The sequence below is a fragment of the Cetorhinus maximus genome, chromosome 9 (assembly GCF_964194155.1).
Source record: "Cetorhinus maximus chromosome 9, sCetMax3.hap1.1, whole genome shotgun sequence".
Taxonomy (NCBI): domain Eukaryota; kingdom Metazoa; phylum Chordata; class Chondrichthyes; order Lamniformes; family Cetorhinidae; genus Cetorhinus; species Cetorhinus maximus.
Window position 1 is genome coordinate 76,988,729 of NC_135887.1, and position 1,084,971 is coordinate 78,073,699.

The 1,084,971-nt window shown below is 44.5% G+C and overlaps 1 protein-coding gene and 1 long non-coding RNA gene across 2 annotated transcripts; one reads left to right on the forward strand and one right to left on the reverse strand.

Moving 5' to 3' along the window:
- Positions 1 to 86,171: 86,171 nt before the first annotated feature.
- Positions 86,172 to 909,382, forward strand: LOC144684737 (N-acetyl-beta-glucosaminyl-glycoprotein 4-beta-N-acetylgalactosaminyltransferase 1-like). Its single transcript, XM_078548907.1, has 20 exons — positions 86,172 to 86,663; positions 346,353 to 346,468; positions 541,950 to 542,063; positions 579,265 to 579,360; positions 582,580 to 582,670; positions 603,778 to 603,878; positions 607,505 to 607,572; positions 692,791 to 692,869; positions 741,491 to 741,557; positions 777,065 to 777,205; positions 796,848 to 796,957; positions 837,030 to 837,130; positions 838,843 to 838,913; positions 843,162 to 844,497; positions 862,189 to 862,481; positions 871,493 to 871,646; positions 887,298 to 887,370; positions 901,585 to 901,738; positions 904,043 to 904,169; positions 907,465 to 909,382. The coding sequence occupies exons 1-20, from the start codon at positions 86,513 to 86,515 to the stop codon at positions 907,589 to 907,591; spliced, it is 3,570 nt and encodes a 1,189-aa protein (XP_078405033.1). The 5' UTR covers positions 86,172 to 86,512; the 3' UTR covers positions 907,592 to 909,382.
- Positions 909,383 to 950,401: 41,019 nt separating this feature from the next.
- Positions 950,402 to 952,802, reverse strand: LOC144684215 (uncharacterized). The gene is made up of 4 exons (XR_013577455.1): positions 952,656 to 952,802; positions 952,305 to 952,381; positions 950,944 to 951,182; positions 950,402 to 950,794 (listed from the first exon to the last, which is right to left on the reverse strand). It is a non-coding gene; the product is annotated as an uncharacterized LOC144684215 (long non-coding RNA).
- Between the last annotated feature and the right edge of the window lie 132,169 nt (positions 952,803 to 1,084,971).

The window sequence follows — 1,084,971 nt, forward strand, 5'->3', positions numbered from 1 at the left end:
TTGTGGCACTGGGTGTCTGTCCTCTTTTGCAGGGCATTGGCACTGACCACCACTGCCACCACCTCCCAGGCCAGATTAGTGATGTAGCTGCCCCTCCTGCGGCCAGAGCGGGGAGTAGAGGACATCACGGCGAGCCTCCACTGCATCCAAAAGGTGCTCGAGGAATGTGTCATTGAACCTGGGGACTGCAGCTTTTTGCCTTTGAGGGCCATGTTTTCTTTGCTGCAATTGTGGGCTGGAAGCACTGAGAGGTGTGCATGCAGCTGGACTTTAAATATGGTACCCGGTGTGATGAAGTGGTGAAGTGATGGCGTGACAGGTAAATGAGAGCCTACCCGCCATAAAAACAGCATGTTTCCCAGGAATGCATAATTAATACGGTGGGCTTAGGGTGATACAGTGTGAAAAGCCGCCTTTGCGGCCGACGGGTAAAATGTCGTTTTATCCACCCCTACCGCACTTAGTGCAAATCTGGGACGATTCAGGCCACAGAATATACAGCACAGAAACATGCTATTTGGCCCAGTCCGTCCATGTCAACTTTTATGTTCCACTCAAGCCTCCTCCCATTTTTCCTCATCTAAATCTATAATTATTGCCCTCTATTCCCTTCTCCCTCATATGTTTGTCTAGTTTCCACTTAAATGCATCTATACCCTTCGCTTCAACCACTTCCTGTGGTAGTGAGTTCCACATTCTTACCATTCTTTTGCTGAAGTAGTGTCTTCTGAATTCCCTTTTGGACTATCTTATATTGATAGCCTCTAGTTATGCTCTTCCCCACAAGGAAACATTCTCTCTGTATCCACTCTAACAAAAATCTTTCATCATTTTAAAGACCTCAATGTCACCCCTTAGCCTTTTTTTTAAGAGAGAGAAGCCCCAGCCTGTCAATCCTTCCCTGATATGATACCCACGTATTTCTTGTATCATCCTTGCAAATCTTCTCTTCACCTTCTCCAGTGCCTCTATAAGCTTTTTATAATACGGTGACCAGAACTGCAAGCAGTAATCCAAGTGTGGTCTCAACAAGATTCAATTCAAGTTTAGCACAACTTCCCTACTTTTCAATTCTATCCCTCTAGAAACAAAACCTAGAGTTTGGTTTGCTTTTATTATGGCCTTGCTAACATATGGTGGTGCATCTTTCAGTTACTAGTGTATTAGGAATACAAGATCCTTTTGTTCCTCTGCTCTACATGAACTTGCGCCTTCCAAGTAATATTAAGTCACCTCCCTTTTCTTCCTACCAAAATGTAATATGTCACATTTACCCGTGTTGAACAAGTTCCAGAAGACCATGGAGGGGCTGAAACCATCCTTCCCAATGACCACCCATTTTCCATCTGCAGATTAATCACTTGTCCCTTTGTATGCTTGCAATTAATCTGTACCCTCTGCACATGTTGGCAACATATCCTGGAGGTTGCTGTCTCTCTACGAAAAGAAGTGCCCTATAATTTGTAACCTAATTTCATAATTTATGCTCATGGTCCATGGTGGTGTCTAACCTAACTAGCTCAATTAGCCTATCCACTTGGAACAAGTCCAATCTTTATATTGTATTTAATGCCTCAATCAAATCTTATTGATGTCTACAACTTTCTAAAGTAAAAAATCTCCAAATCGCTTAGCATTTCCAGTAACTGAGGTCCCTTAAGCTCAGTTGTATCAGTTTAGTGTTCAACTCTAGAACTTTTTCGGAGCCTCTATATCACCCAGTGAGTGAAGGGACCAAAACTGAACACTATATTCTAGATGTGGCATGACCGAGGGCTTGTATGGAGACAGAATAGTACTTCCTGTTTTATGCTTAATTCACTTACAATACAGGCTAGAATCCAATTCCCTTTTACAATAGCTTTGCGACACTGTTGATGGATCATCAATGATTTGTACAATATAGCCCTCAGGCCCTTCTCCCACTTAAAAGCCTTGAGCATGCAATCTTTCAGGGTGTACACGTGCTTGACATTGTATTATTTCAGAAACTGTTTGGATTCTACTGTGATGAGGTGGGGGAAGTGGGATGCAATGGAAGGGAAGGCACTGAAGAAACCCAGCTATAGGCTTTTTTTAATGGTGCATAAACAGGAATTGCCCTCCGGTATTGGATGCTGCCTGTTTTTCAAAACACTCTATGGCCTTGTCCTGCCTTATGTAACCTTCTCTGGCCATACAACTCTCCAAGACCTCTGTGACCCTCCAACTCTGGCCTCTTGTGATTTTCATTGCTCCACTATTAGTGGCTGTGCCTTCAGCTCTCTATGCTTTAAGATCTGCAATGCCCTTCTGTGTCTCTCTCTACTACTTTCTCCTCATTTAACCTGATCCCTTAAACCTACAGGTCACTTGTTGTAATTCCTCACTATGTGGTTCAGCATCAAATTTGTTTCATAAATCTCCTGTTAGAACATGTGAACATGCATACGAATTAGAAGCAGGAGTAGGCCATTCGGCCCCTTGAGCCTGATCTGCCATTCAATAACATCATGACTGATCTGATTGTGGTCTCAACTCCACATTCTGCCTATCCCTGATAACCTTTGACTCTCTTGTTTGTCAAGAATCTATCCGCCCCTGCCTTAAAAATATTCGATGAGTTTGCCTCAATAACTCCCTGGGGAAGAGAGTTCAAAGGACACCTGACCCTCTGAGAGAAAATATTTCTTCTCTCTATCTTAAATGGGCAACCCCTTATTTTTAAACCATGTCCCCTAGTTCTAATCCCTCCCGCACATGGAAACATCCTTTCAGCATCCACAGGTCCCCTCAGGAACTTTTATATTTCAATAAGATCACCTCTCATTCTTCTAAACTTCAATGGATACAGCCCCAGCCTATCCAACTTTCCTCATAAGATAACCCCTCTATGCCAGGTTTCAGTTAAGTGAGCCTTCTCCGAACTGCTTCTAATGCACTTATATCCTTTCTTAAATAAGGAGACCAAAACTATACACAGTACTCCAGATGTGGTCTCGCCAACATCCTGTACAACTGTAGCAAAGCATCACTACTTTTATATTCCATTCCCCTTGCAATAGCCGACAACATTACATTTACCTTCCTAATCACTTGCTGTACCTGCGTACTAACGTTTGTGATTTTAGGTGTGCTAGGTGTTATATAAATGCAAGTTGTTGTTGTTTTTGATGTGGAAGTGCTTGTGCAACTCCGGCTTCTCCTGGTTTTAGTTCAGCTTTCCAGTGGCTTTGCTATTTGTCTCTGTTTCTGATATAACTCTGCCTGGCTTGTTTTTATACACAGCAAGCTCTGATTCAAAATTTCTTTAGTGGTTCAGTGGCCATTGGCAAATGCACAGCTCTTGGCTGTGACACAAGGGTCCATTGTCTCACATGAATTTACTTGTTTGCCAAAGGGTGAAAACTTGAGAGACAAGACTTGAAAGGAATTTTCCCCACAAAGTATTTATTTAGTTACATTTCAACCAGGGTTTCTTTCCATCCAGCCAGCCTCGAATGATTCATAATGTATTGCCGAGGGCTCAAATCTGTAGTACCTATAATGCATCAGTCTTCGGTCAGTGGTAACACTCTTACATCTGACTGAAAAGGTTGTGGGTTCAAAGACCCACTTCAGAATGTAATCTAAAGAGTGCTGCACTGTTGAACGTACTGTCTTTTGAATCAGGAGTTAAAGTGAGACCTAGTGTTGCCAATTGTGATTAAATGTGTTCCTGGAGGTTTCATCACATGACCTGCCAACATGCTCTTGTCATTAGTTGGCCAGCACATCCATCTTGTGATGCACTGCCTTCCTACACCAATTGGAAAGCAAAATGATTCATTACTCAATTGGATGATGCTTGACTGTCAGCCAAACAGTCTTTTTATCCAATTTTCAATATTTTTACATCTGGTAAAGAGAAATATTCAAAGAAAATAACAAAAAAAAACAACTTTTCTTTAATGTCCCAATGACTTTTCTCCAGGGTTGCACACAGCAGTGTCCTTGAGATTGATCTTCAATTCCTGGAGACTCCAGGCCAATTCTGGAGGGTTGGCAGCCCTAGGAGGCCTACTCTGCCTGCCCTCTTGGGTGGACAGTATAGGTCCCAAAGGAATGCAGGGGAGATCTCCATGGCGGCCTGGCTTATATTTATCCCTCCACTAACATCATCAAAAAAAAAGTTAGCATGTTGCTGTTTGGGCAACCTTGCTATGTGCAAAATGGCTGCCACCTTTCCTGCAGTACAACAGTGATTACATTTTAAAAGTACTTCATTGGCTATCAAGTGCTTTGGGATGCCCTGAGGCCATGAAAGGTGTTATATAAATGGAAGTTTTTTAAATGTCATTAACAGTGTGTGAGTCAGAGAGTGAAATAAGCATCTGGGGTCTATTAAGTGTAGTGTCATCTCCACACACTATATATGGTTTTAGCAAAATACCATTGAACTGTACCTGTAACCTTGTAAGGCTATAGATCCATGACGTGATGCAAATGCCAGTCAATTCCTTGTCCAGTAAAGGCGCAAAGTGCGCACTAGAATCTCCGTGAAACAAGCATCTAGGGTCTATTAAGTGTAGTGTCATCTTACAGTTCTAGCCCAGTTCTAACCTGTATGTGTGGCAACTTCCCTGGATGGTAATGCTTATGGCTGGAACTGGGCTGGCCTCATTTGAAACTTCCCTCTTTTATTAAACCATAGTGAGCTGATTTTAGAAAGAGCAATTTAATTTTGGGGTGCCCTCTCCTTCCCTTCTTCATCATTCTCCAGTCCACCACTGATAGCTGTTGACAACTTTTTGGCTGCTCACTCACTACTCCTGTTAGGCTTTGAGCTTCATTTTGTTTTAAAATAAACATGGCCCCTCTAAGCAAAATTCTGACTGCTATTTCAGGGCACGGAGCTGTTGCTCCTTGGTTTTCAGTAGTGACCCTGCTTGTTCTGTGGCTTCAGCCATTAGAAGCACAGTCTCAGTCACTTCTGAAACCTGCAGGTTAATGTGATTACTATTGATGCTGGTCAGTATCAATATAAATGTCCCATAAGAGCTACCAGTCAACAAGTTTATGTTATCCCCTCCTTTGCATAATTTATTCAGCTGTGGGGAGTTGGATCACTGCCTCAGAAACTATGAGCACCCAGAACTCGGGAAATTTCTGTATTTCAATAACTCACAGCAAGAGCTATGTTAAATGGATGACTGTGCGATTCATTGGAACCAAAACAGCAAAAACCCAGCTATGAGTTAATAGCCTCACTAATCATTCTTAAATTGTTATGGTTCCATGGCAATTAGGTATTCTGTGATCAGTGGGAAATGAGGAAGAACTAATTCATCACAGTACTAAAATCCTGATTTATCAAGCCCTACCAGTGACCTGCAGGAAAGAGCTGTTTGATGGAATCAGGAATAGTGGGTTTAAGGCTGCATGCCCACTACCAGACTGGCATTGATGCTAAACTGGAGTGGAAATTGGATAGCTAGGTGGAAAATAATTCCAAAGCAAAGCAAAGTGAGATTCCCAATCCAATGAGTCTCTATCCTGATCAGAGCAATGTCAGGTCAGACTGTGATGCCAGATTCAGACTGCAGTAACACTATAACTTCACAGTCAATACAAATGCCAACTAATTTATACTAACATGGCAACTGTATCCTAATAAGACTGATACAGGTGGTCTTGTGGTGCAGTGGGTCGTGTCCCTGCCTCTGCCTCTGAGCCAGAAGCTCCAGGTTCAAGCCCCAATCCAGGACATGGTGGCCAAGGAAGGTGTGTTCATAATGCAGCCAAACAGGTATCAACTCGTAAAGCTTTCCAGCATATGTCAATAGTAGGTGGTAAGGGCAGGACAGATTGTCTTATTTGTGGTGGAGATCACAATGCTTCAATCAGACCTGCCTTTGTGCAGAGAAGACTGATGCTCCCTGAAAAGAAGAGCTTAAGCTACTGGTTTAGGTAAAAATTGGTTAATTGTGAGAACAGGTTACACAGAGTGGCTTGTATTTCCTTTAGAAAATTAAGGGGTGAGCTAATTGAGTTATTCAACATAATTAAAGGAGTTGATAAGGTAGATAGAGAAAAACAATTTCCTCTTTGGCAGAGACCAGAACAAGGGGCATAACCTTCAAGTTGGAGGTAGGCTGTTGAAGTGTGTTATCAGGAAACATTTTCACTCAAAGGGTAGTGGAAATTTAGAACTGTCTCCTCCAAAATGTTGAGACTAGGGGTCAATTGGACATTTCAAAACTGAGATTGATAGGCTTTTGTTAGATAAGGGTATAATGGTTACAAAACCAAGATGGATAAATGGACTAAAGTAAAATAGAGTATGACCCGGGATAGTAATAGTGTAAAGGGTAGAAAGGGGTAGGGTTTCTGAAGTGTGTTCGGGAGAATTTTCTTGATAAGTATGTTTCAAGCTCAATGAGGAAGGAGGCATTGCAGGTTCTTGTCCTGGGGGAAAAAAAGCGGGTCAAGTGGATCGAGTTTAAGTAGGGGAACACTTAGGGATTGATGATCATAAGGTTTAGCTGAGCTATGAAAACAGACAAGGAGCAGCCTAAATTTTAAAAAAACTGAATTGGAGGAGGGTTATTTCAGTAGGGTGAGAAAATATCTGTCCCAAGTATATTGGAATCATGGATTAGCAGGCAAAACCATAACTGAACAATGGGCTGCCTTTAAAGAGGAGGTAGTTTGGGTACAGTTGAAGTCCGTTCCCATGAAGGGGCAAGGTAGGCAACCAAAGCCAGAGCTCTCTGATAGACAGTAAGATGAAGCAGAAAAAGAGAGCTTATGACAGATGTCAGGTTGATAATACAAGTGAGAACCAGGCTGAGTATAGAAAATTCAGAGGGAAGAAAATCAGGGAGCAAAGAAGGAATATGAGAAGGCAGCTAACATAAAAGGGAATTCAAAAATCTTCTGTCAGCATAGAAATAGTAAGATGCAAGTAAGAGGAGGAATGGGGGCCAGTGTTGTAGCTGTACTGTAACAGTTTGGCTAGGGGTGCGGTTAGTTCTGGAGTACAAGTTTTCAGCACTATAGCCAGTACATTGTCAGGACCCATAGTCTTTGCAGTATCCAGTGCCTTCAACCATTTCTTGATATCTATTTATCACCTAGACTTGTGTGTACAGGACACAAAAGTTTACACTGTAACTGTACATCAGATGGCCTGCTATGGTTCAAGAAGGCAGCTCACCACCAACTTCTCAAGTACATAGGGATGGGCAACAAATGCTGGTCTTACCACAAACCTTGAAATAATTTTAAGAAGTGATTCACACACTGTACCCCATACTCCTAACACTTTTTGTTTCGTTCTCATTGCAGGAGAGCACATAACCCCTGAGGGAGGTGTCAAACTGGGCTGGCGTGGGGTTGAGGGAGGATGGGGGTTGGTAGAGCATTGTTACTGGTAATCCTGACACCAATGGTGGAGATTGGTCTGTTATTGTTGTTGTGGGCCTTAGATGTGGTAGTCATGGGTCTGGACTTACGGATAATACTGGAGGCAATGCTGTTAGCAAACTCTATCTTTTATTGAATATTATACTAGTTATTTACAACATAGACTCAGCACTAGGGTCTACATAGAACTATCTCTCTCCATGCTCTGTTGTCATGTGATCTTACATCACTGACAATGTAAACTATATATTTACATATTTAACATTAACCCTTTATACTATATCTCCCCCTGAAGTCTCTGACTCTAATAAATACTATTTACATTATCCTACAATTGGCAGGGTGGCAGCAGGACAAGGAGTCACTGAAGGAAACATGGGGATGCGTTAATTCTGGAAATGGATCTGAACAGCTTTTCTAGCTGGCCTTATGTAGCCATTATTTCAAACTCTGCAGCATGTGAGGGAATGAAACTAATATCGCCAACGTTTTTCACTAACTGAGATATTATCCCTCCTGCAGGGACAATGCCAGGGGTGCAGCAGGAACGGCATGTGGAGGCAGTGCAGACCTCAAAGGAGGAGCAGCACTCTGAGGAAACATCATCACATGAGTCATGCTCACCCTCCACCAGAGCAGATCCACTCGCCTCAGAGGAGCCTGAGTCACGGATAGAATGAGTAGCACAAAGTGAGGAACTTTTCACATGAGCAGAAGCAGGTGATGAAGGAAGTGACAGATATGGGGGACTGAGGACAGCCTCAGCCATGGTCCACTCAAAACAGATGCTGAGCCTGGTGGGGGGTTGGGTTCATACACAAAACGAATGTTTATGGATCAGGAAAGGGAGATGTGTGGCCGCCTGTCCATTCCCTGAGGCAGTGTGGAGCCTTCCTACAGAAGGTGGAAAAGTCCATCCACACCATGATGCTTCAATCTCTCAGGCATATGAGCGTTAGAGCTCCTCCATTGAAAGAAAAGCCACCCTCATGGGGTTTGCAGTCGGATAATGAGTGGATACAGGAGCAGCACACTGGCCTTCACAATATGTCAGCATTGATGGGTCAGTTGCAGTGATGGCTCAGAACTGCATAGAAACACAGCTAAATGCTCATCTACTCTTGGCTAACAGGGATGAGCAGGTAGGCTCTGAAAGGGCAGAGAGGGGCAGGGATGAGGGCAATGAGGGCTCCCCTTAAGGCTCCCCACTCCCAACCTCCACAGTCGCTAACTGCTCTTCCTTGGCTGCAGTTGCTGCATCCCCATGACTGAGTCTGTCCCTGCACAGTGGTGGTGGGGTAGCCATAGGCACCTCAGTCAGTAGAGCACAGAAGAGAGCAAGCCATCTTCACATCTGCTCCAGCAATGAGGTAAGACCACTTGGAAGTAGGGGAAAGAGAACATGGAAACGCTCTTAGTTGCTCAATGGGTTCACTTGGCTGTCTTCATTAATACCACTGTCCTGATGAATAACTTTATTGCAATGAAACCATTTGTCTGAGCCACCTGCTAAATGTCATGTGGTTTTTAGTACTCCATTGCATATTGATCATTAGGATCTAGAATGGATGTGAGCTTAATGAGTGTGATGGGTCAGTGTGTTAGAATGGAAGGCGAGCAACTTGGGCGTAACTCGAATCAAGGAGATCTGTATGTTAGGATGGGGCATGGGTGCCAATAGTTAAATGCTGTAGACACTGCACTCATATGAATTTTGCCTGGATGAGAGTGTCGCGGGCTTACCTGGCAGGCAGGTCAATGGCACAGGCACCAGCAGGACCTCTGAATGAGCAGGTTCTGCTGACCAATCATCATCTTCTCCCTCCTTCTCCTCTGAAGATGGTGAGCACTCAGCACCATCCACTCCGCTCTGTAGTGCCGAGTTGTGCGCCACAATATGTGGGATTCTTGAAGGGCTGTATTGCAGAGTGCCCTAGATCAGTCAAGGCATTGGAGTCACATTTTCAGTAAAGCAATGGCCTACTCAATGGTTGCCCTGCTTGCCAAATGGCAACGGTTGTAAATCTTGTGTGTTTCTTTGGTAGGGTCCCGCACTGATGTCATCAGCCATGTCTTTAGCAGATACCCCTTGCCACGCAGGAACCAACCACGGAGGCTGTATGGTGGGCTGAAGAGTTGAGGCACCTGAGACTGCTCTAGTAAGAAGGCGTCACCTATCTACCCAGAAACCTTGACACACTTGCAGGATCGTTTTGCGATGGTTGCATACCGATTGCACATTGAAGGAGTGGAGTCTGTTTCTATTTACAAATACACCTGCCTGCTCTGATGGAGACTTGATAGTCACATGGTTGCTGTCTATCATGCCCCACACCTAATGGAATCCTGCCATGAAGGTGTCCATCACCTCTATGATACAGTTATGGGCAGCAGACTGTGAGATCTTCACGGGGGATTGTCATGGGGGGATGGTGGCGTAGTGGTAATGTCACTGGGATAGTAATCCAGAGGTCTAGCCTAATGCTCTGGGAGCATGGGTTCAAATCCAATTGATTCAAAGTTAATTAATAAATCTGGAATTAAAAGTTAGCCTTAGTATTGGTGACCATGAAACCATTGTCAATTGTTATAAAAACCCAACTGGTTCACTAATGTCCTTTAGGGAAAGAAATCTGCCATCCTCACCTGATCCGGCCTACATGTGACTCCAGACCCACAGACTCTTAACTGCCCTCAGTTCAAGGGCAATCATGTAACAAATGTTGGCTTTGCCAGCGACACCCGCAACCTATGAAAGAATAAAGAAAAACAAAGCTGCCCTCAGGAATGATCCAGAATTTAAAAATTCAGTGCCATGGTGACCTTGATTGCGTTGACCTTCTCCTTCTGCCCATGGGTCTTCCTCCAAAAAGGCACAGAGATCTGTGCTCACCTGCTGTGAGAACCATAGGCTTTGAAGGCACTGCTGCACCATGCCTGTGAGCTCTATGCTCCAGCTGTATGTGGGTAGATTACACATTGCAGCTGCTGCCCCTCTTCCCATTGCTGGGCCTGCCCTGTGGCTGCTGAGTTGGGTGACACTGCAGCTGCTCCTCAGTGGTCCTCCCAACCTCAGAATAGATGGACCCCATGTCCCTGTGCAGGTTCAAAGTGACAAGGGTCTGTGGGCCTGTTGAGGGGTGATAGAGGTGTTCAAAGTCACAAGGCATCTAGACAGAGTTGTTGGGGAGAAACTGTTAGCTTTGTCAGAGGGATGAGAATTAATGGACACAGATTGAAGGATGGCAAATTAACCAAAGATGCAGATAGATTCAGTTATGGCTTTCAAAAGGAAATTGGTAAGCGCGTGAAGAGAAAACAATTGCAGAGTTAACTGGTGGGGGCGGGAATGGGGGATAGGGTGGTGAAGTGGTGGGGATGGGGGGTAGGGTGGTGCAGTGGTGGGGATGAGGGGTAGGGTGGTGCAGTGGTGGGGATGGGGGGTAGGGTGGTGCAGTGGTGGGGATGGGGGGTAGGGTGGTGCAGTGGTGGGGATGGGGGGTAGGGTGGTGGGGGTGTGGGGATGGGGGGTAGGGTGGTGCAGTGGTGGGGATGGGGGATAGCGTGGTGCAGTGGTGGGGATAGGGTGGTGGGGATGGGGGATAGGGTGGTGGGGGGTGGGGATGGGGATAGGGTGGTGCAGTGGTGGGGGGTGGGGATGGGGATAGGGTGGTGCAGTGGTGGGGGGTGGGGTTGGAGGATAGGGTGGTGGGGATGGGGGATAGGGTGGTGGGGGGTGGGGATAGCGGATAGGGTGGTGCAGTTGTGGGGATGGCGGATAGGGTGGTGCAATGGTGGGGGGTGGGGATGGGGGATAGGATGGTGCAATGGTGGGGGGTGGGGATGGGGGATAGGGTGGTGCAGTGGTGGGGGGGTGGGGATGGGGAATAGGGTAGTGCAATGGTGGGGAGCTGGGGATAGGGGATAGGGTAGTGGGATGGTGGGGGTGTGGGGATGGGGGATAGGGTGGTGGGGGGGTGGGGATGGGGAGAGGGTGGTGGGGGGGTGGGGATGGGGGAGAGGGTGGTGGGGGGGTGGGGATGGGGGAGAGGGTGGTGAGGGAGTGGGGATGGGGGAGAGGGTGGTGGGGGGTAGGGTTGGGGGATAGGGTGGTGCAGTTGGGGGGATGGGGGATAGGGTGGTGCAATGGTGGCGGGGTGGGGATGAGGGATAGGGTGGTGGGGTGTGGGAATGGGGGATAGGGTGGTGCAGTCGTGTGGCGGTGAATTGAACTGTATTTTTATCATACTTTCATGGGATGTAAGCATCACTGGCTAGGCCAGCATTTGTTGCTCATCTCTAATTGTCCATGAGGCGGCGAGCCTTCTTATTGAACCTCTGCAGTCCACGTGGTGTAGGTATACTACAGAGCTGTTAGGGAGGGAGTTCCAGGATTTTGGCCCAGCGACAGTGAAGGCACAGTGATATAGTTCCAAGTCAGGATGATGTGTGGCTTGAAGTGGAGCTTCCAGGTGGTGGTCTTCCCATGGGTGTACTGCCCTTGTCCTCGATGGTAGTGGTTGCGGGTTTGGTAGGTGCTGTCAAAGGAGCCTTGGTGAGTTGCTGCAGTGTATCTTGTAGATGGTACACACTGCTGCCACTGTGTGTTAGTAGTGGATGGGCTGCCAGTCAAGCAGGCTGCTTTGTCCTGAATTGTGTTGAGATTCTTGAGTGTTGTTGGAGCCACACTCATCCAGGCAAGTGGAGAGTATTTTATCACGTGCCTGACTTGTGCCTTTTAGTTGGTGCACAGGCTCTGGGGAGCCAGGAGATGAGTTACTTGCAACAAAATTCCCACCTCCTGACTTGTTCTTGTAGTCCCCAGTATTTATATGGCTGGTCCAGCTCAGTTTCTGGTCAATGGTAATCCCCAAGATGTTGATAGTGGGGGAATCAGCGATGGTAATGCCATTGAATGTCAAGGGGACATGATTAGATTCTCTCTTGTTGGAAGGGGTCAATGCCTGGCACTTGTGTGATGCAAATATTACTTGCCACTTATCAGCCCAAGCCTGAATGTTGTCCAGGTATTGCTGCGTATGCACTGGTGAGGATATGCCAAGACTCAACCTTTCTTTCCCACTCCTCGATTGATCGTAACAGGGCTTTTGTAATTTATAAGGATAAAGATATTATTTCAGTGTCTGTACTTAACCATTGTGCGCTGATTGCAAAGAACTCAGTCCAATAGGCTTTCTTCGGTATAAACAAAGGAATTAGTTTTTATTGTGTTAAAAACCCATCCAGGTAAAGATATAAAGATATTTAAAAAGGTAAGCATACATCTCGACCTTTGCACACACACACACACACACGCGCACACACATAGGCCAAGATATTGAGGTTGGCGAGCGGGAGGCGGGGCCCACTTGCCGACGCGTAAAATGACGCGGGCTAACATCGGGTGGAACTCCCGACGCCACCCCACGTCATTTCAATTTTCCGGCCGACGGGGGCGCAGCCGAATCAGCTGTGCGCCCGCCAACCTGTCAACAGCCAACTGAGGCCATTTAAAAACTAATTGAGATACTTAATGGACCTGCCCGTCCAACCTTAAGGTTGGCGGGCAGGCCGGGAGCCCTGATGGGCTTCAGAAAAAGCATGAAACCACATCCAGGGGTGGGATGAGGTTTCATGAGGGTTTTAAAAAATTTAATAAAAGTTTGAATAAAAATGATGGACATGTCCCAACTCATGTAACAGTGTCACATGAGGGGACATATCAGGGAAATTTTATTTTTGTCCATTGACCATTTTTGAATTTGGCATTGATCTCCCTGAGGCAGCACTTTGCCTCAGGAAGATGAGTGCTCTCTTTCGCGCACATGCATGAAAGAGCGTACTCCTGGCTGAGGGAATCCCCGCCGCCTGCACAGGGAGCGCATAGCGCTTCCTGGCGAATGTCATGCTGTGTGGGCCTTAATTGGCCCATCCATGTAAATGGCGGAGCACCCCCAATTGGGGGCACCAATCGGAGACACGCCTGCACGCGCCTGCTCCTGCACTTCCCCCCCCAACCGGGGGGGAACATTCTTCCCAAACACACGCACACGCACACACACAAGCTCATAAGTTATACAGTAGGAGGTTTGTTTTCGGCCAAAGTAATATTCAATGATAAGAGGCTAAAAAATAGAGAGTTTACTGTTTATAAGTCCTTCACTGGTGTTCATGGCTGAGGCAGATTTTTCTACTGTGGTCTTGGAATTCCTGTGGGGTTGAGGCAGATGTAAACTGCAATTTCTGGAGAGAGTCTCTTTTAAACCATGATAAATCTTCTCCAAAAATTGATATGATTGCATGTGAGCTTTTTTTTTGGTTGAAATTCTCTATCTCTGTGATGGATTCCACGCTGTAACAGAGATAGGGCTCCGAACTTGAGAACAGGGGAGAGGGAAAGATGATGTTACTTCCCCATTAGACTTTTTCTTCCAGACTGACTGCCTAAAAGCAACCAGGGTGTTGTAGCAAAATACATTTCAACATGGTTATCTGGTCACATGACCTGTCTCCCTATAATGAGTTGGGTATTCCACAGATGGCCATTGGTTAGCTCATGTCTGGACAGACCTTAGCTATTGTGTTATGGCCTAGGTGATTGATTTCTTTAATGTTCCAGGCATTATTTCTGAATAGTGACGAGCTAGGAAGAATATATCAATACCTTCTATATAGCTATTCTCCTAGTAGACTTTCTATCTCTGCCTGAAAAGTAGCTTTATCGAAATGCAAATGGTGAAAGCCAGTTACAAGTTTCAATTCATCTTTGAAGTAATTCTTGACATCAGTAGGTGTAAAATTCCATCGGACGTTCGCCTAGGCATGTCCTAATTGAAATTCACATTGGAAACTTCCCGAAACTGACCAACTTGTATTACCAGATGTGTTGGGTGACCCGTGGCAGCCATCTTAAGTCAGAGTCTTTGTTTGTTTTAAAAGTCCTTTTGAAGAAGTTAAATGTATATTTGACCAGCTGATGAAATTAAAGATCAATGTGACGTCATCATGACAACATGCGCTGCTTCAACACCTGAGGAGTCACAAATGGTGCTGGATACCTTGTTATCAGTGAACATCCCCACTTCTGACCTTAAGATGGAAGGGAGGTCGTTGATGAAGCAACTGAAGATGGTTGGGCTTAAGACACTGCCCTGAGAAACCCCTGCAGTGATGTCCTGGGACTGAGATGTTTGACCTCCAACAACTACCGCCATCTTTCTTTGTGCTAGTTTTCTCCCTGATTCCTGTTGACTTTAATTTTTCTAGGGCTCCAGTTAGTCAAATGCTGCCTTGATATCAAGGGCAGTCACTCTCACCTCACTTTTTGCGTTCAGGTCTTTTGCCCATGTTTGGGATCAGGAGCCAATTGGCCCTGGCAGAATCCAAAGTAAGCATCAGTGAGCAGGCTTGCATCACTTTGCTGATGATCAATTATAAATTGATGGGACAGTAATTGGCCAGATTGGATTTATCCTGCTTTTCGTAGACAGGACAGACCTGAGCAAGTTTCTACATTGTCAGGTAAATGCCAGTGTTGGAGCTGCGTTGGAACAGCTTGGCTAGGAGCACGGCTGTTTCAGGAGCACAAGTTTTCAGTAGTGCTGGGATTTTGTCTGGACTCAGACTTTCAACTGAAGATTGGAATCTATGATGCTGAGGGCCTCAGGAGGAGGCCAGAATGGATCATCCATTTGTATTTCTGGCTGAAGATGGTTGCAAATGTTTCATCCTTGTCTTTCACACTTTTGTGCTGGGCTCTGCCATCATTGAGAATGGGGATGTTGATGCAGCCTCCTCCATTCGTTAGCTGTTTAATTGTCCATTAGCATTCACTTATGAATGTGGCAGGAGTGCAGATCTTAGATCTGATCTGTTGGTTGTGAAATTACTTAGCTCTTCTTATTGCATACTGCATTTGCTGTTTGGCATGCAAGTATTACTGAATTGTAGATTCACCAAGTTGGCATCTCATTTTTAGGTATATCTTGTGCTGTTCCTGGCATGCTGTCCTGCCCTCCTCACTGAACCACGCTTACTCCCCTGGCTTGATGGTAATGGGAGTGTGAGGGATATGCTGGGCCATGAGATTAGAGATTGTGGTTGAATATAATTCTACTGTGGTTGACGGCCCACAGCTCCTCATGGATGCCCAGTTTTGAACTGCTAGATCTGTTCTGAATCTGTCTCAGCATGACTTTAGCATCACATAACAGACTGGACAGTATCATCAGTGTGAAGATGGGGCTTCACCTCCACAAGCACTGTGTGGTGGTCTCTCCTACCAATACTGTTATGTACAGATGCATCTGCGACAGGCAGGTTGGCGAGGGCAAGGTCAAGGAGAGCTGGTAAGGAAAGATGTGCTGAATGGCCTCCTTCTGTTCATTAACCATTCTATTATTCTATAAATGGTGCTTCAGCAATTCCTTTAGCCTGAACACATTCAATAGCAGCAGTTTCAATGAGCTACTCTTGTAATGGCAATACGCAGCCTGTGACTGACCTCAGACTTGATGCTTTCCCCCTTTATGCTTCTGAGTGCATGTTAGTTTAAAGTCTCAATGACTTCCTGCTGTGCACTCACCTCTTCTAACTTGCTGAGTTCCAGCTGCTGTATATCCCTTGCACAACTGGTAAAGAGCCATTACCTTGGGAAAATTACTTTTAATTAGATCCTTAAATACTTCAAGTGGATTCCCGCCGCTACTACATGTGTTGCCAACAGAGCATATAACCCTCCGCTGCGAAAAATGGAAAGAGGCAGAGAGAGGTTGGGATATCGGCTTAACACCTTTCTTCTAATCTTCCTGCCCCCCCCACCCCCCACCTCAAATCTTGACTCAAATGGCATGGGAAAATTCTGCCCCACCCCCACCCCACTCCACCTCACCCCCCACCAAGTATTGATGGGGCTTCGGATTATATGCCACTTCCAGGCTGGAGGGTTTCTGATGATATCACATCCTTTTACAATATTCAGACTTGCAGGAGCAGTGCCTTCCTTTGGCTTTTAAGGATCTCTGGGTTGTTTGTGCTTTTCTTTAGGATCTGTTCTTATTACCAAAATTAGCTTACATTTAAGTAAAGGAATAACCTTCACTTGCATACCAACAACCTTTTAAGGGAATTGAGTGCCACAAAGGGATTGTAAAAGGGCATTAATTATTATTGATGTTTGCAGTGAGTAATGTGATAGCATTAAAAATTTTATTACTGCTGTTTTAGATAAGGTTGCCTTTATTGAAGCTGGAGTCTACCACTCTGTAAACAAAATACAAATGCAGTGGAAATGTGAAAATAAAAAATTGAAGAAAATACTCGATTGGTCATGCAGCATATACAGAGAGATCTTCCCACCACCCATGGCTTGATGCTGTATATATCTGGAAATCATTGATATTGATATGTGTATGTGTGTGTACGTGTGTGTGTGTGTCATGTATATAGTGATGTGTGGTGTGTGTGTGTGTGTACATGTCATGTATATAGTGATGTGTGGTGTGTGTGTGTACATGTCATGTATATAGTGATGTACTTGTCCCGATTAATGTATCACCTGATCCTTTCAGTGGTCCTGATGGGGATTAAACCTTCCATGTCAGGCTGCTCCCAGCTCCACTTGCTGTTTGTGTTGATGTAATTGTAGCCTAGGAAGTGAATGAGGGGAAGGCTGAGGTCATCAATTTGGTTAAAGTAACTCTGGTCCAGGGAATAGGGGAACCAGCCAGGTTTCCTGCTCCTGTGTGCAGACGCTAGGTGAGGGAAGGACCCAATGATCGAGCATTTTGCTGCCATTCACTCTTCAAAAAAACAAGCAGCCATTTGGGCATGGTACCTGAGAGGTTACTGACAACTGCCGACCTATATCTTAGCATAAGTTGGCACCTTCGGGAGAGGGAGGATGGAAATTAGGAAGACACACAGCGGGGCTAGTTAACAGCTGCTTGTAGGGGAGTATTACTGTAATAAGGAAGAAGAAAAATATAAAGAATCTGCATTAGTTTAGCACCTTTCACAACCTCAGGATGTCCCAAGGCTCTTTACAGCCAATGATGTTCTTCTAAAGTGTAGCCACTGTTGTAATTGTATAAAACACAGCAGCTAATTCTTTAATACAGCATGATCCCACAAACATAAAATGAGATAATAACCAGATTTAGTGACATAGGTAAATGGACAATGGGAACAACACTAAATCAGTGCTTTAAACAAAACGTAATGACAGCAAAATTTAGAGTAAAATCTTGATAGGGAGTTGAGCAGCCCTCCAGTAACCTGGCAATAATAAGCAGGAAGGGCCTTGTCTCATGAATGTTTTAAATGGCAGTTCCACAGTAGGTAGTCAGAAAATGCAGATGGTCCCCCCACCTTTAGGCATGGGATTCTGAAACCTGCTTGCTTAGACAGGGTGGTCTAATAAAGAAGTAAACAAGAGGACCGTGACATGAATGACAATCTGAAGAAAAGTGCTTGGCCTTTGAATGGTCATGTTACTGCGGTTTCTAATTGTCCATCATAATTAAACTCAGAACCTGATACTTACAAAATGAGTCATGCTGTTCTTCAGCACACTAAATATAATCATTTTGCTAAAGGACCTTGACTGAGAATGCTTGGGTGTTGCAAATCTCAGGAGATGTAATTTTCCAATAAAACTGCTGAGCTATAGTAAACTGATCATGTGCTAAAACACAGCATCAACTTACAGTGCTGCATTTCTCCACTCTTCCCCCCTCTCCCCACACCATGTTAACCAAGCTGCTCAGTGAATTATCCTAAGACTGAGTTGCAAGATCCAAACAAAAGCCTGATAATAGCCAATCTCTCCAATGGAAATGTTTCAAACAATTAAGGAGTCTTTGGTGCATGCCTGATGCTGCCTGGTTGAGACAATTTCTGTTCTATTTGTAATGCTTCTGTACACCTTAGGGCACTTTTTAGGAATTTGTGCTCCTGGCACAGTGCTTTGCCAGCAGGGAATGCACAAGTGGAGTTAGGCCGCCGAGATAGCGGGCACTGCAGGATTTTCTTCCTCCTCTTCTAAAGATACCAGTTCTTGCCCGGGATACAATTCTTCACAGGCAAAAGGCACCTCATATTGCTTTCCTCATGTGTGACCCTAAAACAATGACTGTTGACAGGGCTGTTTGAGAGTGGAGTGCATCATACCCAAGCCTGATTATGTCTTCCTCACATGTACACACTTTCTAGCATTGGTTAGTGATCAGGAGTGGGGGTTGCCCTCTGCAGCTCATTGCTGATTCCTATTGTAGCTCTCCAAATATTTTTATTCATTCAAGGGATGTGGGCGTCACAGGCTAGGCCAGCGTTTATTACCCATCCCTAATTGTGCTTGAGAAGGTGGCGATGAGCTGCCTTCTTTAGTCACTGCAGTCCATGTGGTGTAGGTACACCCACATCGCTGTTAGGGAGAGAGTTGCAGGATTTTGACCCAGTGGCAGTGAAGGGGGACTTTGCAGGCTCGACAGGGCTGAGTTTGCTGTTGTTGTTTCCAGTGCCTAGGTCGATGCCGGGTGGTCCATCATGTTTAATTCTTTTTAGGCTTTTTAGTGGTTTGATACAATTCAGTGGCATGTTAGGCCATTTCAGAGGGCGGATAAGAGTCAACCACATTGCTGTGGGTCTGGAGTCACATGTAGGTCAGACCAGGTAAGGACAGCAGATTTCCTTCCGTAAAGGACATTAGTGAACCAGATGAGTTTTTACGACAATCAACAATGGTTTCATGTCATCATGAGACTTTTAATTCCAGATTTTTATTGAATTCAAATTTTACCATCTGCTGTAGTGGGATTCAAACCCCAGTCCTTAGAGCATTACCCTGGGTCTCTGGATTGCTAGTCCAGTGACAATAATATTATGGCACCGCCTCCCCTTTGTTACCTTGCCTCCAATTGTTGCCTTGCTTGATATTCATTAACTGTATAGACTTGTGGTCAAAACTGGGACCACCTTTGCCTGTATGGTTCAGGCCTCCATGTGACAATGCACTTATTGAATGAATCATTGCATATGATTGCACAGAATCTACAATGCAAAAACAGGCTAACTGGTCCAACTGGTCTATGCTGATGTTTCTGCATCTGTTGTTTGTGCAGTTGTGATAACAAACATATAAACTGCATATTGGCACTCTGCAACTTCATCCTCAACCACTTTCACTACAGCAAACTAGAAAAGCCTTTAAACTATATTAGCCATGCTCTCTGTGTCACAACTACATTATTGATGTAAATAAGCCCAACTACCTTATCCAGAGAATTGCGTAGATCCACACCAATATAGCTGTATGAGCAACAGTTAGAATAAGGGACTTGATTTTAGCAATGTAAATATAGAGAGCTGGCCCCTATGTGTTTGCTGTCTTTAGGGCTCTATATAGAAGTAAAGCCCAGCATGCCAGTCTAAACACTGAAGATTTGTGCATGCATATTACTCTCCCAAACTGGAATACTACACACTTCATCTGCTCATCTTAACCGGGGTAAGATTTAATCATGGAGAGTTGTCAAAATAAAACTCGTTTATGATCTCCAATTTCCCTCTGCTACTTGTGTTGTTTGCAAGCCCTTTTCCTGTTGTTTCATGAATGATTTTGATCATTGTTGCATTTCTAACAAAGGTTACTGTGATCACAGTGAGTTATGCAGTGCATTGAGAATGGAAAAGTGATTCCAATAGTGGCATCAGTCCCATGGCTGTTGAATCCACCAATTTATGTTGCGGGGCTTCTATAGCAGCTAGATTGACCTTCCAACCTTTGCACATGCAAGCTTGTGCACATTAATTTTCAAAGTCATTGCTTTCCACTAGCCACTTCAGTGCTTGAACCTTCCCCAGGCACTGGCGTAGATCTTGGTATTAAAACCAATTTCTTGTACATACAAAGGCAAGTGGAGGCCCTTCAGCTCATCAGAACACTGCTCTTTTACATTGGAGGTTAAAATGACCATGCTGATGGATCAAAGGTTTTTTAATATCTGATTTCACTCTGTAATTTTTATCTGACTTTTGATTTTCTATATCCTCATGCATAAACAAATAGAGTTTGTCTAACATATAGCATCAAAAGCTTTGGTCCTCAGGATCCTAGGGACATGATCCCATTGGCTATTCCCAGTTTATACCTGCTGGTTCCCTCCGGCTCTGACCCTGAGGTTTGGGGATTCAGTGGGAGGGGAATGAATTTTCATGGGGAAGTTAGACCTAAGCACCACTGTGGGTGCATCTCTGACCCTAGTTTACATCACCCAGCCAGAAAATCAGCACCTACCCGCCATGTAGGGAGGGGGGATGGGGGTAAGTAGTAGTGGGATGTTGGCTGGAGGGAGGGCCTTTGCCTGAACCTCAACTTGGCTCCTTTTGCAATTTCAAACATAAATTGCAATTCTTTTTGGGGGCCTAGATTGCTTGACTGGCCTGGACCAGCCCCTCCTCAGTGGATGGGACCCACTCCTGCACACCTAAAACCTGGTATGCCTCACCCAAACTAGACGAGTCAGGGAATTTGGACCTCCACCCCCATTATGTGCTGCAAATCTTTATGTTTCTAATTTATCTTTATTTTTAGCATTATAGAGAGCAATGTGGGTTTTGAGAGTGGGTTACATTGTGCCAGTGATTAAGTAGCTAACAGCACCATATGCTGAATTGATGCTAGATATTTATTTATACATGATTTGGGATAATATATTTCTCCCATACAAATGCCACTGTTTCTCATTAATTTACATTTGATATGCAGAGTGTCAACTTTTGTAGTGTGCCTACCACAGAAGCAATCTAAAAAGCATTGTAAACACAGCAAGACAGAATATTTCATTAGACAAACATACTCTGATCTATAATACAATCATTTAAAAATAATGCAAAGACCAACTGTTGTTTAGGAAACCATTTGTTCCTTGCATTTAGGTTCTTTTCTTTCCTTGTAGGTTTTTTGCTTAACTGGTTAATGTTTGCATTGGAAGATTGATAATATTTGCACTGGCAGTAAAGTCTTTACCCTAAGTTCCAGGAGTCAGGGAGGAAGTCTGATTTCTGCTTGGGCAGATCCAAGAATTGAGTGGAACCTGCTCCATTTGCACCGGCCCTTTAAATTCTAGCTGGAGTGGGAATCTTTCTAAAGGTGACTAACCTTTATTAGACAACAGTAATCAATTCACAGAATTGCAGAATTGTTACTGCGCAGACAGAGGCCATTTGGCCCATCGTTTTCTGCACTGGCTCTCCGAATGAGCAACTCACCTAGTTCCATTCTCCCGCCTTCACCATGTAGCCCTGCACATTCTTCCTTTTCAGATAACAGTCTAATTCCCTTTTGGATACTTCAATTGAACCTGCCTTCACTACAATCTCAGGCAGAGCATTCCAGACTTTAACCACTAGCTGCATGAAAATGTTTTCCTCATATTACTGTTGCTTCTTTTACTAATTGCTTCAAACCTGTGCCCTCTCATTCTCAATCCTTTCTCGATCCTATCCTAACCAGAGGGAATGCATTCACTTAGTCATAGAAAAGAAAAGCCAGTTTTATTCATATGCCACACATGGAGTCCACATCAGCACAGTAGCATGGAAAGCACTGCCTATTTACCTTGCACATCTCATCCTCCTGCTAAAGCAATCACATTGATATGAAACCTTTACTTTAAAGGTGTCACAAGGAGCTTCATGAATGGAAACAGGTAGGGAAAAAAATGCCAAACCATTGGGAAACATTTTAGGAAGGGGAACCAAATGTTTGGTCATAAAGATGGGGTTTGAGAAGTATTTTAAAAATAGTGAGGGAATTGGAGAGGTAGAGGGGTTTGAGGTTGCGGGGCAGGGGAAAATTCCAGCCACTGGGGTCAAGGTGGCTGAATGCTCCACCACTGGTGACAGAACAGAGGCAAGGAGGGTGCACAGTAGGCCAGAGTCAGAGGACTAAAAATATCAGGCTGGAAGAGATTACAGAGATTGGATAAGGCAAAGCCATGAAGCAAACTAAAGATGAAGATGAGGAATTTAAATTTGGTATGATGAGGCACAGGAAGCCAATCACAGCTGGTGCTGATGGGACAGAGGGATTTAGTCTGGGGGAGATGACAAACAGCTAGGATTTGGGGAAGTTGACATAAGTAGGCAATGGAAAATATGAAGCCAGCAAAAAGAGCATTGCCATTGGAGGCAATGAAAGCATGCTAAGGATTTCAGCCTTCGAGGGGTTAAGGCATGGCTAGAGACAGGCAGTATTGTGGATAGAGATAAGCAATCTTTTTGATGGATAGGATGTGAGGACTGTTGCTCAGCTCTGAATGGTATAAGACACTAACAATCCCTGGGTGAACTCCCAAGATGGAGTCAATGGCAGGTGAGCGGGGTTGATGACAGGAGTCTAAAATGATGTTCAGTTGAAAAAAGCTGTGACTCATCAGGGCTTCGTGTTGGACAGGCAGATGGACATTGTGGAGGTGCAGTCAAGAGAAGCCTGGAAAGGTTTTGAGATGGAAGCTAACTTTCATACCTTTGGTTAGATCTCTAAGGGGAAGCACGTAAGGGAGGAAAAGACAAGCAAAAATTAAATCCTTAGGGGACTTCAGAGCCGGTGGTGCAGGGCAGGAAAGTATGCTGGCTATATATGCGTAAGTTGGAGTGGAGTCACACATGGGAAAGAGAAAACTGACGAAGGCTGAGGGTTGACCACGTCAAATACTGCAGAGAGGTCAAGAAGGACAAAGGGTGGTGTGTGGGGGGGGGGGGGGGGGGGGGAGGAGGTGGGCAATGTGCCAAGGCCACAGCGGAGATTGCAGCAAATGAGCAGAAAGAAAGGAAGGGAAGGTTGAGACCAGATGTGCAGAGGTTGCCAGGCTGAAAAATTCATAGCTTCCAGGACCTGAAATTAATAATCTGCGGAAGCATTGTATTCAGCCCTTTGAGAATTTTCAGATCTCCCTGCATAGAAAGGTTGAGAATATCCAACAAGCTGCTCTGATATTTTTGTAGCATGCCAAAAGAGTTTTGGGAAACTGCACTTTCTCTACTTTTCTATATTATTCTTTTGCCCTATACCTGCAGCAAACAGACCTGTAAAAGAGGCAGCCTAAAACTATTTAAGCTATTAATCAGTCGAAGCAGTGCTAGTGGAGGCAATGGATAGTATGAAAATTGAAAGGGAGGAGGTACAGGAAAGGCTGGCTATGCTTGGGGTAGATAAGTCATCTGGTCTGAATGGTTTGCATCCCAAGTTGCTAAAGGAAATGGGGCTTGGAGATAGCAGAAATGAATGCCATAATCTTCCAGTCTTCCCTGGATATGGGGGGAGGTACCTGAGGATTGGAGAGCAGCAAATGTGACTCCCTTATTCAAGAAAGGATGTAAGGAGTACAGGAGTAGTGAAGCCGTGCTTCAATTGCATTACTTGGTTAGACCGCACCTGGAATACTGTATGCAGTTTTGGTCCCCTTGCCTCAGAAAGGATATTATTGCCATAAAGGGAGAGCAACAAAGGTTCACCAGACTTGTTCTGGGGATGGAGGGACTGTCCTATGAAGGAAGATTGGGCAAACTGGGCCTGTATTCTCTAGAGTTTCAAAAAATGAGGGGTGATCTCATTGAAACCTACAAAATACTTAAAGGAATTGGCAGGGTAGATGCAGGTAAGATAAGTCTAGAACCAGGGGACTCAATTTCAAAATAAAGGGTAAGCCACTTAGTACCGAGGTGAGGAGAAATTTCTTTACTCAGAAGATGGTGAATCTTTGGAATTTTCTACCCCAGAGGGCCATGGAAGCTCAGTCATTGAGTATGTTTAAGGTAGAGATTGATGGATTTCTGATTAACAATAACGTAAAGGGTTATGGGGATAGTGTAGGTAAAAGGCATTGAAGTGTTCGATTAGCCATGATCGTATTGAATGGCAGAGCAGGCTCAATGGGCTGAATGGCCTTCTCCTGCTTCTATTTTCCTAGGACTACCCTAGCAACTATAAACCAGTTAGTTTAACATCAGTTGTGGGTAAGATTTTGGAATCCATAATCAGGGAAAGACATTTACAGGTACTTGAAGAGGTATGAGTTGGAAATTCAGCTTGAGTTTGTAAAAGGCAGATCGTAATTGACTAGTCTAATTTAATTTTTGATGAAATAATAGAAGGTTGATGAAGGGTATGTGGTAGATGTTGCCTGTATGGATTTTAAGAAAGTGCTTTGCAAGGTACCACATAAAAATCTATTTATCAAAACTGCGGCTCATGGAATAGGAGGTCAGTGTCCAATTGGATAAAATATTAGCTTAGGGATAGAAAGTAGCGAGTCGTGATAGATGGTTGTTTTTCGGACTGGAGAGCGGTACACACTAGTGTTCCCCAAGGTTCAGTGTTAGGGCCACAGCTGTTTTGTTATATATAAATGACTTGGAACTTGGAATAAGGAGTAAAATTTAAAAATTTGCCAATGATACCAAACTTGGAGGAATGGCAAACAGTGAGGATGATATGAATCACCTGCAACAGGACATAGATAGGTTAGCAGAATAGACGGTCAAGTGACTGATGGAATTTAATAATAAAATATAGTGTGAGGTGATGTATTTTGGCAGAAATGATAGGGAGACACAATATAGACTGAATGGCACAGCTCTAAAGTGTACAGGGACAGAGGGACCTGGGGGTGCATCGATCTTTGATGGTGGCAGGACATATTAAGAGAGGGGTTAGCAAAGCATTTGGCATTTTGGGCTTCATAACTAGAAGCATTAAGTACAAAGCAGGGAAGCTGTGCTGAATCTTTATAAAATTCTGGTTAGGCCCCAGCTAGAGTATTGCATCCAGTTCTGGTCATCACATTTTAGGAAAGATATGACGGTCCTTGACAGGTACAGAGGAGATTTACCAGAATGGTCCCAGGGATGTTGGGGAGGGTTTAATTACAAAATTAGATTGCAAAGGCTGGAGTTATCCTCCGTGGAGCAAAGGAGATTGAGGAGAGATTTAATAGAGGTGTACAAGATTATGACAGGCTTGGATAAGGTAGACAAGAAAAAACATCTTCCCATTAATTGATGGTACAAGGAATAGGGTGTCAGATTGAAGATTTTGGGTAAGTGACGCAGGGGTAATGCAAGGAAGAGCTGTTTTCATGCAGCGAGTGGTAATAACCTGGTACTCACAGCCTACGAGGCTGGTGGAAGCAGAAACAATCAATGAATTCAAAAGGAAACAGGATGAGCACTTAAAGGAAATAAACTTGCAGGGCAATGGGAATCGAGCAAGGGAGTGGGACTGACTGGGTTGCTCTGCATGGAGCCAACATGGTTGCGCCAGGCCAAATGGTCTCTTTCTGTGCTGTACATGACTCAATGGGTGGGATTTTCCAGGCCCAACACCAATGGGCATCATCGCAGGTGGGATGGGAAAATTTGAAGAACCATTAAAAGTCAACCAAAGTTTGGTTCTCCAAATTTTCCTGCCCTGCCTGCGCTGATGTCCGCCGCTGGCAGGACCAGAAAATTCCAGCCAATGACTCAGACTCCAAAACTCTAACCTCTCTTGAAGGCGCCTTGAAATGATTGTCTGTACAGCATTGAAAGGGTGGGAGGTAATGAAGCTGGAGGCTTCTCTGAACCTCAGGGCTATTATCATAATGTTCATACAACAGCAAAATACTGCAGATATTGGAATTCTTAAATAGAAACAGAAAATACTGGAAATATTCAGCAGATCAGCAGCATCTGTGGCGGGGAGAGAAACAGTGTCAACATCTCAGGCTGATGATTTTTATTGTCCGACTTAACAATGTTCATGCCATATAATGAAGTCCTACTGAGTGACTGGCACAACAGCAACTGTAATAGCATCACCTAGCATCTTATGCAATTAAAGTAGGTCTTAAAGCTGATTATTTAAGGCAGCATTTCAACATTTTGTTCTCTTCTGCTTTCTAATGAAAGGAAAAACAGAAAATACCACAGTTACAAAAACAGAATTACCTGGAAAATACCACAGTTATTGTCCCTGAGCAAACTATCATCTCAAAGCACCACTGTCATCGCCTCACCAAGCATCGACAGGGCTACTTACATGCCAGACGATGTGCATAGTGAAGCTGAGGAGATAACAATAGGTAAACAGGATGAGTAAACAGCAGAAAGTTGTGGTGACGACTCAAGTCAGGCATCTGCTGGCCAGACATTCCTATCTCTCTGATGCAGCACCTAAAATTTGAGACCTCGAAGGCCATTCCTACAAATGGTGACTGCACAGGGTCATCCACGAGCTATTTTTGCCCATGCAACATCTGAGAACACCAGTGCCTGGGCCACCATTGTTAAATAGCTGTCTGCGCTGAGGTCTACTGTGGAGTGCATGGAAACTCTTGGTTCAGCAGCAGCGGAGCCATGAATGGTCCATCCTTGTGCAAGTGTTGGTAGGGGTGCTTCAAGGACAAGCAGGTTCAAACAGCTTTCACAGAACTGCATGTGGTGACTCACATGCAGGGTCCTTGCATGAGCATCACAAAGTGATCCAGGGCCTTCAGAATCCAAGCAGATTGTCAGCAAAACCCTGCAGCCAGACAGCACATTTAATCCTTCCACAGAAGAAGTAGTAAATTAAATTTCACACATTGATTAAAAAGCACCAGCACGAAGGGGAAAAACTGAAGCAAATTAGGCTAACAACATTCTCACACCGACAATGGATGCAGAAAATGCATGGCAATCATTTCGAACCTCGTGCTGTCATTGGTTGGAATAAAGAAGGAGGCCAGAAAATGACAGAAACAGATGGTCCTTGAGGAACTGCAGGGGAAAGCAAGGAGAAGGCGGTTTGGGCACAAGTACTTTGCAGATGTCGGTAGCAGCTTTAAGAAATGGTGTAACTGTGGCACTCAGTGGAAAAACTGATTCAAGATCTCAGTGATACATTTGATAATCATTACAGGTTGAACATGAACTTTGTTATTTTGCACTCAGCTTTTGTCTATGACCAGTGTGAAAATGGGCACGGCCACAGAGGGAATTCATGGGCATCCCAGCATTCTTCCATTTCCCTTTCTAATAAGAATGCTACAGATGATATTGCCTTTTAAATGAATACATTGTGTGAGTTCAAGCAAAGTTTGCATTTCCTTGCACTTTTTCATTCAGGTACTCCAGAAAGCTAAGCACAAAATCTATGCTGGCATTTCAGTGCAGTACTGAGGAAGTGCTGCACTGTCTTTCAGGAGCACACAAAAGCACCCATGGCACTGTTCTGAAGAAAAACAGGTGAAGTTCTCCCCCAGTGTTATGCCCAATATTTATCTCTCAATCAGTATCTAAAACAGATTATATGTTTATTATTATATTGCTCTTTTGGGAGCTTGACATGCACAAATTGACTGCTGAATTTCCTACATCACAGTAGTGTCTATACTTTAAAAGTACTCATTGTCTGTAAAGTGTTTTGGGAGGTCCTGAGCCCATGAAAAATGCCATATAAATGTAAGTCTTATTTCCTCTTTTTTACTATCTGGACCTTGAAATTAAAACCCTTTTCAGTTCCCATAGCACATGGATCTGAATGTCAACATGAATACAATCAATAACAAAAACAGAATTACCTGGAAAAACTCAGCAGGTCTGGCAGCATCGGTGGAGAAGAAATCAGTTAACGTTTCGAGTCTTCATGACCCTTCGACAGAACAGAAGGGTCTGCCAAAGGGTCGTGAAGACTCGAAACGTTAACTGATTTCTTCTCCACCGATGCTGCCAGACCTGCTGAGTTTTTCCAGGTAATTCTGTTTTTGTTTTGGATTTCCAGCATCTGCAGTAGCTTTTAGCTTTTTGTTTTTATGAATACAATCAATGATTGACTGGACTCTGGGAGATCCAGTAGACCTTAGAGATTTGCTTTCTATTGTGTTGTCAATGGCAAGTGTGAAACTGTTGGCCCTGCCCTCGTTACTTCTGTGGACAGCAAACCGGCTGATACTGCAAATGATCCCCGTGGTATCAGGAGCCAGGTGCATTAAAATTGAGAGCACATTGGTGAGGTATGCAAGTGCATCTCCTCTTGCTAGTCCTCCTTTGCCAAATCCTAGCAGAGTGCTGAACCCAGATTCATACATACAAACTTTGTAAGAATCAGCAGCACACCTTTCAGGTAATAGTCAAATACTGACTGCTGCTTCTGTAGAAACACCAGTTGGATATGAGAACTAGCAGCACACTGTTTGTGCACTTATCTTATCTATTAATTGGCTATCATGACAGAAATAATGAGATTAATTTATTTTAATGCGCAGTTTCATCTTGTATTGCATAACTAATTCCCTGAATAGGAGTCTGCTTATTTGCAAGAAATATGCTTTACACATAGCACTCCTCAAGTTACTGCTCGGTAGCATTAAGGTTAAATTTGCCAATACATTCTGGGTGTTCGGATCCAGAGATTAGGCTAAGGCCATACTGAGCAGGTCACGCTTGAAGTATTTCTTCAATTTAGGTTGCCACACCAGAATAACATAAGCGTGCGGAGGAGAGGATGGAGAAAATAAGAAAAAGATTGGTGCCAAATGTAACAGGATGAGACATGAGGAGAGATTAGAAAAGCTCAAGTTTTCAGAGTCTCAAAAGATGATTAAGGAGAAACCCCATCGAAACATTTAGCAAAATATCAGAAGAATGCTTTTTCATCCAATCCTCTGTGTTACGTTCACTCTTACAGAGAACATTTTCTTGAAAGTACTGAAGTAGACTTCCATGACAAATTGTTTACCATGAAAAGGATTCAGCTCATCACCTGACCAAAGTTTCTGTGTGTGACTGTTGCTTACATGTGATACATTTAGGTCAATCTCAGAACAGTATTAATATTCAACAGCCTTCTGTCAAATATCCTCTATGTGGCTTGTAAAGTGATGGATAAAGAGGCAATAGCACTTTGCATCAGTGTTTCTGACTGTGCCATGTATAGATACATGTTCATGTACTTTAACCATCATTGAAACAAATGAATGAATCAGGACCCTTCCATTCAGGTAGAGAATCAGAAAATCATTACATATCAGCTTTGCCTTCTATTGAGTGCCTCATATTAACAGGCTGAGACTATTAGAAACCGAGGTGCAGCTTCCTTGCCTGTACTCTTGACCAGGAAATGACGTACTTGGGGACTTCAAGCATCTAAAAAAATAAGGTGGGATGAGAGACAAGACTGTAATGCCTCTTGTTGGCCTGAAGTAGATTCACAATCAGAAGGCTGATCCTTTATAATGTGTATGTCAAAGAGACAGAGAGAACTATTTACTAGGCACTGCCTAATAGATATCTATTGCAAGTGAAGAACACAATGACAGTCTATTCTTACCAACACAGTTCTCCAGCAGTCATAAGATAGATGCAGAGTTGCCAAGATAATTGGAACTCCTATTACAGTGAATGTTAGAATATCTATCTCAATAATAGAATCATCTATCATGATTTATATTGTTCTAGTGTCTATTTGTTCAGTATTTTTCAGTGTTAGAGAAACTCGATGCTGTAAAGTACAAATATTTTATTACAGCAAAAATCAGTCGGCTTCTACTTCCCCAAAGTATATGCATTGTTATAATTTTGCCTGCAATGAAAGCAAATGTTGAGATTCTTTTTCTATTCCTTTGTGAGATGTGGGAATTGCTGCAAGGCCAGCATTTGTCACTCATCCCTAATTGCCCTTGAGAAGGTGAGTCACCTTCTTGAACAACTGCAGTCCGTTTGTTGCAGGTACACCTTACAGTGCTGTTAGCATCCTGTGAGTGGAAAATGCCATTCATTTTGCTACTGCATAATAGCCGTCAAGTCAAAAAGACATTCTGTCTACCACACAAATGAGCAATGTGGTATATGAATGCTGGTGCGGTGCCAGATACATAGGACATGTGTCCCAATCACTAGTGGATTGTATTAAACAGCGCGCACCTTTGGCTGTTCACAACAGGCAGAGTACTGACTGTACTCAAACAGCCTGTGCTTGCAAAACTCAGAACATAATGTCAAACATTAGATATGATTGTGCTATTGGACAGCACTTGCTGAACAATCCTGAGTGGAAGATGAAAAACTTCAACAACATGTTTCCTCACTCAGCAAAAATATATATTTAAAACGTTTTTAAAATCTCCAATGGTAAATAAGATATGAAGGAATGATACTCAACATTTCTAAAAGTGCGAGAGAAGTTGTTTGGGAGCAATGAAGACTTATCTTTGCATTCTTTCTGTTTCATTCTTTCTCTCTGTCACTTACACTTGAATAGACAAGTAATAATCTTTTCTGGCACCTTTAGTGGGTATCTTGTTACTGCCACTGAAGGGCGTCAATTTGCTTCTGGGAGGACCTTTCTGCCCTGGCCCTATTGTGGGGGGGGAGTCAGGAAGGCAATGGGCTCTCTACTCCGAGCTTTCTAGCCCCATTACATGGCCTCCCACCAACCTCCCAGTCTGTTCCCGATGGGGCCTTTAAATTGCACCCTAAGTTTCAATGGCCAGTCTCTTGGTGTGAGACCGATATAATAGAGCTTCTGGAGGGGAAGGGCAACTTGGACAGCAACCCGATGATTCCACATTTAACTGCACATATGCGCTTTCTGGAAGTTGCTGACTGATATACTCTTTAAGAATAGTGAGCACTGGTAGCCTCAGCATAGTTTTTACTGCAAAATCAGAGCCATTGGGTGGAATTGTCCCAGATTTGCATTAAGTGTGGTAGTGGGCGGGTAAAACGTTGTTTTACCCGCTGGCTGCAGTGGCGGGTTTTCACACCACATCGCCCCAAATCTGCCACATTCTTTATACATTCCCGGGAAACATGCTGTTTCCATTACAGGCGGGCACTCATTCAGCCGCCCACTATTGCCCCGCTGCTGTATCACACTGGGCCCCATATTTAAAGTCCAGCTACAAGCACACATCTCAGTGCCTCCAGACCACCACTGCTGCATGTTAGGCATGGCCCTGAAACTGAAGAAGACTACAGACCCCAGGTTCAGCGATGCGTTCCTCGAGCGCCTTTTGGATGCCGTGGAGGCCCGCCGGGATGTCCTCTACTGCTACTCTGGCCCCAGGAGGGGCAACAACAGCACCAACCCAGCTTGGGAGGCAGTGGCAGCGGTGGTCAGCGCCAACTCCCTTCAAAAGAGGACAGCTACCCAGTGCCCTAAGAGGATGAATGATCTCCGTTCTGCCAGGGTAAGTCACTCTTCTCATCATTCTCAACTCTCACATTCACAAACCCATCACACATCCACAGGGCCCTCACTCACTGCCGGGTCAAGGGACATCACCATTCACTCTCTCACACTCACTGTCATTGTCCTCAACCCATCCATGGGACCAATCACCATCATCTGGAAAAACTCATGCAGTCTGACAGCATCTGTGGAGAGAGAAGCAGAGTTAATGTTTTGGGTCTGTATGACCCTTCTCCAGAACTCTGAAGAAGGGTCACACAGACTCAAAACGTTAACTTTGTTTCACTCTCCACGGATGCTGTTAGACCGCATGAGTTTTTCCAGCATTTTTTGTTTTTATTTCAGGTTTCCAGCATCCGCAGTATTTTGCTTTTATACTTCTCATCTGGCCTGAGTCCTGCTTATACTTTCTCCATCTCTATTCATGCAGGACAAGCTGGCAAACAACAAGACAGAGAGGTCGCAGACTGATGGCGGAATGCCTGAAATCAAGGTCCTCACGGACTTTTTGAAAACAGAGCCACCCAGCTGGCCAGCGAGGACCTGGACTGGTCCTGTGCTGATGGTGAGGTTGGCGCTGCTCTACCAAGTGAGGATCCAGCAGTGCAACATCCATCAGACAACCATGTTATAAGTGATGTGTCCTGTTTCACAGGCCGCTACCATGCAGAATTACCTCCCTTTGCATTTGCAGGCACATATGCCAAACAGTCGACAGAGTCTATGACCCAAGGCCTCCAACCAAGACCCGAATAAACTTCTGAAGAGGAATCTCAAGGTACCCTCCCTGAAATCCAGTCACAGCGCTTACCCACACCCTCCACCAGCGCAGAGACACACACATTGGTGGGACCGAGCTTTGAATAGCCCTGGGATTACAATCTGGTGAGCACATGGCACCGTCTGATCCACAGCAGGCAGAGGCATGGACTTCCCAGGTCCCTGGCACTTGGAGTACTGCTGAAGGCCAGAAATTTGCTGAGTCTGAGTCAGATGATGAGCCTCTGGTCTCAGTCATGTCACAGTTGTTGGAGCTGCAAGGGCAAGCTCGGGAACATCAGGAAGGGATGTCAACTGCACTCCTCAGATTGCAAGGCACGATGGAGGAGTCCGTCCGCCTTCACTCTGAGGTGATAGTGCCAGTATGCCAACGCACTAAGGTCAACATTGGTAGGATGGCAACCACCATAGAGACCTTGGTCCAGGAATTCGCTCCTGCACTGCTGGGCAGGCTGAACTCCATCGCTGAGGCCATAGTTGGCCTTGAACAGTGTGCACGCAAGAAGGGTGGCGGGCAGCTCGATCTCACTTCAGCTAACCCTGCTCCTCAAGGAGTCAGCCAGCGGCCCCTGGGTATCCTTAAGGAGGAGGATCAGCAGGTGCACATTCCCCGCCCATCCATCCAGGTGACTCTGAGAGTGTCCAGCCCTTCCGAAACCCCTCTACCTGTGAATTTGGCTGCTCCAGCTCCACAGGCTGAGGAGGGTGCCACTGCCACTCAGCAGGACCCCGAAAGCAGGCCAGGACTCTCCAGGTCTTGGCCTTCCAGAGGATGCCGCCAAGGTCATCACAAACAAGGCGTCACAGTCGGCAGGCTGCATCCACTTCTGCTGTGGATGTCCAGGGAGCACCAAGACGTAGCAGCAAAGCTGAGGAGAATTAGTTGCACTACCTGGGTATTAATCACTTGTACATAATGTTCACTATTGTCAACAAACTCCCAAGAATGTCTCCCTGCCTGTGGCTCCTTGTTCTGATGAGCAGCGTTTTTATCACTCAGGTGTGAAACCTTTCTGCACAAGATAAAGGCAGGTGTCTCAGTCCAGGGCCTCTTCCCTCTGCTCAGTGCAGCTTTCAGACCACAATGATGGTCTGGCTTCGCAATCCCTGGACACGTTACTGATGCCTGCACCTTGATGGTGCTTGTAATTGCTGCCAGAATATTGTGGGCAGGCGTAACAGAGTTCCCTCATTCTCTCTGATGAAGAGCCAAATGGACTTGAAACGTTAACTCTGTCTTCCTCTCCACAGATGCTGTCAGACCTGCTGAGTTTTTCCAGCAATTTTTGTTTTTGTTCCATCATCCTCTCTGTGCGCTCTCAGCATCTTTAAGGTGGGGCTGGCCCCCATCTCTTCAGCATCCATGACCATTGATGCTGTGCTCCTGAAGGCCTCAGGTGCTGAAGGCAGACAAAGGATCAGATACTTCTAAAGTTTCATGGCTGCGCCTCCATGATATGACCCTATTCACAGAGCCCAAGCAAGCTGCCCTCAGCCAGACAGGAGTCAGACATTCTCAGAGGCTATGTGAAGATCTATGGAGTGCCCTCGCTGCATGTCATCATCATCCTCCTGGAATAGAGTGACTATTAGGGCCTCCACTGCATCTCCATGACAGGAGCGTTATTACAGAGGTTATCGTGCTGCCATAAGCCAGACTGGAGTAAAATGTTCACAGATGCAATATGAGGATCTATGGGGTCACCTCACTGCACGTCATCATCATCCTTCACAAATCTAGCAGCTATGACGGTCTACTGAGTACGCCTGCTTCATCTAGCCAGTGCGAGGGCTCATCTCCAGCATTGTCGCCTCAGAGGACCCCCTCACCCTCATCCCCATTGGTGTCCTCCTCAACATTCTGGCAGCTCCTCCTCAGCCAGCTCATCTCCCCGTTGGAGTGCCTGGTTGTAAAGGGCGCAGCAAATGATGACGATGTGTGATACCCCCTGAGGACAGTCTTGTAGGTCTCCAACAGACCAGTCCAGGCACCGGAGCTGCATCTTCAGCAACCCGATGGTTTGCTCCACCAATTTACGAGCTGCTGCATGAGCCTCGTTATAGCGTCACTCTTATGCAGCCTAAGGCCGCCGCACGGGTGTCATCAGCCACGGCCTCTGCGGGTAGCCCTTGTCCCCGAGGAGCCAACCCTGCAGCCTCTTGGACCCAGGAAGACTCCAGGGATCTGTGACCGACTGAGGATGTAGGCGTTGTGCACACCCCCTGGAAACCGTGTGCACACCTGCAGGATGTGTTTCTGGTGGTCGCACACCAGCTGCACATTCAGCGAATGGAACACCTTGCGGTTGATGTAGTCCACTGAGTGTAGCGACAGAAACCTGAGCGCCACATGAGTGCAGTCAATCACACCCTGCACCTGTGGGAAACCCAAGATCTGGGTAAGTCCAATCACTCTTGCACCCTGACTGCCCTGGTCCCGGGCAAAATGCACAAAATTGTGTGCCCTCACAAAGATGGTATCCGTGACCTCATGGGTGCATTTGTGGGTGAAGGCTTGTGAGATCCTACAGAGGTCACCTATGGAGACCTGAAAGGAGCCACTGGTGTAGAAATTGAGCACCGTGGTCACTTTCATGGTCACTGGCAGTGGATGCCCTCCATATCCCCCGGTGCCAAATCCTGCAGTAACTGGCAAATGTGAACTATCAGTTCCCTAGACATATTCAGTCTTCGGCGACACTGGTTCTCAGTCATCTGCAGGAATGAAAGGCGGCGCCGACTCACTGTGGCTCTTGGGCGGTGTGTGCTGGAGCCCCAGCTGCCCCCTTCTTCCTGAGGTTGCTGCTCCTGCCTCTGCACAGCCAGAAGCCTCAGTCGCTCCCTCCTCCATCCTCTTCTTGCTCTGTAGGCCATCAGGCACACAGCTAACTCACCAGGCTCCATGATCCTGATGTACTTCTCCTGCAGGATGAAAGAGAGAAACATTTGGTTAGCGTGGGTGTACTAAGAACCTGCCCTGGCCAAGTGTGATGGTCCCTTAATGCTTCCCGGAGAGTGCTGGCCACTACTTGGGTGGCCAGAGATTAGTGCGCTGCATGGCTGTCCTGTTAGCTTGAACCATGGGGGAGACTGGTACAATCCAGGATGCTGACATTGTAAGGGGCTGTGAGCACCTCCAGCAATGACAGCTACATGGCCAGCTTTAGCGAGGAGATTGTACAACGTGTGCAGCCCAACTACTCTGCAGTCCACGAAAATGCTCATGAATTTGCAGTCTGTGCAGTTGGGGCGGAGAGGTTGGGGAGGTTGGGGGGGTGGGGTGGGGGGGGGGGGGGGGGGGGGGGGTGGCGGGGGTGGCGGGGGTGGCAGGGGAGCTCTGGAGCACTTGGTGGTATTTTGATGCCTCTGTGTTGCTTGAGTGGGCAAATAAGCTAGGACCCCGACCCCAATCATATCAATGTGGCTGCGCTTGAGCTGTCTCAGTTGCAGAGGAACGGTCACTTTATACTTTTCCCTAATGCATGGACACTTCCCTCACCCACTGTATCCCGAATGCTTGCGCACTATATTCAACGGCAGGCTGCCTTTGTGCCCCATCACCCCTCCCACCGCCAGTCGCCTCAATGGCAGGGCTGCCCTTAACCTCGACTCCCAATGCCCTTGAAGCTTGAAGCCCAATAGGCGACCCTGGCTAACGCTGCACAATGTTACTGTGCACTCACCTCCAAGTTCCCCTCAAAGTGCAGCCCGCCGAGTGCACACTTTGTATGTGCTGTTGTGCAAAGCGTCTGCGTGCTTTCCTGCCAAAGTGGGCGGATGATTCAGTAGAGAGGGGACAATTCCGGCGGGCTGGCCTGATAATGATATGCTGTTGTCATACAATGAGGTTCCCGACAGAAAATGTGGCCTCCCCGTCAGTGAGCTGAGCGCACGATCGCGAACTGGCTTCCCACCATTGTAAAACCGATCACACATTTTGTCCGCTCACGTCTCCGATCATACCCGACACCTGCGGGCACGAAAATTTCTGCCCATGGTTTTTGAATCTAATGTAAGGAAAAACTGGAGGACAAAATTCAAAAGCTATGTTCAGATAAAAGTTATTGTGTATGCTTTTTTCATAAATATGACAAAATCTGCATGAGAGAGTGTGTGTGTGAGAGAGAGAGAAAGAGACAAAAAAAACTCTTGCATCTTTAGCAAAGGTTCAAATTATAATCCAAATTTCAGGGAATTAAGCTGACAGAGAGAGGGAGTTTCTAGCAGATCTGGGTTGAACTGATTAGAATTGCACTTGGGAATAAATTCCTGCCCCTGTCCCTTCCCTCACTCATTTTCAGTAGGGCAATGCCAGCAGTATCAAATACAGCTACCATATACTTTTCTTTCTATTCCTGTTTAGCCACTTAGGTGGCCAGTTGAAATCTATGGGTGGAATCGTCCGTGCCAACTGGGGTCGGGTGTGCTCAGTGGGCACGGTCCATGTCCCCATCAACCAGTGTGATGGCACACGCCTCAAAATGAGTGAAGGACCTAATGTGGGCCACTCTACCCCCGGTCTGGGACCTCTCCTTGCTGATGTGAGGCAGCTTCTCGAGCATTACTCCTTCCTCCTTCCTGACTCCTTCAAACTTCTTCCTCCAGCCTTACTCCCACCCCTCTCCATGCTCCTTCCTCCCGACTGACTCCCTCCCCTATCCACACTCCTTCCCCCCCTGATGGAGATGTGAGGGTGTGTGTGAGAGTTAGTGGTGTTGTCCCTTGAGGTGTGAGATCCCTGTGGATTTGTGATGGGTTTGTGAGTTTGTGAGCTGAGAGCGATGAGAAGAGTGAATTACCCTGGCAGAACAGATGAGACCATTCATCCTGTAGTGGCACTGGGTGGCTGTCCTCTTTTGCAGGGCTTTGGCACTGACCACCGGTGCTACCGCCTCCCATGCTGGATTGGTGATGCTGCTGCCCCTCCAACGGCCAGAGCGGGGGTAGAGGGCCTGCACGGCATTCAAAAGGTGCTCAAGGGACGCGTCACTGAAGCGGGGGCACTGCAGTCTTTTTGCCTTTTGGGGCCATCCAGTCTGCCATGCGGCAGTCCTGGGCTGGAAGCACTGAGAGGTGTACGTGCGGCTGAACTTTAAATGTGGCGCCCACCGTGATGACGTGGCGAAGTGATGGCATGATCGGCAGGAGCCTACCCGCCATGGAAATGGCGTGTTTCCTGGGAATGCATAATTAATGCAGTGGGTTTGGGATGATACGGCATGAAAATCTGTCATTGCGGCTGATGGATAAAACGTTGTTTTACCTGCCCATTGCCACACTTAGCGCAAATCTGGAATGATTCCGCCCCATGTCTGTAGAGCTGTTTTACTTCTTTCTGATTGGTGTATGTTCAATCACATCTCACCAAAAAAAAAAGCTTATTCCAAAACTTAGAACACCAGCTGGTTAAAGCTCACTCCTGATGTCGTACACTGGTCCCCATTAACATCAGAATAGTCGCAGCAGCACTACCCTGTTCATTCTGCAGCAGCTGAGAGGTGACCACTGGTCCTTAATAGTGCTAGCCTCTCTTATACGTGATGTCATTGAGAACAGCCGAGCTTTGGTGACCTACATTGCAAAGCAGCTTGGATTTACCATCAGCAATGCTACAGGAGATCTATTCGGATTGTAAACATTGCTAAGTTATGTCAGCAGATGTTAAATATAAGAGAGACTAATAGCATTCAAAGGATTTGGATCAATTAACTGCATGGGCTGTGGAACTGCAGATGTGTTTCAATGTAAATATAAAGGCATGGCTTTGCACACTGGAATAAGAAACATAAAATATGTACAACTTGTCAATGTTGGCTCAGTAGTATTCATACGTCTGATTCAGAGGATCTTGGGCTCAAGGCAGACACGCCCCAGAGAATTGAGCACATAATCTAGGGTGAGACTTTAGTGCAGTATCGAGGGAATACTGCACAGTCAGAAATGCTGTCTTTCAAATGAGATGTTAAATCCTGGATGTCCTCTCAGTTGGATGTAAGAGAGCCAATGGAATTATTTGAAGAAGAGCTGGAGAATTCTCCCTGAGTGCTGGCCGATATTTCTTCCTCAACAAACAGCTAAAACACATCATTTATTTCACTGGTGTTTGTGGGTCCTTGCTGTGTGCAAAATTGGTTGGTGTGCTTCCTACATTGCTAATGGGCTGCACACCAAATGTATCTCAGTGGCTGTAAAGTACTTTGGGTAGTCCTTAGGTCATGAAAGGTACTGTTAATATAAACACAAGTTCTTTATTCCTTGAATGAAGGATGTTTTTATTAATAAAGAGGATTTGTGTGTTTATATTGACTAGTCATGGTATGTATCAGAGCAGTGTAAAGGTACCCAGGTCTGTCTCAAGGACAATTGATTATAAGCTAAAACAAGTCATACTAATTTGGCACAAACCATTGATGAGGCTACATTTGGAATATTGTGTACCGTTTTTTTGAGGAAAGGCATTGATGTCTCAAAAACGGTTTTAAAAATGTGGCAATGATGGTTTCAAAACTTAAGACATGAACAGGGAATCACTGGTAAAATTAGTTTTCAGAAAAAGATGATCATGGAGCAGCCTTATCCAAATCAAAATCTTCAAAATGCTGAAAGACATGGATGATGTGGAAAGAGTAAAATTATTTGGCTCGAGTTAGAAGAGACAATTTTTAAATTCTGGTTTTCTTTCCTCTTCTCCAGAAGGGATTGACACCTGTTGGGGTATGGTTACACAGGTTCTGGCAGCATTCCAGTATTTTTCTGAAATGACCTAGCGAATCTTAGCACGTGACCCTAGAATGTGAGAGTTGGGAAGCTATTTAACCTCTGTGTGCATCACCCTCAATTCTGTTCTCACTCAAAGTCCGCACACTTACTTTTCAGCCAGGTTTATGGGACGTTGGTCAGGAGTGGGAATTTTGGATGATTCTCCCAAGCCCCAAAGCTTGGCTGTTGCAGATGATTGCAATGCTGCTTAACTGCTGCCGCTGCTGAGGCTCGCTCACTCAGCACAGTTCAGGAAACAAACCTAGGACCTTCTGATGGATACAGATCCAAAGTTAACAAATAAAAAAGCTGGACCACGTGGTAGAAATTCTAAAAAAGCAGCAGATAAGGGGAACAGCCTCACAACAAAAGCAGTTACATTGATTGAACATATTTGCTTTGGAACGGGAATAGGGTTGAAGATGAAAGGAATAAATATAGACTGAAATGATTGAATATTCCACAGTAGACAATGGTTCCTTTACTGCTGGACAGGCATTGGGAGCTGGGTGTGTGGGTTGAAGGCAAGATCCCTAATGGATCTTTACAGAGGATAAGAATGCACAGACTAAAATTGAATATTTGAGATGTGGGGGTGGGGTAGATGGGAACTGTGAAATTTCACCTTCAGGGTATTTCTGTGAAAATTCTCTTAATAGTTTATATGTCAGTAGAATTCATGAAAAAAATGGCTTAGTGCCCTGTTTGGCCTTTCCTTCATCCATGCTTTCTTATGTGTTAATGCAATTGATAAATATTAATTTAGTTCATCATTTTCCAGCTAGGATTTAAATATTCATGCAGAATCTTAATTTCACTTCTTCACTGTTATTCTGAAATTATTTATTGCTCTTTTCAAAAGCTAGCTGAAAAGAATGAATAAATATTTGCCAATTCCCAAGCACTTAAAAAATATATACCAGTAGCTCCTCTGTGGAATTTCTCATGGTGAATCAGAGGTTATTCTGTTCCAGGGGATGGTGGGGTGGCAGAGGGTTGATTGAAGCTGAGGAGGAATTTGCTTGTTGAGTGAAAGAATTTGGAACAAATCTTGTAAAAGTTATGCACATAACCAATGAAACAAGTGTTCTTTTCCTGTTCTTGGAAAATTAAATATATGTTTTCCAAACAGCTAGAGCAAAGTTTTTCTTTTATTCATTCATAAGATGTGGGCCTAACTGGCAAAGCCAGAATTTAAATCCCTAATTATCCTTCGGAAGGCGATGCTTCTTGTACTGCGGCAGTCTGTGTGGTGTAGGTACACCAACAGTGCTGTTAGGGAGAGGGTTTCTGGATTTTGACCTAGTGACAGTGAGCGAATGGTGATAAAGGGCAACATTCTCCCCCCGTCGGGGCAGAAGTGCGGGAGCGGGCGCGGGCGGGCAGGCTTCCGATCGGCGCCCCCAGCTGGAGGCATGCCGCCATTTTACGTGGGCGGGCCAATTAAGGCCCACCCAGTGTGATGTCTGCCAGGAAGCGTTACGCGCATGCGTGCAGAATAGCACACAGATCTCCCTGAGGCAAAGTACTGCCTCAGGGAGATCGACTCACATTTTAAACTTTAAATAAAGCTGAGAAAAAAATTTCCCTGCCATGTCCCCTCATGTCACATGAGTTGGAACATGTCCATAACTTTTATTTTAAAATATTGTGAGATTTTTAAATCCTCATGAAACCTCATCCTGCCCGTGGATGAGGTTTCATGCTTTTTCAGAAGCCCGCCAGGGCTCCCGGCCTGCCCGCCAACCTTAATGTTGGATGGGCAGGTCCATTAATGACTTCAACTACTTTGTTAATGGTCTTAATAGGCCGTTGACAGGTCAGCGGGCACGCAGCCAACTCGGGTACGCACCCGCTAAACTGAAAGTCTAAATGATGCGCCATGACGTCGGGACGCACGCCTGACATCTCCCCGCGTCATTTTACGCATCAGTGAGTGGGCCCCGCCCCCGCTCGCCAATCGGAAGATACAGCCCACAGTTCCCAGTTGGAATGGTGTATGAATTGGAGGGGAACTTGTAAGTGATAGTGTTCTCACGCACCTGCTGTCCTTATTCTTCTAGGTGGTAGAGATCAGGGGTTTGAATAATGTTTTCGAAGGAGCCTTGGCGAATTGTTGCAATGCATCATATAAATGGTACAAAATGCTGCTGCTGTGTGCCGGCGTTGAACGTTTAATATGGCGGATAGGGCCCACAATCAAGCCAACTGTTTTGTCCTGGATAGTGTCAACTTTCTATAGTGTTTTTGGAGCTGCACTCATTGAAGCATGTAGGGCGTATTACTTCACATTCCTGATTTATGCCTGGTAGATCATGGATAGGGCACCATGAATAAATAGATACCACAGATAAATAAATACATATATTCTGTGAACAATAATTTGCCTTATTAATTAGTTGTAAACAAGTGCTGTAACCATTTAATATGTCTCTCTGTATCTCTTTCCATCTGCCAGTGTCTATGTTGCTGTATGTGTCTTGTTCATCCATCATCTGTTCCTATCTTTCAGCCAGCCTCTTCCGACTTCTCTGAAATAAAAAGAAACACTTGAAAATAATCTTCCTGTCAAAAAAGGTTCTGGAGATGATTCTTCAGTCTGTTTTCAAATCATCTGGGAAAACCAATTCATTGTGATATTCATAGTTTGAGAAAAAAGATGTTTTGAATAATTGCGTAGATTAGCTGGCAATCATGCGGATGAATACTGGACTAGTCACATTACATGGCCTCAGATCACACCATTTTGAAAACTGCAGGCACAGCTTTATCTCTTCAACTAACTACCAACACAAACCTGAAATCAGAGGCAGTGACCCTAATTAATAAAATATTTAACAAAAGTATAAAAAGACAATTTTAGAGATAAATTTCAGCATGCTATTGTGAAATAGGTAAGATTGTTATGTCTTTACTATATGACAAACTAATTTTTGAATGTAAATAAAGTTGATGGTCCTGAAATCACATTCTTTGTTTTTGTCTCTCTTTCTTCTCTCACTTTGCCTGTGACCCAGATTTTTTTCTCTGAAAAAAAGTCATTTGATAATAGTTTTGTGTGAAATTTTATCTCAAAAAGAGCTTTGAAAGTGTATTCTTCTCCCTGTTTAAAAATCATTCATACAACTTTCTCATCCTCATATTGTCCCAAAGTGGCTTCATTGAATTAATTGATTTTGAGGTGTGATCACTGTTGTTCATAGGCAAACATGCATCCAATTTGCAGACAACAATGTCCCCAAAACATAAATGGAATGAATAGCTAATTAATCTGTTTTGATGACAGTATTGAAGGATGAATGTTAGTCAGTACACTGATAACTTCCTGCTCTTCAGTAAGAGAAGGTACCATGAAATCATTTGTATACAAATGCAAACACACACAAAATGAGAGGAAGACAAGAGAGGGACACATAATGATTGTAAGGAAAGAGAGAAACACAGAGATTAAATGTGAGAGGAAGAAAAACCCAGAGGATGAATAAATGGAATGGAAACAGATACACAGATGAGTAAGATCAGAGAGGGAGGAACTTAGAAGAAAGAAAGACTTGTATTTATAAAGCATTTTTTCATGGCCACCTGGCATTTCAAAATGCTTTACAGCCAATCAAGTACTTTTGAAGTGTAGACACTGTTGTAATTTAAGAAACTCAGCAGTCAACAAACTCCCATAGACAGCAATGTAATAATGACCAGATAATCTATTCTACTGTGATGCTGGTTATGGAATAAACATTGCCCAGGACAGTGGGGATAACTCCCCTGCTCTTCTTCGAAATAGTGCCATGGAATTTTTTACATCCACCTCAAGATGGCAGACGGGGCTTCGATTTAATGTCTCATCTTAAAGATGGCACCTCTGACAGTGCAGCACTCCTCAGTACTGCTCCGGAGTGTCAGCCTAGATTTTTGTACTCACGTCCTGAAGTCGGACTTAAGTATGTATATTGAGCAAGAGAGTATAAAGAGAGGTACTTAAACTAATGATGGGAGAGTGCAACTAGATAGACTGGTGAACATGACATGAGTTTATTCATTTGATCTGGCATGAGTCCACCTTGCTGTCTTCTACTGCCTTCCAAAGCACATTATGTTGACCTATTCAGCTCTTCCAGAGTGATGGAGTGTTTAAATATTAGAAAACTGCAGTCACTGGGATCCTGACAGTAGAGCATGATCAGCATTATCTATTTGAAGAATGAAGTCTTTGGAGTAGAACCAAAAATTGCTGGAAATCCTCATATTTCAAGTGCTGCAGAACAAGTTCTTTCTAACAAGATAATGACTCAATTCATTGATTTCCTGCAGGATTTGTATAAAAAGATGGTCAATTATCAGAGATACTGAGGATAAATAAAGAACAGATTAACTTGTAGTTTTTCTAATATTGCCTTCTAAATTGGAACCATAACCAAGGAGAGTAAATGCTACTTTTAATTTAGCAAATGTGACAAGACTAACCAAATGATGAAATCCAGATAATTTGTTATACAGTGATGAAATTTGGTGAACTAGTGAATAATTATTATTATTGCACAATACATACAAGCTAAGCAGTTCTTTTTAGTTTTGGGTAGTTCGTTCATATAGGAGCTGATATAACATTTCCATTGGAGTGGGGGTAGGACCTTGTATATGCAAGCAATACGTAGAGCACACTTTTTTCTAAGGTCAGCACAGATTGTTTTGTCGTGCAGCAAGTGTGCTGCAGCAACAGATAGGGATATTTGGTAACTCAGCAGATCTTAAAGGGCTGCTGCTCTACACTAAACTTGGCCTGCAGCGTTGCTCTTCCTGAGGCCACAGTCCTGGTGATGCTACTCCAGGAGATGCTGCAAAGACGGAATGAGAAGTGAAACTTTGGAATCAAAAAATTGCCATTGCTTGTTTATTTTATAATATATTGTAAGCGATTGGGACTTCTTAATCTCTATCATTCATGTACATCAATGGCTAAGCAAAAAAGGGAGAAAGCATAACAGGAAAGATACCAGAGAAAGGGTTAACTTAAAGGAGGAAAATCTTGGAAGAACTGAGCAACCTTTTACAAGGTTGTAGTCTACTGTAGACACCTTCAGTACCATCTTCTACACTTTTCCAAATGATCTGAATAGCTTCCTTTATGGGAGTTGATTCACACTGCCCTACGTTTGCCAGTACAGTAGCATGACCCTGGGCTTGTATCCATTTATGACTAGAGTCAATGGATACACATATCTTTTGCAAACACATTTGGCCAATCTCTCTGAAGGTGGACCGAGTGAGCATTTGGTGTTGGAAGGCTGCAGATTAATCATTAAACTGCTTTATTTTATCACAGGGTGAACATACAGGACAATTGTTATGATTGCATTTACTGACTTCAATCAATGCAACTTGTGCTTACTTAATGCATTTGTATGAAATTCCATCACCCCCTATTCTAATCGATGCATTAATCCATTATTTTAAAACTGATTAGCATTTCTATTTCAATTGTTGACAAAGGAATTATATACCAGTAAGTTAACTATTTATATGTTACCTGAACATCAAGTCCATATTTCTGCACTGTATGCATTGGACTAAACCATAAGATTCTGCTTCTGTCCATAGTTTGCTGCTCTTTGATCTGTCAGCTGTGGAAAAGACCTGGAAAAATCTAAGTCTAGATCATCTCTCAAAATTCGTTTGTAATTCCTGGATTCCTCTCGACATCAAGGAGAGACTTCTGCTCTGGATTACACTGGCTACACCTCAAAGCTCAACTTCTGTCCCTGATCTGCTGCTCTTTTGTGAACTTTAAAGTTTCTTTGATCAGTTTATAGCCCTTGTCTCACCACTGCTCTGATTGAGAGACTTCAGCCTCCTGCTGAACCTGTGACTGATCACTGGTTATATTTGTCTTTCAGCTTCAGTTTGTTCCTGGCCAGAAAATCACTTGTCTGTACCGAAGAACAAACCTCTGCTGCCTCTGGATTGTATGGTGTCTTTCAACTTTACCATCATCTTTCTGTCTTGCAACTGATTCCGTTCCCCTCCTGGACATTCATTCCTATGAAAATACCTCCATTCGTACATCCTGTGACTACCCTCAAGCAGCCTTTGGACTTTGCTTGCTACTCTGAACTCAGACAACATTTCATTGATGTTTCATGTTGACTCCACCCTAGCTAAGTCAATGCTATCCCACCACTGGGCCTCTGACTTTAACTCTGGATGCCTTCCTATTGTCTCCTATCTATTTTCCATTGTCCATTCACGAGCAGGTTTTTATGTACCTTAATTTTTATGCAACCAGACCTATGTAACTTGAGCTTTCCCTATGTCCATTCTTGTGAACATTTTGGCTGCTGCTCCAGACCCAAATCCATCAACCTATTTTCACCTTTGAACTTCAGTTTTATCATTTTCTCTTTACCTCCCCTAGAATCCTCTCCTCTATTATTATGCCTCCTTTCGCTTCTCCATTCTCCAGTACACTGCTCTCCCAATTCCCTACCCCAACCCTTCAGTACTCTTCAACCTTCCTGGTTTCTTGCCACCATCCCAGGCTTGACTCCCTCTTAGGTAAGATAGAGCTTCCTTCTGTTTCTCTCTTGGTATCTTCTGAAGGGCTCATTGAGGAAGCTGCACTGGCTCATTATGAGCATCAACTCCATGACTTTCTTGCCTAGTGTGCCGGCCAGGGGTTAAACTTGCCAATTACCTTCCTGTCCATCTCACCCTTCCCACTGCTGATTCAGTAAATCCTGCTAGCAGAACAGCTCTCACCGCCTCACTATACATTTACCCCCACATGTGAAAAAGGCCCTTGCCATCCATGAACTTATAGTGGATGATCGCATTGATATCATGGCCTTAATGGAAACTTGGTTGAGGGGGTATGACACCCCTCCCCCAATGAAGCCCCCCCAGCTGCCCCGTCAAGACCGGCGTGCTGGAAATGCGGCTCTCATCTCCAAATCACATCTTGACCTGACCACCCACTCCTCTGGAATGTTCTCTTCCTTTGGGCATCTCACCTTGTTCCACCTCTCTTACCTCTCATTCAAAACCATTGTTCTATATTGCTTTATCAAGTACGATGAAAACTTTCCCACTGAGATATCGTCAGCCTCTGCCCCCAGATGACTTCTCATCCTTGATGATTTCACCCTCCATCTCAACTCGTCATGTTTCCTCTCCTTTGAGTTCACTGCCCTCTTCACCTCCCTAAATCTCTCCCTTCATGTAAAGTCCCAAGCCCATATTCACGACCACCCCCTGAGTCTTATTATCTCATGTGGTCTTGCTAGCCCCACTGCATCAATCACAGATAAGGCCATCTCTGGTCACTTCCTTGTATCGCTCACCACTCATATCTCCCTCTCCACGCACCAACCCTACCCCCTTCTGTATCCATCCCTGGAAAAACCTATCCCCCAATTCACTTACAACCGCACTTTCAAAATCCCAACTATCTACCCTTTGGCCCTCTGTTTGCCACAACATTTCTGCAGCTATTGAATTGCTCAACCCCATCTTAACCTCCACCTTTGATGACCTAGTCCCCAATAAAACCATTACTCTCTTTCATCCTGGCCATTTCCTTAGTATGGCCCTCAGCTCAGCTCCCTTAAATCCAAGGGACACCAACTTGAAAGGATATGGCAGTTAATTGGTTTAGTATCCACTGCCAGACTTGGCTGGACCATGTAAAGGACTATCGGGTTCTGCCCTCAACTGCTAAAACTGCTCTGGAATGCAAAAATAACCTATGGCTTCTTTTCTATGCTGCAAACAGTCTTCTTAAACTTCTCTCCCCTGACTTCTCTACCCTCACCTCCAAGCATAAGTGAGAAGAGCTTCTGGATTTCTTGGTCATTAAGATCAAGACCACCCAATCAGCTGCCTCTGCCACATCCCTCCTTTCCGACCTTCGACCTTCCTCTAAAGGTCTGTCCTGCACAAGGTCTGAAGATGACCTAGCATCTTTCTTAGCTTTTCTCCTATTTCCCCTCAGGTCCTATCTGAGCTCATCTTGTCCATGATACACACCATCAACTCCCTTGAACCTATTCCCACTAAACTGCTGACCACCCACCTTCCCCTGATCATTCTTACATTGGCTAATATTGTTAATGTTTCTTTCTCTTCAAGTGTTATCCCACTCTCCTTTAAATCAGCCATCAACCCCACTGTACTTTCAAACTACCACCCCAGCTCCAACCTCCCTCTCCTCTCCAAAGTCTTTGAAATGTGTTGTTGTCTCTCAAGTCCATGCCAATACTTCTTGGAACTCAATGTTTGAAGCCTTTAAACCCATGCCACAGTACCAAAACAGTTCTCATAAAAGTCACAAATGACATCTATGTGACCATGACAAAGGTAAGCTTTCCCTCCTCATCCTTCTCAACCTGTCTGCAGCCTTTGTCATGGTTGGCCATACCATTCTCCTCCAACACCTCCCCACTGTCGTACAGCTGGGTGGGGCTTCTCTCACCTGGTTCAATCCTTATCTATGTAATCGAAGCCAGAATATCACTTCCAATGGCTTATCTTCCCACTCCTGCACCATTACCTCTGGTGTCTCACAAGTGTGTGAGTTTAGAATAATGAGATAGTTGCCTTAATCTGGTGGCATGGATGAGAGCATCTTGCTGCACTGGATGACCAACCTCTTCTGTGCTGCATTGGCACTGACCACCTCTGTCACCACCTCCCAAACCAGAGTGATGAGACCTGCAGCCAGTGCAGGGGTAGAGGACATTGCGGTGGGCCTCCATGGCAACCAGAAGCCATCCCAGGGATGCGTCACTGAATTAGAGGACTGCAGTCCTCTCGGCTTTTGGGGCCATGTCTTCAGCGGAGCAGCCTTGGGTTGCAAGCATTGAGAGGTGTGCACGCGGCTGCAGTTTAAAGATGGCGCCCTGCGTGAGGAAGTAGTGAGGTAACAGCATGGCGGGCAAATCAGTGGCCGCCGGCTAGCGAAACAGCGTGTTTTCTGTGGCTGCATAATTAATGAGGCAGGAAGGGGACAATAAGACACAAAAATCCACCATTGAAGCCGGCAGGTAAAACAACTTTTTGCCTGCCCCCTACCACACTTTGTGCAAATCTGGCACAATTCTGCCCATAGAAGGAGCAGAATTATTAAAATGCATTCAGCAGAATTTTTTTAATCCCGTACAAGGTCCCTCATGGCAGACTGGTACAGAAGGTAAAGTCGCACGGGATCAGAGGTGAGCTGGCAGGATGGATACAGAATTGACTTGGTCATAGAAGACAGAGGGTAGCAGTGGAAGGGTGCTTTTCTGAATGGAGAGCTGTGACTAGTGGAGTTCCGCAGGGATCAGTGCTGGGACCTTTGCTGTTTGTAGTATACATAAATGATTTGGAGGAAAATGTAACTGGGCTAATTAGCAAGTTTGCAGATGACACCAAGGTTGGAGGAGTTGCAGATAGTGAAGAGGATTGTCAAAGGATACAACGGGATATAGATCGGTTGGGGACTTGGGCGGAGAAATGGCAGATGGAGTGTAATCCGGACAAATGCGAGGTAATGCATTTTGGAAGGTCTAATACAGGCAGGAATTACACAGTAAATGGCAGAACCCTTAAGTGCATCGACGGGCAGAGGGATCTGGGTGTACAGGTCCACAGGTCACTGAAAGTGGCAATGCAGGTGGATAAGGTAGTCAGGAAGGCATATGGCATGTTTGCCTTCATTGACAGGGGTATTGAGTATAAAAGCTGGGAAGCCATGCTGCAGCTGTATAGAACCTTGGTTAGGCCACACTTGGAATATTGCGTGCAATTCTGGTCATCACATTACCAGAAGGATATGGAGGCGTTGGAGAGGGTGCAGAGGAGGTTTACCAGGATGCTGCCTGGTCTGGAGGTTATTAGCTATGAGGAGAGGTTGGAGAAACTCGGACTGTTCTCACTACAGCGACGGAGATTGAGGGGCGACTTGATAGAAGTTTACAAAATTATGAGTGGCATGGACAGAGTAGATAGTCAGAAGCTTTTTCCCAGGGTGGAAGAGTCAATTACTAGGGAACATAGATTTAAGGTGAGAGGGGAAAACTATAAAGGTGATGTGCGGGGCAAGTTTTTTACGCAGAGGGTAGTGAGTGTCTGGAATTCACTGCCAGAGGAGGTAGTGGAAGCACGTACGATAGTGGTGTTTAAGAGGTAGCTTGACAAATACATGAATAGGATGGGAATAGAGGGATACGGACCCCGGAAGTGCAAAATGTTTTAGTTGACGGGCAATATGATCAGCGCAGGCTTGGAGGGCCAACGGGCCTATTCCTGTGTTGTACTTTTCTTTGTTCTTTCTTTGTATGCAGCAAGCCCAACTAGAGATAAAGCAATTCTGGACTTAGTTATAGGTAATGAATCTGGGCATTGGAAGGGGTATTAATGGGAGAGTATTTTTAGTGGCAGTGTTCATAATTCATTTAGATTTAACATTGTTATGGAAAAGGATACAGAGAGACCAAGAGTAAAAGTTTTAAATTGAAGTAAGGCCAATTTTACTAAGCTGAATAAAAAGTAGACTGGCAATAGTCACTTGAAGGTCAGAACAATGGGGGGCATTCAGGGGAGAAAATATATTTTCACTAGGAGAAAGGGTGGGACTCCCAAATCTTGACTTCCACCCCACTCCCACTGTATGTCAAAGAGCAACAAGAGTAGGATAAGACAAAAAGGGAAGCGTATGCCAGATGCCAAGAGCTCAATACTACGGAAAGCCTAGGGGAGTATCAAATATGCAGGGGTGAAATTAAAAAGGAAATTAGGAAAACAAAGAAAGGACATGGAAAAATATTGGCAATTTAAATCAAAGAAAACTCAAAGATGTTTTGTAAATAGCAAGAAGAATTAACTCAGGAAAGATTAGGGCTGATTAGAGACCAAAACTTACGTGTGAAGGCAGAAGACATCAGCATTGTTCTTAATGAATTCTTCGCATCTGCTTTCATAAACAAGGGGGATGAAGCAAACATTGTATTAAGAAGGAAAAGAGTGACATATAGGACAGAATAGACACAGTGAGGGAGAAAATATTAAGGTGTTTAGCATTCTTGAAGGTGGATAAACTACCAGGCATGGATGAAGCATGCCCCAGGCTGCTAAGAGAAGCAAGGGGAGAAATATTGGAGGCGCTGACCACCATTTTCCAATTCTCTAGCTACAGATATGGTGTCTGTTATTGTACAATTGTTTAAAAGGGAAGGAAGGGATAGCTTGAGTAAATGCAGGCCAGTCACCTTAATCTTGGTGGTGGCTAAATTATTGGATAAATATTATGAGAGGCAGTATGAATCATCATTTGCAAAGGCACAGATTAATCAAGGACAGTCAACATGGGTTTGCTAAGGGAAGGCCGTATCTAACTAACTTGATTGAATTTTCTGAAGAGATAACAAGGAGGGTCGATGAGAATAGCACATTTGATATAGTCTACATGAATTTTAGCAAGGCTTTTGACAAGGTTCCCAAGGTTGACTAGTCAGAAAATTAAAAGCTTAAAGGATCCAAGGACAAGTGACTAGTTGAATCCAAAATTGGCTAGTGGTAGGAAGCAAAGAGTAACAGTCAATGAGTGTTTTATGACTGGAAGACTGTTTCAATTAGAGTTTGGCAGGATTCAGTGATGGGTCCCTTGTATTTCCTGGCATATTTATCAATGATTTAGATTTAAATGTAGGGAACATGATTAAGAGGTTTGCAGATGATATGAAAATTGGTAATGTTGAAGAAGAAAGTTGTAGACTGCAGGAAGATATCAATGGACTAGACAGTTGGCAGAAAACTGGTACATTGAATTCAATCTGGAGAAGTGAGAGGCAATGCATATGGAGATGGCAAACAAGACAGGGAATACACAATAAATGGTAGGATATTGAAATACTTAGAGGGACCTTGGAGTGCATATCTACAGACCTCTAAAGATAGCAGGACAGGTATATAAGGTGGATAAGGAGGCATATGAGATACTTTCCTTTAGTAGTTGAGGCATAGAGTATAAGAGCAAGGAGGTTATGCTAGAATTGTATAAAACACTAGCTAGACTGCATCTAGAGTACTGCATGCAATTCTGGTCACCACATTACAGGAAGGACGCAATTGCACTAGAGAGATTAGTGAAAGGATTTATGAGGATATTGCCAGAAATGGAGAATTTTAGCTATGAGGAAAGTTTGGATATTGCATGTGCAAAGAAGTTGAACTTGATACCAATTGTTTAAAATAAACCCTATAATGGCACATAGCATAGATTAACATATGTCATGGTCTCAGCAGTAATTTACAGATCATAAATTATCTGCGAGATTATTGGGTAGGGTAGCGTGCGTTGTCTACTTGAGTTTGCTCATCCCCTATCTTGAACAAGATAACTCCAAACAGCATTAATGTCCACCCACACAAGCTCAGCTATCTTCTTCACAACAAAAATAAAAATACCTGGAAAAACTCAGCAGGTCTGACAGCATCTGTGGAGAGGAACACAGTTAACGTTTTGAGTCCATATGACTCTTCAACAGAACTAAGGAAAAATAGAAGAGAGGTGAAATATAAGCTACCTTCTTGTCTTCTACTCCTGTGTTTGGCTATCATATTCCTCTTCTTTTATCCTCAAAGGTTCTGGTTAACTGACTCAGTAAGGCTAATCATTTTTGTCCACTCCAGCTCAAACTCTGGTTTTCCTGCTCCTCAGCAACCATCTTGAGCTCAATTTTATATAGGTATTTTCTTCTCCCATTCAATATTTTGTAAATACAAGCTGTGTTTTTCTTCCTGCACCAATCCAGACTGAATCAAGAACTACCATTGTTACATTTGTTGTCTGTGGTGGATTATAATCCTAGCCCCATTTTGAGACAACCCCAGATCAGGAGTAGCTCTCAGGTGATTCCTCTTAACTTTAGTTTGAGAAATACAGGTCTTAAACACTAAATGGATCTAAAGGACTGATGAATCTTTTCCTAAAGGAAAGGAGCCAACCGAGAGTATTACCATCCTCTGTTTAGCTTTTTTAACAAGCTTAAACCAGATTATAATACCATGGAGATTCTTAGGGTCTGGGCTACTTCTCAGCAATGTACTCCACCCCCAAAGAGAGTACGGAGTTGGGTTCTCAAGTTAGCGATACACAAGACTTTATTAGACAACATAAATTCTAAAATATAAAGAGTTTATTAAGAATTGACCATGCATTTCAAAGTCAGATGGAAACAATCAATCACAATGTTAAAATGGTTCTAGGAAAAAGAGAGAAAATACAATCTTATTTCTAGTAGAGAATCCAGTTTTAAATTTCAAATATTGCTACAGTAAAATATTATAAGCAGTATATTCATCAAATATTAAAGCAATATTTACCTCAATTCCCAGAGTGAAGACTACAGAGTTAGTGAAATGATTCTGTTCCAGTTAGGGAAAGAATCATCTTTGCTGAGCCTCAACAATCGAACCTTGAGAGACGGGAGTTAAGTGAATCTGAAAATCCGATGTACGCTCTCAATATTTATAGTGTGTCTTGGGCTGCATAACCAATTTCTTATGTATCGGGGTGGCATCTTAATTGTAATTAGGTTCAGCCTTTTAATGTTCCAAATATGGCTTTGATCAGTGTCAGTTTCTAAATAGGTCCAGCCCTCCTTGATTCTAAAAATGTTTATATAATTGTTCATAAATTCTACGTAAGGCCTTGCTCTTATTAATTCCACGGAATCTACGCTTGCCTGAACTCATAATGGTCAATTTTTCCATTAGTCAGGAGTCCTCATTTTAAGATTATAATGTGGTTCCAGGTTGTAAAAATTCCAGTTGAGTGTGGTCTAGAAATATCAGTATAAACTCATCTTATCAAACCCTATATAATGTTTGTTGGGACTTGTAAATCCCAGTTGCACGCTTGTTGTGAGATGGCTGAGTTGGTACTATAGATAGAGTTGATCAGCAGACACTTCTTAGGTGGAAAGCATTACGGGCTGGATTTTCCAGCCCATCAGGCCCCAACCAGTGTGCTGGGCTGGCGTTTAAATATGGTGGCCGGACCTTCGAACCCACCAGCTGATGGCGGGCAGATGAACCAGCTCCTGTCTCGCCAGGTGATTTGGAGTGAAATGCGCCTCTGCATAATTAATGAGGCACCAAGCACAGAATCGGGCGCGAGTTGTCACCATTACAGACAGCGGGCTGGGCACCTCTGGAACCGCCCGCCACCGCACTTAGTTTAATTTTGGGAGAATTCCTCCCAATGAGTTTTATCCTGACATTAATTACTTCCTTCAGACTGGCTGTAACATGGATCAACAAAGGGTTATCCGTGTCTTCAATTTACAAATATGGGTTTGATGCTTATTATTACTTTTTAAATGAAATTGGAAAATATTTTCTCTTGGCCTGATATCCCATTTCTCCTCACCTTTAGGTAAACATGGCTCTTAAAGGCAGTCTGCCTTTGTGAGAAAGGATTGAATTTAATGGCCCGTGCCTGAGTCAGCAGGTTGTGATGGGGATTGAAGTAGACACAAATTGAGTAAACCTTTCAAACTCCATGGACTGCAGCTCACCACCATCTTCTCAAGGGCAATTAGGGATGGGTAATAAATGCTGGCCTAGTCAGCGATGTCCACATCCCATAAATGAATAAAAAAACTTAATAGAGATGTTCAAAATTATGAGAGATTTTGATAAGGGGAATAGTGAGAAACTGTTTCCACTGGCAGAAAGATCATTAACCAAAGGTCACAACTTTAATGCAAGTAGCAAAATAGCCAGAGGTGAGATTAAGAGTTTTTTTATGATCCAGAATGCACTGCCTGAAAGACTGGTGGAAGATAATTCAATGGTGACATTAAAAAGGAAATTTGATAAATAATTGAAGGGTAAGACATTTTCAGGGTTATCAGAAAAGAGCAGTGGATTGTGACTAAGCAGGTATTTCTTTCAAAGAGCAGGCACAGGCATAATGGGTTGAATGGCCTTCTATTGTGCTGTATGGTTCTATGATTCAACACAAAGCTGGCCAATTATTTTCGTGGACTTCTAAGTGAAAAGTTGTTTCATGAAAGAAAATCCTCTTTCATAATATTTTCTCTTCTTCTTTTGTAGATTTGCCTGCAGGAGACTGCCTAGTTGAAAGGGCAGGCAAGTAACCTGCTCCACAGTCTTTGCGAATGCCAGTTTGTTTGAAATGGAACAAAAGAACAAGTATTCCCTTGTATTTAGCTCACTAGATCTTTATTGTAAGTACAAAACACCCACACAAGGTTTTGTTTTTAAATCTGGGTCCCTGACTATTTGGACCAGACCTTTATGTATTGGCTAAATTACCATTAAATTGATAAATCAACACACTTAGAACATACCAACATGGTGGCACTACAATCCTATATCTGAGTCCAGTTGCTAATAGGTCCATTTACTGCAGTGCTCATGCTACTAGCTTGCAATGTGTACGTCTGATGTCATCTATGGCAACACCAAAGATCAATTGATCAATTTTGAGGTGGCTAGGGATGCAGACAGCAACCAAATGCTACAAAGCAGTACATTCTACTGGTATTTACCAAGGAAATGGAAGTACCATTGGGCAAACAAAGAGGTAACCAGGATAAAAATAGATGAAATGGTGACATTAGTTAGGCTGGCAGTTTTTACCAGGAGGGTAATTCACCTGGTCCAGCCTTCACCCTAGGTTGACGAAGGTAAGAGAAAAAAATGCGGCTTTGCTGACCAAATCTTCTGATACATGATGGTACTAGAGAACTGGAGGATTGCAAAAGTTCAAAAAAGGGGAGAGGGATAGACTTGGCAATTATAAACCAGTCAGTTTAATGTCTGTGATGGGGAAACTTTTAGATAGAATAACCTGGGAGGAAACTGGCAGCCACTTGGACAGGTATAGACTAACAAAGCAGAGTCAGCTCGGATTTGTTCGGGCAGATTGTATTCGACTAACTTGATTGAGTATTTTGATGAGTGAATAGAGAGGGTGGAAGAGGGCAGTGCAGTGGGTGCTGTGCATATGAATTTTGAGCTGGTATTTGACATACCACATAATAGGCTTGTAAGGAAAATTGAAACCTGTGGAATAAAAGGGGCATGTGCGGCATGCATAGTAATTGGCTAAGATAGAAAACAGAAGGTTTTGGTGAATGGCTGCTTTTCGACAGAAATGGGGTATACAGTGATATTCTCCAAGGTTCAAAATTAGGACCAAAGCTGTTTTTGAAGTACATTAATAACTCTGACTTGGGGATACAGCACAATTTTAAAATGTGCAGATGACATGAAACTCGCAAGTGTATGAAACAGTGAAGAAAATAGTAAGAGATTTCCACTAGTTAAAGATAGGCTGATACAATGGGCAGACACGTGGCAGATGATACTCAACACAGAAAAGAGTGAGATGATACATTTTGATAGGAAGAATGATCAGAGACAGTATAAGCTAAATGGTACAATTTTAATGAGGTTGCATGAACAGAGGGACCTAAGGTGCTTGTGCACAAATCTGTGAAGGTGGCAGGATAGCTTAACAAAACAATTAACAGAGCATATGGGATCATGGGCTTTAGGAAATAAAGGGTACAAATGCCAGGAAGTTATGCTAAACCTCTATAGTAAGTCCCCGCTTTAATTTGCTCTGCTTTAAGCCATTTTTAAAGTCGCTCAGTTTTTAGGGCTGCAATTCCTGATTTACATCTTCAGTTCTGATTTTTCATTGTTTCACATCGTCGCACGTTATTGCTCTGCGCCATTTTTTGCAATGTTTCATGTTGATATTTTGCAACATCGCTTTCGTTTTGCATAGTTTCATGTCGCCATTTTGCGTTGGTTTGTCATTGGATCCCATGGCCTGATTGGCGCCATTCTAAATCGAGTGTACTCGATTGCACTTGAAGGAGTCATGATTTTGTTTCTCTAAAACTATGAAACAAACTTTTCCAAGAAGAATATCCAATGAACAGGAATTTTTTTCAAGGAAAAAGTTGAAGCCTGGGCTGATTCATTTCTGTGAAGAAAAGGCCCATTTCTTGACACTGCAAACTGATTTTAATTTTGGAGCCCCAAGTGTGACTGCTGTGGAGTTTTACATCGAGTGAGGCAGAGACGCTATTTCAAAGTCTTTGAGAGGCAAATTTGCTACAATACATTCGACAGGTAAAATTGCTTTCCTTGTCCACAGAGCTTGATTAATGAAAAATACAGGGTGCAGTTCTTGCCTTTCAGGAGGCTAACTGCTATTTTGGAGGCCTGAGCCTGGCCAATGTTCAACTCTGCAGCAAGTGAGGCAGAGAGGCCATTTTAAAGCCAATGAGAGAGCTCAGCATTGAGGCATTAATCACTCAAAGCCACCTCCACTGAAATGCTTTAAGGATGTCCTCAAAGCATCCCTGAAGAGATCAAACATCCCCACCGATTCTTGTTGACTGACCAAAATGGGAAAAGGTTCATTCGAGAAGGCATCAAACACAGATAGACTTCGTCGAGAACATGCAGAGGTGAAGTCAAGGCAGTGGAGAGAGTGCAAAAATCTCCAAATAACTCATCTAACTGGCCCTCCAAGCAACACCTGTCCCACATGTGGCAGAGCCTGCAGATTTCACATTGGACTTAACAGCCATTTTAGAACCCATTGAACCAGAGTGGAAACAAGTCTTCCCCGATCATGAGAGACTGCCTAAGAAGAAAGAGAGACTGGTGAGTGTTATACATAGTGAATTCATACAGTAGTTAGGAACATGGGAGCAATGAAGTAGGCCATCCTGCTCTTTGAACTTGCTCCATCATTTGATAAAATCATGGATGATCTGGTTGTGGCTTTCACTCCACCTTCCTGTCTGCCCCAGCTTGATTCCCTTATCTATTAGATTTGGGGAAGAGAATTTCACTCAGACCAACAATCTTAAAAGGGAGACTTCTTATCCTTAAACTGTGTCCCCTAGTTCTAGCCTCCCCAAAGAAGTCATGATTTTCAGGAACACAAGCCATAACTTTAAGTGAGGACTTACTGTATAAAAACACAAGTCTGGCCCCAACTGGAGTGTTGTGTCCAATTCTGGATGCCACACTTTAGGAAGAATCTGAAAGCTTTGGACACGGTATAAAATAGATTTGTTAAAATAGTCCCAGGGATGAAGGATTACAGTTACAGATGGAGCAGTTGAGGGCTAAGAAAACATAGAGGTGTTTGAAATCATGAAGAGTTTAGCCAGAGAAAATAAAGAGAAACTGTTTCCAGTGGCTGAGGGGGTCAATAACAAGGGGCATAGATTTAAGATGATTGGCAGAAGAGCCAGAGGTAACATGAGCAAAAACTTTTTTGCACAATGAGTGGTTGGGATTTGGAATGCACTGCCTGGTAGGGCAGATTCAATAGTATCTGTTATGAAACAGATTCAATAGTAGCTTTCAAATTAGAATTAGATAAAAACTTGAAGGAGAAGGAGGAGGCAGTGTGGGGAAAAAGCAGCTGAGTAGGACTAACTGGATTATTCTTTGAAAAACCAACACAGATCTGATGGACCGAATGGTTTCCTTCTGTGCACTACCTGCAGTTAATTAGTAGGAGGTATGAGTGAGAAAAGTAAGGTGTCTCTCCAATTTCTACTCTTTCTTCTGAGCCATTGCCTACTCTTCCTCTAGTCAGCTACACTCGGGGAATTAAGAGCCCAGCAAGTGCATATTAACTCACTTCCGAACATCTTAATTGTGCGCAAAGTGATTTTTCTTTTAAATGATTTGAGAAAGTTGAACAGTCAGATGAATATTTGTCAAACTAACAGCCTGTTTAATCCTACAGCACTGTGGGTAATACTTTGGCGAGCAAATGAGTATACTTAACAGGCACTGTGCCGGTGTGTTCTGCCAGTCACAAACTTAATGATAGATCGGGGCAATAATATTCTGTAATAATCAATGACAATAATCTCCCGGTCAGACATTATCTTACATCCTCTAAATTTGAACTCATCTAAAACTCTGTTGCCTATGTCATAACTCACACCAAGCCCGTTCATCCATCACCCCTGTTCTTGCTGACATACATTGTCTCCTGGTATGGCAACACCAATTCCCCTCCTGATTTTTCAGATCCCTCCATATCCTCACCCCTTCTTATCTCTATAACACCCTACAGCCCTAGAATCCTTCATGATCTCTACTTTCCTACAGTTCTGGTCTCCTGCACATCCTGATTTTAATCACTTCACCTTTGGTGACCATGCCTTCAGCTGTCGAAGTCCTAAACTCTGGAATTTCCTCCCTAGACCTCTCCTTCTCACTGTGCCTTTAAGACGTTCCTTAAAACCTACCTCTTTGACCAAGCTTTTGATCATCCACCCTAAGATTTTCTTACTAGCTTGGTGTCAAATTTTATTTGATAATATTTTACAAGCCTTGGGGCTTTATATGACATGAAGGTGCTATATAAATGCAATTTGTAGTTGTTGCAGTGTTAGCACTGGAAATAAACATATGCTTACATGTAAAGTGTTTCATGGCCTCTGGATGTCCCAAAAGTGCATTACAGCCATTGAAATACTTTTGAAGTGCAGCCAATGCTGTGACATAGGAAAATAATCTATGATATAATAAAGTACTTCTCCAATAATGTACAATGAGTTTAACACTTGTATCATGATTAGAAGACAGAGGCAATGATTTCTTTAATTTCTTTTTTATTCATTCTATTTCTTCACTAATTATTGCTGAAACTGTCTAAAATTGAAAAGTTCTAGGCAGCAATTTGCTTTGAGAAAGCACAGTATCTCAATGTTGCTGAACAAAAGGAATATATGAAGGAAGCCTACCTTTTAAATGTATTCTTTTCAGTGCTCACTATCTTTTTTTGATGCTGTTCAAGTTTTTACACTGGTGTTCCTTTTCAGGAATACAGTTTGTATGCCTACTCTGATAGGTCTCTTTCTCTCGCTCCAAGTTATGAACAAAGCAGGCACAAGGATAAAGAGCAGAGACCACCACATGAGCAGAATAACTATGACTACCTGAAACTTGATGTGTTGATCCCCTGACAGTAGTCGAAACCAGCAAATAAACTTGCAATTAATTTCCATGGGGTCATTTTTAGCATTTTCTTCTTATTTGACAAAGAAGCAGAGTCAAAAAAGAATATATATTTTGATGAACTTGCATGTTGAGATTATTTCCATAAAATGCAATTCTAATTGTTTATATGCCTATTGAAATATATGGTATTTAACTCTTCAATGACAAACATTGAGCTATTGCGAAGAACTCCAACTGAAACTCTTTCCCATTCATTCCATTGCACGGAATACTAATGCCCATTCTTTTTCCATTCACTTGCATTGTATGGAATTCAGATAGAATGGACCTCTTTCTATTCATACCCAAAATATAGAATTTCAATGAACCAACCCTTGCTATTCAGTCTCATTGTATGACAGTACAATGGAGTGAACCGCTTTCCATATATTACTGTTATATAAAACTGATTGTCAAAGCATAACCTTAATTACAGAATCATGACTCTCACATTAAATGATACCAGTTCTGTAGGTTTTAAAGATCAGTATATTATATGCAGTAAAACTGCTGGAAATTAGCACTTGAAGATAAAGATGCTTTTGTGTCAAATGTATTCTTGTGTTGAGAGATTACAAAGAACGCACAAATACTGGAAATCTGAAATATAAGGAAGAAAATGTGAGGAAAAAACAGAGCAGGTCTGCCTGCATTTAGAAAGAGAAGATAGGTTCATGTCTCAGACCTGATATACAAAGGCAGGAGAGCCTGAAATACAAATGGAAGGAGAGGAAAAATGGGCAGCTGAGGGGCTGATTTTAGTCTTGAGTTGAAAAAGTGGTACAAAGTGCTTGGAGTGAGTTTCACATCTTTCTGCCTGACTCAAAAATGAACCTGGACAGACTCCTGTGTTCATCCCCATTTCTAATTTGTGAGTGAGCTGGAGGTGCGATAAGTGTTTAGGATAGGCAACCCACTCAATGGGGAGTTGGGGATAGGGCTGACTGAAATTAAGGTGTTGTTGCAGGTCTTAAAGGGTTGCAGGAACTGAAAGGGACATTTAATTGAGGATCCAGCAGTGCATCACCCACCAGACGACTATGCTGTGAGTGATGTGTCCTCTTTCACAGGCCACTGCCATGCACTAATTATCTCCCCTTGCTTTCACAAGTACATCTGCCAAACAGCTGACAGTGTCCATGACCCAGGGCCTCCAATCAAGCCCCGAGGAATCCTTTGAAGAGGAATCTGAAGGCACCCTCCCTAAAGTCCCATCACAGCGCTCACCCACACCCTCCATCAGCGCTGAGACACACACTTTGGTGGAACCTAGCTTTAGAGTAGCCTCGGGATCACAATCTGGTGAGCACATCGCACTTCTCTGATCCACAGTAGGCGGCAGAGGGGACTTTCCAGAACCCCGGCACTCAAAGAACTGCTAGAGGCCAGAAATTTGCTGAGTCTGAGTCAGATGACAAGCCTCTGGACTCAGTTATGTCACAGTTGCTGGAGCTGCAAAGGCAAACTCGGGAACATCAGGAAGGGATGTCCGCTGCACACCTCAGATTGCAAGGCACAATGGAGGAGTCTGTCTGCCTTCAGGCTGAGGTGATAGTGCCAGCATTGCAATGCGCCGAGGTCAACACTGGTAGGATGACGGCCGCCATAGAGACCTTGGTCCAGGACATCGCTCCTGCACTGCTGTGCGGGCCAAACTCCATCGCTGATGCCATAGTTGGCCTCCAACAGTGTGTATGCGAGAGGAGTGCGGGGCAGCCCAATCTCAGTCCAGCTTCCCCTTCTCCTCAAGGAGTCAGCCAGGGGCCCTCGGGCATCCATAGGGAGGAGGATCAGCAGGTGCATGCTCCGGGGCCATCCACCTAGGTGACTCCAGGAGTGTCTGGCCCATCCAAATCCCCTCTTCCTGTGACCTCAGCAGCTCCAGTTCCACAGGCCGAGGAGGGTACCACTGTCGCACAGCAGGACCCCGAAAGCAGGCTGGGGTTCTCCAGGTCTTGGCCCTCCAGAGGACGCCTGCCAAGGTCATCACAGACAGGACGTAGCAGTCAGCAGGCTGCCTCCACATCCGCTGTGGATGTCCAGGGAGCACCAAGACATAGCGGCAGGGTTAGGAAAGTTAAGAAGATGTAGTTGCACAGCCTGGGCACGGGTGTTAACTACTTGTACATAATGTTCACTATTGTAAATAAACTCCCAAGAATGTCTCCCTGTCTACGGCTCCTTGTTCTGATGAGCAGTGTTTGTGTCACTCAGATGTGAAATCTTTCTGCACAAGATAAAGGCAGGTGTCTCAGTCCAGGACCTCTTCCCTGTGCTTTGTGCAGCTTTCAGATCAAAGTGATGGTCCAGCCTCACACTCCCTGGACACATTACTGATGCCTGCACCTCGATGGTGCTTGTCATTGCTGCCAGAATGTCGTGCGCAGGCATCACAGAGTTCTCTCATACTCTCTGTGTGCTCTCAGCACCTTTAAGGTGGGGCTGGCCCCCCATCTCTTCAGCATCTGTGACCAGTGATGCTGTGCTCCTGAAGGGGTCAGGTGCTGAAGGCAGACATAAGATCAGATGCTTTTAAAGTTTCATGGCTGCACCTCTATGATATGACCCTGATCACAGAGCAGAAGTGAGCTTCCCTCAGCCAGGCAGGAGTCAAACATTGTCAGAGGCTATGTGAAGATCTGTGGAGTGTCCTCACTGCATGTTGTCATCATCCTCCTGTAATCGGGCAACTATTAGGGCCTCCACTGCATCTGCATGACAGGAGCACTCTCACAGAGGGTATGTGCGCTGCCATAAGCCAGACTAGATTCAAACATTCACAGATGTAATGTGAGGATCTATGGTGTCTCCTCACTGCATGTCATCATCATCCTCCACAAATCTAGCAGCAATGAGGGCCTCCTGAGCATGCCTGCCTCATCTTGCCAGTGTGGGGGCCTCATCGCTGCCATCATCACCTTCGAGGACCTCCTCACCCTCATCCCCATCAACGTCCTCTTCATTGGAGGAGACATCCAGCTCCTCTATCTGCTCCTCAGACAGCTCCTCTCCCCATTGCAGTGCCAGGTTGTAAAGGGCGCAGCAGACGATGACGATGCGTGACACCCTCTGTGGATTGTATTGCAGGGCTCCACCAGACCAGTCCAGGCACCGGAAGCTCATCTTCAGTATCCCAATAGTTTGCTCCACCAATTTGTGAGTTGCAGCATGAGCCTCGTTGTACCTTCACTCTGCTGCAGTCTGAGGCTGCCACACGGGTGTCATCAGCCACGGCCTCTGTGGGTAGCCCTTGTCCCCGAGGAACCACCCCTGCAGCCTCTGTGGACCCTGGAAGATGTCATGCTCCTGGTGTGCTCCCCCTGCAGGATGAAAGAGAGGCAGAGACTGTGGGTTAGCTAGGGCCTACTGAGAACCTCTCTTGGCTAAGTCTGAAGGCCCCTTAACGCATCCCGGAGAGTGCTGGCTACCACTTGGATGGCCAGAGATTAGTGCGCTGCATGGCTGCCCGAAACCCCACCCACCTCCGCCCCACTCCACTTTGCCCATTGGACTGCATGCTGTGCTCTCAGCTCAGGTGCAGGCATTCTCCTAACCCTCACTGCAAGGCTGCACTGTTAGCTTGAACTATGGGGGAGACTGGTCCAAACCGGGATGATGACATTGCAAGGGGCTGTGAGCGCCCAGAGCAGTGACTGATCCATGGCCAACTTTAGCAAAGTGATTGTACAATGTGCACAGTCATTCATTTGTTCTGCAGTCCACCAAAACGCTCATTAGTTTGCAGTCTGTGCCCGAGGGATGAAAAGCTCTGGAGCACTTGGTGGCACTTTCATGCCTCTGCGTTGCTTGAGTGGGCAGATAAGCTAGAGACCTGACTCCGCGCATTTCAATGTGACTGCACCTGAACTGTCTCAGCTGCAGAGGAATAGTCACTTAATGCAAGGTCTCCCTAATGCGTGGCCGCTTCCCTCCTCCAACCCCTGTACGTGCTTGTGCACTACCTTTAACTGCAGGGCAGCCCTTGACCCCCTCCTCTATCGCACCTCAACTGCAGGGCAGCCCTTGCCCCACCCTCCAATGGGCCTCAACCTTGAAGTCCAACAGTTGACCCTCGTGAGCACTGTGCAATGTTACTCAGTACTCACCTCCGAGTTCCCCTCAAAGAGCAGCCAAGTGCACGTCTTGTATATGCTGTCGTGAAACATGTCGGCGTGCAATCATGCCGACGTGGGCGGACGATCCACCAGGGGGAGATGATTCCGGTGGGCTGGCCTTATAATGATATGCAGATGTGTTACAATGGGGTTCCTGACGTCCGATGGCGGGAAACACAGCCCGTCATCGATGGGTCGAGTGGACAACCTCAAACTGGTTCCACAATGTTGTGAAACTGATTTCAGGCCTTCTCGCCATATTGCCCGCTCATGCCGCTGAACACACCCGACACCAGTAGGCTCGAAAAATTCCACCCTGTGACTTAGAGAGGAGTGTACTGGGTGATGCACAGAGCACACATAAGGAGTATCAAGGACCAATGGCAACCAAAGCAAAGGAATGATCTACCTGGAGGACCAGCTATCATCCCTGATCTGCTGGAAGACAGGACTCAATAACCCCCAATTTCAGAGAAGAATATTACCTGAGTGTAAGAAATCATTGGAGGCATTGGATTATGTAATGAGGAGAATTCACCTTATTGGGCAGTGCTGAGGAGCCTATGGCATTTCAATGAATAGCATTTGAACTCCCTCCCATTCTGCCACAGAACATCTGGTCACTCCAGGGTCCACTGCAACAGAGCGCGCCTCCCCTCTTCACTCACGCCCCTCCTTCCAATGGCAGGGCTTGTGATGGCGGGCCAATATCACCTCTCAGCCAAGCTCTGGGCTCAACCAACTCTTCCCCCTTGGACAGGCTGGGAGATCATATGGATTTGGGTTTGTTAAGGCCGAACTTAGTGGCAGGATTAGACAGGCAATGGGCATGAACGATATTGCTAATTCTCTCTCCATTCAATGACATTTCTATTCCCTTGTTCTCCGTGCAACTAAGTTCCAGAAAGCGTGCTGGACTATATTAGCAGATGTTGATGTGGAGTAACCTACAGCTGGCTCCTTAGATTAATGACAACCGCCATCCTAGGAGCCTTTAAATGAGATTCAGAAGCCTCCACAATTCAGTTACTGGGGGAGCACCTCATGAAAATGCCACAGCGTGGGAGCACAGATTGGACACAATGCAGACTGAGTGTGTCGCGGAACGAGTGTTAACTTGGGAATTTGGTGCAGGTTGGATATCTCTGCTAAGTTTTTTTTATCAAGTTATAATTTACATTTAACAGTCAGGCTGATTTAGAACTTTAGAACTACAAGCCAGTTAAAAAGCCTAGGCCCAGATTTTCGCTCCCAGGTCGGGGGTGCAGAGACAGGAGAATTCTGGACTCTGCGAAGCTGAACTTTAAAAATAGCCGCCCGCAGGTCGAATTTTTGTGATGGGGTTCAGGCTGGATTGGAAGTCAGGCTCGCCACCCCCAGAGCGTGAGTGGAGGCTGCTGGGTGCGGGGGTGGGCTGGATGGGAGGCCTGCCTCTGTGCTCCAACATTGTGTTGAATGCTGATTTAAAAAGAATAAAACAAAAAATAACCCTCCAGCTCTCACTCCTCAACTCCTTTCACACCCCACACACTCCATTGGTCCCTCATAACTCCTATGCCAAACCATGCCCCTCCACCCACCCCACACGGGTCCTCATATCCCCTATGCTGCCCAAACTCCCATGGTCCTTTATACCCCTTATGCCAACCTAGTGCCAACTCATGCCAACCTATGTCCCCACCCACTGCCCGTTGCCCTTATCCTCTCCATGCCAACTCACCTAGTATCCTTTCACAGTTCCTTGACAGTTCTTTGACAGCTTGACAGTTCCAATGGGTTTATGCACCTTTTTTGCACGGTCATGCTTATTTTTAACAATCCCAGAAGGTGCCTTACATCTTCCAAAGGGGTCCTGGCACCAGATCCATAGGGGTACTTTACTTCTCCAAAGGGGTATCCTGGCTATCCAAACAAATCCACCAAGTTCAGACCTGCTCTTATCTGGTCTAATCTGTACACTCCTAGTCTACCAAAATCCCACTTTAGTGGAGGAAGATGGTGATTTAAATGTCCAGCTTCTTTCATAACCCACGTACACGTGAACCCTGGCCTGGTTCCAGTCCCAGCCCCACGAAAATGGAACATGTCATGTTTGGAGCGGGACTTAGGATTTCTGGGCCTTTCCAAGATTTTCGCCATGACGGAGAGGCTCTCCATCATGGTTAAAATCTGAAATCGAAGTTTAACAGAAACTTTGTGGCAGTAGCAGCTATCTGTCAATCAATTGTAAGTGGTTGCTTGAATAAGTGTTAATTACTGTAGCAGGAAGCTGACTTAGCAGTTGCAACTTGGGTGTTTGTCATCTGCCCTTTACAAAAGCAGACAGATTTTGTGGCTGCACAGATTGAGAGCACAGAGTGAAGATGGTGAGGATTGAATGTGACAAGGAATGGGTGCTAACTTGAAAATTTTGTGCAGAGGGCTGCTTTTTGTACATTTTTTTCCAACCTCCAGTATCTGGTGAGTGTTCAAAGGCATTAATTAGCTGAACAGGTAGGTGGTTGGTTAGTGCATTTTAAGATTTTATTCCTGTAAACAGGAGCAGTAGTTGAAACTGGTACTGGGGAGATATAATTATTGCATTACATCTATCGCTTAACTATTTAAACTACTTAACTACAGATAGCAGTTGAGTGATATTTATGAACTCAAAAGCTAATTAGTTAAATAAAACAATAAAGATGGCAGGGCATGTAATGTATTGCAACTGTAGCCTGTGGCTGCTGGTGGACACCAGTGTGATCCACGGCAACCACATCTGCATTGAATGTCTACAGCTCAAAGAACCTTTGCTCACAGTTGATGAGCTGGAGTCCAAGCTTTGGACACTGCAATGCATCAATGAGGGAGTATCACAAAAGTAATAATCTCTGGATTACTACCTGAGCCATGAGCAAATTGACACAGGGTAAATAAGGTCAGAGAATTGAATGCATGGCTTAAAGATTGGTGCGGTAGAAATGGGTTTCAATTCATGGGGCACTGGCACCAGTACTGGGGAAGGAGGGAGCTGTATTGCTGGGAAGGCCTTCACCTGAACCATGCTGGGGCCATTGTCCTGGCAAGTTGTATAACTAGGGCTGTAGAAAGGGCTTGAAACTAAATAGTGGTGGGGAGAATTTACATGAGGAGAGATTTGGAAAGTTAGAGAAAGGATAAGGCAATATTGCAGTGTAGTGATACAGGTGATGGGAACCTGAGCGAGACACAGAGGGACAGAGGATACAAACATAAGATAAGAGTGCAAATACAAAATAAGTATATATCAGTCAGAGTAGGGAAAAATGACTTTAAACTAACAGAAAGGGAGGAGGGTTCAGCTGAAGGGAGGTTTAGAAATTCAAAGATAAAAGTTGAGGCAATAGAAAAGTATATTGATATGGGTAAAGACTAGCTGAGTAGTAGGCAGGGACAGAGTGTTTATCAGTAATAATACACCAGGGAGTAAGGACCATGCAGGGAATAGTTGTAATAAAATTGACGTCAGGTTATCTAAATGAATGGAGTATCTGCAATAAGATAGATGAACCTGTAACACAATTAGAGACAAATGTTTTATAATGATAGATGCCATTATAGAATCATGGGGCAGAATCTTCCATTCTCAGCAGGTGTCTTGCTCGCTGCCTGAAAATGTCCTCCAGACTGAAGACCGTGGAAGACAAGATCCTGCCCACCAAGCTACCATCCAAGAGGCAGGCAGCTCTTGCACTTGGCCAGGCCACAAAGGTCACCATGGCTGCTGCTGGAACAACACCCCCTGGAGTCCCAGGATCAAGGGGCGACCCAGTAAAAAGGTGAGTGCTGTTGGGGGTTTCTCACAGGGTGGGGATCATGGGGAGAGGGGGGGCCATGGCTGTTGGAAGTAAGGTTAGTGGCCAAACCCCTGCTCCATGTCCACACCCTTGATGATGTATAGATTAGTGCAGATTGAGTGACCCCCCCCAACCCCTCCAGCTGACATGCAGCCCTCACAGTTTTACTAGTCGCACAAGCTGCAGGTCAGTAGGCCACCTGGAGCTGGTAAGATTGCAGAGGGGGTGGGCAAAGGCCCTTAAGTGGTTGTTAATTGGCCACTTAAGGAACTCAAGTGGGGGCGGGAAAGGACATGGGCCTTCCTGCCCAGAACTTACTTCCAGTGGTGGCGGGAAGGCTTTGGGCATCGGTCCCGATGCCAACCCGCCAAGTCCTCAGGCCCACCTGCCTACTTCCTTGCTTTCTGTGGGGGGCAGAAGATTCCAGCCATGGTTACAGGGGGTCCAAGGTTGGGAAATAAATATTCCAGGGTAGACAAGACAAGGGCCCATGGAGTTGGGGGTGATATATTAGCATGGATAAAGGGTTGGTTAATGAACAGGAAGCAAAAAGTGGGCACAAACGAAGCATCTTCAAGTTGGCAGACTGTGATTAGTGGAATGCCACCAGGACCTGTGCTGAGACCTCAACTTTTAACAACCTATATTAATGACATAGATGAAGAGACAGAGATGTATCTAAGTTTGCTGATGTTACAAAGCTATACGGGAATGCAAGCTACGAGGACGAAACAAAGAGACTGTAAAGAGATATAGACAAGTTAAGTGATTGAGCAACAAAGTGACAGATGGCGAATAATGTACGAAAGTGTGAGGTTATTCACTTTGGTTGTAAGAATAAAAAAACAGAATATCTTTAAAAGGTGTGAAACTTGTAAATATTGATGCTCAGAGAGACTTGGGTGAACTCATACAAGGAACACAGAAAGTTAGCATGCAGGTACAGCAAGCAATTGGGAAAGAAAATAACATGTTGGGCTTTATTGCAAGGGGATTGGAGCACAAGAGTAAAGGAGTCTTGCTACAATTGTACAGTGCTCTGGTGAGACCACACCTGGAATACTGTGTGCAATTTTGGTCTTCATATTTAAGGATATACTTGTACTGGAGATAATATAGTGAAGGTTCATCACATTGGTCCCTGACATGAAAGAGTTCTCCTATGATGAGAGATTGAGTGAATTGGGTCTATATTGTCTGGAGTTTAAAAGAATGATAGGTGATCTCATTGAAACATTGAAGATTACAAAGGGGCTTGACAGGGTAGATATTGAGAGATTGTTTTCGCTGTCTGGGGAATTTAGAACAAGGGGCAAATTTTTAGGTTAAGGAGCTGATTGTTTAGGACTGATATGAGGAGAAATGTCTTCACTCAGAGGGTTGTGAATCTGCGGAATTCTCTACCCCAGAGGGTTGTGGATGCTCCATCATTGAAAATATTTAATGTTGAGATAGACAGATTTTTGGTCTCTCAGGGAAGCAAGGGCTATGGGGAATGGTCAAGAAAGTGGAATTAAAGCCCAAGGTCAGCCATTATCATATTGAATATTGAAGTGGGCTCAGTGGATTGTGTGGTCTACTCCTGCTCCTATTTCTTATGGTTGGCATTGGAATACTACGCTTGGGCATCAGAAGAAAAACACCAAGGTTAAAAAAATAGCTGGGTTTATATATTTCACAATGAAACCCGGATATGTTTCTTCTTCATTAGGTATAGAGAATGCTCAGTACTTGGGTATGTCCCAAGGAATTAATGGATCTTTTGGCAGTGCCTCAGTACACATTGTTTGTGATGTGCTGGAGCTGGGGCAGGTGGCTGACACAACTGTTGATGAGCTAGGGGCTGGAATCCTCAGTAAACTGTTGATATGCAACTTTGATGGCTGGGATCAATTCAGCATCCTCACCAACCTCCATGATGTAGGGTTCTGCCTTTTCATAAGACTGTAGACTCTAGGTGTCATCCTTGTTGGATAAATTCATTTCAAGCTAGCCGCAAACCATAATGATGGGTGGTTTTAGGCTGTGTTGGAGGAACCAGGACCTGTCAAGGCATCAGAATCATGGTTTTGAGATACCAATGGTTTGCTCAATGGTGGTTCACATGGAAGCATAGATCTCATTGTACGATCAGCAAGCGCACAAGGAACATGCTAAGCTATCATATATCAAGTTTGCAGAACAATAATCTTGGTCTCCAAGGAGCCAACCTTATCCTTGCTGTACACGGTAAAATACTGGGGAAATGATGATTGATGAAAGATGAAGATATTGTGGCAGCTTTTGGAAAATCAAACATTGATCTGCATGTTTTTGTTTGTTGGTCATCATGGATTAACTGGATATTAGTCAAATAGATTCTTTTGGAATACAGCGTTATTGTCAGGAATATGCAGGGTACATGTGTACAGCCTGTGATTGTCCTGGGCTTGATGGACTCTTGAAGTCTTTATGAATCCAAGAGCTCTATTCTGCTGCTTCTGACAGTCTGTGAGAAAAGTGACCAAGATGTTTGCTTTTGCAGACAGGGTGTCAGACCTTCTGATTGATATTTGTATGGACTGCTGATTGGCTAATATTACTGATGATCCCTGTGGCAACCTAGAAAGAACCAGAGGCAAAAGGTTCAGTGCTGCAGTGACCCTGACTATGACAAAGAGCACCATGCTTGCCCTGAAAGTTGATTGTATGTTTTTCTTGAAGCTTCTTCCACAATTCTGTCACTGTCTCCCTGGAAAAGTGTAACCTTTCCATGCATGGTTTCTCACTTAGGATCAGGAATGTTCAAGAACACAAGAACATAAGATAGAGGAACATGTCTAGGCCACACCACCCATCAGCCCTACTGTGCCATTTAATGCAATCATGGTTGTTCTTGGGCTTCAACTCCATCTTCCTGCTTTCACCCCATATCCCTTAATATCCTGAGAGGCCAAAAATATGTTATTTCCAGCCTTAAATGTATTCAATGATGCAGCATCCACAACCTTTGGGGTAGAGAATTCCAAAGATTCATAACGCTTTGTGTGAAATAATCTCTCCTCATCTCAGTCCTAAACGATTGGTCCCTTATCCTGAGTCTGTGCCCCCGTGATTTAGTTTCTCCGGCCAGTGGAAACAATCTCTCAGTATCCGACCTATCAAACCCCTTCAGAATCTTGTAGGTTTCAGTGAGATCACTTCTCATTCTTCTAAACTCCAGAGAATATAAACCCTTTTACTCAGCCTCTCATCATAACCTTGACCTGTGTACACAATTGGAAAGCTCCCATGCGCGGGCAAGCCTCTTTCTATTCCTTTTCCTTCCAGTAGGTCAAATATAGTGGCATTCCCAGAGGAACCCTCTCATGGAGCAAATATCTAGGCTTCCCATTCAAATTAGCTCAGTATAATCCTCTTGCAAACTGCCTTTCTATACACAGATCCTGTAAAGTTCAGGACGTTGCTTGTAGCAAGTAAAAAGATTGTTTTAAAACAGTACTTGCAAACATGTGTAGGGCCTTTAAACTGACACCTACTGCTACATGGTTCATAGTTGGGAACAGGAAGTGGTATGAAGGGGTAACTGCTGATTGTGAAAGGACTGTGGCAACTTAATAATATCAATGTGTCCCCATTTAAATAAATTCACAAAGATCCCATCTGGTTCAGATAGAAACTTCAGCTGCTTAAAAAAATGTCACCCCAAATTAGATGGCATGGAAAATCTGCACTGATCAGGTGGGGAATGTTAATCCAGTTTCCTGAGTGTTACGATGTGGTTTCTATCCAAAATTAGGATAATAACAAAACTAAAATCAGTCCAACCACGTTGATGAGCCTGTGAATAGGTTTTCTTTAAAGAGTGAAAGGAGTAAAGTTACTGTATGATGTATCTTGGTCAAACCATAAAAAATAATTTGAAAACCAAAAGGTTGGCCCAGTGAGTACTGGGAGGTCCCACCTCCCATCTGCAGTTTATACTGAGTTAGCTGACCTCAACTGGGATGGCAGCTTACTCTTAGACTGAGTGTCCTGTGTTGCTAAGCAGAAAATTGCCTAAGATTCTTATTTCTGAGGGCTATGAAGTAATGTTTCTTTCTTTCCTTAGTCATTCACATGAAATGGGCATTGCTGGCAAGGGCAGCATTTATTGCTCATGCCTAATTGCCCTTGCGAAGGTGGTGGTGAGCTGCTTTCTTAAACTACTGCAGTCCGTTTGCTGAAGGTACTCCCTATTAGGGAGGGAGTTCCAGGATTTTGACCCAGGGCGATGAAGGAACAGTGACATATTTCAAAGTCAGAATGGTGTGTAACTTGGAGTTTCTTTATTCATTCACAGGATGTGAGTCTTTGTTGCCCATCTCTAATTGACCTAGTGGCTTGCTAAGCCATTTCAGAGGACAGTTAAGAGTCAACCACGTTGCTGTGGTTCACATGTAGACCACATGTACGGATGTCAGATTACCTTCCTTAAAGGACATTAGTGAACCAGATAGGTTTTTACAACAATTGATGATAGTTTCATGGTCACCATTACTGAGACTAGCTTTTTAATTCCAAATTTAATTTAAATTCCGCCAGCTGCCATGGTTGGATTTGAGCACCCCCGCAGCATGGGCCTCTGGATTACTAGTCCAGTGATATTACCATTATGCCACCATATCCCTCTGTGCAGAGAGGCCCTGCATATGGTGATGTTCCCACATGCTTGCTTCTCTTGTCCTTCTAAGCAGTAGAGGTCATGGGTTTGGGAGGTGCTACCAAAGAAGACTTGGCGAGTTGCTGCAGTGCATTGTTGTAGATAGTAAACACAGGTGCCATGGTGAGTTGGTGGTGGAAGGAGTGAATATTTAGTGGTAGGTGGTGTGCTAATCAAGGGGGCTGCTTTGTGCTGCATGGTGTTGTGCTTCCTGAGTGTTGTCGGAGCTGCACTCATTCAGGCAAATGAAATGTCTTCTTTCATACTCATGACTTGTGCCAGTGGAAAGGTCTTGGGGAGACTGGAGGTCAGTAACTCTCTGCAGAATTGCCAACCTCTGACCTACTCTTGTAGCTGCAGTATTTATGTGGTTGGTTCAGCTAGGTTTCTGAGGATGGGGATGTTCATGGCAAGTCCTTATCCTAATAGTTGTTTAATTGTCCACCACTATTCACAACTGAATATGGCAAGACTGCAGAGATTTGATCTGATCCATTGGCTGTCGGATTTCTTAGCTCTATTGTTATGATCTCATTAGAGGCTAGCAATGTATTTATTTTTTTAGAATCCAAAACATAGGTATTTACAAGGTTCATGGTTTAAATCAAAATAATTTTACTCAACAATATCAAAGAACATGAATATTCCTAAGTATGCTGTATCTTAAATGGTCAGTTACTTTATGTAAAGATATTAAAAGTACAATGAACACAGCTGCTTATTTTCTAATCCGAACTTCTGAATTCAAATTTCTTTCTACACCCATTTAACTTACATCCCTAAAACTCAAGTCAGACACATGTCAAAATTTGGAAGATGAACTACTTGGTCCAAGTTCTGTTTCAGAGGTCCATACAAGGGTTGAGATTTCTTGAGCCTTCAGCTTACCCCGGCAACATTTTCCTTTCCAATCTCCTCCAACCACCCCATGGTTATAGACTCCCAGTTCAAAATAGCCATAGTTAGCGTCTTAAGCGTAGCCGCCTCAGGTCAGACCCCTCGTGGTTTTAATATTTTAAATTCTGGATTCTTTTATCGAGAACTCTCTCTCTCTCTCTCTCCCTCTCTCTCTCTCTCCTCAGCTTGGCGATTCCAGAAGTCTATCTCATTGTTAGGAATCCTTCAGTTAACAAGAAGTTTAAACTCTTTTACTCAGCACACAGAATTTGAAAAGAACTCTGCTGGAAAGAGATGTTCCTTACCCTGCAGCCAGATTGGCTGGAATTTTATGACCTCGTCATGGCAGGGACTGGGCCGTAAAATGTGGCGAGCCATTCTAAACTCCATTGACATCAGCAGGACCACAATATTCCACTGACGTAAAATTTCGCTCATTGTTCTAAAACTAAAAACCCTGCTTGAGGTCAGGACCACACCAACAGTCTACTCACCCCTATAATTAACTTCTTGTTGACCCTTTGCTATTCTATCGTTTTTCTCCCAGGCAACTTGGTCACACAACTATTAACTGGAAGCCTGGTGTTTTTTTTTTAACCAGAAATGAACTCCTAGAGAAACCTAGTTCTTAAAGGGATCTAACCTAAAATAGAGCTTTTTTACCCCCCAAAGGCAGAATGGCCATTACACTACCTATAGCATGCTGCTTCTGCTGCTTCTGCTGCTTGGCTTGTTCATAGGCTTGTGTTGTAGCTTCACCAGGGTGGCACCTCATTTTTAGCTTTGCCTGGTGCTGCTCCTGGCATGCTCTCCTACTTTTCATTGAAAAAGAGTTGGCCCCCTGTCTTGATTGTAATGATAGAGAGAGGGGTGTGCCAAGTCATGAGGTTACAGATTATGCTGAAATATGATTCTGTTGTTGATGATGGCCCACAGCACCTCATAGATGGTAGTGTCGCACAACATGGTGGCAAGTATTCTAAAAGTGAAGGCGAGACTGTGTCTCCAAAGGCCTGTGTGCCAGTTACTCCTATCAATGTTATCATGGACAGATGCATTTGTGACAGGTAGATTGGTGAGGATAAGGTCAAGAGTTTTTTCCCTCTTGTTGGTTCCTTCACCAGCTGCCACAGACCAAGTCTGACAACAACGTCTTCAGAACTTGACCAGCTTGGTCAGTTTTGATACCACTGAGTCATTTCTGGTGCTAGACATTGAAGTCCCCCACCAAGAGCCCTTGATACCCTCTGCGCTTCTAGTAAATGTGTTCAACATGGAAGAATCCTGTGATAGATGGTAATCAGCTGGAGGTTTGCTTGCCCACATTTAACCTGTTTCTAAGGAACTTCCTAAGATCCAGAGTCAATATTAAGGACTCCCAGGCCACTCACTGCTGACTGTAAGTAACTCTGCCAAAACTCACATATGAATAATGACCAATTGGGACCAAAGCCCAAACAAGATGCCAACATCTTCAGGAGTGGACAGAAATTTGTGGAGGAAAATGGTTAAAGAAGATAAATAGTGCAAGAAATAATTCTAAAATGGAAGGGAGCATGGCGGCAGGTGAGTGGGACAATCTGGTAGGAGAATTGAGAATGCTGTTAAGTTGCTAAAATCTGTTTTTTCTGGGAGGAAGATTAGATCCTATCGCTGAAGTTTGCATTGAGCTTGACTGGAACTGTTCAGTAGGAAAAATATGGAAAGGTTGGAGTGAGAGCACGAGGGGAATTTGAAGTGGTTTCAAGAGAAAGAAAAGAGATGCTCAGGAAAGTGATCATCCAATTTCTATTCCTATTCAACACTGAGGAGACATCTTCATGAGTGCACTCGGTTAGAAGGACTAAATATAAATGGTTATATTACATGGGAAGAATCTTTTGAAGGCCCAGATAATAATAAATGGATAGACAGTTGTATGAGAACATTGTTAGGGAAGAGCATCTGATGGTAAGAGTGATGGAATGGGGATTAAACGTTTGCAGAAGTAATGGCTCTTTCAGGAAGCAGACAGCAAGGCGTGCTGGGCTCATGTGGTAGATGTCAACAGATGATCCAATGAATGTGGAGGCTTTGGATGGAAGGTAAGAACAAGTCAGTCATGGTTGAAATTCCGGTTAAAATAGGGGCACTGAAAATGCAGGGAAGGAAATCATGAGTGGATAAAGGGAAATTTTTCATTCAGCATCTCTCCAAATGTTGATTGAAATACTGTGTATATCCAACATTTCCCACATCTTTTATCAACTGGTTGTTTATTTCCTCAATTTACTGAATGTCTAATTGAAGCATAGCCCTGACTGAAAGTTAATATTTCTTAGAGGAGTACTTATGCATTTTTCAGGCTGTACTTTAATAATTTATTTTCAATCTTTTTTCCTATATGTTAACCAATAACCCTAAGGCATTAACACATACCACAGGCTGTATATTTTGCAAAAAAGAAAAACTTGCATTTATATAGCACCATTCAGAACCTCAGATGTCTCAAAGCATTTTACAGCCAATGAAGTACTTTTGAAATGTAGTCACTGGTGCAATGCAGGAAATGTTAGGAATCCAATTTATATTCCTATTCAACATTCAGGATACCTCACCATGTGTATGTGATACAGAATGTATATAATGGTAGTAGGCAGTGGACGTGGAATAACGTGAACAGATAAGATGTTAGATGCTCCTGCTTACATCACTCCTTTTCTTTTCCTGTACCTAGTGGCATACGAGGCAGACAAAACACATGCTTACGTTTGTTTCCTTAACTAGTTTTTCCTGGAATAGGTCACTAACCTGTCACCAACATCACTTCTACGAAGGTCCAAATCTTTTGTTTTGATTGGTTCACTAAACTATAAAAAGACCCTTCAGTATTTCTCATTACACATCCTTACCTCTTTTTAAAAAATTCTTTACATGGGACATGGACTTCACTGGCTCGGGCAGCATTTTAATTGCCCATCCCTAATTGCCCTTGAATAGGTGATGATGATCTGCCTTCTTGAACCACTGCAGTCCATGTGGTGTAGGTACACCCACAGTACTGTTAGGGAGGGAGTTCCAGGATTCTGATGCAGCAACAGTGAAAGGATGGTGATATAGTTCCAAGTCAGGATGGTGTGTGGCTTGGAGCGGAACTTGCAGCTGGTGGTGTTCCCATCTAACTGCTGCCCTTGTCCTTCTAGGTGGTAGAGGTTGCGGGATCGGAAGGTGCTATCTAAGGAGGCTTGGTGAGTTGCTGCAGTGCATCCTGTAGATGGTACACACTGATGCCACTGTGCGTCGATGGTAGAGGGAGTGAACATTGAAGGTGGTAGATGGGGTGCCAATCAATAGCAGTCGTAGGAATTCAGTGATGCCATTGAATGTCAAGGGGAGATTGGTTAGATTCTTTCTTGCTGGAGATGGTCATTGCCGCTTGTGTGGCATGAATATTATTCTTATTCATGTGTCCATCTGGTACCCGAATCAGTTTCTTTCCCATTTCTAATTTCTTCCTTTCTTTGAAGTTTCCTCGATTTTTTTACATATCACACTGAAGTGGGTAAGCAGCTTCTTTTTCTGCTGAGGCTACTGAGTTGGAGACATGCAAAGGTAGCCCAGTGGAAATTGTGTTTTCATTTTCTCTCAGTCCGTAAAGGAGAAACACATTTGCCTTTCCCATTAGCACAGACAGCAATGCCAATCCACCACATAATGAGAAGAATCTTGACAACCTATGGTGCACCACAGGTACTCAATCTATTTTTTGTAACAATCATGCAAAACTCCTCTGCCTGCCTATATGAGTTGGGTGTGAGCCCTTCAGAGGTATATCCAGCCACAGCCTAAACATCAATATTCCCAGCAAACTGATTTACACTGTTTCTACCATTGGTGGTGGGCTGTTGTCAATAATGCTAGTTATCTTTCCTTTAGGTTGTGTGCACTGCCACCTGTGGCATAAAAGTGGCCTCAGTTACATTGTTGGTTTGTAGTCAAGGCCAATAATATGTGCAGTAACTTCTAAAATATAAATTAAAATGGAAGAATATACTTCACATATTCTGACTGCTTACATAATGATTCAATAAGCATACACAATTATCACACATTAATGTAGCACCTTCAATTTGCATAATGCCATTCAAATGGAAGAATATATGATACTACTTTACTTTACAAAGAGGAAGAAGAAGATATCAAGCAGGAAATGGGAAAGACAAAGGTGGGGGTCAAAGAGATATCTTTTAAGAAAATTAGTGGAGGCGGGGGTGCGGGGGGCAAGAGGCGGTAAGGTAAAATGGATCTATAACAGAGATCCAAGAAGAAAGGGTATTGAAAGATTACCATGGGGAATTGGAAGAAGCAGACAAGCAGCAGTGAATCCTGATTTGGAGCAGCTTGAATCTCTCTGCAATATTGGCCCAACATACCACACTGAAATCCACATCCAAGGAGGATAAAGCAAATAGAAAAGGATGTCTTGCATTTAAAGCATCATAAAGTATTTTACAGCCAATGGGGTAATCACTGGTGTAATGTATTGAAATGCAAAGCAAAATCCCTCAAACATCCATTAAATGAATAATATGCAAGTCAGCGATTCTAGATGTTGACACCAAGAGAACTCCCATGCTTTTCTTTTATGTCCAACTGTGAGGGCAGATGGAGCCCCACTTTAACACCTTACCCAAAAGATGCCATCTATTTTAGTGCAGTACTCCCTTAGTGCTGCACTGACGTGTCAGCTTGAATTATGTGCTCAAGTCCTTGCTTTCACTCATGACCTCCTAACTCGGATGTGAGAATGCTACTACTGAGCCAAGGCTCACACCAAATATCAATAGCAGGTGATTATGCCTCAAGAAGTCCTATTTCTCTAATACTAAAAGCTCTTTAGAAAGAAAAATGATTTATTTGTGGTAAAGGCTTTCATTGTTTTTCTCTTTCTTATTTACTAGTACATTTTCTTCCAATGATTTATTCTCCTCCTAAAGAGTCAGCTTTGACAGCACTCTTACCTCTAAGTCAGAAATTTGAGAACAAGATCTTGACCCAGACTCTCGTGCAGTAGTGATGGAGTGCTGGACAGTCAAAGGGGCCACCTTTCAGACAAGATGTTAAAGTGAGGCCTTGTCTGACCTGTCAGTTGAATGTAAAAGATCTTGTGGCACTATTTGAAGAAGAACACGTGGCTTCTCCTGGTTTTCTATCCAACATTTGTCCCTTAACTAACACCACTAATAAACAGACCATCTGGTAATTTATTCCATAGCTGTTTCTGGGACCCTGCTGTGTGAACATACGAACAAGGAGCCGGAGTAGGCCATTCGGTCCCTCAAGCCTGCTCTGACATTTGATAAGATCATGACTGATCCCATGGTAACTTCAAATCTGCATCCCGCCTAACCCCAATAACCTATCGCCCCCTTACTTACCAAGAATCTATCCACTTCTGCCTTAAAAATATACAAAGACTGCTTCCATCGCCCTTTCAGGAAGAGAGTTCCAAGGACTCACGACCCTCTGAGAGAAGAATCACAGAATTGTTACAGTGTAGAAGGAGGCCATTCAGCCCATTGTGTCTACACTGGCTCTCTGAGCATTTTAACTTAGTGCCAATCTCCTGCCTTTTCCACATAACCCTGCACATTGTTTCTATTTAAATAATCATCTAATGCCCTCTTGAGTGCCTCAGTCGAACCTGCCTCCACCACACCTCCAGGCAATGCATTCCAAACCCTAACCACTCGCTGCGTGAAACAGTTTTTTCTCACCTCGCATCTGCTTCTTTTGCAAAACACTTTAAAACTCTGGTTCTCGATCTGTTTACGAGCAGGAACAGTTTCTCCCTATGTACTCTGTCCAGACTCCTCATGATTTTGAAAACTTCAATTAAGTCTCCTCCTAGCCTTCTCCTCTCCAAGGAAAACAGTCCAAACTTCTCCAATTTTTCCTCATAACTTAAGTGTCTCATCCCTGGAACCATTCTCGTAAACCTCTTCTGTACACTCTCCAATGCATTCACATCCTTCCTATAGTGTGGCACCCAGAACTGTACACAATATTCCTGCTGAGGTCTAACCAGTGCCTTATATAAGTCCCTCATAACCTCCCTGCTCTTGTACTCTATGCCCCTATTAATGAAGCCTAGAATACTGTATGCTTTAGAAACAGCTCTCTCTACCTGTCCTGCCACATTTAATGGCTTACGTACATATACACCCACGTCTCTCTGCTTCTGCACAGCCTTTAGAATAGTATCCTTTATTTTATACTGTCTCTCCATGTTCTTCGTACCAAAGTGTATCACCTCACACTTGTCCACATTGAACTTTATCTGCCACCTATCTGCCCACTCCACCAATGTGTCAATGTCGTTTTAAAGTACTACACTGTCCTCATCACAGTTTACAATTCTCCCAAGTTTTGTGTCAAACGCAAACTTTGAAATTGTCCCCTATACACCAAGATCTATATCATTTACATACATCAGGAAAAGCAAGGGTCCCAATACCGACCCCTGAGGAACTCCATTACAAACCTTCTTCCAGCCCGAAAAATACCAATTCACCATTATTCTGTTTCCTACCCCTCAGCCAATTTTGTATCCACGTTGCTACTGCCCCTTTTATTCTATGATCTATAACTTTCCTCACAAGTCTGTTGTGCGGCGCCTTTTGGAAGCTCATGTACACCACATCAACAGTCTTACCCTCATCAACCATCTCTGTTATCTCTTCTAAAAACTCCAGCAAGTTAGTTAAACATGACTTTCCTTTAACAAATCCATGCTGACGCTTCTGAATCAATCCATGTTTATCCATGTGACTATTAATTCTATCCAAAATAATTGTTTCCAGAAGTTTCCCCACCACCAAAGTTAAACTGACTGGTTTGTAAGAGCAGGGCAGATCTTTACAACCTTTTTTGATCAAGAGCATAATGTTTGCAATTCCCCAGTCCTCCAGCACCTCCCCCAAATCCAGGGAACATTGAAAGATTATTGCCAGTGCCTCTGCAATTACCACTCTCACTTCCTTCAATATTCTTGGGCGCATCTCATCTGGTCCCGGTGCCTTATCAACTTTAAGTACCAACAGCTTATCTAATACCTCCTCCTTATCAATTTTAAACCATTCTAGTGGCTGAGTTTCCTCCTCTGTCACCATAGCCTGGGCAGCAAATGCCTCGTAGATAAAGACGTTTGCAAAGTATTAATTTAACATCTCAGCCATGCCTCTTGCCCCTATGTGTAAATCCCCATTTTGAGCCCTAATTGGCCCTACTCCTTCCTCCTTTTACCACCCTTTTACTATTGATGTGTTTAAAGAATAATTTTGGATTTCCTTTTATGTTAGCTGCCAGTCTTTTTTCATAATCCCTCTTTGCTTCACGTATTTGCTTTTTCACATCCCTTCTGAACCTTCTGTATTCAGCTTGGCTCTCGATTGTATTTGCTTCCTGACACCTGTCCCCTCATCTCCATTTTAATGGGCTACACCTTATTTTTAAACAGTGGCCCCTGGTTCTAGATTCTCTTACAAGAGGAAACATCATCTCCACATCCACCCTGTCAAGACCTCTCAGGATCTTAAAGGTTTCAATTAAGTCACCTCTTACTCTTCTAAACTCCAGTGGATACAAGTCTAACCTGTCCAACCTTTCCTCATAAGCCAACCCACCCATTCCAGGTATTCATCTGGTAAACCTTCTCTGAACTGCTTCCAACTCATTTACATTGTTCCTTAAATAAGATGACCAATACTGTACACAGTACTCCAGATATGTTCTCACTAGTGCTCTATATAATTGAAGCATAACCTCCCTACTTTTGATTTCAATCCCCATCGTCTATAGACTGTAGACTGTATTTTTCACTTCAATTATATGGCACCGGTGATGCAGCTTTCCACTCAAATCATCATGGCAACAAAATATCCCCTTCAAAATTTGCAATGTAAGGTTTGTAAATTGTCTCCCACCAGGGAATATGTAACACATTATTTGTGCTTTAGGAACCTGTAAAACATTGGAAATTGGAACTGAGCTATGCTGCCTTTGTATAAGCTCAAATCCATAACCTGTTATGCAGTCGATCTCCTGTTTCTCAGGTGTAACGGCGTTTTTGTGTTCCTTACTTTACAGATTAACTTGCATAAAACCTGCATGCCCATAATTCACCTATGTCTCTATATCATTTAATATAGAGTTTAAAGCACACAGTGTACATTGTGTAAAATAACCAGTGCCTGGGAGGGAGTGCTTTTTCTTCTCAAGATCATAGAGCTATTAAGAATAGTTTGGATTGCATATGTAAAGATGTAAAGAATTGTCCAGGGGACCAGGGTACTTGTTCAAGGCAGCATCTTGGATCTTTGGAGAGAACAACACAAGTAATGTTTCAGGTTGATGATCTTTCCTCTGGCCTGGAAGAGGCTAAAGTTGGAACAACTTTTAAGGGACTGCAGAAAGAGTGTGGGTGTTGTGAAAGGGCGGAGGGTAACAGTGATTAAATGACAAAAGTAATGATGCTGCCAGGTCAGAGAGTCAAATGTGTGGCTCAAAGATTGGCATGGGAGAAATGGGTTTCAATTCATTGGGAACTGGCACCGGTACTGGGAAAGCGGGAGATGTTCCATTGGGATGGGCTTCACTTGAACCTCACTGAGATCCAGTGTCTGAAAAAATCGAATAACTAGGGCTTATGAGAGGGCTTTTAGCTAAATAGTGGTGGGGGTGAGGGGGTAGGTTCCCGGTGAGGGAAGATTTGGAAAGTTAACAAGAAAGAACAAGGTAATAGTACAGGGTAGTGATACGGTAATGATAACTAAGGTGTGACAGGAAGGAACAGAGCCTACAAACATAAGAGTGTACCAACAAATAGGGTCAGAGTAGGGAAAAGTTGTAAAATGAAAGATTTAAATGCACTTTATCTGGATACAAATGGCATTCATAACAAGGCTATGGGGATTGAGTGGAGGAGTGGGACTGACTGGATTGCTCTGCAGAGAGTTGGTATGGACTCAATAGGCTGAGTGGCCTCCTCCTGTGCCATAAATGACTCTATGATTCAAAAGGGGGCTGACAATGAGGCTAATGTAAAAAAATGGGTCTATAGATGTAAATTGTTACAACAGATTTGCAGAAGGGATGTGTATGTGTGTGTTGGGGAGTGGGGGGCGGTGGGTAAGCATGCAAAACGGAGCAAAGAGAGGGTTCCAGTGGATTAAAGAAAGGTAAGTGGACTCCAGGACTGTGAACCACCCAGTTGGTCTAACTAAAGCCGGAAGGTAATTTGCAATAAAATAAGTTCAGGCCCATATGTGACCTCTACCCGTTGCTGATTTATCACATCTATTGAGATAAAGACACGATACAATCTGACAACTCACTCAAATGCACAGCTTTATTCACCTTGCGGATCATTCTCATTCAAGGCAAGTCTCAAATCACCAGGAAGGAACTCGCTCTGCTCTGTTCTGTAGTTGTGTGTGTGTGTTTTTTTTAACGGAATGATGTGGCCGGGCTAGACTTGGGAACCCTGCCCAGATCAAAAGCAAAACCAAACTTGTAAAACTTGTTAATGAGCTGGCGTTGTGGGACAGTAACAAAGTAATGGCTGGAGCTGGGAAAGGACCGAGCTGAGCTTCCTGCCGATTGGGCAAGGATGATTCGCCTTGGTCCGGAGCAGCATCACTCGCCGGTACCGGCAGGTGTCACACAAACCTTGACAGCAACATCAACTGCAGCTTACAGCTTCACTTCTCTCTGTCTGAAGGAATCGCATGGATAGAAGAGCAGCTTTATAACGCAAAGCAGGAACATCTGGCACAGCTGACTACAGCAGGAGGGCCTTCTTTGTAGACAGGTGCTAAGTTTGAGAATGCTGCAGAGAGAGTGGGCTGGCTAAGTGGAAGCTGGGAATGTCGACACCCCAGCTCCAGTTATTGCGAAAGAAACGCATTTCAGGACCTGGGACTATACAATTGGGATTGCCCTAAATACATCGGCTTTGTCAACCTTGCTTTAGAAATCAAGGCTTCATATCCTCAATTCGTCGTTCATTTATACAGGCAAAATAATGCCGAGATTTTGTGCAGTAACATTTACATTGCGCGTTCTAACAAGAAAGCAAATCTCTGGTCATTTATTCGGATTCAGCAACAAGCCGACCATCGATGTTGGGCACCGGTTTTCTCGGGCACTGGATTCCTCAGTCTGTAGTTCGGCCAAGAGAAAAATAGTTCACGCTGGGTTGCAAACAATCAGGAGTTGGTGGGAACGAGCGCCAAAGAGCGCTGCTGTTCCCATTTAGACACGCGGCGGGTTTCTTCACTCTACATCTTACCTCAAAATAGGTGACATATCGGCTCCAAAATGAGTGAGTGTTACTCATAGAGGCTAACAAGTTTGATACGTCTGTATCTCTGTGGCACAGCCAGTAATTTTTCAATAAGCCTTTGAAACCTAAGCGTATGTTTGCAACTCTCCAGCATTATAACATTGTATAATAATGCAATATTGTATATTATAATATTACAATATTAGAAATCATTTTTTGTGCGCTATATTGTGAGCACAAGAACTGAAGAAGAAAGAAACATCAATGAAACGCAATTTATTTCATTAATATTCCCCATAAAAAATGTCCCCCGGTTCATCCACGGGGTGTGCTAAAGTTGGATTGCGGACACGTGCTGAGCTGTGCTCTGCCTCCTTAAGCAGGGCATAAATATTCTGGGCTACAAGTTTATGAGTTCCATCACTCATGCTAATCTTGGCAGGTTTTCTGAACGAAGGCGTTGTGGGACTTTTATATATTTTTAATTTAAAAAGTATTTTTTGGTAGTACAGAACTTGAGTATTGCTGAAAAAAGAGCTTTTTTGTTGAAGCTTTTCATCTTGCAATCATCAGGACAATTCGCAAGAATACCAAATGTAAAGGGAACAACAATTTATACTATATGAGAAGAGAGTGTTGATTGGTAGAGGTGTTGCCATAGATTGTCAGCTGGGCTCTCTGTGTTGTGCATTTGTGTGTACTGGCAGCTACATATATTAATACACAGGGTCCTGTTGTTTGCAGACAGAAAGAACGTGTTCACGCATTGTGCCTGTTTTAGCTAAACAAAATAAGTGACAGCCATTCATTGGTTCATTTCTTAGGGCAATGCCTTGACCAATCAGACTTAATCTGTTTGGTTTAAATTTCAAACAATGCTTGGCAGTTATCTGTCAGTCACCATCAATTTGTGCATTCTCCATGGCAATGCCTCTACCAATCAGAGTCCACTTGCTAACCAATCAGAACTGTCTTCTAATATAGTATAAATTGTTGTTCCCTTTACATTTTGTATTTTTTCAAATTGTCCTGATGGGTGCAAAATGAAAAGCTTCAACTAAAATGTCTCTTTTTTCGTCAATACTAAAGCATTTTTATAAAACTTGCATTTACAACAGGTTGTCCCGGATGCAGTTACGGCCGATACTGGGCAGGTTTTCACAATACAGAAACAGAATTACCTGGAAAAACTCAGCAGGTCTGGCAGCATCGGCGGAGAAGAAAAGAGTTGACGTTTCGAGTCCTCATGACCCTTCAGCAGAACTGAGTGAAGTTAGGAGAGGGGTGAAATATAAGCTGGTTTAAGGTCGGGGCCAGCCCGACCTTAATTCTGTTCTTGTTTTGGATTTCCAGCATCCGCAGTAGTTTTTTGTTTTTATTTCACAATACAGAGATTGACTGTAATCTCAAGATGCTGATTGTTAACAGCAGGCTGCTTCTTTTTTAAAATGATTCTGATATTTTTAAAAAATGGATATGCACAATTAAATGGGTCATACCTTGCACAAACCTACCTTGGTATCAGCTGCAATGAGGCCTATTGTGGTGGTTATGATCTACAGTTGCCCAGACCTTTCTCCTATCTTCACCCCTCCCCCACCCAATTAACCCAATGAAGATGATACCAACATCCATCCCCCACCCCCCGCCAGCCATTCCCCACACCCCGCCCCATCCATCCGGGTTGCCATTTAGAAAGGTTTATTTTAAAGTAAAAATGCAAACACTGGAAAAACTCAGCAGGTCTGATGGCTTCTGTGTAGAGAGAAACAAAATTAATGTTTCAAGTCTGTATGATTTCTTCAGAGCTAAAGAGAAGTAGAAATGTGATAGGTTATAATATAAATTCCAACACATTTCTACTTCTCTTTAGCTCTGAAGAAGAGTCATATGGACTCAAAGCATTAACTCTGTTTCTCTCACCACAGATGCTGTCAGACCTGCTGAGCTTTTCCAGCATTTGCTGTTTTTATTTCAGATTTCCAGCATCTGCAATACTTTACTTTTATCTTACTTTTTAAAAAATGTCAGCAAATGCTCAGTGGGTAGCATTCTTGTCTTTGAGTCAAAAGTTAGTGGGTTTCAGGACTTGAGCACAAAAAAACTAGACCGATACTCCAATGTAGTACTGAAGGAGTCAGAAGTGTCCGTCTGTCAGAAGTACCGTCTATCAAATGTGACCCGGAGGCCCCATCTTCTCTCTCAGGTGGACATAAAATATCTTTTGGAATTATTTTGAAGAAGAGGTCATCTCTATTTATCTCCCATGCAACATCACAAAAAGAGATCATTTGGTCATTATTTACATTGCTGTTTGTGGGAGTTTGCTGTGTGCAAAATTGGTTGTCGCTTTTGTCACAGCATAAGAGTGACTGCACTTCAAAAGTACTTCATTGACTGGAAGAAGCCTTGGGACGTCCTGCGATCGTGAAAGGCGCTATATAAATGCATTTTTTTCAAATTCTAGCCCATAAGTTAAAAAGTGAAATGTCCATTCGTGTTCTATAAACGTGCAACGAGCAAAAAAAAAATTGTGCCGCAGGGAGAAACACTTAAGCGTTTCTTTTAACTTGTAAACGTTCATATTTTGGTGGTGTTTTGTTTTATTTGCAAAAGCCAAAGTTTCTCTCCGAGTAAAGGTTCTGCCTGATGAATGCTGCATTGTCCTAGGACTTACCCTGGTACTTTCAATACTGGGAATTGGGGAGTTTATTTAATAAGAATAAAATAAAATGCCAGTAGAAAGAACATTTTGAGCACAATTCAAAATATTATGAAATTAATAAAAATGTAATAAAATCATTTGAAAATTAAACCGTTAATCTCCTTCAATGCAGATAATTGAGTAAATATCTGATAGTTGTCTCCCCCTACCTGGTGCAATGGTACAATCTGATAGGTGCTGAAACGGAGAGCGAGTCGACTGCAACCTAACCTGATGACACCTACAGCTCCCGCCTTCCTCCCTCTCCTTTTGGTCTATATTTCCGCCAATAGGGAATCCCCGTCGTTTGATTGGCTGTCGCCGGACCGTGACACGGAGCAGCCTAGCTCTCCCCTTGGCCCGGCGCCTTCTCCGGGTTTGGTTGAGCGGTGGCGGGGAGTCCGCCGCTGCCCGGGCCGTGCGGGAGGGGAGACTGTGAGCTTGTGCAAGCCGCTCCTTCAGCGTGCGGCTGACACTGGAGAGGCAGCGGGGCTGGCAAGTCGCCCGTATACCCAGATAGGGAGCATGCAGTCCGGCTTGCTGAATGACTAGCCCATCTGCCTTTTGACTGAATAAACGGGGCGGGCATCGTTTTGAAGATGTGGCGGCAGCTGTGAGGGGTGTGTGGGTGCGCAAGGGGAGATCTGTCGGTGCTATTGGCGGTGTCTGGCTCTCCCTCTCTCGCTCTCTTTGTGTGTGCCTCTCTCTCTCCTCCTCGTCCTCCCCACTGGCAGTGCAGAGAGAGATGGGCTCTCGGCGGCGGCTGCTCCCACACTGAAAGGATGTGGCGCTTCCCCCTCAAGAAGATCCGCAAACAGTTCAAACTGCTGCTGCTGGTCGTCCTGCTCACCTTCGGCATCTGGTTCACATACCTGCACATCGCGGTACTCAAGAGTGGTCGAGCGCTGAAGCTGCACCTAGCCTACGGACGCGGTGAGCTCCCTGATTGTAAATGCATTGACTAAATAAATAAACAAACTAATAATAACAAGCCTCACACTAGGGCTACTGTACTGAAATCTGGCTGGAAGTAGAACTTCAACATGACAGCTGCAAGTGAAAAGAAAATTCGCAGTTGTTTGTTTAGTTACTCTGAAATATGTCAATGGACTGGGTTTGTCGTGCTGCAACCTAGTTAAAAGCTGTGACGGTTTTTCTAATTATAATTGTAAGTTAAGTGCAAAATATTTTCCGAAACATTGCTTAGAGCTGAGAAAATGTATTGACTGCATTGCGAGCGAAGTTGTTTGAAGTTTCCCTTTTAAAAACTTTGGAAGCTACTGATCTGATGGTATTTGGACACTTGTTCGGACGCGCGATTTTGCATCAGAGATGTGCAAATTTTCTGTGTGTGTGTTTTAGGAGAGGAGCTGGCGATATTTGTTCTGTAACTTATCAAGGGTAGTGTCACACCAACGTATTGATATATTGATCTGACATGTCGGAGAAGATCCTGTCCCCACCGTGGTCTTGACTGTTACTGGGGACCGACAGAAACAACATAACAGTAGCTCTTTTAGCAACGTTGAATTAACAGAGAAATGTACCCTGGCTCCTTCACAGTTTTTAAGTTCTTTAGAAGGGGAGAGGGTGGGAGGGAGGTGGGAGGAAGTTGCTCTAGTGATTGAATTAGAATACGGAATACATTTCACACCTTACTCGTAGCCAAATCTTTATCTATATTGACGGAAACTCATACATTTGAATTTATATATGAATGTCAGGCTTGAGAGATTGGAAGACGTGAAATAATTTCTTCATGGTGTGTGGGGGAAGATTTTTTTTGCTGTGGGTCTGCGTCGGTGGGGAGTGTGTGTGGAAGCTGTACATGTCTAAGAATAATATTGTAATATCTTTATATTTGTTCGTCAGGGATCTTTACAGCATCATGTAATTTACTGCGTTATTTGTCCGTCTTTCAACGTTTTCAATTAGTCTCCAAACCATCCCCAAGCTCTCTTGAAAATGGGGCTCATGTCAGAGATAATTTCATGAATTTAGGGCACTGATGTTGGATATTGTTCCATAGGTACAGACAGCCGTCTGGTTGATATCTGGCTGAAAACAAGTTACTCTTGTGTGGAACTAGACAGTGTAGGGCCACAGGGGAGAGAAGGTGGCATCTCAGCCCAAACTGATCGTGTCCTCACTGTTAACCTACCTATATTTTCAGCAGGGTTTACTGGATATTGATAAGGAGCAGGATCCCTGGTTAATTTCCCTCCCACCTTGGCACCGAAGCTAACTATAGTACCTGCTGAAGCTGAAATCAGCTAACAGCACAAACCACGGATCCAACCTGGGACTTTTACGTTCTAAAAGACTCTGCTACACCCCAAGTACATTTACCAGCTATTGAGTGTCCTTCAGTGTGTGAAGTTCACTTGGCAGATCTTGCCCATCAGACGCCTTGACAAAATGAATTTGCCTGGGGGCGCAGATGCATGTGAGACCTGTAACTTCTGAAGCTCCAACTAGTGGTAGACGCCTGCAGTTGCAGCTACGATTACGCATCGTCTCATAGTTGTGTCCAAATGCGGAGGGTGGGCCATACAGAGCAAATTTGATATTATTGCAGTTGGTAAATTGAAATCGTCAATGCACTTTTTTCACAATCCTGCTTCACTTTTCAGTATCTGGTCACAATTTATGGCAATGCATAGTTGTGTATGGATACTGAATATAAGTGTTAGAAAATTGTAAATGTTTGGGGGACTAAGCGGTCTTGTGAGTCAGAGGACTGCCTTTCAACCTCTGGCTTTGAATTCGGCCCAGGCTGGTGGGACAAGCATCTTTCCATCTGCTATAACCCGGAATTAAATTCGTTTGATTACACTCAGCACAGTTCCTGATGATTGTCTGTCCTAGACTCTTCTCCCCAAGCTTTTTGGCTGACGAATCTCTCTCCTAAAACTTCTACCTTTGCTGGGATAACATGAAAGAGCTCAATGATATTTTAGTTAGTTGTGTCTCATGCTTCTCTGCATCCTTTGCTAAATATTTTATTCATTCTTGGGATGTGGGTCGGAAAGGCCGACATTAATTGCCACCCCCCCCCCCCCTCCAAGTTGTCCTGAGCCGAGTGGCTTTCTCGGCCACTTCAAGGGAAAGTTGGGAGTCAACCAGGCTACTGTAGGATTAAAGTCCCACATCCGGGTCAGACTGGCTAAGGACGACAGGTTTCCTTCCCTAAAGGACAATAGTAAGCCAAGTGGAGTCTTACAACAATCCAAGAGCGTCGTGCTCACTTTTACTGATACCAACATTTTATTTCTAGGTTTTAATCCTCCCCCTTAAGAATAAATGGTTACTTTACTGTCAGCTTTGTTTCAGTTATAGCAACAGTTCCTCCACTTCCGACACTGATTGCAATTTTGTTCTTGAACATACAACTTTATTAAACTCCCTTCTACCTATTTTGATGCTACTTGTTCTTATTGCTGCTATATGATTTTTCACGCAGCTTCCCACATATGCTATCAGCTTGAATTCTTGAAAATTTTCCCATCAAGTCCGGGCCCTTGGTCTCACTTGCCACTGTCTATTTCCAATTCTTAGTAAACATTTCCAGTGTGTTCTGCTACTTGTTCTGTAACATTTTCTCCTTTAAACATTTTTACTGTTTGAGCTCTCACTGCTTAGCTCCCATCCTGGATTTCATTGTTATGCAGATTTTTTATTTGCCAGTCTTCTCATTCCTTCTGATTTTTATGGGTGACCTTGTGTTTAATTTCTTTCTCTGTCATCTGTCCTTTCTTTTACCTCTGCTTCCCCCTTTATTAAATTTTTGTTGCCACTTTGTTTTTGTCAAATCCTGACTGAATTTTTGTTTTCTGGCTCTCTGGTCCTAACTGACTGACACCATTGAGTTTTAAAAATATTTAACTCTCCCCAAACACTCCAATCATGTTCCCCTGCTTTGTAAGATACTACCTGCGATTTGCTGGTATCTGATGCCTTGTCACAACTGGAGGGGAATGGGGGTAGGGGGTATCTAATTTCCCTGTTTATGTCCATGTAAAACTAAGTGGAATAGAGTTAAAAAAAATTAAAAGGATCCCTTGGCAGCAGTGCTCGATTTGTGGAATAAACTAGACTTGATAATAAAATTTTAATTGAACAAGGATTACCAATTAAAAATACTTTGAGTAACAGAATATTTAGGTGGCATCTGCCATGTGTAAAACCAATAAATCAGACTAGGCAGAAGTATTGCACTCTGAATGATCGTATGTTAGGTTCTCCTGATTGCTTCCCGCGCTGTCATTGCCAGGGACATGATTTCAAGGCAATGATTTCATTTTGATTCCAATACTTTATGTGAGAAGGTGGGACCTATTATACATAAAATAAATGCGTGGTATTCCCATACAAGTTATTTCTCAAAAAGGCAGCATTTAGCAAATACATTAAACCATTTAATTTGCTAATGTCATTGAGGAGTCCCAAAGTAAGTCTTGCCAACTAAGTTAAAGAGTGAGTGAGTGAAGGTGCGTGTACATAGATAATCTCTCATGGTATTGCACCAATTACAGTCCTCTGATGAACCTGGTTAGAGCATAGGAGGAGGTAATGAGTAATTACACCAGTACTTGCGAACATAGTCTTCATTTCCATTTCCATTTTTAAAGGCATATATTTCATCTTTGTTTTTATATTTCTGGAATAAATTGATATTGAATTGCAAGAATAAATTACTCCATCCACACTTATAATAGTAACTGGCTATGTAAACATGTCACGCTGTAACTATTTTTTCTTGCCAGGGTATTCATTTTCAGGGCACATTACAATTAATCATTATGAAATGCTGTACAATTGATCCCAAACTTGTTTCCCATTGGGGAAATCTTTGAAGTTTTGCTCAGCCATCTATCTGGCTTTTTCAAAGCTTTGACAAATGGCTGAGCTCCTGGCTGTGTTCAAAGGCTGTAATGGAATTTGCTCAGGATGATTTGTTGGCACACTTGTTCAGTAATTATGAATGCTTGACTGCCCTTAAAACCACTAATGGATTCTGCTCAGCAGGGTTTGTTGACACAGCTGTCCAGAGGAATGTGAGCTTGTTCATTTTGACAGATTTATGAGCTGTTTGAAGAGGAGTGTGTTTTTTAAGTGGCAATTCAGGTAATGCTTGTTAAGTCTAATAAATCTATGAGCTCTTCAAAGAGGATTATGGGTTTACAAGTGGCTATTCAAGTAAAGTTTGTTTATTTTGACAGATTTATGAGCTTTTCAAAGACTTCCAAATGTTATAGGACTCATGAACTCTGCTAATAGTGGACACCTGGTGAGTGGGCTGGAATTTTGTGGGGGTATGGGTTTGATGGGATGTATAGTAATGAGTGAGGCATGAGTGTTGAAGGGAGGGGTAGGGACGAGGGGAGTGATAGGAGGGTGAGGGTTAAGCTAGGCCCTCACACCGATCTCCAAAAGTTGGAGAATGGAGGCAGGCTGTGATTCAGCAAATGGAGGTGAGACTTTTAGCCTGACCCTCTTGGCATCACAGAATCTTTACAGTGCAGAAGGAGGCCATTCAGCCCATCGAGTCTGCAATAGCTCTCTGAAAGAGCATTCTACCTAGTCCCATTCCCCTGTCTTATTCCCGTAACCCTGCACACTCTTTCTTTTCAGATAGCAATCCAATTCCCTTTTGAATACCTCAATCGAACCTGCATCCATCGCCCTCTCAGGAAGTTTGTTTCAGACTCCAACCACCCTCTGTGCAAAAAAGTGTTTCCTCACATCACTTTTACTCATTTTGCCAATTATTTTGAATCTGTGCCCTTTAGTTCTTGATGCTTTCTTGAGTGGGAACAGTTTCTCACTATTTACCCTGTCCATACCCCTCAAGACCCTGATTGCCTCCATCAAGTCTCCCCTCAGCCCTCCTTTCTCCAAGGAAAACAGCCCCATCCTCTCTATTCTATCCTCACCACTTCAGTTCTTTTTCCCTGGAAACATTCTTGTGATTCTCCTCTGTACTCTTTCCACTGCCCTCATGTCCATCCTCAAGTTTGGTGCCTGGACGCAGCCCTCCAGAGAATTTTGTTTCTGGTAAGTGTGTTATATGGTCTAGAGACCATAGCCAGAAAGAATGGCGGAAACTCATTCAATAGCAACTTTCAACAGGGGAAGATTAGCAGTGCTATAAGGAAAGAGCAGGGTAGTGAGGTTAATTCATAACTCTTTCAGAGAGTCGACACAGGCACAATGGGCCAAATGGCCTCCTGTGTTATTATTCTGTGATGATTACACTTCAAAAGCACTTCATTGGCTGTATGGCAATTTGGGATGTCACGAGGTCACAAAAGGTGCTATATAAATGCAAGTCTTCCTTTCTTGTCTCTATTTACATTGTAAGGAAGTGAGTTATTGTAAAATACAAAAAAAAACTAGTTGGAGACTTCCCAAAGACACTCTATTAGGACTTCTGGTATGCTGAGTAAGTCATTCCTTGATGTGGGTGAAATTAGAAGTATTTATTTGAAATGTTATAATTTCACAAGAAATTTCCTTGGACAATGAATGACAATGACGTTGGACAATGTCAGTGGACAATGACGATGCTGGGCCCCATATTACTGTTGTATTGCAATTAACTAATTTTCCATTTTCTTAAAACGTGTAAATGTCCTTACCCAGTAATAAAATATTTCCTAATTATCTATTTTTGATACTCAGCACAACACACTCAAATCCACTACCTAATTGCACTTTGAGACTGAAATGTGATTTCAAAGTTTAAGCCCTTTCACGTATCAATTCGGGATTGAATCAATGCATTTATTCAGAATTTTGATTGTTTATATTGAATTGCTAATTAAATAGGCAAGGCAAAAATACTACAAATTGGCTATTCTTCCCTAGCTTATGGAAATGCCATTCCAAGCACAATCTGAATTCAAGTGAACAGTCCTCTGCAAATTGGTGATGTGTCTGTCGTGACTCAGGAACTACAAAACATTCCAAAGAGTAGAACCTAGCAAGTCATTACAGAATTATAATGTTTTGGCACAGAGTTTAAACTTTACTTTCCAAGCAGGTTACAAATGGCAGACAGCCGGGTAAAATGAATACCGTTTAATTTTCATTCCCCTGTTCTGAAGTGAGGTTTAGAACAAAATTCATGAACAGCGAGTAGCTGGAAATGATTATAGACATAGGGCAGAATTTTTCATCCTGCAGGTGGGTGTGCGCCCGACCTGATCGGGAGTAAAATAGTGCGTGATGATGTCAAGCATGCGTCCCAATGTCATTGCGCACTCGCCCGGTATTTCGGTTGGTGGGTGTGCGTGAGAGTTGTCAGCGGGCCCACCGTCAATTAAGAGGCCTTTTAAGGCCCTTAAGCAAGTAATTGAAAGCTGTTTTTCACTGCTTGCCCAACCTTACAGTTGGCGGGTGGGCAAATAGGCCAGGCAGCCTTTGCATTTTTTAGGAAACCTCATCCATGGGTGGGATGAAGTTCCTAGCAGTAAATTAAAAAATAAAGTAAAATTTAAAAAAAAAATCATTTTTAACATGTTCCTCTTCATGTGACTGAGTCACGTGTGGGGACATGTTTATATCATTTGTAAAATCTTTATTTTTCATTTTGAAATTCTTCAGTTCCCTGAGGCAGCTCTGTGCCTTCAGGAAGCTTTCAGTGAGTGCACACCCGCGCATGTGCAGACTTCAGCGCTCGTGCTCCTCCCGCCCCCACCCTGGTAGCGTGAGGGTCTCAGCGCGCGTTTCATGCTGGCTGGCCATTAATTGGGCCTGCCTGCTGAGCCCACCCGACGAAAGGAAAATCCTGCCGATAGTGATTTTTCCCTGGCTAGGTCCTGATGAATTGTGATGAATTTTCCATCACCTGTATTAGTCGAAATATCATGCTGTCCAGAAAAAATAATTTTGAACCAATTTAAATATCCAAATGCCCACTCAGCTGGCATGTATTAATTTAATTGAAGCCATGAAAGCCTAGTAATTCAGTTTTTGTAATGATAATTTTCTTTGTGACCGTTACAACAAATTGCATTAATATTGTGCTTTTAGTGAGCAATAAAACGCCCCAAGGTGCTTCACAGGACCATGATTAGATGAAAATTGAAACCAAACCAAATAAGGAAACATTTGGATAGGCAACAACAAAAAAGCTTGGTCAAATCTGTAGGTTTTAAAACAGGCCTTAAAGGAGGACAGGCAGAGATGGAGAGATTTAAGGAGGAAATTTTAGAGCTCAGGGTCTAGAAAGCTACAAATGCTGGGATGAGGGAAATAGGTAAGAGGCCAGAGTTGGAGAAAAGCAAGAGGTTTTTGAGGGTTGTGGGGCTGAAGGGGAACAGACCAGCAGGAATGTGCAGAAGATTTGGGTGTAGTGTTTAAAGAAATTAAATAACCTTACCAGAATAGGCAAGATAGACAAATGATACATCACATCTTAGCTGTACACTGAATAGGACTACTGTGATCTCTGATATCTTCCTGGGTGTCCATTATTTCACTTTCTCGCCACTCTCCCATGGGTGTTTATGAGATGTCACTTGAGCACGGCCACCAGCTCCCTGCCTATCACTAGCTCTTTCTGCTCAGGACAACCCACACAATGTCAAGTATACTTGGCTCTCAAAGATGAGGAACCTACACCCACTAAAGGCAAACATTCCTCAACCCAGAGATTTAATCTGATGCTTTTTAACTGATTCTAAGTTTAGTTAATATTGGTTCTTACTTCATTGTGCTTATTAATTAAAAAGGTCAGTGCTGGGATGGGAGCACTTTTCTACTTGTGGCATTCAGCACCACTTGAAGTTCAGGTACAGATTAAAATCCCCTCCCTCAACTTTCCCAACAATGTGCCTTAACAGAAAGAAAGCATCCTCAGGATATCCCAAACTAATGCAGAGCCAATTAAATACTTTGATGTGTAGTCGCTGTTACAATGTAGACAAACGCAAACTTTAGAAAACTAATCTTTACTGCATGGGATATTTCCATTTCCCATGCCAACCATCTTTATGATAATACCAAACTGCCAATTAATGCCGAATTATGAGCAACTCATGCTGTGGAACCACAGCAACTGGAAACTGGGCTTAGTCAGTCCAAAATCATTTAATATAGATACCTTACAGCCTTCTGAGACTTTCATCCCATCAAGGAAGGAACTAAACTCAGAGGTCCCAAAGGTGAAACTTCAGTCTACACTAAAACCAATTCTGCATCCATACTCATCAACATTACCTAACAAATTGCTAGTTACAGTTAAAATAATAAAATATTCCCACCATGTCAAACAGCAGAAACACTTGTGTGAACTTGTGGCTTTTAAACTATAGCATTCTTCATATCTATTTTTGCTGTCCAACACCATCCATTCTAAGGAAGGGATTTTAATTAAGATTTTAGTCGCTTCTGCTGTAGCTAATTCATCATCAAAACATCCCTTGGACTCATTATAGTTTCATAATTAATACAGCACACTGCCTAGCTAGCATTGTGTTCCTACATTAACATTCTAGTTTAGATTTAATAATTATCCTATTTGCACACTGAGGATTTCAGCCGCACACATGCCGACAGCTTTACAACTCATTAATTGGGTTTTTACCTTCCTTCCAGTGGAGGGGAGGCTGGAAAGGCGGTAAGCCTACCACAAAAATATTCTGAAGTTAGCTGCCCTGGTAGAGAATACCACTTTGTAAGCCATAACGGTTCCAGAGCAGAAGTGTGAAGTTCCATACCTCCATCTGTCTTCCCTCCGTCCTTACAGTCTGAAGACTTTGAAAACTCAAGTTTACCAACTAGTGGCCAAATGTTGTCAATGTGTTTCATCTTCACTTTGACTCCTTTTGACTTTGGAGATGACTTGTGTGATGGGCCCTGACCATTTAATTTTTTGTTGCTCAAGAGTCAAGACAATATGGACAATAGATTAGAAATCTCACATATTTGTTAACAACCCAGTGTGGAATGGAGGGGGTGTGGAGGAGGGGTTGGGGGGGTGGGGGGGCGATAAATTTTGCCCTATGTCTGTAATCATTTCCAGCTACTTGCTGTTCATGAATTTTGTTCTAAACCTCACTTCAGAATAGGGGAATGAAAAAATTAAACGTTATTCATTTTACCCGGCTGTCTGCCATTTGTAACCTGCTTGGAAAGTAAAGTTTAAACTCTGTGCCAAATCACTATTATTCAGTAATGACTTGCTACGGAGGGCTGTGTCCGGGCACCATACTTGTGGAAGGATGTGAGAGAGTACAGGGGAGATTCATAAGAATGATTCCAGCGATAAACAACTGTACAAAAACAGAAACAGAAATACCTGGAAAAACTCAGCAGGTCTGGCAGCATCGGCGGAGAAGAGCACAGTTGACGTTTCTAGTCCTCATGACCCTTCAACAGAACTGAGTAAAAATAGGAAAGGGGTGAAATATAAGCTGGTTTAAGGGGGGGTGGGGGGGGTGGGCAGCGGTTTGTTGGGACAAGCAGCTAGTGATAGGTGGAGATAACCAAAAGCTGTCACACACAAAAGAACAAAGAGGTGTTGAAGGTGGTGATATTATCTAAAGGAATGTGCTAATTAAGAGTAGAAGACAGGACAGATAAGGTACAGATAGCTCTAGTTGGGGTGGGGGAATACTGAAAAGTAGAAATAAACAATGGGTGGAAATACATTTAAAAATAATGGAAATAGGTGGGAAAAGAAAAATCTATATAAATTATTGGAAAAAACAAAAAGGAGGGGGAAGAAACAAGAAGTGGGTGGGGATGGAGGAGAGAGTTCAAGATCTAAAATTGTTGAACTCAATATTCAGTCCGGAAGGCTGTAATGTGCCTAGTCGAAAGATGAGGTGCTGTTCCTCCAGTTTGCGTTGAGCTTCACTGGAACAATGCAGCAAGCCAAGGACAGACATGTGGGCAAGAGAACAGGGTGCAGTGTTAAAATGGCAAGCGACAGGGAGGCCTGGGTCATGCTTGCAGACAGACTGAAGGTGTTCTCTCTCTCGCCATAGTCGTTCCCCCGGTGCAGCCCTCATTTTCTCTCCCTTAAGCCCCAGGGACGTAGCCTTGAATGGATATAGTGGGCAACTGGTTAAACCATTCATCACCAGATCTGGCCGGACCACTTAAAACATTATCAGGCCCTGTTTCCATCTGATAAAACAGCTCACTATTCCAGGATCATCCTGTCAGAGGAACTGTTTTTGAAAGTAGCATCATCAGAACAGATGCGACGGAGGCGAAGGAACTGAGAGAATGGGATGGAGTCCTTACAGGAAGCAGGGTGTGAGGAGCTGTAGTCGAGGTAGCTGTGGGAGTCGGTAGGCTTGTAATGGATATTGGTGGACAGTCTATCACCAGAAATTGAGACAGAGAGGTCAAGGAAGGGAAGGGAAGTGTCAGAGATGGACTATGTGAAAATGATGGAGGGGTGGAGATTGGAAGCAAAATTAATAAATTTTTCCAGGTCCCGACGAGAGCATGAAGCAGCACCGAAGTAATCATCGATGTACCGGAGAAAGAGTTGTGGGAGGGGGCCGGAGTAGGACTCGAACAAGGACTGTTCCACATACCCCATAAAGAGACAGGCATAGCTGGGGCCCATGCGGGTATCCATAGCCACACCTTTTATTCGGAGGAAGTGAGAGGAGTTAAAGGAGAAATTGTTCAGTGTGAGAACAAGTTCAGCCAGACGGAGGAGAGTAGTGGTGGATGGGGATTGTTCAGGCCTCTGTTTGAGGAAGAAGTAGAGAGCCCTCAGACCATCCCGGTGGGGGATGGAGGTGTAGAGGGATTGGACGTCCATGGTGAAGAGGAGGCGGTTGGGGCCAGGGAACTGGAAATTGTTGATGTGACGTAAGGTGTCAGAGGAATCACGGATGTAGGTGGGAAGGGACTGGACAAGGGGAGAGAGAATGGAGTCAAGATAGCGAGAAATGAGTTCCGTGGGGCAGGAACAGGCCAACACGATTGGTCTGCTGGGACAGTCCTGTTTGTGGATTTTGGGTAGGAGGTAGAAGCGGGCCGTCCGAGGTTGGGTGACTATCAGGTTGGAAGCTGTGGAAGGAAGATCTCCAGAGGAGATGAGGTCAGTGACAGTCCTGGAAACAATGGCTTGATGTTCAGTGGTGGGGTCATGGTCCAGGGAGAGGTAGGAGGAAGTGTCTGTGAGTTGATGCTCAGCCTCCGCGAGGTAGAGGTCAGTGCGCCAGACAACAACAGCACCAGCCTTGTCAGTGGGTTTGATGACAATGTTACGGTTGGACCTGAGAGAACGGAGTGCAGTAAGTTCAGAGAGAGACAGGTTAGAGTGGGTGAGAGGAGCAGAGAAATTGAGACGACTAATGTCACGCCGAATGTCTACTGCATTTGTTGCTCCCAATGCGGTTTCCTCTACATTGGAGAGACCAAATGCAGACTGGGTGACCGCTTTGCAGAACACCTTCGGTCTGTCCGCAAGCATGACCCAGACCTCCCTGTCGCTTGCCATTTTAACACTCCACCCTGTTCTCTTGCCCACATGTCTGTCCTTGGCTTGCTGCATTGTTCCAGTGAAGCTCAACGCAAACTGGAGGAACAGCACCTCATCTTTCGACTAGACACTTTACAGCCTTCCGGACTGAATATTGAGTTCAACAATTTTAGATCTTGAACTCTCTCCTCCATCCCCACCCACTTCTTGTTTCTTCCCCCTCCTTTTTGTTTTTTCCAATAATTTATATAGATTTTTCTTTTCCCACCTATTTCCATTATTTTTAAATGTATTTCCACCCATTGTTTATTTCTACTTTTCAGTATTCCCCCATCCCAACTAGAGCTATCTGTACCTTATCTGTCCTGTCTTCTACTCTTAATTAGCACATTCCTTTAGATAATATCACCACCTTCAACACCTCTTTGTTCTTTTGTGTGTGACAGCTTTTGGTTATCTCCACCTATCACTGGCTACTTTTGGCTGCTTGTCCCAACAAACCGTCACCCCCCCCCCCCCCCCCCCCCCCCCCCCAACCCCCACCACCACCTTAAACCAGCTTATATTTCACTTCTTTCCTATTTTTACTTAGTTCTGTTGAAGGGTCATGATGACTAGAAACGTCAACTGTGCTCTTCTCCGCCGATGCTGCCAGACCTGCTGAGTTTTTCCAGGTATTTCTGTTTCTGTTTTTGTTTTGGATTGCCAACATCCGCAGTTTTTTGTTTTTATAAACAACTGTGGCTATGAGGGTAGATTGGAGAGGTTGGGTCTGTTTTCTTTGGAGAAAAGAAGGCTGAGAGGAGACTTAATAGAGGTATTTAAGACCCTGAGGAGTATGGACAGGGTAAAAATGAGAAACTGTTCCCACACAAGAGAGCACCAAGAACTAGAGAGTACAGATTCAAAATAATTGGCAAAAGGAGTAAATGTGATGTGAGGAAAAATGTTTTCTCCCAGAGGGTGGTTGGAGTCCGGAACAAACTTCCTGAAAGGGTGGTGGAGGCAAGTTCGATTGACGTATTCAAAAGGGAATTGGATTGCTATCTGAAAAGAGAGAATGTGCAAGGTTACGGGGATAAGGCAGGGGAGCGGGACTAGGTAGAATGCTCTTTCAGAGAACCAGTGCAGACTCAGTGGGCCGAATAGCCTCCTTCTGCACTGTAAAGACACTGTGATTCTTATTCCCCCCAGCCTTTTTGTGAATTATTTGGTTACTATCCCTCCTGCCAGTGGGAAAAGTTTTACCATATATACTCTGTCAAACCACCTCATAATGTTGAACACCTCTATTAAATCTCCCCTTAACCTTCTCTGGTCGAAGGAGAATAATCCCAGTTTCCTAATCTCTCTCCAGAAAACCAAAACCCCTCATTCTTGGTACCATTCTGGTAAATGTTCCTTGTAAACTCTCCAAGATTTTGATGTCCTTTCTAAAAGATGTTAATGGCCACATCATATTTTGTGGTTGAGGGATAAAATATTAGAAATAGAGATATTTAAAAAAACATTTATACAGGATCTCCGATAGTACTGCACTGAGGTGCCAGCCTAGATTTTGTGCTCAAGTCTCTGAAGTTGAACTGGAAGCAGCAACCTTCTGGTTCAGCGTCGTGAGTGCAACTTAGTCACGGCTGATTGTGTTGTTTCATTACTATTTTCCTCAATGGGGAAGTGCCTTCTCTTTGCACCTTCCTTATGGTGCTGAGTTCTCAACGTACAGAAAATCATAAACACACACTTGCTGCCTACACCACGGCACAATGTGTTGGACTAGCTTTGGTCAGTGACGGACTTTTTATTTAGTGAGCTTGTATTACAGAGATGCACTGCAGATCAGTGTGCACTGTACTGTAACTGTTACCATCAAGTATTTTTCAATTCATAATTATTCACGCAGCCTTTGCACAGCAAAAAATAGTGTTGGGTGGCGGGGTTGGGGGGAGTGGACATTTTCTGTCAGGTATTGGTTTGAGGGAAAAGCTGGCTTAGAGCAGGCAAACTCCAGTTGTACTGCTGGTCCTGTATCACCTGCTGGGCATTGTAAACAAAGTGCTGGGGGTGCTCCTTTCACTGGTTTCCAAAGTCTGATTCAAGTTTAAATTGATCAAAGAGCTGGTAGGGCATTTGAGATTTGAGACTTCATTTTTCATGCTCTCAGATCAGCCCATTGTGTAAATGCCACAGTGCACTAGCTGCAACGATACTGCCGGTGCACGCAAAAGTGGTACGAGACTGCTTTCATCCATTGGTTTCAATCCTGCCCAAGTATGTGGCATTGAGCTGGGCAATCATGTGATGCAACAATATCTAGGTGAAAACAAAAAGCTACTGCGGATGCTGGAAATCCAAAACAAAAACAGAATTACCTGGAAAAACTCAGCAGGTCTGGCAGCATCGGTGGAGAAGAAAAGAGCTGACGTTTCGAGTCCAACATGACCCTTCAACAGAACTGAAGTATAGTTAGGAGAGGGGTGAAATATAAGCTGGTTTAAGGTGGGGGGCGGGGGGAGAGAAGTTGAGGGTGGGGTGGTTGTGGGGACAAGCAAGCAGTGATAGGAGCAGATAATCAAAAGATGTCATATCTTGAAGATGAATATCTAGGTGAAACTGTTTCATCTTGATGCAAACTGTAGCTTAACTGGGTTAGTCACCTTTACTTTGATGGAGCAAGCGTCCTTTTATGATTAAGTTTCTATTATTCAAGTGACATTTAGTAACTGAACTTTTAAACTTGAGACTCAGTTTTTTTCCATTAAAACCTTCATTCATATGTAACTGCAATAGGACATGACTCGCTGTGATAGAAAGATTTGCATATTTTTCTGATTCCTAAGGTTTTTAAGTTTCATATATATTTTTGTGCTAAAATGATTCTATTTTCCTTAATATCCAGCGAATGTGTTAATCTGGCTCCAAGAACATCATTTTGTCAGGTTCAAATAATTTCTATGGTTCATTTGGAGCCTTGTTAGAGATTGTCCATTCACCTGACAGTTTTTGATGACATTATTACTGGTAGATAATGTTGAAAAGATGTGTGTGCGAATAGAGTTTGAAATTTCCAAAAGGGCTGCTCAATATATCAGCCTTTCATTGATTTCCATGCTGGACGGCATGAATAAATAGTGACAACTCAATTGCCAGCTCTGTTTGAGAGCTGCACTTAAAGACATTGAAATAATGAGCACGCATTATGCTTGATAATAATAAAAGAAATCCAGTATGCATTTTAATGCTGGGTCAACAAATGCAAGAACCACGAAAGTTGGAATAATTAGAGAATAATGATTCTGGAACATCTCATTTTAAACTGAATTGAACTGAACTGACCTTACAGTCTCACATGGTCTTGCTAGTCCAATTGTATCTATTTCAAATGAAGCCATCTCTGATCACTCCCTATCCTCATCCCCTTTCCATGCCCAACACTACCTCCTCCTGCATCTGTGCCTGGAAAAAAACTATCCCTCAATTCACTTACAACTGCACTTTCACAATCCAAACCACCTAGCCTTTGGCCCTCGGTTTGCAACAACACTTCTGCAACTAATGATTTACTCAACCTCATCTTTACCTCTGCCTTGATGTTGTGGGTCCCCGTAAAACGATTTCGCTCTCTTGCCATAGTCATTCCCCCGGTGCAGCCCTCATTTTCTCTCCCTTAAGCCCAAGGGACGTAGCCTTGAATGGATATAGCGGGCAACTGGTTAAACCGTTCATCACCAGATCTGGCCGGACCACTTAAAACATTATCAGGCCCTGTTTCCATCTGATAAAACAGCTCACTATTCCAGGATCATCCTGGAGTGCAAAGATAACCCACAACTGCTTTTCTCTACCGCAAACCACCTTCGTAAACCCATTTTCCCTGTGCATTCCACCCTCACCACAGTAATAAGTGTGAGGAGCTCATGAACTTCTTTGTCACCAAGACCAAAGCCATCTGATCAGATGCCTCCTCCGCATCCAGCATCACCCACATTCACTCACCCAGCTGGCCAAACCTTCTTTAATGCTTTCCCTGTCCTAGCCCTGAACTCACATCTTACTTTAGTTTTTCTCTTGTCTTCCCTCATGCCCTCTATGAGATCATCTTACTTCCAAGATACTCTTGATCCTTTTATACAACATAAAAAAAGCAACTTCCCAGCAATTTTCAGCTTAGTCTGAGCTAAATCAAGAACTTCTGTGCAAAGTAAATTAGGATTGTGTGTGTGTGTGATTTTGTGTGAGTGTGTGAGTTTCTCTGTGTGTGCATGAGTGTGTGTGCATGAGTGTGTGTGTGCGTGAGTGTGTGTGTGTGAGTTTCTGTGTGTATGAGTGTGTGTGTGTGCATGTGAGTATGTGTAAGTGTTAGTGTGTGTGTGTGTGAACCTGAGTATGTGTGATTTTGTGTGTGAGTGTGTGTATATGAGTGTGTGTGTCAGTGAATGTGTCTGTGTGTGTTTACGTGTGTGCCTGTGTGTGTGTGAACATGTGTGTGTGTGAATGGGTGTGTGTGTCAGGAAGATACAATAATTTTCATAATGTTATTGGAATTTGTTGTAAAGTAGATTAATAGTGGGTTCTGTGTCTATGGACCTGTGTATGTGTGTTGTGTGTGTGTGTTGTGTGTGTGTATGTATGTGTGTGTGTGTTTAACTTAATTGAATAAAAGGCAGCTGGTCTGAAGGCTTTGATATAACAGAAGATAAGCTCGGTTTGAAATGTTAAGTAGGTAAACATGGGTGAAGTTTTAGAATGTGAGGTGTAAAGGGAGCATTTGCTTTTTTAAATAAACCAGACTAGATTGAATTCAAAGGAGGGGTGAAATGTTTCACCTGGCCAGGAGAAGTTAAGAAACAGTGTGTTTATTTTTCCTAAAGGTTACTGGTAAAATTGATACAACGAGAGATTTTTATTATTAGAGAGGTAAAGTCCAAAGACATAGTGAAACAATGGGAATTTGCATTCAAAGGGGGAAATATAGTTAATGGAGAGAAGGCTGATTGCAAGGGACAGCATTCTATGATCTAACGTGTATGAAAGTATGAAAAGCCTTCAGCATCTAAGCCTCAAGCTCCTGTCTACAAAGAACTGAAGTTAAAAAAACTCACTTTGAATTTGACTGTTTCAGGGTATTGTGTATTACTTTGCCTGGGTCTTTTAAAATCTATGTGTCTTACTGTTTGTTGCCTGAACAGAAGTGTAACTGGGAGTTAGGTTAACTAGGTGATTTAGAAGTTATCATAGTAGTAATTTGTGAATCGATGTGTGTGCTTAAATCATTTCTTCTTTTAATAAAGGTTTAATTTAGTTTTGTAAGAAACCTATAAGACTCGGTAGTATTATTGCTACTGAATTCAAGGCACACATCTCGAAATTTATACAAATTGCAAAACAGTTGTGGCAGTTGTTTCAAGTTTCCCAGCTTGGTGCCCGTCCATGAATGGTGAGCTCCAAAGAGACTCTCTGCCTCTGCTTGCACCTCGGGCAAGTTTGAAGTGCCCTCACCAATGTGCACTGATTGACTACATGGGGATGTTATGCTCACTGAGGTGCTGGTATCAGTGCTGGTGCCTGCTTGACAGAAAGGGTGTGACGCAGGTGCGTGGTGAGCATGGTGGTCCTCAGGGGTCAGGGGTGGACCTTCAGGCTCCTCATAACGAACTGCTGGGAGAAGAAGGACATGTCATTAGTTTAAGTCATGACACTGTCACTGTGCATGCCTGACACCCTGATGAGACAGAGATTTGCATCATGGTGCCCTTGTCTTTTGATTATTAATGGGGATTGCAGGTTACAGCAATATAGAAACTACACTGGAATGGTTGCAGTAACTGACATTCTCACCTCAGTGCACTGCACTCTTACCTTCCTCTGGCACCCCAACCTCACCACAGCTGCTTGACCAAGGTGCATGGCACCTCTCCAGCCCCAGGGCCTCCTGCTTGTATCGCGAGAGGATGAGGAGGTGTTGGGGTCCCCTGCCAGTCTGTGACCCCTCAGCATTATTATGGGATGTTTTCTCCTGAAAGGGCAGGGGACCATTGATTAGTCCACTCCCTACCTGCAGCACCATTGCAGCCTGGCCAATCCCACCTGGGGAAGACCTCGCAGGGCTCAGCTGATTCATGACCCTGGAGTTGCAAGGCACTCAGTCCAAGCAGCCAGGGCTCACCCCCTTGGCCAGCTCCTGCCTCATTGACATTTGACACACACCCTAACACCTCTGAGGTCCATGGGGGGAATGGGCATCTCTTAACTGTTCTGCAAAGTGACCCATGCCAACACGGTACTCACCCTGCCCAATCGCAGCAGATTGTTAAAGTGCCTCTGGCGCTGGACCCATGTGCGCCTCACCACGTCGTGGCTGCTGACCCTGGATGCCACCTCCTCCCAGGTGAGGTGGGGGGGGGGCCTCCTCCTCCCATCCCTGGGGACAAGGGTTTCTCTCCTCGTTGCCACCCCCTCCAGGAGGGCTGTGAGGCACTCATCCAAAAAACATGGGACCGACTACCCCATCGGCCTGCCCTCCCACCTGCCATGTCCACCCGCTGTGGTCACCATTAGCAACACTTCTGTGTCCTTCAGTGGCAGCCTTCAAGGGGCTGCCGAGGCTGCATTTGAATCGGCTGCCGGGTCATCATTGGACCCGGCGGACATCATGCCCCGGCCCCTGCCTGCCTCTCTGCATACATTCCAGGCCGCGTATCACACTGGGTGGGCCTTAATTGGCCCACCTGCATAAAATCGCGGAGTGCTACTGCCCCCGCTCGTCCCCTCCGATCCCGCATGCCAAGGATAAAATTCTGCCCTCTGTGTGTGCTTATAATCATTTCTTCTATTAATAAATGTTTAATTTAGGTTTGTAAGAAACCTATAGCACTCGGTGGTCTTATTACTACTGAATTCAAGGCACACATCTCAAAATTTATACAAATTGCAAAACAGTTGTGGCAGTTGTTTCAAGTTTTTCTTTTAGATTTGAGCAGCTCGGCATTTACCATCAGCTATGTCTTTGTGTGTGTGTGTAGAGTGTGAGTATCTGTGCATGTGTGTGTTTGAGTGTGTCTGTGTGAGTATTTGTGTGTGAGTTTGGTTTTGTGTGTGTTTGAGTGTGTCTGCGTGCATGAGAGAGTGCGGGTGTCTGAGTGTGGGTGTATGTGAGAGAGAAAGTGTGTGTGAGTGTCTGCGTGTGAGAGAGGGTGTGTGTGTGAATGAGTGAGTGCGTGTGCATATGCATGCATGTGTGTGAGAGAGAGAGGCTGAGTATCTGTGTCTGTGTGAGTATGCGTGTGAGTGTGCTGGTGTGCATGTGCGTGTGTGTGTGAGAAAGAGTGTGTGTGTGAGTATCTGTGTATATGTGTGTTTGAGTGTGTTTGTGTATGTGTGAGTATGTGTGTGTGTGTGCGTGTGTGAGAGAGAGAAATTGAATATCTTGTACATGTGTTTTTGAGAGTGTGTGTGTGAGTATGAGTGTGTGTGTGAGTGTGAGTATCTGTATGTGTGTTTGTGTGTTTCCCTGTGAGTGTGTGTGTTTGTGTGAGTATGTGTGTGTGTTTGTGTATGAGTGTGTGTGTGAGAGAGAGAGTTTGTTTGTGTGTGTGAGCATCTGTGTTTGTGTGTGTGTGAGTATGTGTGAGTGAGTGTGTTTGTGTGTGTGAGTATATGAGTGTGTGTGTCTGAGTGATTGCGTGTGTGTGGGCGCACGCGTGAGTATGTGTATGCCTGTGTGTGAGTAAACGTGTGTGTGTGAGAGACTGTGTTTGTGTGTGTGTCTATGTGTAAGTGTGAGTGTGTTTTTGCCTGTGTGTGTGTGTGTGTGTGTGCATGTGCGTGTGTGTGAGAGTGTGTCTTTGTGAGTGTTTATGTGCTTGTGACTGAACCTGTGTGTGTGTGTGTTTGTGTGTGAGTATGTTTGTGTGTATTTGAGTGTGTGTGTGTCCATGTGTGTCAGTATCTATGTATGTTTGAGGGTGAGTATAAGTGTGTTTGTGTATGTATGAGTGTGAATGTGAGTGTTTGAGTGAGCGATTGTGTGTGTAAGTGAGTGTGTGTGTATGTGAGAGTGTGTGTGTTAGTGAATATGTGAATGTGTGACAGAGTGTGAGTATTTGTGTATATGTGTGTTTGAGTGGGTCTGTGTGAGCATGTGTGTGAGTCTGTGTGTGTGTGAATGAGTGTGTGACTGTGTGTGTGAATGTGTGTGTGTGTGTGTGAGCTTGCGTGTGTGTGTGTGTATAAGTGAGTGTGTGTGAGTGTGTGTTAGTGAATGTGCTTATGTGTGAGTGTGTGTAAGTATTTGTGAATGTGTGTGATTGAGTGGGTCCATGTGGGTGTGTGTGCGTGAGACTGTGTGTGTTTGTCTGTGTGTGTGTGTGTGTGAGTGAGTGATGGTGAGTGTGTGTGTTAGTGAATGTGCCTATGTGTGACAGAATGTGAGTATTTGTGTGTGTGTATTTGTGAGAGTGTGTTTGTGTGTGCGTATGTGTGTAAGTGTTATGACACCGCAGTTGATAAAGCTGAGTTATTTAAAAATCCCAGAGGGAAACTTTGAACAACTGTCATAGCCTATATTTTTAAGTGGTATATTTGAGATGCAGCTCTTAATTCAGGAATCAGACCACCAGCTCTCGAGAGGTTTTTATATCAAACTACATGAGACATTTATTAATTTACAACAAGGTATTAAACACATACACTTGGCTACAAATTACGACTATCATAACTGTTTAACAAATTCCCAAACTAATCTCCACTAAGGCAACAACAGCCCATAGACTTTAAGTAGACACCAGGCAAAGCATTTTCACCTTACAAATTCAATATGAGAAACAAAAACAAAAATTGCTGGAAAACCTCAGCAGGCCTGACAGCATCTGTGGAGAGAAAGACAGAGTTAACGTTTTGAGTCCATATGACCCTAAGAAGAATCATACGGACTCGAAACGTTAACTCTGTCTCTCTCTCCACAGATGCTGTCAGACCTACTGAGTTTTTCCAGCAATTTTTGTTTTTGTTTCAGGTTTCCAGCTTCCGCAGTAATTTGCTTTTAAATTCAAAATGAGGTTCCTTTCACTTTGGTTCCTGTGCAGAAACAGTGGTAGGCTTACAGGCTTTGATCTTACATTGCCTCTGCTCTGCACACATGAAAATTGCTATTGGTTATATCCAGCACATCTCATTGAATATAAATTCTCATTGTATTACCAGCCCTTTTGAACTCCACCTCTTCTAACAATAAAACCCCTTTCATAGCACCAATTTTATTAGTGATATAAACATTGCTTGGTCTCTGCTAGCTAGGTGCCAGATTTCACTCCCCTTCTTCAATGCTCTATTCAACAAAATGCAAATGCACTCTACCTCTCTTACATCTTAAAACTAGTATATATCAAAGCACCCGGACTAGCTGGCTTTAATCCAATTAAGACACACCCACAGACTAACCCTCTATTTTAAAAAAACATTTTGCAATAACATTATATACATTAATAGCTTCATGACATCCCCCTCCCTATCGAAAAATGAGCCATCACAACTCTAAAAGACGGCTTCATTTTATAATAACCCATCTCACAATATCTTCTATACTTATTACACTGGGCAGAATTTTCCCCCCCGTTGGGGGGGAAGTTCAGTAGCGGGCGTGTGCAGTCGCGCCTCTGATCAGCACCCCCAATCGGGGGCGTGCTGCCATTTTACGTGGGTGGGCCAATTAAGGCATGCACGCAAAAGAGCGCACTCATCTCCCTGATGCTAAGTGCTGCCTCAGGGAGATCGGTACCAAATTCAAAAATGTCAAAAATAGAAAAATAAAATTTCCCTGACTATCCCCTCATGTGACAATGTCACATGAATTGGGACATGTCCATCCCTTTTAATTAAACTTTTATTAAATTTTTAAAAGCCTACATGAAACCTCATCCTGCCCGTGGATGAGGTTTCATGCATTTTCTGAAGCCCACCAGGGCTCCCGGCCTGCCCACCAACCTTAAGGTTGGACGGGCAGGTCCTTTAACTGGTGCAATTACTTTTTAAATAGCCTCAATTGGCCGTTGACAGGTCGGTGGGTGCACAGCTGATTCGGCTGCACCCCCGCTGACCTGAAAATGGAAATGACGTGCTCCACCTGACGTCATCCCGCATCATTTTATGCGTTGGCGTGCGGGTCTCATCCCCGCACGCCGACCGGGAAATCCTGCCCACTATTACATTACCAGATGCGTCATTAACATAATATACACACAAGCCTTTGGTATCAACAGAAATCACTCCAGTTCAGTGTCCAGGGTTTTAAAAATGTCCAATTTACCTTTAAGCTTCAAACTCTTGATAACGCATCTGCGAACAGATTCTCTCTTCCAGCAACATCTATAATCTGTAGATTAAATGGTTGTAACAATAGACTCCACCTGAAAGGCTTGCACTTTTGTCTCAAAATTTATCCAAAAACTTCAAAGGATTATGGTCTGTATAAACAATTGTTTCTGATGTGTTGTTTGCAACATAAATTTCAAAATGTTGCAATGCTAACACCAAACTCAAAGTCTCTTTTTCAATCATTGAATGTCTTCTCTGTTGTACATTCAGCTTCCATGAAAAATACCCTATCGGTTTTTCAATTCCAGTGTCAACTTCTTGTAACAGTACAGCCCCAATTCCTGTCTTGCTTGCATCAACGGCCAACTTAAATTGCTTGGCATAATTGAGTACTGCCAAAACTGGTGTCGTGGTTAATACAGTTCTCAAACTATCGAATGACTTCTGATACTCCTGTGTCCATTGAAACTTCTTGTTCTTCTTTAATAATTCAGTCAGTGGAGCAACCACCCTGCTAAAATTTGGAACACATTTCCGGTAAAATCCACTCATGCCCAGAAATGTCAAAACTTCTCATTTTGTTTTAGGCACTGGGAAATCCATGATAGCCTTGACTTTCGCATCTCTCAGAGCCGCCTTACATGTCCAATGGTATGGCCTAAATATGTAACTTGTGCTTTTGCAAATTCACTTTTAGCCAAGTTCATCAGCAAATTATCTCCTTGTAGTCGAGAAAATAATTCTTCTAGGTGCTGTAAATGCTCCTCCCATGTTTGAGTGAAAATGATTAGATCATCAATATGAACAGCACAATTGCTTTGACCTGCAATTACTTTGTTTGTCGGTCTATAAAATGTCGCAGGTGCATTCGTCATACCAAATAGCATGACTTTAAACTGATGTAGTCCTCTTGGCATTACAAGAGCTGATATCTCCTTTGCTCTCTCTGACAATATCCTTTTAGCAAGTCAATCTTTGTGATAAATTTCAATTATCCCACTTTCTCAATGCAATCTTCCAACTGTAGTATGGGATATGAGTCCCCTTTTGTCACTGCATTCACCTTTCAATAGTCCACACAAAATCTTTGTGTTCCATCTGGTTTCGGTACCAGTACAACAGGCAAATACCAGTTACTGCAACTAGACTCAATTATATCATTTTGAAGCATGAAATCAATTTCTTTTTGTACTTGTGATAACTTTGCCGGATTTAATTTATAAGGTTGTTGCCTCATTGAAGATGATATTTCTATACATACATCATGTATAGCTAAATGCGTCTTTCCCAACTTATTTCCACAAATAGTTTTGTGTGACTGCAATAGCTTTTCCAAATCACTTTGACACTTGCTTGGAAGGTAACACAATATTTCATTTAAATTTTCAAGCACCCCCTCATTATCTAATTTGATTAGAGGAAAATCAATTTCAGAATCCTGCACTTCTATCTCTTTCTCATCATCCACCATCACTAATACCTCTTTTTGTTCCTCTTCCCTGTCAAAGTACTTTTTAAGCATATTTACATGACACACCCTCTGCTTCTTTATTCTAGCTGGAATATTTATTAAATAATTTACTTCACTCAGCTTCTTTTCAATCTGGTAAGGCCCACTAAATCTTGCATTTAAGGAATCACCTAGTACTGGTAACAAAACAAGCACTTTCTCTCCAGAAACAAAACTGCAAGTTTCAGCTGTCTTGTCTGCTTTCACTTTCATCACTTGCTGTGATGTCTTTAAATGTTCCCTGGCAAATCACAAGTTCTGTTCAATCTTTCCCTGAAATTTGACACATAATCCAGGAGAATAGTTTCGGAATTTTGAACCATCAATTTCTCATGAATCAATTTCAGTGGTCCCCTTACCTCATGACCATAAACTAGTTCAAAAGGGCAAAACCAGTCGTTGCATTAGGAACGTCTCTAATATTAAATAACAAAAATGGAATTCCTGTATCCCAATCCTGTGCATAATCCTGACAGTATGCTCTCAACATAGTTTTTAAAGTTTGATGCCATCTTTCCAAAGCTCCTTCTGACTATGGATGATAAGTTGTTGACTTAAACTGTTTTATCCCCAAACTGTTCATTACTTCCTTAAACAACTATGACATGAGATTTGACCCCTGATCTGATTGTATTTCCTTTGGTGAACTATATCTTGTAAAAAAAATTTAATTAACTCCTCCACAATCTTCTTAGTTGTAATATTTCTTAAAGGTATCACTTCAGGAAATCTGGTAGACACATCCATTATTGTCAGTAAATACCGATTTCCACTTTTGGTCTTAGGGAGGGGTCCTACACAATCAATCATGACCCTGGTAAAAGGTTCTTCAAATGCTGGTATTGGGATTTAAAGGTGCCAGCTTAATCACTGCTTGTGGTTTTCCTGTTATTTGACGTGTATAACAGGTTCTACAGAATTTGACTACACCCCTATACAATCCTGGCCAAAAAAAAACCTCTGTATCTTTTCCTGTGTTTTCCTAATTCCTAAATGTCCCCCCATTGGAATTTCATGAGCAATCCTCAGAATCGAATTTCTATCCCCTAATGGGATAACAATCTAATGAACCTCCCTCCAGCTTTCATTTTCTGAGACATAATTCAACCTGCACTTTCTTATTAAAATATCTCCTCGAAGATAATAATATGCTGGAATACATTTTGCTTCTGTTTCTGAATAAGCTTTCTGATATAAATGTTTTAATTGCAAATCATTTTTCTGTAACTCTACTAACCTCTTTGAGTTAAACATTTCAGCTGAATTTTCCTGTATTCCTTCCTCCTGAACAATGTTATCAAACACAGTACCAGCTAATTGGGTTTCAACACCTTCTTCTGCCTTTGAACTGCCTGCTTATCTTGTTTTTCTTGTTCGTTCCTATGAGCCTTTGACCTTGTTACACCACAATCAGGAAACAATCCAGGATGTTCCTTTTGTAACACCTCTGTTGAAAACACTACTACAGGCTGCTCAACTACCATAGGCATCACCCACAATTGCAATCCAGCTATATCATTACCCAGAATAAATTGAACCCCTGCAATAGGCATTTTTTCCGCCACTCCAACTATAACTTCACCAGTCTTCCATTTGCTCTTTAATTTTATCTTCCACAACGGAATAGATTTAGCATCTCCATGGACCCCACTTATTAGTACCTGCTCCTGCAATACTCCCTTTGAACAACAAGCATTGCTATCCCACAATATTAAGGATTGACTAGCCCCCGTGTCTCTTAAAATGTTCACATCTTTACTTACTCCACCCTGTACACATGGAAAGGCTTTCCCTTCACTCACAAAGTCCTTAAACATTTCTGCAACCTGCTCCTCAGAAATCTATTGAGTAAACTATGAACATATTCCCACTTCTTCATCTATCATTGATTCTCCCTGTTTTACCTGTACACAAACCACTGGTTTCTCCTGTGCCTGAACCTCAGAACCCACAGTACTTTTACTTCCAGAGCTTTTCTGTACCTCAACAATTCCAACAGATTTTTCCTGCAGTCTCCAACTCACTGGCTTCGTGTGCCCCACTTTATTTCAATGAAAACACCTCAATTTTCGAATGTCACTTCTACCTTCAGCACTTTCTTTTTTGAGAAAAGACTTTTTGGGAACTTCCAGCTACTCCTTCTCTTCCCTGACTACCTACCTTCCTTTCACCTTCCCTCTTTTTATCCTTTTACAATTTGAAAGGGCGACGAAGAAAAGATTTAGCTTTATGAACTAACTCATAATCATCAGCTGCCTCTGCTGCTTGCCTTATGGAATCAACCCTCTGTTCCTCCACATGAGTTCTCACTACCGAAGGGATTGAATCTTTAAATTCTTCCAAAAGAATGACTTCCCTAAAGCTGCATAGGTTGTCTCTATTTTTAACGCCCGTATCCACTGGTCATAATTACTTTGTTTTACTCTTTCAAACTCAGTATAAGCTTGTCCAGGCTGTTTTCTCATATTCCCAAATTTCTGCCTGTATGCTTCACATGCACTCAAAATAGCCTTTTTCACTACATCATAATTCACCAACATTTCTTCTGATAGTGAAGCATATACCTCTTGCGCCCTACCTAACAACTTAGACTGTAATAATAACGTCCAATTTTCCTGTGGCCATTTCATCTGTTTAGCTAGCTTCCCAAATGAAATAAAGAATGCATCAATATCTTTTCTCTCAGACTTTGGAAGAGCTTGTATAAATTTAAACATCTCCCCACTGGGTTCTACTCTGGACGTATGTCCTTCCTCACCTACTGGCGTCTCTTTTTTAACTGCCAACATTTTCAGTTGGAATTCTCTCTCTCTCTCTTCTCTTACCTCCTTCTCTATCTTCACAATTTCTAATTCCCTTTTAAAAGCCACTTCTCTGTTCTTTGCTCCTGATTAAAGATTTATCAGTTCCTTTGCTTGTTCAAATTCAAGCGTCTTAATTTGTAACTGAAATCTCACTACCTCCAGCTGTGACTCACTAGTGTCAGGTTTCACTTGAAACTGTAGATGCTGTGCTATACTCTTAATTATATCTGATTTCCTAACACCCTCAGGTAACCCCAATTTTACCTTATCTTCCAACTCTGTTAACTTTTGGTTATTTTTTATAACCCAATCAGAGTTATATCTTCTAGTCCCAGACAAGTCTTAGCAATTGCCAAAGCCATCTTGCAGTCTCACCACTTCTAAACTACCTCACTAATGCCTTAATTCAAAATTCTTCTTGTACTCATAACCTTAAGATTCACCAATCCCAAACCAATCAAGGAATTAGAAATATTTTTATCCTGCGAGCGACGCCGATTGTTATGACTGATGCAGTTGGTAAAGCTGAGGTATTTAAAAATCCCAGAGGGAAACTTTAAACAACTGTCACAACATAGACTTTAAACAAACCCCCAGCAAAGCATTTTCACCTTACAAATTCAAAATGAGGTTCCTTTCACTTTGGTTCCTGTGCAGAAACAGTGGTAGGCTTACAGGCTTTGATCTTACATTGCCTCTGCTCTGCACACATGAAAACTGCTATTGGTTATATCCAGCACATCTCATTGAATATAAATTCTCATTGTATCACCAGACCTTTTGAACTCCACCTCTTCTAACAATAAAACCCCTTTCATAGCATCAATTTTATTAGTGATATAAACATTGCTTGGTCTCTGCTAGCTAGGTGCCAGATTTCACTCCCCTTCTTCAATGCTCTATTCAACAAAACGCAAATGCACTCTACCTCTCTTACATCTTAAAACTAGTATATATCAAAACACCCAGACTAGCTGGCTTAAATCCGATCACCCACAGACTAACCCTCTATTTAAAAAAAAATTTCCAATAACGTTATATAAATTAATAGCTTCATGATAGTGAGTGAGTGTGTGAGTGAGTGTGTGTGTGTGTGTGTGTGTGTGAGTATGTGTGTGTGAATGAGTGTGTGTGTGTTTGTGAGTATGCATGTGTGAATATGTTTGTGTGAGTGTATATGTGTTTATGTCTGCGCGTATGTGTGAGAAAGATAGTGTGTGTGTTTTTGTGTTTGCGTGTGTGCCTGTGTGTGTGATTTTGTGTTTGCGTGTGAGTATGTGTGTATGTGTGTGTGTGTGAGAGTGTCTGTGACTGTGTTTCTGTGTGTGAGTATGTTTATGTGTGTGTGTGTGTGACTGTGTTTGTGTGCGTGTGTGTCTGTGTCTATGTGTGAGAGAGAGTATGCATGCTTGTATGTGGGTGTTTTTGTATGTGAGTGCGTGTGTGTTTGTGTGTGTGTGTGAGTATATGTGTGTGTTAGTGTGTGATTGTGAGTATGTGTGTGTTTCAGTGAGTGTGTCTGTGTGTGTCTATGTATGTTTGTCTGTACGTGTATGTGTGAGTATGTTTGTGAATGTGTGTGTGTGTGTGAGTGAATGTGTGTATGTGAGTGTGAATGTGTGTGTGTGCGAGTGTGTGTGTGAGAGTGTTCGTGTGTATGTTTATGTGTTTGTTTGTGTGTGTGCGTTGTGTGCGCAAGTATGAGTGTGTTGTGTGTGTGCGCAAGTACGAGTGTGTGTTTGTGTGTGTGTGAGTATGAGTGTGAGTATGATTGTGTGTGTTTGTGAGTATGCATGTGTGTTTGTGTGTGTGTGAGTGTATATGTGTTTGTGTATGTGTGTGTCTGTGTATGAGTGTTTTTGTGTTTGTGTGTGGGTATGTGTGACTGTGTGTGTGAGTGTGTTTATGTGTGTGGGAGTGTGAGTATGTGTGTGTGTGTGTTTATGTGTGTGTAAGTGTATATGTGTGTGTGAATGTGTGTAAGTGTGTATATGTGTGTGTCTGTGTGTGAGAGAGACTGTGCATGTTTGTGGGTGTTTTTGTGTGTGAGTGCGTGTGAGTGAGTATTTATGTGTGAGTTGTGTGTATTAGTATGTGATTATGAGTATGTGTGTGTGTTAGTGAGTGTGTCTGTGTGTGTATGTGTGAGTATGTGTGTGAGTGAGTGTGTGTATGTGAGTGTGTGTGTGCAAGTGTGAGTGTTGTATGTGTGTTTGTTTGTTTGTGTGTGTGTGCGCGCAAGTATGAGTGTGTGTTGTGTGTGTTTATATGAGTGTGTGTATGTTTGTGTGTATGTTTATGTGAGTGTGTGTGAGAGAGAGCATGAGCATGTGTGTGTTTGAGTGTGTGTGTGTATATATGAGTATGAGAGTGTGTGGGTGTATGTTTGTGTGCGTGTGTTTGTATATGTATACTTGTGTGCAAGTGTATGTTTATGTGAGTGTGTGAGAGAGTATCTGTGTACGTGTGTGTTTGAGTGTGTGAGCATGTTTGTGTGTGAGCATGTTTTTGTGTGTATGCTTGTGTGTGAGTGTATGTTTTTGTGAGTGTGTGTGTGTGAGAGAGTGAGTATCTGTGTATGTGTGTTTGAGAATGTGTGTGTGTGTGTATGATAGTGAGTGTGTGTATGAGCATGTTTGTGTGTATGTGTGTGTATGTTTGTGTGAGTGAGAGTGTGTTTGTATGAGTGTGTGTGAGAGTATGTTTGTATGAGTGTGTGTGAGTGTGTTTGGTGTGTGTTTGTGTGTAAGTCTATGTTTATGTGAGTATGTGTGTGTGAGAGTGTGAGTATCTGTGTATGTGTGTGTTTGAGTGTGTGTGTGTGTACAAGAGTGAGTGTGTGTGTCATGAAAATATAATAACTTTCATAATATTATTGTGATTTATTGTATAAGCGGAACATCTGAAAGAATTAATTAGTCGAGTACAAGAAGCTAATTTGCTGATGAACTTGGATAAAGGTGAATTTACAGAAGTGCAAGTTACGTATCTAGGCCATACCATTGGACATGGGAAGGTGGCTCTGAGAGATATGAAAGTCAAGGCTATCGTGGATTTCCCAGTGCCTAAAACAAAATGAGAAGTATTGAGATTTCTGGGCTTGAGGGGTTTTACTGGAAATTTTAGCCAAGTGGTTGCTCCATTGACTGAACTATTAAAAAGAAACAAGAAGTTTCAATGGACACAGGAGTGTCATAAGGCATTTGACAGTTTGAAAACTGTATTAACTGCGACACTAGTTTTTGCAATACCCAATTATGCCAAGCAATTTAGGTTGGCAGTTAACGCAAGTGATATACGTATTGGGGCCGTACTAGTACAAGCAGATGAAACTGGAATTGAGAAACCGATAGGGTATTTTTCACGGAAGTTGAATGTACAACAGAGAAGATATTCAAAGATCAAAAAGGAGACTTTGAATCTGGTGTTAGCAATGCAGCATTTTGAGATTTACATTGCAAACAATTTTCAGAAACAATTGTTTATACAGACCACAATCCTTTAAAGTTTCTGGACAAATTTCAAGAAGAAGTGCAAGACTATTCAGATGGAATTTATTACTGAAACCATTTAATCCATGGATTATACATATGGCTGGACGAGAAAATCTGATTGCAGATGCGTTGTCAAGAGTTTGAAGCTGAAAAGAAAAATTGGGCATTTAAAAACCTGGATACTGGATTGGAATGATTTATGTTGATGAAGGGTTTGTATATATATTATGTTAATGCATGCATCTGGTAATGTAATAGTGTGAGTATATAGATAAGTATAGGAGTTGGTATAAGATGGGTTAATAAAAATGAAGCCGTCTTTTAAAATTATGACAGTTCATTTTCCAGTAAGGAGGGGGGTGTCATGAAAATATAATAATTTTCTTATTTTATTGTGATTTATCGTAAAAGCGGGTTAATAGTGAGGTTTGCATAATATGTGTGTGTGTGTGTGTGCACGCAATTTAATTGAATTGGAGACAGCTGGTCTGGAGGCTTGAGTTATCAAAAGGGAAGCTAGGTTTAAAATCCTAAATATGTAAACATGGCTGAAGTTTTAGAAGGTGAGGCGTGGGGAACATTTGCATTTTTAGATAAATTAGTTTAGTTTGAATTTCAAAGAGATGGTAAGATATTACACCTAGCCATAAGAAGCTAAGCTGAACAGTGTGTGTATTTTTCCCAAAGGTTACTGATAAAATTAGTACAATGAAAGGTTTTATATTATGAGAAAAGTAAAGTTGCAAAAACATATTGAAACAATGGAATTTGAATTAAAAGGGAGAAACATGTACAAAGAAGATGAGGTTATGTGTCAGAGGAGAAGGCATTCTAAGATCTAAGAAAGTGTGAAAAGCCTCCAGCCTCTGTGCATAAAGTCGCTGTCTACAGGAACCAAAGCTAAGAAAACTTACTTTGAATATCACTGTCCAGGATATTGTGTTGCTTTGCCTGGGTCTGTTTAAATCTGTTTGTTTTTACTGTTGCCTTAATGGAGGTGTAACTGGAAACTAGATTAATTAGGGGAATTAGGAGTTATCATAGTAGTAATTTACAGACCTATGTGTGTGCTTAAAATCTTTTCTTTTATTAATAAATGTTTAATTTAGTTTTGTAAAAAACCTCTAAGTCTTGGTGGACTTATTACTACTGAATTCAAGGCACACGTCTCAAAATAAAATACAAATTGCAAAAAAGAAGCTTCCTCTCAGATTTGAGCAGCTCAGCTTTCATATCTCTTGGAGCCACCTTCCCATGTCCAATGGTATGTCCTAGATACGTAACTTGCACTTCTGTAAATTCACCTTTAGCCAAGTTCATCAGCTAATTAGCTTCTTGTACTTAACTAATTAATTCTTTCAGATGTTCCGCTTATACAATAAATCACAATAATACTATGAAAGTTATTATATTTTCATGACACACACACACTCACTCTCGTATACACACACACACACACTCAAACATACACATACACAGATACTCAGACTCTCTCTCACACACACACACACTCACATAAACATAGACTCACACACAAGCATACACACACAAACACACTCACACACTCATACAAACACACTCTCACACACACTCATACAAACATACTCTCACTCACACAAATATACACACACATACACACAAACATGCTCACACACACACTCACTGTGCCGTAACTGTGTGTGTGTGTGTGTGTGTATGCAAGTGGGTGTTTGTTTGTATGTTTGTGTGTCTATGTATCAGTGTGTGAGTGAGTGTGTGTGTAAAAGAGAGTGTGAGTATCTGTGTATGGGCGGAATATTGTGCTCATCAGGTGGACGTGCATCTGACCTGAATGAGTGTAAAGTGACATGCGATGATGCCAGGCGAGTGTCCCGACATCATTGCACACTCGCACAATATTTCAGTTGGCGGGCGTGCGCGGGAATCGGCAGTGCACCCGCCAACAGTTAAGCGGCCTATTAAGGCCCTTAAGGAACTAATTGACTTGAATTTTCTGCTGCCTGTCCAACTGTTCGGTTGGTGGGCAGGTGAAAAGGCCAAACGGCCTTTGGATTTTTGGCGAAACCTCATCCACGAACGGGATGAGATTTCATCCAGTGATTTTAAAAAAACTTTTTGCACTCATATTTTACATGTCCCTGCTCATGTGACAGAGTCACATGAGGGGACATGTTTTCATTATTCTAAAATTCTTTATTTATATTGTTAAAAATCTTCAGCTCCCCGAGGCAGCTCTGTGCCTCAGGGAGCTTTTATTGCACGCACCCGCGTGCATGCGCGAACATCACTGCTCGCGCCCCTGCCACCCCCACCTTCGGCAGCGCTGAGTGCTGCAAAGCATGCTTCACGCTGGCTGCCTGTTAATTGGCCAGTGAGCGTGAAATCCATATCAAGGCCCGATCACGGACAGCGTTCGGTTTCACAACCACTCCCAGGCCCACCCGTCACACCTGCCTGATGAGGGCAAAATTCTGCCCTTTATGTTTGAGTGTGTGCGTGTGTGTGTGTGTGTGTTTGTTGTGAGTGTGTGTGAGAGAGAGTGTGTGTGTTTGTGTGTGAGAGAGAGTGTGAGTATCTATGTGTGTGTGCTTGAGTGTGTGTGTGTGTGAGTGTGAGTGTTTGTATGTGTGTGCGTGAGAGTGTTTGTGTGTGTGGGAGTGTGTGTGTGTTTGTTGTGAGTGTGTGTGTTTGTTGTGTGTGTGGGAGTGTGTGTGTGGGAGTGTGTGTGTGTTTGTTGTGAGTGTGTGTGTGAGAGAGTGTGTGTATGTGTGTGTGAGAGTGTGTTTGTGCGCTGAGCGAATAATAAACCTGATTATTGTCTCTGAATTGAGGTTGAATTTTTGTGCAATGATCTGCAGAGAAAGTCAACCAATGGAGCTCAACCAACAGCTTCGTCTGATTAACTTTTTCATGAAATGGTTTAGTCACTATCTAATTTGTTACTGCTTGCTTCTCTAACTTGCTGTGTGAATAAAGCTGTTTAATAGTTTAGTCTGTTATAAAAGTATTTACTGAACCAAACATTAGCGGTCTAGAAATGGGTATGTAGGAGAGATTACACAATCTGGGATTGTATTCCCTGGAATTTAGAAGGTTGAGGGGTGATTGTTTGTTTCATATCTTCACACCTTTTTTTTACCCATAGGGGAATAGTGAGTAGGTGTTGGAAGGATTTGCTGGCCGGTTATCAGCCCTTTGAACCACATCATTAACATTTCTTCCTTGACCAACAAGTCCTGGCTCAGTGGCAGGGGCTCTACCTACTTGAGCCACAAGACCCCCTAAAGGGTGATTTGATCAAAACTTTCACGATAGTTGGTAGAGAGGGAGTATTTCCACTGGTTGGGGAGTCTAGGGCCGGAGGTATGATGTAAAAATTAGAGCCAGATCTTTCAGTAGTGAATTTACTCCTGCACTTAAAGAGCGGTAGACGTTTGGAACTCCCTTCTGCAAAAGGCAATTGGTGTTGATCATTTTTAAATTTTAAATCTGAGATTTTTGTTAACCAAAGATATTAAGGGATACCGGCCAAAGACAGCTATAGGAGATGGGTCATAGATCAACCATGACGTCATTGAATGGCAGAACAGGCTCAAGGGGTTAAATGGTCTACTCCTGTTCCTATCTTCCTATGCGTAGATTTACTGTTAATCAGTGCTATTGTCTTGAATAGCTTCTTAAAAATACTGCATGCAGAGTCAAAAGAATAGATGTAATTCTCCCAGCATGCAGTTTCCAGAGCCTATTATTAAGCAAAGAAGCACAAGAAAGAAAGTCCGTAAATAATTTTGAATGTATTCCATTTTGTCAGTGACTTACTTGTATTAACAATTCAAGTCTATGATTGGTTCAGACATAACACGCCATATTTGTTCTTTGTGTGACAAATAATTACAGTCAAAGATTTTAATTATATACTTATAACGTCTTAACCAGAATATTCAGTTACTGAAACCAATAACTAACCAGCATTTTGTCTTAACCTGAATGATTATTAATAATTTTCCTCAGTGGAAGCAAGCAAATCCTTCAGTCTACAAGTCTGTTGAGGAGGTCTTGTGGTGACCCTGCCTCTGAGCCAAAAACTCTGCCTTTGAGACCCAACCCAGAACTTGATGGCCAAGGAAGGTCCATTCATTATGCAGCCAAACAGGTTCATTATCAACCTGTGAATCCTTCCAACACATGCCAGTGGCAGGCGGTAAGAGTGGGAGTGATTCCTGGTCAGCTATGCAATGGAAAGAAAGTTGGAGCCTCCACCATCACTAACCATAGCTCCAGACTACAGCATGTTTGTAAGAGTGCATGTTGCCATAGCAACTCAGACTCCCTAAGTGATCTGTAACACACCACCACCACCACAAGTCTGTTACAATTTATAACGAATGAATCAGTAGAGAACTTATCTCTTTGGAGACTCCCGCATCTATTTTGAACTGCCAACCTGTACCTATATTATCTGGATTTGGCAAGGTGAATGTTTCTCAATTGGATTGGAGCATGTGCTCCATAGTAGGTATACAAAAATTCTGACTGAACAGATTTCTGAGTAGCTTGATTTGGAGATTAAGCATGATGCTGGCTTTTCACATTAGAAGAAACACGTTAGACAAAAGAAAGTCTGGAAGTGTTAAATTCTGCAGAATATCTGTATAGCACAAATTATCATATTGGCTTAAATTAAATAACTTGGGTATAGAATTTATACATGAAAGTTTTACCATCAAAGTCTTTTACTGAGTTCACTCAGGAATTTGCTGTATGTAACAGCAACAAACTGAGAGTAAGCTTTTGTGAAATCCCTCATCTAAGTGCTTTTGTTTTGTATAAAATGAAGTTGGGAAGGCAGCACAGCATGTAGTGTAGCTATATTAAGTGTCATAAAATGCTAGAATATGGCTATCTGTAATTCTCCGTGTGCTGTTCCATGGAGTAGTAAGATATGGGTATCTGTAATACTCTGTATTGTACTGTTGAATGATAAAGTGTGGGTACCTGTAATGCTCTGTGTATTGTACTGTAGAATGATAAGGTGCAGGCATCTGTGATGCTCTGTATTCTGTGCTGTAGAATGGTAAGCTTTGGGTATATGTGTTGCTCTGTGTACTGTGCACATAACAATATGATGTGGATATGTGTAAATTTCTTGCAGTAACTGAGTTTTGACTGGCTTCCCAATCCTGGCAATAGTTTTTGACGAGAGTAGGAAGAGGGTTTGGAGGTTGATTCCACCCTTATGTGTATTTTCTCACTCCGTGGCTATGCGAACATTTTGTGGTTTTGAAGCACAATGGTATCTGCATATTATCTGTTGTGAAGTGTATTTACTGACCTGCTCTGACTGCTTTCCTCAGTTGAGGTGTATAATTGGATACTCATTAAACCAGCCTGAAGAGATGGTAAGAAGATTCTGTCTGATTGTGTCTATTGAAATCAGGTCAACATTTTATATTTCTTAATTAAATAATACAATGTTAAATTATCTGCTAATCCTCACTAAGTAGCTAAATGGTATGGTGCAGATTGTGAAAGAAGATACTTACTGAACCTGAATTAATTAATCTTGAATGCTGGAGGCGTTCCCTCCTCCTCGCTCCACAGGTTGCTTTCTCCAGTTTTTATCCTGTTGGACACACTATCATCATTCAGCCTGATTTGAGGAAGCACAGAATGAACTGGCTGGGGTGATGTTCCCACCTTTAAATCTCTGGTACCTCCATAAATTCTTCATCCAGGAGCCCAGATGGTGAATACTGCAAGCTATTCGATGTGGAGAGCATTGGACCTTGATCCACCCTCTGATGTCCCTATCACATTCTCTATGGTATTCGGAAGCGTGGATCCTGAGTGATTTTGTTTCACATTGTTGCACCCTCACTTGAAGTTGCACATATTTCTTCAGGCGTTACTGGTTGGTGTTAAGGAGTATGAATACTGGATAAATTTTGTTTTATTTTAGTCTCTGCCCTGGCTTACGGATACTTGGGGCCAATTGTAATGTCCTGGCACGATCAGCTAAAAGAGCAATACATGAAATTTGGGAGTGTCCTTGTGGGCTCTCTGTTTTTTCCCAAGTGCATTCACACACAGAGCTGGCAAGCAAGCTTCTCACGTTTGTAACAAGCTCTTCACAGATACATTTACAAACTGCAGGACAGCCCAAAGAAAGGAAGTCAATATTTCTCAGTATGCCTGAATATACACAGATGATAGAAAGCTGGGAGCACTTTACATTCATCCCCTGTCTGTTAATTGAACAGGAACTGCACAGTTTCACAAGTGCTGCACTGGTGAACTTTCAAAGGCCTTTACCTGGATTTCAATAAACGTTACTTCAGAATTGATGAATCAATCAGCATGATGGCCAATTTGTTAAGTTGATCAATTTGAAATCAATCAGATACACACCTTCTGTGTCTCGGCTAATTTTGCAAGCGGTGCCAGTATTACTGACATCATTAATGTGGCTAACTGTGAATCACGGAATCAAATTAGAACCAAGTTACCTTGCAGAAATTCAGCTGACGCCGTGGTTTTATTCTTTTATGGAAATGGCAGCTTTGTGGTAAAGTTACTGGACTAGTAATCCAAAGGCCCAGACGTACGCTCCAAAGATACGGGCAGGATTTTGGTGCCAATATGAGACACTGGAACAGAGGTGGACAGGTGTGGAATTTCCCAATGCCAGCTGGCATGCAGATTCCCTCCCAGGGTTCCAGCTCCCGATCTTTTCCTAGAGACCAGATCGGGCATAGAATAGCTACCTGTCTGCAAGTGGCAGGTAGCTTGTTAACTCAATTAAAGGTCAATTAAGACCATTAATCAGAGGCCAAATGGAATTTTCCACTTGGTTTGCGGTGCTCCGTCATGGCACCCGGATCCCAGCAGATGCCTGGTGATGGCTTCCTGATGGTACATCAGGGCAGAGCCAGAGCTCCACCTGAAGATGCCATATCTACCTGTCCACAGCTATGTCCAGTGGAGGGGTTCCCCTGCCACACAGGTCTCTTAACTGCAAGAGTAGGCTGCAATTCCTCCGGTGCTGTGGGGTCACTATTGGGCGTTTAACTTTGAGAGCCTTCACACCATCCTTAATTGGATGGCAAGCATGCCCTCTGGTCCTTAATTGTCCAATCCTTCCAAAACCATATTAGCTGACTGTCGCTGACACAATGTACGTTAGGACCCGGATTTGCTCCAGATGTCAGGGTCACTATCCATGAAGGAAACTCCTGCCCTTGAGTTCAGATCCCATCAAAGCAGCTGGGGGAATTTAAATTCAATTAATGAATTAATTCATCTGGAATAAAAAGCTGGTTTCTGTAATGAAGATCATGAAGCTATCGGATTGTTGTAAAAGCCCATCTGATTTACCAGTGTTCTTCAGGTTGGAAATCTGTCATACTTATCCGGCCAGTGATTCTAGGCCCACAGCAATGTGGTTGACTCTGAGCTGCCCTCTAAAATGGCCTAGCAAACCGCTCAGTTATTTCAAACCGCTACAATAAAGTTAAAAAGAATAAAACATCGATCTGACATCGATCTAGGCACCGAAAATGACAAAGATACACCCTGACCACTCACCCCTGCAAAATCCTCCTCATTAATGTCTGCGCATTTGAGGCAAAATTGGGAAAGCTGTCCCAACAGCTTGACATAATCATATTCACCAAATCATAACTTACAGCCAATGTTCCCCACTCCACCATCACCACCCCTAGGCAAGTCCTGTCACACTGGCAGACATGTCACCAGAGATGGTGGCACAGTGGTATACAATCTGGAAGGAGCGGTCCTGGGAGTCCTCAACATTGACTCTGGACACCATGATGTCTCATGGCATCATGAGCAAGGAAACCTCCAGCTGATTACCACCCCCAGCCCTCCTTCAACCGTTAATCAGTACTCCTGTTGTGTTGAACACCACCTTGCTAGAAAGGGCGAGATGTACTCTGGTGGGAGACTTCAATGTCCATCACCAAGAGTGGTTCAGTGGTACCACTACTGACTGATCTGGCCAAGTGGGAGAATTAACAAGGGGGAAAACCTACTTTGACTTCGCCATCACCAATCTTTCTGTCGTAGATGCATCTTTCCATGAGAGTAATGGCAAGGGTGATCAACGCACTGTCCATGTGAAGACAAAGTCCTGATATCCCACTGAGGACATCATCAATCGTGTTGTGTGACACTATCATTGTGCTAAATGGGATAGATACAGGACATATCTAGCATCTCAAAATGGGGCATCCATGAGGCACTGTGGACCATTATCAGCAACAGAATTATATTCAATCACAATCTGTAACTTCATGGCCTGGCATATCCCTTGCTCTAACATTGCCACCAAGACAGGGGACCAACCTTACTTCAATGAGGAATGAAGGACAGCATGCCAGGTCCAGCACCAGGCATACCATCAGTGCGAAAGGCCAAGACTGAAGCATTTGCAACCTTCTTCAGCCAGAAGTGTCAGGTGGATGATCCATCTGAGCCTCCTCATGATGTCCCCAGCAAAACAGATGCCAGTTTTCAACCAATTTGATTCGCTCCACATACCTACATCATATGAATTATAGCAGTTCAAGAAGGCGACTCATCACCACTTTCTTAAGGGTAATAAGGAATGGGCAATAAATGCTGGCCTAGCCAGCGATGCTCACATCCCATCAACAAATTTTTTAAAAAAAAATCTACTGTCGCTCGCGATGAGGGACTTGAACCAGAGAAAACGTATACAGGAATTTTTTTTTTAAGTTCTCCTGTGCTCCCCTTTACATCCCAATCAGAAAGTCAGACTTTTCACAGACCTCTGCTGTTCCATTACAGATCTGTTTTAAATCTTATTATTTTAAGATATAGATGTATACAACAGAGCTTCAGGAACTGTGCATAGAGTTTAACTCCACATTCTCATTAAGTTGCATGTATATACCTTGTTGTTCGGTCAAACAGTTCAGCTCTACCTTATGACTTAGCCATCATCACAAAAAACAGTCCTTTCCAACCCTCCAGGACCATGAAATTTGAACAGAATAAACCAGTAAAAAAGACATGTAAACACAGGAAGGGGTGAGTTGCCTGTGCTTCATGCTCTGGTTTGCCAAGATTTAGATGCTGCACCAGGAAAATAGGTTGGATGTTCATGCTGTGTAAAAACATGACCTGCATTTATATAGTGCCTTTCGTGACCTAAAGCGCATTATGGCCAATTAAGTATTTTTGAAGTGCAGTCATTGTTGCAATGTAATGTAGGGAAATGTTGCAGCTAACTTGTGCACAGCAAGCTCCCACCAACAGCAATGAGATAAATAACCAAATAATGTTTCAATGTTGTTGGTTGCGCGATAAATGTTGAGGGTTACATATAAATATCCTCCCTGCTATTTTTTGAATAACTTTCACAACCAGATGAGGCAGCATCAGCTTAACATTTCACCCATACACAGGAGTATCAGCCTAGACCTAGAGTATTATTTCTCTAGAGTGTGACCTGAATCCATGCCTTCTGTGCCAAAGGCAAGAGTGTAACCCACAAAGCCAGGCCTGACCCTCACTGGTTCCAACCCTGCTGCAAGGCCTGAACTTCCACTGAAGATATCATAGGATTAAGTAGATGGCCAATTTTTCTGGGTGAGTTCCATCAATGTTCTCATCACCAGCATCATCCTTAAAACATTTCTTTGCTTTTGTTGGTTTTCCAGTTCCATGCAGTATACATTAATGTTGGTATCAAAGCTATGTTGAAAAGGCCATTGCTGGGGAGATGATTAAGGAGGTACCAAAGGTTGGTTAGCATTTCATATTCCTCCTTTATTTTTCCACGCCTTTGGAGCAGCAAGTGAGCTACCACTCAGTCTGATATCAGAAATGTGTTGTGTGAATAATTGTGGGGTGTGACTGTACTGTTCACACTGCTACTGAGCCTTCAGATACAAAAGCATCGATGAAACATGACTTTGGCAAGCCAACGCAGGCTTTGATTTTCAATTATCTCTCTTGGAACTACCCATCAGTGCTGACACCTTGTAGATGCCACAGTCTGTTGTTTATAAATCACCAAAGTCTGCTGTATGGTGTGCAATCCTACATTTAACTTAAATCAGTTCACTGCACTGACGGATATTGTACATCAAAGCTTAAAGCCATTTATTTACCTCAAGCAGCACCATTAATCCAAGTAGTAGAAGGTTAGTTTTTAAGGCACCAATCAGAACTGGGAAGGAAGAGATGGTGTACCTATTCAGCTGTATCTTATAAGCATGGTTGCACAGTGCAAGCATGCCTCGGTAGCTTTGTATAATGTGTCACATCAACTTTTGCACTATGGCCTTCACGGTGAAATACTGAGCTGTCCTGAAACACTAGAACAGACAAATCTTTGTCATCTTTCAGTGCTCTGCTTGTTCAGGGTTAGACAGAATCCTGCATTTTATATTACACTGTTTTTTGGTATCCAATCTAGATGCACTGAAGTAATAAAAGTGAAGGTTGTTTTATAAAACAAAGGTGCATTGTGTGTTTTGTTTCTGAAATCATTTCTTTCATTTCCTTAACCTCCATTAGGTCCTTCATCCAATAGGAGGAAATCATAATGACCTGAAGAGCTTTGCTCATTATAGTTTAGTTTTGTGTGTCCTTATCCCATTTCCTTGCTAAATAAAATCTGTAGCAGACCAATGTTATGTTCTTATTCTTCCATCAAGAACTGTCTCAATTTCTCTTCCAATGAGAAATGTTCTCTAGCCTTAATTGCCAATTCAGATTCTAACTCAAGTTTTGTATTTTCACATTGTTTTTGCTTACAGACATCTGGGAAAATTCAGCCTTGGGCTGAATTTCTTTGGGCAGTATTATTTCCAATTGAAGCAGCGATTGTACCATGCCCCATGTTTTGCTTGTTATTCCATTGGGTACTTCCAGCAACTGATGGTGCCCAGCATCGCAATTGCTTCTCTTCTTCCCAATGTGCTTTAAAGGAACATAAAGCTCTCCTTTCAAGGGACATCAAGTAAGACTAAGATGATAGAAAGTGATCATTGCCAGAGTTGCCACTTGCAGTCGTGCCACATTATGCCCACCCCCCCTCCCCTGAAACATATTTAACTAAAATAAGACACCACCTCAGGGCATGCACCAGGCTAATGAATAATATTTCAGATAAGCAAATCCATCTACCATGGTTAATCACAAGGTAACCCTCATTTCAGAGTCCAGCATAAGTAAGGAAAAGCTGTTTCAGCAGTCTTGCACGAAGCATCGATGGAATCCTACATAACCTGGCATTCTCCTGCCTTTCCAACAAATAACCTTGATTGTCTCGATGCACAGTGTTGTTCATGGACATGGCTATGTAAAAATCATAATCTATGCCAGTGTATAGGCGTGTAAGAACTGTGGGTCTTCACCCACAGGCTGGTGGGGGGGGGTGGGAGTAGACGTGTGTCTACTTTTAGTCAGGGATTAGATGTCTGGGTTCTGTATCCTAGGTCATGGGTATATGTATGGGGCCTGTACCCTGGGGCAATGGGTTGGATGTGTCAGGTCTGTACCCTGGGGCAGGGGGTGGATGGTTGTGTTTCAATTCCATCTAAAAAGGAATTCTGACCATAATGTGCGCAAAAGAGCATCTACTGTGTTGAAAGCCTGTGATTTAGGGACTTGCATTGTCCTTCATGACTCTGAAAGTGTGAAATCTCAGAGCTAAGCCGTTTTTGACTGCCCACCCTGCCTCTTATAGGCAAGGTATGTTTGTGCTGATAAAGAACAGATTGAGCACAATTGCTCGGAGCCTTCAGCTGGCAGCTTGGATTGACAGGAACAAGTCTATCAACTCAGGACAAAAACAGAATTACCTGGAAAAACTCAGCAGGTCTGGCAGCATCGGCAGAGAAGAAAAGAGTTGATGTTTCGAGTCCTCATGACCCTTCAACAGAACTGAGTAAAATTAGGATAGGGGTGAAATATAAGCTGGTTTAAAAGGGTCATGTTGAAGGGTCATGAGGACTTGAAACGTCAACTCTTTTCTTCTCCGCCGATGCTGCCAGACCTGCTGAGTTTTTCCAGGTAATTCTGTTTTTGTTTTGGATTTCCAGCATCCGCAGTAGTTTTTTGTTTGTTTCTATCAACTCAGGAACCTTCTTTGGCAGTGGTGGTCACTCTTCTAGACTACATTAATAGCATCATAACTACAAAGTAAACCATTTGTTTTGTTGTACTACACCAATCCTTAAATTGTGATAGCTGAACAATCTTGCGTCATTGTTAAGCTCTAATTGAGGTTTAACACATGGTATGATTCAATTTCCTTTTTCATTTCTCTGTTTGCTAATTTTAATGAAAAGGTGAAGTAGGAGGCCTTCTTTATGCTTAATTTATTTTGCACCCCCACACCACCACTCCTACACACATAATTAGTGAATGGCATGCAAGGAAATTCTTTAAATGGCTGATTCTGTCCACCATTTCTGGGTAGATGGCAGAGCTGTAGAGAATATCTCATTGTCTTAAATTTCATTGGGCGAAATTTTACGGCAGCGGGATTTTACGTTCCCGCTGAAGCCAATGAGGTTTAGAATGTCTCGCTGCATTTTACGGCCCCGTCCCCGTCAAAACGGGGCAGTAAAATTCTGCCCATTAAGTGTGCACAGAAAGTCAATTTTATATTACCTTTAATTTGACATTAGACACTTGAGATCCTCATCTCTTTCTCCACAAACTTTCAGTGCTCCTTTTGAATTCACATCACCATGTGTCTCTGCTGATGCTGGACTTTGTATCTCAAATTATAGCTCTTGTGATGGTTCCATTGTAGAAGTTTCAGCTTTCACACTGGGCTTTTCTTTGGTGCCGTTTACATTTTTCTCTAAACTTGCCTCAGTATTTCTTCAAGACATTATAGTTTTGGATTGTTTTCCTTGCCACCCGCTGCTGCAGAGCCCTTGCATACTGAACAGAGTGGATCAGTCTAAATAAAGACAAGTACTTGATGATAAAATGTTGGTTAGGAATGGGTCAAAATCTAGTTCAATCATTTTGAAATTCTATTCCATGGCATGATTCATCCCCTAGCTGAAAATACTTGTGATTACAGCTGGTACCCTCCATTATGATACCTACACATGAGAAGGGCCATTTGGCACTTATAGCATCAGTGTCCATTGTTTAAATGTAAATATTACCTTTTCAAAAAGAGAAATGGGGGAAGATGAGAGAAACAACAAAAAGTTGGCAGGATCACAAAATGGATAAAAAGTGGAAGGCCTTTGTCCCATTCCAACTCATCCATCCAGAAAGATGCTACAATCCCCCATCACATTGATTCAAGTAACCAAACATTTTTGAATTTTTTTCGTAAAGTAGGTGGAGATGGACTGGGAAAAGCTGGTAGACTTTTCACGGCGGCAGACGTGAATCCCAGGTGGTATTTTGCCTCCCTGGTGCCAAGGTCAAGATGCCACTGAGTGGCAGTAGAGCACTCTGAGGTGGAGGGGATGAACAGCCAGAGGCTGTGATCCATATTGGTATCATCAACATGGTGATACCTCCATATTGGTATGTGGGTAGAGGGAGGTATGAAGACCTGTCAGCAGATTTTGGAGAACAAGGAAGGAGACGAGCAAGCAGGACCTCAAAGTTAGTAATCTCCGAATTACCCCAGTCCCACATGCTAGTGAGTATAAATATAGGAGGATATTGCAGATGAAAATCTGGCTAGAGAGATGGCGCAGGAGGAAAGGCTTTAGATTTGGGACTGGTTCCGGGGTGATGAGACTTATACAGGCTGGACATGTTACATCTCAAAAGAGTGGAGGCCAATGTCCTTGCTAGTCCTGTGGGCAAGGGTTTTAAACTAACTTAGTGAAGAGAAGATTGAGAAGAAATTTGATAGGGGTGTTCAAAATCATGAGGCTTCTAGACAGAATAGGTAGAGAAAGACTGTTCCCATTGGTGGAAGGGACAAGAACCTGAGGACACTGATGTAAGATGATTGGTTAAAAAATAGACACTTTTTTATGCAGCAAGTGGTTTGGATTTGGAATGTACAGCCTGAGAGTGTGCTGGAGGCAGATTAAATTGTGGCTTTCAAAAGGGAATTGGATAAGCTCCTGAAGAGAAGTAATTTGCAGGGCTATTGAGGAAGAATGGGGGAATGGGAATGTTGCTCTTGTAGAGAACTGGCAGGGACACGGCAGACCAATGGCCTCCTTCTGTGCTGTAACCATTCTATAATTCTATGGTAAAGGGTGTTCTGATGGGAACCACCATATCCCTACAACCAAATAGAACGAGCTCCTCTTATTTTTATTCTTTCACGGGATGTGGGAATTGCTGGTTAGTCCAGCATTTGTTGCCCATCTCTAGTTGCCCTTGAGAAGGTTGAGCCACCTTCTGGAACTGCCGCAATCCATGTTATGTTGTAACACCCACAGTGCTGTTGGAAGGGAATTCCAGGATTTTGATCAAGCGACAGTGAACGAATGGCAATATAGTTCCAGGATGGCATGTGGCTCGGAGGTGGTGTTCCCATGCATCTGCTGCCCTTGTTCTTCTGGGCGGTAGAGCTCATGGGTTTGGAAGGTGCTGTTGATGGAGCCTTGGCGAGTTGCTGCAGTGCATCTTGTCTATTGTACACACTGTTGGCACTGTACATGATGGTGTGAGTGAATGTTTAAGGTGGTGGATGGTGTGCCAATCAAGTGGACTGCTTTCTCCTGGATGGTGTCACGCTTCTTGAGTGTATTTGGAGCTGCACTTATCCAGGCAAGTGGAGAGTATTCCATCACACTCCTGACTTGTGCCTTGGTGAACAGGCTTTGGGGAGTCAGGAGATGAGTTACTTGCTGCAGAATTCCCAGCCTCTTTCTCCTCACTTAACTGTCTGCTGTAGCCAACATATGGACGAATGTTCAGAACTTCAACTTCGACCAATTAGAACCTAATATCGTGGATTAATTGATTATCCTAACTTTACTTTTGGGGAAGTGACAGATATGAGGAGATCCAAATATGGAATTGGACTTCAACCTTGGGCAACACCATATTCTTTTTGAATCAGAATCCCAACTTCTGATTTTTCAATTCATAAGGCATCCAACATCCCTTTTAATTCAGTTTCTTAATCATGTTCCTCCTCCAAGCAGTGGGTGAAGGTGAAACAAGGCCAACAGAGGTCATTTAACTTAGCCCACATGATAGGGAATTGATGGGTTCAAATTGGCTATCGATTTTGCGCACAGCCGATTTTACTTTTGATTGACTTTAATGGAGAGTGACATCAAGTGGCATGTAGCATGGGTGGCTGGTTTGATCCTGTCAGTATCCCACTGGACGGTTTAAGTGAAAATCATCCCAATATTTCTAATAATCCTTGAGTAGTGCAGTTATTCTCTGCTTTATGAATGTTGAACTGCTGACTCCTAATTAGACATGCAGCATTAAGGTTGGTGGCTAACAGGATTTGCTTTGATTTTATTGGGATTACAGTTGTGTGTGGCGTGTAATTCTGTATTCACACTTACAGCATTAGAAATGTCACATTTTTATATGTGGCATAAAATGAGTGTGGAGATGTGCCTTATACAGCTGGAGTTACACGCTTTACTCAATCGATTTCAGTACAAGTCAGCTGGGAAATGAAAATCCTGGAACACGCTGAAGGATAAGAGATTAAAGAGTGTTCTCCAGAAAAATTGTGAAACCCAATGTAAAGTGACATATGCTAGCTGAAAAATATGGAATTTCTGAACTTGGTTACGGATTTGTGTTTTATATGGAAAATAAACTGCAAAAAGTTGAATGATATCTCAGTAGAGCACCAAAACATCATTGATTGGTTAATAAAAGGTGGAATCATTTATATTTACTATCTCGGTAGAGCACCAAAATACCATTGATTGGTTAATAAAAGGGAAAGTCATTTATATTTACACTCTGTGTATATTGTCTGTGATGAAACAAGTCTATTGTCATGTTCCATTATTGCTGTTTCATGTAAGAGCCTCTTGCTATTGATTACCCCATTTGTTTTGATACGTTCCTCATAAAGGCAAGGTGGTCCACAAACTGAGCTTTTAGGTGTGTAGGTGTTGAAATATTATCCTGATGAACCTGCGATATAGGTTCCAGTCTCCGCCATACTGACTGTGGGAGGAAAGCCTTTTTTTCTGTACAATGCCAAGAAATAGAATGTTTTTTTAAAATTCATTCATTGGCAAGGCCAGTATTTATTCCCGATTGGCCTTGCAAGGGTGATGGTGGACCTTCCTCTTCTATAATTGTATTATAAAGGGTGTTCTGATGGGAACCTCGATACAGTGCAGTAGGTAGTGAATTCCAAGATTTTGACCCAGTGATGATAAAGGAACGACGCCAAATCAGAATGACGTGTGATACAGAGAGGAAATGTGTATACACTTTTCATGTTTAGTGTCAGTCATTTGAGGTTTTGCTGATTAGCCCTTAAGAACATGCATCTGACTGAGGAAAGCCTCCACTGTAGGGAGAATAGACGGTTTTTGAGCCTGGACTTGGCCATCCTTCCTGTAACTTTCCTGATTGTGCTGGTGTAGGGCAGTGGAAGGCACACATGAGGGGCAAAATTTTACGTCCTGCAGGCAGGCGGGCACATGCCCGCCCCGATCGCGCTTAAAATTGCGTGAGATGTCATCGTGTGAGCGCCCCGACACCATTCCACGCTTGTGCAACATTTCGCTCGGCGGGTGCGCGCAAATGTTGGAGGCGTGCCCACCAACAATTAAGAGGGCAATTAAGCCCATTAACGGCGCAATTGTCTCCGACTTTTTGTGGCCCGTCCAAACTTGTGGTTGGCGGATGGACGAATCGGCCAGGAAGACTTTGCATTTTTCATCAAACCTCATCTAAGGCCGGGATGAAGCTTCCATTATTAAATAAAATCAAATCAAAAATAACAATCTGTGGGCAGCATTTTTATTATTTGTGTATTCAGGTGCCTGATTGTGATGCTTGGACATTTTTTTTCCTGATTTTCAAAACTTTATTTCATGGCTCCCAGGCCTGCAGCTCCCTGAGGCAGCTCTGTGCCTTCAGGAAGCTTTCCCTCAGCGCTTGCCCACATCCATGGAAAAGTCATCACCCACCCCTACCCTGGCAGCACTGAGCTTTTCAGCGCACGCTTCACGCTGGCTGGCTGTTAATTGGCTAGCCAGCGTGAAATCGTGGCTGGGGGCAGATAGCTGCCGGTGGTCCGTTTCCCGACTGCTCCTGGGCCCGCCGATCGCGCCTGCCCACTGAGCTGAAAACTCAAGCCAAGGTAGATTTGGGAAGAGGAGAACGTGGCGCTGGCTGTGTGAAGAGAGCAGCAGAGGCAGGGGTCACCTTGTCGGGAAGAATTGGTGGTATGGAGTAAACAAGGCAAAAAAATAGTAGCATTGCATTCTATTTTTCATATGAAATTGTAACATGAGGCTGTATTTGAATCTGGAGTTTTATTAATTTGGGAAATGTTAAAAATGAACAATGGCCAGAATTTTTACCTTGAGTGGGGGGCGGGCGGGCCCCACCGGCTCAGCGGTGGGCGGGCAGCCGAACTCCGCCGCCGAAACGGGGCCCACCGCCATTTTGAGTGGGTGGGCGAAAGAGTGCACAACTCCCTGAGACTAAGTGCTGTTTCAGGCAGATTACTGACAGTATAAAAATCTTTAAAAGTAGAAAAATATTAAAATTATTAACATGTCCCCCTCATGTGACAATGTCACACGAGATGGGACATATTAATAAGAAGACCATAAACTTTATTGAAGTTTTTAAAAATGGACATGAAACCTCACCCCACCAGTGGATGAGGTTTCATGTATTATCAGAAGCCTGCTGGGGCTCCTGGCCTGCCCGCCAGCCTTAAGGTTGGACAGGCAGGGCATTTAACAAGCTTAATTATCCTGTCAATGGCCTTAATTGGCCATTGACAGGTCGGTGGACGGACAGCTGATTTCGCTGTCTGCCCGCCTTCCTCAATATTTAAAGGGACCGGGATGACGTTGGGTGTTCCTCCCGACGTCATGCCGTGTCATTTTCCCGTCAGCGAGCGGGCCCCGCCCCCAAATCGCCGACGGGAAAATTCTGCCCAATGTTATTCACTCATAAATTTGTGCATGTTGAACAGGCATTTAAGCATGCCAAACTTGCTGAAAGCATGTGCTAGAAATTATGTCATTGGCTGTATGGTGACCTATCATACCCCTCCTGTTCACCTCTCCATTCTTGACACTTAATTACATTCGGGTAGGGTACAACCTATGAGCTGGATTGGGGTGCCTGATTTCCATAATCCTTGTGAGCTGTGAATGACAAGGAGCCTGAGGTCCAATTTGGAGTGAGCCCCAGGCCATTGTCTTCTTTAGTCTTCCTGTCTACTTTGGTGGCAGGTGGAAAAGAAATTTCTTGCCCAATATGTCTGACACAAGGTTAAAAATATTACACTCCTTACAGACACAGAAAGGTACAGGAGCTACAAATAAAATATTCATAATGTTTACCTATCACTTAAAACATTTGCTTTATATGCAAATAGCTTTGTTTGTCCCTCCATAAGAACTTTGTTTGCAATTGATTATATTGGCCCAGGTTTTGTGATAGGAATAACAATGAGGTTGTTGGTGTTTAGCGTTGTTATGGAATAAATCGCATGCCTGTACATGTGTTAGACACAGAAATCAGTAAGTTCCCATCCAATTTGCCCTGCTTCTCCAGAAGCCTCTTTATGACAGTATTTTCTTTCCAGGGACTGGGCATGCACAAAAGTGAAAAGGCATGAAATTGTGGTACTTACATGCTAGATATCCATTAAACATATCAGAAAATGTTATGGTTAGCTATTCAAGTTTAAGTGGATATTTAAAGACATAATATGCCTTTAAAATTATTCTCTGACACTGAAAATTTACTTTTACAAGTGTGGAATTTTATTCCATCTGATTTTGATTATTGTTCAGATTTTTAAAAAATGAATATTAATTGTTTTTAAAGTTTTTCTTTCTGTCTCTTTTCTCACTGCATTCTTTTTTCACTCTTAATCCATCTTCCTTTTTCTTTATTTTGCTTTCTGTACATGACCTTACATTGAAATAAATATTCAAACCAACACTTCCTGGTTTAGATTTAGCATACCTAAGTAAGTATTGTTTAATCTGATTGTTTAAGGAGGTACCCAGTTATTTGCCCTGATATATTCCATGTAGAGGGTACCATGCTGTTTCAGATACTCAATGAACATAAGTTGTTGCATAATGAACTGTGAGTACAGTTGTTTCCCCAGTGACCGCAAAACCCAAGGCATTATAAAATATATACATATTTATTTATTAATTTTATCTTTCAAACCTGTCTTCTCAGTTTATTACATGATTATACAAGATATATTTTTCTTTCACTTAATCCCTAGGGTGAATTGATAGTTTTTACTGATACTGTCAATGCTCCAGAGACCTTCAAACATTGAGTTTCCAATGACTAGCTCATTCACCAAGTGCAATATCTGAGGCAGCATGAACAAGTATGTCATAAACATCCTCCTCTGGCCTTGTTGCAAACAGCAATTCCACTAAGAAAAAATATTCCTTGCAAACACATTTCCTATTGCGGCAGAAACAATTTGAAAAAAATGAACTTTTTTTCATTTTTGGTATTTGCTGCCAAGGTTTTAACGATGCAATGAACAGTGATCTTAAGTGGCCTGTCCACATTTACAGTTGGCGGATGGGTCACCCTCCCAGGCGGCATTCACATTTTTGCTCAAACCTCGATCCAGGGCAGGATGAAATCTCCGTGGGGAAATAAAATGAGATATCTGGGGACTGGTTTTTTATGAGGTATGCTTTCAGGAGCTTGATTGTGCTGTGTTGACGTATTTTGCAGCATTTTTGTCAGTTTCCTTTATTCTGTGGAGGTCTGCAGCACCCTGGGGCGGCTGTCTGCCTTCAGGGAGCTCACTAGAAGCACTCGCCTACACCCTCAGTAAGGTCGGCGCCCACCCTCTTCCTGCTCCCACCTCGGCAGCACTGAGCATTTCTCAGCGTGCGTTTCACGCTGGCTGGCAGTTAATTGGGGAGCCAGCGTGAAATCACGGTCAGGGGCCGATCGCACCTAGAGGCCCATTTGCCATCTGCTGCCGGGGCCACCGATCGCGTGTGCTTGACGAACGAAAGATTCAAGCCTATGTTTTTAATTACGTTATTCACAAGTGCACAATCACTGTGTAAAGGATACAGTGTAGAATCTATGAAGAATGTGGTATACAACAAATAGCCTGTGCTCACTTCGAATCTGGTTGAATTCAACATTAGCCCCTCTCCTTGCCACAACCTCACCCCTCTGCCCCAGTTGAATGTAAATTATTCCTTTAAACATAATATCAGTGTGATTTAATCAGAGGCTAATTTGACACGCAACATTCCATTTATTTATTTGTATGTGTGGTTAATTCATTCATTTATCTCCGTTTTTTTTAAAAGAACGACCACTTATAACCTTATTGCTCATCTATGTGCATCTCCATATTAACAGTGACCATTTATCAGATGGAAGTTCACTCATTTAGATATTATTTTATATTATATTATTATTTATATTATTTTATTTCATTCATATATTTAAAAACTCCTCTTATAGTTGCATTGCTTATACATGTGCTCCAACGCCATTTTAAGGTAGCCGCACTTTCTCTTTGGGCAGAATTGTCCCAGGTTTGCACTAAATGCGGTAGCGGGTGTTAAAGAAGACCTTTTACCCGCTGGCCGCAATGGTGGGATTTCATGCCGTATCGTCCCCCTCCTGGCACGTCCTCATTAATAATGCCTCGGCGGGAAACGCTTAGATTGCTGGTGGGCGGTCTTGGATTTGCCTGCCACACTGTGACCTCAGCGCTTCCTTGCTCCGGGCGCCATACTTAAAGTGCACCAGAGCACAGCCTACTTCATGTCTACACACCAGGACTGCTCCAGGCCACAGATGGCCCCGAAAGCAAAGAAGACGTCAGCCCCCAAATTTAGTGACGTCTCTGTGGGGCGCCTGCTGGATGCAGTGGAAGGCTGCTGTGATGTCTTCTACTCCCGCTCTGGCTGCAGGAGGTCCATCAGAGTCATCAGACCGGCCTGGGATGCGGTGGTAGCGGTGGGCAACGCCACCAGAGCACAGAGGAGGTCAGCCATCCAGTGCAGGAAGAGGACAAATGCTCTCATCCATTCTGCCAGGGTAAGTCAACTACCTCATCACTCTGAACTCACACACTCTCAAACCCATCACACATCCACAGGATTCTCACACCTCAAGGGACACCACTAACTCTCACACACTCCCTTACATCTCCAGTAGGCTTATATTCTCTGGCATTCATGCCCTGATCCCATCAATGGCTCCGCTCACCACACAAACATTTCACTCAGTGCTCATACCCTCTCCTGTTTTCATGCAGGAGAAGCTGGCTCACAACAACAGGGAGGGGTCCCAGACCAGGGGTGGAGTGGCCCACATTAGGTCTCTCACTCACTTTGAGGAGCGTGCTAGCGCGCTGACTGGTGAGGACGTGGACCGTGCCTGTGGCGAATGTGAGGTCAGCGGTGAATACCCTCATGAGGATCCTGCACCACATCATCCCTCTCTCAATGCAACTCTGAGTGCTCTCTCTCCTGCTTTTTGACTCTGTTGCCATGCATTAATTATCTCTACACAGGGAGCTCTCCTAAGTGACTGACACCCTCAGTCAGACAGTCCCTCAGCTCTATCCAGGTCCTCACCTCAGCCAAGAGGACACCCCCTCCACTGAAGAGCTGGAAATAAGCATCCTGGAAGACCTGTCACAGTGCTTACCCACACCCTGCATCAGCGCAGAGACACACACCTCAGTGGGACCTAGATCTAGAGCAGGCTCGGGCCCACAATTTGGTGGTTACCACACGGACATGTGTCCACGGCAGGAGGAGGCAGATTGCTGAACTCCCCGGCACTCGGAGGACTGCTGGGGGAGAGGCATCTGTGAGGTCTGAATCAGATAACGAGCCTCTGGATTCGGCCTTCCAACTCATTGTGGAGAGTCAGCAGAAGGCAGGGGAACGTCACGCAGAGCTGTTGGAAGCCCTCAACAGAGTGGCACGCAAGTTGGAGGAGTGCGTTTGCCTTCTCGCTGATGAAGTGGTGCCCACATGTGCATGTATGGAGGTCTCCATGCGGAGGATGGCGAACACCATGGAGACCCTGGTCCAGCAGAACATGGAGATGCGCACAGACCTGTACTCCATCGCAATAGCCATGGGTGAGTTCCTGCAGTGGCAATGTGAGAGGGAAACGGGGCCCAGCGACATCCCTCCATGTGCTTCTACTCCTCAAGGAGTCAGGCCGGCGCCCTTGGCACCCGAAAGGAGGAGCAGTGGCAACTGGACACCCCTTGGTCATCTGCTCAAGAATCTCAGAGGCTGTCCGCTCCCTCCTCAGCCTCACCCTCTGTCACAGCAGAGGGGGCAGCTGGCCTACAGGAGGGCAGTAAAAGCAGGCCAGGGCCCTCAAAGCCTTGGCTCTCCAGAGGACGCACGCCAAAGTCATCAGGGGCAACAGGGGCACCTGTAGCACAGGCTGTCTCCACCCCTGCTGCGGGGCAGCACCTAGAAGAAGTGATAAGCCTAGAAAAATTAAGAAATTCTGATCACAAGTGGGTGCACAGGCGAACACATTTTGTCACTTTATAATCGGAAAATATATTCACTTTCACTGAATAATTTGGAATAATGTCTTTCAGCTTCATTGACAGGCTTCGCGAGTCCTCCCCCTGCATCCCACACTCCTCCCCACCCCCCAATAGCAGTTCAGCTACATGCAGTCGGTCCACAGGTGACCCTGAAGGGAGAAGTGTATGTGCGGCAGGGCCTTTTGGAGCCTTGTGCAAGGGCTGTGCCATACGCTCAGATCCTTCATCCATCACACTCATCGCACTGTCCTGCGCATTTTCAATGCTGCCTGCTGGGGCTCTCTTTCAGTTGTCCATCTGAGCTGACCTGCATCTCCCACCCACTGATCACACTCCCATGCTGCACCTGTGCCTGTACAACAACGAGGCTCCGTTCACTTTCGATTTCTGAGAAATGGTAGTTGTCAATTTTATTGTTAGCTTCCCAGTCCTTCCCCCTCCCCCAGTCACCCATTCCCTTTCTCCCATCACAGTGGTTCCCCCCGGCATCAGCTTCCACCTCCCCACCGTCACCTACAAGGCCGAACCCTTGTCATTCCAGGATATCAAGATGAATGTGCACGTTCCCTGCCTTCCTGAGAATCCCACCCCCATCCACATTGACCTCCCCGACTTCCTCGTACCCCGACTTCCTCGTACCCCTCCCCAGGGTCCGTGTCTGCCTCTAAGTATCCACCAACCACCTTTGCCATCCCTCTTACTATTACTGAGGCACCCTCACCCTACCACCCTTCCGGCTCACTCTGCCCCCACTCACTCCTACCACAGTTCCTACCTCAGTTCGCTCCCCAGGAGACAGTCGTTGACTCCACAGACTCCTCCCTTGCGCGTTCGCTTGGACATCCCTCCTCCTTACTCCCTCCTCCACCCTTACTCCCTCCCCCCCACCCTTCCTCCCCATTTGCACCCTTCTTCCCCAATTAAACCCTCCTCCTCCCATACTCCCTCCTCCCTTGGACACCTTCCTTCGCCCTCCCAATCTCACCCCCGCCCCCCCCAACCGACACCTTCGTGTCCCCCCCACCCAACCTCACCACTCTTGGTATACCTTCCTCTCCCAATCAAACCTAGACCTTCCTTTCCCACACACGCCCCCACCCCGCCCCACTCGCGGTACACTTTCCCATTCACAGCTGGACCTTCCTCTCCCCCCACCTTCGCTGATCATCCGTAGCAGCCGATGGCCAAGACTGTGATGTTCCGAAGCAGACCCGAGGCATCAGCAGAGACCTCCCACCTTCTGAGAGCTGCTTCGCGGCAGAGCCACGCCCATGAGAATCCACCCAGCATGCAATGCACGTGTTCCTCCAGGGTCTGGTAGCTGCAGGGCTCCAGCATCTTCTTCTCCTCGGATGTCCGTGATCTGATCAAGGCCCTAATGATAAATCCTGACTTCTGCACATCGCACTTGTCCAGACATGTTCTGGGCAGGTGTGTTTTCCTGCCAGCGAGATTCACATTCCGCCATGGTGAACACCATCGGATGATCCCGCTGAGATTTCATGCCAGCGTGAAACCGATTTCTGCCCCTCACGCCGAATTGTCCCCACTGTTGCCATGACGCCTGCCGCCAATGGGACTGGACAATTCCGCCCTTTTCAAGTCATAAAGCCTACATCTTTGTGTATCCGTGGATGTCCTCCCTTGTAGTCATGGATTCAGGTTTGACTTGGATATTGACTTGCTGCCATGTTCTGTTTCTCCTGTGGACACAATCTGAAAGCACAAAGTCAGGCTTTATATGTACTTTGATGGCATTCAGGTCTACCTCAACCGCCAGCTCTCTCGTCCTCTCCACTGTTTTAAATTTATCATGCTGCTTGTCTGACATCCAGTTTTGAATAAGCAGACATTTTCTCTAAGTAAATATTAGGATTGCCCTAGCCATTGCCCTTAGTTTCTGCCACAAACTCTATTCTCTAGCCACCGAATCCATCCCTCTCCCTGTCCACTGTCTGAGGCTGCAAGGTCGTAACCTTTGTATCCAATTTGACCTTGAACTGAATATCTGACCCCATATTCTCTCCTCACAAAGGCCACCTTTTCTACTTCCTTTACATCACCATTTTCCACTCCTACATCAGATCATCATCTGCTGAAACCCTCATCCATGCCTTTGTTACCTGTAGGCTTGACTATCCCAATGCACTTCTGGCTGGCCTTCCATGTTCTGTTCTCTGTGAGCTTCAGCTCATCCAAAGCTCTGTTGCGTGTATTGTAACCAATACAAAGTCACTGCTCACCCATGGCCTGCACTGGCTGTTGGTCAGGCAATACTTCATTTTTAAAATTCTTGTTTTCGAATACCTCTATGGCCTCTCTACTTCCTATCTCTGTAACTTTCTCTGGCTACACAACCCCCTGATTTCTCTGCGCTTGTCAGCATCTGGACTCTTTCACATCCCCAATTTCCATTACTGCACCATTGACTGCTGTGCCTTCAGCTGCCAGAGCCCTAAGCTCTGAAATTCGCTCCCTAGATATCTCTACCTCTCTCGCCTCCTTTAAGATGGTTCATAAAACCTACATCTTATAAAGTTGCCAAAAAAGCCTTATAAAGTTGCTAAATAAAAGTAGTAAGCCTGAGGATTGGGAGCATTTTAGAATTCAGTTACAACCAAGAAACTGATATAGAAAGGGAGAATAAAATATTATTGGAAACTAGCACTAGCAAGAAACATAAAAATGGACTGTAAAAGCATCTATAGGTATGTAAATAGGAAAAAATTAGCAAAGAGAAGTGGGGGCCCATGACTGGCTGAGACAGAAGAATTTATAATAGGGAATAGGAAAATGGCAGAGAAGTTAAATAATTACTTTGTGTCTGTCTTCACAGAGGAGGTTATAAAACCCCCCGTGAAACAATAGAGAACCAAGGGACTAGTGGGAATGAGGAATTGAAAGAAATTAGTATTGGTAAAAAAAAGTAGTTACTGGAGAAATTAATGTGACTGAAAGTTGATAAATCCCCGCGGCCTGATGATCTAGATCCCAGAGTGTTGAAAGAGGTGGCTGTAGAGATAGTGGATGCATTGGTGATCATCTTTCAAAATTCTATAGATTCTGGAATGGTGCCTGCAGATTGGAAGGTTGCAAATGTAACCCCACTATTTAAGAAAGGACGGAAGAGAGAATACAGGGAGCTACAGACCTGTTAGTCTTAAATCAGTAGTAGAGTAAATACTAGAATCTATAATAAAGAATGTGATAACTGGATACTTAGAAAATAATGATCTGATTGGGCAGAGTCAACATAGATATATGAAAGGGAAATCATATCTGACAATTCTGTTGGAGCTTTTTGAGGATGTTACTAGCAGAATTGATAAGGGGGAATCAGTAGATGTGATGTTTTTAGATTTTCGGAAGGCTTTCGATAAGGTCCCACACAAGAGATTAGTAAACAAAATTAGAGCACACGGGATAGTGGCCAATACACTTGCAAGAACTGAGGGTTGGTTAATGGACAAAAAATAGAGAATAGGAATAAATGGGTCATTCTCAGGTTGGCAGGTTGTGACTAGTAGGGTAGTGCAAGGATCAGTTCTTGGGCCCAAGCTGTTCACAATCTGTATCAATGATTTAGAATTGGGGACCAAATGTAATATTTCCAAGTTTGTGGATGGCACAAAACTAGGTGGGAATGTATGTTGTGAAGAGGATGCAAAGAGACTCAAGGGGGATTTGCATGGGCTTACTGAGTGGCAAGAACATGGCAGATGGAATATAATGTGAATAAGTGTGAGGTTATCCATTTTGGTAGGAGGAACCAAGGTGCACAGTATTTCTTAAATGGTGAGAGATTGGGAAGTGCTGATGTCCAAAGAGACCTGGGTGTCCTTGTTCAAAAGTTACTGAAAGCTAATATGCAGGTGCAGCAAGCAATGAGGAAGGCAAATAGTATGTTAGCCTTTATCACAAGGGAACTTGAGTACAGGACTAAAGATGTCCTGCTTCAATTGTATAGAACCTTGGTGAGACCACATCTGGAGTATTGTGTACAGTTTTGGTCCCCTTACCTAAGGAAGGATATACTTGCCATACAGGGATTCCACAGAAGTTCACCAGGCTAATTCCTGGGATGGCAGGACTGTCCCTTGAGGGGAGATTGAGGAGACTGGGCCTGTATTCTCTTGAGTTTAGAAGAATGAGAGGTTATCTCATTGAAACTTATAAAATTCTTAAGGGGCTAGACAGGGTAGATGCAGAAAGGATGTTTCCTCAGGCTGGAGGGTCTAGAGCCAGAGGACACAGTCTCAGAATAAAGAGCAAGCCATTTAGGATTGAGGTGAGGAGGAATTTCTTCACTCAGACAGTAGTGAATCTTTGGAATTCTCTGCCCAGAGGGGTGTGGAAGCTCAATCATTGAGTATGTTCAAGACAGAGGCTGATAGATTTCTGGATACTAATGACATCAAGGGATATGTGGAAATGGCCTTGAGGCAAATGATCAGCCATGATCTAACTGAATGACAGAGCAAATTCAAGGGGCTGATGGCCTACTCCTGCTCCAAGTTCCTATCTTTGACTAAGATTTTGGCCACCTGTCTTTATACCTCCTTATGTGGTTCAGTGTCAAATGTTCTTTGATTATGCTCCTGTAAAATGCCTTGGGAACTTTACTATATTTTACCAAAATTAAAGGTGTTGTATAAATTCATGTTGCTGCTGTTTTTTCATTATTTGGAATGACTGCTTTAGAGCTTTGTGCAATTCTGCAGTAACAAGAGAAGTAAATAATAAATGTGGAAACCATAAAGGGTTGTCAGGAATGGACAATTGATGCAATCCATTCGAAGAACAAAACAAGTGTCACCAATCTTTGCGTTTCAAGTAAAAGAATGCAGATGCATGAAGAACACATCCTTTACCCTGTAGTGCTGGGACCTGTTGATCCAAGACCAATCTTTTATCTCATGGCTGATTGATGCAGTGTGTAATTCCACGTGTCATTTATGGTCTTAGACCAGCTCTTAAACTGGCCGTGAAATATGAAATGTCAAAACTATATGAAATAGCTTCCCATATTATCTGCCAGCAAAGAAGGAAGATATTTATACACAACATGCTATATAAGCACTATTTGCAAAATTGTATTTGTGCCTGAACATTTCAAATGTGTATTGTTCATTTAAGCATATTAGATGGGGTAAATCATATTTTGATTGATTCTGGGTGGTCTTCATTTTAAGCACATGCGTAAACTGGCATCATGATGCACGATGGCACCATGATTTAGGCTTGCATCCTATAAAGCAGCAAGACCTGTACCACTGTATCAATTTGTTTTCCTTGGAGGTAAAAGGTTGTCGCATCTGCTCCTCCTGTTGAATTCGGGTGAAGCTTCTTCCCAACCTTTCACAGTTTATAAATATATTCTGTTTCTGAACAGGTATTAGCAATTGTGTAGCATGAATGTTACCTGCCACTTGTCAGTCCAAGACTTTTTGATGTGAAGGTCTTGCTTTAGACAGTTCATGCTGTCGTCATTTCTAGGTTTTAATCTAGGTCTGCATTTCGGTGTCAGTTCACATTGTTTGGCATCAGCTGACAAAGCTCAAGCATTGACAACAAAGTTAACGCAACTCTTAGTGACATACTAATAACTCAAATAACAGATTGACCCTGCTAAAATATTTACAGAAACACTGGTGAGCTCTTTTCAGATTATAGGGCCACAATCCTCAACCAAGTACATCTCCTCTAGGTGTCCATATAAATGGAAATCTTCAAAAAATGTAAAACAAACAAGAACACAATATTGTCACAAGTTGCTAAGTTTGCGCTGGTGAGAAAATGCCAGCTTTGACCACTCAAAGGTTGACTAGCTCAAGCATTTTGCTCTGCATTTTCAAGGAACTGAAAGCAATCAGACAAACTGTGAAGTGTAGCTTCAAGGAGGAAGATGGGGAACTGTTTGGGTAAGCTGAGGAGAAAGTGAAGCATTAAATGGACAGTGTCATATCCAGAGGGTTTTAAATCACTGTTTTTGTGAAAGAGCCAACCTGTCAAATTGGTTGTGCCCCCACATAATTACTTTCTTAAAAATTGATATTTGTTCTTTCATAAACTGACAATAATCTGTAGCGCTAACAAGGTGACAAATATTTCAATTACTTGCTCTGTGTAAAAACTTGGCAAAGTGATTTGCAGTATCACACTAAGTAGTCATGGGGCAGAAATTTCCGCTTGGTGGGCAGGCGCGTGCCCGACCCGCTTGAGCATGAAATCACGCTCTTTGACATCAGCCGAGCATGCCGACGTCAACGTGCAGTCACGTGATAGTTCAGTCGGTGGGTGCTCTGCAGACTCCGACAATTAAAAGGCCTGTTGAGGCCATTAAATTATCAATTAACCTAAAGTTTTTGCTGCCCTAACGGTTGGCAGGCAGGCGAAAAGGCCGAGCGGCTGTTGCATTTTTTTTGGAAACCTCATCCATGGGCGGGATGAAGTTTCCAAAAGCAAATAAAAATAAAATAAAAGTTTTATAATTGAATTAATAACATATCCCCACTCATGTGACAGAGCCACATGAGGGGACATGTTTTATTACATTTTTATTTTATTTTTTCTAACAACGCTTCATCTCCCTGAGGCAGCTCTGTGTCTCAGGGAGATTATGAAGCGCTCACTAGCGCGCATGCGTGAAGTTTACGCTTGGCCCGCTCACCCTCCTCCCTGCACCCATCCCCTCTGTCCCCCCGCACAGGCAGCGCTCAGTGCTGCTGCTCGCGTTTCACGCTGGAGGCCCGCCAGCATGAAATCATGGTCTGGTGCTGATGGCGGGCAACAGTCAGCTTCCCGACCACCCGCGCCCTCCCCTGCTGAGCCCTCCTGCCAAGGGCAAAATTCTGCCTAAGGTGTTGTTTTGACTTAATCTGGAAATAAAGAAGCTCAATGTGCTCCAGGTAAAGAAAATCCCCCTAGAGTCTGTAAAAGTATGGTGGGTGTCACCTGACATGAAGAGAAGAGGATAGTACTGTGGGCTTTTCTTTGTGTTGCGTTTAGAGTTTGATGCTACTTCCCAGATGCCAGTTTCTAGGAGCAGACCTATGTCTTTGGGCTAGTGTAGCCCTTGTCTAACAATTAACATTAATTTGCAGTAACTCGGTTGTTGGAGAATATGTAGGATTGTTGCCATGTTCTCTTGTCACCTCTGAAGGCAGAAGTACCTCACTGTTAGCTTACAGCATGTAAGCTACTGTCTACACTGATTTACAGATGCACATTTTCTGAGGTCTGAAATAGATAATAAGCAAAGTGTTTAGGGGGAGAAGGTGGGTGCTCTAGCGCCTATTTTTTAACCACTACGTGGCCTCCTAACGATCGAAAAATGGTAACCGACACACGGTTGCACTGGAAGTATGCCAGGTGCCCTCTTGACAAAGGGGTTTGTGCAAAAAAACAGCTAACAAACTCTGGTAGCATGCAGAGCAGGCAGATCGTGCAATGTTGATTGAACAGCAGCGCTGCCATTTTCGAGCATCACGGTTTAGCCCATGCCTTGTCTTAAGCTTGCACAGCTGAACACAACGACAAACGTGATCTCCTCCCTCCCTGGGCTACTTAAAGTGACCTTGAACTATTCAGAGTTTAGCTGCTAGACTATTTCTTCTGGCTGCTGGTGCAATTGCACACATTTTTGGTGCTTTCCTTTGGTTGCTTAAAGTTTAATGGGGTGTATCTTCCGTGGAATGGCAGTTGTTGTCAGATTTACTTACCCTAGACTGGAGCCCCACATTTCTTGGCCAGGTTTCCGATCTGGGCCTCCTGAGAAATGTGCAGCATATTGGTTCCGGGGTCCTTCCATTGGGGGTGTAGATGCATCAAGGGAAACCAAGCCACACTCCCTTTTTACGGCACTAGTTGCCATATTCTGTTAAGTTTAAATGTCCCAAAGCCATTTTGACAAGCTAGGGAGAGGAGGTAAGTGGTCGAGGGGGTTAGGATGGGTCAGGGTGGGGGTGGGGACGGTGGCGGGCTAGGCAGACCAGTGGTTGTTGTAGGAGATAATCAGGGCAGTGGGAGTGGTGAGGGAGTGGGGGTATTGGAGGGGTGGGGATTTGTCAGGGTGGGGGTGTGGTCAGGGGGTCAGGAGGGGTGGTTGGGGGGTAGTGGATGGGTAGTTGGGGTGTTAATGGATGTGTAGTCAGTGGGTTCAGGAGTAGTTGGGGGGTCAGGGAGGTAGTTGGGGGGTTAATCAAGGTGATTGTCTGGGGTGGTGTAGATTAGTCAGGGTGATTATCGGGGGTGGTGAGGGTTAGTCAGGGTGATTATCGGTTGTGGTGTGGGTTAGTCAGGGTGATCATCAGGGGTGGTGGGGGTTAGTCAGGGTGATCATCGGAGGTGGTGGGGGTTAGTCAGGGTGATTATCGGGGGTGGTGGGGGCTAGTCAGGGTGATCGTTGGGAGTGGTGGGTGTTCGTCAGGGTGATCGTCAGGGGTGGTGGGGGTTAATCAGGATGATCGTCGGGGGTGGTGGGGGTTAGTCAGGGTGATCATTGGGGGTGGTGGGGGTTAGTCAGGGGTCAGGGTGTGTAGTTGGGTGGTGCAGTTGGCGGGGGGCGGGGTGTTGGGGATTGGAGGAGTCAGTAGTATAGTTACCAGGAGTTAGAACTGGTTTTAACCCTTCTAACATTTCCTGGGTAACGATTCTGCTAAGTAAGTTGGAACCATCACAAGCGCCTGACTTTAAATCAGAGTTTCAGAGGGTTCCTGACACAGGGTAATTTCCCAACGGAAGTTGAAACTTCCTGGGCAATTCCCGTGTAGTCAGTGCGTGTGTGGCTCTTACCTTTATATATCTGACTCCTTTCAGGCTGTTGTAAAGCAACAGTTTCACAGTTTGCAGTACCCTGATGCATAAAGGAAATCATTTTGTAGGAAGGGAGAAAGCATCATCTCATCATCTCATTCCCTCTTGCCAGAGACAATTAGGTGGAGAGTTTGTGGCTTTGCACGGATTGCAGGCTTCCCCATGGTGCAGCGCACTGTTGATTATGTCCTTATTCCTTTGGGTGTGCATCATGTGTACTTGGCAATTTTCATGAAGCAAAAGGGATTCCACCCTCTACATGCAGCTGGTGTGTGACAATAGAAAGCCACGTACAGGCGAATGCCCATTATCCTGGCAACAGTCACGATTCTTTCATTCTGTGGCTGCCGTTTGTCCAAGCTGCATTTGACTCACTACAGCAAGTCAACATCTGACTATTCGGTGACAAAGATGATTCACAGATGTCATGGCTCAAGACTCCCATTTCAGAATCTCCACATGCATGTACAGCAGGCCTACAATGAGGCCTGCCATGAGGAAAATTACAGGGGACACCATTAGCGTCCTCAAGCAGTGCTTCTGCTGGATCACTTTGGAGGAGCTCTATAGTAGTCAACTGAGCAGGTGTCAGGTTTTGTGGTAGTATGCTATTCAGTGTTCAATGGTTCAGTTGTCCTGTGTTTGATTATGAGTTTGGTAACTGATCTAAGCTCACTGCTTGATTGGTGTTGACTCAGAGATAAGTAAACAGACACACAGAAGTTACTCGAAGCTGAGCTGGAAGCCAGAGGGGTAGGATGGAGTAGACATTTTAAAGCATTGTAAATAAAATCTATAGCACACTTAGAACTGGTGTCATCTCTACATTGCTTTGAGATATATAAAATATACAACATGCTCCATGCCACTCATGTTGTACTTTATGAAGGGAGGGAACAGTCCTTGCCATCGCCTATCAGGTGAGAAGCTGTGGAACAGGAGCATGAGTTGGAGGAGGAGGAGGAAGAGCAGTAAAAAGTCAAGGAAGAGGAATGAAAATCATAATATAGATAGCCCCTTTCTGCCTAAGCTTTATGATGAAGGATTCATAAGCAATACAAACAATTCTAACCATGCCTCCCCATTCACCAAGGCCTGGATTTTTGTTCCCGGGTCGGGATCACAGAGTTTGGACATTTCCTGGCTCCGCAAACCCAACCTGGTAGAAAGTGGCCCAGAAGGTTGGATTTTTATTCTGGGGTGTTGGGGTTTCCTGGCAGGTAGGCTGGGCTACCCCAGAATGTGTGAAGGTGAGCTGTGGGTAGGCCTGCCTCAGTGCTACAGCACTGTATCGAAGTTCCAAAATAAAACAGCCCTGCAGCCCTCACCCCACCACACACTCCTCATGCCCCATCCATGCTGACCCATGCCACTTCATGCTTCTCTGCCCAACCCCATGGACCCTCATAACCTCCATGCCAACCTATGCCCCTCTGCCTACCCCTATGGCATCCAGTGCCCTCTATTCCAACCTGTGCTCCTTGCCCACCCTCATGGTCCTTTATAGCTCCTATTCCAACAGTGCCAACTCTTGCCCCTCCACCAACCACTGTTGGCACTTACATCTACCATGTCAGCTCATCCAATATCCACCATGGGCAGGCATCAGGACCCATGCTGAGATTAAATAGAATAACACTTCAGGAGTCTATTGCAGACTTTATTTAAAAAAGCTCATTCATAAAAAATCACTTTACTACTTTTATATTCCTTCAACTACATTATCCCTTATAACAACAAATATTTCATCCAATTACATAATCCCATATAAAAACAAGCATTGGAATTCATGGCCCCACTTTAAAGAGTCTATAGAAACTTGGAGCTGTCAATTAAACTATGAAATGGCAGGTACCCTACTGTGATAATGGATGGTTGTGAAATCAGTCATGTGGCGCACTAATCCAGTAATGGTTGCCCTAAGGCTTATGACAACAGACAGAGTGAAATAGCTAGCTGTGATTTTTTTAAACACTCCAGGTAGTTTTTTCAAAGTTAAAAGGCAGGAGTTTTACATGCCCTGTCAGTCTGGCAGCTTCCTTTGAGAGTTCATTTTGACACTGTTGACAGTAGTTTTTGACAGCTCAACTTGACACTTTTTACAGTTGTTTTTTGACAGTTCCAATGAGTTTCACAGCTTCAATGAGTTTATGCACTGTTTACACACATTCATGCCCATTTTTAGCAATCACAAAGGTCACCTTACCCCTCCCAAAGGACACATTACCCTTCCCAAGGGGTACCTGACCTGACCTGACCCAAAAAGGTGTCCCAGGATCATATGCAATGAGGTACATTACCCCTCCAAAACGGTACCCTGGGTATTGAAATGAACCCACCAAATTGAGAGCTGTTCCTACCAGGTCTAATCTGCACACGTTGGGTTTCAGGCACCTGTCACATCAAAATCATGCATGAGTGGAAGCAGCTTCCAATTTCTATGGGCAGCTGTCTCCGCAAAGCACGCATGCCATCAGTCTCATGCAACTTACCTTTCCTCTGCCACTGACCATCATATTGTCCAATCTCTGAGAACACAAAAATAAAGCCTAGCAGAATATGCACATTTGAATTTATAAATTTGGATTGTAATCATGACAAAATTTTCCTTAAGACCTTGCTGCCACTGGAGCAGCCACTAGTCCCCCCCCTACCCCACCACAATCCTTAGTTGGTGAGCTTTGCACTCATTTAAGCATTGACATCTGCCAATTTTATTTAAGCAAAACACAATCAGCAAAACAAGGTCATGATATTTTTGTATTCATTGACTTGCTAGCATGTTATGTTATAGCTTAAAAAAATGGAGTCCTCATTGATAGGATTCTTTTACTTTGAGTGGCTGTCACGGTTTATCACAAGTAATGACAGGTTCCCAGGGAATTTGTTCATATTTGCAGTGAAACTTCCTCACAGTAAAGTCTGAAAGTCAGTGTTCTGTGGAATGATGATTTTTATGTTTAGCTGGTGCTTCTAAGATTTTTTGTTCTTGCTTTCTCAAATTGAAGATAGGCAGCTCAAGGCCTCAACTGACCTAAAGGGAGGCGCCTTATTGACCTTGCGGCAAACTTACCTGACCTTTGTTATTTGTCAAACCTAACATGTTGTGGCATGAAAAGAATCTGTTGTCTTATTAAATTGGACTCACTCCAAGTAGTAAAGCCCATCTCCTTTATCTGCCTTTCTGTATTAATATATTATTCTCCCAACCCATTTGTATTTCCTTCCTCCTATGCTCAGAACCTTCCCTTTTCGTAGGCCTGTTGTGTGTCTCTGTTAAGAATGATGGGCAGGTGACATTACTGAGGGCTGCACCTTTCTCGATTTAAGTACCATCCTTCACAATCTTACTTTTATTGTTTTGCAGGTTATTTCTAGATTTTCCCCCTTTTATTCTTCAAAATCTCCCTGGGCTGCATACTCTGCCCAGTTAATGGGATAGGCTGGACACCTGTTTCCTGTTTTCAACTGTGGTGCTTGGGGATACTTGCCTGTGGGATATTTTCTGGCTTAACCTTAATACCTCACTTTTGAAGGCACTACTTAAAGTCAGGAGTCATTAGGGTGGGATTGCTGCATGTGAATCACCATCTGATTATGCCATGTCATCGTCCATTGGATCTGCAATATGCTGCATCGCTCCACTGCCTCCTGAGATATGCATTGCTTTGACATAATTGCGGGCCACTCACAATTCGAGACCATGTGACCATAGGTTTTTTGATATGCCCCCAATGAATAGTGCTCAATCTAGCATTTGAGCTATTGGAGAAGTTGCTATTTGGCTGAGGGGCATCTCTCAGCCGATCTTCTCATTGGGTAGCATTTCTTTGATTATTTTATAGAGCCTATTAAAAAAAGAAAAATTAGTTGGAGTTCAGTTGGAGAAACCCATCTCCAAGTAATTATGATCGGCTTACTCTGAATGGATGCACTATAGAATAAGCTTCAGATTTTTTGCTCGGGCAAAAGAAATAAAAGCCTGTTTCACACGAAGCAACCTAAATTCATTCTTTCGCCAAGCTAATGTTTACAAGATGGTTTTGGACTGGTCTAGCATTTCACTTTTAACTGCAATATTTCTAAGTACTGTACTGAATAAACATTTGTGATTGTTTGCTGTTTCTGTAAGAGAGAACTATTTTCTGTGAGTGCTTTAGTCCATTTCAAGTCATTATTGGAAGGAGGAGCGAATAAGATATTGCATCAGACTCAGGTTTAACTATGGTTCGAAAATAGTTTTTCAAGATTGTAATTTGTTTCTTTCTCTGTTTTATCAACCTGTCAGCCCCTAACATTCAATTACCTGGCTAATGATAGAGTGAATCTCCTGATATAATGAAATGCTGCTGTGGCAGTTAGGGTTTTGTTCTGAACAGTTTCTCTGGTGTGTTGCAAATTGCTAGCTGAGCAGTTCTGTCTCACACCGTGCGACACTGCTACCTCTGAATGAAGCACCATCTCCAGGCCTCAGTTCATCTCTGTAAATTCAACTGTTCTCTCCATGTGCTAAAAGACACGCCACAAATCTGTCATACCTGTGCTCTGTGTACACTTCAGTGTCAGAAAATGGTGAATATATTGGGGATTTGGGTTCTGTCCTTTCTTGGACCTGGATTTGAATCTATACTAGAAAGCTTTGTTGGCTGCAAGATCCTTATATAAAAATAGATTTACTAAAACTGTACCAGGGATGAGGAATTTAAGCCATGTGGAGAGACTTGTGGAGCAGGGATTATTCACCTTAGAGAAGAGATAGTTGAGCAGAGATTTAATATACGTGTTCACAGTTATGAGGGGTTTTGATAGAGATAAATAGGGAGAAATTGTTTCAGTTTGTATTGGGGTAGGTAACCAGAGGGCACAGATTTAAGATAATTGTCAGCAGAACCAGGGAAAAGATTAGTAGAATTGAGGTTTATTCAATAGTAACTTTCAATGGAGCATTGGACAACTCCATAAAAAGGAAACTTGTTCAAGGCTGTGGGGAAAGAGCAGGAGAACAAGATTAATTGATAGCTTTTTCAAAGAAGCACAATGGGCTGAATGGCCATCTGTTCTTTAAGGTTCTATGATTCTATGAGTTTGTACAGTTTTAATAAATTCCTAATTAACATTAACACATAGCAAAAACTTTGCCTTAAATTCAGCATTAGTTAGTGCTGAAGAGACCATTAAAGTTAGCGAGGTCATAGCATGGCTGGCTGCCAGGAAGGTGTAATAATTCTCATAATGTTATTGGAATTTACTGTAAAATAGTGGTATCTGTGTCTATATGTGTCTTTGTGTGTGTGTGTGCGTATGTGAGACTTAATTGAATTAAAGGCAGCTGGCCTGAAGGCTTAGTACTATGAGAGATTTTTATTATCAGAAAAGTAAAGTCCAAAGACATAGTGAAACAATGGGAATTTGCATTCAAAGGGGAAAAAATGTAAAAAGGAGTGAAGGTTGTGTGTAAGGGTAGGCATTTTAAGATCTAACAAGATCTAACAAGAAAACCCTTCAGCATCTATGCCTCAAGCTGCTGTCTTCAAAGAACTGAAGTTAAGAAAACTTACTTTGAATTCGTCTGGTTCAGGGTATTGTGTGTCGCTTTGCCTCTTACTGTTGCCTTAACAAAAGTTGCCTGTAACTGGGAGTCAGATTAAGTAGGGAATTTGGAAGTTATTACAGTGGTAATCGGTAGACATATGTATGTGCTTAAAAATCATTTTTCTTGTTAATAAATATCTAATCTAGTTTTGCAAAAACCTATAAGATTTGGTGGTCTTATTACTACTGAATTCAAGGCACGCATCTCAAAACTTATGCAAATTGCAAAACAAGTTGTGTCAGTTGCTTCATGTTTCCCTTTGGGATTTCAACAGCTCAGCATTTACCATTGGGTGTGCCATAACACTGGCATATAAAATGAGACAGTGACCGGGATATTCCGTGCTCACTGACGTTGGGCGTGTTCGGTGGTGTGAGTGGAAAATATGGCGAGAAGGCCAAAAATCGGTTTCACAACGTCGTGAAACCAGTTTGCGATCGTCCACTCTGCCCACCGATGGCAGGATGCATTCCCCGCCATCGGGCGTGGGGAATCTCATTATAATACATTAGCCATAAGGACAGCCCGTCGATTCATCTGCCTCTCCCCGCCCATTCCGAACACTGGAGTGTCCGCCCACAACGGCGGGAAAACACGCCAACGTGTTTCACAACAGCATATCTAAGGTGTGCACTTGGCGGGCTGCACTTTGCCCAGGACTTCAAGGTTTGTTTGCCTACATTGCTTCGGTCAGCACTCGCAGTCATCAGTACCAGGCTTCACAGACAGCACCACATCACTTTTAGGGGGGCTCACGGGTAGGTCTCTACCTACCGGATCAGCCATATGTGGGTGGTTTTTCAATGGCTGCAGGGCAAGGTCTTGCTTGGGGAAGGGGGAGGAGAGGCCTCAGGCAAGGGAAGAGGCTGTAGGATGAGGACTGTACTGGGGAAGGAGGGTATCCCAGGACTTGCACAGATCAACACATGTTGATCTGTGCAAGTGGCCTTAAGGTGGTGAGGGTTGAGGAGGCAGGCTCCAGAGGAGATGAAGCCAGATGGACATGTGAGGATGTGTGTGAGAGAATGGGTGGTGATGTCCCTTGAGCTGGCAGTGAGTGAGATGCCAGTGAATGTATGATGGGCTTGAGTCTGTGAGTTTAGATTGATGAGATGGTTGTCATACCCTGGTTGCACGGATGAGATCATTCACCCTTAATCTGCATTGGATGGCCAACCTCTTCTGTGCAGCATTGGCACTGATCACCGCTGGCATCACCTACCAAGCCTGAGTGGTAATGTTGCTGCCCCTCCTGCGGCCAGAGCAGGGGTAGAGGACATCACAGCGGGCCTCCGCAGTGTCCAAAAGGCACTTGAGAGTTGCAGTCTTCTTGTCTTTCTGGGTCATGTCTTCTTTGCTGCAGTCCTGTGCTTGAAGCACTGAGTGTGGCTGTACTTTAAGTGTGGTGCCTGGTGTGAAGAAGCGGCGAGGTGATGACATGGCAGGCGAATGAGAACCTGCTCACCATGGAAATGGCGTGTTTTCTGGGAATGCATAAGCTTTGCGGCAGGTTTGGAACAATACGTTGTAAAAACCCACCATTGTGGCCGACGGGTAAAACGTCTTTTCACCCACCCGCTACTGCACTTCGTGCAAATCTGAGACGATTCGCACAGTGTCTCACCAGGAATAAGCATTCTTTAGAAGTTGAGGCTGAGGCATATTGTTGTAATAGAGCGGAGGGAATTGCTAGAACACATTCCAGTCAGAAACACGCAATATATTGCCTTTGCTAGGAGTTGAAGAAATGCTGGGACTCACATAATACAATGCTTAACAAACAAGTCTGTATCGTTTGTTTACTAGACTTTAATGTTCTTTGATTCTAGGCTTGTTGATTTTTTTAAAGCAGGGATTTTGTGTGACATAATAATGAATTGACTTATTTCATTGTGAAGACTGATCCAATTAAGTATCAAGCTGTTTGAATCATACATACAATGTTTTTCATGTTTCAGCAGAGAGAATAATGTCTTTATTTCGTAGATAATGAAATATGTTTTTGACTATATGGATTACAAACAAAAATTACATGATCTAGATTAGTTTGGCCATCTATGCATCTCATTCAGACTGGAGATATTTCAAGAAAGATGTATTTTATTAGATATGACAGCAAGAAGGCTGGATAAACTTAAAAGGAAGACGAATGTTAGGATACATATTGCTGACAAGACACTAATGCAAATTTTGGGCTTATAAATGTAAGGTGTATAAAGTTTTACATATCCGGGAAATGAAATGCAATTATATGAAGATATTTAGAGAGGTGAGGTCGCGCCTCAGGAAGGCAGCAAGTTCTGGAGTTCTACAGTCCCAAAGCGTAGATAGAGATTTGAACCTTCAGCATGATTTTAATTAATGCTCTTCTGCATTGTTGAGTTCAGAAAAGCTCTGAAAGAAGTTGTGAATAGCAAGGTTCAAAGCAAAATACTGCGGATTCTGGAAATCTGAACCATAAGAGAAAATGCTGGAAAAACTCAGCAGATCTGACAGCATGTGTGGAGAGAAAAACAGAGTTGGCCAGAATCTACCAAAAACAAACCTTGGTTTGGTAACCCCACAGATGAATGCCAACTGAGAGGGAGAGTTTGAATAACTTGATTGTGATTTTTGATGAGGTCACAGAGAGGGTGGATGAGGGCAGTGCAATTGATGTTGTGCATATGGACTTTCAAAAGGCGCTTGATAAAGTACCACATATTAGGCTAGTTAGTAAAATTGAAGCCCTTGGGATAAATGTAACAGCGTGGATACAAAATTGCCTAAGGGATAGAAAGAAGACTTGTGATGAATGGCTGCTTTTTGTACTAAGTGAGATATACAATGGAGCGCTCCAAGGTTTAGTACTAGGACCACTGTTGTTTTTGATAAACATTATCAACTTGGACTCATGAATACAGGGCACAATTTTGAAATTTGCAGTTGACACAAATCTTGGAAGTGTAGTAAACAGTGAAGAAGATAGAATAGACTTCAAGAGGACATAGACAGTCTGGTGCAATGGATAGACACATGGTGGATCAAATTCAATGCAGAAAAGTGTGAGGTGATACATTTTTGTAGGAATAATGAGGAGAGACGATATAAGCTAAATGGTACAATTTTAAAAGGAGTGCAAGAAGAGAAAGACCTGAGGGTGTTTGCACACAAATACTTGAAGGTGGCAGGACAGGTTAACAAAGCTGTTAATAAAGAATCTGGGACACCGGGCTTTATATATAGGGGCATAGAGTTTGTGCGTGATAATGAACCTATTACAGGCAGTCTCATTTGGCTGGATTTTACGCTCCCCCGTTGGAAGGTTTGAAGTTGGGGGGTGGGAGGTGGTGGAGGGGGAGGGCATGTAAAATCCAGCAGGAGGCCTATCCACTGCCTACCCACCCGGCCCTGCCTGCACCGCAATTTTACCAGCAGTGGGGGTGGCGTCAGACAACCCACCAGCCAGTGGGCCAATTGAAGCCCTTAAGTGGGCAATTAATTAGGTTTCTCTGTGCGTGCTGGTGGCAGGAAGGTGGGTCGCTCCTTTCTTGGCTCCTTTGGCCCATCAGAGGACCCCATGCAAGGTGTTACCCACCCCCATAGGTTCCCTTCTCTCCATGACCTCTCAAGCACCGACCCCCAACCCCTCACCCAATCCAGTACAGCTCACCCCCTCATCACCCAAGTGCAGTACTAGCAGCAATTGCCATTCCTGGTGGCGCTTCCGGTGGAGAACTGTCGGCCTCTGATTGGCCAGCAACTCTTTGAGGTGGGACTTCCTGTCCATGAGGGGTGGAAATCCTGCCTCCAGTTTCACAACAGCCACTTGCCTCTTAATTCTTCACCTGAGTGTGCCCCCTGCTGAATTTGTAGTCTGGAGGAGGGAGGGGGGTGGTGGGGTGGGGGGGGGTCACTGCACCGTGTAAAATCCAGATCATTGTGTTTGTAATGTATTTTTTGGGTTTGTCACTTGTTAGGTCTCACATTGCCAATCATTGGTAAATTTACATTATTTTCGCCTTGGGTCTGAAACCTTTGGTCCCTGTAGAAAGAATTTGGTCGCCTCATTCAAAATTGAGTTAAGCCAGGGAAAATTTTTAGCCCTTATACCTTTGTGAGATGATATATTGCTTTAAAATACCTTGAAACCATTCCAATCTTTCTATAATGCTGTATGTATTTATATTGATGTTGTTTTAACCTGTCTCCATTAATATTTTATACTGTATGGTGTTTACCACTGAATTTTGTTCCACGTGGTGGTGAATTAACCTTGGGCAGCAGCCTGTGATTTGCGATACCAAGTGATTACAGTGAAAAGCACTTCACTCCCATCCTAACTTAATGAAAGTGTTATGAGAGAGGCATAAAAATGGATTATTATTTCTTAATAGCATTTCAATTCTGCGCACAAAAATAATTGTATTCATGAGATGGACCTCGCATCAGGTTTTTCTACAGTAATAGCTGTCTCTTTCATTACTGTTTATAAATCGTGTGCTTCTGAATTTCACTTTTTGTTTTGTTTCCTGTATAATCTGAATTCTAAGAGGATTCAGGCCATTATAGAGACACATTATATGTACAAAGGTTTGAGATTAATTTGAGAACAGAACAGCTGCTGCGTTCTTTTATTCATTGCGTATTTGATGTGCTGACTGACTCTGGAGTCCCAAGAGGTTCAAGTTAGAATAGAGATCTCAATGAACGAGCAAGGTTTGTTTACTTAAGAGGTGCACTTAATATTAATAAAGGAATTGAGCTCCCCCCTCCCCTCTGCCAGCCCTGCCATTGTTCAATGGGTAAATACACTACCAGCACACTACTAAGCCATCCAGGACAAGAGATCTCAAGTTTGATCTCCAAACTTAACCTTCCTCAGCCATGGTTGCTATAGAGTCAGTATACTTGGCCTCAGCATTAGGAAAGAGCTGTGAATCCTGATTACCATCCAGTGAGTTGTGGAGTATCTGACCCTGTATGAAGTCTGAATCTAGCTTGGGCCAGGATGCTCCTGGTCTGTGGGCATTAGCTGCGTAGGTTCATCATGTAAAATGACTGACTGTGCAAGCTTGCATGGAATGCGCGACTGTACCCCAGCATGAGTCCCTGCCCTATAAAGAAGAAGGAGACAATCGGAAGAGAAGGAAAATGCAGGTGTTGGTGAGTAGACCCAGTCATGTATCTTTTGGCCTATGGCCTCTGAATGAATTTTTGCTAAATGGAGAGTTCATTGTGTTAGCATGTGCTGTGGCCTGGAAATTGCAGAGGTAGAGCATACACTGGAATTAGTTTTCTACACTTTATGTCATGAGAGATAGGAGCAATGAGATATAATCAGCATAATTCACTGGGGGAATGGAACAGCTTTCCACTTTTGAACCCAGTTTCAGTATCAAGTATCCCAGTACATGCAGATACACTGTAAAGCTCTTTCTACTCTGTTCCAACAGTGTTTTTTAGTGCCGACCTAAGTAGAGCATATTCTGCTGTGTAAGTATGACTTTTCTATTTCTCACACCAATGATCCTTATGATCTCGCTGAGTGAAACTGGCAATTTGCACCAATTAGTGCTGAGTTGTGGGTTAATTTATGTTGTGCATTGTATACTGAGAACAGTGGAAATGTTTTTCACATGACCTAATTAAATTTGTTTTACAGATGTAAATTGATGGAGAGTGTTGAACACTGTGGCTCATACATCATGATAACCGATCTGATTCAGGATTTAATCATTAGCCGGTTGACCTAACTTTTGGAACTACATACATCTTTCCTTTCAGTATGCATGTGATAATATCCTTTACAAAAGATTTATATCTGAAGTGGAATCTCTTGGGTTCCAATGTAAAGTGGTAAATCAGATTGTTAATTACAGTGGTTGCGCAATAGTTATGGGAGGATAGTTATAAATGGCAATGGTGTTAATTGGATAGCTGTAAAAGACAGAATTCCCTGGGATCAGTTCTAGGATCACTGCAGTCTACAGTGTTTATTAATAATTTGAAGGTGTTATCAGTACAATGTCTGACTGGGTTTGAGTTAGATGTTCTGAGAGGAATATAATCCTCAGAGATCTACAGATACTTAGCAACGAAGCAGATAGTGTGTGCTATCAAAATGCAGTAATGGATTTGATACCCGATCTAATAAATATGCAAGTCATGATGTATCAATAAACATAGTTGCAGCTGGAAAAGGATCAAGAAAAGTGTTGTCACTTTCTGAGACATTAATTGGCAAGGTTAAAAAGAAATTGGTGTATGAGAAGGTCTGTTGGGGTAGATTTTCATCTTCACTGATTTCAGTGGAATGATTATCAGATAGGTCCTATAATGGGCATGTAATGTACTCCACCAGAGACAATAAGCTATGATGAAAGGTTGAGGAAACCTCTGATAATCATCAGGCCCCAAATTGAGCATGCTGTAACATATGATCTTGTGTTCAGTGTGATGTTTTGCACCTTTTTGAAATCTATAATTTGGAAAGAGAGTTCCTTGGTGCACTGATCGTATATGATGAGTTGGATGTTCAGCACATGTCTGCCTTCATTAGCATGTGGATGTTTTTCTAAGATTCAGTACACATAGGCCTGGATTTTCATTCCTGAGGTGGGTAACGGGAGTTGGGAGAATTCCTGGCTCAACCGGCCAGCCTTGGGCGAAAGTGTTCGCAAAGCCTCATTATGTATGCTTGGCTGAGAGCCCAGACAACCATTAGAGTAGAAAACGTCTGTATCTCAGAGAAAGCATTGTTTGATTGACAGCTCAGGCTCTCTGATCTCTGCTGTCAATTTCACAACACTTGTTTCCACAAGTTGAATGGTTTCAAGAGTTTGTGGTTTTGGTATTGATACTTTAAAGGATATGGATGATTGACACTTTAATCACCTTGTAGTGAAATGACTATTTTTTCAACATAGGAGAAAGTTATGAATGAATTGTTTTTAAAGCTTTTCTTTTACATATTGTGCTAACACTCCAGGGTTCATTGGTTCTAGACAGTGTACAGTGGGTCAATGGGCATTGAAATAAAACAGCTTGACATGGGGGCATGACGGGCCTTTGGGAGTGTATGGAAGGGCAAACCTTGGCATGGGGGGATTAGGAGGACCTTGTGAACTCACCTTTTAAAAGGTTCCTTCATGCAGATTAGGGTTCACGACTCCTCTGAGGGGCCTTGAACCATGACTCTTTAAAAACCTAGCCCAATTCCATGAAAATTGTGAAAGAGTAGGACATGTTTATCTCCGCAACAAAAACAAAAATTGTTTGAAAATGTCAGCAGGTCTGACAGCATGTGTGGAAAGGAAGACAGAGTTAATGTTTCGAGTCTGTATGACTCTTCATCAGAACACTCATCATCAGTTCTGATGAAGTCATATGGACTCAAAACGTTAACTCTGTCTTCCTCTCCACAGATGCTGTCAGACCTGCTGAGTTTTTCCAGCAATTTTTGTTTTTGTTTCAGATTTCCAGCATCCGTAGTATTTTGCTTTTATCTTAATGTCTATCTTCGCAATGGAGCTGGCCAGTTTGGAAGTGCTGGGTGCGGGCTTTTGACAGGAACTAACCTGCACCCTTTAAAGGCACTCCTGAAAATCAGACAGCCCGGGAATGGGTCGGGAGCCCTAGAATTGGAATCCACCCACCTGCCATTTTTAAAGGGCTCCCGAGTCATCCCGACTCGGTTAAAATCCAGGCTACAATCTCGATCAGTCTTGATTGAGATTCAGCAGTAAAATGGGAAACCCACTTATTAGAATAGGATACTTGTATAACAGTGAGTACCTAAGTCTGATATTCAGTCTGATAAGATCCCAGCTTCTATCCTTGGACAGTTTGCTTTCATTTCACTTGTCTCTGGACTAAGGAGTGAAGGTTCAGCATGGCCACTTGCTCCTTATTGATACCTGATAACCCTAGCTGGAAAGTGTGCACGGTGTGGGGACATTGGCTTGGCTGTGATGCTCCCAGATTCATATAAATGATTTGCATTAATACAGTACCCTTCATTTCTATTGGATTTCCCAAATGGCTTCGCAGACAACTCAGTGTGTCTGAAGTGTAGTCACTCATGTAACGTAAGCAGTTGTGGCAGACAGCTTGTGCACAATAAGGTCACATAAGCATCAATTAGATAAATGACCAAATAATTTGTTCTTAGTGATGTTATTTGAGGGATAAAGGTTGACCAAGAATATAGGGAGATCTCCCCTGCTCCTCTTTGAAAGATATCCCCTGCTCCTCTTTGAAAGATATCCCCTGCTCCTCTTTGATAAACCCCTTGGCATCTTTTACATCCTGAGAGAGCAAACAGAACTTCAGTTTAACATCTCATCTGAAAGCCGGCACCTCCAACTTTGCAGCACTACTGCACTGAGGTGTCACTCTAATTTATGTGCTCAAGACTCGAGGGAGTTTCAACTAGGGCTGCTAGCTCTGGTTGGGCATATTCCTTGGAGATTGATCTTGCATATTTGATCACCTGACACGTTATCTCTTGTTGCACAACACAGCGATTGTCTTGATCAAGATTGGCAAAACATCACCTTGGGTTCTTTATTTGATGATAAGACTATATACAGGTAGATTTACTAGGGGCAGGATTTTCCCCTCGTCGGGCGGTCACTGCAGGCAGGCCTGGGAGTGGCCGTGATTCAGTCCGCCTGGTCAATTAATGGATAGCTGCTGCGAAATGCACACTGAGAGCCTCAACGCTGCTGGGGTGAGGACAGGAGGAATGTGAGCGCTTAAGTTTGCGCATGCGCAGGGTGTGCACACTGAAAGCTCCCTGAAAGCACAGAGCTGCCTCAGGGAGCTGAAGGATTTAAAAATAAAGACTGTACAAATAATATAAACATGTGACTGTCTCATGAACAAGGACATGTTAAAAATTATTTTACAAAAATTTTACAGTTTTTTTATTTACTGTTGGAAACCTCGTCCCGCCCATGGATGAGGTTTCACTAACAATGCAAAGGCCGCCTGGCCTATTCGCCAGCCTGCCAACCGTAAGATGGGCAGTGAAAAATTCTACTTAATTGCTTGCTTAAGGGCCTTTATAGGCCTCTTAATTGTCGGCGGGCGCGCTACCGACTCTTGTGCACCCCCGCCAGCCGAAATATCGATGATGTTGGGATGCTCGCCTGATGTCATTACGCACTACTTTACTCCCGATCGGGTTGGCTGCGCGTCTGCCCGCAGAAAGAAAAATTCTGCTCTAGGAATCTAAGTATAGTACATCTGATCTCTAACCTGTTGCTTGCCGAGTGCCTGCAAGTCATGAGACTAATACACCTTACCCTGTCAAGGTATGTAATGATTGACAGCAGTTTAAGATACGCCTCCTTGAAGGTGCGGGTCATCACGTTACAATATCCCCCTTTTTTCTAAACTAAAGGTTTACCCTTAAAGAACCAAACTCTTTATGTGACAACAAAGGAGAATTGGCTGGGATTTTCCCTGCCCACCGGCGTGGGCGTGTTCGGTGGCGTGAGTGGACAATATGGCGAGAAGGCCAAACAACATCGTGAAACCAGTTTGCGATTGCCTACTCTGCCCGCCAGTGGCAGGATGCGTTCTCCGCCATCGGATATCGGGAATCTCATTGAAATATATCAGCATATCATTGTAAGGCCAGCCCGCCGGACTAATCCCGCCCCCCCCCCCCCCCAGCCCAGCTGGATCATCTGCCCACATTGGCGGGAAAACAAGCTGATGTGTTTCACAACGGCATATATGAGACATGCACTTGGTGGGCTGCACTTTGATCGGGACTTTAAGGTTTGTTTGCCTACCTTGCTTCAGTCAGCACTCGTAGTCATCAGTACCAGACTTCACAGACAGCACCACATCACTTTTAGGGGGGCTAACGGGCAGGTCTCTACCTACTAGATCAGCCATATGTGGGTGGCTTTTCAATGGCTGCAGGGCAAGGTCTTACTTGGGGAAGGGGAGAAGTGGCCTCATGCAAGGGAAGAGATCGCAGGATGAGAGCTGTACTGGGGAAGGAGGATAACCCGGGTGTGTGTGGGGGCACATGTTGATCTGTGCAAATGGCCTCAATATGGTGAGGGCTGATGAGGCCAGATGGACATGTGAGAGTGAGTGTGAGAGAGTGAGTGGTGATGTCCCTTGAGCTGGCAGTGAGTGAGATGCCAGTGAATGTGTGAGCGTGTGAGTTTAGAGTGATGAGATGGTTGCCATAGCCTGGCTGCATGGATGAGATTATTCGTCCTCTACCTGCATTGGATGGCCAACCTCTTCTATGCAGCATTGGCACTGATCACCACTGGCATCACCTACCAAGCCTGAGTAGTAATGTTGCTGCCCCTCCTTCAGCCAGTGCGGGGGTAGAGGACATCACAGTGGACCTCCCCAGTATCCAAAAAGCGGTTGGGGGCTGCTGTCTTCTTGCCTTTCTGGGCCATGTCTTCTTTGCTGCAGTCCTGGGCTGGAAGCATTGAGTGTGGCTGTACTTTAAATGTGGTGCCTGGTGTGATGAAGCAGCGAGATGATGGCGTGGTGGGCGAATGAGAGCCTGCCTGCCATGGAAACGGCATGTTTCCCAGAAATGCATAAGTAATGTGATGGGCTTGGGACGATACGTTGTAAAAACCCGTCATCGCAGCCAGCAGGTAAAATACCATTTTGCCCGCCCTCTACTGCACTTAGTACAAATCTGGGATGATTCCGCCCATAGAGTCTGCATGCATTTCAACACAGAGCAATAGATTTACAAGTTTCTGAAACATATCGGCGAGTTTGCTTACCTGACCAGACTTGGTAACAGTGATCTTTGCTGGAGGCTGCTGTATGTTTTCAGAATGTTGGTTGGGAGAGCTTTATTGATGTTGCATCTTTGACTGTTTTAGGATTATTTGGTGTTTCTGGCTGTGGTATTGTTCTGATTTGGCCTATGTTTCATTACACTGTCATGCCATTTGGTGTTTGTACTTGAAACAATTTTGGTTCTGGGCATACGCTGAAGATTTCTGCTGGATTCCAGATGCCATCAGTTGGATGTTGGACTCGAATTTTCATTTGATGTTCAGATAGGGTAATTTGTTACCTGCATGCTGTTCATGGGCATCTTTCTTCTTGCTCTGTTTTTTGAGTAATGCATCACATGCTCCTGAGAGTACCACCAAATGATGCCTGGGAGGTTTGTCTGCAATTGTCTGCCAAATAACAGCTCTGTGTTGGTTCCGCAGTATGAACTTTGCAAGTTTGGAATGGGTATATGTATCGGTTTAACCAGTGTCATGTAGCCTGTTGGCTGATGATCTGCATTGCAGAGTTGGGTGATCTTCTCCCAATGTATGCACAGGGTTTCTGATGATGCTCCTTATGGTCTCTGGTCCTCATCATGGTCTTGATGATACCATGGACGGTGACCAAGGACAGGTCATCACACGCCGATAGGCCTGCAATCACTGGACCCATGGTGTCCACAATATAAAATATTGGGGCAGCCAGGGTGAGTTTTTGTTATGATACTTGAGTGTAATGGATCCCAGGGATGGAATCTCCGAGCCATTGTACGCAGTGAGTTTGGTGTTTGTTAGTTGAATCATCACTTGCCAATTCTGTGGTTACATACATCTCTGTGTACAAAGTGGAAGGATGTTTGCACCTGCATTATCCAGCTTTGCATATAGATGATGCCGACCCTGCATCTGTGGGCATATAATCTGGATGGTGGCAAAGGCTTCTGTTGGTACCACCATGCCATTATATTCTTTGAAGTTTACTGTGCTGAATGCAGGCTCACTGTGTGTGTTGATGGTCTGTTCATCCTTATCATTGGACCGTATAGCTTGGCTAGGCAATTTGTGGATCTTGTTTTCATGCTGTTTGATGCTGCACCTGTTTGGCCTCTGGTTGTGGCTTCTTATGATGTCAAACCATTTGTTTTGGCCTTTGCTTTCTGCACTGGCGTTTCCAGTGTCCTCTGATGCCATATGCCTTGCTGGACATTTCCTGGGTGCGTGTATGAGGTCACACTGTCCACATTGCTTGCATTGGCTATTGCACCAGTAATGGACAAATTATGCATGGCCTGTAGACTCTGTCTACCAATTAGTATGGCTTCGTACTTGCATCCACTTCATAGTAGTGCTTCCACGCTATAACCTTTGGTTTGGTCCAAGATGTCTTTTTGGAATGCTCCCATTGGGGTAGATTCTATCACAAACTTGATTTTTCGGTCAGTTAGTTCTGCTACCGTGAAACTCAATCACGTCCCTTGTCTCTGCAGCTACTTATGAATTGGTCATTGGTCTTTGTCAGTTGTTGCTCGAAGGACATGAATTCCAGACAATGTATTCTGAAGTTGAGCTTCACTTGTAATTGATCTTCGAATGTTAACCATATTTTTTCTGGATTCTTAGGATGGTTGTCGGACAAACCTGGTGTGTTCAGTTTGTGGAGACCTTTATTGCCTATAGCAATTTAATGTTAATGGCTTATTTATCTGGTTCAGCAATGTTGAGGTACGGAAAACACAGCTTGATGCATTGTCAGAACAAAGTAAATTGAGATAGGAGAGCTGTTGCCTTCCAATCGACTGCTGGAAATTTTGTGGTCCTCTTTTAGTTTTTTTGCAGGATTTTTAATGCTTTCTGGAGCTTTTACAGCTATTCAAGTTTCTTACAGCTCTTGTAGGATTAATTTAGCTCTGTGTCGCAGTACTTTTAGTGGCCCCTGTCTTGGTCATAGGTTACTACTAGACTGCAATGGTGATGCTGTTGAGCTCTTCCTGATATTTCCTGGGTTTTGCTCTAAGTTCCACCCACAAAACAGTGATATAGGTGGGAAAATGGCTGCAGACTTCACAATTGAAAGCAAACAGTGAAAAAAGCTTTTTCTGGCTATTCTTCTTCTGTGCCCATGCAGTATTTTAACTTGCCCAGAAGCAGAAATAATTGATTCTCTCCTGTCTGTAAGCTCTGCATACAATGGGATGCTCCAGACTCTGTTATTTAATTTTTATTCCTACTTAAACTTTGCAGCAGATAGACATGTACTATTTAAGCTCTCCCAAGTTCAAATAATCTTACCAGGACCCACTGCCTGTTGGCTGGAGCGAGGTGTGATCTCAGAATGGAGGTACAGTGTGTAGAATCCCTACAAAGCTGTAGAATCCTTACGCATGGTGAGTCTTGATAGTTGTTTCACTTCACATCATCTCCTTTCTTCTGTTGGATGTGAAGGGGTTGAGGCTTGTATTTCGCTTAGTCAAATCTACAAAACATGCTTCCACCCTGCCACCATGTTACATTCTTCTTTGATGTAAATGTGCCATTATACACAAGGATTGGTGAAACAATAATGTGGGTTCTTTATTTGAAGATAAGACTCTATGCAGATAATGCTCACTGGGAGACTGAGGCACATGTCTGACCTCGACTACTGCTGCTTTCAGACTGAATTCAAGTCATAAGACTAATGCATCATATCCTGTCGAAGTATGTAATGATTGACAGCAGTTTGAGATACACCCCCTTAAAGGTGCATATCATTATATCATAACTGTCGTCATTGCTCCCACTGGCACTGACGAGCTTGTTGGCCTCTGAGTGGATAGGTTGCCTGGTCTGGATGGCTTGCATCCCAGGTTGCTAAATGAAGTGGGGGAAGGGCTTGTCATAATCTTTCAATCTTCCCTAGTTACGGGGGGAGGTGCCAAAAGATGGGAAAGTGGCAAATGTTACACCCTTATTCAAGAAAGGGTGTAAAGACAGTCCTAGCAACTACAGGCCAGTTAATTTAACATCAGTGATAGATAAGGTTTGAGAAACAATAATCAGGGAAAAAAAATCAACTGGAGAGGTTTAAGTAAATTAAGGATAGCTAGCGCAGATTTGTAAAAGACAGATTGTGCTTGGCTAATCTAATTGAATTATTGATGAAGTTAACAGAGAAAGTTATGAAGGGAATGTGGTGAATGTTGTCTATATGGATTTTAAGAAAGTGTCTGACAAAGTACCACATAAAAGGCTGGTTAACAAAATTGAGGCTTATGGAATAGGAGGGTCAGTATCACATTGGATAAAAAAATTGACTTAAGGACAGAAAACTGAGATATGCTAATGTTTATTTTTGAGAGTGGAAGATGATGGGCAGTGGTGTTCCCCAACAATCAGTTCTAGGACTGCTTTTTTACTGCTGGATAAATGACTTGGGTATTAGAATACAGAGTAAAATTTCAAAATTTGCCGATGATACCAAACTTAGATTTTGAGCGAGAACTTTTTCAACAAGTGGTAATGACCTGGAATTTGTTGCCCTCAAGGGTAGTGAAAGCAGAGACAGTCAATAATTTTGAAAGGACATTGAATGGGCACTTGAAGGAAATAAACTTGCAGGACTATGGGATAGAGAGAGGAAATGTGACTGGCTGGTTTGCTCTAAGGAGAGCCAGCTTGGACTCAGTTGGCTGAATGGCCTCCTTCTGCACCATGAATGACTCTCTATGACTCTATAAATAGGCAGAGAACAGAGTTGCAACACTTAGGCACAAATTTCATTGTGGTTTGTCCCTCTCCATGCTGTAACTTTGCAGGATATGTTGGGTTACAGGATGGGACCAGCTACAAGAGCCACTTTTGGCAATTGGGGAATGATGGAAACAATCAAGCAGGCTCCTCAAGCAGGCAGGATGATGGGCGCAGGATTTGCAGCCAAGATGGATCAGGCACAAATTTCTGTGACCTGTAGAACAAAGGTACTTCTCCCCAGGGTTGTTAGTAGCAATGCCCAGTAGAGAAACTCTCAATTCCAGAAGACGCCTGGAAATTCCGAGATCCTAATGGAAAGATCAAATCATCAAGTTTGGTGATGACAAGAGTTGGCAGAGAAATGAAAATGAGTCTAAAGCTAACCCACTAACATGTTGCTCATATTTATTTGGAGCAAGAATTCTTGTACTTAACAAATTTTAATCCCTGCTTATGACATGTGGCCTAATCATTGTTTTGAGATTAAAACTTATGCCATTAACTCTTGCTTTTCGCTCAAGTCAAATCACAAATGAAATTCCACTTTTGTATAAAAATTATTTTCTCATTAAATATGCTCCAGGGAGTTAATTTGTAAATATGTCTGTTAATAAGGGCCACTTAACCGTGGCTTTGCTTTCCTGTTTTGTCCTTTGGCAATGCTCATTTACATTGAGTTTCTGCACATTAAACCAATTCATAGATCAAACCTGTCCCTCACTGTAAGATGTTCCTTACATACTCCACACTCTGTGGCTGCTCCCTTCATTACTATCACAACTTCACCAGTAGTGTGGCGCATACATTCTCCCAGGGTTACCAGCAGCAATGCCCAGAAAACCAATTGCCCATTCCAGAGAGTCCCAGGCAACCCTAGTGGGTTGATAACCCTAGCTTTTAACTTAAAGGGCAAGAGTGCTACATAGCTGGCATATCTTGCCAACACTCAGCATCAAACCTTAGCTATGGATCTGTCCCAACAGCAGGAGTGGAGAAGGGAAGAGAAAAGTTTCCTTTTCTTATGACTAATGCATGTGATGTTTCATTAGATTGTAGATCCCCAAAAAGAAGCAAAACTTTGCACACAACAATTGATTGTAATATTCTAACAGCACGTTTTTAAAAGTATTTGCATTATAGACAAGGTTAGTGTGCAGTTTATTTTTGCCCATTAGGTAACTGTTTCAGAATGGGGAGCTAAAAAAATAAATCTAATCACAGAACAAAATTACTATTGGTGCCAACTAATTATGATGATTGATTCATTAACTGCTAGGCAGCTGAGTGTAGACCTCTCTGTGGAAATCACACTTCCAGACTAAAGCCTTTAGCAAATAAAATTACATAATGTGTCTTTTCACAGCGTACTGTAATTGTAATTTTTTTCCCATGGATACCTTCATTTTCCCTAAATGCTATATTTTATGCATACTTTTATATTTTAGCATATTTTTCATTATCGGTGTAATGTATTGTCTGACTACCTGACCTTGAACAACAAGTTGGTCTTTCGGAGCATATTTTCATGGTAGATTGTTTTGTTAAAAAGAACACACAAAATACACAGACATGTCTTTTGATTTTCACACAAATGGTAGTCAAAATCTGGAACTCTCCCCAAAAATTCTGTGGATGCTGGGAAATATATTGTGTAAATGTTTTTGTTGTGCGTGTCCTGTTCAGTTGGATGTGCAATATCTTTTCAGATTCTTTTGCGCAGCCGGGCATGAGGGGTATTTTAAAGGACACATCTTGTGAGTGGCTTCTGCAGTACCTTCTTGCAGAGGACATTAATGCTGGGATAGTTGGAGCTTTCAAGACTGAGATGGATAAGAATTTTGTTCGTTAAGGGTTTCAAGACATATAACGCTAAGGTGGAAAATGGAGGTGAGGTGCAGATCAGCCATGACCTAATTGAATCTGGAGTAAGCTCAAGGGTTGCATATCTCTTCTGTAGTTACTGTTCCTCATATGTCTTTATTTTGAACAGCCAAACGCAGTAAAGAAGTGATGCATTCTGCTGGTCCTGGTTTGTGGTTGTAGTGTGGAAGCTGAGTGGTGTCTGCATATACACATTGGGCCAGATTTTGCTGGAGTAGGACATCTAATAGCTGCCCCATTCATTAGACTTGTTTGTCCTTTTTGGGTTTTAAAAGTTTTGTCCTCAAAGGTTCTGGGAGTGTGAACTGATAACAGCATAGCGGGGGTAACAGGACATCTGGGACTGTGGTGAACAATAGGACAAACAATGTATCCCCTTAACAATGAGATTAAAGGATTGAGAAATAAATAGGAAGACTGTGAAGGAGGGTGAAATGAGAGAATGGAGAGGAATATAGAAGAGCAAGCCAGGAGCAGCACCAGGCTTATCTAAAAATGAGGTGCCAACTTGGCGAAGCTGTAACACATGCATGCTAATCAGCAGAAGCAGCACACTATACACAAACTAAGCAGTCCCACATCCAACGGATTAGATCTAAACTTTGCAGTCCTACTACATCCACTGATGAATGGTGGTGGACAATTAAACAACTAACCAAAGGAGGAGGTTCCACAAACACCCCCATCCTCAATGATGGGGAAGCCCAGAACTTGAGTGAAAAGACAAGGCTGAAGCATTTATAACCATCTTCAGCCAGTGCTGTGCATCTCAGTTTCTTCCTAAGGTTCCCATCATCACAAGTGCCATTCATTAGCCAACTCGGTTCACTCTATGTGGTATCAAGAAAGGACTAAATGCACTGGGTGCAGCAAAGATTCTGGGCTACAACAATATCCTGGCTGTAGTGCTCCATCCTTGCCCCTAGCCAAGCTGTTCCAATTCAGCTACAACACTGGTATCTACTCCACAAAAAGCAGGACAAATCCAATGCTGCTAAATTAGCGTCCCATCAGTCTATTTTCAACCATCAGAAAGTCATGGAAGGCGTATCTGACGGTGCTATCACCAACATTTACTTAGCAATAACCTGCACTGATGCTCAGTTTGGGTTCCAATAGGCCCAACCGGCTCCAGATCTCATTACAGCTTTAGTCCAAACATGGACAAAAGAGTTGAATTCTAGAGGTAAGAGTGACTGCCCTCGGCATTAAGGCAGCATTTGACCAGGTGTGGCATCAAGAAGCCCTAATAAATTTGAAGTCAGTGGCATTTGGATGGACATGACAAGAAACTTTGACCCTCTCTCTGCCAGACTCCTATCTTGCCCTCGGTGACTGCTTCTCCTGTAGTCACTCTGCCAATGTCAAGGGCTTTCTCCTCCAACAGCTTCAATACTGCCAGGTGGGCTACTCCACCCTCCAGCATGCCATGTGCTGCTTTCTAGTCTTGCACATTCTGTAATGAAACTCTCTGCCTGAAGACACATTAAAGGTTGACAGGCACCCTTTAAATGGGGCCCAAAACATCACGCTCCCGCCTCCTGAACATTCCCGCCATGCCTAATTGGATGGTGATTGCTGGATGGATATCATGGAACGATTTGGAAGTGGGCCCAATGTTGGGCTCATGAGGCTGCTGTCAAAATCCAGCCCAGGTTTGTGATCTTTCATACATGAGTTCTGAAGAAAAATCATAGACTCAAAATGTTAATGCTCTCTCCACAGATGCTGCCAGACTTGCCGGGCATTTCCAGCATTCTCTATCTTGGTTTATAGTATGCATAAGTGCGCTTGCTGAGCCTGTGAACATGTGTGCATTGGTACGGTCACGGAGTCACTCATTGTTGCAAAATATATTCTGTAGCTGATCCTAGTGACCCTCACAATAACTCACTGTTCTATGGCTGTCTTTGTTCATAGAAAACCCAATACAAATACAATGAAGAATTCAGTATGTCTTTTTGTGAAGCTAATGACATTCCAATAGCTCTCAGTTTAATTTTGATTGTTGCAGTGATGACAGAGCAAATAGAAAAGCGATCGCTGCTCATCTAATATGAAAACAGAAAACACTGGAAATACTCAGCAGGCCAGGCAGCATCTGTGGAGAGAGAAACCAAGTTAACATTTCAGGTCAAGAATGGATCGAGAATGAGAAGACACAGAGTTAAAGCAATTAGAAAAAGAAGCAAAACTAATATGAGGAGAAACTTTTTTTACACAGCAAGTGGTTAGGGCTTGGAATGCACTGCCTGAGAGTGTGGTGGAGGCAGATTCAATTTAAGCATTCAAAAGAGAATTAGACTGTTATCTGAGAAGAATGTGCAGGGTTACAGGGGGAAGGCGAGAGAATGGAACTAGGTGAGTTGCTCTTTCAGAGAGCCAGTGCAGACACAATGGGCCAAATGGCCTCCTTCTGCACTGTAACAATTCTGTGATTCTGTGAGGTCAATGACCTTCCTGGAGTAAGTTGTGATGTGTAAGAGGTTTTCAGCAAATACAGAGGCAGGGAATGGGAACTGGGGAGGCAGACAAGAGAAGGCTTGGGATAGGATAGGAAGGATTAAATGACAAAAGAGATGATGGTGCAAGGCAAAAGGGATGGCATTGGGACAAGTAAAGAAACAAAAGATGTGTCAAGGGCAGTGTTGTGCAATACTTGCCATGTGGCAAATGGGTCACAGAGATGTGGCAAATTGATGTTGTGCATTTCTTAGAGCCACATAATACTGAGTTGTGTTAAAGATGCAGTAGTGTGTATGATTGAGTGTCACTCACTAGACGTCTGTCCCTAATTTAGCAAGGAAGAGTCAAACACATTGCTATGAGACAGAAGTCAGAATGTGGCTGTCTTTCAGAATATTGTTCAGTTGTCAGGTTTCTAGTCACCTGGCAGCTGAAGGACTGCTTGCACAATGGAACAAGAAAATAAGTCTGCTGTTTGTTACCTTCTCTGTTCTCTCCGGGTGCCTCCAAATGACAAAACATTTAAATCTGCAAGCCCTTTCTGTGAGGCACTGTGAAAGCCAGACTGGTCTTCAGAAGGAGTGTGATTTGATTGTTCCAGAGATTTTCTTGGGGAATCTAGTAACAGAAGATGCTAACTGAAGAACTTGGTCTTGTTCGGCCGGTTAAGGTGCATGAGTGACAGACAGGGCTGTAGCGCTGCCATTGAGGGGTGAAACATGCAGTTTTGGCAAGCTGGGACGGTGCAGCAACATCCAACCGTGTTCAGACTTCATCTTATTAGATATTTTGTTACTTTTTCACAGGATGTGGGCGTCGCTGGCTAGGTCAGCATTTATTGCCCATCTCTAATTGCCCTTGAGAAGTTGGTGGTGAGCTGCCGCCTTGAACCGCTATAGTCTACTTGGTGTAGGTACTCCCATAGTGCTGTTAGGGAGGGAGTTGCAGGATTTTGACCCAGCAACAGTGAAGGAACAGTAATGTAGTTCCAAGACAGGATGGTATGTGGCTTTGTGGGGTGGGAGGGGCCAGGTGGGTAGTGCTGGTGGAATTTGCAGGTGGTGTCGTTCTCATACATCTGCTGCCCTTGTTCTTTAAGGTGGTAGAGGTCACAGGTTTGGAAGGTGCTGTCAAAGGAGCTTTGGTGAATTGCTTCAGTGCATCTTGTAGATGGTATACTATATGTTAGTTGTGGAGGGAGTGAACGTTGAAGGTGCCAATCAAGCGGGTCACTTGACCTGGATGGTGTTGAGCTTCTCAAGTATTGTTGGAGCTGCACTCATCCAGGCAAGTGGAGAGTATTCCATCACACTTGTGTCTTGTAGATGGTGGACAGGGTTTGGGGAGTTACTCTCTGCAGAACTCCCAGCCTCTGACTTTCCCTTGCAGCCACAGTATTTATTTGGCTAGCCCAATTCAGTTTCTGGTCTGTTCTAGATCTGTTGAAATGGGTGATTTAAAGCAATAGGGCATTTTTGGCCGAAAGGAGAGATTACAGGAGGTTGGTCTTGAGCCTAACATACTGTTTGAAAATGACAGGTGACAGAACACCAGCAAGACAAAAATTAGAGTGCAGAAGCCAATACATATTGATTTCTCGACTCTTTCGCCTCTCCAAGTCTCCTAATACATCAGTTCTAATAAAATAGAGGCAGTTTGCTCTTGAAGAATTAAAAAAAAAAATAAACTGGAGCACTGTCAGAAACAAAACACTTCGGTTAACAGATTGTCACCACCCTTTGAGAGTGCACACCTTGTTTTGTGAAACAGTTGGATTGCAAAACACTTTTGAAGCTGTTCTGCTTGCTCAGGCAGTGAGTCAATCAGTCTTGACTGCAAATGGTTTAAAACCTCAAACCTCTTCAAAAGATTGCACATTTGTTTTTATTAATATTGCACACATTTTGTATCACGTAGCAAATATGGTGAACTTATTGACACAAGTTTGGCGAACATCAAAATCCTATTGGACAACACTGCTTTAGAGGAGATGTAATAGCAAAATCATTATGAACAGCTGCTGTCTGAAAAAATAGTAACAGTGGTCTGATAACCTAACTAATGGCTGTTGAAAGAGAATGACCTGTAAATCATTGAAAATGCATTCAAATTTTACAAATGTGCATGCATGTGCAAAGTAAACTCGAGTGTTTATGGCTTGTGGAAAAGTGCCCACACAGACCAGCATGCTGAAAAGTGTTTTGTGCACATATTCTGAAAAATAGCAATTGAAAATTTATCCACCTAAATTAGCCAAAGTCTTCTCTTCGTATTTTAGATGAAATTATGAGAGAAGTCCTAGACCAATGCACGCCAGTCACACAAACCTGGCCAACCAGTACTTTTTCCAGATTGATGTGATCTCATAAGGGCAGAGTAGAAGAAGCATTAAACTGTGGCCCATTTTCCTATACCTGACCTGGAAGTGGGTGCTGGACTATTCGCTGACTGCAGTGAATAAAAGACTTCGGGCAGAATTTTATGGCAGCAGGATTTTACATTCCCGCCGAAGCCAATGGAGTTTAGAATGGCTTGCTGCGTTTTATGGCCCTGCTCCCACTGCGACGGGGCTCTAAGACCCTGGTCTTCCATCCTGCAGCATTATCATTTTGATAACTATTAAAAATAACGGCCCATTTTAAAAAATTCTCCTCCAGTAAGTTGAAAAAGCTCTTAAAGGCTTTTGCCTAAACTTCTAAAAGCTGCCTCAACTTTAGGTCATGAGTTCCAGGATAGCTACCTGGCCTAAAGTAAAAACAGAAAACGCTGGAAAAACTCAGCAGGTCTGGCAGCATCTGTGCAGAGAGAAACAGAGTTAACGTTTCGAGCCCGCATGACTCTTCTTCAGAGCTGTCTTCAACGCTCTCTGGCCATTGAGAGTGTTTTCCATTGGAATTCTTATGCATTTTGGAGAAGCTGAGTTGGTGGTAAGCAATTCTCTGATCTATTAGAGTCTCACCAGTTTACTCTCTGAGTTTCAGGTTCAATCGTTGTATTTGATGCCAAAGTGAACAGCACACAATACCACAAAGGTCAAACAAATTAAAGTTCCTTGGGCCTCTGACAGAAATGGCCTCATATCATAGGAACCTTCACAAACCAATCTCTCTGCTGTGCCCATGCAATAGATTAACATGATGATACAGGAAGTGGGCACACTAACCCAACCTGTACACTGCAAGCCTTTGTTCTGGCAGTAAATACTGGTAATGCCTCTTTGAAGCATCTTGGGAGGTTTTTGTATGTTAAAGGCACTAGATAGATGCAAGTTGATTTTTGTAAAGTACTGGAAGGGTACTGCCTGTTTCACTTTGACTTTCTCATAACCTTCATTCATTTCATGCCTCCAGAAATGTTTTATTATTAATTGTAGTTTTCTTACTTGATTAAAAAAGGGAGTCTCCTGTCAGCAGCCCTTTTCAAGGTGACTTGCAAAGAATTCCAATTCATTGCCGCATCCATCGTGTTAATTTCTGTTCTGTTCAATTTCTTAAACTGCAAATGGCATTGGATGATCCAATGAGAAATTACTGAGCTAGATGGTGTTGAAACTAGGAATAGATTTTCTGCCTGTTGACAATGAATGGGTGAACTTTTAGCCTGGCTAAGAGAGTATTTTCTGCGTATTTAATCCTCTTTCCTGTCGAAATACAGATCCACTTTTAAAAATCTTTCTTTTTTTTAAGGAAGACCTTTAGACACAGCAGTTACTGGTCTATCACTAAATACTGTTTTTTTTGAAAGAAGTTCGATGAATCTGGGATCAGAATGAAATTGCAGTTTCTAGACATAGAAACGATGAAATGTTGTTTGGAATATGATACTACAAAAATACCATGCCAAGGAAGGAAAGCAATTGGGTTACAATGTATAACGTAGGATACAAGGTTAGAGTTTTCAAAACTTGCATTTAATAAGCTCTTTAACACAATATTGAAACCTGCCAATAATTGTGTCAGCTGTCTCAATGGCAGCATTATCATCTAAGTTAGAAGGTTATAAAAGGTTTTGAGTACAAAATTTTAATCTGACACCCCAGTACAAATGCTGCACTGTCAGAGGTGCTGACTTTTTCACAAGACACTAAACTGAGATCCCCATCTACCCACGCAGATGGGCATCTGAGGTCCCGTGGCACTATTTTCAATGAACATGGGAGTTCTCCTTGGTGCCCTGGCCAATAATTATCTCTCAACCAGATCAATAAAAATAAGTTATCTTATAATTCATCTCATGATTGCTGTATTTTCTACATTACAACAGTGATTACGCTTCAAAAGGTACTTCATTGACTATAAAGAGCTTTGGGATGTGAATGGAACTATATAAATGCAAGTTTGTTCTTTCATCTATTTAAAATATGCTTCACAAAATGAACCATTTTTGGACTGAGAGCCTGAAGCTGCACTTAACAAATGACGTGCATATTCTGCAGGTTTATGTGATTTACCTTTTGGACAAGGATAATGGGCAGAATTTTCCGTGCCTGTTGGCGGTGGGTGTGTTTAACGGCGTGAGCGGACAATATGGCGAGGAGGCCAAAACTCAGTTTCACGACATCATGAAACCAGTTTGCAATCATCTGCTCTGCCTGTCAATGGTGAGCCGCATTTCCTCTCAATACATCTGCATATCACTATAAGCCCAGCTCACTAGAATCATTCCCTGAGCACATGCTGATGTATTTCACCACTGTACATAAGCAATGTGCACGTGGCAAGCTGCACTTCGCTCAGGACTTTGAGGTCTGTTTGTCTACTCTGCTTCGGGCAGCACTCGCGGTCATCAGCGCCAGGCTTCGCAGGCAGCACTACATCACTTTAGGGGGGCTCACGGCAGCTCTGTACCTACCAGACCAGCCGTAAAGCTGGGGTGGCTTTTTAATGGCTGCAGGGCTAGGGATTGCTTGGGGAAGGAGGAGAAGTGGCCTCAGGCAAGGGAAGAGGCTGCGGGGCGAGGGCTGTATTAGGTAATAGGGGTATCCCAGGGTGTGTGTAGGGCACAAGTTGATCTGTGCAAGCGGCCTCAAGGTGGTAAGTGCTGAGGAGGCAATCTCCAGAGGAGATGAGGTCAGATGGAGATGTGAGAGATTGAGTGGTGATGTCCCTTGAGTTGGCAGTGAGTGAGATGCCAGTGAACGTGTGATGGACTTGTGCGTGTGTGAGTTTAGAGTGATGAGATGGTTACCTTACCCTGGAGGCACAGATGAGATCATTCATCCTCTTTCTGAATTGGATGGCCAACCTCTTCTGTACAGCTTTGGCACTGATCACCACTGCCATGGCCTACCAAGCCAGAGTGGTGAGATTGCTATATCTTCTGTGGCCAGAGAGGGTGTAGAGGACATCGCGGTGTGCCTCTATGGCGTCCAGAAGGGTGGGATTGGGACAATATGGCATGAAGAGCTGCTGTTGCAGCCAGAGAGTAAAATATTCTTTTTCCCGCCCACTACCACACTTAATGCAAATCTGGCACAATTCCGCCCAATATTCCTTCAGCAATACAGTTGCTGTTGTGGTTTGGCCAGGGGCTACCGTGGGGCTAGATAAAGAAAGGAAGGACTTACATTTTTATAGCGCCTTTCACCACTTCAGGACATTCAAAATCACTTGACAACGATGTAATTTTGAAGTAAGGTCACTATTGGATATTAAAAATCTCAAGGTGTTATGTGAAGAAACTGGACATTCTGCTGGTGTCTTGATCAGTAATATCACCCAAAACAATGAGCTTGTTGTTCGTCTCACTGTTCCATTTAGGAACTTGCTGCCCACAAAATACAAAACTGCTTTTTAAAACTGTTCTTGGTATCTGAGGCACTCTTCTGAACATGAAATAAGACACCTCATATAGAAGAAAAATATACGGACTGCCATTTATTGAATGCCTTTCAGAACCTCAGAATGCCCAAATCACTTTACATCCAATGAATTACTTCTTGAAGTGTAGCTGGTAAAAACAGCGGCTGCCAATTGGCGGACAGTGAGATCCCACAAACAGCGATATGATAATGACCAAATAATCTGCCTTAGTGGTGTTGGTTGAGGGTAAAATCTTGCCTGAGGAGTACTACCCTGTTCTTCATTGAAATAGTGCCATGAGATCTTTTATGTCCACTTGAGGGCAGATGGGGCAGCTGGTTTAACATCTCACCTGGAAAACGGCACCTCTGATCGCAGCACTCCCTCAGTGCTGTGCCGCAATGTCAGCCTAGACTTTGTGCTCCAGCCTCTGGAGTGCAGCATGAATCCATGATCTTCTGATTCAGAGGTGACAGGTTGAGCCACAACTGCCACCTATAGTTTTAATACTGAGCCTGCAGAGGCTGTGGGTCGCAGATAGGCCTGCGATATGATAACTCCGAATGCCCAGCCCACACTGCTTGTGAGGACGCAATCTATTGGGAGTGTATGATGACAGAACTACGCCCCTAGTGTAGAAGAATGGGCCTTTATAAGCTGTGTTAACCTTTTTCTCAGTCAAAGGGCGGGATTTTCCTCACCTGCCCGCCGCCGCGATCTTCTGGTCCTGCCGCAAGACAATGGACTTCTGGCTGGGGCGCCACCTCGCCCGTGGCGGGTCCCGCACGTGACGGGGCCGGAAAATCCCAACCAAAGTTTCTTTCGTTTTTCTTGGAAAAAGAACTGCTTTTTTTGGATGTTTTCTTTTCATCTGGTGAGGAAGACAGTCAGGTTTATGAGCCATAATGAGACGTGATATGATTGATGTGATGATTTTGGATATTTAGATATAAGGAGGCTTGTGAGTACTTTTCATCAAGAGAGCGTCCACTTAGCAGAAAAGAACATACACATCCCTTAGATATTTCCTGATAAGTCAGAAATTCTAGGAGATGATACTGGTCTTAAGTGAGTAATATGAAGTGAGTAATAATGAATCAGCTGCTCTTAAACACCCTGTCCAATTTTCTTTTTGTGCTACTGTCAAAAGGCAATTTTACCCCCTTCATTTCTTCTAAAAGATTAGATAAATATAGCTCAGGAACAATGCAGAGCTTCATCCATTTGTTCAGTCATAATGATAACTGAATAAATCAGGAAGCTTCAAATTTGACCAAAACGAGTGCACCACTGAACAGATATCAATAGCATTCTCTGCAGACAGTGCTGTTGGTTTGCACTGTGACTACTGAATCCCCCTGGGATAACGATTGTATCTCCAGCAATACCAAAAAACTGCATTAATATAGTGCCTTTCATGACTTCAGGACACTTGGGAGCAGTTTATTGCCAATGAAATGCTTTTGAAGTGCACTTAACTAGACATATCTATCCTAATCTTGCTACGTAACCACATTTATGTGACTTTAATTTCCCTGTGACAATTTTTGTGTGCACTTTGGCTGCTGCTCCGGACTCAAACTAATCACTTCTAATTCCCCTTTTCTCTTTCTGCATTTAGCTGGATAGGCCCCTGTCTCCTGCCCTTCATGCTTCCTATCATTTCTCCCCTCTTAGATGATCTGCCCTCCAAATCCTTAACCCAGTCTGTTAGCTCTCGTAGGCCATCCTATTCTCCTGTCACTCTCCCAGGCCCAACTCCCTCTTAGATAAGCCAAAAACCTCCCGCTGCGCTATTTTTGGCATCGTCGAAAGGACCTATTGAGGCATTTATTGCTGCCTCCTTATGAACAGCATCTGAACCGTCCTATTCTCCTCTCTCTAGCCGAGAGTGGAGACTGATACAAGGAAATGATCAGAGATGGCCATATTCTCATGAAAGGTCACAGACTGGAAACGTTAACTCTGTTTCTCTCCACAAATGCTGCCTGACCTGCTGAGTGTTTCTCGCATTTTCTGCTTTTATTTCGTTAAGATTGAGACTGTTCCTACAGCTGCCTTTGCTGCATCCATCCCTTCCACTAGATCAATGGGCCAAACTTCCACTACGGTTCCCTCTTGCCCTGGCCCTCAATATGCATCTTTTTCTAGTACTATCCTATCTCCCCAGTCTGAGCTCATTTTCTCCATGAGACCCACCTCCCTCTCACTTGACCTTCACCCCACCAAATGCTGACTATCAACTATCCAACTTCCCTTCTTGACCTCTATTTCAGATGATAATGTTAACAGTTCCCTCTTCTTCCCTCTGCTGTCTTCTTCCTCTTGAAATCTACAGACAACCTTGGCCCCTTTGCACTGACAAACTAACACTCATCTCAAGCCTCCCTTTCCTCTTCAAACTCCTAGAAAGTGCTGCTGCCTCCCAAATCCTTGCCCTTCTTTCCTGCAGTCCCATGTCTGAATCCCTTCAGTCAGGTTTCTGTCCCTGTCATATACTGAAACAATGCTTATCGAAGTCCCAAATAACATCCCTTGGGATTGTAACCATGGTAAGCTATCACTTCTCATCCATTTCCACATATCTGCACTCTTTGACAGGTTTGAACACACCATCAAGCTCCAACTTCTCTCCACTGTCACTCTCCATTGTAGCCAGAGAATTAACTGCATTAGCTTTTCCTCCCGCTCTGCATGTTACCCCTGATCTATCCTTGGTTGTTTCCTATTTCTGACTTACATAATTCTGACCTATATAAGTGCAAGATGTTGTAATATAGGAGATGTGGCAGCTAATTTGCACGCAGCAAGGCCCCACAAACAGAAATAAGATAAATGATCAGATAATCTGTTTTAATGATGTTGTTTGAAGGATAACTATTAATTTACACTATCTGGACCTTTTAAATGGGCTTTAAAGTGAAAGACAAAACAACTCATCAGCTTTAAATAACGTACATCTCATTTTTCCTTCAGCACTAACCCTTATTTCATGCTCCACTTGATTCTTTAGTTGTCTACTCTTGTTGCAGTTCGCCGGAAACGCGCCCGGCAAAACTAAGAGGGAAATTAAGCCCATTAATGGCGCAATTGCCTGCAATTTTTCTTTGCCCGCCCAACCTTATGGTTGGCGGACAGGCGATTTGGCCAGGTGGTCTTTACATTTTTCATCAAACCTCGTCCATGGGCGGGATGAGGTTTCTGTGATGAAGTAAAATATAAATAAATTTCTGTGGACAGCGTTTTCAGTAACTAAATTTTCAGGTGATTCATTATGGTGCATGGTCACTTTCTTTCAGCTTCTGAAACCTTTATTTTTGATTTTTCAGGTCCTCAGCTCTCAGAGGCAGCTCTCAGCCTTCAGGGAGCTTTCTCTCAGAGCTGGCCCACGCCTCCATTGATCTCAGCGCCTGCCCTCCTCCTGCCCCCGCCCTGGCAGTGCTGAGCTGATAATTGGCCAGCCAGCGTGAAATCACGGCCGGGGGTGATTGCAGACGGCAATCATTCCCTGGCCTATCCCGGGCCCACTGACCGCGCCTGCCCGCCGACTTAAAAATTCAGGCCATGTTATAACACTCCTTCCTTTTAAACACTGTTATCTTCCAAAACCATGAACAAAGCCACTTTAGTTACTTCATTCTGCCCCTTGTCAGTATCCTGTACACCTTTAATTCTTTCATCTCCAGATTGATTTATTTCTTTGAAACTGCTCCACAATAATGTCAGATTAAAATCTATTGTCTGCAATTAAAAGTAGCCTTTCTCAGTTCATTGTTGTGCGAAGACTTATTTTCTAGCAGCACCTAATGGAAAGGTTTCCGGTGTATCTAGGAACAAGTCCCATTATGACACACACATAATTCATACATAGGAATAGCTATCGATTTCTGTCTTGAACGTGTTCAATGGCTGAGCTTCCACAGCCCTCTGGGGTAGAGAATTCCAAAGATTCAGCACCCTCTAAGTGAAGAAATTCTTCCTCATCTCAGTCCTAAATAGTCTTCCCCTTGTTCTAGGACAGTGTCCCCTGGTTCTAAAATCACCAGCCAGGGAAACATCCTAGCCATATCTACCCTGTAAGAATTTTGTTAGTTTCAATGAGATCACCTCTTGTTCTTCGAAACTCTAGAGAATACAAGCCCAGTTTCCTCAATCTCTCCTCAGAAAAGAACCCTGCCATCCCAGAGATTAGTCTGGAGAAGCTCCGTTACATTCCCTCCATGGCAAGTATATCTTTCCTTAGATAACGAGACCAAAATTGTACACAATTCTCTAGATGCATTCTCACCAAGGCTCGATTCAATTGAATCAAGACATTTTCACTCCTGTACTCAAATACCCATGCGATGAAAGCCAACATACCATTTTCCTTCCTAATTGCTTGTTGCACCTGCATGCTAACTTTCAGTGACTCATGAACAAGGACACCCAGGCCCCTTTGGACATCAACACTTTGCAATTTCTCACCATTTCCCACTAGTAACAGCCTGCCATCCTAAGAATGACCCAATTATTCCTACTCTGTTTTCTGTCTACTAATCAATTCTCAGTCCATACCAATACACTACCCCCAATCCCATGTGCTCTAATTTTGTTTGCTAGCCTCTGTATTTGTAGAGGAAGATGCAGAAAATCCCCCAGAAATACAAGGGAACTAAGGAGCTTGTGAAAATGAGGAACTGAAAGAAATTAGTATTACTAAAGAGGTAGTACTGGAAAAAATAATTGGATTGAAGGGTGATAAATCCCCTGGACCTGATGAGCTACATCCCGGAGTGTTGAAGGTGGATACATTGGTGGCTATCTTTCAAAATTCTATAGATTTTGAAAGGTTCCTGCAAACTGGAAAGTAGCAAATGTAACCCCGCTATTTAAGAATGGAGGGAGAGAGAAAATTGAGAACTACAGACCTGTTAGTTTGACGTCAGTAGTGGGGAAAATGTTGGAATGTTAGAATCTATTATGAAGGATATGATAACTAGACACTTGGAAAATAATGATATGATTGGACAGAGTTAACATGGATTTATGAAAGGGAAATCATGTTTGACAAACCTGATGGAGTTTTTTGAGGGTGTTACCTGTAGTATAGATAAAGAAGAACCAATGGATGTGGGGGATTGGATTTTCAGAAGGCTTTTGATAAGGTCCGACACTCACGAACAAGGACACCCAAGTCACTTTGGACATCAACATTTCGCAACATCTCACCATTTCAGAAATACACTGCCTTTCTGAGGACAGACACAAAGTGATTGTTTAGTTTCTCCACCATTTCCATATTCTTCACTATAAATTCTCCTGTCTCTGCTTGTATTGGACCCAAATTTGTCCTTGCTAAGCTTTTCCTTTTCATATACCTAAAGAAGCTTTTGCAGCCCGCTTTTATGTTTCTCGCTAGCTTGAATTCATATTCTCCTTTCCCTTTATTTATCAGTTTCTTGGTCCTCCTTTGCTGGATTCTAAATTGCTCCCAATTCTCGGGCTTAACACTTTTTATGGCAGCCATATAAGACACTGCCTTTGATCTAATGCAACCGTCAACTTCTTTTGTTAGCCACGGTTGAATCACCTTTCCTGGTGAGGTTTTGTGTCTTATAGGGATGCATATTATTTGTAGACTATGTAATACTCCTTTAAATACTTACCATTGCCTGTCTACCATCAAATCTTATAGTGCACTTTCCCAAACTGCCATAGCCAACTTGCCCCTCATATGTTCATAGTTTTCTTTGTTCAGATTTAAGACCCTAGTTTCAGAATGAACTATATCACTTTCAAACTTAATGTAAAATTCTATCATATTATGGTCATTATCTCCTAAAGGGTCCTTTACAGCAAGGTTATTAATTAGCCCTTTCTCATTTCATAATACTAAATCTAAAATAACGTACTGCTCCAAAAATCCATCTCATACACGCTCCAGGAATTCATCCTCCACAGCATTAGTGCTAATTAGCTTTACCCAGTCCATATGTAAATTGAAGTCGCCCATTATTACTGTATTTCTCATGTTACATGCAACTCTAATTTCCCGACTTATACTGTGCCCAATGTTACCACTACAGATTGGTGGCCTATAAACAATTCCCTCCAATGTTTTCTGCCCCTTGCTGTTTTTTTTAGCTCCACCCAATCTGATTTGACATCTTGATCCTTTGATCTAGGATCCTCTCTCACTAATGTATGATCTCATCCCTTAATAACAACGCTACCCCACCTCCTTTTCCTTTTTTCCTATTCTTCCTAAATGACGAGTATCTTGGATATTCAGTTCCCAGTCTTGGTCACCCGGTAACCACGTCTCTGTAATGGCACTTAGATCCATTTATCTCTCTTTGTATCTTCAAATCATCTACTTTATTGCGAATGTTGCATGCATTCAAATAGACTGCCCTTAACTTTGTCTTTTTAACATTAGTCAGCATTCTGATCCTATTTGATGCTTGCCTTCGGTTCATCTGCCTTCTAATTTCGCTTGATACTTTTCTACTTCCTGTTACCAGTTTTGCTTCCCTGCAATCTGAGCTCCCTCTCAGGCTCCCACCCACCTGCCAACCTTGTTTAAACCCAACAACACTAGCAAATCTCCTTGCGAGGATGTTAGTTCCAGTCCTGTTAAGATGCAACCCAACCATCTTGTACAGGTCCCACTTGCCCCAGAATCACGCCCAATACCTCAGAAATTTAATGCCCTCCCTCCTATGCCAATTCTGCAGCCACACGTTCAATTGCTCAATCTTCCTATACCTACGTTCACTAGCATGTGGGACTGGGAGTAACCCTGAGATTACTGCTTTTGAGGTCCTGTTTTTAATTTCTTCCCTAACTCCCTTAAATCTGTTTCCAGGGCCTCACCCTTCTTCCTAACTATGTCATTGGTACCAATGTGCATCACATTCTGCCTGCCTGCTTCCCTAACCAATGAAACCCCTATTACTATTGCTCTTCCACTCTTTTCTCTCTCCCTCCCGTGCAGCTGAGCCACCCATGGTGCCACAGACTTGGTTCTTGCTGCACAGCTCTGAGGAACCATTGCCCTCATTAGTTACTAAAATGAAAAACCAGTTAATGAGTGAGATTGACTCAGAGGGCTCCTGCACCACCCACCTGGTTCTCTTAGATTGCCTGGTCACCCATTCTCTCTCTGCTTGCATAGTTGTACAGATTTGGTAGCTCAACGAATGAAAGTTTCTTCAAATTCACCAAGCCATGAGGACTAATTTTTGACTTTTGCTTTTCCACCTGTTAAAATAAGTTGGTATCTTTGCCGCAATTAATTTGTGATTGGAGTGGTAAAGCTCTCATTTAAAATTGTACTGCTGCCAGTCTTTGGGTGTTTTATGCCTCAGGACATGAACCATCTTGCAGAATAACCAGCCTAGCAAAGGGGTTTTAATTTTTTTTTATTGGAAAGACTTGAAACATGACTGAGGATAAGACTCCGAACTTTCACAAGATCACAGAACAATTACAGGGAAGGAAGGCCATTCTTGATTCAAAGGAGAGATCAAAGGTGGGTAAAATGGAGTTGAGATACAGATCAACCACAATTTAATTGAAAGACAGAACAGGTTCGTGGGGTTGAAAGGCCTACTCCTGTTCCTATGATCCTCCGCATGCCCACCCTAATTTGTATATTCAATTGTCTCATAAATGATGATGGGTTTTCACCACTCTGTCAGTTTACTCCACACGTTAATCACTTCATGAGATGAAGAATTTCTTGTAGATTTCTTGTCCTAAAACTACCTTTACTAATCTGAAGCCATGTCCCCTGGTTCTTCTTTGGTAGTAACATACGAACATACAAAGTAGGAACACGAGTAGGACACTTGGCCCCTCAAGCCTGCTCTGCCATTCGGTTAAATCATGGCTGATCTGATTGTAACCTCAATTCCACATTCCCACCTACCCCCGATAATCTTTTACCTCCTTGCTCAAGTTCAATAAAAGGAATGATCTTCTGGGTTAACATTTTCACTATAGCCTTGACAATCCTAAAAGATCACTTCACAGACACCTCTTTTCTGGGCTTAAAAGCTGAAGTTTCTGGAATCTTCTCTCATAACACATATCCTAGACACCTTCACTGTCGCTGGGTCAAAATCCTGGAACTCCCTCCCTAACAGCACCGTAGGTGCACCTACACCATAAGGACTGTACCGGTTCAAGAAGGCAGCTCACCACCACCTTCTCAAAGACAATTAAGGATGGCAATAAATGTTGGCTTAGCCAGTGACGCTCACACCCCATGAATAAATTTTTAAAAATTAGCCTGATGACTCTTCCTCAGAATGTCTCCAGGACTTGAATGTATCTCTTGCTTCTTTGCGACCAGAACTAGGCACAGGACTCAAAATGCAGTCTGAGCAAACACTATGCAGTGTGATCATAAAATGTTTTGACTTGAATTCTATTGTTTTGGTTATGTGGTTTGACATATCCTGTTAACTTGGTTGACTGCTGCTTTGCATTAATTGGACATGTTTATCACCAAGAGTCCTAGGTCTCTTTTAGCTTCATCCTTAACTATTTCAGAGCCATTCATGCAGTATATGTATTATGTGTAGCATTTGATGTTTGTCCGAATTAAAATTTACTTGTAATTTTGTTATCAAACACATTCTCTGATTTTTGTGTGAACTTTTCTGATTGCACTGTCCCTTCTGGTTGGGTATCATTTGCAAATCTGGAAATTTTGCATTGCGTTTCTCAATCCTGGTCTTCTAAGTAAATTAACAACAGCAGTAGTCCTAGCACTAAACCTGGAAGCATCTTAGTCTGTACTCCCTGCTTTCCCTCTCTGACATAACCCTTTCAATTAGTACCCTTTGTTTCCTACCCTTCAGCCAGTTGTTTGTCTATTCCCAGGATGTACCTGAATTCCTCATAGCTTTACGTTTAATTAACAAGCTTTTATGTGGAGTGTATCAAAGTCAAGATACACCCCAGCATAGAGTTTATCTCAGTCCAGTTGATTATCATTACAACACAGTTGAGGAGATTAGTGAGTCAGGATCTTTCTGAATCCATACTGATTACTATTAACTAGGTTATTGTACAAATGATCTTCAAGCTTACCCTTAATGATTGATTCCACAATTTGTTTTGTTTTGAGCTTGATTAATCTGCTTTTGATTTCAATCTCAAATATGAAGCCCCTGATTACATTTGAGATAATTTTAGTTGAAAAGGGCATATTTCCATACTTTAAGGAAGTAGTCATTCAGAATATTTACTGCTTTGTGCTTACCCTCAGTTTCAAGCCTATTTCCACCTTTGGTTTTGTTTCGAATTGTCTTCTTGCTGTTGTGGTACTGAACACCTTTTTTTACCATTATGTTTAATCACAGCTGACAATCTTTCTTACAGGTTTCTCTTTGCCCATCTGATCACTATTTTAATATGTTTCAGGATTTTCTTGTATCCACCCTGGTGGACCCATCTTTCTCTCTGCAGGATTTTTACATACACAAATTTTCATTTTTTAAAATTCATTCATTGAATATGAGCCATCATTTATTGCCCATAGCTAATTGCCCTTGTGAATGAGGTGGTGGTGAGCCATCTTCTTGAACCATTGTGGTCCATGTGGCATAGGCACACTCCAGAGTACTGTTAGGAGGGAGTTCCAGGTTTTTGTCCCAGGAACAGTGCAGGAATGGCGATATTGTTCTAAGTCAGAATAGAGCGTGGCTTGGAGGGGAACTTTCAGGTGTTCCCATGTGTCTGCTATCCTTGTTCTGCTGGGTGATAGAGGTCACTGGTTTGGAAGGTGTTGTCGAAGGAGCCTTGGTGAGTTGCTGCAGTGCATCTTGTAGATGGTACACATTGCTGCTGCTGTATGCTGCTGGTAGTGGGAGTGAAAGTTTAAGGTGATGGATGGGGTGCTGATCTGGTGGGCTGCTTTGTCCTGGATGGTGTCAAGCTTTTTGAGAGTTGTTGGAAATGCACTCATCTAGGCAAATGGAGAGTATTTGAACACACTCCCAACTTGTGCCTTGTAGATGGTGGACAGGCTTTGGGGAGACAGGAGGTGAGTTACTTGTTACAGAATTCCCAGCCTCTGACCTGCTATTGTAGCCATGGCTGGTCCAGTTAATTTTCTGGTCAGTGGTAACCTTTGGAATATTGATGGTGAGGCATTCAGCCATGGTAATGCTGCTGCACATCAAGGTGAGATTGTTAGAATCTCTGTTGTTGGAGATGGCCACTGCCTGGCACTTACGTGGCACAAATGTTGCTTGTCATTTAACAGCCCAAGTCTGATTGTTTTCCAGGTCTTGCTGCATCTGGGTATAGACTTCTTCAGTATCAGAGGAGTTGTGTATGGTACTGAACATCTGTGAATGTCCCCAACCTGACATATTGGAAGTGGTCATTGATTAAGCAGCTGAAGATAGTTGGGCCTAGGACACTACCCTGAGGAACTCCTGTGATTTCCTGGAACTGAGTCACTTGGCCTCCATCAACCATAGCAATCTTCCTTTGTGCTATGTATGAGTCTAGTCGGTGAAGAGTTTTCCCCCTGATTTCCATAGACTTCAGTTTTGCTAGGGCTCCTTGATGCCACACCTGGTCAAATGCTGTCTTGATGTCAAGGGCAATCACTCTCACCTCACCTTGAGTTGAGCTCTTTTGTCCAGTTTGGTTATATTGAGCTCAGGAGCTGAGTGGCCTTGGCAGAAGTCAAACTAAGAACTATTGAGCAGCTTATTTCTAAGCAAGTGCTGCTTGATTGTATTGACAATGAACCTTCCATCACTTTGCTAATGATTGAGAAGAAACTGATGGTAATTGTCCAGATTGGATTTGCTCTGTTTTTTTTGTGGAAAGGACAAACCTAGGGAACTTCCCACTTTGCTGGGTAGATTTCAGTGTTGCAGTGTACTGGAACAGCTTGGCTAGGGGAACGGCTAGTTCTGGAGCACAAGTCTTAAGTACTATTGCCAGAACGGTGTCAGGGCCCATTGCCTTTTTAAAACCCAGTGCCTTCAGCTGTTTCTTCTTATCATGCGGAGTGAATCGCATTAACTCAAGGCTGGCACCTGTGATGCTGGGGACCTCAGGAGGAGGCCGAAATGGAGACCCATTCAGCACCCTGGCTGAACGCGGTTTCAAATGCTTCAGTCTTGTCTTTTGCACTGATGTGCTGGGCTTCCCCATCATTGAGGATGGGGATGTTTGCAGAGCCTCCTACTCCTGTTAGTTGTTTAATTATCCACCACCACTCACATCTAGTTGTGGCAGGATTGCGAGCTTTGATCTGAACAATTGGTTGTTGGGCCATTTAGCTCTGTCTATTGCATGCTGTATCTGCTGTTTAGCATGCAAGTAGTCCTGTGTTGTTGCTTCACCAGGTGGGCACATCATTTTTAGGTATGCTTGATGCTGCTCCTGGTATGCTCTCCTGCACTCCTCCTTGAACTAAGGTTGATTCCCTAGCTTGTTGATAATGGTACAGTGAGAGATATGCCAGGCCACAACATTACAGATTGTGGTGCATACCCAGTTTTGAGCTGCTAGACCTGTTTTAAATCTATCTCATTTAGCACAGTGAGGGTGTCCTCAGTGAGAAGAGAAGACTTTGTCTCCACGAGAACTATAGGCTTGTCACCCCTACTATTACTGTCATGACAGATGAATTTGTGACCAGCAGATTGGTGAGGGTGAGATCAGTTCTCTCACCATCTGCCACAGGCCCAATCAGGCAGATGTGAGCCTTTAGGACTTGGTCCAGTCAGTGGATGTGCAACTAAGTCAACCTTGGTGATGGACATTGAGCATCAACCAAAAGTACATTCTGTGTCCTTACTTTCCTTAGTGCTTCTTCCAAGTGGTGTTCAACATGGAGAAGTATTAATTCATCAGCTGAGGGAGGACATTGTGTGGTAATCAGCAGGCATTTTCCATGCCCATGTCTGACCTGATGCCATGAAACTTCATGGGAGTCAATGTTGAGGACTCCCAGGGCCAGTCTTCCTTACCACATGCCACTGTACAGCCACCTCTTGTGGGTCTGTCCTGCTGATGGGACAGGACATACACAGGGAATGGCGATAATGGAGTCTAGGAAATTGGCTATTGGGTATGATTTGGTGAGTATGACAATGTCAGGCTGTTGTTTGATGATCTTGAAGTGGATTATAATCCTAGACAAAAACAGAAACAGAAATACCTGGAAAAGCTCAGCAGATCTGGCATCCTAACCCGTTTTGGGACTATTCTGGATCAGGCACACTCATTGGATGATCACACTCACTTAAGGTTGAGAAAGACAGGCCCCATAGACTCTTGTGTCTGAAGAACTGATCCAACTCTTCCCAAAGGAAAGGAATTACCAGAGAATATTACCATCCTCTAGGTAGCCGTTTTAACAAGTTTTAGCCAGATTATAACAACCTGGATATTATAAGGGTCCAGGTTGAGGAGGTATCTCTCCTCAACAATGTACCTCTCCACTGAAGAGTGTACGGAGATGGGTTTTCATGTTTGGATCATTTGGGTACAGAGGACTATATGAGATAATGTACTTTTAAAATTGTATAAAGGTTTACTAAAGAACCAAACATGCAATTCACTTTTGATAGTAATCGCAACATTGATAGTTCTAGGAAAAGTATAATCTTGTTTCTAATGGAAAATCCATGTTTTATTAACGTTGCAGAGATATATTTAAGGTATCCAACAATATTTAAAGTAGTATTTACCTTGAATTCCCCAGTAGAAAGCTACTGAGTCTAGCAAGATACCTCTGTCCCAATTAAGGGGAGAACTATCATCACTACCCTACAGCAGCTATGCCTTTTCCTTGAGCGATGCTGAAGTGAATCCATTGAATCTAAAATTACTACTGTGTGGTTTCAATATTTATATCATAAAAGAACTGAACCAGCAGGAAGCATGTTGAGCATTCATGCTGGACAGCATCCTTTGTTTTCGTCAACATCCTTTATTTTAGTCAACATCCTTCAATGAAACAGGATACTGAGAGATGCAGATAGTGGTCACTATACTCAGTTTCCAGTATTCAGCTGACAAATTATTTAGAGCCATCCTTAAGTTTATCCATTGTTAGATTGTAATATCTTATAATTTATCAATGCCTTGCTGAGGTGATGTAGAGGCCAGTTCCTGTTTTTTTCAGAACTGCCTTGTGTTAGAAGATATATCCTACTCTCTGCAACAGGATGTTGTTGTCCTTGAGCACACAATTATTCCCAGGCACGTTTATGATACTTTAAACCTTCTTCCAGCAGATGAACTCTACTTTTAATTTTTAATCCCTACTTCATAGGAGGATCACTCTTTTTAACCTTATAACTCCTTATTTATAGCTGAATTCTCTCATAACTCAGTATTTATAACTGCAACCCTTCACAGTCTGTGGGGCAGCTCTTCCAAGTTAGTGAGGATGACTTTGCAGCATCAGCTGAGCAGGGTTTGCCTCCATCATTTCTAGTGGCTGCTCCGTTCTGTTTTATTCTTATTCAACTTTTCTGTAGAAGTTTGATGCAACTGAATGGGATTGCTAAACCATGTCAGAGGGCAGTTAAAAGTCAGCCACATTGCTGTGGTTCTGGATCCACATGCAAGCTAAATCAAGTAAGTATGGCAGATTTCCTCTTCTGAAGGACATTAATTAACCAGATTGTTTTTTACAACAATTCGGTCATTTTATAATCATCGTTACTAGGAGTAGCTTTTTAGTCTAGATTTATTAACTAAATCTGAATTCCTCCAGCTCAGGTGGTGGGATTTGGACTCATCTCACTTTCAAGTTTTGATTAATCATTTTAGGGTCAGGCTTGTTAGTCTGAGTTTGTTGGCATTGGGAATTTGTTTGTCCTGCATTCTCATCATTATACCTTTTAAGTTATTCCATTTTCTTTGACTGAAGTGATGTTCACTAAACTCTCCCATTCAGCTCCTAGTGTGGATATTTCTGATTCATAGATCATCTTAAATGTTATCATTCCGTGGTCACTACCCCCTCCTATTTCTTGCACACTTTCAAAGCTATGAATGACTGTGCAGGGTTTGTGTCCGTCATTTCTAGTGGCTGCTCCGTTCTGTTTTATTCTTATTCAACTTTTCTGTAGCAGTTTGATGCAACTGAATGGGATTGCTAAGCCATGTCAGAGGGCAGCTAAGAGTCAACCACATTGCTCTGGTTCAGTAGCCACACGCAAGCCAAATCAGGTAAGTACAGTAGATTTCCTTCTCTGAAGGAGATTAATTAACCAGATTGGTTTTTATGATAATTCGGTCATCTTATGATCATCATTACTGGGAGTCTTTTACCCTTGAAAACTAAGCAGTTCCTTGAATAATATAGAGGGCAGTTATGAATTACTCTCTAACTTCCTCCTCTCTTTCTGACCTGAAAAATCAGGAGAGGATGGCATCCAACATGAGCACACCCACTATATAAAGCCAACTCCTCCAGCAGCTGTAAACCATTTCCTTCCCCTGCTTTGTTGGATATGAGGGTATCAGTCGTATACTGGGTACTGATGAAAACAGGTTGCTAATCAAGCTGTCTCCCTGAGCAAAGACCCTGTGTTATTGTGTGTTATCTTTTGAAGGTACTTCAAAAGTTCCATTGAAATGCTTTCCAGATGAATATAAATAATTATTTTGATTATTTAATTGTGTGTCTGTGTCCTTTACACAACGGTTATGTAGAAGTTAGCTCAGGGTTTGTGGTGGTGGGAACTAGAAGAGACCCAAAACTGAATTATTAACCTTGTTTTGGTTTGCTCTTAAAGAAACAAGAAATATATACATAAGTTGGGGCTATCTGGCATTAACCAGTATGGTTGTTTGTACTGGATTATTCTGCAGTGTGTATTTAGTTCAAAGTGAAATCTAGATGGACCGCATTAAAAAGCTAGGATGAAGATATAATTGAAGGACTGAAAAGTATCTTTTGAAACCCAAATTTGTATTGACATTAAGTGTTGAGCATTTCTGCTGAATATTTAATATTGTCATTATCTCTGAAATCTGAAAAATAAATGTTTTTAAATAGCTGTGAGTGATATATTAATAATTTACTTGGTCAATGCAATTATTCATATATCTTATTAACCTATAGACAGTGAGAACAGAGGAATGACCTGAAGAAAGAATGAGATGAGAGATGAGAAAGAATCAGACAAATAGAGGGATGCAAAGACAAGAACGAGAGTCGGGCGATGGGAGAGATTTGTGGTGAGCAGAGTGGCTGACAAAGTGGGAAACTTCCCACTCCACACCATTGGTGTCATATTAGTAGCTTAAGGCTAGCTTAATTTTGATTAACACTCCATTTGCACTGGCTCTGATATTTAATTAGAGCTGTGGAGAGAACAAGGCGCAGGGTTATGGATTTCTGGAAGAGAAATGGTGTTGAAGTTAACAGCAGATTTCCTGTCTGGCAGCAAACCTGATTGACAGGCTGCCTATTGGCAGGAAAGCCTGCAACACAATGCCTTACCTTGGAGCAGAGAGGAGTGAGGGATGAGGGAGGTAAGGAAAGGTCATTGGGAGTGGGTGGGGGTGTGAGATTCTGGACACCTGGGTGAAATCATGGAGGTTGGGGTGAGAAGGGGTGGTTGGGAGGCCAACTGATTTGTGGGGTCTCTGAAGGGGTTTGCTTGTTAGGCCTGGAGGAAACACTTCTCCTCCTGGCTTCTTCTAAGAGTCGATTGGTTGCTCGCAACCACCCCCACCCCCCACCCCCAACCTATCTCCCTCGGTCCACTCTGAATCCACCCAAATCCACCCATTTTTGGTGGTTAAATTAAATTAAGACTTTGGGCCAGATCTTCCTATCCCAAGGTAGGGCCAAAGTGCGTTGGCTTTAAAAATGTCAGGTGGGACTTAACTCTAGGATTCCCACCCCCGTCCCAGTACCAGCAATTTTCATCAGCAAGGGATAGAGGGTAGATCGGGAGCCTGCATGCTGCTGAACCAACATTGCTAGCACCATTGTGGAAGTGGCCATTTCAGACCTTCTGCAATTTTGATGGCATTGGCCAGTTTTGGTAGGAAACCTGAATCACACCAGCATACATTTGTTATGAGCCATGGATGAACCATGGTTTGGAAGTGGGAACTGTATGAAAAGTAAGTACAAAAGGTATTTCCTTCTTTACATGTCAATGCAGTAGCAGAAATGATATCTGTTTTTAATACAGTGAGTAATCACAGTGCTTTATTTTGAAAAGGTGAGTGAACATTTAAATAATATGATTGCCAGGTTGTTACTTTTAACAACTGGCAAGCTGTCAAGGGAAAGTACAGCATTGTGAAAGTATAAAAGTCTTCAGATGCACTAGAGCACATTATCAGCTGGATAAAGTGCTAATCTGCATTGTACTCTAGATCTTATTCTGTGAAATATTCCCTTTACTTTTTTTCCTTGAAGTTCAGCCTCAGCTATCTGTTTGGCTATTTCAAAGCTTTAACAGATGATTGAGCTTTCATTAAATCTTTGAAGTTCATTCAACTGCCTTTTGGCTGTTTCAGATGGCTGAGCTCTTGCTTATGTTCAAAGACTCTGATGGATTCTGTTCAGGAGGCTTTGTAGGCACAGTTCTTTAGGGGAATATCATTATGAATGCTTGGCTGACTTCAAAACCACTAACTGATTCTGTTCCGCAGGGTTTATTTATACAGCTGTTCAGGAGAATGCTATTTTGAATGTTTAGCTCCCTTCCAAAACACTAATGGATTCTGTTCAGCAGAGGTTGTTGACACAGCTGTTAAGGGTAACGTGAGCTTTGTTCGTTTTGACAGATTTATGAACTGCTAAGAGAATAATTGTTTCTTAAATAGATGTCAAGTAATGTTTGTTTATTTTGACAGATCTGTGAGCCTTTCAAAGACTTCCAAATGTTATCATAGGGCTCATGAGTTCTAGTTTATTGTGGATACTGGGTGAGTGGATTGGAAGGTGGGGGGTGATATTGGGGTGAATGGGTATGAGGGGTGAGATTTAAGGGGGCCTCATGCTTCTCTCCAGAACTGGGCTGACGTCCCAGTGAATGGAGGTGGGCCTTTTAACTGGCTGCCTCAGCCCGCCTCCCTCTCCACTTTAGGCCGTCCCCATCTCTGCCAGATGAAAAAAACATCAGTGGGCAGTGCTGAGTAGGAGGCGGGATTGTGATGTTGGGAAATTTCCTGACTCCCAATCCCTACCACAAAGGTGGAAAACTGCACCTTCCTTTCTTCCTCCGTAATCCGAATCAAAAAATTTTCTTGCTCTCAATCACTTCCTGAAGTATGTGTTCCCTCAGCTAGTTCTCTAAATCTATTTGTGGGAAATGAGCTTCACATTCTTTTACAAATAGGATTCATGACAAGTTGAGAACAGATGACTCTTGATGGACCTGAAAGTTTGGTCTGCCGTAGTTTTTGGAACGCTCTGTAAAGCTAACTAAACAGTTGTCATTGAATCTGAATGAAAAACAGAATTTGAATAAAGGGGAGGAAAGTATTTGGAAGCATATTAAATTATAACATGGTTAACTAATGCTTGTTTGATAGGAGCTTAACTACAGTCCATACACTCTCCAGGTGAACAAACTTCTTTAACAATGTTTTATACATGGTTGTTATCTAACCATTTAAAATAGCCCGAATTCTTTCACCTCTACACAAAACGTATAACCTGCAGCAAGGGCATCAAACTTGAGTTCCCAACAAACTGTGCTATGAAAGTATAGTACTGTACTCTCAAAATCCCAACTGTTTAGCCTTTGGCCCTCCATTCATCACAACATTTCTGCTGCCACCAAACTGCTCAACAACTGCCTCACCTTCATTTTTGCCCTGGCCCCATTATTCTCTCTCACCCTAATCATTTCCCCTAATTTTCTGCCATAACAATTTGGACTTTGGAATCAAAAACACAATATCTAAATTTGAGGATCACTCCAAATTTGGAGAGATGGTCAATACTGAGGAGGACTGCAACAAATTACTGGAGGGCATTAATAAACTTGCAACATGGGCAGATAATTGGCAAACGAAGTTTAATACAGGTAAATATGAGTTAGTATATGTTGGTAGGAACCGGAGAGGGGGCAGAGAAGATGTGCAAGGATGATACTGAGAATACATGGTTATACATGTCAGAAAAAGATTCATAAGCTGGGTCTCTTCTCTCTTGAAAAAAAGAAGGCTGAGGGGGTGACCTAATTGAGGTCTTTAAAATTATGAAAGATTTTGATCGAGTGGACAAAAAGAGAATGATTTCGCTTGTGAGGAAGAGCATAACTAGAGGCCATCAATATAAGATAGTCACCAAGAAACCCATCCCAAAATTGTGCCTATCTTTCCTGCAACACCATGTTTGAATCCCTCCAATCAGGTTTCTGCCTGGTCACAGTATTGCAACAGCTCCTGCTGAAGTCATGAACAAGATCCTATGTGACTGTGACAAAGATGAACAATCCCTCCTCATCCTTCTTGGCCTGTCTGTAACCTTTTGACACAGTTGACCACACCATCCACCTCCAATACCTCTCCACTGTCGTCCAGCTGATTGAGACTGCATTCACCTGTCCCCATTCTTATCTATGCAGCCATAGATGGAGAACCACCTTCAATGGCTTCTTTTCCCACACCTGCACCATTGTCTCTGATGTCCCCTGGAATCTGTCCTTGGCCACACCATTATTTCCCATCTACATGCTGCCTTTTGGCAACATCATTCAAAAAACACAGCATCAGTTTTCACATACATGCTGACACACTCTGCTCTACCTCACTGCCACCTCTCTAGCCCTCTACTGTTTCGAAATGGGTTAGACATTTTGTTCAATGTAAAGTACTGGATCAGCAGAAATTTCCTCCAACTAAATATTGGAAAGGCTATCTTCAATCTTCACCACAAACTTTGTTCTCTAGTCACCTAATCCACCCCCTGCCCTGCCAACTGTCTGTGGCTTAACCAGAATGTTTGTAACCTTCATATCATATTTGACCCCAGATTAGCTTCCAAACACACATCCATGATGTCAATAAGACTGCCTGTTTCTACCTCTGCAATATCCAGGGTGACCTCCTGTCCTGGATTTTATGGGATCATCCCATAGTTGCAGGGCGATTGTCTATGTCCCATGTTGTAAGCTGCTGGGACACTGCTTTTCCTGTATTTCAGACCTTTAAGTTTCACACAGCTCCCTCCCCTTTCCCTTGCAGGTGCACCAGCAACCCCCCCCCCGCCAACCCTGCTCTCACAGATATGTCAGCATCTCCCACCCCAGCTCTCACAGGTCCAACAGCAATCCCTGTCTTCTTGTATGGACCCCCACTCCAAAGTGTCCCCGCTGAGTTAGCCACAATGCTAACATCACCTGACTCTGCCTCAGCCGATCTGGTGCTGAAATACCCATCCATACCTTTGTTACCTCTTGACTTGACTATTCTAGCACACTCCTGGCTAACCTCCCGTATTAGATTCTCAATCCTAACTGTTCCCATATCCTAACTTGCACCAATCACCCATCACTTCTATGTTTGCTGACCTATGTTGTCTCCTGGTGAAGCAATGCCTTGATTTTAAAAATCTTATCTTCATTTTCAAATCTTTCCATGGCGTCACCCTTTCTATTTCTAATCTTCCCCAGCCCTACAAGATACCTATATTCCTCCAATTATGGCCTATTGCGCATCCCCAATTTTACTCACGCTGCCATCAATGGCCATACCTTCATCTGCCCTGATGCAATCTTGTGTGGCTTGATGTCGAATTATGTTTGATAAAGCTCTGTGAAGCAGTCTGCTTTACTATATTAAAGTTGCTGTATAAATATGCATTGTTGTTGTTACTTAGGTTTATGCCTCTAAATTTCCAGTGAATTTGTGTATGTCCAGTACAGGCTGTAGATACTACAAATTTTAAAAACTATTTTTAAAAGCGACGTGCTTTGAGACTGCAAAAATGGCATGCGGGAATCACCAGACTTCTCTCACGATTGAAACTACCCTGCCTCCAGAGAGAACAAAAGAGTTTTTTTTTCTTTATTCTTTTATGGGATGTGAACATTGCTGGCAAGGCCAGCATTAGTTGCCCGTCCTGAATTTCTCTTGAACTGAGTGACTCACTAGGCCATTTCAGAGGGCATTTAAGAGTCAACCACATTGCTGTGGATCTGGAGTCACATGTGGGCCAGGCCAGGTGAGGACAGCAGATTTCCTTCCCTAGAGGACATTAGTGAACAACAATCGATGATGGTTGTCAAGGTCACCATTACTGAGACTAGCTTTATATTCCAAATTTATTGATTGAATTTAAATTCCACCAGGTGCCATGGTGGGATTTTGTTATGATCGGGTGAACTGGCTCCCCTTTATTCAGCTCCCTTGGTTGGTCACAACAAAGGTTTTTTAACATTTCTTTTCCCCGTAGATGCCTTTTCCAATCCACATGTGTTTACTTTTTAATAAAGAGCCAATCAAATCAATGAAAAGTAAATTTATTAGTTACTAAACCCGAATAAAAATAAAAGATGCAATGACACACACAGACACACAGATCTCAGAAGTAGGAAAAGTTGAGTCCAAATAAAAGTTAAAAGAATATATGATTGTCCTTTGCTTGCCCTTGAGGTATAGATTGTTGAACTTTGCGCCATTTGAAGTTAGCTGGTTTCCTTTAAAATCTTGGAATTGAATTGAGGATCAGGTAACTGTATCTTGCTGGAGTCAATTTTAGCTTGAGAGAGAGAGAGAGAGAGAGAAAGAGATCCTTTATGCTCCCTTCAACAGTGTTTCCAGATCACTTTGATTTTTCTCTCTGTTTCTTGCTTGGCAAAACCAATTCTTAAACCACCTGTCTGTATATTCCAAGAAGGAACTTGATAAGCATGTTTTGTAGTCATTTTTGTCGAACAAGTAGTCACATTTTTGATCTTTCATCTCAGAAACTTTTGACACATTTCAAGAGAGTAGAAACCAACAGGAGATTTTGTCCTCTGTAGAGGGTTTTGAATGTCTGTTCATAGTTGGCTGTTTAGCAGTTCCCATTATCTTGACAGAATTACAGTTGATTAAAGTTAAGCACTTTGCATTTTTAATGCCTTCTTTTCACGAGTCCCTTTTTGAGGTGAACCTTGACACCGCACCCCCCTCCCCCACCCCCAGGTGTGAAGTTCCATACACTATGTCAGAATAGGTCTTCAGTACAATCCATACAGGCACTTTCCAGAAAAGTGCTCAACTTACAACATCAGACATCAGGTGATTTGTGGCAGCCACTTTCGGTCAGTGTTGCATTTTTTTTAAAAAAGGTCCTCTTCAAAGAGTTCAACGTTTTTGGTCAGCTGGTGAAGCTATAGCCAGATCTCATTCAGTCACAATTTCCTGTTGTTGTGACAGCTCCCTCTCATTGAGAATGAAATGAGATTCACTCTCATTTCATTGCAAAGTATAAAATAAAATATATAAACAACAAATACATTCACTCCCAATTATTCTCGTAGTCTGGATGAGAAATTGGCACATCATAACATTCAAGGCTATGGGCCAAGTGCTGGGAAATGGGATTAGTTAAGTAGGTCAGGTGTTCCTCACGTGTCAGTGCAGACTCAATGGGCCAAAGGACCTCTTCTGCACTCTGTGATTCTGTGATTCTTGGTCTGCTTTATCCCATCAGTTCTAACTGAGAATTTACACCCAGATGACCCTGGACTGTGTTAGGATCTGGATAACCTGCTTGTACATTGTTTTTTTCAGGTGGTTGGTTACATTCATTTGAAAGATTAAACTGGTATCAGGGTTCTGAAGTTGCTTTATCTTTGGCGGTATTTATGACATAGTTTGTCAGTAACCCTGTGCCTGCTCCTTGCTGTAGCTCTGGATTATATATCATCTAAGGGATTTGGTGGGTTTACCTGATTATTAACTCCAAGATTGTTAATAACAGCCAAGCTGTTCTGGGTTACTTGTAGGGGTGTTCAGTGCTTCTCCCTGGCCCTGTCTTCATGCTGTTTTTCACAAAGGCTTTCAATACGTAAATTTCTTTGACTATAGGGCTGAGCTGTTCTTGTCAGGCTTAACTCCTCCCTATCCACCTCTGTAACCCATGAATTTATTTGCTCAAACTCAGGCACTTTTATAAATCTCATTACTAGGAGGTTGGTGGGCTCTACTTGGATTTTTATCTCCTGTGGGGATTCCAGTTTTGTGTCTGGCACTTCACTTTCAGTGAATATTCCATCAACACAGTTCTGGTCAAGGTTCAAAACTTGGTCTGTTTCGTCTTGCTTTTCAGTGGTTAACCCTGCATGAGTTTCATTGCTATTCCCCTTGTGATCTTCACAAGTATTGCTTGCTTTGGGGTATGCTACCCATTCTTCTTTATAAGCCTGATTACTATCATGGGAGTGGGTTGTAACTTGATGTAAAGTGTGGTGTCTGAATTCACTTCTGGTACCTCACCTTTAGCGGACTCTGCCTTTACATTGCTGAGTCTGTTGAGATTTAGGGTTTGAACTTGCTCATTTGATTTACCAGTGGCTAACTCCACATAGATTTCACTGGTATAGCCCTTGTGGTTTCCACAAGTGTTGTCCTGCTTGCTTCCTCTTTTGTTTTAGGAAGTGATATTCCCCTAGCCTGCCCCATATCTCCTGGAATACTACTACTCTCAGGTGGATGTTCAGCTCCTGCTGAACTCCCCTGTTGCTCTTCAATAAATGCAACATCACTCTCACTCTTTCTTGGTCTATTTGGAAACTTTCTTGGTCCCCATTTAAATCGCCATGAGGCTAATCAGTTAACCAGATCATTGACTCATTAGCGCCCTCCTTTGTCTTGGGAATGGGTGTTCCCCTAACCTGTTTCATGTCCCCTGGAACACTACTGCCCCCAGTGGATGTTCAGCTCTTGCCATACTTCCTTGTGGCTCTTCAACTGAGTGAGGTGTTTCCCTCACCATCTACTTTGATGTTTGGGAACTCCCCTTGCCGCTGTTTACATCTGCCACAAAGCTGTCCACAAAACAGATCATTGGCCTATTTTTCTTTTCCTTTTTAACCTTTACAAGGCCCTCGTTTATTTCTGCTGGTCCAACTTTGGTCATTTTAACTTCCTCAGTTTCTAGCTTGGCTCTTTGTGCTTCTACTGGCCTGTTTTTGGACACTTTAACTTCAAGTGACCCTCCAGCTGTCTCTTTACCTGCTTTGGGACTTCCCTGGTCTGAGGAAAACATAGCCGCCAACCCAATTTCCTGGTAATTCTCTTTGTCTGTTTTAAATTCCACCGGGCCTTCCTTGACCTCCTTAAACGCTACAGGCCTAACCTTAGTCTTTTTAAATTCAATCAGCTTTTTCTTAGCTACACTAACCCTTACAGTTTTATTGCCCCCTTTTGGGCCATTCGCCAGGTCTCTGCACCTCTGCAGAATTTTGTTGTTGGTTCCCAGCCTCTTTAATTGCAAGTGGCCCTTCCCTAGCTATCACTTTTGATCCTGCCAGGTCATTGTCAAGGAGCAGGTTGACCCCGTCCACTGGGAATGAGCCCCAGGGTCACTGGCCCAAACACAACATTGCACTCCAGGTGCACTTGGTATAAGGGGATGGGCATATGCCCTCCTTCAATACCCTTTATGAACACCTTGGCACCTACTGCACTTACTGGTGGAAAGGTCATGCCCTTTCCCAGCAGTAGAGTTTGGCTGGTCCCTGTATCCCTCAGTATCATTAGAAACTTCCTCGTCTCGCTCTGGGGAAATGTGGCCACTGTTCCTTCCGATACAAAATCATTGAAATTCTCAGGGATTTTTTAAAACTCACCTGCACTCACAGCAGTGCTTCTACAGGGATGTGCTACCACAGTCAGAGTCATAGCCTGGTCTCCTATGCTACCTGACTCACTCCCATTGTCTGTGCAGAGTTTATGTGCCTGGATAAACTCCACATGCTTTTCCCATAACCTCCAATAGTCAGCATGGAGGTGTCCTATCTTTCGGCAGTTAATGCACACAGACATCCTGGCCGCACTTTTCTTCTCAGCACCACCCTGTCTGGCTTGAGGAGGGCCCCCAGCATTTCCAGCTGTCCCTTCTCTCCTGTGAGTGCTCAGATTCTTCTCACTCTCCCACCTTCTATCCATTTCAGTTGGTTGGGGGTGACCAGGGAAGGGTTTCCTTTGGATTGAGTGTTTATGGATCAGCTCATAATCATCAGCCAGTGTTGCTGCCTGCCTGGCCCCTATTACCCTCTGTTCCTCTATGTGCATTCTTGCTGGAGTTTTTAAACTCCTTCAGGAGAATTATTTCATGAAGGTTTTTGTAGGTGGCCTTCATTTTAAGTGCCCATACCAACTGGTCGAAAGCAAGCTGCTTAAGCCTTTCAAATTCTAGGTACGTCTGTTCACACCGCTTCCTGAATGTACGGAATTTCTGGTGGTACGCCAGAAACTAACTAACTGGAGGAACTAACTCCAGTATGCCTCCAGTACTTAATTTAGCCCTTTTGATGCATCATAACTTGTGGCACTTTCCTCGGGCAAGATGGAGTAAACCTCGTGAGCTATTCCTGAAAGCTCGCTTTGCAACAGCAGGGAACAGTGTTGGACTGGCCACTTTAATTGCCATGCTAGCCATTCAAAAGAGATAAAGAAGGCATCCACCTCTTCTTCATCAAACTTGGGGATTAAATGGACAAACTTGAATACCTCAGTCCTTAAGCCTGAGCTAGGGGATTTCTTTAAGGGAAGCAGTAGGATCCCTCCTTATCAGTTCAAGCTGTTTTAATTTAAACTTTTTTAAAAAATAAATTGTTTTCCCTGTTCCAATTTAAATGTATTTACTTTTTAGTAAGGAGCCAATCAAACCAGGTTTTCTTAAGTGAAAGAAAGAGTAAGTTCATTAGTTACTAAACCCGAGAAAAAATAATAAAAGACACAATGACAGACAGACAGACACACACACACACACAGATCTCAGAAGTAGGAAAAGTTAGAATCCAAATAAAGTTAAAAGAACATATGATTAAGTCCTTTGCTTGTCCTTGCGACATAGATTGTTGAACGTTGCAGCTGGTTGAAGTTAGCTGGTTTCCTTTAAAATCTTGGAGTTGAATTGAGGTCTAGGTAACTGCATCTTGCTGGAATCAATTTTAGCTTCAGAGAGAGAAAGAGAGAGGGAGAGAGAGAGATCCTTACTGCTCCATTCAACAACATTTCCAGATGACTTTGATTTTTCTCTCTGTCTCTCTTTCTGGCTTGGCGAAACCAATGCTTAAACCTCCTGTCTGTATATTCCACGAAGGAATTTGATGAACATGTCTTGCAGTCATTTTTGTCAAACAAGTAATCACATTTTTGATCTTTCATCTCAGAAACCATTGACACATTTCAAGATAGTAGAAACCAAGCAGAGATGGAGTTATTTTGTCCTCCACAGGGGTTTTTGAAGGTCTTTTGTTCAGCTAACTGTTTAGCAGTTCCCATTGTCTTGACAGAATTACAGTCAAACACTTTGCATCTTTAATGCCTTCTTTTCAAGAGTCCCCTTTTGAAGTGGACCTTGACACCTGTCCAGGTGTGAAATTCCATGCAACATGTCAGAGCAGGTATGCAGTGCAATAAATACAGGAAATTTTCCAGAAAAGTGGTTGCAAAGTGTAACAATAATATTGCTGAGATACCAATTACTTCAGGATAATGACGTGTTTCAAAATAGAGTTTTTTTAAAAAGTATTTTTTCCATCCCCTTTCTCCAGCCAGCTCAACACTGTTACCCATCTAGGTGGCTAGGCAGTACCTGATTTCTTGCTTCCTTATTAGCAAAGTTCTTAATGGGAATATCTGTTGGTGCTGGCAGCTCCCATATCACATACAAGTGAGCAGTGACTTGGAAAATGGAATGTGTCTCCCACCTGAATACTCTTAACTGCTGTTGCTCTCACCCTACACCCCCAATGCAGTTTCAGGGGTTGAGAGCAATATTGCCTCCCATGCATTTTGTGTCAAATCTACCCTACACCATGCTACAGGATCCCATTTCTGTGTATTGAATTCTTTTAATCTTACTGAATCTCTGTACACTCAGCCACCGGAGAATGTTCAACAAAAATTCGCTTTATGCTGTGCAATATAGTAAACAATTTACAGAGTGTAAAATGTTACTATTTAGAGGCTTGCAATAGGTCAGTTAGATTCAGTATTTATATATATATGTGTAATATAGCCAAATTAGTGGAGAAGTGTCAGAAAAAAATGGTTATAGTTCTTCCACTGAGTTTTCAAAGATCAAAATCCAGCTCTCAGTTTGTGTATCAATGTGATGAATTAATCATTACCTCTGTGACTGCACCAGTTGGCATGCCTATAAATCCAAGTAATATTTGCATTCAAACAGTCATCATCTGTATCTGATTAGCCAATGTGCCCAATTACCCAACATGTTGCAGACCAGATTCATTTTATTTTCAGCATAAAGCAATGTCCAAAAGAAGGCTTTCCATTTTAATTAGGTTCCTTTTAAATCCCCATCCTACGCGTAATATTGTTAACCTATTATTCAGCTTCAGTGGAAGACTAATGACAGGGAGTGCAGGCCTGGGGCTGGGGCTGATTTGGCCATTGAGGATGAAGAGATTGGATCAGTGGCTAGGATGGTGTGAGGAAGGCTGGGCTAGGAAAGTACTATCCATTCAGTATATAATTGGTTATAGTAACTGACCAAGTTTATGTAATGAATAATTAATTTGTAATATTGAATTTTTGAATCTGACATATTTGCAAGCAACTCCAGCAGCATTAATCATGTTTCTCCAACAGAAATGGAAAGTGTTAGGAACACACAGCCAGGTAAATAAACATCGAAAGGAGAAAGATAGGTTAACATTTCCATTAAACTTTAATAAAAACCCAGGGATGCTGAGCTTTAAGGTATCTTCCTCTTTTGGATACTGACAGATTTGCTGGGCATTTCCCAGCATGATTTTTTTTAATATCTAGATTTTCAGCATTTGCATTTTTTCTTTATATTTAACTCTTATTTCTATGTTTGTAGTATAAATGCAAAAAAAACACAAGACAAGCTGACGTGGGAAGTCATTGTCATCATTTTAGCCATAGTCTCCAAAGACCATAGACACCTCTCTCTATTAGAGAGACAATTTTGGTAACTTGTGGCTCGAGGGCCAACACTCTGCAAACTTGGGGCCAGGTGAGGAGGTAGGACCTCCATGAAATACCACAGCCAGTATGGGGATTGAACCCGCACCGTTGACGTCATTCTGCATCACAATGGTGAGCTATCTAGCCAACTGACAGAAAGGAGAAAGAAATACCAGGAACTTGAAATTCTATTGCACTTTTTTGCAATCTCAGGATGTCTCAAACTAGTTCACAGCTAATTAAGCACTTTTTGAAATGTAGTCACTGCTATAATGTAAAGAATGGAGCAGGCATTTGATGGGACAAAATCCTCAAACTCCCTCCCTAATAGCACTGTAGGTGTACCTATACACCACATGGACTGCAGTGATTTAAGAAGGCAGCTTATCACCACCTTTTCAAGGGCAATTAGGGATGGACAATAAATGCTGGGCCAACCAGCGACACCCAAATCCCATGAATTAATAAACAAAAAGGCAGTTTGCATACAGTAGTGAGGGAAATGACAAGGTCATCTGTTTTAGTTATGTTGGTTAAGGATACATATTGGTCAGGAATCAGGGACTACACCTTTATGCAGTCTCCTCTCCAATGGGGAGACTAAACGCAGACTGGGTGACTGCTTTGTGGAACATCTGCGCTCAGTCCGCAAGCATGACCTAGACCTTCCTGTTGCTTGCTATTTCAATACACCATCCTGCTCTCATGCCCACATATCCACCCTTGGTCTGTTGCAATGTTCCAGTGAAGCCCAACGCAAACTGGAGGAACAGCACATCACCTTCCATTAGGCACTCCATTTTTATCCATTTTGAGCACTTATTTATTTATTCATTTTTAAAATTTATTTTTCTACCCTTTTTCCCCAACACCCAGCACCACCCCCCACCCCGCTCTGACCGCCCCCAACATACACACGCATAGGGCCATCTGTCACTTGTTTTTATGTTTGGCTTTCACAGAGCATTGACCCTTGTTCTGTTATTAACACATTCTGCTACCTTGGCTTTATGCCACTATCAGCATCTTCCTTATTCTTTAACGCTACTATTAACACTCCCTCTGTCCTGTGTCCATGACATCTTTGTCAAATCTCTCCTGAGCTCCCACCTATCCCTGACCTTCTCTTTTGCTCCACCCTCTCTTAAACAGTATAAAATCCATCACATTTGTATTTCTCTTTAGCTCTGAAGAACCGTCATACAGACTTGAAACATTAACTCTGTTTCTCTCTCCACTGATGCTGCCAGTCCTGCTGAGTTTTTCCAGCATTTTCTGTTTTTATTACTGCTTCTGTATTCTTATTTAAATAGTGATGTGGGATCCTTTAAATCTAATGGAAGGAGCGAACAGGCCATTGGTTTAATGTCTAATCCAAAAGACGGTACCTCCAACAGTACTGCACTGAAGTGCCAGGCTATGTGCTAAAGTCTTGGAGTGAGACATGAACCAGCAAATAAATCACCTCCTGACTCCCCAGAGTCTTTCTGCCATCTACAAGCCACAAGTCAGGAGTGTGACGAAATGCTCTCCACCTGCTTGGATGAGTACAGCTCCAGCAACACTCAAGGAGCTTGACACCATCCAGGACAAAGCAGCCCACTTGATTGGCACCCACCACCACCTTAAGCATTCACTCCCTCCACCAGAGGCAGCAGTACGTACTAACTACAAGTTGCACTGCAACAACTCACTAAGGCTCCTTCAACAGCACCTTACAAATCCACGGCCACTACCACCTAGAGGGACTAGAGCAGAAGACACATGGGAACACCACAAGTTCTGCTCCAAGTCACATGTCATCCTGACTTGGAAATATGTCACCGTTCTTTCACTGTCGCTGTGTCAAATCCCTAGAACTCCCTTCCTAACAGCACTGTGGGTGTACCTACATCATATGGACTGCAGTGGTTCAAGAAGGTAGCTCATTACTACCTTCTCAAGGGCAATTAGGGAATAAATACTGGCCTAGCCAGCGACACCCAAACTCTGAAAGAAAAAAAAACATTGACCTTTGACTTGGGCTAGAGGGCTATCACTGAGCCAAAACCAACACCTAGAGGACCCTTAATTGACAGTAACTACAGTATGTGTTGATTGAGTGCTCCTATGATATTGTGTAATTTTCTTAGATCTAGATCCTACAGATATCACATGCTCATTTTATTAAAAGATATTTTTCTGATCTTTCAGACAAGAGATTCACATCTCCTGGCTTCAACTAAGAAAAATTAAGTGAGCTTTTCAATCATGTGGTGTTTAATTGGGAGAGTGGCATATTCAGTTGAGTTAGAGGGATCAAGATGTTAATTAAGATTCTGATCAGCTGGAGTAGAGTTACACAGAAAAGCTGGAGTTTGTGGGAGACTTCTATTGTAACTCTTTCGAGTACATTCACAGTTCTTGGTTTCCAGGAGTGGGACATGAACCCACAACCTTCTGATTCAAAGGCGAGGGTGCTATAGTAAGAGCCAGAAACTGTTGGGTAGAGATTTTACAGCCAAGACAGTGAGTGGTGAGCACTGTGAGTTTTTCACAGTCTTCCCTCTGGTTTACATTACATACTGAATTCATGTTCCCTCTTCCAAGGACAGTATTGGCAAAGTCCTTCATTGCTGCTGGGCCAAAATTCCCAGACCTCCCTACCTAACAACATTGTGGGAGCACTGTTACCACATGGACTGGTTCAAGAATGTGGCTTATCATCACCTTCTCAAGGGGAACTAGGAATGAATAATAAACGTTTGCCTCACCAGTGGCACCCAAATCCTGAGGACAGATTTTTAAAAAATCAGGTTATTTTGAAGAAGAGAATGCATATAGGAGATAAAACTCAAATGTGTTTGTAAACAACACAAAAGGACCATCCTTCTCAGAGTGGAACGACCCAAGAAGAACAACCACCACAAACAGCTGAATAAGAGACACTGTACAAGTCCATGAAGAAAATGATTACAAAAACAAAAATAGCTGGAAAAACTCAGCAGGTCTGACAGCATCTGCGGAGAGGAACACAGTTAACGTTTCGAGTCCGTATGACTCTTCATCAGAACTAAAGAAAAATAGAAATGAGGTGAAATATAAGCTGTTTGAGGGGGGTGGGACAGGTAGAGCTGGATAGAGGGCCAGTGATAGGTGGAGGCAAAGAAGAGATTTGCCAAAGATGTCATAGACAAAAGGACAAAGGGGTATTGATGGTGGTGATATTATCTAAGGAATGTGCTAATGGTGACATGAAGAAAATGATTACTCCCACTGAGTTGGATGTTAAAATAGTGCATCTTCTGCATATATGGTATGTTTTCCTAAAGGAGTCTTCCTAATCTAGATCAGAGACTCTTGAGGATGATGGTATGTGGTACAGACCTTTTGTGTTACTTGTTGCTAGGAATGCTGGTAGAATCCGAGGACTCAAGTCAACGAAAAATGAGGTTCCTCCTTTATAGGTAGCTTTTTTGCTGCTTTTGGAGAAAGGAGTTAGTGTTGGGCACCTTTCGATTTGTACCATGAATGTGGGAGACAGCCGATTGAATTTGTCCTTCAGTGGCTATGTTTGTGTAAAAAAAGTCTCAGTTGCACAATTCAAATAAAATCAGCACCAATACTGCTCTACATCACATCAGTTACTAAGCAACCATTACTCCATGTGACAAACATTTATCTTAAACACAGTGAGATACCCAGGCACTAACTAATGTGCGATCCCTTCATGAAATAGAATCAATTGCTCACAAATTCAGAATGTTCCCATTTGTGCCACTCCAGGGTCTAATCATGAAATAATTTTTCAAAATTTTCTCCTCATTAAGATGAAATATGTCACTACAGGAGAATAGAGCACTTTGTGTTTTGAGCATCAACTGTCACCATCAAGCATAGACTAGTACTGGGGAAAGCTTACTCTACATTCTTTCAACAATGCTTTCATGCTAAACATACACCGAACTGCCCTAATGTGACACTTTCATTTCCAACAGGGGTCATTCTTTTCTTTTGCTTGTTTCTAGCCTCCAAACACGCCTCCAAGGACCTGGTAAAATTCCAGCCATGACGCCTCTTTCTTACATGCATATGCACAAGGAATAATTAATTAGGCTGATCTCTATTGACCAACTAAATAACTCCTCTGATCTTCATAAAAAGATACTGCAGACTGAGAGTCAAGTTCACTCTTCCATTTTACAGAGATACATAAAGCAACGTGTTATCTAAACTCAGTATCAACTAATTTACTATCCCATAAAATGAATCAGCTTTCTACAACTGGGGGAAAGTTGGAGGGGGAATGCAACTGATTAATTTAGATACCACGCAGACAGTTATATGAAGCGAGTCTAGGCTCTCCCGAGGCAACAAGAAAATAATTTTGTTCAGCAAGTCCCCTTCAGTTCAATATATGAGGCACTACAATTTAAAATAGAAGACCACTAAATGGTGAGGCTGTGGGGGAGGAGGGGGCAGTAGTTGGTGAGTGTGGGGGAAAGTGTACCTGCAACTCTCAAAAGAATTGGCAGACAAGTATATCAACAGGAGCAACACTAGAAATATCGAGGCAATGAAACCAGGATCTTGTGGTATCCGAGGAAGCCCAAGGGTTTCCTGATACCATGTTCAGAGCTTTCATTCAAACCAGCCAAGATGGAAAATGAGCTCTGGCTAAATCCGTGTATTCTGCAAATTAACATCTGGGGAAGTATTCCCAGCACTGAGTCTTGAAGTTCTCCACTTAGTACTTCTCCCCCACTTCAAAATAACTCTTCTTAGGAGAACTGTTGTTTCCTGCACTTTCTGTTTTTTTTTAATCCATTCTCAGTCTTTATCACTCTGTGGTCACTGTCCCCAGGGATGCTGCATTTTCTATCTCTTGTGCATGTCCTGGGTCATTAACAAATACCGGATTAAGGTAAACATTTCAGCAGGCTAAAATGTGACCTCCTTGACATACTGGGTCAAAAAGCAGGCAGAATATCAGTCAACAATGACTCTGAACCACTTGGATTTTCCCAATTTCTGTCAGGTTGACTGAAGCTTCATTATGCTGCGCCAGTAACTCTGTACCTGAGACATCTCTAATTAGTCTAACTACCTTTGCTGGAAATCAGTGGGAATCCTACCAGTTGTACCAAAATCACCCAATGGGACGCTGCATCATTGTACAGTTTTTTTTTAAAGTTAAACTTAAATTTGCTCAGTTTCTTCAAAACATAAAAGCAATTCAGACTTTTCATTGCAAGCCTACCAACGGTAAGACAGGAAGGTCAGATAAGGCTGCATCGGCTGCATATACCAGGTAAGCTATGTATTTTGACAATATCATAGTTTGCTACCAATAGAGATAATACTTGCCCACATTGATAGCTGCATCAGAAATATACAATATCTGCACTGATCTGCCAATTCAAGTTAATGTGTTCTGAATACACCAATGCCCCTGGCTCCCGTATAACTGACAAGTGTGAATTTTAATGTTAGATAATTTTGAAAGAACAGAGTGTATTTTGAAGTGAACATTCAGGATGTTGATCCCGTGTAAGGAATAAATGGAGGCAGGTAAAAGAAATAATATCCCTCCTACTTTGATTTAGGATTTATATTTCTGGTTCTGAAGAAAATGCTTGATCACAAGTATTGTCTGTCCCGAGGTTCTCGCTCAGGATAGCATGAAACTGGGAATCTAAACCGACATTTGGAGCCAAATCATTCTTTCTTCAGAGGTATATCACAAGGCATTCTTTTTTATTGAAGGCTCTTTCAACTGAAAGGACAGAGGCAAGTAATCAAAGAATGTAGTGCTACCCCTGCCAAAGCACTTAAAGCATCCCATGCTGACTCATATCAGATAGCAAAAAGTGGAAAATCTCAAGTGATTGGCAAAAGATTAGTATTGCCAGTAGCGACTGAAATGGCATTGATAGTGTATGGAAGGGAAGTTGCTGATCAGTGAAGTCTCATCCCATTATCTGCCAATACGGTTAGCAGCAAGATTACTGATATGGCAAGAGACATTGAGGAGTAGCTACTTCAAGCTGTGGACAAATACATTTTCTTGCATTACAAATTGGTGATCAAAGTGCTGCCTGTGTTATTGTAACCACAAATGATGCTTTTTGTTCAATGTATAAGTTCATGTGAGATCCAAAAGGACTTTACATTTTGCCGTTCAGCCTCAACAAGAACGACTGCTGAGGACTGGTACATGACAAATAAAGACATGGAGTGGAATAATAGTGTTGGGATTGGATTTGTGTGGATGGGGCAAAAGCTAGGGCTAGACATGACAGCTAACTTGCTACTAGGGTGAAGGCTGTGCACTGTGATTGGCATCACGATTGTGTACAAAGGGAGATGCTAGCTACAAAAATGATTCCAAAAGTGTCAGATGTGCAAACTTCTGCTGTCAAGATTCGGAAGCACATCAAAGCTGGACCATTGAATACACTTTTCTTCTTAATGTTGCATGAAGTGATGGGATCATAATACTCCAAACTTTTGCTTCATGCAAAAGTTCAATGGTTGTGTTGTGCTAAAGGCTTGGAAACATCTTGAACATCTGCATGGATAACACCTAAGTCATCAGCCAGGAATTTCATAGAATCATAGAGGTCTACAGCACAGAAAAAGGCCCTTCGGCCCATCGAGTCTGCGCCGGTCAAACAAGTACCTAACTATTCTAATCCCATTTTCCAGCACTAGGCCCATAGCCTTGTGTGCCATGGCATCGCAAGTGCACATCCAAATACTTTTTACCAAATACTTCTTAAATGTTATGAGGGTTTCTGCCTCTATCACACTTGCAGGCAGTGAGTTCCAGATTCCCACCACCCTCTGGGTGAAAAAAGTCTTCCTCACATCCCCTCTAAACCTCCTGCCCCCTACCTTAAATCTATGCCCCCTGGTTATTGATCCCTCTACCAAGGGGAAGAGTTCCTTCCTGTCTACCCTGTCTATGCCTCTCATAATTTTATGTACCTCAATCATTTCCCCCCTCAATCTCCCCTGCTCCAGGGAAGATAACCCCAATTTGTCCAATCTCTCCTCATAACTAAAACTCTCCAGCCCAGGCAACATCCTGGTAAATCTCCTCTGCACTCTCTCTAGTGCAATCACATCCTTCCTATAATGCGGATTCCAGAACTGCACGCAATACTCTAGCTGTGGCCTAACCAATGTTTTATACGGTTCCAGCATAACCTCCCTGCTCTTATATTCTATGCCCCAGCTAATAAAGACAAATATCCCATATGCCTTTTTAACTACCTTATCTACCTGTCCCGCTACCTTAAAGGACCGGTGGACATGCACACCAAGGTCCCTCTGATCCTCAGTACTTCCCAGGGTCCTACCATTCACCGTGTATTCCCGTGCCTCGTTTGTCCTGCCCAAGTGCATCACCTCACACTTATCCAGATTAAATTCAATTTGCCACTGATCAGCCCATCTGACCAGCCCGTCTATATCATCCTGCAATCTAAGGCTATCCTCCTCACTATTTACCATCCCACCAATTTTCGTGTCATCCGCGAACTTACTGATCAACTCTCCTACATTCAAGTCTAAATCGTTTATATTTATTCCCACCGAGTGCCAATGGACTTTTTGCCGGTCTGACAATTTTTCCATCCTGCTTGCGAAGGTTCCCACTGCGGGTGAACCAGAAAATCTTGACCATCACTTTTCACCATCATTTCCTTGACCGGCTCTTCCAGGTTTTACAGAGCTATTTGGCCGCCAAATTTAGCACACTTCTTTGCAAGGTAACTCTGAATGTATTCATCATGCACAAAAATGTACAGAGCTTTGCCAGCCAAGCGCGAAGATGTAAAGGGAATTTTAAAGAGCAGAAATAGTGCCAGCTAATCAGGGTGTAGAAGGAAAGTGTAAGTGATGAATAGCTACCTCCATAATAAAAAACGAGAGATAGGTAAATAAAGGGCCTGTCAGGCAACCATGGGCACTCATGTAGAGAGAACAGTGAACAGAGGCTACGAGTAATATGCATGCCACTTTGGAGAATGGAGCAACAACGTTATATGGCCTGCTGACACATCAGGCTAACTTATCCATATCCTAATCACACATATATTGATGGTGCTTATGCGGTAAAGCCATATTAGGGATATTAGCCATATTAATTAACCCTATAAAGGATTTCAGGGACTTTAGCAGTTAGGGAGACACCTTTCTTTCATTCATGGGATGTAAGCATCGACCTCAAGGCCAGCATTTATTGCCCATCCCTAATTGTCCTTGAGAAGGTGGTGGTGATCCACTGCACATCATCTGCTGTAGGTACACCCACAATGCTGTTAGGGAGGAAGTTCCAGGATTTTGACCCAGTGACAGTGAAAGAATCGGTGATATAGTTCCAAGTCAGGATGGTGTGTGACTTGGAGAGGAATTTATAGAGGGTGGTTTTCTCATTGGTCTGCTGCCCTTGTTCTTCTAGGAACTATAGGAATGGGAGCATAGTGTAATGTTACTGGACTAGTAATCCGAGGCCCAGACTAATGTTCCAAAGACATGAGTTTAAATCTCACCTCAGCAGCTGAGAGAATTTAAATTCAATTAATTAATAAATCTGGAATAAAATGTTGCTTTCAATAGATTTTCATAAGAACCCATTTGGTTCACTAAGTCTTTCACAGTAAGAAACCTGCCATTTTATCCAGTCTGGCCTACCTGTGGCTTCCAGATTCATCGCAATATGGTTGACTCTTAAATGTTCTCTGGAATGGTCTAGCAAGCCACTCACTTGTATCAAACCTCTACAGAAAGTTGAATAAGAATGAAACCAGGTAGGCCACCTGGCATTGACCTAGGCACCGAAAACAACAAAGGCACACTCTGCCCAGTTGACTCTGTAGAGTCATCCTTACTAACATCTGGCGACTTGTGCCAAAATTGGGAGTGTACACTGAATCATACCTTACAGCCAATGCCCTAGTCTCCTCCATCACCATCCCTGGGTAGTCCTGTCGATAGCAGAGCAGTATGCAATCAGGAAGGAGTGGCTTTGGGAGTCCTCAACATTGACTCCATAAACCATAAAACCCCATGGTATCAGGTCAAACTTGGGCAAGGAAACCTCTTGCTGGTTACCACCTTCTGCCTTCTGTCAACAGATGAATGCCTCCATCTTGAAAGAAGCACTAAGGGAAAGCAGCATGCTAAAGACAGAGCTAAGCAACTTCCACAGCCAACAGACTAGGTGAAAGCTCTGCAGTCCTGCCACATCCAGCCGTGAATGGTAGTGCACAATTAAACTACTAATGGAGGAGGCTGCACAAACATCCTATCCTGAACACGTCATTGCAAAAAACAAGGCTGAAGTGTTTGTAACCATTTTCACCCAGAAGTGCTGAGCAGATGATCTGTCTCAGCCTCCTCCTGAGGTCCTGAGCGTCTCAGATGCCAGTTTTCAGTCAATTTGATTCACTGCATGTTTTATCAAGGAATGGCTGAAGGCACTGGATACTATAAAAGCTGTGACAACATCCTATCTGCAGTACTGAAGACTAATGCTCCAGAACTATCTGTGTTCCTCGCCAGGCTGTTCCAGTACAGCTACAATATCAGCATCTTGCCAAGAATTTCGAAAATTTCCCTGGTATATCCTATCTACAAAAAGCAGGACAAATCCAATCTGACCAATTACCACCTATCAGTCTACACCTGATCATCAATAAAGTGATGGAAGATGTTATTGACATTGCGACATTTATTCTTCTCACTGATGCTCAGTTCGCATTCTGCCAGGGCCATCTGGCTCCAGACCTCATAACAATCTTGGTTCGAACATAGACTACAATTCTGAATTCCAGAGGCAAGGTGAGAGTGACTGCCACTGACATCAAGGCAGCATTTGACCGAGTGTGACACCAAGGAGCCCTAGCAAAATTAAAGTCAATGGGAATCTGGGGGAAAACTCTCCATTGGTTGGAATCATATCTTGCACAAAGGAAGATGGTGTGGTTGTTGGAGGCCAATCATCTCAGTCCCAAGACATTACTACAGGAGTTTCTTAGGGTAGTGTCCTAGGTTCAAACATCTTTAGCTGCTTCATCATTGATCTTTCCTCTAACATGCATTCAGAAGTTCGATGTTCATTGATGATTGAACAGTATTCAGCCCCATTTGCGACTCCTTAGAAATTGAAGCAGTTGTGCCAATGTGCAACAATGCCTGACAACATTCAGAGTTGGATTGATAAGTAGCAAGCAACGTTTGTGCCCCCACACAAGTGCCAGGCAATGATGATCTCTAACTGGAGAGAATCTGGCCATCTCCTCTTGATATTCAACAGCATTACCATTTCTGAATCCAGAATAGCCTGCGGACACTATTGACCAGAAACTTATCTGGAGCAGCCACATAAATACTGTGGCTACAAGAGAAGATCGGAGGCTCAGAACTTTGCAGCAAGTAATTTATCTTCTGACACCCTAAATCCTGCCCACCATCTACAAGGCACAAGCCAGGAATCTGATAGATTGCTTGCAACTTGCTTAGATGATTCCAGCTCCAACAACACTAAAGAATCTTGGCACCATCCAGGACAAAGCAGCCCGCTTGATTGACACCCCATTCACCATCTTAAATATTCACTCCCTTCACCACCGACACACAGTGGCAACAGTGTGTACCATCCACAAGATGCACTGCAGCAACTCTCTGAGGCCCCTTAGACAGCATGTTTCACTTATAGATGTCCAATGAGTCTGTTGCTCATGAATATTTCTCGGTGTTAATGTAATGAGTTATATCAATGCTTTGATTTCTCTGTATTGCCTTATCCCTGAACTTGTATTTAGTAAAAAGGGTAAATGACTATCCTATAATCATTGTTGTTCCCGGGGAATCATTTTTTTTCTGATTCATTGATGGGATATGGGCATCACTGGCTAGGCCAGCATTTATTGCCCTTGTTCAGAGGGCATTTAAGATTCAACCACATTGCTTTAGGTCTGGAGTTACATATAGGCCTAAAGGAGATTAGTGAACCAGATGGGTTTTTACGACAATGGTTTCATGGTCATCATCAGACTTTTAATTCCAGATTTTTATTGAATTCAAATTTCACCATCTGCCATAGTGGGATTTAAACCCTGATCCCCAGAAAATTACCCTGGGTCTGGAATACTAGTCTAGTGACAATATCACCACACCACCGCCTTCCCAATCATTTCCTTATCCGAGAGGCTGAGCTTTGCAGTTTATCATTTTTCCTTACTAGGTGAAGTTGTGGAGAAAAAAGCTTTCTAAAAATGGTAGCAAAGGATTTTATATAATTACTAACCTTTCCTCCCCTGAAGGTGATTGCATACTTATGATCCACATTAACCTTCTGTCTAGAAGGTCTGACTTTATTATAATATATATTTTAAAATTCTTACCTTGTGGTAACAGTATTGACTGCTGCAACAACTTCTTCTAAGGCTGAAGCTAACTGCTTACACTTTGCATAGCAGATCACCATTAGTTTTGAAGAAATCCTTGCTTTGTTAAACACTATTAGTCTTTTTTTTAATAGGGCTTCCATGGACATTTGTCCAACCTTTGTTACTTCTCATTTGTTTTTTTGCTGAAGTAAGTTGAGGGTGTTATTGGCACTGACTTGGGGCATCCACTGTCCAGGTTGAGCATTTTCAGGTCAGGAATATTATGGGTTAGACATGGTGTTGAGAACCTCTTACTCTGCTTCATTTACATTGCTTTTCTTGGCCTAAGGGCATATCTGTTGTTCTAGTGTGAATTTTTCACTTTCTGACACCAGCCATCTTTTTTTTAGATCAGTCTTGAGATGTGGGCACTGTTGGGAAAGCTGACATTTATTGCACATCCCTAGTTGTCTTGAGAAGATGATAGTGGGAATTCTTTTTGCTGCAGTGTGTGTGGTGAAGATGCTTCCACAATGCTGTTGGGTAGGGAATTCCAGGATTTTGATTCAGCAATGATGAAGTATTTATGAATGAGACTGTTACTGAAACACAGATCATTTTTTCACTGTGTAGTCAGATTTCCTGGGCACTTGGTTTCCACTGCCCTAGCTCATTTCGCATGGAACTCCAGCTTGCACCAAGAGAGAGAGCTAAGTTAATCAATCTAAATCATTGCCCCAGGATTGAAACTATTTTTCTTTAATGGGATGTGGGCATCGCTGGCAAGGTTAACATTTGTTGCCCATCGCTAATTGTCATTGAGAAGCTGGTGGTAAGCCGTGAGAAAGCGCCAATGGATTGCCTGAGGTCAACTCCATTAATTAATGCTGGTGGACATCTGGTGGGATTCTGGCTGAATCCAGGAAGCTTGGGAGGATTGGAAAATTGCTGCAGATTTGGACCAGTTGCATTTGAGACAGATGAAGAGGAAGACTTTTTTTTTCAAAAAGAAAATTAAATTCTGGGTGATTACATTCGCTTTGGGATGGATTTAAATTATAATTCTGCACCCCAACTCACCCCAGACCCCAGCCTCCATAGAAATTCTGGGCAGTCGCATCCAGGCATCTCTTGCTCCATTGTTGCTAAACAACATTAATGGGAATTGCACCACGTCTTTACTGTGTAATTTAAATATTTGGGTGAAGATATTCAACAGCCTGTATTACTCCTGGCAGAAAATCCAAGAAGTCACAGTAGCTGATAAGGAGCACGGAATATTGCTCTGATCTATTTTCCACTGCTGCTGCCCTAAGATCCACTCAAAATCGGCCCTTCACAACCCAACGAATTGCATATTCAGTTCTCTGGGTTTAGTGGAGTTGTTTTGGCACTTAGGTAATCTTTATTTTTGTGCCTGTAAAAGGTGTAAAGTGATCTTTCTCTGATGGGCGCTGATGTTCAGATCAAAGATGTGTAACTGTGGTTGTGACTGGAAGAAATCATTGAATACTGGACAGGTTCCACAGGCTTGCAAAGAGCAATCAGTGCACTTCAAAAATGTCTTAAAAGCAGAATCTGTCAGGCCACAACAGTCTCATTAACCTCACATTCATAGTAGAAAACATTCTAAAGAAAAGATTTGCATTTTTATAATGCTGTTCATGACCTCAGAACATCCCAAAATGCTGAACAGTAAATGAAGTATTTCAGTGTTGTAATGTTGAAAACTGACAGCTTATTTGCACACAGCAAAAATAGTAACGTGATAAATAACCACATGATTTGTTTCAGTAATGTTAGTTGAAGGATAAATATGGACCAGGACACTGGGGAGAACTGTGCTGCTCTTCTTTGAATAGTGCCATGATATCTTTATGTCCACCTGAGTGTACAGATGGTGCCTCGGTTAACATCTTATTGGAAAGACAGCAGCTCCAATAGTATAGAACTCCCTCAGTGCTACATTGTAGTGTCAGCCTAGGTTGTGTGCTCAAGTTTCTGTACCGAGGCTTGAACTGATAACCTACTGACTCAGAGGCAAGTTTGCTTCAACATATCACTGAGACTGTATTGATTTGGATAAGGAAGTTGTTAGTAGGTTGGTAAGTTGATAAGTTGGTAGGGGAACTCCTCATGATATAGTTTGTTTCAAATTTCAGATGGTCCTTGAAGAGGACAATTAACTAAATAACTAAATATCACGGGAAATTCAGAATGGCACAGGACTGGATAATTTTGATTTTAAAAAATAGAAGGGTTTGGGTCTAGATTTTCCTCTGTGGCAGGTTTTCTGATAGAAATGTGGAAAAGCTGCTCCCCTGATTGCCCGATCCAATTTAATTCTGGCAACTGCATTTTAATACTGTTGGTAGGCTCCTGGCACTGTACCCTTTATTCAGAGCTTGCTGAGGGTGGGAGAGGTGTTGGGGGCAAGCATGGCCGGAAGCAGTAGCTGGGTAGGTAGCCAGAGAAGGAAATCCTTCTAGTTAATGTTTCTAGAATATTGCCTGCTTTCAGATCAAACAAGCCATCATAGATGTAGGTCACTGATGGGGCAATATAAGCAGGTTGAAAATTTACCTCAATGTGTGCTTTTTGACCAAACTACCTTCAAAAGGATATTAATATATCTGAGAGAACTTAAGCAGTAGCTAGATATGAAGCCAAGGGAGAACTGTGCTCCAAATCTTTAAAGTATTGAGAGGCATCGACAAAACAGCAATTGTACTTTGGCTGTGGGCACAGAACACAGGATAGAAATTGAAAATTAACAAGCTTCAAGTGATTCAAAGATTGTTTTTCATCACAGATCAGTGATTATATGCAAAAGATTCCCAGCAAAAGCAGTTAATGTTGCATTGATTTAACTACTATACACAATTGGATATCTGTCTGGCTAGGAAATGTATTGAAGGTTACATGGATAAGTATAGACTGAGATGATCAAGAGCTCCATGGGCAGAAGGAATGATTAAGAACTATTAAGAACTATTTTCCATAGGCTTCAATAATAAACCAATGGGATGTTGTGCAGTTTGCTTGAATATCTCTGGGGATTAAGGGGCATTATTATGGAACTTTTCCGCAGGAGATTAAGTGGATGGGATCAATTCCATGATTGGAAAAGAAGTGCATGTTATGGAATGGCCCAGATTGCTTTTATTCTGTGCCTTTTCCTCTTGGATCATGGGAACATATGAAAAAATGGATAAACCTGCCTCATCCAGTCAATAGTGTAATCTCATACACTACTCAAGCATCCCCGAAGCATGCTATCTCCTGGAAGAGGCAAAAAAACACGGAGAAAAAGAACTGTAGCCAGTCTGATTCCCTATGGCAATCAAAAAGGTTGTTTGACACTGTGATAGCCTATTCACAGAATTCTATACATCAGATGCTTCAGCAGTTCATTGCTGAGAGCGATGACTCTATAAGAAGCAGTATTGCCTTGATCCTAAGCCAACATTTAGTCCTATTATTCTGATCTCTTTTGAATAACTCATCTGATTAGCATTTTATAACTTGTTTTGTTATAACCTCTGCATTTTTCAAAAGTAAGTAGCCCAATTCTTAGAGTTTATCCTCATAACTGAGTTTGAAGATTTATCATCCTGATCATACTTCTTTTGCACCTTAACAGCTTCAATATCTTTCACCATGTGGCAGAATAAGGCTGGACTCAATTCTCCAAGTGCAGATGTGAACAGCATGACCTGGAGTTTCTGCTCAAATCAGGGCGTATTTTTGGTGCAGATCCCCCAATATTGATGTAAAATGCATGGAAGTTCACAGAATCTTCAGCGCAAATTGCATTCAGCGCAACTTGCGTTTCTGTGATCTGTTGTCCTAGTTTGAAAAAACATCAAGCAAGAAGCAGGCCCTACCAACAAACATTGCCCGCCACCACCCCTGCTCATGGTGAATAATCACTATTGGGAGTTTTTGCTACTTGTGCTCATTTGTAGGCCTTTGAGGAGGCTTTAATAATTAACCTGGAGCTTCTGCATGCATGGATACTAATAGGTACATTTTGAATGGAATTTCCAATGGCAGATTTTATATTGGGTGATCTGGCAATGAATTGGAGCGGAAACTTGGCGGGGAAGGTGGTAGAGGAATCACTTTTCAAAACACCCACAATTTTGTCACAATTTGCACCATAATTCTCCCTGGCATGGGTGGGCGTGGTGAGGAGTACACCTTCCTGTAAAATTCACCCCATTATATTTACCTTTCTGTATCTGCCACCTATGCAACATCAACATAGTCAATTTACTGTCAAGCAGTACCAGGCTGTGGGTACTTTTCAAAACTGGGAAGCGAGGACCAGGTTTAGACTTGCTTCAGCATGTTTCAATCAGGATCTGAAAATCCAATTGAGAGAAGGGATTTCCATCCCATTCTGCTTCCACTCACTTTGCAGCAATAGCAACATGATATGTATTAGTGGCTAATTAGTTTTCAAATTAAAATACATTTCCCCAAGCCAGCAGCACATTTAAAAAATCCAGGCAGCAAACGAGCGCTCTTTAAGCCTTAGTGTGTCAAATTGTGAACGTGCACTTCATATGCAAGTGCAAAATGATCATGCTCCAAAGAAGCTGCTCAACAGGCTGATTTCATGGGTTGAGGGGAATAAAACAGAAAGCATTGCTGAGATGCCACCTGCGACATCACTAATGAGGGAGTCCATGGGGAATGGAAGGGCAGAGCAATAAAATTAAAGATAGACAAACCTCCTCCATTATCACTAACACAGGGACATCTAACACCTGAACTTCATTTAGATTTATAAATGTTCTTAATTTAGCTTAGAGGACTTTAACTTCATTTTATAAAGATGAAGAGGATTGTGCAGGAGAGGACTATTACCAGATTAATGGCATGAAATGTTAATGTAAGGAAATAAAATGTATCTTAAGTAATGTTATAATTTAGCATGGCCAGGCATATTGAGCTATTCTTTCAGAAAATCTAATTAAGTTGAACTTGATCTGTACATCTGCCTGAGTTTCTGCATATCTCATTTAGACAGCTCATGGCTCCAAACACTGCAGCTATGAGAAAGCTGGATGTTAACAGGGGAAAGCTAATAAGTGTGAATGCAACACCTGTGCCGAGTATGGCTTGCAGTGACATCACGTGAAAGTGATGTGATGTTTATAGTGGTTTTGATAATACAATTTATCTTGTATGTTTATGAGGAAGGAAAAGGTTTGCCATCTAAATTTTAGTGGCCAGGATGTCTTTTTAACAACATGTTTCGTTTCATTTTTAAAATCAATTGGCCTCCCTGTTTATTGCTGGTGCTGGCTTTGTGTTCTGTACTTGTGCTTTTTTAAATAACAGATTGTAGAATCATAGAATTGTAGAATCATACAGTGCAGAAGAAGGCCATTAATTCCATCATTCCTATGCCAGCCCTGCATAAGCCATGGGTGAGTTAGCGGTGGGAAGGTTGTGACAGACTTGAGCACAAAACAAATCCAGGCTGACACTGTGCGATACGGAGGGAGTGCTGCACTGTTGGAGGTGACACTTTACAGATGAGCCATTAACCCAAGACCCTGGTTGGAACCTTGGGCCGCTGAGAGCCCCATGTCGCCTCTTTCTAGGAAGGCCTGCAGGTTTTAGTATTGTCAATCAGGCTCTTGACAGGCCACCGGCAAGCCTTTCCCTGGGACCAGGACCTCAGGGACAGAGGTCACGCTTGGTGAGAGCTGCCGGCCAGTTGGATTCTGGCAGCTCTTTTGAATGGCAGTACCACTGGGCAGGGGATGGCTGTTGCTGGAACAGCAAACATCCTAGGCCACAACTGAGTCCTGGCGGAAGGAAGTTTGCAGGGTGGGGGGGTCATGGGGGAGGGGTGTTGGCAGCGAGGGCAGGGTCGTCCATGGGCTTTCCCACCATGACCTTAATTGGGGTGGAAGCGGGAAGGTGGATGGTGTCCCTACCTGCCACCAAATTAAATACCTGATTAAATGCTTCCCCTTCTTCTTGGCCACCAAACATGCCACAGAGAAGGGCACAAGATTCCCACCCGATGTCTGCCTTTCAGGTGGATGTAAAAGATTCAACAGCACTATTTTGAAGAAGAGGAGTGGAGTTATCATCAGTCCTGGCCAATATTTATCCCTCAAACAGCATCACAAAAACATATTATCTGGTCATTATCACATTGCCAGTTGTGGGATCTTGCTGTGTGCAAATTGGCCACCGAGTTTCCTGCATTACAACAGTGACTGCATTTCAACAGTACTTTGTTAGCTGTAAAGTGCACTGGGACTTCTGATGTCATGAAAGGCACTGTATAAGTCCAAGTCTTTCTATCCATCTCTCTGTCTTTTTGTCTTTCTTTCTATCCCACAGCCCTACATTTTTCCGCTTCAAGTATTTATCCAACTCTCTTTCAAAGTTACTATTGAATTTGCTTTTAGCACCCAGTGCTGCAACAACTTGCTACATAAAAACATTTCTTCTCAACTTCCCATTTCAGAGATGTGTAATAAAACAAATAATTGCAGTGCGATTGTTGGATTTTGTTTTTTATTTGTCACTTTTGCACTTGGAGATTTTTCCACTGTGCTCTGGAGTTCACTGTCTGTTTGTTCTGGTCCTATTATGTTCAAATGGCACTGGCAGATTGTGAAAGGGGCACTTAATGAACAGCATGCGATATTCACTTAGTGCTGAGATAACTGCAGGAAGTGCCGGTGGTGGCGGTGAGGTGGAGGGGATGATGGTAGGGAGTGTGTTCATCAGTCTGTGCACTGGTTAAGAAGTTGGAAGCAAAGACATAACAATAGAACACCAAGCACTGTGGGCTTTCAGTGAACTAGGGTTATAACTAAGTGAACTGCCTAATTTTAAAGACCATTGTTGGCTTTTCTTTTCGCTCGATATTGCATCTAATTTGATGTGACAGCCAGAGCTAATGTAGCTTCTGCTACTATTCAGTTGCTTATTGAATCGCTTTGTACACTGGTGCACTTAAATGTGGCCCCATGCACCAGCCATTGCTAAAATAAGACTTCACATGGATGGATGTAAACATCCTGGTTTTACTAAAATTTGAATTATGGTGGTGTTCTGCAGTGCAGTATATAAAAGGAGGTCAATAATTGTTTCACTTCCAACAACTGATGTGTTACATTTTAGAACACATTGCTCACCATAAAATACTCTATTGATCATCAGACAGAATAATTTGCCTCTGTTTAAGAGCCTTTTTATAACTGCAACTTTTGAAAAAAATGCAAACTATACTTAATACAATAGGAAATTGGGACAATATACTGAGAATCTGTTGTGTATATCTGACTATTACCACCTAGATTTAGCTGGGATGACTTAAGGTGGCTATTACTGCTTTTACTCCTACAACACCTTGTTTGAAGGCAGAAAATGAGAATACATGTATTAGACTGGCTGTCTTTTGAGCAGCTAAATTTAACAGCCTTATTATTAACTGTGGCTCAGTGTTAGCACTCTCACCGCTGAATCAAAAGGTGGTGAGGTTGAGTCCCACTCCAGGGACTTGAACACAAAATCTAGGCTGATACTCTACTGCAGTACTGAAGGAGTGATACACTGACAGAGGAGTGAAACCCTTGTCCCCAGGGGCAGGAGGAGGAGGCCCCCTCATCCTCACCAAAAAGGCCTGGGAGGAGGTGGCATCCAGGGTCAGCAGCCAAGACGTGGTGAGGCGCACATGGGTCCAGCGCCAGAAGTGCCTCAACGATCTGCTGCGATTGGGAAGGGTGAATACCGTGTTGGCATGGGTCACTTTGCAGAACAGTTAAGAGCTGCCCATCCCCTGTGGACCTCAGGGGTGTTAGAGTGTGAGTGCCAAATGTCATTGAAGCAGGAGCTGGCGAAGGGGGTGAGCCTTGGCTGCTTGGACTGAGTGCCTTGCAACTCCAGGGTCACAAATCGGCTGAGCCCTGCAAGGTTTCCCTCAGGTGGGATTGGCCAGGCTGCAATGGCGCTGCAGGTAGAGAGTGGACTAATCTATGGTCCCCTGCCCTTTCAGGAGAAAACATCCTATAATAATGCTGAGAGGTCGCGGACTGGCGTGGGACCCCTACACCTCCTCATCCTCTCATGATACGAGCAGGAGGTCCTGGAGCTGGAGAGGTGCCATGCACCTTGGTCAAGCGGCTGTGGTAAGGTTGGGGTGCCAGAAGAAGGTAAGAGTGCAGTACACTGAGGTGAGAATGTCAGTTATTGTAACCATTCCAGTGTAGTCTCTATATTGCTGTGAGCCTGAAACCTGCAACCCCCATTGATAGTTGAAAGACAAGGGCACCATAATGCAAATTTCTGTCTCATCAGGATGCCAGGCATGCACAATGACAGTGTCATGACTTAACCTAATGACATGTCCCTCTTCTCCCCTTTAGGCTCACCAGCAGTTCGTTATGAGGAGCCTGAAGGTCCACCCCTGACCCCTGAGGACCACCATGCTCACCACGCACCTGCGTCACACCCTCTCTGTCAAGCAGGCACCAGCGCAGATACCAGCACCTCGGTGGGCATAACATCGCCCTGTAGTCTATTGGTGCACATTGGTGAGGGCACTTCACACTCGCTTGAGATGCAGGCAGAGGCAGAGAGTGCCCAGAGCGCCGGCAGTCGGAGGACTGCTGGGGACCAGCCAATGCTCAGTCGATGGCTGTTGGTGGGCCTTTGGAGTCATTCATGAGGCAGCAGATGCTGGATGTCCAGCAGGGTGTGCAGGAGGATCTGGCGGAGATACATAAAGGAATGCTGCCATGGTGTCCATTGTGGAGGAGTCCATGCAGAGCATAAGCAGGGCGTTGACCCTCATGGCCGAGAGCAATGCCTCCTCCATGGAGAGAGTGGTGACTGTCATCGAGAGGTTCCTCCAGGGACTCAATCAGGGTTCCTGGAGATGCGCTCGGACCTGCAAGCCCTCACACCAGCAATGACCTCAGCTGGTCAGTGTCAGCGTGGGAGATAGATTAGTACCCAGTATTATGGTCTTATAGTCTATCCCAGCTAGGTGTCCGTCCATTGATAGTGAGCAGGGAGGTCCAAAGCAACTTGACGTTGGTACATGTGCTGCCTGTCGTCTCTGCAGTCTCTTCTCAGGGTGCTTTGGATGATGGCAACAGCTACTCCACCCCTCTTCCAGTGACTGTGGCATCCAATGAGGCTGGAGCAACTGGGGAGATGCCAGCCATGCCACTGGCTGCTCCTCCCAGGTGGGGCCAGCACAGGCTCCATGGGCCAGAGGACACCCGCCAAGGTCATCAAGGCTAACAGGACAGCAGAGTGAGCAGGCTGTCTCCAATGCTGGTGCCAGCGGAGGAGGAGGGGGGGAGGTGGGGCACCAAGATGTAGCACTCGCAAAAACTTAAAGCACCTTAAGCACAACACAGACTTATCACGGATGATATTTGGTTCCCCCATTTTTCTTCATTTTTTAATGGTGTGATGGAAAACTCCGGTTCATGTTAGTTTCAGCTACTTTTAACGTTCACAAGTAAATGATATATTATTTTGTGCAACTGGCCTTTGTATGCTTCATTTGTTCTGTAGGTGCAGGGCTGGCCATGATGTTATGATGGACATGTGTCTCCTGATACTCTATTGCAAAGGCACACAGTTTGTGTTGTTGATCAAGGAACTGGCCCTGTCAGGGATCGAGTATGGAGCCTTCCGCTCTGACATGTGCTGGTGATTCTTATTTGGTAGTCTAGCTGAAGGAGCGTTGAATCAGAGCATCCTGGTTGTCCCTGCCTCCCTGGAGGTTACCCAGGTCTGCATGTATGCCCTCAGCATTCTCCTCACTGTGCTCGTCCTCGGACTCACTACTGGACTCATCATCTGTTGCCTGTGCAGCTGCGTCAAGATCTTCTTCCTCCATTGCGACCCCCTTGTCAGTACCACATTGTGAAGAGCGCAGCATGCAACCACTATTAGTGGCACACGATCTGGGGGGTATTGGAGTGTGCCCCTGAATGGTCCAGGCATCGGAAGCGCATTTTGAGAAGACCGATGGTTCTCTTTACCATGGCCCTTGTGGAGGCATGACTCCTGTTGTACCGCTGCTCGGCCTCTGTTCTTGGTGGCGGAGAGGCGTCATGAGCCACCTTTTGAGGAAATAGCCCTTGTCACCCAGCAGCCATCCACCCAGTTGGGCTGGAGCACTGAAGAGCCTCAGCACCTGGGAGAGCCTCAGGATATAAGTGTCATGGGAGCTGCTTGGGCACCTTGCATAGACTTGCAAAATCTGTATCCTGTGGTCACACACTATCTGCATGTTCATGGAGTGGAAGCCCTTCCAGTGCCCCTGGCTCCCGGCTGACCTGCTGGTGCCTTGATGGCCACATGTGTGCAGTTGATTGCACCCTGGATGCGGGGGATCCCAGCAATCGCTGCAAAGCATCTGGCTCGCTCAGCCTGGCTGGCTTCATCTGTGCAGTAGTGAATGAAAGTCAATGCATGTCTGAACAGAGCATCTGTCACCAGCTTGTCGCAACTATGGACAGCTGATTGGGACACTCCACGAAGATGCCCCACTGACCCCTAGAAAAAGCTGGAGGCATAGAAGTTGAGGGCAATCGTGACCTTCAGCACCACTGGCATGGGGTGTCCACCCATGCAGTCGGAGCTGATCTCAGGGCTGATCCACTGACAGATGGAGGTCACTGACTCCCGTGAGAGACGGAGCCTCCGTCGGCATTGCACCTCAGACGTATCGCTGCCTGTAAACCCTGGCAGCAAGATAGTGACGTCTTCTGCGGCCCCTTCCACATTGGGCTTCCTGTTGGCCCTGCACCCCTTGTGCCTGTGCCTCTCCTCCCACAGGTCGCTCTCCTGGAAGCTGAATAGGGACACCTGGCCTCCTCCCCCTTCTGGCCCTCTCTTTCTCCTCAGAGGAGATGCCTTCAGCAGAGACCACAATCCCCATTACCAGGGTAAGCGAAGGCTGTCTGATACCTGGAAGGTGTGAATCCTCCAGGAAAACAACAGTTGAGACCTGTTGTAATTTTTAGAGGCAGTAAAGCCTCTAAAATCCTTGAATGCAGCTCTGAAGCGAAATGAAGTTGTCCTGTTCACAGAAGCAACCAGCAGCAAGTGATAGCCTCCACTCCTCACTAATCACTTTGACAAGGCCACTGACCCCTCTTATCCCACCCGTGGTTGAAGTTTTGCAGATTGTGGCCTGTCCGCCTGCCCGTTTTGCCTGTCAATGGCCTAAAATTCACACGGGCTTCTTAGAGTCGTAGACAATTCATGTCTCAAGAGCCTTAACTGGTCACTTAATTAGGCGGGCGCACCTCCGTCTCCAACATGCGCCCGTCTAGCGAAATATCGCGAGAGTGCGCGTTGACGTCGAGCAGGGCTGTCTGGCCACGTTTAGCGGTAGGTGCAATGGATATGAATTTGAATCCGTCATTAAGAATGGTGTGCATTTTGTTGACATAGTCACACTTGTTGAGGATGACTATTCCAGTCCCTTTGTCGGGTTTACAGATATGTGTGTCTGGGTTGGACTTGAGGCAACGCAACACCACCAGGCATTTGCGTTGCATGTGAAAATCAGCCAGGACACTCGGTATATCGCAATATGCATGCGTTATATCAGCTGGGTGTGCTTTCAAGTATTTAGCATCTTCAGTGGACGCTGGTTTGTGGTGGGATAGTTGGGAGTGGAGGAGTTTGATCTCAGCAAATACCTTTTCCCATTTGATGTGGGACGAACGCATACCAAAATTGAAGCCATGTGCAAGAACAAACTCCTCGCTTTCAGAAGGTATATGGTCAAAGAGATTTACTACATGTTTGGCAGCATCATTAATTGTGCTGCCAAACTGCTTCCACTTAGTTAAGAACAGGTAAAATAGATTATCTGGTTGTTGTCACATTGCTGTTTTTGGGACCTTGAGTGCAAGAATTGCTAGTCTTGTTTTTTTCTGCATTATCCACCATCTTTCAAAAAAACCCACTTAATTAGCTGCAAAGCACTTTGGAGATGTCCTGATGTTGTTAAAGGCCCTACATAAATAAAGCTCTTCCTTTCGGTTTTGTTTATCCCAGAGAGAGGACATTCTCTATTCAGCTGCATGGTCATATTTTATAGGCATTTCCTTCCCAAAAGGGCTCAGCTGCCTATGACACACACTGCAGATTTGCAAGAATGTTAAGCTCTTAATTGTGCTGAGGACAAAGGCCATGTCCAGATGGTGCACAATGTACTTTCTAACGTGGTTGGGTGCCCATAGGCTGGAGTGCCCTGAGTGTAATGCTAACTGAACCTAAACTCTGCACACCCTCAAAATGCATCACTCAGCATGTTGCTTCTCCACTTTGCAATTTCATATGTCATAACATCCGGTGTGGAATATCAACTGAATGTTGAACAGTTTCCCTTGTCATTAGACTCATAAAGAAATCTGTATTTCTTTTAAAGAAAGCAAAATGTTTCAGAGAAAATAATTGTGGATTTTTTTTTATTTTGTCAAAATGATAATGGAAGTTTTGTTCCTGATCAATTTAATATTCCTATTGGTGCCATCTAATGTGGAGCTATAATTTTTTTTGTGGAAGGTTGTTTTATCAACATATATGAGTCATGTACTGCTCTCTGTTACTCACCCCTTGGATGTTTGTCATTCTGAAAGATAGGGTCAAAGATCAGATGTGGTTGGCATTTGGCACAAAGTTGTGTGGGCATGAAACCTTGGCAGAAAGTTCAACATAGTTCTAACCAGTGGAAAAATGAACTTTATTTAATAATAAATAAAAACATTGGGCTTACCAATTGTTGTGATCATGTATATATCATGACACATTTGGATATGTAAAATATGGGTATACGTGAGTTCTGAGTGACTTATAACTTACCCAGATAGTGTAAACTTAGGCTTGTGGAGCACTGGCATTTTAAAAGGGGGTGGGGGGTTAAACTTCAGTAGGAACAGTGGTTGGTTCACCTTTGCTAATCTGGATATTTTATGTCTGTGGATGTTTATCAGTAGTTTCTCATTCCATTCTCTGTACATATGCCTAAATGTGGGCTGTCATAAACAAACCACAAGGAGTCTCCTACAAACTGAAATATGCACTTGAATGGGGTAAAATGCCATGAGACTAATAGTTCTCCCTTAACTATGACATAGTATATCCGAGATACTGTGGGTTGTCTGCTATGTTGCTCTCCGTATTCAAGTAAATACCACGGTTCAGGTTAAAACTGATAATCAAATTTATTTATAAGTAAAATTATTTCATGGACCGAATAAGCCATAGCAAAAAATTGGTGGCACAAAAGGTAAACAATAAAGATGAAACTGGTCCATAAACATTTTTTTTAAACTCTAGAATGTACATCTTACACTGACATTCAGAGAACTGTCCTATATTTATCCTTGTCCAAGTGTCTCTTGGGTTCAAACTGTAAATCAATCAAGATCCAAGACACAATCTAACTACAAGAAGAGAGAATCCAACCAGTGTCCCTTGACATTCAATTGCATTACCATCACTGAATTCCTCACGATCAGCATCCTGGAGGTTACCATTGACCAGAAACTGAACTGGTCTGGCCATATAAATACTGTGGCTTCAAGGTCAGAGGCTGGGGATTCTGCAGTGAGTGACTCACCTCCGAACTCCTCGAAGCCTGTCCACCATCTACAACGCACAAGTCAGGAGTGTGATGGAATACTCTCTGCTTGCCTGGATAAGTGCAACTCCCACAACACTCAAGAAGCTTGACACCGTTCAGCACAAAGCACCCCATTTGATTGGCACCCCATCCACCTCCTTAAAGATCCACCGCCAATGCACAGTGGCAGCAGTCTGTACCATCTACCAGATGCACTGCAGAAACTCCACCGAAAGCACCTTCCAATCCTGCGACCTCCATCACCTAGAAGGACAAGGGTAGCGGTTGCATGGGAACACCACAACCTTGCAAGTTCCCCTCTAAGTCACGTACCTTCCTGACTTGGAACTATGTCGCCATTCCTTCACTGTCGCTGGGTCCAAATCTTGGAACCCTCTTCCTAACAGCACTGTGGGTGTACCTACCCCACAGGGACTGCAGCGGTTCAAGAAAGTGGTTCATCACCACCTTCTCAAAGGCAATTAGGATGGGCAATAAATGCTGGCCCAGCCAGTTGTGCCTACATCCCATGAAAGAATAAAAGAAAATATTGTGGGCCAGAGGAGTTCTTGCACTGTCCTAGTCTCATGTATTGGTTACTGCTTTAATTATGTAAAATTTGAGTAGCACTCAGGAGTTAGTATGTCAACTAACTTACAGTTCAAATGTGGCCTGTTCATCTTCAGGCTTCCACCTAGAAATTGGGCAAGGGAAATAAGCTTCCATCTTAATTCCTGTTATTACATGACATAAAATGCATAAGATTCTGCTGGACACAAACTTGCAGGATGGAATGGTGACACCTTGCATGGCTGCACAAACTCTGCTGTGCAGTTTTAGTGCACATTTCAAAGACAGACCCAAGCTTTGTGTTAAGGGACCAATCCTAGCCATGTCAATGAGAGGAGGCACCAAATGAAAGACAGAAGCTTGCCCTATGGTGAGGTAAAAGTTCTGTTGAAGGTTCATGAGGACTCGAAACGTCAACTGTGCTCTTCTCCACCGATGCTGCCAGACCTGCTGAGTTTTTCCAGGTATTTCTGTTTGTTTTTGTAAAAAGAATAGGTGACTTGCTAAAGAGCTGATTAGCCACCCTTTGACCAAGGAATGATCTGTTTCACAGAAGGATACCTAAAGAGGGAGGCAATGATACCTTTTATAATGGAGGAAAAAGCAGAAAGGGATCAAGGTTGGTAGATTCACATTAAATCAATAATTTTGCTTACCTACAAATTTTGGCTGGATAAATAATTGACTACAACCTGCTGTAAGCATAACCATCAGGAAGTAAGAAGAAAGATTTCCATTGATTATACAGAAAGAAAAGTGAGCAATTTAGGTTTGGTTTTCCCATAGTATCAAAATAATGAGACATTTTCAGGCAGGCTAAGCTCCTGAAACAACAAAAGGCGACCTACTGTGTAAACTCCTGCAAGTGCTCCTGCTGTGGCAAGTTGATGCTAAAGTGCACAAAACATCTGCTGCAGTGAAAAGCCTTTTCACCACAGTTTTAGCTTAAGAATTAAAGTGGTCAGTAATATTGTATGTAATTGGCGATGCAGTGATGTTGTCTCAAGCCACTGTACAAACATGGAATCAAGGCTCTTTAAGGCACTATACTGTGGTGAGACTACCCCATTATGTGGTGTACAGGCAAATATTGTGTAATAGTCGCTGTTTTAGGTTTAATTCTTCTTTGAAGTCACCTGAAATCATTTTATAAAATATTTCTGTCAGCTGGCTGGGGAAGGTGAACTAAAGAAAACTAACATTTTATAGCCCACTGCACTATGGTTAATATTGTGCTTTGAGAGTTTTATAGATTTAAAGGATCATACCATGACACAACAGATAAATACTGATAAAGAACATCTGCAGGCAAGCATGTAATGTGAATATGCTCTATCTGAGGTTGGTCTTTTGTCCTCTTCCAGCTATCATACTTCATTAGTTGGTAATCTTGAGGCAGTTTAATAATTTTTACACAATCCATTCTGAGCTGTGGCTTAATGAATGCTGGTACGAAAGGAGAGCAGGATATTGCAGTGATAACATCAAATTGAAAACTGCAGCAATGAGTGGAAGTGGGGGCTGTGGTTCCAAAGTGCTGAAAGTAACCTTTGAGTTCTTGGAGAGCTGCATTGTTAGCAAAATGATAGAGGATACCTGATGGTGTTGTCAGGAATGTAGCTAGGCTGAAAACGACACTTGGCGCATGCACTCCAAAAAACATACTTTTCAGATAGTTGTGGTCTCAGCTTTAATATCAGACTTGGTCCTCCCAAATGTTTGTTTGTTTATCAGCAGAAATGGAACTCTTGAACTCAACTGAATAAGTTCAACATAGGGAAATTAACCACAAGATTCATTTGTTTGACTCTATCCTTTATTATCAACATTTACTTTGATCTTTTTTGAATAGTAAATCAAGTTGGCCGTATCCAAGATGCTTGGAGGAGTGGCTGGACCTCACAGTGTCAAGGGCTACATAAGAACAGGAGGAAACCATACAGCCCCTCAAGCACATTCCACTGTACTATGAGATATTGGCTGCCCTGTATCTTAAACTGCCTTGGTTCCTTAACCGTTAATACCCTTGCCTAACAAAAATTTACTAATCTCAGTTTTGAAATTTTCAACTGACCCCTAGCCTCAACAGGTTTCGGGGGGAAGAATTCCAGATTTCCACTACCCTTTTCAGTGTGGAAGTGCTTCCAAACATCACCCCTGATCAGGAGAAATAGTTTCTCTCCATCTACCTTATCAATTTAATTACCTTAAGTATCTCAAATAAATTACCGCTTAATCTTCTGCACTTATTGGAGCACAAAGCTATGGAAAATGAAGTAACAAAACAATTAATGTGGATTCCTGGGCTTATGACTGTATCATGACCCCACCACTGAATATCAAGCCATTGTTTCCAGGACTGTCACTGACCTCATCTCCTCTGGAGATCTTCCTCCCACAGCTTCCAACCTGATAGTCGCCCAACCTCGGACGGCCCGCTTCTACCTCCTACCAAAAATCCACAAACAGAACTGTCCCGGCAGACCAATCGTGTCAGCCTGTTCCTGCCCCACGGAACTCATTTCTCGTTGTCTTGACTCCCTTCTCTCTCCCCTTGTCCAGTCCCTTCCCACCCAGATCCGTAATTCCTCTGACACCTTACGTCACATCAACAATTTCCAGTTCCCTGGTCCCAACCGCTTCCTCTTCACCATGGACGTCCAATCCCTCTACACCTCCATCGCCCACCAGGATGATCTAAGCGCCCTTAGCTTCTTCCTTGAACAGAGGCCCGAACAATCCCCATCCACCACTACTCTCCTCCGTCTGGCTGAACTTGTTCTCACACTGAACAATTTCTCCTTTAACTCCTCTCACTTCCTCCAAATAAAAGGTGTGGCTATGGGTACCCGCATGGGCCCCAGCTATGCCTGTCTCTTTATGGGGTATGTGGAACATTCCTTGTTCCAGTCCTACTCCGGCCCCCTCCCACAACTCTTTCTCCGGTACATCGATGATTACTTCGGTGCTGCTTCATGCTCTCGTCGGGACCTGGAAAAATTTATTAATTTTGCTTCCAATCTCCACCCCTCCATCATTTTCACATAGTCCATCTCTGACACTTCCCTTCCCTTCCTTGACCTCTCTGTCTCAATTTCTGGTGATAGACTGTCCACCGATATCCATTACAAGCCTACCGACTCCCACAGCTACCTCGACTACAACTCCTCACACCTCGCTTCCTGTAAGGACTCCAACCCATTCTCCCAGTTCCTTCGCCTCCGTCGCATCTGTTCTGATGATGCTACCTTCAAAAACAGTTCCTCTGACATGTCCTCCTTCTTCCTTAACCGAGGTTTTCCACCCACGGTCGTTGACAGGGCCCTCAACCGTGTCCGGCCCATCTCCCGCGCATCCGCCCTCACGCCTTCTCCTCCCTCCCAGAAACATGATAGGGTCCCCCTTGTCCTCACTTATCACCCCACCAGCCTCCACATTCAAAGGATCATCCTCCGCCATTTCTGCCAACTCCAGCATGATGCCACCACCAAACACATCTTCCCTTCACACCCCTGGCGGCATTCCGTAGGGATCGTTCCCTCCGGGACACCCTGGTCCACTCCTCCATCACCCCCTACTCCTCAACCCCCACTTATGGCACCTCCCCATGCCCACGCAGAAGATGCAACACCTGCCCCTTCACTTCCTCTCTCCTCACCGTCCAAGGGCCCAAGCACTCCTTTCAAGTGAAGCAGCATTTCACTTGCATTTCCCCTAACTTAGTCTACTGCATTCGTTGCTCCCAATGCGGTCTCCTCTACATTGGAGAGACCAAACATAAACTGGGCGACCGCTTTGCAGAACACCTGTGGTCTGTACGCAAGAAAGACCCAAACCTCCCTGTTGCTTGCCATTTTAACACTCCACCCTGCTCTCTTGCCCACATGTCTGTCCTTGGCTTGCTGCATTGTTCCAGTGAAGCCCAACGCAAACTGGAGGAACAGCACCTCATCTTCCGACTAGGCACTTTACAGCCTTCCGGGCTGAATATTGAATTCAATAACTTTAGATCTTGAAATCCCTCCCCCATCCCCACCCCCTTTCTGTTTCTTCCCCCTCCCTTTTGTTTTTTCCAATAATTTATATAGATTTTTATTTTCCCACCTATTTCCATTACTTTTAAATCTATACTTGTAATGCCCTGTCAGTTTTTCCACCCCACCCCCACTAGAGCTGTACCTTGAGTGTCCTGCCATCCATTCTTAATTAGCACATTCTCTTAGATAATATCACCACCTTTAACACGTCTTTGTTCCTTTGTCTGTGACATCTTTTGATTATCTGCTCCTATCACTGCTTGCTTGTCCCTACTACCACCCCCACACCCCCCAACTTCTCTCCCCCCTCCCCACCCCCCACCTTAAATCAGTTTATATTTCACCCCTCTCCTAACTTTACTCAGTTCTGCCGAAGAGTCATGAGGACTCGAAACGTCAACTCTTTTCTTCTCCGCTGATGCTGCCAGACCTGCTGAGTTTTTCCAGGTAATTCTGTTTTTGTTTCCTATTTAAAATGTTGCCTTGAATGAAGAGAGCTGCAGCCTCAAGCATCTTGAGTCATGAATCATCTACGCAAATATAAAGGGTTCCCACATTTGATGAATGATATCGAGGTCCAGGAGAAGGCCCAAAATGAAATGATACTCAATCTTAGGACTTTGAGTTATTGGGTAAGGTACTAGGACTGGGACTAATATGTCTGGTGATGTGGCAGTAGTATAGTGATAATGTTATTGGACTAGTAATTCAGAGGCCTGGACTGATATTCAAGAAACATGAGATCAATAAAAAAATTAAAGTGAGGAGAGTTCAATTTCCAATACAGCAGCTGGGGAAATTTAAATTCAATTCATTAATAAATCTGAAATGAAAAGCTAGTTTCAGTAGTGATGATCACGAAACAACCGAATTGTCATAAAAGCCCATCTGGCTCACTAATGTCCTTAAGGGGAGGAAATCTGACATCCTTACCCTGTCTGGCCTACAAGTGACTCCAGACCCACAGCAATGTGGTTGACTCTTAACTGCCCTCTGAAATGGGGTAGCAAGCCAAAGCAATGGAAAAGTCAAATATAAATAAAACCAGCTAGATAACCTGGTGTCGACCTAGGCAGTGGAAACGACAAAGACAAAACCTGGCTAGTTGACCATGCTAGATACTCCTGACTAACATCTGGGGACCTGTGCCAAAATTGGGAGAGCTGTCTCACAGATCAGTGAAGCAGCAACCTAATATAGTAATACTCACCAAATCATCACTCTCAACATAGATATATTCCATTGAGAAAGAGAGACTTCACGAGGGATATGGGACACCCATGACTAACTAAGGACATTAAGGATGGTATCAAATTGAAAGAGGCACACAATGCTGTAAAGATTAATGGTAGGACAAAAGATTAGTGTAAGCTTATAAACCAGAAAAAGATGACTAAAATTAAATGGATAAATTAGAAAATGAGGGTAAATAGCAAGAAATATTAAACAGACAGTGAGAGCTTCTACAAGTATATAAAAAGGAAGAAAGTAGCTAAAGTTGGATCCTTAGAGGATGATATTGGGGAATTAATAATGGGAAACGAGGAAATGGCAGAGACCTTGAACAAGTATTTTCTATCTGTTTTCATGGTAGAATACACAAAAAGCATCCAAAGAATAGTAAAAAATCAAGAAGTATAAGGGAGGAAGGAAGTTAAAACAATCACTATCAATAGAAAAAGTTGCTAGGTAAACTAATGGAACTAGAGTTTGACAAGTCCCCTGGACTTGATGGCCTGCATCCTAGAATCTTAAAAGAAGTGGCCACAGAAATAGTGGATGCATTGATTGTAATCTTCCAAAATTCCCTAAATTCTGGCAAGGCCCCAGCAGATTGGAAAACTGCAAATGTAACACCTCTATTCAAGAATGGAGGGAGACAGAAAGAAACTAATGGGGCTAAAGGCTGATAAGTCCTTTGGACGTTGTGGGTTGCATCCTAGGATATTAAAGGAAGTAGCTACACAAAGAGTGGATGCACTGGCAGTAATCTTCCAAGAATCTTCAGATTCTGGAAAACTCCCAGAGGATTGCCAATGTAACACCCTTATTCAAAAAGGGAGAGAGACAAAAACAGGTAACTATAGGCCAGTTAGCTTAACATCCATCATTGGGAAAATGTTAGAGTCTATTATAAAGGATGTAATAGCAGAGCATTTAGAAATGCATGATATAAACAAGCATGGCTTCATGAAGAGGAAATCATGCCTGACAAATTTATTAGAATTCTTTGAGGGGGTAACAAGCAGGATAGATAAAGATGAGTGCGCTGCATGGCTGCCCTGTCAACCTGCGACATGGGGGACACTGGTCCAAATTGGAATGCCTCCACTTTCTCAGCCGGTTGAATTTGTCAAGCACAATGTTGTCATCATATTCTAAGGGAATGGATAAGCTTTTGAACTGTTTGCCAGTAAGTCATTTTAAAGAATTATGAGGGTTAGTATGAAGGTTCAATGCGATCTTCCCCTTCTAAGGCTATGTTGGCTTAAATATTCTCATCCAGGTACAATTCCAGTTTTATTCCTGATGGTTGATTTTATTATCTTGTGTTTTCTTGTTGGACTGGGTTTTTAGATGCCTGGATTAGACTTGCTTCAAAAAATAGGCACAATGTGAACTTGTTTCTAATTATTAATACCTCCTAACTTTTATTGGCTTTCTCATGATGATTGCATTTCACAAACTTCATCCCTCCTTCCTCTCAATCCCTTGGGAGAGACACCATTTATCTCCAGGAAATATTTGTTTTGAGCTCTTCAAGCCTGTTTGGAGCATCCATGTCATTGATGTCAAGGTTTACATGGATTACTTTTGAATCGGAAGACATATTGCTGTACTCTTCTCTAGTTAAAGGTTTAAGCTATTTATTTACCTGTTCTTTGGCCCAGGAGTTTAGTCATCAGGAGGTGTGACAATTGGATCAGGGAATGAATAGAAACATAGAAAATAGGAGCACAAGTAGATCATTCAGCCCTTTGAGTCTGCTGTGCCATTCAGTATAATCATGGCTGACCCTCTATCTCAACATTGTACTCCTGCGCTCTTCCCTATACCCCTTGATGCCGTCAGAGTCCAGAAATCTATCTATTTCCTTATTAACTATATTCAGTGACTTGGCCTTCACAGCCTTCTGTGGTAGAGAATTCCATAGGCTCACCACCCTCTGAGTGAAGAAGTTTCTCCTCATCTCAGTCCTAAATGGTCTACCCCGTATCCTGAGATTGTGACTCCTTGTTTTAGGCACCCCACCCCAGCCAGAGGAAATCTCATCCCTGCATCCAGTCCGACCATAGCTGTCAAAATTTTGTGTTTCAATGAGATCCCCTCTCATTCTTCTAAACTCCAGTGAATACAGACCAATCTCTCCTCATATGATAATCCTACCATCCCAGGAATCAGTCTGGTGAACCTTTGCTGCACTCCCCCTATAGCAAGTATATCCTTTCTTAGGTAAGGAGACCAAAACTGCACACACTACTGTAGGTGTGGTCTCACCAAGGTCCTGCACAGCTGCAGTAAGACATCCTTGCTATTCTGGCTAAAGTCACTCTGTTGTTTGGGTAACTTTGCTGGTCTGTGGGTGAGCCACTGTGATTTCCTCCCCCATGTCACAGCTCTGTCTCTTCCTGGGAAGTAATGTTAGTGTTTGGAGTTGGGCAGGAGGTGGGTGGTGGCACAGGGGGTGGATCTCCCACTACATTTTCTCCAATTCCAGGTGGAGGCTGAGTACTACTTGCTCAGATTGGAATCTATCTCTCTGGAGATCACCTGTTCAGATGGTGATCAAACTCCCTGATCTATCCCTTTTAGTATCACTTTTTCAGATTAGGATCAATTCCTCTAATCCAGGGGTTTTCAAAATGTCCAGAGGTATCCAAGTCATCTCTAAGAGGGCACACAGGATAAGTTGCCCAGTGATGGATTTTATTTATTAATTATCATATTTATTTATTGGATTAATAGGCTACTATGATGAAGCTTTGTGATGTATAATTAATTTACCTAAAGGTGTACCAATAAGAACACAGATACAGAGACAATGATGTACACAGCCCTCACTTCCAAGCACTATACACCACAGCGTGGTTCCAGTTGCTGAACAGCTGTCCAGTCCAACTAAACTCAATATTTTTTTAACATGTGGCATTGAAACTATTGCAGCCGTGAAATAACAGTAAAAAATAGACAGATGGATAAAGAGAGGCAATGTTGAGAATACACAAAGTAGTAGTGATGAGAAACAAAGTAATTACATTTGCCTGAGACTATTTGTTACAACTCACCTGTGAAAGTGGATTTTCATCACTCACCAGAATGAAATCAAAGTTTTGTCAGTGCCATTGTGTAGAAGACATCTTACAACTCAAACTATCACCTCACTCCAAATATTTATGCACAAACAAACCACCAGATCTGTCACATTAATGGCAGGTAGTGCTCCATTGTTAAAATTGTACATGTGTCTTATAATTTGTATATTCTGTACAATGTTTGGCCATTGAAAGGATTAAGATATTAAACCTGCATATTGGTAGGGGTGCTTGGGCAGCTGGTGGCTTTGCAAGTGGTAGACACTAAATAAAGTTTGATAACTTTACCTCTCTTAGTATTACTTGTTTAGATTGGGATCTATCCCTTAGATGCATCGGTCACCTATTATTTTTATGTGCATTGTTGTACTCTGACACAGTAGAAGAATGCCCATTCCTTCTGCCTGTAGAGAGAACTGTATACTGCAGTGGGCCCTCACTGAAACACTTCAGTTATGAGGAAAGATTGGAGAAGTTGGGAGAGGAGAAGGTTAAGAGGAGACTTGATAGAAGTTTTCAAAATAAGGAGGGGTCTGGACAGAGTAGATAGGGAGAAACTGTTCCCGCTCATAAATGGATCGAGAACCAGACGGCACAGTTTTAAAGTGTTTTGCAAAAGAAGCAAATGTGAGGTGAGAAAAACTTTTTCACACAGCGAGTGGTTAGGGTTTGGTATGCACTGCCTGGAAGTGTGGTGGAGACAGGTTCAATGGAGGCATTCAAGAGGGCATTGGATGATTATTTAAATAGAAACAATGTTCAGGGTTACGGGGAAAAGGCAGGAGATTCACACAAAGTTAAAATGCTCAGAGAACCAGTGCAGACACGATGGGCTGAATGGCCTCCTTCAACACCGTAACAATTCTGTTATTCTGTGAATTGACGAATCACTGGTTAGGTCCTATTAAACTGCAAGAATAGCAAAATTGAGAATGTCCTTTCCACTGCAGATCCTGGAGTAATATTTGGGAAGGAAGGATAAGTTTTGTGCAGCTTGTTAGGGATGTGTGGTATGGATGACACGAATGTATTTTGCTGTAGTGTATCAAGGGTCTATTTCCATACATCTTGTCATTATTAATCTGTAAATTTTCTCATTCTCAAGCCCCTTTCAAGTTTTTTTTATGCTGTCTTTTCTCATAGAGGTGTACAGGGTGCACGGCAGCAACAATGACTTGCATTTTTATGACACGTTTCAAGTAGTAAAGATATTCCGAGGTGCTTATTGAAGGATGAAGGTGTGTTTGTGGAGGAGTAGAAGGAGAGTTCTTGGTTTAGCGCATGCAGCAGCCTGATTGGTGGGCTGTAGGAACTAATACCTTCTGACCTCTACTGGAAGTAAATACTGAGTAGGAAGGCCCATGGCCAACCTTCCCATCCCGTCTCTACTTGAGCCCCTTAACTGGCCAATTAACAACCACTTAAGGGTTTTTTCCCACCTCTGCTGCAATCTTTCCAGCTCCAGGTGGGCCTGCTAACATGTGGCCTGCATGAGGAGTTAAACTGCAGGCTGCATGTTAGCTGGAGGGGGTTCCCTCCATCTGCACTAATCTGTGCATGATCGAGGGAAGGGACATGGGGCAGGCGGAGGCCGCTGGCAGCCCTTGGTGCTGACCCCCATAGACCCCTCTGTCCTGTGACCCCCACCCCATGAGACTGCCCACTGCCCCAACAGCACATGGCTTTATCCTGGGGCGCTCCGCAATCCTGGGACTCTGGGGGGTGTTGTGTTGGCAGCAGCCACGGCCACCTCCATGGCGCTGCCAGTTGGCAGCTCTTTGCTGGCGGGAAGTTATCTTCCCAGAGTCCTCAGTCTGGAGGAAAGCCCCCGCTGTCCACTTACCTGCCCTATGGGCAGAAGATACAGCGGGCCTTCCTCCTTGGAGTCAGCGTGGGTGTCTCCCTGCTTTTCCAGGCAGCGAAGGAGACACCTGCCGAGAATGGAAGATTCCACCATTTATTGCAGAATACCTTCAATAAATCCCTGATCATGCAAAGTGTTTAAGACCCTTAAGAAAAATCACTTTTAGCAGTTAATGAACATGCAAGTTTAAGGCTCTTGAATATGTAGATGCTTCATTTTGGAATAATTCATATTCTGTCCTGAGAATTAGCGTTTTAAAAAATGTACTCCTGTCCAGCATCCCATCTTTCACCCTCCATAATCTCTTGTTCATCCAAAACTCAGCTACCCATAACCGAATTCACACCAAATCCCATTCACCCCTCACCTCTGTGCTCACAGACCAACATAAACACCTGGTTAAGCAATGCCACAATTTTAAAATGATCATCTTTGTTTTCAGATCCCTCCATGGCCTGACTCCTCTCAATCTCAGTAATCTCCTCTAACCTCCCCTACAATCCTGTTATTCTGGCCTTTTGTTCATCCCTGATTTTAGTTGCTGTAGCATTGGTGGCAGTGCCTTCAGCCGTCTTGGTCCTAGCCTCTGCAATTCTCTTCCGAAACTTCCCTGCCTCTTAAACTCTCTTTCCTCTTTCAAGAAACTCCTTAAAACTACCTCTTTGCTAAGCTTTTCGTCTAATATCTTAATATCTCCATACACTGCTTGGTATCGAATTTTGCTTTGTGACATTCTTGTGATGTGCCTTGGAACCTTTAGCTACTATAAAGATGCTATATAAATACAAATTCTTTTGTTGTAGTGGGGTGAGGTGGTAGGGACTGGTTATGTACGGTGGTACCTGGTCACCAGATAGGAATATATTATGCTGAGCCCCTCCAGCCTGATCTATGGTGCATGTTGCCAGGAGTTTTCCAGCCGGGGCAAAGAGAACTGGAGGCAGATAGATCCCTGCTTGTTCCCTCAAATGAAGGGGAATGTGACAGATCTGAGGCCGTTCATACTCCGTGAATGTGAGGTGTGAGTAAGAGACATTGACTGGAATTTTCCGGCCCTGTTTGCGGGTAGGGAGGGGGCTACAATATGACAATAAGGCCAAAAATCGGTTTCACGCCGGCGTGAAAACATAGCGGGATTATCCGATGGTACCCGCCTTGGCGGAACGCCAATCCTGCTGGAGGCTGGTGTGAACCCGCTTTGCATCCCACTAATTGTCCCCCCCATGCTAGATTTACTGTAACGTTGGCGGGAGAACAAGCCGACCCAGAACATGTCTGGACAAGTGTGACATGTAGAAATCGGGACTTACTGTTAGGGCCTTGCTCAGATGGTGGACATTGAGGAGCAGAAGATGCTGGAGCCCTACAGCTACTGGACCCTGGAGGAACACGTGCATCACATGCTGGGTGGATTCTCATAGACATGGCTCTGCCGTGAAGCAGCTCACAGAAGGTGGGAGGTCTCCGTTGATGTCTTGGGTCTGCTTCGGAACATCACGGTCTTGGCCATGGGCTGCTACAGATGATCAGCAAGGAGGGGGAAAGCAAGGTCCAGCTGTGAATGGGAGAGGAAGGTATACCAGGGAGGGGAGTGGGTGGGAGAGGAAGGTCTAGGTTTGATTGGGAGAGGGAAGTTTTCTGGGGGTGCGGAGGGGGAAGGGGGGTTGGTGGGGGGAGTTGAGGTTGGGAGGGGGTGATGAAGGTGATGGTTGGGGGAGGGTGTGGTGGTGAGGTTGGGAGGGGGAGGGGGAGGAGGGTGTAACAAGATGAATGTGGGCCATGAGGAGGTAGGTGTAAGGGGGGAGGAAGGTGTAAGAGAAGGAGTTTGGAGGGGAAAGGAGTCTAGGGGGACAAAGGACTCCGGGGGGAGGAAGAAGCTTGGAGGAGGGTAGGAGTCTGGGAGAGGAAGAAGTTTGGGAGGGGGAAGCAGTCTGGGGGGGGGAAGAAGGATTTTGGAGGGGTGGGAAGGCATCTGGGGTGGGGGAGAAATGAGTTTGGAGGGGGGAAGGAGTCTGGGGAGAGGAAGGAGTCCAGGGCAAGGGAGTAAGGGTGGAGGTGGGCGTGGGGCTGGAGGAGGAAGTAAGAGGGAGGAATATCCAGGTGAAAAGGAGGGGTCTGCAGGGACAATGACCGCCTCCTGGGGAGCGAACTGAGGGTGGGTGTGGTTGGAGAAATGGTGAGAATGAGTGGGGGCAGAGGAAGCCGGAAGGTTGGTAGGAGGAGAACACATTGGTAGCGGCAGAAGGAATGGTGAGGGTGGATGATGGGGATTTGGAGGAAGACACGGATCCTGGGGGTGGGAAGCAGAAGGCCGGGGAGGTCAGTATGGATGGGAGTGGGATTCTCAGGAAGGTAGGGAATGTGCACATTCACCTGGTAATCCTGGAATGACAACGGTTCAGGTTGGTAGGTGACAGTGGGGAGGTGGAAGGTGATGCCGGGAGGTCAAGAGTGATGGGGGAAAAGTCATAGGTAACTGGGGGAGGGGAAATGACTGAGGAGTTGAGCAAAAGTCTGGCTACGACCATCGTTATCAAAATTGAAACTGAGCAGAGTCTTGTGTTGAATGGGTGCATGTGCTGCGTGGGAGTGTGTTCAGTGGGTGGGTGGAGATGCAGGTCAGCTCAGATAGACAACTGAAAGAGAACCCCAGCAGGCAGCATCAAAAATGCTCAGGACAGTGAGATGAGTGTGATGGAGGAAGGATACGCATGTGTGGGAGAGTGCTCACACGAGGCTCCAAAAGGCCCTGCCACACACCCACGGCTGTGTGCAGCTGAACTGCTATTGGGGATGGGGTGTTGGAGTGTGGGGGTGGGGGTTGGTGGGGTACAATGGGAGGACTCGCGAAGCCTGTAAATGAAACTGAAAGACAACATTACACATTAACCAGTGAAAACAAATATATTTTCAGATTATAAAGTGGCAAAATGTGTTCGCCTGTGCAACCACTTGTGATCAGAATTTCTTAATTTTTCTAGGCCTACCGCTTCTTCTTGGTGCTGCCCTGACATCCACAGCAGGGGTGGAGACAGCCTGTGCTATGGTTGCCCCAGTTGCCTCCAATGACTTTGGTGTGGGTCCTTTGGAGAGCTGAAGCCTTGGAGGCCCCAGCTTGCTTTGGCTGTCCTCCTGTGGGCCAGCTGCTCCCTCTGTGGTGACAGAGGATGAGGTTGAGGATGTCACAGGCAAAGGGGACTCGGAGGGAGTGGACAGACTCTGAGATTCCTGAGTGGATGACCCAGGGGTGTCCAACTGCCGCTGCTCCTCTTTTCTGGTGTTGAGGGTCCTGGTCTGACTCCTTGAGGGGAAGGAGCACCTGGAGGGATATCGAGATGCCCGGGTTTTCCTCACAGTTGCCACTGCAGGAACTCACTCATGGCTACCACACTGGAGTCTGTGTGTGTCTTCTCATTCTGCTGGACCAGGGTCTCCATGGCATCCACCATTCTTCCCATGGAAGTTGCCGTATATGCACATGTGGGCACCACTTCATTTGAAAGCAGGCAGACCACTCCTCCAACTTGCATGCCATTCTGTTGAGGGCTCCAAGAAACTCTGCATGATGTTCCTCCACATTCTGTTGACTCTCCATGATGAGTTAGATAGCCGAATGCAGAGGCTCGACATCTGAGTGGGACCTCACAGATGCCTCTACCCCAGTAGCCCTCAGAATGCTGGGGAGCTCATCTAAACCTGCCTCCTCCTGCTGTGGATGTGTGTCCGTGTGGTGACCACCAGATTGTGAACCCGAGCCTGTTCTAAATCTAGGTCCCACTGAGGCCTGTGTCTCTGCACTGGTGCAGGGTGTGGGTAAGCACTGTGACGGGTTTTTCAGGATGCTTATTTCCAACCCTTCAATGGAGGAAGTGTCATCTTGGCTGTAGACAGGGATGTGGATGGAGCTGAGGGACTGGCTGGCTGAGGGTGTCGGTCGCTTGGCAGAGCTCCCTCTGAACCAAAGTAGAGACAATTAGTGCATGGCAGCAGAGTCAAAAGCAGGAGAGAGAGCACCCACAGTTATGTTGAGAGAGGGATGATGTCGTGCAGGACCCTCACATGGGTGTTCGCCGCTGACCTCAGCATGACCTCACCATCAGCGCAATGGCACACTCCTCAAAGTGAGTGACGGGCCTAATGTGGGCCACTCCACCCTAGGCCTGAGACCTCTCCTTGCTATTGTGAGCCAGCTTCTCCTGCATGAAAGCAGATGGAGAGAGTGTGAGTAGGTCAAATGCGTGGAATGTTTGTGTGCAATGGAGCCATGGATGGGATGAGAATGCAAGCTCCAGAGGGTATGAGCCTGATGGAGATGTGAGGGTGTGTGTGAGAGTTAGTGGTGTTGCCCCTTGAGATCCCTGTGGATGTGTGATGTGTTTATGAGTGTGTGAGTTGAGAGCGATGAGGTGGTTGACTTACCTGGTGGAATGGATGAGAGCATTTATCCTCTTCCTGCACTGGATGGCTGACCTCCTCTGTGTTCCGGTTGCGCTGTCCGCTGCTGCCATCCCTCCCAGGCCTGATTGATGACTCTGGTGGACCTCCCGTGGCCAGAGCAGAGGTAGAGGTCATTGCAGTGGCCTTCCATTGTGTCCAGCAGGCACCAAAGAGAGGTGTCACTAAATTTGGGGGCTGCCGTCTTCGTTGCTTTCGGGGCCATCTGTCGCCTGGAGCAGTCCTGGTCTGTAGACATGAAGTAAGCTGTGCTCTGGTGCATTTTAACTATGGCTCCTGGATGAGGAAGCGCTGAGGTTATGGCGGGGCAGACAAATCCAAGCCTGCCTGCTCGTGACCCCGCGTTTTTCCCGTGAATGAATTATTGATGAGGCGAGACATGCTAGGAATGGGATGATACTGTGCGAAAACCTGCCATTGCAGCCAGTGAGTAAAACGGTCTTTTTCCCACCCACTACCACACCTAGTGCAAATCTGGAATGATTCCATCCTTTGGTTCATCCGTGAATGCTACTCTTTTAATTGTTCCAAGAAGGAATTTGTACTGCACCCAATCCAATCCCTTTTTCATGACATTAAAATGAAAAGTTTCTCTACGTTCTTTTCTTTGTGCATGTTTGTTACTTCCTCCAGCTCTTTCTATCTTATCTGCTGTCTAATATGCATATTCATTCATTCTCTCCCCCCTGTCTACATTTTGGTCTCTTTGTGTAACCATTTGTGCATTTCTGTTTCTCTTTGTCTCTTATCCCTTTATTTCTGTATTCATCATCCTCTCTTCCAACTTGCGGTGGACACAGTGGTGTAAAAGCTCCTGTTTAACCATTGCTTTCTATCTCACAGACTCTTGAGGCTGCATCAGTTCTCCAGAGGAACCTCAGCTTGTAGCTGTCACATTATAAGCGTTTGAAGCAGGAGTTTGACAGCTTTGCACAGCAAAGCTAAAGCTCTTCACAATGAAACAAGATTGTCCCAGCACTCACTTGAATGTCACTCCATGGTGAAGTTCAGGTAACACATTCAATGCGGTGGACGCAAGCGAATAGTCATGGCACTGTGTCAAAGACACATTAAGGGTGTAAGGGAGGCTAACCGGGAGAAATTGATACCTAGCATAGTAATTACATGTATTTTTCGTTCAGGGGATGAAACCAGAAGAGTGTGTTAATCTTAATACTCTGTTATTAGCTTAGTGCCTCTAAAACAAAAACTTGCATTTTTGCGATGTTATTAACATCGCCAAAAAGAGTGATTATCAAACAAAATTTGACACCAAGCAACATAAAGATATATTAGGATAGGTGACCAAAAGCTTGGTCAAAGAGGTAGGTTTTAAGAAGTGACTTAAAGGAAGAGAGGCAGAGTGGCTTAGGGAATTTTAAAGCCTGGGGCCTTGGCAGCTGAAGGCATGGGTGCCAACACTTTCACATTTAACCATTCCTGATTTCCATGTATATGATGCTAACATTTTGCTTTCAGTTATCATGACAAAAATTGTTCTGTCATTGTTCAATCATAATCACTCACCCTTTGGAAGAAGTAAAGGCTAAATGTTTTCAAAACTCAAATTTTTCAAAATGAATGTTCATGCATACAGATGAACCTAAAATTGCCAGGTTCAGAATGATTTGAGTTGAAATCTCTTCCTTTTACCACCAAGCATTTTTCCTGTTTTGCACATGCCCATTAATTTCTGGAAGAAGAGAGGAGAGTTTGTTGACTGAGCATTGAACTTGGCAATTGAGATGGATGACATTGTGGTTCTTGGAATCCATGCTGGTCTGGAATACTATTAACAAAAGGCAACAATTCCCTGGGCAGGAAATGGATTGGACATTGCTTGGGAAAGCTGCTGGATGTGTAACCTCTTAAAAATAGATGGAACAAGCTCTGTGTCTCAGTGTACTGGGGGCTGAGGGGATAGGATAATGGCAATGAATTGCTCCATTCATTGAGAAAACAGGCGCAAGTTATACATGATTGCATTGAAATGCTAAAAACTTGATGCCCATTTCCACTTATTTATTGAATAGATTCAACTTACTTTACATCTAAAGACCTTGTGGGGTCACGTATCAGTGAAGCTTTTCATTTACTCATTAACTGCAGGGAGTTCAAGTTACTCCTGGTGTGCTGCCTGCCTTGCCTTGACTTACTGCTTGCTCTCCAATAACGAGCCAACCATTTTGCATCTGATGGGAGTAATGTGGTGTGTAACCATGAATGGCTTATGTTAAACTTGGCTACCATGACCATAGTTGAAAGAATAATCATTAAGCTGTATTTATTAAGATAAATATTTTAATGCAGCAACCCTTGAGAGAGTTAAATGCATTGTAAGTGTTAGTAAATGTTGCTTTCACTCAGTAACAGCCAGTATGCGTTCATTATGCAGCTGGTTTATTTTAACCTTGCCTTCTCTGCTCTTGTTGCCAATGATAAACTGTGAGCTTTGTGCGTAGTAATTGGGTTGTTGCATACATGACATGAGAGCTGAATGCAGAATACACAAGGGGATTTTTCCCACAAGATGTTGAATTAGTTATTCGTTTGAGAAGTTAATTTCATGGCTGTGTGTGAGCTCTATTATTTACTCTGCTTGATCAAGCTGCAAAAAAAGACCAATGGAGATAAAAATTTCATTTTTCTAAAACCCCAAAGGTAGAATTATTATTTGATTTCCTGTGCTACTCAGTTATTTTCTTGCTTTCTTTGTGTCTCACTGGACAGACAGCCAAGTCCATTGCGACTTGCACCATGTATTGGCAGTTGGACGACATGGGGCATGCTATTTTTGCTGCATACATCACGAGAAGGCAGATTTCCTCCTCTTTGCCAAACCAGCAATCGTGTCATAAAACGAGACAGAAGTTTTATTTCAATTGGGGAAAAAAAATCACATGAAGGATCAAAATTGTAAGTCTAGGCGATACTACCCAAGTTGAAAAGAGTAGGAAAGAATGAAAGAACATGAATTAAATGAAGAAGTGATGATTAGATGGCACCAAACTTGGCTTTAGAAAACCATGGCATGTAGGTGGAAGGACAGTCTGAACAGAGACCCCTAGATTTGAGGTCCTAGAAATGATGCAGTTATTTTGGATTCCAATACATCAGTTAACTTGAGTTTGTATGTGACAATGGCATTTAAATGATGCAATTGAAGTGTGTGTGCACACATAAATGAAGTGCAAAACAACATTTTAAATGACTATAAAAACGAAAAGCTACTGCGTATGCTGGAAATCCAAAACAAAAACAGAATTACCTGGAAAAACTCAGCAGGTCTGGCAGCATCGGTGGAGAAGAAAAGAGTTGACGTTTCGAGTCCAACATGACCCTTCAACAGAACTGAAGTATAGTTAGGAGAGGGGTGAAATATAAGCTGGTTTAAGGTGGGGGGCGGGGGGAGAGAGAAGTTGAGGGTGGGGTGGTTGTGGGGACAAGCAAGCAGTGATAGGAGCAGATAATCAAAAGATGTCACAGACAAAAGGATCAAAGAGGTGTCGAAGGTGGTGATATTATCTAAGAAAAGTGCTAATTAAGAATGGATGGCAGGATACTCAAGGTACAGCTCTAGTGGGGGTGGTTTAAATGACTAATTGCCCAGTGCTGTACTCCCACAACCATTCTGTGACATATTAAATTTAAGTTTGAAATGTTTTCCTCAATCTTTTGTTTCAAATGAATCTTTGGTGAGTCCAAGGCAGGAGGTGATTGGAGGTGCATCTGTAATGAGAGTTAATATTGCATAAATCACTTATATACTAGTATTTGGCATGAAGCCATTGCTTTTTGCATTTTTTCTGAAGTAAGGAGCCTTTTCTCATGACTGCGTGACATTCCACACCCATCGAAACTTGATGTGAAGTGTTGACTGTTGGCATATGCACCTCGGCTGCTTGAAGTGCTGAGGTGCCTGAGTGCTGCACTGAGTGTCAAGCTGAGAGTTTGATGAGTGAGGAGGTTTGGTGAAGTAAATTAATTAAGGAAAATACATTTAATTAATGCAATGAAGATGGCAGGGTAGGTGATGTGTTATGGCTGCAGCATGTGGGTCTCCTGGGTGCCGCTGGAACCACATCTGTAGTAAGTGTCTGTGGCTTGAAGAGCTTCGGCTCAGAGGCCGAGATGCAGACATTGCGACGCATCAGGGAGAGGGAAAGTTACCTGGACACCTTGTTCCAAAGGCAGTCACACCCCTTAGGTTAGCGTTGTCTGCTTTGGTCAGTGGTCAGGGACAAGAGGGTGTGACTGCGAGACAGGCAGATAAGGGGATCGAGAAGGTAGGAGTGGAGGAGCATCAGCCCTTGCAATTAAGTAACAAGTTCAAGGTTCTTGCAGCTTGTTTGGACTGAGCAAGGGCTATAGTGTGGATGAGCAGGCTGACATTGGCACCATGGTACATGAAGCCATTCAAGTGGGGGGAGTGAAAAGGAATATAGTGGCAGTAGGGTACAGTATAGTCAGGAGGATAGATACTGTCCTCTGCAGCCAAAAGCGAGAATCCAGAAGGCTGTGTTGCCTACCTGGTGCCAGGGTTTGGGACACCTGTTCAGAGCTGGAGAGGAACTTGCAGTGGGAGGTGGAGGATCCAATTGTCATGGTCCATGTAAGTACCAATGACATAGGCAGGACCAGGAAAGAGGTTCTGCATAGTGAGTTTGAGGAGCTAGGCACTAAATTAAAAAGCAGGGAAGGAAATCTGTGTCCTCACCTAGTCTGGCCAACATGTGACTACAAATCAACAGTAACGTGGTTGACTCTTAAATGCCCTCTGAAATGGACTAGTAGGCCACTCAGTTGTATCCAACCATTAAAAAGTCAATAAAAAGGAATGAAACCGGACAGACCACCCAGCATTGATCGAGGCACTAGAAATGACAACTGCAAACCCAGCCCTGTCAACCCTGCAAAGTCTTCCTGACTAACTTCTGGGGGTCTTGTGCCAAAATTGGGAGAGATGTCTCACAGACTGGCCAAGCAACAGCCTGACATAGTCATACTCATGGAATCATAGCTTACAGATCTTATCCGACACCACCATTACCATCCGCACCGGCAGGACAGACCCAGCAGGGGTGGGGGCACAATGGTATACAGTTAGAAGGGAGTTGCCCTGGGAGTCCTCAACATTGACTCCAGCTCCCATGAAGTCTCATGGCATCTGGTCAAATATGGGCAAGGGAGCCTCCTGCTGATTACCGCGTACCATCACCCTCAGCTGATGAATCAGTGCTCCTCCATGTTGAACACCACTTGGAGGAACCACTGAGGGCGGCAAGGGCACAGAATGTATTCTGAGTGGGGGACTTTAATGTCCATCACCAGGAGTGGCTCAGTAGTACCACAGACCGAGTTGGCCGAGTCCTAAAGTACATAGTTGCTAGACTGGGTCTGCGGCAGGTGGTGAGGAAACAGACAAGAGGGAAGAACATACTTGACCTCATCCTCACCAATTTGCCTGCCGCAGGTGCATCTGTCCATGACAGTATCGGTAGGAATGACCACCGTCCTTCAGGAGGCGAAGTTCTGTCTTCACGTTAAGGGTACCCTCCATCGTGTTTTCATGATTTCAAGCAGGTCCAGCAACTCAACACTAGGCATCCATGGGGCACTGTGGACCATCAGCAGCAGCAGCAGAATTGAACTCAACCACAATCTGTAACCTCATGGCCTGGCATATCCCCCACTCTACCATTACCACCAAGCCAGGGGATCAACCCTGGTTCAATGAAGAGTGCGGGAGGGCATGCCAGGAGCAGCACCAGGCATATCTAAAAAGGAGGTGTCAACATGGTGAAGCTACAACACGGGACTGCTTGCATGCCAAACAGCATAAGCAGTAAGTGATAGACAGAGCTAAGCGATTCCACAACCAACGGATCAGATCTAAGCTTTGTAGCCTTGCCACATCCAATTGTGAATGGTGGTGGACAATTAAACAACTCACTGGAGGAGGAGGAGGCTCCATAAATATCCCCATTTTCAATGATGGGGGAGCCCAGCACATCTGTGCAAAAGAGAAGGCTCAACCATTTGCAACAATCTTAAACCAGAAGTGCCAAGTGGATGATCCATCTTGGCATCCTTTGAGGTCCCCAGCATCACAGATGCCAGTCTTCAGGCAATTTGATTCACTCCACGTGATATCAAGAAACAGCTGAAGTCACTGGATTCTGCAAAGGCTCTGGTACCTGACCATATTCTGGCAATAGTACTGAAGACTTGCACTCCAGAATTTGCCGCACCCCTAGCCAAGCTGTTCCAATACAGCTACAACACTGGCATCTACCCGCAGTGTGGAAAATTGCCTAGGCATGTCTGTACACAAAGGGCAGGTCAAATCCAATCCAGCCAATTACTGCCCCATCAACCTACTCTCGATCATCAGTAAAGGGGTCATCAAAGTGTTACCAAACAGCATTTGTTTAGCAATAACCTGCTCACTGATGCTCGGTTTGAGTTCTGCCAGGGTCACTCAGCTCCTGACCTCATTACAGCCTTGGTTCAAACATGGACAAAAGAGCTGAATGCCCAAGGTGATGTGAGCATGACTGCCCTTGACATCAAGGCAGCATTTGACAGGGTGTGGCATCAAGGAGCCCTAGCAAAATTGGAGTCAATGGGAATCAAGGGGAAAACTTTCCGCTGGTTGGAGTCATACCTCACACAAAGGAAGATGGTTGTGATTGTTGGAGGTCAATCATCTCAGCTCCAGGACATCACTGCAGGAATTCCTCAGGGTAGTGTGCTCGGCCCAACTATCTTCGGCTGTTTCATCAATTACCTTCCTTCCAGCATAAGGTCAGAAGTGGGGATGTTCGCTGGTGATTGCACAGCGTTTCGCACCATTCGCGACTGCTCAGGTATTGAGGCAGTCCATGTCAAATGCAGCAAGATTTGCACAATATCCAGGCTTGGGCTGACAAGTGGCAAGTAACATTCGTGCCACACAAGTGCCAGGCAATGACCATATCCAGCAAGAGAGAATCTAACGATTGCCCCTTGACATTCAATGGCATTACAATTGCTGAATCCTCCACTATCAACATCTTGGGGTTTACCATTGACCAGAAACTGAGCTGGATTATCCATATATATGTACTGTGGCTACAAGAGCAGGTCAGAGACTAGGAATCCTGCAGTGAGTAACTCACCTCCTGACTCCCCAAAACCTGTCCACCATCTACAAGACACCAAGTCAGGAGTGTGATGGAATACTCTCTACTTGCCTGGATGAGTGCAGCTCCAATAACACTCAAGAAGCTTGACACCATCCAGGACAAAGCAGCCCACCTGATTGGCACCCCTTCCACAAACCTTCACTGCCTAAACCACTGAAGAACAATGACAGCAGCATGTACCATCTACAAGATGCACTGCAGAAACTCACCAAGGCAGCACCTTCCAAACCACGATCATGACCATCTAGAAGGACAAGGGCAGCAGACACATGGGAACACCACCACCTGGAAGTTCCCCACCAAGCCACTCACCATCCTGACTTGGAAATATATTGCTATTCCCTTACGGTCGCTGGTCAAAATCCTGGAACTCCCTCCCTAACAGCACTGTGGGTGTACCTACACCACGTGGATAATAATCTCTGGATTATTACCTGAGACATGTGCAAATTAAATTAGGGTAAATAAGATTAGAAAGATTAATGCATGGTTCAAAGACTGGTGTGGGAGAAGTGGGCTGCAGTTTGTGGGCCACTGGCACTATTACTGGTGAAATGGGGGCTGTACCACTGGGATGAACTTCACTTGAAACGTGCTGGGACCAGTGTTCTGGTGAAGTAGAATGGGCTTTAAACTAAATAGAAGGGGAAGGGATCATGTAGAGGAAGACTGTGTAAATTAAAGGGAAATAATAAGGCAATGGATCAAGAAAGCAATAAAGATAACGATACTCAGAGTTTGGCAGGAAGGGACAGTGATTTCAAACTTAAGAGTGTGCTAGTAGATAGGGCCAGAGTTGACAAAAACTGTAAAAAAAACTGAATTAAGGGCTCTGTATCTGAATGCCCACAGCATTTGCAATAAAACAAATGAGTTGCCATCTCAAATAGATTTTCATATGTATGTCCTGGTAGTCATTATGGTAGCCAGACATGGCTACAATGAAACCAAAGCTGTGACCTCAATATCCAAGCGTATGTGACACTCAGGAAGGATAGGAAGCTGGGCAAAGGTGGCGGGGTAGCTCTGTTAATTAAAGAGGGCATTAGTACTGTGTTGAGAGATACCTTAGTTCTAAAGATCAAGGTGTAGAATCAGAATTTATAATGGGGAATAAGGAAATGGCAGAGAAACTAAACAAATTCTTTGTGTCTGTCTTCACAGAGGAAAATAATAAAAATCACCTAGAAATAATGGAGAATCAAGGGACTAGTCTAAAAAAGGATATTAATACTAGTTAAAAAAATACTTGCAAAATTAATTTGACTTAATGTAAATAAATGGAACTAAGAAACAGCAAAGGGCAGAAAACATTGGTAGGAGTTGTTTATAGGCACCAAACAGCAGTGGTAATGTAAATCACACTATATATCATGAAATTAGAGGGCTGTGTAACAAAGGTAATACAGTAATCATGGGGGATTTCAATCTATATATAGACTGGGTAAACCTTATTGGTACTAATGTTGTGGAGGACAAATTCTTGGAATGTACGTGAGATGGTTTTCCAGAGCTGTATGTTGAGGAACCAACTTGGGAATGGGCTATTTTAGATCTAGCATTGTGCAATGAAAAAGGGCTAAATAATAATCTTGTTGTAAAGGAGTCTTTAGGAAAGTGTGACTATAATATGATGGAATTTTACATTCATGCAGTTCCATCAGAAACTAGGGTCTTAAATTTAAACAAAGGAAAGTGTGAGGGTATGATGGACAAATTGGCTATGGTGGATTGGGAAACAGTGTTAAAAGGTATGACAGTAGGCAGGTAATGATTAAGATTTAAAGAACTAATACATAGTTTACAACAAAAATACATTCCTTTAATGCACAAAATCCAGCAAGGAAAGTGTTCCAACTGTGGCTAACGAAAGAAATCAAGGATTGTATTAGATCAAAGGAAGAGGCGTATAAAGTTGCTCAAAAAATTGGTAAACGTGAGGAATGGGAGCATTTTAGAATTCTGCAAAGGAGGATCAAGAAAAAGATTAAGAAATGGAAAATAGAATATGAGAGTAAACTGGCGAGAAACATAAAAATGGACTGTAAAAGTTTCTATAGGTATGTAAAAGGGAAGAGATTAGCAAAAACAAATGTGGGTCCCTTACAAATGGAGTCAGGAGAATTTATAATGGGGAATAAGGAAATGGCAGAGAAACTAAACAAATTCTTTGTGTCTGTCTTCACAAAGGAAAATACTAAAAACCACCTAGAAATAATGGAGAACCAAGGGACTAGTCTAAACAAGGAACTGCAAGATATTAATATTAGTTAAAAAAAAGTACTAGAGAAATTAATTTGACTTAATGTAGATAAATTCCTTAGATCTGATAATCTCCGCTCAGAGTGTTGAAAGAGGTGGTTGTAGAGATAGCAGATGCATTGGTGGTCATCTTTCAAAGCTCTACAGACTCTGGAATGGTTCCTGAAGATTGGAAGGTGGCAAATGTAACCCCACTATTTAAGAAAGGAGGGAGGGAGAAAATGGGGAACTACAGACCTGTTAGTCTGACATCAGTAGTAGGGAAATGCTAGAATCTGTAATAGGATACAATAACAGGACACTTGGAAAATAATTGTAGGATTGGGCAGAGTCACCATGGATTTATAAAAGGAAAATCATGTTTAGCAAACCTGTTGGGGAGTTTTTTGAGGATGTAACCAGCAGAATAGATAAGGGGTAACCGATGGATATATATATTTAGATGTTCAGAAAGCTTTTGATAAAGTCCCACATGAGAGGTTAGTAAGGAAAATTAGAGCACATGGGACTAGGGGAAATATACTGGCATGGATTGAGAACTGGTTAATGGATGGAAAACAGAGTAGGAAAACAGAGTAGGAATAATTGGGTCATTTTTGGGCTGGCAGGCTAGTGGGATACCACAAGGATCAGTGCTTGGGCCCCAGCTATTCACAATCTACATTAATGTTTTGGATATGGGGATTAAATGTAATATTTCCAAATTTGCAGGCGAAAAAAAATTGGGTGGAAGTGGAGTGGTGAGGAGGGTGCAAAGAATCTTCAACGGAATTTGAAGAGGCTAAGCGAGTGGGCCAAAATTTGGCAGATGGAATACAATGTGGAGAAATATAAGGCCATCCCCTTTGGTAGAAAAACAGAAATACAGAGCACTTCTTAAATAGTGAGAGGCTGGGAAGTGTTGAATTTCAAAGGGACTTGGGTGCCCTTCTTCATGAGTCACTGAAAACTGACTTGCAGGTACAGCAAGCAATTAAGAAGGCAAATGGTACGTTGGCCTTTATTGCAACAGGATTTGAGTATAGGAGTAAAGATGTCTTACTGCAATTATACAGAGCCTTGGTGAGACCGCACCTGGAGTATTGTGTGCAGTTTTGGTCTTCTTACCGAAGGAAAGATATACTTGCCGTCGAGGGAGTGCAACAAAGGTTCACAAAAACTAATCCCTGGGATGTGGGGATTGTCCTATAAGGAAAGATTAAATAGATTCTCTATTATATATCTATCTTAAATAAATTCTTTATTCTCTGGAGTTTAGAAGAATGAGAAATGAACTCATTCAAACATACAAAATTCTTACAGGGCTTGACAGGATAGATGCAGGAAGGATGCTTCCCCTGAGTGGGGGGTCTAGAACCAGGGGACACAGGGCCAGACCATTTAGGACTCAGATGAGGAGCAATTTCTTCACTGAGAGGGTGGTGAATCTTTGGGATCCTCTGTCCCAGAGAGCTGTGGAGGCTCAGTTGTTAAGTAAGGTCAAGACTGAGATTGATAGATTTCTGCATATCAAAAACATCAAGGGATATGGAGATAGTGCAGGAAAAGGGTTTTGAAATAGATGATCAAACATGATCTCATTGAATGGCGGAGCGGACTCGAAGGGCTGAATAGCCTACTCCTGCTCCTATTCCTTAAGTTTTTATATAGATGATCCGAGGTGGGTAAGCCAGCTACCTTTTAGTGCTCAGTTGCCTTCCGGAGTCAAAATTTAAACTAAGCCAATTAAGAAAATTTAAAACCAAAGAACCCTTCTTAAGTTGGCCTGAGTATGTTAGGTGAATACCTCTGTGTACCCATATCCTATGTTTGTGGCCTAAATCGGAAATACAGGAGAAATACATGCTGTTCTGTGCATTACTTGAGGGAAACGCAGTGCTCCTTGTGTGATTCTCAGATGTATTCCTCAACGGAATCATTCAAAAATTAGTTTTTATGTTAATTAACTCTTTTGAAGTCCGCAGTACAGTCAAACATAGGAATGAATACAGCAGATAAAAGCAGCAGGAGAAGAGACAAACAGGCTAGTATCATAGTAATCAATTTCCAACAGAGGTCCTCATGGAGGAACCCTGCTGAAAAATGAGACTATATATTTGGTTTGATTTTGCTCTGAGTATTCCTATTTACCAAGAGTGAATGCCTACTTCCACCCATAATATCTTGAGTCAAAGCCAAAGGTTGTATTAAATTGCAGCTAGCCTATGTAAAAGAGCCTCTATGGATTGGGCCCACAATAGTTTGTTAGAACTCCATTTAGCCTTGCCATCAATAAACCTCCCAGAAAGCACTAAGTGGGGTTGCCAACACTCAAGGATTGTCCTGGAGCCTCCAGGAATTAAAGATTAATCTTCTGGATACTCCTGCAAATGACCCAAGAGAAAAAAATATTGGAGACGTTATAAGAAAATGTGTTTTATTTCCCTTTTCTTTGAACCCACTTGTTTTTTAGTTTTAGAAGTATTGAAGATGGGAAAAAGGCTGTTTAACTTGGCTGGACAGTTGGATCCAAGGTAGAAGGTCATGTGTTGAAATCTCTAAGAATACGTTCAAACACACACTCTACTGCTAAATGTGTGTACCGAGTTTGTGTTGTGACATCTGTGATGCCATCAAGACATCACTACTCTACCTCAGTATTAGTGCGAGAGAATTTAGCACTGTGAAGCCCTTTGGACATCCTATCTGCGTATGGAGAACAATTAAATCTGATCATCTCCCTGTAAGCGTTTCTCTGCTCAGTTTAATGCACTATAAATTTTATTTAACTGGCCAAGATTCACCTTAATAATGCTCTTAATAGCATAAGATGAGCAAATGAGACATTGGTATCTGTCAGAAATACACCTGATATCATTCGGACAGTGGTTGCCCTGGATTTGCCAGTTCCATCCCAATGCAATTTGGAGGAAAATGAATCTTTTCACTCATTCTGCACAGTTCAACAACAACAGCTTGCATTATATAACACTTTTAATGCAATAACCGAAGTGTAATCAGACAACTAACGAGATGTTAGGATTATGTGACCAAAATCTTGGTTAAAGAGCTAGGTTTTATGGAACATCTTAGAGGAGAAGAGAAAGGGAGAGAGGTTTAAGAAGGGAATTGCAAAATTCAAGGTACAGCTGCCAATGGGGGGTGGGTGGATGGGTGGGGGCGGGGGGTGGAATGAAGGAATTAATTTGCAAAACAATAACAGGTCTCTCCCAATTATGCTCTGTATTCCCAAGAGAAGCCCTCTTGCAAAGCTATATAGAGATCTAAATGCTCCAGAATTTCCAGAAGTTGTTTGACAATTCAGCTGTGTAAGAATGCTGGCAGAGTTTCTCAGCAGGAGCCAGTTTCTTCCCCATCGCCCTCTATAAGAAGGCTGTGTTTTTCTCTGGAAAAAAAGTGTCGTTGTGCCAAATTAACGTGCCGTAGAATTGTCTCGATATCCACCTTTTTATGAAATGAATAATATCTGCTTTTTCTCTCAGGTCACGGGCACCTTGTGAGATTCTGCTGTTTATGTTTTTTTTAAATGGTGAAAATTTAGAAATAAGAATGATCTGACACGGCAGAGGGGACATGAAGGTGTTTAAAGTTTAAGCACTTTGCACTTTTAGTGGCTCTCCACGCTGAGGAGTTCTCTCCAGCTTTATTTAGGTTTGATGATGCAGCAGCCAGTTCTTCTATTTAGTTATGAGTTTACCTGAAGCAGAGTGACTTGAAAATGTAAACTTTGTGAATAAATTCAGGTCTCTCGGAGGGCTCAATTAACAAGAGTTAGATGGACTTTCAAGCTTGCCTCAAATTGCTGCAGCAATTCAGCTTCACCCCAACCACGGAAAGTCACCTGTCCCTCCCTTCATTGTAGCATTACCATACCAGAAAGCAACCAGCTGCTGAGTGAATTTGCCCAATTATTATGAAATCCCATCAACCACTTTAATAGCACAGCTGCCGATGGGTAGTTACCTTTTATAAGAAAAAAAAACAAATCAGTGAATACATTTTGTGAGCATACTTTCAAAACATTGGAATAACCTGCCAGATAAAATGCTTGGGATATTCACCCTAGTATAATGGAAGAGCTGGATTACTGGAGAATCAACTTCATTTGACCAGAAAGTCTTTTCTTGTCTGTGATTCATGTTCATTTTTCCCAGCACAAACTGGTTGATGCTTCATGGCTACATTGGACACAGCCTATTGACTTCTTGTTACATTTCCAGAATTAGGAAAGCAGGATCTTAGGATAATGCAAATCTATCAGCATATATATTGAAAATGCAAAACACAGTCAAGCAAAAATAATTGCAGTAACTTGAAGGAGCCATCCCATGTCAAGAAAATAAATTCAGGCCTTGTATTTAATTGTTCTTGGTATGTGGCTATAATTAATGAGACAGTGGCCTAGATTTCACAGTCAACTAGGTGATGTGATGGCGCCTGCCACTAACATCGAAGAAAACTAATCACCAAGATCTACGAATCTCTGTGGCCTGGGTTTCCCTTTTCCTAACATCAGTTTGATTCTGGAATCCTGTCCAGGGGATCCCCCAGCATCTCATAACAGTGATGTTATCATCTTATTGAAGTATTCTCACAGACAGCAATCCAGCAAGTAAATGCACTGAATTTTTCACCTTTAGCTAGTATTTTACAAAGCATGAATTGATGGATGACAAAATGACAAAAAATTCCTGTAACCAGTTACCTGGTTGAAGAATTTGTAATGTTTCAATATTGAATCTTAATGCATTAAGCAAACGATTCATTGGATATACTTCCAAACTTTTGCTGTGAATTGAATAGAATATGCTTTGCACATGTTCTGACCATAACTTTTAGAATGATATGGAATGGTGCACTGTCTTTGTCTGTGCTGTTGCTTTAAATCAGCCCAATAGAAAACAAGCTCAGCATGGGGAGGGGATGAAACAAATGGATTTAGGTTCATTAGAACTAAATATTTGAAGAAAGTGTATTTATTCAATAAAATTGCATAACTCATCATTAAAACCTTCTTAGACACCTCAAAAATCCATTGAATGTAAGTACTGACCCCGGGTGGGACTAAATAGTACATCACTCCTATATTCTCCTCCTGTGTAAAAAATAGAATTGGGCTCCAAGTTATCTAACTATTGGGAATTCTCACAGAGTAGTTCTAATTATCCTCGCTGCAGACTTTTTATTTTGTCTGATGAATAGTTTGCTCTTTTTTGAGCTGATTAGCTTGGTGGTCATTTTCAATTCAGACAGTCTTTCATTGATATCTCCGATGGAGATAATGGATATATCCTAAATGGTTAAACAAAAGATGCAGAGTTATGAACAAAAAGCTAAAAGCTACTGCGGATGCTGGAAATCCAAAACAAAAACAGAATTACCTGGAAAAACTCAGCAGGTCTGGCAGCATCGGCGGAGAAGAAATCAGTCAACGTTTCGAGCCTTCATGGCCCTTCGGCAGAACTGAAGCATAGTTAGAAGAAGGGAGAACTATAAACTGGTTTAAGGTGGGGGGTTGGGGGGGGGGGGGGGGGCGGGGGGCACGGGAGAGAGAGACGTTGAGGGTGTGGTGATTGTGGAGATGAGCAGATAATCAAAAGATGTCACAGACAAAAGGGTCAAAGAGGTGTTGAAGGTGGTGATATTTGTCTAAGAAAAGTGCTAATTAAGAATGGAAGACAGGATATTCAAAGTACAGCTCTAGTGGGGGTGGGGTGGAAAGACTAACAAGGTTTTAGTTTTAGATTTAAAAATAATGGAAATAGGTGGGGAAAGAAGAATCTATATAAATTATTGAAAAAAAAGGCCGGGGGGTTGGGGGGTGGGGGGGGCGGAGAAACGGGGTGAGGATGGGGGGAGGGGGAGTTTAAGATCTAAAGTTGTTAATTATTCAATATTCAGCCCGGAAGGCTGTAAAGTGCCTAGTCGGAAGATGAGGTGCTGTTCCTCCAGTTTGCGTTGGGCTTCACTGGAACAATGCAGCAAGCCAAGGACAGACATGTGGGCAAGAGAACAGGGTGGAGTGTTAAAATGGCAAGCGACAGGGAGGTTTGGGTCTTTCTTGCGGACAGACCGCAGGTGTTCCGCAAAACGGTCGCCCAGTTTGCGTTTGGTCTCTCCAATGTAGAGGAGACCGCATTGGGAGCAACGAATGCAGTAGACTAAGTTAGGGGAAATGCAAGTGAAATGCTGCTTCACTTGAAAGGAGTGTTTGGGCCCTTGGACGGTGAGGAGAGAGGAAGTGAAGGGGCAGGTGTTGCATCTTCTGCGTGGGCATGGGGAGGTGCCATAAGTGGGGGTTGAGGAGTAGGGGGTGTTGGAGGAGTGGACCAGGGTGTCCCGGAGGGAACGATCCCTACGGAATGCCGTCAGGGGGGATGAAGGGAAGATGTGTTTGGTGGTGGCATCATGCTGGAGTTGGCGGAAATGGCGGAGGATGATCCTTTGAATGCGGAGGCTGGTGGGGTGATAAGTGAGGACAAGGGGGACCCTATCATGTTTCTGGGAAGGAGGAGAAGGCGTGAGGGAGGATGCGCGGGATATGGGCCGGACACGGTTGAGGGCCCTGTCAACGACCGTGGATGGAAAACCTCGGTTAAGGAAGAAGGAGGACATGTCAGAGGAGCTGTTTTTGAAGGTAGCAATTTTAGATCTTAAACTCCCCCTCCCCCCATCCCCACCCCATTTCTTCACCCCCCCCCTGCCTTTTTTTTCAATAATTTAAATAGATTCTTCTTTCCCCACCTATTTCCATTATTTTTAAATCTAAAACTAAAACCTTGTTAGTCTTTCCACCCCACCCCCACTAGAGCTGTACTTTGAATATCCTGTCTTCCATTCTTAATTAGCACTTTTCTTAGACAAATATCACCACCTTCAACACCTCTTTGACCCTTTTGTCTGTGACATCTTTTGATTATCTGCTCATCTCCACAATCACCACACCCTCAACGTCTCTCTCCGCCCCCCCCCCCCCAAACCTTAAACCAGTTTATATTTCTCCCTTCTTCTAACTATGCTTCAGTTCTGCCGAAGGGCCATGAAGGCTCGAAACGTTGACTGATTTCTTCTCCGCCGATGCTGCCAGACCTGCTGAGTTTTTCCAGGTAATTCTGTTTTTGTGTTGATGCAGAGTTATGGGTCATTTCCCATTGTAGACAAAAATAGTGAAGCAAACAGCTATAAAAACAATTGATGCCCAAGAAGTCCAAGTCCTAGCACATTTTGTTGCCTCACCTCTAACTTTCCCCCTTCTCCTTAACTCATACGATCATTCTGCAGGGCCACTTCTTGGAGGACTAAGGTGTTGCACAATTGCTCCTCTGATCGCAAACGCATTTTGCTTTGCTGAATTAAGCATGAGCAAAAATTTAAATTTATATGTGTGTATTGAAGTTTTTAAGCAGTGTATCATCTGCATGTTGCAGCAGTGTTCTACTGGTACTGGCAACTCTCTGTATCTTCTCTGATGAACTATACTTAGCTGCTGTAGCGGAGGAGTCTTTACAATCAGTGACAATAGGTTATTGGGGTGAGAAGGGTGCTGGGGAAGAAATCCTGGCTGAGCCTAATCCTGCCCTTGCCTGATGGCATTGGCACTTATTTTTATTTGTTCTGTGTTAATGCCAAAGGCGACATTTATTGCCCATCCCTAGTTGCCCTTGAGGAGGTAGTGATGAAGTGTCTTCTTGAAAAAATCCTGGAAATTCCTACCGAACAACCTTCACCACATGAACTGCAGTGGTTCAAAACACTGGGACCTTCCTAGTCTGTGTGGTTCAAGCATCCAGGACATTTTAACTGGATCTGCAACGCTGTTTATCCAGAGAGAGACTGGGAAGACTGGATATTGAATTACAATTGACATCTGCATGTTTCCAATTTGTCTGAGAGAATGATTCCTAATATTTCCCGACAGTGAGGGGTTATTTGCACTCATTATAGGAGTTAATGGGCCCACAATGAAAGACTGTTTAATGCCAATAATTTGTGATTCGAATTGTCCTTAGCAGTTGTGTTTAAATTAGCAAAATCATTTATTTGCCTGGAGATCTTGTCTGGAAGGACAGCTTGAAGCATAGTCAGCTTTTGAGTGCATTTCTGACACATGAGTCAGCAGTTAGCATCTGCTTGAAATGTTGGGACAGTCTTGTACCAATGTCGCTGAATATACTCTGAGTATTCTAGCAACCATTGTAGGTCTGGCTCCTAAAATGTTACTTCCCAATTAATTTAATCCACTGCTAATTATGTATAACACAAAATTTTCAATGTAACAACTTTTAGGAGATGCTGATAATAGTGGTGCAATATTGTAACACATTGCTAGATAGCCCTATGCGGTGGATGAGTTTAGGTGTTAGCTGTGGTTCAGGAGTAATGCTCTTGCCTTTGCATCAGAAGATTGTGAGTTCAAATGCTATTTCAGAGAGTTGACTGCAAAATATATGCTTACACTCTAGTGCTGCACTGAGGAGCACTTCACTGTTGGAGGTAATCTTTTGGGCGTAAATAAGGCCCCATCTGGCCTTTCTAATGGACATAAAAGATCACATTTTGAAGAAAAGTTTATTAAGTGCCCTGGCCAGTATTTATCTCTCACCCAGCATCATGAAAAAACAATCCTCTGGTCATTACCTCATTGTTATTTGTGGGAGCTTGCTGTGCATAAATTGGCTGCCATACTTCCTCACTTCCTCCACTACAATAAGGACTAAACTTCAAGAAGTATTTCATTGTCTGTAGGGTGCTTTGGGATGTCCTGAGATGATAGGCAATATTTGTCTGAGTGTTGCTGACCTTTGCTGCATTATGCCAATCTCAAATCGCTTTGCTGTGCTGAGATGCAGAGCGGAGGTTAGATGCTCGGCTCTTCCTGTGGTTGGGGATGGGAGGAGGCACGGAGGAGAATGGAAAATTATCTGGTAATGTCCAGTTGGACTCTGCATACCTTTTTGCTGTCAATGCAACATGGCATTGGTAGAGACATTGGGCAGAATTGTGCAGTCTCATTGGTGGCGGGCATGATGGCAGGCGGGGGAGGGGACAATTGAGCATAAGCGGCAGAACTCAGTTTCACGGCAGCATGAAATCACAGCGGGATCATCCGATGGTGTCCGCCATGGCAGAACGTGAATCCTGCTGGAGGCTGGCGTGAACACGAGTTGCATCCCAAAAAGAGCGCGAGGAGAGTGGCGGAAACGCAGGATAAAAGAGCGCGAGGAGAGCAGAGACGCAGGATAAAAGAGCGCGAGGAGAGCGGAGACACGGGATAAAAGAGCGTGAGGAGAGTGGAGACGCAGGATAAAAGAGCGCGAGGAGAGCGGAGACACGGGATAAAAGAGCGTGAGGAGAGTTCCAGGGAGCAGAGTCGGAGGGCAGAGTTCCAGAGAGGTGAGTATAAAAACCTGACCTCGGGGATTCGCGGACCTCGGGTCTTAAAAAAAAGTTGAGTGGCGTCACGGTAAATCTGTGACCTGATTGGCTGGTAGAGAATCTACACTGAATTTGAAACTAAAACATTGTTAAACTAATTAAACCAAATAAATTAATCACTTAATTAATAAGTAGGGGGTATCTAATCCAGAATCAGGGGATTACTGTTCTTAGAATTTAGCATTTACAGTAGAAATCTAGCCCTAGGGAACGTATAGTTAATAAGGAGTCAATAAGCAGTTATTAGATTTAAATTAATTTATTAAATAGTTCTAGAAATGGCAGTTGCTGGGGTGAAGTGCTTCACCTGTGGGATGTGGGAAATCTGTGACGCTTCAAGTGTCCTGGACAACTACATCTGCAGGAAGTGTACCCAATTGCAGTTCCTCACAGACCGCGTGGATCGGTTGGAGCAGCAGTTGGATGCACTAAGGAGCATTCAGGTGGCGGAAAGCGTCATTGACAGGAGTTTTGGAGATGTGGTCACACCCAAGGTACGGACAGATAGATGGGTGACCGCTAGAAGGGGCAGGCAGTCAGCGCGGAAATCCCCTGTGGCTGTCCCCCTCTCCAACAGGTATACCGTTTTGGATAATGTTGGGGGGATGGCCTATCAGGGGAAAACAACAGCAGTAGCCAGAGCAGTGGCACCACAGCTGGCTCTGTTGTTCAGCAGGGGGGGGTCAAAGCACAGAAGAGCAATTGTCATAGGGGACTCTATAGTCAGGGGCTCAGATTGGCGCTTCTGTGGTCGTGAAAGAGACACCAGGATGGTATGTTGCCTCCCTGGTGCCAGGGTCCAGGATGTCTCTGACCGGGTACTGGACATTCTGAAGGGGGAGGGAGAACGGCCAGAGGTCGTGGTACACATTGGTACTAATAACATAGGCAGGAAGAGTGACGAGGTCCTGCAGCGGGAGTTCAGGAAGTTAGGCAGAAAGTTAAAAAACAGGACCTCTAGAGTTGTAATCTCAGGATTACTCCCTGTGCCACATGCCAGTGAGGCTAGAAATAGGAAGATAGTGCAGCTGAACACGTAGCTGAACAGATGGTGTAGGAGGGAGCGTTTCCAATATCTGGATCAGTGTGATCTCTTCCGGGGCAGGTGAGACCTGTACAAGGACGGGTTGCATCTAAACTGGAGGGGCACCAATATCCTGGCTGCAAGGTTTGCTAGTGTCACTCGGGAGGGTTTAAACTAGTATGGCGGGGGGTGGGAACCAGAGCAATAGGACAGCAGGTGAAATAAATGACTGGGAACCAGTGAATATGGCCAGAAGGACTAAGAGGAAGGACGGGCAGGGAGAAATTACTGAACACTGTGGGACTGGGGGTCTGAAATGCATTTGTTTCAATGCAAGAAGTATAACAGGCAAGGCAGATGAGCTTAGAGATTGGATTAGTACTTGGGACTATGATGTTATTGCTATTACAGAGACTTGGTTGAAGGATGGACAGGATTGGCAGATAAACGTTCCAGGATTTAGATGTTTCAGAAAGGATAGAGAGGGATGTAGAAGAGGTGGGGGAGTTGCACTGCTGGTTAAGGGGAATATCACAGCTGTACTACAGGAGGACACCTCGGTGGGCTCATGCAGCGAGACAATATGGGTAGAGCTCCGGAATAGAAGGGTGCAGTCACAATGTTGGGGGTTTACTATCGGCCTCCCAATTGCCGGCTGGAGATTGAGGAACAATTATGTAGGCAGATTTTGGAAAGATGTAAAAGCAATAGGGTTGTTGTGGTGGGTGATTTTAACTTACCCTATATTGACTGGGAATCACTTAGTGCTAGGGGTTTGGATGGTGCAGAATTTGTAAGGTGCATCCAGGAGGGCTTCCTGAGACAATATGTAAATAGTCCAACTAGAGAAGCGGCAATACTGGACCTGGTATTAGGGAATGAACCCAGCCAGGTTGTGGAAGTTTCAGTAGGGGAGCATTTCGGGAAAAGTGACCATAGTTCAGTAAGTTTCAAGGTACTGGTGGATAAGGATAACAGGAGTCATCGGGTTAAGGTGCTTAATTGGGGGAAGGCTAATTATAACAATATTAGGCAGGAACTGAGGAATCTAGACAGGAGGTGGATGTTTGAGGGCAAATCAACAACTGACATGTGGGGGGCTTTCAAACGTCAGTTGATAAGAATTCAGGACCGGCATGTTCCTGCTAGGATGAAGGATAAGCATGGCAAGTTTCAGGAAGCTTGCGTAACGAAGGATATTGTGAGATTAGTCAAAAAGAAAAGGGATGAATTCATAAGGGCTAGAAGGCTGGGAACAGATGAAGCCCGTGGAGAATATAAAGAAAGTAGGAAGAAACTTAAGCAAGGAGTCAGGAGGGCTAAAAGGGGTCATGAAAAGTCACTGGCAACCAGGATTAAGGAAAATCCCAAGGCCTTTTATATATATATATGTAAAAAGCAAGAGGGTAGCCAGGGAAAGGGTAGGCTCATTCAGGGACAGAGGTGGGAATCTGTGTGTGGAGCCAAAAGAAATGGGAGAGATACTAAATAAATACTTCTCATCAGTATTCACCAAAGAGAAGGACTTAGCGGTTGATTTGTCTAGGGAAGAGTGTGTAGATAGCCTGGATCATGTTGAGATCAAAAAAGTGGAGGTGTTAGGCGTCTTGAAGAATATTAAGGTGGATAAGTCCCCAGGGCCAGATAGGATCTACCCTAGAGTACTGAGGGAGGCAAGGGAGGAGATTGCTGGGGCCTTGACAGAAATCTTTGTATCCTCACTAGCTACGGGTGAGGTCCCAGAGGACTGGAGAATGGCCAATGTTGTTCCATTGTTTAAGAAGGCTAGCAGGGATAATCCAGGAAATTACAGGCCGGTGAGCCTTACGTCAGTGGTAAGGAAATTATTGGAGAAGATTCTTCGTGACAGGATTTACTACCATTTGGAAGCAAATGGGCGTATTAGTGAGAGGCAGCATGGTTTTGTGAATGGGAGGTCGTGTCTCACTAACTTGATCGAGTTTTTCGAGGAAGTGACAAAGATGATCGACGATGGAAGGGCAGTGGATGTTATATACATTGATTTCAGTAAGGCCTTTGACAAGGTCCCTCATGGCAGACTGGTACAGAAGGTAAAGTCGCACGGGATCAGAGGTGAGCTGGCAAGATGGGTACAGAATTGGCTTGGTCATAGAAGACAGAGGGTAGCAGTGGAAGGGTGCTTTTCTGAATGGAGAGCTGTGACTAGTGGCGTTCCACAGGGATCAGTGCTGGGACCTTTGCTGTTTGTAGTATACATAAATGATTTGAAGGAAAATGTAACTGGGCTAATTAGTCAGTATGCAGATGACACTAAGGTTGGAGGAGTTGCAGATAGTGAAGAGGATTGTCAAAGGATACAATGGGATATAGATCGGTTGGAGACTTGGGCAGAGAAATGGCAGATGGAGTTTAATCCGGACAAATGCGAGGTAATGCATTTTGGAAGGTCTAATACAGGCAGGAATTATACAGTAAATGGCAGAACCCTTAAGTGCATGGACGGGCAGAGGGATCTGGGTGTACAGGTCCACAGGTCACTAAAAGTGTCAACACAGGTGGATAAGGTAGTCAGGAAGGCATATGGCATGCTTGCCTTCATTGGCAGGGGTATTGAGTATAAAAGCTGGGAAGTCATGCTGCAGCTGTATAGAACCTTGGTTAGGCCACACTTGGAATATTGCATGCAATTCTGGTCGCCACATTACCAGAAGGATATGGAGGTGTTGGAGAGGGTGCAGTGGAGGTTTACCAGGATGCTGCCTGGTCTGGAGGTTATTAGCTATGAGGAGAGGTTGGAGAAACTCGGATTGTTCTCACTAGAGCGACGGAGATTGAGGGGCGACTTGATAGAAGTTTACAAAATTATGAGTGGCATGGACAGAGTAGATAGTCAGAAGCTTTTTCCCAGGGTGGAAGAGTCAATTACTAGGGGACATAGATTTAAGGTGAGAGGAGAAAACTATAGAGGAGATGTGCGGGGCAAATATTTCACGCAGAGGGTAGTGAATGTCTGGAATTTGCTGCCAGAGGAGGTGGTGGAAGCAGGTACGATAGTGGTGTTTAAGAGGCAGCTTGACAAATACATGAATAGGATGGGAATAGAGGGATACGGACCCCGGAAGTGCAAAATGTTTTAGTTGACGGGCAATATGATCGGCGCAGGCTTGTAGGGCCGAAGGGCCTGTTCCTGTGCTGTACTTTTCTTTTTTCTTTGTTCTTTGTTCTAATGAGATGCAAAGTAAGGCCCAGTAGAAATCATCCCCTATGCCTGATTTACCATTACACCATCAAGAAAATATGCTAGCCCAGGACACTCCTGGACAAGTGTGATGTGTATAAGTCGGGACTCACCTTTAGAGCCTTGCTCAGATCTCAGATCGCGGACATCCAAGGAGCAGAAGATGCTGGAGCCATATAGCTACCGGACCTTGGAGGAGTACGTTGGGCAGATCCTCGTGCACATGGCTGCACCCCGAAGCAGTTCACGGAAGGTGGGATGCTTCGGGTCTGCTTTGAAACTTCACAGCCTTGGCCATGGGCTGCTACAGATGATCGGCGAGGTGGGGGGGCTGGGGTGGGGGGGGAGTGAGAGGAAAGTCCAGCTGTGAGTTGAAGAGGAAGGTGTACCAAGGGGGAGGGTGAGGTTGGGAGGAGGGACGAAGGTGCTGGGGTGGTGAGGTTGGGAAGAGGAAAGAAGTATCCTGTGGGGTGGAGGGAGTTCCGAGAGGGGAAGGTGTTCCAGAGGAGGAGGAAGTAAGGATGGAGGAGGGAGTGAGGGCGAAAGAGGGAGTAAGGGTGGAAGAGGGAGTAAGGGGAGTGGATGTCCAGGTGAATGTGCAAGGGAAGGGTCTGTGGAGTCAGTGACTACCTCCTGGGGAACGAGCTGAAGGTGGGTATGGTAGGAGTGAATGGTGAGTGTGAGAAAGGGCAGAGGGAGCCGGAAGTGTGGGAGGGTGAGGGTGCATTGATAATGGTAGAAAAAACAATGAGGGTGGTTGGTGGGGAGCTGGAGGCAGACATGGATCCTGGGGGTGGAAAAGAGGGGATCAGGGAGGTCAATGTGGATGGGGGTGGGATTTTTAGGAAGGTAGGGAACATGCATGTTCGCCTGGACATCCTGGAATGACAAGGGTTGGGTTGGTAGGGGACGATGGGGAGGTGGAGGGTGACTCCAGGGGAGAGTCAACATTGATGCGGGAAAGAACATGGGTAACTGGAGGAGGGGAAAGGGCGGGGGAGCTTATGATAAACTTGACAATTACCACTTTTCAGAAATCAAAAGTGAGGGAGCCTCGTGTTTGACGGGCACAGTTGCTGCATGGGAGTGCGATCAGTGGGTGGGCGGAGATGCAGGTCAGCTCAGATGGACAACTGAAAGTGAACCCCAGCAGGCAGCATTGAAAATGCTCAGGATGGTGAGATGAGTGTGATATGTGAAGGATCCACGTGAATGGGAGAGTGCTTGCATGAGGCTCCAAAAGGCCTTACCACACATAGTTCTGCCTCCAGAATCACTTGGGTTCTCGCTGCGTGCAGCTGAATTTCCAGTGGTGGGGCAAGCAGTGGGAGGACACATGAAGCTTGTAAGTGCAGCTGAAAGACAACATTACACGTTATTCAGTGAAAGTGAATATATTTTCAGATTATAAAGTGACAAATGTGTTCACCTGTGCAACCACTTATGATCTGAATTTCTTAACTTTTCTAGGCCTACCACTTCTTCTAGGTTCTGCCCTCACATTGAGGGTGGAGACAGCCTGTGCAGTGGTTGGCCCTGTTGCCTCTGATGATGTCGGCATGCATCCTCTGGAGAGCCGAGGTCTTGAGGTTCCTGGCTTGCTTTGGCTGTCCTCCTGTGGACCAGTTGCTCCCTCTGCGGTGACAGAGGACGAGGTTGAGGGGGTCACAGGCAAAGGGGACTCGGAGGGAGAGGACAGCCTCTGAGATTCCTGAGTGGATGACCTAGGAGTGTCCAACTGCTGCTCCTCCTCCCTTCGGATGTCCCAGGGGCCCAACCTGACACCTAGAGGAATAGGAGCACCTAGAGGGACGTTATGGTGCCCCGTTTCCCTCTCGTGTTGCCACTGCAGGAACTCACCCATGGCTACTGTGATGGAGTGCAGGTCTGCACACATCGCCACATTCTGCTGAACCAGGGTCTTCATGGCATCTGCCATCCTTCCCATGGAGACCTCCATGTGGGCACCACTTCATCAGAGAGCAGGCGGATGCAATCCCCTGACTCATGTGCCACTCTGTTGAGGGCTTCCAACAGCTCTGTGTGATGTTCCCCCGTCTTCTGCTGACTCTCCACGATGAGTCGGAAGGCCGAATCCAGAGGCTTTCATCTGACTCGGACCACCACAGATGCCTCTTCCACAGCAGTCCTCCGAGTGCTGGGAGCTTGGCTGCCCCTGCCTTCTCCTGTTGCGGACAAGTGTCGGTGTGGTAACTACCAGATTGTGAACCCGAGCCTGCACTAGATCTATCTCCCACAGAGGTGTGTGTCTCTGCGCTGGTGGAGGGTGTGGGTAAGTGCTGTGACGGGTCTTGTAGGATCCTTATTTCTAGCCCTTCAATGGAGGAGATGTCCTCTTGGCTGGAGACAAGGACCTGGATGGAGCTGAGGGACTGGCTGGTTGAGGGTGTCAGTCACTTGGCAGAGTTCCCTGTGAACCAAGGTAGAGATAATTAGTGCATGGTAGCAGAGTCAAAAGCTGGAGAGAGCACTCACGTTTGGGTTGAGAGAGGGATGATGTCATTCAGGATCCTCATGAGGATGTTTGCCGCCGACCTCACCGTCGCTGTAGGCACGGTCCACATCCTCAGTCAGCGCGATGGCACGCTCCTCAAAGCAAGTGAGAGACCTAATGTGGCTCACTCCACCCCTGGTCTGGGACCTCGCCCTGCTGCTGTGAGCCAGCTTCTCCTGCATGAAAACAGATGGAGAGAGTGTGAGCAGGACACATGGCACTGCATGGAATGTTTGTGTGGTGTGTGGAGCCATGGGCGGGATGAGGACACGAGCACCAGAGGATATAAGCCTGATGGAGATGTGAGGGTGTGTGTGAGAGTTAGTGGTGTTGTCCCATGAGGTGTGAGATCCCTGTGGATGTGTGATGGGTTTGTGAGTGTGTGTGTTGGGAGTGATGAGGTGGTTGACTCACCCTGGTGGGATGGATGAGACCATTCATCCTCTTCCTGCATTGGATGGCTGACCTCTGTGCTCAATTGGCGCTGACCACCGCGGTCACCACCTCCCAGGTCAGTTTGGTGACTCTAGTGGACATCCTGCAGCTAGAGCAGGGGCATAGAAACATAGAAACTAGGAGCAGGAGTAGGCCATTCAGCCCTTCGAGCCTGCTTCACCATTCATTATGATCATCCAACTCAATAGCCTGCTCCCACTTTCTCCCCATACCCTTTTATCCCTTTCGCTCCAAGAGCTATATCTAACTCCTCCTTGAAAACATACAATGTTTTGGCCTCAACTACTTCCTGTGGTAATGAATTCCACAGGCTCACCACTCTCTGGGTAAAGAAATTTCTCCTCGTCTCAGTCCTAAATGGTCTACCCCATATCCTCAGACTGTGACCCCTGGTTCTGGACTCCCCCACCATCAGGAACCTCCTTCCTGCATCTACCCTGTCTAGTCCTGTTAGAATTTTATAGGTTTTTATGAGATCACCCCTCGTTCTTCTGAACTCCAGCGAATATAATCCTAATCGACTCAACCTCTCCTCATATGTCAGTCCCGCCATCCCAGGAATCAGTCGGGTAAACCTTCGCTGCACTCCTTCTATAGCAAGTACATCCTTCCTCAGATAAGGAGACCAAAACTGCACACAATATTCCAGGTGTGGTCTCACCAAGGCCCTGTACAATTGCAGCAAGACATCCCTGTTCCTGTACTCGAATCCTCTGGCCATGAAGGCCAACATACCATTTGCCTTCTTTACCGCCTGCTGCACCTGCATGCTTACCTTCAGCGACTGATGTACAGGGACACCCAGGTCTCGTTGCACATTTCCCTCTCTCAATTTATAGCCATTCAGATAATACTCTGCCTTCCTATTTTTGCTACCAAAATGGATAACCTCACATTTATCCACATTATACTGCATCTGCCATGTTTTTGCCCACTTACTGAGCTTGTCCAAATCACACTGAAGCATCTCTGCATCCTCCTCACAGCTCACCCTCCCACCCAGCTTTGTGTCATCTGCAAATCTGGAGATAATGCGTTTAGCTCCCTCATCTAAATCATTAATATATATTGTGAATAGCTGGGGTCCCAGCACCGATCCCTGCGGTACCCCACTAGTCACTGCCTGCCATTCAGAAAAAGACCCGTTTATCCCTACTCTTTGTTTTCTGTCTGCCAACCAGTTTTCTATCCATCTCAATACACTACCCCCAATCCCATGTGCTTTAATTTTACACGTTAATCTCTTATGTGGGATTTTGTTGAAAGCCTTCTAAAAGTCCAAATAAACCACACCCACTGGCTCCCCCTTATCAACTCTACTAGTTACATCCTCGAAAAATTCCAGTAGATTTGTCAAGCATGATTTTCCTTTCATAAATCCATGCTGAATCTGACCGATTGCGGCAGCCTTCCACTGAGTCAAGCAGGCACCCCAGAGAGGTGTCACTAAATTTAGGGGCTGCCATCACCTTTGCTTTTGAGGCCAGCTGTTGCCTGGAGCAGCCCTGGTCTGTAGAGATGAAGTAGGCAGCGCTCTGGGGCGCTTTAAATATGGCAGCTGGTTCAAAGAAGCGCTGAGGTCATGGCTTGGCGGGCAAATCCGAGTCCACCTGCCAGCGATGTGGAGCATTTCCCCTAATACTGAGAAGGGGACAATACAGTGTAAAATGTCTTTTTTCACGCCCGTTACTGCACTTAGTGCAAATCTGGGATGATTCCGCCCATTGGTACTGGTAGCTTTCTCACATTGCTAACCATTGTTATGTGGTGAGGAATACTAGAACAAAAGGGAACAACAACAACTTGCAATTATATAGCATCTTTAGACAACTAAAATGAGGCCATGGAGGGATTTTAAAATCAAAATAGGAAGACACTGCCAGATCAGTAGCCAAGGAAACAGAAGGTTTAAAAATTGCACAAAACACTCACCACACAAAGACAATCTGTTTTAAAATCTGGGTGTTGATGAACATAATTGTTGTCAAAACAGAATTCCATTTTAAACATTTAGTTTGTTTGTGAGCCAATTGTTTTAGTGGTGCCTTGTAATAAAGGGCATTATTGTCGGTAATTGATGTTTATTTTGTGGCAAATGCCACTTATTGCTTCAAACAAAATAGGAAATGTGAATTAATGAAGCTAAATGTGAGATCGTGCAGAACCCTGTCATTTTAGCTTGAATGCGGTTTGGTGCGATGCGCCCATTGATATCCCTGTACATGCTGCTTCCATCTCTCTTGTCACCATGAAGCTCAGTTAACTATCATTCCTCTCCATTGCTCCTAACCGACCGTTAGATAAACATGACAGCCAGTCTGTCTGGCATCATTAAGCAGATTTCTCCATTTTTAAAACTGATTTTTTAAAGAGTATTCATGAATTTGCGTTCACAGAACAAATTTGTGCAAGGTTGAGATCAGGTTTTGTTCTTTTTGAAAATCTTAGTTCAGAGCCTGCCAGATAAACTGCAATTTCTTACGGTTAGCATACTGCTGATTTAAGTTCCTTTCTGGTGAAAATAACTCTTTGGATGTATTGGTAACGTTTTCAGATCACTTTAAAAATTCTCCCAGGATGAAATGTAGTGTTGTCTTCAATCTGTGTTAAGATATCTAAGCAGATACTAGCAACCAGTAACAAAAAGTACTGTTCCTCTGTCTTGTAAAAGTTTAATCTATTTGAAAGACTGAAGAGTTTAAGTTCTACTAATTTTTACCTTCTGCTTAGAATAAACTGCTGCTCAAGTGCTTTCTTTCACTGGCAGTCTGGTGGTTGGAGAAAGAAAATGTTTGCGTAGCAATAGGTTATTGGTGGACTTATTTATTTAGTTTAATTACTTTTCTTTCCTTTTCTCCAATTCATGTTAATTTTCTCTCTTCCTCATACTGTCTGCTGAAGAGATTACTTCCTGGGATCTATTTTCCCTTTCCAGTACCAAACTTTGTTTTCAGGGTGAGCTAACTGGAGCGATGAGAGAAGCAGAGAATGTTCTCCTTAGAGCAGAAGGGGACTTTGGAAGATTAAAAAGGAGTAAACTGTTTCCACCAGCGGGGAGGTTGTAACTAGAGGACACAGATTTAAGATAAATGGCAATAAAACCAAGGGGGAGGTGTTAATTTTTTTATGCAATATATTTTTATGATAGAATGCTCTGCAGCTTCAAGAATGCCCTTTGAAAGTAATTGGATATCTACTTGAAAAGGAAAAAATATTGTATTCATGGCAAAAGAGGAAGGGGCCAAATTAGATAGATCTTTCAAAGAGGCGGAGCAGGTACAATGGGCTGAATGGTCTTCTTCAGTGCTATTGGAGTTTCTGATTCTAAATCTGATGTCGAGTGTTGACAGATTATTTGCTTTGTGAGGCATCATAGCCAACTTCACCAAACTTCTGTCAACCTAAATATCCAGCGAGAGTTATTGATTAGCAAATGCCATTTTTAGGCAGAGTTTTTAAAAGACAAGTGTCAGAGATATTACGCTGTAAAGAAACACTTTAAGGAAATCTAAGGCAGAGCTTTCCCGATCCCATCCATTCGCTGTGTAAAAAGGTTTTTCTTCATGTCACCAATCACCTTAAATAGGTGTCATCTTGTCCTCGCTCCTTCTGCCAATGGGAACAGTGTCTCCCTAGCTACACTGTCCACATCACTCATGGTTTTGAATACTTATCCCAAATCTCGTCTCAATATTCCCTTTTCTAAAGAGAACAGCTCCAGCTTTGGCAATCTCTCCTTGAAGCCTTGCATCCTTGGAACCATTCTTATAAATCTTTCCTGTATCCTCTCTAATGTCTTTATATCCTCCTAAAAACGTGGTGCCCGTAATTGAAGACAATACTGCAGTTCAGGCCGGACTAATGTTTTATAAAGGCTCAACATAACTTCCTTGCTTTCGTACTCCATGCCTCTATTTATAAAGCCCAGGATTCTGCATGTCGTATTAACTACTTTCTCAACCTGCCCTGCCACCTTCAATGATTTGTGCACGTATACCTCCAGATTCCTCTGCTCCCGCACCTGCTTTAGAATTGTGTCACTTATTTTATATTGTCTCTCCTCATTCTTCCTACCATAATCTATCACTTCACACTTCTCTGCTTTAAATTTCATCTGCCATGTGCCCTCCCATTCCATCAGCCAGTTTATCTATCACTGTGCTCCTCGTAGTTCACAATATTTTCAAGTTTTGTGTCACCTGCAATTTTGAAATTATGCTCTGTGCACCCAAACCCAAATCATTAACGTAGATTGAGAAAAGCAGTGTTCTAAACTGACCCCTGGGAAACCATAAATCTTCCTGCAATCGGAAAAACAACAATTCATCACTAGTCTGTTTCCTGTCACTTGGCCAACTTCTTATCCATGCCCCCACTATCTCTTCTATTTCATGGCCTTCAACTTTGCTGACAAGCCTGCTATGTGGCACTTTATTAGATATATTTTGGAAGTCCATGCACACTACATCAACCACAACCAATGTCATTGAGAAACTCAATCAAATCAGTTAAACATGATTTTCCCTTAACAAATCCATGCTGGCTTTCCTTAATTAATCGACCTTTGCCCAGGTGGCTGTCGATGCTTTGTCCTTGATTACCATTTCTAAAAGTTTTCCCACCAACGAGGTTAAACTGACTGGCCTGTGGTTTATCTTTACATCCTTCTTTGAACGAGGGTATAACGTTTGCAATTCTCCAATACTCTGCCACCACCCCATATCTATGGAAGATTATGGCCAGTGCCTTTGCAATTTCCACCCTTTCTTCCAAGGTTCAGACAAGATTCAAAAGTGTGGTGGCTAGACTCACTGCAACTGGTTGACATCTAATGCCATGATCATTGAGAGCTTGACATGCTTCTTTCAGCACTTTTTCCCATGTGTTAATGTAGGATTAAAGTTAATTTATCAGTTTTTAAAAAAAATTTGGACACTGAAAAGTTCTCTGATGTAGTGTATCCAGAATTCCAGAATGCCTTTTGACAAAATTCCCCATGAAAGACTGCAATACTTACAATAATGGGTACCCTGGGTGATACTTGAGGTTGGGTAACAAATTGACTGGAAGGGTTGAAGCAATGGGTACTAATGATATCTACGGTTCTGACATCTGGAGTATTGTGTACTATATTGGTCACCTTATTTAAGAAAGGATATAAATGCATTGGAAGCAGTTCAGAGAAGGTTTACCAGAGAAGATTTGCCTAGAATAAGCGGGTTGTCTTATGAGGAAAAGTTGTACAGGCTAGGTTTGTATCTGCTGGAGTTTAGAAGAGAAAGGGGCGATTTGATTGAAACATATAAGATCCTGAGGGGTCTTGACAGGTGGATGTGGAGAGGATGTTCCCTCTTGTGGGAGAATCTAGAACTAGGAGGCACAGTTTAAAAATAAGGGGTCGCCCATTTAAAATGAAGATGAGTTGAAATTTTTTCTCTCAGAGGGTCGTGAGTCTTTGGAACTCTCTTCCTGAAAAGGCAGTGGAAGCAGAGTCTTTGAATATTTTTAAGGCAGAGGTGGATAGATTCTTGGTAAGCAAGGGGGTGAGCCAGTCCTACTGAGTTTTGGGCATTTTCCTTTTTTTTTCAGATTTCCAGGGCCTTCAATATTTTGATTTCGCAATGGGCACTAGTTAGGGAAATTAGGAAAGTCTGGGAGATGTACTGTGCAGACAGCACTGAAAAAGCTGGAAAAAGTTCAACTGTTTCTAATCTTGGGTGAGTTTTCTTTTTTCCCAGGAAACCATTACTAAAATTGAAGCAGTGTCTTTTGCCCCCCCCCACCGACCCATGTCAAACCCCCAAACCCTGCAATTCTGCCACTGATTCCATCCCTGTCCCCAAATACTAGGCTGGATTTTCCCAGTTGGTTTGTGATTCTGACGTCAGCCTCGATTCCAGTACAGGACCCCAGAAGTGGCTGTGGCGGGATGTCAGTCACAGTCTTCATGGAGGCAGCCAATTAAGAAGCCGCCTCTGGGAGCCCTGTCCAATTAAATACAGACTAGAGAACTGACCCAGACCCATTCAGAGGGCCCACCGCAATGTCTGCCCAGCAGCCCTGCTGAGAGAGGTGGGCACTGCGAATGTAGATAGGAGAACACGAGGTGACATCAAGATGGAGGTGCTTTCTGAAGAGTTATAAAATTGTAAAAAATAAGTGTGCCACAGATGCCAGGCCACCATAGTAGAGAGGGAGCCTCTCCATAGGATGTCCTACTGCTGTGACCGTGGGCGTTTGGAACCCATGGCTTTGGGAGGCAGAAGGTTTTTAAGGGGGCTGTCGATTACTCCTCCTGCCTGCCACTGGGCAGCTGCCTCCAGACAACTGAGGCTTTGGCTGCAGACCCATCCACCATTGGGAAGATCCCAGTGGCGATTCGATTTCCCACCAACTGGGCCCTTAATTAACCCTAACAATCTAACCACCAGTTCCAGGCAGGTAGCCACTCACTTCCCTTCTCCGGCAAGGTCTCTCAGAAGCAGATTGCAACATCATCCACTCAAGATTTTCTAATTTTGCTTCTGGTTCCATTTCCAAATCCAAATTCAGCCCACTACCTCAGTCTGAACAAGACTGTCCAAAAGCTTCACATTGTTATTCAATCTTGAGTGAGTTTTCAAACCCCTATCCCTTCCATCACAAAGACCACCTATTTCTGTTTACATAATATTGGCTGCTCTACAGCTGAAACTTTCATCCTTGCCAGAGAAGAGAAGTGAGTGGCACCAGCTACCTGCCTTTGTCATCTCCAGGCCAAATTATTCTAATGTTTCCTGGCCAATCTCCCATCTTTCTGTAAATTCTAGCTGATCTAAAACTGCACTGCCTGTATCCCATCATGGGCCAAGTCACCCTTATCCTTCACTTGTGTCCTGATACACCTGCAGCACCTCCCTGCCCCTCAATGCTTATGTTTAAATCGCTTCATAGTCTCACACATCCCTTGCTCTGATAGTTTTGCTTAGCACTACAATAACATCCGAAATAAAAGCAAAATACTGCGGATGCTGGAAATCTGAAACAAAAACAAAAATAGCTTGACCTCTCTGTCTCAATTTCTGGTGATAGACTGTCCACCAATATCCATTACAAGCCTACCAACTCCCACAGCTACCTCGACTACAGCTCCTCACACCCCGCTTCCTGTAAGGACTCCATCCCATTCTCTCAGTTCCTTCGCCTCCGCCACATCTGTTCCAATGATGACACTTTCCAAAACAGTTCCTCTGACATGTCTTCTTTCTTTCTTAACCGAGGTTTTCCACCCACGGTGGTTGACAGGGCCCTCAACTGTGTCCGGGCCATCTCCCGTGCATCCGCCCTCACACCTTCCTCTCCCTCCCAGAACCATGACAGGGTCCCCCTTGTCCTCACTTATCACTCCACCAGCTTCCACATTCAAAGGATCATCCTCCACCATTTCCTCCAACTCCAGCATGATGCCAAACACATCTTCCCTTCACCACCCATGGTGGCTTTCTGCAGGGATCGTTCCCTCCGGGACACCGTGGTCTACTCTTCCATCACCCCCTACATCTCAACCTCCTCCCACGGCGCCTTCCCATGCAACCGCAGAAGGTGCAACATCTGCCCCTTTACTTCCTCCCTCCTCACCGTCCAAGGGCCCAAACACTCCTTTCAAGTAAAGCAGCACTTCACTTGCATTCCCTCAATTTGGTTTACTGCATTCGCTGCTCCCAATGCGGTCTCCTCTACATTGGAGAGACCAAATGCAGACTGGGTGACCGCTTTGCGGAACATCTTCGGTCTGTCCGCAAGCATTACCCAGACCTCCCTGTCGCTTGCCATTTCAACACACCACCCTGCTCTCATGCCCACATGTCCATCCTTGGCCTGCTGCAATGTTCCAGTGAAGCTCAACGCAAACTGAAGGAACAGCACCTCATATTCCGACTGGGCACTTTACAGCCTTTCGGACTGAATACTAAGTTCAACAACTTCAGATCATGAGCTTTCTCCTCCATCCCCACCCCCTTTCTGATCCCCCTTTTTCCAATAATTTATAATTTTTAAAATATATTTTTCTTTTCCTACCCATTTTAAAATTTATTTCGATATATCGTTTTCTTGCCACCTTTTAGCCCATTTCAATCCCTTCCCCCCACCCCACCCCCACTAGGGCTATCTGTCACTTGCTTGTCCTGCTTTCTACCCTTAATGTCACCATTAGCACATTCCTTAGATAATATCACCACCGTCAACACCCCTTTGTCCTTTTGTCTATGACACCTTTGGCAATCTCTTCTTTGCCTCCACCTATCACTGGCCCTCTATCCAGCTCTACCTGTCCCACCCCCCTCAACCAGCTTATATTTCACCTCATTTCTATTTTTCCTTAGTTCTGATGAAGAGTCATACGGACTCGAAACGTTGACTGTATTCCTCTCCGCAGAGGCTGTCAGACCATCCGAAATATATGTCTCAAGGGGCTCAGCCATAACTCAGTGGGTAGCACCCTCACCTCTGAGTTCAAAGGTCATCAGTTCAAGACCCACTCCAGAGACCTGAGCATAAAATTTTGACTGACACTTCAGCGCAATGCTTAAGGAGTGCTGTATTGTCTTTCAGGTGGGATGCTAAACTGAGGCCTGGTGTGCTCTTTCAGGTGGAGGTCAAAGATCCCATGGCACTATTTTGAAAGATAGCTGAATTATGAATAAATTTATTCAAGGCAGAGTTAGACAGATTTTTGATAGACAAGGGAGTCAAGGGTTAAGGGGGGCAGACGGCAAAGTGAATTTGAGATCACAACCAGATCAACCATGATCTTATTGAGTGGCGGAGCAGGCTCGAAGGGCTGAATGGCCTACTCATGCTCCTAAATCCTATGTTCCTACTGAAAATAGATTATCAGGTTATTATTATGTTGCAGTTTAAGTAGCCTTCCTGTGCACAAAATTGGTTGCTGTGTTTCTTGCATTACAACAGTGTCTACATTCCAAGTACATGAATCGATTTGAAGCAACTTGCAGCCTTTTCTGATCATAAAAGATGTCATAGAAATGCAATTATTTCTTTCCTTTCCTCCAACTCATGTGTATCCCCTTTCCTTTGCCCAACAATCGGCTGCTGTGCCCTCAGCCACCTAGGATCTATAATCCTCCTAAAGTGCCTTTTCACCTTGCTTTTTTCCCTTAAAACCTTCCCTTTTTCCCTTAAAAGCTTCCTAAAAAGCTACCTCTTAGGCCAAGAATATGGTCACATCTCCTCCTTGGCTTACACTAATTTTTTAACTTTTGTGCTTGCGAAGTGGCTTGTGGTGATTGTTTACATTCTTTCTTGTGTGAATAAAGATTTTGTGTTCAATAACACTTTGAGGGTGGAGGGTGAGAAGAACAATTCAGTATGTGTGTCACACGGTGTGACGATGAGCTGTAAGGACCAAGCAGGACTCTGGTTCAACTCCTAACCTGTACTGAATTAATCGTTCTACGTTTCAGTGATGGTACAGATACAACAACTGCCAAGGGGAGTACCTGATGAGATTCCCAATCCTGAACATGGCTTCTGCCATAAATTGCTTGCAGCTATTGGCTGAGGTCAAGAACTGTACCACTGCCTGAATCAATATGGTCAAGAGAGAAGGGAAAAATAAATATATCTATGTAATACACTAAATAGTGATACTTTGCTTCTTAAAAAAATCACCTTCAGCTTGCGTCCTGAAGGAGACTGATTTTATCTCTCATTCAGCCTTTTGATGCGACGAGCTGCACTGGTGGGATTGTCTTTTGCGGTGAAGTGAAAGCCATCCTTCTGTTTTTCTGTTGGTTTGCTGGTGATTGGTGACTGTACAATGTTAGGAACATTGTAGTTTCTGCTGCTCTAATGTATTCAATGCTTGCTGTGGGAGGGAAGAGAGGCGTGAGCTAGGAGCAAATGCAGCGTGGGAACAGGATTGCCAACCCTGGTTGGCCATATTGCTGGAGGTTTGATCATGTGACAGTTAATTGTGTAGCATTTGATCATGTGACATTGAATCACATGACCCTCAACCAGCTTGCACATGCCATTGCATTTACATCATAAAGGGTAGGTTTGTGGGAATCACCTCTTAGCTCTTGGTTTCGTGATCAAAGTTGAAATAACAGGGAGACGGCCCGTGGACGGATGAAGGAAGTACACAAGCACAAACTATGTTTGAAAAGTGTGAGCTTCTCTTTTTTCCTGGATTTCTGCAAGCAATGCCAGGAAGATCAGTCTTCTTTTCCAGAACACTTTGGAGAATTCCCAGAGAGTGGGCAACCCCAATTTTGAATTTGAAATTTCTCTTTTATGCTGTCCCTCGGCATTTTCATCCAAAAACTGTGGGCAGAATTTTTACCTCAGTCAGCGGGCGCCTGCCCGACCTGCTCGAGCGTAAAATGACACATGTTGACGTCGGGCAAGCATCCCAACGTCAATGTGCAGTCGCGCAATATTTTGGTTGGCACGCACCAGAGTCAACAACGTGCCCGCCGACAATTAAAAGGCCTATTAAGGCCATTAAAAAGTTAATTGAAACAAATTTTTCGCTGCCCGTCCAACCTAATGGTTGGCGGACAGGTGAAAAGGGGTTTTGGAAACCTCATCCACGGGCAGGATGAGGTTTCCAACATCAAATAAAAATAAAATAAAACTTTTAAATTTCATTTGCAACATTTTTAAAATCTTTATTTCTAATTATTAAAACTGTTCATCTCCCTGAGGCACTCACCCTCCTCCCCTGCCCGCACAGTCAGCACTGAGCGCTGCCAGTTTTCATGCCTTAATTGGCCCGCCAGCGTGAAATTGCAATCCAGCTCCGATCGCGGGTGGCTGTCGGCTTCCCAACCGGTCCTGTCCGCCCCCGCCAAGCCCACCCGACAAGGGCAAAATTCTGCCCAGTATGTCAGCTTCCAGATATAAGCTGGAGACACCCAGCTGTCCATCAACTTTTTGAACACCTCCACTGTCTGAAAATTGTCATATTGCTTGTCCAACATTCAGTACTGAATGAGCAGAAATTTCCTCCAACTAAATATTGGGAAGACCAGAGCCATTATCTTTAGTTTTCGTCACCTTCTCGAGCCATCTCCACCAACCCTATCCCTATCCTTGGCATTATCTGAGGCTACCTTGGTGCCGTACTTGACTCTAAGATGAGCCTCTGATCTGCTCGTTCATCAAGACCGCCTACTATCACCTCGGTTACATAGCCTGACTTCAGCTCCTCTGCTGCAGAAACCATCATCCTTCTCTTTCTTACCTTTAGACTTGACTATCACAATACACTCCTGGCTGGCCTCCCATCATCCATCTTCCATTAACTGGAGCTCATCCAAAATTCTGCTATCAGATCCAAACTCTAACCAAGTCCCATTTACCCATTTTCTTGTGTACGGTGACTTATGTTGACTGATTATTGACCAATACCTCAATTTTAAAATTATTTTCTTTGTTTACAATCAAAAGCCTCACTCCCCCCTATCTCTGTAACTTCCTCTATCCCTAAAACTCTCCAAGATGTGAGTGCTCCCAGCCATTCGCACATCCTCAAATTTAATTGCTTCACCATTGGCAACCAATGCTTCAGCTGCCAAGGCCCTAATCTCTGGAGATGTCTCTCTCCACCTCTATACCTCACTTTCCTCCTTGATGATGCTCTTTAAAACTTAATGCATCGTCACATCCCCGAATGTCTCCTTATGTGACTCGGTGTCGAATTTAGTTTGATAATGCTCCCATGAAGGAGGTTTTACTACGTTAACGATACTATGCAAGTTGTTGTTGTTTCTTGGGAAGGTAAAGGAAACATGCATCAGCCTTTTGTAGCAGTCAAGCAGTACACACATCACATGACTTCACAGTTTAATAATGCAATATGACTCCTAGTAATTTATTATGAATTTGGTGAACAAGCCAATACAGTTGCTAAAAATTCCAACTGAGATAGAAACTCTTTAATGGAGAATTATGAGCTTTTTAAGCTAGAATTAAATAAAAACTGCTGTTTTTATGAAGGTCCAACAAATTTTTTTTGTCATTTGTGAAAAGTTTTGATTTCTTGGCAAAAAATGCTTATCTCAGTAAGTGAAACAATTTTTTTTGTAATGCACTGCTTTTTGTATGAAGGCTTAATAATTTCTGAACCATCTGTGAAAGGTTTTTATTTATTCATCCATTTTTTTTATCAGACCTTTTTTTTGTTCTTCAAATGGGGAATCATGCTCTCGTACCTCACCAAAGTAATCACCCTCCATGATGAGTCTTGCCACCGGGCATCAGCAAGTTACGTGACTGTGAGAACTCATTAATGGAGCCAACCCTGATATCCTTATATGACCACTTTCCACTGGGTCCATGGATATTCTTTGGATAATCTTGCTCAGCCATTGGTGAGATTTAGAGTAGGTTTAATTTTTCAAAGAGTATTATTACAATGTGCTAGAGTGCATAGACAGAAGAACGGAGGTCATATATAAACTGAATGGATGTTTTTGTTGTTTCGAATGGGTTACCTTTTGTTTAGCTATCTCTCATGACACCATTTTTTCCTTCACAAAGTTTTAGCGTCACATGGATAATTTCATTAGGTGGGAAATTAAAGGGAGGATGAATTCAGCAGTGTTTGAACATAAATGGATCAATGTCATAATAACCTTTTGTTGCTAGAGTTTCAGTAGCAGCAGTAATTGATGTGGATCTCAAGAGCTCAGGGAGTTCTTTGTCATCTAATATCGCAGCAAAGTCATTCTTTTCATTCCTAATTGAAGAGACATGTGATACTGCCATCACACAGCCTATACTATTTCAATATTTTTTTTGAATGCCCAACCTTTCAAGACTATTTTTACGTTTCTTCAAAGGGCCACTACCACTGAAGAGGGTGAAATGGCAGAGGAGCTGTTTGGCAAACAAATATAAACAAGTTTGCTGAGTGTTTCTCTATGACAATACCCCATTGCTTCTCAACTTTTTGGCTAAGATCAATCGTGGCCCCCATTTAGTCTGAGTTGCCAGTCTTTTCGTTTTTTTTGTTTTTGGGTGGATCTCAATGCTGGCTTCGGCCTAATGTCTCAACAACATTCCGGCTCTCTTGTGATTGCTGGATCTCCATGCTAGCTCAGGCCTAACACCAATACAGTGAAGACTCAACGCTTCAGCTCTGGCTGCAACCAACACCAGAACTCCAAGCCAAAGGGAGAGTATCACTGTCAGGGTGACAGAAAAGATGGTGGAAAAATGTGCGAAGAGGAACCTATTTGACTGCTGTGGATTTTAAGCCATAAACATCTTCGGATGCAAGGTTCGCCCAGCAGCAAATATTTTGAAGACACTTTCAAAAATGTGGTGGGACGTTTCTGCAGATTTTCAAGAAGAAAGGAAACCAGACGCCATTATTGATCTTCATTGCAGAGCCACTGTTTATGTTACCTTCATAAAAGAACTGCATGCTGATGATCCACATGTATAACCCCAATATCCCTGTCATAGGTGCTTACGTTCCTTGCCAGGTACATTGAGGTGGCTGGAAACGGCAATAAAGTCAACAACCTTTTTTGGGATTTCGACCAGCAAATGGCAGATCAAGATGACCTTGATGGTGGGCGCCAAGGGAATCATCCTCCACCCTCCAGCTTCACCGCTGGATGAAGTAGAGGCTACTTGGTGTATGTGGGGCAGCCCCGAGTGTGTCACACCTATGACCAACCTGGACGTGGGACCGCCAGTGCAGCGCAGCCTTCTGCAGAAAGGTCACCAGATGAAGGAATGCAAGGAGAACAAGTGCTACAACCTTTGTGGTGAGAATGGACGCCTCAAGGCCGGCCTAAAACACAGTGTTACCTATGCACTGATAGTTAAAGAAGGAGATACAAACAGGACCGCTTTAGAGGAGTTTAATACGCCACCCTCCACCCAGGCCCTTGGCAGACAAGACAACAAGAAAGAGGACGTGACAAGCGACAAACATGACAAGCGACAAAAATGGGTCAACACTTCCAGTAAACTGCCAACCCAGAATATTACCCTTAGCCTCCGCTAGAGCAGACAGAGTCAATGGAAGAGGTGTTCAGTAACTCAGTACTGATGTAAAAGTGTGGATAATTCAGGCATGTCTCCTGACAATTAATTTTTCTTTTAGTTTTAATTCTTTTTAAGAGGGGAATTTGAGGGAGTGATCTTGAGCTGCAGCCTCTACTAGTGGCAAGCAGCAAAGTGACATTAGCAAAGCCTAGCTATAGGTTGTGTTATTATCTCCGTGGAGACTGATAACTTTTTAAAGAAAGGAATCCCCACCTCGCCAACAGAAAGAAAACAGATGGACAAGATTTCACTTTTTAAAACATTTGCTGTAACATTCAAACCAAAATCAACCTATTTCAAACATTAATTAACAGGCAAGTGAAACTTCAAATAAAAAGGTAAATTTCACTTTAAGTAAATTACAACAAAGACACACAAGACCACAAGCACCCACATCACCCCTCGCACACATATGGAACCAGGTGCAGTTCCAAAATTCTCTAACTCGGCCTCCAGTATGTAGCATTGCTCGCTTTCTCACTCAATCACTTCAGCCCTCAAGTCGTGTTCACCGGCAACCATATTCCATCTGAGGTCCCCAGATGCCAGGGTGACCAACTCTCGGGGAGTTGGCATGGGGGACTGCACGACTGGGGCAAGGGTTAATGGTTGGTACTGTCCAGACTGTGGGAGCAGGACATTGGTATCAGAGCACAGTCCGCATGTGCAGGTGCATACTGCGCATGTGCGAGAACCAGAGATCTGAAATACAGGACAAAGGCCATCCCGACAGCACACAAGCTGGGATACAGTCCAACCACCTCAAATATGTGACAGCCAGTCACCATGCCACATGCGGATTACACCAAACAGCAGTCTTGCAGAACTTCATTAGCAACAGTCTTGATGACACAGATTCCCCCAAAGAATCTTTCATCTGATTCCTTTAAATGGTCTAGTTGGCTTTGCCAAAACTAAAGAAACAGCAGTAGACTTGTCCAGTTCAAAACCCCTGCACTCCCTGTCTTCAGCTTTCTGTCTGATTTTTTTAACTGATTTATACACACACAGCTCCTTGTAAATGTGCCTACTTTGGTCCTCCCAACTGCAGAACTGAAGCTGCACAAAGATTTCTGTCTGTGTATTCTGCAATGAACCTGCTGCAGCGTGCAGAACAGACTGGAGCCTGACACCACACCAATTAGGTTTAATTAGCCCTTTTTTTTGATGTTCCATCACCATAGCAACCTCAGCCAGAGTTTAAAAGCAAAATACTGCAGATGCTGGAAACCTGAAAGAAAAACAGAAAATGCAGGAAAAACTCAGCAGGTCTGACAGCATCTGTGGAGTGAAAAACAGAGTTGACCCTTCGAGTCCGTATGACTCTTCATTCAGCCAGGGTTTAACTTCTTTGAAGTTGGTCAAGAAGTCCAATTGCCGCCCCCCCCCCCGCCCCAATTTTCCAGAATTCGCCCCAGCTTCACTTTGGAAGTAATTCACAAAAAGAAAGTACAGGCTTTTCCTCAACGCACAAGAGTTATCACAGCTGCAGCTTTCTTTTTTTAATTCATTCATGTGATGTGAGCGTTGCTGGCTAGGCCAGCATTTATGGCCCATCCCTAGTTGCCCTTGAGAAGGTGGTGTTGAGCTGCCTTCTTGAGCCGCTGCAGGCCATGTGGTGTAGGCACACCCACAGTGCTGTTAGGGAGACTGTTCCAGGATTTTGACTCAGCGACAGTGAAGGAACGGTGATATAGTTCTAAGTTAGGAGGGTGAGTGGCTTGGAGGGGAACTTGCAGGTGGTGGTGTTCCCATGTGTCTGCTGCCCTTGGCCTTCTAGATGGTAGCGGTCGTGGATTTGGAAGCTATTGTCTTCTTTTTGTCTGGGATTGATGGTACACAAGCTGATCACAACTAGGCTAATCTTGTATACTTTGCAGTGGCTTCCTCAAAACCAGCAGTGACAAAGGCCAGTAGCAAATCACCTACCTGCTTTTTGATCACAATTGAAACATAGGCCAATGAGATCAATATAGAGTGGAAGGGCAGGGTTAGTAATCAGCCAGTCTGTTCTTGTTTTTATTCTTTCATGGGATGTGAGCATGCTGCCAAGGCCAGCATTTGTTGTCCTGCTCTAATTGCCCATGAGAAGGTGGTGGTGAGCCGCCTTCTTGAACTGTTGCTGTCCATCTGGCTTAGGTGCACCCACAGTGCTTTTGGGGAGAGTGCTCCAGGATTTTGGTCCAGTGACAGTGAAGGAACAGCGATAGAGTTCCAAGTCAGGATGGTGTGGTTTGGAGGGGAACATATCAGTAGTGGTGTCCCCACGCATCTTCAGTTAAGTGCAAGGTGCGTTTGACTTTTATCCTCAATTGCTTTTGTTAAAAATTAGAAGCTTTCCAAAGTAAAAGGGCTTCTCTCCAACGTGCACCACCACCCACCCAACCCCCTGCCCCACCCTTTTTCATACCTAATCATTGTTAATCTTTGGAACAAGTAAATCACTTCTCTACATATATTCATCTATACAGGGGTATAGAGAAATGGACTTGACTGAACATTGTCAAGGTGTCCACAGTCTTTGTATTGTTTTAGATTAATTCAGCCACACACGTTTAGTGAGGTACAGGTGATTATTCATTTAATCTAGATTACAAAGTCAACATTTGATGGTCTGTCAAGTCACAACACTATCACTTTACCATAGTTCAGTGATCCTTCCAATGCCATCCAGCACTGACTGTCCAGCATATGGACTGAGTTTGCAACTAGACACTGTGTTGATTTTGCAGAGATCCTGGAACATTTCCAAAGAATAACTTAATCTTGAGTTGGCATACTACATCACAATTTAGGATGTACAAATAAAAAAAGTATCCATGTACATTTGTCTTAATGTAGGTTGTCATTTTCAATATAATTTTCACATTGTCTAGAAGGGAGTTGCAATCATTTGCTGGGACCCTATCTCTGATCTGGCATTTGAAGTGTTCCAGTGATTTTTAATGAGCTTCCACTAATACCGGTCTACAATTGATCATTAGATTGTAAGAATATAGGAAGAGGAGTAGACTATTTAGCCCCTCGAGCCTGTTCTGCTGGTCAGTGAGATCATGGCTGAGCTGTGACTGAGCTCCATTTACAGTGTCCGCCTTTGCTCCATATCCCTTAATAACTTTGGTTAACAAAAATCTCCGATTTAGAATTTAGAATTAATTAATTTACAATACATCAATTGCCATTTTTGGAAAAGAGTTCAAAACTTCTTCCACCCTTTGTTTCCTAGTAACGCTGCTGAAAGGCCTGGCTCTAATTTTTAGACTATGCCCCTACTCCTAAACTGTCCAACTACGACCCCATTTGTTCACCTTAATGTGTGGAAAACATCAATCAAATTACCTCTTAACCTTCTAAATTCCTGAAAACGCAGCCCTAGTTTGCATATTCTCATCTCATACCTGGCTGTGATGTCACTGACTACGTCTGCACTTGTGCGGGAAGTGCTCCCACTAGTGTTGTGGTGTCATTAAATTGACAGTTTAAACAGTCCATCAAACGATTACCTGTCTTTGATGTGTAGTCTAAATGGACGTTTGTTTAAATAAGAGGCGAACAGTATCCTACTACCTTTCCCGCTTGCATGAAACTTCCCCCACGCCTTTGCCAGCTTACATATCCCATCCTTGACATACCCGCTCCTCCATGTGGCTATAATTCTGCTCACTAAGTGGCTGGCTATTACATGCCTCAGCCCCCACAACCACACTGATCTGAATTCCCTTCCTACAGCACTCACTTTCTAGCATTAGTTTCCTGTTTGACCTGAAAAATTTAAGTTGGTCTTGGCTACATGTATGCATTGCTCTGAGAATCAACTATTTTGATATGAACTGCATAAATTACAAGACTTTACAAAAACTATTTACTTGTGGTTGTGTATCACCACTGTGATGTAGAACCCTCTCAGTGGATGTGATTTGTGAGCAGTGATACCAGATTGGCTACTTTGAACAATGAGAGAAAAATCACCATTCAGCTTATTAATAACTTCTTGATTAAATATTTAATTAACATGGTTGTGTTGAAGGCTGATAAGTGTGGTTAAACCAAAAGGCCAACAGCAAAGAGGAGGTATACTGGGTATGTCTAAGCTGTAAGACCCAAATCTGACATTTCCAAAGTGATAAAGTTCTGTGTTATTTATTCCAATCTCCCTGAGGTAATAATGATACTCCAGATTATCAGTCCAACATTACAACCCCAACTAATCCACTCAACCCCGCTGCTTTGCACCAGACGATATTATCGTTCTACAATAGACTTTGTGCTACAGGCTCTTAAAGACCAAGCTGTGTTACTTATTCATTCCCCCTGACCTAACCCTCCCTGCTCTTTTTAGTCTTCTTGATATCCTATATGGTGGGCCTTGACGTATTACACGGGTGTCCCACAAAATACCAACATTAACAAATCAATATATTAAGATTGGTGCACCACAGTGTATTTACTGAAAAAGGTAGATCATGTTGAGCTAATTAACAAACCAGCTTCCAGATGTCAATGAAGAATTCTTCTCAAGGGGAATTAGGGATGGGCAATAAATGCTGGCCTAGCCAGCGACGCCCACATCCCGTAAGTGAATTTTTAAAAATGCGGTGTTTCCTGTTTTTTTGCTAAATGTTTTAATAAGGAGTAGGGAACAAAATTGGTCTTCTTTGTACTCATCTAAAAATCAAGCTCAGTCATACTCATGTTTTCCTTTGCATGAAGTAGTGAGAGGTATTTGTGTTTAACAGTGCTGCAGCACAGACACATGTGGGATAGTAAATGGCAACATGGAGTGATTGTCTAAAGATGGTTTTCAGAAATGGTCATTAAAGATGACTCAATTTAGTTTGAAATGATTGTCTCATAGTCTTTGTTTACATAATTTTCAAAAATAGCTCCTCTAAAGTGCATTGTCATAAAGTTAAAAAGGCCCTTCGGCCCATCATGTCCGTGCCACCCATCAAGCACCTCTCTATTCTAATCCCATTTTCTAGCACTTGTATATCTATATTTATATTTTGGTAATTAAGGGTGTGTTATTAGTGATTAAACCTTATTACAAGAGGAAAGTTGTGTGAAGCCTGAGAGGACTAGGCAAGAGCTTGAGGAGTGTTAGGTCACCTCTAAGTCTATGTAGCTCTAATTAGACCAAGGTTCTTAATCCTATCTAAGGAGCTGAGGTTCTTTAAACTAGGAATCATTCTCGTGACAGAACCATTGAGAAGAAACTAGAGCTGTGAAGGGGAGGACGGTTTTGCTCTTCAGCTATCTTAATATTGAGAGCATCCAAACAATGACAACAAGAATTTGCATTTATGTAGCATATTTAACTTTGAAGAGCATCCCAATTTTCTTCCCAGAGCCATAATCAGTCAAAAATGAACGTGGAACCAAAGAAAGATGAAGGATGTGAACATATTGGAGAGAGTGCAGAAGAGGTTTACAAGAATGGTTCCTGGGATGAGAAACTTCAGCTATGAGGATAGATTGGAGAGGTTGGGACTGTTTTCCTTGGAGACAAAAAAGCTAAGAAGAGGTTTGGTTCAAAATCATGAGGAGGCTGGACAGAGTAGATAGGGAGGAGGTGCTCCTGCTCATAAAAGGATCAAGAACGAGAGGGAATGGATTTAAAGTGATTTGCAGAAGAAGCAAATGCGACGTGAGAAGAAATTTTTTCACACAGAAGCCGAAGGAGACTTCATCTCTCAAGGGAGACAGTCAAGGGCTATCCCCTCAAAAGGTGGCTCATGACGCCTCTCCGCCATCCAAGAACAGAAGCTGAGCAGCGCTACAATAAGAGCTACACCTCCACAAGGGCTGTGGTCGAGAGAGCCATCGGTCTTCTCAAGATGCATTTCCGGTGCCTGGACCGCTCAGGGGGCGCACTCCAGTACCCCCCAGATCATGTCTCGGTGATAGTGGTTGTATGCTGCGCTCTCCACAAACTTGCGCTGGAAAAGGGCGACACAGTGGATGATGAAGATGTCAACGTAGTGGCTGCGGCTGCACACGATGAGTCCAGCAGTGAGTCCGAGGATGAGCACACACAGGGAAATGCTGAGGGGGTAGACGCTGACCCGGGCATACTCCAGGGAGGCAGGGACATCTGGGATGCTTTAATCCAACGAATCTTCAGCTAACACAATACAGATGGATCACCAGGACAAGCCTGGGCTGTAAGCTCGATACTTGACACCTAAGTGCAAAATCTGCCAGGTCAGGTCAACTAAGGGCCTTGTAAATAAAGCTGAATGTCCAACAAATCACTCATTACACTTTTGTCAACCATATACATGCAGAAGAAACGAGGCACCCTCAGCCATGGTCACACATCTGCATTTAATGTGTGAAGCAAAATAACATCACAAAGAGAAAACAATAGTGTTAACAATCAAAAAGAACTAATAAGGCCCTCATCTCAGGCCAACACAAAAGCACCAGTGAAAAACCCGTGGTGTGCCTAAGATGCCTTATGTTTACATTTTTGGGTGCTACGTCTTGGTGCTGCCCCATGGCATCTGAGACAGATTGCTGACTCTGCTGTCCTGTTGGCCTTGATGACCTTGGCGATCATCCTCTGGCCTGTGGAGCCTGTGCTGGCCCCGTCTGGGAGGGAGCTGTCTGTTCTGCAGCTGGCATCTCCCCAGTCATCGACCGGATGCTCCGGTCACTGGGAGAGGGGTGAAGGAGCTGCTGCCCTCATCCGGAGCGTCCTGAGAGGTGCCCGCAGAGATGACAGGCAGCAGCTGTGCCAATGTAAGGGCACCTCGGACCTCCCTGCTCACCGTGGATGGATGGGCAATGAGTTGGGAAGCTTGATGCCCACACCATCTCCCACACTGGCAATGACCAGCTGAGGTCAACGCTGATGTGAGGGCTTTCTGGTCAAAGCGCATCCCCAGGAAGCCCTGGCAGGTTTCCTGGAGTAGGCTCTCCACGAGAGTCACCACTCTCTCCATGGAGGACGCATGGCGCTTGGACATGTGGCTCATTGCTTCGGCGATCGTCTGCGTAGACTCCTCCACCATGGACACCAAGCCAAGCATAGCCCCATGTATCACCCCCAGATGCTCCTGCACATCCGGCTGCATTTCCTGCATCTGCTGTGTCACAGATGACTCCAGAGGCACATCATCAGGCACCGACTGAGCATGTGCCTGGTCCCCTGCAGTCCTCCGACTGCTGGCGCTATGGGCACTCTCTGACCCTGACTCTGCCAGCTCCTCCAGTGAGTGTAAAGTGCCGTCACCACTGTGCCCTGGGACATTAGCCCATGTTCTAATTCCTTGCAGAAATAGTGTGACGCTGGTGAGACTTCAGGACCCTCAGGTGTGAGAGGGGGCCTTTGCTGCTCCTCTTCCTGGCCCTGGTCCGATGATGCTGAAGGGAAGAACAAGGACAGTGGATCAGTTAGCGTGCAGACAATGACAAGGTTCATCTCTGTCCCCCCGGCTCATTATGCACTCAACCTTCCATAACCAATGATCCAGCAATAATAACTAATTTAACAATCACCTGTGCCATGGCTGTTGGGAGGACAATGTGGACCTCCCGCTTCCCCCCCAACGGCCAAACAGAAAATTCTGCCCATGGAGATTGCAAATCAACTTGGTTCAGCCTGAGATGTGGGTAGAGTAATGGATAAAATTGGGCCGAGAGTATGAAGTTTTTGGCAAAACAAAAGAAAGTAACTTGCATTTGTAAAGCGCCTTTCATGACTTCAGGACATCCCAAACCACTTGACAATCAATGAAGTAATTTTGAAATGTAGTTACCATTGTAACTTAGGAAACATGCAGTCAATTTGTGCACAGCAAGGCCCCACAAACAGCAGTGTGACAATGACCAATTAATCTTTCTTTTACAATACAAAAACAGAAAATGCTGGAAAAGCCGGTCTGGCAGCATCTGTGGCAAGAGAAACAGAATAAATGTTCCGTGTCCGTATGACTCTTCTGCAGAGCTTTCTTTTAGTTGTGTTGCTGGATGGATAAATATTGGCCAGGATACTGAGGAGAACTCCCCTCCTCACCTTCAAAATGACGTCATGGGATCTTTAATGTACACCTGAGAGGAGCTTAGGTTTAAGATCTCATCCAAAAGGTGGCACCTCAGACATTGCATCACTCCCTCTGTACTGCACTGAATTGTTAGCCTAGATTACATGCTCAGGTCTCAGGAAAGGGGCTTGAACCCACAATGTTCTCTTTCAGAGGCAAAAATACGACACTGAGCTATGGCTGACAACTGTAAAGGACCAAAGATGGTGGCTTCAATTTTGCCGATGTTCAACTAGAGAAAGTTATGGTTCAGGATGTCAGACGAGTAATGGAGATGCCCTGCATAATTTAAAAACTCCCATTAAATCAGCCAATAAGCTGACGTGACACCAGGACTCCAAAATTGGACAATGCAGGTCCTCGCAGAGCTTGTGTTGTCCACTCCTGAAAACAGAAGCATGGAACTGTAAGATGGGCCCTGTAGTAGCATTATTTAAAGGCGAGTGTGTCGTTGTTCTTGGTGTCTGAAAGTAGAAAAATCAGAAGGGGAAGGTTGAGATCAGAGAATTGGGGTGGTATGGGAAGCAAGAGGTCCATGGTGACACCATATGCAACTTGTTCATCACGCCAGATAGCAGAATTTAGGTGAGTTGGGAGTTGAGAAGGGGCATAAGGCAGGAACATATTATCATTCTCAACATTCTTAGTGATGTTGGATCCTGCAGACCTGTCACAACCGACCCCTCAATGCTGAGAGCCATCTCCTCTGCAGGACTCAGGAGATATAGGCATCCTTGTCCCCTGTCAGCTCTGTTCAGCTCCCATCTATTGTGTGCCACCTTGTCCTGTACAATTGAATGTGAATGATTGTGTATCAGCGTGTTTGGGTGATGTGCCTTCCATAGCTGAATAGCTGGAGATACATAGAGGCATTGAGAGCTGCTGAGTATTTCCGGCATTTTCTGTGAAAGGCAGTGAGAGGTGGAGATGAGGCTGGCAGCATTGGTAGATGTGTGCGGGTGAGGTTAGACAGGAACCTTGAGTGCTAGGGAGTGCTGCTAGATGAATGATGGGGATGTAGTGCATTGAGCACCGTGAGAAGCTAGTGTTGTGGTGCATAAGAGAGGTCATGTGAAAATGCATTCACTGATGTTGATACGTGGTCATTAGACCTCGTGAGGCACTGTTGCCGAGTCCTCAAGTCCAAGCTCTGAGAGTTGACCTTCCTGGACACCTGCTCCCGCTCACTGCTCAGGGTGGTCCTTAGGGTCCTCAGGGTGGACCATAGTATCTTTCCTCCTGCCTGCCTGTCTGTAAAACCAATGGTTTCATCACCACATCGGTCAGTCTGGATCACTTCATGCGCTCAGGTTGTCAGTTTGCAGGAATTTCCATTGTGGAAATCTTATTAACCCTCCTGCTCCTGACGGCTCAACCTCACCATCCTCTCGCTGTCACATTCCCGAGCCTTTGCTGCCCCCTCCCAACCCTTCTCTCCTCCCAACTTGCCATGTGTGAGGCAATGAGGGCTCAGGTGAGGAGCAGTGGGTGCAAGGCCAAAAGTGAGAGGCAGAAAGGGGTTGGCAAGGGTTTGGGAGTTGGGTGGTGAGGGGTTGGGAGCAGAGAGGTGATAGGGAAGTGAGCAGGGTGGAGAGAGGTGGGGAGCGGGGCAATGAGGGGTCGGGAGCAGGGTGGTGAAGAGTCGGGAGTGGGGCGGTGAGGGGTCGGGAGCAGGGTGGTGAAGGGTCGGGAGCGGGGCGGTGAGGGGTTGGGAGCGGAGAGATGAAGGGTTGGGAGCAGGGAGGCAAGCAGGGCGGTGAAGGATTGGGAGAGGGACAATGAGGGGCTTGGTAAGGGTCGATAGTGGGAGCAGTAAAGCGAGAGGGGTGGAGAGAGAGGTGCGGCACCCAGCTGCTGAAGGCGGTGTGTCGAGGTGTCCTCTCTGCTCCTGTGTGCTGGCCTGGGAGGACTCTGGGAGCCCATTTTTGATTCAGGCAGTTACCTAGGAAGTCACTGGCTATGATGTCACTGGCTGCAAATCACCTCTTAACTTCCCAAATTCCAGAGAATACAACCTTAGATTGTGTATTCTCTCCTCATGATTTAACTCTTGGAGCTCAGGAATTATTCTGGTGAATCTATGCTGCACTTCTTCTAAAGCCAATATATTCTTCCTAAGGTGTGGTGCTCAGACCGACCTGCAGTACTCCAAGTGTAGCTCTCTAGATGTACAGGGGAGTCTTCTATTAACCTTTTTGATTTGGCTACATTTAATGACACCGCAACACTAGGGGAAGGACTTCCTGCACATGTGCAGATGCAGTGACATCATAGCCAGCGACTTCCTAGGTAACTACCTGAATCAAAAATGGCCTCCCAGAGTCCTCCCAGGTCAGCACCCAGGAGCAGAGAGGAATGAGAGGACACCTCGACACAGCAGGTGGGTACCTCCCTCTCTACCCCTCTCATTGCCCCGCTCACCTCCCTGCCATCAACCCATGCCCAACCCCTCATTGTCCCTCTCCCAACCCCTCACCGCCCTGCTTGTCTCCGTGCTCCCAACCCCTTCTAGCGTTTGGAAGGTGCTGTCAAAGGAACCTTGGTGAGTTCATGCACTGCATCTTATAGGTGGTACACACTGCTGCTACTGTACTTCGGTGCGCAGGGCTATGGGGATAAGAGCAGGGGCATGAGATTAATTGGATAGCTCTGCGAAAGAACTGGCATAGGTATGATGGGTAAATGGCCTCCACCTGTGCTGCATCATTCTATGATTCCATGAAACTGAGAACAACAGTGGATCCAACAGTATTCCCTGAATGACTTCTACTTCCTTCAGTCTGTGCAACACCCATTAACTCTAACCCTTTGTTTCATGTCCCACATCCAAATTTCTGTCCATGCTGCTATGGCAAAAATCCGAAACTTTTTACCAAGCCTCCTGTGAGATTTTCTAATCAAGTACCTCCTGAATGTCCACATGCACCATTCTCTTAATCGAGCCAATTGTTTGTTACCAAATGCAAATTGCTTTTAACAAATCCATGTTGGCAGTCCATGATTGGGCTAAGTATTTCTAAAGTTTGTTGTTGAATTATGGATTCTAAGAGCTCATTAATTTATTGGTTTTACTCTAAATTTTCACTGCTTTGGGGTTAATTGGTATCATTCATGTGGATCTATACCAAAGGTTTTTTGGAAGTCTGGACGCACCATGTTATGGGGCTTTTCCACAGTCCAATTGGAATGTTTTTTCCTCAGTGTGAAGCAGTTCCAATATGGGAGACTTGTCTGTTATCAGATCAAAAGAAATATAGATTTTTGGCAAATTTAATTATAATATTTAATTTAAAGAGGTTGTTTTCATAGCAGAGCTATTAAAACATTGATCCTGGAATTCCTTGGGAAGCTGCATTATAACTGGGTCTCTGTTATTTCCAAGGGTTCTCCGCTGATCTAGTGCCAACGTTATGTCAGGAAACCTGCAGAAACATAGGAAATTCCAATTTTTATTTGCATATTTAGATCTTTGAAGGTGTGTAATATCTACTGGCTCCCTGTTAATGTCCCTGTGAAGTGCCATGGGGCATGTTACTACATTAAAGGCACTATACAGATGCAAGTTATTGAAGCTGCTATAAGTCCTCATCGCAATTGGATATTTTGCACCATGAAGGACACCTCGAGGCATTAAAAGGGATTCGCTTTTCACACAGATGACCTCTTTCGGTGGGAGGAGGGCGGGAACCTGTCCTCCCACCCCAGTTCTTCGCTCTTGTGCCGTCTCCACTGTATAAACACAGTGATTCCCTTGCTGCCATAGGGACTACAGAGCCAGCTGAGCATGAAATCAAAACAGAAAATGCTGGAAAACATTCACCAGCCCAGGCAGCATCAGTGGAATGAGAAACAGAGCTCATATTTCAGGTCAATGACCTTTCATCAGGACTGGAAGTAGTTAGAGAGTAACAGTTGTTAAGCAAGTGCTGATCCAGGAAAACTGGGGGAGATGCTGGGGTGGTGAATGGAGATGTGGGGGAGGGGCAGGAAAAAGAAAAGAGACAAATTTGTAATAGATGACGGAAGTAATAATGGCATAAGGCTGATAAACAGTCAAGTATAGAAACAAAAGATGGGTCCAGAGGAAGTATAAATTGATACAACAAAATAGCAGAAGATGAAGGAAGCATGGCAAATCTGACAAAGAAGAAAGCTCCCATGGCCCAGGAGCTCAATGGAAGAAAGGCAAGTAGACCCCTTAGGATGAGGACCACCTTACCAGCCATGTACCAATCGGGGATCCCATATCTCCTTCACTCCCAGTGGCTCCGGTCATTATCAACATCTGTAAAGCAGCAAGGACCCTTTTGGATACTTACCACTTTAATTCTACTTCCCACATACTGGACGAGACATGGGCTACCCTTTAGGGTGGGGAACTCTTATCAGTATTTACACCACCTTTTGTCCAATCTCTTGTTACTTTATGACCTGTTACTGCCCTCTTTTTCTTGCATCAACATCACTTTCATCATTTAATCATTCCTGCCTTTCATCCTCTCTCAGATCTTTCCCTTTGTGCTTTCCTACCCCCACCCTTTCCTTACCTCTACTTGCTTAAAAACTGTTATACCTCTAACATTTTCCAGCTCCGATGAAAAGTCACCAACCTGAAGTATCAACTTTGTTTCTCTCTCCACAGATACTCTGATGAGTGTTTTGTATTTTCTAGTTTTACTTCTGATCTCCAGCATCCATGGTATTGTGTTTTTTTCAGTTAAAGCATGGACCAGGAATGTTGTATAACTTGGTAGCAGGGCTATATTTTCTAAACAGCCACTAGCAGTTTGATACGTTCACTCCAAGGATGTGCATAGACTCCTTTACCGCTTTTTCTGGAAGGCAGATGAAGTTCTCAAGCTGCAGGACCATGCTGGGGATTAATGCCCAGATTCACCAATCAACTCGTGCTATTTTTGAAAATCTCTCTCCTAATTAAGTGTAATATAATGCAGCAGGTTTAATGTACTGTAGAGTAGATAAATTGGAAAAGGCAAAAAGATCTCACATTTAATTTGGCTGTATTAAGCTTTTTACAATGTGCCAGCCATGGGTTTATGGTGACACTTTTATAGCGCACTCAGGAAAATAAACCTACTGTTGTTTGTGAATACAATTTATCGCCTTTTTATGAGGGCTTGTTTAATACGTGGTTTGCTGGTTAACACTCTTTATTGCAGTTACTGGTAGTTGCAATTTTTGTAGACTACAAAGGCAATTTGCTACTACAACCCTCGTCTTTAATGTAAGCTAGAAGCTGCAGGGTGAAGTCCTCAGTTGCACCCAATGGGTGGCAGCATGAGACTCAGACTACCCCCGCCCCTACCCCCAAAACCTTCACTGTTCATGACATTAAGAAAATCTCCATAAGCAGAGTGAGTACCCTGTGATTCATACTCCAATTTCTTAATTAATCTGTTCTTACAGTTTATATAATATAAGGATATGGTTTACTGGAGATCATGTGAGATGCTCAAAGACTCTCTTGTCTGACCCAAAGGGTGTTAACTCACATACTGTTGATTCAGGATAAAGCTATTAATGGGATTTATTTACAAGCTAAATAATACTAAAGAAGCAAATAATATAAAAAATAATTAGAATCAGTCCATAAGAGGACTGAACAGCTTTTTAGAATGTATTTCTTACACGTATGCCTGAGTGAAATTTTGGATGAAACTGTTGGGTTTGGTGATTGGTAGAGCTTCCAGATGCATTATTGTATGTGGGACAATGCAAATCTCATGAAATTCAGAGATAACAATTGTCTCTGTGCTCCAAGTAATATGTGAAATGCTTTGAGAATTTTTACACTTTGTTCCAATAGGCAGTCGCACATCTTAGGCTAGGTACTTCGAATTTAGTCCATGGTTATGGACAAGAGGGTGTGACTGTGAGTGAGGCAGGTAGAGGGGTCCAGAAGGTAGCACTGGGGAGCCACAGTCCTTGCAATTGTCCAACGGATTTGAGGTTCTTGCAACTTGTATGGAATAGAACGGGTTACAGGATGGATGAGCAAACTGACCATCCTACTGTAATGCAGGGAACCATTCAAGTGGGGGGAGTAAATTGGAATGTAGTGGCAGTAGGTGACAGTATAGTTAGGGGGATAGACACAGTTCTCTGCAGCCTAGAGTCCAGAAGGCTGTGTTGCCCGCCCAGTGCCAGGGTTCGGGATATCTGCTCAGGGCTAGAGTGGAACATGCAGTGGAGGGCACGGATCCAGTGGTCCATATGGGTACCAATAACATTGATTGGACTAGGAAAGAGGTTCTGCTTATGGATTATGAGCAGCTATGGGCTAAATTAAAAAGTAGAGGTAGTAATCTCTGGATTATTCCCTGAGCCACAAGTGAATTGGCATGGTTAAATAAGAGTATAGAGTTGAGTGCATGACTCAAAGGCTAGTGTGGGAGAAATGGGTTTCGAATCATGGGGCATTGACAGTACTGGGGAAAGTACTGGGGAGCTGGACTGTTGGAATGATCTTCACCTGAACTGTGCTGGGACCAGTGTTCCGGCGAGTCAACAATGGCAGTAGGGAGGGCTTTCAACTAAATAGTGGGTGGGTGGGGGGAGTGGTGGGTGAGATGGATCACATGAGGGGAGATGTGGTAAATTAAAGAGAAAGGACAAGGCAATAGAGTAGAGTGACGATATAGAAAATGATAACCTGAACGTGGCATGTAAAATTAATAGTGTGCCAGCAGGTAAGGCCAGAGTTCACAAGAATGGCAAAAAGACAGAACTAAAGCCTCTGTATCTGAATTCAGCATTCATAACAAAACAGATTAATTGATAGCACAAATAGAAATAAATATTTATGACCAGATAGCCATTTTAGAGAGGTGGTTGCAAGGTGTCCAAGGCTGGGAGCTAAATATTCAAGGGTCATTGACATTTTCGAAGGAAAAGGTGGTGAGATAGCTCTGCTAATTAAAGATGACATTAGTGTAGTAGTGAGAGATGACCTTAGTTCAGAGGGCCAAGATGTATAATCAGTTTTGGTAGCGATAAAAATTAGTAAAGGCAAGAAGTCACTTATGGGAGTAGTTTATAGCTCCCCTAACAGTAGCTACACTGTAGGACAGAGGACACAGGAAGAAATAATGGGGGCTTGTAAGAAGGGTCCTGCAATAATTATGCGTGATTTTACTCTTCATATAGACTGGACGATTTAGATTGGTAAAGGTAGCCTGGAAGATGAGTTCATAGAGTGTCTTAAGCACAATTTCTTAGAGCAGTATGTTCTAGTGCCAACCAAGGAGCAGGTTATTTTAGACCTGGAAATGTGCGATGAGACATGATTAATTAATGACCTCACAGTGAAGGAGCCTCTCGGCAACTGTGATCATAACATAAAATTTCACATTCAGTTTAAGGGTGAGAAGTGTGGGTCTAAGACTAGTGTTTTAAATTTAAATAAAGGCGACTAAAGGGTATGAAGACAGAGTTGGCTAAAGCAAACTGGGAAAATAGGTTAAAAGGTAGGACAGTGGAGAAGCAGTGGCAGATATTTAAGCAGATATTTCAACTCTCAGCAAGTATATATTCCATTGACTGTATGAGAAGGATGCACCAATTGTGGCTAACTAAGGAAGTTAAGGATGGTATCAAATTGAAAGGAAAAATGGACAATACTGTGAAGTTTAGTGGTAGGTCAGGAGATTGGACAGATTTTAGAAACCAGCAAAGAATGACTAAAAAAAAACGAGGAGGGAACAATTAGAGTACAGTTTGACAGAAAGTTAGCTAGAATATAAAAACAGATAGCAACAGTTTCTACAGTATTTAAAAAGGAAAAGAGTAACTAAAGTGAGTGTTGGTCCCGTAGAGGGTGAGACTGGGAATTAATAATGAGAAACAAGAAAACGGGGGCATCATTGGACAAGTATTTTGAGTCCGCCTTCATGAGAAAGGCAAATTATTTTTGGCAGAGAATTCCAAAGTGCAAAGACAAAGTGAATAGTTTTGATCATTGAGCAGAAGACGTGGAAATGAATAATAGTCCAGAGTTGTTTTCCCCCACCATGTAGAAATTTTAAATTTTCTTTGAAAGTAGTGGATTCTGTTTCTAATTGGCATGGTATCTTTTACCTCTCATAATTTGGATTTTAAACTACAAATAAAATTTGCACCTATTCTATTATGTTGAATTCTTGCAGGAGAGAAAATTGTAGGGCTATGGGAAAATAGCAGACGAGTGACATGAATTGGATTGTTTCAAAGAGCTGGCACAGTCACGATGGGCCAAGTGGCCTCCTGTGCTGCGATTCTGTGATTGATGTGATTTCAAAGACACAACAAAATCCCAATAACACTAGAAAATCAAGAGGTAAAATGTAGGAAGGAAATTAAAACAATAACTAGGGAAAAAAGTACTGGGAAAATGACCTGAACTAAAGGCTGACAAGTCTCCTGGACCTGATGACCTGCATCCTGTGACCTTAAAAAAAATGGCTGGTGAGATAGTAGACACATTGGTTGTGATCTTCCAAAATTCCCTAGATCCTGGAAAGGTCCCAGTGGATTGGAAAATCTCAAATGTAACATCTGTATTCAAGAAAGGAGGGAGATGAAAAGCACGTAATTATAGGCCAGTTAGCCTGCCATCTGTCATGGGGAATGTGCTAGAATCCATTATTAAGGTGGTAATAGCAGGACGTTTAGAAAATCATATTGCAATCAGGCAGAGTCAAAATGGTTTTGTGAAAGGGAAGTTGAGTTCGACTAATTTATTAGAGCTCTTTGAGGAAGTAACAAGCAAGGTGAATAAAGAGGAACCTGTGAACGTGGTGCAGTTAGATTTCCAAAAGGCGTTTGATAAGGTGCCACATCAAAGGTTACTCTAAAAAATAAGAGCTCATGGTGTAGGGGATAACATATTAGCATGGATAGAGGATTGATTAGCTAACAGGGAGCATAGAGTAGGGATAAATGGGTAATTTTTGGGCTGGCAAGTTGTAACTAATGGAGTGCCACAGGGATCGGTGTTGGGGTCTCAACTGTTTACAATCTGTATCAATGACTAGGATGAAGTGGGTGAATGTATGGTAGCTGAAATTGATGATAACACAAAAATATGAAGTTTTCAAAAGGACGTAAAGGCCTGGCTTTTCACTGAGGTGGAATGACTTGGAGCACTTTAAAAATGGCAGGCGGGTCCTGACTTCAGAATTCCCAACACCATTCCCGGGCTGCCTGACTTTCAGGAGTGCCTTCAAAGGGTGCGGGCTAGTTCCAATCAAAAACCTTCATCCTGCACTCCTGATCTGGCTGGCTCCATTGTAGAGATCGGCATGTCCTACTCCTCCACAATTTTTGTGGAGTCGGGCCTGGATTTTTAAAGAGTCATGGTTCATGGCCCGCCAGAGGGGTCACGAACCCTAGTCTGCATGAGGGAACCTTTTAAAAGGCATGTTCAAAATTTCCTGCTCATGCCCCATGCCAAGCTCTGTGCATCCAACCACCCCTATGGCCCCTCATGCCCACTAAGCCAAGCTCTGCCCTTCCACCCACCCCTTATGGCCTCTCATATCTCCCATTCCAAGCTCTGCCCTTCTACCTACCCCCTTTAGCCCCTCATGCCCCCCATGCCAAGCTTCCATGTCCATTGACCCACTATATACTGCCAAGAACAAATGAACCATGTAGTGACAGTAGTATGTGTAAAAAGAGCTTTGGAAAACAAGTAGTTCATTCATAACTTTCTCCTATCTTGAAAAAAAGTCATTTCATTACAAGCTAATAAAGATGTCAATCATCTGGACCCTCTAGAGCATCAATAACAAAAACCACAATCCTTGAAACCACTTAAGGTTGTGTAAACAAACAGTGTGAAATTGACAGCAGAGGTCAGAGAGCCTGAGCTGTCAATCAAGCAATGTTTCTTCTGGGGCTCAGATGTTTTAGCACCCTAATGGTTGGCTGGGCTCTCAGCCAAGCATAAATAATGAGTCTTGGCTGAGAGCCCTGATAACCATTAAGCTTGTTGGAACAGCTGCCTCCCAGAGAAAATACTGTTTGATTGACAAGTCATGCTCTCTAATCTCTGCTGTCAATTTCAAAATGGGCGGAATTTTATAGCTCTGCTGTGGGCGGGGCAGGAAAATACGCGGAGCAGTTCAGAAGTCCATTGGCTTCAGTGGGACCAGAAAATTCTGCTAGCAGGTGGGGCCGTAAGTTTCCACCCTATGTTTCAGATTGGAGCCGAGGCCACAGTCAGAGCAGTCATGATCTTATCGAATATTGGAGCAGGCTCAAGAGGCCGAATAGCCTACTTCTGTTTCTATTCCTCCTTCTTGTGAGAATTTGAGAAATGTAATAAAGTGACACATAAATGCAGGTCTGTCTGCCTTTCTCATCTGCAAAACTGAAGACTACGGGAGACTTCCACCAGCATTTATCCAATTCCATGGTCTTGGAAATCAGAACTGTCAGTCTTTCATGATTAAAGACAACAGTAGCAATTATTGCATAGAACATTAATAAGCAGATGCTCTTACACAGTCTTGGATCTGAGTACCTGTTAATGCCTTGTCCATGCATAATTTAATTAACAGTTATAACAAAGCCTGTGTATCATCCTTAATTTCAAGATCAATCAACCTGGCCTGATTCCTTAGACAGTTCATCTGTCAGTCTTCATTATAAAATTGCCCAAGGGAAAACAGCTTCTATTTCAATTCTAGTTATTTCAAAACTGTGTGAAATAAATACAAAAATGTTGTCATCATGTGAAGCTCACTTAGCTGTGAGGTTGGCAATACATTGTATATAGTTCAATTGAACGCTTTGTTAAAAAAAAATGTAGAATCAGGGCTGAGTTTAACCTGGGTTTTTTTTTGCCTCTCCTAAGAAATCACATGGTTTAGGGTGGAGTGGAGAGCATATATATAATATTAGCTTTGACTTTGCGGCAGAAATAATGATGAGACTATCAGTGCTCAGTCCAAGTTGTCCTGCTCCTCCATAAGCTTCACTATAACAATATCTCACCAAGTAATTGGGCTGCTATATTTGCCCACTTAGATACCACTAAACGCTTTTAAGTGCAAGTAAAGTTTTAATAACATGATAAGGCTTAATTAGTGCCTAACAACCTCTCAGGTACTGAAAATTAACTTTTACTAGTGTGGGGTCTCAATCCTTTTCATTTTTATTATTAGAGATTTAATTTAATTTTACTTTTTCTTTGTGGCACTTTTATATACCTTTGTCCCATCTTTCTTTCCTTCCCTTTATTTCACTTTCTGTACTTAGTTTTGCATTAAATTAATTATTCAAACTGAATCTTCCTGGCAAGTTGACTGATCAGAATTGACTTTCCAACCAATCAGCACCCTTTACTCCTGTAGTATAGCTTGTTGTGATTGTTTCAAATTTGTAATTCTTTGTTTGTTCTGATGAGTGCAAGACGAAAAGCTTCGGCAACATGTATCTCTTTTCAGCAATATTCAAGTTTTGTACTACCAAGCAAAATCCTTTCTGTCTTAGCATAATGCTGTAATTTGAGGTAAAGAGCTACACTTGTGCTTCACAAAGCCTTGAGTTGCCCAGTGATGGAATATTGAACCCTTGCCACCCCCATAAAACATTCAGGAGCCTCGCTGAGTAATATCACCTTGTGACTTAGCCTTGGAAACAAATTATTCTACTGCATTGCTCCTTAACCCAGCTAATGTGGCATAATAGCTTTAGTCAATTGTTTCCAACTTGTTATGTAAAAAGAACACTTTTAAGTTACCATGTTACAAAAATGCATTTAAGGACAAGGAAAACTGAGTAACCAAGAATGTTCTCCTTAGTAAAATTTTCACCAGTGCTGTTTTGCTGGTGTTGGCTTTGTGTCCTTACCAGAATGACTGAATATGCTATTCACTGTAGCCAAGTGACATTTGCTTGACACTCTTAATAACACCTGATCATTTTGTTATGTTTTTGGTTTCCCTCATTTAATGTGACGGAGGCTGATAGAACGATGAGTTATTTCAATGTGGAGTCATTCTAATGTGAACAGTATGAGCTGAATCATAGAAGGTTGTAAAATCCAGATCATCCAAGTCAGTGATGCTGCAAAATGGGTCATATTTCATAAAAATTAAGAACAAAAGATTTACCGAGAATCATCACAGTCAAAGTAGTGCAGAAGTGCAGTAGAGCAGAATCTTGGTCTGTTTCCCTGGTGGTGTTACTGTGTTATAAGCATCACCTTGTGTTGAAGATTGAATAAACCTTTTGAGGCAATGGGCAATAAAATGATGCTCTTGTCAATCAACTTAGAAAAATGGTTGGTCTGACATGTACTTTCTATTGTTTAATATTCACATTAATCTCTTTCCCATGCTATCCCCCATATGTTTTCAATGACTGATAGTAGCCCATCTCTGTCTCTGCACTGACAGTAAAACAGCTCTCTGAAAATGCTCACTGATGTTAATACATTCTGCAGCTTATTGTAACTAATTGGTGGTGATACAATCTTTCCATGGCCATCTTCCGGCCCTCTCCCCCACCCTAACATCACTCTACCCCTGCATCTCCCAGCATGGATAGATTGATTGTCATCCCTCCACACACTCCAAATGACAATTGTAATTCATTCCACAAGGGTCTCATTGGCTGATACCACATCCAAGATGCATAATCCTATGGTTTGCTGATAACTGTTTCATTTTTGGTCATTTTAAATGTTTTTTGCTCTAGATTATTTTGATTCTTGTCTTAGGTCATTCTCAAGGCAGAGTTCCAGATTTCTATATTTGTGAATGTGTCAGTTCTTGCCTTTGGATCTAGGTATGTTCTTGGTAATGTGTGCAGGAAGTTGAGCAGCAAACCCTGTTTGATATAATAGTTATATAATTACATTACAAAGTCTTTTCATCAATCTCTTCAAGTAGATAAAGCAATAAGAATCAGAATGCAATGCAAAATTATTCTCCCATAGAATAATGGAATAGAATATCATTACTAAAAGTCCTTTACTTCCTTATAATATTATCTGACCATGGGAGTTAACTGGTCTACTGTATAATTACCTGTGAGGTTTTCAGTTGGCTGCAGTGCATACTATCTACAAAATATACTACAAAAACATGCCAAGGCATCTTGCAGAACCTTCCACCATCTAGAAGGAATTGGACAGCAGATGCAATGGAACACCATTGCCTTCAAATCTCAAACCACTCGAATTGGGCACTTATCACCATAAGAACATAAGAAATAGGAGCAGGATTAAGCCATTTCACACCTCAAGCCTGCTCTGCTATGCACTAAGATCATGCAATCTGATTGTAGTCATAACTCCACTTTTCTGCCTGTCCCCCAGATCATTGACCTCCCCCCCCGCCCCAACCTCCGCCATGTCAATAAAAAAACCTATCTAACTCTGTCTTGAATAAATTCACTTCACTAGTACTTCATTTGGTTGCAATTGGGAACACAAAAAGTGCAGAAAAAAGGGCAGAAAGAAAGCATTCAGGTTCAGAAATGCACAGCCTTAGTTATGGAGGTAGACAGGATGAGGTCATAAGATATAGAAGCAGGAGTAGGCCATTTGGCCCTTTGAGCCCTCCCTGCCAATCATAAGATCATGGCTGATCTGTTTGTAGCCTTAACTCCTTTCCTGCCTGCCCCCCATAACCCTTAACTCCCTTGCCGATTACAAATCTGTCTAACTCAGCCTCGAATATATTCAATGACCCAGTCTCTACTGTTCTCTGGAGAGGAGAATTCCGAAGACTAATGACCCTCCATGAGAAAAAATTCCTCATTATCTCCATCTTAAATGGGAGACCCCTAATTTTTAAATTGTGGCCCCTAGTTCTAGATTCCCTTTGAAGGGAAACATCCTCTCAGTCTCCACCCTATTAAGTCCCATCAGAATCTTATATGTTTCAATAAGGTCACCTCTCATTCTTCTAAACTCCAATGAGTACAGGCCCAACCTGCTTAGCCTTTATCCCAGGAATCAACCGAATGAACCTGCTCTGAACTGCTTCCGATGCAAGTACATGGCCCTCCTTAAGTAAGGAAACCAGATCTGTACACAGTACTCCAGGTGCAATATCACTAATACTCTGTACAGCTGTAGCAAGACTTCCCTAGTTTTATACTCCACCCTCTCGCAATAAAGGCCACCATTCCATTTTCCTTCCTAATTGCATGCTAACCTTTTGTGAATCATGTACAAGGATACCCAGATCCCTCTATATCACAGTATTCTGCAGTCTCTCCATTTAAATAATATTCTGCTTTTCCATTCTTCCCAACAAAGTGGGCAACCTCACATTTTCCCACATTATACGGCACCTGCCAAATTGCCCAATCACTCACTTAACCTATCTATATCTCTTTGCAGACATTTTGGGCGGAATCGTCCCAGATTTGCCCTAAGTGCAGTAGCAGGTAGGTAAAACAACATTTTATCCGCTGGCTGCAATGGCGGCTTCTCATGTTATATCATCCCAAACCCACCACATTAATTATACATTCCCAGGAAACACGCCATTTAAGGTGGGGCTGCCCCCCCCTCATCTGTGACTAGTGACGCAGTGCTCCTGAAAGGGTCAGATGCTGAAAGTGGAAAAAGGGTCAGGTGCTTTTAAAGTTTCGTGGCTGAGTCTCTACGATACAACCCTGATCACAGATCACAAGCAAGCTGCCCTCAGACAGACAGGAGTCAGACATTCTCAGAAGCTATGTGAAGATCTATGGAGTGTCCTCACTGCATGTTGTCATCATCCTCCTGCAACTGAGCAACAGTTAGGGCCTCCATTGGCTCTCCATGACAGGAGCATTATAACAGAGGGTACGTGCGCTGCCATAAGCCAGACTGCAGTCAATTGTTCACAGATGCAATGTGAGGATCTATGGGGTAGAATCTTACCTATGGCGGGTGGGCTGGGCAGGAGTGGGCGGGTACAGGCGTGGAGCCAATCGCCACCCATGATCGGCTGCGTGCCGCCATTTTAAGCGGGTGAGCCAATTAAGGCCCGCCCAGCGTAACGCACTAACTGTGTGGGCGAGGGGGGGAAGGAGAGTCAGGGCCTGCACTCTTTCGTGCATGCGTGCGAAAGAGCGCAGCAATCTCCCTGAGGCACAGAGCTGCCTCAGGGAGATTAAATAGATAATAAAAGTTTTTTAAAAATAGAGTAAAAAATTATTTAAACTTGTCCCCCTCATGCAAGAGTGTCACATGAGCTCGGACATGTTTGTGAAGTTTACCAAACTTATTTATTAATTTTATAAAACCTTCAGGAAACCTTATCCCACCCGTGGATGAGGTTTCCTGGAAAACGCGAAGGCCGCTTGGGCTCTTCGCCTGCCCGCCAATCTTAAGGTTGGACGAGCAGCATGGTTAATCAGGTAAATTACTTTCTTAATGGCCTTAATAGGCTGTTGACAGTTCAGTGGGCGCACAGCCGCCTCCGGCATGTGCCCGCTGAACGCAATATTGAAATGACGCACAATGACGTTGGGACACACACCCAACATCATCTCGCGTCATTTTACGCGTTGGCATGTTGGGCTCGTCCCCGCACGCTGAAGGCAATATTCTGCTCATGGTGTCTCCTCACTGCATGTCGTCATCATCTTCCACAAATCTAGTAACAATGGGGGCCTTCTGAGTGCACCTGCCTTGTCTGGCCAAGTTGTAATGGGTGCAGCAGGTGACGATGGTGCGTGACACCCTCTGTGGAATATATTGCACGGCACCGCCAGACTGGTCCAGGCACCTAAACCTCATTTTCAGCATCTCGATGGTTTGCTCCACCAAGTTGCAAGTTGCAGCATGAGCCTCGTTACACCTTCGCTCTGCTACTTAACCACTTGGATGGCCAGAGTTTAGTGCGCTGCATGGCTGCCCACCCACCTCCGTCCCACTCCACCTGACTAATTGGTGGCAGCTTTGCCCATTGGGCTGCATGCTGTGCTCTCAGCTCAGGCGCAGGCATTCTCCTAACACTCACTGCAAGGCTGCACTGTTAGCTTGAACCATGGGTGAGGCTGGTCCAAACTAGGATCATAACATTGCAAGGGGCTGTGAGCACCTCCACCAGCTTTAACAAAGAGATTGTACAACGTGTCCAGTCATCCAACTGTTCTGCAGTCCACTACAATGCTCATTAGTTTGCAGTCTGTGCCTGAGGGGTGAAAATCTCTGGAGCACTTGGTGGCACTTTCATACCTCTGCATTGCTTGAGTGGGCTAGAGACCGACTCCATGCATGTCAATGTGGCTGCATCAGAACTGCCTCAGCTGCAGAGGAATGATCACTTTATACAAGGTTTCCCTAATGCACGGCCACATCCCACACAGCACGTGCTTAGTGCACTACCTTAAGCCTCAAGGCAGCCCTTTCCCCCACCAGGTTGCCTCAACCACAGGGTAGCCCTTGCCCCCACACCTCCAACGCGCCTCAACTGTGTAGTCCAACAGGGTGAGTGCTGTACAATGTTATTGTGCACTCGCCTCCAAGCTCCCCTCAAAATGCAGCCCATCAAGTGCATGCCTTATATATGCGGCAGCTTTTGCCTATCTTATAATAACTCGACTTAATGAACAGATCAGCCACTTGATTACCCGTTTATCAGTTGCTGTGGCTTGCTTGGATTTTTCACTGACAGTCAGGTTGAAAATAATTGGTTGGCATGAGTTTAACTGAACAGATCACAGTGACTGTTATGTTCAAAGAATGCCCAGTTTCTCCCCTGCAGTTCAAAAGCCCAAACTCACTAACCTCACAATGTATACATCATCATTACTCAGTTAAGAGATCTGAACTGCAGGCATTTTATTGTAAGCTTAATTAGAATGACCAGATTTAAAGGGGCAGTCATGTAAGATATAGGGCAGAATTCAATGCCCTCCCCCTTGGCAAGTTTGGTGGTGAGGAACATTTAACCGGGCAGGAGGGTTGTGGGTGGGAACCTGCCACCTTCCCATCTCCGCCTCGATTAAGTCCATGGTGGGAAGGCCATGGGTGGCCGCTCTGCCCCGCTGCCAACCGTGGTCCTTAAGTGGATAATTAATGACCACTTAACGACCTCATTGTTCTGCCACTAGTATTAACCCAGCAATGGGCAGGGGACTCGCCATACAGGGAACATGACTAACAAACCCGTGCAGGGTTGCTTATGGGCTCCCAGGGCGAGGTGGTCCCTTGTTCAAAGGCACTCAGTGCCTGATTGAGGTACTCAGCATTGGGAAGAGGCACTCTCCCCTGCCCTTACTGCTGACCCTCCTGCCCCCGCGACCTCCCTCCCACAATCACTCACCCCTGGTGTGGGATCCAGCGATAATACTAGGCCTCGGTTGTACTGGCAGCACCTACCGGCTCCCTGGTGGTGCTGCTGTTCGATAGATTTGCCAGCCTCCAACTGGCTGGCAGCTCTGGAGGGTGGGACTTCTGTCCCTGGACTCCTTGATTCCCCTTGATAGGGAAGAACCACTGCTGTCCAATTAAGTGCCTAAGTCGCACTTAAAACAACAAGCCTTCCATAAAAGAGGCAATGCAGGACTCCTGCTGGTTCTCAAGCCAGGGCATGAGCCCCATTGCCTCCATTAAATCCATCCCATTTAATTTTTTGCAGAGTAATGCATTTCCTAATAGTCCATATCCAGCAATGATGGTGCTCCCTGCTACACCCTCCCACAGTCATGCCATGTTATATAAATATTATTATTTAAGATAGTGCAACTAATTACATGATGGACAGATTGTGAAAAGAGTCAACTCCACTCAGCGCATGCATGTTGGAGCTTGTGATCAATCATGTACTCTCCATTCAATATTATGGTCACATTACATGTCAATGATATAAGTTCCTACAAACATAAGGTTCTGATGAAGTGTGAGCAGCAAGTATATCCTTTGATATTTTTCTTTGACTGTGCTCATTTAAAGCTCTGTTGCCTGTATCTTAACACACACCAAGTCCCATTCACCTATCACCTTTTACTTGCTGACATACACTGGCTTCTTGCCTGTGACAATGCCTGAATTTTAAAATCTTCAACCTTGTTTTCAAATCCCTCCATTGCCTCATCCTTCCCTATAATGTAACCACAAGTCTTTGAGATATCGATGCTCCTCCAATTCTGGCATCTTGTGCATTCTCAGTTTTACTCGCTTCGTTATGGTGACCTTGTTAAGCTGTCTTGGCCCTAAGCTTTGGACTTCTCCCTCTAAATCTCTCAGTCTCTCAACATCTCTCAGAATCACAGAATCTCACAGTGCAGAAGAGGCCTTTCGGCCCATCGAGTCTGCACCAACACATAAGAAACACCTGACCTACCTATCTAATCCCATTTACCAGCACTTGGCCCATAGGCTTGAATGTTATGATGTGCTAAGTGCTCATCCAGGTATTTTTTAAAGGATGTGAGGCAACCCACCTCCACCACCCTCCCAGGCAGCACATTCCAGACCATCACCATCCTCTGGTAAAAAAGTTTTTTCTCACATCCCCCCTAAACCTCCTGCCTCTCACCTTGAACTTGTGTCCCCTCGAGACTGACCCTTCAACTAAGGGGAACAGCTGCTCCCTATCCACCCTGTCCATGCCCCTCATAATCTTGTACACCTCGATCTGGTCGCTTCTCAGTCTTCTCTGCTCCAACGAAAACAACCCAAGTCTATCCAACCTCTCTTCATAACTTAAATGTTTCACCCCAGGCAACATCCTGGTGAATCTCCTCTGCACCCCCTCCAGTGCAATGACATCCTTCCTATAGAACTGTTGAAGAGTCATACGGAATCGAAACGTTAACTGTGTTCCTCTCCGCAGATGCTGCCAGGCCTGCTGAGTTTTTCAGGTATTTTTATTTTTGTTTTAAATTGTATCATGTTGTGGCCGCTATCATTAAAATGCTCCCCCACCACCACCTCATCCACCTATCCGGCTTCATTCCTTAGGTCCAGAACTGTGCTGTCCCTTGTTGGACCCTCTACACATTGACCTAAAAAGTTCTCCTGTACACATTTCAAGAAATCCACTCCATCGAAGCCCTTAACACCATGTCTATCCCAACTAATGTTGGAAAAGTTGAAATCACCTAATATAATTACTCAATTGTTATTGTTTTTACACACCTCCGCGAATTGTGCACATATTTGCTCCTCAATTTCCCACTGACTACCTGGGGGTCTATAATAAACACCTAACAATGTGGCTGCCCCTTTTTTATTCCTAGGCTTTACCCACAAAGCTTCATTCGATGCCCCCTCCAAGATATCATCTCTCCTTACTGCAGTAACTGCCTCCTTAACTAATAATGCAATGCTTCCTCCTCTTTTACCCCCTGTCCTGTCTCGCCTGAAGATTCTATATCCCGGAATGTTGAGCTGCCAATCCTGCCCCTCCCTCAACCATATCTCAGTGATGGCTACTATATCACAATTCCACGTGTCAATCCTCACCCTTAACTCATCTGTTTTACCTGTAATACTCCTGGCATTAAAATAGGGGCCATCCAGCCTTGCCTTACTCCCTTGAAACTTAATGCAGCTGTACTTCTTCTGACTTGATTATTTTACTGTCTTATGACGTATTCCTATTCTGCTAACATTCTGTGTCCCCTCCCCCTGCCGAATTTGTTTAAACTCCTCCCAACAGCACTAGCAAACCTGCCTGCAAAGATGTTAGTCCCATTGTGGTTCAAATGTAGACCGCCCCGCTTGTACAGGTCCCACCTTCCCCAGAAATGGCCCCTAGGAATCTAAAACCCTCCCTCTTGCACCAACTCTTAATCCACGTATTAATCTGCGCTATTCTCCTATTTCTGTGCTCGCTAGCACGTGGCACTGGGAGTAATCCAGAGATTACAATCCGAGAGGTCCTGCTTTTCAGTCTACTGCCTAACTCTCTGAATTCTTGATGCAAGACCTCATCCTTCTTTCTACCAATGTTATTGGTAGCAACATGTACCATGACCTCTGCCTTATCATCGTCCCCCTTCAGGATGGCGTGCAGCCGTTCAGTGACATCCCGGACCCTGGCACCAGGGAGTCAACACACCATCCTGGAGTCACGTTGATGGCCACATTAGCGGCCATCTGTTCCCCTGACTATGGAATCCCCTATTACTATTGCTCTTCCTCTCTTTGTCCCCTCCTGTACAGACAGGCTGCTTGTGGTGCCAGAAGCTTGGCTCTGTCTGCACTCCCTGGAGGAACCAGCGCTCTCATCAGCTTCCAAAATAGAATACTGATTTGCAAGTGGGACCCCAGGGGACTCCTGAACTACCTGCCTGTTTCTCTTGGACTGCCTGGTGGTCACCCATTCCCTTCCTTTCTCTCCTCCTTTGAAATGCTGCTGAAAGCCTACCTTTTTGAGCAAGCTCTTGGTCATCTATTTGGATATCTCCTTCTGTGTCTTGGTGTCAAGCTTTGTTGATTATACTGTTTTTAGCACTTGGGACATTTGCTATGTTAAAGATGCCATATAAGTGCAAGTTGTTGTTGTTGACTGGTAGCTAATTTTGATCACTGGGATTGTAACATCAATGCCTTGGTTGACAGCTTTCACTGCATGTGCACTTCATAGTATAGGCATCAATCCTAAGTCGTTCACTTTTTGCCTACTGTATGCTAATAAGAGATACAAAATTGCAAGGGATACATGACATATGGAGATGCTGAAAAGTTTGTGATGTGATAAACACAGGACTTTCTGGCCTTAATTCCATCGAGGCAAGCTGAACCTCCAGAAAAATAGCATAAATGGTGCTTTTCATCCATTTGGCCAAATTCTTTGGCTTTTCTGCCAGTCTCCCACTGAAGTTATGGGGAGAGAGTAGGAGAAGCGCTATGACATTTCAGGGTGCCTGTGATTTTATATGAGACAAAAATGCAATAAAAATGACTTCTGCCAGCTGTTTGATTGCATGTATATGCAAGACTGCCTTTATTCTGGTGCAAAGTTAATAGGTTGGTAGCTGACACATAAGGCTGGCTGCATTCCAGTGTGATCTTGTCAACCTGTTGAAGGGTGATCTCTGTCATAAATGGGTTTTGATTTTGTTTCAACCCAGGCCTGCCATAGCTTAAATAGAATTGTTTGTTTGTCTGCAATGCTTCCTTTACACTGTGGTATTATATGAATCCCTCCTGGTGGTATCTATCTTGGAGAGTTTAACATTATAGTGCAGAAATTAGTTTTCCATTCCTTTATCAGTTTATTTACATGATGTGTCAGATGGATATTTTTTATGAAGGGTGTTCCTCAAAACACTGCTTCTGCATGGGAGGAAAATCAAGTCATGTAATTTAGAGGCCATCGCGGTATTGATTTTCCTATTTGCTGTATCAGGATGTATTGGAAATCAACACAGCTTACTAGTAGAAACTGTGCTTCCAAGAACTTCCTGAGAGACACTGAGATTTTTGAGCTCAGTTTTTTTTGTTCAAAATAGTCAATCAAGCCAGTTTATATCACAGCATAACAGGACAGTTATTGATGAGGAGGGCCTTTTGGCCCATCTTAGTTCATCCATCCATACATATCTTACAATTCACACATTGAAGCCATTAATCGATTCTGAAATGATTCCAAGGTCTTATCTGGAAGCCCATTCCATGTGTTGGTCATTCTTTGTTCAAAGAACTGGAATCCAGACATCAGTCTTAAATTTATTAAATTTATTTGTGTCCATTTTCATACTCTTGCACTCTAATTTAAAGTTGTGTTTGAAATTCCCTGAACTGCTATGTACCTCTAAGGTCCCCTTGCAGCCACACCCTTTCCAGGCCAACAAGCCCAGTTTTCTCCAGTATGGAAGATGATGTCTGATTGGTGCATGGTCCAGTTTGAACACAACTTTGTGTGACTTGTATCCAAGCTTATAGCAATGTAGTTCAACATTCAGCTGACTTTGTTGATTACTGCTCTGTATTGGTTGGGCATATTGAACAGTGAGTCTATTAAGACACCTCAGACTTTTTTTTAACTTTGCTATTTCAGTACCATACATGGAGCATGTGTGTTTGTTTTTTGCATCTTATGTGCGGTACTTTACACTTGTCTGCATTCAACTTCACCTGCTATTGTTCTGCCCATTCACATATTTTTTGACTCGTGTAATTTGGGTATTATAATCTTAGTTATATGTTTAAGAAATAAATTGTAATTATATAGCACCTTTCATAATCTCAGGCAATCCCAAAGCACTTTACAGCCAATTGAGAACTTTTGAAATTTAGTCACTATTGTAATTTAGGATTTACACGCAGCAGAGGCCCCACAAACACCGATGAGAAATTTGAGCGATAAAATGTTTTAGTGATGTTGATTGAAGGATAAATATGAGCCAGGACATCAAGAAGGGCTCCCTTGCTCCTTTACAAATAGTGCTATGGGCTCTTTTACGCCTCAAATGAAAGATAGCACCTCCAAATCGCAGTACTTCCCCTGTGCTGCACTAGATTGTCATTTTCAATTATGTGCTCAAAATCTCTAAAGTGGGACTTTACTCCACAACCATCTGATTCAGAGATGAGTGAGGCACTGCTGACACCTGCCTTGCTTTCTACATTAGTATATAATTTAATGTGTAAGTAATTCAGCAGATTAATTCCAGTTACTCAAACTGCAATACAACTAAGAATATTGGAAAGATTTTGGATGAAGTGAGTGGGATGCGGGCCATGAGAAATGACTGCCTTCTTGCTAGTATTGCATGTTGTACTGTAATTCTGTGCAAAATAAAAGGTCAGATTTCAGCAAAATCAGTGGGAGGTTCTGTACGCTGCTAAGTAAAATGTTTTATGACCTGGTTATTTTTACAAGGAGCTGGTTATTACCATGCCTCATTGACTGCTGACATTAAAAGTGAAGGTTTCATTGGGTCTAATGATGTGCTTGTAATTTCTTGCCCCATGGGTGGTCTGACCACATTGCATCGTCCTCGAATGCCCATCCCTGCCTGTCACACTGAACTGAAATGAAAGATGACTGGATTCAGTGAGACTTCTGACCTCAGTTCCCACATGAAATGGCTCAGAACAGGGCAGGGATAAGCAGAAGGAAGGAGGAGCAGTCCTGCTTTCATGAGATGCTTACAACATAACTGTCTGTTTGTACTGTTTGTAATAAAAAGTGAAAAAAGGGGGTTGGGCGAGAAAGACAGAGTATTAATGGCTAGAATAATGACCAAGCTGCTACTCTAGCCTCTGCAAAGATAATTTCCAATTGAGTTCTCTGTGTTAGTGCAAGAGGAAAAATTGGCATTTTCAGTAGAGAAGCTCTATTTGCTGGTGGGCAATGAGCCAGCAGTGCCACAGTTTGACAGTATTAATTAATCACCTGGGAGCTCTGCTTGTCTTTGCCATGGATAATGTATCAAGAAAGATGCTTACTTTCTTTCTGTGCCTTTAAAGTAGGTTAAGGGATGGGAACTGCCTGATAGTTGCTGTCAAGGAGGGAGGGAAGAAGGGAAAAAATAGCGTTTTTCTGGAGATAGCACTTGTGCTTTGTATTGCCATGCTAATAAATACACAGCAGGTCATGGGGATGGTCCAATTACATCCAAATGCCTACCTTCTGCAACATACTGTACAATACACAGGCAGAGTTTGTGGCACACTCATGAGGCTCTGATGCGTGATCTGTGTTGCTCCCAGTTATTTTGTGTTGGCATTTTGGTTGGTAGAATGATGCCAAATGATCAGCAGTGTGCATCTGTCCCTTGTTTCTATTATCCTTCACACCCACTCTTCAGTAAGCCCGATTCCAGAAACTGATGGTTTTCCCCGCTCTCTGAATCAGCCTGCAGTGAAGCAAAGGCAAAGGATAAAGGAACCCATTCATAGAATCATAGAGGTGTACAGCACAGAAAAAGGCCCTTCGGCCCATTGAGTCTGTGCCGGGCAAACAAGTACCTAACTATTCTAATATCATTTCCCAGCACTAGGACCATAGTCTTATATGCCACGGCATTGCAAGTGCACACCCAAATACTTCTTAAATCTTATGAGGGTTTCTGCCTCTACCACCCTTTCAGGCAGTGAGTTCCAGATTCCCACCACCCTCTGGGTGAAAAGATTCTCCCTCACATCCCCTCTAAACCTCCTGCCCCTTACCATAAATCTATGCCCCCTGGTTATTGATCTCTCCACCAAGGGGAAATGTACCTTCCTGTCTACCTTATCTATATACCTCAATCATGTCCCCCCTCAATCTTCTCTGCTCCAGGGAAAATAACCCCAGTCTATCCAATCTTTCCAACCCAGGCAACATCCTGGTAAATCTCCTCTGCACTCTCTCTGGTGCAATCACATCCTTCCTATAATCAGATTCCAGAACTGCACGCAATACTCTAGCTGTGGTCTAACCAGCATTTTATACAGTTCCAGCATAACCTCCCTGCTCTTATATTCTATGCCTCAGCTAATAAAGGCAAGTATCCCACATGCCTTCTAAACCACCTTATCTACCTGGACTGCTACCTTAAGGGACCGGTGGACATGCACACCAAGGTCTCTCTGATCCTTGGTACTTCTCATGGTCCTATCATTCATTGTGTATTCCCGTCCCTTGTTTGTCCTGCCCAAGTGCATCACCTCACACTTATCCATTCTTGTACATAAATTCTAAATATTCACTGGTGAGCCTGACAACACATTGTGAGCTGGTCCAATGTGTCAAGATGTGGCACATCAACGACAACTTACATTTAACATAGTAAAATCTCCCAAGTAGCTTCCAAGACCATAATCAGACAAAAGTTGACATCAAGCTACAGAAGGAAAGATTGGTCAAAAAGGTATGCTTTCAAGCAGAGCCTTAAAGAAGGAGAGAGACGTGGAGAGGCAGAGAGGTTTGGCAGGACAATTCCAGTGTATAGATACTAAACGTCTAGAAGTATAGCTGCCAATGGCGGAGTGAAGGAAGGTGTTGACGCACAAGAGGCCAGAGCTGGAGGAATGCAGAGTTCATGGTGAGTTGTTAGGGTTGGTGGAGCTTGCATTGCCAGAGGGGTGAGGCCAAAAAGAGATTTGAACATGAGCATAAGAATTTTAAAATCAAGGTGTTGGTGTACTGGGAGCTAATGTAGGTCAGTGAGCAAAGGGGTGGTGTTGAGTGAATGGGACTTGGTGTGAGTTAGGGTACGGGCAGCAGTATTTTGGTTTATCTCTGGTTTATAAAGAGTGAAAGATTGGAGGATGATCAGGAGAACATTGCAATAGTCAGGTTTATAGGTGTCTGTGACAGATTGATATGCGTCAGCACATTTATCACTGGAGGAGGCAGCAGTTTGGGCAGAGAGGAGAGAGTGGGTCTCTGTTGCTGCTAACCCTTTGGAAGTTGGAAATTTCACTTTCACCAGTATTAGTGGTTGCACTTGATCTGTGGGAAGACAACATCCTGAGATAATGGCAGCAATCACAGACATGGTAATAGGCATGTAAAAACTGCTGGGCCATACCCAGCCTGAGACGTCCCAACAATCTTGGTGTTGGAAAAGGCTTGTAATCAGAAGGGATATCCTCAGAATCCCCTGAGTGTGTTACTTCTCAATGCTCTCAGCATTGTTTACCTTAGTCAATGACAAGTGCAGTACGTATAAATACCTAAGGATATAATACATTTTATATGACCCTGCTTTCTTCTTTTTATTTGACTCTATTTCTGTTTAAAGAATATTTGGTGGCAATGAGAATCTGGTCTGCAGGATGAACCAGGAAGATTCCTGATGGAAGCTGATTGCCTGTTGCTTTACAACGTTGAATCTATACCAAACCATAATGGGGTCAGCTGACAGGAAACAGATTTTATAGAAAAATAATGAACCAATTTTTCAACAAAATATTAGCAATAATAGTAAGCCTTTTCAAGTCAGCCTTGTGCACATACCCTGCTTGGCAAGGCGACAACACCTCAAGGTGCTGAGGTGACACTGAAATTCACTGAATGCTGCCACTATTGAATAATGCACATTCCACACTGTGAGAAGACAATAGCACATTGAGAGGTTGAGGAGTGAAACAAGTGGTTTATTAATGTTATCTGAGCCAGACATGTGTTGACTTCTTGTCACAGTTGAGGCTGCATTATTCATTAATTTCAACGCAAATTTAAAAGATTTCTTGCCGTTTCTTTAACAGAGATAAGGCTGAGGTTTGAAAAGCGCATCACTGCACCAAAGTAGCATTGAGTTAAAATGTAATGGTTTTATGTGGCATTTTTATTTATTAAGTTTATGAATTAAATGGTGCTGGGAATAAAAATTCAAACAGCTGGCACTGTTCAGTGTATCAAATGGAAACAGTCCAGTCTTGTCTATTCTTTTCAGTGGACGTGTGGTACTTTACAAATTCAGGGCCTTCTTCAGAGTTTTGGAACCTAGGGCAGAATTTTTCAGTTGGCGGGCGGGGGCGGTGGCGGAGCTGATCGCTGTGCGATCGGCTCCGCGTCGCCATTTTACGCAGGCGGGCCAATTAAGGCCCGCCTAGTGTAAGACGCAAGCGGCTACCTGTGCAAGTGGGGGGAGGAGGGAGAGCCGAGGCCAGAGCTGTTTCACACGTAGCACTTCAATCTCCCTGAGGCACGGAGCTGCTGAAATGATTAAATAAAAGGTTTGTAAATTTATTTAAACATGTCCCCTCATGTGACCGTATGTCACATGAGATGGGACATGGTTTTATATTTATGAAATTTAAAAAATTTATTTAATAAAAGCTTTAGGAAACCTCATCCCGCTCGTGGATGAGGTTTCCTAAAAAATGCGAAGGCCGCTTGGCCTTTTCGTCTGCTCGCCAACCATAAGGTTGGACGGGCAGCGTTTACAATAACCTTAATTAAATCTTTAATGGCCTTAATAGTCCATTTACATATCGGCGGGCGTGCAGCCGACTCCAGCGTGCGCCCGCTGAATGAAGCATCACAACTCAACGCGATGATGTTGGGATGCATGCCCGACGTCATCGCGCGTCATTTTATGCGTCGGCGTGTCAAGCCTGCCCCCACATGCCGACTGAAAAATCCTGCCCCTAAAGTTTCTGTTTGTACCGAGTTCTCCTCGCCCAGGTTGTTAATTTGCATTCTGCCACCTGGGTATTCTCCTCCCAAAAAACACACCATCACCAGCACACCTGATATTCAGGCCCACTGTCCTGCAGTGACCCAATAAGATCACAAGATGACAAGAAATAGGATTAGGCCATTTGGCCCATTGAATCTACTCTGCCATTCAATAAGATCATGGCTGATCTGATTGTGGCCTTAACTCCACCCTTATCCCCCCGTAACCCTTGACTCTGTTTGTCAATCAAAAATCTAAGTCCGCCTTGAAAATATTGAGTGACCCAGCCTCCACCAGGTGAAGTGAAGTTGCATTTTTTATTACATGGAATTTGGAGACTATGTTTTGGTAATTGCATTCTGCAGTTCTGCTGGGCAACATTAATTAACATTCATCAAGGGGAATTACAAGGTTCTGTGCTTTTTTATGGCACTGATAGAGACCTGATCGAAGTCACAAGTTGCATCTTCTATGAGTGTAACCCATAATAAACTATCCTTCCTTATCCTTCTCAAGCTGTTGGAAGTCTCTGATATGGTTGACCACATCATTCTCCTCCATCACATTTCCTTTGGGGTCCAGCTGAGTGGGGCTGCCCACACCTGCTTTCTATCTTTCCTATTCCATCATGGCTTGAAGTTCCATGGCTTGAAGAGAACCTCCTACAATCTCTTCCTGCCCTCGCATCATTACCTTGCAGTTCCACAAGAATCACTCCTTGGCCCCTTCCTATTTCATGTCCCATCAGCAACTTCACAAAAAGATGTGGGCCTAAATTTTTGCAACGACGGAGAACTCCTCCAGCATTGCAAAAATGGTGGAAGAGTCCAAAATATGGAAGCCCCAGACTCCCAAACATGGCACCTACCATTTTCGTGGAGACAGGAATGAGCCCGGGCCAAGATTTGCACTTGCACTTTTCACGTAGGAAGCTGCCTCCAGTCATATCTGACTTTCATTAGCCAGGAGTAGGAAACAAGATGTGTGCAGATTTGATCTGGTAGGACCCGTCCTTTGGAAAAGCAGGGTACTCTTTTGGAGAGGAATGGTACCCCTTTGGATATGGTCCTGGGGCACCTTTGGGAGAGACAAGCTGCTCTTAGGGAGAAGTAAGGTGCCCTTTGGGATTTTTAAAAGTGGGCATGAATATGCATAAGATGTGCATAAACTCATTGGAACTGTCAAGAGGGCTGCCAAGAGATAATGTCCAGAGGAACTTCAAAACTGTGAAAAGTGTCATGAGGAACTGTCAGGAAGAACTGTCAAAAGCAACTGTCAAGAAAAACTGTCAAACTGTCATAATATTTAAAACTCCTGCCCTTTAAATTTTTGAAAAAACTGAGTGGAGTGTTAAAAATAATTGTTTGCTATCTCACTCTATAAATCTGAGGACTATAATTATTGAATTTGTCCTGCATGACTGATTTTACTACCTTCCACTATCACAGTGGGGTGCCTTCCATTTCAGTTTAATTGACAGCTTCAAGTGGTTATAGACTCTTTGCAATGGAACTATGATTTCCAATGCTTGCTTTTTCTCATAAGAAATTAAGCATTTGAATGAAATATTTGTTTTTATAAGAGATTATATAATTGAAGGAATGTAAATGTAGTGAATAGGTTTTTATGAATGATAGTGTTTTTTTAAATAAAGTCTGCATTAGGCACTTAGAACCATATTTTATTTAATCCCAACATGGCTCCTGATGCCTGTCCATGGTTGATACTGAGTAAGTTGTCATGGTATGTGTAAGGGCCAAGGGTGGTGGGTGGGAGACATGTGTTGGCAATAAGTTGGCATCAAGTTTGCATAGGGGATATAAAGGACCATGGAGGTTGGGTAGAGGGCCATAAGTTGGCATGGAGGGTATGAGGGGTTATGGAGAGTGTGTGGGCGGGTGGTGAGAGGCTGTGAAGGAGGGAGGACTGGAGGGCGGTTTTTTGTTTTAAAAAAAAATCTTTGGCAAAGTGCCGGTGCACCGAGGCAGATCTTTGCCTAGCCTGCTTCCCTATCCTGCAGCCTCCGCACTTGTTCCGGAGCACTTTCTGGGCACATGCTCCTGTGAAGCCGGGAAATTTCCAGACTCTGTAGGGAGGAAAAATTCAGGCCATGATATCAGGTCCACTTGTACACTAATGCAATCCACCACTACCTCTCGACCACTTCTCTCAAACCCTCTGCAGCTTCTGTTTTGTCAGACGGTTTGGAACCTTGGAATCCTGTTCCTGAGCTGAGCTCTATTACAAAGACCACCTTGTTCCACCTCTGTAATATGCCTGCCTCCACTTTTGCCTCAGCTTATCTACTGCCTTTACCTCCAGATTCAACTGCTCTAATGCTTTCCTGGCTGGCTTCTCATCTTCCACCCTCCATAAGTTTTAGCTCACCTAACATTCTGCTGCCCATATCCTAACTCACACCAAAACCTGTTTGTTCATTGTCCTTGTGCTTGCTAACCTACATTGGCTCTCAGTCCACAAAGGTTCTTTTAAAATTCTCACCTTCGCCATCAAGTCTCTTCATGGCTTCACCCTTCCCGATCTCCTCAATCTTCTCTCTCCCTAATTAAACTAAAATCAACTCCCAGTTTAAACCACAAATTTTATTCGTGTCATTTGTAGTGCTCCAAATGAAAATCTACCTTTATGAATATCATCTGTAGTCACTCACCTTTAAACAATGTTAAGCGTAAAATTAACCAAAAAAGAAACCCGGTAAAGGTATACATGAAGTCATATTGGTGGGGGCAGGGCAAATGTGCAGACCACCTCAATTTAGGACCTCCATTAAACAAGAAAGTGCTAATATAAAAAATGAAAACACGAAACGCTGGCAATGTAACAGGAACCAATGTGTAATTCACTTAATTTACCCCAGAGTTTTTGCCATAGTTTGTTGCCAAGGGGTTTGTGCACCACGAAAAACTGGGTAAAAGTTATAAACTTCACAAAGCTTGAGTATCAGTGTCTGATGAGGCAGTTTTCACACCTAAACAAAAACGCTTCTCACATTGATTGCCTAAAGTGCTTGGGCACCTGACGAGGTGAAAAATACTCTGAAATATCACTGAGATAAAAGCAAAGTAATGCGGATGCTGGAAATCTGAAACAAAAACAGAAAATGCTGGAAAAACTCAGCAGGTCTAACAGCATCTGTGGAGATAATGACAGAGTTAATGTTTCGAGTCAGTATGACACTTCTTCAGAGCTGAAGAGAAGTAAAAATGTGATGAAATTTATACTGTTTAAGGGGGTTGGAGCAGGTGAAGCTGGATAGAAGGCCAGCAATAGGTGGAGGCAAATGAGAGATTGACAAAGATGTCATGAACAAAAGGACAAAGGGGTGTTAATGGTAGTGGTACTGGCTAAAGGAGGTGCTGATGGTGGCATTAAGGTCAGGAAGCAGAATGTGGTATCTCCGGGACATACAACGTTTCTCAGACTGCTGTTCTCACCGCATTCTGAGATCCACACTCAGTGCCATGCCCGCCATATGAACACACTCGACCTCTCCCTCCAGCAGCACCGACTCACCCTATCTCAAAGCTGTCCTTGTCCCCAGTTTCATTTTATTCTTCGCCTTAACAAGAAACTTTTCCTCTTCCTTTCAGGTGCTAAGGAACGGAAGCTCCAACAACTTATTGATACCAACGCCTATCCAGGACCCTCCACCCCTTCCCGTCCCTCTGACTCCACCCCGTCTTCTAATACCAGCCCCGGCCGTGTATTCACCATAGACTCTGACCTCCCCCTCTCTGATGCTGAACATTCAGTACTCAGCAACGGACGCAGTTTCATACCCTTACGCCCTCACCTAAATGAATTTCGGACTCGGCACGATGCTGAACTCTTCTTCCGCCGCCTTCATCTCCATGCTCACTTCTTTGGGCAGGAGTCCTCTCCCCGTTCAATGGGTCCTTTCTCCCACCTCCAGTATTCTCCCTACACCTGGACCCCTCCCTCTGGCCTCTTACCTGCTCTTGATCTTTTCATTGAGAGCTGTCAGTGTGACATCGGCCGTCTCAATTTCTCTGCTCCTCTCACCCACATTAACCTGTCCCCTTCTGAACTTGTCACACTCTGTTCTCTCAAGTCCAACCCTGACTTTGTTATTAAACCTGCCGACAAGGGTGGTGCTGTTGTTGTCTGGCGTACTGACCTCTACCTCACAGAGGCTGAGCGCCAACCCTCAGACACTTCCTCCTACTTCCCCCTGGGCCATGACCCCACCACCGAGCATCAAGCCATTGTTTCCAGGACTGACACTAACCTCATCCCCTCCGGAGATCTCCCCTCCACAGCTTCCAACCTCATAGTCTCCCAACATAAGACAGCCTGCTTCTACCTCCTTCCCAAAATCCACAAACAAGACTGTGCCGGTAGACCGATCATGTTCGCCTATTCCTGCCCCACGGAACCCATTTCTTACTATCTTGACTCCATTCTCTCTCCCCTTGTCCAGTCTCTTCCCACCTACATCCGTGATTCCCTGATGCCCTACTTCATATCAACAATTACCAATTCCCTGGCCATAACCGCCTCCTCTTCACCATGGACATCCAATCTTTCTAAACCTCCATCCCTCACAACGATGGTCTGAGGGCTCTCCACTTCTTCCTTGAACAGAGGCCCAAACAATCCCCATCCACCACTACTCTCCTCTGTCTGGCTGAACTTGTTCTCTCACTGAACAATTTCTCCTTAAACTTGCCTCACTTCCTCCAAATAAAAGGTGTGGCTATGGGTACCTGCATGGGCCTCACTTATGCCTGTCTCTTTATGGGGTATGTGGAACATTCCTTGTTCTAGTCCTACTCAGGCCCTTGCCCGCAATTCTTTCTTTGATATGTCGATGACTGTTTCGGTGCTGCTTCATGCTCTAGTCTGGACCTGGAAAAATGTATCAATTTTGCTTCCAATTTCCACCCCTCCATCAACTTCATATGGTCCATCTCCGAGACTTCCCTCCCCTTCCTTGACCTCTCTGTCTCAATTTCTGGTGATAGACTGTTCACCAATATTCATTATAAGCCCACCCATTCCCACAGCTACCTTGACTACAGCTCCTCACACCCCGCTTCCAGTAAGGACTCCATCCCATTCTCAGTTCCTTTGCCTCTGTCGCATCTGTTCTGATGATGCCACTTTCCAAAACGGCACTTCTGACATTATTTCTTTCTTCCTTAACTGAGGTTTCCCACCCACAGTGGTTGACAGGGCCCTCAACTGTGTCTGACCCATCTCCCATGCCTCTGCCCTCACACCTTCCTCTCCCTCCCAGAACCACGATAGGGTCCCCCTTGTCCTCACTTTTCACCGCACCAGCCTCCGCGTTCAAAGATCATCGGCCGCCATTTCTGCCAACTCCAGTATGATGCCAACACCAAACACATCTTCCCTTCACCCCACCCCCCGTTGGCATTCCTTAGGGACTGTTCCCTCCAGGACACCCTGGTCCACTCCTCCATCACCCCCTACACCTCAACCCCCTCCCCCCACCGCCCCTTTACTTGCTCCCTCCTTACTGTCCAAGGGCCCAAACACTCCTTTCAGGTGAGCAGCGCTTCACTTGTACCTCCTTCAGTTTGGTCTACTGCATTCGCTGTTCACAATGTGGTCTCCTCTACATTGGAGAGACCAAACGCAGACTGGGTAACTGCTTTGCGGAACACCTTCGGTCTGTCCGCAAGCATGACCCAGACCTCCCTGTTGGTTGCCATTTGAACACTCCATCCTGCTCTCATGCCCACATGTCTGCCCTTGGCCTGCTGCAACGTTCCAGTGAAGCTCAACGCAAACTGGAGGAACAGCACCTCATCTTCCAACTAGGCACTTTACAGCCTTCCGGACTTAATATTGAGTTCAACAACTTCAAACCATGACCTCTCTCCTCCATCCTCACCCCTTTTTTATTCCCTTTTTTCAATATTCATTTTTATTTTTTATTTTTTTTCCGCTTATTGTTATTTGTATTTATTTTCATTTTTATTTATTGTTTTATCCCTACCTTTTATCCTATTTTCTATCTTTTTTCTTGCCACTGTCCCCTCACCCACCCCACATGTCACTTGTTCATAAAAACAAAAAACTACTGCGGATGCTGGAAATCCAAAACAAAAACAGAATTACCTGGAAAAACTCAGCAGGTCTGGCAGCATCGGCAGAGAAGAAAAGAGTTGACGTTTTGAGTCCTCATGACCCTTCGGCAGAACTGAGTAAAGTTAGGAGAGGGGTGAAATATAAGCTGGTTTAAGGTTTGGGGGGGTGGGGTGGGGGGAGAGAAGTTGGGTGGGGGGTGGTTGTAGGGACAAGCAAGCAGTGATAGGAGCAGATAATCAAAAGATGTCACAGACAAAAGGAAGTGGGGTGTGAGGAGCTGTAGTCGAGGTAGCTGTGGGAGTTGGTAGGCTTGTAATGGATATTGGTGGACAGTCTATCATCAGAAATTGAGACAGAGAGGTCAAGGAAGGGAAGAGAAGTGTCAGAGATGGACCATGTGAAAATGATGGAGGGGTGGAGATTGGAAGCAAAATTAATAAATTTTTCCAGGTCCCGACGAGAGCATGAAGCCGCACCGAAGTAATCATCGATGTACCGGAGAAAGAGTTGTGGGAGGGGGCCGGAGTAGGACTGGAACAAGGAATGTTCCACATACCCCATAAAGAGACAGGCATAGCTGGGGCCCATGCGGGTACCCATAGCCACACCTTTTATTTGGAGGAAGTGAGAGGAGTTAAAGGAGAAATTGTTCAGTGTGAGAACAAGTTCAGCCAGACGGAGGAGAGTAGTGGTGGATGGGGATTGTTCGGGCCTCTGTTCAAGGAAGAAGCGAAGGGCCCTCAGACCATCCTGGTGGGGGATGGAGGTGTAGAGGGATCGGACGTCCATGGTGAAGAGGAAGCGGTTGGGGCCAGGGAACTGGAAATTGTTGATGTGACGTAAGGTGTCAGAGGAATCACGGATGTAGGTGGGAAGGGACTGGACAAGGGGAGAGAGAAGGGAGTCAAGATAACGAGAAAAGAGTTCCGTGGGGCAGGAACAGGCTGACATGATCGGTCTGCCTGGACAGTTCTGTTTGTGGATTTTGGGTAGGAGGTAGAAGCGGGCCATCCGAGGTTGGGCGACTGTCAGGCTGGAAGCTGTGGGAGGAAGATCTCCAGAGGAGATGAGGTCAGTGACAGTCCTGGAAACAATGGCTTGATGTTCAGTGGTGGGGTCATGGTCCAGGGAGAGGTAGGAGGAAGTGTCTGCGAGTTGACGCTCAGCCTCCGCGAGGTAGAGGTCAGTGTCACTTGTTCATGTTGTTCTTTTAGAGTGCTTATCCTTGTCCTGCTATTACCACATTCTGCTTTCTGACCTTAATGTCACCGTCAGCAGCTCCTTTAGCCAGTACCACTACCATTAACACCCCTTTGTCCTGTTATTTATGACATCTTTGTCAATCTCTCCCTTGCCTCCGCCTATTGCTGGCCTTCTATCCAGCTCCACCTGCTCTACCACCCACGCCCTCAAACAGTATAAATTTTCATTACATTTTTACTTCTTTTTAGCTCTGAAGAAGGGCCATACACACTCGAAACATTAACTCTGTCTTTCTCTCCATAGATGCTGTTAGACCTGCTGAGTTTTTCCAGCATTTTCTGTTTTTGTTTCTGAAATATCACTGGTTTGGTTACTTTTACATTTTGACACCTAGACAGAAACACTTGTGAATAAAGAGCTCAGCCTATTAATTGGCAAAAGGGTTTTTGGTGAGGCCACACGCCACTTAATAAATACAAAATGTGATTCGCATAGCCATTTTGCTCATTTAACAAGTCTTGCCAACATTGGAAAAGATGGTAAAGCAATTTGTGCAAGGAAATTTTATCCTTGTAGTTGTTTTATTCATTTAACAATGATTAATTTAGGTTTGACTGTAATAAAGTAAGATAGCACAATTATTGAAATATGGAGTAAAAACACAATGTGCTGCAAACATTTTAATATTAGAAGAGTGACCATAAAACAAAAGTTCAAAAGTACTTCATTGATTGTGAAGTGTTTGAGATGTCTTGAGGTCATGGAAGGCACTATATAAATACAGGTTTTTCTTTTCTTTCAAATACACAGAAGATCAGACATTTATGTCCAAGCCCATTATGAAGCCAATAATGCCAGGTTATTCCTTCTCAGTCAATTTCATCCTTAGAAGGAGCTAAGGAACAGGTCACTTCCCTGCCCTGTCAATCAGGATGAACTGCATGCCATGGGGTCACCCTAAAGAGGCAATGAGGAAAAAATAAAAATAAAAAAATAAAAAGGAAATACTTTGGCATTCTTAGGTATATATCACTCCTGTATTGAACATTGTCAGTTGTGGCTGTTGAGGCCGATTCGTGAGTGGGTGTCTCTTCTGCAGCTGGCACAGATGAATGGACTTGGCCTGAAGTCAGCTGATCTTTTTTCCTTCTGCTGGGCTTTTTTTTCCGTCATTTGGTCATTTCTTTTGTCCTCTGCTTTATTCCCCGCCCTTCCTGACTGCTTGTCTCCAGACGCTCCGGTCAGCAGCGAGGACTTCCCATGGCATCGACTCTGATCCTGGGCAATTTGAGGGCTCGCTTACAGACATCCTTGTATCGCAGATGTGGGCGATCTCTTGGCCTCTTGCCAATAGCAAGCTGGCCATAGAGCATGTATTTGGGGATGTGCTGTAATCCATTTGGCTCACATAACCTAGCCAATGGAGTCACCACTGACTCAAGAGGGTAAACATGCTGGGGATCCCTGCATGCTGGTGAGCTGATGTCAGCTCTGGCATGCAGGTAGGCACCCTCAATTGTGTCATTGAAAGTGTACGATAGCAGCATGGAGAAAAATATGCCAAAGAGTGTTGACGCCAGGGTGCAGCCCTGCTTTACCCTACTATTGACCTTGAAAGCTTCCAATGATGCTCCATTGTAACTGATGAAACTGTGCATGTTCTCATGGAAAGAAGGAATGGAGTCCAGGAGTATAGGCAACAGCCTATTTTCTGCAGCAGCTTAAAGTGTCTGTTTCTGCTGACAAGGTCGAAAGCCTTGGTGAGGTCTATGAAAGGCAATGTAGAGTGATCTGCACTGTTTGCGGTTCTTCTCCTGTTACTGCTGGCGTGAGAAAATCATGTCCACTGTCAATCTGCCAGTTCAGAAGATGCACTGAGACTCAGGGTAGATGTGTGAAGCCAAGGTCTGCGATCTAGTCAGAGCAACTGAAGAAAAGAACTTTTCCACAATACTTAACCAGGTGATGCCTCAGTAATTGTTAGTCACCACGGTCCTCTTTGTTTTTGTACAAGGTGACTTATTTTGCAACTCATTTTGCATCAAGTATGTCTTGAGATACAAATGTTTCCTTCCAGCAGAAGCACAAAAGTTGATGGGGATGCTGCAGCAGTGCCGGCTTTCCACATTTGATGATTTCAGTGGAATGACATTGTTTCCTGGAGTTTTACCACTGGCAAGATGGTCAATGGCCTTGTTGATCTCTACTATGGCCAGCTCAATGTCCAGCTCCTCCATGACAGAAAAGTTTGGAATTGCACTGATAACATTTTCAGTGACAATGTTCTCCATTGCGTAGAGTTCAAGGTAATACTCCACCCACCTTCCCATCTTCTTGCTAGGTTCAGTGATGATCATCCCTGTCTTTGTCTTCAGAGGAACTGATTTAGTTGCTGCTGGGCCTGTTGCTTTCTTGATTCCTTCATACATCCCTCTAGCATTCTCGGATTCAGCAGCAGATTGTAACTGCTGCAGAGTGTTAACCAGCATTGATTGGCGCAGTGCTGAGCAATCTGCTTGGACTTGATTCTGGCAGCTCTGAGAGCATCTAGATTTTGTTTGCTGGGGACTTACTTGTAGTTCATGGTTGCAACCAAGATCATCACTGAACCTCTTGGTTGAAGCTACTGGCTCCATTTCAGTCCAATAAGGCTCAAACCAATCAGCATTCCTCTGATCTCTTTCCCGTATGCAGTGAGTGCAGAGTGATAGAGGGTGTGACGCAGGTGATCTCATTTTGACGCCACACTCTGTCCTTGGGAATTGTTGTCTGAAAGAGCCTGGTCGAAGATGTTGAGGATCCCATGAGTCCTTTTTGGGTCAGTGGCATGGCAAGTGTTGATCCAAGGATGACCTTGGAGTGGTATAGTTTCCTTGGCTGAAGCCTGACCTTGCTACACACCAGGGAGTGGTCAGTGTCACAGTCAGCGCTGTGTTAGCTACAAGTGACGAGGACACTTTTGAGCGTGGTATATCTGGTGATGATGAGATCTAGTCAGTGCCAGTGGCCTGATCTTGGATGTCTCCAGGATGCCTTGTGTCAGGACTTAATTTGGAAGTGGCTGTTCATCACACAGAGCCCATGGTAATAGTGCGGCTCTAGCAACCTCTGTCCATTTTCGTTCATTTTGCCAGTTTCTTGGTGCCTTATGCAAATTGGCCAAGCCATGTAGCTGGTGCCCACTTTTGCATTGAAGTCCCCTAGAAGGTACAGTCCCTCAGTGATGGGAATTCTGCTGATGGCAGTGTCAATTGCCTCATAGAATTGATCCTTGACATCAAGGGTGGAGGTGAGTGTCAGGGAATAGATGCACGTGAGGTTAACTGGGCCCGCGCTTGTTGACAAGCAAAATGTAAAAAGTCTGTCTGAGCCTTCTGTTCAATACAGTGCTTTTTGTAGTGAAACCCACTCCTTGCTCACATGTTGCTTCTTGAATTTTCCTGTGCTAGAAGAACGTGTCGTGTTTCTCTTTAAGGGATCCACTTAGAGTGAGCTTAGTTTTTTGCAGTGCAACAATGTCCACATTGAGCTTTGTAAGTTCTTTATCGATTACAGCTGTCTTACATGCGTGCACTAACCTGCAGAAGATCATTGGTAAGGCCAGGACACATGGACCTTACGTTCCAGCTTGTGTTGCAAAAGACTGGTGTCTGCTTTGTTGAGTTTGTCTTGCCTGGTGCGTAGATTAGCAAACCGCCTGTCGAGAGATGACCCTCCAAGCTCCAATGAAGCAAGATGGCCGTGGCGGGACATCCCTTAACTGACTGGGGGCTTGAAGCAAGCGGTAGTTATCTAGTGAGACACGATGATCTCCCCAACCTTCGGAAGTAAACCCTGGTGCTAATGCTCTACACAAATCGAACAAGAGTTTAAAACCAATAACTGCTTCTTCCCATGTTATGCCAATGTAAACCATGAAGCTGGAGTGTCCCCTCCAGAGTGTAGGCCTGGGCAAATAGTATGGAGACCTTGTGTTGCCCAAGCATCAGGACCCTCCTCCCAGCATTGCTAGTATTGTCCAAAGGAAAGGATGAAACTAGTACTGTTTGTTGCCAACTCTGCTGCATGAGTTGCCGGAAAGCTGTCTGACAAATGACAGATCGCCACCTATGGGATTCCACACTAGATTTTCTGTCAGGGTTCACCCTCTTAGTTTTATTCTCTCCTGAGACACCTAAAAGGCAGTGGAGCTATTTTGGGCACCAGCGGTGCAACCATATGCTAGTGGGCCTGTATTCCAAGTGTTTGGGGCCAGGCCTCCTCTGAAGCCCCTGTAGTTTAGCCTGGGTCCACGAGGCACACAGTTTATATGTGGAAGGCATTTCATAAGGACTGCTGATGAAGAGGCTATGCACTGGCAGAGGGGCTTACGCACTTGGCTCTCTTTTCGTTATACTGATAGCTAGCTCTGAGACCTGAAAGCAAGAAGTGACAAACAGACTGACCACTACTCACCACTGATTATGCTAACACACTTGACATATTGCATCAACTGGAGCTGCACAAAGAGTAAATAAAAGCCCCTTTTTAAAAGGAAATTAAAGGGCTTCTAAATTGACCTTTTTCTTGGCCAGCGTTCAATTGCCCAAGGCCAATTCAATCCAGCCATGTTTGTACCATAGGGACAGTTATTTTGCAGCTAGAAATCCACATTTTATAATGATCTATCATACATCCTCCAAGATTGCAAATCACTGAATGTTAAACAGCATGATTGCCGCCTTCCCCCCACACAGCTATATCTGTTCACAGACAAAGGCTTTCTTCATTCCCTCTCACTTGATAACATGATAATCAACTCGACTATTTAAATGTTTTTATTTAAACCCATTAGTCTGTTCACTTTATTTGGTACGCCTTGCAAATGGCACTGGAATGCAATTGTATTGTCTTGAAACCCCATAAGGCAGGAGTAGAAATTCTGATTCAAGTGGTAAATATCTTTATTTTTATACAGATGGTGTTCCATCCCAAGTTCCAACAAACATCCTGTACATATAAAATCTCCAGGACAACCCTTTTTGTTACACAGGACCATTGTGTAGAACAAGACCAAATGCTGCTTTGCTGTATGGGAGCAGGCAAGCAAAATTCACAGCATGTCTGCCCTTCCCACATAGCCAACACTTTGGAGCCTCAACCCTGCTGACCTCTCAGTGCAAGACAGACAGAAAGTTGGGAAAAAAAATCATGTTTAATTATTTCAACAAACCAGGAATGGTGTCTGTTTCTTGTTCATGTAAAAAAATACTATTCACTCATTCATTTTAAATGCATAGATAAAAGCAAAAAACTGCGGATGCTGGAAATCCAAAACAAAAACAAAAGTACCCGGAATACCTGCTGAGTTTTTCCAGGTATTTTTGTTTTTATTCTAAATGCATAGTTTTTAGAGAGTAGAACTTGCACCTATTTTTCTTCCAATTCCCTTATCTCTCTGTGGCAAATGCCAATTGTGACCTAAAGTCCTCCACCAAGGCTATTCAGCAGCCTGGAGGTGAAGTGGAATGTTAACCTGCTAAACCAATCTGGACCAGTACTGATTCAGTAGCTCTGGAGTTCAAAGTAAGCTGAACTCTCATATTCATGTTTCAATCCATTCATGACCTCAATGCTCCCTATCTCAATAACTTCCTCGAGCTCTACATTCCTCTGAGAATTCTTAGTTCCTCCACCTCTGGCCTCATGTGTATCCGCAGTTTCCTTCACCCTAACATTGGCAGCTGTGCCTTCAGCCACCTTGGTTCTAAACTCGGGAATTCCCTCCCAAACCTTCCCAACTCCCACTCCTCCTTTAAGATGCTCCTTAAAACCTTCTCCAAACTTTTGGTCAACTTTCCTATGCCTGCTTCTTTGCCTCAGTTTCCATCTGATTATGCTCCTTGAAGTGCCTTGGGAAGCTAAAGGTGCTATATAAATGCAAATTATTGCTGTTACTGAATGTCTCTCAGACCCCATGGCCACTCTCCTGCAACTCCATTTGTATCAAATGGTTTTGTTTGCATCGAAAGGGTGTCATTGTGTAAGGAATTTAAGGGAGGTAAAAATTGGGAGAACTGTTAAACAGGCTGCTGACTCGCTATCACCTGTTTTACACTATTGCACAAAATCAAAAATGCCCTGAAGTAGTTTATCTAGAAAAGTCACTGGTCTGACCACTAGACTGTCCTAAATTAGTTGATCTCACTCAAGAAGCACTGCAGTTGAACTCAGCTATTAGGGAGAGGAAATTCAGTCATTCCTGCTTCAGCTCACAATTCACTGATGCCTGCTAGAAGCACGTGCTTATGAAAGTTGAAGGAGGTAGGGACTGGTTTCCAATGTGATGCCATACAAGGTAAAGCTTCCTGCTGGCTCATATCATTGAGACTTGCACATGAATAAGGGCCATTTGAGCAAAATATTATATGCTAATGGTTGTCAGTGGGACCACAAGGAGTCAGTACAGTCAGAGGAAGAGCAAAAAAGGTGAAATAAACAAGCACATTTTTAAGAGAAGTCCATTCCAGTTCATCCACAGGAAATTCTTTGTCCTCAGACTGGATTCAGAACACAAAGGGTAAGAATATCAATCCTTCTCTGTATCAAAACCTACTTTCCTGTCTCCTTGGGTGTCACAGATCATATGCCATTTCTCTGCTGAAAGGGCAGTGAGGTGGCCTACTCCAAGTCTGTGCCCAAGGCAGTCTTGCACTATTCACTGGAAGATGTGTGAAAGTGAGTTGGCCTCAAGTTTTACCTTTCCTCCTTTTCTGAAAGCATCAGATTTTGAATAGTCTTGTCCTATTCTTTATGGAGGAGAGTGTGGGGAAGCCCAGTAGTGGGTGAAGAACCCATCATGGCCAGGGACATTAAGGCATCGCTGATCTGAAAGGTAAGGGCACATTTAAATAAAAGCACACAGATTCTTGCACAAATTCTGGCCAGATGGATGCAGGAATTTGTTGTTGGAGGCTGCAGCTGTCAAACCACGGGGCCTGAGCTCACCAGCTCAAAAGAATAGTTACTATCGGAACACAGTGAAAAGGAAGTGGAATCGATGTGGATGAGTGACTTGTGCCATTTTTAATTGCCTTTTTGCCTGGTTTCCACCAGGTTAAAATCAGGTTCTGTCTGGGTGACACTCATTCCTCAGAGCTGTTCCCGCTCTTCCGGCTAGCAGAACAAGAGCAACTCCGAGCAATTTCCTGGCCAGCATGTAGGAGAGCCTTGCCAACAATGCAAGCATTAGGTTGGAGTCCAGAACCACTGTCAAATATAAGACCATACAGTGAAGATGTCTGTTGAGTAACGGAAGGATGACGGGCTCTGTTGTTTTTCAGTAAACTCTCAGTAGGGTAACGCTGAAGAATTCAGTTCCTGCTACAAATTCTACTTCCAGTGAAAAGTGAAATAGATTTGATTTACTTTCCAATAATGTTAAATCACACAAGACCCTGAAAACTTTTATTAGCTGCCCTCGTTTATTTAGTTGAATAGAAGGTATACTGTTCATGATGCTCACTGATGAACCAGAATGACAGGTCAGCAGTTTTGTTGCAATATTTTAGAAAATGGGATTTTCTCTCTCTCTCTCCCTGTGTTCTAATACATTCTAATCCTACAATTAAATGATTGCTAAAATGTTTTGGCACAGACAGGTCACCACAATCGTTGAAGTATGTAGGAATGCGGAAGAAGAAAGGAGAGAAGTGGATCTGGCTGTAGTCCAGGGGTTGCTGTTTCATGTTTGCTTATCCTGTAGGAAAAATAAAAGACCATTCAAAGGCTTTGAAACTCCTTGGGGAACAGATGCTACTTGATGTGTGAAAACTTCAGGAAGATCTTGCTTTACAAAATCAAAGACAAGGTCTCCTTAGCACTGCCTCTCAGCTAATTAAAAAAAAATGTGTAATAAATTGAATGACTTCAAAATGGCAATGTCCATTAATGACATTTACACCTTGTACATGATGCAACCCACTTGGACTACAAAGATTAAGACTTTCCATAAAATGAATGTGTACAAAGGAGCATGCGTTCCTGACCAGAACCTGGTGTGCCTGGCTGGCCTGTACCTGGCCTAGAACTGCATGACTCTGACAATGAGAGACAAAAATAAGTTCTTTCCATGGCTCTTTCTCATCTGTGAGGGATGGGTCTGGCCACATTCCTGCTGAGCGCTCCAGCCATTTGGACCGTGCCAGACCAACTATCCTTCGTGGAGAAGGTTACGTAGGAAAATGCCTTTGACCACAAGTCTACCAGGCAGTGGTCCACCCATGATGGGTAAAATTTTTCGCTCGGCGGGCGGGCGCCGCCCAACCCAACCGAGCGTCAAATGATGCGCGATAATGTCAGGCGAGCGTCCTGACGTCATTGCGCATTCGTGCGGTATTTCTGTCGGCAGTGCGCATGTCAACAATTAAAAGGCCATTAAAAAGTTAATTAAAAGAAATTTTTTGCTGCCCATCCAACCTTACTTGGTGGACAGGTGAAAAGGCCAAGCGGCCTTTGCGCTTTTTTGCAAATCTCATCCACAGGCAGGATGAGGTTTCCAAAAGCAAATAAAAATAAAATGAAAACTTTAATTCTTCATTAATAACATGTCTCTGCTCATGTGACAGTCACATGAGGGGACATGTTTCATTACATTTTTATTTCTAAATTTTTTTTCATATCTCTTCATCTCCCTGAGGCAGCTCTGCTCTGAAGTGCGCACTCACATGCATGCGCGAAGATCGCGCTCGCCCAGCTTGCCCTCCTTCCCCCCAGAACTGTGCACTGCCGCTTGCGTTTCACGTTAAGGCCCGCTGAGCGTGAAATTGTCTTCCGGTGCCGATTGCGGGCGGCGGGCGGATTCCTGACCGTCCACGCCCGCCCCTGCCGAGCCTACCCGACGTGGGTGAAATTCTGCCCAATGTCATCAAGGCCCTGCAGGAAAAGGAGCTGATAGTTTCTGTCGAATGATCCATGAGCAGACCATCAAAGTCATTTGGCAGAATGCCCCATCGCCAGAACTTTCAAACAAGTACCAAGATGTAGCTTGGCTGGTGATGAGATAGGCTCTCCCCATCAGATCCTTCCTACGTGGCTGAGTCTCAGACCCCTTCAAACGTTGCCCTCAAGATGGCCGTGGTGGCAAAGGGAACATTGTCCACCTCCTTTTGGAATGTGCCTTTGCAAAGAAGGTCTGGAAAGAGATGCAGTGGTTTTTGTTGAGGTTCATCTCGAGCAACACTGTGATGCAGACTATGTGCACTACGGGCTGTTCCCAGCGAAACACTCCAAGACAAACATCAACTGCTGCTCTTTGGTCTGCCCAGAACTTGCTGGTCTTACAGTTCAAAGAGGTGTTCATGACCGAGTGTTGCAGGCTGGCACATTTCAAGGTTTAGAACTAAGTGCAGAGGGATGCAGCAGCTGCAAAGGCTCAATGGGGAAAGGCCAGTGCCTAAGGTCCTCTTGTCATAGTACACTGAGGGGCTGGAAACTGTTTAAGACCCCTCAGGCGGTATCTTTGTCAAGGAATGCATATTGTAAATGAATTGCAATTGTATTGAGGTTTCTCAGAGTGCCACATGCTGGGCAGAATCTTATGCCTTCCACTGTGGTGAGTCTGGTAATGGAGACACTGCCACTTTCCCCCCTCCACCCTGATTAAATCAGTGACCGGAAGGTCTGTGAATGGCCTTCCCACCCTGCCATTAATTGAGGCTCTTAAATAGGCCTCAGTTAAATGTTCACTTCAGGGCCTCATTCCACTGTTATTAACAGCTGCTGGTAATTGTATTATAAAGTTTAGCTTGGCTATGGAAAAAGACAAGGAACAATCCAGAATAAGAATAATTAATTGGGGGAGGGCCAACTTCAGTGGGGTGGGAACATATCAGGCCCAGGTAAATTGGAATCGAAGATTGGCAGGGCAAATGGTAACTGAACAATGGGCTACCTTTAAAGAGGAGCTAGTTTGGATACATTCAAGGCACATTCCCATGAGGGGGAAAGGTAGGGCAAACAAATCCATAGCTCTCTGGATGATGAAAAAGTTAGAGATTAAGATGAAACAGAAAAAGGGTGCATATGACAGATGTCAGGTAGGTAATACAATTGTGAACCAAGCTGAATATAGAAGAATATATAGAGGGGAATTGAAAAAAAACAAATAAGAGAAGCAAAGAGAGAGAGTATGGGGAGCGACTGGCAGCTAACATAAAAGACCATCTAAAAGTTTTCCATAGGCATATAAATAGTAAAAAGGTGGTAAAGGGAGGAGTGGGACTGATTAGAGACCTAAAAGGGTCTTTATTCATGGAGGCTTGGGACAAAGCTAAAGTACTATATGAGTACACTGCATCTGTCTGTACCAAGGGAGAAAATGCTGCCCTGGTCATGGTGTAGGAGGAGGGAGTTGAAACACTTGATGAGTTAAAAATTGATGAAGAGGAGATAATAGATCAAATCATGTTTAACTAACGTGTAACACATATCTGAAGATCGCCTTGCCTAGCAGATCGAGATGGTGTAGCCCTTTGGGAAGCATAACATAATAAATGTTATTAAAACATTCTGAGGTTTTTGTTCTGTTTACCTACATTGCTGAGGCATGTCCTGTCCAATTAAAATAGAGGTAGCATAGAGTAACACAACCATGCCAGGCCAGAAAAGAAATGATTGGATAATTTCCCTGTCAGTCACTGCTATAAGGGGTTGGGATTGATTTTATACACGAGTTGTTTGTTGCAGTTTGTAGGGATTCATTTCAATCGATTGTAAATAGACTTCATAAGAACATTAGTGATAGGTGCAGAAGTAGACCATATAACCCTTAGAGTCTGTTCAGCCATTCAGTAAGATTGTGGTTGACCTTCAACCTCAACTCCAGTGTCTCATGTTATCCCCATATCCCTTGATGCCGAGTGTCTAAAAATCTATCAGTCACATTCTTGAATATACCCAATGGCTGAGCTTCCACAGGCCTCTGGGTTAGAGAATTTCAAAGATTCACAACCCTCTGAATGTAGCAATTTCTGCACATTTCAGTCCTAAATGGCCACCCCTCCTTATCCTGAGATGATGTCCCCGAGCTCTACATTCTCCAGCCAGGGAAATAACCTCTCAGCATCTATCCTGACAAGCCTTCTAAGAATTTTATATAGTTTAATGAGATCACCTTATACCCTTCTAAACTCCAGAGAATATAGGCCTATTCTACCCAATCTCCCCTCATAAGACAACTCTCTCAACTCAGGAATCAACCTTGGTTCAATGCCTCCAAGGCAAGTATATCTTTTCTTAGGTAAAGAGACCAAAACTATACGCAGTACTCCAGGCGTGGTCTCACCAAAGTCCCATATAATTGCAGCTGGATTTCCTTAATCTTATACTCCTACCGCCTTGCAAAAAAGGCAAATATATCTAGAGTATCAAATAGGGATCGGGGAACAGAGTGCTTTGTGAGAAGAGTGCTAAGTCAGGAATTTAGAGCAATTGGGATCACTGTGGTAAGTAATTCTCAAGCTGTAATTTAGATTAATAGTTAGAAACTGACTTAGAATTTAATAATATAAAAGAAACTAAAAGCTAATTAAGCAAATAACATAAATAGACTTTCAGTTATCCATAACAACTGTGACCATTCTTAGCACTCCAACCTCAGTCACTGACCTTCAGCACACAGATGGCTTTTGTGTATGCGCTCACTCAGAAACTAAGCTCCAGGTCATTGTCAACTCCTTCTCTGAAGCACATGAGAAAATGCGCCTTTCACTAAACACCCAGAAAACCAAGCTCCTCTTCCAAACAACTCCCACAGCACAACACCTCCCCCGCCCCCATCATTGAAGATCAACGGTGAGATCCTGGAAATGTCACTATTTTCTGTATCTTGGGAGTCTCCTCTTGACAAAGGTAGACATTGATGATGAAACTTATCATCGCCTCCAATGTACCATCTCAGTCTTTAAGTGAGTGAGGAAAAGAGAATTTGAGGACCAGGTTCTCAAACCTGAGTCTGGGCAGATGCAATCCCTGCACTCCTATATGTTTCGGACACTCGGATAACCTACAGCCAGCATGTCAAAGTACTGGACAGTACCATCAGTGGTGTCTTCACAAGATCCTCCAGTATCTCATGTTATCCCCATATCCCTTGATCCCTTGAGGATCCTGTGATCCTCCAAGTTTAGTGGCAAGAAAGGTAGTCTACCAACAGTGTCCTCTCCCAAGCCAACATGCCCAGATCAAGGTGCTAAGCACTCAAAACCAGCTCCACTAGGTGGGACATGTCGTTCATTTACCTGACACCAGACTCCAGAGAAACTGTTCTACTCAGAATTCGGTTGCAGCAGGAGACTCCTGGAAGGACAGGAAACACTTTAGGGATGCCCTCAAAGCATCCTTGAAAAGATCAAACGTCCCTGCCGACAGATGGGAGTCTCTCGATTGTGATCAACCAAAATGGGAAAGGTTTATTCGAGAAGGCATCAAACACAAAAGACTTCATCAGGGATATGCAGAGGTGAAGTCTAGATGTTGCATTGAGTGCACAAACCTCCAAACAAACCATCGACCTGATCCTTTCAAGCAACACCTGTCCTGCACTTGGCAGAATCTGCAGATCACTTATCAGCCATTTCAGAACCCATCAAACCTGAGTGGAAGCAAGTCATCCTCAAGCCCGAGGGACCGCCCAAGAATAAAAGATCATTTTTAGCGCACTGTAATTGCAATCCAGTTTGCATTCCATTGTTAACTTCTCACCAAACTTGATATCACAGTTAAAGCAAATGAAATGGTTAAGTTCTTAACTTAGCAAAATTGTTATTCTTTAAAGTTATGAGGGTGGGTCTGTACTCCTTCTCTTACAACCCCTCAACCCCAGCCTCACCTTCAGCCTGCTTAGTCTCTCCTCCAAGTAGCACTAAGTTTGGCAATCCCTGTATCTGTGGTAATTCTGAGGTCCAATGCTTTGCAGCTTATTTACTACATTACAGCAATGACTACACTTCCAAAGCACTTCATTGACTGTCAAGAACTTTGGGATGTCTGGTGATCATTAAAAGTACTATATAAATGCAAGTTTTTTTTTTCTTATTCTTATTTTCTTTTTTGCACCTTATCATGCCCATCATGTATTCTGGGCAGACAGGGGTGTGTGGATGGTTTCTATTACCTTGCATTGCCTTTTGTAGGCAAATTGTGTGACCGCACCATCTTTTGCAATTTATGGTTTTACCAAGTATTGATTTTAATAAAAGAAAAAAATCATGCGATGCAAACACAGTGTAGAAATTCTGTACCATTGTACTGGGGAGCTTCAGAACTGAGAGAGGATGCACCAAATCCTTGAAATAGTGTAAATGTGAAGAAAGAAATGTTCCATGTGTGGAAGGCACAGATTTAAGGTAATTGGCAAAAGGAGCCATGGTGACATGAGAAAAAACGTATTCATGCAGCGAGTGGTTAGGACCTGGAAGGCACTGCCTGAGGGGTGTGGTGGAGGTGGGGTTAATCGAGGCATTCAAGAGATAGTTGGATTATTATTTGAAAAGGAAGAACGTGTAAGGCTACGGGTAGAAGGCACTAGGTGAATTGCTCCTTCGAAGAGCCAGCACAGACACGATGGGCCAAATGGCCTCCTTCTGTATTGTAACCATTCTATAATTCTGTGATTCTGTAAGGAGATTATTTCACCTGAGCTGTGGCTTCAAAATTGGACACTGGGAGTACAATACCGGTAGGCTTCAAACAAGAAGGGAGAATATCTGTCTTTGGTGGCGTAGTCAATAATTGGAGCTATCAAAAATAAATGAATAATTTGCTGATTTGGCACCATTAAACAGGACTAGGCAACTAGATAAGAACAGTTTGAAATATTGTATAGACAAGTGTAGCCATAAAGATAAAATATGCCAAGTGACATTATGGTTTTTATCATGTTGGGACCAATGCGTTGTCACCTATTTAATTCAACTAGTTAGATTGGTCACAAGGAGTGTCAGTCAATTACTTTAAAGGGTGAGGGATAAAATTCAGAGATTTCTGTTCTAGGAAGTTTTCTCAGATCACCTAATCTGATGGAGACTAAATTGAGCCTAGGATCATATGAGTTATATATAGTATGTGGTAGAACTAGCCTCATTAGATCAAATAGGCCTTAATTACATCCTTTTGACAGGTTCCTAAAATAAGGTAAAAGAATTCTGTCTCCCAGGATCTCAAAACTGTGTGACGCCTTGCTTCCTTCAGTCTTTCTTCCTATAATGTAGAAGCTTTTAAAACCCAAGTTTGACATCAACTAATCACTTTTTCTTGATTTCCTTTGGCCAGGATTTTATGACCCCCTCCGCTGGTCCGGCAGGATATCACGGTCCTGCTGCACTGAATAAAGATTTAAATGGCTCCCCGCATCCGCCGGAGGGGAGACATGGCAGGGCCATAAAATCCTGGCCTTTGCCTTTTCTGCTATTGTTTTTGACCCTGGTTGTGCCCTGCACCGTTGACTGTGAATCTTCAGCAAGGTTCCTCAATAGAAAGAGTTGCAATATTGCACAACATTGTAAACATACTGTGTCAATGTGTTTAAGGCTAGGGATTTACTCTTGTGTATTTTGCTTTTCAATTTGACATTGCTTCGTTAATTTTGAAAAGTGTATTAATTCCCTTATTTGAACCTTCCAGGTTATTCTCTAACAAATTTTAATGGCACAGTTATGCAGAGTTAATAATTCTTTTGCATCTGATTGAAAGGATTTGGATTTATTAAGAAATATTAAAAATAGAACGACAGTATGCTGGTACACTCAACTGTTCTATGCACTGGTAAGGTCAGAAGTAGGTTGCACATCAAGTTCTTCATATGATCTCAGCTGTGCCACTAGGGAAGGCACCAAAGCAAATACCAGCCTAGTTTGTGTGACAGTACTAGCAGGCAAGTCAGTTAAGGTTTCTCTTGTATGCTTTTAGCTGACATGTAGACTAAACAACATTATCTAGAGGCCCAAGACAGGCTGTTCTATCTCCTTGGCCTAGCAGTGATAGGCACAGGAAGGAGAAACATTACGAAGTCAATGGGCAGGATCTTCAGCTCGGCGTGCGAGTGCACGCCCGACAAGCAAGAGCGTGAAATAGTGCGCAATGTCGTAAGGCGAATGTCCCGACGTCATCGCGCACTCACGCAATATTTCAGTCGGCGAGCGCGCGCGAGAGTCGGCAGGGCACCCGGCGACAATTAAGAGGACCATTAAGCCCCTTACTCAATTAATTAAATTGAATTTTTCACTGCCTGTCCAACCTTACATTTGGCGGACAGACAAATAGGCCAGGTGGCCTTTGCATTTTTTGCGAAACCTCATCCATGGACGGGGTGAGGTTTCGAACAGTGACTAAAAAAACAATAAAAGTTTTTAAAACTCATATTTTACATGTCCCTGTTCATGTGACCGAGTCACAAATGGGGACATGTTTTCCTTATTTTCAAAATTTTTATTTCTCATGTTAAAAATCTTCAGCTCCCTGACGCAGCTTTGTGCCTTTAGGGAGCTTTTGCGGGCAGTGGACTGTTGAGCGGCTGCTCCCGGGCCTGCCCGCCATGCCCGCCCAAGGGGAAAATCCTCCTCAATGTCAGCACAAATTGGTTTGGAAGAGCACTCAGCTAGAGTACAGGGAACAGCAACTAAGTTGATAAATGGAATTGAGCCACTGAGTTGTGAGAAACGACTGAGAAGTAGGGATGTTTATATTGGATAAAGGGCAGCTTAGAAGAGATTGCCACAGTGGTTTTCAGGAACCGAATAGGAAGAGATAAATTCTATCCCAATGTTCAATATTAGCCGAAGCTCAAGAATCAAAGGATATGGATGAGAGAAGGTGAAGACAGTTAAGATATAACTTCTTCACGCCAGTGTTCAAAATGCACGGGGTCAGTGGGCGAATTCACCCTTTAAAGCTACCGAAAAGCCTGTGAAAATAAATGATGGGGCGAAGGAGAGGCAGAATCTGTGAGGAGCTGCTCCTCCAATCACAGATCCTGTCTCTCCCATGTTCACTGCTCCAGCTTGTCCAATCACATGTTGCTGGAGCAATTATGCTGGCTGGTCCTGCTGCCAGCATCACCAATCGCTTCCACAGGAAGGGAGATAGAAAATGGCTTCTGCTGTTGGGCTTAGATAACCTTAGATAAATTAGGGTAGGGTATGTGGTTTTAGGGGTGCGTGGAATGAATGTGTACCCTGTGCTTCAGTGGGAGACAGGTGATCTTGGATTGGAGGCTTTGGAGGGTGGATGAATGGCCATGGGTGTTTTCCGGTTCCCACTTGCTTAGGCCTGTCCTCCACACCAGCCCCTCAACATCGTTCCAGACATGTTTCAGTGGGGGAATGTGCACAAAGCCAAAGGGTCACATTTAACTTGGACTTGGCCAGCGGCTCTGCCCTGCTGGAAGCCTCAACTGACAGCCTGAACTGGGACGTGGGAGAAGAGGATAGCAACAAGCAGCAGGAGGCCTCACTCAGTGATGCTCCCCCATGGGCTCCCCCAGTGTCTGAGTTGGTGTTAGGACCTGGCTCGGGCTGAGAAGATGGACAGGCCGGGTTGGGGATGCTGGTGGGGGAGCGAAGCAGCAGCAGAAGGGGGACACCCAGGCCAAGGAGATGCAGAAATGCTGTGGCCTCCACCTGAATGAATTCTACTGTTTCTCATATTCCTTAAAGGCACTGACACCTTGGTCTGCAGAGACACTCTCAGGAGAACTATGCATTTAGACTCTCTGTGCAGTGTGGAGCAGGAGTATAGCCACATTCGGAACTCAAGGTGTTTGGAAGTTTTTCTGCATAAAACAGCAGGTAGTGGTTCAAACAATAAACAATCTCAAGGAAGTTATGGCTGCCTGGTGAATAGATGGTGGCACTGTTGGCTGCAATGCTGAATTATTTCCTGAGTGTAGAGAGCGTAAACTGCTTACAATTAATTTTTAAAATGGGTTGCATATGTGAGACTCATTCCCAATAAGTTACCTTGTACCAAGTAGTTAGAATTTTCATTTTGGACATAGAGTATGGGAGATTTATTTATGGTAAATTAACAGAGACATCTTATTTATAGATTCCAATTTATAAGATTTAATGATATATATACACAATCTTCGGTATTTGTGCTTCCTTATCTAAAGAAGGAAACCTTAAAAAAATCAACAGAAGTTCAGAAGGTAATGTTATGATGTGACTGCATCACCTAATAAATTAGTGAGAATGAAAAGGAGCCCTCAAAAGAAAAAAATAATTTGACCCTTGCTTCACACAGGGGCTGCTAAACTGCCTATTTAGCAAGCCAGCAGAAGTAGAGAATGTTATGAATTTCAGGAAACTGATGGTTGCATTTTTGGTAGATCGTGCTATTAAGGACATGCAAGATGAAGCAAGCAGTGCAGAAAGTCTGTGACCTTAGGCCTGATGAATTGCAATAGCCTTTCTGGGACATCATGGAGTGGATGCATCATTGATAATTGTGGAATTGTGGAGCTTTAATGATTCCCTTAGCAAGTTGGGCAAAAAATTCCTAGGCATCCTCCTGAAATCACCCAGTTTTAGTTTTCCACCTTTTCAGAGACAATATAAAGTAAGGGGTACAGGGGTAGAGGGACCTGGTTGTATATGTGAATAGATAATTGAAGATGGCAGGACAGACGTAGAGAGCAGTTAATAAAGCATACTGTATTCTGGGCTTTATTAATAGGGACATAGAGTACAAGAGTAAGTAGGTTATGCTGAGCTTATATAAGACACTAGTTAGACCTCAACTGGAGTGTTGTGTACGGCTCTGAACACCACACCATCGGAAGAATATGAACGCATTGGAGAGAGTGCAGAAGAGGTTCACAAGAATGGTTCTGGGGATGAGGAACTTGTGTTATGAAGATAAATTGGAGAGGTTGGGACAGTTCTCCTTGGAGAAGAGAAGACTAAGAGGAGATTTGATAGAGGTGTTCAAAAACATGAGAGAGCTGGATAGAGTAGATAGGGAGAAACTGTTCCTGCTCGTAAAAGGATCGAGATCGAGGGCACAGGTTTAAAGTGATTTGCAAAAGAAGCAAATGTGATGTAAGAATTTTTTTTTTCACACAGCGAATTGTTCGAGTCTGGTTTGCACTGCCTGGAAGTGTGGTGGAGACAGGTTCAATTGAGGCAATCAAGAGGGCATTAAATGATTATTTGAATAGAAAGAATGTGCAAGTGTATGGGGAAAAGGCAGGAGAATGGCACTAAGTCATAATGCTCATTTAGAGATCCAATGCAGGAATGATGGGCCCAATGACCTCCCCTGCACTGTAACAATCCTGTGATTCATATTTGCTACTAATTATCTCCATTGTTGATTTCTTTGCAGATGCAGAGAAGCTGAGTGAAGCTACTGATACTGGCAGGAGAGCTGGCTCTACCCATGCTGCGTCCAACAAAAGGAAGATTGACGACTCCAGTGACAGTCAGGAGGATGAACAGATGGTAAATGACTTTTGAACAGTTTCTTTAGAGGAAAAAAATCAAGCCTGAGCCATGCTTCTTTATCTCTATGTCTAAAGTTGCAGTGGCCCAAAGCCATTACGAAATAATTTCCCGATCCATTGTAAGGTAAATTGCCTCTCCAACCCCTAGATACATATGTAGGAAGTAGAGAAAGACAGCCAGTTTCTAAAGCAGAACTCTTCCCATTCCCATTCATCACAGTGATATTGAACTTTCTGCAGCAGAGTTCAATCACAGGTGAGTGTGCTGTTCCCTCCTGGGTTCCAATTAATTTGAGAGCATGGAAAGGGAGGAAGGAATAAAACAGCAGCGGTTAGTGGCACAGGAGTGTAAACTGTGCAATGGGAATTGATCTTTGTGATTACAATTTTAATAACAATTGCAGCAAGAGGCTGTAAAACATTTTAATGAGCTCTGTATTTTAGTTTCTCTTATTTTATTTTCTGTTGGGATATGAAGTTATACTTATGGGCCCTATGGTATCTTTTGCCCATCCCTGTGGGCAGTAAGCATTAACCATTTAGAATCCGACTGGCTGAGAATAGCCTGCAGCTGTGGGAATTTTTCGCCATTTCTACACTACAGTGAGTCGCACCTTCCTGTTGGTCCCATGGGGAACCTCAACATGAAAATGTGACTGGCTGAGAAAGCAGAGAAAGCTATGTCTCTCTAGGGCTTGTTATCTCCCTATTGCCCACCCAGCTGTGAGAGAGGTATGGTTGAAATGCCTTGCGTCGCCTGTAGCATGCTACGTGGGCATCACGAGCCAGAGGTTGCTGTATTGTTTCCTCCCCATTTTGATAACGTGTGGTTGTTTAGAGCTAGTCACTGAATCGATGGTCATCTTGGCTCTTCTAAACCACAGTGAGTCAAGCCTGAACTGGCAGTTGGCCCCAAGGGGTCAATCATCACATGCTGACATTTGGTGTGGCAACTTTCAGAATTTGACTGGCCGAGAATAGCCATAAACCTGAGGTCTGCCAACCACAAAAAAAAAAGGTTCTACCTCAGACAGGGGCAGTCAGCAATATTCCGCCCACCTCAGAACTTCGCACAGCGGTCAGGTGGCCAAGGGACAAGCGACCTTGACCTTTTTGAACAGTCAAGAGGAAAGTCAATTACCATCTATCAAGGGCCCAGCATCTCTCAAGGGAGGTACAATGGACGAAAGTTGGTGTCCCTTCCTGATCCTGGAGACTGTTCTGCAGCGGAATGGCCGGTGATGAGGACAAGAAATCGGTTCACAGGAACCTAGAGACTCTTCCTTTATGACACCCATTTGTCCGATCCTCAAAGGGTTAGCTAAGGCTAAGGGAGGCGACCTATTCCCAGGTGTGTGAGTAGGGTATCATATGTTACATTGACATTGTGTTTGTTCTTGTTGTCCCATGAGTGCTGTTTTATCTTTAACTAATTTCATGGTCAAATGATGACATTAGGGTAAACACCTCCGGACATTCGAGCAACTAACCTGAACCAGGCCCGTTCTTTGTGGTGTGAATTCCTTGCTTGGCTGATCCCGTGGAATGAATGAATGGTTGTATTCGTGCAAGACCATGCCCTAGTTCTCCCCATAGCCCCCCAAACCTGGCTGTGGTCCATCTTGGAGGTAGTCCCACACGTCGACAAGTGATGTAAAGACTTGGATTAGGCACCCACATGAATGTTTCAAGTAGGACTGAAGTCACACATAGGCCAGACAAGGTCAGAGTGGCAGTTCTCTTCCTTATGAGACATCCGTGAGACAGCTACCTTTATGCAAAAATTATTGATTTCAATTTCACTCCTTGCTATTATGGAATTTGAATTCATAACATCTAGGTTGTTAGTCTAAGTATCACAACCACTGCATTTGTTCCTCTAATTTCAGTGTTTTATTTAGTTGCTCTGTGGCAGACTGCATGGCCGTGAGGTTCAGATTGCAATTGGTTGCCAAAATCAAATCTGTTTCCATTTGTTTCACTTTTTTCTTTACCTCTTATACAAATGCATACCATATATAGGCTACATGTGATCTGACAGATTGCTGCTGTTCAAATTTTCAAAGGAGTGCAGCATTTTGCTGCAGAATTCTCTCAGTATTGCTGCTTCAGAAATGTTAGTCACCTATTGATGGGGAGTGGATCTCCCCACTGGAATGCTCTGATAAACTCTCAGGAGTTGACCAGGAGCCACAATAGCCTCTGAGTAGTCTCTCCTGTGGTTTCTCAGATGTGGTTGCTATGACCCACAGAAACCAGCAACATAGAGTTGAACCAGTGTCTTTGGCAGCAGTGTTACAGATAGATAGATGTCAAGGTCAGATACCACTACCAGAGAAGGGAAGACCAAAGAAAGACTTTGGGCCATTGGAGGGTCATTGAGTTGGAACTTCAGGAGACCAGCAGCTAGAGAGTATTGGTTAGTTTTGGGTGCTTGGAGCCTGGTGAATCAGTATGTTGACAGTTTCAGTACCTGGAGAAGGGTTAGACATGCCTGACTCTGGCTGCATTGAGAATGCGCAAGGGCTTGACTGCTGACTGAGGTGGGGAGCGGCATGGCAGGGTGGTGAGAACATGTGGGAGACTGATAGATTTTTGTTCAGCAAGGGTATTTAGAATTTCAAAACCAAGGCAGGTAGTTGGAGTTCAGACACAGATTAGTCATTATCTAACTAAACATTGGAATAGACTCAAAGGACATAATAGCACACCCCTATTCCTATGCTCCCATAGTAAGACTCTGATAAGTCCTTAATGGGAGTTGGTTTGACTTAGGGCCATGCAGTTTTCTTTGTCAAGCATCATGATTTTAAAGAAATAATTAGAAGCTTTTGCTCAATTTATAGTTTACCGGGTGAACTCACTCCTTACTGATTTGAGCAGGTCCAAAGTCCACACTGATGATAATATCACACTACCACATCTTATCTTACATTACATTGAGGTGTCCAAGTTCATTGCTATGATTGAATTGTGTAAAGCACAGCGACTAAGTGGGTTCCCTGGTGTTTATATGGTCAGAGATTTCCTGAAGCGATTCATTCAAATTTCATGTTGCAATGGAAACACCATTTCTAAAGCCAAGTGTATACATAACTGTAAGAGTTGGTGAAAATGTGGCAGCCAGTGTGTTATACTTAGCAAAGTTCACTTCCACAGCTTTCGTGCTAGAAGTCTATTCTAAAACCCTTTAGCAAATGCTACCAACTGAGCTAAGCTGATGCTCTTATCCCTGAGTAGGAAGTTTGTGAATTCAAGGAGAAAATTTTCCCCCTGTCAGGGAGGTTGTGCGGGGGCGGGTGTGGGTGGGCACGAGCCCGATCAGCACCCCCGATTGGGTCCATGCTGCTATTTTACGTGGGCGGGCCAATTAAGGCCCGCCCAGTGTGACGTGCACCCGGAAGTGCTGAGCGCTCCCTGTGTGGGTGGGGGGGGGGGGGGGGCGCGGTGGAGGGGGGTGGGGGTGGCGGGTTGGGAGTGCGCTCTTTCGCACAGAAAGTTTTGTGTTAAAAATTTTAATAAAGAAGAAGAAAAAAATTTAAGACATCCCCTCATGTGACAGTGTCACATGAGCTGGGACATGTCAATGAACTTTAATGAAAAAATGTATTTAATTTATAAACCCTTCATGAAACCTCATCCTGCCCATGGATGAGGTTCCATGAAAAATGCGAAGGCTGCCTGTGCTCTTCACCTGCCCACCAACCTTAAGGTTGGATGGGCAGCTTTCTCAATAGCCTTAATTAGATAATTAATGGCCTTAACAGGCCTTTGACAGTTCGGCGGGCGTGCAGCCAAGTCGGCTGCTTGCCCGCCGAACTGAAAATCTAAATGACGAGCAGTGACATCGGGACACACGCCCGATTTCACCCTGCGTCATTTCATGCCTCAGCTAACAGGCCCCACCCCCACTCGCCGAGCCAAAAATTTCCCCCCAAGTCTCACTCCAGGATCAGAGTGCAGAATCTAGGCTGGCAGTTCAACGTGGAGAGAGAACTGTGTTATCAAAGGTGTCAAATTTGGATGAAATTTTAAAACTGATTCCTGTTTCTGTGGTGGCTATTAAGTTCCCAGGGAGAAATCTGATGAAAGAGTTGTCTTGACCAGCATTCCTCTTACTCAATACCATCAAAAATGAATTATGTTCATTAATAATCCAATTACCATTGTGGGATCCTGCCCTGTGCTAATTGGCTGCTTCCATAGCAAGGTACTGAATTACAATGTACTTCATTTTCTGTGAAGTGCTTTGCAATGTTTCCAAGAGATGCCACAGAGACGAAATTTTTAAAAACATTCTAACGGTGACTTCAAATGGTTCCATAGAATACCTACTGATACCAAAACAATGTTTTACAGGCAAGGCCAGCTGTAGCACATTAATTTAACCGCAAAATGTTATGCTTCACAGGTACCTAGTTATAGCTGGCCTGGAACTAAATCAAATGAGGCAACACACACAATTTATTAAAAAAAAATCATAAAATTCAGAGTCATGGTTTTAAAATTCTCATCTTTGTTTTCAAAGGCCTCACCCCAGTGTACCCCTGTAACACCCTCCAGCTCGACAACACTCTGAGATATCTGCATTCATCTAATTCTAGCCTTGATTTTAATCGCTGCATTACTGGTGGGAGTTCACTGGTGGGAGTTCCTTCAACCCTAAGCTCTGGAATTCCCTTCCCAAACCTCTCCGCCTCTCTACTTCACTTTCTTCCTTTACAATGTTCCTTAAAAGCTTTTGACCATCTGCTCTGATATCTCCTTATATGACTCAGTGTCTAATTTTGCTTTACAGATATCATGTGAAATATCTTGGGACATTTTATTACATGAAAGATATTATATAAATACAAATTATTGTTGCTTCACAACTTCATGACTGATGAAAACAATGGACAAAGCTAAAAACTTTGACACCCATAAATAATATCCACTTTTTATTATTTCTTTCCAGTTCCCATCTCAGAAATATTTCCTTTCTCATTCATTTTATCTTTTGATCCCTGAAATTCCTCCCAATATGCTCTGCTGATAGAAATAATCACAGCTTCTATATTTTGAAGGAACAATCCCAGCAGACTAGCTGTAGGTTGTCCTCTGCATCTGCTTTAACAAGTGGAAATGTTGTTCATTTATAGCAGTTTTCAGTATTCATGCAGGACCTAACTGTAACTTTATAGATGGTGTCATGCGTCTGAGCCAAAACCAGGAAATGTAAAACGCTACAAGCTCCTGAAATAGCATTGCTGGCATAAGGGTTTTCAACCCACCGGATGTAACTGTAATGATCACCGTTCTTTTTACCTGTTACAACACCAAAGAGAAGCTCCAAGGTCCACAGTGCAGGACTTCAGCAAGGCTGCAAAGAGTAGATGGAAAGATGAGGCATATTAAGAAATAATGATTTTAAATGTTTGTGGCTGCAAAATAGGGCTCTATAGCATCACTGGTACCAGCACTATGGAAGCCCTGAATTCAAAAATAGCGGCAAGAACACTTCTGGTCATTTCTGGCGTGGCATGTGCGTGCCCTTACTAGCCCTGACATGCTGTCCATATGCTGGGAATGTGCAGGATGGGCAGATTGTGTTGGCAAACAGGCTCCAGCACTGATTTGCCATACAATCTGTCAATCTGGAAGGTGCAGGTTCAGTTAATGTCCTCTCTGAACCATTCCTATGTGAACAGCTTCATGAGGGACACACCCTGCTAGCACTCATAAAAGGGCTAACCATCTAGCTTCCAGGTGCTCTTGACTTACTTTTGCTGGTGCAGAGTTAGTAGAAGTATTGTGTTTTGTCTTATTAATGGAGCTTTACAAATCTTTTGGATTTTCAAAGGAGTGAAGCTGAATCTTGACAAGGAGGCCAGAGATTTTGTTGCCTATCAGGAGAAAGTCTGCTTTAATAAAGGGGGTATAGCTGCAGTCACTCTTGGGCTGTAGCATGATTTGGAAATGGAGCAGAGGCAGCAGAGAAGGGAAGCTGTGTGCAGAGGAAGAACAAGGAGGGCTTCAGATAGAAGGCTGTACCCATCTAGGATCTTCAGGGAGCATTCTTACCTCTACCTCAGCCAGCAGTAGTTTGTGAAATACCTGCGATTCACCAAGGAGGTGGTCATGAAAAACCAGAGGCTGATTGCTGGGTTATGAGGGATAACCATTCTACACCTGGATAATGACTCATCTGCCACCCGACCACATGAGCACAGTGTGTCTATAATGAGAACCATGCAGACAGCAGGAGTGTTATGGAATGAATCATTGGTGTGTTAAAGCAATGGTTCTACAGCCTGGGCAGCTCAGAAGAGCGCTCCAGTTCTCACTGGACTGTGTCCCCTAGATTGTGGTATTCTGCTGTATCCTCCATTATCTTGCTATCATGAGGGGCAGCCCTTGCCACCAGACATTTAGAGACCACCTTGCGAGGATGAGGTGGAGGGAGGGAGGAGGCACCTGGAACCCCTTTGCTCCAGAGAAGTTGTGCCCATAAGTGGATACTTCGATTTTGGTTCCCCTGAAGTGTCAACCCCACATCACAGTTGCTCTACAATTCCCCACTATTCAATTCATCTGCTATGTCGCATTATAATGTCCTCTTTGCCTAAAGCATCCAACAAAAAATTCCTTAACAACTTTATCCAACAATACTTCCGATAAAGCACACAAAACTGAACTATTCACCTTAGTTCATTCTCCTTTTTTCCTGCCTTATGGCTGTTGTTGCCTGCCCTCGTGCTCCTACACAGTGTTGCCTCTGTGATTGCAGCATGGCTGGTGGAAGGCTGCTGACTGTCACTGGAGGAGAATGCAGATGGCCTTGCAGGACGACCTTCAGCAGCTCTGGGCTTTGAGGTCCCAGCTTCGGACTACACCATCTCTGCATGGGCGAGCAGAAATCTGGACTAGCTAGCTGAAAGGCAGCAACAAGGTCACTTAGGAATACTGTCCTCCTAAGAGAGGACTATATGCTTGTGCTCCACAGAGTCACTGCCATTCCCTTTGGCGGTGCCTCAGAAATCCTAGCAATCTGTTGGAGGATAGATTGCTGGACTGCTGTGAGACCATGCATGTTCCTTTGAACATTGGTATCCACAGCCATGATGGCAGCAGTCTGAGCTACCAAACAAGATTCTCATGACCTCCACCTGACCTTCCACTGCAATACTCAGATGTTGGCTAGCTTCCGCCTGCATCGCAGTGGAAGCTAAGACAGTGAGCACCAGATGATCCATTGCAGTTGGGTCCGCAAGTGCTGTCACGGAGTTGACCACCACTTCCACTTTGGAAAGGATAGGCTCCAAGCTCTGTGCAAAATCCTGTACCAAGTTGGAGCCAGGCTCTTTAATGCTACTTGACAGTGATAAGAAGCTCTGTGGCATAGCTGCCAATGCACCAAGCATCTCAGTGTTAAAAAGGTCCAGGCTAGCTGTGGGATGCACTAGCCATCCATACTGTTCAGCTCCCTGTTCAGTGTGCAGCCAGTCAGCAGTGTGTTCCATGCTAGGCTGCACACTGAAATAATTTAGATGAGGAGAGAACCTGGAGTTTGCATGCTGCCTGTCTCAATGGGACCAGGCACAAGGTAATTGTGCATCAAGATCTCCATGCCCAAACACAGACCTTATCCAATTTCCCCTCCTGTAGTTTGTAGGAAGAAAGGGAAATTGAGAGACAGAGGCCTGAATTTTCACTCCTGGTTCAGAAGCACAGAGTCAGGAGAATTCCTGGCTCCCTAAACTCTGTTATCAAAAAACTGCCTGAGAAGTTACGATTTTCATTCAGGGTTTGTAGGGGTGGGTGCGGTGTGTAATGGAAGTCGGCCTGCTGATCCCGGAAACAGGTTGGAAGCAGCACAGGTCCTGCTGGATGCAGAGGTGAGCTGTTAGCCTCGGTGGGTAAAAGGTTAGCCTCGGTGATCCAATGCTTTGAGCCAGCTGCAAAAAAAACCCCAATAAAACAAAAAGCAGCCCTCACCCCCTCACCCTCCACACACTCCCCATGCCCCATCCATGTCAACCCATGCCATCTCATACCCCAGCCTGCACCCCACCACATCATGGCCCATCATACCCTCCAGGCCAACTTCTGCCACTCTACCCACCCCCCATGGCCCCTTATACCCTCCATGCCAACCTATGCTCCTCTACCCACAACCCCCATGGTACCGCATACTCTCCATGCCAACTATGATCCTCTAACCATACCCCCCCATGGCCCTTCATACCCTCCATGCCAGCCTGTGCTCCTCTATCCACCTCTCATTGTCCCTCATACCTTCTGGCCAACCTATCCCTCCACCCACCTCCATGCTCCTTTCTAACTCCTAAGCCAACTTAGTGCCAACTCACATCAACCCAATCCCCATCACCCTTTGCCCTTAAACCCTCATGCCAACTCACCAGTATCCACCATGGGCAGACCGCAGCACTCATGCCAAGTGGAAATAACATTAAATTATTAGTGTCTACTGTTGAATTCACAATTTTAAAAAATAACCTCATTCATAAAAACTCATCACTACATTTAAATACCTTCAAACACTTAATCCCTTATGACAAAAAGCATTTGTATTCACAGACTTTATAAGTACTTCAAGCTGTAAAAAAACTGTAAACTGACAGGCACCTCACTGTGATAATGATAGGTTGTGAAATCAGCACGAATGATAGCCTTCAGGCTTTTGTAAACAAGCAGAGTGAAATAGTATACACTGATTTTTTTCTTACAACCTGCAGACTATTTTTTAAAATTATAGGCCAGGAGATTTAAATCCCTTGACAGTTTGACAGTTCCAATGAGCTTTGACAATTCCCTTGACAGTGCCTTTGATAGTCCCTTGACAGTTCCAATGAACTTGATAGTTCCTCTGAGTTTATCCACTTTTTATGTACATTCATGTCTATGTTTAACAATCCCAAAGGCAACATATCTCTTCTAAAGGGTACCCTACCTCTCCAAAGAACTACACTAACTTTAGACTTTCTCTTGATAGGTCTAATGTGCACAAAGTTATGTTTCAGACATCCCACTAGCCAAAATTGGATCTGACTGAAGGCACCTGCACTTTAACATATGCAACTTCCTCTGTGAATCACGGACATGCAAAGTACAACTCACCCCTGCTCCCCCACCCACGAAAATGGTGGGGTGGGGGCTAAATTCAAGGGTGGGGTTTTTGGATTCTGGCCTCCAGCACCATTTTTGCCATGACAGAGAGCCCCTCTATCAGTGTAAAAATTCAGGCCAAAGAGTTGCACAATAATGATGCTTTGGGAAAGACTGAGTCAGGATGGGGGAATAGATGATGACTCTTGATTTCAAAATAGAGAAGGTGCAAGAAGAAGGAACGATGTATTGATGAAGCACTTAGATTGGACAGCAACCTAAGAGTAAAGATAAAAGGGGCTTACGTCAAAGTGGTATTGATAAAATAGTGAAGGACAAGAAAGATTATGTTGGTAATGGTGGGTCGGATGCCTTGATATTTAACTGCTGGTTGACCTTTGCCAGTGACCACTTGTTTGCTCAAGAAAATCATATTGCGGAATGGGTTAACAAAGCTGTGACTGGAAGCTTAGCCTCTATGTTCGACACAGTTTCATGGAGAAGAGGGGCTCCAAATGTGCTATATCTCTGCTTTCTCTAAAAGCTAAAACCACATGCACACTGTGTGCATTTTTACAAATATTTAGGGAGTTGAGAAAGTTTTGTCTCAGTCTTGTTGGTATTTTTAAACTTAAAATTGCAGTGTCTTTAACACTAATCGTTGCTTCCTGCCTGAAGTGTAATTGGTTCATCTTCAGCCTGAGTGAAAGTGATTGCTACAGTTAGAGCTGTCACCTCGAGGTAGGAAACCTCAATATACGTGGAGGGAGAAGGGAGGCAGTCAAGCAAATACAATAACCTCCAGGGTGAGTGATTAATGATGACAAAGTATATAGGCAGGCTCAATAACCTCCAAGGTGAGAGGCCAATTTGGAAACAGAGTGAGACATTGATCCTTTAATCTTACTGTGTTCTCTGAATGAAGTCCAATTGTAATCTTGTCCTTGTTTATTCTGCACTGTAGAAAGGTCCTTCCTGCACTCCTCAAAGGATTACAAGCACAAGTTTTTGTTTTGGGAATACCTGTCAACTATAAGAGGAGGCAATAGGAAAGAAAGAACTTTCACTTATATAGGTGAGGTGAAGGCTCCCGTGCAATTGGATTTGACAGCACACGTCATTGAAGCTGAGGTGCATTCATCTTGCCAATTCCAAGATGCTCCTTTTAAAAGAAAGGAAGAACTTGCATTTAAATAGTGCCTTTCACAACTTCAGGATGTTCTAAAATGCTTTACAGCTAATTAAGTACTTTTGAGGTGTCATCACTTGTAATGTGAGAAATGAGGTGGAATGTAAGTTAAAAGCATTGTATGGTCCATCAGGCATCAATGGTATACTAATTTTAACACACTTAGATGTTTATTAATGCCATTGATAAACAATGCCAGTTAACAATATTACTAAAAATGCCACAGTAAAGTAAACCTATTGCCACTGAGCTCTAGTAAGTGCCCAGAAAACTTACCTCACTTTAATTAGCGGAGGTTACCATATCCTTATTGACTTTTCCTTCTGTAACGCTCTTCTGTAAACAGTTTAATGTTGGTGACCTTCTTTACTTGGAGGGCTGTAACATCATAGTGTTGGCACGATACCTGTTCATAGGAAAGCTGCAGCGACATGTAATCAGTCTGCCATGGATGACACCGTGCTCAGTAATAACTAAACTCTTTTCTCAGTGGCATTCGTTGTCACAGCAATCCCAATTCATATGGTGGAGATTGAGCCACAATTGTTGAATCAGGACCTGGGGTAAAGAATAGTGCTGTTAGTGCAGTGAATACAAATGTGGCATACAATCTCATCTGTGAAAGAAACAGAAAATCGCCCCAGCAATTGGGTACAACAAAGATTTTTTTAAAAAAAGATGAGCTAACTTTGGTTTTATTTATGTGAACATTTGTTTATGAAGGTGAAAGGTGGGAGAATGACCCGTTTTTCATTTGGCAGTATTGAGTACTTCCAGTTTAGATATAAAACGGGTCATAGGTAGGGTAAAGCTCTTTATACTTTGCTACAACATGCCTGCTTCTGACTGCACCATTTTGACATTTCCTACAACAACATCCTTACAGTTTCTCTGAGTGAGGCTGACAAGCTGTACTGAATTATTCAAACCCTTCTATTGTAGATTTGTACTGCAAACTGCCAGGCTGACATCCATTCCTGCCAGCAGAGGTGACCCACATCACTGCAGTGAGGGGTGAGCTTATTTCCCCAGGGCAAAAGCTGAACTATTGGTCCATCGTTCTCTCGGGACCAACCCTGACTTTATTATCAAACCTGCTGACAAGGGTGGTGCTGTTGTTGTCTGGCGTACTGACCTCTACCTCGCAGAGGCTGTGCGCCAACTCACCGACACTTCCTCCTACCTCCCCCTGGACCATGACCCCACCACCGAACATCAAGCCATTGTTTCCAGGACTGTCACTAACCTCATCTCCTGTAGAGATCTTCCCTCCACAGCTTCCAAGCTCATAGTCTCCCAGCCTCGGACGGCCCACTTCTACCTCCTCCCCAAAATCCACAAATAGGATTGTCCCGGTAGACTAATCATGTCAGCCTGTTCCTGCCCCATGGAACTCATTTCTTCCTATCTTGACTCTGTTCTCTCTCCCCTTGCCCAGTCTCTTCCCACCTACACCCGTGATTCCTCTGATGTCCTACATCATATCAACAATTTCCAGTTCCCTGGCCTCAACTGCCTCCTCTTCACCATGGATGTCCAATCCCTCTACACCTCCATCTCCCATCAGGATGGTCTGAGGGCTCTCTGCTTCTTCCTTGAACAGAGGCCCGAGCAATCCCCATCCACCACCACTTTCCTCCTTCTGGCTGAACTTGTTCTCTCGCTGAACAATTTCTCCTTAAACTCGTCTCACTTCCTCCAAATAAAAGGTGTGGCTATGGGTACCCGCATGGGCCCCAGTTATGTTATTCTGAAAGGCTAGGACCTCCAACACAGCAGCACTCCCTTCGTACTACACTGGAGTGTCAGCTTTGATTTTTGCTCTCAGTTCCTGGAGTGGTACTTAAACCCACAACCATTTGATATAGAAACAAGAGTGCTATGAACTGAGCCACAGCAGACACCTACACAATACTCCATCTGAGTCCTTAACCATGATTTGTAAAGGTTTAGACTTCTTTGTGTTTGTATTCAAGCATATCATAAATTTTCTTTACTACTTTATCAGCTTTCCCTGCCAGCTTCAAGGATTTGTGAATCTGCACCCCCAGGCCCTTCTACCCCTGTACTCGCCATCAAAACAGTATTATTTAGGTTGTATTTCCTCTCCAGGCTGTTTCTCCCAAAGTGCATTACTTTACATTTAGCTGCATTAAATTGCATCTGCTATGTGTCTGCTCTTTTTACCAGTCTATGTCCTCCTAAAGTTTGCTATTATCTTGCTCACTATTTGCTATGTTGCCAAGTTTTGTGTCACCAGCAAACTTTGAAATTGTACACCCGATACCCAAGTCCAGGTCATCAATATTTAACAAGAAAAGCAATGGTTCCTAATGCAGACCCTGAGGGAATCCCACTGCATACTTCTCTCCAGTCAGGCAAACATCCATTTGCCACTACTCTCTGCTTCCTAAACCTTGGCTATAATTACATACCCCCCAAGTTACCACCATCCCTTCAATACGATATGCTTCTATTTTCCATAAAAGCCTGTTAGATGGTACTTTATCAAGTACCTTTGACAAGTCTATTTTTGTAAAACATCAATTACATTGTCTTCATGAACCCTCCCTGTTACTTCACTTAGGAACCTAATCAGGTTATTCAGACACAGATGACCTTTAACAAATCCATGCTGATTGTCCCTTATTGCCCCAAGTTTTTCCAAGCAAGAATTAATTTTGTCCTTGACAGTGGTCTTTAATAGTTTTCCCACCACTGACAGTAGACTGATTAGCCTGTAATTCCCAAGTTTATCCCTTTCCCCTTTTATGAACAGGGGTGCAACATTTGCAATCCTCCAGTTCTCTGGCACCACTCTCATATCCAAGGAAGATTGAATGATTGCAGTCTAAATTTATCATCTTAACCTTCTATACCCACCCTAACTTCCCTCAGCAACCTAGGATGCATCCCATTTGGACTGGGTGTTTTTTAATTTTGAGTGATGCAAACCTATTTAGCCCCTCACTTCTATCTATTTTTATTCTACCCATTATCCTTACTCCTTTCTCCTTTACTGTATTATTAGATTCATTCAATACTATGAAGAGGGATGCAAAATATTTGTTCAGTACCTCAGCCATGCCTATGCCTCCACAAGAAGACTTCCTTTTTGTCCCTAATTAGCCCATCATTTTTTCACATTTTACATGTTTAAATAAGATTTTGTGATTTCCTTTTATGTTACCTGTTGATGTTTTCTCATATTTTCTCTTCCTTTTTCAATTGCCCCCTACCCGCTCTGCATTTTTCCTGATTTCCAATTGTACATTAGAACAGTCATTTGTCATAACCCTCCCTTATCTGTTTTATTTTGTGGCTATATCCTTTGTCATCCAGGGTGCCCTAGCTTTAGATGCCCATTGTAGTAATTATGGTTTTGTTAAACGTTGGACTGTAACTTTAAGAATAGTCCTGTGATGTAAGATCACATGATGAGGCGCTGTGGACCAGCAGCAGCAGCAGAATTGTACTTGAACACAATTTGTAACCTCATGGTCCGGCATATCCCCCATTCTACCATTACCATCAAGCCAGGGGATCAGTCCTGGTTCAATGAAGAGTACAGGAGGCTATGCCAGGAGCAGCACCAGGCATACCTAAAAATGAGGTGTCAACCTGGTGAAGCTACAACACAGGACTACTTGCGTGCCAAACAGCATAAGCAGCAAGTGATAGACAGGACTAAGCAATCCCACAGCCAACAGATCAGATCTAAGCTCTGCAGTCCTGCCATATCCAGTTGTGAATAGTGGTGGACAATTAAACAACTCACTGGAGGAGGAGGCTCCATAAATATCCCCATCCTCAATGATGGAGGAGCTCAGCACATCAGTGCAAAAGATAAGGCTGAAGCATTCGCAACAATCTTCAGCCAGAAGTGCTGAGTGGATGATCCATCTCGGCCACCTCCGGAAGTCCCCAGCATCACAGATGCCAGTCTTCAGCCAATTCGATTCACTCTGTGTGATATCAAGAAATGGCTAAAGGCACTGGATACTGCAAATGCTACGGGCCCTGACAATATTCTGGCAATAGTACCAAAGACTTGTGCTCCAGAACTTGCCACGCCCCTAGCCAAGCTATTCCAGTACCAGCTACAACTCTGGCATCTACCCAGCTATGTGGAAAATTGCACAGGTATGTCCTGTACACAAAAAGCAGGACAAATGCAACCTGGCCAATTGCCACCCCATCAGTCTACTCTCCATCATCAGTAAAGCAATGGAAGGGGTCATCAACAGTGCTATCAAGCAGCACTTGCTTAGCAATAACCTGCTCACTGACACCCAGTTTGGGTTCCGCCAGGGCCACTCAGCTCCTGACCTCATTATAGCCTTGGTTCAAACATGGACAAAAGAGGTGAACTCCAGAGGTGAGGTGAGAGTGACTGCCCTTGACATCAAGGCAGCATTTGACCAAGTGTGCCATCTAGGAGCCCTTGCAAAACTGGAGTGAATAGGAATCAGGGGGGACAACTCGCCACTGGTTAGAGTCATACCTAGCACAAAGGAAGATGGTTGTGGTTATTGGGGGTCAGTCATCTCAGCTCCAGGACATCACTGCAGGAGTTCCTCAGGGTAGTGTCCTAGGCCCAACCATCTTCAGCTGCTTCATCAATGACCTCCCTTCCATCATAAGGTCTGAAGTGGGGATGTTCACTGATGATTGCACAATGTTCAGCACCATTCGCGACTCCTCAGATACTGAAGCAGTCCATGTCCAAATGCAGCAAGACCTGGACAATTCCCAGGCTTGGGCTGACAAGTGGCAAGTAACATTCATGCCACACAAGTTCCAGGCAATGACCATCTCCAACAAGAGGGAATCCAACTATCGCCCCTTGATGTTCAATGGCATCACTGAATCCCCCACTCTCAACATCCTGGGGGTTACTATTGACCAGAAGCCGAACTGGACTAGCCATATAAATACTGTGGCTACAAGAGCAGGTCAGAGATTAGGAATCATGTGACGGGTAACTCACCTCCTGACTCCCCAAAGCCTGTCCACCATCTACAAGGCACATGTCATGAGTGTGATGGAATACTCCCCACTTGCCAGGATGAGTGCAGCTCCCATAACACTCAAGAAGCTTGACACCGTCCAGGACAAAGCAGCCCACTTGATTGGCACCATATCCACAAACATTCACTCCCTACACTACCAATGCACAGTAGTAGCAGTGTGCACCAACTACAAGATGCACTTGAGGAATTCTGCTACTTAGATAGCACCTTCCAAACCTACGACCACTACCATCTAGAAGGACAAGGGCAGCAGATAGATGGATACATCATCACCTGGAAGATCCCCTCCAAGTCACTCACCATCCTGACTTGGAAATATATCACCGTTCTTTCAATGTCACTCTGTCAAAATCCTGGAACTCCCTTCCTAACAGCACTGTGGGTGTATGTACACCACATGGACTGTAGCGGTTCAAGGAGGCAGCTCACCACCACCTTCTCAAGGGCCACTAGGGATGGGCAATAAATGCTGGCCCAGCCAGTGAAGCCCACATCCTGCGAATGAATAAAAAAAATCTGTGTAAACCAATGTGTTAGCAGCGCGGGCTACCTCTAGTCAGTGTAGAGATAGAGATGGAGTTAAAAGCACATGTGTAGTTGCTGCTGGCTGTATTGTAAATAAACCTAATGTTTCCAGTTAGAACGTTGTCTACAGATCAACTCTGTTACAATTAGGCAACAAGGCCACACTACAACACCCCTCTTTTCTCCCTGAGGGATTATGCTTGGTTTGTACCCTGATTATCTGTTTTTGAAGGCCTGCCATTGCTCGTTTACTGTTTTCCTGAACCCAGCCTTCATTTGCAGTTCCTCTGTGTGATGCAGCTACCTTAATATATCCGAGGTGCAATGCCGAAGGAGGTTCCACCTCTCAAAGGAGACAGTGACCTCTATTTGTCAGCTGTTTGGGCCTGAGATCAGCTCTGACTGCGTGGGTGGACACCCCATGCCAGTGGCTCTGAAGCTCACAGTGGCCCACAACTTCTATGCCAGCAGCTTGTTCCAGAGCTCAGTGGGGGATCTGTGTGGAGTGTTCCAATCAGCTGTCCACAGTTGTGACAGAAGCTCTGTTCAGGTGGGTATTGACTTCCCTTCATTTCTGTAGGAAGAGGCTAGCCAGGCTGAGTGAGACAGAGGCTTTGCAATGATTGCTGGGTTCCCCCGCGTCCAGGGTACCATCGACTGCACACTTGTGGCCATCAAGGCGCCAGCGGGTCAGCTGGCTGCCTTCATTAAGAGGAAAGGATTCCACTACATGAACGTGCAGATAGTGTGTGACCACAAGATGCAGATTCTGAAAGTCTGTACAAGGTACCCTGGCAACTCCCATGACACCTACCTCCTCAGACACTCCCAGGTGTCGAAGCGGGTGTCTTCAGTGCTCCAGCCCGACTGGATGGATGGCTGCTGGGTGACAAGGGCTACCCCTTGAAAAGGTGGCTTATGATGCCTCCCGCCATCCAAGAACAGAGGCAGAGCAGCATTACAACAGGAGTCATGCCTCTACAAGGGCAGTGGTGTAGAGAACCATAGGTCTTCTTAAGATGCGCTTCTGATGCCTGGACCATTCCGGGGGAGCACTGCAATACCCCCTAAAGCGGGTGTCACTGATAGTGGGTGCATATTGCGCTCTCCACAATCTAGCACTGGAAAGGGGGGACCCACTGGAGGAAGAGGATCTTGACACAGCTGCACAGGCCCCAGATGATGAATCCAGTGGTGAGTCAGAAGAGGAGCACAGTGAGGAGAATGCTGAGGGCGTGGAGGCAGACCTTGGTAACCTCCAGAGAGGCAGGGACACCAGGGATGCCTTGATCCAACACTCCTTAGCTAGGCTGCCAAATAAGTGCTACCACCTCATGACAGGGCTGCCGCCATTATCCTGGATCTCAGAAATGACCCTTTCCTTTGCCCCCAAGGTACATTCAGTGTCTGTGCAATAAAGTTTCGAGTCACCCACGCCCAGCATTATATACTAACATACCCTGTACCTACAAAATAAATGAAGTATACTCAGGCTAATAACACAAAATCAAATGTAATATAACGTTGGCACTCACAGATTATGAACCGAACAATATCAGGCGTTGATGGTCACACCATTAAAAAAGAAATAAAATGGGAGAACAAAAGATCAGCCATGACCAGCCCCTCTTGTGCTTTAAACTTACGTTTGTGTGTGCTACGTCTAGGTGCTCCCGCCTCGCTGGAACCGGCATTAGAGACAGCCTGCTGACTCTGGTGTCCTTTTGGTGGTCGTCCTTTGGCCTGTGGAGCCTGTGCTGGCCCCGCCTGGGAGGGAGCGGCCAGTGCCATGACTGGCATGTCCCCAGTTGCCGCAGCCTCATCAGATGCCACAGTCACTGGCGGAGGGGCAAAGGAGCTGCTGCCGTATTCCAGAGCACCCTGAAAGGAGCCCGCAGAGACAGCAGGCAGCTCGTGCACCAACGTGAGGTCGCTGTGGACCTCCCTGCTCACCATTGATGGATGGGCATCACATGGGATACTGGGTGCCTCACCCATCTCCCATCTGACACTGACCACTCTAGGTCAGTGCCTGTATGAGGGCTTGCAGATCCAAGCGCAAACCCAGGAACCCTTTATTCTGTCCCTAGAGCTGCGTCTCCATGAGAGTCGCCACTCTCTCAATGGGGGAGGCAGTGCGCTCAGCCATGAGGGTCAATGCAATGTGCATACTCCGCATGGACTCCTCCACAGCAGAGACCATGGCACGCATACCCTCATGGATCTATGCCAGATCCTCCTGCACACCTAGAATCTGCCGCCTGATGGGCAACTCCAGTGGCTCATCACCAGCTTACGAAAGAGCAACATCCTGATCTCCAGCATTCCTCCGGTTGCTGGCACCCTGGGCACTCTCTGCCTCCACCTGCACCTCAAGCAAATGTGAAGTGCCGTCACCAACGTGAACCGAGATTCTAGCCGCCGATCTAATGCCCACAGAGGTGTTGGTATCTGTGCTGGTCCCTGCTTCAGAGAGCGGGTGTGACGCAGGTGCTTCTGGAGCATGGTGGTCCTCCGGTGTTAGGGGTAGCTCCTGGAGGTCCTGAGATTGGCTGCTTGGTGGCAGACCTAAGGGAGAACAAGGACATGTCAGTAATTTAAGTCATCACACTGTCACTGTGCATGCTCGGCACCCTGGTGAGGCAATGGAGATCTGCATCATGGTTCCATCGTCTTTCAATGATCAATGCAGAATCCAGTGTGGAGGCTCCCATCAATGATGAGACTGCACAATAACATTCGCACCATCCGAAACTCTCACCTCTGTGCACTGCACTCTTACCTTCGTCTGACACCCCAGCCTCTCTGTGGCCGGTTGACCAAGGTGCAAGGTGCCTCTCGAGCTTCAAGACGTCCTGCTCATATCTAGGGAGGGTAAGGAGGTGTGGGGTTCCTCTGCCAGCCCACGACCTCTCAATATTGCCATGGGATGTCTTCTCCTGAAAGGACAGAGGAGGATTGATTAGCCTACGCTCTACCTGCAGTGCCATTGCAGCCTGGCCAACCCCACCTGAGGAACACCTCTCAGGGCATGTCCGAGTCGTGGCCCTTGAGGCACAAGGCACTCAGTCAAAGCAGCCAGGCTCACCCCCTTGGCCAGTTCAGGCGTGATTGACAGTTGGTGCTCAGACTTTAACATCCCTGACCTCCAAGGGGGGATGGCTTCAACACACTGACCCATGCCAACGCGGTACTCACCCTTCCTGAGGGCAGCAGTTCATTAAGCCTCTTGTGGCACTGCACCTAAGTGCACCGCACCATGTCGTGGCTGCTCACCCAGGCTGCCACCTCCTCCCATGCCATCTTTGTGAGGTGCGATGGCCTCCTTCCCCCATCTCTGGGGACAAGGGTGTCCCTCCTGGCAGCCATCTCCTCTAGGAGGGCGGCGAGGCACTCATCCGAAAAACAGGGGGCTGAGTGCCCAGCTGACCTCACCCCCTGCCTGGTGTCTACATCTGCGTTTGCAGCCATGTCCTTGCAGTAACTCTGATGTGGGCAGCCTCCCTGGGGCTACCTGTGCCGTTTTTGAACTGGCCGCCATTGGACCCACGCCTGACAGGCCCCCATCCCTGTCCGCCCTTTCTTGAACATTCTGCAGACGGCGTTCACACTCGGCAGGCCTTAATTGGCTCGCCAGAGTGAAATGGCGGTCACGGGCGGCGGTCTGTTTCACGGCCGCTCCCGCTCACCCTCCGCCAAGCCCACCCGACGAGGGCAAAATTCACTCCATTGTCTCTGTATCCACTCTATCAAAACATTTCATAATTTTAGAGACCTCAATTAGGTCACCACTCAGCCTTCATTTTATCAAGAGAAAAGAGCCCCAGCCTATCAAGGCTATCCTGATATGTTTATCCACGCATTTCTAATATCTTCCTTTAACATCTTCTCTGCACCCTCTCCAGTGCTTCTATATCCTTTTTATAATATGGCGGCCAGAATTTAGTGTGGTCTAACTAATGTCCAATGCAGGTTTGGCATAACTTCCCTACTTTTCAACTCTATACGTCTAGGAATAAAACCTAGTGATTGCTTTTTTTCAATGGCTTTGCTAACCATTGACACACGTTAGTGATTAGTGCATTTGTACTCCAAGATCTCTTTGTTCCTTGTACCTTCCATGTAAGTTGCATCCCTATTCTTCCTGTTAAAATGTATGACCTCATATTTATCTACATTGAACTTCATCCAGCAATGCAACAGCAAAAAAGGAACATTTTCAAATTTGCATTCAAACTTATATACCTTTAGAGTGTACCATTTCTGACCAACTGTGAGCACAGGAACCAGGCTGTGAGCTGTCGGAGAAGGAGTTGATATCTTGCCTCCAGATCTCTTCCCTGCCCATTAAGAGTATTTGGTTTTTGGCACCTCTTGATGAGGGCATGGCTGAGACTAGAAATTCACCACGAGTTCTCATAGAACAAACTCTTACTATTCAGTTGATTATCTTAGAATCAGAGAATGATGGAGCACAGAAGGAAGTCATTTGGTCCATTGTGTCTATAATGGCTCTTTTCTAAAGATTGCCAATTAGTCCTAATTCCTGCTTTTTACTAGTAGTGCTGTAAATTTTACCTTCAAGTATTTATTTAATTCCCTTTTGAAAGTTACTATGAAATCTACTTCCACCACTCTTTCAGGTAGTGCGTTCGAAATCATAACTCGCTGCCCAAGAATGATCTCCAGTACTTGGTCTAAGTGGCCAGTCTTCAACTGTTTTTTGACAACCAAGTCTAATCTTCAAATGACTGCTACCCCTACTGAAATGAGTTAGCTCAGCATGGACTGTGGCTAGAACCTGCGATCTCCTGGTCCATATTGCTCAGTTATTCACTGCCTTTGCTAACTGGAGGCTGGTGTAGCCTCTTTAATCAAGCTGTTTCTTACTCACCCTTGTGAAAATCTAGTGATGTCTTTCCAGGCAGTTATTGCTGCCAACTACTGATTTCATGGTGCAGTCAATACAGGAAAAAGTCTTGCCAAAATCACACTTCTGTGTAACTGTTGCGACATTGATGTTCCCTTTTGAAGTAAGTGTACTCCTAAGATAGGGTTGTTAATGCTCCAGGCTTGACCTGGTTCCTTCAGGAATTGATGATTAACCTTCAGGACACTGCTGCTAGCAACCCAGGAGAAAATAGATAGGGGTATTAAAAAAAAAAAGTTTTTTAAAAAATTTTCTTTGAACAGCTTTAAAAATATTGAAGATGGGGAAATAAGTTATTTTGACTGATCGTCGAGAACCATCCAGTCAGCTTTCTGATTGACAAGGGAAGGCTGTGCACTGTGAGGATGGCCATATTGGGTGAATTTTGGGAGTGTGGGGCCAGGGCAGATGAATGCAGGAGGTCATATAATGAAAACTCCAGTAACGAACCTTGGCAACCCTGTCCTAAGGATGCACTTACTCTACAAAGTAGCATTGAGGTGAAGTGGTTTTAGCTGAGCACCAGCACTGTAGTTATAAAAGGAGGATTTTCCTCTTTGTGGTGTCTGGAGGAATCCGTGTTCCCCAGGTGCTGTGAAGAGGAAAAGGACACAACAGAGATCATGCCAGGTCTCCATTTCCATGATGATGCATTTTTTAATGACTCCAGTAGGCCTGCTCCCATACTGGTTACAGGTCCAGTGCGCTGACAGGAGGTGGCCTTCATGCCCCCCTGCCCCAGTTTCAGATTCCTACAGTCTTCTGGGACATCTGAAGAAGGTTGGTGAAATAATCATCCCTCAGATACCCTTAAGCCAGAGGGTAGCCGGAGGCCTGAGATGGAGGGAGGGGGCAGACCGATGAGGAAGCTGGGAGGTTTGTAACTCGCCATTCCATGATGACATAAAGACCTGCAGGCCTCTTGGCTTTTGCTTTCTGGCAAATAGCCCAGCAGGGGAAAATGCTTTCTTCCCCTGAGTGTAGTGCTATGCCTTTCAGTTACCCACTGGGTGTAGAGGAAAATCTATTTGATAGTGTAAATGTGTAAATGTAGCCTCAATTCAGAATCAAGGCCTGAACTAACACCAGGACAATGTGGATAAAGACTCCTTGGAGGATGGAGTCTTGCTCTGTTTCATTACCAAGTTAATTCAGAGACATATCATTTAAATAACATAAGTTTAGTGGAGTTTTTTGGCTGGCATTGTTTGTGGATAAGGGCATTTTGCATTGGCTGGGATCTCAGATTATATATACAAGTTGTTTGTCAACTTATAAGTTGCTTGAATCCTGTTTTAAAATTGTTTTTCATTTCATTAATTACAAAAATGTGAATGCTGGAAACCTAAAATAAAAATGGATAATACTGGAAAGATATATAGAATTCATCAGCATCAAAATAGTTAATTTAATATCAACTTTTACATTTTGGCATTCAAGACAGTTCTCATACATGCATAGCCATAACCTTTGTGACTGGTTACTTCTCTGGTTCTAGGTCAGGTATACATGGCTCACGTTGTCCTGGCAGAACAAGCTGGTCCATCCACACACAATGGCTGTCAAAATCATCAGCCAAGTTCAGTTGGAAGTTGAACCAAATCCAATACACTTCAATGCTCTTATAAAGTTCTGTCAATCACAATTTTAATTAGTTAAACCACGTCTCCTGGCACACTTAAAAACATTGACTATTCAAGGCTACATGATAACCCATTCTTAGCAGGTTGTGTATACAGCTTCTAAAGTCAGAATGACATAGGGCAGGAACCACTACAATGTTAGCTATTACAGGCCTTTTACAGAGGATATAGCCTGTGATTTTGGCAAGTAATAACCAACCATAGAAAAATTCGCTAGAATATCCATCTCCCTTATATATCAGGGAACAACACTTTATTCTGCTCAGATCAATCTTCGATATTCCTCAGCATCCTGTTAAAATATGAACTAATGTCTGTCCATGTCAGCAATGTATTAACTATGTCAGGAATCATTGTCATGCCGTATAATTTCTATGACATATAAAGACAAATACATTAACCTAAGACAGCACCATCTTGGCCAAGAGTTATTATTTTCTTAGTGAAATTTTGTCACAGGTTTTGCAACAATCATTCCCCCTTCCTGCTAGCGCCTAACATGATGGCTCTTCTCCTGGATGAGACTCCATTTGAATTACATTTAAAACAATCTCCTTGTTGTTCTAGATGATGTGACCTACAACTTTCGGTCTTTCCTCATTAGCAGTACCATTCCGGTGAATGCTGTTTAACATGTTCTTCAGCTCCTGAATTTGCTGTTGCTCTGCTTTTTTTGTGCACTGTGCCAAGAGTCTGCTGGTCTCACCTAGTGCTCTTAATTATTCACATTCAGATTCATGACCCACATTTCATTAGTATGATGGTGGAACAGCATCAGTTATCCTACTGCCAGACAGGTAGTCCCATTAGCTACTGACAGGAGATCGCAAGGGGGAAATTTATCAGTCTTCAGCTCCATTACGAGTGAATTAAACAAGGACATTGATTGCTTCCTCTCTTGTATTAGCATAATCAAAAGGGATGTCTCTTTCCTCATTAGAATATCTAAAAGGTCAGATTCTGGTCTCCACCAACGTTCCACATTTGTATATTTAAAGTGAAGATTTCTCTTTTCTCCCCCAATCAAATATATATCTACATGTTGCTTTATCCTGACATAATTTTAATTATATTGAATATATTATTCCGGATTAAGCCACTGAACAGAGTTAAAATTTGCAACTTTTCTTCAGCCTCTCTCAGTAACAGCTAGTTATTTAAATATTGCAAGGATCTGTCAAAGGAATTGAGGAATGAGCTGAGAATGTGGCACGGTGAGATTGACCTATATTTTTAAATAAAGCAGACAGATTTATTGGGCTTGGAGATCTTTTGCTGTTTATAAGATTTCCTGCTTCATATTTAAATGTATTTATTTGACACAAAGACGACATGTATTCTAAACAGCAGAAGCAGCATTCCATAGAGAGTGCTAAGCGATTCCACAACCAACAGATCAAAGTTCTGCAGTCCAGCCACATCTGTTTGTTAATGATGGTGAACAATTAAATCACTAATGGGAGGAGGAGTCTCCACAAACATCCCCATCCTCAATGATGGGAGAGCCCAGCTTGTGCGTGCAAAGGACAAAGCTGAAGCATTTGCAACCATCTTCAGCCAGGATTGCCAAGTGGATGATCCATCTGCGCCTCCTCTTGATGTCCTCACCATCACAGATTTCAACTAATCACGTTCAGTCCACTGGATGCTGGAATGGCTGGACACAGCAAAGGCTATGAGCCCAAACTTCATTCCAGTTGTAATACTGAAGACTTGTGCTCTAGAGCTGGCCACGCCTCCAGCCAAGCTGTTCCAGTACAGTGAATGACATCTATCTGTCAAAGTGGAAAATTGGCCAGGTATGGCCTGCCCACAAAAAAGCAGGGCACATCCAATCTGGCCAATTACCACCCCATCAGTTTACTCTCAATCATCAGCAAAGTGATGGAAGGAGTTATTGATAGCGCTATCAAGCAGCACTTACTCAGCAATAACCTGCTCATTGACAGTCAGTTCAGGTTCCGCCAGAGTCACTCAGCCCCTGACCTCATATAGTCTTGGTTCAAACATGGACCACGAGATGAGGTGAGAGTGACTGCCCTTGGCAAGGGTGGCATCAAGTAGCCCAAATTAAATTTAATAGTTAACAAAAATCAGGAGGAAATCTCTCTGCTGGTTGGTGTCATACCTAGCACAAAGGAAGGTGGTTGTGGTTGCTGGAGGCCAATGATCTCAGTTCCAGGACATCACTGTAGGAATTCCTCAGTATAGTGTCCTAGACCGAACCATCTTCATCAGTGTCCTTCCCTCCATCGTAAAGTCAGAAATGGGGATGTGTGTTGATGATTACACAATGTTCAGTTCCATTCGCAACTTCTCATATACTGTGTCCTCATGTAACAAGACCTGGACAATATTCAGGTTTGGGCTGAAAAGTGGCAAGCAACATTCATGCCAACAAGTGACAGGCAGTGTCACCTCCAGCAAGAGAGAATATAAACATCCTCTCTTGATTTTCATTGGGATCACTATTGCTGAAACCCGCACCATCAACATCTTGGGTGTTACCATTGACCAGGAACATAAATCCTGCGGCTACAAGAGCAAATCTGTGGCAAGCAACTCATCTCCTAACCCTCACCAAAGTCTTCCACCTTCAAGGGACAAATCAGGAATGTGATGGACTAGTCTTCATGCCTAGATGAGTGCAGCTCCCATAACACCCAAGAAGCTCATCATCCACATCAAAGCAGTCCACTTGATTTTTTTTTAATTCATTGGATGTGGGCATCAATGGCATTTATTGCCCATCCCTAATTGTCCTTGTTGAGAAGTCATTGAAGAGTCAGCCACATTGCTGTGGGTCTGGAGTCACATGTAGGCCAGACCAAGTAAGGAATTTCCTTCCCTAAAGGACTTCAGTGAACCAGATGGGTTTTTACAACAATTGACAATAGTTTCATGGTCATCACCAGGCTTTAAATTCCAGATTTTTATTGAATTCAAATTCCACCATCTGCCGTGGCAGGATTCGAAACCCAGAGCATTATCCTGGGTTTCTGGATTACTAGTCCAGTGACAATACCACTACGCCATCATCTCCCCACTCCATCCACCACCTCAAGCATTCATTCCATTCGCCATAGGTGCACTGTAGCTGAAGTGTGTACTGCCAACAAGTTGCGTGACAGCAACTCATCAAGACTCCTATGGCAGCATCTTCCAAACCTGTGACCTCTACTATATAGAAAGATAAGGATAGCAGACAATTGGAAACATCACTGTCACCTGCAAGTTGCCATCCAAGCTACTCACCATCCTAACTTGGAACTATATCGCCGTTCCTTCACTGTCGCTGGGTCAAAATCCTGGAATTCCCTCCCTAACAGCACTGTGAGTGTACGTACGCCACATGGACTGCAATGGTTCAAAAAGGTACAATTAGGGATGGGCAATAAATGCTGGCCTTGCAAGTGCTGCCCACATCCCATGAATGAGTGAAATAAAAATGTCTAGTTCCTATCATGAATTGATTTGAAAAAAGTTATTTCAACCGCACAGAGAGACCAAAAAGTTAGAATTAGAAAATTTTAATTTTCTGCCCCTCTCAGTCTGGCTCTCTGGTCTCGACCACCTACACTGTTCCAATGAAGCTCAATGTAAGTTTGAGGAACAGCACCTCACCTTTCGATTAGACACTTTCAGCCTTCCTGACTTAACATGAGATTAACAATTTCAAATCAGAATCTCTGCCTCTATTTTTTTGGCGATGATTCTGCTATTTCCCAATTTACAACTCCTGGAGACCCACTTTTTATTCCTTTACCTGTCCTACTACCATCTGCTTTTGCCTTGCAGCGCCATCCATTTTGTCATTTAATCTTTCCTGAATTCTACCCTGTCACAGACCTGCCTTTTTGTTCTTCCCCCTTCCCTCCTTTCCTCTGTGCTTATTTAAAACCTGTTCCATCTCCAACTTTTCCCATTTCTGAATAAAGGCCATTAACCTGATTCTCTCTCCAATGCTGAGTATTTCCAGCATTTTCTGTTTCTATTAGGGATTATTACATAAGATAAAAGCAAAATATTACGGAAGCTGGAAATCTGAAACAAAAACAAAAATAGCTGGAAAAATTCAGCAGGCCTGACAGCATCTGCAGAGAGGAATACAGTTAACGTTTCGAGTCCATATGACTCTTCGTCAAAACTAAAGAAATATAGAAATGAGGTGAAATATAAGCTGGTTGAGGGGTGTGGGACAGGTAGAGCTGGATGTGGAGGCAAAGAAGAGATTGCCAAAGATGTCATAGACAAAAGGACAAAGGGGTGTTGACGGTGGTGATATTATCTAAGGAATGTGCTAATGGTGACATTAAGGGTAGAAAGTAGGACAAGCAAGTGACAGATGGCCTTAGTGGAGGTGGGGTGGGGGGAAGGGATTGAAATGGGCTAAAAGATGGAGATAAAATGATAGATCAAAATAAATTTAAAAATAGATGGGAAAAGAAAAATATATTTTAAAAATTATAAATTATTGGAAAAAGGGGGATCGGAAAGGGGGTGGGAATGGAGGAGAGAGTTCATGATCTGAAGTTGTTGAACTCAATGTTAAGTCCGAAAGGCTGTAAAGTGCCTAATCAGAAGATGAGGTGCTGTTCCTCCAGTTTGTGTTGAGCTTCACTGGAACATTGCAGTAGTCCAAGGATGGACATGTGGGCATGAGAGCAGGGTGGTGTGTTGAAATGGCAAGCAACAGGGAGGTCTGAGTCATGCTTGCGGACAGACCGAAGGTGTTCCTCAAAGCGGTCACCCAGTCTGCGTTTGTCTCTCCAGAAGGTGCAACACCTGCCCCTTTACTTCCCCTATCCTCACAGTCCAAGGGCCCAAACACTCCTTTCAAGTGAAGCAGCATTTCACTTGCACTTCCCTCAATTTAGTCTACTGCATTCGTTGCTTCCAATGCGGTCTCCTCTACATTGGAGAGACCAAACGCAGACTGGGTGGCCGCTTTGCAGAACACCTTTGGTCTGTCCGCAAGCATGTCCCAGATCTCCCTGTCGCTTGCCATTTCAACACTCCACCCTGCTCTCATGCCCACATGTCCGTCCTTGGCCTGCTGCAATGTTCCAGTGAAGCTCAGCGCAAACTGGAGGAACAGCACCTCATCTTCTGATTAGGCACTTTACAGCCTTCCGGACTTAATATTGAGTTCAACAATTTTAGATCATGAACTCTCTCCTCCATCCCCATCCCCTTTCCGATCACCCCTTTTCTAATAATTTATAATTTTTAAAAATATATTTTTCTTTTCCCACCTATTTTTGAATTTATTTTGATCTATCGTTTTATCTCCACCTTTTAGCCCGTTTTGATCCCTTCCCCCCACCCCACCCCCACTAGGACTATCTGTCACTTGCTTGTCCTGCTTTCTACCCTTAATGTCACCATTAGCACATTCCTTAGATAATATCACCACCGTCAACACCCCTTTGTCCTTTTGTCTATGACATATTTGGCAATCTCTTCTTTGCCTCCACCTATCACTGGCCCTCTATCCAGCTCTACCTGTCCCACCCCCCTCAACCAGCTTATATTTCACCTCATTTCTATATTTCTTTAGTTCTGATGAAGAGTCATATGGACTCAAAACGTTAACTGTGTTCCTCTCCACAGATGCTGTCAGACCTGCTGAGTTTTTCCAGCTGTTTTTGTTTTTGTTAGGGATTATTACATGTTGGTTTCGCAACAAATGCCTTAAATCGTCTTATGGGTTGACAATGAATGGAGAAGTTGGCTTTGTTCCACCGAACCAATTGTTAAAAACAGGAGGCGGGGTCTGTTCAAACAGCACTAATTTTTCCTCTCTCCACCTGTCCATAAACAGGAAGGTGTTTTGATTTGTTTCCTTTTTAATAAGCGGTAGCGTATTTCCCCATCCCTGGGTTTTTGTGTGATCCAATTCCTACTAATAATCCCATAGCAAACTCGAGGTAGGAGGAACTCAGAAGGTTAGTTTATTGCACACATTCAAAAACCGTGAAACAGAATGTCCGCAACATCCCATTCCGCACACATACAGTAAGGAGAGGGATAGAGAAAAGAAGGTTTTACACTATAGAGACCACAGAGAAAACAAATATTGGTTCACGTGAGGCCCAGAATCAAAGTCCCATGAAGAATTCCTTCATGGCGGTTGGAGGGCTGAAAACTGGTGGCATAAGATTCACTTTTCCGGTGGTGTTGACTTCACAATATGAAATAGGCATGCAGAGAGGAATCAGTTAGTAGGCGATTGTACAGAACTTTCAACAGAGGCAGGGTAGATGGGGCCAGTTGTCCAGCCTGGCCAGAGCTCCTTCTGTCTGGCCTGCTAGTCAGATGTTAAAGCGGCAGACTGGGCTTTCAGCCCAGGAAAGCAATATTAACCTGTTCAACAAGCCAGAGTCTTAGGTCATGCGACCTTACCTCTCCACAATATCTTCAACAAAAAATGTTTATCCAGTATCTGGAAATTGGCTTTGTGTTCCAGGCTGATAATATCTCAGTCATTATGGGTTGGAAGAGGTGTTATTTGTTGAAGGTCTGATGTTTGGGAAGTCATTGTCTCCACAGACACTCTGGGAAGAGTGTCCTACAGTCAGCATCGCTGTAAAGCAATCTGGGACAAGTGTCCTGCAGTCAGCATCGCGGTGAAGCAGTCGGGGAAGAGGGTGGTGATGAGATGAGCTCTGGCCCCGAAGCATGTGGCACACTGTGATCCACATGACTGTTTTAGGGGCAACCTGGAGGAGCTGCACCTAGGCACTGTGCTGGAACTCCAGGACATGTCAAAGTCAGGGTGATGACATGCTGGGTGGGGAGCTTCATGGTGGCGTGGCACCGATCGACCTGCTGTCCTCTGTGCTCCACGTGCTTGCGCCTCCTTGCTATGGAAGGATAGACCGTGTGGTGCCTAATGCGATGTAGGTAGCATTTGGCCAGGGAGGTGGGCAGGGCGAGAGGGACAGGTCTAGCATCTTTGTGTGAGTGTTCGGCAGCAGCGGGGTGAGAAGACACTGGAGCCCTGCAATGTCCCACTCTGGTTGGGGTGGGTCGTCCGCGAAGAGAGTCCAGGTACAATTAGCACTAATCAATGCTCTTCTTTCCTTTTCAGGAGAAGAGTGCACATAATGCAGCCGAACGGGTGAGGACTGGGGGAGGGCTGGCACAGTTAGTGATGCTAAGCCGCTCCGAGCAAGAGGCCCTAGACTTGGAGAGGCGCCATGCGCCCAGGTCCACCGGTGTCGGTGAGGCTGGGGTGCCATGGCCAGGTATATTTGCCCAGCACTGAGGTCACCATTGTTCTCCCAGCAGCCATGGCAGTGCTGAATGTTCAGTGATTGAAGTTTGCAACATGGCTTGACCATTGCATATGGAAGGATGAATGCATAATGATCCGAGGGACAGGGATGCACATTGACATTGTCTCTAAGTTAACTGATTCAATGTCCTTGTTCTTCCTTTCAGCATCAGTGGATCAGGGCCAGGAGGAGGAGCAGCAGAGGGCCCTGAAGTCTCATCAGTGTCACACCATCTCTGCGAGGCAGGCACCAGCGCAGATACAAGCACCTCAGTGGGAATTAGAACATCGGCTAGTGTCTCGGGGCACAGTGGTGAGGGCAATTAGTCAGTGGAGGAGCTAGCAGAGACAGAGAGTGCCCATTATGCCAGCAGTCGGAGGACTGCAGAGGACCAGGCACATGCTCAGTCAATGCCTGATGATGTCCCTCTGGAGTCATCCGCGACACAGCAGGTGCAGGAAATGCAGATGGGTGTGTGGGAGCATCTGGGGGTGATACATGAGGCTATGCTTGGCTTGGTCTCCGTGGTGGAGGAGTCTACGCAGACTATCGCCGAAGCAACGAGCCTCATGTCTGAGCGCCACGCGTCCTCCATGGAGAAAGTGGCGACTCTCGTGGAGAGGCTCCTCCAGGAGACCCGTCAGGGATTCCTGGGGATGCACTCTGACCAGCAAGCCCTCACGTCAGCACTGACCTCAGCTGGTCAGTGCCAGTATGAGAGATGGCTTGGGCACCAAGTTTCCAGCCAAATGCCCATCCATCCACAGCGAGCAGGGAGGTCCAAAGCGACCTCACGTTGGTGCAGCAGCTGCCTGGCGTCTCTGGGAACTCCTCTTAGGGTGCTCCAGATGAGGTCAGCAGCTTCTCCGCCCCTTTGCCAGTGACCATTGCACCTGGTGAGGCTGCGACAACTGGGGAAATGCCAGCTAGGGAACTGGCAGCTCACTCCCAGGCGGGGCCAGCACAGGCTCCACAGGCCAGAGGACGATCGCCAAGGACAACAGGACAGCAGAGTCAGCAGACTGTCTCAGATGCCACTCCCAGCGAGGGGGCAGCACCAAGACATAGCACCCGGAAACGTAAACATAAGGCACCTTAGGCACACCACGGGTTTATAACTGGTGCTTTTGTGTTGGCCCGAGATTAGGGCTTTATGAGTTGGTGTGATTTTTAACACCTTTTTCATTTTGTTTCATTAAGTTTCTTTGGTTGCAATGTTAAATTCAGAAATGTCACCATGGCTGAGGGTGCCTCTTTTGTTCTGCATGTGGATGGTTTCCAATAATGTAATCAGTGCTTTGTGGGACATTCAGCTTTATTAACAAGGCCCTTAGTTAATGTTCCTCACCAAGCAGATTTTGCACATCTCGAAAATGGAACTTACAGCCCAGGCTTGTCCTGGAGGTCCATATGTGGTGTGCTAGCTGAAGGTTCATTGGATTAAAGCCTCCCAGGTGTCCCTGCCTCCCTGGAGTATGCCTGGGTCAGTGTCTACCCCCCTCAGCATTTCCCTGTGCGTGCTTATCCTCGGACTCACTGCTGGACTCATCGCGTGCATCCATAGCCATTGCGTCAACGTCTTCATCGTCCACAGCATCCCCCCTTTCCAGTACAAGATTGTGGAGAGCGCAGCATGCAACCACTATCACTGAGACATTACCTGGGGGTTACTGGAGTGTGCCCTCTGAGCGGTCCAGGCATCGGAAGCGGATCTTGAGAAGACCAATGGCTCTCTCCACCACAGCCCTTGTGGAAGTGTGGCTCCTATTGTACCGCTGCTCAGCTTCTGTTCTTGGATGGCGGGGAGGCGTCGTGAGCCACCTTCTGAGGGGATAGCACTTGTCACTCAGCAGCCATTCATCCAGCTGGGCGGGAGCACTGAAGAGCTCGGCACCTGCGAGAGTCTGAGTATATAGGCGTCGTGGGAGCTGCCTGGGTACCTTGCACAGACTTGAAGAATCAGCATCGTGTGATCACACACTATCTGCACGTTCATGGAGTGGAAACCCTTCCTGTTGATGAAGGCACCGGGCTACCTGCTGGTGCCTTGATGGCCACATGTGTACAGTCTATTGCACCTTGGACACGGGGGAAGCCAGCAATCGCCACGAAGCCTCTGGCTCACTGTGTCTGGCTTGCCTGGTCCCAATGGTAGAGGATGAAGGTCAATGCACACCTAAACAGAGTGTCTGTAACCTGCTTGACACAAGTGTGGACAGCTGATTGGGAGACTCCACAAAGATCACCCACCAAGCCCTGGAAGGAGCCAAAGGCATAGAAGTTGAGGGCAGCTGTGACCTTTAGAGCCACTGGCATGGGGTGTCCACCCACAGTTAGCGGAGATCTCATGCCCAATCATCTGACAGATATAGTTGACTGTCTCCCTTGAGAGACGGAGCCTCCTTTGGCACTGCACCTCAGACGTATTGAGGTAGCTGCTTCGCCGCCTGTATAGCCTGGCAACAAGATAGTGGCGTCTTCTGCAGCCCCTTCCACCTTGGACTACCTCATGGCCCTGCAACCCTTGTGCCTGCGCCTGACCTCCCAAAGGTGGCCCCCTCGAGGCTGATTGTGCACTCCTGGCCTCCTCCCCCCTCTAGTCCTCCATCCCTCCTCAGAGGAGGTGCCTCCAGTGGAGAGTTCAGCTCCCATTCCCAGGCTAAGGAAAGGCTTCCTGAAATATGCAGGCCTAAAAAAGGTTCCTCACTGCAGAGTGCTGACCTGAAGGTTGTGAGTCCAGACCAAGCAGCTGGTATGCATTTTGGAGTATTGCAGATCACACAGGCAACTATCAAACTATCAGTAACTTTGAAACATCAATATTTGACAGAGCACACTTGCGACCCCACTGAGCCCTCCTATCTTGCTGGTGGATGAGGTTTATACAAATGTGCCTTACCTGCCTGCCCATTGCTTGCCCCCGCACGCCAAAGGGAAAATTCTGCTCATAGAATTAACCAAATCTTTGTTTAATTTTAACTTCTTTCACTTACCTGATAACCATTAAACAGCAGAAAGTGTTCTTTTTGATTAATTGCTAGATTTTTTAAAAAAAGCAGTTTGGTTTAAAGCATTTGACAGGAAAAATAATGTGAGGATATTTCCAATAGTTAATGCATCAGGAAATTTGGATTAGCATTGGAAACTTAAAGGGAGAAATTAGAAGACCCGGGGATGGATCTTACACTCCCCATTGGTGGTACTGAAGGTGGTGGAGTGGGAGGGGTTTGGAATCATAAAATCCAGCAGGTGGCCTTCCCACTGATACACCCGCTCAGCCCCCGACTTGTCTGAAATATTACAGTGGGCGAGAGAAGTGCTGTGAGACCTACCCACCTTTGGGCCCATTGAGGCCCTTAAATGGCCAATTAATGGTGGGGGAGGCCCACGTTAGGTGGGAAGCCCAGCAGCCTCAGCTGCATGGGCCAATGTCGGGCAAGCGGGGAACCAAGATACCTGTCCCCCAAGGTCATCCCTCCCCACTGGCCTCTTGAACCCGACCCCCCAACCCCTCACCTGTCCCCTCCCCCCCAACTCCTTAACGGGACAGGTTGGCAGGCTTCAGTGAGACCCCTAACCCCAGACCTACCTGGGCTCCTCGGTGTGGTGGACTGCATTTATTCCCAGCAGTAGCCAGTGGCGCTGCTGGGACTACAGAGCTGTCGGCCATCTGATTGGGCGGCAGCTCTCTAAGGTGGGACTTCCTACTGAGAGAGGGTCAAAATTCTCATCTTAAAGCAGTTAGCGCTGCTCCCCGTGTTAAATTGCTGCGTGGCAGTCATTGGTATTGTGGTCAGACCCTCTCCCAACTTTTTAACTGGGTGGGAGGGGACCACGGTAAAATCCAGCTCGTCTTTTCATTCAAAAGATTATTGGAATTAAAATAGCAAATGGCTACTGAAACTGAATCAGTTATATTTAATTGCTAGTCAGGTAAGTATTTGAAGAAAAACATTGAGGTTAGTGAAAAGAGAAAGGAAATGGAATTACAGCAGGTAACTAACACTGGCACAACACTGGACTATTTCCCTTCCTAAGTGCTCCGAAAGCTAGAGCAAATCTTGCACATGGTTGTGTACAAATGCAAAAATAAATAAAAAACAAGAAATGCCAGTAACTTATAGAGAAGTGAAAAATAAATGCAGGAAAGTTTATTCAATCATATTTTTCCCTTTCTCTCTCTTTATCTGTCTACCTGTATGGGTTGTCTGTGTTGTATGTACTGGAATGATGCGAATACAATTTGTTGTCTGTTATTGGTCCACAATAACCTGTGTTCCATGGATCCTGGAGGCTATGTGACCATGAGGCATCAACCCATGTGCTCGTATTTCCAAACTGAAACCTGCCAAACTGCTTCATAATTTTCAACTTCAGGTTTGGCTCACCACCCACTTGCCCACATGAAATCATCCTCCTTGCTTTCTGGCGTTGGCCTTGCCTTTCCTCTCAGCTTCCAGTCTCAACTGCCTTTTGGCACCCAGCCTCAGCTGTCCCCTTGGATTTCAGCCCTTACCCCTCCTCCAAATTTCAAGCTCTCTATCGAATGTTACTTTCATACTTCTGTACCAGGCTGACATTCCATTGCATTAGCTCAAGGCATTCAGTGACGTAATGACATACATTTCTGCTGTATGTCTTCTTGACTTTACTCATTAGGTGTGTGTTTGCCTGTGTATGTGTTAAATTTGATAATTAAAATTATTAACAGGGATGTTTAGAGTGCCTATTCCATGCCTTAATTCCTGTCACAACTAAAGAGAGAATAGATAATTTCTGTAGCTGTCACAAAATTGAAAACCCAAACCTGGCAACAGTTCTCTGTGGGAGGTGAGAAGAAAAGGGGAGAGAGAAACAAGGGAAAAAAACAACACAGAAGGAAAGAAAGAAGTGAACAGGAACTTGGAGAATCATGTAGAGAAAGTAATGAATGCACAGGAGATGTAACAACCCAGAAGGAAAAAACAGTAAAAACTGGGAAATAAGAATACTGGTCCGAACTGGCCTTGTATACCTTAAAATGGAACACCATTAAAACTAGGTAGGAAGAGCAATGGTCCGAACTGTTTTTTCCTTCTGGGAAAAGAGATGTTTTCAGAAATTTGGAAAAACTGTTGCACACATCTTTCTCGTCCAAGGCCTGCCCTTTTGTGGAATTAAGGGGAAAATGGCAGTATGAATACAGAATTAGCTCAGGAAGCAGAGAGTGGTGCTGCTGGATGGATACTTTTTAGACTGAGAGGTGACTGGGAGGTGGTTTACAGTGGTGTTCCTCAAGGGCAAATTTTGGGTCCATTACTCTTTTCAGTTTTTATAAATGACCTAGACTTGGGTGCAGGGAGCAGCATTATAAATCTTGCAGATGATACAAAACTTAGCAACAAAGGGCTGAATTTTCTGGTTGGTGGGGGGGTGGAGCAGGGGTGGGCGCAGACCCGATCGCCGCCATTTTAAGTGGGCGGGCCAATTAAGGCCCGTCCAGCATAATGCCTGACTCCCAAGAATAGTGGGAGCAGGCGGGTTTCTGGTGAGCAGGCCAGTCCGTAGGGTAGGCCAGTGGAGCAGGCGAGGCTGGAGGGTAGGGTGGGGGGTCAGTGTGCTCCTTGTTTCTCGGATGATTGCCTTGCTGCCCTCCTCGAGGAGGTGGCAGCAGGGTGGGAGGTGCTGGTTCCCTAGGATAGAGGAGAAGGCCCCCCCAAGTTGATGAAATGTGCCTGGGAGGAGGTGGTGGAGGTGATGAGCTCTCACGACGTGGTGCAGCGCACCTGGATCCAGTGTCACAAGCGCTTCAATGACTTGTTGCGCTCTGACAGGGTGAGTACCATGTTGGCATTGGGCATTTAACCCAGCAGGTCGGCTTACCCCCCCCTGCTCCCCACCACACCTCCCCCCCCCCACCCCGCCCACCCCAAGTCTGAGTGTAGTGACTGCATTGAATCATTGATGGCATTGGTTCTTTGTTGGGTGGGCAAGCAGATACTGCCCATGCTGAGGTCAGCCTGAGAGGGTGATGAAGGGATGTGTTTTGCCCCCTCAGCATGTGTTACACTAAGTCCCACATGACTGGTTTGGGGGCAACCTGGAGGAGCCACACCTAGGCACAGTGCTGGAACTCCAGGACATGTCCTAGTCAGGGTGATGACATGCTGGGAGGGGAGCTTCAAGGTGGCGTGGCAATGAACCATCTGCTGTGCCCTGCGCTCCACATGCTTGCGCCTCCTTGCTATGGAAGGATATACCGTGTGGTGCCAAATGTGATGTGGGCAGCATGTGTCCAAGGCGGGGGTGGTGGGGAGCCGGCCTATCATCTTTGTGTGTGTGTTCGGCAGCAGCACGGTGAGGAGGCACTGGAGCCCTGATATGTCCCACTCTGGTTGGGGTGGGCCGTGCGTGAAGAGAGTCCATGTGCAATTTGCACTAATCAATGCTCGTCTCTCATTTTCAGGAGAAGAATGCTCATAACGTGGCAGAGTATGTGAGGACTGGAGGCGGCCAGGCACCGATCGCCATTCTTAGCCACTTCGAGCAGTTGGCCCTGGATGTGGAGAGGCGGCATGCACCCAGGTCCACTGGTGTCAGTGAGGCTGGGGTGCCACAGCCTGGTATTTGTGCCCAACAGTGAGGTCAGCATTGTTCTCCCCATAGCCATAGCAGTGCTGAATGTTTAGTGATTAAATTTTGCAACATGGTTTGACCATTGCTTATGGAAGGATGAGTGCACAATGATCCAGGGACTGGGATGCACTTTGGCATTGTCTCCATGTTAACTGATCCACTGTCCTTGTTCTTCCTTTCAGCATCATCGGACCAGGGCTGGGAGGAGGAGCAGCAGAGGCCCCCTCTCACACCGGAAGGGCCTGAAGTCTCACCAGCGTCACACCATTTCTGCGAGGCAGGCACCTGCGCAGATACAAGCAGCTCGGTGGGAATTCAAACATCAGCTAGTGTCCCGGGGCACAGTGGTGAGGGCACTTCACAGTCACTGGAGGAGCTGGCAGAGACAGAGAGTGCCCATGGCACCAGCAGTCGGAGAACTGCAGGGGACCAGGCACATGCTCAGTTGGTGCCTGATGATGTGCCTCTGGAGTCGTCCGCGACACAGCAGGTGCAGGAAATGCGGCCGGGTGTGTGGGAGCATCTGGGGGAGATACATGAGGCTATGCTTGGCTTGGTGTCTGTGGTGGAGGAGTCTACATGGACGATCGCTGAAGCAATGAGCCACATGTCCGAGCATCATGTATCCTCCATGGAGAGAGAGGGAACTCTCATGAAGAGGCTCCTCCAGGAGACCCGCCAGGGCTGCCTGGGGATGCGCTCTGACCAGCAAGCCCTCACATCGGCGTTGACCTCAGCTGGTTAGTGCCAGTGTGGGAGATGGTTTGGGCATCAACTTTCCTAGCTCGGTGCCCATCCATCCACAGTGAGCAGAGAGGTCCGAAGCGACCTCACGTCAGCGCAGCAGCTGCCAGGCGTCTCTGCGGGCACCTCTCAGGGCACTCCGGATGAGGGCGGCAGCTCCTCCATCCCTCTCCCAGTGACCCAGAGCACTAGTGAGGCTGCGACGACTGGGGAGATGCCAGCTGTGGAACTGGCAGCTCCCTCCCAGGCGGGGTCATCACAGGCTCCACGGGCCAGAGGACGACCGCCAAGGTTGTCGAGGCCAACAAGACAGCAGAGTCAGCAGGCTGTCTCAGATGCCACTTAGATCAATGGGGCAGCACCAAGACATAGCACCCGGAAACGTAAACATAAGGCACCTTAGACACACCACGGGTTTATAACTGGTGCTTTTGTGTTGGCCCGAGATGAAGCCCTTATGATTTGTTTTGATTCGTAACACTATTGTCTTTTTTTTGGAATAAGTTGGCTTGCTTGACATATTAAATTCAGATATGTTGCCAGGGCTGAGGCTGCTTCTTTTCTTCTGCATATGTATGGTTTCCAAAACAGTAATGAGTGCTTTGTTAAACATTCAGTTTTATTAACAAGGCCCTTAGTGACTGTTCCTATCCTGGCAGATTTTGCACTTAGGTGTCGAGTATCGAGCCTACAGCCCAGGCTTGTCCTGGAGGCCCATATGTGGTGTCCTAGCTGAAGGTTCGTTAGAGTAAAGCCACCCGGGTGTCCCTGCCTCCCTGCAGTGTGCCCAGGTCAGCGTCTACCCCCTCAGCATTTCACTTTGCATACTCATCCTCGGACTCACTGCTGGACTCATCGTGTGCAGCCGCAGGGAATGTGTCGACGTCTTCATTGTCCACTGCGTCCCCCCTTTCCAGCGCAAGATTGTGGAGAGCGCAGCATGCAATCGCTATCAGTGACACACGATCTGGGGGGATACTGGAGTGCGCCCCCTGAGCGGTCCAGGCACCGGAGGCGCATCTTGAGAAGACCGATGGTTCCACAGCCCTTGTGGAGGCGTGGCCCTTATTGTACCGCTGCTCAGCTTCTGTTCTTGGATGGCTTTCATGAGCCACCTTCTGAGGGGATAGCCCTTGTCACCCAGCAGCCATCAAGCCGGGCTGGAGCACTGAAGAGCCCCGGCACCTGGGAGTGTCTGAGGATGTAGGGGTCGTGGGAGCTGCCTGGGCACCTTGCACAGACTTGTAGGATCTGCATCCTGTGGTCACACACTATCTGCACGTTCATGGAGTGGAAGCCCTTCCTGTTGGTGAAGGCACCGGGCTCACCTGCTAGCGCCTTGATGGCCACATGTGTACAGTCTATTGCACCCTGGACGCGGGGGAAGCCAGCAATGGCTGTGAAGCATCTGGCTCGCTGTGTCTGGCTTGCCTGGTCCCAACGGGAGTGGATAAAGGCCAATGTACGCCTGAACCGAGCATCTGTAACCTGCTTAACACACGTGTGGGCAGCTGATTAGGAGACACTGCAAAGATCACCCACCGAGCCCTGGAAGGAGCCAGAGGCATAGGAGTTGAGGGCAGCTGTGACCTTTAGAGCCACTGGCATGGGGTGTCCACCCACACAGTTAGGGGAGATCTCAGGACCAATCATCTGACAGATATATTTGACTGTCTCCCTTGAGAGATGGAGCCTCCTTTGGCACTGCACTTCAGACATATTGAGGTAGCTACTTCACCGCCTGTATACCCTGGCAGCTGGATAGTGGTGTTTTCTGCGGTCCCTTCTGCCTTGAACTACCTCTTGGCCCTGCACCTCTTGTGCCTGCACCTGTGTCCCCAAAGGTGTCTCCCCTGGAGGCTGAATGTGCACTCCTGGACCCCTCCCCCTTCTAGCCCTCCCTTCCTCCTCAGAGGAGCTGCCTCCAGTGGACATTTCAGCTCCCATTCCCAGACTAAGGGAAGGCTTCCAGAAACCTACAGGCCCAGAAAAGATTCCTCACTGCAGAGTGCTGACCTGAAGGTTAAGAGTCCAGAAAAAGCAGCTGATGTGCGCTTTGAAGTACTGCAGATCACATAAGCAAGTTTCAAAAACTTTCAAAAATAAATACTTGACTGAGCACACTCACAACCCCAGTGAGCCCTCTTATCCCACCCGTGGATGAGGTTAATACAAATGTATCCCACCCGCCTGCCCAGTACAGTCCTCGCCCTACAACCTCCCCCCTTCCCTCAGCAAGCCCGAGCCCTGCAGCCATTGAAAAGCCACCCCCATCTTACTGCTAGTCTAATGGGTAGAGACCTTCCCTTGAGCCCCTCTAAAAGTGATGTGTTGCTGTCTGCGAAGCCTGGCGCTGATGACTGCGAGTGCAGACGGAAGTAAGGTAGTCAAACAGACCTCGAAGTCCTGAGCGAAGTGCAGCTTGCTAGATGCATGTTGCTTTTGTACAGTTGTAAAACACGCGGCATGGTGCTTGGATGATCCAGCGTGGGTGGATGATTCCAGCGAGCTGGGCTTATAATGGTATTCAGATGTATAACAATGAGGTTCCCGACATCCGACAGCGGGAAACGTGGCCCGCCATTGACGGGCAGTGTGGACGATTGCAAACTGGTTTCACGATGTTTTGAAACTGATATTTGGCCTTCTCACCATATTGCCAGCTCATGCCACCAAATATGCCCGACGCTGTGGGCACGGAAAATTCTATCCATTACCTTTGACCCTGGCGCAAACTTTGTATTCTCACTATCGACTCCAATCTCCTCCCTGTTCATTGGTTCAAGCTGAATCAGACCGCTTGGATATTTGACCTTGAGCTTTATCTTTAATCCCATATCCCATCACAAGATCACCTACTTCCATCTGGTTAACACTGGCCACCTCCAACCCTACATTGACTTGCTCATTCCCACCCTGGCTGACTTTAGTCTTGTTATTCAATGGTCTCCTGGTTGATCTCCAATATTCTACCCACTGTAAATATCAGCTCATTTAAAACTCTGCTATCTATATAATTTCTCTCAGCAAATCCACTCACCCGTTTTCCACCACCCTCCCCCACTCCTCCACCCCATGGCTGCTGACCCACTTTGTGCTTGTCACCTAATGCCTCAAGCTTAAAATTTTCATCCTTGTGTTTAAATTACCTCATAGGCTCAATCTCCTCTGTACATATAACATCTTCCAGGACTACAGCTGTCACCTGAACTTTCCATTCCTTTGGCACTGGACTTTTATGTAAACCGCTCTCCTTTTGCGATGCCATCCATGGCTGTAATTTAAGCCTCCTACTCTCTGGAGCTTCTTCCCTAAAGTTTTCTTGTCTTTTTAATTCCCTCTCTTTTAAGACCCTTGTTAAAACCCATCTATTTGGTCACCCCTTCTAATAGCTCCTTAAGGTGAATGTCCTTATACCTTTGACGTTTACTTCGAACATTCCTTTGTGTTTGAAGTGCTGATATAATTGCAAGTTATTGCTGTCGAATGAAAGACATTCAAAAACAGAGGAAGCACAGAAGATGGTGGCAGAAAGAATTGGTGGGTAGGAGACAAGCAGAAATACAGTTAAACTTATTCATTTTGTTTGCGAACAATGCAAAGCAAAATGAATTGGAGTGTTTTGGAACAAGGCCCAGTGGTTAGTGCCAGTGTCATGGTTACCAAGGGATCTTGGTGGATTCTGAAAATGGCTTGCCAGCTTCCTCTACAGAGGATTGCAGGCTAATTTTATGCTTGATTTTTAACACACTGAAAGATATGAAGTTAGTTTGTCAGTGTTCTGTTAAACAACCTGCAATAAGCAGAGTGAAAGCAACAACAAGAGGCACACATTGAAATGTGTCTGAAAGATTTTATGCAGGCTTGCTGTATTGGAATCGCTTAGGCAATAATAAGCCTTGAGAAACAATTGATCTAAATTAAAAGTGATTGTAGCACCTCTCGAGACATTTCTTCACGTCAAGTCCTGTCTCAACTCTGAAGCCAGCCTTCCCAAGACCATTGCAACCAACTGCGACTCGAGCACAAATGTAATGTGTCTGAAGTGGTATTGTTTCTGAAAAGTTATTTTTTTCCTTGTGTTTTTTTAAGAACATGATGCAGCAATGTAATTTGCATTGCAGTGATGGAATTTGTACAATAAATCTATTGCTGTAATGAATATGATATGTGGCTCTTCTGGATTCTCTTGCCTCATAAAATAGGGATGATCCCGTCTTTAAAAATAAATTTTCAAATCTGAGTCAGTCAGTGATAATTTGTGAATTATTTAGAGGCCCAGCCACAATGCTTTTCCTTCATAAATTCTGAATCTCTGTCGGGGAAAATTCAATCTCCTGTCTAAACTAACCTTCCTTACTTGTGGATTGTCAAAATAGGGGATTGTGTGGTGCAGTGTATTGGAACACTGCTTTTCAACTCTGCAGTGTGAGAGTAAATCGAAGCTGAGAACAGTGGAATGAAAGGTTCTCTTGGTTATAAAGGTCTCAACTGAAATCAAAATTTAGAAATTTAGGAGGCGGTTGGAAATGAAACCATCACTTTGCCTAATAGCAATCATTCTTTTAAGTTGAGGCTAAAACCAAAGCATCGAACCTACAGTTGGCCAGTGAGTCAAAATGTTTGTGTCATACAGCACGAAAGGAGAACACATGGCTCAATGTACTTGTGCAGGCTCTCTGAAGGCGCTGTCCACCTAACTCAACTCCCCTGCCCCATTCCCATTCCCTTTATTATGTTACAAATATTTATGTATTCCTCTTTTAAAAGTTATTAGGAGTTCTGTTTCAATCATTGTTTCTGGTAGTCATTCCATGTTGTACTAACCCTGTACGTATGAACAATTTTTTAACTTCTACCCTTTTCCCTTTGTTCTTTTGACAATCATAAATTTATGCCCCAATTTATTGAATCATCAATCAATGGAAATAATTTTCCCAATTTACATTACAAAGCTCTTCACAAACTCTTGTGTCCCAGTGTCTCCAATCTCTCCTCATAACTAAATCTTTTCACCCATAGTATCAACTTGGCGATACTCTTTTGTACCCTTTCCATGACCTTGATACCTTTCCCAAAGTAGGATGCCAAAGCTGGACACAATATTTTAATTGTGGCCTAACTAATGATTAATAGTGGATAATGACCCCATGCACTTCACCAGCAGTAAATACTTTGTTTATATTCTGCAGTAAATGGCGGAATCTTCCATTCTCGGCAGGTGTCTCGCTCACTGTATGAAAAAGCAGCGAGACACCAGCGCTGGCTCCGAGGAGGAAGGCCCGCCATATCTACTGCCATCAGGCAGGGGGCAGAAGAATCTGGACATAGAGTGGAGAATAGACTTAACTGTTTCAATGTAAGAGCGAAATACTGCAGATGCTGGAAACCTGAAATTAAAGCAGAAAATGCTGGAAATACTCAGTAGGTCTGGCAGTTATTTCAACTTTTCCAATGCTCTCATGACTATTTTTCCATCTTCCACAGTCTCTAAGGTTCACCTTAACCAAAACTCAGTTGGTAGTACCCTATCCCACACCAGATCACGCATACATATGTATCCTGCCCAGTTGGTTCCCAGTCACAATAATGTCAATTTAAAACCCAAATTTTAAAATTTAATTTTTTTAATGTGCTTGCTCCTTCCCATCCTTCTAGCCCTGCAATACAACCCTCTGGTCCCCACACTTTGGAATTCTCAGTTCCTATGACTCTGGCCTCTTAAGCAGCCCCCCTTCACCTACCATTGGTGAGTGTGCTTTCTACCATCCAGCCCCCACGTTCTTGAATTCTCTTCCCAAGCTCTTCCAACATCTCCACTTCACTCTCCTTTGTTAGGACCATCATTAAAACCAACCTCTGGCCAAACTTTCGGTCACCCCTATGAATATTTCCTACATTGGATTGGCATCCAATTTTATTTGTATACATGTCTGCAAAACTCCTCAGGATGTTTTTGTACATTAACAGCGCTATATAAACGCAATCTGCTGTTGACGATGAGAAAAGAAATGAGTTTGCGATTGAAGCAGCGCAAGAAGGACTTAATCCATGAGGCGAATGAAAGAATGAATGGATGGAGGGAAAATGGATGTAAGATAATCCATTCTTTGCTAGTCACATGGTGGAAGTGAGATGTGTTGTGAAGGCAATGGATTTGTTAGGTCTAACAATGACCCAGCTACTTTATTTGTTTGAAGGAAAAATGCAGTATTTATGAAACACAAGTAAGTAGTTCATGCTCTTCTAGATGTCTCTGTCTCTGAAGGATTTGATGAACATTCAGTCAAATTGTGTCAAGGCCTGATAGGTGGTCTCAGCCTCGCCACTGACCTCTGGTCATGAAGGCTTTGGTAGCGATTGTGTCATTGTGTTTGGTTTGTATGGAAGAGCCAATATTCAGTTCTGTATTCTTTCTTCCCTGTTTGTTGATCAATTCCAAGATCTCTTCTCATTTCTTTGCCTTCTCCAGTAACCTTATCTTTTCAGCTGCATAGGAGGTTCATTCAGGAGCTGTTTAGATTTGATATCTTCCTGGGTCGACCGACAGTGACAACACTGAACCCAGCCCGGCCCGGACTTGGGGTTTGGGCCACCTTCAGCCACTGCTTGATGTCCCCAGACACCTGGCTGGACTCGAGCGGCGGCTGCAGGTACAGGAAGCACCAGACCACTTCAGTGTAGGCCTTGGCCAAGCAGCCGACAGACACTGTGCGGGAGGACTGGGAATCGGCCTCCAGGCCTGGCTGCTCCTCAGCCATGGCTGCAGCCCAACAGCAACTTTATTCAGTGAGTAGCTGAGGAATGAAGAACTGGAAATACTCGGGTATGGATGCTGAATTCTATGTTGAATTGGCTAATCATAACTGAGGCATGTCAACAGGACTAGTAACTGAGCATCCTTAGGTCATACATGTTCATCTGGTGAAAACCAAACGTGTGGATATTGAATGAGGACAGAATTGGGCTCAGCACGCCCCTTGTAGGCAAATAAATTGTTTTCCCTAATGTTATCAAGGCTCTCCACGAATAATGACCACTATGGATAGGTACCGGGGGAATCTAGCAACTCTGGATACTTAGCTCAGTGCAGAGTTAATGTTTTTAGGGAGATAAGAGAGAGAGAGAGATAAGTAAAACAGACCTGAGGAGGGAAAAAAAGAGGCTGCCTTAATAACAGTAATAACCTTAAGTGTTGAGAGATGATGCTGGGTGTCGTAGGTATACACGTTGTATTTGACCCTGTGATTGCAGATTATATCACTAAAGGATAGCATGTAAGTGATGAATAGAAGGGGATCAAAATTCAAGTCCGGGGCTCATTGTCAAATACAGGCTGACAAACAAATTGAGAAGCTGTAATCACTGCATTGGGGCAAATAAAGGCTGAATAAAGAGAGCTCAGTGATGTGGAGGTGAACCCTGGGGAGATGTGATGAATTACTAAGTGGTGAATAGAGTCAAGGATAGCAGAGAGATTGAGGAAGAACAAAGGGGAAGGGCGACAGGCACAGGAGACTTGTTGGTGACTTTGTCTGGAGCAGCCTTAGTGCTGCCGGTTAGCTGAACAACACGTTGGAGAGATCTGTTTCTATTTTTCTTTTCCAGAATTTGCATTTTAATTTTAAGCGGGGTAAGCCTGTAGGAAGGAGCCTGTCATTGAGTTGAAGTGATCTATTGAAAACTGATAGAGAAAAAGGGCAAGTCAATGATGGCACGACAGCATGATTGTGTTGCATATAGATCCCCTGTGTTCATTTCAGTTACAACGATTGTCTGATAAACAGCATAATCACATTGGTCTACTAATGTTAAATTTGCTAGTACATAGCATTTAGAACACACAAATTTCACTTACCATTTGTTAAGTGGGGTTGCTTACAAAGTTGCCCCTGCTTCCACCCACCCAACATCAAAAATGATGAAAACATCTTTGATTCAGAACTTATGTTTTTTGTAATATAGAAAAGGCCTGTTTATTATCTAATGCTTGTACGATGTTGGTTAAAATTTGTTATTGCTAAAATTTATCACGTAATCATGGATATTTTAGTATAGAGACTGCTTGCCTATTGTGATTGCTCTGTTACTAACTTCCCTTTTATAGCTATCTACTGTAAGCCATCATGCTTCCTAAAGAGCCCTTTGGTGTAAAATATGCTAGCTCATCACAGAGTAGTGCAAAAACAACTTTCATCATTTGCCCTCTAAAACTTTCAAAATTTTTAATATTTCAGTCAGATGACCTCCAAGGAATGATGCTCCAGTTTTTAAAATCTCTGATCATAATTCTATCCTCTCATTCCTGCCATCATGCCAGTAAATCTATATTCCACCTCTCTACAGCTCTAATATCCTTTCTACAATGGTCTAACCAATGTCTTGTACAGGCTAATTTAGATTGCCATCTATTTCCATCAGCTTTTCTATACTGCTTCACATTTTTACATCAGACTGGCATTACTACAATACTATCCTTCCCCTTTCCTCCTATAGGTTGCTTCACGGTTTACCATGCTTCCTAATTTGATATTGGTGGCAAATTCTGATGTCCATTCCCAATCATTTATGCATATGGAGAAGAAGACTTACACAGATCTTTGTAGAAGGCCAAGAGCTATGTTGTACCTATCCGAGAAGCATCCATTTACTCGTACGCTCTTTTTCCTCCTTCAGCCATCACAGAGTTTAGTAATTACTCTGAACCATGGATTCTAAAATTATGGTTAAATCACTGAAACCAGGAAATGGTGATGTACAGGTTCTGTTGTGATGCAGGCAGCTGAGTTCCCTGTCCGGTGCAAGGAGCTCTTCATTCTTTCCTTGTAACATTGGTCATTCCCAAGATACCAGACATGTACTCAAAGAAGCTGTAAATAGGAAACACGTAATGATGCACATTAACTATGCTTAATGTTGGATTTTGTAAAGATAGTTTAAGCATTGCATTGAATCTGGAGCACAGAAACAGCAGTAGTTATGCTCCATATGAGCCTTCACCCAACCTACAAAACTGGGAAATGCTGACAAACTGCTTCGAAAAAGCTGATGTAGCCCCAGAAGGGCTGACAAACAACTGAAAAATCGACACTGCATCAAGGTGATGTAATAAATTAAATTTCTTTTTATTACACTGGATTTCAATATTTATATTTGCGTCTGGGGATCGTAATTCATTTTGTTTGTTTTTGCAATAGCTGAAATCTCATGTATGAAATGAAGTTGTTACAATGCAAGTTCGGCGGGCCATGAGCTTGTCATGAATCAAGCTGCAAGCATACCCAATATTATACCAGTTATATAGGAAAAGACATGACACTGTAGAATCAAGTCACAATTTTGACCATAAATGAATACTCTTTAATGCGCTTGCACACAAAATAACCTTTGGGGAATTCGAGAGTCGCTCAGCTTAATTTGCTTGTGACATTAAAAATGCGGATCTTTATTAGCAGATGCTGGTAAATGAAAGTAAATGAAGAAATTGGTCATACAGCATTACAGTCCATTTTTATGTCAGTGCTAGATTTTGCAGCACAATTTGTGGCACTGGTGTTAGATTTTACTTTTAGCTTTTATAGCAGTTTTATGGTATTGCTCAATATTGTGGTATTGGTGTTTTACTCCACTGTAATGGCATTGATACATTTTATATTGTAGTCTCACAACATTGCTGTTGGATTTTCAGAACTATATCTTTGGCAAAATGGCGAGTTGTTTCAGATTGCTGTTTTAGGACATTGTTGTTGGGTTTGCGGTATAATTTGTAGCACTGCTGCTTGATTTTATAATGGTATTATTACATTCCTATTTGGACATAGCTATACTGTTTGAAGGAATTCATGGCCACTTTAATATTGCACTGCAGTTAGTCTTTTTTTAGTTCACTCACTCACTCACTTTTCCAGAACTGCTTTATCCAATTTGGCTTTGTGGAATTCTACACATTTCATCATTACAATTGGACCCCCACTCCTTTCAATTGCAGTACCTATATCACTTTGGATACTCTTCAAGCAAGTTTAAATTTTCAGAAAAAAACATCATAAAGGTGACCAGGCATCACTTCTATTAGTGCAATAAAAAACAACCTACTGTTTGACAGCATGTGTTTACAGTTCTCAAAGCCCCTGCACATGCATGGAAGCCATGAATGCAAATGGACTTCATTCTGGGGTGAGTCTTTGCCTGATATGCTGGAGGCAACTAAAAAGATTATTTTCTTCATCCTCTGGCACATTGACAAAATGCTGACTCATCCACCCTGCAAACAGGTGGTTGGCAACTGCAGAAGTGTTTTCTGCATATCATTAGGTCCAAGTTTCTCCGTCAATTAAATGACATTGCCATTTCATTAAAAAAAATACTTCATTCAAAATCAGTAACCTATAGAGAATAAAATATTGACAACCTGGTTTAGCTTGAAGTTTCTTTACATGGGCTTAGGCAAAGAGGGACTAATGACTTTGTGCTCACTTCAGTTAGAGATGCAAGTCCCAACTCTTATCATGCTGCAATTGGCTGTAAAACACTTGCTCAGTTCTCTCTTTTTCTGCCCCTTTTGATCCCAGTTCAAGTCAGGTACAGCATTGTTAGATTGATGGGCACAGGAAAAACACTGAGCTAAGTTCACCTCAGAATGACAGGACTGATTCCAGTTAAGAAACAGTTAGAACATAACAACCCAATTTAACAATTAGAAATATTGAAACAAGAATAAATTAGAATTATTTTGAATGAAACTTTAATTTTATAAATGCTTTCTAAACTGCAGGAGCACATGTGCTGTGAGTTTATAGGGTGGCTGTAATAATGGCTCTCACCATACTTGGCGTTCCCTGCAAATCTAAAACTGATCCATGGAGTGTCTGGGGGCCTCAGGTGCTGAAGGTATCAGCAGGACAGAGGGGCTGCTAAAAGTGTGATTGAATCTTAGAAATATAGAATGATTACAGCACAGAAGGAGGCCATTGGGCCTGCTGTGTCCACAACAGCTCTCTGCAAGAGCAGCTTGGCTAATCCCATCCCCCTGTCTATTCCCTGTAGCCTTGCAATTCTTTTCTCTTCAGGTGCTTATCTTTTTGAAAATCACACTTAAATCTACCTCCACCACACACTCGGGCAATGGATTTCAGAACCTAACCACTTGCTGCTTAAAAAGGTTTTCCCTCATGTGTAAGGTTTCTGGGATTCGGGCTCACAGATACCTAAATAGGCAGTCAATTAGTCATAAGTAATTTTTTGATGGTTTATTAAGTTGATTAAGAAACAACAGTTTAGATATGATACATTAACTAATTAGACAGGAAAAAAGGTATACGACCCATTAACAGCTTGTGAAAACAGCATTCCACTCTCTCGTCGAAATGTTTGGAAACTCTTCCCTCGATAACTCGACCTTCCTTCTCCTCCTCTGGTCCATTCTCCATCTGAAGAAGGCAACAGCCCAACAAGCACTGTCACCTCTTCAGCACCTTTGCCCGACCTCAGTCCAAGGAACTCAGCAGACCTTCTGCAGCACCTCAGCCCCCTACCACCAGTGTGACACCAATATATTTACCCTTTTTGGGGGGCTGGTAGCTTACCCAGAGTCGCTCATCTATCTAACTATTCTGACCAATGGATACAAGACAGGTACTCAAAACGTCAGGGTGGCTACCAGCCCCTCCCCTTGTGCGTCACCCCACTCAAGGTCAGCTTTAGTTTACATCACGCTGAGGATCATATCTTGGTCTTTTCTAAACACTTGGGAGATAAGGGAGTGCACAGGGCGCCATTTAACAACTCAGGAATGTCAACATGACAGCCTAAAATTTAGGCTGTTTAAAGGTCAAAGTTTTTAGGAATCCTTTTTCCAGAAAGAAAATCAATGTTGCTTAGCTAATCCCATAAAATGCAGAAAATACCCTCTTATTAAAAACCCCATTTTCTTACACATGTGGCCATTGGTTCTTTTGCCACTCACCTTAAATCGATGGCCTCTGGTTCCTGACCCTGCCACCAGTGGGAATAATTTCTCTCTATCCAGTCTGTCTCAACCCCCTCTTGATTTTAAACATCTTTATTAATCCCATCTCAAAATTCTCTCATGTAGGGAGAATAGCCCCAGCTTCTTTAATCTGGCCACATAACTGAAGTCCCTTGTCCTTCAAACCATTCTTATTTTCTGCCCCCTTTTAAACCCACACATCTTTACTAAAGTGGGGGGGCCAAATTGGACACATACTCCAGTAAAGGACAAATGCTTTATAAAGATTCAGTATAACTTCCTTACTTTTGTACTCTATACCTCTATTTATAAAGCCCAGAATCCTACATGACTTTTTCAACACTTTCCCAACCTGCCCTGTCACCTTCAATGATTTATGCACATATACCTTGAGGTCACTGTTCCTGCACCTCTTTTAGAATTGTTTCTTTTGTTTTATATTGTCACTCCTTGTTCTTCCTACCAAAATGTGTCACTTCACACTTCTCTGCATTAAGTTTCATCTGGCATCTGTCCACCCATTCCATCAGCCTGTTTATATCCTCTTGAAATCTATCACTATCCACCTCGCAGTTCACAATACTTCCAAGTTTTCTGTCAGCTGCACATTTTGAGATTATGTCCTCTGCACAAAGCTGAGGTTACTAATATGTATCAAGAAAATCAGTGGTGCTAAGAAGGAACCCAGGGAAACACTTCTTTCTACCTTCCTTCAGTCTGAAAAATAACCATTCACCACCACTCTTTGTGTCCTGTCACACAGCCAACTTCAAATGCAAGCTGCTACTGTCCCTTCCATGGATTTCAACTTTGCTGGGAGTCCTGTTATATGGCACTTTATCAAATGTCTTTTGGAAGTTCACGTACATCACATCAACTGCATTACCCTCATCAACATTCTCTATTACATCATCAAAAAACTCAATCAAATTAGTTAAATGTGATTTGCTCTTAACAAATCTGTGCTGGCTTTCCTTAAATAACCTGCATTTGCCCAAGTGGCAATCTTGTCCTGGATCATTGTTTTTAAAAGCTTTCCTACCACCAAGTTTAAACTGACTGGCCTGTAGTTGCTGGGTTTATCTTTGCACCCTTTTTTGACCAAGGGTGTAACATTTGCAGCTCTCCAGTCCTCTGGTACCATTATCTAAGGAGGATAGGAAGATTATGGCCAGTGCCTCTGTAATTTACAACTTTCCTCAGCATCCTCAGGTGCGTTTCATCTGCTTGTGGAGACTTATCAACTTTCCACAGCCAGGCTTTCTAATACTCTCTCTTTATCAATTTTAGCCCATCCAGTGGCTCAACTATCTTTGCTTTCACTATGACTTCGGCAGTGTGCATTATAAACCTAATTTAGACCTTACTGTATTCCCTCTTACTCTGGCTCCATCTAATACCTTACTATTTCTTGCTCTAATGCTATCTATCGCTCACAATCCTTTGTGCATCTTGTTTTTCCTTTCTAATGCTACATCCTTGTTCTCATCCTCCTGCCAAGTTAGGTTACATTACCACAACACTCGCCCACTAGGAGTTGTTCCTGACTCTTAAGCGCAACTTATCTGGCCTGTATAGGTCCAATCTCACTCAGAACTGTCCAATGTCTCAGGAATCTAAGGCCCTTCCTCTTGTACCATCTCTACAACCACGCATTCATCTGCTCTTTTCTTCTAAATTTATACTCACTAGCGTGTGGCACCGGGAATAACCTGGAGCTTGCCACCTTTAAGGTCCTGATTGCCAGTCTCCTTTTTTAGCCTCTTAAAATCTATTTGCAGGGCCGCATCCCCGTTTCTATCTGTTTTGTTGGTACCGACATGAACCACGACCTTTGGCTGTTCACCCTGTCCCCTCTGACTGTCTTACAGTCGTTTAGTGGCATCTTTGACCCTGGCACCAGGGAGGCAAAATACCATCCTGGAATCAAGTTTGCAGCTGCAGAAACACCTGGCTATTCCCTTAACTACAGAACACCCTGCACTATTGCTTTCCCAGTCTTTCTTCTGCCTTTCCTGTATAACTGAGCCACCCAAGGTGCTGCGGACTTGGCTCTGAATGCAATCCCCAGAGGAACCATCAGTATCATCAGTTTTCAGAACTGAATACTGGCTGGAGAGTACGATGCACTCAGGGGACTCCTGCACTACTCACCTGATCCTCCTTGGCTGCCTGGGAGTCACCAATTACCTGTTTTCCTGCACACCCTCAAGCTGAGGGGTGATCACCTCTAGAAACATGCTATCCACATCTTACATATGCAAAATGTGGCAACCATGTATTTGAACTATTTTAGTGACTAAAGCTGAAATTGCCTGATTGCAACCTTCCGGGTGGGCGTGCGCCTGACCCAATCGGGCATAAAATTGCACGAGATGAGGTCGGGCGAGCTTCCTGAAGCCATCGCACTCTTGCGCAATATTTCATTCGGCGCGCGTGCGCGTAAGTCAGAAGCGCGCCCACTATCAATTAAGAGGGCAATTAAGCCCATTAATGGCACAATTGTCTCTGACTTTTCGTGGCCCGTCCAACCTTATAGTTGGCGGACAGGTGAATTGGCCAGGCCTTTACATTTTTCATCAAACCCCATCCAAGGGTGGAATGAAATCTCTGTTATGAAATAAGATAAAAATAAATATCTGTGGACAGTATTTTTGTGAGGTGTATTTTCAGGTGCTTGATTGTGATGCATGGACATTTTCTTTGCAGCTTTTTAAGCCTTTATTTCATCATTTGAAGAGCTGTAGCTCCCTGAGGCAGCTGTCTGCCTTCAGGGGGCTCTCTTGCAGCGCTCACCTGTGCTCGTGGTGACATCATTGCCCTCCGTCTTCCCGCCCCCACCCCGGCAGTGCTCAGCCTTTCAGCGTGCATTTCAATTAACGGCCAGCCAGCATGAAATCGTGGTCAGGGGTCGACTGTGGTCGGTGGTCCATTTCCCGGTTGCTCCTGGCCTGCTGGTCGCGTCCACCCGCCAAAGTTAATATTCAGGCCTCTGTTTCACCTCTGATCCAAAATTTGCTCACACCTAATGTGTTTCTTTCACTGAATTTAGCTGTAAGTAAAAAAACCAAAGATCCAAAGGCCTATTCAATCTATTATTTGCGACTGACAAGAATCTGAGTTATCATAAACCGTATATCTGAAAATCCAATGCAATTGTTAAGTATGTAAGTCTACTTTAGCTGCTGAGCTGGTGTGACTGAAGATTTCAGCTAATAAACAGCAGGTTTTAAGGTCTTGACAGTCTCACTGCAAAGATTACTATTTTTAAACGTATTTTTATAAGGCTCCTTAGGCAGAAAAAATCAAAGCTGTGAATTTGATTTTCCATTGGATTAAGGGTTCTGCCCTTGGTGTTGTTGCTTGTCTTCTGATTACTCCCTCACTGTTTGTCCTGGTTTTCGTAATGTGTTTGGAGCACTGTATGATTGAAAGCATTTCCAGTGGTAATGGAAGAATGACAGCTTCCTGTGTCCTGAGCTGTACAGTTACCTACTGTAAATACGAGGTGGGAAAAAGAAGCGTAACGTAAGACAGTGAGAAATTGGCTCTCATCCATCCAATTCCTCCAGTTTATACAAATCTCTCAACTGTTTAATGTATAATAAATCATGAAGAGCCACTTGTTGGTACTTATCCCACCCTCATCATGGCCATACTTTATATATTAATCAGGCTGATGGAATGCCAGATATGATTAATGATGAACAGAAGGTCTTGATTCCCGCAAGGACCTTGGTCCATTTGTTTGCTCTGTCTTATTCATTAAATAAACCCTGCCACATGAGGAATAACCAGAAAAACATAATTAAAAAAATGCTTGAAATCTGAAATTAAAAACAGAAAATGTCGGAATGTGATGGAATGAGAGTAGGGGACTTCCAATGAAAGATCAAACCGGAAACATTAGCTTATTTTTTCTCACAGGTACTGGTCAAATTGCTGTAGATTTCCCACATTTTCTAATACCTTAATAATACTGAAGGTGTACTTGCCCTTCTTGGACTGCAGCAGTTCAAGAAGGCAGCTCACCACCACCTTCTTAAGGGCATTTAGGGTTGGGCAATAAATGCTGGCCTAGCCAGTGACATTCACTATCCCAGTACAAATTTTTAAAAACCCTGCTTAGCGCACATCAGTAAGTAAACATTACAATTGTGTACACCATGCTAAACTACTGGACAGTAATACCTGCTAATACTTTTCGATGCTGTCACGCAGTGTTGATTTCGTTTTTTTTGGCTGGCCTCAAGGACATAGAATTAAATTATATACCGTGCTTGGTGTATAATTGGGTGATAGTCTGGCCTGAATTTGCACTCCCAGGATGGGAACATTTCCTGGCTCCTCAAACCTAACCTGGGAGAAAGTGCCCTGGAAGTTGGCATTTTCGTTTTGGAGTGGTGGGTTTCTTTGGGAGTCGGGCCAGGCATCCCTGGAATGAGTGCAGAGGTTGCTGGGTGCAGAGCTGGGCTAGGCAGAAGGCTGCCCCGGTACTGCAGCACTGTGTTGCAGTTTTAAAAAAACATAAAACAGCCCTCCAGCCCTCATCCCCTCACCCCCTCAACCACCACTCACTCCCCATACCCCATCCATATTAACTCTTGCTGCCAACCCAGCCCCATGGCTTCTCATACCCTCCATGCCACCTTTGCTCCTCTGCTCACTCACCATAGCCCCTCCCATGCTGACTAATGCCCCTCTGCCTACAACCTAAGGCTCTTCATTGTCCCGTGCCAACTTAGTGCCAAGTCCCCATGACCACCACCTGTCATCTTTTTCCCTTATACCTTCCATGCCAACTCACCCATATCCACTGTGGGCAGACCTCGGGAGCCATGCTGAGATGAAATAATATAAAGGCTTAAGTGTCTATTGTAGGCTTAATTTTTTAAAACACATTCATTCATAAAAAAAAAATTTGCTACATTTACATTCCTTCAACTACATAATCCTTTATAAGAACAAACACTTCATTCAAATGCATAATTCTGTATATTAAAATAAAGCATTGGAATTCATAGTCCCACTTCAGCGAGTTTATAACCTTACTTTAAGTTGTGGTTCTGTTCCTGAAAATCACACATATATAAGCAAAACAACTTTAATTGAAGAATTAGTTCCCATAGGAATTGATGTTAAAACTGTAGTTAGTTTCTGTAGGACCTTCCTTATCAGAAAAAACAAATATTAAAACCTTATACCCTCTTTATATTACTAAATTCCTACATTGGTAAATGAAATAGCTTGTATATTTTTAAACTTATTTTATTTTAAAAGAAAAATGTGACTTTCTACTTACACTACCTCCTGTTCACCGCCAATCTTGCTCCCTGACCCTCCTGCTCTCTGATGCCCCTGATCACTGCAGAGTCTCCCCCTCCTCAACCCTTTGCATTGTGGCCTCTCTCCCTCCCTGACCCTCCAAGTTGTGGCTTCTACCCCTCCCTGACCCAACATCTTGTTGAACCTCCCACTCTCTGACTCAACCTCTCACAACTTCCTTCTCCTGGACCTGTGCTCCCGTTCAAGACCCAGATCTGATTTGAAGCTGGAGCTCCGATGTTGTGGAAGTGTGAGTCCCGATAGTGTAGAAGCACTGAGCTGGGGCTGCTACAAATCCATGTTTTTTTAAATGCTCCCACTCGCCGTTTCCCTCTCCTGAGCCCTCGCTGTGAGAGAGGGCTCGGAAGAAGAGCAGTGAGGCAGGAGCTGCTTCAATAGTCCGTTTTTTTTAAAAATGGACCCAAGTGGGAAACAATGTTAAGACAAATCTCGTGACGCTCAACAAGATTACAGTCCCCATTAACTTACCGACGTTAAAGTGAAACAACATTAAATGAGGACTAACTGTAGCAAGTAATTTTTTTTTAACATTCCAGGCATTTTTTTTCAAAGATTTAAAGGGCAGGACTTTTAAATTCTTTGACAGCTTGACAGTTGCCTTTTTGACACTTTTGACAGTTCCAATTAGCTTGACAGTCAATGGGTTTATGCACTTTTTATGCACATTCATGCCTAATTTTAACAATCTTGAATGGACACCTTGCCTCCCTCAAAGGTGTCCCGGGACTGTATCCAAAGAGGTACCCTACCTCTCCAAAAGAGTACCCCACCTGTCCAAAGGACCCCACAAATTTCAAAGCTGCTCATAACAGGTCTAACCTGTGTGCGTCGTGTTTCACATACCTGGGTTACCAAAATTAGGCATGAGTGGAGGCAGCTGCTGATTTATATGGGCAGCTGCCTCCGCAAAATGCGCATGCATGAAATGTGATCTGCCCCGCAAAAATGGCGGGTGCATTGTTTGTGGGCAGAACTTCATATCTCCGGCCTCATCCACCATTTTTGCAATGATGGAGGGGCCCTCCGTCGTGCAAATCCAGGCCTCTGTTTTTATTACCCCTCTTCAATGGGTTAAGGCCATTTCTCCCTGGAAATCCAGTAGTCTTGGGTCACCAAATAAAGTAAAACCATGGCACTTGAGACTAAGTTTAGCAATGGTGTAAGTACCATATCAAAATACTGTATCACAATCAAAGTGCTGACAATCAGTCCCACGACTAAAAGTAGTATCAATCCTTGTTTACCAGCACAAAATGGAAATAAGATACACATTTCATAAAATAACACAGGAATAAATTAATTTAACCTTGGACTTGAGTTGACGAGTGTAAAGGAAGAATGAATCTCCAATGACTTTTGCTGATATCTGAATTCTCAATTAGATTATACACTTCCAACTCACTCCCGAGATCCCTCTTATTCACTTTTGAGGACCTACTGTTCTCCCTTCTAGCCAATTTGGAAATCTATTCTTCTTTGGAAATTGCACTCACAGAGAACTCACCTGTATTTGGCTATAAGGTTTGTTAAATACGTATTTGGTAAATTGGAGCAGATCTTCTCCCAAAGTAACTCTTTAGAAAAAAGTCCCTTGCAGATTTCTCTTGGTTTCTTTGCCGCAAGCATTTAGGAATCATCTCTAGCTCTGCAGGAACTGAACTTAACTCTACATTGTAATGTGATTTAAATAAAGCGTGTCTTATAATTTTGTTTCAAAAAGACAGAAGTGATTGTGCAATGTGCAAAATGGGTTTATGTTTGAAATGGCCCTGCAGCTGCACTTTGTTCCCTATATTTCACAGCCAGAAAGCATAAATCAAGTAAAGCGATATATTTTAGTTTTTTCCTTCAAAATCAGAACATTTTGCTTTTTCTGAAATTTTGCAGCAATTAATTGGTTGAGAATAGATGAAGTGCACCAGCTGTAGTAAAAGCAAGTTTGGGGAGGTAATATCTTTACTGGGGAACTGACATTTGGGTAGAAGAGAGCAATGCAACTAATGAGACAAGCAAGCAAGAAGTAGCCCTGATGTAAGCATCTTTTACGACCCTTGAGTTTAAATTGCTACCTATTCACTCTGAGTAAATTATGAAACTGCTTGACATACTGTGGGTAAACTTCCTTCAGAATTTTTGACATTTATTGGAGATTTTCTGAATGGCTTTTTCAGAAATGTTGCTGGGAGGGGAGTAAAATGCATGTTGTTTTGATGGACGCCTTATTAGATGCATTAACCAGACTTTTTAGACTACTGAAAGCAAATAAAAGATAAATGATATTCAGACTAATTTGGGTGAAATGTTATTAATATTCATTAAATTTATCCCTGTGGTGAAGATTGGGATGTTACAGACAAACAACCATGGCGCAGATATGAACTGCTGATATCGAGTTAGAAGGAAATGGCCAAGATGAGGCAGCAGCATTCTCCACAACATAGGTTACTGAGCATGACCACTGTTTTTATTAAATGCTTCATTTTTACTGTTCACTGCATCGTCTGTATTAGATACTTGTACAGTTTAACCAGGAATTCACAGTGCAGTATACATTTATATTGTGTAATGTAGATACTAACTGTATTCTGAACATGATATTATAAATAACTTGCCTTAACCCAAACAATAAGATGGATTAATCCAACTTGAACAGCCTCGATCACTTTAAGTGCTTGAATTCAACTTAGGAACATAGGAGCCAGTGTAGGCCATTCAGCCCTTTGAGCCTGCTCTGTCATTCAATAAGATCATGGATGATCTGGATGTGGTCTCAATTCCACTTTCCTGTCTGCCCCCTATAACCCTTGACTCCCTTGCCTATCAAAATCTGTCTAATTCTGCCTGAATAAATTCAATGACTCTGCTGCTTTCTGGGAATTCCACACAATACCCTCTGAGAGAAAAAGATTCTCCTCATCTCCATCTTAAAAGGGAGTCCTCTTATTTCTAAACTGTGTCTCCTAGCTCTAGCCTCCTTCACAAGTGGAAGCATCCTCCCAGTATCTACCCAATCAAGTCCCCTCAGGACCTTATATGTTTCAATAAGATCACCTCTCATTCTTCTAAATTTCAGTGGGTATAGGCCCAACCTTCTCAAACTTTCTTCATGAGGTAATCCATTTGTCCCAGGATAAGTCAAGTGAACCTTCTCTGAACTGCTTCTAATGCAATTATATCCTTTTTCAATTAAGGAGACCAAAACTACACAGTATTCCAGATGTGGTCTCACCAAGGCCCTGTACAGCTGCAGTAAAATGTCCCTACTTTTATGTTCCATTCCCCTTGCAATAAAGGCCTACATTCCATTTGTCTTCCTAATCACTTGCTATACCTGCATACTAACCTTTTGTGACTCATGCACCAGGACATCCAGATCCTACTGTACCATTGAGTTCTGCAATCTGTCTCCATTTAAATTGTATGCTGCTTTTCTATTCTTCCTGCCAAAGTGGGCAAGTTCACATTTTCCAACATTATACTCCATCTGTCAATTTTTCCCCCACTCACTTAACCTGTCTCTATACCTTTGTAGGCTCTCTTCCTCCTCCTGACAACTTACTTGCCTACCTATCTTGGTGTCATTGGCAAATTTGGCTATCATACATTCAGCCCCTTCATCCGAGTCATTGATGTAGGTTTTAAATAGTTTAGACCCCTGTACTGATCCCTTTGGCACCCCAATTGCCAATAGCTTGCCAACCTGAAAAAGGCCCATTTATCCCTACTCTCTGCTTCCTGCTAGCTTACCAATCTTTTATTCATGTTAATAAGTTACCCTCTACACCATGTTCTCTTATCTTGTGTGAAACCTTTGATGTGGCACCTTATCAAATGGTTTTTGGAAATCCAAGTACACTACATCTACAGGTTCCCCTTTATCTACCTTGCTTGTTATTTCCTCAAAAAATTATATTTAATTAGTTAAACATGATTTCCTCTTCACAAAGCCATGTTGACTCTGCCTGATCACATTATGATTTTCTAAGTATCCTGGTTTAACCGCCTTAATAATGGGTTCTAGCAATTTCCCTATGACAGATGTTAAGCTAACTGCCCTGTAGTTTCCTGCTTTCTGTCTGCCTCCTTTCTTGAATAAAGGTATTACAATATCTATTTTCCAAACCACTGGGGACCCTCCCAGAATCCAAGGAATTTTGAAAGATTAAAATTAATGTTTCTACTATCTTTACAGTCACTTATTTAAGACCCTAGATTGTAGGCCAACTGGTCCTGGGGATTTGTCAGGTCAAGGTACATTTCCATGAAGGGGAAAGTTGAATTAAGCAAAACCAGATCTCCCTGAATATTGAGAGATAGAGAATAAGATGAGGCAGGAGAAGGATGTATATGACAGATGCCAGGTTGATAATACAAGTGAAAACCAGGCTGAATATAAAAAGTTCAGAGATGAAGTAAGAAAGGGAATAGGTGACAAAGAGAGAATATGAGAAGAGACTGGCAGCTAACATAAAAGGAAATCCAAAAGCCTTCTATAGCATGTAATAGTAAAAGGGTAGTAAAAGGAGGGATATAACCAATTAGGGACAAAAAAGGGGATCTACCCATGGAGGCATGGGTATTGAATGAGTACTGCACTTTGCAACTGTCTTCAAGAAAGAAGATGCTGCTGGTATCATAGTGAAAGAAGAGATAGCTGAGCCACTGGATGTGCTAAAGAGGTATTAGAAAGGCTGGCTGTACTTAAAGTTGATAAGTCAGCAGGACAGATGGGATGCATCCAAAGATACAGATATGGTGCCAGAGGACTGTAGAAATGAAAATATTGCACTCTTGTATAAAAACGTGTGTAAGGAAAAAACCAGCACCACAGGCCAGTCAGTTTAACCTTGGTTGTGGGAAAGCTTTTAGAAATAATAATCCAGGACAAAATTAACAATAAGCAAGTGAAAATTAATTAAAGAAAACCAGCATGGAATTTAACTAGCCTGATTGAGTTTTTTGATGAGCTAACAGAGAATGTTGATGAAGGTGGCGTGGTTGATGTGGTGTACATGGACTTCCAAAAGGCTTTTGATAAAGTGCTACATAACAGAAGCAAAGTTGAAGTTCATGGAATAAAAGGGACAGTGGCAGCTTGAAAACAAAGTTGGTTGAGTAAAAGGAAAAAGAGTTGTGGTGGATGGTTGTTTTTTGGAGTGGAGGAAAATCTAAAGTGGGGTTTCCAGATTCCAAGGTCGGCCCTAGTATCACTGTTTCTCTTGCTACACATTAATGACCTAGGCTTGTGTGCACAAGCACAATTTCAAAATTTGTAGTTGACATAAATATTGGAAGTACTGTGAACTGCAAGGAGGCCAATGATATACTTCAAGAGGACATAAGCAGGCTGGTGAAACAAGAAGACATGTAGCAGATAAAATTCAATGCAAAGAAATGTGAACTGATGCATTTTGGTAGGAAGATTGAGAGAAGCAATATAAAATAAAGGATACAATTCTTAAAGGGGTGCAGGAACAGAGGGACCTAGAGGTGAATGTGCACACATCAGTGAAATTGGCAGGGGACGTTGAGAAGCATTACAAAGTTACATGGGATCCTGGACTTTATAAGTAGAGTCATAAGGCCAGATTTTCTTCTCCTCATGGATGCAGAATCAGCTCGCAAAACACAGAACATAGTGTTTTTTTTTGCAGGAAAACAATTTTCTTGTGTCTTCCATTTTCATGCGACTTTTTCACGGGTCAGGAAGGCCTTGGATGCAAAACATTCTCATACTTCGCCCGAGGTCAGAGTCACCATTGTGAGGGCCACAGGAAAAATGTGTTAACTCTAGCACACTATTTTTGTGTGCTCGTGTGAGTGTTGGAAGCCCAAAAATCACGCCTCATTGGTGAGTTTTTGACGACTGGGAGATGCCTGCTGTGGAGTCGGGAACTTTCTGACATGTAAGTGTAAAATGTTTCCGCACCATCAGATGCCACTATTAGATGCTGTATTGTAATGTAGGTGTGTTTTTAATGCAGTGATTCATCGGAGAGCTCTGTCCTCTAAAGATAAGTAGACCATTACATTGACCAGCATTGTGTAAGTGTTGACATGTATTACAGTGCTTTTCTTGATGAGAGTAAGTGACAAAGTGCTTTCAGGAATGTAGAAAAATGTGTTAATAAGCCTCACTGCCATGTTTAGTTCTGTAATTTAAATATACAAACAGCTTTAACCTTGAAAAAAAGGCCCTTGCTGTTAACTGTAAAAAAAAATCTAAGTACCTCCTCTCCCCATCCACCACCCCCCACCATTGATTGACAGGCAATAAATGAAATAGAAATGTAACACCATGTGCTCTTTCAATTTCAGAATCTTGTAGCTGTAATTGTTTGTTTTGATAGCCTTGGCTATTATGAATTCTTGGCTGATTCCAAAAGCTGTCTGGCCTGAGCTCAGCAGATGATCTATTGACACAGTCGCTCAGGGGACTCATTGGCAAATTAAATAGGTTGCAATAACATATTCTGCCTTCGATGTGGTTTGTGACAAGATGGTTGTTTGTTTACAGAATTTAATGGCCACTTAAGGGATTAAACATTTTTTCTAACAGTTAAACAGTTTTTTTCTTGCAGTATCAATGACAGAATTCTGAATGAGAGTTTTATTAGATTGTCACATGTTTAATATTTTTTATACCTGCACTTAAAAGAATTCCCATTGCTAATGCATGTCTCCTGAGGACTGTACATAGTGGATAGTGGGTGACTGGCAGTGGAGGATACATGGAGAGCATGGTGTAGCATGGGGGATCTGAGCGGGGATGGGGTAGCATAGGAGATACGAGGGTCAAGGGGGATCTGAGCCATCATGGAGGGACATGGCGTAGCATAGAGGTGGGTGGGGGGAGGCGGTGAACAGATTATTCCAGAATCTATAGAATTTTGGAAGATGACAACCAACACATCCACTATTTCCATGGTCACCTCCTTTAGCACCCTTGGATGTAGGTCACCAGGCCCTGAAGATTTATTGGCTTTCAGTCCCATTAATTTCTCTGGCACAATTTTTTACTCATATTAATTTCCTTCAATTCCTCCTTCTCACTCGACCCTTGGTTCCCTAGTATTTCTGGGAAGTTATTTGTGTCTTCCCCCATGGAGGCAAGTAGTTGTTTAATTGCTCTGCCATTTCCTTGTTCTCCATTATAAATTCTCCCATTGCGGATTGTAAGGGACCTATGTTTATCTTCACTAATCTTTCTCTTTTATGTACTTATAGAAGCTTTTACAGTCTGCTTTTATGTTCCTTGTGAGCTTATTCTCACACTCTATTTCTCCCCTCTTCATCAATCTCTTTGTCCTCCCCTCCTTTGCTGAATTCTAACTGCTCCCAATCCTTGGGCTTGCTACTTTTTCCAACAATTTTATATGATTCCTCTTTGGATCTAATACTATCCTTATTTTTCTTGTTAGCCATAGAACCATAGAACCATAGAAAAGTTACAGCACAGAAGGAGGCCATTCGGCCCATCTTGTCCATGCCAGCCTGAGGACACCCAGGTGCCCTTTCTAATCCCACCTTCCTGCACCCGGCCCATAGCCCTGCAGCTTACAGCACTTTAGGTGCATATCCAGGTACGTTTTAAAAGAGTTTAAAGTTTCTGCCTCTACCACCAACTTGGGCAGCGAATTCCAGACACCCACTACCCTATGTGTAAAAAAGTTCTTCCTCATGTCCCCCCTACACCTTCTGCCACTTATCTTGAATCTATGACCCCTGGTTCTAGAATTCTCCATCAAGGGAAACAATTTTATCCTGTCCACTCTATCTATTCCCCTCATAATTTTGTACACCTCAATCAAGTCACCTCTCAGCCTTCTTTGTTCTAAGGAAAATAACCCCAAACAATCCAATCTCTCCTCGTAGCTACACTTTTCTAACCCTGGCAACATTCTTGTAAACCTCCTCTGCACTGTCTCCAGAGCTATTAAGTCCTTCCTGTAATGTGTTGACCAGAACTGCACACAATACTCCAGTTGTGGCCTCACCAGTGTTTTATACAATTCCAACATTATATTCTTACTTTTATATTCTATACCTCTGCCAATGAAGGAGACCATTCCATATGCCTTCTTTACAACCTTGTCCACTTGAACTGCTGCCTTCAGGGAACTGCGTACTTGTACACCAAGATCTCTCACTTCATCTACCCCTCTTAGTATATTCCCATTTATTTTGTAATCCCTGTAACTGTTTGACCTCCCTAAATGTATGACCTCACACTTCTCTATGTTAAAATCCATCTGCCACTTTACCGCCCACTCCACCAACCCATCTATATCGTTTTGGAGATTATGGCTATCCTCTGCACGATCCACTACTCGGCCAATCTTTGTGTCATCTGCAAATTTCTCAATCGTGCCCCCCATGTTCACGTCTAAGTTGTTAATATATAACACAAACAGCAAGGGTCCCAACACCAAGCCCTGTGGAACACCACTTGAGACAACTTTCCATTCGCAAGGGCATCCATCGAGAATTACCCTTCGTTTCCAGTTACAAAGCCAACTTTTTATCCAGTTTGCCACATTACCCTGAATCCCATGGGCTTTTACTTTCCTGACCAATCTGCCATGTGGGACCTTGTCAAATGCCTTGCTAAAATCCATGTACGCAACATCCACTGCACTACCTTCATCAACCTTTCTTGTCACTTCCTCAAAGATTTCAATCAAATTTGTGAGGCAAGACCTTCCTTTAACAAGTCCATGCTGACCATCCCTGACTAGTCCATGCCTTTCCACATGACAGTTAATCCTATCTTTCAGGATTGATTCTACTAATTTGCTCACCACCGATGTAAGACTAACTGGTTTATAAGTGTTTGGCATTTCCTTTGATCCCTTTTTGAACAATGCAACTACGTTTGCATTTCTCCAGTCCTCCGGTACCTCCCCTGTATCTAGTGAAGATTGGAAAATCATCCTCAGAGCATCTGCTATCTCCTTCCTGACTTCCTTCAGCAGCCTCGGAAACAATCCATCTGGCCCTGGTGACTTATCAGCTTTCAAGGATTTCAACCCTTCGAGTACTTCCTCTCTCTTTATGACTATCCCATCCAATATCTCGCAGTGTCCCTCCTGGACTACTATATCTACATCCTCCCTTTCCTTTGTAAACACGGAGACAAAATATTCATTCAAAACCCTTCCTACAGCCTCTGCATCTACACACAAGTTTCCATCTTCATCTCTGATAGGTCCCTCTTTTTCCTTAACTAACCTTTTAGCATTAATGTATTGGTAAAACATCTTTGGGTTATCTTTAACTTTACTTGCTAATCTTTTTTCATGCCCTCTCTTTGGTTTCCTTATTTCCTTTTTTACTTTGTCCCTGCACTTCCTATATTCGTCTAGGCTATCTGCAGTGCTTGGTTCTTTGTGCCTATTGTATGCTTTCTTTTTCTGTTTGATCTTCCCCTGTATCCCTCTAGACAACCAGGGAGGTCTAGATTTGGCAGTACCACTCTTATTTTTGTAGGGGACATGTCTACTTTGTACAATTAGGATCTCGCTTTTTAGTGCTTCCCACTGGTTTTCCACTGTTTTATCTTCCAGCAGTGCTGTCCAGTCCACCTCAGCCAAGTCCCTTCTCATTTCTGCAAAATTTGCCTTCCCCCAGTTCAAGACTTTTACTCTTGCCTAATCTATGTCCTTTTCCATGGTAATGCTAAATCTAACTGAATTGTGATCACTGTCCCCGATATGGTCGCCAACTGTCACTTCACCCACTTGCCCTTCTTCGTTCCCCAAGACTAGGTCTAGAATTGCATCTCCTCTCGTGGGTTTGTCACTAATTGGTTGAAAAAATTTTCCTGGACACACTGCATGAATTTTTCTCCCTCAGTACCCCTTGTATTGTTTGAATCCCAGTTGATGTTAGGATAGTTGAAGTCTCCTACTATTATGGCCCTCTTGTTCTTACAAGCAGAAATTTGCCAACACATTTGTTCTTCTATCTCCCTTTCACTAATTGGGGTCTGTAGTATACTCCCAGTAGTGTGACTGCCCCTTTTTTATTTCTAAGCTTAATCCATAAAGCCTCGTTTGTTGACCCATTTAGTATATCATCCCTTCTCACAACTGGAATTGATTCTTTAACCATTAGTGTTACCCCTCCTTTTTTATCTCCTACTCTATCAGTGTTATTTAGCTGTCAGTTTTGTCCCTCCTTTAGCCAGGTCTCCATTATAGTAATGACATCCTGCTGCCATGTGTCTACCTGTGCCCTTAACTCATCTGCCTTGTTTGTAATACTCCTGGCATTGAAATATAAACAGTTTAACCCTGTCAAGTTCTCTTGCTGGACACTTTTTAAACTTTGCTTCTTCTGTAACTCCATGTCTATCACAACGTCCCTAGCTAATGTTCTATCTCCATTTTTCTGATCTGAATCTGACCTATCTGATCCTACTCCTAGGATCCCATCCCCCTGCCACACTAGTTTAAATACTCCCCAACAGAACTAGCAAAAGCCCCCACCAGGACACTGGTCCCAGCTCTGCCTGGGTGCAGCCCGTCCGGTTTGTACAGATCCCACCTTCCCCAGAACCGGTCCCAGTGTCTCAAGAATCTGACCCTCTCCCGACTACACCATCTCTCCAGCCACGTGTCCATTTGGTCTATCCTCTTATTCCTGCTCTCGCTAGCACGTGGAACTGGGAGTAATCCTGAGATTACTACATTTGAGTTCCTGCATTTTAATTTATCTCCTAACTCCCTGTACTGAGTTTGTAGGTCCTCATCCCTTAGTTTACCTTTGTCATTGGTACCAATGTGTACCACAACCACTAGCTGCTTACCTTCCCTCCCCAGAATGTCCTGCAGCCGCTCTGTGACATCCTGGACCCTGGCACCAGGGAGGCAACATACCATCCTTGATTCACGTTTGGGGCCACAGAAGCGTCTGTCTGTGTGCCTAATTATTGAATCCCTTATCACCATAGCCCTGCCACTTGTTTTCCTCCCGCCCCTCTGATCAGCAGAGCCACCCATGGTGCCGTGAACTTGGCTGTTGCTGCTTTCCCCTGAGAGGCCATCCCCCTCAACAGTATCCAAAGCAATATATCTGTTAGAGAGGGGGATGACCACAGGGGACTCCTGCACTAATTTCCTGAGTTTTTTACTGTTCCTGATGGTCACCCATTCCCTTTCTGCCTGTGTAATCTTCACCTGTGGTGTGACCATCTCGCTAAACGTGCTATCCATGACTTGCTCAGCATCGCGGATGCTCCACAATGAGTCCACCCGCAGCTCCAGCTCCAAAATCCGATTAGCTAGAAGCTGCATTTGGACACACCTTCCGCACACATGGTCAACAGGGACGCTGGAAGCATCCCTCATTTCCCACATCCTGCAGGAGGCGCATATCACAGGTCTGAGATCTCCTGCCATGACGTCCCTCTCTAGTTACTCTCTTAAAAAATCCGCTAGCTCGGGGCCTTATTTATGATAGCTAGGAACCTTCTTTCTTGACTAATTATACTTGTACAGTATTACGCTATACTTTTTTTTTAGCTCCTATCTCAGTATTAAGCAATGAAACCTTTAATAGATCGAAAAAAAAACTCACCAGGATTTACTCACCAATCAGCTGCTTTTTAAAAAAAATCCACTTTCAGAAGAGTGTCCCTCACAGGTCTGGTGCACTCCTGAAGGTACTGCCTCTCCCTCTTTTTTTTGGTTTGAGGAGTAGGGAGGGATGGAAACAGTACAGCAATGTAATGTTTGGGCTATTCCGTTCTTTGACAGTGGGCCCTCCTCGATCCCCTTCTGAGTTACCGTGTCTGCGGTGACTTCTCCCAGAATGCCTCAGTCACTTCTCACTACCGCCCTCTGTTGGATGCTCTTCCTCCTGTTGAGTGGAAGCGTCCTTCTCCTCAGTCCCCTTCTGAGTTGCGGTGTCTGCGGTGACTTCTCCCAGAATGCTTCAGTTACTTCTCACTCCCGCCCTTTTGCTTTTTACCTTTCTATCTTTCATTTCTATCTTTGTTTCCCTCTCTTGTGTCTCCCCGCTCAGGTTCCCAATCCCCTGCCAATCTAGTATAAACCCACCCCCACAGTACCAGTGAATACCCCTGCAAGGCTATTGGTCCTGGTCCTGCTGGGGTGCCACCCATCTGGCTTGTACAGGTCCCGTCTTCCCCAGAATCAGTCCCAATACCTCAGGAGTCTGAATCCCTCCCTCCTACACCATCTCTCCAGTCAGGCATTCATCTGGTCTATTCTCCTATTCTTGATCTCACTAGCATATGGCACTGGGAGTAATCCTGAGATTACTACATTTCAGGTCCTGCTTTTTAATTTATTCCCTAGCTCCCTATATTCTGCTTGCGGGGCCTCATCCCTTTTTTTACCCATGTCGTTGGTATTGGTATGGGCGATGACCTCTGTCTGTTTACCCTCCCCCTTCAAAATTTCCTGCAGCCACTCAGTGACATCCTTGACCCTGGCACCAGGGAGGCAACATACCATCCTGGAGCCATGTCTGCGGCCATCTATCTGTTCTCCTTCTGGCTCCTCCCCGATCTCTTTGCAGCTTTCCCTCACTCTGTTGCTTCCTCCGCTCTCTTTGCCACTTCCTTTTCACCCCAGTTTTCTTTTCCCCACGCCCCCCACCACTTACTCCAATTTCTTTGCCACTTCCTCCTGCTTTCTTCGCCGCCCACCTCAGTTTCCTCATAGCTTCCCCCCATTCTTATCATTGCTCCCTTCTACTCTCTTCACCATTCCCCCCTTCCCACTTCCTCTTGTGTCTCCCCCTCTCTTTGCTGTTTTCCTGCTGCTCCTCTCACTGCTCCTTCTTGATTCTTTGTGTCCTGGTTGTCTGCCTCCCACGTTGTCCGCCACCCACTGCCGTGAATGGACAGTGGGAGTGAGCGGCAAGTTGATCAGCAGGGAGCTGGAGGGAACAGGAAGCGGCAGAGCGGATTGCAGCAAGTGGCAGCAGGGAGCAGGAAGCTGGAGGAAGCAGCGAATAGAGTGGCAGGAAGTGATGAATAGAGTGGAAGAGCAGAGAAGAGAACTGGGGAAACAGTGAAGAGAACAGGAAGGAGTGGGAAGCAGAAGGATCAGCAGGGAACTAGTGGCGATGAGCAGGAGGGAGAGGCAAAGAGAACGGGAGGTAGTGGGTAGTGGATAGCAGGAGGGGCAGTGAAGAGAGCAGCAGGGAGCGGGAGTGGCAGCAAAGAGAGCATGAGGGAGCGGGAGCGGATGCACAATAGTGAAGTCAGCGGTGGGAGAAACTGTGCGTGCGCCAGTGGTCAGAGTGGGAGCCGAGTGTATGTTCAGCAGGGCAGTGATTCTGGAAGATGGCATTACTCAGTGGCAGTGAGAGAATTTAAGAGAACATTGCTGGGAAAATTCGGCCAGGGGGTGGGTCATGGGGAATCGGAGTGCATGGGACTTGATTGCATTGGTCAACAAGCTGTAGGATGCATTCAGCTCCGCCGGGGAGAGCATAAACCTTGGCTTGGCACAGATCATGGTGGTGGGCTGAGAGTGTGCTGACAAAAACTCAATGCTCCCTGTGGGCAGAATTTGTCAAGGCAAAATCAGAACTCGAGTTCTTGTACTGGAAATAGTAGAGAAATATTTGAGGGGCCAAACAGGACCAGTGGTGTCTGAAGCACGGTGAACAGGTGATCGGCAAATCTCACAACTGGGTCCAGAAGATTGATCTTTCATTCCTGAAAATTCCAGGACAATTGGAAAAAGATAGTAACTCGAGATCAAACAGTTCTGAGCCTATTAACATGTGGCAGTCCTTGCCATGAATCATCTTCTCATCTCTGTTCAAAAACTTCTCAAACGGTTTCTCACTGACAAATGACTTCTGTGATCTGGAATAGTTTATCAGCACTGATTGCAATTTCATTCTGCTTATCCTGCCATGACATTTATTCTGTCCGTTTGTCCTTTTGTCTCTAAGCAGATTTAGCAGATGTGTTAATTACAGAATACCATCGCGCCAGGACCATTGATGTTTCAGTAATTTCCCAGTCTGCCTTTCTCCTCAAGGAGTCGGACAATGCAAATTGGAATTAATGAGGTAGAAAATTGACCCCTCCTCCCATCTTGCCTCAGAGGAGAAACATAGACTAACAGCAAACAAAGAATTTAAATCTGCAGATCACTGGAGAGGAGAATGAATTTTATTTTGCCCCCCTAATTACTTGTTTATTAACAAGGTATGAGTTTTAATTACAGAAATTTGTCCTGTTGGGGGAAATGACATCCTTCCAGGTTATATCCGATAATGCAGTATACTTAGTTCTTAGGCAGAACCTGGAAAGTATTAATTTAAGCTGCGTTCCTTTCTAGCATGTAGATAGCAGTGCTTCGACAAGCTGATAAAGAGAGAGGGCCATAGTTCAGGGCACAATCAAAGTTGAAAATAGTCAGATGCAAGACAGAGGAAAGGACGTAGTTTGGAAAGGACGGCTGACTGTATAACATATGGTTGGACCATAATCAGATTCATGAGTGGTAATATTTATCAGATCACTGCTGCGTACTTTGGGCGGAATCCTACGCACTTTAAAAATAATCGCCTGGAAGACCTTCCTGGAGGCGGCCAACTAAGAGGCTGCCTCTGGGTCTGTCATTCAATGGGCAGGTCCCAGATGTTGCAGCAGGCCAATCTGAGGTGGGCACTGCCACAGCAGGATGGGGACCACCAGGATGCCTCTATCTTGAGGCACCTACTGAAGTGGTTTGAGTTTTTAAAAAATAAACTCTGGCCTCGGCCGGCAGGTTATCTTGCCAGAGGATGCCTGGCAGTCGCAGCTGGGACTCTCTCTGATCCATGCTGCTCCAGTGGGGGTTAAGGACAGGAGGCCTCTTGGGTCATTCTGCAGTCATCAGCAGGCTGCCTCCTGGAACCTGCTGGGTTTTGACCTCAGAGGGGTCAGGGAGGGGGCTGGGGTGGTGGTGGTGGTGGTGGGGGGGTGGGTGGAGGGGAAACATCTGTTGCCGGGGGCAATCCTGGTTGCATCCCCAGGCAGCCCACAAATAGGGACTTTACTCTTTAAATTCACCACCTGCCATTTCGGAACAGATAGCTATTATCGCTGACAACCCTCTTCTGGCAAGCTTGTCCACAAGTGGGAATGTGGCCAGGCCACAGAACCAATGTGCACATAGCTAAATTTCTTCTTGTTCCCACCTTGAAGCCTGTGTGGGACCAGGAAGATTCTGCCTATTCAGAGCACCTTCTGTATAGTTTCTACTGCAGAATGTCAAATTCAAATAAATGTTGTATTTTGCTTAGCTGAGGAAAGTCAGCTCCTGAACTGTTTTCATATGAAGCAATCTTAATGAAATGGGCCAATGAAAGGTTATAAGAGCACGAGGAAATACCAGAAACATCAAATCACTGATTGAAATGCACAATATTAAGAACTGAGCACTCGACCAACCGTGCAACCCAATATTCAGGCAATTCACTAAATACGCAGTGAGCTCAGTTTGGTTTCTTCTGATAGCAAATTTAAAAACGAAGCTGCCAATTCTGTTCAGCCCAGGGACAAGATCTCGAGACATCTGGCTGAATTGCCAGCCACATGGTAAACACGCACCCAGAACATGATGAAATCATCATAGTAAGGGCTGGTTCCAGTGCCTCCATTCACTGGAACCCCTCACTGTTCCTTAGCAAAAACCTGCTATTGGCCAGCTTCCACACATTCCATATGGATCTCAGGACTCTGGCCTTCAGGAGTATCTTACCAGTACTGACAGCAAATTGAATTTTAGCTGCCAAGTTGCTGGCAGGGGGGGGGGGGGGTGGTGTGGGGGGGGCGGGGCACAGCGTGGGTGCAGGCAGGGCTGGTTAAATCCCTTTAAAGTGGCACAGGTTGGAAAGCATTGATCCTGCCTACTACTGGGTTTAACCTGCCAGGTTTGCAGGTGAGTAGGAAACCCATGTGGAGCTGTAGGGTAATAGTTAAATCCCTGTTTAACTTAGGGTTTAACCCAGAATTCTGATTATAACAGCCAGTGCATGGGTTTCTCAAGCTGTGTGGAGCTCACCAGGGTCAATCAGGCAAAAGTGCAGTGGAGAGTCATTGCTCTGTGAAACTGACAGGCTGGGAAGTCTTCAAAGAGTGAAACTGAATAGCCGTAGCCATAGCCAGGTGAGAGGCTGGTGCTCAGCACTTCTTTGGAGAGTGTGTTTTCACTGCTTGACAGGTGATTTCCATCATTTTGGAAGTCAGTTTGCTTGTCTTAGACTCCAGTCACCTTGATCTGCACCTCCCTGCTGTTAGCCTTCACTACAGCATGGGTGCAGTTTATGCAGCTCTACCTTGGGCCTCTGATAAGGAACAAGAGGAGGAGCAGCAGCAACATCAGCAGCACCAGGAGCAAGAGCAGCAGCTGCTGCCTTCTCCTCAGCAACAGGACAGAGTGAATGGATGCAGAGACCTAGCTTGAAGGAAGCAAGAATCCCCAACACAAGGAATACAGGCAGAAGGTCTGTGTGAGATGTGACATGTGAGACAACCTGTGCCTCAGGAGGACCAGCTCTCATGGCAAGTTGGTGCTGGTATTGGAAGCCTCCTGGAACAAGATCTCCTTCACAATGGGCCAGATGGGCAGGCATTGGCAGTGGTCATTTAGATGGCTATCATTGGAAGGGAACTCTCCTGGCCCACCCCAGGTCCCTGCCCCACTCTGGAGTTCTGCACTCTCATCTGCAAAGAGAGAAAGCAGAGAGTGTGAATGTGAGAAATGGATTGTGTGGAGAGGAGAGGACGACTCTTGTGGAGGGTGACTCTGAGGTGTGGGTCAATGATGAGGGTGAGTGTCTGTGTTGGCTGTTCAGATAGGGATATGAAGAGATCCCTGGAGAGAGAGGAATGGGTGAAAATTCAAAGTGTGTTGGTCTGAGGAGTGCTGTGTAGGAGAATGCTTGACAAGTCAGACTGTGAAGTTTGGCACCTGAGTGTGTTATGTCATTCACCTTTCCCATCCTGCTGAGGTCTTTGAATCTTTTGGCACTGTATCCAGACTTGATCAGACTCTTCCATCCGTGCCGGCTTGGTTTGAGAGACTGCTGTCCCCTTCCTCCTGTCCTTGGGGAAGATCACCTCACTGCAGTCCCTCAGATCCTGTAGCAGGATCTCCAGGTCAGAGTCAGAGACCGAGGGGAACAGCCTTCCCAGGTCTCCTTTCCATTCCTGTGGTTGCTGAATCAATCAGGAATCAATGTACAGCTCAGCCATCCTGATCCTGACAGGGCTCCCTTTATTTATACATACATATGAACAGACGAAAAAGGAGCAGAAGTAGGCCATCTGGCCCCTCAAGCCTCCTCCGCCATTCAATAAGATCATGGCTGATCTGTTTGTGTTTCGAATTCCACATTCCCGCCTATCCCTGATAACTTTAGATTCTTGTTAGACAAGGAAATCAATCTACCTCCACCTTAAAAATATTCAATGACCCCGCCTCCACCGCGTTCTAAGGCACGGAGTTCCAAAGTGGCATAAACCTCAGGGAGAAAAAAATCTTCCCTTTGACGGAGGAGGCCCTGTCACCTCCTTCCCCTGTCACGCCGCCCTCTTTGATTGGCCGGGAATGGAATGCTAATATTAGTTAAAGAGCTATCACAAAGACTGCTTCAATCGCAAATGGATTTCCAACTCACTACCAGCCTCCCGCTGCGTATGTGTCTGCTATGTTAAGATTCCAACTAACATATTCAAAGTTCATGTCTGCCGGTGTGCGCAACTGGGTAGGATTTGCTCCTTTTGAAGGACCCTGGATTCTCAAGAGAAAAATAGGGATGAACATTGCTAATACAGTGCTACATTACAACAGTGACTACACTTCAAAAGCACTTAATTGGTTGTAAAATGTTCTGGGACCTCTTGCAGTTACGAGAGGTGCTATATAAATGCAAGTCTTTTTTTTACCAGTTTTGGAACCTCGCACCAGGACATTTGGGAAAGTTCCCTATTTTCCAGATGGCCAATCCGCTCCTGGAGAATTCATGCTCAAAGTGGATCACTGCTTCAGAGTGGGCTATTGCCGTCCCTGTCAATGTAACTGCTTTGTTGGCTGCTTGGATGAACTTGCAGTGTTAAAAATAGTTGGCAATGAATCTGCTTTAAGATTCCCATGCCAACAGCAAACAGCATAAGCAACCTGGGGCCCAAGAACCACTTTATTTGCACCAGACATTTCTTGTTGTTACTATTTCATTGCACAAAAAACACACCGGCAAGGTATCACCCTTGTCTCTGTTGGTAGCACTCATGCCTCTGAGTCAGAAGATTGTGGATTCAAGTCCCATGCCAGAGACCTGAGCCCATAACCCAGGCTAACACTCCTGACTCAGCACTGATGGAGTGCTGCACTGTTGAAGGTGTCGTCTTTCAGATGAGATGTTGGACTCATGGCCCACCTGTCTTCTCGGATAGATGTAAAATATTCCGCGACACTATTTCAAAAAACCTCCTTGGTGACCTGCCAATATTTGTCCCTCGCCCAACATTATTAAAACAGATCACCTGGTCGTTATCATGTTGTTGTTTGTGGAGTCTTGCTGTGCACAGATTATCTGCCGTGCTTCCCTAGTTACCACAGTGACGACACTGCAAAAATACTTCCTCGGTTATGAAGCTCTTTGATACATCTTGAGGTCATGAAAGGCACTATATAAATGCAATTCTTTCTTTAGCATCCCTTGGCAGGGTGGGATGTGCTATTATCTTGCAATACCTACACTACTATAGCATTAGGGATCTCCTACTGAAAAATATTGAGCCATGCATGCTTACACGGCATTGACATCAATATGTTCCTGAAAGGATTTGCAAACTTCAGAAATTCATAGGGCAGAATATTGCGCTCGTCGGGTGGGCGCGTGTCCGACCCGAATGAGTGTAAAATGATGAGCGATGACGTCAGACCAAGTTGCCTTTGGATTTTTTGCGAAGCCTCATCCACAGGTGGGTTGAGGTTTCGTTCAGTGAAATATATTTTTAAAAATTTCAAACTAATTTCGAACATGGCCCTGCTCATGTGACAGAGTCACATGAGGGACATGTTATTAACCTTTTTAAATTCTTTTTACTTTGTATTTTCAAAATTCTTCAGCCCCCTGAGGCAACTCTGTGCCTCAGGGAGCTTTTACTGAAAACAATCAGGTGCATGTGCAAACTCTCGCGCTCGCACTCCTCCCGCCCCCACCCCGGCAGCACTGAGCGCTGAAACGCGCGCTTCACGCTGGCTGGTCGACCAGCATGAAATCCATGTCGGGGCCTGATCGTGGGCACCGCTCCCAGGCCTGCCTGCCACACCAGCCTGACGAGGGCAAAATTCTGCCCATAAAGAAAGATTGGTTGCTAATTAGTCTTGATGATTTGGAGAACATATTGATAAAGGGGAAATGTTGATTGGTGTTTCTACAATGACCACCTCAAGTAGGTTGTAGTTGAGAGAGCACCACACACCAGAGACAGCATAGATGTTGGAAGGTTATGTATTACAACTGTTTTTAATTTTTGAGAGAACCTAACTGACACCAGGCTATGGTATATGATATCCCTTATAATTAAATGCAGAGTACGTGGCCTTAGTATCCCAGCAGAGATGCTTTCCTCCTGTGAGGAAATACTTCCACACATTGCTACTCACACCACCTGAACTTTAACCTCGTTTCCCAGGCAGCCACTGACAGGACCCAATCACTCCTGGCACAGATCATAGACTCTCAGGCTGGTGGGAGCAGCAAAGTTGAGTGAATACAGCCCAAATCACTTTACTCATTATTTCTAAATATGTTAGAAAAGCATTAAAATGTCTCCTGTAAAGAGATGAGGGCAGGTGAAACTTATCTTTTAGACCTGTAAAACTTAAATTGAGGAAACCTAGTCTTGCAATAAAACAATTGAAAGGCACTGACTGCCATACTGGATAACTTGTCATGTTCCAGGTGCTCGGCTAGTCCCTATGAGCAATTTGACAAATACTTGAACTCTTCATAACCTCTTCATAACTAAGTGTTTGTAGCTGAGAGGGTGCACTACACCAGATCAAGAGTTAACTGAATCTCAACGCTTGCAGCATTCTCAGGTATACGGATGATGTACTCTCCTGTTGTGTGGGTCATATGAGAGTGCTGATTATAACGGGGCTTGTCAGGCAGCACTTGCATGGTTTGAGTGCATTTATAGCCAGCCTAATTAACTGGCACAGCAGTGAGCTGCGATCAACCTTGCAATGACCTGACTGTCAGAACAAGCTAACAGAACACAATGAAATTCCCAAGCTTTCGATCCACTGTCTGCCAGTTGAAAGCTAGACTAAGACAAAGTATGGTTATTAAAAAGAAAAGGTATGAGAAGTATAAGTTCAGGGTAGCTGAACAACGCAGCACATTGATCTAACACATGAAAGGGACAAGTGGTAAATTGGCAGGTTTCTCTATTAAATGCAGGGTTCATGATCATTGTTTGCCTGTCTAATTGGCCCTTTCCCTCACCAATGGATGAAAGAATTGAGGATACGTTTATTTTTCTCCCTTTTCTATTTTCCGGCACAGTGTCTGGTTTTAATACAGCCAGGTTAGTAAAAGATGCCATCTTTCGGTCAAGACCTTAGAATGAGGCTCGTTGTGCTCTTTCATGTGGAGGTCCCATTTTACCACTTTGAAGAAAAGTAGAGGCATTCTTCCTGGTGCCCTGACCAATATTTACCCTTCAACCAACACTATTATATTACTATAAAAGCAAAAAAACTGCGAATGCTGGAAATCCAAAACAAAAACAAAAATACCTGGAAAAACTCAGCAGGTCTGACAGCATCTGCGGAGAGGAACACAGGTAGAGCTGGATAGAGGGCCAGTGATAGGTGGAGATAGCCAAAAGATGTCATAGACAAAAGAACAAAGAGGTGTTGAAGCTGGTGATATTATCTAAGGAATGTGATAATAAAGGTACAGATAGCCCTAGTGGGGGTGGGGGTGGGGTGAAGGGAAGGGATTGAAATAGGCTAAAAGGCAGAGATAAAACAATGGATGGAAATACATTTAAAAATAATGGAAATAGGTGGGAAGAGAAAATTCTATATAAATATTTAGTCTCTTCCCCCCACCCCACCCCCACTAGGGCTATCTGTACCTTTATTATCATATTCCTTAGATAATATCACCAGCTTCAACACCTCTTTGTCCTTTTGTCTATGACATCTTATGGCTTTCTCCACCTATCACTGGCCATCTATCCAGCTCTACTTGGCTCCCCCCCACCACCCCTCCTTAAACCAGCTTATATTTCACCTCTTTTCTATTTTTCCTTAGTTCTGTTGAAGAGTCATATGGACTCGAAACATTAACTGTGTTCCTCTCCGCAGATGCTGTCAGACCTGCTGAGTTTTTCCAGGTATTTTTGTTTTTGTTTTGTTACTATTACATTACTGTTGTGGGGCCTTGCTGATGTGTTTCCTACATTACAACAGTGAGTACCTTGCAAAAGTTCTTTGGCTATAAAGCAGTTTGCAGTCTCCTGAAGTTGTGAAAAATGCTATAGAAATGCAAGTGTTTTTAAAAAAGTTTTCTTTATCCTGCGCTTGTCTTCTATACTGCCTTTATTCCAACCAGGCCACCAAGATTACAGGCTGGCTACTGGGGTACACGGGCTTTACCCTTCAGACATGACTCATTAATCTGGGCACAGTTACAAAATAGACCGACACTCAGAGTCATTCTGCCTCCAGAAACATCCAAACAGACAGTATTCACTAGCAATCCCCTGTTACTTGGACCACTCAGGAGGTACACTTCTGAACTGTGTCGACCACTAGTGTCTTTAGCTGTCAGAGCTCTTAAAGCATGTCTCTTCCAAGAGTGCCTCACAGGAACCATGCCTCCCACTTTCTAGTACAAGAACAGTCCCACAGTTCTTATACCCACCATCCATACTACACACATCCCATCCCTTTACTTCTGCCTAGCGTCATATATCTTTTCCACACTATTAATGCAATCACCTCAGTCGAGAAGCATTACGCCATTAAAGAAACAAAGGGAAGCCAACCTGGAAGGAAAAAACAGTAAAAACTGGACAATAAGAGTACTGGCCCAAACTGCTTTTTCCTTTTGGGAAGGATTTGGGAGGCTTGGAGAAATGTTAGAAAATGGGAAAAGTGGGGTATGTGGATCAAGAATGATTTAAAATGGTTTGAAAATGATGATATAATCAAAGTCTGAAATTACTGAAGTTAGTGCTTTGGAGTCAGTGCTCAGAAAATCAGTGGGTTACGGAATGCCTAATGGAAAGATGCATTGTTTTTCTTATGGCTTGCGCTGAGCTTCAGTGGTCAGTGTATGAGTCTAATGCCATAGGTCAGAAAGCGACTAGGTGGAGCCATTAAAGTGGTACACATAGCTTATGGTTACCCTTGCGGGCAGAATGGAGGTGTGCAGCAAACCACCTAACAGAACATTGTTTCTCTTCCCTTTCCTTCACTGGGACTGCCTTTGTGCAATAGTGGAGTGTTTATGGTCCTAGACTAGGAGTGCTAGAGATTGAGACCCTAATATTGATAGATGGATTTTCTGAACAAGGTGATGGGGTAGTGAGTGGTTCTGTCTCAGATAGAAAACCCCAAAGCCTGGTTTCCACGGTTGCTGTAGAGTTCTAATTCTACAGCATTCATAATTGTTTTTTGACAGGATCCTCGCCTGATGTCAGTCTGATTGAAAGGCTTGGCTTTCAGTCAAGCAGGGAATATTCCTGAGCAGGCTGCAACCATAGATTAGAGGCTTACAGTTGATGGTGGGATAGGATCGACCCTTGACCCCGGAGGGAGTCCTATCTTGGGGGAAGGGTCGATCCCTGACCACCAGGGAGGGCAACCCTGGGGAAGAGTCAGATCCCAGGGAAAAGGCAAGCTTGATGGAGGGGGGGGAGGCGGGGGGGGGAAGATTCCTGCTCCCCCTGGTACACAAGCAGTGCTGTAATTGCACTTACCTTTCCTGTGATGCTGCCCTCACCACCCTTGAGCTGCCAGGTTTTCCGAAACCTAGTAAACCTAGTAACCCTTGCTGGCCGGGGTCAAACTTGTCAGGGAATTTAAACCTGAGGCTCCCAGCTTTGTTATAATATTTAAATGGACAATCCACCTCTTGGGAATGTGTTGGTTATTACCTCCTGTTCCACCTCCATTAATCCTAGAAGTGGGTGAGTTCGAGGCTGCTTGGGGACTGGTTTAAGATTTTTAAAATTTCTATCGTCTCACCTGACCCTAACCCCCCTGTTTTTTTGGGGTAGAAATTCACCACTGAGATTTAAAATTACGCCAACTCAAGTTAAAATTGAATTTAGTAAAAACAAAAAGCTAAAAGCTACTGCGGATGCTGGAAATCCAAAACAAAAACAGAATTACCTGGAAAAACTCAGCAGGTCTGGCAGCATCGGTGGAGAAGAAAAGAGTTGACGTTTTGAGTCCTCATGACCCTTCGGCAGAACTGAAGTATAGTTAGAATTTTGCTTCCAATCTCCACTCCTCCATCATTTTCACATGGTCCATCTCTGACACTTCTCTTCCCTTTCTTGACCTCTCTGCCTCAATTTCTGATGATAGACTGTCCACCAATATCCATTACAAGCCTACCGACTCCCACAGCTACCTCGACTACAGCTCCTCACACCCCGCTTCCTGTAAGGACTCCATCCCATTCTCTCAGTTCCTTCGCCTCCGTCGCATCTGTTCTGATGACGCTACCTTCAAAAACAGCTCCTCTGACATGTCCTCCTTCTTCCTTAACCGAGGTTTTCCACCCACGGTCGTTGACAGGGCCCTCAACCGTGTCCGGCCCATATCCCGCACATCCGCCCTCACGCCTTCTCCTCCCTCCCAGAAACATGATAGGGTCCCCATTGTCCTCACTTATCACCCCACCAGCCTCCGCATTCAAAGGATCATCCTCCGCCATATCCGCCAACTCCAGCATGATGCCACCACCAAACACATCTTCCCTTCACCCCCCCTGGCGGCATTCCGTAGGGATCGTTCCCTCCGGGACACCCTGGTCCACTCCTCCATCACCCCCTACTCCTCAACCCCCACCTATGGCACCTCCCCATGCCCACGCAGAAGATGCAACACCTGCCCCTTCACTTCCTCTCTCCTCACTGTCCAAGGGCCCAAACACTCCTTTCAAGTGAAGCAGCATTTCACTTGCATTTCCCCTAACTTAGTCTACTGCATTTGTTGCTCCCAATGCGGTCTCCTCTACATTGGAGAGACCAAATGCAAACTGAGCGACCGCTTTGCAGAACACCTGCGGTCTGTCCGCAAGAAAGACCCAAACCTCCCTGTCGCTTGCCATTTTAACACTCCACCCTGCTCTCTTGCCCACATGTCTGTCCTTGGCTTGCTGCATTGTTCCAGTGAAGCCCAACGCAAACTGGAGGAACAGCACCTCATCTTCCGACTAGGCACTTTACAGCCTTCCGGACTGAATATTGAATTCAACAACTTTAGATCTTAAACTCCCCCTCCCCCCATCCCCACCCCGTTTCTTCCCCCTCCCCTTTTTTTTCAATAATTTATATAGATTTTTCTTTTCCCACCTATTTCCATTATTTTTAAATCTACAACTAATACCTTGTTAGTTTTTCCACCCCACCCCCACTAGAGCTGTACCTTGAGTATCCTGTCATCCATTCTTAATTAGCACTTTTCTTAGATAATATCACCACCTTCAACACCTCTTTGACCCTTTTGTCTGTGACACCTTTTGATTATCTGCTCCTATCACTGCTTGCTTGTCCCCAGAACCACCCCACCCTCAACTTCTCTCTCCCCCCGCCCCCCACCTTAGACCAGCTTATATTTCACCTCCTAGCTATACTTCAGTTCTGCCGAAGGGTCATGAGGACTCGAAACGTCAACTCTTTTCTTCTCCACTGATGCTGCCAGACCTGCTGAGTTTTTCCAGGTAATTCTGCTTTTGAATTTAGTAAATTTGGTAATTTCTAGTCTGGGACTTTGGGGGGAAAAAAGATGTGCAGGAAAGTTGATGCATTATTGTAAAAGGTCCTCAGAGCAGAGAACTCACAATTTTTACCAGGACTAGTCTGTATTTAACTTCCATTAATGTGGTATCAGGAGTCAACCATATTGCAATTGTTTTGTAAAATGAATCACTTGAAAGGTCTGCCACTACCTTCTCAGGCCAACTTTGGATATCCAAATAATTTACTCTCCACCATCACATGTATCCAGTTTATTTTTAGCATATCTTCACACACATTTTTCTGCCCTCCCTTTGACAAGATTTTCAGGCTGATTATCAGCTCATTTGGCCACATTATCTATGCTTCTTCTATAGCCAACAAATCCAGGCAGGGACTTGAACTTGGAGCTCCTGGCCCAGAGGTAGGGGCACTACCCCTGTGCCACAAGACCTCCTATCCAGTAATAAAATAATTCTTCACCCCACCCCCGGCTTCACAGAGGCACTCTTCCCCCTCCACCTTCTGCTGTCACACGTGCACTCCTACCTGGTGCTATTGCTTCTATCTAAGAATGGACTCCCTCTAGGTGTTGCAGGCCAGAATTCCTAATCTGCCTGAATGAACAGGAATTCCTGTTCGCAGCTGATGGAGTTTCCTCATTGAGTGATATGACAGTGTCAGGAAGGAGCCAGGCAAGATCTCTTGTGACAACAAATCAGTTCTTGTAGCATGAGCTCGCACTGCAACAATAGATTTGGAAAAGGATGAAATGGGCACAGCCCACATGCTTGCCTGCTGTGCTGGCTTTAGCTGCTTTAAGGATTCATGAAGGTGACGGTCTTTGGAAAGAGTCCAAATGTAAATTAAGAGTTAATAAATAGACTACTAAGACTGAAAAGAAAGACAGGTTTCAACTGGGATATCAGGGTAATTAGACGGTTCACTGAGTATTTTCTTCAGATAAGCATTAAGGGGCCAATTGAGTCCTAAAGGATTGCTGGGGGTGGGATGGTACAACAGAGCATGATACTGGAGACCATTTATATTTTTCTCATCGGTATCCGCAATAGATTGCAATAGTTTTCTTTTCCTCATCCTGTGACCATGTCATTGGGGATACAACCATATAGTATGAAGGAGCTTAACAAAAAAGTTACTGTTAAGAATTGTAAGTAATTAGTGATCTCAAGTTGTCTAGTCTGGATAGAGTAGAATAGGAAAAGACCGATGATGATAATGGGAGGTATGGGTGGAGTTTGTCTGGAATTCTTAAGTCATTTGGAAATGAGCCTAATATCAGAAGATGGGAAATAATTATTGCTGTGGAATGCTAGGCCAATCAACATTACATCACTAAGGTGCGGCGAAACAAGATGTATTGGCAGTTACGATGAAGTTCAGGTTAATTTAAGACTGAAAGTTAATACAAATGTAAACATAGCTTCAAGTCAAGTGTAACAAATTTACTGGTCATCCACCCTCACACCTTCCTCTCCCTTCCAGAACCATGATAGGGTCCCCCTTGTCCTCACTTATCACCCCACCAGCCTCTGCATTCAAAAGATCATCCTCCGCCATTTCCGCCAACTCCAGCATGATGCCACCACCAAACACATCTTCCCTTCACCCCCCCTGGCGGCATTCCGCAGGGATCATTCTCTCCGGGACACCCTGGTCCACTCCTCCATCACCCCCTACACCTCAACCCCCTCCCACGGCACTTTCCCATGCAACACCTGCCCCTTTACTTCCCCTCTCCTCACCGTCCAAGGGCACAAACACTCCTTTCAAGTGAAGCAGCATTTCACTTGCACTTCCCTCGATTTAGTCTACTGCATTCGTTGCTCCCAATGTGGTTTCCTCTACATTGGAGAGACCAAACGCAGACTGGGTGGCCGCTTTGCAGAACACCTTTGGTCTGTCCGCAAGCATTACCCAGACCTCCCTGTCGCTTGCCATTTCAACACTCCACCCTACTCTCATGCCCACATGTCCATCCTTGGCCTGCTGCATTGTTCCAGTGAAGCTCAATGCAAACTGGAGGAACAGCACCTCATCTTCCAACTAGGCACTTTACAGCTTTCTGGACTGAATATTGAGTTCAACAATTTTAGATCATGAACTCTCTCCTCCAACCCCACCCCCTTTCTGATCCCCCCCTTTTTTTCCAATAATTTATATAGATTTTTCTTTTCCCACCTATTTCCATTATTTTTAAATGTATTTCCATCCATTGTTTTATCTCTACCTTTTAGCCTTTTTCGATTCCTTCACCCCACCCACCCCCACTAGGGCTATATGTACCTTGCTTGTCCTGCTTTTTACCCTTAATTAGCACATTCCTTAGATAATATCACCATCTTCAACACCTCTTTGGCCTTTTGCCTATGACATATTTTAGCTATCTCCACCTACCACTGGCCCTCTATCCAGCTCTACTTGTCCCACCCTCCCTTAAACCAGCTTATATTTCACCTCTCTTCTATTTTTACTTAGTTCTGCTGAAGAGTCATACGGACTCGAAACGTTAACTGTGTTCCTCTCCGCAGATGCTGCCAGACCTGCTAAGTTTTTCCAGGTATTTTTGTTTTTGTTTTGTAACAAATTTACTGCTGTTTGTGTCAATGCTTTTGATTTGGAAGGTGATGGATAGGTAGAGTCCTATATCTTCCAGGAAACATTTCACAAGATTCTCCACAGAAGACTTGTCGCTGAAGTGAAAATTCAAGGGATTGGAAAAATGAAATTCTTGGTTCAATGAGAGTTTGTTTAACAATAAGAACAGGAGGTAGCTGCAAATAGTAATTACTTGACCTGGGCAAAAGTGACTAATGAAGCCTTAGAGGATTGGTCCTTGGGGCCTCTGCTATTTACCATATGTTAATGACCTTGATCAAGGAATTGTAAACAGATTAGCATTATTACAAACATCTTACAAACATACAAATTGTGGAGAATTGACTTATTCTGAAAGAGAGAGAGTGATCACCCAAAGTGATTCCTCCACCAGGCGCAAAGTCTGTGAATCCAGTGAAGTGATCCCGATGTTATACAGAGAATCAGTGTGTCTGTGCTGGGGTTACTGCATCCAGTTTTGATCAATGTACTGATAAAATATATGAGGCAAAGGAAAGAATAAGAAATACATTTTCAGTGGACAAAGCTCAGAGCACTGAAGTTAATTTTCACAGCAAAACAAGAGATTGAAGGCAAATTTGATTGAAGTTTTTTAAAACCATGGCATAGCCATTCTTTGGACTGGGTTCAAGAAGGGTAAGAGCCATAAAATGGGAATAAACTTAGGAAATAAAAAGCAGCACAAGGTGTAAAATGTGACCTTTTCAACTCAGAATTATGAATTTATGGATTAAACTGTCAGAAAAAATTGAATGCAGAATTTGTTGATCATGCAGCTGGGAGTTGAAAGTTTTTTTTTAAAGAGTTGTTGGGTTGAGCAGACTTAAATCAGATGTGAAATGGTGCCTGTCTAGAGTATATTATCATTAAATAAATGAAATGAATATAATGGTCCTTTTCTTATTTATAACTTCTTTCACAGAGTGCAGAAATTTTCAAATTGACATGCCTGAGTTTGGGAGTCATTTTCCATTGTCACTTAAAGCTGTGTATAAGGAATGTGCATTATTGCTGCCTTATTCTGTTGGCTTCCACTGTGTTCACTGCTGCATAATATTTAGTTGTTCACGATTGAGGTAAATTGCCATTTTTTATCTGATTAAAACAAAGACAGACAGCTGAATTTCTCTGGAATATGTATATCATTTGGCCTGACAACATCTTCAATCTTGTTTGGTTTATCTTGTGTCTGGAAATGTGGGAAGTAAACAGCAAGCTAGATTACCACATAAATTAACCTTGCTCAGGAAGTTGAGAAAATGATCCACTTCCAGGCTTTGTCAGTAGATTGGTATATTTGGCTGTTCTGATGTATTGAAGAGCCTCTTTGGGGAGAGGGGATGGGCTAATCCTCCAGTAAGAACCACTTTCACTCCCTCTACATATATGTCTGGTTCTTGCTCCAGGCCAGTGGGTCTCAAACTGGGGTCTGCAGAGACCTTCCAGGGGATCCACAATGCAGGGTCCAATTTCATGGGTGGGTGACTGCCCAAGGTGCTGTGGTCAGGAGTAAGAGAGTGAGCAATGACAGGATGTGTGCTCTTGCTCCTCCAGTGCTCTCTCTCTGGGTCTCCTTTTTTTCTCTGTGCTCTGCTCTCCCCATGCTCCTGCTCGCTCCCCGCACCCCTAGCGGTCCCTCAGGCTCCAGCCCTCTCCGTGCTGTGCTTCTGTTCTGACATGCTCCCCTAGCACTCACTCCGTGTTCTGCTCCGTCCTGGTTGCTGCCCTCTCTGGGGTCCTGCCCGCTCCATGCTCCTGCCAAAACAGACCCTGCAGTGAGAAGCAGCCACGCCCATCTCATAGATATCCCTGTTTTCTTAAAAGCATTATTAAAACACTCATTACATGCAGAACTTTCATATCATGAGTATTATATGGTATAATTTGGATGGAAGTGGACCTGTGATTAGCAATCCATTTGAAAAGGGGCCCATCAACCAAAATCCTTTGAGAACCACTGCGCCAGGCTTCTCCCATATTCCCTCAGCACCCTCCACCAACCAAAGTTGTGAACTTGTGAATTTGAGAAATCAATGCATGGTGCCAGTACACCAGTAGACAGCAGCATCACAACAGCTTGCATTTATATAGCACCTTTAACATAGTAAAGCATCTTAAGGCACCTCACAGGAGAGTTATCAAACTACCTTTGACATTGAGTCACATAAGCAGATGTTAGGACAGAACAGGGAGATTTTAAGGAATATCATAATAGTGGAGAGAGAGAGTTGGAGTGGTTTAGGGAGGGAATTCCAGAGCTTAAAACCTAGTCAGCTACAGTTCCTTCAACATAATAAAACATTCAAGGCACTCAACAACATTAGAGCAATGCTGCACCCCCTCATTGAGGATGCATTTCAGGATATGCAAGGTCTCCAAATAAACAACTGTGTCATCTCTCGTTATTTTTGCTCTCAGTATTAATGTCAGAGTTCAACAGAAGTTTCATTTGTTAAAGAAATAATGGGGTAAATTTTAACGGCAGCATAGAACAACTGGTCCCTTCCCTGGTATTTAGGACCCTGGCGATAGATATATTTCTGCCTATAGCTGCTGGCCAATCAAAGGCCGGGAGCAGTGGCTGCTGCTGGTAAGTGCTCCAGGAACTTCACCAAGGATCATCATAGGATCCCTAGACTCATGTGAGTGAGGGCAAGTTGACAATTGTGAGGAGAGGGTGACGACAGGGAGGGGGGTAATTTGGTCGGAGGCAAGAGCAGGGGGATAGCTTTCTGCAGCATCACCTTCACAATGCCAGGTCCCTTGATCAGACACTGAGTCCCTGACAGTCTGGGACCTCCACATTGGGCCACTGGCAAATCTGCTGGGTGGTGTTCGGGAGGCCCATTTAATTGCTGAGCGACCACTAAATTCTGGTGGAATTAGTATGGGAACCAAAATAACTGGTTTTTACTTTCAAGCCTGTACCTTAGTCATTCCTTGATGATTGGAGTCATATTCTCTTCTTCCCAATGTGGTCTTATTCTTATATACGAAAAGAAAGAAAGAAAAGGGATAATTGATGTCAATTGAGCCTAATCGACATCCTGCCACAAGCGGGCAAGTTTCCTTCAAGGGCCCATTCCCACCTCCGACTTAATCGTGAGAGGTTTACCCACCACTTGGAGACTGCTGCGTGGACTCTCTCACGATTAAGTGGGCCTGACCACTATGTCTTCCGCCACAATGGGCTGGATTAAGTTACGCCCTTGGTTGCTGTTGTAGCAGAGGAAATGTAGAAGCTCATTTAAGCACAGAAAGGTCTTACAAATAACAATGTGATAATGTCCAAGTCATTTTTTTTAGGAAACAAAAACAGATAATGCTGCAAATACTCAGCGGGTTATGGCAGCACCCATGGAGAGAAACAGAGTTAACATTTCAGATCTTTCAGCAGAAATGGAAAATCTTAGAGATGTAAAAGGTTTTGAGCATGGGGTGGGGGGCTGGGGGGTGTGGATTGAGGACAAAAAGGACATGTGTAATATGGTGAAACACAGCAGAGATTGGATGATAGAAGCGTTAGTTTTACAGAGCCAAAGGGAATGGAATGGAGCAAGAATAGAAAAAAAGGAACAAAAGATGTGCCTGGAGCAGGTCTGCTGTTGTCTGAAGAAAAAATACTGAAACAAGCAAAGAAAAGGAAACAAAATAGAACTGAGATTATGGTCTGAAGTTGTTGAACTCAGTGTTGTGTTCAGAGGGCTGTAAGGCGTCTAATTGAATTATGGGGTGCTATTCCTCAAACTTACATTGAGTTTCACTGGAACAGTGCAGCAGGCTCCTTCAGCTTGAGCTTTATTTTTTTTTAGGTGTTGTTTGAGGGATTAATATTGGTCAGGACACCTGGCCTCCTTCAATAAATTGTCATGAGATTTTGAAGGGCAGATGGGATCTTGGTTTAATATTTCACCCAAAGAGGTAGCACCCCCAACAGTGCAGCACTCTCTCAGTACTGCACTAGAGTGTAAGCCACAAATTTGTGCTCTATAGTCTGTGGAGTGGGTACTTGAACCCACAGCTTCTGACTCAGAGCTAAGAGTGCTAAAAGTGAGCCATGACTGTCACCTTGCATATACCATATCCTCATCATAAGGTTCTTTTACAATAATATCCCTATTATATTCATTCTTAGTATAAAGATTGAGGGATGACCCATACGAATTGGTAGTGATTTAGGGGTAGGAGCTTTGGAGTGTGGGATAGAGCTAAGTAGGAGAAGGGATCTTGGATGGCAGTAGAATTTGGTGGGAGAGTAATTAGAGAACCTGTAGCATAATATATTGTGTGGTGGGGCAAAAGGAATAGCTCAAATTTTGCAAAAGAATTGGGACAGGGTTGTGTTATTTGGCTTTTTATTTCTCTGACTTTGCTTAACATTGTGGTATGATGCATGATGACAGATTGCATTACCATACTGGAAATTACAAAAAGCTGCAAGTTGTACTTGAGATATGACCTGTAATGAGAAAACTGTCTGTGATTACTTTGGACAATACATCAAGAGCTCACATTCTGCATTCACATGAATGAAAACATCAAAAAGTCAGGCGATGGAGCTGATCACCTTGAGGCATGGCATAGTAAGGTTTGTAAATAGCAATGGGCATAATAAATAATCACCCTTTTTGGGTGTCAAATTAAACATTTGCTGCCATATTTCATCACTGTCACTGAGGGTCCCAGTTTTCAGTGAAGGGCGACAAATGTGTATTTGCTGGATGGGAACACGGTTAATTACCAGGAATTTGCAAAGTGTGGAACATCAAATTCCTGAGATTCTGAGGCTCTGCTTCTGCCACAGGGTTTCAGGGAGAGAAATCAGATTTTGGTCAAATGTCAGGGACGGGGAAGTGTGCTTAAGTCATCAAATGCTGTGATTACTTACAGGCAAAACAAGAATGAAACTAATGGAGGCTATATTGCTGGTTAGCAACACCGTCTTTGACCAGGAGCGGTTTTCATGATACCTGTGCAAACTCTGCACCAGCATTTCCCTCACCCTCTGGAACTAATTCGCTCATCCGGCCTGTTGAAATTGGATTCTTAAAGCTACCTTACTATTCCTAAAATTACTCGAAAACTTGTGGGTGGGGTTTTTTTGAAGTATGGTCTCTCTCTATGCTGGGTCATTCTATGATCCTGTGCACTGATACTGATCTTTAACATCCAACTTCTGTTTTTGTTTTGAGCATATTATTTACCGCAGTTTTATACTTTTGTAGTCCTGGACCCGGCCACTGCTGCCACTGGCGCTGATAGGACTACAGAGCTGCCAGCCAATCACATTGGCTGTCAGCTCTCTGAGGTGGGACTTCCACCTGATTGAGGGGAAGAAGCCCTGCCTCCAGCCAATTAGCTGATCCTCAAAGTGTTAAATGGCTGCGGGGCTGCTGTGATTGGCAGGGTTGTGTTTCCCACTGACTCTTCGGATGGCAGAGTGAGAAACCCTGCCATCTGAAAAATCCTGCCCCTGGAATACCGTGTACAGTTTTTGTCTCTTTACTTAAAGAGGTATATACTTGCATTGAGACCAATTCAGAGATAGTTCACTAGACAGATTCCTCCGATAAAGAGTTGTTTTATGAGGAAAGGTTGAGCGGGTTAGGCCTATACTCATTGAAGTTCAGAAGAATGAGAGGTGATCTTACTGAAACATATAAGATCCTGAGGGGACTTCTTAATAGGGTGGATGCTGGGAGGATATTTCCTGTCATGGAGGAATCTAGAACCAAGGGGTGCAATTTAAAAATAAGAGGTCTCCCAGTTAAGACAGAAATGGGGAAGAATTTATTTTCTCAGAGGGTCATTAGTCTTTGAAATTCTCTTCTCCAGAGAATAGTGGAGGCTGGGTCATTGAATATATTCAAGGCTGAGTTAGACAGATTTTTGATCAACAAGGGAGTTGAGTTATGGGGGACAGGCAGGAAAGTGGAGCTCAGGTTACAAACAGATCAGCCATGATCTTATTGAATGGCCTACTCTTGCTCCTGTCTCTTATGATCTTCTCCTGTCTGCGTCTATAACTAAGGCTTCCAATGTTGCATCCGTGAGCCTGGACACACTGTTTCTGTCCTGGTGCTGCATTTTTTTTTTGTTTCCTATTGCAGCCAAGTGAAGTACGAGCACTGAGCAGCAGCTCCCTTTCTATCAGTGCAACTCCCTTTTAAGGGGGGAAAACTGTCTTTAAGATTGCAGGCCCCCTGTTGAGCAGGCAACCAGTCAGCAGCATTGCACTCAGTTGTATGCCATACCAGGCAAACGAGGAGGCAGCACAATATTTGCATACTGAGTGCCTCAATGGAATCAGTAGAAGGAGGATTGCAAATTGCAACCCCTGAACCCAAAAACAGGTACAGACAAATGTTTAGTGCATGAAGTGCCTGTCAGATTGGCAAACCAGGAAGGAGACAATACAGGCTGTTTAAAATTAAAAAGGTGAAGGTGCACCTGCATTTTTTAAATCCCCATGAAGGAAACGGTGCTGGTCAATTTGTGAGAAGGCCACTGCTGAGAGCCCGCCTCCCTCCCTCTTCTAACAGCTTGTATTGCTCTCTGTAGCCTTTGCTTGTTCTCCCAGTCAAAGCCAACAGGAAACCCTGCTAGGTCATTTATGTTTGCTAGCAACTGGTTTCTGCCTAAAACTTTTTTTATTCATTCATAGGATGTGGGTGTCGCTGGCCAGGCCAGCATTTATTGCCCACCTCTAATTGACCTTGAGGAGGTGGTGGTATGCTGCCACATGGACTGCAGTGGTTCAAGAAGGCAGCATGTTTGGGGTGATATAGCTGTCATGGTTGAACAGCTGCCAGTGTGTGTGAGATGTGGCTGCCACAGTGCAAGTGTGTGAGGGTGAGGAAAAGCACATGAAATGAAGGGTTGATTGATAGAGATTTCACCCCCATCGCCTACCTAGAGCAGTGAATTGAGCTATGGATGAGGAGAGTGGTGCAGTTATTGGGATATGCCTTTAGAAGGTGTATTCTAGATCTTGACAATTCATGTGAAGTCATAAACATCTTGCACTGCATCCTTGGGGCTACACTCCTGGCATTGACCTCCACCATTATCTCTTGGCACTGTCTTCTTGGAAGGGTCTCTGCCCGCCCCCCCACCGAGGATACAGGACATCTCTCCTCCTTTCCACCTGTATCACCAAGGCCTTCAGTGCAGTGTACAAAAATCTTGGTGCACTTTCTCTCCCATGGTCAACCATCGGAGAATCTTCGAGAGCACAATATTCTAAATAATCTCAGCGTCACCAAAAGCTGCAATATATCACCCCTTAAAGTAGCACAGGCTCGTTTTAAGTAATGTCAGACACTCTCAATATTGGGCCTTCTGCAGATGTGTGAAGCCAATAAACAGCTTGGGGAGCAGTAGGTGCCTGGAGTGATCATGAAAATGAGCAGGCAGCAATACCTGCATTGTAATCAACTAGCATGGGTTAACTGCGCATCATAATCCCTGCACCCATTGTTGGCATTATCCAATATGACCCCCAAATAATTGAAAAGGGAAAGGAGAATATTTGTTTTTATTTCATTATTTAGCTAATGTAGAGCCCTATTTGGAAATTTGGACAATAACATTTTGAAAATAATTTCCATAATGAACAGTAATCTTTTTGTTTGGTATATGAGAAGACTGATGAGAAGGTAAAGATAATCTCTAACATACACAAGCCCCGAGGATATTGATGAGTGAATGGGGCAGGTTGACATTCCTTTTTGAAATTTGGAGAATTATTCATACTTTAGGTCATACAATTATAGACCATATTAGGAATATAATGACCCAGCCAGACTTTAAAAGCTTCCAGGCAGCTGCACAGAGAGAAAGTTTGTGATCAAACCTAAAAAAAAACCATTAGTCATTATTATAAAGGCTGGAAATTCAACTTCAGCTGGGAGCATTGCTAATATGGTTCTTTTATTTATTTTCTTTCATCTTTTCCCTGCCAGAAGATCTCACTGCAAATTACTCCTCTGAATATATTCCCAAGGAACTGCTAATGTGAAAAAGAAAACGCACATGCCTTGTTTAACAGCTTTCTTGGAATGTGATTTTTCTTTTTTGTATTTCCTAAACCAGCAAAGGAACAGCCCCAGTCCTCTTTAGTTCTTTGCATTTATATATCCTGAGCAACAAACTTTCTGCTTCCCAGTTCTGGTGGGGGAAGTGTGTGCATCTTCACCAAAACATGTGCTACGTTTCTCTCTCTCTTGCATTTGCACATTCTGTGTATAATGTGGCTGCTGCCCTTTTCCCTCCAGCTCTCTTTCTGCCACTGGCTTTTTCCACACCACTTCTGAGTGTTTAAAGGGCTTAGCCTGAGCCCGGAGCACAGCCGACACCACTCACCCCTTCCTCCAATTCCCCTCCAACCTGCTGGTGTCAATTTCTTAGAGTTTCCTTTGTACTCAATCCTTGCTTTCACAATCTGCTAACCAGAGGAATCCTCTCATTGACATTGTTGTGGAAGATGTTCCAAAATACACAACATGAAGGAACAGCAGTGGTATTCCTCTCGTTTGTTGTGAGTTCAATTTGTGCACATACAGAAACTGATGGTTCTTATTTGATGATCAGTTATTGAAATTTAACACCTACATTGGGTTTTTGTGATGTTTGTACTCGGGATGAATGCATGATTATAATTCTTTACCTTTTTGGAAAATTTTACTATCACCTATTCATTGTAATAGTACATCATTAAGAGCTCTATTTAATGGTTTTCTTTTCTCTTAATACAACAAATAACAATCACATTCCTATTTTTACACAAATTACAATTTAGGAATGTGGTCACCTTTATACACAGAATTAAGCACCTAGCTTCAGAAAGTTGGAGTTGACTACTATCTAGTGTAGGTTGAGGACAAGGAGAGGAGGGACATGGTGTGCAATACCACCCCAATATGCTTTCTTACTAAGGCACCAGCACACCATGCAATGCGGCAATCAAACTTGGTTAGAACAATCAGTCAGTTCTTTGCATTTCCTCCACTCTTTTTCCAGAGTCCCTCACCATGGGGAACCATGGTGGAGATGGGAGATGTCAGCTTGAGTAGGCACTAAGGTAGCCTGATGCCAATATACTGGGTTTTGATTGTCTTTCCACCAGTCAGCAATTATACCATTAGGCACAATTAACAGATTACAAGCTCTCATGTGAAGTATCACAATTAATGCATTATCTGAGATTCCTTTCCTGTGAATTAATTGTTAACACACTTCTAAATCTCTTCTAGCTGATCTGTTGGGATGTTTTTCCACTTTCTTCATTATTATTCATATCAATTACTTCTAGGCCAGGTAAGGCACCAATTAGATGTGCAGTCCTTATTTTCTCACCGGTTTTGCCTGCCAATTTCCTCTATTCCTCTCCTGAAGGCAGTGAAGTCACTGGAATTGATTCAATGTATGCTGATTTCCCTATGGCATTTTTCCCAAAAGGGCTGTTGCTCACATGTAACCTGGATAATGGATATTGGAAAGATATTCAATCACAGGATGATACACAGCTGAGCCTGATTCTGTGCTCATCAAACACCCATTTCACATTTTTGCAGGGATCACTGAATAGTGACTATAAGATCATAAGAAATAGGAGCAAGAATAGACGATTTGGCCCGTTGAACCTACTACACCATTTGTATGTGGGTGCCGCTGGCTAGCCCAGCATTTATTGCCCATCTCTAATTGCCCTTGAGAAGTTGGTGGTGAGCTGCCTTCTTGAACTGCTGCAGCCCATGTGGTATAGGTACACCCAGAGTGGTGTTCGGGAGGGAGTTCCAGGATTTTGACCCAGTGATTTTGACTCATCTGATTGTGGCCTTAATAGAACTTTCTTGCCTGACCTCATAACCCTTGACTCCCCTTATCAATCAAAAATCTGTCTAACTCAGCTTTGAGTATATTCAATGACTCAGCCTCCACTGATCAAAATCCTGGAATTCACTATCCAACCACACTGTGAGTATACCTACACCACATAGACTGCAACGGTTCAAGAAAGTGGCTCACTACCATCTTCTCAAGGGCAATAAATGCTGGCCTTGTCAGAGGTGCCCACATCCGTGAAAATATAAGAACACTTTTTTGAAAAAAATTCTTAGGAACCAATAAAATGTATTTAATTTTGAGCTGCATTTTGTTGTTCTTTAGTAATCAGGTAATCTATTTATCCTGAAGAGAATACTGAAGAAGGCAGAGTAAGTGGCTTGAGGGAACAGAAGGCTTTTCAATTTCCATTATCTTTTTTTGTGTTAAGTAATTCATTATCTGATGCAGTATAGATACATTTTTAAAGCACTTTTAATTATGCAGGTTGATGTGTTGGGTTGAGATGACAGAAAAGTAGGGATGTGAACACATAACTTGAATCCTGCCAGACTCTGCTCTAATGTCCATTTTTTTTGTCTTTGTAACATGGGTATCAATCAGGAATGAGGTAAACAGAGGTCCCTCCTTGCACAGTAGCTTATAGTGTGGGGCACAGATGAATCTCCATGCCCAGTACTTATCAGATTCTTATGGAAAATTTCCAAAGAAGAATCATAGCTCTGCCAGATGCACTGTGCAATATTAGGAGAGTGACTATTGATTCAATCCTTTTCTTAACCATGACACCCTTCATATTCATCTAGTCTAAAGGTTGGCAAAGTAAAACACTGAGTAATTTTTGTTTAACACCAGTGTGCTTTTATAAATAAAGCCCAAATAGTCCTTTCTTGTGGACAAAACAGAGCTGTGCTTTTACACTAGGTTTGGTTCTAGGTGCAACCTTTGTTAATGCCTTGGCTTTGTAAAGTTTAAGGCAGGCAAAGTTCTTTGAGCGGTTTAAAACTGCTAAATGTAAAAATTATTAAATTTTGAAGTAGCTCATAAAAAGTGACGAGCAATATTTTGATACACTTTGGACCATCCAGTTGGTTCCCTTAATGGGATTTATTACAGTGGGAGGTACTGAGGAGGAGTCTGGCATCTCCCTTCAGGTAGGAAAAGAAATAAGGGATGGCTAAGGTCTCCACCAATTTTCTCTTTAATACCCCTCGACAATTGGTCAAGAGTGATATTGCTGACAGTCAACCTGCTTATTCAGCCACCAAAGTGTATGACTTGGAGGTAGAAGGCACAAGTGGACAAAGTCGGTAAACAGGTGTGTGCCCCCAAAAAGCTCCAGCTGTAGTATCAGAAAGAAGATGTGCAGTGAGATGAAGGAAACACTTTAGTGAGTAATTGCAACCCTCTAAGAACCTGACATCTACTGCAGCATTCCTTCAGTGGAAATCTAGTTCAGGAATAGCTGCTGAAGGTAGTTTGGCACCTAACTCTTTGTTTATGTAACAGTAGCTAAGCCCCACAATGTCTTGACCGTAGCATAAAAGCTGTTCCTGTGTAAAACAGTGATTGTTGCTCGCACTAGACTCTGAATTGAAATGGGGAGGAAGACTTTGTTAAGACATCTGAAAAGTTGATTTAACAGCAATTAAACATCTCTATTGTATTTTTTATTTTGAATGTGTCAATGTCGTAGAAGGTAAGTTGGTGCCAAAGAGTTTTCATAGAGTAAGATCCTTCTTACTTGTTTTTGGATGGGAGGAGGGAGCCTCTGGGCAGAGGCCAGATACGTTTACAAGGAGGCAGAGGAAATCAGTAAAGAGCCTGCCTTTGCTGTTCTTCTGTAGGCCCCAGCAGGCTGGTTACAGGAGGAATCAGTTGAGGCCTAGACACAGGCCTCCCTTATTTGTTTCTGGTCATGTGTTTGTGAGGAGACCTAATGGAAGGAGAGACGAGACTATAGTTGAAGTTTCCCCTTGAACTGCAGCTTCAGAGGGAGATGGAGCAGAAGCGGTAGAAAAGAAAAGCTGCTCACCGATAGAGGAGAAGGGTTCTCGGCAGGAGGCTGTAACCACCTAGGGTCCTTGGGGAGCATTTCCTCTACCTGCACCTCAGCCAGCAGCAGTGTGATCAGTGGCTGCACTTCACCAAGGAGATGGTCACAGATTGCACCAGCTCGTTGAACTGGACCTGCAACCTCAGAGCAGGGCGAGCTCAGCACTGCCAGCTTCTGCCAAGGTGCCAATGGTCCTGAATTCCAGGCTGGAACATATTCCAGTTTGCCATCCATCATGGCCAGGCATTCAGAGGCTTTGTCCGATAGGAGAGAGGATTTCATTGTTTTCCTAAACCAGGAGAAAGAGGAGGAGCAAGCATGTGGCTTTGCTAGGGTAGCGGGCTTCCCCAGGGTGCAGGGAGCCATCGACTGCACACATGTGGCCTTGCAGGTGCCACTTCTCAATGGGGAGATGAAACTTCAAGATGACACCACTCACTGAACATGCAGCTGGTGTGCACCCATGCCCAGAACATCATGTTGGTAAATGTCTGCCATCTTGGCGGTAGTCAGGATCCTTTCATCCTGTGCCAGTCCACTGTTCCAGCTATCTTTGAACCACCACCTTGAACCAGAGGTGGCTGCTCGATGGCTGCCAACTGAAAAATGACCCATTTATGCCCACTCTCTGTTTCCTGTTAGCTAACCAATCCTCTATCCTTGCTAATATGTTAACCTCTAACACCATGAGCTCTTATTTTGTGTAGTAACCTTTGATGTGGTACCTTGCCAAATACCTTCTGGAAATCTAAGTACAGTACACTCACAGGTTCCCCTTTATCCTCATTGCTAGTTACTTCTTAAAGAGCTCTAATAAATTAGTCAAACATGAAAAAAAAGATGCAGGACCCCTCCAGAGATATTCCCCACCACCAAGCCCTCTATTTTTTTTAACCTAATGATGGCTGATTCTTAACACCTCAAGAACCTCCTGCTGCATGGTATTATAAAGGTCTTAAACTGACAGCATCCAGTACAGACTGATATATTCATCATTTATTTCCTTCTCACAAATACAATAGCCTGTCTACATGGTATTTTCTTTGAGGAATCTAAGATTTTATTTAGCAAATAATCAATACTGGTACATGCTTTAAGAGACTACAGCTGCTGACTGACAGCCAGCAGCTTTTTCCATTTTAATTGTGTGTTCGACAAAGTTGAACCTTCTCCATTGTAACCAAGTTTCAGCAGGTAATGAGCATCTATATTCCCTCAGAGCTGCTGAGCCAAGGACACCAGCAACGAATCAATTTTAGATGCCACACTGGGATTTCTGTATTTGAAACGATATATTAAGTTAAGTTTCCCAGTTTGAATTATTTAACAGGCCTTTAATCAAATGCATCTTCATCAAGTGAGTATTTTGAAGTTTAAACTAAAGTGTGATTCATGAGCTTGATAATTATTATTAATTCTCAATTACAGTGCTAGCTTAATGTATGTTCTCCAGATTTTTGTGGATTCAATTAGTTAATAGGCATTAGTGAGTGCATTTCACCTCAGATAATCGTCAAAGGCATCTAAGTGCCCTCGGTGTCTTCCTCACATGTTCCCTTGTGAATCAAAGCATGGTTACAACACAGATAGAGGCCTTTAAGTCTGTCATATCTGTGCTGACCCTCTGAAGGAGCAATTCACCTCGTGCCACTCCCCTGCCTTTTGCATAGCCCTGCAAATTTTTCCTTTTCAGATAATGATCCAATTCCCTTTGGAAAGCCTAATTGAGACTTTCTAGCATCACCACAATCTCAGGCAGTGTATTCCAGCTGCTAACCACTCACTACGTGAAAAGGTTGTCCTCGTATCACTGTTGTTTCTTTTGCCAAATACCTTAAATCTGTGCCCTCTAGTTCTTGATCCTCCCACCAAAGGGAATGTTTACTCCCTACCTACTCTGTGCAGACCCCTCATTATTTAAAATACCCTCAATTCTCCTTTCAACCTTCTCTTTTCCAAGGAGAACAGTTCCAACTTCTCCAATATTTCTATATAACCAAAGTTCCTTTAGAATTGTATATTTTATTTTATATTGGGCGGAATCATCCCAGATTTGCACTGTGTGGTAGTGGGCGAGAAAAAGAACATTTTAACTGCCGGCTGCAATGGCAGCTTTTCATGCCATATCGCTCCAATCCCGCCTCATTAATCATGCATTCCTGGAAAACACACCGTTTCGGTGGCGGGCGGGCTCTCATTTTCCCGACATGCCATCACCATGCTGCTCCCTCATGCCAAGTGCCATATTTAAAGTGCAGACATGTGTGCACCTCTCAGTGCTTCCAGCTCAGGATTGCTGCACAGAAGACATGGCCCCGAAAAGCAAGAAGACTGCAGCCCCCCAATTCAGTGACCTGTCCCTGGAATGCCTTTTGGACACCGTGGAGGCCTGCCGTGATGTCCTCTACCCCCACTCTGGCCGCAGGAGGTCCAGCAATCTCACCACTCCGGCTTGGTAGGCAATGGCAGTGGTGATCAGTGCCAATATTGCACAGAAGAGATTGGCCATCCAATGAAGAAAGAGGATGAATGATCTCATCCATGCCGTGGATCTCATTACTCTTAAACTCACACACACAAACCCATCACACATTCACTGGCAGCTCACTCACTGCCAGCTCAAGAGACATCACCACTCTCTCTCTCACACACCCTCAATCTCCATCTGGCTTCATCTCCTCTGGAGCCCTCTCCTCAGCACTCACCATCTTGAGGCCACTTGCAGAGATCAACATGTGCCACCCATTTTCCCTTGCCTGAGGCCACTTCTCCCCCTTCTCCAAGCAATCTCTAGCCCTGCAGCCATTGAAAAGCCACCCCCGCCTTATGGCTGGTCTGGTAGACAGAGACCTGCCTGTGAGCCCCCCTAAAAGTGATGCAGTGCTGCCTGCGAAGCCTGGCGCTGATGACCATGAGTACTGCCCAAAGCAAGGTAGGAAAACAAACCTCAAAGTCCCGAGCGAAGTACAGCTCGCCAGGTGCACGTTGCTTATGGTCAGTTGCCAACGTGCTCAGATGATCCAGTGTGGGAGGGTGATTCCGGTAAGCTGGGCTTATAATGACATGCAGATGTATAACAATGAAATTCCCAATGCCTGACAGTGGGAAACGTGGCCTGCATTGACGAGCAGAGTGGACTTTTGCAAATTGGTTTTATGATGTTGTGAAACCGATTTTTGGCCTTCCTGCCATATTTTCTGCTCACATCGTCAAACACACCTGACGCCAACAGGCGCGGAAAATTCTGCCCATTGATTTGCTGTATCCTTCCTACCAAAATGTATCACTTCACATGTCTGCATTAAATTTCATCTGCCACTTGTTCGCCCATTCCACCAATGTGTCATTGTCATTTTGAAGTTCTACATTTTCTCATGGTTCACAATACTTCCAAGTTTCATAACACCTGCAAATTTTGAAATTGTGTCCTGTACACCAAGATGTAGGTCATAAAGTATTATCAGGAAGAACAGGGACCTAAGCCGATCCCTGGGGAACTCTACTATAAATGTTCCTCTAGTCCAAAAAACAATTGTTTACCACTACTCTATTTCTTGTCACTCAGCGAATTTTGTATCCATATTGCTACTGTCCCTTTTATTCCATGAGTTCTATATTTGCTCACAAGTCTGTTGTGCGACGCCTTATCAAATGCCTTTTGGAAGTCCATGTACGCCGCATGAACAGCATTACCCTCATCAACCCTCTCTCTTACCTCATCAAAAACCTCGGGCAAGTTAGTTAAACATAATTTACCCTTAACAAATCCATGCTAGCTATCCTTAATTAACCCATATTTACCCAAGTGACTATTAATTTTGTTTTGAATTATTGTTTCACGAAGGTTCTCCACCACTGAGGTTAAACTGACTGGTCTGTAGTTGCTGGACTTGTCTTTAAACCCTTTTTTGAAACATTTGGAATTCTCATGCCCTCTAAGGAAGATTGGAAAGTATGGCCAGTGCCTCCATAATTTCCACATCACGTGAATGAATAAAAAAAAATGTTCAGCCTAGTTCTCAATTGCACCTGACATCTGTCATAAACACGCTTTTCCTCCTACACCTTGATCTCCAACTCTTTCATCATCCAGCTTTTGATTTGGTTTCCCTACCCTTCTCCTTCGTGGGAATACACTTTGACTGCACTCAAACTATCTCTTCATTAAAGGTAGTCCATTGTTCAGTTACAGTTTTGCCTGCAAATTTTATATTCCAATTTATCTGGGACAGATCCATTCTTACCACATTGAAGTTGGCTTTCCCCCAGTTAACTATTCTTATTCTGGATTGCTCCTTGTCCTTTGTCATAGCCAACCTAAACCTTATGATACAATGATCACTGTCTCTTAAATGTTTCCCACTTAACGCTTGAGCCACCTCACTCCCAAGAACCAGGTCCAGCAGTGCCTCCTTTCTTGTTGGACTGGAAAGATAATACTGTAAAAAATTACCTTGAATACACTCAAAGAACCGTTTCCCCTCTCTGTCCTTTACACTACTGCTATCCCAGTCTAAATTTGGATAATTAAAGTCACCCATTATAACTAGTCTGTGATTCTTACACTTCTCTGTAGTTCCCTTGCAAATTTGTTCCTCTACATCCTTCCCACTAGTTGTTAGCCAATAGACTACATTGAGCAATGGAATTGCACATTTTTTGTTCCTTAGCTCTAGCCAAATAGATTCTGCCCTTGACCCTCTGGGACATCCTCTCTCTCCAGCACTGAAATGTTCTTCTTCATCAACATTGCCACCCCTCCGGCTTTCCTTTCTTTCTTATCTTTCTTGAACAACTTCTATCCAAGAATATTTAATACCCAGTTCTACCCTTCTCTGAGCCAGGTCTCTGTTATCACCACAACATCACATTTCCACGTGGCTATCTGTGTCTGCAACTCACCAATCTTATTTATCATACTTCACACATTCACATACATACACCTTAAACCTAAGTTAAACTTTATTACTTATCCTCTTATGCTGAACCTACCTAATATCTTAGTGCTTCCTACTCTAGTACTATCTTTCTCTCCCAATATTCCTCGCACCGTGGTATTTCTTTCTAGTATTACCTGCTGGTTCCCACACCCCTGTCAAGTTAGTTTAAACCCTCCCCAATAGCATTAGCAAACCACCCTGTAAGGAAAGTAGTCCTGGCTCTGTTTAGGTAAACCTGTCCGGTCCTGTACAGGCCCCATCTCCCTCAGGACTGATCCCAATGTCCTAAGGATCTAAAGCCCTCCCTCCTGAACCATTTCTCCAGCCATGCATTCATCTGCTCTAGATTCCTATTTCTATACTCATTTGTGCATGCTACTGGGACTAATCCAGAGATTGCTACTTTTGGGTCAGAATTTTGCTGTCAGCGAGCAGAGGGCGTGGCCCACTCGCCAACATGTAAAATGACGCGGAACCCCCGACGTCATCCTGGTCCATTTAAATTTTCAGGAAGGCAGGCCCACCAACCTGTCAATGGTCAATTGAGGCCATTGACAGATCAATTAAAGTACTTAGTGTACCTGCCCGTCCAATCTTAAGGTTGGTGGGCAGGCCAGGAGCCCTGGCGGCAAACAGATAAAACATGAAACCTCATCCACTGGTGGGATGAGGTTTCATGCAGGGTTTTAAAATTTTTAATAAAGTTATTATGCTAATTATGAACATGTCCTATCTCATGTGACATTGTCACATGAGGGGGACATGTTAGGGAATTTTTTTTTTCTATTTTTAATATTTTTAAAAGTGTAAGCGATCTCCCTGAGGCAGCACTTAGCCTCAGGGAGATGTGCACTCTTTCGTGTGCATGCGCGAAAGAGTGCACTCTTGCTCTTGGGGAATCCCCTCCCGCCCACACAGGAAGCACATAGCGCTTCCCGCCGGACATCACACTGGGTGGGCCTTAATTGGCCTGCCCACATAAAATGGCGGCTAATTTCCCACCTAACACCCTAAGTTCTGACTGCAGGACCACATCCCTCTTTCTACCTATGTCATTGGTACCAATGTGAAACATGACTGCTGGCTGTTCAACCCTCCTCCCTCAGGGTGCTCTGCAGCAGTTGACCCTGGCACCAGGGAGGCAACACACCATCCTGAATTCACATCTTCATAAGGACGTATGAATATATGTACATTTGGCCGGCAAAATGCCTATTATTTCCCTATATATTGAATCCCCTATCATTAATGCCCTTTCAGTACTTTTTGTGCCCCTCTGTAAGACTGAGCCAACCACGGTGCCGTGGAATGGTTCTGGCTGCACTCCCTAGGCGAACCATCACTTTCATCAGTATTCAGAACTGACTACAGGTTGGAGAGTGAGATGCACTCAGGGGACTCCTGCACTACCTGCCTGTTTCTTCTTGACTGCTGAGCAGTCACACATTTCCACTCTCCCTGCATACTCTGAGGCTGCAGGGTGACCACATCTATAAATGTGCTATCCACAAAGCTCTCAACCTCACGGTTGTGCTGCAGTGACACCAGTTCCTGCTCAAGCTCTGAAACCTGAAGCTTGGGCCCTGTAACTGACAACACTTCCTGCATATATAGTTATCCAGGACATAGGAAATATCCTGGAGCTCCTACATGGAACAGGATGTGCACTCTGGAGGTTGGAACTGCCCTGGAATTCTTCTATCAATTCGATAATAAAACTTACTACTGTTATGATCCTGAGTTGAGTTACCACTGGACAAGCCTGATCCCAGGGTGGAACCCAGTTTTATAGATCCTCACTTTTATTTGTTTGTTTAGATACGTGGAGAGGGGTACTGAACAGAGTCACAGGAGTCAGCTAATGAACGTTTAACAAAAGCATAAAACATTTAGTAAACAAGAAAAGATTAACTATATTACAATACCCCTTCACCCACAACTATACCATTACAGATATATAGAGATTTGTAAGGATAACACAAGTTACAAAGGCTATTTTATACTCTAATGTTCACAGTAAGCACTATCCATGTAAACCAATAGGCACCCTGTGGTCAGACACACCACATTTTGAAACAAAGTGACAGATGCCACCCCAGACAGATGCAATGGATCTCTCTTCAACTCCTCCCAGATGCTTATCAACTGTGAGCCAACCAGTCTCATTGAACTCTGTCTTTTACACAAGGGTTTCCAATCTCTACTCTCTAAGGACTTGCTTTGGAATTTTCTCCCAAACCAATGCTTTCTCTGAAACGCCTTCGCCAAGGGTTCGCCCCAGGGTTTTGAACTTTGCCTTCCGATTTTCTTGTCCCCTAGGTCACCACATGCATTCAAGTTTTCTTCTACACACTCGCTGACACTGACTCAGCTGTCAACAGTACACCACTGCTTCACATACCCATAGCAAAGAGTTACAGATCTTCAACCATCTCTTTGGACCTTCTGGCCTCTTGCAAGTTGTTCTCACTTTAAATCTGCTTTCTGCAGTTTTTGCCTCTTTAAACCTGAAGCTTAGAGACTTTCTCTTTGCCCCTCACTCTTAACTTCATTTAACAGGACCTTTTCCATGTTCTGGTCCTTCCCTTTGACTAGAAGGCCTTCTTGGGACTTTCTCCTGTTTCACTCCCCTGGATTTTTGTGTCTTTTCTTTAGCTGGGGATTGGCTATCTGTCCCTTTTGCTCCAGTCTCTACTGGCAGCTACTTTCAAAACCAACTGAACTCGAGCAGCTTTCAAATCAAACTGCTGTTTCTGGTTTCTTATGTGTGTACCTGTGGGAGGGACCTGTCTCTCTGGACCCCTGTTACTAGGCAACAGCCTAGTTTCTCTACTCTTGTTTGTTTAACCTAGCTGCAACAGTCGTAAAACTCTCATTAGAAATGCAGGCACCTTTTAAAGTGAAACTAAAACTCAACCTGATCTCTTCTTAACACACAGATACAGAAATGCAAATCCAACTTAAACATTAAAGTTAAAACTCATTCCTAATACACACAAATACAACTACTTAAACTATCTCTATTTCCTAACACTACTAAAAAAAAATAAAAACTCACCAGCTACTCGCTTTTCAGCACGTGAAAGCCCATTCAGCCCAACAAGTCGGCTCCATCAAACCCATGCACAATTATTCTATCATAGATATCTATCTCACACCAGCTGCTGATCACTTTAGGGAATGTTAACTTACATTCTTCATTGCACCTGGAATAAAATCAAGCAGTGTTGTCAAATATCTCTACAATCCTCAAACTCACTCCTCAATAGATATCATTTTTGTCTCCTTCTTATAGGTGACATTTAATCCTGAATCAGCTGTATTCTTTGAGTTTTATTATGACACAGCTGGTGGTAAATGCTGAGCTGTTGAAATCCCAGAGGGAAGCTTGAAACAACTGTCATAACCCATTTTGCAATTTTTGTGTTTTGAGATGCAGGCTTTGACTTCAGTAGTATTAAGGTCACCAAGCCTCAAGAGGTTTTTATAAAACTAAATTAAACATTTATTAATACAAGAAAGATTGTAAGCATGTACACATGTCTACAAAATTACTACTCTAATAACTACAAAAATCCCTTAAATAATCTGACTCCTAGCTACACATCCGTTAAGGCAACAGTAAAACACGTGTATTTAAACAGACCTCTGGAAAAGCACACTCTGGGCAGGCTCCTTCAAAATGAGTCTCTTTCAGCTCTGGGTCCTTGCAGACAGCAGCTTGAGGCTTACAGGCTGGAGACTTTAAATCTCAGAATCCCCTTTCTTTTTTACCAACAGTCTTCTCTCCCTTTATACATATTTTCCTCTTTGAATGCAAATTTTCATTGTATCACTATGTCTTTTGAACTTTACCTCTTCTAATAATAACACCCTTTCACAATACCCACTTTATTAGTAATCCTTGGGGAAAATAAACAAACACTGTTTCTGAGCTTCACCTGGTTAGGTGTAATGTTTCACTCTCTCTCTTTAAATCCAAGCTACACTAGTTTGTTTAAAGAAAAAATGCAAAGTGTCCCCATGTTTATCTAATTACCATTTCAAATCTATTTCTCTTCTATACATCAAAGCCTCTAGACCGGCTGGCCTTAATCCAATTAAGACACACACACACAAATACACACGCAGACACAGATACCACTAAACTATATTTTAAAATAATTTCCAATAGCATTATAGACATTATTATATCTTCCTTACAGATTGTTCCACATGTCCATTATCCTGTGGGGAAGTAGTTTTTTAATCCTTTATTTTTCTTGAAGATTGTAAATTTTGTGTCTTCTAGTTGAATGCTCATTGCCCAAGATAAATTGTCTGTTACTTTGCCCTTTCTGTACATTTTATTGTTTATACCATGTCTTCTTCAGTGAAAATAAACTTAGTCACTTTTTAAAAATTCATTCACGGGATATGGGCTTCCCTGGCTGGGACAGCATTTATTGCCCATCCCTAGTTGCCCTTGAGAAGGTGGTGGTGAGCTGCCTTCTTGAACTGCTGCAGCCCATGTGGTGTAGGTACACCCACAGTGCTGTTAGAAAGAGAGTTCTAGGATTTTGACCCAGCGACAGTGAAGGAATGGTGATATATTTCCAAGTCAGGATGGTGAGTGACTTGGAGGGGAACTTCAAAGTGGTGTGTTCCCATCTATCTGCTGCCGTTGTCCTTCTAGGTGGTAGTAGTGGTGGGTTTGGAAGGTGCTGTTGAAGGAGCCTTGGTGAATTCCTGCAGTGCATCTTGTACACACTGCTGCTACTGTGCATTGGTGGTGGAAGGACTGAATGTTTGTGGATGTGGTGCCAATCAAGTGGAATGCTTTGTCCTGGATGGTGTCTAGCTTCTTCAGTGTTGTAGGAGCTGCACTCATCCAGGCAAGTGGGGAGTATTCCTTCACACTCCTGACTTGTGCCTTGTAGATGGTGGACAAGCGTTGGGGAGTCAGGAGGCGAGTTATTCATCGCACAATTCCTAGCCTCTGACCTGCTCTTGTAGCCACAGTATTTATATGGCTAGTCTATTTCAGTTTCTGGTCAATGGTAACCTCCATGATGTTGATAGTGGGGTATTTAGTGATGGTAATGCCATTGAACATCATGGGGCGATGGTTGGATTCTCTCTTGTTGGAGATGGTCATTGCTTGTGTGGTGTGAATGTTACTTGCCACTTGACAGCCCAAGCCTGGATATTGTCCAGGTCTTGCTGCATTTGGACATGGACTGCTTCAGTACCTGAGGAGTTGCGAATGGTGCTGAACATTGTGCAATCATCAACGAACATCCCTACTTCTGACCTTATGTTGGAAGGAAGGTAATTGATGTAGCAGCTGAAGATGGTTGGGCTTAGGACACTACCCTGAGGAGCTTCTGCAGTGATGTCCTGGAGCTGAGATGACTGACCTCCAACAACCACAACCACCTTACTTTGTGCTAGGTATGACTCCAACCAGCGGAGAGTTTTCCCCCTGATTCCCATTGACTCCAGTTTTGCTAATGCTCCTTGATGCCACACTCAGCCAAATGTTGCCTTGATGTCAAGGACAGTCACTCTCACCTCACCTTTGGAGTTCAGCCCTTTTGTCTATGTTTGAACCAAGGCTGTAACAAGGTCAGGAGCTGAGTGGCCCTGGTGGAACCCAAACTGGACATCAGTAAGCAGGTTATTGCTAAGCAAGTGCCACTTGATAGCACTGTTGATGACCCCTTCCTTTACTTTACTGATGAGGGAGAGTAGACTGATGGGGTGGTAATTGGCCTGGTTGGATTTGTCCTGTTTTTTGTGTACAGGATATACCTGGGCAATTTTCCACATAGCTGGGTAGATGCCAGTGTTGTAGCTGTACTAGAACAGCTTGGCTAGGGGCGCGGCAAGTTCAGGAGTACAAGTCTTCAGTATTATTGCCAGAATATTGTCAGAGCCCATAGCCTTTGCAGTATCCAGTGCATTCAGCCGTTTCTTGATATCACGTGGAGTGAATCGAATTGTCTGAAGACTGGCATCTGTGATGCTGGGGACCTCCGGAGAAGGCCGAGATGGATCATCCACTTGGCACTTCTGGCTGAAGACTGTTGCGAATGCCACAGCCTGATCTTTTGCACTGTTGTGCTGGGCTCCTCCATCATTGAGGATGGGGATATTTATGGAGACACCTCCTCCAGTGAGTTGTTTAATTGTCAAATACCATTCCCGGCTGGATGTGGCAGGACTGCAGAGCTTAGATCTGATCCATAGGTTGTAGGATCGCTTAGCACTGTCTATCACTTGCTGCTTATGCTGTTTGGCAAGCAAGTAGTCCTGTGTTATAGATTCACCAGGTTGACACCTCATTTTTAGTATGTCTGGTTCTGCTCCTGGCACACCCTCATGCACTCTTCATTGAACCAGGGTTGATCCCCTGGCTTGATGGTAATGGTAGAGTAGGGGCTATGCCGGGCCATGAGGTTACAGATTGTGTTCGAGTACAATTCTGCTGCCGCTGATGGCCTACAGTTCCTCATAGATGTCCAGTCTTGAGCTGCTAGATCTGTTTGAAATCTATCCCATTTAGCACAGTGGTAATGCCACACAACATTTTGGAGGCTATCCTCAATGTGGAGGCGGGACTTCGTCTCCACAATGACTGTGCAGTGGTAGCTCCTACCGATCCTGCCATGGACAGATGCATCTGCGGCAGGCAGGTTGGTGAGGATGAGGTCAGTTATATTTTTCCCTCTTGTTGGTTCCCTCACCACCTGCCGAAGACCCAGTCCAGCAGCTATGTCATTTAGGACTCGGCCAGCTCGGTCAGTAGTCGTGCTACCGAGCCACTCTTGGTGATGGACATTGAAGTCCCTGCCCAGGGAACATTCTGCGCCCTTGCCACCTTCAGTGCTCCCACCAAGTGATGTTCAACATGGAGGAGTGTTGATTCATCAGCTGAGGGAGGGTGGTACGTGATAATTGAGTCATTCTTTATTACAATTCCATAGGCATTTTTCTGAACCCTTTCTAGTCATCTATATCTTTTGCAGTGCGATGGCCAAAATTGCTCATTATATTCGAGAACTGGCCTCACTTTTGATCTGCAAAACGTTGGAATAATTTGTTCTGACTTGTTGTTCAACACTCTTTGGATTCACCCTGGTACCTGATTTGCCATGTTAATAACTGTCAAACAATGACCAGATACTTTCAGAGTGTGAGTTATGATCACTTTCAAATCCTCTTCCTTTCTGGCCTCTCCCAACAAAGTCTGTTTCATCTTGTTTACTGTTGTTTTTCCTATGTGCATTGCCCAACATGTATTTGTGTTAAAAATCCATCTGCCATATCTCAGCCCATCTACATAATAGGTTTAAATTTATGTACTTGTACTTTCAGAAGCCTTTTGACTAGATTCTATTGCCAGTGTTTAATAGCCTTCTCATTGAGTGATGGGTTAGGAGATAAGGTTTTGGATAGATAACTGGCTTAAGAAAAAATCTAAATGGTGGGCATCCATGGATAGGAACTGTGTAAACTTGAAAATTATGCATGTTACAGTACGAGTTAATCTCAGATCCTTCGTTATTTTTAAAAGCATATTGATGAATTGTCAAGGATACCTTAAACAAAATTTTCTGGTTTGCAGATGATACAAAAAAAGGTGGCAGGGCACATGTTAGTTGTAACAAACTGCACCACCTAGCTCTATTTACCCTTTGTTTTTCTAACAGTCACTGATTTCTCATTGCCTGTGCAGCAAGATACAAAGTAGCATGCTGCAAAATAATTTTTCACATTTTTTGAGGAAAATGTGGAATACTACAAGTGCTAGAGAGCTCACAGGCTCCTGTGAGGAATGGTTTCTGCATCAGTTTACCCCAGGGCAGGGATTAGCATTATGCAACTCATTAAGGACTCGTCAGGCTCCCGATCTTGATCAATCAAGCCTATTTTTTCTCATGTTCAATTTTTAGAAAATTGTTACCTACTTGTGTTTCTAAAAGAAAATAATATCTGATCTAAAAATCTCCTCGGTGGTGGATATGTTAACAGATAATAGCAATAACTTGTGAAATTACAAAAATATGAAATTTTATCAGAAGTTTGCTTAGATGAAAAGTCATAAACTATAGTGCATTCATTTGCCAAGCAAAATGATGTTATGCACCATTGCGTTTATGGTCTACGTATCACCCGCTAGTCATTCATGTGAGCCGTTCACAGGCCTAAGCATATGCATTAATAAAGGAACTCATGCTCACCCTTGTTTTGAGGATGTTTTGTTAGAATTTTTTTTCATGCATTACAGCGAACAAAAGTTTGTGATGTCCATCAGTGGTACTTTGCAATATTAAGATCAACAGACTTTTAAAAAAAGTTGATTAGTGTTTGAATTTAATTTGAAAAAAATTGGCATAATTAGAGGAGTTGAAATGACTACAAAGAAGATATATCTCTGTCTTGTTTATCACTTTTATTGGCATTTGAGTAAAAGCAGTGTGGCTCTTAAGATATTGTAATTTTGACTACATTGAAAAGAAAAACTCTTGTGTTAAGAAGGTTTCTGACCCCCGCTCTAGGAGGTAGATGCAGTGTAGTTACAGTGTATACCCTGCAGAATAAACAGGAAATCTATACAGTTACACTGTGTAACTCTTACTTTAAAAGATAACTTTGTAGCTTCAATTTGATCACAATGTAACATGAAAATTGGAAAAAAAAGAAACATCTTTCAGAATAATATGCTTTGCATATTTTTGTAAAGCAGCTCAATGTCAAGGGGTGGCTACAGCTAGCCAACTTGGTCTTCTGTTAGAAATCTCGCAAAGCTGATGTAATGATGAGGGACAGATTATCTTGGGAGACAGACATGTGGTCAGAATCATTGGAGAGAGGTAAATTAGAATCAACATTTGGCTGATACTGTAATGAGACTTGGTACTGGAATACAGATGGACTTCATTTGTAGTAATAGAAAAATGAGCTAATCTGAAAACGTATTCACAATTTTATTGGAGATGCTTTCAGTGCAGACAGGAATGTTAAGTAGGTGTTCTTGTCACTAGAATCTGTAGTAACTCCCACCACATTCAAATCAAGTTATTCAGGGTGAAATGAGTGGGTTATTGTAGGTGGCATGGTCTAACTCCATCATTTCTGCTGCACTCCTGAGAAGGAATTTAGAACCAAGCTGAACAGCCTTAATACTGGTACTGTCTTATTCTTCTGGGTCTCACTTACTTTTACTTCTGCTGATTTTTTCCCCCATCCCTTCCCAGAGATTTTGACATGGTGGGGTTTGGTTCTATGATTACCAGTCACCCTCTGTTACCTCAATCAAATAATCACTTGTCATGCACAAGTCTTATCAATGAATTTAATTCAGCTGTGTGGGGCACAATGATCAAATCTGAGCTTTTACTCTCCCAATGTCTCTGTGGCAGCCTGGGGCACATAGTTGTCTGGACTCTGTGAACTGTAACTAACTAGTTATTGATTTTGTGAAGTACAATAGATATTTACCTTCTAGATTCCAATCAGCAGGGACTAGTTTACATTGTTGACAGGTGTCAAAGAATGCGAGCTTACCGATGTGTTCATTGTCTCTAAAAATGCCTGAGTCATCAAAATGAGCAGGAATATTTTTGAACTTGCCTTTCTGTTTGCTGATAAATCTGACTAACCCAGTTGATGCCTCTGTTATAAATGAAGAACAAATATATTGCTTGTGATCAATGCCTCATCAAAAATGGGTACGGTGTACAATTGTAGGAGCTTTGCAATGGACACATGCAGTATTTTCTTTTACGTCGTGAAATTAATGCTTTTAAATGCAGTTTGAATCACTATTTACTAAACAGCAACTTTTAGAGTCAATATTTGAGGGGATATGGCACGATTGATCAATTAGTATTACTTTTTGCAGTTAACTTAATTTCCCATGTGATGTTTTCTTTAGATTCAGGATTTTATTAGCTTCGCTTTGCTAATATTAGTGAAGAAGCATGAATACAAAGAGGGAAAATGTGCTGACTTTTTCATTAGTGAGCAGAGAAAAACTTACACCATGCAGTACTCTTTCGAGAATAAAAACCACATTGCTTATCATGGAGGTCCCTTGTAGTCGGCAGCCATATAGGTAAGATGGAAGGTTGCACTTCAAGATTAATACCGGAGAATGGGCCGAGAAGGTCAAGTGTTGTACAGATTGCATTTTTAGATATTAGTTTTCTTCTGCTTTTTTGTGCATGAAATGTGTGCTGATCAAGGAGGGAATTGTTAATACAAAAGCAAAATACTGCGGATGCTGGAAATCTGAAATAAAATCAGAAAATGCTGGATGTACTTAGCAGTTTAGGCAGCTTGTTTGGGGAGAAAAACTTTTTCACACAGTGAGTAGTTAGGGTTTGGTATGCACTGCCTGGAAGTGTGGTGGAGGTAGGTTTAATTGAGTCACTCAAGAGGGCATTGGATGATTGTTTCTATTTAAATAATGTGCAGGGCTACGGGAAAAAGGCAGGAGATTGGCACTAAATTAAAGTGCTCAGAGAGCCGGTGCTGAATGACCTCCTTCTACACCATAACAATTCTGTGATTCTGAGAGGAACAGAGTTAATATTTCAGGTCAATGACTTTCATCAGAACTAGGAAAAGTTAGGATTGTCATAGGATTTAAGCAAGGGAAAGTGGGGAGAGTGGAAAAAGAACAGAAGGGAAAGTCTGTGACAGGGTGGAATACAGCAGAGATTAAATGCCAAAAAGGTTGTGGTGCAAGACCAAAGGGAGTGGTAATGGGACAAATAAAGAAATAAAAAATGTGACTGAAGGAGCTGTGAATGACAGAATGATGAATAGCTGCCATCAAAAAGCAACAAAAAGAGAAAAATGCGAGTCAAACCAAAGAAGCTGGAAATAAAATGGGGTCAGAGATTATGGCCTAAAATTGATGAATTTGAATTTAAGAGTCTTGAAGGCTGTAAAGTACCTCATCAAAAGGTGAGGTGTTATTCCTTGAGCTTATGTTGAGCTTCATTGGAACAGTGCAAGAGGCCGAGGACAGAGGGGTCAGTATGGGAGCAAGGTGGAAAGTTAAAATCAAAGGTAATTGGAAGGTTGAAGTCACACTTATGGACTGAATGGAGGTGTTCCAAAAAGTGCTCACCCAATCTGCATTTAGTCTCCACATGTAGAAAGACCACATTGTGAGCAGCGAATATGGTGTACTAAATTGGAAAAAGTACATGGAAATCACTGGTTTACCTGGAAGGAGGTGTGTGGGGACTTGGACAGTGAGGAGAGAGGAGGTAAAAGGGCAGGTGTTTCACCTCCTGTCCTTGCATGGAAAAGTGCCATGGGAAGGGAACGGGGTGCTGAAGGTGATTGAGGAGTGGACCAGGGTGCCATGAAGGGAACAGTCCCTTCAGAGTGCTGAAAGGGGAGGGAAAGATGAGATGTGTTTGGTGGTGGCATCACGCTGGAGGTGGCGGAGATGGCAGAGGATGATCCATTGAACACATACACTGTTCGGAACACATTCTGAAGAAGAGTCATATTGGACTCGAAATGTTAACTCGGTTTCTCCTTCCACAGACGCTGTAGGACTTGCTGAGTTTTTTCAGCACTTTCTCTTTTTATTATTAGAAATATTAGTTTTGGTGCCTGTAATAGAAAGTAATGATGTGTTAGAATCATATATTCCCAGTTCTGCACAGTGATGTGCAGAATGAAATTATCTATTATGCTGTAACATTGTGCCTAAACAGGAGAGTGCCCCTACTGCTTTTAAAATAAGCAGTTAAATGCCTCTGTTAAAATGGCAAGCATTAGAGTATTGTACAATTGCGTTGTGTTCATCCCCTAATTTTGCCAATAGCCATTTTTAGATTGACACCAGGCCATGTGGTTGCTGATCTGGGAGTGCATGATGCTGAGTGATAAAATGTGGAGAGGTTTGTCATTTCCCCTGTATTGATACCTGGGACTTTTGATGTACCCTATTGGAAAAAAAAAAGACTGCCGTAAGAAAGGTCAAATAAAATTAATTTAAATTGATTCTTAACTTTCATTCTGAATTGGCTAAAGATAGTAGTTTTGAGTGAGGCATTGATCTGGTTTATCAGAAGAAAAAACATGATTTAGAACCACCTAACTTGGTTCTATTAAGATTAAAGCAAAATACTGCGGTTGCTGGAAATCTAGAACAAAAACAAAAATACCTGGACTTGGTTCTATTGTTGGCTTCAAGTTAGAATGTAAATAATGCACAAGTTGAGCTACATGTAAATGACAATTGTAAATCATACCTCACTAGCTTCTGATTCTTATGCAAAGAATTTGGAGAGCTGACCTTCTGAACTTTTAATTTCAAAGAGAGATAAGATTATTTAAAGGTTTACGTTTTCTCTCCTGAAAGAATAAGTTGACATTTCCTTTGTGAGCTAGCGTTTACAGCAATTACAGTTCCTATGTTGTTTGAGCACAGGGCAGGGCCTGTGTTGGATGTATGTAAAGTAGATCTTGTGCTGGATTTTTGTATGATAGGGTTTGTGTCAGATATGTCTTTCCATTTGGGCCAGATTTTCGTGCAGCCAGGCTGACTCCAGAGGAATTTAAAAATGACGGGCGTGATCGGGATGCAGAAGTCTTACTGGCAGATCCCATTTTTACCGGCAGGGGAAGGGGGTGTAAATCACATAGGTGGTAGCCTGAATTCGGCAGGGCCATTTGAAATTAGTGCTAAGTTCAAATAGAACCCATTTTAACTGTCCCAAGGACCCTAACCTACAACGTGCGAGCCATGAATTGATGGAGGAGATGTAAATGTTCTTAAAGGCAGATAGGTTTTGCTAAAGTGTTATGATCTGAAGCTATTTAAAACCCCATCCCTTTAAGAATGAAAAATACACAGGCTGCAGCTGTCAGTTAGGGTAAAAAAACAGGCACTCGCTGCTGGAGTATATTGATTGACAGGCCATCTGGTGTAGCTTAGAAAAAACATTACACATCTATTCCTGCAGTTTCAATAGACTTCATTACTGCCATTTTTCAAGGTATATTACTACAGCTGAGCCTATTTTGAATGCCTGGCTGAGTTTCAAAAGCACAAAAACCACTTATCTCAGCCGGGGGACTGATATAACATTTTGAGCGACTGTTTCAAGAGGCTTTTAAAGGACTAGATGTCATTGATGTGGTTAGTCAATAGATGTTTGTTTGTTTTTATAAAAGATTGACAACTTAAGGGGATTTTAAATCTTTGAATGGGTTTCACGAATGAGAGTTTTTTCACTATCAAACATGTATGAGTGAGAGCTCACTTAGATTGTTAGAAACTTATTTTTTCCTGGGTGAGGAATAATACTGGGTGAGTGACTATGGAGGTGGTATGAGGCTATGGGGGAGTGGAGTGACATGGGGGTATGAAGGGGCAGAATGGTAACATGGATGGCATGAGGGACATGGAAATGGCAATGGACCATAAGGAGGCATAGAGGTAGCATGGGAGTAAGGGGGCATGGGGATTGGTGGGAGTTTGAGGTCTAGGAGATGTAACAGTTTTTCATGCAAATGGGCCGAAATCTGAAAAACAGAGGAGGGGCTTCTAAACTGCCCTTCTTGGCACTCTCCCACCTATGTGACCGCCTCCAAATGGCCTCTAGAAGTGGTGGGCCCAACTTGATCATGCCCCACCCACCCTGAAGAGAAAATCATGTGTGTGGGGTCATTTCCATGGCGACAGGTCTGCCAAGTCTGGTGATTTTCCCAACTTGAGCTTCCCACCTCGATGGTGAAAAATCAGCTTGTTATTTTAGTTGCTGTATTTGCAGTGAAAATGTAAATGATCTATTTAGAACTTTGAAATGACAGTGGCCATATTCGTGTTTGAAGAAGAGTACTGTGGTTATAATTCAAGGAAGCACATTAGCCATTTCCATGCAAAAGAGAGAGCTCTGTGTGTTAAGCTAGTAGGAAGGCAAATGGCATATTATCTTTTATTGCAAGGGTATTTCGAGTAAGGATGTATTGCTGCATTTTATAGGGCTTTGGCGAGACCATACCTGGAGCACTGTGTGAGTTTTGGTCTCATTACCTAAGGAAGGATATGCTTGCCTTAAAGGAGGTGCAACCCCTTAGATTGGTTGCTGTGTTAAGAGAGCTGTTGAGTGAGGGATGATTGAGCAGAATGGCCTATATTATCTGGAGTTTAGAACGATGATACATATAAAATCCTGAGAGTGCTTGAAAGGAATGACGCTGAGAGGCTGTTTCCCTGGCCCAGAACAGGGGGCATTGTCTAAAGCCAAGGAACAGTTCAATTAGGACTGAGATGAGAATTTCTTCACTCAGCAGGTTGAGAATCTTTGGATTCTTGGATTCAGAGAGTTTGGGTGCTTAGTTGTTGATACTAAGAGAGTTTGGGATATGGGGATAGTGTGGAAAGGTGGAGTTGACGTAGAAGATCAGCTGTAATCATATTGAATGGTGGAGCAGGCTCAAGGCACTGCATGGCCTATGCCTGCTCCTATTTCTTATGTTCTTATATGTTGGTGAGTGTGGATTACCATGAGTTATAAATTAGTCTCAATAGTTTATTTGGTAGAAATCTAAACTCACTCCACCTGTTTTTTGGGTATAAAACGAGTGCCAAAAAGTCACATTCTGGGAACGATGGTCCTGCATCCCATAATTGAGTTGGTTAAGTTTTCAGATGCTCCTGGCATTATCTTTATTGGGTGTTGGTCCCATACATATGTAAGTGAGGGACCTAATTTCAGTTTTAATCTCGACGGCAACAACTTACATTAATATAGCATCAATAATGTAGTAAAATGTCCCAAGGCACTTCAGAGGAGCGCTATCAAAGAAAATTTACCATTGGGCAGCAACGAGCTGGGGAAGCATAGGCCCTGTCTCATTCAGGATTCTTCATTGGCTGCACAGTCGCCGTCATAACCTCCACCCCAATCTTGCCCTCCTCATATATTTACCTCCTGGTTGCTGGTATTGAGGCAAATTGGCCTATTTCTTCTGAATAAATGCATAAAGCTGCCTGCAGAGGTGTTACAAGCACAAGTAGCTGGCTCAGAAATTTTTAATGAGGACAGAGGCCCAATTTCGGGCTGACCTCAGGCCTCCTGATTGTTGGTCCAGATGATTTTCCACTCCTATATTGCTCAGCAGTTTGGTATTCATGTGAATGTGAGATTGATAGTTGCACAGAGTAGAAACTGGAGTGACCCATTGTGCTTGTGTTTCAGGTGAGGCACTGGGTAGTTCTGTCTGGAGAAGTCAAGATGACAGGATGAAAAGGAAGCGCAGGAGCCTTTCATCATTCTTATGGAAGGATTAAAGTCCATTAGCAAGAAAGTATGGAGGCAATGAAAATCAGAGTACTGAGAAGTTAAAGCTTCTCAATCACCTAGGATATGGATTTGAGGGTAGGGGAATTAAGAAAGACTTTTTTGAAAGAGAAGGGAGAAGGGATTTTGCATCATCAATCATCCAGCTTAGAAGTTCAAAGGAACTTTGGAGTGATGAAAAATAAGTTCAAGAGTATTCAAGATAGATTTTAATTCAGAAATTCATATAGCATTTTCTGTCGAACAACTCTTATTAAAGGATGCAACCAGAAAAATAGAAATCTGGTACAGATCAAAAACAGAAATGGTTAAACGACCGATGCACGTGGCTTCAAAGAGCAGGCAAGATTCGATTTTGGGAGCATTACTTCTATTTCAACTGATGTTTAAGCCTGGCTCAAAGACCTGTTGTGAAACATGTTCTAATCCCTTACCTAAGCAGTTTTTTTGCGCATGGCCTCAAATTTAACGCTGGCTTTATCAAGGAATAGTTACTAGCACAGTGCAGTATTACAGGGTTAACACACTGTGAGGCTAATCATTTTCTTTAGCACCCCCCAGCACACAATTTCATGCACCTTTGACCATTTTTTTCTGAACTGACACTTAGAGCAATTATGGGGACTTTGTCAGTTGTGTTTAGTGCACTGTCTATATCGGATGCATTTTGGAAATTTGATCATAAGCCCAAGATTTTCAACCAAAAAAACTGTTCCAATCTTTGACTTGTGCTACTTTTTTTTTATTCGTTCATAAGATGTGGGCTTCGCTGGCTGGGCCAGCATTTATTGCACACCCCTAGTTGCCCTTGGGAAGGTGGTGGTGAGCTGTTGCCTTAAACCACTGCAGTCCACGTGGTGTAGGCACACCCACAGTGCTGTTAGGAAGTGAGTTCCAGGATTTTGACCCAGCGACAGTGAAGGAATGTCAATATATTTCTAAGTCAGGATGGTGAGTGACTTGGAGGGGAACTTCCAGGTGGTGGTATTCCCACCAATGTGCTGCCCTTGTCCTTCTAGGTGGTAGTAGTCGTGGGTTTGGAAGGTGTGGTCAAAAGAGCCTTGGTGAATTCCTGCAGGGCACCTTTTAGATGTTACACCCTTCTGCTAATGTGCGTCGGTGGTGGAGGGAGTGAATGTTCGTGGATGTGGTACTAATCAAGCGGGCTGCTTTGTCCTGGAAGGTATCAAGCTTTTTGAGTGTTTAGGAGCTGGAATCATCCAGGCAAGTGGGGAGTATTCCTTCACACTCCTGACTTGTGCTTTGTAGATGTTGGAGAGGCTTTAGGGCGTCAGGAGGTGAGTTACTCGTCGCAGGATTCCTAGCGTCCGACCTGCTCTTGTAGCCACAGTATTTATATGGCTAGTCCAGTTCAGTTTCTGGTCAATGGTAAACCCCAGGATGTTGCTAGTGAGGGATTCAGCAATGGTAATGCCATTGAACATCAAGGGGTGATGGCTGGATTCTCTCTTATTGGAGATGGTCATTGCCTGACACTTGGCGCGAATGTTACTTGCCACTTGTCAGCCCAAGCCTGGATATTGTCCAGGTCTTGCTGCATTTGGATATGGACTGCTACAGCATCTGAGGAGTCGTGAATGGTGCTGAGCATTGTGCAATCATCAGCGAACATCCTCACTTCTGACCTTATGTTGGAAGGAAGGTCATTGATGAAGCAGCTGAAGACGGTTGGGCCTAGAACACTACCCTGAGGAACTCCTGCAGTGATGTCGTGGAGCTGAGATGACTGACCTACAACAATCACAACCATCTTCCTTGGTGCGAGGTATGACTCCATCCAGTGGAGAGTTTTCCCCCGATTCCCATTGACTCCAATTTTGCTAGGGCTCCTTGATGCCACACTTGGTCAAATGCTGCCTTGATGTCAAGGGCAGTCGCTCTCACCTCACCTCGGGAGTTCAACTCTTTTGTCCATGTTTGAACCAAGGCTGTAATGAGGTCATGAGCTAAGTGCCCCTGGTGGAACCCAAGCTGGGTGTCAGTGAACAGGCTATTGCTAAGCAAGTGCCATTTGATAGCACTGTTGGTGACCCTTTCCATTACTTTACTGGTGATGGAGAGTAGACTGATGGGGTGGTAATTGGCTGGGTTGGATTTGTCCTGCTATTTGTGTACAGGCCATACCTGGGCAATTTTCCACATAGATTAAAAACTAAAAACTACGGATGCTGGAAATCCAAAAGAAAAACAAAAATACCTGGAAAAACTCAGCAGGTCTGGCACCATCTGTGGAGAGGAACACAATTAACGTTTCGAGTCCGAATGACCCTTCAACAGAACTAAGTAAAAATAGAAGAGAGTTGAAATATAAGCTGGTTTAAGGGGAGGGTGGGACAAGTGGAGCTGGATAGAGGGCCAGTGATAGGCGGAGATAACCAAAAGATGTCACAGACAAAAGGACAAAGGGGTGTTGAAGGTGCTGATATTATCTAAGGAATGTGCTAATTAAGGATAGAAAGCAGGACAAGCAAGGTACAGATAGCCCTAGTGGGGGTGGGGTGAAGGAATCGAGAAAGGCTAAAAGGTAGAGATAAAACAATGGATGGAAATACATTTAAAAATAATGGAAATAGGTGGGAAAAGAAAAATCTATATAAATTATTGGGAAAAAAAGCGGGGGGGGATCGGAAAAGGGGTGGGGATGGAGGAGAGAGTTCATGATTTAAAATTGTTGAACTCAATATTCAGTCCGGAAGGCTGTAAAGTGCCTAGTCGGAAGATGAGGTGATGTTCCTCCAGTTTGAGTTGAGCTTCACTGGAACAATGCAGCAGGCCAAGGACGGACATATGGGCATGAGAGCAGGGTGGAGTGTTGAAATGGCAAGCGACAGGGAGGTCTGGGTAATCTTGCAGACAGACCGAAGGTGTTCTGCAAAGTGGTCACCCAGTCTGCGTTTGGTCTCTCCAATGTAGAGGAAACCGCATTGGGAGCAACGAATACAGTAGACTAAATTGAGGGAAGGGCAAGTGAAATGCTGCTGCACTTGAAAGGAGTGTTTGGGCCCTTGGACAGTGAGGAGAGGGAAAGTAATGGGGCAGGTGTTGCACCTTCTGCGGTTGCATGGGAAGGTGCCGTGGGAGGGGATTGAGGTGTAGGGGGTGATGGAGGTGTGGACCAGGGTGTCCCGGAGGGAACGATCCCTGCGGAATGCCGCCAGGGGGGGTGAAGGGAAGATGTGTTTGGTGGTGGCATCATGCTGGAGTTGGCGGAAATGGCGGAGGATGATTTCCACCCACGGTGGTTGAAAGGGCCCTCAACGTGTCCAGCCCATCTCCTGCGCATCCGCCCTCACACCTTCCTCTCCCTCCCAGAAACATGATAGGGTCCCCCTTGACCTCACTTATCACCCCACCAGCCTCCACATTCAAAGGATCATCCACCTGCCCCTTCACTTCCCCTCTCCTCACTGTCGAAGGGCCCAAACACTCCTTCTAAGTGAAGCAGCATTTCACTTGCACTTCCCTCAATTTAGTCTACTGCATTCGTTGCTCCCAATGCAGTTTCCTCTACATTGGCGAGACCAAATGCAGACTGGGTGATCACTTTGCAGAACACCTTCGGTCTGTCTGCAAGATTACCCAGACCTCCCTGTCGCTTGCCATTTCAACACTCCACCCTGCTCTCATGCCCACATGTTCGTCCTTGGCCTGCTGCATTGTTCCAATGAAGCTCAACGCAAACTGGAAGAACAGCACCTCATCTTCTGACTAGGCACTTTACAGCCTTCTGGACTGAATATTGAGTTCAACAGTTTTAGATCATGAACTCTCTCCTCCATCCCCACCCCCTATCCGATCCCCCCTCTTTTTTTTCCCAATAATTTACATAGATTTTTCTTTTCCCACCTATTTCCATTATTTTTAAATGTATTTCCATCCATTGTTTTATCTCTACCTTTTAGCCTATTTCGATTCCTTCACCCCACCCCACCCCACCCCCACTAGGCATATCTGTACCTTGCTTGTCCTGCTTTCTACCCTTAAGTAGCACATTCCTTAGATAATATCACCACCTTCAACCTCTTTGCCCTTTTGTCTGTGACATCTTTTGGTTATCTCCACCTATCACTGGCCCTCTATCCAGCTCCACTTGTCCCATCCCCCTTAAACCAGCTTATATTTCACCTCTCTTCTATTTTTACTTAGTTCTGTTGAAGGGTCATTCGGACTCGAAACGTTAACTGTGTTCCTCTCCGCAAATGCTGCCAGACCTGCTGAGTTTTTCCAGGTATTTTTGTTTTTGTTTTCAATTTTCCACATAGCCGGGTAGATGCCAGTGTTGTAGCTGTACTGGAACAGCTTGGCTAGGGGCGCGGCAAGTTCAGGAGCACAAGTCTTCAGTACTATTGCCAGAATATTGTCAAGGCCCATAGCCTTAGCAGTATCCAGTGTCTTCAGCCATTTCTTAATATCACGTGGAGTGAAACAAATTGGCTGAAGACTAGCACCTGTGATGCTGGGGACCTCCAGAGGAGGCCGAGATGGATCATCCGCTCGGCACTTCTGGCTGAAGATTGTTGCAAATTGTTGGCTTATCTTGTGCACTGATGTGCTGGGCTCCTCCATCTTTGAGGATGGGAATATTTGTGGAGCCTCCTCCAGTGAGTTGTTTAATTGTTGACCACCATTCCCAACTGGATGTGGCAGGACTGCAGAGCTTAGATCTGATCTGTTGGTTGTGGGATTACTTAGCTCTGTCTATCACTTGCTGCTTATGCTGTTTGGCATGCAAGTAGTCCTGTGTTCTAGCTTCACCAAGGTGACAACTCATTTTTAGGTATGTCTGGTGCTGCTCCTGGCATGCCCTCCTGTGCTCTTCATTGAACCAGGATTGATCCCCTGGCTTGATGGTAATGGTAGAGTGGGGGATATGTCAGGCCATGAGGTTACAGATTGTGTTTGAGTACAATTCTGCTGTTGCTGATGGCACACAGTCCCTCATGGATGCCCAGTCTTGAGTTGCTAGATCTGTTCGAAATCTATCCCACTTAGCACGGTGGTAGTGCCACACAACATGGAGGGTATCCTCAATGTGAAGGCACTACTTCATCTCTACAAGGACTGTGCAGTGATCACTCCTAGCTATACTGTCATAGACAGATGCATCTGCGGCAAAAATGTTGGTGAGGATGAGGTCAGTTATATTTTTCCCTCTTGTTGGTTCCCTCACCACCTGCCGCAGACCCAGTCTAGCAGCTATGTCCTTTAGGACTCGGCCAGCTCGGTCAGTAGTGGTACTACCGAGCCACTCTTGGTGATTGAAGCCCTCCACCCAGTGTACATTCTGCGCCCTTGCCACCCTCAGTGCTTCCTCCAAGTGGTGTTCAACATGGAGGAGCACTGATTCATCAGTTGAGGAAGGGCGGTACGTGGTAATGAGCAGAAGCTTCCCTAGACCGTGTTTGACCTGATGTCACGAGACTTCATGGGGTCTGGAGTCGATGTTGAGGACTCCCAGGGCAACTCCCTTCAGACTGTATACCACTGTGCTGCCACCTCTGCTGGGTCTGTCCTGCTGTAGGACAGGACATACGCAGGGATGGTGATCGTGGCATTTGGGTCATTATCTGTAAGGTATTATTCAATGAGGATGACTATGTCAGGCTCTGTGAGACAGCTCTCCCAATTTTGGCACTAGCCCCCAGATGTTAGTAAGGAGAACTTTGCAGGGTTGACAGAGCTGAGATTGCCATTGTTGCTTCTGGTGCCTTGGTTGATGCCGGGTGGTCCGTCTGGTTTTATTCCCTTTTAGTGACTTTGTAGCAGTTTGTTACAACTGTGTGGCTTGCTAGGCCATTTCAGAGGGCATTTAAGAGTCAACCACATTGCTGTGGGCCTGGAGTCATGTGTAGGCCAGACCAGGTAAGGAGGACACATTTCCTTCCCTAAAGGGTTTTCACAATAATTGGTTTCATGATCAGATTTTTATTGAAGATATTGAATTCAAATTCCACCATCTGTTGTGGCGGGATTCAAACCCAGGTCCCCAGAGCATTACCCTAGGTCTCTGGATGACTGGTCCAGCGACAATACCATTATGCCATCATCTCCTCACCTCCCCATAGCTTGGAGCTCTCTGCTGGCGGCACTGAAGATAAAAATTCACCCCAAAATCTTTTTACTTCTGAGCCTGTGTTTAGTTTTTGAGCATTGGAGTAGGGGTTGAAGGGACCTTTCCTTCACATCTAACCTGCTCGTATTTGTATTGCAAAACTGATATCGATCTTCCAATCCCTAGCACTGGCATTCCTCACCTCGGCAAGTGTAGAGTTAAGGACAAAAGGAGGATATGGCTTTTGTTTTGGCGATGTTCCCAAGAATAACATTTACTGACAGCTTAGGGACTTAGGTATTGGCTATGTGCCTTCACATGTTGAAACCCTGGCTTCCATGATGCACAAGTCGTGATTGGATTTTGAAATTTCAGATAATGGCTACCTGAAAATACATCCTCTTTGCACAAGTGTATTATTGGAAAATTATAAATTCCCCTCATGTAGGAAGCAATAAAACCTATGAGGGGTCGAGTTTTTTTTTCTCAAGGATTAAGACATATTATTCAATGTGTTTCCTATGAAGGTCATCCCTGATACATCACATATACACACAGGGCATGTCATCCTTCCTGTGAACTTCAGGCCTATCTGATCACAGCCAGGCTGGAATTAGATGACACTTCAATGGGTATGAGCACCTCTGGGTGAAGGAGAGGGAAAAAACAGACAGGATTCTTGCTCTTGATCCATACCGAAAGAATTGTTTCTAGAAAGCAGGCGCAGGGAGATTTTGGATGAGGAAAGATTCATGCTTGAGATGACTTTTTGGTTAAATTGTCTGCTAATACGTATTTCACCATTGAGAATCATGTGAAGTCTGGCCCTGAAGGTCAGGTACCAGAGGCCCAAAACCTGTGAATTGTACTCCACCATGAATCAGTAATTTTGGGAAGCAAGAGGAAATTTTCGAAGGCATCTTTTTTGAAGGAAACCTCATCTCCCCTTCATTGGTAATTTTCATTCCCCCTTGTTTTAGTTTCTACTCATTTAGATGGGAGAGCATGATGGAAATTTCAGATTGCTTGGTTGAAGCAAAAGCACCGAGATCTGCAAGTAAGAGAAGTGACTCCCAGCCATGTCCAGACTGTGATCTTGCAGTAGCAACACACTGGTCCATGTAGCATCTGATGCAAATGCACTGTGGTTGTATTAGTCAACACTGGTTAAACAAAGATTATTGCCAGTAATGAACATAGACTGAAAATGACTTTATTTGTCTAGCTGTTCCTATCACTTTATGCTGAATTAACACAGGCAATATGGATAAGGGGTGGCTTAGCATCATGGTAATTGTAGTAGTAGGATCTGGTACATTAAGGGTTAACCTGGGACTGAGTACAGTACCATTCACCTGTGATGTAAGAAGGCACCTGACCTAGAGCTTAGGACAGTATAGAGCTAGGTAGCAACATGCAAGGACATGCTACAGAGTCCTTTCCATAACTGTACCCTATACTGTAAATATATGCATAGTTCAGTAATGTTAATAAAGACTTCTTGGTAACTACTACAAACTGCTTAATGGTATATAAGCAGTGCACACCACAGGTAGCGACAACCCAACAAGACAGTGATGTTACTTGACTAGCAAGCCAGACGTTGGACTAATGCTTTGGAAATGTGAGTTCAAATCCCATCACAGCAGCTGGTGAAATTTTAAATTTAATTAATAAATCTGAAATAAAATGCTAGTTTTGCTAATAATGATCATGAAACTACCGGATTGTCAGAATAAACCCGCCTGGTTCATTAATGTCCTTCAGAAGAGGAAATCTACTGTCCTTACCTGGTCTATGGCACCCCCTTCCAGAAACATTCACTCCCTCCACCACCGACCAACAGTGCCTTACCTATGTGAACCCCCAGATCCACTCCAATGTGGTTGACTCTCAACAGCCCTATGAAATAGCCTAGCAAGACACTCAGCTGTAGGTAGCTCAATACCTTTTCAAGGGCATTTAGGGATGGCAATAAATGCTGGTCTTGTCACTCTCATCCCAAAAACAAATAAAAAAAGATGTTCTCCCTCTGATTGAATTGACGAAAGATTGCATGTGCATACCTATCTGTGAGCTCAAGAACTAATTAGGAAATGTAGATGGCGGGATGAAGAGAATTCTCTGGACAGCATGCCTGCTAAGGCTGTTAAATCATTTTGTGTAGTTTGGATGAATTTGGAAGAAAGTGTCACGACAAAAGCTGCTAAAGTAATTGCATATTATATGAGGAGTACTGTAAGGAGCTATGAATAAAAAGGTCACCTTAAGCCGCTCTTGCAGAATACCATATCAGGTGTCGCCTATTTCAGTAGTACATCTTTCACCACTGAGTTTTGTATCTAGGCTGACACTTCAGTGCAATACTGAGAGAGCGCTGTACTGTTGGAAGTGCCATCTTTCACATAAGACTTTTCTGTAGCCATTTGGGACAATTGAGTGGCTTGACAGGCTGTTTCAGAGGTTGAGCGTCAACCACATTGCTGTGGCTCTGGAGTCACATGCAGGCCAGACGAGGTAAGGACAACAAATTTTCTTCTCTATAGGACATTCGTGAACTAGATGGGATTTTACAACAAATGGCACTGAGAGCTTTAAATTCCACATTTTTTATTCATTAATTACATTTTATTAATAATTGAATTTTATTAATTGAACTTAAATTTATGGTGGGATTTGAACAAACACATGTCTCCAGGACATTAGCCTGGCCTCTGGATTGCTAGTCCAATGACATTAAACTTTTAAAAAATTCATTTCTGGGATGTGGGCTTCACTGGCTAGATCAGCGTTTATTGCCCATTCCTAATTGCCCCTGAGCAGGTGGTAGTGAGCTGCCTTTTTGAACCGCTGCAGTCCCTGTGGTGTAGCTACACCCACAGTGCTGTTAGGGAGGGAGTTCCAGGATTTTGACCCAGTGACAGTGAAGGAACGGCAATATATTTCCAAGTCAGGATGGTGAGTGGCTTGGAGGGGAACTTCCAGGTGGTAGTGTTCCCATGTATCTGCTGCCCTTGTCCTTCTAGATGGTAGCAGCTATGGGCTTGTAAGGTGCTGCCTAAGGAGCTTTAGTGAGTTTCTGCAGTGCATCTTGTAGATGGTACACACTGCTGCCACTATTTGTCGGTGGTGGAGGGAGTGAATGTTTGGGGAAGGGGTGCCAATCAAGTGGGTTGCTTTGTTCTGGATGGTGTCAAGCTTCTCGAGCGTTTTTGAAGCTGCACTCACCCAGGCAAGTGGAGAGTATTCCATCACACTTCTGAATTGTGCCTTGTAGATGGCGGACAGGTTTTGAGGAGGCAGGAGGTGAGTTACTTGCCGCAGGATTCCTAGACTTTGACCTGCGCTTGTAGCCACAGTATTTATATGGCTAGTCCAGTTCAGTTTCTGATCATGGTACCCCCCAGGATGTTGCTGGTGAGGGATTCAGCGATGGTGAAGCCATTGAACGTCAAGGGGTGATGGTTAGATTCTCTCTTGTAGGAAATGGTCATTGCCTGACACTTGTGTGGTGCAAATGTTACTTGCCGCTTGTCAGCCCACACCTGAATATTGTTCAGGTCTTGCTGCATATGGACACGGACTGCTTCAGTATCTGAGGAGTCGCGAGTGGTATTGAACATTGTGCAATTACCAGCGATCATCCTCACTTCTGACTTTATGATGGAAGGAAGGTCATTGATGAAGCAGCTGAAGATGGTTGGACTAAGACACTACCCTAAGGAACTCCTGCAGTGATGTCCTGGAACTGAGATGATTGACCTGTCAATCATGGGTCAGTGTTGGGACCACAACTTTTCACTTTATACATTAATGATCTAGATGGAGGAACTGAGGGCATCCTGGCTAAGTTTGCAGATGATACAAAGATAGGTGGAGGGACAGGTAATATTGAGGAGGTGGGGAGGCTGCAGAAGGATTTAGACAGGTTAAGAGAATGGGCAAAGAAGTGGCAGATGGAATACAACGTGGGGAAGTGTAAGGTCATGCACTTTGGTGGGAAGAATAGAGGCATAGACTATTTTCTAAATGGGGAGAGAATTCAGAAATCTGGAGTGCAAAGGGACTTGGGAGTCCTAGTCCAGGATTCTCTTAAGGTTAACTTGCAGGTTGAGTCGGTAGTTAGGAAGGCAAATGCAATGTTGGCATTTATTTCGAGAGGACTAGAATATAAAAGCAGTGATGCGCTGCTGAGGCTTTGTAAGGCTCTGGTCAGACCACATTTAGAATATTGTGAGCAATTTTGGGCCCCGTATCTCAGGAAGGATGTGCTGGCCCTGGAGAGGGTCCAGAGGAGGTTCACGAGAACGATCCCAGGAATGAAAGGCTTAACATATGAGGAACGTTTGAGGACTCTGGGTCTATACTCGATGGAGTTTAGAAGGCTGAGGGGGGATCTGATTGAAACGTACAGAATACTGAAAGGCCTGGATAGAGTGGACCTGGGGAAGATGTTTCCATTAGTAGGAGAGACTAGGACCCGAGGGCACAGCCTCAGAGTAAAGGGAAGACCTTTTAGAACAGAGATGAGGAGAAACTTCTTTAGCCAGAGAGTGGTGAATCTATGGAATTCATTGCCACAGAAGGCTGTGAAGGCCAGGTTATTGAGTGTATTTAAGACAGAGATAGATAGGTTCTTGATTGGTAAGGGGATCAAAGGTTACGGGGAGAAGGCGGGAGAATGGTGTTGAGAAACTTATCAGCCATGATTGAATGGCGGAGCAGACCCGATGGGCCGAATAGCCTAATTTCTGCTCCTATGTCTTATGGTCTTATGGACCTCCAACAAACACAACCATCTTCCTTTGTGCTAGTTTCGATTGCAAACAATGGAGAGTTTTCCCCCTGATTCACATTGACTCCAGTTTTGCTAGGGCTCTTTGATGCCAAACTTGGTCAAATGCTGCCTTGATGTCAAGGACAGTCACTCTCTCTTCACTTATGAAGTTCTATGCCACCTTTCCCAATGTTATTAAGCAGCACTTACCCCGCAATAACCTGCTCACTGATACTTGATTTGGGTTCCACCACTCTGGTTCCTGACCCCATTACAGCCTTGGTCAAAACATAGGCAAAAGAGCTGAATTCCAGAGGTGAGGTGAGAGTGACTCCCTGCTGTGAGTGCACCTACACCAGATGGACTGCAGCACTGTGAGTCCACCACCTTCTCTAGGGCAATTTGGAATGGGCAACAATTTCTGGCCTTGCCAGCGGCACCCACATTCGATGAAAGAATATAAAGAATTGAAGGGCCCACCTGTTCTTTCAGTTGAGCTTAAAAGTGCCATATGGCACTATTTTGAAGAAGAGAAGAGGAATTATTTATCTCTTAACTGACATCACCAAAAAGCAGATTATCTGGCTATCTGGGGGTCATTAGTACATTGCTGCTTGTGAGACCCTGCTGTGTATAATTTTTCTACTGCATTTCCCTACATTATAACTGTAACTACATTTGAAAAAGTATTTAATTAGCTGTAAAGCACTTTGAGTCAACCTGCAATCATGAGAGGTGCTATATAAATGCCAAGTTATATTTTTCCATTTTTCACAAAATATTTGGCAGGATTTTACACTTCGGCGAGTGGGGATGGGGCCTGCTCACCGACGCATAAAATGATGCGTGGTGACATCGGGGGGATCTCCTGATGTCATCGCGCCCGACTTAAACTTTCAGGAAGGTGGGGGCGCAGCAAAATCAGCTGTGCACCCGCCGACCTGTCAATGGCCAATTGAGGCCATTGACAGAGGCAATTATGTAATTAAAGGACCTGTCCATCCAACCTTAAGGTTGGCGGGCAGGCCACGAGCCCCGGCGCGAACTAGAAAAAGCATGAAACCTCATCCACCAGTGGGATGAGGTTTCATGTAGCTTTTTAAAAATTTTAATAAAGTTTTTTTGAAAATTATCATTGTCACATGAGGGGACATGTTAGGGAAATTTTATTTTTCTATTTTAAGGTTTTTGGTATTTACAGCCGATCTCCCTGAGGCTGCACTTAGCCTCAGGGAGATGAGTGCGCTCTTTTGTGCGCATGCGCAAAAGACCGCACTCTCAATTTCGGGATTCCACCCGCCCTGCCCGCCCAGGGAGCGCATAACGCTTCCCTGCGGATGTCATGCTGGGCAAGCCTTAATTGGCCTGCCCACGTAAGATGGCATGCACGCTGATCGGAAGCGCCATTCAACTCCCCCCCCCCCCCCCCCCCCCCCCCCCCCCCCCCCCCCCCGGACGGGTGGAATATTCAGCCCAAAGAGTTTCGAGTTAGGTGAAAGAATGTTGTCTGGGCACAGGGTATCAATGATAGAGTGTATCAAGGGTATCCACCTTGTAGAAAAAATGATGGTGTTCATGATGCCTACACTTCCACCAAGTTACTGCACAAAAATCCTTAGAGCAGGATTTTCGGGTCGTCAGGCAGATGCAGCGGCCAGCCCGGGAGCAGCCGGGAAACGGTCCACCGCCTGCAATCGGCCCCGACCGCGATTTCACACTGGCTGGCCAATTAACAGCCAGCCAGCATGAATCGCGTGCTGAAACACTCAGTGCTGCCTGGGTGAGGTTGGGAGGAGAGCAAGCGCAAAGGTCTGTGCACACGTGAGGGAGCGCGCACTGAAAGCTCCCTGAAGGCAGAGAGCTGCCTCAGGGAGCTGAAGAATTATAAAAACAAAAATGAAGATTTTGAGAATGTGCAAAACATGTCCCCACATAGGACTCACTCACATGAACAAGGACATAGCAAAAATGCTGTCAAGACTTTTTTAAAAAATCAATGTTGGAAACCTCATCCCTCCTGTTGTTGAGGTTTCCTAAAAAATTGAAAGGCTGCCTGGCTGATTCACCCGCCCGCCAACTGAGTAAATATTGCGTAAGTGTGCGACGTTGTCGGGACACTCGCCTGACATCATCGCGCGCTATTTTATGCCCGATCGGGCCGGGCGTGCGCCCACCCGCAGGAAGTAAAATTCTGCCCTTAGAGTTACAAAATGCTGAAAGCGTCTAACTAATGCCCTGCTCCGACAAGGTCAGACCCATTATTTATTTGTGGAACTCTCCAGAGATATTGAGCAGCAAGGAACCTTAAATTTATTGAGAATAGAATGAAAGGTCACAGGAGAAAAGGGGAGCCCTTTCAATGATTCCATTGATTAAATAGAACTTGCCGATCCTGAAATGGTGAAAGTTGAGGGAGAGCTGGAGTGGGAGGAGTTCATAGATCTTCAGGGTATCTTGGCAACTGGAGTGTGCAATGTTTTAATCTGGATGGTTTATTAGCCTAAATATATTTAGAAAACAATTGATTTAATTCTGTCGTGAAGCTCTCACTGGCTTTGATCTTGCATCCTAACAAGGTAAGGGAGCTCTGGCAAATAAATCATTTTTATCCTTTGAGTGTGTCAACTGAGCGTATTTGGAAATTGGATGCCACTTACCTACTCACAGAAATGGAAACCTGCAGTCTCCTTTATTGAACCAAAAATGTCCCTTAACCTTTTGACGCTTTATTGATTTTGAAATTGTTGGCATTAAAAGACACGATAAATATTACCGATGGTGTTAAGTATTCCTTTCTGCAAACCTTAATGTGCATCTTAGTATATGTGAGTTTTCTAAGCTGAATAATCAAGAAATTGGCATTTATGGAGAGTGTATGTACGGAGAGTTGAAAGGTTACAAAGGATTGAGGAGTCATTTTTATCTAAGTCACAATTTGATATAAACGGGTCCAGTTAATCAATCCCCTTTATAAGTCTTTAACACAAAGACACACACACCCCAATCCCACTGACACAAAACAGTACTGTAACCAACCACCCACCCCTTACACATTCCCCCACTGGTCCCCATCAATTCATATTTTCCAATTCATGAGCAAATAACTGGAAAGGCACGATGCCTCCCAGCAATCAAGGATGGGGAAATACGGGAAAGTAGAGCAAAGTCCTACTTTTTGTGATTCTACAAAACAACAGAATACAACATAACATAGCATTTGTCAAACATCTATGTGTATACCCTTGTGCAACTACATAGATTTAGCCTTCCTTTCTCTGTCACTCCTAGGCAGTGCAACCCCTGTGGCTTCAGCAGAGGAAGAGGCAGGCTGTTCAGATCTCTGCTTTGACTGCCCAGATGTTCTTTGCCACCGTCCTCTTTTAAAACCCTTGTGAGCCCTACCAAAGGCTGCTCCAGCTGCCCCTTAGCAACAGCACTGAGAACACAGCATCAGTTTTCACATGTAGGCTGACGACATCCAGCTCTGCTTCACCACCACCACCTCGATTATCAGATTGCTTGTCTGACATCAAGTACTAGATGGGCAGAAATTTCCTCCAAGATCAGAACTATTATCTTCAGTGCCCACTCCAGTCTCTGTTCCCTAGCCACCCATTCCACTGCTCAGCCTGGCAACTGATGAGGCTGAACCAGACTATTCGCAACCTCACTGTTATATTTGACCCCAAGCTGAGCTTTTGACCACATATCCATGTTATCATTAAGACCGCCTATTTCTACCTTCCACACCATCGCCTGACTTCTCCCCACCTCAGCTCATCTGCTGCTGGAACCTTCATCCATGCCTTTGTTACCTCTATATTTGACTATTCCAACACACTCCTGGCAGCCCTCCCATGCTGTACTGTCTAAACTTGAGGACCCCAAGACTCTGCCGCCCATGTCCTAACTCAAGCAAGTTTCATTCACCTACCACCTAAGAAAGCAAATGGAATTTTGGCCTGTATTGCTAGAGGGTCAGAGTTTAAAAATAGGGAAGCCTTGTTATAACTGTACAGGGTGATATCATCTGTTGGTAAGGCTGCATCTGGAGTACTGTGTACAGTTTTGGTCCCCGTATTTAAGAAAGGATATACTGGCATTGGAGGCAGTTCAAAAGAGATTCACTGGGCTGATTCCTGGGATGAAGGGGTTGCCTTATCAAGAACGGCTAAACAGGTTAGTTTATTCCTTACAGTTTAGAAGAATGAGGTGTGATCTTATTGAAATATACATGATTCTGAGGGGGCTTGACAGGGTAGGTGTTGAGAAGATGTTTCCACTAATGGGGGAATCTCAAACTAGGGGACACAGTTACAGAATAAGGGAAGATTAATTTAAAACTGAGATGCGAAGGAATGTCTTCTCTGAGGGTAGTGTATGTCTGGAATTCGCTACCTCAGAGAGTTGTGGAGGCTAGATCACTGAAAGTATTTGAAGAGGAGGTAGATAGATTTTAGAAATATCGAGGAATTGAGGGCTATGAGGAGCTGGCACAAAAGAGGAGTTGAGGCCAGGGGCAGGTCAGCCATGATCCTATTGGGGCAGGCTTGAGGGGCCGAATGGCCTACCCCTGCTCCTATTTCCTATGTTCTCATCACCCTTGGGCTCGCTAACCTTCACTGGCTTCAAGTTAAACAAGGCCTGGTTTTAAAATTTTCATCCTTATTTTCAAATCCCTACATGGTCCATATCTCTGTAGTCCCCTCCAGCCCTCCAACCCGATGAAATATCAGCTCCATCAGCTCTTGAACAACCGTGATTTCAATCATTTCACCCATTAGCATCCATGCCTTCAGTAGCCAAGACCCAAAGCTCTGGAATTTCCTCACTAAACTGCTCTGCCTCTTGGAAATTGGCTGAACAGAAGAAGACAGAGAATAGGAATAGACAGGTACTGTAACTGGCAGGTTGTGCCTATGGTATTACCTAAGGTTGTAATAGGTTTTGAGCAAGTGAAATGGTAGGGGCAGGAAGAACAAAAGCGGTGGTCTGTGAAAGGGTAGAGGGCAGGACAGATTAAATGAGAAAAGGGGCAGCATATTACGAGCAGTCTGAACAGCTTGGTCCCCCTCCCTCCCCACCCACACAGACAACCCCACCTTCCCCACCCACCCCTGCCCAGAAGCAAAATTGGCGTGGAGCTGATCCTCTCTGCACCAGCCAGCCTGGCAGCAGTAATATGCTGCGAGCAGGCTGAATTCGGGCAGTGAGGGACTTCCATCCCACACTGAGGAGAAGCCCCGCCTCGGGAGCTGCCAGCCAATTGGATTGGCCGCCAGCTCCATCAGTCCCGGCAGCGCCAAGAGCACGTTAATGAGCACTGCCAGCACTGCAAGCAGGAGCAAGAAGAAGGCCCATAGATCCTGGAACCAGCTAAATCCAGTGTCTTGGCCAGGGAAGGTTTGGGCAGTTTAGGGAGGGGCGTGGGGGTGGTGGGGTGTCGGTGGGGGTAGTGTGTTTTATAGAGCAAGCAGATAGGAGGAAAGGGGAGTATTATCTTAGGGGGAGGCTGACCCCCGATGTGCAAAGGGCCCCCAACCCGAAGATAATACCAACCCTTCCTTCCCACCCTTTGATAAAATTTTTTTAAACAGCGGCCTGCCCACTCCCACCCGACTGGCCACGCCAACCATTTTATGGCATGGGCAGCATATTATTGGGACCAATTGGCTTGTTAACAAGCTTAATTGGTGCCTAATTATTTAAATATGGTGGGTGGGCTTCTGATTTTAGCGCCTGTCCACAAACCGCCCCCCCCCCGCCCCCCCATATTATGGGGGTAAGCGTGGGGCAGGGGGTGGGATGGGAAGGTGGCGGTATGGACGCCCATCCAATTTACGTGCCTCCCCACAACTGAAAACATGCCCGGCAGGGTCTATACAGTACAGTCCAAGGTTTCATGTCACTAAAGCCAAAGGGAGTGGTAATGGGCAAAGTAAAGAAACAAAAGATGTGTCTAGATGAGATGTGAATGGCTGGATAGAAGCCATCCAAATGAGAAGTGAAGGAACAAAGAAAAACATGAGAAAAGAAAATGAACCAGCTAAAAAGAAAAACAGAAACAAAATGGAGGCAGAGGTTATGATTTAAAATTGTTGAACTCAATTTTGATTCCACAAGGCTGTAGAGCGCCAGGTTGAAAGATGAATTGCTGTTCCTTGAGCTTGCATTGAGCTTCATTGGAACACTGCAGCAGGTCAGGGACAGATAGTTCAGAGTAGGAGCAGGGTGGAGAATTGAAATGACAAGTGACAGGAATCTCAGGGTCATGCTTGTGGACTGAAGGGAGGTGTTCCGCAAAATGGTCACCCAGCCTGCCTTTAGTATCCCCAGTGCAGAGGAGATTGCATTGTGAGCAATGAATATGGTATACTAAATTGAGAAAAGTACAAATAAATTGCTGGAAGGAGTGTTTGGAGCCTTGGATAGTGAGAAGTGAGGAGGTAAAAGGGCAGGTGTTGCATCTGCCGCTGGCACATGAAAAGGTGTTGTAGGAAAGGGAGGGGATGTTTGGGGTGACTGAGGAATGGACCAGGGTGCTGCGGAGGGAATAGTTCCTTCAGAATGCTGATAGAGGAGGGCAGGGGAAGATGTGTTTTGTGATTGCAGACGCTGACTGTTCAAACCGTCATTGTTTTCCGTGGACCTTTTCTCTTTTGCTTTTTACTTCACTGCCTTAAGGCTCCATCCTCCTTTATCTCTCAGTCTTTGCCATCAGCAGCCACCAGTCAATCCTTGTTATCACTCTGTCACAGCCCATCATTTTCAAGCCAGCTCTATTCACCATGCAGATTATTTAACGATAAAGGGAGATGGGCAGGAGAGGTCGGTTGACAGTTTTGAAAAAAGCTAAGCTGTTGCAAAGGTTAGAAATAGTCATAGATAAGGCAGCTAAAAATATAATCATTAGTAAGAGAAAAAAAGAATAGGCAGCACTGATCCGTTTTATCATGATACCAATGGGCATGATAAATGAAGGTCTCTGGCAAGCTACCTTTTAACAAGACCAAACAATTGCCAGAGAGAAGATATTGCAAATAGTTAATTTTTAATTTTCTCCTTCAACTCACTACTTTTCTCCTGAGCATGTTTACTTATCCTAGGGTATGGCTCTAGAGCTACTGGTAACTTTCCCACTTCATTCAGTAGTATTTTTCAGTAAGACATGGGCAACATTCAGGCTTGAGAAGATAAGTGGCAAGTCATGTTCGCACCACACAAGTGCCAGGTAATGATTATCTCCAGCAACAGAGAATCTAACCATCGCTCCATGACATTCAACAGCATTGCCATTGTTGAATCCCCCACTAGCATCCTGGGGGTTACCATGACCAGAAACTGAACTGGACCAGCCATATAAATACTGTGGCTACAAGAGCAGGTCAGAGGCTAGGAATTCTGAGGCGAATAACTCACCTCCTGACTCTTCAATGCCTGTCCATCATCTATAAGGCACAAGTCAGGAATGTGATGGAATACTCCCCATTTGTCTGGATGAATGCAGCTCCAACAACACTCAAGAAAACACCACCCAGGACAAAGCAACTCTCTTGATCAGCACCTCAACCACCATCTTAAACGTTCACTCCCTCCACCACTGACGCACAGTGGCAGTACCATCATGCACAAGTACAAGATGCACGGCAGCAACTCACCAAGGCTCCTTCAACAGCACCTTACAACCCTGTGACCTCAACCACCTAGAAGGGCAAGTATAGCACTAACTGCAAGTTCCCCTCCAAGCCACACACCATATCCTGACTTGGAACAATATCACTGTTCCTTCACTGTTGTGCAATCAAAGTCCTGGAACTCCCTTCCCAGTGACATTGTTGGTGTATCTGCACTAGGTGGACTACAGCGGTTTAAGAAGCTGGCTCATCGTCAGCTTCTTAAAGGCTCTTAGGGATGGGCAACAAGTGCTTGCCTTGCCAGCGATGTGCATGTCCTATTAAAGAAGAAAAAAGTTATGCTATCATGTGGGGCAGAGATGGAAACACCAAAGCCAAGTTTGATCCTACAATGCTCCCGATGTCTCACACGTTCACTTCATGGCTGGAATTCTGACTTCTTTATGGTCCTTCTGCAGCCTGTGGCAATGAGAACAATTATGGCATTGCAATTTCCACTTTAACTGAAATCAGCTAACTTGGCAGAGACAAGGAAATTGAACACAGTGTCCTTCCTGATATGTATGGCTCAGCTTCACATATGAACATAAAAAAATTGGTGGAAGCAAAAGACCTACTGGCCTATCCAGCCTGTCCCATACACTTATGATGCATTGTGCACCATGTAACATACGCTCTGTGACACCCTCTCCATCGGAGCCATGTGATTCCCTCAGAAGGGCAAAAAAAAAACAGGCCAGTTTGGGGGCTGGAAACTACAAAATTGCTCTCTAACCCCTTCAAGCAATCAAAACTAGTCCAGGAGATTATATTGGCCATGATTTGGTGATACCTATCTCTTATATGAGGTGATCTCCACCCGAGAAAGTCTGTATCTGCATTACTGGAGAAATAGCATAAACTGGCCTTTCTGGGGACAGTAGTTTTAAGGAAAATACTCTTCACCCCTGTCCTCTCTTATCCACTCCTGATTTTGAGATTATGAAGCTCACAAGCAGTAAATTGCTCCAGACTGCTGGTTGTTTGTCTGCATGTGCCCATTTTGTCAACATAACGCCATTGAAACATTTCAAATATCCCTGCGAAGAAGCTATATTGAGTGTAGAAAAATCAGTTGGGTTGTACTTTAGCAATTAAAAATTCTGACTGTTCACCGCAAACCAGTTAACTTTTAAACTTCTTGATTTAGTTACAGTCATTGTCCTGATAATGTTGCTTAAGTAATAATGCAGCTTTTTAAAAAAATTTCCTTACATGAAGCAGGCTGTTAAAATTTATATTCATCACACCTCCTGTGTGCAGCTTTCCCAGCGATTGGAACATGTTTATCAGCATAGAACACAGTGCAAAAGCAACTGAATTGGTCTCAGTGGAGAGGTTGCATTGCAATTTCATCTCATTTAAGTGAATCATTTTGTAAATTTCCACTGCCTTCTTGTTATGTTTCCCCCATTAATTAACAGTCTTTAGTCAGAATTTTCAAGCCTGACATAGGAAGATTCAGGGTCTCTGTGAATCTGAAGGGGAAAATAAAAGATATGTACCCAGTCAGTCAATGACATTTTTAGTATTAATGACTACGTAAAACACAAAGCCTTCTAATGGAACTGGGTTCTCTGGTGCTGTAGTTGGTGGCGATGTGGTTTGTATTATTCATACTGTTTGAGAAGTCAAGCCTTTTATTCCGTTTACTTCCCCAGCCTCTATTTTATTCTGCTCTCTCTCTTTCTAACTCCCTCTTTTCACTTTGGTTCCATTTCTTTGCATCTGTAGTTAGTGAGACACTTCAAAGCCACTGGTTTTCTTTGAAATAGGATTTGCAGAATAATTGAGTTGGCATACAACAGGTTGGGTGGGGGAGAGGGAGAAAGGAATTGATATAACTTGGTCCTTGCATGTCGAGTTGGGAATCTAGGAAAAGCTCATCCACAACTTCAAAAAAAAACTGACAGCATGAATCCGTTTTGGATATAATAATTTGTACAACAGAAGATTGTGACTAAAAATTTAAGGATATTCCCTCATGTTTTGAAGAAAAGCTGCTGGCCATTAAAAATGTGGATCTGTATTGGTGTCCTCTGGTAACCTAATCCTAAATAATGGGTAAATTGTTTCTATGATCATCATTGTGATATGGAGATGTTCTTTCTATTCTCCCTCTTTCCATTCTGTTTATTGAGCTACATTTTCCTCATCCACGTTTCTTTTGCCATCTTTAGCTGTTCAGTTCAGTCTGGCATTTATCTTCCTTCATCAAATTTACTCCTCCTTCTGTCATTCCTCTCTGCTTCATGGTCCTACTGCTCTCCTGTAGTCCTGATAACTGTGGCTGAGTTGGTAGCATCCTCATTTCTGAGTGAGAAGGTTCGATGTGCAATTCCAATCCAAGCACTTTTGTACAAAAATCTAAGCTGACACTCTAGTACAATACTGAGAGAGTGCTGCGCTCGCAGAGGTGCTGCCTTTCGGAAGGAAATTTAAAGTTAGGCCCTATCTACCCTCTCAGGTGGATGTAAAGGATCTTATTGTGCTATTTTGAAAAAGAGCAGGGAGTTATCCCAGGTGGCCTGGCCGATAATTATTTTTTTAATATTCGTTGATGGGGTGAGGATGTCGCAAGCTAGCCAGCCTTTATTGCCCATTCCTAATTGTCCTTGAAAAGGCGGTGGTGAGCTGCCACCTTGAACCTCTGCAGTCCATGTGGTGTAGGAACACCACAGCGATTTTAGGGAAAGAGTTCTAGGATTTTGACCCAGCGACAGTGAAGGAACAGTGAAATAGTTCCAAGTCAGGATGGTGAGTGGCTTGGAGGAGGACTTCCAGGTGGTGGTGTTCCCATGCATCTGCTGCCCTTGTCCTTCTATATGGTAGGGATTGTGGGTTTGGAAGGTGCTGGGAGGCTAAGGAGGCTTGGTGAGTTCCTGCAGTGGATCTTGTAGATGGTACACATCTGCCACTGTGTGTTAGTGGTGGAGGGAATGAATGTTTGTGGATGGGGTGCCAATCAAGTGGACTGCTTTGTCCTGGATGATGTCAAACTTCTTGAGTGTTGTTGGAGCTGCACTCATCCAGGCAAGTGGAGAGTATTCCATCACACTTCTGATTTGTGCCTTTGTCATGAAGAGATTAATGTCCATAAAGTTATTGGAAATTATTTTTAAATTGGAATTGTAGGAGGGTCTGTGTCTATGTGTGTGTCTATGTATGTGTCTGTTTGTGTGTCTTAATTGGATTAAATCCAGCTAGTTTGCGTGCTTTGATGTATAGTAGTTTGATATGTTAATTAGGGAAATGTAAGGATAGAAGGTAAAGAGTACATTTACATTTGTTGAATAAACCATCAAAAGTATGGTTAAAATCTTGCATCCAGCTAGGAGACACCAAACAATGTGTTTATATTACTAATAAAATTGTTGGAATGAAAGGATTATTGTTAGGAGAGGTAAAATTAAAAACCTAGTAATACAATGGAAAATTTACATTGAAAGGGAAAGCTAGGTATAAACTAAGAGGAGTTTGTGTGTGTGAGTCAGCTGCATGTAAGATCTAGCCAGCCTGTAAGCTCTAGGACTGTGTCTGCAAAGGAACTTCATTTCAAATTCGTAAGGTCAAATGTGCTTTGCCTGGTGTCTATTTAAAGTCTATGGGTTATTGTTGCCTTGGTGAAGATTTACCTGGGAGTGATTAATTTGGGGATTTGTTTAAAAGTTATTATGGTAGTAATTTGCAGACATGTGTATGTGTTTAATTTCTTGTTCAATTAATAAATGTTTAACTTAGTTTTATATAAAAGAAACCTCTTGAGGCTCGGTGGTCTTATTAATGAATCCGGAGCTGCATCTCAAACATACCAATTGAAAATATAGATTATGACAGTTGTTCAAGTTTCCCTCTGGGATTTAAACAACTCAGCCTTTACCAACTGCTGTATTATAACAATTGATGGGATAATATTTGTAATTTCTTGATTGGTTAGGAATTGGTGAATCTTAAGGTTACGAGTACGAGAAGCACTTTGAATTCAGGAGTTGGTGAGGTTTTTCATAAGTGGTGAGATTGCAAGATGGTTTTGGCAATTGCGAAGACTTGCCTGAGAATAGAAGATATAACTCTGGGTTACAAAAAATAACTAAAAGTAAGTTAACAGAGTTGAGAGATAAATTACAATTTGGGTTTTCTGCGGGGGCTAGGAAATCATTAAAGGTACAGCATCTACATTTGAAGTGCTACCTGACACTAGTGAGTCATAGCTGGAGGTAGTGAGACTTCAGTTACAAATGAAGACGCTTGAATTGAACAAGCAAAGGAACTGAAAAAACTTGAATTAGAAGCCAAGGACAGAGAAAGGACATTTCAAAGGGAGCAAGCAGAAGGGCAGGAGAAAGAAAGGAAGCTGGAACTGGAAGTTGAGGCAACAGAGAAGGATAAAGAAAGAGACAGAAGGGAAAGAGAGAAAGAAAGAGAAACGGAATACTTTCTGAAAAGGCTGGAAGTTAAAAAAGAGATCTCAGACTCTGAGGAGAGTTCTGATGATGATAAAATCTTTAATCTAAAACCCAGTGAGGAGATGTTTAAATTTGTACAAGCTCTTCCAAGGTTTGAGGAAAAAGATATTGAAGCATTATTTCACTTGAGAAGATAGCTAAACAGATGAAATGGCCACAGGAGTACTGGACATTATTGTTACATCTCAATTGGTGGGTAGAGCGCATGAGATTTATGCTTTGCTGTCTGAGGAAGGATCGGCGAATTATGATGTGGTGAAAAAGGCTATTTTGAGTGCTTATGAGTTGGTTCCTGAAGTATACAGGCAGAAGTTTAGGAATATGAGAAGATAGCCTGGAAAACTTATATTGAATTTGAGTGAGTAAAACAAAATAGTTTTGACTAGTGGATATGGGCATTAGGATTAGAGACAACATCTGCAGACATTAGAGAGGTAATTCTTTTAGAAGAATTTATAGATGCAATCCCTTCTCCCAGTAGTGAGAACTCGTGAAGGAAAAGGGGGGTCAAATTGTGAGACATGCAACAGAGATAGCTGATGATTATGGATTAGTTCATAGAGCTAAACCTTTTTTCATCACCCTTTCAAATTGGAAAAGGATAGAAAGTGGGAAGGTGAAAGGAAGGTAGGTAGCCAGGGAAGAAGAGTGTCTGGAAATTTCCAGGAAGTTTTTTCTCAGAATAAAAAGGAAGGTGCTGAATTGTCCTGTAGTCTTTCCTCCTGAACAATGTCATCAAATAGTGTACCAGCTAATTGGATTTCGACACCTTCTCCTTGCCTTTGAACTGCTGCCCTTCGGGAGTGACATTCAGAAATTAAGCTGTTTTCATTGTAATAAAATGGGGCACACAAAAGCAGTGTGTTGGAAATGGCTGCGAAAATCCATTGGAATTATTGGGGTACAGAAAAGTTCTGGAAATAAAAAGGTTCAGGCACAGAAAAAACCAGTGGTTTGTGTACAAGTAAAACAGGGAAAATCAGTGAAAGGTAAAGAAGTGGGAATGTGTTCACAGTTTACCCAAGAGAATTCTGAGCAGCAGGTTGCAGAAATGTTTAAAGATTTTGTGTGTGAAGGGAAAGTCTTTCCATGTTTACAGGGTGGAGTAGGTAAAGATGTTAAAATTTTAAGAGACACAGGGGCTAGTTAATCCTTAATGTTGTGGGATAGTGACATTTGTTGTTCAGAGGGAGTATTGCAGGAGCAGATGATAATAAGTGGGGCTCATGGAGATGCTAAACCTATCCTGTTCTGGAAGTTAAATTTAAGGAGCAAATGGATGACAGGTGAAGTTATTGTTGGAGTAGCGAAACAAATTGCCAACTGCAGGAGTTCAATTTATTTGGGGTAATGATATAGCTGGGTCACAGATTTGGGTGATGCCTATGGTAGTTGAGCAGCCTGTAGAAGTGTTTTCAACAGAGGTGTTATAGAGAAAGCACCCTGGATTGTTTCCAGATTGTGTGGTAACGAGCTCACAGGCACACAAGTTGAAACAAGTAAAACAAGAAGGGCAGCAGTTCAAAGGCAAGAAGGAGGCATTGAAATCCAATTAGTTGGCACTGTATTTGTAACATTGTTCAGGAGGAAAGACTACAGGACAATTCAGTTGAAGTGTTTAACTCAAGGTGACGAGTGAAGTTACAGAAAAATGATTTGCAATTAAAATAGTTATATCAGAAAGCTTATCCAAAAATAGAAGCAAAATGTATACCAAAATGTTATTACCTTAAGGGAGATATTTTACTGAGAAAATGGAGGACGGATCATGTTTCAGCAAATGAAAGCTGGAGGGAGGTTCATCAGATTGTTATCCCAGTTGGGTATAGAAATGAGATACTGAGGATTGTTCATGAAATTCCAATGGGGGGACATTTAGAAATTGGGAAAACACAGGAAAAGATACAGAGGTTTTTTTTTTGGCCAGGATTGTGTAGGAATGTCAAATTCTGTAGAACATGTCACACATGTCAGGTAACAGTAAACCACAGGCAGTGATTAAGCCGGCGCCTTTAATCCCGGTACCAGCATTTGAAGAACCTTTTACTAGGGTCGTGATTGATTGTGTAGGACCCCACCCTAAGACTAAAAGTGGAAATCAGTATATACTGGCAATAATGGATGTGTCTACTAGGTTTCCTGAAATGATACCTTTAGGAAATATTACAACTAAGAAGATTGTGGAGCAGTTAACTAAATTTTTTTACAAGATATGGTTTACCTTAGAAAATACAATCATATTAGGGTTCAAATTTCATGTCACAGCTGTTTAAGGAAGTAATGAACAGTTTGGGGATAAAACAGTTTAAGTCAACAGCTTATCATCCTGAGTCACAAGCAGTTTTGGAAAGGTGGCATCAAACTTTAAAAACTATGTTGAGAGTGTATAGTCAGGATTGTGCACAGGATTGGGTTACAGGAATTCCATTTTTGTTATTTGCTATTTGAGATGCTTCTAATGCATCGACTGTTTTTCTCCCTTTTGAACTAGTTTACTTTCATGAGGTAAGGGGAGCACTGAAGTTGATTCATGAGAAATTGGTAGTCAAAATTAAGGAACTATTCTCCTGGATTACATATCAAATTTCAGGGAAAGATTGAACAGAGCATGTGAGTTGGCTAGGGAACATTTAAAGACATCACAGCAAGTGACGAAAATGAAGGCAAATAAGAAAGCTAAAACTCACAGTTTTGTTTCTGGAGAGAAAGTGCTAGTTCTGTTCCCAGTACTAGGTGATTCATTAAATGCAAGGTTTAGTGGACCTTACAGGATTGAAAAGAAATTAAGTGAAGTAAATTATTTAATAAATGCTCCAGATAGAAGAAAGAAGCAGAGGGTGTGTCATGTGAATATGCTTAAAAAGTACTTTGACAGGGAAGAGGAACAAAAAGAGGTATTAGTGATGGTGGATGATGAGAAAGAGGTAGAAGTTCAGGGCTCTGAAATTGATATACCTCTAATCAAATTAGATAATGAGGGGGTGCTTGAAATTTTTTAATGAAATATTGAGTTACCTTCCAAACAAGTGTCAAAGTGATTTGGGAAATCTATTGCAGTCATACAGCCTATTTGTGGAAATAAGTTGGGAAAGATAGAGTTAGTGAAACATGATGTGTCTGTATAGGTTTCAACTTCAATAAGGCAACATCCTTATAGATTAAATCTGGCAAAGTTATCACAAGTACAAAAATAAATTGACTTCACGCTTCAAAATGATATAATTGAATCTAGTTGCAGCAACTGGAGTTCGCCTATTGTGCTGGCACCGAAACTGGATGGAACACAAAGACTGTGTATGGACTATCGAAAGGTGAATGTGATGACAAAAGCGAATCCCTATCCTATACCACAATTAGAATGTTGTATTGAGAAAGTGCGACAATCGAAATTTATCATAAAGATTGACTTGCAAAAAGGATATTGGCAGGTACTGTTATTGGAGAGAGCAAAGGAGATATTGGCCTTTGTGATGCCAAATGGACTATATCAGTTTAAAGTCATGCCATTTGGTATGAAGAATGCACCTGTGACATTTCAAAGACTGACAAACAAAGTAATTGCAGGTCTAAGCAATTGTGCTGTTTATATTGACGATCTAATAGTTTTCAGTCAGACATGGGAGGAGCATTTACAGCATCTGGAAGGATTATTTTCTCAATTACAAGAAGCTAATTTGGTGATGAACTTGGCTAAAAGTGAATTTGCAAAAGCACAAGTTACGTATTTAGGCTGTAGCATTGGACATGGTAAGTTGGCTCCGAGGGATGCGAAAGTCAAGGTTATCATGGATTTCCCAGTGACGACAAGAAAATGAGAAGTTTTGAGATTTCTGGGCATGAGTGTGTTTTATTGAAAATTTGTCCCAAGTTTTAGCAGTGTGGTTGCTCCACTGACTGAACTATTAAAGAAGAACAAGAAGTTACAAAGGACGCTGGAGTGTCAGAAGTCATTTGATAGTTTGAAAACTGTATTAACTACGACACTAGTTTGGCAGTACCCAATTATGCCATGCAATTTAAGTTGGCCATTGATGCAAGCGATATAGGAGTTGGGGCCATGCTGTTACAAGAAGATGACACTGGAATTGAAAAACCCATAGGATATTTTTCATGGAAGCTGAATGTATAACAGAAAAGACTTCAATGATCGCAAAAGAGACCTTGGGTTTGGTGTTAGCATTGCAGCATTATGAAATTTATGTTGCAAACAATTCATCAGAAACAATTGTTTTTTACAGATCACAATCCTTTGAAGTTTTTGGACAAATTTCTAAACAAAAGTGCAAGATTTTTCTGGTGGAGCCTATTATTGCAACCATTTAATCTACAGATTATAGATGTTGCTGGATGAGAGAATCTGTTTGCAGATATGTTATCAAGAGTTTGAAGCTTAAAGTGAAGATTGGACTTTTAAAAAAAATCCTGGACACTGAACTGGAATGATTTATGTTGATACCAAGGACTTGTGTATATATATATATTGTTATGGTAATGCATGCATCTGGTAATATAATAGTGTAATAAGTATAGTAGATAGTGTGAGATGGGTTATTAAAAAATGAAGCCGTCTTTTAGAACTATGACAGTTAATTTTTCGATAGAGAGGGGGACGTCATGAAGCGATTAAAGTCTATAACGTTATTGGAAATTATTTTTAAATTGGAAATGTAGGAGGGTCTGTGTCTATGTATGTGTCTGTTTGTGTGTCTTAATTGGATTAAAGGCAGCTAGTCTGGGTGCTTTGATGTATCGTAGCTTGAGATGTTAATTAAATAAACGTAAGGATAGAAGGTTAAGAGTATATTTGCATTTGTTGAATAAACCGTTCAAAAGAATGGGTAAAATCTTGCATCTAGCTAGGAGACACCAAGCAATGTGTTTATATTATTAATAAAATCGGTGGAATAAAAGGATTATTGTTAGGAGAGGTAAAGTTAAAAACCTAGTAATACAATGGAAAATTTACATTGAAAAGGAAAGCTAGGTATAAACTAAGAGGAGTTTGTGTGTGTGAGTCAGCGGCATGTAAGATCTAACCAGCCTGTAAGCCTAGGACTGTGTCTGCAAAAGAACTTCATTTCAAATTCGTAAGGCATGTGCTTTGCCTGGTGTCTATTTAAAGTCTATGGGTTATTGTTGCCTTGGTGAAGATTTACCTGGGAGTGATTAATTTGGGGATTTGTTTAAAAGTTATTATGGTAGTAATTTGTAGACATGTGTATGTGTTTAATTTCTTATTAACTTAGTTTTATATAAAAGAAACCTCTTGAGGCTTGGTGGTCTTATTACTGAATTCAGAGCTGCATCTCAAACATATCAATTGAAAATATAGGTTTTGACAGTTGTTCAAGTTTCCCTCTGGGAGTTAAACAACTCAGACTTTATCAACTACTGTGTCATAACAGCTTGTAGATGGTGGACAGGCTTTGGGGAGTCAGGAGATGTGTTACTTGCCATAGGATTCCTAACCTCTGACCTGCTCTTGTAGCCACAGTATTTATATGGCTAGTCCAGTTCATTTCCTGGCAAATGGAAACCTCCAGGATGTTGATAGTGGGGGCATCAGAGATGGTAATGCCATTGAATGTCAAGGGACAATGGTTAGATTTTCTCTTATTGGAGATGGTCTTTGCTTGGCATTGTGAGGTGCGAATGTTGCCACTTTTCAGCCCAAGCCTGGATATTATCCAGGTCATGCTATATTTGGATATGGACTGCTTCAGCATCTGAGAAGTCACAAATGGTGCTGAACATTGCGCAATCATCAGCGAACATCCCCACTTCTGACCCTACGATGGAAGGAAAGTCATCGATGAAGCAACTGAAGATGTTTGGGCATCAGACACTACCCTAAGGAACTCCTGCAGTGATGTCCTGGAACTGAGCTGATTGACCTCCAATGACCACAGCCATCTTTCTTTGTGCTAGGTATGACTCCAACCAGTGGCGAGTTTTCCCCCTGATTCCCATTGACTCCAGTTTTGTTTGGGCAGCTTGATGCCACACTCGGTGAAATGCTGCCTTGATATCAAGGGCAGTCATTCTCACCTCACCTTGCTGGGCTGGTTACCTTTCCTTATCCCTCAATCAACATCACAAAAACAGATTATCTGATTATTATCACATCACTGTTTGTGGGAAGGTGAAGCTTGCTGTGTGCAAACTGGCTGCAGAGTTTCATATAGTATAGCACTTCAAAAGTGGCTGCAAAGTACTTTTGGAAGTTCTGTGGTCATGAAAGACACTATAGAAATGCAAGTATTTCTTTCTTTTCCCTCCATCCCTGGTTCGCACCAGTAGTCAGTTGTCGTCCTTGCTCAGTTCATATTGGCACAATTCTTTACCCTAAGGAAGGGAAATGCCAGCATTGTGTATTTTCCTGGCTCCAACTTGTATAAAGGAATGCCTACAAGCCTACGTTCTACAATGTATTTCATGCAAATTTAACATGTCAGAGGTTTATTTTCAGGGCTGCTTTCAGCTTATTTGAAACTATGTCACCTTTTTTGGAGAGAGGGGGGATGCTGCTTTTTGAATTTATTCATTTTCTAAGTAGGCATGAATACAATCCATCTTTTAAAACTCTGTGTGAAGAACTGCTTGTGTCGTAATTAAACATGCCTCCCACAAGTTGCAGCCTGAGGCCCCATCTTACTGTCATGTCACTACATTGGGCCCCGTATCTCAGGAAGGATGTGCTGGCCCTGGAGAGGGTCCAGAGGAGGTTCACGAGAATGATCCAGGAATGAAAGGCTTAACATATGAGGAACCTTTGAGGACTCTGGGTCTATACTCGATGGAGTTTAGAAGGGTGAGGGGGGGATCTGATTGAAATGTACAGAATACTGAAAGGCCTGGATAGAGTGGACGTGGGGAAGATGTTTCCACTAGTAGGAGAGACTAGGACCCGAGGGCACAGCCTCAGAGTAAAGGGAAGACCTTTTAGAACAGAGATGAGGAGATTCTTCTTTAGCCAGAGAGTGGTCAATCTATGGAATTCGTTGCCACAGAAGGCTGTGGAGGCCAGGTTATTGAGTGTATTTAAGACAGAGATAGATAGGTTCTTGATTGGTAAGGGGATCAAAGGTTACGGGGAGAAGGCGGGAGAATGGGGTTGAGAAACTTATCAGCCATGATTGAATGGCGGAGCAGACTCGATGGGCCGAATGGCCTAATTTCTGCTCCTATGTCTTATGGTCTTATTGAAGTAGAGTTCCGGATAAATATTTTGAAAACTCATCGACATTTTATACACCTTGACAAAGTCCTTTCTTGCTTGTTACCTTTCCAGGCTGAATCATACAATATTTTTCAGCCTTTGTCAAAATTCAATCCCCTCATGCAAGTGACCAGCCTTCTGGCTCTTGGCCACACCAATTCTCCTGGGACAGAATGGACACAGTACAGTAAAGTTTGGACGTTCTGTTTGATTTGTTGTTTGGTGCTCCAAGAATTATTAGGCATTTTCGCACCTCATCGACTAATATGCCCAAGGCTCTCAATTCTGTGCTCACCAGAGGCATGTTTACATAACTCTCTTTAATCAATTTGCTGAATATATCCACCCATCCCCCTGAATTTGGTCTTTCTAAAACTGTACTGCTGGCTATCAGTCCTCAGTGGCGCTAAGCCCTGGGTCATGTCAAACATCTTTATTCTGAGGCCAATATTGTTCAAAGTTTTTGTGATGTGGGTGATTTACTTGTACTAAATTGAAAGGTGCACTCTTTTGCTTGGCACAATTGATCTCCATTCAGGCATTAGTGAAGAAATTTAAGGAGTAGCAATCTCTAACCGAATGGTCAGCTTCATGTACATTGTGTGTGTGAGCTGCTACCCCATGGTGTCGTTGGTGTTGGAAGCTTGGCAAACAGAATGAGGGGAATTGCTATACATGGAGATAAAAACATTGGCAGCCTTTACAAAGGCTGCTGATGTTTTAAATTTATATCTCAACCTTTGCTAAGGCTGTTTGAATAGCAAAAAATGCTATTCAAAATGACCACACCCAATCACTGGTGTAATAAATGTGGAGGTAGGCAAACAAGAACTGTGGCAAATGATGGAGCAGTGCAGCATGCCAGGCCTGTCCAATGTGGAGGTGGTGTTGAATGAGGTGGCAACAGAGGCAGAATGTAGATACAATGAATAATCGTGACATGCTGAAACAGAAAGCAATAAGGAACTTACATCTCACAGCCTCTGAGTATCCCAAAAGCATTTCGCAATTAATAAAGTACTTCTGTAATGTAGAGAAAAATAACATCTAATTTACATAGGGCTGAATTTTATGACCCTCATCAGCATATTTGAAGGCAGCAGGGCTCGTAAAATAAAGTGGGTAGTCAGCCCGCTGTGTTCCTGCCCACCCTGACCTGTCTCCCACATTACAGCAGGTGAGTAGGATGTCAGGCATCCTGCCCCCCCTTACCCTTATTGAGGCCCTTTAGTGGACAATTATTGGTCACTTAAGCCTCATTCCACCTCCATCGCTATAAAATGTGTGGCAGGGGAAGGTGGAAGCAAGGCGGGCAGTCTGGCAGCTTCACTACACAGGCTGCTGTTGGGCATAAAGGGGATACCTACTTTGGAAGTCCCCTATGCCCTTTGGAGGCCCCCCCAGCAGCACCCCCCCCCCCCCACCACCACCACCCCACACAAAGATCATACCCTCCCATTTAACACTCCCCCCAGCAGGGTCTAAAACATGCCCCAGTCCCCCTCTCCCCTCACCCCCCTCCAGCAAGGCTGGGATCCATGACACTTCTTTTTGGGGACTACTTGTAGCCCCAACTGTGACTACTACTCTATTCTGGCACTGCTGGGACTATAGAGCTGCTGGCCAATCTGATTGGCTGGCAGCTCTCTCAGATGGGACTTCTTCCCAGATGGGGACAGAAGTCCCACTCTAAATCAATTAAGCCTGCACCCAGCGTAATATCGCTGTGGGGCAGCTGGGTTTCGGTGATGATCTGCTCACACAATTTTCAGTTGATTTCGACAGGTCTGTTGAGAGTTCCAATGAGCTTGACAGTAATGAGTTCAGGCACTTTTTGTGCACATTTTTGCCCACTTTTAACAATTCCAAAGGGCACCTGACCTGCCCCAAAGGGCACGTGACCTCCACCAAAGGCATCTGACCTCCCCCCGTAAAATCCAGCCCATAGAATAAGTTCCCACAAGCAGCAATAGTATAAATGACAGGATAATTTGTTTTCTTCAGTAATTATGGTTCAGAGGTAAATGTTGACCAGGATACCAGAAGAACTCCCCTAATCTTCTTTGAATAATGCCATGGGGTCAGACAGGACCTCAGTTTGATGTCTCATTCAAAAGATAGCAACCCAGACATGCAGCGTTCCCTCAGCCTAGTCCTGAAGTCTCTGGAGTAGAGCTTTAACCCAAGACCTTTTAGCTCAGAATCAAGAGTGCTGTGAACTGAGCTAAGATTGACACTGGCAGGGAGTTCCATGTTTGGACCAAACAGTGAGGTACAGCCCCATAACAAGATGCCTAATAATATTTTTTGCTGCTTTTCATTCCACCTGATGGAATCTCTGGGGCCCAGATTTTTGCCACAACAGAGAGCCTCTTCGTCATGCTGATAATGACAGAATTGGCCAAAAATCATTAATCCTGCCCTGAACACAGAACTTCCCATTTTCGCAGGGGTGGGAATGGGGGCTTGTGTGGTTTACGGAGGCAGCTGGCCTTTTACACCATCAGCTGCCTCCACCGAATTGGGATTTTGGTAGGCTAGGAGTTTTGAAACCTGGAGTGTGCAGATTAGACCAGGTAAAAGCAGGTCTGAACTTTGTGTATTTGTTCGGATAGCAGGGTGGCCCTCTGGAGATGTAAAGTACCCCTTTGGATCTGGTCTGCAGTTACCTTTGGGGAAGATAAGATGCCTTTTTGCAGAGGTCACGTACCCTTTGGTGTAGGTCAGATGCCCTTTGGAATTGTTAAAAGTAGGCAAAAATGTGCGTAAAAAGTGCTTGAACTCATTATTGTCAAGCTAATTGGAACTGTCAGCAGATCTGTCAAAATCAACTGACAAAACTTTCAGAAGCACCTGTTAAAGGGACCTGTCAAACTATCAGAAAAGGCTGTCAAAAGGATCTGTTCAAGGGAGTTGTCAAGCTGTCAAGTCATTTAAAAGCCCTGCCCCTTAAATCTTAGGAAAAAAATGCCTGGTGTGTGTTTAAAAAAAATGATCGCTTGCTATTTCGCTCTGTCTGTTGACAAAAGACTGAGGGTTTCAAATAATGCATTAGTGCTGCACGACTGATTTCACATTCTCCCATTTTCACAGTAGGATGCCTGCTATTTCACAATTTGATTGACAGCTGCAAGTGTTGCTAGACTCTTTGATGTGGGATGATGAATGTCAACGCTTGTTGTCGTCAGGGATTCTGCATGTGAATGAAATGTTTGTCGTTATAAGGCTTTATTTAGTTGAAGGAATGTAAATATAAATGGGTTTTCATGAATGAATGTGTTTTTTCTCAGTATAGTGAAGTCAGCATGAGCAGAAAGTGGTAGACAGCTAAGCAATCCCAGAACCAATGGATCAGATCTAAGCTCATCAGTCCTGTTGCATCCAGTCATGAATGGCGGTGGACAATTAAACAACTTGCAAGTAACCTTTGCGCCACACAAGTGTCAGGCAATCACCATACCCAGCAGGAGAGAATCTGACATTGCCCCTTGTTGTTCAATGGTGTTGCCATCACTGAGTCCTCCACTATCAACATACTGGGGGTTACCATTGACCAGAAACTGAAATGGACTAGCCATTCAAATACTGTGGCTACAAGAGTAGGTCAGAGGCCTGGAATCCTGCAATGAATAACTCGCCTCCTGACTCCCCAAAGCTTGTCGACCATCTACAAGGCACAAGTCAGGAGTGTGATGGAATACTCCCCACTTGCCTGGATGAGTGCAGCTCCCACAACACTCAAGAAGCTTGACACCATCCAGGACAAAGCAGCCCACTTGATTGGCACCATATCCACAAACATTCATTCCCTCCACCACTGACGCATAGTAGCAACAAGATGCACTGCAGGAATTCACCAAGGCTCCTTTAACGGCACCTTCTAAACCCATTACAACTACCATCTAGAAGGACAAGGGCAGCACATAGATGGGAACACCACCACCTGGAAGTTCCCCCCCACCCAAGTCACTCACTATCCTGACTTGGAAATATATTGCCGTTCCTTCACTGTCGCTGGGTCAAAATCCTGGAACTCCCTCCCTAACAGCACTGTGGGTGTACTTGCACCACAGGGACTGCAGCGATTCAAGAAGGCAGCTCACCATCATCTTCTCAAGGGCAACTAGGGATGTGCAATAAATGCTGGCCCAGCCAGCGAAGCCAACATCCTGTCAATGAATGAATGAAAATAACACTTAGAACTTTTAATTTATAGAACTTTATTTTATTTCCTCACTGAATAGGTCCTGAGATCTGCCCACGGTGGATACTAGGTGAGTTGGCATCATAGGTGTAAGGACAAAGGGGGGTGGGTGGGGGGTCATGAGTTGGTACTAAGTTTACATAGGGGCTATAAAGGCCATGGAGAGTGGGTGGAGGGGCATAGGTTGGCATATGGGCTTCAAAGAGCAAATGGAGGTGGGTGGGCAGGGTATGGATTGGCATTGGGGCATGGGGAGTGGGTGAGGGCAGAGGGCTGGAGGGATGTTTCATGTTTTAATCTTTATTTTTAAACTTTGGACAGAGTGCCAGAGCCCAGCTGAGGCAGGCCCTCTGCCCAGCCAGCCTCTGCACCTGGTATCCTCCTTAGCTCTTCCTGGGTTACCTGCCCTGATTCCTAATCCAGCCCGGGTCCCCTCGGATTGAAAATTTGACATCCGGCCGGGTTTGTGGAGGCGGGAATTCTCCCATCTCTGCGCACCTGACCTGGGAGCAGAAATCTAGGCCTGGGATTCTAAATTCTGCAGGATAATGATGAGGAGGAGTAGCCTGATGGTGGAGAAACAGAAAAAAAAAATGAAGTGGTTCATGGTAGAGTGCAGCCAGGGAGAGTGCACATCAATCACTGACAAAGTATTTAGTTAAATCAATAGATGTATTTTGGCACGATCAATATGTTCTGTCTAAATCAACTTTACCTCTACTACCATATGTGCCTATCAACCTACAGCCTCTTTCATTAATGTGTCCCTCCTGAAGATAAGGGACTAGGCGTTTTGTTGGTCTCCTGCCATAAATTCAGTAGGAGACTGGATGAACACATCAGAAATGGTTTGAGCTGTCAATCAATTATGGGCTCAAGCCCCACTCTAAAAATTTGACTACACAATCCAGGCTGTTACATTTCAGTACTGTACTGAGAGAATGCTGCACTGTCAGAGGGATGATAAACCAATGGTCCTCCCACTCTCTCTGGTGGGCATAAAAGACCGTTTGAAAAGCTGGGGTGTTCTCCCAGTGTCCTGACCAACATTTATCGCTCAAACAACACCACTAAAACAGATTAACTGATCATTTATCTTCTTGCTGTTAGTGGAACCTTCCTTTTTAAACTGTTGGGTCCAGATTTTCGGTCCTGGGTGTCAGATGCGTGGAGACGGGAGAATTCCTGGCTCTGCAAACCTGACCTTTAAAAATGGCCATTCACAGGCTGGATTAGAAGTTGGGCCTGCCACCCCCAGAACAAGTGCAGAGGCTGCTGGGTGTGGAGCTGGGCTGGGTGGAAGACCTGCTTCTGTGTTCCGACACTGTTGAATTAAGGAAAAGAAAATAACAAAACACAACCCTCGACCCTCATCAGCCCACACATACCCATGCCCCATCCATGCCAATCTATGCCACCTCATGTCCTCCACCCACCACCTAGGCCCCTCATATCCCCTATGCCAACCCATGCCCCTCTACCCAATCCCATGGACCCTCATACTCGCTATGTACCCAACAACCTCATGGCCCTTTATAGCCCCTATGCCGACTCAGGTCAATACATGACCCCCATCCATCACACTTTGCCCTTGCCCACTCCATGCCAACTCACCTAGTATCCTTTGACAGTTCATTGACAGTTTAATAGTTCTTTGACAGTTCCCTGACAGCTTGACAATTCTTAGTCAGTTTGACAGTTCTTTGACAATTCCTCTGAGTTTATGCACTTTTAATGTGCAATCATGGTCATTTTTAACAATCCCAAAGGGTGCCTTACCTCTCTCAAAGGTATCCTGGGAACAGATCCAAAGCAGTAACTTGGCTATCCAAATGAATCCACCTAGTTCAAATGTATTTTTATTTAGTCTAATCTGCACAGCCCCCATTTCACACTTCTGGCCTACCTAAATCCCACTTCAGTGGAGGCTGCTGGTGATTTAAATGACCAGCTGCCTCCGTAAACCGTGCATGTGTGAACCCCAGCCCAACTCCTCTCCTGCCCCTGCAAAAGTGGAACATGCCCATGTTCGGGGCCAGGGTCGGGGGGAGGGTGGAGGGGGTGCTGGGACTTAGGGTTTTTGGCCATTTCCAGGATTTTCTCCACGATGGAGCGGCTTTCCATCATGGCAAAAATCTAGGCCTTGGTCAGCTTTTTCTTGTTTTCAGGGTTGGTGTACATGTACCATTTCCTAAAGTTAACCACGTTTCCAATATCCCTCCTATATTATAGTTTCCTAATACTACAACAATATCAAGGTTAGGCATCCATCTGCCAGTATTTAAATATAGACCTTGTTGCAGATTTACCTCCCCTCCTTGCCTTCAGTCTGCACTGTTAGTTCATTTGCGCATTTCTCTCTGAATTACTATGTTTGTACTAACTTAGTGGCGAACACCCCATCCCGACTGATCTCCTCAGGCAACCACCTTTTCCTCTACCCATCCCCTACAATCTACCTTCAATAATTAATAGTTTCCCTGGCTTTTTCACAAGTCGCATGCTTCCTGTTCTGTCTAGCTGGCCATTTAAATCACTACCCACTTGCTCTACAGCTGTTTATGTTGCATATTGAGCAACCTATCAAGAGAATTGAAGTTTCTGCATGGAGTTCCAGGAATCCTGGATTTTTGTGGCAGTTTCTACCCCCACCTCAACAGCCTTCAATATTAGCACTTTAAAGTTACTTGGCGTTGTTCTATTTTGGTAAATAAGGCTGTTTCAGTTCAACTCCCTGAATGCTTCTGTTATTAGAAATAGAAAATCCAAACTTTCATTGCATTGTGTCTGGTGGGACTATATTACCAATGTACAATTGTTACTGGCTTAATAAATAATTAAGGTGTCTTGGAAAGATTTTGTTTATGTAAAAAGACAGCAGATTGTAATGAGATGCACTTCTGTCTTAAAGAACCTTCAAATCAACATCTTATAGTCAAGCTTTACTGCTCTAGCCCAAGCAAATGACATGTTGCATTTGCTCTAACCTGTTTATTCCTCTTGCACTTTTCTCCAATTTATCCCTCATTACTCCATTCTAGCTCAGAGAGAATAGACATGAATAGATTTAAATACTGTATTGATTCTGAGAACTATTGTAAGCAATAAGCCAACAGGGTTAGACCCATAAAAAGGCATTTTTTCTGTGATATCTGAGCATCATAATCCTTCATAAAAAGTTTATTTTCTAAATTGTAAAAATTCTATTTTCAATTTTTTCTTAATTTTGAGGAACTACTTATTAGAACTTACCTTATCCAAGAGCGCACTATTCTGATGTTGTTAGTTATTCCTTTCTCTGAAACAGTATACTTATTGTGCCCTTCCTGAGAGGTAACATGTATCGTCTGTGGAAATGATCTCTTAAATACGATGCCCTGTAATTTTATAATTTTGTGTTGTGCAATAATAGAAAATATCAAGTACTCCCTCGTGGTACATCAGTTTATATAATTGATCCTGGCGCCCAAAGGGGGTTTATTTTCCATGGCTGTTTGTGGGAAATTCAGACTTCAATTTTGTTCTTCGTACAACTTCAACTGGTGACCCTAATTTCAGATGGGCGATGGTTAGATAATGCTCTGGTGTGATGAGTTTTGTAGGTTCCCTGAAGAGAACACTGAATGAATACCCTGTGTTTTATTTATATACAAACTAAAGAATGGACAGTTATAGTTAATGGTGCAGCTGGGCTGTGGCAACCCTCTATTGGAACATCCTACTTGGCTTCTGCTGGTTACTAGAGTTTAAAGAACCGAGGGCTTCGTAACAAAATATTGTTTGGCAAACACTTTTTGATGAAGACTGTAGCCCTGTAAGTTATCCTTAAAATATATTTTCCTGTACTGTGCATGGGTTTGAAGAGCTGTGAATGCAAGATGGAAACACCTCAGCTCTCAACTGAATAATGCATGTCCAACCTGAGCCAACACACATCAGAGCAGCCCCCAGATAATTGCTTCTCTTAGATTATTTGAACTTCTGCTTCTGGGATCCTATTAAGATCTGGAACAACAGATAATTCCTGACTCAAAAGTAGTGTCCTTTTTTTAGGGTGAAACCCCATTTCTGCTGCCAACCAGTAACAAGTGGCAAATATCTGAGACTGATGTCCTTAATTTCCCTGAATTTCTGATGCAGATTCGCGCCGGAGCAATATCTATCATGGTAGTTACCTGTGAAGCTGTCATTTTAGCACAGATAAAAGGTGGCTGGCAGTCAGCTTTTAGACAGTCACCCAATTGGAAATATCTCTGATGAAATAAGCTACAATAGCAATGTACGAGTGCATTATTAATATTAGCTGAATCCCGATATTGGATTTTTGCTTTAAACTCCATTGACGCAGCCATGTCTTCCGAGTACATTTTTGAAATTGTGTCTTCATTTGTTTTTTCAGTCCTGTCCTGTTAATTTAAAACAATGGCTGGGATTTTCTGTGCCTGATTGGGATGGGCGTGTTTGGTGGCGAGATTGGAAAACCTCGCGGCAAGGCCTTAGCCTTGTTTTCCGGCAACGAAATCCGGGAAGCAGTTGTCCCCTCCCACCATCAATGGCGGGCCGCTGTCAGACGACGGGAACTTAATTTGCACATCATTATTGTGGCCACACGTCAGAATCACCCCCAACCCTCGTGTCAAATTTAATGCTTACGTTGGCGTGATTTTAGAACAGTGTGATTTACATCGGCCTTAAAAAGGCGTGCACATGGTGACCTGAACTTCGAGGGGAACTCGGAGGTGAGTGCACACAATTTAGCACAGTGCTCGCGAGGATCCCAATGCAAGGAAGCAGCTCCGTGGATTCGCGGGTGGCGGGGTGGGGGGGTTCACAGGCAAATCTCCACAAAAACATCTTCGTGGATGGCTTGTGGTGCTGGTGCAAGGGCAACAGAGCCGGAAAGAAGGGAACCTTGGGGAAAGGGCAACAATTCCAGAGAGAACGGAACCTCAGGGATAGGGCAATGGTGCAAGGCGGGTGAGGCGGGTAGGGGGTCATGGCAGCACAGACTGAAGGTTACATACTAACACATGCCAGGGGTGGAGATGGGGGGGTGGGGGAGCGGTGGAAAGAAAATGGCCAGGCAAATGGAAGAACATGTCAAAGATGAGCACTCTTCCGCAACTTAGACTGTCTAGCTTGAGCTTAATTGACATGCTTAGAGTCAGGCTAGTCAAGCAATTGTGCCCACTCAAGCAGTACTAGTTCCTGAGCGTGTCAATGATTGCTCCTCTACTTTTAACTCCTTGCGCGCAGACTTCAAAATCGAATGAGTGCTATAGTGCTGCAGAACCACGGGGCGACTGGGCAAGCTTGAGGATCCCCTTGGGAAAGGTGACCATGGAACACTGATGGAGGGGTGTGCTACTAATCCCTTACATTATGTTTAAGTGGACATTAAAGTCACCCTCATGGCCCAAGCAAACTGTTAAGCCTTGGAGTGCAGGTAACGCCTTGGAATGCAGGTCAGGACAATGCCTGCATTGAAGAATTCAGGATGCAGTTGAGTGGCCAAAGCTGTCGCCACTCGGTCATGTGGTGTGGGGTGGTGGTGGGTGGGTTTTGGTCAACCATCTTGTGCACTAAATACTGGGCATCTATGTGGTGGACAGGGCTCTCCAGCATGAGAGGCAGCCGCAGGCGATGACTTGATCAGGAGTGGTCCTTAGGAGACAGTTGCTGATGTTAGGAAATATAGACAATTTAGGTAAGTTATATTTGTATTTGTGGGTGTTTGGAATGAGTTTTAGCCTTAAGTTTTAAATTTGATTTGTATTTCTGTATTTGTGTGTTCAGAAAAGGTCAAGTTGAGTTTTAGTTTCACTTTAAAAGGTAAAACCTGGGATTAGTTTCATTTTTGAGGGAGACAGTAGGTCTAAAGCTGTTTGTATGCCTGCATTTCTAATGAATTTTACGACTGTTGAAGAGAAGTTAAAGCAAACACAATAGTAGAAAAAAACTGTGCTGTTGCCTAGCAACAGGGGTCCAGAGAGGCAGACCCCCCTCCAACACAAATACACACACACACACACAAAAACTAGAAGAAGCAGTTTGAGTTCAATTGGAAGCAGTTGCCAGCAGAAGCAAGTTTCCTCAAAGAAACTAAAGAACAACAACCCCAAATCCATGGGAGTGGAACAGGAGAAAGTCCCAAGTTCCAAGGAAGGACTGGAACCCGGAACAGGCCCTGTTAAGTGAAGTTAAGAGTGAGGAGCAGAGGAAGGCTCCAAGCTTCAAGCTTAAAGGAAGAAAAGCTGCAGGAAGCAGATTTAAAGTGAGAGGCCAGAAGATCCAAAGAGATGGCTGAAGGTCTGTAACTCTTTGTCATGGGCATGGGAAGCAGTGGTGTACTGCTGATGGCTGAGTCAGTGAGAGAGAGTGCATGGAAGAAAGCTTGAACATATGAGATGACCCAGGGGAGAGGAACATTGGAAGGAAAGTTCAAAACCCTGGAGGTCAATCCTTGCAGAAGGTGCCTGGACGAAAGCATTGGTTTGGGAGAAGATTTTAAAGTGAGTTCTTGGAGAGTTGAGATTGGAAACCCTCATGTGAAAGGCGGAGTTCACTGAGACTGGTTGGCTCATGTTGTAAGAAGCGTCTGGGGGGAGTTGATGAGAGATCTGTAGCATCTATCTGGGGTGGCATCTGTCACTTGTTTCAGAGTGTGGTGTGCCTGACCACAGGTCACTTATTGGTTTACATGGATGGTATACTTACTATGAACATTAGAGTTTAAGATACCTTTTGTAACTTGTGTTACCCTTATAAATCTGTATATATCTGTAAAGGTATAGTTGTGGGTGAAGGAGTATTGGAATACAGTTAATCTTTTCATGTTTAATAAATGTTTTATTCTTTTGTTAAAAGTCCATCAGCTGACTCCTATGACTCTGTTCAGTAGCCACTCTCCACGTATCTAAACAAAAAAATAAAAGTTAGGATCTATCAAGCCGGGTTCCACCCTGGGATCAGGCTTGTCCAGTGGTAACACCAGCTGGGATCATAACACTGACACTCATGTCTCTCTCTTTGATACTGCAATGAGGAGACCATCAGGAAGATGAAGCCTGGTGATCTTGCTGCCTGCCTCATTGCTTATAGGCAGGAGTGAAGGAAAAGAATACGATGGAGTTGCTTGCCAAAGGGAGGAGCAGAACCCTCAAGAACAAGGAGCGGCAGGGCCTCCTCCATACACACAGGATGAACCCCAGAGAGCCGTCGTTCGTAGGTGCCTCACTAGACTCAGAGTCTATAGATGGTGCATGTGCTACCTGCAGATGAGCGAGAACCAGTGTTGCCAATAACTGCGCGTGTCAAGGGAACTGGTTACTCACATGTGCCATCTTCTGCAGGGTTTGGCGCCACGGGGACTCTGAGGGCATCCACTGTCAGTGGCAGTGAAGATGACTGCCGCACTCAATTTCTACAGCAGTGACTCTCTCCAGAGCTCCATTGGGGACCTGTGCGGGATTTCGCAGGCCTCCCATCCACAAATGTATCCAGGAGGTCACAGACGCCATTTTTGCCAAGGCACACAACTTTGTCTACGTCGACAGAGATCAGGCAAGTCAGGAAGCAAGAGCGCTGGGATTGTCTGAGATTTCCAGATTCCTGGAGTTGCAGGGTGCCGTCAGCTGCACCCACATGGCTCTTAAATCTCCCTGGCAACAAACAGTCCAGTATGTGAACCGCAAAGGCTTCCACTCTCTCAACGTTCAGCTGGTCTGTGATCATAACAAATGGATCATGCAGGTTTGTGCAAGATATTCCAGAAGTGTCCACGACTCATATGTCCTCAGCAGGTCTCAAATCCCTGACATCTTCCAGGTACAACACAGGCTGCAGGACTGGCTCCTCGGGAACAATGGCTACCCGCAAAGGACGTAGCTGATTATGCCTGTGTGGCAGCCTCAGACTGCTGCTGAGAGAAGATACAATGAGGCTCATCCTGCAACATGGAGATTGGTGGAGCACACCATTGGCATCCTGAAAATGAGGTTCCAGTGCCTGGACAGATCTGGCAGAGCGCCCCAATACACTCCCCAGAGGGTGTCATGCATCATAGTGGCTTGCTGCGTGCTACACAATCTGACGATGCAATGGGGGAAGGACCTGGATGATGAAGAGATGCAAGAGCTGCACATCTCCTCTGATGAGGAGGAAGTCTAAGGGGATGAGGGTAGTGAGGTCCTGGAGGAGGACGATGCAGGCGATGAGGCCAATGCACTGGCCAGATGAGGCAGGTGTGTTTGTGAGGCCCTTATTGCCATATGATTCCAGGAGGATGATGATGAGATGCAGTGAGGACACTCCTGAGATCTTCACATTGCATCTGGGAATGTCTGACACCTGTCTGGCTGAGCAGCACAAATACGCTCTGTGAAGAGGCTCATATCATGTTGAGATACAGAAGCTACATGGACTTTCAGAAAACTTGATCCTTTGGCAGGCTTCATCACCTGTTCCCTTCAGCACCACACCTTCACGTGTCAAGGATGGTGACAGGATGTTGGTGGGGGGTCAGCCCCTTCTCTGAGGTGCTGAGAGCACACAGAGAACATCATGGAACCCAGTAACGTTTGGGTATGAGTTTCTTGCAGCAAGCACAAGCCACATGGAGGTGTGGGCATCACTAATCTGGGGAGTGACTATGAAGCTGGACAATTGCTCTGCTCAGGGGAGAGGCACTGGACTGCGACACATCCTTTAATTTTGTGCAGGAACCAACGTTTCACATCTAATTGACATGAACGCTGCTCATTGTCTCCTTGTCTATGGCTCCTTGTTATATTCTTGGGAGTGTACTTACAATGGTCAACATTATGTACAAGTGATTAACACTCATGCCCACATTGTGCCACTACATCTTCTTGACTTTTCTAACTATGTCTTTGTGCATCCCCAACATCCATAGTGGAGGTGGAGGTGGCCTGCTGACTGCTATGCCCTGTTGTTTGTGATGACCTTGGTGGGCGTCCTCTGGAGGGCTGAGACCTGGAAGGCTCCAGCCTGCTTTTGGGGTCTTGCTGTGTGGCAGTGGCACCCTCCTTGGCCTGCAGAAGTGGAGCTGCTGTGGTCACAGGAAAAGGGGATTTGGATGGGCCGGACACTCTCGGAGTCACCTGAATGGGTGGCCCTGGCTGTGCACCTACTGATCCTATTTCCTATGGGTGCCCGAGGGCCCCTGGCTGACTCCTTGAGAGGAAGGGGTAGCTGGAGTGAGCTCGTGATGCACTGCCACCCCTTCTCGCATTGACACTGATGGATACCAGTAAGTGCCTCAGCGATGGAGTGCAGGTCCTGCAGCAGCGCAGGATCGACATCCTGGACCAAGGTCTCCACGGTGGCTGCCACCCTACCAGTGTTGACCTCATTGCATTGGCATGCTGTGCTATCACCTCAGACTGAAGATGGACTGAATCCTCCATCATGCCTTGTAACCTGAGGAGTTCAGCAGACATCCCTTCCAGATGTTCCCAAGATTGCCTTTGTAGCTCCAGAAATTGAGGTATAACCGAGTCCAGAGCCTCCTCATCTGACTTGGACTCAGCAGATTCCCTCCAGCAATCCTCCAAGTACTGGCACCCTGGGATGCCCCTGCCTCTGTCTGCTGTGGATCAGACATTCCAACGTGCTCACTAGGTTATGACCCGGAGGCTACTCTAGAACTAGGTCCCACCGAGGTGTGTGTCTCCGCACTGGTGGAAGGTGTGGGTGAACACTGTGACAGGTCTTCAATGTCAGTGTCTGTGGATTCCTCTTTCCCCCTCGGATGCTTCCCACATGTGTCTGCGAAAGAAAGGAGAGATAATGAGTGCATGGCAGTGGAATGTGAAACAGGAAACATCACTCACAGCATGGTTGTCTGATGGATGTTGCAGTGCTGGATCCTCACTTGGTAGAGCACCGCCGACCTCACCATCAGCACACAATTGGTCCACATCCTCAGCAGCCAGCTGAATGGCTCTATTTTCAAAGTCTGTCAGGACCTTGGGGTTGGGCATTCCTCTACCAGTCTGGGACCTCTCTCTTTTGTTGTGTGCCAGCTTGTCCTGCATGAATAGAGATGGATAGAGTGTAAGCAGGACACCTGCCAGGCCAGATGATAAGGATGCCAGGCATGTGTGGGTGCTAGGTGGTGCCATGGACGGGATGAGGACACGATCCGCAAGGCAGATGAAGGTGTGTATGAGACAGTGAGTGATGATATCCCTTGAACTGGCAGTGAGGGAGACCCCCCCCACCGTGGATGTGTTATGGGTTTGTGACTGTGTGAGTTAAGAGTGATGAGAAGAGTGACTTATCCTGGCAGAATTGAGGAGACCATTCATCCTGTTTTGGCAATGGGTGGCTGTCCTCTTTTGGCATGTGTTGGTGCTGGCCACCATTGCCACTGCCTCCCATGCTGGATTGGTGACTTTGCTTACTGGTCTTTGCCCAGAGAGGGGATAGGGAACATCATGGCAGGCCTCCACTGCATCTAGTAGACACTCGAGGGAGGCGTCGCTAAATTTGGGGGCAGCATGTTTCCTAGCTTTGGCAGCCATCAATTCCCAACAACTTCCTATCCCTTGGAGAGTGGCCTTTAAATATGGCGCCCAGTTTATTGAAGCTCTGAGGTCACGGTGGGGCAGGTGAATCCGAGGCCGTCCCGACAGCGATCCAACGTAAAACCCGTGCCTCTGATTTCCCTGAACAATGTTCCTCATGGTATGGGGTGAAATTCCGCCATTGCCTTCGTGGGTCAAATGCCGAGTTCCCCACCCGATATCAGACTTTGCCGATTTCAGGGAAAATCCCAGTCAGTGCTTCTCGTGAGTGTAATGTTAACAAAGTTAAACATTTTGTCTTAAAATTGCAGCACCTTTCCTGATCTCCATCAATTACTTTTGTATGAGTTTTGATTTTAAAAATATTTTTTTGGTCCTTCTGCAAATTAGTTTTTTTCAATGACAGCCATCACAGGGCACTCAAGTTGGCCTCAATATGCCTGAATTGTCAGCTAGTTATCCTCTCCTGTCCTGTCCAATGTTTATCCTTCAACCAACATCACTAAAGTAGGTTTATCTGGTCATTATCTCATAGCTGTGTGTGACACCTTGTGAGAAAAATTGGCCATTGCATTTCCTACAATACACAGCAACTACATTACAACAAGTATTTAATTGGCTGAAAATCACTTCGGAACATTGTGAGGTCATGAAAGGCCCCAAGTACATCCAAGTTCTTTCTTGTTAGAAGTGTGCGTGCGTGTTGTCCAGAATTTGTTTTGGAATGGTTTATGATATTGGACCATTTCTCTAAAATCTGCACATACTGTTGTTGATGAACACTGATTAAAATTCGAATATGTGCACATTGTTGTTTTATATTTGTAGATTAGTTTATAACTGGGAAGCCCAGACTGTATCTTGTTTTTATAGAAAGAAGGGTGACCGGATTGTGTTGGAGAGAAGAAAGAAGGGTGTCGAGATGGAATCGCATGTTTTATCAACTATTTGGCCATTTACTGAGTGGTGGTTTGGGCCACTAATAGACAACAATAATAGTGTCTGTTTACCCTTGCATATTATTAATTACCTTAATAGCAAAGTGGAAGCGATGATAAAGAGGATTTGAGGCTATCTTCATGCTAATACTATTGCAGGAAAGATGTTTTTTTTAGGTCTATGGAGGTGATGAAATGTCCTGTCCAATCACTGTCTGGTGTCTTGATAGATTTTCTCAATTGGCATTAGGCGTCTGAATTTAAGCTGACTGGCAGCATGTTTGAAGCAGAAATTTTGCTGAGGAGATCTGTGTGGCAAAAAAGATTGATTTTAAGGAAGTATTTTAGTGGCTTGCTGCACTGAATAATAGTGTTTATAATATTGGATTGTAGTGCCCAGGGAAGGAATTTGAAGAACAATGAGTTTATCAGCTTTATTGTTAAAATGCCAGATCTGTATTCAAAGAGTTATTGATATCTTGAATAACTCTGAGCTCTAGAGCTGCAAGACTGATCAGTAAGAAAGATCTACTGATTGAAGTGGAAGCCTCATTGGATTTGTTTCTACCTGATTTTAGAGGCTCGCCTGAAGGCAGTTTGCTGAAAGTGCTTGAGACACTTGGTGAATATTTGTCACTGAATCTGGTAACTTAGTGCTATGCTATATTAAAAAGCAAGTATATACCCTCAATGTATTCCTGAAGAGGTCAAAAATCCCAACAACTTATGGGAGTCCCTGGCTTGTAGTTGATCCAAATGGAGAAGGCTCATTCAGGAAGGCATCGAACACAGAGACTTCATTGGGAACATGCAGAGGTGAAGTCAAGGTGTTGGAGAGAGCAAGCAAACCTCCCAACAACTCATCTACCTGACCCTCCAACCACCACCTGATCCACATGTGACAGAGTCTGCAGATTGTGCATTGGACTTACCAGGCATCTCAGAATCCATTGAACCGGAGTGGAAGCAAGTCCATCCTCAATCCTGAAGGACTGCCTAAGAAGAAGGAGAAGATATAGCTTGCGGAGGTACCTGATAATTGCGAATCTGCAACAGAGTGAGGTGTACACTTATCAATGTGAATCAACCTGTGCCTGCAGAGTTGCTGGTAAAGCATCCTGTAAGACTCTTTACCATGTTTCAATACAAAGAGAATAAATGTGTGATTGGCAGCTGTGAAATTGTTAATTATAAGTGTGCAAGTCAACACTGCTGTGCAAAAGTAAAAGCTGTCCTGGGGTTAAACTGTGATGTTGGCTAATGCTTTGCAGCAGAGCTATCTCAGGAGCTCATCTTTCTCGAATATTCTTCCAAACAAAAGCAATTCTGGTTTGAAAAAAAATAGTGCAGTCATTTGAAATATTGAGCCAGAGTTTGGTCTCAGCTGTGAATGAACAGCATTTTTCACTGGAATTTCCTGTAAATTAGAAAGCCAAACAGCATGGTGCCCTCTCTGATATTCTTGGTAATGTCCAACTAATATAGAATAGTTACTGAGTCTGCAAATGTATGTAAAGCATGAGCTTTATTGAAACACACCTTACTGCTCTGGCTGCATCTTCCATGAGGCTATGTGAGAGAGATCAAACCTTGGTGTTACATCGCTTCCTGTAATGATGTATACAGTATCTGATTAGCATATTAAACAGTTAGAATTAACCCATTATACTACATCTCCACCAAGTCTCTGATTCCCATTTCTATATTGCTAAGATCAAACAAATCACATATTTAAACTTTGGTGTGTTGCATTCTTTAATCTTGTTTTCTCCTGAATTTGTAGATGACTCCGGTTCACCAGTCGGGTTGTCATCTCCAATGGTGGATGAATGCAGCTTCTCTGGCTGGTTAGATTGGGTGGATGACTGCTTCCACGGGGTAGGAGACTGCTTCTGTATAGCAACCAGTGCACGCCTGTTCTGTCTCACTATACCGTGCTCTGTATGAAGTAGGACCGTGGCTGCGGTGGCTGTTCAACCACTTGTCCATAGCGAGTCGTGTCTTAAATCCAAACTAACTCTCCTGGTTGGAGATCTGGCAGATCGCGTGCCTTGTGATATTTTTCATTGTTCCATATCTGGCTGGAACAATGTTTGTCCTCTTTTTCTCTCACTTTGTTCCTATCATTAACTTGTGCTTGTGGCATGGGAGTGTGCGTATGAGAATAGGGAGTTGAGTTCTCAGTCGTCTTCCCATGAGGAGTTCACATGGTCGTAATGGGAAGGAAGATGACATTAATATTCTCTTGTCTCCTGACAATGAATAGCACAAATAATACAGCTCAATATAATCTCTTCCAGTGACTTTTAGAGATCTGGCCATCAAACGGAATATCTTACTCTGGCTCTACATTTTGTGATGCCCAAATGTCCTTGGTGCAATTGTTGTATTATGTTGAGTTTCAGAACTCTCAGAATGACCACTCTATTGTCATAGATGAGTAAATCATCAACTACACTGAGGCGTCCTTTGTGTTCATAGTATTGTCTGAGAATGGGATTGTATGGCATGTAGGCTGACCATCCTTTGACGTAGTACTCTCTGACCTGAGCACATTCTTCATCAGATTTTTGCGCAGCTTTGATTTCATTCAGTCAATGAGTTGTTGCTGGTAGCGTTGTGGTTGTTGTTGATGCAGAGGTTTCTACCTCTTCAACAAGGGCAACATTGTCTCGTTTGGGCCTTGCCATTGGGAAATGGGACAAAGCATCCGTCGTATATTGCTGCTTTCCCAGAACATACTCTGTCTTCGCATCAAACCCCATCATCCTCAGTCTGAATCATTGTACATTGCTTGCAAGTGGCCCATCTTTTTGCATAAATGGCATTTGGCCTCTTTGGCAGCGTAGTTTTCCCGTCTGTGTTTTTCTTAGTTTCGGCTGTTGATGGACACTCTTTCTGTCTCTCCTGCTTTTTATGACAGCTTCCCTGTAATTAAATTTGACATACTCTACTGATCAGCCATTTTTGAGATTGTGTTATTCCTGTCACTTCGAATAACAGGTCGATTCTGCTTTCTGACCTCAGCTTGTCTGCTCAGTTGAATTGTCTTTAAGGTTAGATCATCTCTCGACTGTAAGTGGTCAGACAAGGCATCATCCAACACTCCTATAATGATCCTGTCTCTGAGAAGTTCATCTTTCAAGTGCCATACTCACAGTTCTCTGCAAGTCTATACAGGTCATTCATGAATGCATCGACACTTTTCCCTTGACATTGGGTACATTATTAAATTTAGTCCGCTCAACACAGGTATTCTTTCTCCAATTGAAATGTGTATCAAGTGGTTTGATTTACTTCATTATATGTGGCTTTCTCCTCGCCTGACAAAGATTTCATCTGCATGGTCACCATTACAGTTAGCAGTGTACTGACCTGCTCACTGCTCGCTTTTGCAGTGAGACTTGATGCAATTTGATATCTAGCAAATCTCTAATACCAATTCAGCCATGCTTCTGCCTGGTTGGGTCTTGTGAATTTTTCGAAGCTTTCCAGGAATGGTAGAGACTCCTCATTACCTATTCTTTCACACGCTGCCACCATATAATATTCTTGGTATTGTTCGACAAATACAGAATATTTACTGACTCTGCAGACATATGTAGAACAGGAGCTTTATTGTGACATCTTACTACTCTGGCTACATCTTACACGAGGCTGCATGTGGGAGAGCAAATCATGTAATGTTACAACATTTCCCATGATGATGTACACAGTATCTGATTAGCATATTAAACAGTTAGAATTAACCCCTCATACTACACCCACAACAAGGGATCTGCGACCTGTGTGAACAGGGCAAACTTCCGTGTATCTGCTTAACTGATCAGTTTGAAGAATCATTAATAGCAGGACATGAACTTCCAGTTAGAATATTTAATTCAATATAAAATCAGGTACAGAAAGTGAAATAATTGCTTCTTTTAGATCTCCAGCAATAACTCAAATCTGAAGGAATTATAATCTGCAATTATAAAATATAATTTTTAGTGCCAGAGTTTGGCAGTAATTGAGACTTATCATACCGTTAAAATGTACCATCAATGGAATGGACAACTCCAACATTTTCTTCTGAGGTGAGTGGGTAAACATTAGATAAGTACAGCAACTTCACACGATTCAGTGTATTTCAACGTAGAGTCTCTAAGTGAGGTACTCTTATAACACAGCCTTTGGAGGAGCAAGGCATACTGGATATTCCACTGTTATTTCTACAGTAAAATCTGGCCCATTAACTCATGGTTTAAAAACTGCACATCTGAACAGTCCGTGAATGTGACCCATCCTTTGGTAAGCAATCAGACACCATGCAATCAGGCACCATGCGCAGATAGCAGAGCAAGGGCTGTACTGCCAAGTGCATTGAGGATCAAATAAGAAAGACCTGGTGATCAGTGCTTACTGACAGTATTATTGCAGTTCACATTTCTTTGTCAGTAAACGGAACGTGGTATGTGACACTATAAACTGTAAATTATAGGCTGTGCAGTTAGGTGTGCTATTTGTTCTGTAGCTTTCAGTAGTACAAGTGCAGTTGGCTTTGTTTGTCATTTATAAAAGACCATTTGTCTTTGTCATCACAAGCCAAAATCGGATCCCCACCAGTTCCCGGGTTGGTTCCTGTGATTTGCTTTTCTCTCATCTTCCCTGCTGGTGATACCACATAGTGTGACACTAAAGGAATTAACCCGTCGATAATTCATAGATAAAGGGCGGAATTTTCCCAGAATTGCACTAAATGTGGTAGCAGGCGAGTAAAATGGAGTCCTACCCACTGATGAAAGTGGCAGGTTTTCACACCGTATCTTCCCGAGACCGCCTCATTATATATTCACTCATGCAAAACACGTCGTTTCAATGGTGGGTGGGCTCTCATTCGCCCCCTCACCATCACCTGGCTGTTGCATCACACCGGCCACCATCTTTAAAAGGCAGCCACCAGCAAAGCGCTCATTGCCACCAGCTCACCACTGCTGCCTGGGAAACATGGTCAGCAAAGGCAAAAAGGCTGCAGCCCCCCACTTCAATGACGGGTCCCTTGAGCGACTGCTGGATGCCATGGAGGCCCACTGGGATGTGCTCTACCCCGGCTCTGGCCGCAGGATGGGTAGCACTCTCACCAGCCCGGCTTAGGAGGCAGTGGCAGCGGTGGTCAGCGTGAACTGCCTGCAGAGGAGGACAGCCACCCAGTGCGGCAAAAGAATGAATGATCTCCTCTGTTCTGCCGGGGTAAGTCACTCTTTTCATCACTCTCAACTCACACACTCACAAACCCATCACACACCAACAGGGCCCTCACTTACTGCCAGTGCAAGGCACATTACCATTCACTTTTTCACACACATCGTCACTGCCCTCATCCCATCCATGGGATCACTCATCATACAGGCCAGGCAGACTTATCATCTGGCCCAGCAGGAGTCCTGTTACACTCTCCCCATCTCTATCCATGCAGGGCAAACTGGCTCACAGCAGGAGGGCAAGGTCCCAGACAGGTGGAGTGATGCTGGAAATCAAAGTTCTGACAGAATTCGAAAATGGAGCCATCCAACTGGCTGGCGATGACTGGGACCGGTCCTGTGCTGATGGTGAGGTTGGCGCTGCTCTACTAAGTGAGGATCCAGCAGTGTAACATCCATTAGACAACCATGCCATGAGTGATGTGCCCTCTTTCACAGGCCACTGCCATGCACTAATTATCTCCCCTTGCTTTCGCAGGCACATCTGCCAAACAGCTGACTGAGTCCATGACCATCCAATCAAGCTCTGAAGAAACCTCTGAAGAGGAATCTGAAGGCACCCTCCCTGAAGTCCCGTCACAGCGCTCACCCACACCCTCCACCAGCGCAGAGACACACACCTCGGTAGGACCTAGCTTTAGAGTAGCCTCGGGATTAGAATCTGGTGAGCACATCGTACTGTCTGATCCACAGTAGGCAGAGGCAGGGACTTCCCAGGTCCCTGGCACTCGGAGGACTGCTGGAGGCTAGAATGTTGCTGAGTCCGAGTCAGATGAGGAGCCTCTGGACCCGGTTATGTCACAGTTGCTAGACCTGCAAAGGCAAGCTAGGGAACAACAGGAAGTCCGCTGCACTCCTCAGATTGCAAGGCACAATGGAGGAGTCTGTCCATCTTCAGGCTGAGGTGATCGTGCCAGCGTTGCAACGCACCGAGGTCAACACTGGCAGTATGGCGGCCGCCATGGAGACCTTGGTCCAGGACGTCACTCCTGCACTGCTGCGTGGGCTTAACCCCATCACTGATGCCATAGTTGGCTTCCAACAGTGTGTATGCAAGAGGGGAGCTGGGCAGCTCAATCTCACTCCAGCTACCCCTTCCGCTCACGGAGTCAGCCAGGGGCCCTTGGGCACCCATAGGGAGGAGGATCAGCAGGTGCACGCTCAGGGGCCATCCACCCAGGTGACTCTGGGAGTGACCAGCCCATCTGAATCCCCTCTTCCTGTGACCTCCGCAGATTGAGCTTCACAGGCTGAGGAGGGTGCCACTGGCACACAGCAGGACCCTGAAAGCAGGCCGGGACCCTTCAAGTCTCGGCCCTCCAGAGGACGACTGCCAAAATCATCATAGACAGGGCGTCACAGTCAGCAGGCTGCCTCCACCTCTGCTGTGGATGTCTGGGGAGCACCAAGACTTAGCGGCAGGGTCAGGAAAGTTAGGTAAAAGTAATTGCACAGCCTGTCCACAGGTCACTTGTACATACTGTTCACTACTGTCAATAAACTCCTAAGAATGTCTCCCTGCCTGTGGCTCCTTGTTCTGATGAGCAGTGTTCTTGTCACTCAGATGTTAAACCTTTCTGCATAAGATAAAAGGCAGGTGTCTCAGTCCAGGGCCTCTTCCCTGTGCTCTGTGCAGCCTTCAGATCACAGAGATGGTCCAGCTTCACACTCCCTGGAAACATTACTGATGCCTGCACCTCAGCAGTGCTAGCCATTGCTGCCAGAATGTAGTGGGCAGGCACCACAGAGTTCTCTCATACTCTCTGTGTCCTTTCAGCACCTTTAAGGTGGGGCTGGCCCCCATCACACCAGCATCTGCGACCAGTGATGCTGTGCACCAGCTCCTGAAGGGCTGAGGTGCTGATGCACCATATGCATCTCAAGCTTCATGGCTGCGTCTCTGAGATGGCCCTGACCATGGAGCACAAGCAAGCTGCCCTCGGCCAGACAGGAGTCAAACATTCTCAGAGGCTATGTGAAGATTTATGGAGTGTCCTCACTGCATGTTGTCATCATCCTCCTGCGATCAAGCGACCATTAGGGCTTCCACTGCATCTCCATGACAGGAGCATTATCACAGTCAAACATTCACAACTGTGATGTGAGGATCTATGGCGACACCTCACTGCATGTCATCAACATCCTCCAAAATCTGGCAGCTATGAGGGCCTCCCGAGTGCCCGCCTCGTCTAGTCAGTGCGAGAGCCTCATCCCCGTTGTCGTCACCAAGGACCCCATCTTCTCCGTCGCCATCCTCCTCATCGGAGGAGACCTCCAGCTCCTCCATCTCCTCCTCAGCCAGCTCCTCTCCCTGTTGCAGCGCCAGGTTGTAAAGGGCGCAGCAGACGACAACGATGTGTGACGCCCTCTGCAGACTGTATTGCAGGGCTCCACCAGTCCGGTCCAGGCACCGGAACCGCATCTTCAGCATCCCGATGGTCTGTTCCACCAAGTTGCAAGCTTCATCATGAGCTTCGTTATAGTGTCGCTGTGCTGCAGTCTGAGGCTGCTGCACGGGTGTCATCAGCCATGGCCTCTGCGGGTAGCCCTTGTCCCCAGGGACCCAACCCTGCAGCCCCTGTGGACCCTGGAAAACTGCAGGGATTTGCGAGCGACTCAGGATGTAGGCATCGTGCATACTCCCTGGAAACTGTGCGCACACCTGCAGGATGCGTTTCTGGTGGTCACATACCAGCTGCACGTTCAGTGAGTGGAACGCCTTGCGGTTGATGTAGTCCATTAAGTGTAGCGACAGAGATCTGAGCACCACATGAGTGCAGTCAATTGCACCCTGCACCTGTGGGAATCCCGAGATCAGGTTGAATCCAATGGCCCTTGTATCCTGGCTGTCCCGGTCCGGGCGAAATGCACAAAGTTGTGTGCCATGTAGAAGATGGCATCTGTGACCTCGTGGATGTATTTGTGGGTGGCGGATTGTGAAATCCCACAGAGGTCATCTGTGGAGTCCTAAAAGGAGCCACTAGTATAGAAATTGAGCACCATGGTCACTTTCATAGCCACTGGTAGTGGATGCCCTCCATGTCCCCTTGGTGCCAAGTCCTGCAGTAAGTGGCAGATGTGAGCCACCAGGTCTCTAGACATGTGCACATGGTTCTCAGTCATCTGCAAGAATGGCAGGTGGCGTCTATAGACCCTGTGTGCCGCTAGGCGCCAACCAGCCGTGGCTCACTGTCACTCCTGAGCAGCGTGTGTAGGAGCCCCTGCTGCCCCTTCTTCCTGAGGTTGCTGCTCCTGCCTTTGCAAGGCCAGGTGCCTCAGTTGCTCTCTCCTCCATCTTCTAGTCTCTGTAGCCCATCAGGCATACAGCTAGGTCACCAGGATCCATGATCCTGACCTAGTCCTCCTGCAGCATGAAAGAGAGAAACGTGGTTATCATGGCTGTACTTAGCACTTTTTCTGGCTCTGTGTGACCACCCCTTAATGTTTCCAGAGAGTGCTGGTCACCCCTCAGATGGCCAGAGATGAGTGTGCTGCATGGCTGCCCTGTCAACCTGCGACATGGGGGACACTGGTCCAAACCAGGATGCTGAGATTGCAAGGGGTTGTGAGCACCTCCAGCAGTGACTGCTACATGGCCAGTGTTGACGAGGAGATTGTAAAACGTGTGCAGTCCAACTGCTCCGCAGTCCAATAAAGCGGTAGCGAACTCGAAGTCTGTGCCACGGGGATGAGAGCTATCGTGAGACTGTGAAGAAATTGGATGGCACTGAAGTGTTTTTATATTATTGTATTACCTTAAGATGTCAATGACATGATGGAGAGTAGATTTGTCAGGTGGGGAATGGACCATAGGGAGAACAAAGCGAATTAAATAGAGTGCAGCATTGAATCAGGGAGCAAAGCACTAAGAGCCAGAGCTGAATTTGAGATAAAGTAGGACAGGATGAGGTGAAGTAGAAATGGAGCTGGGTCAGTATCCTGTTATCTGACAGTGAAAATGACCAAGTTGAGAGAAAGATTAGGGAGCAGTATTCCTTGGCGTGTAGTTGTTCTAGGGCTGAAGCACAGGCATTCCTGGAGTCACAACTGGCAGTAGAGACGTTCCTGGGGTTGAGGAGAAATGTGTATTTGATCAGGGTTTTGAAAAATGAAAAAAAGGGAGTCAGTTCATTGTGATTCAAACCTAGCACCAGAAATTATGAAGTTTATTCCAATTGACAAGCTTTTCCTACATAAAAACAGGAGTAGGTCATTCAGCCCCTTAAGCCTGTTCTGCCATTCAATTAGATCATGATTGAACTGTGCTTCAATCCCACTTACTCACCTTTGTCGATTTCCCCTGATATCCCTGCCTAAAAACAAAATCCATCGCTCAGTCTTTAAAGCTTCAATGATCCAGCAACCACTACCTTTTGTGTGACAAAGTGCTTCCTGAGTTATTAATAGCTGTCTTACATTTATGTCCCTGGTTTTGGACTTCCCTACAAACTATCAAAGCTGGAATCCACATTTAATTAACTTGGGGCCTTGGATTAAAATTGATATTCCTCCCAGACATGCCATAATATCAGCTTTAGAGTTTACAACTATTACCCATTTTTCTAATTCCTTGGATCTCACAGAATCAGCATATGCCAGAGTGATTCTTTGGGTGCAACAGTGAAATCGGCAGAATTTAGACCGGGATCTTGCCCGTCTGCTGGAGAGCTGGCAAGAGCACAGCATCACTTCATTTGGAGAAGGCCTGCTATATTAAGTGCCAACTAGGCCAGCATGGGCCGTCCCTAAGATCAAGGACCCCGAGAGCTGCCGGCAGCACTTCAATGCCATCAGCGCCACCAGGGATGTGGTGGCAGCTGCCAGCAATACACCCACTAGAGGACCAGGACCAGCAAGCGACCCACACCATGGATAGTGAAGGCGGGAGGGGGTTGCTGGCTCAGTTGGAGGGGGCGCAGGGGCATTGGAATAAAGGGCAGGGGGATGGCTCTCAGCGCTCCCACCACCCATCGGATGCCAGGTTCCCCAATCAGGCATTGAATTTAATTTTTGGGCTTCCCACGTGGTAACTCCCCCCCACCTGTTGTTGGTTGATTAACAGTGGTGGTGGGATGAGGCCATTAAATGAGCATTAATTGTCTACTGAAGGACCTCAATTGGTGTTGGTGTGGGAAGGCCATCTATGGGCTTTAATCTGGGTAGGGTTGGGAAGGCGGCGGGGTACCCACCCAACACCCTCCTGCCTGATTAAATGCCCCTCCCCGCCTCCAAATTTGCCTCAGAGAAAAACATTACATTAAATTCCACCTGAAGTGCCTTTCTTCAGGCTATAACAGTAATTCTGAGTTTGGATTTTTTCCCAGTGATTTACACCTCCCAGCTCAAAATGAGGGTCTGGTGCATTCTGGTAGTTGTCGTCCTCTTAAACAGATGGTTCTGTGAAACCTCTTGAACTCCAGCTAGAGGCTTTGGAAGAAAACGTTATTGCACATGTTTCTGTCATACTATTAGATTTTACTTTTAGTGATATGTTCCTCAGCATCACGAGGGAACAAAATCACAGAATTTTTACAGTACAGAAGGAGGCCGTTTGGCCCATCGTGATCAAACATCCAACAGTTTTTTTCACTGACAGCACTTCAACCCACATGCCAGTTTGCCAAAAGTCACAGGATTAAAGAATCAGTTTTTTTTCACTGATATTGGCTGTGGTCAACCAATCAGATTAGTTTGAAGGGAGGACTGGAGACTGTCAAAACCAATCAGACCAGCTGTTTATTTTAAATGGGTTTATACCTCCTAAAAATAACAGGTGGAAGGATGATATTTGAATGTTTTAAATGGTCGATGCATTCACTGTTTAATGCCAATTGTCATTTCTGGACTCATTGTTTGAGAGGCCTTTGTCAGTTTTCATTTTTTGAAGCTGTTGGGCAACTTTTGATGTTTTTTTCAGTTGGCATGCATGTGAAATGGTGGTCAAAAATTTAGTTTTTTAAGAAATGAGCAATTTCCCTCGCTCCTTCTGGCTCTATAGGTGTTTGTTGGATTCTCCCTGGTTGTAGCTTTTGTACCATAGTTGTAATCATTGATAATTTCTTTTCCTATTCTTCCCCTGCTTGTTACCACATTCCCAATCAGTCATGATTTATTGCTGTCTCGTGAATTTCGATTTAGCTAATTAGGTGCAAGAGTGACACGTATTTTGCATATGAGAAGCTGTGTGTGAATGAGCACAAGCGTCTGCTATATGGTGAGCTGACCAATGCAAAACTCAGGCCTTTGTGAGATTTCACCAGACAATGAATTGAATATCTCCCCTGCTCTACAAAAAGCCTTTGAAAGGGACATGGAGGCAGAAATGGAAAAGCAAAAAGAGAAGGGAACCATATCTTCTTCCTCTTGCCTTCTGGCTTAAAGTTTTTCTCTTTTTAACCCCTCGACCGTCCACTTTCCCTCTCCAATGTTCTTCTTCTGCATCTCTCTCTGGATAGATGTCCAAGAAACTATATACTGAAAAGTGAAAGTAAAGCTTGTTTTTAACATGCAATGATCTCACACTCAATTATTATCTTTTTTGAGAGGGAAATTACATTTAAGCCTACATAATTTTTTTTCGAAAAATATACTTTATTCATAAAATATCTGGAAGAACATTACAAAACATTTCAAAATCGCCATCACAAAAAGTGCAATCCGATTCAACTTTTACACATGGATCACGAGGTGCTTCAATACAATCAATGAATATTACAGTCATTTCAATATGGTCATTACAGACAGTCAGGCAGTGCAATGGTATTGGAGTTATCAACATACATCAAGTTTCACTCTGAGGTGCTTCAATACAATTATAATACAATTAGTATTCAATGCATACATTTATTGTGAGCCGTACAGCCCGAGGGGTCTATACCTTTCCCAGCCCCTCGGTGCATGATGGCAGACAGTGACCTTTAAGCCTACATAAATAGCTTGAAACACAGATATGATATTGGATAGTCTACAATAAACTTGCTTTTGTCCACGATCTCACTATTTCCTCTAGCCTTCAATGAGAGTCTAGCATCTTTGTGATTCAAATTGGCTCCCAGAAGCGCACTTTCCTATTATGTGCCAAACTCAATTTTCCTGCTCAGCAATTCTTAGGTCTCTATCAAGATGCCTGAGAGTTGTCTGCATGACAAAAAGCTTGGTCATATGTTAGGTGATCTCTCTCTTTCCGTCTCATTTCTAGCTTCAACCCTCTGTTACAATCTACTCTTTTATTTAAACATCACCCAAGTGAGAATCTAGAGATGAGGCCAGGATTTTCAAAGGGCCATGGGGTCAGGCCCTGAAATTCATTCACGTGTCAGATTCCTGACACCACACTGAAAATCTGGCCTTGTGTGTTGGCAGATTGTTTGACTACATGCCATATCAAAGCTCAGTTTGATCCTGTCCTCACCCACTACATGTCGATCCAGAGCAGAAACCCTGGCTGCATTTTCCTTCTCCCTGCTCAACCAAGATTTGTGGCACCTGTGCTCCACCCTAGCTAAGGCCAGTACAGGAACTGAAACTGGGCCTTTGGACAGTTCCCCCAAATGGCTCAACATCTCGATGTTTTAACCAGCTCAGCCACTAGAGAGCTCTCTCTCTTAATCTTATTATACTGCTGGAGCCAATACTACTCTGAGCTTCCTTTCCTTTTTCTTCCCAGTCCCAAATATATCAGCCTCACAATCATCATCGCATATCTTCATCTAATTCATTATTTTTTTGAACCCCTTTCTTCCTCCTACAACCTATAGAGTTTTAACACCAAACTTTGTGTCAACCCTTCACTTTCTTGTTTACCTTGTCTTTTTTTTTTAGCTCTTTCAGCTTTGGAGATGTTTGTACCGTGAACCTTGACCTGGGCTTCTCAATTATAAAAACAAGAAGAAAGTTCCCAATTATTCTATAGTTAAATTAAAGAACCAATTTGTACTATTAATTTGTCAGTCACTTGGTAATAGCTATCCACTAATGCAGGTAGCAGAGGGAATTCATCAGTGCCAAACACTTACCCTACTTTCAACATAATATTAAATACCCATGATAATTGCTGATGGCTATTATTAGCTAAATCACATTAAGAACATCTCAACCTCAATTGGCCTCCGTCAGTAGTAATGCTTGTATTTTCTTGTTCATATAGTTGAATGCAGTGTTTCTTTTATTTCTTCCTAATTGCTGCCTATAAAAAACAATAGTGACAGCATTTCAGAATAAATTCATTGGCTGAGCAGTTTGGGATGCTCTGAGGATATGAAGGGTGCTACTGAAATGAACATTCTTTTTTTCTCTTTCTTACCACTAATTTCTACTGAGCACAGACCATTATCCTCCTGACTATCAATTTTCATTGTTGGATACTCTTTTGTCACTTCTATGGAGCTGGTGGTAATCCTCACTTAGTAAGACGTCAGGTCAACTGAATATCCAGTTATCATACAGTTGTGAGTCCTGCCTGCTGAAGTGCTTTCTGTGTCTGTTGTTGAAATTACCTTATCCACGTTTAAAATGAATTTCTACCTTGAAGTGTTAAAGTTAATCTCTCCCCACCCCCTCCTCTGCACCAGCTAACTGTCGACTTCATAAATACAGTCATTGAACAGGCAACGTGCCAATGCCACAAATTTAATAAATTCAAGATTGTGACCACACACATTGGCACTGTTAAATTGGATTTCATCCTGTGCCTGAGTACCATCTATGGTTGTCCTCACCACACAGCACATCATGCTATTGCATACATTGTCTGCTTGAATGTAATGTTTAGAACAAAGTCATCTCTGTTGGAATGCCGATTTTGAGAGTTTTGTGAATTTTTGGTGCCTTTTAGTGTAAAGGAATGGATCACATTTTGTTTTGTTTTTTAACCTAATGCCAGTGTTTCTAAGATATAGCATGGATAAGAGTAATCCAAAAGAAAGAAAGATTCCTATTTATTGTTATGAGGATGTATTTAAAGAAGAAGATACAGGCTGGGATTTTCCAGCCCTGTCTGGGGGGAATGCGGCGGGCCAGCCAAATGTCCATTGACTTTCAGCAGGACTGGACAATCCCGAAGTGGCCTGGGCCAGAAAACCCTGTCCACAATTTCAAATGCAGGCTGGATTGTTAATAAACTGTATTCTCATAACCAGCCAAATATAAAACTTGCCTTCCACCCTCAAGTGGAATGAAAATAAATAGATTCTCAACCCCCACACCCCTTGTGAAGCATGAAATATCCATCCCCTGTTCACTTTTACACTATTACTCCTCAAAGGTTTCTGAGATGAGACATCAAAAAATGTAATTACCTGTTCTACAACCCAATGACTACAGCAGACATGGTAATCAAATTCCTCTGGAATATACAGCCATCAAGGCTTTTTAAGAACAGTTTTTTACGAAACCAGGGCAGAGATTGAAAGGATATACTAAAAGGCTGCAAGGGCCGGGCCTCTCTCTCTCTCTCTCTCTTTGAAGTATTAAGCATGGATATTGCAGAGTAACCATCCTGGGAAGAGGAACCTACTGTAAACCAAGATCTTTAGGGGTTAAAATGTAGAAATCTGCTCCATACAGCTAAACCCAGGAAGACAACTGAACGAAATGGCCGTAACGTGGAATCACTGCATCAAGACAAGCCAAAGAACGGTTATTTTCTTTGATGGTTTATTTTTCTACAGAAACTGCAAAAAAAAATCTTTCAGTCTATCCTCATATTCTACCATCTCTACTAGTGTGTACATGGGGCGCAAGAAATGTGTGTGAAGTGTGAATGGTGGTCACTGTTTACCTAGCTTTTTTAATTCGGAAGTAGCTTCAATAAACTCATCTCGTTCTTTGATTTAAACTCAGAAACCCTGTATGATTAATTCTTTATAATCTGAAAGCATATATAATGGGACTCCTGCAGTATTAGCAAAGTACATCCTCGCTAAATTCACAACAAAACCCTGTTACAGCCAGATTTGAAGTGGTAAATTAGGGGAGTCAATTTTTACCCTTCCTCATGTGGTTGGAATATCATATAGTGGTGTTTATGATCACAAATGCCCCAAAGTGCTTGACAACTAATGAGGTATTTTTGAAGTGTAGTCACTGTCATGGCAGCCAACCTACACATGACAAATGTTCGCAAATAGCAATGTGATAATGACCAGATTATCTTTTTAATTTTGTTTGATACTGATTGAGCAATAAAAATTGGCCAGGACACCGAAGATACTTATTATTCAAAATAGTGCCGCGGGTTCTTTTACACCCACCTGAGAGGGCAAGAGGGGCCTCCAATTTCATGTCTCATCCAAAAGGTGGCACCTCAGGCACTGCAGCACTCCTTCAGTAATACACTGGTGCGCCAGCCTAGATTTTTGCGCTCAAGGGATTTGAACCCACAATAAGCTCCTTCTATTCTAATCCAACAATTTGCTTTCTCTCCAACATCAAGGTAGCACACCTTAATGTACAAGATTGGCATTTCCATTTCCTTCACAAGCCACCCTTAAGATGTGTCCGGGTGAGGGACAGAGCCTGGTCTATAAACAGTTTACTCAAAAGATTCGGCATCCTTTATCAAACATGTTTTATTAACAAAACCAAGGAACTGAGATAAGAATAAATAACTTGGATTAATTTAGCACCTTTAATGCCCTTAGGATGTGCTAAAGCAGAACCACAGCAGTAACTTTGAAATGTGGTCAGTGTTGTTATGTAGGCAATCACAGCAGCCAATTTGCACATAGCAAGGTCCCACAGTGAGATAGCTTCCTATTCAATCTGTTTGGATCATGGATGTTTTTTGCCAGGGCACTAGTAGAATTCCCCTGCTGTTCTTTGAATAGTCCCACAAGATCCTTTGTATCCATTTGAGAAGGGGCAGATTAATATCTCCTCTGAAAAACAGCACCTCCGACAGTGCAGCGATTTCTCAAAGCTGCTGTGCCAACATAGATCTGCTAGAGTAGGGTTGGTAAAAGCTGGAAATTTTGGAAGTGAGATAGGGTTGGAAGATAGAATGTAGGGGGCCTATTCTAGATAGAAGCTGTGCACCTAGAAAGGAGGGGGTGCAGGTGGATGACTCAGAAGCGATTGTGTTGGAAGCTGGGCACTTAGATTAGATCAGACGCACAGCTAGAAGGGAGCACAGATGTAAGTGAAATCTAGAAAAGGAGATGGTTGAAAGCATTGGAGCTAGTATATAGTACAGGTGGAAGCAGAAAACCTGAGCTGGCAATCTTGTTCAATATTTACAAATGAATGTGCAATCTGCTGAAATGAGCTTATCTTTTTTCATCTCTAGTAAATTGATCAGCAAGTCAATGTTATTGCTCATATATGAGTACAAAACAGTCACCTAGAGGAAGCAGTAACTGCACTACATTTTTCTAACTTAAAAAATGAAAGCCTCTGTCCTCCATTTTCACATCCAATCCCCGGTATCATGATATAAAGCGACCTTTGTCTTTGATTGACTTGATATTCAGGTGACATCTGGTCATCAAACATTGTTCAGAATGTATTTGATTTTTATGGTTCTCATATTTGAACATCTGTCCAACAGTCAAAGGGAAAATGCAACACTGCTGAATTCCAGTTTTCTTCTTATCATCATCATCCTTACAGTGTATATGACATTGCAGATGTTTAACCCCTTCTGTGTACTTTCTCTAGCTGTTGTGTTTGCAGTCAATTCCCTTATCTCTACTGACATAATCCTCACCATGCACCTTCTAAATTTTTGCTCACCTGAGCGTTTGACCTAAGTTACAGACTCCAGCTCATTGTTTATGCACCAAATTTCTTTTAGAGCCTTTATTTTCCCTCCTGTTATCACTTCTCTGTATCGCCCATGTAATAATTAATAAAAAATACTTCCCGTATGATTTGACCATAAAATCTATTTTTATTTTATTTTCTCTTGCGCTATCCTGTGCAACTCTGTGGTTATTTTCTGATTGGGAGGCCAGGACAATGACTTGTTCTCAATTAGGTGGAAATATTTTGAGTGGTTGTTGAAAGGTGCTGTGCCATGTTTTAAGTCTGCTCTTGTTTTCCCTCCATCCCTTTGAGAAAGGAATTGTTTGGTTCCTTTGCTGACAGTAGTAGGGTCTCACTATTGTTGGAAATTTGGGGGTCAAAAACCCAAGTCTAATCATTCCATGATGCAGTGAATTGGATCTCACAATAGGTGAACTGCACCTCCTGTGCACTATACAGTTAGCGCCTTAGATACATAAATCAAGTATCATTCCATTAAACGTACTCCAGTTTCCGTATATCCTGCAACAACTATAGAGTATGATAGAGAGAGCTGATGGGTAGTCTGAGACTAGATAATGATGAATTGATTCCATCTGCTCTAGTTATTAATCTTGTTATCCAGTCTTGGACTACCCATCCAAATGCACAGACAAAATGGCAGATATGGAGTTTATGGTGGCAGATCAGTTGGGAGAGATAGAAATCTTTTAAACTACATTTTTAATTATATTTGTATGTGACTTTCCTGTCAGTTTGGCATTTTTCATTTTATAGGGCAGGGTTTTGTCCTCATTAGCTTGGTGTATAATAGTCTGGAGATGTGTGACAACTTGTTCACTATTCTCATATGCACGTAACAATGGTGATCTGATACTATTAGGCGCAACCGTGTGGGATGAGGGAATAAACAGAATGTACTGGGAGAGATGGACATAGCAGTTAGTAACCAGTGAATTTGTGACCAGGATTTGAGTTTCAGTCTTAGTAACAAATGAAGAAGATCCAATTAGATGAAGAAGATCCAATTAGATGGACTGTGTGAGGCGCATGAAGTGAAAGCACTCTGTCCCATGTTCTTTTTTAGTACATGTCACGTTCCTCTCCATTCCTCATTCCAAATTCTAGGAGTAGTGCTGACATATCTGTCCTCTCCCAACTAACAGTTGCACTGTTTCTGAGAGTTTATTCCAGAGCTGTGATGTGAGAATCCCTTTGTATGTGGCTGAGATCATTGACTTGGTATCTTTTCATACTTGGAGTAATAAATAATGCTTAAATTGCATTAATTAATTAGTCTCACCGTAACATACATCTAATTGTGAGCAGGTGTTGGGTATGTTTCCTTCACATTCAAAAATGATGTTTATCATAGAAGTTGCAAGCCTGTCTGCACCTGAAAATGAATGATAGCTTAATGTTTTAAATAGGATCGTGCCTCTGCCTCCCAGTACTGTTTGATGAAAGATTACATCTGAAGCATCAACCTCTTCCGGGTGTTTACCGACCTGTGTGTTTCTAACGTAATCTACTTTTGTTTTAGATTTCCAGCATTCATTATTTTGTTGTTTCACACATTGTTGCAGACTGATGGGATTTATCAGTTTCTTTCTCCACCATCCAAGATAATTAACTACAGTACTAGAAAACGCTGACCAATTCCACTTGTGCCCTAACCTCTTCTGCAACTGTGCTTTCACCTCATGCACCTCATACGGTTCATCTAACTGCAAGACCTTTCTGCAGATCTTCTTCATTTGTGACTAAGACTGAAACTCAAGCCTTGGCCACAAATTCTTAACTATTAACTGCTATACCCATCTCTCCCAGTACATTCTGTTTATTATGAGCTGGGGGGGTCGGGTGTTGTGGGGGGGGGGGTCTACTCTTAGTTAAGCTGCCTGTCAATAATGCCCTTACTCTGTAATATTGCTCATGTTGAGTAAACTGGCTAATTCTCTACCCATCACATATTCTTTAGCCTTACTCTTCAGAAGTACCTTCTCAAGGGAAATTAAGGATGGGCAATGAATATTGGCTCTGCAAGTGACATTCACATCCCAAGAATGATTGAAAAAAAAAACTCTATTGTGCATGAATTAACATATTTTTTGAATGTGAATGATACATGCCTGTGACCTGTTCACTCTAAAATTTATGTAATGGGGAGACCTATTACTTAGTGCACTATGTCTCTGACTTCTTTTCAATGCAGTAGGGAAAAGGGGGAGGGTGGGTTAGACACTGGCCTTTTACCTTGGGGACTTGGCAGTGGATTTTCTGGGGGGATGGATGGGGTGGCGGTAGTTGGGGGGGGTGGTGCTTATCTTTATTTGATCTAGAATGGGACTTCCGCTCGCCAGCAGCTCTGTAGTCCCAGCAGCACCAATATCGAGTAGTACTGCTGGGACTGCAAGCAGTACCCTGAGAAGAGGTGTCATGGATGTTGGTCTTCAGGTAAATCCAGGGATTTTGAATGGGCAGTGAGGTTGTGTTTTAGAGGCCAGGGGGAGACTTAAAGTGGGAGTATGAACTTGGTGTGGGGGGGTGGGGTAGGTGCCTCCGATGGGCACAGGTGACCTCCCAAAGGAGGTACCCCTCTTCCTGCCCACCAACAGCCGGTGCAGTGAATGCTGCCAGGCTGCCTGTCTTGCTTCTGCCTTCCCCTGTCGCAAGTATTATCGCAGCGGAGGTGATTGAGGTCTTTAAGTGGCCAATAATTGGCTAATAGGCTCAAGGGCAGGCTGGCAGCCTAATGCCTCACCCGTCCACCATAATACAGGAAGTAGGTCAGGTGTGGACTGGAAGGTGACAGCCCATTTTGTTTTATGAGCACTCACCATCCTCCCGGCCTTCAAATACACTGGTGGGGGCGGGGTGGGGGGGGCAGTTGTAAAATTGGATCCTTGAATTCACATCCAGTCCAGGTCTCTTTTATCTTTTTTACCCATGGGAAAGGAACTTGTGGCTGCCTAGGTCCAGTGGGTACAAAATTTGCTCCTAATTGGCAGCATCTTGGAAATTGATGGCTGGTATGGGAAATGGAAAATGCATGTCATTGATCTAGCAGGAGGGTGCTGTTCTGAGATGGATTGAAGCACATTGTTGAGGGTAGAGTAAAGGAAGCTTTGCTGAGCTATAGCTGACCTTGGAGTGCCTGATCCTGTCTGCTGGTTGGCTGACTGGAAAGTGCTCTATTCCCTATCCATTCAAACAGAGTTAACGGCCAGGATCATACCAGCCCCAGGAGGTGGGTTTGATGGGGAGGGGAGGCAGTAAAATCTCAGGGAACTGTGGCAAGTGGGCTTCCCAAAGCAATCCCACTGCTGGGGCATTTTACAAACGGTGAGACTGGATACAGAGCAGCTGTCCATTTCAAGGAAGCAGACAGCCAATGAGTATATTTAAAGATAAAAGCAAAATACTGCAGATGCTAGAAATCTGAAACAAACAGAAAATGCTGGAAAAACTCAGCAGGTCTGGTAGCATTTGCGGAGAGAGAAACAGAGTTAACGTTTCGAATCCGTATGATCCTTCTTCAGAGCTAAAGAGAAGTAAAAATGTGATGAAATTTATACTGTTTAAGGGGGTGGAGTAGGCGAAGCTGGATAGAAGGCCAGTGATAGGTGGAGGCAAAGGAGAGATTGATAAAGATGTAATGAACAAAAGGGCAAAGGGTGTTAATAGTAGTGGTACTGGCTAAAGGAGGTGCTGATGGTGGCATTAAGGTCAGAGAGCAGAATGTGATAATAGCAAGACAAGGGTAAGCACTCTGGCAAGAATAACATGAACAAGTGACAGATGGCCCTTGTAGGGCTTGGGTGGGAAAAAAGATTGAAAATAGGATAAAAGATGGGGCTAAAACAATGAATAAAAAAGAAAATAAATAAAAATAAGTGGATAAAAAATAAAAATTAAAATGAATATTGAAAAAAGGGGATAAAAAAGGGGTGAGGATGGAGGAGAGAGTTCATGGTCCGAAGTTGTTGAACTCAATGTTAAGTCCAGAAGGCTGTGAAGTGCCTAATCGGAAGATGAGGTGCTGTTCCTCCAGTTTGTGTTGGGCTTCACTGGAACATTGCAGCAGGCCAAGGATGGACATGTGGGCATGAGAGCAGGATGATGTATTGAAATGGTAAGCGACAGGAGGGCCTGGGTCATGATTGTGGACAGACCCAGTTTATTTAAAGGTCCAGTTAGGGGCCTGGTGGTGTTGCTGAGGCTTCAGAGCTGGCGGATCTCTGATTGGGCTGTCAGCATCAGGACATTGTCTGTTGTCCTTATTGAACAGCATGCCCACAGGCTGCCAATTTCCTGTGGTAAAATTGCCAGACAGATCCCACTGCCAGCAAGTGTGGGCTCAGGACCCGATTTTTGCCAGGACATTGAGATTCTGAAGCCCATGTATAAATTCAAGCCAACACTTCAAGTTGATGATCTTCATCTGTCCCCACTGCCTAATTCTGCTTTCTCCCATAAATTGAGTTTCAGCTGGTTTTCTTCTCCCAACAAGCTCATTTTTTTCTTACTTTAACTAATCATTCTCCCTCCTCACACAGTTACTTAGGGTTTTGGACTAGATATTCTCTCAGGTTCGATATCACTGGTCACTCCCATAAGTGGTCATGTCCCGCATGAACCAGAGTGAATCTTTATTGCTCAAATGACAGTGTTACCCAGGGATTGTAACATGGAATCCTTATTCTATACACCGGCTATTGGAACAGTGAACAAGCACCAAAAACAACACTGTGATCGAGTCAGTCAGCTCATATCTGAATGCCAAGTGAGCGGAAATGTTAACCTTACTTACCCACAGAAACTGGTGGATGAGCAGATAAAATCACAAGGTTGCTTCCTCACCATTCAGGATTTTAACTAGTTCTGACCAGTTTTCAAGGATTCTCCTTTACACATGCGTGCCAGATTTGATGATGTCATCGGGACCTACTGCCATGATGAAGCAGATTGGGATAGGTTCTGCCTCAAAGGAAGGTAAGAAAGCTTAGGCCTCCTCTGGCTCGGACTGTCCCCCACCACCTTCCAGGCTGACACTCCCAGATTTCAATCCTATCACCTGCTTTGCATCAGTGGGATATGTCTGGGCCGAGCGATTTATTGCAGCTTAAGTTGGCCAGTAGAATTTATATGAGGCCTGGGAGTTAAAGTAGCCCAGGCCTGATTTCTGCAACAGAAGGTTAGTTTCCAACTCACCTCACCACCCATCCTCCCAGGGTTAAAATGGGGACCGTGTTATTCCCTGATGGGCCTGATCTTGAGAATCATGATGGGATCACAGTTTTTCTGAATTCACCATGTGTGCCAGGAATTCCATGAAAGGATGCTTCCCAATTCTATCTATGTGGAAATGTGCGAAAAACAAATATTTCAGCACAGGAATGGTAACCTGAGGTTGTAATTCTTTTTATTGGTGTATGGGTAATCTGGGAGATCATCTACCTGCTATTGGAGTTGGAGCATGTGTGGAGTGGAAAAAATGTTTTTTTTTAAAATGTTAATTTGAGTAACTTTCTTGGGTGTTGTATTTAGTTTCAGAATGAATCTTTCATGTGACTGTTATATAGGTTATTTGGAAACAGTAGGGGGAGAGTGAATTGGGTTGGTAGTGTCAGTTGTGGCTCAGTTGGTCGGGCTTTTCCCTATGAGTTAGAAGGTTGTGGATTCAAGTCCCACTCCAGAGATTTGAGCACGAAAGTAAAGGCTGACATCCCAGTGCAACACCAAGAGAGTTGGAGGTGCCATCTTTTAGATGGGGCATAAAACAAAAGGCCACTCTGCCCTCTCAGGTTGGTATAAAAGATCCCATGGCACTTTGAAGAAGAGCAGGTGAGTTATCGCTGATATAATGGCCAATATTCATCTCTCAACTAATGTCACAAAAACACATCATCTGGTCATTATCAGATTGCTGTTTGTGTAACTTGCTGTGCGCAAATTGGCTACCACATTTCCTACATTGCAACAGTGACCACACTTCAAAACCCACTTAATTGGCTGGAGAGCACTTTGGGATTCTTTTGATCGTAAAAGGTGCTATTCAAATGCAAACCTTTCTTTGCTTTTGATTTGGCTGTTAGTAAATTTAATCACAGAGGAAAGCTGTTGTTACAGTAGACTTAAAAGGATACAGCTCAGTTGAAATCTTTATTCATTTAATTTTTCCCTGCCTCTTGTTAAGACACAGGCTCATTGTGGGTTACAGGCCTGTTGGCACCAGCTGTCCTCTGCTACTTGACCTAATGGCTATTCTTCAAATGTGAACCTAGACAGTGATTATCAGAATACAATTTGGCTGTGCTGTGCACCACAGATGAGCTCCACCTCATTCTCATTGTATATCCTTCCCCCCTTTCCTTTTTCCAAGATGTGTTGCTGGATAGTGGTCAGGAGGAAAAACCCTGTCTGATATTTTTCTCTCTCTCATTCCCCAACCAGGGGAGTTTAGACAAAGTTTCAGCACTCCAGCTGAAATTGTACAATGCTCCAACTGCTCATTTGACTTTGCCTGTTAACTCCTCAGTTTACCCCTGTGTTCTGGTCAATATTTATCCCACAACCAACATCATTAAAACAACAGATGATCCAGCCATTATTTAGTTGCTGTTAATGGGACCTTGTTCTGCCCAAATTGTCAGCTGTGTTTCTATATTATATGACAGTGACTACACTTCAAAAGTACTTCATTGACTGTAATGCACATGGGACATCCTGAGGTCATGAAAGACACTATATAAATGCAAATTATTTCTTTTTCCATTCTATTGTTTTTTTTTTCTCTGCTGCTTTGTGCACATTTTGTTCTCCAATCTGTTAGGCATTCGGCATGCAAAGTGGTATATTGATGCAAGTACTGTAATTGTTGGTCTGATCGTTCTCAAAGGATTTATAGTTTCAGTTATAATCTATGCTCAGAGCTTTACTATTGCAGAAAAATGCTGTTGTTGAGTGGGCTCAACCCTTATCCAAGCAAATTATAGGGACCCTAGATAAAGCATTGCATGACTCTGATGGAAAAGGTAATTGGGACATGACTGAAGGTTTGATAAAAAGATTGAAACAAAAGTATTAATTTAGAGTTCAGCTCCTGTAAATGTACTAGTGAATCCCCTGATAATTTTCACAGTGTGAATTAATGGAACAGATTCATTCCTACTGCCTGTTATAGAATCTTACCAATCAGTGCCTAGAATATCATTGCAATTTAAGAAGGACAATGTACCTGGCACTTTAATTCACTGGCAACACTATTGACATTTTCAGGATTGTGAAGGGAGTTAAGGTGGTTTCAGGTAAATTGCCCCTTAACTCCTCAGTTCTCACTGGTGCCTTGTTGAATGCTTACATTCCTTCTTATAAGGAATATACCAGGGCTGGCACTCCAAAGGTGGTTCAAATCCTTCCAGTATTGATACCCTCAACTTACTTTAGTGGGTTTACCCATTAAGTTAGAGCAACATGAGCTTCTGAACAGTATTATAGTTGCTCATCCAGTCTGAATAGCTTGTTATGACTTTTGCCTTCTAATTGTATTATTTGACAGTGCTGTGAAACTTTGGTACTGGCTCTGCTCGAATTAGGCTAGATGCATGCAGGCCTTGCAACAAGCAATGTTGTCAGGTGAGAGTCACTGATAGCCTCTGTGCTATGAGTAACTGTGCCAAGCTGCTCAGCCACTTTACTTTGATATTGAAGACCTGATCAGGTCTATGTGAATGCTGATAGGCCAGGCTCATTGGTTAACTACAATGTAATTACATTTGGGATCAAATTTAAAAACAAACTGAAATTCATACATGCTCAGCATTTTGGAGATCTGATCCACATATCTATGTTCACAGAAAAAAATCAGCACTGGTTCACTCTCCCTCTCAATCCATTTGGAAATTTGCTGGGTGGGAAGCTGGGGCAGGGAGCATTACTGAGGGGAAGAAAGAGTATAGGGTTGAAGAGGGGTGGTTGGCAGGCAAAAGAGTGGCAGTATGAGCTGAGGATTGGAGGAAGAGAATTGGATTAGGCAGGGGATAGAAGGCTGCCAGGTTGATTTTAGCAGGGAAAGGGATAAGAGCACCATCAGGAATTCAGAGAATTGGTGGAGCAGGGGTTCTCTGAAAAGATAGAGAGTTGGATGAGGTACAACCTCTCTGTGAAGGATCAGAAGGGTAGATATCTGAGACAGCTGGAGTGAACATTTGGATACGGTGGGGTGGTGGGAGTCAGGATAGCCTTTTGAAATCAAATTATGGATTAAAATGTTAAATTCTGAAGTAGAGAAGTGCTTACAATTAACCAGAGTACACTATTATAAGAAAAATATTCAAAAATTTCCTGAGGAGCATGTCCTCAAACTATCCTCCACAAACCCACATTACTTTGCATTTTCCATGTCTTGCAATCACACACTTTTTTTTCATCCTCCAACACAAATGTAGGAATATTGGGCACACCTGCAGCTTAAGTTACAAAGTCTGGTAACTACATGTTTTCATGTGTCCTAAGGGCGAATCAGTGGCTCTCAGCATTCTTCCCCAAAAATGTTAACATTGTGAGCAAATTCAGGACATTGTATTTTAATGGAATGCTTATATATAATTGTTATCCAGCAGTAATAGAGAAAATATTTCTATTGCAATATTTATAATAACTTTAGGGGAAGATATTAAAACTGGTTGAAATGTGTCAAGAGCATGAGAGTTTAAAGGGATTTAAGTATTGGAAAAGGAGATAGATAAAGACACAGGCATGATAGACTGAATGGCCTCCCACTGTGTTGTATGATTCTACGATCCTAGATTATCCTAAATTATAGGTTGAATGGTGATTCTTTTTATTTTTAGTTTACTGATGCTAAGCATTTAGCACTGAGTAAGTTCGTGTTTAAAAATGTGATGTGATACAAAAGTATTTGAAGTATCAATTTGGCTCAGTCGGTGCCACTTTTCAGATGGCTTAGCATCTGAACTGATACCCCAGATCAGTACTGAGGGACAGCTACACTGTCAGTACTTTACAGCTGCCTGTTCCCGTGGTGCAGGTGGATGTTAATCCTGGCATACTATTCCTGTTCACAGCTTACATGAGCGTGTAAGTCTCTGATCAGTGGAGGCATGAGCCTAGGAAACTACACTTTGCTGTGAGCACAAATGGGGGCAGAAATTTTACTGGACGGTAGTGCAAATGGGCAAAATCACATGGAACGCCTTTTACATGTTATACCCTTTATTCAGTTCCATTGATGTCAGTGGAACTGCATCTTGGGCAGGTGGTGTAATGGGTGGCAATACGGTAACACCTATTTTTCACTACTGGTGAAGATGAGTACCATGGAGTTGAGAGAAGACCCGAATCAGGACAATACCTGAATTGCAGTTTTCCACTAGCCAGCAATTGCACCATGTGCTTTTCTACATTGCCCTTCATCTGGGAAGGAAACATCTCTTTGAGCATCTATTCTGTGCCATCCTCCCTGTCTGTCTGATATCACTGAAACCCCAGGGCAAAACCATCATGAGATGAATGTGGAAGAATCCACAATGACAATACTTCACAATTAACTCAAACGCAGTTCTAACAAATGTGTTGCAGGGCCTGAGAACTCGGATGTAATGAAGGAGCAGGTGGGGATCAAAACCAAAAGTGTAAAATTAGGTTAACATAATCAGCCTGGTGACGGTTGTACACCTACAAAAATAATGAATAGAATTTAATGAAGCCTGCCAAAGTGCGATTCACGATTGGAGGGGTCATAGTATCACATGAGAGCGGATGAGTCGAAATTCTGACAGGAATTAAATGGCCAGTGGAAAGACAGCGAGGCGGTGAACCCACATGAATGTGTGAGGAAGCGAATTAAGATTGTTCAGCAGGTAGTTAAGAGACACTTACATGTTGCTTATGGGTTTATGCAAGAGATGAGTAGGGATCATGGTCTGTCAGATCCCTGACCAGTGAAACCTTGTAATGTTGATGCGAGGTGACTCTCTGTGGTGGAAGGTCAACCATTTTGCAGCTGCCTTCCACAGGAGGATAGAAGGAGCCCAGAAAGTTACAGTCTGAGGGGAATACATGGGAGGGAGAGGGGCTGTTGGTGCAGACTGAGGGACATACATTGGCACTTTAAATGCAAGAGCAGCAGCTAGTGTAAAGGCTAAAACCAGACCCATGAAGATCGGAAACACTCTTTTTGAATATTTCTGAAAAGAGAGACATGTTGCCGAAGCTTCTCATCTTGCACTCATAAGGACAAATGCAAGAATATCTAACTTCAAACGATCACAACAATACTACAGGAGAAAAGGGTGCTGATTGGTTGGCAAGCTGAATCTGATTGGCCGAGGCATTGCCATGGTGAATTTGGCATTCTTGCGTTTGTCCTGATGAGTGCAAGACAAGAAGCTTTGGCAACATGTCTCTTTTCAGCAATATTCAAGTTCTGTTCTACCAAGAAACCATTCCCCCTCCCCTCCCCCCCCAGCTTTTGTTGGACACATGAGCATTTGGACACATGAGCAGTGGTATCGGCAGGCACCAGAAGCACCATTATCAGAGAGGCAAGAGCAGCAAAAGGACCTGTCCCTGCCATAAAATTGGACAGGCCCTGTGTGTCACTTCCCCTAATTGACCAGCCACCACATGATCGCATTTAGCTAGCCCTTTTCCTTTGCACCCACTTGGGAGTCCCGCCGACTTCTAGGTCCACCGGTGGGATCCCCTGTCATGAAGAGATTAATGTCTATAATGTTATTGGAAATTATTTTTTTAAAATAGAGTTTAATGGTGTCTGTGTCTATGTGTGTGTGTCTTAATTAGATTAAAGCCAGCTGGTCTAGAGGCTTTGATGTATAGAAAGAAGTAGGTTTGAAATGGTAATTAGATAAACATGGGGAGGTTTAGAAATACAGGTGTCAAGGGGGGCAATTTGCATTTTTAAATAAAGCATTCAAAAGAATGGGTGAAATCTTGCCCCTAGCTAGAAGACGCCAAGCAATGTGTATTTTTTTACTGATAAAATTGGTGGAATCAAAGGATGTTATTGTTAGAATAGGTAAAATTAGAAACCTAGTAATACAATAGAAAATTTACATTCAAATAAAAGGATATGTATAAAGGAGAAAGGAGATTGCATGTAAGGCAGAGGCATTGTAAGATCCATCAAATGTGAAGCCTCCAGCCTGTAAATCTCAAGTCTGTCTGCAAGGACCCAGGGCTGAAAGAAACTCATTTTGAATGTGACTGTCCAGGGTGTGTTCTACCAGGTGTCTGTTTAAATCTGTTGCCTTAATGGGGATGTAACTGTGAGTCAGATTAATTAGGGGATTTTTGTAGTTATTATAGTAGTAATTTTGTAGACATATGTATGTGCTTACAATTTTTTTGTATTAATAAATGTTTAAATGCTTAATTTAGTTTCATAAAAATCCTCTAGACTATTACTACTGAATGATCTCGAATCATACAAATTGCAAAAATGGGTTATGACAGTTGTTTCAAGTTTCCCTCTGGGATTTGAGCAGTTCGGCCTTTACCATCGGCTGTGTCATAATAGCCTCATCGCTGGATTAAATTCTGTCCAATACCTATTAAGGTACTGAGGGTACTTTGAGGAATAAACTGATTTGTTGTGGTACTGCTGTACACATTTGTGCACTGGGGGGATAAAGGGTTTTAATACCATGCTGCTGAAATTCACAGAGTGAGCCCCTGATGTTGGGCAAATCATTATGAGGACAAACCTCATGATCGGCCGCTAATGTTGCAACCCTGTCACAATGAAGTGCATGATCTAGCCGTAAATGAGAGCAGCTGTTACTAATTGGGGAAAGGTTAGGGTATTATTCTTAAGTGTATATAAGAACTGGTTTTCACCTGTGTCGGGTGAAGGAAAAGGCAGTTTGTGCCTGGGTTCCTTGGGTTTTGTGAAAAAGCTATGTTAAGGAAAGACTAGCTCCAGATTCTTCCTTTACTCAGTGATTGGACAACAAATTATAACATTGGCCAGGTTGCCTGTTGCCTTGGCTGGATTATAGCTCAGCCTAAGGGTAACAACGGAGAAGCTGAGAAGAAGGTATTTTCTTTAAACTGCTTCATTAACTGATGCCCTCAATTTTGTATATTGTGGTCACTTGTTTTTTTTCAGTAATTGTTAAAGTATTAATTATACACCCTAACTCAAACAATGACGGTAAATCATAATATATAATCAGGCAGCTGTGAATTCGCTTCTTTCCTTCCTTCCCAAAACAACCCATTCAGAAAAGAGTCCTTTTTCCACAGTCTACTCTTGCAAAGTTTTTTCGGCATGTTAACAGCAGGAATCCAAATCCTTGATGAAACATGCTTTCAAATACTTACTATGCTTTTTTAAAAACCATTTCGACTACTTTACCCTTCAAGTTATTTAATTTGACCGTTACCCATTGTCTGAGCGTTGCATACCTCTCTCCTTTTGGCTCAATTGGTATTGATAACCTTGCGATTGAGAGTTTGAAAAGTTTGTTGAGCCATAAAACATGGAAAAATGGAATGTTAAGAGTTTCTTTGCCCAAAGCCTCTAAGTGATGTGATGCCTTTGTGACATCAATGTCTCCCAAGGACCCATCCTTGACCCTCTACACTTCTTCATTTGTCTGTTGCCTCTTGTTGACATAATTTGCAATCGTGGGTTCAACTTCCACCGTTGAGACCCAACTCTACCTCTCAAAGGTATCTGTTGGCCCTTCCTCTCCCCCTGTGCTGTCATAGTGCTTTTACAACCCCCAGTCTGGGGTGAACTGTCATTTCCCATAGCTTTAAATTGGCAAGGCTAAAGTCAGCACCTTTGGCCCAAGTGCAAACTGTACACTTGATGTTGACTCCATCTCTCCACTCTAACCACTGTCTCTGGCTAAATAAGACTGTCCTATCAGCCCCTAAACTGAGCATCTACCTTCCTTTCCATCAGAAAAAACAGCACTTCGTCTTTGTAACATTGCCCACCTCTGCCTTAGCTCCATCTTCCATTGAAACCTTAGTTCATGGTTTTGCCACAGCTACCCTCAATCATTCAATCTCTCCAATGCTTATCTGTGACAGCATGCTTCAATTTTAGCTCATCCAAAACGCTGGCTCTTGTAACTTGACCCACTTTGCCCATCACCCCTGTCTCTGACCTACATTTTCTCACAGTCAACAACAACAACTTATATTCAGATAGTATCTTAACACAATTAAACCTACCAAAGTACTTCACAGAGGCATCATAAGACAAAATTCAACACAAAGACATATGAGAACATATTGATGACCAAAAGGTTGGTTGAAGAGGAAGGTTTTAAGCAGCATCTTAAAGGAGGAAAGCAAGGCAGAGAGATGGAGAGGCTTAGGGATGGAATTCTAGAGCTTAGAACCTTGGCAGCTGAAGGCACGGCCACCAGTAATGGAGCGATTAAAATTGTGGATGTTCAAGAGGCCAGAATTAGGTGATATCTTGGAAAATTGTAGGACTGGAGGAGATTACAGAGATAGTGAGGAGTTAGGCCATGGAGATATTTGAAAACAAGTATGAGAATCTTAAAATCAATGAATTGCTTAACCTGGGGACAGCATAGGTCAACGAGCACAGTGTGATAGGTGAACTGGACTTGATGTGAGTCAGCACACATGCAGCAGTGTTTTGTATGACCTCATGTTTATGGAGGATAGGAAGTAAAAAGGTGGCCAAGTGTGTGCTAGAATAGTCAAGTCTGGAGGTAACAACAACATGGACGAGGGTTTTAGCGGCAGTAGACCTGAGGCAGGAACGGAGTTGGGCGATGTCACGGCGGTGAAAATGGGAGTGTTATGGCATAGCAAATGGTAAATACTGAGTTGTTTAAATCCCAAAGGGAAACTTGAAACAACTTTTTGTTTTATTCATTCATGGCATGTGGGCTTCACTGGCTGGGCCATCATGTATTGCACATCCCTAGTTGCCCTTGAGAAGGTGGTGGTGAGCTGCCTTCTTGAACCACTGCAGTCCATATGGTGTACATACACCCACAGTGCTGTTAGGAAGGGAGTTCCAGGATTTTGACCCAGCGACAGTGAAGGAATAGCGATATATTTCCAAGTCAGGATGGTGAGTGACTTGGAGGGGAACTTCCAGTTGGTGGTATTCCCATCTATCTGCTGCCCTTGTCCTTCTAGATCGTAGTGGTCATGGGTTTGGAAGGTGCTGTTGAAGGAGCCTCGGTGAATTCCTGCAGTGCGTCTTGTAGATGGTACACACTGCTGCTACTATGCATCGGTGGTGGAGGGAGAGAATGTTTCTGGATGTAGTGCCAATCAAGCAGGCTGCTTTGTCCTGGATGGTGTCCAACTTCTTGAGTGTTGTGGGAGTTGCACTCATCCAGGCAAGTGGGGAGTATTTCAACACATTCTTGACTTGTGCCTTGTAGGTGGTGGACAGGCTTTGGGGAGCCAGGAGGTGATATACTCATTGCAGGATTCCGAGCCTCTGACCTGCTCTTGTAGCCACAGTATTTATATGGCTAGTACAGTTTCTGGTCAATGGTAACCCCAGGATGTTGATAGTGGGGTATTCAGTGATGGTAATGCAATTGAACATTAGGGGACAATGATTGGGTTCTCACTTGTTGGAGATGGTCATTGCCTGACACTTGTGTGGCATGAATGCTACTTGCCCCCTGTCAGCCCAAGCCTGGAAATTGTCCAGGTCTTGCTCCATTTGGACATGGACTGCTTCAGTATCTGAGGAGTCACTAATGGTGCTGAACATTGTGCAATCATCAGCGAACATCCCCACTTCTGACCTTATGATGGAAGAAAGGTCATTTATGAAGCAGCTGAAGATGTTTGGGCCGAGGACACTACCCTGAGGAACTCCCGCAATGATGTCCTGGGGCTGAGATGACTGACGTCCAACAACCACAACCATCATCCTTTGTGCTAGGTATGACTCCAACCAGCGGAGAGTTTTCCCCCGATTCCCATTGACTCCAGTTTTGCTAATGCTCCTTGATGCCACACTCGGTCAAATATGGCCTTAATGTCAAGGGCAGTCGCTCTCACCTCACCTCTGGAATTCAGCTCTTTTGTTCATGTTTGTACCAAGGTTATAATGAGGTCAGTAGCTGAGTGGCCCTGGTGGAACCCAAACTGGGCGTCAGTGAGCAGGTTATTGCTAAGCAAGTGCCGCTTGATAGCACTGTTGATGACCCCTTCCATTACTTTACTGATGATCGAGAGTAGGCTGATGGAGCGGTAATTAGCCGGGGTGATTTGTGTACAGGACATACCTGGGCAATTTTCCACATAGCTGGGTAGATGCCAGTGTTGTAGCTGTACTGGAACAGCTTGGCTAGGAGTGCGGCAAGTTCTCGGGCACAAGTTTTCAGTACTGTCGCTGGAACATTGTCAGGGCCCATAGCCTTTGCAGTATCCAGTGCCTTCAGCCATTTCTTGATATCACGTGGAGTGAATTGAATTGGCTGAAGATAGTATCTGTGATGCTGGGGACCTCTGGAGGAGGCTGAGGTGGATCATCCACTCGGCACTTCTGACTGAAGATTGTAGCAAATGCTTCAGCTTTATCTTTTGCATGGAAGTGCTGGGCTCTTCCATCATTGAGGATGGAGATATTTGTGGAGTCTCCTCCTCCAGTGAGTTGTTTAGTTGTCCACCACCATTCACGACTGGATGTGGCAGGACTGCAGAGCTTAGATCTGATCCGTTGGTTGTGGGATCGCTTAGCTCTGTCTATCACTTGTTGCTTATGCTGCTTGGCATGCAGGTAGTCCTGTGTTATAGCTTCACCGGGTCGACACCTCATTTTTATGTGTGCCTGGTGCTGCTCTTGGCATGCAATCCTACTGCAATCTTCATTGAACCAGGATTGATGGTAATGCTCGAGTAGGGGATATGCAGGGCCATGAGGTTACAGATCGTGTTCGAGTACAGTTCTGCTGCTGCTGATGTCCCACAGTGCCTCTTGGACGCCCAGTCTTGAGTTGCTAGATCTGTTCGAAATCAACCCCATTTAGCACGGTGGTTGTGCCAGAACTTGTTTTGTAATTTGTATAAATTTCGAGATGCATGCCTTGAATTCAGTAGTAATAAGACCACCAAGTCTTTTGGGTTTTTACAAAACTAGATTAAATATTTATTAACAAGATAAATGATTTTTAAACACATACATATATCTACAAATTACTAATATAATAACTTCTAAACCCCATACTTAATCTGACTCCCAGTTACACTTTTGTTAAGGCAACAGTAAGACACGTAGATTTTAAAAGACTCAGGCAAAGAAAAGATACCCTGACAATCCAATTCAATGTGAGTTTCCTTAACTTCAGTTTGTTGCAGACAACAGCTGGAGGCTTAGATGCTGAAGGCTTTTCACATTTGTTAGATCTTAAAATGCCTTCCCTTACACACAACCCTCGCTCCTTTATACATATTTTCCCCTTTTGAATGCAAATTCACTTGTTTCACTACGTCTTTGGACTTTACCTTTCTAATAATACAAATCTCTCATAGTACTAATTTTACCAGTAATCTTTGGGAAAAATAAACACACTATTTCTGAACTTCACCTGGCTAGGTGACACATTTCACCACTCCTTTGAAAACAATATAACTGGTTTATTAAAAAATGCAACAGTTTCCTTCACACCTTACATCCTAAAAGTTTCCCCATGTTTCCCTTGACACCTATGTTTACCTGCTTAACATTTCAAACCCAGTTTATCTTTTAACACATCAAAGCCTTCAAACCAGCTGCCTTTAATTCAATTAAGTCTCATACACACACACACACAGACACAGATACCACTTTCATACAATAAATCCCAATAACATTATGGGAAGTATTATATCTTCCTGACAGGGGGTCTTAGTGACACTGCAGCTATGTGGTTGAAAGTTCATCTTGACTTCAAATATGACATAGTGATTGCAAACTGCCTGGTTTAGCCTCAGACAGTTACCAGGGAGAAGGATGGAGTCGATGGCTAGGGCGCATAGTTTGTGGCATGGGTTGAAGATAATGGCTTCAGTCTTCCCAGTGTGTAATTAGAAGAACTTCCTACTCATCTAGTACTGTTTGATAGGTAGTCCTCCAGTGTCTGAGTTGGTTTTTAACCAACCATCCTGAGATGGGCTGGGAGGCAAGAGACCTTGTAAAATGGTGGCTATCGGGAAAGGGAGCCCAATAACTTGCTGCCACCACAGGATATTCCCAGAAGTGAGAAAGGCAGCAACAATGCACACCACCAACAAGAGATGGCCAGTCTATTCAACCAATTAATTAACCTATTAATGGCTACTGTCCATGTCTGCTGGGGTATACTGGTGTTGGGATGGCCCCCTGCCTTGTAAGAAGACTACTAGGTAAACCCTGGCAGCCTTCCAGAGGGTTCTTGCGGGTGATGGGAGGGAAGGGGATGGCTTCCTTATTGGCTGCTCCATGACCCAAGAAGGATCCCCCATGGCAATAGTTGATCCCACACTCTGATGCCACCATTGGAGGGTGCATCCCTCCAATGGCTGGGACCTGCCTGCCTGACATCAGAGCAGTAAATTGCAAAACTTATAGGACCTTTGAGGGCATCTCAACATGGAGCAGGCCCCTTCTTTTCCCTGTAGTCCCAGCAGTGACCACCTCTAATGGTGGCGCTGCTAAGGCTGCCGAGCTGCTGGCACTTTGATTGGAATGGCAGCTCTGAGAGGCAGGCCTCTGTCCTCAATTGGATGGCAGTCCTGGCGATGGCTTTCTAATTGGCCGCCACCAGTAATATCCTGCCCAGGGTCTCATGATCTGTTTGTAAAGGCTCAGCACCTGCTTTCAGTCCTGGCAATGGGACAATCTGGGCTTGGGAAAATTCAGCCCTCTGTTTTAAATTCTCATTCTTGTGTTAAAATTTCTCTAGGTCATCGCCCCTCTGTACCTTTGTAACATCCTGCAGCCTTGCAGTTACTACCCACCCCTGGATTCTCTTGTATCATCTCACTACTTCTCCCCACCTTCGCCACCCCACCATTTGTAGCCATGCCTTCATTGCCTGGCCCCTACTCCCTGGAATTGTCTCCCTAAACCCCTCTCCCGCTATCTCTTCCTTTACAATCCTCCTTAAAACATACCTTTTTTGACCAAGCTTTTGGTCACCTCTGCTGTGAAGCATTTTTGGATGTTTTTCTATATTAGAAATTTGATTGGTGGATGGTTGTTCTTCCACAAACAAAAGATTTGGCAAACACATTGAGGAAAATTGTGCCCCATTAATGGCGATGATCTGACAAATGGAACAATATGATTGCCAACATGTCATCCCAACTTTGTATCTAAAAATATACCTCTAGGCTTGTCACATGTTTTCTCTGTTGTGATAGATAATCTTCTGTTTTATTTGACAGCTGGACACACCAAGCAAATATGGTAGACCTTCACAAGGTGAGCCAGATCACTATCAAAGGGGATCCAGACAGCCTTTGAACTTGACTCAAATGAGTTTGCCGTGGAAACCAGAGGTGAGGATCAGAGAAGAAAAGCAAATAAAACTAGCTCAGTATTTTCAGCAGATACAGTTTAATTGAAATAAGACATTTTCCTCTATGTTTTTCACTCTGCTATGCACAGAGAATTGCCAAGTAAATTCAAAGCAGTTTTTTTTCTTGAAAATTGATATTACTTTGTAACTTCTACACTTACAATCAACTACAGCCTATAATGGTGGATGCTGCTCTATAAAACTGTGGAACACAAGAAAATATGCAAGTCACTGACACTCTTCCAATGTGTTTAGGAACTGGTACATGAAATGTAGAAAATAGAGTCGATAGCTGGCAGTTTGGGACAAATATTCTCTAAATCTGACCAAATAAAGCCTTCCTCGTCTGGACCTGGAAATATTTATCAATTTTTCTTCCAATTTCCACCCCTCCATCACTTTCACATGGTCCGTCTCCGGCATTTCCCTTCCCTTCCTTGACCTCTCTGTCTCAATTTCTAGTGATAGACTGTCCACCAATATTCATTACAAGCCCACCGACTCCCACAGATACCTTGACTACAGCTTCTCACACCCTGCTTCCTGCAAGGACTCCATCCCATTCTCTCAGTTCCTTTGGCTCCGTCGCATCTGTTCTGATTATGCCACTTTCCAAACAGTGCTTCTGACATGTCTTCCTTCTTCCTTAACCGAGGTTTCCCACCCACGGTGGTTGTCAGGGCCCTCAACCGTGTCCGACCCATCTCCCGTGCCTCTGCCCTCACAGCTTCCTCCCCCTACCAGAACCATGATAGGGTCCCCCTTGTCCTCACTTTGCACCCCACCAGCCTCCGCATTCAAAGGATCATCCTCTGCCATTTCCGCCAACTCCAGCATGTTGCCACCACCAAACACATCTTCCATTCACCCTCCCCGCCCTCACCCCCGTTGGCATTCTGTAGGGACTGTTCCCTCTGGGACACCCAGATCCGCTCCTCCATCACCCCTGACACCTCAACCCCCTCCCACAGTACCTTCCCATGCAACCACAGAAAGTGCAACACCTGCCCCTTTACTTCCCCTCTCCTCACCAACCAAGGTCTCAAACATTCATTTCAAGTGAAGCAGTACTTCACTTGCACCTCCTTCAATTTGGTCTACTGGATTCGCTGCTCCCAATGAGGTCTCCTCTACATTGGAGACCAAACGCAGACTGGGTGACCGCTTTGCGGAGCACCTTTGGTCTGTCCGCAAGTGTGACCCAGACCTTCCCGTCGCTTGCCATTTCAACACCCCACCCTGCTCTCATACCCACATGTCTGTCCTTGGCCTGCTGCAATGTTCCAGTAAAGCTCAACGCAAACTGGAGGAACAGCACCTCATCTTCCGACTAGTCACTTTACAGCCTTCCAGACTTAACATTGAGTTCAACAACTTCAGACCATGAACTCTCTCCTCCATCCCGACCCCTTTTTGATCCCCCCCCTTTTTTCTTATTCATTTTCATTTTTATTTTATTTATTTCTTTTCCTACTTATTTTCATTATTTTTTAAAAAATGTATTCCCATTTTTACTCATTGTATTATCTCCAGCTTTTAGCCTTTTGGATCTTTTTTCTCACCAGTGTCCCCCCCCCCCCCCCCCCACCCCCACGAGGGCCATTTGTCACTTTCTAGATTGCTTACCCTGGTCCTGCCATTATCACATTCTGCTTTCCACTCTTAATGTCACCATTAGCACCTCCTTTAGCCAGCACCACCACTATTAACAACCCTTTCACCTTCTGTTTATGACATCTTTCACAATCTCTCCCTTGCCTCCACCTATCTTGGCCTTCTATCCAGTTTCATCTGTCCCAACCCCCCCTTAAACAGTATATATTTCACCACATTTCTACTCCTCTTAGCTCTGAAGAAGAGTCATACGGATTCGAAACGTTAACCCTGTCTTTCTCTCCACAGATGATGTCAACTCTGCCTTTCTCTCCACAGATGCTGTCAGACCTGCTGAATTTTTCCTGCAATTTTTGTTTTTGTTTCAGATTTCTATCATCTGCAGTATTTTGCCTTTATGAAACAAAGCCTTAATTGTTTTTGAATTTAGCCTCCTCTCTCGCTCTCTCTTACATCCCACTTTCATTCTGTCTCAGTGTTATCAAACCAATGTCATTTGTGGCATTTGCTTTCTCCTTCTACAGATGCAGAGAGACTCCCTAAGATCCACATTGCTCATTCAGAACCTTACTGTTTACCATACATGTTGGTACTCTCTTCCATCTACTTACCAGTCTGTGTAGGGTGAATTTACACACAAACCATTCTGTACCAGGCCAGATTTAATTTTCCAACATCCCCACTTTGTTGAGCTCATTATCTTACATTCTTATATTCTTCCTCTGAATCTCAAAACCATCAACTGCTTCACTGTCTTACTTTTTCCTACAATCGCCAGAGTTTTACACCTGAGAGCAGTATTGCCCACTTATGTTGATTTATCTTACCTCTCCCATTCTTTTCAGTTTGGTTGTGTTCTGTACCTGTACTTCGCAATTCGCCTCAAATTCAGAGGAGCACTACCACTTCATTGATGTGACATTTCAACCTGGATTTTAACCTAATCTGCTCTATGGGTTAAAGCCTGTTTTACACCATATCTGGTTTTTGCTCTATTGCTTCAATGGAGTGTAGAATTGGGCCAGAGCGCGAAAAGGACTTACAGCCCAAATCCGCCCCTTCTCCACTCAGTTAAGTTAAAATTGGGGCTTTCATTTCTCGCACCAGCTGTCTGTTAGTGAGGCTGCCCATTCAATATCATTGATAATTTATGGGCAGTTTTATGCTGTGGATTCATGTTTATTAGGAACTGAACTGATCGAGTACAAAAAAAATCTTGTTCACTTAGAAGCCTTGCAGTTAGCAGAATCCTTCCAGCCCATCAGTTCAGCCAGGGTGAAGGGGCACATTGTGCCAACCTGCTATTCCATCTAGATCACTTCAAACAAGATTTTGGAATATCTCATGAAATGTCATTTGTGCCATAATAATGAAGCTGAAGGGATCTTATTTAAGTGGAGATGACTGTGGACTTAGAGCTTAGAACATTGATCTATAGGAGGTTGGGATTTCTGGGGCAGGCACTGGGTGTGGGTCCAGGGAGGATCAAGTATTCAGACAAAGTCATTATGACAGGGATCAGGAAACATTCAATAGGAGAAACGTTGAGCATTTTGTACATTGAAATCTCTGGGAATTGAAATTACATATTATTTTACCAGACAGAGATAAGTCATTCAGCCTTTATGGTGGTGTTTATGTTCCCCATGATCCTTCTCTCACTCTATTTGCTTCATCTCACCCTATCAACGTATTTTTCTATTCCTTTCTACCTCGTGTACTTCCCTAGCTTCCCCTTGAATGAATCTATGCTATTCATCTCAATCACTCCATGTTGTAGTGAGTTCCACATTCTAACCACTCTCTGATTAAAGAAGTATCTCCTGAATTTCTTGTTGGATGTTATATTTATGTACTTTAGTTTTGGACTCTTCCCTCAAAAAGACTTGCATTTACATGTTCCCTTTCACGACCACAGGACATCCCAAACACTTTATAGCCAATGAAGTACTTTTAAAATGTAGTTAATGTTGTAATGTAGGAAATGCAGCCAACTGCACATCGTAAGCTCCAACAAGCAGCAATGTGATAATAACTAATCTGTTTTTACAATGTTAAATATTGGCCAGGACACCAGGGATAACTCCCCTACTCTTCTTTGAAATCATGCCAAGAGATCTCCCATGTCCACCTGAGAGCGCAGATTGGACCTCCGTTTAAAATCTCATCTGAAAGACAGCACTCTAAACAGTGCAGCACTCTGTCAGTACTATGCTGGCATGTCAAGCTTGATATTTTAGTCCAAGCTCTGGAGTGAGACTTGAATGCACAGCCTTCAGAGGCAAGAGTGACACATAAGTGTGTTAAAAGAAGTGGCTAGTGCGATAGTTGATGTATTGGTTCTAATTTTCCAAAATTCATTAGATTCGGGGAAAGTTCCATGAGATTGGAAAATAGCTAATGTGACTCCTTTTTTCAAAAAGGGAGGGAGACAGAGAGCAGGAAACTATAGGCCAGTTAGCTTAACATCTGTCATAGGGAAAATGTTAGAAGCAATGATTAAAGACCTTAAAGACGTTATAATAGGGCACTTAGATAAATTCAAGGTGATCAGGCAGAGTCAACATGGTTTTATGCAAGGGAAATCATGTTTAACCAATTTATTAGAGTTCTTTGAAGAAGTAACATATGCTGTGGATAAAGGAGAACTGGTGGACGTGAATTCACGTTAATTACAGACCACAAGCCTTTGACCTGGTTGCTTAGCCCAAAGTCACAAACCCTGACACTTGTCGCTGCACACCTACAAAGGTGGGCACTGGTCTTATCTGCCTACCAGTACAAAATTACATTTTGCTCAACTGAGAATCATGGAAATGCTTTCCAGACTTCTGTTACACCACAGCTCCACAACCCGAAGTGAAGTTACTGCTTTCAATGTGAACCAGATAGACATGTTACCTGTTAAAGTGGATCAAATTCAACTTGAAACATAGAGGGATGCTGTGCTCTCCAAAGTTTACCTGAACACACAGGAGGGTTGGTGTGTACCTCAGGAAGTGATTACTGAGCTTAAACCTTAATACATGTGTAGATTTGAGCTGACTCTGCAAGACGGTTGTTTGTTATGAGGAATCAGAATTGTTATTCCTCCAAAATTTCAAACACGAGTGTTAGAAGAACTTCACCTCAGCCACATGGGAATCATCAAAATGAAAGCATTAGCTCGTTTACATGTATGGTGGCCACACCTGGATAAAGACATCAAAGGCATGGTCAGTGATTGCCTTCCATGCCAAGAAATGAAGTCTTCTCCTGCACCTGCCCCATTACATCCATGGGCTTGGCCTGACTGCCCATGGCAGAGACTTCACGTGGACTTTGCAAGACCACTTCTTGGACATACGTTCAATATGTGATTGTGGTGGATGCCCACACAAAGTGGCCTCATGTTATTCCCGTGAAGTCAACTACTTCAGCAAAGACCATTGATGCTCTCCGGAATGTGTTCACTACTTTTGGATTGCCGGAGCAGATTGTGCCTGACAATGGTACACAGTTCACATCATGTGAATTTCAAACATTCCTGAAAAACCATGGGATCAAACGGATTCTCATCTCGTCTTACCACCCATCCTCAAATGGTGAAATAGAGAGCTTTGTCCAGACATTCAAAACGGCCATATTGAAGAGGAGGAATCAAACAGATTGGAAGCTAAAGAATTTTTTGATCATGCATCGTAACACTACCAACCTTCAATAACAGGCATATCTCCTGCTGAGCTGATGTCTGGAAGACAACTGCATCTCAGAATAGATTTGCTGTGTCTGGATTTGAGAGGAAAGATTGGGTCAAAGCAACTTGATCAGAAAAGGTCACATGAAACAAGTAAACTAGCTCGTGAGTTTAATATGGATCAGTCTGTTTGGGTCTGAAATTACTGTGGGACACCAAAGTGGCTCTTGTGAAGAATCATCAGGTGTTGAGGGTCACTGGCCAATGATGATGAATTTTCCTGTGGAATCTGGAAGAGACACACTGACCAGATAAGAGAAGCCAAATCCAAGGAACCAAATTTCCAAGGCTCTCCACTCACAGTGGAAGATTCCTGGAAACATCTTCTCCAGTTGGTGAAAGCCGACTTGATTCAGGTGACAAACCTGTAGCACCTGTAGCTGCAATTGTTGAACCTGAACAGAAACAAGTGGAACAGCAGAACCTTCCATTTCTAAGCAAACAAACTGAGATATCTAAGCCAACACTCCTCTCTAGACCAAAGCAAATCTGCAAACTGCCTGACCGATTTGTTCCTGGCTAAAGGGCGAGGGGATGTGATGTTTGTGTTTAACGTTGATGCTTTTTTGTTAAAGGACATTTTAGTTACAAAGACGTGTTATATAAAAAATATGGCAGTGGGGTGTGCTCAGTCCTGGATGTATTACCCTCTGGTGTATAATAAGGAACGAAGGTTACCTCGTTTTTTTTACACAGAACGTTGAGCAGTGTGTGTGCGTGCGTGCGTGCGTGCTGTCCCTTGCACTCTGCGGGCGGCCCGAGCTGGGTACCCATAGCCTTGCACAGCGCCTGTGCGCATCACCTGTAGGACATCACTTTGCAGTGTAGTGTTGGGGCAAGAGCTCCACTGCGGGTAACACCAGGGGACGCTGGTGGTGCTGGTGGGGAGCAAGGCAGTACAGACAGACTGACAAAAATACTCAAGCACATGTCTGGGGAGAGGGGAGGGGTGGGGACAGGGAAGCAGCCACACACTGGGAAAAGCTTGTCAAAACTGAAGCAATGCAAAAGCATGAAAGTGGCACCAAATGCTCCAGAACTTTTCACCCCTCAGGCACAGACTTCAAATTGATGTGCGTTTTAGGGGGAAGCAGAGCAATTGGCCGACTGGGCAAGTTGTTGAACCCCCTTACGAAAGGTGACCATGGCACAGTCACTGGTGGAGGTGCTCACAGCCCCTTACAATGTCTTTATTAAGGTTTGGACCAGTATCTGTTACGGTTCAAGCTAACAGCACAGCCTTGCAGTGTGGGTTAGGATAATGCCTGTGCCTGAGCTGAGAGCACAGCATGCGGTCCAATGGGCAAAGCTGCTGCCAATCGGTCAAGTGGAGTGGGGTGGAGGTGGGTGGGGGTGGGGTTTCAAAAAGCCAATGAGCGCACTACACAGTGGCCATCCAAGTCTCCGGCATGCGTAAAGGGGCCTTCAGACGTAACCAGGAGAGGTTCTTAGGACACATGCTTACCCCTGCGTCTCTCTCTTTGATCCTGCAGCAGGAGAACATCAGGATCATGGAGCCTGGTGATTTAGTGGTATGCCTTATGGCTTACAGAGACCAGAGAAGAAAAAGGAGAGTGCAGCAGAGGTGCCTGGCGTGGCAAAGGGAGGAGCACCTCCCTAAAGATGAAGGGACAGAAGAGCCTGCTGCGTACACAGCTGAAGATCCACAGCAAGCGGTCGCTCATGGGAGCCTTACTAGACCCAGGGTGCCAGTCATTCCTGCAGATGACTGAGAACCAGTGTCGCCAAAGACTGTGCGTGTCTAGGGAACTGGTCGGTCACATATACCATCTGCTGCAGGATTTAGAGCCACGGGGACATGGAGGCCATCCGCTGCCAGTGGCTGTGAAAGTGACTGTGACACTCAATATTTACACCAATGGCTTCTTCCTGGGCTCCACAGGTGACCTGTGCGGGATCTTGCAAGCCTCCATGCACAAGTATAACCTGGAGGTCACGGATGCCATCTTCACGAAGAGACAGAACTTTGTGCATTTTGTCTGGGATCAGGAAAGCCAAGAAGCAAAAAGCGCTGGGATTTGTGCAGATCTCAGGTTTTCCACAGGTGCAGGGTGCCATTGACTCACTCATGTGGCGCTTAGATCTCTGTGCCAATAAGCTGTAAACTATGTCAAATGCAAGGACTTCCACTCGCTGTTGTGCAACTGCCCAAACACATCCTGCAGGACTCCGCACAATTCCCAGGGAGCATCCACGATCCCTACATCCTTAGTAGTTCTCAGATCCCTGACATCTTCCAGGATGCAGAGAGGCTGTAGGGTTGGCTTGTCGGGTACAAGGGTACCCACAGAGGATGTGATTGATGAAGCCCATGCGGCGGCCTCAGACTGTAGCAGAACGACGGTACAGCGAGGCTCATGCCTTTACCCGGACTTTGGTGGAGCAAACCATAGGCATTTTGAAAATGATGTTCCAGTGCCTCAACAGGTCCAGTGGAGCACCCCGGAGGGTGTTGCACACCATCATTGCTTGCTGTGCGCTCCACAACCTGGCGCCAAAGTGAGGAGGAACCGGCTGAGGAGGAGATGGAGGAGCTGCATATATCCTCCAATGAGGAGGACCTCGAAGGGGTTGATAGTGATGAAAGGATGTAAACACGTTGGAAGCAGTTCAGAGAAGATTTACCGGACTAATACCTGGAATGGGCGAGTTGTCTTAAGAGGAAAGGTTGGCTTGTATCCACTGGAGTTTAGAAGAGTAAGAGGTGACTTGATTGAAACATATAAGATCCTGAGGGGTCTTGACAAGGTGCATGTGGAGAGGATGTTTCCTCTTGTGGGAGAATCTAGAATTCGGGGTCACTGTTTAAAAATAAGGGGTCACTCATTTAAAACCGAGATGAGGAGAAATTTGTTCATTCAGAGGGTCATGTGTCTTTGGAACTCTCTTCTTGAGAAAGGTGGTGGAAGCAGCGACTTTGAAAATTTTTAAGGCAGAGGTGATAGATTCTTGGTAAGCAAAGGCATTGTGGTAGGTGGGATGCAGATTTCTGATTATTATCAGATCAGCCATGATATTATTAAATGGCGGAGCAGGCTCGCTGGGCTGAATGGCCTACTCCTGCTCCTTGTTCAAATGTTTGTCTGAGGTCCTCAAAGGCGAGGATGTCGACAATGAGGCCATTGGACTGGCCAGATGAGGCAGGCATGCTTGGCACGCCCTCATAGCCACAAAATTTGTGGGGGATGATGACGAGATGCAGTGAGGACAGTCCTGGCACCCTGACCTTGCATTTGTGAATGTTTGACTCCTGTGTGGCTGATGGCAGTGCACACACCCTCAGTGCTCAGGCTCATGTCATGAAAATGCAGCAGAGGCCCAATGAGTCACTAGAATCCAGGGCGATGATGACGACATGCAGCGAGGACACTCCATAGATCTTCACATTGCCTCTGTGAATGTCTGACTCCTGTCTGGCTGAGGGCAGCTCGCTTGCGCTCTGTAATCAGGGTCATATCATGGAGATGCACCTGATCCTTTGTCAGCCTTCAGCACCTGACCCCTTCAGGAGCACAGTATCACTGGTCACAGATGCTGAAGAGATGGGGGGGGGCAGCCCCACCTTATAAAGGCGCTTAAAGCACACGGAGAGAATGACAGAACTATGTGATGCTTGTCCACAGCATTCTGGCAGCAATGACAAGCACCATCGAGGTGCAGGCATCAGTGATGTGTCCAGTGAGTGTGAAGCTGGACCATCACTTTGGTCTGAAGGTTACACACTGCACAGGAAGCGGCCCTGGACTGAGACACCTGCCTTTACTTTGTACAGGAACCAAGATTTCATATCTGAGTGTCACAAACAATGCTCATCATAACAAGGAGCCATAGGCAAAGAGTTTATTTACAATAATGAACATTATGTACAAGTGATTAACACCCATGCTCAGGCTGTGCAACTACATTTTCTTAACTTTCCTAACCCTGCTGCTACGTCTCAGTGCTCCCCCGACATCTGCAGCGGAGGTGGAGGCAGCCTGCTGGTTTGTGATTACCTTGACGGGTGTCCTCTGGAGGGCCCCGACCTGCTTGGCAGTGGGCCAACTGTGTTGCACTGTGTGGCAGTGGCACCCTCTTTGGCCTGTGGAGCTGGAGCTTCTGGGGTCACCGGAAGAGGGGAATCGGATAGGTCGGACACCCCAGATGGCCCCGGGGTGTGCACCTGCTGATTCTCCTCCCTATGGGTACCCAAGGGCCCCTGGCTGACTCCTTGAGGAGAAGGGGAAGCTGGAGTGAAATTGAGCTGCCTCCATCCCTCTCACACTGGCACTGTTGGAGGCCAACTATGACGTCAGCGATGGAGTTCACCCACTCAGCAGTGCAGGATCGACATCCTGGACCAAGGTCTCCATAGCAGCCGCCATCCTACCAGTGTTGACTTTGATGCTTTGGCATGCCAGCGCTATCACCTCAGACTGAAGGTGGACGGTCTCCTCCATTGTGTCTTGCAATCTGAGGAGGGCAGCGGACATCCCCACCTGAGGTTCCCGAGCTTGCCTTTACAGCTCCAACAACTGAGCTAGAACCGAGTCCAGAGGCTCGTCATCTGACTCGGACTAGCAGGTTCCTGGCCACCAGCAGTCCTCCAAGTGCCGGACACCTGGGAAATCCCTGCCATTGCCTTACTGTGGATCAGACAGTGCAATGTGCTCACCAGATTTTGATCCTGAGGCTACTCTAGAAGTAGGTCCCACCGAGGTGTGTGTCTTAGCGCTGGTGGAGTGTGTGGATGAGTGCTGTGATGGGTTTTCAGTTAGGGTATCATAAGATTCTTTTTCTGAGGTGCCTTCGCAGCTTCAGTCGAGGACCTAAGCTGCAGACCCCCCTGGCTGCTTCCCAGATGTGCCTGTGAAAGCAAGGAGAGATAATTAGTGCATGGCAGGGGACTGTGGAACAGGGAAACTGACTCACAGCATGGTTGTCTGGTGGATGTTGCACTGCTGGATCCTTACTTGGTTAAGCACCGCTGACCAGCTGGATGACTCTATTTTCAAAGTCTGTGAATACCTTGATATCTGGCATTCCTCCACCAGTCTGCGACCTCTCCCTTTTGTTGTGTGCCAGCTTGTTCTGTATGAATACAGATGGAGAGTATGTAACCAGGATGCTGTCCAGGCCAGATGATATGGATGCCTGGCATATGTGGGTGGTGAGTGGTGCCGTGGACGGGATGAGGGCGTGATCCGCAGGGCAGATGGTGTGTGTAAGAGTGTGAATGGTGATGTCCCATGAACTGTCAGTGAGTGAAGGCCCTTTGGATGTGTGATGTGTTTGTGAGTGTGTGAGTTGAGTGATGAGACGAGTGACTTACCTGGTGGAACGGAGATCATTCATCCTCTTTCGGCACTGGGTGGCTGTCCTTTTTTGCAGGGCGGTTGGCGTTGACCATCGCTGCCACTACCTTCCATGCGGGTTTGGTGACCTTGTTTGCTGGTCTTCACCCAGAGTAAGGGTAGAGGGCTTTCACAGCGCACCCCCACTGTGTCCAATAGGCGCCCAAGGGAGGTGTTGCTAAATTTGGGGGCAGCATGTTTCCTCCCTTTGGCAACCATGACCTTGCAGCAGCTTCCGATGCCTTGGGGAATGCTAGCTCTGTGCAGGGATGGCACCCAGATTACTGAAGGCCTGAGGTGATGGCAAGGTGGGCGTATCAGAGGCCATTCCACCAGCGATCCGGTGTGCTTCACGGGAATGCATTATTAATGAGGCGGGACATGCCGGGAATTGGACAATACGGTGTGAAAAGCTGCCATTACAGCCTGCAGGTAAAATGCCCTTTTTCCCATCCACTACTGCACTTTCCTGCATACCTGGGATGATTCCGCCAGGTGTTTCCTCTTGCAGGAGAATATAGAATTCTGGGTCACTGTTTCAAAATAAAGGGTCGCCCATTTCGGATACAGATGAAAAAAATTTTCTCCCAGAGGATTGAGAGACTTTGGAATTCTCTTCCTCAAAAGGTGGTTGAGGCAGAGTCCTTGACTATCTTTAAGGCAGAGGTAGATAGATTCTTGGGCTGGAATTTTCCAGCCCCTCACACCAGTAGGATCTTGCAGTCCTGCCAATGTGAACAGTGATTTCAATGGCTTGCCAGCCCTGCCGCAGAGCTGGAAAATTCCGGCCTTGGTAAGCAAGGGGTTGAAAGGTTGATAGGCAAGAGTGTGAAGTTGAGGTTAAAATTAGATCAGCCATGATATTATTGAACGTTGGAGCAGGCTCAAGGGGCTGAGTGGCCTACTTCTGCTCCTAATTTGTATGTTCGTATATAAGTGGAAGCATGTTCTTTATGTCTACCCTATCAAGTCCCTTCATAATTTTGAAGACATCTATCAGGTCACCTCTCAGACTTGTTTTCTAAAGAGCCCTGACCTATTCAGTGTTTCCTGATAGTAGCACCTTCTCAGCTCTGATCCTTGTCAATCATTTTTGCACTTGCTCCATTGCTTCTATATTCTCTTTATAATACAGAGCTAGAACTGTTCATAGTACTCCAAATGTGGTCTAACCAAGTTTCTCACCTTTTACGGAGCATCTTAAAGGAGAAAAAAAGAGGTGGAATATTTATGGAGGGAAGTCCAGAGCTTAGGGCCTCAGCATGCAGCTGATAGCATGACTGCTGACGATTAGGTGATGAAAATCGAAGATGTGCAAGAGGCCAGAGTTGGAGAGTTGTAGTGATCTCAAAGGATTGTAGGACCAGACGAGCTTTTAGAAATAGGGAGGGGTGAGACCATGAAAGGATTTGGACATAAGACTGAGAATTTTAAATTTGATGTGTTGCTGGACTGGGAGGCAATGTAGGTTGGTGAGCAGAGGGGTGATGGTTGTTTGGGACTCGCTGTGAGTCAGGATACAGGCTGCAGAGTTTTGGATGAGCTGAAGGTTACATAGAGTATAAACTGGGATGTCACATGTCAATGGATTAGAATCTCTTGGGACTAATGTTTATCCCTTATCTGTGGACATAATGTGCTGAGTACATTCCTCTAACTACTCCAGAAAGTGAGTACATTACAAACTGCCAGACTGTTATGTTAAGGCTAAAACTTATAGATTCATTCACAAATAAAACAGTGATACAGAAGTAACAACTGTGATTTATTATAGATTTATTAGTGTTAACAAAAACTCAGTGGACTTCATGGAAGTATGCAAATGTGGTTAACGACTAGATGCCCTCTGAAATGGCCTAGTGAGCCGCTCAATTGTATCAAACCACTACAAAGTTAAAAAGGAATGAAACTAGACGGACCACCCAGCACCGACCTAGGCACCAGATACAACAATGGCACACCCAGCCCTGTCGACTCTGCAAAGCCATCCTTACTAACATCTGGGGGCTTGTGCCAAAATTGGGAGAGTTTGGAATTGGAAGAGCAATTGGAAAATTGCTGTCTCACAGGCTAGTCGAGCCACAGCCTGACGAGTTATACTCACAGAAGCATACCTGACCATAAATGTCCCAAACACCATCATCACCATCCCTGGGTATACCCTGTCCCATCACCAGAACAGACCCACCAGAGGTGGCAGCACAGTGGTAAATAGTCAGGAGGGAGTTGCCCTGGGAGTCCTCAGCATTGTCTCCAGACTCAATGATGTCTCATTGCATCAGGTCCAACATGGGCAAGGAAACCTCCTACTGATTACCACCTATTGCTCCCCCCTCAGCTGATGCGTCAGTACTCCTCCAATGTTGTGCACGAATTGGGAAAAGCACTGAAGGTGGGTGGCAAGGGCACAAAATATACTCTGGGTGGGGGACTTCAGTGTCCATCACCAAGAGTAGCTCAGTAGCACTATTGCTGACCAAGCAGGCTGAGTCCTAAAGGACATAGCTGCTAGACTGGGTATGTTGCGTGTGGTAAAGGAACTAAAAGGATGACTTGACCTCATCCTCACCAATCTACCTGTTGCAGATGCACCTGTCCATGACAATCTTGGTAGGAGTGACCACTGCACAGTCCTTGTGGAGACGAAGTCCAGCCTTCTCATAGAGGATACCCTCCATTGTGTTATGCGTCACTACCACTGTGCTAAGTGGATTAGATTTCGAACAGATTTAGCAATGCAAACCTGTGCATCCATGAGGCACTGTGGACCATCAGCAGCATCAGAATTATACTCAACCACAATCTGTAACCTCAACCCCATATCCCCCGCTCTACCACCACCATCAAGCCAAGGAATCAATCCTTGTTCAATGAAGACTGAAGGAAGACATGATAGTTGCAGCACCAGGCATACCTAAAAATTAGATGTCTAGCTGGTGAAGCGACAATACAGGATTACTTGCGGGCCAATCAGCAGAAGCAGCAAGTGATAGAGCTAAGCGATTCCTTAACCAATGGATCAGATCTAAGCTCTGCAGTCCTGCCACATCCAACCATCAATGGTGGTGGACAATTCAGTAACTAACCGGAAGAGGAGACTCCACAAATATCCCCATCCTCAATGAAGAAAGGGCCCAGCACATCAGTGCAAAAGATAAGGCTAAGGCATTTGCAACAATCTTCATCCAGAAGTACCGAATGAATGATCCATCTCGGCTTCCCCCAGAGGTCCCCAGCATTACACATGCCAGTCTTCAGCCAATTCGATTCACTCCACGTGGTATCATGAAGCAGCTGAAGGCACTGGGATACTGTTGGGTCCTGACAACATTCTGCCAGTAGCACTGAAGATTGTGCTCCAGAATTAGCAATGCCCTTAGTCAAGTTGTTCCAGTACAACTAAAACACTGGCATCTACCTGGCAATGTGGAAAAATTTGTCCTGTCCACAAAGCAGGATAAATCCATCCGGCCAATTATCACCCCGTCATCAGCAAAGTGATAGAAGGGGTTGTCGACAATGCTATCACGCAGCACTTACTCAGCAATAACCTGCTCAATGATTCTCCGTTTGGATTCCACCAGGGCCACTCAGCTCCTGACTTCATTACAAAATTGCTGCAAACATGGACAAAAGAGCTGAACTCGAGGTGCGGTGAGAGTGACTGCCCTTGACATCAAAACAGTACTTGACTGAGTGTAGCTTCAAGAAGCCCTAGCAAAGCTGAAGTCCATGAGAATCAAGGGGGAAACTCTTTACTGGTTGGAATCATATCTAGCACAAAGGAAGATGATTGTGGTTGTTGGAGGCCAATCAACTCAGTCCCAAGACATTGCTGCAGGAGTTTCTCAAGGTGGTGTCCTAGGCCCAACCATCTTCAGCTTCTTCATCAATGACCCTTCTCTCCATCATAAGGTCAGAAGTGGGGATGTTCACTGATGATTGCACAGTGTTCGGCACCATTCGTGACTCCTCAGATACTGAAATAGGCCATGTCCATAAGCAGCAAAAACTAGACAACATTTAGGCTTGGACTGATAAGTGACAAGTAACATTTGTGCCACACAAGTGCCAGGCAATGACCAACTCCAACAAGAGAGAATCTAACCCCATTTCATCTTGATATACAATAGCATTATCATTGCTAAATCCCCCATTAAAAACAGCTTATGGCTGGGATTTCTGTGGGAAGCAACTCACCTCCTGACTTCCCAAAGCCTGTCCACCATCTACAAGGCAAAAGTCAGGAATGTTTTGGAATACTCTCCACTTGCCTGGATGAGTGCGGCTCCAACAACACTTAGGAAGAAGCTCAACACCATCCAGAACAAAGCATCCTGCTTGATTGGCACCCTATCCAGCAACTTAAACATTTACTACCTCCACCACTGACGCACAGTGGAAGCAGTACCATCTACAAAATGCACTGAAGCAACTCATCAAGGCTGCTTCGACAGCACCTTCTAAGGAGTCCTCCACCATCTAGAAGGACAAGGACAGCAGGTACATGGGAGCACCACCACCATCTCCAAGTTCCCCTCCAAGCCACACACCATCCTGGCTTGGAACTATATCGCCATTCCTTCACTGTTACTGGTTCACAATCCTGGAATTCCCTCCCTAATAGCACTGTGGGCGTTACAACACCACATGGACTGCAGTGGTTCAAGAAGGCAGCTCACCACCACCTTCTCAAGAGCAATTAGAAATGGGCAATAAATGCTGGCCGAGTTAGTGGTGCCCACATCTAATGAAAGAGTAAATAAAAATGTTAAACAAGTAAAAGGCCCAATTAGTTGACCAATAATTGTCAATGATATGGATTCTGAGGGATTATTAAGGGAGGAGGGTGAGAGGTGGACTGACAGAGAGATTTAGGGAGGGAATTCTAGAATGTAGGATTCCGGTTGCTTAAGATTGAGTTGCCAATGGTGGAGCAAATGGAGCGAGGCTGCATGAGGGGATGGAGTAAGAGGAATGCAAATTTTGGAGGTTGTAGGAGGATGCTGAGATAGATTAAGTAAGTTAAAGCCATGGAGGTACTTAAAGATGAGGATATTTAACTTGAGGTGTTGAAGGATGGAAGAATGTTAGTCAGTGGTTTTCTAAAAGGTGGTAGTTGAGAGTGCATCAAGAAGAGCATTAAAACAATTGGGTTAGATAGAATTGAGTGACAAGAGGTTAAAATATTGCTACGATCCCCATGGAGACTAATAATTTGAAAAAGAGACGTGAATTTCCCAGGAACCAATGTAAAGAATCGCATAACAGGATTTCACGTTTAAGACTTCTACTGTAACAAACAAACCAAAATCAACATCAACAGCAACTACAGAAAAGGTAATCCCCATTAACTTCTTAACACAACCAAAAACCCCATACCACGTTTATACATTGCACCACCCTCTCAGCAGAAAAAGGGTGAAATCTTACTGTGGTGTTGAGGGGTCTTGCTTGCTAACTGGAGAGCCTGCGAGAGACCTGTGGTGCCTCTTTTCAGGAAGGCCCGTTGAACTACATGCCAATCAGGCAACGGTGAGGCCACTAGTGGGCCTTCCTCTGGAATCAAGACCCCAGGGGCTAAAGTCCCACCTAGTGAGAGCTTCGAGCCAATCAGAGGTCAGCTGCTTTTGTGCTCAGCAGCACCACTGAGGAGGCTGTCGCTGCTGCTGGAAGGCCAGGCACTGGAGTCCTCAGTATCACAGAGGAACCAGGATACAGGTATGTAATGTCGGAGGAGGGGGATGTGGGGGTTGTTTCGCAGGGTGGGGGCCGCAAGGAAAGGGATGCAGGGGGTCAGAATCAAGGGTGGTGTGGCTCTCTGACCCCCTCTTCCCAGTGTCAAGTCACTCGTTCAGACTGCCTTTAATTGAGAGACCCCCCTCTCTGAGGTGACAAGTATGCCACATGGCAACAGGCCGTATGGCGACAGGCCTGCTTGCAGTTTGGTTAATCTCCTTTTCTACCAACAAATGCTTGATGCGCTTAGCCTTCATGAGTGCAAACACCTGGCGCATTTTCAGAGTGCAAAAGCCTGGCGCATTTTCAAAAGGCTTTCAGGGACAGATGGTACCTTAGCAGTAGTAGGACTGCAGCAGTACCACTTAAGGGCCTCAATTTGCGACAGATGGGAAGATCAACCATGGGCCTTCCTGCCCAGAACTTAATTCTGGTGGAGGCAGAAAGCCAGTGGGTTTCAGGTATGCCACCACCCTGCCTAGGTAAATGCCCTTCCTACCTCCAAGCTCGCCACCAGCAGGAACAGAAGACTCCACCTGTAGTCTTGTGTATGAAGTCCCAACCTCCTCCTTGCCTCACCAGGGTGAGTTTTCCCATGTCCTTTTAGAACAAAGACCCCTCACTCAATCTTATGACCATAATAAAATGGATATGTAGTAGCAAAGCACCCTCTGGTGACTCCACAAGCCCTCTTTCTTCAAACAGGGTATCTGTTCTCAGCAGCAGTCTCCTTGGTCTTTCCTTCTGCTTGGTATAACCGCATTGTTGTGGGTTGTCTTCCCAAATTTCTCGGTGTGACTGACTCTGAGAGTCTGAGTCTGTACTCCGCAAGACCAGCTGCCTCCTCCATTGTGTCCAGGTGCTCAAACTTGAACCTTTCTTTTAATAAGTTTTGACTTGAGTTTCTGGCCCCATGGGTTTATCTCCTGGCAGATTTAGCAGTGAGGAGACATCTCCCTCTCTGAACTACTCCATTTTATCTTGATTTAAAGGAGAACACTTAAAACATAACCAATTTAAGATTAGTGTCTGTAATGCGATATTTTTCAGAAGATTCTTCGGAGGCAGTGCAACAATCTGCAATACTGGGATAAGCAGTCTATTTTATAGACTTCTTGATGTAAAATTGGTGCATCATTGATGCTGTTTTTAAATCAACTTTTGACCTAAATCAAACTTTTGATTTTTGTTTTCAATGCCCAGGTATCTGAAAGAAGCACCTGTGACAAATGCAGAGACAAATTGTTCACAATTCTCCAACATTAATTTTTTGGGGTGGAAAATTATGGTCAGTTCTATGCCTGAATTATCGCTAGGTGCTCCCACTGGGAGAAGCTTTTATGCACAGGCACAAAAGTTATAAAGCTCAATCACAGAGTGTACGTGCCAATTCGAATAACTGAACTAAATTGAACTGAAGCTATAACAGAACAGCTTTGCCATATATATATCTAGTCTGAAGGGCTTCAGAAATGATAGCTTAAAGAAAGAATGATGCATCCAGATCATAGAATCATTTCATGGCCATCTGTTTGCTGCTTGTCTGGGCCTGGCATATCACTTCACTTGTAGAATTTGATTAGTGCCCCAGACAAAGCTACTAAGCTGTGGCTAATTTTGCAAACAACATCTGGAAGGACAGCACTTAATGACTGCTTCCATCATAATATATTTATTTCTGAAACATTTTGTTTTGTATATTTTTTAAAAATTAATTTGCAGGATGTAGACATTGCCGGCAAGGCACTTATTGCCCACCCTTATTTGCCCTGAGGTGGTGGTGAGCTGCCTTCTTGAACCATTTGTGGTAGCTGATACAATACAAATGAATAGTTTGCTAGTCCATCTCAGAGTAAACCACGTTGATATGCGAACTGAGTCACCTACAGACGAAATCAGTTAGTGTTTTATGACAATCCAACACTTCCACCTTTTTAAAACTGAATTCAGATTGCCATGATTGGATTTGAACTCACAGGGTGAGATTTTACCCATCCCTGGTTGGTGGTCTAGGAGGCAGGTGGGGGCCGGTAAAATACCAGGGAGCCGCATCAGGTGGGCTTCCAGTGCAGTCTGGGCCATTTTACCAGCAGGCAGGCAGCCCGTTTGAATAATTAAAGGCTCAGTCAATGGCCATCTTCCTGGGCTGCTGGCTTTTTGCTGGTGGCGGAATGGCCCCTCGCCATGTGGGGAGGGCACTGCATGGAGGCAACCTTCCAGCAGTTTCCTGGTTGGGGGAGTGGGGGAGGGGGATGCAGACTGCTGCCATCACATCTGGAGGATCCATGCTCCCAGAAGGCCTGCCTCAGTTCTCTGGGACTTTGTCCCACTTGTAATAAAGGTTTTTAGGCCCTCTAGCCCTCACTCCTCACACCCCCTCCCCATACCCCTTCTCTGCACCCCCCACCCCATTCTCCATGCCCACTCAGCCAGTATGGACTATAGGTCCAGTGAGCCATATAAAACAGTAACAATGCTTGGCCATCTGTTTCTGTTGAGTAGGGGTCTGTTTTCATGGTGGAAGTGGAGTGTTTGCTTTGATTGATTAATATATTTGAGGTTATAATAAGTTATTCTTTCTTTGAACCGTTTCTTTCAATGTCTGTATGTTTATTTGGACAAGGTTAAGAGGTGTGAACTGACGTAAAGCTTCTATTATTGGTTCTATAATAGCTCTGTCTAACTGACACTTTTCTATGGTTGTAAAAGCAGCAGTGTTTTTTTCAAGCAGATTTTTGAATGGGTATTTTTTCTAAGTTCATCTCAAGACTTGCCATTGTTATATAATTAAGTTTGCTACACAGTGCAATGGCATGGAGAGAGCATGGGGGGATGGGTAAGACCTTTTAAACATACCTTTCAAAAGGCCCCTGAATCCAGACTATGATTTACGACTCCTCTAAGAGGCCATAGACCACATGCCCTTGAAAAGCTGGCTCGAATCCACAAAGATGGCAGTGGGGGGTTGGTACAAAATGCCTACCACCACAATGGAATCAGCCAGTTAAGAGTGCAGGGTCACTACTTGCCTCCTTATCCTAACCAGCGAAAATTGCTGATGCCAGGAATACAGGGGGGAATCCTAGAATCGGGTCCCATCCACCACTTTTAAAGGTCTCCAGAGTCATCCCGACTCCGTGAAAATCCGGCCTTATGTATCAGGTATGTGTAAAATGTGATACCTTAATTCCCTTAATCCTAATGGGAGAGAAATGAGTTACAACCTATAACGTATTTATTCCTAACTAAAAATCTGTAATTGGTAAAAATTGCAGTTGGAAAATAATAAATTAAATCTGTCGAGTGCAGATGGGAAAGAAATCAAGAACTAAAAGAGCAAATTGGCGAGGTGAGCTGAAGCTTGTTATTCCTCATGGACTGCTCTCTGGAACAAATTGGAGGTGAGGACCTGTTTGGCACAGCTTGATAGGGTAAGGAATCAGTTGAGCTAACATGTGCTGATAAAGCTGGAGTATGGTTTGGCCATTGTGTGGCCATTGGAATATGTGATAGCCAGAGTGTAATAACATAGAATGACATGAGTGGAATTGTTAGATAGAGTTAAAGTTGAGTGCAGATTTAACAGACAGGCAGAAGAGTTAATCAAACGAGTGTTCAGGTTCAAGGATCAGTCAGGGGATTTGAGTTTGATGGAAGAACTGGAGATTATGTGGATCAAAAGATTGGTCAACAGTGGGTCAGAACCTACTGACAGCTCCTTTGTGATGAAGTAATAACCTCTGTTATTCATTTTTGATGTATCAATTCCAATGGAAACAAAATAAGTCAAATTGATGCATCAAAGGTGAAAATATTGAAAGAAATGATACAGATCAAGAGATTGATGTGAATGAATGAAGAGTCGTTTCTTCTTCACCAAAGAGTCCAAATCTAGCAGGAAGCATTAAGGGTGGTAACTACCCTACCTGAAAATTTCCTTTGATGCGCTCAGAAACTATCAGCGATCATTTGACATCAAATGTTCTCATTTGGAATGAGTTTGATCACAGATCAGCAGCATTTTGCAATCTTTGATATCAAATGTGATCAAATGGCAAAAGGCAATTCAAGACATTGAGTGCGCTCAAAGCTGTCCAGTGCGCTCAAAGCTGTCCAGTGCGCTCAAAGCTGTCCAGTGCGCTCAAAGCTGTCCAGTACGCTCAAAGCTGTCCAGTGCATTCAAAGCTATCCAATGAGCTCAGCGACCTCCATTGAAAAATACAGGCAAAGTAATTACTGAAATAAGATCTGAATTTATTCAGTTATTTTGTTTAGTCCAAAGAGCCTTTCCATTATACAGTACATGCTTGAGAACACCCACCAGATCCCCATCACTTCTTAATTCATTTTAGTCTCAAGGTCTATACTTGGCTCCACAGCTCACCAGCCTCTGCCCCCTCATCCCCACCCCCACCCCCATCTCTCTCCACCCCTGCTCCGACACCACCAAACCACACACCCCCCCTCCCCCACAGCTCCCAGGCCCCAGCCGCAGTCTCAGGGTCCTAGACCAGGCTTTTCCAACCTTTTCGAGTTGGGGGGCCACATTTCAAAATTCTTCTCACTCAAGGGGCTGATGAGCAAATTTTGAAAAGAGAAAGGCTGGAATTTTATGGCCCAGTCGTGGCGGGCAAGGGGCCGTAGAATGCTGCGAGCTATTCGGTGGGACCGTAAAATCCCACTGCGGTAAAATTCCCAAAGTGGGGCACAACTTTAAACATGAAGTTCAAAAAAAAACTTGAGGTATGAAAAGAAACAACTTTCTGAGCAAAAAAACAATGAGTAATAAATAAAAATGAGTATTAGGGTGTGTGTCCAGCTCAGCCCCAGCCCCAGGGCTCTCACTCACTGTGAGAGTGGATGGGAGTGCATGATTGTTTGTGTGGGTGGGAGGGGAATGATAACACTGCTACTGGGAGTGAGGCAGAGCTATGGACACACTCTGCCCTCCTGCACACATGCTCCTATCACACTCTCTCCCACTCCCTCTCACACACACTCTCTCCTCTCTCCACCCTCACTCCCTCAAACTCTCCCCCCTCACGCTCTTTCTCCCCCCCACATTCCTCCCTCACACTCTGTACCCCTCACGTGTCTCTCCCCCACATTCTCCACGCCCACACTCTCTCCCACTTCCTCTCTCACTCTCTCTCCTCTCTCTACTCTCACACTCGCTCGCTCCCTCACACTCTCTCCCCCTCACGCTCTCTCCCCCCCAACACTCCCCTCACACTCTCTCCCACTCTCCCCACATCCTCTTTCCTCTCTCCACCCTCACACTCTCACTCCCTCGCACTTTCCCCCTTACGCTCTCTCTCTCCCCCCACATTCCCTCTCACACTCTCTCTCTCCCGTTCAACTCCCTCATTCCCTCACACTTTCTCCCCCTCACACTCCCTCAACCCTCACACTCTCTCCCCCACACCCTTTCCCCCCCAAGCTCTCCCGTCCCACACTCTTCCCCCCCGCGCTCTCCAGCCCTGCCATCTCTCCTCTCCCCTCGCCCTCTCTGTCAAACCCCTCGCCCTCTCTGTCAAACCCCTCGCCCTCTCTGTCAAACCCCTCGCCCTCTCTGTCAAACCCCTCGCCCTCTCTGTCAAACCCCTCGCCCTCTCTGTCAAACCCCGCCCTCTCTGTCAAACCCCTCGCCCTCTCTGTCAAACCCCTCGCCCTCTCTGTCAAACCCCTCGCCCTCTCTGTCAAACCCCTCGCCCTCTCTGTCAAACCCCTCGCCCTCTCTGTCAAACCCCTCGCCCTCTCTGTCAAACCCCTCGCCCTCTCTGTCAAACCCCTCGCCCTCTCTGTCAAACCCCCCTCGCCCTCTCTCTCAAACCCCCCTCACACTCTCTCTCAAACCCCCCTCACACTCTCTCTCAAACCCCCCTCACACTCTCTCTCAAACCCCCCTCACACTCTCTCAACTCCCCTACACTAACTCTTCCCCCTCACAATCCCACCCCCCCATACTCTCTCTTCCCCCAACGCTCTCTCCAACCCCTCCCACTCTCCCTCTCCGCCCCGCACACACTCTCTCTCACCACCCCCCCCACACCCACTCTCTACACCGCAGCCACCCCTCCCCCCCCACCCTGCCAGCACACACACACTCTCACAGTGTCCAGTCACTCACTTACTCAGACGCCAGTGGGCCCCACTCCCACTGTCTCATGCCCCACTCTGGCCCGCCTGGACCCTGCTCCAGCTGCCTCATGCTTTGCTCCAGCCTGCCTGGGTTCCGTTCTTGCTTGTCTGGGCCCTGCTCTGGCTGCCTCGTGCTCAGTTCTGGATGCCTGACCCTGCCCTGATCTGCCTGAGCCCCACTTGAACTCACCTGAACCCTGTTGAGCCTGCCTGAGCCCCATTCCAACTCACCTTAGGCCCGCTTGGGTCTCGCTCAAATTTGCTTGAGCCCTGCTCCGGCCCGCCTGAGCCCCGGTCTGGATGCCTGGGCCCTGCACCCAGACACCTCCGCTCCCTGGGCCTCACTCCCTAGCACATCCGCTCCCTGGGCTGTGCTGCCTGGCACCTCTGCTCCCTGGCACCTCTGCTGTACGGCCCTGCTCACCAGCTCCGCCACTCCCTGGGTCTCAGTTCCCAGCGCCTCCACTGTCTGGGGCTCGCTCCCTGGCACCTTTGCTCCCTGGGCCCGACTCCAGAACACCTCTGCTCTGTTGGCCCTGCGCCCTGTCACTTATGCTCCCTGGGCCTCGCTCCCTGGCATCTCTGCTTCATGGGCCTTGCTCCCCAGGCCCCAAACCCAGTTGCTCTTCCAATCACAGATCGTTTTTCTCCCACACTAGGTGAGCCTATCAGCAGCAAACATGGGAGAGAAACAATCAACAGCAAACACTGGAGAGAAACAATTGGAGGAGCAGCTCCATGCATAATCTTTCATTAAAACTTACCTAAGTGATTGATGTTTTAAAACTGGCCCCGGTGTCTGCATAAAGAGGCTTCACGGGCCGGATGTGGCCCATGGGCCATACGTTGGACAAGCTTGGTCTAAGCTCTCTCTACCCCCCCTTCCCCCCAGTGTCCTGCCTCTCTCCCCCCCTCTCTCCTTCCAGTCAACAAGCACTCTTCCTCCTCCCTCTACCCCCAGGCCCCAGGCCCCGGCTAGCTCCAGGCCCCAGACCCTGCCAAATTCTGAACTCTGCCCCCCGTGACTCTCTCCACCACCGCTCCCAAATATTCACCTTCTTGCTGGTGCCATCACTGCTTCCATGTTGGCACAAAACTGCATCAGGGCCAGCCTCATTGTCACTTCCGGTTCCAGCTGGTGGGGGGAGGTGTGGGGGGGCGGGAGGGGTGGGGGGGGGTGGGAGGGGGAGGGGTGGGGGGCAAGGGTGAAGAGAGAAATTGCTGGTAAGAGGGGAGGGGCAGAGCGAGAGATGGGGAGGGAAGGAGAGAGGGAGAGCCTGGGGTGTAAGAGATGGGGATGGGGGAGAGAGAGGGGAAGAGAACCACTATAATTTAAGGGGGTGAGTTGGGGGTCAGAGGAAAATTGATCCAGGGAGGGCTGGTAGGGGAAAAAACTGCTCCGGGAGGGGGGAGGCGGGGGGTAAAACTGCTGCAATCTGCGAATGATGGGGGCACCCAGGGGTGGGGGGTGCAGTGTTGTGATGCACAAGCTATAGGTTACAAAGAAAAACAACAACTAGCTTATCCAAACGTGTTAAAACAGAGTCTGTTTTTCCTAAATTTAGCTCAATTTTAGGATGTTTGAAGCTATGGAAATTCAGAAGTTAGAATATAGACTCTGACCATTTTCAACAAGTTAGGCAAATATATTTGGAATGGATGGGTTGGGAAACAGGGTGGTATATGACCAGCTACATTCACGAGCAAGCATTAAAGTTTGCAGATGTTAAATAGATACCTCAAAGTTATAGCAATGTTTTATTACAGAGTGAGGAATCAATGTTAAGATATGTAAATTATGAAGCAATACACCTACTGGGGTCAAGGTTTTGAATAAATACATCCATGAGTAATAGTGCTGTAAGCTTGTTCATAATCTCTCCATATGCTATACATATATTTAAATGTGTTTTTTATGATCAGTTAAGGTGTGTATATGCAGATTTAGGAGTTGGGAGAGCATATTAGCCTCTGCAGGTTCTGTGGCACACATGTTGGATGCTTTTCATGCCAAAAGGGAACAAGCTGTATTTTACTCTTGTGAGGAGCATGTAGAACTGATTGTAGCTTTATAACAAATTTTGGAGCATTGTAAAGCCCAGGGGAAAGTCACCTAGGTTGCTTTCATTGATTTTTCCAAGGTTTCAACCTGACTTCTGTGTACAGAGCTAGGAGCATTTACTAATTAGATTGGCTTATGTACAGAATGGCAACTGGAATTTGGTGCGAGTGGTAACGAGTGGTTATAGTGTGTGCTTCATCAAGCTGAAATTTAACACATTTTTCTTACTTTGCTTTAAAACTGCAAGTCAGTGGTAGTGAACAGTTAACAGCCAATCAGCTATATGTGAATTAAAAGCAGAAAAGGCTGTTGTGGAGGGAGAAACAAATTTAATGTCTCAGGTCAATGACCTTGCACTAGAACAGTTCCGATGATGAAAGGTCATCAATCTGACATGCTGCCTGACCCTGCTGAGCTTTTGCAGTATTTTCTATTTTTATCTCTAATCCATTACTTGAGGTAGGCAGGTCTGCAGTACAATGTAGGTGACTAATCAGCCAGTCAGGCTTGCATATAGACGCTGGAGGGATGACTATGGTTCTGGGGCTCCAGAAAACCAGTGTCCTAACATGTGGTGTAGTCATGGTGAGAGAAGCAATATGAATCTTACCAATACAAACACTCCTTCCAGGTGAAACAGCAATTTATGTGTACTTATTTCAATTTTGTATACTCAATTTGCTGCTCCCTAGTACATTTCTTTGTTTGCTTAATACAAACTTACCAATTTCACACAAGACTGGTAAACTAAACGTAGGTTTAGTTTATTTGAAGATATAGTACAGGATCGCTCGCAGACAGATTTACTATAAAGATTCAACAGCTATTGTTAACAGAAAAGTATGGCTGCAGTTCCTTCATACCACATGCTGCTAGCTCTTCTGAACAGTGTCTGCTGGTCACATAGTTCACATCCTGGCTACTTATTTATTAACATATTCTCTCTTAAAGCACTATCAAAACATCCCCATTTTTTCCAAGATAACATTACATACATTAAAAATAAAAAAAAATAGATATGTTAGGGCAAAAACTATTTGCATGAAAAATAAATTTCTGCTCAAGAGTTTAAGGATTTAAGAATTTAAAAGTCTGTATGAAGTATAGGTGGTTTAACAATCCTCCCGGATCTCATAATGGTATGACCTTCCTGAGATCGAGGGTGGACTTTTCCATCCCCTACCCCCCACTCCACCCCCGCCCCCTCCGTGATGGGCTTAATGGCAGGTGGGAGGGACAATGCAGCAGGAGCTGAAAAATCAGCTTCCCACTGGTGTAAACTGACTGCGGGATCTTGCACTCCTGCCCTGCATGGCGGGTCGCAAATCCAGCCAGAGGCAAGCATGAAACCAATTTGCATCCCACTAATGGGATGCAGATGAAGGCACAAACAGAATCGCCACCCGCCCCGCCTCCACACCCTTTTCTCCCCCCCACCCTTTTCTCCCCCCACCTGATTGTCCGCACTGCCAGTGGGAAATCATACTGGTCCAGAACACATCTGGACCACTGCGACATGGAGATTTTGGGACTTACCTGAAGAAGACCTGGGGGAGCTCGCAAGGATCCAAAGAAAAGATGGAGGCCTCCAGCAACCGGACCCTGGAACACCACGTGTGCAGTGGGTGGGTGGACCCTCAACCACGTGGGTCTTCTCTGCACAGCAGCATCCAGGAGGTGGTTGTTCCCAGCGTAGAAACTTCTCCTGGGGTTCAGATCTTCAAGCTGCAGGTGTAAGGTTGCAGGAGGTACTGGTGGGTGGCGACGATCTGTGCTGGGCGGGGTGGGGTGGGGGTGGACATGGAATAGTCTTGGAGCAGAGGAGTGAAGAGGTGGGGCAGATGTGGAAGCCTAGAGGCAGGCAGGGAGGTATGGGATGATGGGGGAAAGAGAGAGATTCTGTGGCACTAGTGGAATGGGTGAGCTAGTATGGAGTGGGAGGGTGGGAAGGGCCATGCTAGAGTAGGGGTGGGGGGGTGGTTGCGCAGATGTGAAGGGGTATGGGGGTTTGTGCAGGTGTGAAGGGTCATGGGAGGGAGTTATGCAGGGATTGAAAGACATGGGGGCAGTGTTGAAGTATAGATAGGCATGTGGAGGGTGTTGAGATGTGGGCAGGAATTGTGGGGGGTGGTATTGAGATGTTGGATGGGCATGGGGGGTGGTGAAGAGGGGAAAGGGGTTCAGAGGCAGGGGTCTGTAGAGTCAATGGGAGAGTCCTGAGGGGCACACTCAGGGTACCAGTGATAGGACGGGATGGTGATGGTTAAAGGGGGCAGTGGGAGCTGGTAGGGTAGGAGGGTGAGGGTATGGCAATGGCCTGTGAAGGGGCGCTGAGGGCTGTTTGAGGGGTTGCGGAAGGTGATGCGGATTCTGGGGGTCGGCAAGGTGAGGGCAATCATGTCTATCGTAATGGGGCTGGGCTGTTTGGGAAGGTAGGGTTCTTCTACATTGACCTGCATATTGACTTGGAAGGTGATGGGGGAGGATTGAAGGGTGACCATGGCGGGGGGGGCAGGGGGAGGGGTGGGGGGGGGGGGTGGTGGGGGGTCAATGGTTATGGGGAGGAGGGTGTGGGTGACAGGGGGAGGGGAAAAGGTATTAGATTCAACTTCAAACGTTACTCACATCATGGCTGCTTGCAACTATGCAGAGCTTTGTGGTGAAGATCTTGAGATTCTGGATGAGAAATGGGTCATCAGGGGTGGTTGGCGATGCTGGTCAGCTCAACTGGACAACTGAAGGGGAACCCCAGCATGTAGTATTTACACTGCTAGGGTCTTGGGAGAGATCAGAGAGTGAAGGGAAAGGCTTAGCGTGTGTGGGAAACTTCTTGCACATGGCTTACAAGGGCCCTGGCAAATATCTTTGCTTCCCTGTACATGCCTGATTCCTGGGTACATGGGAATGTCCCTCAGAAGATTATTGGGGGATGGGTGGCGTGCACACAGGCTTAAGGACTACCACAAATAAACCACATCAGACATGATTAAAGTGCAAGCGAACTATACTTACAAAAGTGTGATAATGTAACAATCATAGTGCACCCATGCAACCACTTGCAACCAGAACTTCATAATTTTTCTTTCCCTAACACTTCTTCTAAGTGTTGCCCCAACATCGCAGCAGGGATATAGGTAGCCTGCTGACCAGTTGGCCCTGTTGCCTTTGATGACCTTGGTGGCCGTCCTCTGGAGACCTGAGGCCTGAAGGGCCCTGGATTACTTTGGCTGTCCTGCTGCTGGGAAGCTCTTCCCTCTGTGGCCACAGAGGATGAGGCTGAAGGGATCACAGGGAAGGCGGATTCAGAAGGGCCAGAAACCCTCAGAGTCCTGGATGGAGGTCCAAGTGGTGTCCAACAGCAGCTTCTCCTCCCTTTAGGTGCCCAAGGGCCCCTTGTCTGCCTCCTTGATGGGAAGGGGCAATTAGAGGGAGGTCGAGGTGCCCGGGCCCCCTCTCACGTAGCCATTGCAAAAGCTCACCCATGGCTACAGTGATGGAGTGTAGGTCTGCGCACACCTCTGGCAGAATCCACTGAATCAGGTTCTTCATGGGAGTCCGCCACCCTCCCCATGGAGACCTTTATGCGTGCACAGGTTCACACCACTTCATCAGCCAGCAGGTGGACAGATTCCTCCGCCCCACCTGCCGCTCTGATGAGGGCCTCCAACATCTGTGTCTGATTTTTCCTCGTTTATTGCTGCCCCTCCAGCATCTCTTGGGAGGCCAATTCTAGAGGCCCATTATTGGGCACGGACCTTGCAGATGCCTCTTCCCCAGCCTTCAAGTGCCAGTGAGCTTAGCTGACCCTGCCTGCCCCTGCTGTGGGCACGTGTACGTGCAGCGACCACCAGAATGTGAGATCCTTCCTAAACTAGATCTAGTACCCACCGAGGTGTGTGACTCTGGGCTGGTGGAGAGTGCAGGTGACAGCTGTGCGCCTCTACAGATGGACTTTCTTCCTCCACGATGTCCTTACTCCTCCATGGGCTTGTCCAAGTGCTTGGCAGGGCTTTGTTACTTTTTGCCTTGCCCTCTTCCTGATGGCACCTGTAAGTGAGAAAGTAGAGAGTGAGTGACTGCATGCCCTGCCTCCAACATGGAGGAATGCTTCACCTGTAGCTTTCTATGACATGCATGGATCCTTACTGAGTGGTGGCCACAGGCCAATTTCTCCATCTCCATTGGATCTGTCCCGCTCCACCCCTGCCGGCTGGGCTGCCCGCTCATCAAAGTCAGTCAGTTCTTTTAAGCATGGCCGGCCCCCTCCCATCTTGTCCTTCTCTCTTCTATTATGTCTTAACTTCTTCTGCGCAAAGAGAGAAGATGGGGTTGAGAACAATTGGGTTTTATGTATCTTTCCCATGCTTCCAGTCTTACAAATAACCCATTGGATTGTGTGCCATGTGATTGATGCACTGCAGGTTGTCCACAAGGATTCTGGGCCACCAGAGTGGTGAGCACATGCAGATAGAAGGATAAGGCTCAGAGAGGCATTAGCAGAGCTTGCTGGTGCCCTCAACACCTGAGACCCTGCCCCCTACTCCCCATATCAAAGACAGCATGTGGACTCTCTGTGTGGAAGGGTGAGGGACCCACAGTGACTTCTCCACCTGCAGCATAGATGGACTGTAGTGAGGCTATGAAGCATCACTTTATCATGTTGCCACTGAAGCCCATGTCCCCTGTACTATTCATTGAGGTGTGTGAGAGCAGTGGAGGGTTCACTTACTCTGGTGGCATGGGTGAGGTCATTTATCCTTTTGTGGCATTGCAGGGCAGTCTTCTGCTGGAGGCCCTGGGCACTGACTGCCCTGGAGACTTGCCCCCATGCAGGGTTGGTCTCCCTGCTCAGCCTCCTCCTCCCGTGCTGTGGAAAGAGGTCGTCCCTCCTGGCTTCCACCTTGTCGAGGAGAACGCCCAGGGAGGCGTTACTGAATTTGGGCGCCGGAGTTCCCTGTCCTCTTCGGGCCATCTCCTCCTTCAACGTTATGTAGGTTGCTGTCCGGGCCCCTTTGAAATATGGCACCTGGATATGGCGGCGGGGCACGCATCATCCAACCCACCCCACTGCAAGGTATGTCGGGAAATCCCCAACTGCATAATTAATAAGGCCAGGATTGCATGATATTGTGTGAATTCCCAGCAGCTTCTGTGGCGGGAAGCACTCCTAGTCCTCACCCCCACCATGGGACTTAGTCCCGGAAGGGAAAATTCCGCCACCAGACTTATCACTTTGGTGTTCTTGACTTGTAAGTGTGTTGGTATTTTGTGTGTTGTCGGAGTGCTGATAGCTTTCGTGGTGGTCTTCCACAATTTCACTCTCCGAGTCCATCTTTGTGCGTGTTCTAGACACAGTTGGCCTGTGAGGCATTATACAATTCTACAATTATCTTAGCTGGGTTCTGTTCCTTCTTAACATTGTTCCATTCGGTGTTGTGATTTCATAGGATCCAGGCTCAGTGCACACTCTGAATACTTCTATGGGTGACCAAGTTCCCTGGGTAGGATGTATGACTCAAACCTTTTCTCCTATGTGCAAATGAGGCAGTTCTGCATGTCGGTCATGTATCGCCTTCATCCTCCCTTGTTTTCCAAGAAGTTTCTCCTGTATTTTTGAGAAATGGGACAGATGATGGCTTGGTAAGCTTGTCCTAATCTACCTTCCCAATATGATTTCTACTGGTGACGGTAAGCCCATGTCTAAAGGTGTTGCTCCAAAATGTAACATGACGATACAGAGATCTTGTTTTGTCTCCCTGCACTTTATGATTAATGACTTAACAGTGCGAACTATTTGCTTGGTGAGACTGTTGGACCTGAGATAGTGTGGCGAGGCTGTCACATGGTTTATGCCCCATGTAGCACACATGTCCCTAAAAGGTCTTTCAGTGTACTCTGGCCCAATGTCTGATCTCATCTCTTCAGATGTGCCGATTAAGCTGGAAATTGAATTCATTGTGTCTACCACGGACAAACTTGAGGTATCCTTCAATTGTCTGATGATTGGAAATTTGGAAAACTGGCCAGTGACTAGGAGTAAGTCGTCACCCTGGATAGTGAATAAATCTGTTGCAATTTTAGACTAAGGGTATGATGTAACTTCGTGCGGGCGTAAAGGTTCTTTGTGTTGATGTGGCTGGTGTCTCTGGCATGCTTCGCACATCCTCACAGCCTTCTCAATATCATTGTTGATCCCTGGTCAATACACAGTATACCTTTGCCAGGTGCCTTGTTTGCTCTGTTCCCTTATGTCCTTGCTGTAACTGTGACAACATGCCCTGGTGAAGAGCTTCAGGTACAAGCACTTGTTTTCCATTGAAAATCAGGTCTCTTGAAATACCTAGTTCATCTCTGTATGGCCAAAAACATCTGAGAGTGGCTGGCACTTCTTGCATCATATCAAGCCAACCTGATAATACCTTCGGTCTGGATCATTTGCTGTTGTTTGCGCTTGTTGTCAGGAAGAGATATTAATGCATATAATGTTATTGGAAATTATTTTTTTTAAATAGAGGTTTAGTCGGTGTGTGTGTTAATTGGATTAAAGCCAGCTAGTCTGGATGCTTTGATGTATCGTAGTTTTGAGATATAAACAGAGGTAGAGGGTACATTTGCATTTTGTTGAATAGAGCATTCAATAGTGGAAGTGAAATCTTGCACCTAGCTAGGAGACACCAAGCAATGTTTATATTACTAATAAAATTGGTACTATGAAAGGGGTTCAAAGGGCCTGGTGATACAATGAGAATTTACATTCAAAAGAAAGGCTGGGTATAACAGAAAGGAGTTTGTGTGTGCAGGTCAGAGGTATGTAAGATCTAAGCCTGTAAGCCAAAACTGTCTGCAAAGGAACCAAATTGAAAGGAACTCCATTTTGAATTCATAAGGTGAAAATGCTTTGCCTGGTGTCTAGCTAAGTCTACTGGTTATTGTTGCCTTTGTGGAGATTAATTTGGGAATTTGTTAAAAGTTATGATAGTAGTAATTTGTAGCCATGTGTATGTGTTTAATTTGTTGTAACTTAATAAATGTTTCATTTAGTTTGATATAAAAACGTCTCGAGAACTGGTGGTCTTATTCCTGAATTTAAAGCTGCAACTCAAAACATACCAGTTGAAAATATAGGTTATGACAGTTGTTTAAAGTTTCCCTCTGGGATTTAAATAACACAGACTTTATAAACTGCTGTGTCATAACACTTGTGTTGACCAAAATTCATCAGATTGACCTTGAGCTCCTACATTGAGGCCTTCGCTGTCTTGTAGGTCTAGCGAGACATCTGCAGTTTTTTTTGGATCGGGTAACCTGCTCAGTGTATCTGAAGTAACTATTTTGCTATCAGGTTTGTAACACATTTCACAGTCTTAGGCCTGTATTTTTATTAGAAGTCACTCTAGTCTGGGTGGCACAATTGTCAGTGGCTTGCGCCAAATCATTTCCTATGGTTTGGGGTCAATTTCCACAATGAATTGTGCAGCTAATAGGTACATGTGGAACCTTGTGATACTGAATACCAGAGCGAATGTCTCACTCTCTATGTTTGAAAAATTGGATTACGCTGGAGTTTTGGAACAAAGATCTGTTTAACTCGGCCTTGAATATATTCAGTGACTCCACTGCTCGCCGGGGCAGAGAATTCCAAAGACTAATGACCGTCTGAGAAGAAATTTCTCCTCAGCTCAGTCTTAAATGGGAGACCCCTTATTTTCAAACCGTGCTGCCTAGTTCCAGATTCCCCCACAAGAGAAATCATAGACTCAGCATCTACTCTTTCAAAGCCCCTCAGAATTTTGTATGTTTCAATAATCTCACCTCTCATTCTTCTAAACTCCAATGAGTGTAGGCCCAACCTGCTTAATTTTTTTTCATAACAAACCATTCATCCCAGGAATCAACCTAGTGCACCTTCTCTGAACTGCTTCTGATGTAACTCCACCCTATTCTGAAGAAAGCTTATTGACCTGAAACATTAACTCTGTTTCTCTCTACCCTGATGCTGCCAGACCTGCTGAGTATTTCTAGAATTTTCTATTTTTATTATTAAATTTTACCAATGTTCAGCTGTTTTGTGCTGGCAGACTGCACTGTTTTATCTAGTTAATTCCGGTGTTATTCTTTGAACACTTGTTGGTTCCTAAGCCTTGCATCTGCCAACCTATGTTCTCTGGTCTCAGCTCAGTTGTATGTGTTCCGACAGGGAGAAAGTGCGCTTCATATCTGGCAAATAGAAATTATTCCTGCGTTGATTGCTTTGGAGAATCTGATGGTGCGGTTCTGTTCATGTCAGGCATCTGGTTGACCAATAAAAGATGGTGTAGGTTAAGCAGATGTTTCCATACATTATGTCTTGTGTGAAGAAAGTGTTAGGTTTTGTAGACCCCACTGAAATAACTTCACGAGTCGTGGTCATATTTTAAGTTGCGGTCATGTACTATTTCAAAGATAAACTTCAATCATCACCAGAAAAAAATATATGTATGTCTAATATAAAATCTGAGAGCCACCCCTTGCTGGTTCATGTAAATAAAACTGCACAGCTCTGCTTTGGCTTCTTGCTTTAATTAGCTCTCGGTCTGTGTTCAAGCATAATAGCCACTGAATTGTCGGTTGGCGCTTTAGCAGTAATTACCCCACTCTGTGCAACACTCTGCTGTGCTTGTGCTTCTACTGTTGCCGTCAAATTATCGGGCACGTGTTCTGGAGCTTCTATTTGAGACTTTCACCTTCTGCAATGCTTTGTAATTCATTAGCTAGCCCCTTGCCCAGTGGTGAGCTGAATGCTTCCTAATGTAGGCCATTGTTCATCCACCCCTCTTTAATGCATGTTGCTATTCTGCTGCTACTTCAGGTGGCATATGGTAGCTCAGTTCTATACTGATCTTATTTTTCTTGCTTTTGGCCTTATGTTTTAGTAGCTGTTTAAAATATGTCTGACTGAAACTTTCAGGAATCTGCACTAACCGCTGCAGGGCTTATGAACCAAAATTGTACAGTTACAGTTAGTAGTAGCTTGTACCTCAAATGGAAAGAAAAAGTATGCATCTATGTGCACCATTCAATATTGATATTCTAAAGCTTCCCACAGCTAATTAAATACTTTGGAGGTGCAGTCACTGTAATTTATCAAAACGTGGCAGCCAATTTGCACATACCAATGTCCCACAAACAGCAATGCGATATATGCCTAGGTAATTTGTTTTTCTCAGTGACTTTGGCAGGGGGATAAATATTGGCCAGGTTACTGGGGAGAACTCCACTGCTCTTCTTTGAATAGTGCTGTGGGATCTTTTGCATCTACCTGGGAGGGCAGAAGGGATCTTGGTTTAATGTTTCACCTGAAATCCCTGACAGTACAGTACTCCCTCAGTACTGTACTGGAGTGTTAGTGTAGATTATGTGTTCAAGTGCTAAAGTGGAATCCATAACCTTCTGACTCAGAGGCAAGAGTGCTACCATTGAGCCAAGGATAATAAATAGTTTTCTTTAGTCCTGTACTTTTCTTTCAAGCAATTTACAGACCTTCAACTCATGAATGAATAATTGAGGGGACATTGGTGTGCTAATTTGTAGTGCTGCCAAATAGGGAGCAGACGTACACAGGGCTGTGTTCCCAATCTTGTCAGCATTAAATAAAAGTTACAAAGGGGACATTGTTAGTTGATTCACACCAGGTCACTAATGCATGTCACTTAATAGCCATTACAGGATGGAATTGGTGTAGTTTTTGGGAAGAAGGTTACATGACTGACCTTCTGACCTGACAAATGATACAGTAAATTTTGATTTTGTGCAGTTGTGTAAACTGGGTGACAGTAAATCCTTCGCCCATTTTACACTTCACCCTATCATTATTTTCAGTGAAGTTGGTGGGAATAAAAATCAGGAGATGTAAAATAGGTTGTGGATTCCCCATTACTCATTTTATACTGTCACACAAGATCAGAATTTACAGCAATGTGTTTTAAAAAGAACAAGAGAAAATAAGAATCACTTACATTTTGGTATGCCTCTGTGAAGCATTTGGTGATTTCTTTTCTATGTTAATGGCAAAACGTAACTCGAAGTTGATGTTTTTCTCAGTAAATTCTTCTCAGAGAATACCCTGAAAATCAAGTGCTGATCATTGTTTGTTTAATCATTTGCTTTAAAAGAAAAGCTTCAATAAAACATAATTAACAAAACTCCATTTAAAGGCAATAGAAGCTCAGCAACATCAATTCAAATTGCAACAAGCCAAGGTGCTCCAAATGCTTAAGCAACTCAGCAGAGAGCTACCCAGGACTGATACAAACTACTGTATGGCAGATCAGCACAGGGGAAGTGACACTGACTTCCAATTTAGTCTGCTACTTTGGGTGTTCAGTAGCACACTGCACCCAGCTCTTTTTTTGTTTGACACATTAGTTGTAGGAGTGCTGTAAGCACTTTGTAAACAATTCCAGCCACTGATTGAACGTATTTATCATAATTGTGAGGTAACATTGAATTTGGCATTTTTGAAATGCACTGCACTCCTGCATCAAATTTTTTATTATGTGTGCAGATTGATAAGTGCAAACTTGAAAACAAATTAAAAGTATGTTTCAAAGTAAGTGAAAAGTAAACTATCTGATTGTCCAGCTAGGATCACCTTGCTGCAGGGTATCCTGAGGCTGAGCGTGAAGAATCTCAACCCCTAGCTCATAGGTCCAGGTCTATCCATTCTGGTCTGCTCAATGAGCCAGGCTGACTGGACTGGCTCTGGAATACTATGGACCAATCTGACTTAAATAAAAGACTGCCAAGTCTGCTGCAGAGCAGATTTCTACTCTTCCATTGCCAGACATGTGACCTTGGGACCAGTTTGACTCCAAAAAGATTCCCCTACCTCTCCTCAAGGGGAATAGTTATCAATAGTTATCAATGATGTTTTTTTTCAAACACCATATTACTCAATAGAAAGAGCAGCAAATTGCAGCTGATTTTGGATGGCACTTATATTGCCTACATGACTATCCTGAGTTTAATAGCAATGTCAGTGCTTTTTTCACTGTTCCAGACAAGTCAAACATTTCTTTTGAGCCTGGTGGCCTTTAATGACAGTTCTTCTAATTTATTGCTCTTACTGCTTCAAACAGGGTGCATTTTAGCAGTTTTTTGACAGAAGTATCTCAGTGCATTGTTAGCTTGTCAGTATTTCAACCAAGCAGACAGTTAGTTGAGAGTGGGCCTAGGGTGACATTTTTTCATCCTGGATGACCCTGGTGCAGAAATGACAAGATTGAGTCCTCTAGTTTGGGGGCCTCTTTTCCTTACCATGGGCTGGTTTATCAGAATTGCCATGTGTTTCTCTATTATACCAGTGACAAGCTTAACCTTTCCCTGCAATAAATCAATTTGTATGAGCAGTGATTCAATCCACCCTCCCCAACTTCCACCATACATCTAACCTGAGGGGAAACATAGTAGGTAACCTCATACCCAGTTCTGGGTTTATAAGTAGTGTAAAGTTATTTCTCACTGAGTATTACTGTCCAACATTTCTACAAGTGACAGCCTTTGCCTTGTCTATCCACTTCTTGATTTCAGATGGGGTGAATTGAAGTGACTAAGCAGAGCCATCAGCCATTAGCTATTAACAAGCTCGTGCTTTAACCAAGATAGAAAAAACATTGTCAGCTACCCTGGAGCTAACTTGCTTTCCAGCTTAGTTGAAGAACTGAAAAGCAAAGCAACATTCTTGCATTTCTCCTCCCATCTTAGCCCATCACTGGACGTTTCTTAATTAATTCTAAGTTACATCGGAAGTGACCTTTTTGGTCATGAATTAATGAAAGAAACAGCAAACATTCTTTTAACCTTTTGTCGAGAAGAATATTGTCCTTGGGTTTTGTTCTTATTGGAGGTAGTGCCTATATTGTTCTACTTGGTAGCATGGTGCCACAGCACTCCATTTTGAAATTCTTCCCAATTTTCCATCTGAATATTCAATGATCCAGTGGGCTGTCTGTGTGGAGGCAGGGTAAAAAAGTGAAACCACTTTGAGGTATTTTTTTAGTGCAGTGTTTTCTAAGTTACTAAGTTTTTGAGTTCCATAACTTCTGAACTATTTGCTGCTTCTCATGACTGGAATGCAGAAGATACAAACTTGCAACAGCAGCATTGTTTCTGTGTCAATAATACAATGCCATTCTACAAGGATATAGCAGTTTGAGCTTTTAGATATGAATACTCAAACTTATGTACATTTGCACCAGTCATGATGTGAAAAGAGTCCATGTGCCATGGATCAATGTGGATGCACGGACACATAGTAAACGGGCATTTGTCGCACAGAGGACAAACAGGCCGTGCACAAGCACTGTTCCCTTTAAGATGTGGGATCACATTGTGTAGTAGAAATGGGCTACGCACAGCGAAGGCAGATTAGAGGGAACATTGCTATGGATACCCAAATATTCCCTGATTTCACAAGGAATTGTAATGTTGTGTTACATGTACATTTGATCAAGACTGGGATATTATGATAAATTTTTGCTTTCTTTTCATTTTTCAGTACAAAGGCAAAGTAAACCTTCATGTTTTTGAGGATTGGTGTGGCTCTTCAATTTATCAACTTCGGAAGAATATTCATTTTCCACTTTACCCTCATGTAAGTAAAACTCCAGCTTTAGTCCTTCACTCTTCTCTGCTTTCAAAGCAAGAAACTTGAAAGATAATGACATAAGGATGTATCGCTAAAATTCTCCAAATGACTTTTGCTGCGTTCTTCCCCCTTTGCCATGTTATTTTTGTCCTCTTGTAAGGTCCCCTGCACTGTGAACAATTCCCCATTCGTCAAGGGAAGATGACAACTTGCTGCTAAGTCTCTGTCGGAACTGCTATTTGAAACTGATACCAGGAGGTGTATGGGATTAGCACTGGGTCACTTGTTATCATGTTTTCCCCTCCATGTCACGGAGAAAACACTTTTCTCTTCATGTTCCACTGATGGTGGGTGTTACTTGTGACACTTCACCTTTGAGTCAAGAAATCCACCCCAGAGCATAGCATCTAGGCTGACGTTCCTGTGCAGTACTAGGAGAATGCTGCACTGTCAGAGGTGTTGACTTTTGGAAGAGATGGTAAATAGCACCACAGTTTACCCTCTGAGGTAGATTTTAAAAATCCCATGACACTAGTTTGGAGAAAAACAGCTGAGTCAACATTTATTCCTCAGCCAACAGTGCTAAAAGAATATATGTTTTTCTTTAACTCATTGCTGTTTGTGAGAATTTAAAAAGGTTTGAGCAGTATCCAGTAGGAATAAGTGGATAGTTCTTTTGGAGAGCCAGGCCAAATGGCCTCCTTATCTGTTGTATATTCCTACTTTTCTATGGGTTGGACTTTATGGGACTCCGTGGCCCCTGCCCACCCTCCCCCATCTCCACGCCCCCCACCACGACCCCCGCTAAAAAGCCCACCCACAAACCTGATGGCTGCCCTGCAGGAATTTAATGCTGGGGGTAGCATGAATTGCCTTACGGTGAGACTTCTGCCCCTCTCTCGGAAGGAAGTCCGGCCTTAGAGAGCTGCCAGCCATCCAGTTTGTCAGCAACTCTGTAGTTGCAGCAGCACCATCAGGAGTGGTTGCCACTGCTGGGACTATAAGCAATCCCACCATGCCGCGGAGTCCAGGTAAATCTGGAATCAGCGGTCTTGCTGAGGCCTGCCAACCTGGCCTCGGTGAGGGGGTGGGGACCCAGGTTCAAGAGGTAATTGCACGGGAGGCGGGGAAACATAGAAACTAGGAGTAGGCCTTTCGGCCTTCAAGCCTGCTCAGCCATTCAGTATGATCATGGCTGATCCTTTATCTCAACGCCATATTCCCACTTTCTCTCCAAACCCCTTGATGCCCCTAATATTCAAAAAATTATCAATTTCTTTCTTGAATATACTCAGCTACCCAGCATCCACAGCCTTCTGTGGTAGAGAATTCCACAGATTGATCACCCTTTGGGTGAAGAAATCTTTCCTCATCTCAGTCCTAAATGGCCTTCCCCATATCCTGAGACTGTGGCTCCTGGTTCTAGACTCACCAACCAGGGGAAACATCTCCTCTGCATCTACTTTGTCTAGCCCTGTTAGAATTTTATACGTTTCAATCAAATCCCCTCTCATTCTTCTAAACTCTAGTGAATACCGGCTCAGTCGAACCAATCTCTCCTCATATAACATTCCTGCCATCCCTGTTATCAGCGTAGTGAACCTTCGCTGCAATCCCTCTATAGCAAGTATATCGTTTCTTAGGTAGGGAGAACAAAACTGCATGCAATACTCCAGGTGTGGTCTCACCAAGGCCCTGTATAATTGCAGTAAGACATCCCTACTTCTGAACTCAAATCCTCTTGCAATGAAGGCCAACGTACCATTTGCCTTCCTAAGTGCTTGCTGCACCTGCCTATTTACTTTCATTGACTCAAAGACTCTCAGACCCCTTTGTACATCCACATTTCCCAATATATCACCATTTAAATAATTTTCACACTGAAGCATATAACTTCACATTTATCCACATTATACTGCATCTGCCATGTGTTTCCCCACACACACAACCTGTCTAAATCGCCTCCTTGCATCCTCCTGACAACTCTTAACCCTGCCCAGTTTTGTGTCATCAGGCCCAAGCACTGATCCCTGCCGGACACCACTAGTTATCGCCTGCCACCTGGAAAAAGACCCATTTGTTCCCACTCTCTGTTTCCGGTCTGTCAATCAATTCTCAAAACATGCCCACTAGCCTCTCATGTGGGACCTTATCAAAAGCCTTCTGGAAATCCAAATACACCAAGGTTAAAGGGGGGGAATGACCTTGAGGGTGGTGCCTCTGATGAGTCTAGGAAGCCCCTGAAGGAGTTTCTCCCCCCGCAACTTTCCTGACACCAGCCCGGTAGGTACAGCATGGCGTGGGCCTCCTCCCACCGCCTGTAAAATATGTGCAGCTGTGGGATGACCATTAATTGGCTGGCGGGCCCCAAGGGAGGGTGGGCCACCAACACCTCCCCCAGCCCCTTTAAAATGTCAGACAGGTCTGGGGCGGGCGGGTAGACAGCGGAAAGGCAACCCGCTGGATTTTAACATGACTCCTTCAAACCCACTGGCAGGGGAGCATAGAATCCAGCCATATGACTTTTGTTAGTTAATTGTTAGTAATATTTCAGATAAAATATACTTCATATATTACTGTGTTATAACACAAAATATAATGAGCTCCATTAGGAAATAAGATGGTATAATTGGTTGTTGTTACACTTTTTCTACTTCTGGAATCTGGATTGAGGAAGGGGACAATACGGGTGGCTCTGCTTAATGAAGTGGTTTGTGTGTGGGAGCCCCAGCACAGTTGCTAGTCTTACCACAAAGCACCCAGCGTTTGGAAGAATTGACACAAAACTCATAACCTCACTCGAAGAGCCTCCAAGAATGGCTGGAGGTGAAGCAGCTGCAGTTTTTGAGAGGTTGCGGTTAGGACTACAATTTACTGCAATTGAACAGGAGATCATTCCCATAAAGCCAGCTCCTTCCACCTGATTAGTGACCTGCACAGAAAGACCCTTGCTCTTGAAATATCACAAGAATGGGCAAATTCATTGTGGGCCACATATCCCAGATTATGATGTAAAAACAAAATGCTGGAAACATTTCAGAGGGTAATTGTTATCAATCCAAATGGTTTCTCTCTCCACAGGTGATACCTGACCTACTGAGTATTTCCAGCATTTCCTGTTTTCATTTCAGATTTTCAGCATCTGCAGTATTTTGTGACCAATGTGTAAGCCTCTAACAACCAGTGGGTAAATATGAGAAATGAAAAGTTATCTTTTTGTTTCAGACACGTACCTCAGTGAACAAGATTGCTGTTTCTCCAAAATGGAAGAATTATGGACTTCGGCTATTTGGCTACATACACCCCTACAAAGATGGTAAGGATGGAGGGAGATGGAGATTCTGGTAGTGTATCCAGTAGGCTGAAGGAGATGCATTCATTTATTCCCCTTTGTTGCTGCTCATTGATATTGTAATTCTATCACCAACGATCTAATAAAAGCAAATGCATAGTGAAAGTAAACTTCTGATAATTTAACAGGGTCATATAGGCTGGGATTTTCAATTGCTGTTGGGGTCAGGAAGGAGTGTGTGGGCACGATTTGAAAACTGTGTCCCCAGAGGGCAGTTGAATCCCAGCACCTCTGGATCACGATGCAATTTTCAAAGGGAAGGGGCAGAAGGGGGAGACGAGGAAACCCACTTGCCTCCAGTTAAAGGCCCATTAAGTTACTTGAGTGGAGCTGGTTAACAGGCTGGAGAGGGTGAGAATGCAATTTTCAAAGCTGAAATTGCTGAACCCAAACAGTCTGGAGCCTGTTCATCCTGTTGATGCAAGGCGGCCAGAAGTTAAAGTTTTCTTAATATTGAAAAATTCCAGGGATCTTGTGTTGGATCGTGCCGCTTTACCTTGCATTTGGTGGTTTGGCCACTTGGGTGAGGCTGCTGACCCTCTGAGGTGCTGCCGGCTCTCTTGTGCAAGGCAGTAGCAGGCCCCATATGGCTGCTGTCTGCCTTTGCCACTTGCACTCTGCAGGCAGCTCCTGTCTCCTGGGAATGCTGGGTGCCGTGAATTGGGTGCTGAACTCTCCTCCAGCCCAATTAGGGCGTTTAAGCCCCAACAGCAGGCAGTTAATTGGCTGATTGACATTTAATCTTGTTGGGGCTTCAGAAAATGACTGTGGTGGAGTTGCCACTAGCTTTTTGACATGTGGACAGAACCACTGCTGCACCATTATGTTCAGCCCTGAATCTGAACTGAACTGAACTTTTACTGTCTGAAAATGGATGACTGGGAGAAGAGAAATCAGCCTGGCACCCAAGACTGGTATTTGATTTTAATCTACTGTTATCCATTTGCTCCTTTCTCCTACCTTCAGCAGCAGGGTAGAAATGGCATCACCACGTTAATAAATATCAGTAGTGCTACGGACCGGAGGGAATTAATTTAAGAGGCCCTGATTTCTCCTCTCATGCCCATCCATAAACAGAAAGGTGTTTTTGATTTTTGATTTTCCCCTTTACAAGTAGTGGCGTATTTTCCTCAACCCTTCAGTTTTGGAGTTATCCAATCCTCTATTAATAACACAACATCAAACTCGAGATAAGGTAAAATAAAAGGGTTGATTTATTTTACTCACACACAAAATGCGGGAAAGGGAATTCACAATGTCCATCCCTTTTTACACTCATACAATAAAAGAGGGATAAGGGAAAGAAAGGGGTACAGGGCAAGACCACGATAAAAATAAGAGTTATGGTTTCATGTGAGCCCAGAGTGCAGAATCAAAAATCCAATGGCATCTTCCTTCAGAGGTTAGCGGCCTGAAACAGTTGCAGGTTGATCTGACTTTCCAGGAGTGAGGACTTCCATGATAGGAGAAGGCACGTAGAGATGAATTAGTCTTGAAGACACAGAAGCTCCAATGTTCCAGTAGTTCACCATGTAGATGAGGGCCAGACACTTCACCTGTACAGATCTCTTTCTCCTGCTACCTGTTAGATGGTAAAATGGCAGACTGCCTGGGTACAGTTCCACATGGCAATATTACAGGTTCTTGAAGCTTGGGGGGAGGTCACTTGACATACCTCTCACTTCTCCTCCTAGGTCTTGGTCAAGGATGTATTAATTCCCCGGTCTGGAACTTGAGGTGTTTAATAGAGGAGTCAGGGTCCCTCTTGTCTTTTGCAGACATACTGCCTCCGTTGACCGGAGCTCTGCATTAGAAGTGCAAAGGATTGGGCGTATTTCTTCGGAATTTGATTGTCGGCCGTCACAGAGGGCATTAGCTCTCATTAGCATTATCCTTTTACAGGTAACAAGGTCATGCTGGTTTCTGAAGGTTATAAATTCCTCTGGTATGAGTCATGGCTAGGCAGGGTAAAGCCTTGTCTGTTTTCAAAATAAAAATAACAATTTTATAAAGTAGCCAGGTTAACGTGTATATATATATTACATATATATTTTCCTTCCTGTCTTCTGGCTGGGACAGTAGAAAGAAGATATCTGAGAGGTTCAGATGGTATCATCATTGATTGCAGCCAGTTTATGTCTCCCCTCTTTCCTCAATGCTGAGGCAGGCGCACTCCAGGGTAGGTTTCTGTCTGTGCCACATGGGCATTCTGCAGAGCGCATGATCAGGCAGAACGATCTATAAAATAGATCATGTTCAATTTTACCTCAATTTAATTGAATTGAGGAATGGAATCAAGAAACACTTCTTCACACAAAGGGTAGCAGAAACCTGGAACTCAATCCCTGAAAAAGCTGCGGATGATGAGTCAGTTGAAGCTTTCAAGACTGAGATCAATAGATTTATGAAGGGATATGAAGCAAAGGTAGGTAAATGGGGTTATGGTACTGATCAGTCACGATTTTATTAAATGGCAGAATAGGTTTGAGGGGTTGAATGGCCTCCTTCTGTTCCTATTTTCCTAAATTAATGTGCCTGGCATCTTGCAATGAAGTTTGATTTTAATGTGTTGTCACTCCTTTATTTCCCAGTTCAGTCCCCTATCTCCCCACCTATTGTTTCAACAGCAGAGCACAATTAGGAAGCGCCACTATGGTCAAGTGGCTCCATTACTTTCCTCCCTGAACATCTGTCTAGGTGATGATTCATGCCTAGGGAGTGCAGATAAAAATTTGTTCCAATGCAATCTGTCTTACTGGAACATTTGGACCTAAGGGGAGTGCTAATGATGTTGGCTTCAATTTTTTGGTTCCACACAATAGCGGACTCTTTGTAAAATTGGCTAGAAGGATAAGGAAAATAAAGCACTGAATGACTCTGGGAGATGGAACTGATGAGTCTGAAGTTCATCACATCAGCAGTACTTCAAGATAAGTTATTGTACCACTTAAATGAACTGACACCTTTCCCACCCTCAATGTGGCATAAAACTCATTTTAATTTCTGTGTTTGTGTATGTGTTGTTGTACAACCACTTTCATGCACCGTCACACATGACAGCCTCCTTCAAAATAAAGCTATATAAAGCAGTGAACAAAATAAAATGGAAGCTGATGAAGACTAAATATTTATTGATGAGTTAAGAATCCTTTGAAACAATTACATAGTTACGAGGCGTTCAGATCTAGAAGGTGACCGAGTCTGAGGTAGGTAATCATGCTACGTGTCACTGATAAAAGAGGCAAAGGAACATAGGAAGAGGCATAGACCATTCAGCCCCTCGAGCTTGTTACTTTGTTCAATTAAATCATGACTGACCTATATTTCATTTACTCGCCTTTCGTATCCCTTGACTCCTTTTCCTAACAAAAGTCTAACAAGCTGTCTTGAAAGCATCAATTGTCGCAAATCCACAACCTTTCAGGGAGAAAGAATTCCAGACTTTCATTGGCCTGCTGAATTCATTGCAAAATGCCCAGCTCTAATTGAAGACTGCGCCTCCTTGTTCTTGATTCATCTGCCAGAGGAAAAAATCTTCAAACAAATTTGAAGATTTGTTCAAACCTTTTTAAACAAAGGAAATGTTAATATTAATAGATCTCCTATGCTGTGGCTGATATGTGGGACGTGATTTTTCGGTCCTGTGAATGGCGGGTGTCATGGCGGGCGGAATGGGAAAATGTGGAGAACAGTCAAGAGTCAGTTTCCTGCCGGTGTAAAAATAATTTGCAATTTTCCACTCCCGGCTTTCATGGCAGGTCAGGTAGTCTGTTGCACCATGTCGGGGAACTGCATTTGCATCCATTTGAATATCATGAAAACTCACCTCAAAGGCAGGTTGCCAGAATCACGCCCCCACTGCAGATCAAATGGCCACACCGGTGGCAAACTAGTCTGGCGTGATTCATGACCGGATATACGTGACGTGCACCTGGCGAGCACCACTTCACTCGTGACCTCTAGGTATGTTCGCTTACCTTTCATTGCGCTGTGCCCATGGGAAATCCCAAGTGTCAGAAGGGACCAACTGAAAAGAGACCACAGGTCAAAATGCATATGCTTAATGGCCCTAAGACCCCTAAACATTACAGCTAGCAGTTTAAGATTTTCAAGGCTCCCTCCCCCACAAAACTCTCATAACATGAACGCAAGTCGGTACTGCTGTGTAATCCAAAGCATACAGTTTGACATTGCCCTGACTGAGGCTTCTGTCGCTTGGCAGAATTCAGTCAGATCCAAGCCCCTGAGTCAAAGCCCTGTCATGCCGGTGTCATTTGGGGGAGTGGTGTTGGGGGTCTGCATGCCCTACCAGTGACTCAGAAGGCTGTAATAATGCTCCAAGGAGCTAAGTGGGGATGTAATGTCTGGGATGAAAGTGACCCATGGGCTCCACACTGACTCCCTAGTTAGTGACTGGAAAGTGACCTTTGGAGGCTTATGCTCATTCATGTTTCTGTTCAATGTTCCTGCAGCCACGAGCACGAATTACTCATGGATGGAGCAGGCAACATTGTGTTCATCCTGGCAATCAGGCAAGTAAGAAGGAGGGGAAGAAGGGCCCATTGCCACCAAGCTGAAGCTGAGGCTGGGCTAAAGGAAGAGCCTGACCCTGATGAACAAGGGCCAGCGGGGCCCCCTCAAGACGCAGAAGCTGAGGCTGACAGAACCATTGAGCGGAGGTGTCTGGCAAGACCAAGGGTCTACAGAAGGTGCCCCTCATACCTCCAGATGAGCGAGAGAGAGTGCTGTAGACACCTTCGCATGTCTAGGGATGTGGTGGCACACATCTGCCACATTCACCGGGAGGAGTTGATGCCACAGGGACCGGGAAGCCACCCATTGCCAGTGGCTTTAAAAGTGACCACCGCTCTGAACTTCTTCATGAGTGGCTCGTTCCAGGGCTCCACTGGGGATCTCTGTGAGATTTCTCAAGCTTCTACTCACAAATGCATTCGAGAGGTTATGCACGCCTTATTTAGCAAGGTGCACAATTATGCCCAGTTCTCCCTAAATGAAGCCAGGCTGCCAGAGCTCTTGGATTTGTAGCGATCTCCGGATTCCCACAGGTGCAGGGTGCCATCGACTGCAATCATGTGGCTTTAACAGCTCCCTGGCAGCAGTCACTACAATTCATCAACAGGAAAGTATTCCACTCTCACAATGTGCAGCTGGCCTGCAACCTCCAGAAGCACATGATGCAAGTATGTGCGAGATACCCTGGAAGCTCCCACAGCTCATACATCTTGAGTCATTGCAGATGCCACAGATCTACGAGGGCCCTCAGCACATCCAGGGTTGGCTTCTCTATGACAAAGGCTACCAGCAAATGAAGAGGTTGATAATGGCTGTTCAGCAACCACAAAGTGCCTCAGAGTGTAATGCTGCTCATTCTGCAACATGTTCATTGATTGAGCAGAACATTGGCATTTTCAAGGTGTGTTTTCGATGTCTGGACAGGTCAGGTGGCGCTCTCCAGTACTCTCCCCAAAGAGTCTCACCCATCATCGTGGTTTGTTGCATTTACACAACCTGGCACTCCAAAGGGGGGTTGTCTTGCCAGAACGAGAGATGGAGGAACTGAATTTCTCCTCCGATGATGAGGACATTGAGAAGGCTGAGCTTGATGAGAGCAAGGAAGCTGAGGCTCCAGAGGAAACATAGAAACATAGAAAATAGGAGCAGGAATAGGTCATTCGGCCCTTCGAGCCAGCTCCAGCATTCAGTATGATCATGGCTGATCCTCTATCTCAATGCCATACTCCCACTCTCTCCCCATACCCCTTGACACCATTAGAGTCTGGAAATCTATCTATTTCCTTTTTAAATATATGCAGTGACTTGGCCTCCACAGCTCCCTGTGGTAGAGAATTCCACAGGTTCACTACTTTCTGAGTGAAGAAGTTTCTCCTCATCTCAGTTCTAAATGGCCTATCCCATATCCTGAGACTGTGACCCCTTGTTCTAGACACCCCAGCCAGAGGAAACGTCATCCCTGCATCCAGTCTGTCCATCCCTGTCAGAATTTTATAATTTTCAATGAGATCCCCTCTCATTCTTCTAAACTCCAGTGACAACACAAAACTAAGTGGGAACGTGAGTGATGAGGAGGATGTTAAGAGGCTTCAAGGCAATTTAGACACATTAAGTGAGTGGGCAAATACATGGCAGATGTGTTATAATGTGGCAGAGTATTATTTAAATGGTGATAGATCTCTCCTCATACGACATTCCTGCCATCCCAAGAATTAGCCTGGTGAACCTTCGCTGCACTTCCTCTATGGCAAGTATATCCTTTCTTAAGTAAGGAAACCAAAACTGCATATAATACTCCGGGTATGGTCTCACCATCATGTACAGTTGCAGTAAGATATCCTTGCTCCTGTACTCAAGTCATCTTGCAATAAAGGCCTACATGTCATTTGCCCTCTTAATTGCTTGCTGCACCTGCATGCTTGCTTTCAGTGATTGATGTACAAGGACATCCAGATCTCTTTGTGCACCAACATTTCCCAATCTATCACCATTTAAATAACACTCTGCTACATTATAATTCATCTGCCATGTATTTGCCCACTCACTCAACTTGTCTAAATTACCTTGAAGCCTCTTAACATCCTCCTCACCACTCACATTCCCACTTAGTTTTGTGTCATCAGCAAACTTGGAAATACTACATTTGGTTCCCTCATCCAAATCATTGATATATATTGTGAATAGTAATAGGAAGAGGTCATAGCATGGGCCAGATGAGGCAGGAATGCTCGTGACATGCTAATAGCCATCAGAGGATGATGACAAATAGCTCATTCAAGCCTCTTTAACCAGTGCTCTCCACGCTGGGTCCACCTTACTATCTTGGTTCCGATCCTAATCAGGTCAATGCAGCACATCCATCTCTGAATGAGGAGCGACAACCTCGTGTCACGATATCCTCACCTTTGAAAGGTAGGGCAGCATGTGGCCTTTCTGTTATTGGATAATAACTGCAACATGGCGTTTTGTGCACAGAGTTGAGATGGTGCAGCCTCTTCCAGCATCTCGCCAACATTCCACTGCCTACGGCAGCCTACAAGAGGCAAGAGCAGCACTGCAACCCTCAGTGCTCTTGTGGCAGTATGCTTGCAGTCTGGCAAGTCGCCTCAAGTAAAACAGTCATCACTCAGTGGTTCTTGATTTCATGTGTGGGGTTGATTCTGAATCCGCACTGCGCTTTGTCCGCACAGGCAATCATTCAAGCAAGACAAGTGCTCAGACCTCATCATCATACTCAGTCCTCAACATTAGATATTTCCACGGGAAGCAGTCAACTGTAACTCTCAGTGATGGATGTGAGGCAGCACTTCAGCTCACCTTTCAGTAACCCGCGAAAGCCTCCGGCATAGTCTGATATCAAGCACTCATGATCATGCCCCTGTTTGGAGTCTCCCAGTGCCCTGTGCTGCCTAGCCGTGGCTTTGTGGGCCCAAAAGAAATTTAGGTCTTAAGGGCCCCATTCGTTGATAACAAAGAGCACATATCAGATGTTTTGGAGCCTCACACCGATCCCATTTGAGATCTCCACATTTTCATTGTTATAACTGTCTGACAAATGCACATGGAATCCAGGCACGCCAATGTGATAGTAAGTTGCAAATTACTACGTCCACTGAGCATCTCAAAGCAAGCAGAGAGTCAACGTGACAAGACGCTAGCCAGACCTTCTGGCCCAGCACCACATCCTCTGATGTGCAAGCCAGGCATCTCGGGCCTCTGCACACAACTCCTAGGTGGCACAGTTTTAACCATCTAACAGGGAATGCAAGGCATTCATGTCAGCAAGGCACATAGTTCTACATCATGGAGGTTGGAAGGTGGGGACTAATGTTGGGGCGATGTTCAAATGTACAAGCAAACATGAGTTAATACAGCAGGCAGACAGGAGTGCATAAGAGTTCCGAGATTGGGTTCATATATAAAGCTCACTCAGACTTACGGAAAGTACATGGAAGCCAGTGAAAGATGCAATGATGTCATGCGCATTGCTGTTCGATCCTGTAAGATCCACATGGAGCAATCTCCAATGCAGAAGCATCGGGGGACTAAAGCAGCCTCCTGATTCTAATCTCATGAGGCAACATTGTATGAACCTCTGAAGCAGGCCTCAGAGATGCCTTGGCCAACCACCAGGTTCTTAGAGTCAGAGGCTTCATTCATGTCGATACTGCGCAGAGAACGGTCAGGCATTGTAATGAGATGGTTCTAGACACCATAGAGCAGAGGCAGATGATGGGACATCTGGGGTTGGGGGGGGATGGGGGCGGGGTGGTGGTGGTGTGCATTTGTGACACTTGACTGACCATGGAGCATTTAATCAGATAGAAGAAGCATTCACAACATGAGATGTGGAGTGAGTCAAAATCTATTTACATTTGTGCAAATTTTATACAGATTTTGGACACATACTAAATGCTCTTACTATTTCTTTTTTGCTTCTTACCCTACCACTACATCTAGGTGCTTCCCTGACGTCCACAGTGGGGGTGAAGGCAGCCTGCTGACTGCTACGCCCTGTTGCCTGATGACTTTGGGCATCCGCTGGAGGGCCAAGGTCTAGAAGGACCCGGTCTCCTATTGTGGGGCAGGTCCATCATCCTTGGGCTGTGGAGCTGCAGATGATGGGGTCACAGATAGATGGAATTGGGATCGGCTGGACACTCTCGGAGTCACCAGGGTGTATGGCCCTGGCATGTCAAGCTGATGGTCCTCCTCCCTATGGGTGCCTGAGGGCCCGTGCCTGACTCCTTGAGGAAAAGGGGCACCTAGAGTGTGGTCAAGTTGCCCCGTCCACCTCTCGCTTAGCCACTGTTGGATCCCACTTATGCTTTGAGTGATGAAGTGCAGGTCCTGGTGAATATCAGGCACTATGCGCTGGACCAAGGTCTCCATGGCAGTCTCAACAACATTACAAAGTACTCACAGTTTCATCAGGTGAACGATGAGCTGGCAATGGATCCTCACTGGCTTGGGAAACGCTGGTCTCACCCTTGGTCCTCACTGGCCAGCTCTGCCACACGCTCTTCATGCTGGGTGAGGGGGTATGAGCTCGGGCATCCTCCCTCTGGCCTGGGACCTCTCGCTTTTGTTGTGGGTGATCTTCTCCTGCATAAAGTCAAATGGACAGACTGTGAGCAGGACGGATGCCAAAGCAGATGATAAGGGCACCTGCTGCCTTTGGGTGCTGTGTGAATCTGTGTAAGGGCTGAGGATGCGAGCTACACAGGATGTGAGAATAGATGAAGAGATCCAAGTGTATGTGAGAGAGTCAGTGGTGATGTCCCTTGTGCTGGCAGTGTGTGAAGTCCCTGTGGACTGTAACCCTGTGAATGCCTGATGGGCTTGTGAGAGTGAGAGTTGAGGGCGAGGAGAAGGTTGACTTACCCTGGCGAAGTAGATGAGATCATTCATCCTCTTCCTGCACTGGATGGCAGTCCTCCTCTGAGTGAGCATTGGCGCTGATCGCCCTGGCAATCTGCTCCCAAGCTGGTGTGGTGAAGCTGGTGGTCCTCCTTCTGCCGTCACGGGGTAAAGGATCTCCCAGTGTGTCTCCGCAGCTTCAAGAAGTGCCCCTAGCACATTGCCACTGAACTTGGGAGCAATAAATGTCTTACCTTTCGGGGCCATCACTTGCCATGACCAGTCCCAGGCTGCAGACAGTGAATGAAGTGCGTGTGCGGTTTAAATATAGCAGCTGGAAAGATGAGGTCATGGCAGGGCGATGAATCCCAGTCTCCAGAGCGGAAAATTCCGCCCATCGTTGCATGTTAGCCTGGGAGTTTTCCCGCAGTGTTGAGTTCCCAAGGATTGGGCGGTGCTTGATCACATCATTATTTGCATTGGCCAAGCCCTAGCTAACTGACTGACTACACCCACAATGTTATAAATTGGCACTGAACTGTCTCAATTAATGCCTCTCTCTCATCCCAGTGTAAGCACCATCTTACCTCAGTGACACATTAACTTGTATAAAACACTGAGAATAAATGAAATCTCCTTTCTAATACTGCTTGCAGATCAGTTATTTGTAAGTTTTTTATAAATCTGATTTTTCCATGATCTATTACACACGCAAGCACACACACAAATGCACATTCATACATGGAAATTCTCTGGATATGTATTTCACAGGAGCGGGATGAAAAAGTGCAACTGCCATGATAATGCATCACATGCACACTCACAAGTCTAAAGTTGATAATTCCCCAGGGCGCAGCTGACATTTTCAGCTGAAGCCCTGAGCATTAGACAGAACCATGGCCTTGACAGTAGGTGCAAATATTTCTAACATTAAATGATCAATATTATGGACACATATTTTTTATTTTCTTTTAGAGGATGATATATTTTATGTATGTAAATTGTGGCTCGGTTAGCAGAGTACATGAACTGATTTTCGCCTCAGCAGCAGGAAGGAGGGCCCAGACACAGGCTCTTGACACCACCTGAACCTGAAAGTGGGAAGTACCAAGGATCAGAGGGACATTGGTGTGCATGTCCACCAGTCCCTTAAGGTAGCAGGACAGGTAGTTAAGGTGGTTTAGAAGGCACGTGGGATACTTGCTTTTATGAGCCTGAATCACATCCTGTTGTCTGGATGAATAGAATAGATAAACTGCTCTTGTCTGTATTAGGTTGCTTGGATTATATGACTTGTCCTTGTCTCTATCAGTGTAGCTGTATCATTGACAGACTGTTTGTTTGCTTTTTTTTGTTAAAAAGATTCTGCTCTTGGTTGCGTAGCTGGTCTACGCAGTCTTCTCATAGAGTCACAGAGGTCTACAGCACAGAAAAAGGCCCTTCGGCCCATCGAGTCTGCACCGATCAAACAAGTACCTAAATATTTTAATCCCATTTTCCAGCACTAGGCCCATAGCCTTGTATGCCATGGCATCGCAAGTGCACATCCAAATACTTCTTAAATGTTATGAGGGTTTCTGCCTCTACCACCCTTTCAGGCAGTGAGTTCCAGATTCCCACCACCCTCTGGTGAAAAAATTCTTACTCACATCCCCGCTAAACCTCCTGCCCCTTACCATAAATCTATGCTCCCTGGTTATTGATTCCCCCCACCAAGGGGAAAAGTTCCTTCCTGTCTACCCTATCTATGCCCCTCATAATTTTATACACCTCAATTATCTCCCCCCTCAACCTCCTCTGCTCCAGGGAAAATAACCCCAGTCTATCCAATCTCTCCTCATAACTAAAACTCTCCAGCCCAGGCAACATCCTGGTAAATCTCCTCTGCACTCTCTCTAGTGCAATCACATCCTTCCTATAATGTGGATTCCAGAACTGCACGCAATACTCTAGCTGTGGATTAACCAGCGTTTTATACAGTTCCAGCATAACCTCCCTGCTCTTATATTCTATGCCTCGGCTAATAAAGGCAAGTATCCCATATGCCTTCTTACCCACCTTATTTACTTGTCCTGCTACCTTAAGGGACTGGTGGACATGCACACCAAGGTCCCTCTGATCCTTGGTACTTCCAAGGGTCCTGCCATTCATTGTGTATTCCCGTGCCTTGTTTGTCCTGCCCAAGTGCATCACCTCACACTTATCCGGATTAAATTCCATTTGGCACTGATCAGCCCATCTGACCAGCCCGTCTATATGCTCCTGTAATCTAAAACTATCCTCCTCACTATTTACCACCCCACCAATTTTCATGTCATCTGCGAACTTACTGGTCAACCCTCCTACATTCAAGTCTAAATCATTTATATATACCATAAACAGCAAGGGACCCAACACCAATCCCTGTGGAACCCCACTGGACACAGGCATCCAGTCACAAAAACACCCCTCAAACATCACCCTCTGCTTCCTGCCACTCAGCCAATTCTGGATCCAATTTGCCAAATTACCTTGGATCCCAAGAGGTCTTACCTTCATTATCAGTCTCCCATGCGAGACCTTATCAAAAGCCTTGCTGAAGTCCACGTAGACTATGTCAAATGTATTGCCCTCATCTACACACCTGGTCACCTCTTCGAAAAATTCAATCAAATTAGCCAGACATGACCAATCAAGCCAACATGTTTCACAACTGAACATAAGCGACGTGCACCTGACGAACCACACTTCTCTCGGAACTTTGATGTTTGTTTGCCTAACTTGCTTTGGAAAGCACTCACGAGCATCAGCACCAGACTTCACAGGCAGCACCGCATCACTTTTAGGAGGGCTCTACTTACGAGACCTGCCATAAGGCTGGGGTGCCTTTTCAATGACTGCAGGGTTATGGCTTGCTTGGGGAAGGGGGAGAAGTAGCCTCAGGCAAGGGAAGAGGCTGCAGGGCTATTACTGGGGAAGGGGGATATCCCAGGGAGTGTGTGGGGGCACATGTTGATCTGTGCAAGTGGCTTCAAGAGGGTGAGGGCTGAGGAGGCAGTCTCCAGAGGAGGTGAGCCCAGATGGAGATATGAGGGTGTGTGAGAGAGAGTGAGTGGTGCTGTCCCTTGAGCTGGCAGTGAGTGAGATGCCAGTGAATGTATGGTGGATGTGTGAGTGTTTAGAGTGATGAGACGGTTGCATTACCCTGGCAGCATGGATGAGATCATTCACCCTCTTTCTACACTGGATGGCAAACCTCTTTTGTGCAGCATTGGTACTGACCACCACTGCCACCGCCTCCAAGCTGGAGTTTTGACACTGATTGGCCTCCTGCAGCCAGAATGGGGTAGTACACATTGCGGCGGGCTTCAACAGTGTCCAGAAGCCATCCCAGGGGCGCATCACTGAATTATGGGGGTTACAGTCTTCTTGCCTTTTAGGGCCACGTCTTCTGTGTAGCAGTCCTGGACTGGAAGCACTGAGAAGTGTGCACACAGCTGCACGTCAAATATGGCGCCCGGCGTGAGGAAGCGGCAAGGTGAATCGGAGGCCACCCACTGGCGAAACAGCATGTTTCCTGGGAATGCATGATCAATGAGGTGGGATTGGGATGATAGAGAGTGAAAGCTTGCCGTTGCAGCCAATGGGTAAAACGTCCTTTTTCCCGTCCACTACCACACTTAATGCAAATCTGGGATGATTCTGCCCTTGATATTTTTACAGTGCTACTACAAAGTCCAACTTGTACAACATGTTTAATAACTGGTTTTAATAAATTATTTGACATTGAATATCATAAGAATTAATTATAATTCTATTTACCCAAAATATTTTTTTTGTGTGAAAATGGAGAGATCAATTGTGTACACCACAGGCACATTAGGAGCTTCTCCTATGAATGCTCCCATTGTTGTTATGGCTGACCTTTGGCTCCAAAGTCTAAAGTACAGTCATGTACTTCAATTACCCTTGACATTCCCGGTCACCATACTGCAGACTGGGCCGTGGTCTGCACTTTGTAATACCCACATGGCCTTGGTGGATTCCTTGAAGAATCTCTGGCCGAAGAGAGAATGAAATGACCAACCACTCATTATATACTAGCAGATCATCTATCACAGTGTTTCTGCTGTTCAAATCAAATTTTCATAATGTTGCCACCTGGCCACTGCTGTGGCCGCTCTCATTTGACAGTAATGACGGATGTGGACACATTCCTCATCTCACAACTGCTCCTGGCATATTCTCTGTAGCTCCCTGCCGGTGGTTGTTTTATCACCAAATTGGAATATGATTCATTGACCAGGTTGACATATTGTGTTGCAGGAAGGCCGACTGTGGCCCTGGATAATGTCTCTGCAGTCATTTCATGCATGGTGGTATTGTCACTGGACTAGTTTTCCAGAGACCCAGAGTAATGCTTTGGGGACCTGGGTTCGAATCCCACCATGGCAGATGGTAAAATTTGAATTCAATAAAAATCTGGAATTAAAAGACTCATGATAACCACAAAGCCATTGCTGATTGTCACAAAAACCCATCTGGTTCACTAATATCAGTTAGGGAAGGAAATCTCCCATCCTTACCTGGTCTGGCCTACATGTGATTCCAGGCTCACAGCAATGTGGTTGACTCTTAAGTGCCCTCTGAACAAGGGGAATTGGAGATGGGCAATAAATGCTGGCCTAGCCAGCGACACCCACATCCCATGAACAAATTTTTAAAAATACACCGTATCATATGCGAAGCAGAATCTCTGAATTCTTGTGGGGGATCTTTGCAAGTTCCTTCTCATCTAACAGTGAGACCAGTGGTTTATGACCCATTTTGATGGTGACTTTCAGGCCAATGATGTAGTTGGAGAACTTCTCGCAAGCCCATGTGACTGCGAGAGCTTCCTTGCCAACAGCATACCATATCTCTGTGTTTGACCGTCATCTAGATGTGTAATACACTAGTCGGCGACATCCATCCAGTTGCTCCTGGAATAAAACTGCTCCTAGATCTGTGGAGGAAGCATCAGCTGCTTTTGGAGTGGGCAGAAATGAGATGTAGTGAGTCGGGATATTGGACGAGAGCAGCATGTCTTTGATGTGCAGCCTGGCCTTTTTTGAGAAGGTGCCATTGGGGCTCTGTGACCTGTGCCTGGTTGGGCAGAGATTTCGCCAACTGGTTCACCATGCCAAGGAATTTTTGGAGGTCTAGAATGGATGATGGGGTTGGGAACTCGCTCATTGCCTTCGTTTTGTATGGACCCACCATGATGCTTTTGCTGTTCACAATATGTCCTAAGAACTGAATAGAGTTCTTAGAGAACTCACACTACTCATTCAGTGTCAGCCCTGCTTCCTGCATGTGTCCTAAGACAGCTGTGAGCCTCCTCTTGTGTTCCTCAATGGTCATACCGTGGATCAAAACATCATCCATATGGAAGGTAACACCCTCCAGGGCTTGTAAGATGGCTGGCATTGTGCGTTGAAAAATCTTGGTTGCCAAGGTAATGCCAAAGGGTAAGTGATTGAAACAGAATCTGTCAAACGGGGTGATAAGTGTAGTCAGCAATCTGGATTTCTCATGGAAGTTGCCGTTAGCCTCAAGTTTGGAAAACACCGTGCTTTTGGAAAGCTTGGTCAGGCTGTCACCCACCAAAGATCTTGGGTGGACTTCTCTTGCCACTGCTTTGTTAAGTTGTGTCAGGTCAACACAGATGCGATTGGACCCATTTGACATTAACTCTCGCTCTGGCAAACACCTTTATCCTAAAATAACATTGGAGAAGGATGGATTTCAGGACTGAATAACTTGTACTGTAAGGATGTGCAAATATGGATTATTAAATAAAGAAGTTAGGTAGATAATGTGGACTTAAGGGGTTTTCAGGATTAAAGCGTAGACCAGAGAAGAGGAGAGTAGAAGCAAAGAGATTGCTGCAATATAAAATGGCAATGTCACTAGAGAGCATATATCAAAGGTTTTATAGGATAAAGCTTGGAAAAAGCAATTAAAGGGAAGTAACAGTATGATATGAAATAACATGAGGTCCTTCATCACCATCTGACAATGTTTAAGGGTGGTGGGGGAGGGAATTGCATAAACACAGAACAATGTTGCATCCAGCAGGAAGCAGAAAATGGTATAAAAAGAGATTCAACATTTGATTCAGTAAGAACGTTGCTTTTCTGACAAGGCTGAGTACATCGTTAGGTTTAGATAAGCCTAGAAGTTCCCTGCACAGATGGTTTTAGTTGTGATACTAGATGTGTACTATTCTGCATGAAATGTTAAATGATGAATATTTTGAAGCAAGAATAACTCTCAGATGTATGCAGTCCCCAGCTTTAGGAATTTGTTAAAGTGATAAGAAAGAAATTAGCCAACTATTTATATTTGTGCAGGTTAGTGGGTAATTAAGATGCTTTTTTGGGACATTGCGGGACACATATTGGATACTTTGGAGGCAGATGGAATAATCAGAACAGGCTGGATTTTGCTTTTGTGAGAAATGTGTAGAGTAGTTGTCACTTTGTACAAGATTGTTGTGCATTGTAAGACTCAGGGGAAATCCAGTTACATTGTTGTCATTGATTTTTGTGATGCTTTCAATCTGGTTCCTCATGTAGCCCTCATAACGTACCTGGAAGCTCAAGTGGTTCCAAAGTCAATGTAGTGTTCAGTAAATCTTTCCTCTTTTGAGAGATCGAGTATATGGATGAGACAAGATTGCCCAGTCATCAATCCTTTCTGATAGCTTTGTCAGTGATGTGTTGAATCACGTCATGAGATAATCTTACTGTCTATAAAAGCCATTTCTTAAAGTATTGCAGTGTTGCTTCTCACAGATGATCCTGTACTGACGATACACCAGTGTACTTGTTCTGTAACTGAACCAGCAAGCCTTAAGTTGCAAGTGGAAATCCACTGATGGCAAGTTGTGAATCTAATTCATTAAATCCATTAATGATTCAAAAATGAGCACAAAGGTTGCCGGATTGTTATCAGTGTCCTTCAGAAGAGGAAACCAGCCACCTTACCTGGTCTGATCTAAATGTATGTTACAGTTTTATAGACTTTACACAACATATTCCTTCAGACTTAGCATTACTGGTAGCTTCTACGTACATATGATCTTCATTTCACCTATAATTGAGATGCACTTTACCTTGAGCATTTGGAACATGGAACCCTCATTAAACACTGACTGCTACAGTCTCATTTGCCTCCAAGAACATCTCCCTCTCTCTGTGAAAGCCAGACCGAAAAGCACTCTATCAACTGGCAAGCTACAGGGTATATCAAGGATGATGATTTAGGGGAAGCTATATTTCTTTATTTACATTTGTTCAGGGGATGTGAGTGACACTGATAATGCTGCATTTATTGTCCAACTCTAAATCCCCTAACAGTTGTATGGTTTGATCATTCCATAGGATATTAATAGTCACATTATAACATTTTTGGGTGTTTTAACCAAAAGGTCAGTAAGAGATTTTGCCTTAACTTATGTTTGATCCAACTTTGAGTACAGCACGTTAAAATTCTTCCACAAGCTAAGAAACACAGGACAAAATATTCTTTTTTTTTTAATCACTCATCACCTTTCTCTCAAATGTTGTAAACGTTATGTGCTCCAGCAAGCATTTGAAGGGAACCTTGTAATTCCATATGATGAATGAGAATTGGCTGTAGGAGTTAATCTACCATTAGGAAGACTTGCCTTTGCATGTTTAGGCTGTAAATATTTTGTGTGGCAAACAACACTCCCTCTTAGCTGCATGACTGTGCAGCAGTCCAGAAGTTCTCAAATAGGCCAAACACAAGTTTGGCCTTTAAGTTTTTTTTCAGGCTCCTTCCTCTTGTGAGGGTTGGATGTAATGTGGCACCAGTCATTTGTACAGTAAGCTGTCCCTGCTGGCTCCTGATAGCTCAGGTTTGCACATTAATTGATGTTGCTTGCCCAAAAAATCTTGGTCATGCTCTTGGTCAAACTCTTGGCCCCTTTAAGTTACTGTGGTAACAAACTTAAAGCATCTGTGATTCGGCGGGCACAACAAAAGAAGATTGGATGGCACATTGGTGGCAAGTCGCAAACTGATAACAGCATAGTGAAGGAAACCAGGTATCTGAGACCAGAGTGAACAGGAGAATTAACTGTATATCCCTTTAAACAATCAGAATGAAGGATTGTGAATTTAACACAGCTAGGATTGAAAAGGAAATTAAGGTTAAAGTGGGTGTACTTGATGAAAGATCGAGAACATAAAGAGAAATAAAGATACAAAAAGAAAGATTAGATTATGAGAGAGAGAAGTGAAAAATAAAATGTTTTTTAAATCATTTTAATTTTAAAATATATATTCTTGAAATCTCCAACAATTAAAGCCTGAAGGAATGAGGTTCTGCATTTGTAATTGTTAATTTTCAGTGCCAGAGAGGTTATTTGGCAATAATTTATAATTAAGATGTGGATAAAAGGGCAAATAGACTGAAAAGATTGGATTTATCTTCCTGTGGCGAGTTTAATTCATATTTACCATGCAAATGCAGCAATTTCGTGAAGTTCAATGCCTTTCAATGGTGAACTAGGCAGCAAGATGACATTTTCACGAAGCTAACAGCAGAGTGGCGCCTCTCAGACAGCAACTTTTGGATTTCCATATTTTCCATGTGTCCTTGCATGAAGCTGCTGTAGCATTTGTACATAAATAACTGTTAGTGTCATGAACCTCACCAAATTATGATCCCAGATGTGTAAAAACACCACAAAATTTGCTTTTCTTTTTCCTGGGTTCTCATGCATACTCCCCTGTGTTTTATCCACAAGCACAGTGGGTCCAGAGATTATTATCAATATGTATACATATTGTCATGAATATCTACTTTGTAATTTATATGTTTTAGAGTATAACTTTTAGTTTTAGCAATTAAAGTTTTAACTGTAGAAAATGGGGTTATCTGGTTGAGTAACTGGTAAAAGCAACCCTGAAGTAAGTGCAATTCAAACAAACTTGGGAGTCTATTACACTTAAAAAAAGGTTGGGGTCATGTTGATTTAAGAGGTTAACAGCTAGAAAAGTAAGATCATAAATTAGCAGGTGGGCTTCCTTAGCTAAAGAATTGGAGACATGAAATTTGCAGTTATTCCATTATTCATGTGGTCTCCCAGAAGTAAGGAAAGTTTTGAAATGAAAAGATAGTTGATTTGCATTTCTACCTGGGAACAGGTCACATGTCACATCATCATGGAGATGGGTGGACCTTAGTGAAATTCTTTGTTTTTGAGTTTATCTCTTTGAATTCAGTTAGGGCATAGCCAGCAGGTAAGAATGTCTTCGAGATAGTTTCTTCGAGCAGCATGTTCTGGAACCAATTCGAGAGCAGGTTATATTAGATTTGGTATTGTATAATGTGACAGGTTTAATTAATGACGTCAGAGTAAAGGCACCCCAAGGTAGCAGCGACCACAAAATTATTGAATTTTACATCAAGTTTGAAAGGGAGAAGAGTGGGTCTAAGACTAGTATCTTAAACTTAAATAAGGGCAACTATGTGGGGATGAAAGCCAAGCTACCTGAAGTGAACTGGGAAACTAGGCTAGAGGATAAATCAATAGAGAAGCAGTGGCAAACATTTAAGGGGATATTTCAGAATATTCAGAATAAGTACATTTCAATTATAAAGAAAAAATCTAAGGGGAGGACCCAATATCTGTGGTTAACTAAAGAAGTCAAGGAAATCATCAAACTTAAGCAAAAAGCATACAGCTCTGCAAAGATGAGTGGCAGGACAGGTGATTGGACAGAATATAAAGAATGACAGAAAATGTCTAAAAGGTTAACCAGGAGAAAGAAGTTAGAGTATGAGAGGAAGCTAGCTAGAAATGTAAAAATGGATAGCAGGAGTTTCTACAGGTATTTAAAAAGGGCAAGAGTAAGTGAAGTGAGTGTTGGTCTTCCAGAGAGTGACAGTGAAGTTGTTCACTTTGGCAGGAAGAACAAAAAAGCAGAGTATTACTTAAAAGGAGAACAATTGCATAACTTTGAGGTGCAGAAGGATCTAGGCGTTCTAGTACATGAGTCACAAAAAGTTAGTAAGCAGGTACAGCAAGTAATTAAGAAGGCTAATGGAATGCTATCCTTTATTACGAGAGGGATTGAGCATAAAAGTAAGGGTGTTATGCTTCAGTTATACAGGGCATTGGTGAGATGGCACCTCAAATACTGTGTGCAGTTTTGGTCTCCTTATTTAAGGAAGGATGCAAATGAATTGGAGGTGGTTCAAAGGAGGTTTACTAGATTGATACCTGGAATGAGTGGGTTGTCTTGTGAGGAAAGATTGGACAGACTGGCTTGTTTCCACTGGAGTTTAGAAGAGTGAGGGGTGATTTTATTGAAATATACAAGATCCTGAACATCCTTGACAAGGTGGATGTCAAAAGGATGTTTCCTCTTGTGGATGAGTCCAGAACTAGGGGGCACTGTTTTAAAATTAGGGGTTGTCCTTTTGGGACAGACATGAGAAATTTTTTTCTCTGAGTGTTGTGCGACCTTGGAACTCTCTGCCTGCGAAGGTGGTGGAAGCAGGATCATTGAATATTTTTAAGGCTGAGGTAGATAGATTCTTGTAAGGCAAGTGAATCAAGGTGTTATCGGGGTTAGATGGCAATGTGGAAATCGAAACACAAAAATGATCTTATTGAATGGCGGAGCAGGCTTGAGGGTCTGAAAGGTCTACTCCTGTTCCTATTTCTTGTTTTCTTATGACTGGTTAATGTTTGAAAAAGCAGCTAAAAGCAACTAAAAGCAAACTGTCCCACTGCAGCCGTTGCAGCGAGACAGCCAAAAGTCCATTGATTTTGGCGGGACCAGAACATCCCGCCGGCAGTGGGGGGGGCTGGAAAATCCTGTCCTGTTTCATCTTTGGGTCTTATGTAAGCTAGTAGCTCCTTGGAAGTTGGGGGATAAAGCCAGATTTACACCTGAAAGAGAGTAAATGCTTGATCCATCAGCCTGTGATTGGGAACTGGTATTCAGTATGATACTAAGTTGGACAGGGGAAAAAATAACTGGAAGATTTGTTTAGCTGGAAGCTAAAGGAAGAAATCTATGGTATCCTCTCAATAAAAAGCAGTTAGCTTTTTGCAGTTGGATTTCTGGAATCAGCTGGGCTGCAGTTTAAAACTATAGCAAAGGACTGTTGGAAACCAATGGTGTTTTCTGCTGTTTTAAGCCACTGCGCAGGAGTCCCAGGGAGGCTCATGCTTGAGCTGTGAATTCCAGAGTCATGTGCTTGGCTAAAAAATTGGAGGGTGGTTTATCCAAAAGCTAATGAAAGGACCCCCATGAAATCTTGTACCTTGGCGAATTGTTGGAACACTGAAGAGAAATGAGTGTGAACTCTGGAAAGCAATGATATACCTTTTATATTGGTCCCAGGAAACGTGAATGAACCTTTAAGATTTTGCAAAATAAGTGAATTCTTGGGGGGAAGTAGAACTGAGTTTATAGCAATAAGTCTTTATAAGCCATAGTGTTAAGGTGCTTATTGCATTTAATTCTTTTTGATATACATTAATAACACATTGTGGTGTAGTTCTGTCGGTTAATTGATGGATATTTGGATTTCTTCTTTAAACATTAAGGCTCCCTAACTGGATCATAATAATACTTTCAGCTTTATTGATTTGATTTCTATTTTCCCAGGTGATTTCCAGTTTGCGATTGCGTCAGATGATAATTCCGAGTTTTGGCTCAGTTCTGATGAAAGTCCTGCAAACGCCAGACTGCTGATGCATGTAGGCAAGGTACAGAATGTTAGTTGAGTCTCACTTATCTTTCTGACAACCATTCGGGGCTTTTCATAGCTGCTGCATTGAAATGTCATTGGGGGATCCGGCTGATTTTTTTTTTATTGATGGGCACTGTCTGCGTGTCTTCCTCTGAGCATGAAGTCGGCATAGAAATCAAAAGATAAAATCAGACCTCAGCACCAGAATGCCTTCGTATTGAAGTCAATGCAGTATCCTATAAAGCAAGTAATATTCCTTTTAAAACATTTGACAAATTATATTTATCTCAAGAGAAAACTCCTGTAATGTATTAATGTACCTTTTTAACCTTATATTATAATTGTAAAACCATTAATTTCAGTTGTCTTTATTGAACACTGACAGTTGTGTATATTTAGCTGACCTAGGTAAGGCAGCAGTTGGGAGAATGTATTGCCTCAGAGCTTTCAGTCTGAGGGGGAGAGATTTCAGCCAATGCTGTTATTTCTGATTGCTGCCCTCATGGAAAATGCATGGGATTTATTTTGACATCTGAACACTTGAGTGCCAACCTGGGTACTTTTCAGATCATAGGATCCTGACTTCTATATTTAAAAGGAGCTGATTTTCTGAAATAGACGGGTGCTTTGGATACCTGGCAGTAGGCCCTTTCAAAATGGAACCTGCCATTTTGTTGGTGTTTTGAAACTATTACCACCCAGAAAAAGGCAGTGAATATCAATTCTGTTGTGTTGATATCAGGTTGAGGACAGGAACAGGTTTTACTTGAATTCTCACAACAGTCGATTCATCTGTTACCACTTACTGCTTCACATGAATGGCCACCCCAGGGCTTTTTTAATTTGTTCGGGGACATGAATGTCACTGGCAAGACCAGCATTTGTTGCCCATCCTGAATTGCCCTTGAGAAGGTGCTGGTGAGCTGCCTTCTTAAACCATTGCAGTTCATGAGGTGTAGGTACATCCACAGTACTGTTAGGAAGGGAGTTCCAGATAATTGTCATTGAAGGAATGGCATTTTAGTTCCAAGTCAGGATGGTTTGTGGCTCGGAGGGAAACTTGCAGGTTGCTGCCCTTGTTCTGCTAGATGGTAGAGAGCACAGGTTTGGAAGGTGCTGTCGAAGGAAGCTTGACGAGTTGCTACAGTGCATCTTTTAGATGGTATACACTGCTGCCACTCTGCACTGGTAATGGAGGAAGTGAGTGTTTAAGGTGATGGATGGGGTGGCAATCAAATGGACTGCTTTGTCCTGGATGGTGTTGAGTTTCTTTAAGTGTTGTTGGAGCTGCACTCCAGGCAAGTGGAAAGTGTTCTGTCACACTTCTGACTTGAGCCTTGTAGATGGACATGCTTTGGAGAGTCATGAGGTGAGTTACTTGCCACAGAATTCCCAGCCTCTGACCTGATTTTCTAGCCACAGTATTTATATGGCTGGCCCAGTTCAGTTTCTGGTCAATGTTAACTTCCAGGATATTTTGTTGGTGGAAGTTTCAGTGATGGAATGCCATTGAACATGAAGGGGACATTATTAGATTCTTATTGGAGTGGTCATTGTCTGGCATTTATGACACAAATGTTACTTGCCATTGAGTGGCACAAATGTTATTTGCCACTAATCATCCCAAGCTTAAATGTTGTCCAGATCTTGCTGCATGGGAGCACAGGCTGCTTCAGTATTTGAGGAGTTACAAATGGTACTGAACACTGTATAATCATCAGCGAACATCTCCACTTCTGACCTCATTATAGAGTGAATGTGATTGCTGGAACGGCTGAAGATGATTGGGTCTAGGACACGATCCTGACTCCTCCTTTGATGTCCTGGGTCTGAGCTGATTGGTCTCCAGCAGCCTTCCTTTGATCTAGGTATGACCCCAGCTAGTGGAGAGTTGTCCCTCAATTAGCAATGAATTCAATTTTGTTAGGGTCCCTTGATACTATACTCAGTAACATTTTGCCTTGATGTAAAGGGCAGTCACTCTCACCTCATTTCTGGAATTCAGCTATTTTGTCCTTGTTTGGACGAAGGCTGTAATGAGGTTTGGATTTAAGAAGCCAAAATTAAGCATCAGGAAGCATGTTATTGCTGAGTAAGTCCCACTTGATAGCACTGTCAACAAATTACATTGCTTTGTGTTGTATGTTGGTTGGTCTGGCTGAGGAATGATTGCTGAGACATTGGTATGTCTAAACAATAACTGGTTTATTGGAAATAACTGAACTATATACAGATATACATGACCAGGTGTTACTCTGTTGAAGCTAGGATCTTTCTCCCTTCTGTCTCCTTGTCATGTGTTCTCTTGCATCATCATTATGGGAGGTGTCATTTACACAGTCCCACACATTTACTCCTACAACCTTAGCACTACACTTTTCTGATGATCGAGAGTAGACTGATGGGGATCAGGTGGATTGGATTTGTCCTGCTGGCAGGACATTCTTGGGGAAATTTTTACCTTGTCAGGTACATGTCGGTGTTGTAACTATAGTGGAATAGCTTGGTCAAGGGTGCGGCTAATTCTGGAGTCTTCAGTACCACAGCCAGGATGTTGTCAGCCTTTGCTTTATCCAGTGCCTTCAACCATTTCTTGATGTCACATGGAGTAAATTGGCCAAAGACTGGCATCCAAGATGCTGAGGACCCCAGGAGGAGGCCAAGGTGGATCATCCACTCGGTACCTCTGGTTTAAGATGGTTGCAAAGGCTTCAGCCTTGTCTTCTGCATTGTCATGCTGGTCTCCACCATCATTGATCATGGGGATGTTCATAGGCTACTCTTCCCATTAGTTATTTACCATCTATGACTAGATGTGGCAAGACTGCAGAATTTTGACCTTATCCATTGGTTGTGGGATCACTTAGCTCTGTCTGTAGCAAGTTGCTTCTGTTGCTTAGCTTACATGCAGTCCTATGTTGTAGCTTCACCAGGTTGACACCTTATCTTCAGGTATGCCTGGTGTTGCTCCTGACATGCTCACCTACATTCCTCATTGAACGAGGATTGGTATCCTGGATTAATGGCCATGGTAGAGTGAGGGCATATGAAAAGGTAGTTACAAGTCAACCACATTGCTGTATGTCTTTCGTCACATGTCAACCAGACTGGGTAAAGACAGCAGATTTCCTTCCTTGAAGGACATTAGTGAACTAGGTGGGCTCTTATGACAATCTGGTCATTTCATGGTCACCAGTACTGAGACTAGCTTCTTATTCCAGATTTATTAATTAAATGAATATAGATTCTACCAAGGTGTCATGATGGGATTTATTTCTGCAGCATTAGTCTGGGCCTCTGGGTTACTCGTCCAGTAACATCACCACAATGCTACCATTCCCTGGGTTCTGGGTGCTGACAGGTGCCCATGGAATGCAAGCCCTCAACATGAGTTGCTTTCTTCAGGAAAGGAAGGGGAAAATAGGTGAAGCTATTAGAACAAAGCTATGTGTGATATTCTGTTTCTATTTCTTTTTCATTTCTTTTTTTGGTCAACTGCAATGGTTAAAATCAATTAGAACAACATCTAAAAGCACCTTTTTATTTACTTATCATCTCTACTCTATTTACTCATCTTCAGAGCTGGTCCAAGTCAGTAATTGTATTTAATTTAATTGTATTTAATCCATGATTGTATTTCAGCTGGGAACAGAGTGGGCTGCTCCAGGCGAGTTCACCAAGTTCAGATCTCAAGTCTCCAATCCAGTCCAGTAAGCACATTATTTCATTCATAATTCAGAATGACTACAGTAATAAAATCACAATAAACACTTATATTCAACGGTTAATTTCTGTTGGATTCCTAACATGAAATCATGGTTAATTGTATTTTATGACACATGCCATTGGATGTTTGAGGCAAACTCAAATAATTTAGGAAATTTACATATTTATATTTTTCTTGTTGGGTGTTAATGATTAGGCAGTTAAGTTAGAGATGTGATTACTGTTGGTACTGTGGCCATGAATGTCCCGTTTGACAGGGCTTGACAGGGTAAATGTTGAGAAGATGTTTCCATTAGTGGGGGAATCTCAAACTAGGGGACATAGCTACAGAATAAGGGGACACTCATTTAAAACTGAGATGCGAAGGAATTTCTTCTCCCAGAGCATAGTGAATGTCTGGAATTCTCTACCTCAGAGTGTTGTTGAGGCTAGGTCATTGAAAGTATTTAAAGAGGAGGTAGATAGATTTTTGAAATATCGGGGAGCTGAGGGCTATGAGGAGCTGGCACGAAAGGGGAGTTGAGGCCTGGGGCAGATCAGCCATTCTTATTGAATGGTGGAGCAGGCTTGAGGGGCCAAATGGCCTACCCCTGCTCCTATTTCTTATGTTCTTATTCATTGTTGCTAGTGGATGGGAGTGGGTTTACAGAGGCTATTAATGTTAGTTAAATGGGAATGTTCAGGAATGGAAGTATTTTCCTGTTAATAAAGAGATCATTTAAGTATGGACTTGATCAATGAAACTGCTGTCAGAACTGTGTTGATTCAACAGATGTATGAATAAAACAACAAAGAATTGAGTTATCTAATATAAATAAAGATATTTATGGGTGGACGTACATCATTTTCTTGGTGCAAAATCCTGAAGCTTTGGAGTAAATGATCTTATTTTTTCATTTACCTTTGTATATGTCTCACTCATTGACAGCAAATGATTTTAGTTTTCCACCAGCAGCACCTCAATGATGACTCTTTTTAGATTTTAAAACTGAGGTTGCAGAATGGCTGCCCGGTATGGAAACCAAAGGAAATGACAACATTTTGGTTTGGAGACAAAGCTTTTCCACCTACAATTTTCCACGTAGTATAACAGCAGGGAGTGAATTCTGTTCTGTGCCATTCCCTTGCTAGTGGTAGCTAAACAGTGCAGTCTAGTATATACCCCTCACAGCAATCTTCAGTCAATATGCACCACATTCATTCATCTTTTCATTTCTATCTGCCAGCCATCTAATCTTGTCTTGAAGTTTGAGTTATTTTGCATGTGGATGCAAGGCAGATCCACAATCATAGGTCGTAGAGTCATGGAATCTTACAACATACAGGAGGTGGCAATGCATTTCAAGTCTTAATAGCTCTTTCCATCTCACCTCTGGTTCCTTTGCAAGTCAATTTTAAAATGGCCTGGACTGCTGAGCTTCATATTTTGTTAATATACATTTTTGTTATATTTATTTTATTTATGGTCACATATTGACATTTAATATCATAGATTTACCTAAGACACTGAGAATCTGGGAAAGTCACTGTAATAAGGAAGGGGGATATAGCGAACTGAAATTAACTTCTGTCTCATGAAAGGTGAATTTTGCAAATAGAAGAATGTGTTATGATGTGGCAGGTGGTATTTGCCAGGCTGACCAAATCCCAGAGGGAAACTTGGCCAGGCTATCACAGTGATTTTGCAATTTGTATTTATTAAGAGAAGGTTTGTGCAATAAAGTTTTTAGAGATTTTAAAGATTGAGTTAAAACATTTATTAACAAAATAGAATAAAACTTAAACACACAAGACTACAGTTACACAATCACATTTAGTTTTATAACAGTTCTCACATGATTTCTACTTAACTAGACTCCCAACTACACACCCCTTTCAGGCAACAGTCCAAATAGATTCCTAATCTATAAACCATCCAGCAATATTATCACAAGCACCCATTGTTGCTATAAGGGAGGTATTTCACAGCTTCTCTCTCCCTCTCACTTGACAATAGAATGCCAAAGGCTTTTAACACAACCTTGGTTACTGGAACAGCAAACTTCTCCAGGGCGGCTAGAGGCATTTTCCCACAAGTCTGTTTCACACCGTGCTCTGACACGGCCACCTCATACAGCTTTCCATAATTCTTTAAATATATTTTCCCCCTTTTGATCAGTAAATTCCATTGTTTCAATCTTTCTTTGTGTAAGTTATTTTTCCCAAAATATAAAAATCTTTCATGTTGTCATTATGGCCAGCACTTTTGGTGGAAAAATAAACTTAATAACTTTGCCTTATTTACCTTGCCAGTTGTAAACATCTTATCATGTCCCTTTGAAAATCAAAAAAACCTCTCAGCTTATCTAAAAATGCAAATTCCATTCACACTATATATGCTGAGACTTCATCCTAGCTTACTATTTCAGATGCCTGTTTTACACCTAACCCCTATTTAGGATTCAAACCTTGCAGTCTGTCTGCACTTTAATTAAGCTAAACGCATACACAAACATAATACACACAGTCCCCATAAGCCTGCTTCAGTGTCCCACAGTAATATTAGGGGAAAAAAAAATTTCCTTTACAAATGACATGTGATCATGATATAAAGGCCCCAATCACTCGTAAGGGCTTGTGCAAACATGTTGTCAGTTCATTTATTGAGACTAGGCACATGTATACATTAATAGAAAGCTTGAAGACATCAGAGCTGCAGAGCTGTCCATGTGTGTTCTGCTCTGAGCAAAGGTGAAACTAAATTGGATCACATGACACATACTTCCTTTCTAGTGATGTCATGCTGCAATCCCTTAAAGGCATATTGGGATTTGAAAGACTGTAATAGCAAGAAATGAATTCTTTCTGTGCATCAGTAGAAAACATCTAATGTGGATTGGGAAAGTAATTGTAATAGGGAAGGGAAATACAGCAAACAGAAGTTAACTTTGCCTCTTGAAAGGTAAATTTTGCAAAGAGAAAACCATTGAGACCTAGAGGGATGGAATCTGATTTTGATGAAGGCCATATCTGTCAAGCAGTAAATAGATACATATTCCCTCATGGTAAAATAACAGCATAATAATGGTACTGTTAACCTGATGGAGAATGTATCTGTTCAAGAGTGGAGCTCCATGAGCCACTTCTTCTATCCACTGCGGCATCAGTGAGAGAATCCTTACATGGGAGCAGCTCTCATGATACTGAAATGGTTTGCAGAACTCTTCCTGTCCAAACAGCAACGTTAATAAGGCAGTTCCTTGTATTGTCATTGATGTGTGTACAGTCCCAACCAAATTGTAATGTCTTATCCTGTTACAGCACTTGGCCATCATAAACCAAATGAAATTCAAAACCTTTTGAGCAAAGATGGTTTGTTTGACTGCACAATCTGCTGTATAATGGGCCACATATTTGGAGCAAAGTTGTTCACTCAACGCTGGAGTTAGCCCAGAGATAAGATGCTGCTTTTTCAATGGCACTTTCAATCTGGGTTGAGTTTCAGGGACGTTTTTAATTCTCTAAATTATCTGCCCCAGGGGAAGCTGAATTTGCTGTACCACAGTCCTCTGTTGAACAGAATGAAAAATATGTAGCAAAGAATCTGTATGTATATTTCTTATAAAGTCTGATGCTGTTTCAGGGAAGTATGCTCTGGAGTAATATTCCACGTGGTTTAGCGGCAATCTTGCGCAGAGAGTTATATGTTTGTTGCTTTTTGTAACAAAATCTCTGCTTAAGGAACATCTAAATTTATGCTTTGCTCCCAAGATAATCAAAATTTGTTTAGCCATGATGAGTTGAAATCACGTTATTCCAGAATTTGCTCTTGGTAAAGCAGTAAGCCAGCTTTGTTAATAGGATCAGGTTCCAACCAAGAACACCTATTATGAAATCTTGTGTATTAGTGCCAGCTTCTTATAACATGCAAACTTCAGCGTGTGGCCTTTGTTATATGCAACTTGCACAGCACTTTCTAAGTTGTATATTTAATCAATTCATAACCTGGAGGCACATGGTATTCTCAGTTATACTGGTACAGAATTTGTTACAATTCCATCCAAACGGTTTCAAAAGGCTGAATTTTACATACCCCGGTAGGCATGTCCTCCCGAGGGAGGTGGGAGTTCCCATCCCACCATCTTCCCGCCCACCCCTGAGCTCACCCCCATAATACGGGGGGCAGGCGGGTGCCAAAATCAGCATTAAATGAATAATCAAGGGTCAATTAGGCTTGTTATCAAGCCAATTGACCCTGGTAATATGCTGTTCACGCCATAAAAGGTTTGGCATGGGCAGCCAGGCGGGAGTGGGAAGCCCAATTTTTTTTTCCCCTCAAATGCTTAAAGGGCGGGGAGGAAGGGGGGGGGTTCACCCTTCGGGGGCTGCCCTTTGCCAGTCATGGGGCGGCCACCCTTAGGTCAAACCCTTCCTTCCTTCCTTCCTACCTGCTCCCTCCCTTAAACCCACTGCCCCCCTAATGGATGGTGGAAAGGTTTTGTGGAGTCAGGAGGTAAATTACGTTCCACAGAACCTGGCTTCTGACCTGTTCTAGTAGCCATGGTATTTATATGGCTGGTACCGTTAAGTTTCTGGTCAATGTTGATGGTGAGGGAATTCAGAGATGATAATCCTGTTGAAGGTCAAGGGGAGACAGCTGGACTCTCTCTTGTTGAAGATGATCATTGCCTGGCACTTATGTAGCATGAACATTACTTTCCATTTATCACCCCAAACCTGAATGTTGTCCAGAATTGCTTCATTGTCTAAGGGGTTGCAAATGAAACAACACTGTGCACTGAACATCAGCAAACATCCCCACTTCTGGCCTTAAATTGGAGGAATGATCTTTGATGAAACAGCTGAGGACAGCTGGGCCAAGAACACTACCTTGAGGAACTCCTGCAGTGTTGTCTTAGAACTGAGGTGATTTGCCTTGACAATCATAGCCGTTTACCTTTTTGCTAGGTATGACTTTAACCAGTGGAGAGTTCTCCCCCATATTCCAATTGACTTCAATTTTACTAGGGCTACTTGAGGCCACACTAATGCTGCCTTGAAGCAATCACTCTCATCACACCTCACCTCTGGAAACCATATTTAAACCAAGGTATGGAGTCAAGTAGTCCTGGTGGCACACAAACTGAGTTTTAGTTTACAGGTTATTGGTAAGTGCTACTTGATAGCACTGTTGATGATACCTTACATCAATTTGGGTGATGATTGCGAACAGACTAAAGAGGTGATAATTGGCTAAATTGGATTTGACCTGTTTTTGTGCAAAGGGCATACATATGGCAATTTTCCACTTTGTCAGGTAGATGCCAGTGTTGTAGTCTATTGGAACAGCTTGGCTATGGATTTGTTAGCTCTGAAGCATTTTTTTTCAGCTCTACTGCTGAGATGCTGTCAGGGCCTATAGCCTTTGCTGCAATCAATATGGTCAGCTATTTTTTTGATAACATTTAGCATGGTGGTCCTGAGGGTGCCCTCATTGTGAAGATGGAACTTAAATGCATCTGCAATAGGTAGATTGGTGAGGATGAGGTCAGGTGGGTTTGTCCCTCATCTTGCCACTGGCTCAACCTGGCAGTTATGTCCTTCAGGATTCAGCCACCCTGATTAGTAGTGGTGCTGCTAGCCATTCTTGGTGATAGACATCAGAGTCCCCCACCCAAAGTACATTTTGTGTCCTAGCTGCCCCCAGTGCTTTTTCCAAATGGTGTTCAACATGGAAGAGTACTGATTCATCAGCTGAGGGAAGCTGTTATGTAGCAACCAGCTGAAGGTTTCCTTGTCCATGTTTGACCTGATGCCATGAGACTTTATGGGGTCTGGAGTCAAAATTGACGTTTTCCAGTGCCATATTTTCCAGAATGTATCCCCATTGGCCTTTTGTGGAGAGTCTGCCCTGCTGTTAGACAGGATATAACGAGGGATGGTGATGGAGGAATCTGGGATGTTGGCTGAAGTGTATGATTCTATGAGTGTGATTATTTCAGGCTGTTTCTTGATAAGTCTGTGGAACATCGAGTGGTTTATAGGCCATTTCAGAGGGCAATTGAGAGTCAACTACGTTGTCATCCTTACCTAGTCTGTTTTACAGCAGATTTCCTTCCCTAAAGGACATTAGTGAATCCGATGGATTTTTGGTTTCATGACCACCATTACTAAAACTAGCTTATTATTCCAGATTTACTTAATTTAACTGAAGTTAAATTCCTCAACTACCATGGCAGGATTTGGACTCATGTCTCCAGAGAATTATTCCAAACCTCTGGATCAGTAGCACAGTGACATAACCACTATGCAGCCGTATAATTCAGTTCACTCCTCATTTGCAACTTTCCACTGTCCTTGAGACTGTCTTTTGACTTCCAGTTTCTGGATAGGATAGCTATCACCTATTGTGGCATGACTTCTTGCGCAATGGTGGTGAGAAAAGAAAGAATGTTTGGATCTGAGATCAAACACGGGTAAATTCAAAGTGCCTTCTCATCCCAGTGACTCCAACTCGGTTCCTTTGTAAGTGTATTATTTCCATGGCGAGAAACTAAGCTCTATGCAAATTAATTTTAAAAAGCAAAAGCAACATAATTATATCAACAGTGACATTTTTCAACTAATTAGTATTTGGTATGTACACTGTCAGCTATGCCTGTCTGTGTGTAACTACTTTGTGTGTTTCATACTCTTCCATCATGGTTCTATTCCCCACCTCCCATATCTGTACAATTCACTCTCTGAAGTTTATATATTTATTACTGTATTTTTTAAAGAAATACTATTTCTCTTCACAAACGTTCATGTTCACACAGTGCTTTGTAGTTGAACTCATGACCTCTATTGAGCTGGTGCGTCATCAATGCAAGAAGAGCTTAAGTGAAGTGAATTAATCCAGATCAGCTCAATCTCATCTGACCTTGACTTCTGTCTCTGAGCAAAGTTAAAACCTGCATCTCAGCAGGCTTTTGTGGTGACAGTGTCATCCAACTGATCCAATTCTCTCTGGCAGAAACATGCAAGAAGAATGATCCCACTATAATCGGGTTATGAATTGTGAGTAGAGTTAGCAAGGGGTTTAAACATGTGCTAATGATCGGCAGCTTTCGCATTGTATGGGTCCTGGGTGACGGCTTCCATAATCTTAAATAAAAACCAAATATGCTGGAAATCTGCAGCAGGCCCAGAAGGAAAAACTAGTAAAACTTGGGGGATGAGTGGTACTGATCCGCATTGGTCTTTAAATAGAACTGCAATTTGGACCAGTACCAGTCATTTCCAAGTTTTACTGGTTTTTCCTTGTCTTTTGCACTGATATGCTTGGCATAGCAATCATTTAAGATGGGAATGTTCATGAAGCCTCCTCCTCCCATTAGTTGTTTAATTGTCCACCAACATTCACAATTAGATCTGGCAGGAATGCAGAGCTTTGATATGAGCTGTTGGATGTAGCTCTGTCTATAACGTGTCTCCTATGCTGTTTAACAAGTTTGTAGATCTGTGTTGTAGCTTCACCAGGTTAGTACCTCATTTTTAGGTATGCCTTATGCTGCTCCTGGCATGCTCTCTTGCATTCCTCAATGAACCAGGGTAGGCCCTGGATTGATGGTAATGGCAGAGTGTGGGATGTGCCAGCCCATGCGGTTACAAATAATGGTTGAATACAATCCTGCTGCAGTTGATGGGTGACAGCATCTCATGGATGCCCAGTTTTGAGCTGCTAGTCCTGTTCTGAATCTATCTCATTTAGCACGGTGGTAGAGTCATACAACACAGTGAAAGTTGTCCTCCTCAGTATGAAGGTCATCCTCGGTGTGCAAAAGGATTATGCAGTGGTCAGTCCTACCAAAACTGCCATGGAGAGATGCATCTGCAACAGGCAGTTTGATTAGCAGGCTAACATTTTATTCCAGATCTCCTTAGCTGCTGTGGGGGTGGATTTGAACTCTGGAAGCATTAACCCAGGCCTTAGAATTGCTAGTCCAGTAACATTACCACTATGCTGCCATTCCCATTGTCCTGCATGGGTTCAGTGATAATTTTTACCCTGGCACCAAGGAGGCAACACAAGTTCAGGACTCTCAATTCTACAGGTGCCAAAACACATGTCTGTCCCCTGTGACACCTATCCATTGTTTCTACACCTGCTTTTGCTCTGCTGTGCAGCCAAGTCTCCCACAATGCTGTGGATTTACTTCTGACTGCACTCCCATGAGGTGTCATCACTCAGGAGATTCTCAGGGAGCTGTTGCACTGCCTGCCTGACCTTACTAGTCTGCTTGGTGGTCACTCACTCTCTTTTCTTCTTAACCCTCTGTAGCTGTTGGGATGATCATTTTCTAGTTGGAAAGCATTTACCTCATCCATCTTGCATTAAATATCCCCTCCTGCTGTTCAATCTTATTTTTTTTTGCAAACTATTAATCAGGACAAGCTTCCCTTTCATCCCACTGAACTTGACAGAATTCCAGCCCAACTCTTCTATCTCGTACGCTTTTTTTGAGTATTGCTGAAAAAAAAAAGCTGTTGAACCTTTTCATCTTGCACTCATCGGGACAGATGCAAGAAATACCAAGCTTCAAAGAAAGCAACAATTTATACTGCATGAGGAAAGGGTGCTGATTGGTTGGCAAGTCAGCTCTGATTGGTCAAGACATTGCCATGGTAAGTGCACCAGGGACCTATTGTCCCCCAAACTTTTGTTTAATTCAAAAAAGGTGCAATGACTGGACATATTCTTTTTGCCTGCAGGGACAGGTCCCTGCATATGGATATATATAAAAAGCTTCAGCTGTTTACAATAGGCAGAATACTCACCTTACTCAACCAACTCATGCTTTCAAGAGTCAGAACATAATGTCTAATGTTAAATGTGATTCTGCGATTGGACAGCACTTGATGAACAATCCTGAGTTTTATACTAGATTTAAACTCACAATTTTCTGCCAAGGATTAGATTAACAACCAATTTAAGATTATCTTTGGGCTCACAATGTAGCTCACTTATCATCTTGTGGGGAGTGGGGGATGCACAGGGCACTACCCCAAAAGATGTAGTCCCTTTCCTTCCTGCTTTTTCACATCAGATGGTGAAAAAGCAGACTCCCCATTCTTGCCTGCCTGCCCACGTCAACCACATTATGGCATGGCTAGCGTAATATTCGGGTCAGTTGGCTTGTTAACCAGCTGAATTTCCCATTAATGATTTTTTAAAATGGCTGGTTGGCTGCTGATTTCAGCATCTATCCCTTACCGGACATTATGGGAAACCGGCATGTTGACCTGCGGATGACACAAAGATTGGCTGGGTGGTTAACAGTGAGGTTGAGTGTCTTGGGCTACAGGAAGATATAGACGGGATGGTCAAATGGGCAGATAAATGGCAGATGGAGTTTAACCCTGAAAAGTGTGAGGTGATACACTTTGGAAGGAATAATTTGACATGGAAGTATTCAATGAACAGCTTGACACTAGGAAGTTCTGAGGAACAAAGGGACCTTGGCGTGTGTATCCATAGATCTCTGAAGGTGGAAGGGCATGTTAGTAGGGTGGTGAAAAAGGCATATGGGACACTTGGCTTTATCAATCGAGGCATAGAATACAAAAGTAGGGAGATCATGATGGAGTTGTATAGAACCTTGGTGAGGCCACAGCTGGAGTACTGTGTGCAGTTCTGGTTGCCACATTTTAGGGAGGATGTGATTGCACTAGAGGGGTTGCAGAGGAGATTCACCAGGATGTTGCCTGGGATGAAACATTTAAGTTATGAAGAGAGGTTAGATAGACTTGGGCTGTTTTCGTTGGAACAGAGAAGACTGAGGAGCGACCTGATCAAGGTGTACAAGAATATGAGGGGGCATGGACAGGATGGATAGGGAGCAGCTGTTCCCCTTAGTTGAAGGGTCAGTCACGAGGGGACATAAGTTCAGGGTGAGGGACAGGAGGTTTAGGGGGGATGTGAGGAAAAATTTTTTTACCCAGAGGGTGGTGACGGCCTGGAATGCACTGCCTGGGAGGGTGGTGGAGGCGGGTTGCCTCACATCCTTTAAAAAGTACCTGGACACGTCATAACATTCAAGGCTTTGGGCCAAGTGCTGGTAAATGGGATTAGGTAGGTAGGTCAGGTGTTTCTCACATGTCGGTGCAGACTTGATGGGCCGAAGGGCCTCTTCTGCGCTGTGTGATTCTGTGACCTGAAGTCACACAATGTATTTTGTACATGCACGGGCCTGCAGCAGTCCTGATTTGCAGATGTAAAATTCTGGCCCATGAGTGTTAGTAACAAATTTGATGATCTTCGTCCAACCCTTGGAACCTATCTCTGAATCATGCAGTTTGCAGTGATTGACCGAATGGATGAGCTGATTTTGGTGGGTGAGTGACACATACACTAAAATTGTTCTCTGCTCTGGAGCTCAGAGTCCCACTGCCAAATTGCTATGCTTTGCACCAGTTTAATTTCTATCTCAATTATTTTGAGTATACAATAACAGAAATAATGGGCAGAATTCCACCCATGTTGGGCGGGCTTGATGGGGGCGGGCGGGGGAAGCCGACCACTGTCTGTGATTGGGGCTGGAAGGCGATTTCACACCGGTGAGCCAATTAAGGCCCGCCCAGCGTGAAACGCAAGCGGCAGCACTCAGCGCTGCCTGTGCGGGCGGGGTGGGGGGGTGGGGGGAGCGCGGGAGTGTGAGTGGGCTGAGCGCAGATTTTGCGCATGTGCGCGAGTGCCATTTGCAAACCTCCCTGAGGCACAGAGCTGCTTCAGGGAGATGAAGTGTAATCAAGAAAAGAAAATAAGAGAAATGAAAATGTAATGAAACATGTCCCCTCATGTGACTCTGTCACTTGAGCAGGGACATGTTATTAATGAAGAATTAAAGTTTTTATTTTATTTTTATTTGCATTTGGAAACCTCATCCCGCCCGGGTCCTACCGCTGCAGATGTGGTGAGCCATTCAAAAGTCCATTGACTTAAGCGGGACTGGAAGGTCCCGCCAGCGGAATGGGCCGGAAATTTCTGGCCAATGTTAGTAAGCCACCCAATGCAGCAAAGTACGGCAATTTTTTAATATATCCCATTTATTTTTTTATTTATCTATCTCTCTATATCACCCTTTGCTTGCTGACCCACAAGGCCTCAGCTCAAGCAATGTTTGGATTTTAAAATTGTCATCCTTGTTTTCAAATCCCTCTATGGCCTTGCGCCTCCTTATCTTTGTAATTTCCTTAGGCCTCACCATCCATTTGAGATGTCTGCATTCAATAATTCTGGCCTCTTGAGCATCCTGGATTTGAATTGCTCCAACTTCAGTGGCTCTGCCTTCAGTTGCCTAGACCCCTGAAGCTCTGAAGTACCCTCCCTAAACTTCTCCACCTCTCCACCTCGCTGTCCTTCTCTAAGGTACTCCTTAGAACATACCTCTTTTGACCAAACTTTCGATCCTAATGACCCAATATCTCCTTATGTGGCTCAGTGTCATACCTTGTTTTATAATATTCCTGTGAAGCGCCTTAGGACATTTCATTACATTGAAGATGCTATATAAATATAAGTTGTTGTTTATCCATGGGATGTGAGTGCCACTGGCAAGGCCAGTGTTTGTTACCTGCCCCTAATTGCCCTTGAGAAGGTGGTAGTGAGCTGTCTTCTTGAGCCCCTGCAGTCCATGTGGTGTAGGTACGCCCACAGTGCTGTTAGGAAGGGAGTTCCAGGATTTTGACCCAGAAACACTGAAGGAATGGTGATATAGTTCCAAGACAGGATGGTGTGTGACTTGGAGGGGAGCTTGCAGGTGGTGGTGTTCTCGTGCACCTTCTGTCCTTGCTCTTCTAGCTGTTAGAGGTTGTGGGCTTGGAAATTGCTGTCAAAGGAGCCTTGGTGAGTTGCTACAATGCATCTTTTAGATGGTACACACTGCTGCCACTGTGCGCTCGTGGTGGAGGGAGTGAATGTTTAATGTGGTGGATGGATGCCAATGAAGTGAGATGCTTTGTGAGAGTATTCCATCGCACTTCTGACTTGTGCCTTGTAGATGGTGGACAAGCTTTGGGGAGTCAGAAGATGAGTTACCCGCCACAGGATTCTTAGCCTCTGACCTGCTCTTATAGCCACAGTATTTATATGGCTAGTCCAGTCCAGTTCCTGGTCAGTGGTAACCAGGAATTCACCAATGCCCCTTCAACAGCACCTTCCAAACCCACGACCACCACCATCTAGAAGGACAAGGGCAGCAGATACATGGGAACACCACCACCTGGAAGTTCCCCTCCAAGTCACTCACCATCCTGACTTGGAAATATATCGCCATTCCTTCACTGTCACTGGGTCAGAATCCTGGAACTCGCTTCCTAACAGCACTGTGGGTATACCTACACCACATGGACTGCAGCAGTTCAAGAAGGCAACTTACCATCACCTTCTCAAGGGCAACTAGGGATGGGCAGTAAGTGCTAGCCCAGCCAGCGAAGCCCACATCTCGTGAATGAATTTAAAAAATCACAAATGGAGATGACATAATCACATAATGAAATGACATCATCATGTGTGGAAATCTAGGGGAGAATTTTCTCCCCGTCGGGGGGCCGGTCGGGAGCGGAGCTGCCTCAGGGAGATTAATTTCATAATGTGAACTTAAATTAAAGAACCTAAAAAATCATTCACACGTGTGCCCTTGTGACAGCGTCACATGAGCTGGGACATGTTTTCCAAATGTTCCAGAAATATTTACTAATGTTATAAACCCTTCATGAAACTTCATCTCGCCTGTGGATGAGGTTTCATGAGAAATGCGAAGGCCGCTTGGGCTCTTCGCCTGCCCAACAACCTCAAGGTTGGACGGGCAGCTTTCTCAATTGTCTTAATTGTTTGATTAATGGCCTTAACAGGCCTTTGACAGTTCGGTGGGCACGCAGCCAATTCCGGTGCGCGCCCGCTGAACGGAAGATCAGAATGATGAAGATCAGAATGTCAGGATGCATGGCTGACATCACCGCACGTCATTTTAAGCGTCGGTGTGTGGGGTGAACAGAAGATTCTGCCCCTACTGTCGTTCAAAATGGAAAAGGCCCAATTGCAGTTAAGTGAGAGATGGCAGGATGGAAAAAAAATATGAAAACCAACTTCTGTTTTCTGTACCCAGTCACTTTGAAGCTGCTGCAGATAGGGAAAGAAATAAGCACGGTGTGTCACTGAGATATGTATGCTAAGGCACAAAATACCTGACATAAAGCTATCTGATGCCGGACAGTGGCCAGACCAACTAAAAACCGTGTCGTCCGATATAAAACTGATAAATGGCTGCCAGAGTTGGTGAAGTCTTGACAAAATGTCCCAGAAAGTCTTTCAAAGTGTCTCAAAAGTCCCCTTCAAATTTGTGAACAGTAAAAGTTTATGTGCCTTCCAAGTAGTGCTCAAAATCCTTAGGAGTAACTGGTTTACTCCCAATCGGCTACTCACTATTAGGAGAAGGCGTTAGGTCAAGTGCTATTCACAAAAATACCCAACAGTCTCATTAATGACCTCTAACATGTAATTTAAGAGACAATCAGCTGCATAACGATCCTCTAGGCAGCCTTTCCTAGCACAAGCTTCAATTCCTCTACCAAGATGGCATTTCTGCTAAATCCATTGTTTCAACTTAGGACCTTACCTTGGTTGCCTGGAAGGATCTTTACTGTCCAAAGTATCTGGGGAAAATTGCTTCCACCATACTTATCCAGTCAGTCACATGACCTGGTAAATGCCTTATAACCATGACTGAAATTCAAGTTTGTTGCTCTTTGGTGTTAGAAATGCTTGTGGTCCCTGTGGTTTTTCCATTATGGGGTTGTATGATCAGACACTGGATACACTGTGGGTGGGCACACATAAAACCTCCGATGAGCAAGTTCAAAATTTGGGCCAGTTTCTGTAGTTCTTGTTAGTAGTCCCAGTAGAAGATGACTTGGAACAGAAATGTGGTTATATAATGCTTACACCAGATGCTGCTTCATCAGTGTGTCTGTGTGCACGTGTTAAGTAATCTGCATGGATTAATAGCGATGGCAACCCTGCATAGACCAAAGCAGAAAGCTATTATATCCAGAATCTTAAAGCACCACTGTCTTTAGTTAAAAAGTCTAAGGTACTTCTTTCAAATTTAGGGAGAAAGTTGTTTGCCTGGTGGCATGTTGTTCCACGAACTGATAAAAATGTTGTAAATCATGTGCTTGTAAGCAAATGTTCAATTTTTATGAAGACAGTGAACCTTTAAGATTTCTATGAAATGGTGGGTACAAGTATATCCTCATCCATCTGGCAGAAACTGAGCAGGTGGGCAGTTAAAGTGACCCAAGTTACTTATGTGCCCTGGAATTGCCAGGAGCTGACAGATTTGGAATTCTACCTGCTCTTTTGAGAGGGCGGAAATGATACTGGCTCAAAGCTGGCAGGGTCCTGTTTAACATACAAGTTTCAGGCCACAATGACATCATCACCATCTGCACCAGTGAATTTCCTGCCAAGCCAATAGAAATGAGGACTGAAGCCAAAAGAGGCCCAAAAAGGTAAGTTTATAATTTACTTAACTTTCCTTGTGAGGCAAGAGTACTTAGGTCATCCCATAACCAACCCCCAGACCCCTTCTCTCATCTGATTGTAGAGACCACAATGAGGTGACCCTGCATCCAATTCCACCACTTACTTGCCATCTTCCATAATATTGGCTGGTGAGATTTGAATGAAGCCAAGAAGTGCGTACCCTGGGTCTCAGTTTTTGAGCAGCAAGTGAATTTCTTACACCATTCTCCACCTGCTGAAAGCTGGCCTTCTAATTAAAATTGTTACTAATACAAAGTTTATAAGTTTATTATATTTAGGGTCTATTTGTCTCAATGCCAACCCATGACACCTTCCATATCCACTCATCCACTATTTACCATGGGGTAGACCTCAGGTGCCATGTGGAGATGAAAAAACTTCTAAAAATCTAATACAGAACTCACTTATACTCATTTGATAGTAAAAATGCTCCCATTCATGAAATTCATTTATACCTTTTAAATCTCCTAAAGTGGTTAATCTCTTATAAAATAAAATTCTATTCAGACCCCACATTAAAGACAACTAATCCTCTAATAACCTCTTTAAACTATCATTCAAACTGTGAACTCAGAACACCCTGCTAAGATAATTGTAGCTTTTTAAACTCAGCCAAACATTCATAATGATATAATAAGAACTCTGGGGGAAGTGTCAACACAGTGCTCTACTGAAACTGCACAAACTGATGCAAATTTTCTTTCTAACCCACACCAGATAGCCTTACAATCAAAACAGACCAGCAGAGGGGTTTTATTTAGCCCTCACTGATAGCTGCAGCCTGAGATCATGACAGTTATGCAGACCTTATATGCCTTTCAAGAGCATTTGCATCTAATCCATCAATTCGTGACTCCTACATTGCAGGTTAAGGCCCTTGCAACAACCAAAATGGGGTCTGTTTGAACTCAACACTAAGTTCAATTGGCCCACTGAATTTGGATTTCCGCTTATGTGAATCATGCCACACCCCCTTTTCACTGCTGACAAAAAATGAATCTGTAAGAAATGGGGTGGGACTTCCGTATCAAGGTCCCATATGCCATCTTTAAAGGTCCGCAGGTCTTCCTGACTCTGTAAGAATCTGGCCCCTCGTCCCAAGTCTCATAGGGAGGTGTTAGGAATGTTAGCTTTTATATATAATTATACTTTATTCTGTCTATTTAATTCCATGATAGAATGGAGTTGGAGGTTTAGAAGATGGTTAATTAGCATTTTTATCTGTGTACAAGGCCCGTGTGATCCATGTTGCCATAGAGATGAGCTTTGGGAGGGGAAGAGTACTTAGGAAACTGTTGTAGGGTGACGTTGCAGGTTTTCTTAAGAAATTCCTGAACCTCACAGACAAGGATCAGTTTGCAAGAATCAGAGAGAGAGAGAGAGCAGTAAGATAGAGGCAACCAGTTTCTGTTGTTCACCATGCAGGATGTGGGTGGGAACTCAAACTTGGATTGAAGAGGCCAAGTTTGTGAGGATTTAAACAAAGCTGGAAAACTCGCCTAGCTTTGGCTAGAGGGGGGAATCTCCAGGGTAACCATCGCTGTGAAAGTCAGTTCAGGGAATAGAAATTATACAGCTGGAAAAGGAATAAGGAAGCAAGCCACCAGTTGCTGAGAATAGCTTTGAACTGGTTTCTGGAGAATGAAGTGTCCACTCAAGAGTTAGCGTAAAGTATAACCATGGGGGGTGTTTTTTTGTTGCTTTAAATGTTAAATGGGGAATATTTTCTATAGTTTAGAGTATAAGTTGCCTACTGAATATAGTTTAGACAATGTTGCTTTTAGTTTGTTTATTACAGTAAAAGTCTTGTCATGTGATCCTTCCAGTCAGACACTAGAAATTCAAATGTATTTTTGGAAGTTATCGATCCCTACAAGATTGTAACAAAAATCGAGGTGTTTTTTTCCCCTTACTGGATGTTTGTAAGAATACAGCTTGCTCCAGTTAGTAAGATTAATCTGGGAGAGAATGGAGCACACAGACTGTTCTCAAGATGGAGTGGTGCTCCTCCAACAGGATGGGATGATGCTGGTCCAGCAGAGGACCACCTTCGGATGGGCTATTGCTTGTCCAAGAAATAGAAGCCTCAGAATGGGCCACCACTAATCGTCCATGTCTCAGGGTAGACTGGTACTATTCTGACAAAAAAACTCTCACCATTGACTAGCACCCATATTAAGTAATCACACCCTAGTATGTCACTTTTAAAGATTTGTTGGGAGTATTTTTTGCTGCAAAACTTCTGTACATTTACTTGCCTTGTTCGCAGAGCGAGTTGCTTACACTAAGTTTTTGGAACTCCAGTACTAATTAAATGACTTGGATCTTCATTAAGGCCCAACAGCAGCAAAGCAGCACTGGAGCCTTGGGGGGCACCAAATCAGCGTTGTTTCCATAGCTACAGTGACAGTAGTATCATACCGACCATCTGCAGAGATGCAGAGGGACAACTCAGATTGATGTGTCAGCTGCTGTGAGGTAAATGCATTTGCATCTGATAGAGGAGCTGTCATGCTTTTCCCATTAACAGTTTTCCTTTGTTCTATTTGCATGGATCATTTCGGTTGGAAGTGAACCCAGTGTGGATTCTGGTTTTGCAGCAAGGCATCTGTTTGAAGGTTACCAGATTCCATACTGCATTTATATTACATTGGAAAGGTGCAGACTCATTGAAATAAAAAGATTGTTACCTTGAGGTGCTTTCTGCACAACCCATTTCCCAGGCCTCTATTTTGTTGAAATTTACACAGGACTTACCGTAACCAAGAAAACGGTATGGGTTTGGGTCAGGTGGATGCTAATGTCTTTTAAATATTCAACTCAAACTCAACCCACTTCAAACAAGCCCACTTCCAGTGTTAACGAAACCCAGGAGACCAGTTATTTAAATTATTGAGTGAAGCTGCGTTCCTCAGGTTTTATCTCTCTTCCATCTTTAAGCTGGCAGCTTAAGAGAACCGGGGACAGCTGAATGATTTTCCAACACTGCTTCCATCCAGCCTCTCCAAGTATACCTGTTTTCCACTTATAGCAATATTAAAACCACTCCCACCCCCACCCCTGCTACCTGCCATCACTGACCACTGCCCCCACCTTTGCCCCAAACCCCGCCTAGCCACCCCAGTAATCACCCCCTGACCCTCCAAACTATGCTGAACCCATACCCCCATCCCTGTGGCAAACTCAGCCCTGAGCAGCAGGAGACCTTCCTGATTCTGGGCTGTAACTTCTAGAATATTTCCCACCTGACGGGAAGACAAGCCTCTCAATCAGGTTGGTTTCCAGGCGGTGAACCTGTTAAAAAAATATAAGCACGTCATGGAGTCAGAACTTGACAGCTTCCGGCCTGACCAGAACTCCTCTCGCCCGGCTTGGAAATCCCCTCCCCGTAAATATTGGGACTTTTTTAAACTGCAAAACAGTTTGTCCTGTCCTGGAACAGATTGTAGAAAATATGTAATAAGAAAAAATTACCACCATAAATTATTGATTTTCAGACCCAGTGCACTCCATAGTTTGCTCATTCAAACACATTTACCAGTCTAGATCTACGGCCCTAGAGTGAGTTCTTAATGTCTGTTATTGTTGGAAACAGTGGAGAATGTTATTCCTCGTAGGGCTTTGCAATACATTATTCTTTGGAGAGTGGCAACTGACACTGGGGCTGGATTTTACGCTCCTCCGCAGGTGGGCTTAAAAGCGAGGGAGGCAGTTAAAATCTAGTGGATGCAGGGCCTGCCACCTACCCGCCTGAACCTGCCCACCCCCCCACCCCGCAATTATACTAGAGATGGGGGTGCCATCGGGAGGCCCGCCCACCTTTGGGCAGTTTTGATCCTTAAGTGGCCAACTAATGACCACTTAAAGGTTTCATTCCACAACCACAGAGGGGGGTGGGGAGACATGCCATGTGGGAAGTGCAGCTGGTGTAGGGAAGGGGGAAGGCATGGGACCTCCTTTGTAGGCCCCCCTTAGCCCATCGGATGGCCCCTTCCCCACCTGCCGACCCCTCAAACCCAGCCCCTATTTTAGAAAGATTGCCAAGACTTTGGAAAAGGTGGAGAGGAGGCTTATTGGAATGATACCCCAGGAATGTGGTAGTTCAGTCATGTAGAGAGTCTAGAGAAGCTGAGATTGTTCTCCATAGAGAAGAGAAGGTTAAGGGAGACTAAATAGAAATGTTCAACATAATGGGAGGTTTTGATGGAGCAAACAAGGAGAGACTGTTTCTACTGGTAGGTGAGTTGGTAACCAGAAGACACACAATTAAGGGGATTGGCACAGAACCAGATGGGAGATGAGGGAAACATTAATCTTACACAACGAGTTACTATGATCTGGAATGCATTGACTGAAAGGGTGATGGAAACAGGTTAATAGTTAATTTTAAAAGAGCTTGAAAAGGAAAGATTTGGAGGATTATGAGCAGGGGAGTGGGGCTAAATGTAAGGTTCTTTCAAAGAGCAGCAAAGACACAATGGGCTGAAATACTTCTTTCAGTATTGTAAAATTCTATAATACTTTGATACTGGCATGGATTGTATTTTTGAAACTTCCATTGTTATTATAAGTGTGTTGATTTCAAGAGAATGTATTGGATTGTTCCATTCAGTTATAACGGGTTGATGTCCCACTCCAAGACTTAAAGACCTATCTCTCTGACACTTCAGTGCAATACTAAGAAAGTGCTACATTGTTTGAAGTGCAGACGTGAAGCTAAGATTCCACTTGCTCCTTCCAATGGTTCAGGAGATGGATGCCAAAGATCCCAAGGTGCACTTCAAGTACAGGTATGCTCCAAGTGTATAGGCCAACACCCCCCACTCAAGCAACACCAAAAAGTAGTTTAATGGGTTATTCACCTCATTAGGGTGCATGGGATCTTACTATGTGCAAAAAGGTTAAATCCCTAAGATACAGTAACTGAATTTCAAAGTAATTCATGGTATGTTATGTGCTGTGAGATGGTTGAAAGATATAAATACAAGTCTACTTTTATTTTTAAAAATTCTGTTAGAGATTTGAATACAAAGATGGTTAGGAAGACTGACAATAACTTTGTAGTCTTTACTCGGTACAGTATATTGTTACAAGTAATGAAAGTATCCTAAAACAGTGGTCTGTGGTAGAAGAGAAAATCGTTTGGTTCAGCAATATAAGAGATACATCAAGTTCTTGTGTTTGAGCAGATGAAACATTACCTGACAGTATTGAATACTTTCTCAGCACTTCATCTCTGTCCTGATAGGCAATCAATCTTCCACAGGAAAAGGGTTTATTGAAAACACCAGACTTGTGTATTAACTGTGCTCCTGACATAAATGTGTGATAATGGATTGCTGGAGGCAGTTTTTTTGCTACATCAGAAAATGAAATCACAAACCTCGGCCCAAAAAGGCTGATTGACTGTGGCTTATGGAGTTGTGTGGATTAAGGAACCGGGTGTAAAGAATCTATGTTGGGAATGCACCAAGGATGTCACATTCAATGGGGCAAAGAGCAGAAAACTGATGGAAAAGGATTGTTTATGCTGTATCTTCAGCTGAGAAGATTAAAGGTTATGACCAGCGGAGAGAAAATGGAAGGTGTAATCCTTCTGTTTATTTCCTCAACACTCACCTGTTAATGTTTTTACCTATAGGACCTGCTAGGCCTGAGAATATGTTTTATCATTATGTTCCTGTAAAATTAATCGGGGTATGTTAAAATTAGACAAAGAAAAATGTCACTTTGAGGGAGAAAGAAGCAAGTCCCATCTGTCAGGACAGAGATCTGTCCACCTGACAGAAACCTGGCAGGAGGGACAGTTAAAATGGGGTAGTGGCCAATGCAATGTTTCTTCCCAATTGGGCCGAGAACAATTTTAAACTGCAGGTGATGAGGTACCCTGCCCTAAGCCAGGAGGGCCCTGCTTTAAATAAGCTTCAATCACACCAATTCGACTTGAATGCTATTTTTATACATTTTACAATTTTTATTTTGATATATCAGTATCAAGCTCTTAGAATTCACAGTAAGGGTATGATTAGGCCCAGGTAAGTGCGAATTTTACATTTTTGGCAGGTTTTCTTGTGGGTTGGTAGCAGTGCGATGCCTCCTGAGCTCAAAAAGGAAATCTGAAGCCTCCTCTGTCCCAGACATCTCCCCGTCCCTTGATCATGATTTTGCTACTTCAGGTCCACAGCAACGAAAATAAAAAGAAAGACTTTAATTTATATAGTGCTTTTCATGGCCAATGGACATCTCAGAGCACTTTACAGCCAATGAAGTACCTTTGAAGTGTAGTCACTGTTGTAATGTAGGAAACACGGCAGCCGCTATCCGTTCAGCAAACTCCCACAAACAGCAATGTGATAATGATAAGTAATCTGCTTTTTGTGGTGTTGATTGAGAGATAAATATTGGCCAGGACACCGGGGATAACTTCCCTGGTCGTCTTCAAAATAGTGCAATGGGCTCCTTTACATTCACCCAAGTAGGCAGATGAGTCTGTTAAACATCTGATAGCCAGTTGGTGAAGGAGGAAACAGAAATCGATCTTATTTTTTATTCGTTCATGGGGTGTGGGTGTTGTGGCTAGCCCAGCATTTATTGCCCATTCCTAATTGCCATTGAGAAGGTGGTGGTGCGATGCCTTCGTGAACCGCTGCAGTCCATGTGTTATAGGAACACCCACAGTGCTGTTATTTAATCTTTACTCAGTTTTAGATTTATTCACAAAGTGACACATTACAAGTGCATAGCTCCTAACACTACCACCCCAAGCCAGCGTCACTAAGTGACTCTTTACAGGCACACAAGTAATTATCAAATGAGTGTCCCCCCACCGCCTGTCCATCTGTATCCACTTAACTTCAATTGATACAATTAACAGGGTCCTCGGTTTAACATCACATCTGAAACATATGGCCTCTCCAACAGTGCAGCACTCCCTCAGTACCACACTGGAGGGTCAACCTTGATTTTTGTGCTCAAGTCCTGGAGAGGGATTTGAAACCAGAAATTTGCGACCCCTGAGCCACCCAATTTTAGCAGCTGGACAGCTCATTTTTGTTGGGAAGTCGGCAATCAGCGTGTTAATAAGGCTCAGCCATAAGAGTCAGCTGAGCCTCCCTGCTGTTTCCTGGGCGTGCTTGCTAGGTCACCCAGGAGTAAAAATTGACCTGCTAGAGTTTAGCTGTGTCTCAGATGCAGTAAAGTACTTTGGGTCAGTTTTTCATTTTAACTAGAGAAGCACTTGGATTTTTGGCAATGGGCTTCAAACCAAGTCAAAAAATAATATAAATCATAAGTGAACAAATACCACTCAGGTAAGTACTATACCAACTTATTTCTGGGAGAGGCAACTATAGTTGGCGACAAGTGTATATTATATACCACTTTCTGTCTAGAGGTGGAAAGTGATGATTGTCATTTGCAAGTGCTTAGCAGCTACACCCAGGAGCAAAGAGATGGGGAATGGTAAGCAGTCCCATTGTTAAAAGGACAGCATTTGATTCAAGGGCAAGAAAAGCAGGCAAATGAAAGCAGTGACAATTATGTTAGGTTATGCAATTCATTGTTATACAGTTGTAAGAAGAATTTTTGCAGTTATTCAACTTGAGATAAATGGCCTTCAAGCAGTCTGCTAATGGTGAGCAATTCTCAAACCTGTATGTGGGGTGACTGCTGAGCATTTTATTCAAATCTGTACAGAAAGCTTCTGTCTATTTGGAATACAGTGCTAGCTCTGCTGGGAATCTCTTTCAAAGATCTGCTACACAGTGAAGTGTAATTTTCTCATTTCTAGTTTCATTTTAGTCTTGTTAATTTTTTACTACATGCTTCTACACCTAGAAATGTATTCTAATCAAGTAGCCAGCTGGGCTATGTCATCTGTGACATTTCAGCATTTTAAGAGCAATCTTTGAAGTTATTTTCCACATCAAGGACAAGTTCAATTCCATCAGCTCATCCTTATGGCTTGCAATATTGAGTCTTCCAATTAATTTCTCTGAACCATCTCCAGTCCATCATTGGGCATTTGAAGGTGGGCTGCCCTGGTCAGTATGTAGTATAGGATTAAAATAACTAATTTTAACATGTAATCAAGTCTTCAAGCTGCTCAAGTGCTTGATCATCCTTATGGCTGTGCACTGAGTGACACAGTGAAACCAACTCAGAAATCAGGAAACTTAAAAATCAAGAGGTTTGGTATAAAACAATCACAAGTTTTTCAAACATAAACCGACATAGATTGACAATTGGTTTTAAACCTCATTAGTGGTTTATTTAATCTCTACCAGGTCATATGAAGTTACACTTAGTCCTGCAGTTTACCTATGGTTATAAAAGCAAACCAAGAGATAGTGGGGCTCAAAGATTCTTGTTCTCCTACAACCCTCTTGACCATTTAATTTTTCTTCCTTCTTCCATTCCAAATTAATGCTGGTTAAAATTCCCATAAGGGAGGAAAAGGAGTTCCATGGTTTTATATGTATTAGTTCTGCAGCTTTGGTCATTGGAGACTGACGGCTGTGCATTGTGAGCCTAGGGAGACATTGCTAAAACTGTCTTCCTTATCCTGTCAGTTGATTTGTAAACTCAGATTTTTGTGGGCCCATGATTCTATTGCTGGGATAGGGTAGCACATTTTTCAGTGTAAATACAGGAAGTCAAGGACAGATTCCTTTCTAGGAACATAGGAAAGGAGTAGGCTATTCAGCCCATCAAGCTTGCTCCACCATTCAATTCAACATGGAAGATCATCCACATCAATGACTTTTCGCCACACTATCCCCATATCCCTTTGTCATTGACAAATTTCTAAATACCAAATTCTGCCTTAAACATACTCAGTGATTGAGCTTCCACAGCCTTGTGGGGTAGAGAATTCCTAAGATTCACAATACTCTGAGTAAAGATGTTTCATCTTGGTCCTAAGTGGCTTTCCCCTTATTTTGAAATTGTGTCCCCTGGTTCTAGACTCCCCAAACAGGGGAAACATCTTACCTGCATCTACCCTGTCTATCCCTTTAAGTATTTTGTAGGTTTCAATTAGATCACCTCTCATTCTTCAAAACTCTAGAGAATACAGTCCCAGTTTCCCCAATCTCTCCATAGGATAGTCCCGCTATCCTGGGAAAAGCCTGCTGAATCTTTGTTGCATTGCCCCTGGAAATATTATCCTTCCTATGGTAAAGGAGCCAAAACTGCACACAGTACTCCATGCAGTCGAACCAAGGTTCTATACAATTAAAGCAACACTTTGCTACTCCAGTATGCAAATCCTCTTGCAATAAGGCCAGCATACCATTAGCCTTCTTAATTGCTTGCTGCACCTGTTAACTTTCAGTGACTTGTTGACGAGAGCGCCCAGGTCCCTATGCACTTTTTAATCTCTTACCATTTAAAAAATACCCTGCACATCTGTTCCTCCTACCTCACATTTTTCCACGTTATATTCCTCTGACATGTTGTTGCCCACTCATTAAGTCTGTCCAAATCCCCTTGAAGCTGCTTCGCATCTTCCTCACAACACACATTCGCACCTAGCTTTGTGTCATCCACAGACTTGGAAAGATTACAATTGGTCCCCATGTCCAAATTATTAATACATATTGTGGGCAGCTGAGGCACCAAGTACTGATCCTTGCGGTGCCCCACTAGTCACAGCCTGCCAATTCAAGAACGGTCCGTTTATTCCTACTGTTTTCTGCCTGTTAACCAATCCTTAATCCATGCCAGTATATTACCTTCTATGCCATGAGTTTTAACTTTGTTAACCAAGCTCCCTGTGGGGGACTTTATCAAAAGCATCCTGAAAATCCAAGTATACTACATTCATCGACTCCCCTGTTAGTAACATCAATTCTGTTAGTAACAACCTCAAAATACTCCCAAAAGGATAATTAAACCTGATTTCCCATTCATAATCCATGTTGACTATGACCAATCAGATCATTATTACTCAAGTGTCCATTTATCACATCCTTTAGAATAGATCCTAGCAATTCCCTACTACTGATATAAGGCTAATAGATCTGTAGTTCCCTGTTTTTCTCTCTCCCTCCCTACTTAAATAGTGGAGTGACATTTGCTACCTTCCAATCTGCAGGAACCATTCCAAAATCTGTAGAATTTTGGAAGATGATCACCAATGCATCCACTATCTCCATGGCTACCTCTTTCAACACTCTGGGATGTAGAATATCAGGTCCCGAGATCTTACCAACCTTCAGTCCCATTAATTTCTTAATAACCTTCTTACGAATACTCATTTCCTTCAATTCTTCATTCTCCCTAGTCCCTTGGATCTTTAATTCTGAGAGATTTCATGTGTCTTCCTCAGCGAAAACAGACACAAAGTAACCATTCAGTTTCTCTGCCATTTGTCTATCCCCATCTCGGCCTCCTCCAGATGTCTCCAGCATCATAGATGCCAGTCTTCAGCCAATTCAATTCATTCCACATGGTAAAGAAACAGCTGAAGACAGTGAATACTGTAAAGGCCATGGGCCTGAGCAATATTCTGGCAACAGTACTGAAGACCTGTGCTCCATAATTTGCTGTGCCTTTAGCCAAGCTGTTCCAGTACAGCTACAACACTGCCATCTATCCAGCAATGTGGAAAATTGCCCAGGTATGTCCTGTGCACAAAAAGCAGAACAAATCTAACCGGACCAATTACCGCCCAGTCTCAGTCTACTCTCAAGCATCAGTAAAGTGACGGAAGGGGCCATTGACAGTGCTATGATGCGGCATTTGCTTAGCAATAACCTGCTCACTGACTCTCAGTTTGGGTTCCACCAGGGCCACTCAGCTCCTGACCTCATTACAGCCTTGGTTCAAACACGGACAAAAGAGCTGAACTCCAGACATGAGGTAAGAATGACTGCCCTTGACATCAAGGCAGCATTTTGACTCTGTGTGGCATAAAAGAGCCCTAGCAAAACTGGATTCAATGGGAATCAGGGGGAAAACTCTCCACTGGTTGGAGTCATACCTAATACAAAGGAAGATGGTTGCAGTTGTTAGACGTCAATCACCTCCGTTCCAAGACATCATTGCAGGAGTTCCTCAGCCCAACCATCTTCAGCTGCTTTATCAATGACCTTCCTTCCATCATAAGGTCAGAAGTGGGGATGTTCGTTGATTATTGCACAATGTTCAGCACTATTCGCAACTCCTCAGATACTGAAGCAGCCCATGTCCAAATGCAGCAAGACCTGGGCAATATCCAGGCTTGGGCTCATAAGTGGCAAGTAATATTCGCACCACACAAATGCCAGACAATGATGATCACCAACAAGAGAGTATCTAACCATCGTCCTGTGACATTCAATGGCATTACTATCGCTGAATCCACCACTATCAACATCCGGGAGGTTACCAGGCTAGGAATCCTGTGTTGGATAACTCATCTCCTGCCTTCCCAAAGCTTGTCTACAAGGCACAAATCAGGAGTGTGATGAAATACTCACCACTTGCCTGGGTAAGTGCAGCTCCAGCAACATTCAAGAAGCTTGACATCATCTAGGACAAAGCAGCCCGCTTGATTGGCACCCCATCCACAACCATTCATTCTCTCCGCCATTGATGGACAGTGGCAGCAGTGTCTACCATCTACAAGATGCACTGCAGGAATTCACCAAGCCTTCTTAGACAGTACCTTCCAAACCCACAACCGCTACATCTAGATGGACAAGGGCAGCAGAAATATGGAACGCCACCACCTGGAAGTTCCCCTACAAGCCACTCACCATCCTGACTTGAAAATATGTCGCCATTCCTTCACTGTTGCTGGGTCAAAATCCTGGAACTTACTCCCTAATAGCATTGTGGGTGTACCTACGCCATGTGGCCTGCAGTGGTTCAAGAAGGCAGCTCACCACCACCTTCTCAAAGGCAACTAAGGATGGGCAATAAATACTCGCCTAGCCAGCAATGCCCCAACCATGAATGGATCTCAAAAAAGTCAGTTTCTTTTTTTGCTAGTTTACTTTCATATTTTATTCTCCCTTCTTTATCAGTTTCTTGGTCCTCCCTTGCTGTATTCTAAAATCCTCACAATCCTCAGGTTTACAACTATTTCTGCCAATTTTATAGGCCTTTTGTTTTAACCTTACACAATCCTTAACTACTTTTGTTCGCCATAGTTGACTGACTTTTCATTTTCAGTTTTTGTGCCTTGTATAGTTGCTGTAAACTAAATAATAATTCTTTGAAGACATATGTCTTCCTATGTACTATCATACCTTTTAATGTATTTTCCCAATCAACCTCAGCCAATTTGCCCCTCCTACCTTCATAATTTCATTTGTTCAAATTTAACACCCTGGATTTAGATTGAACTACTTCACTTTCAAACATAATGCAAAATTCTATCATATTATGGGCACTCATCCCTAAAGGTTCCTTTACAACAATTAATTAGCCCTTTCTCATTACGTAATACCAGATCTAAAGTAGCCTCTTCACTGGTTGTAAAAACAGAAATGCTGGAAAAACTCAACAGGTCTGGCAGCATCTGTGAAGAGAGAAACAGAGTTAACGTTTCTAGTCCATACGACTCTTCTTCAGAGCTAATGAGAGGTAGAAATGTGATGGATTTTATACTGTTAAGGGTTGTGGGGGGGAATGGTGGTGGAGCAAAATAGAAGGTCAGAGATAGGTGGGAGCCCGGGAGAGATTTGACAAAGATGCCATGAACACAAGACAAAGGGACTGTTAATAGTAGTGTTAAAGATTAAAGAAGGTGGCATAAAGGTATGATAGCAGATTGTGTTAATAGCAGAGCAAGGGTCAGTACTCTGTGAAAGCAAAACGTAAGAAGAATGGCCCCGTGGGGGAGGGGTTTGTGAAAAAAATTTAAAAGATCAAAATGAAGGACAGAGCTAATGATCTGAAGTTGTTGAACTCAATGTTAAGTCCAGAAGGCTGTAAAGTGCCTAATCGGAAGATGCGGTGCTCTTCCTCCAGTTTGGGTTAGGCTTCACTGCAACATTGCAGCAGGCTAAGGATGGAAATGTGGGCATGAAAGCAAGATGGTGATTTTAAGTGGCAAGTGGCAGGAAGGTTGGGGTCATGCTTGCCGACTGAGTGAGGGTATTCCACAAAGCAGTCACCCAGTCTGCATTTAGTCTCCCCAGTGTAGAAGAGACTGCATTGTGAGCAGCAAATGCAGTAGACTAAATTGAAGGAAGTGCAAGTGAAGCGCTGTTTCACCTGGAAGAAGCGTTTGGGGCCTTGGACGGTGAGGAGGGAGGAGGTAAAGGGCAGGTGTGACATCTTCTGTGATTGCATGGGAAGGTGCCATGGGAAGGGGATGAGTTGTTGGGGTGGTGGAGGAGTGGACCAGGGTGTATGGAGGGAATGGTTCCTATGGAATGCTGACAGGGGAGGTGAGGGGAAGATGTGTTTGGTGGTGGCATCATACTGGAGTTGGCGGTAATGGCTTCATTAAAAGCCCACCAATTCCCACAGCTTCCTGGACTACAGCTTTTCATACCCTGCTTCCTGTAAGGACTCATCCCATTCTCCCAGTTCCTCCACCTCTGTCACATCTGTTCCGATGATGCTACCTTCCAAAATGGCGCTTCTGACACGTGCTCCTTTTTCCTGTGCCAAAGTCTCCCCCCCCAACTGTGGTTGACAGGGCCCTGAACCGTGTCTGACCCATCTCCCACACCTTTGCCCTCACCTCTTCCCCTCCCACCCAGAACCATGATAGAGTCCCCCTTATCCCTGCTTTTCACCTCACCAGCCTCCACATTCAAAAGAATCATCCTTCGCCATTTCCACCAACTCCAGCATGATGCCACCACCAAACACATATTCCCTGTTAGCATTCTGTAGGGACTGTTCCCTCTGTGACACCCTGGTGCCCACCTCCATCACACCCAACTGCTCATCCCCTTTCCATGCAATTGCAAGAAGTATAACACCTGCTCTTTTACCTCTTCTCTTCACCATCGAAGTCCCCAAACACTCCTTTCAGGTGAAGCAGCGGTTCACTTGCACCTTAGTCAATTTAGTCTACTGTATCCACTGCTCACAATGCAGTCTCCTCCACATTGGGGAGACTCAACGCACAATGACTGTTTTGTGAAACACCTTTGCTCAGTCCAAAAGCATGACCCTGACCTTCCTGTCGCTCGCCATTTCAATTCACCATCTTGCTCTTGTGCCCACATTTTCGTCCTTAGCCTGCTGCAATGTTCCAATGAAGCCAAACACAAACTGGTAGGAGAGCACCTCATCTTCCGATTAGGCACTTAACAGCCTTCTGGACTTAACACTGAGTTCAACAGCTTCAGATCATGAGCCCTATCCTCCATTTTGATTTTTAAAAAGATTTTTCCCCAACCTCCTCCCCCAACAGAGCCATCTGTAACTTGTTCTTACATTTTGCTTCCAGACCCTTGTTCTGCTATTAACACGTTCTGCTGTCTTAACTTTATGTCACTATTAGCACCTTCTTTAGTCTTTAACGCTGCCACCAACAGTCCCGTTGTCTTGTGTCCATGGCATCTTTGTCAACTCTTACCTGAACTCCCACCTATCCCTGACCTTCTATTTTGCTCCACTTGCTCCATCTCTCCCCGCTCTCCTCAACAGTATAAAACCCATCACATTTCTACCTCACTTCAGCTCTGGAGAAGAGTCATATGGACGTGAAACATTCAGTCTGTTTTTTTCTCCACAGATGCTGCCAGACCTGCTGAGTTTTTCTGGCATTTTGCTTTTAGTTCCAGCATCTGCAATATTTTGCTTTTATTCTGTTCTCTAGTTGGTTCCTCAACATAGTGCTCTAGAAAACTACTCCTAACGCACTCCAGAAACTCATCTTCCATAGCATTAGTGCTCATTAGTTTTAACCAGTCTATATGCAGATTGAAGTCACCCATCATTACTGCATTACGCGTGCTACATGCTTCTCCAATCTCCTGATTAATACCATGCCCCACACTACCACTACTGTTTGGTGGCCAATAAAAAAACTCCTACCAATGTTTGCTGGCCCTTTGCTGTTTCTTAGCTCCATCCAAAAAGGTTTCACATTTTGTTCTTTTGATCTAAGATCCTCCCTGACTAATATACTCATCCCATCCCTTATTATCAGTACAACACCACCTCCTTTTCCTTTTTGCCTGTCCTTCATAAATGTTGGATGTCCTTGAATATTCAGTTCCCAATCCTGGTCACTCTGCAGCCACATTTCTGTAATGGCAATTAGATCATCTCATTTACCTCTATTTGTGCCTTTAAATCATCTACCTTGTTGCGAATGCTGCGTGCCATTGTCTTTTTGACATTATTGCCCATTCTAAGTCTAGTTGATGTTCGCCTTTGTTTTGCGTGCCTTCTAATTTTGCCTGCTACTTTTCTACTTCCTGTTACCAGCCTTACTTCCTTCCAATTTGAGCTACCCCCTAGGTTCCCATCCCCTTGGCAAGCTAGTTTAACCCCTCCCCAACAGGACTAGCAAACCTCCCTGTGAGGATATTAGTCCCGGCCCTGTTAAGGTGTAACCCGTCCATCTTGTATAGGTCCCACCTGCCCCAGAACTGGTCCCAATGCCTCAGAAATCTGATGCCCTGCCTCCTACACCAGCTCTCCAACCAAGTATTCAAATGATCAATCCTCCTATTGCTACTGGAGTTTTTTAAGGACGTAACTAGCAGAACAGATAACGGAGAACCAGTGGATGTGGTGTATTTGGATTTTCAGAAAGCTTTTGATGAAGTCCCACAAAAGAGGTTAGTGTGCAAAATTAAAGCACATGGGATTGGGTATATATTGGTGTAATGACTTGATGGAGTGGACAGGTGTCAAGAAACAGATAAACTTTATCACAGAGAGCTTTTCAGGTGGCAACTGCTCAATCAGGTGTTTCGTCAGGAAGCCCCACCCCCCAGATTGCCTGCACTTAGGGCTCATTGGTCAGAGCCTCCCGGAACATCACATGACCCCTGATAGACAGCAGGAGAGGCTATGCCCACAGTTACTACATTTTCTCCCCTTTTAGTTTTTTTGCAATTTTTATTTACAGGGAAACATTGAATATCCAACAACATATACATTTATAAAACTTCAGGTGATTAAAGATCAAGCCTCTGAGGTGCTCTCCTTATACAGCCAGAACAGCGTAGCTCTACCACTTGAGGTTCCTCAACAGGATCAACGGGATCTAGAACTGCAGCATGAGACACATCGATAGAAAGTGGGAATTCTGGGTTTGGCAACTTGAAAGAGACATCGGGCATGTCTATTCTAAGTCGATCCGTCACCTCAGGAATTGACGGTTCAATGTTAATCACAGGCAGAATATTTGGTTGTTGGAATGTCTGTCTAACATGAATATGATCTATGTGCTTATGGATGATTCTATCTTCCACTTGTACTTGGAAATTTACTAGACAATAAGTCTCTGAGACAACGGTTCCAGGAACCCAACAAGGTCCACTTCTGAAATTTTGCACAAATACTGTGTCACCTACATTGAATGTGTGAGTTTTGCTGTGTATATCATGAATCAATTTTTGATTACTCTGATTCCACTCTACCTTCCTCTCTAAATTTGGAAACACCAGGTTTAAGCGTGTACGTGGGCGGTGTTTTATCAATAATTCAGACAGTGTTGAACCTGTAGTCGAATGTGGCTTTGGACGATAACTAAGAAGCAGGAAAGTCGAGATTCTAGAGTACCTTCTAATAACCTTTTCAGACCAGACTTGAAAGTTTGAACAGCTCTCTCTCGGCTAAACCATTCAACGAGGAATGGTAAGGGGCTGTTTTAATATGTCTGATTCCATTCAGATCCATGAATTTCTGAAACTCTGTGCTGATAAAGGCTGTACCATTATCAGAAACGACAATTTCAGGTAGGCTATGTATACTGAAACAGTGATGCAGCTTCTCGATAGTTGCACTCAATGTTGGCGATTTGACTTCGTGTACATCCATCCATTTAGAATGTGCATCTACAATCAACTAAACATGGTAGAATGGTCCTACATAATCAATATGTAATCTAACCCAGGGTCAACCAGTCCACTCCCACGGATGTAGGGGAACTGAAACAGGCAAATTCTATTGTTGCTGACAATGGAGGCAGTGCTTGACCATGCTTTCAATGTCATTGTCTATGCCTGGCCACCAGACATAGCTTTGCGCAAGCATTTTCAGCTTTGATATGCCTGGATGCGCACCGTGAAGCTCTGTCAAGAGTGGTTCTCTTCCTTGTGATGGGGCGACAATTCTTGATCCCCACAACAAAATTCCGTCTTGATGGCTTAACTCTGTGTTTCTGGCATGGAATGGTCTTAAGTCTTCAGATACAGGCGAATTTGACCATCCTTGCAAAACAAAGTCTCTGCCTTTGGAAAATATTGGATCCCAGTTCATCCAATTTCTAATTTGCTTCACACACACAGGCAAAGAATCCAGGAAATTCAGTAATAACACAACTTCTTGTGGAACAGGAGCATGTACAATGCTATCTGGTAATGGGAGACGACTGAGTGTGTCCGCATTTGCAATGTGTAAGCCGGGGAGGTACATAAAAGTATACTCATACGGAGATAATATCAGAGCCCAATGTTGTATTCTTGCTGAGGCTATTGGCGGAATGGCCTTATCCTCACTGAATAAACCCATTAATGGTTTATGGTCCGACACAATGGTGAAATGCCATCCATGTAGGTACTAGTGGAATTTCTTCACTCCGAATATCACTGATAAACCTTCCATTTCTAGCCGGGAATAACCCTTCTCAGCTGCGGAGAGGGTTCTTGAGTCATAGCCAATGGGCTTTTCTGATCCATTTTCCATCCTATGTGATAACACTGCTCCTTCATCATAAGGAGAGGCATCACATGTTAATACCAACTCTTTCGATGGGTCATAGTGTACCAATAAACATGACGAATGCAACAATTTCTTTACTTTCGCAAAGGCTTCTTCCTGTTGTGAATTCCACGACTGATGGTGATTCTTTTTTAACAACAAGTGTAAAGGTGCCAACACAGTTGGTAAGTTAGGCAAGAAGCGGCTAAACTAGTTGGTCATACCCAGGAAGGACTAAAATTCGGTCACATTGGATGTTGAGGGTGCATCCTTTATTGCCAGAACTTTCTCTTCCAGCAGATGTAAACCCATGGCATCCACCCTGTGACCCAGGCAAGTAACTTCTGGTGCTTGAAATGTGCATTTTTCCTTCTTTAACTGTACACTGGCTTCCATGAACCTTCTTAGCACTTCCTCCAGGTTGGCCAAGTGTTTGGTCTCGGTTGACCCTGTGATCAGAACATCATCTAGTTATATTACCACTCAGGGAAATCCTTGCAAAAGACTTTCCATTGTTCTCTGGAAGATAGCGCATGTGGACGATACTCCAAAGGGTAGGCGAATGTACAGATAAAGACCCTTGTGTGTGTCAATAGTCACGTATTCTCTCGACGTGCTATCCGGTTCTAATTATTGGTAGGTGTGGCTCATTTCCAATTTTGTATAGGACTTGCCTCCAGCCAGCTTTGCATATAAGTCATCTATCCTAGGAGTGGGGTACTTGTCTAGTTTTACTGCCCTATCCACGGTCAGTTTATAGTCCCCACGAATGTGTATGGTTTGGTCAGGCTTAGCCACTGGAACTTTGAGTGCTGCCCATTCCAATAATTAGACGTTGGATGACGCCTAACTTTCCTAACTGGCACAGTTCTCCATCCACCTTTTCCTTCAATGCATAAGGCACAGGTCTGGCCTTAAACAAAAGTGGTGTTGCCTAAGGATCCACATATATCTTGGCCTGCAGGCCTTTTAACTTCCCTAATTTGTCCTGAAATATTATGTCGTATTTCCTTAGTTCAGTCCGCCTATTTTCAGGTGAAATATCTCAGACCAGTCAAGCTTGATCTTCTGTAACCAATCTCGGCCTAAAAGACTGGGTCCTTCTTCTTTCATTATTATCACAGACAGCTGGGCTGCCTATTGCCTGTAAGACACTGGTACTGTGGCAATGCCCATTACCTGAACAGATGCTCCAGTGTATGTCTTTAATTTAGCGGTTGTCTGCTCCATGTTTATTGGCTATATACCTTTATTAAGGTATGGGAAAGCGTGCTCTCCTACCACTGTATTTGAGGCTCCTGTATCCACCTCCATTATTAGTGTCTTCTCGTTAACTTGGATTGTGACAATGATAGGTTCGGCTTTTGAAGTGGTTATGTTATACAAGGAATAAATGTCGTTGTTGGCAGCTTCAGGTTCTGCTGTGTCCTTTAATTCAATCATGCTGGTTTGCTGCTTTACAGGCTGTCTCGACTTTGCCCTGCATATCCTCGCTACCTGACCTTTCTTATGGCAGTACTGGCATTCTGCCTCCTTAAATTTACAGGTGTCCGATCTGTGGTCACCTCTACATCTATAACAACTTACTCTTGGAGTCGCTGCTGAAATGTTTCTACCAGGCCTTTCTGTGTTTTTAACAGTGGACATTGTATCTCGCTTTGATGCTGTGGGGTTGGTTTTTACGCCATGCTTGGTGGTAGGTTCCTGCCCCACATGAACAATGGTGCCATGTTGTATGTGTTGCAAAATCTGTTGCAGAGTCTCTCGCAGCACTTTCCATGGTTCCGCTTATAGTCGGTGAGTAAACGGCACTGAATGGCGTCGTCCTGAACTCCATAAACTAATCAGTCCAGCAGCATATCATTTAATGCATCCCTGACGTCGCAGTGTTCTGTCAACTGCTTAAGGTTCGTTACATAGATTGCGATGGACACTCCCAGGGTCCTTACTCTGGAATTAAACTTAAACCCCTGTATCATTATGGATGGCTACGGCTGGAAATGCGTTTTCATGAGATCCACTCATTCATTGTAGAACTTAATAAGGCGAGCTCAGGGCCATCAGGTTGCAAATGAGACTGTATGTCTTACTGCCACATACACTCAAAAGGATGGCTTTCTGCCCTTCCTCTGTGGTAATTTCGTTTGCTACGAAATAAAACCCGAGGCACTCTACATACTGGCTCCAGTCTTCTATAGCCACATCAAAAGGATCAATTTTGCTGAAGAGTGGCATAACTGGTGAGTAGTCTTTTCTTTTTCTTAAGATTCGATGTACTTACAGTAACCAGGCAAGGTGCAGCTTCAGAGTTATTTTACCCTCATCGCCAAATGTAATGACTTGATGGAGCGGACAGGTTTCAACAAGAAACAGATAAACTTTATTACAAAGAGCTTTTCAGGTGCTACCTGCTCGATCAGGACTTTCGTCAGGAAGCCCCGCCTCCCGGATTGCCCACGCTTAGGGCTCATTGGTCAGAGCCTCCCAGAACACCATGTGACCCCTGATAGACAGCAAGAGAGGCTATACCCACAGTTACTCCATTTGGCATGGATTGAGAATTGGTTAGCAGAGAGGAAACAGACAGTAAGAATATATAGGTCTTTTTTGGGGTGGCAGGTGGTGACTAGTGGGGTACTGCAAGGATCATTGCTTGCGCCCCAGCTATTCATAAAGTATATCAATGATTTGAATGAGGGAACCAAATATAATATTTTCAAGTTTGCTGACAACATGAAACTTGGTGGGAATGTGAGCGATGAGGAGGGCGCTAGGAGGCTTCAAGGTGATTTAGACAGGTTGAGTGAGAGGACAAATACATGGCAGATGCAGTATAACATGGATAAGTGTGAAGATACCCGCTTCGGTAGGACAAACAGAATGGCAGAGTATTATTTAAATGGTGATAGATTGGGAAATGTTGATGTTCAAAGGAACCTGGGTGTCATTGTACACCAATCACTGAAAGCAAGCATGCAGGCGCAGCAAGCAGTTAAGAAGGTAAATAATATGTTGGTCTTCATTGCGAGAGGACTTGAGTATAGAAGCAAGGATGTCTTACTGCAGCTTTTGGATGGCAGAATTGTCGTATGAGGAGAGATTGGGCCAACTAGGCCTGTATTCACTGGAGTTTAGAAGATTGAGAGGGGCTCTCATTGAAATATATAAAATTCTGAAAGGAGTAGACAGACTGGATGCAGGGATGATGCTTCCTCTGGCTAGGGGGTCTAGAACAAGGGTCACAGTCTCAGGATATGGGGTAGACAAATTAGGACTGAGATGAGAAACACCTTCACTCACAGGGTGGTGAACCTGTGGAATTCTCTATCACAGCAGGCTGTGGAGGCCAAGTCACTGAATATATAAAAGGAAATAGATTAAAGGCATCAGGGGGTATGGGGAGAGAGCAGGAGTATGGTGTTGAGATAGAGGGTCGGCCATGATCATGTTGAATGGCGGAGCTGGCTTGAAGGGCCAAATGGCCTACTACTCCTCCTATTGTCTATGTTTCTATGTTTCTAGGCTCATGAGCACATGGCACTGGGGGTAATCCTGAGATTACTGCTCTTGAGGTCCTGCTCGATAGGTTCCTTCCTAACTCTCTAAAATCTCCTTTCAGGACCTCATCCCTCTTCCTACTTAAGTCATTGGTACCAATGTGGACCACAACCTCTGGCTATTCACCTGCTGTGGCTCAGTTCATAGCACCCTCGCCTTTGAATCAGAGGGCTGTGGGTTCATGTCCCACTCCTGGAAAACCAAGAACTGTGATTGTACTCGAAAGAAGTTGCAATCTGTGACTGTTGGTAACTCGAAAGAGTTTCCCTCAGAAGGATGTCCTGCAGCCACTCCATAACATCCTTGACCCTGGAACCAGGGAGGCGATACCACCCTGGAGTCACTTTACTGTCACAGAAATGCCTGCCTGATACCCTGACTATCAAATCCCCTATCACTATTATCCTTACACTCTTCTTCCTCCCCCCGCACTCCCCACTTGCAGCTAAGCCACCTATGGTGCCACAGATTTGGCTGGTTGTGCTCCCCTGAGGAACAATCACCCTCACCAGTTTCCAAAATGCAAAACTGATTAACAAGCAAGGTAGACTCAGGGGGTGTCTGCACTACCTGCCTGGTTCTCTTAGACTGCCTGGCAGTCACCCATTCCCTTTCTGCCTGCATGCTGCTAACCTGCAGTGTGACCACCCCCTTAAATGTGCTATCCACATAGTTCTCACCCTCACAGATGCACAATAATCACTCCAGCCACCACCCAAGTTCCAAAATCCAGAGCTGAAGTTTCTGAAGCCAGTGACACTTCCTGCAGATGTGCGTTAATGACTCATGGTATATCCATGACTTCCTACATACTGCAGGATATGCATTCCACTCAGCCGAGCCGACATGCCACTGTAGCTTTAAAAACTATTATTACAATTAGAATAAGTAAAATAAGTCACCAGTTACACACTATTCAGCTTCTTCCCCAGTACCAAAGTAAGGGCCAGTTAAAAAGGTAAAAGAAGAAAGGAGCACCTCCTACCCATCTTCCCCAACTCCCTTACTCACCAAACTCCCAATTTGTGCTCTGTGCACTCAAAGCAGCACTGAGGAAGGCCTGTTTTTTATACTTTCTGAAAAACAACTGATTCAAGCTTCTGAAAACCAGTTTAAGCTATCTACCTAATTAACTAGCTGCAGCTGCCCTCAGAGAGCATGTATACCCCTGTTTTAAGGCTGGAATAAAACTTGACTTCTCTTAACTTAAGGAGTAGTTGCTACATTAAAAAGAAAAGAAAAAACGACTTTATATAGAAATTAACCCTTAAAACTCCCTCACTCACCAGACTCACCAGCTCTCAGTGGAGACCAAATAGCATTCCTCCTGCCATGAGAAATGCAAAAGCGCTACATATGGAGACTTAATGACAACACCACAGAATTTTAACAGCACAGAAGGAGGCCATTCAGCCCATCATGTGTGCACCAGCTCTCCAAATGAGCATTATGACCTAGTGCCATTGCCCTGCCTTTTCCCCGTACCCCTGCACAATTTTTCTATTAAAATGATCATCTAATTCCCTATTGAATGCTTCGATTGAACCTGCTTTCACCACACTTCCAGACAGTGCATCCTAGACCCGAACCACTCGTTGTGTGAAAAAGTTTTTTCTCATGTCCCATTTGCTCCTTTTGAAAATCTGTGCCTCCCGTTCTTGATCCTTTTATGAGTGGGAACAGCTTCTCCCTATCTACCCTGCTCAGCCCCCTCATGATTTTGAACATCTCTATCAAATCTCCTCTTAGCCTTCTTCTCTCCGAGGAGAACAATCCCAACCTCTCCAATCTATCTTTGCAACTGAACTTTCTCATCCCTGGAGCCATTCTTGTAAACCTCTTTTGCACTCTTTCCAATGTGTTCACATCTTCCCTCTAATGTGGCACCCAGAACTGTATACAATATTCCAGCTGAGCTCTAACGAGTGTCTTATATAAATTCAGCATAACCTCCTTATTCTTGTACTCTATGCCCCTATTAATTAAGCCCAGGATGCTGAATGCTTTATTAACTGCTCTCTCCACCTGTCCTGCCATCTTCAATGATCTATGCACATATACACCCAGGCCTTTCTGCTCCTGCACCCCCTTCAAAATTTCACCCCTTATTTTATATTGTCTGTCCATGCTCTTCTACCAAAGTGCATCACCTCACACTTCTCCGCATTGAACTTAATCTGTCACCTATTTGCCCACTCCACCAACTTGCCTATGTCCTTTTGAAGTTCTACACTATCCTCCTCGCAGTTTACAACATTCCCAAGCTTTGTAACATCTGCGAACTTTGAAATTGTTCCCTGCACACCAAGATCTAGATCATTAGTATATATCAGGAAAGGCAAGGGTCCCAATATTGACCCCTGGGGAACTCCACTACAAACCTTCCTCCAGTCCAAAATATATCCATTGACCATTACTCTCTACTTCCTATTTTTCAGCCAATTTTGTATCCACGTTGCTACTGTCCCTTTTGTCCCATGAGCAACAACTTTTCTCACAAGTCTGATGTGTGACACTGTATCAAATGCTTTCTGAAAGTCCATGTACACCACATCAACAACATTATCTTATCGACCTTTTCTGTCACTTCTTCAAAAAACTCCAGCAAGTTAGTTCAACACAATTTTCCCTTTAGAAATCCATGCTGACTCTTCCTTATCAACTCATATTTTTCCATGCGACTACTAATTCTAGCCCAAATAATTGTTTCTAGAATCTTGCCCACCACTAACTGACTGTTAAACTGGCTGGTCTGTAATTGCTAGGCTTATCCTTACAACCATTTTTTGAACAAGGGCGTAATGTTTGTAATTCTCCAGTCCTCTGGCACCTCCCCTGAGTCTAGGGAAGGTTGAAAAATTATGGCCAGTGCCCCTGTAATTTCTACTCTCTCTTCCTTCAATATCCTTGGACGCATCTCGTCCATTTCCAGTGCCTTGTCAACTTTAACTATCAACAATCTATTCAGCACTTCCTCCTTATCAATTCTGAACCCTTCTAGTGATAGAATTTCCTAATCTGCCACCACGGCCTGGGTAGCATCTACCTCCTTGGTAAAGACAGATGCAAAGTATTTATTTAATACCTCAGCCATGGCCCATTCGTCCATTGCAAATTCCCTTTTAGCTCTCGAACCGGCCCCACTCCTCCTTTTACCACCCTTTTACTATTTATATGCCTATAGAAAACTTTTGGATTCCCCTTTTATGTTGGCTGCCAGTCTTCTCTCATAATTCCCCTTTGCTTCTCTAATATGCTTTTACATCTCCCTTCTGAACCTTCTGTGTTCCTCTTGGTTCTCAATTGTATTTTCTACCTGACGCCAGTCATAAGCGCACTTTTTCTTCTTTATCTTAATTTCTATCTTCTTTTTCATCCAGGGAGCTCTGGATTTGTTTGCCCTACCTTTCCCTTTCTATGGAATATACTTTGACTGTGCTGAACCAATTCTTTTTTGAAGGTAGCCCACTGTTCAGCTACAGTTTTTCCCACCTATCTTTTGTTCCAGTCCATCTGGCTCAGCTCCGTTCTTGCTCCATCGAAGCTCTCGTCCAGTTAATTTTTTTTTACTCTGGATTGCCTATCGTCCTTTTCTATCATCATCCTAAAATGTACAATACAATGATCACTGTCTCCTAAATGTTCCCCCATTGACACTTGATCTACTTGGCCCACCTCATTTCCAAGAACCAGGTGCAACAGTGCATCTTTTCTTGTTGGATTGGACATATGCTGCTGTAGAAAATTTCCCTGAACACAAGCCACTCTCCGCCCTTTATGCTACCACGGTTCCAGTCTACATTTGGGTAATTAAAGTCCTTCATTACAACTACTCCATAATGCTTGCACCTCTCTGCAATTTCCCTGCAGATTTGTTCTTCTACATCCTTCTCACAAGTTGGTGGTCTGTAGACTACACCGAGCAATGTAATTGCACCCTTTTTGTTCCTTAGTTCCAGCCAAATTGATTCTGTCCTTGAACCCTCTGGGACATCCTCTTTCTCCAGCACTGCAATGCTCTCCTTAACCAATACCGCCACCCCTCCTCCTTTCCTTCCTTTCCTATCTTTTCTAAACACCTTGTGCCAAGGAATTTTTAACACCCAGTTCTGCCTATCCTTGAGCCAGGTCTCTGTTATTGCCACAACATTATATTTCCACATAGCAATCTGCACCTGTAACTCCCCAATTTTATTTATTATATTCTGTGTATTCACATACATGCATAGTAACCCTGATTTAGATTTTGTTACTTTCCCCCTCACTCCAACTTCACCTATTAACTTAATATTCTCGATACTAGTGCTATCTGTCCCTCCCAGTATTTTGTGCACTCTGGTATCCCTCTCTCGTATTTGTTCTTGCTTCCCACACCCCTGCCGAGTTAGTTTAAAGCCCTCCCAACAGCACTAGCAAAATGCACTGCAACAAACTCAGTCCAGCTCTGTCTAGGTGCAACCCATCCGGCTTGTACAGGTGCCATCTCCCCCAGAGCCAGTCCCAGTGTCCCAGAAATCTAAAGCCCTCCCTCCTGCACCTTCTTTCCAGCCACGCATTCATATGACTTAACCTCCTGTTTCTGTACTCACTGGCACGTGGCACCCAGAAGAATGCTCCGCAGACACTCTGTGACATCCTTGACCCTGGCACCAGGGAGACAACATACCATCCTGGAGTCATGTCTACGGTCACAGAAATGCCTGCCTGTTCTCCTAAATAATGACTCCTCTATCACTATTGCTCTTCCTTTCTTCTTCCTCCCCTCCTGCACAGCCGAGCCGCTCATGGTGCCACAAACTTGGCTCTGACTGCACTCCTCTGAAGAACCAATGCCCTCACCAGGTTCCAAAACAGAAAACCAATTTGTTAGTGGGACCCCAGGGGACTCCTGTACTACCTGCCTACTTCTCTTGGACCGCCTGGTGGTCACCCATTCCCCCTCCGTCTCCAGGCCCTTAAGCTTGGTGTGACCACCTCTCTGAACGTACTATCCACCTAACTCTCAGCCTCGTGGATGCACCTCAGTGACTCCAGCTGCCGCTCGAGTTCTGAAACCCGGAGCTCAAGTTTCCGCAGCTGGCAAAACTTCCTGCACATGTGGTCATCTAGGACACCGGTAGTATCCATGACTTTGCACATATTACAGGACACGCATTCCACTCGACTGAGCTGCCCTGCCATGTCTTAACTCTACTTCCCTTACCTTAACTTTATTCTACTTTGGATTATTGATATTACTTTATTATATTGGCCCTAAATTTCCCTTATTCCTGGTGCTTCTCAGTTAAATCCAAGTACAGCTACTTGTCTAAAAATATACACTTTTCTAATTTATTCACCAGGTCCTACTTACTGAGGCCGCTGCTCTTCTTTCTGAGGAAAGGTAGAAAAGGAAAGGAGCACTTCCTCCCTCATCACCAAACTCCCTCAGTCACCTCATCACTTGAACTCTTGCCGCCTCTCCCGCTGTTTTTATAGCTCCTCTGCTCTCTGCTAGGTGCTGCTGACTTCCTGTCCCAGGGTCCTCCTCTCACACACTCCTCCAAGACTCAGGATAAGCTTACCCTCCAGTGCTATTGGGCAGAATCTTGTGCCCTGCCCCATGGTGAGTTTGGTGCTGGAAGGGCATTTATTCAGGCAAGAGGATGCCTACCTCCACCTCGATTAAGTCCATGGTGGGAAAACCCCATGATGAGCAAACCCTGGCATGTTTATTTACGGGCTCCCAGGGGACGTCCCTTCTTCAAATGCACTCAGTACCTGATCGAGGCACCCAGCATTGGGAAGAGCAGGTTGAAGGGAAAGGGGAAGGAAGTGTGCTGAAAGCTACTACCCTGCCCTTGCTAGCGATGCACCTCTCCCTCTCCCCCGCGGCCCCCACCCTAGGATGCCCTTCCTGCCATCACTCACTTGTGCCTGGATCCCTTCTGAATTCGAGGCCTTTGCTAGGTGTCCTATCAGCAGCAACCACTGCCTCCCCAGTGGCGCTGCTGAGTAAAAATAGCTGCTAATGGGTGGGACTTCTGTCACTGGAGTCCTTAATTTTTGGGGAAGACTCACCATTAGCCTGAGTGGCAGCGGGCCTTCTCAAAAAGTGATGATGTGGGGGCCTTGCTGGGTCTGCAGCGGGCAGCCGAAACCCCTGTCGCCTCCACAAGATCCCACCCATTGAGTCTCCAGACTATGGGTCACTTATGTGAAAATGTCAAAACTGGTGCTCCATCTCCATCAATACAATCCATCTTAGTAATAGAAAGCTTTGTAAAAAGATAAAATTTGCTGCTGGGTCATGTATAGCAGGCTTAAGTTGTTGTTTGATATACTGTAAAATTATTCCAGCATCACAATCCACAAACTCTCCCACTTTAGAAGATATTGAAATAGTTAAATCTGTACTGTTATGACTGTACTGGGCTAAAACTGAGCCTGATTCTGATAAATAACTCCACAAATTATTGCTACTCCCAGAGCACATGCTTCATGAGCTACTGCTCTCTTCCAGCAAAAACTCTTTATCCCTACCCTTTCACTTTATGCTAGCATAACAGACCCCAGTCACCCATTTGTTGTACACTCCCTTAATCTCCATCTCCCAATAAGAGTGTCCGCTCAGAGCAATGCATCTGGCCCAGCAGTCAAGTCTCTTCCGAATGGTGGAATAGTTTTAAAATGGTCCCTGAATTTTCAATTTAAAGTGGTGCCTCCATAAGTTAAATAAATATTTCCTTGGAAGTCTATGACCCGAAAGTTATTATTCACATTTGTACAATTAGAAAACATGTTCCCCAGGAAATCACAAGACTTGAGCCTCCTTGCGAGATCATGAGAGAGACTTAATTTTACTGACAAATAACATTTCTCTCGCAATAAAATGAAGTTTTGGAACCATTTACTATTCTGATTTTAGCAACAGAAATAGTCAATATATCTTTACCCTGCAAAATGCCACATTTCATTGCAAATGTAACTGTAGTCTCTATATCTCTCCATCGCCTTAGTCCACCTTACCTCAACCCTCTCCATCAGCTATGTATCCGTCCATGCATCCTCTACTTCTCTGATATTTGTTTACTCCTCAGTTCCTGCACCTTCTACTCCATCTGGGAGGGAGGCGATACAGCAATGCAATTTAAGATGGAGAATTATGTTTGCTGTTACCCACCCTACACCCTTTGCCACTCTAGGTGATTGTCCTCTGGTGGCTGGGAGCCCAGGACTCCCTCATGGGTGTGGCCATATTGTCTCATTGTGTTGTATCGTTGTTTCGTGGCTCCATTAAAATTCATTGTTTTCACCTCAGCACTGTTGGTATTTTGATCCTGCACATGTGCCAGTCTGCAAGTAAACACAGCCTACTGGCATGGTGACAGTGTTGGAACATTTTCATGGCCCTCTTCAAAGTAAATTGGTGAGTTTATTTGGCACTTATACACAGATTTTGACCTCTATTTAGTCCACAACATTACAGTTCTGTAACAGTGGAAGCTATGGCAACCATTCATTGGGCACCGAAGCAGTAGTGCTTAGGAAAGTTCGAGACAGTCAATCATTTGAGCATTGTCGTCAGAATCTAGTTTACACCTTAATGCTTGATCCTAACTTTGCCCCCTTCCTCAGTGACAGCATCGCATGAGAGAAGAGGAGCAAGACTAACTCTCTTTGTGGATTCAGAGACATAGAAAGTGATAGGACTTCTCCAGGACTCTCTACTCAAGAAAAGGTAGACTAATTGGACCAGATGCTGAGGCAGATAGCGAATTGCTGCCCTGTTATGTTCATGCAACTTCATAGTTAAAGGATCTATGTCATTCTCTTCAATATGGCAGACCATCCGCCTACATTATGGTTTCCAGACCACGAGCCCATCTCTTAGACCTGGCTGATTTCATATTGCAATCAGCTGAGAGGCATGAGGATCTGCACTAACATCTGATGGTCTTCTTTGAGAATAACCTCTTGCAGAAAGGTGAGCTCTGTTATCACAGTCAACCTCATGATGAGGATGAGGAGTTGTCACCCTCACTGGAGAACATAGTGAGTGGTTCTACATTGGCTTCAACTCATTCACCATAACTTACCGTGTCTAGTTAAGCAGAGGTGCCATGCACCAAACTCAGGTTAAGCACCCTGGCATCTGTCAAGCCAGAGATCTCCCAAGCCTTGGGTTTGCTGTTCAATGATATTTGTGCATCTGCTGATGCAAAGGCTCTCTGCATTGCCACTTCCCCCTTCCAGGGGTGCCAGACCACTTCGCCTTCACATAGCAAATCTAGACTCTGTAACTCCCCCCACTTCACGTATATGACAGATGGCTTGCCCATTGTGTAAGCAAGTGGGCCGACCAGGTAAGCATTTTCTCGGCAAATGTAATTTTCCGGCAGATCAAGACCGCTAATACATGGCTAAAGCTTGTAAGATAGCTGCTGTCTTGGATAATGATAATAGTGATAGCATCACGGACACTAGTTTAGATGAAGGGGATGAGGAACCTGATGTCTTGTTGGAATCAGTTGCACTCCATGTACAAATCCATCAGTCGCCCTACTAAAACACATTCTTCGAGCACTATGCTATTTGAGTGACCATTGACAGTGGGGTCACTGGAAATGTGATCCGTGTCTCCACAGCTATGAAACCCAGTATCCCAGTCAAGGGTTCATCCCAATTTCTCACCAGGCTGATGGTTCATCGCCTTTACATGCTGTTGGTGAAATACACTTTTCTCTGTCCAGAGACCATCACACCCTTGCCTTTGAAGGCCTAGTCATGGAGAACCTTGATGTTGAGATATTTGCAGGCTTGTCCATTGTGTAAGCAAGTGGGCCAACTAGGGAAGCATTTTCTCGGCAAATGTAATTTTCTGGCAGATCAAGCCCGCTAATACATGGCTAAAGCTCATAAGATAACTGCTACCTTGGATGATGATACTAATGATAGCTTCATGGACACTAGTTTAGACGAAGGGGATGAGGAACTTTCATGGAAACCAATGATATGTCAATTCAACCGGCCAAATGCCTGGTGCTAGTAGGTGACTCCACTATCAACATTTAAGGATCTCAACTCCATTCTTTCTCCAGCCCATGCAGAGTGAGATGAGCTCATGTAATTCGCGCTCCCTCAAGGTCAACAACAATCTGCCTGGGGGATTTCATCGAGGTGATACTACCTGATGACCTTGCAGGTCTCACAACATTTGCAGTGGAACCATCCTCTCTTCCTTCAAGACCAAAGTGTACCAAACCACCCAACACTTGGCCCCCGCCACATATTTTTGACTCGTGTTGCTTACAAGATTTACATTGTGAATCTCTCCCTTGAGCCTTGGGTCCTGTCTCGCAATGAACATTTTGCTCAGATATGACCTACCTTCACCTCCAGCAACCAAGATTCTTTGCTTCCTCAGGACAACATGACACAGCCGCTTACCGTGCGAATGTAAGCACCAGCAGTTCTTTTCAGAATCTGTTTTTGTGGATCGGGATCACATCCTGCCTCAGCACACATGTTCTCAGTTCCACTCTTTCCTCGAGGAGTATGATAATGTCTTCCATCCAACATTCCCAGGTTACAATGGCAAGGAGCATTCCAGGCTAGTGTCAACATGAGACCTTTACAACCTCAGTGCCTCCCCCAGAGTGCCAGAGACAAACTTGTTGATTTGCAATGAAAATTTGATAACCTTGAAAGCCTTGGAGTCTTTGCTCAGCCTGAAGGTGTGGGGCTCACTGTGGAGCATCCTAACCCATCATTTCTTGTGAAGAAGTCAAATGGGGGTTTTCGACTTGTCATATCATTTGCTGATGTTGGGCACTATATTAAGCCACAACTCTCATTCATGCCAGATGTTGACTCAACCTTACCGAAGATTGCCCAGTGCAACAGAACTAGCCAACCTCTTTTAAATAGTCGTTTAGTAGTACAGAACTTGAGTATTGCTGAAAAAAGAGACATGTTGAAGCTTTTCTTCTTGCATTCATCAGGACACTTTGCAAGAATACCAATCTCAGCAAAAAATAACAATTTATACTGTATGTGAAGAGAATGCTGATTGGTTAGCAAGTGGACTCTGGCTGAAGTGTTGCAATGGAGAATGCACTAGTGATGGTGAGTGACAGTTAACTGCCAAGCATTGTTTGAAATTTAAACCAGACAGCTTGGCCCTAATTGGTCAAGGTGTGCATGACAAAAAATATTGACGTCTCCTTTTTCAGCAATACTCAACGTCTTTTACCGGATTCCATTAGCACGATTGTTCATGACATACTGTGGAGCTGTCACACCCTACAAAGGTGTTTGTGTATATGTTCAATCTGACATGGGCATGCCTGAATCGAAACTGCCCTTGAGGAATTGACATGCTGTGTCCTAGGTGATCCTCCGGTGGAGGTCAGAGTCATCAAACTTGCAGATGACCTTCTACTGTGGCGGTAACAGTCCTGAAGAACTTCTTCACAACTGACAATGTACTACATGCTCCATCACAATATGACCTGCGCCTCTCTGCTCTAAAACTGTCATCTGCCCTAAGATTATGACTATTCTGGAATGGTTTTGGTCTCAGGGCACCTTGCAAGCAAGTCCACACTGTGTGGCTAGCATCTCTACCTGCTCTCTACATGAGAAGGTTTCTTGCATGAGATTTTTCGTTAGAGCCTACAACATGTTTTAAAATCTTTCCTCAGTGTGCCCCTCACACAGCCCCCTTAGGTGCTGTTACTGCCGGTAACAGTCCAATGAAAGGAGCGAGTGGGCAGATGATCCCCACACTAGCTTTGAGTTGATTCAGTCTGCTGTTCATCCACTAAAACTTTTACCCTTTCCCATCTATATGATCAACTCTGGGTTATCATAGATGGTGCATGTTCAGAAGCGTAGCATCGCATTCATTCTGTATGTGATCTGTGGCAACACATTCAAACTTGTTAGTTTCTTCTCAGTGCCAAACTGCATCATCATCAAGCCACCTGGTTGCTTCGTGAAATTTAAGCTCTTTCTATCACTGCTTCTATTAAACACTTCAGAACATATGTGCAGTCCAACCATCATCCTTGTGGCCTCAGGTACAGCAAGGTGTGTTGGCATCTGAGAAACTACAATGGAGAATTTTCTGCCAGTCCCTGTGCCATTACCTTCTTTTTCACAGTCAGTCACCACCATGCCTCTGTCAGACACCTAGCTGGATCTGAGAACATCTGTTTGGATTTTTCAAGCCGCATTGCACGTGACTATGAGAACCCCATGTGCCAAATCTGTTCCTTCATATACCAGATCTCAGATTCCACCGTTCACCGGGTACCCATTGATGATATTGTGTTAGGCTCCACAAAGCTCTTATGTCAATAAGACATGAAAAGAAATCAAACCTGTATGTATCAAAGCTTTATTCTTTTTGCTATTTTAAAATGGACTTCTGCTGAACCACAAAATGGCTGCTACAGGTCACATAACTCACAAGATTGGCCAAATTTTCTGGAGGTTCCAACAGAGATTGCATGAACAAAATAGCTCCACTCTTGGGTCAACCACACAAACCCCTATGATAGATCCCACAGTCCTGTCTAAATCACTGCCTTTGTGAAAAATCCCTGAGATGCCGTTCCATCCCCCCCTCCCCCACCCCCAACCAATATGGAGACACTGATATATGATCCTGGCCATGGCCTTTATCGCCCACTCCAGTCTTGCAGCCCCCAGCTCAGCCTCATCCTATAGCACTGGCTTTTAGCATGCCTAACCAGCCGTACACATGTACCACTAGCCCTGCTTTAAGACTCTTCTATCATCAGAGACATCCCCTAGACCATCCAGCAAAAATTTCATACATTTGGATTGATGCTGGTATTCAGGTGCTGAATAAGCCCCAGTGGCTATAGGGTAGTTCACCCCTTTGAAAGGTGTTCATGTGCCCACTATATACACTATTTGTTGCAAACCTATCCATATGTTTGGACTGCTTTTTGCAAAGATGTTTTTGTTTCTTTAGTTTAAAATGTTGCATTCTGTGGCCACGTGTTCACTTGTGTGTGCACTTTGATGTGAGGATGCTGTTTACATGTATTCCTCTCAGTTTTGTTTTAGGCATGGTTAGTTAGCACAAGATGGGTATGCGATGTGGGGGAGATGATGGCATAGTTGGATTGTCGCTGGACTAGTAATCCAGACACCCAGGATAATGCGCTGGGGGCCTGGGTTTGAATCCTGCCATGGCAGATGGTGGAATTTGAATTCAATAAAAATCTGGAATTAAAATTCTAATGATGACCATGAAACCACTGTCGATTGTTGTAAAAATCCATCTGGTTCACTAATGTCTTTTAGGGAAGGAAATCTGCCGTCCTTGCCTGGTCTGGCCTACAGACCCACAACAATGTGGTTGACTCTTAAATGCCATCTGAGCAAGGACAGTTAGGGATGGGTATTAAATGCTGGCCTAGCCAGTGATGCCAACATCCAATGAATGAATAAAAAAAGGTGTGGCATCAAGGAGCCCTAGCAAAACTGGAGTCAATGGGAATCAGGGGGAAAGCTCTCTATTGGCTGGAACCATATCTAGGACAAAGGAAGATAGTTGTGGTTGTTGGAGGGCAGTCATCTCAGGTCCAGGACATCACTGCAGGCGTTCCTCAGGGTAGTGTCTTAGAACATAAGAACATAAGAACTAGGAGCAGGAGTAGGCAATTCAGCCCCTCGAACCTGCCCCGCCATTCAATACGATCATGGCTGATCTCATTTTGGCCTCAACTCCAATTTCCCGCCCTCTCCCCATAACCTTTCAACCCGTTACTAATTAAAAATCTATCTCCTCCTTAAATTTATTCAGCGTTTTGGCATCCACTGCATTCTGAGTAGTGAATTCCACAGATTCACGACCCTTTGAGAAAAGTAATTCCTCTTCAACTCTGATTTAAATCTACCACCCCTTAGCCTAAAACTATGGCCTCTAGTTCTAGAATGCCCCACAAGGGGAAACATCCACTCCACGTCTACTTTGTCTATCCCCTTTAGCATCTCAATTAGATCTCCTCTCATCCTTCTAAACTCTAGCGAGTATAGGCCTAAACTGCTCAATCTCTCCTCATAAGACAAGCCCCACATCTCTGGAATCAAGGCCCAACCATCTTCAGCTGCTCCATCAATGACCTTTTTTCCATCATAAGGTCAGCAGTGGGGATGTTTGCTGATGATTGCACAATGTTCAACACCATTCGCCACTCTTCAGATGCTGAAGCAGTCCATGTCCAAATGCAGCAAGACCTGGACAATATCCATGCTTGGTCTGACAAGTGCCAGGCAACGACCATTGCCCCTTGACGTTCAATGGCATTACCATCACTGAATCTCCCACTATCAACATCCTGGATGTTACCATTGACCAGAAACTAAACTAGCCTAGCTGTATAAATACTGTGGCTACAAGAGCAGGTCAGAGGGTAGGAATCCTGCGATGAGTAACTCACCCCTTGACTCCCCAAAGCCTGTCTACTATCTACAAGGCACAAGTTCGGGTGTGATGAAATACTCCTCACTTGCCTGAGTGAGTGCAGCTCCCACAGCACTCAAGAAGCTTGACACCATCCAGGACAAAGCAGACTGCTTGATTGGCACCACATCCACAAACATTCACTCCCTCCACCACCAGCGCACAGTAGCAGCAGTGTGTACCATCTACAAGATGCATTGCAGAAATTCACCAAGGCTCCTTAGACAGCAAGTTCCAAACCTACGACCACTACCATCTAGAAAAACAAGAGCAGCCAATAGATGGGAACATCACCGCCTGGAAGTTTCCCTCCAAGTCACTCACCATCCTGATTTGGAAATATATTGCTATTCCTTCACTGTCGCTCGGTCAAAATCTGGAACTCCCTTCCTAACAGCCCTGTGGGTGTACCTACAGCACATGGACTGCAGCGGTTCAAGAAGGCAACTCAGCACCACCTTCTTGACGGCAATTGGGGTTGGGCTGACCCAGCCAGCGAAGCCCACATCCCATGAATTAATTTTAAAAAAGGTGAGAGTAAGAAAAGAAGAAGTCACGCTACTATGGGTTATTGCCCTCTGATGGCTGAGAGTCCAGTATTCCCTCACGGCTGTGGTCATCTTATCTCATTGTACTGTTGTTCCATGGCTGCATTAAAGTTTGATGTTTTCTCCTCAACATAGTTGGTATTGTGATCCTGTGTATGTGCCAATCTGCAAGTAAACACAGTCTACTGGCATTGCTTCTTAAAAGCTGACCTATTTGAATGTGCTTTTTGTTCTGATCCGTAATTCCTCTCTTGTTGGGCATACCTCTTTGTTCCTTTCCCTCTATAAATTATTTTGAGATATCCCTAGACCTGATTTTCCAACAAAACTAGAGATTCCTGAACAAAATTGTACAGTGCTCTGTTTGGATAGATGAGCTCATACAGGAAAGCACCAACTATCTAAAATCTCCTGAGGTATGCAGCATAGCAGAGAGTGAGTTGCTAGAAGCCCAAAGGCTTCAATTAGCTGTGTATCTGAGCTGGTGGATATATGGTAGGAAATGCAGTAAGTCACTTATGTTTGTTTTTCTTTCCTGTTTTTGTTCTAATGCTGCAGTGTAGATCTGGTTTATCCTTTCCTGACCTCGAAAAGATCTTATCATTGCAGCGAGATGAGAAATCTCGTTTTAGGTTGAAATTACATTGGATGAATTAACTGTTAAAAGTTTAAAAATGGACTCACTGGTACAGATAATATAACTGTCAGCTCCTGTTCTGTGACTGTAGGATTATTCTCTTTTGTCTACTTTCTTAATCCTGAAATTCTCTGCTTTTGTCTCGTAGCATTACCATCATGGTTTCAGGCACAATTAATATTGCTGCAGTTTTAAACCATTAACACTCATTTCATCTGTTGAAAGGCAACTCAGTGATTTTATTTGCCATGACACTTAGTGTTCCTTGCCATATAACCATGGCACCTCTCTCTAGATCATTTCATTTTAACTATATGATTTGGTTGCGCCTTACTTTGAATGTGAAGTGTCATTTTTAGATCAAGATTGACAGTTTAACAAGCAATTTGTTTCCAAGCTTGATCGCTGTTTTCAGGCAGTTGGTTTGGCAAAGTGCTGAATAATAGGGAGGTTCCTGGACAATTTGGAAGCATGTGTCAGTTGAGGTCATAAAAATGGGCACCGCATTTCCCCCATGCAACCTGCTGTCTGCTGAATCATGCTAATTAGAGGGAAATTATGCTTGTGGTAGTCATTGGGGAGACCTTAGATTAGAGCATTCCCTGCGCAAGCTGGCATCTTTAATGAAACAACAAACAAGCGGAGTGAAGGTAAAGTGCATATCTATGTCACCAGGATTCTGAGAGAGAGTCGATTATATGTGCATAAGGAAAAATTGGTGGTGTATATGTCCCTGACCTTTGAACTGAAACAGAAAACAGAACAACCTGTTACTTACTAACTGATCAAACTCTACACTGCTTTCTCCATACATGCCAACCATGGCTCAATGGATATCATTCTTGTCTCTGAGTCAGAAGACTGTGGGTTCATGCCCCACTCCAGAGACTTGAGCACAAAATCTAATATCTGAAGAAGGGTCATACAGGCTTGAAATGTTAACTCTGTTCCTCTCTCCACAAATGCTGTCAGACATGCTGAGTTTTTCCAGTATTTTCTGATTCCATTTCAGATTTCCAGCATCCACAGTATTTTGCTTTTATCTAAAGAGTATAGTTGGAGATGCTACCTGTCAGATAGGATGTTAATACCCAGGGCCTGCCTGTCCTCTCAGGCAGATATAAAGGCCCAGATCTTCCGATCAGGATCAGAAAGCCTATTTCCGACCCTGATCAGGCCAAAAAAATGCACACTTACCTTCCTCCAAAATTTCAGAGTGATCTTCTGGTGGAGGATCCTTCACATCTGACCCGGTGCAGCAAACCTCGTAGAGAACAGCACAGAGAATCCGTGCAGGAGCCATGCTCCCTTTTTACAGCATTAGCTGCTGTATTCAGTTAGTATAAAGTTTAAATATCCCAATTGCTGCATTGAAAACACTTATGGAGAGAAGGTGGATGGGTAAGGGGGTAGGGTGGTAGGGTGGCTGGGTAGGGTGGCAACCAGGTTGGATGGCAGGTGGATGAGGGGTAGGGTGGTAGGTGGGTGAGGGGTATGGTGGTAGGTGGGTGAGGGGTAGGATGGCAGGTGGGTGAGGGGTAGGGTGGCAGGTAGGTGAGGGGTAGGGTGGCAGGTGGATGAGGTGTTTAAGGTGGCAGTTGGGTGAAGTGGTTAGTGTGGTAGGTGAGTGACGTGGGTAGGTGGCTCAGGGGCTAGTCAGGTCAGATGTGTCAATGTATGATCAGTGTATGTGGAACCTGTACCCCAGTGAGAGTAAGCATGTATGGAACCTGTACCCCAGTGAGAGTCAGCATGTGTGGAACCTGTACTCCAGTGAGAGTCAGTGTGTGGAACCTGTACCCCAGTGAGAGTCAGCCTGTGTCGAACCTGTACCCCAGTGAGAGTCAGCCTGTGTCGAACCTGTACCCCAGTGAGAGTCAGCGTGTGTGGAACCTGTACCCCAGTGAGAGTCAGCGTGTGTGGAGCACATGCCCCAGTGAGACTGGGTGTATATTGGACTTATACCCAAGTGAGAGTGGTGTGTATGGGACCCGTACCCCAGTGAGAGTCATTGTGTGTGGGACCAGTACCCTAGTGAGAGTCAGTGTGTTTGGGACTCATGCCCCAGTGAAAGTCAGTGCGTGTGGGACCTGTACCCCAATGAAAATCAGTGTGTGTGGGACCCGTAACCCAGTGAGAGTCGGTGTGTGTGTGTGTGAAACCTATAGCCCAGTGAGACTCAGTATGTGTGGGACCCATATGATATTCTACACAGTCTCTCTCTCACTCTCTCATGGACATGGACACGGACACACGCACACGGGCACACGCACACAGACACGGGCGCACACACGCGGATACGGACACGCACATGGACACACACATATGGACACACACACTCGAGTTGAGAGAGAGAGAGCAGAGAGAGAGGGTGTGAGAGAGAGAGGGAGAGGGAAAGGAGGGAAAGAGAGAGGGGTGGAAAGAGGGGGAGAGGAGGAGAGAGGGAGGGGGGAAAGAGGGAGAGAAGGAAGGGGAGAGAGACGGGGGATCGAGAGAGGGATGTGAGGGATAGGGCAAGAGAGAAGGGGAGAGAGAGGGGTAAAGAAATGCAGCTTGTAAAAGAGGCTTTGAAAAAGGCACGAGAGGAGAGAGGCTAGCATGAGTTGAAAAGAGGTGCAAGAGGGGAGAGGGCAGTGATACATGAAAGAGGCATGAGAGGCGACAGGCCAATGAGATCTGGAAAGAGGCAGTGTCAAATCTGTGGACAGACCATCTTCTAAAAAAAATGGAAGTCTGGTATCATAGGGAAACAGATAAGTGATTGGTTGGTGAGTATTTTGCTTGCTTTTCTTTGAAAACTCATGTAATTTAGTAATTGTAAGGTTTTATTAGTATTAGTGGTAGTTACTACAGCAGTAAAGTTTATTGGGAGTAGTAGAGTTTATTAATTATAAATTAATTAAGAAAATAATAAGTTAATTAACATATAATAAAAATAGCAGGCAGGTGACGTGTTGTGACTGCACAGCATGGGTATTTCTGGACATGAGTGCGATCCAGGCCAAGCACTTCTGTAGTAAGTGTCAACAGCTTGAGGAGCTTTGGCTCAGAGTAATTGAGATGGAGGCCTGAGCTGGAGACATAGTGATGTTTCAGGGAGGGGTAAAGTTACCTGGACACTTTGTTCCAGAAGACAGTTACGCTCCTTAGGATATCTTAGGATTACAGAGACATGGTTGCAGGGTGACCAAGGCTAGGACCTAAATATTGAAGGGTATTTGACATTTTAAAAACATAGGAAGCATGGAAAGGGTGGTGGGGTACTCTGTTAATTAGGGACATCATTACTACAGGAGTGAGAGATGATCTTGGTCTGAAAGAACAGTATGTAGAATCAGTCTGGGTAGAGATAAGAAATAGGAAAAGTAAGAGGTCACTTGTGGGAGTAGTTACAAGGTAGGACAGAGTATATAGAAAGAAATAAATGGGACATGTAAGAAACATACCTCAATAATCATGGGTGACTTTAATCTGCGTGTAGATAGGTGGCAAAGATAGCCTGGAAAATAAGTTTAAGTAGCTTTTTTAAAGAAGTTTAAATAGTAAACTATGTTAAAAGGGAGGACAGTAGAGATGCAGCGGCAGACTTTCAAGGAATATTTATTAACTCTCAACAAAGGTTTATCCCAGTGAGAAAGAAATACTTTTGGAGAAAAATGCACCATCCATGGTTGAATAGGGAAGTTAAGGATAGCACAAATCTATAAAGATGAACGGTAGGTCAGAAGATTGGTCGAATTTTAGTAACCAGCAAAGAATGATTTAAAAAAAAAATAAAGAGGGAGAAAGAAGAGTATGGGAGAAAGCTAGCTCATAATATAAAAGCAAATGGTAAGAATTTCTAAAGTATTTAAATAGAAAAACAGTGGTAAAGCTACTCTAGAGAGAGTGTCTAGGGAATTGATAGTGGAAAACAAGGAAATGGTAGAGGTGTTGAACAGGTATTTTGTGTGTCTTCACTGCAGAAGACTTAGAAAACTTCCCAAAGATACTTGAAAATCAAAAGGTGAACAGAAAGGAGGAACTTAAAACAATCACCATCACTAGGGAAAAGGTGCAGGGGAAACTATTAGACCTAAAGGCTGATAAGTCCCCAGGACCAGATGGCTTGCATCCCAGGGTCTTAAAAGAAGTGGTTGCAGAGATAGTAGATGCATTGGGTATAATCTTTCAAAATTCCTTAGATTCTGGAAGTGTCCCAGTAGAATGGAAAATATCTAATATAACAACTTTATTCCAGAAAGGAGGGAGACAAAGTAAGAAACTACAGGTGAATTAGCCTAACACCTGTCATAGGGAAATTGCTAGAATCTATTACTAAAGAGGTTATAGCAGGATATTTAGTCAAAATTTGATCAGGCAGAGTCAATAGAGTCAGGCAGAGCTTGTGAAAGGGAAATCATGTTTTTTGAGGAAGTAACAAGCAAGGTGGTTAAAGGGGAACCTGTAGATCTGGTGCACTTTGAATTCCAGGTGGCATTTGATAAGGTGCCACATCAAAGATCACTACACAAGGTAAGATTACATAGTGTAGGGGGGTAACATTAGCATAGGTAAAGAATTGGTTAGCTAACAAGAAGCAAAGGATAGGGATAAATAGGTTTTTTCAGGTTGGCAAGCTGCAACAAATGCCACAGGGATCAGAGCTGGGGCTTCAACTATTTACAATCTACATCAATGATTTGGATGAGGGGACCGAATGTATGGTAGCTAAATTTGCCAATCACACCAAGATAGGTAGGAAAGTAAGTCGTCAAGAGGATGTAGAGAGTCTACAAAGGTATATAGACAGGTTAAGTGAGTGGGCAAAAATTTGGCAGATGGAGTATAATGTGGGAAAATGCAAACTTGTCCACTTTGGCAGGAAGACCAGAAAGGCAGAATACTTTTTAAATGGAGAGAGATTGCAGAACTCGGTGGTAGAGTGGGATATGAGTGTCGTGGCACATGAATCGCAAGAAGTTAATATGCAGGTACAGAAAGTGATTAGAAAGGCAAATGGAATGTTGGCACTTATTGCAGGGGGAATGGAATATAAAAGTAGAGAACTTTTACTGCAGCTGTACAGGGTCTTTGTGAGACCACATCTGTAATACCATGTATAGTTTTGGTCTCATTTGAAAAAAAGATATAAATGCATTGAAAGCAGTTCAGAGAACTCATTCCTGTTGTGAAGGGCTTATCTTATTAGGAAAGGCTGAACCGGTTGGGCCTATACCCATTGGAGTTTAGAAGAATGAGAGGTGATCTTATCGAAACATATAAGATCCTAAGGGGACTTGATAGGGTAGATACTGGGAGGATGTTTCCTCTTGTGGGAGAGACTAGAACTAAGGTGGTCAGTTTAAGAATAAGAGGTTTACCGTTTAAGACAGAGATGAGGAGAAATATTTTTCTCTTAGAAGTTTGTCATTATGTGGAATTCCTTTCACCATAAAGCAGTGGAGGCTGGGTCGTTGAATTTATTCGAAGCAGAGTTAAACAGATTTTTGATAGACAAGGGAGTCGAGGGTTATGGGGGTGCAGATGGCAAAGTGGAGGAGAGACCACAACCAGATCAACCATAATCTTACTGAATGGAAATTGACACCCCATCCACTACCTTAAAAAATTCACTTGCTCCATGACCAGGGCACAGTGGCAGCAGTGTGTACCATCTACAAGATGCACTGCAGCAACTCACCGAGGTTGCTTCCACAGTATCACCCAAACCCGCAATCACTACCACCTAAAAGGACAAAGGCAGCAAACATATGGGAACGCCATGACCTGTAAGTTCCCCTCTAACTAACACACTATCCTGATTTAGAAATATATCGCCATTCCTTCACTGCCAATGGGTCAAAAACCTGGAGCTCCTTTTCTAATGGCACTGTTGGTGTACCTACACCACATGGGCTGCAGCAGTTCAAGAAGGCACCTCCTCAAGATCAATTAGGGATGGGCAACAAATGCTGGCCTTGCTAGCGATGCCCACATTCCATGAACGCTAAAGGAAAGCATGGTATTATGATTATTGTTCTAATGAAAGACATGTTTGAAAATCTGTTATAATTTTTGATGCTGTATCTGGAGAAGTAAATAAAGGGGACCAAATGGATATCGTACATATTTGAATTATCAAAACGCTTTCAGTGAGGCACCACTTGAAAGGCTGTTGAACAAGTTAGGAGTTCATAGTGTTGGAGCGTTATATTAGCATGGATGGAAGATCAGACAAAGGGCAGAAAACACAGTGAAGTAATAAACTGATCATTTTGGGCTGGTCGGCTGTTACTAATTTGTGCTGCAAGGAAAAGTGCTGGGGTCTCAACAATTTGTAATCTATATTAATGACTTAGATGAAGGGAGCGAGTGAAATGTATCCAAGTTTGCTGACAATACAAAGCTGGGTGGGAAAGTAAGCTGCAAGTCACATCTTCGTTGGGGTATCATGTGGGCCTGCAAACAAGCTCACACTCCCATTTCGGCCAATTAAGGTAATTGAGGGCTTGTTAAATGCCCGTCTTGGTTAAGGTTTTGGATTTTCCTGGGGGCAGCCGACATTCAGCAGCTGTCCACCACAGACCAGCTGAAGGCAGGTGAGGACCATGTTGGGGCACGTCATGGAGGCCAGAATGTTTCTAAAAGTAAGTGCAATGACTTATCATACGATAAAGGGTTTATCCCTCTGTGTTGAAAGTTACAGCAGCTCATCACAGGTCAGGGAGGAGCCAGTATTAAGAACTTTATCAGTTCAGGGGTCCTCACCCTCTTGACATTACGTGGGCACTGGAGCAGTAGGCAAGGCTGTTTGAATTCACCTGAGCACCTCGAAAGTTGCATCTGGAAATAGTGCTGCATCCTCAGAAATCAAGTGTGTTGGAGATAAGGAGCAGCAGGTGTACAGGAAGGGCAGAGCGCTGGGCATCAGGAGACTAGAGGAGAGGGATGAGGGGCAGGAAGGAGAAGGTGACCCTAACCTCAGCACAGAACCGACAAGCAGAGGCGAAGATACCTGTAGATGACTGAGAACCAGTGCTGAAAGAGATTGTGACTCTCGAGGCAGATGGCCAAAGGCATCTGCACCCTCGTCAGTGCGGACCTCTGCAGTACCTCACAGCCAGCTGCACACCAGTGCATCACCCAGTTGACAGATGCCCTCTTCATCAATGCTGGACAACACATCAGATTCATGACTGCTGGGGCATCATCAGGCTCAGAGGGCACTAGGTCCAATGCCTGGACTGGTCAGGTGGTGCCCTCTAATACTCTCCTGCAAGTTGCAAGTGTCTTGGTCATTATGGTTGTCTGCTGCACTGTCCAAAACATGGCCCTTCAGAGAGGTATGGACCATGAAGATGGTGAGGACCTGTAAAGGGACACCTTTTTTTTATTCATTCATTCATGGGGTGTGGGCTTCGCTGGCTGGGGGACATTTATTGCCCATCCCTAGTTGCCCTTGAGAAGGTGGTGATGAGGCTGCCTTCTTGAACCGCTGCAGTCCATGTGGTGTAGCTACACCCACAGTGCTGTTAGGGAGGGAGTTCCAGGATTTTGACCCAACAACAGTGAATGAATGACAATTTACTTCCAAGTCAGGATGGTGAGTGACTTAGAGGGGAAATTCCAGGTGGTGGTGTTCCCATCTATCTGCAGCCCTTGCCTTTCTATGGTAGTGGTTGTGGATTTGGAAGGTGCTGTCGAAGGAGCCTTGGTGAATTCCTGCAGTGCATCTTGTAGATGGTACGCACTGCTGCCACTGTGTATCAGTGGTGGAAGGAGTGAATGTTTGTGGATGTGGTGCAAATCAAGAGGGTTGCTTTGTCCTGGATGGTGTCAAGCTTCTTGAGTGTTGTGGGAGCTGCACTCGTCCAGGCAAGTGGGGTGTATTCCATCCCACTCCTGACTTGAGCCTTGTAGAAGGTGGACAGGCTTTCGGGAGTCAGGAGGTGAGTTACTCGTCACAGGATTCCTAGCCTCTGACCTGCTCTTGAAGCCACAGCATTTATATGGCTAGTCTAGTTCAGCTTCTGGTTAATGGTAACCCCCAGAATGTTGATGGTGGGGGATTCAGTGATGGTCATGCCATTAAACGTCAAGGGGCGACGGTTAGATTCTCTCTTGTCGAGATGGCCATTGCCTGGAACTTGTGTGGAGCGAATGTTACTTGCCACTTGTCAGCCCAAGACTGGATATTGTTCAGGCCTTGCTGCATTTGGACATTTGGGGTTCAGCTCTTTTGTCCATGTTTGAACCAAGGCTGTAATGAGGTCAGGAGCTGAGTGGCCCTGGCAGAACCTAAACTGGGCATCAGTGAGCAGGTTATTACTAAGCAAGTGCCGCTTTATAGCACTGTTGATGACCCCTTCCATTACTTTACTGATGATTGAGAGTAGACTGATGGGGCAGCAATTGGCCGGGTTGGATTTGTCCTGCTTTTTGTGTACAGGTCACATGTGGGCAATTTTCCACATAACCGGGTAGATGCCGGTGTTGTAGCTGTACTGGAACAGCTTGGCTAGGGGCATGGCAAGTTCTGGAGCACAAGTCTTCAGTAGTATTGCCGGAATATTGTCAGGGCCCATAGCATTTGCGGTATCTTCAACCGTTTCTTGATATCACATGGAGTGAATCGAATTGGCTGAAGACTGGCACGTGCTGCTGTGGACTTCTGGGTGGCCGAGATGGAGCATCCCCTTGGCACTTCTGGCTGAAGATTGTAGCAAATGCTTCAGCCTTATCTTTTGCACTGATGTGCTGGGCTCCTCCATCATTGAGGATGGGGATATTTGTGGAGCCTCCTCCAGTGAGTTGTTTAATTGTCCACCACCATTCATGACTGGATGTGGCATGACAGCAGAGCTTAGGTTTGATCTGTTGGTTGTGGGATCGCTTAGCTCTGTCTATCACTTGCTGCTTATGCTGTTTGGCATGCAAGTAATCCTGTGTTATAGCTTCACCAGGTTGGCACCTCAGTTTTAGGTGTGCCTGATGCTGCTCCTGGCATGCCCTCCTGCACTCTTCATTGAACCAGGGTTGATCCCCTGGCTTGATGGTAATGGTAGAGTGGAGGATATGCCAGGCCATGAGGCTAAAGATTGTGTTTGAGTACAATTCTCCTGCTGCTGATGGCACACTTGCCTCATGGATGCCCAGTCTTGAGTTGCTAGATCTGTTTGAAATCTATCCCATTTAGCCCGGTGGTAGTGTCACACAACATGATGGAGGGTATCCTCAATGTGAAGGCAGGACTTTGTCTCTGCAAGGACTGTGCAAGCAGATTGTTGAGGATGAGGCCAAGCATGTTTTTTCCCTCTTGGTTCTCTCACCACCTGCCGCAGACCCAGTCTAGCAGCTATGCCCTTTAGGGCTCAGCCAGCTTGGTCAGTAGTGATGCTACCAAGCCACTCTTGATGATGGACACTGAGGTCCACCACCCAGAGTACATTCTGTGCCCTTGCAGCCCTCAGTGCTTCCTCCAAGTGATATTCAGCATGGAAGAGTATTGATTCATCAGCTGAGGGAGGGTGGTACATGGTAATCAGCATGGTTTTTCCTTGCCCATGTTTGACCTGATACCATGAGAATTCATGGGGTCCAGAGTCGATGTTGAGGTCTCCCAGGGCAACTCCCTCCCGACTGTATACCACTGTGCCACCACCTCTGCTGGGTCTGTCCTGCCAGTGGGACAGGATGTACCCAGGGATGGTGATGGTGGTGTCTGGGACATTATCTGAAAGATATGATTCCGTGAGGATGATTGTGTCAGGCTGTTAGTTGACTAGCTAGTCTGTGAGACAGCTCTCCCAATTTTTGGCACTAGCCCTCAGATGTTACTAAGGAGGACTTTGCAGGGTCGACAGGGCTGAGTTCGCCGTTGTCATTTCCGGTGCCTAGGTCGATGATGGGTGGTTCATCCAATTTCATTCCTTTTTTGAGGCTTTGTAGCAGTTTGATACAACTGAGTGGCTCGCTCGGCCATTTCAGAGGGCACTTAAGAGTCAACTACATTACTGTAGGTCTGGAGTCACATGTAGATAGCCAACCCAGGCGAGGACGGCAGATTTCCTTCCCTAAAGGGCATTCGTAAACCAGATGGGTTTTTTGAACAATCGACAATGGTTTTATGATCATGATTAGACTTCTAATTCCAGATTTTTATTGAATTCAAATTCCGCCATCTGCCATGGTGGGATTTGAACCACAGTCCCCAGAGCATTACACTGGGTCTCTGGATTTTTAGTCGAGTGACAATACCACTCTGCCAGGAACAGAAGGTAGGAAAGGAGGAAGAATCGGAGGCAAAGGGAAGCGATGTGGAACGTGTCCCTGCTGCATGATGATGTGGTCTCTGCCACCCTCCACGAAGAGAACCTCCCCCGCTCCCTCATGGGTGTTTGCCCCCTGGCCCCTCTGTGACATCTCACTTCCCTGTGATGCAGTGGAAGGCTTTGGCACAAACTCTCTCTCTCAGGACCACCAGCAGCCTCAGTGATGGCTGCCTTGGATCTCTGACTGAGTTCCATACTTCATCTGGCCTGCATCTATTCCTGCCCTAACTGGCTTTAATTGGACAGGAAACTTGTATCCATATTAATTAAGGGCTCACCCCCACAAAAATCTGAACTTCAGTCAGTTCCCTGAGGTGGGTTTCGAACACAGAAACAGAGCCAGTTCCTATTTCCCATCTCTGTGGCGAAAATCCAGCCCAAAGAGTCTACAAAGAGATATAGATAGGTTATGTGCATGGGCGAGAAGGTATTAGGTGGAGTATAATGTGGGGAGATGCAAGGTGGGACGAGTAGAAAAGCAGAATTTTTTTTCTATGGTGAGAAATTATTAAATGGTGTTCAGAGGCATTTGGATGTCACTGTACAAGAAACACAAAGTCCATATGCGAGTAGAGCAAACAATTCGGAAGGCAGACAGTATGCTGGCTTTTATTGCATTGGGTTGGAATACAAGAGTAAGAATATCTTGCTGTAATTATATAGGGTTTTGGTGAGACCACACCTGGAGTACTGTGCACAGTTTTGATCTCTGTACCTAAGGAAGGATATACTTGGCTTAGAGAGGGGCAACAAAGGTTCACAAATATGATTTCTGGGATATGAGACTGAGTAGAATATAGGCTTATACTCTGGAGTTTAGAAAAATGAATGGTGATTTCATCGAAACACATGATTCTGAGAGGCTTTGACAGGATGGAGACTGAGAGGCTGTTTCTCCTGCCTGGAGAGTCTGGAACTCGGGATCATAAGGTGCTAGCCATTTTGGAATGCAGATGAGGAAAAATTTCTTCACTCAGACGGTTGTGGATCTTTGAAATTCTTCCAGAGGGCTATAGATGCTCAATCATTGAGCATATTCAAGGCTGGTATCAATAGACTTTTGGATTTTAGGAATATCAAGGGATATGGGGATCAGGCGGGAAAGTTGAGTTGCGGTTGAGGATCAGCTTTATTAAATGGTGGCGCAGGCTTGAGAAGTAGTGTGATTTACTCCAGGAGCCACTTTTTATGTTCTTATGGCCCGTCACCTTTCTGAGATGTAATGATAAACACTGCAAATGAAAATTGCCTAGGATCTAAGCGGAATTTCTTTAAACAGAGAAACGCAGTAATTAAAGTCTTAACTGTGAAGATCTTCACCCAGAGTTACCTTCTCATTTTAGTAGAGGTCTGACTACTGTTGGACACACAACACAGGCTGGATCATGTTATGCAATCTCTGTCAAGTCCCACAAATACACAGGAGGGCGAAATGAGAAAATGATTTAACATTATAAATAGAAATTATGAGGAAATTAATAGCCCATGCATTATGAAGATCAATGGACTTATATTTGGCCTCAAGAGTGGCCTGACCTGACACCTCTGTTAAATGTGAGATATTATTATGGATTGCATATAAATCAGTCCCATGGTTCTTTATAATGAACTCCATCTATGCCTTGTACTAAAAATTAATTAAGTAAAGAGATTAAAAAATAATGGGTTTAATGGTGCACTGTGTATCTTTTGTGCTTTGGTTCCACTGCAGCCAGAGGCAATGTGAGTGCTAATTAGCCTGGAATTACGGTATGTTGGTTTAGAATATTTCAACTTTGAACATTTGATTCAATTCATGGGGAAATTAGTTCCAGTACAGTCCCCGCCACTTACTCCACCGCTGCTTATTATGGATGGAGGCCTATATCAGACAAAGGACACTAGCCATCCCTGATTACTACTGAATTCAATTCCAAAGGGGTCCCGCTAGTTATTCGGTCAGCTTTTAACTTGGTTAAAAAGCAGCTAACTACTTACCTGAGCAGTTGTGTGCCTCTGAGAACTGCCTACCTCGTTCATCTGTTTTCAAGAGCTCTGACTCTGAGTTAGAGTTGGAGACTTGGGACAGATCCATGGTATTTATCTGGATTGTTACTCAGGAAATGTTAGACAGATTAAACAAAAACAGAAAATGCTGGAAAAACTCAGCAGGTCTAGCCTGAAGAAGGGTCATACAGACTCGAAATGTTAACTCTGTTTCTCTCTCCACAGATGCTGCTAGACCTGCTGAGTTTTTCCAGCTATTTCTGTTTTTGTTTCAGATTTCCAGCATCTGCAGTATTTTTCTTTTATCTTAAACAGATTAAACATGATCTAACACTTGGGTAACTCAGTAGCCGACCCCTCAATCACCCACCCTGACTGCTAGCCCTCCTGGTCCCCTCTGAACTGACTACCTTCCCCCTGACTACCTGACTATCCACGATCACTCAAGTACCCAGTAGTTGGGTTGGATTGGGGGTGGTCTGGTGCTGGCGGTTGGGGGTGTGGTGGAGGGGTAAAGTCAGGTCACCTGTCAACCCCCCGATCACCTGACTACCCAGCAGTTGGATTGGATTGGATTGGGGGTAGTCTGGTGCAGGCGGTTGGGGCTGGGGTGGAAGGGTAAAGTCAGGTCTCCTGTCTCCCACGCCCCCTCGCCCCAATCACCACACTCACCCAGTAGTTGGGTCGGAGTTGTGGGTTGTCTGCTCCAGTTGACAGGGGTGGGGGCATAATCCAATCCGGTCAGGAGCGGTGGGGGCGGGATGGTGTAGTCAGTTTAAATTGGAAGTATTTTGTGCTCTGAATGTTGCTTGACATCTTGCACAGTATTATTTTATTCATATGAGCTTGAATTACTTTTTTCAGGCAATTTGGAATTAATTTGTGTGTTGATTATTTCCTCACCCTTGTATTTCCCTTCCAAAAGAATCTATTGCCCCTGGCAGCGGTTAACATTCTCCGATGAAACAAAAGTTCATTTCTCAATAGATTGTTTATTCATCAATCTGTTCCCCGCCTCTGGCATTGCAGAATTGGGGCTGAGCAGAATGGCCTTTCTGGTGTGGCAGCTGCCCTCTCCTGTCTATTAATATCATTTCTTTTTTTTAAAAAAACTTTCTTTTAATGTCAGCTGTCAGTCGGACAGGCAAAGGGCATGTAGCATTCCTCACCTCATTATCGGTGCCTGGGAGCAGCTGCTGTACCCGAGTATTACACCAACTGCTGTCGTATTGATGTTATCAGAAGGTTCGCAGTTTCATTTCTTACTGCTGTCAAAGGTCTGAAGTTATCGATATGAATAATGCAGTGAGCAGTACTGCAACTGTTAGACTAAATTTCTTTATGAATTTCTCTGGCGTTTTCTATCTGGTTTTCGCCTTTCTAGCTGAGTACTTCCTCTTTCAGTTGGAGGCTTTGGGCAGGGACAAGGGAATTCTTCAAATTGGACAGTTCAAGATGCCCTTTGTCAAAGCTGTGAGATGCCACCACCATTGGCTGTGCAACTGAGACACCATAGGATACCAAAAGTCCAAAATTTACCACATGTTTACCAGGAATGGATTTCTTTTCCACTCTTAAGAAGAGTTTTGTCCAATAGGTGTGTGCTCGAATTGCCTTTGGGTGAATGTTTATGCTGATCGAGGTGCTAGTTGGATACAATTCAAGCTTTTGGGATTCAGTGGTATAATGCTCCAAGCTTAGAGGCAGATGTAGTGTAAAGCTTCCTCTGCCTGAATAAAGTATGTTTGACCTCATTCAAGTGGCCTACTTACTGCCCTGACCAACACTCGCATGGTTCTCCCATTACTCCAAAGGCCTTGATGCCCCCATTGTTTCTCAGCTGCTCCTAGTGAACTTGAGAATCCAACTCAGAGGAGTCACACTTCTATTTCCTGCCCAGTCATTCCTATCTAGATCCTAATAAAGAATTGCCAGAATGCAAATTTTACTCTAGTCATTGATTCATTCACTCCTGGAATGGATTAAAATGGGTCGGGATGGTCCTATACACTTTTTGTTTCATTCCTTCATGGGAAGTGAGCCAACATTTATTGCTCGTCCTTAATTGCCTTTGAGAAGGTGGTGACGAGCTGTGTTACTGAACTCCTGCTGTCCATGTGGTGTAAGCACAACCACAGTGCGTGTCCAGTGCCTGGGTTGATGCTGAGTGGTTTGAGAAGGCCATTTCAGAGGGCATTGAAGAGTCAACCACATTGTTGTTGATCTAGTCCAGACCAGGTAAGACTGCAGATTTCCTTCCCTAAAGGATATGAGTAAACCAGGTGGGTTTTTACACAACCTGGTAATGTCATGGTCACCATTATTGAATTTAAATTCCCCAGCTGCCATGGTGGGATTTGAACTCATGTCTCTGGTTCATTAGTCCAATCCTTTGGGCTAATCCTTATTGGATTACCAATCCATTTTCTTATGAGATATCCAGTTGCTTCTTTTCAGTGGTTGTTGATCTCAAAAATTATGGATGTTCTTTTCATGACTGGACGGTTTCATTATCACTCCCAGTGGCCTATAAGAACTTAAATAAAAACAGGAAGCGCTGGAAAAACTCAGCACGTCTGACAGCATCTGTGGAGAGTGAAACAGAGTTAACGTTTTGAGTCCAATATGACTTTTCTTCAGAATTGAAGAGAGGTAGAAATGTGATGGATTTTATGTTGTTGAAAAAAGGGGAGAGTGTCAAGTGGAACAAAAGGGAAGGTCAGGGCTTGATTAGAGGATGGGGAAGATTAAATGACAAAGATGTCATTAAACAAAAGGCAAAGGGAGTGGTAATGATAGTAGTAAAGAACAAAGCATTGGTCTAGAGTAGGTTTTAAGATCAGAATAAAGGTCAGCTCTGTTTGAAAGCAAAGACATGAGAGCAAGATACAGACTGGCACTTGGGAAAAACAATCAAAGTGGAGGGCAGAATTGATGGTTTGAAGCTGTCGAACTCAATGTTGAGCCCAGAAGGCTATAAAGTGCCTAATTGGAAGATGAGGTGCTGTTCCAACAGCTTGCATTGGGCTTCACTGAAAGTGCAGGCTGAGGACAGAAATATGATCAAGAGAGCAAGATGGTGAATTAAAATGGCAAGCGACTGGGAGGTTGGGGTCATGCTTGCCAACTGAATGAAGGTGGTCTGCAACGCAGTCAGCCAGTCTGTGTTTGGCCTCCCCAGTGTAGGGGAGACTATATTGTGAGCAGCAAATACAGTAGACTAAATTGAACGAAGTACAAATAACTTGCTGCTTCACCTGCCAGGAATGTTTGGGGCCTTGGACAGTGAGGAGGGAGGAAGTAAAGGGTCAAGTGTTGCACCTCCTGCAATTGCATGGGAAGGTGCCTTGGGAAGGGGATGAGGTGTTGGGGGTGACAGAGGAAATAAGAATTTGTTGCTCTTATCAAGACTCCCTTTGTTTGCTTTTATTTGGCACCTTGGCACGTTTAACTACATTAAAGGCACTACATAAATGCAAGTTGTAGTTGTTGACGTTGATGTTGACCCCACTTAGGTTGTGCCCTTATGCTTCCATACTGCCCTCAGTGGCCTTGACATTCTTTAGCTTTACTGTTGCTTTCTGTTGGCCTTGAATTTCCCTCAAGGTGAATGGCTGACAGTCATTCTTTAGAACTTGACAGCAACAGAAGTTGTTCAAGATTATGCACAGTTTTTCATATAAATTATGATCAGTCCTAACAACTCCTTACAAGAAATTATCTCTTCCTTTAAATGGATTATCTGTAGAATTATTTGGGAAGCAATTGAATTGATGCAGAAATATTTCATTAAATTAATTTTACTGAGATACATTTCTACAAATATTGAAATGCAGTCAGAAAGACTTTGTGCACTCCTGAATCCATTAGTTTGTCAATAAAAACAATTCCTCTAAATTGACAAATTAATCCTACGGCGACAGAAAGTGCTTTTGCATAAATGACATCCAGATTGACTTCTCATTCAGACACGTAAATTTGCATCAAGACTTCCCATCCTTAACACAAAAGACATTTCTTAGAAGGGCTGTAATGAGAATGCAAAAAATGCCTTAAATCCCAAATTATGGGTAGAAGGATTTAGTATAAAATAAACACTGGGCCGCAGGGTTATGTGCAGTCAGTGCAGGGACTGTTGCCATTGGGCATCATCGAGATCAGGCAGGTTGGATACAAAGAGTAAATGAATGCAGTTTGGGGCCAAATCGAGGAGGAATGGAGTGAAGTTAGCAGGACTGGAACAGAATCTAGATAGGGGTGTGAATTTTTGAGATAAGAACTACACTGCAACGTTTTCTCAAAAAAAAAGGGTAGGATTTTGAGTTCGACGTGCGGGTGCAGTTGGCGGGTCCGGGAGTGGCTGGGAAATGGGCCGCCGCCTGCAATCAGCCCCGGACCGCGATTTCACGCTGGCTGGTCAACTAACACAGCCAGCGTGAAAGGCGTGCTGAAACGCACAGCGCTGCCGGGGTGGGGCGGGAGGAGGGCAAACACTGAAGTCAGCGTGGGCAGAGAGCTGCCTCAGGAAGCTGAATAATTCAAAAGCCATAAATAAAGATTTTCAAATGCCGAAAAAATTGTCAGCGCATCAGGATCAGTCACCTGAACCTATGGCTGATGTTCTGTCCAAACATTTTTATCTTTTTTTTAATTAATATCGGAAACCTCATCCTGTCCTTGGTTGAGGTTTCCTCAAAAAGGCAAAGGCCGCCTGGCAGATTCACCCAGCCACCAACCGTAACATTGGATGGGCAACGAAAAATCACCATTGATTACTACGTTAATGGCCTTAATAGGCCTCTTAATTGACGGTGGGCATGCTGCCGACTGAAATGTTGCATGAGTGCACGATGACGTTGGGATGCTCGCCTGACATCATCACCCATTGTTTCACGATCGAGTGGGTCGGGCACGCGCACGCATGCCAAGTGAAAAATTCTGTCCATATATTCTGAAAAATATACTGAACTGTTCTTTGACTGTATTTTGTGAGCTTGCAGGGTGGGATTGGAAGTCTGCCAGTATTTGTGGTGGGAGCTACAAAAGATGTTGGCAATTTCAAATGTTATAAGGAAGGGTCAAAAGTCAAATAACGGATTGTAGGAGAACAGTCAGTATCCTTCATGTAACGTGAGATTCAACTACACAAACTGCAAGGAGATTTTAACAGAGGTTCTTTATTCCACTGGCATCAAACCTTCATTGATATTAATGGAAAGCTTAACTTAGAGGAGCAAATTATTTATAATGGACACACACGGCTGATGCTCTAATCCACTGGGGTACTGTCGAGAGCTTAACGCCTGATCAGTTGGATAGCAGAGTTCAGTTGGTGAAGTTCCTACTGCTAATTTCCCATGATCATGTGACCCAGATTACCATGTGTCATAGAATCACACAGTGCAGAAGAGGCCCTTCGGACCATCAAGTCTGCACCGACACGTGAGAAACGCCTGACCTATCTACCTAATCCCATTTACCAGCACTTGGCCCATAGCCTTGAATGTTATGACGTGCCAAGTGTTCATCCAGGTACTTTTTAAAGTGAGGCAACGTGCCTCCACCACCCTCCCAGGCAGCGCATTCCAGACCGACACCACCCTCCGAGTAAAAAAGTTTTTCCTCACATCCCCCCTAAACCTCTTGCCCCTCACCTTGAACTTATGTCCCCTCGTGACTGACCCTTCGACTAAGGGGAACAGCTGCTCCTTATCCACCCTGTCCATGCCCCTCGTGTCCCAGACACAAAGGGGACCTCCCTCTTCTCGTGACCTCTTGGACTCTGTTGTGCTGTCTAAGTGGTCTGCCTCGTTCTTCCGCAGCTGTTTGCCCACTGCCACTTCCCGGTGCTCCAGCTACTATCAGAGGCTTAGGGATGCCATATTTGTGGCCTTGACTCTTTGATGTTGTGACTCACCAATCTTGGACTTCTGCTCCTGCTCCTTGCTGTGGCTCTGCTCTCCTCTTTCTCTCTCTCAAGCTTCTGGCCTCCCCTGCTTCTTCAGCCCATGCTCCGGGCTTCAGGCTATGCCCCCAGCCTGCTGAGGGCATCTCTTCTCATCCCAAGGGGGACCCATAGGGCCGACCGAGTTCCCTGCCCAGCGTTCTCCTGGGCCAGTGACTTCTGCTGGCAAGAATCCAGTGGTCCATAGGGAATGCCCCACATGGGCAGGGCCCAGCATCCAGCCCGCTCCTGTTATGTGTGTTATCATGACATAAAGGCACCAATCACTCATAAGGGATTGTGCAAACACATTGTCGGTTCATTTATTGAGACTAGGGACCTAGGAACATATGTACAGAGGCATAAAACTTGAAGACATCAGAGCTGCAGAGCTGTGTGTTCGCTCTAAGTGAAAGCAAAAGTCAAACTAAACTGGATCACATGGCACATTTGCTTTCTAGTCATGCTGCTATCCCTTAAAGGCATATTAGAGCAGCTCCAACATCAGAAGTCGGGACACCGAGGTCCCGCTCATCTCCCCCGCCATATGCAAAACATGTTTCATTTTAAACACAGCCTAGTGGAATTGGGTTAAAATCATCTCAGCCAAATTCACGTGGCCAGGTTTTTCAGTCCCCTGCCCAAAGTCAATGTATGTTTGGCTGCCTCTCTGAATTTTCCATCCCACCTGTGATAGGTCCCAGCCAAATCTTGGCCCTAGGGTCAAAACAGTCAACAGAGGAAGGAGATTCATTATGTCAGTCCGAGCTGGATTCAAACCCTGGTGCCAGCTGTGAGAGTAGCCCACTCCACCATCCACATCCCCCAACTTCTTGTTTTAATTTTGTTTGATAAATATAGATAGAATGTCTTTATTGCGTTTTTCCCTAACCAGTAGACTGAAAGCACAGTGTTAGTTTTTACACATACGCTGATGACACCCAGCTCAACTTTTTCCCTACCTCTCTTGATTCCTCCACAGTTGCTAAATTATCAGACTGCTTATTCAACATTCAATACTGGCAGAAATTTCCTCCAATTAAAAACTGGGAAAGCTGAAGCCTTTGTCTTTAGCCCCTGCTCCAAACTCTGTTCCTTAGCTGCCAACTCCATCCTGCTCCCTGGCAACTGTCTGAAACTGAACCAGCCTGTTCACAACCTTGGTGTTCTATTTGAACCCAAAATGAGCTTCGGACCACATATTCAGGCATACATCAAGACTGACTATTTCCACCTTGGGAACATTGCCCAACCTCACCCTGCCTCAGACTATCTGCTGCTGAAACCCTTATTCATGTCTTTGCTACCTCTAGACGTGGCTATCAAAACACATTCCTGGCTGGCTTCCTACCTTCCACCCTCCTTAAACTTGAGCTCATCCAAAACTCTGCTACCCATGTCTAACTCACACCAAGTCCTGTTGACCTATCATCTACGTGCTCACTGACCTATATTGGCTCCCGGCTGAGCAACATGTCAGTTTTAAAATTCTCATCCTTGCTTTCTAATCCCTCCATGGCCTCACTCCTCCCTATTTCTGTAATCTCTTCCAGTCCCACAACCACCTGAGAAATCTGTGCTCATCTAATTCTGGTCTGTTGAGCATCCCAGTTATAATCATACCACCATTGGTGACTGTGCCTTGAGTTCTTTAGGCCCTGATCTACAAAATTTCCCCTCTAAACTTCACTACCTCTCTAGCTCTCCTTTTAGTTTTAAGGTGCTCCTTAAAAGCTACCTCTTTGACAAAGCTTTTAGCTATGTGCTCCAATATCTCCTTATGTAGCTCAGTGTCTAATTTTGCTCTAGAACAATCAAGTGAAGCACCTTGGCATATTTTATTACAATAAAGGTACTGTATGTATGTAAGTTCTTATAAATAACCTGACCCCAAACCTTCTAACAGTGCATCATTGCAACCAAGGGAGGTGTAAGACTGACTCTGATGGACATATTTTGCAAGCTCTTTTTCTGCTCATGGACAAGTATAATGTGTATGTTCAGCACACCCTCTGTCAGCGATCAGAAGCTTAACTGTTGACAAAGCAGAGGTGCAAACCTACATTGTTCCACTCCAGGAGATCTAAGGGTTGCCTTTGGGAATATGCATGAGCAGCAGTACTGTCGCTCATTGGCTCCATACATCAAGGATTGGATGCACACTGCCAGAGGATTTTCTGTCCCTTGAAATTACTGGATGGGAAATGAAGATCAGCAACATGGCAATTTGCTGAGTGTGCAGCCTTGGAGTTTCCCAATAAGACTTGTTCAATGAGGAGTAGCATTTATCAGGAGCACTGTGCCCGGGACCACAAACCATGATTTTCTTGCGTTTTAACTGAATGGATTGAAAATGCACATTTCCCAGTCTGTGTTTCCTGCAAGTGGAGCTCATCATCAGGAACAGCCAAGTGGGGAATTAACCCTTCTGTTACATCTTAAAATCAGTGTTTGACCTTTGTGCCCTGTTACTTTTGTGAATTGAGATATGTTTTTGAAGTCCAACTATACCTCAGGATCAGGATGCACAATACTCCTGGATTGAGAATGTGATTGTGGAATTCCACTACATGTCTAGATTGTCATGTATGTATGAAGTCCTTCTGTACCACAATCGGAGTTTTAGAATTCTGTTTCATCTCTGGATTGGGATCTGACTTTGTATCACTGCTCGGACTGGAGTAAAGTGTTGTCTTCTGCTGTTTCTGCGATTTTTGAAGTCAAACCATTCAGAGAGAAGAATTTTTGAAGAGCTAATAGATTACAACCTTTATATTAAAGAGAATGCAAAATGTTGGGGACTGAAGCTGAGCAAAAGAATGGTGCTGAATCAGTGCAGGACTTGATGCTAGGGCCAGAATTTTCTGGCCCCATTGGCACAGGCGTCATGGTGGGCAGGAGGGTACAAAATGACGAGAAGGCCAAAATCAGTTTCACGCTGACATGAAAGCACAGCGGAATCATCCAGTGGTGTCCACGATGGCGGAATACGAATCCCGCTGGAGGCCGGCATCCAGTAATGGGATGCAAAGTTATGCCCGACTAGAATCGCCACCCCATGCAAGATTTACCATTACACCGATGGAAAGACACACCGGCCCAGAACACGTCTGGACAAGTGCGACGTGCAGAAGTCGGGACTTGCTGCCAGGGCCTTGCTCAGATCGCAGACATCCGAGGAGCAGAAGATGCTAGAGTACCACAGCTACCGGACCCTGGAGGAACACATACATCGCATGCTGGGTTGATTCTCATGGACATGGCTCCACCGCAAAGCAGCTCATGGAAGGTGGGAGGCCTCCATTGATGTCTGGGGTCTGCTTCGGAACATCACAGTCTTGGCCATGGGTTGCTATGGATGATGGGCGAGGGGCGGGAGGGGGAGGAATGTCTAGCGGTGAAGTGGGAGAGGAAGGTGTATCGGGGTGGTGGAAGGTGCTGGGCGGGTGGTGGGAGAGGAAGGTCTAGGTGTCACTGGGAAAGGAAGGTGTACTGGGGGGTTGAGGTTGGGATGGTGGGGACGAAGGTGTCGGGGGGGTGAGGTTGGGGGTGGAACGAAGGTGTTGGGGGGTGAGTTTGGGGGGCTGTCAGAGGTGTTGGGGGGGATGAGGTTGTGGGATGGGGACAAAACTGTCAGGAGGGGTGAGGTTGGGAGGGGAAGGAGGCAGTCATGAAGGAGGAGGGTGTAACGGGGGAGAATGCGGCATGTGGAGAGGTAGGTGTAAGGAGGAGTAAGGATTAAGGGAAGGAGTCCAGAGGGGGTAGGTGTCCGGGGGGAAGGAGGCAGTTTGGGGAGGTGGGGGGGAGGAGGGAGTAAGGGTGGATGAGGGAGTAAGTGGTGGGGGATGTCCAGGTGAATGTGCAAGGGAGGGGCCTGTGGAGTCAATGGCTGCCTCCTGGGGAGCGAACTGAGGGTGGGCATGGTAGGAGGGAATGATGAGTATCAGAGGGGGCAGAGGGAGCTGGAAGAGCGGGAGGGTAAGGGTGGGTCAGTAGCGGTAGAAGGGACGGCAAAGATGGTTGGTGGGGACTCGGAAGGGATGGGAAGGAGGAGATCGGGGAAGTCAATGTGGATGGGGGTGGGATTCTTAGGAAGGTAGGAAATGTGCACATTCACCCGGACATCCTTGAAAGTCAAGGGTTCAGGTTGGTAGGTGACAGTGGGGAGGTGGACGGTGATGCCACAGGAGTTGACAGTGATGGGGGAAAGCTCATGGATGACGGAGAAGGGAAAGGATGGGAAAGCTGATCAGACACTGAATGACTACCATGGTTGCCGAAATTGCAAGTGAGGGAGCCTCGTGTTGGACGGGCACAGGTGCTGTGTGGGAGTGTGGTCAGTGGGTGGGTAGAGATGCAGGTCAGCTCAGATGGACAACTGAGAGAGAACCCCGTCAGGCAGCATTCAAAATGCTCAGGACAGTGAGCTGAGTGTGATGGAAGAAGGTTTTGCGTATGTGGGAGAGTGCTTGCACGAGGTTCCGAAAGGCCCTGCCACATACACACTTCTGCCTCCAGAATCACTTGTGGTCCGGCTGCATGATAGTGGGGGGGATGGGGGGGCAGGAGGGTGGGGGTGCAGGAGGGTGGGGGGATACACTGGGGGGCCTCGTGAATCCTGTCAGTGAATTACACATTATGCTGTAAAGGTGACTATATTTTCAGATTAACTTTTCTAGACCTACCACTTCTAGGTGCTGCCCTTACATCGACAGCATGGGTGGAGACAGCCTGTGCAATGGTTGGCCCTGTTGCCTCTAATGACTTAGACATGCTTTGGAGGGCCGCAGCCTCGAGGGCCCTGGCTTGCTTTGGTTGTCCTCCTGTGGGTCAGCTGCTCCCTCTGCTGTGGCGGAGGGCGAGGTTGAAGGGGTCACAGGAAAAGGGGACCTGGAGGGAGTGAATAGCCTCTTAGATTCCCGAGTAAATGACTCAGGGGTTTCCAGCTGCCGTCCCTCCTCCCTTCGGGTTCCCAAGGAGCACCTGGACAGACGTCAAGGTGCCCCATTTCCATCTTGCTTTGCCAATGCAGAAACTCACCCATGGATACTGCGATGGAGTGCAGATCTGCAAAAATCTCCGTGTTCTCCTGGACCAGGGTTTCCATGGCGTCTGCTGTCCTTCCTATGGAGACCTCCATGCGCACACATGTGGGCACCACTTCATCAGAGATGAGGCTAATGCACTCCTCCGACTCGCATGTCACTCTGTTGAGGGCTTCCAACAGTTCTGTGTGATGTTCCCACACCTTCTGCTGACTCTCCAGGATGAGTTGGAAGGCCAAATCCAGAGGCTCGTCATCCGACTGGGACCTCACAGATGCCTCTTCCTCAGCAGCCCTCCGAGTGTCAGGGTGCTCGGCTGAATCTGCCTCCTCCTGCTGCGGACACTTGTCCCTGCCAGGACCACCAGATTGTGAACCCGAACCTGCTCTAGATCTAGGTATCACCGAGGTGTGTATCTCTGCGCTGGTGGAGGGTGTGGGTAAGCGCTGTGATGGGTCTTCCAGGATGCTTATTTCCAGCTCTTCAATGGAGGAGGTGTCCTCTTGGCTGGAGGTGAGGACCTGGATGGAGTTAAGGGTCTGGCTGGCTGAGGGTGTTCGTCATTTGGCCGGAGCTCCCTGTGAACCAAAGTTTAGATAATTAGTGCATGGCAGCAGAGTCAAAAGCAGGAGAGAGAGCACTCACATTTGCGTTGAGAGAGGGATGATGGGGTGCAGGATCCACCATGTGGGTGTTCACTGCTGACCTCACCATCGCCGCAGGCATGGTTCACATCCTCACCAGTCAATGCGATAGCACACTCCTCAAAGTGAGTGAGGCGCCGAATGTGGGCCACTCCACCCCCAGTCTGCGACCTCTCCCTGCTGCTGTAAGTCAGCTTCTGCATGAAAACAGATGGAGAGAGTGTGAGCAGGACACATGGCACTGCATGGAATGTTTGTGTGGTGAGCAGAGTCATGGACAGGATGAGGATGCGAGCACCAGAGGATATGCACCTGATGGAGATGCGAGGGTGTGTGTGAGAGTTAGTGGTGTTGTCCCTTGAGGTGTGAGATCCCTGTGGATGTGTGATGAGTTTGTGTGTGTGTGTGAGTTGAGAGTGATGAGATGGTTGACTTACCCTGGTGGAACAGATGAGACCATTCATCCTCCTCTTGCACTGGATGGCTGTCCTTCTCTGTGCTCCAGTGGCACTGACTGTTGTTGTCACCACCTTCCAGGCTGGATTGGCGACTCTGATGGACCTCCTGCAGCCAGAGTTGGGGTAGAGGACATTGTAGCAGCTTTCCACTGTGTCCAGCAGGCGCCCCAGAGTGGCGTCACTAAATTTGGGGGGCTGAAGCCTTCTTGGTTTCGGGGCCATCTGTGGTCTGGAGAAGTCTTGGTCTGAAGACATGAAGTAGGCACGCGCTCTGGCACACTTTAAATATGGCAGTGGGAGCGAGGAAGCACTGAGGTCACAGTGTGGAGGGCAGATCCGAGCCCGCCTGCCAGTGTTCTGAAGTGTTTCCCCTGAAGGCATTATTAATGAGGCGGCACATGCCGGGAATGGGACTATATGGCACGAAAACCCATCATTGCGGCCAGTGGGTAAAACAACTCTTTTCACGCGCGCGCTACTGCACTTACCGCAGAACTGGGATGATTCTGCCCTAAGTGCCCAGTCTTTCAACTTTGACTCCCAGGCAGTTGTTTGATGTGACATGGTGGAACAATTTAGCAGCGATGTCAAGAACCATAAATCTCCCCACCCATCCAATACCATTCCTCCCACCTGGGTCTATGTAGATGAAGGAACATGTTTTAAAGGAGTTTGGGGCCTAAGTCATGTTCTGCTGCCCTGTTTGAAGATTGTTCAGTTGTTAAGGGATCTTGTTCCATTCAGTGTTAATTGTATGCTAATTGACATTTGAGTGTTCCTATCAGCTGCTGAAGCATATAAAATAATTCCTCAATTTATAGCTGGCTGGTATAGCCTTGAACTTACAGACAGATAGTGACTTTGACACAGAGCAGCTGAATTTGCATTGAAAAGCTCTTGTTAATACTATTATTCATGAACAGAGATTTAAGCCTTTTAATTGTATTTTTAATGAACATAATTTTTGTTTTTCCTTGAACTTGATAGTTCCATTTGCATCACCACCTCAATCTGCTGCGAGGAATTTAATGTGGTTCCAGGCACTAAATAAAAATTTGGAGTTATTCTCATGGAGTTAAGATTTTCTTTGTATTGTTGAAGTACTGGTGTTTGTGCTACATGTGAAAACTAATACTTCATTTTCGGATGCTGTCACAATAGGGGTAGCATGTAGATGAGAAATAGGAGGGGGCCAAGGATAGACGTTTAGGGGAAAACCAGAGGTAAAAGTGTGGGAGCAGGAAGGGAAACTATTGCAAGTGATTGTCTGGCTACAATTAGATAAGAATGGAACAAGGTGAGCGTATACCCACACAACTGGACATTAGTGGAGAGGTATTGGAGGAGGGATGTTGTGGTCAGCTGTGTCAAAGTTGATAGGTCAAGAAGCATGAAGAAGGATAGTTTACCTTCGTCATAGTCATATTGGATTTCATTTGTGACTTTGGTGAAAGCTGTTTTGGTAATATGGCGGGAGTGGAAACCTGATTGGAGGAATTCCAACCTGGGGCTGAATTTTACATGACAGCGGAGTCCCTGCCCTAGCATAAAGGTCAATTGACCAGCTCGCCTTGTAGTTATTTAACGGCCATCAGTCCTTTAACTGGCTTACAATTGGGCTACCACCCGCAACAGAGAGAACTCCCACCCCCGAGAACTACGAGCTAATCAAGTGGCCGACAGCCCTCTTGGCCCAGCAGTGCCACTGAGATTGCAGGCAGCTTCAAAGTGGAGATACTGATGGAGCCCAGACTTTCAGTTAAACCTGGGGTCTTGCCAGAGCCAGGCTGGCAGGCTGCGATGTGGGGGGCTCAAGCCTGAATTGACAGGGCGGGGGGAGGGGGAAGAGGTGTGGAGGAGGCTCCTGATTGGTACAGGATGGCTGAACAGGGGGCATCCCGTCTTCCCCGGCCTAGTCTGGACACTTGGCGTTGACGTCCGCTGCTCCAATACTTGGCCAATTAAAGCCTTAATTGGCCCACGAGTGATCCGACTGCCCAACGCCTCCTCACACTGCAGGTTGAATATCCATGGGGCCTGGTGCTGCTGGCATGGACCCAATTTTATGGCCCCAAGTCTGCCATCCTGATCCCCCCACCAGGGGCATAAAATTAAGATCATGGAGTTCTGGAAAAGATGGGCATGGATTTGAGAGGCAACGACACATTCAAGGACTTTGGAGAGGAAACAGAGCTTGGAGGTGAGGTGTTGGTTTGCAAGGCTGGTGGGTCAATTGTTTTTTTGATGGCAGATTTAAAAGAGAGTGAGAGAAAGCGCCTGAAGAGAGATTCATCAAAACCGCAAATGCACAAAGGGGAATAAAATTCAGTGCCCTTATATCTTCACTGGGGGGAGTAAGGAGGAGACAAGTAGTACATGTAAATAATTGAGAAAAAGAAGGAAAGTTTTGGGAAAGAAGGGGAGCAAATAAGCAAATAAAGTACTTGGGCTGCATTTTTCTCCGCTTTCTGCCTTAACTGGACAGAAGCGGGAAACAGAATAAAATCATTCAGTTAGCCCTGCCACTCTCTGATTTTGCCCATTTTACCTCATTTTCCTTTCCCTAACCCTGCCAGCTTGCTGCTCACCAACTGTTCCCTGCCCATGGATTAAAAATGCTGATGGGGATGCAAAGCCCAGAGGCCAGTTTTCAATGTGCGGTCTGGAATCTGAAGCCCAGTTGAATTCCGGGTCTCAACCCTGTGCTGCCATTGCGTCGCTCAAGTAACACTATTTTGAAATGCTGAATTCCCTAATTGGGCAGGAGGCAAGCTTGGCATCCAAATTATGGTGTCAAGCATCTCCAGAGGCTGGAGCTGCCTGCAGAGCCCAGCAGCAAAGGCAGATGGCAGCCATGATAGGGCATGCCACTGCCTGGCCAAATAGAGCAGGCAGCTCCTCAGAATGCCAGCAACATTAAGGCAAAGAAAAATGGTCATACGGTCAAGTTAAAACTAATGTGCTTGACCTGACGCAAGATACCCCATAAACTGACACTTTTCAATAATTAAAAACAAACTTTCATTTCCGCCCACAATGAACCTGACAGTGGTGGAATATATGTGTACTAGACTTTTCAGGTTTGCCAAATTGACCTTTGAAAATCCCTCCTTGCCCTCCCTGGCCTGTTTACAAGCTTCTTAGGGAGCATGGTGGACCATTAACTATTGGCGAGCATGCCCCCTCACTCTCCATTTGAAAATCGCAGTATGTCCCGGAGGCATCAGGATCCAGAGACGGCTTCTTGGAATGTGATTTTTAAATTGCACCCGCTCCCGACCCAGGCGCCCCTGGCAATTGCAATTCTGACACCAGATTTTAATTTCCCGCCTAGCGGCCCCTCTTAACCATTGTTACGTGGAACCACCACATGCAGCCCAAAACTAGTCCCAATAGGCAGGCCCTTGATGAAGGGTGAAGGTCCATCAGCTACTCCATTTCAATCAGATCCATCTCCTGCTGAAGGCCTTGGTCGCAACTGAGGCCTTCAATAAAAGGAATTTACATGCCATTTCAGTTGCTACAGCTGCGGTCACACTGGATTAATACCAGGATTTCCCTTCCTGAAAACAGTGGACTCCCTCTTAGTGGCGGGAAAGCTTGACTTGCATGACAAATGGACCCAATCCAGAAAAATGGGTGAGGATTACAATAGATTCCCAGCAGCAGATGGAAAGTTCGGCCCCATTGCCTTCCCATCATTTAAAGAAAAGTCCTTTATATTTTAGCTAAAATCACAAATCCACTGTGTGAATTAGAGCAACAAACATATCTAATCCTATTAATTTGAGAATAAGAGGTTTTGAAGCAGTCAGAACAACATTACTTGTATGTGAAACAAAAACAGAAAATGCTGGAAAAACTCAGCCGGTCTGACAGCATCTGTAGAGAGAAAGACAGAGTTAATGTTTCGAGTCCGTATGATTCTTCTTCAGAGCTAAAGAGAAGTAAAAATGTGATGAAATTTATACTGTTTAAGGGGGATGGAGCAGGTGAAGCTGGATGGAAGGCCAGCGATAAGTGGAGGCAAAGGAGAGATTGACAAAGATGTCATGAACAAAAGGACAAAGGGGTTTTAATGGTGGTGGTACTGGCTAAAGGAGGTACTGATGGTGGCATTAAGGTCAGAAAGCAGAATGTGATAATAGCAGGACAAGGATAAGCACTTTGGAAAGAACAACATGAACAAGTGATAAATGGCCCTAGTGGGGGTGTGGTGGGGGGAGGGGACAGTGGTGGGAAAAAAGATTGAAAATAGGATAAAAGGTGGGGATAAAACAATGAATGAAAATGAAAATTAATAAAAATAATTGGATAAAAAATAAAAATGAACATTGAAAAAAGAGGATAAAGGGTGAGGATAGAGGAGAGATTTCATGATCTGAAGATGTTGAACTCAACGTTAAGTCCGGAAGGCTGTAAAGTGCCTAGTCGGAAGGTGAGGTGCTGTTCCTCCAGTTTGCGATGGGCTTCACTGGAACATTGCAGCAGGCCAATGACGGACATGTGGGCAAGAGAGCAGGGTGGTGTGTTGAAATCGTAAGCGACAGGAAGGTCTGGGTCATGCTTGCGGACAGACCAAAGGTGTTCCACAAAGCGGTCACCGAGTGTCTCCAATGTAGAGGAGACTGCATTGGGAGCAGCGAATGCAGGAGACCAAATTGAAGGAAGTGCAACTGAAGCGCTGCTTCACCAGAAAGGTGTGTTTGGGTCCTTGAGCGGTGAGGAGAGAGGAGGTAAAGAGGCAGGTGTTGCACCTTCTGCAATTGCATGGGAAGGTGCTTTGGGAGGGGGTTGAGGTGCTGGGGGTGATGGAGGAGTGGACCAGGGTGTCCCGGAGGGAATGATCCCTGTGGAATGCCGCCGGGGGGTGAAGGGAAGATGTGTTTGGTAGTGGCATCATGCTGGAGTTGGTGGAAATGGTGGAGGATGATCCTTTGAATGCAGAGGCTGGTGGGGTGATAAGTGAGGACAAGGGGGACCCTATCATGGTTCTGGGAAGGAGAGGAGAGTGTGAGGGTAGAGGCACGGGAGATGGGCCGGATACGGTTGAGGGTCCTGTCAACCACAGTGGCTGGGAAACCTCAGTTAAGGAAGAGGGAAGACATGTCAGAAGCACCGTCTTTTTTTTTCTTTAGTTTTTTAACTTTTCTTCAAATGATGGGAAGGTAATAAGGCAGAACTTTCCACCTGCTACTGGGAATCTCTTGTAATCCTCATCCATTTTTCTGGATTGGGTCCATTTGTGATGCAGGGCAAGCTTTCCCGCCACTAAGAGGGAGTCCACTGTTTTCAGGAAGGGTAATCCTGGTATTATTATTTTGCTTTTACTTGCACAGTGAAGTAGCTTTTTCAAAATGGTAGGGAAACATATCTGTGTGGCCTCTTTCTTTGTAAAGTTTGTAATATTTTCACCTTGAGCCAGTGATAAAATATATCACTTCAGCATTTTGCTACATTACAGTGATAAATCAATCATTGCCATGTTTAAGGTGATGTGGGACTATGATGTACATAAAACAGAGCTCCTAAGTCCTGGGATACCCAATGAGCAGCACCATAGGGAAATTTTTAACTTTCTGTATTTTTTAATTCACAGTTTTAGAGATTACAGATAAAATGGATCCTGCTGAAAATAAGTTACGCTTCCCTCAGTTTAAAAAAAATTTCAAAGGGATTACTTTTAAAGGGAGTAGCTCAATACAATGGAGCATCTTGATGAATTTTCGGGAGAGGGGTTGGTGAGCTTTATATCTATGCCATTTATGATGAGGAATACCAGTTGTAGTTTTTAGACAATAGTGAATATTGATGTCAAACAACTTCCCAACAAAAACATGACAATCTCAGCCTAAGATAAAAGCAAAATACTGCGGATGCTGGAAATCTGAAACAAAAACAAAAATAGCTGAAAAAACTCAGCAGGTCTGACAGCTCTACCAGTCCCACCCCCCTCAGCCTGCTTATATTTCATCTCATTTCTATTTTTCCTTAGTTCCGATGAAGAGTCATACGGACTCGAAACGTTAACTGTATTCCTCTCCGCAGATGCTGTCAGGCCTACTGAGTTTTTCCAGCTATTTTTGTTTTTGTTTCAATCTCAGCCTACTCAGCTCCAGTTGCCCTGCTGTACACAGCCATTTTGGGGAGAGAATTCCAGATTTCTACTACTCCTTGTGTGGAAAAGTGCCTCCAGAATTTCCTCCTAAATGACCTAGCTTTAATTTTAAGACTATGTTCCCTTGTTCTCGATTCCTCCACCAGAGGAAATAGTTCCTCTGTATGTACCCTATCGACTCCTTTAACAAAGATACGAAATAGGAGCAGAAGAAGGCCATTCGGCCTCTTGAGCCTGCTATGCTATTCAATAGGATCATGTCTGATCTGTTTGTGTTTTGATTTCCACATTCCCATCTACTTCCAATAACCTTTGATTCCCTTGCCTAACAAGAATCTATCTACTTCCACCTTAAAAATATTCAATGACCCTGCCTCCACCACCTTCTGAGGCAGAGAGTTCCAAATTCACACAACCCTCTGAGAGAAAAAAATTCTCCTCATCTCTGTCCTAAAAGGGCAACCCCTAATTTTAAAACAGTGCCCCCTAGTTCTGGACTCACCCACAAGAGGAAATATCCTTTCTACGTCCACCTTGTCGAGACTGTTCAGGATCTTATATACTTCAATCAAGTCACCCCTCATTCTTCTAAACTCCAGTGGAAACAAGCCCAGTCTGTCCAACCTTTCCTCATAAGAAAACCCGCTCTTTCTAGGTATCAATCCAGTAAATCTCCTCTGAACCACCTCCAACACATTTACATCCTTCCTTAAATAACATTTAATCTTTTAAAGTCACCCATCAGATCACTCGTCAATTTTTCAAACTAAAGGGAATAGAAGTCAAGTTTATGCAAACTACCCTCATAATGAAACCCTTTAAATCATTGTCAGGTCTAGGTCAGGTATTTTGTGGATTAAATGCAGAATGAAACTCCCTTTTCTTTCCTCCAGTGAGCTGCTTCAACCCCAACCTTGCAAGCATTTTTTTTTTAACTTTGCACACCTGCCATTTTGTCTCCCAGCCTCTGCTGAAGTAAGGGCATCCATTTATGTTGATCGACCAATAGTTATTTTTGGCTTTGGGTCCACAGATATATTGCAAACATATAAAGCTTTTTTCATTTATGACAGCAGATGTAGAAAATGTTTTTATTCTATCAATCTGGTCTGGATTCCAGTCTAAGCTACAGAAGTAGAGAGAGTGAATGTTAACCCATAGCACCACCAGTTCACCAACAGATATGCAGCATTGCTTTTATGGCTTTATTAGTTTATATTTTGCTTCATCCTAATTAAAAGGCTGGTTTAAAAGGCATTATGCAGTGATTAAACTACACCTGTTTATTACATTTTAATTTCTCTCACCATCAAACACAATTAAGTCCAGAGTTAAAGAACTCTGTCCAGGGAATTTGAGATGTACCCAGTCAAATAGCACTCGGGACTATTAGCTCAAGTTCAATTGCACTGATGCGCATAATAAGCAATTTCAATCTGAAGTTGGCACAGGCACTAACATTGAGCTGAGTGAGAGCGAGAGTAGAGTAGAAATCAGCCCTGTCCAACTGCCATAATGATGTCTTATAGGAACAGATTTATTGACCATAAGCTTTAGACTTCAATCAGTAACCTGCTTTGGTGTTGATAGTCTTTGAGAAGCTGCTTCTGTGAATGTGGCCTTTTGTTTAAAAGCGTGATTCTGGTAGGCTTTCACTGCAGTATGGATTGGCTGGCAGCTCCAATCCAATACTATCAGAGCTCAACAGACCCTTCAGTGCAGCCGTGTGTTGCATTTATACAAATTGTAATCGATTTTGTTTCAAATGTCATGTTCTTAAAGGTTATGATTATGTTCACATGGCATTCCCATTGGCTATCAAACTTCCAAGTTATTTTCCCAGTGCAATCCCTAAGATTACCAGATAAAATGCCCAAATTTGCTATCTAACTGCAGTTGGATGTGTATTGTGTTACGGGTAACTAGGTTAAACCTGATTCGAAAACTATGGGATTATTTGCACAGAAAATGTTGGAAAAACTCAGCAGGTCTGGCAGCATCTGTGACGAGATAAACAGAGTTTACATTTCGATTCCATATGACTCTTCTTCAGAGCCGTGAAGAAGTCGTATGGACTCGAAACGTTAACTCTGTTTCTCTCTCCACAGATGCTGCCAGACCTGCTGAGTTTTTCCAACATTTTCTGTTTTTATTTCAGGTTTCCAGCATCTGCAGTATTTTGCTTTCATCTATGGGATTACTTACTTTCTTGAATCCTCTCTTCCCACCACCCCCTCCCCACACACCCTCCTGCCCCTCCCTCCCCACCCCCAAACCTTCCGCTGGTTTTATTGCCTTCTCCCTAAAGGTAATAGCTCCTGCTGGGGTACAGTTCCACAGGGGATATCTTAACCGAATGGCAATTCTTTTCATGTATGATGATTCTGGACAGGTTGCTCCACTATGAAGGCAATTGCAGCTGAGCACAATCCTGAGCTCACCCAATGTTCACATAAGGCAAGAGTCAAGAACACTGATCAGGGTTAAGAATTCCAGCTGCTTTTCTTTCATTGGGCAGTGCAATTGACCACTGAGCCGGCAAGGGAACTTATAAGAAATGCATCTAAAAAGAATGAACTTTGGGCATGTGGACCACTGCTTTGAGGCTGTAACATGCCTTATCACCTTAGGAGGTCTCCCTTTCCAACTTCCCCAATGAAAAGCTCTTGATTTTTACCATGTTGCCATGAAAAGTAGCAGTGCTACTCATGGTGACACAAGAGGTGAGAAGGCAACCTGTCGGAATAAACAATCAGTCATGCTACGTGGCAAGGTGATGAGTGGGAAACCACCAGTTTGGGATCAAACCAGAACTAAGTAGCGGCAGCATTGAATGGCTACGCAAAGACATAGGGTGGATTTTCGTGGAGTCTTCCCAATTCTGCGGACCTTTAAAAAGGGTGGACGGCACCCAGATGCAGGAGTCCTGCCCTCATTTCCAATGGATCCAATTTTTGCCAGCAGGGAGTGTTGGGAGGTGGGCAGGACATGATTCACACAAGAGGGAATCCTGAGCTCAGCAGGGCAATTTTAACTTAGTGTTGAATTCAAACAGACCCTTTTTTGGCTGTTGCAAGGTTCTTAATCCTCAGTGTGGGAGTCACAAATTGATAAAGTGGATATAAACACTCTTGAAGGGCAGATAAGATCTGTTAATGTGTCATGATCTAAAGTTTTTTTAAACCCCATGCTTTTTAAACATGAAAAGAACAGGTGGAAACTGCCAGTGAGAATTTAAAAAGCCCCATCTGCTGGACTGCTTTAATTGACAGGCCATCTTGTGTAGGTTAGAAAAAACATTACCATCCATTTGAGCAGTTTCAATAGAGGTTTGCATTGATATTTCCAAAGGGCTGTTTTTATGCCATTATGAATATTTGGCTGAGTTTCAAGAGCTACAATGTTCTCAGCAGGGATTCTGAGTTCTTAGTTTGATTGACAGTTTAAAGAGGCTATTAAAGGATTAGCTGTCTTTGATGGGGTCCGAATAGAAGTTTGTTTTTATAAGAAATTAACCACTAGATATATAAAAGCTTTGAATAGGTTTCATGAATGGAAGTTATTTTCACTATTAAGTGTGTATGAATAAGAGGCATATTAGATAGCTAGAAGTTTATTTTTTCTCTCCACGTGGTTCCTGAGGTCTGCCCATGATATATACTGGCTGAGTGGATATGGAGGTGCCATGAGGGTCAATGGGGTGGTGGGGTGGTAGTTGGTGGGCGGAGGGCATGGGGAACCATGGGGTGGGCGAGGGGTGAGGGCTAGAAGGCCGAACAGCTTCTAAAACAACTGCGACAGAGTATGAGAGAACCAAAGAAGGCTTTCTAACCAGTCTGCCTTGGCACTTGCCCACCCCCATGGCCACCTACGAACTTCTTCTGGGGTCGGCAGGCCCGACTCTATCCCATCCCCGCCTCCTCAGAGCAAAAATTAGGTCTGATGGGATCCTTTAAACCAAGGTGGACCTCCCGAGTCAGGAAATTTCCTGACTTGAGCTAGCTGCCATGGGAGTGAAAATCTGGCCCATACTTCTAAAAATGTCCTCATCAGTGCTTTTCCTTTCTCCACAGTGTTATTTCTGCGAGAAGGTACTACTTTGAGATGCTTCACAAACAGGATGATAAGGGATCAGATCACGTAGAAGTTGGGGTAAGTGACGTTAACTTGGTAACTCGCTTGAATAGGAGCTCATTGGCAGAGTAATCAGCAACTAGCCAATATCAAACTGATTAATTGCATCTGCCCAGATTATCTCAGTGCTCTGTCAATTAATTGTTGGGCTGCCAAGATTGATATTTAAGATTAATGGCTAACATTCCAACAAGTAGGTTCTTTTAAAAGAGATAAAACAGAATACTGATTGGGTGGCGAGACTGGTCAGTAATTTATATCTGTTTTAACATAGTCCCAGCTTTCTGTGTGGTTTGAGTGTCACAGTTCATACATTAAATACTTTACATGTGTGAACTGCCAGTTGATAATTGACAGGAAGGTCCATAAGTGAAATGGCTCAGTGCATTGCTATGGGAACTATTTATGTCACCAAGTGGTAGGATACAGGCTGTCTATTCACTGACCCAATCAGTGTTAGTAAGCATGCTGTACTGTGTCAAAACTGACTCAAGTGCGGAATTGGCAGAGATCCATTCACCCTCAATGTTAGGAAATATTACTGAACACAAAGAGAGGAAGAAAGCAACAGTGTGAATGGGGATATGTTCCCTAATGCAGATATTTTGGACCACATTCCAAGATGCCAACAAGGTCATTACCGTACTTGTGATTGTTGTAATCTAGCCACATGCCTGTAAGGATTGCCTTCAAGGGTTAAGAAGCAACTGTAGCCTGCAAGTTTCAATGCTAATGAAAACCTCCTTTTGGCAAAGTTCCATTGTCCACCATAAAATCATACTCATGAGTGATCTATGGGATATATACCAGTTGGAACAGATGATGTCTCCTTCTGTGACTGGAAGAATATGAAGTGATCTGGATGCTCATTCTTGGAGGTCTGCGTAATGAAACCAGCCTTCAAAGATATCACAATACATCTGCAGATGGCCAACCTAAGAAGGAAGCTCAGAGAATGCCACTCATCTATGAGACAGGTCAAAGGGCAATGCCCAATCCCATTGCTGCTCCAAAAGATACAAAAAACAAAATAATGCCATTGGTGGAAATGTGAAATAGAAATACAGAATGCTGGGAATGCTCAGCAGGTCAAGTAGCATCGGCAGAGAGAGAAACAGAGTTAATATTTCAAGTTGATGATCTTTTGTCATAACTGGAAAAATTAGAGATGCAACAGGTTTTAAGCAAGTGCAGAGGCAGGAGAAAGAGCAAGGGGTTGGGTCTGGGGAGAACAAAAGAGAAAGCAGAGAGATTAAATGATAAAAGGGATGATAGTGCAAGGCAACAAGAGATTGTAATCAGAAAAATAAAGAAACAAAAGATGGGCCTAGAGGAAGTGTAAATGGGAAATAGCAGATTCATTGTCAAAGCTGCCATCTGAAGAAATGGAGGCAGAAGTAATGATCTGAGGATATCGACCTCAGCCCTGAGTCCAGAAGGTTGCAAAAAGTGTCTAAATGAAAAATGAGGTGCTGGACCTTGAGCTTACATTGAGCTTCATTGGAAAACACTAGGAGGAGACCAAGAACAGAGACATCAGAGTAGGAATAAGGCAGAGAATTAAAAGGACAGTGATCTGAAGCTTGGGGTAATGTTTGCAGAATGAATAGAGGTTGTCCACAAAGCAGTCACCCAATCTGCGTTTGGTTTCCCCAGTTTAGAGGAAACAACATTGTGAGCAGTACATACATTGAAATAGTCCATAGTCACTCCAAGTTTCCAGTGGGTTCATATCTCTCCACTTCCCTGAGTCATAATGTCGAGTGACTGTCAAAATGCTCTTACCTCAGATTTCAGAGAATTTTCAAACTGACTACCAACAACAAGGCCCACTCAGGCAACTTTTCCTCCTAGCCTCACTAGGGCAAATCTTCAGAGACTTTAAAGTGCCACAGGACGTATCTCTTTAACCAGAGACTGTCTTTTTCCCCTCCCACCCCCTTCCCTCTCCCCCCACCCACCCCCCCACCCACCCCCCATCACATTCTGCTTGGTAGCTGGCAGAGGACTCAGTCTTCTTCCCTCTATTGATTACACCAGCAGCAGCTTTTGCCTCTGTGTGAGACCCCTTTCTCTCTCTCTCTCTCTCTTTCTGTCCAGAAACCTCAGAGACTGAAAGTCTGTCCACAGTCAGTCCAGCTGCTCTTGCCTGTGAAACACAACACATACATTTCAATTGTTTCTGACCGGGGCCACCCTATCCCTGTGGTAGCCAAGCCACACAGGCTTGTTGTCGAGCAGAATTCAAAGCAAATCACATGATGCTCTTCATTCCTCCATTTTACCTTGAATTAAAAAAGACAATCCAAAACATTATCATCTTATGAAGCCTTTATCTGAAGCTGTGTTTGGGGCCTTGGACAGTGAGAAGGGAGAAGGTAAAAGGGCAGGTCTTGCATTTCCTGCTTTCATGGGAAGGTGCCAGTGGAAAGGGAATGGTGTTGGGGTGATGGGGGAATTGTACAAGGATATCAATGAGGGACCAGCCTGTACAAAATTATGAAAGGGGAATGGAAGGGAAGATGTATTGGGTAGAGGCATCACACTGGAGATGGTGGAAATGACGGATGTTAAGGGAACCCTGCCGTGATTCTGGGAAGGAGGGGAAGGGCTAAAAGCAGAAGTATGGGAAATAGAACAAATACAATTGAGGGCCCTGTCATCTACAGTTGTGGGGAATCTGTGTCTGAAGAGAAAAGAAGACATATTGCAAGCACTGATATAGATAATGGGATTACCAGATGCAACAGAGGTGGAGAAACTGAGGAAATGGAATTGAGCCCTTATGGGAAATGGAGGAATAGAAATGTATTCAAATTAGCTGTGGGATGAGTGGGTTTATAATGGATATTGGCTGCTAAGGTCCAAAGGTAATATGATGACCAAGATGACCTTGGTCACTTATTTCCCTTCCCCCACCAATGACAAACCACCCTGATCCTCAAAACACACAGTATTATGCAATTATATCAATGTAAATAACTCAATGTATTAATGCTGATTCGTAAGAATATTTGCTGCCTTGCCAACAACACACAAATAAAATGTACTTGAGAAGACCAAGGTAGACCAAGAGAAAAATATGTGAAAATAACTGGAAATAAATTGTGAGGGGAAGCATTCCTCTAGTAAATTTAACAAATTAATCACAACTTTCAAAAATACATTGGTCTAGGTTCTGATTCCCATGAGACTTATAACCTTTAAAAGAAAGGCACCCTCTCAATGCCAACGAAAAGAAATCCTGATTCACAGTATTTCACTGTTTTAAAACTTGTTGTAATAAACCAACTAGAATCAACATAATTCAGACATCAAATAACAGCCAGAGAATATTTCAAATAAAAAGGTAATTTTTTTTCACTTTAAGTGTTGATACAACAAAGAAACGCCTCATGTAGTTACAAGCACTTGCATCACTTCCTACACAAATGTGGCACCATGTGCAATCTCACATTCTTCCCAACTCAGCCTCTGCTATGTAGAATCTCTCACTTCCCAATCAATTGTTTTGGTCCTTGAGTTGCATTCGCCAGCAGCCACATTCTATCCGAAGTCCCTGAACATAGTTAACACCAACAAGCTGCAAGACTAGCATTTATTGCCCATCCATAACTTCCCCTGAGAAGGTGGTGATGAGCTGTCTTCTTGAACTGCTGCAATACAGTTGGAGATCAATCATCTCAGCTCCAGGACATCACTGCAGGAGTTCCTCAGGGTGGTGTCCTAGGCCCAACCATCTTCAGCTGCTTCATCAATGACCTTCCTTCCATCATAAGGTCAGAAGTGGGGATGTTCACTGATGATTGTACAATGTTCAGCACCATTCGCGACTCCTCAGATACTGAAGCAATCCATGTCCAAATGCAACAAGACTTGGACAATATCCGGCTTGGGCTGACAAGTGGCAAGTAACATTCGCGCCGCACAATGATCATCTCCAACAAGAGAGAATCCAACCATCGCCCTTTGGCATTCAATGGCATTACCATCACTGAATCCCCCACTATCAACATCCTGGAGGTTACCATTGACCAGAAATTGAACTGGACTAGCCAAAGAAACACTGTGGCTACAAGAACAGGTCAGAGGCTGGGAATTCTGCAGCGAGTAACTCACCTCCTGACTCCCAGAGCCTGTCCACCATCTACAAGGCACAAGTCAGGGGTTTTATGGAATACCCTCCACTTTCCTGGCTCCAACAGCACTCAAGAAGCTCAACACCAACCAGGACAAAGCAGCCACTGATTGGCACTCCATCCATCTCCTTCAACATTCACTCCATCCGCCAACAATGCACAATGGCAGCAGTATCTAGCATCTGCAAGATACACTGCAGCAACTCGCCATAGCCCCTTCAACAGCACCTTCCAAACCCGCAACTTCTACCACCGAGAAAGACGAGGGCAGCAGATGCAAGGGAACATGATCATCATCTGCTAGTTTCCTTCCAGGTTTCTGGAGGAGTTCCAAGTTTCTGACTTGGAACTGCATTGCCATTCTTTCACTGTCACTGGGTGAAAATCCTGGAACTCCCTTCCTAACAGCACTGTGGGTGTACCTGCAGCACATGGACTGCAGCGGTTCAAGAGTATGGCTCACTGCCAGCTTCTCAAGGACAATTAGGGAAGGGCAATAAATGCTGGCCTAGCTAGCAGTGCCCACATCTCATGAAAGAATTTTAAGAAATGAGAACTACATAGTGCTATACTGGCAGAACTGAGGACATCAGGATGATCCATTACAGAATCATGGTTGCAAAGTGACCACGACTAGGACCTGAATATTCAAGGATATTTTACCATTTTGAAGGCTAGGAAGAATGGAAAAGGAGGTGGAATAACTCTTGTTAATAAAAGATAAGATCAGTCCAGTAGTGAGAAATGATCTTGGTTCAGAAGATTAAGATATAGAATCAGTTTGGGTGGAGTTAAGAAATTGCAAGGGAAAGAAGTCACTGATGGGTGTGGTTTATAGACACCCTAACACTAGCTAATTATAGGACAAAGTATAAATCAAGAAATAATAGAGGCTTTTAAGAAAGGTACTGCAATACTTGTGGGAGATTTTAATCTTCATATGGATTGTATGAATCAAATTGGCAAACCTGTCCTGGAGGATGGGTTTACAGAATGTATTTGGAACAGTTTTCTAGAATAGTACATCCTGGAATCAACCAGGGAACAGACTATTTTCAACCTGGTCATGTGTAATGAGACAGGATTAATTAATGATCTCAGTAAAAGATCCTCTTGGTAAGAGTAGTTATAACATGAGAGAATTTCACATTCAGTTCGAGGGTGAGAATTGCGAGTCTGAAACTAAGGTCTTAAACCTAAGTACAGACAATTACAAAGATGTGAAGACAGAGATGGCTAAAGTGGACTGGGAAAATAGATTAAAAGGTAAAATGGGAGAGATGCAGTGGCAGACATTTAAGGATACAATTCCCAACTTGCAACAAAGATATATTCCATTGAGAAAGACTCTATGAGAAGGATGCCTCATCCATGGCTAACTAAAGAAATTAAGGATTGTATCAAATTGAAAGAAAAGACATGCAATGCTGTGAAGATTAGTGGTAGGAAAAGAGACTAGGAAAGAAAATAGAAACCAGCAAAGGATGACTAAAAATATAATAAAGAGGGAGACAGTGGAGTAGGAGAGAAAAGCTAGCAAGAAATACAAAAGCAGACAATAAAAACTTTTCCAAGTATTGAAAACAAAAGGACTAGCTAAATTGAGCATTCATCCCTTAGAAGGTGAGACCTGGGAATTAATAATCACAAAAATCACAGAATTGTTACAGTGCAGAAGGAGGCCATTCGGCCCTTTGTGTGGGAAACAATGAAATGCCATAAACTTTGAACAAGTATTTTGTATCTGTCTTCGCAATAGAAGGCACAAAAAGTATCCCAAGAATAGTAGAAAATCAGGAGGTAATAGGGAGGAACAAAAAACAATCATGATGATTAGAGGAAAAGTACTGGGAAAACTAACAGGGCTAAAAGCTGACAAGACCACAGAATCTGATGGCCTGCATCCTAGGGTCTTTGTCACGACCACATAAAAGGCGTTCCCTTAAAGTGGTCCATGAACTAAGAATTTGTGTGTATGCATGTAGCTCTCTTTCAATTTATGAGTGATTCAAAAATAAACCAGCAGACAACATTAGTCTGAAATAAGAGAAAGGTTAATTTATTACAAACACTCTTGCTGAAAGTTATTTAAATAAAAGTGATAAAGTTATTAACTAAAATGATACAAAGATTAAAATGCAGATAAAAGGAAAATGATACTTAAAGATGTAATTTCAAATCAGTCTCTGTGAGATATTGTTATGGGCCGATTGCTTGAATTTCTTCTTTCTGAATTGAAGGGGTTGAAACTTGAGGTTTGGTTTTGTAGCTGAAGAATTGGAGTTTGCCTTTGCAAATGGACTCAACAGCAGAACAGGGTCCTGGGAGTGGGTGATGGAAAACAAAAACAAAAAATGCTGGAAAAACTCAGCATGTCTGACAGCATCTGTGGAGAGAAAGACAGAGTTAACGTTTCGAGTCCGTATGACTCTTCTTCAGAGCTCTGAAGAAGAGTCATACGGACTCGAAACATTAATTCCGTCTTTCTCTCCACAGATGCTGTCAGACCTGCTGAGTTTTTCCAGCAGTTTTGTTTTTGTTTCAGATTTCCAGCATCCGCAGTATTTTGCTTTTATTTAAATGAGTGAAGGCTCTTGTTTTCACTTTTACGATAAGGCAGGTGGTGGCTCTTGGTAGCCTGATTTAGGACAGCAGTCTGAGCTGTTTCTGGGAATCTTCCTCGGTCTCTCCTGGTTGAGAAACAGTTCTGTTTCAAGGTGTCTCTCCCATTAGCCAGAATTTTACATCCCCGCCTTGGCATGTCTCCCCGCCGGCGAATGCTATTTAAATTTCCATTCAGTTCGGCGGGATCGTAATATCCAACTGGGCAGGAGGGGATGGCCCTGCATGTAAAATGGTCGTTCACAGCCAGACTTTATGGGCCGTAACTTCCAACTAGCATTGGAAAGTGCTGGCCGGCAGGAACTAGAAAAAAGAAATGCACGTTCACCTGGTCTTGAAAATTACTTTGACACTTCCATTCGTCGGAGCTGCTTGGGGCCTGCATCGAAGGACTCCTCACAGGGCCCAACGAAGTCTAGTTCCAACGGATTCAAGGAGGCCAACTTGTGGGGTGGGAGGGGTGGTCCAAGGTCCGGGGGTTGTGGGTGGGAGTCAGAGTCTTGCAGGGGGTTCGTGGAGGATTCCAAAGTCGGCAGGGGGAGGTCAGTCGAAGGTCTGGGGGGGTGGGGGTGGCAGGGGTTGGAAGTCCAGGGGGGAATGGTCGGAGTTTGAGGGGTTGGGGTGGGGTGTTGGAGATCGGGGGATTGAAGTCTGCGGGAGTGAGGGATCAGAGGTTGGGGGATAGAGGAGCAAAGACTAGGGGATCTGTCGGAGGTCTGGTGGGGGGTGGTCGAATGTCTGTGGTTGGGGGGGGTCCCAAAGTACATGGGGATAGGGTGGGGGGAATTAGGGGGAGGGGCAGAGGTCGGGGGTGGAGGTCGGCCAGAGGTCCCAGGGAGCTGTGGCAGGTGAGAGTCGGAGGTCTGGGGAGGTAATGGGGGGAGGGGTCGGAGGCCCAGAGGGGTCGTAGGGTGGGGTGGCCCAAGGTCTTGGTGGGGGGGCAGCGTTTGAGGTCTGGGGGGTCATGGCGGGGGCTGGGAAGGCAGGGGGGAGTTCCGAGGTCTAGGGGAGGTTATGGGGGATCCGAGGTTTGGGGGGGTCATGGTGTGGGGGTTCAGAGGTCTAGGAGGAATGGGTGGGACTCAGAGGTATGGGGGTGTTTGTGGGGCGTCCCGAGGTCGGCGGGGGCATGTCAGTTGAAGATACAAGGGGGGGTTGGGGGTGCAAGGGGTCGGAAGTCCATGGGAGCTGTTGGAAATTGGGGGGGGTGGGGGGTGTTGCGGTGGGGGGCATCGGAGGTCAGGGGTGGGGGAGGTTTCGGGGGGGTGGGAGTGTCAGAAGTCGGGGTTGGGGGTTCGGAGGTCGTGGGGTTGGGGTGTTAGGAGTTTGGGATGTGGGAATCATGGGGGCATTGGGTGAGTCCGGTGGTCAGGGGGTCACAGGTGTGGGTGCAGTCCCGTGGGATCGGTCTGGGTTATTGCAATAGTTGCTCAGAAGCTAAGAGGTTTTAATTCTTCTAACTTTTCCTGAGCAACTATTGATCTAACCCTGACCTAAACATCCAAAGTTTGAGATTTAAACTGCATTTTCGGATGGTTCCCAGCGCTGTGCAATTGTCCAGAGGAAGTGTGCACTTCTGGGCAACTGTCGTGTAAACCTTTACCTGGGAACTCCCCAGAGGGCTTCCCCAGCGCATCTTTTGGGTACCCCCCCCAAATCCGATGCTGTGGAGCTTGGAAGTTACAGGCCTGTATTGTTCCAAAACTTAAATGGCTGCTGTAGTCCCATCCATTGTCTTTTTAGTCAAGGTAATTAACCTTTTCAAGGTCACAGCCATTAACTTTAATGGTTCCCATTCTCCCAGGATTGAGGAAATATGAAAGAGCTATTCACGCTCCAGGGAAGCCACAATGAGTTTCTGTTTACGCTGGTGGAAATGTGAACTGAATTTCAAATATCTCCATGTGCCTGGGTATGACTACCTGCAACCCACTTGGAGTTTCCTGGAAGCTTGACCACATTGCAGTGGAAAAAGTCAGGTGACTTTTAACAGCAATCTTTAAGGCTTCTTGTGTTCATTTAAAAGGGAAGGTTAGCTGTAATTTATGATATCACAACTACATGTTGGCAATAGTTTGAAAAGGGGTGCACGGATAGTGAATGAATTGGTTGTAATTAACCAAAATTCCCTTGACTCTGGAAAGATTGCAGCAGATTGGTAAACAGCAAATGTAACAGCTTTATTCAAGAAAGGAGGGACACAAGTAGCAGAAAACTATGGCCAGGATTTTCCCCTCAGCAATTTGGGGCGGGGCCCGCTCGCCGAGGGGAAAATGACGCAGGATGACATCGGGAGGAATCCCTGACGTCATCCCGGTCCCTTTAAATTTTTAGGAAGGCAGGCGGACAGCGAAATCAGCTGTCCACTCGCCGACCTGTCAATGGCCAATTGAGGCCATTGGCAGGCTAATTAAAGTAATTAAAGACCTGCCCGTCCAACCTTAAGGCTGGCGGGCAGGCCAGGAGTCCCAGCAGGCTTCTGATTATTCATGAAACTTCATCCACTGGTGGGATGAAGTTTCATGTCCGTTTTGTAAAAAAGTTATAAAGTTTATGTGTTTTTTATTAACATGTCCCATCTCGTGTGACATTGTCACATGAGGGGGATATGTTAATAATTATTTATTTTTTGTATTTTTAAAGTTTTTTGGACTGTCACTGGTCTCCCTGAGACAGCACTTAGTCTCAGGGAGAAGTGCGCACTTTGACAGATGGGGAATCTCTCCCCTTACCCCAGGAACAGGAAGCGCATAGCGTTTCCTGTCGGGGATGCCGCTGGGTGGGCCTTAATTGGCTCGCCCACTTAAAATGGCGGCGGGCCCCGTTTCGGTGGCGGGAGTCAGCTGGCTGCCAAGCCGTTGGGGCCCGCACGCCATTCGAGGGCAAAATTCTGCCCTTTAGGTCAGTTATCCTAACATCAGTCATTGAGAAAATTTTAGAATCGATTATTAAGAAGGTAGTAGCAGGACACTTAGAAAATCATAATACAATCAGGCAGAGTCAACATGGTTTTGTGAAAGGGGAATCATGTTTGACACATTAATTAAAGTTCTTTGAGGATGTAACAAGCAAGGGTGGACAAAGGGGAATCAGTAGATGTAGTATATTTGGATTTCCAAAAGGCATTAGATAAGCTGCCACATAAAAGGTCACTGACAAAATAAGAGCTTGTAGTGTTGGGGTGGTATATTAGCATGGGTAGAGGATTGGCTAGTTAACAGGAAATAGAGTTGGGGAAAAGGCTGGCAAACTAACTCGTGGAGTGTCACAGAGATCAGTGCTGAGGCATTAGCTCTTTATGATCTATATTAATGACCGACTGTATTGTAGCCAAATTTGCTGACGAAAGAAGGATAAATAGGAAAGCAAGCTGTGAGGAGGATACAAAGAGCTTTGAAAGGCATATAGAGAGATTAAGTGAACAAGTAGAACAAGTAGACAAACATTTGGCAGATGGAGCATAATGTGGGAAAATGTGAGATTTTCTGCTTTGGGAGGAAGAATAGAAAAGCAGAATATTATTTAAATGGAGAGAGGTGGCAGAATGCTGCATTAAAGAGGGATTTGTGTGCCCTTGTACAAAACATTAGCATGCAGGTGCGGCAAGTAATTAGAAAGGCAAATGGAATTTGACCTTTATTGCAAGGGGATGGAGTATAAAAGTAGGCAAGTCTTGCTACAACTGTACAGAGACCGCACCTGGAGTACTATGTATAGTTTTGGTCTCCTTACTTCAGGAGGGAACATTTGCATTGGAAGCAGTTCAGAGAAGACTCACTAGGCTGATTCCTGGGATGAAGGGGTTGTCTTATGAGGAAAGGTTGAGCAGGTTGGGTCTACGGTATACTCACTGGAATTTAGAAGAATGAGATGTGACCTTATTTAAACATATAAGATTCTAATTGAGGCTTGATAGCGTTGTTGCTGAGAGGATGTTTCTACTCATTAGGTAATCTAGAACTAGGAGGCACAGTTTAAAAATAAGCGCTTGCCCATTTAAAATGGAGATGAGGAGTAATTTCTTCTTTTGGAAGATCATTAGTCTTTGAGGCCTGGCAGGAAAGTGGAGTTAAAGTCACAATCAGATTAGTCATGATGCTATGGAATGGTAGAGCAGGCTCAATGGGCCGAATGGTCTTCACCTGCTTCTATTTCTTATGATCTTGTAAAGGATTTGACTGTCCTGACTTCTCAAGTACAGTAGCAACTATTATATTATTACATGTAAGTAGCATCCTCTGTAAACGTAATTAGATGATTAAATTATTTTATTTTTTTACATCATATTAATTAAAGTAAGATATTTACTTCTAATTTGCTTCCTCAGCTGAGGATTTCTGTTCCAGTCGATCAGCAACTTCAGCAACATCTGCTTACGTTTATATAGTTTCTTGAATGTAGTAAAATGTTACATGGCACATCACAGGAGATTGAGCAAATAAAATTTGAAATTAAGCCACATAAGGAGATAATAGGATAGTTAACTAAAACTTAGCCAAAGAGGCAGATTTTAAGCAACGTCTTAAAGGGAGAGAGAGAAATTAAGAGGCATAGAGGTTTGGGGAGTGAATTCCATAGCTAATGGCCAAGGCAGTTGAAGGCATGGCTGCCAGTGGTGGAGCGATTAAAATTGAGGAAGCACAAGAGAGACATTGGAGGAGCACAGAGATCTTGGAGAGTTGTTGGACTCAGAGGTCATAGAGATAAGGTGGGACAAGGCCATGGTGGAATTTGAAAACAAGGATGAGAGAAGTTTGATAAAAACCTCACCAAGAGTTAAATAATTGGCGGATATAGAGATGGAAACCTCTGTACAACTCTGGTTTACTAACTGGGAGCAAAACCTTGATCGTTCATTGAAGATATTGCAACTATGTGACCAGGCAAGGTGAATTCCTCTCTGTTGTATTTTCTTATTCTCATGCAGCTCCATCAATTCTTTCTGCTACATTGTCTCAGTTTTCCTGATCTCCCACACCATGACATCATTACACAAGGCTTTTTTAATATATCAGTTTTCACCCTTGACCTCTGCCCAATCCCTCTCATTGATCCAAAAAAATCAGAGCAAAAATCCCTTTCTCTTCTCCCAGAGCTCATTTGCTGTCTAAATCCTAAATTACCCTTGATCCTACCAGAGAAATGAAAAAAAAATTGTGACAAGATTGTTTGATATGTATTTTTAGATTCCTTTTATTTCCAACTCAATGAGCAATAGCCCACAACCAGCGAACATAAGAAATAGGAACAGGAGTAGACCACATGGCCGCATCAGACCTGCTCCGCCATTCAACATAATCATGGCTCTTCTGGGGCTTCAACTCCATTTTCCCACCTGCTCCCCATATCCCTTAATCCCCTGAGAAACCAAAAATCTGTCTATCCCAGCCTTAAAGGTATTCAACGATGGCGTATCCACAATTCTCTCAGGTAGAGAAACAAGAGCTAATAACCTAGTGGGCAGGCCTAGCACAATGCATTGTACTAACTACAATACAAACGATCCTTTGTCAATGCATATCTAACAGCAACTTAGCTGAAAAGACCATTGTACATGATGGGTGGTGTGAGGCTCATTTGAGGCAGGAAGCAGAAATCAGGAGATTTCCCAATGTCACAATGCAGCCTCCTGCCTGGCACTGCCCACCTGGGCTAATTTCATGCTGAGGTGGCAGGGATGGGCTGGAGAAATGGCCACCACCTCCTGAAGCAGGCAGGAGGTGGAAACGGAGGCGGACGGATGCTGAGGCAGGCAGGTTAAAAGCCCTACTTCCATTCAATAGAAAATCGATCCATGTCATCAGTAGATGAATGTTGGGCCTTCTAACTCTCACTACCTCACCACCCCCCCTTCATCCTGACACACCCCCACCCACCCTCCGTACCCCCACACCTCCATAGTCCCTTTGACAGCTGTGTCAACAGCCCCTGCTGAGCTGAATTCATTAGTCGGTTTGGAGCTATGCCAAGCATTCAAAATGAGATTTTATTACACAACTGCCTTAGCAAAACCTCCAGGGCTAAATACATTAAATGTTTTGAGGTCATTCAGAGTTCATCCATCTGTTTAAGCTTTGAAACAATTAAACAGATGTCTGAGCAGTCAATGAATGAAATGAGAGCATTGGGGATAATGGACACGGACAAATTCAAATTTCAGTACTGTTTAATGGAGAGAAGCGCGTTATTCAATGGATGATGTATATGCTAATACACCAAAGACTTTTCCACTTTTATAATGCTGGTCAATTTAATGGTCACTTACCTTTTAAAAACAAAGCCTTGCCATCAATCAATCAATGCATTAAAAACATATTTAACTTATCATACAGCATTTCATTATGACATGTGAAGCTGGCAATACCTTTTGAATTTACTGTTAAAAGGTTCCTGATTCCAGAACAGGCTTCCCCCATGGTTAGTGACCCCTCTGAGCTGGTGTGAAACATGTCACCTTTGAAAACCAGCCCAACTTCATGAAAATTGTGTTTAGTCTGAAATCCCCACTTTTGCAATGGAGCCAGCAACATTGGGTGCAGGCTCGCAACCCACACCCTTATCCTGTGCCCTTCAAAATTGTCAGCAGCAGGGATGGAGGTGGGAATCCTGGAATCGGGTCCTGATGAAACCCACCTGATGTGGGTTGGTCCCACATCTGCACAGGAAAATCTACCCCATGTCACAGAATTTCCTTAAAGTCCATCACTGAAGCTACTAAGTTTCAGTGTCAAACTTTGAGGAAACTCAGATGTAAATAACTTGTGCCTGAATTTCCTCTATCTTTTTTTCTATAACATTCCATTGTAAGGTGCAACTCGCATAAATATTCCCAATTTATGCCTCTTCTGAACTCGCTGTAAATTTTACACCTAAAATTGTAGGATGCAGTGCAATCTAAAGTCATATCTTTGATGTTTTATCACTTTTTTCAGCAGTTTATTGCTTTTATTTCTCACTGAAACCAAAATTGTATTTTCTGTATCATTTATAATGGAAACTGAATAGACTAAACAAAGTAAACATGGTAATTATACTCTTCTGCCAGTGGTGGCACTATAGTGCCTCACTTTGGCATCTGCCAGCTTTTGAGGCATGAGAAGTTCCTATACTCAAAACAAATGTGCTTTTCAAATTAGCTATACCTTTTCCTGTTTATTTTTAAATAATAATACAAATCCAAGTATTATACAAAAATACAACATTTGGTTAAAAAAGTTGTGGTTGGATTACTTATGTTTTCCTAGATACAATTATTCCATCCCTCTAACCACACTCACCTGTACGCTACACTTGATTTTCATTAACTGAGTGCCATGTTATAGGAAATTGGCTTGTGCACACATGTGTTTCTACATAAAGCACACGTGCCTTAATGAGGTATTTAAAGCAGCTAAGGAGGATTTTACTCAGCAAAAGAATGAACTGCTTGCACAGAAGGAGGCAGTGTCAAACCTGCCTCTCCTGGTGAAGAACACTGAAAGTTTAAATCATGGGAATGAACTTAAAGAGAACCATAATCCTACATTTAAACAGGAGGAGGACAATTCAGCAATATGGCTCAGTGAAACTTTCTTCACAGGACATTAAAAAACATGCACCCATGAAGAAGAATGGAGATCTGGAGTTAAAACCTGAACAGGATGGTACAAAGGCTGTATTAAAAAGATCAATACCCTGATGACAGTGTAGTGTCTGGTTTTAAAGAAGATCTAAAAGAATTACTGAGGGAGGAAGCAATATGACAGAGAATTTCTTCTAGGTTTATGATTCATCCCTGCCAGTACCAGAAGACCTGAGGGCTTACTGAAATCAGCAATGTTGTTCTTGACAAAGTTAACAAGACCAGCCAAGCTTACAATTTTCTAACCCAGGACATGGAAATGCTGTAAAACCTATTCAAAATGAGAAAGGAGATTTGCTACAACAGTGAAGCCACCAGAACTAAAATGAACTCCCAATATGGAAGAAAGTTGGAATTCCAAGAACTCATATAAAACTGAACTTTAAATCCTAACTATCACATGAGATTGAGTGTGATAAGTCTTATAATGCTGCCAAGACAAACTGTTTAATGATGAAATGTGACAAGGGAGAGAATGTTACCTGTGCTGTATCTGATAAATTAGTTGATAAGGCGCTTACAATGTTATATTTTTTGTTGGAGAAAATTATTACTTCAGTAATAGTTTTGGGGGTGGGGGGCAAGTATTGTGAATGCAAGGTTCTTATAAGATGATTATGCTTTGGACTGTCTCTTTAAATTCAAAGTAAAATAGCATAATGGTAAGAGACATGTGACCTCCTGCCAGCTGTACCCGGCAAGGGGCCATGTAACGGTTACCATAGGGAAGGGAGAGGTCCAGGTTAAAATTTGCTGAACCCATAGCTATATTTCACACCTGAACACAGAGAGAAAAGCAGCTGCCTTGTCTTATATAGAGCTACGGACTCCTAGTCAGTCTGATTGAAGAAGGCCTGGACACAAGAAGTACAATGGTTCAAGAAGAAGGCCCACCACCATCTTTTGAAGAAAACTGGGGATAGACAATAAATGTGGCCTTGGCAGGATTGCTCATATCTTGAACAAATTTTGAATACTTTGGCTTTGCATCAAAATAAGATAAGCAGTTGACCCTGAATTGAGCCCACATGAGCTTGGCAAACTGAACCCCACCCTTTCCATTTTCCAGAGAACTCCAGTCGGGTATTAATAGATTAAATTGTTAACCACTGACACAAACAATAAGAATAGCCAATTATTCACTTTATGAGGAGGATGTTGCAGCTAGTAGAAGGAAAGAAAGACTACAAAGAGTGAGGAAATAGGCAAGAAGTGCAGCAATGACCAGACTGGCAGCCTGTAAGATATCTGATACTCATTAGAGACCAGACATTAGTAGTCTGACTGTTGTCACTAAGAAATGTATGAAGCCATCTATATTCAGTGCTAATTATGTTTTTCAAGTTTGGTTTTCACCTATTTCTCTGTTAAGTGTCAGTACCTATCTTTTGGAAAGTGATGTTATGATTATGTTTATTTTTTAATTAATGTTTTTAGGTGAAACTTGCATTAATTAATATGAGAAATGTCTGTGCCGGGCATGGAAAATCTTTGTTTGCATCAAAGGCTCCCAGTTCAGGCACAGCAGCCTGCCCATTGTTGGGAAGACACTTGCATCCCATCAATCAGGAGTGCATTTGGTGTCAGTTGAAAGAGGTGGCCGGATAATGTGCTAACACATTGTAGCACTCAGTCCCATGTCCCTTCAGCAAAAATACAAGGAAAATTATTTTGGTATTTAATATGAAAATCAGGTATTGCACCTCGATGCTAGTGATTGAAAAAGAAGATAATAATTATTCCATGGCCTACCCTTCAAGTAAAATGAGTTAAGTAAAATATCTTCTGTTTAATTGAATCTTCTCAAACTACAAACTCATATTAATTAATATTTACACTGAGGACGCTAGTTTAGGATCTCCGACTTGTGGTGAGTCACACTTGAAGTTCACAATGTAATTAATCAGTCCCTCCTTTCTGAATTGCATTATGGACTTTAGGCTAACTCTCCAAGAACATTTAATCACATCTTAAATTTTATCATTTCAGCTGCAGTTTCTATTTCAAGTCAAATTACTATGACTGCACCAATTAAATTTATATTATAGATCAAGCAAAACTGAGGGTTGAAAAATGAGTTTATACCAGATTTAATAACTGAGCTAGGTTTTCCAATGTCTCATTATTCAGTGCCAATTTATTATGTCAGTAGATGTGCTGTATAGCTTCTTTTTGACGTATTAGTGTTTTGAGCTGTAATGCAATGACAATTAGAATAATGGATTAAAAAAGCAAAAATTAATCAGTAATGGAGCATGAAGTACTCAAAACTGATGAACTGCCGAGAGATTAAAGAACTAAATCTTGTTGCATCTGTTATATATTAATGGTAGGTGGGTCATAACATTTCATTTCAAAATGCTTTCAAAATTCTGATGTCAACCTGGTTCTATGGAAAACCTCATTAGAAAAATGTCAACGTTTACCAGCAATACCTGATATGCCTGTAGATGGAACTGTGATAAACCACTTTTTCCCCCTCTCTCAATGTCAAGTTCTGTTCATGTTAACAAAACTAGAGTGCCTAACACCATAATGCCTTATCTCAGGAGCAAACCTGGAGAAATTGGTGGCTGTTTGGGGATGTTGATAGTGCAGGAGGGTACCTAGCTGACTATTAAAAATATAAAAAAGAGACATATAGACCTGGATTTTTTGCAATGATGGAGAGCCTCTCCGTCATTGTGAAAATAGCGGAGGAGGCTGAGACCCAGAAGCCCCAGTCATGAACATGGCACCTACCATTTTCATGGGGGCAGGTCGGGATTTCCATGTGCAAATTTCATAGAGGCAGCTGCCCATATAAAACAGCAGCTGCCTCTGGCCATGCCTGATTTTCATTAGCCAAAAGTGGGAAACACAACGTGTGTAGATTAGACCTGGTAGGAGCAGGTCTAAACTTTCAAGAGGTGAGATACCCTTTTGGAAAGATATCTTTGGATATGGTCCCAAGACACCCCTGGAGGAGGTCAAGTGCCCTCACCATGCCTTTGAGAGAGGTAAGCTGTCCTTTAGGAGAGGCAAGGTGCCCTTTGGGGTTGTTAGGAGTGGACATTAATGTGTGTAAAAAGTGCATAAAGTTATAAGACCATCAAGAGAGCTGTTAAACGGAACAGGCAAAAATGTCAAAAGTAACTGTCAAAAGCAACTGTCCAGCTGTCAAGGCATTTAAAAATCCTGGCCTTTAAATCTTTGAAAAAACTGGTGTGTTAAAAAAATAATCATTGCTTGCTATTTCACTCAATTATGACATCAGCTTGAAAGTTAAAATTACTGGATTAGTGCACCATGGCTGATTTCACAAGCTTCCATTATCAGAGTGGGGTGCCTGCCAGTTCACAATTTGATTGGCAGCTACAAGTGGTTATAAACTCTTTAAGGTGGGACAATGAATTCCAATGTTTGTTTTTGTAATTGATTAAGCACTTGAATAAAATATTTGTTTTTATAAGGGATTATGTAGTTGAAGGAATGTAAATGTAATGAATGGGTTTTTATGAATGGGAATATTTTTAATGAAATCTGCAATTGACACTGGGCAGAATTTTCTGCCTGTCGGATGGGCAGGCCCAACCCAATCTCCGGCGGGCGGGGAGCCGATCCCCACCGGAGAAGCGGGCCCTGCTACCATTTACCATTTTACGTGGGTGGGCCAATTAAGGCCCACCCAGCATGACGTCCGGCGGGAAGCACTATGCGCTTCCTGTGTGGGCGGGGGGGAGATTCCCCAAAAGCGAGAGTGCGCTCTTTCGCACATGTGCACGAAAGAGCGCACACCTCCTTGAGGCTAAGTGCTGCCTCAGGGAGATCGCTTCCACATTCAAAAATATTAAAAATAGGAAAAATGAGATGAGATGGGACATGTTCATAATTTACATAATAATTTTATTAAAATTTTTGAAAGCCTGCATGAAATCTCATCCCGCCACTGGATGAGGTTTCATGTTTTATCTATCTGCCGCTGGGGCTCCTGGCCTGCCCGCCAACCTTAAGGGGGTTCCGCCCGACGTCATCCCGCGTCATTTTATGTGGGCGGGCCAATTAAGGCCCCGCCTCCTGCTCGCCAACGGCAAAATTCTGCCCACTGAGAACTTTATTTTGTTTAATCTCAGCATGAGTTCTGAGGTCTGCCCATGGTGGATACTGGGTGAGTTGACATGGAGGGTGTAAGGTCAATGAGTGGTGGGTGAGGGGCATGGGTTGACACGAGTTGACACTAAGTTAGCATAGGGGCCATAAAGGCCATGGCAGTGGGGGGGGGGGGGGGAGGGGGGCGCGGTTGGTAGAGGAGCATAGTTTGGCAAAGAGCTATAAGGGCCGATGAGGCATAGGTAGAATGGCATAGGTTAGCATGGAGGGTGTGAGGGGCCATGGGAGTGGGGGCATGAGGTAGCATGAGTTGGCATGGATGGGGCATGGGGAGTGTGTGGGGCTGTGAGGGGGGGGAGGGTTGGAGGCTGTTCTATGTTTTATTGTTTTTTTTAAACTTCCACACAGCGGCCGGTGCACCGAGGCAGACCTTTCGCCTAGCCCGCTTCCACACTCGGCAGCCTCTGCACTGTTTCCGGGGTTGCCCGCCATGATTCCCATTTTCACCATGCCTTGAATCTAGCAGGATGCTTAGTTGAGTCAGACATTTAGTAACCCTGTACTCCCACATTAAAGAGAAAGCTTTTCAATCAGAATTGTGACTTGAATTGCTGACTTGAGGGACCAAACCCCATAATCACAGAAATAAGGCATGAACACTCTCCTTTTCATGTAACTCAAAGTGAATGAGCAGTGTTTGAGCTATAAGTGTTGAGATAGTTTTAGAATAGACTTAGCAGACGTCCTGCATCTAGAGATGCATAAGGCAGACACAATGCATGCTTACATCTATTTTCCATAGCTCCCTAAAACAGGTCATTAGCCTGAAGCTATAGTTTGAGCGACACCACTCCACATCAAGCGTGGCTAACCAAGAGCCTCTTACCGCCTGCCATAGGCGTTTTGGAAGAATTTGCGGGTTGAGAATCAACCTGTTTTGCTGTGTTATGACTGCACCTTCTGTGGCCATCAAGTCCAGGAGTGGGAGTTGAACCCGGAGCTTCTGGCTCTGCGGTAGGGGCACTACCCACTGTGCCACAAGACCTCTTCATTTTAGAATGGCTGATCTAGAAAAAAATTGGCCTTTGCCCAAAGAGATATTAATTGCTATTTTTATTAGTTGTTAAAAAAAAGGAATATAAGAAAACAATTATTTACACTGTGAAATCTATATATAGTTCATTCATATATTTTGTCAGATGAACCAGTGTTTGGTTGAAACTGTGTCCTCATCCCATGGCAGGACATAAGATTTCAGTATATGGTGAATGGAGCAAGGTTTCTCTGTTGTACCTCTGGGTCATGCAATTGTTCAATGAGATGGTGAGTGGTGAAAGGAGTATTCCCGATCGTAAGCCTGTTCAAAGGAGTGACTGGTGATGCTGAATTCCAGAAAATACCTGACACAAAAATCCAAAATTCTGCTGGAATGAAAGTGAAGCTGTAGAATAGTTACAGTGAAGATTCACTAGAGTTATGTCAGGATTGAGAGATTATAGTCAAGCAGAAAGGCTTGAAAAATTGGAGCTTTTTCACAAAACATGCACGGTTCAGAGACAATCCAGTAGAATATATTCAGAACTCTGAAAGGTTTCACAAGGGTAAATAATGAAAGGCCATTAGCATCAGCTGGTGAATTCACAACAAAGATTTGAGGTTCAAAAAAGATAAATAATGGCTAGATTGGACCTTAAACTGGAGCAAGGTGAAGGGGTGAAGGAAAGGCTAATTGGCCTTTTCTTCTTCCCATTTTCTTCATTCAGATTTTAATGAATTATAATAGCTGGGACATTTATCATCTAATCATCAAAACAAAACAGTTACTAAGTACATAATGAAAACTGAATGCCGTGACAATAAAAGTAGTTAGAATAACAGCATGCAGTTGTAAGGTGATTACCAGGTCTTTTTGTATTATTTCTAATTTTAAAATATAAGCACTACTCAGCTGAAGAAGGTTGTTAATCATAATGCCCATAAGGAATCTCTAGCTTGAAAGCAAAGTGACATCTAAGGGAGTCCCTCTGATAATATATTCTCCATCATCATTTTGCCCCACAAATCACTATGTGTTACAGTTGTAGGTATTTAAAGAATTCTCAAGTGGTAAGACTCTGTTGCTCACTTAGTTGGGTAATTCTCCTAAAGCCTTGATCCAGCCGAACCTCATTGCTTGCAAAGGAGAGTACTCGACTGTAGAGAATTATAAATCTAGGAAACTCATCTATTATTCCAGCAGCCATTCATTCTAAGTGATGTAGGCGGCATATCCCAAATATTACCCTGTGGTCACTTATATTCATAGATGGTAGCCTTCATGCTGCTGTCAAGGAACACAGTCAAAAATATTTTCACTTTCTAGACAAACTTTGCCAGTGCAAGCTGCTTCTATTTGACATGCCTTCTTATTTTATTCGTCTGTGGGATGTGAATGTCACTGGCAAGTTCAGCATTCATTGCTTGTCTCTAAGTCTGTCTGTCCATAGGCAATCTCTTTTGGTTCTAGTGTTTGCATTTTTTATCAATGAACAACTCACCTGATGTCTTGGATCTGACCTGTATGCCAAAAACTCAAACTTTCCCCTAGCTGAGGTTCTTGATTAATTCAGAAAAGTTCTGAGTACAGCCAACAAAGTACATGTGAATATCTGCCTGCTACAAATCCGTTGTCCCAAAGGAAAAATGTGGTACCTCAAATACTTTACAATCTCAAATTCTTGAGACAGACCTGTAGAGCCACAAATTTTCAAGTTAGATCCCAGCCACTCATGACATCAGCTCTCTTTACTATTCCAAATTTGGGATTCTTTATACAACGTTATCAACTGAATTTATTGTTGTATTCGCAACAATCTTCAGCCAGAAGTGCTGAGTGGATGATCCATCCCAGCCTCCTCTGAAGGTCCACAGCATCACAGAAGCCAACCTTCAGCCAATTCGATTCACTCCACTTGATATCAAGAAAAGGATAAAGGCACTGGATACTGCAAAGGCTTTGGGCCCTGACAATATTCTGGCAGCAGTACTGAGGACTTATAGATGTTTACAGCACAGAAGGAGGCCATTCAATCCATTGTGTCCGTGCCGGTCAACAAAGATCTGACAGCACTAATCCCATTTTCTAGCGCTTGGCCCATAGATCTGGAGGCTATGGCAGCACAAGTGAATATCTAAATACTTCTTAAATCCTACAAGAATTTCTGACTCAACCGCCCTTTCAGGCAGTGAGTTCCAGACCCCCACTACCCTCTGGGTGAAAATATTTCTCCTCAGCTCCCCTGTTAGCCTTCTACCTCTTACCTTAAATCTGTGCCCCTGGTTATTGACCCCTCTACTAATGGAAAAAGTGCCTTCCTTTCCACCCTATCTATGCTCCTCATAATCTTATACACGTCTATCAGGTCCCCTCTCAACCTTTGCTGCTCCAAAGAAAACAACCCCAGCCTATCCAATCTTTCCATGTAGCTCAGACACTCCAGCCCAGGCAGCATCCTGGTAAATCTCCTCTGCACCCTCTCCCAACACCACTCCAGAGCTTGCCGCATCCTTAGCCAAGCTGTTCCAGTACAGCTACAACACTGGCATCTACCTAACAATGTGGAAAATTGCCCAGGTATATCCTGTACAAAAAAAGCAGGACATATCCAACCCAGCTAATTACTGCCCCATCAGTCTACTCTCTATCATCAGTAAAGTGATGGAAGAAGTCATCAATAATGCTATCAAGCGACACTTGCTTAGCAATAACCTCACGGACACTCAGTTTGGGTTCTGCCAAGGTCACTCAGCTTCTGACCTCATTACAGCCTTGGTCCAAACATGGACAAAAGAACTGAGCTCCAGAGGTGAGATTAGAGTGACTGCCCTTGACATCAATGGATGTATTTGACCAAGTGTGGCATCAAGGAGCCCTAGCAAAATGAGTCAATGGGAATCAGGAGGAACATTTTATGCTGGTTGGAGTCATACCTAGCACAAAGGAAGATGGTCAGATGGCTGTGGTTGTTGGAGGTCAATCATCTCAGTTCCAGGATAGCACTGCAGGAATTCCTCAGGGTAGTGTCCTAGACCCAACCATCTTCATCTGCTTCATCAATGACCTTCCTTCCATGATAAAGTCAAAAGTGGGGATGTTCGCTGGTGATTGCACAATGTTCAGCATCATTTGTGATTTCTCAGATACTGAAGCAGTCCATGCCCAAATGCAGCAAGACCTGGACAATATCCAGGCTTGGGCTGACAAATGGCACGTAACATTCGCACCACACAAGTGCCAGCCAATGACCATCTCCAACAAGAGAGAATCTAACCACCGCCCCTTGACATTCAATGGCATTACCATCACTGAATCTCCCACTATCAACATCTTGGGGGTTACCATTGACCAGAAACTGAACATGGACTAGCGACATAAATACTGTGGCAGCAAGAGCAGGTCAGAGGCTAGGAATCCTGCGACAAGTAACTCACCTCCTGATTCCCAAAAGCCTGTTCACCATTTGGAAGGCACAAGTCAGGAGTGCAATGGAATATTCTTCACTTGCCTGGCTGAGTACAGCTCCAACAACAGTCAAGTAGCTTGACACTAACCAGGACAAAGCAGCCCGCTTGATTGGCACCCCATCCACAAACACTCACTCCCTCCACCAGCGACAAACAGTAGCAGCAGTGTGTACCATCTACAAGATGCACAGCAGGAACTCACCAAGGCACCTTCCAAACCCACGGCCACTACCATCTAGAAGGACAAGGGCAGCAGATAGATGGGAACACCACCTGAAAGTTCCCAGCCAAGTCACTCACCATCTTGATTTGGAAATATATTCTGTTCCTTCACTGTCTTTGGGTCAAAATTCTGGAATTCCCTCCCTAACAGCATTGTGAGTGTACTTACACCACATGGACTGCAGCGGTTCAAGAAGGCAGCTCACCACCACCTTCTCAAGGGCATTTAGGGATGGGCAATAAATGCTGGCCTAGCCAGCGACGCCCACATCCCATAGATGAATTTTTAAAATCTCACTCCCCCTTAGTGTTTCAATGTGTACATTTGGTATCAGCAGAAATATCACTGGGAGCCAGATATTGCTGCAATCTTTGACGCATTTCCCAAAATATCATATTAGTGCCATCCTCTCAGGTTTGACTGAAAGTTGGGCAGAGGGACTCTGGGCAATAATAGCAATCTATCTGAAATATTTAGTTACTAATGCAATTTTTCCAGCTTTTTCAGCACCCTGGAATGGGCAGGCAATATTCTGATATGGCAGGCGGATGGTAAATGCCCAGCTGCCCAAGTCCCAGAGGGAAACTTGAAGCAGCTGCCACAACTATTTGCAATTTGTACTTACTTTGAGATGCGGGCTTTGAGTTCAGTAAAAAGGCCAGCAAGCCTTATAGGTTTCCTACAAAACTAAATTAAACCTTTATTGATAGAAGAAATGATTTTAAGCACATATATGCTTAAGCACATAGATCTACAAATTACTACTATGATAACTTCTAAATCCCCTAATTAATCTAACTCCCAATTGCACCTCCGTTAAGGCAATATTAAAAACACAAATACTTTAAAAGACCCAGGCAAAGTAACATGATACCCTGAACAGTCAGATTCAAAATGAGTTTTCTTAGCTTCAGTTTCTTTAGACAGCAGCTTGAGAAAGTTTCTTTAGACAGCAGCTTGAGGCTTAGGTGCTGGAGGCTCTTCACACTTGTTAGATCTTAGAATTCCTTATTTCCTACACACAACCTAATCTACTTTATACAGATTTCCCCTTTGAATGCAAATTCCCATTGTTTTACAATGTCTTTGGACTTTACTTCTCTAATAATAAAAATCTATCATAGTACCAATTTTAGCAGTAGTCTTTGGGAAAAATAAACACACTGGGCAGAATTTTGCCCTTGATGAGCGGGTGGGCCCCACTGGCTCGGCGGCAGGCGGGCAGCCGATCGCCGCCGCCGAAATGGGCCCTGCCGCCATTTTAAGTGGGCGGGCCAATTAAGGCCCACCCAACGGGCTGCCCAACGGGAAGTGCTATGCTATGAGTTGGGGGGATTCTCCAACTGTCAGAGTGCGAAAGAGCGCACATCTCCCTGAAACTAAGTGCTGTCTCAGGGAGATCACTGACAGTGTTTTAAATATCAAAAATAGAATAATAAGAAAATTATTAACATGTCCCCCTCATGTGACAATGTCACACAAGATGGGACATGTTAATAAATATGACTAAAACTTTATTAAACTTTTTAAAAACAGACATGAAACCTCATCCCACCAGTGGATGAGGTTTCAAGTTTTCTCAGAAGCTTGCTGGGGCTCCTGGCCTGCCCACCAACCTTAAGGTTGGACGGCCAGGGCCTTTAATTGCCTTAATGATCCTGTCAATGGCCTCAATTCGCCATTGACAGGCAGCAGGCGGACAGCTGATTGCGCTGATGGCCCGCCTTCCTGAATATTTAAATGGGGTGGGATGACGTCGGGGGAAACCCCCAACGTCATCCGGCATAATTTTCACGTCGGCAAGCAGGCCCCGCCCCCAACTCACCGACAGAAAAATTCAGGCCACTGTTTCTTAACTTCTCCTGGCTAGGTAAAACATTTCACCCCCTATTTTGAATTCAAACTAGTCTGGTTTATTTAAAAATGCAAATGTTCCCTTTATGCCTCACATTCTAAAACTTCACCCATGTTTATCTACTTAACATTTCAAACCTATCTTATCTTCTGGTACATCAAAGCCTTCAGACCAGCTGCCTTTAATTCAATTAAGTTACTCACACACACACACACACACACACACACATACACACACACACACAGACCCATAGATACAGACCCCACTATTACTCTACAATAAATTCCAATAACATTATAAAAATTATTATATCTTTCTGACAATTTACATGGTCAATTTTTTTGCAAAGGAGGGATATAGGTGGTATGGGATCTTAGGTTTGAATGCTTTTAAAAAAGGAAGGGTTGTGATGGAAAAGGCAGGGGACCAATCTGCATAATCTAGTACTTTGAGTGCAGAGGTCCATGTAACAATCTTCCTTAGGAGTCTTGCTTTTTACTTGGTGACCTGATATGAGGATATATTTGAGATTGCTAAATATTCCTTGGCAGAGATTAAGGTATTTAAAGATAGGTAATATAAATTCACATGGCTCACAAAAATCTCATTGTAGAATTTTCAACTACAAAACGTTTAACTTCTGCAGCAACGCAAGCATTCCTGGCAACAAATACATGGACACAATCACAAGTCGCCAGTTGGGACAACATTCAGACCCAGGTTTTTGCTCCCAGGTCAGGTGCGCAGAGACAGGAGAATTCCTGGCTCCGTGAACATAACCTTTAAAAATGGCTGCCCGTATGTTGGATTTGCAGTCCGGGGGAAGGAGAGTTATATTAGAATTTGGTGCAGGTGACCCAGGAAGAACTGTGGAGGATGCCAGGTGCGTAGACGGGCCGGATGGAAGGCCTGCATTGGGGCTCTGGCACAGTATCCAAAGTGTAAGTATAAATATTGAAATATGAAACATCCCTCCAGCCCTTAGCCCTCACCTTTCCCACACACTCCCCATGCCCCATCCATACCAACCCATGCCACCTCATGTCCCCACCCCACTCCCCATAGCCTCGCATAATCTTCATACCACTCTGTGTCCCTCCTCCCACCCCCATGGCCCCAATAACCTCCATGCCAAACCATGTCCCTCACCCACCCCTTAATCCCTCAAACCTTACATGCCAACCCATGCCCCTCCACCCACCCCCCTATAACCCATGCCAACCTATGCCTTACCACCACCCCATGGCCTTTCATACCCTCCACGAAAACCCATGCTCCTGCACTTCCGCCCCCCCCTCCAATGATCCTTCATACCCTCCATGCCAACCTCTGAAACTCTACCCACCTCCATGGCCTTTTATAGCCCCTATGCCAACTTAGTGCCAACCCACGCTTCCCCCACCCACCATCCTTTGTCACTACACCTACCATGTCAACTCACCCAACATCCACCATGGGCAGACCTCAGGACCCATTCAGAAATAAGATAAAATACAGTTCAATATGTCTATTGCAGACTTCACTCGATTGAAAAAACACTCATTAATGTAAATCCATTTGCTACATTTATATTCCTTCAACTGAATAAAGCTTTATAACAGTAAACATTTCATTCACCTACAGGATCCCTTATAACAACAAACATTGGAATTTATGGTCCCACATCAAAGACTTATAACCACTTATAGCTGTCAAACTGTGAAATGGCAGGCACCCTACTGTGATAATGGAGGTTGTGAAATCAGTCATGCAGCACTAATCCAGTAATGTAAGCCCTCAGGCTTATGTCAACAGACAGGGTGAAATAGCAAGCAATTATTTTCTTCAACACTTCAGACATTTTTTTAAAGATTTAAAGGGCACAACTTGTAAATGCCTTGCCAGCTTGACTGTTCCCTTTGACAGGTGCTGCTGACAGTTTTGACAAATCCCTTTGACAGATCTGTTGACGGTTCCAATGATATTGACAGTAATGAGTTTATGCACTTTCCCATACATTTTTAACAATTTCAAAGGGCACCCAACCTGTCCCAAAGGTATCCCGGGACCAGCTCCAAAGGGATACCTTACCTCTCCAAAGGGGTGCCCTGGCTATCCAAACAGATCCACAAAGTTCACACCTGCTCTTGGTCTAATCTACACACTTAGGCCAGAAATTTCTCCTCGCCGGGCGGGCCTGAGAGCAGTTGCGAAGCTGATCACCGTCCGTGATCGGGCCTGACATCAATTTCACTCTGGCTGGCCAATTAATGGCCACCCAGCGTGAAATGCGTGCTGCAGCGCTCAGCGGAGGGGGACGAGCGTGGAAGTTGTGCATGCGTGCGAGTGCGTGCAATGAAAGCTACCTGAAGCACAGAGCTGCCTCAGGGAGCTGAAGATGTAAAAACACAAAAATTAAAAATTTACTACTGTTAAAAGCATTTCCCCTCATGTGACTCTGTCACATGTGCAGGGACATGTTATGAATGAAGATTAAAAATTTTTATTTAATTTTTAATTCCTGTTGGAAACCCCATCCCGCCCATGGATGAGGTTTCCTAAAAAACTTGGCCTTTTCGCCTAGTGAAAAATTTCAGTCAATTATTACTTTAATGGCCTTAATAGGCCTGTTAATTATTGGTGGGTGCGCTGCTGACTCCGCGCACGCCCGCCGACCGAAATATTGCATGAGCGCATGATGACGTTGGGACGCTCGCCCAACGTCATCGTGCGTCATTTTACGCTGGAGTGGGTCGGGCGCGTGCCTGCCACTGAGCGCAAATTTCTCCCCTTAAGGTTTCACACTCCTGGTCTAACAAAATTCCACTTCAGTAGAGTCAGTTAATGATTTAAATGGCCAGCTGCCTCTGTAAACTGCGCATGCAAGAATTTGCCCGTCTCCAATCCCGCCTGCCAAAAATAGGAAATGCCGTGTTCGCGGTCGGGACTTATGATTTTTGGCAATTCTGTTATTTTCGCCACAGCAGAGACCCTCTCTGTCATGGCGAAAATCTGGGCCTTGGCTTTAATATGGCCTGGTAATAAAATTAAAACGTTAAACCAAATCCTTTGGAAGTTTTTAGGATTCAGTCATAATGCTAACTAGTTCATCAAGATTCACTTTGATCTTTGGATACTTGGGTGAAGCATTTGTCTTCCCATTCAAAATTTCAAAGGGTTAGATTTCAAAAAGTCTTCATTGTTATCATTCAATCATCTCTTTTTCAGCTGCACTGTTTCCCATCTGATGTTCTTTTACATTGTAATTACTGAGGGTTTCTAGCCACAGTCTTAATTTATAGATGGCTATCACTCTAGTGCACTGAAAATCTTGGTGTCTGCTATACCCTCAGCTACACCTGAGGCCGTTGTACTGCTACTGCTTTGTCCCCCAGCTCTTTGTTTTATACTTCAAAAAAAACACAATATGCATTAATGGAGCACCTTTATTAGACATTTATGTCCCAAAGCTCTTCATAGAAGCACAAGGAAAATAAATGCCAAGCCGAAGAAGCAGAATACAACTTGATTAAAGAGATTGATTTTAAGGAAGGATTAAAAGGAGAATGAGGTTGGAAAGAAAGACTTGTATTTACATTGTGTCTTTCACAACCTCAAAATATCCCAAAGTGCGTTGCAAGCAATAAAGCATGTTTTGAACTGTAGTCACTATTATAATTGAGCAATAGAGGGATTCAGAGAGGGATTTCCAGATAATGGAACTCAGGTAGCTGAAGGTATGGCAACCATTGGTAGAATGGAGAGAGAGGAGACTGCTTAAGAAACTGGAGTCAGAACAATGGATAGTTTAGGAGATTGCAGGGCTAGAGGAAGTTATGTAAGCATAAGAAAAATGAATACCCACCTAAAGAAAGAGAAATTGAACAGAAGATGTCAAAACTTGGATAGTCAGATGATGAAAGATAAAATACTGGAGCCTAGTTTTTATCCTGCAGCGGTTTAAGAAGACAGCTCACCACCACCTTCTCAAGGGTAATTAAGGATGGGCAATAAATGCTGGCCTAGCCAGCGACACCCACATCCCATGAATGAATAAAAAAAATTCACTGACAAGCTTTTATTTACAGAGACATACATTAAATACCATGATCCGCCAACATACAGAACCCCCCATTCAGCCTGCTCTGACATATCAAAGCAGAGGTGAGTCCCCAGTTACCATCTGATTGCAATTAACATCCAATTGATATAACAATTAATAGGAATGGCCAAAAGCATGGTCAAAGAATGGGGGTTTTAATGGTGGTATTCAAGAAGGAGAAGACCATGAAAATTATAGAGATAAGCCATTGAGAGTTTAAAGACAAGAAGAAAAATCATATTCTGAATGTAAGGATGCCAAATTTAACAGAGTTAAAAAGTTGTGAGATTTAATGGAATGTTGTAATACTTTTCATAGTCTCTCTGTGATATGCACCATTTGCTTAACCAGCAAATAACATGCCCCGAGGCCTTTGCCAATCCCACTTTTAATGCGCACAAGGGAACACTCCAGTGTTAATTTTTCCTCCAATTCTCTTTCTGCATGGGAAGGGTGAGGCCATCATTGCTTTCTGTGATTTTTCTGAAAGAGTAGCCTCACAATTTCTTCACACATTTGATACTTTACAGATCTTCAGTAAATGAAAGATGTAAGTGATGTTTTTCAAAGAAACAAAGAAAATGCCCTCAACAAAGTATACAAAATTATATCAATTTTAGTTTTCTGTAACAGGTTGTCAAAGAACTGATCTTTTCTTTTGTTTTCTACGATGTGTCCAGAATGAGCTCTGTCAGCTTCTGGCTTATTTGGAGAATTAATGTTCTTCAAGCTGTACTGCTAATGGGCTAAAGCACTCCTGCAGTACGACAGTGGGTTTAGCTATCAACTATGTCCAGTAAAAAGCTACATGCACCTCAATATCAAGACAGGTCTAATGTTGGATTTATTTGTTCTGCTTTGTGTCTGTCACTACAATCTGTCATGTAGGAAACTACCTGATTTGTTTCTGGATTTGAATTATGTTTGGGAACTTGTTATCATCTCCAACATAGCTATTGTGGTGGTATGTTACCCCCTAAGCAATATCTACTTGTATTTTCATCTGCCATGCTGCTGATTTTTTTTATGTGTTACTGTATAAAGCATTGAGTTACAGCTAAGTTTTGCTGCCAGGGTTTGGAAAGGTTTTATCTTCATTGCACACTAATTGTCTCAGTATATGTTGCAATCACATAGTGCCACCCTCACTCTCACATCAAGATGCCATTAACCTACCAGCATATTGTTGAAGTTGATTTCGTCTCTGAGGAAAAAAGACTTTTCACAGCCCCTGCTGTATTTCAGAAAATGGTTCACTAAAAGCGTATTTTTTAAGGTGAAGATTTTGTGCTCATTAAGAGATTGAGGTAACACTGGAAAAACTTAGGTTTTTCACACTTGAAAAGAGGTGACCTTATAAAGCAGGCATCTCCAATTATATTTAGCTGGGGCCCACCTATCTTAGGGCGGAATTGTCCGTGCCCACAGGTGTCGGGCGCGCTCGGCCGCATGAGCGGACAGTATGGTGAGAAGGCCAAAAATGGGTTGCATGACGTGGTGAAACCAGTTTGCAATTGTCCGTTCAGCCCATCGATGTCAGACCGCATTTCCCACCATCAGACGTCGGGAACCTCGTAATACATCTGCATATCATTATAAGGCCAGCCCACCAGAATCACCGTCCTCCCCACCCCCTCCTGCTGGATCGTCCATCTACATCTTGACAAGTGTGACATGCAGAAGTCGGGACTTACCACCAGGGCCTTGCTCACATTGCGGACATCCGAGGAGCAGAAGATGCTGGAGCCCGACACCAATGGCAAACTGGAGGGACGTCCATGGCATGAGGGGTGGATTCTCATGGACGTGACTCTGCTGCGAAACAGCCCACGGAAGTTGGAAAGTCACTATTGAGGGTCCACTCGCAATGGATGATGGTCAAGGGGATGGAGAGAAATGTCCACCTGTGTTTGAGAGAGCAAGATGTACCGGGGGGTGGGAGAGTAAGGTCTAGGATCGACTGCGAGAGGAAGAGGTGCCAGGATGGGGTGAGGTTGGGAGTGGGAAATGAAAATGTCAGGATTGGGTGAGGTTGAGAGGGTGGGAATGAAGGTGTCAGGATGGGGTGAGGTTGAGAGGGTGGAAATGAAGGTATTAGGATGGGGTGAGGTTGGGAGTGGCGAAATTAAGGTGTTAGCGGGGGAGGTTGGGAGGGAGGGAGTACAAGGGGGAGAAGGGGGTAACACGGGAGAAGACAGCAGCTGGGGAGGTATGTGTAAGGTGGGTGGAAGGTGTAAGGGAAGGGGTTTGGAGGGGGGAAGGAGTGCGGCGAGGGGAAGGAGTCCTTGTGGAGGAAGGAATGCAGAGAAGGGAGTCCATGAAGAGGAAGGAGTGTGAAGAGGGGAGGGAGTCCATGGGGAGGAAGGAATGTGGAGAGGGGAGGGAGTAAGACTGGAGGAAGAAGTAAGGATGTCTAAAGGAGTCAGGAAGGGGGAAGGACTAATGCTCCAGGAAGAAGTAAGGCTGAAGGAAGAAGTAAGGCTGGAGGAAGAAGTAAGGCTGGAGGAAAGAGTAAGGCTGGAGGAAAGAGTCAGGAGGGGATAAGGACTAAGCAGGGTGGAGTCCAGGGTTGGGGGAGGACCAAGAGGGGAAGGGAGTCCGGGGGGACAAGGGAGAAGGGGTTTCGGGTGGGGGGTTCCAAGGGGGTGGATGGTGTTGCAAGGGGGGAAGGGCCTGAAGAGGGGGATGTCCAGGTGAATGTGCAAGGGAGGGCTCTGCTGAATCCATGTTTGCCTTCTGGGGAGTGAACTGAGGGTGGGTATGTTATGAGGGAATGGTGAAAATAACCGAGGGCAGAGCGAGGCAGTAGGGTTGGGGGGGGGTGAGAATTCGACGGTAGTGGTAGAAGGTACAGTGTGGGTAGTTGGTAGGGACTCGGAGGCAGACACGGACCCTGGGGGTGGGAAGGAGGAGGCAGGGCAGGTTAACATGGATGGGGGTGGGATTTTCTGAAAGGAAGAGAACGTGCACATCCACCTGGACATCCCCGAAGGAAAGGGGTCGTGGCTTGTAGGTCACAGAGGGGAGATGGAAGGTGATGCCAAGGGGGTCAACTGTGGTGGGGGAAAGGAAATGGGTGACTGGGGAGAGGGGAAAAGACAGAGGAGCTTATAAAAAAGTGGATCAGTACCATGCTGTCTAAATCGAAAGTGAAGCAACAGTCATGGTGGACGCGATCAAGTGCTGCATGGGAGTGTGATCTTTGGGTGGGGGGAGGTGTAGGTCAGCTCATTTGGATAACTGAAAGCGAACCCCAGCAGGCAGCACTCAAATTCTCAGGATATTGAAATGATACGTAAAGGATCAGTGTGCATGGGAGAGTGCTTGCAAGAGGCTCTGAAAGGCCCTGGAACACACACACTTCTCCCTCCAGAATCACTCATTGGCCAGCTGCTCCCTCTGCGGTGACAGAGGATGAGGTTGAGGGGGTCACAGGCAAAGGGGACTCAGGAGGAGAGGACAGCCTCTGGGATTCCTAAGTGGATGACCCAGGGGTGTCTAGCTGCCGCTTCTCCTCCCTTCAGGTGCCAGGGCTCCCGGCCTGACTCCTAGAGGGGAAGGAGCACACGAAGGGACATCAAGGTGCTCCATTTCCCTCTTGCGTTGCCACTGCAGGAACTCACCTGTGATGGAGTGCAGACCTGCACACATCTCTGCCTTCTGCTGGACCAGGGTCTCCATTGCGTCTGCCATCCTTACCATGGAGACCTCCATACTTGCACATGTGGGCACCACTTCATCAGATAGCAGGCGGATGCACTGCTCCGACTTGCGTGCCACTCTGCTGAGGGCTTCCAACAGCTCTGCGTGATGTTCCCCCACCTTCTGCTGACTCTCCAGGATGAGTTGGAAGGCCAAATCCAGAGGCTCGTCATCTGACTTGGACCACACAGATGCCCGATCTTCAGCAGTCCTCCGAGTGCCAGGGAGCTCAGCTGAACCTGCCTCCTGCTGCTCCAGTCACGTGTCCATGCGGTGACCACCAGATTGTGAACCCGAGCCTGCTCTAGGTCTAGGTCCCACCGAGGTGTGTGTCTCTGTGCTGGTGCAGGATGTGGATAAGCACTTTGACAGGTCCCCCAGGCTGCTTATTTCCAGCTCTTCAATGGAGGAGATGCTCTCTTGGCTGCAGATGAAGATGTGGATGGAGTGGAGGGACTGGCTGTCTGAGGGTGTCAGTTGCTTGGCAGAGCTCCCTGTGAACCAAATTAGAGATAATTAGTGAATGGCAGCAGAGTCAAAAGCAGGAGAGAGAGAGAGCACTCATTTACGTTGAGAGAGGGATGATGCAGGATGCTCACGAGGATGTTTGACGCCAACCTCACCATCACTGCAGGCACAGTCCACATCTCCACCACTCAGCACGATGGCACAGTCCCCAAAGTGTGGGAGGGGTCTAATGTAGGCCACTCCACCCCCTGGTCTGGGACGTCTCCCTGCTGATGTGAGCAGGTTTCTACTGCATGAAAACAGGTCAAGAGAGTGTGAGCAGGACAAATGGCACTGCATGGAATATTTGTGTGGTGTGCTGAGCCATGGACGGGATGAGGACGCGAGCTCAAGAGGGTGAGTCTGATGGAGATGAGTTATTGGTGTTGACCCTTGACATGTAAGATTGGTGTTGACCCTTGACATGTAAGATTGCTGTGGATGTTTGATGGATTTCTGAGTGTGAGAGTTGGAAGTGATGAGAAGAGTGAGTTACCCTGGTGGAATGGATGAGACCATTCATCCTGTAGCGGCACTTGGAGGCTGCCACCACCTCCCATCCTGGTTGGTGATGTTGCTGCCCATCCTGTGGCCAGAGTGGGGCTGCTGGACATCACGGCGGGCCTCCTTGATGTTCAAAAGATGCTCAAGCGACACGCCACTGAAGTGGTTGGTGGGGGGCTGCAGTCTTTTTGCTTTCGGGGCCATCCTGTCTTCCATGCAGCAGTCCTGGGCTGGAAGTGCTGAGAGGTGTACATGCAGCTGCACTTTATAAGTGGCACCCAGCTTGATGAAGCAGTGAGGTGATGGTGTGGTGGATGAATGAGAGCCCAGCCACCATGGAAACAGCGGGTTTCCTGGGAGTGCATAATTAATGCGGCAGGTTTGGGACAAAACGGCCTGAAAAGCCGCCTTTGCGGCCGGTGGGTAAATCGTTGTCTTACCCGCCAGCTACCACATTTAGTGCAAATCTGGGACTATTCTGCCCTTAGTCTTCAACCTTCTTGAGGTCCAGCATCAACTCTGCCTGTTTAGTGAACTATTACTGCTAAAGATATTATTGTTGTGTTTCGTCCAAGCTATAAACCAAATCTTTTATGCCTGAAACAAACCAACACTTTTATCAGAAACTTATTGAATCAACACCATTTAAAATGTTCTCATTTAATTTTTCTGAACAAAATCAAGCCAGTGATTTTCAGCACAGCAGAGAAAGCACTGCTATTAGAGGTGACTTTTGGATGGCACGTTAAACCGAGCCAGCACCTTCCTATTCAGCTTCGTATAAAAGAACCCTTGACACTGCTTGAAGAAGAGGAGGGAGTTCTGGTGTCCTGGTCAACATCAGTCCCTCCATCAATGCCAGAAAAACAGACTCATTGGTCATTATTCTCACTCCCTATTTATGGAAGTTTGCTGAGCACCAAGTAGCTGCCTTGTTTGTCTATAGAGCAACGGTAAAAAAATACTTCAAAAGCAATTCACTCTTTTGGCTGTCCTCAGAATGTAAAAGGCACTATGTAAATGCACCTCCTTTTCTCACTTTAGCCAAGGCTCAAACCTTCATGTGGTTATAAAAGATTCCAAGCAGGGAGTCTCCACGGTGACTTGACTAACATTCATCCCTCAACCAAAACCATCAAGATTGATTAGCTAGCCATTATTTAATGTTTGTAGGATCTTGCTATGTGTAAATGGCTTCCAAGTTTGCCCAGTAAACCAAAGTTTCAAAAATTATTCTTTGGCTGCACACTGTTTTTAGATATTCTGAGGAAGTGTAAGGTTCCTATGTAAATGCAAATTCTTCCTCTCCTTCAGTGGTGTTCAAAAATTGCTCATTCAACTTTGGCCAAAGATAGTTTCTCACACTTTTAATGAAGTAAGCTTTTGCCTTCCACTCTACTTATTCTGGATTACTTTGGCTCTCGTAGCTCATTTTCATGGGTGAATCTACTGTGTCTGTCCTTGTCTTGAGATCCGGGCAAGCTTTCAGTAACTTCCCTGGGAAATTAACAGTATACTCTATCTAGTAATTGCTTTCAGCCTTTGGATTTACCATATGCCTTCACAAGTAGAATGTTCATATCCTAACTCCTTCAGTTAACATTCTTCATACTTGCGTCCGAATGATTTTATGCATCAATGACAAAGACAAGTGAAGCTTTGTGTTCCAATAGGTGTAGGATCTCGGGCAAGATGAAGTTGTCAAGAGTACTGTATCTAATGTGACAAAGTTGCAATAGAGTATTCAAACCAGGGTGTGTTCCTTGAACAGAACACTTCAAGGACTCTGCTGGAGCTCCCTTATCGATGACCCCGGCCCTTTAAATAAATTATGGTGCTTGCGCCAAGGGGAGCCTTAGTTGCCTGGTGAATTAGTAGGACAGAGGTGAAGGGGTTACGCATTTAATCTCTGGCAGTCTGTTTGCTCTGTGCATCAGAGTGTGGTGCAGAGAAATGTAGGCCGCTTGTCCAAATGTGACATTTATCCATACCCAACTGAATAATGCATGGGAGTTAGTCTGCAAAAGTGGCTCATCTCCAGGAATGAACAATATACTGTAAAGCTATTGCTCTTCCTGGAAATGCTGAGACTTAAAGATGAAGCGTGTTAACCAAAAGAGTTAGGTTATGAACAATCTACTGTGAAGATACAATTGTATTGCCATTGATATTTTGCTTATTCATTGTTTAATAAATTTTCTTAACATTTTAAATTTTAAATGAGGTTTGATATGCTGCCCTACCACTTTCAAAGTAAGATCTTATGAAGAAATAGAATAAGCTCCAAAAGCTGAAAGCTTACTAGATAGGATTTACTGTTAATTTGGGGGTTTGGATTGTGGATTTAGTGGACCTGATTTGGGGGCCTTCAGTATTTAAACATAAAATTTGCATGTTTGTAAGTCTTGAGCTTTCTGACACACATCCCAGCCTACACAACCCATGCTTTTAATTACTCTTCCCTATCCCCTGAAAAACACCTGCCTCTTCCATTATCTCATTGCTTCCAAGAGTTTGCTAAGTAGTGTGAAATATAACTGATAAATTGCTGATAAATGTATGATAATAGAACTTCTGTTAGCCAGATCAGTGGTTGCACTTAGTTAGCAATTGTCCTTGGGTAAACAGTGCAGGCAGCTGATTGGGAACTTTGGATAAACAACTACGCAGATAACTGAGGACTGGATACAGATTTAGCTGCAACCTCTGTGTAAGCAGAGACTCAGATACCCAACTGCTTCCTTCTCACTCAATATTTTTCATCATTTTTAAAAGACCATTCCACCCTTGTGCATTCCCAAAGCATCCCCAGCGCTTGACAAATTTGTAGATAAGTTAGCTGATCCCCACAGTTAGTCAGTGAATACATTGTTTTGAGAGAACAGGAGCGTTATACTGTATAATGTGGAATATATTCTGCTGCTAAGGGAGATTTTCAGGCCAGAACATCCAATTTCTATGAATAAGGATATCATGAGTTCAACTGGGGGGTGGTGTTTCTCTTTATATTAACAAGTAGCAGCAAATCCTTGCCAGAAACACTATCAAGAAATGACTGATTTTTCCCTCTTTTAATGAAGTGCAACGTCTGAATTCTGGTGTCTGAAGAATGGACGATGCGGAACTTTTATATATAGATTTGGCAAAGTGGACAATTAATGACCACATAAGTGCCTATCCCACCACCACTGGTATTAACATGTTTGAAGTCCCTGATACTTTAATGGTCTGTCTGATTGACACTTTTATATTGTTGTAGGAACAGCAGTGTTTTTTCAAAGGAAGATTTGTGAATTGTTGTTTCTTTACTAAGTAGTTTCACGCATGCTATTGTTACTATATGGCTCATTGGTCCTGTACATCGTGTTTACTGGGTGAATGGGCATTGAAGGGGCATAAGTTGGCATGGGGGCTATAAGGAGCCATTGGGTGGTTGTGGGACATGAGTTCGCACTGATTTGGAATGGAGAGGGCATGGAAGGGGCATGGGTAAGACCTTTTGCATCTACCTTTCAAAAGGCTCCCAAATCCAGACTGTGGTTCAAGACTTTTCTGATGAACCACGAATCATGGAGAAACTGGCTCCACTCCTTGAAAATTGGGGGGGCTGCTGGGAGAGGCCTACCCTTACACAATGGAGCCAGCCGGGTCAGGGTGCAGGGTGCAGGGTGGGGGGGCTCGCTACCCACACCCTTATCCCGTGCCAGCACAAGTTGGGGGTGCTGGGAATCCCAGAATCAGGCCCTGCCCACCCTTTTTAAATGGCTGTGGCGTCATTTCAACTCCATGAAAATCAGGGCCTTTAAATCAAAACCCACTCACTTACACAGTGTTGAAATCAGGCCCATTGAATTGATGTTATTCTTTAGTGATATTGGGAAATTCTGCTCCCTTTTACGAGCCTCAGGACTATTATGTGGTAATCCAGATGAATATGTGGTGTCTTTAATAAGTTTGGCAAAAGAGGAAATTCCAAAAAACCATAGTAGATCGTTTGTTATCACTTAACATTCACAATTTGCTCCAAAATGTACACTTTGACCTTGCCGTTTTTTGACATAAATTGGTCCAAACTGTATTATTTAAAGAAACACAGTCTTTGAAAAAAATTGCTGAAAATGTGCTGCAATATAATCGTGGAAAAACAGTACATAGCCATCTCTTCTTTCTCTCTAAGATGAAGACCTTTAAATTGTAGCCATCATTCTCTTCATTCCACTAGGACATTCTGCTCCACCCCTCCACTGAAAATGTGATTTCCTCCCACCATGGTCCATGGCAAATTCAAATACAGTTTGTGTTTTCCTATTAGAACTCCAGCCAAAGTGCATGTTTCAAAAGGTGTTTGTTTTGCAGCGATGCAAAGTATTTGCTGTTGAATTCTCGATGCCAATAGAGACTGTATAACTCATTTAGACATCAGCTCCAGATAAGCTGTTGTACACTGGTAAAGTTGTCACATTTAAATAATATAAAAGGAAGAATGCAAAGAGTTAAATCTAATGAAACCTAGTACTGAGCACTTCTGATTGAAATCCATCCTGACAGGAAGTTTGGCACTGTAATGTTTGCAAAACTGCTTTCTCTTCATAAAGGAAGCCTTTCTAAGGTTCAGAATTTCTGAACAGTTGGTTGGAACGTACGAATGGGCTTTCAAAGGGAGACTTCATTTAAAGGGCAGTTCCTTCTGCGGTGTTGGATGAGCGGCGCTATGTTTGTGTTACTGTTGGACTTGGTTGCTGTTTCTCTTTGAATGTGTTTACAGCCATAAAGAGTACATTCGGAAGGCTGGTTGCATAGGTAAATAGCATGTACAATGTTTGAAGGAAGGTGGTGCCTTTAGGCACAAGCTCGTGGTGCCCCCTCACTGTGGGTAAGTGCTCATCAGAGGGCAGACAATTCCCTATCAGAAGGTAGGCACTGGGACATGAAATGAACTGAAACTGTCACCAGACTGATGCAGCCTACTTCTCTCTGGTTTCCAGCAACATCCGTGAAGACTGAGGAGCAGGCACCGCTTCATAAATTGGTATACTTGAATGAATGAATGAACTTGCATTTAAGTGTCTCTCATGACCTAATGAACATCTCTAAGAGCTTTACGACCAAGCTCTTCTGATGTGGCAGAGTGAAGGAACTGAACAGCAGGGTTGGCTGAGGGATACCTTTCAGTCTGCAAGCATGACCCTGAACTTCCAGTTGCCTGTCATTTTAATTCCCCATCTTGCTTTTACACTGACCTCTCTATTCTCAGCCTACTGAGCTGCTCCAATGAAGCTCAGTGCAAGCTTGAGGAACAGAATCTCACCTTTCCATTAGGTACTCTGCAGCCTTCCACACTCAACATTGAGGTCAACAATTTCAGACTGTAATATCCGCCCTTATTTTGCTTCATTTTCTTTGCATGTTTTGATCTTAATCCTGTTTTTCTGTTATTTTCTCTATCGGACAGCAGCTGTTCGTCATTACGTCATATACGCCTACTCTAGATGCATCTTTTATTTGTTTCTTCATTCATCCCATTACTACTCCCTTTGATTCTGCCCCACCAACTTTTCTGTCATTTAATGTCTCCCATCCTCTGCCCTATCATATACCTTCCCTTTTGTTTCTTTCCATCCTCCCCCATTTGACCTACTTAAAACCTATTACATCTCTAATTTTTCCCAGTTCTGATGAAAAGTCATCGATCTGAAGCACAGATGCTGCCAGACATGCTGAGGATTTCCCAGCATTATAGTTTCTGTTTCAGATTTGCAGCATCTGCAGTATTTTTCTTTTAATACAATGGTCAACATAGTCTGAGAGCATGTGACACTGTCAACATTACTTCTCAGTTCGAAATAACAAATTAACTTTACATCCCACAGGTGCCTTTCAATAAATGTCTCTCTTGCTCAGGGTGAACAAATGGTTGAATGACAAGGGTGGAATTGCCCCAGTTTCGCACAAAGTGCAATAGCGGGCAGGAAAAAAGACGTTTTACCCACCAGCCGCAATGACGGTTTTCCATGCCATATCATCCCGTTCCCAGCGCGTCCCACTTCATTAATAATGCATTCAGGGGAAACACTCCGGATCGTTGGTGGGCGAACTTGGATTTGACCGCCATGCTGTGATTTCAGCGCATCCTCACCCTGGGTGCCATATTTAAACTGCGTCAGAGTGCATAACTACTTCACGTCTAGAGACCAGGACTGCTCCAAATGACAGATGGCACCGAAAGCAAAGAAGACGGCAGTCCACATATTTAGTAACGCCTCTCTGGGGCGCCTGCTGGACACAGCGGAAGGCTGCTGCGATGTCCAGTACCTCAGCTCTGGCCACAGGATGTCCACTAGAGTCACCAATTTGGCCTGGAAGGCGGTGGCAGCAGCGGTCAGCACCACCGGAATGCAGAGGAGGTCAGCCATCCAGTGCAGGAAGAGGATGAATGCTCTCATCTGTTCCATCAGGGTAAGTCAACCGCCTCATCGCTCTCAGCTCAGACACTCACAAACCCATCACACATTCATAGGGATCTCACACGTCAAGGGACAACACCACTAACTCTCACACACGCCCTCACATCTCCATCGGGCTTCTATCCTCTGGACCTCGTGTCCTCATCCCGTCCATGACTCCGCTCACCACACAAACATTCCATGCAGTGCCATGTGTCCTGCTCACATTCTCTCTGTCCATTTTCATACAGGAGAAGCTGGCTCACAACAGCAGGGAGAGGTCCCAGACCCACATTTGGCTCCTCACTCACTGTGAGGAGCGTGCCATCACACTGACTGGTGAGCACGTGGACCATGCCAGCAGCGGTGGTGAGGTCGGCAGCACACATAGACATGAACACCCTGCACCACATCACCCCTCTCAACACAAATGTGAGTGCTCTCTCTCCTGCTTTTGACTCTACTGTCATGCACTAATTATCTCTATTTTGGTTCACAGGGAGCTTTGCCAAGTGATCGATGCCCTCAGCCAGCCAGTCTCTCAGCTACATCCTGGTCCCCTCCTCCAGCCAAGAGGACACCTCCTCCATTGAAGAGCTAGAAATAAGCAGCCTGGAAGACCCGTCTCAGCGGTTACCCACACCCTGCACCAGCGCAGAGACACACACCTCGGTGGGACCTAGATCTAGAGCAGGCTCGGGTTCACAACAATCTGGTGGGCACCGCATGGACACGTGTCTGCAGCAGGAAGAGGCAGGTTCAGCCGAGCTCCCTGGCATTTGGAGGACTGCTGGGGAAGAGGCATCTGTGAGGTCCGAGTCAGATGATGAACCTCTGATAATCCAACTCATCATGGAGAGTCAGCAGAAGGCAGGAGAACATCATGCGGGGCTGTTGGAAGCCTTCAACAGAGTGGCACGCGAGTCAGAGGATTGTGTCTGTCTGTTCTCTGATGAAGCAGTGTCCACATGTGCGCGTGTATAGAGGTCTCCATGAGGAGGATGGTGGATGCCATGGAGCTCCTGGCCCAGCAGAACGCAGAGATGTGTGCAGACCTGCACTCCATCGTGGTAGCCATGAGTGAGCTCCTGCAGTGGCATTGTGAGAGGGAAATGGGGCACCTCAATGACCCTTCAGGTGCACCTTCCACTCAAGGAGTCAGACAGGGTCTTTGGAAACATAAGGAGAGGAGGAGCAGCAGCTGGGCACCCCTGGGTCATCCACTCAGGAATCTCAAACACTGTCTGCTCCCACAGCATCCCCTTTGCTTGTGACCCCTCAACCTCATCCTCTGTCACCACAGAGGGAGCAGCTGGCCCACAGGAGGACAGCCAAAGCAAACCAGGGCTCTCAAGACTTCGGTTCTCCCAAGGAGATGCATGCTGAAGTCATCAGAGGCAACAGGGCCAACCATTGCACAGGCTATCTCCACCCCTGCTGCAGATGTCAGAGCAGCACCTAAAAGAAGTGGTCGGTCTCAAAAAGTTAAGAAATTCTGATCACAAGTGGTTGCACGGGCGAACACATTTTGTCACTTTTTATAATCTGAAAGTATATTCACTTATGAAAGTGAATATATTACATTGAAAGGTTTCATGTGTCCTCCCACTGCATCTCCTGCACTAGCAGTTCAGCTGCACGCAGCCAGACTACGAGTGATTCTGGAGGGAGAAGTGTGTGTGTGTGGCAGGGCCTTTTGGAGCCTCGTGCAAACACTCTCCCACACATACAGAGCCTTCCTCCATCACATTCACCTTACTGCCCTGAGCATTTTCAGTGCTGCCTGCTGGGGTTCTCTTTCAGTTGTCCACCTGAGCCAACCTGCATCTCTATCCACCCATTGAAGGCATTCCCCTGCAGCACCTGTGCCCGTCCAACGCAAGGCTCTGCTCACTTTCGATTTCAACAACGATGGTGATAGTCAAATTTTTTATCAACTCCCCTGTCCTTTCCCCTCCCCTAGCCACCCATGCCCTTTCCCCAATCACAGTGGAACCCCCCCCACACCCCTTATCACCTTCCACATCCCCACCGTCACCTATCAACCCGAACCCTTGTCATTCCAGGATGTCCAGGTGAATGTGCACATTCCCTACCTTGCTGAGAATCCCACCCCCATCCATATTGACCTCTCTGACCTCCTCCTCCCCACCCCCAGGGTCCGTGCCTACCTCCGAGACCTCACCAACCACCCACGCCATCCCTTCTACGCTACCGTTGCACCCATTCCCTCCCACCTTTCCAGCTCACTGTGACCCCATTCATATTCACCATTCCCTCCCACCATGTCCACCCTCAGTTCGCTTTCTAGAAGGCAGTCATTGACTCCACGGACCCCTCCCTTGCACATTGACCTGGACATCCCCCACCCCTTACTCACTCCTCCACCCTTACTCCCTCCTCCCCCTGGTCAGCTTCCTCCCCCTGGACACCTTCTGCCTTCCCAGCTCCCTCCTTCCCCAAGAAATCTTCCTCACCCTGGACACCTTCCTCCCTCCGAACTCCCTACTCCCCCCTCCCAACTCCTTCCACTTGATACCTTAGCCCCCTCCACCCCGCCCCTACCTCGCCCCCCTTTAACACTTCATTCCCCCCCACCCAACCCCAACCTCACCCACCCCCAGCCCCCCAGGTATACCTTCTTCTCCCATTCACACCTAGACCTTCCTCTCCCAACCCACCCCGCAGTACACCTTCCTCTCCCACCCACAGCTGGACCTCCTCTCCCCTCCATCACTGATCACCCATAGCAGCCCATGGCCAAGACCGCGATGTTCCGAAGCAGGCCTGAGACATCAACAGAGACCTCCCATCTTCCGTGAGCCGCTTCGTGTTGGAGCCATGGCCATGAGGATCCACCCAACATGTGATGCACGTGTTCCTCCAGGCTCCGATAGCTGTAGGGCTCCAGCATCTTCTGCTCCTCAGATAACCGCAATCTGAGCAGGGCCCTAACGGTAAGTCCTAATTTTTGCACATCACACATTGCCAGACATGTTCTGGGCCAGTGTGTTTTCTCACCAGCATAATGGTAAGTCTGGCATAGGGAACGATTCTGGTTGGGCCTTACTTTGCAGCCCATAACCGGGATGCAGATCAGGTTCACGCTGGCCTCCAGTGGGATTGGCGTTCTGCCATGGCAGACACCATCAGATGATCCTGCTATGCTTTTACACCAGTGTGAAACCAATATTGCTCCCCCCCACAACCCCCAGCCCGCCATGATGCCCGACCTCAACGGGGCTGGAAATTTCCGACCAATGGGTTGAATTTTACAGCACCCCCAGGCAAGTTGGCAGGTTGGGGGAGGTCGTAAAAATTAGGCACCGTGCCATGGGCACCGTTCCTTTGCATGCATCGGTAGTGGGGAAAATTACAGTGGCAGAATCGGACAGAGTCAGCATGGATTTACGAAAGGGAAATCAAATCTACTGGAACTTTTCGAGGGTGTAACTAGTAGAGTTGATGTGGGGCAGCCAATGGATGTGGTTTATTTGGACTTTCAGAAGGCTTTCAACAAAGTCCCACATAAGAGATTAGCGTGTAAAATGAAAGTGCATGGGAATAGGGGCAGTGCATTAAGATAGAAAACTGGTTGGCAGACAGGAAACAAAGAGTAGGAATAAACGGGTCTTTTTCCGAATTGCAGGCAGTAACTAGTGGGGTTCCGCAGGGATTGGTGCTGGGACCCCAGCTATTCACAATATACATTAATGATTTAGATGAGGGAACTAAATGTAATATCTCCAAATTTGCAGATGACACAAAGCTGGGTGGGAGGGTGAGCTGTGAGGAGGTTGCAGAGATGCTTCACTGTGATTTGGACAAGCTGAGTAAGTGGGCAAATGCATGGCAGATGCAGTATAATGTGGATAAATGTGAGGTTATCCACTTTGGTAGCAAAAACAGGAAGGCAGATTATTATCTGAAAGGCTATAAATTGAGAGAGGGGAATGCGCAACAAGACCTGGGTGTCCTCATACGCCAGTCGCTGAAGGTAAGCATGCAGGTGCAGCAGGCGGTAAAGAAGGCAAATGATATGTTGGCCTTCATAGTGAGAGGATTCGAGTACAGGAGCAGGGATGTCTTGCTGCAATTATAGAGGGCCATGGTGAGACCACACCTGGAATATTGTATGCAGTTTTGGTCTCCTTATCTGAGGAAGGATGCTCTTGCTATAGAGGGAGTGCAGTGAAGGTTTACCCGACTGATTCCTGGGATGGCGGGACTGACATATGAGGAGAGATTGAGTCGGTTAGGATTATATTCACTGGAGTTCAGAAGAATGAGGGGGGACCTATATAATTCTAACAGGACTAGACAGGGTAGAGGCAGGAAGGATATACCTGATGGAGGGGTAGTCCAGAAACAGGGGTCACAGTCTGAGGATATGAGGTAGACCATTTAGGACTGAGATGAGGAGAAATTCCTTCACCCAGAGAGTGGTGAGCCTGTGGAATTCGCTACCAAAGAAAGTAGTAGAGGCCAAAACATTGTATGTTTTCAAGAAGGAGTTAGATATAGCTCTTGGGGCAAAAGGTATCAAAGGATATGTGGAGAAAGCGGGAGTAGGCTATTGAGTTGGATGATCAGCCATGATCATAATGAATGGCAGAGCAGGCTCGAAGGGCTGAATGGCCTACTCCTGCTCCTAGTTTCTATGTTTACCCACCCTTCCCCACCATTATTTTACAGGCAGCAGGGGAGGCCAGATTAATGGTCACTTGACAGCCTCCTCCCACTGTCTCTGGGATTTTACCTATGGCAGTGGGAGGCCAACACCAACTGTCCAGCCCTCCATGTTTCACTGGGCGGTCTGATGACTAGACAAGGCTGGGGAGGAGGGGGGGGGTGGGGGTGCCTTTTTGGATCCTCTGTGCCCATCAGAGGACATCCCCCAAGTTCTCCCTGCCCCTGTGTTTTCCCTCCTCCCACCCTGCCCTGTCTACTCCAGTCCCCCGCCTCCATTAGTTCCCTCCCTAGGCCTGCCAGCCTGGCCCCAATGAGACCTCAGACTTACTTTCAATTCCAGTTCCATTGCAGCTCACTTCCCCCTAGGACTCTCACTGCAGTCCCAGTGGTGACCTCCGCTCCTGTCTGGACCAGGGAGCTGCTGGCCATTTGATTGGAGGTGGGCCCTTCCTCCCCAATGGGGCTGGAAGGTCCACCTCCTGCCAATTAACAGCCTGACTCGGGGGGGTGGAGCCAATATGTCAAATAGGCAAAATCGCAGCAGATCAGGCAGCACTCTGGAGAGAAACAGAGTTAACATTTCAAGTCATTTCAACAGAAGATTTGGTGATATTGTTGCCAACTTCACAAATGGAGTGTCTCAGCTTAGGTGAGTTAGAACTTTCTCCTCTTGCTAAGAAGATTGTGGGTTGCAGAACCGGAACAAATAAACTAGAATGACGAAGTACAAGGTTGCAGTTTTTTCAATTGAAACATTGAACCGAGGCCCAGTTTTACTATCCTGGTGGTCCAAGAACTCATTAAAGATCTCATGGCACTCAGCAAAAAAGAGCAATGGGTGGGGGTTGGGGCAGTTCACCCAGTGGTCTGACCATATTCCTCCCTCAACTAACACCATCAATTTATCTCATTGTTGTTAATGGGATCCTGATGTTGCAGAATTATTGCTGCATTTATCTACTAGTTACTACACTTCAAAAGTAACTCTATGCTTGAAGCACTTTGGGATGTTTTAATGTGATGAAATGCCATATAAATGTGATCATTATTTATTTGGATTATAGTCTATTTGTGGTTCTTTGAGTTTACTTGCAAAATAAATCCTCCAAATTGTAATGATTCTTGCAGATTTCCTAGTTCAACAAAATAAACAGAGCCAATTTAGTGATTTTATCAGTGTGATGTGAGACCTATGGAGATCTGATTTCTAAACTTGCTAATATTTCACTCTGGAGGGTGAGTGCGTGTTGTCAATTAGATGAGATTAATGAACTAATGTGTTTGGGGTTTTGATTGCTAATCAGATTTCTGGTCATGGATTGAGTGGGCGATCTCAGCCAGTTCTAATTGGTTCCTGTGCCCTAGCCAAGGTTCTCACTCTTGATTGTAGAGTAAAGAGTTAACATAAGAAACATACATGATGCTGATGTAATAATCATGTCAGATCACATGACAGAGAAGAGGGATATGGAAGGAGGAGAAGCTTCAGCCTCTTGTAGAGATCCAACTGTGTAAATATTTGCTGTACATAAAGAGTAATGGTTTTGAGAAACTACAGACTTGAGCAGCATACATTAGGAGAATAGAAAATCCCCCATCTGGACCCCAACTACAGAACGAAACATGGTGACAGCAAATAAAAGACCCAGCAGACTTTAAAAGCAAGGGCTGGCAAGAAAAGAGATCTTCAAAGGAAGGACAAAAGAAAAAAAAATTAAGACTCACCAAGACGTCGGAACATCACAGGCATAACAGATGCAAGCTGAGACACGGACCTGTAGACTGGACAGCAGTGAGCACAGGCCCAAAGCAGCAAGCAGCAGCACAGAAGCAGGAACAATTCCAGGGCTTAGCGGAAGCACAGAATCCACACTACCACTTAGAACCATCTCGGAGTGCAGACAGCTCACAACAGGCCCAGCCTGGGACACCTGGAGAAAAAGATTCATAAGGTATAGACTGCTTCAGGATTATGCAAAACAAAAAAATCAAAAAGACCAGGTCAGTACACTGTGCAGTTGGATGTATCACTGATGATGTGATAGCAAGGCAGGGAGTTGATGAGGCTTCAACTTCTTCTGAAGACATCCTGCAAGCTTTCAACTCTTATATCAGGGTCCATCGAAATTTAATAATTGTAAGGTGCTAATTTTAATAAAAGGAAGCAAAGACCAGGTGAAAGCATGGATTTATTCATCACCAACTCTATAGGCTGGCAGGGAATTCTGATCATGGAATGTTAAGGGGTGAGCTGATTTGTGGCGGAATCGTAGTCGGGGTCCGAGACGAAGCATTCTCAGATCTGTCACAGACAAGAGAGTATTCAACATTAGTGAAATCAGTGCAGATTGTGAGGCAAACAGAACTCAGGAAACAGAATCGGTGTTCATTCGCAGGGAAGGAAAGGTCCCATAAAGAGTAATGGAGGAGATCAAGTCTGGTGGCCAGATATTACTCATTCTGTAGAAGAAATTATTTCTAACTGTCTTACTTGTGCCGTAAGCAGCCAGAAACAAAACCCCTCAGACCAACTATCACCACGACCGACCACAAGAGGGTAAAACAACGTGAGGATGAACGAGAAGCAACCAGGCTTGGAGCTTTAACCACAGGCAAAGAGCACATGAGTTACCAATGCTGAAGCCTGGGAAGAGTTTATAGGTCTGGACCAACAGAGGGAAGGCACAATCATTAAAAATACTCCACAACCAAGATCATACAGGATTGAGACAGACCATGGTATCATAAGGGGAAAGCGCAGCACCCCAATAACGTGTGCTCACTACTCAGATCCTGATAAGCAAGAAGAAAAACTTACTACAAGCTCTGGAGCCACCCAGGAGAAGAACATTCATACTAACAGAAGAGAGAGTATGGAATATCCTCAACTTCAAAAGGAGATCAGAAACAGATCAAGGAGATTGGTCAAGGCGTCTCAGAGACTAAGTCTGAGACTTTAGTGGGATGCTGTCGGAGGATGCAAATATGATAGGGATAAGGACTTGGGGGAGATGTAGAGTAAAGGGTTAACATCAGAAGCATACATGAGGTGAAGCTCCAACCTCACGTAGAGGTCCAAATGTGTAAATACTTGCTGTGAGTAAAGAGTAATGATTTTCAGAAACTACAGACTCGAGCAGCATTCTTTGGGAGAATAGACAACCCCCAAAACCCCCATCTAGACCCCAACCACACAACAAAACAGTGATAGTTATCCTCTGAACCCCTATTAGAAAGTGCACGTAGCTGAATATTGGATGAGAACAGGGTTGAGGTAACCTTGGATTCTGCACAGGTTAATAGTGCAGCCAGTCTAAGCTCATGCATGAAAAATGGCCACTGGGATGAGATAACAAAGGTCTTCTGCAATTTATCTAATCCCAGGATGAGTCTTGGTGAAAGGGACAAAAGGGGAATTATTGCATGAAAAGAAAGTACATGCCAATTACACTGCAGAGTACAAATTCAATATTAAAGAATGATGAAAGCTTTCTTTAAATGAAAAAAGGTTTCTTGACTTCTTCTGTAGAGAGATTTAATTTGCATGTTCTCCACTATCATTATTTGCGTTAACATCTGGAATCCAACTTCATGATTGACACGCTGGAGAATATCTCTCAGCAGCCACCTGCTCACTGATTATTTGTTTCTCTTCTAGTGGCGGCCATTTCTCCCTGGAGTGAAGTTTGAAATTATCGATTCACCGCACATTTCTCTGTACACAGGTAAGTATATCCAATTTCTTTTTTTCCCAATTCAATTCCTTTTACATGGAATTCTTGGTGCGTAAGCTCTAGGTAGATTTTGATGACCATCAACATTACCAGTCAATAACAATGGCTCTACTCAAAGGTCCCCAGACCCTTATCAGGATGTTTATCGGAACACTACTGTTGCATTTGCCTTTGTGTTATATAGCAAACGGCAATGAAAAAAGAAAGGGTGAAAGGTGACAATGTGAATGTTGTAAATTTCACATAAAACGCTGGCAATGCACAACAGGTCCACCTAGATCAGAAAGAAAAATATTTCACGTGGTGCCCATCCAAATCATCTCAGAATGGTGCACATTTTCAGCATTTACTGGTTTCAATGCAAGTACATAAACCAAGTATGAAATCAATGTTATTTTTTCTGAAACATTGAGCTGCCTCTCAGGGACAGTTAGAATCTCTGTTCCTGGGCTTCCAGCAGAGGAAGTAAGTTGGAATGGTTATGGGTATCTAAACATACGAGTAGCTGTAAATATTTTCCTCCCCCTAAGAATGCATTGGATGAGGCGAATACTGAGCTCTTATTTTACTTATTTATTCCATTGTAAGAAACCAAATAGCTTTGCCATTCAAGATAGCAGCAATCACTCTCCAGGGATTGAGGGGTTGGTCATATTTAACAACCTTTTATAGACTAGCTCTTAAACATTAATACAGTGCACTTGTCTCCACTTTGTTCTACGCTGTGTATTTGTTATTCTTCTCTGCTTGCTCTGTGCATCTGTCACTGTCACAACTTCTGCCTGCCCTGTGTTTCCAGTTACCACTCACCTCGGCCCACACTCTGCCATTGTCATCTGTTCAGCGACTCTGTTGTTTTGCAAGCTCTATGCGCTAACACCCTTTCTTCTCCATCTTGTCTGTCATACACCTCTGCCCATGATTTTTTTTTAAAGAGACTTTGCCCCCAGTATTTACTGGGGCAGAGTTTCAGACTAGGGTGGACACTGGGATTATTGTTGAGAAACCCAGAAGTATAGGTTTCCCTAAATGCCATGGAGTTTTAACTCCAGGATGCATGTGACTTTTTACCCCAGGTTCCCCAGCCGAAAGCCAGCATGATTAACAGGCTTGGCTGCCTGTCAGGTGAGGAAGACTTTGGAAAAGGGTGCAACCAAGGAGCAGAAATGATAGGGGGAAAATTTGCAGCGGGATTAGGGACGGTCGTGGGGTGTGTCAGGAAAACTGACAGTTTGTGGAGGTAGGTTAACCAGGAGAGGTCATGGGTGGGGATTTGGTGATTTTCAGGGGGAGAGCCAGGGAGTAAGTGATGTGGAGTTCAAGGGGAGAGATCTGGGGATGGTCGATGATGAGGGGTCAGGTCATGAAAGTGAGGTGGTGTGATTACAGGATAAGCTCGTTGAGTCTGAAGGAAACTCTTCTGCTTCTCTTGGCCCATAAGTAGTGCTAAAAAAGCAGTTGCCCTATTGATCCAGCCCTTCTCTCCTCCTTTTACCTACCGGGTTTCCTGAGGTCCAGAAAACCTGGACAATGCATGTTAAACATAGAAACTCTATTAAAATGAAGGCATGCAAACTCTTTAAAAGAATTCAACAACCAATCTGTCCCTGGGAGCAGATTCATTACCGTGCCCTTGTCCTTCCTCCATTAAAAATGGAAGTGGATGGGTTTGAGGCAGTTTTGTATCCTACCTGAAATTTTTCACATTTTGACTTCTCACCTGACCCAAATTCACTTGATTTTTGGGGGTTAAATTTATCTACATTCCTTTAAGAAGAAGTGTTTGCCAAACCTTTCTTTGCGTGTGTTTATGGGCATATGTCCTAAGCACTTTTTAAATTAAGTCACTATTGCTTTCAGCCACAGTGGTTGCTGTGAATTAATCAGGTAATGCTAGGACTAATGTGATGCATCCTATTTTTTTTCTGCACAGTTTTGAGTGATTAAGAGGTGTGTGCTGTCAGTACAGAGAGTGGAGCAATTCACCATCTTCCACTGCACATGTTATAAGTTTAATTGGTATTCAACTGTTTACGGAGTTGTTGTCTAGTAGCTTTCTTCCCACCATCACCCCACCTAAAAAGAAGAACATTAAAAATAGACATAATAATTGCAGTCATAAAAAGATGAGCACATTTAGCCAATTTCCAATTTAAAATCCTCTTCCCAGATGCATCAATGAGGCAATAAATCAAGTCATTAGTAACGTGGGAGTTAATACTCTGAAGCCAATTATTACCCCATGTACTTTCAAAAAATCCACCTGCTAGTTTCCCTGATTATTGCTTTTTAATGCTTTTTTTGTGTGTTTCTTGTCATTTAAATCCCACCCTAACTTGAAGATAAATTTTCTGAACACTTTGAATTCTGTGGGGCTTGGAAACACCTATAATAGTTACAATACTCCTATGTCATGATAAGACCTTTCAGTCTATATGAAGATTCAGGGGTATGGCATGCGGAGGATAGCAAATGGAATTAAGACATTGGGTAGAAGGAAGAAATTGAAACAGAGGTGTTTTGGCAGGTTTCCAGGGTGATTGGAAGTAGATACAGGTTCAGTTCTGGGACCACTTCTGTTCATTGGGCACATCAATGATTTGGATTTAGAGCTAGAGGAGACAGCATTAAAATGTACAGATGATACCAAAATATGAAGTACAGTTAATTCTTTAGAAGACAAAATGAAACTGTAAAAGGATTATTGATAAAATGGAGGAATGAGCTATAAAGTGGCAGATAGAATTCAGTAAGTGTGAGGTGATGCATTTTGGTAAAAAGAATGCAGTAGTTATACTCTGAATTGAAGTAGAATGAGTGATGTAGAAGATCACTTGTGGGTGCAACTTCACTGGATATCACAGGCAGCATGTCAAGTGTTAAAAAATATCTAGTAGACATCTAAGTTTCATCTCAAACTACAGAGCATTAAAGACTCAAGGTAATGATAAGCTTAGATAAATTTTATTAAGGCCTCAGTTAGAGTACTGTGTGCAGTATTAGGCTCCATTCTATAGGAAGGATATTGAGGCTTTTAGGCAGATTTACTAGGCTGCTGCCTGGTATGAAAAAATACAAATAAGACTAAAGGGCTTCTTTTTCATTGGAACATTGCTGATTATAGTGCAACATGTTAGAAGTGTTTAAGATTACGAAAATTGGTAGGACAATATAGATAGAAGCAGACTTTCCATTAAAGTGACCTAGAATGAAGGGTCAAGACACAAATTAAATGTAAAATTTCGAACAGAGAACAAGAGAAAATACTGCACACAGAGTCGTGAGGCTATGGAATTCACTTCAAGGGTTAGTGATTAAGGAGAAAGGCAGGGTGTTGCGAAATAGGCTAACCTCCAAAAATGGCGTGAGGATGACAGCACATAGTTAACATAGTCCTTTCACATCATTCTCCTTGCTCTTTCTCCCCTCTCTCTTTCCATCATTCTCTCCCCTCTTTCACCTAAACCACTCTCTTTATACTTATATCTGAATAATCTGTTTGCTAGATCACAGTAACAAATCCATTAATCTGCTCAATGTCAGAAAATTGCTTTTTTCTCCAAGCCAGCTATCCTGTGATCTCTCTCTCTCATGTAGCCCCAATTTTGTGCAACACTTAGAAACTTGATTGAGTCTGCCCAAACCAATTTTATGCAAGATCCTTTGGAGAAAAAATACTTTATCCCTTCAGCCTGTGCTGGATTTGGACATAGGCTTTCAAAGTGAGATGACCATTTGGCAGCCGATTGCAGTACTAGATGTCATTTTAATCAATGTTAATATCGAGGAGAAATTTGGAAAATTTGAATATTTGTAGTCAGATCATAAAGTGTACATTTTGTCATGGAATGGAATGCTAGTTGTAAGCACAATAATTAAATTAATTAGAAATATAGGCCCTAAAGATACTGTATTCCTCTTGTATTCAGAAAGCTTCCCCTTACTTTCTGCATTATTCTAAAGGCATTTTGGGCAATAAGTGAACTAGAACCTAAGGGCTACAGAATTGACTTCCCAATGAGAATCCCACTCTTACAGGATCCATATACTGGAGGATGAGGAACAACAGAAGGAGAAGACTGATTAATCCCCAGATTACCTCAGCATTATCTATCCAGCAAGACCTGTACACCCAGGTGCACTTTCCAAGCTATTTCCCAGGAACCTTGTTCCAGGAGTCTGCCATTCCCTAAAACGGCAGCTCCTTTGTCATAACAGGCTTAGCATTTTCCATGTGCAGCAACATGCAGGGAGCTGTCATGATGCTTTCGTACTCAGCTAGTCCCACGCCTCAGCTCTATTCAACATCGAATGCAAGGGTCAAAGTGGCAGCAGTGTAAAATGGGATACTCACTACTCCCATGGCACTACTTTGTAGGCTCAACAGTCCTGCAGAGGAACACCACAATGAAAGACATATGAAGACAAAGGATCTAATGGCCTGGATCTTCTGGTCTCAATAGCGATGAACATTGAGAAATTCACCATTATTGAGAGCCACAACAGCACAGCAACTTCCGGGGACCCCGCTTATGCTCAGATCTGGATGTTGTGGTGTGCCAGAATGAGCCCACTGGGAACTGTCAGCACGAAAACCTGGGCTGATTGCCTTAGTTACGTCAATATGTACGCCTTCTCCTAGCAGGCATACAGCCTACCCAGGAGTGCAGCTCTTTAAATCAACAGGAGTGTGAAAGCATTCCTTTGCAGCCAGTAGCCTGAGCCCCCTCCTTCCCCCAGCAACCCTGACCTGCCCACCCTGCACCCCCGGCTCTGCTGTATCCATTCCCCCGTCCCCGGCAACCATAGCTACACTCACCAAGTCCCCGCACCCCCCACCACTGCAAGCACCTCCTCAGTCCCGCCTGATACCTGAGAAAGAGAAGAGACGCGGTAACAGGTTCTGGGTGGGGGGAGCGGGGCTGGGGTTACCAGGTGGGAGGGGTGGGGCTGTAGTTGGAGGTAGGGAGCTGGAGGTGGTGGGGGGGCTGGGGATGACAGGGTGGGTGGGGAGCTGGCAGTGATGGGCTGCAGGGGAAGCTGGAGGTGATGGGGTGGGGGAGCTGGGAGTTATGGGGTGGAGGAGAAGCTGGGAGTGATGGAGTGAAGGGAGAGCTGGGGGTGATAGGGTGGGGGAAGCTGGGGATGACAGCATTGGGAGGTTGCTGGGGGTGACAGGGTGGGGGAGCTCAGGGTGACAGGTGGGGGTGGGGAGCTGGAGGTGATGGGGTGCAGGGGATCTGGGAGTGGTGGGGTAGGAGGAGCTGGGGGGGGTGGTGACAGGGTTGTGGAGAACTGCATATGGGGAGGGCGGGAGCTTGAAAACTATTGAAAAAAAGCACTCACCAAGCACCTGTAAATGGGCCATAATTCAGAGACTGTCACTGAGCTGAAGACAGACCTCAGGTGGCGTGCCTTCAGCTTGTGATGTCAAAAGAGTGTGGCTTCATCCGGATTGGGCCACTCAACTAGGCCTCCCCACTCACCTCAGCAAAAGATCCATACTGCAGCTGGGAGAACAAGTTCCCATCGCACTAATGAGAAAGTTGAGGCACATAGTTTTAAACACAGTCAGTGATGTACACCTCAGCTTCATCACTGACCGCAAGACCTGGGCCAATGTGAGCAAGCAATTGGGATTCTCCAAGGAAGGTTCCAGTATCTGGATAGGTAAGGGGATGCCTTACAGTATGTGCATCTCCTGAACCGTTGTGTGGTTTATATCTTTATTACCAGAAAAGGACTGGCGGTAAATGTCCCATATGATGCCATGGAGCTTGTTGACGACACTGCTGATGCTGTAGGCCAGCCCATGTTCTAAAAGAACAGGAAGTAGATGCAATGGAAACATGTGATGGACACCTGAGAGACAGATTCATTCCGTATATCTTCACAGATCAACTTGGAACTCTCAGCCCTTCAATGATCTGTCTCCTGTTACCATACTCTTAATGATCCTTTAACATCCCTAATTCTCACAGCTAACCACTACATCCTAATCTTAAGCCATACCAGCAGCACATTATTGGACCCCAATAGTCATGCAAAGAAAAAACACCAAACAGTCCTGACATCAAATATTCCACTGATTTGTTACAACATTTTTTACAAAATATGTAGTTTGACTCTCTAACCATGTACGTCCCTTGTGATCATGCAAGTTTCTCTGTGCTCTGTTCCTGGGCTTCTACAAGCTAACTGAAGGCCTTGGCTCTGTAATATTGAAGGCTATTGCAAAGTATTATGAGCCTCTTAAGATGGGCCCTTCTCTCAAAGTCCCCATATTCTGGGATGGGCATGCAAAAGGTTGACTTGTGTCATGGGCTTCTTAGCAGCCTAGTCATGCAAAGATCAAAGCATCTGGAAGGACCAATTGTGTGCTGCACCATGCTACTCCCATGAGGGCTTGCAGTCTGTGAGCCACACACAACAGCTTCTCCAATGGTACTGGGAACAGCATTCTGGTTACCAGAAATCAGTAGATGAACAGGCTTCACAGAATCAGAAAGAGCCTCAATCCCTCAGAGCAAGGTAACCAAACATTCATTACTTCTTCTGAAGCGCTGCCTTGTTTACTTTGTTATCTTTCTTACAAACTTTGTTATCACTATTTTATCAACATTTGCACTGTGCCCCTCTGAACTAGTTTCCTTCTCTTATAGCTCCAAAGCTTAAAATCCTCTTCCCCATGCTCCTTGTCCACATTTCCGCACTGCATTGAAATCAGGATTTACTCAATCTCAATTTTGCCCAGGATCTGAAATTTATGGCATGCCCTACTTTCACCAGTCTTAACCTTGCTTCTACAAATGACAGATTTAAAAAAATAATTCAAGTTTGGTGTCAGTTAACTACTAATTCAGAATTTATTTCATCTTCTAATCTTCTTTGTTCAACCATAATGTCATCCCTCCCTACTGATCATGTTTCTTTATCTAGGTTTAACAATTTAAAAAAATAACTTATTTCACCTGAGCTTTTACGAAATAAATAATTCTGGTCAAACAGATTGCAGTGGTGGGCAGTGTTTACTTGTTTCAGAGTAAAGAGCATCGAGCTGAAAGGGATTTGAGAATGCAAATGATTTCAAAACGGCTGCTGCAAAAAATAAACCCACTGGTATTTCTACAGAAGCCTGAACTTTCAGTCCATTCCCGGAGTGGGACCATCTTAATGCATCACTGCTTCAGCTAATTGGTATCATGGAGCCTTAAGGTCCTGAATATGTAAAAGATAAATGACTCTATAGGGTTTGAGAGAAATGTAAATTTGTAAACCCTTAGCTCTATCTCTTTACGAACCCTCTTTGAATGAGTTTAACTGCTGCCTCAAGGGCACCTGTTCAGAAGTGTGAACCTAAACTAAATTAATAAAGGAAACTAACTATTTTCACAGATCACCTCTCTTCCAGAAGAAAATACATATTTTGCACAGTTTAATAATGTGCAGGTGAATTTTATTTGAATGGCCAGTGGGCAGTTTTCAGAATGAAAAGCCAAATGCAAGCCCCACAAGTAACTGATGTGTGTTGTGTGTGTGGTAGAGGGGAATTAAACCCAGGGGTGAAACCATTGCTCTTGTTGAATTATTCACCAGCTCTTTATTCAATTACTGTCAGATTCCCTTGCCTAGACTTTGCTTCTCTGTTCAGAGAGTTTGTTAGCTCTTCTCAGTGGATATATGGCACTTCTTTCTGCAAGGAATTAGGGGTGTTTTATGCATTTTCCTAAAGATGTTTCTAGTGCTTCTGAGAAGTTACAATTTGTGCAAAAGCTGCCCTAGAGATGCCATATGATCATATCATAAAAATATAGAAACTTACAGCATGACAGAGGCCATTGGGCCCAATGTGTCTGTACTAGCTCTTTGAAAGAACACTGGTGCTCAGGCCCACATCTGCGCTTTTTGTTTGTAAACCCTCTGCATTCCTCCCCCTCAAGTACTGGTCAAACACCCATTTAAAATTATTTATGGAATAAATCATCTTTTCAGTTAGAGCTTTTCAGATTCGAACAACTGCCTGAATTAAAATAATTTCTCTTCATCTCCTGACTTTAATTATCTGACCTTTGGTATTTGACTCACTGACCAGGGGGGATAGATTTCCTCAATTTATTCTTATCAAAATCTTTTATCATCTTGAAATCTCTATTAGGTCACCTCTTGGCCTTCTCTGTTCCAAAGAGGACAGCTCTAACTTTCAAACCTCTCTTCAGAGCTGAAGTCCATCAATCCTGTAACATCCTGGAAAACTCCTTTGTACCCTTGCTAAGGCCTTCACATCTTTCCTGAAGTGTGGTGCCCAGAGTTGTCCATAATACTGCAGTTGAGGCTGAACCAGTGAGTTATAACTGTGCTTTATTTCAGGATATCTTACTGATCCTGAACACTGTGCTATGCTGCAGGATATCTCACGGACCCTGAACACTGTGTTATGCTGCAGGGTATCTCACTGATTCTGAACACTGTGTTATGCTGCAAGATATCTCACTGATCCTGAACACGGTTGTTACGGATAGGAGGGGTATTAATTTAAACAGCCTTGATTTCTCCTCTCACTACCCACCCATAAACAGAAAGGTGATGTCAATTGCTGATTTCCCCCTTTACAAGTGGTGGTGCGTTTCCCCAACCATTGAGTTTGAAGTGATCTAATCCTCTGTTAATAACCCCACAGCAAACTCGAGATAAGGTAAAATAAAAGGGTTGGTTTATTTTTCACACGCACAAAACATGGGAAGGGTTTTTCTGCCTCTTTTTACACTCATACAATAAAAGAGGAATAAGGGAAAGAAAGGGGTACAGGGCAAGACCACGATAAAACTGAGAGTAATGATTTCACATGAGTCCAGAATCACAAGTCCAGTAATGTATTCTTTCAGAGGGAAGCAAGCTGACTGTTGCAGGGTGATCCGTCTTTCCCAGAAGCGAGGGCTTCCATGATGGGAGAAGGCATGTAGAGATGAATTAGTCTTGAAGGCACAGATACAGGAGTTCCAATGTTCCAGGAGTTCACCGTGTAGATGACGACCAGGCAATTTACCTGAACAGAGCTCTATCTGCTGCTACCTGTTAGATGGTAAAATGGTGGATAGCCTGGATTCAGTTCCACACAGCAATATTGCAGGTTGGGGGAGGTCATGTGACATACCTCCCACTCTCCTGGGTGTTGGACAAAGGACGATTTTTTCCCAGGCCTGGAATCTTGAGGTGTTTGCAGACATACCGTCTCCGTTGGCCAGAGCTCTGCCTTAGAAATGTAAATGGTGTTGGTGCATTTCTTTGGAATTTGATTTTCTGCAGTCACATGGGGCCACCTCCTGGTGGCTTATCAACTGGGTGAGGCGCCTCTTTAAAGATAATGAGGTCCCTGCTGGTTTCTAAAGGTGGGAAATTCCTCTGGTATGAGTTATGGCTAATCAGAGAAAAACATTGGTCCAATTTTTAAAAATAATAATTTGATAGAGTAGCCAGGTTGACGCAGATATATATATTTTCCTTCCCGTCTTCTGATGGCGATATGCCTCCCTCATTAGAGTAAAATGAAATGAATTCCATTTCATTTCAATTTTTTTCATATGGCCTTAGGGAAGAAAGAACGGGAAGTGCAGAAGAATACAAGCATTCTTTCATTCATGCTGGCCCATCAGACACACAGCTAGCAGAGGAAATGGCAGTGCCCTGCTGCATGGGGAAGCCTATTCAGTGCTAGAGTTCAGACTTCCCTCTGTTGGGAGTAAGGCAATCCAGTCTCCTGATTAAGTATCCTCAAACAGGATCTGGGGGTTTTACAGGGTGGTTAACATTGTGATGGTTATCACTGCGAGGGATGGTCAAGCTGCCCTGGGCAATCCACAGGGGTGTGCTAGACACCTCAGTCTGAGGGTGCCAGGCTCTGGGATCATAGGGCTGAGCTGCTCTTGTCCAGCCTAGCTCCTGCCTGTCCACTTTGGTAACCTGTGGGCTCAGGTGTTCAGACCCAGAGACTGAGGTTCGGCTGAGCGTCAAGAGAATGGAGTATTTGGAAGGGACCTTGACCTCTTTAGGGGATTCCGGTTCGGGGTCCGGCTTGGGCACTAGCACAACTGGAGAGTTCCAGCTTCTGGTGCTATTGTTGGCACAGCAGCTGGCAGGCAGTTTGTCCCTTAACTTGGGCCAGCCTTTCTGGGCCGGGATGACAGGATGATGACCTTCTGGCAGAGGCCTCTCCCACATCCATACCGGATATTGCTACAGGGCTGTAGCCTGGCGGGGGGTTATGGATCATTTTAAAGAGGGTTGTTAACTCTGTCCAGTCCTCTTGCAATTCTGCATGATGGTGGGTGAGCATAGGTTCCAGTCTGGTTGGGGTCCCCCTGTTGGTCAGTTATGTGATAGGTTCAGTGTCTTTTGTGACACTATTACCCTCTGGGGAATAGTCAGCTCTTGCTGTACCTCCTGGTGGCTTATCAACTGGGTGAGGCACCACCCTCACTCTTTCTGGGCCAATTTGGGAACATTTCTGCTCCATGTTTAAATTCGCCATGAAGTGGTCAGCAAAATCAATCACTGGCTCCCTGGCCAGGGCCTTTGGCTTTGGAGAGGGTGCTCTCCTAACATTTTCCTTGTCCTCTGGAACACTACTGCCCTCGAGTGGAGATGCAGCTCCAGCTACACTCCCTGGTGGATTTCGACTGGGGGAGGCATCTCCCTCCCTATCTGCTTATTGGCTTGGGAACTCCCTTTGTCCCTATTTAATGTCAGAAAGATTTCTGCCAGCCATACTCCAGGCATATTCTTAACCTTTTCCTTTCCGTGCTTAATAACCTGTCTTCTTTCAGGCCCTTTGGCTACGTGGGGCATCTCCCTCACTATTTCTTTCCCTGCTTTCGGACTTCTTTTGTCCCTATTTAATTTAGGCATATTTGGGGAATTATTTCGGATTCTAGGGGCCGTCTCTGGACCCAGTTTAATTTTACTGGCCTGGCTTCAGCTTTGCTACCTTTGAGCAGCTCTCGCTTGAGGTCTATGGGTGCAATCCCACCTTTTTGGGCCTCTGGACCTTCTCCAGCTTTCTCCCCTTCTGCAGATTTCCACTGCTTGGTCTTGGCCTCTTTTCTTTCACCGCCAGCCAAATCGTTCCCAAGAAGGAAATCAATTCCTGGTACTGGTAGCTTAGGGGCAATTCCTACTGTAACAGGGCCTGAAACAAGGTCACACTCTAGGTGGACCTTATGGAGGGGTGCAAACACAGATCCTCCTCCCACTCCACTGATCACTGGCCTTCAGGGAGGACTCAGGAGGTAGGTTTTGGTTTCTCTCTAACATTAAGGACTGGATGGACCCTGTGTCCCGGAGCAGTACCACAGATTTGCTCACATTTTCAGCCAGTTAGGGAGACACTGTTCCTGAAAGGACAAAACTCTGGGAGTTTGTGTGGCTCAGACATACATAGTGCCATGCCCTCAAATGGGTAAGTTTCTGTAGTGAGAGGCTCTGCTGCATTACCCATCGGGGCGTCCTTTGGGGACTACTCATGTGAAGCCCTATTAGGTCAACTGGCTTACTTCGCAATCTGCAAGATTTGGGTCTGGAATGGCCTATTTTGTCGCGATGAGATCACACCGGCCTCCGGGAGTTCTCCTTTTGGGCTGTAGGGCCACCCTCTTTTGTGTTTTCTTTTCTGGGTGGGGTCCCTTTCCTATCTAAATCACCCTGCTTCTCTTTCCAGTGGCTCATAGGTGTAGTTTGGAAAGGGTGTGCCCGAGCTTACAGAGCCAATGGGTGAAATCATAGCTGTCTGCTGTGACTGCTGCACCTCTGGCTGTGAGGATTCTCTGCTCCTCTGGTGTATTCACAGGTTGTGGGGTAGGCAATTTTTGAATTCCTCCAACAGTACTAGTTCACACAACCCCTCGTGGATACATGGGATATTTAGGGATCTTATCCATCAGTTGAGTGGGATTTGTTTCTGCCATTTAAGCTTGATGTAAGTTTGGGTTGGCTTCTTACGAGCATTCTGGAATTGCTGGCAGTATGCCCCGGGACTAACTCATAGGCACTTAGAATGGCGGCCATAGTCGGCTCATAGTTCAGGGACACCTCAGAACGCAATATGGAGTAGACCTCTTGGGCTCTCCCTGACAGCTGCCCGTGAATTAAAAATATCCAGTTCTCTGAGGGCCATTTTAACTGTCCTGGTATTCTCTCAAATGTGGTAAAGAATGACTCCACGTCACTCTCTTCAAATTTGAGAAGGAATCTCGCATACTTGAGGGCCTCAAGGAGTGGTTGCGGGTTAGAGGGAATAGGGGATGCTGGCGGGTAGAGAGAGATTTTCCCTTGCAGCGGCTAGTAGTCTGCTCTGTTTCTCCCTTTGAGCTGCTAGCTCCTTTTCCAATTTTTGCAGCTGGAATTCTCTTCCCTTTTCTTGTCCCCTTGCTTTCTCTTCCCTCTCTTTCCCTCTTTCCCTCTCCTGTCCCATTGCTCTCTCCATCTCTCTTTTTCTCTCTCCCTTTCTGTCTCCTTAAATTTTAGCTCCAATTTAAGATTTTCCATCTTGAAATTGGATAGGGGAGTGGACTCGGAGTCATGATTGAGCTCTTCATCTGACAGCTCGACTGGTGACATCAGATCCAGACATTCTACCAATGCCAGGGTTAGTTTGTTTCTTTTGATTTTGTTGAGCAATTTGAACTATATCTCCCTAGCTACAGCTTTCAATTGATCTGTGCTAAGGGCTGCCAAAGATTCCCATTTAAATTCTCTTGCTGAACAAACATTTGGGCATCAAACATTGCCATTTTCTGAGTGTTAGCACAAGGAATTTGCTGTGGTGAGTTACTTATCTTAAAATTAGTTCCAGCCATCGAATTTTCCTTCCTCTGGCTCCCAGTTAATGCTTTTATCTCTAGTTTGGCCCATCTCTTAACTTGGACTCTGGAAAAATTCAAATTGGATCAATCCCGGATGTGAGCTCCTAATTTCTGTTACAGACAGGAGGGGGATAAATTTAAACAGCCCTGATTTCTCCTTTCATTACCCATCAGAAAGTGGTGGCGCATTTCCCCAACCCTTCAGTTTTAGAATGATCCATTATTTTTCAAACACACAAAACATGGGAATGGGTTTTTGCAATGTCCTCCCCTTTTTACACTCATACAATAAAGGAAGGATAAGTGAAAGAAAGGGGTACAGGGCAAGACCATGATAAAAAGAAGTTATGGTTCCATGTGAGTCCAGAGTCCAGAATCACAAGTCCAGTGATGTATTCCTTCAGAGGGTAGCAGGCTGAGTGTTGCAGGAAAATCCGTCTTTCCATGATGGGAGAAGGCACGTAGAGATGAATTAGTCTTGAAGATACAGATACAAGAGTTCCAATGTTCCAGTAATTCACAGTGTAGATGAGGGCCAGACATTTCACCTGGACAGATCTCTATCTGCTGCTACCTGTTAGATGATAAAATGGTAGACTGCCTGGGTTCAGTACACATGGCAATATTACAGGTTCTAGCAGCTTGGGGTAGTCATGTGATGTACATCCCAATTCTTCTCTTGGGTGTTGGACAAAGGATACATATGGAATTTAATCTGGATAAGTGTGAGGCAATGCACTTGGGCAGGATAAACAAAGCAGGACCCTGGGATGTACCAAGGATCAGAAGGACCTTGGTGTGCATGTCCACTGGCCCATTAAGGTGGCGGGACAGGTAGATAAGGTGGTTAAGAAGACATATGGGATACTTGCCTTTATTAGCCGAGGCATAGAATATAAGAGCAGGGAGATTATGCTGGAACTGTATACAACACTGGTTAGGCCACAGCTAGAGTATTGCGTGCAGTTCTGGAATCCACATTATAGGAAGGATGTGATTGCACTAGAGAGTGTGCAGAGGAGATTTACCAGGATGTTGCCTGGGCTGAAGAGTTTTAGTTATGAGGAGAGATTGGATAGACTGGGGTTATTTTCCCTGGAGCAGAGGAGATTGAGGGGGGATATGATTGAGGTACATAAAATTATGAGAGCCATAGACAGGGTGGACAGAAAGGAACTTTTCCCCTTGGTGGAGGGATCAATAACCAGGGGGCATAGATTTAAGGTAAGGGGCAAGAGGTTTAGATGGGATGTGAGGGAGAATCTTTTCACCCAGAGGGTGGTGGGAATCTGGAACTCACTGCCTGAAAGGGTGGTAGAGGCAGAAATAACATTTAAGAAGTATTTGGATGTGCACTTGTGATGCCATGGCATACAAGGCTATGGGCCTAGTGCTGGAAAATGGGATTAGAATAGTTAGGTACTTGTTTGACCAGCGCAGACTCGATGGGCCAAAGGGCCTTTTTCTGTGCTGTAGACCTCTATGACTCTATGATCCTCAACACCATGTTAAAATGCAGGATATCTCACTGATCCTGAACACTGTGTAGTTTGCAGGATATCTCACTCACTCTGGGCACTGTGTTATATTGCAGGATATCTCACTGATCCTGCACACTTTTCCTTGTGTCGTTTCTGGTTCTTTTGCGACTCACTTTAAGTCAATGTCTTTTGGTTCTTGACCTCCTGTCAACATGCACAGTTTCTGCCTATCTACTCTTTCCAAACCCCTCATAATTTTGAACACCCCTATCAGTATCTCACCTTTCAAATTTTTAGAATACCCCAAAACACCATGGCCAATCAAGTACTTTTGAAGCAGACACTGTTATTAATTTAGGGAAACTACTGGCAATTAGTTGGACAGGAGAATGAGTCATGGAAGTGTGCAGGAAAAAGAGAGATTATGCTGATTACCATGAAAAATATGATATATTATGAAAACATTATTTGAGCCACAAGATAAGCTATTGTGGTTGCTGTTGCCTTGGTGAATTGAAAAACGCAGGCATGAGTAAAGAAAAATGTTGGCTAGATGATGTGATGGACGAGGCAGGTATAACATTATGGGCTGACACAATCTATGTGAGCTGGATACAGCAACAGTGAAGTGCACTGGTCACCAAAGTGAGGAAGTCACAACAAAATGAGAAAGACCATGGGGTGTTGAGGTGCATTGGAATGTTTGTTTTTTATTGGGTGAAAGAAGGAAGTGTTTTGCATGAAAAAAGGATCCAAGCATCCAGAAGGCAGATTTAACAATGGATGAGTTGTAGGAGTTCCACTTGAAGCCGCGAATGTTTATTGAAGCGAACTACAAGTGCATATTGGCAAGGTATTCAACTGTGGAAGACATGCATCCTACTGTTGCATGATGCCCACACATGTACTTTTCAGCATGCTTTACTGCTTGGTGATTATGAGTCTTGCCTGACCTTCTCGTCTCCCGAGCCCAGCGACAGTGGGCCGGATTTTCAAGGAGTTGGGCTGACACTGGAGGCCTTTAAAAATGGCAAGCAGGATTCAGATGCAGAAGTCTTGCAACCATTTCTGGCGGATTCTATTTTTACTTCCAGGGAAGTGGCAGCGCGTGAATCACACAGGCAGGAAACTCAAACTCAGCAGGATCATTTGAGATTAGTGCTGAGTTCAAACCAATCCTATTTTCACTGTTCCAAGGGCCTTAGCCCAGGGTGTGGGAGTCATGAATTGATGGATAAGATGTAAATGCTCCTTAAAGATAGATAAGGCCTGTTTAAGTGTCATGATCTGAAGTTATTTAAATCCCCAGCCTTTAAACATGGAAAAAACAGACTAGAGCTGTCAATTAGAGTAAAAGAAAACACAAGCTGCTGGAGTATAATGATTGGCAAGTCATTGGCTGTAGCTTAGAATAAACCATTAACATCTACTTTTGCAGATTCAAATGACTTCATTGTTGACATTTCCCAATGGCTGTAATTACAGCTGTGCCATTATAAATGCTTGAATGAGTTTTAAAAACCATTTTATCTCAGCAAAAGGGCTGAATTCAAATGATGTTCCTTTTTTATTCTTTCATGGGATGTGAGCATCATTGGCAGGGTCAGCATTTGCTTGACCATCCCTCATTTCCCTTGAGAAGATGGTGGTGAGCCGCCTTCTTGAACCGCTGCAGTCCAAGTGGTGTAGGTACTCCCACAGTACTGTTAGATAGGAACAGTTGACAGTTTTAGAGGCTATAAAATGATTAGCTTTGATGCAGTTACTGAATAGAATTTCTTTTTATAACAGATTGATCACTTGATGGTTTAAAATCTTTGAATGGGTTTCATGAATGTGAGTTTTTTTTCTGTATCAGGTGTGTATGAGTGAGACCTCTCTTAGATTGTTAGAGGTTTAATTTTTTTTCATCTCCACAAGGCCCCTGAGACCTGCCCATATTGGATACTAGGTATGTGGCTTATGAGGTGATATGGGGGGTATGAGGTAGCATGGGGATATGAGGTGCCTAGAGATGATCTGCAGTATGAGGGGGCATGTGTGAATGAGAGGGCATGGGGGTGGGTGGAGAATTTAGGTGTGAAGGCTAAAAGACCTAGCAGCCTTTTATAAAATTGTGCCAAAGTCTCAGAATGAAGGTGGGCCTTTTAACCAGCCCACCTTATCTCTATAGCCACCTCAGAACTGCCTTCAGAAGTGACAGACCCAATTTGATTGAGCGCTAACCCCCCGCCCCCACCCTGGAGTGAACATCATGCTTGTGGGGGTTGTTTCCATGGAGACAGGTCTATCAAGCTGAGAGATTTCCTGACTCAGATTTTCCACCTCCTTGGCAAAATTCCGGCCACATGAGTCTGCATGGAGTTCCTCTACTGCCACTCCAGCTGAGATCAGCTAAGTCACTTGGGTACTGAACACATTCTTGCTGATCTGTCTGACTTGGTTCCAAATTGAGCAATGTATTTCCTCACCGAGCCACTAGGGGAGCTTGTACTGAGCGTCTTCTAAAATGTAAGCTATACTTTTGGTGCTCTGTAGTCCTTGCTGGGAGAACCAGCCATATATATTAACACGCAATGTCGTAATATAATTTATGATGATTCATCCACTTAGCATTAAATTATGAATCCTTCCAGTCTATCATGCCGCCCTTCTTTAATAATGTGGGCTTTAATTAATACTATAGATCTATTATTTAAACACCGCAGTTGATGATGTTATGATTAATAGTTTTTCCTTGGAGTTCTCAGGTCGGCGTTCAATAGACAAGATGTTTGTAATTAACAATCCTCTGCTTGTGTCAGAGTCCATTATTGATAGTAGCTGGAAAAGCACATGCAGCCACCAGAAAAGTAATAGGCAAGAGATTGATCCCTGAGTGAGCCTACAACTAATAACACCAGAGACATGTTTAAGTACAAAACACTTACTACCTGGTGGTAAATATCTGAGTGCATGTTTTAATTGGACTGAGGACCTTAAGATTTGCAAGCTGATTCTACACAAATTATCCCTCAGTAGCTGTCACCTGACATTAAAGGTGGCTCTCATTTGTTACTTTTTGTGATTAGATTCTATTCTTGCATCTAGTAATTTATGAACTTTCACCTATGGGATAGCCTGGGAGCGCAATTGGAGAATTGTGCAATAAGTGCTTGTTTAATCAACGGCACATTTTAGCTGTTGCCATGGAGATGAGTAGAAGTAATTAACCTTTAGATTTGAAAAAAAAATACAGCAATTGCTCAAAATCTGAAATAAAAACAGAAACGATCAGAGATGCAGTCAATATCTGGAATAACAATAAAGGTGAATACTTCAGATTGGGCTTTTCATTAGAATGGTAATTAACTTTAAATTAACGAGCAATAATTTCTGCCAGCTAACTAACCATGGGCAGGTGGATCACTGTGTTTGACCTTACGTAAATGGCAAAATCTTCTGCCTGGTTCTTAGGGTCATCAGTCCTCCAGGATTGAGCTGGAGTCTGCAAGGATTAAAGATTGGACACTGCTGTGAGTAACCTGGGAGAAAAATTTGAGTGAACATGAAAAAGAAACTTTTTTTTCATTGATCACTTTCATTTGTTAGTTATCAAAATATTGCAGATGGGAAAAAAATGCTGTTTCATTGGGCAGGACAGTTGGAGATAGATCATATAGTGAAACCTCCTGGAATATGCCCACTGGAACTGTTGACCCTACTGGTTCTTTTCCCCAGTAATCTGAGCTGACCACAATGTCAGCTCATTTCTATAGCTTTTGTATGGTTAGTACATATAACTGAGGAAATCTTAATGTGGAGTAACATCATGATGAGAGCAATATTTCTTTCCCCTCCCTCCACCAACATCTTGAACCACCATTTGTATTTTGTGGAGCTTTTATGCTTTTTTTTACAGCCACCAAAGTAAGAGATTTTCGTGTTACGGAATTCTTTGCTTATCTTGGTAGCTGGGTTAGCATTAAATGCTAACAAGGGTCTTGAACAGATGCAAAGTGATTTGCCCGCTACATTCTTAGAAGAGCACCAGTGTGATTTTCTCTTTTCACTCATTACATCATCCATCTTCAGGACCTGTCTGAGCGAGATTGTCAGTTATGGTCCAAATGATGGGTAGTTCTGTTCTGTAGAATCATGTACTATAGAAACTAAGTTAATTCTGGCCCAGTCTCATTTCAAGTACAATTCTGACAAGTGACAGAGAGTTGGCTTTCTTTTCGTCGGTTTAGATTGGATTCAAATTGGAACACAGTCATCAAAGCAAAGTTCCCTAACTCACTGTGGTACTGAGGCCCCATCAAACTGCAACTTTAGCTGCACTTATTATTGGTAACTCACCAGCCTGTATTCAAAAAATATTTGGCTTTGAGCTAAACCAAGTCAAAATTGGTGAAGAATACCGGTTTTCACAAAAGCAGTTTGGAATGCAATGACTTATTTTTAAGTTAACAGTGTCTTATGCTGTCAATTACCACATGTAATAGTGTCCCAAACCAAGCTATTAAGAAATCCACAGAGGTAGAATTTCATTTGCCTGTTAGAGAGTGCACACATACTCTCCACTGGGACACATGATGCAAAGTCCAGAGCCATGGGGATGACAGAATCAAGATTTAGGGACCACCAATTGTGAGCAGGGATACTGCTGGGGTCTAACAAGCTAAATCTATAATCCATTATAGCATTGGCTTGTTTGGCTACCTGGTACTTCCAATGACAGATCTAGCTTCCCAGATCCCGCTGATGAGGCAGGTTAAGTGTTGGCAATTTTAGTCTTTCCTGGAGTTCAGCAGACTAGTGTGGTTTGGTATTGAATTTTCCACAGAAAGTTGATAGGTTTATCACGACTCACTGGGGAAAGTGCACTGTAATATCAAGCCCTACTGTTCCCCGAGACACAACAATTGTGAAAAGTTTGACCAAACCATCAGATTGCCCCAATTCAACCTGTTTAATTTAGGTTAACAGAATATGTGCACCAGGTTTGTAAACTTAATAAGTAAGTAACTGTTTATTGAACAAACTGTCATTAACCAGTGGCATAAGAAAGAAATATGAACTGTTAACTTCTAACTCAATAACTTAAACTCTACCCCCTTCTTAAATCCCTACACACACACACTCACACACACACACACACACACACATGACACAGAAGACATAAAAAATGGATTTTAAGGGTGGAATAAAACAGTTCAATGGCACCGATCCGGATTACAGGACTTGATGGGTTAATTTTGATCGATGTCTTCCAAGTTCCTTTCAATTGTTGTTGATGACATGAGGTGGTCTTCCAGTGCTTTCAGTATTTGGTTCAATGGTTAAGAACTTGCTTTCAATGTCTCTAGAAGTGATTTTCCCCTTTTCCTTTTTACAGGGGTTTCGTCAGAGAGAGAGCAGGTTATAGAGATATGAGGAAAAGAGATTTTAGTTGTTTTCTTTTTGAAGGCCAGGAGCTTTCTGCTGTACTGTTAACACATAAAACCCTGGTTACCTGGTCAGGAGCCAATTAAAATGCTATTGTCAGACAGTTCCCTTGGTCCAGGACTCCTTTCAGGCACCATATTGTCTTTCATGGCACAGTCTCTTCTAGGACTGCAACATTGCATATATTTCTCATGCTGCTTCAGTGGACATATCTTTCAGCTGCAGCCGTTGTAATTTTGCCACAGTCCAATAGAAATAAAAAGATCTGTTCCTTACAGGTTCCAGAATTCCAATACTACATAGGTTTCCTTGGAGTCACCTAAAACCTAATGCATTCTATTTAATCCCCATCCAAGGAAGATTGTCCCAAGTTGGTCATTAGACAACTGACACACATAGGTCTGAACCATGGTTAAGTAGACAGTACATAGCAGGAACAAATTTTGAATTGTGTGCCTGAATTGTCACTCACAGCACAAATACATGCCGTACTCAGTCAAACTATAGTTCCACCAGTTGGAGGTGCAGAGTTTCAACTGTAGCTACTTTCCTCCATGAAACCCAATCAGGGTAGACATCAAGCCCTTGATGTAGAGCATGCAGAATTTAGGTAATGCCTCCCACCAACTCAAAACATTTCTCCATCAACCGTAAGACGGAATTATCTTTCAGTGTGATGAAGGCAACTATAAGATAGCTATGATGTGCTAGCCGTCTTGATGTCCTAGACATACAAATCCAAAGGGGAGGATTTTCCCCTCAGATAAAAGCAATCTACTGCGGATGTTGGAAATCTGAAACAAAAACAGAAAATGCTGGAAAAACTCAGCAGGTCTAACAGCATCTGTGGATAGAAATAAAAACAAAAATTAATGTTTTGAGACCTTATGACTCTCCTTCAGAACCAAAGTGAAGTAAAAATATATTGAAATTTATACTGTTTAAGGGGGCTGGAGCAGGTGAAGCTGGATAGAAGGCCAGTGATAGGTGGAGGCAAAGGAGAGATTGCCAGAGGGGACAAAGGGGTGTTAATGGTAGTGGTATTAGCTAAAGGAGGTGTTGATGGTGGCATTAAGGTCAGAGAGCAGAATGTGATAATAGCAGGACAAGTGCAAGCACTCTGGAAAGAACAACATGAACAAGTGGCAGATGGCCCTATTGGGGGTGGGGTGGGGGGTGGGGGGAAGGGACAGTGGTGGGAAAAAAGATTGAAAATAGAATAAAAGGTGGGGATAAAACAATGAATAAAAATTAAAAGAAATAAAAATAAGTGGATAAAAATTTAAAATTAAAAAATAAAAATAAAAAAATGAGAATGAATATTGAAAAGGTGTGGCTATGAGTACCCGCATGGGCCCCATGCCTGTCTCTTTATGGGGTATGTGAAACATTCCTTGTTCCAGTCCTACTCAAGCCCTCTCCCACAACTCTTTTTTTTGGTGCATCGATGACTCTTTCAGTGCTGCTTTATGCTCTCATCAGGACCTGGAAAAATTTGTCAGTTTTGCTTCTAATTTCCACCCCTCCAACACATTCATATGGTCCATCTCTGACATTTCCCTTCCCTCCCTTGACCTCTCAATTTCTGGTGATAGACAGTTCACCAATATTCACCACAAGCCCACATATTCCCACAGCTACCTCGACTACAGCTCCTCACACCCTGCTTCCTGTAAGGACTCCATCCCATTTTCTCAGTTCCTTCACCTCCATCGCATCTGTTCCAATTATGCCACTTTCCAAAATGGCGCTTCTGACATGTCTTCCCTTCTTCCTTAACCGAGGTTTCCCAGCCACTGTGGTTGACAGGGCCCTCAACAGTGTCCAACCCATCTCCCATGCCTCTGCCCTCACGCCTTCCTCTCTCTCCCAGAACCATGATAGGGTCCCCCTTGTCCTCACTTTTCACCCCACCAGCCTCTGCATTCAAAGGATCATCCTCCGCCGTTTCCACCAACTCCAGTATGACGCCACGACCAAACACATCTTCCCTTCACCCCTCCCGTTGGCATTCCGTAGGGACCATTCCCTCTGGGACACTCTGATCCACTCCTCCATCACCCCCAACACCTCATCTCCCTCCCATAGCACCTTCCCATGCGATCACAGAAGGTGCAACACCTGCCCCTTTACCTCCTCCCTCATCACCATCCAGGGGCCCAAACACTCCTTTCTGGTGAAGCAGCGCTTCAGTTGTACCTTCTTCAATTTAGTCTACTGTATTCGCTGCTCCCAATGCGGCCTCCTCTACATTGGAGAGGCCAAATGCAGACTGGGTGACCGCTTTGCGGAACACCTTTGGTCTGTTTGCAAGCTTGACCCAGACCTTCCTGTCACTTGCCATTTCAACAACCCACCCTGCTCTCATGCCCACATGTCCATCCTTGGCTTGCTGCAACGTTCCAGTGAAGCTCAACGCAAACTGGAGGAACAGCACCTCATCTTCTGATTAGGCACTTTACAGCCTTCCGGACTTAACATTGAGTTCAACAATTTCAGACCATGAACTCTCTCCTCCATCCTCACCCTCTTTTTATCCCCTTTTTGCAATATTCATTTTCATTTTTTAATTTTATTTTTTCATTTTTTAATTTGAATTTTTTATGCACTTATTTTTATTTTTATTTATTTTTATTCATTGTTTTATCCCCCCCTTTTATCCTATTTTCAATCTTTTTTCCCACCACTGTCCCCTCCCCCCACCCCACCCTTACAGGGGCCATCTGCCTCTTGTTCGTGTTGTTCTTTCCAGAGTGCTTATCCTTGTCCTGCTATTATCACATTCTGCTCTCTGACCTTAATGTCACCATCAGCACCTCCTTTAGCCAGTACCACTATCATTAACACCCCTTTGTCCTTTCGTCCATGATATCTCTGGCAATCTCTCCCTTGCCTCTACCTATCATTGGCCTTCTATCCAGCTGCACCTGCTCCACCCGCCTTAAACAGTATAAATTTCATTATATTTTTACTTCTCTTTAGCTCCGAAGAAGAATCATAAGGATTCGAAACGTGAACTCAGGATTTTCCTCTCGTAGGGTGGGCAGGGTGGGCGGGCCCAGGAGCAGCTGCCCAATGGTCCGCAGCCCGCGATCGGGCCCCAACCACGTTCTCACGCTGGCTGGCCAATTAATGGCCAGCCAGTGTGAAACGCGTGCTGCTAACCTCAGCGCTGCCGGGGTGGGGGCGGGAGGAGAGCGAGCGCTGAAGTGTGCGCATGTGCGGGGGTGCGCTCAGTGCAAACTCCCTGCAAGCTCAGAGCTGCCTCAGGGAGCTGAAGACTTTTAAGCTGAAAAATAAAGAATTCAAAAAACGGCATCATGTCCCCACATGTGACTTGGCCACATGAACATGAGGAAAATGAGTTTTAAAAAATGTTATCGTTTTTTTTATTTACTGTCCGAAACCTCATCCCGCCCATGGATGAGGTTTCATTAAAAATAGAGAGGCCACCTGGCCTATTCGCCCACCTGCCAACTGACAGGTTGGGCAGGCAGCGAAAAATTCAATTTAATTAATTAATTAAGGTTCTTAATAGGCCTCCTAATTGTCAGCGGGCATGTTGCCGCCTCTGGCATGCGCCCACCGAGCAGAATATCGCGAGAGTGCGCGGTGACATCAGGACGCTCACCTGATGTCATCGCGCACTATTTCACTCCTGTTCAGGTCAGGTGCGTGCCTGCCTGCGGGATGAAAAATCCTGCTCAATATTTTGTATCAGGCTTATTCTGCACTAGCTGCTTAATCCATGGGCAGGATTTTTCCCTCGTTGGGCGGGCGCACACCCAACCCGAACGAGAGTAAAATAGTGCATGATGACGTTGGGCGAGCACCCCGATGTCATCGTGCAGACTCATGATATTTCACTCGGCCGGCGTGCGTGGGTGCCAGAGCGGCACCCGCCATTAATTAGCAGGCCACATAAGGCCCTTAATAATGCAATTGTATCTGATTTTACATTGTGCGTGCAATTTTCTGCTCGTCGCATGGGTAGGCGACCAGCTGACATTTCCTCAAACCTCATCCAAGGGCAGGATAAAAAGGGTCAACAGTATTGCCAGCGTGAGTGGTGAGGAGTTTAGGAGCAGTCTGCAGCTGGTTGCTTATTTGACAGCTTCATATCTGTTCGAGGCTTCATTTTTAGCTTTTTCAGGCCACATTTCAGGACTCATTGCTGTCTACCAGGCCTCTGGAGGATTCGGGCCATCTGGACCCTTCCAGATATCAGTCAGCCTTCCATTACCCTGGTAATGGGAGTTGTGGTCTCCACTGGGGGCACCTCCTCTTAGGAGGAAGACAAGGGCAGAAGGGAGAGGAGGCCGGGTATCCCAATGCAGTTTCCAGGGGAGGGACCTGTGGGAAGAGAGGCGCAGGCACAAGGGGCGCAGGGCCAGCAGGCAGTCCAAGGCGGAAGGGGCTGCAGAAGACACTACTATCCTTCTGCTAGGGTTTACAGGCAGCGATGCAGCTACCTCAACATGTCCGAGGTGCAATACTAAAGGAGGCTTCGCCTCTCAAGGGAGACCGTCACCTCCATATGCCTGATGATTGGGCCCGAGATCAGCTCTGACTGTGTGGTTGGACACTCCAAGCCAGTGGCTCTGAAGGTCACAGCGGCCCTCAACCTCTATGCCTCCCGGCTCTTTCCAGGGGTCAATGGGGGGGATATTTGTGGAGTTTCCCAATCAGCTGTCCACAGCCACATCAGGCCGGTGACAGAAGCTCTGTTCAGGCGGGTACTGACCTTTATTCTTTACCGTTCGGGTGAGGCCAGCCAGGCTGGGCAAGCCAGAGGCTTTGTAGCAATTGCTGGGTTCCCCCATGTCCAGGGTGCCATTGAATGCACACATGTGGCCATCAAGCCAGTTAGCTGGTTTCCTTCATCAACAGGAAGGGATTCCACTCCATGAACATGCAGATAGTGTGTCACCACAGGGTGCAGATTCTGCAAGTCTGTGCAAGGTACCCTGGCAGCTCCCATGATGCCTACATCCTCAGACACTCCCACGTGCCAAAGCTTTTCAGTGCTCCAGCCCGACTGGATGGATGACTGCTGGGTGACAAGGGCTATCTGTTGAAGAGGTGGCTTATGATGCCCCTCCACTACCCAAGAACAGAGGCAGAGAAGCGTTACAATACGAGTCATGGCTCCACAAGGGCAGTGGTAGAGAGGACCATAGATCTTCTCAAGATGCGCTTCTGATGCCTAGACCATTCAGGGGGCACACTACAATACCCCCCAGAGCGGGAGTCTGATCCTGGTTGCATGCTGCGCTCTCCACAATCTGGCTCTGGCAAGGAGGGACCCACTGGAGGAAGAAGATCTTGACGCAGCTGCACAGGCCATAGATGGAGTCCAGTGGTGAGTCGGAAGATAGGCACGGTGAGGAGAATCCTGAGGGCATGGAGCCAGGCCTCGGTAACCTCTAGGGAGGCAGAGACACCAGAGATGCCTTTATCCAATGCTCCTTCAGCTAGGCTGCCAAAGATCAGTTTCAAATGTATGCCTTGGCTACCTCCTCCATCTGTCTGAAAGGACCCTTTCATTTGAACACAAAAAGCACTCATTACCTGTGCAATAAAGTTCAGAGCCACATACGTCCTGCATTACATACTGTCGTACCCTGCACTAATTACATAAAAAGGTGAAGCATCCTCAAGGCATGATGATAAAACCAGATTTATTTCATTTCCACGTATACGGACTTCCGACATCAACTTCTCTGGCTTTAAGTCCCAGACCAGGAGACAGTAACAAATCAATGAACAGAAAATCACCTGTGACCTGTCCCTCTTGTGCTCATGGTGCCTTTAACTTACACTTCCGAGTGCTATGTCTAGGTGCTCCCACCCTCGCTGGCACCGGCATTGGAGACAGCCTGCCGACTCTGCCCTCTTGTTGGCCTTGATGACCTTGGCTATCGTCCTCTGGCCAGTGGAGCCTGTGCTGGCCCCACCTGGGAGGGAGCGGCCAGTGCCATGCTTGGCATCTCCCCAGTCATCGCAGCCTCATCAGATGCTACAGTCACTGGCAGAGGGGCTGCTGCCAGGATCCAGAGCACCCTGTGAGGAGCCCTCAGAGATGACCGGCAGCTTGTGCACCGAAGTGAGGTCGCTGTGGACCTCCCTGCTCACCATTGGTGGACGGGCACCTAGCTGCAAAACTGGGCGTTTCATACATCTCCCACATTGACACTGACCACCTGAGGTCAGTGCCCGTGTGAGGGCTTGTAGATCCGAGTGCAATCCCTGCTCTCTCAATGGAGGACGCAGTGCGCTCGGCCCATGACAGTTAACGCAGTGCTGATGCTCCACATGAACTCCTCCATAACGGAAACCATGGCACGCCGACCCTCATGGATCTCCGCCAGATCCTCCCGCACATCCTGCTGGACATCCAGCATCTGCCACCTAATGGACAACTCCCGAGGCTCATCATCTGCCTTCGACTGAGCATCATCCTGGTCTCCAGCAGTCCTCCGACTGCCGGTGCCCTGGGCATTCTCTGCCTCCACCTGCACCTTAAGCAAGTGTGAAGTGCCCTCACCAATGTGCACCAAGATACTAACTGCTGAATGAATGCCCACCGAGGTGCTGGTATCTGCACTGGTGCCTGCTTCAGAGAGCGGGTGTGACGCAGGTGACAAGGATGCCAGGTGGTCCTCTGGCGTCAGGGGTGCTCCTTCAGGGTCCAGAGGCCAAATGCTTGCTGGCGAATCTAAAAGACAGAAGAAGGACATGTTATTAGCTACAGTCATCACACTGTCACTGTGCATGCTGGGCACCCTGGTGAGACAATGGAGATCTGCATCATGGTGCTATCATCTTCAAATGATAAATGGGGACTCCAGGTTTGAGGCTCCCATCAATGAGGAGTCTGCATTAGAATGGTTGCACAATCCGAAACTCTCACTTCTGTGCACTGAGCTCTTACCTTTGTCTGGCACCCCCACCTCTCCACACACGGTTGCACAGGGAGCGTGCTGGCTCTCAGGTTCCAGGGCATCTTGCTTGAATCTGGTGATCAGCAACAGGTTGCCCCTTTCGGTCTGGTAATAGCAGGTCTTCACCTGAAAGGATAGAGGAGCAATGATTAGTCCAGTCTCGACCTGCAGCCCCATTGCAGTCTGGCCAACCCCAGCCGAGGGACACCTCGCAGGGCACATCCTAGTCATGGCCCTCGAGCCACAAGGCACTCAGTCCAAGCAGCCAGGGCTCATGCCCTTGGCCAGCTCCAGCGTCATTGACAGTTGGCACCTAGACTCTAACGCCCCTGAGCTCCACAGGGGGATGGCCACACCTTCACACTTCTGCACACTGACCCATGCCAACACGGAACTCGCCCTTCCTGAGCGCAGCAGGTCATTGAAGCGCTTCTGGCACTGCACCCAAGTGCGCCGCACCACATCATGGCTGCTCACCCTGGCTGCCACCCACCTCCCACGCTCTCTTGGTACGGTGCGGTGTGATGGCCTCCTTCTCCCATCTCTGGGGAAAATGGTGCCCCTCCTGGTAGCCACCTCCTCCACGAGAATGGCGAGACACTCATCAGAAAACCAGGGGGATCGCGTGCCCACCCGACCTGCCCTCCCACCTGGTGTTTGCTGGCCATTCGACTGCATCATCTGTCTGACCGGCATTCAGCGGCCCTTCCCTGGCAGCCTTTCTGAGGCTCCCCGGGCCTTCTTTATACCAGCCGCCAGGTCACCAATTAATTGCCAAATAAGACCCGCCCCGTGTGAAATCGCGGTCGGGGTCCGATCACAGGCAGCGGTCGGTTTCATGGCTACTTCCGGGCCCACCCGCCGCGCCTGCCCAATGAGGGCAAAATTCAGCCCCATGTGTGGGTTTTGGGAATAGAGACATACCTGTTGTAGGTGATTTCCCTCATGGTGCCTCTCAAGCACCACAACCAGATTGCATCACATTTGCCCCAGCTGCAGCCATGCAAAGGAGCCTATCCAACCCAGCTCTCCGGCAACTGTTCACCCCATCTTGAAGTATTTATGAAATGAAGCGGGTGCAAGCACTTCAGGGAAGGAAATCTGCCATCCTTACCCAACCTGGCCTATGTGTGACTCCAAATCCACAGTAATGTGGTTGACTCTTAACTGCCCTCTGAAATGACCTAACAAGTTAGTTGGTTGAAGGGCAATTAAGGATGGGCAATAAATGCTGGCCTTGCCAGTGACGCTCACATCCCATGAAAGAATACACTTAAAAAGCAGCCCCTTTAGCCGTACACTTATCTGGAAGCTTATTGTTGCTTGCTAGCCAGTGATTTCATTGTCAAGCTAACCCTCATTATTAGCAGGCCCATTTAGTCCAAGGTGAAGATGTATTGTTTCTTGTTTTCTAACAGTATACTCTGAGCATAGTGATGGTCAATATTGGACCATTTAATGGAGCTGTAGTTTTAGCTGTCTTGTCATAACTCCTGATTACCCCACCATCTCGCACCCCTATTGTACAAACACTGACTTTGCTTGTACTTGATTCCACAGTAAAGGTGGGTTCATGTCTGTATGGATGTACTTCTGGTTGTTTCTGCACCAGTAAAATAGAAAGGGTTCGGTGGACAGAAGTATTCAAAGGGTAGGACACAGAATAGTCTCGTCCAGTTATGCTGTACAAACTCAGAGGTAAAATAGATCTTGCTAAAGATATCAAATTGTAACGAAAACAGCAATTACCGGACATGCTTGAGTTCAACAGTTATTTTTAATGTTGTCTGGTTTACATGTTGCTGCCATCTGGTGGAAAATTCAATAATATTGTTCAGTTGACTCTGACCTTCATCAAAACTGTCATAGGATGGAGGTCAAAAGAAGTCAATAATTTGTCATGGGAAAGGGTTCCACCTGAATAAATATGTGTCAGCTATCAAAGCTGTGGATCTCCAGATGCCTCCATGTCACTGATTAATTCTTTATTGAAATGCTGCCTTATAGCTATTTCATTTCTACTAATCTAAAAATTCTCATAGCACAGTTGTAATATAGGAATACATAATAGGTAATTCACAGAAAGCAAGGTCCCACAAACAGCAATAATGACAAGATAACATGTTTTCAGTTGTGCTAGTTGAAGGTAAATGTTAGTCAGGCCATCAGGGGACAATCCTGCTCTTCTTCAAATAGTGCCACGGGATATTTGACATTCATCCGAGAGGACAGATAGGACCTCAGTTTAACATCTTATCCAAGTATATGTCAGAATGCACCTCTGACAATCCCCCACTGCTGCACTGGAGTATCAGCCCCAATTATGTGTTCAGGTCTCTGGAGTGGGACTTAAACATGTAAACTTCTGACACAAAGACGACTATGCTGCCATTGAACCAAAGCTGATGTCTTTATGTTTGTAATTATGGCGCTGCTTTATTCAATAAGTAAATAATCTAATAAACAGTTATTCAGTTAATGTTTCATGAAAAACACCATCTTAACATGTAACCCATTGCTTCTGAATCAGAGTGCACACATTTGCAAGTTGAGCAGCTGTGGGAATTTGACCTGATACATAACAAATTTTAAATGGCATCTTCCACAGAGGCAAGTGGAATATTGGCATTTATTGCAAGGGGAATGGAATTTAAAATAGACAAGTTTTACTGCAGCTGTACAGGGCCTTGGTAAGACCACATCTGGAATACCGTGTACAGTTTGATCTCCTTATTTGAACAAAGGTATAAATGTGTTAGAAGCATTTCAGAGAAGGTTCACTCAACTCATTCCTGAGTTGAGGGGCTTATCTTATGAAGAAAGGTTGAACAGGTTGGTCCTATGCCCATTGGAGTTTAGATGAGTGAAAGGTGATCTTATTGAACATAGAAGATCCTGAGGGATGTGGAGGTAGATACCGGAAGGATGTTCCTATTTGTGGGAGAGACTAGAAACAGGGGACGTAATTTAAGAATGAGAGTTAAGACTGAGATGAGGAGAATTTATTTTCTCTCAGAGTCATTGATATGAAGAATGCTCTTCTCCAGAAAGCAGTGGAGGCTGGGTCATTGAATTTATTCAAAGCAGAGTTAGATTTTTGATAGACAATGGTGTGAAGGGTTACGGGAGGAGCAGATGGCAAAGTGAAGTTGAGACCATAATCAGATCAGCTATGATCTTATTGAAAGGCAGAGGAGGCTCGAAGGGATGAGTGGCACACTCGTACTCCTAAGTACTTTATTCCTATGTTCTTCTGTTCCTGTGAGTTTGGTGTCTTGGACTAGTTTCAATCACTTAAGGGGGTTGTTTGGAGAGGAATTTTACTGATTTCCCCTCTCCTCCCACCACCCCCAAATGACACATGATGAAGAGAATTCTGAGGAAGATAATGATGAATGAAAACTAATTGTACTGGCCATAAGGAGTTTTAGTCCTCTGATGAATGTTTTAATCATGGACTCCTTTTAATTCTGCAGTAGCTGATCTGACAGTAACCTGAAATCTGCATTCCACCTACCTCCGATAACCTAAGACCCCCTTGCTTACCAAGAATCTATTCACCTCTGCCTTAAAAATATTCAAAGACTGCTTCCACCACCTTCTCAGGAAGAGAGTTCCAAAGACTCGTGGCCTTCTGATTAAAAAAATTTCACCTCATCTCTGTTTTAAATGGGTGACTCCTTATTTTTAAACAGTGGCCCCTAGTTCTAGACCCTGCCACAAGAGGAAACATCCTCTCCACATCAACCCTGTCAAGACCCCTCATGATCTTATATGCTTCAATCAAGTCACTTCTTACTCTTCTAAACTCCAGCAGATACAAGCCTAGCCTGTCCAATCTTTCCAGATAAGACAGCCCATCCGTTCCAGGTATTAGTCTGGTAAACCTTCTCTGAACTGCTTCCAATGCATTTATATCCTTCCTTAAGTAAGGTGACCAATACAGTACAAAGTACTCCAGATGTGGTCTCACCAATGCCCTGTACAACTGAAGCATAACCTCCCTACTTTTGTATTCAATCCCCCTCGCAATAAATGATAACATTCTATTAGCTTTCCTAATTACTTGCATACTAGTTTTGTGATTTAAGCATTCGGACACCCAAATCCCTCTGCACTTCAGAGCTCTGCAATCTCTCACCATTTACATAATATGCTTCTCTTTTATTCTTCCTTCCAAAATGGACAATTTCATATTTTCCCACATTAAACTCCATGTGCCAGAGCTTTGCCCACTCACTTAACCTATCTTTTTCTGTTTGTAGCTTCCTTATGTTCTTTTCGCTACTTACTTTCCTACCTATCTTTGTGTCATCAGCAAATTTGTCAACCATCCCTTCAATGCCTTCGTCCAAGTCATTTATATAAATTGTAAACAGTTGAGTTCCCAGCGTTGATCCCTATGGCATGTCACTCGTTACATCTTGCCAACCTGAAAAAGACCCATTTATGCCTGCTCTCTGCTTCCTGTTAGCCAGCCAATCTTCTATCCATGCCAATATGTTACCCCCTATACCAAGAACTTTTATTTTCCGCAATAACCTTTGATGGGGCATTTTATCAAATGCCTTCTGGAAATCTAAGTACAGTACACCCACTGGTTCCTCTTTATCCAGAGCACATGTTACTTCCTCAAAGAACTCCAGTAAGCTGGTAAAACACAATTTCCCTTTCACAAAACCATGTTGACACTGCCTGATGACCTTCAGCTTATCCAAGTGCCCTGCTACAACTTCTTTAATAATAGCTTCTAACATTTTCCCCACGACAGATGTTAAGCTAACTGGCCTGTGGTTTTCCCCTTTCTGTCTCCCTCCCTTTTTGAATAATGGAGTTACATTTGCTATCTTCCAATTTAATGGGACCTTCCCCAAATCTAGGGAGTTTTGGAAAATTAAAACCAATGCATAAACTATCTCACTAGACATTTCTTTTAAGATCCTAGGATGAAGTCCATCGGAACCCGGTCTCTTGTCAGCCCACTCTCTCAATAATTTACTCAGTACCACTTTTCTGATGACTGTAATTTTCCTGACTTTCTTCCCCACTTCCATTTCCTGGTTTATAGCTGCTTCTAGGATGTTACTTGTATCCTCTATAATGAAAACTGATGCAAAATACCTGTTCATCTGCCATCAAAGGGAATTAGATAATTAGAAAGAGTTTGGAGTTTATTCTGAGATACAAAATGAAGTTCAATCAACTTTGTTGCATAGGTTTACTGAAAACGTCCCTACAGATTAAATTTACAAGACTAAGGCAAAGCTGGTTACTAAGGGTTTGAAGAGTGACTGTGTGATTATTGATGTTAGAGTGGCCTGTGGGAAAGTAACCTTGAAAATATTTTTTAGCGCTTTTGGCCACATATTCATGGAAGTGTTGATCAATCGACATAAAAGCTGCATTTCTGCAGAATGATATTTCACAGAGAAGTGTTTCAGAAACCATGCAAAGAGGCAGCAGATGCAGAAGGGAAACTATGGAAACTAAACAAATGCACCTATGGCCTGAATGATGCTTCCAGGTTTTGGTATCTTTAAATGAGATCTGTTTTGCTGAAAATAGGTTATGTTTAACAAATAGAAGATCCCGTAACGTTTTATTGGCCCCATCAAGGAAAGCTTTCCGGCATCTTTTTGGTACATATTGATGATTTCTTATGGGGTGGCAGTGTGGCATTTGAGAAATGTGTTATTAATAAGATTAGGGTAGAATTTAAAATTGGGACTCAGGCTTGTGGAGCATTTAAACATATTGGTTTAGATATTAAGCAAAGCAAGTCTGGAATAACTTTAAATCGACAATCCAATTTGAAGAGTATTATTCCCATTCCAGTCAATCGCACTAGTTCATCACAGAAAGATTATGTGTATACTTAAAGAAGAAACAGGGCAATTGTGAAACTTGATTGGTCATTTGAACTGGTTGGGCATCCAGATGAGACCAGATGCTAGTTTTAATGGGCGGAATTTTACGATGGTGGGATTTTATGGTCCCACCAAAGTCAATGGAGTTCTGAACAGCTCGTAGCATCTTACAACCCTGGCCCTGCTGGCATGGGGCCATAAAATTCCACCTAATGTGTTGGAATTAGGTACTATGATGAAAGACCTTAAAACAAAGAATGTTTTAAGGGCAATAGAACATTAAGAAAGTTAAATATGGATAAAAACATACTTAAGTCACCATCCTTATGGACCCAAAGTATAAGCTAGTCATTTTTAGCGATGCTTCACCTGTTAGTCTTCCTAATGGGTATTCCAGTGCAGCTAGTTTCACAATAATCTAATGTACATTCTAAAATATGTGAAAGTTAGAAAAGGTTACAGATTGACCTTCCTGGCTTGAAACAAATGCTGGAGAGAAAGGAAGTCTCTAATATTATGTGGGTGGATGCGAGTCGTCAACTGTCAGATTATTTCACATAAAGAAATGCATGCACAAATAAATTTCGAGGGGTCCTAGAGGAGGGACACTCACAAACTAATGATTTTTACAGAATATAGTGGTCTTTGATTTAATTTGTTTTGACAATTGGTTAGAACATATAAAATCTTTATTTTAATTAGAGAAAGGAATATGATAATTGTGTATTAATTTTATCTACTTATATGCAGAAAATGAACATTAACTGGGGATCCACTTGTGCTCCTATAAATAGAAACAGACCAAAACTGTGGTTGTTGGGTTAAGAGGTGCATGCTTGTAATGTGGAACATTACACCACATGGACTGCAGCGGTTCAAGAAGGCAACTCACCACCACCTTCTCAAGGGCAGCTAGGGGTAGGCAATAAATGCTAGCCCATCCAGCAAAGCCCACATCTGGTGAATGAATAATAAAAAAAAATGTGTATCTCTGTAAATAAGCACGTTAAAAAGCATGTGAAGATTTGCTCCAGTTCTATCCTTCACCACTTGGTTTTCTATAATGTAACTCTGTGCCTCTGTTAATTGTTTGGCACGATTATTATTCACTTAGCAGTTACACTAAACTGAGTGCCTTACACTAATTGTGTGTTGTCACTGTTTTTAAATCCCTTGTGTAAATTTGGAACATCTCTTCAAATTAGTATTTTTGTCCCCAAGAAAATTGGTTGACATTGCTTTTAATCATATATCACTGTAAATTTATACCTAGGTAAACAAGAATTTTACTTATTGATTTTTTGACTCCACACATCTTTTTAAATCATGTTATATGTACAGATGTACACTTTAAACCATGCATTGTATTGTGTTTTATTTGTATCAACACATTATGACATTATGCTTGGTTGTATTAATGGTTATAGTACCTGTAACCAGGAAAGCCAAGGAAAAGATGTTTGGCGGACTGACTGGAACTATCCCTGAAATGTTTCTACTTCAGAAATGACTTAGTCCTTGTCCCTATGGGGAATGTATCTCACAGATTGCATCTCGCAGACTGCAACTCAGACAATAGCTCAGCTGACATTTCAACACATGATTATATATGTGACTGCAGCAAAAAGTAATATTTCCCTGTCTCAGTGGTGTTGAAAGATTAAATTTAAAATGCCATCCATCATTGTTTCTGTTAATAATTTTGTCGGCTGCAGAAGTTCTGATAGATTTTTTCTGGTTGTTCCCATCTTTTGCCATCACTAAAGGCCAGTCAGACTCTATCAGGGTATACTAGGTAAAAATGCATTGCATGGTGTGGTACTCAGCCATAAAGACCCCAAGGTCCAACATTCAATCTCCACTCTTATGTTGAGGTGGATGATCTCAGTCTGTAAGGACTATACTTAGTCCATGGGCTACAAGTCAAGAAGGGTAATTTTAACTGCCAAAAGCCAGTGGGTTTGTGTGGAATGGAAATTAAAATTTTTTAAACTTCAAATGAGAACCCAAGCCGCTTTGAACCAGCCCACTTCCAATTTTAATGGAGTTGACCAATTTGTTCTCAGGTAGTGGGTTGATCAGTAAATGATTTTAAGAAGGCTGTGTTTCTCCATTTTAGAATGCTCTCTTTATTTAATTAATGTTGGACAGGCTTCCTTGGCCTTAATTGTGAAATCCAGCAGTTAAGAGAAGTCGACCCCCTTGAACATACTCTACCTTCCACCAGGATCACTCCCTCCTTCACTCACCACTGACGTAGATTCTCCTCCTCTGTACCCTTCTGCCAATCAGACTGGCTGTCAGGGAGGATACCTGGAGAAAAAATTTAAAACACATTCTACAATTTTCCATCCATAACCTCCCCCTCCCGATCACCCCAATCACTGTCACATTGAATGTCTTGTTAAGTATCAGGGCCAAAATGTCAGCCAAAGTTCCCTCATCTGGTAACTATCCAGTGACTCTAAAGTTCACTTTGAGGGATCTAGTATGGCTGTAGTGCTCTCCTGCAGTAGTATCATTTGTGAAGTCGCTGTGTTGTTTGGCCATTGCGTAAGGTAACAAGGAACTGTTGGGGGCTATGGATCTGTACCTCACTATCACTGCACTCAGGAAAGAAGAAGGGAGGGAATTAAACATCAATCAGAATCTAATGTTCAGGTTAAACAGAGACCCCTAAATGACAGCAAGCAGCTCTGATCTGTTCTCTATGTGCAGCAGGTACTCAAAGGACAGAACTAAGTCGCCAATATCTATTTATGTGACAGACAGGCCGACAGTACACATGGAATAGAGTATGACTGAATAGCTTGACTTCTCTAATTGCATATAACTTCTACTTTCTGTGTCCTTAAACCTACTTTAGAAATTATGTTTCCAGTTCAGAGTACTGAGTGTGAAAATTTATTTTTTTAATCATAGAAGAATCATCACTGAAGATGAACAGCGTTGATCATATCCCACAAACCCTTGCAAGTCATGCAGGAGGTCACAAGATGGTACACAGAGAGCTGCATGCTGCAGACATGCTCAAACCTGATCCCAGGGACACCTTCTTCCTGAGTGAGTTCTGTTTAGATTTTCACTCAGTGTCATAAAATACAGATCGGAATCTGCATTCACTTCCGGCTCTGAGTTACTTGTAGACTTTCATGACTAGTTTTTGATTATTATAATTTCTCTCCATTTTACTGACTAAATACACCGTTTAAAATTACTCAAATGATTACCACTTAACAGTATCCAGATTACTTCAGAACATTGAGTGGAATTTCACCAAGCAGTTGGAGGTGGAACTGGTGTCACGCAAGGAGACTAAACACTTGGGATGAGATTTGTACTCAGTGTGATAGCAGGTGTGAAAATTGACGTTTTACCCACGGGCCTTAAAGGCGGGTTTTCGCACCGTATCATCCCCTTCCCGCCTCATTAATTATGCAGCCACAGGAAACACGCCGTCTTGCTCGTGGGCGGCCTCTGAAATGCCCGCCATGCCGCTATCTTACCTTTTCCTCACACTTGGTGCCACATCTAAACTGCAGCCACGCACACAGTTCTCAATGCTTACAGCCCAGGACTGCTCCAGTGAAATTAAGGCCCTGCAAACCAAGAAGAATTCAGTGATCCTTTTGGAATGCCTTTTGGAGGCTCACCATGATGTGATTCACCCCTGCTCTGGCCGCAGGATGTCCAACAATCTCACCACTCCGGCTTGGGAGGTGGTGGAAGTGGTGATCAGTGCCAATGCTGCACAGAAGAGGTTGGCCATCCTATGCTTAAAGAGGATGAATGATCTCGTCCGTGCCACCAGGGTAAGGCAACCATCTCATCACACTAAACTCACACACTCACAAGGCCATCACACATTCACTGGTACCTCACTCACTGCCAGCTCAAGGGACATCACCACCCATTCTCTCACACATACCCTCACATCTCCATATGGCCTCATCTCCTCTGGAGACTATCTCTTCAGCCCTCTCCACCTTGAAGCCACTTGCACAGATCAACATCTGCCCCACACACACCTTGGGATACCCACCCTTCCCCAGTACAACCTTCGACCTGCAGCCTCTTTCCATGCCTGAGGCCGCTTCTCCCTCTTCCCCAAGCAAACACTAGCTCTGCAGCCATTGAAAAGCCATCCCCACCTTATGGCTGGTCTGGTAGTTAGAGACCTGCCTGTGAGCCCCCCTTAAAAGTGATGTGGTGCTGCCTGTGAAGCTTGGCGCTGATGACCGTGAGTGCTGCCTGAAGCAAGGTAGGCAAACAAACCTCGAAGTCCTAAGCAAGGTGCAGCTCGCAAAGTGCATATCGCTTATGTACAGTTGTGAAATATGTTGCCAAATGATCCAGTGTGGGGGGATGATTCCAGCGAGCAGGGTTTATAATAAGATGCTAGTACTCACATTAGGTTCCTGGCGTGCGGTGGCGGGAAACACGGCCCGCCATTGACGGGTGGGACAGATGATCGCAAACTGATTTCACGACAGCGTAAAACCGATTTTTGGCATTCTCACCATATTGTCCGCTCACACCCGCTATGATGCCCACCAGCAACGGGACCAAACGATTCCACCCCTATACTTGTGTGTGCAGAACACAATTCCAAAATTTGCGATTGATACAAAACTTGAAAGTATTGTGAACAATGAGGAAGATAATAATAAACTTCAAGTGGATATAGACAGGTTGGTGGAATGGGCAGACAGGTGGCAAATGAAATTTAATGCAGAGAAGTGAGTAGTGATTTATTTTAGCAGGAAGAATGAAGATAGGCAATGTAAAATAAAGGATACAATTCCAAAGAGGGTGCAGGAGTAAAGGGAGCTGAGGGTGCATGTGCACAAATCGTTACAAGGTGCCAGGGCAGGTTGAGAAAGCGATTAATGAGGCATATGGGATCCTGGAATTTATAAATAGGAGCAAGAGTACAAGAGCAAGGGAATTATAATGAAAGCAAAATGCTGCAGATCCTGGAAATCTGAAACAAAAACAAAAACAAAAGTTGCTGGAAAAACTCAGCAGGTCTGACAGCATCTGTGGAGAGAAAGACAGAGTTAATGTTTCGAGTTATAATGAACACTGGTTCAACCTCAAATGGAGTATTGTGCCCAATTCTAGGCATGCACTTTAGGGAGGATGTGAAGGTATTAGGGAGGGTGCAGAAAAGATTTACAAAAATGGTTCCAGGGATGAGGCCCTTCAGTTACATAGAAACTGGGGTTGTTTTTCTTAGAGAAAAGGTTGAGAGGAGATTTTATAAAGGTGTTCAAAATCGCAGATAAAGAGAAACTGCTCTCAATGGTGACAGTGAATTGGACAAGCAGCTGAAGAGAAAAAAAAATTGTAGGACTAGAGGGAAAGGATGGGGCAGTGGGACTAGCTGCATTGGCCTTGCAGAAAGTTGGCATGGACACAATGGGCCAAATTGGCTCCCTCTGTGCTACAACCATTCCATAATTCTTGTTGTCATCATTGTTATCCTTCTATCTCAGTAAAATGATGGACATGATGAAATCCATTGGTAGCTTTATGTGGTGCACTTTTGCTGATGGCTGAAGAGACCAATCCATGAGAGGCAAGTTCTGCCACAAGTGCTGCATATGAAGTGGTTATCAGGTGTCATTTTGGTTGTTGTTTTTAGTGTTGGTACCAGTTTGCAAGTCTCTGTAGTCACTGATCGTTATGGTGGTGCAAAAAGGTGCAAAAATTGATGTAAAGGCCTTCATATCATGCTTGCAAGCGTCATTGAAGCAGAGCTTTGGGCATTCTACTGGTCTTCTGGCTCCAGCTAACCCACCATACAAAATATCCTTGGGTATGCAGTCGTCTTCCATCCTGTGAATGTGATCGAGCCAGTGAAGTCACCTCTGCTTAATGAGTGCCAACACACTTGGGAGATTTGTCTTTGAGACAACTGCCGCATTCGTGATTTTGTCCCCCCATGAGATGTCTAGCATGCGCCATAAATAGCAAAGGTGAAGGAGGTTGTTGAGCTTCCATTCTTGATAGCTATAAGTTGTCCATGTTTCACAGCCATACAACAAGATGCTGAGAACGCAGGCTCCATAAACCAACATCTGGGCCCTAAGACCTTGGTCCCATGGTTCTATAATTCTGATTAATGCTATGTAAACAGGCCAATGTAAGTTTTCCCTGTGTCTATTCCTTTGCACACTTTGGCTATCAGTCGAACCTGAGGCCATCACAAACATTCCCGCTTAATTGTTATTCTACTGCCTATTAGTTGTTTTCTCTCTCCTCCTCCCAAATCCCTGTCTTCTGTCATTATGCTTCTTTCATTTCACCCCACCCCGGGTATTCTGCCTTCCAAAATCCCTACCTTAACCCTTTAGTATCCTCAAACTTCCTACTCTTCAGCTGCCATCCCAGGCTTGACCCCACTTCGATAAGCCTACAGCTTCCCTCTTTGCCTTCCTTGTTATCTTCCGAAAGACTTAAAGAGGCACTTGGCACTGCCTCATTAGCAGCAGATGACCCTTTGAATATGGAGGCTGGTGGGGTGGAAACCTTCTAAGTACCCTCTAACAGTATACCCCCTAATGGGTAGGGCTGGTAACACTGAACCCAAGAGAATATCTAGCATAAATAAACAAAAATGGTCTCGTTAACCCTTGGTGTCCAAAATAGAAACTGTTTCATTTTGCCAGTGCTAACATCCTGCAACTAGAGGAGAGATTTTTGCAGTCTTGTCATTACATTCTCCATGTTCATTTTGGACAGCCATGCAGTTATTTATTATTAAAAAAGTAATAATTCTCGCATTGTAAGTGATTTGCAGTGGAGGAAAATTCACATTTTAAAAGCTACACAATTGTTAATCATGGGTAAATGCTTATTTCATCATCCTGTTGCCTTTTGAACCCATTAAAACCACAAAAACTTTACACCTGTTAGCTGTCAAAAAGCTAGCACATTTCCTCAGTTATCTAATGAGATGTGGCAGTTGGAGACGAGCTGCTAGAGATGTTATGGTAATTAAACTGCTGGCAAGCCTACACTTGTTTTATGTTGTGCATAATGGCACCCAGCACAGCCATGAATAGCCCTAATAAGATTACTAGATTACTGAACCCTCCATATCATATAATCAGTAATATTATGTTTGTAGAAATATCATATTAAAACAGATAGACAGAAGAAAAAAAATCTAAACAATGAAGAGGTCTCCAATTTTAAATAAACAGGTTTTCGTTAAGAACATGCTGACCCTGTTCAGTTCTCTGAATGTCACACGCTCCTCACTGTAACACACCCTGACATATTCTGCACTGCTTCCAACAGCAGTGTCTGACATATCCAACAGTGCTTACTCCAACACACTCTGACATACCCTAGTAACGTCAGTGTAGCACTCTCTGACATACCTTACACAGCTCACTCTAATTCTCGAAGACCCTCACCACTCTCCGTAACACCCTCAGACATGCCCTACGCTGCTTGCTACAACTCTCTGACATACCTGACTTGCGTCATTTTAATACTATCTGACATACCTTACATTCTTCACTGTAATACTGATCGACCCTCACCCCTCACCGTAACATTCTCTGACATATGGGAATGGCAATATAGTGGTAATGGTTACTGGACTAGTAATCCAGAGGCCAGGACTAATGCTCCAGAGACTTGAATTTCAAATCCCAGCCCTGCAGCTGAGGGAATTTAAATTCAATTAATTAATAAATCTTGAATAAAATGCTAGTCTCATTAATAATGATCATGAAACTACCCAATTGCCGTAAAAACCCAATTGGTTCACCAGTGTCATTCAGGAGTGCAAATCTGCCATTCTTACCCAGTCTGCCCTGCATGTGATTCCAGATCCAAAGCAATGTGGTTGACTCTGAAATGGCCTAGCAAGTCACTCAGTTCTACCAACTGCTACAGAGAAGTCAAAGACAAATAAAACTGGATGGACCATCCGGCATCAACCTAGAAACTGGAAATAACAAAGGCACTCCCTGTCCCAAGTCCTCCTCGCCAGCATCTGGGAACTTGTGCCAAAATTAGGAGAGTTGTCCCAAAGACTCAGCAAGCAACAGCCTGACGTAGTCACACTCACTGAATCATATCTTACAGCCAATGTCTCAGACTCCTCCATCATCATTCTTGAGTATGTCCTGTCCAACTGACAGAATAGATCCACCAGAGGCAGGGGCACAGTGGTATGCAGTCAGGAGGGATTTGCCCTGAGACTCCTCAACATTAACCCTGGAACCCATGAAGTTTTCTGGTATCAGGTCAAACACGAGTAAGGAAAACTCCTGCTGATCACCACCTACTACCGTCTCTCAGCTGATGAATCAGTACTCCTCCATGTTTAATACCACCGGGAAGGAGCACTGAGGGTGGCAAGGGCACCAAATATACTCTGAGTGTTCATTGCCCATCAACAACTGTAGCTCAGTAGCACCACTACCCCAGGTTGGCAGTGTCCTGAAGGACATATCTTCCAGACTGAGCCTGCAGCAAGTGATAAGGGAGCCAACAAGATGGAAAAACCTTCTCCTCACCAATTTACCTGTCACAGGAACAGCTGTCTATGACAGTATAGTTAGGAGTGACCTCTGAACTGCCTTTGTGGAGACGAAGCCCTATCTTCATACAAAGGACACCTTCCATCATGCTGTGTGGCACTACCATTGCTCTAAATGGAATAGATTCAGTACAGATTCTAGCAGCTCAAAACCGGGCAATCATGAGACACTGTGGGCCATCAGCAGCAGCAGAATTGCTTTAAATCACAAATTGTAATCTCATGCTGCGACATATCCCTCACTCTGTCATTACCATCAAGCAAGGGGAATCAACTGTGGTTCAATGAGAAGATTTTTTTATTCATTCATGGGAAGTGGGCGTCGCTGGCTCGGACAGCATTTATTGCCCATCCCTAATTGCCCTTAAGAAGGTGGTGCCTTCATGAACCACTGCAGTCCATGTGGCGTAGGTACACCCACAGTGCTGTTAGGGGGGGAGTTCCAGGATTTTGGACCAGTGACAGGTGAGGGAACGGCGATATATTTCCAAGTCAGGATGGTGTGTGGCTTGGAGGGGAACTTCCAGGTGGTGATGTTCCCTTGTGTCTGCTGTCCTAGATGGTAGTGGGCGTGTGTTTGGAAGGTGCTGTCTAAGGAACCTTGGTGAGTTTTGCAGAGCATCTTGTAGATGGTACACACTGCTGCCACTATGCGTCAGTGGTGGAGGGAATGAACATTTGTGGATGGGTGCCAATCATGCGGGCTGCTTTGTCCCGGATGGTGTAGAGCTTCTTGAGTGTTGATGGAGCTGTACTCATCCAGGCAAATGGAGAGTATTCCATCAATCTCCTGACTTGTGCCTTGTAGATGGTGGACAGGCTTTGGGGAGTCAGGAGGTGAGTTACTTGCTGTAGGATTCCTAACCTCTGACCTGCTCTTGTAGCCACAGTATTTATATGGCTCGTTCAGTTCAGTTTCTGGTCAATGGGAAGCCCCCAGAACATTGATAGTGGGGGATTCAGCGATGATAATTCCGTTGAATGTCAAGAGGCGATGGTTAGATTCTCTGTTGTTGGAGTTGGTCATTGCCTGGCGCCTATATGGCGACCATGTTACTTGCCACTTGTCAGCCCAAGTTATCCAGGTCTTGCTGCATTTGTACATAGACTGCTTCAGTATCTGAGGAGTCACGAATGGTGCTGAAAATTGTGCAATCATCAGTGAATATCTCACTTCTGACCTTATGATAGAAAGAAGGTCATTGATGAAGCAGCTGAAGATGGTTGGGCCTAGGATACTACCGTTAGGAACTCCTGGGACAGAGATGATTGACCTCCAACAATCACAACAGTGCACCCAACAGTGCAGGAAAGCATGCCAGGAGCAGCACTAGGCATACCTAAAATAGCATGCCTACCTGGTAAAACTACAACATAGGACTACTTGCATGTGAAACAATGAAATCAATGGATCAGATTAAAGCTCTGCAGCCCTGTCACATCCAGTCATGAATGGTGGGGGCAATTAAACAGCTTACCATAGGAGGAGGCTCCACAATTATCCCCATTGTTAATTATGAGGGAGCCCAGCATGTGAGTGCAAAATACAAGGCTGAAGCATTTGCAACCATCTTCAACCAGAAGTGCCAAGTGGATGATCTCAGCTCCCTCCCAAGGTCCCAACCATCATAAATGCCAGACTTCCGGCAATTCGATTCACTCCACGTGATGTCAAGAAAACATTTGAAGGCACTGGATACAACAAAGATTATCAGCCCTGAGGACATCTACAACACTGGCCCCTACTTAACCATTTGAAAATTTGCCCAGATGTGTCCTGTCCACAAAAAACAGGACAAATTCAACCTGCCCAATTACCGCCCCATCAGTTTACTGTGGATCGTCAGCAAAGTGATGGAAGGTGTCACCAACAGTGCTATCAAGCGGCACTTACTCAGCAATAACATGTTCACCAGTGCTCATTTTCAATTTCACCAGGGTGACTCAGTTCCAGACCTCATTACAGCATTAGTCCAAATCTGGACAAAATAGCTGAACACAGAGGTGAGGTGAGAGTGACAGCCCTTTATCAAGACAACATTTGACCAAGTGTGACATTAAGAAACCCTAGCAAAAGTGAAGTCAATGGGAATCGAGGGAAAACTCTCCACTGGTTGGGGTGAAAACTTTATTGCCATTCCTTCATTGTTGCTGGGTCAAAAGCCTGAAACTCCCTCCCTAACTGCACTGCAGTTGCACCTACACCACAAGGATTGCAGCAGTTCAGAAGGCAGTTGACCACCATCTTTTCAAGGATAATTAGGGATGGGCAATAAAATGCTGGCCCAGCCAGCAATGCTCACATCCCAAGAATGGAAAGGAAATCTACCATCTTTACCTGGTCTGGCCTACATGTGACTCCAGACCCATAGCAATGTGGTTGACTTTTAACTGTTCTCTGAAATTATCCTGCAAGTCACTCAGTTCAAGGGCAATTCGGGATGGACATCAAATGCTGACCTTGCCAGCGACACCCAAATCCCAAGAAAGAATAAAAAGATATCCTGCACTGCTGATTATAACACTTCCTAGCATGGTATCCCTTAATGTAGTGCTCTTTATTGCCTTACACTGCTCATTGTAACGTTCTAATATACTGATTCTTGCTCACTGTAACAGCCTCTAAAATGTCCCATATTGCTCACTCCAATACTATAATATGTTCTACTCTGTTCTCTGTAATACTGTATTGTCCCCCACACTCATTAAGCACTTCCTAATATCTCCTACACTGCTCAGTGTAACACTCTTTAATATCTCCCACACTGCTAACTTAACTCAGAAATGCAGTGCAAGTTCCTGAAGATAACTTGATAGCGTTTGAAATAAAAACATACCTTAACCAACAGCCATAAGTGAACCATATAATTTAAATGCAATTGCACCCTAGGCTCACTGTTATTAAAATGTCTGCTTTCAAGCATTAATTGTCTAGAATTCTGATCAAACAATAATTAGCAGGTTTCTATAACGAGGTGCTCAGAAATATAAAAAAAAATCTTGAATTCTAAGGTAAAGTGAGAATATATCTTATTTTTTCTATATAGAATATATTTTGCTCTTTCATAAATACCAGATTACATTGACTGAAAAATACAAACCAATATGATTTCAAATCAAATATGCCCTTTTGCTTCTTAAGTTTCTGCTTAATCTGTATCCACTAGTGCTCATAGAATGATAGAATAGCACAGCAGGAAGCTATTCGGTCCATCAAGTCTGTGCTGGCTCTTTAAAAGAACAATCCAGTTAGTCCCAAACCCTTGCTCTTTCCCCATATCCCTGAAATATTTCCTCCTTCAATTCTGTTTTGAAAGCTACTCATGAAACTGTTCCACCTCCCTATCATACAACACATTCCAAATCCTACCTACTCATCGCGTAAAACATTTTTACCTCAAGTTGCCTCTGGTTGCCAATCACCAAAACTGGACACTCTAGTTATCAACCCTTCAACCATCGGAAACAGTTTCACTTTATTTACTTATCTAAACCCTTCATGATTTTACACAAATTTTCTCTTAGCCTTCTCTGCTCTAAGCAGAACAACTGTAACTTCTGCAGCCTATCCACATAACCACCTTTCACCCCGGAACCATTCTCGTAAATCTCTTCTGTACCATCTCCAAAGCCTTCACATCTTTCCTGAAGTGTGGTGCCCAGAATGGACATGATTCTTTAGCTAGGGCTGAACTAGTGTTTGACATAGTCTTAGCATAAAATCCTGGCTTTTGTACTTGATGCCTCTATTTATAAAGGCCAGGATCCCATATGATTAACTGTTTTGTGAACCTATTCTCCCACCTTCAAAGATTTTGCCCAAACACCTTCAGGCCTCTCTGTTCTTGTAAAATTGTACAATTTGGCATATTATCTCTCCAAGTCATCCTACCAAATTGCATCTCTGCACACTTTTTGCATTGAGTTTCATCTGCCATGTATCTGCCCATGCCACCAGCCTGTCTATGTCCTCTAGAAGTCTAATACAATCTTCCTCACTGTTTAATACCAATTCTGTGTCATCTGCAAGCTTTGATATGGTGCCATGTGTTTGTTAGTCCAAGTCATTTGAGTATATCAAAAACAGCAGTGGTCCTATTCTTGAACCTTGAGGGATGCCACTGTATACCTTCCTCCAGTCAGAAAAAAACTGATAATTCCCTATTTTCTATCCCTTAGTCAATTTTGTATCTGTGTTGCTACTTCCCCTTTTATCCCATGGGCTTCAATTTTGCTGATATGCCTATTGTGTGGTTCTTTATCTAGCACCTTTTGAAAGTCTATATACACAACATCAACTGTACTGCCCTTATCCACCCTCTCTCTCATCACATCAAGCAACTCCATTAAGTTAGTCAAGTATGATTTGCCCTCAACAAATCTGTATTGGCTCTCCTTTATTACTCCATGCTCATCCAAGTAGCTGTTAATGTTCTACCAGATTATTGGACCGAATCCAGTGAAGCTCCCAGGAGCAGGAAACGAGATGGGCGGGGGCATTTAACTATGCAGGAGGGAAAGGAAGAATGTCAGCTTCCCAACAGCAGGATGAAAGTTGGGAATTAAGTTGGCGGTTGATTGAAGGCAGATTGTGGTACCTGATGGCAAGCAGCGGGAACCTATTTTTAATGCATCAGTATGTCATGCATATTCATTAAAACACACGGTCACCAGATTAAATTGTACCTTTGTGATTAAGTCAGCAGCAAACAAGTAACACATAACTTCAGCAGGTGAGGGTGGATTTGGAGTGACGAGGAGTTGTTTTTCTTATATGGAGAACTTTGTTGGACCAGAGGAAAGGACGCTGAGCTGGTGCGTTGACCGCAGGTTGTGGCTATACAGGGAGGTCGAGGCATGGCTGTCCAAGAGAGGGAGGTCGGATTGTGGTGACGCTAAGAAGGGTGGTGGGGAAGGATCTGGATGGCAAAGGGAAGGTCAACCTCTGTTGAAAACAGCTCAAGCACGTTAGAGGGGAGATCAAGGGTGATTGATGGCAGGTCGAGGGTAACTTAGGGACAGTCAAGTGTGATAGAGGGAAGGTCGAGGATGACATTTGGCGCATCGAGGGTGACAGTGGGGGCAGATCCAGGGTGCCAGGGGAAGCTCTAGGGTAATAGGTAGTTGATCAAGGATGTATTGGATGGCTCAAGGATCACAGACGGCAAGGTGATGGAAGGAGGGTTGAGGGTGATGGAGGAAAGATTAAAGGTGACTGAGGGAGGATGCAGGGTGATGACTTGCAGCTCCAGTGTCAGAGTGGGAGCAGCCAGGAACATAGTTGTGTCAGCTGGAAGAGGTGAAGATCAGGCCGAGGAGGGATTTGGTCACAGTGGGGTGGTTGGAGACCAGGGTGTGGTCGATGCACAGCAGTGGGCTCCTCATTGGTCCGCAGTCATCAAGTCAGGAAGGAGGACCAAATAGACTCTGCTGACCAGGTTTTTATTGGTCTTCTGCCCACAGTTCACTTCAGGCTGACAGAATGGGTCTCGTGGTTCCCAGTGTTTTTGATGGTGTGGTAGAGGAGGAGAGGAACCAGCAGAGGATGGCCCAGTGCCAGGCCCAGCTACAGCCAAAAGAACAACAAAGGGTGGTCAGGATGCAGGCAACTAGGGGCTAGTGTGATGCCGAGCAATAGCGCATCACCGAATATACTGCACATGGAGTAACTATCTACAAATGTCAGAGAAGCAATATCAGAGACAGCTGAGGATATCACAGCAGTCAGTCAATGTCAGCTGCTGCAGGAAGACCTACAACCCATATAAAAGCAAAATACTGCGGATGCTGGAAACCTGAAACAAAAACAGAAAATGCTGGAAAAACTCAGCAGGTCTGACAGCATCTGTTGAGAGAAAAAAACAAAGTTAACGTTTCGAAACATTAACTTTGTTTTCCTCTCTCCACAGATACAGTCAGACCTGCTGAGTTTTTCCAGCATTTTCTGTTTTTGTTTCAGACCTACAACCCACCCTGTGGAATGGGAGGCAATCCTATGTCAGTTGCCTTAAAAGTCACCACTACCTTGAACTTTTACATCACTGGGTCGTTCCAGAGCTCCATGGGGGACATGTTGGGGCATATGACATCATTGTGCAAGGATTAGAGGATCCAGATTAAAGTTTTTGGGCAAGAGTTGTAGGGGGAATGCGAGGAAGAATTTATTTACGCAGTGAGTGGAAATGGCTTGGAATGTGCTGCCCATGAGGGTGGTGGATTCAGAAACAATCAATGATTTCAAAAGGAAATTGGATGTGCACAAGAAGGGAATAAACTTGCCGGGCTACGAGGACCAAGCGGGAAAGTGGGACTGTATAGATTGCTCCACTAGGAGCCGGCATGGTCTCAATGGGTCAATTGGCCTCCTTCTGTGTCGTAAACGACTCTATGACTCTATGTGTGACACCTCCCAGTCAGCCACACAAAAATGCATAAGGGGGTTGACCAATGCCATGTTCAAAAGGGCTGATGATTTTGGGCGACCCTGAGGGCCAGGAAGCCAGAGCTGTTGGATTCGGCTGCATCACTGGATTTCGCCAAGTGAAAGGGATGATTGATTGCACACATGTGGCACTGAGAGCTCACTGGGAACAGCCAGCAGCATTCATAAACTGAAAGGGGTTGAATTCCATCAGTGTGCAGCTGTGACCACTGAAGACGAATCCTGTAGGTGTGTGCTCACTTCCCAGTGAGCTCTCATGGCTTTTACATCCTCACTCACTCTCAGGTGCCACAACTGTTTGCTCCCCCTCAGCAACTGCAGGGATGGCTCCTGGGGGACAGGGGATATTTACAGAAGATCTGGCTTATGATACCTGTGTGGAACCCACAAAGCCCAGCAGAGGAGGGGTGCAGTGTCACCCATGCCCCAACAAGGACAACAATAGAACAGACCATCGGACGCTGAGGATGAGGTTCCACTGCCTGGATTGCTTAGGTGGAGCGCTGCACAGTATGCAGCACACTGATCATTGTGACCTCCTGCTCCTTACACAACCTAGCACAATAAAGAGGTGAGGAATTGCCAGCCAGGGAGATGGAGGAGCTGGATTCATCCTCAGATGAGGTTGAAGGGGAAGAATCAGAAGGCCTGAGGTGATACATGGTGCTTCTCCAGCTGCAGATGCCAGGGTGATGGAGCAACACACCAGACAGGCCCCTGAGACTCTCAATGGGCCCAATTTTAGCCAGTGAGGCCCCTGTAAGATTCTAATCTGTCTCTCTCTGAACTCACTGCACTCCGTTCTCTCAGGTCCAACCCCAACATTGTCATCAAACCCGCTGACAAGGGTGGTACTGTTGTTGTCTGGCGCATTGACCTCTACCTCGCGGAGGCTGAGCGTCAACTCGCAGACGTTTCCTCCTACCTCTCCCTGGACCATGACCCCACCACAGAACATCAAGCCATTGTTTCCAGGACTGTCACTGACCTCATCTCCTCTGGAGATCTTCCTCCCACAGCTTCCAACTTGATAGTCGCCCAACCTTGGACGGCCCGCTTCTACCTCCTACCCAAAATCCACAAACAGAACTGTCCTGGCAGACCGATCGTGTCAGCCTGTTCCTGCCCCACGGAACTCATTTCTCATTATCTTGACTCCCTTCTCTCTCCCCTTGTCCAGTCCCTTCCCACCTACATCCGTGATTCCTCTGACACCTTACATCACATCAACAATTTCCAGTTCCCTGGCCCCAACCGCTTTCTCTTCACCATGGATGTCCAATCCCTCTACACCTCCATCCCCCACCAGGATGGTCTGAGGGCCCTTAGCTTCTTCCTTGAACAGAGGCCCGAACAATCCCCATCCACCACTACTCTCCTCCGTCTGGCTGAACTTGTTCTCACACTGAACAATTTCTCCTTTAACTCCTCTCACTTCCTTCAAATAAAAGGTGTAGCTATGGGTACCCGCATGGGCCCCAGCTATGCCTGTCTCTTTATGGGGTATGTGGAACATTCCTTGTTCCAGTCCTACTCCGGCCCCCTCCCACAACTCTTTCTCCGGTACATCGATGATTACTTCAGTGCTGCTTCATGCTCTCGTCGGGACCTGGAAAAATTTATTAATTTTGCTTCCAATCTCCACCCCTCCATCATCTTCACATGGTCCATCTCTGACACTTCTCTTCCCTTCCTTGACCTCTCTGTCTCAATTTCTGATGATAGACTGTCCACCAATATCCATTACAAGCCTACCGACTCCCACAGCTACCTCGACTACAGCTCCTCACACCCCGCTTCCTGTAAAGACTCCATCCCATTCTCTCAGTTCCTTCGCCTCCATCGCATCTGTTCTGATGATGCTACCTTCAAAAACAGCTCCTCTGACATGTCCTCCTTCTTCCTTAACCGAGGTTTTCCATCCACGGTTGTTGACAGGGCCCTCAACCGTGTCCGGCCCATATCCCGCGCATCCTCCCTCATGCCTTCTCCTCCTTCCCAGAAACATGATAGGGTCCCCCTTGTCCTCACTTATCACCCCACCAGCCTCCGCATTCAAAGGATCATCCTCCGCCATTTCCGCCAACTCCAGCATGATGCCACCACCAAACACATCTTCCCTTCGCCCCCCTTTACGGCATTCCGTAGGGATCGTTCCCTCCGGGACACCCTGGTCCACTCCTCCATCACCCCCTACTCCTCAACCCCCACTTATGGCACCTCCCCATGCCCACGCAGAAGATGCAACACCTGCCCCTTCACTTCCTCTCTCCTCACCGTCCAAGGGCCCAAACACTCCTTTCAAGTGAAGCAGCATTTCACTTGCATTTCCCCTAACTTAGTCTACTGCATTCGTTGCTCCCAATGCGGTCTCCTCTACATTGGAGAGACCAAAAGCAAACTGGGCGACCGTTTTGCGGAACACCTGCGGTCTGTCCGCAAGAAAGACCCAAACCTCCCTGTCGCTTGCCATTTTAACACTCCACCCTGTTCTCTTGCCAACATGTCTGTCCTTGGCTTGCTGCATTGTTCCAGTGAAGCCCAACGCAAACTGGAGGAACAGCACCTCATCTTCCGACTAGGCACTTTACAGCCCTCTGGGCTGAATATTGAATTCAACAACTTTAGATCTTAAACTCCCCCTCCCCCCATCCCCACCCCGTTTCTTTTCCCCCCCCACCCGCTTTTTTTTTCAATAATTTATATAGATTCTTCTTTCCCCACCTATTTCCATTATTTTTAAATCTAAAACTAAAACCTTTAGTCTTTCCACCCCACCCCCACTAGAGCTGTACTTTGAATATCCTGTTTTCCATTCTTAATTAGCACTTTTCTCAGACAAAGACCACCACCTTCAACACCTCTTTGACCCTTTTGTCTGTGACATCTTTTGATTATCTGCTCACACCACACCCTCAATGTGTTTCTTCACCCCCCCCCCTCCCCCCCCACCCACCTTAAACCAATTTATATTTCTCCCTTGTTGAAACTATGCTGCAGTTCTGCCGAAGGGCCATGAAGGCTCGAAACGTTAACTGATTTCTTCTCCGCCGATGCTGCCAGACTTGCTGAGTTTTTCCAGGTAATTCTGTTTTTGTTTTGTTTTGGATTTCCAGCATCCGCAGTAGCTTTTAGCTTTTTGTTTTTATCCCTGTAAGATCTCTTGATTTCTGCCTGAAGAAAAGTCATTGTGGAAGTGCCACCACATGCAGCATACTCCCTCCAGACAACCCTACAGGTCCACAACCTCTGGCACGCTGGAGGGGAACAGGTTTCAGGCTCTTGTCATGAGCAAGCCTACATACATGGTCCCATCAAAGCTTCACGCACCTCTGATTGGGAAGAAGGTCGCTCTTGACTCAGTGACACACGCTCCAATCCTGGCAAGGCCTCGCTAAGAACTCTTTGCATTCACCTGAAAAATATGGAATGCCTCAATTGCAGATGCTGCTGAAACAACAGCTTCTGAGGGGTGATAAGGGGATGAGCAACATATGGCTTGCCAGCGAGGTTCCACCCCTTCGACCTAACAAAGGTTGACAGACAAGAACCCACCAAATGTCAAGAAGCTCAGATTTGCCACTACCTCCGAGGCTCCCCAATAAGTAGTGTGTCCATAACCCTGACATCAGTCATCATTGAGTTTCAATGAAGCACCAGGCCTTTAAAAGCCCCTATCCAGTTCCAAAAGTCCCAACATGGCCATTCAACACACATCAATAAAGTGCTCAAAACTATACATAAATTTACACATAAATTTACAATTTCTGAGAATGATTGGACACCTGTACCACCTTTGTGCCATTAGAAGGTTTCTCACTTAGGTTTTCTACCATGACACCTTAGTGCAACCCCAACATCTGCAGCTGAGGTGGAGGCAGCCTGCTGAGTGCTATGCCCCATTGCCTGAGATGACCTTGGCAGCCACCCTCTGGAAGTCCATTGCCAAGAGGGCTCTGGCCTGCTGAGGGTCTCCTGCACAGGTGCAGGTGCACCCTACGGGCCCCACTTACTGGAGGCACTCGGGTCATTGGCCGGGGTAGGAGGAGAAGCAGTTCACCCCTGCAGAACCCTGAGATAACACCCCCGAGGAGGATTTATGGCACTCCTCCCTTCTGGTGCATGATAGCACCTCTCTGACTCCAGGAGGAGAAGAGGCCTCATCCCTTTCTCACTTAATCAAAGGTGTAAAGATCCCATGGCCAGGGTGATGGAATGCAGGTCCAAACACATATCTGACAGCCACTGAGTGTTCTGCTAGACCTGACTCTTCACAGAGGAATCCATGCGCTTACACACCAGAGCCATGACATAACTCATGGCTTGGATGGATTTCTCCACTGTTCGCTCTATGTTGCGCATAGCCTCTGACGTCTCTGCCACATGTTCCCCTGACTGCCTCTGCATCCCTGGCAGGTTTTTGTGGCTGTTCCTAAAGGCATGCCATCAAAATATCACAAGAAATAGTGTGTCCATAGCCCCTAATATTAGGATCAGCATGGGTCTGGTCTCCAGCAGTCCTCTGACTGTCAGGGACCTCGGCTGTCACATCCTCCATCAGCTACTACTCCTCCCCCGACATGTCTGTGATGTACTCATCAGATTGTGACCCCGAGCCTAATGTCAAATATATTCCCACCGAGGTGACTGTCTCTGTGCTGGCGGAGGCTGTGGGACAATGTTGTGATGCTGCATCCTCTGAGTGTTCTGTGTCATCATCCTCAGAGGTGGAGTTCTGGTGTGCTGCAGACTGTAGCCGACGTGTCTCCTGTCTGTGAGGACCTGCAATGGAGAACACAAAGAATTAGCTAGAGGTAATGCACAATCACTTTTCCCAGTGCAGTTTCACTCCTGTCTTAAGTGTGCCCAGCGCTCAACACCAGGTTGGAGATATCCTTACTCTGTTGTGTTGACTCTCTGGCCTCACCATCCACAACTGGGTGTCAATCCTGCTCCCCAAACAGGTCGACCACCACTTCCTCTGCAGGGGTCAATATGCAGAGGTCAGGGACACTGCCACCAATCTTCAAGCGCACATAATGTGCCCTTTTGTCCTGTAGGCAGGCAGAAGGATTAAGAATCACCTCAATGGACAGCAAACTTCTTTAAGAGCATACAGTCCTATGACAGCTAATGTCTCCTCCCTAGTATGTTTTCCACACATGGACTCTCCTGAAACTGGTGCAACTTTCATAGCATGAACTGGCACCCACACATTCAGTCCACATGTTCCATCTGGTGCTGAGACCTGGAACCCAAGCTCTTGCCTGACATCTCTCTCCATTCACACATTGTTTGATTCCATAATGAATGCCACTTTGAGGTGATTATACCATGCCACATTACCCTTGCAGGAGTTAATTGACACTTTTGCAGCATTACACCCAGTTTCACTGTGTACACCAAGGCTGCTAACCTCTGCTGCAATCTCTGTCCAGGCTGCCATGGTCAGGTGGGGTGAGGGGGTTCTTCTGCTACCATCCCTGGGAAATGGGACCTCTCGCCGCTCCCTGGCAGCCTGGAAGGATTGCTAAACCCTGGGACCACTCATCGTCTGCGCTGAGACATAACTCAAGCAGCCACTCACATAGCTGCTGGATTTCAGAGTGTGTATGCCTGTCCAGTTGTGCCCAGACCTCCAACTCCAAGAGATAACGGTGGGTTGTCGACCTCCTGCCCCTCCATCCCCACCACACAATTAGCCAGGCCCTTGAACCTGAATGTGTAATTGGCTGGCCGCCATGTGATTGCATGTGGCCAGCCATCTCGCCCACAAATAGAAACGCAATCCTGGTCCTGCCATCAGGACAGTCGACACAACCACAAGATTTCGCTCATTGTTTCTAACAGTTTCTCTAGTACTGACGTTAAACTGAGATTACTGCCTTTTTCCTTCTCCCCGTTTTTGAAAAAGGGTGTAGCATTTGCAACACTCCAGTCCCCTGGAAATGTGTGTTCATGTTAATGAAAGGGATCTGAGAATAAGGACACATTGGTGCTACATTGTTTATGTCTTCATTTGCATCCTCACAAGACAGAGCAGGAAAGCTGATCGACTCGAAATTACTGCCTGAAGACAACTTTCCCTCATTTGTTTATGCCTTTACTGCAGGCAGTGAGTCGAGGAAATCAACCTCATCATTTACTCATGTCTACATTTTTGTTAAATCTTATCCACAGAGGAAAATATGCATTCAGGGCAGTGATGCCCAGTAGAAATCACTGACTAGCCAAAGGCGTGGCTACGGCAACATGCACTAATTTTAGTAGTAAGCACCATACACACAATACAGGGCCTGAATTTTCCTCTTGTCGTGCGTGCATGATCGGCAGGCCCGGGAGCGGCTGGGAAACAGGCCACCGACTGCGATTTCATGCTGGGAGGCCAATTAACAGCCAGCCAGCGTGAAATGCGCACTGTAAAGCTCAGCGCTGGCAGGATAGGGGCAGGAAGAGGGTGGGCAACAATGACACCGCAGGCGTGGGTGAGTGCTTCCACTGAGCTCCCTGAAAGCAGACAGCTGCCTCAGAGAGCTGCAGACCTGCAAATAATGAAATGAAGCACTAAAAAGCTGCAAAAAAAATGTCCAAGCATCACAAACACCTGAAAGCATACTTCAATAAAAATGCTGTCCCAGATATTTCTTTTTATTTTATTTCCGAACGGAGATTTCGCCCCGCCCTTGGATGAGGTTTCATGAAAAATGTAAAGGCCGCCTGGCCAATGCGCCCATCCGCCAACTGTGAGGTTGGACAGATCACGAAAAATCGCAGACAGTTGTGCTGTTATTGGCCTTAATTGCTCACTTAATTGTCGGCGGGCGCACGCAAAAGTCGGAAGTGTACCTGCCAAGTGAAATATCACGCGAGTGCGCGATGACGTCGGGACGCTTGCCCAATGTCATCTCGCGCAATTTCACGCCCAGTCGAGTCGGGCGCGCGCCCGCCCACGGGACATAAAATCCTGCCTCAAGTAAACGTGCTTCACCTGGGTAACCCCCACCATTCAGCGCAACGCTTTGCAGTTTTTCTTTCTCATTAAAACATTTATCAGACACGGCACAGTTTGGTGCAGCTTTTAGATTCTTGTCCAGTAGTTGTGAGCTTTGTCTGACAGGTTACTGAGAATATTGGCTCAGACAAGTCATGTCAGACCTGTCATTGCTCTCTAATCCCCTGGATGCTGCCCCCACCCGCCTCCCTTGCTTTCATGTGGCCTGTTGGAGCCGCTTGTCATGGTCAGCTTCTTTTCTTCAACTGGCTTTGGCTTGGAGTGGTTATTCTAATTAGTTGAACAGATTATGTTGACAGCTCCCCTCTCCTTACAATTGTTGATCTCTGACACCATCACCTGTGTTATAGACCATTTTAGCATATAAACAATAAGCTGTAAGCAAGGCAGGGAAGCACACAATGATCTAGATACACTCTGCTTTCCATGTTCCCCTTTCACCATATGGACTGAGATCATGTGCCCAGCAACAGTGTCTAGTACTTAAATTTTATTTATTGATCAGAAATGCAATTCGCCATGTTGGGCAATGTTTATCCAGGAAACCAAACGTTTAATGTCACTGCCATGCCACTAATGGCTGGTTCAAATGGGGGAATGATCTATCCCATCTTTACCTGTGAAGTTGCAGGCCTTTGCTTATTTGTGGTACTTTCTAATATAGGCTGGGTTTTCTTTCCCTCTCTAGCTCCACCGATAGATCCATCCCGGGTGCAACACATCCTTCCACCCTGTGTGTACTCACCAACTTACATTGTGAAGGACTTTCCCATCGCTCGCTACCAAGGACTGCAGTTTGTAAGTTTTCGGTTCATTTTCTGTTTCTTCGGGCGGAATTTTATGGTCCTGCCTGCTGGCGGGATTTTACGGTCCTGCCGAAATGAAAGGATCTTTGAATGGCTTGCTACGTTTTACACCCTCACCTCCGCCATGACGGGGCCATAAAATTCCTCCCTTTGTCCAAGTTCAAGCAAAGATTAACCCAGTGCTTTAAAGGTCTACTGGAACCTGTTTTGCTGATTGAAACCTAATCCTGTTATCAAGTTTGAGGGGGATGTAAATTCATAATTTATTCTTCTCCCAATAAATTTCTGCATGCACACAGCTACTGGCGATTATGGAAGATATTTATCAATATGATTGATTGTCTTATTGCATTCCTATTGAAGTTATACAGGTCTTGCTTTGACAAACAGGTTGTCAAACAGAATTAATTAAAGGTACTGAGGTTTTCTTTTTGCGAAGCTGGAGTGAAGCCTGTTTAGGAGTTACTCAGTTCCTGTGTTGTGCATGTTGCAAAAGTCCATGCTGGTAATTTAAACTCCTCTTCTTGCCCCTCCTTCAGTATTTTTGTAATGAAACATTTCTTGGTATTTTATAATTAAAAGGAAAAGGGAGGTTGAGTGGGGGAAGCATCTGGCACTGAATTTATTCCAGATCAATTTTCTGAAATAAGATCTTTAAAATGCCTTGTATTATATAAAACTTAGTTCAGACCTCTCATAAATATCTTAAATGCTTCATCTACGTTGATTTACTTCCAAGTGTAATGATTGTTGTTATGCTGGTGAATGAGGCAGCCATTTTAAAACAGCAAGCTACAACAAGTCGCAGTGCGATGAACCAATTGGCTTGTTTTTGGTGGTCTTAAGGGAGGAATATTAGCCACCTCACCTGGAGAACACCTTGCTCTACAAATAACATCAAAGAGCCTTGAAGATACACCTCAGATCATTGAATGACAGTATGGTTCTGGCCTCCATCCATGCTATAAGGCCCGTCAAGTCCATGCTGGCTGTCTGCAACAGCAATTCAGCTCATTCTACTCCCCCTACCCTTTCCCATAACCCCATAATTTAAAAAAAATCTTCTGGTGGTTATCCAATTTGCTTTTGAAAGTTACGATTGAATCCCCCTCCACCAGACCCTCATTTGTGCATTCCAAATCCTAACCACTGTCTGCTTAAAATAAAATGTTTTCTTATGTCACATTTGGTTCTGTTGTCAATCACCTTATATCAGTGCCCTCTGGTTCTTGCCAAAGGGAACAGTTTCTCTTTAGTTACTCCGTCTAGACCTCTAAAGATTTTGAACACATTTATCAATTCTCCCCTCAGCCTTCTCTTCTCTTAAGCCCCAATTTCTCCAATCCATCCTCGTAACTGAAATTCCTCATCCCTAGAACCATTCTCATAAAATCTTTACTGCGCCCCCGTCAAAACTGTCACGTCCTTTCAAAAGTGTGGTGCCCTGAATTGGACACAATCATCCAGTTGAGGCCGAACCAGTGTTTTATAAAGGTTCATCATAACCACCTTGCTTTTTCACTTATGCCTCAATTTATAAAGCCCAAGTTCCTGAAAATCTTTTTAACCACATTCTTAACCTGTACTGCCACCTTCAACGATTGTGCATATATATCCCCATGTCCCTCTGCCCCGCACCTCCTTTAGAATTGTATCTTTTAATTTATATTGCCTCTCCTCATTCTCCCTACCAAAAGCTATCACTTTACATGCGTCTGGCCATTCCACCAGCCTTTGTCCTCTTGAGGTTTACCACTAACCTCCTCACAGTTTACAATATTTATAAGTTTTGTATCTCCAGAACAGGTAGACAGCTACTCGGTTTAATGGAGGTGAAATTCAACTTGGGTGGGAGTGCAAAATGGGCAAAAGTGAGACTGCAGCTTGCTTTACCCTCCTCTTGGTATTCTTTCCCATTGTGAAGTGTAAAATGCTCCCAGTTTGTTACTGCCCATTTTGTAATGCTTCTGAAGACAAATTTCACACCCAATGTCTGATTAATGGCATCTTCAGTGAAGCAGCATTCCTTCAATACCAATTTAAAATGTCAGTCTAGGCTATGTACTGGTCACCTAAATATTCACATTTGTCACCTTCACCTTTATATCCATCCAGAAAGTAACCATGCTGCAGGTGCTGCTTTCCAGCATTGGTTTCAAAGAAGTTGTTTCTTTTTCTAAGAAAAGTGAGGATGAATATTTAGAAAATGAACCTTTAGTGCCCATTTTATTCAGGTTTAAATTGTGAATGCCAAGCCTAATGTATTGGAGACATTAAGATGAAACTCCAGAGGTGGATCATACTGTGGACTGAAATTTGTTGCTGCAACTTTGTTTACCACATTCATTTAATCTAAATCCCAATCGCGAGTATAAATTATATAACTGCAAAAAGCCTTATTCCTCAAAGAAGTCACTTCCATAATACACCAAACAGGTACTGATAACACCTTCTTTCTGCAAACTTTTGTCTAATTGGGCCACATATAATTGACCTGAAAAGTTATGACTTAAAACAATTAATCACGGCCAACTTTTCTTTGAAATATTCTTGGTGTTTTGTGGTTTTTAGTGTGGTGAATGTCTCTGCTAAGGGGTGTGCTCTCTGTAACAATTTCGCAATTTAGGCACAGCACCTTTGTGGGCTCCAATGCAAATGCAAATTTTTTAAAAATCAAATTACATCTCAGCCACATTAGGGAATTTTATGCAGAAATAAATAATAGGGCAGAGTTTCTGCTTTGACTGCAATCGGAAAATTGGATGAAAAATGCACTTGAAATTATCCTGGTTAGGTTACAGTTTGTTTCGTGTTCAAAGGTAGCAGTGCTTTCTCATTGTAAGTCTTTATTGAACTGATCTAAAAATGGCAGCTTACAGAGAGCTTCCCTCATGGCAGAGGTCACGTGACTACACCAAGCCAGATAGGACATGTAATAATGTTGCATTTCAAAACCCAAACATCCCCCTTTTCCTAACGAACACAAGATACATTTGTATACACGATCATGTGTAACTGTGAGTTATCCAAGTTACCCACTATACACCCACTGTTTTCATGCATTAACAACTGTTTGTTCTACCAGTGAGTCTCTGCACCTGAATTTCATACATAGTCTTTAAACCGTGCAGGTCTCTTAATGGTAGTGTGCACATTGTCATTGGCTGTTCTTCTGGGAGATGTTTCTTGTCTGAGGAGTGTCATTGCCGGGATAACTGTTGTTGTTCCATTGCTATTGTTGGGGACCTGTGGACTTCTGGGATTGATGGTAGCTCTGTACTGAGTACAGCTGATGAGATTCTTTCTCTCTGACCAGCTGACTGCAGTGAAGGAACAGCTTCTCTAGTTGTCCATATATGGCTACGGTTGCACTGTAGTCTTTCACTTTCACCACGTACGATCAAAGTGACAGCTTCTCTACACATGTCCCAAGTTGTCACATGGGCTGGGTCCTGCTGAGAGCATCAAAGGTTTGTTCCCTGACTGGCTCCCCAATGCTCAGCTCTGGCAGTGGTTTGGTAGTCTTGCCAAAATGAAATTTGGCTTTCTGCCATTTCACCTTAATTTTTTAACTCACCCCTGTTACTACCTCTGATTTCAGCAGCTTTTTTTGCTATTGGAAGAGTAATTTGTGTGTATGTGACATTAGCCTTTGGACTGGACTACTTTCCATGTCTTTAGCTGGTGTGTTTCTCCACTCGAAGGTTTCCTTGTATACATCTGTGCTAGATGTGCTCAATTTCTTGATGATTCCTTTGGCGATTTTCACTGCTGCCTCAGCCTTTCCATTCAACTGGGGATAGTGTGAAGATGATGTAGTGTGTTGAAATACCCAAACCTTTGTGAAGCGGCTGAATTCTTCACTCGTGAACTGAGGGCCATTGTCACTCATCACAATGTCTGGAATGCCATAATGACTGATTGCTTTTAGGCGTTCTACTATTTGTCCTGTTGCTGTTGGAGTCAGCTAGTTTAACTCCCAGTTGTTAGAATAGTAGCCTACAATGATAAGATAATCAGTTCCTACTAGAGTGAAGAGGTCTACTGTCAGCTTTATCCATGGTCTGTCTGGGATGACATGCATCGTCAACAGCTCTCTAGCTTGTTTAGCTTGGTACTCATTACAAGTACTGCACTGGCCTAGGTGGTTTTTAATTTTATTGTTCATGTTTGGCCATCAGAGCACTTCTCTTGCCTTCCTCAGACTCACCTCAATTCCTTGATAGCTTACATGGGTGTGCTTCAGCATCTCTCCTCTCATCTCCTGAGGAGTGATGACTCTATTTCCTTTGTACAATATGCTATCTTGGGCTGTAAATTCATCTCGGTATGCCCAAAGTGCTTTTTTGACCACAGGTGTGTCCTTGATGCTCTCAGGCCATCCTTTCATCATTACTTCTTGTAGCACTTGTTGCATCTTGTTGGGTAGTTTGCTTGATTTGAGCAAGGTGCTTGTCTGTCAGATTCCATGTCTGTGCTGGGTTGATCACTTCCAGATCATGTCGAGCTGCTGTTTCACATTGAATCTGGAAGATTTCACATTCTATTGTAGCATTCTCAGCTTTCTTCACGGGGAGCACTGCTCTCAACAGCATGTCCGTGACGTACTTCTGTTTCCCTTGCTTGTCTGTCACATCCAGATGATATCTCTGTAAATGAAGTAACATTCTTTGCATCACTTTGGAGCAGATAGCAGTTTGAGAAAAATGATTTCAAGTGGCTTGTGGTCGGACTCCACTGTTACCTTGTCTCTTCCAAACAGGTATTGATGAAAATGCTCATAAACAAAAACAATAGCCAAGTACTCTTTCTCGATCTGAGTGTAACGTCGTTCGGTTTGCATTAGTGCCCTGGATGCAAATGTGACTGGTTGTCCTTGCTGCAGCAGAGTTGCTCCCAGACCCATCTTGCTGGCGTTACACTGCAAGGTAACTTCATCATTGACATCATAGGACTTCAGCATTGGCATTGTTGTCACTAGTTGTTTGATTTTAGTGAACCTGCTTCTTGTTCTCTTTCCCAGTATCACTGCGTATCCTTGGCAGTGAGCTGGCGTAATGGTGACAAATTAGGCAAAAATTTTACTAAATAGTTCACGACCCCAACAATTCATTGCACTGCTTTCACATATGTTGGTCACTGCATAGCTGCTACAGCTATCACCTTGTCAGGATCCAGGTGAAGATATGACCTATGTACTTGACTTCAGGCATCTTCAATTGCAATTTTTCCTCGTTCAGCTTCAGTTTCATCTGGCGAGCTCTCTCCAGCAATCATATTAAATTCTGATCATGGTCTGCAATGGCTTCTTCCATTGTGTCTCCACATCCATAGACTAGTCGATCATCCATTATTGCTTCCACTCTGCTAAGATCACTGACTATCTTATGCTGTCTGTGTTGATACTCTTCTGGAGCTGTGGAAATTCCAAAAGGCATGTGCGACCATCTGTACCTCTCGAACAGCATCCAGAGTGTTGTTAGGAAGCTGCTACTTTCATCCAGCTTCACTTGCCCGTGACTATCCTCTGCATCTAGGGTAATAAAGACCTTTGCCTTGGCAAGTTGCGGCAAAATTCCTTTGATGTTGGCACGGGGTAGTGAGATCTCTTCAGTGCTTTATTTAGATCCTTTGGGTCTAAGCATATTTGCAGCTTTCCATGTTGTTTCACTACTACCATGTTACTAATCCAGTCTGTAGGAGTTGTCACTTTCTTGATTACTCCCTTCTTTTCCAGCTCTTCTTTCTTGTCTTTTAGGCTTGACTTGAGGGCAGCTGGAACTCTTCTCAGCAGATGTTGTATTGGTCTTACACACTCATCTGCTTCTAGATGATATTCTCCTGGTAGAATCGCGACTCTGTAAACACATCTTTGTACTCCTCTAGGGTCTGTTTGGCTGTCAATGTTTTTGAGTGTTGCAACACATTGTAAACTTCTGTTGGCATGTTTAGGATTACCAGTCCAAGCTTTAGATTTGCTTCTGCTGAGATGAGTAGCTTTTGCCATCTATGATCTGGAATTCCAGATCTTCATTCTTGCCATTGCATTGAGCTCTCAAGACTCATTTGTTTTCTCAATGTGAGTAACATGCCATCATATAGCCTCAAGCTTAATTCCGAGGGCTTAATTTTTGGATCGCCGTTTTGAGCCACTTCGCACAGGTCTGTGAAGGCCATGATGTTGCTTCTTGTCGGCTTGATACTCTCCTTTTACAGTCATCGTTGTAGCAGTCGCAAACTAGTTATCACCTATAGACTTGATGGAACCAACCTGTTGTATCGTGTATAGTTCTTCATCAGACTCTTTTGCTGCTATCGCTCCAGTAGCCATCTGTATAGGTGTGTTTTGCTTATTTCTAGCCACACACTTGTATGCAAAATAGTTTGGCTTCTTTGCAGTTAAAACACTGCTTTCCTCATCCTGGACAATCCTTCTTTTCCTATGTATGATGTTTTCCGCAGTACTTGCATCCTGCCCTTTGTCTATGATTGCTCGGCTCTTTTGGCCTGTTATGTCTCTCAGCATAATGTATCTCCTAGTCTGCTCTGCCATACATATGCCCGATCTGACGTTTTACAAGCTCCACATTTCTACACACGTCCAACACTTTCCTGAGCGCACGTTTCTCCTGTTTCAGTAGACTTGCTCTCACTGAGGGGTCTCATATGCCTAAGACTATTCAATCTTTAATCAGATTATCTTTTAGTTGTCCAAACTCATATTATTCTGCAAGCTGTGTTACTGCAGTCACATATTGTTCATGGGTTCATTTGCACCTTGAGCTCTAGTGTTAAATATAAAACGTACATAAGTAATGTTCACTCAGGATTCAAAATGTGTGTTCAAGGCATTCAAACTCTCTGTCATCTGTTTCCTTTGCTTGAAGGATAGATTTGGGGTGGAATACAGTTTGTAGCAGTCCCTCCCCAGCAGTGTTACAAGTGTGGCTACTCTTATAGGCTCTGGCTTGTTAATTAAATCTGTTGCTAGCTCATAGCTTTGCCATTGCAAGCAAAAAAACTGCTGGTTCTGCCACATATCACCTCTCATTTTGACAGAAGCTGGGAAGGGTAAGTTTTCAGCAGCCATGTTAACTCACCCGTTATTTTATTGCAGCCTTCAGTTTGTGTTTGCTTTTCCTTGCCCTTTCTCAGCAGCTTTTAGCAGATTTGATCATTTCCCTGCTCTGCAGCATTTTAAGGGTTTCAAAACACTAATTTATCTCCACTTCCAACATCATGTTTCATATTGAAATATAGCAGTGCTTTCGCATTGTAAGGCTTTATTGAACTGATCTAAAAATGGCAGTTTGCAGAGAGTTTCCTTTGTGGCAGAGCTCATGTGACTACAGCAAGCCAGATATGACATGTAGTAATATTGCATTTCAAAACCCAAACATAATTCAATGTTTCCGCAAAATGCATTTTGTCACAAACCAGAAACCAGAGTGAATGGTCAGTGTAATAGAACACCGTCCATTATATTTCTTCTTTACATTAAAATAATCCTTGATGTATTTAAGAGTGATAACCTGATGCAATTTAATTAATGCAGCTGAAAATGCATTTATCACAAAAATAAGCGTTTTAAATGGTGTTCAGTCCTCCATCTGTGAGTGACCTGATTCACAATAACTGAAAATGACCTAAAACACCTATGCTAGACCATTTGATAGTTCTGGTGGTGTACAATAGTCAGTTTCTTAGCAAATTAATGTTTTAGTACGTAACGTCTTTCAAAACATGTTTGCCTACTAGTGCCTATGCAATTAAGAAAAAGTAGCTCAGTTTGAAGACCCTCCTCAAATAGACGTAATCAACGGAAACTGGCCATCCTAATTATTTTGATATAGGAGTGTGGCCGGTTAGTCTTTGGGCATAGTGATGTTTTAAATCTGCATTAAAGATCACGGAAACTTGATTAATCCTTGATGTAACTTGCGATTCAGTTTCTGCAATTTTTCGCACTGGTTCAGCTGACTTCACATGGATTGTGCTGTTGGGAAAGGTTCCATATATATTTGATCTGTTAGCCACAAAAACCTTTCTGGTGAAACAATTAATTAAAGTGACTCTCTTCTTCCTTCTTTCAATACTTTTCCTCTTAACACTTTAACACCTTAATTTAGTGCAGTTCCATGGATCCTGATTGCCCAAGTGGCTATTGCTCATATGTTCATTATTTTTGGTGGTGTGTATTGGGTACCACAATCAATGGGGTAGAAATTGAGTGCCTTTATTGGCATGTGCAATAGGCCAAAGCTCTGTTTCACTTCACAAAGAATACAGCTTGTTTGTCATTACCCAGTATGGCGGATTGTGCGCTTTTGGCCAGAAAGATACACACACTTCCTGCCTATTTGAGGCCTTTGTAGTCTGCAGAGCAATTTCCAGGCCAATACTTTATTCAGTCCTCTCCTAATATTCACAGAAGTGCACCTTTGATAGGGAACCGTGAGTAGCAGACAGGAATGGGAATTTTTGACTGATTTAACTTCTTTCTAACCCATGGACATTGAAACCTGTTGTAGTGCCCCCTAGTCCAGTTGACAATCTAGGTAAGCATCTGAATGAGGCTTTTCTGCTCTCTGCAGCTGAGCTATTCACTGGATAAACTTTCTGAGCCATCAGGAAGCTACAAGATGGACATCGTAGGGGCAATCAACTGGCATAAGAAAAATTGGAAGATTTTGTAAGACTGCTCCTGGGCTCCTACAGCCATTGGTAGTGCTGCTCATTCAATAGCAACATCCATGCATTGTGATGCCATAGTGTTCTCAGAGTACAGCTGAGCATTGTACTGTTTAAAGAGGGAAGGTGTCCAGTATGAAGACCAGTAGATTTTCTATATACGTTGTTAGCCCTGGGAAAATTGAAATCACATCCATCAAACCAACAAGCTTTTCAAGAGTAGCTCACTTCAGAAGGCATTTGATAAAGTACCACGTAATAGACTTGTTAACAAAATGTAAACCCATGGGGCAGTAACTGCGTGCATACAAAATTGGCTAAGGGACAGAAAGCAGAGAGTAGTGGTGAATGGTTGTTTATCATACTGGAGGGAAATGTACAAAGATGTCCCCCAGGTGTTGGTGTTGGACCTATTGTTCTTTTTGATATTTATTAATGACCTGCACATGGGTATACAAGGCTCAATTTCAAAATTTGAAGATGACACAAAACCCTGCATTGTTGTCAACGCTGAGGAGGATAGTAACAGACTTCAGCAGTACGTAGAATGATGAAATCGGAAGACACGTGGAAGATTAAATTTAATGCAGAGAATTGTGGATTGATTCATTTTAGTAGGAAGAGTGAGGAAAGGCAATTTAAACTAAATGGTACCATTTTAAAGGGGATGCAAGAACAGAGAGACCTGAGGATGTATGTACACAAGTCCTTGAACGTGACAGGACAGGCTTTGAAACATAGTCATGCAAAAGCAAGGAAGTTATGCTAAACAAGTGTAAAACTCTGATTAAGCCCCACGTAGACTATTGTGGCCAATTATGGACAACACACTTCAGGAAGGATGTCAGGACCTTCGAGAGGAAGCAGAGGAGATTTATGGTACCAAGAATGAAATACTTCAGTTAGGTGGAGGGATTAGAGAAACTTGAATTGTTCTCCTCAGTGCAGAGAGAGTTAAGGTTTACTATTTGATAAAAGTGTTCAAAATCATGAAGGATTTTGATAGGGTAAATAAGGAGAAACTATTATCATTGGCAGAAGAGTCTTTGACTCTTTAAGGGAATTGGCAAAAGAACCAAAAACATAACAAGAGAAAAATGAATACAGCAATTGTAGTATAAGGGTACCTGGCAAAGCAAGGGTTAATGTGGGGCTAAGAAGCAGTACTGTCCACAGTGTGATGTATAGAGGTACATGACCTGAGACTAGGGTCAGTTGTGGACTGGACAGAGACCTGTATAGAACAAACATGGAGTTAGCTCATAGCTTGGGCTATACCCTGTATATATGACATAGTTATGTGTTATCAATAAACACTTAATGTTCAACCATACAAGACTCAGAACCTCTCCATGAAACCTACTGAACATACAGCAGAAATTATTTTATGATCTGAAATGCACTGCCTGAAAGGAAGCAGATTCAAAAATAACTTTCAAAATGGAATTGAATAAATAGTTGAAGTGGAAACATTTACATGGCTATGGGGAGCAGTGAGACTAATCTGGTAGCAATTTCAGATGGGTTAAATAGCCCTCCACCTGTGCTGTATCATTCTATGATCCTATGATTTATGGAGTGCTCCTCAATCCTAGCTTGAAATTCACACTGTTTCCCATTACTTTTTGGCATGATCAATCCTGGTTTCCTTCAACTGATTTCTTTGATGACAATGCTATTGAATGAAACATTAAACCACAATGAATTTGGGTAACAGACTCTCCATGCCCTCTACTGTATACCAAGCATCTCACTACCCTAGCTTGCAAATTATGTAAAGTCCACCTCACACAGTTGCACTTTAGGTTGTAGAACCATTTCCCATCCACCGTCTATTACAATGTGAACATCCCTAACCTGCTTCTAATACTGAGCAGCTAAAGAGCCATTACTTTACATAGAATTACCTGTAGTTAAAAAGAAACACTGGAAGCTGAAAGGGCATCAATAATTAATTGCAGATCAATTATTTTGATTACTCATCTTTTCTTCAGCATGAAACTAATTTTAACACTGCCACTTCTGTAAGTATGAATGTAAATACCCAGTCCATTTTGTTTTTTAAAATAAATTTATTCTTACGGCGTGGCATTGTTATCGAGTCTGGCATTAACTGTCTACTGTTAGTTGTCTTATAAGAAGTGACTGCAGAGATAATGGTTGCATTGGTTGTAATCTTCCAAAATTCCCTGGATTCTGGAAACGCCCCAGTGGATTGGGGAACCACAAATGTAACACCTCTGTTCCAGTTTCTCTGTTTTAGTGTCAGTGTGATGCTAGATAAGTATGCCATACGTCTCAAAGACTGGCAGATCATATCAAACAGCACATCCCTTCCGCCGTTCACAACGGGCCAGGTACAGACCATACCTTGCTTGCAAAATTCAAAACACAGTATTAGATGTGATTCCGCAATTGGACAACATCTGCTAAATAATCCTCAGTGTGCTAAAAATTACACTGACAACCAATTTAAGATTGTCAGTTGGGTTCACAGTGAGGCGCATTTGCATGTGCTGTATTAATACACAAGGCCCTGCTCTTTGCAGACAGAAAGACCATGGATGCACATTGCACCTGTTTCAGCTAAACAAAATAAGTGATAGCCATTCGCTGGTTCATTCCTCAGGGCAATGCCTTGACCAATCAGAATCAAGCTGCCTGGTTTAAAATGTCAAACAATGCTTGGAAGTTAACTGTCAGTCATCATTAACTGGTGCATTCTCCATGGCAACACCTCTACCAATCAGAGTCCACTTTCCAACCAATCAGCATTCTCTTCTCATACAGTATATAGTTGTTGCTTTCCCTGACATTGGTATTCTTGTGATTGTCCTGATGAAAAGCTTTTACAAAATGTATTTTTTCAGCAATACTCAGGTGACATATTGAGGTGGATAGAGGATTGGCTAATGAACAAGAAACAGAGAGGCCATTTTCAGTGCCATAGGGATCAGTGCTAGGGCTGCAACTATTTATTAATGACTTGGATGAAGGGACAGACTGCATTGTAACCAAATTTGTTGATGATACAAAAATAGGTAGGAAAACAAGTTGTGAGGAGGATACAAAGGGATATAGACAGGTTACGTGAGTGGGCCAAAATGTAGCAGATGGAATATAATGTGGGAAAACGTGAAGTTGTCCACTTCAGCAGAAAGAATCGAAAAGCAGAATATTGTTCAAATGGAGCAAGACTACAGAATGCTGTGATGCAGAGGGATCTTGATGTCCTCACATGAATCACAAAAAGTTAGCATGCAAGTACAGCAAGTAATTAGGAAGGCATATGGAATGTTGGCCTTTATTGCAAGAGGGATAAAGTATAAAAGTAGAGAAGTCTTGCTACAACTGTACAGAGCATTGTTGAAATCACACCTAAAGTATTGTGTACAGGTTTGGTCTCTTCACTAAAGGAGGGTTATACTTGCATTGGAAGTTCAGAGAAGGTTCACTCAGCTGATTTCTGAGATGAAGGGGTTGCCTTATGAAGAAAGGTTAGCAGATTGGGCTATATTCATTGGAGTTTAAAAGAATGAGAGTTGATGGTATTGTTACATATAAGATTCTGGGGCAGCGAAACAGGATAGATGCTGAGAGGATGTTTCCCCGTGTAATGGAATCTAGAATTAGAAGGCACAGTTTAAAAATAATGGGTCTCCCATTTAAGACCGAGATGAGGAGTGATTTCTTCTATCAGAGAGTCATTAGTCTGTGGAATTATCTTTCCTAAAGACCAGTGGGGGCTGGGTCATTGAAAATTTTCAAGGCTGAGTTGGACAGATTTTTGATTAACTAGGGAGTCAATGGTTATGGGGGGGGCAAGCAGGAAAGTGGAATTAAAACCACAACCAGATCAGTCATGATCTTATTGAATGGCTGAGTAGGCTTCAGGGGCTGAATGGCCTCTGCCTGCTCATATTTTTCATGATCTAGCCCTTGAGAAGGTGGTAGTGGGTTCCTGTTAAACCATTGAAGTTGTGCATTGAAAATGTTGCCACCATGCTGTTAGGTAGGGAGTTCCAGGATTTTGGCCCAGCATGATGATATGTGTTCCAATTAGGATGGTGTGTGACATGGAGGGAAATCCGAAGTTGATGGTGCTCTCATGCACTTGCTACTCTTGTCTTAAGTCACAAGTTCGGGAAGTCCTGCAAAACAAGCCTTTGTGACTTGCTGCAATGCATCTTAAAGATAGAAAACATTGTAGCTTCGGTATGCTGTCGAGGGAGGGGCTGAATGTCTAGAGTAGTGGATGAGATGCTGTTAAGTGGTCTGCTTTGTCCTGGGTGGTGTCAATGTGATTGCAGCTACATCTATCCAGGCCAGTGAAGTGTATTCCATCACAATCCTAATGTGTGCCTTGTAGATATTGGAGAGGCTTTGGGGAGTCATGTACATTTTTTTCTCCATGTACGTATACAACTCTGTAGTAGCTGATACAATCAGACCCTATGATGACTGCCTTCCTTTGGTAGCTGTAGCATAAGGGCCTGGCTCATACAGGGTTAATGTGGGACTGAGTACAGTATTGCCCACATAGTGATGTAATAAGGCACATGACCCAGATTCAGGGGTCAGTGTGGTGTTGAGCAGAGACTGGTTAAGACCTAAATGTGGAGATAGCTCCTACCCTGTACTCTTAACTGTACATGTGTAAATAGTTCTACTTGTTAATAAAGACTTACAGTTCACCTTCTAAAGACTACAAAGACATCTTTAACACCGTTCTGTAACCAACATCTTCCCAACAGTAGCTGATTCAATATATTCACAAGTTTCCACATAAAGTCATTAAATTCATTCAGTTGTTTCGCTCCTAAGTTGAAAGCTATTCCATCTTGTTGTAAAATCTGTAATCATATTAAACATATTAACATTTATCTTGTGCCATGCTTTAGGACTAGTTCCATCGAAAATCATCCTCAAACCTCCCCTCCTTCAGAATAAATATTTCCATTTTCTGCAGCCCCTCCTCATAATCGCAACTTTCAATTTAGTTGCCTTATGCTGCATGCTCGCCATGTCTTATAACATAATGAGCAGAATTATACACAGTACTGTAAGCAGGGATAGACCAGCATTATGTGCAAAATTTGAATTACTTCCTGAGATTTGTGCTCTATTGCTCAGCTCTACATCCCAATACTCTTGTTGCTCTTTCTGCTGCCGATGCACACTATGCTGATGGCTTCAATTATCTATTCACCAGTACACCTGAATCTGCTGCCTATACCATGTTCTGAAAGGAAATGACCATTGAGCTAGAACAGGCCTTTGGTTTAGTGGTAGCATTCATGCCTCTTTAGTCAGTAAGTGTTGAGTTTGGACTCCTCCTCGGACACCCCTGCTGTATGAAGCACTGGCTTTGAATTCTGGCATGATGTCCAGCAGGATACTTGTATTCACTAGTTGCCACATCCAATAAGTCGTGGGAACCCAAAAAAAGGCTCCTGCCACAAAGAGCCACAAGCATACAAATTAGGAGCAGAAGTAGGCCATTCCATCCCTCAGCCTGCTCCACCATTCAGTAAGATCATGGCTAATCCATTTGTGGCCACAACTCCACATTCCGCCTAACCCCAATAACTAAGTAACCTATCAGATGGTATAAAAATGGTTATGGCCATGGAAAGACTATTCACATAATGGTCTGTTAATCAGGATGTGAATCCTTTCACTGCTTCACACTATTCTCCATTCTCTATCGTGTTATGAACACAACACCACATCAGATTACTTATAACATCAGCACATACTGATGTATTTGGATGCAGTGAAAGGGTTTGATGATTGTATTAGTGCGATAATGAGAAGATGTCCTTGTGTATCTGGTCATTAAATCACTTCTGTTGTCCAGCACTTGGTTCACATGATAGTTTGTCAGTGATAAGAATGACTCAGTACCTTTTATCTACCTTACAAATTCTCCTGGAAGAATGGCCATGTCACAGTCCATCAGACTGTTAATCAAACTCCGAATCCTTCTACGGCTTCCCGCTATTCCCCAAGGGAAGAGCATGAAGATACAGAAACAACACATCCATTTAGCTTAGATTGATGTTATTTATTATCTTGCCAAATCTTGTGTCTTTGATGATGCACAGCAATGAGAATGAAGGTTCAGGTTTCTCTCTGAAAAGCAAGAATCTGATTTGAGTAAGCTTACATTTCATTCAGCCGGATGGAAGGTACATGGTGATGTGAAATGCTCTTTCCTTAATGTTTATAGTAAAAGGCATTAGTGCAAAGATGGGAATTTATATGCGTACTGTTTTAGTCATTCTTACACACTCACCTGAAATTCATCTGCATTCTCTTGGAGTTAATGATGGATGGAAGCTAATAACTGTGAAAGCACTAGAATGCTGCAGACAATGTCAACACTTAAAAGGCCCATTCCGGTAGTGTAATAGCTATTTGCTTTGATAAATTCTGTTCAGTTAAGCAATGATAAATGAAAGTATTTTGTCAACTCATGACTGATGAACAACTGGATTTAGTCAGGCAGGAACAAAACAGACCAAATACCCAGGTCCCACGTGATGTTTAACAGTGTCTCAAGGCATCAGTGTCCATTTGCATGCCCTCCTTATAGCATTCATTGCATTGGTCGGTACACCTTTGATCACTGCCAACCTATTGCCTTCCCTCCCTGTTCCATTTATCGATCTGCCACTGTGGCCTGAGTTATAGGAGAAAGTGCATTTATTTCATCCTGTTGAATAAATATTTATATAATATAACATGACATGACAAGATCATTTGATGAATTGTTTATGTCATTGATGTACCTGTATCTCTTTGAATGACCAGGCAATATTGGAGAGTTTGTTTGGTCTATAGAGCGACCTATCACTAACAGAGAATGTGGCCTTCAAATGCACAAGAAAGTGAAGTTCAATAGTAGAAACAGCCTTTTACACTCACTACCCAAGGTGTGCAGAAATCTAGGAAGGGCTAAAACAATTTGCTGGACTAGTAATCCAGAGACCCAGGATAATGCTCTGTGGATCTGTGTTTGAACCCCGCCGGGGAAGACGGTAGAATTTGAACTCAATAAAAATCTGAAATTAAAAGCCCAATGATGACCATGAAACCATTGTTGATTGTTGTAAAGGCCCATCTGGTTTACCAATGTCCTTCAGGGAAGGAAATCTGCCGTCCTTACCTGGTCTGGCCTACATGTGACTCCAGACCCACAGCAATGTGGTTGACTCTTTAATTCCCTCCGAAATGGCCTAGCAAGCCACTCAGTTGTATCAAACCTCTACAAAATCACAAAAAATGAATGAAACCAGGTGGACCACCCAGTACCTGACATAGTCATCCTCATGGAATCATACCCTTACAGATAACGTCTCAGACAGCACCATCACTATCCCTGGGTTTGTTCTGTCCCATCAGCGGGACAGACCTAGCAGAGGCGGCAGCGGCACAGTGGTATACAATCGGGAGGGAGTTGGTCTGGGAGTCCTCAACATCAACCCCAGACCCCATGAAGTGTCATGGCATCAGGTCAAACATGGGCAAGGAAACTTCCTGCTGATTACCACGTACCGCGCCCAACGCCCTCCACCCCCTCCCCCTCCAGCTGATGAATCAGTGTTCCTCCATATTGAACACCACTTGGAGGAAGCACTGAGGATGACAAGGGTGCAGAATGTGCTCTTGGTGGGGGACGTCAATGTCCATCACCAAGAGTGGCTCGGTAGCCCTACTACTGACTGAGCTGGCTGAGTCCTAAAGGACATAGCTGCTAGACTGGGTCTGTGGCAGGTGGTGAGGGAACCAACAAGAGGGAAAAACATACTTGACCTTATCCTCACCAACTTGCCTGCCACAGATGCATCTGACCATGACAGTGTCAGTAGGAGTGACCACCACACAGTCATTGTGGAGATGAAGCCCCGCTTTCACATACCCTCCATCGTGTTGTGTGGCACTACCAGCATGTAAATGAGATAGATTTCGAACAGATCTAGCAACTCAAGACTGGGCATCATTAGGCGCTGTGGACCATCAGCAGCAGCAGAATTGTAATTGAACACAATCTTTAACCTCATGATCTGACATATCCCCCACTCTACTATTACCATCAAGCCAGGGGATCAGCCCTGGTCCAATGAAAAGTGCAGGAGGGCATGCCAGGAGCAGCACCAGGCATACCTAAAAATGAGGTGTCAACTTGGTGAAGCTATACCACCGGATTATTGCATGCCAAACAACACAAGCAACAAGTGATAGACAGAGCTAAGCGATTCCACAACCAATGGATCAGATCTAAGCTCTGCAGTCCTGCCACATCCAGTCGTGAATGGTGGTGAACAATTAAACAACTCACAGGAGGAGGAGGCGCCACAAATATCCCCATCCTCAATGATGGAGGAGCTCAGCACAGCAGTGCAACAGATAAGGCTGAAGCATTTGGAACAATCTTCAGCCAGAAGTGCCGAGTGGATGATTCATCTTGGCCTCCTCCAGATGCCTGTCTTCAGTCAATTCGATATCAAAGAATGGCTGAAGGCACTGGAAATTGCAAAGGCTATGAGCCCCCTGACAATATTCCGGCAATAGTACTGAAGACTTGTGCTCCAGAACTTGCCACGCCCCTAGCCAAGCTGTTCCAGTACAGCTACAACACTGGCATCTACCCGGCTATGTGGAAAACTGTCCAGGTATGTCCTGTACACAAAATGCAGGACAAATCGAACTCGGCCAATTACCACCCCATCAGTCTATTATCGATCAACAGTAAAGTAATGTAAGGAGTCATCAACAGTGCTATCAAGCGGCACTTGCTTAGAAATAACCTGCTCACTGATGCCCAGTTTGGGTTCTGCCAGGGCCACTCAGATCCTGGCCTCATTGCAGCCTTGGTCCAAACATGGGCAAAAGAGCTGAACTCCCGAGGTGAGATGAGAGTAACTGCCCTTGGCATCAAGGCTGCATTTGGCCGAGTGTGGCATCAAGGAGCTCTAGAAAATCTGGAGTCAATGGGAGTCAGGGGGAAAACTCTCCACTGGTTGGGTTCATACCTAGCACAAAGGAAGATGGTTGTGGTTGTTGGAGATCAGTCATCTCAGCTCCAGGACATCACTGCAGGAGTTCCTCAGGGTGGTAGTGTCCTAGGCCCAACCATCTTCATCAATGACCTTCCTTCCATCATAAGGTCAGAAGTGGGGATGTTCGCTGATGATTGCACAATGTTCAGCACCATTCACGGTGAAGCAGTCCATGTCCAAATGCAGCAAGACCTGGACAATATCCAGGCTTGGGCTGAAAAGTGGCAAGTAACATTCATGCCACCCAAGTGCCAGGCAATGACCATCTCTAACTAGAGAGAGCCTAACCATCGCCCCTTGACGCTTCATGGGTGGGGGTTACCATTGACCAGAAATTGAACTGGACTAGCCTGTCATGAAGCTATTAATATATATAATATTTTGGAAAATATTTTTCTTTTAAAATAAAGGTTTAGTCTGTGGATGTGTTTTAATTGGATTAAAGCCAGCTAGTCTGGGTGCTTTGATGTGTACTAATTTTGATATGTAAGAGAGATAGCCTGCATTTGCATTTTTTTTGAATAGAGCATTCAAGAAGTAGGGTAAAAACGGACACCTATCTAGCAGCTACCAAGCAATACATTTATATTACTAATAAAATTGGTACAATTAAAGGGGTTTTATTGTTAGAGAGGTTTATTTCAGAGGTTGTTGATAGAATGAGAATCAACATTCAATGGACAGTGGTAGGTATAACAAGACAACCATTTTGGGTGTGCAGAGTAGAGGCAATGTGAGATCAAAAGCCAGCTGCAAGCCTCCAACTGGCTCCACAGGAACCAAACTGAAAAGAACCTCATTTTTAATTCGTAAGGTGTTTGGTTAAGTCTATGGGTTGCTGTTGCCTTAATGGAGATTAGTTTGAGAATTTGTTAAAAGTTATGATCGTAGTAATTTGTAGCCATGTGTATATATATTTTAACCTGTGTAAGTTAATAAACTGTTTCATTTAGTTTAATGTAAAACCTCAAGAACTGGTGGCCTGATTCTTGAATTTAGAGTCGCATCTCAAACATAGCACTTAAAATTATAGGTTATGACAGTTGTTTAAAGTTTCCCTCCGGGATTTTTAAATATCTCCACTTTACCAACTGCATCAGTCATAACATAGCCATATATATATGCTGTGGCTACAAGAGCAGGTCAGATACTAGGAATCCTGCGACATGTAACTCACCTCCTGACTCCCCAAAGCATGTCACCATCTACAAGACACAAGTCAGAAGTGTGATGGAATGCTCCTCACTTGCCTGGATGAGTGCAGCTCCCATAACACTCAAGAAGCTTGACACCGTCTATGCACCACATCCACAAACAATCACTCCCTCCATCACTGAAACACAGTGGCAGCAATGTGTACCACCTACAATATGCACTGCAGGAATTCACCAAGGTTCCTTAGACAGCACCTTCCAAACCATGACCACTACCATCTAGAAGGACAAGGGCAGTAGATACATGGAAACATCGCCTTCTGGAAGTTCCCCTCCAAGTCACTCACCATCTAGGCTTGGAAGTACATCGCCATTCCTTCACTGTCGCTGGGTCCAAATCCTGGAACTCCCTCCCTAAAAGCACTGCGGATGTACCTACCCCACATGGACTGCAGCGGTTCAAGAAGGCAGCTCACCACCACTTTCTCAAGGGCAACTAGGGATGGGCAATAAATGCTGGCCCAGCCGGTGAAGGCCACATCCCATGAATGAATAAAAAAGAATCAATTAACCATGTTCTATGATACGAGTGACAGAGTAGACTTTGAGATCTTTGTAATAATTCCACTCTGCTCCATTTAAAAGTCTTCTTGAGCAACATATTCTCTGACCAATTGGGAAGAAAGGAGATGCATGCCCAGTCCTCTGCTGATCCTGAATTTAGGCAGGGCACTTAGAGATGCAAGGAAGTGGCATAAAGTAACTCATGGTCAGGTACATTTTTCTCTTTCTGTTTGCACCTCTCCCTTGACTGAAGTTACCACTCTGTGAGAACTCTGTTCCACTGACGATGTCCTCTTATGCACCCCCACTGCCTTCACTCTGTCATTGGTGGCTGTGCCTTCAGCTGCCTAGGCCCAATGTTCTTTCATTTCCTCCCTAAATCTCTTTCCTTCTCCAGTTCCCTCTCCTAAAGATGCTCCTAAAAGTCCACCTCTTGGACCAAGCTTTTTGCCATCCCTCGAAATATTTCCTTCTTTGGCTGAGCATTGAATTTTGCCTTCTTACACTTCTGTGTAGCACTTTGGGATTTTTTTCTATGTTAATGGCATGATACAAATGCAACTTGTTGCTGGAATTGGGTGCACACATCCCACCATTCAGTTGCAAAAAATGTTACTGGTTCACACCACTCCTAATGGGAGATTGAAATCACAGTCAACCCTGACATTAAAGCCCCCTAGAAGGATGATTTTTTTTTCTTCTTTTGGGATGTTAATGAGGGCTTCATCACGGCCAGAAAAGGACTTTTCCTAAACATCCTCATTGGAGTTGAGGGTTGGGGAATAAATGCTGATGATGGTGGCATATTTGTGACATATTGGGAGGAGCTTGGCACCAATCACATAGAATGGTGACAACTTATCCATCAAGCTGCACCATGCTTCAAGCTCCAACACCTTAATGATGAGGTAGAGCGCTAGCAGAGAAAGAAAGAAAAGGAGGCAAATCCTCCGCAGCCCACTACCTCATGGGACATCCTGCTCCACGTGCCCAAAGGTCTTTCGGTCGAAAATCATCCTGCTCAGTCACACGAAGACCCAAGGCAGAAACTCACAACCCTGTTTAGACATTATCCTCGAATTGAGGGAAAGTTGATGATGAATGGGAGATATTTTGCTCTCTGCTCATCTATAATAAACACATACAATGTGTCAGGGGATATGTAATTTTACAGCAGGAATGTTATTTAATGCACATTATTATCAGGATGACTGATTTGTAGTGATTTATTCAGTCAAATTTTGTTTTTATTACCTGGTATTGTAGAATTTTTTTATTGTGCTTTGGGGATCAATTTCTGCATTTTTTCCCAAGAAAACTGTAAGTTGTTGGCTTTGATTGTCATATATTCTTTTTTCCATGTATTCCATTCTTATTTCTTACTCTTTTTTTACATACTACCTTTGGGGTTTTACATAGATTTGTCCCTAGGGTTCAGTATTATAGATTTCCAATGAACCAGAGCGGCCCTTTGCTTGCACCAATATTTAGGTAATTGTAGTGAGCTGAGGGATCAAAAAGAAAACCTATCCCTTTTTCATGCTGAACATGAATGTGACAGCCAGAAGAATAAACACGCAATCAGAGGATCAATTAACTACTGTTGTTAGCTGTTGGAGTAATTTATTAAACAGTAAATAAGCGAATGAACGATTGAAAGAACCAACCATGGATTTACAACAACTATTGACTAAACTATTCCTCCTCAGGATATAGAAAAGAACAAACTCCTATAAAACTGACCTTGAAGAAAGCTGTCTGGTTAATCTGGAATAGTGATTCACTGCTGACCATTATCAGAGTTCCTCACCTGTGATAGCTTCAGAATAATTAGCCAGTTTGACCAGATGAGCTTGAGGTTGACTTTTGGGGCTGAATTTTCAGGGGCTCCGAAAGGTGGAAATGGAGGCAGGGGGCCCTGAAAATACTGATGCTGGGCAGTGTGCCAATTTCAAGGTGCCAATCTCGGCACCAGCAATAATCAGCAGGGCAGCAGGAGGGCAGGACAGGACAGGACAGTTTTTTGGGAAGGCAGTAGATGTGAAGCACTTTGATGTGGGAGTGTGAGCGGAGGAGAAGATGTCAGGTGATTAAGGAGAGAGATTAGTAAACGTCAATGGCATCTATAAAGAATCCTACATATCTAAAATTACTTCACAAGACATTTAAGTTCATCTTGTATGCTGTTTTAATTTGAAGAATAATTAAATGTGGAATTCTCAATATAGTTCACATTGCTTTTAGTAGACACATTGGTGCCAGTGCACTTGGCCTGCTATATACTTTATATACTTTAGGCGGTCTAAAGAAGTAGTGCCATTACTATTGAACAAGACTGCAACAAATCATTAATTAATAAATTAAACAAGATTGTTTGGAGTGCAATTAGCTTAACTTAGGCCACATCTGCTGAAAGGTCAAATACATATGTTAGAAAATATTAACTGTTAAAAAAATGATTACCTTGGCATCAAAAATTATGTGACATGCAGCTCTCCTACATAATTCCACGAAAGAACTCTGGAATCTGAGTCTGAACTGGCAGAATGGGCAGCAAACTATGGCGGCCCATCTGGGGGCCTCCCTGTTGAGTTTTAAATGGGGTTGCTGCACCACAGTAGGCTGCAGTGTGGGAACCACAAAGTGACTGTTGGTCAGCATTGCCTTAACCTCTTCACCATCCAGATCGAGTTCATGTCCTTTGTCCTCTTCATTCGGGATTTACATTGTATTTATCACCCTTTTCTTCTATGTCATCATTGCCAGTTTCAGGTAGAGCAGTGTGGTCCCTAAGGTGATACAGCTGAGAGATTTCTTTCTCTGACATCCCAGCTCGTAACAGTCTCCGTTTCTGTCACAATTTTGTCAGCATTTGTTTCCCCACCATTACAAGGTAATTGGACTTTAACAAAGTTCTGTATCCTTATTGGGCATGCTTGTTAGTTGCAGTCAGCACTGAGTAGGAAAAGCTCATCCCTAGTTGCCCTTGAGAAAGTGATGGTGAGCTGCCTTCATGAAACACTGCAGTCCGTGTGGTGTAGATACACCCACAGTGGTGTTAGGAAGGGAGTTCCAGGATTTTGATCCAGCAACATTGAAGGAACGGTGATATACTTCCAAGTCAGGATGGTGAGTTACTTGGAGGGGAACTTATAGGTGGGGGAGGCAGTGGCATTGCGGTATTGTCATATTGTCACTAGACTAGCATCCCAAAGACCGAGGGTAATGCTCTGGGGACCTGGGTTTGAGTTCCACCATGGCAGATGGTGAAATTTGAATTCAATAAAAACTTGGAATTAAAAGTGATAACCACAAAACCATTGCAGATTGTTGTAAAAACCAATCAGTTCTTGAATGCCCATTAGAGAAGGAAATCTGCCATCCTTACCTGGTCTGGCCTACATGTGACTACAGACCCACAGCAATGTGGTTGACTCTTAAATGCCCTCTGAACAAGGACAATCAACGACGGGCAATAAATGCTGGCCTAGCCAGCGATGCCCACATCCCATGACCGAATATATTAAAAAAATAATATCCAGGGCTTGCTGCATTTGGACATGGACCGCTTCAGTATCTGCAGAGTTGTGAATGTAGCTGAACATAGTGCAATCCTCAGCGAACATCCCCACTTCTGACCTTATGATGGAAGGAAGGTCATTGATGAGGCAGCTGAAGATGGTTGGACCTGGGACACTACGCTGAGGAACTCCTGCAGTGATACCTTGGAACTGAGATGACTGACATCCAACAACCACAACCACCTTCCTTTGTGCTCGGTATGACTCCAACCAACGGAGAGTTTTCCCCCTGATTCCCATTGAATCCAGTTTTTCTAGGGCTCCTTGATGACACACTTGGTCAAATGCTGCCTGATGTCAAGGGCAGTCACTGTCACTTCACCTCTGGAGTTCATCCCTTTTGTCCACATTTGAACCAAGGCTGCAATGAGGTCAAGAGCTGAGTGACCCTGGCAGAACCCAAACTGAGGATCAGTGAGCAAGTTATTTCCAAGCAAGTGCCGCTTGATAGCACTGTCGATGACCCCTTCCATCACTTTACTGATGACTGAGAGTAGACTGAAAGGGCAGTAATTGGCTGAGCATGGACTTGTTCTGCCTTTTGTGTACAGGATGTACCTGGGCCATTTTCCACATTGCCGGATAGATGCCACTGTTGAGCTGTACTGGAACAACTTGGCTAGGGGTGCAGCAAGTTCTGGAACACAAGTCTTCAGTACCATTGCTAGAATATTGTCAGGACCCATAGCCTTTGCAGTATCCAGTGCCTTCAGCTGTTTCTTGATATCATGTGGATTGAATCAAATTGGCTGAAAATTGGCATCTTGTGATGCTGGGAACCTCTGGAGGAGTCTGAGATGGATCATTCACTTGGCACTTCTGGCTGTAGGTTGTTGCAAATGCTTCAGCCTTATCTTTTGCACAGATGCGCTGGGCTCCTCCATCATTGAGGATGGGGATATTTGTGGAGCCTCCTCCTCCAGTGAGTTGTTTAATTGTCCACCACCATTCACGATTGGATGTGGCAGGACTGCAGAGCTTAGATCTGATCCATTGGTTGTGTGATTGCTTAGCTCTGTCTATTACATGCTGCTTACGTTGTTTGGCATGCAAGTAGTTCTGAGTTGTAGCTTCTTCACCAGGTTGACATTTCATTTTTAGGTATGCCTGGTGCTGCTCCTGGCATGCCCTGCTGCACTCTTCATTGAACCAGGGTTGATCCCCTGGGTTGATGGTTATGGTAGAGTGGAGGATATGCCAGGCCATGAGGTTACAGATTGTGGTTGAGTACAATTCTGCTGCTGCTGATGGCCCACAGCGTCTCATGGTTGCCTAGTCTTGAGCTGCTGGATCTGTTTGAAATCTGTCCCGTTTAGCACCATGGTAGTGTCACACAACACAATGGAGGGGATCTTCAATGTGAAGACAGAACTTCGTCTCCACAAGAACTGTGTGGTGGTCACTCTGACTGATATTGCCATGGACAGATGCATCTGCGGCAGGCAGATTGGTGAGGTTGAGGTCACGCATGTTTTTCTTTCTTGTTGGTTCCCTCACCACCTGCCACAGACCCAACCTAGCAACTATGTTCTTTAGGACTTTAGTTCAGTAGTGGTGCTACCGAGTCACTCTCGGTGATGGACATTGAAGTTCCCCACCCAGAGTATATTCTGTGCCCTTGCCACCCTCAGTGCTTCCTCCAAGTGGTGTTCAACATGGAGGAGTCCTGATTCATCAGTGAGGGGGGAAGGGGTTCTCTGGTGGTGGGGCAGTAGGTGGTAACAAACAGGAGGTTTCCTTGCCCACGTTTGACCTGATGCCATGAGGCTTCATGGGGTTTGAAGTCAATGTTGAGGACTCCCAGGGCAACTCCCCGCCCCTGCCGACTATATGCCACTGTGTTGCCACCTCTGATGTGTCTGTCCTGCTGGAGGGACAGGACATACCCAGGAATAGTGATAGTGGTCTGAAACAAAAACAGAAAATGTTGGAAAAACTCTGCAGGTCTAGCAGCACCTGTGGAGAGAGAAACAGAGTTAACATTTGGAGTCCATATGGCCCTTCCTCAGGTGATGGTGGTGTCTGGGACATTATCTGTAAGTATGATTCCGTGATTATAACTATGTCAGGCTGTTGCTTGACTAGCCTGTGAGAAGCTCTCCCAATTTCGGCATAAGCCCCCAGATGTTAGTGAGGAGGACTTTGCAGGTGCGATAGGGCTGAGTTTGCTCCTGTCGTTTCCATTGCCTAAGTCAATGCCGAGTGGCCCATCTGGTTTCATTCCTTATAGACAACTGAGTGGCTTGCTAAGCTATGGGGACATTTAAAAATCAACCACATTGCTGTGGGTCTGGAGTCATATGTAGGCCAGACCAGGTAAGGAGAGAAGATTTCCTTCCTGAAAGGGCATGAGTGAAGCAGATGGGTTTTTATGTCACAAAAACAAAAATAGCTGGAAAAACTCAGCTGGTCTGACAAAATCTGCGGAGAGGAATACAGTTAACATTTCGAGTCCATACGACTCTTATGTCAATCGTTTTATGGTCAACATTAGACTTTTAATTTCATATTTTTTATTGAATTCACATTCCACCATCTGCCATAGTGGAATTCAAACTCTGGTCCCCAGAGCATTACCCTGGGTCTCTGGATTACTGGTCCAGTGACAACACCACTGCGCCACCGCCTCTCCTGTGAATAATGCCATGGGATCTTTTACACCACCCGAGCAGGCAAAAAGCGCCTCAGTTTAACATCTTGTCCAAAAGACAGCATCTCCGACAATGCAGCAGTCCATCAATACTGTACTAAGTGCCAACCTTGATCTTTGTGCTTATTGCTTCAAGTCACAGCAAGTGACTCAATGACTTGAGTGCTGCCAACTGAGCCATGTCTGTCACTCAGATGTATACGTTAGAAAATTAGTTTGGGATCTACCAATAATGTCTAGCATTTTTTTTATTCATGCCTAAATTATCTTATCTTTGGACTGTTCATGATACCCTAACCAAATGATATCACTAACTAGCTAAAAAATTAAACTTAGTTCATACTTACCAGACTTGTCAATGGAATTGGACATAGAGATGCATTAACTAGCACTGCTTTATCTATGTATCTATAATAATACAATTAATACTATCTCAAGATTAAATATTGAGGATTACAGCAAAGTGAAAATCAAGCCTGAGGTTTTCGCTCAGCATTATTTTACCGGGGGCACAAACACACTTAATTTAATTGAACTATTGCTAGTGCTAAAACAGTGACACTCAAAAGAATCAGGCTTTAATATTGATCAGAATAATGTAAACTATCCTTGTTCGAGGTCACAATATCTCAATATTAATGGGGTTTTGCTTAATGTCAATTATTACGTAAGCCTTAAGATTACAGTACAAATTTAGATAAATCACATTTACAGCTTGTATTAAAAAGTCACATGTTCTTCCTTTGAAGTGACCCCTTGTAAAATGGGTATAAGATATATAACCTCTTCCATTGTAGTGGATTGACCAAAATGGTGCTGTGATTCTGCTGCCTTTTGCGTTGTTATGCATCATCTCTGGAGCAGTGTGATAACCATAGTGGCCATTACCTCCTACAGTCTTCATTGTCATCTTATTCTAACTCAATATATCTCCCCAGCAACCCACATACAAGTACCTGCTTCCCTAGGTCAGCAGGTTGTGAATTTAAGCCACACTATGAAATGGAGCATTTAATGTAGACTTACACGTTTGTCTAGTGAGCATTGCATTGTCAGAGTAGCTGTTCTTCAGGTGAGACATTGGGGCTGAAAATCCATGCCTACGCAGTGCAACCCTTCTGTAATTCAGGTGAAAGGGTGCCAGCAGTGTGACATGAGAGGGGGTGTGGTGGGGGAAGGAGACCCCTAGGCTTAGTGGGTCAGTGTAGTGAGTGAAAGCAGAGATACCACTGAACCCAATGGCAGATCAGATCCATGTTGGCATCCAGGCCTGAGATGCAGACAGGGTCCCTGAAATCTTAGCCTTTTTCCTGAACCTTCATGACAGGAGCTGATGGACACCATGTAGATGTTTCTGAGGCAGGGGGTGCCTGGCAGCATGCCCCACCCCAACTTACCCTCTCTATCCTAGCCCTTACATCCAGTACTCTCCAATGTCCTTTACGGCCACACCATTAAAAGTGGTAATGTGGATTCAATCCAAGTAGCATGGGTTCTCACCTGGTTAATGCAAATTAATTAATTAAGCTCCTCCTGATCAGAGGCGACTGACAGTTACATCCTCGCAATTAAGCTGGGGTTAAATAGGTCCTTTGGATGCATTCAACTGAGATCACCTTTCTCCTCTCAGGTGAATTTGTAAGATCTCATGGCACTGTTTGAGCAAAGAATTCTCATGTCCTGACTGACACTCTTAATCCCTTTATCAACACCACCAAAATCAGATTAACTAATTGTTTATTTTATTGCTGTTTGTGTAACCTTGCTTTATCCAGATTTCTGCTGTGTTTGCCCCTAATACAACAGTGACTGCATTTTATAAAGCAATGAACTGGTTGTGATGCACGTTGGGAAAGCCTGAGGACATGCTAAGGAGCAGTAAAAATGTAAATTCTTTCTGTTATATTATTTCTCTGTATGGTTATACTGTGCTTCCTCTCTGTACTCAGGCTACTAATCTTTCAGTTGCAGGATACTTTGTAATAATAATTTAATTAAGCACTTAACCTTTCTTAGCCTTCTAACTTCCATTTTAATGCTTTTCCTACTCTTGAAAGACCTCCTTCTTTACAATTTCCTTAAATTTGTTAATCGCATCAAATCAGTATCTCCTAAACCTCTTGGACAGGCCAAGCATTACCTTAAATACTATGAAGAAGATGGCTAGAAAATTCTATTTTTTTTTACAAATTAAGCCTTCTAGTCATCAAAAAAGTGTGATGAGCTAAATTTTGCCTCGGAGGTGATGGAGGATTCGGAGGCGGGCACACTGGCAGTTTCATGCAAGGGGATGGTGTGCCAATTGCCCGAATTGTTGCTGCCTCTGCTCAATTTTCCTGAAGTGGCTTCTCGGGAACAACGATCACCCAACTGCCATGGTGGGCAGGTGATGAGGGTGATTAAACAGGCACTTGAGAGTTCTTTTGACACAGTTGTTGCAATTTTGTCAGAGGCATGCAGGCCCCATGCTGCTGCAGTAAGTACCTCATTCCCGGTGGATGAGATGGTTGCACAGCAGGAAGCCCTTTGACTAAAGTGGCAGCCTTTGTATAAAAAGAGGAATCAGTGAAGAGGAGCTCATGCACGGACACTGACTGCCAGAGTGAAAGCAGCACTCTCGGATTGAGAGTGCTGATAGAGAGGGTGGGTTTTGGAGGACGGCTCATTCTGGATCAGTGTAAAAAGCGCAAGGGAAATTTGGTAGTTGGTATCTTAGTAATTAAGGGTACCTCCTTACATGGGGGACACTTACTCCAGAGTTGGACTGGAGCAGTGATGAGGAGCAGCAGTCCTTGCAATAAAGGCAGTCCCGTGGTGCACAGGAATGCAGGGGTGCAGGTCGAGGGGCAGGTGGGGAAGAAGGTGTAATGAAAAAGGATCAACTTTCTTAACATGTCTTCACAGCAATGCTGTCAACAGCTGTGCCTGCAGAGGTGGTGGCTGATCTGTGTGCCCTCCAGGATGAGAACCTTCGGCTACCAGGAGCAGTGGACATTCACTGCCAGTAGATGTCAAGTTAACAGTCACCTTGAATTGTCTAGCATCGAGCTTGTTCCAGGGGCCAGCAGCAGAGCTGTGTGGGATATCACAGGTAGCTGCCCACAGCAGCATTACTCAGGGGGCCAGTGCTCTTATGAGAGGTCATCAAATTTTGTCACGTTCGCCAAAAAGAAAAAAAAGGTGAGTGGGATTTGCCACCATGGCAGGATCCCTCCAGTGCAGGGCATGATCAACTGTACCCACGTGGCCATCTGGACCCCGGCAGTGTAGCCCAGTGTTATTATCAACAGGACGGGATTCCATTTATTTAATCTTTAGTTGTGTACAAGCATCATCAGGTGTGCACTAGGTCATCTAGCAGCTGTCATGGTTCATTCATCATCAGCACATGCTGCAGCTGTTCATGCCACCAACAGCCTCCATGGATGGCCCCTGGCTGACAAGCAATATCCTTCGAAGAGATGGCTGATGACACCAAGTGTGTGACCCCGCCACTGTGGCATAGAAGTGATATAACCATTGCCATCTCTCCACAAGGGCCACCATTAAGCAGGCTTCCCTAAAATATGGTTCTGGTAACTTGACCGGTTGGGTCCACTCTCCAGTATGTGACTACAAGGTGCCCTGCATCGTGATTGTCTGCTGCGCACTGCACAACTCGGCCCTGCAGAGAGGAGCACTGGAGGAAGACCATGTAGAAGAGCGCTCTGCCAAGTTGTTGTCAGAGGAGATTGTTGAGGCCAATTGGCTGCACTGCAAGGTTGTCCAGCCTCCGTGTTGTGGGGGCAACACCAGGATGTCAGAGAAGTCTGTGATGCCCTGTTCCAGGGATGCTTCTCCTAAGGCTGGCAAATCTTGGAGTGGATTTGTCCCATGTGGACATTATCCTCAGCATTTTGTCTGCTATTGCTATCCAACGCCACATAGAGATCTTCTGGCTTCTAGTAATATGCTCTCAGTATGTCTCCACCGGGCACACATTGGCCCCAGCCACTCTCAGTTTTCTCACACAGGCAGTTCTTACTGCTGATGTTGCTATGTCGATAATAACGACATGACACATGTAAAGGTGCGAAAGCTCACCATTTCATTCCAATGCCAACACTGCAACAGAGCGGTCAAAGCTTCAGAATGTATCATACATTCAGTTCATGTCAGTCCACTGCTCCTGTACCGTTCAGTGGACTGCCACAAATGACTCTCCATGAGATAGGCCAATCTTTCCATGGAGGAGCTCCTGCACTCATATGCCTGAGACATTGCGGTGCTCATGTCATGGATGGACTCTCCTATTCTCTGGCTAATGGCCTGCACTGTCTCATGAAATGCTGACAGGCTGCCATACATCTCTCTTTGCTGTTCCACAAGCACACGCTTTGTATATGGCCACCGAGGTTCAGTCAAGTGAGCATGGCTGGAGCTGTGCCCCATCCTCCGGTGCGGACTGTTCACAACGGCCTCTGCCTCCATCACCTGCTCTTGCTTACATGTGATGTAGTGCCCACCTTGTACCACTCATTCTAACCATACCTGAGTCCCCACTGAGGTGCCTGTATCTGCTGTGGTGGAAGGTGTGTTTGATCTTGTGATGGTGGATCCTCAGAGTACAAGTCATCCTCTGAAGTCAGCACAGCCTCCAACATCATCCACAGCTGCTCCTTCGGCATTGACCCTGTGGAAGAGAGATTATACCAGTGATTCAACCTCCTATCTCTCGGCGTTTGCCTCATCAGACATCTGGCAACCCACCAATCATGATCTGATGAATATGACTATACAAACAGGCCGCTTGCATGGACAGGACAAGAAGCTTTATCCTCTCCCTACCGGACTCCTATTTTGTCCTCGGCGACTGCCTCTCCTGCTGCCATTCCGCCAATTAAAGACCTTCCCCTTCAACAGCGTCAATACTGCCAGGTGGCCACTATTGCACATTCAGTAATGATACAGTTTGCCTGCAGACACACGATGGCTGACAGGCGCCCTTTAAATGGGGCCCACCATGTCAACCTCCCAACCCCTGAATGCTGCCACCATCTCTAATTGGACGGTGATCCCAAAGGCAAGCCACTACTTGGCCGCCTTCCGCTAAATTCTGCCAGATGTTACACAATGACCTCGAGCGGGATTAGGACCCAGAAATGGTCCCAATTCTGGTTGCCAACGCTGTTGGAAAAATTCAGCCAAGTTAATCCAATCACATGGGTCCCCTTCCAAGCTGTTGTTCAACTTAGGCCTCCTTAGTTTGCTTATCTTATTTTTCCAAGGACAGTCACACATTTATTAGTCTATTGGTCCATAATTTCAGTGCAGATCTTTGTTCAAGATGGTGCCAGTGTTAATTTAAAGCATCTGGTGATATTAAGATGTATGAATACTCTGTGTCTAGAATTTCCCAATGATTAATTATTTTAACATTTTTTCAGAATATCTGCAATGTGTTTAACATATCTTGAGTTTTCCAATGAAAGCCACTTGGAATCATTTGGGGCAATTTTAATTTAGTTTGTTTTGTATAACATCATCAAAACAGCAGGGAGAGTGTACAATTTGAGGCAACCTTTCCAGAGAATCAATGTAAATTACTGTATTTAAGAAGAGTTTTCTTCTTTATTAAATGTATTAATTTGACACATTCCAGAAGCTCTGTTGCATTATGCAAGTTTAGAACGGTACGGGGTTCTGAATAAATATGCAGAATTTTAATATATTTAGTAGAGTAGAACCTTTTTGAAACAGTAAGTACCGTGCCAGAGCTATTGGCAAAGCAAGGTAGAAAGATACAAATTAATTCAATCTTTTCCTCAGCTTTACATTTCTTGGTCCTCATTATAAACAGCTGCATGGTAGAGACTGCTTATTTGATATTGTAGGTAAGGTGCTACTCTTGAATTAAATTACAATTTGTACTTTTGATTAAAACATTGCATTTTACATATTTACCTATGAAGGAAACATGGAAAGACCTCAAGTGCATAATATTAATATTTAAAACCATATCTTGAAAAACTGCTGGTTAAAATATGGGGCAGAATTTTCTGCCTGCTGGGTGGGCAGGCCCGACCCAATCTCCGGTGGGCGGGGAGCCGATCCATTTTACATGGGCGGGCCAATTAAGGCGTGACGTCCGGCGGGAAGCGCTATGCGCTTCCTGTGCGGGTGGTGGGGGGGATTCCCCAAATGCGAGAGTGCGCCTTTTTGCGCATGCACACAAAAGAGCGCACATCCCCCTGAGACTAAGTGCTGCCTCAGGGAGATCACTGACAGTTTTAAAAACGTTAAAAATAGAAAAAAGAAATCCTTAACATGTCCCCCTCATATGACAATGTCAGATGAGATGGGACATGTTCATAAATTACATTAAAACTTTATTAAACTTTTAAAATCCCTACATGAAACCTCATCCACCCGGTGGACAAGGTTTCATGTTTTTTCTAATTCCCGCCGGGGCTCCTGGCCTGCCACTGTGACATGTGAGGGAAACAAAACAATGTATTTCTCTATCTGCAGTGGGTAAGGAAAAGGTTATGACCACTAAAATTCACAGGCGACAATCAAAGCATCCTGTAGCAACCAATGACCTCCAGAACTTGCATAGTCAACAGGAAGGCTCCATTAAACAGGGCCATTGACAGGTTGGTAGGCCCGCAGCTGATTTTGCTGTGGACCCGCCTTCCTGAAAATTTAAATGGGGCGGGGTGACATCGGGGGTTCTCCCCGACCTCATCCCGTGTCATTTTACGCATTGGCGAGCAGGCCCCATCCCCTGCTCGCCAACGGCAAAATTCAGCCCATGGACTTGGTGTGCATGCTTTAGTTTATGCAACATAGATCAGGTAGTAGTAAATGTTCACACAATTAGCTGTGACGTCTTATTCCTCAGAAAATGTCTACTTTCTAAACAGCCTGTTGTATTCATTTGAAGCTGCCATGCATGAAACCATCCTGGCAGCTGAATAATAATGTCGTGTGTGTGTGTAACATCCAGCTGATAATGAAAGTGGAAGTGCCCCATGATGCATACAAAAGTTTGTCTATTGCTGCCACTGTGACATGTGAGGGAAACAAAACAATGTATTTCTCTACCTGCAGTGGGTAAGGAAAAGGTTATGACCACTAAAATTCACAGGCGACAATCAAAGCATCCTGTAGCAACCAATGACCTCCAGAACTTGCATAGTCAACAGGAAGGCTCCATTAAACAGGGCCAATGGGCAACTGCACCATTTCAGGCACACCTCCACTGCCCATCTCCCCCATGAAACCAAAAAACCTGCTTGCCATTGCAGTATCTGCCCAGACACCTCCCCATTGGACCCAAAGGGTGGGATTTTCCAGCCCCGCCTGCCGCCGGGATCGTCCGGTCCCACCAAAAGCAAATGGACTTTTGGCTGGCCTGCCACAGGTCCCGCCACGGTGGGGCCGGAAAATCCCAGCCAAAGTGGCACCCCTTCGGTGTGCTGTACGATTTATATCTAAAATAAAACCTCCCCTTTCATTGGGGGTTAAGGTAAGTCCCGTTGCTGGACTCTGCTCGCCTGGAGTCAGAGTATTCTTAGAGTAATAGAGGCATTTAAGCCATTTAGAGCAAACATCAAAGTTACTGATTGATTGTTCTGTCATTATCAATTCTATTTTCATCAGATGCCAGTCTGAGATTATTCCTTGTACTTGGGGATTGAATTCCACAACATTGCCATTATTGTATGAAACATTATTCTGTGTATATAAGTAGCTAAATATATGTGTAGATGAGGGGTGGGGTGAATTTCATTGGGTTTCCCAGTTCATTGTCATAGTTTCAGCAGTAAAAACTATGGCATTTGCATCAATTTTCAATGTATCCAAGACCCTACCTGTTGTAAGGTTGTATGTTGTCTTATGAAGAGTCTAGAGGCTTGTAAATAACTGTTTATTAATAACACATAACTACATACACATATATAGGATACAGTCCTGACTAGGTGCTATCTTCATGCTGATTTTTACCAGACTCACTCCTGCACTCTAGCACTCCCGTGTGACTCTATACATCATAATGTGGGTGATACTGTCTCCCCAGTCCCACATTAACCCTTGCAGTCCAAACATCTTAATACTACACTACCATCAAAATGTCAGCAGAAGAATGGGAGAATCTGTGCAAAATTTCACCAGGCCCCCCACCATCACCCAATGTATTTGACATTTCTGAAATGTTAATTTTTGGTTGAAGGGGCTTATCGAGCAGCCTGTTTATGTGGGCACTCAGTAACTGCAGCTAGGGTTAGGCACTAAGAATGTTTCATGGGGTTGTGACCTTATTAACATAGTTTGATGGCTTTACTAAGCCCTGCACATACCTGGTGCACAGTTCTTCAGTGTTGTAAGTGCTTTCCCACAACATATCTAATTCACCTTGTGGAATAGGGCCACAGCATAAAAATGTGGGCCACTCACTCCACCACACCACAGCATTACAGGCACTGAACGGTACTCAATGATCCATAGTTTTTAATTGAAAACAAGAAAGACTTACATTTATATAGCACCTTGCATGACCTCAGGTCACCCAAACAATTTTACAGCCTTTACATTAATTACTTTTGTAGTTGCTGTTGCATGAAATGCAGCATACAGTTGCAAACAGCAATGACCAGATGTTTTAGTGATGTGGATTGAGGGATAACTATTGATTAGGACACTGGGAAGAACTCCCCAGCCCTCCTTTGAACTAATTCTTAGGTAGCTCTCATGTCTGCCTGAGAGGGCAGACAGGGTCTCGGTTTCATCTGAAGGATGGCACTTCTGACAATGCAGCATTCCTTCAGTAATGTACTAAAGTTTGGAATTCAGGAGTTTAATGTTTAAAAAAAAATCTGTGCTGTCAAACGTGCTAGGAATTTATGTATGTATGATTTTATAGAGCTCAGCTTTCCCCCATATGTGAGCTATCAGACCATGCCAGCAAGAGCTCTTTGTTTTATTCCTAAGATGAGCATTTGCCTTTTTAGAAGAATTGTGACAAATGTGGCATTGGTACACAATATCACAGTACCCACTAGTAAATTTAGCTACACATAACATCTGTTTTAAAAAGCGGGTTTTGGTACGAAGCAAAATTTCGTGGATCTGTTTTCTATAAATTGAACAAACCTTATTGAAATGTGTCACTCATAATTTATTCCATCATGCAGCTCCTTTGGATAAATACAGACACCAAAAATGAATGGAGTTAAAAAAAAGTGTTACATCCCTCTCCTTCCTGTGGCTTTGCAGGACCCAGCTGGTACAGTCTCCCCACAGCAGCACCTCAATGTTTTCTAATATATTTAAATTTTTGAATGCTTCCATTTAACTAATGACTTTATTTTATTTTAAATGGTGCCAGAGTGCTGGAGTTTTACTGCGAAGCTGGGAGGAATAAGCCACCACACCACTTGGTGTGGTGTTCATTACATTGAAGCCGCAACTAATTTATTCTTCATGTTACAGTCATCACTGCCCCCCTCTGGCAGTGTGCTGTTAAAAGGGTAATGAGGCCAAATGAACCCTCATAATTAAAGCAGCCTTTTCAAGATCATGGCAATACTTAATGCTGAGTCATTAAAAGTAATCAGACCTGGGGTTCTGAATTCTTACAGTAACTGTAAGGTTATAGCATGACAACAACTGCTCCTGAGGATACATGAACAGTCTGAGATAGACACCCCTTGATGCCAGTAAGGTTAACAAATTGTAAAAAAAGAGGCATCGATCAGGGAGTTGATAGATAAGCTGCATTGTATTTAAAAATCAGTGCATTGTAAGAGGAAGTGTGGGCTGAAGGAATGTTTTTTGAGATGAAGAGATCAAACATCCCTGCTGACTCATGGGAGTCCCTGGCTTGTGACTGATTAAAATGGAGTAGGTTCATTCAGGAAGGCATCGTGAGACTTCGTCAAGAACATGCAGAGGCGAACTCGAGGCGTCAGAGGGAGCGCACAAACCTCCAAACCCCTCATCTGCCTGACCCTTCAAGCACCACCTGCTTAGCGTGTGACAGACTCTGCAGATCACGCATTGGACTTATCAGCTACCTCAGAACCTATTGAACTGGAGTAGAAGCAAGTCATCCTCAATCCTGAAGGACTGTCTACAAGGACTGAAGAAGCCCCAAAGGTTTAAGGGCCTGGAAAAGAATGGTTTTAGGGAAGGAAATGGTGCAATGAGTTTTTGTTTCAATAGAGTGGAGTTGTGAAGAAAAGAAGAGCCTGTATTGGTAGCAGAGGAGGAACGAGAAAGGAAAGTTCCTAAAAGCACTGAACTTCACTCCTAGTATGTCATTGTTTCTAATTTAGTTAGAATTATAATTTCCAAAATTTGGCACAAGAGGAGTACTCGTCTACAGCAGTGGCCATGGTAATGGTAGAATGACCAACATCCTGATACTCCCCCTGATACTCCCCACTAGAATTCTGCTTCCTCCACTTCTTGCCTCTTGTGCATCCATGACTTCCTTTGCTGCACCATTGGCAGCCAAGCCTTCAGCCTTCTAAGCCCTATGCTCTCGAATTCCTCCCTAAACCTCCCTGTTTCTCTTCCTTTAAGGTGCACCTTAACACCTACCTCTTTGACCGTGTTCTTATATCATCTTAATAATCTTCTTCTAGGAACATAAGAAGGAACATAGGAGCTGATGTTGGCCATTCAGCCCCTCAAACCTGTTCCACTATTCAATTAAATCAGGACAGATTTGTATCTTAACTCCATCTAGCTGCCTAGGTTCCAAACCCCTTTATACTCTTGCCTAACAAAAACCTATCAACTGATTTCTTCTCCACCGATGCTGCCAGACCTGCTGAGTTTTTCCAGGTAATTCTGTTTTTGTTTTGGATTTCCAGCATCCGCAGTAGCTTTTAGCTTTTTGTTTTTATAAAAACCTATCAATGTCAGTTTTGAATTTTCAATTGATCCAACTTCAGTAGCTTTTTTGGGAAGAGAGTCTCAGACTTCCACTTCCTTTTATGTGATGAAGTAATTCCTGACATCACCCCTGAATGGCCTGGCTCTAATTTTCAGGTTAGTTGCAGTTGGAAGTGCGTCCACCGAGCGGGATATCGCGCGATTGCGCAATGACGTCGGGACGCTCACCCGATGTCATCTCACACCATTTCACGGCCAGACAGGTCGGGTGGGCGCCCGCCCGTGGCACATAAAATTCTGGCCCATAATTTTTTTTTGTCTGTGGTCTTTGTCCTGAACCTCTTTCTTTCCCTCATCCCTCTTATATTGTATGAATGCAAGAAAGGGGCTGATGTTGCAAAACCCTTTCCCACATTTTGAGCATGTGTGGCATAAACGAACCCTCTGATTTTACCCTACTCTAGTTTGCTTTGGGGTTATTAATAGAGGATTGGATCACTCCAAAACTGAAGGGTTGGGGAAAATATGCCACCACTTCTAAAGGGGGGAATCAAAAATCAAAAACACCTTCCTGTTTATGTACAGGAAGTGAGTGGAGAAATCAAGGCTGTTCTAAATTAAACCCCTCCTGCCTGTAACATCATCGTCAGTGTTTGCTGTGTTTTGTCTCTTGTGCAATAAAGCAGCTTAAGAACTGGACCAAATAGATAACTCACCTAGTGCTAACTCATTTTATCTTTATAGAGATTGAAAGCATATAAGTGCTTAAGACATGTAGGCCCTGGTCCAGATCACAAAGGAGTTTCATTGTCACACTCATATTTCTCACCACCGCACTAGCAGATACAGGGAACTTGTGGAGAATCAGACAACCAGACCACTTAAGAGAGCAACAAATGGCACTGAACTCTAGTGGATATCTTGAAACAGATCTGAATTCATAACATAACGGTATAGCCCCCATGTGTTACGGCTTTAACAAGACCTAAACAATAATTTGAAAAATGCTTCCTTTCCATTAGGTATTAAAGAATGACCCACGTAAGATTATGAGAAATTTTGACAGATCAGAGAGCTGGGCCCAGATTTTCATCCCCGGGTCGAGTTTGCAGAGTCGGGAGATTTCCCAGTTCAGCGAGCCCGACCTTTATAAATGTCCACCCTCATTTTGGATCTTCAGTCAGGAGGGGCAGGCTGAAATAGGAGTTGGGGCGGGTGACGCCGGAATGAGTGCGGGGTCTGCCGGGTGCAGAGGTAGGCAAGGCCTGCCCCTGTGCCCTGCACTGTGCTTAAATAAGTATAAAACTTATAAAAAAATAATATAATATAAAAAATAATAAAACAAAACTAATACCTCTAACCCTCACTCTCCAACCCCCACACATTCCCTATCCTACACTCATGCCAACCTATGCCAACTTAATGCCCTCTACTCACCCCCCATTGTCCCTATACCCCTTTTGTGAACTTTGTGCCCCTCTACCCACCCCTATTGCCTCAAAACCCTATGCCAACTCATGCCAACCCATGCCCCAAACCCACTACCCTTTTCCCTTACCCCCTACATGCCAATTCATCTTGCATCCTTGGACAGTTTCTTGACAGCCTTGACATTTCCTGGACAGCTTGGACAGCTCTTTAACAGCTCCTTGATAGTTGGACAGTCCTTTAACAACTGGACAGCTCTTTAATTGTTCTTTGAAAGCTGGACAGTTCATTGACAGCTGGTCGGTTCTGATGAGTTTGTGCATAAAATGTGCATAAGCATATTCACTTTTAACAATCCCAAAGCATGCCATACCTCTTCCAAAGGTGTCCTAAGACCCTATCCAAAGGGGCATCCTGGCTATCCAAATGCATCCACCAAGTTCAGACCTCCTTTTACCTGTTCTAATCTACACAATCCAGGCTCCACACTCCTGGCCTTCCAAACTCTCACTTCAGTGAAGGCAGCTGGGTGATTCAAATGGCCAGCTGCCTCCACAAATCATGTATGTGCAAACCCTGACCCGATTCCAGTCCTGCTTCTGCAAAGATGGGAAATGCCAGGTTTGGGGGCGGGACTTCAAATTTTTGGCAGTTTCCGGGATTTTCACAATGATGGAGAGCCTTGGTTTTATAATGGATGTGTCTGTGAGCAAGAATCATAAAATGTTATGCCATAGCTGTTCACCCCAACAAGTGTGTGCTAGTATTTTTTTTTCTGCGTGAATTAAATTCCAGTCTCCTGTTCACTTCTATGTCCCTTAATATTTATCTTTTTCAAGAAAGCATCGAATCCCTCTTTAAAATAATTAATAGCGTCTGTTCGCAGCAAGAGTTCGTGAAAGGGAATTCTACACAATAACCACCCTCTGTATAATAGTTTGTTTCCAGCCTCCTGTTTATTGCATTTTGTGATGATGTTCAATCGTGCCCCTTATTACTGCCTCATAGACAATCTATCACTGTTTATCTTTATCATAACCCTTCAAAATCTTGAAGACTTCAATTCTTTCAGCTCAAGTGGAAAGGAATAGCCCTAAATTCTCAAGTGACTCTTTATAACTGTGACCCCTCATGCTAAAACTAATGGCAGTCAGTATGAAAGAGATGAGAATGAAGCTCTAACTCTTCAGGTTCTAGAGTCAAAAGTGCCAATGTGTGTGAAACATTAGGGGAATCGGAACTGAGCACTCACTACATTAAATGCTCTTTAACGTAATATGTCAACCATGGCAATGGTAGCATCCTTACCTCTAAATCAGAAATTGTGGGTTCAAATTCCTCTCCAGAGACTGAAGCATGTAATCTAGGCTGACGTTTCAGTGCACTACTGAAGGAGTGCAGCACTGTCAGAGGTGCTGCTTTTCGAACGAGATGTTAAAATTGAAGCCCCGTTTGCGCACTTAGGGAAAAGATCCCACAACATTAATCAAAGAAGAACACGAGTGTTCTCCCCAGTGTGCTGGCCAATACTTACCCACATTGCTAAGAACAGATTACTTGGTTATTGTTTCATTGTTTTAGGATATTCTGAGGTTGTGAAAGGAGTACAGAAATGCAGTTCCTTCCTTCTGTGTAACAGAAATTGCTATTGTTGATGTTAAGGTGTATCTTTGGGAACAGGGACAGGAAAGTTGAAAGAAAAAGTCGTTCATTTCTGACAGTGATGTCAATTAAAAGCTACCCTAATTATAAGTATACTCAGAAGAGAAAATGGCCCTGAAATTTCCCAGAGGCTTTCCTAGTGTCCTTACTGTAAGACTGCTGAAAGGCCACTAGAGACCTGATGTAACCAAACCCACCACTATTTTTAGGGAAGACTCCACCAGACCCCCAATAGCATTACTGCAGGAGGATCCTTGCACAACTTCACTGCCAGAATGATTGCAAAGCCAAAACTTCACTTTTCACATTGTGTACGTTGTGTGCAATTTGAAAGAATCCCAGGGGTCAGTACAGTACTTAACATGTTGTTTGTGTACTCTTACAGGTCTACTTGTCCTTCGTCTACCCAAATGACTTCACCAGGCTCACACACATGGAAACGGAAAATAAGTGTTTCTACCGGGAGAGCCCTTTGTATTTAGAAAAGTAAGAACCCATAAGTAAAGTTTAAAAATAGAATATTGGAGGCATTAGTTTGAGACAACAGCCAAGCAAAAAAAAAATGTTTATTTGTTGTGAGGCTTTGAATAGGAAGATTTGTTTGGCCCTGAGGCAAAGTTGAAGATGAATTCCATGAACTTGACTTTATGTTTTTAGCAATCTCGATCTGTCTTGTTTTAAATGCATAAAATATTCTGTGTACAATATCTTAGCTGGATTGTTCCTGTGCCGCTTGAATCATGCTGATCTGATACCCCTCAATAAACACAAAGGGTTTTGTAATTTGCGTTGCCATCTATCCTATTTGGGTCCAGACTATGGTTTCTAATTGGGCTGTGAGTAAATTCTAAAGTGTAACCTAGACTTCACTGCTCTCCACCTCCTTGGCCACCTTTTGATCCCTCCCTCATGGGGCACATCTCCAGGAGAGCCTTCCCTCCTCCACAACGATGTCCCCCGGCCAGTTTGCAAAGACTTGGCTGCATTGTGATCTTTTAGCCTTGCCCCCCTCCTCCATTTGCCATAGAAACCTGGATGCCTGGTTCAAACAGTGTGAACAGAGTAAGTACAATGGCAGTCATGTCTCCTTCATTTGCATGAACTTAGTATACATAATTTTCTTTTCTAATAATGTTGGCCCTAAGGAAATGGCAGGAAGGCTGAGATGCCATGGAGCACATTATCCCTATTATCTTTCTTTCCCCCTTTTCCAGATCCAATGAGAAGTTGGTGGGATTTGGAGGGCATGTTGGAAAGCCAAGGCCTATAAATCTGTCTGTTTTTTTAATAGTAATTGTCATTTCTTTCCCCAGTGACTTCTTTGTATTATGATATACTGGTGTTGGTTATTAAGATTTTCAATGAACTATTATCAGCAGCAAACATTGCAATGCAAGCAATATTGCAATGAATGCACCTATCACTATCAGATTTTGAAAACAGTGACAGTCAACTGTTTATTTATGGTATACATAGTAAACATTTATGTACTAAATGCATAAAGCATATTGAGGGGCTCACGTCACAAAATTTTCCAAACAACATGATACCAAAATATCACCTTTACTTCAAAATCCCACAGCTAGAAATGTTAAGTGTGAGAAGAGGACTCAGAACAGAATTAAGTATATCCACAGATTAAGGTCATGCAGATTAAATTTTACACTCAGCTAAAGATGTTTGAGATTTTCACTTTGGGACAGAGTGATGATTAAATATGTTTGCATATCTCTTGTTTGCAACCTGTATATGATTTGCATTACAGTCTTATTAATAGTCAGCAGTGTCAAGATAGCTAATTAGATAATGGATGTAAGTATTTAGTATTTAATTTTTGAATCATGGTGGATGAATTTGTTTCCCATCTGTAATTGTACTTACTCTATTTGCTGAGTGTAGTTCGCTCAACAACATAGTAATAGCTCTGGTATAAAATAATGGAAGGTTCTGAGAGTAAATGAAGCTATTTGAGTATATTGTGGGAGAGACAGATGAGAGAGTAAATTGGCATATTTCTTCTTTGATCAAACTTCTTTCCTATTTATCCATCATATAATAGTTATTTTAGTACTTTTGGGATCAGCTCCTTGAATATATTTCTTTCCACAATTGAACACCCATCACAAGCCACTGAAGCTTTGTAACGCAACTCACTACCACAGTTTTGTTTGAAATATATGTCAATTCTCTCCCAATAGATTTGGATTTTACAAGTACATGCAGATGGATGAGGAGGAGAGCAAGCCGTTCTTGTTCAATAACCCAGAGGGTAAGAGTTCCGGCCAGTCAGTTTCTCCAGTTACATAGAATTATGTAGAATGTACAGCACAGAAACAGGCCATTCAACCTAACAGGCCTGTACTGGCATTTATGCTCCACATGATCCTCCTCACACCTAACTTGGCCATACGCAGTCAAATGCTCTCTTGACATCAAGGGAGCATTTGATTGAGTATGGCATCAGGGAGCCCTAGCAAAACTGGAGTCAATGGAAATCAAGGGTCAAACTCCCCACTGGTTGGAGCCATACCTAGCACAAAGGAAGATGGCTGTGGTTGTTTGAGGTCAATGATCTCAGTTCCAGGACATCACTGCAGGAGTTCCTCAGGGTGGTGTCCTAGGTCCAACCATCTTCAGCTGCTTCATCAATGACCTTCCTTCCATCATAAGGTCAGAAGTGGGGATGCTCACTGATGATTGCACAATGTTCAGCACCATTCACGATGACTTAGATACTGAAGCAGTCCATGTCCAAATGCAGCAAGACCTGGACAATATCCAGGTTTGGGCTGACAAGTAGCAAGTAACATTCGTGCCACACCAGTGCCAAGCAATGACCATCTCCAACAAGACAGAATCTAACCATCACCCCTTGACATTCAATGGCATTACAATCACTGAATCTTCCACTATCAACACCCTGGGGTTACCATTGATCAGAAACTGAACTGGTCTAGACATATAAATACTGTGGCTAGGAATCCTGCAGCAAGTAACTCACCTTCTGACTCCCCAAAGTCTGCCCACCATCTACAAGGCACAAGTCAGGAGTGTGATGAAATACTCTCCACTTGCCTGGATGAGTGCAGCTCCAACAACACTCAAGAAGCTTGACACCATCCAGGAGAAAGCAGCCTACTTGACTGTACCCCTTCCACAAACATTCAGTCCCTCTGCCACTGACGAACAGTGTAGCAGTGTGCACCATCTACAAGATGCACTGCAGCAACTCACCAAAGCTCCTTAGACAGCACCTTTCAAACATACAACCGCTACCATCTAGAAGGACAAGGGTAGCAGATAGAGCCACTCATCATCCTCACTTGGAAATATATCATCGTTCTTTCACTGTTGCTGGGTCAAAATCCTGGGACTCACTCCCTAACAGCGCTGTGGGTGTACCTACAGCACACGGACTGCAGCGGTTCAAGAAGACAGCTCACCACCACCTTCTCAAGGGCAATTAGGGATGGACAATAAATGTTGGCCTAGCCCGCGATGCCCACATCCCAGAAAGAATAAGAAAAAACTTCCATCTAGCTAACATTGAAATAAAAGCAAGGAATTCTAGATGTGCTTCTTTGGTCTACTCCTGGGTAGAGCGAACTTCTGAGTTTATTAACACATTGACATATGAAACTTATTTCCTTTGCTAGCAACTTATATCAACATCACGCGTGCCCAACCAGGTACGGAATGGGCAGAATAGAGGCCCCTCTGAAATATCCCAACAATATACTTTAGATCTGAAGTCCAAATGCTTGCACAAGAGAGTCATTTGCAAATCCCACACCAGCCATCTGTGAAGCATCGCAAAATTAAATTGCAGATGGCAGGGCAAGTTGAGAAAATGGTTGGGAGAAGACATATGGGATCCTGGACTTTATAAATAGAGGGTGCCTCCATTTTGAGGCACCCTCGAGGTCTCCTACTTGTCTCAGCAGTGTCCACCTGTCCTGGTGCCGAGGCTCTAGAGCTGGCGGCCCTCTGATTGGGTACTGGCAACACTGGGAGCTTACCATCTTTAATAGGACAGCGAGCGCGGAGATCGCCCTCAGCTGTTCTCGTTGCTGGCAAGTGTGGGCTTGAGACCACCATCTGCTGCCAATGTCAGGGACCCAAAGCCTGCGGTCAAATCCTGCCCAATGCTTTGAGATGCAATTGAATGGAAAAGTGTTCCATGATTTAAAACTTTAAAGAGAGAGGCCATCCAATTAGGCCTTTTACCACCATGGTTCCACTGATCCTCATCTTACCATCCAGCTGGGATACCCCATTACAGCATCCACTTGGCCAAAGCCATCAACACTAAACTTTCTATAACATCTTTATCCAAAAACACGTGCATTTAGACAAATACAGGTGAACTATTCGCCCTTGCACATTCCCTTAGTGCCTGTTTTGTGAGTGCCCTTGCCTATACTTGTGCTCCTACGACAGTGCTACCCATTGGCTACAGCATGACTGGTGGAAAGCTGCTGACTTTCATTGAGGGAGACTGCAGATGCCTTGGCAGATGCGACAGCAATCTGGGCTGGCTGGTTGACAGGCAGTAACAAGGTGGATTTGCAGTGGTGGGAACATGAATGCTGTCACCCTGAAAGAGGACAGCAGGTTCATGTTCCACAGAGTCATTGCACTCACTTGGGGAAGTGCCTCAGCAATCCTGGTAATCTGCTCGAGCATGGATTGTTGGACTGCTGAGAAAGCCTGCAAGCTCCTTTGTGCACTGAGATCTACATCTGTGATGACAGAAGTCTGAGCTTGGGTGGTAGCAAGCATGGAACTCGTGGCCTCAGTCTGCTCTTCCATTGCAGCACTAAGTCTTGGCTGGCCTTTGCCTGTGTTGCAGTGGAAGCTGAGACAGCAGTCCCCAGACGCTGCATTATGTCAAGGTCCATAATAGCTGTCATAGAGTTGTCCATCACTTCCATGCTGGAAGGGATGGCTCCAAGATCTGCAATGCCCTCTGTCACATTGTTGTCACATTTCTCCATGCTGCTTGATACTGACAGGAGGCTGTCTGGCAGGCCTGCCATTGCCCAAAGCATCTTCATCAGCACTTTCCTGTAGGTCACCCCATCAAAGTCCTTATCTGGGCCCCCTGCAGCGGAGTTTGTCTGTTACCTTGCTCACTGGTGAGCAGGTACCGCACTCTCTTTTCCTCCTGGCCTGGCTGCAGCCCACTTCTGCCTGGTGACTCGACCGTGCAGGTCCTGACCCTGTGCTAGCCTGTAAGATTTCAGTAGTGCCAAGAGCTGAACTGGTGTCTGCAAATGACAGATCATGTGACATTGGTTCTTCATCATTGGTGTGGGGCTGTTCTCTGTCCTCCTCCTGTGGCTGGACAGAAGGCAATTCTTGTGACTCTGAAAATAGAAAATAAGAAGGGAATTGTTGAAGTAAAGGAAGTATGGGTGCAGTGCGAAGCATGAGATCCATAGTCACATGATCTGCAGCTTGCTCATCATGCCAGATAGCAGGATTAGGGTGAGTTTGGAGTTGAGTGGTGCCAGAAGGCACATGCAATCATCACCAAAGCTATCGGCGATGCTGGACGAGATAGCCACTGTCACAGCTGACCCTATGATGCAGAGAAGCTGAGGGGATAAAGGTGTGTCTGGCCCATGCCACTGCACACTTGTTCTCTTTTATTGTGTGACACCTTGCCCTGCTAGAGAGAGTCAGTGATTGTGTAGCATGGTGTTTGGGTGATCTGCGTGCCATAGGTCATTATTTGGATGCATATGGAGAAAGCGATTGGTGGTTGTGATGCTGGCATCATTGGAAGGTGGGAAAGGTGTAGTATCTGAATGTTAGGCTTGAGCCCTGGGTGATGACAACTGCTGATGGCTGATGGGGCTGTGGTAGATTAAGCAGCCTAAGAGGTTGGTGGTGCAGCAGAGTTGAGATGCCCTTTGATAATGTATTCGCTGACCTTGGTGAGGTCACTAAACTTCTTCCAGCACTGCAGCCTGATCCTGGAGCCCATACTCCTAGGGTTCACTTCTCTGGCCACCTGGTCCCATTACCTCTTGAAGATGTTTCTTTACGGATTCCTGACTTCCCACTGGAACATGACCTCTCTCCTCCTATTGCCCTACATGACTAAAACCTCCAAAATCACACCTGTGAACATAGGAGCCTTCTCTCTGCCCATTACCCTTCTTTCCAATTGCAGCACTGACTTTCAACAACCTTCTCCTTTCTTTCAGTGCAGCTTCCCTTTAAGAGGGCAGGCTGCCTTTAAGAGCTGAAGGCTAGTTGGAATACACTATAGCCTGAAACACTGTTAGGCCCACTGTTGAGTGTGTAGCCAGCCAGTAGTGCAGGTCACCCTGAGCTGTCCATTCAAATCATTCAAACAAAAAGGCAGCACAATTGCAAATCACATCTCCTGTGCCCAAAAACTGGTGCAAATTAATTTCTAGACCAGCTCTTTTATATTGTTTTACTGCTCTATCACTTACAAATAGTTATCCTTTACTTTTTTCCCCCAATAATTTGGGTTTTACAGATTTCCCAGAAGAATCAGAAGGAGTAGACACCGAAACCATACTAAGCAACAGTCAGGTAACATGGAGCAAGAGCAACATTAAAGAGCATGAAAATAACAGCCTAGTCCAGGACCAAGCGGTTGCAAAGAGGAGACTTCTGCCATCAGCGGTGGACAACAGGAATGACCTTGATGACTACACATTCAGCCATAAGAGAAGGTCCGAGGAGCACCACATTGTGAAATCGCAAAGAAAGTCCTTAGATCCAATTCCTCAGGAAAATAATGTGCCCCCATCAGCTGCTACCTACTACAGTCAGGAAATGGACCTCTTTCACAAGCTAAGCAATAGGCAAAGCAGGTCCCTAACCTGGGCCAAGCTCATCCCAGAAGAGTTGAATAAAAAGCCAGCCAATCAGTCAGCTCTGTCCAAGCTTGGTAAAGGTAGCTTGTTCAACTTGCAGCCACAGATTTCTATTCCACTCATTCCCAGCAAAACCAAACAGTTTTTAAGTAACTCTGCTCATGCTGGAGTCCGCAAAAAAAGACTCAGTGAGCCCAGGAAGCTGCAGAACAAAATCTATGTGACAAGACCCCAGGAAAAGAAGAAGACAACATTGCACACAGAGAAGGCCAAGGATTTGTTCCCTGGAATGTACTTGCATACCAGCACAAAGAATGCTGAACTGCAAGACCTGAACCCCAAAAATGAAGAGAGGAATATGGCTTCTATTACAAGGGGGAAAAAGACAACACTGTACCTCACAAATAAAATTTTTTGGTTAAATAGCAACACCTCACAGGAGGGGAAAGTACAACATACCAACAATGATGCTTTACACAGGACAACTACTCAGAAGGTGGGTAGGAACTGGAAACCACTGCACAGAAATTTGGAGCAATATAGGGGTGACAAAAACAAACACAGCATTACTGTAACACCTCTCATTCACCTTATGAGTGAGGAAGTTTTGGGCAAGGAAGAAGCCATGCTTCACAAAGAAGAAAAGGAGCTTAAATCAACCGGCATTGCTGCTGGAAATGACGCTGAAGAGACGCCATACTGGAAGACTGATGACCTGAGTGAATCCCAGCAAGCGTACACAGACCAGTTTGAGGTTACTGATGACGGACTGTCGGATTACAGTTATGAGGATACTGAGCTGCAGAAACATTGGATAGAGGAATCCATAAACTGGCAACGAACATTCAGTGTTAGCTCCATGGATTTCGAGCTCCTGCGGTCCGACTGGAATGACCTCAGGTGTAATGTTTCAGGCAACCTGCAGCTAAGTGAGAGTGAGGTGGTAGATGTTCTAGCGCAGTACATGGAGAAGCTGAATGAGAAAAATGGAGGGTAAATACTTTCATATTATATTCATATGTAACTATTTTGTTTCGGAAAGTAAGCCTTTCTTCTTGCACAGATCCATTTTAAGATTGCCAAATGATAATGTGGAGCTAACCTGGTGTTATTGCTAAAGATGAACCTTAATCCTGGTCATTTTCATTTTCCTGTCTTTCTCTGTTCCCCAAATGCAGCAATGCAAATGATCTTTCTGTTGAGGGAAATCGCATTCATGGATTAATGATTTAGGAATTAGGAATAAGATGCCAGTCTTAAATTACTTACAGCTTCTGAGAGATGAAAGGGTACGTTTTCAATTTACTCCACACCCTGTTGAATTGATGGGTGATGTGCAGAAATGGAAAAGATCTGCACTTTGTACTGGTGTTGCTGTAGGGTGATGGAACCTGGGCTTCTGTCTATGAATCCTCCAATTCCAGCAGTTCCTGTCCCTTTCCCAACACATTTCCGCCAACCTCCAACACCTAGGAAAACATCACCTGATCACTAGCTGAGCCATGGTGCCTAATCCTAGGACACTAGTAAAACATGTGCCGGAAGTATAATGATGATAAGGGGAGGGAGGAGAAAGAGAAGAACTTCATCCCATGAGGTAAATTCCCTCAGGCATTCTCTTCCTCTGCTGCTGCAACTCTGTTGATGTGTGTTGGCATAGTTAATGGTGGCTTAGCAGGAGAAGACCCGAGAAAAAGCACTCTCATGTGTTTGTGCTAGATGTACATTTCAACCTAAGTGGGTGACAGGTCAACGAAGCCACACACGAGAGCAGTAGCCTCATTTCTGTCCAAGAAGTAATTTATTTGTAGGGACCCACTTAAAACAAAGAAAGGAATATGTGTGTTTACCTTAAACAAGGTGATGTGGACTCCCGATGTTTAAATGGCAGGCAAATGCTAACCTACAGTTTAGCCAGAAAATGTTGTTAACATTATTAGATCACTTCATTTAATTATCAACAGAGATACAAATATTGTCTTGAGACAGCGCCAATGTTAACTGTCTATATTTGTCCAGCTACCTCACACTCAATGGTGTAACATTTTCATACTGTATCTGTTCAACCTCCTTGTGATAATGCAATCAGCAATTGTTGCTGAAACAAGAACAAAAAACATTCAATTATTTGAAAGGGCATAATAAGAGGAGATTCAATTCTCCAAGCTTTTCTTTGGGTAGCTGAGGGTATGGTGCGCAGAGACTTTTAAGGGCCAATTCCTGTATATGGCGCATAAGAGACTGGGTAGGGTGTCCACTCTGCCTGCCCAATGATGTTGACAGGATAATCAATCAATTTTTATGGTCATGCCTCACTTGAATGCACCTGCTTGCCAATTGGGAGGACAGCAAATCCACTGATATGGATAACACTTAAAAGCAGCCCTTAAAGGAGAGGTACACATTAGAAAACAGTCAGCAGAGAGCACTGGAGGTCCTATGGCCCAGTTGGTAGCACTCCTGCCTCTGAGCCAGAAGGCTCTAGGTTCAAATTCTGACTCCAGGACTTGAAGGTGGCCACAGAAGATGTGTTCATGACATGGCCTATTAGTCTGTGAATCTTTCCAATACTCTACTCTATTCTCCAGGGTGAGAAAGAGCATAAGGATACAAAAAAAAAACAATGGAAAGCATGCTATTGAAATGAGGCAATAATGATGTCATCAGGAAGGCTCCACACCAACCCCCCTACCCCCCACCACCCACCCACACATCTGTTTTTACCAATGCAGCTTTGGAGATTCTCGTAGAGCAAGAGAGAAACAGAATGGTACATTTTCCATCCAGTGGTGCGCCATCAAATGAGTCAGCAGCAGTGGAAAGAAACCTGCAAAACAGGTCAATGCCAGAATCACAATTCCAAGAAGTAGGCTGCAGTGCAGGAAGAAGTTTAACAACCTTGCCAAGGCTTAAGGTTATTAACCCTCCAGTTCTGGAGTCTCCAGGAATTAAAGGTAAATCTCCTGGATGCTGCTGCAAGCAATCCAGGGGAAAAATCATGGAGGCATTGAAAGAAATTGTGCTTTTTCATTCACATTGAACACTCTTGTTTATTAGTTATTAAAATGTCAGAGACAGGCGAAAAGGGCAAAAAGTTTTGGCATAGTGGAATTGTTGGAAGCAGGATTTCATGCGATGAAACCTCCAGGAATAAGTTCAACCAGAGCTGAGAACAACGCCAAGGCTGCCAAGTTGAGTCCATCCCGCACCTCTCTTACCCTATATTGCCTTGAAAGAGGCAAACAAATCCAGAACTCCCTGGATGACAAAAGACATAATAAAAAGTGCACTTGTGACAGATCTCAGGTGGAAAATACAATTGAGAACCAGGCTGAATATAGAAGGTTCAGAGGGGAATTTATAAAGCGAATAAGAGAAGCAAAGAGGGAGTATGAAAAGACACTGGCAACCAACATAAAAGGGAATCCCAAAGTCTTCTCTAGGCATTTAAGTACTAAAAAGGTGGTAAAAGGAGGAGTAAGGCTAATTAGAGACCAAAAAGGGGATTTACACATGGAGGCAGAGGGCTTAGCTGAGGTGTTAAATGAATACTTTGCAGTTGTCTTTACAAGGAAGAAGATGCCACCCAGGCCAGGGTGAAAGGAGAGGTAATTCAGACACTAGAACAGTTTCAAATTGATAAGGAAGAGGTATTGGATAGGGTGTCTACATAGTTGATAAGGCACCAGGACTGGATACATTCCAGGATACTGAGGGAAGTGAGAGTGGAAACTGCAGAGACACAATCATAGTTTTTCAGTCAGTCTTAGACTCGGGGGTGGTGCCAGATGAATGGAGAATTGCAAATGTTACACCCTTGTTGAATAAAGGGCATAAAGATAAGCCCAGCTAGTACAGGCCAGTCAGTTTAACTGTGGTAGTAGGTAAACATTAGAAACAAAATTAATAGGGGCAAAATTAATAGTCACATGGACAAATGCAGATTAATTAAGGAAAGCCAGCGTGCATTTCTTAAGGGAAAATTGTGTTTAACTAACTTGCTGGAGTCTTTTGAAGAGGTAACAGTGAGGTTTGATGAGGGTAATGCTATTGATGTGGTGTATATGGACTTTCAAAAGGCAATTGATACAGTGCTGCAAAACAGACTTGTGAGCAAAGTATTAGCTCATGGAATAAAAGGGACAGTAGCAACATGGAGACAAAATTAGATGAGTGACAGGAAACAGAGAAGAGTGGTTAATGGATGTTTTTCAGGCTGGAGGAAGGTTTGTAGTGGAGTTTCCTGAGGTTAGTTTTGGGATGCTTGCTTTTCCTGATACATATTAATGACATAGACCTTGGTGTACAGGACACAATTTCAAAATTTGCAGATAGGAAACTTGAAAGCATTGTAAACCGTGAGGATAGTGTAGAATTTAAAAAAGGAGATAGACAAGTTTGTGCAATGGCAGACAGGTGCCTGATGATGTTCATTGCAGAAAAATTTGAAGTGATTTATTTTGGCAGGAAGAACATGGAGAGACACTATAAAACAAAGGGTTCAACTCTAAAGTGGGTGCAGGAGCAGAGGGAGCTGGGTGTATATGTGTATAAGTCATTGAAGGTGGTAGGACAGGTTGAGAGAGTGGTTAATAAAGCATACAGTATCCTAGGCTTTATTAAGTGGAGTATTAGAGCCAGGAGGTTATATTGAACTTGTATAAGGCACCAGTTCGGCATCAGCTAGAGTATTGCGTCCAGTTCTGGGCACCGCACTTTAGGAGGGATATGAAGGCCTTAGAGAGAGCGCAGAAATGATTCACGAGAATTGTTCCAGGGATGAGGAACTTCAGTTATGAAGATGGATTGGAGAAGTTAGGACTGTTTTCCCTGGAGAAGAGAACGCTGAGAGGAGATATGATAGAGGTATTCAGAATCATGAGGGGTCTGGTCGGAGTAGATAGAGAGAACCTCATTAAAGGATCGCAAATGAGAGGGCACAGATTTAAAGTAAATGACAAAAGAAACAAAAGCAATATGAGAAAAGCTTTTTCAAGCAGCATGTGGTTAATGTCTGGAATGCACTGCCTGTGAATGTGGTGAAGGCAGGTTCAATAGAAGCCTTCAAAAGGGAATTAGACTGTTACCTGTAAAGGAAGAATGTGCAGGTTTACGGAAAGGAGGTGAGTGAATTGTACATTCAGAGTGCCAGTGCAGACACAATGGGCCGAAAAGATGCCTTTTGCACTGTAACAATTCTGTGATTCACTACTGCACTTTTGTTGTAGCAGTATCAATCCTTCTGTTCTGACAATTCCAGTGCCTCTCCTCCAAGCACAACGGGATACTTCACAACATCTCCATCTGCTTGCACTCACACCCACTGCTTGTTTCTCTCATCATATGCACTATGCTGAGCTGCCTCATAAACATCTTCAAAGCCCTTCAGCAGGGCACCCCAATAACCCATTTCCACTGTTCTGGCAGGAAAAGCTGGCACCAAAGAGAGGAGAAAGTAAAAGAACACAAGGAAATCCTGCCAGATTACAAACTCTGATACCAATGCATGAGGCCACCAATGAAAATCATTGGCAGAGAGATACGTAGCATTGTATTAGCCAAGGCTGAAGGTCACACACAGCAGGGTGTTTGGGCTTCTTTCATTCCTTTACTCTTTCTACTTAACTATTTCACTCATACACAATAACCCCCACTGCCCCATGCTATCTTTCTCACTGTAACTATTATCAGAGTAACTATTCAGTATCAGACTTCTTATCTCTCCAGTTTCTGTGTGGGTTTGCAAACAAAGACTTATTGCTACTCACATGCATGTGAGATAGTTTGTAATTGTCAGCTGTTGTCACAGCTGCTCTTATCTTAGAAACTTTATGGTCTTCCAGGTGGGACCTTATTCTTAAAGTGACACTATTTTTAAATTCTTCCACTAACATCATCTGTCTAAGATTTTCAAAATCTTGTTCTATCTTCATAGACTGATACTATTTATCAAATATTATTTCCTTTTCTCAAGCATATTCCGCAAAAGTCTGATACTGTTTCTTCCGTCCATTGCTAAATTTTTGCCTATACACCTACGAATACAGGAAGATTTGCTAATGCTGTTAGAGGTGGGGGTTAAACTAGATTGGCAGGGGGGTGGGAACCTGAGGGCAAATTCAGAGCAGGGAAGGGGAGATGGAGAATTAGTGAGTGACTCTGAAAGACAGAAGCAGCACAGGTTAAAAAGTGTACAGCACAGGAATTTGGTAGTGCTAAAAGGTGTATATGTAAACGCAAGGAGCATAGTAAATAAAGCCGATAAGCTAAGGGCAGAGATAGACACATGGCAGCATGAAATTGTCGCTATATCAGAAACTTGGCTTAAGGAGGGGCAAAAATGGCAGCTCAACATTCCTGGATGTAGCATTTTCAAGCAGGATAGGGAGGGGGATAAAAAGTTGGGGTGTAGCATTATTGGTTAACAAATCAATTACAATTGTGAGGAGGGATGATCTACTAAATGAAGCATCAAATGAGACCATATGGGTTGGGCTCAGGAATAAAAAAGGGGCAGCCACACTACTAGGAGTGTACTATAGACCCCCAAATAGTGAAAGAGAGTTATAAGAGCAAATATTTGGACAGATTTCTGAGTGCAAAAACGATGAATCAGAAATTGTAGGGGACTTCAACTACCCTAATATCAATTGGGATATAAACAGTGTGAAGGGCACAGAGGGCACAAAATTCTTGAACTGCATTCAAGAGAACTTTTTTTAGCCAGCACATAACAAGCCCAATGAGAGGGGGTGCAATTCTAGATTTAGTCTAAGGAAATGAAGGTGGGTCAGTGGATGGAATAGCAGTAGGGGACCATTTTGGAGATAGTGACCATAATATAGTTAAATTTAGCATCATTATGGAAAAAGACAAAGATAGAATAGGAGTAAAAGTTCTGAATTGGGGGAAGGCAAATTTTACAAAGCTGAGAGGTGAGCTGGCGAGAGTGGACTGATACAGCTATTAGAAGGTAAAACTGTGTCAAATCAGTGGGAGGCATTCAAAGGCGCGATTCAACAGGCACAGTATAAACATATCCCCACAAAGAAAAAGCATGATACTGCCAAATCTAGAGCCCCCTGGTTATCCAGAAGCATACAGGATAAAGCAGAAAAAGAAAGCTTATGGCAGTCACAAAACATTTAATACTGTAGAAAGCCTAGGAGGGTATAGAAAGTACAGGGGTGAAGTAAAAATGGAAATTAGGAAAGCAAAGAGAGGATGCGACAAAATATTGGCAGGTAAAATCAAAGAAAATCTTAAGATGTTTTACCAGTAGATTAAGAGCAAGAGAAAATAACTAAGGAAAAGGTAGGGCCTATCAGAGATGTACATGGTAACTTGTGTGATGATGCAGAAGATGTGGGCAGGGTTCTCAATGAGTACTTTGTCTCTGTCTTCACTAAGGAGAGGGATGATGTAGACATTCTAGTTAAAGAGGAGGAGTGTGAAATATTAGATACAATAAGCATAGTGAAAGGATGTACTGGAGGGACTGGCATCCTTGAAGATGGATAAATCACCAGGGCCAGATGGATTGTATCCCAGGCTGTAGAAGGAAGCCAGGGAGGAAATAGTGGATACTCTGAGGATCATTTTCCAATCCTCACTAGATACAGGCAAGGTCCCAGAAGATTGGAGGTCTGTGAATGTTGTACCATTATTTAAAAAGGATGCGAGGGATAGGCCAGAAAATCAGAGGCTGGTCAGCCTGGCTTTGGTGGTGGGCAAATTATTGGAAGGAGTTCTGAGCGACAGGATAAACTGTCACTTAGAAAGGCACGGATTGATCAGGAATAGTCAGCATGGTTTTGTTAGGGGAAGATTGTGTCTTACTAACTTAATAAAATTTTTTGAGGAAGAAACAAGGAGGATTGATGAGGGTAGTGCTGTGGATGTTGTCTACATGGAATTCAGAAAGGCATTTGACAAGGTCCCACGTGGCAGACTGGCCAGGAAAATGAGATCCCATGGGATATAGGGGAAGGTGGCAGGTTGGATCCAAAATTGGCTCAGTGACAGGAAACAAAGGGTAATGATCGATGGATGTTTTTGCGAATGGAAAACAGTTTCCGGTGGTGTTCCACAGGGTTTCTTTGTTGGGGCCCTTGCTGTTTTTTGTATATATTAATGATTCAGACTTAAATGTGGGAGGCATGATTGGGAAATTTATAGATGACACAAAAATTGGCCGTGTAGTTGACAGCGAACAGGATAGCTGTCAACTCCAGAATGATATCAATGGTTTGATTGAGTGGGCAGAGAAGTGACAAATGGAATTCAATCCCGAAAAGTGTGAGGTAGCGCATTTGAGGAGAGCAAACAGAGCAAGGGAATACTCAATAAATGAGAAGTTATTGAGAGGGGTTGAGGAAGTGAGAGACCTTGGAGTGTATGTCCACAGGTCCGTGAAGGTGGCAGGACAGTTGGACAAGGCGGGCAAGAAAGCATGTGGAACACTTTCCTTTATTGGGTGAGGTATTGAGCACAAAAGCAGGGATGTAATGATGGAACTGTATAAAATGCTGGTTAGGCCACAGATAGAATTTTGTATACAGTTCTGGTCACCACATTACAAGAAGGACATAATTGCTCTGGAGAGAGTGCAGAAGAGATTTACAAGAATGTTGCCAGGTCTTGAAAATTGCAGCTATGAGGAGAGACTGGATAGGCTAGGGCTGTTTTCCTTAGAACAGAGGAGGCTAAGGGGTGACCTAATTGAGGTGTACAAAATTATGAGGAGCCTAGATAGAGTAGGTAGGAAAGACTTCTTTCCCCCTAGCTCAGCGGTCAGTTACCAGAGGGCATAGATTTAAGGTGATTGGTAGAAGGATTAGAGGGGACATGAAGAAAAACCTCTTTACCCAGAGGGTGGTGGGCATCTGGAATTCATTGCCGAAGTTGGTGGCTGAGGCTGAAATGCTCAAGTCATTTAAAAGGTATTTGGATCTGCACCTGAAGTGCTGTAACCTGCAAGACTATGGACCAGGTGTTGGAAAGTGGGATTAAAATGAGCGGCTAGTATCTTTTTCTCTTTTTGGCTGGCGCAGACACAATGGGCTGAATGGCCTCTTTCTGCACCGTAACTTTTCTATGTTTCTACACGTCTGGCACTAACTCATATGTATTGAGAACAGCAATTTTCACTATACCATAATCACTAGATATATGACTGAAAGAGACAAGTACGCTTCTAATGCCTTCCCCCAAGAATGCGCTCTGCAACAGAACTGTCCAACTTTCTTTTGACCAAGGCAGCGTTGCTGTAATTTTCTCAAATGACACAAAATACATTCCAACTCTTGCCAAATCCTGAGTCATCATCAAGTTTACCTGTGATCTCCTGTTCATGTAACCCAAGTTTTCTTTGTCGAGTTCAAACTTTTGTTCTAATTTGTTGCATTCTAGTTTCTCTTTATCTCTTTCTCTTTCTCTCCCTTTGAAATTCAATATTTTCCTGTTCTTTTGCTTTTTGGAACTCAAGTTCAAATCTTCTCAATTGTTTTTCCAATTCAAGTTTCTTCATTTGTAATTGAATTCTGGCTAACTTGACCTGAGTGCGATAGGGATCACCTTTTCCTTCCTCATGATTCAGCTGTTGAGTCAATACTTCAACAATCTCTGCTTTTTTAGGCGCTACTTTTAAATACACTCCTAAATCCTCTATCACAGCCTTCAAATTAACCTTTGTTAACTGTTGCATGACATTCACAGGTAGGTTGTCTCTTTCCAGAAAAGCTTAAGCAATAGAGGTAGGAATGCTGATTTTTCAATGAATACATAAGACCATAAGACCATAAGACATAGGAGCAGAAATTAGGCCATTCAGCCCATCGAGTCTGCTCCGCCATTCAATCATGGCTAATAAGTTTCTCAACCCCATTCTCCCGCCTTCTCCCTGTAACCTTTGATCCCCTTACCAATCAAGAACCTATCTATCTCGGTCTTAAATACACTCAATGACCTGGCCTCCACATCCTTCTGTGGCAATGAATTCCATAGATTCACCACTCTCTGGCTAAAGAAGTTTCTCCTCATCTCTGTTCTAAAAGGTCTTCCCTTTACTCTGAGGCTGTGCCCTCAGGTCCTAGTCTCTCCTACTAATGGAAACATCTTCCCCACGTCCACTCTATCCAGGCCTTTCAGTATTCTGTGAGTTTCAATCAGATCCTCCCTCATCCTTCTAAACTCCATCGAGTATAGACCCAGAGTCCTCAAACGTTCCTCATATGTTAAGCCTTTCATTCCTGGGATCATTCTCGTGAACCTCCTCTGGACCCTCTCCAGGGCCAGCACATCCTTCCTGAGATACGGGGCCCAAAATTGCTCACAATATTCTAAATGTGGTCTGACCAGAGCCTTATATAGCCTCAGCAGCACATTCCTGCTTTTATATTCTAGTCCTCTCGAAATAAATGCCAACATTGCATTTGCCTTCCTAACTACTGACTCAACCTGCAAGTTAACCTTAAGAGAATCCTGGACTAGAACTCCCAAGTCCCTTTGCACTCCAGATTTCTGAATTCTCTCCCCATTTAGAAAATAGTCTATGCCTCTATTCTTCCTACCAAAGTGCATGACCTCACACTTCCCCACGTTGTATTCCATCTGCCACTCCTAACCTGTCCAAATCCTTCTGCAGCCTCCCAGCCTCCTCAATACTACCAGTCCCTCCACCTATCTTTGTATCATCTGCAAACTTAGCCAGAATGCCCTCAGTTCCTTCATCTAGATCATTAATGTATAAAGTGAAAAGTTGTGGTCCCAACACTGACCCCTGCGGAACTCCACTAGTCACCGGCCGCCATCCTGAGAAGGACCCCCTTATCCCCACTCTCTGCCTCCTGCCAGACAGCCAATCTTCTATCCATGCTAGTACCTTGTCTCTAACACCATGGGCTCTTATCTTACTGAGCAGCCTCCTGTGCGGCACCTTGTCAGAGGCCTTCTGGAAGTCCAAGTAGATAACATCCATTGGCACTCCTTTGTCTAACCTACTCGTTACCTCAAAGAATTCTAACAGATTTGTCAGGCAACCTCTCCCCTTGATGAAACCATGCTGACTTTGCCCTATTTTACCATGCGCTTCCAAGTATTCTGAAATCTCTTCTTTAATAATGGACTCTGAAATCTTACCAACAACCGAGGTCAGGCTAATCGGCCTGTAATTTCCCGTCTTTTGCCTCACTCCCTTCTTAAACAGGGGGGGTTACATTAGTAATTTTCCAGTCCTCTGGGACCCTCCCTGACTCCAGTGATTCCTGAAAGATCACCACTAACGCCTCCACTATCTCTTCAGCTATCTCCTTCAGAACTCTGGGGTGTAATCCATCTGGTCCAGGTGATTTATCCACCTTCAGACCTTTCAGTTTTCCTAGCACCTTCTCCTTTGTAATGGCCACCATACTCACCTCTGCCCCCTGACTCTCTTGAATTTTGGGAATGTTACTCGTGTCTTCCACCGTGAAGACTGACGCAAAGTACCTATTCAGTTCCTCCGCCATTTCTTTGTCCCACACTACTGCTTCTCCAGCGTCATTTTCCAGTGGCCCAATGTCCACTTTTGCCTCTCTCTTACCCTTTATATATCTAAAAAAACTCTTGCAATCTTCTTTTATATTACTGGCTAGGTTACCCTCATATTTAATCTTCTCCCTCCTTATTTCTTTTTTAGTTGTCCTCTGTTGGTCTTTGTAGGCTTCCCAATCCCCTGGTTTCCCACTGCTCTTTGCCGCATTGTATGCTTTCTCTTTAGCTTTTATGCTGTCCCTGACTTCCCTTGTCCGCCATGGTTGCCTCGTCCTCCCTTTAGTATGCTTATTCTTCCTAGGGATGAATTTTTGCTGTGTCTCTCAAATTAATCCCAGAAACTCCTGCCATTGCTGTTCCACTGTCTTTCCTACTAGGCTCAACTCCCAGTCAATTCTGGCCAGCTCCTCCCTCATGCCTCTGTAGTTGCCTTTATTCAACTATAATACCGTTACATCTGATTCCAGCTTTTTCCTCTCAAATTGAAGGGTAAATTCTATCATATTATGGTCACTTCCTCCTAAAGGTTCCTTCACCTTAAGCTCCCTTATCAAATCTGCCTCATTACACATTACTAAATCTAGAATTGCCTGTCCCCCAGTGGGCTCCACCACAAGCTGCTCCAAAAAAGCCGTCTCGTAGACATTCCACAAATTCCTTTTCTTGGGATCCACTACCAACCTGATTTTCCCAGTCTACCTGCATATTGAAATCCCCCATGATCACTGTAACCTTGCCTTTCTTACATGCCTTTTCTATCTCCTGGTGTATCTTGTGCCCCACATCCTGACTACTGTTCGGAGGCCTGTACATAACTCCCATTATGGTTTTTTTTACCTTTGCGATTCCTCAACTCTACCCACACAGATTCTACATCATCTGACCCTACGTCATTTCTTGCTATCGATTTAATTTAATTTCTTACTAACAAAGCAACCCTACCCCCTCTGCCAACCTGCCTATCTTTTCGATAGGATGTATATCCTTGGATATTTAGCTCCCAGTCCTGATCCCCTTGCAGCCATGTCTCCGTGATGCCCACCACATCATACCTGCCAATTTCAATCAGCGCCACAAGCTCATTTACCTTATTTCGTATACTGCGTGCATTCAGATACAACACCTTCAGTCCTGTATTTCCCGTCCCCTTTCTCATTGTTGTCCCTTTATCTGATGTGCTTGAAGTTAGATTCCTAGCCCTTTCCAAACACTCTGTCCTATTTTGTGTTCTGGAGAATTTAATAGCCTCTCCTGGGCTCTCCTTTCTTTTCAGTTTTTTCATAATTTTCCATGAAGTTGAATCCACCTCCCCACACGCTAACCTGCTGCTTTGTTTCCTATTAGTCATACTTCTTGGAGTTTTATCCTTCCCTCCCCACCCCCCCTGCCCCCCCCCCCCACCCCCCACTTTCTAGTTTAATGTGCTGTTGACCACCCTATTTACCCTTTTCGCTAGAACATTGGTCCTAGATCGGTTCAGGTGGAGACCGTCCCAACGGTACAGACCCCTCCTGTTCCAATACTGATGCTAGTGCCCCACGAAATGGAACCCCTTTTCCCCGCACCACTCCTTTAGCCACGTGTTTACTTCCCTTATTCTCGTGTCCCTATGCCAATTTGCACGTGGCTCGGGTAGTAATCCGGAGATTATAACCCTTGAGGACCTGTTCTTTAATTTAGTTCCTAGTTCCTGATAATCCCCAAACAGGTCCTCTTTCCTAGTCTTACCTATGTTATTTGTCCCGACGTGGACCACAACAACTGGGTCCTCCCCTTCCATCTCCAATATCCTTTCAAGCCAGTCAGAGATGTCCCTCACCCTGGCACCGGGCAGGCAACATACCATGTGGGACTCTCGATCCTGCTTACAAAGGATGCTATCAATTCCCCTAATTATAGAATCCCCTACAACTACCACTTGTCTTTTTGCTCCCCCCTCTTGAATGGCCTCCTGTGCCACGATGCCATGGTCAGCTGGCTCATCCTCCCTACAGCCCTGTTCCTCATCCACACAGGGAGCAAGTACCTCGTACTTGTTGGACAAGGTCAAGAGCTGAGGCTCCTCTGTTCCTGAACACAGGATCCCTCTACCTGCCTCACTTGCAGTCACACCCTGCTGACCCTGACCACTGACTGAACTTGAGGTATATAATCCAACGGGTGTGACCGCCTCCTGAAACAAAGCGTCCAGGTAACTCTCCCCCTCCCGGATGTGCTGCAGCATCCAGAGCTCAGACTCCAGCTCATCAATCCTGAGCCAGAGTTCCTCCAGCAACCAACACTTGCTGCAGATGTGGTCACTGTGGCTCGCAATGGGATCTGCCAGCTCCCACATCATACAGCTACAGCACATCACCTGCCCAGCCATCTCGACTTAGTTAATTAATTTATTAACTAGCTTGCAGTGTTTTTTTTTCAAATTTAGTGCAGATTTCCTACCAACCAATCACGTCACAGCTTTCCTGTGATGTCACTTTTTCAGTTTTGGCTTCAGTTGCTCTGTGCCCCGAGGTCACCGCTCCGGTGCTCCTCCCTCTGAGTCTGCTCCCTAGAGACAAGGCCACGAATACCCGAGGTAAGCTAGATTTATACTCACCACTCCGGTGCTCCTCCCTCCTAGTCTGCTCCCAGAATTTACTCACCAATCAGCTGCTTTTTCTTTAAAATCCACTGCCTCTTCCTCTCTTTTTTTTTAGGTTTGAGGAGGAGGGAGGGATGGAAACACTAGAAGAATATATTGTTTGGGGCTAATCCTTTCTTTGACAGTGGGTCGTCCTCAATTCCCTCCTGAGTCGCGGTGTCTGCAGCGACTTCTCACAGAATTTTTTTTTTTTGCAAAAATATACTTTATTCATAAAATATCTTCAACCACATTCCAAACCATTTCAAAAACACCATTACAAGGGTACAATCAGGTTCAACTTTTACAAAATGTATCACCAGGTGCATCAGTACAAACAATATTTCAATCATTTACAGCCTTTCATTTTGAGCTGTACGGCCCGAGGGGATTTAAACAGTTCCCAGTCCCTCGGTGCCCTGTGGCAGAAAGGTCTTAGACAGCGACCCTTCCCCATTGCGCCTTTGCGGCGGCTGCCCCAAGCTTTAGTGCGTCCCTCAAGCACGTAGTCCTGGACTTTGGAATGTGCCAGTCTGCCACACTCGGTCGGGGACAACTCTTTGCGCTGGAAGACCAACAAGTTTCGGGCAGACCAAAGAGCATCTTTCACCGAGTTGATGATCCTCCAGCTGCAGTTGATATTTGTCTCGGTGTGTGTCCCTGGGAACAGCCCGTAGAGCACAGAGTCCTGTGTCACAGAACTGCTCGGGATGAACCTCGACAGCAGCCACTGCATCTCTCTCCAGACCTTCTTTGCAAAGGCACAATCCACAAGGAGGTGAACAACGGTCTCTTCCCCACCACAGCCACCTCGAGGGCAACGTGCAGAGGGGGTGAGACTCCTGGCGTGTAGGAAGGATCTGACAGGGAGGGCCTTTCTCACCACCAGCCAAGCCACGTCTTGGTGCTTGTTGGAAAGTTCTGGCGATGAGGCATTCTGCCAAATGACTTTGACAGTCTACTCGGGGTACCATCCCACAGGATCCACCCTCTCCTTTTCCCTCAGGGCCTCTAAGACGTTACGTGCCGACCACTGCCTGATGGACTTGTGGTCAAAGGTGTTTCTCTGCATAAATTTTTCCACGAGGGACAGGTGGTACGGCACGGTCCAACTACTTGGAGCATTCCGCGGCAGCGTGGCCAGGCCCATCCTTCGCAACACCGGGGACAGGTAGAACCTCAGCATGTAGTGACACTTGGTGTTTGCGTACTGAGGGTCTACGCACCGCTTGATGCAGCCACACACAAAGGTGGCCATCAGTATGAGGGCGATGTTGGGCACATTTTTTCCCCCTTTATCTAGAGGTTTGTACATCGCGTCCCTGCGGACACGATCCATTTTTGACCTCCAGATAAAGCGGAAGATGGCTCGAGTGATCACCACCATGCAGGAGTGTGGAATGGGCCAGACCTGCGCCATGTACAGCAACAGCGAGAGTGCCTCACACCTGATGACCAGGTTCTTACCCGCAATGGAAAGGGAGCGTCGCTCCCACATGCCCAGTTTCCTTTTCACCATAGACACTCGCTCCTTCCAGTTTCTAACGCATGCCCTGGTCCCTCCGAACCATATCCCCAGCACCTTCAGGCCATCAGCCCTGACGGTGAAGGGGACAAAGGATCAGTCAGCCCAGTTCCCAAAGAACATGGCCTCGCTCTTCCCACGGTTTACCTTGGCTCCCGAGGCCAGTTCGAACTGGTCGCAGATGTGGATCAGTCTGCGCACCGACAGCGGATCCGAGCAGAAGCCGGCGACATCATCCATGTACAGGGAGGCTTTTACCTGAGTGCCTCCACTGCCTGGGATCGTCACTCCTCTTATGCCCGGATCCTTCCTGATGGACTCAGCAAAGGGTTCTATGCAACACACGAAAAGAACAGGCGAGAGAGGACAGCCCTGCCTGACTCCAGATTTAATCGGAAAGCTATCTGTTTCCCACCCATTGATTGAGACTGCGCTACTGATGTTAGTGTAGAGCAGTTGGATCCAATTTCGAATTCCCTCCCCAAACCCCATTTTGGAGAGCACATCCACCATGTAGGTGTGCGATATTCTGTCAAAGGCCTTCTCCTGATCCAGGCTGATGAGGCAGGTATCCACACCCCTGTCCTGTACATAGGCAATCGTATCCCTGAGCAGCGCGAGGCTGTCAGAGTTCTTCCTGCCCGGCACAGTGCAGGTCTGGTTGGGGTGGATCACCAATTCCAGAGCGGATTTGACCCGATTGGCGATGACCTTGGACAGAATCTTATAGTCCACATTCAACAGTGAAATGGGTCGCCAATTTCTAATTTCCTCCCTTTCCCCCTTGTGCTTGTAGATGAGGGTGATAATGCCTTTCTTCATGGATTCTGACATACTGCCGGCCAGGAGCATACTCTCGTACACTTCTCGCAGGTCTGGGCCGATCCAGTCCCACAGAGTCGAACACAACTCCGCCGGCAAGCCTCGCTTCCGGGAGTTTTACTCTTCTCGAAGGACTCAAGGGCCTATGTCAGTTCGTCAGGAGTTAGCGGTTTTTCCAGGCTCTCCCGTGTACTGTCGTCTAAGACCTCCGTGATAGAGGACAGGAAGGACTGGGAGGCTGTGACTTCTCCCAGAATGCTTCAGTCACTTCTCACCAGCGCCCTCTGTTGGATGCTCTTCCTCCTGTTGAGTGCAAGAGTCCTTCTCGATTCCCTCCTGAGTCGCGGTGGCTACAGTGACTTCTCCCAGAATGCTTCAGTCACTTCTCACCAGCGCCCTCTGTTGGATACAAAAGTAACTGTGAAATCTTGTTTTAAACTCTGGCAAATTCTAGTGTACTAATTTCAGCCTCTGAATTTGTATCCCAGATGAACCCCCAGTTTGTTATGATTCCTGTAGAGGCCGATAACTTCTAAAAAGAGATTTGAATTTTCAGTGGCCAACTGAAAGAATCACACGACAAGATTTCATATTTTAAGACTTTAACAAATCAAAATCAACATTGAATAAACATCACTTAGTAGGCAACTAATGTACTAATCTACAGAAAGATATCCCCTCTTTACTTCCTAACAGGACCGAAGACCTCACACATTTGTGCATTACACTGCATTCTCCACAGAATAACAGTTTTTACAGGAACCAGTCTGAAGTTGCTTCCAAGAGGCTCGTTTCCCCCTATTTCAATGAGTCATAAGTCCGGTGTGTGTGTGTGTTGGTGTCTGTCTCTTTCTCTCCCTCGGTCTCTCCCTGTCCCCATGGCATCAGGTCACATGGGCTTATCACCAGAAAGAATAATTGGAGGTCACATGCCCTTCTCACTACTCCACCTTACCTTGAATTAAAGTTGACAGTTTAAAACATAACTATTTTATGAACTCTCACATTCGGAACACTGTCAATATAACCCTGATGATTTGTTGCAGTGTTTCAATCTCACATCCAGTGCACCAGTAATGAGATGATGAATATTGATCCCAGGAGCAGTAATGAAATAACCTGTTCTGTCCTAGGCACTGCTGAGCTTAAGCGTTGCAGCTGTCTCCATCCAAGTGGCTGATGAGTATTTTCCATCGCATTCCTGCTTGAGCCTGATAGATGGTGGAGAAACTGGTCTTTATTTGTTGTTGAATATTCAGTCCCTGCCCTGCTGTTGGAGCTACAAAGTTGACATCCCTAATGTCCAATTCACCTTCTGGTCAATATTGACCTCAGGTGGTTGACGGTGAGGGATTTGGAGATGGTGGATCCAGTCGAGGTCATGGTAGATGGATTGACTTCAATGAAAAGAAAATCGGGAGAGATGTAAAACGGACAGCTGATTCGCCAACGCCAGCTCTAATCTATTGTACCAAGTTAAAATTACTCCCCATTGTTTTCTGCAATTCTTTCCCAGGGCCTCAAAACTCTGCAGTGCTTTACCTCCCTCAATTTTCCTTTTTTGCTTACTTTCAACATACATATTGTTATACGCTACTTTTTGATATATCTAATTTTTGCCTTGCTTGCGTCTGAGACTATAGACCTTGGACTTTCACTTAGATTTCTTATTTCAAAACGAAACCTGCTGTGAATGTTGGAAAAATAAAAAAACAACATTTTACCCTTTTTGCTTTAGGTCCCTTGTTGAGAGACTTTGGTTGCTGGTCAACAGTTAATAGGATGTATATATTTTTATAAAACTGGAGAGCTCATTTTAAATGGTACATAGAATTTATAGTACAGAAACAGGCCATTCAGCCAAACTGGTTGACACTAGTGTTTGTTCCCCTAGTAGCTCCTCCACCCTACTTCATCTAACCCTATCAGCTTATCTTTCTCTTCTTTTCTCCGATGTGTACTCGTATAGCTTCACCTTAAATGCATCTATGCTATTCACTTCAACTATTCCATGTAGCATCAAGCTCCACATTCTAACCACTTTCTGGGTAAAGATGTTTCTCCTGAATTCCCTATTGGAATTATTAGTGACCATTTTATAACTAAAACCCTGAGTTTTTGATTCCTCTACAAGTGGAAATATTTTTCCTACATCTAATGTCATGTCTTTTGCAACCTTAAACAGCATTTATACACTTCTGCGGATCATTAATGTGGAGAAACGGAGGGATTCTGCTCGTGGTAACAGATACCTCATTGAATTGGAGTTGATGGAGAAGGGGAGGAAGGTGGTCCGTTTGACAGATTACATGTACCTCTTGCTGCACAGAACCAAACAAGATGATGGAATTGAAGTAACAACACATTTGCAAAGTAAGGAATCCACTCAGCTGAACGTTCCATACTCGAAGCCTCTCCTGTGCCAACCGGTAGGATTGCATATAAGGTCGGATGTCATGGTACACTTTGTAGTTCCAGGTGAGGAAGAGCTTTATCATATTCAACGGAGTTTATGTAAACTCAGCACTTACATCCTTGAGAACAGTTATTTCCTCATTCTTAATGGCTCTAATGGTTTCTGATTTTTCCGTTTGATGCCTGGTTTGCTGGGAAACTGAGAGCAGTTCCCAAAAACAAAATGGGTCGAGTTCTATTCCAGCTGAGCAAGCCAATCAATGTTGAACTATGAATCAGGAAATCTTAAATGTCTGTGATTTTCACCTAAAGTAGAGCAAACTGGATATTTCAAAATGAATGTCTGGTCCACATTTGAGTTGTTTCAGAATTGGCAAATCCTATGCTCCCTAATTTCAGTCCAGACTGAAGTGCACTGATAAAATTAAAGTTTCTTTGTTGCCCTTTCTGTTGAAATCAGTAAAATCGTGGCAAGGTGAATGTGAGTTTGAATGCCTCATCATATAATGTAAGCTTTGTTAAACAAACAGGATCAGGAGAGAACTGAAATATTTGTACCCTTTTCCTTACTGTCCGTAATCAGTGTATTTTGGAGAGGAAGGTGTGTATGTTTCTTAGCCCCCAGAGTGTGTGCAGCCAATTTAAGTAACAGCAGCAAACTTTTGTGGATTTAAGTAAAGAGGATTATTTATTCAAGCCTCCAGCCTGAAAGTCTAAACGCTATGTCACTCATGTGTACACTCATCTGAGAAAGGTACAGTTCAAGAGAATAGTGAACTTCTAAAAGTTGTAAACAAAAGGATAGTTCATAGTTCACATGTTTGGCTCATCAAAGGAAAAACTGTTGCTGCAGGCCCAGCGAAGGCAGTATTTTCACTCTGAAAGGGTGGCTTCAATAACTGTAGTCATATATGAGGGACTATTGCAGGATTCCCTCTAGGAAATGAATATTCAGCAGGTTGCGAAAATAGTCACTTGTAGTTTCTCCTTAACAAGAAGGCAAGTTTCTTTACAGGTGGACTTGGAGTAGGAATCAGGCTGAGAGACTTTTTAAATGTCCAGGTTTAAAAAGGCATGAGTCTGTTGCCTTTTCCACTGCTGATGTTCCGTAGCTGTTGCTCGGTGTAGTCTAAGTTACTCTCCAGGTCTTGAGATAAGTACAATTCTTATCTGAAGGCAGTTTCAGTCACATGATCAAATTATATTGTCCACCCAGAATGACCTGGAAGCCCGAAACCATGGATACACAATGGGGTTCATTGGTTCTATACTGTGTAGAGTGGGTGAATGGGCATAAAAGTGCCATAGTTTGGCATGAGGGGCCAAAGGGGTTGTTTTGAGGGCATACCTTGGCCTGGGGAGCATCAGGAGGACCTTTTGAACTTATCTTACAAAAGATCCCCTCATGCAGACTATGGATTAGGACAACTCTGAGATGCTGTGAACCGCGACTCATTGAAAGCTTAGTCCAGTTCCATGAAAATTGTGGAGGACTAGCACATGCCTATGCCCGCAATGGAGCTGGCCAGGTCAGGAGTGCAGGATGTGGGTTTTTAACCACACTCTTAGAAGACATTCCCGAAAATTGGAAACCCAGAAATGGGACTGGGAATCCCAGAATTGGGTACTGGCTACCATTTTAAACTCATCAAACTCACAGACATGGTCTTGGATTTTCACCAAGTCGGGATGACTCGGGAGCTCTTTAAAATGGTGGCCAGTACCCAATTCTGGAATTCCCAACCCCATTCCTGGGTTTCCAATTTTCGGGAATGCCCTCTAAGGGTGTGGGCTGGTTTGGGTCAAAAACTCACATCCTGCATTCCTGACCTGGCCAGCTCCATTGTGGGCATAGGCATGTTCTAATCCTCCACAGTTTTCATGGAATTGGACTAAACCTTCAATGAGTCATGATTCACAACATCTCAGAGTGGTCGTAATCCATAGTCTGTATAAGGGGGCCTTTTGAAAGATAAATTCAAAAGATCCTCCTGATGCTCCCCAGAACAAGGTATGCCCCCAAAACAACCCCTTTGGCCCTCATGCCAAGCTATGGCACTTTTATGCCCATTCAGCTCTCTACAAAGTATAAAACCAATGAACCCTATTGTGACCGTAGGATGTATTTTTTAAAAAAAGCTTTAAAAAATAGTTATTCATTGATAACTTCGAATTTTCTGAAAAAATTTTTTACTGGAGGGCAATATGTGTTAATCATCCAAATCCTTTAAAGGTTCAATAGCTGAAACTGCAAGCTTTTGAAACCTCTTCATCTTGTATAATTGAATATTGTGAAATTGATAGCAAAGATCAGAGAGCCAGAGCTGTCAATCAAGCAATATTTTCTCTGGGACTCAGGTGTTTCGACAGTCTAATAGATTTCTGGGCTGCATCCTACCGTCACTATAGGGTTCATTGGTTCTATATACTGTATATCGGGTGAATTGGCGTGAACGTGCCATAGCTTGGCATGAGGGCCGTAGAGGGTGGGCGGGGTGCATATCTTTGCATGTGGGCATGAGGGGTCATGGGTGGGAGGCATACCTTGGCATAGAGTTATGAGGGACCGTGGGGGAGTGGATGGGGGCATGAGGTGGCATGGATGAGGATGGCTGTATGTGGGAGGTGAGTGACTGTGAAGGGTGAGGGCTCGAGGGTCTTTCTATTTTCATTTTAGCTGGGATGAAGTCCCAGGATGCCAAACCAGGCCTTTTAAACAGCGCACATCAGCACCTAGCCGCCCTAGTGGCTGCCTCCTAACATTTTCCTGGGTCAGCTGGCCCAACTCTAGCCTGCACCCAACCCCCCCAAAATGAAAATCCCATTCTTGTTAGCACTTTCTCCCAAGCAAGCTGGCTGAGCCGGGAAGTTTCCCAACTCCCACTAGCTACCTCAATGATGAAAATCCAGGCCATGGAGAATGGACTTGTGTTTTTGGTAAGTCCACAAACAATAGCAAGTGTAAATTCCATAGGTGGTTCTCATCTTGGTATGTCCATTCAAGGTGGAGCACTCCACCAATAGGCGTTCAAGTAGGAACTTTCTGGAAACTTGAGGTAGTCTGTGTAGAAATTGCAGAAGTCACCTGACCCTTAGCAGCCATCTTAACAATCTTGTTAGTGTCCATTTTTAAATAAAAGACAGTTCCAGAAAAGTGTATACTTAATGCAATCCATGTTTAAATTTCTGAATAGGACATGCCTTCACTGGGCCTGACAGCTTTCTTTCTCCTTGTAGCTTGTGGCACAAATTTAATCTCAGGGTTTGGCTCCTCCATTCAGTTCACCTCTTCTATTGATGGCATTGGTTTCTGACATACTAAAATTAGCCGAATGCAGACTTCATTCTGTTCCTTTCGTATATGCTTTTCCATGTCACTTGTGTCAGCTGTTGCTCAGCTGGCACCTTGCCTTTGGGGCTCTTGCCTCTGAGTCACAAGACTGTGCTCCAGGGCTTAAGCACAAAAATCAAAGCTGACATCCAGTGCAGTACTGAGGGAGTGTGGCACTGTCAAGGTGGTGTCTTTCAGATGAGACATGAAATTGAAGCCTGCTTGGGTATTATAAAAGATCCCACGGCACTATTTTGAAGAAGAGCAGGAGAATTATGTCTGGTGCCCTGACCAAATTTCATCCCTTAATCAACATCACAAAAAAGATTATCTGTTCATTATCACATTGCTTTTTGTGGGAGTTTGCCTTGCACAAATTGCCTGCTGTGTTTCCTTGATTGTGCTTCATTGCCTGTAAAACAGGTTTGAGATGTCTGATGGTCATGAAAAATGCGAGTTTTCCTTTTTGCTTTTTCAGTTCTCTGTGACCTCGCTTTTTTTTTTACATTTTCTTTAGAGAACCTTCAATGTCTGCATTCTCTAATTACATTTATGTGGCTGTGTAGATGCCACTGGGAAAACCAAAGCAGAGCACTGATCCAAGTGCAACTAAACCCCATTCCCCACCATCCCCCAGCACTGTTAAATTACAGATATCTACCTCCAACTGGCATAGCTCCCATAGATTTTTGTGTATTCTCAGCCTGTAACAGGTAAAGGATAAAAATTAAGCACATATTGGTCACAGAATATATGTAACATCAGATCCACTTATTTGCACCTTTCATAAAATGATGAATAGAGCTGCAGAATTCAATTCCTAAAACGCTCATAAAATTCCCAGAATATCATGTCATAAAAATGGAAGAACCCTGTAATATGTGTATTAGAATTACCTTTAGTACACATCTGTCGCCCTCCTGACATAACATTTCTTGGAAAACAATCTCTTTATAAAACAGAAAGCCAGCTCTTCACTTGAAGCCTGGAACTTACAAATAGTTTCCAGTCTGCTCACAGCAGGTAACCTCTAATCGATAAAAACAAAAAACTACTGCGGATGCTGGAAATCCAAAACAAAAACAGAATTACCTGGAAAAACTCAGCAGGTCTGGCCGCATCGGTGGAGAAGAAAAGAGTCGACGTTTCGAGTCCTCACTACCCTTCAACAGAACTGAGTATAGTTAGGAGAGGGGTGAAATATAAGCTGGTTTAAGGTGGGCGGGGGGAGAGAGAAGTTGAGGGGGGGTGGTTGTAGGGACAAGCAAGCAGTGATAGGAGCAGATAATCAAAAGATGTCACAGACAAAAGGATCAAAGAGGTGTTGAAGGTGGTGATATTATCTAAGAAAATGTGCTAATTAAGAATGGATGGCAGGACACTCAAGGTACAGCTCTAGTGGGGGTGGGGTGGAAAGACTGACAAGGTATTAGTTGTAGATTTTAAAATAATGGAAATAGGTGGGAAAAGAAAAATCTATATAAATTATTGAAAAAAACAAAAGGGAGGGGGAAGAAACGGGGTGGGGATGGGGGGAGGGAGTTTAAGATCTAAAGTTGTTGAATTCAATATTCAGCCATATTCAGCGATATGGAGCTTACTTAACATGTAGATATTATGGCCTTAAAGTGTCATAGGTCTACCTTGGCAGCAGAATAACACATTGTGCTTTACATGTTATACTACATTATCCTTTGAAAGCAGCATATCATCTGAGAAAGGTGGCAGAGGCTAGCCCCATTAAGTAATTGTCATACATCAATGCTATCAGTGCACTACTTTACAAGAATTGGACTCAATGTGGTGAATCAAAGTTAAATCAATGAACCAAATGGAGCTCATTTACATTTATTTTTACCTTTTCATTTATATTAGGTGTTTCACAACATCCATCTGACCACAAAAACAAGAAGTGTATATTCATAATAATTATAATACCATAGTATAAAATTTGATAAAAATAGAATGTACAGCTGCACTTATACCAAATTGAGGAAGTTCAGGCTGCTCAACTGTCATTTATTTCTCGTTCAGTTACTGGATTTATATGAAGTAAAATTGTGAACTAAATTTTCTTCTTTTCAGTGGGTTTGCAATCTATGTCACAGTTACTTTCCAATGGCCTTGGTGATGCTCAAAGCCTTGCATGTTCACCCCTCAGCCTCATGTGGTCTTTTTGCATGCTAGTCTCTCTCAGCCTTACACTGTGGTCTTTCACAAAACATGTCTCAGCCTCACATATAGATTCCTCTCACTTTTTCCAGTCCCAGCCTCAAAAATGGACTTGATGCCTTTGGTGCCATACAAACCTTCCTTAATCCCATACATTGATGCCCAATTCTTCTATTTGTTATCCATTTTTTTTTTCCTTCTGTTTTTGCTGCTTAATTTCAACATCAGCCCCTCTTTCTATTCCTCCAAGGAACTCAGCTTCTAGTTTGCCTGCTTTCCACATTAATCTCTCCTGGTTGCACAGAATTCTGCACTCGACCTCCCTGGGAGCCTTTCCCTCAGGCTCTGGATAAAATGCCAATATGTATCTTATACTCCACTATAGAAGTAGTCAATTCAGAGCATTTTTTAATTAAAAATACCTTTTTGCTAGCATTTTTAAGGTCTGAGTGGACAATATGCTGAGTTGTCAATAATATCTTTATTTAGCAAGACTACAACTGCAGTAGTAAAAATAATTGCCCAGACCTTCTGTTGCCAATAGCGGTGAACATTGAGGTGCTTGTCACCACTGAGGGCTGCAACAGAATCACAAGGTCCAGAGGGCCAACTTATGTTGAATCTGGAACTTGTGGTTTGCCAGAAATGGCTCCATGGGATTCCATGCTGATGGTCCAGCCTGGACCTATCAGCGTGTAAACTTGGGCCATTTGCCTGGTACTTGGCAAGTTATTTGCACTAATTTATTTAGATCTGCTCCTAACTGACATACAGCCTACTCAGGAGTACAGTCCTTTAAGTCAAGAGGAGTGTCAAAGCATTCCTGTGGCCTTGGCTCTGCTCTGGCAACCCCCGACACCCTAACCCCCCACCCCAGCATCCCTCACCTCCAAGTCTTCAGGTAGACTGAGGAACTCAGGGACTGCAGTGGAGGGGTGGTGAGCAATGCCGGGGGTGGGGAGTGGGGTGAGCAGAGCCACTAGTGGGGTGGGGGAGTAGTGGGGGGGGTGGAGGGGTGTTGGGTGAGCAAAGCCTGAGGAGAAAGGGGAGGTGGGATGGTGAGCAGAGCAAAGGTGGGGTGGTGGTGGCTGATTTTAAGAGTTGAAGGAAGGAACTCTTGTAAACATTTAAACACTTGCAAACACTGAGGCCCAGATTTTCGCTCCCTTGGCTAGTGCACAGAGTCAGGAAATTTCCCAACTTTCCAGCTGCACCCGCTTTGGAAAAAGTGCCCAAAATAATGGGATCTTCATTCTGGGGTGGCAGGTACATACTGGATTTGGGCCTTCCTCCTCCGGAAGCAGGTCAGTGGCAGCCACAGGGGCTGCTGAGTGCTGAGGCGGGCTGGTTAAAAGGCCTGCCTCGGTGCTCTTGGATTTTGTAATAGTTGTTTTATTTAAAATTGGGCCATCTAGCCCTCACCGCTCACACCCCCTCACCCACCCCACTACCCACTTCCTACCAAAGCCAACCCATGCCCCAATCCACCCTGATGGCCCCTCATAGCCTCCATGCCAACCCATTCCCCTGTACCCATCCCCAATGGCCCCTCATGTCCTCCATGCCAACCTATGCCATCCCACCAATCCCCCTGGTCCCTCATAGCCCCATGCCAGCCTAGTGCCAACTCTGCTAACACATGTCCCCCACAGTCCTTTATTGTTCCATGACTATTTAATGCCAGCTCATGCCAACCTATACCACTCCCACTCATCCCCATGACCCTTGTGGCAACTTAGTGCCAACACATGCCCACACATCATCCTTTGCCCTTAAACCCTCATGCCAACTCATCCAGTATCCACCATGGGCAGAGCTCAGGAGTCATGTTCAGAATAAACAAAATAAAGCTCTAAGCATCTATTATGGGCCTCACTGGATAAAAACGATATATAGACCTCACTACTCTCACAGAAATGGCGCATTTAATACATTTAAATCCCCTCAAGTACTTAATCCCTTATAGAAACAAGCATTTGTATTCATAGCCCCACATCAAAGACAACTAATCTCTTAATAACCTCGTGGAGCTGTCAATAAACCTGTGAACATACAGCTCCCGCCCTCCCCCCACCCCCCCAACCCCTCAACCACTCTTGCAGTGATAATGATAGGTCGTGGAAATAGTCAAGCAGTATTAATACTATAATGACAGACCTTAGGTTTATGTCAACAAACAACTATTGAAACTTCAAGCACCATTTTCTTCAACTCAGAGGCACATCAGGCTGGTTTTAAAGGGCAGGGGATTTAACTAACTTGACAGTTTGACAGTTCTACACACCTCACTTGCCTTTTATGAGCATTCACATCTACTCTTAAAAATCTTAAGTCACACACTGTGGGAAACGGACCTCACACCAGCAAAAATAGGATCTGTCTGAACTCAGCACTGAGATCGAAATGCCTTGCTGGGTTTTGGTTTCCCCCATGTGTGAATCACATCCCGCCAGCTTTCCCCTACCAGCAAAAATAGGATCTGTCAGAAATGAGGGTGGGACTTCCTAATCTGGGGTCCTTATGCTCGTTTGGGTAAGGCGCGGAACCTCCATGACTCTGCGAAAATTCATGCCTTAAACACAGCACCTCCCAGAACGCTAGAGCACTGCTGGATCTCAAGGGGCATGTCTCCCTCCAATGACCTAAGAGAGGGGTGGCTTTGTCATATCTCCATATCTGCCCCATGCCACGAGTCCCCTGAGTTCCGTCAATGATTGCTTTGTGCTGGAACTGGGAGAGGAATTCCCAGCTGCCCAACATAAGAAGGTAACAACATGCCATCAAACACAATTAGCAGTATATGGCTCCATTTCACCGCTGACTGGAAGATCTGGGATATTAAATCACTTTTTAAATACCTAGTGTTCTACAAACCCACTGCATACCATTAAGGAGCTGTTGTCACAACTGCTAGAGCATTAACTTTTTTCATACTTCGGGTGAATATTTGCATTTTAGGAAGTTAAGGAATGAAATAGTTTTGTCACATTTTCTACCTATTTTAAAATAAAGTACTTCTACTTGGGGTTTTGCTCAGATGCAAAGGAATGCTTCCCTCACTTCAACTCACCCTGTTTAATCATACTCTCCTACACATCAGAGGAAGGCTCAAAGGAGACATTGAATTCATGGGAGTGATGTGTTGAAGAGCATTAAGATGGTCCCAGTGTCAGCTAACTGAGTAATGAAGGACTGGAGAAACTGGTACTTCTTAGCCTTAGAATGAGGCGATATTTAGTGGTATATAAAACATTATGAAGAAAGGTAAATCCGTGGCAGTACTTAAAATTCAGTCATGGTTTGAGGAATAGGGGGTTTTTGTTTAAATAGTGAAAGGATAGTCACTTGAAGTGATCAGCATATTGAATGAACCACTGGGAAGCTTAACAGACAAAAACACTTGGGTAGAAGAGATGCTTTTTGGGAAGGATCAGCTGAGGTGGGCCAGTTTCCTTCTTGACCTATCTTATGATTTCCAAAGAGTAGTGATGGAAAGTAGAAAAGTCATGTTTGCTAATGGGCAAGTGATCTTTACATCAGCAATTATTCTTCCTTTTTTTTGACTGTACAGTAAAGAACCAGGCCCGATGGGTGCAGCAGTTCATTATAGATATGGAAGACCTCTACAAGGCAACAAAGGATGAAAACTTCAACATTATCATCATTGACTTTGACAGCAGTGACATGGATGTGGAACGGGCCTTGAGGAACAGCAAACTGCCTCGGTACAGTAAATGCTATAGACTAAGATTTGTATTGGTGAATTGAACTGGGACTGTCTTGGTTGCTGGTTGTGCATTTAATTTAATAAGTGAGAAAGAGATGCATCATTTCAGTCCCGATGATAGCTTGGATAAATAGAGTGATGAGTGAATTTATGAATGCAGCTTGTCACAGCACAAATTAAAAAGGCATCACCTCTTAAGTTCTGTGTGGTATTTAATGAGATAATCATGTACCCAAAGCAAAATGAGCTTTGGCACCATTTACTCCAGTCACCAGTGATGGGCATCTATGAGATAAACTTGACTTTGTCTGTTATCCTTAAATAAGTTTGATGGATGGACAACAAAGGTGAACAATGAAGTGCATTTTGGTATATGCGATGCTAAGACTATGTTACCAGTACAAGACCTTGCTAGGTTGGGGGGAGTGTATAATGTCATGTTGGCTTTAATTTTTTTTCTGCCGTCATTTATTTGATTTAAACAGTTTAGTTGCTGCAATGATTTTGGATATAGGCCCTGACTTGGCTGACTCGAAATAACTAGCAAAGCACTGTGATATAGTGTAGTTTCAATGCTCTGGACAAGCATTTGGGAAAAGGCATGAATTGTGTAACAATTCCTTGAACCTTTAGTTCTGAGACTACTCTCTTACTTAGACTTAGTTCCTGCGATCCCGTGCGAGACAATGGGCAGCAAAACTCCGCCACCAGCCCTGGTCCATCACAATCTCTTTTGCTCCAGCCCAGGTAGTGTCCCGCTCTTGAGGGTCCTCCTTAAATGCACTTCAGTCCAAGTCTTCATTGGCCAGCCCCGCCTCCCTCTTCCTTCTGGAGATGTCCATTCTACTGCCACTCTCGTATGTCTTAATTCTATTAAATATATTATTTTCATAATTCATAGAAATTGCATTTTACTTCAGGTATAAAAACATAACATAATAGTAAAACATAAAAAATAGGAGCAGGAGTAGGCTATTTGGCCCTTCAAACCTACTTTGCCACTCAGTATGATTATGGCTGGTCTTCTGCCTCAACTCTAACTTCCCTTATTAATGTGTGATGACTTCCACATTGAAGGTTTAACAATTTAACATTGTAAGTGCTGCAGCCTTATGACATGAATGTCAGTTGTGAAGTAACACACCCATTACATTTGTTTCAGTAACACATAATATCAATTTTAATCTCTTCCTTGTGACTTGTGATTGTTGGCAGATCTAACTGAGTTGGCTTGAATAGGAAGTTAAAATGCCTGCTGGCTTCATTATTCATTTCGCAGAATCCTGCATCAGCAAAATCTTGCAGGTTTATATGTAGGAAAATCTCCTCGTCCTTGACAAAAGAAAACTAATGCATGCAGGGGCAGAGAACCCTCAGGTTAGCCCATTCTTTCTCCATCATCAAGTTCATCATCAAACACAGTTCCACTGCCTATCTTATATGAGCCTATAATGTTGTATGTTGTAAAAAAGGGATAAGTTATTTGACCACCAAGTCTACCCTTGCTACTTCATTGATATTTGAGACCCTCATGCACAGTATAGGTGACCACGTCCCTGATTACATTCTCCTGGAAAACCTTCAGCACTCGAGGGTCTCCTGGTAGATCCAGCCACCACTGGAAGCTAGTTAGTGGCTAGCTCAAGATGTTATCATGAAGCACTCTGCCATGCTACTTGTGAGCTTGTGCCAGCTTAGGAAGACATACTATAGATTCATGGGCCTGCACGGGTCATGCAGTGACTTTTTAAAACTCATCCTCAGGATTTGGATAAATGCTGGCAAATTGACCCAAGTTACCCCTGAGAAGATAATAGTAGCCACATTCCTGAACCTCTGCAGCCTGTGTGGTGAAGGTACTCCAATATTTTTAGGTAGGGGTCTCCAGAATTTTGACCCAGCAAAGAGGAAGGAATAACAAATATATATACAAGCCAAGATGGTATGTAACTTGGAGGGAAATCTGAAGGTGATGGTGTCCCATATATCAACTGTCTTCATCTTCTAAATGATAATGGTTCCCATTTGAGAGATGTTGCAGCGTTACATTGTATGCTACACACATTGAAACTGACAGACTGTCTTAATGAATGAAATGTCCTCTACTCCCGCTCTGGCCTCAGGAGGCCCATCAGTGTCACCACTCTGGCTTGGGAGGCGGTGGCAGTGGTGGTCAGTGCGAATGCTGCACAAAAAGAGGTTTGTCATCAAGTGCAGATAGAGGATGAATGATCTCATCCGTGCCACCAGAGTAGGGCAACCATCTTATCACTCTAAACTCACACACTCACAAGCCCATCACTGCCCATCTCACTCATTGCCAGCTTAAGAGACATTACCACTCACTGTCTCACAGACACCCTCACATCCCCACCTAGCCTCCACTCCTCTGGTGACTTCCCCCTCAGCCCTCACCCTCTTGAGACCACTTGCACAGATCAACATGTGTCCCCCCACATACCCTGCGATACCCCCTTTACCAATAATGCCCTAGCCCTGCAGCCTCTTCCTTTGCTTGAAGCCACTTCACCCACTTCCCCAAGCAAGTCATAGCCCTGCAGCCATTTAAAAGGCACCTCCACCCTTATGGCTGGTCTGATATCCATCCCTCCATATTGTCCTCTCATGCCCACCATGATGCCCGACACCAGTAGGCACAGAAAATTCCGCCTACAGTTTCTGCCTCAGTCACTAACCCTGGAACTGAATCCCACTGCCACATAACTCTCTGCGTGAGTTCCTGCTGCTCTCTCTTTCAACCTTTTTAATCTTGTATCTATGGCTGCTTGTTCTGGACCTCTCCACCACCGGAAACAGTTTGGTTTTATCTACACTGATAGAGGAAACTTAAATGTACAGCAAAATCAGCACATTCTGTGTAACTGATTTTCCAAGAAGAACTCTGTCAAATGTTCTGAGCACAGTTCCCCTGATACAGTGAAATCTCTCAATGCTTCCACGTAATGTGAACATGCACATTCCTTGTTTGACACTTTTAGGGCTGATTTTTATCAATGTTCACTCCCAGCATGGGACTTGTAATAGACAGAGAACTGTGGAGAATATGCTTGTGATTTCCTAAAAGGTAGTCCCTGCCGGTAAGGTTTCCCAGTCCTTTACATTGCCTGCTCATACAATTTTGTAAAATTAACCTTATTCAAGCCAATAGGTCAGCATATAGAATTGAAGATAGCCTCTGCACAATTAGTCCAAAACTTTCTGCATCTGAAATACGTGGTCAAATTATTAAACTATATAAAATAAGATAAGGGAGGCAATAATGAAGAGAGAAATCAGTGGGATGCAGTCAACCAGGTCTTATTCTGTTCAGAACTGCATTGATCAAACCTGGTTCATTCACATAAAGAAATCATGCAGATCTCTCTCTGAGGAAGAATGAACCCTCTGGGCATGAATATAAACTAAATCTTTATCAATGGTTTATGATTGTGTTACAAATCACACACACAGAACCAGAGCCTTAAATAACAACAACAAACACTTGCATTTAGATTGTGCTGTTAACATAGAAAAATGTCCCAAGGTGTTTCACATGAGAATAATCAAATAAAGATTGACCTTCAGGCAAAGAGGGAGATAATAGAAGGGGTGACTAAAAGCTTAGTCAAAGAGATGGATTTAAAGGAGGACAGAGAGGTGAGGAGGTTTGGGGGAAAATTCCAGATCTTAAGGTCTAGATGACTCGAGGCATGGCTGTGGGTGGTGAGAGGAAGGGATTTTGGGATGCGTAAGAGTTGGTGAATGTAAGGTTCTTGTAGGATTATGGATCTGGGGGATGGTACAGGCAAAGAGAAGGATAAAACCATGGAGTGATTTGGACACGAGGATGTGAATTTTAAATTGGATGACTGGAAGTCAATGAAAATCAGCAAATACGGGAGTGATGGAAGAACAAGACTTGGTGCAAGTTAAGACAGGTGCGAGCATACGAACAATGACATAAAGGATGCATATGTTCCTAAGCTGAACTTGTGCCAGCCTGTAAGCATGTATACAAGATTTATGCCAGATGACCATTTGTGTTTTGTTCTGAAATGCTTCTCTTTCTTTCCAGTAGTTGGAAAATAGCTAGAAGGTTTTGAGTGAAGTGACTACTTCAGTGAAAATGTGTCTATAATGAAGAACAATGATAGATTGGTAGAATAGAGACAAGAAAATAAAGGGCATCTGATGGGTAAAGATATGGGAATTGGTATAGGTAATACAGGAGTTTGGTACTAGATAGCAATGGCTAATACAGTGCTGTGCCACATATAATATAAACTAATTAATCTGCTTTGACATTTCTCGCATTAGCTCAGAGTATTTGGTCTGTCTGCTACTTGATTGTTCATGTTGCTTCTTCCTTCCTTTCATTACTTTTCTATTTCTCTTTCTGTCCTCTCCTCTCCTGCTTCTCTCTTATAGTGGGACATGATGGGTAGCGTTGTGCGACATCAGTTACTTTCCTCATCTTTGACTCCCTTCCCTCCCTTCTTTCCCTCCTCTTCTTTTCCATCTTCCACCTCCTGTCTATCACTTGTTATTATTCCGGACCAGACCCCCCAAGTTTTTGGTAAGTTCCAGTTAGGGACTAATAATGTTTTGTTTAAAGTAGACAAAGTTTGAGATTCAAGACACTTGCTAATAAAATAAATCCACAAGATTCCACGAGTTTTAAACAAATAAAAGTAAACTTTACTATACAAGGTCAGAAAGATAAAACAATTTACAATATTGATCTTATACTCGAACATTCAGGATTAATATGAGGTACATGTGAATTAATAAGCCAACTGTTGTCGAGCACACCACACTGCACACTAAATGGCAAATGCAACCAAGATAGAGTCCATGGATTTCTCAACAACCAACCCAGATTGTCAGTAAAGACTGTGAATCACCCAATCCCATTGAAACTCTGTGTCTCTCATGAGGGAATCCAGTTTTCATCTTCAAAGATATAACCTGGAAATTCTCTCCAAAAGTCACTCCAATTCGGATGGAATCAATGATGGCCCACATTGCAATGCTTGGATCTCGTTTCCCGAGATTCCGTTCCCCTCAATTCCCAAGTATGCACTCGAGCACCAACGCACAAGCACAACTTCAGCTCTTTGGTCGGCCCGAGCAGAAACACGACCGCTCCAAAGGGGCACCTTCATCTCAATGGCCTGCAGCACAGAGTCACCAATGTTCTGCTGCCCTCTTCAATTGTCAGGGCTTCTCCTGAGCCGTCTTCACTTAAAGTCTAGTACCTGCAGCCCTTTTCCTCCTTGGAACCTGTTCTTCTGATCCTCTTTTTTTTTCTTAACTTAACTGGGATCGGTCTCTGTCCTCTATTTCTCTCCCTGCCATCTCTCCCTTTGGGATATGCCCCTGTCCCTTCTCCTTGTCCCTTCTCCCTGTCCCATGCCTGGGATACTTGTCTGCAATGCCGCACCACTCACCAGTCACATGATCTGGGTTTTTGCGCCTTTTTCCTTGATGCATAGGTGCACTGGGCCCAAAGAACTTAAGAATGCGGAACTGTGCATGTGCAGCATGTTCCCAGTCTGCACATGCTCAGAAACTGTGTTGGAACATGGAGTTCCCAAACTCTGCTCTCGACGGGAAGGTAAGTTGGTTTTCATAACACACTCCACGCCCCCTCTTGCCTTCCTTCCCATTGCAATTCCCTCATTGCACTACCATCTGTCTTCCTATTTTATCCTTTCCCCTGCTTTCTCCTCCTTTCTACCTTCCCTAACTGCCCTTTTGCCTCTTCTCTTGTTTAACTTCCCTCATTCTTCACTTCCTTATTTTCTCCTAGAATTTGTGCCACTATTCTCTGCCTTTCAACCCTTCTCCCACCCCATCTCCATGCCCTTCACTCCTATCTCTGTAACATTCTGCAGCTCCACAATTGCCTCTGCAACTCTTTGCAGTTTCTGCCTCCATTTGTGTTTTCATTTTCCCTCTCCCTTCATCCCAGTCTAGGACATATATTCTGAAATGTTCTCCCTGAACACCTCCACCTCTCTACTTCCCTCTCCTCTATTGAGACCTCCCTTAAAACTCACCTATTATTCCAAATTTTTGCTCACCTTTTCTCATGTCTTCTTCTTTGGTCCGATGTCCATTTTTTGATTACCTCTCTGTAATGCACGTATATTAAAGACACTATATGGAAATGTTGTTTTATTTGTTATAATCTTTATATAGTTGAGTCACTTTAAGTGTATGGTTCCCTGTGGTGGATTTCATTGCACAACCCATACTGAAACAAAGGGTAAGTTGAAGTGAAAAACGATGCTTACTTTGTTATGACACCAAAATAATTAAAGCTATATATTTGTATTGTACAATCACTATAAGTAGTTGTGAATTGTCCAGTGCTGGTTCAGTCTGCTGAGGGTGGGTTGTAAGCAAATAGGGGGGCGTGGAAAGTTGGGGGAATGAGGTCACAATGTAGTGATACCAAATGGTCTGGCCACTACTAATGAAACCCAAAGTTGGCCCCATTGGTGGGGTAAGAGATGACCCCATTGTTGGGGTAAGTAAGCATTGGCCCCAGTTTGGGGATAGGTAAAGATTGGCCCCAATGCCAATCTGTTGGCCAGAACTTGGTCAGGAGAGTAAGGCTGATGATTAAGTGTGAGGTCAGCTGACTATTACCCTGCGATGGAAATAGGAAGGATGTCAAACAGGGACAGTATAATGTAAGATCCAAGTGAAGAACCAGACTGCTCTGAGTGGGTTGGGAGAACTCTGAAATAAAAATAAAATTGGGTTGAAAACAACTTAAAATTGACAAAACAAAAATAGAAAAATTGGATTTAAAAACAAAATAGTATGCAAACTGGACAATGTGTTCAGTGACCAGAGGTTTGTCGTTATAGTGTAGCAAAGAAATGTTAACATGGGATTTCCCCATTTTAAATGTTTACATAAAAGCTGCACTGAAAAATTGTGACATGACGTGAGAGTACCATGTGAAGGAAATTTGTGCAATATGCCAAATGTTTAATATACTGCTGAGAGACATGTCGAAGCTTTTTGTCTTGCACTCATCAGGACACTACTCAAGAATACCAAAATGAGGGAAAACAAAAATTTATACTTTGAGGAGAGAGTGCTGATTGGTTGGCAAGTGGACTCTGATTGGTAGAGGCTTTGCCAAGGAGAATGCACCAATGATGGTGACTGGCAGTTAACTGCCAAGCAATGTTTAAAATTTAAACCAAGCAGCTTGACCCTGATTGATCAAGGCGTTGCCCTGAGGAATGAGTCAACGAACAGCTGTCATTTATTTTGTTTCGCTGAAAGAGGCGCAATGTGTGTACATGTTCTTTCTGGCTGTAAAGAACAAGGCCCTATGTACTAATGTAGCTTCCAGTACATGCAACTGCACCACACTGTGAGCCTGACTGACAATCTTAAATTGGTTGTCAGCATAATTCTTAGCACACTGAGGATTATTTAGCAATGTTGTCCAAAGGCAGAATCACACCTACTGTTGGACACTGTGCTTTGAGTTTAGCAAGCACAGACTGGTTGGGTACAGTTTGTACCTTGCCCATTGCAGACAGCGGCTGGGACATGCTCTTTGATATGATCCGCCAGTCTTTAGAATGTATGGCCTAAATACGTCGCCTCACATTGGCACTGAAATTCCTGGTGCCTAGTTTAAATTTCAAACAATGCTCAGCATTTAACTGTTAGTCACCATCACTAGTGCATTCGCCATGGCAACGCCTCTACCAAACAGAGTCCACTTGCCAACCAATCAGCAATTTCTTCTCATACAGTATAAATTGTTGTTTTCCCCCTATATTGTTATTCTTGCAAAGTGTCCTGATGAGTGTAAGATGAAAAGCTTCGACATTCTCTTTTCTTAGCAAAACTCAAGTTCTGTACTACCAAACGACTATTTGTTTAATATATATTGATAGAAGAAGATTGCAATGCCTGTTGCATAAAAATTTAATGATGATACAGTTATTAATGAAGGTATTTTTGAGATATAATTATTATAAATATAATAAATATAATATAACCTTCTCAAGGGCAATTAGGAATGGGTAATAAATGCTGGCCTAGACAGCGATGCTCACATCCCATAAAAATGAATAAAATATAATAAATAAATTCTGAATATAGGAGGGTGTGGGCTTGATATTTGGACACATGTAAAAGCAGGGGGATGCAATAACATGAATGTGTTTAACTACAAAGGGGAAACAGAGTATAAGGACACTCTATTAATCAAGCACCAGCAGTGAAATGTAACTGTTAATACATGACTTTTTAGTTTCTCATTTACCAAATACCTTTCGAGCCTTTGAGCGGAATCATCCCAGGTTTGCATGAAGTGCGGTAGTGGGTGAGTAAAATGTTATTTTATCCGCCGGCCGTAATGGCGGCTTTTCACGCCGTATCGTCCCAAACCCGTCACATTAATTATGCATTCTGGGATACACGCCGTTTCAATGGCGGGCAGGCTCCATTTTGCCTGCCACGCTGTCACCTCGGCGGTTCATCACGCCAGGCACCACATTTAAAGTTCAGCCATGTTCACTGCTTCCAGCCCAGGACTGCTACGAAGAAGACATGGCCCCGAAAGCGAAGAAGACTGCAGCCCTTGAGCATCTTTTTGATGCCTTGGGGGCTCACTGTGACGTCCTCTACCCCCACTCTGGCTGCTGGAGGGTCAGCTACATTGCTACTCCAGCTTGGGAGGCGATGGCAGTGGTGATCAGTGCCAATGCTGCACAGGAGGGGTTGGCCATCCAATGCAGATAGAGGATGAATGATCTCATCTGTGCCGCCAGGGTATGGCAACCATCTCATCACTCTAAACTCTCTTACTCAAGCCCATCACACATTCACTGTCATTTCACGCACTGACAGCTTAAGCGAAATCACCATCCATTCTCACATTCATACCCTCACATATCCATCTAGCCTCATCTCCTCTGGAGACTGCTTCCTCAGCCCTCACCATCTTGAGGCCACTTGCACAGATCAACTTGTGCCCCCACACACATCCTGGGATACCCTCCTTCCTCAGTACAGTCCTCGTCCTGCAGCCTCTTGCCTGAGGCCACTCCTCCCCCTTCCCCAAGCAAGACCTTGCCCTGCAGCCATTGAAAAACCACCCACATATGGCTGATCTGGTAGGTAGAGACCTAATCACGAGCCCCCCTAAAAGTGATGTGGTGCTGTCTGTGAAGCCTGGCGCTGATGACTGCGAGTGCTGCCCGAAGCGAGGTGGGCAAACAAACCTCGAATCCTGAGCGAAGTGCAGCCGGCCAAGTGCACGTCTTATATACGCTGTTGTGAAACACATCAGCATGTTTTGCCGCTGATGTGGGTGGATGATCCGGCGGAGGGGGGATGAGTCCGGCGGGCTGGCCTTATAATGATTTGCTAATATATTACAATGAGGTTCCCGACATCTGATGGTGGAGAATGCGACCCGCCATCAGTGGGCGGAGCGGATGATTGCGAACTGGTTTCACAACGTCGTGAAACCAATTTTTGGCCTTCTCCACATATTTTCCGCTCATGCCACTGAACATGCCTGATGCCAGTGGTCACGGAAAATCCCGGCCTTTATTTCTATAAAAACACATTTACTAGCAGACGTCCATTCCTGAATTTACAATGGCTTTTTTTTCTGATTCCACCTCTGTGAAGTATCTTGGGATTTTTTTCTGCATTAAAGGCACAATATAATTGCTGTTGTTGCTTTTCCCCTCACCAGCTGAACTTGACGTTGTAACAGCTTCCTTAGTGCATCTTAAGTCTTCTCAAATGTGGTATACCTTTTGTTGGTCTGCTGCAGTATTGAATGAGGTGTGGTTGAGTTCTGAGAGTTTGTATTGTGCAGCCTTTCTTACAGGATTTTTATTAAAGCCTGAGCCAATCAATTCAATCCAATCTTTTCCCCTGCAGTAACACCAAAGTTGATGAATTTTTTTGATTCTATGCTATTGAGACTCCAGTGTGGAACGATTTCTCTCATGTTATCCATTGGCCAATGTCTACCTTTGTGATCTTAAGTGTGATTGAAACTGAAAGTGACAGTTTACGTATTAGACAGATCACTGCAGCATGTTTGCACATTCAGCGACTATCATTTGTCGTTCATTTGGAATTGGTGCTGCGTTGTCAATGTCTGTCAGAGCAGCTTTTTCCAATGGATTGTTTGCTTGAGCATCTCAGCAATGCAGTACTAGACAAAACAACATAAAGACATTGTAGTTGCCACAATGGGTTTGCAGCCTTCAAGCCCAAATTAGACATAACCTATCTTTTTGCTCTGTGCCCATGTTTTAGGTATCACTTATTCATTAGTATTGAATACACCAAGCAGTCATGCCTGTAAAGGAGATATCAATTTGCTGCATGATTGGGAACAGTAAGAGGGAGAAAAATATACTGCTGGAGCAGGGACATTGACAAGGTTAAAATAATTAATGAATTGACTGTGCTTGTATATTCATTATATTTCATATTTTCCTTTTCATATCTTTCCTCCTCCCTTCTTTCAGTTTCCTCCCTTTCTTTCCTGAAAGTGCTGCCTTATGCTGAGATATGGTTTCCCAAGTACCAGCTACCCATTCCAGTAGCTCGCTCAAGTGTTCATTCTTTTTGCCTGAGCCTAGACAGTGAATGCCAGCAACCTATTTAACTTTGGACAGCAGCAGAACCAAGTCCAATACTTTATTCAGTCTAATATAAAAGCAAAATACTGCGGATGCTGGAAACTTGAAATAAAAACAGAAAATGTTGGAAAAACTCAGCAGGCCTGGCAGCATTTGTGGAGAGAGAAACAGAGTTAACGTTTTGAGTTTGTATGACATTTCTTCAGAGCCAAGTCTAATACTTCATTCAGTGTGTGAGGTCTGCTGAGAGAAGGAATAAATGTGTAGTTTGTTTTCTAAATTTTCCCCCTTTCCCTTTGTTGAGGCCTCCCCATTCTGTGCACCACTCTTCTGGTAAGGTGCCAGAAGATCTCCTGGTCCCATGCATCTGTTGAGATGCTTGTTAAAATTGGCAAAACAGGGGAAACTGCACAGTGCAATAAAGTCAGAAGGAGTAAAAGAGATTGATTACATTGAACTGCAGCATTCAGGCATAGAAAGCTGGGCTTTTAAAAGTCTGGGTGAGGATTTTATGACCTGATAGGATATTACGGTCCCGCTGAACTGAACAGAGATTTAAGTGGCTCGCCGCATCCGCTGGGGGATCGGGGGTTGGGGGAGACGCACCGCGGCAGGGACGTAAAACCCTGGCCCTGAGGTTTGTCAGAGGAAGAAAAAACTAAGCAAGTTAAAGAGTTCTGTTATTTTGAGTCCTGGGAGAGTGTTGCTGTGTAATCGCTGTGTGACTGCTTGGCCTTTATCTTCAATATGCTGCAGTTAAGAATTAATCATGTAACAAATTGTAAATTCAAACATATGGTGCAGCATGTTGAAACATCAAAACAAAGTGCTAGCATTGAGCCAAGAATGACCTGCATCTCTTCATTCTCTCTCAAATAAAAATGTTCTCCATTGATTTTTAAAGGATCACAGGATGCTGTGCATGGTCCTAATTTTGTACATAAACAGTACTCAACTTCCACGTGGAGATTTGTTTCAGAATCATTTGTTGCGATGTGAATTATAAGCCATACCCTGTAGGCTAGGTCTAAGTTTTCCTTGAGACTACCACAGTGAAACCAAGTTGATCCATTATTCATTCTGTGTGCTGCATATTAAATTCAATGACCTGAACACATGTTGTGTATAAGTTGGGTCAATTGCTGTGAAACAAATTTTATCCCATAAATGCCAAGCATGTATTTACAGAGCTTTTTCTCGGCTTTTAGTTTGTAGATGTACAGAATTCAATGAAAGAGAGTTTTGTGGCGTGTCAGTGATTGATAAAGAAATTATTCCAGGATGTATTGACATGTTTTTAAAGCTGTCCTTTGTCCTGTTGTTAGACTTGAATCTGCCTGACTGAATTATTCTTGTGTGTATGCTTCTAGTCACCTCTCAGAAAGAACAAAATTCTGCTCTCAAATCCCTGGAAGAAATGTCCAGAAGGTAAAAATGAAAAAGTGAATCAAGAAGATTAATGCAGCAATGATATCAAACCATTGTGAACATTGTGGAGCCCAGCACATCTTCGCAAAAAATAAGGCTGAAGCATTTGCTACAATCTTCAGCCAGAAGTGCCGAGTGGATGATCCATCCGGTCTCCTCTGGAGGTCCCCAGCATCACAGATGCCAGTCTTCAGCCAATTTGGTTCACTCCACTTGATATCAACAACGGTTGAAGGCACTGTTTGGTGCAAAGGCTATGGGCCCTGACAATATTCTGGCAATAATACTGAAGACTTGTGCTCCAGAACTTGCCATGTCCCTAACCAAGCTGTTCCAGTACAGCTACGATGCAGGCATCTACCCGGCTATGTGGAAAATTGCCCAGGTATGTCCCGTACACAAAAAGCAGGACAAATCCAAACCGGCCAATTACTGCCCCATCAGTCAACTCTTGATCATCAGTAAAGTAATGGAAGGGGTCATCAAAAGTGCTATCAAGCGGCACTTGCTTAGCAATAACCTGCTCACTGACGCCCAGATAGGGTTCCACCAGGGCCACTCAGCTCCTGACCTCATTACAGCCATGGTTCAAACATGGACAAAAGAGCTGAATTCCCAAGGTGAGTTGAGACTGACTGCCCTTGACATCAAGGCAGCATTTGACTGAGTGTGGCATCAAGGAATGGAAATCAGGGGGAAAACTCTCCGCTGGTTGGAGTCATACCTCGCACAAAGGAAGATGGTTGTGGTTGTTGGAGGTCACTCATCTCAGCTCTAGGACATCTCTGCAGGAGTTCCTCAAGGTAGTGTCCTAGGCCCAACCATCTTCAGCTGCTTCATCAATGACCTTCCTTCCATTATAGGGTCCAAATTGGAGATGTTCATTGTTGATTATACAATGTTCAGCACCATTTGCGACTCCTCAGATACCGAAGCAGTCCATGTCCAAATGCAGCAAGACCTGGACAATATCCAGGCTTGGGTTGACAAGTGGCAAGTAACATTTGTGCCACACAAGTGTCAAGCAATGACCATCTCCAACAAGAGAGAATCCAACCATCGCGCCTTGAAGTTCAATGGCATTACCATTACAGAATCCCCCACTATCAACATCCTGGGGGTTACCATTGACCAGAAACTGTACTGAACTAGCCATATAAATACTGTGGCTACAAGAGCAGGTCAGAGGCTAGGAATCCTGTGATGAGTAACTCACCTCCTGACCCCCCCAAAGCCTGTCCACCAAGGCACAAGCCAGGAGTGTGATGGAATACTCCCCACTTGCCTGGATGAGTGCAGCTCCCACATCACTCATGAAGCTTGACATCATCCAGGACAAAGCAGCCTGCTTGATTGGCACCCCATCCACAAACATTCACTCCTTCCACCACCAACGCACAGTAGCAGCAGTGTGTACCATCTACAAGATGCATTGCAGGAATTTACCAAGGCTCCTTAGACAGCATCTTCCAAACCCATGACTACTACCATCTAAAAGGACAAGGGCAATAGATAGTTGGGAACACCATCCAAGTTCCCCTCCAAGTCACTCACCATCCTGACTTGGAAATATGTCACCGTTACTTCATTGTCTCTGGGTCAAAATCCTGGAACTCCCTTCCTAACAGCACTGTGGGCATACTTACACCACATGGACTGCAGCGGTTCAAGAAGGCAGCTCACCACCACCTTCTTAAGGGGAACTAGGGATGGGCAATAAATGCTGGCCCAGCCAGCGAAGCCCACATCCCATGAATGAATTAAAAAAACAGTTGATAGGTCTTATCCTGGATCTCCCTTGGTCCTTCAAACAGCTGGATTCCTAGAATTAACTTAATTTAAAGAGGGAATGGAGGAGGCTTGCTATAAGGACTGAATCAAGATAGAAAATATCTGATAAACTGAAAGAAATCGACTTGATGAGGGAGGGATGGAATGAGATTGGCTCAGGTTAGAATGGCAGTGGGAAAACTCAAGTACTGGATCATGATGGAGATGGTTGTTCTGTCCGAAACTTGTGTCCAGAGCATTGACATTACTCTAAGTGAGGTGGGTTGATTGTCATTTTTTTCTTTGTTTTTCTTATGTCTCTTCCTCCAATAGTCTAATTAAAACCAAAAATGCCTGAGTACATTCTAATTATCTTTGCAGCTTCTGAAGGAGTAATGAATCACAAATTAAAAGTGACAAAGCCAGATAGCAAGGTTCCCTATATCTCTCTACAATGGAGTGTAAATATTAAATCAAAGAAGGTCACTCAAGTTGGGCGAGTTAGTAGCTTTTGGCCCACTGTGGTCTTCAGGATGGTTTGTCAGTGCGTTGTTAATGGAATGGCCCCACTTTTGCTACAGTATCCATCTTTCAATGTCATTCATGGTGCTCTATTGCGCATGATCTCAACACTACATTAAATCACTAAAAGAGTACAAGTGACACTTGTGTCATTTGGAGAATCCATGAATAGTTCATGCCATTGCTTTTTATACATTGAAGTTTACATCTGGGCCAGGATTTTACGGCCCCACCATGGCATGTCTCCCCTCAGCAGTTGCAGTGAGCCATTTAACTCTCCATTCAGTTCAGCAGGACTGCAATATTCCGCCGGGCAGGAGGGGCCATAAAATCCTGGCCCTGGGGTCTAATGCTACATGATGGAATAACTTTCAATCAGGTTGATAATGCAACGATTTTTTTTTTCCAGGGGAGCTCTGTCATTTTTCTCATCTGAAAAACTTATTTAGTTAAGTTCAGGAAAGTGACAAATGCTTTGTATGATAAAATAGAGATTAGTAAAGCTTTCCTTCTAGCAGTGCTGCTTGGTGAGAAAATAGTGTTAGCTGTGACTAGGGAGTATATAGGAACACAATTATTACTAAAGAGGATTAAAGATTGGGAGGGAGCGAAAGGATGCATGCTTGGCAATGGCATGAAAGAGGAGCAATCTTAAGTTCACCCCTCCTCATAATGCAAGTTGCAATATTGCCTCTGCGTAAACTCCTTTTGATGCTATATGTTACATGGTGAAACTGGGCTTGTCCAAAATAGAAATCAAACCAACATTTCAGGCTAAGATGAACAGTTCTAGGTTGCAGAGCTGGTATCTGTCTCGATCTTAGCTGATCAAAATTCTAATCAAAAATGGCTTACAAGGGAAAAAAAAACTTGCATTTATATCGTCCCTAAACGTCCTTAGGCGTTTAAGTCCTGGACTAGGGCTTGAACTGACTGAGGTGACCAAACCGTTATGCTTCTCATTTGCATGTTGTACCTAGGATTATGATATATTCAGTGTGTAACAGTACATCAACATGCACCAAGCCACCAAGGTTTAGTTTTAGATCTAAACTTCTTTTGGAAATTCAGAAAGGATGGGAAGTACACAAAGGCTCCCCAACTTATTCATTTATCTATATCTATTTATTCCAACTGAAGTCCTCCAGAAACCAGCTAAAATGTAACTTGTGAGTTTCAAAAGTTGAAAGGCAGGACCCTTCCACAGAGAGTTTCAAATGAAGTGGATTCATTGGTATAAACTACTTTACAATCTTGCTTTCCGAACTTCTTTTCAGATATCAATATTTGAAACGAACAGGGAGTTTTGAGCGCTCAGCAGGGCTTCAGGCAGGAGCAGATGCTATAGAGGTGAGTGTACATATTTAACTGATAATGAGATTCAATGAAATGGAGTTTCAGATGCATTATACTTTTCCATGACAGCTTCATTACCTTGAACAGGCATCCCAGGCTTCATTGGCGACATATATTAATGGAAACCTCTTTCACTCATCCATGTTTCTTTCCCCATTAGATATGCTGTAGCTAATGGCAGATATTATATAACATATTGTTGCAAAAGCAGGTTGGTGTTCATCTCCAACTTAGGTAGCATATGTCAGCTGGTCAAAAATGGTACATGTCTGTCAAATGTATGATTTGCCCAAAATTACCTTATACAATGTGTGTGCACACTGCAGAAATTCCGTATGAAAGGAGGAAAACAGGAGGGAATTCAAAGTTCCATTGGGGAGATGATAGTGGTAATGTCACTGGGCGTGTAATCCAGAGACCCAGGCTAATGCTCTGGGGGCTTAGGTTCAAATCTGGTGGAATTTGAATTGCGTTAATAAATCTGGAATTGAGAGCTCGTCTCAGTAATGGTGAGAAAGAGAGAGACTGGGGAAAGAGAAATGGGATTGGGGGAGCAGATGGAGGCCTTTCAGGGTGTGAGAGAGAGTGTGGGCAACAGGCAATATTGCTGACTTTCATATTCACAGCTTCTTTTATATAATTTCTCTACATTTTTTGAAAAAAAAAACAATCTTTCCTTCTAAAACCCCCCTCCTGAGCCTGGCTTTCAAGTTTACAAACTACTGCTGGACAAACAATAACCAAATGAGAAAGAAAAATCTTAAACCCTTTCATGGCTTTTCTTCCTCTTTCATATTTCTCCAATAAATTATTTTGTGAGTAAAGTTTAAAGTAGAGAGATCTAAGGTAGAGGGAGAAAAAATATTGTGGGGGAAATCCAGGGTTTTTTTTTGTTCCCCTTATGTTTTTCTTTAAGTGTTTTTGCTATAGAAGTGTCTGACTGTAGACAAGCATTTTTTGGCTGTCATTGTGTGTATGTTTTCTTTTTAAAAAAATGTTTTGATGTGTAAAAAAAGTCGGGAGTTCAGTCGATCTAGAAGAGCCCGAAATTCCAGGCCTTGAGTTTGCTATAATTTCAGCTGCAGGATGAGGATGACTTGTAGGGGGGGTGGGGGGATGTGACTGAAGGAAAACTGTTTAATTGTTGTGGACCCTTGGCCACCTCCTCAGCACCAAGTCTCTTGTTTCTATACTATCCTTTAATGAAGGCATAGAGCAAGCTTGTAAATTCCTCCTTTGAGAACAGTTTGATTTCTAACTTAAATCTTTAGACCTGCTTTACCTCCAAGGAGCTCCTAAAATCCAAAATGTAACCCCTGAAAATCAAAAATTAGGCCTCGAGAAAATCTCAAAAAGAGCCCTCAAAAAAGAATTATTTTGACATCTGGTATTAGGGAATGTAGAGCTAAGGCAGGCAAATGGAGTAATGATTTAATTGAATAGGGGAATAGGCTTGAGAGGCTGATTAGCCTACTCCAGTTCCTATGTTCCATCCTGTTGGTGTAGTACCATCACTGTATCTCTTTGCAGACACCACACAGAAAAAAAAATGTTTTCCATTATCTAGTTGTCAACTCTTACATAAACTGGATACAGATCAAAGCAGCATGTTGAAAACTCGAGCTGCGGGCTTTAATGAATTGTCAACTCATCCATTATAATGCCTCATATTATACCCTAGCTGGTTCATGTGATTCATACAATCAAAGCAGAAAAGTGGCTTTGGCTGTCAGCATATTGACTCACCAGTTGGATTGAATCTTAGAGTGTTAGGACACAGCTTCCTGGATGCAGTTGCTCAGGTAGCACAAGTCTTGGGTCTCTGATAAGTTTTCTGACTGGATACATTTAGGCAGCCAAGGCCTCCCAGGGAGCAAATGGAAATTGGAGGGATATTCACCCATGGCTTTCAGTACATCCTGGATGCAGAAACCTGGAAGGAGCTCACTGCCCACTTACCCTCTGCTGTACACGTTGAACCAAATTTTAGTACAAAGGTAGTCCAGACAACTTGCTCACTAGAGGACATCATTTGGAGTGTGAGTTAAGTGCCTGCTTGAAAGGATGTTGCGTTTACAAGATAATCTTTGCCCATTTAAGAATAGTATTGTTTACACGTGGCATGAATAATATCATAAGCCACCATGTGTCACTTATGAATGCCATTCTTATGATGAGTGTGATGTTTGGTTCGCCTATTCCTTCTCCCTCGCCAAAGCGAAGCAGATGGCAAGCTCTTTTTCATCAAGTCTCTGTCCCTTTAAAGTGATTCTCTCCCTGCATTCTCAGCTTCCTCAGAGCCATAAGCCATTACCACAATGATGAAGCAAATCACTTCCTTGGCAGAGTGCTGTCCTCTTCCAGTATAGCTGGATGTAGAAATTTCCAATTTGTTAGTTCTGATATTGTTGTATTGTGTTCAGCATCAAAGTTCCTTAGCTGCTATTAATATATAAATGATTAAGATTGCAAAATAAGGAACTTTAAGCAAAGAGCTAACCAGATGAGGCACTCAATGAAATGCAAATCACTCTCTTGCCCATGCTGTTTTGTTTGATTTATTCCCCTCGCTAGCTAGAAAAGCAGGAAATTTCAACTGTTAATCAATGAATAATGGAAAAGTGTTTGCAGCTGATGATCTGTCTGTCCTTTTCCCTGTACTTTCTAGATCATTTACTTGTATTCCTGTACTATATGTAATGTGTTCTTGACAATCTCTTTGCTTTTCTGCATTGGTCCCTCCTTTCTGGGTCTTTGCCTCCTTCCTACTTTTGCAACCTCCAGGCCTCTTCCTGATACCTTCCCTCCTATATTCAGCCATTAGACTTCTCCCTCCCCTCTCCAGCTTGGATTTTACAAGGCCCCTGGAGATGGAAGCCTTGTAAAACAGTGTTGGGAGAGGAGCCTAGCTTCTTTCTGTAACTGCAGAATATTCTCAATGGTGGGGATGTTAGAAAATCGGAGATTGACAGCCAATTAAACCAATTAATTGGCCAATTAATAGGCACTTCCCACCCCCACTGGCATTTTACCAGCATTAGGTCAGGCCCCGCCACATTGGGAGACCACCAGGTCAGCCACTCCTAAATGGCTGATTCATGCCCCATTGAGGGCACCCCTCCCGACACTTGCAGCATCAATGTCCACCCCACCACGGCCCCGACACCCTAATGGAAGGTTCAGTCCTATGATCACTCGGGCCTGCCTGGCTTGCCTCAGCACAGTGAAAAATACGTATCTAGCCTTTGAGAGTGCCTCAACATGGAGGTGCCCTCTTCTTCCTATAGCCTCAGCAGTGACCACCTCTCTCAGTGGCTGTTCCAAGGCTACTGAGCTGCTGGCCCTCTGATTTGGCCAGCAGCTTGGAGATGCAGGTTACTAGCCTTAATTGGACCTGGATGGCAGTCCCGGTGGTGGCCTCTTAATTGGCCTCCATTGGTAGAATCCCACCAGGGCCCCACTGTCTAACTGTGGGGCTCAGGACCCACTTTCAGTCCCGGTGGTGGGACAACCTGAGACTAAGTAAGATTCTGGCCGCAATCTTCCCTCCATCTCCAGGCTTCTGTCTCACAATCTCCCGGCCCATATCTAGGTTGCTGCCTTATTTTGTTCTGTTCCCAATTCTAGGCCTTGCTTCCTTTCAATTTAGTTTCCATTAAGGAGGATGAGATTACCTAAAACTTCTTCCCTCCTTTCTGGAGGTGGCTTGTTTTCCACTTTGGAGTTTCCCTAATAGTGTGATTCACATGAGCAGTTCACCAAGTACATTAATCTATTCAAAGAAGAGTAATTTGAGCTCGAAACGTTAACTCTGTTCTTCTTTCTCCACAAAATCTGCCAGACCTGTTGAGTTTTTCAAGCACTTTCTGGTTTTATTACATTAACCTATTGTCTACTAATGGCTCACTTCTTTACCAACATACTGGCCCCACTAGCCTGCACTAGCCTGCAACTTTACAGAAGTTCTTTTAAGAATAAATACCATTCACAAACTCCATCAAATTTAAGTTGTCTTGTATTACATTTGAATGAAAATCAATTTCTATATTCATCCCACATAAAAGATGCAATCAGTAACATCTAATAACAAAGATAATGGACTTTGACTGAACTTGAGAAATCTGTTTTCTCTAGCTCATTAAAGACTTACAGTTACTGAAAATAGTGGAATTCCACCAACCCTGGCCTGTGTGAACTCCTGTAATTTTCTAAGTTGAATGAGTTACTTGCAGAATTCCCTGTTCCACTGATTATTTGCACTAATGTGTACCCTTAAAACTCATTGACAGTGAGCAGTGGAATAAAGATCCTACTCTGACTCTGCCTGAGTGTTACTTCTGCCTCTTAATGTGAAATAAAGAAAGAAGAGCTAGGTAAACCTCACTGTACATAGTGCACTACAATACACACTCTGCCACTATCCCCACACACTGCACTTCACACACTTTACATACAATTACATAGGACTGGATTTTCTCCAAGTCAGGACAGCTTGGGAGCCTTTTGAAAATGGCAGGCAGGTGCCAATTCCAGGAATCTCGACCTGATTCCCAGGGTTTCCAATTTTTGGGATTGCCTTTTAAGGGTGAAGGCTGGTTTGGGTCAAAAGCCAACATCCTGCATTCCCGATCTGGCCAGCTCCATTGCTGGGATAGACATGTCCTAGTCTTCCGCAATTTTCCTGTCGTTGGGCTAGCAATTCAAAGAGTCGTGGTTCACAACACCTCAGAGGCGTCGTGAACCATAGTCTGCATGAGGGAACCTTTTGAAATGTAAGTTCAAAAGGCCCTCCTCATGCCCTCATGCCATGGTATGCTGCTCAAAAATCCCCTATGACCTCTCATGCCCCCTATGCCAAGGTATGCCTGCAACCAACCCCTATGGCTCCTCATGGTCCCCCATGCCAAGCTATGGCACTTCCACGCCCATTCACCTACTCTACACTATATAGAAACAATGAATCCTAAAGTGACAGTAAGATGTATAAAAGAAAAAGCTTTACAAAAAATAGCCATTTATTCATAAAGCTAGCTTGTGTCTCAGCCCAACAAAAATGACAATCATCCAGACCCTTTAAAGTATCAGTAGTAGAAACGGTAAGCACTTGAAATCTCTTTACCTTGTGTAAATAAACCTTGTGGAATTGGCAGAAGAGATCAGAGATCCAGAGCTGTCAATCAAGAAAGGTTTTCTCTGAGGCTCAGATATTTCAACAGGCTAATGGATTTCTGGGCTCTCATCCAAGCCTCATTATGTATTCTTGGCTGTGAGCCCACCCATCTATTAGAGTACTAAAATACTCCACTTCACCTAACTCTACCGGCATAACCTTCTATTCCTTTCTCCCTTAAATGCATCTATGTTATTCACCACAACCACCGTGCAGAAAGTTACACATTCTAATCACTCCTGAATTCTCCTTTGGATTTATTAGTGACTATTTTATATCTGAGAGCCCTAGTTCTGGTCTCCTCCATGACGTTTACCTTATGAAACACTTTCATGTCTTTAAGGGCCTTTATCAGGTCACTCCTCAGATTTCTCAATTCTAGAGAAAAGAGCTCCAGCCTGTATAATCTTTCCTGTTAGAGATAACCTCGCAGTTCTGGTATCACTCTTGTAAATTTTGTCTTGCACCTTCTCTAGTGCTTTTCACAATATGGAAACTAGACCTGTGCACAGTACTTTTAAGTCTCACCTAATGAAGTTTTTATACATGTTTAACACAGCTTTGCTGCTTTTCAATTCTATCCCCCTAGGAATCCCCCAATACTTTGTTTGCTCTTTATTTGGCCTTATTTACTTGCATCACTACATTTACTGATTTGTGCCCCTAAATACATTGAATCTTCTATTCCATTTAGGCCCTTAGCTTCCAAGGAGGATGTAACTTCCTTATTCTTCCTACCAAAAGGTACCACCTCACAGTTACCTACATTGAAATTATTTGAGAGATAGAGAGGATCAAGCCCATGGAGGGATTTGAAAAGAATAGGAATTTTTAAATTGAGACGGTGCTAGACTGAGAGCCAGTGTAGGTCAACAAATACAGGGATGATGGATGAACAGGACCTGGTGCAAGCAAGACTAAAGGTAGCAGAGTTTTGGATGAGCTGAAGTTTATAGAGATTGCAATGTGGGAAACCGGCTAGGAGAGCATTAAAATAATCGAGTCTAGAGGTAACAAAGGTTGTGGATGAGTTGACACAGGAAAAGAGATCGGCAATGTTTCAGAGCTGGAAGTAGGCAGTCTTACTATCGGAGAGGCCATGGGGTCACAAGCTCAGTTCAAGGTCAGATAGGAAGCCAAACTTGCGAACAGCCTGGCTCACCTTAGAATATGTCACAACCTTATACAGCCAACTCGCCAATGCCAAGGGGTAAATTAATCTCCGTCACCGAATATGAATCTAATTCCATCTCACCTTGAGAGAAAGGAGAAAGTAATTTGGTTCAATAAAGAGGCAGAGTGAGCGTGAAATTGAATGAGCCCGTAAGAAAGTACAAACATCTATAAGGCGGTGAAATAAATCATTACAAATTCATATTTTGATCATACAAGTAGATACAAATCAGCTTTAACCGGGGGGAGGGAGGTGACCAGCTCAATTTTTTTTAAATCACTTTTAAGTATATGGTTAACATTTTGAATGGAATCTTAGAAAAGTGCATCCCCTGATGGCTTATGAATAAATGTACTATTTCCATTTTGCGAATGCAAAAATAAAATGATGCATCCTTCATTGGGTGCAGTGTTTCATCACTTATATGTGATATTGTTGTGACAAAATAAATCAGAGGTCTCTTATAGCTACACATAAAGGTTTACCCAATGTGCTATCATGAAGTCAGTGTCCCTTTAAATAAAGATTGTTGATTCCACTGACTGAATCGACTTAAAGGGGATATTGAACCTAATGATGCAGAGAAACAAATGTTAACATGTACATTGCTGAAGCATCCCTGGGTTAATGACTAGGCCGGTACTGATATTGATTCAACTCCTTCATTTTCTTTGGGTTCAGTAACTTTACTTCGAGATCCCAGTGAGATTAACAATGTTTATTAAAGCAAAAAAAAAATTGAAAAAGTTAACAGAAATGAATGAGGGGGAAATAACTAAAGATGTACTTAACTAATCAGAAATTTGGGGAACCATCTGAGCTTTAATAAGAAGGGTTTAAATGGAAAAGGTATGATGCAAGCCTCCTATTGTAATTCACTTTCTCCCAGGACTCATTACCTCCCCCAGCTATCTCTTTCCCACAATCTAAAGGCTTTTAAAATCCAGTTTGGCATCGTTCTATTTTTTGCATTACCTTATACACTGAGTCCTACTTTCAAACTTGATGTTCTTGCATCTTGCCCCTTAAAGTTGGTTTCTCAATTTTAAAGTAGGGCCTACATTTTCTGATGTCACCTGTAAAACAGGGCTTTTTGTTTCTGTCCCTTCAATTGATCAGCCTCTTTTCAGTTTTAAAGTGGTGCTGTCATCATATACCTTTCATGGTATCATTAGGGTGTCCCATGATGAAAGTGATATGCAGCTCTTCTCCTGCCCCCACCCTGCAATCCTTCAGAAGGCTGCCAACTAACTTTTTCTGTGAAGGTGGCCTCCCTTTAAGATCACTCAGAGCAATGCATTTGTGCTGGCAATCATTCTTTGGTTAAACTCGGTAAATTCATTGTCCAGGTTCAGGGTCTCAGTTACACTTGTGAAATGCTTACCAATGATCTGCAACAGATCATTCTTATGAGGTAAACTCTTTATAATTCTCTAAATTAAAACAGGTGGGGTTAAGAATAGACAGCCGGAGCCTCACACTACCCTGGTTGTGCCTATGCAATAAAGGAGCACATTCCATTGGTGATGACTTCTCAGGGAAGTTTAAACAGCAACAATGACTTTTAGTGTGGGAACACCACCCCATTCCTCAACTTTGATGATGTATGACATTGCAAGTATTGTGCTGGCGGAACTTGGAATAGGAATGTGGTCAGACATGCTGTCATTTAGAAGGCTGACGAGAAATGATGGTTTTTCCTGTTTGACGCCTGGTTCTATTATTAGCTGATGTTTCAGGCATTTCTTCACTTGAGATAACAAAATGATTAATAATGCAGAAGAATGACAGCCAGTCAGAATCCTGTCAGGTTATTGCAAATTTCTGGCAGGTGTCTGAAAATAGATTACCTAATGCAGAAGTAAGGCAATCCAATGGTGCCAGGACAGTTGGAATGTTTGGGCATTTCTTAGGAAACAGATTTCTAGTTCCAGGTTTCTCCCTTCCTGCCCCATAGGTGTGAATTCTCACTGGGGTATGATTCTTTCGATATCAGGTACGCTCAGATACCACAGCAAATTTCTCATTGCTGAAAAGAGAGACATGTTTCCAAGGCTTTTGATCTTGCACTCATCAGGACAAACACAAGAATGCCAAATTTCAAAGGATCACAACAATTCATACTACAGGAGAAGAGAGTGCAGATTGGTTGGCAGGTCAACTCTGAATGGCCAAGGCATTGCCATGGAGAAAGCAACGGGGAACTATAGGCTCCCCAAGCCCCTGGGCAATTCAAAAAAGAAACAGGCTTGAACTTATTCCATTCATTTGCAGAGAATGGGACCCTGTGTATGAATGTTGGTCACTTCTAGTAAATGTAAATAAGCCACATTACAAGCTTGACTGATTATCTTAAATTGGCTGTTAGTGTAGTTATTAGCACACTCGGGATTGTTCAGCAAGTGCTGCCCAATCACGGAATCCCATCTAGCCTTAGATGTTTCATTTTAGGTTTTGGGTTACCAACCAGTCTGCACTTGCAAAACTCAAGAGGTAGAGGTCCAAGGAGACTTGGGGTCCAGGTACATAGATCATTAAAATATCATGAACTGGTATGGAAAATAATCAAAAAGGCTCATGAAATACTAACTTGTATCTCTGAAAGCCTGGAATAGAAGTTGTGCTTCAACTATATAAAGCCCTGGTTAGACCACATCTGGAATACTGTGCGTGGTTCTAGACACCATAGCTTAGGATGAATATATTGGCCTTGGAGAAGTGCAGCCTAAGGTTACCTGAATGATACCTGGACACCAAGGGTTAAATTGTGAGGAAAGATTTTAAAAATCTATGGTTGTATTTGGGAATTTTAGAAGATTAAGGGGTGATTTGATCAAAGATTTCAAAAAATTAAGAGAAAGATAGGGTAGATAGGAGAAATTATTTCTACTAGTTGGGAGTCTCGGATTAGGGGCATAGTCTAAAAATTAGATCTAGATTTTTTAGGAGTGAAATTGGGAAACACTTCATTTGGGAAACACACAAAAGACAAATGGCAATCAAAGTTAGGCCAATTGTAAATTTAAAATCTGAAATTGATCGTTTTTGTTACACAAAGTTATTAAGGGATTTGGGGCAAAGGCTGGCATATGGAGTTAGGTTGGAGATCGGTGATGATTTCATTGAATGGTGGAACACACTCAAAGATAAATGGCCTAGTCTCGTTCCTATGTTCCTATAAGTCAGGAGTGCCCTGGAATATGCCTCACTTGTCTTGATGAGTGGTGCTTGAACAACACTCAAGAAGTTCAAAACCATTCAGGACAAAGCAGCCCTCTTGATCGACACCCCATCCACCATGTCAAACATTCACTCCCTCCACTATCAGCACACACTGGCAGCAGTGTATACCATCTGCAAGATGCACTTCAGCAACTCACCAAAGCTTCTTCAACAGAACATTGCAAACCTGCTAATTCGTAAAAGGACAAGAGCAGCAGGTGCAAGGGAACACCACCACCTGCACATTCCCCTCAAAGTCACACACCATCCTGGAACTCCTCCCTTAACAGCACTGTGGATGTACCTACACCACATGGACTGCAGCCGTTCAAGAAGGCAGCTCATTACCATCTTGTCAAGGGCAATTAGGGATAGGCAATAAATGTTGGCCTTGCCAACGACGTTTACATTCCTTGAAAAGACCTATATATTGGTGCGCTGCAGAATGGCTGGTCTGGCAATGTTACCTGATGCAGTCAAACATGATTGAACAGATGCTACTAGTAGTGCCTTTCATACTAGTACCTGTCACTGAGTCTCTCCTTGGGTGGAGGTGGCTGTTTATCTCCCGTAGCTGGATTATGAGATAGCACCTTCAAAGAGCCAGCACAGGCGTGATGGGCCAAATGGCCTCCATCTGTGCTGTAAAACGTTATCATTCTTTGACATGATTTGTTGAATATTGCAGTAAATGTGTAGTATAATGGGCTCAAATCCTTTCTGTTATGATTAAATGTTGCACTGCAATACTTTGATAAAGAATGGTGCCGGGGGAGGGAAAATGAAACAACATTACAAGATGGATATTTCCATTTAGATTTATTTCTGTTCCAACAAAGCTGTATGTGAATTCAGCATTCTGTTTGGTTATTGGCAGCAGAGGGTGTCAGGTTATAGGCTTAATGGAAAAACTCTTCAGGGTGCGTTTGAAATCAGTTATCACATTCAGAATATCTTCACTTCCATTTCTCGGAAAAGAGGAATCTTATATTTGATCTGCTTAGTGATAAAGTCTGCTATACGTTGGACTAGACAATAACTGGACAACAGTCAAAGAAAGCCCTATGGTTTTAATCTGATTGAAAGACCAGCTAATGTCACCCGATAAAAGATGGCTCTCTTTGTCTGTGTTAATCATCAGCTTATCCTTATGTTCTCTTTGGTGTGTCCATTTGTGTTCACTTTCTGACAACTGATTCTTTCCTGTCAAATAAAGGGCTTTAAAGGTCATGTGAGTGTGAAGGAATAATGATATTGCTCTTGGTCAGACTCTGAAGCTAGTATTGTTCCTCCACCATTTGCCTCACCTGACTCTGTGACCCCAATTCTTCAACCACTACACTGCCACAGTGACTGTAGTCACTGGTTTTTTCACTCTGTAAATCTGCAGTTAGTCTCCCCTGAACTGACACAGTGATCAGGCTCTCCATCATTGGACTGACTCTGTGGTCAGTCTCTACATCAATGGACTGACTCTGTGGTCAGTTTCTACACCAATGGACTGACTCTACGGTCAGCCTCTCCATCCATGGACTGACTCTGCGGTCAGTCTCTCCATCACGGTTGACTCTACGGTCAGTCTCTCCATCAATGGACCGACTCTGTGGTCAGTTTCTACACCAATGGACTGACTCTACGGTCAGCCTCTCCATCCATGGACTGACTCTGCGGTCAGTCTCTCCATCACAGTTGACTCTGCGGTCAGTCTCTCCATCACGGCTGACTCTGCGGTCAGTCTCTCCATCACGGACTGACTCTGCGGTCAGTCTCTCCATCACGGACTGACTCTGTGGTCAGTCTCTCCATCACGGACTGACTCTGCGGTCAGTCTCTCCATCATGGACTGACTCTGCGGTCAGTCTCTCCATCATGGACTGACTCTGTGGTCAGTCTCTCCATCACGGACTGACTCTGCGGTCAGTCTCTCCATCATGGACTGACTCTGCGGTCAGTCTCTCCATCACGGAATGACTCTGCGGTCAGTTTCTCCATCACGGACTGACTCTGCGGTCAATCTCTCCATCACAGACTGATTCTGCGGTCAGTCTCTCAATCATGGACTGACTCTGCGGTCAGTTTCTACATCCATGGACTGACTCTATAGTCAGCCTTTCCATCCATGGACTGACTCTACAGTCATAAGACCATAAGACCATAAGACATAGGAGCAGAAATTAGGCCATTCGGCCCATCGAGTCTGCTCTGCCATTCAATCATGGCTGATAAGTTTCTCAACCCTATTCTTCCGCCTTCTCCCCAGTTTTTACATCCATGGACTGACTCTACAGTCAGCCTCTCCATCCATGGACTGACTCTACAGTCAGCCTGTCCATCCATGGACTGACTCTGCGGTCAGTCTCCCAGCTCTGGACCGACCTACGGCCAGTGCTCTCGCATTTAATAATAATGCAGTTATGTGCCTCTGCTGCTCTTGTGTTTGTTTTAAAAACTTCAGCTTGATCAGTACATAAAAACATGTATCACATTCATCAATCTGTAATATTTTCTACAGTATTAAATCAAAAAGACTAAAAATTCTGAGAGGTTTTCAGAGCACTACAATATGTTATTTTCATACGTTTTTGGTTCATTTCAACTTGAAATGCGTGATTATAAACTGATCTTATTCTCCACTAGGTTTTGTTTTGTTATGAATCATAATTACATTATAGAATGGATGTCTCTGTCCAATGACAGTGAGCACACACTATCCTATATTGTGAAATAATCCATTACATTTTGAGTCACCACTAGAAATTAATTTGCTATTTTTCCTTGATCTATTTATACAGCAAGGGAAAGTGTGCATTTGTTTATGTGTTCCCTTCTGTCTCCTCATTTAAAACAGTACGGCATCAAAGAGGGTTTCGAAAACAGTGGCTCAGGAAAAAAACTAGAAAGGGTTAATTACACCTCTTTCGCTGTGTGCCCATATCTCTTTGTGTCTCGTTCGCTCAGTCTCTCTCTATCTCTTTCTTTCAAAGAGAAGAATGTGTCACTGCAGAATGATGGGCTGCTGCGAGCTCTGAATTATTTTGATAAATTCCTTTAACAATTTCCACCGTCTGGAAGCAGTTCCTTGCAATAATACTGCAGCCTCTGTGCTTGGCTGGAGCTTTGTGTTTACCTCCTATTTTGGTCTAGAAAGGAGATAATCTTGTAGAGCTACATAAAATAGAGAAAGTAAATCCGGAGTGGTATCTCAGACGATGCCATGACAGGAGGTTCAAAGAGGCAAAAGGCAAACATCAAAAAGTTACTCACGCAGAGATTATGTGGAATGGGCTTTAAAGTTAGCGGAGACAAAAAAAGAGTTGAGGAAAGGTTGCAATTTGTGATGGAAGCAGCGTATGTTAGTTCTGGATGATTTAGCTAGAATTGGTCGATTGACCTTCCCCATGCATTGCAGTGCAGTAGAATTGGTTTAATACCTGTAAAAGCCAAAAATATGGCACCCACCACTCCACCCCACCAATCCCCACCACCCCTTGGTCGTCTGTTAGACAAAGTTACCCTGCCCACCAGTGTAGGCATTAGATCATAAGCTACAAGCTTCAATTCCTGAGCAGTGATGAGTTCGCTAAAATCAGCCTCACAACCCTGGGCAAGTGGGGAGAGAAAATCAGTTTGGGTTCCTACGAGCTTAATGACTCTGATTGAAAGTAAGTGTGTGAATATGCGCTGAGAATATAGGCAGGCTTCCTATTATGTTCCCTACAGCTGAGTAGCCTGCCGACAATTTGTTTTGAGATATACATGTAAATAATGTGCAAGCTACCTCACTATGGAGCCAGCCCCACCACCTTCAGGGAGGCAGCAAGGCCAAAATTTATAATTGTAGGACCTGCATGAGGGAGGAGTTGGTAACAAATGAGTGTCTTGGAACCAATAGAAGAGGCATTATCATTTCATTCTGCTATGAAAAACATTTGTTTCCTATAGCGCTTTCAGCTCTACCATAACTAACTAGTCTCACTGCCTCACTCTCTTTCTTTAAAGAAGGACGGACTTGTGTTTATATAGCACTCTTCATAACTTCATGATGTCCCAAATCACTTCACAGCCAATGAAGTACTTTGGAAGTGTAATAATTTTGAAAACGCAGTGGCCCATTTGTACATAGCAAGCTCCCACAAACAGCAATGAGATGAATGACCAGATCTTCTGTTCCAGCTGTCGGTTGAAGTTTAAATGTTGGCTAGGACATTGGGGACAAACCTTCAACTGTGCAGCATTTCCTCAGTACTGCACTGAAGCATTAGCCTGGATTTTGTGCTGAAGTCTCAGGAATGGGGATTGAACCCACAATCTTCTAACTCGGAGGTGAGAGTACCACCACTGAGCATTGGCTGACCTTTTTATCCACACACTGAAAGATGAAGTTGTTGTTTTGTCAGCTATGACATGGATGAATGGCTGCTTAGAGCCAATAGAGAGTCCATGACTCTCTATTGGCTCTAATACTTGGTTGTTGGAAGGAGCAGGTTCAATGAGTACAGTGACTTTTTCTTTCTCCAAGCTATCTTTTAAACCTTGATTATGTGCCAGTCAAGGATATTCCCTTTCCCCACTGAGGTTAAAAGAGGTTTTTTCCTCTTTTATTATAAATAACGTGATGTTGTTTCTGTCTCTTTTCTTTCAGGACAGCCACACAATTCTATTCCTATGTGATCTGCATATTCACTTCCCCATCAGCATCATAGATAATATAAGAAAGCATTGTATTGAAGGGAAATTGGCATATGCCCCTATCGTGATGAGATTGGGCTGCGGCAGCTCTCCTAGTGAGCCTGATGGTAAGTGATTTTGTGGCAGGCAGCCCACCTTCCATCTTAAGAATTCACATCAGGACATGGTTATCATCACATTGCTGGAGGTCAAAGCTTATTTAATTTGCCACTATTTGAGTATATATTCTCCTTCGGAATACTGGATAGGCTAGGACAGGCCAATGTTCTGGACTTATTTAAGAAACAATTAGATTTTGTGATGGAGGGATCTGTAGAGTCCTTCTGAATGGGTGAACTGAATGATTTTGTTCATCCAGATCTATCCTCGTCCAGATCTATCTTATGATCTCTAATGATACTTCAGAGGTATTTTTTTTTACAAATTTGCCAGCAGAATGTTTCCCTACCAGTAGACCAGTTCATGGTCCTCAGGGACTTAATTTTTCTCTTGCAAGATGCCAGCCCAGCAATATACTTGGGCTGATTGTGGTGGCCATATTCACAGTCAATCAATTTATTTATCAGGACCTTCAGTTATTCCCTTGCTAGTGGAAGTCTTGCATTACTCAGCTATTGACTTTGCCTGGTGGTCACAGGAGAATCCTTATAATAATTCTTCTACTGCCCATAAGTAAGACAGAACGTGTTTGCATTCCTGATGCAATTCAGGATCCTGTCTACAGAGAAACAAAATGCGTGGAAAATGGAGACGGCTTAGTCTGTTGGGCACATCAGCTGCTGAGGGCTGATGCTGGAAACTAGCCCTCGGATTTTTCTAACCCATGTATTCAATTGATGCATTCGAGTGGTATTTCAAATTTGAATTTTTTTCTGCTAAAGCAAGAGTATTACTCATCCACAACGGAAGCTAATGCTGCTTGGGGATTGATGAGCCTTTAATCTGCCAATTTCTAATGTTGTGTTTATTCCAGATGCAGAATTACACATTACAGTGAGGAAACAGTTTTACAGGACAAGTGATTTATTGTCCTGCACCTTCCCTGTTTTTCTTTTACAGCCTGTGGCTGTAGAATTTCATGACAGGCAGATAAGGAATCTCCTTGCGGCTGTAATTGCAGATTTGCTGAATACACTGCTAAAGTGAGAAAACCATTTTTCTGAAGCTGTTTCATTATCACAGACTTTGATACAGAATAGATACAATTGGTGGGGAGAATTTCTTCAGTTACTTTTCCAATTAATATACTTGCTGCAAATGGAGTGATTTTATTAAGTTGTCACCCTCGTGTTCTCAATTTGGTGCCATCTAACCTTTATATTCTTGGTAGCTAATAAAGATGTGAGCGGATGGTATCAGTTAATTTATTTTCAAATACACACTCTAGAAATGAGATTTGAGATTGCTCATCCATTCATGACTGAGTGGGAAAGCCCCAGTGTGACAGCCAGCCACGCAAAACCAGATGGTTCCAGGTCTGATTTGCCCCGATCTGTGCGAGGCTAGTGAGGGGGAAAAATGATCCAAAGTACCTGTGGCGATGGCATTCCAATGATCCCTACTTGAAGGTGCTCATGTGGATGTTAGTTGAGAGCAGGATCAGGCTTGGCATTGGTGTCCACATACACAATGTAATTTTTATTCTTTCATGGGATGTGGGTGTCATTGGCGAGGCCCGCATTCATTGTCCATCCCTAATTGCCCTTGAACTGAGTGGCTTGCCACACCATTTTAGAGGGCAATTAAGAGTTAACCACATTGCTGTGGTTACCTGTAGGCCAGTTACCTGTAGACTAGACCAGATAAGGACAGCAGATATCCTTTCCTCAAGGACATTAGTGAACCAGATGAGTTTTTACAACAATCGACAATGGCTTTATGGTCACCATTACTGAGTCTAGCTTTACAATTCCAGGTTATTAACTGAATTTAAATTCTACCAGCTGCCATGGTGGGATTTGATCCCATGCCCCCAGAACATTAGCCTGGGCTTCTATATTACTAGTTGAGTGACATTGCCACTATGCCATCATCTCCCGCCATAGTCTGCTGAACCTCTGTGCCAAGGTTCACGCATGAGGAGTGGCCGATTGATTGAGGTATCAGAGGGCTAATGGCACATGTAGAACCTATACTCAGTGAGTTGTCAACACCTTCAAGAGAAAACTGGAAAACAACAATAGAAGGTCCACATTGAGACACAAGGATAACAATTTTGTTGCTCTTTTGTTGCCGTGTCACCTGGTTCACCAAACACTGATGGATTATTATCAGCCAAGCCTGTAGTATTGTGCTGTCTGTAAGCTAGTTATAATCAATTCATGGGTTTTCTTTGAGCAATTGATGCACACAAAGGTGAGTGCCACAAACACTGACTCCTCCTCCTCCTCTTCTTCTAATGCATCCTCAAGGGTACTGGGAAGTAAATGGGTTTGGACTGTTTGGAATCTTTAAAAGCGATTTTGACAAGATCGGAGGAATGAACACAGAAGAATTCCGGGATCGATGGGGTGGAGAAGATTGGGAGCTACTGGACAGGTAACACCAGCAGAGAAAACGGATTTGCCTCCTTGCTATCTTGTGCTTTCCTTTAACGTTTTTCAGTTTAAGTTGATTTGTGCCACTGCATTATGAATAAAATAGAACAAATGTGATTTTCTAAGAATTTAATCCTAAGAACAGCAAAGAGTTTGAGACATAATCCTCCACAGCCTTTCTGCTAATCTCAAGAGGTGATTTCACAGCCAAGTAGTGGATGGGGAGTGTCTGTGGATATTAAATGGACATCAAGAAGGCAGTCAGTAGGGTCCCTCATAATAGACTTAGTTAAAGTTGAAGCTCATGCATTTGACAGCAAATGATCATGTTTAACTAACTTGATGGAGTTTTTTGAAGAGATAACAGAAAGGGTTGATGAGGGCAATGCTGTTGATGTAGTGTCCATGGACTTACAAAAGGCATTTGGTACAGTGGCATACAACAGACTTGTAAGCAAAGTTACAGCTCATGAAATAAAAGGGAAAGTGGCAACATGGATATGAAATTGGCTAAGTGACAGGAAACAGAGAGCAATGGCTAATGGATGTTTTTTGGACTGGAGGAAGGTTTGTAGTGGAGTTGCCCAGGGGGTAGTGTTGGGACCCTTGCATTTCCTGATACATATTAAATTACCTAGACCTTGATGTACAGGGCACAATTTCAACATTTTCAGGTGATATGAAACTTGGAAGCATTGTGAACTGTGAAGTGGATAGTGTAGAACTTCAAAAGGACGTACACAAGTTGGTGGAATGAGTGGACAAGTAGCAGATGAAGTTCAATGCAGAGAAATGTAAAGTGATTCATTTTGATAGAAAGAACCTGGAGAGGCAACATAAAATAAAGGGTACAACTCTAAAGGGGGTGCAGGAGCAGAGAAACCTAGGTGTATATGTGCACAAGTCATTGAATGTGGCAGGACAGATTTAGAGGCGGTTTAGAAAGCATACAGTATTAATAGTGGCATAGTGTACAAGAGCAAGGAGGTTAAGTTGAACTTGTGTAATACACTAGTTCAGCCTCAGCTGGAATATTGTGTCCAGTTCTGGGTGCTGCACTTTAGAAATGATGTGAAGGCCTTGGAGAGAGTGAAGAAAAGATTCAAGAGAATGGTTCCAGGAATGAGGAATTTCAGTTACGAAGATAGATTGGACAAGTTGGGACTGTTTTCCTTGGAGAAGGGAAGGCTGAGAGGAGATTTGCGAGAGGTATTCAAAATCATGAAGGGTCTGGACAGAGTAGATAAGGAGAAAATGTTCCTGCTTGTGACAGGATTGAGAATGAGAGGGCACACATTTAAAGAAATTGGTAAAAGAAGCAAACGTGACATGAGGAAAAACCTTTTCACTCAGTGAGTGGTTGGATCTGGAATGCTCTGCCTGACAGTGTGGTGGAGGCAGGTTCAACTGGAGCATTTAAAAGGGAATTAGATTGTTATTTGAAAAGGAATAATGTGTAGAGTTATGGGTAGAAGGCGGGAGAATGACACTAAGTGAATTGCTCATTTGGAGAGCCGGTGCAGACATGATGTTCCGAATGGCCTCCATCTACATGGTTGCAATCCTGTGATCAGGGTTTTCCAGTCCCACTGGCAACAGAAATCAGTGCGGGCAGGACCAGAAAATTTGGAGAGGAGCCAAAAGTCCATTGATTTTAGGTAGGAATTTCAGCGGGACCAGAAAATCCCAGCCTGTGATTCTGTGAAATTGTTGACCTGGTTAGGAAATTTGCTGAGAGGCAGGAGACAGAGTTTCGGGATAATGTGCAGTGACACTAAATGGCAGGATGTGCCTTTTGGTGTCCCGCAAAGATCGGTGTTAGAGACTCAACTTTTCACTGTATTTATTAACTACTTAGATGAGGGATAGAAAGCACGTATTCAGGTTTACTGACAACAGAAACATGTGGCAATGTAAGCAGTGTAGATGGAAGCATAAAATTACATAGATATTGATAAATTAATTGAACAGGCAAAATTGTGGTAAAAGGATTTCATTATAGGAAATGTGAGCTCATACACTTTGGACATAAAAAGGATAGAATAGGATACTTTCTAAATGGTGAAGAGCTGGTAAAAGTGGAGATCAAAAGAGACATTGGGGTACATATACATAGTTTGTTAAAATGTCATGAACAGGTACAGAAAATAAGTCTAATGCCTTAGCATCTAGAGGATTAGAATACAAGGGCATAGAAATTATGCTACAGCTATACAAAGCCCTAGACCTGGAGTACAATGTTTAGTTTGGGACACAACAATTGTCATTGGAGGGAGTGCAACATAGATTTACCAGAATTCTAACTGGGCTCAAAGAGCTAAATTACGAGGAGTGATTAAACAAACTAGGGTCGTATTCCCTTGAAATTAGAAGACTAAGAGGTGATCTGATCAAAGTTTTCAATATATTAAGGGGAACTGATAAGATAGAATAGATTGAAACTATTTGCGCTGGTTGGGCACTGTCAGACAGCTGCAGGGCATAAAAGTTAGAGCCAAGTCATTCAGAAGCAAAATTAGGAAACAGTTCCTCAGAGTGTGGCAAAAGTTTGGGACTCTCTCCCGCAAATGGCAGTTGTTGCTGGGCAATTATTAATTTTTAATCTGAGATTGATAGGTTTTTGTTAACCAAAGCTATGAAGGGATTTGGGGCGAAGGCAGGATATATGGAGGTAGTTTGCAGATCAGCGATTATCTCATTGAAGACATACGAGGCCCTAGGACATAAACAGTCTACTCCTTTTTCTGTGTTCCAATGTTTATATCACTGCAAACTGACCAGAGGAGCTAGCCTTGTTATCTGGTGAAATGCGATTGAGGTGAAAGTGGCAAAAGGAGAGGGAGCAGGACAGAGAGAAAGAATGGGCCAGCAGTGTTTAGAGTGGGAGGGAAAAAGAGAGAGAGAAAGGACTACTGTGGGAGAGCAAGGAACAACAATGAGTCTGAGAGAGAGAATGGGCTAGCATTGACCCAGAGAGAGAGTGTGCATTGACCCGGAGAGACAGTGTGGGCCAGAATTGACCCAGAGAGTGTATGTGGGCCAGCATTGACCCCGAGAGAGCATGCGGGCGACATTGACCCAGAGACAGTGTGGGCCGGCATTGACCCAGAAAGAGAGTATGTGTGGGCCAATAGTGACCCAAAGTGAGTGTGCCTTGCCCCAGAGAGAGCAAGTACAGGCCAGCATTGACCTATATAGAGAGAATAGACATTACATTAATTGGCTGTGAATGAGCAACGGCAAGACCAATTCATTTTGAATACATTGTGAAAAGCCTTTTTGTTTTCATCTCCTAGGGTTCTTCAGAGTGGCCTTGAGGTAGAACGATTACGCCTTAGGAATTTCTACCATTATTTTCACTCCAAGCGAGGGATGTGGGATTCTCAGGCCAAGAAAACAGCAAAAGGACCGAATGAGGGTTGAAACTTTCTCTATGCACTTTAAAAAAAAGAACATAAACCAGCAGACGCATGCTCCATAGGCAGTCTAGCCGATTACCAAGCCACGTGGGGGAAGATCCCTTTTGAAGAAATGTTTCTCATACTCTAACCACGGTGGAATTTCTCTAAATCCTTTTTTTCTCTCTTCGCATTTGCAAAAATCTTGTGTTTTAGTTACTGGTTAGTGTACAACTACAAAAGAATTTGACAGAAGCCAGGAAGAATAGAGGCAAGAATCCTGAGTCTGTATATTGGATTTTTTTTTCCCATTTGAGACATTCAGGAAATAGTAATCACCCCTTAGACATTTTGGTGTCCCTCTTCCTTAGAGCTTGTAGCCATCTTCTTGACCCAGCTCCATGACCCATTCAATTGCTGCTGCTTTTTCTGATTGGTTGCAACCATCACAAAGTTTTGTAAGTTCCATAATATTAATTTTTCTGCCCAGAAAAATTTTATTTTGGCGAATAATGTATTGGATTAAGATTATACATTGCTGGGGATCTCTGAGCATATGGTGTCCCTCTCCAGCCCAAACACCAACACTGGCCTTTGAGCGTAAGCTCACCAAATGAAAACAACACACATACACATACACACGTTTCTACTTCCTGGACCAAACTTTCTGGAAATGTTCACTCATGGAACAGTGACACAAACTGCCCCAGGCTTTCTGGGGCTGGTTCAGATGCATTGTCCATTGGTTTATGCCGACGCTATACTTTTAAGACAGTGCATGAACTCAGCAAAGCTGGCCACTTCAAGTCTGACCTAATGAAGCCTTATTCTGAGGGAGGGCCTGGCCTGGAGAGAGATCACCATTTTGGTTATTATAAAATAGCACTAACAACACTGAATTTTCAGCCCCCAACAAGGACACAGATACATGTCACTGAAAGCACGTAATGGTAATCACACCCATTGAGCTGTTATCTATTGTGACATGCAAAGAAAGACTAAGTGCAAATGAAGACTGATACCAAGGACTTTTTGACAAAAGCTGGATCAGTTCTGCTTGGTGACTTTGAAGACAGCATCAACTCACTTGACAATGATCAAGCTTACAGAAAGCAACCTTGTCTTATATTTTTTCTTACCTTGAAAGTCAACCCTTGAGTGGGGAGTTCGAGGGAAAGTTGAGTTTTTCAGAACTAATTTATGGAATTGAATTTTAATTCTTAATATTTAAAATGGAACCATTGAGACTAAATGTTACACTAGTTGTATTGAGAATCGGTGAAACCTTTTAGGATGTTCTTAGAATGATGTGCTTATAAAATGCAAATTCAATTTTAATCCACACTGCTAGCTAGGAATGTTGCTGTTTGGTATCATCATCAGGAGTTTTACTGTTTACAAAAATACTCCAGGTGGCAGATTTTGCTTTTTAATTAAGTATTCTTAATGAAGAATCTTTCTAAAATATTATTTATTCAGGTGACAACTCTCCGATTGAATTGGTAAAATATTTGAAACATCTGCTGTCACTGGTGAATAATCAGTGATGAACAGCAATCGGGTTACATAATGATGATGAATCTGAAAAAAATCTTTTCATTTTAGTCTTTATGTTTTAAAATGGCTGACAGGTACTCTTAAGAAACATTATTGGGCTTCCCCATTCACTTGATTGATGAGCACCAACCAGGTCATGATGCTCCTAGGTGCTGATTATAGTCAAGTGTTGGTAGGACACTAAAATTGGCTTTGATTGGGTGGTCTGTGTATGTGGAACTAGTTTTCAATAAAATTGAAAAGCAAACATTCCTTTTACAAACTCAGTGTTTATGTCCTTATTCGGATTCAGAGCATCAATTTGTGACCATCCTGCTTGAGGTCAAGGGGGCTTTGAGATGGCACATCTGCAAATGTAAATGCTGAACCAAGACAACCCTCTGCGTCAGACTCAGAATTCTGATGCCTGGGTACACAGGTCTGCAGTACGCCAGGTTATTGTTGATGATTGACCACCCAGCCTAGCCAACTAATGAAAGCTGGAGAGGTAAACCTGTTACAGGGAGCTGGGATTTTTTTCCACTTGGCTCTAGTTAACCCTGAAAACCAATCGCTTTACAGATAGGATGGTCCTGTCTGGTCATGCAGATCTATACCAGCCAACTGCGGTTTAACTGGTTAAATACCAGTAATACCCTTCCGTGTTGTCGTGGGTCCCTAGGGCTTGGCTCTGCTAACTTGTGCCCAAGCTCTCCAGACTGAGCTAGTGGTGTGTATGTCTACAGGAAAGAATGTGGACTCTATACCAAGCAGGTAGGTTTTAACCCTATTCAGCTGACAGAAACCAGGTAAGTGGGTTCATACTCGCTTAGCGCTGAACCCTTACTAGCCTCCTGAAGTTCTGTAGGTTGGGCCACATTATATCAGTCGGAAATCTGATGGCATTCTAACCAGGCTCCGAACAGAGAAGCTGTCATGACTTACCCACAGGTCAAATAGTGCTGGGAAGGAGAAAGAAGTGTCTCCAGGTAATCCAAAAAATTTCCCTTGTGGGACCAGGAGGATCGGAATTGAGGTGGCAGTGACTCCATAGGAAAATGTGCCCCTTCCCTATGGTTTTTGAGGTCAGTCTGCTGCCCTTTGGTGACATCATCAGTAGGGATAGTCTCAGCTTCCACATGCATCCTGATGACACCCAGCCCCAACCTCTGCCACCACAGCTGGTTTCTCAGCTACCACTGTGCTTGTTTGACATCAAGTTGTGAATCAGTCAGAATTTTCTTCAATTTAACACCGCTGAGGTCAAAAGTCAAAGCCATCCTGTTCTCCCAGCACTGTACCCTCCCCCCAAAAAACTAGACCGCTGTAAGGACCACAGCTGATATTATTTCCCGAGCAAGCCAAATCCCAGATGGAATCTTGTCTTACTGATCATAACCTTTTTTTTATACTTTGAAAACGAGGGAAAAGCTACTGATCCCAGAAGCATAGAAACCCAGTAACACATTTAGGATTTTAGGATCCCCAAAAAAACCCACTTGGTCAGAACACACAAGTAAACAACTTGGCAACTGCTCGTATAGATTTTTAACCATAAAAATCCAGTGTTAATGCCCACAGCTAAAACTGCTGTCACTTTAGCAAAGGTATGTCACATGACTTCTCAATCTCTTCCACTCTGCAGTGGAAATCCAAAAGAAAGGTTCAGAAACAGACTGCTCTCTGAAAATAAAGACTTCTCTGGCTTGAAAACTCGATGGCTGCTTCAAATTCACAGCTTTCCCACCATCTCTCAGGACACCACCTCCCCACTGCACACCCCCCGCCCCCCACAACCCCACACACTCTCACACTCACACACAGCTGCATTTACAGAATGCCACCATATTCCCAAAATAATAATATCCATCTTCACACCTCCCTCAACACAAAAAAGAAACGTCATATTTCAAGAAGACATTTTCATTTTCTCAACCCATTTCGTATTGTTTGCTATACTCATCTATACAAAAAAAACTATTACACTATGGTGTACATGCATCAAACATGAATATATATACAATTCTTTTGTAAGAATAAAGCTCATGCCAGTCTATTGTCAATTTCACAACATTCAAGATCTTTTGAATTTAAGCTCCGGGCAACGCATCTGCAATCAAATTCTCTGGTCCAACCACATGTAACATTTTTAAATTGAACGGTTGCAATAACCAACTCCACTGGAACATTGTGGCGTTTTTATCTCAGAACCTTTCCAGAAACTTCAAAGGATTATGGTCAGTAGATACAACTGCCCCTCACAAGTCATTTGCAACATACACTTCAAAATGCTGCAAAGTTAAAACCAAACTCAAAGTCTCGAATATTTCTTCTGATGCACATTCAACTTCCATGAGAAATATCCCACTGGTGTCTCAAGTCCCAGTTCATCTTCCTGTAGCAACACAGCACCAACACCCACATCACTGGCGTCAAAAGCCATTTTAAACTGCTTTGTATAAACAGATGCACTAGAACAGGTGTTGTGGTTAGTTTAGGTTTCAAGCTGTCAAATGCAGCCTGACATTCCTGTGTCTACTGAAATCTCCTGTTCTTTTTCAATAATCCAATCAGTGGAGCAACTACACTGCTGAAATTTGGCAGGAATTTCCGATAAAATCCACTCATGCCTAAAAATCTCAAAAATTCCCATTTTGTTGTAAAGACTGGGAACTTTACAGTAACTTTTACTTTCACTTCTCATGGGGCCAGCTGACCATGTCCAACAATGTGGCCTAAATATGTAACTTTTGCTTTCGCGAATTTACTTTTAGCCAAATCTACAACCAAATTAGCTTCCTGTCGTTGGTCAAGCAGTTCCTTTAAATGTTGTAGAGGTTCTTCCCACGTTTGAATGAACACCACTAAGTCATCAATATAGACAGCATAATTGCTTAGTCCTTCAATCACTTTGTTTGTTAGTCCCTGAAATGTTGCTGGTGCATTTTTCATACCAAAATGCATTACTTTGCAGTGATATAAACTTTCCGGCATCACAAAAGCTAATATCTATTTTGCTCTTTCCGGTAAGGGTACTTGCCAGTACCCCAGCAGTAAGTCTATTTTTGTGATTAACGCTGACTGTCCCAATCTCTCAATACAATCGTCCAATCGTGGAATAGGATATGAGTCCGCCTTTGTTTCTTCAGTAATCAGTGCATAGTCTTTGTGTTCATCCGGTTTTGGCACCATTACAATAAGTGAACTCCTGAACGATTACTGTGACTGGGCTCTATGATGTCATTCTGAAGTATAAATTCAATTCCTTTCTGCATTTGAGCTCACTTCAGTGGATTTAATCTATATGGCTGTTGCCTTATTGAAACTGAATCCCTCACATCAACATCATGCAAAGCCAAATTTGTCTTCCCTGGCCTATATCCACAAGTTTGTGTGGCTGAAGTAGCCATTGTAAATCACGTCAACAGTTTTCTGGAAAGTAACTTAATATCACATTTAGATTCTTAAGACTTCCTTATTGTCCAATTTAATCAGAGGAATGTCAATTTCAGAATCTTTAATTCCTGCTTCCTTCTCTTTACTTACCATTACCAGTATCTCCTTCTGTTTATCCTCTCTGCCAAAGTACCTTTCTAACATGTTTACATGACACACTTGCTGACTCTTTCTTCTATCTGGGGTATTTACTACATAGTTTACCTCACTCAGTCTCTTTTTGATCTGGTGAGGTCTTCTAACCCTTGCCTTTAATGATTCACCTGACACTGGCAACAATACTAACACATTTTCCCCAGCCACAGAATTACAAGCCTTTGCTCTTTTATCCACATTTGCTTCATCACTTACTGAGATATATTTAAATGTTCCCTATCTATCTCACATGCTCTACTCAATGTTTCTCTGAATTTCATCACATAATCCAGGAGAGTTGTTTTAGAACTTTAACTTATTAACTTCTCCCAAACCAGTTTGAGTAGTCCTCTTCATGAACATAAATTAACTCAAAATAACTAAATCTTCTTGACTCATTAGGGGTGTCCGTAATAGCAAACAACAAGAATGGAATCCCTCGATCCCAATCATGTGGATAGTCTTGACTACATGTTCTAATCATAGTATTTAAAGTTTGATGCCACCTTTCTAAGGCACCTCGTGATTCAGGGTGATAGGCTGACGACCTAAACTGCTTTATTCCTAGGCTTTTCTACCTCTTTAAACAGCTGTGACATTAAATTTGAACACTGTTCAGACTGTATTTCTTTTAGTAATCCATATCTTGTAAAGAATTTGGTTAACTCCTCTATGATCACTTTTACTGTGATGTTCCTAAAGGTATTGCTTCTGGAAATCTTGTGGACACATCCGTGATTGTCACTAAGTACTGATTTCCACTTTTAGGCTTAGGGAGTTCCTCAAATGCTGGAATTGGAATTAAAGGTTCAGGTTTAATTACTGCTTGAGATTTTCCTATCACTTAACATGTCTGGCATGTTTGACAGAACTTAAGTACATCTTTAGGTAGTCCAGGCCAATAGAAATGCTTTCGTATCTTAGCTTGAGTTTTCCTAATTGCCAAATGTCCAGCTATTGAGATTTCATGAGCCGCTCTCAAAATTACATCCCGATACCCAGATGGTATCATACTTGGTGCACTATGGCCCACTTTTCATCTGCCAGGACTTGAGGCAGTCTCCAATTCATCATTAATACATTGTCTTTAAGGTAATAACATCCTGGAATATATTCTACCTCTGTGTCCGAATAAGCTGCCTGGTACTACTACTTTAAGTCTGGACCCTGCTGCTGTAACTCCACTAACTTCAAGGAACTAAACATCCCAGTCTCATCCTCTCTGATCTTCTCTTCCTGAGTAATCTTTTCAAAGTTTGATCCAGCCAACTGAGGTTCAGCATCCTCCCCCTGTCTTTTAGATTCTTCCTCTTCCTGCTAAGCTTGTGTCTCTATGACCTCATCACCACACAATCTGGAAACAATCCAGGATGCTCTTTCTGTAAAACCTCTGTTGATTGTATCTCAGCAGGTTCCTCTGCTACAGTAAACATAGTCAAAATTTGCGATCCAGCTATATCATTCCTGAGAATAAGTTGAACCCCTGGAAAAGGCAATTTCCCACCTCTCCAACGATCACCTCTCCTGTATTCAAATCACTCTGAATTTATTTTATAGAATGACAGAGCCCTAAATCCTCCATGAATTCCAAGAATTAACACTTTCTCCTGTAACAACCCTTTTGGACAGCAGGTGGCACTATCCCAAAACATTAATGGGCAGAATATTTCGCTCATCAGGCAGGCGTGCACCCAACCTGAATGAGCATAAAATGACGCACGATGATGTCAGGTTCATCGCACACTCGTGTGATATTTCAGTCAGCGGGCGCGCGTGGGAGTTGGCGGTGCACCCGCCAACAATTAAGCAGCCTATTAAGGCCATTAAAGTCATAATTAAAAGAAATTTTTCGCTGCCCGCCAATCGTAAGGTGAATCAGCTAGACGGATTTTTTGCGGTGGGATGAGGTTTCAATCAGTGATTAAAAAAGAATTTAAAAATTTCAAACTAATTTCTAATATGCCTCTGCTCATGTGACAGAGTCACATGAAGGGACATGTTTTTAACGTTTTTAAATTCTTTATTTTTTATTTTATTTTAAAGATCTTAAACTCCCCGAGGCAGCTCTGCGCCAGGGGGTTTAAGTTCTTTTACTGCACGTACCTGCGCGCATGTGTGAACTTCTGCACTCACCCTCCTCCTGCCCCCCTTTCCCAGCAGCGCTGCAACAAATGATTCACGCCAGTTGGCCGTTAACTGGCCAGCCAGCGTGAAATTGCAGTCAGGGACTGATCGCAGGTGATGGTCCGTTTTGCAGCCACTCCCATTCGCCCCCGCTGAACCTGCCTGACGGAAAATCCTGGCCAATGACTGACTAGCCCCTGTATCTCTTAAGATCTTAACAATTTTTCCTGCTGTTCCTGGAAAACATGGATATACTTTCCCTTCGCATATTAAACCTTTAAACATCTCTGTAACTTGCCCTTCAGAACTCCCTTGGGTAGGTTGTGAACACATTCCCACCTCTCTGGTTAATACTGACTCTTCCTTTTTCACCTGTACAAAGGCTACTGGTCTCTCTTGCACTTGGGTCTCAGAGCCCACAGCACTTATACTTATAGAACTCTTCTGAGTCCCTATCACTGCAATCGATCTTCTGTTTAACTTCCAACAATTTGACTTTGTATGTCCAGCCTTGTTACAATGGTAACATACTACTTTTCTCCCCTCACCTTTGTCTTTTACCTTTCCATCTTTAGTAGACTGATGTCATTCAACTGGCTCCTTGTTAGTAACACTTTTGCCATCACTAGGTTTCCTATAACTCCAATTCCCTTGCTGATTTCCATATGACTCTTTTCCCACACTGAACTCTGTGAAATGTAAGTATCAGCTAAAACAGAAGCTTCCCAGATCTTTTTACTTTGTCTTTCATCTAAATATGTCTTGATAGTTACTGGAATCATAGTTTCTCTTACATTTTCAAAAGTCTTGCCTAACTTCAATGCCTTAAACCATTGACCCCAGAAAACTTGTTTTTTTTCTCTTGCAAACTCTACAAATGTCTGATTAGGTCTCTTTCTTATAGTCATAAACTTCAACTGATAATCTTCAGGGACAAGCTCATAAGCATTTAGTCTTGCTCTTTTAACTGCCTCGTAGTCTGTAGATTGTTTCTCTGATAAGCAAGCATACACCTTCATTGATGTACCTGACAAAACACTCTGTAGCATCTCTTGGCCAATTCAACTTCATAACTATCTTTTTAAATGAGGTGAAATATCTTTCAACTCCATCCTCCATAAATTTAGGCACTAACTGAAGATTTTTAGTTAAAGCAAATTCCTCAAAGGAATCAAAGTCACCATCTGAATCATTATATCTCCTTCTCTCCATTCTAAGTCTCACTTTAGACAGTTCATACTGTCTGGTTAATTTCTCTCTCTGACGCTCCCTATCTTTTTCCTCCTCTCTTTCCTCAATTGCTAACTTCTCTCTCTGAAGTTGAATTTCAAGTTTTCGCATTTCTATTTCTTGCAATCTTTTCCTTTTCCTGCTCCTCTTTTTCCCATTGAAACTTTTTTATTTCTATTTCTTTTAATCAGTCCTGTTCTTTTTCAAGTTTTTTTTTCACTTCTCATTATTTTTATATTTCTTCTAATTCAAGTCTTTTCAGTTCAATTTCTTGTTCGAGTTCAAGCTTCTTCATCTGCAACTGAAGTCTTACTACCTCTAACTGGGACACACTAATTTTGGGTGCCTCCTCCTCTAACTTTAAATGCTGAGTAAGTATTTAACCACACCAGCCTATGAAATTCTGCTTTTATTTCTATCTGCACATCATCTGCTAACTCTCAGTTGAATTTTAGTCAGAGATTTCAAATACTCAGCAATCACATCTTCCATTCCTGGAAAGGTCTTAGCAACTGCCATAGCCATTTTGCAGTCCAACCACTTTAAAATTGCTCAACACAAAACTCCTGAGTTCAGTATTCTCCTCGTGCTCATATCCTTTAGATTCATAAATTCCAAGTCAATCAAGGAATTGTAAATCCTGCAAAGAGCCCCCAAATTTGTTACGACCACCGCTGATGTTATTTGCCGAGCAAGCCAATTGCCAGAGGGAAAGTTGTCTTACTGATCATAATCTTTCTTTTGTATTTTGAAAATGAAGAAAAAGCTGCTGATCGCAGTAGCGTAGAACCTCAGTGATACTTTTAGGATTTTAAAATTAAAATATTTATTAACAAGAAGAAAATAAAACTTAAGCACACAAGATTAAAGTTATACAGTTAAAACAGCTTTACAAAACATCCCCAAAAATCCCACTTGGTCAGAACGCACAAATAAGCTACTTGGCAACAGCTGTCTTGTAGATTTTTAGCCATAAAAATACAATAATATTACCCAAGGCAAAAACTGCTGTGACTTCAGTAAAGGTATACCACATGACTTCTCAATCTCTTCCACTCTGCTGTGGAAATCCAAAAGAAAGGTTCAGAAACAGACTGCTCTCTGAAAATAAAGACTTCTCTGGCTGAAAACTCGATGGTTGCTTCAAATTAACAACTTTCACACCTTCTCCCAGCACGGATCTGGTCTCACACCTTCTCCCCCACACAGCCACACACACACACACACAAACACACATAGCCTTCTTTACAGAATACCACCATATTGTGAAAATATTAGGATTATACCATCCATCTTCACAACCACAGTTCTACACAGCTCCTCCTCCATCTGCTCATTCGAGCTCAATCCAACTGCGTGATCTGGGTTACAAACCCCATGGGCAGAATTTTGCCCTTGGCATGCAGGCTCGGCGGGATTGGTCAGCACCACACAGCAGTTTCACACTGGCAGGCCAATTGAGGCCCGCCCAGCGTGAAATACGAGCGGCAGCGCTCAGCATTACCTGTGCAGGCGGGGGGGAGGAGGGCAAGCAGGCCGAGTGAGAACTTCGCACATGCGTGCAGGTGAGCATTTCATAATCTCCCTGAGGCAGCACTGTTTAAAAAAAATAATAAAGAAAATAAAAATGTCATAAAGCATGTACATGAGCTGGGACATGTCTTTAATTCAAGTGTAAAATTTTTATTTGATTTTTATTTGCTTTAGGAAACCTCATGCTACCTGTGGATGAAGTTTCCTAAAAAGTGCAAAGGCCGCTTGGCCTTTTCGCCTGCCCACCAACCGTTAGGTTGGACGGGCAGAGTAAATTTGAATTTAATTACCTTTTTAATGGCCTTAACAGGCCTTTTAATTGTCGGCGGGCATGCTGCCAACTCCGGCATGCGCCCTCTGAATGAAACATCACGGGACTGCACGATGACGTCGGGACGCTTGCCTGATGTCACCGCGCATCATTTTACGCTCGGCCGGGTTGGGCACGCGCTTACCCAGAGAGCTTAATTTTCTACCTCATGCCTTTTCCATCACCAAGATTACCTCAAGAACACTACTGCTGACACCCTCATTCACGTTGTTGTCACTTCCAGGACTTCCCTAACATAAACTACAACTCATCCAGAACTCCAGTGCCGACATCAAACCTTGCACTCGGTCCTGTTTACCTATTAATCTTGGAATCATTGGCTTTCAATGCCTCTCTCTCTTCAACATGTTATATTCAAAGCTCTTATTCTTGTCCACCAATCTCTGAATGACCTACCTCCTCCCTAGCTCTGCAATCTCTCCCAGTCCTATATCTAAAGATTTCACCTCCAATCTTCCAACTCTCACCTTCTTTGCATCAGCTCTATCTCTCCATTTCACCCTCAGACTTTAAACTCCAAATTTAGAGGTGAAATGTCAGTGTCTCCCTTATCCAATATTTTGAATTTTTATATTGACTACAAATGTTGGCAATTCCATGCTAAATTTCCTTTTTTAATTCTTAATATGACAAGTGATGTTTGTTAGTCCCCATTGTCCTTGGGGAAGGTAAGAGGCAATTGCTTTGGGTTGAGGGAGATCCGGGATGACATGTCTGCGAATGTAAATTCAGAGCAGGTCTCCCCTCTGTGTCAGCCTGGGTGGGCTGGATTTAATGCAGGGTCTCACAGCAGGAACCATGGCGGCCGTGCCCACTTAAATCATTGGGGGGAGGCCCCATATCAGTCTCCCCTGAGGGTGGAAGGGGTGGTCTCAAGATTTCCACCCACCAACACAGGGCGTCAATTAGACTCATTCATGAATCAAATGACACCCATTATCCCGGAGGCCATTGCAAGTTAGTGATGCCCAAGGATTCAATGGGAGCTGAACAGCTTTCCCTGCACCCTCGCAAGGCCACACAACAGGATTGCCAGTGACCTCCTGGGGGCAGGGGAGGGTTCCTCATTGTCAGGGACCCTATGCCTGATCGGGGGACCCGGCACCAGAGAGGGATGTGGGCTGTTGAAAGCCTGGTCTTGCCACCTAGCTCCCTGGCCCCCTACCACCCCATGACTCCCACCCCCTGACCCCCATCCTGCCCTCAGTTACCTTTGTCCTGGGGTCCCATGACATTCCTGTGCCTCTGGTGGGTGCAGTTCCGCCAGCAGCCATTGTTCCCTCTGGCGCTGGCAGCAACAAGTAGCTGATTAGCTAGCAGCTCTTAGCAGGTGAGACTTGCAACCCAGAGAACCGCGTGGGTTCCCCGCTGGTTCTCTGACTGGTGGGCAAGACCCCCCCGGCAGCCCCACAAAATCCAGCCTGGTACCCCAATACCTAGTCACAGCGAGCTTTTTTTAAGCCTTTTTTACATTATTCATTTTCTGGATGTAGTTATCACTGACAAGATGGGCATTTACAGCCCATCCCTAGTTGTACTGTGAAGTGGGGTTTCAGCACAGGATCTGAGTCACATATAGATGGCATGTTTCCTTCCCTAAAGGACACGAATTAACCAGCTACCTTTTTATATTAATTCAACTGTCGCTTGGCCACTTATTACTTAAACCAAATTTTTAATTCTAAATTAAATTCAAAGACTGAAACTGCCCATTGTGGGGTTTGAACTCACGTTCTCTGAATTATTAGTCCAATGACATTACCACTATCTATACTACTGTAACCATATTCCGGATCTATAATCTTTACATTCTTTTACTCTGACGCTGCTTCAGGCCATCTTTTTTTTAAAGTTGCACATACCTGAACTGACCAGTGTGTGGCACCAGAGCTCTGCGTTCGCATCAGAGATTTTGGTACAACTTCAATAACTTTGGGTTGTGCATTTCTGTTTTAAAACTGCTCCATTCTCAATCCTGGAAATACCAGCAAGGTCACAGCTGAAAATAATGGCAGGGACATGGTCAGCTGCTTGTGCCTCAAAGTTCATTCGAGTCAATTCCCATCCATGGCAATAAATTTGAACTAGTCGGCTGAATGAGTGGAATTTTACCAATCCCGGGTGGTGGGCTGTGAGGCAGAAGGGGCCAGTAAAATGCCAGGAGACACATTGGGTGGAACCTTGCTGAGGCGTCAGGTGTCTTGCTGACGTCCCAAAAGAGCTTCACAGGTGCGACAGATAAAATTAGCCACCAAGCCACATAAAGAGATATTGGACGGAATTTAATGCTCTCCCCCCTGGCGGGTTTGGTGCGGGAGGGGAGGTTTGAGGGGTGGGGTGGGGGGCAGCATTTAATCAGGCAGGAGGATGGGAACCCTGCTATCTTCCCACCTCCACCCCAACTAAGTCCATGGTAGGAAGGCCAATTGTCGCCAATTGAGGGCTTAGGCAGGCAATTAATGACCACAGCCCACTACTGCTGGTCTTCACCCAGTAGCAGGCAGGGGGCTCGCCATGCAGGGAGCACAGTGAACCCTGTTGGGATTGCTTGCAGGGTACCAGGGAGTGGCGGAGGTGGGGGGCCCTCAGTCGAAGACGCTCAGTGCCTGATCGAAGGACCCGGCATAGGGAAGGGGCAGACCTGCAGAGAGCCACCCCCTGCCCTTGCTACCAAACCCCTCCCCCGTGAGCTACAGCCCACAACCCATTCTTGCTATCACTCACCTGTGACCTGGGATGCAGCGGCGATACTAGGCCTTGGGTTAGTGTTGTACTGGCAGCAGCCACTGCCATTAAACAGAAATGTTGGCATCTGATTGGCAGACAGGATTTCCACCTCTAGATTCCTTGATCCCAGGAAAGGCTTGCTGCTGTCCAGGTAAGTACCTGCATGGTACTTAATTGGGCGAGCCTTCTTGAAAGGAGATGACAGGGGACTCTCGCCAGCTCTCCAGCCAGCGGGCAATACCCCCGTCCTCCATTAAATACCACCCATTAGGTCAGAAGACCTAAACCTTGGTCAAAAGGATTGTCTTAAAGGAGGGGGAAGTGGTAGAAAGGCGGCAGGGTGTAGGGAGGGAATTCCAGAGTTTAGGACCTAGGCAGCTGAAGGCATGGCCACAAAAAGAAACAGAAAGGAAATCAGAGATACACTAGAGGCCAGAATTAAGGGTGCGTAGAGAACTCAGAGGGTTGTAAGGCTGGAGGAGATTAGAGAGCTAAGGAGGAACAAAGCTGAGCAGTGATGTCAACACAAGGATGAGAAACACGAAGCATTGCCAGACCAGGAGCCCAGGTTGGTCAACGAGCACAGGGGTGATGGGTGAATGGGATGTGATGCAAGTTAGGACAAGGCAACAGAGTTTTGGATAAGCTGAAGGGTGGGAGGCCAGCCAGGGGTGCATTGCAATACTCGAGTGGTAGGGGAACAAAGGCATGGATGAGGGTTTCAGCACCAAATGAGCTGAGGCAAGACATTTGTTGCCCTTTCTTTCTCCCCTTCTGTTTTTCTTTTCTCCTTTGCTGCTGTTCCTTAGTCTCTTTGTTCATTTGTTTGACTCTACTGTTTCTTTCTCCACTTTAGCTCTCCTTCAGCTTCTCTCCCTCCTATTGTCATTGTTTCTTTTTGGCTTGTCTCTCCAACACACACTCTCTCTTTCTCTCTCACAATTTGCTGCTGTATTGGAGCTGACACTTATGGAATCATATCCTGGTATGAAACAGCTCATAATAATTGCGTTATAGATCCAACCAAACAGTGTGAGCACTTACAGCAATGAAACGCAGATTGCCTTCCATGCAATCCTAAGAGCTTAGTTGTGCAAATATTATATTTGAAAGCAGAGTAGTATTTTCAAATAAGCTTCTTTGCAGTTACGATTATCTTTCCTTATTTAAATTTAAGCTCAATCTGTTTGAATACCCCATATCCAAAGAATCATAGAATGGTTAGAGCACAAAAGAAGGCCATTTGGCCCATCGTGTCCCTTACAGCTCTCTGCAAGGGCAACTAGGCTAGTCCCACTCCCCTGCCTTTTCCCCATAGCCCTGCAAATATTTTCTCTTCAGGTATTATTTGATTCTCTTTAGTAAACCACAGTTGAATCTGCCTCCGCCACACTTCCAGGCATTGCATTCCAGATGCCAACAACTCACTGTGTAAGAAGGATTTTCCTCATGTAGGCTCTGGTTCTTTTGCCATTCACCTCAAATCGGTGTCCTCTGGTTCTTGACCCAATGGGAACAGTTTCTCCCTATCTACTCTATCCAGACCCTCATGATTTTGGACACCTCTCGAATCTCATCTCAATATTCTCTAAAGAGAAGTCCCAGTTTCTCCAACCTATCTCCATAACTGCAGTCTCTCATCCCTGGAACCATTCTCATAAATTTTCTCTGCCCCTCTCTAAAGCCTTCAAATCCTTCCTATATTTTGATGCCCAGAATAGGTACAATAGGTACAGTTGAGGCCAATCCAGCGTTTTATAAAAGTTCACCATAACATCCTTGCTTTTGTACTCCATGCCTCAATTTATAAAGGCCAGATTCCATGTCTTATTAACTGCCTTCTCAATCAGCCCTGTCACCTTCAATCAATTGTGCATACATACCCCTAGGTTCCTCTGCTCATCTGTTCCCTTTAGAAGTGTATCTTTCATTTTATATCACATTTCCTCATTCTTATTACAAAAAGGTATCACTTCACACTTCCCTGCATTAATTCTAATCTGCCATATGTCCACACGTTCCACCAACCTGCGTAAAATTCCTTCAGGACAGGGAAAAGGTCAAATTGTGTCCAACATTCTTTGTAAAGGACTTCCAATCCTGGAGGTGCCTTTTGCAGAGAGAGAAGATTGGTTGGGAGATGGACTTAGGGCCAAATCATCCCAGATTTGTACTAAGTGTAGTAGTGGGCAGGTAAAATGATGTTTTACCCACCAGCCATAATGGCAGCTTTTCATGCCACATCGTCCTAAACCCGCTGCATTAATTATGCATTCCTGGGAAACACAGCTTCCATGGTGGGCGGGCTCTCATTGACCCACCACGCCATCACCTCGTCACTTCTTCACGTCGTCCACCATATGTTAAGTGCAGCTGTGCACACCTCTCAGTGCTTCCAGCCCATAACTGCTGCACAGAAGACCTGGCCCTGAAAGGCAAGAAGACTGCAGCCCCCAGGTGCATTGACGCATCCCTCGAGTGACTTTTGGACACAGTGGAGGTCTGCCGTGATGTCCTCTACCGCACCCCCCTCCCTCCCCCCCCCGCCACCACCCCCACCACCGCTCAGGCTGCAGGAGGGGCAGCACCAATCCGGCTTGGGAGGCGTTGGCAGCAGTGGTCAGCAGCAACGCCCTGCAAAAGAGGACAGACACTCAGTGCTGCAAGAGGATGAATGATCTCCTTTGTTCCGCCAGGGTAAGTCACTCTTCTCATCACTCTCAACTCTCTCACTCACAAACACATCACATATCCACAGGGCCCTCAATCACTGCCAGTTCAAGACATTCACTCTCACACACACCTTCATTGTCCTCATCCCATCCATAGAATCACTCACCCACCACACATGCCAGGCATACTTACAATCCAGCCTGGCAGGCATCTTGCTTACACTCTCTCCAACTCTATCCATGCAGGACAAGCTGGCACACAACAAGAGGGAGAGGTCGCAGACTGAAGGACGAATGCCTGAAATCAAGGTCCTCACGGACTTTGAAAACAGAGCCATCCAGCTGGCCGGTGAGGATCTGGGCTGGCCCTGTGCTGACAGTGAGGTCGGCGCTGCTGAACCAAGTGAGGATCCAGCAGTGCAACATCCATCAGACAATCAAGCTGTGAGTGATGTGTCTTGTTTCACAGGCCACTGCCATGCACTAATTATCTCCCCTTGATTTCGAAAGCACATCTGCCAAACAGCCGACATAGTCCATGACCCAGGGCCTCCAATCAAACCCCAAGGGAAGCTCAGAGGAAGAATCCGCTGAAACCCCCCCGTAGACCCGTCACAGCGCTCACCCACACCCTCCACCAGCACAGAGACACACACCTCGGTGGGACTGAGCTTTAGAGTAGCCCAGGGATCACAATCTGGTGAGCACATCACACTTTCTGATCCACAGCAGGTGGAGGCAGGGACTTCCCAGGTCCCAGCATTCGGAGGACGGCTGGAGGCCAGAAATCTGCTGAGTCTGAGGCAGATGATGAGCCTCTGGACTCGGTCATGTCACAGTTGCTGGAGCTGCAAAGGCAAACTCGGGAACATCAGGAAGGGATGTCCACTGCACTCCTCAGATTGCAAAGCACAATGGAGGAGTCTGTCTGCCTTCAGGCTGAAGTGATAGCGCCAGCATGCCAATGCACCGAGGTAACACTGGTAGGATGGCTGCTGCCATGGAGACCTTGGTCCAGGACGTCACTCCTGCACTGCTGCATGGGCTCAACTTCATTACCGACACCATAGTTGGCCTCCAACAGTGTCAACGCGGGAGGGTTGTGAAGCCTCTCGATCTCACTCCAGCTTCCCTTTCTCCTCAAGCAGTCAGCCAGGGGCACTCAGGCACCCACAGGGAGGAGAATCAGCAGGTGCACACCCCAGGGTCACCCACCCAGGTGATTCGGGAACTGTCCGGCCCATCCGAATCCCGTCTTCCCGTGAACTCAGCAGCTCCAGCTCCACAGGCTGAGGAGGGTGCCACTGCCACAAAGCAGGACCCCAAACGCAGGCCGGGGCCCTCAGGGTCTCAACCCTCCAGAGTACGCCCACCAAGGTCATCACAGACATGGCGTAGCAGTCAGCAGGCTGCCTCCACCTCCGCTGTGGATGCCCAGGAGCACCAAGATGTAGCGGCAGGGATAGGAAAGTTAAGAAGATGCATTTGCATAGCCTGGGCACAGGTGCTAACTACTTGTACTTAATGTTCACTATTGTAAATAAACTCACAAGGATGTCTCCTTGCCTACGGCTCCTTGTTCTGATGAGCAGTGTTCGTGTCACTCAGATGTGAAACCTTACCACACAAGATAAAGGCAGGTGTCTCAGTCCAGGACCTCTTCCCTGTGCTTTGTGCAGACTTCAGACCAAAGCGATGGTCCAGCCTCACACTCCCTGGACACATTACTGATGCCTGCACCTCGATGCTGCTTATCATTTCTGCCAGAATGTCGTGGGCAGGCGTCACAGAGTTCCCTCATTCTCTCTGTGTGCTCTCAGCACCTTTAATGAGGGGCTGCCCCCCATCTCTTCAGCATCTGTGACCAGTGACGCTGTGCTCCTGAAGGGCTCAGATGCTGAAGGCAGACAAAGGATCAAAGTTTCATGGCTATGTCTCCATGATATGGCCCTGATTACAGATATTCTCAGAGGCAATGTGAAGTTCTATGCAGCATCCTCACTGCATGTCGTCATGATCCTCCTGCAATCGAGTGACTATTAGGGCCTCCACTGCGCCTCCATGACAGGAGCATTATGACAGAGGGCATGTGCACTGCCACCAGCCAGACTGGAGTCAAACATTTATAGATACAATGTGAGGACCCATCGTGTCTCCTCACTGCATGTCATCATCATCCTCTACAAATCTAGCAGCTATGAGGGCCTCCCGAGCACGCCTGCCTCATCTGGCCAATGGGAGGGCTTTATCCCCGTCATTGTTGCCTTCACCCTCATCGGAGGAAACTCCAGCTCCTCCATCTCCTCCTCAGCCAGCTCCTCATCCCATTGCAGCACCAGGTTGTAAAGGGTACAGCAGGAAACGACAATGTGTGACACATTCTGTGGATTGTATTGCAGGGCTCCACCTGACCGGTCCAGGCACCGGAACCTCATTTTCAGCATCCCGATGGAAGTGGGAAGTACAGTGTGTGAATATTGAAGGGTCAGTGTATGAAGAGGGAAGGGCAGTGTGTGAATATTAAACGGTCAGTGTATGAAGAGGGAAGAGCAGTGTGTAAATATTGAAGGGTCAGTGTATGAAGAGGGAAGAGCAGTGTGTGAATATTGAAGGGTCAGTGTATGAAGAGGGAAGGGCAGTGTGTGAATATTGAAGGGTCAATGTATGAAGAGGGAAGGGCAGTGTGTGAATATTGAAGGGTCAGTGTATGAAGAGGGAAGGGCAGTGTGTGAATATTAAACGGTCAGTGTATGAAGAGGGAAGAGCAGTGTGTAAATATTGAAGGGTCAGTGTATGAAGAGGGAAGAGCAGTGTGTGAATATTGAAGGGTCAGTGTATGAAGAGGGAAGGGCAGTGTGTGAATATTGAAGGGTCAATGTATGAAGAGGGAAGGGCAGTGTGTGAATATTGAAGGGTCAGTGCATGAAGAGGGAAGGGCAGTGTGTGAATATTAAACAGTCAGTATATGAAGTGGGAAGGCCAGTGTGTGAATATTGACGAGTCAGTGAATGAAGAGAGAAGCGTCACTGTGTGAATGTTGAAGCGTCAGTGTTTGAATATTGAAGTGTCAGTGTATGAAGAGGGAATGGTCAGTATGTGATTGTTGAAGCGTCAGTGTATGAAGAGGGAAGGGCAGTCTGTGAATAGTGAAGGGTCAGTGTATGAAGAAGGAAGGATCAGTGTGTGAATATTGAAGGTCATTTTATGAAGTGGGAAGAGCAGTGTGTAAAGATTGAAGCGTCAATATATGAAGAGGGAAGCGTCAGTGTGTGAATGCTGAAACGTCAATGTATGAAGGGGGAAGGAGAGTGTGTAACTATTGAAGGGTCAGTGTAAAAGAGGGAAGGGCAGTGTGTAAATATTGAAGGGTCAGTGTATGAAGAGTGAAGGGCAGTGTGTGACTATTGAAGGGTGTGTTTATAAAGATGGAAGGGCAACATGTGAATATTGAAGGGTCAGTGTATGAAGAGGGAAGGGTAGCGTGTGAATATTGTAGGGTCAGTGACTGAAGTGGAACGGGCAGTGTGTGTACAATGAAGGGTTAGTGTATGAAGAGGGAAGGGCAGTGTGTGAATATTGAAGGTTCAGTGCATGAAGTGGGAAGGTTACAGTGTGTGACTATGGAAGCGTCAGTTTATGAAGAGGGAAGGACAGTGTGTAACTATTGAAGCATCATTGTATGAAGTGTGAAGCGCAGTGTTTGAATATTGAAGGGTCGGTGTTTGAAGAGGGATGCGTTAGTATGTAAATATTGACGCGTCAGTGTATGTTGTTTGAAGGGTCAGTGTGTGAATGCTGAAGTGTCAGTGAATGAAGAGGGATGGGCAGTGTGTAAATAGTGAAGGGTCAGTGTATGAAGAGGGAAGGGTCAGTGTGTGAATGTTCAAGCGTCAGTGTATGAACAGGGAATGGACAGTGTGTGAATGTTGAAGGGTGAGTGTATCAAGAGGGAAGGGACAGTGTGTGAATGTTGAAGCGTCAGTGTATGAAGAGGAAAGGTACAGTGTGTGTATATTGAAGGGTCAGTGTATGAAGTGCGAAGAGCAGCGTGTAAATATTGAAGCGTCAGTTTATGAAGAGTGAAGGGCAGTGTGTGAATATTGAAGGGTCAGTGTATGAAGAGCGAAGGGCAGTGTGTGACTATGGAAGCATCGGTGTATGAAGTGGGAAGCGCAGTGTTTGAATATTCAAGGGTCGGTGTATGAAGAGGGAAGGGCAGTGTGTGAATATTGAAGGGTTAGTGTATGAAGAGGGCAGGTTCAGTGTGTAAATATTGAAGGGTAAATTTATGCAGTGGGAAGGCCAGAGTGTGAATATTGAAGAGTCAGTGCATGAAAAGGGAAGCGTCAGTGTGTGAATGTTGAAGCGTCAGTGTTTGAACAGGGAAGGGTCAGTGCATAAATATTGAAGCGTCAGTGTATGAAGGGGGAAGGAGAGTGTGTAAATATTGAAGTGTCATTGTATGAAGTGGGAAGGGCAGTGTGTGAATATTGAAGGGTCAGTGCAAGGAAGTGGGAAGTACAGTGTGTGAATATGGAAGGGTCAGTGTATGAAGAGGGAAGGGTCAGGATGTGAATGTTGAAGCGTCAGTGTATGAAGAGGGAAGGGCAGCGTGTAAATATTGAAGGGTCAGTGTATAAAGAGGGAAGGGCAGTGTGTGAATATTGAAGGGTCATTGTATGAAGAGGGAAGGGCAGTGTGTGAATATTGAAGGGTCAGTGTATGGAACTGAGGGCATCCTGGCTAAGTTTGCAGATGATAGAAAGATAGGTGGAGGGACAGGTACTATTGAGGAGGTGGGGAGGCTGCAGAAGGTTTTGGACAGGTTAGGGGAATGGGCAAAGAAATGGCAAATGGAATGCAACATGGTGAAGTGTGAGGTCATGCACTTTGGTAGGAAGAATAGGAGCATAGACTATTTTCTAAATGGGGAGAGAATTCAGAAATCTGGAGTGCAAAGGGACTTGGGAGTCCTAGTCCAGGATTCTCTTAAGGTTAACTAGCAAGTTGAGACGGTAGTTAGGAAGGCAAGTGCAATGTTGGCATTTATTTCGAGAGGAGTAGAATATAAAAGCAGGGATGTTTCGATGGAGTTTAGAAGGATGATGGGGAATCTGATTGAAATTTACAGAATACTGAAAGGCCTGGATAGAGTGGACGTGGGGAAGATCTTTCCATTAGTAGGAGAGACTAGGACCCGAGGGCACAGCCTCAGAGTAAAGGGAAGACCTTTTAGAACATAGATGAGGAGAAACTTCTTTAGCCAGAGAGTGGTGAATCTATGGAATTCATTGCCATAGAAGGCTGTGGAGGCCAGGTCATTGAGTGTATTTAAGACCGCGATAGATAGGTTCTTGATTGGTAAGGGGATCAAAGGTTACGGGGAGAAGGCGGGAGAATGGGGTTGAGAAACCTATCAGCCATAAATGAATGGCGGGGCAGACTCGATGGGCCGAATGGTCTTATATATGAAGTGGGAAGGGCAGTGTGTGAATATTGAAGGGTCAACGTTTGAAGAGGGAAGGGTCAGTGTGTGAATGTTGGAGCGTCAGTGTATGAAGAGGGAAGGGCAGCGTGTAAATATTGAAGCGTCAGTGTTTGAAGTGCGAAGGGTCAGTGTGTGATTATTGAAGCGTCAGTGTAAGAAGAGGGAAGTGCAGTGTGTGAATATTGAAGGGTCAGTGCATGAAGCGGGAAGGTCAGTGTGTGAATATGGAAGCGTCAGTGTATCAAGAGCGAAGGAGAGTGTGTAAATATTGAAGCGTCATTGTATGACGTGGGAAGGGCAGTGTGTAAATATTGAAGGGTCAGTGTATGACGTGGGAAGGGCAGTGTGTGAATATTGAAGAGTCAGTGTATGAAAAGGGAAATGTCAGTGTGTGAATGTTGAAGCGTCAGTGCATGAAGAGGGAAGGGTCAGTGTGTAAATATTGCAGGATCAGTGTTTAAAGAGGGAATGGCAGTGTGTGAATATTGAAGGGTCAGTGTATGAAGAGGGAAGGGCAGTGTGTGAATATTGAAGGGTCAATGTATGAAGAGTGAAGGGCAGTGTGTGAATGTTGAAGCGTCAGTGCATGAAGAGGGAAGGGTCAGTGTGTAAATATTGCAGGATCAGTGTTTAAAGAGGGAATGGCAGTGTGTGAATATTGAAGGGTCAGTGTATGAAGAGGGAAGGGCAGTGTGTGAATATTGAAGGGTCAATGTATGAAGAGTGAAGGGCAGTGTGTGAATATTGAAGGGCCAGTGCATGAAGCGGGAAGGACAATGTGTGAATATGAAAGCGTCAGTGTATGAAGTGCGAAGGACAGTGTGTGAAAGTTGAAGCATCAGTGTATGATGAGGGAAGGGCAGTGTGTGAATATGGAAAGGTCAGTGTATAAAGAGGGAAGGGCAGTGCGTGAATATTGAAGGGTCAGTGTATGAAGAGGGAAGGGCAGTGTGTGAATATTGAAGTGTCGGTGTATGAAGAGGGAAGGGTTAGTGTGTAAATATTGAAGCGTCAGTGTATGAAGTTTGAAGGGACAGTGTGTGAATGTTGAAGTGTCAGTGAATGAAGCGGGAAGAGCAGTGTGTAAATATTGAAGCGTCAGTGGATGAAGACTGAAGGACACTGTGTGAATATTGAAGGATGTGTATCAAGAGGGCAGGTTTAGTGTGTATATATTGAAGGGTCAATTTATGCAGTGGGAAGGTCAGAGTGTGAATATTGAAGAGTCAGTGTATGAATGGGGAAGTGTCAGTGTGTGAACAGGGAGGGTATTGCATAAATATTGAAGCATCAGTGTATGAAGGGGGAAGCAGTGTATGTAAATATTGAAGCCTCGTTGTATGAAGTGGGACGGGGAGTGTGTGAATATTGAAGGGTCAGTGTAAGGAATTGGGAAGAACAGTGTGTGAATATTGAAGGGCCAGTGTATGAAGAGGGAAGGGTCAGTGTATGAATGTTGAAGCTTCGGTTTGTGAAGAGGGAAGGGCAGTGTGTGTATATTGAAGTGTCAGTGTATGATGAGGGAAGGGCAGTGTGTGAATCTTGAAGGGTCGGTTTATGAAGAGGGAAGGGTCAGTGTGTAAATATTGAAGCGTCAGTGTATGAAGTTTGAAGGGACAGTGTGTGAATGTTAAATTGTCAGTGAATGAAGAAGGAAGGGTCAGTGTGGGAATATTGAAGTGTCAGTGTATGAAGCGGGAAGAGCAGCGTGTAAATATTGAAGCGTCAGTTTATGAAGAGGGAAGGGCAGTGTGTGAATATTGAAGCATCAGTGGATGAAGGCTGAAGGGCAGTTTGTGAATATTGAAGCGTAAGTGTGTGAAGAGCGAAGGGTTAGTGTGTAAATATTGAAGCGTCAGTGTATGAAGTTTGAAGGGACAGTGTGTGAATGTTGAAAGGTCAGTGTATGAAGAGGGAAGGGCAGTGTGTGAATATTGAAAGGTCAGTGTATGCAGACAGAAGGGCACTGTGTGAATATTGAAGGGTGTGTATCAAGAGGGCAGGTTCAGTGTGTAAATATTGAAGGGTCAATTTATGCAGTGGGAAGGTCAGAGTGTGAATATTGAAGAGTCAGTGTATGAAAAGGGAAGTGTCAGTGTGTGAACAGGGAGGGTATTGCGTAAATATTGAAGTGTCAGTGTATGAAGGGGGAAGCAGAATTTGTAGATATTGAAGCGTCGTTGTATGAAGTGGGACGGGCTGTGTGTGAATATTGAAGGGTCAGTGTATGAAGAGGGAAGGGCAGTGTGTGAATATTGAAGGGTCAGCGTAAGGAAGTGGGAAGTACAGTGTGCGAATATTGAAGGGACAGTGTATGAAGAGGGAAGGGCAGTGTGTGTATATTGAAGGGTCAGCGTAAGGAAGTGGGAAGTACAGTGTGTGAATATTGAAGGGCCAGTGTATGAAGAGGGAAGGGTCAGTGTATGAATGTTGAAGCGTCGGTTTATGAAGAGGGAAGGGCAGTGTGTGAATATTGAAGGGTCAGTGTATGAAGAGGGAAGGGCTGTGTGTGAATATTGAAGGGTCAGTGTGTGAAGAGGGAAGGGCCGTGTGTGAATATTGAAGGGTCAGTGTATGAAGAGGGAAGGGCAGCGTGTGAATATTGAAGCGTCAGTGTATGAAGAGGGAAGGGCTGTGTGTGAATATTGAAGGGTCAGTGTATGAAGAGGGAAGGGCAGTGTGTAAATATTGAAGGGTCAGTGTATGAAGAGTGAAGGGTAGCGTGTGAATATTGTAGGGTCAGTGACTGAAGTGGAAAGGGCAGTGTGTGTACAATAAAGGGTTAGTGTATGAAGAGGGAAGGTCAGTGTGTGAATATTGAAGGTTCAGTGCATGAAGCGGGAAGGGCAGTGTGTGACTATGGAAGCGTCAGTGTATGAAGAGCGAAGGACTGTGTGTAAGTATTGAAGCATCATTGTATGAAGTGGGAAGGGCAGTGTGTGAATATTGAAGTGTCATTGTATGAATTGTGAAGCGCAGTGTTTGAATATTGAAGGGTCGGTGTTTAAAGAGGTAAGCGTTAGTATGTAAATATTGAAGCGTCAGTGTATGATGTTTGAAGGGTCAGAGTGTGAATGCTGAAGTGTCAGTGAATGAAGAGGGATGGGCAGTGTGTAAATAGTGAAGCGTCAGTGTATGAAGAGGGAAGGGTCAGTGTGTGAATGTTCAAGAGTCAGTGTATGAAGAGGGAAGGGCAGTGTGTGAATATTGAAGGGTCAGTTTATGAACTGGGAAGAGCAGTGTGTAAATATTGAAGCGTCAGTTTATGAAGAGGGAAGGGCAGTGTGTGAATATTGAAGGGTCAGTGTATGAAGAGGGAAGGGCAGTGTGTAAATATTGAAGGGTCAGTTTATGAACTGGGAAGAGCAGTGTGTGAATATGAAGCGTCAGTTTATGAAGAGTGAAGGGCAGTGTGTGAATGTTGAAGCGTAAGTGTGTGAAGAGGGAAGGGCAGCGTGTGTGTATTGGAGGGTCAGTGAATGAAGAGGGAAGGGTCAACATGTGAATATTAAAGGGTCAGTGTATGAAGAGGGAAGGGCAGGGTGTAAATATTGAAGGGTCAGTGCATGAAGAGGGAAGGGCAGTGTGTGAATATTGAAGGGTCAGTATATGAAGAGGGAAGGGCAGTGTGTGAATATTGAAGGGTCAGTGTATGAAGAGCGAAGGGCCGCGTGTGAATATTGAAGGGTCAGTGAATGAAGGGGAAGGGCAGTGTGTGAATCTTGAAGGGTCGGTGTATGAAGAGGGAAGGGTTATTTTTTAATATTGAAGCGTCAGTGTATGAAGTTTGAAGGGACAATGTGTGAATGTTGAAGTGTCAGTGAATGAAGAGGGAAGGGTCAGTGTGTGAATATTGAAGCATCAGTGGATGAAGGTTGAAGGGCGGTGTGTGAATATTGAAGCCTAAGTGTGTGAAGAGGGAAGGGCAGTCTGTGTATATTGAAGGGTCAGTATATGAAGAGGGAAGGGCAGTGTGTGAATATTGAAAGGTCAGCGTATGAAGACAGAAGGGCACTGTGTAAATATTGAAAGGTGTGTATAAAGAGGGCAGGTTCAGTGTGTAAATATTGAAGGGTCAATTTATGCAGTGGGAAGGTCAGAGTGTGAATATTGAAGAGTCAGTGTATGAAAAGGGAAGTGTCAGTGTGTGAACAGGGAGGGTATTGCGTAAATATTGAAGCGTCAGTGTATGAAGGGGGAAGCAGAATTTGTAAATATTGAAGCATCAGTGTATGAAGTGGGACGGGCAGTGTGTGAATATTGAAGGGTCAGCGTAAGGAAGTGGGAAGTACAGTGTGTGAATATTGAAGGGCCAGTGTATGAAGAGGGAATGGTCAGTGTATGAATGTTGAAGCGTCGGTTTATGAAGAGGGAAGGGCAGTGTGTGAATATTGAAGGGTCAGTGTATGAAGAGGGAAGGGCAGTGTGTAAATATTGAAGGGTCAGTGTATGAAGAGTGAAGTGCAGTGTGTGACTATTGAAGGGTGTGTTTATAAAGATGGAAGGTCAACATGTGAATAGTGTAGGGTCAGTGACTGAAGTGGAAAGGGCAGTGTGTGTACAATGAAGGGTTAGTGTATGAAGAGGGAAGGGCAGTGTGTGAATATTGAAGGTTCAGTGCATGAAGCGGGAAGGGCAGTGTGTGACTATGGAAGCGTCAGTGTATGAAGAGGGAAGGGCAGTGTGTGAATATTGAAGGTTCAGTGCATGAAGCGGGAAGGACAGTGTGTGACTATGGAAGCGTCAGTGTATGAAGAGGGTAGGACAGTGTGTGAATATTGAAGTGTCATTGTATGAAGTGTGAAGCGCAGTGTTTGAATATTGAAGGGTCGGTGTTTGAAGAGGGATGCGTTAGTATGTAAATATTGAAGCGTCAGTGTATGATGTTTGAAGGGTCAGTGTGTGAATGCTGAAGTGTCAGTGAATGAAGAGGGATGGGCAGTGTGTAAATAGTGAAGGGTCAGTGTATGAAGAGGGAAGGGACAGTGTGTGAATGTTGAAGGGTGAGTGTATGAAGAGGGAAGGGCAGCATGTGAGTATTGAAGGGTCAGTGCAAGGAAGTGGGAAGTACAGTGTGTGAATATTGAAGGGTCAGTGTATGAAGAGGGAAGGGTCAGGATGTTAATGTTGATGCGTCAGTGTATGAAGAAGGAAGGGCAGCGTGTAAATATTGAAGGGTCAGTGTATAAAGAGGGAAGGACAGTGTGTGAATATTGAAGGGTCATTGTATGAAGAGTGAAGGGCAGCATGTGAGTATTGAAGGGTCTGTGTATGAAGATTGAAGGGCAGCGTGTGAATATTGAAGGGTCAGTGAATGAAGAGGTTAGGGCAGTGTCTGTATAATGAAGGGTTAGTGTTTGAAGAGGGAAGGGCAGTGTGTGAATATTGAAGGGTCAGTGTAGGGAACTGAGGGCATCCTGGCTATGTTTGCAGATGATAGAAAGATAGGTGGAGGGACAGGTACTATTGAGGAGGCGGGGACGCTGCAGAAGGATTTGGACAGGTTAGGAGAATGGGCAAAGAAATGGCAAATGGAATGCAACGTGGTGAAGTGTGAGGTCATGCACTTTGGTAGGAAGAATAGGAGCATAGACTATTTTCTAAATGGGGAGAGAATTCATAAATCTTGGGTGCAAAGGGACTTGGGAGTCCTAGTCCAGGATTCTCTTAAGGTTAACTAGCAAGTTGAGACGGTAGTTAGGAAGGCAAGTGCAATGTTGGCATTTATTTCGAGAGGAGTAGAATATAAAAGCAGGGATGTTTCGATGGAGTTTAGAAGGATGATGGGGGATCTGATTGAAATTTACAGAATACTGAAAGGCCTGGATAGAGTGGACGTGGGGAAGATCTTTCCATTAGTAGGAGAGACTAGGACCCGAGGGCATAGCCTCAGAGTAAAGGGAAGACCTTTTGAACAGAGATGAGGAGAAACTTCTTTAGCCAGAGAGTGGTGAATCTATGGAATTCATTGCCATAGAAGGCTGTGGAGGCCAGGTCATTGAGTGTATTTAAGACCCTGATAGATAGGTTCTTGATTGGTAAGGGGATCAAAGGTTACGGGGAGAAGGCGGGAGAATGGGGTTGAGAAACCTATCAGCCATGAATGAATGGCGGAGCAGACTCGATGGGCCGAATGGTCTTATATATGAAGTGCGAAGGGCAGTGTGTGAATATTAAAGGGTCAGTGCAAGGAAGTGGGAAGTACAGTATGTGAATATTGAAGGGTCAACGTTTGAAGAGGGAAGGGTCAGTGTGTGAATGTTGAAGCGTCAGTGTATGAAGACGAAAGGGCAGCGTGTAAATATTGAAGCGTCAGTGTTTGAAGAGGGAAGGGCAGTGTGTGAATATTGAAGGGTCAGTATATGAAGAGGGAAGGGCAGTGTGTGAATATTAAAGAGTTAGTGCATGATGAGGGAAGGGCAGTGTGTGAATGTTGAAGGGGCAGTGTATGAAGAGGGAAGGGCAGGGTGTGAATATTGAAGGGTCAGTATATGAAGAGGGAAGGGCAGTGTGTGAATATTAAAGAGTTAGTCCATGATGAGGGAAGGGCAGTGTGTGAATGTTGAAGGGTCAGTGTATGAAGAGGGAAGGGCAGGGTGTGAATATTGAAGGGTCAGTGTATAAAGAGGGAAGGGCAGTGTGTGAATATTCATGCATCAGTGTATGAACAGCAAGGGGCAGTGTTTGAATATTGAAGGGTCGGTGTTTGAAGAGGGAAGCGTTAGTATGTAAATATTGAAGTGTCAGTGTATGATGTTTGAAGGGTCAGTGTGTGAATGCTGAAGTGTAAGTGAATGAAGAGGGAAGGGCAGTGTGTAAATAGTGAAGCGTGAGTGTATGAAGAGGAAAGGGTCAGTGTGTGTATATTGAAGGGTCAGTGTATGAAGTGCGAAGAGCAGTGTGTAAATATTGAAGCGTCAGTTTATGAAGAGTGAAGGGCAGTGTGTGAATATTGAGGCGTAAGTGTGTGAAGAGGGAAGGGCTGCGTGTGTATATTGAAGGGTCAGTGAATGAAGCGGGAAGGGCAGCGTCTGTATAATGAAGGGTTAGTGTTTGAAGAGGGAAGGTCAGTGTGTGAATATTGTGGGGTCAGTGTTTGAAGTGGGAAGAGCAGTGTGTAAATATTGAAGCATCAGTTTATGAAGAATGAAGAGCAGTGTGTGAATATTGAAGCATCAGTGTATGAAGAGGGAAAGGACAGTGTGTGAATATTGAAGGGTTGGTGTATGAAGTTGGAAGGGCAGCATATGAACATTGAAGTGTCAGTGTATGAAGAGGGAAGGGCAGTGTGTGAATATTGAAGGGTCAGTGCAAGGAAGTGGGAAGTACAGTATGTGAATATTGAAGGGTGAGTGTATGAAGAGGGAAGGGCAGTGTGTGAATATTGAAGGGTCAACGTAAGGAAGCGGGATGTACAGTGTGTGAATATTGAAGGGTCAGTGTATGAAGAGGGAAGGGCAGTGTATGAATATTGAAGGGTCAGTGAATGAAGAGGAAATGGCAGTGTATGTATACTGAAGGGTCAGTGAATGAAGAGGGAAGGGCAGTGTGTGAATATTGAAGGGTCAGTGCAAGGAAGTGGGAAGTACAGTATGTGAATATTGAAGGGTGAGTGTATGAAGAGGGAAGGGCAGTGTGTGAATATTGAAGGGTCAACGTAAGGAAGCGGGATGTACAGTGTGTGAATATTGAAGGGTCAGTGTATGAAGACGGAAGGGCAGTGTATGAATATTGAAGGGTCAGTGAATGAAGAGGAAATGGCAGTGTATGTATACTGAAGGGTCAGTGAATGAAGAGGGAAGGGCAGCGTCTGTATAATGAAGGGTTAGTGTTTGAAGCGGGAAGGTCATTGTGTGAATATTGTGGGGTCAGTGTATGAAGTGGGAAGAGCAGTGTGTAAATTTTGAAGCATCAGTTTATGAAGAATGAAGAGCAGTGTGTGAATATTGAAGCATAAGTGTCTGAAGAGGGAAGGGCAGTGTGTGAATATTGAAGGGTCAGTGTATGAAGAGGGAAGGGCAGTGTGTGAATATTGAAGCGTCAGTGTATGAAGAGGGAAGGGCAGTGTGTAAATATTGAAGGGTCAGTGTATGAAGAGGGAAGGGTCAGTGTGTGAATGTTGAAGCGTCAGTGTATGAAGAGAGAAGGGACAGTGTGTGAATATTGAAGAGTCAGTGTATGAAGATGGAAGGGCAGCGTGTGAATATTTAAGGGTCAGTGTATGAAGAGGGAAGGGCAACGTGTGAATATTGAAGGGTCAGTGTATAAAGAGGCAAGGGCAGTGTGTGAATATTGAAGGGTCAGTGAATGAAGAGGGAAGGGCAGCGTCTGTATAATGAAGGGTTAGTGTTTGAAGCGGGAAGGTCATTGTGTGAATATTGTGGGCTCAGTGTATGAAGTGGGAAGAGCAGTGTGTAAATTTTGAAGCATCAGTTTATGAAGAATGAAGAGCAGTGTGTGAATATTGAAGCATAAGTGTCTGAAGAGGGAAGGGTCAGTGTGTGAATGTTGAAGCGTCAGTGTATGAAGAGGGAAGGGCAGAGTTTGAATATTGAAGTGTCAGTGTATGAAGAGGGAAGAGCAGCGTGTGAATATTGAAGCATCATTTTATGAAGAATGATGAGCAGTGTGTGAATATTGAAGCATCAGTGTATGAAGAGGGAACGGACAGTGTGTAAATATTGAAGGGTCGGTGTTTGAAGATGGAAGGGCAATGTGTGAATATTGAAGGGTCAGAGTATGAAGAGGGAAGGACAGTGTGTGAATAATGAAGGGTCAGTGTATGAAGAGGGAAGGACAGTGTGTGAATAATGAAGGGTCAGTGTATGAAGAGGGAAAGGCAGTGTGTGAATATTGAAGGGTCGGTGTATGAAGAGGGAAGGGTTAGTGTATAAATATTGAAGCATCAGTGTATGAAGTTTGATGGGTCAGTGTGTGAAGTTCAAGTGTCAGTGTATGAAGAGGGCAGGGTCAGTGTGTAAATATTGAAGGGTTAATTTATGCAGTGGGAAGGCCAGATTGTGAATATTGAAGGATGGTGTGTGGCTTGGAGTGGGACTTCCAGGTGGTGGTGTTCTCATCTACACAACCTTTTCATAAATTTCTCACCTTTTGACCAGATATGTTTTTTTTTAAATGCAATTGAATGAAACCTTGACTCAAAAAACAATGCTAGAACTGAATTCAGAGGAAATTAATCTCAAAAAGAATTAAAATACATCTATTGATACAGATAAGGAGGTTATTCAGGCACATTGTATCGTGAAAGATCATCAAGAATCATAGAAGACAGATGAAACATTAATAGGGGTATAATGTGTACAATTTCCCACTTTAGAAATTATGGCCTAATTTTCCTGTTCTTTACATATCAAGCAGCAGTGGGAGAGCTAAGAAGCATGATGAAAACCATGGTGAAATGCACAGGTTTTAAGAAGGTTTTTAAAGACAAAGAGGGCAGAGGCTGAAGGTTATAAGGAGTGAGTTCTAAAGAGTAGGATAGAGTGAGTAAAGGCTTTTTCAAAATGGAGGCAGAGAGGAGCCAGTCAGAGATCAAAAGGACACAAAGCCAGCATTAAATTGGAGAAGGTTGCAGATGGGATAAGGCCACAGAATTCAACATATTGAGGAACAGGGACTCAATGAGGATCAATGCAATTGAAGTTTTGGACAAGCAGCACTTAGTGCAGGACAGGATACAGGCAGCAGGTGGCTGGGACAATTTGGAGTTTTAGGCAGGTTGCCAAGGAGGGGTTTTTAAAACTCATTTATGGGATGTGGGCTTCGCTAGCTAAGCTGGCATTTATTGCCCATCCCTAATTGCCCTTGAGAAGGTGGTGGTGAACTGCCTTCTTGAACCGCTGTAGTCCATGTGGTGTAGGTACACCCACAGTGCTGTTAGGGAGGAAGTTCCAGGATTTTGACCCAGCGACAGTGAAGGAACAACGATAAATTTCCAAGTCAGGATGGTGAGTGACTCAGAGGGGAACTTCCAGGTGGTGGTGTTCCCACCTATCTGCTGCCCTTGTCCTTCTAGATGGTAGTGGTCGTCAGTTTGGAAGGTGCTGTCAGAGGAGCCTTGGTGAATTCCTGCAGTGCTTCTTGCAGATGGTACACACTGCTGTTACTGTGTAGTGGAGGGAGTGAATGTTTGTGGATGAGGTGCCAATCAAGCGGGCTGCTTTGCCCTGTACAGTGAGCAGGTTGTTGCTAAGCAAGTGTCACTTGATAGCACTGTTGATGACCCCTTCCATTACTTTACTGATGATGGAGAGTAGACTGATGGGGCGGTAATTGGATTTGTCCTGCTTTTTGTGTACGGAACATACCTGGGCAATTTTCCACATAGCCGAGTCGATGCCAGTGTTGTAGCTGTACTGGAACAGCTTGGCTAAGGGTGCGGCAAGTTCTTCAGTATTATTGCCAGAATGTTGTCAGAGCCCATGGCTTTTGCAATATCCCAGTGCCTTCAGTCGTTTCTTGAAATCATGTGGAGTGAATCGAATTGGCTAAAGACTGGCATCTGTGATGCTGGGGCCCTCAGAGGAGGAAGAGATGGATCATCCACTCAGCACTTCTGGCTGAAGATTGTAGCAAATGCTTCATCTTTATCTTTTGCACTGTTGTGCTGGGCTCCTCCATCATTGAGGATGGGGATATTTGTGGAGTCTCCTCCTCTTGTCAGTTTCTTAATTGTCCACCACCATTCATGATTGGATGTGGCAGAACTGCAGAGTTTATATCTGATCCGTTGGTTGTAGGATCGCTTAGCCCTGTCTATCACTTGCTGCTTATGCTGTTTGGCACACAAGTAGTCCTGTGCTGTAGCTTCACCATGTTGACACCTCCTTTTTAGGTATGCCTACTGCTGCTCCTGGCATGCCCTCCTGCACTATTCATTGGACCAGGGTTGATCTCCTGGCTTGAGGGTAATGGTAGAGTGGGGCATATGCTGGGCCATGAGGTCACAGATTGTGTTCGAGTATAATTCTGCTGCTGCTGATGGCCCACAGTGACTCACGATTGCCCAGTCTTGAGTTGCTAGATCTGTTCGAAATCTATCTCTTTTAGCACAGTAGTAGTGCCACACAACACGATGGGGGGTATCCTTGATGTGAAGGCGGGTCTTCATCTCCAAAACGACTATGCGGTGGTCACTCCTACCGACACTGTCATGGACAGATGCACCTGCGGCAGGCAGGTTGGTGAGGATGAGGTCAACAGGTTGGTGAGGATGAGGTAAAGTATGTTTTTCCCTCTTGTTGATTCCCTCAGCACCTGCTGCAGAACCAGTCTAGCAGCTATGTCCTTTAGGATTTGGCCATCTCGGATAGTAGTGGTGCTACCGAGCCACTCTTGGTGATGGACATTGAAGTCCCCCACTCAGAGCACATTCTGCACCCTTGCCACCCTCGGTGCTTCCTCCAAGTGATGTTCAACATGAAGGAGCACTGATTCATCAGCTGTGGGAGGGTGGTACGTGGTGATCAACAGGAGGTTTCCATGCCCATGTTTGACCTGATGCCGTGAGGCTTCATGGGGCCTGGAGTTGATGGTGAGGACTCCCAGAGCAACTCCCTCCTAACTATATACAACTGTGCCGCCACCTCTGCTGGGCCTGTCCTGCCAGTGAGACAGGACATACCCAGGGATGGTGATGGTGATGTCTGGGACATGATTCCGTGAGGATGACTATGTCAGGCCGTTGCTTGATTAGTCTGTGAGACAACTCTCCCAATTTTGGCACAAGCCCCCAGATGTTAGTAAGGAGGACTTTGGAGGGTTGACAGGGCTAAGGTTGCTGTTGTCATTTCCAGTGCCTAGGTCGATGCTGGATGGTCCATCCTGGAGGTAATAAAAGTGTGGATGAAGGATTTGGCAGAAATTGGAGTAGGGTTGGTGAATAGGCCACAATGTTACTGATGTAGACATAAACAGTCCTTGATAGGATGGCAATTTGAAGCTCAGCTCAAGGTCAAACAGGACTAGGGTTGCCAACCCTCCAGGATTGGCCTGGAGTCTCCAGGTATTGAAGATCAATCTCCTGGACACTGCAGTGTGCATTCCTGAAGAAAAATCATCGGGACATTTTTTTAAAAAAAAATTTTCTTCATTTTCTTTGAGCATTTCTCTTTACCAGATTTTAAAATATTGAAAATTGTGTTGAGGGCTGTTTGGCTGGCAGTCAAGCATCATCCAATTAGGTAATGAGTCCTTTTGCTTCCCAGTTGGTGCAGGAAGGCAGTACATGTGGAGGATGGATGTGTTGGCCAACTAATAGCTGGAGCAAGGGGTCAAGTCATGTGATGAAACCTCCGGGAATACATTTAGTCACAATTGGCAACCCTAAACAGGAACACTGGGCAGTTAATGGGGTTTGAAGGGGCTGGAGTCAGTGGTAAGCCTAATAAGATGACTTCAGGGAATGATGTATTTTCTTTAAGACTTTTGAAAATGTTTTAACCAAAATGCCTCCTTGCACTGTTTTGAAGTTAAAGTCTTGAAGCATTGCTGTCGCATAATTTGATGAGCTTTCAGGCAGACATGGCTCCTTTAAAAACAAAAACAAAAACAGAATTACCTGGAAAAACTCAGCAGGTCTGGCAGCATCGGCGGAGAAGAAAAGAGTTGACGTTTCGAGTCCTCATGACCCTTCGGCAGAACTCTTTAAAAACAATGTAGCCTTCCTTCATACTGCAAGATCTTTGGCCAGATGCCACTGCCATTTTAAGTAACAAAGCCTTTTTTGGGACAACTGTGGCTGAACTAGATTGCATGGGTTATAGATACATTTCCTGTCTCCCCCTTCCATCATATTTTGGTCAGTAAATGTATCATCTACTGAGATGTACAGACCAATTGATGCCAAGTTCAGCACCTGGACCCAGCCAGCTGTTCTTGGTGAGGAAATTGGCCTCCGGACAGCAGAATTAGGGAGGGAAAAATATCCGTGAGAACTGGTATTCTTGATGGCTGTAGCAGTGACGTCTGCTGGAAAAGGCATGTGGGGGAGGAGGGGGTCAGACCACAATGCCAGCTGCAGGGAATAACCTCTTATATTGGGAGCGTTGTCTTGGTTCTCATGCACCGAATGACCATTTAGGAGAGACATCAGAGGCTGGCTGGTGCCTGGTGGAATCATATCCCAACAGGAGCTAGAGTCTTCAAGAAAGTAGTTGAAAAGATTGGTTAAAAATAATTTTTTCCAGTTCATGCACAAATTTCGGTGGCTGCTGGCTGCAGTTAAAAACAGCAGCCGCTTAATCACTGGTGTATAAAGCATTGAGCTTCCGTTCAGTGAATGATGGTGCCTGGAATCATATTGCAGCCCCCAACCCTGGGCTGCTAGGCCCTGAGGTAAACCACCTGCTGTTCGCACTACAGGAGTCTCCAGAGGCGGACTTAAACCATACCTCAAATCCAAATAAAATAATTCCCCCCCCCCCCCCCCCCCAACTACTGGCCTGAGCTGATTTTAACCCAATTGTCAGCAACTGCAAGGCACAGGCCTAACTTTTACACAGTTTGTGTCAGTGCTGGTGTTCAGGAAGATGCAGTGTAAAGAGCACAGGCTCTACAGCAGTATCTGCCAAGGCAAACACAACTGTGTTTTCATCAGGAGCAAATCTGTGTAACGTCAATGGGTTCTAATTATTAATCAGTGAGTTGTTGTCCAGCGGTTTCTTCGCCCCCTGTTTTGATAACAGCTGATGCCTTTTCTAAACTGAAACCAAACAAATGTGACCCCTTTTTAGAGGGGCACAACTAGTGAAGGACCAAACCATAAAAGAAATGAAACTTAGAAAATTAAATAATGTTCTTCCTGGTGTCCGTGGCTGTGATAATCTGAGGTGCAATACACCCTTAAGAGAATGTGAGCAGATTGACCACGTGACTATAAGGCCCAATAGCTGTGTAGCGCAGGCTACCATGTTAATGTTAGTCTAGAGTAGGGCCTGGTTGGGGAAGCACACATGTTGTTGTTTGTGTAAATAAATAGCATGTGTTTCATTCCTTATTGGTTTTTGCGTCTGCAGTATATTGTAATCGACTCACTTGCCGACAGATAAGCATGTAACCAGTTCGCGAGCAAAGTGACCCTGTGGTAGAACACGATGAGGTAAATCACGACCAGTCGATGACACCAAGGAAAGCCGTGAAAACTCAATTGAAGTGAATCAGTCTTGCAGGCCGATTGTAACTACAGCCCTCACCATAGCCGTCGAAGTTATCTCCCTCCAATATGCCACAGTTTGGCCGCATTGAACCGTTTGATCAGACCACCGATGACTGGTCACATTATATTGAATGCCTCGCGTTTTTCTTTTTGGCCAACGGCATATCGGGGGAGGAGAAGAGGCGGGCGATCCTCTTATTGACATGTGGCAGTAAAACATGCGGCCTAATTTGTAGCCTATCAGCACCTAACGCCCCAGATTCCAAGAGCTTTGATGAGTTGGTGAATCTAGTGAAAAGCCATTTTCAGCCGAAACCCTCGGTAACAATGCAGCATTTTAAATTCAATTGGAGGTGTCGCGCCCCTGGAGAGACAGTAGCTTGTTATGTAGCAGCTTTAAAACAATTGACAGAGCACTGTGAGTTCGGGACATTGATTAATGACATGTTAAGAGACTGATTAGTGTGTGGGATTAATGAAGACGCCATTCAAAAAAGGTTGTTGTTAGAAACAAATTTAGACTTCAGCAAGGCACTGGAGTTGATGCTCGCAATGGAGACCACAGTCAGGGACTCAGAAGAAATCAAGGGAGCTCAAAATGGTGCTGTTCTTCATGTTGGGAGGGAGGGACCGGCTAGAAATGGCGCGGAAACGCAGGGCTCCACGGAAAGGTGGGAAACAGCAGCCATTAACAGACCAACAAAAAGCTATAGTTCAACAGATAAAAACCACATTAATAATAGCAGAATTGGAACCAGACAGCCTGCAAACGAACAACAATTTAGAAAAATCGAATGTTTCTATTGCCATTGCAATGGGCACATTATGCGATATTGTAAAGACAGATTGAGGCAAAATTTCAAACAAAAAGGCAGAAGTTGTGAAATTTATATGATGGAGGAACCAGAAGCAATAGAGTCAGATATTTACTCACTACACAATTTAAAAATGGGTAAAACAGAGCCAATCTACATCCCAGTAGAAGTCAACAGAAAACCCATTCAAATGGAGGTGGACACAGGCACATCCACAACAGTCATAGGGGAACAAACGTTTAAGTATCTGAATGGAGGAGGCCACTCACTAAAGCTGGAAAACTCAGATGCCAGATTAAAGACATATACTGGCAAAGACATACAAATAAAAGATATATGCAAGATTCCAGTACAATGTAGAAGCCAGTCTGCTAACCTACCCCTGATAGTGGTAGCAGGGCAGGGTCCATTTCTACTTGGTCGGAACTGGCTTAAGGAAATAAAGTTGGAGTGGACCCAGATTTTTCAACCCAGAATGAAAGATCTGCAAGAATTATTACAGAAATATGCCTCTGTGTTCAGGGAAGAGCTGGGGAAGATTCAGGGACTGCAAACTAAAATAGACATGGATCCTGGAGCAACCCCCAGATATCTGAGAGTGAGACCAGTCCCCTATGCATTATGAGAAAAAGTGGATATTGAATTGGACAGGCTGGAAAGGCTGGGAGTCTTACAACCTGTACAATTTTCCGAATGGGCAGTGCCCATAGTTCCAGTACTAAAGCCTGACCCAGAGTGTGCAAATATTCGGGGACTACAAGTTGACCGTTAACAAAGTGGCCACACTTGATACGCATCCTATAACAAAAATTGATGAATTGTACTCCAAGCTGGCAGGGGGAACCACATAGACGAAACTCGACATGAGCCACACTTACCAGCAAGTTGAGTTAGAAAAGGCCTCTCGGGATTTTATGACTGTCAACACACATTGAGGGTTATACCAGTATACCAGGTTACCCTTTGGAGAACCATTGGCTTGTGCCATTTTCCAACGGACTATGGAAAATTTACTTCACGGTCTACCCCATGTGGTGGTTTATCTCGATGATGTCCTAGTAACGGGACTAACTGATGAAAAGCACCTGGCTAACCTGGAAGAGGTATTGAAGCGTTTCTCACAAGCCGGAGTACACTTGAAAAGGGAAAAATGTATCTTCCAAGCAAAAGAAGTGGCTTACCTGGGTCATAGGGTCGACTCGCAGGGCCTTCACCCAGTAGAAGACAAGGTGAGAGCTATTCGTGAGGCGCCAGCCCCAAAAAATGCCATAGAACTCAAGTCCTTCTTGGGAATGGTTAACCACTATGGTCGTTTTCTCCCGTTTGTCAACAGTACTGGCTCCATTGTTTGGGTTACTCAAGAAAAGCTACAAGTGGACTTGGCAAGCCCCACAATAACAGGCTTTTACTGCAGTAAACCAGTTACAATGTTCATCGGCCCTGTTGGTACATTTCGACCCAAAGGAAGAATTGATTTTGACCTGCGATGCATCCCCTTACAAAGTAGGGGCAGTACTCCCCCACCGGATGGAGGATGGCTCCAAACGGCCCACTGGCTACGTCCCAAGAACACTCAGTGTGGCAGAACGAAGATAGTCACAAATAGAGAAAGAAGGCTTATCCATTGTATTTGGCGTTAAGAGATTCCACCAATACATCCATGGTCGCCACTTTACCATCCTATCCCATCACAAGCTACTACTAGGCTTGTTCAGGGAAGATAAGGCAATGCCCCCAATTGCCTCTGCACACAACCAAAGGTAGGCACTGATTCTAGCTGCTTACGATTATACTTTTATCCACCGGCCGGGAATCCAGATTGCAAATGTCGACGCACTGAGCCGCTTACCTCTAAAAGACAGAAATGTGAACGTCCCCATCCCTCAACAACTTGTCTTGTTATTAAACTTTCTGGATTCATCACCAGTGAATGCCAAACAGATCCGAGAATGGACAGACCATGATCCAGTTTTGTCTCACGTCAGGGAACAAGTCCTACTGGGATTGTCTAACAAGCCAAAGTTGGATGAAATGAAGCCCTATTTTGTCAGGAGATACGAGCTCACCTGCCAGGAAGGCATCTTACTGTGGGGAGTGAGAGTCATTGTGCCTCCAAGAGGAGGACAATCATTATTGATAGAATTGTATAGTGCTCACCACGGCATTTCTAGAATTAAAATGTTGGTGCGCAGCTACTGACACTGAGATCGAAAACATGGTCAAGAGCTGCACACAGTGCCAACAGGTACAGAAATTGCCCCCTTCTGCTCCACTGCATCCCTGGGAATGGCCAGGAAGGCCATGGGTCCGCCTCTGTGTTGACCACGTGGGGCCCTTTTTGGCATAATGTTCCTCTTACTTATTGCCGCTCATTCCAAATGGATGGATGTATACGAGGTGAGATCACCAACATCTGCCACCATCATAGACAGATTGTGTCAGTGTTTTGCGATACACGGTTAACCGGAGATAACAGTGTCTGATAATGGAACGGCATTCACTAGCGGGGACTTCCAAAGATTTACAGGTCTCAATGGCATAACACATGTCAAGACCTTGCCATATCTCCCTGCATCCGATGGGTTAGCTGAGAGGGCAGTCCAGACCTTCAAGGCCAGAACGAAAAAACTAGAGGGGGACTCTATAGCAACAAAGTTATCACATTTCCTGCTCAGCTATAGGACTACGCCATATATAACCACCAATATCATCCCCGCGGAGTTATTAATGAAGAGACGTCTCAGGACACATTTGAGACTTATAAGGCTGAATTTAGGGGGGAGGGTAGAGAGAAGTCAGGAGGCCCAGAAAAATGAACATAAATACCAATGTCATGAAAGAAACTTCTCTGTAGGATTATCAGTCTTTGCAAAGAACTTTGGAGATGGGCCCAAATGGCTATCAGGTGAAGTCAGTGCAGTGACAGGACCCCTGTCCTACCATTTATTGGTTGAAGATTGGATAATCAGGAGACACGTCGATCACCTCAGGAAAAGGGAAACAGATCCACAGGAAAAGGTGAGCCTAACATTCCTGTTGGAGTCTACACCACAGGTAGAAGGAACCCTTCTTGCTGTCGATGTACCTGTAGAACTTGTTAAGCCTGAGAGAGTCAAAGAGGCAAACTTACAGGTTCCTATTGGGGAGCCTAGTGGACAGATAACTCCTGAGAGGAAAGCCTCAGATAAACCATCCGAAGTCATAGAACTACAATGGTCGACACATTTGAAAAAGCTTCCTGAGAGACTGAATTTGTAAATAGTTTATTTATGTAAATAGTTAATATATTATATAATGTACTTTCAAATAAAGGGGGAGGGATGTGGTAATCTGAGGCGTAATACACCTTAAGAGAGTGTGAGCAGATTGACTATGTGACTGTAAGACCCAATAGCTGTGTAGCGTGGCTACCATGTTAATGTTAGTCTAGAGTAGTCTGGTTGGGGAAGCAAACATCATGTTAGTGCTTTATTGTTTGTGTAAATAAATAGTATGTGCTTCATTTCGTATTGGTCTCTGTGTCTGCAGTGTATTGTAATCGACTCACCTGCCAACAGATAAACGTGCAACCGGTTCACGAGCAAAGTGACCCCATAGTAGAACACAACAATGGCACAATTCAGTTCCTGCTGTACCCACTGGTCATTGAAGGTCTCAACTGTTACCAGTGGGCACCAAGTGCCCCTTTTCTAGGGCCACCCAAGCATGGATAAGACTCTAGGAGGAAGGCTGGCAGCCAGACTGAGGTAACAACTACTGAGTGCAAAAGTGACTTTGTAATTTACCTACTAATGATTAGTGTTGATTCACTAATTTAAGTTTCTTACTACTGGTTAACTCTCAGACTAACTCTTCTTGTTCTGCCTAGGCAGCCCCTCAAATTGAGGATGACTTGATTCCGGTCGGGTTTGATGGGTTCTGAGATGGTTGATAAGCCCAGTGCATGACCTGCAGATTCCGGCACATGCAGAGCAGGTGGTGCTTGGAGGTCGGGTAGATGAGTTATTGAGAGATTTGTGTGCTCTCTCTGATACCTCGGCTCCACCTCCTCGTGTTCCTGATGAAGTCTTTGATGTGTTTGGTGCCTTCCTGAATGAGCCTTCTTCATTTCGGTCAGTCTCAAGCCAGGGACTCCCATGGGTCAGCGGGGATGTTTGACCTCTTCAGCATTGCTTTGAGGACTACCAAAGCATTGCTCAAACACTGGTAAGGTGTGAGCAACTGAGATTGAAAGGGGCGTTTCTTGATGATCAAGTACGAAAAAAAGAACTTAAATTTATACAGCGCCTATCACATTGTCATGACGTCCCAAAGTACTTTGCAGCCAGTGAAGCATCCTGGAACTTCTGTGATTGAACAGCATTGCAGTCAGTAAATATTGACCAGACTACTGGGAGACCTCCAATGTTCTTCTAATAGTGCCAAGAGATTTTTTTACATACACCTAAGGGGGTAAAAGAGGTTTGGCTTTAGCCTCCCAACCGAAAGATGGCACCTCCAACACCTCCAACAACCTCAAATCTCTGGAGTGAGACTTGAACCCAGGCCCTTCTGACTCAGAGGCAAGAGTGCTACACTGCCATAATAAGAACAGAAAATGTTGGAAAAACTCAGCAGGTCTGGCAGCATCTGTGGAGAGAAAATCAGAGTTAACATTTTGAGTCCATGTGAATCTTTTTCAGAGCTCTGACAAAGAGTCATACGGGCTTGAAACATTAACTCTGTTTCTCTCTCCAAAGATGCTGTCAGACCTGCTGAGTTTTTGCAGCATTTTCTGTTTTTATTTCAGATCACCACCATCTGCAGTATTTTGCTTTCATCTTAGTGCTACACTGCCACTTTTGATAGATGAAGGAATTACTGTGAGTGCTGTTCAAAAATAAATGTGTTGATAACTTTGTGTGCATGTGGAATTTTACTCAGGCAGGTTAATCAAATAGTCAATAATAGCATTCAGAATCATTTCTACTAAATGTATGGCAAAAATCTTTTAGTTTAGGAAGGGACAGTGAGCAAGAACCATTTTCACCATAATGCAAGTGTCAGTATTATATATTGCAATATGATTGACTTGCCACATTATGTATTTTGTAAAAAGCAAGTGTTACACCAGATTTTCACATCAACCATTGTTTTTAATAATTTGTGGAACTATTTGTATTTATATATAAGGAATGCCTTAGAGTATAACAGGAGAACAATGGAAAGATATATTACATTATATTTCTCTCTTCAGGGTCTGGCACAGATTGTGTCAAGACATTCATGGGTACAACAACAATATTGAAACTAAGCTCCTCTGGAGCAGTGCCCTAAATTTATCTTCCATCTTTGATATTTTACAGACTGCCCATATAATTCATGACACTTCTTATCCATCCAATAAAAATAGTAGAAATTCTCAAAATTCTTAAGAGAGTCAAAAGGATATCATTAAGTTCAGATATCTGTTCAGCTGCAGGGACAGGAGATGAAAGCAAAGGGGGGTTTCTTACTAATTCTGAAAGATAAACCTGATATATTTGTAAGCATGTACATGTTCTATATTGAGGCACTGTGGCATTTTGTACAACCAGCTAATGCGGGATGTATGTAAGCGGAAATTTTATAGATTTAAAAGGAAGCTTTTGATGCCTCAATGGTAACCCCCAGGAACTGAGCTGGACTAGCCATATAAATACTGTGGCTTCAAGGGCAGGTCAGTGGTGGGAATTCTGCAGTGAGTAACTCACCTCCTGACTCCCCAAAGCCTGTCCACCATCTACAAGGCACAAGTCAAGGGTGTGATGGAATACTTGCCTGGATGAGTGCAGCTTTAACAACACTCAAGAAGCTTCACACCGTCCAGGATAAAGTCGCCCACTTGGTTGGCACCCCATTACCACTTTCAACATTCACTCCCTTCACCACCGACGCAGAGTAGCAGCAGTGTGTACCATCTACAAGGTGCACTGCAGTAACTCACCAAGGCTCCTTCAACAGCACCTTCCAAACCCACAACCTAGAAGGACAAGGGCAGCAGATAGATGGGAACACCACCACCTGCAAGTTCCACACCAAGTCACTCACCATCCACTGTTGCTGAGTTAATGTCCTGGATGTCCCTCCCTAACAGTACTGTGGATGTATCTACACCACACGGACTGCAGCGGTTCAAGGAGGAAGCTCACCGTCACCTTCGCAAGGGCCATAAGTACTGGCCTGGCTAGTGATGCCCACATCCCATGAACGCATAACCAAAACCTAATAAACAAGTGATCTGGAGAATTATTGAAGGGTTCAGACAATACCATAAAACAGTGAGAGTAAAGAACATAGTTATTGTTGATCTGGACTCCACAATACCTTATAATTCCTTTATTTTATTTTGCCTCTGCCTTTCCAGGGAATAGTCAGGACCTGTACTTCCAACAAGGACAATTTAGAGGGGAGACATTTTGCTTTTATTGAAGAAGAGAGTGTCTGTTTTACTTCATACTTAAAGGTCCATAAACAAACTTGTGGGATTGCAAAGGTTTGAAATATAATTTTGAAGAAGCCAGCTTTAATTACTTACAAGGAAAACATGCTTCTCCAATTTTACATTCTCTAATTTTTCATTAAAAGAGGAAGTCAGTGCCAATTTCTTTGCCTTGTCAGCCATTGCAACCTGCTCTCAGATTGTTCTCTGTGATATGATTAAAGGTGCATGTAATTGCTTTGCTTGTACACCAGATGGTGATGTTCCAGAAATCTCGGCCACAATTTTTATCAAACCAAACTTCTCGCAGTCGGGGGAGCCAGCAACAAGAAAGGAAACCATTGTCGGATAAGCAGGGTTTCCCCTGGCTGATTAACTTAGCATCATTAATGTAGTAACTGAAGGAATAGCCTCTCCTACTGCGTATCAGGGGTCACGTGATGTTGTTGGAGGCTCCGACCAATGAGCCCTAAACGCGGGTAATCCGGGGGGGCAGGGCTTCATGTCGAGGATCCTGTTCAAGCATGTCGCATCTGAAAAGCTCTCTTAATAAAGTTTATCTGTTTCATGTTGAAACCTGTCCGGTCCATCAAGTCATTACATTTGGCAACAAGGATAAAGTAGCTTCAACGCTGCACTTTGCCTTGTCACCGTGAGTACATCAAATCTTAAGAAAAAAGAAAAGAATACTCACCAGTCATGCCTCTCTTCGGCAGAATCGCTCCTTACAATGAGACTATGGGAGACAGGAGCCAGTATGTAGAGCGCCTCGGGTTTTATTCCGTAGTGAACGAAATTACCATGGTAGAAAAGCAGAAAGCAATCCTTTTGAGTGTAGGTTGTAGCAAGACGCACAGTCTCATCCTCAGCTTGACAGCCCCGAGCGCGCCCAATTAGTCGACCTTGTGAAAACGCATTTCCAGCTGAAACCATCTGTAATAATACAGGGGTTTAAGTTTAATTTCAGGGTTAGGGCCCCGGGACAGTACACTGCAACTTATGTAGCGAAGCTGAAGCAGTTGACTGAACACTGTGACTTCGGGGACACAGTGATATGCTGTGGGACCAATTAGTTTGTGGAGTTCACAACGAAGCTATTCAGCGCTGCTTACTTGCCGAGGTCGGCATCGATTTGAAGCGTGTCCTGGAAATATCACTCGCCATGGAATGTGCTGCGAGAGACTTGCAGGCTTTACAACATGTACAACATGGCGCTGTTCTTCATGTGGGGCAGGAACCTGCCGCCAGGCATGACGCGAAAACCAGAGACACAGCAGCAAAGCGAGAGGAATTGTCTGCCATTAGAAACACTTCAGCAGTGGCACCAAGATTAAGTTGTTATAGATGTGGAGGTGACCACGTACTAGACACCTGCAGATTCAAGGAGGCAGAATTCCATTACTGCCATAAGAAAGGTCAAGTGTTAAGGCAATGCTGGGCAAAATCAAAACAGCCCATAAAGCAGCAAACCAACATGATTGAATTGAATAATACAAGCTGAAGCTCCTGATACCGACATCTATTCCCTGTATAACGTAGCCGCTGTAAAAACCATACCTATCACTGTCACAATTTAAGTTAATGAGAAGCCACTAATAATGGAGCTAGATACAGAAGCCTCAACAACAGTGGTGGGAGAGCACACACTTAAATCCCTAAATTAAGGTACCTAGCCACTGAATCTGGAGCAAACAATGGCTCAATTGAAGGCATACACTGAGAATCTATCCAGGTAAAGGGCATCGCCACAGTATCTGTGTCCTATAGGCAATAGACAGCCCAGCTTCCAGTGATCATAGTGACAGGTGAAGGACCTAGTCTTCTGGGCCGAGACTGGTTACAAAAAATCAAGCTTGGCTGGTCTGAGATATTTCACTTGAGAACAGGAAGAGCTCCTAACCTGCTAAGGAAATACAACAGTGTATTTCGTGATAAATTGGGGAAGTTAAAAGGCTTGCAAGCAAAAATATATGTGGATTCTCAGATGACAACCCGTTTCTTTAAGGCCAGACCTGTGCCTTATGCCTTAAAAGAGAAGGTGGATGCAGAACTAACTTGGTTAGAAAAGCTGGGCATCATCCAACCAGTCCAATTCTCGGAATGGGCAGCACCCATAGTCCCAGTGGTTAAGCCTGAACAAACCATACGTATTTGTGGGGATTATAAACTGACCATGAATAGGGCAGCAAAACTGGACAAGTACCCAACTAACCATGAATAGGGCAGCAAAATTAGACAAGTACTCCATTCCAAGGATAGATAACTTACATGCAAAGCTGGCTGGAAGCAAATGTTATATAAAACTGGACATAAACCATGCTTGCCAACAATTAGAGCAGGATAGCACATCTAGCGGTTATGTGACTATCAACACACACAAGGGCTTTTAAATATGCATTCACCTACCTTTTGGAGTATCGTCTACATGTGCAATCTTCCAAAGGACAATGGAGAGTCTTTTGCAAGGACTTCGCCGAGTGGTAGCACACCTAGATGATGTTCTGATCACAGGGTCAACTGAAACCAAACGCTTGGCCAACATGGAGGAGGTGCTAAGAAGGTTCATGGAAGCTGGTGTACAATTTAAGAAAGAGAAATGTACATTCCAAGTGCCAGAAGTTACTTACCTGGGTCACAAGGCGATGTGGTTTGCATCCAGTAGAAAAGAAAGTTCAGGCAATAAGAGATGTGCCCTCACCGTCTAGTGTAACTGAACTTAAGTCTTTCCTGGGTATGATCAGTTATCATAGCTGCTTCTTGCCAAACTTATCATCAGTGTTAGCACCATTACACTTGTTAAAAATTAATCATCGTTAGTCATAGAATTCACAACAGGAAGAAACCTTTGTGAAAGTTAAGAAACTATTACATTCATCATGTTTATTGGTACACTATGACCCATCAAAAGAATTGGTATTAACATGGTATTAACCATTGGCTATGTCTCGAGAACCCTCTCCACAGCCAATAAGGGTTATTCCCAGCTAGGAAAGGAAGGTTTATCACTGATATTCGGAGTGAAGAAATTCCACCTGTACCTATATGGACGACATTTCACTATAGTGTCAGACCGTAAACCATTAATGGGTTTATTCAGTGAGGATAAGGCCATTCCGCCAATAGCCTCAGCAAGAATTCAACAATGGGCGTTGATATTATCTGCATATGAGTATACCTTTCTGCGCTGTCCTGGCTTACACATTGCAAATGCGGATGCATTCAGTTATCTCCCATTACGAGATAGCATTGTACATGCTCCTGTTCCACAAGAAGTTGTGTTATTACTGAATTTCTTGGATTCTTCACCTATGTGTGCAAAACAAACTAGGAATTGGATGAACAGAGATTCAATTTTGTCAAAAGTCAGACTTTGTTTTTGCAAGGATGGTCAAATTTGCCTGTATCTAAAGATTTGAAACCATTCCATGCCAGAAACACAGAGCTAAGCTGTCAAGATGGAATCTTATTGTGGGGATCAAGAGTTGGAAGAGAATGACTCTTGACAGAGCTTCACAGTGCGCATCCAGGCATATAGAAAACAAAAATGCTTGCAGGAAGCTATGTCTGGTGGTCAGGCATTGACAGTGACACTGAAAGAATGGTCAAACACTGTCTCCATTGTCAGCAACAACAGAAGTTGCCTGTTTCAGCTCCAGTGCATCTGTGAGAGCGGCCTGGTCAACCCTGGGTTAGACTACATATTGATTATGTAGGACCATTCTTAAATACCATGTTTTTATTGATATAGATGCACATTCTAGATGAATGGATGTGTATGAAGTCAGTTCACCAACATCGAGCGCAACAATCAAAAGGCTGCATCATTGTTTTAGTATACATGGCCTAATCATCATTACTGATAACAGTACAGTCTTTACCAGTGCTGAGTTTCAGAGATTCAGAAATTTAAATGGATCAGACAAATTAAAACAGCCCCATACCATGCCTCAGTTCAGCTGAAAGAGCTGTGCAAAGTTTCAAATCTGGAATGAAGAGGTTATCAGAAGGTATCTAGAAACTCAACTTTCCCACTTTCTTCTCAGTTATCACACAATGCCTCATTTGACTACGGGTTCAGCACCATCTCAATCATTGATGAAATGTCACCTATGTACAAGGTTAAGTCTGGTGTTTCCAAACCTGGGTGTGGTGGGGTGGGGGGAGTGGGGGGTGGAGGGGGGTGGGGTGGGCAGGGGAGCAGCGGTAGAGAAGAATCAGAGTAATCAAAAATTGCATTACAATATTCATAGCAAAGCTTGAAGATTCACTGTAGGAGACAGTTTTTGTGTGGAATTTTTGAAGTGGACCTTGTTGGGTTTCTGGAACCATTGCCTCAGAAACTTGTCCCTTATCCTTACAGGTGGAAGTGGAAGATACAATTGTTTGAAAACATGTGGACCACCTTCAGGATAGAGACATTCCAACAACCAACCATTCCGCCTGTGATTAACGTTGAACCATTAATCCCTGAGGTGACAGATTGACCTAGAATAGATATACCTGATGTCTCTGTAGATCTGCCAAACCCTGAACTTCCACTTTCTAATGATGTATCTGGTGCTACAGTTCCTGATCATGTTGATCCTGTGGAAGAACCTCAAGTGGTAGAGCTACGCTGCTCTAACCAAATAAGGAAAGCGCCTCAGAGACTTAATCTTTAATCACCTGAATTATATATATGTAAATGTATATGTTGGTGGACATTCAAATGTTCTCTGTAAATAGAAATTGTAAAAAACTAAAGGGGGAGGAAATGTAGTAGCTGCAGGTATAGCCTCCCCTACTATCTAACAGGGGTCACGTGATGTTCTTGAAGGCTCCAACCAATGAGCCCCAGGCACAGGGCTTCCTGTCAAGGATCCTGTTCAAGTATGTAGCATCTGAAAAGCTCCCTGTAATAAGGTTTATCTGTTTCTTGTTGAAACCTGTCCAATATGTCAAGTCTTTACAATTAGCATCAATAGCAATAGGTTTTCCAATCACAGAATGCAGGCATGATGGTGACTCACTCCAGTCAATGGAAAGATTTCTACTTTAAGGGACCTCAGCAGGTGTCAAAATGGCTGCCTTCCAGACTGATTCATCAGGCTTCAAGATGAAAAAGAATGGAAGCACAACGTTGGAAAGCTCTTCCCTGGAGGTCCTGCCAGAGGCTGTGAAGGGCTCACAGATAAGTATTGTTTCCCGCAGTGGGAAGGAAGAGACCAGCTTCTCAGACAGAACTGACATGGATGGAAGTCACAGACACAATCAGCAGCAGGAACGTGGTCCCTCGAACTTCGATTCAGAGCCTCAAGATATTCATGACCTCAGGAGAGCAAGAAAGGTGGGTGCCATCCCCCTTTCAGGTCCTAACCCCAACACTCTGACTTCCCAACATTCTCCTGCATGGCACTCCTCAGACCTAAATACCTTGTATCTCTGTTTATTCCTCTCTCTCTCTTTCCTCCTCATACCCTCATCTGAACTACCAACACTCACACTCACTCCCAGTCTTGTGCATTCTCACAACCATCCCTCACACTCATCAATTACAAATGTTGTTATTCCATCCCCTCTATACATCCAGTTCTCACACACATAACTCTCTGCTTTCTCTCCTTGCAGAAGAAGAGTTTGCAGAATGCCAGGGAGAGACAGAGAATCGGGGTGGCCCTTCATGTCATAGCCACCCTGACTGCTGTGGAGGAGGACTTGGAGATTGGCAGGGTGACAGACTTCCTGACTATTGGTGATAGAGAGACTCCATCTGGTTTCCCAGATACCTGGTCGCAGAATTAAAATCATTCTGCCACCTGGCACATATCAATAATATTGATTTGTTGTCACCACTGACTGAAATGTGAATATCTGCACAATGGTAATTTTTTTTATGTTTTCCCCATGTCAGTTCTAAATCATGTCTTTCATCTCCCACAGGTCCTTCAAGCTTAATGCAGGACCTGGAGCAGCAGGAAACTGAGGAATCCCTCAAAGGAGGTTGCACACTCTTGAGGAAGCACTGTCACACGCCTCATGCACACCCTCCATCAGCGCAGATAAGCACACCTCGGTGGGGACTCCAAGGGAGATAGTTAGGTTGTCAAATAGTTGGGCAGCTCAGTCAGAGCAGACGCACCAGAGGAGGACAGAGGAAGTACTTCAAGGGTGTGCTGAAAGCCAACATGAAGAAATGTAACATTGACAATAACTCATGGGAGACCATTGCTTTGGCCGAACCAGATGGCAGCAGAGTCTATGGGAAGAATCCCAGCATTTTGAGACCCAATGACAACAAAATGAAGAGAAAAAGCAAAAGCGCTGAAAAGAACAGCCACGACACAAACTGACAATACACAACCAGACATCCCACATGACAACAAATGCCCGACATGCCATAAAGTCTGCAGATCCCAAATCTCATGGCCTCATCAGCCATCTTTGGACTCATGGAAGACGATCATCCTTGCTAGTGAGGAAATAACCAGTAACAATAATACATATCACAAATGAACAGGAGCACATATTAGACACAGAGGCAGCAGTGGAGGGACCCTGTCAGAGGGTGCAGGACTCTACAAGCTCTGCTCATCTGGGTGCAGATGCTGAACCTTGGGATCATCGACAAAGAGGATAACTCTGGAGCAGCAACAAAAATGTGAGGCTCTGTCAGCATTAAGGTGCTGTAGAGCCTTGGGGAGGAGATTCATGGAGTCTGTCTCAAATACGAGTGCTGTGATATCATGGACATTTATGCTGATGTCCACCTGCATGGAAAGAGTGGCCACCTGCATGGAGCATCAGACTCCTCAGTCAACCAAGTGAATGCTGGCCCTGACCAATAGCTTGCCCGTTTAGTTTGCCACTATAAACAGGATGGAGGAAAGCCATTCAATGTCTCACTGAAATGCAGCAAAATGTTCTCCACATCTTGGTTAGCAGGTACGTGCGGGTGGGTCATGAGAGGGAAGGTGGGAAAAAATCACATGGATTAGGGAACTTGTTGCCCTGTCCCTCAGCCAGAGCTCCACATGCTACCTCCCACCCTGAGGACTGAGTCTGCTCCTGTACAGGTGCAGATAGGGCAGTGTTTCTCCGGGACCCTCCCAGGCCCCAAAACTGAGAGGATGTTGTCCATGAACACCTCTACTATCTGAGCAGGGGAACAAGCAGCCTGCCTCTAGCTCTCCTGAAGTCAAAGGATTAGCACCTTATAGAAGTAAAAGGAAAAGAAAGACTTTTTAGTTGCTCAGGGGATTCAACCAGACGATTAGAAAAATATCACTGTATCAATGTATTTCTACTTTCATGGGATGTGGGCATTGCTAGCAAGGCCAGCATTTGTTGCTCATCCCTAATTGCCCTTGAACAAGTGGCTTGCTAGGCCATTTCAGAGGGCAGTTAAGAGTCAACCACATTGCTGTGGGTCTGAAGGCACATCAGCCAGACCAGGTAAGGATGGCAGATTTCCATCCCTAAAGGACATTAGTGAACCAGATGCGTTTTTGCAACAATTGATAATAGTATTGGGAAATGTAAATGAATCATGCACCTTATTTCGAAGTCTCTAGTGTCCAGCCATGGCCATTGTTGTCTCCTGCCTTCCAAATGGACAGTAGCCTTGAGGAGAATGGCATGAGCAAAGTGGAAGATGTACAAAAGGTGTAAACAAGATAGAGGGATTTCTGACTGTGGGAATGATTTGCGCATGTGGTGATCCATTCCCTCCACCCTGTGGCATGGCAGCTGGTTGAGGAGAAGGCAACTGCTGCTGTTGCTCCTGATCCTGCTGATCCTGTTGCTGTTCTTCCTGCCCCTTATTGGAAATCTAAGCCTGCCTCCTATTCCTCTATTACTAAAGCCAAACATCCATTATGTTTTTTCTTCACTGCTGTCTCAACTTGTTCTGCCACCTTCAAGGGCAGGATTTTCGGGTCGTTGGGCGGGCGGGCCTGGGAGTGGCCGGGAAACAGTCCGCTGCCAGCGATTGGCCCCCAACCGCGATTTCACACTGGCTGATCAATTAACTGCCAGCCTGTGTGAAACGGGTGCTGAAAGGCTCAGCGCTGCCGGGATGGGGGAGGTGGGAGGAGAGCGAGCGCTGAGGCCTGCACAGGCGAGGGGGAGCGCGCAATGAAAGCCCATCCCTAATTGCCTAAAAGAATTATAAAATCAAAAATAAAGATATGGAAAGTCTGAAAAAAATGTTCCCAAATAGGACTCACTCACATGAACATATGCATAATAAAAATTATGTCAATTTCCTCAAAAATGCAAAGGCCGCCTGGCCGATTTGCCCGCCCACCAACTGTAAGGTTGGACAGGCAGCGAAAAATCTCTCTTAATTAATACTTTACAGGCTTCAATAGGCCTCTTAATTGTCGGCGGACATGCTGCCGACTCATGTGTGTGTGCGCTGGCTGAAGTATCACGCAAGTGCATGATGACATTGGGATGCTCGCCTGACATATTCGCGCACTATTTTAAGCTCGATCAGGTCAGGCACGTGCCTGTCCGCGGGATGTAAAATTCTGCCCCAAGCCTTTGTGTGCATACACCCCAGGTGTTGGTGTCCCTGCACCTCTTTAAAATTGTATCAGTTAGCTTGTATATTGCCTGACTCGTTTCTACCCACATCACTTCACAGTTCTGTGTTAAATTTTCATCTGCCATGTGAGTGCCGGTTTCACCATCATGTCTTCCTGAAGTCTATTACGATCCTCCTCATCACATACTACATTTCTGAGTCGCAAGCCTTCTGGAAATTTTGAAATTATGCCCTGGATTCTCATCCAGGATATTTATCTCAATAAGATCTGCTGTCTCCTTCTCCGCTTCAGCTCATCTGCTGCTTCTCTCCTGTCAGCATCCCATCTCCCACTCTCTGTAAACTTGAGTTTATACAAATCATTGCTGCCTATATCCTAACTTGCACCAAGTCCTGTTTACCTGCTTGCTGAACTGGATTGGCTCCTGCTCCAGCAAAGCCTCGATTTTAAAATTCAAATCCTGTCTTCATGTCTCTCCATTGTCTTGCACCCCTTTCGCCCAATGCCTCGACCTCTATAACCTCCATCAGCCCTACAACCATCTGAGATCTCTGAACTTCTCCAATCCTGGCTTTGTGCACATCCCCTGATTCCTTTACCATCCATTGCCAACCATGTCTTCAGCTGGCATGTCCATACTCTGCAAATCCCTCCTTAAACCTTTCCGTCTTTCTATGTCTCTCTCCAAAAGATGCTTGTTAAGATCCACCTCTTTGACCAACCTTTAGGTCACCTGCCCCAATATTTCCTTATGTGGCTCAGTAATTTGTCTAAAAATTTTGCCTAATCGCTCCTGTGAAACCTCTTACTTATGTTAAAGGTGCAAGTTGTTGTTAGCTTCAATATCTGTTCTGCAATGAAGGTGCCCAAAGTGCACGCAGTACTCTTACTGTGGCCTAATGTACAGATTCGAACATACATACAAGCATACAAAATAGGAGCAGAAGTAGGCCATTCAGCCCCTCAAGCCTGCTCCGCCATTCAATATGATCATGGCTGATCTGTTTGTATGTCAAATTCCACCTTGCCATCTACCCCCAATAATCTTAGATTATAGTTAGGCAAGGGAATCAATCTACCGCCATGTTAAAAATATTCAATGACCCCACTCCACCGCCTTGTGAGGCAGAAAGTTCCAAAGTCACACCACCCTCTGAGAGAAAGAAATTCTCCTTCTCTCTGTCCTAAAAGGGTAACCCCCAATTTTAAAACAGTGCCCTTTAATTCTGGATTCACTCACAGGAGGAAACATCCTTTGCACATCCACATTGTTGAGACTCCTCAGGATCTTATATACTTTAATCAAGTCACCCCTCACTTTTCTAAACTCCAGTGGAAACAAGTCCAGTGTGTCCATCCTTTCCCCATAAGATAACCTGCTCATTCCAGGTATCAATCTAGTAAATCACCTCTAAGCCGTTTTCAATGCATTTACATCCTTCCTTAAATAAGCAGACCAAAACTGCACACAGTATTCGAAATACATTCTCACCAATGCCCTGCATAACTGAAGTATTACATCCTTACTTTAATGTTCAATTCCTCTCATAATAAAGGATAGCATTCCATTAGCCTTCTTAATTACTTGCTGCACCTGCATACTAACTTCTTGTGACTCATGCACTAGAACACCTTGATCCCTCTATAACTTGGAATTCTGCAGTAGTTTTCCATTTAAGTAATACATTGCTTTTTTATTCTTCCTGCCAGAGTGAACAACTTCAATTTTTCCACATTATCCTCCATCTGCCAGAGTTTTTGCCCACTCACTCAACCTTTCTGTATCTGTCTGCGTCTTCCTTATGCCCTCTTCCTACCTATCTTTGTGTCATCTGCAAACTTAGCTACCGTGCCTTCACACCCTCATCTAAGTCATTGATATAAATTGTAAATTCATCAACTGCTTGCTCTTGTATTCACTTATATATAAAACCCAGAATACCCTTTTGCATCTGCTGCCTGACTTTTAAAGATGTACTGATAGATTTTAAATATGTGCTAGTGGATTTCTCTATTCCCTCACTTATTTTAGTACATATGTACATTTAGATATAGTTATCATACGATGGATATGAAACATCGAAGGCTCATAGCACAAATGGTGGCTGTTCAACCCATTATGTCTATTGCTGCGTTTAATTTTGCTAGACTAATCCAAAACTAATTTTCTCTTTCCCCATGGACTTGTGGCTATCACTGCTTCAAATATATATCCAATTTCTGCGTAAAGGATGTAATGATCTCTGCCTTAATTATACCCCGTGATAAAGCATTCCTCCTGAATGAAGGAATTTCTCCTAATGTCTCTCCAGCTTTCATGGTAAGAAAGTTCAATTGATGACTTCTCACCACTGATTCTCCAAATGAAGGAAACAGTCCTCCCTAGTCAACCTTTTAAAACATTTCATAAATGTAAAAACCCCATTGAATCTTTTCTTTACCTTCCCTCCTGCAGCCTAAACTGCATACAGTACTCCTAGCTTCGCTCTGATCAATTCCTCAGGCAAATTTCATTACTTCTTTACTCCTGTACTCAATATCCATACTTATAAATTTGAAAATGCTGTTAGCCTTTTTTATGGCTTTAGCTACCTGTACTTGCAATTTCAAAGAATTAGATTTTGAGTCCCTTCTGTTCATCCATTCCCTTCAGTGTCTTTCCATTAAGTATACATTCCCATTGCTTGTCTTTCCTCATAAAATATATTACTTCACACATGAAATTGAATCTCCAAGCTTCTGCACATTCCAATAACCCATCTATATCCTCCTGCACTCCTCCTCACTGTTTACCACTGTTTGCATCAGCAGCAAATTTTAAGTTTATGTTCTCTGTTCCCAAGTCCGAATCATTGATCTGTACCAAGAACAGAAGTGGAAATAACACTGACCACCATGGCACATCTCTTCCACCTCTGAGCATTACACATTTGCCCTAACCTTTTATAAAAACAAAAAGCTAAAAGCTACTGCGGATGCTGGAAATCCAAAACAAAAACAGAATTACCTGGAAAAACTCAGCAGGTCTGGCAGCATCGGTGGAGAAGAAATCAGTTGACGTTTCGAGTCCTCACGACCCTTCGGCAGAACTGAAGTATAGTTAGGAGAGAGGTGAAATATAAGCTGGTCTAAGGTGGGGGGCGGGGGGAGAGAGAAGTTGAGGGCGGGGTGGTTGTGGGGATAAGCAAGCAGTGATAGGAGCAGATAATCAAAAGATGTCACAGACAAAAGGATCAAAGAGGTGTTGAAGGTGGTGATATTATCTTAAAAAAGTGCTAATTAAGAATGGAAGGCAGGATACTCAAGGTACAGCTCTAGTGGGGGTGGGGTGGAAAGACTAATAAAGTTTTAGTTTTAGATTTAAAAATAATGGAAATAGGTGGGAAAAGAAGAATCTATATAAATTATTGAAAAAAAGGGGGGAGGGGGAAGAAACGGGGTGGGGATGGGGGGGAGGGGGAGTTTAAGATCTAAAGTTGTTGAATTCAATATTCAGCCTGGAAGGCTGTAAAGTGCCTAGTCGGAAGATGAGGTGCTGTTCCTCCAGTTTGCGTTGGGCTTCACTGGAACAATGCAGCAGGCCAAGGACAGACATGTGGGCAAGAGAACAGAGTGGAGTGTTAAAATGGCAAGCGACAGGGAGGTTTGGGTCTTTCTTGCGGACACACCACAGGTGTTCTGCAAAGCAGTCGCCCAGTTTGCGTTTGGTCTCTCCAATGTAGAGGAGACCGCATTGGGAGCAACGAATGCAGTAGACTAAGTTAGGGGAAATGCAAGTGAAATGCTGCTTCACTTGAAAGGAGTGTTTGGGCCCTTGGACGGTGAGGAGAGAGGAAGTGAAGGGGCAGGTGTTGCATCTTCTGTGTGGGCATGGGGAGGTTCCATAGGTGGGGGTTGAGGAGTAGGGGGTGATGGAGGAGTGGACCAGGGTGTCCCGGAGGGAACGATCCCTACGGAATGCCGCCAGGGGGGGTGAGGGGAAGATGTGTTTGGTGGTGGCGTCATGCTGGAGTTGGCGGAAATGGCGGAGGATGATCCTTTGAATGCGGAGGCTGGTGGGGTGATAAGTGAGGACAAGGGGGACCCTATCATGTTTCTGGGAAGGAGGAGAAGGCGTGAGGGCGGATGTGCGGGATATGGGCCGGACACGGTTGAGGGCCCTGTCAACGACCGTGGGTGGAAAACCTCGGTTAAGGCAGAAGGAGGACATGTCAGAGGAGCTGTTTTTGAAGGTAGCGTCATCAGAACAGATGCGACGGAGGCGAAGGAACTGAGAGAATGGGATGGAGTCCTTACAGGAAGCGGGGTGTGAGGAGCTGTAGTCGAGGTAGCTGTGGGAGTCGGTAGGCTTGTAATGAATATTGGTGGACAGTCTATCATCAGAAATTGAGACAGAGAGGTCAAGGAAGGGAAGAGAAGTGTCATAGATGGACCATGTGAAAATGATGGAGGGGTGGAGATTGGAAGCAAAATTAATAAATTTTTCCAGGTCCCGACGAGAGCATGAAGCAGCACCGAAGTAATCATCGATGTACCGGAGAAAGAGTTGTGGGAGGGGGCCGGAGTAGGACTGGAACAAGGAATGTTCCACACACTCCATAAAGAGACAGGCATAGCTGGGGGCCATGCCTCCTCCTTCCCAGAAACATGATAGGGTCCCCCTCGTCCTCATTTATCACCCCACCAGCCTCCGCATTCAAAGGATCATCCTCTGCCATTTCCGCCAACTGCAGCATGATGCCACCACCAAACACATCTTCCCTTCACCCCCCCTGGCGGCATTCCGTAAGGATTGTTCCCTCCGGGACACCCTGGTCCACTCCTCCATCACCCCCTACTCCTCAACCCCCACCTATGGCACCTCCCCATGCCCACGCAGAAGATGCAACACCTGCCCCTTCACTTCCTCCCACTAGAGCTGTACCTTGAGTATCCTGCCTTCCATTCTTAATTAGCACTTTTTTAAGATAATATCACCACCTTCAACACCTCTTTGATCCTTTTGTCTGTGACATCTTTTGATTATCTGCTCCTATCACTGCTTGCTTATCCCCACAACCACCCCGCCCTCAACTTCTCTCTCCCCCCGCCCCCCACCTTAGACCAGCTTATATTTCACCTCTCTCCTAATTATACTTCAGTTCTGCCGAAGGGTCGTGAGGACTCGAAACGTCAACTGATTTCTTCTCCACCGATGCTGCCAGACCTGCTGAGTTTTTCCAGGTAATTCTGTTTTTGTTTTGCCCTAAACTTTTGTTTCCTGTCTCTATCAATCAACTTTTTACCTGCTACATTTCCTATTCTATTATATTCCTGATGTATTCTACTATATCTCCTCATTAAATGTCATCTGGAAATGCAGAGACACTACAGATTTTGTGGTCTCTTTATCTGTCCATTCATTTACTATTCCAAAAACACCACTACATTTGTTATACATAACGTGCCTTTCACAAATCCATGCTGGCTGTTATTTAATAACATAACAATACAACTTTAAACATTAAAGAAGAAAGCCTAGCATTTATACAGCACCTTGCACAACCTCAGGATGTCCCAAAGCGCTTTACAGCCAATGAAGTGCTTTTAAAGATTTGTCACAATTGTAATGAAGGGAGACACAGAAACCAATTTGCATACAGCAAGCTGCCACAAACAGCAATGTGATAATAATGTTTCAGTGGTGTTAGTTGAGGGATAAATATTGGACAAAACTGCTGAATTGCCTGGCTCTTTTTCAAAATAGCACCATGGAAACTTTTACATCCACCTGAGAAGACAGGATTAACCTCCTATCTGAAAGACAGCATCTTTTGCTTTATTCATTAATGGCATGTGGTTGTTTCTAGTAAACCCAACATCTATTATACACATCACTAATTGCCCTTGAGCAGGTAGCGGTGAGTCGCCCTCTTGAACCACTGCAGTCCATGTGGTGGAAGTATTCCTACAGTGCTGCTGGGAACAGAGTTCCAGGATTTTGACACAGCAGGAATGAATGAAGAATAATATATTTTCAAATCAAGATGATGTATAACTTGAAGGTAACTAAAGGTGGTGGTGCTCCCATGTGCCTGCTGCCCTTGTTCTTCTTGTCATGAGTTTGGAAGGTGCTGCCAAAGAAGTCTTGCAAAATTGCTGCAGTGCAACTTGTGGATGGTACACACTGCAGCCACTGTACAGTTGCAGTGGAGGGAGTGAATGTTTAAGGTGGTTGATGGGGTGCCAATCAAGCAGGCTGCTTTGTCCTGGATTGTGTCAAGCTTCTTGAGTGTTGTTGGAGCTGCACTCATCCAGACAAGTGGAGAGGAATTAATCACACACCTGTCTTGCGGCTTGTAGATGATGGACAGGCTTTGGGGAGTCAGGAGGTGGAATTTCCAGTCTTCAACCTGTCTTTGTAGCCACAGTATTTATAAGGATGGTTCACTTCAGTTTCTGGTCAATGGTGACTCTCAGGTTTTGACAATGGGGGAATTCAGTGATGGTAATGCCATTGAATCTCAAGAGAATATGGTTAGACACCCTCTTGTTGGAAATGGCCATTTCTTGGCACTAGTGTGGCACAAACATTAATTGCTATCTATTAATCCAAGCCTGAATGTTGTCCAGGTCCTGCTGCTTGTGGGAGTGGATTGTTTTATCATTTGGGGTGTTGCAAATGGAAAACCATGCAATCATCAGTGAACATTCCAACTTCTGACCTTATGATGGAAGGAAGGTCATTGATAAAGCAGCTGAAGATGGTTGGCCCTCGGACATTGCCTTGAGGAAATCAAGCAGGAATGTCCTGGGACTGAGATGATTGGCTTCCAACAACCACAGCCATCTTCCTTTGAATGGTAAGACTCCAGCTTGGGGAGAGATTTCCATGATCCTTATTGACTTCAATTTTTCACCAGGATTCCACACACAATCAACTGCTGCCTTGATGCCCAGTTTTGCGCTGCTAGATCTGTTTTGAGTCTATTCCATTTAACGGAGTGGTGGGGCCACACAACATGATGGAGGGCACAGTCAAGGTGAAAATGAGACTAACATAAAAGGAAATCCCAAAATATTCTATAAGCACATTAGTAGTAAAAAGGTGATAAAAGGAGGAGTAGGGTCGATTAGGGACCAAAAAGGGGATTTGTACATATAGGCAAGAGGCATGGCTGAGGTGTTAAATGAATACCTTGCATCTGTCTTTACCTACGAGGCAGATGCTGCCCAAGCCATGGTGACAGAGGAGGGAATTCAGTCACTAGAAGGGTTTAAAATTGATAAGAAGGAGGTATTGGATAAGCTGTTGGTACTTAAAGTTGATAAGGCACCAGGACCAGATGCGATGCATCCAAGAATATTGAAGGAAGTGAGGGTGGAAATTGCAGAGGCACTGGCAATAATCTTTCACTGTTTCCTGGATTCGGGGGAGGTGCCGGAGGACTGGAGAATTGCAAACATTATGCCCTTGTTCAAAAAAGGTTGTAAAGATCTGCCCTGCAATTACAAACCAGTCAGTTTAACTTTGACATTGGGGAAACTTCTGGAAACAACTAATCTAGATAGAATTAATAGTCACATAGAAAAGTGTGGATTGATTCGGAAGAGTCAGCATGGATTTGTTAAAGGAAAATCGTGTCCAACTAACTTGCTGGAGTTTTTTGAAGATATAATAGAGATAGTTGATGAGGGCGAGGCCATTGATGTAATGTATATGGACTTCCAAAAGGCGTTCGATAAGGTGCCGCACAACAAACTTGTGAGGAAAGTTATGGGTAATGGAATAGAAGGGACAGTAGCAACATGGGTACGAAATTGGCTGAGGGATAGGAAACAGAGAGTAATGGTTAATGGGTATTTTTTGGGTTGGAAGAAGGTTTGTAGTGGAGTTCCCCAGGGGTCAGTATTGGGACCCTTGCTTTTCCTGATACACGTAAATGATCTAGATCTTGGTGTGCAGGGGACAATTTCAAAGTTTGCGGATGACACAAAACTTGGGAGAACTGTAAACTGTGAGGAGTGCAGAACTTCAAAAAGACATTGACACATTGGTGGAGTGGGCAAATAGGTGGCAGATGAAGTTCAATGCAGAGAAGTGTGAGGTGATACACTTTGTTACAAAGAACATGGAGAGACATTATAAAATAAAGGATACTATTCTAAAGGACGTGCAGAAGCAGAGAGACTTCGGTGTATATGTATGTAAGTCATTAAAGGTGGCAGGTAGAGAGAGCTGTTTCTAAAGCATACAGTATTCTAGGCTTCATTAATAGGGTCATAGAGTACAAGAGTAGGGAGGTTATGAGGGACTTATACAAGGCACTGGTTAGACCTTAGCTGGAGTATTATGTACAGTTCTGGGCACCACACTATAGGAAGGATGTGAATGCAGTGGAGAGAGTGCAGAAGAGGCTTATGAGAATGGTTCCAGGGGTGATTCGCTTCATTTATGAGGAAAGACTGGAGAAGCTGGGATTGTTTTCCTTGGAGAGGAGAAGGCTAAGAGGAGACTTGATATAAGTTTTCAAAATCATGAGGGGTCTGGACAGAGTAGATAGGGAGAAACTGTTGCGGCTCGTAAATGGATCGAGAATCAAAGGGCACAGTTTTAAAGTGTTTTACAAAAGAAGCAAATGAGAGGTGAGAAAAAACTTTTTCACACAGCGAGTAGTTAGGGTTTGGAATGTATTGCCTGGAAGTGTGGTGGAGGCAGGTTCAACTGAGGCATTCAAGAGGCCATTGGATGATTATTTAAATAGAAAAATGTGCAGGGCTACGGGGAAAAGGCTGGAGATGGACACTAAGTTAAAATGCTCAGAGAGCCAGTGTAAACTCTAGGCCGAATGGCCTCCTTCTACACCATTACAATTCTGCGACCTGTGATTCTGTGAAATCCCTCACACAGAGCACATTCTGTGTCCTTGCTACCCTCAGTGTTTCTTCCAACTGGTGTTCAACATGGAGCAATACTGATTCATCAGCAGAGGAAGGGCGGTATGTGGTAATCTGCAGGAGGTGTCCTTGTCCATGTTTGACCTGATGCTATGAGATTTCATGGGGTTGGGAATTAGTGTTGAGGAGTCTCTGGGCCACTTCCTACCCACTGTATACCACCTCTAGTGGGGCAGGACATACCAAGAGCTGAAAGTAATGATTCTGTGAGTATGTCAGGCTGCTGCTTGGCTAAAGGCTAGAATTTTGTTGGAAGGCCTAAGGTCCCGCCATCGAGATTAAAGTGGGTCCCGAGGCCATGCAGATGGTGATAGGACACCGGGGGGATTTTACTGGTGCTGTCCTGCCTTTCAAAGCTGCGGGCCCAATCAGAGGACAAGCAGCTCTGTAGCCTTGGCAGCACCATCACCGATAGAGGTGGCCTATGCTGAGGCTGCAGGGAGAGGGAGAGAACCTCCACATTGAGGGTCCCTTGAGTGAAGGTAGGCATCTTTATAAATGTGCTGGGGTCAGGCAGACCCTGGTGAATCCTCCATCAGCAGCATCAGAGCTGCTAGGGCAGCTATTGCCAGCATGGGGACCCCTCAATGGGCCATGGAGAGGACATAAAGGAGGCCACCACCACCTCCCGCTCCCTGCCAGGAATCCGCTTGGAGGTCACCTTAATATATGCCGGCCATCACATCATTGCTGTTCCTGCTTCTGGGAATGGATCATTGCAGCGGTAAGACATTGGGCTTCCCTCCTGATGCCTTCCGGCACCTTTTTACCAGCCCGTCTCCCTCCCAAGCTGTCTCCACAGGGCTGATAAAATCTAGCCCAATCTGTGGAAAGTGTCTCCCAATTTTGGCACAAGTCCCCACAGATTAGTGAGAAGGAATTTACAGGGCAGTACAGCACTCCCTCTGTACTACATTGGGTGTCAGCTTAATCCTTGTGCTTAAGTCTCTAGAGTGGGACTCAAGACAACTACCTTTGGCCTCAGAGGAAAGGAGTGGTACCCACTATGCCATGGCTGACACTAATATTAACTTGCGTTATTGATTTCACACAACACACATTTCCTTTTAGCTCTTAAAATATCATTTTCACTGCTTCACCACACTTTCACCCCCTCCCCCGAAGCCCTATCACATCTATTGTATGTACTTGAGTAATGGTTGACCTCAAATAAAAGTCGATTCCCGACTTTTGGCCCAAAAATCCAAACTCTTTGTACTTACCATCTCCTCACTGCTGAAGCCAAAATCACCCTGGTGCAAACCTAGTCATTGATAGAATCATAGAAGAGCATAACACCAAAGGCGGCCGTTGACCTTCTCGTGTCTGTGCACGTCAACACGTGATGTCAAGGCAACCACCTCACTGTTGTGCTTTGCCTTCTCACCAATCCTGCCGTTTAACATGGCAACATGGTATCAAGAAGGAATGGCAGATACACAGCACAGTTCAGACTTAAAGTCATTGAGATTGCAAAACAGACAAATAATTGTGCAGCAGCCAGAGAAATCAAGATATCGGAGAAGAACGTTAGAGATTGGAAGAAGCTCTCTTCACGGCTTAGGCAGGTGCCCAAGAATAAATGTTGAAACAGCGGAAAGCCTAGCATATGACCACAGTTAGAAAATTAAATTGCAAACTACGTCAATGCAAATCACCAGAATGGACTTTGTTTCTTGCGGACCTATCCAAATCTTAACAAGCAAGAGAATTAGGCTTTGCAGATTTCAAAGCCAGCCCTGGATGTTGTACCAGGTTTATGAAGAAAAGCAATGACAGAAGACCAAGATTTCACAGCATCTCCCAGCAGAACGTGATGACAGGCTTATCATATTTCAGCAGCTTATAATCAAACATTAACAAAAGAATGGATCCAGATTGACCTGTAATGAGAACATGGACAAGACTCCCATGAACTTTGACATGCCAGCCAGTCAAACAGTTAGCAAAGTTGGACAGAAAACAGTGTCAGTGAAGAGAACTTGCCATGAAAAGAAGCTGAATGAAATTGTATAAATTTGTACACAGTAAATTTTATATTATCCAGCATGCACGGGGAATGGGTGATGCCGGTTAATCAGAAATGCTGGTTAACGGAGAGTTCCATTTACCAATGGAATACAGTGCAACACCAGTAGCATGAACTAATATGCAAATACTTAGGAAGTAAAGGATAGTATTCTTTTTACTTCTAATCTTCAACAGTACAACAATCTGGCGACTCTGCGATAGGGAAATGATGGGAGGGGATGGATTTCAACCCCTCGAAAATTTTACTTGTGTAAAATTTAAAATGGTGGAACAGTTAAAGCTGAAACCTGACCCATTGTTTTAAAGTGATCAGCTCACCAGAGACTCATTTGGAAAAGTCAATTGGTAGCTGAGCCCTCCAGACTACATAGTCCCAGCTTCAGTGTCCAGACTGTGCTGAATTAATTGGTACTTTAGTTGGCCTGAGTGCACCTCCAGCCGGAGATTAAAAAATCAGCGCTTGACTGCTTCCATCTGTTTATAGGGGAGAGGACAGCATGAGCCTCAGTATTGATGTGCCCTGAGGTTGAATACCCTGGCAGCTGCTTATGAGTAATGACTACTTGAATGATGTACCAGAGGGTGGGGCACTTGAAGATCAGGGCCTCAGCAATGTCAGCATAGGAGGGTGGAGAGAAAATACTCGAATCTCTACAATAATTGATGCTCACATTTTTGGAAGTTTTTTCTCAGAAAGTGGGTGACCTTGGCAAGGCCACGTGTATTTCTCATTCCTACCTGCTCTGGGAAAGTGATGGTGGGCTGCCTTCTCAATCTGCTGCTATCCTTGTACTGAGGGTGCTGCTGCTTTCATGTTAGATCGAGGATAGTGATCCAATGATGATGAAGGAACAGCCTTGACCTAGCAGGACGGGATGGACTTGGAGGAGTTTGTGTTCCTACTACGTAGATGTTCTTGTCTTTCCCTTATGGTGAGAGAAGGAGGACTGAGGACAGGAAAAATGTAGAACCATACTGAGGGGAAAATATAAATAACAATAATACAACATAATAAAATTCTAATTATTTTGTTGTATTGCTCCACATGTATACATTGCTCTAGCTACACAAACAACAAATCACCAACTGCCAGTGATCACATGATATCACAGTGCACTGGCAGAGTCCACCGATCAGACAGCATAATATGAATATAATAGTGATGCGCTTATGGTATTGAACTGTTGTCCCTGAGGTTAAGAGAAACTTGGTAAGTTATGAAATTGAATGCAATAGATCTGGTCATTTGAAGTTGGTTCACTCCTGTTCTTAGGTGAAAGGAACTTGTCAGCCCTACCTGCTCTGGCCCATTTGTGACATTAATTCTATCTTACATAGTTGACTGTTAATGCCCTGGCAAGTTGTTTCTAAAAAATAATTGCCACACAGCAAGAGGATCAAGAAGATGGCTCACTAGCACCTTCTTAATGCAACTCGTGCCCATTTGTTTTAAACCACTTAGATCCATGTGTCTACTGATGTCCTTGATTTCCCTGCACCCTCCATCCCTTCCCCCCACAATATCCTCTTTCTACGACTTGCCATTTCACCATATGGTTTGGATGCAGAAGAGGAGCTCACCTTGTCAAGATTTATGGGAGTTGAGGAGCATTCTGTAAGCTGCTACATTACAGCACCAGCAGGTTGTGCCACTGAGCTGCTTGAATCTGTGTTCTTTAATACAACAGATCACTGAATCCAGTGGCACATAATTGTCTAACAACTGAATATTGTGCTGTGTGTTGTGAGACACCCAAGGATTAGCATATGCCGCACGTAATTCAGAATGCTCTGCCCATTATGATTGAGCACAATGAGTCAATTCTGTCATTAATAGATCAGGCAGGGTAAGTTGCTGAAATTGGACTCTCCCAAAACTGGATCTGCAGCTGATTGATTGACAGGCAAAACGTACACTTAAATTTAAGACAATGTGCAATTTTTAAAAATTGATTTGCAATTATTGAGCAGCTTTCACAACCTCAGAATGTTCCAAAGTGCTTCGCAGCTGATGAAATAGTTGTTGTAATATAGGAAAAGTGGCAGCCAATTTGCACACAACAAGCTCCCACAAATAGTAATGTGACAATTACAGTACCAGAGAACGTGTTTTCGTGATGTCAACTGAGGGATAAATATTGGCCAGGGAGTAAAATATAAAACATAAAATGCTGAACGTGTATCATTAGAAAGAATCAATCATGACATTGTTCCCTCCACTTTGTATTGACATGGTTCTGTTACAGATCAGCAGTACTTTGAGGAGGTGAAAGCCTTGTATCTTACATGGTGATGGGCTGGCACACTGGTCTAATATCTGACATGATAAAAGGACTATTAGTCTACCTTGGCCCAGTGCCTGAGTGGGTAATGGAGTTATGATTATGCTCTAGTATCTGAGGGACTAACAGCATCTAACATCTGTGACGGCAACAGGCTGTGGCTCTGGCTCAGTATCTGAGTGATTAGTAGGATTATAATTATATTCTGGAATCTATGGGGTCGATAGGGCGCTTGAAAATAACTTGTTCCTTCACCTGAGGTGATGACAGGATCCCATGTGAGAAATGAGGCTGTGGTTACACCCCAGTATCTGAGGTAGTGACAGGACAGTGACTCTGGCCCAGTATCTGACAAGGTGACAGAGCTGTGACTCTAGGACTGTGATTATGACCCAGTGTATGTTTGAGCAGGAGGTCTTGTGGTGCAGTGATAGTGTCCCTACCTCTGGGCTAGAAGCCCTGGGATCACGTCCCATTTCAAGACTTGATGGCTTTGGAAGATGTGTTCATAATGTGGCCAAACAAGTTGATTGTCAGCTGCTGAATCCTTCCAATATACCTTATGGCGGGCAGTAAGAGTGGGAGAGTTTCCTGGTCAGCTATGCTGCAGAAGTCAACGACAAACCAATGCAATATTTTGCCAAGCATAAATCATGGTCCAGCCCAGTGGAAGTCCATGGTTGCCAATGCATGATACCTGGCAGAGGAAGTATATCTGAGCACATAGTCTAGACTGACACTTCAATGCAATGCTGAGAGAGTGCTGCACTGTCAAAGGTGTCATCTTTTGAAAGACACTTGAAGTCAAGCCCCCATTTGCTTTGAGCATATTCACAAAACATCCCATTGTAGTATGCAAGGATGAACAAGGAGTTCTTGGTTTGTGACCAGCGTTGGTCCCTCAACAAATATCTGCAAAAATAGGTTGCCTGGACAGTTATGATTTGCTTTACTGTGTGGGAATTGACTGCTATGTTGTTTGCTTGCATTGCAGCAGTGCCTACGCCTCAAAAGTAAATAATTGATTCTAAAGCACTTTATGACATCCTACAGGGATAATAAGTGTTTTATAAATGCATGTTTTTTCCATCTTTCTATTAACTGATTAACTTGCAGAGACGTCTTCTCCCACTGAAAAATGAACACAAACTGAACAAATTGTTCTGTCCATTTTTCTGCTCCTTCCTGAGTGCCTCTGCCAGTTGATGGGAGTGCCCAGCGACAATGGGTTACAAATCCAGTTGTTTCACAATACTGCACATTGGGGGCGGGAGAGGAAGAATTTGTGGCTCAGACATGCAAGTGAACATTTGCATATAAAAATGTTGGCAGAGGCAACCTGCCCCAACCATTCCATGAGGTAAGCACCAAGTCATTGAATAAGCTTATGTTGGTTGCCTGGGTGTTTATGGTTTATATGTTATTGATCCTACAGCAAAGCTACAGATATGTGGATTTTTCAATTGTAAGTGTGGCAATTATGCTGTATCATATAAACACATTTTTCATATCAAAGTTCCTGCTCTGGTTTCAATATAGGTATTAATCCACTTATTCTGTCACGAGTTGAGAAATTCATGGTAATTCATTTTTAAAATAACGTACTGGGCTCCAGATAGTTTATCCTGAATTAGCATAATTAGTTCACTTTCTTCGAAAGGTTGTGTATTAAGTAGAATGAAATTTTGAATCCGATTGTATTTAACAATTTATTCACAGGAAGGTGAGACTTTGGTGACAGGTGAGAACACAGTGTACACCTTCATCCTGTTATAATGACAGACTAATATATAATTTATATACAGTCGTTGCCATATCCTAGGCTTGACTCCTTCTTAGATAAGCCTCCAGCTTCCTCCTTGGCATCCAATGACGGCCTCATCGAGGCACTTGGCACTTGTTTATTGCGAGCAGTGATCCCAATTTCCCATCCCAGTTTTTCATCAACCTTCTACCCAGTGTGCCCACTAGGGATAGTCTTGCCAATCTCCTTCCTGTCCAACTCACCCCTCCAACTGCTGACCCTGTAGATTCTGTCAGCAGATCAGCTCTCACTACCCGTCTACGCATCTCCCTCCAGAATGTCCATTCACTTGTGCACAAGGCCATTGCCATCCATAAACTTATTGTGAATAATTGCTTTGACTTTATGGCCTGAAGGAAACCTGGTTAACAGGGGATGACATCTTCTGCCTAAATGAAGTTTCCCAACCTGACTATATGTTTCATTACTTTCCTCTTCATGACCATTGGGGTGGTGGTATGGCAAACCAAATCACATCTTGGTATGGGCCTCTACACCTGTGGTACATCCTCCTCCTTTGAGCGTCTCACCTTATTCTACCCCTCCCTGCACTGGAGTACTGCTTTGGGCTGCATTAGAGTGCTTAAGGTGGAGGTTGGTGAGTGAGGGAGTTCAGTGAAGAGGGGAAGGAGATGTGCTTTCTTTCTACCTTTCTTCAGCCTCCAGTAGCTGGATCTTACTTTGGTATGGGGAAGAAGTTGATTGGTAAGTAACTGATAAGTTATTCTGCTTATTATACTTGTAATAATAATTTTTAAAGTTACAGTATGGCAGGTCAGCTCGGCGTAGTGGAATGTGCATCCTGTGGCATGTGGGAAGTAATGGACACACCATGTGTCCTGGACAAACATATCTGCAGGAAGTGTCACCACCTGCAGAAGCATGAGCTCCAAGTTTCAAAACTTGAGCGGCACTGAAGTCACTGTTGTGCATCCGCGAGACAGAGAACTACATGGATAGCACATTTAGGGAGGTGGTCACACTGCAGGTTACAAGCGTGCAGACAGAGAGGGGATGGGTGACCGCCAGGCAGTCTAAGAGATCCAGGCAGGTAGTGCAAGTCTACCCTGAGTCTATCTTGCTTGCTAATCAGATTTCCATTTCATATACTGGCAATGATTCCTTAGGGGAGTGCAACCAGAGCCAAGTCTGTGGTATCATGGGTGGCTCAGCTGCAGAGACAAAAGGAAGAAGAGCGGAAAAGCAATACTGATCAGAGATTTAGTTAGGGGGATCAGGCAGATGTTTCTGCAGCAGTAAACTTGCCTCCAGGATGGTGTGTTGCCTCCCTAGTGCCAGGGTCATTGATGTCATGGAGTGGCTGCAGGACATCCTTCTGGGGGAGGGTGATCAGCCAGAAGTCGTGGTCCCCATTGGTACCAACAATATAGGTAGGAAGAGGGCTGAGGTCCTGAAAGCAGATTTAAGACCATAAGACATAGGAGCAGAAATTAGGCCAATTGGCCCATCGAGTCTGCTCCGCCATTCAATCATGGCTGATAAGTTTCTCAACCCCATTCTCCCGCCTTCTCCCCGTAACCTTTGATCCCCTTACCAATCAAGAACATATCTATCTCGGTCTTAAATACACTCAATGGCCTGGCCTCCACAGCCTTCTGTGGCAATGAATTCCATAGATTCACCACTCCCTGGCTAAAGAGGTTTCTCCTCATCTCTGTTCTAAAAGGTCTTCCTTTTACTCTGAGGCTGTGCCCTCGGGTCCTAGTCTCTCCTACTAATGGAAAGATCTTCCCCATGTCCACTCTATCCAGGCCTTTCAGTATTCTGTAAGTTTCAATCAGATCCCCCCTCGTCCTTCTAAACTCCATCGAGTATAGACCCAGAGTCCTCAAACGTTCCTCATATGTTAAGCCTTTCATTCCTGGAATCGCCCTCGTGAACCTCCTCTGGACCCTCTCCAGGGCCAGCACATCCTTCCTGAGATACGGGGCCCAAAATTGCTCACAATATTCTAAATGTGGTCTGACCAGAGCCTTATAAATCCTCAGCAGCACATCCCTGCTTTTATATTCTAGTCCTCTCGAAATAAATGCCAACATTGCATTTGCCTTCCTAACTACCGACTCAACCTGCAAGTTAACCTTAAGAGAATCCTGGACCAGGACTCCCAAGTCCCTTTGCACTCCAGATTTCTGAATTCTCTCCCCATTTAGAAAATAGTCTATGCCTCCATTCTTCCTACCAAAGTGCATGACCTCACACTTCCCCACGTTGTATTCCATCTGCCACTTCTTTGCCCATTCTCCTAACCTGTCCAAATCCTTCTGCAGCCTCCCAGCCTCCTCAATACTACCTGTCCTTCCACCTATCTTTGTATCATCTGCAAACTTAGCCAGAATGCCCTCAGTTCCTTCATTTAGATCATTAATGTATAAAGTGAAAAGTTGTGGTCCCAACATTGACCCCTGCGGAACTCCACTAGTCACCGGCCGCCATCCTGAGAAGGACCCCCTTATCCCCACTCTCTGCCTCCTGCCAGACAGCCAATCTTCTATCCATGCTAGTACCTTGCCTCTAACACCATGGGCTCTTATCTTACTGAGCAGCCTCCTGTGCGGCACCTTGTCAAGGCCTTCTGGAAGTCCAAGTAGATAACATCCATTGGCTCTCCTTTATCTAACCTACTCATTACCTCCTCAAAGAATTCTAACAGATTTGAAGGGCATGACCTCCCCTTGATGAAACCATGCTGACTTTGCCCTATTTTACAATGCACTTCCAAGTATTCTGAAATCTCATCCTTAATAATGGACTCTCAAATCTCACCAACGACCGAGGTCAGGCTAATCGGCCTGTCATTTCCCATCTTTTGCCTCACTCCCTTCTTAAACAGGGGGGTTACATTAGCGATTTTCCAGTCCTCTGGGACCCTCCCTGACTCCAGTGATTCCTGAAAGATCACCACTAACGCCTCCACTATCTCTTCAGCTATCTCCTTCAGAACTCTGGGGTGTAATCCTTCTGGTCCAGGTGATTTATCCAGCTTCAGACCTTTCAGTTTTCCTAGCACCTTCTCCTTGTTAATGGCCACCATACTCACCTCTGTCCCCCCCCAACTCTCTTGAACTTTGGGGATGTTACTCGTGTCTTCCACTGTGAAGACTGATGCAACGTACCTTTTCAGTTCCTCCACCATTTCTTTGTTCCCCACTACTACTTCTCCAGCGTCATTTTCCAGCAGCCCAATGTTCACTTTTGCCTCTCTCTTACCCTTTATGTATATAAAAAAAACTCTCGCAATCTTCTTTTATATTACTGGCTAGTTTACCCTCATATTTAATCTTCTCCCTCCTTATTTCTTTTTTAGTTGTCCTCTGTTGGTCTTTGTATCCAACAGAGGGCGCTGGTGAGAAGTGACTGAAGCATTCTGGGAGAAGTCGCCGCTGACACCACGACTCAGGAGGGAATCAAGAAGGACTGTTGCACTCAAAAGGAGGAAGAGCATCCAACAGAGGGCGCTGGTGAGAAGTGACTGAAGAATTCGGGGAGAAGTCGCCGCAGACACCGCGACTCAGGAGGGAATCGAGGAGGACCCACTGTCAAAGAAAGGAATAGCCCCAAACATTACATTCCTCTAGTGTTTCCATCCCTCCCTCCTCCTCAAACCTAAAAAAAAGAGAGAGAGAGAGGAAGAGGTAGTGCCTCCAGGAGTGCACCAGACCTGCGAGGGGCACTCTTCTTAAAGTGGATTTTAAAGAAAAAGCAGCTGATTGGTGAGTAAATCCTGGGAGCAGACTCAGAGGGAGGAGCACCGGAGCGGTGAGGATAAATCTAGCTTACCTCGGGGATTCGCGGCCTTTTCTCCAGGGAGCAGACTTGGAAGGAGGAGCACTGGAGCAGTGACCTCGGGGCACAGAGTAACTGAAGGCAAAACTGAAAAAGTGACATCACAGGAAAGCTGTAACCTGATTGGTTGGTAGGAAATCTGCACCAAATTTGAAAAAAAAACTGCAAAGCTAATTAATAAATTAATTAACTAAGCTGAGATGGCTGGGCAGGTGATATGCTGTAGCTGTATGATGTGGTAGCTGGCAGATCCCATTGGGAGTTGCAGTGATCACATCTGCAGCAAGTGTTGGTTGCTGGAGGAACTCCGGCTCAGAATTGATGAGCTGGAGTCTGAGCTCCAGATGCTGCTGCACATCCGGGAGGGGAAGAGTTACCTGGACGTTTTGTTTCAGGAGGCGGTCACACCCGGTAGATTAAGTACCTCAAATTCGGACAGTGGTCAGGGTCTGCAGGGTGTGACTGCAAGTGAGGCAGGTAGAGGGATCCTGTGTTCAGGAACAGAGGAGCCTCAGCTCTTGACCTTGTCAAACAGGTACGAGGTACTTGCTTCCTGTGTGGATGAGGAACAGGGCTGTAGGGAGGATGAGCCAGCTGACCACGGCACCGTGGCACAGGAGGCCATTCAAGAGGGGGGAGCAAAAAGATAAGTGGTAGTTGTAGGGGATTCTATAATTAGGGGAATTGATAGCATCCTTTGTAAGCAGGATCGAGAGTCCCGCATGTAATGTTGCCTGTCCGGTGCCAGGGTGAGGGACATCTCTGACCGGCTTGAAAGGATATTGAAGAGGAAGGGGGAGGATCCAGTTGGTGTGGTCCTGGTCGGGACAAATAACATAGGTAAGACTAGGAAAGGGGACTTGTTTGGGGATTATCAGGAACTAGGAACTAAATTAAAGAACAGGTCCTCAAGGGTTATAATCTCCGGATTACTACCCAAGCCACGTGCAAATTGGCATAGGGACGCGAGAATAAGGGAAGTAAACACGTGGCTAAAGGAGTGGTGCGGGAAAGAGGGGTTCCATTTCGTGGGGCACTGGCATCAGTATTGGAACAGGAGGGATCTGTACCGTTGGGACGGTCTCCACCTGAGCCGATCTGGGACCAATGTTCTAGCGAAAAGGGTAATTAGGGTGGTCAACAGGACTTTAAACTAGAAAGTGGGTGGGGAGGGAAGGGTAAAACTCCAAGAAGTATGACTAATGGGAAACAAAGCAGCAGGTTAGCGTGTGGGGGGGGTGGATTCAACTTCATGGAAAATTATGAAAAAACTGAAAAGAAAGGAGAGCCCAGGAGAGGCTATTAAATTCTCCAGAACACAAAATAGGACAGAGTGTTTGGAAAGGGCTAGGAATCTAACTTCAAGCACATCAGATAAAGGGACAACAATGAGAAAGGGGCCGGGAAATACAGGACTGAGGTGTTGTATCTGAATGCACGCAGTACACGAAATAAGGTAAATGAGCTTGTGGCGCAGATTGAAATTGGCAGGTATGATGTGGTGGGAATCACAGAGACATGGCTACAAGGGGATCAGGACTGGGAGCTAAATATCCAAGGATATACATCCTATCGAAAAGATAGGAATGTTGGCAGAGGGGGTGGGGTTGCTTTGTTAGTAAGAAATGAAATTAAATCGATAGCAAGCAACGACGTAGGGTCAGATGATGTAGAATCTGTGTGGGTATAGTTGAGGAACCGCAAAAGTAAAAAAACCATAATGGGAGTTATGTACAGGCCTCCGAACGGTAGTCAGGATGTGGGGCACAAGATACACCAGGAGATAGAAAAGGTGTGTAAGAAAGGCAAGGTTACAGTGATCATGGGGGATTTCAATATGCAGGTAGACTGGGAAAATCAGGTTGGTAGTGGATCCCAAGAAAAGGAATTTGTGGAGCAGCTTGTGATGGAGCCCACTAGCGAACAGGCAATTCTAGATTTAGTGATGTGTAATGAGGAAGATTTGATAAGGGAGCTTAAGGTGAAGGAACCCTTAGGAGGAAGTGACCGTAATATGATAGAATTTACCCTGCAATTTGAGAGGAAAAAGCTGGAATCGGATGTAACAGTATTACAGTTGAATAAAGGCAACGACAGAGGCATGAAGGAGAAGCTGGCCAGAATTGACTGGGAGATAGCCTAGCAGGAAAGACAGTGGAACAGCAATGGCAGGAGTTTCTGGGAGTAATTTGGGAGACACAGCAAAAATTCATCCCTAGGAAGAAGAAGCATACTAAAGGGAGGAAGAGGCAACCATGGCTGACAAGGGAAGTCAGGGACAGCATAAAAGCTAAAGAGAAAGCATACAATGCGGCGAAGAGCAGTGAGAAACCAGGGGATTGGGAAGCCTAAAATTTTAGGGAGTTAGGAAGGAAACTGAGGAGTAGGACCTCGAGCAGTAATGTCAGGATTACTCCCAGTGCCATGTGCCAGTGAGTGACTGAACACCTGGCTGGATAATTGGTGTAGAAAGGAGAGCACCAGATTTCTGAGGCATTGGGATCGGATCTGGAGCAGGAACCAAGTTGAACGGGTTACACCTTAACAGGGCCAGGACTAATACCCTCACAGGGAGATTTGCTGGTGCTGTTGGGGAGGGTTTAAATTAGCTTGTCAGGGGAATGGGAACCTGAGGTGAAGCTCAAATTGTAAGGAAGTAAAGCTGGTAACTGGAAGTAGAAAAGTGCCAAATGAAATTAGAAAGCGGCGAAACAAAGGTGAGCACTATTCCAACCTAGAATGTGGAATCATGTCAAAAAGACTAAGTTAAGGGCACTGCCTGAATGCAGGTGGCATTTGCAACAAGGTAGATGATTTAAAGGCACAAATAGAGGTAAATGGGGATGATCTAATTGCCATTACGGAAACAAGGCTGCAGGGTGACCAAGACTGGGAACTGAATATTCAATGATATTTGACATTTAGGAAGGATAGGCAAAAATGAAAAGGACGTGGTGTTGCACTGATAATAAGGGATGGGATCAATATGTTAGTCATGTAGGATCTCAGATCAGAAGAACAAAATGTGAAATCTGTTTAGGTGGAGCTAAGAAACAGCAAAGGGCAGCAGACATTGGTAGGAGTTGTTTACTGGCCACCAAACAGTAGTGGTAGTGCCGGGCATGATATTAATCAGGAGATGAGAGAAGCATGTAGCATGGGTAATAAACTAATGGTGGGTAACTTCAATCTGCATATGGACTGGGTAAATGTAATGAGTACTAGTACTATGGAAGATGAGTTTCTGGAGTGTGTTAGGAATGGTTTCTAGAGCAGTATGTTGAGGAACCAACTAAAGAACAGGCTACTTTACATCTAGTATTATGTAATGAGAAAGGGCTATTTAATGTAAAATAACCTTTAGGGATGAGTGACCAGATTATGAAAGAATTTTACATTATGTTTGAAAGTGAGGTAGTTCACTCTGAAGCCAGGGACAAAAGGAATTATGAAGGTATGAGGGGCAAATTGGCTGAAGCGGATTGGGAAAATACATTAAAAGGTATGATGGTACATAGGCAATGGATAGTCTTTAAAGAATTATTACATAGTTTACAAAAGTTATACATTCCTTCAAGGCACAAAAACCGAAAAAGGAAAGTCAGTCAACCGTAGCTAACAAAGGAAATTAAGGCAAAAACAAAAATTAAAATACCTGGAAAAACTCAGCAGGTCTGACAGCATCTGCGGAGAGGAACACAGTTAACGTTTCGAGTCCGTATGACTCTTCAACAGAACTAAGGAAAAATAGAAGAGAGGTGAAATATAAGCTGGTTTAAGGGGGGGGTGGGACAGGTAGAGCTGGATAGAGGGCCAGTAATAGATGGAGATTGCCAAAAGATGTCATAGACAAAAGGACAAAGAAGTGTTGACGGTGGTGATATTATCTAAGAAATGTGCTAATAGGTGACATTAAGGGTAGAAAGCAGGACGAGCAAGGTACAGATAGCCCTAGTTGGGGTGGGGTGGGGGGGAAGGGATCGAAATAGGCTAAAAGGTAGAGATAAAACAATGGATGGAAATACATTTTAAAATAATGGAAATAGGTGGGAAAAGAAAAATCTATATAAATTATTGGAAAAAAGGGGGATCGGAAAGGGGGTGGGGATGGAGGAGAGAGTTCATGATCTAAAATTGTTGAACTCAATATTCAGTCCAGAAGGCTGTAAAGTGCCTAGCCGGAAGATGAGGTGCTGTTCCTCCAGTTTGCGTTGAGCTTCACTGGAACATTGCAGCAGGCCAAGGACAGACATGTGGGCATGAGAGCAGGGTGGAGTGTTGAAATGGCAAGCAACAGGGATGTCTGGGTAATGCTTGCAGACAGACTGAAGGTGTACTGCAAAGCGGTCACCCAGTCTGCGTTTGGTCTCTCCAATGTAGAGGAAACCGCATTGGGAGCAACGAATGCAGTAGACTAAATTTAGGGAAGTGCAAGTGAAATGCTGCTTCACTTGAAAGGAGTGTTTGGACCCTTGGACGGTGAGGAGAGGGGAAGTAAAGGGGCAGGTGTTGCACCTTCTGCGGTTGCATGGTAAGGTGCCGTGGGAAGGGGTTGAGGTGTAGGGGGTGATGGAGGAGTGGACCAGGGTGTCCCAGAGGGAACGGTCCCTGCGGAATGCTGCCGGGCGGGTGAAGGGAAGATGTGTTTGGTGGTGACATCATGCTGGAGTTGGCGGAAATGGCGGAGGATGATCCTTTGAATGCGGAGGCTGGTGGTGTGATAAGTGAGAACAAGGGGGACCCTATCATGGTTCTGGGAGGGAGAGGAAGGTGTGAGGGCAGATGCGCGGGAGATGGGCTGGACACGGTTGAGGGCCCTGTCAATCACCATGGGTGGAAAACCTCGGTTAAGGAAGAAGGAAGACATGTCAGAGGAACTGTTTTTGAAAGTGGCATCATCAGAACAGATGCGACGGAGGCGAAGGAACTGAGAGAATGGGATGGAGTCCTTACAGGAAGCTGGGTGTGAAGAGCTGTAGTCAAGGTAGCTGTGGGAGTCGGTAGGCTTGTAATGAATATTGGTGGACAGTCTATCACCAGAAATTGAGACAGAGAGGTCAAGGAAGGGAAGGGAAGTGTCAGAGACGGACCATGTGAAAATGATGGAGGGTTGGAAATTGGAAGCAAAATTAATAAATTTTTCCAGGTCCAGATGAGAGCATGAAGCAGCACCGAAGCAATCATCGATGTACCGGAGAAAGAGTTGTGGGAGGGGGCCGGAGTAGGACTGGAACAAGGAATATTCCACATGCCCCATTATGAGACAGGCATAACTGGGGCCCATGCGGGTACCCATAGCCACACCTTTTATTTGGAGGAAGTGAGAGGAGTTTAAGGAGAAATTGTTCAGTGAGAGAACAAGTTCAGCCAGACGGAGGAGAGTAGTGGTGGATAGGGATTGTTCGGGCCTCTGTTCGAGGAAGAAGTGGAGAGCTTTCTGAACATCCCAGTGGGGGATGGAGGTGTAGAGAGATTGGACATCCATGGTGAAGAGGAGGCGGTTGGGGTCAGGGAACTGGAAATTGTTGATATGATGTAGGGTGTCAGAGCAATCGTGGATGTAGGTGGGAAGGGACTGGACAAGGGGAGAGAGAATGGAGTCAAGATAGCAAGAAATGAGTTCCGTGGGGCAGGAACAGGCTGACACGATCGGTCTGCCGGGACAGTCCTGTTTGTGGATTTTGGGTAGGAGGTAGAAGCGGGCCATCCGAGGTTGGGAGACTATGAGGTTGGAACCTGCGGAAGGAAGATCTCCAGAGGAGATGTGGTCAGTAACAGTCCTGGAAACAATGGCTTGATGTTCAGTGGTGGGGTCCTGGTCCAGGGGGAGATAGGAGGAAGTATCTGCGAGTTGACGCTGAGCCTCTGCGAGGTAGAGGTCAGTGCACCAGACAACAACAGCACCACCCTTGTCAACAGGTTTGATGACAATGTCAGTGTTGGACCTGAGAGAACGGAGTGCAGCAAGTTCAGAAAGAGACAGGTTAGAGTGGGTGAGAGGAGCAGAGAAATTGAGATGACTGATGTCACGCCAACAGTTCTCCAACAGTTCAGGAAATTAAGGATTGTGTAAGATTTTTTTAAAAAGGCCTATAAAGTTTCCAGAAATAGTTGTAAACCTGAGGATTGGGAGGATTTTAGAATACAGCAAAGGATGACCAAGAAATTGATAAAGGGAGAATAGAATATGAATGTAAACTAGCAAAATACATAAAAATGGACTGCAAAAGCTTCTATAGGTATATAAAAAGGAAATATTTGGTTAAGACAAATGTGGGTCCATTGCAGGCAGAGTCAGGAGAATTCATAATGAGGAATAGAGAAATGGCAGAGAAGCTAAATGATTACTTTGTGTCTGTCTTCACTGAGGAAGATATAAGAATCTCCCAGAATTAGAGATCCTAGGAACTAGGGAGAATGAGGAATTGAAGGAAATTAGTGTAAGTAAGAAGGTTGTATTGGAGAAATTAATGGGACTGAAGGTTGATAAGTCCCTTGGACCTGATATTTTGCATCCCATAGTGTTGAAAGAGGTTGCTATAGAGATAGTGGCTGTATTGGCGATCATCTTCCAAAATTCTATACATTCTGGAATGGTTCCTGCAGATTGGAAGGTAGCAAATGTCACCCCACTATTTAAGGAGGGAAAGAGAGAGAAAACGGGGAACTAAAGATCTGTAGGCCTCACATCAGCAGTATAGGAAATGCTAGGGTCTATCATAAAGGATGTGATAAATGGATACTTGGATAATAATGATTTGACTGGGCATAGTCAACATGGATTTATGAATGGGAAATCAGGTTTGACACACCTGCTGGAGTTTTTTGAGGATGTTACTAACAGAATTGATAAAGGGGAGTCGGTGGGCATAGTATCCTTGGATTTACAGAAGGCTTTTGATAAAGTCCCCCACAGGAGGTTGGTTAGCAAAATTAAAGCACATGGAATAAGAGGTAATATACTGGCACAGATTAAGGATTGGTTAACAGGCAGAAAACTGAGTAGAATAAATGGGTCATTCTCGCATTGGCAGGCTGTGACTAGTGGGGTACTGCAGGGATCAGTACTTGGGCCCCAGCTGTTCACCATATATACCAATGCTTTGGATGTGGGGTCCAAATGTAATATTTCCAATGTTCATGGATGACACAAAGCAAGGTGGGAATGTGCGTTATGAGGAAGATGCAAAGCGGCTTCAAGTGGATTTGCACAGACTTAGTGAGTGGGCAACAACATGTCAGATGGAATATAACGTGGAAAAATGTGAGGTTATCCACTTTGACAGGAGGAATAGATGCACAGAGTATTTCTTAAATGGTAGAAAGTGTGGATGTACAAAAGGACCTGGGTATCCTCGTAAATAAGTCACTGAAAGCTAACATGCAGGTGCAACAGGCATTAAGGAAGGCTAATAGAATGTTAGCCTTTATCATAAGAGGATTTGAGTACAGGAGTAGTGAAGTTTTGCTTCAATTGTATAGAAGCTTGTTTAGACCGCACCTGGAGTACTGTGTGCAGTTTTGGTCAGCTCACCCTCAGAAAGGATATTATTGCCATAGAGAGAGTACAGCAAAGTTTCACCAGACTTTTCCTGGGATGGCGGGGCTGTCCTATGAAGAGAGATTGGGGAAACTGGGCCTGTATTCTCTGGAGTTTCGAAGAATGAGAGGTGATCTCGTTGAAACTTACAAAATACTAAAAGGAATTGACAAGGTAGATGCAGGTAAGATATTTCCTCTGGTTGGGGAGTCTAGAACCAGGGGACACAATTTCAAAATAAGGGGGAAGCCACTTAGGACCGAGAGGAGGAGAATTTTTTTTACTCAGAAGATTGTGAATCTTTGGAATTCTCTACATCAGAGGACTGTGGAAGCTCTGTCATTGAGTATGTTTAAAGTAGAGATTGACAGATTTCTAAATGCCAATGACGAAAAGGGATATGGAGATAACGTGGGGAAAAAGGCAGCCGTGATCATGTTGAATGGTGGAGCAAGCTCAATGGGCTGAATGGCCTAGTCCTGTTCCTATATTCACCTCAAACAAAAACCTCATTCTTAACTGCACTCTCATGCACGACAAAAATTTTTTCATCTTTACTACTTTCCTCCTTCAGCCTCTCTATTGAATGACTTCTCATCCTTAGACAAAGCAGAAGATGGCTCGTATGATTGCCACGATGCAGGAGTGCAGTATGGGCCAGAACTGCACCACATAGAGCAACAGTGAGAGCGCCTTGCATCTGATGACCAGGTTCTTACTTGCAACGGAGAGGGAGTGTCACTCCCACGTGCCCATTCTTTGTTTTACCAAGGCTACCTGCTCCTTCCAGTTTTTGGCACATGCTCCAGCCCCTCTGAACTGTATCCCAAGCACCTTCAGGTAGGCTGACCTGGCAGTGAAAGAGAGAAAGGGTCAGTCGGCCCAGACCGCAAAGCACATGACTTCACTCTTGCCACAATTTACTTTGACTCCTGGATCCACTTCAAACAAGTCGCAGATGCTCAACAGTCTGCGCACTGACAATGGATCCAAGCAGAAGACAATGACATCATCCACTTATAGGGAGACTTTAACCTTAAGTGCCTCCATTGCCACCCCTCGTAGGCCCCATCCATCCTGAAGGACTCGGCAAAAGGTTCGAGACAGCACATGAACAAGACAAGGGAGAGAGGACAGCCCTGCCTGACTCCAGATTTTAACAGAATGCTTTCCGCTTCCCATTGATTGAAACTGCACTACTGATGTTTGCACAGTATAGTTGGATCCAATTGTGGATTCCCTCCTCAAACCCCATTTTGCTGAGTGCATGCATCCATTGTTTTTTTTCAAAAATATACTTCATTCATAAAATTTGTAGAAGTACATGACAAAGCATTTCAAATTGAATATTACAGAATGTGCAATAAAATTTAAATTCTCGCCATGCAGCATGTTCCACTCCTAGGTGCCTCAATACAATTTCAATAATTTTGAAATTCAAAATGTACATTCCATGTCACGCATACAGCCTAAGACATTCTACATAGTTTCTAGCCCCTCAGCGTACAAAGGCTGAAAGGCCTTAGATGGTGGCCTTTCACATTGTGCTTTTGCGGCGGCTGCCCCAAGCTTTAGTGCATCCCTCAGCATGTAGTCCTGGACCTTGGAAAATGCCGGTCTGCAACACTCTGCTGAGGACAACTCTTTGCACTGGAACACCAGCAAGTTTCAGGCAGACCAAAGACTGAGTTAACGGTCCTCCAACCGCACATCCATCCATTGTTGGCTATGCTTTCAGCTGCTCAGGCAGTAAGGTCTGGACTCTCTCCCTGCACCTCTTTGCTTCTCTACCTCGCTTTCCTCCTTTAAGATAGTCCTTAAGCCATACCTCTTTGACCAAGCTTTGGTCATTTGACTCAATATCTCCTTTTGTGGCTTGGTATCATTTTTTTGTTTTAAAATGCTTCTGTGAAGAACCTTGGGACATTTTATTACATTAAAGGTGCTATATAAATATTGCAGAATCACAGGATTGTTACAGCGCAGAAGGAGGCCATTCAGCCCATTGTTTCTGTGCCATCTCTCTGAATGAGCAATTCACCTAGCGCCATTTGCCTGCCTTCTCTCCGTAACTCTGCACATTCTTCCTTTTTAGATAACAATCCAATTCCCTTTTGAATGCTTCAATTGACCAGCCTGCACCACCGCCTCAGGCAATACACTGTAGATCATAACCACTCGCTGCGTGAAAAACTTATCCTCACGTCGCCATAGCTTCTTTTGCCAATTACTTTAAATCTGTACCCTCTCGTTCTCAATCCTTTCACAAGCGGAAACAGTTTCCACCTATCTCCTCTCAATCAAGACCCCTCATGATTTTGAATACCTCTTTCAAATCTCCTCTGAGCCTTCCCTCTCCAATCGATCTTCATGACATATAAGTTGTTGTTGTTAATGTGTACTGGGCTGGTTCATTTGCATGAATACTGCAGCTGGCAGAAGCTACTGTCTCAATCCATCATTTTACTATTAACTGCAATGTTAAACTCTTTGTCAGAACAATTTCAAAGGAAATGCTTTCAACTTCAAAAAGGAGAGACTCTACTTCAAACATAAGGAACTATCATGATTAACCGTTCTTTCACTGTGCTGATAGTCTTTAGAAAGTGAATGGAACTCTTAGAGTTGGGTCTTGACTCTGTGTGTTGTGGCATGGTATGCATGCCAATGTAGACAATGACATGTACCTTTAAGAAGCTGCATAGTGATATTACTATGACATTACCCTGTGTAAGGATGGAGGATAATAAGTTCAGCCTCCATGTTAGATGTTCACTATTGCCTGTGATCTCTATTGCTGATGTCTACTACTGTCTGTAACTCTGTATCAGTAAGACTAAAACTTCTTGGGTAAAATTTTTAGCATGGTGGGCAGGCGCACGCCTGGCCTAACCGAGCGTAAAGTGACGCGTGAATACGTTGGGCGAGCGTCCTGACGTCATCATGCACTCATGCGATATTTCGGTCGGCGGGCGCACGCCGGAGTCGGCAGCCTGCCCGCTGACAATTAAAAGGCCTATTAAGGCCATTAAAAAGTTAATTAAAAGAATTTTTTTGCTGCCTATCCAACCTTACGGTTGGCGGGCAGGTGAAAAGGCCAAGTGGCCTTTGCAGTTTTTTGGAAATGTCATCCACGGGCGGGATGAGGTTTCCAAAAGCAAATAAAAATAAAATAAAAACTTTATTTTTTCATTAATAACATGTCCCTGCACATGTGATGGAGTCAGAACTGAAGAAGAGTCAATCGGACTCAAAACGTTAACTCTGTCTTTCTCTCTACAGATCCTGTCAGACCTGCTGAGTTTCTCCAGCAATTTTTGTTCTTGTTTCAGATTTCCAGCATCCGCAGTATTTTGCTTTTATCACATGAGGGGACATGTTTTATAACATTTATAAAATCTTTATTTTTTTTAAAAATCTGTTCATCTCCTTGAGGCAACTCTGTGCCTCAAGGAGATTTGCAAATGGCACTCGCGCGCATGCGCGAAGTTCACACTCGCCCCACTCACCCTCCTCCCCCCTGCCGCACAGGCAGCACTGTCGCTCGAGTTTCTTGCTGGGTGGGCCTTAATTGGCCCACCAGCTTGAAATTGCCTTCTGGCCCCAATCGCGGACGGCGATTGGCTTCCCGACCGCTGCCACTCGCCCCTGCCGAGCCACCCAACATGGGTGAAACTCTGCCCTGTGCATATCTTATTAGTCAGGCACATAGTCAAGTAATCAGCCTATGTAACTGTTAGGAATCATCCTAGATCAAGGCTGGGTATAGTTGTTGCTAGTAATAAACTTCATGCAATTGTGTTCAACCAGAATTATCGTCAGCCTCAATATCTTGCTTAGCGTAGAGAAAGATCCCTTGAGGTCTACATCAAGCCCCACAACATATATGGTGGCAGCAGACCATAAGAGACCACAACACTGTGTGGGTGGGTGGAGTATTGCCTCACCTACCAACAAATATTGCTTTAGAAAACCTATGAATGTCTCTTCCCTCCAAAATCTTGCAGGTAATCAGACTGAGTATGAAGTATATCTAAAAAAGGTCATTTGAACTCTTGTTGATTTATTATTATTAAACATTTGTACCATAAGTAAACTTATGTGTCTTGCTTCTTCTATTTGACTATTTTAAGTATAAATAGTTTTAGCTTTAGCCTGAAAGTAATGATCTGGAAGGTGGAATTTTGGAGTAACTATGAGAACATGATTTTTCTTTTACATGGTGGTATATTTACTGTAATTGAAGGCGAATTGTTATTTGGAAATGAATTCATTATATTTAGAAGGGCACATGTTTCCGTTCTTAAGAAATTTTGCTTGCTAATAGAAACCCCCTTTCTGCTATGAGGATGATGAAAGAATTGAGAATTGAATTGTAGCACAGAACATGGGTCAAGCTTGTGAATGTTCAGATTCAGTGTGTGCATCAGGCATGTGAGGGGTACACTACCAAAACTGAATCATTAGAAGAGCTGTAGGCATTAAACAGTTAAGGCTTTTGTTCCCAGTACTGATCACAGACAGGATGAATGCAATGAGTCCACTCACTGGAATGCACCTGAAAAGAGCTTGTGAACTCTTCAAACCAACTAAGAACTTTACAGCCTTCCGGACTGAATATTGAGTTCAACGACTTTAGACCATGAACTCTCTCCTCCATCCCCACCCCCTTGCCAATCCCCCTTTTTTCCAATAATTTATATAGATTTTTCTTTTCCCACCTATTTCCATTATTTTTAAATGTATTTCCATTCATTGTTTTATCTCTACCTTTTAGCCTATTTTGATCCCTTCCCCCCACCACACCCCAACTAGGGCTATCTGTACCTTGCTCGTCCTGCTTTCTACCCTTAATGTCACCTATTAGCACATTTCTTAGATAATATCACCAATGTCAACACCTATTTGTCCTTTTGTCTATGACATCTTTTGGCTATCTCTACCTATCACTGGCCTTCTATCCAGCTCTACCTGTCCCACCCCCCCTTAAACCAGCTTATACTTCACCTCCCCTATTTTTCCTTAGTTCTGTTGAAGAGTCATACAGACTCGAAACGTTAGCTGTGTTCCTCTCCGCAGATGCTGTCAGAACTGCTGAGTTTTTCCAGTTATTTTTATTTTTGTTTTTGTTAAGAAAGCTCCTTCCTGCTTGTGAATTTTTTTTATTCACCAAGCTAGTGATCGTGAAAGCTGTGTGTCACTTGAGGTTAATTTCATTCATGGTAGTAGTGCAAAGAGCAGCCCAACTCAGGTGTGTCTTCACATGAAAAGACACAGAAGCCTGATAGGAAAATATACGTTCTACAATGTTACAGTCTGGGAGATCTAGGTTCAAATTCCGGTCTGATGTGCCATACACACTAAGATATCCCTTAGAGGACAGGCTTTCCAATTCCAGACAAATTATCAAACTCAGCAGCAACGTATTAATCAACCATGATTTTTCGTTGCCTGCCCAATGTTACGGTTGACTGGCAGGCGAATCGGCCAGGCAGCCTTTGCCATTTTGAGGAAACCTCATCCAAGGGCGGGGTGAGGTTTCCGATATTAATTTAGAAAAAACGTTTGCACAGAATTTTCACCTTGTATATGTTCCGGAGACTGATTCTGATGCGTGGACATTTTTTTCCGGTTTTTAAAATCTATATTTTTGGCATTTAAATTCTTCAGCTCCTTGAGGCAGCTCTCTGCCTTCAGGGAGCTTTCATTCCGCGCTCCCCTGTGCCTGCGCTGACTTCAGCGCTCGCCGTCCTTCCATCCCCACCCCGGCAGCGCTGAGTCTTTCAGCGCGCCTTTCACACAGACTGGCCGTTAATTGGCCAGCCAGCATGAAATTGCAGTTGGAGGCCTGTTCCCCGGCTGCTCCCAGGTCCGCCAATTGCGGGCACCCGCCAAATTAAAAATCCTGCCCATGGTTTTGATAGTGTTTGTTGAAGGCTAAAAATTAACTAAGACACCCAAGCAACTTTAAGGCCCTTGTTCAAATAAGATTGCTTTGAACTAAATCAGCTATCTAACATTTAATTTCAGTGCTGCACTGTCAGCCTAGATTATGTTCTCAAGAGTAGATTCAGAGGTGAGAGTACTATCACCAAACTAAGCTGACACTGTGCATATATTAAATGTTTCTATGCTCAAAAGAGAAAGAAAGACTTGCATTTATCTAGCACTTTTCACAACCTTGGGACCTCCCAAGCACTTTACAGCCAATGAAGTATACTGAACTGGACATATCACAGCCTTTTGCTGTTCAGTAATGCTTTTGTATCTTCAATACCTCATATACTGATGCACAATGTTTCACTGAATGAACCCACCTTAAAGTACTTGATGCCTCTCAGTTTCAGATTGTATTTTGAGTTCCTTCACTTCATTTTAGTGCCTGTGAAAAGATCCTATGACATTATTTGAAGAGGACTAGGGGAGTCCTCCTTGAGGTCCTGGACAATATTTAACCCTCAATTAGCTTCACTACAAAGCTGATTATCTAGACATAGCTGTCTATAGGACCTTGCAGCTTGCAACTTGGCTGCCATATTTCCTGTTTTAGTACAGAGTGAGAAGGCAGAGTTATGATTTGAGGTAGGAAGAAATAGACATTATAGGTCAATGAATGGATCACAAAGTTTGTGCATTAGTACCGAAAACATAAAGTGGGAGGTTAGAAGAATTTCCTTCACACTAAAGTGTTATTAGAGTATGGAATACATTGTCACTAATGGCTGCCGAAACGCTGAGAAAAATCCCCATATTTAAGAAGAAATTTGAACTTGCACTTGTTGGTATATAGTTGGTTTTCAAGACACCGAGACACCTCAAACATTTCACAACAAACTAAATAAGTCTGAAGTGTAGTCACTGTTGCAATGTAGGTAAAAAATTGAAGAGGAAAAATGTGAAATGATTGAGGGAAATGTAGTTATTAGGCAGCTTGAGTGAAGCAGTTAACTCAGGGGCCAGAAGCCTGCATTAGAATGCTAGAGCGGCAATGTAAATATATCTTCAAGCAATTCAAGAATTAGCAATTCCAGATTAGTTCATGCGGGGGAAGTGCTTTTAAGGTTTGGTTTATGCACAAGGCTGAGAAGCAGGGCCTTTACGCTAAAAATATTTAAATGCTGAAAACATATAACTAAAATACAAGTGCTGAAAAAACCTCTGGGAGAGCCTCAATCCAAATTGTTAACTAGTTTTTGTTTTCCAAATGCTGACAAACCTGTTGTGTGTTTCCAATATTACTTGTTTTTTTTAAATATAGGGACTTGGGGCCAGAATCTCTGTGAAGATTTTCTAAATCGGCCAGCATAACTCTGGCAGAAATAGCGTGAAACAGCAAGACTATGGGCAGGATTTTACAGCCCCTCCTGCCCAGTGGGATATTACAGTTCAGCTGAACTGAATGCAGACTTAAGTGGCTCGCCGCATCCATTTGGGGGAGACAAGCCTCAGCGGGGCCATAAAATCCGGGTCCATGTCTCCAGGGTTACCGTTGTAAGAAATAGGTACATTTAAGAAATTGTGTTCTTTTAGAATTGTATTGAACTCTCATGGAACCATCTGGACTGCTAGTTCTCTCTCTCAGGATAAAACTGAACTATTCTAAGGAGCCAGGGACCAAGACAAGGTAGAGATAAAGATCATTAAGATTGCGATCTCTGCACTGAGGTCACTAGACTCTACAAACGGTCCTGAACTGATAGCAGAAAGCCTTCTGGTGCCTTGTGTACCCCAGTGACCTCAAGCAAGGGTGATGAACAGGAGGGGAGTTGACCACCCTTACATCTTGGGTACCTGTCTTGTACCCATTGATCAGAAGGGTTTGAACCGGTGATTGACACCAGATAAGCTACCAGCCCCTAGAAATAAAGTATATTAACGGGTGCTCGGAGACAGGGGGCAGCCCTCATCAGGTGGCTGCTTTCTTCAGATGGAAGATGGACCAAGAAAGAGCAAGAAAGATGGGAGAACAATTCCCAAGCACTTTGACTGGTGAGCAGGATGCTGCTATCACAAACTGCTGAGATCAACACACTCTGTGCCAACTGCCCATTAGTCCTCTGGGAACAACCAACCATTCTCAACTGTCAGGGGTTGTATACTTTCCTTGAAAATTTAGTTAATGCATCAGATGTAAATTGTTGCTTTTTAATAAGCTTAATAAATTACCTCAAAATACTCAACTGCTGATCTGAGGTATCAAGGCTTTTGAGAAGATGCTGAAGAAATTTACCAGAATGGTGCTGGAGATTAGGGACTTCAGTTACATGGAGAGGCTTGAGTTGTTGTCCTGAGAGCAGATGACGTTAACAGAAAGTTTGATGGAGGTGTTCAAAATCATGAATGGGTATATAGATTAAATAAAAGGAAACCATTTCCACTAGCAGAAGGGTTGCTAACCAGAGGGGACACAAGGAAACTTTTTTTACACAAGAAGCTGTTGTGATCAGGAACGCACTGTCTGAAAGGGTAGTAGAAACAGGTTCAATAGTAATTTTTAAAAGAGAGTTGGACAAGTACTTGGAAGAGAATAAAGAGCTGTGGAGATGATCAGGGGAATGGGACTCATTGGATAGTTCCCCCAAAGAACACTTGAATAACGGGGCAAAATGTTCTCCTCCTGTGCTAAATCATTCTGTGATTCTACACCTGGACTTTTTAAATCAGCAAAAATACCTATCTGTAATGATTCCTACATATAGTTGAACAGAAATTAAAATTGGCTTTTCTACCTAATTAATTATTTACTCAAATGGCGTTGCCAGAATGAACATGGTTGCCTTGGTAACTACAAATTGAGCATTGTTTGGGCCTTTATACCTCACTTGCCTGTCATCAGTAATCTCAAAGGTTTTCCAGACAGAAACTAAGATTAATTTTAAACTCTAATTTGCCTAAAAATTGATCTTCTTGTGAGCAACTGGCCCATAAGGGTGGCTTTAATACTGACTCACACTACGAACATCATACTTTACAGAGGGTGTGCATAAAACTATGTTGCATGACAGTTTGTAGGTGTGGCTTTCATGGTGGTGAATCTATGTGGATTGACTCACTAAAGCCCTATAGCTTTGGGGAACTGTTAGTTAATGGTTCAAGAGTTGAACTGCCTTTCACAGATGTGGAAAGGGCCAGAAAATGCACGAGTGTGAAACACCTCCAACTCTGTAACTGTAACCATCTAGATATAGAGGGGCAGGAAGTGTATGGGAACATGATCATCCCCTGGTTCTCCTCCAAACTACACAACCTCCTGAGTTGACACGTTTTGCCATTCGTTCACTGGGCGGAATTGTCCCAGATTTGCACTAAGTGCAGTAGCGGGCGTGAAAGAAGTCATTTTATTCGCTGGCCTCAATGATGGGTTTTTGTGTCGTATCACACCCTTCCCCCCTCACAAATTATGCAGTCATGGGAAACATGCCAGATCACTGATGGAAGGCCTCCAATTGGCCTGCCACACCGTTACCGCGGCACTTCCACACACTGGGCGCCATATTTCAAATGCAGCCCTCGTGCACACTTCTCAATGCTTACAGCCCAGGACTGCTCAGCTGAAAACATGGCCCAAAAAGCCAGGGACAGTGCATCCCCATGATTTAGTGTCGCATCCCTGGGACACCTTTTGAATACCGTGGAGACCCACCGTGAAATCCTCTGCCCCAGCTCTGGCCGCAGGAGGCTCACCACCCTGGCTTGGGATAGGGTGGCAGAGGTGGTCACTGCCAATGCTGCACACAAGAAGTCGGCCATCCAGTGCAGAAAATGGATGAATGATCTCATCCGTGCCACCAGGGTAAGTCAACCATCTCATCAATCTCAACGCAACCACTCACAAGCCCATCACTCATTCATTGGCATCTCACACATTGCCAGCTCAAGGGACATCACCACTCATACTTTTACACACACCCTCACATCTCCATCTGGCCTCATCTCCCCTGGAGATCACCTCCTCATCCAGTCCATGGCTTCACTCAGCACACATGCATGCCTACCATCTGTCTCATTTGGCCTGACATGCGCCTTGCTCACACTCTCTCCATCGTCTTTATGCAGGACAAGATCACGCACAATCAACGGGAGGGGTACCAGACCGGGATGGAGTGCCGGACATCAAGGTCCCAACTTGTTCGAGAGTCGAGTGTTGGAGCTGGCTGGAGAGGACAGCGATGGTGAGGTCAGCAGCGAACACCCACGTGAGGATCCTGCAGTACATCATCCCTCTCTCAATGCTACTCTTAAGTCCACCATTCTGTGTTTAACACAGCTGTCAATCACTGATAATTCCCCACTATCTCTCCAAGGCACACCTGACACGTTTCCCTCAGGCAACCGTGACCCTGATCCCAGTGCCAAGAGCACCTCAGATGAGGACCCTGAGGGCAACACTGTTGAAGACTCGTCACAGCGCTCACCCACACCCTCCACCAATGCAGTGACACACACCTCTGTGGGACCTCGATGTAGAGCAGCCTTGGGATCACAACCTAGTGAGCACACCTCACAATCTGTTCCACAGCAGGCAGAGGCAGGGACATCCTTGGTCGCCGGCACTCAGAGGACTTCTGGATGCATGGAATCTGCTGAGTCCGAGTCAGGTGATGAGCCTCTGGACTCGGTCCTCAATCAGTTTGTGGAGCCGCAAAGACAATCACAGGAACATCAGGAAGGGATGTCTGGTGCACTCCTCAGATTTCAAGGGACAATGGAGAAGTCCATCTGCCTTCAGCCTGAGATGATAACGCCAGCATCCCAAATGAGGTCAACATTAGTAGGATCGTGGCTGCCATGGAGGCCTTGGTCCAGGACTTCGGCCCTGCACTGTTGTGCGGGCTGAACTCCATCGCTAAAACCATAGTTGGCCTCCAACAGTGTGTACCCAAGAGGGATGCAGGGCAGCTCGATCTCACTCCAGCTTCCCCTTCTCCTCAAGGAGTCAACCAGAGGCCATTGAGCACCCATAGGGAGGAGTACCAGCAGCTCGACACCCCAGGGCCATCCACCCAGGTGACTCAGGGAATGTCCGGCCAATCTAAATCCCCTCTTCCAGTGACCCTCGCAGCTCCAGCTCCACAGGCTGAGGAGGGTGTAGCTGGCCCACAGCAGGGCATCCAAAGCAGACGGGGGCCCTCCAGATCTCGGCCCTCCAGAGCACACCCGCCAAGATCCTCACAGACAGGATGTAGCAGTCAGCAGGCTGCCTCCACCTCTGCTGTGGATGTCGGGGGAGCATCAAGATGTAGCGGCGGTGTTAGGAAGGTTAAAAAGATGTAGTTGCACAGCCTGGGCATGGGTGTTGATCACTTGTACGTAACATTCACTATTGTAAATAAACTCCCAAGAATGTCTCCTGGCCTTTGGCTCCTTGTTCTGATGAGCAGTGTTCATGTCACTCAGATGTGAAACCTTGGTTCCTGCACAATATAAAGGCAGGTGTCTCAGTCCAGGGCCTCTTCCCTGTGCAGTGTGTAACCTTCAGACCAAAGTGATGGTCTGGCCTCACACTCCCTGGACACACCACTGATGCCTGCACCTCAATGGTGCTTGTCATTGCTGCAAGAATGTCGTGGGCAGGTGTCACAGAGTTCCCTCATTCTCTCTGTGTAGCACTCAGCATCTTTGAGGTGGGGCTGCCTCCCTCCCCATCTCTTCAGCATCTGTGACCACTGATGCTGTGCTCCTGAAGGGCCCAGGTGCTGAAGGCGGACAACGGATCAGATACTTCTAAGGTTTCATGACTGCGTCTCCATGTTATGAGCCTGAGCACTGAGGGTGTGTGCACTGCCATCTGCCAGACAGGAGTCAAACATTCACAGATGCAATGTGAGGATGTCAGGGCTGTCCTCACTGCATCTCGTCATCAGTCTCCACGAATCTTCCAGCTATGAGGGCCTCCCAAGTACACCTGCCTCGCCTGGTTAGTGTGATGTCCTCGTCGCCGACATCCTCGCCTTGAGGAGCTCATCATCGTCATCCCCTTTGACGTCCTCCTCATCAGAGGAGATGTGAAGCTCTCCCATCTCCCCCTCAGCCAGGTCCTCCCCCCATTGCAGTGCCAGGTTGTGTAGTGTAACATCCTTGGTGGACTGTATTGCAATGGGCCACTGGGTCCGTCGGGGCACCAGAACCTCATTTTCAAGATGTCATGTGCTCCACCAAAACCCAGGTTGTACCATTGCTCTGCTGCAGTCTGCAGCCATGCCCTCTGTGGGTAGTCCTTGTCCCCAAGGAGCCAATCCTGCAGCCTCTCTGGGCCTTGGAAGATGTCAGGGATCTGAAACCTGCTAAGGATGTAGGAATTGTGGACGTCCCCTGTGAATCGTGCACAGACCTGTAGGATGTATTTCTGGTGGTCGTACACTAGTTGAACATTCAGTGAGTGGAAGCCCTTGTGGTTGATGTAGTTGACTGCTTGCTGCCCCAGAGAGGTGTCACTAAATTTGGGAGCTGCCATCTTCTTTGCTTTCAGGGCCATCTGTCGCCTGGATCAGTCCTGGTCTGTAGACATGAAGTAGGCTGCCTTCTGGTGTGCATTAAATATGGCGCCCGGAGCGAGAAAGCACTGAGTTCACAGCGTGGCGGGCAAATCTGAGCTCGCCTGACAGTGATCTGGACTGTTTCCCATGAATGCATTATTAGTGAGGTGGGACACGCCAGGAAAGGGACAATATGGCGCCAAAGCCCACCATTGCGAATGGCAGGTAAAACATCATTTTTCACGACTTCTACCACATTTTATGCAAATCTGGGCTGATTCTACCCTATATGTTTGATCATGTATCTTTCTCTCCAACCTCCCCAATATCTTTCCTAATACCATCCCTTGCTCCATGCCATTTCTGTCTTGAAATAGATGTTAAATTTTCACCTTTCCATCATTAGTAGTACAGACTGACATTTAAGTGTCGGTATCTTATCTTTTTTAGCTGCAAACTAAAAAGGGGGGATTGATGCTCAGAGGTTGTGTGAGTCCCTTTGAGCACTTTTTCCCCAGAATATTAGGAGAAATCTGTAACTTCCTTGAGATAGTTCATGGTATAGTTGCCTTTAATAAAATGTGTCATGATCATCAAGCTTACTGCTTCCTCCTTGTTTTTCTATTCTCTCTGAACAGTGACAGAAGTCTTTGTGTTTCACTTCCCACCCACCCAAATGAAATAAATGATTAATATTGATTACTGGGCTATTGGGGTTTCCTTTTAAGACTTCTGTCAATTGTGAAAGGTCTGCTTTTGATCTGAGGTGTAAGAACCTGCCTGGAACAGAAATATTTATTTCAATCTTTCACCAAAACTTTTTAACTTTTAGAGTTAGTTCTCTTGTTTCAACCATATATCTACCCCTCTGCATTCAGACAGAACTCCATGGAGATCATGGTGTCTGGAGCACAAGGATCATCAAATGACTTAGCGAATGGATTAGGAGAATCCATGGGGCAGCCTGTACTGCTAGCTGAAAAATCCTAGTGGTACAGATGTATGTTGTTAGCCCTGAGGTATAAGGTTAAGTTTTAGGTCATAGGTAAAGCAGGTCTACCAACGGAAGCTGTGTTGACAGTGGGCACAAAAAAATGAATGTTGGCAGCAAACTTTGTAACAGATAGCTCAGTTGAGACGGATCCCATCCTCACTACACACTTCCCCACATTAGTTCAGTGGGTGGTGATCAGAAAGGAGTGTCATGATTTTGGATATTACTCAGAAATTTCTTTTGTGCTCCTTGTCGAGGGTCACACCTCAAAACGAGCTCTGATTCCTATGATTCAAGGTGTCTCCTTATTTGACAATATTTGCTCTAAAATGTCACCCTAAGGTCAAAGATAATCCATTGGACTGGACTGTTTTTAACTTGCTGGATGTATCATGAGCCCTTTTATAATCTTCTAGATTTTGGAATGATATAAAACAAATACTCTTTGAATATGATTTAGCCTATGAACTTCAGAACAGGTCTATTAAAATAAGAAAAAATCAATACCAGCAATAGTAGACATTATAGCATTCCACAATATTTTGCAGAACCTAAAAGCTCCTTTATACAAAAACATTCTCTAACTCTTAATAATGTTAAATTTGGATCAGTGCCTAGGATTGTAATTTATACACCAGATTCTGATGTACTCATGGTGTCTGCAGTCAGTGTCTCAATGGCCTTAGACAATTTTGCTCCAGTTCCTCTGAGATATATTTAGAAGTTCAACTGTGAATAAAGCAAATCAAGTGTACATCTCTCACAATTGCATTTGGCTAAGAAAGAATCATGGGACTTAAAACACAGGGGATGCTATCTGCTGGGTAGAGTACTTCTTGCGCTCTTTCAATTAATAATTTGCTACAAACAGAATTCTCTACTAACCAGAATTCCTAATGTTCCCCTAATACAAACTGGAAACAATTACAAAGTTGCGGAACCTGTGTTAGTATACTATATTATTTTACGTTTTATGTTTTTATGTAGTGTTGAAGATTAGTGGTAAGAAGAACGTTGTTCTTTACTTCCTGAGTATTTATTAGTTCATGATACAAGTATTGTGCTGTATTCCATTGGTAAATGGAACTCTTCGTTAACCAGCATTTTTGATTAACCAGCATCACCATTCCTCATGCATGCCAGATAATAAAGATTTTAAAGTATATAAAAAAAAGATATTTTCCACAGTGGGGACATGTAAATTCATTCAATTTAGTGGAAACCAGTTTATCAGCTTGCGTCAGCTTTAGTCTTCTTACCTCTGAGTCAGGAGGTAGTGGGTTCAAGTTGCATTACAGACCTGAGATCATAAACTAGGCCAGTATTTCACTGCACTACCAAGAGAGACTTGCATTGTCAGAGGTGACATTAAACCAGGGACATCAGCCTTTCTGGGTGGCTATCCTATGATATTATTCAAAGAAGAGCAGCAAAATTGTCTAGTGTCCAGGCAACTATCTCCTTCAAACAACACTACCAAAGTCCTGTTGTCTGGTCAATCATTCACTACTTGTGCTGTGTTCTACAACATATGACCTGGGATAAAACTTCAAAGGTAATCCATTGGTTGTGAAACTCTTTGGAATGCCTGAGGCAATAAGGCAGATAAATGTGGATTCTTTCTTTTTTAAAAGCAAATGTTCCCTCAACTTCAGAAATGAGACAACCACCCATTTTATTGTATTTGATAGGTTTCAGGGAAAAGTCAGTGGCCTGTAGAAAGTTGTGGTGGAGGAAGCCTTGCTTTGGGGTCATGCTCCTGAAATGATCTATTACAGAGCAGAGCAGTTTATTTGCAGAAAGCATGCTAGCAGTAACCAAAAGTTATGTTTTGATAAATATTAAACTATATATGATATAAATGTGTTGAAGTCCTATTTATCACAAGCAGCTTTGTGATATCTCCAGTGCTTCTCTGGTTGAGATCAGATTAAGTCAACACAGGCCAGGGAACTTCCAAATGTAAGTTAGCTCAGCACCACTAAGCTTGTATTTTAACTACTAAAATTAAGTCAAGCGCGACAGAGCTCCTTGCTCATTATCATACTAAAATTCAGGCAAACATCTGAGGTGTGGGGAAGATTGGCCTTAGCTACTTTGGAGGCGGAAGTACATGGAGAAGAGTGTCACAATTGACTACTGCAAGGGGGATCAGAGCACACTTCAATAATGTACTGAATTCTCTTCTGTTATTTGACACCAGAGCTTGTTCCTCACCTTCTTCTACATCCTGAGGGACATCTTTGTGAGAGATGGTTGGATATTTGAGTTCTGCCAAAAGGATCATGAGACTGAGGCGAACCTCTTCTCCCATCAGTGAGCTGATTCATTCCTGGGCAGCTGCATGAAAAGTAGAATTTCTAAACCAAAGTGCTTCCTGTACCCATTGCAGGCAGCAATAAATGAATGACAGAAAAGGTTGGACATTTCAGGTCGATGATCCTTCATCCGAACTCTGATAAAGGGTCATCAAGCTGAAACGCCAACTCAGTTCATCTCCAGAGATGCTGCCTAATACTTTGAGTATTTCCAGCATTTTCTGTTATTATTTTTGATCTCCAGTATCTGCAGTATTCTGCTTTTGTACAAATAAATTAGTTCTTCTTATACACCACATATCTGTTAAATAAATACATCTATTGATACAAAAAAAACTTCTTGATACCTCAGGAAGAGTTCTAAAGTTTATGCTTTACATCGTTTTTGTGTTTTAAACAAAGAACAAATTCATAATTATCTTCAAAGTACTCATTGCTACAAATTTTGAAGGCTGTCATTTATCAGTAATGCCTCTGTCAAAAAGTAGACTCTGGAGTATTTGAGAACAGCTAGTCAACCTTGCTTTTAATCATAAATAAAATCTTCTTCCAGACACCAATGTGACCATGTTCATTGGGCTCAGAAAGGAAGCAGACTGAAGGGTGTATTAGGAGTTTTCTTTAAACAGCTTATGCAGTCACAATGGTGTATACTGGGAGCTGATTTTTTTGCCAAGGCTTTTTTTTTACAGTTTTGAACAGTCACTGGTATGTTAAAGAAACAATCCTAATTTAAAAAAAAACATTTATTCATGGATTTGGCAAGGCTAGCATTTGTTGCCCATCCCTAATTACATTTAAGAAAGTAGTGGTGAGCTGCCTTTTTGAACTCTGTTGTGTAGAAATATCCACAATAGTGTTAGGAAGGTAGTTCCAGGAACTTGACTCAGCAACAATGAAGGAATGGGGATATAGTTCCAAGTCAGGGTGGTGTATGACTTGAGGAGGAACTTGCAGGTGGTGATGTTCCCATGCACCTACCGCCATTGTCCCTCTAGGGATGGAAGTCACAGGTTTGGAAGGTGTAATCAAAGAAGCCTGGGTGAGTTGCTGCAGTGTCTCTTGTAGATGGTACACACTACAGCCATTGTGCACCAGACAGTGAATGTTTAAGGTACTGGATGGGGTCCCAGTCAATCAAGTTGCTTTGTCCTGAATGGTGTTGAGCTTCTTGAGAGTTGTTGATGCCTCACACATCCAGGTGTGTGGAGAGTATTCTATCACAGTCCTGACTTGTGCCTTGTCAATGGTAGAAAGGGTTTGGGGAGTCAGAAGGTGAATGATTCACTGCTCAATACCTAGCCTTTGTTAGACTCTGGTAGCTGTAGCATTTATGTGCTGATCCAGTTAAGTTTTTTGGTCCATAGTGACGCCCCAGGATGTTGATAGTGGGGGATTCAGTGATGGTAATGCCATTGAATGTCAAGGGGAGGTGGTTAGACTCTCTCTTGTTGGAGATGATCATTACCTGGCACTTGTCAGGTGTGGGATATTATTACATCCATAAATGTCAAATTTCTGTTAAATTTGTTGTAACATTTTATGTATTTATAATGCTGCACACTTCATTTACACTAGTAAAACCTGCAACATTATGGACAAGCCAAGGTGACAGCTGAAAGAATTTCAATAAATACATTTGGAGCAATTCTATTGGTTACCTTTCTCTTTTATTTATTGGTTGATTTTGCAGACTGTTCAGGTTTGATTGGTTGAACATTAGTTCGTGTTTTTCCTCATTTTTGACTTGAACAATTCCTATTTCTTTAGCCATGATTTGTTGCTTTTTGAAAATACATGATTCCAACCAATCAGGTGCAAAGAGGACATAGAAATCTGCTTCACCAATATTTTGCCAAGACATGATAAGTTCTCTGCCTGAGGATCGACCCATTCCAAACCCCTCTCCTCCCGAGTCATTGGAACACGGTTTTCCTGGTCAGTTGGAAAATTAAGCCAAGAGGGTCCACTACTTTTTCTGTTCTTTGACTCTCAATCTGCACAAATTTGATATTTAGCTATAAGAGAAGTGTGAATTTAAACTGGATGATCTAAAACAGCTAAACTGATTCCAGAAATATCTTATTTGCATAGCCTGCTGTTTTGAATATGTTCCTCTCCATGTGCTCAATATTTCTCCGTAGATTTGCAATTTTACACATTTACATATCAAATAGCTTCCATTGAAATTCACTCCCAAAAAATCATTCACTATCTTGTGGAAGTACTGACTTTCTATTCAACAATAACCTGAATTTTCCAATTTTCTGTTTTAACATCAGCAGTAACACATTTAACCCAAGGTAGCAGGACAGGTCACTAAGGTGGTTAAGAAGGCATAAGGCATGCTTTCCTTTATTAGTTGAGGAATAGAATGTACAAGCAAGGAGGTTATGCTAGAATTGTATTCAACATGAGTTTGAACAGAGCTTGAGTACTGCATCCAGTTCTGGTCACCACATTACAGGAAAGGTGTGATTGCACTGGAGAGGGCACATAGGAAATTTACAAGGATATTGCCAGGAATGGAGAATTTAGTTGTTATGAAAGATTGGATCGGCTGGAATTCTTCCTTTGGAACGAAGGAGGCATTTAATTGAGGCGTATCACATTATGAGGGCCTAATTAGAGTAAATAGGAACAACCTATTTGCCTTTACAGGGAGGTCAAAAATGATGGGACACAGATTTAAAGCAATTTGTAGAAGAATTTGAGGGGAGATGAGGAAAAGTTTTGTCACCCAGAGGGTGGTAGAGACCTGGAACTCACTGCCTGAAAGGGTGCAAGAGGCGGAAACTCTCATCACATTTAAAAAGTACTTGGATGTATACTTGAAGAGCCATGACCAACAGGGATTTTTCTATGATTTATTTTAACTGGCAACTCTTCCGTTTTTTAAAATAGGTTACAATTGGCATTGAAACGTAGAAACTAGGAGCAGGAGTAGGCCATTTGGCCCTTCAAACCTGCTCCACCATTCATTATGATCATGGCTGATCATCCAACTCAATAGCCTGCTCCCGCTTTCTCCACATATCCTATGATCCCTTTCGCCCCAAGAGCTATGTCCAACTCCTTCTTGAAAACATACAATGTTTTGGCCTCTACGACTTTCTGTGGTAGCGAATTCCACAGGCTCACCACTCTCTGGGTGAAAACATTTCTCCTCATCTCACTCCTAAATGGTCTACTCCGTATCCTCAGACGGTGACCCCTGGTTCTGGACTCCCCCACCATCGGGAACATCCTTCCTGCATCTAACCTGTCTAGTCCTGTTACAATTTTATAGGTTTCTATGAGATCCCCCCTCATTCTTCTGAACTCCAGCAAATATAATCCTAACCGACTCAATCTCTCCTCATATGTCAGTCCCGCCATCCCAGGAATCAGTCTGGTAAACCTTTGCTGCACTCCCTCTATAGCAAGAACATTCTTCCTCAGAAAAGGAGACCAAAACTGCACACAGTATTCCAGGTGTGGTCTCACCAAGGCCCTGTATAATTGCAGCAAGACATTCCTGCTCCTGTACTCGAATCCTCTCACTATGAAGGCCAACATACCATTTGCCTTCTTTACCGCCTGCTGCACCTGCATGCTTCCCTTCAGCGACTGGTGCACGAGGACACCCAGGTCTCGTTGCACATTCCCCTCTCTCAATTTATAGCTATTCAGATAATAATCTGCCTTCCTGTTTTTGCTACCAAAGTGGATAACCTCACATTTATCCACATTATTTTGCATCTGCCATGCATTTGCCCACTCACTCAGCTTGTCCAAATCACACTGAAGCATCACTGCATGCTCCTCACAGCTCACCCTCCCACCCAGCTTTGTGTCATCTGCAAATTTGGAGATAATGCGTTTAGCTTCCTCATCTAAGTCATTAATATGTATTGTGAATAGCTGGGGTCCCAGCACTGATCCCTGCGGTACCTCACTAGTCACTGCCTGCCATTCGGAAAAAGTCCCGTTTATTCCTACTCTTTGTTTCCTGTCTGCCAACCAGTTTTCTATCCATCTCAGTACACTGCCCCCAATCCCATGTGCTTTAATTTTACACGTTAATCTCTTATGTGGGACCTTGTCAAAAGCCTTCTGAAAGTCCAAATAAAGCACATCCACTGGTTCCCCCTCATCAACTCTACTAGTTACGGTCTCGAAAAATTCCAATGGATTTTTCAAGCATGATTTCCCTTTCATAAATCCATGCTGACTCTGTCCAATTCTGCCACTTTTTTCCAAGTGCTCAGCTATTAAATCTTTTATAATGGACTCAAGAATTTTCCGACACCAGGCTGACTGGTTTATAATTCCCTGTTTTCTCTCTACCTTCCTTTTTAAATACCTTCAATTTGTAGGATCTGTTCCAGATTCCATAGAATCTCGGAAGATGACCACCAATGCACTATTTCTAAGGTCACTTCCTTAAGTACTGTGGGATGTAGATTATCAGGCCCTGGGGATTTATCGGCCTTCAGTCCCATCTTTTAGCCCATTTCGATCCCTTCCCCCTACCCCACCCCCACTAGGGCTATCTGTCACTTGCTCGTCCTGCTTTCTAACCTTAATGTCACCATTAGCACATTCCATAGCTAATATCACCACCGTCAACATCACTTTGTCCTTTTGTCTATGACATCTTTGGCAATCTCTTCTTTGCCTCCACCTGTCACTGGCCCTCTATCTAGCTCTACCTGTCCCACCCCCGTCAACTAGCTTATATTTTATCTCCTTTCTATTTTTCCTTAGTTCTGATGAAGAGTCATACGGACTCGAAACTTTAACTGTATTCCTCTCCGCTGATGCTGTCAGACCTGCTGAGTTTTTTGTTTTTGTTATGTATTTAGTAGGTCAACCATTTCTTTGTTCCCCATTATAAATTCCCCTGTTTCTGACTGTAAGGGACCTACATTTGTCTTCACCAATCTTTTTCTCTTCACATACCTATAGAAACTTTTACAGTCAGTTTTTGTGTTCCCCGCAAGCTTACTCTTGTACTCTATTTTTCCCTTCTTAATTAAACCCTTGGTCCTCCTTTGCTGAATTCTAAAGTGCTCCCAATCCTCAGGTCTGTTGTTTTTTCTGGCCAATTTGTATGCCTCTTCCTTGGATGTAATACTATCTCTAATTTCCCTTGTAAGCCATGGTTTGGCCACCTTTCCTGTTTTACTTTTGCGCCAGACAGGAATAAACAATTGTTGCGCTTCACCCAGGCGCTCTTTGAATGTTTGCCATTGCCTATACATCCTTTAAGTAACGTTTCCCAATCCATCATAGCCAACTCGTGTCTTATACCATCGTAGTTTCCTTTATTAAGATTCAGGACCCTAGTCTCAGAATCAACTACGTCACTCTCCATCTTGATGAAGAATCTATCATATTATGGTCGCTCACCCCCAAGGGGCCTCGCACAACTGAATTGCCAATTATTCCTTTCTCATTACACAATACCCAGTCTAGGATGGCCTGTTCCCTAGTTGGTTCCTCAACATATTGGTCCAGAAAACCATCCGGTATACACTCCAGGAATTCCTCCTCTACGGTATTGTTACTAATTTGATTTGCCCAATCTATATGCAGATTAAAGTCACCCATAATTGCAGATGTTCCTTTATTACATGCGTCTCTAATTTCCTGTTTAATGCCATTCCCAACATCACCACTACAGTTTGGGGGTCTATATACAACCCCCACTTATGTTTTTTGCCCCTTAGTGTTTCTCAGCTTTATCCATACAGATTCCACATCATCTGAGCTAATATCTTTCCTCACTATTACATTAATTTCCTCTTTAACCAGCAATGCAACTCCACTGCCTTTTCCTTTTTGTCTGTCCTTCCTAAATACTGAATACCCCTGGATGTTTAGTTCCCTTCCCTGGTCACCCTGCAGCCATGTCGCCGTAATCCCGACTATATCGTACCTGTTTATATCTATTTGCGTGGTTAATTCATCTACTTTATTGCAAATGCTCCTCGCGTTAAGGCACAAAGCCTTAAGGCTTGTCTTTTTAACATTACTTGTCCCATTCCCACTATTTGTCACTGAGGCCCTGTTTGATTCTTGCCCATGATTTCTCTGCCTATCACTTTTCTTATTCCCCTTTCTGTCTTTTGTTCTTGTCCTTGATTCTCCCTCCTCTGACTCCTTGCATAGATTCCCATCCCCTGCCATTTTAGTTTAAACCCTCCCCAACCACTCTAGCAAATATTCCCCCTAGGACATCAGTCTCGGTCCTGCCCAGGTGTAACCCATCCAGTTTTTACTGGTCCCACCTCCCCCAGAACTGGTCCCAATGTCCCAAGAATCTGAAACCCTCTCCCTCACACCATCTTTTCAGCCACATATTCATCCAATATATCCTGCTATTTCTACTCTGACTAGCACGTGGTACTGGTAGTAATCCTGAGATCACTACCTTTGAGGTCGTACTTTTCAACTTACTTCCTAAATCCCTTTATCTGCTTTTAGGACCTCATCCTTTTTTTTTACCTGTCATTTGTACCAATGTGTACCACGACCATTGGCTGTTCACCCTCCCCCTTCAGAATGTCCTGTAGCTGCTCTGAGACATCATTGACCCTAGCACCAGGGAGGCAACATACCATCCTGGAGTCTTGTTTGAGGCCATAGAAACACCTATCTATACTCCTTACAATTGAATCCCCTATAACTGTTGCATTCCCACACTTTTTACTCCTCCCCTCTGCAGCAAAGCCAACTGTGGTGCAACGAATTTGGCTGTTGCTGCTTTCCGCTGAGAGGCCATTCCCCCCAACAGTATCCAAAGCGGTATATCTGTTTTGCAGGGGAATAGCCACAGGAGAATCTTGCACTGCCTGACTAGTCCCCTTGCTCTGCCTGGTGGTCACCCATTCCCTTCCTGCCTGTGGACTCTTAGCCTGCAGTGTGATCACCTCTCTATATATGCTATCCACAATACTCCCACCTCGCGGATGCTCCACAGTGTCCCCAGCCGCTGCTCCAGCTCCAAAACCCAGGCTTCCAGGAGCTGCAGCTGGAGACACTTCCCTTACACATGCTAGCCCCGGGCACTGGAAATGTTCCCGGCTTCCCAGATAGAGCAGGAGGTGCACACCACGGCTTTGACCTCTCCTGCCATGACTTACCCCTTTAAATTAAATTAAACCTTTTAGAAGAAACTTAATATTAAATAATATCAGTTACTTTAGGGTCCTTCTTCCCTGCTCCTCATTGTTACAGAATATAGCCCTTACAAATGATGAACCACAGAATAAGAACTTAAGAAGTATTAGTGATAAAAGCAGTAAATACTTATCCGACCATACTCACAGTACTCAAAGGATCACCTCGTTCCCTCCTCACTGAACTCCCTCAGTCACCTCTGCTCTCACGTTCCTCTTCAACGCCTGGCTGCTCCTCTTCAACTCCTGACTCCTCTCGCACTCCTCTTCAACTCTAGGCTCCTCTCGCGCTCCTCTTCAACTCCTGGCTCCTCTCGCGCTCCTCTTCAACTCCCGACTCCTCTCACACTCCTCTTCAACTCCCGACTCCTCTCGCGCTCCTCTTCAACTCCCGGCTCCTCTCGCGCTCTTCTTCGACTCCCGGCTCCTCTCGCGCTCCTCTTCAACTCCCAACTCCTTTTCAACTCCCGACTCCACTCGCGCACCTCTTCAACTCCCGGCTCCTCTCGCGCTCCTCTTCAACTCCCGGCTCCTCTCACGCTCCTCTTCAACTCCCAACTCCTCTCGCGCTCTTCTTCAACTCCCGACTCCTCCTGCGCTCCTCTTCAACTCCTGACTCCCCTCGTGCTCCTCATCAACTCCCGACTCCTTTTCAACTTTCGACTCCACTTCACGCTCCTTTTCAACTCCCGGCTCCTCTTGCGCTTCTCTTCAATCCCGTCTCCTCTCCAACTCCTGGTTCCTCTCGCGCTCCTTTTCAACTCCTGGCTCCTCTCGCATTTCTCTTGCTTGGCCTATCTGAAGTCGGTAGCATGTGTACTGTGTGTTCTCAGAACTCGGCAGCATTAGCACTGTGTGTTCTTTGTGGTATTAGTACTGTGTGATTCCTCAAATTAATAGTGTTAACACTGTGCATTATCTGATCTTAGTAGTGTTAGTAATGTGTGTTCTCTGAACTCCTGCGTGTTAGTGCTGTACGATTCCTGAGCTCCAGATAACTTTTGAAGCTGTGTGTTCTCTGAACTTGGTAGTATTAGCACCATGCATTATCTGAACTCAGTAGTATTAGCACTATGCGTTCTCTGAACACAGTAATGTTTGTGTATGTTCTCCGAGCATAGTAACATTATAACTGGGCATTATAACTCGCCAGTGTTAGTGCTGCGCATTCTCTGAGCCCTCTAGTCTTAGTACTGTTCTCTGGGCCTGGTAGCTATATTGCTGTTGGTAGTGTTAGCACTGTGTGTATTCTGAACTCCAGGGTTTGAGCACTGTGTATTCCCTGATAGTGTTAGTGCTGTGCATTCTCTGAACACCAGAACGTTTATGTTTTATATCTTTGAAATCCAGCATGTTAGCATTGCGGGTTCTCTGAATTTGATAATATTAATGCTGTGCTTTCTCTGGACTCCAGAGTGTTAACAGTGTACACTCTCTCAACTCTCTAGCCTTCCTAACAATGATTGAATCAAATTACACTTTGCAGAGGACTCGAATTACTCTACATTGCAGGTTGGATCAAATTACACATTCCAGGCAAAGTGTTAGTTATGTTATCTTCCCACATCCTCAAGAAATTTGAGTATTTACACAATAGTGTAAATATGCAGCTGAAATGTTTGCCAGGACATTCATGCTGCTCCAAAGTGCCAAACGTCAGCACCACAAATCGTGATTTGGATTCCAACAGTCCCCCCACCTCACCCCTGCCACTACCCATCCTGGCTTTCCACAGGCTTGCAGACTTCATTTTAGCTATCTTTTTATTTTACACTCTTTTTTAGCTGGTGACCACAGCCTTTTTTAGGGAAGGCACCTGAATCCAGGCACTTAACTGAACAACAGTGCGTCTTTTCCAGGATCAAGGACGCCGGGTCAGAAGTCCCATCTACTGCAAGCTGCCGACAAATCAGAAGCTGGCAGCTTTATTGAACGGCAGTGTCATCAGAGAGGCGGTGGCTGCTGCCGGTATCATCGCTGGATGGCGGGATGGGTATTGCGGGGTGGGGGTCACGGTGGAGGGGGGACAGGGGCCCGCAGGATGAGCAGGGGCATTGCCTTTCATCAGGCACCCCCCCTCCCCAGTCTCATGTCTCTTGATAAGGCACTGAGTGCCTTTAAGGATTACAGAGTTTTAGAAAGCAGAAAAAGGTGACCAAAAAGTTGATTAAAAGGGAAAAAATAGAATATGAGAGTAAACTAGCCCGGAGTATGAAAATGGGTTTTAAGAGCTTTAACAAGTGTATAAAAAAGTAAAACTAAGTAAACTTTGATCTCTTAGAGACAGAGACAGGAGGGATCATCATGGGACATGAGGAAATGGCAGGGATGTTGAACAAATAGCTTATGTGTCAACCTTCAGGCAATCAACAAAGCAATTATTCCAGGCAAGTATGACGTTCCTATAATCCAAGAGTTATCAGCATCATTTCATGACTCCACAATCTTCACAAAGCTCAACATGCCAGAGCCACCTCCAGATACCATCAGTGGAGAGAAATTGATATCTTACAGATTTTGTTACTCATGAAGGTGTGTTTCAATATCACAGGATGTCCTAGGGACTAAGTTCAGCACCTAGCACATTCCAGAAGATGATTTCCTCAGGCTTGTCAAGACGCTGAGGGGAAGCTCAACCTACTTAACGAAGCAGCACACGACCAGCGGTTATCAGCAGTATTCACTCTACTCACACAACACAATTTGATGCTCAACAAGGACAAATGCATGTTTGCGGCATCCGAGATTGACTTTCTAGGGTATAGTGACTGTAGCTGGGGTAAAGCTACACATAACAACATCAAAGTCGCTCATGCGCTTCCGACCACATCTATCGTGAAAGAGTTGGTATTGTTCCTCGGTACTACCAGATTTTATCACAAATTTGTTCCTAAGTACACAGAGATTGCAGAGCCTTTTCAAAAGCTACTGTACAAAATTGCACAATGGGAATAGACAATCACACATCAGAGTTTGACACTTTAAAGGTGAGGGTAGCACCTCTGCCAGTCCTCACAGATTTCATACCACATCTGGAAATGTATGTCACAACAGTTGCATTACGAAATGTAATAAGGGCTGTACTCTCACTTTGCATTATAGGAAACAAAGAACTAGTTGTTTACACATCATGCTCATCAGAAAATGAACACAAATACTCTACTGGAGAGCAGAAAGTAAGCCAGTAACTAAAAACTGAGTAGCCTCGCGAAATGGAGGAAGAACTGGTCCTGTACTACAGAGTGCAGAATAAATTCGCATTGTTTAATGACAACTGCATGACACATCAACACGAGCGGCTATCCTGAAAGCACTACAGCATCATGTATTGCATCTTGCTCAAGAAGAACATCTGGATGTTGTTAATGTGAAACCATGATCCTGTGAAGCAGTCTGGTGGCCAGCAATAACTTGCTAACTTGCTGGGAGTTAGAGTGGAGCGGACCTGAGGGAGACAGTCGGAAGCTGAGGAGCGCCTATAAATACAGACCGGGGTTTGCAGAGCGGCCTACTTTGCTGGGAGTGGGAGTCAGAGCAGAGCAGACCTGCGGGAGACAGGCGGGAGCTGAGGAGCCCCCTGTTTCACTATTCCAGCTGGTGGGAAGCTGCAGTCCGGGAAAAAGAAAAATAAGCAACTCTGACATCACAGGAAGCTAGTAAGTTGTTTGGCCAGTAAGTGCTCAGTCTAAGGGACAGTGTATGAGAAACCAGCTTAGGACAGGTGAGTTCAGGTAGATCTATAAATAAAAAGAAGTAAAACTTTAAAATAATAAACCAAAATTTGAACATTTTAAAATTAAAATAAAACAATAAAGATAAAAAAGCAATAAAAATAAAGTGATTTAAACAAACATCTCAAACACATACTTTGTACTTAAGAAGCACATAACCTTTAGTTGTCAATGGTACTAACATTCAATAAACACAGTAAATTGTAGCATACATAGGAAGAAAGTAATTAAAGTAAATTAACTAAATAACATAAGTTAGAATGGCGGGACAGGTGTGAGATGTGGGAGCTTTTGGACGCCAAGGCAAGCCATGACAAACACGCCTGCAGGAAGTGTAAGCAGCTTGACGTATTCTGGATCAGGATTATTGATCTGGAAGCTGAAATGCAGACACTGCGCAACATAAGGGAGGGGGAGAAATACCTGAATACTTTGTTGCAGAAGATAGTTACACCTCTTAGAAGAGGGTCATCTGTTTTGGTCAGCAGTGAGGGACAGGAGGATGCGACTATGAGTGAGGCAGGTGATGGGACCGAGCAGGCAGTGGTGGAGGAGCCTCAGACTTTACAATTGTCAAAAGGTTTGAGGTGCTCACAACCTGTGTGGATGAGAGCGAGGTCTGCAAGGTGGATGAGCTGACTGGCCATGACACTGTGGTATAGGAAACCATTCAAGCGGGGGGAGCAAAAAGGAATGTAGTGGTTGTTGGGGATAGTATAGTGAGGGGGATTGACACTCTTCTCTGTAGCAAAGAGTGAGAGTCCAAACAGCTATGTTGCCTGCCCAGTGCCAGGGTTCGGGACATCTGCTCAGGGCTGGAGAGGAACTTGCAGTGGGAGGGGGAGGATCCAGTTGTTGTGGTCCATGTAGGTACCAATGACATAGATAGAACTAGGAACAAGGTTCTGCAAAGTCAGTATGAGGAGCTAGGTACCAAATTAAGAAGCAGAACCTCAAAGGTAATAATCACTGGATTATTACCTGAGCCACGTGCAAATTGGCATAGGGCAAATAAAATTAGAGAGACGAATGAGCGAGCGGCTCAAAGACTGGTGTGGGAGAAGTGCATTCCGGTTTGTGGGGCACTGGCATCAGTACTGGAGAAAGTGGAGGCTGTACCGTTGGGACGGTCTACACCTGAACCATGCTGGAATGAGTGTCTTCACAAATCACATAACTAGGGAAGTAGACAGAGCTTTAAACTAAACAAGAGGGGTGAGGGATCAAGCTTGGGTAGAGGTAGCAATTCAAGTGTAGAGTCAAGACAGGAGAGCAAAATAGTAATATGGGAAATGAGGGTCAGAGAATGGCAGGAAGGGACAGAGAGAAAAGACCTAAGAATACATCAACAATCAAGACTAGATGTTACAAAGGTAACAAAAAGACAAAACTGAAAGCTTTCTATCTGAGTACACGTAGCATTTGTAACAAAGTAAATGAATTGATGGCCCACATTGAAGTAAATAAAGATGGTCTGATAGCAACTACAGAGATGTAGCTGCAGGATGACAAAGAATGGGTCCTTAATATTGAGGAGTACATGACATTTAAGAAGAATGGGAAGCTAGGTAAAGGTGGAGGGGTAGAACTGTTAATCAAAGAGAGCATTGGTGCAATAGTTAGAGATGACCTTGGTTCAGGAGATCGGGATGTAGAATCAGTTTAGGTGGAGATGAGGAATCGTAGGGGAAAAAAAGTCATTAGTGAGAGCCACAGTGTAGGACAAAGTATTCAAGAGAAAATATTATGTGCTATTGATAAAGGTGATTTTAATCTACACATAAACTGGAAAAATCAGATTGGCAGTAGTAGCCTGGGTGAGGAGTTCTTAGAATGCTTTCAAGATAGTTTCTTAGAACAGCATGTTTTGGAACCAACCAGAGAGCAAGTTATATGAAGCTTGGTATTGTGTAATGTGACAGGATTAATTAATGACCTCAGAGTAAAGGTACCCATAGGTAGCAATGACCACAATATGATTGAATTTTACATCCAGTTTGAAAGGGAGAAGAGTGGGTCTAAGACTAGTATCTTAAACTTAAATAAGAGCAACTATGTGGAGATGAAAGCTGAGTTAGCTGAAGTGAATGGGGAAACTAGGCTAGAGTATAGATCAATAGAGAAGCAGTAGCAGATATTTAAGGGAATATTTCAGAGTGTTCAGAATAAGTACATCCTACTATAAAGAAAAATTCTAAGGGGAGGACCCACCATCCGTGGTTAACAAAAGAAGCTAAGGAAAGCACCAAACTTAAGGAAAAAGCATACAACTCCACAAAGATGAGTGGCAGGACAGATGATTGGACAGAATATAAAGAACGGCAGAGAATGGCTAAAAGGTTAATCAGGAGAAAGAAATTAGAGTATGAGAGGAAGCTAGTTAGAAATGTAAAAATGAATAGTAAGAGTTTCTACAGGTACTTAAAAAGGAAAAGAGTAAGCAAAGTGAATGTTGGTCCTCTAGAGGGTGACAGTAAGGAGTTAATAGTAGATAATAAGGAAATAGCGGAAGAAATGAACAAATATTTTGCTTCTGTGTTCACTATAGAGTATACAAAAAATTCCAGTAATAGCTGCAAATTAGGAAGTGAAAGGGAAAAAGGAACTTGGTGAAATTGAAATCACTAGGGAAACAGAACTGAGCAAATTGATGGAGCTGCCGGCTGGCAAGTCTTCAGGTCCTGATGGGCTACATGCTAGGGTCTTAAAAGAGGTGGCTAATGAGGTAGTCGATGCACTGGTGTTAATTTTCCAAAATTCACTAGATTCTGGAAAGGTTCCATCAGATTTAAAAGTAGCAAATATTCAAGAAGGGAGGGAAGCAGAAAACAGGAAACTGTAGGCCAGTTAGCTTGATATCTGTCGTGGGGAAGTTATTAGAATCGATCATTAAGGCGGTTATAGCTGGACACTTAGAAGAACTCAAGGCAATGGGGAAGACTCAGCATGGTTTTGTGAAATGAAAATCATGTTTAATTAATTTATTAGAGTTTTTTTGAAGGAGTAACATACGCTGTGGATAAAGGGGAGCCTGTAGATGTGCTGTACTTGGATTTCCAGAAGGCACTTGATAAGGTGCCGCATCAAAGATTATTACAGAAAATAAAAATGCATGTTGTATGGTGTATACATATTAACATGGATAGAAGATTGGCTGGCTGGCAGAAAGCAGAGAGTATGCATAAATGGGTCTTTTTCTGATTGGCAGGATGTGACAAGTGGAGTACCACAGGGGTCTGTACTGGGGCCTCATCTTTTTACAATTTACATCAATGACTTAGATGAGGGGAGTGAAGATATGGTAGCTAAATTTGCAGATGACACAAAGATAGGTAGGAAAGTATGTTGTGAAGAGGACATAAGGAGGTTGCAGGTGGATATAGATAGGTTGAGTGAGTGGGCAAAGATCTGGCAAATGGAATTTGATGTGGAAAAATGTGAAGTTGTTCACTTTGGCAGGAAGAATAAAAAAGCAGAGTATTACTTAAATGGAGAACGGCTGCATAATTCTGAGGTGCAGAGGGATCTATGTGTTCTGATACATGAGTCACGAAAAGTTAGTATGCAGGTACAGCAAGTAATTAAGAAGGCAAATGTAATGCTATCCTTTATTATGAGAAAGATTAAACATAAAAGTAAGGGATGTTATGCTTCAGTTATACGGGGCATTGGTGAGACCGCACCTTGAGTACTGTGTGCAGTTTTGGTTTCCTTATTTAAGGAAGGATGTAAATGCACTGGAGGCAATTCAAAGAAGGTTTACTGGACTGATACCTGGAATGTGTGGGTTGTCTTATAAGGAAAGCTTGTTTCCACTGGAGTTTAGAAGAGTGAGGCGTGATTTTATTGAATTATATAAGATCCTGAACATCCTTGACAAGGTAAATGTTGAAAGGATGTTTCCTCTTGTTGTTCAGTCCAGAACTAGGGGGTAATGTTTTAAAATTAGGGGTTGCCCTTTAAGGACAGAGATGAGAAGCAATTTTTTTCTCCCAGAGGGTTGTGCGACTTTGGAACTCTCTGCCTCAGAAGGTGGTGGAGGCAGGCATCATTGAATATTTTTAAGACAGAGGTAGATAGATTCTTGTTAGGCAAGGGAATCAAATGTTATCAGGGTTAGATGGGAATGTGGAAATCAAAACACAAGAGGATCGGCCATGACCTTATTGAATGGTGGAGCAAGCTCGAGGGGCCGAATGGTTCCTATTTCTTATGTTCTTATGTAATAGATCGCCACGTAGAAGAATTTATTAGAAAACACATAGCCTGTACACTCAGTGAGAAACCTGTCAAACCATATCCCAAACCTCTACAACCAACCCCATGGCCAACAAGACATGGTAACAACTCCAAGTAGGTATTTTTGGAGAAATGTAAGCAGCCCCAAGGAATCAACATTTATGTTGTACATAGTATAGAAAGCAGATGACTGGAAATCGCTGCAACAAATTCCATAGCCATCACTTCGGTCATTGACAATTTAGACAAGTTGTTTACAGAATGGGGTTTTCTGGAGACTATCACTACAGACAATAGACTACAGTTTGTTTCCAGTCAGTTCACAGAGTTCCCAGCAAGCTATGGAATTCATCACCATCTGACATCACGATATAACCAGCAATCAAATAGTGGCATTGAACGATTCAACAGGATGATCAAGAACAGCACGAGAACTAATATGTCTGAGGGGAAATCGTTTGAACAATCCGTTCATATCCTACTGCACAAGTAACAATCCACCCCATGCTCTCTGACCAGAAAAGTACCGGCTGGATTTATGACTGGTCATAACTTTTGCACACCACAGACCATTCTTAAGCTGTCACTGCCATCCAACGAGAATGTCAGAGCAAAAGCAGAAGAAATCGCAAGTGACAAGGCAAAGCAAACCCAAACTTCAACAAGCAAAAATAAAAGCAAAATACTGTGGATGCTGGAAATCTAGAACAAAAACAAAAATACCTGGAAAAACTCAGCAGGTCTGACAGCATCTGCGGAGAAGGATACAGTTGACGTTTCGAGTCCATATGACCCTTCATCAGAACGAAGACATATAGAAATGAGATGAAATGTATGCTGGTAGAAGGGGGTGGGACAGGAAAGCTCAATAGAGGGCCAGTGATAGGTTGACGCCAAGAAGAGACTGCCAAAGATGCCATAGACAAAAGGACAAAGGGGTGTTGATGGTGGTGATATTATCTAAATGGGGACATTAAGGGAAGCAAGCTAGTGGCAGATGGCCCAAATGCGGGTGGGGTGGGGGGAAGGGATCTAAATGGGCTAAAAGGTGGAGATGAAACAATAGATCAAAATAAATTTAAAAATAGGAGGGAAAAGAAAAAAAATAGTGTAAAAAAATAAATAAATTATAAATTATTGGAAAAGGGAGGATCGGAAAGGGGGTGGGGATGGAGGAGAGAGTTCATGATCTGAAATTGTTGAACTCAATATTAAGTCCAGAAGGCTGCAAAGTACCTAGTCGGAAGATGGGGTGTTGTTCCTCCAGTTTGCGTTGAGCTTCACTGGAACATTGCGGCAGGCCAAGGACGGACATGTGGGGAATGAGAGCAGGGTGGAGTGTTGAAATGGCAAGCGACAGGGAGGTCTGGGTCATGCTTGCGGACAGACTGAAGGTGTTCTGCAAAGTGGTCAGCCAGTCTGTGTTTGGTCTCTCCAATGTAGAGGAAACCGCATTGGGAGCAGCGAATGCAGTAGACTAAATTGAGGGAAGTGCAAGTGAAGTGCTGCTTCACTTGAAAGGAGTGTTTGGCCCCTTGGACGGTGAAGAGGAGGGAAGTAAAGGGGCAGGTGTTGCACCTTCTGCGGTTGCATGGGAAGGTGCCGTGGAAGGGGGTTGAGGTGTAGCGGGTGATGGAGGAGTGGACCAGGGTGTCCCAGAGGGAACGATCCCTGCAGAAATCTGCCAAGGGGGGTGAAGTGAAGAAGTGTTTGGTAGTGCCATTTCCGCCAACTCCAGCATGATGCCACTACCAAACACATCTTCCATTCACCACCACCCCCGGCGGCTTTCTGCAGGGATCATTCCCTCTGGGACACCCTGGTCCACTCCTCCATCACCCCGTACACCTCAACCCCTCCCATGGCACCTTCCATTGCAGCCACAGAAGGTGCAACACTTGCCCCTTTAATTCCCCCCTCCTCACCGTCCAAGGGCCCATACACTCCTTTCAAGTGAAGCAGCACTTCACTTGCACTTCCCTCAATTTAGTCTACTGCATTCGCTGCTCCCAATGCGGTCTCCTCTGCATTGGAGAGACCAAACGCAGACTGGGTGACCACTTTGCGGAACACCTTCAGTCTGTCCGCAAGCATGACCCAGACCTTCCTGTCGCTTGCCATTTCAACACACCACCCTGCTCTCATGCCCACATGTCCGTCCTTGGCCTGCTGCAATGTTCCAGTGAAGCTCATCGCAAACTGGAGGAACATCACCTCATCTTCTGACTAGGCACTTTGCAGCCTTCCGGACTTAATATTGAGTTCAACAGCTTCAGATCATGAACTCTCTCCTCCAACCCCTTTCCGATCCTCCATTTTACAATAATTTATAATTTATTTTTTTTACACTATATTTTTTTCTTTTCCCTCCTATTTTTAAATTCATCTCGATCTATTGTTTCATCTCCACTTTTTAGCCCATTTAGATCCCTTCCCCCCACCCTACTCGCACTAGGGCCATCTGCCACTAGCTTGCTTCCCTTAATGTCCCCATTAGCACATCTTTTAGATAATATCACCACCATCAACACCCCTTTGTCCTTTTGTCTATGGCATCTTTGGCAGTCTCTTCTTGGCTTCCACCTATCACTGGCCCTCTATTGAGCTGTCCTGTCCCACCCCCTTCTACCAGCATATATTTCATCTCATTTCTATATGTCTTCGTTCTGATGATGGGTCATACGGACTCGAAACGTCAACTGTATCCCTCTCCGCAGATGCTGTCAGACCTGCTGAGTTTTTCCAGGTATTTTTGTTTTTCTTCAACAAGCAAACATGGACTAGGAAACCACGATTTGAAGTTGGAGATTGGGTTCGCATCAAATGGCCAAATTGTGACCACAAATTCCTATCATCTCTGTCAGGACCAAAAGCAGATTAAGTGGTTGCTCAGTACCAACACTTATCTGTTGGGTGATAACACAAAGTGGAATGTGAGATGCTTGATAGCGGTCTTACCAGAATACTTCAAGGACAGTGATTATAAGGATACATTTCCTTTTTCGATGAGTGACCTCGATGTTGATCATATGTCTGATCGAGCTGATCACACAGAACCACAACCTCAAATTCATAGATCTCAGCACCATCAGCAACAATGTTCATATCCAAAAGACTGTTTTCTGCACTTAAGAGGAAATGGACACTCTGCACTCTAAGAAATGACTTGATATAGATATGTTTGTTGTTTATGATAGTGTCATTTAAATTAAAGACTTTTAAAGACAAGGGGGAATGAAGTAGTATTCAAGTAGTTGTTGTTGCATAGGAACATATGAATTAGGAGACGGAGAAGGCCACTCGGCCCCTAAGGTCATGGCTGATCTGATTGCAATCTCAATTCCACATTCCCACCTACCCTCGATAACCTTCACCCCTTGCTTATCAAGAATCTATCTACCTCTGCCTTAAATGCTTCCACCAACTATTGAGGAAGAGACTTCCAAAAACTCACAGCCCTCTGAGAGAAATAATTTCTTCTCATCTCTGTCTTAAATGGGTGACACCTTATTTTTAAACAGTAGTTCTAGATTCTCCCACAAGAGGAAACATCCTCTCCACATCTACTCTATCAAGACCCCTCAGGGTCTTATATGTTTCATGTGTTTATGCTTTTGATCAAGACTTCCCTGACCTCTGTGCCGTTAGTTACAGAGTGTGGTTACAGAGGCACAGAGGAAATAAACTAAAGTAAGAAACTATAAGCATAAGAACAAACATTTTAAATAAAAACTCCTGTTCAGATAGAGAAACTGGTGTCGTCTCTGCATATCTCCGAGACATAAAACACAATAATAACAATACAAGATTCTGAATGGGGTTGACAGTGAGAGGTTGTTTCCCCTGAAAGGGGAATCTAGAACACATGGGACAGTCTCAGAAAGAGGGGTCAATCATGTAGGACAGAGTTGAGGAGAAATTTATTCACGCAGAGGGTTGTGAATCTTTGGAATTTTCTACCCAGAGGGTTATGGATGCTCCATCATTGAATATATTCCATACTGAGATATACAGATTTTTGCTCTCCCAGGGAAGCAAGGGATATAGGTAATGGGTGGAAAGTGGAGATGAAGCAGAAGGTCAGTCGGGATTGTATTGAATGGCAGAGCAGATTTGAAAGGCAGCATGATCTACTCCTGCTCCCATTCATTATGTTCCATGACAGGTGAAAACAAAGGACAGAATTTTACGCTTCATGGGCGAGTGTGCACCTGACCTGTTTGAACATGAAATCACGCGAGATGATGTCAGGTGAACATTGCGACATCATCCCGCATGCGAGCAATCTTCAGGCCGGCAGGTGCGCATGGGTGTCAGAGCTGCGCCCACCATCAATTAAAAGGCCACTTAAGGCCATTAAAAAGGCATTTGTTCATGATTTTACATTGCCCATGCGATTTTGCGCTCATCACACTGGCAAAACGGGCAGGCGGGCAGCAAAATTTCATCCAAGGGCATGATAACAAGGGTCAGCAGCATTGCCAGTGTGAGTAGTGAGGGATTTAGGACATAGTTTGCTGCTGGTTGCTTATTTGAACTTATTTGAGCTTCATCTCAGTTCTGAGCTTCATTCTTAGCATTTCCAGGCTTGACAGTTGGCACTCAGACTCTAACACCCTGAGCTCCACAGGTGGACAGCCAGCCCTTCACACTTCTCAACACTGATGCATGCCAACACAGTACTCACCCTTGCTGAGCCCAACAGGTCATTGAACCTTTTGCGGCACTGCACCTGTGTGCACCTCACGACGTTGTGGCTGCTGACCTCGGCTGCCACCTCCTCCCAAGCATTTTTGGTCTGATGCGGTGGCCTCCTGCCATCCCTGGGAACAAGCATGTCCTGCCTGACACCCACCTCCTCCAGGAGGACCGCGAGGCACCTGTCTGAAAAACAGGGGGCTAAGTGCCCACCCAACCTGCCCTCCCACCTGACATCTCCAGCCACTATTGAGGCCATTGCTCTAGTCCCCAGACCGCAGAATATGATTCGCCCCTGACAGCCTTCAGGGAGCTGCCTCTGCTGATTTTAAACTGCCCGCGGGGTCGCCATTGGACCCGGTGTCCAACAGGCCCACGCCCCCACCCTGCCCTTCCCGACTATTGGGAAGATGCATTTCATGCCGGGCGGGCCTTAATTGGCCAGTCAGCCTGAAATAGCGGCTGTGGGCCAATTGCGGTCCAGGGCCTGTTTCCCGACCGCTCTCGGGCCCGCTGATCGCATGAGCCCGCCGAGGGAAAACTTGAGGCCCATGTAACATTTACCCTGATTATCTTGTTGTGGCAGACCTGGCAGTAAGTCCTGTGTCAAATATAAGAATCTCTTATGCCAATTTAAAAATGGCTTCTCTCACTGTTCACTGTTTTGTGGAAGATAGAAAACATAGAAGTACCTCCAGCACAGAAGGAGGCCATTCAGCCCATTGTGTAGTGCCAGCCGAAAGTTCTTCAGACTAATCCCGCCTTACAGCTGTTGGTCAATAGCCCTCTAGTTTAGCACATCTCAAGTGCATATCCAAGCATACTTAAATGAAATGATGGTTTCTGTTTCTACCATAAGTTTCCTCATACCATAAGTTTCTGACATCCAACATGCTCTGGATGAAATAAAAACTCCTCAATTCCCCTTTAATCCTTCTACCAATTATTTGAAAGCTATATGCTGCTATTAGGGGAGGTGGTGGCATAGTGGTATTATCACTAGACCAGTTAATCCAAACACCCAGGATAATCCTCTGGGGCACCTGGGTTCAAACCCCACCATGGAATTTAAATTCAATAAAAATCTGGAATTAAAACCATTGCTGGTTATTATAAAAACCCACCTGGTTCACTAATGTCTTTTAGAGAAGGAAATGTGCTGTCCTTACCTGGTCTGGCCTACATGTGACTCTAGATCCGCAATAATGTAGCTGACTCTTAAATGACCTCTGAACAAGGGCAATTAGGGATGGGCAATAAATGCTGGCCTAGCCAGCGATGCCCACATCCCTTGAAAAAAATTTTTTAAATTCACCTCTCTGTTATGGAAGAAGGTCCTTCCAATCCATTTTAGCTTGGCCCATCATAATTTTATACTCCCCAATTAAATCTCCACTCAGCCTCCTCTGTTCCAAATAAAAAAACCCAAGCTTATCCAATCTTTCCTCACAACTAAAATTCTCCATACTTGGCAACATCCTCCTCTATAATGTCTTTAGTGTGATCACGTCCTTCCTGTAACACAGTGACCAGTACTGTATGCAGTGTCTTAGCAGTACTCTAGCCGCATCTAACCAGTGTTTTATACAGTTCAGTATAACCTAACTGCTTTTATACTCTATGCCCTGACCAAAAAAGAAAGTATTCTACGTGCCTCCTGAACCATGCTACCTACCTGACCTGCTTTGTTGAGGGATCTGTCGACATGCATTCCAAAGTCCCTCTGTTCCTCCATTCTCCTCAGTATGCATCGATTTATTGTGTATTCCCTTGCCTTGTTCATCCTTCTCAAATGCATTATCTTTATCTTCAAAGGGGCAAAATTTTCACCAGTAATGTCACAAGGTAGCCTTGGGAGCAAACGGTGCAGTTTCCATTTCCCAGTTAGGTCAGAATGGGGTGTAGAGCTGAAGGCAGTACATTCGGTGAAATGAGGCATGGCAGTACTTAGTGGGATCACTATTACAGGATACCAGAAATCACCACTGATGCATAACTACTGTAGCGCATTAAATTTCGAGGTCTTTATTGTTTTTATGGTCTGAAGCAAATTAGCATCATTGTGAAGAGACCAGGAGCAGTGTGAAGCAGGTCAGTGTCACTGTGAAGAGACCAGGAGGAGTATGAAGCAGGTTAATGTCACTGTGAAGAGACCAGGAGCAGTGTGAAGCAGGTCAGTGTCACTGTGAAGAGGCCAGGAGGAGTATGAAGCAGGTCAGTGTCACTGCGAAGAGACCAGGAGCAGTGTGAAGCAGGTCAGTGTCACTGTGAAGAGACCAGGAGGAGCATGAAGAAGGTTAATGTCACTGTGAAGAGACCAAGAGCAGTGTGAAGCAGGTCAGTGTCACTGTGAAGAGACCGGGAGCAGTGTGAAGCAGGTCAGTGTCACTGCGAAGAGACCAGGAGGAGTATGAAGCAGGTTAATGTCACTGTGAAGAGACCAGGAGCAGTGTGAAGCAGGTCAGTGTGACTGTGAAGAGACCGGGAGCAGTGTGAAGCAGGTCAGTGTCACTGCGAAGAGACAGGGAGCAGTGTGAGGCAGGTCAGTGTCACAGCGAAAAGGCAGGGAGAAGTGTGAAGCAGGTCAGTGTCACTGCGAAGAGAATGGGAGGAGTGTGAAGCAGGACAGTGTCACTGTGAAGAGACTGGGAGGAGTGTGAGGCAGGTCAGTGTCACTGTGAAGAGACCAGCAGCAGTGTGAAGCAGGTCAGTGTCACTGCGAAGAGACCGGGAGGAGTGTGAAGCAGTTCAGCATCATTGTGAAGAGACTGTGTGGAGTGCAAAGTAGGTCAGCATCATTGTGAAGAGACCGGGAGGAGTGTGAAGCAGGTCAGCATCATTGCGAAGAGACCGGGAGGAGTGTGAAGCAGGTCAGCATCATTGCGAAGAGACTGGGAGAAGTGTGAAGCAGGTCCACATCATTGTGAAGGGACCAGGAGGAGTGTGAAGCAGGTCCACATCATTGTGAAGAGACTGGGAGGAGTGTGAGGCAGGTCAGCATCATTGTGAAGAGACCGGGAGGAGTGTGAAGCAGGTCAGCATCATTGCGAAGAGACCGGGAGGAGTGAGAAGCAGGTCAGCATCATTGCGAAGAGACCGGGAGGAGTGAGAAGCAGGTCAGCATCATTGCGAAGAGACGGGGAGGAGTGTGAAGCAGGTCAACATCATTGTGAAGAAACCGGGAGAAGTGTGAAACAGGTCAGCATCATTGTGAAGAGACCAGCAGGAGTATGAAGCAGATCAGTGTCACTGCAAAGAGACCAGGAGCAGTGTGAAGCAGGTCAGTGTCACTGTGAAGAGACCAGGAGTAGTATGAAGCAGGTTAATGTCACTGTGAAGATATCAGGAGCAGTGTGAAGCAGGTCAGTGTCACTGTGAAGAGACCGGGAGCAGTGTGAAGCAGGTCAGTGTCACTGCGAAGAGACCGGGAGCAGTGTGAAGAAGGTCAGTGTCACTGCGAAGAGACCGGGAGCAGTGTGAAGCAGGTCAGTGTCACTGCGAAGAGACCGGGAGCAGTGTGAAGCAGGTCAGTGTCACTGTGAAGAGACCGGGAGCAGTGTGAAGCAGGTCAGTGTCACTGCGAAGAGACCGGGAGGAGTGTGAGCACGTCAGCATCATTGTGAAGAGACCGGGAGGAGTGTGCAGCAGATCAGCATCACTGTGAGGAGACCGGGAGCAGTATAAAGCAGGTCAGCATCACTGTGAAGAGACTGTGTGGAGTGCAAAGCAGCTCAGCATCATTGTGAAGTGACCGGGAGGAGTGTGAAGCAAGTCAGCATCATTGTGAAGAGACTGGGAGGAGTGTGAAGCAGGTCAGCATCATTGCGAAGAGACCGGGAGGAGTGTGAAGCAGGTCCACAGCATTGCGAAGAGACCGGGAGGAGTGTGAAGCAGGTCAGCATCATTGCGAACAGACCGGGAGGAGTGTGAAGCAGGTCAGTATCATTGTGAAGAGACCGGGAGGAGTGTGAAGCAGGTCAGCATCATTGCGAAGAGAATGTGTGGAGTGCGAAGCAGGTCAGCATCATTGCGAAAAGACCGGGAAGAGTGAGAAGCAGGTCAGCATAATTGCGAAGAGACTGGGAGAAGTGTGAAGCAGGTCCACATCATTGCGAAGAGACTGTGTGGAGTGTGAAGCAGGTCAGCATCATTGTGAAGAGACTGGGAGGAGTGTGAAGCAGGTCAGCGTCATTGCGAAGAGACCGGGAGGAGTATGAAGCAGGTTAATGTCACTGTGAAGAGACCAGGAGCAGTCTGAAGCAGGTCAATGCCACTGTGAAGAGACCAGCAGGAGTATGAAGCAGGTCAGTGTCACTGCAAAGAGACCAGGAGCAGTGTGAAGCAGGTCAGTGTCACTGTGAAGAGACCAGCAGGAGTATGAAGCAGGTCAGTGTCACTGCAAAGAGACCAGGAGCAGTGTGAAGCAGGTCAGTGTCACTGTGAAGAGACCAGCAGGAGTATGAAGCAGGTTAATGTCACTGTGAAGAGACCAGGAGCAGTCTGAAGCAGGTCAGCGCCACTGTGAAGAGACCAGCAGTAGTATGAAGGAGGTCAGTGTCACTGCGAAGAGACCATGAGCAGTGTGAAGCAGGTCAGTGTCACTGGGAAGAGACCGGGAGCAGTGTGAAGCAGGTCAGTGTCACTGCGAAGAGACCAAGAGCAGTGTGAAGAAGGTCAGTGTCACTGCGAAGAGACCGGGAGCAGTGTGAAACAGGTCAGCATCATTGTGAAGAGACTGGGAGGAGTGTGAAGCAGGTCAGCATCATTGCGAAGAGACCGGGAGGAGTGTGAAGCAGGTCAGCATCATTGCGAAGAGACCGGGAGGAATGTGAAGCAGGTCAGCAGCATTGTGAAGAGACTGGCAGAAGTGTGAAACAGGTCCACATCATTGTGAAGGGACCAGGAGTGTGAAGCAGGTCCACATCATTGTGAAGAGACTGGGAGGAGTGTGAAGCAGGTCAGCATCATTGCGAAGTGACCAGGAGGAGTGTGAAGCAGGTCAGCATCATTGCGAAGAGAGCGGGAGGAGTGTGAAGCAGGTCAGCATCATTGCGAAGAGACTGGAAGGAGTGTGAAGCAGGTCCACATCATTGCGATGAGACCGGGAGGAGTGTGAAGCAAGTCAGCATGATTGTGAAGAGACCGGGAGGAGTGGGAAGCAGGTCATTATCATTGTGAAGAGACTGGGAGGAATGTGAAGCAGGTCAGCATCATTGTGAAGAGACCGGGAGGAGTGTGAAGCAGGTCAGCATCATTGTGAAGAGACTGGGAGGAGTGTGAAGCAGGTCCACATCATTGCGAAGAGACTTTGTGGAGTGTGAAGCAGGTCAGCATCATTGTGAAGAGACCGGGAGGAGTGTGAAGCAGGTCAGCATCATTGTGAAGAGACCGGAAGGAGTGTGAAGCAGGTCAGCATCATTGTGAAGAGACTGGAAGGAGTGTGAAGCTGGTCAGCATCATTGCGAAGAGACCGGGAGGAGTATGAAGCAGGTTAATGTCACTGTGAAGAGACCAGGAGCAGTGTGAAGCAGATCAGCGCCACTGTGAAGAGACCAGCAGGAGTATGAAGCAGGTCAGTGTCACTGCAAAGAGACCAGGAGCAATGTGAAGCAGAACAGTGTCACTGTGAAGAGACCAGCAGTAGTATGAAGCAGGTCAGTGTCACTGCGAAGAGACCATGAGCAGTGTGAAGCAGGTCAGTGTCACTGTGAAGAGACCGGGAGCAGTGTGAAGCAGGTCAGTGTCACTGGGAAGAGACCGGGAGCAGTGTGAAGCAGGTCAGTGTCACTGTGAAGAGACCAAGAGCAGTGTGAAGAAGGTCAGTGTCACTGCGAAGAGACCGGGAGCAGTGTGAAGCAGGTCAGTGTCACTGCGAAGAGACCGGGAGCAGTGTGAAGCAGATCAGTGTCACTGTGAAGAGACCTGCAGGAGTATGAAGCAGGTCAGTGTCACTGCGAAGAGACCAGGAGCAGTGTGAAGCAGGTCAGTGTCACTGTGAAGAGACCGGGAGCAGTGTGAAGCAGGTCAGTGTCACTGCGAAGAGACCGGGAGCAGTGTGAAGCAGGTCAGTGTCACTGCGAAGAGACCGGGAGCAGTGTGAAGCAGGTCAGTGTCCTGTGAAGAGATAAGGAACAGTGTGAAGCAGGTCAGTGTCACTGTGAATACACCGGGAGGAGTGAGAAGCAAGTCAGCATCATTGCGAAGAGACTGTGTGGAGTGTGAAGCAAGTCAGCATCATTGCGAAGAGACCGGGGGGAGTGTGAAGCAGGTCAGCATCATTGTGAAGAGACTGGGAGGAGTGTGAAGCTGGTCAGCATCATTGCGAAGAGACCGGGAGGAGTATGAAGCAGGTTAATGTCACTGTGAAGAGACCAGGAGCAGTGTGAAGCAGATCAGCGCCACTGTGAAGAGACCAGCAGGAGTATGAAGCAGGTCAGTGTCACTGCAAAGAGACCAGGAGCAATGTGAAGCAGATCAGTGTCACTGCGAAGAGACCATGAGCAGTGTGAAGCAGGTCAGTGTCACTGTGAAGAGACCGGGAGCAGTGTGAAGCAGGTCAGTGTCACTGGGAAGAGACCGGGAGCAGTGTGAAGCAGGTCAGTGTCACTGCGAAGAGACCAAGAGCAGTGTGAAGAAGGTCAGTGTCACTGCGAAGAGACCGGGAGCAGTGTGAAGCAGGTCAGTTTCACTGCGAAGAGACCGGGAGCAGTGTGAAGCAGATCAGTGTCACTGTAAAGAGACCTGCAGGAGTATGAAGCAGGTCAGTGTCACTGCGAAGAGACCAGGAGCAGTGCGAAGCAGGTCAGTGTCACTGTGAAGAGACCGGGAGCAGTGTGAAGCAGGTCAGTGTCACTGCGAAGAGACCGGGAGCAGTGTGAAGCAGGTCAGTGTCACTGCGAAGAGACCGGGAGCAGTGTGAACCAGGTCAGTGTCCTGTGAAGAGATAAGGAGCAGTGTGAAGCAGGTCAGTGTCACTGTGAATACACCGGGAGGAGTGAGAAGCAAGTCAGCATCATTGCGAAGAGACTGTGTGGAGTGTCAAGCAAGTCAGCATCATTGCGAAGAGACCGGGAGGAGTGTGAAGCAGGTCAGCATCATTGTGAAGAGACCGGGAGGAGTGTGAAGCAGGTCAGCATCAATGCGAAGAGACCGGGAGGAGTGTGAAGCAGGTCAGCATCATTGTGAAGAGACTGTGTGGAGTGTGAAGCAGGTCAGCATCATTGCGAAGAGACCGGGAGGAGTGTGAAGCAGGTCAGCATCGTTGTTATGAGACCGGGAGGAGTGTGAAGCAGGTCAGCATCATTGCGAAGAGACCGGGAGGAGTGTGATGCAAGTCAGCATCATTGTAAAGTGACGGTGTGGAGTGCGAAGCAGGGCAGGATCATTGCGAAGTGACTGGGAGGTGTGTGAAGCAGGTCCACATCATTAATAAGAGACTGGGAGGAGAGTGAAGCAGGTCAGCATCATTGTGAAGAGACTGTGTGGCGTGTGAAATAGGTCCACATCATTGTGAAGAGACTGGGAGGAGTGTGAAGCAGGTTAATGTCACTGTGAAATGACCAGGAGCAGTGAGAAGCATGTCAGTGCCACTGTGAAGAGACCAGCAGGAGTATGAAGCAGGTCAGTGTCACTGCAAAGAGACCAGGAGCAGTGTGAAGCAGGTCAGTTTACTGTGAAGAGACCAGCAGGAGTATAAAGCAGGTCAGTGTCACTGCGAAGAGACCAGGAGCAGTGTGAAGCATGTCAGTGTCAAGTCGAAGATCCGGGAGCAGTGAGAAGCAGGTCAGTGTCACTGTGAAGAGACCGGCAGCAGTGTGAGGCCAGTCAGTGTCACTGTGAAGAGACCAGGAGGAGTATGAAGCAGGTTAATGTCACTGTGAAGAGACCAGCAGGAATATGAAGCAGGTCAGTGTCACTGTGAAGAGACCAGGAGCAGTGTGAAGCAGGTCAGTGTCACTGCGAAGAGACCGGGAGAAGTGTGAAGCAGGTCAGTGTCACTGTGAAGAGACCGGGAGGAGTGTGAAGCAGGTCAGTGTCACTGCGAAGAGACTGGGAGGAGTGTGAAGCAGGTCAGTGTCACTGTGAAGAGACTGGGAGGAGGGTGAAGCAGGTCAGTGTCACTGTGAAGAGACCGGGAGGAGTGTGAAGCAGGTCAGTGTCACTGCGAAGAGACCGGGAGCAGTGTGAAGCAGGTCAGTGTCACTGTGAAGAGACTGGGAGCAGTGAGAAGAAGGTCAGTGTCACTGCGAAGAGACCGGGAGCAGTGTGAAGCAGGTCAGTGTCACTGCGAAGAGACCGGGAGCAGTGTGAAGCAGGTCAGAGTCACTGCGAAGAGACCAGGAGGAGTATGAAGCAGGTTAATGTCACTGTGAAGAGACCAGGAGCAGTGTGAAGCAGGTCAGTGTCACTGTGAAGAGACCGGGAGCAGTGTGAAGCAGGTCAGTGTCACTGCGAAGAGACCGGGAGAAGTGTGAAGCAGGTCAGTGTCACTGCGAAGAGATCAGGAGCAGTGTGAAGCAGGTCAGTGTCACTGTGAAGAGACCAGGAGGAGTATGAAGAAGGTTAATGTCACTGTGAAGAGACCAGGAGCAGTGTGAAGCAGGTCAGTGTCACTGTGAAGAGACCGGGAGCAGTGTGAAGCAGGTCAGTGTCACTGCGAAGAGACCGGGAGCAGTGTGAAGACGGTCAGTGTCACTGTGAAGAGACCGGGAGCAGTGTGAAGCAGGTCAGTGTCACTGCGAAGAGACCGGGAGCAGTGTGAAGACGGTCAGTTTCACTGCGAAGAGACCAGGAGGAGTATGAAGCAGGTCAGTGTCACTGCGAAGAGACAGGGAGCAGTGTGAGGCAGGTCAGTGTCACAGCGAAGAGGCCGGGAGAAGTGTGAAGCAGGTCAGTGTCACTGCGAAGACACTGGGAGGAGTGTGAAGCAGGTCCACATCATTGCGAAGAGACCGGGAGGAGTGTGAGGCAGGTCAGTGTCACTGTGAAGAGACTGGGAGGAGTGTGAAACAGGTCAGTGTCACTGTGAAAAGACAGGGAGGAGTGTGAAGCAGGTCAGTGTCACTGCGAAGAGACCGGGAGGAGTGTGAAGCAGTTCAGCATCATTGTGAAGAGATCGGGAGGAGTGTGCAGCAGGTCAGCATCACTGTGAGGAGATCGGAAGCAGTATGAAGCAGGTCAGCATCATTTTGAAGAGACTGTGTGGAGTGCGAAGCAGGTCAGCATCATTGTGAAGAGAAAGGGAGGAGTGTGAAGCAGGTCAGCATCATTGCGAAGAGACCGGGAGGAGCGTGAAGCAGGTCAGCCTCATTGCGAAGAGACCGGGAGGAGTGCGAAGCAGGTCAGCATCATTGTGAAGAGACCGGGAGGAGTGTGAAGCAGGTCAGCATCATTGCGAAGAGACCGGGAGGAGTGTGAAGCAGGTCAGCATCATTGTGAAGAGACCGGGAGGAGTGTGAAGCAGGTCAGCATCATTGCGAAGAGAACGGGAGGAGTGTGAAGCAGGTCAGCATCATTGCGAAGAGACCGGGAGGAGTGTGAAGCAGGTCAGCATCATTGCGAAGAGACCGGGAGGAGTGTGAAGCAGGTCAGCATCATTTTGAAGAGACTGTGTGGAGTGCGAAGCAGGTCAGCATCATTGTGAAGAGACCGGAAGGAGTGTGAAGCAGGTCAGCATTATTGTGAAGAGACCGGGAGGAGTGCGACGCAGGTCAGCATCATTGTGAAGAGACCGGGAGGAGTGTGAAGCAGGTCAGCATCATTGCGAAGAGACCGGGAGGAGTGTGAAGCAGGTCAGCATCATTGCGAAGAGACCGGGAGGAGTGTGAAGCAGGTCAGCATCATTGCGAAGAGACCGGGAGGAGTGTGAAGCAGGTCAGCATCATTGCGAAGAGACCGGGAGGAGTGTGAAGCAGGTCAGCATCATTGCGAAGAGACCGGGAGAAGTGTGAAGCAGGTCAGCATCATAGCGAAGAGACCGGGAGGAGTGTGAAGCAGGTCAGCATCATTGTGAAGAGACTGGGAGGAGTGCGAAGCAGGTCAGCATCATTGTGAAGAGACTGGGAGGAGTGTGAAGCAGGTCAGCATCATTGTGAAGAGACCGGGAGGAGTGTGAAGCAGGTCAGCATCATTGTGAAGAGACCGGGAGGAGTGTGAAACAAGTCAGCTTCATTGTGAAGAGATTGGGAGGCGTGTGAAGCAGGTCCACATCATCGTGAAGAGTCTGGGAGGAGTGTGATGCAGGTCAGCATCATTGCGAAGAGACCAGGAGGAGAATGAAGCAGGTTAATGTCTCTGTGAAGTGACCAGGAGCAGTGTGAAGCAGATCAGCGCCACTGTGAAGAGACCAGCAGGAGTATGAAGCAGGTCAGTGTCACTGCAAAGAGACCAGGAGCAATGTGAAGCAGAACAGTGTCACTGTGAAGAGACCAGCAGTAGTATGAAGCAGGTCAGTGTCACTGCGAAGAGACCATGAGCAGTGTGAAGCAGGTCAGTGTCACTGTGAAGAGACCGGGAGCAGTGTGAAGCAGGTCAGTGTCACTGGGAAGAGACCGGGAGCAGTGTGAAGCAGGTCAGTGTCACTGCGAAGAGACCAAGAGCAGTGTGAAGAAGGTCAGTGTCACTGCGAAGAGACCGGGAGCAGTGTGAAGCAGGTCAGTGTCACTGCGAAGAGACCGGGAGCAGTGTGAAGCAGATCAGTGTCACTGTGAAGAGACCTGCAGGAGTATGAAGCAGGTCAGTGTCACTGCGAAGAGACCAGGAGCAGTGTGAAGCAGGTCAGTGTCACTGTGAAGAGACCGGGAGCAGTGTGAAGCAGGTCAGTGTCACTGCGAAGAGACCGGGAGCAGTGTGAAGCAGGTCAGTGTCACTGCGAAGAGACCGGGAGCAGTGTGAAGCAGGTCAGTGTCCTGTGAAGAGATAAGGAACAGTGTGAAGCAGGTCAGTGTCACTGTGAATACACCGGGAGGAGTGAGAAGCAAGTCAGCATCATTGCGAAGAGACTGTGTGGAGTGTGAAGCAAGTCAGCATCATTGCGAAGAGACCGGGGGGAGTGTGAAGCAGGTCAGCATCATTGTGAAGAGACTGGGAGGAGTGTGAAGCTGGTCAGCATCATTGCGAAGAGACCGGGAGGAGTATGAAGCAGGTTAATGTCACTGTGAAGAGACCAGGAGCAGTGTGAAGCAGATCAGCGCCACTGTGAAGAGACCAGCAGGAGTATGAAGCAGGTCAGTGTCACTGCAAAGAGACCAGGAGCAATGTGAAGCAGATCAGTGTCACTGCGAAGAGACCATGAGCAGTGTGAAGCAGGTCAGTGTCACTGTGAAGAGACCGGGAGCAGTGTGAAGCAGGTCAGTGTCACTGGGAAGAGACCGGGAGCAGTGTGAAGCAGGTCAGTGTCACTGCGAAGAGACCAAGAGCAGTGTGAAGAAGGTCAGTGTCACTGCGAAGAGACCGGGAGCAGTGTGAAGCAGGTCAGTTTCACTGCGAAGAGACCGGGAGCAGTGTGAAGCAGATCAGTGTCACTGTAAAGAGACCTGCAGGAGTATGAAGCAGGTCAGTGTCACTGCGAAGAGACCAGGAGCAGTGCGAAGCAGGTCAGTGTCACTGTGAAGAGACCGGGAGCAGTGTGAAGCAGGTCAGTGTCACTGCGAAGAGACCGGGAGCAGTGTGAAGCAGGTCAGTGTCACTGCGAAGAGACCGGGAGCAGTGTGAACCAGGTCAGTGTCCTGTGAAGAGATAAGGAGCAGTGTGAAGCAGGTCAGTGTCACTGTGAATACACCGGGAGGAGTGAGAAGCAAGTCAGCATCATTGCGAAGAGACTGTGTGGAGTGTCAAGCAAGTCAGCATCATTGCGAAGAGACCGGGAGGAGTGTGAAGCAGGTCAGCATCATTGTGAAGAGACCGGGAGGAGTGTGAAGCAGGTCAGCATCAATGCGAAGAGACCGGGAGGAGTGTGAAGCAGGTCAGCATCATTGTGAAGAGACTGTGTGGAGTGTGAAGCAGGTCAGCATCATTGCGAAGAGACCGGGAGGAGTGTGAAGCAGGTCAGCATCGTTGTTATGAGACCGGGAGGAGTGTGAAGCAGGTCAGCATCATTGCGAAGAGACCGGGAGGAGTGTGATGCAAGTCAGCATCATTGTAAAGTGACGGTGTGGAGTGCGAAGCAGGGCAGGATCATTGCGAAGTGACTGGGAGGTGTGTGAAGCAGGTCCACATCATTAATAAGAGACTGGGAGGAGAGTGAAGCAGGTCAGCATCATTGTGAAGAGACTGTGTGGCGTGTGAAATAGGTCCACATCATTGTGAAGAGACTGGGAGGAGTGTGAAGCAGGTTAATGTCACTGTGAAATGACGAGGAGCAGTGAGAAGCATGTCAGTGCCACTGTGAAGAGACCAGCAGGAGTATGAAGCAGGTCAGTGTCACTGCAAAGAGACCAGGAGCAGTGTGAAGCAGGTCAGTTTACTGTGAAGAGACCAGCAGGAGTATAAAGCAGGTCAGTGTCACTGCGAAGAGACCAGGAGCAGTGTGAAGCAGGTCAGTGTCACTGTGAAGAGACCGGCAGCAGTGTGAGGCCAGTCAGTGTTACTGTGAAGAGACCAGGAGGAGTATGAAGCAGGTTAATGTCACTGTGAAGAGACCAGCAGGAATATGAAGCAGGTCATTGTCACTGTGAAGAGACCAGGAGCAGTGTGAAGCAGGTCAGTGTCACTGCGAAGAGACCGGGAGAAGTGTGAAGCAGGTCAGTGTCACTGTGAAGAGACCGGGAGGAGTGTGAAGCAGGTCAGTGTCACTGCGAAGAGACTGGGAGGAGTGTGAAGCAGGTCAGTGTCACTGTGAAGAGACTGGGAGGAGGGTGAAGCAGGTCAGTGTCACTGTGAAGAGACCGGGAGGAGTGTGAAGCAGGTCAGTGTCACTGCGAAGAGACCGGGAGCAGTGTGAAGCAGGTCAGTGTCACTGTGAAGAGACTGGGAGCAGTGAGAAGAAGGTCAGTGTCACTGCGAAGAGACCGGGAGCAGTGTGAAGCAGGTCAGTGTCACTGCGAAGAGACCGGGAGCAGTGTGAAGCAGGTCAGAGTCACTGCGAAGAGACCAGGAGGAGTATGAAGCAGGTTAATGTCACTGTGAAGAGACCAGGAGCAGTGTGAAGCAGGTCAGTGTCACTGTGAAGAGACCGGGAGCAGTGTGAAGCAGGTCAGTGTCACTGCGAAGAGACCGGGAGAAGTGTGAAGCAGGTCAGTGTCACTGCGAAGAGATCAGGAGCAGTGTGAAGCAGGTCAGTGTCACTGTGAAGAGACCAGGAGGAGTATGAAGAAGGTTAATGTCACTGTGAAGAGACCAGGAGCAGTGTGAAGCAGGTCAGTGTCACTGTGAAGAGACCGGGAGCAGTGTGAAGCAGGTCAGTGTCACTGCGAAGAGACCGGGAGCAGTGTGAAGACGGTCAGTGTCACTGTGAAGAGACCGGGAGCAGTGTGAAGCAGGTCAGTGTCACTGCGAAGAGACCGGGAGCAGTGTGAAGACGGTCAGTGTCACTGCGAAGAGACCAGGAGGAGTATGAAGCAGGTCAGTGTCACTGCGAAGAGACAGGGAGCAGTGTGAGGCAGGTCAGTGTCACAGCGAAGAGGCCGGGAGAAGTGTGAAGCAGGTCAGTGTCACTGCGAAGACACTGGGAGGAGTGTGAAGCAGGTCCACATCATTGCGAAGAGACCGGGAGGAGTGTGAGGCAGGTCAGTGTCACTGTGAAGAGACTGGGAGGAGTGTGAAACAGGTCAGTGTCACTGTGAAAAGACAGGGAGGAGTGTGAAGCAGGTCAGTGTCACTGCGAAGAGACCGGGAGGTGTGTGAAGCAGTTCAGCATCATTGTGAAGAGATCGGGAGGAGTGTGCAGCAGGTCAGCATCACTGTGAGGAGATCGGAAGCAGTTTGAAGCAGGTCAGCATCATTTTGAAGAGACTGTGTGGAGTGCGAAGCAGGTCAGCATCATTGTGAAGAGAAAGGGAGGAGTGTGAAGCAGGTCAGCATCATTGCGAAGAGACCGGGAGGAGTGTGAAGCAGGTCAGCATCATTGCGAAGAGACCGGGAGGAGTGTGAAGCAGGTCAGCATCATTGTGAAGAGACCGGGAGGAGTGTGAAGCAGGTCAGCATCATTGCGAAGAGAACGGGAGGAGTGTGAAGCAGGTCAGCATCATTGCGAAGAGACCGGGAGGAGTGTGAAGCAGGTCAGCATCATTGCGAAGAGACCGGGAGGAGTGTGAAGCAGGTCAGCATCATTTTGAAGAGACTGTGTGGAGTGCGAAGCAGGTCAGCATCATTGTGAAGAGACCGGAAGGAGTGTGAAGCAGGTCAGCATTATTGTGAAGAGACCGGGAGGAGTGCGACGCAGGTCAGCATCATTGTGAAGAGACCGGGAGGAGTGTGAAGCAGGTCAGCATCATTGCGAAGAGACCGGGAGGAGTGTGAAGCAGGTCAGCATCATTGCGAAGAGACCGGGAGGAGTGTGAAGCAGGTCAGCATCATTGCGAAGAGACCGGGAGGAGTGTGAAGCAGGTCAGCATTATTGCGAAGAGACCGGGAGGAGTGTGAAGCAGGTCAGCATCATTGCGAAGAGGCCGGGAGAAGTGTGAAGCAGGTCAGCATCATAGCGAAGAGACCGGGAGGAGTGTGAAGCAGGTCAGCATCATTGTGAAGAGACTGGGAGGAGTGCGAAGCAGGTCAGCATCATTGTGAAGAGACTGGGAGGAGTGTGAAGCAGGTCAGCATCATTGTGAAGAGACCGGGAGGAGTGTGAAGCAGGTCAGCATCATTGTGAAGAGACCGGGAGGAGTGTGAAACAAGTCAGCTTCATTGTGAAGAGATTGGGAGGCGTGTGAAGCAGGTCCACATCATCGTGAAGAGTCTGGGAGGAGTGTGATGCAGGTCAGCATCATTGCGAAGAGACCAGGAGGAGAATGAAGCAGGTTAATGTCTCTGTGAAGTGACCAGGAGCAGTGTGAAGCAGGTCAGTGTCACTGTGAAGAGACCAGCAGGAGTATGAAGCAGGTCAGTGTCACTGCAAAGAGACGAGGAGCAGTGTGAAGCAGTTCAGTGTCACTGTGAAGAGAGCAGCAGGAGTATAAAGCAGGTCAGTGTCACTGCGAAGAGAGCAGGAGCAGTGTGAAGCAGGTCAGTGTCACTGCGAAGAGACCGGGAGCAGTGTGAAGCAGGTCAGTGTCACTGTGAAGAGACCGGGAGCAGTGTGAAGCAGGTCAGTGTCACTGCGAAGAGACCGGGAGCAGTGTGAAGACGGTCAGTGTCACTGCGAAGAGACCAGGAGGAGTATGAAGCAGGTTATTGTCACTGTGAAGAGACCAGGAGCAGTGTGAAGCAGGTCAGTGTCACTGTGAAGAGACCGGGAGCAGTGTGAAGCAGGTCAGTGTCACTGCGAAGAGACCGGGAGCAGTGTGAAGACGGTCAGTGTCACTGTGAAGAGACCAGGAGGAGTATGAAGCAGGTTATTGTCACTGTGAAGAGACCAGGAGCAGTGTGAAGCAGGTCAGTGTCACTGTGAAGAGACCGGCAGCAGTGTGAGGCCAGTCAGTGTCACTGTGAAGAGACCAGGAGGAGTATTGAGCAGGTTAATGTCACTGTGAAGAGACCAGCAGGAATATGAAGCAGGTCAGTGTCACTGTGAAGAGACCAGGAGCAGTGTGAAGCAGGTCAGTGTCACTGCGAAGAGACCGGGAGAAGTGTGAAGCAGGTCAGTGTCACTGCGAAGAGACCGGGAGCAGTGTGAAGACGGTCAGTGTCACTGCGAAGAGACCAGGAGGAGTATGAAGCAGGTTATTGTCACTGTGAAGAGACCAGGAGCAGTGTGAAGCAGGTCAGTGTCACTGTGAAGAGACCGGCAGCAGTGTGAGGCCAGTCAGTGTCACTGTGAAGAGACCAGGAGGAGTATGAAGCAGGTTAATGTCACTGTGAAGAGACCAGCAGGAATATGAAGCAGGTCAGTGTCACTGTGAAGAGACCAGGAGCAGTGTGAAGCAGGTCAGTGTCACTGCGAAGAGACCGGGAGAAGTGTGAAGCAGGTCAGTGTCACTGCGAAGAGACCGGGAGGAGTGTGAAGCAGGTCAGTGTCACTGTGAATAGACCGGGAGCAGTGTGAAGCAGGTCAGTGTCACTGTGAAGAGACCGGGAGCAGTGTGATGCAGGTCAGTGTCACTGCGAAGAGACCGGGAGAAGTGTGAAGCAGGTCAGTGTTACTGCGAAGAGACCAGGAGCAGTGTGAAGCAGGTCAGTGTCACTGTGAAGAGACCAGGAGGAGTATGAAGAAGGTTAATGTCACTGTGAAGAGACCAGGAGCAGTGTGAAGCAGGTCAGTGTCACTGTGAAGAGACCGGGAGCAGTGTGAAGCAGGTCAGTGTCACTGCGAAGAGACCGGGAGCAGTGTGAAGACGGTCTGTGTCACTGCGAAGAGACCAGGAGGAGTATGAAGCAGGTTAATGTCACTGTGAAGAGACCAGGAGCAGTGTGAAGCAGGTCAGTGTCACTGTGAAGAGACCGGGAGCAGTGTGAAGCAGGTCAGTGTCACTGCGAAGAGACAGGGAGCAGTGTGAGGCAGGTCAGTGTCACAGCGAAGAGGCCGGGAGAAGTGTGAAGCAGGTCAGTGTCACTGCGAAGAGACTGGGAGGAGTGTGAAGCAGGTCCACATCATTGCGAAGAGACAGGGAGGAGTGTGAGGCAGGTCAGTGTCACTGTGAAGAGACCAGGAGGAGTATGAAGCAGGTTAATGTCACTGTGAAGAGACCAGGAGCAGTGTGAAGCAGGTCAGTGTCACTGTGAAGAGACCGGGAGCAGTGTGAAGCAGGTCAGTGTCACTGCGAAGAGACCGGGAGCAGTGTGAAGCAGGTCAGTGTCACTGCGAAGAGACCGGGAGAAGTGTGAAGCAGGTCAGTGTCACTGCGAAGAGACCAGGAGCAGTGTGAAGCAGGTCAGTGTCACTGTGAAGAGACCAGGAGGAGTATGAAGAAGGTTAATGTCACTGTGAAGAGACCAGGAGCAGTGTGAGGCAGGTCAGTGTCACTGTGAAGAGACTGGGAGGAGTGTGAAGCAGGTCAGTGTCACTGGGAAAAGACAGGGAGGAGTGTGAAGCAGGTCAGTGTCAGTGCGAAGAGACCGGGAGGAGTGTGAAGCAGGTCAGCATTTTTGTGAAGAGATCGGGAGGAGTGTGCAGCAGGTCAGCATCACTGTGAGGAGATCGGAAGCAGTATGAAGCAGGTCAGCATCATTTTGAAGAGACTGTGTGGAGTGCAAAGCAGGTCAGCATCATTGTGAAGAGAAAGGGAGGAGTGTGAAGCAGGTCAGCATCATTGCGAAGAGACCGGGAGGAGTGTGAAGCAGGTCAGCATCATTTTGAAGAGACTGTGTGGAGTGCGAAGCAGGTCAGCATCATTGTGAAGAGACCGGGAGGAGTGTGAAGCAGGTCAGCATCATTGTGAAGAGACCGGGAGGAGTGCGAAGCAGGTCAGCATCATTGTGAAGAGACCGGGACGAGTGTGAAGCAGGTCAGCATCATTACGAAGAGACCGGGAGGAGTGTGAAGCAGGTCAGCATCATTGCGAAGAGACCGGGAGTAGTGTGAAGCAGGTCAGCATCATTGCGAAGAGACCGGGAGGAGTGTGCAGCAGGTCAGCATCATTGTGAAGAGATCGGGAGGAGTGTGCAGCAGGTCAGCATCACTGTGAGGAGATCGGAAGCAGTATGAAGCAGGTCAGCATCATTTTGAAGAGACTGTGTGGAGTGCGAAGCAGGTCAGCATCATTGTGAAGAGACCGGAAGGAGTGTGAAGCAGGTTAGCATTATTGTGAAGAGACCGGGAGGAGTGCGAAGCAGGTCAGCATCATTGCGAAGAGACCGGGAGGAGTGTGAAGCAGGTCAGCATCATTGCGAAGAGACTGGGAGGAGTGTGAAGCAGGTCAGCATCATTGCGAAGAGACCGGGAGGAGTGTGAAGCAGGTCAGCATCATTGCGAAGAGACCGGGAGGAGTGTGAAGCAGGTCAGCATCATTGCGAAGAGACCGGGGGGAGTGTGAAGCAGGTCAGCATCATTGCGAAGAGACCGGGAGAAGTGTGAAGCAGGTCAGCCTCAATGCGAAGAGACCGGGAGGAGTGTGAAGCAGGTCAGCATCATTGTGAAGAGACTGGGAGGAGTGTGAAGCAGGTCAGCATCATTGTGAAGAGACCGGGAGGAGTGTGAAACAAATCAGCATCATTGTGAAGAGACTGGGAGGCGTGTGAAGCAGGTCCACATCATCGTGAAGAGTCTGGGAGGAGTGTGATGCAGGTCAGCATCATTGCGAAGAGACCAGGAGGAGAATGAAGCAGGTTAATGTCTCTGTGAAGTGACCAGGAGCAGTGTGAAGCAGGTCAGTGTCACTGTGAAGAGACCAGCAGGAGTATGAAGCAGGTCAGTGTCACTGCAAAGAGACCAGGAGCAGTGTGAAGCAGTTCAGTGTCACTGTGAAGAGAGCAGCAGGAGTATAAAGCAGGTCAGTGTCACTGCGAAGAGACCAGGAGCAGTGTGAAGCAGGTCAGTGTCACTGCAAAGAGAACGGGAGCAGTGTGAAGCAGGTCAGTGTCACTGTGAAGAGACCGGGAGCAGTGTGAAGCAGGACAGTGTCACTGTGAAGAGAGCAGGAGGAGTATGAAGCAGGTTAATGTCACTGTGAAGAGACCAGGAGCAGTGTGAAGCAGGTCAGTGTCACTGTGAAGAGACCGGGAGCAGTGTGAAGCAGGTCAGTGTCACTGCGAAGAGACAGGGAGCAGTGTGAAGACGGTCAGTGTCACTGCGAAGAGACCAGGAGGAGTATGAAGCAGGTTAATGTCACTGTGAAGAGACCAGGAGCAGTGTGAAGCAGGTCAGTGTCACTGTGAAGAGACCGGGAGCAGTGTGAAGCAGGTCAGTGTCACTGCGAAGAGACAGGGAGCAGTGTGAAGCAGGTCAGTGTCACTGCGAAGAGACCGGGAGAAGTGTGAAGCAGGTCAGTGTCACTGCGAAGAGACCAGGAGCAGTGTGAAGCAGGTCAGTGTCACTGTGAAGAGACCAGGAGGAGTATGAAGAAGGTTAATGTCACTGTGAAGAGACCAGGAGCAGTGTGAAGCAGGTCAGTGTCACTGTGAAGAGACCGAGAGCAGTGTGAAGCAGGTCAGTGTCACTGCGAAGAGACCGGGAGCAGTGTGAAGACGGTCAGTGTCACTGCGAAGAGACCAGGAGGAGTATGAAGCAGGTTAATGTCACTGTGAAGAGACCAGGAGCAGTGTGAAGCAGGTCAGTGTCACTGTGAAAAGACAGGGAGGAGTGTGAAGCAGGTCAGTGTCACTGCGAAGAGACCGGGAGGAGTGTGAAGCAGTTCAGCATCATTGTGAAGAGATCGGGAGGAGTGTGCAGCAGGTCAGCATCACTGTGAGGAGATCGGAAGCAGTATGAAGCAGGTCAGCATCATTTTGAAGAGACTGTGTGGAGTGCGAAGCAGATCAGCATCATTGTGAAGAGACCGGGAGGAGTGTGAAGCAGGTCAGCATCATTTTGAAGAGACTGTGTGGAGTGCGAAGCAGATCAGCATCATTGTGAAGAGACCGGGAGGAGTGTGAAGCAGGTCAGCATCATTGTGAAGAGACCGGGAGGAGTGCGAAGCAGGTCAGCATCATTGTGAAGAGACCGGGAGGAGTGTGAAGCAGGTCAGCATCATTGCGAAGAGACCGGGAGAAGTGTGAAGCAGGTCAGCATCATTGCGAAGAGAAGGGAGGAGTGTGAAGCAGGTCAGCATCATTGTGAAGAGACCGGGAGGAGTGTGAAGCAGGTCAGCATCATTGTGAAGAGACCGGGAGGAGTGTGAAGCAGGTCAGCATCATTGTGAAGAGACCGGGAGGAGTGTGAAACAAGTCAGCATCATTGCGAAGAGACCAGGAGGAGAATGAAGCAGGTTACTGTCTCTGTGAAGTGACCAGGAGCAGTGTGAAGCAGGTCAGTGTCACTGTGAAGAGACCAGCAGGAGTATGAAGCAGGTCAGTGTCACTGCAAAGAGACCAGGAGCAGTGTGAAGCAGTTCAGTGTCACTGTGAAGAGAGCAGCAGGAGTATAAAGCAGGTCAGTGTCACTGCGAAGAGACCAGAAGCAGTGTGAAGCAGGTCAGTGTCACTGCGAAGAGAACGGGAGCAGTGTGAAGCAGGTCAGTGTCACTGTGAAGAGACCAGGAGGAGTATGAAGCAGGTTAATGTCACTGTGAAGAGACCAGGAGCAGTGTGAAGCAGGTCAGTGTCACTGTGAAGAGACCGGGAGCAGTGTGAAGCAGGTCAGTGTCACTGCGAAGAGACCGGGAGCAGTGTGAAGCAGGTCAGTGTCACTGCGAAGAGACCGGGAGAAGTGTGAAGCAGGTCAGCATCATTATGAAGAGACTGTGTGGAGTGCGAAGCAGGTCAGCATCATTGTGAAGAGACCGGGAGGAGTGTGAAGCAGGTCAGCATCATTGTGAAGAGACCGGGAGGAGTGCGAAGCAGGTCAGCATCATTGTGAAGAGACCGGGAGGAGTGTGAAGCAGGTCAGCATCATTGCGAAGAGACCGGGAGGAGTGTGAAGCAGGTCAGCCTCATTGCGAAGAGACCGGGAGGAGTGTGAAGCAGGTCAGCATCATTATGAAGAGACTGTGTGGAGTGCGAAGCAGGTCAGCATCATTGTGAAGAGACCGGGAGGAGTGTGAAGCAGGTCAGCATCATTGTGAAGAGACCGGGAGGAGTGCGAAGCAGGTCAGCATCATTGTGAAGAGACCGGGAGGAGTGTGAAGCAGGTCAGCATCATTGCGAAGAGACCGGGAGGAGTGTGAAGCAGGTCAGCATCATTGTGAAGAGAGCGGGAGGAGTGTGAAGCAGGTCAGCATCATTGCGAAGAGACCGGGAGGAGTGTGAAGCAGGTCAGCATCATTGCGAAGAGACCGGGAGGAGTGTGAAGCAGGACAGCATCATTGCAAAGAGACCGGGAGGAGTGTGAAGTAGGTCAGCATCATTTTGAAGAGACTGTGTGGAGTGCGAAGCAGGTCAGCATCATTGTGAAGAGACCAGAAGGAGTGTGAAGCAGGTCAGCATTATTGTGAAGAGACCGGGAGGAGTGCGAAGCAGGTCAGCATCATTGTGAAGAGACCGGGAGGAGTGTGAAGCAGGTCAGTGTCACTGTGAAGAGACCAGGAGCAGTGTGAAGCAGGTCAGTGTCACTGTGAAGAGACCAGGAGGAGTATGAAGAAGGTTAATGTCACTGTGAAGAGACCAGGAGCAGTGTGAAGCAGGTCAGTGTCACTGTGAAGAGACCGGGAGCAGTGTGAAGCAGGTCAGTGTCACTGCGAAGAGACCGGGAGCAGTGTGAAGACGGTCAGTGTCACTGCGAAAAGACCAGGAGGAGTATGAAGCAGGTTAATGTCACTGTGAAGAGACCAGGAGCAGTGTGAAGCAGGTCAGTGTCACTGTGAAGAGACCGGGAGCAGTGTGAAGCAGGTCAGTGTCACTGCGAAGAGACAGGGAGCAGTGTGAGGCAGGTCAGTGTCACAGCGAAGAGGCCGGGAGAAGTGTGAAGCAGGTCAGTGTCACTGCGAAGAGACTGGGAGGAGTGTGAAGCAGGTCCACATCATTGCGAAGAGACCGGGAGGAGTGTGAGGCAGGTCAGTGTCACTTTGAAGAGACTGGGAGCAGTGTGAAGCAGGTCAGTGTCACTGTGAAAAGACAGGGAGGAGTGTGAAGCAGGTCAGTGTCACTGCGAAGAGACCGGGAGGAGTGTGAAGCAGGTCAGCATCATTGCGAAGAGACTGGAAGGAGTGTGAAGCAGGTCCACATCATTGCGATGAGACCGGGAGGAGTGTGAAGCAAGTCAGCATGATTGTGAAGAGACCGGGAGGAGTGGGAAGCAGGTCATTATCATTGTGAAGAGACCGGGAGGAATGTGAAGCAGGTCAGCATCATTGTGAAGAGACCGGGAGGAGTGTGAAGCAGGTCAGCATCATTGTGAAGAGACTGGGAGGAGTGTGAATCAGGTCCACATCATTGCGAAGAGACTTTGTGGACTGTGAAGCAGGTCAGCATCATTGTGAAGAGACCGGGAGGAGTGTGAAGCAGGTCAGCATCATCGGGAAGAGACCGGAAGGAGTGTGAAGCAGGTCAGCATCATTGTGAAGAGACTGGAAGGAGTGTGAAGCTGGTCAGCATCATTGCGAAGAGACCGGGAGGAGTATGAAGCAGGTTAATGTCACTGTGAAGAGACCAGGTGCAGTGTGAAGCAGATCAGCGCCACTGTGAAGAGACCAGCAGGAGTATGAAGCAGGTCAGTGTCACTGCAAAGAGACCAGGAGCAATGTGAAGCAGATCAGTGTCACTGTGAAGAGACCAGCAGTAGTATGAAGCAGGTCAGTGTCACAGCGAAGAGACCATGAGCAGTGTGAAGCAGGTCAGTGTCACTGTGAAGAGACCGGGAGCAGTGTGAAGCAGGTCAGTGTCACTGGGAAGAGACCGGGAGCAGTGTGAAGCAGGTCAGTGTCACTGCGAAGAGACCAAGAGCAGTGTGAAGAAGGTCAGTGTCACTGCGAAGAGACCGGGAGCAGTGTGAAGCAGGTCAGTGTCACTGCGAAGAGACCGGGAGCAGTGTGAAGCAGATCAGTGTCACTGTGAAGAGACCTGCAGGAGTATGAAGCAGGTCAGTGTCACTGCGAAGAGACCAGGAGCAGTGTGAAGCAGGTCAGTGTCACTGTGAAGAGACCGGGAGCAGTGTGAAGCAGGTCAGTGTCACTGCGAAGAGACCGGGAGAAGTGTGAAGCAGGTCATTGTCACTGCGAAGAGACCGGGAGCAGTGTGAAGCAGGTCAGTGTCCTGTGAAGAGATAAGGAGCAGTGTGAAGCAGGTCAGTGTCACTGTGAATAGACCGGGAGGGGTGAGAAGCAAGTCAGCATCATTGCGAAGAGACTGTGTGGAGTGTGAAGCAAGTCAGCATCATTGCGAAGAGACCGGGAGGAGTGTGAAGCAGGTCAGCATCATTGTGAAGAGACTGGGAGGAGTGTGAAGCTGGTCAGCATCATTGCGAAGAGACCGGGAGGAGTATGAAGCAGGTTAATGTCACTGTGAAGAGACCAGTAGCAGCGTGAAGCAGATGAGCGCCACTGTGAAGAGACCAGCAGGAGTATGAAGCAGGTCAGTGTCACTGCAAAGAGACCAGGAGCAATGTGAAGCAGATCAGTGTCACTGCGAAGAGACCATGAGCAGTGTGAAGCAGGTCAGTGTCACTGTGAAGAGACCGGGAGCAGTGTGAAGCAGGTCAGTGTCACTGGGAAGAGACCGGGAGCAGTGTGAAGCAGGTCAGTGTCACTGCGAAGAGACCAAGAGCAGTGTGAAGCAGGTCAGTTTCACTGCGACGAGACCAGGAGCAGTGTGAAGCAGATCAGTGTCACTGTGAAGAGACCTGCAGGAGTATGAAGCAGGTCAGTGTCACTGCGAAGAGACCAGGAGCAGTGTGAAGCAGTTCAGTGTCACTGTGAAGAGACCGGGAGCAGTGTGAAGCAGATCAGTGTCACTGCGAAGAGACCGGGAGCAGTGTGAAGCAGGTCAGTGTCACTGCGAAGAGACCGGGAGCAGTGTGAAGACGGTTAGTGTCACTGCGAAGAGACCAGGAGGAGTATGAAGCAGGTTAATGTCACTGTGAAGAGACCAGGAGCAGTGTGAAGCAGGTCAGTGTCACTGTGAAGAGACCGGGAGCAGTGTGAAGCAGGTCAGTGTCACTGCGAAGAGACAGGGAGCAGTGTGAGGCAGGTCAGTGTCACAGCGAAGAGGCCGGGAGAAGTGTGAAGCAGGTCAGTGTCACTGCGAAGAGACTGGGAGGAGTGTGAAGCAGGTCCACATCATTGCGAAGAGACCGGGAGGAGTGTGAGGCAGGTCAGTGTCACTGTGAAGAGACTGGGAGGAGTGTGAAGCAGGTCAGTGTCACTGTGAGGAGATCGGAAGCAGTATGAAGCAGGTCAGCATCATTTTGAAGAGACTGTGTGGAGTGCGAAGCAGGTCAGCATCATTGTGAAGAGAAAGGGAGGAGTGTGAAGCAGGTCAGCATCATTGCGAAGAGACCGGGAGGAGTGTGAAGCAGGTCAGCCTCATTGCGAAGAGACCTGGAGGAGTGTGAAGCAGGTCCACATCATTGCGAAGAGACCGGGAGGAGTGTGAAGCAGTTCAGCATCATTGTGAAGAGATCGGGAGGAGTGTGCAGCAGGTCAGCATCACTGTGAGGAGATCGGAAGCAGTATGAAGCAGGTCAGCATCATTTTGAAGAGACTGTGTGGAGTGCGAAGCAGGTCAGCATCATTGTGAAGAGAAAGGGAGGAGTGTGAAGCAGGTCAGCATCATTGCGAAGAGACCGGGAGGAGTGTGAAGCAGGTCAGCCTCATTGCGAAGAGACCGGGAGGAGTGTGAAGCAGGTCAGCATCATTTTGAAGAGACTGTGTGGAGTGCGAAGCAGGTCAGCTTCATTGTGAAGAGACCGGGAGGAGTGTGAAGCAGGTCAGCATCATTGTGAAGAGACCGGGAGGAGTGCGAAGCAGGTCAGCATCATTGTGAAGAGATCGGGAGGAGTTTGCAGCAGTTCAGCATCACTGTGAGGGGATCGGAAGCAGTATGAAGCAGGTCAGCATCATTTTGAAGAGACTGTGTGGAGTGCGAAGCAGGTCAGCATCATTGTGAAGAGAAAGGGAGGAGTGTGAAGCAGGTCAGCATCATTGCGAAGAGACCGGGAGGAGTGTGAAGCAGGTCAGCCTCATTGCGAAGAGACCGGGAGGAGTGTGAAGCAGGTCAGCATCATTTTGAAGAGACTGTGTGGAGTGCGACGCAGGTCAGCATCATTTGGAAGAGACCGGGAGGAGTGTGAAGCAGGTCAGCATCATTGTGAAGAGACCGGGAGGAGTGCGAAGCAGGTCAGCATCATTGTGAAGAGACCGGGAGGAGTGTGAAGCAGGTCAGCATCATTGCGAAGAGACCGGGAGGAGTGTGAAGCAGGTCAGCATCATTGTGAAGAGAGCGGGAGGAGTGTGAAGCAGGTCAGCATCATTGCGAAGAGACCGGGAGGAGTGTGAAGCAGGTCAGCATCATTTTGAAGAGACTGTGTGGAGTGCGAAGCAGGTCAGCATCATTGTGAAGAGACCGGAAGGAGTGTGAAGCAGGTCAGCATTATTGTGAAGAGACCGGGAGGAGTGCCATGCAGGGCAGCATCATTGTGAAGAGACCGGGAGGAGTGTGAAGCAGGTCAGCATCATTGCGAAGAGACCGGGAGGAGTGTGAAGCAGGTCAGCATCATTGCGAAGAGACCGGGAGGAGTGTGAAGCAGGTCAGCATCATTGCGAAGAGACCGGGAGGAGTGTGAAGCAGGTCAGTGTCACTGGGAAGAGACCAGGAGCAGTGTGAAGCAGGTCAGTGTCACTGTGAAGAGACCGGGAGCAGTGTGAAGCAGGTCAGCATCATTGTGAAGAGACTGGGAGGAGTGTGAAGCAGGTCAGCATCATTGTGAAGAGACCGGGAGGAGTGTGAAGCAGGTCAGCATCATTGTGAAGAGACCGGGAGGAGTGTGAAACAAGTCAGCATCATTGTGAAGAGACTGGGAGGCGTGTGAAACAGGTCCACATCATCGTGAAGAGTCTGGGAGGAGTGTGATGCATGTCAGCATCATTGCGAAGAGACCAGGAGGAGAATGAAGCAGGTTAATGTCTCTGTGAAGTGAACAGGAGCAGTGTGAAGCAGGTCAGTGTCACTGTGAAGAGACCAGCAGGAGTATGAAGCAGGTCAGTGTCACTGCAATGAGACCAGGAGCAGTGTGAAGCAGTTCAGTGTCACTGTGAAGAGAGCAGCAGGAGTATAAAGCAGGTCAGTGTCACTGCGAAGAGACCAGGAGCAGTGTGAAGCAGGTCAGTGTCACTGCGAAGAGAACGGGAGCAGTGTGAAGCAGGTCAGCGTCACTGTGAAGAGACCGGGAGCAGTGTGAAGCAGGTCAGTGTCACTGTGAAGAGACCAGGAGGAGTATGAAGCAGGTTAATGTCACTGTGAAGAGACCAGGAGCAGTGTGAAGCAGGTCAGTGTCACTGTGAAGAGACCGGGAGCAGTGTGAAGCAGGTCAGTGTCACTGCGAAGAGACCGGGAGCAGTGTGAAGCAGGTCAGTGTCACTGCGAAGAGACCGGGAGAAGTGTGAAGCAGGTCAGTGTCACTGTGAAGAGACCAGGAGCAGTGTGAAGCAGGTCAGTGTCACTGTGAAGAGACCAGGAGGAGTATGAAGAAGGTTAATGTCACTGTGAAGAGACCAGGAGCAGTGTGAAGCAGGTCAGTGTCACTGTGAAGAGACCGGGAGCAGTGTGAAGCAGGTCAGTGTCACTGCGAAGAGACCGGGAGCAGTGTGAAGACGGTCAGTGTCACTGCGAAAAGACCAGGAGGAGTATGAAGCAGGTTAATGTCACTGTGAAGAGACCAGGAGCAGTGTGAAGCAGGTCAGTGTCACTGTGAAGAGACCGGGAGCAGTGTGAAGCAGGTCAGTGTCACTGCGAAGAGACAGGGAGCAGTGTGAGGCAGGTCAGTGTCACAGCGAAGAGGCCGGGAGAAGTGTGAAGCAGGTCAGTGTCACTGCGAAGAGACTGGGAGGAGTGTGAAGCAGGTCCACATCATTGCGAAGAGACCGGGAGGAGTGTGAGGCAGGTCAGTGTCACTTTGAAGAGACTGGGAGCAGTGTGAAGCAGGTCAGTGTCACTGTGAAAAGACAGGGAGGAGTGTGAAGCAGGTCAGTGTCACTGCGAAGAGACCGGGAGGAGTGTGAAGCAGGTCAGCATCATTGCGAAGAGACTGGAAGGAGTGTGAAGCAGGTCCACATCATTGCGATGAGACCGGGAGGAGTGTGAAGCAAGTCAGCATGATTGTGAAGAGACCGGGAGGAGTGGGAAGCAGGTCATTATCATTGTGAAGAGACCGGGAGGAATGTGAAGCAGGTCAGCATCATTGTGAAGAGACCGGGAGGAGTGTGAAGCAGGTCAGCATCATTGTGAAGAGACTGGGAGGAGTGTGAATCAGGTCCACATCATTGCGAAGAGACTTTGTGGACTGTGAAGCAGGTCAGCATCATTGTGAAGAGACCGGGAGGAGTGTGAAGCAGGTCAGCATCATCGTGAAGAGACCGGAAGGAGTGTGAAGCAGGTCAGCATCATTGTGAAGAGACTGGAAGGAGTGTGAAGCTGGTCAGCATCATTGCGAAGAGACCGGGAGGAGTATGAAGCAGGTTAATGTCACTGTGAAGAGACCAGGTGCAGTGTGAAGCAGATCAGCGCCACTGTGAAGAGACCAGCAGGAGTATGAAGCAGGTCAGTGTCACTGCAAAGAGACCAGGAGCAATGTGAAGCAGGTCAGTGTCACTGGGAAGAGACCGGGAGCAGTGTGAAGCAGGTCAGTGTCACTGCGAAGAGACCAAGAGCAGTGTGAAGAAGGTCAGTGTCACTGCGAAGAGACCGGGAGCAGTGTGAAGCAGGTCAGTGTCACTGCGAAGAGACCGGGAGCAGTGTGAAGCAGATCAGTGTCACTGTGAAGAGACCTGCAGGAGTATGAAGCAGGTCAGTGTCACTGCGAAGAGACCAGGAGCAGTGTGAAGCAGGTCAGTGTCACTGTGAAGAGACCGGGAGCAGTGTGAAGCAGGTCAGTGTCACTGCGAAGAGACCGGGAGAAGTGTGAAGCAGGTCATTGTCACTGCGAAGAGACCGGGAGCAGTGTGAAGCAGGTCAGTGTCCTGTGAAGAGATAAGGAGCAGTGTGAAGCAGGTCAGTGTCACTGTGAATAGACCGGGAGGGGTGAGAAGCAAGTCAGCATCATTGCGAAGAGACTGTGTGGAGTGTGAAGCAAGTCAGCATCATTGCGAAGAGACCGGGAGGAGTGTGAAGCAGGTCAGCATCATTGTGAAGAGACTGGGAGGAGTGTGAAGCTGGTCAGCATCATTGCGAAGAGACCGGGAGGAGCATGAAGCAGGTTAATGTCACTGTGAAGAGACCAGTAGCAGCGTGAAGCAGATGAGCGCCACTGTGAAGAGACCAGCAGGAGTATGAAGCAGGTCAGTGTCACTGCAAAGAGACCAGGAGCAATGTGAAGCAGATCAGTGTCACTGCGAAGAGACCATGAGCAGTGTGAAGCAGGTCAGTGTCACTGTGAAGAGACCGGGAGCAGTGTGAAGCAGGTCAGTGTCACTGGGAAGAGACCGGGAGCAGTGTGAAGCAGGTCAGTGTCACTGCGAAGAGACCAAGAGCAGTGTGAAGCAGGTCAGTGTCACTGCGAAGAGACCGGGAGCAGTGTGAAGCTGGTCAGTTTCACTGCGACGAGACCAGGAGCAGTGTGAAGCAGATCAGTGTCACTGTGAAGAGACCTGCAGGAGTATGAAGCAGGTCAGTGTCACTGCGAAGAGACCAGGAGCAGTGTGAAGCAGGTCAGTGTCACTGTGAAGAGACCGGGAGCAGTGTGAAGCAGATCAGTGTCACTGCGAAGAGACCGGGAGCAGTGTGAAGCAGGTCAATGTCACTGCGAAGAGACCGGGAGCAGTGTGAAGCAGGTCAGTGTCCTGTGAAGAGATAAGGAGCAGTGTGAAGCAGGTCAGTGTCACTGTGAATACACCGGGAGGAGTGAGAAGCAAGTCAGCATCATTGCGAAGAGACTGTGTGGAGTGTGAAGCAGGTCAGCATCATTGTGAAGAGACCGGGAGGAGTGTGAAGCAGGTCATCATCAATGCGAAGAGACCGGGAGGAGTGTGAAGCAGGTCAGCATCATTGTGAAGAGACTGTGTGGAGTGTGAAGCAGGTCAGCATCATTGCGAAGAGACCGGGAGGAGTGTGAAGCAGGTCAGCATCTTTGTTATGAGACCGGGAGGAGTGTGAAGCAGGTCAGCATCATTGCGAAGAGACCGGGAGGAGTGTGATGCAAGTCAGCATCATTGTAAAGTGACTGTGTGGAGTGCGAAGCAGGGCAGGATCATTGCGAAGTGACTGGGAGGTGTGTGAAGCAGGTCCACATCATTAATAAGAGACTGGGAGGAGAGTGAAGCAGGTCAGCATCATTGTGAAGAGACTGTGAGGCGTGTGAAATAGGTCCACATCATTGTGAAGAGACTGGGAGGAGTGTGAAGCAGGTCAGCATCACTGCGAAGAGACCGGGAGGAGTATGAAGCAGGTTAATGTCACTGTGAAATGACCAGGAGCAGTGAGAAGCATGTCAGTGCCACTGTGAAGAGACCAGCAGGAGTATGAAGCAGGTCAGTGTCACTGCAAAGAGACCAGGAGCAGCGTGAAGCAGGTCAGTTTACTGTGAAGAGACCAGCAGGAGTATAAAGCAGGTCAGTGTCACTGCGAAGAGACCAGGAGCAGTGTGAAGCATGTCAGTGTCACTTCGAAGATCCGGGAGCAGTGTGAAGCAGGTCAGTGTCACTGTGAAGAGACCGGCAGCAGTGTGAGGCCAGTCAGTGTCACTGTGAAGAGACCAGGAGGAGTATGAAGCAGGTTAATGTCACTGTGAAGAGACCAGCAGGAATATGAAGCAGGTCAGTGTCACTGTGAAGAGACCAGGAGCAGTGTGAATCAGGTCAGTGTCACTGCGAAGAGACCGGGAGAAGTGTGAAGCAGGTCAGTGTCACTGTGAAGAGACCGGCAGCAGTGTGACGCAGGTCAGTGTCACTGTGAAGAGACCGGGAGGAGTGTGAAGCAGGTCAGTGTCACTGCGAAGAGACCGGGAGCAGTGTGAAGCAGGTCAGTGTCACTGTGAAGAGACTGGGAGCAGTGTGAAGAAGGTCAGTGTCACTGCGAAGAGACCGGGAGCAGTGTGAAGCAGGTCAGTGTCACTGCGAAGAGACCGGGAGCAGTGTGAAGCAGGTCAGTGTCACTGCGAAGAGACTGGGAGGAGTGTGAAGCAGGTCCACATCATTGCGAAGAGACCGGGAGGAGTGTGAGGCAGGTCAGTGTCACTGTGAAGAGACTGGGAGGAGTGTGAAGCAGGTCAGTGTCACTGTGTAAAGACAGGGAGGAGTGTGAAGCAGGTCAGTGTCACTGAGAAGAGACCGGGAGGAGTGTGAAGCAGTTCAGCATCATTTTGAAGAGACTGTGTGGAGTGCGAAGCAGGTCAGCATCATTGTGAAGAGAAAGGGAGGAGTGTGAAGAAGGTCAGCATCATTGCGAAGAGACCGGGAGGAGTGTGAAGCAGGTCAGCCTCATTGCGAAGAGACCGCGAGGAGTGAGAAGCAGGTCAGCATCATTTTGAAGAGACTGTGTGGAGTGCGAAGCAGGTCAGCATCATTGTGAAGAGACCGGGAGGAGTGTGAAGCAGGTCAGCATCATTGTGAAGAGACCGGGAGGAGTGCGAAGCAGGTCAGCATCATTGTGAAGAGACCGGGAGGAGTGTGAAGCAGGTCAGCATCATTGCGAAGAGACCGGGAGGAGTGTGAAGCAGGTCAGCATCATTGTGAAGAGACCGGGAGGAGTGTGAAGCAGGTCAGCATCATTGCGAAGAGACCGGGAGGAGTGTGAAGCAGGTCAGCATCATTGCGAACAGACCGGGAGGAGTGTGAAGCAGGTCAGCATCATTGCGAAGAGACCGGGAGGAGTGTGAAGCAGGTCAGCATCATTTTGAAGAGACTGTGTGGAGTGCGAAGCAGGTCAGCATCATTGTGAAGAGACCGGAAGGAGTGTGAAGCAGGTCAGCATTATTGTGAAGAGACCGGGAGGAGTGCGAAGCAGGTCAGCATCAATGCGAAGAGACCGGGAGGAGTGTGAAGCAGGTCAGCATCATTGCAAAGAGACCGGGAGGAGTGTGAAGCAGGTCAGCATCATTGCGAAGAGACCGGGAGGAGTGTGAAGCAGGTCAGCATCATTGCGAAGAGACCGGGAGGAGTGTGAAGCAGGTCAGCATCATTGCGAAGAGACCGGGAAGAGTGTGAAGCATGTCAGCATCATTGCGAAGAGACCGGGAGCAGTGTGAAGCAGGTCAGTGTCACTGCGAAGAGACCGGGAGCTGTGTGAAGCAGGTCAGTGTCCTGTGAAGAGATAAGTAGAAGTGTGAAGGAGGTCAGCGTCACTGTGAATAGACCGGGAGGAGTGAGAAGCAAGTCAGCATCATTGCGAAGAGACTGTGTGGAGTGTGAAGCAGGTCAGCATCATTGTGAAGAGACCGGGAGGAGTGTGAAGCAGGTCAGCATCAATGCGAAGAGACCGGGAGGAGTGTAAAGCAGGTCAGCATCATTGTGAAGAGACTGTGTGGAGTGTGAAGCAGGTCAGCATCATTGCGAAGAGACCTGGAGGAGTGTGAAGCAGGTCAGCATCGTTGTTATGAGACCGGGAGGAGTGTGAAGCAGGTCAGCATTATTGCGAAGAGACCCGGAGGAGTGTGATGCAAGTCAGCATCATTGTAAAGTGACTGTGTGGAGTGCGAAGCAGGGCAGGATCATTGCGAAGAGACTGGGAGGTGTGTGAAGCAGGTCCACATCATTAATAAGAGACTGGGAGGAGAGTGAAGCAGGTCAGCATCATTGTGAAGAGACTGTGAGGCGTGTGAAATAGGTCCACATCATTGTGAAGAGACTGGGAGGAGTGTGAAGCAGGTCAGCATCACTGCGAAGAGACCGGGAGGAGTATGAAGCAAGTTAATGTCACTGTGAAATGACCAGGAGCAGTGAGAAGCATGTCAGTGCCACTGTGAAGAGACCAGCAGGAGTATGAAGCAGGTCAGTGTCACTGCAAAGAGACCAGGAGCAGTGTGAAGCAGGTCAGTTTACTGTGAAGAGACCAGCAGGAGTATAAAGCAGGTCAGTGTCACTGCGAAGAGACCAGGAGCAGTGTGAAGCATGTCAGTGTCACTTCGAAGATCCGGGAGCAGTGTGAAGCAGGTCAGTGTCACTGTGAAGAGACCGGCAGCAGTGTGAGGCCAGTCAGTGTCACTGTGAAGAGACCAGGAGGAGTATGAAGCAGGTTAATGTCACTGTGAAGAGACCAGCAGGAGTATGAAGCAGGTCAGTGTCACTGCGAAGAGACCGGGAGAAGTGTGAAGCAGGTCACTGTCACTGCGAAGCGACCGGGAGGAGTGTGAAGCAGGTCAGTGTCACTGCGAAGAGACTGGGAGGAGTGTGAAGCAGGTCAGTGTCACTGTGAAGAGACCGGGAGGAGGGTGAAGCAGGTGAGTGTCACTGTGAAGAGACTGGGATGAGTGTGAAGCAGGTCAGTGTCACTGCGAAGAGACTGGGAGGAGTGTGAAGCACGTCAGCATCATTGTGAAGAGACCGGGAGTAGTGTGCAGCAGGTCAGCATCATTGCGAAGAGACCAGGAAGAGTGTGAAGCAGGTCAGCATCATTGTGAAGAGACCGGGAAGAGTATGAAGCAGGTCAGCATCATTGCGAAGAGACTGTGTGGAGTGCGAAGCAGGTCAGCATCATTGTGAAGAGACTGGGAGAAGTGTGAAGCAGGTCCACATCATTGTGAAGGGACCAGGAGGAGTGTGATGCAGGTCCACATCATTGTGAAGAGACCGGAAGGAGTGTGAAGCAGGTCAGCATCATTGCGAAGAGACAGTGTGGACTGTGAAGCAGGTCAGCATCATTGTGAAGAGACCGGGAGGATTGTGAAGCAGGTCAGCATCATTTTGACGAGACTGTGTGGAGTGCGAAGCTGGTCAGCATCATTGCGAAGAGACCGGGAGGAGTGTGAAGCAGGTGAGCATCATTGTGAAGAGACTGGAAGGAGTGTGAAGCAGGTCAGCATCATTGCGAAGAGACAGGGAGGAGTGTGAAGCAGGTCAGCATCATTGTGAAGAGACCGGGAGTAGTGTGAAGCAGGTCAGCATCATTGCGAAGAGACTGTGTGGAGTGCGAAGCAGGTCCAAATCATTGCGAAGAGACCGGGAGGAGTGTGAAGCAAGTCAGCATCATTGTGAAGAGACCGGGAGGAGTGGGAAGCAGGTCAGCATCATTGTGAAGAGACCGGGAGGAATGTGAAGCAGGTCAGCATCATTGTGAAGAGACCGGGAGGAGTGTGAAGCAGGTCAGCATCATTGTGAAGAGACTGGGAGGAGTGTGAAGCAGGTCCACATCATTGCGAAGAGACTGTGTGGAGTATGAAGCAGGTCAGAATGATTGTGAAGAGACCGGGAGGAGTATGAAGCAGGTTAATGTCACTGTGAAGAGAACAGGCGTAGTGTGAAGCAGGTCAGTGCCACTCTGAAGAGACCAGCAGGATTATGAAGCAGGTCATTGTCACTGCAAAGAGATCAGGAGCAATGTGAAGCAGATCAGTGTCACTGTGAAGAGACCTGAAGGAGTATGAAGCAGGTCAGTGTCACTGCGAAGAGACAATGAGCAGTGTGAAGCAGGTCAGTGTCACTGCGAAGAGACCAAGAGCAGTGTGAAGAAGGTCAGTGTCACTGCGAAGAGACCGGGAGCAGTGTGAAGCAGGTCAGTGTCACTGCGAAGAGACCGGGAGCAGTGTGAAGCTTGTCAGTGTCACTTCGAAGATCCGGGAGCAGTGTGAAGCAGGTCAGTGTCACTGTGAAGAGACCGGCAGCAGTGTGAGGCCAGTCATTGTCACTGTGAAGAGACCAGGAGGAGTATGAAGCAGGTTAATGTCACTGTGAAGAGACCAGGAGCAGTGTGACACAGGTCAGTGTCACTGTGAAGAGACCGGGAGGAGTGTGAAGCAGGTCAGTGTCACTGCGAAGAGACCGGGAGCAGTGTGAAGCAGGTCAGTGTCACTGCGAAGAGACCGGGAGCAGTGTGAAGCTTGTCAGTGTCACTTCGAAGATCCGGGAGCAGTGTGAAGCAGGTCAGTGTCACTGTGAAGAGACCGGCAGCAGTGTGAGGCCAGTCATTGTCACTGTGAAGAGACCAGGAGGAGTATGAAGCAGGTTAATGTCACTGTGAAGAGACCAGGAGCAGTGTGACACAGGTCAGTGTCACTGTGAAGAGACCGGGAGGAGTGTGAAGCAGGTCAGTGTCACTGCGAAGAGACCGGGAGCAGTGTGAAGCAGGTCAGTGTCACTGCGAAGAGACAGGGAGCAGTGTGAAGCAGGTCAGAGTCACTGCGAAGAGACCAGGAGGAGTATGAAGCAGGTTAATGTCACTGTGAAGAGACCAGGAGCAGTGTGAAGCAGGTCAGTGTCACTGTGAAGAGACCGGGAGCAGTGTGAAGCAGGTCAGTGTCACTGCGAAGAGACCGGGAGCAGTGTGAAGCAGGTCAGTGTCACTGCGAAGAGACCGGGAGAAGTGTGAAGCAGGTCAGTGTCACTGCGAAGAGGCCAGGAGCAGTGTGAAGCAGGTCAGTGTCACTGTGAAGAGACCAGGAGGAGTATGAAGAAGGTTAATGTCACTGTGAAGAGACCAGGAGCAGTGTGAAGCAGGTCAGTGTCACTGTGAAGAGACCGGGAGCAGTGTGAAGACGGTCAGTGTCACTGTGAAGAGACTGGGAGGAGTGTGAAGCAGGTCAGCATCATTGCGAAGAGACAGGGAGGAGTGTGAAGCAGGTCAGCATCATTGTGAAGAGACCGGGAGTAGTGTGAAGCAGGTCAGCATCATTGCGAAGAGACTGTGTGGAGTGCGAAGCAGGTCCACATCATTGCGAAGAGACCGGGAGGAGTGTGAAGCAAGTCAGCATGATTGTGAAGAGACCGGGAGGAGTGGGAAGCAGGTCAGCATCATTGTGAAGAGACCGGGAGGAATGTGAAGCAGGTCAGCATCATTGTGAAGAGACCGGGAGGAGTGTGAAGCAGGTCAGCATCATTGTGAAGAGACTGGGAGGAGTGTGAAGCAGGTCCACATCATTGCGAAGAGACTGTGTGGAGTATGAAGCAGGTCAGAATGATTGTGAAGAGACCGGGAGGAGTACGAAGCAGGTTAATGTCACTGTGAAGAGAACAGGCGTACTGTGAAGCAGGTCAGTGCCACTCTGAAGAGACCAGCAGGATTATGAAGCAGGTCATTGTCACTGCAAAGAGATCAGGAGCAATGTGAAGCAGATCAGTGTCACTGTGAAGAGACCTGAAGGAGTATGAAGCAGGTCAGTGTCACTGCGAAGAGACAATGAGCAGTGTGAAGCAGGTCAGTGTCACTGCGAAGAGACCAAGAGCAGTGTGAAGAAGGTCAGTGTCACTGCGAAGAGACCGGGAGCAGTGTGAAGCAGGTCAGTGTCACTGCGAAGAGACCGGGAGCAGTGTGAAGCTTGTCAGTGTCACTTCGAAGATCCGGGAGCAGTGTGAAGCAGGTCAGTGTCACTGTGAAGAGACCGGCAGCAGTGTGAGGCCAGTCATTGTCACTGTGAAGAGACCAGGAGGAGTATGAAGCAGGTTAATGTCACTGTGAAGAGACCAGGAGCAGTGTGACGCAGGTCAGTGTCACTGTGAAGAGACCGGGAGGAGTGTGAAGCAGGTCAGTGTCACTGCGAAGAGACCGGGAGCAGTGTGAAGCAGGTCAGTGTCACTGTGAAGAGACTGGGAGCAGTGTGAAGAAGGTCAGTGTCACTGCGAAGAGACCGGGAGCAGTGTGAAGCAGGTCAGTGTCACTGCGAAGAGACAGGGAGCAGTGTGAAGCAGGTCAGAGTCACTGCGAAGAGACCAGGAGGAGTATGAAGCAGGTTAATGTCACTGTGAAGAGACCAGGAGCAGTGTGAAGCAGGTCAGTGTCACTGTGAAGAGACCGGGAGCAGTGTGAAGCAGGTCAGTGTCACTGCGAAGAGACCGGGAGCAGTGTGAAGCAGGTCAGTGTCACTGCGAAGAGACCGGGAGAAGTGTGAAGCAGGTCAGTGTCACTGCGAAGAGGCCAGGAGCAGTGTGAAGCAGGTCAGTGTCACTGTGAAGAGACCAGGAGGAGTATGAAGAAGGTTAATGTCACTGTGAAGAGACCAGGAGCAGTGTGAAGCAGGTCAGTGTCACTGTGAAGAGACCGGGAGCAGTGTGAAGACGGTCAGTGTCACTGTGAAGAGACTGGGAGGAGTGTGAAGCAGGTCAGTGTCACTGTGAAGAGACCAGGAGGAGTATGAAGAAGGTTAATGTCACTGTGAAGAGACCAGGAGCAGTGTGAAGCAGGTCAGTGTCACTGCGAAGAGACCGGGAGCAGTGTGAAGCAGGTCAGTGTCACTGTGAAGAGACTGGGAGCAGTGTGAAGAAGGTCAGTGTCACTGCGAAGAGACCGGGAGCAGTGTGAAGCAGGTCAGTGTCACTGCGAAGAGACAGGGAGCAGTGTGAAGCAGGTCAGTGTCACTGCGAAGAGACCGGGAGCAGTGTGAAGACGGTCAGTGTCACTGCGAAGAGACCAGGAGGAGTATGAAGCAGGTTAATGTCACTGTGAAGAGACCAGGAGCAGTGTGAAGCAGGTCAGTGTCACTGTGAAGAGACCGGGAGCAGTGTGAAGCAGGTCAGTGTCACTGCGAAGAGACCAGGAGGAGTGTGAAGCAGGTCAGTGTCACTGCGAAGAGACAGGGAGCAGTGTGAAGCAGGTCAGAGTCACTGCGAAGAGACCAGGAGGAGTATGAAGCAGGTTAATGTCACTGTGAAGAGACCAGGAGCAGTGTGAAGCAGGTCAGTGTCACTGTGAAGAGACCGGGAGCAGTGTGAAGCAGGTCAGTGTCACTGCGAAGAGACCGGGAGCAGTGTGAAGCAGGTCAGTGTCACTGCGAAGAGACCGGGAGAAGTGTGAAGCAGGTCAGTGTCACTGCGAAGAGGCCAGGAGCAGTGTGAAGCAGGTCAGTGTCACTGTGAAGAGACCAGGAGGAGTATGAAGAAGGTTAATGTCACTGTGAAGAGACCAGGAGCAGTGTGAAGCAGGTCAGTGTCACTGTGAAGAGACCGGGAGCAGTGTGAAGACGGTCAGTGTCACTGTGAAGAGACTGGGAGGAGTGTGAAGCAGGTCAGCATCATTGCGAAGAGACAGGGAGGAGTGTGAAGCAGGTCAGCATCATTGTGAAGAGACCGGGAGTAGTGTGAAGCAGGTCAGCATCATTGCGAAGAGACTGTGTGGAGTGCGAAGCAGGTCCACATCATTGCGAAGAGACCGGGAGGAGTGTGAAGCAAGTCAGCATGATTGTGAAGAGACCGGGAGGAGTGGGAAGCAGGTCAGCATCATTGTGAAGAGACCGGGAGGAATGTGAAGCAGGTCAGCATCATTGTGAAGAGACCGGGAGGAGTGTGAAGCAGGTCAGCATCATTGTGAAGAGACTGGGAGGAGTGTGAAGCAGGTCCACATCATTGCGAAGAGACTGTGTGGAGTATGAAGCAGGTCAGAATGATTGTGAAGAGACCGGGAGGAGTACGAAGCAGGTTAATGTCACTGTGAAGAGAACAGGCGTACTGTGAAGCAGGTCAGTGCCACTCTGAAGAGACCAGCAGGATTATGAAGCAGGTCATTGTCACTGCAAAGAGATCAGGAGCAATGTGAAGCAGATCAGTGTCACTGTGAAGAGACCTGAAGGAGTATGAAGCAGGTCAGTGTCACTGCGAAGAGACAATGAGCAGTGTGAAGCAGGTCAGTGTCACTGCGAAGAGACCAAGAGCAGTGTGAAGAAGGTCAGTGTCACTGCGAAGAGACCGGGAGCAGTGTGAAGCAGGTCAGTGTCACTGCGAAGAGACCGGGAGCAGTGTGAAGCTTGTCAGTGTCACTTCGAAGATCCGGGAGCAGTGTGAAGCAGGTCAGTGTCACTGTGAAGAGACCGGCAGCAGTGTGAGGCCAGTCATTGTCACTGTGAAGAGACCAGGAGGAGTATGAAGCAGGTTAATGTCACTGTGAAGAGACCAGGAGCAGTGTGACGCAGGTCAGTGTCACTGTGAAGAGACCGGGAGGAGTGTGAAGCAGGTCAGTGTCACTGCGAAGAGACCGGGAGCAGTGTGAAGCAGGTCAGTGTCACTGTGAAGAGACTGGGAGCAGTGTGAAGAAGGTCAGTGTCACTGCGAAGAGACCGGGAGCAGTGTGAAGCAGGTCAGTGTCACTGCGAAGAGACAGGGAGCAGTGTGAAGCAGGTCAGAGTCACTGCGAAGAGACCAGGAGGAGTATGAAGCAGGTTAATGTCACTGTGAAGAGACCAGGAGCAGTGTGAAGCAGGTCAGTGTCACTGTGAAGAGACCGGGAGCAGTGTGAAGCAGGTCAGTGTCACTGCGAAGAGACCGGGAGCAGTGTGAAGCAGGTCAGTGTCACTGCGAAGAGACCGGGAGAAGTGTGAAGCAGGTCAGTGTCACTGCGAAGAGGCCAGGAGCAGTGTGAAGCAGGTCAGTGTCACTGTGAAGAGACCAGGAGGAGTATGAAGAAGGTTAATGTCACTGTGAAGAGACCAGGAGCAGTGTGAAGCAGGTCAGTGTCACTGTGAAGAGACCGGGAGCAGTGTGAAGACGGTCAGTGTCACTGTGAAGAGACTGGGAGGAGTGTGAAGCAGGTCAGTGTCACTGTGAAGAGACCAGGAGGAGTATGAAGAAGGTTAATGTCACTGTGAAGAGACCAGGAGCAGTGTGAAGCAGGTCAGTGTCACTGCGAAGAGACCGGGAGCAGTGTGAAGCAGGTCAGTGTCACTGTGAAGAGACTGGGAGCAGTGTGAAGAAGGTCAGTGTCACTGCGAAGAGACCGGGAGCAGTGTGAAGCAGGTCAGTGTCACTGCGAAGAGACAGGGAGCAGTGTGAAGCAGGTCAGTGTCACTGCGAAGAGACCGGGAGCAGTGTGAAGACGGTCAGTGTCACTGCGAAGAGACCAGGAGGAGTATGAAGCAGGTTAATGTCACTGTGAAGAGACCAGGAGCAGTGTGAAGCAGGTCAGTGTCACTGTGAAGAGACCGGGAGCAGTGTGAAGCAGGTCAGTGTCACTGCGAAGAGACCAGGAGGAGTGTGAAGCAGGTCAGTGTCACTGCGAAGAGACAGGGAGCAGTGTGAGGCAGGTCAGTGTCACAGCGAAGAGGCCGGGAGAAGTGTGAAGCAGGTCAGCATCATTTTGAAGAGACTGTGTGGAGTGCGAAGCAGGTCAGCATCATTGTGAAGAGACAGGGAGGAGTGTGAAGAAGGTCAGCATCATTGCGAAGAGACCGGGAGGAGTGTGAAGCAGGTCAGCCTCATTGCGAAGAGACCGGGAGGAGTGAGAAGCAGGTCAGCATCATTTTGAAGAGACTGTGTGGAGTGCGAAGCAGGTCAGCATCATTGTGAAGAGACCGGGAGGAGTGTGAAGCAGGTCAGCATCATTGTGAAGAGACCGGGAGGAGTGCGAAGCAGGTCAGCATCATTGTGAAGAGACCGGGAGGAGTGCGAAGCAGTTCAGCATCATTGCGAAGAGACCGGGAGGAGTGTGAAGCAGGTCAGCATCATTGTGAAGAGACCGGGAGCAGTGTGAGGCAGGTCAGTGTCACTGTGAAGAGACTGGGAGGAGTGTGAAGCAGGTCAGTGTCACTGTGAAAAGACAGGGAGGAGTGTGAAGCAGGTCAGTGTCACTGCGAAGAGACCGGGAGGAGTGTGAAGCAGTTCAGCATCATTGTGAAGAGATCGGGAGGAGTGTGCAGCAGGTCAGCATCACTGTGAGGAGATCGGAAGCAGTATGAAGCAGGTCAGCATCATTTTGAAGAGACTGTGTGGAGTGCGAAGCAGGTCAGCATCATTGTGAAGAGAAAGGGAGGAGTGTGAAGAAGGTCAGCATCATTGCGAAGAGACCGGGAGGAGTGTGAAGCAGGTCAGCCTCATTGCGAAGAGACCGGGAGGAGTGAGAAGCAGGTCAGCATCATTTTGAAGAGACTGTGTGGAGTGTGAAGCAGGTCAGCATCATTGTGAAGAGACCGGGAGGAGTGTGAAGCAGGTCAGCATCATTGTGAAGAGACCGGGAGGAGTGCGAAGCAGGTCAGCATCATTGTGAAGAGACCGGGAGGAGTGCGAAGCAGTTCAGCATCATTGCGAAGAGACCGGGAGGAGTGTGAAGCAGGTCAGCATCATTGTGAAGAGACCGGGAGGAGTGTGAAGCAGGTCAGCATCATTGCGAAGAGACCGTGAGGAATGTGAAGCAGGTCAGCAGCATTGTGAAGAGACTGGGAGAAGTGTGAAACAGGTCCACATCATTGTGAAGGGACCAGGAGTGTGAAGCAGGTCCACATCATTGTGAAGAGACTGGGAGGAGTGTGAAGCAGGTCAGCATCATTGCGAAGTGACCGGGAGGAGTGTGAAGCAGGTCAGCATCATTGCGAAGAGAGCGGGAGGAGTGTGAAGCAGGTCAGCATCATTGCGAAGAGACTGGAAGGAGTGTGAAGCAGGTCCACATCATTGCGATGAGACCGGGAGGAGTGTGAAGCAAGTCAGCATGATTGTGAAGAGACCGGGAGGAGTGGGAAGCAGGTCATTATCATTGTGAAGAGACTGGGAGGAATGTGAAGCAGGTCAGCATCATTGTGAAGAGACCGGGAGGAGTGTGAAGCAGGTCAGCATCATTGTGAAGAGACTGGGAGGAGTGTGAAGCAGGTCCACATCATTGCGAAGAGACTTTGTGGAGTGTGAAGCAGGTCAGCATCATTGTGAAGAGACCGGGAGGAGTGTGAAGCAGGTCAGCATCATTGTGAAGAGACCGGAAGGAGTGTGAAGCAGGTCAGCATCATTGTGAAGAGACTGGGAGGAGTGTGAAGCTGGTCAGCATCATTGTGAAGAGACCGGGAGGAGTATGAAGCAGGTTAATGTCACTGTGAAGAGACCAGGAGCAGTGTGAAGCAGATCAGCGCCACTGTGAAGAGACCAGCAGGAGTATGAAGCAGGTCAGTGTCACTGCAAAGAGACCAGGAGCAATGTGAAGCAGATCAGTGTCACTGTGAAGAGACCAGCAGTAGTATGAAGCAGGTCAGTGTCACTGCGAAGAGACCATGAGCAGTGTGAAGCAGGTCAGTGTCACTGTGAAGAGACCGGGAGCAGTGTGAAGCAGGTCAGTGTTACTGGGAAGAGACCGGGAGCAGTGTGAAGCAGGTCAGTGTCACTGCGAAGAGACCGGGAGCAGTGTGAAGCAGGTCAGTGTCACTGCGAAGAGACCGGGAGCAGTGTGAAGCAGATCATTGTCACTGTGAAGAGACCTGCAGGAGTATGAAGCAGGTCAGTGTCACTGCGAAGAGACCAGGAGCAGTGTGAAGCAGGTCAGTGTCACTGCGAAGAGACCGGGAGCAGTGTGAAGCAGGTCAGTGTCACTGCGAAGAGACCGGGAGCAGTGTGAAGCAGGTCAGTGTCCTGTGAAGAGATAAGGAGCAGTGTGAAGGAGGTCAGTGTCACTGTGAATAGACCGGGAGGTGTGAGAAGCAAGTCAGCATCATTGCGAAGAGACTGTGTGGAGTGTGAAGCAAGTCAGCATCATTGCGAAGAGACCGGGAGGAGTGTGAAGCAGGTCAGCATCAATGCGAAGAGACCGGGAGGAGTGTGAAGCAGGTCAGCATCATTGTGAAGAGACTGTGTGGAGTGTGAAGCAGGTCAGCATCATTGCGAAGAGACCGGGAGGAGTGTGAAGCAGGTCAGCATCGTTGTTATGAGACCGGGAGGAGTGTGAAGCAGGTCAGCATTATTGCGAAGAGACCGGGAGGAGTGTGATGCAAGTCAGCATCATTGTAAAGTGACTGTGTGGAGTGCGAAGCAGGGCAGGATCATTGCGAAGAGACTGGGAGGTGTGTGAAGCAGGTCCACATCATTAATAAGAGACTGGGAGGAGAGTGAAGCAGGTCAGCATCATTGTGAAGAGACTTTGAGGCGTGTGAAACAGGTCCACATCATTGTGAAGAGACTGGGAGGAGTGTGAAGCAGGTCAGCATCACTGCGAAGAGACCGGGAGGAGTATGAAGCAAGTTAATGTCACTGTGAAATGACCAGGAGCAGTGAGAAGCATGTCAGTGCCACTGTGAAGAGACCAGCAGGAGTATGAAGCAGGTCAGTGTCACTGCAAAGAGACCAGGAGCAGTGTGAAGCAGGTCAGTTTACTGTGAAGAGACCAGCAGGAGAATAAAGCAGGTCAGTGTCACTGCGAAGAGACCAGGAGCAGTGTGAAGCATGTCAGTGTCACTTCGAAGATCCGGGAGCAGTGTGAAGCAGGTCAGTGTCACTGTGAAGAGACCGGCAGCAGTGTGAGGCCAGTCAGTGTCACTGTGAAGAGACCAGGAGGAGTATGAAGCAGGTTAATGTCACTGTGAAGAGACCAGGAGGAGTATGAAGCAGGTCAGTGTCACTGTGAAGAGACCAGGAGCAGTGTGAATCAGGTCAGTGTCACTGCGAAGAGACCGGGAGAAGTGTGAAGCAGGTCAGTGTCACTGCGAAGAGACCGGGAGGAGTGTGAAGCAGGTCAGTGTCACTGCGAAGAGACTGGGAGGAGTGTGAAGCAGGTCAGTGTCACTGTGAAGAGACTGGGAGGAGGGTGAAGCAGGTCAGTGTCACTGTGAAGAGACCGGGATGAGTGTGAAGCAGGTCACTGTCACTGCGAAGATACTGGGAGGAGTGTGAAGCACGTCAGCATCATTGTGAAGAGACCGGGAGTAGTGTGTAGCAGGTCAGCATCATTGCGAAGAGACCAGGAAGAGTGTGAAGCAGGTCAGCATCATTGTGAAGAGACCGGGAAGAGTATGAAGCAGGTCAGCATCATTGCGAAGAGACTGTGTGGAGTGCGAAGCAGGTCAGCATCATTGTGAAGAGACTGGGAGAAGTGTGAAGCAGGTCCACATCATTGTGAAGGGACCAGGAGGAGTGTGATGCAGGTCCACATCATTGTGAAGAGACCGGAAGGAGTGTGAAGCAGGTCAGCATCATTGCGAAGAGACAGTGTGGACTGTGAAGCAGGTCAGCATCATTGTGAAGAGACCGGGAGGATTGTGAAGCAGGTCAGCATCATTTTGACGAGACTGTGTGGAGTGCGAAGCTGGTCAGCATCATTGCGAAGAGACCGGGAGGAGTGTGAAGCAGGTGAGCATCATTGTGAAGAGACTGGAAGGAGTGTGAAGCAGGTCAGCGTCATTGCGAAGAGACAGGGAGGAGTGTGAAGCAGGTCAGCATCATTGTGAAGAGACCGGGAGTAGTGTGAAGCAGGTCAGCATCATCGCGAAGAGACTGTGTGGAGTGCGAAGCAGGTCCACATCATTGCGAAGAGACTGGGAGGAGTGTGAAGCAGGTCAGCATCATTGCGAAGAGACTGGGAGGAGTGTGAAGCAGGTCAGCATCATTGCGAAGAGAACGGGAGGAGTGTGAAGCAGGTCAGCATCATTGCGAAGAGACCGGGAGGAGTGTGAAGCAGGTCAGCAGCATTGCGAAGAGACTGGGAGAAGTGTGAAACAGGTCCACATCATTGTGAAGAGAAAGGGAGGAGTGTGAAGCAGGTCCACATCATTGTGAAGAGACTGGGAGGAGTGTGAAGCAGGTCAGCATCATTGCGAAGTGACCGGGAGGAGTGTGAAGCAGGTCAGCATCATTGCGAAGAGAGCGGGAGGAGTGTGAAGCAGGTCAGCATCATTGCGAAGAGACTGGGAGGAGTGTGAAGCAGGTCCACATCATTGCGATGAGACCGGGAGGAGTGTGAAGCAAGTCAGCATGATTGTGAAGAGACCGGGAGGAGTGGGAAGCAGGTCATTATCATTGTTTAGAGACTGGGAGGAATGTGAAGCAGTTCAGCATCATTGTGAAGAGACCGGGAGGAGTGTGAAGCAGGTCAGCATCCTTGTGAAGAGACTTGGAGGAGTGTGAAGCAGGTCCACATCATTGCGAAGAGACTTTGTGGAGTGTGAAGCAGGTCAGCATCATTGTGAAGATACCGGGAGGAGTGTGAAGCAGGTCAGCATCATTGTGAAGAGACCTGAAGGAGTGTGATGCAGGCCAGCATCATTGTGAAGAGACTGGGAGGAGTGTGAAGCTGGTCAGCATCATTGCGACGAGACCAGGAGGAGTGTGAAGCAGGTCCACATCTTCGCGAAGAGACCGGGAGGAGTGTGAAGCACGTCAGCATCATTGTGAAGAGACCGGGAGGAGTGCTAATCAGGTCAGCATCAGTGTGAAGAGACCGGGAGGAGTGCTAATCAGGTCAGCATCATTGTGAAGAGACCGGGAGGAGTGTGAATCAGGTCAGCATCATTGTGAAGAGACTGTGTGGAGTGTGAAGCAGGTCCACATCATTGCGAAGAGACCGGGAGGAGTGTGAAGCAGGTCAGCATCATTGTGAAGAGACCGGGAGGAGTGTAAAGCAGGTCAGCATCATTATGAAGAGACCGGGAGGAGTGTGAAGCAGGTCAGCATCATTTTGAAGAGACCGGGAGGAGTGTGAAGCAGGTCAGTGTCACTGCGAAGAGACTGGGAGGAGTGTGAAGCAGGTCAGTGTCACTGTGAAGAGACTGGGAGGAGGGTGAAGCAGGTCAGTGTCACTGTGAAGAGACCGGGATGAGTGTGAAGCAGGTCACTGTCACTGCGAAGATACTGGGAGGAGTGTGAAGCACGTCAGCATCATTGTGAAGAGACCGGGAGTAGTGTGTAGCAGGTCAGCATCATTGCGAAGAGACCAGGAAGAGTGTGAAGCAGGTCAGCATCATTGTGAAGAGACCGGGAAGAGTATGAAGCAGGTCAGCATCATTGCGAAGAGACTGTGTGGAGTGCGAAGCAGGTCAGCATCATTGTGAAGAGACTGGGAGAAGTGTGAAGCAGGTCCACATCATTGTGAAGGGACCAGGAGGAGTGTGATGCAGGTCCACATCATTGTGAAGAGACCGGAAGGAGTGTGAAGCAGGTCAGCATCATTGCGAAGAGACAGTGTGGACTGTGAAGCAGGTCAGCATCATTGTGAAGAGACCGGGAGGATTGTGAAGCAGGTCAGCATCATTTTGACGAGACTGTGTGGAGTGCGAAGCTGGTCAGCATCATTGCGAAGAGACCGGGAGGAGTGTGAAGCAGGTGAGCATCATTGTGAAGAGACTGGAAGGAGTGTGAAGCAGGTCAGCGTCATTGCGAAGAGACAGGGAGGAGTGTGAAGCAGGTCAGCATCATTGTGAAGAGACCGGGAGTAGTGTGAAGCAGGTCAGCATCATCGCGAAGAGACTGTGTGGAGTGCGAAGCAGGTCCACATCATTGCGAAGAGACTGGGAGGAGTGTGAAGCAGGTCAGCATCATTGCGAAGAGACTGGGAGGAGTGTGAAGCAGGTCAGCATCATTGCGAAGAGAACGGGAGGAGTGTGAAGCAGGTCAGCATCATTGCGAAGAGACCGGGAGGAGTGTGAAGCAGGTCAGCAGCATTGCGAAGAGACTGGGAGAAGTGTGAAACAGGTCCACATCATTGTGAAGAGAAAGGGAGGAGTGTGAAGCAGGTCCACATCATTGTGAAGAGACTGGGAGGAGTGTGAAGCAGGTCAGCATCATTGCGAAGTGACCGGGAGGAGTGTGAAGCAGGTCAGCATCATTGCGAAGAGAGCGGGAGGAGTGTGAAGCAGGTCAGCATCATTGCGAAGAGACTGGGAGGAGTGTGAAGCAGGTCCACATCATTGCGATGAGACCGGGAGGAGTGTGAAGCAAGTCAGCATGATTGTGAAGAGACCGGGAGGAGTGGGAAGCAGGTCATTATCATTGTTTAGAGACTGGGAGGAATGTGAAGCAGTTCAGCATCATTGTGAAGAGACCGGGAGGAGTGTGAAGCAGGTCAGCATCATTGTGAAGAGACCTGAAGGAGTGTGATGCAGGCCAGCATCATTGTGAAGAGACTGGGAGGAGTGTGAAGCTGGTCAGCATCATTGAGACGAGACCAGGAGGAGTGTGAAGCAGGTCCACATCTTCGCGAAGAGACCGGGAGGAGTGTGAAGCACGTCAGCATCATTGTGAAGAGACCGGGAGGAGTGCTAATCAGGTCAGCATCATTGTGAAGAGACCGGGAGGAGTGCTAATCAGGTCAGCATCATTGTGAAGAGACCGGGAGGAGTGTGAATCAGGTCAGCATCATTGTGAAGAGACTGTGTGGAGTGTGAAGCAGGTCCACATCATTGCGAAGAGACCGGGAGGAGTGTGAAGCAGGTCAGCATCATTGTGAAGAGACCGGGAGGAGTGTAAAGCAGGTCAGCATCATTATGAAGAGACCGGGAGGAGTGTGAAGCAGGTCAGCATCATTTTGAAGAGACCGGGAGGAGTGTGAAGCAGGTCCACATCATTGCGAAGAGACCGGGAGGAGTGTGAAGCAGGTCAGCATCATTATGAAGAGACCGGGAGGAGTGTGAAGCAGGTCAGCATCATTTTGAAGAGACCGGGTGGAGTGTGAAGCAGGTCAGCATCATTTTGAAGAGACCGGGAGGAGTGTGAAGCAGGTCAGCATCATTGTGAAGAGACCGGGAGGAGTGTGAAGCAGGTCAGCATCATTACGAAGAGACCGGGAGGAGTGTGAAGCATGTCAGCATCATTTTTGAAGAGACCAGGTGGAGTGTGAAGCAGGTCAGCATCATTGTGAAGAGACCGGGAGGAGTGTGAAGCAGGTCAGCATCATTGCGACGAGACCGGGTGGGGTGTGAAGCAGGTCAGCATCATTGCGAAGAGACTGTGTGGAGTGTGAAGCAGGTCCACATCTTTGTGATGAGACCAGGAGTAGTGTGCAGCAGGTCAGCATCACTTTGAGGAGATCGGGAGCAGTATGAAGCAGGTCAGCATCATTGTGAAGAGTCTGTGTGGAGTGTGAAGCAGGTCAGCATCATTGTGAAGAGACTGTGTGGAGTGTGAAGCAGGTCAGCATCATTGTGAAGAGACTGTGTGGAGTGTGATGCAGGTCAGCATCATTGTGAAGAGACCGGGAGGAGTGTGAATTAGGTCAGCATCATTGTGAAGAGACCGGGAGGAGTGTGAAGCAGGTCAGCATCATTGTGAAGAGACCGGGAGGAGTGTGATGCACGTCAACATCAATGTGATGAGACCGGGAGGAGTGTGAAGCAGGTCAGCATCATTGTGAAGAGACCGGGAGGAGTGTGCAGCAGGTCAGCATCATTGCGACGAGACCGGGTGGAGTGTGAAGCAGGTCAGCATCATTGCGAAGTAACTGTGCGGAGTGTGAAGCAGGTCCACATCTTTGCGGAGAGCCCGGGAGGAGTGTGAAGCAGGTCAGCATCATTGTGAAGAGACTGTGTGGAGTGTGAGGCAGGTCAGCATCATTGCGAAGAGACTGTGTGGAGTGTGAAGCAGGTCAGCATCATTGTGAAGAGACTGTGTGGAGTGTGAAGCAGGTCAGCATCATTGTGAAGAGACTGTGTGGAGTGTGAAGCAGGTCCACATAATTGCAAAGAGACCGAGAGGAGTGTGAAACAGGTTCACATCATTGCGAAGAGACCGGGAGGAGTGTGATGCAAGTCAGCATCATTGTGAAGAGACTTGGAGGAGTGTGAAGCATGTCAGCATCATTGTGAAGGGACCAGGAGGAGTCCGAAGCAGGTCCACATCATTATGAAGAGACTGGGAAGAGTGTGAAGCAGGTCAGCATCATTGCGACGAGACCAGGAGGAGTGTGAAGCAGATCGGCATCATTGCGAAGAGACTGGGAGTAGTGTGAAGCAGGTCAGCATCATTGCGAGGAGACCGGGAGGAGTGTGAAGCAGGTCAGCATCATTGTGAAGAGACTGTGTGGAGTGTGAAGCAGGTCAGCATCATTGCGAAGAGACTGTGTGGAGTGTGAAGCAGGTCAACATCATTGTGAAGTGACTGTGTGGAGTGTGAAGCATGTCAGCATCATTGTGAAGAGACTGTGTGGAGTGTGAAGCAGGTCAGCATCATTGTGAAGAGACTGTGTGGAGTGTGAAGCTGGTCCACATAATTGCAAAGAGACCGGGAGGAGTGTGAAACATGTCCACATCATTGCGAAGAGACCGGGAGGAGTGTGATGCAAGTCAGCATCATTGTGAATAGACTGGGAGGAGTGTGAAGCATGTCAGCATCATTGTGAAGGGACCAGGAGGAGTGTGAAGCAGGTCCACATCATTATGAAGAGACTGGGAAGAGTGTGAAGCAGGTCAGCATCATTGCGACGAGACCAGGAGGAGTGTGAAGCAGGTCCACATCATTATGAAGAGACTGGGAAGAGTGTGAAGCAGGTCAGCATCATTGCGACGAGACCAGGAGGAGTGTGAAGCAGGTCAGCATAATTGCGAAGAGACTGGGAGTAGTGTGAAGCAGGTCAGCATCATTGTGAAGAGACCAGGAGGAGTGTTAAACAAGTCAGCATCATTGTGAAGAGACCGGGAGGAGTGTGAAGCAGGTCAGCATCATTGTGAAGAGACTGTGTGGAGTGTGAAGCAGGTCAGCATCATTGTGAAGATACCGGGAGGAGTGTGAAGCAGGTCAGCATCATTATGAAGAGACCGGGAGGTGTCTGAAGCAGGTCAGCATCATTGCGAAGAGACCGGGAGGAGTGTGAAGCAGGTCAGCATCATTGTGAAGAGACCGGGAGGAGTGTGAATCAGGTCAGCATCATTGCGCCGAGACCGGGTAGGGTGTGAAGCAGGGCAGCATCATTGCGAAGAGACTGTGTGGAGTGTGAAGCAGGTCCACATCTTCGCGATGAGACCGGGAGGAGTGTGAAGCACGTCAGCATCATTGTGAAGAGACCGGGAGGAGTGCTAATCAGGTCAGCATCATTGTGAAGAGACCGGGAGGAGTGTGAATCAGGTCAGCATCATTGTGAAGAGACTGTGTGGAGTGTGAAGCAGGTCCACATCATTGCGAAGAGACCGGGAGGAGTGTGAAGCAGGTCAGCATCATTGTGAAGAGACCGGGAGGAGTGTAAAGCAGGTCAGCATCATTATGAAGAGACCGGGAGGAGTGTGAAGCAGGTTAGCATCATTTTGAAGAGACCGGGTGGAGTGTGAAGCAGGTCAGCATCATTATGATGAGACCGGGAGGAGTGTGAAGCAGGTCAGCATCATTTTGAAGAGACCGGGAGGAGTGTGAAGCAGGTCAGCATCATTGTGAAGAGACCGGGAGGAGTGTGAAGCAGGTCAGCATCATTACGAAGAGACCGGGAGGAGTGTGAAGCAGGTCAGCATCATTTTTGAAGAGACCAGGTGGAGTGTGAAGCAGGTCAGCATCATTGTGAAGAGACCGGGAGGAGTGTGAAGCAGGTCAGCATCATTGCGACGAGACCGGGTGGGGTGTGAAGCAGGTCAGCATCATTGCGAAGAGACTGTGTGGAGTGTGAAGCAGGTCCACATCTTTGTGATGAGACCGGGAGTAGTGTGCAGCAGGTCAGCATCACTTTGAGGAGATCGGGAGCAGTATGAAGCAGGTCAGCTTCATTGTGAAGAGTCTGTGTGGAGTGTGAAGCAGGTCAGCATCATTGTGAAGAGACTGTGTGGAGTGTGAAGCAGGTCAGCATCATTGTGAAGAGACTGTGTGGAGTGTGATGCAGGTCAGCATCATTGTGAAGAGACCGGGAGGAGTGTGAATTAGGTCAGCATCATTGTGAAGAGACCGGGAGGAGTGTGAAGCAGGTCAGCATCATTGTGAAGAGACCGGGAGGAGTGTGATGCACGTCAACATCAATGTGATGAGACCGGGAGGAGTGTGAAGCAGGTCAGCATCATTGTGAAGAGACCGGGAGGAGTGTGCAGCAGGTCAGCATCATTGCGACGAGACCGGGTGGAGTGTGAAGCAGGTCAGCATCATTGCGAAGAGACTGGGAGTAGTGTGAAGCAGGTCAGCATCATTGTGAAGAGACCGGGAGGAGTGTGAAGCAAGTCAGCATCATTGTGAAGAGACCGGGAGGAGTGTGAAGCAGGTCAGCATCATTGTGAAGAGACTGTGTGGAGTGTGAAGCAGGTCAGAATCATTGTGAAGAGACCGGGAGGAGTGTGAAGCAGGTCAGCATCATTGTGAAGATACTGGGACGAGTGTGAAGCAGGTCCACATCATTGCGAAGAGACCGGGAGGAGTGTGAAGCAGGTCAGCATCATTATGAAGAGTCCGGGAGGTGTCTGAAGCAGGTCAGCATCATTGCGAAGAGACCGGGAGGAGTATGAAGCAGGTCAGCATCATTGTGAAGAGACCGGGAGGAGTGTGAAGCAGGTCAGCATCATTGCGACGAGACCGGGTGGAGTGTGAAGCAGGTCAGCATCATTGCGAAGAGACTGTGTGGAGTGTGAATCAGGTCCACATCGTCGTGATTAGACCGGGAGTAGTGTGCAGCAGGTCAGCATCACTGTGAGGAGAACGGGAGCAGTATGAAGCAGGTCAGCATCATTTTGAAGAGACTGTGTGGAGTGGGAAGCAGGTCAGCATCATTGCGAAGAGACCGTGTGGAGTGTGAAGCAAGTCAGCATCATTGTGAAGAGACTGTGTGGAGTGTGAAGCAGGTCAGCATCATTGCGAAGAGACCGGGAGGAGTGTGAAGCAGGTCAACATCATTGTGAAGAGACCGGGAGGAGTGTGAAGCAGGGCAGCATCATTGTGAAGAGACCGGGAGGAGTGTGAAGCACGTCAACATCATTGTGATGAGACCGGGAGGAGTGTGAAGCAGGTCAGCATCATTTTGAAGAGACCGGGAGGAGTGTGAAGCAGGTCAGCATCATTGTGAAGAGACCGGGAGGAGTGTGAAGCAGGTCAGCATCATTGCGACGAGACCGGTTGGAGTGTGAAGCAGGTCAGCATCATTGGGAAGTAAATGTGTGGAGTGTGAAGCAGGTCCACATCTTTGCGAAGAGCCCGGGAGGAGTGTGAAGCAGGTCAGCATCATTGCGAAGAGACCGGGAGGAGTGTGAAGCAGGTCAGCATCATTGTGAAGAGACTGTGTGGAGTGTGAAGCAGGTCAGCATCATTGCGAAGAGACTGTGTGGAGTGTGAAGCAGGTCAACATCATTGTGAAGTGACTGTGTGGAGTGTGAAGCAGGTCAGCATCATTGTGAAGAGACTGTGTGGAGTGTGAAGCAGGTCAGCATCATTGTGAAGAGACTGTGTGGAGTGTGAAGCTGGTCCACATAATTGCAAAGAGACCGGGAGGAGTGTGAAACATGTCCACATCATTGCGAAGAGACCGGGAGGAGTGTGATGCAAGTCAGCATCATTGTGAATAGACTGGGAGGAGTGTGAAGCATGTCAGCATCATTGTGAAGGGACCAGGAGGAGTGTGAAGCAGGTCCACATCATTATGAAGAGACTGGGAAGAGTGTGAAGCAGGTCAGCATCATTGCGACGAGACCAGGAGGAGTGTGAAGCAGGTCCACATCATTATGAAGAGACTGGGAAGAGTGTGAAGCAGGTCAGCATCATTGCGACGAGACCAGGAGGAGTGTGAAGCAGGTCAGCATAATTGCGAAGAGACTGGGAGTAGTGTGAAGCAGGTCAGCATCATTGTGAAGAGACCGGGAGGAGTGTGAAGCAGGTCAGCATCATTGTGAAGAGACCGGGAGGAGTGTGAATCAGGTCAGCATCATTGCGCCGAGACCGGGTGGAGTGTGAAGCAGGGCAGCATCATTGCGAAGAGACTGTGTGGAGTGTGAAGCAGGTCCACATCTTCGCGAAGAGACCGGGAGGAGTGTGAAGCACGTCAGCATCATTGTGAAGAGACCGGGAGGAGTGCTAATCAGGTCAGCATCATTGTGAAGAGACCGGGAGGAGTGTGAATCAGGTCAGCATCATTGTGAAGAGACTGTGTGGAGTGTGAAGCAGGTCCACATCATTGCGAAGAGACCGGGAGGAGTGTGAAGCAGGTCAGCATCATTGTGAAGAGACCGGGAGGAGTGTAAAGCAGGTCAGCATCATTATGAAGAGACCGGGAGGAGTGTGAAGCAGGTCAGCATCATTTTGAAGAGACCGGGAGGAGTGTGAAGCAGGTCCACATCATTGCGAAGAGACCGGGAGGAGTGTGAAGCAGGTCAGCATCATTATGAAGAGACCGGGAGGAGTGTGAAGCAGGTCAGCATCATTTTGAAGAGACCGGGTGGAGTGTGAAGCAGGTCAGCATCATTATGAAGAGACCGGGAGGAGTGTGAAGCAGGTCAGCATCATTTTGAAGAGACCGGGAGGAGTGTGAAGCAGGTCAGCATCATTGTGAAGAGACCGGGAGGAGTGTGAAGCAGATCAGCATCATTACGAAGAGACCGGGAGGAGTGTGAAGCAGGTCAGCATCATTTTTGAAGAGACCAGGTGGAGTGTGAAGCAGGTCAGCATCATTGTGAAGAGACCGGGAGGAGTGTGAAGCAGGTCAGCATCATTGCGACGAGACCGGGTGGGGTGTGAAGCAGGTCAGCATCATTGCGAAGAGACTGTGTGGAGTGTGAAGCAGGTCCACATCTTTGTGATGAGACCGGGAGTAGTGTGCAGCAGGTCAGCATCACTTTGAGGAGATCGGGAGCAGTATGAAGCAGGTCAGCATCATTGTGAAGAGTCTGTGTGGAGTGTGAAGCAGGTCAGCATCATTGTGAAGAGACTGTGTGGAGTGTGAAGCAGGTCAGCATCATTGTGAAGAGACTGTGTGGAGTGTGATGCAGGTCAGCATCATTGTGAAGAGACCGGGAGGAGTGTGAATTAGGTCAGCATCATTGTGAAGAGACCGGGAGGAGTGTGAAGCAGGTCAGCATCATTGTGAAGAGACCGGGAGGAGTGTGATGCACGTCAACATCAATGTGATGAGACCGGGAGGAGTGTGAAGCAGGTCAGCATCATTGTGAAGAGACCGGGAGGAGTGTGCAGCAGGTCAGCATCATTGCGACGAGACCGGGTGGAGTGTGAAGCAGGTCAGCATCATTGCGAAGTAACTGTGCGGAGTGTGAAGCAGGTCCACATCTTTGCGGAGAGCCCGGGAGGAGTGTGAAGCAGGTCAGCATCATTGTGAAGTGACTGTGTGGAGTGTGAAGCAGGTCAGCATCATTGCGAAGAGACTGTGTGGAGTGTGAAGCAGGTCAGCATCATTGTGAAGAGACTGTGTGGAGTGTGAAGCTGGTCCACATAATTGCAAAGAGACCGGGAGGAGTGTGAAACATGTCCACATCATTGCGAAGAGACCGGGAGGAGTGTGATGCAAGTCAGCATCATTGTGAATAGACTGGGAGGAGTGTGAAGCATGTCAGCATCATTGTGAAGGGACCAGGAGGAGTGTGAAGCAGGTCCACATCATTATGAAGAGACTGGGAAGAGTGTGAAGCAGGTCAGCATCATTGCGACGAGACCAGGAGGAGTGTGAAGCAGGTCCACATCATTATGAAGAGACTGGGAAGAGTGTGAAGCAGGTCAGCATCATTGCGACGAGACCAGGAGGAGTGTGAAGCAGGTCAGCATAATTGCGAAGAGACTGGGAGTAGTGTGAAGCAGGTCAGCATCATTGTGAAGAGACCAGGAGGAGTGTTAAACAAGTCAGCATCATTGTGAAGAGACCGGGAGGAGTGTGAAGCAGGTCAGCATCATTGTGAAGAGACTGTGTGGAGTGTGAAGCAGGTCAGCATCATTGTGAAGATACCGGGAGGAGTGTGAAGCAGGTCAGCATCATTATGAAGAGACCGGGAGGTGTCTGAAGCAGGTCAGCATCATTGCGAAGAGACCGGGAGGAGTGTGAAGCAGGTCAGCATCATTGTGAAGAGACCGGGAGGAGTGTGAATCAGGTCAGCATCATTGCGCCGAGACCGGGTGGAGTGTGAAGCAGGGCAGCATCATTGCGAAGAGACTGTGTGGAGTGTGAAGCAGGTCCACATCTTCGCGAAGAGACCGGGAGGAGTGTGAAGCACGTCAGCATCATTGTGAAGAGACCGGGAGGAGTGCTAATCAGGTCAGCACCATTGTGAAGAGACCGGGAGGAGTGTGAAGCAGGTCAGCATCATTGCGACGAGACCGGGTGGGGTGTGAAGCAGGTCAGCATCATTGCGAAGAGACTGTGTGGAGTGTGAAGCAGGTCCACATCTTTGTGATGAGACCGGGAGTAGTGTGCAGCAGGTCAGCATCACTTTGAGGAGATCGGGAGCAGTATGAAGCAGGTCAGCATCATTGTGAAGAGTCTGTGTGGAGTGTGAAGCAGGTCAGCATCATTGTGAAGAGACTGTGTGGAGTGTGAAGCAGGTCAGCATCATTGTGAAGAGACTGTGTGGAGTGTGAAGCAGGTCCACATAATTGCAAAGAGACCGAGAGGAGTGTGAAACAGGTTCACATCATTGCGAAGAGACCGGGAGGAGTGTGATGCAAGTCAGCATCATTGTGAAGAGACTTGGAGGAGTGTGAAGCATGTCAGCATCATTGTGAAGGGACCAGGAGGAGTCCGAAGCAGGTCCACATCATTATGAAGAGACTGGGAAGAGTGTGAAGCAGGTCAGCATCATTGCGACGAGACCAGGAGGAGTGTGAAGCAGATCGGCATCATTGCGAAGAGACTGGGAGTAGTGTGAAGCAGGTCAGCATCATTGTGAAGAGACCGGGAGGAGTGTGAAGCAAGTCAGCATCATTGTGAAGAGACCGGGAGGAGTGTGAAGCAGGTCAGCATCATTGTGAAGAGACTGTGTGGAGTGTGAAGCAGGTCAGAATCATTGTGAAGAGACCGGGAGGAGTGTGAAGCAGGTCAGCATCATTGTGAAGATACTGGGACGAGTGTGAAGCAGGTCCACATCATTGCGAAGAGACCGGGAGGAGTGTGAAGCAGGTCAGCATCATTATGAAGAGTCCGGGAGGTGTCTGAAGCAGGTCAGCATCATTGCGAAGAGACCGGGAGGAGTATGAAGCAGGTCAGCATCATTGTGAAGAGACCGGGAGGAGTGTGAAGCAGGTCAGCATCATTGCGACGAGACCGGGTGGAGTGTGAAGCAGGTCAGCATCATTGCGAAGAGACTGTGTGGAGTGTGAATCAGGTCCACATCGTCGTGATTAGACCGGGAGTAGTGTGCAGCAGGTCAGCATCACTGTGAGGAGAACGGGAGCAGTATGAAGCAGGTCAGCATCATTTTGAAGAGACTGTGTGGAGTGGGAAGCAGGTCAGCATCATTGCGAAGAGACCGTGTGGAGTGTGAAGCAAGTCAGCATCATTGTGAAGAGACTGTGTGGAGTGTGAAGCAGGTCAGCATCATTGCGAAGAGACCGGGAGGAGTGTGCAGCAGGTCAGCATCATTGTGAAGAGACCGGGAGGAGTGTGCAGCAGGTCAGCATCATTGCGACGAGACCGGGTGGAGTGTGAAGCAGGTCAGCATCATTGCGAAGTAACTGTGCGGAGTGTGAAGCAGGTCCACATCTTTGCGGAGAGCCCGGGAGCAGTGTGAAGCAGGTCAGCATCATTGTGAAGAGACTGTGTGGAGTGTGAGGCAGGTCAGCATCATTGCGAAGAGACTGTGTGGAGTGTGAAGCAGGTCAGCATCATTGTGAAGAGACTGTGTGGAGTGTGAAGCAGGTCAGCATCATTGTGAAGAGACTGTGTGGAGTGTGAAGCAGGTCCACATAATTGCAAAGAGACCGAGAGGAGTGTGAAACAGGTTCACATCATTGCGAAGAGACCGGGAGGAGTGTGATGCAAGTCAGCATCATTGTGAAGAGACTTTGAGGAGTGTGAAGCATGTCAGCATCATTGTGAAGGGACCAGGAGGAGTCCGAAGCAGGTCCACATCATTATGAAGAGACTGGGAAGAGTGTGAAGCAGGTCAGCATCATTGCGACGAGACCAGGAGGAGTGTGAAGCAGATCGGCATCATTGCGAAGAGACTGGGAGTAGTGTGAAGCAGGTCAGCATCATTGCGAGGAGACCGGGAGGAGTGTGAAGCAGGTCAGCATCATTGTGAAGAGACTGTGTGGAGTGTGAAGCAGGTCAGCATCATTGCGAAGAGACTGTGTGGAGTGTGAAGCAGGTCAACATCATTGTGAAGTGACTGTGTGGAGTGTGAAGCAGGTCAGCATCATTGTGAAGAGACTGTGTGGAGTGTGAAGCAGGTCAGCATCATTGTGAAGAGACTGTGTGGAGTGTGAAGCTGGTCCACATAATTGCAAAGAGACCGGGAGGAGTGTGAAACATGTCCACATCATTGCGAAGAGACCGGGAGGAGTGTGATGCAAGTCAGCATCATTGTGAATAGACTGGGAGGAGTGTGAAGCATGTCAGCATCATTGTGAAGGGACCAGGAGGAGTGTGAAGCAGGTCCACATCATTATGAAGAGACTGGGAAGAGTGTGAAGCAGGTCAGCATCATTGCGACGAGACCAGGAGGAGTGTGAAGCAGGTCCACATCATTATGAAGAGACTGGGAAGAGTGTGAAGCAGGTCAGCATCATTGCGACGAGACCAGGAGGAGTGTGAAGCAGGTCAGCATAATTGCGAAGAGACTGGGAGTAGTGTGAAGCAGGTCAGCATCATTGTGAAGAGACCAGGAGGAGTGTTAAACAAGTCAGCATCATTGTGAAGAGACCGGGAGGAGTGTGAAGCAGGTCAGCATCATTGTGAAGAGACTGTGTGGAGTGTGAAGCAGGTCAGCATCATTGTGAAGATACCGGGAGGAGTGTGAAGCAGGTCAGCATCATTATGAAGAGACCGGGAGGTGTCTGAAGCAGGTCAGCATCATTGCGAAGAGACCGGGAGGAGTGTGAAGCAGGTCAGCATCATTGTGAAGAGACCGGGAGGAGTGTGAATCAGGTCAGCATCATTGCGCCGAGACCGGGTGGAGTGTGAAGCAGGGCAGCATCATTGCGAAGAGACTGTGTGGAGTGTGAAGCAGGTCCACATCTTCGCGAAGAGACCGGGAGGAGTGTGAAGCACGTCAGCATCATTGTGAAGAGACCGGGAGGAGTGCTAATCAGGTCAGCACCATTGTGAAGAGACCGGGAGGAGTGTGAAGCAGGTCAGCATCATTGCGACGAGACCGGGTGGGGTGTGAAGCAGGTCAGCATCATTGCGAAGAGACTGTGTGGAGTGAGAAGCAGGTCCACATCTTTGTGATGAGACCGGGAGTAGTGTGCAGCAGGTCAGCATCACTTTGAGGAGATCGGGAGCAGTATGAAGCAGGTCAGCATCATTGTGAAGAGTCTGTGTGGAGTGTGAAGCAGGTCAGCATCATTGTGAAGAGACTGTGTGGAGTGTGAAGCAGGTCAGCATCATTGTGAAGAGACTGTGTGGAGTGTGAAGCAGGTCCACATAATTGCAAAGAGACCGAGAGGAGTGTGAAACAGGTTCACATCATTGCGAAGAGACCGGGAGGAGTGTGATGCAAGTCAGCATCATTGTGAAGAGACTTGGAGGAGTGTGAAGCATGTCAGCATCATTGTGAAGGGACCAGGAGGAGTCCGAAGCAGGTCCACATCATTATGAAGAGACTGGGAAGAGTGTGAAGCAGGTCAGCATCATTGCGACGAGACCAGGAGGAGTGTGAAGCAGATCGGCATCATTGCGAAGAGACTGGGAGTAGTGTGAAGCAGGTCAGCATCATTGTGAAGAGACCAGGAGGAGTGTGAAGCAAGTCAGCATCATTGTGAAGAGACCGGGAGGAGTGTGAAGCAGGTCAGCATCATTGTGAAGAGACTGTGTGGAGTGTGAAGCAGGTCAGAATCATTGTGAAGAGACCGGGAGGAGTGTGAAGCAGGTCAGCATCATTGTGAAGATACTGGGACGAGTGTGAAGCAGGTCCACATCATTGCGAAGAGACCGGGAGGAGTGTGAAGCAGGTCAGCATCATTATGAAGAGTCCGGGAGGTGTCTGAAGCAGGTCAGCATCATTGCGAAGAGACCGGGAGGAGTATGAAGCAGGTCAGCATCATTGTGAAGAGACCGGGAGGAGTGTGAAGCAGGTCAGCATCATTGCGACGAGACCGGGTGGAGTGTGAAGCAGGTCAGCATCATTGCGAAGAGACTGTGTGGAGTGTGAATCAGGTCCACATCATCGTGATTAGACCGGGAGTAGTGTGCAGCAGGTCAGCATCACTGTGAGGAGAACGGGAGCAGTATGAAGCAGGTCAGCATCATTTTGAAGAGACTGTGTGGAGTGGGAAGCAGGTCAGCATCATTGCGAAGAGACCGTGTGGAGTGTGAAGCAAGTCAGCATCATTGTGAAGAGACTGTGTGGAGTGTGAAGCAGGTCAGCATCATTGCGAAGAGACCGGGAGGAGTGTGAAGCAGGTCAACATCATTGTGAAGAGACCGGGAGGAGTGTGAAGCAGGGCAGCATCATTGTGAAGTGACTGTGTGGAGTGCGAAGCAGGTCAGCATCATTGTGAAGAGACCGGGAGGAGTGTGAAGCAGGTCAGCATCATTGTGAAGATACTGGGACGAGTGTGAAGCAGGTCCACATCATTGCGAAGAGACCGGGAGGAGTGTGAAGCAGGTCAGCATCATTATGAAGAGACCGGGGGGTGTGTGAAGCAGGTCAGCATCATTGCGAAGAGACCGGGAGGAGTGTGAAGCAGGTCAGCATCATTGTGAAGAGACCGGGAGGAGTGTGAAGCAGGTCAGCATCATTGCGACGAGACCGGGTGGAGTGTGAAGCAGGTCAGCATCATTGCGAGGAGACTGTGTGGAGAGTGAAGCAGGTCCACATCTTTGTGATGAGACCGGGAGTAGTGTGCAGCAGGTCAGCATCACTGTGAGGAGATCGGGAGCAGTATGAAGCAGGTCAGCATCATTTTGAAGAGACTGAGTGGAGTGGGAAGCAGGTCAGCATCATTGTGAAGAGACCGGGATGAGTGTGAAGCAGGTCAGCATCATTGCGAAGAGACCGGGAGGAGTGTGAAGCAAGTCAGCATCATTGCGACGAGACCGGGAGGAGTGTGAAGCAAGTCAGCATCATTGTGAACAGACCGGGAGGAGTCTGAAGCAGGTCCACATCATTGCGAAGAGACCGGGAGAAGTGTGAAGCACGTCAGCATCATTGTGAAGAGACTGTGTGGAGTGTGATGCAGGTCAGCATCATTGTGAAGAGACCGGGAGGAGTGTGAATCAGGTCAGCATCATTGTGAAGAGACCGGGAGGAGTGTGAAGCAGGTCAGCATCATTGTGAAGAGACCGGGAGGAGTGTGAAGCAGGTCAGCATCATTGTGAAGAGACTGTGTGGAGTGTGAAGCAGGTCCACATCTTTGCGAAGAGCCCGGGAGGAGTGTGAAGCAGGTCAGCATCAATGCGAAGAGACCGGGAGGAGTGTGAAGCAGGTCAGCATCATTGTGAAGAGACTGTGTGGAGTGTGAAGCAGGTCAGCATCATTGCGAAGAGACTGTGTGGAGTGTGAAGCAGGTCAGCATCATTGTGAAGAGACTGTGTGGAGTGTGAAGCAGGTCAGCATCATTGTGAAGAGACTGTGTGGAGTGTGAAGCAGGTCAGCATCATTGTGAAGAGACTGTGTGGAGTGTGAAGCAGGTCCACATAATTGCAAAGAGGCCGGGAGGAGTGTGAAACAGGTCCACATCATTGCGAAGAGACCGGGAGGAGTGTGATGCAAGTCAGCATCATTGTGAAGAGACTTGGAGGAGTGTGAAGCATGTCAGCATCATTGTGAAGGGACCAGGAGGAGTGTGAAGCAGGTCCACATCATTATGAAGAGACTGGGAAGAGTGTGAAGCAGGTCAGCATCATTGCGACGAGACCAGGAGGAGTGTGAAGCAGGTCAGCATCATTTTGAAGAGACCGGGAGGAGTGTGAAGCAGGTCAGCATCATTGTGAAGAGACCGGGAGGAGTGTGAAGCAGGTCAGCATCATTGCGACGAGACCGGGTGGAGTGTGAAGCAAGTCAGCATCATTGCGAAGTAACTGTGTGGAGTGTGAAGCAGGTCCACATCTTTGCGAAGAGCCCGGGAGGAGTGTGAAGCAGGTCAGCATCATTGCGAAGAGACCGGGAGGAGTGTGAAGCAGTTCAGCATCATTGTGAAGAGACTGTGTGGAGTGTGATGCAGGTCAGCATCATTGCGAAGAGAATGTGTGGAGTGTGAAGCAGGTCAGCATCATTACGAAGAGACCGGGAGGAGTGTGAAGCAGGTCAGCATCATTTTGAAGAGACCGGGAGGAGTGTGAAGCAGGTCAGCATCATTGTGAAGAGACTGTGTGGAGTGTGATGCTGGTCCACATAATTGCAAAGAGACCGGGAGGAGTGTGATGCAAATCAGCATCATTGTGAATAGACTGGGAGGAGTGTGAAGCATGTCAGCATCATTGTGAAGGGACCAGGAGGAGTGTGAAGCAGGTCCACATCATTATGAAGAAACATGGGAAGAGTGTGAAGCAGGTCAGCATCATTGCGACGAGACCAGGAGGAGTGTGAAGCAGGTCCACATCATTATGAAGAGACTGGGAAGAGTGTGAAGCATTTCAGCATCATTGCGACGAGACCAGGAGGAGTGTGAAGCAGGTCAGCATCATTGTGAAGAGACTGGGAGGAGTGTGAAGCAAGTCAGCATCATTGTGAAGAGACCGGGAGGAGTGTGAAGCAGGTCAGCATCATTATGAAGAGACCGGGAGGTGTCTGAAGCAGGTCAGCATCATTGCGAAGAGACCGGGAGGAGTGTGAAGCAGGTCAGCATCATTGTGAAGAGACCGGGAGGAGTGTGAAGCAGGTCAGCATCATTGCGCCGTGACCGGGTGGAGTGTGAAGCAGGTCAGCATCATTGCGAAGAGACTGTGTGGAGTGTGAAGCAGATCCACATCTTTGCGAAGAGACCGGGAGGAGTGTGAAGCACGTCAGCATCATTGTGAAGAGACCGGGAGGAGTGTTAATCAGGTCAGCATCATTGTGAAGAGACCGGGAGGAGTGTGAATCAGGTCAGCATCATTGTGAAGAGACTGTGTGGAGTGTGAAGCAGGTCCACATCATTGCGAAGAGACCGGGAGGAGTGTGAAGCAGGTCAGCATCATTGTGAAGAGACCGGGAGGAGTGTGAAGCAGGTCAGCATCATTATGAAGAGACCGGGAGGAGTGTGAAGCAGGTCAGCATCATTTTGAAGAGACCGGGAGGAGTGTGAAGCAGGTCCACATCATTGCGAAGAGACCGGGAGGAGTGTGAAGCAGGTCAGCATCATTATGAAGAGACCGGGAGGAGTGTGAAGCAGGTCAGCATCATTTTGAAGAGACCGGGTGGAGTGTGAAGCAGGTCAGCATCATTATGAAGAGACCGGGAGGAGTGTGAAGCAGGTCAGCATCATTTTGAAGAGACCGGGAGGAGTGTGAAGCAGGTCAGCATCATTGTGAAGAGACTGTGTGGAGTGTGAAGCAGGTCCACATCATTGCGAAGAGACCGGGAGGAGTGTGAAGCAGGTCAGCATCATTGTGAAGAGACCGGGAGGAGTGTGAAGCAGGTCAGCATCATTATGAAGAGACCGGGAGGAGTGTGAAGCAGGTCAGCATCATTTTGAAGAGACCGGGAGGAGTGTGAAGCAGGTCCACATCATTGCGAAGAGACCGGGAGGAGTGTGAAGCAGGTCAGCATCATTATGAAGAGACCGGGAGGAGTGTGAAGCAGGTCAGCATCATTTTGAAGAGACCGGGAGGAGTGTGAAGCAGATCCACATCATTGCGAAGAGACCGGGAGGAGTGTGAAGCAGGTCAGCATCATTATGAAGAGACCGGGAGGAGTGTGAAGCAGGTCAGCATCATTTTGAAGAGACCGGGTGGAGTGTGAAGCAGGTCAGCATCATTATGAAGAGACCGGGAGGAGTGTGAAGCAGGTCAGCATCATTTTGAAGAGACCGGGAGGAGTGTGAAGCAGGTCAGCATCATTGTGAAGAGACTGTGTGGAGTGTGATGCTGGTCCACATAATTGCAAAGAGACCGGGAGGAGTGTGATGCAAATCAGCATCATTGTGAATAGACTGGGAGGAGTGTGAAGCATGTCAGCATCATTGTGAAGGGACCAGGAGGAGTGTGAAGCAGGTCCACATCATTATGAAGAAACATGGGAAGAGTTTGAAGCAGGTCAGCATCATTGCGACGAGACCAGGAGGAGTGTGAAGCAGGTCCACATCATTATGAAGAGACTGGGAAGAGTGTGAAGCATTTCAGCATCATTGCGACGAGACCAGGAGGAGTGTGAAGCAGGTCAGCATCATTGTGAAGAGACTGGGAGGAGTGTGAAGCAAGTCAGCATCATTGTGAAGAGACCGGGAGGAGTGTGAAGCAGGTCAGCATCATTATGAAGAGACCGGGAGGTGTCTGAAGCAGGTCAGCATCATTGCGAAGAGACCGGGAGGAGTGTGAAGCAGGTCAGCATCATTGTGAAGAGACCGGGAGGAGTGTGAAGCAGGTCAGCATTATTGCGCCGTGACCGGGTGGAGTGTGAAGCAGGTCAGCATCATTGCGAAGAGACTGTGTGGAGTGTGAAGCAGATCCACATCTTTGCGAAGAGACCGGGAGGAGTGTGAAGCACGTCAGCATCATTGTGAAGAGACCGGGAGGAGTGTTAATCAGGTCAGCATCATTGTGAAGAGACCGGGAGGAGTGTGAATCAGGTCAGCATCATTGTGAAGAGACTGTGTGGAGTGTGAAGCAGGTCCACATCATTGCGAAGAGACCGGGAGGAGTGTGAAGCAGGTCAGCATCATTGTGAAGAGACCGGGAGGAGTGTGAAGCAGGTCAGCATCATTATGAAGAGACCGGGAGGAGTGTGAAGCAGGTCAGCATCATTTTGAAGAGACCGGGAGGAGTGTGAAGCAGGTCCACATCATTGCGAAGAGACCGGGAGGAGTGTGAAGCAGGTCAGCATCATTATGAAGAGACCGGGAGGAGTGTGAAGCAGGTCAGCATCATTTTGAAGAGACCGGGTGGAGTGTGAAGCAGGTCAGCATCATTATGAAGAGACCGGGAGGAGTGTGAAGCAGGTCAGCATCATTTTGAAGAGACCGGGAGGAGTGTGAAGCAGGTCAGCATCATTGTGAAGAGACCGGGAGGAGTGTGAAGCAGGTCAGCATCATTGTGAAGAGACCGGGAGGAGTGTGAAGCAGGTCAGCATCATTATGAAGAGACCGGGAGGAGTGTGAAGCAGGTCAGCATCATTATGAAGAGACCGGGAGGAGTGTGAAGCAGGTCAGCATCATTTTGAAGAGACCGGGAGGAGTGTGAAGCAGGTCCACATCATTGCGAAGAGACCGGGAGGAGTGTGAAGCAGGTCAGCATCATTATGAAGAGACCGGGAGGAGTGTGAAGCAGGTCAGCATCATTTTGAAGAGACCGGGTGGAGTGTGAAGCAGGTCAGCATCATTATGAAGAGACCGGGAGGAGTGTGAAGCAGGTCAGCATCATTTTGAAGAGACCGGGAGGAGTGTGAAGCAGGTCAGCATCATTGTGAAGAGACTGTGTGGAGTGTGATGCTGGTCCACATAATTGCAAAGAGACCGGGAGGAGTGTGATGCAAATCAGCATCATTGTGAATAGACTGGGAGGAGTGTGAAGCATGTCAGCATCATTGTGAAGGGACCAGGAGGAGTGTGAAGCAGGTCCACATCATTATGAAGAAACATGGGAAGAGTGTGAAGCAGGTCAGCATCATTGCGAAGAGACTGTGTGGAGTGTGAAGCAGATCCACATCTTTGCGAAGAGACCGGGAGGAGTGTGAAGCACGTCAGCATCATTGTGAAGAGACCGGGAGGAGTGTTAATCAGGTCAGCATCATTGTGAAGAGACCGGGAGGAGTGTGAATCAGGTCAGCATCATTGTGAAGAGACTGTGTGGAGTGTGAAGCAGGTCCACATCATTGCGAAGAGACCGGGAGGAGTGTGAAGCAGGTCAGCATCATTGTGAAGAGACCGGGAGGAGTGTGAAGCAGGTCAGCATCATTATGAAGAGACCGGGAGGAGTGTGAAGCAGGTCAGCATCATTTTGAAGAGACCGGGAGGAGTGTGAAGCAGGTCCACATCATTGCGAAGAGACCGGGAGGAGTGTGAAGCAGGTCAGCATCATTATGAAGAGACCGGGAGGAGTGTGAAGCAGGTCAGCATCATTTTGAAGAGACCGGGTGGAGTGTGAAGCAGGTCAGCATCATTATGAAGAGACCGGGAGGAGTGTGAAGCAGGTCAGCATCATTTTGAAGAGACCGGGAGGAGTGTGAAGCAGGTCAGCATCATTGTGAAGAGACTGTGTGGAGTGTGATGCTGGTCCACATAATTGCAAAGAGACCGGGAGGAGTGTGATGCAAATCAGCATCATTGTGAATAGACTGGGAGGAGTGTGAAGCATGTCAGCATCATTGTGAAGGGACCAGGAGGAGTGTGAAGCAGGTCCACATCATTATGAAGAAACATGGGAAGAGTGTGAAGCAGGTCAGCATCATTGCGACGAGACCAGGAGG

Coding starts and splice junctions, on each gene's coding strand:
- LOC144684737 (XM_078548907.1), top strand. CDS start 86,513: ATGTGGCGCTTCCCCCTCAAGAAGATCCGCAAACAGTTCAAACTGCTG. Junction 86,664..346,352: donor GCACCTAGCCTACGGACGCG/GTGAGCTCCCTG, acceptor ATTTCTTTGCAG/ATGCAGAGAAGCTGAGTGAA. Junction 582,671..603,777: donor CATACACCCCTACAAAGATG/GTAAGGATGGAG, acceptor CTATTTTCCCAG/GTGATTTCCAGTTTGCGATT.